General features: G+C 43.2%; 5 protein-coding genes, 1 long non-coding RNA gene and 1 other non-coding gene across 10 annotated transcripts; 3 read left to right on the top strand and 4 right to left on the bottom strand.

Moving 5' to 3' along the window:
• Positions 1–32,700: 32,700 nt before the first annotated feature.
• On the bottom strand, positions 32,701–83,097 carry LRRC28 (leucine rich repeat containing 28). The gene is made up of 10 exons (XM_033920550.1): positions 82,848–83,097; positions 74,641–74,868; positions 69,295–69,335; positions 65,721–65,758; positions 62,878–63,015; positions 57,086–57,292; positions 51,163–51,265; positions 43,357–43,532; positions 40,416–40,575; positions 32,701–36,032 (listed from the first exon to the last, which is right to left on the bottom strand). Exons 2-10 carry the CDS (start codon positions 74,806–74,808, stop codon positions 35,960–35,962), a joined length of 1,104 nt encoding a protein of 367 aa, XP_033776441.1. The 5' UTR covers positions 74,809–74,868; positions 82,848–83,097; the 3' UTR covers positions 32,701–35,959.
• Positions 83,098–103,614: 20,517 nt separating this feature from the next.
• On the bottom strand, positions 103,615–122,570 carry SYNM (synemin). The gene is made up of 4 exons (XM_033920288.1): positions 121,748–122,570; positions 120,651–120,775; positions 113,401–113,474; positions 103,615–111,642 (listed from the first exon to the last, which is right to left on the bottom strand). Exons 1-4 carry the CDS (start codon positions 122,552–122,554, stop codon positions 107,069–107,071), a joined length of 5,580 nt encoding a protein of 1,859 aa, XP_033776179.1. The 5' UTR covers positions 122,555–122,570; the 3' UTR covers positions 103,615–107,068.
• A 7,273-nt stretch (positions 122,571–129,843) lies between these two features.
• TRNAV-CAC lies at positions 129,844–129,916 on the bottom strand. Its single transcript has one exon. It is a non-coding gene; the product is annotated as a tRNA-Val (tRNA).
• An 80,094-nt stretch (positions 129,917–210,010) lies between these two features.
• On the top strand, positions 210,011–594,408 carry IGF1R (insulin like growth factor 1 receptor). The gene is made up of 21 exons (XM_033920005.1): positions 210,011–211,234; positions 289,176–289,727; positions 490,540–490,849; positions 494,596–494,747; positions 503,486–503,630; positions 517,106–517,320; positions 523,279–523,405; positions 530,376–530,614; positions 530,949–531,116; positions 533,080–533,284; positions 533,792–534,078; positions 535,465–535,601; positions 537,213–537,372; positions 546,982–547,087; positions 558,421–558,491; positions 568,279–568,508; positions 569,034–569,144; positions 574,730–574,889; positions 577,970–578,099; positions 586,485–586,619; positions 589,295–594,408. Exons 1-21 carry the CDS (start codon positions 211,141–211,143, stop codon positions 589,659–589,661), a joined length of 4,101 nt encoding a protein of 1,366 aa, XP_033775896.1. The 5' UTR covers positions 210,011–211,140; the 3' UTR covers positions 589,662–594,408.
• Positions 594,409–607,694: 13,286 nt separating this feature from the next.
• On the top strand, positions 607,695–739,923 carry FAM169B (family with sequence similarity 169 member B). 3 transcript variants are annotated; one of them, XR_004537005.1, is made up of 10 exons: positions 607,695–607,817; positions 625,454–625,590; positions 628,767–628,866; positions 630,127–630,212; positions 635,579–635,759; positions 637,356–637,538; positions 667,229–667,390; positions 671,313–671,424; positions 672,944–673,091; positions 738,252–739,923. XR_004537005.1 is itself a non-coding variant. In XM_033920894.1 (9 exons), the coding sequence occupies exons 1-9, from the start codon at positions 607,787–607,789 to the stop codon at positions 641,321–641,323; spliced, it is 1,170 nt and encodes a 389-aa protein (XP_033776785.1). In that variant the 5' UTR covers positions 607,695–607,786; the 3' UTR covers positions 641,324–641,837. The 3 variants fall into 3 exon arrangements, 2 of the variants coding, with proteins under 2 accessions (XP_033776785.1, XP_033776786.1); XM_033920894.1 differs by lacking the exons at positions 667,229–667,390; positions 671,313–671,424; positions 672,944–673,091; positions 738,252–739,923 and adding exons at positions 639,425–639,553; positions 640,781–640,875; positions 641,096–641,837; XM_033920895.1 differs by lacking the exons at positions 672,944–673,091; positions 738,252–739,923 and having other exon boundaries at positions 671,313–671,435.
• Positions 739,924–750,364: 10,441 nt separating this feature from the next.
• Positions 750,365–782,617, bottom strand: ARRDC4 (arrestin domain containing 4). 2 transcript variants are annotated; one of them, XM_033919915.1, is made up of 8 exons: positions 782,238–782,617; positions 774,668–774,755; positions 768,847–768,994; positions 763,789–763,891; positions 762,388–762,644; positions 756,069–756,231; positions 753,600–753,754; positions 750,365–753,466 (listed from the first exon to the last, which is right to left on the bottom strand). In XM_033919915.1, the coding sequence occupies exons 1-8, from the start codon at positions 782,464–782,466 to the stop codon at positions 753,419–753,421; spliced, it is 1,191 nt and encodes a 396-aa protein (XP_033775806.1). In that variant the 5' UTR covers positions 782,467–782,617; the 3' UTR covers positions 750,365–753,418. The 2 variants fall into 2 exon arrangements, with proteins under 2 accessions (XP_033775806.1, XP_033775807.1); XM_033919916.1 differs by having other exon boundaries at positions 774,668–774,734; positions 782,238–782,616.
• Positions 782,618–782,878: 261 nt separating this feature from the next.
• LOC117348481 lies at positions 782,879–785,475 on the top strand. Its single transcript, XR_004536997.1, has 2 exons — positions 782,879–783,018; positions 785,071–785,475. It is a non-coding gene; the product is annotated as an uncharacterized LOC117348481 (long non-coding RNA).
• Positions 785,476–859,727: the final 74,252 nt, after the last annotated feature.

Below are 859,727 nucleotides of genomic sequence, written 5' to 3'. Positions count from 1 at the left end.
TAATTAAGGGGCTGGAATTTGTATACCATCCCTAGCTGTTAAAATTCCCACAGAGGAAAACTGGTAGAGGAGGAAAATCATACCAGTTGCCTTAATCCTTCCTTACTCCCTTTTTCTTTAATTATTTATAATTTTATACATTTTGACATTCTCACCAGTCAAAAAACAAGAAAAATTACAGTGTAAACAGAAATATATCCATACAGTATAAATCACTGTTCTGAATCATAATATATAGGTAAATAATTGTATTACAAAGTATATTTAGTCCACAAATTATATAGAGACGGAGCTGAAAATTAGCTGAGATTAACCATCAAACAAATAACAAGGAAAACTTCAAGATGAGACTTGACTGCCCTCGAAATTCTTACTCCCTTAAGCAAGATGATGCCAGAATATTTTCTGCTGCCCAAAGCTGTTCACAGAACCAGAGCAGGGTTCTGTCCAAAAACCAAGATTAAAAAAATAAAAATACCCAAAGCAAAACACACGCAAAAGAAAATACCAAAAACAGTCAAGGAACTGGAAGAAATGGTGTAACATATGGTCAACATATTCATAGGGGATCTGACTCAAGGGCTTCAAGGTAAAATAACACTATTCGCCGATGACGCCAAACTATGTAATATAGTAAGTGAATGCAGTTTACAGAATTATATGGCGCAGGACCTGCTTACATTGGAAAGTTGGTCCTCAACCTGGCAGCTAGGCTTCAATGCTAAGAAATGTAAGGTCATGCACCTCGGAAGCGGAAATCCATGCAGGACGTACTTCTTGAACGGAGAAACTTTAACTAGGACTTCAGCAGAACGAGATTTAGGAGTAATCATCAGTGCAGACATGAAAACTGCCAATCAAGTGGAGAAGGCTTCATCTAAGGCAAGGCAGATATTGGGTTGTATCAATAGAAGTTTCGTCAGCTGAAAGCCTGAAGTCATAATGCCGTTGTACAGGGCCATGGTGAGACCTCATCTGGAGTACTGTGTGCAATTCTGGAGGCCACATTACAGTAAAGATGTGCGCAGAATTGAATCGGTTCAGCGGACGGCCACCAGGATGATCTCTGGGCTCAAGGATCTCTCGTACGAAGAGAGACTGAACAAATTGCAGCTCTACACTCTCGAGGAACGTAGGGAGAGGGGAGACATGATCAAAACATTTAAGTACCTCACGGGACGTGTCGAAGTGGAAGATGATATTTTCTTTCTCAAGGGACCCTCGGCCACAAGAGGGCACCCGCTCAAACTCAGGGGCGGAAAATTTCATGGCGACACCAGAAAGTATTTCTTCACAGAGAGAGTGGTTGATCATTGGAACAAGCTTCCAGTGCAGGTGATGGAGGCTGACAGCGTGCCAGACTTTAAGAATAAATGGGATACCCATGTGGGATCCCTAAGAGGGTCAAGATAAGGAAATTGGGTCATTAGGGCATAGACTTGATGGGCTGTAGCCCTTTTCTGCCGTCATCTTCTATGTTTCTACTGCATCTTGTGTAACACCAATGTGGTTTACAAATAGTGGCTATAGACAGTCTTGTGAAGAGAGGAAAAAGAAAAAGAGGAGAAAAAGTGGATCTACAATTGTTGATAGGGCAGAAAGAGATAGAACAAGCAAAAACACTTTGTAATCAAGCAGAGCCTCCCTGACCAAATCCAGATTAAGAGAGACTAACTGAAAGCATCTTATGAAGAGGTATGTTTTGAGATGGATTATAAAGTGGTCTAAGGAGCATTCAAATTGCAAGTCATTAGGGAAATTGTTCCATAGAATTGGACCGATAATTGAAAAGATACTATTATAAGTCGTGTCATAGGTTAGATGTCTGAAAAAGGGCACTATAAGAAGGTTGTGTTGTAGTGAATGGAGGAACAAGAGGGTGTGTAGGAGGCTAGGAGATTATCGAGAGGAGGGGATCAGGTTTTGCAAGTTTTACAGACTAGAAGTAAGATTTTGTATGTCTTACTGGTAAGCAGTGTGCTTACCACTGTGAGCTGAATATTACCACATTGTGACAGGGTGAAGTTCCTTGTCACTGGCATTCCACCACAGGGAGTCTGAGAAGCTAAAAGAAGAGGCTAAATTGCATAACATCCTGCAAAGACTGCTGGGAGCTGTCCATTCATCCTGAGGGAACAGTGGTGCTGAAAAGGACAGGTCCAGAGCAGAATGCTGAGAAGATCAGAAGCTCTTTCAGGAGCTAGTTGACCTTCAAGTGGAGGAATGCTTGTTTCTGACCCAATCCTCAGCCTATTAGATTAGCCTGCCTGGTAGACCTTAGGGGACTTTAGGGGTTGGGGAGTCCCCCGCTCTAGAGCCATGCTTTTCTTGGGGTTGTTTGATTACTTTTATCATCTGCCTGCTGCCCCACTCTGCGATTAGCTTCATCAGCCTGTGCATTTCAGACAAGTCTTCCCCAAGCGGGTGCTGGCTTTCATGTTTTGGACCTTTGAATTGGGGATCAGATACAGCAGGAATATTTGTGCTGCAACTGGTGATGATTTATATATTCTCAGAATACTGATCCCTTGGAGGATACTTCTGCTCATAGGAGCCAACCTTTCAAAATGATTGGGGGTGCTCAACTCAGCACAAATTACCAAGTCCACATAAAGGAAGTCAGTTGCAGTGGCGTAGCGAAGGTGAGAGGCGCCCAGGACGATGGCACCTCCCACCCCATTTGCTCCTTCCCACCCCCTCCTCCCGTGCATGCACCCCCCCTTCCTTTCCCTGTACCTCGTTAACAATTCTGGTACAAACAGCAACCGCAACCTACTGCTCATGTCAGTGTCGGCTTTTCTTTGACATCACTTCCTAGGCGTGGGTCCAGGAAGTGATGTCAGAAGAAGAGCCGACGCTGGCGTGAGCAGCAGGTTGCGGTTGCAATTGCTGCCGAAACCTCTCTAGAAAAATTTAAAAGTAAATTAAAAAGCTATCTTTATAAAGATGCATTTGAATCTTAAATGAGATAATCTTTTTTTCTTATGATCTTCCTACTTACTCTTAGATTAAGTCTTCTTTTAAATATGTATTTTTAGCCCAAGTTCACTTAAATATTAATGTGGTTTGTTTTTTTTTTTGGGGGGGGGGTTTAAATAATCTTCCTGATGTTGCTCTTCCCTAAGATGTTTTTCTTTTGTTTTTTTACTTTAAACAAATGTAGTTTTATCCCTGTATTCCTTATGTATTATTAATTGTCTATGGATATGTTTTTATGTCTATTGTTCAAATGATTTAGCTCCCAATTTTATTTTTGTGATACGCATTGAAAATATTTGATATTGCGTGTAAATCAAAATTTTAATAAACTTGAAACTTGAAAGAATCTTGGCGGTTATTTCACAATGCAAAGAGGGGGAAGGGAGAAGTCTTATTTCCAGGCCTCAGGGGTCAGGTCCATATCTGTACAATAAAAGAGAAGGACTGTATTCCTTTCATGTCCTAGTACTATGGCACCTGCTTATTACCCTCTCAGCTGTCAAGTCAAACTTGCATCTTGACTCTCTCAGCTAGCATTCATATCATTCACACTTAGTCACTCTCCCGCTGCAGGATATTATCAATGACCCATTGTCTCCCGACACTCCTAGTCTTTAGGACAAAGAATTTCAAGGCAAGAGAGTTCCTGAGATATGTTGCCTCAAATCCCATCTTCTGCTGACCTGGCAAGTTGCTTTTCTGTGCTTCAGTCTTCATAGCTGTGGTTGGGTATTAAAATGAAATAATATTCCACAAGTTCAGAGGTGATAGCAGACTCTCCTTCTGGAGGGTGGCTGCATGCATCTCTAATTATGAAACTAAAGCACTTTCAAGGTCCTGGATGGATGACAGATCCAACGTCAACCCAAGTGATGGTACAACGGCTGGGGACGCTGTAACCAGACGGCAAAGAGCCCAGGCTTCAGAAACCGCCGTCAGAGCTGTGATTAACTAGAACGCAGAACAGGAACTGACAACGGGGCCTTCTACTAACCATGCTATGACCTGAGCTGTCAAAGAGGTTTACAAGTTTTATAACAAGTTTTAATAAACTATTAGCAAATCACCCCCTAAGTGATTTCTGACAGCCTTAAACACAAAAGGAAAATCAGCTCTTTGATGCTTAAGACGAGTGAGCACTTGAGTATCAAATCTTTTTACCCACAGGCTTAGTACGGTTTCCACATTTGCAGAGACAAAAAAGGGCATAATAAAAAGATTGCTACCTTTGCTAAAGAAATATTTAATAAGAGCAAATGTGTAAATGGCTTCTAGTTAATGAACACACATCAAACAGGACAGCAGTAGAAATTTAGCTACTTTTCAAAAATGTCCAGATTTGAGATTGACCAAGTCTAAGCCCAAGCGTACTTATCAGAAGAGGAGAGTAACTTCCCAGGTACCTTTTCCAGGACTTCAGTCCTCCCAGCACCTTCTTTCCTTGTGCAACACACTGGTTCTGGTACTTCTGGAGCATTCTGGCTCTTTCAGGGCTCAAGAGGAAAATAATTGGCTAGAAAGGGGTAGGCAATTCTGGTCCTCGAGAGCCGGTGCCAGGTCAGGTTTTCAGGATATCCACAATAAATATGCATGAAATAGATTTGCATCTCAAGGAGGAAGTGCATGCAGATCCATCTCATACATATTCATAGTGGATATCCTGAAAGCCTGACCTGCCTTTGGCTCTCGAAGACCAGAATTGCCTGGCCTAGAAAGTCTGGGCAATATGCAAATTAGGCACTCGCCATAACCCAGCCTTAAGCAAATCCAGCTTCCTGTACAGTAGCTTGCTCCAAACAGTTCTGTGGAGGAAATTCTCCTTTCAAAGACTCCTCTTTTCCAAGTTGAACAGTGTTTCACAAACTTTTTTTTTACCTCCGACACACAAGAAAAAGGACAAGTGGCCTTGTCCACTCTGCCCACAACTCTGCCCCATTTCACCCCAGCCCCGGCCCCACACAAACGTCGTCTCATCTTCCCTGAGCCCGGGGCCGTGTCTAGAAGGCCTCTGAGCATGCGCAGACATCGACATGATGACATCGCATGCATGTGCATGACATCATCATGTTGATGTCCGTGCATGCTCAGAGGCGCTCCATACGCAGCCCTGAGCTGGCACACATTTACAGAGGTACACTGGGGGGGGGGGGGGGGGCGGAGATCTCTTTGTGCCGCGGCACACAATTTGCCATACACCACAGTAGCACAGCCCTGAACTGATCCCTTTTTACTGAGTACCAGGAACGCGGTCAAATACTCTCCACCTTACCATCCTGTCCAACACCCCCAACTGTTAGTCCAGACCACCTAAGGTTGCCAGATTTTACGATTGAAAAATCTGGACACCCTAGATCCGCCCCCAGGTCCGCCCATCTCTGCCCCAGTCCCCCCTAGCTCCGCCCCCCACAGCCTGCTTTGGTTGGGCAGGAAGCAATGCGCAGATGCCACACAATGATGTCACACGTGGACTGCCTCCTGCCCAACACAAGTGAGAGGAGGTTTTTCAAAACCCAGACAAAGTGCCGGCTACTTAAAGGTAATTACTTTCTGGCATCCTGGTCTATGCTCTACAGGCCAGCTTCCAGGTGCCGTGGCAGTGCTGGTGGCTGTGGCTGCTGCTTCTTTCTTCTCTAGGCCTCTTCTGCCTGCTTCAAGCTAGGGAGTGTTTTTCTTAAGGTAGAGTTTCTAAACTCTACCCCCTACATAACTTCCCCAACTATAGGGATTCCTGCATCATCTCCCTCCAATTAGATTTATTCCCCTTTTCTTAACAGGGCAATGGCCTCCTTCCTTCCCTGGCAGGTCCTGTGTCCATCAAATCTTAAAAGTGAAACAGCGTTCTTTTGACCCTTGAAGCTTTTGCATGGAAATGGGGGGTCCCATGCTCCCTCCTGTGGCCACTCCGAGATACGACACCACCGGTTAACGCTAACTCGCCCATTCTCCAACTGTGCCACCTCCCTTCCCAAAACTATTTTGTAAAAATTAAATACTATATGGTTTAGCACACAAGAACAGAGAATTAAAATCTAATGAGGTACTCAGAAATTCACATAACAGGTGCAAATTTCTGTACCAAAGAAGGAAACTAGGTCATGAAATGTTCACACATCTCCCTGTTTTTATTTTAATGGTAACTGCAAGTGTACTTGAAACCCCCCCCCACACACACACATTTAAGAGGCATTGATGATTTAAATTTCAGAGTGTCAGAGTTAGGTTAAAGAAGAAAGGCTATTAGTGGGACAAAGAGACCAGAGAGGAAAATATGTGAAAAGGAGTGATAGGAATAGTGCTGAGGGTGAGCAGTGCAAAATTTAGCAGGTTTGCAGCTTGGGCAAGAAGAACTTGAACCTCTCTGCAGGCCCCAAGGCTAGACTCTTCTCCTTAACAGAGGAGCACGCCTTGTTTCTAATCTTTGCTTTCTTCCACAGCTAGTGCCAGACCTCGGTTACCAGTCTTCTGCATTTGTAGACTCACTGTGTCCATCCTTTCTGTTCAGCTGTCTCCTTTCTTAGACTTGCAGAGTCTCTCTTCATTCCTCAGGATCCTTGAATGCTTTTCTGGGACCTCTTGGGAAACAGATTCCACAACAGTGGAGACTTCCTTTCCTGTCCCTTTTGTCCTTGAGACTCATTCCAGGCATTCGCTTTGAGCCCCAACACCTGCAGGAAAGCCGAACAAAAGCCCTCCCTCAACAAGGGTGTTCTGCCCCCAGCAACCTTAGGCTAGTTTTTATGATATAACTCTAAAATGTGTTCATGCTATTCTCACTTCCTAGAACTTTAGTACTGCAGCCATTTCCTGCCATGATATGTGAGCAATGCATTGTGAGTAATGTAGTTTCTTGCGTGCTGCAACCACCCCTGCTTATCGGTATAAATCTTGCTACTATTGGTCTTTTCGCCTGTAAAGACCTCCTCCTCGTTCTCTCAGCTGAGCTTGATTCCTTTGTCTACCTTCTATAACATAGTAACATAGTAAATGACGGCAGATAAAGACCTGAATGGTCCATCCAGTCTGCCCAACCATAGATGCTACTCCTTGGATTATGGCCAGGTACTAGTGACCTGGATTGGCCACTGTGAGAATGGGCCACTGGGCTTGATGGACCATTGGTCTGACCCAGTAAGGCTATTCTTAGGTTCTTTTTCTTTGATATTTCTGGGCCGGAAACCCAGGGCCCTGCCTGGTAGTGTGCTTAGGTTCCATCTACTGGAGTCTCCATCAAAGCTCACCCCAATCCATCTAAACCAGGGGTGTCCAACCTGTGGCCCGAGGGCTGCAGGCGGCCCCAGTCGAGGGCGATGCAGTGTTTTCCTCTGCTGCCCCCGGGTGTTTACAGTCTTGCCTGCTCCCTCCTCTGTCTTGTTGCAGCATTTGTACATTTGTGCAGCCCCAGAAACATTGTTTTCGGCCAATGCGGCCCAGGAAAGCCAAAAGGTTGGACACCCCTGATCTAAACCATCCCACCCATCGAAGCCCTCCCAGTCTGTCCTCAGCTGAATGTCCATATCCAGGACACAGACCGTGCAAGTCTGCCCAGTACTGGCCTTAGTTCCTTCAATGTATACTCATTATTTTCTGATTCGAGATCCTCTGTGTTCATCCCACGCTTGTTTGAACTCTGTCACTGTTTTCCTCTCCACCATCTCCCTCGGGAGCGCATTCTACTCATTAACCACCCTCTCCGTAAAGAAGAATTTCCTAACATTACTCTTGAGTCTACCACCCCTCAACCTCAAATTATGCCCTCTGGTTTTACCATTTTCTTTGCTCTGGAATAGATTTTGTTCTACGTCAGGGGTGTCAAAGTCCCTCCTCGAGGGCTGCAATCCAGTCGGGTTTTCAGGATTTCCCCAATGAATATGCATGAGATCTATTTCCATGCACTGCTTTCATTGTATGCTAATAGATCTCATGCATATTCATTGGGGAAATCCTGAAAACCCAACTGGATTGCGGCCCTCAAGGAGGGACTTTGACACCCATATTCTACATTAATACCTTTCAAGTATTTGAATGTCTGAATCATATCTCCCCTGTCCCTCCTTTCCTCTAGGGCAGGGGTAGGCAATTCCGGTCCTCGAGAGCCGGAGTCAGGTCAGGTTTTCAGGATATCCACAATAAATATACATGAGATAGATTTGCATCTCAAGGAGGCAGTGCATGCAAACCCATCTCATACATATTCATTGTGGATATCCCGAAAACCTGACCTGGCTCCAGCTCTCGAGGACCGGAATTGCCTACCCCTGCTCTAGGGTATGACCTCCTCTGGAACCTGGTGTCAGGTTCTGACCCGTACTGGACACTTCACCTCACTCTCTGGTTTTGTGGCTGTTCTTTCTATATCTTTGTGCCTCAGTGAGCTCAGAAATGCTCCATCTTGCCTCAGAAGCATATATGCTTCTCCACCCTCCCCTTTGGAACTGGACTTGTCTTTTTGCCACAAACGCACACATATAGCACATATCGACCAGCCTCAGCATTTCACCTCTGGAACCACTTTAATCTACTTGATGACTTTCCAGTCTCTGCCATAACACCTCTTTCTCTTCAAAATTTCCATTCTCGCCAATTACTACATAGTCTCATGTCTGTGGAGTATTTATTTTCTTTTTATTTAAAAAATTTATTACCCACACTAACCACAAAAAAGACAAAACAAATGCAAGTTATTTTGCCAATTTCAACAACCTCACAGTCATATATTTACAAAAACAACAGTGCCAGATTTGAGCCTACACATTTAAATCTGCTGGAGACATCCAAATGCCTTTCCTTGGGATGCCGAAATCTTAGTAGAGTTTGCAGATGCAGGCTCCCTTCAGTAGGGTTGCCATACATCTGGGAAAACCCAGACAGGTCCTCTTTTAAGAGGACTGCCCGGGCACCCGGAGGGATTTCCAAAGCCCAGCAGTTTGTCCAGGTTTTGGAAGTCCTGAGCTCGGAGACGTCTGGAAGGTGTGGGTGATGAACTGATTCACCAAGACAAACTTGGGCTTTGATTATATTACTCAGACTTATTAGTTAGAGCATGAATGGTGTTCAAAGCATTCTTTTGCATGCCTGTGGAAAAGGTGGTACGGGGTAGAGGAAAGGGAAGAGCAGAGGTGGGTTTTTCCATTTCCAAATATAAAGCATATTTCCATAATCCAAGCAAGAGATTTACTAAAGAACGAATCAGTGAATGTAAAGAAGATTCATCAAGTAAATTATTTTCTGGATCTGAGTACAAAACTCTTCTTAACTAAAGAAATTTGTTCAGTCAATAATAATCCCTAAATAGTGAAAGCTGGTAACTGTTGGGATTGGATTTGGTTGATCTTCTCGATCTGTAATCCAAAAGGTTTAGAACCGTTTAGCCGGCCAAGAGCTGTTCCTGTCCAGCTAAATAGCACTGAATATCAGGTGGCCTGTCTTTACCAGACAATTCCAATTCCGCTTCAATTGGGGTATCTCACAGCCTCACTGTTGTCATATGATAAGCAGAGATTATTACGCCAGAGTACCAAGAGATGCAATCTGAGACCAAGAAGGTAAAAAGGTATAGAAATTGCCCCAACTGTGTGGGCACCACCAGTTCAGTCAATATGAACTTCCAAGCACATCTTGGCATCTTATTGCCTGTGTATATACAGTATTATTTTCTGTGAATTCCAGAAAGAAGATCTCTGCAGCACAATGCAAATATTTAGAAGAACAGTAACAGTAAATATGGCAGATTGAAATTATACTCAACAAAGCTTGTCTCACGAATGAGGTTCATTTGTGTCACGGTATGTGCAAAACCAATCCATTTAAAGACGCGACTCCTGGAATCACAGCAGGCCACACACAGAGAAAGCAAATCGAAGGTCTCATTGCTCAAATGAGATTTCGGGTAATGTTCTCAAACACTTGAATGCAAAGCTGTCTGCAGACAGAACTCTCTTTGTAAGCTGTGTAAGATTTCCATGCGTACTGGGGATGAGGCATGACTAAGGCTTTGAAATGATGATGCATCAGCTTTCTCCCATCCACAAAGAGAGCTGTACTTTACTACACTCTGTATTCTGCAACTCTGCATTCATACAAGCCCTGCAAAGTATTCAGTAAAGAATTTAAAGGCAGTGTGACAGAGGCACAAGACGTAGGCGGACCTAGTGTTTACATCAGGATGAGAAATACCACAGGAAATACCACAGAAATGCCTTGTGCACCTTGATCTGTTTTACCAAGCTTGAATTACGTGAAACAGACAACCATTGAAAAAACTGATATTCTGAAAGCTTCATCTTGTTCTAAAGCAAGAAGAGAGCTTAAAAGTGGTAAAGGAGTTTGGATTCCATCCTATTAGCCTAATGCAAACAAAGCCGATAGCAGTATCCCTTGTACAGCTATTTGGAAATGATGACTGCAAAAGAATTGGATTGGGAGGATCTGAGGCTTTGAGTTCGTAAGTAGGAGATCAATTAGGGTTACCAGATTTTCTCTTAACCAAAAAAAAAAAAAAAAGAGGACAAGTGGCCCCACCCTGTTATGCTCCCACCCAAATCTCGTGTTTCCTTCTCCGAGCTCTGGGCCGTGTCTCAAGGTCCTCCGCGCATGCGTGGATGTCAACGTGATGACATCATGCTCAAGCGTGCATGCATGTGATATCATCATATCAATGTCCGTGCATGCACAGCCCCAAGCTTGAGGCTTTCCAAAACCCAGACAAACTGCCGACAAATATCTTCCTACTTGGGGCCATGAAACTAATCACGCTTCACAACATTCATCCCTACCAGAACACCTGGTCTTGGTCACACATGCAGAGCACAGATAAACTCCATGCAAATACAGGACCACAAACTAAAAGTCAACTAAAAGTCTACACAAACTAAAAGTCAAAAGTCAACACAAACTAAAAGTCAACGGTCCCCAGTTGAAGGCAACACAAAGCACAGAAGACCCGTTTCAGAATTTTGAGTTCACACCAGGTGAAGTTTACAGTGAACTGGCAAGACTCAAGGTGAACAAAGCCATGGGACCAGACAATTTGCACCCAAGAATGCTCAGAGAATTGAGCGATGTCCTGGCGAAACCTTTGGCTGAGCTATTCAATCTCTCCCTAAGTAAGGGGAAAGTTCCCCTGGACTGGAAATTAGCTAATGTCGTTCCTCTGCATAAAAAGGGTTGCAGGGCAGAGGCTGCGAATTATAGACCGGTGAGTCTCGCATCAATAGTGTGCAAACTCATGGAAACACTAATTAAAAGCAAATTGGACACGATCTTGAATGAAGGGAATCTTCGGGATCCCAGTCAGCATGGATTCACCAAGGATAGGTCCTGCCAATCCAATCTCATCAGCTTCTTTGACTGGGTAACAAGAAAGTTGGACTTGGGAGAGTCTTTGGACGTCGTGTACCTGGACTTCAGGAAAGCTTTTGACAGTGTCCCACACCGCAGGCTGCTAAGCAAGATGGAATCGATGGGGTTAGGAGAGACACTAACTGCATGGGTCAATGATTGGCTGAGTGGCAGACTTCAGAGGGTGGTGGTTAATGGTACCCTCTCTAAAACATCGGAGGTGACCAGTGGAGTGCCACAGGGCTCGGTCCTGGGTCCACTCCTTTTCAACATATTCATAGGGGATCTAACTCAAGGGCTTCAAGGTAAAATAACACTATTCGCAGATGACGCCAAACTATGTAATATAGTAAGTGAATGCAGTTTACAGAATTATATGGCGCAGGACCTGCTTACATTGGAAAGTTGGTCCTCAACCTGGCAGCTAGGCTTCAATGCTAAGAAATGTAAGGTCATGCACCTCGGAAGCGGAAATCCATGGAGGACGTACTTCTTGAACGGAGAAACTTTAACTAGGACTTCAGCAGAACGAGATTTAGGAGTAATCATCAGTGCAGACATGAAAACTGCCAATCAAGTGGAGAAGGCTTCATCTAAGGCAAGGCAGATATTGGGTTGTATCAATAGAAGTTTCGTCAGCCGAAAGCCTGAAGTCATAATGCCGTTGTACAGGGCCATGGTGAGACCTCATCTGGAGTACTGTGTGCAATTCTGGAGGCCACATTACAGTAAAGATGTGCGCAGAATTGAATCGGTTCAACGGACAGCCACCAGGTTGATCTCGGGGCTCAAGGGTCTCTCGTACGAAGAGAGACTGAACAAATTGCAGCTCTACACTCTTGAGGAACGTAGGAAGAGGGGAGACATGATCGAAACATTTAAGTACCTCACGGGATGTGTTGAAGTGGAAGATGATATTTTCTTTCTCAAGGGACCCTCGGCCACAAGAGGGCACCCGCTCAAACTCAGGGGCAGAAAATTTCATGGCGACACCACAAGTATTTCACAGAGAGAGTGGTTGATCATTGGAACAAGCTTCCAGTGCAGGTGATCGAGGCAGACAGCGTGCCAGACTTTAAGAATAAATGGGATACCCATGTGGGATCCCTACGAGGGTCAAGATAAGGAAATTGGGTCATTAGGGCATAGACAGGGGGTGGGTAAGCAGAGTGGGCAGACTTGATGGGCTGTAGCCCTTTTCTGCCGTCATCTTCTATGTTTCTATGTTTCTATGTTAATATATACAAATGAAACCCTAAGATGCCAAACTCTGCTTTCAGTACAATGCAACACCAGAAAAATAGAAAGAAATACATTTCTTCCTTAACAATGCAAAATACAGACTGCAGAGGTAAACTCTGAAAACTGACATTTCAATCACAAAATTGAAAATAAAATCATTTTTCCATGAATAATCTTAAAAGCCAGGCAAGAACATTTGAATTGGATTCTGGAAATCACTGGGAGCCAGTGAAGATTGGCCAGGAGTGGGGAGACGTGGTCAGATTTACGTTTTGCAAAGATCAGCTTGGCTGCTGTATTCTGAATAAGCTGGAGTCTTTGGAGGCTTTTTTTTTGTTAAGCATAGGTAAATGGCATTACAGTAGTCAAGTTTGGAGAGGATGATGGATTGGACAAGGACGGCAAAGTGTATTTGGCGGAAGCAAGGTCTTGCTTTCCTTAGCATGTGGAGGCCGAAAAAGCATGATTTTGTCAAGGAGTTGAGGTGGTCGTTGAGAGAGAGAGAGGAATCGATAATGATGCCAAGGACCTTGCTTGAGAACTCAAGGTGTAAGGCAGTGCCTGAGGGCAGTGCGAAGAGGGTGGGCAGGTGTTCTAACTTTGGGCCGAGCCAGAGTAATTTTGTTTTTGATTCATTTAGTTTCATCTGTACTGAGAGGGACCAGGAGTGGAGTCTCATTATGCAGGATGTTATGTTATCGTGGAGGTTGGTGAGGTTGACAACCAACCAAAGAAGGGTGACACTTATTTCCAAATGTGAGCATTTGTTTCACGTTTTAGATCTGCTTTAGAGACGACGAGGATGGGAAAGTCACTTTTCTTTTGCAAAGAAGAATCCTCCAAGCTCACTTAGCTGGTCGTATGTTTAGGCGCAATGGAGTGTGTCGCCTGTGTGTGCCTTGAGCCAGTGTGTGCTTGGCACTGCTGCTGTGTGAAGGCATTGATAAGGGAGCTGGTCTGGCGTGCTCTTTGAAGGGCAGCATGTCATTCAGGCTGCCTGCTGCTGTGAAGATGAATACACCATATCCTCAGCTCCTGCGTCTTCTTCCCCTGGGTGCATTTCCACGTAATCTTACAGTCGAAGTGAACATTGTTTTATGCATCTTAATTCAGCACATACGACTTAGAAAGTTGATCTATAGTACACTCCCCTTCTCGTTCTTCTGCTTTCTGTCACTCAGGAAAGGAAAATGATAAGCTTTGACTCTGAGAGCAGTGGGGTACCCTGCGCTGACAGACCATAAGAACATAAGAATAGCCATAGTGGGTCAGACCAATGGTCAATCTAGCCCAACAGTGGCCAATCCAGGTCACAAGTACCTGACAGAACCCCAAAGAGTAGCAACATTCTGGAATCCCAAATAGTAGCAAAAGGCCGTGCTACCGATCCCAGTGGCTTCCCCTTGTGTATTTCAATAGCAGACTATGGACTTTTTCTCCAAGAACTTGTCCAAACTTTTTTTTAAACCCGGACACACTAACTGCTGTTACCGCATCCTCTGGCAACAAGTTCCAGAGCTTAACGATTAGAAGAAAAAGGAAAATTTAATTAAAAAAAAAAAGCTAAAAGAATGTTATTAAATATAAGTACTATATAAAATGAAATATATAGGAAGATGATAAGAATAGATTAAGAAGTAGAAAAAGTCTCATTGAGCTGGATAGATTGAGGCTGGGGGGGGGGATGTAAGAAAAAGCTATCCAGTGCTAACCTCAGGATGGGGAGAGAAAGTTTTCTCCCTCCACTCTCCGCCAGTCAGGACTCGCTGCCCTTTGCCCCCTCCAACTGTGCATTCTTAGGCGCCCACCCACATACACACAAGCATTTGCCTGCCGTCCTGTTTCTCTCCCTCCTCACATTCAAAGCGGACCGCTCAAGTGTCAGGCTGCCATTCCTCCCTTGTTAGGGACCTCCAGCAAAATTCCAGTGTCTCCTAAAACACCAACTGGGAAAACAACAGGTGCCTCCTCTGTAAATCCCCCAGAAGCAGATGTAGAGATTTCAACAACAGCAAAAAGACTGAAAAGAAACCCGTTTTGTAGACTAAATAGGTTTGTTGTTATTTAGTACTATATAAAAATAGTAATGCCTGCCGTTATAAAATATTCCTGGACAGAACTCTAGCCTTCCAAGCAGGTAAACAGAACGATCGGCTGGGTAACATCATTATGCACTCCTTATCCTATTTTAGTTTTAGAAAATTAGTAAAAACAAACTGTTTAACCGATTTGTTACCTAATGATTTATAGTTCATTATCTCTGCTATTCTGCATACATGTATCCGATAACTACTTCGCTGATTGTCCAGCTCTTCTTATTGTAAACCGCCTCGAACTACCATGGATTTGGCAGTATATAAGAATAAATTATTATTATACTGTATTGTATATGATGCCAGCAGTGCTGAATGCATTCAAAATGATCATTTGTGAAGTTAAAGCCTCCCTGGCCCATAGATTTTCTCCCCTATGATTAAGATTTGCAATGGGAAACGTGAAGTTTAAATGGAATATCTAACCCCCATATCCCGTTTCTAATGGTAGCCAATTCATGTCACAAGTACCTGGCAAAATCCCCCCAAATAGCACAATTCCATGCTGGACTAACTTGCCCAAAACTCTGTAAATATAGATTGCCATCCACTTAGCCACCTATCTACTTATCTCAACGACTTCATACTTTTCATCTTGGCCCATCTACCCTGTTTCCCCCAAAACAAGCCCTGGTTAAGTTCGACCCCCAAAGGCCCCCCTACAGAATGTTTCACGGCAGGAGGAATGCCCAATTCCCCATCATCCCCCAAACCCCACCAAACACTCCCCCGACTCCATCCCTGACGCTAGTGTTGCCCAATTCGCTGAAAAAATCAGACTTGTCAATTCATCGACCCCCCCCACCCCGGTGAGACCTGCCATACCTCTGCTCTGAGCAACAGAAGCAGCGCTCTGAACAGACTGCTTCACGGCCTTCCCCGCCAGGGCCTTCCCTCTGCTGCGTCACTGGTAATGTCTTCAGTGACATGGCAGAGGGAAGCCCTAGCAGGGCAGGTTGCAAAGCAGTCCGTTCAGAGTGCTGCCACCGCTGCTGTTTTTGGAGGCCTCAGAGATATGTCAGTCTCACGGTGGGAGGGTCGCTGGGGTTCTGCTGCACAGGAGGGATGGGAGGCAGAGATAGAAAGATGCGAGGAAGAATTGGGGTGGAGGAGAGGAAGGGAGAGATGATTTTTGTACATGAAAAAAAAAATAGGACATCCTTAAAAATAAGCCCTAATGCATTTTTAGAAGCAAAAATTAATATAAGACCTGGTCTTATTTGGGGGGAAAGACGGTATTCCTCAATAGTATTTGCTACTTGCCTGCCTATTAAATATTTCTTTGTATTGTATGAATAACATCAACATTATAACTCTATTATCTGAATATTCTAAAGTGCGCTTATTAGGTATTTCATTGGTATTACGCTGACATCATATCTTCTCTCTGTTATTTGAATGTTCTTCCATGTTATTATGGTATTGTTTGTATTGTACCAACTTTAATCATATTTCTGTTATATGATTGTTCTACTGTGCTGTTAAATGTTTATATTCCTGGCACTGTTTCATGTGGTTAGAGCAACAGCCCCTGAGGTTGTGGGTTCAAATCCCACGCTGCTCCTTGTGACCTTGGGCAGGTCACTTAATCCCCCTTTGCCCCCAGGTACATTAGGTAGAGTGGGAGCCCACTGGGATAGACAGGGAAAATGCTTCAGTACCTGAATGTGAACAACATAGCCTGTAAGGGATATATAAATACTAAAAATCAATCAATAAATGTTAGTCTTTCCAAGTGTAGCTCATTGATTGTATTTATGTTTAATTTTGGTCATTGTACTATTGTTATACTGTTAACAAAACTGTAAATTTTATGTCAAGTTGTGCCTTGGGTGAATCACGTCATAAACGTGGTTAATAAATTTTAATAAATTAATAACTGATGTATTGCATTTCTTTAAAGGGGTGAATGAACATGTGGATAAAAGGTGAGCTGGTTGATATCGTGTATTTGGATTTTCAAAAGGCATTTGACGAAGTACCTCATGAAAGACTTTTAAGGAAACTAGAAAGTCATGGGATAGGAGGTAGCGTCCGTCAAAAATGGCAAAGACTAGGAGGACACTCGATGAAGTTGCAGAGAAATAGTTTTAAAACCAATAGGAGGAAATATTTTTTCACTCAGAGAATAGTTAAGCTCTGGAACGCGTTGCCAGAGGTTATGGTAAGAGCGGATGGCGTAACTAGTTTTAAGAAAGGTTTGGAGGAAAAGTCTATAGTCTCTCTATTGAAACAGACAATGGAGGAAGCCACTGCTTGCCCTGGATCGGTAGCTTTTTTTGAAGCCTATGAGGTTCTTATGACAGCACTGGGGTTCAGCTTCTTCCTACAGATATTGAGACCTATTGTAAACCCACATGCGAGTAAAGATACACTAAGAAAGAAACAGAGACCAGGGCGTCTCTCTCTAGTAGAAGGGGACAGTCATGTTATGTGGCTCCCCATTTCCAAAGGTCCTGAGTGCTATATAATGATTCAAACTCTGAAAACAACCATAGAACCCTTTGCTGGAGAAGAACTGGGACTAGTTCAATGATCTGTGCTCAGAGGCAGCTGCTGCTCCAGAGGCTTTTCCAGGCCTCCATCAAAAGGAAAGCCTGCTGGCAGATGAAAGATGAGAGAGAGGGACATTAGAGAATGTGCAAGGCCAGCTGCTGCTGCTGGAAGGTGGGAGAGCAATGGGCAGGGGGAAATACGTAGCATAGTAATGCAATCTGAGAGGACCTCAGCTTCTTCCTAGGGAAGGTGCTTGTTTATATGTCATGGCCATGTTTGCACCACACCAGTGGCACCTCACCTCCTCTCTGTCCCCCCAAAGCTCTTCGGCTCCTCTCGGGACCAGGAAGTGAGGTCAGAGGAAGGTGCAAACAGCAGGTTAGAGTGGTGCTGCTCGTGACAGCAAAGAGTTAAAGAGGAAAGCACGTGTGTGGCAGGGTGGCAGGGAAGGAGCAAGGGGGCAGAGAGGGGGGCACCTCCTACCCTTGCTATATCATAAGAACAGCCTTACTGGATCAAACCAACGGTCCTTCCCACCCCCCAAAGATGTAAATAAACAGCAGTACCTGGTATGGGAAAGCCTAGTAGAGCTGCACACAGGTGTCTTAAGTAGCCTGGAGGGGCTAGTGAACCCTAGAAAGGAGGACCCAGGTCCATAAGCCACTCTAACCACAACATATATGGTGGAAAGTGTGACCCCCACCAAGAAATATCCAAAACCTGCAGCCTTATGGGCTATTGGGTGTTAGACATGTGAGGGCTCACCATCCACTATGAGGGGGTTAGGCCTAGAGTGATGCATTTCACAGGGAGTATCACAACCACTGCTTACCCTTATCAACAGTCTTTCACGAGAGAGGAAAAGGATCTCAGCAACCCTACAGACGATCCAACTGGATAATAAAGTGTATTAAACAGGGTTCCATTGTCTTTCATTGATCCTGGAAAAACCTCTCTCAGATGACTATGTTTAACTGTATATATCAATTTTTATTTTTATTATTTTCTGGTTTGTTTTTTTTTAACTGTGGCCCTTAGTGTAATTTGAACAAAATATGTTGCACAAGTATAAAGAATTGAAGGATGCCCCTTAACTAAGAAAGAAGATTCCCCCATTGCTGGAAGAACCAAAAGTTCCTACTGTCTCCCCAATGGGACCCGTTTCTCAAGGGTCAATACCAGCAGAGGAAATCTTGCAATGACTCCTCAAGCCAGAAAAACCCAACCCCAGCCACCTTCATCAGCTATTCTGGGTAGTTTCACAGGGAGTATCCCTTTGAAGTTTCATGGTAGGAGTCTGGAAACCTTAAGCTCAGTTAGAGAATGTCCTGGAAGGTTCAAATGTCCACCTACTGGGTTTTGAATGTTGCCATTTCTAATCTCAGGTTTGTGTCTATTTATTATTTTTCTTAGGGACTGACCTGTTTGTTTAACAAAAGAATAGCCTTACTGGGTCAGACCAATGATCCATGAAGCTCAGTAGCCCCTTCTCACGATGGCTAATCCAGGTCACTCGTACCTGGCTAAAACCCAAAGAGTAGCAACATTCCAGAATCCCAAAGAGTAACAAAAGATTATAGAATCCCAAAGAGTCGCAAGATTCCAGGCAGAATCTCAAAGAATAGCAAGATCTCCAAAGATTCCGGAACTCCAAAGAGTAGCAACATTCCATGCTACCGATCCAGGACAAGCAGTGGCTTCTCCCATGTCTTTCTCAATAACAGACTATGGACTTTTCCTCCAGGAAATTATCCATACTATGTCTACCATGCTACGAATTCTCATGCTATGTCTACTATATGTTTGCCATCTTATGTCTACTGTGTTAGGTTCTATCATGTTATGTGTCATACTGTCATCTCATACTAGATTAGCCACGCTTGTCCAGTGTTTCAGTTACACAATTAACTGGGCTCCGAGGAAATGAAGCAGCCAGAACAACCAGGACATTTTTCTGTTCCTCTCAGTGGCCAGTCAGAGGCTCTGAGTTGGTGGCATAGGAGCTGAGGTGGATGAGAGAGAAAGGCAGAGGGGAGACAGAGAGAGGGCAAGACCCTGTGTTTTCTTAAAGTTCAGTTAATGCTGTAGTGAGATCATCTTTTGTCACTGCCCCAGCCAGTCCCCACAAAAAAAAAAACATTGGGTAGGAAGTCTCATCATTTCCTTCCTCTCTTCTCTCAGCCTCCAGCTTACCACATTTCGGACAGGACACACTTCTGTCATGCTTTGTATTCTCGGGCTCAGCTTCCTTCTCCAGCCCTTCCTCCCACCAACACATGTGAAACCGAGCTAGGCTTTTCTGAAATGTACAAGGCACAACAACACTGCAACCAGAGAGTCTTTGGGCAGAAGGAATTCAAATCCACCGACAGATGACCCGATGAGCAAAGGCTCCCACTGGAGGGACGTAAATTAGTGACCTCTGCCATCTCACACGTTTGAGCAGTACCTTTAACGAACAGGGAATCCAAGCTCTTTGACTTTGGGCCCATTCATATCAATTTCTACAAAATGACTTTAAAAATGTGTGTTTTTACTAATTCAGTGATTGAGCTAAATTTCGAAGCAGCTGCACGCATGTCAGAAACATCCTAACTCCAGTGGCCGCTTCTGTGCGTTTGTGTATTGCCAACTCTGGCTAAAACCTTGAGTGGACTGAAGTGAGTTCTGATGGCAGCTTCCGAAGCTGAGAATTGAAACCAAAGTGGGTCTCATAAATGGGCAAGAATAGCCTGGCATGGGCTTTGAAGACGACTCCAGTAGTTGGGAAGTAGGACCAGTGCCATGCAGACTTCTAGGGTCTGTGCCCCAAAATCGGCAAGGACAGGCAGAGATTAAGTATGGCCGTGTTTAACCATGAACTGGTGGAACCTGTGCAGAGTGCCAGATTCAACGCTGCCGCCATGTTTCTGTATTTCTATATTGTCATCCTGTACAGTCCAGACTTGTCAAGCCCCCTCGCCCCCACCCTTCATTCTTTATGCCATTGGTTTTATGGTGTTGGTTGGTACTTCCTTTGTTCATTATACCACTCATCTCATGGGCTTTTTGCAGTTCAGTTGTCTAAGGTAGCCCCTTCTGAAGGGTGACAAAGACTACAGCAAAGCGATAGTTCCTGGCAGTCAGACAAACTCAAAGAGCCAGCAGGGCTTATACTTCACCTACACGATATTGGGTAAATGACTTTTGGAAACTGCCCTCGTTAAAATACGCACACACATACTGTACCTAGAAAGCAAAGTTTCATACTTAAAGGTTGGATGACCAATTCTGCTTTTTTGCAGGATTGATGTGGGAGGGGGACGTGTTGGGATAATCACGATGAAGTTTAACTGCCCAAATCTGAGGTGCTTTATTCCTTTTCTCGCATTATTGCATCATTCCTGGCGTCACTGAGCACTTCTCTTTCAGCTAATGGAGTGGGGAAACGAATCGAATCAATGAAAAAGTACAGCACCATAGTAAATAATGGCAAACAATGACCTGTGTGGTCCATCCAGTCCTAATCGTACAAATCATGTGAAGTCACTAAATTCACCTCGACACTACACCTAATGATTGTACTGACCTATACGGCCTCCAAACGTCCACCCTACATCCCGAACCGATCATTTCGCTCGCAAGAAGAAAAACAATTATGCGCTCCCTCGGGACACGTCGTCTACCTTGAGAACACCTGATAAAGATCTTACTCACAAGACCTACCGTACCGACGTTCAAATACTTGAAGGGTATTAACGTAGAACAAAATACTTGAAGGGTATTAACGTAGAACAAAATCTTTTCCAGAGAAAGGAAAATGGTAAAACCAGAGGACATAATTTGAGGTTGAGGGGTGGTAGATTCAGGGGCAATGTTAGGAAATTCTACTTTACGGAGAGGGTGGTGGATGCCTGGAATGCGCTCCCGAGAGAGGTGGTGGAGAGCAAAACTGTGACTGAGTTCAAAGAAGCGTGGGATGAACACAGAAGATCTAGAATCAGAAAATAATATTAAAAATTGAACTAAGGCCAGTATTGGGCAGACTTGCTTGGTCTGTGTCTGTGTATGGCCGTTTGGTGGAGGATGGGCAGGGGAGGACTTCAATGGCTGGGAGGGTGTAGATGGGCTGGAGTAAGTCTTAACAGAGATTTCGGCAGGTGGAACCCAAGCACAGTACCGGGTAAAGCTTTGGATTCTCGCCCAGAAACAGCTAAGAAGAAAAAAAAAAAATAATAATAATTTAAATTGAATCAGGTTGGGCAGACTGGATGGACCATTCGGGTCTTTATCTGCCGTCATCTACTATGTTACTATGTACTAGAATGATACGTAGAAACATAGAAAAAGACGGCAGATAAGGGCCGCGGCCCATCTAGTCTGCCCACCCTAATGACCCTCCCCTATTTAACTCTGTGTAGAGATCCCACGTGACAATCCCATTTCTTCTTAAGATACGGGGACAAATTTTTCCCCCTCCCCGCAGGAACTCAATTTATCTCGTCCCCATGAGTTTAGTCGCTGTCCTTGCTCCATTCCTGTAAGCTCTGCTTTAACCGCACAAGCCTCGAACACTTAGGATTTTAAAGTGTTTGAGACTCGTGCAGATGAGGACAGAGCTTTCAGAGATGGGGCAGGGACAGGAAAAGAGCTCGCGGAGACCGGACGAGAAAATGAGTTCTGGTGGGGACAGGGAAAAATTTGTCCCCGTGTCATTCTCTAAAACTAGCTGCCCACATAAGGTCTACTGAACTTCAGGAAGGCAATAACAACTCACCTCTTCCCCTGACCCTCTATGAGAGTGCACCGACCCAAATTCCACAGACCTTCTGATAAAAGGGCTCAACTCTCCACTGCCTCGAGTCTCAAACGTGACGTGCTTCATTCTGTGTCTGAGAACAGAATTCTAGTCTTCGATCTACCCTGCACTGTGAGGCTGTTAGAGGGAAAAACACCCTTCAGGGATTCAAGACAAGGTTGGATAAGTTCCTACTGGAACAGAAGTTTCGCAAGTAAGGCTAGACTCAAATAGGGCACTGGTCTTTGACCTAAGGGCCACCGCATGAGCGGACCACTGGTCTGACCCAGCAGTGGCAAATTTTATGTTCTTATGATATTTCACTCGTGTATAATTGATCATTCTATGTCCAGCCATGTCATGTTTTGTCATCCAGTGTTCTACCATATTATGTCACACTGTTCGCCATCCTTATTCTACTTTACTATAAACCATGTTTACCATACTCTGCTACAATCTCTCACACCATGGTTGCCACACAATGTTGCCGTTCCTTGTCTTCCATGTTACGTTTCGTCATGCTTGCTTGCCTAACCATTTTTGCTAGTCATGTAATAGTATGTTTACTGTGTTATGTCTCACCTTACCATGTTTTAATCATATTATATTTTTACCATGCTTTGTAAACTCTATTTTGCCATCTTTGTCAGACTTCCCCAGGGTCATTAGTTAAATGGTGAGCCCGCCACGACAGACAGGGAAAAATGCTTGAGTACCTGAATAAATTCATGTAAACCGTTCTGAGCTCCCCTGGGAGAACAGTATAGAAAATTGAATAAATAGTGAGAAAAGTTTCAGCCTCTGATAACCAGAGCAGGTATTGTGACATCATAATGCCTCATTCCACCAATAAGAGCCAACCTCATCAGTGATGTCACAATGGCTAGATTGTCCTATACTTGGCTCACTTTCACTACATTTTGTCTTCTAGAGTGGTGCAGTGGTTAAAGCTACAGCCTCGGCACCCTGAGGGTGTGGGTTCAAATCTCACATTGCCCCTTGTGACCCTGGGCAAGTCACTTAATCCCCCCATTGCCCCAGGTACATTAGATAGATAGTGAGCCCACTGCGACAGATAGGGAAAAATGCTTGAGGACATGTGGCGGAGTCTGTGGCGCAGTGGTTGGAGCTACAGCCTCAGCACCCTGGGGTTGTGGGTTCAAACCCTGCGCTGCTCCTTGTGACCCTGGGGAAGTCACTTAATCCTCCATAGCCCCAGGTATGCTGGATAGATTGTGAGCCCACCGGGACAGAGAGGGAAAATGCTTGAGTACCTGATTGTAAAACCGCTTAGATAACCTTGATAGGCGGTATATAAAATCCTAATAAAACTTGAAAAAAACAACTTGAATGTCTGGGCAAATCCAGATGTCTGGTAACTCTAGTTATAATACCCGAAAGTGGCCAGTGCTTGAATTCTTTTCCAGAAATGTTATAAATTTATACGCCAAGACTGTAGAAACCTCTTTACAATGCTATATTTTCACTTTACTGACTACTTTTAGAGAACTAGTCGATGCCTTCAACAGACAAGTTTGTTTCTAAGGTTCATATTCAGTAAGTTTTATTCAGTACAAGAACCACGTAAATAAAGAGAAGAAACTGGTTTAGCTGAAAACACATTGAACTAGTGGTGCTTCAGGGAAACCTGCAGGCAGAGGATGGCTGGGTGTCCAGGGACTGTTTTTGTATCCTTCTGGAAGGATTCAGGAATGCAGGAAGACAGCATCTCCTATCTCCAGCTGCCATTTGTTTTGGGGGTAAGGGAGGGAAGGAATGGAGGGAACACTCACTTCCTTTTTTGCTTTTTTTTTGTGAAAAGATTTCCCGTTCTCAGTGTTTCAAGTGCTTAACTCTACCCTGCTGATTCAGCAGCCCCGGAAACCACGCTTCCTCTCTCTGGATGACAATAGCAGGCTTTGCTTCCGGTGGTGGCCATTCAGAATTCAGCCAGGAAGCGGAGGAGGTTCCTGAAATAGAGAACCGCGGAATCAGATTACTTTTAGCAAAGGAGGGAAGGTTCAGAACCAGAACCTGGATTAGAATGTCAAATCCAAATGTGCAGCCTGCAATGTGCCACGAAGACACCCCCCCCCCCCCCACCACCCAACTTATGCTCACTGGAAAGGGTGTTACCAGCAGGGAACTTAACTTATTTACTGGTCTGTACTCCAGTACAGTAATACGATATATCTTACGTGACCATCTGTTTTCAGGCAGCCTGTCCCGTTGTCCCCAAGCACAGCTTTGGGACGCCGAAATGTTCCGTTTTCAGGGGCCTGCTGAGAAACAAGTACCGTAGCGAATACAGACCCCCCCCCCCCGTATCTTTTTAAAATTCTGGCGGCTGTCTCCTGTCCTGATGTCTTCCGGCAGCGGCAGAATGGCGCACCTGCTTGGTCCTGCACCGCTCACTGAATGGCTGCCATCAGTTCCCACAAGAACTGATGGCAGCCATTCAGTAGTGAGTGGTGTGGGACCAGGCGGGCACAAGAAAAGCTTAAGCTTGCCTTGTGCGCTGCTCTGCTGCTGCCAGAAGACAACTGGACGGGGGGGGGGGGGGGGTCCTGTCTTGAGGAAAAAAATGAATCGTATTATCTGTGCATATTAACTTTTAAGAATAAGTACCGGTGAAGGAATAACCCATGATATTAGCAAGTAGAGTCTTAATAACAGACATAAACACAACCCAGAAGTTATTAAGTAATCAGAAAGTCAGATAACACAGAAAAAGTGAATGAGGGATAAAATGCATGTACAGGAGGGTTTAGAGCTTAACGCGCCCAAGGATCTTTCCTCGTAACTGCAGCCTATTAGCGAAAAGTCATGCCGGAAAAGAGAAAGCTGCACGCATCTCAGTGACAATGCTGGTGATGTCACCGAAGTATGCGAGACTCTACGGTAAAATATTTCCTCTACCTCTGTGAATCCCTATTTCAGGAACCACCTTCCTGCCCTGGCTGTTTTATGAATAATCCCCATCAGTTTGACCTACGGCGCATTCCGAAAATCAATCAAAACCATTCTGTTTGACAAATTCATCTCCTAAACAGAAGCCTCCAAATGATATATTCTCCCCCTCTCTACCTCGATGGAATTTCGCTGTTCCTTTACCTAATTCTTATGTAACCCTCTCTTCTTACATCCTGTATCTTGCTGATTGTCCAGCCTTCTTCGAATGTGAACCACCTAGAAGTCTTTCGACTATGGCGGTATAGAAGAATAAAGTTGTTATTATTATTATTATCAAAAGCCCAGCACAGAGGACGTGGCCTACTGGTAGACCAATGGGCTGTGAGCAAGGAAAACCAGGGTTCAGATCCTGCTTCTGCCACTGACACATCTTGAACAAGTCACTTTAGATCAGGGGTGCCCAATAGGTCGATCGCAATCGACCGGTAGCTCGCCAAGCAAAGTGAGTCGATCATCCAGGACTCCCTTTGCCCTGGCGATCTATCGGGTCAATCAATCTTCCTCTCCCCAACGTCAATTCTGCCGTCGGAGAGGAAGTTCGGGCCAGCCAATCGCTGCCTGGTTGGGCGGAACTTCCTCTCCGACAGCAGAATTGACGTCGGGGAGAGGAAGATTGATCGGCCCGAAGCAGAGAGAGCCTAGGGTGTCGGCGGCGTCGGCTTTGGGGCCTGTTATCCATTGGTTGCGTTTGGGTCCTGTTCCCCGATGGCAGCAGCAGTGGCTTGGGGAAGGGCAGAGAGAGAGAAAGAAAGAAAGGGGGCAGGCAGGGAGACAGAAGGAAAGAAGAGAAACAGAAAAAAAGAAAGGGGGCATGAAGAGAGAAAGAAAGAAAGGTCAGGGAGAGAGGAAGAAAAAGTTGGGGGAGGGAATGAGGTGTGGAGGAGAGGAAGCATACAGGCTGAAAGAAAGATTGGATGCACAGTCAGAAGAAGAAAGTGCAACCAGAGACTCATGAAATCACCAGACAAGGTAGGAAAAATGATTTTATTTTAAATTTAGTGGTCAAAATGTGTCTGAATTTATATCTGCTATCTATATTTTAGAATATGGTCTCCTTTTACTAAACCGCAATAGTGGTTTTTAGCGCAGGGAGCCTATGAGCGTCGAGAGTAGCGTTGGGTCCGTTTTGAAAAGAACTTGTGTGTTTATTAGTGGTTGGTAAATATACAAGTCCACTATCCACCACTCGTACAAGCCAGGCTGATATTATATTAACTGCCTGGCCCTGTCTATATAGTGAAGGGGCAGAGAAAGAGCGGCAATCCACACGTAACGAGACTGATGGACACTCCTGATGAGTTTCTGTTGCTGCTCAATCAAATAGATTTGTGCAATTTTAAGAAATTGTTGAAACGTCATTTATTTTGTAAGATGAACTATGGCTATTGACGCTTCCTTGCATTACATGAATGAGATATTTTTAGATGTTGTTTGCATATTTATCGTGTAATCCACCTTGTTAAAGGCAGACTATACAATAAACTATAAATTTGTAAAAGGCCTTGATGACGTTATGAAGGGAAGTGTGTGGGGGAGGTGGGGGGAACTGTACACCTCAACCTATGACAGTGCTGAGTTTCAAATCATTTATTCACTACAACTAGGGTTACCAGAGGTCCGGATTTCCCAGGACCTGTGCTCCTTTTTGAGGCCCTGTCTGGGGGTACGGACGGCTTTTCAAAACCCGGCACTTTGTCTGGATTTTGAAAAGCTTGCCGTCAAAATCGTGTCAGGAAGGGGGCATCCGCGCATGTGACATAATTGCATCTGGGGGCGGGGCTGGAGTGGAATTGAGCGTGACACAGGCAGAACGGAGAGGAACCGGGCGAGCCTGGGGGGTGTGGGAAAATCTAGTAACCCTAAATACAACACATTATATCAAGGAATATCAGTCCATATAACATACCCTTTTGTGAATCATTTCGGACTCTCTTGTACCCGACACGGTCCATGTTTCGGCTATAATACTGAAGCCAATCTAAAATAATACATGTATAGCATAACAGATTCCTAGAAAGGCTGCCAACATGAGAATTATAAAACCAATTGTTTGATGACCTTAAGAGACATAAATAACACGAGAAGCTGAGTAACCAATAAAACCAATGATAAGATCATAGAATAAACTTAAAAAGCAAAGGGAGGGCATAGAATGGAGGCTGCATTTCGTCACGGCTACTGCAGATCGCAGACCGACTTCAGCCCTCTCGTTTTACAAAGGGCCGGTGGTCTTTCAGCCCCAATGATTTATGCCATGCCAAGTGCTAGAGGATCTATTTGCCACCACTACAACTGTTTCTCCATTAAAGCGTGTCTTTGACTCATGCATTCATTTTGCCTTCATAATCTTCAAATAATGGGTGATCGCAGCAGGCTGAAGACTTTGGGAGAGCGAGCCAAATGTCAAAAAAATGTCAGGCCACTGTCCAGAACCTGTCCAGAGGGAGCAGGTGCTAAGCTGCCTGAAGGACAAATGTGGTCCTGGATCAGGTTAACTCCATAAGGAGCTTAAACTTCTCTTACACAGAGCTGAACTTCAAGACATGATTAACCTACAAAAGCTTAGTGAGAAAATGTTCATAGCTAGACCTTGAGAGCACGGGGGAGGGGGGGGCACCCAACCTCCGCTCCCTCCCCTCCTCTGCCGCGTGTGCATGTCGCTTCCCTTCTCCCATACCTCTGTAACACTCCTGGCACAAGCAGCTGTCAAACCAATGTTCCTGTCCCATTTTAAGGACAAAATTAATGGTCACGGTAAGCATGGGACTTTCCTAGGAAACATGAAAACAAGTCCCAGGATATAAGACACTTTGGTGTTAAGCAAAATCCTTAAAATTGCACAAATTATTTTCCAAAATCAATCAACAAAATTACAATTTATGTTTCAAAGGTTTAAGCTAGATAGATCCCAAATACTACTGAAGAGTCTTTTTTTCACTTGGTTTTCTGGAATGATAACAGCTGGATTTGTTTTCTACAATTGTCCTGCCGTCCTCAGTTAAAATGCATTTAACTTGCCCAGTGAATGTCATTATTTGTAAGTGTATGAAAAATATAGTGTTTCTTTCAGAGCATATGATATGCAATAGTGGGTTCTTCAAGCCCAGCGTCCTGTCTCTAACAGTGGTTCATCCAGCTCGTAACATCCCACAGAGCCAGTCCTCCTCGCATTTTGCCAGTGATATTTCTCTTGCTTAATTAACTCTTGTTAAACTCTCTCTCTCCATCCATGGAGCTCTGCTGCCCAGAAACTATTTGAAAGGCCGCATTTGCTATACTTGCCATTAACTATGTTTTGAAGATGTCGCAGTAAAACCTTCAGGAAGCAGAACACCCAGGTCATTGTTTCAAGACTTTTTTTGTGTGGCTTTACTGTGGTTGTTAACACCACACCAGAGAGAGAGAGAGAGAGAAAGAGAAGAATTGTGACCTAGCCCTGTTTCTGCAGACTTCCTCTTGCCTTTCACATGTGGATTATGTGTATTTTGAGAGCAAAAGCTGTACTTTTGCTGATCAATGGGGCTTTATAAAAAATTACATTTCATCAGAATTCAAATTAAAATAACAAAAAAAGTTTTGTGCAGCAGTGGCTGTAAAAATGGGCAAAACAGGGGCCACATGGTCTCCAGGGTGTGCCAGCGGCAGAGCTGATAATGGGACAATATTGGATAGGTCATGTGGGTCAGTCTGTGACCCACTGACCCATGGTAAAATTACATTTACCTGCTTCCTTGAACTTGCTTTCTCTTTGGAGGTTAGTGGCCCCGATGATCACTATAGTGTGTGCCTATGGCTTGGCCCTCCTACAAAGCTCATTGGGCCGCGGTGGGGGAGGGTAGTGCTGCTGCTGGAAGCCTGAGCTCTGCTGCCTGCAGCTGAGGGAAGACAATTTACTGTGGATCCACGAAGCTGCCTCAGGAAACGCCTGCACAACTTAGCTTCGCCTGCTGGGAGAAAGACAACCATGATGAGACGAGTGAGCATGCGCAGCCCAACCCCAACGTGGACTCCCCCTCCCCCCCACTCTAGGGTTACCAGATGTCTGGATTTACCCAGATATGCCCGGACGGGTTTTCAAATCCATCTTGGAAGGGCATCTGTGCATTCATGGATGCAACATGGTGATGTCACGTGCACGTGTGACATCATTGTATTGCATCTGCCTTGTGCAGAGATCCTCCCGACGTGATCCCGAGGATGAAAACAGGTTGAGAGGGCAGGCCTGGGGGCGGGGCTATGGGTCCAGGGAGAGGCCATTCCGGTCCTCAAGAGCCGGAGCCAGGTCAGGTTTTCAGGATATCCATAATAAATATGCATGAGATAGATTTGCATCTCAAGGAGGCAGTGCATGCAAATCCGTCTCATACATATTCATTGTGGATATCCTGAAATCCTGACCTGGCTCCGGCTCTCCAGGACCAGAATTGCCAAAACAAAATGCCGGTTCTGTGCACTGGTGGCTGAGTGCAGCTGGGCTGGACCGGACCGATTGCAGGTAGGAATCCAATTGGATGAGCTACAATTGGGTGGGTCAGGGCAGTTTGGCCCTGCGTGTAAGAGTAGTGAAATATAAGTCAAGATGTCTAAGAATAACTGTAACTGCCCCAAGGGGGGGGGGGGGCGGTCTGCCCCAGGTGCAGTCTTTGTAAAGGGCACCTCTCCACCTCCTCCCTTTCTGACTTCCCTTCACTCGTACATTACAAACTTGCTGCCCGCATCGGTGCCGCCTCTCTGATGTAACTTCTGGGGAAGGGGCAGTGGCATACTAAGAGGGGGTTCGCCTCAGGTGCTTTCTTCCTCAGGGTGCTGGCCTCCCTCTTCCCCTGCCGTGCACATGCCACTGCCCTTCCCCCATACCTTTTTAATTTTGGCGCAAGCAGCCAACTTACTGCCCACGTCGGTTTCGGCACTCTTTCCTGTCACTTCTGGGACCCACAACTAGGAAGTGATGTCAGAGAGAGCATGAAAGCCAATGCAGGCAATAAGTTGGTGGCTGCTGGCACCAAAGTGAAAAAGGTAGAGGGAAGGGACAGGGCACCACCACCCACCCTCGTTACTGGGAAGGGGGAGTGCATACGCGGCAGGGGAGGTCGGGAAGGAGCAGGGGGCCATCTCATAGGTCACCCCAACATGTGGATATAAAGTATGCAAAATTTGCCAGTTGCTTAATAGGGGGGGGGGGGAGGTGAAATTGTGGCAGAGGAGTTGATGTTTGAGCAGTTTTGGGGTCATTGTGTTAGTTGCAGGTAGGGTAGCTTATGGGAGGCTGTTTAGTCTTGCCTGGGAAGATAAGCGTCCTCCATTGCATCAGATACAAGTCTATTGTGAGCCCTCCAAGAACAAAAAATACCTGCTGTGCCTTAACAGACAACACTTCAATTGCTTTCACTATAATGACCAAGTTAAGGGTATCAGGCATCCATGGCAGCCCTTTAGCTTCTCCAAATCCCCCCCCCCCTTCTGAATTAACTTCCAGGCCATAACCCCCAGCAAAACATTTAACCATTAAACTGAACGAGCATAATCACCCCCACCCCGGATACTTCTAAAAAGGGTTGCCAGATGTCCTCCCCGACATCAGGACAGCAATGTGATGATGTCACACACATGTATGACACCATTACTTCAACATCTGCATATGTGCAGACACGCTCCAGACGCAGCCCTGAGACAAGGGACTTTCAAAACCTGGACAAACTGCTGGGTTTTGGAAATCTTTCTGGATGTTGGGTAACCCTATTATAAAGATGTGTAATTGCAATTACCATTACAATAGGTTTCACATATCTAGAACATACATTGCCCTAGCTAGTGAGTGATTTGAAAATGTTCCACCCTTCCTACACTGATTTTTATTTATTTTTAGTGAGGCAGCAAGATTGATGGTTTTCCTTTCAGTGCAGCTGCTCTTCAGATGACACCGAGGACCACCTCGTCTTCCAACTGGCTAAGCTGGCCCTGCTGGAAATGAAACTGAAAACTAGCTACTTCGCAGGGTTGTAGACGTACAATGAATCAAAAATAAAACAAACTCCAATGAAAAGCAGTACTTGAATGTGGCTATTTCCACTCACAATAAATTTGATGACAAAGTGATATTTTACATTAAAAGTACTGATGGTTTGCAGTGTCACTGTCTGAACATAGTGTTTTGCTGCTATTCTTTGCCACCCAGAAGGGAGGGACTCAGCATTCGTGAATGTGTGGTGATTCCCAACCCTATCCTAGAGGACCACTAGCCAGTCAGGTTTTGGGGATAGCCCTAATGAATATGCATAAGGCAGATCTGCATTCCTATCATCTTTATTACATGCAACTCTCTTTCATGCAAATTCATTTGAGCTATCTTGAAAACCTGACTGGCTGGTGGTCCTCCAGGACAGGGTTGGGAACCACTGGCTTAGAGGATGGTTGCCGACTGCCATGTTTTTCCATTGGGGGTTCAGCATTGCCATAAGCTAGAAATAGGGTTACCTCTTTTTAGAGGACTGTGAGGATGCCTGTACAGACTTTCCAAAACCCAGCAGTTTGTCCAGGTTTTGGAAAGCCCCAAGCTCTGGCCGCATCTGAAGAGTCTCTGAGCATGCACAGATGATGGCACATGGTTGGAGGCCTTCCAGACATGGGCCAGAGCTTGGGAAAGATGAGAGCAGGCTTTAGGGGTGGAATGGGGCAAAGCCATGGATCCAAGATTTTAGATCACTAAAGTGTGTCCCAATATTTATAAAATTACTTCCATGTGCTGACATTTAGTACAATATTCAAGACACACCTGTAATCTCACGCTAAAGGGCATAATTATCACTGTGGTCAACCATTAAGATATGCTATCTTATCACTAAGTGGTGGTATTTCAGCATAAATCCCATTTTATGCAATGAGACCTAGCTACTAATAACTGGGGTTTACAGTAAAATAGCTTCCCTCTGAGATAGATAGGAGCCTATGGGAGACTTTTACAGGTTGTAAGACCTATTCCTGCGTTTTGCAGGAGTTACTGAAGTCACGGGCTTGTACAAACTGGTTTCAGTTCAGATGTTGAGATGCTAATGTGTGGCATGTGAGTGTGTAGATTTCTTGCTGTGAAGTCTCAAGGACACCAACCAGTGCTGGAAAGAACAATGAGCTATTTGACAGTGCTGAAAGCAAATGCAAGTCAGCAGGACACTCCATCCGGGAACCTAAGAACTGATAAAGTAATGCCAGACTAATGCGCTGAGGCACCGATACTGATGTACCCGTGTGAAGAATGGAAACTTCAAGAAGAAGAAAGTTCCAGAAGCTATGCCTGTCCAGGGCCCCCAAGGGAAGAATGGAGGCGTGGACTAGGAGAGGGTTAGATAGGCAATTGGTCTGCTCCAATAGGGTGATACATATTCACAGCCAGGGGAATGGTCTAAGACAAAGATACCTTCAGTATAAAACCCCCATGCTTTGGCAGAGTTTTACTTACAGAAATATGCTGGCACTGTTTGTATGAGGTTTTTTTCTCTCTGTTGTATATGTCCAAACTGATTCATTTCTGATTTGACAAATGCTGCTATAATACTTATTACTAGAATAAAAGGTTATTTGCTTTGGAATATACAATGTAATCTTGTGGGTTTTATTTTTTATTTGGGGGTGGGGATTCTTCACGATGGATCCCCAGTGAGGTAAAGTAAACAGCCTTTTACTTCACCTCCTAATAGGTCTTTTTTGTCTTAGGAAAATTACATAAAAATCAAACCTGGTTTTATACTTTGTACACTGCAAATGAAAACTTTGCCACCTTAACAGTCAAAAAATAAAGACAGGTGAAACTTAATGGATAAATACCAGGTTCCATTCATTTGTTTAAGCAACAATTAAATACAGCTGAAAACAATACATTTGGTCTTGCTAACCTGGCAGTTTTGAAAAACTGAACGCTCGATATGCAAATTAAAAGTCCTGAACACAACTTTTGTCAGCTACTGCAGTGGTGAAATCATGCAAACTCAAGAGACTGCTCCACCACCCCTGCTTATAGATGCATTGACTAGTCAGATCATTTTCTAGAATCCTACTCTTTGGGTGGCTATTATAGTGTTATAATGCAACCTTCATCATTTGCATAAGCCTGGTCTTTTAGCCATTTCTTCCACAAATGGATGCTCGAGGGGGGGGAAGCTTTTCCCTTTTTCACTATATTTCCAATGAGAGACTGAAGAACTTTATTTTAGGGTCCCATGTCCATAGGTTTAAAACAAAGTCAATTTGTTTTTGGAGCAACTTTGTATTATTCATCAAGGAACCCCCCCCCCCCCCCCGGTCAGAAGGAAACGAGTCCATAACATGATGAGTAGCACAATTCAGATTCAACTGAAAAACTAGCTAGAGGCATTCTTAAATCTGATCTTTCATTAAAGATTTGCTGAAAATGAGAATTCCTAAATAGTCCTGATTTAGGAATCAGCGATGGGTCCAACTCACTTGGGTTGGGGGATAAAGTGGCCGAGATGATCCTACAAACCTATTCTAAACATGTCCCATTCTACCTTACAAGTTGTCAATTTTCTAGAAAGTTTCTTCTCTACAGTTCTAAGGAGATTTAGATTTCTCAAACATAGTGGACAGTGGCCTTTAAGGTCCTATAAGCAGAGGCACACGAAAGCAACGGTTCAGCCTCCATAGAACCATAACCAAGAGACGCTACCCTAGTCTAAGCTCAACATCTGGGCTGCAGTTTCACGAGGACAGCTGGTAAGGGTGAAAGAGCACATTTTGATATGAAGATGTTGCTTCTCTTCATCCAGAGCAGTTTTATGACATTATTATACAGATTACCCAGCACTTTCTCTTTGACACATTCCATTTTCTCAACATACCTTTACCCTAAACAGCCGCACATCGATCAATACTGTACCTGTGCTTCCTCTAAATTTGTTGAAACAATCAATTTGTTTGTAAATCACATTAAAACAATAAAAAGTTGGTTAGAACTTGGGTACAGATAAAAAAAGAAGCAATTAAGAGTATTAAAAATTCTCTGTTCCACTGTCTTGATGCAAAGATCAGTTGGGGGACAGTGGGATCTCCTATGACGACCAGTAGAGAGTGTCATACAGGCCTCTCAGGTTTTAAAGGAATAATTGATAGTACATGTAAAGACAACATTTGGTTGGGAAAGTGGTCTAGGAATAGGATGCACTACAGCTCACCAAAGGGTCTTTCCATGTTTCTCCCACACTGCCATTTTTGGCCTATTTTCTTTTTCTATTAATGGCCATTTTTCACTATTACTCCGTAAGCACTTCCTGCCACCCATTTTGAAAGTAGTAAGGATTCATGCAGTGGTAATATACAAGGGCTAACTGGCTACCAAAAGAAATGCCCAACTCTGCCCCAACACATCCCAAACTGTGTGGCGCAAGACGCTAGGGAGGAGGAGAGGCGCCAGCTGCCTACAGGACATGCCTCTTCTCTCGTGGCCAGAGGCACATCCTGTAGGCTGTCAGACTCAGGGCCTTTGCGCATGCGTGTGACATCATCGGGTCAATGTCCGTTCATCTCCGGATGCCTTGAGTGCACAATCTACCACAGGACGGATGAACATATCTTAGGGTACTCCATTTTTAGCTGTATTAGGCACACGTTAGTGTTTAATGTGACTAAGTAAAAGGACCCCCAAGTTGTCTGTCAAGCTACAGCTTGTGCTCAGCAGAAGTTGAGAGATTCTTTTTATTCCATGATTCAGGATATGACTGTATCGGCAGCAAAGCTCAACTGTCCTATAAAAGGTACATCTTTCACGGCAGGTTCAAAATTTGCCCCAGTATTATACGAAAGGTGAAGCTCCTTTCTCTTTTGTTTGGTGGACAAGTCTGAGGCAGATAGAAAGGGAGTTTACTGTGCTAGGGCAAAGAACAAGCTCAAACTGCAAAAAAATGACTGAAACTCCAGGCCCCAGGGCCATCCCTCCCTCCAACATTTCAGAATATGCAAGAGAGATTTGAATGAATCCTGCTACTACTATAAGCAAATCCAAGTGCATTGGTGTACCTAAGGACTGAAACTTGCCTATCTCTAGGTGGTAGGGATATATGATAAACAGAAAAGCAAATGTAAAAAGAAAGGCAGACATTTGCTTTGGGTTGTATACCCACTGTCGTTAGAGGTGACAAGAGAAGTGGGGAGGAAGCTCACCTTGTAGCCAGAAACTTGGGGCTGAGATATTCCGCTCCAGAGCTGACCAAGATGGGACGCTGGTGATGGAGGGCAGGAGCAGAAGTCAAAGTCTCACTCATTACACAATAGCAACATCTAGTGACTGCATTTAGAGACGATTGCAAGGTCTTGGCTCAAGGTCAATCAAGAATGAAGGATGAAGGGCAACATGGTTAGGAAAAGAAAAGACTGACAGAAATATTATAAAATCATGAGGGGGTGGAAAAGGCAAATAGGAAATGGTTATTTACCTCCTCAGACAGTTCTAAGGACACCATTAAACTGGTAGCAAATATAGAGAACATTAGAGAAAACTTTTGCCATGCTCTGTGGAAATTGCAAATGGAATCAAGCACGAGCTAGTAGAGAAAAAAACTCATCAACAATCTGCAGAAAGGAATGGATCTGCTCTTTGGGATCCCATCAAGTGCCTTTTAGTACTTTTGGAGACAGGACATGGGGCTTGGTGGACCTTTGGTCTAACCCAGCAAGGCACATCTTATTCCCTTATCATACAGATTCAACTCAAACTAAGGAACATTATCAACCATAACTGAGGCATAGAAAACTGGAAAGCCAGTTAATCAAATTAACAGAGCTGTCTTATTACAGAGGGGTGAGGACATGAAAACTGCTTCATATACTACAATGAGGTACAACACAGAGCCAGTTCCTTCTGCAAAAGACACCGTGGCGCTCACTGGTGGGAATGCAGCTCCAGCTCCAACCTTTGCATTCACAGAAAGGTTGCAGTTCATCCAGATCTGTCTGGACAAGTCCGAGACCTTGTTACCGTTCCAGTCTGGAGGCTTCGGTTGCCATTCAGCTCTTCCGGCTAAATGAGGGCAGCTCCCAAGTAGCTTTCAAGTCTGTATCAACTGAGTAAGTCAAAAGTCCGCAGGCACTGGGTAGAGCAGCAATACGCCACAAAACTAACCGCTGTCCTCCTGGAATAAAAGGAAAGAAAAACAGGGCTGTCGCATCAATTTGGAACTGGCTGGGATTAGGAAAATGAAAGGAAGAGAAACCACCAGAATCTAAACAGATATTTTACATTTAGCTTCTAAGGCAGCTGGAGGAAGTCTTGTGCTGGTTTGATTATTTTACTTATAAATTGCTTCTATAATGCCTATAAGCCCAAAGACCATTCAGGCACTGTAGGCAATGTTCTGTCTCTGGAGGATTCAGAATCTATGTTTGAAGCTTGTAAAGACCGATTTATCTGTGTTGCTGCAGCACGACAGAGGGTAAAGCTAGTTCCGAGCATGAAAAACATTCTACCTTTGACTTATGTTTATATAAATGGAGGCTGTTAGTTATGCCAGACACACATAAGAACTGCTGCTGCTGGGTCAGACCAGTGGTCCACTCACATGGCGGCTCTAATCTATTCTGGCCACACTCCAGCATCAATGTACACCATGAATTCTACCACAAAGGATCTATGGGTTTAACAGGGCCACTTTTACACAAAGCCCAGCCACACTGTAGTCTGAAGAACATCTTCTAGTTCATTCTTCCACATTACCTGTGGTTTTCCCCGGACCACCCTTTCCATGGTCTGAACCTTGCTAAATGGGACTGCCCTATTCAGTCGCTCCTGATCAAGTGCTTCTATGACCTTGAGGGTCTCTTCTTGGACCAACAGCATCCTCCTCTCTACTCCTTTTCCTATTGGTCAGATTCTGTGTTTCACTTACTATCTTCCTTCCTCCTCAAGACCCATGCCCTAGGCAGCTTTATGTTTACTAATATCTGTTGTTATCACCTGATGAATAAATGTACAGTGTTCCCCCGCAAATTTGCAGTTTGAGAACTCATTCATTCACGGTCTGCTCCGACCGCCTCTTCCTGTAGTAAAGCCAGGCTACACCAATCAGGAGTTGCGTGTCAAAGCAGCTCCTGATTGGTGTAGCCCAGGGATCTCAAAGTCCCTCCTTGAGGGTTTTTGGGATTTCCCCAATGAATATGCATTAAAAGCAGTGCATGCACATAGATCTCATGCATATTCATTGGGGAAATCCTGAAAACCCGACTGGATTGCGGCCCTCAAGGAGGGACTTTGACTTTACTACAAGAAGAGGCAGTCGGAGCAGACCACGAGTAATTTTCTTCACCCACCAACACTCCAGCTGCCCTCTCCTGCCTTTTGACAGGCGAAAAACCACATTTGCAGTTTTTCCAAATTTCAGGGGAGTACTGTAGAAGATAATGTACAGAGCTATAATAAAAAAAGAAGAAAAGAACACAAGAGAGGCAGAGGAAGATAAGAATGCCAATTAGCCTTTACTGTGTGGAACGTCCAAACTTAAGCTTTGTTACCATTTTATAAAAAACTAGTCTTTAAGCCCGTTACATTAATTGGCACTAGAGCAGATGTCTGGGTTTTTTTGTTTCTCTCTCCTTGGACGCTGTCTGTCTGTCATTCATTCTGTCTGTGTCTTTCCCTGGCCCCCCTGCCTACCTATATTTCTCTGTTGCACCATGCCTGCCTGTCTCTCCATGGCCCCCTTCTGTCTCCCCCCCCTCCCAGAACAAAGCATGATTGTTTTCTGCCCAACACACCCCTTTCCCTCTCCCCCTTTTGTGCCATGCCTGCGTGCTCCGTGGCCCCCTTCTGTTCCCCTCTGACGATTGCTGTCTGCCCCCTCCCCCCAAAGCAGCCCCCTTTCCCTCTCCCCCTGGTCCCCTGTTGTGCAATGCCTGCCTGCCCCATGGCCCCCTTCCGTTTCCACCTCCCCTCCCATTCTTACCCTCCCTCCATTCCTCAAACTGGAGCTGGGTTGCATCGTTCACGTCTCAGCCCAGATCTCCTCCTTCATGGCGGTGGGTGGGGCTGCAGGAAGACCGAGTGTGGCGGCAGCGGCAACCCCGACTCTTTCAGCACCATGTCGGGAAGGTGGAGAGCAGCCTGTGAGGTTCGCTACAGCGGCTGGCGAACCTCAGCAGGCCGCTTTGAAGAGTAGCGGCAGCGGGAGGGAGGAGTCGCTGGCACACGTGCCAGCTAGCGCAGGCGCCTTGAGGAGTGTCACAGAAGCACACCCCACGCCACCAGGACTCACGATCATTCAACAGCGCATGCGCGCTAGGGTTTTATTATAAAAAATAGTAGTATTGTATTATGCTATTTAATCACCATTGCTAAAATAAAGCACTGGAATCTTATTTTATTTTTTCTAAAAGATAATAAAATAGTACATTTTTTGACTAGCTTTCGATGACAATATCACCTTCTTTGGGTCAAAAATGAGCAAAAGATGGCAAATATCAAGAGTATATACTCCTGAAAAATTTGAAATTCAAGGACTCGCCTAGTAGCTACTCCCCAGATGCACTCCAGCTGACACACAGTACTTCGAATCTTGGTACATGTTATTTTTTTCTTTCAGTGGTTTTATCAACTGCCTTCTCAAATCCTCCAGCGAACGCCAATAAAATAAATTCCAAGAAGCTCACTGTGCCAGATCCCAGCCTTGGCGTCAACTGAATCAAAAGCCCAGAGGAACCTGTCTCAGCAGCACCCTCTGCTGGCTTGGAGACCAGAACCTCATTGAGAAGTCAAATCCAGGTGTCCCACACCCAGGTTGGCTCTAATCCTCTACTTTTTCTAAGCACAAAGAGGCACAGTGAGGTAGAAATGTCCAGTTGAAACTCCAGTGAAACTGCAAAGCCTTATCAAAATAGGAATTTTTCACCTTTTTTAAATAATGCAACCTTTACTGCTACAGAAGTGAGTGTGGAGTGAAACAGGCTTTCAACGCTCCAGTGTACCAACAGTGAACCATCTGTAGTGTTCTTTGCACTAGAAAGATAATGCTTCAGTTCTAGATAATGATGGAACCTAAAACCTCATGAACTTATGAAGGGAAACGATAGAAAAGCAGCTTTATATTTAAAAAATGCTTAAAGGTTCTCTCTGATTCTCTTTTAACAGCTGTTTAATGAGTTCACACAATTAAAGCAACCTGAAATTTTTGCTTCTCTTGAAAAATAACTACCGATAATTCTGCTTTTGAAAAGGCTTTGAAAGTCTGCACCCTTCACAAATAAGTGAAATTCAGTTTTATCCAACAGAAAATATAGTGCAGATAGACACAGGAACTTTTTTTTTTTAATATACCAACAGAATGAGTCAAACATAAAAATAGTCACATTCTTTTATATGAGGGTTCTTCAAACAGCTTCTGCACTTTCATATTTTTAAGGGAAATGGCTGGGGCGGGAAAAGTGGTAAGAGGGTGTGTCATACAATGTCATGTGACCTGTCAGTCAGGCAAGCCAGCTCACCTTGCAGGTAGTGATGTCATTTGCTTTTGAGATATTTAATAATGTTGGAAACATTTTGAAGATCTCTCATATATTTTTATATAGTGTAGGCATACGTGTGTGTATGCAAGCGCATGTATTTTAAATTTATGTTACAAAATTCCAAAATCAACTTAGACAAAAAGTCTCTTTGCAGATGACATGAAGATTTGCAACAGAGTGAACACCCCAGAGGAAACAGAAAACATGAGAAGAGATCTGTGAATGCTAGCACGTGTCCTGAAGTGATGTAAAAGGGCGAGCCAGGACCAACATGGGCATGCTACTCACGCCAGAGAAGTTGAAAAGGTACGGGAAAAGGCAAGGCGGGAGAGAGGTGTTATGCCCTAAGGAAGACCACGCCCGGGGAGGACCGCCCTACCCCCCTTACTATGCCGTGAGCGTGAGACTGTCAATCTCAGGGATGGGTGTTGACGGGTGTTAGGCAGGAGGAAGTGGACATCTCTCCTGCCAATCTTGGGGGGGGGGGGTGTCGGCAAGATTATTTCCCCCCAATCAGCTGAGTAGGCAAGACTCCCAGAAGCCACAGTTTTAGGGGTGTGTGCAGCAAGATTATTTCCCCCCCCATCAGCTGAGTCAGCAAGACTCCCAGAAGCCACAGTTTTGGGAAGTCCTGCCACCTCAGCTGATCGGGGATTCCCGTGCTGCTATCAGCTGATGGCAAGGGATCCCTCAGCAAAGATAGGTGGATGAGCCGTCAACCTTTGCGATCAGGCAGGTGCGATTCTCTAATTGGTGCTGGTTGACATGGGCACTGGTTACAGAACTTGGGGGGTAAGGTGTCTGTCCTTTCAGGTAGACATGATTCTGCATAGGACGCCAGTACCCAATTCTCAGCCATTTCTTATAGCGTCCTAAATAGAATCGGGCCCTTTGGCTCCACAATATTTAGTGGATTTAATTGCTCTTTCAGTAGATAGGTTAGATCATTCCTCTCGTAATCAGTCTCCATTGGCAAAACTGAATTTTCCTTATGTAAGGTTACAAAACCCAGTGCAATTTACCCTTGGTGCAGCCCTGCCATTGGCGTCTCTCTCAAGGGAAAGAGTTTGGGGTAGACAATGGTAAACATAGGCTGGCTGCAACGGTGACAGTGTCCCAGCGGGCACAGGAGAAGCTCCAAGAGACTTCTAGGTAATGAAATTGGAGACATGAAGTTCAAATCTGAAAAAGAAAAAGAGGCTTCATATTTCTTTATTTCTTCACAGACACGAAACAATTTCTTCACAGACACGAAACAATACATATTAAACAAGAGCACTTAAAATGTTTTTGCAAATCTTTGCTTACTCCTTCCCTGGATATGGTATTTGGTTACAACATATTATCTTACAAAGCTCTTACGTTTCTGGGCCGAATCACCCTCATCCTAACAGAGAGCTCATAGCAGATCGAACATATACACTCGTTATATCTCAGATAAGTAAAAGGCACAGTAAAGACATATCAATTCAGAAGTAATACAACACAGAAGTACATGTAAAAGATGGCAGGAAGGCCAAATGATAGCTGGGATGGTTTAAAGAGGAAATGAAGAAAACTTTTACAGGTAGAGGATCATTTTCCAAAAAAAGAAAAAAGGATACGAGTGAAGAGAGCAGTTCAAGCACTGGCAAGTTAGATGCAAAGAAACTGACAAAAATAATTTGAAAAAAAGCTTGCCATGCAGTCAAAAACTCATAATAAAAACTTTTCCAGGTACATTCAAAGCAGGATGTCTATAAGGCAGTCAGTTGGTCTATTAGGTGATAGAGGATGCAAAAGAGGCAGTCAGAGAAGGCAAGGCCATAGTGGACAGATTGAAGTATCTGCTTTAGTCTTTACTGAGGAAGATGTTGAGAGAGCTACTCCGGCCAGAAATGGTATTCAATGGTGATGAAATAAGAGGTACTATGACCTGGATTGGTCACTGTTGAGAAACAGGAAACTGGGCTACATGGACCACTGTTCTTAAGATGTAATAGGGCAAATTAACGAAGAGTAGCAAATCATCTGGATTGGATGGTATACAGAACTGAAAATTGAAACGGCAGTTTTACCATTAGTAATGTGTAACCTAATCATTAAAATCCTACAGCACCTGAAAATTAGAAAGTAGCCAATGTTCTAGGGATGATCTAAGAAGCTACAGATAGCAAGCCTGAGTCAGGACCAAGCAAAATAGTAAAAACTATTATAAAGAATGGGGTTTGGAGGCGAGTCCTGCTTCACCAAGCTGATACTTTCGTTTTTGAAGGCATGAAGAGAAGTGAGGCAGTCAATAGAATGTACCTGGATTTTCAAAAAGCATTTGACAAAGTATACAATGAGATTTGCAGCAAATAATTTACATCAATATGCTCTAATGTGGTAGAACACTTTTGTAAATATATTCCTCCTTTGGTCCCCCATGTACTAAAATTGTAAGTTGATGGAAGAACGGGCAAAACTTTGAATTCAGTCATTCCCTTCATTGGTTTTGAAATATCACCTTTTCTTTGAGAACATTAAGGTGGTTTGCAAAGTGGGAGAGGGAAAATATGATGGAGATGTTTAAATACCTAAATAGTATAAATGCGCATGACGCAAGTCTCTTGAAAGGAAGCTCTGGAATGAGAAGGCATAGGATGAAGTTAAGAGGTGACAGGCTCAGGAGAAATCTAAGAAAATACATTTTTACAGAAATAATAACAACTTTATTCTTCTATACTGCCACAGTCAGATGACTTCTAGGCGGTTCACATCGAAGAGGGCTGGACAAAATCAGCGAATTACAGAATGCAAAAAGTGAGGGTACAACATATTACACAAGAAATAGACAGAAGGAAAATATAAATTTAGTGTGGCTTCTGTTTAGGTGATGAATCTGTCAAACAGTACGGTTTTAATTACTCTCCGAAAAGCCAGGACTGCTTGCTTGAAACATGAAAGATCTGTCCAAAAAGGATTTGTATTTGCAGCCGGTGATCCTTGGGTAAGCAAATATGTTATAGTTTCTGGTTGACCGTGTGGGTTGTGTAGTACGAAATGTAGTAGAAGATAGGAAGCGTGGTAGATGCGTGGAATAGGCTCCCGATAGACGTGGTGGAGACAAAGACTGTCTGAATTCAAGAAAGCATGGGACAGGCACGTGGGGATCTCTTAGGGAGAGGAGGAGATAGCGGATGGGCAGACTGGATGGGTCATTTGGCCTTTATCTGCCATCATATTTCTGTTTCTATGTTATACTGACAGAGGAAGCAAATGTCAAGGAAAAAGACATAGTACCAAAATTAAGGGAATCTACAGTAGTTTAAAAAAAAAAAAAAAAATAGGAAATAGAATCCAGGCAAGAAGACTCAGAGTACAATGTTGACAGAACAAATATAGGAAAGAGGCCAGCAAAATGTCTTGTAACTTGAAAGAATCAGGTAGACTTGGAGCCAAGCCAGAGTTACCTAGATCAGAAATCCTGAACTAGAGTCATTACTGGAGAAAGGCGAGAGGTCAGTGCCAAGTCTTTAGGCTGTTCTAGAAGATGGTAAATGGCAGCTAGATCTTAAATGCTGAAGAATGGAAGTCCAGAGAGTAGGGGGCCAGGTAAAGTGCAGGGGTGAATAGATTCTGAGCTCCTGATGCATTTGGCTTCCAAGTCAACGGGAACCAAGGCTATAAACAAAAGGTCAACATCCCCAACCCTATCCGGTGGCTGATGGGCAGCCTAGGTCCAACCTATCAAAAATTTGGTTTATTAGTGTGTGCTAAACTGCTTTAATGCACACTAATCAACTTAGCATGCCTTGATTCGTCAGTAAGTGTATATGAAATCAATTTATTGTCCATTAAAAGTTCTCTATTAACAATCAATGTGTGAAACAAGATGAAAAACATCTAAATCTCAGGAAAAACTTGTGCCATTCTTTTAAAGGTTTTTTTTTTTTTAACATGCAACAGAAAACCAAAACCTTATCAATTCTTCTAAATTACCTTTCAAAAACCTGCTGAAAGCATTGTACAGTGTCCTCATGGTTAACTCTTGCAAAGGCAGGACAGAATCTACTGCTGTCCCTATGGATTTTACCTCAGCTGGGAGGAAAACACTTAATTGTCCAGATGAGAAAGATAGCAGCTTCATCTCGGAAACATGAATAGGAGAGCCGCAGCTGGAAGGAAAGAAAGTGGTAGAAAACAGTAAGAAAAGCGAGGATGAGTTAACTAAAAGGAGAAAGGCTAAAACTTAAAACTGGACACCAGTAAGAGGGGCACAGAGTTCTGGCCACAAATATCACCCCCCACTTTTTTTGACCCACATCAGATGCACGTTTGCGCTTTGTATTTATTGACTGAATGATATTAAAGTAAGAGAGTAATTATGATGTACAGGGCAGGGTTTATTTAGACCTTCTGGTCTGGTGCTAGTCATCTATGAATACCTGCCCGGGGCCTTGGAAATTTGAGCCCCTACTGAAATTCCCTTATTCTTTCGATTAAATTTATAGCGCGGGTCCTATCCTGATATTGGGTAAAACAAGGGTTTTTTTAATCAATTTTTCGATTAGAGATTTTTCATGGTATTGGTAACATTTTTTGGTTTTTTTGAAGCCTATTCCACAAATATCACCACCAGGAAATCTTACTAGAAAGGTGGTCTTTCCCCCCCCCCCCCTAAATTTCATGCAATGATCCAGGAACCAAGTGACCTGCAGGACATCTGTCTCGCCATGCTCCTGACTGCTTAATCTACATTATTTTTTAACATGCCATTCCAAATAACATTCAAGAAATCAGTTACAAATAAATGTCTAAAAAAGAAGAATCAACTCGTATGGGCACAACATCAAACACCATAAAGCCAAACCAAGGTGACACTTCTAGAGGAGACGCAATTTACAGGACCTGAGCACCTTATGATCAGAATACTTAAGAGGAAATTTTAAAACAATCCAGGAATGTAAGACCTTTTGAAGATATAATGAACTATTTTGACACCAACTTGACAAACGTAAAAACCTGGGTCTCCTGTCACATTATAAACCATTAAATTATTCAAATTACCCATCTATATCTCCCCTTCCCCAGAAAGCTTTTATGTTTCATTTATATATTTTAATATTGCCATCTTTTCCTCATGTTGCCCACTGGCAATGTACTAACTTAGTCCAATACAAAAGATATCATTTTATTTCTCTTATTTTGGTTTTATCTAAGCTGACCACTACAGCAAATGCGCTACTTTATCCAAATACATTTCAGTCACTGAGAGCTTACAATTTAAATGGGAGATAAAGTGATTTGGGCAAAGTCAAAAGGCGCGTCAGTGGGGGACGTGGGATTTGAACCCACAAAAGCCTCACTGAATTTGCAGACAGTAACATACAGAGAAGCTAAGAAGGAAGAGCCAAGAGACCATTTTCTCAGGTCATCATATGAAAAGCAGCTCTTCTTTATTGCAGCCTGGCTTCCGAGAGGCGACTGTTCCTCTTTGCAGTGGATTATGCTGGGCCTGCTCATCTACTTTTCGTTCAGCTTTGTGTTACCTTCTGTAACAAAGGCTTTGAAATGCATTTCGCTGCTGGCTCTTCATGGAAAGATTGGTCTGAAATTATTTCATTGGGATTTGTTAGTGGAAGGTTTTGTTAACTGGTTCAATTGTGAATTCAGAGGATTACTCTAAATTAATTATTTACAATGTAAATTTCATTGTTCGGCCGAGGTGTTTAAGGTCCCCTATTAAGGACTGACTGAACTTTAAAGTTTTCCAGGTTCCTATTTCTGTGGTGCTCTGAAAAATGTGTCACTGATTATACATCAGCTTGGCACTAGAGCAGGGGTCTCAAAGTCCCTCCTTGAGGGCCGCAATCCAGTCGGGTTTTCAGGATTTCCCCAATGAATATGCATGAGATCTATGTGCATGCACTGCTTTCAATGCACATTCATTAGGGAAATCCTGAAAACCCGACTGGATTGCCGGACTTCCTGATTTATGTGGAAGACCGAGACACACTTTTGGCAGAAAGGAAGATACTGTGGGTCATGAGACTCCTGCCTCCATAAACCTGAAGAAAGGCCCTCTGCACAACACAGCCTGCAGTACGAAGAAAGACTGGGCAAACTGCAGCTCTATACCCTGGAGGAGCGCAGAGAACGGGGTGACATGATTGAGACATTTAAGTACGTCACTGGTCGCGTCGAGATGGAAAACGATATATTCTTTCCCAAGGGACCCTCGGTCACAAGGGGGCATCCCCTCAAACTCAGAGGGGGGAAATTTAGTGGTGACACGAGGAAGTATTTCTTCACGGAAAGGGTGGTAGATCACTGGAACAAACTTCCAGTGCAGGTGATCAAGGCCACCAGCGTGCTCGATTTTAAGAATAAATGGGACATCCACGTGGGATCCCTACGAGGGTCAAGTTAAGGAACTAGGTCACTAGCACTCAATGGGGTGGGTCAATAGAGTGGGCAGACTTGATGGGCTGTGGCCCTTTTCTGACGTCGTCTTTCTATGTTTCTATGTTCTGAGACCCTTCTTGCTGAGGTGACAGCCACCAGAAAAACTGTCTTAATGGTAAGTTCTATCAGAGACACCTTTTGCAAGGTCACATACTGAAAAAATGCAAAACCATATTGAGGTTCTAAATCGGGAATGGCCATTGCATAGGAGGATGTAGCCACATCGCTCCCTTCAAAAATCATGTTACATCAGGATGCGAAGCTAAAGAAACTTTTTCCACTCGAGCCCTAAAGCAAGCAAGGCCTGCCCCCTGTATTTTAAGAGAAGCAACCACCAGGCCTTTTCTAGGCCATCCTGAAAAAACACTAGGACCACCCACAGCACAGCCTGAAAAGGCTCCACATTCTGCTTAGCACACCAGCTCTGAAAAGTCTTCCAAGCGTTAGCATAGGCCGCAACAGTCGCTGGTTTCTTAGATCTTTGGAGAGTAGCCTGTGAAAGAAGAGTTGAATGAAGAGGCAGTTTGAGACATTGATTCTTCTGTAGATGGACCAGATCTGCAAACCACAGCCAATGCAGTCAATCTGGGCAACCAGGGTCACTATTCTTCAAATGAGAGAGAGTGGCTAAAAAAAACCCCAAAACAAAACCTTAAGCAAAAGGCTATTAAATGACTAAACCCAGTCCACCCAATATTATGCTATCCAATATTCCCCCAGAGAGCTAAACTAAGCATTTCCTCCATGATACAGTCTGTATGAATGCTCTGTTTGCATACTATTTTGGGTTTCCTTTTACTGTTTGCTTTCTTCCATGTAATTTTGCAAAGCTTTAAGAAAAAGAAATGCAATTCAAAAAAGTGTAGAGTTAGTTGCTAATTTTAAGTCTAGATTAATATTTAAGCCTCAGTTTAAATGCAGGAATTTCACTGTACTCTTTTGACCGCCAGATATGACCTATTTTCCCTTTCCATTCCTGCGTAATACAGACTAGGTAGACGAAAAGACAGAAACCTATGTGGCAGTTTTAATAAAAGGATGAAAACCATCTTCCACAAAGCCTTAACTGAAAGGGTGTAAGAGGCATTTAAGTATTTAAGAAGGGTACTGAAATAATTGTCATTTAATGATCTAGAAATTCAAGCCTCAGTGGCTGCCTGCTGGTCAACAGAAAGGTTGAGTTTCAACCGCAGAAGGGGCAAAGGCTATGTGGAAGAGAATGAAGGCCCAAGGAAGAGAATGAAGAGCTCACTTAAAGATGAAGTTTCTCCTCAAGCTTGTTCAAAAGCCTAAACATACTTTGTGCAATTCTGAGAGAAAGAAAACTGTGTGTGTGTGGGGGGGGGGGTGGGCTTGGGGGGAGACAAAGAGCAAAACAAATGAGCAGTCATGACCAGGACACAAGGCGCATTCCTATGGTCTGGTGGGCCTTAGTAAAAGTCTGAAATAATTTCCCTTGGATTAACATGTGAACAAACACATTTGCTATTTATTCTTCCTAACTGCAGCTCCTTTTCTTTTTTGGGTTTCTCCCAAAATTGCACATCACAGATCACTAATTGCATGGAAATAAATAGCAACAATATACTGTATAAAGGTTTTTGAGACCTAATGTTCCCTTGGCAGTAGAGTCCTGAGAAAGGCACTTTAGCTCCAGAGGGATATAATAAAACGTCATCTCCTCTATTCTGTTTACTGACCATTATTTGCACACAATGAAACGGGACAATCTTCTGACTTCAGTACCAATGGAAAGGGAAGCAGCTCCCCTTGCTTTCTGTCCCCTGGAGTTAGAAGTGTGATTCAAGGAGTACTTCTTGCCAGATTAGACTGAAAAGCAGACTGCGTAGCAGCCCTTCACAACTGCAGCTTGGCACCACTGCCTTATGCTGGAGAAGCCAACTTCTGAGCCAGGAACTCTAATTTCCTATTTGGCAGCACAAATAAAAGGCATTTGTATTTAGCTCATGCCTTTTTTAGTAGTAGTTCAAGGTGAGTTACACTCAAGTAAGCTTTCTGGATCTTTAATATACACTTTCAAAGTCTTTGGCTTTGAATCCTGCATTTTAGGACTTCAAAGCTAATACAAGTCAAACTTCCAAGATGAGATGTTACATCCGTCTGGTCCAAACCACAAACTAATTGCTGCATAACCCATATGTAACAGTGCTCCTAGTAACACAAGCTCTTTTCTGTGAAACTTCCTCACTCGAGAGTCGTAATTTTCTGCAGGCTCTCTCCCCAGTATTATACTTTGTAATATGATTGGCAAGAAAGTCAGTGTCTTACTGTCAATTGTGATATTAACTTTAGAGTAAAACAGTTTTTATCGATGATAATCAACTACAGTAGTACAGAATTACACTAGGTCAACAATACTAACAGGTTGTGTAAATAGGGACAGAGTCATTAAAACCTTTTAATAACATAACCCCCCCCATCCCCACACCTACCCCACCTGTAACAGGCCCAGAGGAAGAGGAAGAATACTCCAATAAAGCCTTAAAGGTAAAACGTTTCTCTTATGGCCCCTGGGTGATACCAGCCATCTCTTCCGCCAACAAAAAAACCCAAAAAGGCAGTTCAACAGTGTCCTGTGTCCAACAAACAGCTCATTGCCACCCATCCCTACTATGAGATGGTATTCGGGAGTAAACTGCACCCTCCCAAGTAAGCAAGAACCATTTATGCCTATTGGCATGACCTCTCGCATTTTGGGCCTCCCAAGCAGCAAGAGTGTGGACTTGTATCCTCCACTTCCAGATCGATGGAGGGTCCGAAGAGCTTATTAAATGGGGAATATTGACACTCAACTCTAAGAAATGTCATGTTGAACCACCAAAACCCATGGCAGCGACTGGCTCAGCAGTGGGGCTGGAGCATGGATACCAGGGATTCCAGGTATGCAGGTCATACAGAAGGCACGGCGGCATGCAGGATATTGGTACAAGGGACAGGGCAGGGAGGGGGGACAGGGTACAAAGCCTGGGAGGGACAGTGGAGAGCCTGGCAGGGAAGGAGGGGTGATGGGTGCAGTGTCTGGCAGGGGAGGGAGGGGGAGCCAGGTGCAGATCCTTGCAGGGCACTTGAATATTAAGCCTCCCCTATCTTATATGCTAGTCAACCATTTTTCCTCCTTTTGGGGGGGGATGGAGGTCTCGGCTTATATTCCAGTATATATGGTAATTCCACAACTCGTATACTTTCTTGGCAAAGAAAAATAATGCAACAAACCAAAGTAAATGCATGGCATTCCCTTCCTGCCCTCAAAAAACCAAATATTTCACAAAGAAAAATTCTTCATTGCGCTCTGCCCTAAAATACTAGGGATTAAATAAGTTATGTGTACACAGGAAGAGAAGCATTTAGCATCGCTAAGGAAATATCTTTTTCACCTTGTCTTTTACCAAGTTGCATAAGAACATAAGAGTTGCCAGACTGGGATAGACTGAAGGTTCATCAAGCCCAGAATCCTGTTTCCAAAAGTGGCCAACCCAGGTCCCAAGTCCCTGGCAGAAACCCAAAGAGTAGCAACATTCCAGAGCTCAGATTGTGATGTCATAATGCCTCATTCCACCAATGCCTAAGAGCCAACCTCAGCAGTGATGTCACAAGTGCTTGATTGTCCTATACTTGGCTCACATAAGAGCTGCCATACTGAGAGAGCCAAGGTCCATGAAGCCCAGTACCCTTTTTCCAACAGTGGCCAATCCAGGTCACAAATACTTGACAAGATCCCAAGGAGAAAACCCAATTTAATGCTGCTTGTCCTAGGAATAAGCAGTTCATTTCCCTACGTTGAGCATGAATTTAAGTTGCCTAGTAGCAGAGAAGAGTAGTTGCCACTGCTAATTACAACACCCACACCCCAACATTATCAATGATCTCTAGGAACTGAGCAGATATGGGAAAGCTATGGTATAACGTGGTAAATGACAGCAGAGGAAGACCAACATAAACCACTGAGTCTGTCCTGGAAGGTTATTGGTTTGTACCTGTCACACAGCACACGTTACTTTCCCTGTAATTTCTGTATGTTTTGTCACACTTAAGACTATTGCAATTCGCTTCTATGTGGTCTGCCAGAGTTAATTAAGAGGCTCAGAACACAGTTGCTAGGACAATAGCCAGATTAGCTTGCCACTCCCATGTCACACCTGTACTGGCTGAACTTCATTGGTTGCCAGTTGCATGGTGAATACAATTGACCTTGGTATTTAAATCTCTTCATGACTTGTTACCTAAGGTGATTGCCTCTTTATTACAGGCATACGTATCTTGTTGCCCTCTGAGATCACAAGCTAGAGACCTTTTGATTGTTCCTCCGCTTCGGTCAGTCACTAAGGTCGTAAATTGATCCCGAATGTTTCAGGTGGCTGGACCTTCATTGTGGAACTCAATTCCAGACCCTATTCATCTAATTTCTGATTTTTTGGCATTCTGGAAAAGTTTGAAAGCTTTTTTTTCCCAATTGGCCTTTTCAAACCTAGGCAATGTATAATTTTAGCAGTCATCTGGCCTTATTTGTTTTAAGGAGCAGGTCTCGGGCTGTAAGTTATATACTGTATTGTAGTGTGGTTTGTTGAGTTTTGTTTCAATTTTGTATGTATTGCTGTCACTCACTGGATATGCAGGCTACAAGTGTTTTAAATAAATAAATGCAAAAGTCGTTACATAGCTGAGAAAATACTTGCTGATGCGGCTTTTGACTCTACCTCGCTGTAGCTTCTCCTCATTTGAAAAAGCCTTGTTTGTTCAATAATTCCTCTGAAATATTACCACAGCTCCTCTCTCCTTCCTCTCCTCCAGTGCACACATATTTAAGTGGATGAGCGGCTGAGATGTAATTTATGGGTTGAGATGGCATAATCTTATGTTTTTTGCTGATGTGCAAGTCCTGAAATATGTATGTAATATTGTGAGCTGCCTTGGATAAAGGCGGATTAAAAATGTTTTAAATAAATAAATCTTCTCTATCTTCTGATGGAGATATGTTATTGTGATCATTTTCCTCCAGAATCTGTATTCTTAGTGAGATATTTTTTTAAAAATGGCCTCCTTATCTGAAAAACCACCAGGGGAGATCTCACCACCATCCTTTTTGCTCATTATGCAGACTTAATCGCTGCCTGGTTATACTGTTTCACCACCTTGAGACGTGCTTATCACCCTTTCACCTCTAATCACATACAGTTTTAAAACCATCCACAGAAAGGCCATTCTGACATGGCTGAGTCAAGTCCCGAGGTGTATTGCCAGTACAGAAAAATCCAGCCAGTGTGCACTCCTGGAACTGCATCTAGGGTTGTGAATGAAAAGCATTTGAGTGATTTCTCTTACCCGCTGCAGCCAAAGACTTTATTATAGAGATAGGAGGGAAGGCCTTTCAGGTGAATGTTGTTATCCACATAAACATACTGCAGTTCTCGAGAGCGACCCAGATCTGGCCAAAGAAAGGAAAAGAAAAAAAATGACATCAATCTCTTACATCCCAAATGAAGTACGTCAGCATTCAATTAGCAAATGCCTAGAAGCAAAAACATCAGCCCCCCCTTCTGCTATCAAAAGCTCATCATGCCTCCAAAATAAACCTTGTTGTAAGACAGTGTCCGCGGCTTGAGACACCCGAAATGCGTGACTTTGCCAACATGACATCATCACATCGACATCAGCGCATGCGCAAAGGCCCTGCACCGGCAGTGGGGAGGTGCCTGCAAGGAAAATGCCAGATAGGAGAGGCGTCAGCTGACTGCCAAAGGACGTGACGCTCTGCGTGAGAATCAGCCGGCACCTCTCCTCCCCCCCCCCCCCCAGTGTGCCATGGGTTTTCCAGGCTACATTTCTGGTACCGACCTTTGATGTGAATCACATTTCCATAGGCACTTTAGGCCACCTAATGCCACTTCCGGCATTAGCTATGCCCATAGAGGCCTTAGGCAGCCTAAAGCACCTAGAGACATAATTCTGGCACCGAATTTTTAGGTGCCTTGAAACTCAATTAAAAATGTTATGTAAACGGTTTTTTTACCTTTTAGAGAATTTGGGCCTTTGTGTCCATTCCATACACTTTAGAGTTGCATTTCTTATCGTCGCTTATTTTGTCCACATTAAAATCATTTTTTTCTTCAGTGAAAAAGCGTGAGTTAGTGCCAGGCTATTTAAACGCGAGTGTCTGACATGGAGAATGGAGTCGATTCAGCAAATGGCCACCAGGATGGTCTCAGGACTTAAAGATCTCCCATATGAAGAATGTTTGAGCAGGCTGCGCTTATATTCTCTCGAAGAGCGCAGAGAAAGGGGGACATGATAGAAATATTCAAATACATCATGGGCCGCTTTGGGGTGGAGGAAGAAATCTTTTTTCTTACGGGTCCCACGGCGACAAGAGGGCATCCGCTAAAACTCAGGGGGGGGGAAGATTTCATGGGGACACCAGGAAATACTTCGTCACAGAAAGGGTAATTGATCAATGGCATAATCTTCCACGTCAGGTAATCGAGGCCAGTACTACGCTCGACTTCAAGGGACGATGGGACAGACAGGTGGGGTCGCTCCAGAGGAATGATTCTCGAGGGAGGGAGAGTTCTTGAGTGGGCAGACTTGTTGGGCCGCCGGCTCTTTTCTGCCGTCATATTCTATGTTTCTATATACGTAGCTATTTTTAACTGGAATGAATGGCGGTCTAAAAGCGAGTATTCTCTTGACTCTGCCCTTTGTTCTGTTCAATTACTAAGTTTATTCTGTTGTTTGTTTTTTATATCAAAGCAAGCAATTCTGGCAAACATATAAACCCCTGACGAAGCCAACCAAGATAACCCCTGTCAGTAATACGAGCTAAGTGCCATTTTGTTTTAATGCTATGATTTGTCAATGTTAATTTTGTTTACACATATTAAACACATTAGATGATCTTCATTAACTTTAAGCATTTTGATATTTCATGGAGAGTTTTGCATGAGACCCATGATTACAGCATTGACCTCCAATTAGAAAGACAGAGTTCATGTCTTCAAGCCTGATTTGAGCATACTGAAGTGTCTTTTTCTCTCTATTTTTGAAAACAAGCTTAGGGCTATTAGTCTAATGATAGTGCAATTGTGTTGCTGTTTGAATGGGGATTTTTATTTGCACTTATATCACTGGTTTTGGATTTATTACCACAAGGTTAACGTAAGCACCAAGATACTGTTCACTAGTGAGGGGACCACCCTCAGGTTGTGGCTTCAAGCCCTGCGCTGCTGCTTCTTCTGACCCTGGGCAAGTCACTTAATCTGTTAGATAGATGTAAGCCTGCCAAGACCAATAGTGAAAAATGCTCGAGTGCCTGAATGTAAACCGCTTAGACCAGTGTTCTTCAACAGCCGGTCTGCAGACCGTTGCTGGTCCGCGGCCGGAACGTGCCTCGGGCCTGAGGAGATCAGTGCACAAAGCTGAGGGTGGCGGCTCCTACGTGCGTCCTGCAGCTGAACCGGCAGCCTGCTCTCTGACGTCGCAACGTCAGAGGAAAAGCTTCCGGATGATGCACGAGGAGCTGCCGCACGTGGCTTTGTGCACTGATCTCTTCAGGCCTGAGGCATGTTCTGGCCGTGGACCAGCAGTGAGGAAGAGGGAACCAGCCGCAGGCAGTGAGGAAGAGGAAGCCGGCTGCGGGTGGGAGTGCTGGTGTGTTTCTTGCAGAGGGGGAGGAAGACAAGAGAGACAGCTGGCTTTCTCAAGGCATTGTTTGTAAACAAGAGAGGGCTGGACACCCAGCCTCACCCAAATGCCGTGATGAAGGGATGGCACATGGAGGGAGGGAGGGAGACAACAAAGGTAGGGGGAATGATTTTATTTTCAATTTAGTGATTGAATTGTGTCAATTCTGAGAATTTTCATCTGCTGTCTATATTTTGCACTGTTCAGGATTTGTTTCTTTTTTTTCTGGGGTTCTACTGCATGCAGAGTCTTGAATCTTACGGTTTCGTTTGTCTATATTAGTACTTTTAATTTTGGTCCCGCATTGCATAGGGGTTATCTGTGTTCTGGTAGGAATGAATATTGAGAAGCATACAATGTGCTTTGTGTAGTTTAATTTTGTGGTTAACCATTATGTGTTGTTAATAAGATTATATTGTGTATGTGTGTATATATGAAAAATGAATGGAAAAAATAGTGTTACAATCGGTACTATTATGGGGGCGGGGTCTGGGGTGGAGATGGGCGGCGTCTGGCCCACAACTTAGCCCGATGCTCTTCAACCGCCAGTCAGTCCACAAAATAATTCTTTTATTTCCGCCAGTCCATAGGGGTAAAAAGGTTGAAGAACACTGGCTTAGACAACCTCTACTGATAGGCAGTACATAAAATAACAAATGGAAAAATGAGCCACCCTGGATTCAATTATTGTTGATTATTTTTGCTTTTACACAAAGCACTTTGTGCCTCCTACTGTACTTCTAAGCTGCTTAAACCCAAATCTTACATAATTACGCATTTCATTGGGCCAAGCTACTTTTTACGTGCCAAAATTAAAGAAAAGAACCTGTCAAGCAACATCTCATTCCACAAAACGGCCAGGATCACTTCCAAGCTAACACCACATGGGACTGTACAGGTTTTGTTTTGGGTTTTTAAAAATCTGACCATTTTATTACACAGCTCTAAGGTAAAAAGAAAGATTTTTAAAAAAAACCCAATCCTAGCAAATTCAATTACAGAATATTCATCCTACACAGAAAAGGCCAGCTCAGAAGACCGCAATATTAAACAAGCACTGTCTGGCAAAGAAACTCCTGGCCCGCCAGGTACTATTTTGAGGCCCTCGGTACGTTACCATTGTTCTGGAACGTTGCTCACCTCATTGCTGGAACCTCACGCAAGCGCTTTCCTTCGTCTGTATGTGATTGTGAGAGGACAATCGCGTACAGACGCAGGAAAGCGCTTGAGTGAGGTTCCAGCAGAGAGGCGGGCAACGTTCCAGAACGTAAGGTAACCTTTGGAGGCAGTGCAGCTTGTGCATGTATATGTAATCTCGTGAAATTCGGCACCTCTCCTGCCGGTGACTACTTGATGTAAGATGGCGATTGTGTCCGGTGCTGGAGGTGGTGAGAGATGAAGGCGGTTGCGGATGCGACCACAGGACACTTAAGTCACAAGTTTTCCAGGCACAAGTCGGACATTGATTCTCCCCTAGAGGACTACCCCAAAATCTTGTCTCTTGCAACTGATACTTTAGAATCTAAATCGCAATTTTGCATGAGGTAAAACTCTTTAGAGTTTATCAATCTTTCCTTAATTGCTTCTGATCATTTCAGCTATAGGCAGTTGAAAGCAGTGCAACATGCAGAAAGTGAAAAACTATCTAAACTTCACTTCCTGTATATGGCCGTTTGGGGGAGGATGGGCTGGGGAAGGCTTCAATGGCTGGGACTGGAGTGAGCTTTGACGGAGACTTCAGTGATTGGAACCTAAGAACAGGACCAGGTAGAGCTTTAGATTCTTGCCCAGAAATAGCTAAGGAGAAGAAGAAAAAACCAAACCAAACAACAACAACAACAACAAATTTTTAGATTTAATCAGGTTGAGCAGACTAGATGGACCATTCGGGTCTTTATCTGCCATCATCTACTATGTTACTATGTTCTGCATATTGCACTGCTTTCAGCTGTGTATAACTGAAATGATCAGAAGCAAGTAAGGAAAGATTTATAAACTAGAACGAGTTTTACCTCATTTCTTTACTAAGACATTAACTATATTTTTTCTGCGGCCCTCCAAATCCAAAATGTGGCCCTGCAAAGGGGTTGAGTTCTACAGCAACCAGCCCAGCCGCACACTTCCTGCTCCAATCTTGCACATATCTGCTGACATACCAGAGGGAAAATATAAAGCCAGCACCCACCTCCCCACACACCTTGGCTAGCGAGTAACGTGGATGACGAGTGTTTTGCAAGATGAGCAAAAACATTTTCTTACATTTTATGCATATGCGTGCGTCACATCAAATACGCATAATATATGCGCGTCGCATCACCGATCGCGTAATACATGCAATGCACCCGCAGTTCAGGCTCGCACAACATACGCACATCTCACGCTGAGCGCGGCTGAACGTAATCAAAGCATCATGCCCAATTCACCTGCAGTGAGATCTTGCCCTGACTGGCTCAGGCTCCTAAGGCCCTTCCTAGCTGGCAGGGGAAGCCCCCAAACCACCCATCGGCAGCTTTGGGGCATCACCCACTGGCTGAGCTGATTGGCCAGCAGGGAGAGTATCAAAAAAAATTAAACTAGACAAATGTGTCTAGTGATTACTCTTCTGAGTAAGCGCCAGGCACAGTTCCTCCCCCTTTTACTGGCGCTACTCCACACAAATAGCATACATATAATTTGCAAGCTATTCATGCTGAGCATTACCAGTAAAAAAAAAAAAAAATTCTCCCACCATAGTATTTTTTTTTACCCTGGTGTTGGAGCTTTGTGCATCCAGCCCCCAGTGTGTTCATTGGGTTGCACCCTTAACATTTCCAGTAATGCAGGTCTTTGTCAAAACTAAAATGAGCTTAGATCTGTGAACGCGAAGGTACTCGGCTACCTACAGAATACACAGGGCAGTTCTTTAAGGGGAAACTTAATTGGAGCCCATTCTATCAAAGAAAGTAGGTGCCTATTTTCCTTGAAAGAATACCCACATAGTCAGGCATTCACACACAGGCCAGAGATACACATGCAAAACAATATTCTCGCAGCTATAGCGGGTCTAAATGGCCCATTTGCCATCTGCAAACAATGTGCTATTGAAGTTATGAAAATCCATCTTTTTGACAATCTCCTCTCTTCTTTCTTCTCCCTTCTTCTACTTCCCCCTCCTCCTCCCCTTCTCCTGATCCTTCCTCTCTTGATGTCACCTTGAGCCTGAATAGGAATGCGCAACGCACAAATAGAAGATTAGATATGCACATTGTTAGTATTTCCAGCATTACATGTACACATAGACGTGTATTTTATCTGGTATTTTGCTCATGTATGCTCACATTTTCTATGTAAACATTAGCAGCCTTCTTTATAAAATCACCCCCTTAATGTGCAAAGAGTAAAACCATACCATCCCCCCCCCCCCAAAAAAAAAGAAAAGATGGAAACTTCACAAGAGGTCCTCATGCATGAAAAAGAAATGAAACAAAGATGCCACCAGATGAGGCTTAATTAAATGTTTAAAGTTATGTTTTCAACACATCAACAGATACATAAGAACCAAATTCTAATTGTTGTCCCATTCACTTACCAAGCGGTAAGAAGGCCAGACGGTTTCCAGCCATGGAAAGCTCATTCAGGTTTGGAAGCTGGCAGAGATGGCGTGGTATGCCCCACAGGTGATTGCGGTCTACCGTCAGGTACTGCAGGGAATGGCATAGATGCAACCTCTCGGGTAAAGTGATTAAACAATTGGTTGATAGGTCGAGAGTCTGTAGCTCCTTCAAATCCCCAATTTCTGAAACCAGAAAGAGAGAGCTCCACTTAACTTAAAAGAATTAGAAATTGCCATTACTTTCAGCAGCTTTCTTTAGGGACCTGGTGAGAGCTTAATATTTCCAAACATATACGATAACAACTGAGTGCCAGAAGGTTAAAAATAAAGAAGCCAAACTTAAAATGAAGTAGGAATGAAACTAAGGCCTCCTTTTATGAAATTGTGATAGCAGTTTCTAGCGCAGGGAGCCACGCTGAATGGCCTGCGCTGCTCCCCACGCTTACTGAGTTCCTATGAGCGTCGGGAGCAGAGCGGCTCCCTGTGCTAGAAACTGCTATTGTAGTTTTCTAAAAGAGGAGGGTAAGTATCAAGAGATTGAGATGGAAACCCTGAAATACTTCTTAAATTCAGAACGAATTAGCATATGTACTTCTCTGTTAAAGGATCCAATACACCTTTGTCAACCAAAAGGCTAAGTACTATATATGCAGGTTGACTTAATCATTAGGCTGAACAGATGGTTGCCTAGGGGGAGAGGTGGTGGGAGGGGAGAAGTGAGTAGGTTTATTCAGAGCAAAACAATAGATCCAAGAAGCTGCACTAAATCAAAGAATCACCAGCATTTTCCAGAAATAGACCCCTTGCCTGGGTTTTGGAAAGTGCCCTCATTATGTAAAAACTAGTCTTATAGCCCGTTACATTAACGGGTGCTAGAATATATGTGTGTGTGTCTCTCTTTATTTCTTTCTCTCTCTCCTTAGCTGCTTTCTGTCTTTCTTTTTCCTTGGCTGTCCATCACCACCCCTTGCCTGCTCCCCCTGTCCATTCTCCCTTCCTTTTACCTCCCCTGTGTCCACCACCACCCCTTCACAGTTCTCCTTATGCAGCAGCAGCCCTTCTCCCTTTGTTTTACCTCCCCCCTGTCCAGCAGCACCTTCCTTCTCCCCCTGTCCAACATTAGGCCTCCGTTCCTTTACCCCCCCGATTCACATTTGAAAAATTCTGCAAGAAAGAAACAGCAATCCCAGCACTGTCTTAGCTTGAAAAGATTCAAAGGGGGACAGTTTAAATTTGTCCCGGAGGGGGTGGGTTTTAAGGATATCCAAAACGAATAGCACTCTCTTCACTGCATGCAAATCTGCCATGCCTATTCACTATTGATGTCCTGAACCTCACCCCCTTAGGAAAGGTTTAAAGAATCATTGCTTTAATCTATGTTTTATATGGCTGATAGCTACCACTTTATAGTATTATGAAGTTTGTGCTGCACATTGGAAAACAGTCTCTCAGAAGAGGCTCTGAAAAGCCCCTTCCAGGGCAGGAAGTGGCATAGAACTGTGGACAAAACCCCACCACAGACAGTAGCAAGCAAACAGCCCAGGAGAATGCATGGCCGTGTGCACTGGGCTGACTCTTTCTGAGACTCTGTAAAAAGTTACTCTACAAAAGAGTGTGCATTTTCATAAAAGATTTCTAAGAATATAGCATTGATCATATCGTTTAAAGCAGGGGTGTCCAACCTGCGGCCCGGTGAAGTATTTTGTGCAGCCCTGGTCGAGGGCGATGCAGTGTTTTCCTCTGCTGCCCCTGGGTGTTTACCGTCTTGCCGGCTCCCTCCTCTGTCTTGCTGCAGCGTTTGCGCAGCCCCAGAATAATTTTTTTCGGCCAATGCGGCCCAGGGAAGCCAAAAGGTTGGACACCCCTGATTTAAAGCTTTGGCAGACAAGGACAACAGCAAAGCTCAGAGGATTAGGGAAAGCAAGCAAGTGGCTTTGTGATCAGATTGGACAGAAAACCACAAAACCAGGGCTCACATCCTGCTTCTGCTACAACTCTTGGCTACCCATTTAATTTGGAAGCTCATTGGGGCCAGGACTTGCACATGTACTGTGTGTACTTCACTGAAAAGCCCCCAGATGCAAAGTGCAACCTAGATGAGGAACTGAAATGATGATGACCACCGAGTGTATATCTGTAAATAAGTTCTTGCAAAGTAGGTGAAGGAAAAAGGCAAACTAAGACTAAAAAAAAAATAAAAAACCTTCTCTTGTTCAATACCTGTTTTCAGACCACAAACTGCTGAGCTGAACAGCCTTAAGACCACAGCAGCTCTCCAGGGACCCCAAGCACACCTCTGGTTTGCATAAGTATAAAACAATTACAATTCCTTTCAGAGGCTGTTTATGATGGTCTTTCAAAAACCACTTGCACAGTATTTACCTAGCAGATGGCTAGTCTCAGGGCGCTGGTCTTTGACCAGAGGGCCGCCGCGTGAGTGGATTGCTGGGCATGATGAACCACTGGTCTGACCCACCAGCGGCAATTCTTATGTTCAGTAAAAGTTTGCTCCTGTGCAAGTCAGACATCATCGATGGTCAGAAAAGAAGAGGTCAGTTGAAGATCTTTGGTTTGATGTCTGCAGGTGCCTATGAGAGTCATGACAGACACTCCGAGAGTATGAAGGTCTGCACTGTGGAGTGACCCAGAGTCAGAGGAAAAATCCTCTTAAAAAGACGACATACTTTACTAAACCCGCGTCAATCCTGTTTATCAACCAAAACTTATGCTTCTGTGACCGGAAAAATACAATTGCAAAATTAGTTCTGGAAACAATGTTTTTGTGGACTAATTTACGGGGGAATAAATCATTTACCCCTTTTGGAAAAAGTACGTGTTGCAAAAGAATACCCTTCAACTGGTCAAGTTAAATAAACAATGGATGGAAATATTTCTTCAAGAAATGGATGGTGCAAGAACTGAACCTCAAGGAACCCCATTTTGCAAAGCTACTGTCTCTTAAAGAATGGAATCATTTTCCAATCAAAAGGCTTAAGAACATAAGCAGTGCCTCCGCTGGGTCAGACCTGAGGTCCATCGTGCCCAGCAGTCCAACAGGTCCAGGACCTGTGCAGTAATCCTCTATCTATACCCCTCTATCCCCTTTTCCAGCAGGAAATTGTCCAATCCTCTTAAACCCCAGTACTGTACTCTGCTCTATTACGTCCTCTGGAAGCGCATTCCAGGTGTCCACCACACGTTGGGTAAAGAAGAACTTCCTAGCATTTGTTTTGAATTTGTCCCCTTTCAACTTTTCCGAATGCCCTCTTGTTCTTTCATTTTTTGAAAGTTTAAAGAATCTGTCCCTCTCTACTCTCTTATGATCTCTCAAAAGCCAAGCTCACAACACATTTTCAGACCTCCAGAATCAAACCAACCACTGGTGTCTGAGGGAGCACTCGGTGTAGCGTGGTTGAATTACAAACCATCCACTATAGGAAGCCTTGCTGTTTGATGATGAGAAAGAAAGATGTGTCCTACACATTTTGGGACATTACTATCTCAGCATTTGACATCTTCATATAAAGTTAGGGCTCCTAAGAGTCCATTTACTTCAAGCCACCGCACTCCCTGGCAAAGTGCCTTTTCAAACCTGCCCCTTCCTGCGTGTCTGTATTCCTTGTTACTGAATTAGGAAGCCAAAGCCTGTTCACAGTCTGTGCCAGTACTGCGCCATCTATTTGAATCTTGTTTTCAAAGCCAAGGACATTCAAAGATATTTCACTTTTAATTAGAGGCACTCTAGCAATTTGGCCTAATAAGAGACTACAGAAACTAAAAGGCTTGGAAAACAACCAGATCGGCAACAAAAGATCCATTTTCTGCATTAAGCAGTGATAAATTTCACAATATATTATAAGTGGTTTGCAGATTTAAGACCAAGTTCTTCCACTTTCTTCTTCTCAAAGCACAAGAGACTTTTCTCTGGAAAATGAAATGTGTAATCAGCACTCACCCAGTTATTCTGGCCTACCATGCCAACGATATATCCCAGCCACTAGCAGTAGGTCGTCGACTGCTTGCATTTTCCCAGTTTCATTGCCCTAACTAACATCATGGAAGTTGGTAATTTCATATACTAGCAATCCCCTCAAGGATATCAGAAAATCCACTTAAAAGAGCAAGAAAAATTAAAGCATAACAATTCTAAGAACACTTGAAAAAAAATAACTAGGCTCTAATATCCTTTCTTGAAAAGGCTCCTCCACTCTTAGGTCTAGAGCAGGGGTGCCCACATTTTTTGGGCTTGCGAGCTACTTTTAAAATGACCAAGTCAAAATGATCTACCAACAATAAAATTTTTTTTTTTTTTTTTTTTACACCCATCAACCCTCCCACCAATTACCAGGATTTTTATTTTTAAAGATAGGTCAACTAGATTAAAGCCCACAAGTCTTGTTTTTAGGTTAAATAAAAATAAGAAAAATTAAAGAGTATGCAACCCTAAATTTTAAAACCCTTAAAGCCAATTCTCTCCCCCCGCCATATTAAATTGCTTTCTAATCTTAGCTTTAACCACCCACATTCTCCTTCTAAAGATTATACCCCCCCATTACTCAGTCTACTTATGGACCGCCGCTCCAACCACCATCTCGTTGTATGCAGAGAAAATGTTAATTATCATTTATATTCGGGGGGGTTCCAAAAAGTTCAAGGCAGATGACTTTAAAATATGCAATGTCACCTCAGTAACAACTATACAAAAATAGACAAATATACCCCCTCCCTTTTTACTAAACCGCAATAGCAGTTTTTAGCGCAGGGAGCTATGCTGAATGCCCGCGTTGCTCTCGACGCTCATAGGCTCCCTGCACTAAAATCCGCTACTGCGGTTTAGTAAAAAGGATCCATAGTGCAAAATATAGATAGCAGATATAAATTATCAAAATGGACACATTTTGATCACTAAATTTAAAATAAAAGCATTTTTCCTACCTTTGTTGTCTGGTGATTTCATGAGTCTCTGGTTGCACTTTCTTCTTCTGATTGTGCATCCAATATTTCTTCCCTTCCTTTCTGCCTCCTGCATGCTTCGTCTCCTCCAGACCTCGTTCCATTCCCCAACCAACATCTCTGTCCTTCCATGAGTCCAACTTTTTCTTCTTCTCTCCCTGCCTACCCCCTGCCACCCTCCATTCCCTTCCCTTTTTCATTCCTCTCTCCCTGTCCCCTCCCCCTTTCTTGCTTTGTTTCCCTGCTCCCCTTTCTTTCTTTTCGTCTCCCTGTCTGTCTTTCTGTCTCTCCGTTCTGCCTCCCTGTCTTTTTGTCTCCCTGGAATCTTGAGATTCTTTGGGGTTCTAGAATCTTTTGTTACTCTTTGGCATTCTGGAATGTTGCTACTCTTTGGGTTATGGCCAAGTACTAGGGACCTGGATTGACCACGAGGACGAGCTACTGAGCTAGTTAGACCATTGGTCTGACCCAGTAAGGCTGTTCTTAGGTGATCTTCATCTGTCTTCTTTTCTCTCCGATTCTATGAGAGGTTTTACTGGTGGATGTAACATCAGCTGGAAACTGAAGGGTTTTCAGGATGGTTCAATGTTTCTGGATAATTTTTGTATATGATATGTAATAATTGTATTACCCATCTCAAACTATATTTGTTAAGAAATTTATAAAGCCAATACTAAATTAAATCAAATCCTTACCTCTATTTGCCCTGTGATGAAGTATAAAAAAAGTTAACCAACCACTTGTTTGCCAATATTCATTCCTAGATTAAAGAAGATGGAGAAAACAGAACGCAGATTTCACAGCCGTCTGCTTACCTGGAGGAAGGAATTTCAGTTGGTTGTTTGCCATTCGAAGATGACGTAGAGATTTTAACCGACCAATCTCAGGACAGACTATTTCCAAGGCATTGTCACTCAGGTCTAGAGACTGCAGTTTGACCAAGGACCCAATGGCTTAAAGGGTAACAAACAGAAGTATGTGATCCTTGAGGAACATTAAAATCTCAATCAGAAACCTATGAACGCATCAACTTCCAGATTCAATATATGGTGCCTAGATTTGCATGGCAAGCTTTTGGCATGCTCCCAAGATTAATATCAATAATTGGGTGTGTGACTGACATTAATTAGCACCCATTAAAACTTGCGCATGCAACTCTGGCTGTGCATTATTCTATAAGGCATGGCACCTAACAGCATGCAACTTAAACGGGGCACTGCTGTGTGAAGAGACACATTTTTAGCTGCACATGCGCCTCTCTTCCCTTCCCCTGTACCTCTAACTTCCCCACTGTGAGCAGCATCTCCAACTTGCTGCCTGCGCCAGCCTTGGTTCTCCCTTTGACGTCACTTCCTGGTTCCATCAGAGGGAGAGCCAAGGCTGGCGTGAGCAGCAGGTTGGAGCTACACTGGCAAAGAGCTAGAAGTATGGGGGGGGGGGAGAGAAGGCATACACGGTGGGGTAGTGGGGTAGGGGTGGGAGGGAGCAGGAGGCGGAGAGGTGCCGGCGCCTATGTGGTCCCACCCCCCTCATTACACCACTGATTTCACTTAAATAGATTCTCAAGCTACACATTTTGTATCATACCTATCTTGATTAAGCAAAAATAAAATGAAGTATGTTATAAAGAATATTAACAATTGAAAATCAGGTCTACAATTTTGTTAACATGCAACACTAATTCTGACTCAATTTCAAGCAGCCTATGTTCAAATAAGGTTTTAACTAGAGGAGTGGGGAGGGGGTGTTTATGCCTTAATCCAGGGGTAGGGAACTCCGGTCCTTGAGAGCCGCATTCCAGTCGGGTTTTCAGGATTTCCCCAATGAATATTCATTGAAAGCAGTGCATGCAAATAGATCTCATACATATTCATTGGGGAAATCCTGAAAACCCGACTGGAATACGGCTCTCGAGGACCGGAGTTCCCTCCAGTGGTCATCTGGTTAATTTGGGTACTTTTTGGTCCTTATTGACTTTTAAAACAGGTTTAGCTCCGAATGTCTAAATGGCATCCTGGACTTCTTGGCAAATGATTATCACCACAAGACGTCCAAAGCGCTCAGCATGTCCTAAGACTGCCCATAGCATGCTCCCTCGACCTCCGGATGCACTGGGGTCAAGAAGTCAAGGCAGACATCTAGAAAGTCCATTTCAAAAATTGCTACTTGGATGCCTTGGCCAAAACAAAGGAAAAAATCCAACAGTGGACAAGTGAACTGATGAAAACCAAAAGGAAAACCTGCAGAGACGATGTACAAAAGTGTCAAGCTACTTCATTAAAATTAATAAAATATGGTGATTTCAAAGGTGGAACCCGACATGGGCTGTGTTTCGGAGAAATACTCCTTCATCAGGGGTCCAGATGTGATAAAGGGAAAAGTACAACACTGCCAGTTTGTGTCCTTCTGCTACACAGTGGGATGCTTGGCCATCAAGACATCCAAGTGCCACTTTATGCTGTTTTGGGGACGTCTTTCTTTTTTGAAAATGAGCCCTAGCTGCAAATTTTGAGCACAGCTCTAGTGAAAATTGAAAAACTACAAAGACTTTTCTTCTTGGTTCAAGTTGCTGGCTGTCAAGATAGCTTCTGGAAATTTTCAGTAGACCTGTGTGGCCCTTCACTTTCAGTAAAGTGTTCAGTCCTGGGATGTTAAAACTAGATTTGAACTTAGCTTTTCTTGATTCTAATATTCTGGGCAGTGGTAAATCGGGATTTGATTGTATATGTAATGTGAGACAGCTTTGGGGCAAAACACGGCCATGTTGGCGTCTTCATATAAGCTTCTCTTTATATAGGTTCTTCTTTTCTTCTTGCTCTGGTGAATCTTGGGAAGCCAAAGCCATGTGTAATCCAAGTAAGATGAAATGTGTTAAAAAAATGTGAAATTACCTCTAGATTTGTAATGGTTTGACAAAAGAACATAAGAATTGCTATACTGGGTCATCTAGCCCAGTACTCTGCTTCCAACAAGGTCAAAAGCATCTGACAAATCCTAACAGGACTTTGTCCTCCAAATACAACCTCACTCCTCAAATGTTCCCTCTTTTCTCTTCTTAATCAGGAGGTCCAGACCACACTGCTGCCAAATATTAACCATAAACCTGCTTGGTGAAGTAGTGGAAGATGCTATAGGCCAGGGGTGTCCAACCTTTTGGCTTCCCTGGGCCGCATTGGCCGAAAAAAATGTTTCTGGGGCCGCACAAACGCTGCCGTAAGACAGAGTAGGGAGCTGGCAAGACGGTAAACACCCGGGGGCAGCAGAGGAAAACACTGCATCGCCCTCAACCGGGGCCGCAGGTTGGACACCCCTGCTATAGGCGGTTCTGAAAGCCTCAAGACCGAGAGGCTCAAGTGGATTCTGCTTCAGAGGTTACACACCATCATTTATTTACCTTAAATAACCATCACAACAACCACTACATTTCAAATCACCCATAACGACAAGTATTTTATATGCTGCAAGTTAATTTGTGATAGGGGAAACTATGGTAGAGTATTCCATTGAGTTTAAGCCTTCCAGAATCTGCAAAACAAAAATGTTTTTCACAGAAAAAAAATTGTTTTCTCTGCCAGTCTCTCTGTAACCCACTTAGAACTGTGAGGTAGTAGCTGAGTAGGAGAAATGGGATGTAACGTGCTTTAAAGTGGGAACTTACCTTCTGGTACAACTACTATGTTGTTTGAATGAAGATACCTTGAAGGGGGAAAAAAATAAAAATAAACCACATTGAAACCAGTTGATATTCTTAAGGATTTCTAGCAGTTAAGCAGTTTACAAACAATCTTATAAATTAAAGGAGGACCGTGAAACACTGACACAACTAGGAACAAAGCAAAGGATCCTTCGTTTTAAGAACTGTAAACTTCCACTAAGATCCAGCATCTACTAGCAGGAATTAAAAGGCATAGTTAAAGCTTAAGAAAACAAGAGCACCACTTGTCCTTATGATCGCTTCATTAAGTAGGGCTATTTTTTTTTTTTTAAATGAGATTCTCAAGCCTCATCAGCTTGAATTCTGGAAATCTGAAAATACTTCTCTTGGGAATAAGGCAGCATTAAGGTACACAGGTGTGGCCCTTGACAATCAAAATATGGCAAACAGCAGTGAACAGGATATTTGTATTTGATTCGACCCCAAATACATTATTCGTATTCGGCCGAATAATCCAGGGTTCTGCTGTGCTAAGTCCTACTGAAATAAACATGACCTCTGATTTCATGTTGTTTCTTTTATTATTTACGTTAAAGCTCAATGCCCATTCTTATTTGGCTGAATAATATTTTTCATTATTTGTATTTGGCCAAGTAGTAAAATGTGCTCGTCGGTCAGCTGTAATTTATTCAGTTCATTTTTAGGGCTGGATAGGAGGTGTAGTGTGACATAGCAAGGGTAATTCCTGTGAAAAGATTGCGTGCAAAAATCAAAATAAAATAAATAGGTCTATTTAAACAAGAGCTGCACAAAAATGGGGGATACTAAGAGTGCTAACCCTATATGGCATGTCTGTCTGCCCAAGTTAGATTGTAAGCTCTTCTGAGCAGGGACTTTGTATAAATTTCAAAATGTAAAGCACTGCGTAGGCTTTTCAGTGCTGTAGTAGTGATAAGTAGTAGCAGCAGCAGTAAAATGTATAGGTAATGCACCCGAGCTGCCACACCATTTGGCATTCGGCCTACAGTGTATGAAAGCAGCACAAGGGAATCTAAAAGAGGAGGAAAGGGGGATAGAGGAAGACAGGGGAGCAGAGAGGCTGAAGTGGGGAATGAGGGGAACTGAAAGATTCCCCACATACAAATGATGAGAGGCTCTCACTCAAAAAAGGCTGTTTTAAGTTAAAAAGGACTTTTTTTCATACTAAGCATGCAAGGTTTTCATGTTAAAGTAAAACTTTTTTTAAGCACACAAAGAATAAGAGAGATGAGACAGGAGCTACTCTAGCCTGTACTTGACAAAATTCCAACCAAATACAAGCACAGGCAAAGGTCTTAAGTTAGCAGAGTCACCCTCTCATGCAATGAAATTTTTGTGAACAGAGAATGTCATTAAGTCTCCAATTCTCCTTTACAAGTTTGAGCTTTGTACGTCTAATGCTGTTAAAGAGCAACAGTGCCCTCTGGTGGTTAACATGGGCATCAAATTCTGATTCTAATGAGCAACCTGCCACCCAGCTTCTCAAGCATTTGGGAAAAAACCACTAGCAAACTGTAAATAAATAAATGGGAGTTGTTTTTGAACTTTGTAGAAAATGTTCCTCTTGTTTGCATTGCTCTCGGTTTGTCTCATATGTTATATGATTCTGAAACTCTGTTCTTTCCTTTGTATTATTTCTGGTTATACATGCTTTGCAGTAACTGAATAAAGATACAAGAAAAAAAAAAAAGGACTTTCAAGTCGCAGTTGTTCAATTTAGTAGTTCTATAATAAAATGGTCCCTTACAGAGCATCAGTTCCCCGTTTTCTGGCTGCCATCAGTCAAGAGGATTCATTTCACCACTACTAAGACAGGAGAAAACTGAGCTCTAATACGGTAAGAAGGCACCAAGGCCTTCATGGGAGGCCCATGCACACTCTCCCACAAAATTCAGGTATAGGCTTCAAGTACCACATTGCTTGGCAGTAGGAGGGAGTGGGCATCTCTCCAGCTGCCGGGAGGGGATGTCGTTGCTTGGCAGTGGGAGGGAGTGGGTATCTCTCCCACTGCTGGGGGAGGGGGGGAGTGTCATTGCTTGGCAGCGGGAGGGATTGGTCTCCCACTGCCGGGGGAGGGGGGGAGTGTCGTTGCTTGGCAGCGGGAGAGAGTGGGCATCTCTCCCTCTGCCTGGGGGGTGTCATTGCTTGGCAGTGGGAGGGATTGGTCTCCCACTGCCAGGGGGAGAAATTTGGAGGGCGCTGCTTGGTACAAATCAGAAAGTAAGGCAACAACGGCTAAGACCTGTTGGCAAATTTTGGCCACAAATGTGGCACAAGGTTAGGGAATCACTCGGCGATTATAGAGAATTGCTCAGAGTGCTCATTTTAATATTAATGACCTTGTTGTACCACATTTGCATGGCAGACTTAGAAAACTCAGAAAAGATCACGGTAGGCCGTTTTAATAATTTGCTGCTAAAATACATGCATGCTAAACTGGCTGAAACCGGTTTAGCAAGCACGTTAAAGGCAGATTTTAGTTTTGAGAATCTGCCCCTCAGTGCTTTATGCCTGTTCTCCTAGTGACAACAACCACTGAATAGGGATGTTGCCATGTTCCCTCAGGGGACTGAAGAAGATGGATCATTAGCTGCTTGAATACATCCAAGTGTTTCAAGGGGGTGAAGTGTCCTGGACTCTCCTTTGGGTAAAGAATGATTTCCAGTAGGTTTGGAAGAAGGATCTGAGCTGAAAGACTCCAGCAGCCCTATGTTTAATAAGTACAAATACAACCTTTATTTATATACCGCCAATACCTCGAAGAAGTTCACAGCGGTTTACATAAAACAAAAATTATGACTTGGTTATAACTCCTTAAGTACAAATTCCTCAAAAAGTAGGTCTTCAGATCTTTTTTTAAAACTCTTAAAGTTTGTTTGCTGAACAATCTGAATAGGCAGAGTTTTCTGTGGTATAGACACTTGATAAGCCCTAAGCCCGAGCTGAATTATAAATTCTGGTTTATTTTATATTTTTAATTTCAGGAAAATAAAAAGGATGGTTTTGTCTTAAATTAAAAGCTGTCTCAGTGGAGACATTAAAAAGTTGTGGTATAGATCCTGGAGTGTCCCCAATATACAATAAAATTTATAATAGATCCTAGCTTCAACTGGTAACCAGTGAAGCTCCTGTAGATAAAGTGGAATCCTATCACTCTTCTTCAACCTGAAAATTAGTCTGAATGTTCTGATCTGATTGAAAACCCATTTAGGACTAAGAAGAGATGAACACGGGGGCAATTACTTGCACTGATCTAGCTGACTCACATAATCATGTACCCTTCAGAGTGTGAAACTGATCTCCAAGTCCGATAACTACATTTTGCTGTTGAACAAAAGCCGAGGCTGCCCTCCCTCTGAAGGTCAAAGACATCACCTCTGCAATGCCCCCCTCCAGCCCAAAGAGCTAAGTCAGGGCATGGAACTTGAACTCGAGTCCTCTGCATGGCAATGCCAAGCACTGCCCGTTCCAAGCAGCCAAATTCCATTAAAATACATACACACAAAATACAACCTACATGAAAAGAAGAGCCACTTACAATTCCACGAGGTTCGGTAGTTTCTGTGCAAGATTTTCTGGCTGCAAAATAAAAAAATATATATATACATAAAAGGTTTTCATGATTACGATGATCATTCTGAGATCAGCAGTTTCCACCTGCTCCTTTGGACTTTCAACCAAGGCACTGCACACATCCACCAAGCAGGTTCCTACTGTCAGGGGTGTTGCTAGTAATCTCACAGCTTTAATCATAGGGGGCAAGTAAATTCTCCAGGTCTGCCCAAGGGGTAATATTGTCGTTTCAATCTCAACCATAAGAATGTGGGTGCCAAACTCCCATCTAGCTTAGAAGGAAATTATATGCTTACCAGTTAGAGAATGTATAACTTGTCTACCTGCATATTGTTCTAGTTTGTTTATATATAACAGTCCTAGGTAAATGTACAAAATTACAGTCATTCAAAATTTAAAATATACAGGACCAAAATGCAAAATAAAATTACATTCCAAAATAACTCAAACAAACGTGTTCAAAATTGCTCAGCAGCCCATATTATCCATTTAAGAGGCCAGTTCTGAGACAGGGCAGCTAAAAAAACAGAAATACAGGGGTAGGATGGGGGGATGTTGGTCTTTTGTATTCTGTAAAAAGCTGGATCTGTCTTGTATTGTTTCTGCCTTTACATTGGATACACCAGAAGGACGACGTCTGTACCTGGTCCTTCTGTATTTGCTACTGGATTTCTGTGTATTTTTGGTACTCTAATGTATATTGTTGAATGGCAATGACATTCAGTTGCTAAAACAGATCATTTATGTTTGGTTTAAGCCTGCTAAACAGCAGGCCTGAATTAAAAACTGCCTTTATGAATAACAGCGCTGAACACACAAATTAAGTTAAATACTGCAGTCTGGTCACCATGCCAGCTCAAAATGATCCCAATGTTGCTTTCAGCTCAATTGAAACAAGACTCCACTAGGGATATGGGATATAAATCTTCACTCAACTTTCTCCTGCCTCCCCTCCCTACTTTGAACCATTTCTCTTCTATCCACTGAAGTGACACCGCTGAGATAGGAGCCACATATCGATTTGCACACTCACTGCAGATGCTGCTTGCCCTCCCTCTTTCCCCAGGTACTATGAGACATCAACTCTGGCCAAGGTGGCCCAAAAAGATCTCCAAGGTACAGAGAACAAGAGGGCACTTGCTAAAGTTAAAAGGGGATAGATTCCGTACAAACGTAAGGAAGTTCTTCTTCACCCAGAGAGTGGTAGAAAACTAGAACGCTCTTCCGGAGGCTGTAATAGGGGGAAACACCCTCCAGGGATTCAAGACAAAGTTAGACAAGTTCCAGCTGAACCAGAACGTACGCAGGTAAGGCTAGTCTCAATTAGGGCACTGGTCTTTGACTTAAGGGCCACCGCAGGAACGGACTGCTAGACACGATGGACCACTGGTCTGACCCATCAGCAGCAATTCGTATGTTCTTATGGAGCTGAACCTGTATCTCCAATATAGAAGCATACAACACTTACTCATGGTAGAATTCTGCGCAACTGCACAATGCAGGATTTGCGCAGAAGTCACCAGGCACGCAGAATTTGACATCGGCACTCCCTCTCTCTATCTGCAGTCCAAATCGCTGCTGACGACATCTTTGGACAGCCTGTGCAGGCTCTCCTCTACGAAGTTTCCACCCCTGATGATGCCACTTTCTCTTTCTTCACAGGCAGAACCACAGCAGAGGGAAGCCTGCAGAGTCAATATCAGGTTGCCTATTGAAACATCTGCATCGCTGAGGTATACAGAGGGTGTCTTAGGAAGAGGGGCACATGCAAGGCCAGGGTCTCCATTGGAGTAGATGCCATTTGGGGCCGAGGGGATGAAAGGGAAGAGAGAAGGAGTGATAGATGAGAGGGGGAGAGGAAGCCCTTTCATGCATGCATGGGTTTTAGGGGAGACAAAGTGTCACAGATCCTGGCTAGGGGGGTAGAAAAAATAAGAAATGCTGGCTTAAGGAGGAGAAGTGGGGAGAGAGATGCTGGATTGGGGAGAAAGTGAGAAGTGCTGGCTGGGGAGGATAGAGAAGAGAGATTGAAATGTTGGTTCAGGGGGACAAGGGTGAGAGAGATGCTGGCTCAGGAAGGATAGGGTAGAGAGAGGGTAGGAGATGCTGGCTCAAGGGGTGAGATATACTGGCTCGGGGAGGATAGGGGAGGGAGTGAGGTAATACAGAGAGAAGTTTTTCACTGTACAATATGAAACTTTCTGCTAGAAGGAAATCACTAAGCAAGAAAAACTAGAAGGCTCCTTGTTTTCTCCACTATAATTTAAATAAAAATACTGGATTGTACAGAAATTCGACACTGTGAACCAAACCCAATACCCAGATCCCTGCCATGGTCAGTATAACTTCTACAAAACTAGTCAAATATCAAACATTTTTGGGGCATAGAGAAACCTTCAAAATATTTTTAGTCTTGGGGGCAGTAAATGGTTTCCCTGGGACCAGTTCTGTGCCATTTGAATGGTTCTTGGCCTCCTGCTACCAGTCTTCCGACCAGTTGAACCTGACTGTCTATGACAATGGTTCCCAACCCTGTCCTGGAGGATCACCAGGCCAATCGGGTTTTCAGGATAGCCCTAATAAATATGCATGAGAGAGATCTGCATATAAAAAACTACACTGGCTACCTGTCAAAGCCAGGGTTATTTTTAAGTTTGCTTGTCTTTGCTTTAAACTAACAGGTTCAGCTCCAATTTATCTCACACCGTTTTGATCTTGCTGGTATTACCAGTCGTACACGTGGTGTCCTTCTGTTTTCCTTTCTATCTCTGAAGAGTTGTATCCATAAGAGGTTCCTAGATAGGACATTATCATTTCAAGCTGGCAAATGGAATAAATGCCTAAGTGAGTTTATCGTAAATGCATTTTCTTATCAAACTTTTAGAACAACAGTTAAAGCTTATCTCTTTGATAAATTTGCATAATTTCATCTCTTTGTTGCTGTACCTTTGAATTGTTCTCTGTAATATCGCTGTCTGCATGCAGTCTCTTATTGTAAACTGCTCTGAACTATTTTGTGGTATTACGGTATATAAAAATAAAGTTATTATTATTAAACTATAAAATATATCCTTCAGAAAACTGGAATGTTTTCATACAACCTGCATGTATTCGAATAAAAAAGTTCCACAAAAATTGCTGTGATTGTTTCACAGAAGGATTAATCCTCCCAGTTTGGCCAGGATTCAAAAGTTTCTTGTCTCCAGTGGCGTCAGATAGCAGCATATTAAACCCTTTCCCATCAATGATAAACAAGCTCTCAGACTGTCCTGAGCTCATGTAATCTTAGCCCAAGAGAGACCAAGAAACCATCTTGAAAAATAGACGTGAACTTTTTTTTGGTTCAGGAATAGCATCCCCTCTGTTTCCTCACAACTGGGGAATCCTAGTGCCAAGAAATTTTTGATCAGCTTCAAAGGAGGTCACATGCTCAAAAGCAAGACAAAATACCAAAACCAACAGTGTGCACTTCTGTAAGATATTTCTTAACCATTTCAACTGGTGCAATCAAAGATGATCTAGGAAAGTTCAAAAGTCAAGGTGTTTTCCCTAGTTTCCATCTTCCTAGGAGAACCCCACAGATTCCTTCCAATTCTCTAATGTAGCTATTTTATCAGACTGCTGATTAAATGCCAAAGTCTGGACCGACATGGCTTCTGCCATTGATCTATACAGTCAGTAGAAAATTTTGAAACCACCTGAGACAAAGAAGAATTCAGTGTTCACTTCATCCCATAGAGTATCCATGTAACTACTGTTGGCTTACCAGCATAGATACCAGAGAATTGTCTATTTTCTCACTCCAGCTACTGAGACTGCTCCTTGCTGCCATTCCAGTCCGCGCCACCCCCCTCCCCCCAAAGACAGAAATCCCAGAGGACAAAAAAGAAAGCCAAAGAGTCCTCCAAAGTTAAACCTAGAGAACATATTCAACCTCCCAGGTCAACTCTTTGTTCGGCTTCCACAGGACTTCTAGGTTGAGGAGGAGCTGATCTGTGAACAGGGCTCAGAGAAACCCCACTTGCATCACTGCCAATAGAACTTCCATTCAGCATTGCTGAAATGGTCAAATCTCCCGAGCAAGCAGGAACCGAAAGGAGTCTAGCGTAGTCTGCCTCAACAGCGGAGGAGAAACCTGCTGAATCTTCCCCTCTCCTTTTACCCATCAGGCAGAAAAATAGACCACCCGAGGAATCTCCTAGCTCAAGCGTCCATCTTGGATCCCACTGACTACTCCTGGAGGGGAACATCATAACCTCAGCTGAGCTATTTTTCTTTCCATTCCATTCCACTGTTTAATTCTACTCTCCCTTTGCCTTGTAGGGTTCAGCTCCTCTGCTACATAACTTCAGAAAACAATTCGATCCAGCCTGCAGCTTTTTGCCTGCTGGAAAAAAAAACACACAAAAAGCTCACAACTTCACAAAAGTAAGAACTAGTAGTTTTCTAAGCAGTGCTGGATAGACTAGAGTCATTTTCATGAGTAGAAAAACTGAAATGAATGCACATATTTGCCTGGTTCAATATTAAATTCTCATGAAAATGAGTCCATGGCTCTGCCACTTTTAGGTTTAGCATGTCTGTTAAAAGAATTCAAATCATTTTATTTCTTCTTAAGAGAACTGTACTATTATTTAAAAATCATATTATAGGGAGTGTGTAGCGCAGTGGTTTGAGCTACAGCTAAATCTCACACTGCTTCTTGTGATCCTGGGCAAGTCACTTAATCCCCCAGGTCCATTAGGTAGAGTGTGAGCCCACCGGGACAGACAGGGAAAATGCTTGAATACCTGAATGTAAACCACTTAGGCTATAAGTGGTCTAAAAATAAATAAATATTTTTTAGAAATTTGAAAGAAAAATTCCAGTTTTATTTTTAAACTTACTGATTTTACCCATCCTGAGGTGCAAAGTGTTAATAGGGAAACAGGCAGAGGGCAGAGTGACAAAACACGCTTTGGAGGGGGTGATGTAAGTAGACAGACATCACAGACCAACAGAAAAGGAAGAGAAAAGTGGGGGGGGGGGGGGGGATAAGAGCATCATGGAGAAAGGAAGGCCAGAAAACATACACCAGAGAAGAGAACGAAACAAAACCATCTCCAGTATATTTTTTACCTAGAGATATCTTTACAGTATAAATAATCATTATTGCATTTTACTATTTCACTGCAGCCATTATATTTTTCTTTGGTCAGTTATTTTTGTGATTTCACTGGCCCAACGGCCAAGAAACTCGGTTACCATTTAACTCGAGACCTTTTATTAGACATGAAAATCTTTCTTGGCAGATTCTAAGTGCACAACGTACCAAGGTAGTTAAGGAGTTCTGTTTCATATAAAGTCTCTCGAGGAACTGGAGACCCTCATCTTTCAGTAACTCCAAAGGAAAATGGTTAAGATTCCTATAATTTAAGAAGAGATTCTTGTGCTTTTCCAGCCTCGCCAGCGAGATAGTCTTACAAAGCTCAGATGCCATGATTAGAAAAGTCTCGGTCGCCACATTACTGGACTATTCTGTGTCAAAAGAGATCCATATCTATGAAAAAAAAGGAAGAAAATGAGATGTTACATGCAAACAGATTTTTAATCCATTTATACTTGCTTGTCCACCTAATTTTCATATCTAGGCATTTTACATTCATAACAAACAATCTTGTAAATATAAATTACAGTTAAAACAAATAAATATAATAATGAAATTATTCCAATATAATGTAAATACCTGGGTTAAAGACCAGAAATTCACATTTTCCCCCAAATGAAATCATAACTGATTACAGGAGTAGCCTTGTGGTTAGAACATCGGGCAAGAACAAAGGAAAAACAAGATTCAAATTCCACTGAAGCCCCTTGTGATGTTGGTTGGGCAAGGCGCTTAACTCTCATTGTCTCAGATACAAAACTTACCCTGTTACTCTCTGGGGGCAGAAAAATACCAAGAACATAAGAGTTGCCATACTGGGACAGACCGAAGATCCATCAAGCCCAACAATGGCCAACTCAGGTCCCAAGTACCTGGCCAAAGAGTAGCAACATTCCAAAACTGAGATTGTGATGTCATAATGCCTCATTCCACCAATGCCTAAGAGCCAACCTCAGCAGTGATGTCACAATGGGTTGATTGTCCTATACTTGGCTCACACAAGAACATAAGAATAGCTGTACTGGGACAGACCAATAGTCCATCTAGACCAGTATTCTGTTTCCAACTGTGGCCAATCCAGGTCACAAGTACCTGGCAGAAACCCAAAGAGTAGCAACATTCCAGAGCTGAGATTGTGATGTCATAATGCCTCATTCCACCAATGCCTAAGAGCCAACCTCAGCAGTGATGTCACAATGGCACGATTGTCCTAGGCTTGGCTCACATAAGAACATAAAAATTGCCGTACTGGAACAGACCGAAAGTCCATCAAGCCCAGTATCCTGTTTCCAACAGTGGCCAACCCAGGTCCCAAGTACCCAGCTAGATCCCAAGCAGTAAAATGGATTTTGAGCTACTAGTCAAAAGACTTGAGCTAAAGGCAAAAAAAGCACAGCTTCTTCCAAGACTACAAAAGGTCAGTGCTCTCTGGCCCTTAAACTAGCTCCTGACTTTGTTTTCCAAGCACAACCAGCCATGCAAGCCACAGGATGACTAATCTTTTAAGAAATAATTATACAGAAAAGTATTATACATAAAAAATTGTCAGTATATTAAGCTGGGAGGCAGAAAGGATAAAGAAAAATTAGGTTTTTCACCAGCAGAAAATGCCCTTGTACAATTCATTGGTAAAGTCCCACTTGGACTATTTTGTTTAGTTTTGGAGGCCATATCGCGCTAAGAATGTAAGACGACGAAGCGGTCCAGAGGAAGGTGACAAAAATGATATTGGGATTGCAGAGAGAAGTGTATGAGAAGCAGCTTGAATGCCTGAAAATGCATCCCCTAGAGCAGGGGTGTCAAAGACCCTCCTCGAGGGCCACAATCCAGTGGGGTTTTCAGGATTTCCTCAATAAATATGCATGAGATCTATTTGCATGCACTGCTTTCACTGTATGCTAATAGATCTCATGCATATTTATTAGGGAAATCCTGAAAACCCGACTGGATTGCGGCCCTCGAGGAGGGACTTTGACACCTCTGACCTAGAGAAAAGAAGGGATAGAGGAGACAAAATAGAGGATCTCTAATTAGAAAACGAAGGATGTAAATTAAAGAACTAAGGCCGTTATTGGACAGACCTGTGTCCCCATATATGGTGATTCGGTGTAGGATGAGCTGGGGTGGACATCAATGAGAACTCCACTAATATGGAACATGAGGATGTTACTTGTCAGACTTTACGGTAGATATCCTGCAAACAACGGGATGGTTGGATAGGCTGGAGTGAGCTTGGCCAACAACTTCAGCACTTGGAACCTAGGACAATACCAGACTTTACAGTCTATGGCCCAGAAATATCAAAGAAGAGACAAGTTCATCTAATCATGTATTTTTTAATGGGTATAACTGATGGGCAGACTGGAAGGGCCGTTCAGGTCTTTATCTGCCGTCATTTTACTATGTTAAACCAAAAAATCTGCACAGCCTAGTATCTTGGTAAACATTTATGCAGAAAGAATTCTAAACTATTATTCAAGTGACGCCTTTAAAACCTTTTTCCTAACTTTATAGAATGGAATAGTGTTCAACAGTACTATTGGGTTGGTTATTTTCAAAATAAAGCTTAGGGAAGCAACAGGGCAATTCCACAAAATGACTCATTTCATCTCCTTGCCAAAGCTGACCTTCCAAGAAGTACTAATAAAAACCCAACGGAGATCTTTATCAATCTAATCTGCTTGGTGATATACTGAGATATTTCTAGCACACAGCTGCTCAGTTTTAACATCTCTGAACCTTTAACTCCCATATAGATGCTGAGAATAATCACAGGGAAAGATCAATTCTTAGTGGTTAACTGCAAAGACATCAGAGCTCCACGTTGTAAAAGATAGCTGCATCCTCAAATTAGAACATCAACTGGAGAGACAAAAATCTCCTGGCAGGAGTCCAACCTGACATCTAGCCTGGGCCAAGTAGGCTCAAAGGAAAACCCCCCAAGAGCCTTAGCACTTCAAGAAAAGCTCTCCTGAGAAGGTCGAGTAAAACTCAGCACTCCTCTTCTTAAGTCCAGAAGATTTCAATTATTGTGCCATGAAACTGAGAAGGGGGGGGGAGTGTAATAAACCCATCATAAGCATTGAATTTCTCCCATTGCACTTTTCAGGCGATTAGGTTTAGGACTCTTCTAGTCTCCTTGAGAAAACCCTGGGCCAAAGGCAAATCCTTTAACTGTCTCCAGGTATCTGCCATTTGCCATTATCAGAGAAAGGATGCTGGAGAAGACCAGCTCTCAACCTTAAGCAACTAAGGCAGTTCTCTTAAAATTCAAGGAAAGATCTTTTACAAAATTGTGAATGAACAAGATGAACGTACCATCCTAGTCTGCTTCCCAACCCTTGTCTGCCTAGAATCCAAGCGTAGAGCCTGAAGTTTCAACTAAGAGCTGAGGTCTATCCGTTCTTGGTTTATTGGTCAAAACTAAAAATCTAAACAAGAGCGAGGGCTCAACGCCTTGGCCAGCTGATTCTACCATCAGCTATGAAGTGTGAATATGCTTAATTATAGTTCTACATACTTGTAAAAGAGAAATTTTCCTTCTTAACTATTTTCCCTATAAATATACGCGGGCTCTTCAAAAACGTTTCCGCACATTATTTATTAAATGTCTCAAAAGCAAATTGCATCACAGACTGACTTGTCACATGACGTTCTATGACACGCCCTCTTACCACTTCTCCTGTGAAAAAGTGCAGAAACTTTTTGACGAAGCCTTGTATGAATATTGTTCCAGGTATTGCACAATCTGATAACCTCCGAAAAGGCTGCTGGGGGATCTATAAGCTTCACACAGGCCAGACATCACGAAGAAAGAACAAGTACTTTCTTAATCCACACAAAATCTCAATTATGAAAAGTTAAAGACAACTTGAAGGATTATTTCCTCAACCAACCTGTGACTCAGCTACAACTGTACAGGTCAGCTTCTATAAACAGTGCCTAAATTGGCAGCCATCTACAAAAACAACGCCAGCCACCTGTTAATCACACTTAAGCACAGCCTAAAGAATTGCGGCTAATGGCGCCTGCCACAAATCTTAGGCACCTGCAATGTAGGCCAGGGTTTTACTGATTTCACTGAGCTGTATTTCCAGTGGCAGAGACTCCTACACTTCTCCTGTAGCAGATTCAGGAATGATGCATGGCCACATTAAGTACAGTGTGGGTTGTACCTGCTGTACCTTACACTAGTGTTTCTCAACACGAAGTATGCATATCCCCTACATTGGCCGCTGCCCACCCGTCCAATAAAGCCGCCGCTGCGGATCCCTCCTTCCTGCCCATCCACTGAAGCCGCCACTGGGGATCCCTCCTTCCTGCCCATCCGCTGAAGCTGCTACTGGGGGATCCCTCCTTCCTGCCCGTCAGAGGAAAGCCTTCCATTGCTGACATCAGAGGGAAGGCCTGTGGGTCAGCCAAGTGTAGCGTGTAAACCGCTGCCTGCATGTCCCCCCAACAAGTTTCGCTGAAGGCAGAAGGAGTGAGTGCGGCTCAAAAAAGTAAGGGGACATGATCTGGGAGGAAGAAGCACGTTGGGACGTGGGAGGGGCACGATCTCGACACAGAAGGAAGGGAGAGAGGAAGGGGCACTAATTTGGGACATAGGAGGGAGGGAATAGAAAGGGAGAATTGTTAGGCATGAGTGTGTGAGTGAGAGGGAAAGAGATGATGCACATGGGGAAAGGAAGAAAGAGGAAAATTGGACATAGAGAGAGGAATGAGGCAGAGATGCATGGGGAATAGAAGGATGAGAAGGAGAAATGTTGAATATGGTGGTGGAGAGGGACAGATTGAAGGTGATGCAAGGGGAGGAATGTTGGACATAGTGATGGAGGGAGAGATGTGGCATTGTGCTGGAGAGGGGTGAGAGGAGAAATGGGCATGGGTGAAAAATGCTGCACTATCCAGGGGATGAGAGAGGGAGAAATGTTGGATATGGCAGTAGAGGGGATGGGAGAGATGTCTGGATCTCTCAAGATAGATGGACAGTGAGAGAGAGAGAGAGAAGGAAACATGTTGTCAATAGGGGTGTAGGAGAGAGGAAGAAAAGTTGGATTCATTGAGGGAGAGAGAGAGAGAGAGATGTTGGTTGGGGAAGGGAATGAGGTCCGGAGAGGAAGCAAGAAAGAAATATTGGATGAACAGTCAGAAGAAAGTGCAACCAGAGATTTATGAAATCACTAGACAACAAAAGGTAGGAAAAATGATTTTATTTTCAATTTAGTGATTGAAATGTGTCAGTTTTGGGAATTTATATCTGCTGTCTATATTTTGCACTATATTTTTCTATAGTTGTTATGAGGTGACATCGCATATTTTAAAGTCATCTGCCTTGATCTCTTTGAAAAAACCCCAAATATAATTGATAATTAACATTTTCTGTGCGTACAGTGTGCTTTGGTTTTTGTTTCATTTTTTAATTTTGTGGTCACCATTATGAAAAATGAATGGAAGAAATTGCATTACAATTAGTACTATTAATATGGGAGTGGAGTCAGGGCGAAGCCTGGGCAAATCTAGGGCAGGGTACTCAGTTGATATTTGTTAAGACTTAGGGGGTACTTGGCTTGAAGAAGTTGAGAAACACTGCAGAGGTAAGCAGCAAGAATCTTAACATCTACAATTTCTGAGTTGCACATAAATCCAACTTAAGAACAGCTTTAAAAATATCTCATTCTTAACCTGGGGACTGTCTGTACTTATATTAGTCACCACTCAAATTATAGTGAGCAAAGGGAGCTCAATGGCATCTTATGGTAATTTCCAACCTTCTCAAGACCCATACATAAAATCTAAAGAGAGAATCTAACAAACCACACTGTAAGTTCAACCTGGTTGTGAACCTGGCGTTAACAGCTCTCTGGGGGCATGAGGCCAATGGTAACCCACGTTCCTGTCCAACAAACAAACCAGCTGCTCCAGGACTACTACAGAGAAAATGAGGTCTAGTGGCCATGTGAGAACACAGGGCAGTCACTTGAACATACAAGATTTCAAAAGTGAGAACCCAAATTACATAATGCAAGGCATGTTTTGAAAACTAGAGCTAACTTCCAGTATTTTCAGCTCAGGACTGAACAACAGTGCAAGAACAGTTTAAGTACACACTGTGAAAGTAATTTTATGAAACACCTTTGGCATTTGCACACAGAATTGCATAGATGTGCCAACAAGATCATGCATGCTTCTGCAAAGTCCACTTGAAATTCCCAGGAACCACAATTGAATGGACTTCTGAAGTATCAGTGTCCTTTATGAAATGTGCACATATATACCTAGAGAAAACCCCACTACAGCTGCTTGTGTTCATGGGCAATCACTCAGCCTTCCACTATCTCAGGTGCAAACTCCAGATTGTAAGTGGTATATAACAGGCACATTTGCTGGAAATATTTAGAAGAGCCTTGTTGCAAAATTATTTTGGCAACATATGTACAAAGTCACATGTCAACAGAGTGCTTGAATCTGAGAGTACAGATACTGCTGCTGTTCTTGGAAGTATGTAGGGAAGAGAGACATGGACAGATTTAACTGCTGGGGGGGGCGGGGGGAGCAAGGCAAAATATGAGGAGGCCAGGGATCTGCAATACCTCAGAAACAGTGGTCAGGGGAAGCAGGGTACTGCAAGGCATGGATGAAGAGGACAGAGGAAACAGGGCCGGCTCAGTCTATGGACCAGGTGAGGCCCTGGCCCAAGGCACTAGTGATTAAGGGCACCAAAATCCCAGTCCAGTCTACTTTCATACTTCTAAAGGGATACATTTCAGATCTTCCTTTCAGTCTCCTTCATTTTCCAGTTCTCACCTCATGCTCCCCTCCCCATCTCATCACCTTGCAACCTTGGAGTAATCTTTGACTTATCTCTCTCCACATATCCAAAAGACTGCCAAAACCCGTCATTTATTTCTCTACAACATCGCTAAAATCAGACCCTTCCTTTCCGAGTGCACTGCTAAGACCTCTCGCCTACACTACTGCAACCTGCTTCTCACTGGCCTTCTGCTAAACCATCTCTCTCCCCTTCAATCTGTTCAGAACTCTGCTGCATGCCTCATATTTGACCAATGTCACTGGGCCCACATTACCCCTCTCCTCAAACCACTTCACTGGCTCCCTATGTTTCCACATACAGTTCAAACTTCTCTTATTGACCTACATCTCCCCCCCTCCGTGAACTCCGTTTATTGGGTTAAGTCCCTCTTACCTATACCCTTTACCTCCACCACCAACTGCAGACTGTCCCTTCTTGTTTGCCATGCTGTATGCCTGGGAACAGGCTGCCAGAGTCAATAAGTCATGCTCCATCTGTAGCTGCTTTCAAGTCTTAACTCCCATTCACTGTCAGATATCCATTGTACATTCCTTCTACCAGAAACTCCCCAACCTTGAGATGTGCTGTCTGTCTAAATTAGATTGTACGGCGCTGCATATGCCTTTCAGCGCTATAGAAATGATAAGGAGTAGTATTCACTCTGGGGCTCCCAAGGATCTCTCCTTTCTCCCCACACCTCCCCTTGGTTACGCCACTCAGGTCAGTTTCTCTTACCTGTACCCTTTCCCCCTAATTTATTTATTTATTTTTAGTATATACCACTTATAGCCTAAGCAGTTTACATTCAGGTCCTCAAGTATTTTTCCCTTTCTGTCCCGATAGGCTCACACTCTATCTAATGTACCTGGGGCAAAGGGGGATTAAGGGACTTGCTCGGGGTCACAAGGAGCAGCGTGGGTGCTGAGGCTGTAGCTTTAACCCAGGGATCTCAAAGTCCCTCCTGGAGGGCCGCAATCCAGTCGGGTTTTCAGGATTTCCCCCAATGAATATGCATGAGATCTATTTGCATGCACTGCTTTCTTTCTATGCTAATAGATCTCATGCATATTCATTGGGGAGATCTTGAAAACCCAACTGGATTGCGGTCCTCGAGGAGGGACTTTGAGACCCCTGCTTTAACCACGGTGCCATACTCTCCCCCTATGGCAGGAGTGTCAAAGTTCCTCCTCGAGGGCCGCAATCCAGTCGGGTTTTCAAGATCTCCCCAATGAATATGCATGAGATCTATTAGCATAGAAAGAAAGCAGTGCATGCAAATAGATCTCATGCATATTCATTGGGGGAAATCCTGAAACCCCGACTGGATTGCGGCCCTCCAGGAGGAACTTTGACACCTCCAAACTCCGCCCCTTCGACTTGGCTCCACCTCTAGCCCCCTCCTTCAATTCCAAGCTCCAACCCACCTTTTAAGCCCCCCCCCCCACCTGAGCACTGTGTGCTGATGCACCTTCTTGTGCAGTTTGTCTGTAAGCTCTTCTGACGTACAGCGCTGTGTATCTTTGGAAGCTCTCTAGCTCATCCCCTCCCCCCCCTTTACCTCCAGCACAAACGGCGCTTTCCCGCTCCCTCGAAGCCTCCCCTTTGGTGGACCTGGTCGCCTGGAGGGGGTGGGGGGGCTGCCACAGCTAAGCCGCAGGAGGGAGCCGTCGGCACCGACAGCGCTGCAAAGAGCCCCGAAGCCCAAAAGGAGCGAAGTGAAGCAACTCCCGCGCGTCGCTAGCTCCCCTGAATGTCGGCGGCCATCTTGGTTGTGACGTCGCGGCGACGTCATGGACGGCGCGAGGGAGGGGGCGTGGCGCCGCGCTGGCTCGCGGGCGCCACCCCGGAATCTGTATGAGAAGTGTGCGAATGCGCCTCGTTAGAGACTTGGGGGGGGGGGGGGGTTCAGGCTTTCAAGGTAGCCAGGAAATGGATCTGCAGATTTCTTCATAAAAAAAGAGGGCATGTGCCCTCCCCACCTCGTCCCCCTCCCCAGTGGCATACCTAGCATATGTGACACCCGGGGCCCATCATTTTTTGACAGCCCCCCATCTGTATTGAAAAACATGATTTTTAGTAACAATCCACACATCACACAAGAGTACCTAGGAAAAGGCAGCATCTTCCATATTGCAGTGAGCAGTACATCAATACACCCATTGTAAAACTAAACAAGCCAGACCAGCACAGATCAATCCATGTCTTTCGAACACAGAAAACACCTTCGCCTAGTATGGAATATGTCATCACAAACTAAACCCTCCCCCTTTTACAAAACTGTAGTGTGGATTTTAGCCACCATAGAATTCTGAGCATCAGAGCTGCTACGCTCCACAGTTTTGTAAAAGGGGGGATAAAATAGAAATATATAGACAAAGGTTAAATTGAACCAGCAAGAAGCTGGACTCTGCATAAAATGCAACACCACAGAAACAGTGACATAAAGCATTAAATAAATAGAAAATTTTTGTTCTACTTATGTCTTCTCTGGTTTCTGCTTTCCTTATCTTCTTGTTATTGTCTTCCTTCCATCCACTGTCTGCCATCTCTCTGCCCCTATATGGCATCTTCTCTCCTTCTATGCCCCTTCCAGAAACTGTATGCCTCCCCCTTCCATCTCTCCTTTCACCCCCATTGGTCCTGGTATCTGTCTCCTCTCCTTCCCCCCTGCTCTGGCATCTCTCTCTACGCTCCCTTCCTCCTGTTCTTCCCTGGTCCTCCTTCTCAATTTATTTTCTGTCTTTGTCTAAATTCTTTTTTACTATTCAGTCCTCAATTTCCCTCTTTCACTGTGTCTACCTATAGCTTGCCACCTCTTTCCCTCACCCCTTCCAGTAACTAACTCTATCCTCTTCCCTCAATCCTGCATGTGCCCTTTTTTTCTTTCTCCTCCCCACTTCCTTCCAGCATCTGCTCCCCCTTTCCCTCACACTTCTATTCAGCAGCTGTCCTTCCTCTCCCCCACACTTCCATTCAGTGTCTGTTTCCCTCTCTCTACCCCTTCCATCTACTGTTCACCCTCTATCTCGCCCCTTCCATTCACTGCCCTCTGTGCTATTTCTATCCAGTGTGCACCCTCTCTCTCTTCCATATGGCATCTTCCCTCTTTCTATGCTCCTTCCATAAACTATCTATCCCGTGCCCCTTCTCTCCTTTGTACATGATTGATTTCAACTCTGTCACCTCTCCATTTTTCTCTCTCTGTCACCACCCCCTCCCCTATGCTCTGGCATCTCTCTCTTCTCCTTTCTTTCCTTCCCACCTCACGGTCTGGCATCATCCCTTCCCTGATACCAGGCATCTCTCTCCTTTCCTTTTCTTCCATCTATCCCTCCCCCTCCATTCTCTGACATCTCCTCCTTCCTTTCCCCCTTCCTTTTCCCTTGATCTGGCATACCTTCCTCCTTCCCTCCATGCTCTGGCGTCTCTTCTTCACTCCAAGTTGGGTAGAGCAATACTCTCCCCCTCTGCTCCCTTTCCTCCTTCTGTCACCCAAGACCTGGTGTCCTGAACTTCTTCGGGCAGCAGCAGCATTCACAATTCACTGCTGTTGCCGGCTTCAGGCCTTCCTCTCTGTCGGGTCCTGTCTTCATGAAAACAGGAAGTAGGCAGGACCCGGTAGAGAGGAAGGCCTGAAGCCGGCAACAGCAGCAAATTGTAAACGCTGCTGCTGCACGAAGAAGATAATGGCACCAGGCCTTGGAGCACCTGAGGCAGACCGCTTCTCTCCCCTCCCAGCCGAACCCCCGCTGACCCTCCTATCTCTCCTCCCCCCCCAAGTGAACCTTTCCCACCCTCCCAGCGAGAGCAGCAAACCTCCCTAAAGTAGCGTTGGCTGCTTCGCGGCTTTCTCCTGCCGGTGCAGCGTCGCTGATGACGTCATCAGTGACGCGGCAGATGGAGGAGAAAGCCGCGAAGCAGATGACGCTACTGTAGGGAGGTTTGCTGCTCTTGCTGGGAGGGTGGGAGCGCGATAGGGACTGGGCCATTGGCTCGCAGGCCTTGCAATGAAAACTGCTGTTGTAGGGTCTGGCTGGGGCCAGACCTTGATAACTGACCAGAAAAAACTGTTGCAACCTACGTTTGAGTTCTGGCAGCTTCTTGGGCCCTGTAATTCACAGGCCCGATTCAAGGCTCAGGTTTCAGAATTATAAAAACTTCTATTTTATCTTGTGTACAGACTTAACCTCAGAAATCCGCTCAGGCAATTCCTACTACCACTATTTCTAGAGCACTACCAGACATACGCAGCACTGTACAGAATCACAAAGGAGACGGTTCCTGCTCAAAGGAGCTTACAATCTAAACTATCAAGACAGTCAAACAGGATGCCAGGATTGGGGCTGCAGTCAGAGACGATAGTTAAACTGCAGAGGGCAGAGGGGAGTAGGCTTATAAGTTGAAGGCTTTCTCAAAAAGGTGCGTTTTCAGTCTACTTTTGAACAAGGGAAGGGGTGTAACACAATTAGAGGCGCTCACACTTTCCAGCATGAGTGAACCAATTAAAGCGGACTATGGGCCTTCTCCACATTGCACTGCACCAGTCACTAGGCTACTCCAGGGGCCTGTGTGCTGCTCTAAGAGGACTGGCCATTATAGCCGCAGCTGTCACTTTCATTTCTTATCTCCTGAGCTTACTCAGCATCCCAAAATCAGATAGCTTTTGTAAGCTGATGGTCAGATCAGATCAGATAGCTGATGGTCCGGGGAAGCAAATGCAGCAGAGATGTCTAAAGATACCATAATATGTATGAAACAGTGATCAAAAACCTGCCTAATTTCATCTAGGAAAGAAGCAATGATATTCAGAGGTATCAGTGAAAGATATGGGCAGTATAAAAGAATAGCCTTCCTGGATCAGACCAATGGTCCGTCAAGCGCTGTAGCCCGTTCTCACCTGGCCAAAACCCAAAGTGTAGCAACCTTCCAGCATCCCAAACAGCAGACTAAAAACCCACCTTTTTGATATAGCTTTCAATCCTTAATCCTGTAGCTGACGGATGGTGGTTTTGTCAATGCCCTGTCTGTTCAGCTGTTGTTCCAGGCGAACCACGACAGGTCTTCGAGTCCTGGTCTTTTCTGATCTTTCCCAACTGTTTGTCTTCAACACGGCTGTCCGCTGGCATTTGCCACATTCATGATCCACACATGCCCCTTTTCAACCACAGTGATATTTTGTGCAAGAAGTGCTTATCTGTCTGTATCCTGAAGTCCCCACAAGCGATCTAGTTTCTATTATGTGGTCCCTCCAATGATACTTTCAGCAGAAATGCCAGTGTGTCATGGACGCTGCTTTGCTGTGTCTTTCCTTGTGGTCAGTCTGGGTGATCTTTTTTCCAACAAGTGGCCCTCCGAGTCACAGAAGCATGAAAGACCCTCCATCACAGTAAGGTAGTATGGCTCATTGGTTGAGCTGCTACTGCCTTTGCACCCAGAAGCTTTAAAACACTAGTGTCACAAAAAGACAGTATACAAGTCCCCATTCACTTTCCCTCTTGTAGGGGATTCTTATTATCATTGAATATTGAACTCAAAGAGACCTTAGTGGCGGGGGAGAAAGACTGAAGACCACAAATCCAGGAAGACCTATGACAACTGAACAGGAAGATGCAAATGGGCAGACTGGATGGATGGTTGGCATGGTTGTTTGAGTGGACAGCATGAATTCTGCCAAGTTGCCAAGTTTATGAAAAATGTGTTATGCCGCCAAATCAAAACTTCTTAGTGGTTTACAAAACATTAAAAGGGGATTACATAATGTGAGTAACAAGGGTAAAACCCGAAAATAAAACCGGCAGACTCATAACAAAACAAAATTACTACACAAAAAAAGGAACAAAAAGAATTAAGGTAGAACTACATTATTGATAGGGAAAGGGAAACACAGTTACATAAGAACAGTCTTACTGGGTCAGACCAATGGTCCATCAAGCCCAGTAGCCTGTTCTCACGGTGGCCAATCCAGGTCACTAGTACCTGGCCAAAACCCAAAGAGTAGCAACATTCCAGAATCCCAAAAAGTAACAAAAGATTCTAGAACCCCCAAAGAGTCTCAAGATTCCAGGCAGAATCTCAAAGAATAGCAAGATTTCGTAACCCCAAAGTGTAGCAACATTCCAGAATCCCAAAGAATAACAAAAGAGTCTAGAACTTCCAAGAGTATCAAGATTCCAGGCAGAATCTCAAAGATTCCGGAACCCCAAAGAGTAGCAACATTCCTTGCTACCGATCCAGGGCAAGAATATAAGCAATGCCTCCACTGGGTCAGACCTGAGGTCCATCGTGCCCAGCAGTCCGCTCACGCGGCGGCCCAACAGGTCCAGGACCTGTGCAGTAATCCTCTATCTATACCCTTCTATCCCCTTTTCCAGCAGGAAATTGTCCAATCCTTTCTTAAACCCCAGTACTGTACTCTGCCCTATTACGTCCTCTGGAAGCGCATTCCAGGTGTCCACCACACGTTGGGTAAAGAAGAACTTCCTAGCATTTGTTTTGAATCTGTCCCCTTTCAACTTTTCTGAATGCCCTCTTGTTCTTTTAATTTTTGAAAGTTTGAAGAATCTGTCCCTCTCTACTCTCTCTATGTCCTTCATGAGAGAGTAGAGAGGAACAGATTCTTCAAACTTTCAAGCAGTGGCTTCCCCCATATCTTTCTCAATAACAGACTATGGACTTTTCCTCCAGCTTTTCTTTGAACCTTTTCTAGCGCCACTATATCTTTCTTGAGATAAGGAGACCAGTCGGTAGGGGAGACGTAAATTCTTTCAGAAAAAAAGAATAATCAGATTCTTTGATGAATGGAAAAGGGAGAAATCGTCCTTACGAGGACGGTTAGAGCCCAAAGGCATCTTGAAACAGGAATGCTTTTAAGTTAGATTTGAAAAATTTAAAGAGGAAGCTTCTCGTAAATAACTGGCAGTAGAGTTCAAGAGAAACCAAAAAACACTGTGGAGTGACGGTGTTCCAGAAATGGACTTTATTGAAAATTTCAAAGTTCCAAAAGTACAATAAAGCAATCCACATAAAAATAAAAGAATCCACATAAAAATCTAAAGGACCGTGTTTCGACAAGATAGTCTTCTTCAGGGGTCCCTAGAAGTCCTATAGTAGTAGATACGTGGAGTAGCCAGTGTGTGGAGAATCATGAGGAAAGCGCTGCTTGAAACCAATAAAGTCCATTTCTGGAACATCGTCACTCCACAGTGTTTTTGGGTTTCTCTTGGAATTTCGTCTTTGTGGATTTCCCAGGGTCAATTTTTTTGTTTTTGGCAGTAGAGTTCCACAGAGACGGGGCACTCCTTCCCTGATGCCCTCCCAGGTACGTCTAGTTGAAGTTGTTGCTCGTGGCGGTCAACAACATGCTCCATGTGACCCTGTTGGCTCTCCCTCTGATGTCATTTCCTATGCGTGGCACCCAGAAGTGACATCAGCGGGAGAGCGATGGGATCGTGAAGAGCACGATGTTGACTGCCGTGATCAACAGCTTCCACTAGAAGTATGGAGGAGGTGAAGGGCAACACGTGTGGGGCACCCCCACCAACATAGTGCCCAGGGCAGACCCCCCCCCCCTTATTACTCCACTAGGCTCTGCCATTGTAAAGCCTGCAGCCAGCAGGGAATTGAAAACTCTGCAGCGCTTTGTATTTTGTTGGATTTGCATCTATTGTCCACACTTGCTGGGTGCAGGACTTCACTGCTCAGTGCAGACTGTTAAGATGTTTGCTTTAATCAGTGGTTGACCATTGGAGCGAGCTCCTAGAGCAGGTGATCATGGCCAACAGCGTGCCTGATTTCAAGAATAAGTAGGATGCCCACGTCGGATCTCTATGAGGACAGTGTAAAGGTATTGCCACCTGAGTGGCAATATCATGATCATGAAGATAGGACTTCAATGAGAAACCAAGGTGGCAAGGGAGCCCCTTCTGGTGATTCAGACAGGTCGTGACCTGTTTGGGCCGCCGCGGGAGCGGACTGCCGGGCAGGATGGACCTATGGTCTGACCCGGCGGAGGCACTGCTTATGTTCTTATGTTCTTATGTGTTACATTTCGGGAACACCACAGCAACCACAACTGGACACCAGGGGGCACTGTTGCCTGTAGCAGTCTCCATGCATCAGCTGCTTACTCATTATTTTTAGTGTTAATGCTCAGATATTTTAGGCATCATGTTTCTATAACCTTTCTCATAGATCCTCTTATAAATCTCTTCCCTTATCCTTTTTTTTATTATTATTTTGTTGACAAAGCTTGGCTTAACATTTTGTTACCTGCTTAATCACATTTTCTCAGAATTCCGCTGCTGAGATTTTGAGGTTCAAGACTTGCCAAGAGAAATTTCACCAGGTCCCAGTGATTATGAGCCCTGCCTCAGCGCCTCCTCCACTGCTGATTTCACACTATACCCTACTTGGTACAAGAATAGGTGTCTGTTTGGCTGGAGACAGCTGGGGGAGGGGAATTATTTTTGTAGCTCTGATTGGTGCTACATTTGACTGTTCAGAAGCCTCAGAGTCCTGTGGGTGCCTACAGGTGAGCCACGTGGACATCCACAGCCACCTTCAGAGGTTTAGCAACTGGATTTCCTGCAGATTTCTGCCCTCTGTCTTCCTTCTACCTTTGGAAACTGCACTTCCAGTGTCACCGCTGAAAATGTCACTCTGCCCTTGCAGAACGTTGTCTGTTGTCCTCCTGGTGTGTTCTCAGATGTGTCAGGGGTGACTTGGAAAGGGCAGGTGGCCGGCTGCTTTGCATGCCGCTGATATAAATAGGGATGGGTTGGGGTTAGGGTTACCACTGGTGTAAATAATGACATATTAGTCTTAGGGATACCAGTGACATAAATTACAAAGGATTAGGTTTGCCATTAATGCAGTCAGGGAAAAGAGATGTCTTACCGAAGAGCAAAAATTAAAATGCCTAGAAAATCCCAAACGCTGCTACAGGATCTGCTCAGAGAGACCCTGCCCACCTTCTTGTACTAGATTCCTGCATAGTAGGTTAGTGGAAAATGTTGCAACCAGTCTGTAAACAGAAGCAGAGAAACGTAACACAGCGCAGCATGCACGGAAGTATGCACCCTGGTGTGGGGGAAACAACTGCTGATATGGGCAAAATATTAGCTGCTTGACTTGGGACAACAATTTCTTATTTCTATAGCGCTACCAGACGCACGCAGCGCTGTACATTGTACATGCAAGAGTCGGTCCCTGCTCAGAAGAGCTAATTATGACAGACACATGGAGGGGGCTAAAGGGTGGAAATAATAGACAGATATGTTAGTTGGGTCAGTGTTTAAACGCAGCTTCAAAGAAGTGGGCTTTCAGTCTGGCTTTGAATACCGCCAGAGACGGAGCCTGACGTAGCGAGCCAGGCAGGTTGTTCCAAGCCTGCAGTGCAGTGGTTGTGTCTTCATCCCCAGCTGCTGAGTTTCACGGGGTCAGGGCTTGCAGATCAATCGCCACATCGGTTTAGGGATCTTCTTCTTTGTGACTCTGTGCAGCGCTGCGTGCGTCTGGTAGCGCTATAGAAATAATTCATAGTACTTATAGTGTGAGGTGAAAGAAACAAAGAGTATATTTAAGGCAATATGTGGCGTTTTATTATGCTGTCAAAATTTGGTTAACGTTCCTTCTATTTTTTTACATGAACATTGGGGAGCAAGTTTAGGAAACATTCTGAAATCGAAATTTATAACTGAGGCAAATTTTCATTTTGAGATTCTAAATGCCCCACCACGAGAGGGTTAATGGTGACCATTTTGACCTCATTGTATCTATACAAGATTTAAGAGCTGCTAGATTTAACCCTTTCAGGACCAAGGGACATATTTGTCCCATAACTTTAAAATCCTATAAATTTTGATTGGGATAGTCTACAGTTCTAAATTTGATATGTACGGATTCCATATGATACTGCCTTTATGTAAACAAACTGGTTCCGACATTCATTCATTAGCGTCGTTGCCAGATTGACGAGAAGATTCACTTGCCACACTGTCCATAAGCCAGAAGTGTGATTTAAAAAAAAAAAAAATAATGATATTTCACAAAAAAAAAATCAATTTTTTGGCATCTGCAAGCCCTTTTTACCATAAAAATGTCGTCAAAACCACAAAAATTGGCCTACGATCCTTATGGTCCTGAAAGGGTTAAGGCCATCATTTGGTCTCTCTGACTGTTTGAAAGGGGTGGAGGGGAAATGATTGACAAGGCTGCTGACCACTGGGGATCCTGCTCAACATGCTCTCAAAGAGTCTGCCTAACCCCTCCTCTCCCTTAGAGATCTCATGGACTTTCTTAAATTCAGATACCAACTTTTATCTCCACCACCTCCACTGGGGAGGACGTTCCAAGCATTCAAGCTATTTTCTGAGGTTCCTTCAGCTTCATCCTCTGCCCCATGATTCAATTGAAAGAGACTCGCCTCAGGTGCATCTATGCCACGCGATGTTTAAACGTCTCAGTCATATGATTCATTTTTGCTGGATTTAGTAATGCTAAAATATTGCTTGAAATAAAGTGCGTTTTCTGCATCCAGCCCCCCCCCGCCCCGATCTCGCCAGCTTTTCAAAGTGCCGGGTTTTGAAAAGCCTTCCAGACGACCGGACATGTCCGGGGAAATCCGGACGCAAATGTACATCATAGCTCTATCTCTGCTCCACCATGGGAATGCCTACGTGCGGATCTTTGGGCACATATATTTAGGGCCTCTTTTTTCAAAATGCGCTAGCACGGTGAGCTCCCGACGCTCCTAGAGTTCCTACGGCTAGCGCAGTTTGATAGAAGAGGCCCTAAGTTTTTATGCACATATATGACCATGCAACTTTATATAAGATTGTTTCCAAGTGCAAAATAGGGGGGAAAAAACCCCTTATAAAATTACCCCCTAGGAGGCGGAGGAAGGGGATGCAGCCCTCCTCCAGGCTCAGCCATGCTAGAGGCTCTTGCATGTTGCTTAGAAATATTTTCCTCAGTGATACGCAAATTCAATAACTTTTAGAAGCCAGTGAACTTTCAAAGGCATAATGGGAAGCAGAGCTACTTCTAAGGAGCCTTGTTTGGAAGTGATTCCTTCCTATGCTGCACAAAACTTGAACCCCTTCCAGGGTCTAAGCAGCACGTTCCCTGTCAAACAAGACTGCAGGTCGTAGCATTATTTCCTAATTGCAAAATACGGTAAAGCAGACAGCTTAGATGTTGTTATATGAAAATAATTGCATTCTCAATGTATTTTTCATGTTTTCATATAAACAGCTATCTCCGCAACTCCAGCTTCCACCCCTTACATACAAAACACTCCATTATACACAGCCAAGCCACATGATACCACCTTATCTGCTCTGACCCTAGAGACAGAGATAAACATTTCAAGACCCTGACTGAGTCTTTTAAACAAAAAGGATACAATTCCAAAATCATCTCCAAAAATATGGCCTCCTCCCTTGAAACACTATGTTTCAAGTCAGTGTCTCTCAAACTGTGTGCCCCCAAAGAGATTACGTTTGTGCCACGAAAGATTCCAGAATTTTGCTTCCCTTCATAAGTCTACACTAGAATAGATGACATGTACGTTGCGTACGCGGCAGCAAAAAGGGCAAACAGAATGCTGGGAATGATTAAGAAGGGGATCACGAACAGATCAGAGAGGGTTGTCATGCCGCTGTACCGGGCCATGGTGCGCCCTCACCTGGAATACTGCGTCCAACACTGGTCGCTGTACATGAAGAAGAACATGGTACTACTCGAAAGGGTCCAGAGAAGAGCGACTAAAATGGTTAAGGGGCTGGAAGAGTTATCTTCCTCTACTTTACTTATGGTTGAGCGGGTGGGGCGTGGGTTTAGCTGCAGTAGCTAACACACTTGTATTGGTTCTCATTGATGCTACCCAGATGACCGGGTACTTAATCTAATCTAATCTAATCCTTAGGTTTGTATACCGCATCATCTCCACGTTCGTAGAGCTCGACGCGGTTTACAGTAGGAGAAATAGGAAGGAACTACAACAGAGGGTTAGAGGTAGAAGTGCTATCTCCTCCTCTCCCTATTGGCTAAGGCTCTTAACATTTGCATCTCCTCTTCCTATAGGCTAAGGCTCTTTCCACCTGCATTGTGATGTCATAGAGCTTTATGGTTATAGAAAAAGAGAAACATGATGGCAGATAAAGGACAAATGGCCTATCCAGTCTGCCCATCCGCAGCATCCGCTATCTAATCTAATCCTTAGGTTTGTATACCGCATCGTCTCCACGTTCGTAGAGCTCGACGCGGTTTACAGTAGGAGAAATAGGAAGGAACTACAACAGAGGGTTAGAGGTAGAAGTGGGAAGAAAATTTAGAGGTTCTGTATCCCCCTTTTTTCTAGTTTGTTTTGTAGATGGTATTTTTTGGGGGGTATTTTCTGTTTATAGTCGAGACCTTAGTTTGCTTTGGTTTCTTGTTTTTTTGTTTAGTCTTACCGGGGAGGGGAGTTGGGGGGGGGGGTTGATGGGGGGGAGGGTGAGGGGGGAAATGGATGATGAGATTTGTATTATGTTGCTTGTTGCTATTTTGCTGTTTTTTGTGTTGTCATCAATAAAACAAAAAATTGTTTACCTTAATATACATAATATCAAGTTTACCGGTTCAATTTGCCATAGTTATCCTGACAGTACAAGTTTTATCCTAATTTGACACATATGGACGATTTACCGGTTCGATTTCATAGTTCCAGTGCAAAACTTTTCATCAGCTGATGGTTTTCTGCCTCTCCCTTCTCTCCAGGTAGTCATAAGTACCTTTATTTTGCATTTCCCACTAGGTCTAGAGAAGTGCCACCTATTTCAGAAATACCAGCGTCTCCTCCACAGAACAAACGCACGTGCACAGATTAGCAGGCCTATGGAAAATGCTACGTTGAATGGGTCCGTAGAAAACAGTACAAGAGAACGCTTGGTTGCACACAAAGGGCTGCCCTTCCACAAAACAAGATCTCTATATTTGGAGATCTTAGTGCAGAAGTCGGAGATTACCGGCTGCTGGCATGCATAGATCTGGCTGCAGGGCACAGAGCGTGGCATACGAGAAAGTTGGGAAGGATAAGGCCAAATGCTTCCAAAAAGGTCCGGATTAAGAGTTCCTGCTACTCAAGGTAGAGCTGAGGGTTTCTAATAAACATTTACACCTTATGTCTACCAGCAATGTCAGGACACATTAGTAAGGATTAACAAAGCCTGCTCTGTATATACGGCTCAGTTGGGGATTTTGCTGTGGGAACAGCATTGTTATTGACACAGAGTGGTGTCTCGCAAACCTTTTTAGCTCCGGCACACTAAACGGAGCAAATTTTCCCAAAAGATGGGATTTCTGCTCAGCCTCATATTCACCTTAGATACACAAGTGGCAGAGAAACAGAGATTCTGCAGTTTGACCTCTTCTCTCCCTGTGCTCTGATGCACACTCAAGATTTCCATGGTTAATTTTTGCACTTTATACACATATATGAAGCTGTCTTAAATCAACATAACAGCATGGAATGTTGCTACTCTTTGGGGTTCTGGAATCTTTTGTTACTCTTTGGGATTCTGGAATGTTGCTACTCTTTGGGGTTCCGGAATCTTGATACTCTTTGGGGGGGTTCTAGAATCTTTTGTTACTCTTTGGGGTTCCGGAATCTTGCTCTTTGAGATTCTGCCTGTAATCTTGATACTCTTTGGGGGTTCTGGAATCTTTTGTTACTCTTTGGGATTCTGGAATGTTGCTTACTCCTTGGGTTTTGGCCAAGTACTAGGGACCTGGATTGGCCATCATGAGAATGGGCTAGTGGACTTGATGGACCATTGGTCTGACCCAGTATGGCTATTCTTATGTTCTTATGACCAATGCCTAGTTAGAATCATAATCTAGGATGATTCTTTGGTAGTTTTGTTCTATCAAGGACAGTGAGTAAGAAAAGGCTGCTGGTACAGACGGCAGCTTACACACTGGAGCAGCTTCTGTGCATCCCTGTTGTAATATCTGGTAAAGTGCTTCAGTGGGAAACATTGAACAGAAAAGATGGGGTGGGGGACACATCCTGACCCTCACTGAAGACTAACCATCTCACAGCAGGATGCTGCCAACAGCTGCTGACCTTAGAATCTAGAATAATCAGGATATTTATAAGGGATTTCCATTTCACAGAAATTCTAGCAAAAGACTATTAAAGGGATATTATTGCGAGAGCCATCTGAAACCAATATTGACATGTTAACAACCAACATGGTTTTAGATGAATACACTTCTGCTAGAAGTGATTTGGGAGGCGAGGAAGGGGCGTCCCATCTAATTCTCTGCTCTGAAAGACCCAGCTCAGTGCAACTGGATTTCATCCAGCTTTCTAAGTGGTGGAAAATACAAATTCCTTTTGAATTACCCAACTCTGTCGTTCGGCCCATTCTCAGTGTACTTACAATGAGGACATCAAAGCTTCTTTGTGGCTAAAACAAGATCATTTGCTGGGACTAACCTGACTGAAATGGCTTAGACGTAAAATAAAACTGAGTTCACGGTCTTCCTTGGAATAAGAGCTGCTCTGAGGGCTTTTACTGTTGACAGCTGCTCCCAGTAAAACAGACTTCCAGAGCGGATTCCATTACGATCTGGATTTACTCCTGTAAAAGCCGTGTAGATAAGGAGCAGACCAGACACCAAACGATGGGCAAAACCAGGTCATTTATTGAAGAGCAGGCAATTCAAACCTGCCCAATGTGGCTGTGTCAGGGGCTAACAACTTTCAAAAACATAGACTAAACCGCAAGAGATAATCACACATGGACAATGACGGGCAATTGCGTACAGGACGTCAGCGCGCTGGATTAAAACATAATTTTAAAGTGCTCCGAGAGGTGGGAAACCCCCCACTTTACTTAAAACTGTTGGCGCTCCCGTTGGGGAAACCCCCCATTGTAGAGGAAACAGCCCTTTTCCCTCTTTTTTTAAGGAAAAATTAGTTTCCTCTGTAATGGGGGGTTCCCCCTACCCCCCAATGGGAGCGCCAACAGTTCTTTTTTTTTTTTTTTTGTAAATTATCTTTATTGACAACTGCAAAGGAACACACAACCACGAGTGAAACAATCAGAAAACAGAGCATCCAGAAACAGTACAGGATATCAGAACAACAAATAATCGCAGTACAAAAACCCCATGTGTGGGTTCCACTCACAATTGACATTTTAAAATACCAAAACCCCACTACACAAACACACGCCAGTCCCACTCACGCAACCCAGACCACAACAATCATTCCCCACACATACCACTAGACAGCCAAACATCCAATCAGCCCAATCCTCACCCCCTACATCCACACCGGTGTAGCCACCCGAGAAAGATCAAAAACAAAACAGAAGCAAAAGCAAAAACAGGAAGACAGAGGGAGAAAGCGCAACCACCCCCACCAGGAAACAAATCAAGGAGAGGAAGACATGCCCTCCGACTCCAAACCGGAGCAGAGCTGCAACACCCTCTGCCACAGATCTCGATAGCAGCGGTGAGTCAAACTCCCAGCCTTAGGAAGACGCTGAAGCTCATAGCGCCCCACCATAGCCAAACGAGCCAGCCAATACGAAAAGGATGCAACAGACTCGTCCACCCAATGCTGCAACAGGAGCTTTTTTTACTACCAAGACAGCCATGTAAAGAACCCTGCGTTGAGGGAGCGTGAGCCCCCCCTCAATCAAATCACGCGGATCCCCCAAGAGTAGAAAACCATAAGACCATGGTATAGCTCGTTGAAGAAGGCGCTCCAAAAAGGGGAGAACCTGCAGCCAGATTGCAGAAGAAGGGCACTCCAAAAAGTGGTGAGTTAGGGTACCCACGAAACGCTTACATTTAACACAAACGGCGTCCTCCCAAAGGCCCATACGAGCTCCCTGAGCCCGAGATAAATAAGCCCGATGCAAAATTTTAAAATGCCAACAGTTCTAAGTAAAGTGTGTGGGGGTCACCTCCAGTGTTCCCTCTAAGCTGCGCTGGCGTGCGCTGGCGCACAAAATATTACATCCAGCGCACAAGTTTCACGTCACAGCGCACGGCGGGCAGGGCGGCGAGAGGAGAATCGGGCGAGTTGGCTCATATCTTGCTGGCGCCCGATATTTTTAGCGCACAGCGAAAAATATTTTGCTCACAACACCCGCCCGCTTAGAGGGAGCACTGGTCACCTCCCTAAGAGCACTTTAAAATTGTGTTTTAATCCAGCGCGCTGACATCCTACGCACGATTGTCTGCCCGGGTTTGTCCACACGCGATTGTCTTGCACGGTTTTGACTCGTCACCATCTTAAAAACATCTCAAAGTAGTAAATAAAAAATTGTTTAAACAAAGAATAAATGGAATTGCATAATAAAATTCTTAAAACAATTAGGCCCAATTCTAAAAACCTAACTTAATTGGTTTAATTGGCACTCTAATTGGCTGTGCCAATTAAAATTCAATTTAAAAAAATAACAGAGGCGCCTCAAGGTGCCTCCAAAAAGGCCGCCATGATCCCATCTACAGAGGCGCCTTATGAAGCCTAATGCCACTCTAGATGTGGTTAACGCCAGGCGTGACATTAGGTGCCTCCATAAGTGGAATTATCATGAACGAACAGCGCCATTGTGTGACTGACATACGATCAGCAGTCATTTTATAGGCCGTTGCCAATAACGGCGCTATTTACAGAGTCCGGGCCTGTTTTGTGTTAGTAACAATCATCCCTCACCCAAAGGAACAATTAAAAGCACTTTCCCTTAAGCGGGGCTTGAGCAAATCTAAAAACACAGAGCAATGTGATTAGGGAAAACCCGGACTTGTCCTCTTTTTAGAGGATGTCTGGGGACCTGGATGGACTTTCTAAAACCCAGTAATTTGTCCGAGTGTTAGAAAGCCCCAAGCAAACAATCCAAAACTGCAGGCGTGTACACGATGCAGGCAAATTTTATTGTGACAAATAAATTATATCTAAAAACTGCGATTACCCATAGCAGTTTGCGACTTTTGGTGAAATACACGTTTATCTTTCCAGCTTTTTTTGTGACAATTTTTTCCTTTCTTTTTTACCATGGACCTCTGATGAAGGTTGTCCGAAACACGGACCGTGTTGGGTCCCTTGCTTGGTAAAAAGGTTTTTAGATATAATTTATTTGTCACAATAAAATTTGCCTGCATCGTGTACACGCCTGCCGTTTTGGATTGTTTGCTTCGGGTTGGTTAGATCCCTTGTTTCCTCTGGTTTTGTTAGAAAGCCCCAACCTCCCGGCCACATCTGGAGGGACTCTGAGCGTGCGCAGATGATGTCCCGGAGGACGGAGAACAAAGATGAGGCTTTGCAGGGGCGGGCCTAGATGTAGAATGGGGTGGGGCTAGATGCAGAATGGCGCAGGGATAGGGGCGGAACGGGGGGAGGGGGGCTTATGTCCAGGTTTCTCCGGACAAAAAGCCGGTAATCCTAAGCGTGATTTACCAATAAGCATAATCCAAGTTGAGAGCAGAAAAAGACTAAATCGACCAGGTAGTACTTACAGCACCGCGGTGTCAGCACAAGCGCATTTAGCAAAATGGAGGAAACCAAGCAAGTTGGTCAACCCAACGTGCTCCATTGTTCTGCACAGAAGCCCCCAAGTTACCCAGTAATTGAATTTGGGACTGCAGTCTGCATTGATCTGAATTAATTTGTATGTATATATTTGTATATTTTTTTAATTTTAGTATTGTGATAAAATGTTTTAGAATTGTAATATGATAATTTGCTGAAACGTCCATTTCTTTTCTTTCCTTGTATTGCTTAATGGGTTCTTTTCACAAATTTAATTATGATGTAAACCGCTTTGATCTCTTTTGGCTGTATAGACGGTCTATAAAGATTTTAATAAACATAAACATTTGTAGTCAGAATGGGGTAAGCCACAGGTGCCATGGCACCTCCAAATTCTCTTCGCCCCCCCAGCCCTCAAAGCGTTTAATACCGTACCCTCCATCCCCCCAGGGTGGTGATACTCCAATTGGCACTGCACCAAAAGCATTTGCATCAAGGCTTGCCCGCACTCTCCCCTTCCGGACTTCCTGTTTCAGTCCTTGAAAATTGTACTTTATCAGAAAACATTATAAACAATTCAAGAGAAAAATTGCATGCGAATGAAACTGTGCATTTCAGGGTGGGTGGAAGCATGCTCCAGGTCCCACTCCTACCAGCCCCAGTGGGGAGGCAGGTATGCTAAACGCATTGTGGGGGGTGGAGGAGGCGGATAGATGTGCTGGAAACCAAGAGGGGAGTGATTTTAACAAAGGAGATAAATGCTGGTGACCACAGGGGAGGGGGATTAGGAAAGGTTAGAAGTGCTGAAGGCTACGGGTGGAAACTGCGGTGGGAGATAGAAATGCTAAGCATGATGCGGGCGATGGGTTTGAGAGCGAGGGAAGGAAAGAAATGCTGGATGCCATGGAGGGGGGATTGAGAGGAAGACAGAAATAGTGAGCACCAGTGGGAGGGAGGGGTTTGAGAGGTAGGGAACGAAAGAAACACTGAACACCATGGAGGGGGTGGGGAAATGAGAGGAGAGAAATGCTAGACAAGGGCAGGAGTCTGGGTGCCTTGGACTAAGGGAAGGAGAGGTGATGAAGCTAGAGTGGGAGGAGTCAAGACTAAGCCTTGCAACTTATGAGGTGGCTGATTTTAAGTGGGTGCAATCAGGGTCACAGGGGCCCCATGGTGGCTTTGTTTAAATGGCTTCATTGAATTTCATAAAGTACAATAATTCAACACATTTAATCTAATGACATCTAAGCCCTTCCCCCAACCAAATTGTAAAAGCAGACGAATTGGGAGTACAAACCAGAAAGACAAATCAATTAGCCCAAACCCTCTTAAAATATCAAACTGAACATTGCCCCAGAATATCTAATGGGGCGCTGACCTAATCAAAACCACTCCTCTCCTACAAGACCATTTTCAGTTGAAAGCTGAGGAGTCAGATCCTGGCAAGGGCACGCACACCTGGAAGCCTCGCCAAATACCTGTGCTCTAACCAGAACCGCTACCTTTTATGGAACAAAGAAAAGCACAGAAACGCTGGAAGTCATTTTATTATTTATTAGACAATCGTGAAAAAGTGCAGACAAAAGCTGAACAGAATCACCCAAACAAGAGCTTTGGAAAGCGGCAAAATCTCAAACCTGAAAACTAATATGTCTTGGTTAAGTAAAACACCGGCTTCCTCTCAGTCTGGTCTTCCATTAACTTTCCAACTGGCCCTCTGGCTTCTGCTTCTGACCTGTTTACAGGAACTCTGCTTTCTCCTCAGGCGGGGAACAATCTCATTCTGATTGCTGTCTATTTTGAGAGTAGAAATGTTGATTTTGTTATCCCAGGCCATCTTGTAAATATCGGTTATCTCCTTTCAGTTGAAGCACATTGGCAAAAAAAAAAAAAAAAAGCAGTGGTTTTCGCTCATGCTCATTTCACTTGGATTCTACGTCAAGAATTGTTCCACACAATTTCTAACAATGAATATCTTTTGATTGCAAAACCTCCCATGAGGTTGAGTTACAGAGCAATTCACAGGAAACTCAAAAGAATGCAGCATGCAAATTATTCTTTTCAAATACAATCGTTTATGGACTTGAAACCAGCTCAAAATCATCCAATATATCTATTTTAGAAGACTGGACTCACTCAATGATCTGTCAACTCTGAAGAAGTTGGTTGTGGGTTTAACTCTTCCAGATCGAAGTATTTTTTAAAATTCTTTGGTTATTTGTTTTAAACGAAGCCTCAACTGTTCTGGAGAAAAAGCAATGCATAAAATTTGTAAATAAATAAAAAATGTAATTCATCCAAGCTCAGGGTGGGCTTTATTCAGATACATCAGGCAGTGGCATAACGAGGGTGAGAGACATCCGGCGCAGAGGCGCTCCCCACCCCCATATGCTCTTTCCCTGCCCCTTCCTGCCACGCACGCCCGTTCCCTTCCCCCGTACCTCTTTTAACGTTCCCGGCGTGAGCGGCCACCCCAACTTGCTGCTTGTGCCCACGTCGGCTCTTCCTCTGATGCCGTTTCCCAGGCGTGGGTCCAGGAAGTGACATCAGAGGAAGAGCAGACGCTGGCATGAGCAGCAGGTTGGGGTGGCTGCTCACGCCGGGAACGGGGAAGGGGCACGCACGCAGTAGTAGGTGGGCCACGGAAGGAGGGGGGCGGAGAGGATGGGTGCCAGCACCCAGGACGGACCACCCCCGACCCCCATTACTACGCCACTGACATCGGGTATTTTCTCCGTGGACAGGAGGATAGAACAGCCATACAATGCCGCCCTTCTCTCCCTTGATGAATTCTACATGTCTATTATGCCTTTGGTAATTTAACAGAAGGGATGCGTTAGGGCGGGAGACTAGTACGCACGCTCAGAAACCTCAGCTGTGATGTCATCCACGTGCAGCTGTTGTATCCTACGGTCCACGGTGAACACCTGATACAGGTGAGTAACATCAGCTTTGCTGTCCTCAGCCGTCACAATTTATTTGCGCCTGAAGCAATGGAGTGAAGTGACTTCCCCAAACTCAAAAAGAGTGTTTGGAGAACAAGCTGGTTTTTAACCTTTGCCTCTCTGGTTCCGATCGTGACGTTCTAGCCAAAAACTCACCGGTAAAATCCGCGGTAGTGGCCGTAAATCGAACGATTTGGAAAAGACAAGCGATTCTCAAAAAAGCCTCGCCATGCAAATGAGGTTCAGAGGATCACCTAATTTCCAGATCAGTCGCTGGTGATAGCGGTCAGCATGTGCGCAGAATAGTCCACAGAAAGAGGCGTAAATGTGCACATGTGCCGGGAAAAGCTATGCCGCAGGCATATGGATGGCATGGGTGCATAGCACGGACAGAGAACTACCAGCAAATGATACATGTGTCAATCACAGACATGGCAATGCTATTGGATGGAAGGGAGGGGGGGTCAATCTTCAGCTTTCAACGAGCCCGCACCTTTAATATACGAGCTCAGGACATGCCAGAGACACGTGCGTTTGAAATTTTTTATCCATTACTATAATTTATGTTAATAATGTGTTTTCTTTTCATTTTTAGCACGAGACACATCCAGATACATGCGCCTGAGACGCGTTTTTCACAGTACCGGCACCCCTGGACCCGTCGGTGATTGTGGGTCATTAAAATCCGGTGCTTCGTTTGGAGAATCACCCAGCAATGACAGAGAATTGCCGGGAGTTGCGATTTTAATATTAATGACCTCGTTGTACTAGATTCGCACGGCAGCGTCGGAGGCTGCAAGGAAGCTCAGAAAAGGCCACAGCGAGCCATTCTGAGAATGTTGGCACGCTAAACCGGCTGGAACTGGTTTAGCAACCATCATTAAAGGCATGGTGAGTTTTGAAATCCGGCCCTAGGTTACTCTACAAACTTAGCACACATCTAAGGTGTAATAAAAAAAAAAAACAAAAAACCAGCAGAAAAGTGAAATGTTGAAAGCTAAACAGTTAGAAATAAGTTCCAACCACCATTATTTGTATTGAATATGCAGCAAAAGAACTTGAAAAGTGAATTCATAAATGCCACAGGAGAAGCAGCTCCAGAGGGCCATTAAGCATTTAATAGTAATAGAAATTAAACGATGATTACTGCGTAGACCAGCTATCTAACGATCAATTTATAAAACTTGTTTTTTATAGTATTAAAGTGCCATTTATCGCCGCATCTACAACGCTAGAGATCAGCAGAAATCATCTCTTAGTAAAAGCAACAAACTATCCTCCTCTTTTACGAACGCACAGCATGGTTTTTAGCGGCGGTAACTGCTGCCGGCGCTAAAACCCGCGCTCTGCGGTTCGAAAAAAAAAGAGGGGGCATGAGGGGAGGTGATTCACTCGCTGTTGATAGGCGTTTGGGTTGTCACAAGAACGGAGAAGTGGGATAACAGCTGGGAAATCCAGAGCATCGGGTTAACGAAATCTGTAGACTTCGACTAATGTGCCACAGAGCCGCATACGCTCCCCTTCTTTCCAGTAGTTAGCTAGTGGTCCAAAACTAAAAGGCCTACTTCATCTGTAAAAATAGCCCTAAGCGCACTCCAAGGAGAGGCAGTAGACGGTATTCTACTCCAAATACTGAGAAAGGGGATAGATTCCATACCAACGTAAGGAAGTTCTTCTTCACCCAGAGAGTGGTAGAAAACTGGAACGCTCTTCCGGAGGCTGTTATAGGGGAAAACACCCTCCAGGGATTCAAATAGGGGAAACACCCTCCAGGGATTCAAATAGGGGAAATCACCCTCCAGGGATTCAAGACAAAGTTAGACAAGTTCCTGCTGAACCAGAACGTACGCAGGTAGGGCTAGTCTCAGTTAGGGCGCTAGTCTATGACCGGAGGGCCGCCACGTGAGCGGACTGCTGGACACGATGGACCACTGGTCTGACCCAGCAGCGGTAATTCTTATGTTCTTATGTTAAGCCCTAATCTGGCCCTGTGGTCATGATTTATCAGCTTTGAGGGAAGAGCCGGCCATTTCTGTTTCCATCCAGCTCCTTCAAAGTTTAAGGAGGAGCCAGGAGTCAGGCCTAAGAGTCACAGGCGCACAGATTCAGAATTGCTCCCTCCCTATCCTACATGCCCAGGACTCTGGCCAAGGCACTTTCTCCGAGTTCAGTTTATAGTCCGATCAGTGATTTACTTCTTCGGAATTGGTTTTGTCAGTCCTTATTGTTGACAGGTGTTCTACATGCCAATGCCGACTGTGCAATCTTAAAGAAAAACTAACTTTTAAAAAGAACACGTCCAAATTCTTAAAGCTGCTTTGCGTTCCCTTCCATGAAAAACTGGGAGCAAACTAGGACGAAAGAACTGAATAAGACCAAAAGGTTTAGAGACCTGAAGGTCATGAATAAAACCCAAATATTGTCTTTGATCTAATATTGTTTTAAGTTTTCACTTTTCATCTTTCAGTTTCTTATAAATGAATTAAAATGTTTATTTTTTCCAATTTCACATGTCATTATTATTACAACTATTACTACCGTGTTTCCCCCAAAATAAGAAAGTGTCTTCTATTAATTTGGGGTCAAAAAAAATGCACTAGGGCTTATTTTCGGGGATGTCTTATTTTTTTTTCATGTAAAATGATCATCTTTCCCTTCCTCTCCTCCACCCCAATTCTTCCTCTTTCCTTTCTCCCTCCCCCATATGCAGTATCTTTCCTCCCCTCTCACACATCCCCTTGTGCCGCATCACCGATGTCATCAGTGACGTGGCACAGGGAAGGCCCTGGCGGGAAAGGTCGCAGCCTGTTCAGAGTGCTGCTGCCACTGCTGTTTGGAGCGGAGCTATGTCGGTCTCGCGGTGGGTCGGTGGGGTTCTGTTACGCAGGGGGATATGAGGGAGGGGAAGAAAGGTGCTGCACATGGGGTGGGGGGGAGAAAGCATTGCTACCGGCAAATCGAGTAGTACTAGTGTCAGGGATGGAGTTGGGTAGCGTCGTGGACATTCAGGAGGGGCTTCAGGGGTCGATCTAACTAGGGCTTACTTTTGGGGTAGGGCTTATATTAGGAGCACCTTTAAAAATAATGCTAGGGCTTATTTTGGGGGAAACACGATACTATGAATTATTTCTATAGCGCTACCAGACGTACACAGCACTGTACAGTCGCAAAGAAACAGTCCCTGCGCAAGACTGTTTTCTTCTTCTTTGTAACTCTGTACAGTGCTGTGTACATCTGGTAGCACTATAGAAATACCGTAATTCCTAGTAGTAGCAGTTGAGTTTAATATAAAGCTATATGAAGAGCAACAATTGTGCTCATCTTTCACTGAACATCCGAGGGGATGGGGATGATCTGGGTGCATCCATTATTTGCATATCATATCTGGAGGTCTAGCTATCTTATTTATTTGTTTGATGATTATGTATGCATATTGTGAACCACTAAATTCTTTGGTCCCAACAGTGTCCCAACTGCAATAAATCCAATCCAAGCCAACTGGTGCTGTTGATAATCCTGTGTGTCCAAAGAAAGGTGTTTCTGCTTCGCTCATAAGATACCAGTTCATTACTATTTGCAATATACCGTACTGACGAAAGATGTACGTTGTCACAGTGACGTATGGGAGGAGCTCAGACAGTATGTTTTTGCTGCATTATGAAGAAGAGAGAACTATAGGCGTTTCCTTGTGGCATGACATTCTTCTTTGATTGATTTGTGGTCAGATTCATTCGAGTGTCAGTAGACCTCGTATATCATCATTTGTGACTTTTAAGACTCCTGAGGCAGGCCTGTTGGCCGAAACATGGGCATGTCGAGTCAATTTGATGTTTGAACAATAAAGTTTGTTATTTCACCAGACGGATTGAAGGACACTTTTTTAGTGCACATCATTCTCTTTTGGGCAATTCCACTCTGGTTGTTGCATATGTGCTGCATTAGGGCGCTCTATAGAGAATTTGGACCGCAGTGCCACTGAATCTCATCTCGATGATGTACTATGCGGAGTGATACACTGGGAGAGACATAGTGCAAAGCTTAGTGCTTCATCTAGAAAAAATTCTGAGATGTAATATACGGCGAAAGCTTGTCCAAGTGCATTAAGATTCTATCAGTGCATATATGTGCACGCATATTTATATACCTTTCCATGGAGAATACTCAAAGCGAAACGCAACACGGGTTTGGCAAAAGTGGTGGGGCCCCCTTGAGACCCGGATCCCTCGTGCTTAACTGAGAAAACCACTTCTCTCTGTGAATCCCGACAAATAAATACATGAGGGTCGGCATTCAGTATTTTGGGGGGCTATGTCTGGGCTTTGGCATTCAATTTCCGGGTTTGCAGAGCCGGCTAAAACATAGCTGGTTAAGTGCAATATTGAGCGTTTCTATAGTGCTACTAGACGCAGGCAACACTTAACCAGCTACGAGAGGGCGCTAGGAAGTTCTCAGCCCAACCAATCAACTTCCACCGTAGCAGCAAAGAGTGTTATCTTATTTTGTCAAGTGCCAATTTGCAGACACAAAATTCTCTCCCCCTCTTCTACGAAACCACTCTAGCAGAGAGCAGTGCGAAATGGCCCGCGCTGCTCCCGACGCTCACCGAGTTCCATGGCTCCCTGCACTAGAAACTGCTAGCGCGGTTTCCTAGAAGGGGGGGGGGGGATGTTTTTTGACATTGTTGCAGGTCACTCGATGACCCATGGTTGGGCTGAGGACTTTTCAGAACCCCCTCGTGTACGGTACCGCATGAGGATAGGACTGAATTTCACGTGATCTTATTTATATGATTACCTATTGTGGTCCAAAATCTCCCCCTGGACGAATAGCTGCTGAAGCTTCCTGGTATATTGTGTTCAGCATAGGACACTCTTATATACTCTCTGTGAATTCTGCAAATGGTGTATATTTGTAACTAATCCTGGTATTTAGCAAACATGGACAATCAACTCGGACGTGTTATTGGTTAGTCAAAAAACGATATACACTGCACTGTCAAGTCCAAACACATAATATAAACATTCATTAGTAAAGTTCCCATATGTCAGAGGATGACTGCACATAACCTAAACAGCTGGTAGCGGAGAGGGGCTGTTGAAAACATTTTGCTGTGCTTTACCATTCTGAGAATTTTAGCACGGGACTGGTAAGGCATCTCTTGAGACACAAAGCTCCTTTTAGGGTATCCACAATGGAAAAGTGTATCGATATAGGAGACAGTCAGGATATCCAAATTCTCCTCCAATAGGCAAAATCTTGGTAAAAGTTTCCGACGCTGGCATCTTAAATTGCACTCCTAGTGAATTAGGAATCACCCTCATTGTCTAGATAGATAATAGCAATTTTCTTTTCATCAGAAATCACTGATCTTTGGTCCACCATTCTTTGCATCTGCACTGTTTTATCAAACTTAGACACATCAATTATTTGCTGGATATTTTCACCACGAAAGTCGGAAGGAGCATCGATGCTTTCATCTTCCTCATTTCCCCTTTCCTCCGCCTTCTGATTATCTTCAGATTTGTTCTGTACCCAGCTGACTTCAGGCTCCTTCACCGACTTTCTACTAGAAAAGACCATTGGATGTTCCTGGACTCCAGCTGCATCAGAGGACACTGTTGTAAGCTGAGTTACGTCCATATGAAATGTGAACGATTTTTCATTTGGCCCTAATTTAATGTGTTTGATTGATCTGTTGGCATCTGTGCACTCTTCGAGCTGTGAAGGCACATCAATATTACTAGATCCCAGTGTTTTAGAAATAGGTCCTTCAAATATGATTTCAGAAGAATTAAATTCTTCTGGGCTTACTTTGAAATGGTGACTAGATCTGTTATCTGTAGACTCTTCACTCTGAAAATGACCTCCTGGTTCACTAGACCCTAGGATTTCAGAAACAGGTCCTTCAAATATGATTTCAGGTGAATGAAAGTCCGTTGCATCCAACTTAATATGGCTCATGAATCTACTGTTACCTGTAGAATCTTCAGGCAGAGAATGATCTTTATCACTAGACTCCATTGGTTCAAAAATAGGTTCTTCAAATATAATTTCAGAGGACTGAAACTCTTTATCACCTAATTTAATATGCTCAAAAGATCTGTTCTCTGTAGATTCTTCAGGCATTGAATAATCTCCTGTATCACTAGATCCTGGTGTTTCAAAAATAGGTTCTTCAAATATAATTTCAGAGGACCGAAACTCTTTATCACCTAGTTTAGTAAGTTCAATATATCTGTTGAAATCTGCTGACTCTCTAGATGGAGAACGATCACCTGTATCACTGGATTCTAGAATTTTAGAAACAGTTGCTTCAAATATGACTTCAGGAGAATGAAGTTCATTTGAATTTAATTTAATATGTCTGATGGATTGATCCAATTGAGAAATATCTTCTGTATCACTGGACCCAAGTGTTTCAGAAACAGGTTCCTCAAAAATGATCTCCTTGGTACCTTGAATGTCTTTAGGACTTAGTTGTAAGTGATCTGACAAATCTTCTGTTTGTGGAAGGTCTTCTGTACGACTGAGCTGGAGATGTGTAGAAATGGGGCCTTCACAAACAATTTGTTGATGAGTATGAATCTGCTTTGAGCCTAATTTAATGTGTCTTGTAGACCTGTTAATATCCATTGAGAGATCTTCCTCAGGGAGGGTTTCTATAACACTGAATTCTTCAGTTTTGGAAATAGGTCCCTTAAATATAATGTGTTCAGTAGTTTGAATTTCTTGCGGACTCAGCTTAGACATTCCACCTTGATCATATTTCTCTACATTTTCAGAAATGGGCCCTTCAAACACAATCCGTTCAGTAGTTTGAATTTCTCTGGAACCTAATTTAATGTGCCTTATAGATCTGTTGACATCTGTTGAACCTTCCCTATCATTAGACTCTGACATTTCAGAAATGGGCCCCTCAAATATGATCTGTTCAGTAGTATGAATTCGTTTTGGGCCAATGGTAATATGACTTACAGAAGTGCTGGAATCTGATGAATTATCTGTCTCTGAAAGGTCTGCAGTACCACCAACTTCCAGCGTTTTAGAGATGGGCCCTTCAAATATGATCTCTTCAGTAGTATGAATTTCTTTTGGACCAACTTTAATATGGTTCACAGTTCTTCTAACGTCAGCAAAACCTTCAGCTAGAGAAAGGTCCCCCTCAACACCTGTATCTAACATTTCTGAAGTGGGTCCTTCAAATATGATTTCCCCAGTAGTTTGATTCTCTTTTGGACCGAATTTAATTTGCTTCACAAATCCGCTGCTTTTTGATGTCTCTGACCAAGAACTGTCTCCTGTGGGACAGCGCTCTAATTCGGAAGCAGGGAGATGAATTATTTGCTCTGCTGTGTAACATTCTACTCCATCACTTCCTAGTGTAGAAGAGCTATAGAATTCTTGACCTTTGTAAGGCATGGATTGATTATTGGATGAAAATATATCTATTGCTATGTTGTTTCCACCGTTGACGATGCTTTCAGTCTTAAGATTTTTAGAAACCTCATCTTGTTCAGACTGCATCGATGCCATCTCACTCATTCTACCATCAGTGTGTCGCAATGCATCAAAGTTATCCTTGTCAAGCATTTGTGATACATTGATTTCCGCAACAATGGTCACCACCCCACTATCGGATATTTGCTCAACTTTTTTAATGTCCACTGCCATGTTCTCGGACTCCGCTTGACCACTGTCTGTTAATGCAGATAGTTCTTCCCTAAGGCTTTTAGGAAGACTTTCCTGCAGTTGTTCTAATGCATCCTTCAGCTGATGCTTTGGATCTTTAGTTTCCTGGGACAGAATTTCCTTTAGTGATGTCTGGAAATCATGTGGGATTTTAATTTCTTTCTCAGTTACAACTGCTTCCAAGTGAGCGGTTTCTTCTTTGGCTTGCTCCTGTCTTAATCTGTCTGCATTTGTATTGCTCTCTGTGCTCTGGCTTGCAATTTCTGATTGATCTGAGTCATCATACTCATGCAAGCCACTAACGATTTTCTTACTCGCTGTGCTCTGGGAAAATTCATCTTGCCAAGAATACTTGATTGTTGACTCTTCTTCAATGTGAATCTGTCCATATAAGGAACCATCCTCTTGATCATAGACTAAAGGGTAGTCATCAGGAGTAGATACAATATAATTTAGTTCTTCTCCTGTATCTTCTTCCTCTGTTACATCTTCTACATTTGCCATCTCTTCACTAGGTTGCATTTTGTTTCTCCTTTCTTCAACTATTAGAGCTTCACCTGTATCATGACCACTACAGCTGCCTTCCAAATCTGCACAAGCATCATCTACTTCCTCTACATGGAACGGTGTGGAAAATTCACTTTTCTCATCCATAACCGATCCCAGTGGTTCCTCCACAATCTCAACATTAACTGACTTTTTTCCCAGATCCTGCTTTCCTTTGAGGCCAGAATGGATGATATTTTCTATCAGACTTTCCGCTGCTGTTCCTTTCAAATCCTCTGGGATCATTCTTTTGATATTCTTGTTTAATAAAGCTTCTAGATCACCTTTATCAGTGAGATCTGTATCGTCCTTCATGCCAGACTGTACAATTATCTCCGTTTTTACGGAGCCATCGGCTGCATGTTCTGTCCTTTCAACGTACGTCACTTGAGCACCTTCAGTTTTTTCCCAGCTATCAGGTTGTCCAAAATGTTGCAAAATGTCAGCAACTCCTACATTTCCTGCTAGAGTTTCCTTCCACGAAGTCTCCTTTTCGTATTCCTTTGTTTCACTTTCTTGACCATGTATCTCTCTGGCTTCAGTAGGCTTAGTAGCATCTTCATTACTGTCAAGATCTCTAGAAGCTTTAGAGTGGAGATCATTGAATGTTTCCTGTTGTTCTTGAATGTCTTTTCCTAAGGTAATTGGGATTTCATAGCCAGTCACTTTTTGAGACTTTTCTTTCACAGTAAAGCTTTCATTGTCTTTGAATGACTCATGTCCATTCGTTTGTTCTTCTGGCACAACATCCATCTGTCCTACAGTTTCGTTTTCCAAACCCTGTCCTTTGAACATAACGTTCTTCTCCTTTCTTGATGGCTTATCCTCTGTATGTGTCTCTTCCCAAATAAATAACTCTGTTTGCTTTACTGGTCTCTCTTCTTTTTTTGTTTCTTCTCTACCTAATGCTGCTTCTGTACCTATCTCAAAAACATAACTTCTTTTTTCTCCAGGGAATTCATTCCCGATTGTCTTTTCTTCCAGCTCTGTCTCTCTCTTATTTTCCATTGCTTTATCTTCCTTTATTTTCTCACTCAGGAGAGTCTTTATATCCATACCAGCCTTCTGGTTTGTTACAGAATATACCTTCTCCTCAGTTGTCTTATATATATTTCCTATAAAATCGGATTTCAGTTCATAACCTGGAAATTTATTAAAACGATCCATTTTTGATCTTGTATCTTGCAAAGCACCAAGCTTCAATTCATCTCCCTGGTCTCTATCCAAGGTATGAATGTGTATGGTGGATTCTTTTACCAAAGGCGATGAGGTAGGGATGGTTATGTCTCTTTGACGTCTTTTGGGAACTATCATTTGCTGAATTTCACTGCTTTTTGCAAAGTCATACTTTGGAGCCCCTGTTCTGAATCCCATGTTGGTCTTTGCGGTGCTTTCGTAAGAAGATTCCTCCCTGACTATGACTGGAGGATGATAGGCTGAGACGGGCACATCCTTCCGGAAAACTCTCCCAGTGTCTGTTGCTGGTGCCCTGACATGGGTTGCGAGATTTCTGCTGATGTTTGTGTTGCGCCCTTTGGATCTTGCATCAACATTACTCCTGATGAGAGGAAATGGCCTCTTGTCATTTTCTCTCCGATGTGGGGCATACTCGGCTCTGTGTTCAGAGGCAAAAGTCCTGATGCCTGCAGGAAATAGATCAGAAAAGCAAAGAAAGGTCAGTTAGTTTTAGAATGAATTGATTTTCATTTCTTGCCCTCAGGGACCACAGCCTCAACTATTGTAAAGATACAATGTGGTAATCTGAAATAGAAAGTGACACAGGGACATATTTTACCTGTCCCAGCGGGAACTCATTTTCCCATCCTGTCCTGGAGAGTTCTTTTCCTATCTCTGCTCCGTCCTCATCTGCACAAGCCTCAAACACTTTCAAATCCTAAGTAGCAACATTCTAGATCTGAGATTGTGATGTCATAATGCCTCATTCCACCAATGCCTAAGCTCCATCCTCATCCGCACAAGCCTCAAACACTTTCAAATCCTAAGTAGCAACATTCTAGAGCTCAGATTGTGATGTCATAATGCCTCATTCCACCAATGCCTAAGCTCCATCCTCATCCGCACAAGCCTCAAACACTTTCAAATCCTAAGTAGCAACATTCTAGAGCTCAGATTGTGATGTCATAATGCCTCATTCCACCAATGCCTGAGCTTCATCCTCATCTGAACAAGCCTCAAACACTTTAAAATCACAAGTAGCAACATTCTAGAGTTCAGACTGTGATGTCATAATGCCTCATTCCACCAATGCCTAAGCTCCGTCCTCATCTGCACAAGCCCCAAACACTTTCAAATCCTAAGTGTTCGATGCCTGTGTGGTTAAGGCAGAGTTTACAGGAATGGGACAGGGACAAAACTCACGGGGACGGGAGGGAAAATTGAGTTCCTGCAGGGAGAGAGAAAAATTTGTCCCCGTGTCATTCTCTAAACTAAACTAAACTAAACCTTAAGTTTATATACCGCATCATCTCCACGGAAGTAGAGCTCGGCACGGTTTACAAGAACTTAAAAATGAGAAAGGGTAGGAAAAAGTTTACATAAGTTTATAGATCGAGTGGAAAAGTAAGGGAAAAAAAGAAATGACATGTTAGAGAAGAGCCAGGTTTTTAGTTCTCTAATCTGAAATATTAAAATGCTATAGAAATGGGGCAGAATCAGTCAAAATTCCCCTCCCCTCTTTATGCTAGGTTCAGTATAAAAATGCTATCTGAAGAAAAGACCAAAATCCACCAAACGGTACACAGATGACGAACGGGTCTGGATAACATCAAAGAACAAGCTCAGCATGGTGGTAATAACGTCTTCATTGGGAGAAAAGTGTGAAATCTGATTGCCTAACATGGCACCTGCAAAAGATTTTCACTAAGAGAGACGCCCTGCTAACTGCTTGAGAATGCCTCTTTTTTTGAAACTAAATTGTTTTCGCTAAGAGGAATCGATGTTCTTTGTTTTGCTCGATGCGGTGATACTTACGTATGAGATTTCTGATCCTGAAGCTGAAACGTGGCCACATCAGGCAGACAAATTTCCCATCCAGTAATTGAGTTTTCTTCCAATAAAGATATTATTACCATGCTGCTTTTGTCTGTGGATGCTGTCCAACTAAAAATACCGTCGGAAAGAATCTTATGGCCACATCGTTGGCTCACATGTGTCCCTAGAGCATCCTGCACGGCCCCAGCCTTACAGGAAAAGGATCAGACCAGTGTGAAGCTCAGGGCTCTTGAATTTACAAGGTGCAATTTGTATGCCTGGATCATCAGTCAATGGAATTATTTTAGCTTTTATTTTTAATTCCAATACCGTTTGGTTATAGACTCAGAGCTCCTAATCAATACCAGAGACCATACCACCCAGTGAACTCTAGAGAAATCCCCCAGTACCTGCTGGGACTTTTTTCCCATGAAGCTCAAGCCACAAGATCTGTTCCCCGTCGCTCTCCCCTTCCAGTAACGCCCTAGCACAAAATAAAGAAAAAAAACGTTAATATTTCTGAAAGTAGCCAGTGAAGCAAAATCACACCCACTACACAGCAAGCAACAGCTGGAATTCAAAGGGTTAACCTTCATCGTTTTCTGCTTTCATTGAGTAATTGAAGGAAAGCCCCAGCCGACCCTAGTATTTCAAAAAAACATTCTAGCTGCATTTTAGTGAAACAGTAAAAGTATTTTGAAGTCTGAGCAGCTGGAAAAACCAGTAGTGAGAAGCTCAAAGAACTCTCTACAAGAAAAGCGTCCAGACGCCAGCTCAATTTTTCTGTTTAGAAGTGAGGTTTATTCGTCACTAGGGTTGGGGGCTGCCCTTGTGAGTCAAACTCTGAGGGATCAACGCACAGAACTCCGGCAACCCCGTGGAAAACACTGGGTCAGTTGCACAGTAAGGGGGCATGGGGTGGACCGCCCCGGGGGCAATTTTCACAGGGGCGGAACTCCCCTCCCCCCCCCCACGTACCTCTTGAAACATTTGCTGGCGTGAGCAGAATCTTCCACCTGTTGCTCTCACCGACCTTGGATCCCTCCCAGGACATGAGGTCAGAGGGGAACCGAGGCTGGTGGAAGCAGGTGGAAGATTCTGCTCGCGTCGGCCAGGGGACAGGTGATCAAGCGGTGACGGGGAAGAGCAGGGGAGCACACAGCATGGTGACGCAGGGCACCAATGCCCCAGGCGTTAATCTTCCCAGCTACACCACTGCACTGGGTTGGGAGTGCCGGGCAATGCGCAGAACAGATGAAGGGATTTGTGGCGCATGATCCTGCCTGTCGAAATCGGCGCTGCAAGTCCCATAATGCACAAGGAGGAGGTGGTCAGAAATCCAGGAGTGACCTAAAATCTCCAGTCTGGAACTGGGTAACCAAATGCCCATTTTCAACATACATGTAACCTTTTACACCAAAGACCAAAGGCTCTTTCACCCTGTCAAATAACTCTTTAAAAAAAGAGCACTGGCTACATTTTCTCATTCTGAAGCAACTTTTGAACTTTTCCACGTTTTTACTGAGAAATACACTGCACAGATTAGCATGCATATGAATTTCCATACGGCATGAAAGATAGGCCACTGCAAACTGTAAACATAGGTCAGAAAGAAGTCAGCTGTCAGTTTCTGAAACAAGTTTTACATCATATCAAAAGTAACCAGCTTCAACAAGCGTCAGATAAGCCCTCGGCCTCCCCTCCCCCAATCATTACTCAGCATCAAGCCTGGTCTATTTACTTATTTCAGAAACGTTATCATCCACTTAATTACCCAGGTCGAGGACAGAGCACATTAATCAACCCTAAAATAGAATATTTGCATCCGATTCGATTCTAACAAGACAACAACAGCAAGGCTAAATGATCTCTTCCATTTGGCCCAAATTTCTTGCCATCCTCCAACCAGCGTCAGCCACGTTTACCAATAACTGCACCTAAGAAGCCGTGCACGAAATTGCTTTGCTCATGCTTACATATCAATATTGCAATCGCTAAAGAGCCCTGATGAAACGGTTGTTTGACCGTGAAACGACGGCCACCATAAGTAAAATCTGGTAACCCTAGGAATGCAGGAAACACGTTTCCTCTAGAGCGGCAGGTCAAACTTGCACCACTGAGGGAAAGGGAAAGGTGAGGGGCCGCCATTGAACAATAGCTTCTTCGGCTGATTTGCAATTCCATTCCTCAATCATTTACAGAGTGGAAGTGGATGGATGGCTGAGCTGGCCAGAAACCCCAGTATAGGATTTGAACTCAGGATCTGGGCGTAATAGGCAAGCAACCTACCAAGTCACCTCAAGACATAATTATCTTTCACTCAACAAACCAATTAAAGGAGGGGGTCAAGACATAAGAATAGCCTTACTGGGTCAGACCAATGGTCCATTAAGCCCAGTAGCCCTTTCTCATGGTGGCCAATCCAGGTCCCTAATACCTGGCCAAAACCCAAGGAGTAGCCACATTCCAGAATCCCAAAGAGTAACAAAAGATTCTAGAACCCCAAAGAGTCTCAAGATTCCAGGCAGAATCTCAAAGAAGAGCAAGATTCCGGAACCCCAAAGAGTAGCAACATTTCAGAATCCCAAAGAGTAACAAAAGATTCTAGAACCCCAAAAAGTCTCAAGATTCCAGGCAGAATCTCAAAGAAGAGCAAGATTCCGGAACCCCAAAGAGTAGCAACATTTCAGAATCCCAAAGAGTAACAAAAGATTCTAGAACCCCAAAGAGTCTCAAGATTCCAGGCAGAATCTCAAAGAAGAGCAAGATTCCGGAACCCCAAAGAGTAGCAACATTCCAGAATCCCAAAGAGTAACAAAAGATTCTAGAACCCCAGAGTCAAGATTCCAGACAGAATCTCAAATAATAGCAAGATTCCGGAACCCCAAAGAGTAGCAACATTCCATGCTACCGATCCAGGGCAAGCAGTTTCTTCCTACATGTCTGTCTCAATAACAGACTATGAACTTTTCCTCCAGGAACTTGTCCAAACCTTTCTTAAAATCATCCATTCAAGGATGCCTGCTATGTAAGGGTTAAAGGCCGAGCGGACAGGAACCAGGAATGGAGCGTTGACTAAGGCTATTAGACTTCTGTTAACAAAACAGTTATAGTTGCTAGAGTGATGTATGTGCTCACTAAAAATAAAGCTCCAGAAATTCACTCTAATGTGACAGAGTTGCAGTATGCCGAGCCAAGCTGGAGCCAAGCTGTATTCCCTGCTAAATCCAAGCTGAGGACAAAAATAAAGGCAGCTCTTCCCCTCCCCCTCCCCCTGGCAGGTTTCATTCACGTGTGTCTCAAAAAGATCCAATTCACTCTGACAGTCTTAAAAAGGGACAGTGCGATACCTGCAGAAAGCACGGCTCATAATCCCCTATGGAGCAGCTCTGATCCGGGACACAATTAGCAGTGAGGCAAGAAGCCAGCAGGAAAAACCAAAACTCCAGGCCCCAGTGACTTAAGCAAACTCAGAGCTGCCAAGTTACCCGGTTCCAGAAAGATGTCTGACCATCCTGGATTTCTGACAACCTGACCTCGATGCAATATGGAGCTAAAGCATTGATTTCAATGGGTAGAATAACAGGCTGCTTCTGGATGTAAGTTCAGAACCAGGGAGCAGTGGCAGAGCAAGGGTTGGAGTCGCCCTCTTTTATGGTGTCCCGCAACCAGGAAGCGGCTTCAGAGGGAGGGCCGAGGCCGGCGCCAGCAATAGGTTGGAGCTGCCGCATGCACTGATGAAAGGCTAGAGGTATGGGGGTGGGGCGGGTAAGGAGTGGGAGGCAGAGAGGAGAGGTGCTGGCACCCCCACCAAGATGGCGTCCGGGGCGATCCGCCTCCCCCCTCCGAGTCAAAAGGTCTCTCTGCAGGAACTGAGTAACACGGCAGATCTGGATTCTAGCCGGATCAAATGTTATTAAGGCTGCCAACAGGTCTGAGTCAGTCCTGGGTTTATTCCATTGCATGCAGGGACTTGTAGTTCTGGTTTCCCCCCCATTGCATTACCTAAGAAAAGAAAGGTCTTTGCAAGCACTGAGGTAAACCCAGGACTGGAGGAACCCTGTCAGGCAAATCCGGACCCAGTTGGCAACCTTTCCTGGAAGTGGATAATTTGGAAGTTCTGGGATGAATTGAGAGAAGACACAACAGAAAATAGACATCCATGATATGACATGACAAGAGGCGTAAAGAGATGGTCCCTGCCTTGCTCCAGTGTCGTTTCTTCCCCCCTCTTCCACCCCTTCCCCAAAATTCAAAGCCTACAGCTGTTTTTTTAGGAAAATCACCTTTAGTCAGATTCGACTACTAGTAGCCCATTTAAAAACACAGGCTGGGACTAACGTCTTAAGCAGAGGCTGTGTCTAGAGTCACGAGCTCCATAAATGGTTACAACAGGTACGGAGATTTTTGTGTCACCAGAAAATGTGTGAGGTCTTCCTTTAAGAATTCAGTCCATGAAATATTTTAGCTCCCTTGGAAGCACAGGACAGTGAATTCATAAGGAAAAACCCCACAAGTTAAGATTGCCATACAAAAATGACAAATGGAAAGAAACTTCGAGAGGACTCTTCCATGCACCCAGCTGCCCCTGAGAAGCTGAAGTGCAAAATACTCAGGCCCTGATGCTCAAAAGTAGAGAATGATATGGGGACAAATATTTCCCTGTTCCCACAGGAACTCAATTTCCCCTTCCCATCCCTGCGTTCCTGTCCCATTTCTGTAAGCTCTGCCTTAACCATACAAGCCTCGGACACTTATGATTTTCAAGTGTTTGAGGCTTGTGCAGATGAGGACGGAGCTTAGGCATTGGTGGAATTAGGCATTATGACATCACAATCTGAGCTCTAGAATGTTGCTACTTAGGATTTTAAAGCGTTTGAGGCTTGCGCAGATGAGGACAGAGTTTGCAGAAATGGGGCAGGGACAGGAAAAGAACTCGCCGGGACGGGATGAGAAAATGAGTTCCCACAGGGACGGGGAAAAATTTGTCCCTGTGTCATTCTCTACTCAAAAGCTTTTTGTGCTGGTAAGACTCACTAAATCAGTCTTCCTGGCATGGAAGCTCAACTTCTGATGCACAAAAAGGTTCTCCGTGGCTGCTATCGATCCTTGTAGCAGCCAATCAGAACCCTAGTATTCTAATGAGCGTTCCTTGTGATGCACAAAAGGGAACACAAACGCACACACATTTACATGGAAATTGTAACTATTGTGGGTACACTCATACAACACATGCACGACAGCTGCACCCCCCAACAACAAACTGAGCAAGCAGCCTTCGCTCTCCCATCTTGATAACAGCTCCGGAGCCACGATCAGCTGAACCGGCAGTACTCCCCAGAGCTGATGATGGGTGGCTTCAGGGCTTCCCCTGCCATTCAAATGGTTGTGGCACCACAGCCACAATCAAGACGAGGTAGAGCGGTAGCAACAGGAACAAAATAGAGCTGTGCCTAGTGATATGCTCTTCTGAGCAGGCACCAGACACAGTTCCTCCCCCTTTTACCAGGGCTGCTCTGCACAAATAGCATCCACATAATTTGCATGAGCAAAAAAATCACTCCCAACGCGGTATTTATTACCGTGTTGTCAGAGCTTTGAGCATCGGGGCCTCAGGGTTTTAAAATTCAAAAATGTATTGCTTTCAAACAACAGAACTCATTTTACACTCGTGTTCCACATGAAAGGTCAACTTGATGTGCTTTGATATCAAAATGGACCTGTTATTGATATATTACAAAGAACCGCAAGAAGTCCAGCAGGATACGGGCCCATGAGAGCGCAAGCAGAAGAGAAAAAATTGGGACCTTCCACTCAGACAGAAGTTTCAAGTTTTTATTAAAATTTGATAAATTGCCTATCCAATTTCTAAGCGATGTTTAAACAAGCTACATGAAACTCTTTACAATGTACATGATCCGAGGGGAGAGGGGGAAGAAATTAATTTTATGATAGGACAAGGAAAAAACCCAATATTGCATTGGGTTTGACTGTGGTCTGGTCCTTTGAACACTGGTGGTCCATTGACCCGTCCCACTGATATATTACAAACAGAAAATTAATTTAAGCACCCTGAATTATTCTTGTAATACAATTGTCATTTTAAATTGGGGAGGGAGTGTCAATCCAGATCTCAGAACACACCCAGCCAGTCGGGCTTTCAGGATATCCACAACGAACCCTTCCTGAGTCTATCAGAGAGAGAAAACTCTGCAGGTCAGTTTCTTCATTCCTGGCTCTCGCATTTCCATAGGGAAAAATATCGCCTGAAAGGAAGCTCTGGAATGGGTTGGGTGGGACCTGAGAAAAGACTTCTTCGTGGGAAGGGTGGTGAATTTGTGGAATGGCGTCCTGGTGCAGACAAAGGCTGTATCTGAATTCAAGAAAGCTTGGACAGGTCTTGATATTCTGCTCTTTCCATGTGGTTATAATCAAAGCAGTTTATTACATACTTAGTTTGTACCTGGGCCAATGAGGTGTTCAGTGAGTCACGAGCTGCAGAGGGAATTGAACTCACAGCCTTAGGGTGCTGAGACATAAGACTTGCCGCTGCTGGGTCAGACCAGCAGTCCGCTCCTGTGGCAGCCATCAGGTCAAAGGCCAGTGCCCTGAGTCTAGCCTTACCTGTGTACGTTCTGGTTCGGCAGGAACTTGTCCAACTAGAACATGATACGGTGACAAACTTCATCACTGTTCCCGTCCCCGTGGATAACCACAGGAAACCATCCCATGTCATTCTTTAATGTCTTTCTCAACCTCAGTCCTTCTACACCGGCATTCTTCAATGCAAGACTTGAGGGTCAGTGGCTGAGCTCATTCATACTCCGATTCTTATGTGAGCCAAGTATAGGATAATGAACCTATTGTGACATCACTGATGAGGTTGGCTCTCAGGCATTGGTGGAATGAGGCATTATGACATCATAATAGCTGCTCTGGATACCAGAGACTGTCAATGACAATCAATCTTAGCCTCAGTCCTTCTACACCAGCATTCTTCAATGCAAGGCTTGAGGGTCAGTGGCTGGGCCCATTCATACTCTGACTTTTATGTGAGCCAAGTATAGGAGAATGAAGCCATTGTGACATCACTGAGGCTGACTCTTAGGCATTGGTGGAATGAGGCATGATGACATCACAATAGCTGCTCTGGATACCAGAGACTGTCAGTGCCAATCTCGACCTCAGTCCTTCTATACCAGCATTCTTCAATGCAAGGCTTGAGGGTCAGTGGTTGGGCCCAGTCATACTCTGATTCTTCCCTCCCTCCTTAAAGAATGACATGGAGATGGCTTCCCATGGTTATCCATGGGGATGGGAAACGGTGATGAATTTTGTCACCCTGTCATTCTCTAACCACAAGGCTACTCCTTCCTAGGCTGTATGGTCTGGAATCGATCTGGAAACTGGTTTCAGAAAAGATCTTGAATGTTCACCCACAACCTCATCATTCTTAAACATGTGAAATAAAATGTTACAGCTCAGAGAAGAGCCGCATGAAATGGGATTAAGATTAGTACTGGCGGCAGTAGCAGAAAGCAAATGTTAAAACATAGTCAATTCTTGTAGTTTTGGGATTTTAAAGTGCCGCTCACTGGCCTTGGAAGGGCAGCAGGTCCAAGTGGACCACAATTAACGCTGGGCCAGATCACATCCTTACCTGTATGTTGCAACCTCCAGGCTAAGTCCTGACTTCACCTGCATGAGCTCATGGTAATCCCTCAGCCGATCTGCAACAGTCATGTCGAGGGACAGCTTTTCTTCTTCAAGTGACTGTATTATCACCTAGCAAAAGAGAGCAAATAATGGAACAACTATGACAGAACAGAGAGTATCTGGTCATGCTAGAGCAGGGGTCTCAAAGTCCCTCCTTGAGGGCCGCAATCCAGTCGGGTTTTCAGGATTTCCCCATGAGATCTATGTGCATGCACTGCTTTCAATGCATATTCATTGGGGAAATCCTGAAAATCCGACTGGATTGCGGCCCTCGAGGAGGGACTTTGAGATCCCTGTGCTAGACAATAACCAAAGCCGATCGTCATAACCCACAAACCAAGCTAATTTGTTATGTTAAAGTGCAGACGTGTCCTTCCCAATCAGATCTTTTTACATTGATGAAAACGCATTGTAAAGCAGCCGGTATATGTGGATAAAGAACCGTCTCTGTGGGGAGAGCTCCAGCCTCAGCACCCTGAGGTTGTGGGTTCAAATCCGGTGCTGCTCCCTGTGACCCTGGGCAAGTCACTTAATCCCCCCTTGCCCCAGGTATATTATTAGCTAGAGTGTGAGCCCACCGGGACAGACAGGGGAAAATGCTGGAGGACCTGAATGGGGAGACCCCAATGACCCACCGTGAAAACAAAAACAAAACCTGTGGACACAGATGTTCTGGAGATAATTTATTCAACACTGACATATAAAACCATGAAAATTCAATTTAAAAAATACTGTGATAAAAATCCGTGTAGGGTCCAGTTGGATTTTTATCACAATATTTTTTTAATTGAATTTTCATGGTTTTATATGTCAGTGTTGAATAAATTATCTCCAGAACATCTGTATTTGTTTTCATGGGTGGATTGTAAACCACTTAGACCAGGGGTGTCAAAGTCCCTCCTCCAGGGCTGCAATCCAGTCTGGTTTTACGGATTTCCCCAATGACTGAAAGTAGTGCATGCAAATAGATCTCATGCATATTCATTGGGGAAACCCTGACCACCCGACGGCCCACCTGGGACTTCCTTTCCTCTGGCTCACCTGCAGCTCCTGCACCTGCAGCCCGTAGCGCTCCTGCATGGCCTGCAGCTCGACCTGCAGCCGCCCGCGCAGCTCCTGCAGCCCCCGCAGCTGCCGCTCCAGGTCCCGCGCCTGCCCCGCGCAGCGCTCCTTCTCCTCGGCCGCCCGCTCCTGGCCCGCCCGGTCCGCCTCGGCCTTGGCTTCCAGCTCCTGGAGGCTCTGCTGGTAGAGCGCGAGCGCGTCCTCCCAGACCTCGGCCACGAAGAGCCGCGCGCCGCCCTCCACCTCCTCCAGGCAGAGGCCCCCGACGGCCGCGCGCTGCTCCTGCCGCCCCGCCCGCACCAGCAGCTCCTCGCGCAGCTCCAGCACGCACCGCTCCTGCTCCTCGTCCAGGGCGGCGCGCTCGGCCTGCAGCCGCAGCAGCAGCTCCTGCATGGCCGCCTCGTCCCGCTGCGCGCGCTGCAGGTCCCGCCGGTGGCCCTGAAGCTGGGCGTCCAGCTGGGCGCGGACGGCCCGCTCTTCCTCGCTCAGCGCCTGTAGGCGCCGCAGCTCGAGGCCCAGGTCGTGCAGCTGGAGCTCAGCGCGCACTTTGCCCGCGCTCAGCTCCTGCAGCCGGCTCCGCAGCTGCTGCGCCTCCTCCCGGTAGCCCCGCAGCCAGCCGTCGTCCCGGCAGGAGCGCAGCTGCCCGATCTCCTGAAGCAGCGCCCCGTTCTCCTGCTCCAGCTGGCGCACCCGGGCCAGGTAGTGGTGCAGGCGGCGGTTGAGCTCCTGCAGCTCCAGCTTCTCGTCCCCGATGCCCGGCCTCATGCCCGCCCTGCCCTGGTACATGCTGGCGGCTCGGCTCTGGAGTCCCGACTGAGGCTGTCCAGGGCGCAGCGCAGAGTTAAGAAGGGAGGGGCGCCCGGGCCCGATGGTTTCTTGGCCGCTTTCCTTTCAGCACCGGTTGGGACGGGAGAGCAGAGCCCCCTGCTGGCCACATTTGTCCCCCGTCCCTCTCCTTAGGATGAGGACAGAAAATGAGTTTATCCCCCTGTCATTCCCTACTTGCCAGCAAGGGCCAGTTTCAAATTCAGTCTTTGAAGGAGAAGCGCATGGTAGTGCAATCAAAAGGACATGGAGGGTAGTGTTTAGCTATCAGTGAAGTGTTTTAAATTTCTGCTATTTTCCACAATAAAGTGCACATATTGAAGGTTCATTTACCCCCACCCCCTTTACAAAGGCTGCGGTCACAGCTCCGATTCTGGAGCTTACTGCCCTGGCCAGCACTAAAAACACTAGTGTGGCTTTGTAAAGGATTGTGCTAGATTTTTTTTATCAATGTTTCATTGCTGAGTTATAGCTATAATCAAGACATTTCCTCCATAAGGGGGCCTTTCTTATGCTGTTGAAAATGTTCTGGGTTTTTATACTCTCCACCTACCAGGCAACAGATGTCAAATTGTCATGCCAATAAAGCTATCTGAATTCCAGGATCCACCAGGAAGGGATTTCAGCAAAAGCAGCAAAGGAAAAGACAGAATTGCAGGTCCTTCATTTCCACTTCAGACACTCAACCAGTGACTTTGCCTCTGTTGGTTTTCCTTTTCCCCTTTGAGAAAGTTAAACATCTTAAAACAGAACACATGTTTTCCAAATAAAAAAAGTAAGCACTGCTATTCAAACATCACCTTAACGTACATTTTTCAGAATTTATTGTCATCTGCATACTATGATTGGGTTTTTTTTTAAATAGCACTGCTGAAAGTCCCTACCCCAGAGAGCTCACAAGCTGAGTAAGGCATAAGATGACAAGGAATGTCAGTAGGAGACATGGGATTTGGATCTCAGCTTTCCCTGCTTCTCATATTACAGATCTAAACACTAGACTACTCACATTACTTCAATAAATACGACTTATCACGCAGTACTGCACATTTTGACATTTATAGACGGTCCCTGCTCGGAAGAGCTTACAATCTAACTTGGACAGACAAACCAAACAGCGTTCTGCTTATAGTCCACCTTTATACAAAGCAGATTACAACAGTGCATTCATAATTAAAACAATAATATTCACAATACCATATACATCGCAGTAAAACATCATCATTACATAAGCGTTCTTTATAATTTCCTGAGAGGATCATTAAATCTGGTCTTGAATGCCTCCTGACATAGATGTTTGTTTTGTTTCTTTAAATGCAGTTTTAAACTCCATCATAGATTAAATATGTGATGGTAAGACATTCCTCAATTTCGGTCCTAATATATTTAAAATAGATGCTCTATATTCTTCAAAGTGCACCATCCGAAGTGACAAAACATCTAATAAGTTAGCCACAGAAGAATGCACAAGATGGAAATGCAGGAGGCAGATACACCTGGAGTGATCTGACCAATCAGCACTTTAAATATCAGCAGTAGAGAATGACACGGGGAAAATTTCTGTCCCCGTCACTGCCCCGTCCCCGGACCACCATCCTCTTCACCGCCCCGTCCCCGCCGTCCCCTTCACTGCCCTGTCCCCATCTCTGCCGTCCCCTTCACCGCTCCGTCACCGTCCCCGCTCTCCCTTTCACCGCCCTGTCCCCGTCTTCAGCGTCTTCTCATCTCCATCCCCCCACCCCCAGCACCCTTCACGCGGTCAAGCAACTCCCTCCTGGCGGCCAGCCGTGCATTTCTCTCCCTCCCTCCCTCTTACCTTCTCTTGTGGCAAAACTGGCAATTTGTATAAGGCTATGCGCTGTATTATAGTCGAAGCCTTGAAGTCGCGTCAGGTTGTCTGCTAGAAAAGTATTGTTTTAATAATTAAGATAAGAAGGGGAGAAAATGAGATGTACAGTGTTTGCATCTATGAGACAAACTTGGTTCTTTTTGTTATATAGAGCATTTTGGACCCCAGTTAGATTACAGAAGTTGGATAGCTCTAAGTCTAATAGATGTTGGCACTGTAATCTGGAAGCAGGGTCTCTAGATCATTTAATGTACTTTTGTCCCTATATCATGGCCTTTTGGAAATCAAATTGTTTTTTAGAAAACCATGTAGCTCTATCATATGATACAATTCTATTTGGGACATCAATGAGAATAAAAAGTCAAATTTCATCAAGCAACAATAAACTTTTATTAATAATGACACCAGAAATTGGAAAAATTACACTAGACTTAATTACACCTTCTGGTGGAATTCGTTGTGCCATATATACAAAATGGAAAGAACAATTGCCATACAAAAAGGGAATTATAATAATTTTAAGAAGATTTGGGGGCCATTGACACTTATTGTAATGATTAGACGCCTTTTTACATTGAAAGTGGCATTATCATATGATACTGTGCTATTTGGTATGGCAATGAGAGCAAAAAGTCAGATTTCTACAAATAATAACAAATTATTACTTATAATGACTGGGGTTGCCATTCAACAAATTACGTATAATTGGAAAAATTGGAGTAGATTAAATTATAATTTCTGGTGGAATTCCTTATGTCATGTTTATAAAATGGAAATACAGCGTGGTTTTTTCAAGAAATTTCAGGATGTGTGGGAGACATTTACAAAGTATTGTACCGATTAGATGACATTTTATTTTATTTCCCCTTAAATTTACAAGTTTGTGAGGGGGGGAGGGGAGGGTAAATTTATTGTTACATATTGTATAAGGTATTGATTATATGATAAGAAAGGGTGGGAAGGATGGGAGATAAGAACATATTATTTGTACCATTGATGATTATTAAGTGTTATATTTATGTTAATTTGTTTGGATATATTGTTACACTTATTGTAAATTTGAAAATGAATAAAGAATTAAAAAAAAAAAGAAATTATAATTATGGGAGGGGGGTGGTATATAGTTATAATATAGGTTTAATCAATATCTACGAATATAGCACATGTATGTTATTTTTTGATTATAATATCTGTGAAAAGGGTGGGTGGGGGAGGGACATAATTTAAGTATTTAAGATGACAAGAGGAAGAATTTCAAGTAATATGTATGATTCATTTGATGAAATATTGTGTATTTGATGGAAGATGAAAAAATGAATAAAGAATTGGAAAAAAAAGAAGGGGAGAAAATGATTGTTTAATGTAATAATTGTATAGTTAATAGTGTGTTTTTAAGCAGTTTGTATGCTTTACCATTTGTATTGCACTATCAAAGTTAAAAAACCAATAAAGATTTACAAAAAAAAAAGAAGAGAGTGCTTAGTGTTTGCTCTGATTGGTGATCGTCATTTGTTTCATAGGACAGTCCATCCTTAAGAAATATGTTTTTAGTGGAAGACACATAACATCAAAGCTTGGAAATAAATCATATTAGTTCTATGTAGCCCCTTTTCATGATGCCCTCTTGTGGCCATTTGGTAGACTCCACCCTACTCAGAACAGTTTTACTGATTATGAAAAAGATCATCTTTAGCTCAAGAGCTTAATTTCCTGGCAAGGAAATGAGTTAAAAAGTGCACCCTTATAATTAGATTTTAAAAAAGGGGGACAGGGGATTTTTCCTTTTCTTCAATTTCTGAATCCATGCAGGTCTGTGGGGGAGCTGGGTGTGAAGACACTTAAGAACATAAGAACATAAGCAGTGCCTCTGTCGGGTCAGACCACAGGTCCATCCTGCCCAGCAGTCCGCTCCCGCGGCGGCCCAAAAACAGGTCAAGACCTGTCTGAATCATCAGAAGGGGCTCCCCTGCCACCTTGGTTTCCCATCTAAGTCCTGCCTTCCTATCAAAGTCCTAACCCTCCGGTCTACCCATGCACGACCAGGTTGGTTTACTCATTTCCTGGCTAACTTCCTACACCCGTGTTACATCCCAGGTCCTCCCTCAGTATCCCACGATCCCTCTATCTCTCAGGAATCCATCCAATCCCTGCTTGAATCCCTGTACCGTGCTCTGCCTGATCACCTCCTCCGGTAGCGCATTCCAAGTGTCCACGACTCTTTGGGTGAAAAAAAACTTCCTTGCATTTGTTTTGAACCTGTCTCCCTTCAGTTTCTCAGAATGCCCCCTCGTATTTGCTGTCCCCTTCAGCCTGAAGAATCTGTCCCTATCCACCCTCTCTATGCCCCTCATGATCTTGAAGGTCTCTATCATATCTCCCCTGAGTCTCCTTTTCTCCAGAGAGAAGAGCCCCAGCCTATCCAGCCTCTCAGCGTATGAGCAGTGTTCCAACCCTTTTACCATTTTCGTTGCTCTCCTTTGGACTCTCTCAAGTACCGCCATGTCCTTCTTGAGGTGCGGTGACCAATACTGAACGCAGTATTCCAGATGCGGACGTACCATCGCTCGATACAATGGCATGATGGTAAATTGTGTTTCTTTATGGTAGCAGGGATTATGGAGCTCCTCTTTGGGTGGTGTTCTGTGCATATGTGTCTCTATTTTCAACAATACGGAGGGTCTATGTGTGTGTGGTAGGCGATGTGAGGAGGTGTTGGGTAGGGTTACCATATGGCTCCAGAAAAAGGAGGATGGATTGAAAAATCCGGGTTTTACTTCCATTGCTTTCCTTTTTCTGGAGCCATATGGTAACCCCAAAGTGGGGGACTGGATATGTGAGGGAGTGGAGGGCTTGTAAGGAGTGTAAACAAGAGAGTACAAAGGGGAGTGGATGTGGATAACATGATCTCTTAGTGAGGGGAATATGAGTAAGCTTTGTGCAAAAGTGGCACGCATGCATGGGAAGTTATTGTTTCACATTCGTACATGCTCGGAGGCCCTCCCATACACAGCCCCGAGCCGAAAACCCAGACAAACTCCATATAGGTTAGAAAGACATCCAGACACCTGGACACGTCTCTAAAAAGAGGACATGTCCGGGTATATCCGGACATCTCAGAACCCTATATACACAGGGACATAATGTGGTTCCCATTCCCAGTCAAATATTTTCTCTCCTCATCCCAGCCCCTTCGTATTAATACTGTCTCCTTGCCATGCCCAGCCCACATTTAAAATATTTAGTAAATTCAAATAAAACATAAAACAACAGGCATAAAACAACGTGATGATGTTTTAAGTTTCTGAGTTAAGGTGTGCACGGGGCATGTTGGCTCCACCCACTCCTGAACCCACAGTATTAACGACTGGTCAGCAACTCTGTGGGTTTCCTGTTGTCCCCATCCTGGTCCAACCTCTAATGTGCTCTTGAATCTGGTGTCACATTGAGTGATGACAGGGACAATGGTGTAGTGAGGGAACGAGGCATCACCGCTCCATGCGCTTCCCCCCCCCACCCCCGCACTCTATCCTATCACGCATCTCTACTTGCATACCTCTTCCCTGTTGTATCTCCTAGCTACATACCATTTCTGAAGTGCTGAAAGGTGTACACAATGCTGTTGGTCTTCGCAGTCCTCCATGGTTTCGACCCTGCTGTATAGTTTAGTGTCATCCGCAAATTTAATAACCTCACATTTTGTTCCCGCCTCCAGGTCGTTAATAAATATGTTGAACAGAAGCGGTCTCAGCACCGACCCCTGTGGAACTCCGCTCGTGACCCATTTCCAATCTGAGTAATGGCCCTTTACTCCAACCCGCTGTTTCCTGTCCGCCAGCCAGTTTTTGATGGATCAAAACCATAGAGGACTGCGAAGACCTCCAAAAAGATCTGACAACGCTGGAAGAGTGGGCCAAAAAGTGGCAGATGAGCTTCAACATAGGGAAATGCAAGGTCATGCATGTTGGGAAAAAGAACCCGATGTTCACTTACAAGATGGGGGGGATCACCGCTAGGTGTGAGCGACCTTGAAAGAGTGGTGGATACATGGAACGCGCTACTGGAGGATGTGATAACCAGAAGCACGCTACAGGGCTTCAAAGAGGATCTGGACAGGTACCTGGAGGACAAAGGGGTTGAGGGGTACAGATAGGAGTAGAGGTAAGGTTAGAGGGATAGGATTAGAGGTAATTTCTGTTCAGGCAGTGGGCCTGATGGGCCACTGTGAGAGCGGACCGCTGGGCGAGATGAACCTCTGGTCTGCCTCAGCGGAGGCAACTTCTTATGTTCTTATGTTAGTAGACATTCCCTGTTTAGAAAAGCTTACAATCTAATATAGACAGACAGACAGGACATAGGAGTTGGGGAGTTTCTTGCTGAGAGAATGATAGGGTGGACATAGGTTATTTTATGGTGAGTGGGAGTTAGGAGTTAAAAGCACCCCCCAAAAACTGGGCTTTTAGCTTGGATTACTAGAGACGGAGCCTGATGTAATGACTCAGGCAGTCTGTTCCAGGTATTTGGCACAGTGAGGTAGAAGGGATGGAGTTGGCAGTGCAGGAAAAGGGTGAAGATAGGAGGGACTTACCTGAGTTTTGGAAGGCCCCCAGTATGGAGAGCCACCAAGTATGCGCAGACGCGATGCGATGACATCAAATCACATCCGCCCAAGCTTGGAGGCCCTCCAGATGCGGCGTGGACTGGGGAAAGAAGAGCTGAGGTTTGTGGGGGGCGGAGCCATGTGTCCTCTTTTTTTGCAAAAGAAATCTAGTAAGCTTATATTGAGGGGCTGCTGCTTGCGTTGGCCCAGTTCTTCCTCTGATGTCACTTCCTGGTCCTGTGACTACAAACCCCTCAGACCTGTCAGAGAAGTGGACTGAGCAAGCTAAGGCATATTTCCATCTAAATATGTCTAAAACAGGGGTCCTCCTTGAGGGCCGAATCCAGTCTGGTTTTCAGGATCTCCTCAATGAATATGCATTGAAAGCAGTGCATGCACATAGATCTCATGCATATTCATTGGGGAAATCCTGAAAACCCGACTGGATTCGGCCCTCAAGGAGGGACTTTGGGGACCCCTGGTCTAAAATAATGGTGTCTTTTATAAGAAATGCCATTCCAATGGTTCACTGAGCCCAACTTCATCTTGTCACAGAAAGAATATAGTGGCTATAATATTTTTAAAACATGAATAGGAAATTAGATTATATAATAGAAAATAGTTTTTGAATAAATGTTGGGAAAGGAATACCAAAACCATGTTGGAAAGATTTTATGACTTCCTATTTGAGCCCACATTAAATAATTTTGGAGGAAAAATATATCAAACAAGCAGTCTTTAATAAATGTTAATAATCCATATTAGCTAATTATTTAAAAATTGCAAGAGGCCAAAAAGAAAACTTAGTGTTTCCGCCCGGGGTCGAACCGGGGACCTTTCGCGTGTGAGGCGAACGTGATAACCACTACACTACGGAAACCAACCTGATAAAGGGCGCTTACTGGAACAAGTTCAAGCAGACGGGCTCTGGACAGAACCATTTTAGGTAAATAGGGGAGGGGAGCATTCCTTCTTTCGGATAGCGAGGACGCGAAGTTTATGCAAGCTCCGGGCGTCACACTGAAAACCAAAGATACTACTTTGAATTACTCAAGCTTCCACACAAACGTACGGGGCTCAGGGAAAGGCAAATGAATAGGACGCTGGAAAAGAATTCCTGCTCCACCTCTAGACGGGGATCACGTCGGAACGTCTGAGCGAGGCCACCACACCCTCACAGTTACCGTGGCAACCGCGTAAAAATGACGTCACGCGAGTTCGTCCAGGGCGGCGAGGAAGATTTGCGCTTCTCAACACAACCAAAGTCTAAAGAACGTCTTTAAAACGCACTTTCCGATTGGACTAGGGGACGTGATTGACAAAAGCCGAGAGCCGATGCACAGGCCTTGGACGCGCGAAGCCAATGAGGAATCTCTCCGCCCCCGGGAGGCGGGACATGGTGGTGGCGGGAGAATTGGACGCCATTGCTTCCAGCACAGCTGCTTCAGGCAGGAGAGTGCAATGAAATCGGTGCAGCTTTACTGGGAGTGAGAGCCCTAGAGATGCTACAGAGACCCTGGACTGAATCAAGGACATGAAGTGACTAGTTACCCAACCTACCAGCCACCCCCACCACTATCCCACCCATTCAGAGGCTCTAGTCCAGTGGTCTCCAACTCAAACCCTTTGCAGGGGCACATTTTGGGGGTTGTAGGTCCTTGGAGGGCCTCTGAAAAAATAGTTAATGTCTTATTAAAGAAATAACAATTTTGCATGAGGTAAAACTCTATAATTTATAAAACTTTCCTTTTGGCTAAGTCTTAATAATAATATTGTAATTTACAGTTAAAGCGACATATGATCAAGAAACAGTTTTATTTTACTTTTGTGATTATGATAAACAGACTGAGGGCCTCAAAATAGTACCTGGTGGGCCGCAAGTTTGAGACTACTGCTCTAGTCCATTTAGTCAACTCCACCAACCAAATGCCCTCCCCACTCACTTGGTAGATAGATGAAGTTTAGCCAGGTAGATGGATTAGGGTTAGGGTTACCATATTTTGAAATACAAAACCCCAGACACATAACCCCGCCTCATTCCACCACCAGCCTCGCCCCCGGCAAGCCTCCTCTCGTCTACAACTAGCTCTGGCCGCGTCTGGAGGGCCTGGAGCAAGCGCCATAACTGTTTGGGGCTTCCAAAACCTGGACAAATGCCGGGTTTTGGAAAGTCCATCCGAGAGCCCGGACAGTCCTCTAAAAAGAGGACATGTCCAGTAACCCTAGACAGGGCTATCATATGGCTCCAGAAAAAAGAGGATGGATTGAGATATCCGGGCTTTATTTCTTTTGAAAGCGATGGAAGTAAGGAAGATGGATAGAGGTAGTGTTACCAGATTTTACTATTGTAAAATCTGGACCCATAACCCCGCCTCCTGGTCTGCCCAGTTCCACCCAGCCAGCCCCCCTCAACCTGTTCTCGTGGTTGGAGCTGCATTGGGAGGGCATCTGTGCATGCACAGGTGTGACTGTGATGTCACATGCATTTGCGTGGCGTTACCGTGTTGCAAATGTACATGTACAGATGCCCTCCCAATGCGGTCCCGAGGTGGAAGCTTTTCAAAACCTGGACAAAGTGCCAGGTTTTGAAAAGCTGGAGATACAGTGGCAGGGAATTGAAGGTGCATGTGCAGCAGAGGAGGTGTGGGAAGGAACAAGGGACGGAGAGGAGGTGCCGGTGCCCCCACCAAGATGCCACCCACTTCTTACCATGCCACTGCATCCATCCACCACACACTTGTTCAGGTTAAGATTTGTTTATCGCCCGCCTCTATCCAGGGCAAGTTACATATTAACATACAAAATATAAACATAACGTTTCTCGTACAAATCACATCAAGAAAACACTATAACAAACTACATACATACATATAAAATCAAATTGCATATGACTTACATGTCGCATCAACGACAAATGTCATTTAAGGCCAAGAACTGGCCAACCCTATCATGTAAAATAGCAAAAGACACACAAGATGCCTCAATGAAAAACATCTTTATGCCAAAGAAAACAGACCAGGACCATCGAAAACCTCTGGGACCAGCATTCAACAGTCGTCACACCTACCCCCTCAGCCAAACTCATACCATATATTTCATCTTACAGAACAGGTGTCTTTTCTGCATTTTCCTAAAGTTCTGTAAATTTTGCTGTTGGCGAATATATCCTGGAAGGTTGTTCCACTCCCTGGCACGATACAGTGAAAAACACTGTTCCATTGTAGCCATGGTAGCTCCTTTCAGATTGTATCAACCTTTTTGGAGATCGGACGCAGCCTTGCTGTTACTGCTTGAGCTGTGTGAGTGAGACTCCATTGAAGGAATGACTAAGAATGCCGCTGGAGTGTATAAAGCAGGGGATGTGAGGCTCGATTGAGATTCCAGAGCAATGTTTGAGGTTAGCGAAGCACGAAATGAACAAGACTCGGCATGCCTGGCCCTTCTGTTCTGCTTCTTGCTATGGACATATACGTCATGAGGAAAACAGACAATCCATTTGCCTCTCAGAGGTTTCTGCTTCTTATGTGAAATGAAAGTCTGAAGTAGCGTACCAAGAAGCCGATTAATAAAAGCTTAGGATAAATGAGTATACCAGCTATTGCCCTAGTCATTCACCAGCTGTGCCTTGATAATTGTTTCAGAGCCTAGAAGCACTTAAAACGATTGTTGAGACCGTGCAAGTTGCTGTGGGCCGATTTATTGGCCAGTTTCTAAACAGCAATCGATGTTCAAACGTCTCCCCATGCAAATGAGTTTCACGGACGGCAGTCGTAATCCCATCCAATTGCTCGCTTAAAAAAATGGCTCTCAGACATGCGCAAAGCTGATTTGGGGAAGCCCGAACAGCTGAGCAGCAGGAGCAGCCCCAAAGCAGCCTCCTGTCACTCAGCTGTTGGGGCTTTTTTCTTTCTTTGTTTTTTTTCATGGCACAAATGTTGTTAGACAGGACAGAATAGGATGGGCTGGAGACAGAATGGGGCGTGGTTATGTGTCCGGGATTTTCTTTTTCAAAATATGGTAACCCTACCTAAAACCTACTACACCCAACTGTATACCATACCTTTATGCCTGCAGGTGTCACCTACGAACATATGTAGGTACAGTGGAATTTGGGTGGCTCACAATTCCACCATAAGTGTAGTAGTTATCATACAGGCAGGTATACTGTATAGTGTTTCATTCACATCTTGGGGGGGGGGGGGTAGAAGGAGGTCAGTGCGCCGTCATCTCTCCAGTGGTCATGCGGTCAGTTTGGGCATTTTTGACACTTATTCATTGTTAAAACAGGTCTAACCCCAAATGTCCAAACTGTGCAGTTTTTTACAGTCTGCATGCATTTTAACAGTTAGTGTTACCTCACTCGTAGTTCCAATTTCCAGATCATTTATAAATAAGTTAAATAGCACCGGTCCCAGTACAGATCCCTACGGCACTCCACTGTTTACCCTCCTCCATTAAGAAAAATGTCCTTTTAACCCTACCCTTTGTTTCCTATTCAATAACCAATTCTTAATCCACAATTCAACATTGTTTTCTATCCCATGACTCTTTCATTTTCTCAGGAGCCTCTCATGAGGAACTTTGTCAAAAGCTTTCTGGAAATGTAGATACACTACATCAATCAGGTCGCCTTTATCCACATGTTTATTCATACCTTCAAAGAAATCAAGCAAATTGGTGAGGCAAGACCTCCGTCGGCTGAACCCATGCTGATTCTGTCTCATTAAATCATGTTTGTCTATATGTTGCACAATTTTATTTTTTTAATTGTTTCCATTATTTTGCCGTTGGACATGGGGTGGAGGAGATAAAGGGAGAGATGCAACAGAGGTAGAAAGGGGTGACAGAGAGAAATCCTGCATATGGTGGAGGGGAGGGAGACATGTCTGGAAAAGAGAGAGCAAGAGAAATGTTGGACATAGGGTAGAGGGCAGGGAGAGAAGGAGCGGAGGATGGGAAAAATGCTGCATGAAGGGGAATAGAGAGGTTTGACCCAGCGCTCAAGGCAGGGAGAGAGAGAGAGATGGTAGACAGTGGGAAAGAAAAAGAAATATTGGATATGGCAGTGGAAGGGAAGGTAAAGAGATGAAAGATGAATGGTGAGAGCACAGAGAAAGAAGAAAATGTCAAATGGACAGGAGACCCTGGTGAGCGAGTTAACAGAAGACAAATGAACCAGAGCCTGGGACCAGCATGATTTGAAGAATAAAATGACCAGACAACAAAAAGTAGAAAAATAATTTTATTTTTTGTGATTACAATATGTCAAATTTGAAACATGTATCCTGCCAGAGCTGGTGTTAGACAGTGAGCGTGAGCTGGGACCTAACAGAGAGAGGAAAAATCATTTTTGTTTTGTTTACACCACAGCACCAGTGTGGGGTTGGAGAGGGCAAAGGGTGGGGTGGGGTGCGTGAAGCTACAAAACCCATCAAGACATTTGAAAAAAATGCTCGATTGGGTGGGAAAAGTGAATTGAATTGAAAATTTTTCCCCTGAATCAGGCAGCGCTATGTTCTACACTCTCCGTAGCTGAGCTCCTGTAACACTGTGCCAACATTTTTCTATTCTCCAATAAATTCCATTTATAGGCAGCAGATGGAGCTATTTGCTCATAGCTAAGCAAGACCTCCAACTTTAGGTAATTCCAAAAGCACCTGAACTTTTACAAATTACATCGTTTTCAGCACCGAAATGTGCTAGGGGCCATTTGGAAATAGGCTGTCAAATATTTTAGTGGTCCTGGTTCAGTGGTAAGTTTTATTTATATTTGGGACACCTGAGTCTCATTTTGACCAAATGGCTTTTTAAGGGTTTGTGATTTTTATAGCATAGCAATGAAAATATAAGCCATAAAGTTGGACTACTTTCTGTTCCTGAAATTTGTCTTTAAGGGATGCAGGTTACTTATATAATGGTAACCCACAGCTCTCCCTTTTCTCTTCCCCACTGGGAGGATCATGTCTCCTTAGGATGCAGTCAAGCTCTTCTATAGATTATGAGGTCCTTTTATTAGGGTACGTTAACTGATTTGGCGCACACCATAGAATATAATGGATGCCTTAGCATTTAGCGTTCGCTAAATTGGGATGGGTGAAACTGGGCAGGCCTGGGCAGTGGTCTCCAACTCAGACCCTTTGCAGGGCCACATTTTGGGATTTGTAGGTACTTGGCCGCAGAAAAAATAGTTAATGTCTTATTAAAAAAATGAGGTAAAACTCTTTATAGTTTATAAATCTTTGCTTTTGGCTAAGTCTTAATAATAATATTGTCATTTATAGCTAAAGAGACATATGATCACTTTTGTGACTATGATAAACATACCGAGGGCCTCAAAATAGTACCTGGCAGGCTGCATGTGGCCCCCGGGCTGTGAGTTTGAGACCACTGGTCTAGGGAGTCCGGATTTTCCGACTGGAAAATGTGGTAACCCTAATAATAGGTGCCTAAACTTTATAGAAATGGTGATAATATCGGCACCTAAGCTGGCTTTATAGAATCAGGGACTTACTCTCTTTCTTGGCACCTAAATCTTTGCATAGAATTACCTCCATATTGTCCAGTGAGGCAGATTTCACGACCATTGCAATAGCTGGAGACGTATCAAGAGCAAAACGGACTACCAGAAGGCAGCCAATTGGCTCAGATCCATTTAGGCACTGAGATACCCAGTCTGTGGTGTCAAAGGAGAAAAATCTATAAACTTTCTAATTGATTCAGATGATTTTAAATAGTAAGCGAGAGCCAGGGAAAAATGCTGGAACACCTGAAGAAACTCATGTAAACCATTTTGAGCTCCCCTGGGAGAACAGTATAGAAAATGGAATAAATAATCTGTAAATTTAAGTGCACAAACAAGACTTAGGTGATGTTATACAACGAGAGGTAAATCCCTGGAAAGCTACACTCCCAGAAGGGTATAGAGAGAGCAGAGAGAGTTGCCAAAATGTTGGAGGCATAAAAATACGTACAGCACAGAAGACGGGGCGCGTATAATTGAGGCATTAAATAAAGAACCAGCAGCATTTTTCATGAAGAAGAGAGTCCTCGAGGTTGAGTGAAGAGTAATTTGAATACGTTTTGCTTCCTAGAAAGGGAAGAGCTTTCCATTGAAGACAGTGGAAACAAAACACCCTTGGAATTGCAGAAGATTTGGAAAAGCAGAGAGGATCCTTTGGGATGGGATATTAGGTACTGCCAGTGGTGTACCAAGGGGGGGGGGAGAGGGGTGGTCCGGAACCTCCCACCCTACTCTGCCAGTGCTGCTTTCTTGAATCAGCAGTGGCGGCAGTAAACTTGGGGAAGGAGAGGAGAAAAATGTCAGACCACTAGATGGGGGAGAGAGAGGGAGGAGATGCTGCACAGGGATGGAGAGGAAGGGGAGAGAGAGAGAGAGGGGGGAAAGGAAAGAGAGATGAGAATCAGTGAGAAGAAAGAGAGAATATGGCACACATGGATGGAGGAGAGGGGAAGAGCAGAGAGAGGGAGGAGATGCTGCACAGGAATGGAGAAGAAGGGGAGAGAGAGAGAGGGAGGGGGGAAGGAAAGAGATATGAGAATCAGTGAGAAGAAAGAGAGAATATGGCACACATGGATGGAGGAGAGGGGAAGAGCAGAGAGAGGGAGGAGATGCTGCACAGGAATGGAGAAGAAGGGGAGAGAGAGAGAGGGAGGGGGGAAGGAAAGAGATATGAGAATCAGTGAGAAGAAAGAGAGAATATGGCACACATGGATGGAGGAGAGGGGAAGAGCAGAGAGAGGGAGGAGATGGTGCACATGGATAGATGGGAAGGGGAGATATGGAATAGTAGACAGAATTGAGAAGGAAGAAGAAAAATTGAAGAAAGCTGAATATTGAAAGATGGATATAGGGCAAAAAGTGAAGGAGAAAGAAATAGCAAATCGATAAGCAGGTCCTGGAAATAGAGTTCAGGGCACAGACAGAAGGAAGTGCAACCAGAGACTGGAAAAACATGTGTAGACAAATAAAATCACCAGACAACAAAGGTAGGAAAATGATTTGATTTAATTTATTAATTTAAAATTTTTTTATACCACATACAACCTACATGGTTTACATAACAAGGCGTTTTCTGTGTTCTGTGTGTACGAAAGACATGGGTCTCTGTTAGCATTGACTGTGTGGAGGCCTAATCTGTACTAGTCTGGCTTGTTTAATTTTACAGTGGGTGTATTGATGTTCTAGTGCTCACTGCAGTATGTAAGATGCTGCCTTTTCCTACGTGTGGATTGTTACGAAAAATCATGTTTTTCATATAGATGAGGGGCCCAGGGTGTCTTATATGCTAGGTAGGAACGACTGGGCAGACAGGATGGGTTTTGTGTTAATTCCTGTCCTGAGTCAAGAGCTCTGGAAGCCCCTGGAGAGAGCTGTGCTCTCTATTCTCTTTGAAAAGGTCTACAAGTTCTTTTCCTGGGTTATATGATAAGCAAGCTTTGTCGTCTTGCAAGTGACTGCATAAAGATATCTGTCCACAGTATCTTGGTTGAGCCAATAGCATTTTTACAAGCTGCAATTAAAGCCACCGTTGATGAAGTTATAACCATAAAAAAGGAAAGGCTGGCTCGTGGGAAAAAAAAGTAAGAGAGGACATATCACAGCATCTTATATTCAGTCACTGCAAATGTAGCAAAAGAAACCCAGAAGAAAGAGACTCACCTCCTGTATATTTAAGCCACGGAGATATTTAAAAATCTACTGATCACTTTTATAGCGCTATTAGACATATGCAAATGTATTTTTCCGACGGAATGAAAAAAGTGGAAAATTGCAGAACTAACCCCCTCTTTTACAAAAGTGCGCTAAGCTTTTTGGCTCGCGCTAAATGTTATCCTATGGACCTGTTAGCGGATAGCACACGCGTTGATTTAGCGTGCGCTAAATCCACCCTAAAACACTTAGTGCGTCTTTGTAAAAGAGGGCCTAAGTGTATAGCCCTCAATGGAGACTGCCCCAGCTTTGTTGGCTAGGTTGAGAACTTTCCAGCAGCCCTTCGTATATTGAGATAATAATAATAATAATAACTTTATTTTTGTATACCGCCATACCCAAGGAGTTCTAGGCGGTTCACATTTGTTCATCAAAAAAAATTACAAGTGGTTCACAACAATTGAACAATATTAGAAGCAACGAAGTAGTTGAGGTTAGAGAGAGAAGGGAGTGTGTAGGTCAGGGGGTGGGAGGATTGAGGTAGAGAGGTGGAAGGGGAAAGGAGGAGGTTGTGGTTCATTGGAGAGGGGTGATAGGTGTCTTGTCCATGGAACAGGTGAGTTTTGAGAGATTTTCTAAACCCGAGGTAGGTGGGGGCCTCAAGGACAATTTGGGCTAGCCATGGGTTCAGTTTGGCAGCCTGGAAGGCGAAAGTTTTGTCAAGGAATCTTTTGGAGTGACATAGTTTTAGGGAGGGGAAGGCGAAGAGCTGAATTCTGCAGGAGTGCTTGTTTATGCGATTCAGATAGAAGTGAGGGTTTAAGTAGCTTGGGGATAGGCCAAATACTGTTTTATAACAGAAGCAGGACTCTGGATTCAAAGGGTAGCCAATGAAGTTTGTGGTAAAAAGGGGTGACATGTTCCCATTTTTTTCAGGCCGAATATGAGGCGGACCGCAGTGTTCTGGATCATTTTAAGTCTCCTAACGGATCTCTAAGTCTGTCCCCGTAAGCTTAAGACGAAGACCACTGACCATTTTAGTAGCCTTCCTCTGGTCCGACTCCATCCTTTTAATATCTTTTTGAAGGTGGGGCCTCCAGAATTGTACACAATATTCTAAATGAGGCCTCTCCAAAGTTTTACACAGGGGCATCAATACCTCCTTTTTCCTACTGGCCTCCTTCTAGCTTTCGCCATCACCTTTTCAACCTGTTTGGCCATCTTAAGATCATCACATACTATCACGCCCAAGTCCCACTCTTCTGTCATGCATCTAAGTTCTTCCTCCACAACTTGGATTGCAAGCCCTCAGGGACAGGGAAATACCTAGCATACCTGAATGTAACTCATCATAAGTTACTACTGGAAATATACATAATTTAATAATGCATGATAATGATCCATTTGTCTTCTGCATCTGTACATAATGCTCAAAAGATGAATTTATACGTCCTCTCTAAAGAAAGCAAAAGCAGGTATCTTCCACAGTTTGTAGCATTAAGATTGGGATCTGTTCCGTGAACCCTTCATTCATTGATTAATCTCAGACGTGGCACCCTGGAAAGTGAACGTGTTCGGCCATTAACATATCCCAGCCCAGTAGGGTTACTATATGGCTCCCGAAAAAGGAGGGTGGATTGAAACGTCTGGATTTTGCTTCCACTGAAAGTATCGGAAGTAAAACCCGGATGTCTCAACTTGCCCTTATTTTTCTGCCGGGCAGCCTAGGTTGCTTTTTCTGAAAGAAGCCGGACTTTTTAAGGCCATCCAGCTCTGGGCAGGATTAATTCTTTTGTGGGGCGTGCCCCATGTAATAATATCAATGTATTTTGAAACTTCACCAAATGAGGTCCTATATGGTTCCGACTGCAGAGGAAAGCCAAAAGAGGAGAAAGCAGCTGGGGAAAAAGTATTGCGTGAGGTGAACAGACAGACCTCTCTGGGCACTGCCCAAACTAACCTTCCCCAGCAACAAAGCATGCCTTAGGAATGAATCTGAGAGGGCCCTAGGCATCTGCCTAATTTGCCAATGTTTTAATATTTATTAGTTTTTATATACCTCTTCATTATAACATGAGTGCAGTATATGACAAAGTTTAAAAAAGGAAATGAACGCCAATATTTAAAGAAAAAAAAAAAAGTCATAAAAACCTAAAATCACTAATCCTGCTCTAGTCCAGCTGTCCTCCTGGCTTGCCCTGTCATTCCTCACCAGCACAGCCTGTGGTGAGCTTTTTGCACTGTGTAAAGCAGTGTTTCTCGACTTGTTACACTGCCTCCATTATATGCAAATTTCTTTCATGCGTATTCATTGTGGATATCCTGAAAACCTTACTGGCAAGGGGGAACTCCAGGACCGAGTCGAAAAACACTGGCCTAGCTACAAATAGCGAACATCAAACAGCTGAAAAAGGAGCTCAGAATAAGGACTATCGGTATTCTGGGTGTATCCTTTGAAGTACAGGGCAGGAACCTTGGGCCAAACGTGAGGCCAGGCTCTCTTCCATCATTCCCGCTGTCATATGAACTGGAATTGACCAAGAGCTGGAAATAATCGATATGACGAGAGAAGTTGAGTATGAGTAATACCAATGATCACATTGCCGTGATGTACTTTATTCTGATCTGTTGTAACAGACACCGTGAGGCAACCTGAAGTCGCAGCCGTGGGCCACCCACTCTGCCTGCTTTCCTTGTAGCGAGCTTTCATTTGTAAACATTTTCTGGTCTTGAACAATGTTCCCTGCAATCTCACGGAAGGTGATGTACTGTCCCCTGGACAACCGAGACAGGTAATTTCTGGGTGTTCATGTATGATTTATCAGGGATCTGAGAAATGGCTTTCCAAGTGCGGTTTCTGTAAGGAACCAAGAGCACATCTACGCCTTTTGCCAGTAATAGAAGCAGGCACTTTTCCCTCACGCATGCATTAACCTTTTGAAGAAGCTGGTCGCTGCTCACCTAGGCTGGCTTCACATCTTGACAAATGCAACGTTTCTTTATATTTCACTTTTTAATCTTTGCCACAGTGCGGTTCAGACAGTCCCATCCATCAAAAGCAAAAAGGATTGAAGTACGAAATCACACACTAGGGCAAGATCAATATTTAAGGTCGCTGGTGCAAAATAAAAGTGAATCTTTGTACCTCTTAACCTGTTTTCGGGTCTTTCGTTCTCAAAGAGAAATGGGAAATGTTAGAGTGACGTGAATCCTGCTGGACCACACTGCAAGATTTATACACTGGAGCTGGAGAACACACAGACCTCTTCTAGTAAAAGTTCAGTGCACAAATCACTCCTTCTTCTGCTAAAAACAAACAAAACTTCATTAAGCTTACCAGCTTGCCCAGGTCAGTCTGAAGAGGCTGACCCGGTCCTGCGTTGCCCTAGTCCACATGTGTCAAACACAAGGCCCGCCTGGCCATTTTATGCGGCGCGCAGACCAGGGCCGGCATTACGAGGGAGTAAACAGGGCTTCAAGGTGTCCCCTTGCTTTCTGTTTTGGGCCTTCACCTGACGGCAGCAATGGCACCTGTGGGCTGTGGTGATCATCAGCTTGTGCGTGCCGGTAACAGAAATGAATTTAACCGTGCTGGCCCCTGCAATGCATCCTGGCACAAGGATGTGTTGCTGGGGCCGGCACAGTTAAATTCATTTCTGGTGCGCTGCCGGCACTCACAAGCTGACAACCACACCGGTGGTGTGAATTACTGGCTGCTGAAGAGAGGAAGAAGCCATGCCACAAGAGAAGATTGAGGCAGCAAGTTTTTTTTTTTTGAGGGGGGGCGCTGATTAGGCTTGACCTCTTGATTAGAGAGTTGTGCGGGGACAGAAATCCTACCCATCCCCGCCAGGATCCTCTCCGTCCCCACCCATCCCCGCAAGGAATTACCTCCATCCCCGCCCGTCCCCATAAAAAGCAGCAATTACTACTGACAGGATCATCAATTCCACAGTTTCTTTTGTGTTTGTGCTGCTGTTTTCCTTGTGGAATATCTTTGGTGGAACCTTTTTTCTGTTTTCTGTTCAGGTAATTAACTTATAAACGCACTCTTTTACTAAGGCTGACGTGTCCATTATATTATATGGACGAACCCTGGTTTCAAAGCCTTCCATCCCCGTGGGAGTCCCGTGGGCCAGAGGGGGTCCCCGTGGGAGTCCCGTGGGTTAAGGGGGGATTCCCGTGGGACCCCCGCGGGACCTGCGGGATTCCTGCGATCCCCGTTGCCGTGCAGACCTCTACTCTTGATTTCCTCCTCCAGCTCCACCTCTCCTCTTGACTTCCTCCTCTAGCTCCACCTCCCTATTGGTCTGGTCCAGCGGTACAGTGTGCATGGGGGTGGGGGGAGGGGGAGCTTGAGTACCTCTCCCGCCTCCTGTAATATTTTGCACAGCAGCAATGGTGGGAGAGATTAGGTAGGCTTGAGGCAAAACGGAGGCACGTGGCACTGCAGTGAGAGTCGGGCATCGGGCTGGAGCTGGAGCCTTCATTTCTTCCTTGGATTGTGACAGCCCAGTTGAGCTGCAGAAGGAGTCTGCCCTCGTCACTTTCTTCCAGGGTGGGCGGGTACAAGTGGATCGATTACAAAGACTAGGGGACACTCAATGAAATTACAGGGAAATACTTTTAAAACCAGTAGGTGGAATTATTTTTTTCACTCAGAGAATAGATAAGGTCTGGAACATGTTGCTAGTGGATGTGGTAAGAGCAGTTAACATAGGTGGTTTAAAAAAAAAGTTTGGAGAAGTTCCTGGAGGAAAAGTTCATAGTCTGTTATTGAGACAGACATAGGGGAAGCCACTGCTTGCCTTTGGTAGCATGTAGGGTTACTAGATGTCCGGATTTCCCTGGACATGTCCTCCTTTTGAGGACATGTCCGGGGGACAGGACGGCTTTTCAAAACCTGGCACTTTGTCCGAGTTTTGAAAAGCCCCCTCTAAATCACATTGGGCAAAAGGAAATCCGTGTGTGCGAATGACATCATCATATGGCAGTCACGCATGCGCGGATTTCCTCCTGCCCGACAAGAGCAGGCAGCAGGACTGGGGACGGGTGTAGGGGGTACTTTGGGGGGTTTTGCCAGGCACTTGTGACCTGGATTGGCCACCGTGAAGACGGGCTAGAGGGTTAGATGGACCATTGTTCTGACCCAGTAAGGCTATTTTTATGTCCTTATGCTGTCTTTCATGACTTTTGGTACTATATAGTATGTGCCGGAAAATTCTAAGTGAAACTCCCTGTTCCCTCAACTTCTGCCAGCCTGAGATCAAGTGAAGCCCTAACATTCCCTGGTTTGCTGATGAATATATGATGGCAAACTCACGGCTGGTGGGCCAGGGCAAGCGAGGCAGATACTAAGGGGTCCTTGCTGGAAAAATGTGGAAACTGGCCGATACCATGTTAGGTCAAGAGAGGACAATTAAAGATAGAAACCTCTTCTTTTTTTCTAATCACTTTTATGAGTCCCAGAGAATTATAGTTCTCTGACTCTGGCTATAGCATTTTCCTAATACCAGGGTCCTAATGTTGACATATTTGGAAACTGCGTTTTACTCAATAACTGATTTGACATAAGACTGTGTCCAATTAGCCGTTGTGAATTAGAACGCAGGGCGCTAATTGGCTAGCTACTTGGTCTAATTCCTGAGTAACCACCTTGTTCCCAAACGACAGTAAACAGCTTTTCTTTTTCCAGAGCCTATTTACCAGCACGGAAACTTCTCTGACGCAGGTCTCACCGTGTGCCAGTTTTCTGTGGGAAGAGTCCTCCTGAACTGGCATCCATTGCCAGCCAAACGGTGAGTCTTCCGGCATTGAGCAATGACCCACCTAGTAAGAGAACCTGGGAAAAACCTGATTTTTGACCCACCTGTGCACGCAGGAGTGCGAGATGGAGGAAGTGGTAATTTGTGACTTTTATTTGGTTTTTGACGTGCACAAACTTGTTTTTTTTTTTCAGTAGTAGTATTACTTCTGGCTGTTTGCCAGAGTTGTCACAAGAGAAACACCGGCACTTGCCAGGAGCTCCGAGCCTGGAGAGGGGACACTGCACTGCTGTTTTGTCAAGCGACTGCCTTTCAGTGGCAATATGATGAGATCAATCTTACTGAGGCAATAAAAAAAACGAAGAAACACATCCTCTGTCAGGCTATAGAAGACCTGCGTGTTGCTTTCTCACCTAACATTGCAAAATCCACATTTTTTCACCTAACTAGCAGTGTCATATCTTCCAGCCCAACAGAACATTGGAGAGAAATTATACATAGAGAACTGAGAACGTCCACGGGTTTGTCTGGAAGCAAAATTGGCTAGAAAGGGGGAAAATGTTTCATGTGGGGAGGTGGGAACAGTGATATTTATTTATTTAATTTGTTTACCCTAGAGAAGCGGAGACTTAGAGGGGACATGATAGAGACTTATAAAATCACGAAAGGCATAGAGAAGGTGGAGAAGGACAGATTCTTTAGACTAACAGGGCCCACAAAAACAAGAGGGCATTCAGAAAAATTGAAGGGAGACAGATTCAAAACGAACGCTCGGAAATTCTTCTTCACTCAGAGGGTGGTGGACACCTGGAATGCGCTCCCAGTGGAGGTGATAGGGCAGAGTACAATATTGGGCTTCAAAATGGGATTGGATGACTTCCTGATTTTGTACACTTCAATCCTATCTCCCCTCAGCCGTCTCTTTCCCAAGTTGAAGAGCCCTAGCATTTTTTGGCTTTTCTCATACGAGAGGAGTTCCATCCCCTTTATCATCCTGGCCCTTGGGGAACCCTGGAACTGTTTTGTTTATGTCCCCCAAATGCCAGCCTTGCCCATAGCTAGTTACAAAAAGAAACTCGCCAGCCCAACTAAATTTTGATCTGAAGCATTTTGCAAGTGTTGAGCAATCAGGGAGGGGAGCTGAAGGGAAGAAAGCAGGTTAGGTGTAGGGTTCTCATACGGCTCCAGAAAAAAACAGGACGGATTGAGACATCCAGGTTTTACTTCCAGTGCTTTTTTAAAGGAATATCGTTGGCTACCCGTTAAATTTTACCTTGTGCATAAGGCTTTGCGTATAAAGCGTTACAATCAGGTCAACCAGACGACTTAGGAAAATGATTAGTTCCCTATAAGCCTTCTTGTAGTTTACGTTCATCGACTGCTCAACGACTGGCTTTACCTACTGTTCGTTTGGTACGTCTGGCATCTACGCAGAAACCTGCCTTTTTTGCAGCAGCTCCTCCCCTGTGGAATTCCCTCCCAGTCATAATTCGTTCCGAGTTACCTTATGTAAAATTCAGATCAATGGTTAAGGCGCATCTTTTTGGTTTAGCATTTTCATGGGACTTAGGGCCTCTTCCACTAAACCGCGCTAGTGGTTTTAGCGCGGGGAGCCGCCCTGAATGGCCCGCGCTGTTCACGACGCTCATTGAGTTCCTCCCCGTGGCTCCCCGCGCTAAAACCACTAGCGCGGTTTAGTAGAAGAGGGGGTTAGGATCCTGTTTCTTTTTGGCAACTATTTAAACAAGATTTAAACGGCGTTCCTTTCACTTTTTTGTTTTTATATATTATGTACACCGTGCTGTTGAAAAATCGAAGTGTGGTTAAAACTTTTTTATAAGCTTAATAATAACAATGGGCGTAAAACCGGGCTATCTCAAGCTTTTTTCTGCAGTCATATGGTAACCCTAGGTTAGGAGGAGTCCAAATGGTGACATCGGAGACTTGCGGTGATGACCAGGAGAAACATTGGTTAGGCTAGGGCCCATCCTGCCAGGAAATAAGCTAAATACCATAGATAATGGTAGCCAGGTTGGATAATTTGATGCTGGGACAAGGGGGTGTGAGATGGGGGAGAAGGTGGAGAGCAACATTTGCAAGAAGATGCAAACAGAAATGGTATTCCACTATCGGAAGAAAGCTGCAAAAACATTTCATATTCTTTTGGCCAAGCTTTTCATTCTAATGTTGTTAGGCTTTGGGAAATGGTATTTTCCCTTTAAATAGCTGCTCTGTGTGGGGGTGTACATGTGTGTGTGTGTACGTGCTTCTACGTGTGGCATGTCTTGAAACGATTACACCTCCTAGGCTGTAGGCAGAAAATGACAGAAATCCTCTTTTCCTCTTAACTGTGGCAGGCATTTTTGGCTTCCTACCCGCATTCCATGATGACATCAGAGGCTGGGGCATGCTCAGTAGAGTGTTTCATCCCCTGGCGCTCCATCATTCATTAAATGACAGTGCACTTGAACTAATCAGAAAGTGAAATCTTTCAGATATTGCTGTACATATCCAAAGTAAACATTCCTAACTTCTCCAGTCACGCAGGATTAGATAAATGTTCTAATCCCCTTAATCTGCTTTGTATCCCTCCTTTGAACCCTTCTGGTTTCAGGCTTCTTGTTTTTATGCACATTAAAAGTCAGGCGATTTGCAGTTCTTCTCAACATACCCAAGGGAACTTTATTGTATTGTTCTGTTAGCAATTGCAAACTTTACAACCACACTTTGTACAGAAGCACCGGAACAATCAAGGAAAATTTAAAGAGAGAGAAAAACTAGTCGTCTGAAAATAGCTAAAATTCAGAAGCATCCAAGAACTTATGGGTGAATATTGGAAATCTAATATACTCTATCAATCAAAACAGAAAAAGCGGACCAACGTACGAAGGGGTGCTGAAAAGTTCTCAGCCCAGCCAAGACGAGAATGACGTGGATAGGGTTCAATCAATGATCTGAAACAATGTCAAAACAGAGAATTTCAGGATATACGATAACCTTCTTTTCAGCTTCAGTGGCAAAATAACGCTCAGAATTTAGGAAGTTGGTGGGTTGGGCTGAGAACTTTTCAGCACCCCCTCGTATGTAATAAAAGTGAGCCAAGCATAGGACAATCGAGCCATTGTGACATCACTGATGAGGTTGGCTCTTATTGGTGGAATGAGGCATCATGACGTCACAATCTCAGCTCTGGTTACCACAGACTGAAACTCTTAACACTTAAAGTTGGTTAGTTGGGATGAGAACTTTTCAGTACTATTTGGGTTTCTGCCAGGTACTTGGGACCTGGATTGGCCACTGTTGGAAACAGGATTCTGGGCTAGATGGACCACTGGTCTGACCCAGTATGGCTATTCATATGTCCTTATGTGAGCCAAGTATAGGACAATGGGGCTGATTCTCGTCAGACCACCAAAAGTTAGGCGGATGTAGGCGTAATTGTTTTAATAGGTGATATACGACGTGGTAATTGACTGTGTCGTTTAAAACCAAATGAAAAGGTGATTTAAGAAAAATAGCTGTCATTTAGCACCCTCCCCGACTGGCACCTATCTTCCTTGCGGCTAGCAGCGGTGGTGACACCAAAGCCCGGAAGAGGGCATGGTTAGGGGCAGTGCTGGACTTCAGTGTCACTATGTGCCTCTGGCCGTGATTCTGACATGACCCTAGGCACCAAAAACGTAGGCCTGTGAAACCCTGGCCTACATTTCTGGCACCTTGGGCCCCATCAAGCCGCGACTCTGGAAGCGGTTCCTGTCGGTGATTGACACACAGCTGGCACCGCTTCCAGAATCAGCCCCAAATTGTACAACTAGAGCAGAGGGTTTTGAACACAAAGCCCAGCTTGGCCAAGTTTTGCCGAAAGAACTGCTTCAGGGGCTAAAAGAACCAGATTGGCATGAAAACAACATGCATCGGGTACGGCTCAATTGTAGTCTTCCTCATCCTCAAACACTCATGTCGTTGCTAGTTTGCCAGGCAAGTCGAGGCACTTTACATACAATAAAATATAAAAAGAACTCCAAAATTCTATAGGAAAGACACAGTCACAACATCCTTTAACAAAAGAAATCATAGAACTTCTGTGGTAGGGCAAATCCGATGTCATCAAAATATCAAACAAGTCAATCACTCATCTGGGATCCCAGCAATCTCCTGAAGGGAGTAGTGTTAAAGGACTCAGTGATATGAGGGGATGTGCGGACCTCTCAGGGTGCCGAGTCAGTGGGGATGCTGGCTCCGCTCCGCCGTGCCCCGCCACGCTCAAGCCATTCCTCCCTCCACCCTGTACCTCTGTATTATCTTTGCTAGCGTGAGCAACTTCTGCCTATTGCTCACGCCAGCCTGATTCTCCTCTGAATCACTTCTGGGTCACGGGGCCAGGAACTGACGTCAGAGGGAAATCCAACGCTGGCGCGAGGAGCTTGCTGCCAAAGTCAGTCGCGTGGCAAAGATTTAGAGATAAGTGGGGGTGGGAGGGTGCAGAAGAAGTTGGGACGCGGGAGGCACCACCACCCCTTACTATGCCACTGAAAGAACTTAAATTAATCTGCAAGAAAAACAAGCACAAACTGCCCCATCTGTTTGTGCAAGATTGGTAAACTCTTATCCTAAGTGTCTGATGGTTGAAATTGCTTTTTAAAAAAAGGCTTCCTTCAAGTATCGAGTCAAGGGATATATTAAAAGTCCAAAATGTGTTGTATAAACATAACAGAATATGTTAAGCTCTGGAACACATTGCCAGAGGTTGTGGTAAAAGAGGATAGCTGGTTTTAAGAAAGGTTTGGACAAATTCCTGGAGGAAAAGTTCATAGTCTATTATTGAGATATGGGGGAAGCCTCTGCTTGCCCTGGATTGCTAGCATGGAATGTTGCTACTCTTTGGGTTTTGGCTAGGTACTAGAGACCTGATGGACCATTGGTCTGACCCAGTAAGGCTATTTTTATGTTCTTAAAATCTATAACAGGATTGAAGACTTTTTCAAGGCACTCAAAGGCCACCTTCATCTCCTGTTCAGTTTTCTGATTGTGGATTCCATTGTTTTCTAAATTTATTTTTACTTTTAATAGTTTTGAACATTTGTACTGAAAAAGAACACATTAGCACCTGAAATTCATGTACAGTTTTGGCTATTAGCATATGTACAGCAATGGTCCCTCTAAGGGGAGAGCCAGGTGCGTGCTAATTTTTATTCATGTAAGCAACAAGTTCTAAATTTTGTTTTATTTTTTTCGTTAGAGCAACAAGTTATAAAAACTGACAATTTCCCAGATATGCAAGTATTTTTGTAAGCGACCGTGTACAATCTGCGAGCGCCACGTGCTCAGCTTAGAGGGAACATAGTTGCAGAGGAAGAATGGCTGCTTTTCACCACAGAGAGGGGGTTGATTTATATTGTCACAGTGTTATTCAATGTGTTGAATAAAGACCTTGAATCATTTTATTCACAGTTTTATAAAACGGTGCAAGACTCTTAAGCTTCCGCTTTCAGAATTCTTTATGTTAAAATGAAAACAATGAAGCAAGGCAGTCTCTGAAAAAATGAGTGTTAGCCTTGAAATGCTATTGAAATGAGAACATAAGCAGTGCCTCTGCTGGGTCAGACTTGAGGTCCATCATGCCCAGCAATCCGCTCACGCGGCGGCCCATCAGGTCCAGGACCTGTATACTAGCCCTCTATCTATACCCTTCTATCCCCTTTTCCTTCAGAAAATTGTCCAATCCCTTCTTGAACCCCAATACCATACTCTGTCCTTTCACACCCTCTGGAAGCACATTCCAGGTGTCCACCACCCTTTGGGTGAAGAAGAACTTCCTAGCATTGGTTCTGAATCTGTCCCCTTTCAATTTTTCCTAATGCCCTCTCGTTCTTGTAGTTGTTGAAAGTTTGAAGAATTTGTCCCTCTCCACTTTCTCCATGCCCTTCCCGATCTTGTAAGTCTCTATCATGTCCCCTCTAAGTCTCCGCTTCTCCAGCGAAAAGAGCCCCAGTCTCTCCAATCTTTCAGCGTATGAAAGGTTTTCCATACCTTTTATCAAACATGTCGCTCTCTCCTGAACCCTCTCGAGTATCGCCATATCCTTCTTTAAGTACGGCGACCAATATTGGATGTAGTATTCCAGATGCGGGCTCACCATCGCCTGATACAACGGCAGGATAACTTCTTTCATTCTGCTGGTAATACCCTTCTTGATTATTCCTAGCATTCTATTCGCTTTCTTAGCGACCGCTGCACACTGCGCCGACGGCTTCATTGTCTTGTCTACTATTACCCTCAAGTCCCTTTCTTGGGAACTCTCACTCAATAACAGCCCTCCCATCGTGTAGCTGTACCTCGGGTTTCTGTTTCCTACATGTATGACTTTACATTTCTCTACATTGAACTTCATCTGCCATCTCGTCGCCCACTCCCCCAGTTTGTTCAGGTCACTTTGTAATTCTTCGCAGTGACTCACAATTAGACGGGGTTATTGTGGTAGAATCTGGTGAAAAACCAGGAGGAAACAAAATCTAGCCTGCTGGGTCTACAGAGTTCAAACTCAGATAATGTCACTCAGGGCTCCTTTTACTAAGCAGCGCTAGTGGTTTTAGCGCGTGCTAGACGCTAATTCCACCATTGAGCAGACATTAGTTTTTGGCGCGTAGCGTGGGGTTAGCGCGCGCTAACCTGCAGCGCGTGCTAAAAACGCTACCGCAGCTTAGTAAAAGGAGCCCTTTGCATGCTATGCATTAGTAAGTGTAGAGCAGGGGTGTCAAAGTCCCTCCTCGAGGGCCGCAATCCAGTCGGGTTTTCAGGATTTCCCCAATGAATATGCATTGAAAGCAGTGCATGCACATAGATCTCATGCATATTCATTGGGGAAATCCTGAAAACCCGACTGGATTCCGGCCCTCGAGGACCGACTTTGACACCTGTGGTGTAGAGAATGACAAATTTGTCCCTGTCCCCTCGAGTTCTGTCCCTGCCCTATCACTGAAAGCTCTGTCCCCGTCTGCATAAGCCTCGAACGGACTTGGATGGAGATAGATGTCCCGCTGGGTTGGGGACATATTTGTCCCTGTGTCATCCTACTACTACTATTTATAATTCCTAAAGCGTTGAAAGGTGTACACAGCACTGTACATTTAATATTCAATAGACGGTCCTCGCTCAGAAGAACTTAATGTCTAATATGGACAGACAGACTGACATCTCAGGGCTGGGGAGTTTTTGGTAGAAGGCATGATATGATGGGTATCGATTTCTGTGCCGCAGTGAGATTCCAGGTGTAGGCGAGTTAGCTGGTGCCCGGCATCTCTTCTCCTCGCTGGCACCTCTCTTGCTCTCCGCCCCGCCCCACCGGTGTAGTCATTTCAGGGTTCACAAATTCAGGGCTCCATCTAGAGGGCCTCTGCACATGCAATGAAACAGACGTGATGACATCACCTATGCACAAGATGTCATCGCGTCAACGTCTGTGCATGTGCTCAGAGTTTTGTGTGCCACTGGCTCGGAAAAGTTTGCGAGACGCTGCTCTGGTAAGTAATGTAATGTAATTTATTTCTTATATACCGCTCCATCCGTTAGGTTCTAAGCGGTTTACAGAAAATATACATTAAGATTAGAAATAAGAAAGGTACTTGAAAAATTCCCTTACTGTCCCGAAGGCTCACAATCTAACTAAAGTACCTGGAGGGTAATAGAGAAGTGAAAAGTAGAGTTAGAGGAAAAATAAAAATAAAATAAACATAAACATTTTAACAAGACAGCATTGATCTAAATACTTTGGAAGGTAGAAGAGAGGAGAGAAAGGAATAGAAGCAGAATGGGTCAGCGTCAGTGATGAAGTGGAGCAAGTAAGTTTAGGAGGAGCGATTGACGTATCCAGAAAGGGCTTGAAATGCAATTTAAGATCATTGTATTTTCTTGTCGGAGCAAAAAACATGAGTCAGGAGCAAATGGGTTGGGTTTTTTTTTTTGAGGGGGGAGCAGATGGTCTCATTGCATGAAATGGGATCTGTGGTAAAATAATCCAACAGTAGCCCATGTCGATAGTTTCCCCCCTTTGTAGCACGTTCCCTCAAACCTAGTATTTATACTCTTACCAACTATGTAGATACAAAGGATATGAAATTATTTTAAATTGGTATAGGTTTGTTTTTGTTTAGGGATAGGGGCAATGACGTCACTGACAGCGATGTTTGTGCAGTATAGTTGCATCAGAAAACGCCAATATGAGCAGGAAAGCAGAAGATGGCTCCCCAACCCTATCTTGGGGACTCGCAGCTGGCCACAATTTTTGCGATATCCACAATGAATCTGCATGAGACTAATTAACATATACCAATTTTCCAGTGTATTTAAGCCTTTAATTGGCAGATGGTGAAAACGGTTCATAGACAACGGCGCGAAAGACAAAAGCGCGCGCCACAATTGAGCGCAGCGCGCGCCGCCGCACCGCTGTAAATTACAGTTTTTAGGGGCTCCGACGGGGGGTTTTGTTGGGGAACCCCCCCCACTTTACTTAATAGACACCGCGCCGCGTTGTGGGGGGGTGTGGGGGGTTGTAACCCTCCACATTTTACTGTAAACTGAACTTTTTCCCTAAAAACAGGGAAAAAATGAAGTTTTCAGTAAAATGTGGGGGGTTACAACCCCCCACACCCCCCACAACGCGGCGCGATGTCTATTAAGTAAAGTGGGGGGGTTCCCCCCCACGCCCCCCATCAGAGCACTAAAAACAGTAATTTAGAGCGGTGTGGCGGCGCGCAATGCGCTCAATTGTCTGGGCGCGCTTTTGACCGGACACCGGTGAAAACGGCTGCTTTATGCAACTTGATGTTGAACGAGAGCAACAGGGCCAAGTAAACAGGTGTTTGGAGATGTAGATCGCCCATAAGAGCCATAGAAGATGCAGGTTGCTTCTGAGCAGCACTGCTAAATAAAGGGTTAAATTTATCTCGTACAAGTTAATTGTGGATATTCTGAAAAGTCACCTGGCCTTGGGGGTCACCTGAACAATTTTAGGAAGCCCTGAGTTTAGAGATATGATAGAGACGTTTAAATACCTACGTCATATAAATGCGCATGAGTTGAGTCTCTTTCATTGGAAAGGAAACTCTGCAATGAGAGGGCATAGGATGAAGTTAGGAGGTGATAGGCTCTGGAGTAATCGGAGGAAATACTTTTTTACAGAAAGGGTGGTAGATGCATGGAACAGTCTCCCAGAAGAGGTGGGAGACAGAGACCGTGTCTGAATTCAAGAAGGCATGGGATAGGCATGTGGATTCTCTTAGGAAGAGGAGGAGATAGTTGATACTGCGGATGGGCAGACTGGAAGGGCCATTGGGCCTTCATCTGCCATCATTTTTCTATGTTTCTCTAATCATAAAGCTTTATGACCTCACAATGCAGGTGTAAAGAGCCTTAGCTTTTAGGAAGAGGAGGTGCAAATGTTAGCCTTAGCCAATAGGGAGAGGAGGAGATAGTGGATGCTGCGGATGGGCCATTTGGCCTTTATCTGTCATCATGTTACAATGTTTCTATAACCATAAAGTTCAATGACATCATAATGCAGGTGTAAAGAGCCTTAGCCTATAGGAAGAGGAGATGCAAATATTAAGAGCCTTAGCCTATAAGAAGAGGAGATGCAAATGTTAACAGCCTTAGCCAATAGGGAGAGGAGGAGATAGTGGATGCTGCGGATAGGCCATTTGGCCTTTATCTGCCATCATGTTACTATGTTTCTAATACTGCAGATATTTTGGGCCTGATTCTGTAAATGGCACCATGGCGGTGGACGCCCTACTGCCGCCTAACTTAATCGCTTTAATTGGCTTTAATTGGTGTGGTAGTTGAGCGTACCATTATAAACCAATTAAAAACTCATTACAAAAAAGTAGGCACCTACCAGAGTAGGCGTTGGAATCGCATCTACAGCAAAGCGCCTAGGGTCAAAGTAGGCGTGGTTAGGGGGCCTCTAGGCGCAATTCTCAAAAGATCTTAGGCATCTGCAATGTAGGCCTAAAGTAAAAGCCTGGCCTACATTAACGGTGCCTAAGTTTTGTAATAGGCGCCGTCAGCTAGGGTTACCAGATGTCTGGATTTCCCCGGACGGTTTTTCAAAACCCGCCACTTTGTCCGGGTTTTGAAAAGCATAGAACAAATCACCATCGGGCAGGAGGGCATCTGTGCATGCATGGATGCCACGCGATGATGTCATGTGCTGTCATCGTGTCACATGCACGCATGCCCTCCTGCCCGACGAAAGCAGGCAGCGGTGGGCGGGATTGGGGCGGGCCTATGGTATAACAGGGCAAGGATGGGTGGAACTGGATAGGCCTGGGGGCGGGCCTAGGGAGGTCCGGATTTTCCAAACGGAAAATCTGTTATCCCTACCGTTAGCTGCAATTCTAAGCATGGTCAATGTGCAGCCGGTGCCTTTTGTTGTAGGTAGCTGCTGATTTAGGTGCTGTTTACAGAATCTGGTTCTTTGGGCCTGATTCCTCAAAGTATCCCCATAGACGAAGTGGGAGAATAGCCATGGTGAACACTAGGAAAAGTTGCTGTGGACAATATGAAAGCTTAAATTCAGCATTTTTGTGGTGAATCAGATATCCATTAACCAATATTTATAGGTGACATGAAATGTTTGAATCTAGCCCGACAATATATTTGAAACAATATCCATTGTAGACCTCTTCCAAAGGTTTGATTGTTCCCTAACGAATCTCTAGTAAGGGCTCGTTCAGTAAGACTGCCCCTGTGCGGGAATTTGCATTAAACAGGCCTTACGACTACAACAGGCCTTCGTTTCTGTATTCCATTTCCTGAACTGAGAAATTCAGATCAATGATCAAAAGTAGCATCTTTTCTCCTTGGCACAACGGACAATATAAATAGATGATTTATTTTAAAAACTCCAGCAGATTGTCAAGGCGATGGATAATTGTATCAGGCTGCCATGGCAACTGAAGCTGTAATAAAGACAAGCTTATATGAAAGTTGGGCTAAATTTAGTTGTTCTAAAAATATCTGATATTTTTCCTGCTTTTTCGTTCAACTGAATTTATCATTCTCAAACACAACAACAAAAAAATTACTCCTCCCCCTTTCATAAAGCCGCGCTAGTAGCTGCCGCTGCGATAACTGCCCCGATGCCATAGGGATCTGAAGGGCTTCGGGACTTTTGTCACGCGGTGGCTTTGTAAAAGGGGGGGGGGGGTTAGTATTTTATTGGCTTCAATTTGTTTCCAAGTTTGAATTTTTTTTACCTCTTGTTTATGGTTTATTAAATTATCTCTCGCCCTTACCCAAAGGCGACTACAAAATAACATACGATATACGTCATCTCCAAATGAACAATACAACATAAATCACAAATACTACAATTAAACAAGCAACCAGCACCCCCCTTTCATCCTAGATTCAAAAATCAGACTCCATATTTCATCTGACAAAAAGGATGACGTTTGACTAATCGCTTAAAAGTCTGCAAATTCTATTGTCAATGTATATATAAAGTGGGGATCTCAAAGTCCTTCCTTGAGGGCCGCAATCCAGTCGGGTTTTCAGGATTTCCCCAATGAATATGCATGAGATCTATGTGCATGCACTGCTTTCAATGCATATTCATTGGGGAAATCCTGAAAACCCGACTGGATTGCGGCCCTCAAGGAGGGACTTTGAGATCCCTGACTCAGAGGGACTCTCTTCTCTCTGCAAAGGTCATTCATATTCTTCTAGGGCAGGGGTGTCAAAGTCCCTCTTCGAGGGCCATAATACAGTTGGGTTTTCAGGATTTCCCCAATGAATATGCATGAGATCTATTTGCATGCACTGCTTTCAATGCATATTCATTGGGGAAATCCTGAAAACCCGACTGGATTGCGGCCCTCAAGGAGGGACTTTGAGATCCCTGATATAAAGGGAGCCCATTCCATTCTCTTTGGCCAATACAACCGAATGTTCTATCCCTAGACACTGTCAATCGAAGGTCTTTAACAGATGGGATTTGCAATTCTACAAGCCCTGTTCCTTGGTTTGGGTGATGTGTGAATGGGAGGTGACCTGTCAAATGCGCCCCGATAATTGCGCTCCATACTGCCCTGATCACAATTCACAGTGGATATTATTTTGTCTTTTTGAGGGTTACAAAGTAGCCCTCTTTTTTGAGGGGGGTGGGGGGACTCCCCCCACAACACTTAAAAGATTCACTTGGTATCTAGTGTTAGGGTAAGGTTTACCTGAGGATTATGGGAACCCTTTACATACGTGGATATCTGGAAAGCCCTGATTTGCTCAGACTCAGGCCCCGTCCTTTGGGAGAGGCTTGAGGCGCCCGAAGCAGGAATGTGAGGTTTTCAGTGGTTTCACCACTGTGAAGGGCTGTAATTACGGGGGAACGGTAAAGCCACGTAGTCTTGGGAAGGCCACTGCCTGTCTTGCATCATGAAGAAATAGGGGTTATACTGAGTACTTGTGACCTGCATAGGATGCATGTTCATATGACATGGGAGTCCAACAAAACTCTGGAACTCCTCAGTTTCTGCATGTGACCTTGGCCAGGTCATCAAGCAGATTTGTGGAGCGTTCTCTAATTGTAAGGTTTATTTACTTGGGGGAGTTCCTGCTCACCATCCAAGCTTAAGCAACAGATCTCAAATAGAAATCATGGAGGAAGCTTAGGCTTACCTAGAGTGGCATCTAGAAATTATGTCTTCACTTTGTTTCTATAGCCAAGAGAATTTTGATACCGTCAAGGTCTGTTACAGGCTGGTATGAAATTGGGATTGCTTTTTTTAATGTTGTTTTGGGTGGTTTTTGTTTTTCTAAATAGCTTTAGACATAGATACAAGGGGGTGCTGAAATGTTCTCAGCCGAAACAACTTCCTAAATTCTGAGCGTTATTTTGCCACCTTCTATTTTTTTTTTTTTTTTTACATTGTTTCAGATCATTGATTGAACCATATTTGTGTCATTCTCTTCTTGGTTGGGATGAGAACTTTTCAGCACCCCCTCATAGCAACTTTCCAGAGCTGAGATTGTGATGTCATGATGCCTCATTCCACCAATAAGACCTCATTGGTGATGTCACAATGGCTTGATTGTCTCACTTTTATTACATACAAGAGGGTGCTAAAAAGTTCTCAGCCCAACTAACCAACTTCCTAAATTCTGAGTTATTTTGCCACTGTAGCTGAAAAGAGTGTTATCTTAATTTGTTAAGTGCCAATTTGCAGAAAATAAATTCTCTGTTTGGACATTATTTCAGATCATTAATTGAACCATTGGGCTGAGAACTTTTCAGCACCCCCTCGAGGTGTGTAGAGTGTTAGTATCTGGTAGCCAGAGCTGAGACTGTGATGTCATGATACCTCATTCCACCAATAAGAGCCAACCTCATCAGTGATGTCACAATGGCTTGATTGTCCTATACGTGGCTCACTTTTATTACATATGAGGGGATCCTGAAAAGTTCTCAGCCCAACCAACCAACTTCCTAAATTCTGAGTATTATTTTGCCACTGTTGCTGAAAACTGTTATCTTAATTTGTTAAGTGCCAATTTGCAGAAATGAAATTCCGTGTTTTGACATCGTTTCAGATCATCGACTGACCCATATCCACGTCATTCTCGTCTTGGTTGGGCTGAGAACATTTCAGCACCCCCTCGTATAGGTCTACAAATGACATTGTGCTTAATAAAACATAGACTGCCATCTCATGGAAATCTTTGACCTCTCAGTTGGCATTGTATTTCTTGTGCTGAGTTTACACACGGCCTACAGAATATGCATCAGCTTCACACATATGGTGCCATCTGTTTTCCGAGAATGGTAAAAAGCTGCATCCAGAGCCTGCGTGTTTGCTCCGTGATTTGGCATCACACTTCCTGCCGATACCCCCACTCTTGCAGGGAAACAACTCCTGCTTTCAAAATCTCTCTGAGCGCTAGGAGTTACATGGGATACTGAATTAAAATCCGAGTGATTAATTCACTTGACTATTGAAATGCACTATATAGCAATCTTTCTTTGACTATGTATATGCTTGTGGAACACATTGATTATGCTAAACACTTTACCCCTTTACTGACTGATGTCTATGTTGAATGTATCACAAACTGTATGCCATGGCACATCAGTGTGCCTCCTGAGATTTTAGGTGTGCGGCGGCACCCTGGGGAGCAGGAGAGGCACCAGCTGACCGCCACGGGATGTGCCTCTCGCGAAGAGAGAGGCACGTCCTGTAGGCAATCAGACAGTGCCTCACCTTCTCTCTGGCCCTTTTCCTTGCAGGCACCCCTCCCCCCCCTGCCAGCACGGAGCCCGTTTGAAGGGCCATTGCGCAAGCGCTGACGTCGATGTGATGACATTATCACGGTGACCTCGCACACTTCCGGGTGTCTCGAGTCGCGGACTAGGTTTAGTGTGTCCCGGCTCGAGAAAGACTGCGACACATTCCTATAAGCTATAGATTAAAATGCAGAATCATGGATCTGACCGTTAGGCATTTAATGCTGAGTCATGGAAGAGGAGTGGTGGACCTTTTGATCCCACATTCACTGGGGTCTGGATTCCCTTCAGGGCAGCCACCTGAAAAGTGGCTGCTGATCGCGTGTCAGTCATGGAATGGCGCCTCTGCAAAAGACAGGTGTGGGAAATGCTGGCCAGAATTTTCCGGGCCTACATTTCCGGCGCCTGTCTTTGTGTTGAATTGCGTCCTTAGGCCTACCCCATATTGGCGTTAAGTGCCATAAAGCACCTACATAGGTTAGCTCACCTTAGTAAAAGGACCCCTTAGTCAGCTGGCTACATCCTTTTTGGCAGGCTATCTGCCCGTATTCAGCAGGATTTAGCCAACTACTTCCTGCTGAATATCTGGCTTGATGGCTAGCCCAGTGACCAGCTATTTTGCACAACACAGCCAAGGCATGTGACCAGATAGACCCACCTAAATGGAGTGGAGGAGGTAGCCTAGCCCTAGAGGTTAGAGCTGCTGCCTGAGGTTGTGAGTTTGATCCCTGTCTGCCCCTTGTGACTCTGGTCCATTGCCTCTGGTACCACAATGAGATTCTAATAATAATAACGCCATAGTCAGATGACTTCTAGGCGGTTCACATCGAAGAGCGCTGGACAATCAGTGAATTACAGAAAGCAAATCGTGAAGGTACAACATATTACACAAGGAATAGACAGAAGGAAAATATAAATTTAGTGTGGCTTCTGATTAGGAGATGAATCAGTCAAACAGTACGGTTTTAATTACTCTCCGAAAGGCGCCATAGGTCAGCCTGGCTCCATTGATGTAGTTACCCAGCCAGGACTGCTGTTTGCTTGCTTGGAACATGAACGATCTGTCCAAAAAGGATTTGTATTTACAGCCGGTGATCGTTGGGTATGCAAATATGTTACAGTTTCTGGTTGACCGTGTGGGGTTGTGTAGTACGAAATGTGGTAGGAGATAGGAAGGTGCTAGTCCTGAGGCCTGCTGGAACAGATAGGGAAAATATTTAAGAGTACCTGATCAGTACCCAGCATGGAATATTGCTACTCCTTGGATTTTGGTCAGGTACTAGTGACCTGGATTGGCCGCCGTGAGCTTGATGGACCGTTGGTCTGACCCAGTAAGGCTATTCTTATATTCTCAGTGAATTGTAAACTGCTTTGGGTGAATCTCATCATGAAAAGGCAGTTAATAAATCTAAAATATAAGGCAGGTCTGTCTTTGGCTGTTTTGCCAGCCAAGCTATGAAAATCACCCTGGCCGGCTAAATGCGAGCTGCTGAACTTTGCCCCTGGATATTCCATGCCGGGGCTGGAAATGGCCCCAGCGTTGTGTATCCAGGATCGCCACAGCCCAGAATATCAGGCCCAGTGTTCATTTGACAAATATTTAATATAGTTTCAGTATTTAAAAAAAAAAATCCCATAATTGCAGGTGCTACAGTGGAGATAAAAGCCAGAAGGCACCCAAACCCCCCCCCAAAAAAAAACCCCCTCCACATTACAGGACACATGTCTGAATTCTGAGATTACTATAAAGAGTCCATTTGCATAAAGGTCAATAACTGCTTAGCACATCCAGAAGCAAAATCGCAAACAGAGCGCAATTTATCTTGTGTTCTCCTGAGAGCCAAATGTTCAAACACTGGACAAACTCGGGCCCTTATATTTTGCAATTGCTGCTTCAGGGGTGTGGCCAAAACAGACGATATTGCCATTAGCACATGGCCATTACCACCAACTAGTTTGTAAGCAGTAAGGCCCAGATTCTACAACGGCACCAATATTTTAGGAATCTATAGATCACCCAAACTAGGGTTACCAGACGTCTGGATCTACCCGGATCTGTCCTCTTTTTAGATGTCTTTTCAAAACCCGGCACTTTGTCCGGGGTTTGAAAAGCTTTTGAGATCGGGGCCGAGTCTGGAGTGCATCTGTGCCACTGATCATTTTTAAAGGTCCCAATTACTGGTGCTAATTGGCTTTTCATTCAATTAACTTGGGCAGGCGCCCAAATTTCCTTGCACACGTTTTTGCGCTTTTTATAGAATTCGAGGGTTTATGTGTTTCCTCCTTATTTATGGATGTCCCTTCCCTGTGAAAAAAGCTCTCCTGCGTTGAAGGCGTTTTTATTTTTCTCAGGCTTTTGGACTCGGCTAACTCTGCTGGGAATGGCAGGAAAATGACCTCAGTTGCTGATTGATCTGGGTTTTTCCCCCCCTGGTTTTTTCTGTTTCTATCCTTAGACAGTTGTTTGTAAACTGCTCTGATGGGAAATGAAGAGCTATATAGGATATTTTGAAAATAAACATAGAGATAAACTGAGCAGGAGGTCAAACGGTCTGTTCTCGCTTTTTGTTTTCATTACTGTAGATTGTACATAAGAAGTGCCTCTGCTGGGTCAGACCAGAGGTCCATCGTGCCCAGCAGTCCGCTCGCGCGGCGGCCCATCAGGTCTAGGACCTGCGTAGTAGTCTTCAGTATGTACCCCTCTATCCCTTCAATCCTTTTTTTTTTCTACCTTATCTATATCCTTCTAACTGTACCCTTTTTCATCCTATATCTTCCCTATCTACATCCCTCAATAACTTCTTTCAAGAATATATCCAATTTCTCTTTGAAACCCTGTAAAGTACTCTGTCCTATCACACCCTCCGGAAGCGCATTCCAGGTACTGAGTGAAGAAGTACTTCACTGGCATTGGTTCTAAACCTGTCCCCTTTTAGTTTCTCCGAGTGCCCCCTTGTTCTTGTAGTTCCCTTCATGATCTTATATGTCTCTATCATGTCTCCTCTGAGTCTCCGCTTTTCCAGGGAGAAGATACCCAGTTTCTCTAGCCTGACTGCGTATGAAAGGTTTCCCATATCCTTTATCATATGTGTAGCTCTTCTCTGGACCCTCTCAAGTATCGCCATATCCTTCTTCAGGTACGGCGACCAGTACTGAACACAGTACTCCAGATGCGGTCGCACCATCGCTCGATACAGCGGCAGGATAACTTCCTTCGTTCTGGTCGTAATACCCTTCTTGATGATACCCAACATTCTGTAAGCTCTCCATAAAAAGGGTTGTCGTTTACAGGAGTCAATTTCATAACAGACTTTTTGTACATAAAGGCCTTCATTCATGTCTCTTATAAAGTTACCCCAAGTTTACGGCGGAGTATCAAAGGGATCGTCTTACTATTGCTGCTTTCGCACACAGGCTGAGTTTTTTTGTTTGCGGTTTTATCTGATACCTTATCCACCTGGGACCCCTGATGAAGGCGTGTTTACCAAAACACGAACCGTGTCGGGTCCTTTGGTTTGGTTCAAGGTGGTAACATTAACCGCATTCATGATTTTGGTTTAATAAATTTAGCCTGCTTCTTTGTACAGTTTTCTTTGTTTTTACTTTGTGTCTTGCTCACTGCAGACTGTGTTGGTTTCCTCCCTTTGTTGTTTGCTTTGCACCCCAAGTTTATACACATAAAGAGTCATCGTATTATCCAGGCAGAGGCTTTCGATCATCTTACTTTGTTCTTTTCAGGTTTGCATTATTCATCTAATAGATTCATATATTTTTATTGCAGTTTCCCCCTTTTAGAAGTATAAGTTTTAAATGTCAATCTAATTCTTCTTTTACATATGTTGCAATTCTTATTTGGAATGATTTACCTGTAGAAATAAGGACAGAAGTAGGTTATTGGAAGTTTCATAGAATGTTGAAAAACATTTTTATATGCTTGATTGTAAAGTTAGCACTTTTGGTTAAAGAATTGTAAGGATATCTTTTTATCAAAGGAATTGTATTTTTCCATAGAATTATTATGGCTTCTTTTTAATTATTATTTATAATTTTAAACATATTTTATAAGCGTTATACTTGATACAGCAAAGCGGTGGGAAATAAAGAAAATTCAGGAAAGCAATTACACACTTTCCTCAAAATTAGAAGAAAGGGAATCGAAAATTATAATCCTCCTTAGACCTGTGTTTTAAACTGAAGGGGCCTATTTATTACACAGGATAAAAGAAAAAAATTATTTAAAGAATTATTAATGGGGGTGGGGTTAAAGAAACATAGAAATCATGATGGCAGATAAAAGCCAAATGGCCCATCTACAGCATCCACTATCTCCTCCTCTCCCTATTGGCTAAGGCTCTTAACATTTGCATCTCCTCTTCCTATAGGCTAAGGCTCTTTATACCTGCATTGTGATGTCATAGAGCTGCCCATCCGCAGTAACCATTATCTCTTTCTCTGAGAGATCCCACGTGCCTATCCGAGGCCCTCTTTAATTCAGACACAGTCTCAATCTCCACCACCTCTACCAGGAGACTGTCCCATGGATCTACCTCCCTTTCTGTAAAAAAGTGTTTCCTTAGATTACATTCTTCACTTCATCCTATGCCCTCTCATTCCAGAGCTTCCTTTCAAATGAAATAGACTCGACTCGTGTACATTTACACCATTTAGGTATTTAAACGTCTCCATCATATCTCCCCTCTCCCGTCTTTCCTCCAGAGTATACAGATTGAGATCTTTGAGTCTGTCGCCATAAGCCTTATGACGAAGACCACACACCATTTTAGTAGCCTTCCTCTGGACCGACTCCATTCTTTTTATATCTTTTTGAAGGTGCGGCCTCCAGAATTGTACATAATATTCTAAATGAGGTCTCACCAGAGTCTTATACAGGGGCATCAATACATCCTTTTTCCTACTGGCCATACCTCTCCCTATGCATCCTAGCATCCTTCTAACTTTCGCCGTCACCTTTTCAACCTCGCTTATAAAAATGTTAAAAAGAACAGGTCCAAGAACAGAATCTTGAGGCACGCCACTGGTAACGATCTCCATTGACATACTACCTCTGTTGCCTTCACTTTGGGGTCCCATCCCGAGGATACTCAGTTTATTTATGCCTATGAAGCAATTGCCCATAAAGCCTTACTAACATTTACTGATGGAGGTGGGGCTCAGAGGCTTTTCCCTCTGTTTTATTATTTAATTTTCACTTTAGCGCTGTGTCTGTATTGTGGAATTGAGCACAGTGAATGTGGATAAATTAATAGGCCCTGTCTAGCTGGCTTGTTTTGATGACAATGAGAATTTTGTTGGTGAGTAATACCTACCCCCACCACCAGGGGGTTTATCCTTATCAAATAGCCTAAACCCAAACAGCCTGTACTTGTTTTAATTTGAAATATAAAGGTTAACTCCCTTTGTTTAATTGGCTCAGTTAAGACTTTGATGAGTCTCAAGTACATTGTGATGTCATCTTGCTTTCTTAAAGCTGCGTTGCCATTGGTTTGTTCCACTGACCTATCACAAGGCTTTACTATTTGCAACCACCTTATAAGTCTGAAAAACATTCTGTGCATGACTAATACCAGCTCCGATTTATCAGGCTGATGTTCCATAGCCTGCTGAATGTGTTTATAATTAAATACATTTGTTTACAGTTTCTGTGATCTACACATATGTTTTAGCTGTTGACTATATAATCAATTGTAGTCAAAATAAAGTTTATTATGGTTACGTTTGAGGAGCAATAATAACTAACCTTCTGTACTAGTAAATGGAAGAGTTGGATTTGATTATTGCTGCTCAGATTTTGGCCTTTATTTGGGATGACAGCATAGGAGAAGGCTGAAGGCAGTGGAGGCTGCCTGATGGGAGACAGATGTGCTAGAATGCAATGATTCACTGTATAAAAGGCAACAGACCCACTCTCCAGCCTCTGATGGAGGTCATCCAAAAGGGTCACTAGCACAGAATCTGTGCTAAACAAAAGCCTAACCCTGGACTGAGCAAAGCAGCCTTCCCCACACTCATACTCAAATATGCAAGACTGGAAAACCAGTGAACGTGACTCACTCAACTATGTAGATCGGAAAGTTGCCAACGGCTCACTCACAGTGCACAATTGGAACCCACTTGGAAAATTAAAATCGAGGAGGAAGAGACCTCAGATGCCATGCTGCAGTCAGAATGCAATGCTCGTAGCTGGGTCATTTATTGACAATTACATAAATAGTTATATTTTGGTTTGGTTTGAGCTTTTTTAATATTTGAAATTGTGACAAACACATATTAATCTAATCTAATCCTTAGGTTTGTATACCGCATCATCTCCACGTTCGTAGAGCTCGACGCGGTTTACAGTAAGAGAAATAGGAAAGAACTACAACAGAGGGTTAGAGGTAGAAGTGTGAAGAAAATTTAGAGGACTTGGGATGCCAAGATAAAAGAGTTTCCTTGATTCCTAAGTTGGAGGGAGACTTACATTTTTTGAGAAAAGCCAGGTTTTCAGATGTTTGCGGAAAACTTGGAGAGAGCTCAAGTTCCGAAGAGGGGAGGTAAGGTTGTTCCAGAGCTCAGTGATTTTGAAGTGGAGGGAGGTCCCTAGCTTTCCTGTGTGGGAAATGCCTTTTAGCGAGGGGAAGGATAGTTTTAATTTGTGGGAGGATCTACTGGTATTAGGGTTTGAGGAATTCCAAGAAAGAGGGATAAAGGGAGGGAGGATACCGTGTAGGATTTTGAAAGCTAAACAGGCGCATTTATAGTGGACCCTGGCAATTATTGGTAGCCAGTGGAGCTTGGCCAGGAGCGGGGAGACATATTGCTCAGTTTTACGCAGTTTTACTAGGACCGTTTTCAATGGATCTGAAAACCTGTTTTCCGTACTTTCTGGACCTGAGAAAGGATGTTTTGGCCTATGATAGCTAGATAAAAAATGTATTGTTAGTGCAAAGAGAACGCTACGCTCTCAAGATGAAAAACGCCTACATACACCATCAGGACACTCCCTCCAACTCCAGACGATCCTATTCCCATTTCTTACCAAACCTCCGGAACAGCCCTTAAAGGACTTCCTAACCTTAGAAAAGTTGTAAAAACCTACCTTTTTGCCAAGTCACTCCCTCAACCCTTCACCAGCATCAGTAAGTAATCCTATATGACGTTATATTGCAACATATCGTATGGAAACCCTATATTGTGACTGTCAACTGTATCCCATTCTGAGCTCTTTGGGGAGGACGGCATAGAAATCTAAATAAATAGTATCGTTATTATTTTTTTGTTTTATTTTTATTTATTAACCTTTAAGTGGGCTAAGGTGGGGGGCGAGTTATTATCATGGACTACAGTTAAGATGTAGCATGGAATGTTGTTACCACTCGCATTTGGGTTTATGCCATGTAATTGTGACCTGGATTGGCCATTGTTGAAAACAGAAAACTGAACTAGATGGACCATTGGCCTGACTAATTATGGCTGTTCTTTGTCCCATCTTAATAATGGCTTATGGACTTTTCTTTCAGAAAATTATCCAAACCTTTTTTTAAATCCTGCTAAGCTAACTGCCATTCGAGTATGGGCTAAAAACAACAAACTTTGCCTGAAGTCAAGTAACACTGAGCACCTATGAGTTCCTAATATAAGTGGGCACATACCTGACATCAAAATCTTTTCAGGGAGATACAAACGTCCCTTTCAATCACAAGTCAGGAATTTGGGGGTCAGCTTTACACTAATCTTCCAAATCCAAACAGTCTTGAGGAGCTGCTTGCAACAGCTAAGCTTTTTGAAAAATCGAAGCTATAAAGAGATAAGAAATGAAAAATGCTCTTCTTGGTTATTGGAATATGCTGTTCCCCAGGGTTTGTCCTTGCCTCCTATTTTGTGTAATGTTTTCAGTTCTTTGGGACATGAACTTACGGTAAATAATAAGGATTCCAGTGGAAGCAGGAACTGAATTTAACATTTTATGGCTAGTTTTTAAAATTCTCTATGGAATGTGTCCTGATTATTTATCTCAGTTCATTTCTCTTCCTGTCAATTGTCATTCCAGCCAGCTGGCACATAATAAGCTTTCACATCACACTACTCCCTCCCAATAACTCATTTCTTCTATTAGGGATTTTCTCTTCATGGTTAATGTAATGTACAAGGGGCTGCAGAAAAGTCCTCAGTCCAACCAAGAAGAGAATGATGTGGAGTCATGAAACTTATAAGTCATTCCACACTTTTTTTTCATTCCGTATCATTGTGGAAAAACTTGTAAGTTTCATGGCTCCACATCATTCTCTTCTTGCTTGGGCTGAGAACTTTTCAGTGGCCACTCCTATTGTGATGTCATAATGCCTCATTCCACCGATGCCTAAGAGCCAACCTCATCGGTGATGTCACAATGGCTTGGTTTCCCTCTACTTGGTTCCCACCGGCCACCGCCACCACTGCTGCTGCTTATCTGGCTAGCAGTGATATTCAGCCTTTTCGCTTTCCTAATTTCATCCAGTTGGCTTCTGGATTCAGGCTCTGATTCTATAAATGGTGCCCAGCTCCTAGGCACTATTGAGTGTGACTATCAATCATCCATTTATATCCATTATCATTTATAGAACTGCTGGTAGGTGCTTTGGTGTAGACGCCTACCTCGAAGAAGCAGAGTTAAGTGTCCACCAGCTAATTCACGTTTTAGTGAATATTTGTTTTAATGGCACTTTCAATTATCAAGTTAGGCTCTTAGATCGGCTGGGTGCGTCCATCTAGGTGGCCATCCTTAAGCATCTTTTATAGAATCTGAGCATCAGTACCAGCCAGTATTTGAGTGCCAGCACTGAATATTCAGTTTCATTATAACTGCGGCAACACTGACCACCGCGGCTAAATACCAGCCTCAATACTTTTTATGCTTTCATCACAGCACTGCCAGCAAGAAGAACTCCATCCTGAGGCTATGTATAGATCCCCGAGCATATGTCCTGCTATGTAAATATTACAGTGAGCCCAGGAAATGGACTGTAAATATGAGATGTTACTATATGTCCCCACTGAAACGTTCAAGCTGCAGCTAAGTAATTCAGCCTCAGATGTGAACTTTTTTCTGTGTCATTTCTTCAGGTCTTGGAGAAAACACAGATGGGAGGGAGTATAATAGACATATATAACATCATGAGTGAGGGATGGATATTGAACCTGGGCTCTAGCCTGCTCTGATGTGGCTGGCTGAAGACTCCCCCCTCCTCCCATTCAGCATCTCAGTTTCACCCACCTCCCACTCATGCCTACTGCTCACTTTGACCCCTAACCTTCCCTCTGATGCAACTTCCTGATTACACATAGGGCTCCTTTTACTAACCCCGCTCAACGCGCCATGATCTAACACCAGCTCAATGCTGGCATTAGCGTCTAGCATGCTAAAACCGCTAGCGCAGCTTAGTAAAAGGAGCTCATAGTCTGCCAATAAATACAATGTGTCTGACCAAGTGGTCAAATTAATACTATATATAGATATAATACCCACTCTTGTAAGGACTCTTGGCTAATAAATCTTATTAAACTTATCTTTCCATAGTTGAGGGGGCGGAGCCTCAGATATTGAAGCTCTCTGCAAAGTCAAGTTATTCAATGTGCGTTGTCCAAATAATCAGCATAATTTGCTTTATTTGCTCCGTTTTGCAGTCCCCCCCCCCATTTATTTCAATTTATAATTCTTGTTTTCTTTATTTAATTTTTCAGTATTCTGTTATAATCGCTCTTCAGAAACTTCTTTAAAGCTTTTACTACCAGTTGGATTTGATCAGAACTTTTTCTTAATTTTATCTTATAACCAGAAAAGGCTTTTACCGTTGCTCAATTAATCAGTTTTTAGGTAACACTTTTCTCGCAACTTTGCATCCAAAGAGCTACATTCTTCCTTGGACCAAGCTCCTTATGTCGTTACGATCAGGACAGATTAACTGTGCCGCTCACATCAAAAGCCAACCCTTCCGGGTTTTAAGTTGGGCACTGCTTCTCCTGGCCTCTTCACACAGTTCAGTCCTTCTTCAAGGTTGTGCTGGTTCTCTGGCCAAGTAAGAAGGAAGGCTCAGGGCTGGTGTGTGCAGTGGATACGAGTCAGATCCTATTGTCTGACTGGAATTTACTTGATTTTATTTATTGTTTTCTCAGGTACTTTAGCTAGATTGTGAGCCTTCAGGACAGCCAGGGAAATCCAAAGTACCATTTTTATTTATTTAATTTTAATGTATCTCTAATCTATCTTCATTGTAAACCGCTTTGAACCTCACGGTATAGCGGTATATAAGAAATAAAATAAAATAAAATCAAAATTTAAAAAAATGGAGACTTTCAAAGGTATGGATGAGCGAGAAGGCAGATGATGAGGTTGGCTCTTATTGGTGGAATGAGCCATTATGACATCAGAGGAATAGAGTTAAGGATTGAAGGCTATATCAAAAAGGTGGGTTTTCAGTCTTCTTTTAAACACAGGAAGGGAAGGGGATTGACGGACAGTGTGGACAATCTTATGTTCTAATGTTCCACGTCATTCTCAGTGCCTGCTGCCTGGGTTTTGATCATCTCTACCATGTGCAGTCTTAATCTTATTGTGTCTTTAAGCGTTTTCAACTCTTGAATGATCTACTGTATATCATATCCTTCAAAATGGCATGCATCCACATTCAGGGATATTGTTGACGTTGACAAAATGGACATTTTCCAATCAATGACACTGTTTATAACTATGGTAGAGTGGCAAGGATTTGCATATTATAACAATAAGATTAGCTTGTCCTGCTTAGCTAGTTCCTAATGACTCATTACATCTTCAATTTGCATATTTCTGCTGCTGCCCTGAAATGTCCATCAAAGTAATAGATGTATAATATTGTCTGGATTATGATAGTTTTGATAACTTGTTATAATTTCAAAAAGACGCCTCAGCCCCACCACTCCACCGCATATGATGCTTTATATAGCGGGAAGCATATTGTGGCGCTTCATCATTGGCTGTTGATTTTTGAATATTATTTTCTCCTTTTTGTCTTTAATTTTATATATATATTGCTCCTTATGAATACTTGTAAGAAATAAATATTTCAAAAACACTTTGCTTCTTCAGTGTCATGATATGTGCTTTAAAAGTAGATAGTACTTATCTCAGCCAAAACCTGGGGAATCAGACCCGACATGTTTCACACAACCGAGTGTTTTATCAAGGGTCTCCCTGTAAAATATAGAACAGAAGCTGTCACATACAATTGTGTCCTGCCCCTCTCCTATCCAAATTTGATTCGAACTTAGTCTTAGTATTGTATAGTATGCTCACCAAGGCTGCCGCTGTCATCCGACTCCTATTTAATTGTGAGAAAAGATGGCGGCGGCGTCCTTCGCTTGAAGTTTAAATCCTCCCTCTCTAACAACAATGTGTCCGCCCCCTGCAGCTCATTGGTCCCAACTAAAGTTACATCATCGATCCCCACTCGATTTCGCTATTCAGCCTGCGGGGCTCAACAGTGTCCAGCGAGAAAATGAATCTTTGTTCACTCTCATTAAGCTTAACCAGATCGCCCCCTCCATCCCACCCTGTCACTTTTTTAATGACACGCCATCTCAGATCAGTGGTAGTATGTTTTAGCTTCAACCAGTGCTCAACCAGAGGTGCATGCATAATCCCATTTGAGATGCGAGATTTGTGTTCTGTCAATCGTGTTTTTATTTTCCTGCTTGTACGCCCCACATATATGAGGTCGCAAGGGCAAACTATGGTGTAAATTACACCCTGGGTGTTGCAATCTGTGACATGTTTGGATTTTAAAGTAACTGGTCTCCCAGGGACCTGCCAAGAATCCCCCTGGATGGCGGAGGGGCACCACTGGCATCTACCACACACACCATGGCGCCCCTCCTCCACCACCTCAGGACGGGTCCCGTTCTTTTGAAAGTTGCACCGTTGACCTAGTGTGCTCCCCCGGGTATACGCTCTCCTAGGGAAAGATTCTAAGGGTTTGTGAGGTTGTACAATGAACCAGTATTTTCTGAACATATCTACCACCGCTTTGGTTGCTCTTGAAAAAGGAAGAACACAAGTAAGCTGGTCATCCTTGCCTTGAATATTAGATGGTTCCTGCAAAAGTAGCCCTCTCTGTGCATACTTGCCCCTATGAAAGGCCTGCTTGATAGATCTTTCTGGATAACCCCTATTTCGGAGGCGGTCCATCAGTTTTCTAGCTTGTATTTTATACTCATCCATGGTGGAGCAAACCCTACGTATCCGTAAAAACTGCCCAATAGGTAAGTTGAAACGGAACTTGAACGGGTGGAAACTGTTGAAATGCAGTATAGTATTGCGAGTGACTGATTTTCTATAAAGGGACGTGCTGATATTGCCCCCACATACTTGAACTGTGATGTCTAAAAAATCAATTTTCGTCTGGTGGCATGTCATAGTAAATTTGATATTTGAATCAACTGAATTCAAAAAATCAACAAACAAATCAAGATCTTGTTTGGTGCTATGCCAAATGAAAAAAATATCATCCAGAAATCTGCCCCAAAAACAAATATGGGAATTCCATGATGATGTATATACCCAGGTCTCTTCGAATCTTGCCATATATAGACAAAAAGGAGAAAATAATATTCAAAAATCGACAGCCAATGATGAAGCGCCACAATATGCTTCCCGCTATATAAAGCATCATATGCGGTGGAGTGGTGGGGCTGAGGCGTCTTTTTGAAATTATAACAAGTTATCAAAACTATCATAATCCAGACAATATTATACATCTACCTACATTGTATCTGACTGGATATAGCATTCACTTCATTATACCCTCGCCATATTTCCAACAAGCATCAAAGTAATAGAACATAGCATGGCCCTAAAACTTTTAACATGGAACAAAACAGATAACATGCTACAAGGAATTCACCATGAAAATAAAGAGATGGGAATTACTAGAAATGTAAAACATAGCTAAACAGGAAATAGCAAATAGCAAACTCTCTCTTTCAAAAATGGTCAAATTCCCTTTGACGGAGTTCGAAATGCAAAAGCTCCAGAAGTGAGATGTGTGGCTTCCCCCTTCTAAGCCAGGAAGTACCGCAGATGGATTTTTGTGAAATCTTGCACACAGCTGTGGAGACAGAAAACAGCTGGAGCAGAAGCAGAATATGCTGTAACTCTAGAAAACAAAATATGCTCAATGCTCTCTTGCAGCTACCCTTACTGGATCTTTTTGTAATGTGAAATAATGTCTTTGCTGTTGTCAAATTACAACGTCACATCACGGGATATTTATATCATGCTAATATTAGAAATAATAATTGAGCATTTCTGCAGAATAGCCAAGTGACTTTGTTCACCTGACATTTTACCACTCTTCCCAGTAGAATTCATTTTCATTTCACTCTTTCCACTAGAATTCATTTTCTTAGTTTAAAATAGGACCAGCACGCTTATGATTGTTCAAAGATGTTTCTATAGGCTGCCAAGAGGAAATATTACTGAAAATAATCTGTCAGTCTGATCTCAGCATTACAGATTCCAGACAGAAATTATGTGCTAACTGGCCTGCGTTCTTCTCTGACGATCTGGCTCCTAGTGGTGTTACTATGAAACTACCATTAGGGGTCAGCTGTGCTATTTTGTGAAAGGCAGCCACTGGGACAAGGGCAAGGGGGAATTACTTCTGCTTCAATCATCCTCTGGACCTGGTGGGGTGAGATGGGGAGGAAGAGTTGATCTGGGGCAGGGTTCTAAGGGTGAAAATTTATTAATGGACAAATATGTATGCTTGCTTTCAAGTAGGCCGCACAAACATTTAAGTGAGATGGTGATCTTGGAAAGAGGTATTCAGCATTCCTCTCACATTCTCACCAGGAAAGTGATGAAAAATTTTGAAACACAGTGGGTGAAATGTGGAGTTCTCCTGGGAGAGAGGTCCATTCCCCTCTCATTCTCTGCAGGACATCAACCAGAATAGATGAAACTTTAAAAAATTGCTCTTAATATTATGTTTGTGTTTATTGATCATATGATATCCCGCCAATGCAAAAGATCATAGTAGCTTACAATTTATACATAAGTGCAGAGGAAAGGAATGGCAAAAAGTAAAAGGGATTGGGCCTTATATACTGCCTTTTTTATAGTAGTAGAACCACACTCAAAGCGGTTTATGTAACAAGCATTTTCCTTATCTGTCACAGTGAGCTCACAATCTATCTAATGTATCTGGGGCAAAGGGGGGATTAAGTGACTTGTCCAGGGTCAAAAGGAGCAGAGCAGGGTTTGAACCCACCACCTCAGTGTGCTAAGGCTTTAGTGTAGCTCTAGCCACTAGGCCACAACCAAACAAGTAACCAATCGCACATAATATCCAATTGCGTCATCTAATTCTAATCAGTCTTCCCGAAGAGAACAGTTAAAAGCCATTTTTGAAAAATGTGTTTTTAAACGAGACAAACCACACAGCGGGAGACCATCAACTTCAACTACTGACACGAATCGTGCACGGACAGATGAGTCACAATCCGTGAGTTTGCTGCACAACTGGACTGTGGTCACAATGCCATACAGAAGATGGTGGAAGACTTAGAGTAGCGGAAAGTGTGTGCAAAGTGGGTACCTCAGCAGTTAGCACCCGATTTGAAAGAGAGAAGGGTGGAAGTCCGCTCTGATCTCCTGGAAGTGTTTGAAACCAATGAATACACTTTTTTTTTTTCTGATCTGGTGACAAGGGATGAAACGTGGATGTATCTTTATGATCTGGAAATTAAGAATCAGTCCATAGAATGACATCACATTTCTTCTTCAATGCCTTAGTAGTTCAAGAGCCAGCGATCAGCACAGAAAGTCATGGTTACTGTTTTTTGGAATGACAAGGGCATTATTTTCCTTGATTTTCTGGAACGCAGACGTACCGTGACTAGTGAGTGGTACATTGAGATACTCAAGAAGTTTAGAGAAGCCATTAGGAGAAAGATTGAACAGGAATCTGGAAACGATCCACATTCACCATGACAATGCATGACCACACACATCTTTGGCAATAAATCAGGTGATTGGCAAATTGGGCTGGTTAGTGGTCCCCCATCCACTGTACAACCTGGATCTGGTGCCCTCCAACTTCTACCTGTTCAGTCCAATGAAGGACAGTCTTTGAGGAAAAAGATTTGATGACAAAGATGAGGTGGAAGTGGCTGTGAAGAAGTGGGTACAACAGTGTACACCTGAATATTTTAAAAGAGGATTTGATAGTTGAGTTCAATAGTGGCACAAATGCATCACTTGTGATGGAGAGTATTTTGAGTTAGTACCTTGGTATAGAGGAAGAGATACTCTACCAACAAGTGCAATTTCAACATTAATAAAAAAGTTATGCCCACATTTGCTATATATATACACACAAGGATAAATCAAAAGGTAAAGGCAAAATACATTTAACGGCTTTAATAGAAGTAACTGTGAGCAATTGAACATATCACTTTTCCACATGCAAGCCGACGCATTTGCTGCAACGTTTAACTATCTTCTGCATTCCTGCAGAGAAGTTTTTCGGCTGCACCGCTTCCTTTACTCCATCATGCTTTGTGTTTTGCTGTAGCCCTTCAATTTCTACTAAAGCAATCCAATATTACCCTATAAACAGAAAGGAGTGTATATGGGGAAACTCATAAGAACATAAGGAGTGCCCTACTGGGACAGACTGAAGGTCCATTAAGCCCAGTATCCTGTTTCCAGCAGTGGCCAACCCAGGTCCCAAGTACCCAGCTAGATCCCAAGTAGTAAACAGATTTTATGCTACTTATCGTAGGAATAAGCAGTGGATTTCCCCAAGCCATCCCAATAATGACCTACGGACTTCTTTTTTAGGAAGTGAATAACAACTGGTCTGTTCTGCTCTGTGAATATCTTGCATTAACCAAATGAAATAAACATGCAATGAAAAAAACAATGTGGAATAAGCAAGCCACCACCCTGTACTAACAGCAAAGGACATTGTACCACTTCTTGTGAGACTCTTGAATTGAAGAAGCCTTTTCACTCTGCAACCCAGCTTGATAGTGAAAGTGCATCGAACAAAAAGTAAGCCCCCCAAAAAGCAGGGTTCTAGGGCTGGGGACTCCCTAACCCCCTGAAGGCCCGGACAGCATTGATCTGAATATGATTGCTTGGTATTTTAAGTTGCATTTCAGAGTATAAGATAACATCAGTTTAGAGCATAGGCAGCAGTTGAGGAAACCTCTGTTTAGTGTTTCATTCCCTCCCACCCCCTCAGCTCCCACCCTGTGTGGGGTAGCGGGGGAGGGGGTGCAGGAGAGGATAGTCTATAGCAGGGGTGTCCAACCTGTGACCTGAGGGCCACATGCGGCCCAGTGAAGTATTTTGTGCGGCCCCGGTCGAGGGCGATGCAGTGTTTTCCTCTGCTGCCCCTGGGTGTTTACCGTCTTGCCGGCTCCCTCCTCTGTCTTGCTGCAGCGTTTGCGCGGCCCCAGAAACATTTTTTTCGGACAATGCGGCCCAGGGAAGCCAAAAGGTTGGACACCTCTGGTCTATAGGGTGGTGGTGCAATTGTGGAGAGGAAATTTTCAGGAGAGGGGGCAGTTTAGAGGACGGTAGGGCAGTTGCAGAGGTAGTTTTAGGGGGCGGAGCACTTTGCTTGGGGGTAAAGCGTGACTCTACATCTCATCCTTTGTGATTAATTTTCTACAGATAACGTGAGGGGATTAAGATGATTCTGTTTCATCCATTATGCTTGCTAGTTTCTGGTACTGTTTGCTAATGCTTGTAAAATAGCTGATACACACATACGTTTCTCTAGGTAGGGTCACTGTGTAATTTGTACATTTATTTAATACCATCACTTGTTTTGAATACAGAATGGATCTAATGTACAGTTTAGTAGACAAGGTCATTACTTAGAAATTACTGGACAAAACAAGTTAGATAAAGAGAGAAAAAAAGCATAGAAGATGAAGACCATTAAGAGGCTGGCAACATAAACAATGGCTTGTTTGCCTCTGTCTGCCAAACTCTTTGTTAGGCGTTTTGGTCCTGGCCCTTGATTTGTCTGGATGCCAATAGGTAGAACACTGCATCAGTGACCTAATGAACCTCAGGAAAAAGAACGACCTTCACACCCGCACAGCAGACGGGAACAATCAGTAGGAAAACACACAGCAGAAGGCCATGATGTTAAAACCCACCGAAGATAAAGTCCTTTCCAATCCAGGTATTTTTTGAAAAATGGAAATCACAATTTTAAATCATCAACCTCATGTTGAAACATTTCACAGTGGGCAATGGAAGGCTTTCCTTCAATTTTTCTCTTAATGCAGCTTCTATGCTCTGAAATCCTTCCCCAGGGCCGGCTCTACCTATGGAACAGGTGAGACTCTGCCCAGGGCACTAAAATCCTCATCTGGTCTACCTTCAGACTGCTAGAGAGATAGATGGCAGACTGAAATCATCAGTGCTGTCAGCCAGTGCCTCACCTGGTCCAGCAGGAGGGGGAGACACCGAATCACCAGGGGCAAACATGATTGCAGGGTTGGGGGTGCCAGTACAAAAGTTGTCTCAAGGCAGCTCTGCCCCTTGAGCCAGCCCTATCCTTCCTATAAATATTCAGTTGATGGCTGTGAGTGTGTGTGTGTGTAAGGGGGGGGGAAGGGGGTTAAATGGTAACTATCACCAGCTAGGTTAGACCCAAATATCCAATGCCAGGCCATGTCCGAGCTCCAGTATAGGGTTACCAGACATCTGGATCAGAGGCCTCCACGAGAATGGAGACTGCGGGAATCGTGTGGGTCAAGTGGGAACCCCTTAGGGATCCTCCCCAGGCTCACAGGACTCCCACATGGATGGAACCGGGGTTCCCGAGGCCTGGAAAGAGAATTAGTAGAAGATAGACAAAAGTAGAAACTGGCACCAAGATGATGGAAAAGCAAAATGTCCCACCAGCTACAGCAAGAGAGATGTTCATTTTGAGGGGGGCTAAGCTCAAAGTGGGAGGCCCAGGCCCCTCTCATGGTTATGCCACCAACTGTGTTTAGCACTTGCTGAGTTTGTTTAGGGTTTCCAGTTCAGTTTTGGGACATTTTTCTTCTGCAAACATTGTCCTGAAAAGTGCCTCTCTCAATTCTGCTTTAAATGATTTTGATGCTGTATTGTTTGATTCTTTACTCATTGCTGCATTAAAAACCATTTGTGGATTTTTTTTTTTTTTAAGTTCAATAAGTTTTATTGAAGGGTTTCAATACAAAACATAAGAACATGTGATTATGGTATCAATAAAGACATAGCAGTACAAGAAAAATGGTACACAGAGATGTAATACAGCAGCACCATAACTGCTCATGATACAAGCTAAAAACAGAAAAGGTGATGGGACAAAGAAAAAGAGGAGTAATAAACAGATCATGATGAGAAGCAGTAGTAATAAAACATCAACTGTATATTAGATCCGCACAGAGATATATAAACATGCATGAGTTACATTTACATGAAAAGATATAAACATCAATATGTCTATAGTGTCAGAGTAAGAATCAATGCTAGAATGATAATCGTGCAGAAAACCCAGCGCTAACCAAAATCAAGATGTAGCATAATCAAGCAAAGGGCTCCATAGTCTCTTAAATTTTTTCATGGAACCAGTTCTCTCAGCAGCTATACATTCAAATTTAACAAGCATACATATACTATTCCACCAATTATTATAACTCACTGCCTCCAAGTTCTTCCAGTTAATAAGAATGATCTTTAAAGCAGTGAGAATTAGAATGTGAAGTAGACACTCAAGATCATTTGGAAGAGGGTCTGTCGATCCAACACTTCCCATCACAATGACATGGTAGGATAAAGGAGTAGACATCTGAAGCAAGGAGCTGATGTCGGCCCATCCATTTGTGGATCTTGGAAGGACCTCTCACAAGCTACCTATGCCAGATGGTGGAACCAGATTTGTTCGTTCTACAGATATGAGCTTTATATTGCCAAAAAAATCCAACTCTTTTATTGAGAAATGGGCGACCCTACAGTCACATGACCTAATGTCTATTCTAATTCTTTCCGGTGATGTATGCATCTCTTATTTCTGTTCACTGTTATTTGTTTATATTATATTTTATTGTTGGTTTAAATAAACTAAGACTTTAACAAATCTATCACCCTTTCCGTAAAAAAGTATTTCCTCAGATTACACCGGAGCCTATCACCTCTTAACTTCATCTTATGCCCTCTCATTGCAGAGATTCTTTTCAAATGAAAAAGACTCGACTCATGCACATTTATATTATGTAGGTATTTAAACGTCTCTATCATATCGCCCCTCTCCCACCTTTCCTCCAAAGTATACAGATTGAGATCTTTATGTCTGTCCCTATATACCTTAACACAAAGACCATTTTAGTAGTCTTCCTCTGGACCGACTCCATCCTTTTTATATCTTTTTGAAGGGGCGGCCTCCATAATTGTACAGAATATTCTAAATGAGGTCTCACCAAAGTCTTATACAGGGGCATCAATACCTCCTTTTTCCTACTGGCCATACCTCTTCCTATGCATTCCCTAGCATTCTTCTAGCTTTCACCGTCACCTTTTCAACCTGTTTGGCGTGTCTACTCTATTGCAGATTTTGATATCATCTGCAAAGAGGCAAATCTTACCCGACAACCCTTTAGCAATATTGTTTATAAAAAGGTTAAAAAGAACAGGCCCAAGAATAGAACCTTGGGGCCCACCACTGGTAACATCCCTTTCCTCATAGCGATCTCCATCGCTTTCCACTCAACCAGTTCCTGACCCAGCCTGTCACTTTGGGACCCATCCCAAGGGCACTCAGTTTCTTTATTAGACATCTGTGTGGAACACTGTCATAGGGTGGGGATGGAGGGGATTCCTCACGGGGTTGGGCAGGGACGGAGGAGATTCCTTGCGGGGACAGACGGGGACATGTCCTTTTTGAGGACATGTCCAGGAGTCCAGACGGCTTTTCAAAACCCAGCACTTTGTCTGGGTTTTGAAAAGCTTCCCATCAAAATCGTGTCAGGAAAGGACATGCATGGATGCCATCTGGGGGCGGGGCTGGGGAGGCAGAACAGGGCGTAACACAGGCAGAACGGGGCAGACCTGGGCGGGCCTGGCCACGGGTCCGGATTTTCCTTCAGGTAACCCTACTCCAGTATGTCCAAGCACCAGATAAAGCTAGGACTGCTTTTTCTGTGGTCCAACTTGCCAGTTAGGTATGCTCGCATCAGTGCTGGATATCACTGGTGTCCATATAACTGCCCAGTCTGCCCTGATTCTGGCCAGATTTTGCTCCAGCAGTTAAGAGCCAAGATTCAGCTGCACTTCCCACAGGGCCGGCTTAAAGGAGTGTGGCACCTTGAGCCAACTTTTGCATTGGAGCTCCCCCCAACCCTGCAATCTGGTATCTCTCTCTCCCCCCACCCCAGTGTGATCTGGTATCTGCCCCTCTCTTGAGTCTTCCCCTCCTGCTGTACCAGGTGAAGCAAACAGATTGAACCAACCCTGATTGCTTGCTTATCACTGAATATTAGCGGTCGGCCAGCGCAGCGTCATTTAAGTAGGTAAGATCCTTTCCTGCTTGGTTAAATCACGCGGAATATCAACTCCCTTATTTTAAAACTTGTTATGGTTTATCCTACTTCTGCTAAGTTACATGAACATTGTTTGAAAAAAATATATATATAATTTTAGACTTGTCTATATATATTCAAAATAATCTTTTATTTCCAAACAGACATTACAGACTGAGCAGTGGCCATGCTTAAAAGGACAGACTTTTATGGTATACTCTTTTTTTATTGAAAAATAAAGCACAATACAGCAAGAAAGACACCACAATGTCAATATAACAATTCCCTCCTCCCTCCCCCCCCAAGACTTGGTATCAAACAAAGGAGGAATGAATGGAGCCAGATGTAACATACTGCCTATTCAAAAGGCAGCTCTTCACCCTCGGGGTCAAAGTGTTCCAAAAAGCTCACCAAGTGCGTTTAAATTGCTGACCCGTGGAAGAGTCCAAGTCCCGAATTTGTATCCGTTCCATCTTGAGCAAGGTAAGCGTCTGCATCCGCCATTGGGATAGTGAAAGAGGACACTGGGCAAGCCAATTAAGCAATATTGGACAGACTTTTATTATCTGTGCATCCCACAGTTCCAAAGAGTGTGGTAACGTGAACGAGTGCGGGCCTGGAGTAGAGTTACTAGACTTCTTCAAGAAAAAAAACAAAAAAGGGACATGTGGCCCTGCCCTGTTTCGCTCCCAGCCCCGCCCCCATACAAACCTCTTCTCTTCTCCTTCCCTGAGTCCGGATCACATCTGGAGGGCCTCTGAGCATGTGTGGATGAGGCACGATGATATCACATGTTGTATCCGCATATGCTCGGAGGCCCTCCAAATGCAGACCCGAGCTCGGGGCTCCAAAACCCGGACAAACTGCTGGGTTTTGAAAGTCTTTTCCAAAGAGGACGAGTCCGGGTTTTCCCAGATGACTGGTAACCCTAGCCTAGAGCCACACAGCGGATTAAGGTGAGCAGAATGACATTTATTTTGAAGTTATTCGCCCAGAAGCTCAGAACAGGTTACAAATTGACATTCACAATCGTTTTGAAAACAGACTAGTCAAGACAACAAATCGGTTACAGTAGATTCGCCCAGAAGCTCAGAACAGGTTACAAATTGACATTCACAATTGTTTTGAAAACAGACTAGTTAAGACAACAAATCGGTTACAGTAGACAATCACAGATCTTATTCTAGAGACCAGACTGGTTACAGCAAAGAATACTTGGAGAAGTATATTGAGGAAGTAGTCATTGATGGCCCGATTGGTGGAAGAGGAAGGTCTTTACTGTTCTACGGAGGGTCATTAGTGAGTCTAGTGACCTAATCTGTGTGGGTAGCTGGTTCCATAGCTGAGGTAGAAAATGGCTGTAGGAGCATTTACGCGCCGTACTCATCCGGAAGGATCTCCCTGTGGGAATGCTGAGTCTTTGTTCTACTTTGGAGCATAGGGGGTGGTTAGGGGTGTATGGGCGTAGCTTGGATGCTATGTAGGCTGGGGTTTTTTGGTGGAATCTCTTGTGGGTCATAGCCAGGGCTTTGAAGTTAGGAGTCCTGTTGAATTCAGTTAGGGGAGAAAAGAAAACACAAATTAGTCTGGCTCCCTGGAGTTACCACTACAATTGTTAACAGTTCATCTAGACCACCCTGCGGCCAGCTGGGTCAAATATATCAAATTGCATAGTTCCAAGTCAAACTTGGTCTACCTGACTGTTGCGGTTGCACTTCACACATAGGTGGTGGAGACACATGCAGTAGGGCGTCACTGGTTCCCTTTGAGCTCCTTAACCTAGCTGTACTCTGAGCTTTTGTACTTCCTAGTTCTTGCTTTCCTGGCTCCACCCCTGCTATGTCACTTCCCCTTTGGGCGGGGCTATGAATCTTAAGGTGGTTCTGACACTGTGAGGGGGCATCTGTATTTATTTTATTTTATTTTATTTTAAAAATTTCTATTCCGCAGGAATCCCCCATAACCCACGGGACTCCCACGGGGACCCCCCTCTAGCCAACGGGACTCCCATGGGGATGGAAGGCTTTGGAAGCAGGGTTCGTCTATATAATATAATGGACACGTCAGCCTTAGTAAAAGAGGGGGTTTATAAGTTAATTACCTGAACAGAAAACAAAAAAAAGGTTTCACCAAAGAGATTCCACAAGGAAAACAGCAGCGGAAACACAAAAGAAACTGTGGAATTGATGATCCTGTCAGAAGTAATTGCTGCTTTTTATGGGGACGGACAGGGATGGAGGTAATTCCTTGTGGGGATGGGTGGGGACAGAAAGGATCCTGGTGGGGACGGAGAGGATCCTGGCGGGGAGGGGCGGGGATGGAGAGGCTCCTGGTGGGGACGGGCGGGGATGGGTGGGATTTTTGTCCCCGCGCAACTCTCTACTACATACTGTCATTCCTTCCAGCCTCTCATTTCTTTTCGGAGAATATGGGGGAAGGAAACTTACCTACTAAGCGTAGCTGACGTCCTGGCTGTGCCTTTGCAAACAGTCAATAAGTGAGAACAAGTACCCACTGCACAGAACTTGCCTGGGTACAGCACATGTTGTACAATTTGTTGATTAAACAGATGAACGATGGCTGGCTTAAAACCCACATGACTTGCAGGTGATTATGTCGATTGGTTATTCAGTTCGACTGATCTTTAATCTGAAAAAGGTTCATCGTGTCACCCCTTTTTTCCATGAATTGCATTGGTTGCCAGTCGAGGCTCGTGCGAAATTTAAATCTGGTTGCATTTGTTATAAGGTATTGTTGGCCCTTGAACCTAATTATCTTGTGGATTCGTTCCCATTTGTTAATTCAAAGCGCTCTCGACGCATGCACGCTGTATTTACCTTTCCTTCAGTCAAAGGTTGTCAATATAAAAATGATCAGCGTCTCCTGTCGTTTCCAGCTGCAATACGGGATAAAGATTTGAATTCTCTGACAGCGACCTCTTGCTCATAGCATTTTAGGAGACAACTGAAAACGTATTTGTTTACAAGTTTTTGGGGAGTTAATATATTATATTCCACTGCATATCTACAGTTTTTTTTATTCTGTTTTGTAAACCTCCTAGAACTTAATGGTACTGCGGTATAGAAATAACTTTTTATGTTATATTATTAAATTAAGGCAGTCCCTAACCTGCCCTCTGAGCTGGAACTTTTTCATTTCCCTTTATTTTGAATTTTGGAAACTTTGGGGTAAATTTCCAAAAGCTTAGCTGGGACTTACGTGTGTGTAAAATTAAAGAGTTACACGCATAAGGGAAGAGATTATGGATTTAACTCACACCTTTCCTCATAGTAGTCCAAGATGAGTTACATTCAGGTATTCTAGAGATTTTCCTCCTTATCCCTAGAGGTCCACGTTTCGGCTGGATTGTGTCTTCGTCAGGGATCCTGAGTACTGATTGCAGGTTGCATTCAATAGAAACAAAACAACTTATTGCCTTTTTAATTGATATATGTATCTTATTGCCTTCAGCTCCTCCTGTCCAGTTCCAGTGAGTTCCTACTATCCAGGTAAAAAAGAAAAAGCCCTTCTGTGCTTCATTTGTTCCAGCAGGTTCATACTTTCTATTAGTGAAACCTATCATAATGCAAGTGACAGAGCGTATGGAAGGGGATAAGGGAGGGGTGCAGGAATGAAAGAGGAAAGTCTAGAAGGCTCCAGAGAGGAGGATACTGTGGAATTCTTCTGTACAAACAAAAGAAATAAGGAATTTACTGAAGAACAACAATATATTATTATTCATTCTTGGAAGATGTCAGTGCCAAGACTTTTGTCAGAGACAAGGCTACGATGGGACAGATAAAAGCATCAATGGGTTATTGAAGGACACGTTAGACTGCACACATAAATTATTTTGCGATAATATAGCAGCATCCTAAGGATCTTGTCTGCTTAGCCAGGCTTTTCTTAGAGCATACTACTACTTCACTGGAAGACTGTTTCATACATCTATCAAGTTTTCCAAGCTTCCAGGCTTATTACTCATCTGATATATTCTCTCTCAGTTTACAAGTGAGATAGACCATCATTCAATACAAATAGTGAGGAACTACATTGTCATAGAAAGCAAAGATGAAAAGGTATAGAGGCTCTCCTTCCCCACAGCAGAGAAAACCAGGCGCAAAGCATGTGCCAGTCCCAGCTATTCTAACAGCGGTGAAGTAGTACGTGTGTTTCCTTTTACATTCTTAACCTTTTGGAAGTGAGGTTTAGTATGCAATATATATATTTTTTTCATGTGCTTTGTTTGAGTAATGCATTATTAAACACCTTTTTCTATTATTATCAAATATAGGAGCCTTCTTTAGCCCAAAAATAGAAGTTTAGTATTTTGTTCATGTGCTTTGCTTAAGTAATGCATTATTAAACATAATTTGAGCTTAATATCACCCTGGAGTCCTCTATACCCCAAAAATAAAAGCCCTGTTCACCTATAAATGGACGCCTATGACACGCCTAAGTGACGTCCACCTAATTCACATCTAGCTAGCACCTAGCTCATGCTCAAAAGTAGACCTGGTTTGCAACGCCTACATTTTAGGCCTTAGGTAGATGCATTCAGGCACGTCCAAATCGAAGCCACTCGCTAAATGGAAGTCCAAATCGAAGCCACTCCCACACAACATCTATGCCAAGCCCATACCTATTTTTTAGGCGCAGCTTTTCCCGATGGTTGTCCATTAAATTGTGGACGTCTATTTGTAGAATTGCGGCCAGAATTTAAAAGTCTAAGGGCTCCTTTTACAAAGGTGCGCTAGCGTTTTTAACTCGCGCACTGGATTAGCACGCGCTAGCCAAAAATCTACTGCCTGCTCAAAAGGAGGTGGTAGCGGCTAGCGCACGCGGCAATTTAGTGCGCACTATTCTGCGCGTTAAGGCCCTAGCGCACCTTTGTAAAAGGAGCCCTAAGTTCCAATTAAGGCTTGTTAAAGTCATTAATTGAACTTATTATCCACTTTATTTGGACTCCAAAGTCGGTGGTCATCCACATTGTGGACGCCTAAAGTTAGATGTCCTTTACAGAATTTAGCCCACAATGCTTAGGGCCTCAAATATAGGGATCCAATCTAATTAGATAGAAATTTAAATGTAACAATTTATTGCAATTCTATGAATGCAATCTGTATATTGTAATACTATGAATGTATATTGTAAACTGTTCATGAAGGGCATAGAGAGAGTAGAGAGGGACAGAAAGAGAGAGAAAAAGAGAGAAAGAAAGAAAGAGAGAGAGAGAGAGAAAGAAAGAGAGAGAGAGAGAGAGAGAGAGAGAGAGAGAGAAAGAGAGAGAGAGAAAGAAAGAGAGAGAAAGAAAGAGAGAGAGAGAGAGAGAGAGAGAGAAAGAAAGAGAGAGAGAGAGAGAGAGAGAGAGAGAGAGAGAGAGAGAGAGAGAAAGAAAGAGGAGAGAGAGAGAGAGAGAGAGAGAGAGAGAGAGAGAAAGAAAGAGAGAGAGAGAAGAGAGAGAGAGAGAGAGAGAGAGAGAGAGAGAGAGAGAGAGAGAGAGAAAGAGAAAGATTGGAGAAACTGGGACTCTTTTCCCTGGAGAAGAGGAGACTTAGAGGGGATATGATAGAGACAAGATCATGAAGGGCATAGAGAGAGTAGAGAGGGACAGAAAGAGAAAAGGGAGACAGAGAGAAATAGAGAGAGAGAGAGAAAGAAAGAGAGAGAGAAAGGGAGAGAGAGAAAGAGAAAGATTGGAGAAACTGGGACTCTTTTCCCTGGAGAAGAGGAGACTTAGAGGGGATATGATAGAGACTTACAAGATCATGAAGGGCATAGAGAGAGTAGAGAGGGACAGATTCTTCAAACTTTTGAATAATAAAAGAACAAGAGGGCATTCGGAAAAGTTGAAAGGGGACAGATTCAAAACGAATGCTAGGAAGTTCTTCTTTACCCAACGTGTGGTGGACACCTGGAATGCGCTTCCAGAGAACGTAATAGGGCAGAGTACGGTACTGGGGTTCAAGAGAGGATTGGACAATTTCCTGCTGGAAAAGGGGATAGAGGGGTATAGATAGAGGATTACTGCACAGGTCCTGGACCTGTTGGGCCGCCGCGTGAGTGGACTGCTGGGCACGAAGGAAAATGCTTGAATACCTGATTGTAAAACCGCTTAGATAACCTTGATAGGCGGTATATAAAAACCTAATAAAACTTGAAAAAACTCAGGTCTGACCCAGCGGAGGCACTGCTTATGTTCTTATGTTCTATTTGAGGAGGATGGGATATAAAACCAAATAAAATACAAAAAAAAATATGGGGGGAAAAACAGTGCAGAAATCAATCAAACATTATCTATATTCAGCAATCTTAGATGCGGCAGAGCCTTCTTCTTTGATGTCTGTCATGATAAAAATCAACAGTTGATTGAACAAGATTTTGTTTCTTTGCTGGCATTGATACCACTTCATCACTCTAGGTTTATGGCTTACTAGACACGACTTGCATCTAACATAAATACTGCTATCTTTCTCACTTACTAAATCAAAAATGTGACATAAACAGACCGCTTAAATGTCAGAAACCAGGTTATCTTTATCAGCTTGTGCTGCACCCTTGAACAATTTCACTCAAAGGGAAGTTTGCCGCAAACCGCAAGCTGCCTAATAATGGGCCTAGTGATGCAAAGAAAATCGGACGGGTATCACTAAAACTCTTGAAGACACAATTATTTGTTGAAGCGTTAATGTAGCTGGTTTTAAAAAAAGGTTTGGACAAGTTCCTGGAGGAAAAGTGGATTGATTTTTCACTCCGTCAAAAATTTCAAAGACTAAGGGGACAGGGGAATACTTTTTAAACCAATAGGAGGAAATATTTTTTCACTCAGAGAATAGTTAAGCGTTGCTAAAAGTTGTGGTAAGAGTGGATAGCGCAGCTGGTTTTAAGAAAGGTTTGGACAATTTCCTGGAGGAAAAGTACATTGTCTGTTATTAAGAAATGAGAAACAGAAGTGGAATTCCAAAAATCAATAGAGATTAATTCTTATTTTCTTATATACCCAGAAAGAATATCATAATTCTTTGAAGAAAAAAAAATTATATATATACTGTGTACTACAACTATCTGGACTTTCTAGAGGGAGAAAGACCTCAGAATAATTACTTGTCATTAAAAGCCACCCTTGTAGATCTTTAAATATACTTATTGTGGATGTGCTCTTAAAATTCATAAATAATCAACAATAGCAAATCCATATGGTTGGAGAATCATTAATTCTAATCAGCGTTTAGAATTAATGATTCTCCAACCATAAGATAAGTTGATTGGGACTTTCCTCATGGCAAGGTGAAACACTACCACAGAGCTCCTTGGCTGTCCCACGTCTAATATCAAAGCATTCACTGATCATAGGTGGGTTCCATGTATTACCTAGGTCAGGGGTTTCCCAAATCTGTCCTGGTGATCCAGTGGCCAACTGCGTTTTCAGGATAGTCACAATAAATATGCAAAAGCTAAATTTGCATATATTAAGCTTCCTTAAGATAGGGGAGAAAAATTGTTTATTGATGCGGTGTTCAGTTAATATTTTTATGTACCATAGATAGTTTTATATTTATTTTCTCTATTCCGTTGTTTTTTTTTCTTCATAGAGCGCTAAAAGACTCCTCACCTGAACTTCCATATCGCAGTTACGTAGCTGCCAGGGAGTCTGATCTTTCTTGTGCCCTAACAGAGCCTCTCTTCAAACCTTTTGCTTTGTCCATTCGCAGAACTACAGTGAATGTGGCCTGTCGGGATCTTCAATATAAGTTTTCTCTTCGTCCTTACGGTCTCTCCACGAAGGGCCTATTTAGCAGGCATAAGGCAGTCTTCTGGATGCTTGAAATGTGGTACCCGTGAAGCAACCTTGGATCACATGTTCTGGAACTGTCTTATGGTCTATCGCTTTGGGGATTCTTTGCTTCAAACCATCTCCTCCCTTTGGACTTCTGGTGTAAAACTGGACCCTGGCATCTTATTTGATGTTTTCTCGCTGCAAACGCCTGCTCCCCCTGGATATTCTGCCTCGTATTTGATGCTTTCTCGCTGCAAACGCCTACTCTCTCTGGATATTCTGCCTCGTATTTGATGTTTTCTCGTTGCAAACGCCTACTCTCTCTGGATATTCTGCCTCGTATTTGATGTTTTCTCGTTGCAAACACCTACTCTCTCTGGATATTCTGCCTCGTATTTGATGTTTTCTCGTTGCAAACGCCTACTCTCGCTGGATATTCTGCCTCTTATTTGATGTTTTCTCGCTGCAAACGCCTGCTCCCGCTGGATATTCTGCCTCGTATTTGACGTTTTCTCGCTGCAAACGCCTGCTCCCACTGGATATTCTGCCTCGTATTTGATGTTTCTCGTTGCAAACGCCTACTCTCTCTGGATATTCTGCCTCGTATTTGATGTTTTCTCGTTGCAAACACCTACTCTCGCTGGATATTCTGCCTCGTATTTGATGTTTTCTCGCTGCAAACTTCTGTTCCCGCTGGATATTCTGCCTCGTATTTGATGTTTTCTCGCTGCAAACGCCTACTCTCGCTGGATATTCTGCCTCGTATTTGATGTTTTCTCGCTGCAAACGCCTGCTCCCGCAGGATATTCTGCCTTGTATTTGACGTTTTCTCACTGCAAACGCCTGCTCCCGCTGAATATTCTGCCTCGTATTTGATGTTTTATTGCTGCAAATGCCTGCTCCCCCTGGATATTCTGTCTTGTATTTGATGTTTTCTTGCTGCAAACGCCTGCTCCCGCTGGATATTCTGCCTCGTATTTGATGTTTTCTCGTTGCAAACGCCTACTCTCTCTGGATATTCTGCCTCGTATTTAATGTTTTCTCGTTGCAAACACCTACTCTTGCTGGATATTCTGCCTCGTATTTGATGTTTTCTCGTTGCAAACGCCTACTCTCGCTGGATATTCTGCCTCGTATTTGATGTTTTATCGCTGCAAACACCTACTCCCGATGGATATTCTGCCTCGTATTTGACGTTTTCTCACTGCAAACGCCTGCTCCCACTGGATATTCTTCCTCGTATTTGATGTTTTATCGCTGCAAACGCCTGCTCCCCCTGGATATTCTGCCTCGTATTTGATGCTTTCTCGCTGCAATTGCCTGCTCCCGATGGACATTCTGCCTTGTATTTGATGTTTTCTCGCTGCAAACGCCTGCTCCCGCTGGATATTCTGCATCGTATTTGATGTTTTCTCTCTGCAAATGCCTACTCCCACTGGATATTCTGCCTTTCTTCAATGAGCAATATTGATGGGGGAAAAGGCAATTCTTTTACTGACAGAGCCCCTCTTTACAACAGTGGAGATAGCTTATGGCTAATTTGCTGAAAATGGAACACACACAGGTCAAGCGTTTTGAGTTCCCCTCGGGCTTGAAGTTTACTCGTATTTGGAGCATGTTCTGGAACTCCTTTTCTCTTATAACCCGGAGCTGACTGCTAAACTTTTGACTGAGTCCTTTTTGTTTTCATAATTTGACTTTTCTTGTTTTTGGTTTTCGTTGTGTGTGTGTGTGGGGGGGGGGGTACAGGTGGGTTGTTTCCTCGCTATAACAAAACTATTTGAGCTCATGTAGATCTCGTTGATTCTTAGTGTTCAGTGTTCTACTGATGTTGGTAGCATTTTGGTTTTTTTTTCTGCTGAATTCAATAAAAATGATTTCAACATAATTATTGCTCTATGATATAGATCACCTCGAATTTTTCAAAAGATGGGATGTCTAATAAATACATAGATAAAAAGCCTGCAAATCATCCCGAAGTTACAAAAACCTTAATAACAAATGTGAAGATCCAAACCCTCGCCTCACATTCTGCTTTGTTAGTTATGTTTAAGTAATTAGACATCAGGGTGTGGGTGTGTTTATGTTGTTATGAGATTATCACACACCCTGGGAAGGTGGAGGTGGCAAACTCAGTTGTTTTGCTCTGACTCCCATCCTGTTGCATGCATGGACGTGTAGTCCACATCTGGACTGGAGGAGGATCGCCAAGCTTCATCAGGTTCACCACAGCTGAGGAATGTCCTGGGACTGGAGCTGATTGAGGATCTGCCAGTAATCCTGGACACATCCTCAGCAGCTGCAGAGGGAGAGGTTCTCTCCAAAAACCCAATGAGGGCTACCCACTGAGCCTCAGCACATCATTGTGGAAGAATTCGCTCTCAGAACTGGAGAACAGCCAGACAAGTGGTTGCGTACCGTATTTTATGCTAATTACGGGAGGGGGGAGTCCTATTTTGGATCTCTAAAGAAAATGCTCAGTGCAAAAGCTGTAATATATTTGTTATGCTCTGTGGCAGCAATTTTTATAACAAAACACCCAAATTCCTTTTCCCCCCAAATGTGAGGCGTAGACATTTGAACTTTTGAGATATTTGAATGGTTTTATTGAGGTTCTATTGCTTGTAATATTCCTTCTTTGTCCCCTTTTTATGTTATTTATTATTTCATTTCTTTCCTTCTATTTTCTTGTTGTTGATGACGGGTGGTGGGGGGGGGGGGAGGCTTGAGGTGGTAGGTTGTTATTAAAAATTGTTTGAGCTGGCAGCTTGTTCTGTGTTGCTTCACATTTTGTATTACCAGTTTTGTGCTTGTTCCATTTGCTTATGTTTTGCTCAATAAAAATTATTTAAAGATAAGAAAACACCCATCTTGAAAGTCCAGAAGGGCAACTATTCTACATGGGTGACTTATATATTAGGCACTTTAATGTAAAAGCCCTACTGTCTTGTTTGGTGTTCTCCCATATTATTTTTCTAAAAAGAAGGGCTTTTTTTCGCTGGTCCACCTTAGCGGCGCTGAATGTATCCTGCTCGCATGGAGAGAAGCCTCAGCACCAACCGTGCAGAGAGGTTGCGGACTTGGATTCCCTTGTTGGACTTCAATTTCAACATGTATGGGAACCTGTCTGGAACACCTTGACTCCAGTGGCGTGGAGTCGGATACTGAACGAATGGCTATTGCTTCCTGTTGTTATTGTGGAGATAGGGACCCTTTGAGGGGGAGGGGATTGGGATTGTTGGGAGTGTCATTATGAACGAGCATGGCTGAACATTTTGTCTTATTATAATGTTTTCTCTGTTGATTGCTCAATAAAAATCGTTTCCCATAAATTAGGCATACGAATTTACACCCACTTATGTATTTTATACAACATGGGCCTGATTCTATATAGCATGTACTAATTTGTAATAGAACAAATGATTTGTACGTAATGTCTTATCTTATTTTATTTTGTCCACCCTGCTCTCTTTTTATGTATTGAAACATGTAATTCGCATTGAAATATATGATATTGCGTAAAAAATCAAAATCTATTAAACTTGAAACTTGATGCCTACAAATTCAGCACGACTAATGCAGCGCTAAGCACGATTCTACAATGTGCACGTACCTTTTTACAGAGTCGCCTTTAACGCATAACTTAGGTGCAGACATTTAGACCAGCTAAAACCAGGCTTAAATGCCTGTGCCTAACTTTTAGAAATGGCCCCCGATCTGCCCTGGCCACTCCCCCTTTTCAATTCATACCTAACTTTCAATTTGTCCCAATTAGCGTCAATTACGAGGTGTTAATTGCCAATTACCAGCACCAATGAGGCCATTTAATTGTGTGCATACATCGGCTATGCGCACCGATGTATGCATACAACTTTAAGTGCCATATACAGAATTTAGAGATATGCGCCTAAATCGCAACTCTGCTTCCACTCTCCAGCTAGTCTCTTGAGATTTCAGGCATGCTGCGGCACACTGGGGAGGAGAGGCGCCAGCAAGAGGCATGTCTTGTAGGCAACCAGCCAGCGCCTCTCCTCTCTGGCCTTCTTCCCTGCTGGCACCCTCCACTAGCATCTCAGGGTCCGTCTGAAGGGCCTTTGCGCATATGCAGATGACGCCCACGCACTTACGGGTACCCTGAGCTGCGGCCACAACCTTTAGTGTGCCACAGCTCGAGAAAGTTTGCGGGACACTGTTAAAGTGTTCACATGCTTAAGCATGTGCACTTAAACAAACTTTTTTTTGCACGTATAACCTGCTTTACAAATGGAACAATCTTTATAAAATGACCCCTGTAGACCTTATTTATATCCTAAGTGGTTTTACATTCAGGTACTTAAATAAATTTCCCTATCTGTCCTGGTGGGCTCAAACTCTATCTAGTGTACCTGGGGCAAATGAGGGGGATTAAGTGACTTGCCCAAGGTCACAAGGAGCAGTGAGGGATTTGAACCCACAACCTCAGGGTGCTGAGGCTGTGGCTCTAACCCCTGCACCACATACTTCCTATATGTCTTTTGCATTGTATTTTGCACAGTTGATACTTCCTGCTTGAAATTGCTTTGGTAGCTGCTGTAAACCTGAAATGCAAGGTGTAACATGGAAATAACTATATTCCTGTTCATTCTTTTAGAAAATCATCCACATATCACAACACAGACATTTTCTTTTAATGTACAAGATTCAGGTTGTAATCTGAGAGTGAACATTTTTTCCTCCACCAATTGCATAAGAAAAAAAGTTAACATGTTTTTAGGTCAGTCACTTTTAGGTAATTCCATTTTAACAATGCAAGAGGGTTGCGTCTCTTTTGGAGGCTCAAGTGGTTATTTTAGAAGCCCTATTGGTGATTTACATGTGTAAATATTGGCATTTAAATCTCTCTCATAAATGTAGAGAACCCGGTTTTAGAAAGCTGGGCTTTCCATGCGTATATCTGCACTCTGGGCATTTGGCAAGGGGACTTGGTTTGGGCAGGAACATGACAGAACCTAAATCTGCACATGTATCCCCTATTTCAGAAGAGGAATGCATGCATGTGATCAAAAAGGGTCAATATTGGCTCTTACAACTGTTCCTGGATCTGTACAGGTGTTTGAAAAGTGCTTATTTTGGGCAGTTCTGTTTTGGAGACATGAAGGGTGTTCTCCTTCATTGCTCTGTGCTTAGGGCTAGATTCTCAAGGCTTTAACGCCGTCGCTAAACTGTTTTCCAGCAGTTTAGCCTGTACGCAGTTTAGCGACGGATTATCAAAAGGGACTATCTCCCTCTTTAGCAAGGATTCTAGCAGTCTCCGACACTGACATGCAAATGACCTCTTCAACATTGAAATGAGCCCTCCGATGGAAAAGCCTCAGAACCCCATTAGGGAAGACACCCTTCAATAACTAGAGAGGGTAAATAACGCAAGTAATGCATGTGGGAAAGAGGAACCCGAACTATAGCTATGTGATGCTGGGTTCTGTGTTAGGAGTCGCTGCCCAGGAAAAGGATCTGGAGGATCATTGTTGAGGATACGTTGAAACCCTCAGCTCAGTGTGTGGCGGCGGCTAAGATGTTAGGAATTATCAGGAAAGGAATGGAAAACAAAGAGGAAAATGTTATAATGCCCTTTTAGTGCTCTATGGTACAGCCGCAACTTGAATACTGTATGCAATTCTGGTCACCATATCTCAAAAAAAATATAGCAGAATTAGAAAAGATACAGAGAAGGGTGACGAAAATGATGAAAGGCTAAAGTGGCCTGCGCTCGTCTGCTTGGAGAAGACATGGCTCAGAGCCACTTGATATAGTGTATCTAGATTTTCAGAAAGATTTTGACAAAGTTCCTCACGAGAGGCTCCTGAGAATATTAAAGAGTCATGAGACAGGAGGCAATGTTCAGTTTTGGATTAGGAATTGGTTATCGGATAGAAAACAGAGGGTAGGGTTAAATGGTCACTTTTCCCAATGGAGGAGAGTAAACAGTGGAGTGCCAAAGGGATCTGTACTGGGACCGGCGCTATTTAACTTATTTATAAATGATCTGGAAATTGGAACGACCAGTGAGGTGACTAAACTTGCAGATGACACCAAACTGTTTAAAGTTGTTAAAACATATGCAGAATGTGAAACATTGCAGGGAGACCTTGGGAAATTGGAAAACTGGGTGTCCAAGTGGCAGATGAAATTGAACGTGGACAAATGCAAAGTGATGCACATTGGGAAGAATAACCCAAATCATAGTTGCCAGATGCTGGGGTCCACCTTGGGGTGTCAGTGCCCAAGAAAAAGATCTAGGTGTCATTGTACATAATACGCCGAGACCTTCCACTCAATGTGTGGAGATGTCCATAAAAGCAAACAGGAGAGAAGGAATTATTAAAAAGGGATGGTTACCAAGACTAAGAACGCTATAATGCCTCTGTATCTCTCCATGGTGCGACCTCACCTTGAGTATTGTGTTCAATTCTGGTCGCCTTATCTCAAAAAAGATATGGCAGAACTAGAAAAGGTTCAAAGAAGAGCGAGCAAAATGATAAAGGGGATGGAAATCCTCTTGTATGAGGATTGACTAAAGAGGTTAGGGTTTTTTAGCTTGAAAAATGACGGCTGAGGAAAGATACAGTATGAGTGGTGTAAAACGGGTACAAGTAGATCGATTTTTTTACTCCATTAAAAATTACTAAGACCAGGGGACACTAAATGAAGTTTCAGGGAAATACTTTTAAAACCAATAGGAGGAAATATTTTTTCACTCAGAGAATAGTTAAGCTCTGGAAAATGTTGCCAGAGAATGTGGTAAGAGCGGTTATCATAGCTGGTTTAAAAAAAAAAAAAGCTTAAGTTCCTGGAGGAAAAGTCCATAGTTTGTTATTGAGACAGACATGGGGGAAATGACTGCTTGCCCTGGATCAGTAGCATGGATTCTTTCTACTATCTGGGGTTCTAGAATGTTTCTACTCTTTGGGTTTTTGCCAGGTACTAGTGACCTGGATGGCCACCGTGAAGATGGGCTACTGGGCTAGATGGACCATTATTCTGACCCAGTAAGGCTAGTCTTATGTTCTTAAATCCTTAGGCACACTGACATTTAGACCAGGGTTTCCATCAAGCTCAGTGTCTTGTTTTCAATAGTGACCAATCTAAGTCAAAGTACCAGAGAAGATCCCAAAAGAGTAAAACAGATTTTATGCTGCTTATCCCTGGAATAAGCAGTGGATTTTCTCAAGTCTACCTTAATAATGGCTTTATGAACTTTTCTTTTTAGGAACGTGTCCAAACCTTTTTAAACCCTGCTAAGCTAACTGCTTTTACCACATTCTCTGGCAACGATCCCAAAAATTAAACTCAAGTTCACTTATTGTGGATGCAAGGTCACCTTCCCTGCAACAAAATCTAGGGGAGTTTAAGGCCATATTTTCAGCACAGGACTATGAAACTTGGAGATCTGGCTTCTGATCCTACCTTCCTCATTCTCTCTATGAACGTGACCATGTCACCTAACATCTTGTGCTCAGGCTTAGAGCATAAACTCTATGAGGTAGAGCCCTTGTAATCATGTGGCCTATTTCTGTAGCCATGGACATACCGAAACAGCTATTTAAATAACAGCAATCATGCTTGGAATGTGCTGAGAGCTCCTGCAGGAAGCACACAGAACTTTCTGTTCATTGCACAAGGTGATGCATCTTCTGACACAATCAATAAGTATATCTTATGACAAGAAGATTGGAAACTCATCCTGACAGACCGATACTAGCTGGCATCGTTTTCAGGCAGACTTTTGCATAGATGCCAAACGTACCAAATGAACAGCAGACAAAGCCAGCCGGTGAGCAGTCAATGAACGTAGGCAACAAGAAGGCTTATCGGGAACTAATAATTTTCCTAAGTCATCTGGTTGACCTGATTGTAATGCTTTATCCGCAAGCATTAAAGCCTTATGCATAAGGCGAAATTTAACGGGAAGCCAATGGTACTCCTTTAAAAAAAGGAGAAATGTGATCATACCTCCGAGCATTCACATGAACTCTGAATAGTTTGTAATTTCTTAATACTTGAGCCAACGAGGAAAAGACCACATGATCAATTCCCTAAATTAAAGGGCAAAGAGGTGTAAAGGCAGGATTTCCTGTGTGTGTTAACGTTCCCAATCTGTTTAAAATGTGACTACGAGCTCTTGGGGCCAGGGTCTGAATATATGGGTCCCAAATAGAATAGAAAAAAAATGTTGAGATTTAAAAGTAAAATGGAGAACTCTAAGCTCCAACAAGAGCAGATCGTGAAATTTGTCACACTAATTCCAGTAAGATATATTTCTTCCTTAATATACAAGCCTTCATCACCCATATCCTGGACTCCTTACCTTTAAGACCCAGGGCAGAAACTTGGCCCAAAAGGATACCACTAGATAGGAAGGCAAGATATGTACTTTAAGTAGACATTCAAAGTACATGAATAAGGATCTCCAAAAGAATTCGATAAGGTGAGGGGATCCGAGATGGCCACGGTACAGACGCTCTGAGAGCGACGCATCTGCCCACTCCATTCAATTATTTTTTTTTTTCCTGCTTAGTTGGCTTTGCAGCCTAATTTACCTTTGGGATGCCAAAGAGAAGGGGCAGGAGTGCGGCTGGTGCCTTGCGGCGCTCTGAAGTACCCTCCTACGGCAGAGTCGACGAGATGTTGTGACGGTTGCAGGAGGCAGTTTTGCCTGTGTCGGGAGCAAGCCCGCTGAGAGCACCTGAAGGGGGTGAGATCGGGGTTGTCTCTCCTGGGCTAGAGACCACCTTAAGTCCCAACTTGAGAGCTCCACCTCCGCGACCACGGTCTACCAGCTCTCCAGGGGTAGAGGAAACCCCGGAGATGGGGGAGGTATTTTTCCTGAGGCAGCAGGAACATCGCTGGAAACTGAGGAAGCAGTGCTCTCTGACCAGGGAGTAACTGCAGAAGAAGCTGGGGTAGGACAAGCAACTGGAGGTGAAAGATTCCAGCCAGAACTTAACCAGGAAAGCCCTTCTTCTTCTGACGGTGAGCACTTTTACACCCAGCAAAGTTTTCCAATATGGGAGAAACCAGCACAAGTGACTTAAGACTCATTATGGGATCTGATTGCAAATTTTACTAAAACTATCAGTCCCAATTTCCAATACATTGAGGGAAAATTGATCCAACACTCTAGAGAGCTGAAAGATTACATTACATTACATTAGGGATTTCTATTCCGCCTGTGCCTTGCGGTTCTAGTGGATTACAAAATAGAAGATATCTGGGCATTTCCAGTAGAATTACATTACAGGAGAAGAGTAAGTTACAGGAACAGTAAAGAATTATGATACTTCAATATCACAGAAGATAATACATATCAACTGAATCAAGTTACATCGGGTGGAGAATAAAAGAATTACAATACATTCTAGATCACAGAAGATGTTACATGAACTGAATCGAGTTTCTTCAGGTGGAGAGTAGCATCATATAATTGTAAGCGAGGTGTATTTATAATGTTGATGATTGTATGATGTTGGTTACTTAATGTTGATGATATGGACTGTAGAGTGTTTAGATTGGGTTGGACAAAGAGATACTATAGGTGGGTGTTCCCAAAGGAGTTGATTAGGAATTCATTAGATGGTGGTTAGAGTGATGGGAGATATTTTTTGAACAGTAGTGTTTTTATTTCTTTTCGGAACTCTTTTATGTCTGTTGTTTTGGCTGCGGATATGACTGTTTCAAAGGCTTCGATTTAAAAGCTTGACCAAGATATTCTTAAGACTAAACAAGTACAGGAGTCCCTAATCAAAGATAATATCAATCTTAGGAAGAAATTGGAAACACTTGAAAACAATTCTCGGAATAATAATTTGAGATTAAACAACTTCCCCAGATTAACTACGGTTACTCCTAGGGAAATTTTGCAAGTTTCAGAAGAAACTTTACCACCATTTGTTCAAGTGTATTACTTGCCAAATAAAGAAGGGGCTCAATTGCAGTCAAAAATACCAAACCAGGCACCACTGAATGTTTCTGAAATCTTAGAAACACCAGATAGAGAAACAGTTGTACCTTCTACAATGATTTTGACTGTAGCTCTCGCAATAGATAAAACATGGTTATTGAGACTTTTCTTTAAAAATAGACAGAAAGAGTTTCTTGGTTGTAAAATACAAATGTTTCCTGACCTTTCCAGAGAAACTCATAAGCAACGTAGAGAATTCCTATTATTGAAACCTGGAGTCACTTTACTGGGAGCGACGTTTTACCTGAGACATCCTTGCAAGTGTATTATTTGCTACTGCTCAGTTAAATATGTTTTTTGTTGGTTTGTTTTTTGGAACCTCAACAGCTAACTGCTTTTCTGGCTATGTCTCGACTGGATAAAGAGAAACCAACAGCTCTATAATTTATATAAACTGCCCACACCTCAGTTCTGTTTGTAATTTATCTTCTTATATTATTTCTCTTTTGCTCGCTTAAATGCAGTCTTGGATCTAAATTTTGAGGACTCGAGTTGGGTTAGTTGAAAGAATTTTCTTTTATGCATTTTGTTTAATTTGGTCTGATTATGATTTATATTGGATATAGGTCATATCCTACTAACCCACTTTCTGTACAAGTGTTTACTTGGTATGTAACTTAAAAATAAATAAATAATAATAAAAAAAAAAGAATTTGATAAGGGTGCATTTCCCAAAAGCATGATAAAAAGTTTTGGGAAAAGTGTTACATTTCAGACAACGAGGAGGCAAAATGTTCCCCAAGACACAACGTTGCAATTGAGAAATGCAAGGTCTTAAGAGAGCACTCAATTAACATTAGACACCCAGTACGGAATAGGACATACAGAAGACGCTGCAACAAATCCCTAGAACTAATTTGGCAACATAAGTCCAAACTCCAGTGAGTCGTTAGGAAAATGAAATGTTCGGGGAGGGCAAACACTCAACAAACATTTATGTAGCAATGAAATAGAAATTGGATCCTCTGAAGGCAAATCCAATACATCTTGCAACTTAGTTTCAATCTCAATGCATAACAATGAAGACATAGTGGGAGAGTTGTCGAAATGCAAGACAATCAACCATAGTCAAGTCCTCAGAAAACAAACTCCCCAAATCTCTCAAAGTGCTATCAGGCAAAAGGAAATGTGCCACAACTGAGCCAGAGCCCACCACACTAAGCAGAGGGGTTGAACAAGGATATTTTTATGTAATGAAGTCGGAAGTGGCGAAGACTTAGCCTGCACGAAATGCAAAAAAATCTTCTGCAGAGACAAACGAGTATAATCTTCCATCGGAAGAAACCAGTCCCCTAAGTGTTGAATTAAACAAGCCAGTTTAAGATCTGGCAGAACCAGTCCTCCTCGCCTCCAATTACCAATAAGTTTGCAAAAGTTTCATTTTAAACTCCCTACCCCCACCCACACCCTGAATCAGGAGACCAGGGCATGCAACAAAGTTATATCTTTGTGTTTCAGATATAAAGGCAAAATCTGCAAGAAGTATAGCCATTGAAGGAAAATGACCATTAGAAAAAAAGATAGACATCCACAAGAACCCAATTCTACACCTAAATAAGGGCTCCTTTTACTAAACCACGGAAGAGCTTCTTGCTGCAGGCTGGCAGGGTAAATGCTCGGATGCTCATTCAATCCCTATGAGCGTTGGAACTGTTACCTCGCTGACCATCGGTTTAGTAAAACCCGATGTAAGTGAACGAGCCCTGCACCTATCACAAGGGGTAAAACAGAGCTTCCCATGCTGAAAACTCTTCTCTTTGATACCTGAATCTACGAGGGCCGTTCAAACCTTAATTTCAGACCTTAATTTTTCTTGCGTAAACAAATAAAGCTAGGGAGGCGTGGTTTGGGCAAGTATGTAGGCTTGAATTTTTTCCCGCCTACAGAAGCTATCAGTTACCGGCAGACTGCCGACGAAGAAGTGTAAGTGAGTGCCATTGGATTTTTGTTTTTGACAAAATGACAGAAAAAGTTGAACAACGCTACTGCATTAAATTTTATGTAAAACTTGGCAATTCCCAAGTGGAAATGATCTACAACAGTGGTCTCAAACTCGCGGCCCAGGGGCCACATGCGGCCCGCCAGGTACTATTTTGAGGCCTTCAATATGTTTATCATCACAAAAGTAAAATAAAACAGTTTCTTGATCATATGTCTCTTTAGCTATAAAGTACAACATTATTTTTGAGACTTAACCAAAAGGAAAGATTTATAAAGTATAAAGAGTTTTACCTCATGCAAAATTGTCATTTCTTTAATAAGACATTAACTATTTTTTCTGCGGCCCTCCAAGTACCTACAAATCCAAAATGTGGCCCTGCAAAGGGTTTGAGTTTGAGACCACTGATCTACAAGATTCAACAGGCCTTCAGGGACAAAGCAGTGGGCACCACACAGATAAAGGAGTGGTAGAACCGCTTCAGAGATGGCCGCATGAAACTCTCAGACTCTCTCCATACAAGTCAATTACCATCCTTTAAGTCTTCTCTTTTTCCCTATCTCCCTTCCTCTGCTCCTCCCCTATTTCTACCTTTTCTCTGTAAGTCGCCGTGAGCCTGCATAGGTATGCATGACACACAAAAAGAAGATTAGATTAGGCTATCCATGTTGCTGGTCAAGGCTTCCAGTTAAAGGTGTTTAAGCAAAAATCCCCCCTAAAATCCCCTAATTCTGCAAAAGTGTCCAACAATGCAGGTGATAAAGTTTCAGGATATTTTAAAGGATTCTTTCCCCACCACAACTCCCTGTATATCTGGGCAATTCAGGATATCCCAGATCAAGGGAACTAAAGTCAGGTCAAACAATAAAGGTGAAAGGTGACACCCCTGCATCCGCTGGTATACCAAAAAAGACTCTTGATGGCATCCCATTGACCAACACCTCCACAAAGGGAGCACAGTAGAGAGCATGAATAGTTGTTTAAAAAGGCTTAGTAAATTCATATGAATGAAGAACTTCAAACACAAAGACCCATTGAGTGTCATCTGTGCCTCAAAACTGATCAGCACAGGAGACGATGCTCCATGTCCCATCTTCTCCAAAGAAGTCAAAAATTTCTGATAGGAAATCAATAGTCATTGGAGAGACTGGGGCTCTTCTCCCTGGAAAAGCGGAGACTCAGATGAGATATGATAGAGACCTACAAGATCATGAAGGGCATAGAGAGAGTAGAGAGGGACAGATTCTTCAAAATTTCAAAACATATAAGAACAAGAGGGCATTCAGAAAAATTGGAAGGGGACAGATACAAAACAAATGCTAGGAAGATTTTTTATACCCAGCGTGTGGTGGACACCTGGAATGCACTTCCAGAGGACGTAATAGGACAGAGTACGGTACTGGAGTTCAAGAAAGGATTGGACAATTTCCTGCTGGAAAAAGGGATAGAGGGGTATAGATAGGGGGCTACTGTGCAGGTCCTGGACCTGTTGGGCCGCCGCGTGAGCGGACTGCTGGGCACGATGGACCTCGGGTCTGACCCATGTTCTTATTATGATGTGTGGTGCAGTGGTTAGAGCTAAAGTCACTTAATCCCCATTGCTCCAGGGACTTTAGATAGAGTTGGAGTCCACCAGGACAGTTAGGGAAAGAATGCATGAGTCCCTGAATAATCTGTAATCCGCACAGAATTGTAGGATATGCGTAATATAAATTATTAAAAGAAAGATTAGGTATTACTTCATTGTCTTTTCTCCACTGGAATGTCTGACTTAGTTCTCAAATGGCTTTCCTCGTACCTTTCCCAATGCTATCTGATTTTTTTTCCCCCCAGAATAACTTTTTAGAAAAAAAAAAAAATCTTGGCCTCTCAGGGATCTATTTAACTCTCATGCTCTTCAATCTCTTTATTGTCCCTCTTTCAATTCCAAGGGTGTAGCCCCTACTGTCATGCAGATGACATTCAAATTCTCTTCACTCTTTATCAAACTCCCTCATTGAATTCCTGCCTTAAACCTGTTTCTAGCTGGCTACAAGGGAGAGGGAATGGGGACTTGTATCCTGCCTGTTTTGTGGGCTCTGGAGGATTAAGTGACTTGCCCAGGGTCACTGGGATTTGACCTCACAACCTCGGGGTGCAGATGGCAGCAGCTCTACCAGTGAGCCACACCGTCCAGACAAACTCTCTCTCCATATAACCAAATCTGAATAACAGTGGAATCAACCCATCCCCCCTCCCGACGCCCTCTGCGGCCACGACTACCCAATGGCAGGTCTTCCTGACGGCGGGAAGACCTGCCGACCAATCTCCTGCCTCCTGCTCCCCCCAGCGTCCCCGCGTCTCCGACGGGCTACCACGCGGGCCTCCCAGCTCCGCGTTAGGTACGCCCGTCGAGACGAGCTCTCGGGCTGCCTATTCATACAATTTCCTAATCCCTTTTGCACCCTTTCCTCTTCTCTTACACTAAGGGCTCCTTTTACGAAGGCACATTAGGGCCTTAATGGGCGGAATAGTGAGCGCTAAAATGCCTCTTGAGCAGGCGGCAGTTTTTCAGCTAGCGCACACTATAGCGTGCGCTAAAAACACTAGCACGCCATCGTAAAAGGAGCCCTAAATGGACAAATACTCCCCTGCTTTTACTAAGGCACGCTAAATATCAGTGCACCTAAACGCTAACGTGTCCATAGTTGAAACATCTGCTCTTGTAGTCAACAGCAGTCAAACGTCTCTGTAAGGTGCATAGATATGATCACGTGACACTTCTGTTGAAACTAGAACGTTGGTTCTCTGTCTTGGCACGTATTCCATTTTTTTATTCTAGTTCACAAAGGTCTACAATTGTCAGCTCCTGACTACATCAAAACACGGCTTGAGAGTCAAGCAAGCACACATAGTAACATAGTAACATAGTAGATGACGGCAGAAAAAGACCCGAATGGTCCATCCAGTCTGCCCAACCTGATTCAATTTAAATTTTTTAAAAAAATTTTTTTTCTTCTTAGCTATTTCTGGGCAAGAATCCAAAGCTTTACCCGGTACTGTGCTTGGGTTTCAACTGCCGAAATCTCTGTTAAGACTTACTCCAGCCCATCTACACCCTCCCAGCCATTGAAGCCCTCCCCAGTAACTGGCCTAGTTCAATATTTAATATTATTTTCTGATTCTAGATCCTTTGTGTTCATCCCACGCTTCTTTGAACTCAGTCACAGTTTTGCTCTCCACCACCTCTCTCGGGAGCGCATTCCAGGCATCCACCACCCTCTCCGTAAAGTAGAATTTTCTAACATTGCCCCTGAATCTACCACCCCTCAACCTCAAATTATGTCCTCTGGTTTTACCATTTTCCTTTCTCTGGAAAGGATTTTGTTCTACGTTAATACCCTTCATGTATTTGAACGTTTGAATCATATCTCCCCTGTCTCTCCTTTCCTTTCATCATTCACCATCTGCAGTCATTCTCGCTTTTTCAATTTAATTTCTGTCAGTTGGCAATCCAAGTTTGCAAATTTAAGAAGATCCAAACGGTAACAAAGCCTTGATTGCTTTGTTGCTCGTTAGGATAACTACTGCATAAAACATAACATAACTTGCTGTTAGTTTTCAAGGACCAATCACGTCAAAGAATGATACTTGTCTGGGCGGTTGTATCCTTATGCACACACTCATCTATTCTAGTGTATACTTATGAAGGAAATTTTTACAAATAAAGTAAAATGGAAGCTCTTCGGGGCACACTGCTGTGCCGTGGCACAGTTTGAGAGACACTCATTTGAGGAAAGACTAAAATGGTTAGGGCTCTTCAGCTTGGAAAAGAGACGGCTGAGGGGAGATAGGAATGAAGTCTACAAAATCCTGAGTGGAGTAGAACGGGTACAAGTGGATCGAAAATTACAAAGACTCGGGGACACTCGATGAAGTTACAGGGAAATACTTTTAAAACCAAGAGGAGGAATTTTTTTTTTTAGAGAATAGTTAAGCTCTGGAATGCATTGCCAGAGGTTGTGGTAAGAGCAGATAGCGTAGCTGGTGTTAAGAAAAGTTTGGACAATTTTCTAGAGAAAAAGTCCATAGTCTGTGACTGAGAAATACAGGGGGGAAGCCACCGCTTGCCCTGGATCGGTAGCATGGCATGTTGCTACTCTTTGGGGGTTCCAGAATCTTGCTCTTCTTTGAGATTCTGCCTGGAATCTTGAGACTCTTTGGGGTTCCAGAATCTTTTGTTACTCTTTAGGATTCTGGAATGTTGCTACTCTTTGGGGTTCTAGAATCTTTTGTTACTCTTTGGGATTCTGGAATGTTGCTACTCCTTGGATTTTGGCCAGGTACTATGGACCTGGATTGGCCACCGTGAGAACGGGCTAATGGGCTTGATGGACCCCAACCCCTACTTCCTCCAGATCCTCCCAAATTTTTAAACTATCCTTCCCTTCCATAAAAGGTATTTCCCATGCAGGCAAACTTGGGTCATCCCTCCCCTTTAGAATCACTGAGATCTGGAATAACCTCACCTCCCCACTCCGAACCTGAAGCTCCCTCCAACTCTTCCGCAAACACCTAAAAACCTGGCTATTCTCAAAACTGTAACACTTCCCCCCTCTTAGGCCTCTCACCTTCCCCCTTTACACCTAACTCTTTAATCTCTCCACTGTAGTTCCTCTCATCCTTCTTCCTGTAAACCGTGCCGAGCTCCGCATTCGTGGAGATGGTGCGGTATATAAACCCAAGGTTTAGTTTAGTTTAGTTTCACCCAGTAAGGCTATTCTTAGGTTCTTAAGATATTACTTCTGAAACCATTTTCACCTATGCTGCTCCCAAGCTTTGGAACAAATTACCACTTTAAATAAAATTGGAACTATTTCACACCTCATTTAAGTAACTACTCAAAACCTGGCTCTTTCAACAAGTAATTAGTTGTTTTGTTTTTCTTTCTCTCTCCTACTGATTCTTTCTTGAGTCTTTTATTTTGAACTCCTTTGTTGCTGTAATGCAAAGGACAGTATATCAAATGTACCCTTATAATTCAGGACTAGGGTCTGTCAATGACAAAAAAAAAGAAGCCTCACTACCAAGTTACAATCTGAATCTAAAACAAATTTAACAATTAAAGTAGATGGGTTCCCCCTCCCCCCATTTTATCTTTCAGTTTGAGCCATGTTTAAAACATCAAAGGACAGACAGACGGCCTGTTCATCCTCTCCAAGGTAGGGAGAACGAGAGGACACTCTCTAAAGTTGAAAGTGGATAGATTCCATACAAACGTAAGGAAGTTCTTCTTCACCCAGAGAGTGGTGGAGAGCTGGAACGCTCTTCCGGAGTCTGTTGTAGGGGAAAACACCCTCCAGGGATTCAAGACAAAGTTGGACAAGTTCATGCTAAACTGGTGAGACTGGACTAATTTGAAGCACCGGTCTTGACCTTGGGGCCGCCGTGTGAGTGGACTCCTGGGAAGGATGGACCATTGGTCTGACCCAGCAGCGGCAATTCTTATGGTCTTATGAAACATCCACTTCATGTGTGCTAACCTGATCTGATTCTTTCCTAACAAATAAAAGATTATAATAAATTAATGATATTGGGGGAGGTACAATTGCTCTGGGACCTTTAGGATCTCTGAAAGATAAAATTTAAAAGTAATCAAAAGGTGACACAGAAGGAACTTTAGGAAAATCAATAAAGCCGATCATTTTCTACCTCAGAATATTGTCTAGGTTTTCAGTTTTCTTATGTAGCACTAAATTGGTTTTCACTAGCAAATCTTGTTCTTCAGAAATCTTCTTTTGTTAAACTTCTGTGGCTATTTCCAAGAAGAAAACTTCCTGTGTTCTAATGTGATCACTCAACCAGAGGATTCATGAATTTGAAAAGACAAAGCCAAACAAGTCTCCAGTCCTGCCAGGGCATCCCATAAATACTCCAGGGGAATCCCAGTAGGCTTCTGGGGAAGAATATACTTACTCAGTTCCAACTATAGTTTCAGGAGTTAACTGGAATAGGCTTTGGGGTGGGATTTGGTGCATTTGCAAACAGCATGCCACAATGAAATGCGCTTCAGGAATCAGCGTCTCCTTGAGCTGTGCAAGCCTTGCTCCGGGAATCTCAACAGGGAAAGAGAGACCCTCCTGCAGCTGGTCGCCTTGATGCCATATGTCAGGGCTTAGGGTGCTTCAAGTGGGGGGAAAAGTCCACTTTCCAGTGCTTCCTTTGACAGAAAGGCAATATGCCTAGAGACAGCGCTTGAAGTTCCAAAGAGGTCCATCAGAAGCTCCACAGGGTAAACTTTTTGGCAACTGAAGTTTAAGAGGAAACATTTTAGTAACAGAAAAACTATTCAGCATTATCTTTCAGGTGACATCGTGTCCTCTGGAATATATATATATATATATATATATATATACAGTGGTGCCTCGCATAACGAACGCCTCGCACAACGAACACTGCACACAACGAACTTCATGTCTTGATTCACACAACGAACTTCGTTTCACACAACGAACTTCACACAACGAACTTCGTTTCACACAACGAACTTCGTTTCACACAACGAAGTCGCCCGAGCTGCCGATGTATTGCATCCTTCCGCGCAGGCACTGCAGGCAGTCGTTAGTCACTGCGCTTAACTGCCCTCTCTCACTGTATACAGTCGTCCTTTTAAGATAAACTCAATATTTTTTATATATATATCATGGCTTCTAAAAAAACAGGAAGGTGATTTCTGTTGAAATGAAACGGGAAATAATTAGAAGGAGTGAATGTGGGGTAAAACAGTGTGACCTCGTCAAAGAGTTTGGCCTCAGCAAGACCACCATTTTCACCATTTTGACAAATTTATCTTTTTTTATGTCATCTTAGCATATTTTATGCTGCAGAACGAATTATTTTTTTTAACATGTATTGTTATGGGAAAAAGCGTTTCACATAACGAACTTTTCGCATAACAAACTTGCTCCTGGAACGAATTAAGTTCGTTGTGTGAGGCACCACTGTATGTACATTTCAGCTTTATTCACCTGGGCATGCCTATACGCAGATTGCTTAAAAGTAATAAACTTTTTTTTTTTTTAATCTCATCTTTACTAAGAAATGCCATAAACACATGAAGACACCAACAGCCTCGTGCATCTGTATTCATGTGCAATTTTTTAAAGAGCGATCTTCCACATATAAAATGTGGTTTACATGTGGAAAATACTTTTATACAAGAGGAGAGTGTGGTGTACTGGTTAGAGCTTCTCCCTGTGACCCTGGGCAAGTCACTTAATCCTCCACTGCCTCAGATACATTAGATACATTGTGAGCCCACCGGAAGTACCGCTTTCAGTATGGTTTTAAAACTACAAAAAGGCGTTAAACAAATCCCCATCCCTTTCCCTGATGTCATAATGCCTGGCAGAAACCCAAATAGCAGCAACATTCCAGAGCTCATATTGTGATGTCATAATGCCTCATTCCACCAATGCCCAAGAGCCAACCTCAGCAGTGATGTCACAATGGCTTCATTGTTCTATACTTGGCTCACTTCCGATATTGCATTGGAGAGCGTGGTGCAGTGGTTAGAGCTACAGCCTCAGCACCCTGAGATTGTGGGTTCAAACCCCACGCTGCTCCCTGTGACCCTGGGCAAGTCACCTAATCCTCCACTGCCCACCGGGACAGATAGAGAAAATGCTTAAAGTATCTGTACGTAAACCACTTTGAGTATGGTTGTAAAACTTCAAAAAGGCGGTATACAAGTCCCCAATCCCTATAAAGTTGCCCCCTGATTGGAGCTTTTTTTTTCTCCAGTTTGAATTTGGAAAGGTGATCAAATCTAAAATCCAAACCCACGCCTAAAACACAACAGGTGATGTTAGCTGAACATACAAGCAATGCCACCTTTTATTTACTTTGACTCAAGGAAATGTCACCGCTGTGATCCTTTTGGCTAATGCTAATCAAGAGAAGGATTTATTTTTAGTCCTGTAAAAAAAGAAAGTTTCACCTTACATAGCTGCTCATTGACTTTCATTTCTGTGCATTGAACTAACAAAATGCTCACACTTCTTGTTTAATTTTAGGTTTAACTGAACCATCATAGTAACATAGTAACATAGTAACATAGTAGATGACGGCAGATAAAGACCCGAATGGTCCATCCAGTCTGCCCAACCTGATTCAATTTAATTGCATCGTCATAACAAGATCATAAATCTAATTAGAAAAAAAAAATTCTCTGAATGCTTAGCACAAAAACAATACAGAGCTTTGTTCCCAGAATGCACATAAAAACAGTGACCAACTTGGAAAGCCCTTAGCTGAGACATTTTGACCACAGGAAAGCCACAACAGACAGGAGGTGTGAGCAATCCTTGTACCGTACCACTGAGTCTACAGGTAGGCAGATTCAAAGAGAAGAACCGCAGTGCATATCAGCATTTGACACTGGGGACAGCAGAAACGCTTTCTACATGCTTTTATGACCTTACCAAAAACCATAACCTGTTTGCTTATATATACAAACAGACATATATGTTTTTGTAACTGTATGGTAATTATCTAGCTGCACACCCATGGAGAAAGGCTTAATCAATTCTGTCACAAAATGTGTATAACTCAAATCAGAGAAGAATCCCATTTTAGAGATAACTCTCTTGTATGCAAGTAGCCTCTCGTGTTGGCCAATGGTATCCTAGACTACAGGTTTACTGCACCATGAAGCTTCCATGCTACCTTATTGCTAAACCCTGCTTTGTCATATTCCATAAAATACAGTACATCTACTCCAGGAAGCAAAAAAAAATGGGAGAAGTGTTCCTCATAAGATGAGGGATTATTAAAAATATTATTAAAATTATTTCACTCACAGAAAAGCTTCCTGTATTCAGCAGCAATGGATTACAGTTCTGAATGCCAAAATTGCAAATTTCCAAACTTCATACATTTCTTGGATTTTCTTTCCAGATTAACAATTTCCAAAATGTGCTCACACATTATGTGTAAAATGGAATATTTCCCCCTTTTAGCTACCATTTCACTATACTCAAGATTTAGGGGTATCCTTATCAATCTGGGCTACTATGAAGGGGGGAATTTATCAACATGTGTCATTTTACCACTAACTCCTAGTTATTAATAATTGGGTTAACAATAAAATAATATGTCTTCTCAGTTGCCCACATTGATAACATCCTCCTCCCCTAGTCATAACAGAGAGGAGACTCTATTTGAACAGCTTACAAGGTTAGAGTATTTTCTAGAACTAAGCTTGGAATTTACTATTTCAGGGCCATGGCTAGAGAGTCCAACTTAAACTCCTATACAGAACCCACAACAGAGATTTGAGAGTTAACTTACATGAAATGTATTTCTAGGTGACCTACAATCCAGTAAAACAGACCAAACACCAGCAGTGTTCCAGGAGATTTCTATTATTTAAGATCAATTTTCCTAGTAATATTTTAATAATATTTTTGCTCATTGATAATCATAATCTAAGAATTAATTCTTAAAATGGTCACAACTATATTAAATTGAATGATTAAAAAGGCATTGCCCTATAGCTTGTCTGTTAAAAACCTTTATGGATTGTGCATATATGGACTTGCATAGCAATTGCATGATTTTATTTATTAATATTATTATATTTTCTATTCTTCATTAAAAAATACCAAACAAATCCATAGATACATAGAAACAATTTGTAGCATGGTGACAAAATGTTTTTCTGACTTAAATTTTTATTGATGCTTTCCCAGAAGCTGAAATAGATTACAAACAAAAATCCATAAATGCACAAAATAAACAAGTGGGAGAAAGCTCTAATACAAAAGCTATAAATTCGCCTATAGAGATATGACATTTTATTAATGCCCAACATCAAATTTAAAATAATTTTGGTGACAAAATATAGTTACATAGATTCTAATTTAATCTAACAATTTCTTAATCTCTTTCTAGCATTCTAACCAAGTTTATTCATGTATTTATTTGAACTGAGTCCATTAATCAAAGGTCCTTTAGTGAATTCCAATATCATAATAGACAAATATATAAGGCATCAAAAGTAAATTAAAACAATGATAACCACTGCAATTAAACAGTCTAATCAATATGTCTTTCATAAACAGGGCTTCCAATCCATCCAATTATTTTTTTTTGTAGTTTTCAAACATTTTTTTAATGGTAAATTTATAATTCTTTCTAGATTTTCTGTTTTTATTTATCTTGTTTTGCATACACAAAAGCCAATTAACAGAACTTTAAAAAAGTAAAAAAATGTTTCATGATGCTTTGCATATTTTTGTATTGGTTTTAAATATGTATTCCTGCTGTCAATCATATACTTCAACTGAACTTTTGTACATGTTTCTTGCTATACTTTTTTCCTGGGTGTCTGAAATGTCAAATGTTATATACTCCAACACAGGAGTCCAAGTGATAAAATACGAAAACTTTGTAAGTGCCACAAGATAATTAAAAAGTTGTTTGTTTCTCAGAACAGTTGTATGGCATTTTTGTTTAATTGCTGGTGTTCAGTGATAATGCTTTCACTACTGAAACAAGAAGTAGCAAACAATTGTTTAGCACTTGGGAGCATTCAGAATGCCAGTCTACTCCATTTTCTCATAGAAATACTGAGAAAAATATAATTTACAAAATTGTCCTTAAACATGAGGAGGTGAGATAGAGATTTAGGCAGCCATACAGTATGAGGCTGGGTGGGTTTTTAAAAAATCTACTAATGATAATTTTGCTTATGTAGAATAAATCTTTGGTGTTTTGTTTATTTCTTATTTGGAATTGTAAATGTGATTTGTTTCTAAATCTACTAAAAACAGTTTTCCCAAGCTGGATATTACAGGACTCTTGCAAGGCAAAGTGTAGGCTGACAACATGCTAAACAAATGCAATTAATTATAGAAGCATTTTATTTCACAAGTTCTAGCTTTCTATCAATTTTCTTTTCCACTATAGAGAAAAACAAGGACACGGGTAATGATTACTTGGGAATGGTCATTCATCTGGGACTAAAAATCTGTTATTAGTTGTTTCCTTTTTTTGTTGGCATAACTCTTTGGTGTAAATTTTATCCTGTGCTTTTCACATTTGGTAATTATTCAAATTCAACTGTACTAGAGACAGGTCCAAGAAATGACCAGAGATGAAACAGCTGCAGGAGGAAAGGGCCAAGTGGGCAGACTATTTAAGTCTTCTCATCCTTGCACAACTGTTCTTACAGCTCTTAAAATGAAAAAGCATGGATAAAACACATATCTGGTGGATTTTTGTGTGTGCAGTGTGTTTAATTTCACTTGCATCTTTTTTGTTTGTTTGTTTATAATCCACAATATCCCCTACTGCCAGGAATTGGCTGTGAGCATAACAATGAGAAAGTATGCAGGGGCCTTGCAGTCAAAGATGATCAATATTCTGCATAGCACTGCAAACTACTACCAGCACATAGGGCACCATCTATTAGAGTTTGCTCAATTTAATCTGTGGCAGTGTCACAGACCTCATTTGTAATGCTGGCTTTCCCCTTATTGATGTGAATCGCCCTTTGGTTTGCCAAGCTTTCAAGGTGGTATTTGCTTAATTTCCATGCATCAGACAGACCTCTGGGCCTCCTTGTAAATGTTTACTATTGACTACGGATTCTTCAACAATAAAAGGCAGACTTAGATTAGAGAGGAAGTAAAGAGCATTCTCCAATGCACATAAAAAAAAAAAAACACTTCTGTTTAGATTAACATGTGAGTTAAAACCCCCAGTAGGCAGAGCGTGCTGCATCCCTGGTTGCAAAATCCGTCAAGTTAGGCGCATCTTTAGGGCTTGCTACGCCCAGTAGAGCTTCGGCGCATCTTCCCCACTCAACTGCTCGCGCCTTTCAAAGGGCACCACAGACAGCAGAGCAGGCGCGAGGGCGACCCGGGCTTCGCGCGCACAACTTGGGAGAGCCCGCCCGTCTCGTGCAGCTCCGGGGCTGAGTGTGCACCGCTCCCCCCCCCCCCCGATAACATCCTAGCGTGACCGAGGACAGGGTCCCCACGACCCCACGCGGTTCTGGCACGAGAAAGGGGGGACCTGAGGCGAAGAGGGGGAGGGGGCGAGTGGTTCGACGAAATAAAACCCAGCCCACAGCGGCGCCCAGAGGAAAATCAATTAGTAGCAAAGAATGTGAGAAGGAAAGCCACAAGAGCAGCCGCCGCCGCCTCCCTCGCACAGCTTCATTCATGAAACCCAGCTCCTTTTCCCCCCCAGGGGGCAGAGACTCGGCAGCGGCGCTTCGGACGTGATGCTGAAGTCCCCCAACCCCCCCCCCGAGGGTTCTATTGTTGTTGTTGTTGTTGACTGGGTGGCAGCGCGCGGGCCCCGCTCCCAACGTCCACGAAATCCGGCGTTCCGAGCGCTCGTTGGCGCCAGTCGGGGGCGCGCGCGCCACGGAGCGCAGCCGAGGCTCTTGTTTACGGCGTTAAACGCCGCCGAGGGAGAGAACGGCGAGTGCAGCCTCCCCCCCCACCCTAGAAAGCACTAAAAACGAAAGAGGGGCGGCCGCCGTAAGGAAAAGAATAACCCCCCCCCCCTCGGCTTTGACCTTCAGCAATCGGGCGCCTATTGCGGAGGAAGCGAGCTGCCGCTCGGCCAGCCCCTCCCCCTGCCGCCCTCGCGCACACGCAGAGAGACGGCGCGAGGATGCGGCGCCCAGAGGGAGAGACGGGCTCGGAGCCGGAGCGTTGACCACTTCCACGCTTTGCCGTTGGCCAGCGAGGGGAGCGCCTTCGGGCTTTGTGTTTTTTTTGGTGACCCCCCCACCCCACCCCGCCTTTCATTCATTTCTCTCGTTTAATTGGCAGTTGTTTTTTTTTTTGTGGGAGGGGGCGCGAGCGGAAATTGGCGGCTTTTCGCTTCTTGTCGTTGGCGAAATGGAGGTGGAGGAGGCAGCGCGCCAGTGTCGTCCGTCCGCCCCGCTTTTGCCGCTCGTCCGCGCGCCGTGTCAGCGGCGGGGCTGAGCGATTGCTTCGGCCTTTTTTTCGTCCCCCCCACCCCACCCCATCCGTCGCCCCCCCACTTTCCGGGCAGTTTTCGGGGTGGTTTTTCTTGTCGTCATTAGAGGAATGAAGTGTGACGCCGCCAGAGGGTCCCCGACCTTGCCCTGGGGCTTTCTGCTTCTCTTTGCCACGCTTCAGCTCTGGCCAGCCAATGCGGAGAGTAAGTATTGCGCTCTTCTCACTGCTGTTTTCCTCCTGGAGCCTTTCCAGCACTCTTTGGGTGGTGTTCCCCTCCCCCCACTCCCTCTTGAAGGAAAATGGCAGTGAACGCACACTTGAGGGCACTTCTGAAACGGGGGAGGGGAGGGGGGGGGTGACTTGTTTACATGGCGAGAGCATTTGCCTTTTGGACTCCGTCCTGCTTTCGTGCAAATCCAGGTGTTATTATTTTTGCAAGGGGTACCTTGAAGCGGGTTCTCCCCATCTGGGAGCTGCATTTGTAGAGGATGTTGACATCCGAACACGAACGGAACGAATTAACGAGTTGCTTTCTTATTCATGGCATGCTAAGGCACAGCTCTTGGGGGGGGGGGGGGACCAAAACCGTGGGATTCAGCTCAACAGGGCGAATAAAATCCTACCTTCCTATTTTCTTATCCCCCCCCCACCCCCCATGTGTTGGTAAAACGTGGTTGCTGGATCGTGTCGTTTGTAAGTGATGAAATCGGTCGTGGATGCTGCCTGGCCGGGGTAACCTTGGGGTTTGGTTTTGGTTTTTTTTTGCAGACTTTGTTTTGATCGCATGAAACCTTTGCATAGGAGACGTCCCCGCCCACTTCTGCCGATGCATGCTCGTGGATGTGAGGAGGGGGCTTGCAAAATCCTCCCCCTTGGGATGATTAGTTCGTGTGAAGTCCCGGGGTTTTCTGCAACCCACGTCTCCTCCACGGGGGCAAATACAGCAAGGCTGGCTGGCTTTTTTCTTTTATTTTCCTTTTAGAAAAGTGTGATGGCTACTAAAAGACCGACACTCTAATTGCTTTTTAAGATAAGGAAGCTGAAGTGTCGATGTTATATAGTTAACCTTTTGAAAACAGATAAATAACAATTTTAAGGTTTAAGCACGCTTTTATGTACACACCATTAGCGCTGGAGAGATTGATGGCGCTCGGGATAAGATGGAATAGTTGCAGGCACGTGTTTGGGCCTAGAATAGGGTAAGAGAGATTGTTGGGTGTGTAGGAGCAGTTGTGTTCTGTGATGCACCAGATTGCTACTTAACTCTTTACGATGTGCGATTGCTTTTTTTGGGGTTTTTTTTCCCCTCCAATAGCTTTAGCAGATAAATTGTTGAATCACTGCTGCTTTTCGTTCACCCTGTCATTTTCATTAAGATTGTGAAAAATAGTAGGAAACCATCATTATGGGGGAAAAGAAAGCTGTGTTTTCATGACGTTGACTAGAGGAAATAAACGATTACCAGGCAATTACTAAACTGTTTTTAGTTCCACTGGGCTCCAAGAAATTGTTTTTGTAATAACAAAGAACAGCTTTTTTTTTTTTTCCCCCCATATCATGAATTCTGTTCATACTTTCAGAAAATGGGCACAATTCATTGTTGGCTTAATGCTATAAAGCAAAATATAACTATTACACATACTGTATATATAAATTATAAAATGCCATTTATCATCTATATGGATTAAGAGCATGCCACAGGGAGTGAAGGTGAAGAAATTGCTGTCATTCTGTATCTAGGTGTTTTGAGCTAGGAGAAGAGGGTCACTGAAGAGAAACAAATTGCCAAGCTGTATTTAAATGTTTTTATTCATATCTTTGCTTCCCTCCCTCATCAGCTCTTGTAAAAATTGTTGAGTAATTTGACTTTCTCCTATATAATGTCTATGCTTTTAACAGACTATTTAAATCCACTTTTCTTTGTTAAAAAATAAGTAACATATAAAGAAAATGTTACTTTTGAAAAGATCTCTAAAATTCATTTTTTTTTTCTTCCAGTGTATAGGTACATCGTTAATAGGCAAAAGTGACTGAATAATTGCAAAAGATTTCATTGCTCCAAGAGGTTTAAGTGGGGAGAGTTCTAGTTTAGAAAATCGTGTTATTTTAATATCTGTCAGATTAAAATGAAATACAGGCAGATAGTAACAATTTTCTGATGGATTGTGGCAGAATTTGCAGCTTGCTTGGACTTGATATTTTGTGGGGCTTTGAAAAATAAAGTTCCCTATAGAACAGAAATGTGTTTATACAATAAAAGGGGCAGTACATATTTCAGCTTTTAATAAATGAGCGAGTTCATAGCAATGATTGCTAAAACAAACTAGTCCAGCTAGATTTTGGGCTAATGTGTGAAACTAGAATTTTAGCAGATTGAAGGTGGGAAATAGGTGTTGATTGAGAGAGAATTAAAGCAGGCTCTATTCAGTTCTTGTTAACACTGGGGGGTCTGTAGTACTAATGGGTTTTGCTTTATTTTGTTTACAAAATATAAAAAATAAATACAAGGAACAGCCTTTATGATAACAGCACAATGGAAAAATGGCTGGTTTTCAGCAGGAGCCACAGTTGACTGTGGTGGTTAATCTGAGTAAATTTAGAATTGGGTAGTTTGGAAGCTGTTACAATATGAGCTGGAACAGTTTGATAAATATCTTAATGCCACATTAGTAACTACATTTAATAATTCTTAAAGGTAAAAGGGGGTGAAAAACCTCAAACTAATAGTTCTAATTTCACTTTCCAGGACTGAATTTGGTGCTGCTTTGGATAAACTCCTTAAATTAAGCACTTGGGGTTTTTTTTTTAAAAGGGAAATTTTAGTATTTGTTTTATCATCCCACTCAACTGAGAGTAGACCTGATTTTTATGTATTTGTTTTCAACCTTTTCATATTTTGTTATCTATAACATTTTATTCAGTTTTTTGAGCTGACCATATAGATTCTTATGTTAAGGGATTAATTGGGGTGGACAGAAAACGTGTTTGAAAATGAGAAGAGGAGTTAAGGGAAACATTTGTAAAAGGCAAGAGTGTCCTGGTTAAGTCTTCAGGTGATAGTTGAGTGGCAATAGCAGTCATGTTTAGCTCCTTCCTTAGGTGCTTCTCCTATGTACTAAGCTATTTCCCGATTGAATCAAATTTGATACCAAATACTGTGGTCTTTTGATCTTCATGCTTATGACACACTTAAACTTTTTTTCTCTTGAACATTATGAGGTGGTGACTAATTTTTGCTACTGAATCATAAAACTCTGTTTAAAAAATCTTATAAAAATGTTTTATTGGAACATAAGCAGGACAAACTGTAGAATAAGTCCTTTTCTAGGTGTTGAGCAAAAAGTCCTTAAGTTCTTTTCTATCAAAGAGGGGGGTGATTTACAAATCTGACAAAATAAATGTATATATATATATACATTTTTCTTTGGTTCAGCCAGTTTTTCTGTCAGAAGTTTGCAAATCTTTTTTATTTTTCCCCCTTCACATTTACTCTTTGTGAATGAATACTGAATAGGATATGAGAACAGTAGAACCCCCTCCCCCCGAACATTTTCCCTAAATTATGTGTTAAAAAAGCAGCATCTTGAACAGTTCCAAGCTAGGTCTTGCTTCATAATTCTCTATCTGTGAACAAGACAATAATTAAAACCAAAATAAATTGTGTATGTTTGGTTTTGTTAACCCCCTGTTCTGATGCTTCTTTGCCATTTGTTTTGCATGAAGTGATTTTTCACAGGGCAGAGCTCTCTTTGCAGCTACTTTCTGTGTCATGCATGTAGTAAGTGTGTGAACAAGTGAGGCTTTTTGTGACAGGGATATGTGTACGATTGCACATGGTGTCAGCTTTTCAAAAGATACACAAATCTGTATTTGGCTTGGGTAAAGAAACAACCTGAAAATACTTTTAAAATGTTTTTTTCCCTTGCCATAGCTAGAGGGGGAAGGAGGCACCTTAATTAACCTAAAAAAAACCAAACCCCTGACATCCCTAGAGATCAATCACAATATTTTTCTTGTATTGAGTTCTTCTGGAGAAATGACAATCGTACTATCTTATTTTTCCATTCTAATTTATACATTTCAAATGTATTTAAACCAGAAAAGCACAGCTTTTAATGGTTGTTTTTTTTTTAATTTTTTTCTGCTAAAATTTATTTTGCTGAGCTAAATAGAGAAAGTGGGTGATGTGTGCTTCCTTTCAGAGAGAGCTAGTTCCACGTATGTATATTTCCTAATTCCTAAAGCTTGATTTTCAGTTCTGAACATTTTATTTTCTTTAAGGTTTAAATCGTAATGAAGTTCATGTTTTGGTTTTCGTTTGTTTTTTTAGCTATAAATGCTAACTTTATTTTTCCATAACCCCCATTTTGAATTTATGGGAAAAAAATCCCCTTAAATTCAGGCCCTATATATATCAACTTGCTGTTTCTTGTCTCATTTCCTTTTATGGTTCTATTGCTAGGTCCTCATTTATTTCTGTCTGTCTATATGACAAACTTTTTTGTTTCTTAGCTGTAGAATGTGCTTTTTTTCATGCATGTCTTTCCCTGCACTCCCTGCCATTCACAGTACAGTCTAATTTAATTCCTTGTGTGTGTTCTTACATGGGGTCCTGACCAAGGGTTTGGCATAAGCAGAATAACTGATTTACTGGAAATGTCCAAGTAGGCGGAACCTTTCAGAGGTCTGAAAAACACCCTCACTAAATATTTCCTTAGGAACTAAAATAAATAAATAACAGGGACATGCTAATTATTTTGCTTGCTATACCTGCCAACTGAATTGTCATCTCACTTACTGCTAATGTTATGGTTTTAACCATGTGCAATGTTGTCCACAACTGGTCTGTGTCTGCTTTGAATCTGAGGAAGGATGTTGCTACCTTAGTTTTGTAGAAACGGTCAGAACATAAAAAAATTTGGAACTGTTTGTTGTGAAGAGTCTGGAAGCTTAGTATAGAACTAACGACAGCTGTAAAATGCTGGGGTAAGACATACCGTAAGTGTCTGTATTGCTTACACCAAGACTAGTCATAGGTGATCCCTTCTGTTTCTGGATTTTGGTAAGCTGCGTCTGAGATATTGTATGTGATGTTTACATGTTCTGTGTGAATCGGCTTAATCTAGTTTCCCCTCATGGCCAGATGCAGTTGCTAAGCAGATAGGTTAAGAATTATTGCTTGAAGGCGTAATTTTTTTTAAAAAAGAATGACTTTATGGATGTAGTTGGTGATTGAGGGAGATGGAGGATTTTGTTGCATGCTGTAAACGGAGCATATGACTGGCTTACGGGAGAGCAGTGGAAAAAGTTCAGGAGAATTAACTCGTTTTGGAGGTTCAGACTTCTTATTAAACCAAAACAAATGTTAAAACGGCACTTTCCACGCTTTGAAGGCATGTAAGTGCTGGTATGGGCTGAGGAAGGGGGACTGGTTGGGGGTGGTCTGGAAGTCTCTGGTCTTCTCCAGGGTCTTACTATGAGTCGCTGCCTCTGGAACAGCTGTACTTAGTTTTTACCTGCTCCCACCTGGCTTGGTGAATTTGAACTATGCAGTGCCTGAACTCCTGTGAGAACAGCGCAGGAGTTTGGACTCAATACAGGTTAAACTTGCACAGAGGACCACATTGTGGTGGAAGAACATAGGGTGGGGGTTGGGAGCATTGTTTTGCAAATGATTGGGGGTAGGCATAGCAATTAGGGGATTGACTGGTTAGGCTGGGATTGGGAAGAGAGCATATAGGAAGTTTTGTGTTCAGGTTAGCTGAGGGAGTAAAAATATATTATGGGACAAACAGGTTTGAAATAGTGGTTGTGAGGGAGCAGACTTATATATTTTTTTTAAAGTTGGGTTGTTTTGAGCGTGCCTGAATAATTAAACCTGTTGCATCTTTAGAAAGAGGCATCTTCCCCCTCCTCCCTTGGCATCTCTTTGGCTCTCTCTTTTTTTTTTTTTTATTCCAGTAGTTGTTCTGGCTTTTAAATTAATGGATTTTGCCAATATAGGCTCAAGTTGTTTTCATGGTTGATCTGGGCTGTCTTAAAAAATAAAAAAAAATCCCAAAGATGCACAGGCCCAGATTCTATAAATGGTGCCGTCGTCGTCCACCTAAAAAATGGCCACTGCTCGTGTGTCAATCGCACAATGGCGTTTCTAGAATCATGTTTGCAGAGGCGCTTTACGACGCCTAACGCCACTTCCGATGTTAGCCATGCCTACAGTGGTGTTAGGCTTCGTAAAGTGCCTCCATAGATGTGATGAAGGTGCCATTTTTCTAGGCCTACATTTTTTTAAAACAATATTTTAATTGTGTTTTTTTACATGGCTTTTATCACTTAAGTTAGGTGCCTAAGTTAAGGCGCTGTTTATGGGCCATGGTATGTAGAAAATTGCAGGAACTGAAACGTTTAAAAGGGTCAAACCACAATATGTGATCCCCCCCCCCCAAGAATTAATTTAAATTTCAAATAAGTTGTGCTATGTCGCTGGAAAAAAATGTTGTGTCACTGGTGAACCCAGAAAGTCTCTCTGGGATGAGGAGTAGGTCAGCAAACTGCTTCACATCCTCATGGTACATTATGGTTAATTCACAAGACAAAATATTGAAAGTAGCTAAGCACTTTTTCCTAACAACAGAAAAATGAAAAGCTTCCAGACAAGTCCTTTTTGTAACAAAGCCTGATGTATAAAAACGACAACTTCTCTCTCTGTATGATGTTGAACTTTGTAAGGACTGCGCTAATGAACAAGTTTGCTTTTTATTTTAAACTGGTCCTGAAGACTAGACTAAACTAAACCTTAGGCTTATATACCGCCTCTTCTCTATAACAGCAGAGCTCAGCATGGTTTAGAAGAAATTAGAAAGGAGAAGAGCTACAGTATGGATTTGGGATAGTATGGAGAAGAGCGGAATTTGCAGCTTTGAAAATAACCAAGTTTTCAGATGTTTTTGAAATGATTGGAAAGATGGGACTTTCGAAGCAGTGTGCAAAGTTTAAGATGCAATGCAAAATTTAAAACCACTTTTTGCATTCATCCTTTTATTTATTTATTCAATTTTCTATACCGTTCTCTCAGGGGAGCTCAGAATGGTTTACGTGAATTTACAAGCATTTTGGACTTGTATCTTCCTATGTTCAGGAAGGGAAGCTCTGTACCCCATATTTTAAACATTGATTTGCCAGTGAGTTTCTTAAACATTTTAGGAAGGTTTTGAAACATGGCAATTTTTCTCTATTAGCATTTCTGTGGCCTTATTCTTGTGTTCGGAGCAGCTCCTGTATTAATATTCCTTATTTTTATTTGCCAGTTTTAAGTAGCGCAATTTAGGTAATACATTATATATCCGCTGTTTGTTTGCCAGTAGCTAATGGACTTAGCAAAGCAGTTCAGAAGGAACACCTAACTTTCTTGAAAACTTCCTCTTGATTTGTGGCTTGAAGAAATAAACTGAACTACCGTGTTTTTCCGAAAATAAGACAGCGTCTTATATTAATTTTGTGTCCAAAAAACGTACTAGGGCTTACTTTCAGGGATGTCTTGTAAATGAAAAAAATAACAATCAATTTTCCCTTTCTCTCCTCCACCCCAATTCTTCCTCTTTCCTTTCTTCTCCCATGTGCAGCGTCTTTCCTCCCCTCTCACCCATCCCTTTGTGCAACATCTTTCTATCCCTTCCAACTCCCTGTGCAGCAGAACCCCACCGCCTCCCACAGTGAGACTGACATATCTCTGCTCCGAGGCCTCCTAAAGCAGCAGGAGTGGGGGTTGCTGAATCGACGAGTCTGATTTTTTTCAGCAAATCAGGCAGCAGTGGAGTCAGGGAGTGTCGGGTACATTCGGGGGGGGGGGGGAGGGTGGAAGGCTTCGGGGGTCGATCTTAACTAGGTCTTATTTTGGGGTAGAGCTTATATTAGGAGCATCTTTAAAAATCATGCTAGGTCTTATTTTCAAGGAAACAGGGTATGTATGTTAAAATAATGATATTGTCTGTTCATACAACTGTTCCAGGCAGGCTACAATCTTAAATCTAACAATTACAAAGGAAAAAAGAACTCCATATAAATATAGGGTAGACCTTTCCATAAAACACTCATATGAAAAAGTAGCATTCTTTCCAACATTCATGCAGTTCATTTGAGTTCTTCCCCAGGACTCCCTTTTCACTTTTGTTTACCCCTCCCATTATACTAAGCCATGGTAGAGGTTTCTAGTGTGGCCCGGAGCATTTGAGCATTTAGTACTCCGGTCCACGGTAGAAACCTCAACCATGGCTTAGTAAAAGGGGGGAGGGGGTTAATATACGTGAGAATCTTGAACTGGATCAATCCAAAGGCTTCTAATTAAAATTCTGCTTCTAAACTTTACATGTCTCTTGCGTGGTTTTCTGTAACAAGCCCTTTTTTTTTTTCAATTTGAATCTGTGTGTTGTAAATGTTGCACACAACTTTTGTGTCTCTGAGGTATTGGCATTGGTGCTTAGGTGACCCAGCCGTGCTATCTGAACGACATACAGTTTTGAACGTTGGCAGCTTGTAGAGGTGTTCATGGAAATTTTTAACATTTCAACAAATGAACATATAAACTTTTAGCCAGGGATGTGTTTAATCAATGACTGGTGTGGATTTCTGAACTCTGGGGCCCAGTGTGGTGGGTACAATGGTTTTGCCTTTTTTTTTTTTTTTTCTTTTTCTTTTTAAGCAATTGATCAACCATCCTGGTTACTGGCTAATTGTGTAATGGTGACGGTGGGACCTCCCCTTCGTCAACTCAGCAGTTCACCACCACTGGAAGTACTGCAAAAAGACAAGGTGCAGACATTCAAATACGTCAAGCGTGCAAATGTGCAAGGAGGCATTTTAAAGTAGAAAGGAAATTCTAGAACAAGGGGCTGCGACATGAGGCCCAGAAGAGGGTAGACACAGGAGCAACTTAGGGAAATAAAAAGGGTGATGAATGTATGGAACAGCCTCACCGGGAGGCATTTGAAGCTCTAACTAGTAACAGAATTTGAGAAGGCCCAGGATGAGCACCGAAGATCTGTAATTGCAGGGAATCGAAGGAAAAGCCGAAAATCAAATGGAGTCTGCAATACTATAGCGGGAAGGGGACCTGAGAGGTCATAGTGTGCTGTCATAACCTGTCTCCGTTAAACCTTTTCAGTTGTCAGCATTGGATCTGTTTGCACCTCCCTGTTTTTAGAAAACCCATCCTGTCGGAGTGATATTGAGCGTTTGGAAGAGCTCTTTGTGTGATTCTGAGCTTATGATCGGCAGCAGCTGCAGTGTTCAAGGTGGAAAACTGTAGTATGGCTTAAAATTTCTTCTTTTTAAGCTTGCTCTTTTTATCTTTTATTCTTTTCAGAATAATAGGCTGCATCCAGAGAAATACTTGTAGCTAGAAGGCATTTGGTACATTACGGAGCATGTCTTATTGCTTGAAAGAGCAGTTTTATCAGAACAAATCATTTGAAGGGAGAGCCTGTTTGCACCAAATCACATAGATATTGACACTCAGATTAAGTGAACTGGTGAATAAATGTGTGTGTGTGTGTGTATATATATAAATATATATATATATATTGGTGAATATATATAGTATTTGGTTTTTTTTACTCTAAATTTTTGGCATCTCTGTGTGTCATTTATACTGGCTTTGTCTTGAGAGGGGGGGGGAGTGAGCCAAGTTTTTAAGTACAGAAGTAGGTTTATTTGCTTATTAACAACAAAGCCACCCAAAACACATTTTTTAATGACTAAGCAAAAGATTAGAGGAGATGCCTGGCCCTCTGGCAGGAGTCTAATACTTTACATTAACTAGATTGAAAAACACTGGGGGGGGGGGGGTTAAATTGATCAGCTGAACCTAGTAATTTCATTGTCCTCATGATAATCAACTAGAGGGGCCGATTCTCAAAACCTACCACCGATGTTATGTGCGCTATTCTGACGCTAACAGGTCTTATCTGTGCAGAATGCTTAGAGGGACAAAATTCTTCACCGTTCCCATCCCCGTGTATAACCGCAGAAAATCATCTCCATGTCATCCTTTAAGGAGAGAGGGAAGAACCAGAGTAAGAATGAGCACAACCACTAACCGTCGGACCATGCATTGAAGGACTGAGGTTGAGATGGACACTAAAGAATGAAAAGGGCTGGTTTCCAGCCACTGACCCTCAAGCCTTGCACTGAAGAATGCTGGTGTAGAAGGACTGCGGTTGAGATGGACATTAGAGAATGACAGATGTGTCATTAGCACAGAGATGGCCGTAAATTTTAGTTTGTTTGTTTATTGGGATTTATTAACCGCCTTTCCATGGTTCTTGGTATTCACGGTTCATTTCCTGTTCACAGCCCTTGATGGTATTGTTTTAGTCCAGTGATGTGGTCAGGAAGTTGAGCAGAGAATATTAGGCTCCTTATTGTGTATACTGACTTTGGGCATCCTCAAGGGCGTACTTTGGTTTCTTGTGGAGCTGTAGGGGGCTTAACATAAGAAATGCCTTCACCGGATCAGACCTTAGGTCCATCTAGACCGGCGACCCACGCACGCGGAGGCCACGCTAGGTGTTCCCTGATGAATCCCTTGTTTACCCGTATCCCTCAATGCGATTCACAAGAAGGTGTGCATCCAACTTGCCCTTGAATCCCTGAATGGTGGTCTCCGTCACAACCTCCTCTGGAAGAGCATTCCAAGCGTCCACCACTCGCTGTATTAATAAGCCATATATGGGTATTGGTGCTGGTTATTGGTTCCATTCTGTTTAGTGTGTATAACTGAATTGTTTCTAAAAGGTGAGGAAAGGGGGATAGATTTCAGGATCTTTAGAAGTCATTGTATAACAAAATGGAACACTTGAAACTTTGTGTGTACTTGTTTATTGTTTATTATGTGACATTACGATTATGTGTTCTCAATAAAAAAAGAATTTATACTATCACCTTTTCATAAAGAGTTTCACCCCAAGTGGTATACAATATATTGAATATTAATCAGGTACTCTCAAATATTTTCCTCATCTGTCCCAGCAGACTCGCAATCTAACTGTGGTACCTGGGGCAATGGAGAGTTAAGTGACTTGCCCAGAGTCCCAGGGAGCAGGCTGGGATTGAACTTGCAACCTCAGGGTGCTGAGACAGCACTAACCCCTAGGCCACTCCTCAAACGTCTATCAATGGGGTAATTTGCTATGCTATTACAGTGCTCAAAGAACAGTGCACAATCAAACCTCCTACAACTGGAAACCTGCCAGCTCAGAGTTAGTATGGGGGGTGTTGAAATGAGGTTTTCTTTTGATGTTCTTTGCTTCTTTTGAAAGCAGATGAGAACCTGTGCAAGCCTGTAAGCACTAGTATTGATAAAGAAATGTGTGCGAGTCTGAGCATACCTGAAAGTGAAAGTGCACATTCCCTGACATCATCAGCAGATAAATCCAGGATATGTCTATCCACCAGCAGGTGGAGATAGAGAACACTGAATTTATGCGATATAGGCTGGCTCTCTCCCTCACTGTCCAGTATGCTCTATCTTCAGCAGGCAGATGGATAGCTCTCTCCCATGCTCCCAGGCCCCAGGCCTTGCTCCTGTTTTAGTTTTCTAATTCAGTAAGCTGGTGGTCCAGGTTGGGGTTCCTGTCTTAGGGGTAAATGCTAGTGGTGCCAGGTCAATTTTAGCCCTCCTTGATCCTATCTGGGTGACTAACTTCCTTCACCTCAGTAAAAAAAAAAACCAAAAACCCAAAAAACAGGCTTCTGGAATAAATCTCGTTCTTTTATTTGTCCTTTTTTTTTTTTTTTTTTTTTTTTAAAAACCAAAACAAACAGCCCCAAGCCTGTCTATTTTGCACCTGATTTCTGTACTTTAAATATAAGCCTTCCAAGTAAAAAAAATAAAAATAAATTTAAAAGCTTATATTTAAAGGCACAGAAGTGCGGCACAGATGTGGGTTTCTCTTTTGAGTTTGTCTGATGCAAGCGCATAAGAGCTCCGCTTATTGTTAAACTTTTCTGTACATGCATCAGTCATGTTTCTCCTCCCCAATTCATATATTCCTATTGTTTGAATACAGTGAGCATTGGTGAGCTAGTTTTGTGTTTCAGCAGTATGGGGTGTGTGCCATTGGCTTTAGCATGGGAGTTCAATCGGAGCATCATCCCCCGAGTGTCATATATTCAAGGTACGTTGTTTTTTTTTTTTAAATAGGAATTTTTTTTGTAGCTAGGCTGGAAGATGGTTATATCATATGCCACTGAAAACCTGTCATTTACACTCGGCAGAGATAGCCATGTTTACTTTGAGCTGATATTCAACTTGGGTATTGGATTCTCTTAAACTTCTCCAGCTTCACAAGGCATGAGAATAGTGTGTGCTGCTACTTTTTTTTTTTTTTTTTTCTTTTAAATAATTTTCATTAATTTTCCAAAGCCAACAAAAGTGCAAAACAATATACATACATAAAATAATAATCATAATAAGCACTTATAATCAATCAATAATAATACAGAAAAATGAACCCCCATTCCCATCCAATTCTTCCATTAGGGAACAAAAACAAACCCTCCCTCCCACCCTCCCCTGGATTTGGGTGAGCTAATCAATGACAAAAAAATAAAAACTACTATAACGAAGCCACAATAGACGTCAATGGTCCGCAAACTATTTTAAATAACTTATTGTGCCCCAGAATATCAGCATTCACCTTTTCATACTTATAACATAAGCATAGATTTGCCCACCAAAAAGTAAAATTAAGGCGATTGCAGTTTTTCCAATTGCGAGTAACCATTTGCATGGCTATCTCGATCATAAGGAAAAGCTGACATTTATATCGGTCCAATGGGGGTTTAATAAGCATTATCATCCTACATATGACTATATCATATGTCAATGGAATTGATGACTAGTATGGTATTAATCTGTACCCATATTGACCTCCAAAAGTTGATTATTAAAGGACAATAGAACAACATATGAACATATGCTACTTCTATAAATCTTTGTTCCCTTCTTCTCCCACAAGGGAAAGCTTTCCTAAATCAACAAAAATTCCCAGCTTTATTCTTTAAGAATGCTTCCTTTTAAAGAGATGACTAGGAGATCCTGCTTTCCCAGTAGAATGTGTTTGTTTAAATAATGTATCTGTTTTCCATATTTGTGGGTGGGTGTGTTTGGTTTGTTGTTTTTTTTTATTCATGTGCAAGCAAGATGACTCGGTTAAACATGGGTAATGTCATCGATGATGCACTGTTTTACTAGCTAGGGCTAGAAAGATCTAGATTGCAGCAAATCATGGCAGGGCTCAGTCTAGATTAATTTTCAACCCAGTCCTCAGGACATACCCAACCAGTCAGGTTTTCAGGATTCCCCACACTAAATATCTACTCAATTTTCTATACTGTTCTATCAGAGGAGCTGAAAGCTAGGGCTATGTTGAATATTCAGTTCAGCCCCTAATACATTACAGTGGAACCTTGGTTTACGAGCATAATTCGTTCCAGAAGCATGCTCGTAAACCAAAATACTCGTATATCAAAGCGAGTTTCCCCATAGGAAATAATGGAAATTCGCTTGATATGTTCCCATCCCCACCCCTCCCCGCTCGAACAACTTGAAATTTACCCCCCGTTTGGCATCAGCAAGCAGCCCACAGGATGTGCCGGAGCCGCTAGAAGAACTTCTGCTGGGCCTTGAGCATGCATCTACGCATGCTCAAGGCCTTCTAATTCTCCCTTTTGCCGAGATTCTCAGAGATCTCTGAGATTCTCATCGAGAGGGAGAATTAGAAGGCCTTGAGCATGCGCAGAGGCAGGAAGTTCTTCAAGTGGCACCGGTACATCCTGTGGGCTGCGTGCCGGTGCCAGATGGGGGGTAAATTTCAAGTGTTTTGCGCCGGGGGGGGGGGTGCCAGTTCAAGCGGGGGGGCCTTTGCGAGCAGGGGGGGAACGATGCCAGTTCTCGAGGGGGGGGGAGGTGCTTGCAAATCGAGCCAACACTCGTTTTGCGAGAATGTTTTGCTCGTCTTGCAAAACACTCGCAAACCGGGTTACTCGCAAACCGAGGTTTGACTGTATTTGGCTTCTTTAAATATGAATAATCTGAAGCTTTAATGTGTTAAAGCCTACAGAAATAAACACATGATCACTGATTTCACATGGCTTCTTTTATTATTTATGCTAAAGCTCAATGCTGCTTGTTCATAGTCAACCAAATGTAATATGTTGTTCAGTGAAGACAAATCTGGCACCGATGCTTTGATATCGGTTTAGGCTATTTGCTCAGTCCTCAAGAGCCACCAAAAGGTCAAGTTTTCAGGATATCTATTAATGTATATGCATAAGTTTCCAAGTTTATTAAATGATTTGATTAATCGCCTACTCTACATTCAAGGCGATGTACAAGATAAAACAAATAATTACAAACAAAGGTAAAATATTATATAAACATAGGTAAAATATTATATAAATGGACAATATTGCAAAAAACAAACACAATTAAAAAAATTAAGTTGGTACTAATTATATCGAAACAATGGGAAAATTCATTAATGGTTACATTCTATATTAAATTAACCCTTTCAGGACCATAAGGATCGTAGGCCAATTTTTGTGGTTTTGACGACATTTTTATGGTAAAAAGGGCTTGCAGATGCCAAAAAATTGATTTTTTTTGTGAAATATCATTATTATTTTTTTTAAAAATCACACTTCTGGCTTATGGACAGTGTGGCAAGTGAATCTTCTCGTCAATCTGGCAACGAAGCTAATGAATGAATGTCGGAACCAGTTTGTTTACATAAAGGCAGTATCATATGGAATCCGTACATATCAAATTTAGAACTGTAGACTATCCCAATCAAAATTTATAGGATTTTAAAGTTATGGGACAAATATGTCCCTTGGTCCTGAAAGGGTTAAAGATACAAAGGTAAAAACATAAGGGGGGGAGAAAAACAATAAAAGAAATAGATAAAAATAATAAAAGATCACTATTCACTAAAAGCATCATTAAAAAGGAAGCTTTTGAGCTTAATCTTAAATTTTTCGAGGTTCTTTTCTTCTCTTATATATATTGGGAGATCATTCCAGGATTGAGGGGCTGTCACTGAAAAAATAGTGAGACGTCTTGTATTAATGATTTTTAACGAGGGAATGGTTAATAGATGTTGATCCTGTGATCTTAATGTTCTAGAAGTGGTATAAGGGATTAAGACTCTATGGATAAGAGAGATTTGCTTATAGTGAAGGTATTGGGGTATGCAAATCTCTTTATGTATATTCATTGGATATCTTGGAAGAGTGAAAAAGAACTGCTCAGTCCTTTGGCTAAGTCTAATACCACTATCACGGAGGTACCAAAGAAACACTGTGGAGAAGTGATTGATGTTCCTGATATGGACTTTATTAGAAAATCAACTTAGCAATCCACATAAAAACCTCTAGGACTCAGCCTGCTGGGAGTGTTGGACTTAACATGGTCCTTGTTTCGACAACAATGTTTTCCTCAGGGGTCCCTGCTAGTCCTTGAGTGGAAGATACGTGGAAAAGCTAAACAATCCAAAAGTACTATTGCTCAGCAGCTCCGCATGAGACGTACTTCGATAGCCAGATCAGTCAATTTCTTTGCTCACGGAGGCTCCTTTTTTTCCTAAGGGAACTAGGCAGGAGTAGATGTGATTAATGCACTTGACATTAATCACATCTCTATCTCCCAACCTACCTGTCTTTGATCTGTTCATGAAAACCCCCCTCTGATTTTGCAATGCAGAATGATCTACAATCTCCAACAATTGCTTTGGAGCCATTAATTCTAGTTGTATATAATAAGGCTTTAGTCAGCATAGCACATACTGTAGTTATGTTAAATAGGTTTAATGCCAAGTATATTACTGACTTCCCATATTCATTTCAGTTACTTCAGTGAAGTCTATACAGGATTCTAGATTTACTGTCAGTAGCAGGCCTTTAGTACCAATAGTTTGGCCTCAGACTGCTATGTTACTGGACATTGCACTTAGAGGTCATTCAGGCTCTGAAGAGAGGTGTTTGTCCAGTTTCTCATAATGTTGCTCTTTAAGAGCATCTCAAGAGACGTGTATGTGAACCACTCTTCAATACATAACTTCACTCCTGCCCAACACTGACTCTGAGCAGACCATCCACAACCCACAATCCATAGATTTAGATTAGAGATTATATACCAGGTCTGTCATTGGATCCTTTATTTTCTCCAACTGGGAGCATTTCTCCTTCAGAAGACCTCTCCTTGGGGTAAAAGAATAATTCTAAGCATCCTTGAAATACAAAAATAAAGACAAGTTCCAATCGTATTTAAGGGATAAAAATCAAAAGTAATCATAAACCAGGGCCTTCATGTTTTAAAGAGAACAAGATGGGAGGCATATTTCAAGAACATAAGAATAGCCTTCCTGGGTCAGACCAATGGTCCATCAAGCCCAGTAACCTGTTCTCATGGTGGTCAATCCAGGTTCCTAGTACCTGGCCAAAACACAAAGAGCAGCAACATTCCAGAATCCCAAAGAGTAACAAAAGATTGTAGAACTCCAAAGAGTATCGAGATTCCAGGCAGAATCTCAAAGAGGAGCAAGATTCCGGAACCCCAAAGAGTAGCAACATTCCAGAATCCCAAAGAGTAATAAAAGATTCTGGAACCCCAAAGAGTAGCAACATTCCATGCTACTGATCCAGGGCAAGCAGTGGCTTCCCCCGTGTCTGTGTCAATAGCAGACTATGGACTTTTCCTCCAGGAATTTGTCCAAACCTTTCTTAAAACTATCTATGCTATCCTCTCTTACCACAATCTCGGGCATCGATGCACAATGCTCAGGTGGGGGAATGATAAGACAGACATTGGTGCTTAGCAGGTGGGTTGGAGTTTGGAACTGAAAGCAGCTTCAAAGAAGTGGACTTTGAGTCTTCTGGATTTGAATACTGCCAGAGACGGAGCCTGATGGTATTGAGTCAGGATTCCAGAATGTTATTGTTCTTTGATATTCTGAAATGTTGCTATTTGGAATCTCAAAAAGAGTAGCAACATTCCATGCTTCTGCTGCCACTACTACTTATTTCTATTGCGCTACTAGACATACGCAGCGCTGTACATCAAAACATAGAAGGGATGGTCCCTGCTCAAAAGAGCTTACAGCCTAGTCAAAACGGGCAAGCTAGGCAAGAAGGTGCATCTGTATATCTTAGTACTAAGATATTTAAATAAAATCACTGTCTCTCTCTGTTAAGGGATTTTGGCTGATTAATCCTGCTTGCCCATGGGGGAAGAACAAAGCTGCTTTATCTGTAACTAGTCTTTTCATTGGACAGCAGGATAAATTTGGTCAACATACTCTTCTTCCACCTTCTCTTAGAAGTCTCGGTTTTTTATTTTCTGTAAAAGCTTCCAGATGTAAGCGAGTGGGCCTTGCTATTTGTGAGCATAAAGACCTGATAGAATTTATAGCTTTAGGTACTGATTCCTGTCCTTGACACTATTGATTGACGTCATATGATTAATCTTGCTATCTGTAGAGAATATAAATTACAGATTAAAAATGCTTGACTTAAAAAAAAAAATGGCTAAAACTTTCTAGCAGCAGTAGTTTTAGAAACATTCTCCCACTGTCCCTCTCTTTTTATAACCCCCCCCCTCCACCTCAGATGTAAGGAAATTGTGATCTGCTAAACTTCTGGTATATTTGAGCCACATCAACAAGCAAATATTTCATGGGCATTCTGATCAGTGGACATACTATAGAGGGCTGGATTATACTAACGGCGTTATCGGCAGCTGCTTAGAAATTTTTTATTTATTTATTTAGATTTTTATCCCGTCCTCCCAGTAGCTCAGTGGCCTACAAGCAAACATTCTCAGTGGAGTACATTTGGTCAATACAAAGACTATATAGTAATTTAAGTACAAGGATTATACGACAATTTAAATACAGGTTAAGAATGGACTATACAGCAATTTAAGTAGGGGATCAGAATGGAGAAGAGAGGATAGAAGAGAGGAGGGGGGTGAGGGGTAGATTGCAGTTGTAATTTTAGTTGAAGAGGAGGGTCTTTAGACTTTCCGGAAGGTCATCAATGAGTTCTGTAATCTGATTTGTGGGGAGAGTTGGTTCCAGAGTTGGGGGATGAAGTGGCTGTAGAAGCATTTGTGGGCAGTTTCTGACAGGAGGGATCTTCCTGGGGGGATGCATAGGTATTTCTCCATTTCCAAGTGGAGGGGGCGGGTGGGGGTGCCGATCGCATGTCATATGACGCAATGTTAATGTCTGTATAAGCGTGTCTACGTGAAAGATAGGCGCTGGAAATGTAGGCCAGAGTTTTAATGGCCTACATTTCTGGTGCCTACTTCCCATGAGAATTGCGTCTAAAGGACGCCTAAGGCCACTTCCGGCATTAATTATGCCTACATCAGCCTTAGGTCCCCTTAGGTGCCTCTTTAGTCGTGACAGAGGTGCCATTTCTGCATTTCCATTTTTTAAAATTTACCGACCTTTTAATTTGGTTTTTGATTGGTGCAGTCAATTACTGCGCTGATTGAACCAATTAAAATGATTTGTTAGGTGGTATGGTGCCTACCGCTGCCTAACTAACGGCACCGTTTATAGAATTTGCTCCAGAATTTCTTAACATTTTATTCAGTCAGAAGGTTCCTTCTGGTCCTTTTTATACTTTCTATTTCAGGTGTGTCAAATGTGTAGCCCATGAGAAAGTTCTGTATGGCCTGCGTGATAGTATCTAATGCCATTCTCAATTTAATGTCGAGTTGATTACATAATGTACATTTGGTTCCTAAGTAATTGTAATGGGGAGGATAGGAGTAAAGAATGACATGGTGACACAATTCATCACCGTTCCCATCTGTGGATAACTGTGGGAAATATTCCTGTGTCATTCTTTAGTGTCTCTTTCAACCTCAGTCCTTCTACACCAGCATTCTTCAGTGCAAGGCTTGAGGGTCAGTGGCTGGGCCCATTCATACTCTGACTTTTATGTGAGCCAAGTATAGGAGAATGAACCCATTGTGACATCACTGAGGCTGACTCTTAGGCATTGGTGGAATGAGGCATGATGACATCACAATAGTTGCTCTGGATACCAGAGACTGTCAATGCCAATCTCGGCCTCAGTCCTTCTATACCAGCATTCTTCAATGCAAAGCTTGAGGGTCAGTGGTTGGGCCCATTCATACTCTGCTTCTTCCTTCTCTCCTTAAAGAAGGACTTAAAGATGGTTTTCCACAGTTATCTACAGGGTCGGGAATGGTGATGGAACTTTGTCACTGTGTCATTCTTTAGGGAGGACAAATTATTTTAGCGTGGCTACCACAGCCGCACATCAGGAATCGTAGGTATGTCAAACTTATGACTCATAATGTGTGGCTGCAGTAGCCACACTAAAACAATTTGTCCTCCCTAGAGAAATAAAACGGGTGTTTTATTTGAATTAGAAAAATAAACAGAGTAGAAAAACTGCGCCAAGCACCAAGGAAAACCATTGTATATGTTGGACTTGATTAAACTTTATGAACCAGCTTGAAGATGTATGTGGTCATCTGCTTCTATTTTGGTTTTCTTGCTATTTTAATTGGAGTCGGGGCATGGATCTGACATCAAGAACTAGATGGGCTTTTCCCCTTTTTATCCCTCCTCTTCCCTCATCCCCGCTGCCACCCAGAAAATACCATTTGGTCATTGCAGCAGTGATCAGTTCCCTCTATATCAGTGTGTCTCAAACTTTCTTGAGCCGGGGCACACTAAAGGTAGTGGCCACAGCTTGAGGCACCTGGACGTCACTGTGATGATATCACACGCATGAGTGACATCATCACGTCGACGTCCGTTCATGCACATAGTCCCTCCAGACAGGCCCTGAGATGCCAGTAGGGGGGGGGGGGCACTGGCTGACTGTCTACAGTAGTGTTTCTCAACTACTTCAAGCTAAGTACCCCCTAACTCTAACAAATATCAATTGAGTACCCCAACCACAGACCTCCCAGATTCCACCCCCTTTACTAATTGTAATGCAATTTTTTCCATTCATTTTTCATATACACACAATATACACAGCAGATATAATGGTGTGGTATCTCTCCCTTCCTTTTGTCATCTCTCTTCTCCTTCCCCAGTGTAACATTTCTTTCTCCCTTCCTCCTTTCTGTTCCCTGCAGTCCATTTCCCTTCCTACTTTCTGACCCCCCTCCCAGTACAACATTTCTTTCTCCCTCCTGCATGCTTCCTCTCCTCTGGTCCTCCTTCCCTCTCCTTTTTCTTTCCCTCCCTTTCTGCTAGGTCCAGCAGCACCTCTTCTCCCTTCCCTTTCTTTCTTCCCCCTCCGTGTCTGGCAGCATCTCTCCCTCTCCCCATGTCCAGCAGTACCTCTCCTCCCTTCCCTTTCCCTCCTCCCCTGTCCAGCTCTACCCCTCTTCTGCCTAGCGGCAGCTCGCTGTGTGTGTTTAACTTCCCCACACAGCTGCCGCTAGCATTAATTTAGACGTGGTTTCATCAGGCAGCCTCAGGGCCTTTGCTAGGCCGGCCTGCCTCTGATGAAAGAGTTTGCATCATCGAAGTGGGCCGGCCTAGCAAAGGCTCCAAGGCTGCCTGAGGAAACGGTGGCTAAACTAATGCTAGCGGCAGCTGTATGGCGAAGTTAAAAGCACACAGAGCTGCCACTGCTGGTCCGGGAGTGGGGAGAGAAGATGAGGAAGGCAGGAGTCTCAGGAGATGCGTGTCGGCAGCAGCGCTGGCACCATACCATGTGTTGAGAACCTCTGGCACATAGGACACACGTCCTGTAGGCAAGTCATCTGGCTGGCGCCTCTCTTCCTCCTCAGTATGCCGCGGCACACTTGGAATCTCAGAAGGCACACTAGTGTGCCATGGCACACATTTTGCGATAACACTGCTCTGTATCCTGCTAATCACAGGCTCTGAATTGGCCAGAAGTTGTCACTTTAAGTGATATGCGAGAGAGAGAGGAGAGGGTAAAGAAATACTGTTCTTCCCAGCTTTTTTTCCCCCCTTTCTAAAAATAAAACACAAAAGGGATTTTTGTCTGACTCGTAGGGATGTTTAACTGTTCTATACAGATGGCCTTTTGGTGTTTAGTGTCATTGCTGTGTGGAATATTTTGCCTGTATCTCCGCTTTTTGTAGCATGGAGCCCCATGAGAGTTGCTGATTAGCTTTCAAGTCACGTTTTCCCAGGTGGTCAGCTGATGGCGCTGTCCAGAAGAAAGTGCTTTATTGTGCAAGATAGAAGGAGCAGACTCTGACTGTTTGTAAAAACAACCTGAAACTTGATATTTTCTAAAAGCTCCTGTGGTAAATGTACAATAATTAGAAAGGCATCATTACACTGATTTAAAAAGGAAAACAAAAGAAGCAACATTTTATATCCACTGCAAGGTTCACAAGCAAATGGAATATTTGGGGTGTATTAAATTGCTCAGTAGAAAAGGCTGGGGTCAGAGCTTATAGCGGAAAATATTAATCTTTGGAGAGGACACAGCGCTGCCTCAGGAGATCACATTTTTTCTGCACTGAAACAGAAAGGGCCTATATTTGCTTTGAAATTGCCTTGAAAGTGCAGGAAAAGGAAATGTCTGTCCAGGATATCATCGACTTTTGCCTGCTGTGTGAACTGTTCTGTCTGAGGGCAGTAGATCATTCCCTTTTCGGTCACACAGTTTTTCTCGACAGTTGCACACCTGTTTACAAATCTCACATTTCATAGAGATCTATGTTTCTTTATGTTAACCCCTAGATGCCTGTAGGTAATTTTTTATTTTTTTTTTTTTCCTTCAGCACAAAGAGATGGTTTACTGAGATGGTCCTTTAGAACGGTGGCCCCCAACCCTGTCCTGGAGGATCACTAGCCTGTTGGGTTTTCAGGATAGCCCTAATGAATATGCATGAAAGAGATTTGCATTTAATGAAGATGATTAGGAATGCAGATCTGCCCCATGCATATTCATTAGGGCTATCCCGCAAACCCGACTGGCTAATGGTCCTCCAGGACAGGGTTGGGGACCACTGCTCTAGAACGCTGAGAGAATTGTTTATCAAAGAATGGGAGCCTATGTAATACATTATTGTCTCATAACAACTCATTGAATTAGTCTAAGGGACAAATGGCATCTGGACTGTCTAGATCAGTGGTTCCCAACCCTGTCCTGGAGTACCACCAGGCCAATCGGGTTTTCAGGCTAGCCCTAATGAATATGCATGAGAGAGATTTGCATATAGTGGAAGTGACAGGCATGCAAATCTACTCCATGCATATTCATTACGGCTAGCCTGAAAACCGATTGGCCTGGTGGTCCTCCAGGGCAGGGTTGGGAACCACTGGTCTAGATCTCCCATGATCATCTGCTCTTTTTCCCCCCTTCCCCAAGTCCTTAGGCTTCCTTATAATTGACGTAATTAGATCGGTAGTATGGAATGTTGCTACTATTTGGGAGATAGTAGTCTGGATAATCAAAAATCTGGATGATTGGACATTCATTTTTTTTTCTTTGGTTTTAATAATTGTTAATAAATACCTTCAGCGGAACTTCCCCCTCCTCCCTGAACTGGCACCACCAACCCCCTCTCGGACCCAGAGGAAAAACCCCAGGCCTGCCCTGTTTTCTCTGGTGGTCTAGTGGCAGTGCTGAGGCAGGATCGATCTTACTCGCTCCTGCCTTTGCTCTCTCAGCGACAGGGGCAGTCTCGCGAGGGTATGTGAGTAGCCTCGGCAGCTGTTTTCGTCACTGACAGAGCACGGGCAGGAGCGAGTTGGATTGCTCTTGCCCAAGCATTGCCGCTAGACCACCAGGGAAACAAGGGAGGCCTGGGGTCTTTCCTGTAGGTCTGGGAGGGGGGTTGGTGGTGCCTGTTCAGGGAGGGAGGGGGAATGCTGCCTTTTCTTGTTGGGGTGGGGGTGCGCTGAAGGTAATTTTTATTAACAATTATTAAAACCAAAGGGAAAAAAATTAATGTCCAATTATTGGTGGGGGAAAGTCTCCCAGTTCAGGGGGAGGGGGGCGCTGGGTTGTGCTGATGACCCTTGAAGCATTCCAGATAATTGGACATCCAGATGATTGGAGCTTGGATAATCTGCATTCCACTGTAGTTTCAAAAAATTTTTCTTTCTTATTCCTCCTCCTCCTCCTTTCAACAAATGCTGCATATTTAGAAGCTCAGTTGTTCACTTGAGCAGCTGTTTTAAAAGTATAAATATACTTTGAACATGAGTACTTAATCTTTTTTTCAAATATGTTTCTAGTGCTATTAGACTCTCTCGGGCCGTTTTCCATGTTATTACGTGACTGTTTTGATTTTTCAGAACATTCACATTATTCAGAAGAAATGTCCATCTGACAGAAGTTCTGGTAATATTTAATTTAAAAAGTATGCTTCTGCTACTGACTGGCAACAGAGCATCAACACAAAGTTCATTCTACTAGACCAGTCCAGACCGATATATTATGTCTCTCTTATCAGCTGATGGAGGCAGAGCCTTGAAGATTCTGATGACATCATTATAACAGGTGGGACAGACAGGAATATCCCTGTATTTCTCTGCCACCAGCATATGGTGAAAGTTGACTGGGGCAGCAAACTTTCTTCTAAAATGGGCCTTTTTTTTTTTCCAAGCTGCAGTCCATAGGATGAAGCCCTTCAGGTTCAGCCTTAGCTTAAGCATTGCTCCCAAGGACTGGCCCACGGACTTTCCTCTGGTCAGGCATGGAGGTGTCTTTCTTCTGGAGCCCTAAACTCTGGTCCATGGGTTTTACTTGTGAGGCCAGCTGGCTGTAATTCTAAGAGGCTTCATCTAGCGGGGATGAGTGGTATTCCCCTTTTCTCTCCCCTTCACCATGCTTTTTACCTGGGAACCCCCCTCAATGTAAAGATTGCGGGGTATACTTTTGTCAGCCTTGCCTGCCTGTTTCAAGTTAACCCCCCCCCCAAGCAATGCTGGTAATTGGTTACTAAAATTGAATCTAATTGAAGAAGCAGATGGGTCTGACTGGTGCAGGCCTTTGCTAGGCTTTCTATCTACCTTTAATTCTCAGCATGGTTTTTTATGCATCAGAATTCATGCCAGGAAATGGACATTGTGTGTGTATGAAAGCTGCTACGTTAGTGGCTTGGCCAACTTACACTGCCCTATTTTTGATCAGGGGAGAAGTGTTTTTCAGCAGGTTCCTCATGATGGTCCTGGATGCAATGAGACTGCTTGCAGAGGTTAGGCAGCAGGTTCCCATGACTCCTTTTGAGGATCTGATTTTGGCAGGAGTAATATCCATTTTGTCCCTAGACTGCCATAGTTCTTCGGGTCTCGGGTTGGGGATTGATTTGGAGCCCCAAAGAGAAACAGAAACATGATAGCAGATAAAGGCCATTTGGCCCATTCAGTCTGCCCTTCTGCAGCATCCACTGTCTCCTCCTCTCCCTAAGTCAATGTCCTGCAAACTTTGTTGAGCCGCGGCACACTAAACGTAGTGGCTGCGGCTCGAGGCATCTGGAAGTGTGCGGACATTACATTGACATCTGCGCATGTGCGAAGGCCCTCCAGATGGGTCCTGAGCCACCAGTGTGGGGTGCCAGGAGGGAAGAGAGCCAGAGAGAAGGTGAGGCACTGGTATTGGCTGATTGCCTACAGCATATGCCTCTTGCTGTAACAAGCACATCCTGTAGGCCAGTGGTTCCCAACCCTGTCCTGGAGGAACACCAGGCCAATTGGGTTTTCAGGCTAGCCCTAATGAATATGCATGAAGCAAATTTGCATGCCTATCACTTCCATCATATGCAAATCTCTCTCATGCATATTCATTAGGGCTAGCCTGAAAACCCGATTGGCCTGGTGTTCCTCCAGGACAGGGTTGGGAATCACTGCTGTAGGCAGTCAGCCAGCACCTTTCCTCCTCCCCAGTGTGTGGCAGCACACCTGAAATTCTGGAGGCACACTAGTGTGTGATACACTGCCCTAAGTGATCCCACATGCCTGTCCCATTCTTTCTTGAATTCAGACAATCTTCGTCTCTACCACCTCAACTGGGAGACTATTCAGCGCATCTACCACCCTTTCTGTAAAACCAAGTGTTTTTTGGTTTGGTTTTTTTTTTTTAAGATTACTCCTGAGCCTATCACCTCTTAACCTCATTCTATGTCCTCTCATTCCAGAGTTTTCTTTCATTTGAAAAAGATTCACCTCCTGTATATTAATGCCATGGAGACATTTAAATATCTCGTATCATATCCCCTCTCTCCTGCCTTTCTTCCAGAGTGTACATAGTGAGGTCTATAAGTCTATCCTCATACATTTTTATAAGAAAGACCATTAACCAGTTTTGTAACAGCCCTCTGGGCTGACTCCATCCTATTTATATCTTTTTGAAGGTGGGGTCTCCAGACCTGCACACACTATTCCAAATGGGTCCTCACTAGAGACTTGTACAACAGCATTATTCTATTGGTCATTCCTTTCCTTATGCATCCGAGCATCTTCCCGGCTTTGGTCGTCACCTTTTCTAGCTGTTTTGCCATCTTAGGATCATCAGACTCAATCACTCCCAAATCCTGCTCTTTCATACACACAGAAGTACTTCGCCACCTATACTATAATGTTCTCTTAGATTTTTGCGGTCCATGTGCATGACCCTACATTTTTTTAGCATTAAACCTTAGTTGCCAGTCACTTGGCCATTCGACAAGCTTTGCTAGATCCCACCTTGTATTATCCACATCCTCTGGAGTGTCTACTCTATTACAGAGTTTGGTGTCGTCCACAAAAAAAGACTTTCTGCAATACCACTCACAAAGATGTTAAAAAGAGCTGGCCCAAGGACAGATCTCTGTGGCATTCCACTAACGACATCCTTTTTCTCAGCGCAAACTCCATCTACTACCACCCTCTGTCTCTTTCCTCTTAACCAGCTTTTAATCCTGTCGTCACTTTTGGTCCCATACCGAGGGCACTTGAGCTTATTTATCGATTACCCATGTGGTACTGTGTCGAAGGCTTTGCAAAAGTCCAACTACACTATATCTAGCGCCCCTCCTATATCCAACTGTTTAGTCACCCAGTCAAAGAAATCAATTGGATTTGTCTGACAATCAATCAGATTGCAGCCTACAAATCTATTTGATTCTAGAAATCTCACTAGCTTCCCCTTTAAGAAGTGTTTCCATTACTCACTACTGAGGTCAGACTAGCTGGCCTGTAATGTCCAACCTCCTCCTTATTTCCGCTATTGTGCAGAGGGATCACATCTGCCCTTCTGCAGTCCTCTGGGACCACTCCAGACTCTAAGAATCATTGCAAAGTTGAGACAACGGAGCTGGCAGAACCTCTCTGATACTCAGATTCTCTAAAGTCACTGTACATTTAACAATGGTACACATTTTATTGCCCGATTTATCAAAACGGCTCACCGTGGTCTTTCTAGCAGTCTCTGATTTGTACTATGTAAATGCAGTACAATGATGTCTTTAATAGTAAGATGGTAGTACGAGGACATTAATATTAAAATAAGCTCTCTGGGCGATTTCTCAAAGAATTGGGGCAGATATTTACTGGCAGAATTTAAGCTGTCATTGCTTTACTTTCCTGCCAATGCCTGAGTGCTGATTGGCTTAGGCAAAGACAGGAAAATAAAGCAGCTCAGACCTGCCACCACGCATGGGCCCAATTCTCTCCACCCCACACCCCTGCAGAGCCTAAAAATGAACCTGGTGGTTTAGTGGCCACCTCCCTGCCATTGCTTCCCCCATTGCGAAAGCTCAGCAGGAGGGGTGCCCACTCCCCCCATGCCAGGGTGCCCCCTGACACCAAGCTGACCCCCTCCCCAACAATCCCCCAGCATACCAAACCCCCAAGACGAAACCCTAGTGGTCTAATGGGCTGTCTCCATCTCTTACCCCTCTCCCCATAACTTATTTAGAAGACTGGCGGGAGGGATGCTTATTCCCTCCTGCTGGCCAGCCCATCTCTTCAAAATGATGGGCCTTCCCCTTCCGTGTGTTTGTTTTCTGCAGTCCTACCCCTGATTGTGAAACAGAAATAATTGTTTAGCAATAATTATGTTGCAGGACCTGATTGTTACCCAGTTTGTTAGATCACTAATTTCTGCTGACATGTCAGCATCTGTCTTTATCCTGGCCAGGTGGGCAGTGGTAAACTCCTTTAATTATCCTTTTCCCCTGTACACATGGAATTTCTACCCATAGGTATTCCAAGGTGTGTTTTGGCTCCTGTATAATTTTTTGTCTATTTGAATCAAGGCCTTCCTTAACATATAATTCTACGCTTCCTCCAATTCAATCCACCTTATTATTGATATGGTAAAAAGTGACAGATGAGGCCCATTTTTTATGGTTGGTTAAGCAAAGTTGGCCCTGTTGTGAGATGTGTTGTCCCCTTGGAATCTCTGTTTGGTCTTGAGGCTTCTTTACAAGCTGCCCTTTAAGCTACTCTTCACTGAAGGATTTATCAATGAAAACATCCTTTTTAGTAGTTATTTGTTCAGCCAGGAGAGTGTACCTGTCCTTTCAGCTGATTCCCTTTCCATTAGAATGATACCACTATTTCCTTCCAAAGGTGATTTTCCCCTTTCATCTAAATAAGGTGATTGCACTTTAAGCTTTCTTGGCATGAGAGAAGTTGGGTTCTTGAACCCTTCATAAGCCAGAAGTTCACAGAGTTCTCCTGCATTAGTTGGAGGCCAGAAAATCTTTTATCCCAGGACAAGTAGGCAGGTATTCTCACAAGTGGGTGAGGTCATCCGACGGAGCTTCGATGCGGACGCCTTGCAAGCAGACTTGCTTGAAGAAATTCGAAGTTTCGAGTTGCCCACACCGCGCATGTGCGAGTGCCTTCCCGCCCAGTGCAGGGCGTGTCTCCTCAGTTCTTACTTTTCCGCAGAGCCAAGAAGTCCGTCTTTGACTCTCTGCGTGAAGTATTTTCACTTGTGCCTTCTTTTGACTTCGGTTTTGTGTTACTTTTTGTCACGAATTGCTGTTTTCTAAAAAAAAAAATAAAATAAAATTTCTTCCATTCGTTCGACCGGGCAGGCCTCGGGGCCGCAGCCCTGCGGCTTTGATCTTGCGGCGGCTCTTTTTCAGCCTAGGTCCCAGCCTGCAACCGGTTTTAAAAACTGTTCCAAGTGCCAGCGTGCGATTTCCCTCACGGATCCTCATCGACGCTGTCTTCGGTGTCTTGGGCCTCTCGAAATCGTGCCGGCCTTGCTCAACACTTAAGTCTTGTGCTTTTAAGCGTCATTGTAGCCTGTGGGAGCAGCTCTTCAGCATGGAGTCTTCGATGGAGCTTTCGACATCGAAGGGTGCTTCGTCCTCGACCTCATCCGAAGCTCTTCCAGCTTCCACTCCGAGCCTCATCAAACCTGCCTCATTTGTACCGGCTCTGTCTTTGACGCCTGCTGCGATGCCTTCCTCTGTCTCTTCAGGTCAGATAGGGCAGCAGCCCATTCCCACGGTGGTGCTTAAAATGCCTAAGGCTTCTAAGTCCAAGCACTGTCAAACTGCCTCGAGGGAACACGAGGCCCGTGCAGGTGGTCCCGTTGGAGACGCGTATCCATCCTTGCCGGCTTCGTTCCAGACCTTGTTGGAGAAGCAGTTCATTCAGCTCTTTACTACTATGGGGCTGAAGCTTCTCTCACAAATCCAGCCTGGGCATTCAGCGGTCTCCCGCGAGGTCGAGCCACCTCCTATGTCTCAGTCTCATGCGCGCACACTTTGCAGGGAGCAGAGTCTCTGCGAGTGTCTGGTCAACAGGGTGCTCAGAGAAAAATTTTGCATGTTGACCCTGGCATCTCTTTATCCCCTCCTCGAGCAGAACGACTGGTTATGCTCTTTGGATCTCAAGGAGGCCTGCACACACATTCCCATCCATCCGGCCTCCCATCAGTACCTCAGATTTTGGGTGGGAAATCTGCATTATCAATACAGAGTACTTCCTTTAGGTCTGGCCTTGTCACCCAGAGTATTCACCAAGTGCCTGGTTGTGGTGGCCGCAGCTCTCAGGAACCACGGTCTTCAAGTGTTTCCATATCTCGATGACTGGCTCATCAAAGATTCCATGTCTCAAGGTTCCTGTAAAGTCTGGGATTCGAAATCAACTTTCCCAAATCCCATCTACAACCGTCTCAGACTCTTCAATTCATTGGGGCCGTTCTGGACACGGTCCAACTCAGAGCATTCCTTCCTCAGCAATGTATGGAAGCGCTTCTCCATCTTTGTCATGCAGTGTCCTCTCGCCCTTCCATCTCGGCGAAACACATGATGATTCTTCTGGGTCACATGGCTTCCACAGTACACGCGACTCCTTTTGCCAGACTTCACTTCAGGATACCTAAGTGGACCCTGGCTTCTCAATGGACGCAGGTTTCAGACCCTCTGACTCAACACATCCAGGTCACTCCTGCTCTGACACAGTTTCTTCGCTGGTGGATGCTCTCTTCCAATCTATCCAGAGGCTTACTTTTTCATACACCCCCTCATCAGAAAGTTCTCACGACAGATTCTTCAACTTGCGCTTGGGGAGCTCATCTCGATGGTCTCCGTACTCAAGGCTATTGGACCCCTACGGATCATCACTGTCACATCAATCTGCTGGAACTCGGGGCGATTTTCAACGCTCTCAATGCTTTTCAGCATCTTCACGACCATATAGTCCTCATTTGAACGGACAATCAAGTCGCCATGTATTATGTCAACAAACAGGGAGGCATGGGATCTGCCTCCCTCTGTCAAGAAGCTCTGAAAGTTTGGGATTGGGCCATTCGCCACAACACCTTCCTCAAAGCTGTCTACATTCAGGGGGCGGACAATGCCTTAGCGGACAACTTAAGTAGTCTTCTGCAGCCCCACGAATGGAATTTCCATTCCACGCCCCTTCATCACATTTGCTCTCAGTGGGTAAAACCTCGGATAGACCTCTTTGCAGCCCCCCACAACTACAAACTGCCTCAGTTCTGCTCCAAGATGTACACTCCTCATCGCCTCGAGGCAGATGCTTTTCTTCTGGACTGGACAAATCTCTTTCTATATGCGTTTCCTCCATTTCCTCTAATTCAAAAGACGCTGGTCAAGCTGAAGACCGACCATGCCACCATGATTCTGGTTGCTCCTTGGTGGCCCAGATAACCCTGGTACTCCCTTCTATTTCAACTCAGCAGCAGGGAGCCATACCTTCTACCAGTTTTTCCCTCTCTGCTTACACAGCATCAGGGATCTCTGCTTCATCCCAACCTAGTCTCTACACCTGACAGCTTGGTTCCTCTCAACATAGCTCGTCTCCAGTTTTCTCAATCTGTGAGGGTTGTTTTAGAAGCTTCACGGAAGCCTACTACTAGACAGTGCTATCACCAAAAATGGACTAGATTTTCTACTTGGTGCTTTTCTCATCATAAGGAGCCTCAACATTCTTCCTTATCTTCAGTTTTGGACTATCTGTTGCACCTTTCTCATTCTGGCAAGTCTACATCGATACGAGTCCATCTTAGTGCAATTGCTGCTTTCCATCAGCCTATTGAAGGGAAACCTCTCTGCTCATCCTGTGGTTTCCAGATTCATGAAAGGACTTTTCAATGTCAAACCTCCTCTCAAACTGCCTCCTGTGGTTTGGGACCTCAATATTGTTCTTACTCAGTTGATGAAACCTCCATTTGAACCAATGGACAAGGCTCATTTGAAGTATCTCACTTGGAAAGTGGTATTTCTCATTGGCCTCACTTCCGCTCGACGAGTCAGCGAGCTCCAAGCGTTAGTTGCGGATCCACCTTTTACAGTGTTCCATCATGACAAGGTGGTTCTTCGCACTCATCTGAAATTCCTTCCAAAAGTGGTTTCCGAATTTCATCTCAATCAATCCATTGTTCTTCCAGTGTTCTTTCCAAAGCCTCATTCTCATTCTGGAGAAGTTGCTCTTCATACTCTGGACTGTAAACGTGCTTTGGCTTTCTATTTGGAACACACCAAACCACACAGAACTGCTCCTCAACTTTTTGTCTCCTTTGATCCAAACAAGTTGGGACGTCCTATTTCTAAGCGTACCATCTCCAATTGTATGGCGGCTTGTATCTCTTTCTGTTATGCCCAGGCTGGATTACCCTTTCAACAGTAAAGTCACAGCCCATAAGGTCAGAGCAATGGCAGCTTCTGTAGCTTTCCTCAGATCTACTCCTATTGAGGAAATTTGTAGAGCTGCTACTTGGTCCTCGGTTCATACCTTCACTTCTCACTATTGTCTGGATACTTTCTCCAGACGGGATGGACAGTTTGGCCAAACAGTATTGCAAAATTTATTCTCCTAAGTTGCTAACTCTCCCACCATCCCACTTTGGTTAGCTTGGAGGTCACCCACTTGTGAGAATACCTGCCTGCTTGTCCTGGGATAAAGCACAGTTACTTACCGTAACAGTTGTTATCCAGGGACAGCAGGCAGCTATTCTCACATCCCACCCACCTCCTCGGGTTGGCTTCTCTGCTGGCTATCTGAACTGAGGAGACCCGCCCTGCGCTGGGTGGGAAGGCACTCGCACATGCATGGTGCAGGCGACTCGAAACTTCGAGTTTCTTCAAGCAAGTCTGCTTGTGAGGCATCCGCATTGAGACTCCGTTGGATGATGTCACCCACTTGTGAGAATAGCTGCCTGCTGTCCCTGGATAACAACTGTTTACGGTAAGTAACTGTGCTTTTTTGTATGTCAGATAGGCTATTTGTATTGTTTCATGAGCTGCACAGAGCAAAGCAGCCTCAATCTATTTTTGCCCCGCTATTTATCCTTTTCTCCATTGAGAGTATTGACCATCTAACCTACTTTGGTTTCTATCTAACCAGTTGTTAATCCACAATAGGACTTTTCCTCCTATCCCATGATGTTCTAATTTCCTCAAGTCTTTCATGAGGTACTTTGTTAAATGCCTTTTGAAAATCCAGATACACAATATCAACCAGCTCACCGTTATCTACAGTACATGTTTGTTTACCCCTTCAGAGAAGTGAGGTAAGATTTCCCTTGACTAAATCCATGTTGGCTTTGTCTCATTAATCCATGCATATATGTATACTCAGTAATTTTTTTCTTTATAATAGTCTGTACCGTTTTGCCTGACACTAGCATCGAACTCGCCGGTCTATGATTTCCCAGATAACCTCTGGAATCTGTTTTTTTAAAAATTGGTGTCACGTTGTTCACCCTCCAGTCTTCTGGAACCTTGCTGGATTTTAAAGATGAATTATAAATTACTAACGATAGCTCTGCAAGTTCATATTTCAATTCTGTTAGTACTCTGGGATATATGCCATCAGGTCCAGTCAATTTGCTACTGTTCAGTTTGTCAAATTGCCCCATTACATCTTCCAGTGTACAGAGAATTGTTTCAGTTTCTATGACTCATCAGCATTTAATACCATTTCTGGCACCGGTATTTCCCCCACATCTTCCTCGGTGAAGACTGAAGCTAACAAATCTTTTTCAGAGAAGGGGAAGCAGTAGAACTGGAGAATATGAATTGAGGTTGTAGGTGGGGGTGAACTTAGGAGTAATGTCAGGAAGTACTTTTTCGTGGAGAAGGGTGGTAGATGCCTAGAATGCCCTCCTGCGGGAGGTGGTGGAGACAAAAATGGTGGTGGAATTCAAAAATGCATGGGATAAACGCAAAAGTATTCCTATATGGAAACCGAATGGCAGATGAAATTTAATGTGGACAAATGCAAAGTGATGCACATTGGGAAAAATAACCTGGATCACAGTTACCGGATGCTAGGGTCCACCCAAGAAAAAGATCTGGGTGTCATCGTAGACAATAGGATGAAACCTTCCGCCCAATGTGTGGCAGTGGCCAAAAAAGCAAACAGGATGCTAGAAATTATTAAAGGGATGGTTAACAAGACTAATAATGTTATAATGCTCCATGGTTCGACCTCATCTGGAGTGTTGCGTTCAATTCTGGTCTCCTTATCTCAAGAAAGATATAGTGGCACTAGAAAAGGTTCAGAGAAGAGCGACCAAAATGATAAAGGGGATGGAACTCTTCTCGTATGAGGAAATACTGAAAAGGTTAGGGCTATTCAGCTTGGAAAAGAGATGGCTGAGGGGAGATAAGATTGAAATCTACAAAATCCTGAGTGGAGTAGAACGGGCACAAGTGGATCGATTTTTCACTGTCAAAAATTACAAAGACTAGGGGACACTCAATGAAGTTACAGGGAAATACTTTTAAAACCAATAGGAGGAAATTTTTTTCACTCAGAATAGTTAAGCTCTGTCGGAGGATGTGGTAAGAGTGGATAGCGTACTGGTTTTAAGAAAGGTTTGGACAAATTTCTGGAGGACAAATCCATAATCTGTTGTTAAGACATGGGGGAAGCCTCTGCTTGCCCTGGATCGGTAGCATGGAATATTGCTACTCCTTAGGTATTGTCCAGGTACCAGTGACCTGGATTGGCCACCATGAGAAGGGCTACTGGGCTTGATGGACCATTGGTCTCACCCAGTAAGGCTATTCTTATGGAATCAAAACAAAATTTGCGGCTCACTTGAGGAACGGGGAGATATGATTGAAACATATAAGTACATCACATAGTAACATAGTAACATAGTAGATGACGGCAGATAAAGACCCGAATGGTCCATCCAGTCTGCCCAACCTGATTCAATTAAAAAATTTTTTTTTTTTTTTTCTTCTTAGCTATTTCTGGGCGAGAATCCAAAGCTTTACCCGGTACTGTGCTTGGGTTCCAACTGCCGAAATCTCTGTTAAGACTTACTCCAGCCCATCTACACCCTCCCAGCCATTGAAGCCCTCCCCTGCCCATCCTCCTCCAAACGGCCATACACAGACACAGACCGTACAAGTCTGCCCAGTAACTGGCCTAGTTCAATCTTTAATATTATTTTCTGATTCTAAATCTTCTGTGTTCATCCCACGCTTCTTTGAACTCAGTCACAGTTTTACTCTACACCACCTCTCTCGGGAGCGCATTCCAGGCATCCACCACCCTCTCCGTAAAGTAGAATTTCCTAACATTGCCCCTGAATCTACCACCCCTCAACCTCAAATTATGTCCTCTGGTTTTACCATTTTCCTTTCTCTGGAAAAGATTTTGTTCTACGTTAATACCCTTTAAGTATTTGAACGTCTGAATCATATCTCCCCTGTCTCTCCTTTCCTCTAGGGTATACATATTCAGGGCTTCCAGTCTCTCCTCATATGTCTTCTGGTGCAAGCCTCCTATCATTTTCGTCGCCCTCCTCTGGACCGCCTCAAGTCTTCTTACGTCTTTCGCCAGATACGGTCTCCAAAACTGAACACAATACTCCAAGTGGGGCCTCACCAATGACCTGTACAGGGGCATCAACACCTTCTTTCTTCTACTGACTACGCCTCTCTTTATACAGCCCAGAATCCTTCTGGCAGCAGCCACTGCCTTGTCACACTGTTTTTTCGCCTTTAGATCTTCGGACACTATCACCCCAAGGTCCCTCTCCCCGTCCGTGCATATCAGCTTCTCTCCTCCCAGCATATACGGTTCCTTCCTATTATTAATCCCCAAATGCATTACTCTGCATTTCTTTGCATTGAATTTTAGTTGCCAGGCATTAGACCATTCCTCTAACTTTTGCAGATCCTTTTTCATATTTTCCACTCCCTCTTCGGTGTCTACTCTGTTACAAATCTTGGTATCATCTGCAAAAAGGCACACTTTTCCTTCTAACCCTTCAGCAATGTCACTTACATACATATTGAACAGGATTGGCCCCAGCACCGAACCCTGAGGGACTCCACTAGTCACCTTTCCTTCCTTCGAGCGACTTCCATTAACCACCACCCTCTGGCGTCTGTCCGACAGCCAGTTTCTGACCCAGTTCACCACTTTGGGTCCTAACTTCAGCCCTTCAAGTTTGTTCAACAGCCTCCTATGAGGAACTGTATCAAAGGCTTTGCTGAAATCCAAATAAATTACATCTAGCATATGTCCTCGATCCAGCTCTCTGGTCACCCAATCAAAAAATTCAATCAGGTTCGTTTGGCACGATTTACCTTTTGTAAAGCCATGTTGCCTCGGATCCTGTAACCCATTAGATTCAAGGAAATACACTATCCTTTCTTTCAGCAACACTTCCATTATTTTTCCAACAACTGAAGTGAGGCTCACCGGCCTGTAGTTTCCTGCTTCATCCCTGTGACCACTTTTATGAATAGGGACCACATCCGCTCTCCTCCAATCCCCAGGAATCACTCCCGTCTCCAGAGATTTGTTGAACAAGTCTTTAATAGGACTCGCCAGAACCTCTCTGAGTTCCCTTAGTATCCTGGGATGGATCCCGTCTGGTCCCATCGCTTTGTCCACCTTCAGTTTTTCAAGTTGCTCATAAACACCCTCCTCCGTGAACGGCGCAGAATCTACTCCATTTTCTCGTGTAACTTTGCCGGACAATCTCGGTCCTTCTCCAGGATTTTCTTTTGTGAACACAGAACAGAAGTATTTGTTTAGCACATTTGCTTTCTCCTCATCACTCTCCACATATTTGTTCCCAGCATCTTTTAGCCTAGCAATTCCATTTTTTATCTTCCTCCTTTCACTAATATATCTGAAAAAATTTTTATCTCCCTTTTTTACATTTTTAGCCATTTGTTCTTCCGCCTGTGCCTTCGCCAAACGTATCTCTCTCTTGGCTTCTTTCAATTTCACCCTGTAGTCCTTTCTGCTCTCCTCTTCTTGGGTTTTTTTATATTTCATGAACGCCAACTCTTTCGCCTTTATTTTCTCAGCCACTAGGTTGGAGAACCATATCGGCTTCCTTTTTCTTTTGTTTTTATTGATTTTCTTCACATAAAGGTCCGTAGCCATTTTTATCGCTCCTTTCAGCTTAGACCACTGTCTTTCCACTTCTCTTATGTCCTCCCATCCTAACAGCTCTTTCTTCAGGTACTTTCCCATTGCATTAAAGTCCGTACGTTTGAAATCTAGGACTTTAAGTATCGTGCGGCCGCTCTCCACTTTAGCCGTTATATCAAACCAAACCGTTTGATGATCGCTACTACCCAGGTGAGCACCCACTCGAACATTAGAGATACTCTCTCCATTTGTGAGGACCAGATCCAATATCGCTTTTTCCCTTGTGGGTTCCGTCACCATTTGTCTGAGCAGAGCCTCTTGAAAGGCATCCACAATCTCCCTACTTCTTTCCGATTCCGCAGACGGAACATTCCAGTCCGCATCCGGCAGGTTGAAATCTCCCAACAGCAGAACCTCCTCTTTCCTTCCAAACTTTTGGATATCCACAATCAGATCCTTATCAATTTGCTGCGATTGAGTCGGAGGTCTGTAGACTACACCCACGTAGATAGAAGTTCCATCTTCTCTTTTCAGAGCAATCCATATCGCTTCTTCCTCTCCCCAGGTCCCTTGCATTTCGGTCGCTTGGATATTGATCTTTACATAGAGAGCTACTCCTCCACCTTTATGACCATCTCTGTCCTTCCTAAAAATATTATATCCCGGTATGTTTGCATCCCATCCATGTGATTCACTGAACCATGTCTCTGTGATAGCAACAATATCTAGATCTGCCTCTAATATCAGGGCTTGCAGATCATGAACTTTGTTGCTTAGACTGCGAGCATTTGTGGTCATCGCTTTCCAGCTATTTTTCAGCGATAATCTCCTTTTTCGTATGGATTTTTGTGTCGTTTCACTTTCCGTTGCAATACTAAGAAATGAGTTGCTGATATTGCTTATGTTGCAGCCTTTACTACTATCACATCTTTTCTTTTGCCGGGGGTGGTCTCTATAATTGTCCTTCGTACATACACCACCCCCACCTTCGAGTCAGAAGATGATATCTTCTGGCTCATGGCACCCTCGACCACCAGAGGGCATCCGCTGAAAATCAGGGGAGGGAAGTTTCATGGCGACTCCAGGAAGTACTTCTTCACCGAAAGAGTAGTAGATCATTGGAACAGACTCCCACTCCAGGTGATAAAGGCCAGCAGCGTGACGGATTTTAAGAGAAAATGGGATACTCACGTGGGATCTTTAAGGGAGTAAATTCAGGGGAGGGGATACTTGGAATGGGCAGACTTGGTGGGCTATAGCCCTTTTCTGCTGCTTGTTTCTGTGTTTCTAATACCGGACAGACTTCTAAGGTTTGTGTCTTGCAAATGGCGTGGAAGATCAAGAATACATATATCGCATCATATGAGTTATCTTATTAGGAGGATGGGCCATGCAGGTCTTTATCTGCCATCATCTACTGTGTTACTGTTGGACAATAGTACCATGAGCCTTCATTCACAAATACCCAGATTTTTACCTCCCTATTCTAACCCTCCCAAACACACATTTTATCACTGCTATTGCACAGATAGCAACTGGGGAGTGGAGGTTTAGAAGTTGCAGCTCCTTCTATAGCCTGACATCTGTACAGAAGTAGGTGTCCTACTGTTAAATAGCAGAAGTTGCTAGTCCTCTCACTACTTACCTATTGGAGGGTGGGGAAAAGGAGGAGAAGACTAGATGTTGAAGCTGAGCTGGAGGAATAAAATCTACAGGACACCTTGTAGTGATGTGGAAATAGGCTTTGGGCTGAGTTTTCTAACTCTTCAGCTGTCGTTAACTTTAAGATCTGGGAAGATGATTCCTGTACAAGGACATCATAATTTTCTTTTTGTCCTGGTGTAGGACACCAGATGAAAGAGCTGATGGTCCAGGGTATGACAAGAGATATTTTCTCATTATCTGCCTAATTTAAAAAGCAGTCTCATTTTCTCCCTTAATGCAAAACCTTTGGGATGAAATCCTCCTTCATGCAGTAAAGCCTGTCATTGTTTGTGAATGGTTTGGATTTTGCCACAAGCAGAGAGTAATTGGGTGTTGTACAAGATTCATGTGTCTCCTCTCTCTTTTTTTTTTTTTTTAAAGTTTTATTCCTTGTGATGTGTACCCCTCCAGCATTCTGCTGGTCATGTTACTAAATGTCAGTGTGTCTCACACATGTGTCTTTGCTGTAACTTTTAATATTAACTGGTGACTTAACAGCAGTATCCAAGATCTATTTTACGCTCTGCAAGCTAAGGCTGTTTCTGGGAAGTCATTAAATATATTCCTGGTGGCTTTTTATTTTTTTTTTAATGTTTCATTAAAAGTGGTGGAATGGGTAAAGGGTTTCTTTGCAAGCCTTGCATTAACATGCAAAGCTAACTCGACAGGAAATTTGATGGGTTTCATACGTTATCGACTGGGTTCATAGGAGTTTCCTTTTTTCGCTCAGCTCCTGTTTTCAGGGTTGCCAGTGCTGCAAAATTTGCATTTCTCATTTTGAAATCTTGTCGTTACAAGAGATTCTTAGATAGGACACTTTAATTTCAAGCTGATAAATGAATATTTGGCTAAGCGAAACACAATCTCAAAGGTTTTTTCCTATCAATCTTTTAGTTTACGAATGCTGAGGAAGGTTACACATCTTTTTCATCATCAACATTTTTCTGTCTTGGTCCAATCAATCATACTATCTCGATTAGATTACTGCAACGCTATCTATCTTGGCATCACAAAGATCTGTCTCCAAAGATTACAATTAATCCAGAATACTGCTGTGAAGCTGATCTTTGGAAAAATCAAATTTGACCAGACTCCAGAGTCTTTATTGGCTCCCAGTTTATTTTAGAATTCATTTCAAATGTGCTTGCATCTCTTCCAAAATTTTACATGGTATTTTTATTCCCCTCATTCCCTTATTATGGAATGCTTACAGATTTTCCTATGCAAGAGGCATCCAACAATTTAAACTCTCCCTTCCTTCTAGAAAAGGAATTAAAGGAGTTAAGATCTTCAGTCAATTTCTGGCTTTCAAACTTTCTCAACTATGGAATGAACTCCCCTTAATTCTAAGAAGCCCCAGTTCATTCCAATCCTTCCGCAAATCTCTAAAAACTTTTCTTTTCGCCAAACATTTTGAAAACTAATCTCTTCGAAACTTTGCTATTACCTTCTCTAGCTTTTATTCATTGCAAATTTTTCTTCATCCTATCTAACAGCTGTAAACCGAGTCGAGCTTTCTTAGATTGATAACCTGGTATATAAAGTTAAGCTTTAGTTTAGTTTTAGTTTAGGAAAGTAGTAAAGACTTATCTTTTTGACAAATTTGTTACTTCTTAATTTGCTTTTGTACCTCTTTTCCTGGTTACTTTATAATTCTCTGTTTTTGTTCCATTGTACTTCACTGGTTGTCAGTTGTCTCTTTATTGTGAACTGCTTAGACCAGTGGTCTGAAACTCAAACCCTTTGCAGGGCCACATTTTGGATTTGTAGGTACTTGGAGGGCCTCAGAAAAAATAGTTAATGTCTTATTAAAGAAATGACAATTTCTTTATAGTTTACTAGTCTTTAAGCCCGTTACATTAACGGGTGCTAGAACATATGTGTGTGTGTCTGTCTTTATTTATTTCTCTCTCTCTCCTTAGCCGCTTTTTTTCTTTCTGCCTTTCTTTTTCCTTGGCTGTCCATCACCACCCCTTGCCTGCTCCCCCTGTCCATTTTCCCTTCCTTTTACCTCCCCTGTGTCCACCACCACCCCTTCACTGCTCTCCTTATGCAGCAGCAGCCCTTGTCCCTTTGTTTTACCTCCCCCCTTGTCCAGCAGCACCTCTTTCCTTCTCCCCCTGTCCAACATTAGTCCTCCGTTCCTTTTCTTCAACCCCCTATCCATCAGCATCTCTTTCGTTCTCCCCCTGTCCAACGGGTGCTAGAGTAGACGACTGGTTTTTTTTTTTCCTTTCTCTCTCTGTGCTTGGATGCTGTCTGTCTGTCTGTCATTCTTTCTGTCTGTGTCTCGGTCTTGCGCCCTGCCTGCCTGTATTTCTCCATTGCGCCATGCCTGCCTATCTCTCTGTGGCCTCCTTCTCTTCCCCGGCATGATTGGTGTGTGCCCCCAGCACACCCTTCCCCCCAAAGCAGCCCCGTTTCCCAATGCCCCTGCCCCCTTTTGTGCCATGCCTGCCTGCTCCGTGGCCCCCTTCTGTTTCCCCCCCCTATGATTGCTGTCTGGCCCAGCATACCCCTCACCCCAAAGCAGCCCCCTTTCCCTATCCCTTTGTTGAGCCATGGCTGCCTGCTCTGTGATCCCCTGCCCATGATTGCTCTGTACCCCCAGCACACCCCTACCCCCAAAGCAGCCCCTTTCCCTCTCCCCCTGCTTGCCTGCCATGCCTGCCTGCTCCCTGTGAATCAGCATCAGCATTTCCTGCCCCCTCACCTGTTCCTTCGTAGCAGCATGGAGATAAAACGGCTCCCTTAGTTCTTTGCTGGATTTTTTTTTTCAATTTAAAGATGCCTGCGCGGCTCCTCTCACGATCCGGCCTGCGTCGGAAGCCTTCTCTGACATAGGCCGGGATCGTGAGAGGAGCCACGGTGGCAGTTTTAAACTTAAAATCCAGCGAAGAACTAAGGGAGCCGTTTTCAAAGCCGCCGCCGCGGCTCCTCTCATGAGCTGCACTTATATTATGTTGGAAGATGAGAGAGGAGCCGCGGCGGCGGCAGATTTGAAATGAAAATAATTTATGCGGCCAGCCGGCTCCCTCAAAACCCTCCTCCCTCCCCCTTTCCCTTCCCGCGGTCCGTTTGGCTGCGGTGCGGCCTGTGGAGGCAATCGGCTGGTGATGTATTAGCGCGCATGCGCACTCCTTCGGCCACAGACCTACACGCACGGAACACGCAAATAGCAATGCGCATGCGCGGCTAGCTCTTTATTATATTAGATAAATCTTTCCTTTTGGCTAAGTCTTAATAATAATATTGTTATTTATAGCTAAAGAGACATATGATCAAGAACTGTTTTATTTTACTTGTGATTATGATAAACATACCGAGGGCCTCAAAATAGTACCTGGCGGGCCGCGAGTTTGAGACCACTGGCTTAGAACTTGTCATAATAATAATAATAACTTCTATACCGCCACAATCTTGCGACTTCTAGGCGGTTTACAATCAAGAGTGCTGGACATTCAGCGAAATACAATAGATATTCATGGTATTGCGGTGTACAAAAAAAGTTTTTATTATTATTAAATTTTAGCACTTGGTGCCTGAAAAACAGATTATACAGTTGCCTTCAAGTTTTGTTAATTGTTGTATATGTACATTTTAATTGTTTTATTATGTATGTACAGTGTGTAACACGCCTTGGATAAAGGCATGCTAGAAATGATAAACTAAATAAACCAAACCTTCCCTGCGTGGTGGGGAAGTTCGCGAAGCAGAATGTTCAGTGCTGCTGCCGCTGCTGTTTGGAACAGAGATATGTCGGCCTTGCGGTGGGGTCGGTGGGGTGCTGCACAGAATGGGAAGGAGGGATGGAAGAGAGGGGAGGAAAGATGCTGCACATGGAGGGGGAAGGGAGATAGCGCTACTGCCAAAGAATCAGGGAGTGTCGGGGACAATCGGGAGGGGCTTCAGGGGTCGATCCAACTAGGGCTGTTGGGTAGAACCTACCCTGAAAATCATGCTAAGGCTTAGTTTCAGTGTAGGTCTGTGGATAGTCTGTGGAATGACTTCTGTTTCTTGCTAGACTAGGTGTAAAGTTAAGAGTCTGTGATGAGGATTCTGAAGAATGCCAGAAGGTCTCAGAAGAGCCTAAATGACCCAGAGCCGACATTTAAATTGAAAGTATTGAGTCTTAAGGTCGCTCACATTTATATGGACTCGTTTGGAGAGCAGACAAGAGCACTGTTAAAGCTTCATTGTTTAAGACTGAAATTTGAAGCCTGGAGATTAATGGAGCAGGAAGCTGTTCAAAACTTGGAAACAGGGTCTAGCTAAGAAGCGAAAATGATTAGTTGATGGAAATCCACTAGCTCCAGCAGCATGGTCAGGTTTGAAATAGATCACTTGGAGGGTTCACTGAGAAACTGCATTTTTTTAAAGGCAGATTTGGGAAGAAACGTTAAAACGTAATTTAATCTGTTCTTCTTGAATGCAGGAAATTACTTTTAAAGTAACTCCCTCTTTGTTCTCCTTGTTTACTTGCTACAAGGAGCTTGTGTACAGGATTGAAAATAGATGAATAAATTTTTTTGGCAGGAAATCACCCTTGTGGTTAGCAAGAATGCAGAAAATTTTTCTTGCATTCATTCCGCCCCCGATAAAGACTAAACATCACTGTTTCTTTAATTGGGGAAAAAATGGTAGAGCATAGGACAGTTCCAGGGGTTCAAAAGCTGCCCCGAGAACTTCCTTAATCTAAAACTGGTTACATCTGTATAAGCAAGCTATATTTGTATATATTTTTAAATTTGCCTTAACTGCTTTGGTCTTTCAGCTTAATTGAAACTGATGGACTCTGCTGTCATGAATCTTTGTTAGGACTCCTTGCCTTCATGTGGTTCTTGTTTTGGTAGGGGTGGGTCAGTGAAGGGGTAAAGAAGCCATATTGTCAATGGGGCAGGGGATCAATTCAGCATTTACACCTGCATTATTTGAGGGTAGAGCATTGCACCCCTCCCTTGCCCACCTAAACTATGCCGGAGATTTTTCTTTGGTGGTTTTTTGTAATTTGAATTTTTAAGATTTTGTTTTTATGTAACAATTCCAATAGTAAAAACAAATCACACATTGTAATACCTGCATAACACCCACTCAACTCTACCCCCAAACCTAATTCAGCATGTGACCAGTACCATTCAGACTAAACTAAACTTGGTACCATCTATACATAAATAGTTCCCACAAGGTCCAAATGCAGCTAGAACATGGAGTAATCGCCAGAAAGAAAACAATACTTTCAAGAAGCTTGAGACAAACAACTAAGACCCCTCTGATATCAGAATAAAAAAAGAACACCCATGTTTTTCAAAGATGGAAAGTTGATTGTTTTACTCCTTGGGATCTAGCTAGGTGCTTGGGACCTGGATTGGCCACTGTTGGAAATAGGATACTGGGCTAGATGGAACATTGGTCTGACCCAGTATGGCTATTCTTATGTTCTTTTATGAGCCAAGTATAGGACAGTCAAGCCATTGTGACATCACTGCTGAGGTTGGTTCTTAGGCATTGGTGGAATGAGGCATTATGACATCACAATCTTAGCTCTGGAATGTTGCTACTCTTTGGGTTTCTGCCAGATACTTGGGACCTGGGTTGGCCACTGTTGGAAACAGGATGCTGGGCTTGATGGACCTTCGGTCTGTCCCAGTATGGCAATTCTTATGTTCTTATGACACTACTATGGTAATAAGCTTGCCACAGCTTGGATGTGATCAAACCTAAAGTAAGCAAAAGTCCAAATTTCTCTCTGCAACACAGCCAAACAGTTTCTTAGCACCTTGAACTGAGAGTCCAGTAGTTTCTTGGGTTGCAACTGTAGTAAAAAGAGTTTAGGATTCAAAGGCACCTGCTGTCCCTTAATAGCTGAAAAGATGTGGGCACAGTTTGTCCTGAATGCTTGCATAAGAAGACAAGTCCACTACACATAGTAATAGGTACCCCTTTGATTGCACCCTGTCTGGCATAGAGGGGACTGCCCACTAGAGAAGAGAGAGAGACAAGTGGAGCATAAATTCCATCTATACAACACTTTAAGACCTTGTTCAATCAAATTTGCAGTTAGAAACATATAAGACAGCTTTCTCACAGATGGCCCCTGAAACGGAACAAAATCTAGTGATGTTTCTTTTGCCCAGGACACGTAGTAGGACTAGAAGCTCATCCAGTGCAGTGATTAGCATGAAAATACTACTGTATAAATGAAGTTGTTAACAAGTGGCATATCTGGAGTTACAGACGCTCGACTTGAGTACGACTCATACTTAAGAACAAGATCGCAGCTTCATTTGATTTTGTCGAGCAGCATTTCCAGTGGTATAGACTCCTATGCTTCTCCTGTAGCAGATTCAGGAATGATGCTTGGCCACATTAAGAACAGTGTGTGGTTATGCATGCTGTACCTTAGAGGGAACACTGGTAGGGACAGTTGACCTTTTTGTCAGCTGGGAACAGAAGTAAGCAGAAAATCTTAAAATCCACTAGTTCTAAGTTACATACAAATCCGACTTAAGAACAGCTTTAAAAATGTAACTTTTTTTAAAATTATTTTTTATTGATTTTCAAACGTTAATAGTGCAATACAAATAATTTTAAATATAAACATTAGAGAAAACGCACTTTAAAAACACAAACAATTCAGAATACAATAATTTCCTCCCCCTTCCCCCACATTATACAGAAAACTACCCTTCCCCCACATTATACAGAAAACTACCCTTCCCCTTAAAAATAGGGAAAAGTTAAGTTTTCTCTATAATGTGGGGTTCCAACCCCCAACCCTTCCCCCAACGGCAGCGTGAACACTATTAAGAAAACTGGGGGGGGGGGGTTCCCCCCTCACACACCTCCCTCGGAGGTCTTTAAACGTTTACGGTGGCACAATGGAGTCTTGCGCTCAATTGCCTGCTCTGTAATAGCGCGTGTTTGTCTCGCGCGCTTATGACTGAACCCATCCATACACGATGACACTACATAAGGAATAAAAAAGCATAGATAAAAATACAAAGATTAGAAAACCCATGTTACACACACATGTACATAGATAAAAATAGTGACATAAATGTAATCAAGAAGAACATAAAATAATCATTGGAATTATACTAAGCAGCGTTGGGGCCTTAAGTCACCTTATTTGACCTTCAAGGTGACTTAAATGGCCCCAGCTCCGCCTGACAAAAATAACTGTGGTGATATTTTAAGTTGCTGTGGGTTAGGCAGTATAATGAGATACAAAACATGCAAATGATTGCTGCAGCTAAGTAGTAACATGAGCGGCACCTCATCCTCCCCCTGGACCCCGACTTGTGGTGTCCCACAAGGCTCACCCCTCTCCCCAATCCTCTTTAACATTTACATGTCCTCCCTGAAACAACTCCAACTATCCCCCCTTGAAACTCTTTACACTTACGCTGATGACATCCTCGTCCTCCTTGAGACCGACTCGAACCTCACTAACCTCTCCACGAACATATCCTCATGCATAAAGAACCTCCAATCCTGGGCATTCACAATGCATATGAAACTAAACGAGTCCAAAACAAAACTCCTTTGGCTCGGCCCAAAATTAGACCATCTACCTTCCTCCATCCCATTGTCCTCCGACCCCCCATTACAGCTCGAGTTCTCAAGCAAAGTTCTGGGTGTCACCTTAGACTCTTCTCTATTCTTCAACGAACATCTCCAATCCCTGGTGAAGAAATGCTTCTTCAGCCTTCACATGCTAAGGCAGTGGTTCCCAACCCTGTCCTGGAGGAACACCAGGCCAATTGGGTTTTCAGGCTAGCCCTAATGAATATGCATGAAGCAAATTTGCATGCCTATCACTTCCATCATATGCAAATCTCTCATGCAAAGAAGGCAAATAGAATGTTGGGCATGATAAAGAAAGGAATCTCGAGTAGATCGGAGAAAGTTATAATGCCGCTTTATAGGGCAATGGTCAGACCACACTTGGAATACTGCGTCCAACATTGGTCTCCCTACCTAAAGAAGGATATAAAACTGCTGGAGAGGGTGCAGAGACGAGCAACAAAACTGGTGAAGGGTATGGAAAAACTGGAATACGAGGACAGACTTATAACACTAGGATTGTTCTCCCTTGAGAAAAGGAGAATGCGTGGGGATATGATCGAGACCTTCAAAATACTGAAAGGAATCGACAAAATAGAGCAGAGAAGATTATTTACACTGTCCAATTTGACACGGACTAGAGGACATGTAATGAAGCTAAGGGGGGACAGGTTCAGGACTAATGTCAGGAAGTTCTGCTTCACTCAGAGAGTGGTTGACATCTGGAATACTCTCCCAGGGGAGATTATTGCGGAATCGACAGTCCTAGGCTTCAAAAGCAAACTAGATGCATATCTCCTTGAGAGAGGCATATAAAGTATGGTTGGCTATAAAATAAACCAGGTGTATACCTGGCAGGGCCTCCGCGTGTGCGGATCGCCGGACTTGATGGACCGAAGGTCTGATCCGGAGATGGCGCTTCTTATGTTCTTATGTTCTTATTAGGGCTAGCCTGAAAACCCGATTGGCCTGGTGTTCCTCCAGGACAGGGTTGGGAATCACTGTGCTAAGGAAAGTCAGACCCTATTTTCACCAAAAACACTTCGCAGTCCTAGTACAATCCATCATCCTCTCCAGATTGGATTATTGCAATTCTATCTACCTCAGCCTAACCAAGAAAAGCCTCCACAGACTTCAGCGGATTCAGAACGCCGCAGCTAAGCTTGTTTTCGCGAAAAGCAAATTTGGTCACGTCTCACCACTCCTGTCTAAGCTCCATTGGCTCCCAGTAATCCCCAGGATCCACTTCAAATGTGCGTGTCTGGCCTACAAGATCCTACATGGCATCCTTCCTGCCGTTATCCCTCTATCCTGGAACTCCCCAACCCCAGATCCTACTTCCTCCAGATCCTCCCAAATTTTTAAACTATCCTTCCCTTCCATAAAAGATATTTCCCATGCAGGCAAACTTGGGTCATCCCTCCCCTTTAGAATCACTGAGATCTGGAATAACCTCACCTCCCCACTCCGAACCTCAAGCTCCCTCCAACTCTTCCGCAAACACCTAAAAACCTGGCTATTCTCAAAACTGTAACACTTCCCCCCCTCTTAGGCCTCTCAGCTTCCCCTTTTACACCTAACTCTTTAATCTCTCCACTGTAGTTCCTCTCTCATCCTTCTTCCTGTAAACCGTGCCGAGCTCCGCATTCGTGGAGATGGTGCGGTATATAAACCCAAGGTTTAGTTTAGTTTAGTTTAGTAGGAGATCTGAGTAAATGTTTGCCATTTCCAGAGGCCTGTATGTTCCCTTCTCCCCTCCCTTCCCTTCAAAACTAAATGGTGGGCAATGCTTGAAACAGAGCAGATGAATTGGAGAGTGATGACAGAAAACCCTCTTAAAAATCCCGTCTTGGTATGGGGTGAGGAGGGTCTATTTCAGCCCCCTCCCCGACAGCTTTCTTAAGTTGTTTGAGAAAATGATGGAAATGCTTGAAATTCTTCACATTCCTGCATGTAGGCAGTGAACAAAAGTTAGTTGCTGCCCCCCCCCCCCCCCCCGACACCCCTTCCCCTTCATGTTTCAGATGAACCATCTTCCCGGGATCCCTTTCTGCTTTGCTAGTGGTTGTTTGGTTTGCTGTTTAAATGTGGCCATTGAGGAAGGGGAGGAGTGACTTCTGTGCCCTCCAGCCATGCAGAACAGATTACTTCAATGCTGTTCAGGGAAATTCTTGGGAAGGAATTTGAATTTATTTCTCTTTTGTGCTGTAGGGAGGGTGAGGGGTTGTTCCTGTCTTTGAAGTGCTGCCCAAACATTTTGGGTGCTCTTAATACATATACAGTAAAACCTTGGTTTGCAAGCATAATTCATTACAAAAACATGCTTGTAATCCAAAACACTCATATCAAAGCGACTTTCCCCATAAGAAATAATGTAAACTCCACAACCCCAAAACTTTAATACAAAATACTATATGTACTCGTATTGCAAGACCTTGCTTGTTTAGAACAGTCACTGCACTCCTGCAGCGTCAAAGGGAGAGAAGAACCATCGACAGTTGTTATGATGTGATGTGTGTATACTATGTGTACTTGTATTGCAAGACCTTGCTTGTATATCAAGTTAAAATTTAATAAAATGTTTTGCTGGTCTTGCAAAACACTTGCAATCCAAAGTTTTACTGTATTTGGTAACTAATAATAAGCAAACCCACGATTATCCTTTTTACTTAAGGTTTTTCTTTGGTCTCAGTCAGTTTAGGTTTTTGTGTCCTGTTTGGCCACCTAACTATAATAAATTTGTGTTTCATTTGGATCCCGTTGCTGATGATGTGGGCAGCAGAAGCGCTGCTTCCAGATAGGAAATTTTGCCTAGTAACCTGGTAAATTTGTGGCAGCTAAAGTCCAGCACGGCCCATCTAGTTTAAATTATTAAAAATTTCTTTACAAATACTTCTTACGTGTTCAGTTTGACTTTAAAAAAATAGTCACCACAGAGAAGAAGAGAATGAAGAAATATGTTAGATAGCAAGACACGTTTGCTGTTTAAACAAGTGGAGGAGGAGCCTGATGGTTACTTCAGTGGCCTGAAAATGTGGGCTACTGGGTTCAATTCCCACTAAAGCTTCATTGCCTATATATAATATATAAACCTTTTTGGTTGTAACCACAGAAAGGCAGCATATTGGCCTAGGGTTACCAGATGTCTGGATTTACCCAGATATGTCCTCTATTTTCAGAGGACTCTCTGGATGTCTAGATGGATTTTGCTAAAACCCAGCAGTCTGTCCAGGGTTTTGGAGGCACAGACTCTGCCAGAGCTTGGGGCTATGTCTGGAAGGCCTCCGAGCTTGCACGGATGCAACGCGATGATGTCACATCCGTGTGTTTGACGGCATCTCGTCACATCTCTGCACGCTTGGAGGCCTTCCAGATGTGGTCTCAAGCTTGGGGAAGGAGAGGAGATGAAGTTTGTGTGGTGGCAGGGTTGGGGGTGGGGCGGGACCACGTGTCCTTTTTTTTCTTTTACTCAGTGACGCAGCAGAGGGAAGGCCCCAAAGCAGCCCATTCAGAGCACTGCCACCTCTACTGTTTTGGAGGCTTCGGAGTGGAGGCATGTCAGGCTCATGGTGTGAGGGTCAGTGGGATTCTGCCGCACAGAGGGACGGGAGGGAGGGATAGAAAGATGCTGCAGAGGGAAGGCCCAGCCCCAGAGGGGAAAGACATGAAGCAGCCCATTCAGAGCACTGCCACTGTTTTTGGGGGCCTCGGAGCTGCTCACAAGGGGATGGGTGAGAGGCAAAGAAAGATGCTGCACTTGGAGGGGGGGGGGGAAAGAAAGGAAAAAGGAGAATTGGGGTGGAGGAGAGGAAGGGCAAGATTATTGTTGTACATGAGGGAAAAAAAATAAACCCTTATATGTATCGGGACTCGGCTGTTTTACTTCTTCATATTAACATTACTAATTATCCCAGGACAAGCAGGCAGGTATTCTCACATATGGGTGACATCATCGACGGAGCCCAGATGTTGACGGCTCACAAGCAGACTTGCTTGAAGAAACTTGAAGGTCTGGGGGTCTGTTTTCTGTGTTTGCAGTGCTTATCTGGTGACTTTAGGTGTTTTTTTGTGACTTAGACTATGAACGTCCAAGTTCCGTCGATCCTGGGCTGTATAACTTTCGGTTATACATGTTATACGACTAAGTCTAAGCCGGCCCATGTCCCGTCCAACTCCCGCCCTTGACACTCCTCCCGAAACGCCCCGTTTAGCTTTGGTCGTTCAGCACACCATGAAGGCCTAGGTCGTTTAGAAATACGTCCAAAACCCATTTTTATTATCGGCACTTGGACGTATTTGGGAAATGTTCGTTCAAGTGCTGACGAGGCTGATTTTTGGACATTTTTCTCTTTGGATTATGAGCTCCTTAGCCCAGGGGTAGGGAACTCCCATCCTCGAGAGTGTATTCAGTCGGGTTTTCAGGATTTCCCCAATGAATATGCATTGAAAGCAGTGCATGCAAATAGATCTCATGCAGATTCATTGGGGAAATCCTGAAAACCTGACTGAATACGCTCTCAAGGACGGGAGTTCCCTACCCCTGCCTTAGCCTATAACAATAATACTCTATGACATCACAATGGAGGTGTAAAGAACCTTAGCCAATAGGCAGAGGAGGAGATAGTGGATGCTGCAGATGGGCAGACTGGATGGGCCATTTGGCCCTTATCTGCCATAATGTTTCTAGGATTTGGATTTCAGTATACACATTTTCTCTTGTCTGTCTCTCTCTCTCTCACACACACACATTTGCAATAACATTGTGCGTGATACAACGGCCCTTTTGCTGTGGTGGTTTAATACACTGTAGCCTCTTTCATATCTTATTTTTAGAGTATGAATTTCCTCTCCCTTTCATGCGTTCTCTGGGTTTTCTATCTCCGTGTGGTCATCGCATTTATGAGGTGACAATTTACCTGGTTTTTCTTTGGTCAGAGTTCTTCCAGTTGGTGAAACTACTGCTTCTGCTGTTTCCATTTTAAAACCTTGGCCTAAGTAGTTTACCATCCTGACAGACGTTTACTGTGTTGTAAAAGACTTCAGGTTCTTTGCCTTTGGTCAGTGTTTGTGGTAAGGTAATTGCGGTTGGATGTTTCAGATTTCCAGTGCCCTCTGGCTTTTAAAGAGAAAGATCCAGACATTATAGCCTGCTTGTCCAGTGTCATAGAATTTGTGTACGCTATTTTATTTTTATTGCTATCTTAATTTTTGGCATTCTTTCCTGCAATAGTTGTGCCATAGAATTCTTTATTTGATATTTCTAGTTTGTGGCCCCTTTGTGGTTAGTGTGCCTTGTTTTCCTTCTTTGGACTTATCTCTGGACTACTTCTGCATGTAATGAGGCATTCGTAGACCCCCCCCCTTTTTTTTTTCCTGTTCTAGTAAACTTCAGATACATAATCCCACATTTCTATATCTGTAGATTCAGGAGCCTGTCTGAAACTGTCCTCCTTCCTTTCCCCCTCCGCTGACATTTCCCTCTCCTGCAAATGTCTGAGCTTATGTAAGACCATGTAGCTGGGGAAAAATGATATTTTCAGAAGTTAAAAGTATGGAGAAGTACAGATGGGAGAACCTTAAATAGCCAGAGCTGGAGAGAATCCTGTATTTTTAGATGTTTGAAAATGTTACAGTACTCTACTCGGCATCTTATTTTGGTCCCATCTGCAATGTGAGAAAGTTCTTTTGTGAAAACACAACTTAGAATGAAGAGAAGTGTATTGTGTTTCTAGTCCAGCGCAGTTCTTTTTAACCCTGTCCCAACACACTATGATTTCTGTATAGTTTTGCTGAGGTTTTATGTGGGTTCCTTTTCTGATTGAGGAGAGAGAGGAGGTTGGTGCAGTGATATGGGGTTTTGCATGGAGTTACTCTGGGGGAGTGATGTTTTCTTCCATTGTTCTAGACTGGGAACTGAGATGGTGGGGAAGGGTCCCATGTTAGCTGCCTCCTAGCTCCAGCATGCACTGACAACTACTCTTGAGAAATGTGGCCACTTAGCTGAATTGCAAGATAATTTCTTAAAGGGACTTGCCTGTACATGGCTTCAGCTTTATTCCAGCCAAGTGCTAAGTCCAAAATCTGTGGTACTGCTTGAAAAGGTAGTGAAAAGCTTGCTTTATAATCCTCCATCTCTCCCTCAACTAAATGCCTCCTTTTCCTCGCTGCTTCTTTTATAAATAGGAAAGAAAAAGTAAATCTGGTGTTATAGGTTGTAAGACACACAAATCTGTGTGCAGCTAGCTCTTACAGTACCTTTCTACAAGCTTTTTTGCTGCATTTCAACAGGTGGCACAGATAAGTACCCTGTCAGATCTTAAATATTATCATCACTGTTAGGAAAATGTTTTACTGTCAGCATTACTGATCATGATATGCCGTGCCACCTACTCGTGTCTTGCAGGCAAACTGCTTTTTGTTTATTTTTTAAACTAGGTAAGTGATCCAGCAAAATCCAAAGAAACAGCGAAAAAAACCAAAACAATCCTTGCTTTTCTCAGTTCAGCTGCCTTACAGTACTTTTCCAGATAAAAGGCATGTAGCACAGGGGTACACTACAGCAATGTAAGAGTTTTCTTGGGGACCATCCTTCGTGCATTGATACTTTTATTTTCCTTTCAAGTTATTCACTCTACAGTACTCTTGGAAGGTTTCCAGAACAAGAGCAGCAGCAATGTAAAGTGGATCATATGATCCTAAAAGCAATAGAAAAGCGCATGATAGACTTTGAGAACAGGTCAAGAAGACATAATGTAAGAATCCGGGGTCAGAAGGAAGAAATATGACATCTTTTTTGGAGGAAGTTTTCCCTTCTGCTATCTTACAAGCCCCCAACTCCACCCCTAGCAACCACTTCTGGTATCTTTCTACTGTTTCTAAATTGGTTTCCACTTGTACCTCACTATGAGCATTTCACAACAAGCACTATATACAGAATATGAAAATGGTGAAAGCAAGTGGAGTGTGGGGGCTCATGGAACTCTTTCGATCCCCTTGGTATGTTTGTGTGCATGTGCGTGGCCTCTGCCTGTGTCTCTGAATTGAAGAACGGTTTGAAAAGAAAAATCATTCTTTTAATGTCCGGTGTCATCTAATGGTTAGGTACATTATCGCTCTTTGTTGCATTATATCTGTTTAACCACAGGGTGCCACTGTCCCAAAGCAACAGTTAATGCTATGTTTATCCCACACTAGGTGGCAGTACACACATCAATTTTAAAAACTAACACTTTTCAATCAACTGGTAGCAAGTACATCAGTGCTGGTCAAACTTCTTGAAGCTGTGACCATCCGTAACCATGCAGAGGCAGTTACAATGGCATATGCCTATGTAGTGCTCGCCCAGCTCTTGGAGTCATGATGACTACAATGCGAGATGTGCTGAACTACATGGTTCAGTCACTAGGTAGAATTCAAAATGAATCTGAGTAACAAGAGCCAGTCCAGCAGTGAGAGAGAGGATTTAGCAGCAAGAGGCTGAGGAAGATAGGGAAAAGGGGTAGTGTTCTACTGTAGAAATATTCCATCCCTCTGTGTGCATATCTGTGACCTGGAATGGAGGGGGGAGGGGGAGTTGGAATTGAGTTCCCTAACTGCCAAGTTTGAACATGTGTTGCAGCTTCTGAAATGGAATCTACTGTAGAAATATTTGGGGCCATTTTTTGGGGAGGCTTTGTTTTTCGAGAACCCCTGGTCTGATCTGATCCGTTTTCAGCCTTGGTGCACCTTTTTCCTGGGTTTTCCCCCATGTAAAATTGTTCTGTTCCATTTTAGTTATTTTGTTCCTCTCCTATATGGTTTTAACTTTTTTTTTTTTTTTTGACTCCTCGTGTACAATTTGTTCCAATATTCCATTGCTTTGGCAGGAATAAAATACAACATGATATGACAAAATGGAACATTAAGTTATTTAGAATACAGCATTGACTCATGGCCAACAAAACGATATCTTTGATGACGACAGATAACGCAGTTCATCCAATCTGCCCAATAAGATAAACTCATATCATGTGTTGCAATATGTACAGTATATATTCTTGATCCATTCTTTACCCTTTTTAGGGCAGACTGTAGAAGTCTGCCCAGCACTGGACATACTCCCCAACTACTGGAGTTGCTGTTAAGTCCACTCTAGCCTATCTAGATTTGCCTAGCCAAAATCGGGGCACAGACTGTAGAAGTCTGCCTGATGCTGGTCTTACTTCCAATTACTGGAGTTATCGTCTTAGTAAGCACTACTAAGTTTGTTTGGGTTTTTTTTTTTTTGGGGGGGGGGTGGTTTTCTTTTGCCTTGCTTCTATTTTCTTTCCATAGAGGAATCCTTTATGTTTATCCCACCTAGTTTTGATTTGTTACCATTTTCATCTCCACCTCCCACGGGAGGGCTAAAACTAGTAAAATACCTCATAAAAATGAAATACTAGCAGAATACTGTACCTCAGTTGCATGTGCAAAACACAAAAACCCTCAACAAACATGAAATAAGGGACCACGGGGTCGGTCAAAGAGCCACAGAGGCACAAGAAAAACTGAACAGTGAACTTCAGAAAGTCCGACTCTGCATGTACCACAATACTAGAGAAATAGAAGCTGACAATAAAAGATATTGGAGATGCACCTTTGTCAGAGCTGATATATTCTTACTCATAATTTCAGAATAAAACATTTGTTCTACTTTTCTTGTTTGGGTAGTTTATCTGCATTTGCTTTAGACCCAGTGTCTCTCGGCTTTATTTATTTTTTTCTCCTGTCCATTTGACACGTCTTCACTCCACATCCACTATCCATCTGACCTCTGCATCCCTTATCCATCCTATCCAGCATTTCTCTTCTTATGTCCCTATCTCTCCTCGCATGTTCCTCATTTGCCTTATCAGTGTTCCTGTCCCCCACACCCCGGTGTCCAGCATTTTCCCTCTGTTCCCTGTCCCTATCTTTGCAACTTTATTCCATAGTTCTTTTGGCTTCTTGTGTTTGGCATCTATAGACTTTTGCTTCAAATTCACTTCTGTGTCATCCATAAGCATTTTTGACCATCCTTTGGCTCTGCGCTGTCATGTCTAGGCTCGGGTCCAGTCAGACACTTAGGTTTCTTACCCCATTCTTGGACGGTTCTGCAGTGTTGCCTTTTAGTGTTAGGTGGAAACCAGGGTCGTTTCCTCCCCATTTGTTTGAGTAGTAGTTCTGTCTTCTTTGTTGGCTACTAGGCTGTTTGCTTGAAACCATCCAAAGATTTTTTTCTAGGCCCATCTTAGTCATGTGTCCCGTTTCCTCAGCGGTATGATCAATTGGATGTCGTCTGCATAAATGTAGCATTCCCACCCCAGGTTTCTGATGAATTTTCCAAGCAGTAGGAGGAAAATATTGAATAGCCTGGGTGACATGGCAGATCCTTGTGGTACCCCTATGACATTTTCTTTCCAATTGCTGGTATTCCCTTGCCATTCTACTCTTGTTAGTCTTTTAGATAGAAATGATTCTATCCATGCCACAGCTTTTCCCTCGAGGCCTACTTCTCTGCAATGTGATTTTAGCAGCAAGTGTTGGACTAGGTCAAAAGCCGCCAATAGGTCTAGGAACCCCAGCAGCACGTCTTGGACATTTGCCTGGTGTTTAAGGATAGAATCCTGTACTGCTACTAGCACGGTCTCCATGATCAGGTGTCTGTGGAATCCTGATTGGGCTGGGTCAAGTTTGGATGAATTTTCCAGGAAGTCTGATAATTGTTGGCATGCTAGTTTGTCTACTAGTTTGGATATCCACGGCTGATTTGCTACCGGTCTGTAGTTGATGAGGTGGGTTTTTTTTTTTGTGTGTGTATAAATGTTTAAGTTTTTCAAAATACACGGGACGACAATGCCCCAAAGTGAACACCAGCAAAAATAAAAAGGCTAATGGCAACATACTCAACAATGTACAATGGTGAACAATATCAACCCAACACCCACTGATCAGTCCCCCCAGCCTCCTATTACACAGCTAACCAACAAGAAAGTCCTACTTCCACCCCACCTGCCCCCAAAAAGAAATTCCCCACAAGAATACACCCCTATCACCAGATTCCCACCTCCCTTCAGACCACAGCACCCAACCCTCCCCCGCTACCTCCCAGAACCATCCCTCTACCCCCCCTCCCCAAATTATGTCAATCCCTAAACCGCAAGTCCGGAGTGATGTGAGAGGGCCCGCCAGTCAATGTAGCTGGACCAAACTTTCCGATCGGGTGCCATCCACATGTGGTGCAAGGCTGTCAATTTATACATCAGATGTACATAATCCAAGCATTGAATCAACAATTGGTGAACCGGCAGCTTCGCTGTGCTCCATCAGGATGCTAAAACCACCCTAGCCAGAATGACTACAAACACAGCAAGTTTATACTCTGGACGGGAATACCCTGGAATCGGAGAATTTAACAGACAGCCCTCCAGTAATGCCAGATAATGCTTCCCAGTGATTAGTTGGTGAGGTTTTCTGGGTCTCTTTCTTTACTTTTTGGTATAGGTTTAATGATGGAGTTTCCATCAAAGTGGAACTTGTCCAGGCCTCAGGTCTGTGAGCAGGATGTAGCTGTGGAAACTATTTCTAAAGGTATCCTAGAAGTCCGTATATACATTGCAGAAATACATGGTTCAAGTCGGAAGGTGAAACTGGTTCAAATAGAGAGAGATTGATTTTGATTTATTATATTATCATATCGTATATATCTATCTTATGTCATATTCCTTACTTTCTAGGCGGATCACAGATGTACATAGTTAGACATATTAATAGCATCTATACCTTTCAAAAATCATCGCACGCTGCTTCTAGTGATACTGATTATTACATAGCTTCTCTTATGTGATATAGTTGCACTTCAGTTCAGATGTCGTGATTGTACAGTTAGTGTGTGGTGCCTTCTTACTGCCTATGATAATATATGATTAGTAGAAGTTCATCACCCAGGCCTGGATGACATCACTCGTATTCAGGTGTTGCTGTGGGAAAGATAGCAGTCTGGATCAGGGACTTTGCATGGCTTGAGATAAAGTTCTTGGAAAAGGCCCCTGGGTTGTTAGCAGGTCCTGGGAGGAGCACACGTGTGGATACAAACTCTGCTAGTGTCAGGGAACATGCAGATTGGATTCCCTCTCAGCAGAAATGTGTGAAACTTGGTTTCCTGCCCAGAACAGGAACGGTAAAACCCCTTGCAGCTAATTTCCACTTTGGAACACCAACGATGTGGATCAATGTGCTTATTTGGAATGTGTCAAAGAAGCATTGACTTCAGATCCTGAAATAAGTTGGTTTAAAAAAAAAAAAAATTATATTCCACATATCCTACAATTCTATGCGGATTAACAAATTATTCAGGTACTCAAGCATTTTCCCTATCTATTATACCTGGGGCAATGGGGATCTAATGTACCTGGGGCAATGGGGATTAAGTGACTTGCCCAGGGTCACAAGGATCAGTGCAGGATTTGAGCCCACAACCTTGGGATGCTGAGGTGGAGCTCTAACCATTGTACCACACTATATCGAGGGGGGAGGGTGTTTTTTGATACTTGTGCATTTGCATCTATCCTTTTCTCCTGTCATTCCTCAGATATGTATTCTGCATGGCTCCTATTTTCCATTATTTGAACAAATCATGTAAAGTTTAGCAGAGTCGTCATGTGGCAAGGGAACAGAATTAGTCTGTCTCAAAGAATTGCTTTTCGGGTGTGGTCCTTCACTGTCCACTGGAAAAATCAATCTCTTGGACCTTATCCTTCCCAACTGGATCGTTCTCTGGTAACATGGTTCTCCCTCTCCCCACCCACGTGTGAAATGTCAAATGTGCTGCTGTTGTCAACACACTCAATCCATCCCCCAGTATATTTTTGTCTCTCTGAAGAGTATTGTTTCAGACGTTTTCAACATTTATTTTGGATAAAATATGCCGATATCAGCCACTATCTCTCTTAGATGAGCTAGCCTTCCTCTATTTCCTGGGAGCCATGTGCTTGCCCTATGGGATCTTCAGATTGGAAGGGTATATATTCTTTTACCCCTCCTAACTCTCTTCACAGTGAATAATAATGCTTATATATCCTCTGAAGTACCACCTAGCACTCATACAAATTCATTGTGTCAGGCTTTATGTACTACTTCCTCACCGGATCTTCCAAATTTGCTATTAAATTTATATAAACATTTTTTTCACCTTAGTGTATAAATAGTTTAAAAACTTAGCTTAAAACTTGTGGTCATGCTTTCAGGGATTTATACCGCCAACATGTTTCACCCGAAGGGATTTTATCAAGGCACCATATCCCTTTCTAAAGCTGTAACCGACCACTGACACAATGAATTTGTGTGAGTGCTGGGTGGTACTTCTGATCACTCTGCTAAACTTACATGGCTTGTTCAAATAGGAACCACGCAGAATACATATCTAATGAATGAAGTTTGGGTTATACTCTCACAGAAAATTTCACTGGAACTATTGTGCTGTTTGGTCAGTTGCCCTATGGCAGGGGTAGGCAATTCCGGTCCTCGAGAGCCGGAACCAGGTCAGGTTTTCAGGATATCCACAATAAATATGCATAAGATAGATATGCATCTCAAGGAGGCAGTGCATGCAAATCCATCTCATACATATTCATTGTGGAGATCCTGAAAACCTGACCTGGCTCTGGCTCTCGAGGACCGGAATTGCCTACCCCTGCCTTATGGGATCAACACATGTGGAAGAGTTTGCATTTTTTTTTGTCATATCTCTCTAGACTGGTGTCTGACCTGGTTTTTATTTATTTTTATTTTATTTTGAGTGTATGACCTTTTGCTCTTTGAGTTCTTGAGGAAGAACTAGGTCCAGATTAGCAACTCCTGGGTAGCATGTGTACTGTAAGTGACTCTCTTTTCTGCAACAAGCTTGAAGTGCCTGTCCTAATTTTGCAAAGCGCGGCAGCTGTCTGATCTCATCCTGTTGCTAACCCTGCTCCATAAAGACTAGCAGCAGCTTGTGTGGCTTTTTATTTCGAGACCTGTTTTAAATCGGCTACAGAATATTGTTGCAAAGTGTTAAAACATTTCTGTGTGCCATAAATCTTATTTTTAAAAATGCTGACCATTCTTTGCGTCCTGTTACCCTGGGACACATGTTTTGGCCTTGCCCTTTGATACGGGCTTTCTGGATGCGAGTGTGGGCTTTTTTGACCTCCCTGTACCCTTCGTTGCTTGCTTGTACCCCTACTATTGCTCTTTTTTATGATGGCGCTGCTCTCCCTTGTTGTTCTGTTGGGCAACGGATGTTGGTCTAAGGCTCTTCTTCTGGCTAAAAAGGCCATTTTGATTTCCTGGCGGGCACCGCATGCTCCTTCTTTCTCTCAGTGGCATTTGTCCCTTTATGACTTAGCCCTGTTGGAACGAAGAGCAGCAGGGATGCAGGTTGAGAGCCTTTGGATCAAATTTCAGGATGTCTGGGAGGGGTACTGGTTGTCCCTTCCACATTAGGAGAGGAGTAAGTTGTTAAATTGTTAAAATTTTTGGACCCGCTATAATCTAGGGGAATGGGGTGTGGCTTCTCCTCGTGCTTAGTTCGCTCTCGTGGGTTTCCTCTTTTGAGCATGGAGTGGAGGTTGGTCTTTTTTCCTCATACCTCTTGCATTTCCTTTTTTGGGAGTGTTTCGTTTGTATTTTGTTTCTTTTGTTTTTCTCTCTCTATTTTTCTAGTAGTGGCTGCCTATCACACGGGACTGGGGGGGGTTGGGTTGATTTGGGGTATTTTCATATCTGTTCTATGGATGCTTTGTTACTTGTAGGGAGGGTAGTTGAGGGTTATTTAAATATTCCTGTATTGGGCATGATCTGAAATCTTGGCATCGGTTTTTTTTGCTGTATTGTTGCTTTGTGTATGCACTTTGCAATGCCTGGGCGAGTGCCCTTGCTTTATGGATGTGCTTTTGTTCTTTTTTGTCTCTGTATACTGTTGGTTTTGGCCCAATAAAGAAACATTTATATATATATATATATATAAAAAAAAAAAAATAAAAATTGCTGACCGTTCCATCAGGGTTTGCAATTCAGTTTTATTTGTTGACCCAAACTAGTGCTTAAGGCAAAATACAAAACATGAAATCAATATATCGCATAGACTAATACGGTACGTCATGTGGCATCCCGATTCTTTTTTTTAAAAGACATAAAACATTAATTTTATGATTTGCTGTATTTTAACCATCATTTGTTGTTCCAACTCCTACGCTTCCAACTACATGAATCAACCTCTGTCGCCTTCCTTTACTGCCCCAAACATTCACTGAAACCAAAATGTGTTAAGCTTCTGCCTGAACTTGAGATATATCCATCCACTCTCCTAATATTTGGTGGTGAATTATTTGTTTTTACAGTTTTGGCCCTGATAACTAAATAAGCCAGTGTTTAACTCTAACCTGGCCACAATGAATATATACAAGATGGATTTGCATGCATTGCCTCCTTGAGATGCAAATCCATCTCGTACATATTTATTGTGGATATCCTGAAAACCTGACCTGCCTGTGGCTCTTGAGAACCGGAATTGCCTAAGCACTGCCCTAGCTGATATGACTGTAGAAATTAGCTGTAATAACCCAGGTCACTTTCTTAGCCTTATACGTCATGGGAACCTACAGTTTTATAGAGGTGATTACGGATTCTGTTTGTCATCAGATACTTATGACAGCTCCACCCTGATGTAAAATAAGAAGGTAGCTAGGAGCCGATGTAGAAGGGAATAACTATATAGCCAGAGTACAGAAGGGGGAGAGATTTTAGGCCCTTAAAATAATATGAATTTCTGTCAACATATGAGTACTTTTAAACGAGACAGAAGGAAATGGGAGCCAAAACCACGTTAGCTGACTTTAGGAGACCCACAGTCTGCTTGCTTTGGGATAATGTCAACTTGTAGGTTAAAGGCTCAAGGAAATTTTCTCTTAGCTTAGGTGTCGATGATCAAAACCTAATGCCAGCAGTAAAAGGGATTACTGTTTGATTTGTGGTGGTGTACGCAGAATCCCCAAAGGACTGGAGAGCGGGTGTTAACATGTACGCTAAACGTTATTGCAAATTGTATTGAAATGCAATTAAATGGATGCAAATTAGGTCAGTTAGTATTCCTTCTCAATGCTCAGACAGCAGTGCTGCAAATGATGGCCTTTAACACCAAAATCTTACCGCCAATTCAGAGGTAGCATTGAAGGTTTTCAGTAGATTTTGTGTCTGTTTAAGAACAGAAGGTCCATCAAGCCCAGTATCCTGTTTCCAGCAGTAGCCAACCCAGGTCCCAAGTACCTGACTGAAACCCAATTAATAGCAACATTCTAGAACTTATATTGTGATGTCATAATGCCTCATTCCACTAATGCCTAAGAGCCAAACTCATCAGTGATGTCATAATGGCTTGATTGTCCTATAGTTGGCTCACATAAGAATATAAGAATTGCCATACTGGGACAGACTGAAGGCCCATCAAGCCCAGTATCCTGTTTCCAACAGTGGCCAACCCAGGTCCCAAGTACCTGGCAGAAACCCAAAGAGTAGCAATATTCTAGAGCTGAGATTGTGATGTCATAATGCCTCATTTCACTAATGTCTAAGAGCCAAACTCATCAGTGATGTCACAATGGCTTGACTGTTCTATACTTGGCTCACATAAGAATTGCCATATTAGGACAAACCAAAGATCCATCAAACAGTTGACAATCCAGGTCACAAGTGCCTTGCAAGATCCTGCATTAAAGTGTGGCTTTTGTCCTCTCTTGCCAGCAAAGGAAGCCCCTGCAGGTTATAAGCACGAGAAGGAGAAACAAGCATGTGTGTGAGTCTAAGCAAAATCAAACGACAGCACCTGTTTTGCGCTTAAATGTGAGCCTTTCACAATTGTAAGTGCAAACAATTTTTGGAAAGGCTCATACTTAAAGATATAGAAGAACACAACCGATTGGGTATATGCACTTCTCGTTTTGTTTGGGCACACTCACAAGGACCTTGCTTTCTGCAAAACCTTTGTGCGCATGTACCAAATATGGTTCCCTCCCTCCCCGCTACCTTTGGTTTACTAGTGCAAATTAAGCATGCAATTCATTTGTACACTGATTCCTCTAAGCATTCCTGAGCTGTATTTTGGAGGTGTTGTATTGTGGGTTTCTGCTTTGTGGGCTTTAGTGCCTAACGTTTAAGAATTGGCTCCTTATTGAGCATAGATTGCTTATTGTTTGCTTTGTAAACACTAGTGCTGCCCAATTCAGGTAAAAATTTTTTTTTTTAAATTCGATTCAGCCTAATGAATCGATTTTTCAATTCACTTTTCCTGCCCAATTGATGTTTTTCCCCCCCCCCCCCCCAACGTCCTGGCAGGTTTATTTTGTAGTCTTTCCATTCACCCCTCTTTGCTTTCTCCAGCCTTATGCCAGTGCTGTGGTGTAAACAAAATAAAAAAATCTTTTTCTCTCTCTGTTAGGTCCCGGCTCATGCTCACGGTCATAACACCAGCTCTGGCAGGAAACACGTTTCAAATCTGACACACTGCAATTACAAAATAGAAAATAAAATTATTTTTTTCTACCTTCCACTGTCATATCCAACATTTGTTCTTTCCCACTGTCTACCATCTTTCTCTCCCCACTCCCCCAACACACACACCTCTATGCATTTCTCCTTTCCTCCCCTCCATTATCATGTGCAACATTTCTTTTTCTCTCCCCATGCACCCTTTCTGTGCTCTCCATCCTTTGTCCAACATGTCTCCCTCCCCTCCACCATATAAAGGAAACCTGATATACCTCTGAAGCCTTCTAAAGCAGCAACAGCGCTCTGAACGGGCTGCTTCATGACCTTCCCTGCTGGAGCCTTCCCTCTGCTGTATCACCGATGACATCATCAGTGACATGGTAGAGGGAAGGCCGTAAAGCAGGCTGTTCAGAGCACTGCCGCCACCGCTGTTTTAGGAGGCCTCAGAGGTATGTCAAGTCTCATCAGGGTGGGGGTGGCTAAATAGGTGAGTCCGATTAAAATTGATTCATCGACATGAATCAATTTGAATCTGCATATCAGGCAGCACTAGTAAATACCCTGCCAAGAAATTGCAACCCATCCTTTGCAAATTGCTGTATCATTGGCAAGGACTTGATTAAATAAATTCTATGTGGGGTTTCTTAAAATTTATGTGTACACATGCAGTTAGTGGGCAAAAGAGTGTTCAGATTATGGCATTAAGGTGGTGTTAGAGAACTGGGGGATCAGAGTCCTCCTACCCACCCCATGGCACATTCTCTGATAAATAGATTTGCCCAGTTACCAAGTTGGAAGGGAAATTTTCACAAGTCAACAAGGGATTTACAACAACAGTTGAATAACCTCAAACCTTAGCATTAGATTAATCCTGACAGACTGAGCAGAGGTTGCCTCTATTGCTGGGCAAGCACAAACTGCTTTAGTTCTGGTAATAACCTTTGGAGGCTTTTAAAATCCCTGTGTGTTCCTCCCTGCTTCCCCAGCTTCACTCCAGACATATACTGCTTGATTTATAGGCTGTCAGCACAGTTACGAAGATAAAAGAGAGCCTTTTTTCCCCCTAAAAGATTTAATTAGAGATTTTCATCACCAGGTAAGTAGATGAATTATGATTCATTTGCATGTTTTTTTTAATAAATAAAATATTCCACAAATATACTTAAACTTACGTAGCATATATTAGATTAAGCGCCGTAAAGCAATTCAGCAGTTCTAAGATAGACGGCAGCCACATGTGTGACTAGAAGCATAGTTTAATGAGCCTCTTGACTGGGTTATCACCATGCCTAGCTATAATCTATTTAGGAAGGATTGGGAATGTTAGGAGGGAGGGGTAAAATAACTCCGTCAAACACAGTATTAAAGCAAGAAGGGGGGACATCTGGATTGCGTAGTCTGTAAATCTCCGACTCAGATGGAAGAACTGATCAAAGATTTTTATCAGTGATATTGTAAGAGAGTGATGGTCATACTAGAAGACTTGTATCGACCAGATGTGGACTGGATCATCCCATGTGCAAATATGGAGAGAAGGTGGTCATAGCTGCCTTGGAAGGGGCTTAGTTTGGGGAAATTGAGTGCAGGACCCACCAGAGAAGGATTGTTGCAGGATCTGGCTCTCAGAAGTAGAGATACTTTGCCTGACATCTAGGTGGATGCCCGTTTGGGTGGCAGTGATCATTGCTTAATGTGATTTGATAATAAAAGCTAGGGTGGATTCTGTTAATGCTACACAAAGTCCTGGATTTCAAACAGCTGACTTCAGTAAAATTGGAAAGTACCTGACTTTGCTGCCTGGATGAAAGGAGATGATGGGAAATGGAAAGCATGTAGGATAAACTGAAAGGGACTATGAAAAGGTCAACATGCAAAAAAATAAATAAAGCAAGAGGGCAAGAAAACAGTAGGGCTCTCTTGGTTGTAGAAATAAAGGGGGGGAAAGAAAGGTTATCATTCACACAATGTAGAAGAGGCAAAGAGAAAACTGGATGGCAAAAAGCATATGCAGAATTAAAAATGATTACAGATGTAGAGAGGAGGACGTTCAAAGATAGAATCGTAAAGCTCAAAGGTGCTGTGAATTGATATGTGGAGAGTGATGTAGAGTGACGCAGACATCAGAGAGATTTCTGGGTCGGTGGACCACATGCAGGAGCTGCTGATCGCGGCTTCGCGAAGACCAGCGTACCGCGTACAGAAGCCACTACTCACAGCTGCCAACAGAAATGCAGTTGGGAGGAGGGAGCTGACCAGTGAAGGTAAATGTGGAAGGTACAAATGTGGGATGCGGAATGGAGGGGGACGCAAGGGGCACATTAGAAAACAGAAGGGAGGAGGAGGGTTGCGTTGGGACAGGAAGGGAGGAGGAGGAACTGCATTGTCATGGGGAGAAGCAGGGTTGCGTTGGGACACCGATGGAACGGAAGGGGCACAAACTTCAGACAAAGGATGGAAGAAAGGAGGGAGGCAGCATGAACATGGGACACAGACTAGAGTGAGTCAGGGGAGCATGAACTTGGGATATAGGATGGGAAGGCAAGCAGGAGACAGGAAAAGAGAAGGAGAGAAAAGCAGAGAAGAGAACAGGAGAGGGCAAGAAGGAGCAAGAGAAGGCAGGAGAGGGCAAGGGGCATCGGCGAGAGGTAGCTCCGCCCAACCCCTGACATCATCCACCGGAGCTCCTCCTTAAAAGGGGAGGGGCCAACAGAGCTCAGTTAAACAGGCTTGAGCAGTCAAGCAGGAGGCAAGCAAGAAGAAGGAGAGAGAAGCAGAGAAGAGAACAGGAGAGGGAAATAAGGAGCAAGAGAAGGCAGGAGAGAGCAAGGGGCATCGGCGAGAAGTAGCTCTGCCCACCCCCGATGTCATCCACCGTGCCTATCCCATGCTTTCTTGAGTTCAGACACAGCCTTTGTCTCGACCACTTCTACAATGAGCCTATTCCACACATTTACCACCCTTTCTGTGAAAGTGTTTCTTAGATTACTCCTGAGCTTATCACCTTTTAACTTCATCCTGTGCCTTCTCATTTTGGAGCTTCTTTCAAATTGTAGGTATTTCAACATCTCTATCATATCTCCCCTTTCCTCCAAAGTATACATATTGAGATCTGTAAGTCTGTCTCCATAGGTCTTATGATGAAGACCACTGACCATCTTAGTTGCCTTCTTCTGGACCAACTCCATCCTGTTTATATCTTTTTGAAAGTGCAGTCTCCAGAATTGTACACAATATTCTAAATAAGGTCTCACCAGAGTCTTATATAGGGATATCAGTACCTCCTTTTTTTTCCCCACTGGCCATTCTAGCATCCTTCTAACTTTTGCTGTCACCTTTTTGTCCTATTTAGCCATCTTAAGATCATCATATACTATCACTCCCAAGTCCCGCTCCTTTTTCGTACACAAAAGTTCTTCACCTCCTAAACTATACTGTTTCTTCGGGTTTTTGCAGCCCAAATGTATGACCTTGCATTTCTTAGCATTAAATCTTAGCTGCCACAATTTCACACCATTCTTCAAACTTCGCTAGGTCCTTTCTTGTATTGTTCATACCATCAGGGGTGTCTATTGCGGATTTTGATATCATCTGCAAAGAGGCAAATCTTACCTGACCAGCCCTTCAGCAATATTGCTTACAAAAATGTTAAAAAGAACAGGCCCAAGAACTGAACCTTGAGGTACAACATTGGTAACTTCCCTTTCCTTTGAGAGATCTTCATTGAACACTACCCTCTGTTGCCTTCCACTCAACCAGTTCCTCACCCAGCCTGTCACTTTGGGGCCCATTCTGAGGGCACTCAGTTTATTTATTAGACGCTTGTGTTGAACACTGCCAAAGGTTTTGCTAAAATCTAAATACACCACATTTAGCACATTCCCTCTTCCAATTCTGTGGTCACCCAGTTAAAGAAATAGATCAAATTTGTCTGACAAGACCTGCCTCTAGTGAATCCATGTTGTCTCGGGTCCTGTAATCCACTGAATTGTAGAAGCTTCACTATTCTCTGTTTTTAACAGCATTTCCATTAATTTACTTACCACAGAAGTCAAACTTACCGGCCTGTAGTTCCCTACTTCATCCTTACTTTCACTTTTGTGGCGAGAAACCACATCCGCCCTTCTCCAGTCCTCTGATACCACTCCCGATTCTAGAGAAGCATTGAAAAGGTTAGCTAGCAGAGCCGACGGAACATCCCTAAGTTCCTTCAGTACCCTCGTATGTATACCATCTTCCCCCATTGCTTTGTCCACCTTTGGTTTAGCTATGAACACAATCCTCTGACTATCAATCAGGATCTACCACACCTCTATCACTATTTGCATTTGTCTTCTGTGGTCCTGCTCCCGGCGCTTCAGCTGTGAGGCATGTAACATGCATGAAACAGCAGCTATAACTCTAGACACTTTACAGGGCAGACTTCCCTCATATACTATGCTCTACATGTCAGTGGTCCCCAACCCTATCCTGGAGGACCACCAGTCAGTCAGGTTTTCAGGATAGCCCTAATGAATATGCATGGGGTAGATTTGCATGCCTGTCACCTTCATAATATACAAATCTCTGTCATGCATATTCATTAGGGCTATCCTGAAAACCTGACTGGCTGGTGGTCCTCCAGGACAGGGTTGGGGACCACTGCTATATATGATTCATCTCCCAGTTGAGAGGCTGTACATGTACTCATGATGCAAATAAGTCCTGGCTTTCAGAGACTGAGTCTGATCTTCGAATGCCAGGGTAGCATTCTTGGAAGAGCTGTGGCAGAGGCGTGTAGTGTAGTCTGGCAGCTACAGAGATAGATGATCCTAAATGCCACACAGGCTGTGAATACAAATAAAATATAGTTGAATTGTATTCATATTCCAGAAGTCTTGCATTCTAACTCTCCGATCTTATATTTATGGCACTAGCACCTTAGCAAAGGAAGAAGGATGCTGATAATTCAACTCGACCTCTCTGCCGCATTCGACCTGGTCGACCACACCATACTTCTTCAGATATTAGAAGCAATAGGGATCTCAGGCGAAGTATACAACTGGTTTCAAGGATTCCTTAAAACAAGAACATACAGAGTAAAAACAAAGGATCTTATATCGGAGCCTTGGACCAACCCCTGCGGAGTACCCCAAGGTTCCCCACTGTCACCCATGCTCTTCAATCTTTACATTTCCTCTCTCGGTACCCTGTTAGACAAACTCAAAGTAACTTCATTCAGCTATGCAGACGATATCACCATACTCCTCCCCTTTGACACACAAGACCCCACCAAATCAGGCATCCTGGAAAAAACTCTAGAAGCAGTGGAAAAATGGATGACAGAACATAAACTGAAGCTCAACCCAGATTTCTACTGCTTGAAAAGGACAAAACCCCTTCTATAACTGAGCTAGAAATAAAAACCACCAAATATCCCCTACAACCCACTCTCAAACTTCTTGGAGTAACAGTAGACAGAGGTTGCACTCTTCAGGTGCAAATCAACAAAATCACACAAAAAGCTTTCTTCACCATGCGCAACCTTCGCAAAATCAGAAAATTCTTTGAAAAAGAACAATTCAGACTCATAGTTCAATACCTAGTCCTAAGTCTATTGGATTACTGCAATATCCTCTACCTTTCTTGTCCTACCTACCTAATAAAACAACTACAGACCGTGCAGAACACTGCCCTCAGATTGATCTATTCCCTTGGAAAATTTGTCCACATCACCAACGCCTTCCTAGACTCACACTGGCTTCCAATACAAGCCCGCATCCAATTCAAACTATACTGTATGTTATTCAAAACCATAAACGGAATGGCACCCACCCACCTAAACAACCGTCTAAACAGGAACCTCTCAACCAGACAGAGGAGAACCCAATCCCCTTTCTCCTTCCCCCCTTTTAAAGGAACTAAACGCAAAAAGATGTATAACAACTTACTTGCAACACATGCAGCTAAATTGGACCCCTCCATCACCAACCTACTGACAGCATCAATTGACCTAAAGGCTTTCCGCAAAGAAATCAAGACCCTACTATTCAAGAAATTCACCCAAACGTCCTAATCCCTTCCTTTCTCCCTCTCTCCCCCTCTTAGAACCCACTAATCAAAATTGCTTTAGACCTTACGCCTTAATGTAATTTGTATTTCTCTTCCTGGAAATGTCCAGTTATCGTTCTGATGTAATCCGCTTAGAACTGAAAGGTACAGGCGGAATATAAGCCAGTAATGTAATGTAATGTAAATGAAGGCGTGGACGTAACAGGCATCTCAGAAATTTGGTGGAGGCACAAGCAATAGGACACGGATCCTGGGTAGAAATTATATCAAAATGATATTTTGAAGGATGGCATAATCAAACGGGATAAAAGTCTGTCAAGAAGCAAAATGCAATGTGGAATCTCCCTGTGGCTAGAAACTCCATATTTGATGGTTATTAAATAAAAGCAAGAAAGAAACAGTATTATAAGGCTATACCTTTTATTGAAATAAGTACTTTTTTAGAAGTAGTACTATAGAAATGATTAGTAATAGCTTTGAGGATAAAACATTCTTCTTCAGACTGTAACAAAGTAGAGTGTAGTGGTGGGAATATAGTACCACCAACCTAGACATGATGAAGAGACATTGAAATGCTAACAAATGTAGTAACCAAGGTTTCTATTACCCTCATATTGACTCAGTAACTTGGACTGGGGACATGCTAGAGAGGTAAAGTTTCTAGATGCCATAAATGACTGACTGCTTCACGGAGCAGTTGGCCTTGGAATTAATGAGAGGAACCTGCTATTTAGATCTAGTGTTTAATTGGAACACAGAATCAAGGCTGGTATTAGACGTATTTGAGCCTAGGGCAGAAATTTGAAAGAGGGCCCCAAAGACAGCTTATGAACTGCATTTCTTTCTGCTTTGGCCAGATTTGGGGCTCCCTTTGGCATGGAGACACAGGGTTGTTGCCTGTGCCTTCTTGACGCCAGCCCTGCTTAGAGCCTGGTGTGAGAGGTAAACGTTAAGGCCACTGGACGATAGTGATCACACTACAGTCAAATTTGTCATAATCAGCATTGGAGGTGTACTACAATGGCATTTAATTTTTAAAAAGGGACCCTATGATTAAAATAAGACAATCAAGAAAAAAGAATATTTAAAGAACAGTTGGTAGGGTCAAAAGTTTTACATGAGATGCACACATTTAAAAAATATTATCTTAGAAACCCAGATTATATATCTACTAGTCTTTAAGCCCGTTACATTAACAGGTGCTAGAATAGATGTGTCTGTCTGTGTTTCTTTATCTCTCTCTCCTTGGCCACTGTCTGTATCCTTCTGTCTCCACCTCCCCCCCCAAATGTTTCTCCATGGCCCTCTTCTGTCTCCCCCCCCCAGAGCAAAGCTGTCTCCCCCAGCACACCCCTCCCCCCAAAGCAGCCCCCTTTCCCTATCTCTCCATGGCCCCTTCTGTCTTCCCCCAGAGCAAAACTGTTTGCCCCAAGCACACCCCTCCCCCCAAAGCAGCCCCCTTTCCCTCTCCCGCTGACTCTCTCTGTGGCCCCCTTTCTCTGTCTGTCTTTCTGTCCCTCTCCCTGCCCCTGTGTCTTTCTTTCTTTCTGTCTCCCTCCCTCCGCTGTCTCTGTCTGTCATTTTTCCCCATTTCCCTGTGCAGCAGCATTTCCATCCCACTTCCCTATGCACATCCCACTTCCCTATGCAGCAGCAACAGCATTTCCCTCCTATCCCCCCCTTTCCTGTGCAGAAGCAGTAGCAGCATTTTCCCCACCCCCCTTTCCCTTCTCTTATCTTCTCTTCCCTGCTCCGTTCGGCCCCTCCCCCTTCTTTTACTGCAGTTGTCCTGCTCGATCTGGCCTGCTCCTGACCCTCCCACCGCCGACAAACCTCGGGGCTCCAGCCGCGTAGGCAGCATTTTAAACACGCTGCTTCGCGGCCTTCTACTGCCGATTGCCTCTGCCGCGTCTGTCTCCGATGATGTCATCAGAGACATGGCAGAGGAAATCGGCAGAGAAGGGCACGAAGCAGCGTGTTTATAGTGCTGCCTACGCCGCTGGAGCCAGGAGGTTTGTGGAGGGTCAACAGCCGGAGCGGGGCTGCTGTCCACCATTGCTGCCACTGGTGCTGCCTAGTCCGCTGGAGCCGGGAGGTATTTAATAATAATAATAATAATTTATTTTTGTATATCGCCATACCCAGGGAGTTCTAGGCGGTTCACAACAAATAGATGAGTTACATACAGTGCAGTTGAAAAAGAAGAACATAACAAGACAATCAAAGGGTCAAACTAGTTTACATTGACAATTTAAGTAAGGAAGGACTAATACAGAGCATAAACGGTATTTACCGTAAAAGAGTACAATTGAATTTGAGAGAAGGGGGAGCAAAGCATATTGTATGGGAGGAGGGGGCAGGGATCATTGGGAGGGGGGAGGAGGAGGGGGAAAAAGTAAAGAAAGGTGGGCTGTGTTGAGGGGGGGGGAGAGAAGGAATTGGTCTGTTGCAGAGAAGAGAGTTCGATCTGTTTACTAATGAGGAGAGGGGGAGCGTTAAGGCGGAAGAGGGGAGCATTAAGGATTTGGTTCATTAAAAAGTAGAGTTTTGAGCTTTTTTCTAAAGTGGAGGTATGAAGAGGCGTCAAGTATAATTTGGGCAAGCCATGAGTTTAGTTTGGCCGCTTGAAAAGAGAAGGTTCGTTCAAGGAATCTTTTAAGATGACATGCTTTCAGTGAGGGGAAAGCGAACATAGTTATTCTGCGGGAGCTCTTATTATTATAGTTCAGGTTGAAGTGGGGGTAGAGATAGTCAGGTGACATACCCAATACGGTTTTGTAGCAGATGCAAGAGAACTTAAATAGGATCCTGAATTCGAATGGCAGCCAGTGCAACTTGTGGTAGAAGGGGGATATGTGTTCCCATTTCTTCAGGCCGAAGATAAGGCGGATGGTGGTGTTTTGGACCAGTCTCAGCTTCTTGGTGACTTTCTTGAAGGCGCCTAGATAAATGATGTTACAGTAGTCCAGGACGCTAAGAATAGAAGCTTGGACCAGCAGACTAAAGGAGGTTTCGTTAAAGTATTTTTTAATGGTGCGGAGTTTCCAGAGTATTGAGATGCATTTTTTAAACACTAGGTCAGTGTGTTTCTCTAGTGAGAGATGTTTGTCTAAGGTGACTCCTAGAATTTTTAAGGATTGCTCGATACAGTAGTCTAGGCCATTGATATGTATCGCAGTTTCCTTGATTTAGAGAGCACAGTCGCGGCATGCGCCTCCAGCCCCTGCAAGCGCCGTGAGGTGTCAATTAGAATGTTGCCACCTCACGGCGCAGTGAGAGGCAGCGGTGACTGAGGGCAGGCGGTGACGTGCCAAGGACAGAGAGAGAGAAAGCCCCCGCATGCGCCATGAGGTTAGAATATTGCCACAGAAGCACACCTCACGGCGCCAGGACTCACGAATTTTCGAGAGCGCATGTGCGCTCTAGCGTTTTATTATTATTGATATCTATACATATAAATAAGAATTGCCGCTGCTGGGTCAGACCAATGGTCCATCCTGCCCAGCAGTCCGCTCATGTGGCAGCCCCAACGTCAAGACCAGTGCTCCAAATGAGTCCAGTCTCACCAGTTTAGCATGAACTTTTCCAACTTTGTCTTGAAACCCTGGAGGGTGTTTTCCCCTATAACAGTCTCCAGAAGAGCGTTCAAGTTTTCTACCACTGTCTGGATGAAGAAGAATTTCCTTACGTTTGTACGGAATCTATCACCTTTCAACTTTAGAGAGTGTCCTCTCGTTCTCCCTACCTTGGAGAGGGTGAACAGTCTTTCTTTCTCTACTAAGTCTATTCCCTTCAGTATTTTGAATGTTTCGATCATGTCCCCTCAGTCTCCTCTTTTCAAGGGAGAAGAGGCCCAGCTTCTCCAATCTCTCACTGTACGGCAACTCCTCCATCCCCTTAACCATTTTAGTTGCTCTTCTCTGGACCCTGTCGAGTAGTATCGTGTCCTTCTTCATGTACGGCAATCAGTGCTGGACGCAGTACTCCAGGTGAGGGCAAACCATGGCCCGGTACAGCGGCATGATAACCTTCTCTGATCTGTTCGTGATCCCCTTTTTGATCATTCCTAGCATTCTGTTCGCCCTTTTCGCCGCTACAACGCCTCAGAGTGACGAGCTGGTTGAGTGGAAGGTGACAGAGGGTAGTGGTCAATGGAGATCGTTGTGAGGAAAAGCATGGTGTACCTCAAAGTTCAATTCTTGAGCTGTAGAAAACTGAGGGAGCGGTACAGTTTAGGGGGGTAAAGAACTTTTGTGCACGAAAGAGGAGCGGGTCTTGAGTATGATAGTATGTGATGATACTAAGGTAGCCAAGCAGGTTGAAAAGGCAACGGTGAAAGCTAGAAAGATGCTTTAGTATATAGGGAGAGGAATGGCCAGTAGGAAAAAGGAGGTATTGATGCCTCTGTATAAGGCTTGAGACCTCATTTAGTTTATTGTGTACAGTTCTGGAGACTGCACTTTCAAAAATATATAAATATATAAGCCGCCTTTATGCTGAGAAATGCAAGGTTATGCATTTGGGCTGCAAATGCCCAAGGGAACAGTCACTGTTTGAATTTTTATATATGACAGCCAAGGACCCATTAGGACCCTTGAAGGCATTTGTAGTTTTGCTGAAACACAGCCCATGTAAGCTCATTTGAAATTTTATACATCATTTGACTTATTTTTATTCTGTGGGTCACTTGTGACTGTATATATCCTTTGTGGATTGCTTTCATGTTGTTTGTACACTTTTCAAACTTCATACTGGTACATCCAGTCTCCTGTTCCGAAGTTTGTTTGGGTTTTTTTTTTGTTTTTTTTTTGCTTCATTTATCTTTTGGAACCTTTTGGTGCCATTTGCATTTTGCTTTGCTGTGCTCGGAAAACACTTGCTACAGGTACGTTAATTTTGTTGTGTGTGTGATGTGATTAGTCACCTTGCAGGGTTGTGGCAGCAGCAGTGATGGTGCATTGTGTAAAGTGCTAGATAGAAGGGGAATTTTAAATGTAACAGAAGCACAGTATCTCTTTATTGTGTTGGATTTAGCTCAGTTGCTTGGGGAAGGGGGGAAGTGTTGAGTATATAGACCAGTGTCCCACAATTTTTTTAAAGCCGTGGCATACTAAACTCGGGGCTGTGGCTGGAGGGCATCCAGAAATGTGTGGATGTCGATGCGATGATTTTGCATGCATGCGCAGAGGCCCTCTAGATCAGTGGTCTCAAACTCATGGCCCGCCAGGTACTATTTTGAGGCCCTCCTTATGTTTATTATAAACACAAAAGTAAAACAGTTTCTTGATCATATGTCTCTTTAGCTATAAATTACAATTCCTCATAATGTTTAAATGCCCTATTCTGTTTTGTGTGGCATTAGCTTAATCCGGGTCAGGTGCTGTAGGCTTCATAGAAACATTACGGCAGATAAAGGCCAAATGGCTCATCCACAGCATCCACTATCTCCTCCTCTCCCTATTGGCTAAGGTTCTTTACACCTGCATTGTGATGTCATAAAACTTTATGGCTATAGAAACATGATGGAAAATAAAGGCCAAATGACCCATCCAGTCTGTCCATCCGCAGCATCTACTATCTCCTCCTCTCCCTATTGGCTAAGGCTCTTAACATTTGCATCTCCTCTTCCTATTGGCTAAGGCTCTTTACACCTGCATTGTGAGGTCATAGAGCTGCCCATCCATAGTAACCATTATCTCTTTCTCTCTCAGAGATCCCATGCGCCTATCCCAGGCCCTTTTGACACAATCTCTGTCTCCACCACCTCTTCTGGGAGACTGTTCTATGTATCTACCACCGTTTCTGTAAAATAGTATTTCCTTAAATTACTCCGGAGTCTATCACCTCTTAACTTTATCCTCCACCCTCTCATTGTAGAGTTTCCTTTCAAATTAAAGAGACTCAACTCGTGTGCATTTATATTACATAGGTATTTAAACATATGCTAGAAAGGGTGCCTTGTTTTTAATGCTTCCAGTTCTAAGGTTATTCCTGATAACTCTGCAAGTTTGGTAGATTCCTTGATGTTGAACTTCTTGACTTTAAAGCACTACCAAGCATGCATTAAGGTTCCTTTGCATAGGGTCATGAAAGATGCCTTGTTTAAGAATTGGGAGAATGCCATGTCAAGTCCTGTAGCTCCTAAAAAGATAAATACTGTACAATGTATAGAATTCAAAAGTGTCCAGGATTTGACAAAACTCAACTTCAACATCATTCATTAGTTGTGGCATCTGCCCTGAAGCATTCGTGCAGCTCAGGATAGAAACATAGAAATAGACGGCAGATAAGGGCCACGGCCCATCTAGTCTGCCCACCCCAATGACCCTCCCCTACCTTTCTTTGTGAATAGATCCCACGTGTCTATTCCATTTGGCCTTAAAATCAGGCATGCTGCTGGCCTCGATAACTTGAAGTGGAAGACTATTCCAGCGATCAACCACCCTTTCAGTGAAAAAGAATTTCCTGGTGTCCCCGTGCAGTTTCCCGCCCCTGATTTTCCACGGATGCCCCCTTGTTGCCGCGGGACCCTTGAAAAAGAAGATATCTTCTTCCACCTCGATGCGGCCCGTGAGATACTTGAATGTCTCGATTATGTCACCCCTCTCTCTGCGTTCCTTGAGTGAGTACAGCTGCAACTTATCCAGCCGTTCCTCATACGGGAGATCCTTGAGTCCCGAGACCATCCGGGTGGCCATTCTCTGGACCGACTCCAGGCTCAGCACATCCTTACGGTAATGCGGCCTCTTCTGCTTCTTCAGGAAGAGAAACCAGGACATTGGGCTCTTCTGGCAAACACATTTTCTAGTCATCTATGCTCATTTATAGAATGATGGACTACCAATTTTACATGTCTGTTTATTTTAAATCCTTACTTAAACAACTGTCAGAGTTTGAGGAATTCCTCCCTTCAAACTAAAACTGTTTCTTGTCTAAGAACTTGTTCACTATGAGAAGGTACAGTATATGGCTAGAGCAGGGATAGGCAATTCCGGTCCTTGAGAGCCATAGGCAGGTCAGGTTTTCAGGATATCCACAATAAATATGCATATGAGAGATTTGCATCTCAAGGAGGCAGTGCTTGCAAATCCATCTCATACATAGTCATTGTGGATATCATGAAAACCTGACCTGCCTGTGGTTCTCGAGGACTGGAATTGCCTACCCCTGAGCTAAAGGATCTCTCAGCACCTTTGATGTTGCTTGCAGAACATCTGTTGTGGCAATTGCAGCACACCATTTGACTTGGTTTAGTGAGTCTGATTTGGAAACTTTGGTAAAAGAATGCCTTTCAATTATTCCTTGTAATGGAGATGACCTTTTTGGTGATAAAATTTAAGAAGCTGCAGATGAAGACACATCTCAGTCTTCATAGTTTGGAAGATATTCTGCCTCTCCTTTTCTTACGTTCTTGTTATAACACTGAAAGGTGTTAAATCAGCCGCCTTCATAATCTTCTAGGCCTGCTCCTCATTGACCTTGTGCAAGTCAACAAAGGACACAAAAATCACATCTTCAGATCAAATAGCAGTTGTCCTTTTGACTCCTTTCTAGAGAGCATTGCCAACATTTCCTTCCTTTTTCCTACCAATCTCACCATTGGACGCAGATTGCTCTACGTCCATCAAAGTTGGATTCTTACCACAACAGATCATTGGGTGCTTTGCGTCATTGCTAATGGCTAATCTCTGCGCTTGTTCCTCTACACATTTCCTCCGATACCTCTCATAGGAAAACCTCAAACTTCACTAAGATCGAGGTACCTTGATTCTCATAGTACCTCGTTGGCCATGTCAGATTTGGTTCCCGCTCCTTCTAGAGCTCTTGTCCAAGAAACCATGCAACTGTTTCCAGCATTACTGATGCAGAACGCAGGATCCCTCCTTCACCTGAACCCCCGTTAGTTAGCAGTAACAGCATGGTTTCTTTCACTGAGCAAGTAAATGCTTTATGCCTCTCGGATTCAGTATCTGATGTCATTGAAGTGTCTAGAAAACCTTCCATTTCGCTATTTATCATTTCAAATGGACCAGATTTTCTTACTGGAGTCCATTGCATTCTCTGGAACTGATCATATGTCCACTTCCATACATACTAGACTACCTTCTCCAACTCTGGTCTAAAAATCAGTTTAATTTGAGTACATTTCAATGCTATCAGGGTGTTTCATTCTCCCTTGGATAAGAAATATATCTGTTCATCCCTTGGTAGCCCATTTCATGAAAGGTGGTTTCATGTGGAATAGTCCTATCAAACTTCCACCTATTGCTTGGGATCTTAATGTGGTATTATCTTTTTTTATGAGCTACTTATATCTTGTGTTCTCATATTTTTTACTTGAACAGTCATGTTCCTCATCACCCTTAGGTCTGCATGCCATGTGAGTGAACTACAAGCTTTTGTGTCAGATCCTCCCTAAACAAGATTCTACCATGACAGAGTAGAATTTTGCACTCATCCAAAATTTCTACCGAAGATCATTACATTACATTACATTACATAACATTAAGGATTTCTATTCCGCCATTACATTGCGGTTCAAGGCGGCTTACAAAAGATTTATAAACAGGGTTACATTGAGAGAACAATAGATTTGCTAGAGTGGTAGAGAGTAGATCTTTTGATATTTCTTTGGTAGTTAAGAACAAGGAGGCTTAACAGAAGATTTATAAACTACAATTGTCCCTGCTATGATAGTAAAGGGTAGATCCTTTGTCTATTTTAGTGTTGTTGAGAGTACGTGAGGTTAGGGCTGTTTCAGGAATTTCTTGAAAAGTATAGTTTTTAGTTTTTTTCTGAATGTCTTGTAGTCTGGGGTGGACATCAGAAGGTTGGAGATCTGGTTGTCCAGTCTTGCTGCTTGAATGGCTAGGAGGCCGTCGTGTAGTTTTGATCGTTTTACTTCTTTGATCGGGGTAGGACTGAATGGGGAATGCGTTTTTCTGTGTCTCAGACTTTCACCTCAAGCAGTCCATAGTTCTCCTTGTTTCTTTCCAAAGCCGCATTTACATCCTGGAGGGGGCAGCACTGCACATCTTAAGACTGCAAACATGCTCTGGCGCTACCTAGAATGCACTGAACTTCAAAGAGGATCCTCCCAGCACTTTGTGCTTTTTGACTCCAATAGATTTGGAGTTCTAGTTTCCAAGAGAACCATCTCCATGTGGTTGGCAGACTGTATTTGCTTTACATATACTCAGGCTGGGCTGAAGCTGCAGGACCATGTAACGGTGTCTGGGCTATGGCTGCTTTGGTAGCTCATTTCTCTTCTGCATCCATTGAGGACATTTGCAAAGCAACCACTTTGCTCTCAATCCATAACTTAAACTTCTCACTACCTTTGAGAACAAAACTACAGAACAGACAGTTGGTTTGGATTAGCAGTTCTTCGGAATCTTTTTACTTCCTGAGTGCCAACTTTCCCTCCAATCCATTTGGGTTTTGCCAAGCTCATGTTTATATATCCATTATCCTCATCTAGAACCATGAGTTCCACATGTGAGAATATAATGCCTGCCTGTCCTCAGAAGTCCAAAGCAGGTGTTCCTTGAGAACAGCAGGCATATATTCTCACAACCTGCCTACCTCCGATAGTTGGCTGCTTAGCTTTATTATGGACGGCAGGTCCCACGAGCTGAAGTCAGGCGGGAAGGTACCGGCATGTGTGTGGCATGGGCACGCAAAAAAATTTTAAGTAACAGTGCATTTGGTAATGTCCTTTATCGGGTTCTGTGGATCACATCACCTACATGTGAGAATATGTGCCTGCTGTCCTTGGAGAGCACCTTCTACAGTTAAATATCTTTGCTGTCTGTGACGTGCTTGCCTTTTGACATCAGTATGTAAACATTCCACAGTTATTTCTTCAGAGGTTAATATCACAAAGCCTTGTCCTGTATTTAATCAGTGACATTTTTATATTTCTGTTTATTGAATAAGTTGATTAAATTCAAATATGTGCCTTGGCATTGGTGAGCTTTTCATGACATTTACATATTAAAGGTATTCCTCCATCCTTTCTCTTCCTTCTGAACAGTATTACAAAACTAGTACCAGGATCTCATTGATGCTGTTGGATCATTCCATGTCAAGTGGTCCAGAACTCCCCACTCAACCATCTCAGAAATTGCTGAATTTTTTTTTTCCAGGGGATATGTTGGGACCTCTAATGAAGATAACCAAAGTTTTGGGGTATGGTCTCAATCAGGTCCACAGTTAAGGACCCCTTTATTTGGGCAATTTTTTTGTATCTGTGGAAGATACAAGTGGAAGATACATCTTCTGTGGAAGATGTCAAGTGTGGACCCTTCTTGAAACTGGATCAGTTGACATGGAATTATCTTATCTGTTAATGAGGAAAAGGAATAATACCAGTAATGTTTAAGTTTTTAGTAGTGAGTAGAATCTAACTTATTTTCTTATTTTACTTTCTTTTAACAGTTTGTGCGCTAGGCATGGACATTCGTAATGATGTTCATGAACTGAGGCGGTTGGAGAACTGCACGGTGATCGAGGGCTACCTCCAGATTCTGCTCATCTCCAATGGCAAAGCCGAGGACTTCCGCAACCTCCGCTTTCCGAAGCTCACTGTCATCACCGACTACCTGCTGCTGTTTCGTGTCTCAGGTTTGGAAAGCCTTAGTGATCTCTTCCCCAACCTCATGGTCATCCGGGGGAGGAACCTTTTTTACAATTATGCCCTGGTGATCTTTGAGATGACAGACCTCAAGGACATCGGGCTGTATAACCTGAGAAACATCACGCGGGGGGCTATCAGGATTGAGAAGAACTCTGACCTGTGTTATCTGTCCACTGTGCACTGGTCCCTTATTTTGGATGGTGTGAACAACAATTACATTGTTGGGAATAAGCCACCAAAGGAATGTGGAGACTTGTGTCCAGGCATGACAGATGAGAGTGGTCTGTGTGAGAAGACCCCTATTAACAAGGACTACAACTATCGCTGCTGGTCCGCCAATCACTGCCAGAAAGGTAAGACCAAAGAATTTGTTGGATTTCAGAGATAATGTGTTCCTAGTCCTGTAGGTGCAAAAAAGGAATTAACCAGTTCAAAAGTAGAATCTGTGGCAAGGCCTGAATTCCATCTAAAAGTGTTTTTTTTTTCCTCTCTTTTATATTAATGGAGCAGATGTTAACACTGATTGGCATTTTCTTGCCAAACGAAGGGTCTAGAGTTTGGTCATGCCAAACTCCTTTTCCACCACATTGCTGTTGACAGGTGCCATCAACTATCGCTGTGTATCTTATCTGCAGGCAGCTTAAAATGAGGTGTTCTAACTTGGGAGCTGTTGTGCCTTTGTACCTTGTCAATCTCCATGGCAGGATTGTGAGCAGGATTGGGACCTGAGGGTGAGGGGAGCAGGACTGAAGTTGTAAAACCTTTGCTAGCATTGGCTCCCTCTTCATTGTATAGTGATAAGAAGGGGGTGTGGTAAAGCAGAACATTTGACTTTGCACACTTTTACACACAGGTTTTAGTAGGTCAGAATCTTTAGTTAAAAGGATTTCCTCCATGGTAGTTGGGGGGGGGGGGAAGGGTGACTTAATGGAGCTTCTGTAACATGTTTTATAGGTGTATGTAAAGAGTTGAAGCCTGTCTTCATCTTTTCTATGGCTTTTTTTTTTCTTAAGCAAATGAAATTAAGGTACACAGGTGGGAGGAATGTAACTAAAGAAGTGTGTATATGCCTACAAGTTTAAATGAAAACCAATGAAATGAGGAGAAGATAAATCATCTTTTTGTTCTCATCATAAATATGAATATGCAAACATTTTCACACAGATTTAACGAGTGGGTAAAGCAGGTCCAGTATGTAGGTGTCTGACATCCTACTGGCTTATTTCAAACAATGTGTTCTGGACATGGAGGACAAAATTTCCCCGTTCACACAGGATCTCTCTGTCCCCAAGAATGAGCAGAGGTGCATTTTTATTTATTTATTTTGGGGAGGGGGTTGGGAATCAGGTGTTCATTGCATTTGTTGAAGGAAGGGGGCCCAGAATCCTTCAGGTGTAAATATCACCATTGATTTGCATTCTAGCTCTCCCCTATAATCTGTACATACCATGTCCTTAACTTGAATTTGGACTGAATCATCAGAGAGAGATGTCCTCATCAAAAGAGCTGTAAAGATAACAGGAACATTAACATGAAAAGCATAAGCCGTGAAGTACTGTAAACTAGGATCCCTGGTTATAACAATTTGTTAGGCTGCCAAGGATGCATTCAGCCCCTGGGATCTAAATTAGAGCAAATTGACTAGCTGAAAATTTTATTAGAGTTCATTGTATTTTAATCATTGGTCAAGGGATGTTCTAGTATGTGGTTCTGTGACCTAGCAGTGCAGAAATCATTGCAAGATCCCCACCTGCCCCCCCCCCCCACTCCCTAGCTGTGCAGTTGAAATGACCTTATTGTTCACACCTGTGCATGAGACCAGTTCTGACGGTGACTGCGATTTACGGATTCACTGTGACTCAGTCATCCTTGGATTATTGGATAACACATTGTGGTTGCCGGTGTTAACTTCTTTTTAGATTTACAAGGTATCAAATAAGTTGGTCACAGGTGATAAACTTTTAATTGGACTAAATTTTCTATTTCCCTAAATTTCTGAACCTAAAATTTGAGTGGAACATCATGGATTCTATTACTTCGGTCTCTCCTTCCCCCTTCAAGGAGCCTGTATCTGCAAAAAAAACTATCATAAGAGCTCAGTGAGTGCCTGGCCTAGGCAGGAGACAAAATGTGTCAAATACATTATTCTGTGCTTTTTATGAACGTGGCTTTTTTTTTTTTTTTTTTTTAAATGAACAATTTTCATGTAAGCATAAGATTCACAAAATCCAATGGCTGCAATTAATCACTGGCGCAGATAAACTGCACTCACTTTGGGAAAAAGCCTGTAGTAGAGAATGACAAGGGGACAAATTTTTCCCCGTCCCCATGGGAACTCATTGTCCCATCCCCGTGAGTTCTTTTCCTGTCCCTGCCCCATTCCTGCAAAGCTCCGTCCTCATCTGCACAAGCCTCAAACACTTTAAAATCATAAGTGTTCGAGGTTTGGGGGGTTAAGGCTGAACTTATAGGAATGGGACCGGGAAAGCGACAAAACTTGCGGGGATGGGGAAATTGAGTTCCTTCGGGGACGGGAACAAATTTGTTTCTGTGTCATTCTCTTGCCTGTAGATCAGGGTTCACAACCCAGTCCTCAGGACACAACTAACCAGTCAGGGTTTTTTTTGTTTTTTTTTTAGTATAAACAAAATAAGTCGTCCTTGAAGCGTGAGCACTTTCTACTACCTGGCCCTTGATGCAAGGCATCGTGCCGAAACACAGACTAGTTGTGTCGGATCTCTCAATCAAACTTGCTTCCTGTAATCCTTGACTTTGCCATACTGTTCCATCTGTGGCCCACTATACTTTTATTGCCTCATTTTTTGGGGTAGAGGGCCTGGGAAACGATCTCTCCATATTGAGAGTTTTGCTGAAATGCTTTTTCCAGTGCAATAGGTGAGACATTCTAGACAACAGGTTTATTTCCCCATACTCGCATGGACTGCAGAAGGAATTCAGACAAAGGTAGACCTCTTTAATTTCACCACGAAACTTCAGATTATTCAATGTTTTTCTAATACATCCATTTCTTCAACTGACCGCTCTGTGGTTAAAAGACCCTCTAAATGGATTCCCCTGGTCCAATAGGTTCTCTGATTGAGGCTTTTTCATCCTGTGTTCTACAGCAAATCTCCACATTAAAGAAAAAGCGAAAACGTTTTTTTAACTTCACCAAAGAAGAACACAAAGCTGTTAGATCATTGATGGACAACTCTCAACTGGTTATTAAGCTAGCAAATAAAGGAGGGGGCATCGTTCTTCAAAACAGAACGGACTACATACAAGAGGTTCTGAGGCAGTTGAATGATCTTCATTACTACTTACCTTTGCCTGATGGTCCAACCAATTGTCTTAAAGAAGAAATTGATTCACTAGTAGATGACTCATTTGCACGTGGTTATCTTACACCAAAAGAAAAGGACTTTCTCAAGGTACTTTTTCCGGTGTGACCCATGATATACAAGTTACCCAAAGTGCATAAATCTCTGACCTCTCCACCTGGGAGGCCCATTGTCTCTGCTAATGGGTCAGTTCTTGAACCACGCTCTATCTTCGTAGATCATTTTCTCTCCCCATACATCCCCAAGATGGAATCTTATGTGCACGATTCAAGTCAAATGTTCACATTCCTAGACGAATTTGATGGCGATTTAGATGACATCCTCCTTGTGACTTTGGATATCAATACACTATATACCAACATTCCTCAGGCCTCAGCACTTTCAATCATTGCACACACACTTCATGATAGAGTACTCAAGAGAAGGATACCTAACCGTCTCATAGATGATATTTTCATTCTGTGGCGAGGTGATCAAGCAAGTCTAAAGGTTTTCTTTGATTAGCTCAATACCCGAGATCCCAATTTAACCTTTTAGATGACCATGGACCCTGAAGAAATCGGTTTTCTGGATCTTCTCATTCATAAAGCTAGATATCACCTAACTATCAGTTTGTTCCGCAAATCTATGGATTGGAATGCCTATTTGCATTACACTAGCAACCATAACCCATCACTGAAGAAGAATCTGACCAATGTGCCTCCTAAAGCAGCAGCAATGGCAGTGTCCAGTGGGCAGAGGCAGCACTCTGAACATGCTTGCTCGTGGCCTGCCCTGCTAGGTCCTTCCCTCTGTGACATCACTGATATGTGGCACTGATATGCTGCTGCTGCTGCTGCTTTGGGAGGCCCAAAAGTTGAGGTCTCGTGGTGGGGATGTCAATCGGGAAGTGCTGTACAGGGGGGTGGGAGGGAGGGATGGAAAGCTGCTGCACAGGGGGGAAGAGGAGAAAGGAAGAATTGTTGGTCATGGAGTGGATGAGATGAAGGGAGAGATGCAATAAAGAGGTAGAAAGGAGGTGAGGGAGAAATCTTGCATGTGGTGGAGGTGAGGGAGTCATGAATGGAGAAGAGAGAGAAATGTTGGACATAGGGTGGAGGACAGGGAGATATGGTGCATTGGGCAGAGAGAAAGAAATGTTGCATATGATAATGGCGGGGAGGAAGGGAGAGATACTACATGGAAGAGAGTAGAGAAATTTGACACAGGGCACAAGGCAGGGAAAGAGAGAGAGAGATGATAGACAGTAAGAAAGAAACAGAAATGTTGGTTATGGCAGTGGAAGGGAAGGTACAGAGATGAAAGATGAATTGTGATCACGGAGAAAGAAGAAAACGTCAAATGGGCAGGAGATCCTGGTGAGCAAGTTAAGAGAAGATAAACAGAAACCAGAGCCTGGGACCAAAAAATTTGGTTCAATAGGCCAAATCAAATCAAAAACTTTTTCCCTGAATTGGCCAGCACTAGTGGCTATTACCTCAGTGAGTAAAGTCTCGGAGCTACAGGCTCTTTCTTGCAGAGAGCCTTTCCTCAAGTTCACAGAGATCGGAGGTTCTTTGTGCACTTTTCTGCCTTTTTTACCAAAGGTTGTTTTTGGCTTTCCATGTCAATCAAGAAGTCAGATTGTCGGCATTCCAGTCCACTGATCTTAAGGACTGGATTCTGAAAAAGTTGGATGTGAGAAAAGTGCTCCTATGATATCTTGAAGTCACCGAGTTCAGGCTTTCTGACCATCTTGTTGTGGTCACTTGTCAGCCTAGATGTGGCGCACTGGCTTCCAAGACCACGATATCCGAATGGATCCACAGGGCCATTTTGTCAGCATATATTGGATGTGGAAAACAAGTCACCAATCTCCGTAAAGGCACAGTCAAACTAGAAGTGTGGCTGTTTTGTGGTGGAAGTTTGGGTGGTCCCTCCCGAGGAGATTTGTAGGGCAGCAACTTTGTCCACACTATATACAGTTTCCAAGTTTTACAGAGTGAAGGTAATGCTAAGGGAGGTCTCTGCTTTTGGGTCCTCTGTTATGAGCCGGCACAATGGTCCCACTCTAGATTTCTGGGACTTATATGTCCCATCCATCTAGAATGGCACGCTTATTGCACTAGAAAATGAGATTAGGTTCTTACCTTCCTGATATCTTTTCTGATAGGTGTGTTATTCTGGCCTCCCACAATGTGATTATTTCCTGCGCCTGCCTACACTCTCACTCAGAATGTTCGTATCCAAACCTGACAGTTGGATGCCAGTCAGACCTTAAGGGTATGAAGAATACACTATTGCTAGGACACTGGGTATTATTTGAGCTCCATTAATATTTCTGTTTGGCATAATTGTTTCACTGTTTTGATCAGTTTTTAACATATTTTGTTATAATTTCAGAGCAGATCAGAGTTGTTTTTCAGGGAGTTTCCCCATACCCCTCTTTCACATATGTTTCTAGAAGGGACTTTTGCATGCTTTGGAGCAAACTGAAGGGGGGCAGCAGAGCCTTCTGGTGAAGTAGGAGGGATTAAAAAAACTGGAATGGATTCCTTCTGCACGGCTTGCAAGCACTAGAATTATACCCATCCAGAAAAATACACCTATCTACTAGAAAAGATATTAGCAAGGTAAGAACCTAATCTTTTTCCTAGTCCCCTGGGAGAACTGATTTGAGCTCTGCAGGAAAAAAAATTATCTGTATCTGTGATACAAGTGAGTATTTTTACAGCAGCTGTTTATAGCAACCTGTTGAGCTATCATAGATAAATATTTAAGAAAGATAACTGTTAGGAAGTGACTATATTTCCAGTCAATAGTAGAAACACAATTTACATGTTCCTTGCATGCCATTCTTTACCTTTCTTTTACGTCCTATTCAGTTTCTGAGCTCTTGTAAATATCTAGAGCTCTCAGAATGGCCCCTGAATTTATACAAAAGCACGCAGATATGCAACCACTGTTATTTCATCAATGCTTGATATGCTGAGTCCTCTATTCTGATCTTTAATGCCCCTGAATTGTTCTTGATTTTAAAATTCCATGAGCGAATTCACTGCAGTTCTGAGTCCTCTGGGAGTGGCAGTGGCAGTGGTAGCAGGAGAGAGACTGCTTCAAATGCACCTGATCACAGGGTTTTAAATACAAGTCCGGCCTGTTTGGCTCATATGCTGTCTGTTTCCCTTGCAAGAAGATGCAAAGTGATATTATTTCTTGGAATAATCTTAAGATGCTGTATTGAATTTATAAAATAAAAATGACAATGCAGCTCTGCCCATCCCTTTCCCATAATAGAAAGTGATATGGAATATCATCCAGGTCTCGGAATTATATTACATTTAAAATAAACAGCTTATAAAATACATAGCATAGCATTACAATTACATTAATATTACCCCCATAAGAAGCATATCGTTCAGCTAAAATCTGCATTATAGGTACAGGGTTAAAAATGCCTCAAAACACAATTGGGGAGAGAAATACTTTAAGCTGGAAAGTTAATACTCTAGCACCTGGTGCATCCTGCTATCGTAATACCTTTTTTTAATGCTCTTGGAATTTTTCATGATTTAGAGAGTGGAAATTGTTCTTCAAGATGCATGTCTTTTTTGTTCAGAATAAAAAGCCAAGAGGAGAGACCAAGCACTGTCTCTTCCCCCCCCCCGCCCTTAACTTTTTCCTGTCTTCCCCACCAGGAGCATAGTCTTTCCTTTTCTTCCCTCCCTTAGCTCCAGTGCTGTGGCACAGCTGTTCTGTCTCTGGCCTGAATGGGCATAACTGTCCACGGCTGGCATGACAAGAATGTACACACTATGTTCCTGCTAGAAACACCTTTTCTTCCCCACCCTACAGCATATACAGTATATATGTACTTGTAAATAAACATCTTAAAATGTGAAAATCTTACTTTGAAAGAGTAGAGTAAATTTTTTAGGCAAGCTTGTCTTTTTGTGGAACTGTGTGTGTGTGTTTCTTCCAAATGCCTTTTCTGTTACGTCCCTTCCAGATTCCATATGCTAGTTATTCAATCCCAACCCGCAATCCAGGAGTTGCAGAAATCCACAAACGTTTCTGAGCACATGCTCCACCCCCTTACCTGAGAGCTAGCAAACATATCCACTTACAATTTCTGCAAGCAATCCATGCAGATGTCTTTGCAGTTGCTCTGCTTCTTTTTCTTGGTGGATTTAGTGCCTTGAGACCCCTTCCAGGTGGTCCCCTGTCTGAGGAAAGGACACAGTCCCACAGTACTGGACTGCTGCTTCACAGAGAAACTCTGGATCTATGGAACCAGCCTTCTGTGTGCCACCATTTCTAGACTCCGGGGTCCCTTCCCTTGGGAGTCTGCTTGCCGGTGACCTTGTCATAAGTTTCAAGCGCAGGCTGTAGCCGGCTGGAGTAAAACCCACCCGGGTTACAAGATGCAGGCTGCCTTTCACGCCCCAGATCATGTGGAGGATCTGTGGAGGAGAAGGTCGCAGTCGGTGTCTGGCCAGCTGGCAGTCCGGAGATTTCAAGTCTGGATCCATTTGGAGCTGTTTCTGATGCAGAAAATCCTTTTCCTCCATTTTAATGCTGTTTAAAGCTGCTGACAGTCTGGCACTGCATAACTGAGTAAATCTCCATTATCTCCTATGAGAACTTCGGAGGTGGCTTGTAAAACTATTTTAAAGTCGTTTTTCATAGTTTCTGACGGTAGGGTTCAGGACAGACCCCAAATTGCTATTTTTTATTTTCGTTTTTTGTTTGTTTTTGGTGCAAATTTGTGACGGCGGCCATCTTGGATTTTAAAATCAATCTTTTCTTTTTCTGTGCATCTCGTTTGGGTATGATGTTGGTTCTTTAATGAAGAGATTCACCCAAGGCAACATTCAGCAGGTACAGTTTAACCTAAAACTTGCAATTTAGTTAATAGCACATCTAAATGTCACAGAAGGAACAAAGGGATATTCCGGCCACAAACTGATGTGATCAAAGTGTAACAGATGTGATGATCTGATTTGGAAAATAAAGTAATTTTATTTTATTTTTTTAAGGAATTTATATACCGCCTATCAAAGTTATTTAAGCGGTTTACAATCAAGTACTCAATCTATTCTGGTGGGCTCACAATCTATCTAATGTTCTTGGGGCAATGGAGCATTGAGTGACTTGCCCAGGGTGGGATTTGAACCCACAACCTCAGGGTGCTGAGGCTGTAGCTCTAACCACTACATCACTCCTTCCTCCTATACAATACATGTATACTCCACCTGTTGCCCAGGAAACTTCTCCTGTGCTATGTTGGGTTTTTATTTCCAGGTTAAACATTAGGCAGTTAAGCAACATTTTGAAATGGATGACCTGGTTTATCATGTGTTGGCTTTTTGCTGCAAAAAAACAATGAAATGAGGCCGTATAAAATAAATAACGGGATTTGCCAGACCTATGTTGATGCATTGTTGATTGCTACAGCAGTTCTCTCGTGGATGGGTGGATGTTTAATGCGAGCTGAGGGCTCAGATCTCATTGAAGCCTAAATGACGATGAAAAAAAAACAGTTGGTTACCAAAGTGGTAGAATTGGGTGGAAAAATAATTTTAATTACTGTTTAAGGGACAGAAAATGCAGAACTGGGGGCATTTGTATTGATGCTGTGGAAACATCTGACATTCCTGTGATGCGGTTATCTACTAATGAACAAGTGAGCTGTCCTTTTGCCACCTGGGCCCTCACTTCCTTTTCTCAGAGGCAGATTTCATCCATGCCAGACTTTGAAGACACCCTGAAATTCTCTTAACTGCAGGTGTCCTCTTGTGCTTCTGTCTTGCTCTTTCGCGCGCTCTCTCTCGCTCTCTCTCGCTCTCTAGATCAATATCTATATCAATCTCTCTCTTGATGTTTTATATATATATATATATACACACATATATACACACACTCCAGATGTTTCTCTCTATGCCAGTCAGCTGTTAATGAGCCCCACCCATCCATTCCACGACTTACCAACATCTGCCTTACTGATGTGAACATCGTGTTTTACATTTTATTGAGGTGAATAGATTTTTCAGATCTTCTGCCGCTTGCTCTTCAATGCCCACATCTGCGCAGGTCTGTCCAAATAAGTGCTGGTGTTTCTGTGTTGTGTTTCATTGACTCTGTGCCGTCATCCTGACAGAGCTAACTCCTCATTAAATTATGGCACAAGAAGGTCAAGACCTCCAATCGTGGTCACTAAAATTTGTAAATTGGGGTGGAGGGGGGATGACGACACATGGACAGTGGTTTGTGACTGTTTTCTTTCTTCAATTTTAAATCAAGTTGCCAACTTTGTCCATCCTACAGTTGAGAAGATTTAAATTTTACCATTGCAAATATATGGGAAAAGAATGTCTTGAAATTTTGTGATGGGCTCTGCTAAGTTCTATTGTTTGTCTACATGTTTAATAGACTACTGTGCGTGTATACCTGAGTGTGCATGCACACAGAGTAAAGTAAAATGGATCTTGCTAGATTTTGAAAGCTAGGGTAAGATGAGAATCTATTTTTCAATTGTAGTAATGGTTTTTATTAATTAGTTAGGATACAACAGCTGAAGAGTTTCTCTGCTGTAAAATGATATATTTATTTTTGTAAAAACAGCTCTTTGCAAGATAATTCACATGGCTTGTGTCCTTGTCAGAATGCTTACATTTGGTGCGAGTAGAGGGCGGGAGGAGTGATTTTACTTGGGTATTGGGTATAGAAGGCTGGCTGGGGACTTCCTCTTTCAGAATACTGTGGAACTACCCATAAAAATGCCTGGTGGTAATAAGTACAAAAAAAAAAAGCAAACTTTTGTAAGCCATACTAATATGAGTGAGGTGTCTCCTAGCCTGAAAGACTCCTTTTTTAAAAGAATTACATATGGGAGAGGCATTGGGATGGTTCGATGTCCAGTAAGATCTGTGTATTGTCCCTCTTCATTGTTAATGTTCTTAAGCCTAAGGATCTTTATTTATTTATTTATTTATTTATTTATTTAAATTTATATCCTGTTCTCCCAAAAAGCTCAGAAGGGTTACAAGTTAACGTACATAGCGCTTGTGAAACAGTGGGGAACGTGGAATCAAGAAGGAGGGGGAGACGTAATTAACTTTCTGTCCTAACATAATATAGGTAAAGTCTCTTGGCTCACAGAGGCTACCTTTGTTCATATTATTCTAGTTCAGGGGTTTCAAACCTCAGCCCTCGCCAAGTCAGGTTTTCAGGATTTCCCAAATGAATTATGCATGAGATCTATTTGCATATAATGGAAGCAGTGCATGCAAATAGATCCCATTCAAATCCATTGGGGAAATCCTGAAGACCTGACTGGCAACCCATGTTCTAGATCTTGCCACCCTTTCCTACCGTTGGTCAGCTGCACAGAGTTAATTGCTTGCAGAAGTCATTGTCTTTCCTTTTGCCCATTAACTGGGGATTGGTGGTGAGAATCCAGTTCAATCAACTCTCCCACACCAATTGCCTATATCTTGAAATCTACCAAAATTCTGCTGGCTCTCCATATTGGTTGACATTGCTTCTGCCTTTTCTTGGGATCACAACAACTCTCAAACTGTTTTGCTACCAAGTGCCAATAAACCTTTTTATCAATTCTCTTCTTCCAACAGCATGTGCAGTTAGGGTTTTGGTTAAGATATGGAAATCTTTCTGGACCCTTTATTTGGCATTGTTTTCTCAGAAGCAACACGAGTCTTCTATGGCTCTTATGGGAGATCTGAATCTCCAAATGCCTGTTGGCACTGTTGGCTCTCGTTCAACATCAAGTTAAGTAAAGCAGCCGTTTTCATTGTCTGCCAATTAAAGGGTTAAAGTTTCCCTTTCTGTCACCAACTCCTCTCTCCATGGTAGGGCTGGCCCTGTACTCTCTTTTCACTAGTTTCTCACTGGCTGCTGCTTCTTGTGGTAAATCTTTTCTTTTCCCAGGCTTTTCTCTGGTCTGACTCTGATCCCTCAGGGCCTTGGAATGGAGTCAGGAACCAAGTCTAAAATTCTGGGTGACCTGGTTTTATTCCAGACAAGAAAATTTATACAGTACCTATGTGACAGAGGTGAAATAGCGAAGGAAACAAAAATAACTGATATAGTAAGCTAAAAGCACCATAAAAAAGGAGAGATTTGTCCAAATTAAAGGACTGAAGATAAATTAACATTTTTCTTTTCTCTCAATTTGTTTAGAGTCTCTCAATTTGTTTAGAGTCCATAGTAGCTACCCAGCTATCTTCTTACCTAGAGAGATTCTCCATTCTCCCCCCTATCAACATGGCTTTAGACCCAGCTTCAGCACCGAGTCCCTCCTTGTCTCCCTAATATCAAAGGTGCAACAACTACATTCTTGAAACAAATTCGCTGTTCTGTTACAATTCGACCTCTTCTGCTTTCGATGTCGTTCACCACGACATACTACTTTATCAACTTTCCGAGATAGGAATTGATTCCACCGTTCTTAATTGGTTCTCAAACTTCCTTCGCTCTTGCTCCTACACTGTCAACTCTAATGGCACCATGTACGCTCCTTGGTCTCCTTGCGGTGTTCCTCAGGGATCACCCCTATCCCCTATCCTTTTTAATATCTATATGTCCTCACTGAAGCTCTTCCAGCTTTCCCCCCTTGAAACAATCTACACATACGCCGATGATATCCTTGTCCTTCTTGAAACAGACCAGAACCTCACCAACCTCCACGATAACATAACATCCTGCATAATGAGACTCCACTCCTGGTACCTCTCGGTACAGATGAAACTAAATGAATCAAAAACAAAATTACTCTGGCTCGGCCCAAAGTTAGAACACCTGCCCTCCCTCTTCGCACTACCCTCAGGCGCTGCCTTACGCCTTGAGTTCTCAAGCAAGGTCCTTGGCGTCATTATTGATTCCTCTCTCTCCCTCAACGACCACCTCAACTCCCTGACAAAATCATGCTTTTTCAGCCTCCACATGCTAAGGAAAGCAAGATCCTGCTTCCGCCAAAAACATTTCGCTGTCCTTGTCCAATCCATCATCCTCTCCAAACTTGACTACTGTAATGCCATTTACCTATGCTTAACAAAAAAAAGACTCCAGCTTATTCAGAATACAGCAGCCAAGCTGATCTTTGCAAAACGTAAATCTGACCACGTCTCCCCACTCCTGGCCAATCTTCACTGGCTCCCAGTGATTTCCAGAATCCAATTCAAATGCTCTTGCCTGGCTTTTAAGATTATTCACGGCATCCTTCCCTCCCTAATCCCACTTTCCTTCAACTCCTCGTGCCCTGACTCCACCAGGACCGCCCATAAATTAAAACTATCCTTCCCCTCCCTACATGGTATTCTCCACGCAGGTAAACTGGGAAAATCACTTCTATTCAAAATCACAGGTCTCTGGAATGACCTTACCATCCCGCTGCGGAACCTGAGCTCCCTCCATTTATTCCGCAAGCAACTAAAAACCTGGCTGTTCTCTAACATGTAATTTCTTTTTTCCCTTACTTTTCCACTCAACTTATAAACTTATGTAAACCTTTTCCTACCCTTTCTCATTTTTAAGTTCTTGTAAACCGTGCCGAGCTCTACTTCCGTGGAGATGATGCGGTATATAAACTTAAGGTTTAGTTTAGTTTAGTTTAGACTATGTGACCAGGGCCCTATTTAATGCCCTGTGCTATCCCTCATCTTTCTCATTTATGGTTTAAAAGGGGGCAGATATTGAGTGATAAGTGATGTAACTTTAGGGGAACTTAAGAAATCCCATCAATCTGACCCAGGCAGATCTTGAGCAGTTCATTGGCTGCATTGTGAATAATCTGAGCATCTTTAATCAGGTCCAGATTTGATCTTAGGCAAATGCCTCCAGCACCAAATTTTAATAGGCATTGAAAAGCTGCTTCCGCTGCTGTGCTTCAGTCTAGGCATTGGGATGGTTTGATGTCCAGTAAGATCTGTGTATTGGCCCTCTTCATTGGTAAGTTCTTAAGCCCAAGGATCTTTATTTATGTAGATTTATATCCTGTTCTCCCAGAAAGCTCAGGACGGTTACAAATTAACGTAGATAATGCTTGTGAAACAGTGGAGAACGTGGAATCAAGAAGGAGGGGAAGACGTACTTAACTTTCTGTCCTAACATAGGTAAAGTTTCTTGGCTTACAGAGACTACTTTTGTTCATATTATTCTAGTTCAGGGGTGTCAAACCTCAACCCTCGCCAGTCTAGGTTCACTGCTGCAAGAACTTATCCTCAACAATAGGATTGATTGGCATCCTAGAGAACTCAAGGAGAGCCTCTGAAGTGCCCCATTCCATTCTGTCCTTGTCGCAGTTTTCCATGGTGACAGGGAGTCTATGTTAGAAGAGGGACTGGGCCTCTTGGAGGACTTGGAGACCCTTCGCTGAATTTCCCTTTGAATGCTGCAGCCTGCCACTGATCCTGTTGAGGCTTGTGAAGTAAGGGGGGAGGTCAGGAGAACAAATATGAACAGAGTAGAAGGAACTGCTGCTGCCGCCCCTTCCTCCCCACCTATCATGGCTTGTAGGCAACCATGCTGCAAATCTAGCTGTTTTAATAAATGCTGCACCTTTTTAAATCTACCTCACCCAACCAAAGAACATATTGAAGTCCATTACCTATTATAACCCAAAATCCAGGGAATAAATATAACTTCAGTCCTTTCATAAGAACATAAGAATAGCCTTACTGGGTCAGACCAATGGTCCATCAAGCCTGGCCTGTTTTAACGGTGGCCAATCCAGGTCATTAGTACCTGGCCAAAACCCAAGGAGTAGCAATATTCCATGCTATCGATCCAGGGCAAGCAGTGGCTTCCCCCATGTCTTTCTCAATAACAGACTATTGACTTTTCCTCCAGGAACTTGTCCAAACCTTTCTTAAAACCAGCTATGCTATCCACTTTAAGCACAACCTCTGGCAACATGTTCCAGAGCTTAACTATTCTCTGAGTGAAAAAAATATTTCCTCCTACTGGTTTTAAAAGTATTTCCCTGTAACTTAATCAAGTGTCCCTTTATTCTTTGTAATTTTTGACAGAGTGAAAAATCGATCCTGCAACTGGAGGGTTTTTCCAAACATTCGTCTACAATACTGAAAGCCCACATTCTCCATTACTGCCATTGTCAGGATATGTAAATATTTACCATGAACAGACTGTAAAGGCCTAGATCAGTGGTTCCCAACCCTGTCCTGCAGGACCACCAGTCAGTTGGTTTTCAGGGTAACCCTAATGAATATGCATGAGAGAGATTTGCATATAATGGAGGTGACAGGCATGCAGATCTGCCCCATGCATATTCATTAGGGCTATCCTGAAAACCCAACTGGCTGGTGGGCCTCCAGAACAGGGTTGGGAACCACTGGCCTAGATAGTATATATTTGTTGCAAATGTCTCTCCAGGTAAATTGTTTTCTTCTTATTCAATATCATTACAAATGTAGCGTTCCTTACTTGGGAGCCAGTGCATAGCCTCTAATAGAAGTGGTGCATTTTATTTAAAAATTTATATAGCGTATTAGCAGGTACTTACATTATATGTAAGATCTCTGTTCAAAAAGGCACCTACAAACAATTGTCATCAGCATTTTCTTAAAACCCAATCTGGCAGTACAAAATTGCAGGACACCTGGCAGAGCATTCCAAAGTTTTGCACCACCCGCCGATAACATAGCCGCACCAATCCTGGAATGAGAGATTATCATCCTCCCTCCCAAACATACTTTCATGTTGCTTTCTGACCTCAAACTCCTCCTTGGCTGATAGATTAAAAAAAAAATCCTTTCAAAGCAGCAGGAGATAACATGGTACAAAATCTGATGTATTATTGACAAGACTTTAAAATGCACTCTACTTGCTTCCAGCACCAGTCCGGCTGCCGTGTCCTGCACCGTCTGAAGCTTTTAGATCCACTGTGCCAATAATCCCATATACAGTGCTTTATAGTAATCCAAAGGGCATACTAAGCTCTGCACAGCCACCATCAATGATGGTCACCTAATCTGATAGAATTTTAGTTTAAAACACAAATTTTTCATCACATTGGATACTTGGGTCTGGCAAATCCCCTATTGTTCATACAGCCTGAAATGGAGGATTCAGTTCTGGAAATTACCAGTAGGTTTTTTGCCAGTACTATAGATTTGGAAATGCCTTACTTTTGGAGTAGCTGTTAGCTGGACTTGAGCATGGGAGAACTGAGATTCATTCAAAGGGTTCTTGTGAGTCATTGCACCATTCGGAAGTCTAAAAACCATTGGTAAAGACATTGTAAATAATATCCATATTGAGGACTCTTCTGGTCTGACTCCTGCCATGGTGTTCTAGCCCTCGATGTTCTATTGTATCTGGGCCTCTGATGCAGTTATGCTGCCAAAACTCAGTTAACTGGGGCATTTTCACTGGAGAGGAAGTGGTGGCAGCTACTGTGTTAGAAAAGTGAATCCTGGGAGGTCCCATCCTCGGAGTTAACATGCCTTCAAAGCAAAAGAGGATTCTCAACTCTGCATTCGTTCTGGATCTTCTGAAACTGAGCCTGAAGGCAGTGCCATTAGTTGATTCTAACAAATAGCCTGAAGAATTCCTTTGTGAAGACTCTTGTGATGAGCTCCTTATATACCTCCTGGAGAACTCTGTTCCTCAGATAGGCTACTCTTAGCTGTACCCTTCTCCACCACTGCCAATTCCAGACTTCATTTCTTTCATCTAGTTGCCTCCTATGCCTGGAAAAAATTACCTGAGTTTGTCCGCCAAGCACCTTCCCTTGTTTAAAAGCAGACTGAAAACCTACCTTTTTGAAATGGTTTTCAATTGATAACCCTACTCCCAACTGTATCCATGTCATCCTGTTTCTGTCTTGTCTGTTTAGATTGTAAGCTCCTTCAAGCAGGGACTGTCTTCTTCATGGCTCTGTACAGCACTGTGTACATCTAGTAGTGCTATAGAAATAATTAATAGTAGAGTTTCCTCACTTAAAAAAAAAATGCTAGGCCATTGTACTTTTGTGATGTCCTGCATTTCTTGTGTACTGAGCATTTTCCCTATAGACACAAAAATGAGAAAAATACTTGAATGCATCAGGCTCATCGTCAATTCTATTAATGTGAATAAAATTCAACATGGCTTATTTAACAGGTAAGAGAATTTTGAGTATACCTTTTCTATGACTTCTTGCTATGAAGAAATAAGTATTAGTTTTAAAATGCAGTATAGTGAAAGTGCAATTTTGGAAGATAGAATGAAGGCAGCTGCTGATATTGAGGAGAGGCCAAACAGCTTGTATGACTTACCGTATTTTTCAGTCTATAAGACATACCTACATATAGAGGAGGAAAAAAAAATTTGCTTCAGAATAATTTTTTTTTCTTGGTTTTTCCTCCTCTACACATAGAGGTCTGGTGGTGGGCAGCCACCGGTACTTTTTATTTTATGCTGGTAGTCCAGTGATGTTTAGCCTGGAGCTTTCTGCGCTCCTGCTGGATGGCTGCCTCCTTTCTTGCTGCAGAGCATAAGGCAGAAGCACGAGCTTTTTACTTCCTGCCTGGTCCTGCGACGCTCCGTGAATGGCTGTCGTCAGTTCTATTGCAACTGATGGCAGCCATTCATGGAGCAGTGCGAGACCAGGCAGACAGGCAGGTACAGGTTGGTATGAAACTATTTTTAACAGCTTAATAGTAAAATGACCAAATATAAGCATAAATACAATCAATGAGGTGAAATGGTGTGATGGCTGTGTTAATCCACTTTTCAAGGTAATATGTAGAAACAAAAAGGAAAAAAAGTGGGAAGTGTAAAGTGATGCATTTCGGTAACAAAAATCTCATGCACGAATACAGGATGTCTAGGACGGTACTTGGAGAGACCTACCAGGAAAGAGACTTGGGAGTTCTGATCGACAAGTCGATGAAGCCATCCACGCAATGTGCGGTGGTGGCGAAAAGGGCGAACAGAATGCTAGGAATGATAAAGAAGGGGATCACGAACAGATCAGAGAAGGTTATCATGCCGCTTGACCGTGCCATGGTGCCCCCTCACCTGGAGTACTGCGTCCAGCACTGGTCGCTGTACATGAAGAAGGACACGGTACTACTCGAAAGGGTCCAGAGAAGAGCGACTAAAATGGTTAAGGGTCTGGAGGAGTTGCCGTACAGCGAGAGATTAGAAAAACTAGGCCTCTTCTCCCTTGAAAAGAGGAGACTGAGAGGGGACATGATAGAAACATTCAAGATAATGAAGGGAATAGACTTAGTAGTTAAGGTCAAGTTGTTCACCCTCTCCAAGGTAGGGAGAACGAGAGGGAACTCTCTAAAATTAAAAGGGGATAGATTCTGTACAAACATAAGGAAATTCTTCTTCACCCAGACAGTGGTAGAAAACTGGAATGCTCTTCCGGAGGCTGTTATAGGGGGAAACACCTTCCAGGGATTCAAGACAAAGTTAGACAAGTTCCTGCTAAACTGGAACGTACGCAGGTGAGGCTAGACTCATTTAGAGCACTGGTCTTTGACCTGAGGGCTGCCGCGTGAGCGGACTACTGGGCACGATTGGTCTGACCCAGCAGCGGCGATTCTTATGTTCTTATGCACCTTTTTTTATTGGACTAACTTAATATAGTTTATGATTAGCTTTCGAAGGTAAACCCTTCCTCAGATCAGAAATCAGTGAGGTGTATTTGAAGATGACAAATTGAATCCTAATAATAAAACTACCATAGGTGTTGGATAAAAAAATTTCAAAGTACTGTAAAGCAATCATGTAACAAACATATAACAAACATGCCAGAATATAAAATAAATACTATAGACAGCATAGGTCGTCATTGAAATGGCTTGAGGAAATCCACTGCTTATTCCTAGGATAAGCAGCGTAAACTGTTTTACTACTTGGGATCTAACTAGGTACTTGTGACCTGGATTGGCCACAGTTGGAAACAGAATACTGGTCTAGATGGACTATTGGTCTGACCCAGTACGGCTATTCTTATGTTCTTATGTGCGCCGAGTAAAGGACAGTCAAGCCATTGTGACATCACTGCTGAGGTTGGCTCTTAGGCATTGATGGAATGAGGCATTATGACATCACAATCTTAGCTCTGGAATGTTGCTACTCTTTGGGTTTCTGCCAGGTACTTGGGACCTGGGTTGACCATTGTTGGAAACAGGATGCTGGGCTGGAAGGACTTTCCCAGTATGACAATTCTTATGTTCTTAAAACAAATGAAATACCTTAATAGGCACACATTAAAACATTGAAATACAATGAAACATTGTAAATAGCTGAGGGGGGCAGATGCAGTCAAGATACATAGATTAAGATAAAAAGTGTGTGACTAAAGTGAAGATTATGAGGAATTGGTTTAAGCTACAGGGTGTGTGGCAGCTGACCCAGGTGTTGAGTGAATGTGTAATCAGTTGGCACATGTATGAAAGGCATGGGAGAAGAGCCAGGCTTTCAGTTAACTGTGGCTTGCGTAGTACTCTGGAGCTTCCAGACGTTTTGATCCATCCGTGTGGTAGAAATCGAAACAAACCCGGTTTATCCCCGATGTTGGTTCTAGCAAGCTGTTTGCTGTTTCTATTTAAAGTTCACCATGTACCTTGAGGCTGGCAAAATGATCCTCCAAGGAATGGTGAGCAAACTGTAATGCAGTGTTGTAAGCGGGGTTGACCTTTTTTTACCTTGTACGGGGTAGAGTCTCTTGGCAGAGGGTTCGAGACATTTTGCCAGTGTTTACATAGTAAGACTTTATGCCGCATTTCTCTTATCCTTTTCTTGCCCAGTCCCTCCCCAGCCAGTATTCTGTAATGAATACATTTTAAGATTCCAAGTTTGGGGAGGGGAGGAGGGAGAACAAGCAGAGGATAACCAGATTACACATTTGTAAAGAAGTTTATAAACCTAGAAAATGATGCAAGCTAATAAACCATGAATATGTATGTGTATATGTACAAAGTGCTTTAAAGGAACACCCGCCACCACCTCAAAAAAGTATTGTCCGTGCCTCCCCCCCCCACGGGAGAAACATCCCTTCTCCTTTAATCAGGGGTGGGGAGGGGAGTGAGTAAAAGGTGGTAGGGAGTGGGGAGGAATGCCTGTTCTTGAAGTGGGTTTATAATTAGTTAGAAATTTTTGTTGGCTTAGTCACTTCAGCACAGAACGTATGAAGAGGAGGGGGAGGGGAGGGGAAAAAAGCCACAGGCCCCAACGGTTCCGGGCCCCATGGATAAGCTTTGTCATCCTGAAGGAATGTGTGTGAACTAACCACACTCTGTGCGGTACAGACGCCTGGCTGAACGCTACACTTTTTTTTTTTTTTTGGGGGGTTGTTGTTAAAAGCAAGCTCTGAGTCACAAGCAGCAGACAGATTGTTTGAGCAGAATGGAATTATCTGTCGCTTAACAGTGCATTGAGCCTATAAGTGCAGCTCATGAAGGAGATGGGGCGTGGTGTGAGGGAGAAGCTTTTCACTTTCATGAACACCGTGGTTCTCATTGTATTTGGGTTCCCCCACCACCCACTTCTTTTCACTGTATCCTTTGCAAGAGACTTTCTCTCTCCTTCGGATTTCTCATGCCACCATCTGAAGAAAGCAACAAAAGTCGTGTGTGTTTTGTGTACATATTCCTCTACACCCCCCCTCACAATAATTGTGACCCAAGCCCCAGATGAAATAATGAGAACAAAAAAAGTCGCATTCTTCTCCTAGAAAGACAGTCATGTCTGAGAGACAAAGACAGCTGAGGTACCATACTGGACGAAATGGAGCACTGCTCAGTCCCAAAGACAAATTAGCGCTCCATAATTAGGTAGGGATCAGCATCCCCCCCCCAATCCATGATGGAGCCACTCCCACCATCCACTGAAGGGCCTCGACATCTAAAACACAGATGATCCTTCCAAAGGACCAAAGGATAAAAACTGGGGTGCAGGCAACCTAAGCAGGAGCCACAGAGTAATGCCATGCACCCCCAGAGAAAGAATATGAAAGGGTCAATCAACCATGAGTTGAACCCTCAACCCAATGCAGGCAGCTGAACAAACTGCAATATGGAACAGAGGCAAAAAGGAATTTATGCACCAAATTCTACAGTCTGAATATATGAGGGAGAATCAGAAATTAAATGCAATTGATAAATTGCACGATAACAGAACAGAGCTAGTGAAATGCAACATATGTACTCGTACATTGCCTTTTGGATAGTTTGTCCATGAACACAGTGCATTACTTAGCATTTAGAGGTGTGGCAGCCACAAGATCAGAAACAAGGATGCTCCATTGCAAGATTGCACCATCGAAGAACAATGTGCAGTAGTGCGCGTTCTTTGGTCAGAGGGAGTGAAACCTTTGGAAATTCACCACCGGATATTGACTCAGTATGGACATAGCACCAGGAATCGATGAAAGGTTTTTGAGCGGGTCAGAAGGTTTAAAGCAGGGAGAGTGTAGAGTGCCCGGACGTCCTTGGGGTGAAGCGTTTCTCCATTCTGGCTGTAGAATGGATTCACTGACGTCTTGGGCACTCAAGTGCACTGTCATCTCTGGATCTAGGGCATAACTCCTTCTCTGGATGTGGAGTGAGCGTGTTGCTGTTTCTAGCCTTAGAGCCTGTTTCCATCTCTGAATGTAGTGTGAGCAGGCTGACATCACTAGCCCTCGAGCGTGACCCCATTTTTGGATGCAAAGCTTGTGCGCTGACATCTCTGGCCTTCGAGCATGTCTTCATCGCTCAATGTGAAGTGAGCTTGCTGTAAGCATGGTTCTGCTCCTGTTTTCAGGGTACATCTTTATCCAGCAGTTCAGCTCAGCGTCATCGCTGCATGTGGAGTGTTACTGTGCCTGGCTGTACAAATTGTCCCCATCTCTGTACGTGGAGTTTGACTCTACCTGACTGTGTTGCAGGCTTCCATCTTTGGGTATGGAACTCAACTTCTCCTGGATGTGCTTCAGGGTTCCACATCTAGACGTAATGGATGGTTTCACCTGGCAGTCCAGCTTGACCCTATATCTGGCTGTAGGGTGCAGCTGCACCCACAGAGCAGCTTCAGTCCATCTCTGGATGTATAGTGTGGCACCACCTGTCTGTTTGGCATAGCTTTACCTAGTAGTACTGCGTGGCTCTATCTCTAGATGTAAAGCATGGCTCTATCTCTAGATGTAAAGCATGGCTTCATCTGGCTGTTAAGTATAGCTCTCTGACCCTGCTTGGCTATTCTGCATTGATTCACCTCTGGATTAGAGAGTTGTGCGGGGACAGAAATCCCACCCGTCCCCGTGAGGAATCCCACTCATCCCCACGAGGAATCCCCTCCGTCCCCCGCCCGTCCCTATAAACTTCAGAAATAGTTATTTCATTTAATTATGCTACTGAATTAAAGGCTCCGGTAGAGACCCATTTACAAATAAGCAAAGAGACTTTATTAATTTGGAAATATTAATTGGGAAGAATACATACTTTGTAAATGGGTTTCTAATGTAAATATAAAATATAAATACTCAGCTGATGAGAACCCCCAAGCTATCAGCTAAGGACTTTCTTTGCAGTTGGCTGGGGGGTTCCCTTTTGCCAAGCTTGGCAGGCAGCAGTAGCATCACTGAGTCACAGATGCTGGCACCTCAGTGGCTCATGGATGTTGCCAGCGACTGCTGTGCTTGGTGGAGGGGCGTTCTGGCCGTCTCTAGAGGAGGTCCTCTGCTGGCGGTGCTTGGGAATCCCCACCAGTCACAGCAAGGGTCGGCAAGTATTTCAACACTGTAGAAATAAAACCAGAAATGCAATTCCTTTTCTTTTGAACACAATACAAAGACATCTGCTATATACATTTCCCAAAGGTAACATATTTTAGTCAATAAATTCCGTTTTTTACCTTTGTCTGGAGACTTATTTTTCATAAAGTTGGTCCCAGTTTCTTTTTTCCACTTTCCCATCTTCTGTAAATTCTTCTGTTGCTGTCCATTGGTTCCTCCTACCGTGGTCCAGCATTTATCCCTTTCTTATCTTTTGTGCCTGCCCACCAGCCCCATGCCCAACATTTCTCCTTTTGTCACCCCTCTCCAGCACCATGCCACATCTCTCCCTCCATTCCCTTCACCACTAAGTCCAACATTCCTCCCTCTTGCATCCATTTCAATCTGTCCCACTGTTCTCTTTCTACCACAGTATTTCTCCCTCTCATCTGTACCTCACTCCCTATGACTAAAAATTCTCCTTTCTTCCAATCCCGTGTACACAACCATCTCTTTCCCTCCCTTCCTCTCTCCCAAGTTCATGCCTTGTGTCCAAAACGCACTCCCTCCCCCCTTTTGTGTTCCGCGTTTGCCTCCCAGCCTTCATCTGCAAGCAAATTACCAGCAACTTTCTCATCCAAATGGAGCTCGAGCCGCGAGGCTCGTCTTCTATTTCCTGCGTGCATTGCCCCAGCACACATAGCCGACTGGAAGTCTTCCCAGATGTCAGTGCTGACGTCGGAGGGAGGGCTTTGCTTAAGCCCTCCCTCCGACGTCAGCGCCAACATCGGGGAAGACTTCTGGTTGGCAATGTGTGTGCGGCAGGGCAGGTAGGAAAAAGAAGACGAGTCTCGCAGCTCGAGTTGTATCGAACCCTGCAGGATCCCTGTGACACTAGGGGGCGTCCCCACGGGATCCCCGCGACACTAGGGGGCATCCCCATGGGATCCCTGCGACCCAAAGGGGCAACCCGTGGGATTCTCGTCATCCCTGTTCCCGTGCAGCTCTCTACTCTGGATGTAGTGAGTGTCTCCTCCTGGTTTTTCAGCGTGAATCCTTCTCTAAGGGTAGAATGTGGCTCTACTTGCTGTTCAGCATTATTTCTTTTCTGTATGTTGGGCACAGCTCCTCCTACCTGTTTGACATGGCTCCATTTTTGGATGTAGAGCAGGGCTCCAACTGCCTGGTCGGTATGGCTCCATCTCTGTATGTTGAGCGTGGCTCCATTTTCAGCATCCTTGGCTGTTGAGTGCATATCCTTGAGTGCAATTCCATCTTTAGGGCATCATGAACATCTTCTTTCCTGATGTCTACCTAGGCTTTGGACACTGTTCGTTCTTTGCATCACAAAGAGCACTCCCTTGTCTCCTCTGGGTGCTCTAGCAGCTCAGGTTCAGTTTGTTCTATATTGGACTTTGGTAGGCTTGTCCTAGCGGTTTAGTTCTTTGCATTGAACGGAACAGGTCTCGCTGTGAGGAGGGAGTTCTCAACCAATTTGCTCTTACCATCCTATATATGACAAAACTCAGCCTTTGTGTTCTCCATCACCGCCTGCTGGTGGATGGTTGTAACCCACTCATCTCTGGATTCATCTGCTGTGATTAAAGGAAAGAAAATTATCAGGTAAGGCATAATTTTTCCTTTGTAGCACTGCTGCTCCCATCAATGTCGATCTCTGTTTGATGCTCAGGATCTGAGCTAAGAACTAAACCCAAGGTGGCCAAAGTTGGAACGTTAATAGCTTGGTATTGGATCCATAACCATGGACTGGTTCCCTTGAAAGGAGCCTGGTTGAAGGCTTGTGAGAAAGTGTATACATGCATGCAATAGTTTAGGGAGAGCGACATGACACTTTGAGCAATAAGTTGCAGCAGCTTTCATGCTGTAATAACCTCAAATAGTTTCAGGCATTTTTTTTTAAAAGGTTTTAGATAAAATTGTTTTGCATGTTCTGCTGCTGCAGAGGCAGGATTATGCAAGCTGGGATGTTATATTGAGAAGTTATTTTATTTTTTTGAAATGAGGGACTTGCTCCATTGCAGAGGCTTTTAAAAATAATGCACTGTTTTTTAAATAGACCATCCCTTCCTCTCTACCAGAGTGCTTCTGATGATGTTGGGGATCAAGTAGTTTTAATTATTGTAGAGGGTTTATTTCTGGTGCTGCCATTCTCTCTCCCTTTTTAAATTAATGTAGATAATAGCTGCTTATTGAAAACATTCCACGGTAAGAATCTTCCATTTGTTAGGTAATAATAGCACTTTATAGCTGCAGCTCTGTGTTTAAACACAGCCAACCCGTTGTCCAACTGTCTTCGTCTTTAAGCTACACCCTCATGACCCTTGAGCTAAGGAACGAGAGAATGGTGGTCTGTGGTGCACAATAAAGCAGGTATGTTTGCCTTCAGATTAATTTTCTATACCCCGTGTATTTATTTATGCTTCATCTCATAGGCGAGAGAGACAGGCTTTACCCTGTGGTGTCGTTTGGAATGTTACTATGGCGATTTATTAGTCTTTCCTCCTGGAAGCTTTAAAAATGACATGATTTACCTGCTGCTATGTCTGTACAAAAATAGATCTATTATATACCTGTTAATCCTTTTTTTTTCTGCGTTTATGATTTAAACACGCTAGGAGAGATACTTAAAAAATTTTTTAAGGGGGACGGGTTGGGGGAGATAGAGGTATGGACTGTGAACAAGAAGATAAGAGATCGGTAAGTTTTGATAATAGAGGGGGAAGGACTAAAGGGGTTCCAGTGCCTTATGGAATCGAAGTGCACCAGGACCTGGGTCATGGTCCTTTAGCTAAGAGGTGAAGAGAGACTAGTTGAAAGGGTTTGGTAGGGAGAGACGGGTGGAAATATTGGGAATGGGGTGACTAGGGTGGTAGTGTGGAATGTGAAGTGAATGTCTGTATAGTATCTATGGTTGCTATGTCCTGTTGGGAATACAGTGGAACCTTAGTCGTTCCAGAAGCATGCTCGTAAACCAAAGTACTTGTATATTCCAAATCCCAAAAAGACACCCCTCCTGAGGCCACTGGTGTGCTTCCACCCCGCCCCATCCCAAAAAGACCCCCCACCCCTTAGGCCACTGGCACGCTTCCACCCCATCCCTGAGAACCGGCATTGCCTGTCAGCCCACCCACCCAAACTCTTACTGTGACCGGCACGCAGCACCAACCCACAGGACGTGCTGGTGCCGAGAGAGTCTGCCCTCTGGTGATCTCTGCTGGGCCTTGAGCATCTGCGCATGCTCAAGGCCTTCTGGCTCCCACTCTCTCCGAGATTCTAATGAGATTCTCGGAGAAACTCCATATCAAATGTGAAGAATAGGCAGGTGTGTTATCATGATGGAGCTGCCAATTGCCAGCTGCTCACAGAACCAGCCGTTTGCGTCTCACAGTGTTACAAAGGCAACACAGAACCTCTTGGTAGTACCCCTTGGTGATTTGATGATCCTGCATCACCAGGGTCCTCACTTGGTCAATGACGATCTCATTTCTGGATACCAGAACGTGCTTCACTCTCCACTGATGTGCGACCATCTCTGAAGCAGTTGTACCACTCTTATCTGTGTGGTGCCCATTGCTTTGTTCCCGAAGGCCTGTTGAATCTTGCAGATCGTTTCCACCTAAGTTTTACACAAAATTTTTAATGCAGTAGCGTTCAACTTTTTCTGTCATTTTGTCAAAAATGAAAATCGGATGGCGCTCACTTACACTTCCTCACTCATCGGCAGTCTGCGAGTGACTGACAGCTTATGTAAGCGGGAAAAAATTTCAAGCATGCGCATTAGGGTTACCTACATACGTGCACCAAGCCACACCTTCCTAGCTTTATTTGTTTACACAAGAAAAATTAAGGTCTGATACTTTTTGAACACTGACACTAAGCAACCAGGCAAGGTGACAGGGAGTAATGAGAAAGGAGGGCAGAAAAACATGCTGATGGGGAAGGGGAGAAAGGTGAAAAGAATAGGAGGCAATGGAATCAAAGGTAAGGTGAGGAGAGGGAGAGATGGGATGGGATCAAGGCATTGTGCTGGTCTGTCTGACTTTGGCTAGTGACAACTTAAGTGATGGTGAAGTGCCTTGTGGGACATTTTAATGGTACAAAACAAGTGTCTCTCCCTATCTTCCATCCCAAGACCTTGATTGGCGTGAACATGGAGCCTCTAAGCATCATTTCACCCTTCCATGAACACTGACGGAGAGAGCCAGCCAAGTCTGGAAGAATTTAGTTGCTTTCTGTAGCATTCCCTTTTTCTCCTCATTTAAAGAACTGTGTACAGTTCTGGAGACCGCCCCATCAAAACAATAGCAACAAGATGGAGTCTGTCCAGAGAGCGACTATTAAAATGGTCAGTGGTCAAAGATCTCAATATGTATACTTTGGAAGAAAGGCGGAAGAGGGGAGATATGATAGATGTTTTAAATACCTACTTGTCATAAAAGCACAGGAAGTGAGTTTCTTTCACTTGAAAAGAAGTGCTGGAATGTAGGATGAAGTTGAAAGAGGACAGACTCTGGAGTAGAGAATGACAACGGGGACAAATTTTTCCCCGTCCCGGCGAGTTCTTTTCCTGTCCCTGCCCCATTCTTGCAAGCTCTGTCCTCATCTGTACAAGCCTCAAACACTTTAAAATCATAAATGTCCGAGGCTTGTGTGGTTAAGGCAGAGCTTACAGGATTGGGACAGTGACAAAACTTGTGGGAACGGGACGGGGAAATTGAGTTCCTGCGGGGACGGGAAAAATTTGTCCCCGTGTCATTCTCTACTCTGGAGTAACATGAGGAAATACTATTTCACTGAAAGGATGGTGAATTCGTAGAAAGGACTTCTAGTGGAGGCAGTGGAGACAAAAACAGAGCTTGGGACAAGCACATAGGATCTCTGAGAGAGAGGAAGTGATAATAGACGGTATGGATTGGCCATATCGTCTTATCTGCTTTCATATTTTTTTTTTTCCCCTGTTTGTGTTTCTCCATTTTGATTTCATTTCATTCTCACGCAGGTTGCAGTATGCAGGCTTTTTTTTTCGTAATTGAGAGAGAGATTAAATAGTAAACTTTTATAGAGAACCCTTATGGGTCATCAAGCAGATGGTTGGTTTTTTTATTTTTTTTTTTTAATTTGAACTGTATAATATGACTGTGTGTGCTAGTAAAGTCATTTGATTTGTTTGCCACCACTGCTTAAGAGGGGTGTCAGGTTGTCATGAAGTTGTGACTCATATCTCTGAAATAGATAAGTTGTTTTGAGCTTTTTCAGTCTGTTGTTGCTTGACACATTTTTACATTGTGTGTTGCTGTGGCAGGTGTTTTTATCTTTTATGGGTGAGGAGGTAAATTCCTGTTTTTCCTCAGATTTCATGTCGGAGAAGCATTTTCAGTGCTTGTGTATTAAAATAAAATTATTCTATGTAAAATATCAACTTGGCTTGTTTTTGTGCTAAGGTTATTTAAGTGTATTCCCAGTTCCTATGTTACTTTGAACTGTATGATTTTTTTTTTTTTTTTAAGCTTTTGTGCCCTGTGCCCATTTTGTTTCTCTATTAGTCTCTCCCCTGTTTGTGGTAATGGATAGATAGGGCATTTACACGGGAGCCATGTGCCCAAAGATGGTGTTCAGGGCAGCCCCTCATTCACGGCTAAGAAAAGCAAAGTAACTTGAATACCAACTCAGAAAAGGTGTGAACCTGATTCCAAATGAATAAAAATGCTGGTGGTGGTCCAAACACAAAGACACCTTTAGTTTGTTGGGGGGAAAGTTGGAGCTTTCAGATGAATACACAGGTACTGTGGAATTGGTTTCCAAATAGCAAAAGCTGTACGTGTAGAATTAAGTTGGGCCGGCTGCTAGTCCACAGAAACTCCTCTGTTACCCCATCAGAACCAACATATTACCAAATTCAATTGCAAAGCATGAGTTTAATTTTTTTTTTTTTTCACAACCATTTGCACTGCCATGATATCATCTGATGCCATATTTCATAATACAAAACAATTGTTTCTTAAATTCCTGTAAGTTTTTAAGATTCCATAAATGCACAAGCCTTGTGATCAGAAATGGTGATTCTGTGTGGTTTGGCAGGGGGTTTCCATTTATTAGGTAGAGGAAAGACTAGATGTAGGCAACATAATCTGAGTGAAGAGAGAGGATCCTTGAACATGATGAAAATATCTCCCATTCATAGCCTGGAGGTATGATTTCTTAATAACATCAATTTGCCCCTTTTTTTTTTTTTTTTTAAATCATTAATGCCTTGCTCTGGGTGGCCATGGGTGATTCTTGGAGGTTTTTTATTTCTTTTTATGGCTGTGCAATAAAGTTGCTTCTGCTTTTAAGTGTATTTTATTTGTCGGTTTGGCACTAGTAGGAAAGTGTACTAGTTCCAGGTCAGGGTGCCCAGATGTTTGAGTGTGGACACAGGTATTTGTTACACTTATCTTTAGAGAGAGAAATACTCCACCAGAGTAGATACAAAGATAAGATATATATTAGCAGTTGGACAAATCATTCTAGCTTTTCCGGCAAGCTTAAATTTATCTTTTGAACAGATAGATGCTCTTAGCTATACGTGCATAGATAAGGAACCCCAGCTGTGCTGAATTAGTGGCAGTGGTGCGTATTACCCCTCCCCTTCTCTTCCTCCTCCTCCTGCATTGAAGGGGGGCAGGACACAACAGTGCACGAGTGTTGGCTTGTTCTTCTAGGCCTGTACCAGTGCCAAATACACTTCATTTTTTTTTTTTTTTTTTTTTGCCACTGGAAGGGAGAGAGGGCAGTGGCAACAGAAACAGCAGCAGTGGGCCCATTAAGTTAAAGGGAAGATGCTGGATTTTTGGGAAGGAAAGGTCATGATCTCAGTATAGAAGAGAAAAAAAATGACATTGAAATCAGTGGTGAGAGCTGGGGGTTTGAATTTGAGGACGGGGCTTGGGGGTTGAGCTGAGACAGAGCTTGGCCTCACCAACCAAAGAGGCATTGTGCTGCCCCCTGGCTGAAGGCTGATAAAATCTGAACGGCCCATCCAAAGTGTTGCTCCTGTATGGTTTTCACCCTTATTTTGCTGCTCTGCAGTGATGATGATTTGTATAGGGCATTGGTTCAAACTCAAACCTTTTGCAGAGCCACATTTTGGATTTGTAGATATTTGGAATAAATAGATAATGTCTTATTAAAGTCAGAATAAATAGTTAATGTCTTATTAAAGAAATGACAATTTTGCATGAGGTAAAACTCTTTATAGTTTATAAATCTTTCCTTTTGGCTAAGTCTTAATAATAATATTGTCATTTATAGCTAAATAGACCATATGATCAAGAAACTGTTTTATTTTATTTTTGCAAATTATGATAAACATACTGAGGGCCTCAAAATAGTAACTGGCAGGTGGTGGGCTGCGAGTTTGAGACCACTGGTATAGAGGGAAGATGGCTCGGTGGCTGACTTACGAAGTTACAGTAGTCCAAGCTGAAGGTGGTGAGAGAGTGAATAAGGGCTTTGGTAGAAAATGTTCTGTTTATTTAACATTCTTTCTACTTGTCTCAAAAAGAAACGATGGAAGTGGCACACAATAAATTTAGATAAAATTCACAATAATCATCTCCCAGTTCTCATTAATAACCCCCTACAGCAGCAGAGGCAGGTACAAAATCGGTTCCCCCTCCCCCATTCCCATCTCTGTTTATGGATCAGCAAAGTCTTTAAGGTCTTTAAAAAAACGAAACCCCAAAAGGCTTGCCTCAAATCCTCTAGTTAAAAAAAAAAATCAGACTGGTCATACCTGGCAATTTTTCAGCGTGTGCTGTTTGAGGGCCAGTTTACTGCATCAGCCTCATATCCTTTAATTTCTGATGCATCTATTGCTAAACCCCTGCAGAAGTAAGTAATGTGAAGTAATTACATTTGTTCTGGAAAATGAAGACTCTCAGCGTATCTCAGCAAGAAAGGTTAATGTTATCAATTTCTCAGCATGAATGAAGCGTATCTATTGAACAATAAGTCTCCAAAAAGGCTGGTTGTAAACAGAGCCAAAGATATTTTTAATGTTTAAACCTTCATTCATGAATAACAATTTAGGTTCAGGGCAGCATTTTTTTTGTGGGGTGGGGAAGAAAGAATGGTTGATGAGGTGGATTTCGGAAATTTCTGTCCCTATGCAACACTCTAGTCTGAGACACCTTGCTTTTCAATCAGGATCTGGGTGTCGTCATAGACAATACAATGAAACCGACACCCAGACAATACAATGTGTGGCGACAGCCAAAAAAACAAGATGCTAGGAATTATTAAAAAAAAAAAAAAAAAAAGGGATGGTTAACAAGCCAAGCATGTCATAATACCCCTGTATCGCTCCATGATGCGACCTCATCTGGAGTATTGCGTTCAATTCTGATCTCCTTATCTCAAGAAAGATATAACGGCACTAGAAAAGGTTCAAAGAAGAGCAACCAAGATGGTAAAGGGGATGGAACTCCTCTCAAATGAGGAAAGACTAAAATGGTTAGGGCTCTTCAGCTTGAAAAAGAGGCGACTGAGGGGAGATATGATTGAAGTCTAAAAAATCCTCAGTGGAGTAGAACGGGTACAAGTGGATCGATTTTTCACTCCATCAAAAATTACAAAGACTAGGGGACACTCGAAGTTACAGGGAAATACTTTTAAAACCAATAGGAGGAATTTTTTTGTTTTTTCATTCAGAGAATAGTTAAGCTCTGGAATACATTGCTGGAGGTTAGCGTAGCAGGTTTTAAGAAAGGTTTGGACAATTTCCTGGAGGAAAAGTCTATAATCTCTTATTGAGAAAGACATGGGGGAAGCCACTGCTTGCCCTGGATCGGTTGCATGGAATATTGCTATTCCTTGGGTTTTGTCCAGGTACTAGTGACCTGGATTAGCCACCGTGGGAACAGGCTACTGGGCTTGATGGACCATTGGTCAGAGTGCGGCACAGTGATGCACCACAAGTTATTCCAAAGTTTTACTTTATTTTTAAAAAATTTCCTTCATAAAGTATACACTAGAATAGATGACATGTACGTACGCAATGTTATGAGTGTGTGCTTAAGGATACAACCACCCAGACAAGCATCATTCTTTGACCATTCTTGGTCCTTGAAAACTAAGAGCAAGTAATTTTATTTATTTATCTATTATGCAGTACTTATCCTAACTTGAGCAACAGAGCAAGGCTTTACCATTTGGATCTTCTTATGTTTGCGAACTTGGATTTTCAGCTAGCAGCAATTAAATCGGAAAAAAGAGAACGACTGCAGATGGTTGGATGATGAAATGCGTGTTAAAGCTGCGTTTTGAGTTCATTTGCACTCAAAAACAAGCACATCTGTCACATTGATCAGCAATTCTGTCTACTTCAGTTGCACCATTGTTATAATTACCCATACATAATTTAAAGAACTTTAAATAAATAACTAAAATTTAATTTTTTTTGTTGATTATGCAATTTAAAAGTTTCAATTATAATGTGCCGCGAAAAACATTTGCTCCGTTTAGTGTGCCGGAGTTAAAAAAAAAAAAAAGAAAGTTTGAGACACTACTTTAGTTTGAGTGATTTTATTTTCTTGTTGGGGTTGTACAGGCCAAAGGAAACAACCTCCATAGCTCTCCCCCACGCTGTATCTCTAATAATTTGCACAAAAAGTACAGCTGGAGGGAAGACGGAGGTCACTAAGAAGCTGCACAAAATATCTGCACGGATGGAAAATACTTTTATAACGAGCTTTCTATAGGGAATGTGAAGGGGAACTCATTACTGCAGTTCCTGCTCTGAGCAAAAGCTTAAACAGCTATATTTACCTCTTAATTGTACCTTTGTGTTTGGCTCAAGTGACCTCTGTCTGGAGAAAGAGTTTCACCTGTTGGCAAGAGTGCTTCTGAGATCAGAGTAAAGAACTCACCAAGATATACCTAATTCTCTGCAGACTCTGGTAAACTTTTATTGAACCAACGTAGGAAGAATTCAAAAAGCAACGTTACGAATAGCAATTGCGTTAAAAATAATATATTCATCCTGTTTCTCCCTTCTTTATGTTAATTTACAATCTATACAGATTCAATTTGCATATTCCTTTGTTTTCATCTCTGCGTTTTCTCTTCCTGAGCCTATCGGCGTTCATGGATTTATTTTATATTGTGGCGAGAAAGTACGGACTTCCAAGGAAGGCAGAGTTTGCTGAAACATGGACCGCGTTAAGTCTTACATAAGAACATAAGAAGTTGCCTCCACTGGGTCAGACCAGAGGTCCATCGTGCCCAGCGGTCCGCTCCCGCGGCGACCCATCAGGTCCATGACCTGTGAAGTGGTCCCTGACTATTCCTATAACCTACCTATACTTCTATCTGTAACCCTCAATCCCCTTTTCTTTTAGGAACCTATCTAGACCCTCCTTGAACCCCTGTAGCGTGCTCTGGCCTATCAAAGCCTCCGGGAGCGCGTTCCATGTGTCCACCACCCTCTGAGTGAAAAAGAACTTCCTAGCATTTGTTCTAAACCTGTCCTTTTTCAATTTCTCCGGATGCACCTTACTGTACGCTATTCAGCATTCTGATTTCTTACCTCACCTTTTTTAATAAACATATTTCTAAACATTTTTATTACCTACTCCTGATGTCATCCTGATACTGTGGGTTTTTTATTTTTATTTTTTACCATTTTTGGGGGGGCAATTAGGGAAAAGCTATCTTTGTAACCCCATGGCAGTGTGCATGTCACTTTTCAGTTCACTTTGGAACATCTGTTGCACTCTAGTTGGGGGGGGGGGGAGTATGTGGCCTTCCCAGATGAGGTTTCAGCTACCTTTTAGCAAATGTGAAAGTGGGCGTCTCTCTCTTTTGACACCTCTTCGTTTTTTGTATTGAAGGTGTTGATTTGCTGACACAGATTGATCTCATTTACTGCAAAAGCTTTTTATTTTTTTCCAAAACTGTTTATTAACGGCAAGAAATAAACCAGCAGATACAGCAAACCAAGAACAGCGAACAAATGACAAATAGAACAAGATAAGACAATCGGAGTCCAGGCTTTGGTTCTTATAACCTGGACTCAGCCCACTGAACCTCCCCCTACGTCTCCCTCTCACCTGACTGGCAATAAAGGCACCACTGGCTTCCGCATACTGCAAAAGCTTTTAATGCACCACCTCATTCTGGCACTAATGCCCCCTCAATTTGATGGTGGGGAGGCTTTTTTTAATTTTTTTAAATCCAAGATGTTTGATAAGTCTTAAGATTAAAAAAAACAATTTTAAGAGCACCGGAACAACCAGTTTTGGTGAAACAAATGAATTCATATGAAACTTCTTGGTTTAAATTTTTATGTTTAAAATGTTCCAGGCAGAACATAAGAAGTTGCCTCCGCTGAGGCAGACCAGAGATCCATCTTGCCCAGCGGTCCGCTCCTGCGGCGGCCCATCAGGCCTATTGCCTGAGCAGTGGTCCCTGACTATTTCTATAACCTACCTCTACTCCTATCCCTATAACCTACCTCTACTCCTATCTGTACCCCTCAATCCCTTTGTCCTCTAGGAACCTATCCAAACCTTCTTTGAAGGATATATTTCTGTGTTCAGGTTCTTGAATATTCTTTCTGCCTGTGCTTCTATTATAAATCTAAGGACTCCTTTTACAAAGGTGTGCTAGCGGTTTTAGCGTGCTAGCCACAGCCGCCTCCTTTTAAGCAGGCGGTAGTTTTTCGGCTAGCGCATGCTAATCTTCTGCGTGCGCTAAAAACGCTAGCACACCTTTGTAAAAGGAGCCCTAAATAAATTTGGGATTTGCCTTTTTGATCCTTATTAAAACCAACTGTGAACACCAGTCTACAATATAGTACGCTAACTTTTTCTTCCTTCTTCTTCTCTACTTTCTTATCGTCCCTCTTTGCTACCCTCTTGATGTGCACCCCATAAATGTTTCTTTATTTTCTTTAATGATTGTAGTTCATCCCCCCTTCCTTCTCCTTTTGTATCGCTAATTAAATTTGTACATATATATTTTATTTGTAATTGTCTTATAATTTGTCCCCTATTTTTAACTTGTAATACGCATTGAAATACTTGATATTGCGTGCACAACAAATTTTAATAACCTTGATTTAAATCATAAATACAGCAAACACAGATTTTAAGGAACATGTGAATGCATTTACTTTGTCCCCCCCTCCCCCCAGGAAATACAAAATACAATTTTAGGGCAAAAAGGAAGGAGACTAGATAAGACTATGAAAAGAATCATTTATCAGTAGTTGTGAATTTCTTGAAAATCCGAATGCTTGGGGGGTTTCTGGGACAGATACTAGAAACCCTGTGACCCAGCCAGCAGATAAGCATTAATGATTTTGGGGGGAGAATTTTAGTTGGTTGATTTGGCCCAATTTAAGAGAGAGGCCTAGTGGTAGAGGTGCTGTCTCAGCACCCTGAGGTTGTGGGATCAATCCTTGCACTGCTTTTTGTGACCCTGGGCAAGTCGCTTAAACTTCCATTGCCTCAGGCACAAAATAAGTACATATATATTTGTAAATTGCTTTGAATGTGTAATCTCTGAAAAGCTCTGCCAAGCTCTGCATCCAGCCCTCTCTCTCACTCCCTCCCTGCCAGGTTCTGTAGCCTGTTCCCCCTCCCTCCCGATGCCTTGCAGGCCTCCACCAGGCCTGCTGCAAGTCGTGGTGGTCCGGTGGTGGACCAGGACAGAAGGGATCCCTCTGGCCTACTCTAAGAACTTTTATCTCCCTCCCGCCTCCTCCGCATACCTTTTGAATCCCTGGTGGTCCAGCTGTGAACCATGGCAGGAACGACCTTCATTTGCTCCTACCCGTGCAGAGCCGCTAGCTGATTGGCTGCTGTGAATTTTCACAGTCCCGCCTACCGCTAGACCACCAAGGGGGGCAGGAGACAGAAGGGATCTCTTTTGTCCCAGCCCATTACTTGACCACCAGGTCTTAAGGCAGGCCCAGCAGAGGCCTGCAACAGGTTCGAGAGGGGGACGGGTCTGTGCTGACCCAAATATAAGCCTAGACCCCCATTTATGGGCCTTTTTTGACCCAAAAATCTCAGTTTGTATTTGAGTACATAACGGTATCTTTTTGAGATTCAGTGACCAGAATTTAACACAATAGTCAAGGAGAGGTTGCAACATAGAGCAATACAGAAGCATTATAATATTCAATTTTATTTACCATGTCTTGTCTAAGAATTCCTAGAATTTGTTTACTTTTTTTGGCCACCACTGCCACACATTGGGTGGAAGGTTTCAGCATATCGTTTACAATGACACCTAGATCTTTTTCTTGGCTGCTAACCCTTAAGGTGGACCCTAGCATCTGGTAACTATGATTTGGATTATTTTTCCCAATGTGCATCACTTTGCATTTGTCCACATTAAATTTCATTTGCCATTTGGATGCCTAGTCTTCCAATTCCCTAAGGTCTGCCTGCAATGTTTGACGGTTCTCTTGGGTTTTGACAACTTTGTGTCTGCAAATTTAATCACCTTACCCATCAGTCCAATTTATAAATGTTAAATAGCACCGGCAATCCCTGAGGCACTCTACTATTTACCCTCCTCCATTGAGAAAAATGGCCATTTAACACTACCCTCTGTTTTCTGTCTGATGACCAGTTCCTAATCCACAACAAAACATTGCCTCCTATCCCATGACTCTCTAATTTTCTTTGGAGCCTCTCATGAGGAACTTTTTGTCAAAAACATTCTGACAATCTAGATACACTACCTTAACCGGCTCTCCTTTATCCCCATATTTATTCACACCGACAAAAGAAATGCAGCAAATTGGTGAGGCATGACCTCTCTTGGCTAAACCCATGCTGACTCTGTCCCATTGAACCATGTTTGTCTACATGTTCCATTATTTTATTTTTTATAGTGGTTTGTTATTTTTCCGAGCATTGAAGTGAGGCTCCACCAGTTTGTAATTTCCTGGATCACCCCCAGAGCCCTTTTAAAATCTGGCATAACAGTAGCCACCCTCCAATCTTCAGGTGCTACAGACAATTTTAGTGATAGGTTACAGATCACTAACAGTAGATCAGCAATTTCATGTTTGAGTTTTTTCAGTAAAGGTAATTGGATCCCAGTCATACTGTAAGGGGGAGTTTGTCACAGATTGAGATAACTGTCGGGGTGAGAAGGCTGCATCTGAGGGCATTTATGGACAAAGTATGCTAAATTTCAGAACCAGCTGGACCAGCAACGTAATCTGATGAAATTTCTTCATAATATAACATAAAACTCACTTCTGTGCCGCAAATACCTCTAAGTTCTATGCAGTTCTCAAATGATCATGTGTACAAAAGATGAGAAGAAAGGCAGAGTATGCCTAATTTTCAAAATATTTAGTAAAAAGATAAGTTTTTAAGACATGTTGAAATTGTAGATAAGTCAGTCAACATAATTTGGAAAGTCAAATCCTTATCCCATATCAATGCTGCATTTGCTGCAACTGCTTGTTCAAACGGCTCCTGATGAAGACAGTTGCTTGAGTACCATGGTGGCTCCTGACGTCAGAAGAGGGATAATGTCGCCATGGCCTTGAATGTGAGATGGTTCTCTTTAGAAGAGATTGGACCAATCTGGCAGTGGTGCTGCTTTAAGATGTTAGACACTATAAATTCAGAAACCCCTCTTTGCACATAGGACTCCCACCTTCACATCATGCTGTAGCAGAGATGAATGAGGTGTACTGTTCTTTCACATGGAGAGGTGGCAGCTTAACAGAAGTAGGGTTTTTGCAAGAAACTACTCCGTGAATGCCATGTTTTGTCTTCAATTTTGCATGAAGGGTGTGTTTTTGTCGTCCTTTGGCATACAACAAAGAATTGTCTGTACTTGGTTGAGTTTAAACTTGATTGACAATTTAGCTTTTGGTTTTTTGATTTGACTTTATTTTCTTAAGAGGTTGGCTCACCATTCTGCACAAATAGGTTGTCCCTGCTATCAGCAGTTAAAAGTAGAGAAAAGACTGAATTCTATGAGTGACATCATGGGATAAGCTGTGATTTCCCCAGGAAGATTCCAGTATTTTTTTTCCCTCCTTTCAGTAAGCAGTAGGTTGATGTTCTGTGCCCCTCTGTCCATGGCCTAGCTCCCCACTTTGCTGGTCACGATCCCCCCCAGCATGCTTGAGTCTAAGGGCCGCTTTTAGGCTTATAGATTTGTTCAGTGCCTAGTTGAGCGTGGAGCTTGGCTCCGCAGTCCTCAGTTTACTGACTAAAGGAAAGAAAATGATCAAGTAAGGCATAATTTCTCCTTCATTTTAAGTTGTCCTCTGAAAATGCCACACTTCACACAATTACTAATTATTGTAACCTGTGTATTGTAGGGATTAGGACATTTTCCGCTGAAAATTAAACTTTTTTTTTTTTTAAGGGGATGGGGACAGCAGTCCTTCTCCAGAGTATAATAATAATAATAACAGTTCATATACCGCAGGACCGTGAAGTTCTATGTGGTTTACAATGATTAGAAATGTTACAGATTGAGTGAATAAACAGTTACAGGTGTAGAGTTGCATAACCTTCAGAAGTAGTTAAATATGCTACTTAAGTACATTAGAGGCTGTGGCAGAGACTCATTTACAGAGTATGATTCTTCCCAATTAACATTTCTAAATAAGAAAAGGTACTTTTATTCATTTGGAAATGTTAATTGGGAGGAATTACATACTCTTTCTGGTGCATCTCGTCCTGTGCCTGTAGAGACAGCTCTTCCTGTCTGTCCAGCACAACTCTGCCTTGAATGGAGTCAGTACCACAGCTCCTTGTTCAATTGTGGAGAGCTTTACCTTCTGCTTGTGCAGCGTGGCTTCACTTTTGGATGTTATACGCACCTCCATCTGGCTATGCAGTGCGGCTTCTTCCCTGAGTGTAGAGTGCGACGCCACCTAGCTGTTCAGCACGGTTCCACCTCTGGAAGTAGGGTGCAGTGCAGCTCCTCCCAGCTATGTAGCACAACTTTGTGTCTGTGTGTTGAGTGCAACTACACTCTGCTTTATGCCATGGTTCCATCTCGGGATGCCGAGCACACCACCTCCTGGATGTACAGCATGACTCCATCTCTGCTTGCTAGGGCAGGGTGGTCCATTGCCTTTGGTTCCCCTATAGCCTAGTTGGGTTTAAAAGGAGATGAGACAGGTTCCTGGAGGAAAAATCCTCTGCTTATTTCTGGGAGTGACCAAGGAATAGATCCATTCATTTAGATCTGCTGGCATTTGTGACCCAGTTTGGCCACTATTGATTAGAAACTCGGTTTGTTGGGTCAGACCAAAGGTTCATTATTTTATGTTCCTTTGTTTATCATTTATTTATTTTTTATTTTTTTAAGAAGTTAAGTTGTTGAACATACAAGGGTCAATTGAAAAGTTTCTGGCCTGACCAAGAAAGAGCAAGATTAGCATCACAATTCTATAGCTATCAAACAGATGACGTTGACAAACATCTACAATTGGATTTTAAGTTACGTCCGATATCTAGTTTTGTCATGTCCGTTTTTTTAAAGTGAAAAACTGCTCGACTTTATAAAAAAATGGACAAAATTGAGTATCACATTGTGATAAAATTTCCTTTTTTTTTTTTTTTTTTTGAAGGGAAAATTTTCTACTGAAATTAAATACGAGTTAGACCAGTGTATGGTGATGCGTCATCTTCATTTTCAATGGTGAAAGCATGGTCTGCTGAGTTTAAATTTGGCCAGACAAATATTGCTGATGAAAAATGCTCCGGACGTCCAAAAACAGCAACAACTGACAAAATGGTTGATGGAAGTTCACCGAATCATGATGGAAGATTGCAGATTGACTCTAAATGAGATAGCAGAGGCTGTTGGCATTTTAACAGAATGTATACACACCATCCTACATGAATATTTAGATATGAGGAAGTTGATTGTGCGATGGGTGCTGCGTTTGCTAACCGTCGACCAAAAATAAGTTTCGTTGGACAATTTGAAAACGTATCTTAAGCTTTTTAAGTACAATGATAGTGACTTTTGTGGTGTTTTGTGATTGTGAATGAGACTTGGGTTTATCTTCTACTCCTGAGACAAAACAGTCTAAACAATGGCCAACAGATGAACTGACTCTGAAGAAAGCAAAAACGACTCCATTGGCTGGGAAGGTGACTGCGACCATCTTTTGGGATTTCCACGGGATAATTATCGACTGTCTGGAGAAGGGAAAACCCATTAATGGTGGCTTATTACAACATCTAAGTGCCAAAATCAAGACAAAACGTCTCATTTGACCAAGAAGAAATGGGTTTTACAAAATATTTTAGGGGTCTACAAGAGTTCAGGCTGGCTTGAGATGCTTCTCCCATGAATAGATTATGCTGTTCTCTAATATAGTAACATAGTAACATAGTAGATGACGGCAGATAAAGACCCGAATGGTCCATCCAGTCTGCCCAATCTGATTCAATTTAAATTTTTTTAATTTTTTCTTCTTAGCTATTTCTGAGCAAGAATCCAAAGCTTTACCCTGTACTGTGCTTGGGTTCCAACTGCCGAAATCTCTGTTAAGACTTACTCCAGCCCATCTACACCCTCCCAGCCATTGAAGCCCTCTCCAGCCCATCCTCCACCAAACGGCCATATACAGACACAGACCGTGCAAGTCTGCCCAGTACCGGCCTTAGTTCAATATTTAATCTTATTTTCTGATTCTAGATCCTTTGTGTTCATCCCATGCTTCTTTGAACTCAGTCACAGTTTTACTCTCCACCACCTCTCTCGGGAGCGCATTCCAGGCATCCACCACCCTCTCCGTAAAGTAGAATTTCCTAACATTGCCTTTGAATCTACCACCCCTCAACCTCAAATTATGTCCTTTGGTTTTACCATTTTCCTTCCTCTGAAAAAGATTTTGTTCTACGTTAATACCCTTCAAGTATTTGAACGTCTGAATCATATCTCCCCTGTCTCTCCTTTCCTCTAGGGTATACATATTCAGGGCTTCCAGTCTCTCCTCATACGTCTTCTGGCGCAAGCCTCCTATCATTTTTGTCGCCCTCCTCTGGACCGCCTCAAGTCTTCTTACGTCCTTCGCCAGATACGGTCTCCAAAATTGAACACAATACTCCAAGTGGGGCCTTACCAATGACCTGTACAGGGGCATCAACACCTTCTTCCTTCTACTGACTACGCCTTTCTTTATACAGCCCAGCATCCTTCTGGCAGCAGCCACTTCCTTGTCACACTGTTTTTTTCACCTTTCACCTTCGGACACTATCACCCCAAGGTCCCTCTCCCTGTCCGTGCATATCAGCTTCTCTCCTCCCAGCATATACGGTTCCTTCCTATTATTAATCCCCAAATGCATTACTCTGCATTTCTTTGCATTGAATTTTAATTGCCAGGCATTAGACCATTCCTCTAACTTTTGCAGATCCTTTTTCATTTTTCCACTCCCTCTTCGATGTCTACTCTGTTACAAATCTTGGTATCATCTGCAAAAAGACACACTTTTCCTTCTAACCCTTCAGCAATGTCACTCACAAACATATTGAACAGGATTGGCCCCAGCACTGATCCCTGAGGGACTCCACTACTCACCTTTCCTTCCTTCAAGCGACTTCCATTAACCACCACCCTCTGGCGTCTGTCCGACAGCCAGTTTCTGACCCAGTTCACCACTTTGGGTCCTAACTTCAGCCCTTCAAGTTTGTTCAACAGCCTCCTATGAGGAACTGTATCAAAGGCTTTGCTGAAATCCAAGTAAATTACATCTAGCATATGTCCTCGATCCAGCTCTGGTCACCCAATCAAAAAATTCAATCAGGTTCGTTTGGCACGATTTACCTTTTGTAAAGCCATGTTGCCTCGGATCCTGTAACCCATTAGATTCAAGGAAGTACACTATCCTTTCTTTCAGCAAAACTTCCATTATTTTTCCAACAACTGAAGTGAGGCTCACCGGCCTGTAGTTTCCTGCTTCATCCCTGTGACCACTTTTATGAATAGGGACCACATCCGCTCTCCTCCAATCCCCAAGAATCACTCCCGTCTCCAGAGATTTGTTGAACAAGTCTTTAATAGGACTTGCCAGAACCTCTTTGAGCTCCCTTAGTATCCTGGGATGGATCCCGTCTGGTCCCATCGCTTTGTCCACCTTCAGTTTTTCAAGTTGCTCATAAACATCCTCCTCCGTGAACGGCGCAGAATCTACTCCATTTTCTCGTGTAACTTTGCTAGACAATCTCAGTCCTTCTCCAGGATTTTCTTCTGTGAACACAGAACAGAAGTATTTGTTTAGCACATTTGCTTTCTCCTCATCACTTTCCACATATTGGTTCCCAGCATCTTTTAGCCTAGCAATTCCATTTTTCATCTTCCTCCTTTCACTAATATATCTGAAAAAATTTTTGTCTCCTTTTACATTTTTAGCCATTTGTTCTTAAGAATATAAGAACATAAGAAGGTGCCTCCGCTGGGACAGACCAGAGATCCATTGCCCAGCGGTCCGCTCCCGCGGCGGCCCATCAGGTCTATCGCCTGAACAGTGGTCCCTGACTAATTTTGTAACTTACCTCTAATCCTCTAATCCTATCCTTATAACTTACCTCTACTCCTATCTGTACCTCTCAATCCATCAGGCCTATCGCCTGAACAGTGGTCCCTGACTAATTTTGCAATTTACCTCTAATCCTATCCTTATAACCTACCTCTACTCCTATCTGTACCCCTCAATCCCTTTGTCCTCTAGGTACCTATCCAAATCTTCTTTGAAGCCTTGTAGCGTGCTCCTGCTTATCACATCCTCCGGTAGCGCGTTCCATGTATCCACCACCCTCTGGGTGAAAAAGAACTTCCTGGCTTTGTTCTAAACCTTTCCCCTTTCAATTTTTCCGAGTGCCCCCTTGTACTTGTAGTTCCCCATAATTTGAAAAATCTGACCCTTCATGATCTTGAAGGTTTGAAGGGTGTAGAAAAAGTAGACGGGGACAGACGTATCTCTCTCTTGGCTTCTTTCAGTTTCACCCTGTAGTCCTTTCTGCTCTCCTCTTCTTGGTTTTTTTTATATTTCACGAACGCCAACTCTTTCGCCTTTATTTTCTCAGCCACTAGGTTGGAGAACCATATCGGCTTCCTTTTTCTCTTGTTTTTATTGATTTTCTTCACATAAAGGTCCGTAGCCATTTTTATCGCTCCTTTCAGCTTAGACCACTGTCTTTCCACTTCTCTTATGTCGGAGGTGTCCAATGTCGGTCCTCGAGGGCCGCAATCCAGTCGGGTTTTCAGGATTTCCCCAATGAATATGCATTGAAAGCAGTGCATGCAAATAGATCTCATGCAGATTCATTGGGGAAATCCTGAAAACCCGACTGGACTGCGGCCCTCGAGGACCGACATTGGACACCCCTGTCTTATGTCCTCCCATCCTAACAGCTCTTTCTTCAGGGGTAGGCAATTCCGGTCCTTGAGAGCCGGAGCCAAGTCAGGTTTTCAGGATCTCCACAATAAATATGCATGAGATAGATTTGCATCTCAAGGAGGCAGTGTATGCAAATCCATCTCATACATATTCATTGTGGAGATCCTGAAAACCTGACCTGGCTCTGGCTCTGGCTCTCAAGGACTGGAATTGCCTACCCCTGGCCTAGGTCTTCTGGTTGTTGTCTGTTACCAGTGAAAGATGTAATGTGCTGCTAGTGTTGGTTATATTTATTTGACTTTGTAGTGATTCTCTTTCAGTAGCTTAAAAAAATAGTGATGTGTAGAATTATGGTTTGGGTTAAACAACTTTGGCACAGGCTTTGCTGCTAAACTGTCCTACGCGTGGGTAGAATTGAGTGACAGTTTTACAGCCGCTGGACTCTGGGGTGCCATTTCAGAACAGCTCTGGGTGGGCAGGCACGAGCCTTGTCGCATTCTGATATGTAGACTAATTAGTTTTGCCCTCATTTTTTCCACAAGCATAAAGCAAATGCCAACCTATTCCTATCCCTGAGGAAGTTTTTTTTTTTTTTTTTTTATCAGAATTAAGATGTGTAGACTTCTTGCCCTGCTAGTATAGCATGGGGAAAGCTATCCCCCTCTCCCTTTCCTGCATAAAAGTACGATTTTCATACAGAATATATAGTGACTGGAAGTCTTGTGTGTGCAAATTACACAGTTCTTCTAATGCCCCCTTTACACCCCTTCGCGGCCTACGTCAAAACTGTATATGCAACAATCTATAAAACAAGATAGAGGCATTATGGGTTTTTTTGGTGTTTTTTGGTTTTTTTAAATTTGGGCTTTTCTTTTCACCTCTCGGAGCTTGTTTTTGCTCACTGATTATACAATAGTGGGTTTAAAGTTCTTTTAGAAATATTTTACGTGTGTTCATTTATAAAGTGTGTATATTGTGGATTTTTTTTTTTTTAAATACTATAACTCTGGCTGAGTGTGAGGATAGGCACAGGGGTGAGAACAAAGCAATGTGTTATGTTCACTGTGAAAGGTAATGGAGCTTGGCGGGGGGGGGGGGGGGGTTGTAGAGAGAGAGCATTGGTTGGCTCAGGGCACCAACTGGACTGGCCCCCTTACGAATTTAAGAACTGCAGGAATCCAGCTTTGAGCAGCTGTGCTATTTATGTTTGATGATTTTTCTCTCTCAAATTTGCAGAGGTCTGGGAGGAAAGCATCAGATGAAGCAGTGTGTACCAGCTCAGCAGCTGACCTTTCATTGCTGCATGGTCCCCTGAGGCTTCCTGATTTACCAAATTCCCTTCTTAGGTGCAGGGGTGTCAGTTTTCAGTAGTGTTGCTAGTCCTGCAATTTTGTGCAAATAATTTATCCACACAGGTTTGGGTATACAATAGTCAGTGAAGATGTCACAGCCGCTGCTCCTGATTATACATGCCTAACCTTGTATGGATAAATTATCCATACAGTTTTATTCTGGCAGCTTGTCCGACATTTGTCTGCAGAAGTTGTATAGAGATTCTTTTCTGGAATGCATTTAACCTTGTTCCATACTGGACGAATAAATCTTGTCCACATAGGGATTTCTATGGGTGGGAAAAGTTTAAACAAAACGCCCCAAAAAGCATCCACTGTTGTTCATATACCGTATGTACTTGAATATAAATGGAGATTTTTGTGTAGTAAGACCCCAAAATGGGGATCAATGTTTATATTCTGGTCTCTTGTTTCACCCTCACTCCACTCCTTGCAGTTACTGTCATGTCTAGCTTTACCCCCAGCCCCCCCCCCCCTTCAACAACAACAAAAAATCTCTGAGGTTACTGGATTTTACTTGCAGGTCCTACTTGCTTCGGTTGCTGCTGACAAACTGTGTGCTGGGCTGATGCAGGATGTTAAGCTTGCCAGTCCTATTAGGTCTTGAGCACGGGAGGGAGGGGGGGGGGCGGGAATGCCAGTGTCGGCGGGAAGTGGAGAAGGGTGTGGTGTAAGAACTGCCCATCACTGGGTTTGGGGGAGTTACTGTACTTGAATAACACCCCCAGTTTATGGAGATACAGTAGGACGTTTTCAGCAGGTGGCAAGGTTCCTTCCATACTTCTGCTCCAGCTCTGGAATTAGAGGCGGATGCCTAATCTCTGGGAGTGCAGCTGGGGTTACTACTATTTATCACTTAAATAGCATTGAAGAGCATATGCAGCACTGTACATTTTGACATTTAATAGACCGGTCCCTGCTCAGAAGAGCTTACAATCTAACTTGGACAGACAGGCATGACATATAGGGTTAGGTATGGGTGAGGTGAGAGGAGTTAGGAGTTGAAAGCACTCTGGAAGGGGTGGGCTTTTAACTGGGCCTTGAACAGTGCCAGAAATGGAGCCCACTGTAGGGATTTGGGCAGTTTGTTCCAATCATACAGCGCAGCAAGGTAGAAGGGGCGGAGTCTGGAGTTGGCAGTTGTAGAGAAGGGCACAGATAGGAGCTTGTGTGTGTGTGTGGGGAGGGGAACATAGGGGGAGATAAGTGAAGTGAAGAGAAATAGTGTAGGGCTGCATTGTTGCCACAGATCTCTCGCTGGAAGTGGAGTGCAGTTCAAACTGCATGTGTGCCCCAGCTTCATCACTGGATGTAGAGCGAAGAAGGGAGGGGGATTGTTGACGTGCTCAGCAAGACCATCTGAAACCCTTCCTCCATCCCAGAACCCAACACTCAATTGCCCAAGTTGGGATGACCACCACTCGCCACTTCACGCACTAATCTGTTTCCTCCCCACCGCCCTTGCCAGGTTGAAAATTATACTGTTGCTGTTTTATATCATTAACTATCAGATTTCATGTAAACCTAATTACAGGGAGGGGAGCTGCATTCATTTTCAAGTAAAAATATAATAAAATACAGTGCGCGCTCACTTTCGCCGGGGTTAGGTTCCTAGAAAACGCAAATACAGAACCATTGATTCTATAGGAAAAAGGGGGTTAGGTTCCTGTATGACCCTGCTTATTGTACATTTTTACATCCAACACCATAAAGTCGTCAATCCCTATACCCTTCTTGTAAAGAGCAGCTTGCTTGTTCTGTGTTTTATAAATGTATTTTATGCAAACCTACTTTTCTTTCTTTTTTTTTTTTGTTTGTAAAAACAGTTTTTTCTGTAACAGCACTCATGCACAGCTCTACGAATATCTTCATCCTCATGAAAACACACTCTGCTTGACTATGAAGAAGTGAAAATGCCCCGTGAATAGCAAAAACAGATTGCCCCTTATTTTGTACAAATAGGCAAATTTGTGAATACGGAATACACAGATAATGAGAGTGCCCTGTTTTCATAACGCTAAGAATAACTTACAATAGCTTTTGATTCTGTTCGGGGTTCAAACTGCTTAGCTGTATAGATAACAGCTAAATATCGCTGCTGTTTGTATAACTAGGCAGAACATCCTTGCCCTGCCCTGGCACTATTCTGACAGAGCTGCTGAAAATTCTTTTCTGGTGCTAAGAACATAAGAATTGCCGTTGCTGGGTCAGACCAGTGGTCCATCGTGCCCAGCAGTCCGCTCACGCAGCGGTCCTCTGGTCAAAGACCAGCGCCCTAACTGAGACTAGCCCTACCAGCACACGTTCTTGTTCAGCAGGAACTTGTCTGACTTTGTCTTGATTCCCTGGAGGGTGTTTCCCCTATGACAGACTCTGGAAGAGCGTTCCAGTTTTCCACCACTCTCTGGATGAAGAAGAGTCCTGAGATTAGGTGAAATTCCCGCACTTGCGAGTTGATTGTGGAAGGATAAAATGTACATTCTTCAGCTCTGCCTTCTTCTCCAGTGCTATAAAGAGCCCCCTTCTGTATTTTCCTTCTTCAAGCAAGTTGAAAAAGTGTGATTGTGATTCTGATCTGCTCTGATATCCTTTTATGTTTAAATCATTTTTATCAATTTCCATGAAACAAACCAAAAATATAAACACTCCATGACACAATCAGCAAAGCCCAATTCCTCCCCCCCTAAGATCTAATATCCTTTTATAATTATAACTATTATTATTTTTTTTTATTTCAGTTCGAGGCCCCCTGACAATAGGAGGTGGCTCATTTAGCAGAGGCCTCTAAAGCGTAAAAGACCTTTTGAATATTATGTCTTCTGTTCCTAGTTAAGTGGAGGATTGAAATTTGTAAAAGCCTTAGGTCAGTGTCTCTCAAACTTTCTCGAGCTGGGATACTAAAAGTAGTGGCCACGGCTTGAGGCACCCAGAATTTGGCGGATGTCGCCATAATGACATCGCGCATATGCGTGACATCATCACGTCGACGTCTGTGCATGTGCGGAGGCCCTCCATATGGGCCCTGAGACGCCATAGGGGGTGCCTGCAGGGAAGAGGGCCGGAGAGAAGGAGAGGCACTGGCGCCAACTGATTGCTTGCAGCAGTGCTTCTCAACTACTTCAAGCTAAGCACCCCCTAAGTCTAACAAATATCAACTGAGTACCCCGACCACAGACCTCCCTAGGCCCACCCAAGCTCTGCCCCAGATCCCATCCCCTTTACTAATTGTAATGCAATTTTTTCCATTCATTTTTCATATACACACAATATACACAGCAGATATAAATTCTCAAAACTGACACATTTCAATCACTACATTTAAAATAAAATCATTTTAGCTACCGGTGATCCTCTGCAGGCTGCTGTAATTAGCTTTAAAGGTGAGACCGGGAGGCCAGGGGGGAAGCCTGAGGACACTAGAGAGAAGGGGGAAACATGCAGGCCTTCGGCGAATCGGGTAGTGCTGGCGCTGTACCGTGTAAAGTCAGCCTCCTCATTGTGCCGCCTCACACTTGGAATCTCAGGAGACACACTAGTTTGCCTCGATACACTGCTTTACGTGTTCTGTCATATCTCTGCACCCACACCTGACTGCTGGAATCTTCATCTGAAGACATGCAGGCTGCAGTCCATGGAGGGGGTGTGAGGATCCCAGGTTACAGTGGCCTACCAGGTATAGTTGCAATGTGCTTCAGTATCTCACAGACCTGATGGTGCAGTGACAGAACCATTTGGACAAAATGCTTGTATGTGGTGGCATGCCATCATTCTTTTCTCTCAGTAGTCCACTGGGAGGGGCTGATTTTCATCTCTGATCCTTTACTTGTTCTTCCTGCTCCCCATATGTACTATCTCGCAGATGGCTTTCTCTCTGAGATCTTCTTTTCCAGGACCCAGTGGGTGGGTCAAAAGCCACCAGAGAACACAGACAGTTAATTATGCAGGCGCTGTAATTATTTTCTGTTTTAATTAAGGGTTATGTTGTCTTCAAAACATAGCAGCACTCTAAACCCATTTCTGTGTACTTTTCACATACTAGTCTCCTGCTTTGTGGGAGTTTTTTGAAGGGGTGACTTTTGGGAGGGAGGGGGAGGGGTAAGAATGAGGATACATCTTGCCTTAATATTGGTTTTCAAGGAAATGAAATTGCAGTTCTGCCACAGGTCTGTATTCATCATTGTAGCGATGACTGTTACAGGAATCCAAGCTCTAGTACTGTGTGAAGTGTCTCTAGAAAGTTATTCATTCATGGGAAACCACAGTACAGAAAATGCTTTCATCTCTTGCTTTTAGGACTGTTCATTAAAGGTGTCAGCCATCTGTTGCATAAAAAAATAAAACATGGATATGTGTGTGTGTCTTAAGTTGATCCAGAATCATCCAGATGCTGGACTTAGCTAAACAATTCAGCCCTGCAGCAAAACAGAATTTCAGGTTCAATTGCGGTAAGATGCTCAAGCAAACACCCACGTATCAAATTAGCAGGGTTTCCCAGGAGAAATGCATCTTTTGAAGAAGTGCGTTTACAAAACACAGAGAGATGCATGAGACTTGCACCTTCAAGAAGAGGGATCTGCAGAGCTTCACTAATTAGTATAGTGTCAGCTGCTGGGTTAGACCAGCATCTTGGAGCTTCCATCTTTTATCCAGCTTACTGAAGGTCCCCAGTGGCAGAGGGTTTGTGGTAGAGCCTCAGGAGCAAATGCCAGTGCAAGGGTGAACTTGCATGCAGAAAGTGGAGGCATAGGATGTCGCATCAGACCTTCTCTTCTTCCCACTGAGACGTACAAGGCTGTTTAAAAGTATCAGACCTCTAGTCATAAAAAAATACTCGTGTTCAGATACAACAATCTTATACTAATCTCCTTCAGAGTAGTCCCTTAGTATTTGCCCTGCACGCCTTTCTCTTTCCTCACTAAAAAAAAGTCTAAACCCAGAGAAAGTGCAGTGGTCGGGGAGCATGGCACTGCAGCCATAAGGAAAGCATCACAGTTAACAGCCAGCTCTGTATGTGCTTTGGGGCTGATCCTGGATGAGTGAGTATGCCGTATTTTTTTTTTTGTTGTTTGTTTGTTTTATCCACTGTTTTGTTTTTTCTTTGGACTGCCCATATAAATGATTTTCTCCCATGTTGCGTTTGGGTTTCCTCGCATTCCTCCGTGTTGAGCTGTCCTCTAGTCAGTTTCCTTTCAATGTGATTAAAATAATAAGAGCATGCGGTGGCAACAGATTTTGGGACCTAGTGGCTTCCAGGCTTATCTGCTGTACCCGTAGTGCGGGAGACCGCATGGACAGGGACTGTGCAGATATGGTGGCAGCATTCGCGGCTGTGCGAATCAGTGTTCTCAGCTGGTAGGAAGAGTCCACATTCATCATAGTTGGGCTGTCCATGGTTTGGGCTGGCTATCAGTTTCGGGCTTCTTGTCTGGGCTGCCGTGCTGCTTTTCTGCCCTTCGGGTAGTGCACAATTTCTTGTTTTCAGTTTGGCACTGCTTTTAGCGGTCGGCAGGGGGGATGGGACAGTGCGGTCCCTTTTCCTGCCAGCATGTATGCCTGCTGCGGTCACAGCCCTACCTTTTGGGGATCTGAGAAGTATGTATTTCTTCCGCTGCCTCTTCAGGAGATAAGTAAATTAATTCCCATAATAAACCTCCACAATAAAACTGTGGAGCTAGAGCGATCCACAGCTACGGCCCTGGTGCCTATAGGATCTTGGAGTTCCTGGGAATAACAGCGATAGAAAACACGTTCCCTTCTGCCTCTCTCTACTTCTAGGAACACTATTGCCAGGTGGATCAAGGAGGCCATTTCTTCAGCCTATATATCTCAAAAGGGGAAACCTCCTCCTTTGGCTCTGAAAGCTCATTCATCTAGAGCGCTGGTGATGTTGGGGGCTGAGTCAAGTGCCTTTACTCTCGATGAGATCTATAGGGTGGCTTTTTTGTCGTCCTTGCATACATTTGCTAAACACTACCATGTGGATTTGGCAGCACAGTTGACTGTTTCTTTTGAAGCTTTGGTTTTATCGGGAATGCTGGCAGATTCCCTCCCTAACGAATGACTGCTCTGCTACATCTCATTCATCTGGATTTGTCTGCTTGGATGAAGGGGAAGGTAAATTTATGTCTTGCCTGATAATTTTCTTTCCCTTGGTCACAGCAAATGAATCCAGGGCCCTTCCCGGTTGGAGAATCTGCCAGGGATCTTGTGTTGGCTTTTACTGGCTATTTGTCTGCAGTGACTAAGGGGAAAGAAAATGATCAGGTAAGATGTAATTTTACCATCCGTCTTTGTTTTCCTATGTTTCTGTGTTCAGATTTAGGTTTCATGTGGTTGTTTTCCTGTGCTTCTGGTGGCTCAAGCTCACCCTGCCCACCTTTTTAGCTTTTACATACAAAAACAGAATCACTTTCCCAAGATTGCAAGACTAGTAACCGTTTCTAAACTCTTTATTTAACAATCTGGGTGTGTGAACAGTTACACAATGTCAAAAAGCATTGATGGCAAAACATATACTGGAGATGAAAACTGAGCCAATACATTGCATCATAGAATGAAACATTGGAACAGAAAGAGTCGGCAGGTAAAGACCCTGTAGCTTATCTAGTTTGTCAAGCCATACTAATTAAGCTCTACAACTCCTTTCTTTCCTATAGAGATTCTCTGTGCTTGTCCCCACGTCCTCTTGAATACACGTACAGTTCTCATCTCCACCACTTTCACTGGGAGGAGGCTGTTGCATATCTACTGCCCTTTCTGTAAAGAAGGTACAGTAAAACCTTGGTTTGCAAGCATAATTCGTTCCGAAAACATGCTTTTAATCCAGAACGCTCGTAGATCAAAGCAAATTTCCCCCATAAGAAATAATGGAAACTCCACAACTCCAAAACTTTAATACAAAATGCTATATGTACTCATATTGCAAGACCTTGCTTGTTTAGAACAGTCACTGCATTCCCGCAGCGTCAGAGGGAGAGAAAAACCATAGGCTCAGTTGTGATGATGTGACGTGTGTATACTGTATGTACTTGTATTTCAAGACCTCGCCTGTATATCAAGTTAAAATTTCATAAAATGTTTTGCTTGCAATCCAAGGCTTTACTGTATTAGTATTTCCTCGATTATTTCTCAGTCTGCCTCTTAACCCCCATTTTGTGACCATTGTTCTACAGACGAACTGACACGCACAGCTTCCATTAGCAATGTTTTTTTTAGCTGTTTTGCCGAAGCAAGATTTGATTTTAGTTTGAGGAGAGACGGAAGGAAATCACATTTGAATTCTTACAAACTTTTGAAATTGTGTTTAATGGCGCTTTATTTAATGTGTAAATAGGATTAATTTAGTGCGGTCACTAAGTTCTTTTTAATTAGTGAAGGTTTCCTTTTCCTTTTTGTTAATTCCACAGCCAGTAGATTGATTCAAGATGTTGAGTTGGGCATTGCTTGATGATTACAGCATAAACTTTTTCTCCCTTACTTAAATAAAAACAAAACAAAAACTGTCCAGCAATCGTTTTTGCTTGAGGAAAGCGAGTCCAGCATTGTTTAGGGCCTCAAGTTCACCCAGACCCATAAGCACATAAGCATTGCCTCTGCCGGGTCAGACCAGGGGTCCATCGTGTCCAGCAGTCTGCACCCGCGGCGGCCCCCCAGGTCTGTGACCTGTAATTGGACCTTACCTAAGTCTTTCATCCCCTATTCATTTAATACCTGTACCTATATCCTTCAATCCCCTTATCCTTCAGGAAGTCATCCAATCCCTTTTTGAAGCCCAAAATTGTACTCTGCCCTATCACCTCCTCTGGGAGCGTATTCCAGGTGTCCACTACCCTCTGAGTGAAGAAAAATTTCCTAGCGTTCGTTTTGAATCTGTCTCCTTTCAATTTTTCTGAATGCCCTCTTGTGTTTGTGGCCCGGCTAGCCTGAAGAATGTGTTCTTCTCCACCTTCTCTATGCCTTTCATGATCTTATAAGTTTCTATCATATCCCCTCCAAGTCTCCGCTTCTCCAGGGTAAAGAGCCCCAGCTTCTCCAACCTTTCAGCATACGAAAGGTTCTCCATGCCCTTTATCATCCATGTCGCTCTTCTCTGGACCCTCTCGAGTATCGCCATATCCTTCTTAAGGTACGGCGACCAGTACTGGACACAGTACTCCAGATGTGGGTGAACTATCGCTCGATACAATGGTAGAATAACCTCCTTCGTTCTGGTAGTGATAACCTTTTTGATTATGCCCAACATTCTGTTAGCTTTCTTTGAGGCTGTTGCACATTGCGCCACCGGCTTCATCGTTTTATCCACCAATACCTCCAAGTCTTTTTCAAGGCTGCCTTCCCCCAGTACCCTCTCTCCCATCGTATAGCTGTACATTGGGTTCCTCTTCCCCACATGCAAGACCTTACATTTTTCTACATTGAAGCTCATCTGCCATCTTATTGCCCACTCACTCAGTCTGTTTAGGTCTCCTTGTAATTCTTTGCAATCCTCCACAGTTCTGATTCTACTGGAGAGTTTTGTGTCGTCTGCAAATTTTATAGCTTCGCACTTCGTCCCTGTTTCCAGGTCGTTTATGAATATATTGAACAGCAGTGGTCCCAACACTGACCCTTGTGGGACCCCACTTGTGACCACTTTCCAGTCCGAGTAGTGTCCCTTTACACCTACCCTCTGTTTCCTATCCGCCAGCCAACTTCTGATCCATCTGTGCACGTCCCCTACCACCCCGTGGCTCCACAGTTTCCTCAGTAGGCGCTCATGGGGTACCTTGTTGAAGGCTTTTTGGAAATCAAGATATACGATGTCTACGGGGGTCACCCATGTCCAATTGCTCACTTATCCCCTCAAAGAAATGCAGTAGGTTAGTTTGGCATGATCTTCCTTTACAGAAACCATGCTGGCTTGTTCTTATCAGATTATTATTTTCTAAATGCTCATTGATACTTTTTGTGATCAGGGATTCGGCCATCTTTCCTGGAACTGAGGTTAAGCTTACCGGTCTATAGTTTCCTGGGTCGCCCCTCGATCCCTTTTTGAAGATAGGTGTAACATTCGCTATCCTCCAGTCCTCCGGGATTACCCCTGATTTCAAGGTTATGTTGCAGATATGCTGCAGTAACTCCGCTGTTTTGTCTCTGAGCGCTTTCAGTGTTCTCAGGTGAATTCCGTCCTGGCCCAGAGATTTGTCAGCTTTTAGTCTTATCTATCTGCTTGAGTACGTCTTCGAGGCTTATCTCAGTGCATGATAGTTTTTCCCCTTGATCTCCCCTGAAGATTTTTTCTGGTTCCGGCACGTTGGATGTGTCTTCCCTTGTAAAGACGGACGAGAAGAACATGTTCAGTCTGTCAGCCACCTCTTTTTCTTCCTTCACCACTCCCTTCCTGCTGCCCTCATTCAGAGGTCCCACCTCCTCCCTCGACGGCTGTCTTCCTTTCACATATCGAAAGAATGGTTTAAAATTTCGTGCTTCTTTGGCTAATCTCTCCTCGTATTCTTTCTTTGCTTTTCTGACCACTCGGTGACGCTCTTTTTGTTGCTTCCTGTGCTCTTTCCAATTTTCTTAGGTTTTGTCCTTTTTCCTCATCCGAAATGTCCTTTTCTTGTCTCCTATCACTTTCTTTACTTCAGTTGTTATCCATGCCGGGTCTGTTGCTTGATTCTTTTTGCATTCTTTTCTAAATCTGGGTATATGCAGGTTTTGCGCCTCGTTTACTGAGTCTCTGAATAAGGACCAGGCTTGCTCCACAGTCTGCGCTTTCTTAGAGCTGTTTGAGTTTTTTTTCTCACCATTCGTCTCATGGTGTCATAGTTCCCTTTCTTGAAGTTAAACGTTGTTGCAATGGTTCTCTTTCCCTTTGGTAACCCTACCTCCACTTTGAATTGGATCATGTTGTGATCACTGTTGCCTAAAGGTCCCACTACTTCCACTCCATTTGCAGGTCCTTTCAGCCCATTGAGGATTAGATCCAGAATCGCTGACCCTCTCGTTGGTTCCTTGACAAGTTGTTCCATGAAGCAGTCTCTTACAGCCTCCAGGAGCTCCGTCTCCTTTGTGCATGTTGAAGTTCCAAGACTCCAGTCTATCCCGGGATAGTTGAAGTCTCCCATAACTATGGTGTTAGTGTTCTTACATTCCTGCCTGAATTCGGCTTCCATTACTGTATCAATTGCTTCAGATTACCCAGGTGGATGGTAGTACAGACCCATCTTTATGTCGATTCTGTTCTTTCCTGGTATTTTAACCCATAGGGATTCCGGTTGGTCATTTGTTGCTGCTGCGTCCACCCTGGTTGATTTAATGGTGTCCTCGATGTATGGTGCGATTCCTCCTCCTTTCTGATGTGTCCTGTCTCTTGGTAGAGCTTGTATCCTGGCAGAACTATGTCCCAATTGTTTTCCTTGTTCCACCATGTTTCTGTGATCCCTATGATGTCTAGCCTCTCATTATTGGCCATGACTTCTAATTCCCCCATTTTGTTTTTTAGGCTCCGTGCATTAGTGTACATGCAGTTCAAGTCCTGGTATTTACCCTTCCTTGTTGTTTTCTCTTGTGCTACGTCTTTCTTTCTATCCCCTCCCTGACTTGCTGACTCCTGAATTTTGTCTCTTTTGTCTTTCCCTTCTTGTTCCTTCCCTTCATCCTGCTCCATTTTGACTTCCCCTTGTAGTACGCTCCTATCCTCCTTGCGTTTCGTCCGGCTTCCTTGCTCTTTTAGCTCCTGTTGTTTGCCATCTACGTCTTCCCAGCCTTTTTCCCACTCAGTATCTTCTCGGGATACTGTCTTCCGAAACGTCGACACCAAGTTGACTATTGGCTTTCCCCTTCTACTTAGTTTAAAGCTTGCTTGATTGCTCTTCTGACGTTATTTGCTAGTTGTCTAGTCCCCACCATGCTCAGGTGTAGTCCATCTCTCTTGAAGAGCTTGTTCTTGCCCCAGAATGTTGTCCAGTTCCTCATGAAGAGAAAACCCTCTTCCTCATACCATCTCCTCATCCACGCATTTATTGATTGTAGTTCTGTCTGCCTCCTTGCTTCTGCCCTCGGTACCAGCAAGATCTCTGAGAAGGCTATCCTCTGGGTCCTCATAAGAACATAAGAAGTTGCCTCCGCTGAGGCAGACCAGAGGTCCATCTCGCTCAGCGGTCCGCTCCCGTGGCGGCCCATCAGGCCCATTGCCTGAGCAGTGGTCCCAGACTATCCCTATAACCTACCGCTACTCCTATCTGTACCCCTCAATTCCTTTATCCTCTAGGAACCTATCCAAACCTTCTTTGAAGCCTTGTAACGTGCTCCGGCCTATCACAGCCTCCGGAAGCGCGTTCCATGTATCCACCACCCTCTGGGTGAAAAAGAACTTTCTGGCATTTGTTCTAAACCTGTCCCCTTTTAATTTCTCCGAGTGGCCCCTTGTACTTGTGGTTCCCCATAATCTGAAAAATCTGTCCCTGTCTACCTTTTCTATACCCTTCAGGATCTTGAAGGTTTCTATCATGTCTCCTCTAAGTCTCCGCTTTTCCAGGGAGAACAGCCCCAACTTTTTCAGTCTGTCAATATATGAGAGGTTTTCCATACCCCTTATCAGTTTTGTTGCTCTTCTCTGGACTCCCTCAAGTACCACCATGTCCTTCTTGAGGTATGGCGACCAGTACTGGACACAGTACTCCAGATGTGGTCGCACCATTGCACGATACAGTGGCAGGATGACCTCCTTCGTCCTGATCGTGATACCTTTCTTAATGATACCCAACATTTTGTTTGCTTTTCTTGAAGCTGTGGCGCACTGTGCCGACGCCTTCAAAGATGTGTCTACCATTATTCCCAGGTCTCTTTCAAGGTTACTTACCCCTAGCAGTGATCCCCCATTTTGTAGCTGAACATCGGGTTATTTTTCCCTACATGCATGACCTTGCATTTCCCTATGTTAAAGTTCATTTGCCACTTTTTGGCCCATTCTTCTAGTGTCGTTAGGTCCCTTTGCAGATCTTCGCAGTCTTCCATGGTTTCAAACCTGCGGTAGAGTTTGGTGTCATCCGCAAATTTAATAACTTCGCAATTTGTTCCCGCCTCCAGGTCATTAATAAATATATTGAACAGGAGCGGTCCCAGCACCAACCCCTGCGGAGCTCCGCTCGTGACCCATCTTCAGTTTCCTTCCTAAGATCTTGAACTGTTCAGTAAGTGCATTTTAGTTGTAGTCTCTCCTGGCGACATCGTTGGTCCTGACGTGGACTATCACTGCTGTCTCTTCTGTCTCAGCTCCCTCCAGGATTCTTTCAATTCTGTCAACGATGTCCTTCGTTCTTGCTCCTGGGAGACAAGTCACTAGCCGATCCTCTCTCCCTCCCGCTATGTGACTGTCTACTTGCCTTAGGATGGAATCTCCCACCAGGATTGCAGATTTCCCCTTTTTCAGTCTCTGCTGTGGACGGAGTTCCGTGTCTCTGGTGCTCTTCGTTTCTTCTTCCTCTAGGCCCTGGTGAAATCCTGTGTCTTCTTTCTCCGAGACTTCTCCAAGGGTACCTTCTACTGTGGTGTCAGATGGTTCTTGTCCTCTGTCTTGTGCGTCGTCTTTGATCTTGCTTTGCTCGTGTTCCTGCTCCTCCACCCTCCTGTAGGCATCTTCGATAAACTTCTCAAGCTCCCTGACTTGTTCCTCGATGCGCCTCTCTTGCAAAGGGTCTTCGGCTGTCTTGAATGGGTCTTCAGAGATGTAGAGTCCCTCCAGCTCCTGGATCCTGCGCTTCAGTCGACTGACTTCACACTTCAGGTTCCTCAGTTCCTGACATCGACCGCACTCATACGTCTACCTCCCCTCGGGGTGGCAGTCGTACCTGTGGCAGGCCGTGCAGTACACTGGGAAGCACATCCTCCGGGTTCCCTCTGCTGCCATACTTGTCTGCCTTCTAGGAGTCCTGGTACCTTTGCTGGTGTGCTCCCTCCTGTTGCCTGGCTCTTCCTTACCTTTTTGTGTGTGCCTTCTTGGTGTGTGCTCTCTCCTGAGTCTCCCTCCCGCTCTTGCTACTTTCTGTACCTGTTGCTGCTCTTTCGATTGTGTGCTCGTGTGCTACCTCCTAGGCCTTCCCCTTCTTGTCTTTTGTCCCTACCACTTATCTTCTATGCTCTCCTTGCCTGCTGCTTCCCTTCGTTCGTATGTGTGTGTGGTCCTCCTGGCCCCTATGCCTATACTTGCTTGTATGAGTATGCTTCCTTCCTCTCTTGCCACTCACTTACCTTGCTGTCCTACTTGGTGTTTCTGGACTTAGCGACCCGGCCCTTCCCAAGGCGCTTCACAAAGGGAAGGGCCTTGGGAAAAGGCATTATACATACATATAACCCCCCCTCACATTTGTGCCACCATTTATGCCGTGTCAACAAAATGAGTATTCTCATGTACTCATGAGATTGACACTCAATTTGAAACCTCCTTTGATAAATCAGTAAGAGAGTTGACTATAGACAGTGGAGACCAACTGCTAGAGTGGTTATTCTGAAAATATGGTCAAAACACAGTACCTGGGGTAGAGTCTAGTTTCACCTGAAATCAAAACTGTTACCATTGTGGGAGTGTGTGGTGCAGGGGGTAGAGCTGCAGCCTCAGCACCCCCCAAAATCTATTTCTCTTTTTTTATGAGGGTTCTTCAAAAAGTTTCCGCACTTTAATAGTTTTCACGGGAAATGGTTGGGGGCGGGAGAAGTGGTAAGAGGGCATGTCTTAGAATGTCAGGCAAGCTGGCTTGCTTTGTACGTAGTGATGTCATTTGCTTTTGAGATATTTAATAAATAATAGTGTTTAAAAAAGAAGTGTGCAAACTCTTTGAAGATCACTCGTATAAGAAGCTTAGGTAGAGAGGCTAAAAATAGTAAAAAAGATTCCAGAATGACAATGGTGCCATCCCAGAAGTCTCCAGGGGCTGCAATTAGCCCCTGGGCCTTGCACTGAAGAACACTGGTATACAGCAAAAGTGAGAAACTTTTTTTTTTATTTTTTAATGGACATCCATAGAGCTTATAATAGACTGCAAGTTTCTGCATATACACAGCTCATTATAAATATCTCAAAAGCAAATGACATCACTATGTACAAGGTAAGCCAGCTTGCCTGACATTCTAAGACACGCCCTCTTACCACTTCTCCCGCCCCCAACCATTTCCTGTGAAAATATGACAGTGCGGAAACTTTTTGAAGGACCCTCATAGAAAAAGAGAAGTAGATTTTTTTTTTGGCGGGGGTGGGGGGGATGTGGGGGGTGTTGAAGAACCGTATAATTGAAGGACAAGGCATTTCCCAATAGAAAGAGAATACATTTGGAAACCTCTTATAAGAACACCCCCAGTGAGGAGCTGGAAAGTATGGATGCAGGTGACACACTGAAACATACAGTTCTTTTCCTAGGAAAAGGAGGTGGGGTGCTTTTTGAGCTTGCATATCAATTTTCCTTCATCTAGCTGACAAGATTTCCAGGTAGCACACATCTTTTGTTCTTCCTCCCCCCTGCCCCCAAATTGGAAAAATATACAGTGTTGATGAGAGCCCTGACGCTACATCAGGTTTGTTCTTTCAGCTGCTCTGCTTAGCAATAAATAGCTTCCAATTTGCATGCTTAACACCCCACTTCCGCCTGCACTTTTTTCACGACACGATTATCCTTTCATTGCCTAATGAACACTTTAAATTGTGTAGCGCATTACTTTCTTGATGACTGAAATCTTCAAAGTGACTTGATGTGTCTGCAATGGAAAAAAAGATGCAAAAAAAAAAAAAAAAGCAAAAAGCCCCAAAACATGCCTCGGGCATGGGTTGTATGTTTTGCAGGGCTGCATGGATTTATGTGCAGTGGTTGATGTGACTTTGGCTTAAACTGCAGTCTCCTTCAACAGAAGCATTTTTATACATTCAGAAGCTGCACAATAGAGAATGACATAGGGACAAATTTGTCCCCATCACCACGGGATCTCAATATCCCCGTTCTGCCCCTGCCCATTCCTACAAGCTCTGTCCTCATATGCACAATCTTCGAACGCTTTAAAATAATAAGTGCTCGAGGCTTGTGCGGTTAAGGCACAGATTGCAGGAATGGGACAGAGATAGAACTCGCAGGGACGGGATGGAGATATTGAGATCTTGCGGGGATAGGAAAAAATTTGTCCCCATATCATTCTCTACTGTACAAGTAATCTTGTGATACATATTTAAGCAACAAGACTTCTCATTTGTTTCTTAAGATTTATTTACCACTTTTTTGAACATGTTTATTGAGTTTATGGATGGGTGACAGCAAACTGCTCTAGGCCAGTCCCAGTGTTTCGGTACTCTATTGATGAACATCTCATTTTAGTCTTCTGTTGCTTGGAGCATATTTAAGAATAGTCTTACTGGGTCAGACCAATGGTCCATCTAGCCCAGTATCCCGTCTTCACGAAGGCCAATCCAAGTCACAAGTACCTGGCAAAAACCCAAATTGTAGCAGTATTCCATGTCACCGATCCAGGGCAAGCAGTGGCTTCTCCCATGTCTTGTCTCAATAGCAGATTATGGATTTATCCAAACCTTTTTTTTAAACCAGTTACATTAACCGCTCTTACCACATCCTCTGGCAATGTGTTCCAGAGCTTAATTATTCTCTGAGTGGAAAAATATTTCCTCCTATTGGTTTTTAAAAAAGTATTACTCTGTAACTTCGAGTGTCCCCTAGACTTTGTAAATCTTGATGCAGTAAAAAATCAATCCACTTGTACCCGTTCTACACAATTCAGGATTTTGTAGACTTAGATTACATTTCCCCTCAGCTGAAGAGCCCTAACCGTTTTAGTCTTTCCTCATACGAGAGGAGTTCCATCCCCTTTATTATCTTGGTCACTCTCCATTATCTCTTTTTTGAGATAAGGAGACCCTAACTGAATGCAATACTCAAGGTGAGGTCGCACTATTGAGCAATACAGAGGTATTATAACATTCTTAGTCTTGGTTGTGTTTTGTTGGGGAAGGGGATTGGGTTTGTTTAAGCAAAATATTTGATTGTAAAGAAACAGATTAAAGGCTTCTAGGACCTGTGAAAGAATATGTGCAAAAGGGGATAAAGGAAACCTGAATTTGAAGGAAGATGTTAACATCCATAGTTTTGAATGCTAAAACTTACATTATCCATCCAACTATAAAGATACTTGGAGTAATTTTGGATCAAAATCTTACCATGAAAAACCAGGTTGACTTAATGGTCCAAAAGTGTTTTTATGTGTTGTGGAAGCTAAGAACCATCAGAGCATACTTTTTTTTTGTTCTTAGCCAATTAGATCGTTGTAATATTGTACACCTTGCCGGAGCTAAAAAAAACAACGTCAAAGATTGAGCTTAATACAGAACACAGCGGTTCGATTGATTTATAACTTGAGTAGATTTATGGGAGATCTGCTGAGCTTCCAGAAGGGAAGATGTCTTTCTCCATTGTAGTTCATTTGTTAATTATTGCCTTTTTCTCACTTGTTTCCTATTTGGATTTTTTTGTTGTGTTATTGTAAACTCAATAAAAATATTTGAAATCGAAATCGATTTATAACTTAAAGAAGTATGATTGTTACCCTTTTCTATCGCCAATTGCATTGGCTGCCGGTTGAGTTTAAGTTTGAATGCATTTGTTTCAAGGTGCTGTCAAATCTCATCCCAGAATACTTTATGGAATCTTTTATCATTACCAATTCTGAATATTCTAGGAAATCTCACTTGCCATTTTCTTTCCCATCTGCCAAGGGCTGTAAATTAAAAAAATTCCAACAGCGTATGTTATCTTTTCAAGCGGCTTTATGGACCAAGGATTTGAATCACTTATTTACATATTTCTACTCTTAACAGTTTTGTCGTGCCTTAAAAACGCATCTTTTATTGAATCTTTTGGGAATTAGATGTACTTTGTTGTTGAAATTCGCTTATTATTTATCTTTTGTGAACCGCATAGAACTTAACGGTATTTGCGGTATAGAAGTGAGTTTCGCACCTTTAACAATGCTACATCAGGGGAAATTGTCACTCAATCTTCACTCATCGTTCAAATGTCCAAAGTTTATATCAAATATCCACGCTCCTGCACAACGGCTTTGGCAAAAAATGGCCACGTGTCTGAGTGGGCTAAGATGGCGTCAAGAGCAGACGCTTGAGAGGGAGGCTCTGAGCAGTCGGCTCCCTACTCGCACCGTTTCCAGTGGCCTTTCCTGTCTGTTATGGGAAAGAGGAAGCGAACCCCGCACTCTTAATTCTCCAGCGGCAGTGGCGGTGGCAGTGGCAGTGTTTGAGACAGATGACTTTACCAGCAGTCTTTTCCCCTCCGGTGAGCCAGTTTGCCCTTCTTTGGGGGAGAGCCCAACGACTTCGGGGGATCCTGGCTTCCACTCTGACCGGCCGTCACAAACTTTAACATATGAAACCCAGTACAGTCTGTAGAACTTGATGACTTTCATCAAAATCTAAAAATGATGATAAAAACCAAAATAAAATGCAAACAAAATCAAAAACAAAAACTCAACAAAAGACCATCTTTTTTTTTTATCAACATTTTGGTGAAAGTCAAGTTCTACACTTTTACTTGGTTATGTTAGTGAGCCCATACCAAAAAAGATCTAAGAAAATTGAATTCTTTATTGTCCAGACAAATGGGTAATGTTCCTTGGCTGAGGGATAGAGCTAGGGAAAACCAGCTTAGAGCTATCTTCACCTCACTATTTTTCTAGCTCCAGCAGATGGTGTAGACATGTGGCTTGGCACAGCAACTGAGAAGGCTGCTCCGGGAAAGGCTGATGGTCCAGATTCCCAGTGGTGCATAGACTGAATCGGCATGATACTGTGGACAACAGTTCACTAGGGCTAATTTCCCTAGTTGTTTGTCTTGATTTCATAGATTATAAGCTCATTCAAGCAGGTACTGTCTCATTTGTGACATTGTACAGCGCTGCGTGTCTCGTAGCCCTCTAGAAATAATAATAATAGTAGTAGTAGGCTGAGCTCTCACTAGATGTGTGTGGGGCTCAGAGTCATGGGTAAATCTACAAAAATCCATGGGGATGAAAAAATCCCCCTCTGCCACAGGAATGGGAGGGGATAGTTTGGAAATGAATAGGAACATGAGAGGAAGGGGTCCAGATTATGTATACCTTGACTTAAACTTGACACCAACACCTCAACTTTAAAAAAAAATATATTGAAAGGGGAGCACTTTGATGAAAACTGGTGCACATGTTCATTAATTTTAACGAGGAAGACCACTGATAAATTGGTGAGAATATTGATTTTGTTTCAAGTGTATTGGTAGAGTATAACCTGCACCAATCTATTTTAATCTATGTGACTGATAATGTAGCTAATACGAAAGCAGTATTTCAAGATGAGTTCTGGATAGGTTGTACAGGGCATAATCTCAATCTCGTACTCTTGGACTCCAGCCATCAAAAACTGAAGTTGATCCTCTGCAATGTTGTTTACAAAGTTGTTAAAGATGGAACAGTGCCATAGCAGACTGCGAATGGATGAAGCCAATTGCCGAACTAACAACAAAATATCAAAAATGAGAAAACATAAGGCAAAACTATTTTTTGAGACTTCGTCAAGAGCCTGGAAATTACTTCTGTGATCAAAGTTGTTAGATACGTATCGAGCTCGGACAAGGAATTCTTCCCATCTCTTGCTACTTACTGGCAACAGAGGTCCCAAGTGTGGCCATAACTGACACATGTTGCTTGCTCCCCTGCTTGGAACTCTTCACCACTAGCATATCATCAGAACGTTTTTTTTCAGAATTAGAATGAACAATCGAACGTAAAATGGGAATCAACTCTGGTTTTGTACATGGTTTATTATTTTTACATAGTTTGAAATGATTGTTTCTTACAGTTCATGCTAATGTTTTTCTTGCATATTTTAAGTTATGCCTACTTTGTGTTAAATTTTAACTGGTTATAGGATGCATTATATGTTTAGTTTGAATTTATAAGATCTTTTAAATGTGGGTTGGGTACAGGGATGAAAACAAACTGAGGATGGTACTAATATGGTAGACAGAATAGAATTAATTGATGAAGGAACAGATTATATATATCCTTGTGTACATCTGTAGCTTCCAGATGAATAGGCCCACTACCAGGTGGAGTGGGGTGGAGGAGTTGCCCAGTGGTTAGAGCAGCTTCTTTGGGCAAGTCACTTAACCCTTTATTGCCCCATGTAAAACACTTTGATTTTGTAAACACAGAAAAAGTGGTCTATTAAGCCAATCCACTTTACCCTTTACACTAGTGACTTTTAATTCTTGGTGGGTCCAGCAACAGGAAATTGACAGGTAAATCCAAATGTCATCCCCTGGAGAAATCTTTGCAGTTCTTTTTGGTAGGGAATAACATCTGATCCAGATTTTTAAAAAACCCCCAAACAAAACCCTCACATTTCGCAGGTAGGACACATTTAAAGTTGGACCCTTAAAACTGATTTGATTTTTTTTTTTAAAAACTATTGCTTTCACGTGTTTTGTCCAGTCAGCTGAGCTGGCAGGTTTGGGAGAGTCTTGCCGGCTCTGCTGATTGGGGGGGGGGGGGGGAATACCCCTGCCGTGATCAGCTTAGCTGGCTGCGGCAGAGGCCCCCCTGATATGTACCCCCCAAATCGACAGGAAAAATGCCCACTCCCTCCTGCTGCTGGTTCCCCTGAAGCTCCCAACACCCCCCCATGACACCAGCTCCCCTCCCCCGAAACGCCGACACCCCCCATAATGAATTGCAGGCGGGATGCCCATTCCCTCCTACTGTGGCCCCTTCAACACCTCCCCAGCCTCAAGACTTCCCCCCTCCCCCTAGCACTCCTAAAAACTTGGAAATGCCCTGTGTGTATATCTATTTCATAGTGAATATCTTAGAAAACCTGATTGGCTGGTTGTACTTCGAGGGCTGTATTAAGAATAACTGGCCTGTTTAATGATGAGAAAAATGTAGGTTTCTGAAAACCATGGATGAGTTTTGTCAGGCGTCTCCTTTGCTGTGTTTTGAGGTTAGTGGAGTACGTGTGAGCCCCGTGAAGGTGCTGTTTACTGAGTTAGCAGTGTTAATGGGGCATGCCAAGCAACACTACCTACAGATAAACAGCTGTACATCGTGGTGGTGTTGCATTATATTAGGGTGCCAAAAGAACTGAGATCTGTTCTACAGATAGATTTATTTTGGAAACTGGCTTTCTTGAGCTCTAGCTTAGTGCCAAACCAAGCAGCCTGCCCCCTTTCCATGGATCAGTTGTGCCAGTGCCTTTAGCACGTTCAGGGATTATAGTGGTTACCTAAGGTTGTGTCACCCCCAAAAGCAAAATCAGTGGAGCTTTGGCTTCATGCTTTTAAACATCACTTTTTTCTTTTTTTTTTTACTGGGCAGTACGCTGAAACTTTCCACCCAATGTGTGGCGGTGGCCAGAAAAAGCAAACAAGATGCTTGGAATTATTTAAAAAAACAAGGCTAAGGATGTTACTGAATAATGCCTCTTGTCACTCCATGGTGCAACCTCGCCTTGAGTATTGCATTCAATTCTGGTCGCCTTATCTCAAAAAGAGATAGAGTGGAACTTTCAGAGAAGAGTGAGCAAGGTGATAAAGGGGATGGAAATCTTCTCCTAGGAGGAAAGACTAAAGAGGATAGGGCTCTTCAGCTTGGTAAAGAGACAACTGAGGGGGAGATATGGATGAAGTCTACAAAATCATGAGTGGTGTAGAATGAGTACAAGTGGATTACTTTTTTTTTTTTCTTCTTTTTATTTAACTATATCAGAAATTTATAAAGACTAGGGGACACTTGATGAAGTCAGAGAAGGTTAACATGCCGCTGTACCGGGCCATGGTACACCCTCACCTGGAGTACTGCGTCCAGCACTGGTCGCCGTACCTGAAGAAGGACACGGTACTACTCGAAAGGGTCCAGAGAAGAGCGACTAAGATGGTTAAGGGGCTGGAGGAGCTGCCGTACAGCAAAAGATTAGAGAAACTGGACCTCTTCTCTCTCGAACAGAGGAGATTGAGAGGGGACATGATCGAAACATTCAAGGTACTGAAGGGGATAGACTTAGTAGATAAGGACAGGTTGTTCACCCTCTCCAAGGTAGGGAGAACAAGAGGGCACTCTCTAAAGTTGAAAGGGGATAGATTCCATACGAACGTAAGGAAGTTCTTCTTCACCCAGAGAGTGGAAGAAAACTGGAACGCTCTTCCAGAGGCTGTTATAGGGGAAAACACCCTCCAAGGATTCAAGACAAAGTTAGACAAGTTTCTGTTGAACAAGAACGTGCACTGGTAGGGCTAGTCTGTTAGGGTGCTGGGCTTAGACCAGAGGGCCACCGCGTGAGTGGACTGCTGGGCATGATGGACCACTGGTCTGACTCAGCAGTGACAATTCTTATGTTCTTACAGGGAAATACTTTTAAAACCAAAGGAGGAAATATTTTTTCACTCAGAAAATAGTTAATCTCTGGAACTCGTTGCCAGAGTATGTGGTAACTGGGTTTAAGAGAACTTTGGACACATTCCTGGAGGAAAAGTCCATAGTCTGTTATTGAGACAGACATAGGGGAAGCCACTGCTTGCTCTGGATTGGTTGAGAAGTGACCCAATTAGGCTTGAAAAACTGCTCAGAAATATGAAACTCTGAAGGGAAGGCTGTTAAACCTCCCTTGGAGAAGAGTTCACCTTCCAGTCACTGCAAACTTAACAAGTTTATGGGCACACTCAAAAACTCCAAAGATGTTTGAAAAAACAAAGTTTCAAAGTCTTTCTGTTTTATGCAAGAAATGTCTTCATTTGGTAAAAGTTAAAACTGCCACCACTGAATTACTTAGCTCTGTTTATTGTCTTTGGGGGTCCCAACGTGGCCCCGTTTCGAATCCTGCTTCAGGAGACCTGATGTAGATGAAAATCAGAGAGTAACAAATGTGGACATGTGTGAATCTACAGTTCTTCTTTTACTGGTCCTGATGTTCAGTTGTATCACGGCTCTGGAGACTGACGTAACAAACTCAAATTGCCAGTCTCCAGAGCCGTGATACAACTGAACATCACAACCAGTAAAAGTATTTAGTTAATGAAGAACTGTAGATTCACACATGTCCACATTTGTTACTCTCTGATTTTCATCTACATCGGGTCTCCTGAAGCAGGATTTGAAACGGGGCCACGTTGGGACCCCCCAAAGACAATAAACAGAGCTAAGTAACTCAGTGGTGGCAGTTTTAACTTTTACCAAATGAAGACATTTCTTGCATAAAACAGAAAGACTTTGAAACTTTGTTTTTTCAAACATCTTTGGAGTTTTTGAGTGTGCCCATAAACTTGTTAAGTTTGCAGTGACTGGAAGGTGAACTCTTCTCCAAGGGAGGTTTAACAGCCTTCCCTTCAGAGTTTCATATTTCTGAGCAGTTTTTCAAGCCTAATTGGGTCACTTCTCAATCACTCCTTTTCTTCTATTGAAGCCAGTTTGTTTTATTATATCCAATCCTCTTTCTGGTTTCCATTTTGTTTGTTACACTTCACCCTGTACCTTGCCCTGGATTGGTAGCATAGAATGTTCCTACTATTTGTTGGTTTTTATTGCCAAGTTCCTGTGACCTGGATTGGCCACCATGAAGACAGGACACTGGGCTAGATGGACCTTTGGTCTGTCCCAGTATGGCAACCCACACACACAAAATTCTTCTCAATAAAGAATTGATATCTCTAAAAAAACAAATTATTGAATTAAATAATGTTATTTGTTATAATAATTTATTTAGTTCAGTTTGTTTTTTTAGAGATATCAATCCTTTATCGAGAAGAATTTTGCATGCATTTGAGAATTGAAGCGTTTCTGAGTATTTTACAGACATTATTTTTGTGTTTAACACACACGTGTGTACTGGCACATACGCACATATGCACATGTATGCACACATGCATGTGTGAATTCCTTCAGAAAGGCAGTAAATAAATCCTAATAAACAAAATTTCACTTTTTTCAGGGTGTGCTTTGGTCAGAGGCTTGCTGTGGTGGTTTGTTTTGTTTTTTTCGTGCAAGGCGATGTCTGGAGACAGTTTGTCGTGGTAAACAAGAGAACCCATTTCTTAGCCTCTAATCTTGTAATACAATGATAACAAAAAAAGAAAAAATCCTCTGACACTGGTACTTCTTGTCTTAGCAGCTTCACCTAAATTATATCATGCAGATTCCAAATTACAAGACCTGACTGAATTAAGCTTGTGTTGTTCTAGTCCAAAGTGGATTGCCCGGACAGGTCTGGTTTAATAAGCATCTCTTTCAAAACTTCTAAAGTTACAGGGCCTTTTTCCCCTTCACCTCTATGGTTAAAACATCAAATAAATATATGGAGGCGTGGGAACAAGATTTGGGTGGAAAAGAATCAGGTAAATGGTCTGTTACTGCATCAGTAAAGGAAAATGCATACAAGTGCCTCATCCCCTCTAGATTGAGAGAGAGATTTCCAAACACCTCTAGTGCTGGAGAAAGATTTTAGGCGTGCCATGGACCAACAGAAGAACTAACAAATTGATTTTGGAAGAGATCAAACCGGCTATGTCATGCGAAGCCTATATAGCTAGTCAGGGACTTCCTTAGGCTACTCCCTAAGGAAGTCCCTGATTGGCTCAGGCACCTCCCCGTGCATCACGATGCACCAGAGAGGGGCCTAAGGCCTCAGATGCTTTGCTGGAGTCATTGGATCAGGAGGGACTAAGTACTCCTCCTGCTCCGTTACAGGTACGGAGAGGGGGGGTGGGGAGGGGACCGGGCCCTCCGTGCAAATCATTTGCATGCAAAGAAGATAGTGAATCAATCACTTTTAAAATTGGCCAGGAATCGGCCAACAGCGATTGACTCCCTATCTTTAGTGAATCTGGGCCTTGGTTCCTTCGATCTTCCCAAATATGATGTCCTCCTCTTCTTCTGATGGTGTGACCAAAATAAGACAGTCGTAAGTTCATCATTTGGGATTCGATTGACATAGCCTGTTTCATCTCCTCCAGAATCGATTTGTAAGTTCTGTTGGTCCCTGGCACGCCTAAAAACCTTTTCCAGCACCAAGGCTCAAATGAATCAATCTTCTTTCTATCTTGTTTCCATAGTGTCCAGCTTTCACATCTGTTACTGAGCCTAGGCGTACGTATTTGTTCCATGCCTAGTCCAGCGTGGTATAGTACTTGGCTTATAATGTATTTGTTTTTATTGTGAAACATCAAAAATATATAGGATTGTGGTCCTAGCGCCTACCCTGTACCTGTGATTCTTCCAGGAGGCAAGATTTTATTTGTTGGGGTATGGCACAAATGACATTGTAGATTGCCTATAGGTACAGTGGGTGCCTGCTCCAAAGAGCTTACGAGTCTGTGTGTACCTGACACACAGTGAGTGAGGGATTTTTGCCTGAGGTCACTTTGCCGCATGGGAGGGAGCTGGATCCTGATGAAAAGGAAAAATAAGCTTACATACAAGCTGCTTGCAGGAATAATTATCTTAAAGCTTTCTTTTTAAGAGACTTCGAAGAGATAGAGAGAGATTTTCTTTCTCCCTTGTGATCTGGCTGGGTTTTCTTTTAATTATAAATAATTGCAAATCTTGTAAGCATTCTCTCAGCCTCAACATGATTTAATTATTGTGATGATTTTCGCTCCGGTCCCTGGAAGATGTGCATCCTGAGGAGGTTTTCAGGCTTCGGCGACCACCCTCGTCGTGGGACTGTGTGTTCTGTGTCCTTGCAACAGGTAATTGTCTAGTTCATTCTGTTTTATTCAACCACCCACCAAGGCCAACATTCACGCAGCTCCCCCATTGGTTCTGATGATGATCCTAAATTCATAGAGCTGCATGATAAAATGTGATTATATGTCCACACCACAAGGTTTTTGCTAAATAAACATATTGTATGTTTTTCCTTTTATCTAATAGTTGTTTTTTTGCTGTTTGTGTAATCTTTTTCATTAAAAGAAGCTCTTACCTTACTCAGTGTGAGGTGTTTTTTTTTTGCCTGTGTGCTGTTTTACAGTAGGTGGAATTTTTGTTTTCAAGTTCATTCAGGGGCTGATGCTCAAAATTAATGAAAGCGCTAAGAAATAGTAAGTGCTTGATTTGCATGCACTTTATACAGTAGAATCTTGGTTAACCAGTACTCTCTCCCAACTGGCAAAAAAAAAAAATCACTGGGGGGAGAAAAAAATTCCCCTGAAGCACCAGCGGCAGTTGTCATGAGCTGCAAGCACCCCCTCTCCCTCAAGCCCCTGAAGCACTAGAAGTGTTGGCAATCCTGAGTCTTGAGCCCTACTTCCCTCCTGACCTGAAGCACCAGCGAGGCAGCAGTCCTGAGCCGCAAATTCCCCTTCCCTCCCTCAAGCACCCAATTTCGAAGCAGCTGAGATGCAAACCCCCCTCCCTCCCCGAAGCACCAGCATAGCAGCGGTCCTGATGCAGCATGAGCCTAGCTACCCCCCCCCCCATACCCACTGTTCTAGCCAGTGTTGAAGTTGTGCAGGGGTAAGACTTCAGAGGTAAGCAAGCAATGAGGCAGGAGGAGAAGAGGCACAATTAAGAACATAAGAATAACCTTACTGGGTCAGACCAATGGTCCATCAAGCCCAGTAGCCCGTTCTCATGGTGGCCAATCCAGGTCACAAGTACCTGTCCAAAACCTAAAGAGTAGCAACATTCCATGCTACCAATACAGGGCAATCTATGGCTTCCCCCATGTCTTTCTCAATAACAGACTTTGGACATTTCCTCCAGGAACTTGTCCAAACCTTTCTTAAAACCAGCTACACTATCCGCTCTTACCACATCCTCTGGCAACACGTTCCAGAGCTTAACTATTCTCCGAGTGAAAAAATATTTCATCCTATTAGTTATAACAGTATTTCCCAGTAACTTCGAGGGTCTCCTAGTCTTTGTAATTTTTGATGAAGTGAAAAATCGATCCACTTATACCCGTTCTACTCCACTCAGGATTTTGTAGACTTCAATCATATCTTCCCTCAGCCGTCTCTTTACCAAGCTGAAGAGCCCTAACCTCTTTAGTCTTTCCTCATACAAGAGAAGTTCCATCCCCTTTATCATCTTGGTCACTCTTCTTTGAACCTTTTCTAACTTTTCATTGTATAAGTATATATGGAGTTGAAAATAATTGTGAATTTGCTATAAAAAGCACTGGATCTGGGAGACTTGTGTGGCCTCTGCCATGTGCTTTGGTGAGAGTTGCCGACGGGAAACGGAGAGTGCTTGCAAATGGAAGAAACTCGGCAAAAAGTGAAAGAACATGTTTGCCCCTAAGAGATGCTTTAAAGCTAAGTCCAGTGGGTAAAATTACTACTTGTAAAATACATTTGTTTGACGTGAAAATATTTTCCAGCCATTTTTTTTAAAAGGTAGAATAAAAAATATGTAGGAAAATCCTCCTCTTGCTTTAAAAAAAAAAAAAAAAAAAAAAAGAAAAAAAGCTTCTCTGTCTCCTTCCCCCTCCCCATTGAAGGGGAAGAGTTTCGGATGGCCCGATTTATTAAAAAAAAAAAAAAAAGTACCATTCATGGGCCAGTGAGCAGCTTATTCTTGGACCAGTGTCTAGACTGATGTCAACCACAACAATGCCTTCTTAAAGAATTTACGGTTGAGTAATGATGTTGGATCTGTCCTATACAGTGAAAAAGAACTTCCAGGTGACTTTTTTTTATATTGTTCTTGAACATCAAAGCAAGGAACTGAAAAACCTCAAGCAAGGTTAATGAAGCTTTCTGTTACACAAAACGTACAAGTCCTTACAGTAAGTGAATATCCCATAATTGCAGGAGGGTGAAATTTACATTTTTCAACTCCACTGCCTTCTCCAGTGCTGTGGAGCCCCCCTCCCGCCCTCCAGTTTCTCCTCTGCAAGTGAGTTGAGAAGGGTGTTTCTGATCTGCTCTGGTCTTAATATATTTTTGCTTTTTGTTTCTCTTGAGTCAGAGGCTTTCACTGCTGGAGAGGACCATGGGTGACCCTGTGGCCAGCTCTGCCTGGGAGAGGATGCAGACTCTGCAGCTGGCATGGTAACCTTGGGGCTCCTGTCCAGCGAGCCTGCTTGACTTTTTTGGAGCTGGGATTCGTTCCCTTTGAAGCCAACTCCCAGCTGCAGTTTTTGTCCAGCAGGGCTTAGCGGGTGCTGGCTACGTAATTCCCTCCCCATGCTCGAGTGGATTTGTGGGGTTGAGGTCTTAGATATTGGATACGACTGGCAGCCTGAAAATTTTAGCATGTGGACCTGGATAACCGAGTGAGGCAATGTCCTCTCCAATTCCCAGTTTCTGTGTCAGCTGTAGCAGGCTTCCCAGTACATACACAGACAGTGAGTACTGTCTATACAAGCCTATGGGAAAATCAGGGGTGGGGGGTCATGAATTTGATGGTTTCAGGTTTTCCTGGGGCTGTATATAGAGCCCCCTACATCCAAAATTCTCTTCCTCAGAATTTTTTTGACCCTTAGAAACATAGAAACATAGAAATAGACAGAAGATAAGGGCCACGGCCCACCAAGTCTGCCCACCCCAATAATCCTCCCCTACCTTTTTCTGTGAAGAGATCCCACGTGACGATCACATTTTGACTTAAAATCAGGCACGCTGCTGGCCTCGACCACCTGCAGTGGAAGATCATTCCAGTGATCAACCATCCTCTCGGTGAAGAAGTATTTCCTGGTGTCACCGTGTAGTTTCCCGCCCCTGATTTTCCACGGATGCCCTCTTGTTGCCGTGGGGCCTTTGAAAAAGAAGATGTCCTCTGCCACCTCAATATGGCCCGTGAGATATTTGAACGTCTCGATCATGTCTCCCCTCTCTCTGCGTTCCTCGAGTGAGTATAGCTGCAATTTTTTCAGCCTTTCCTCATACGGGAGATCCTTGAGTCCTGAGACCATCCGGGTGGACCGACTCAAGTCTCAGCACATCTTTGCGGTAATGCGGCCTCCAAAATTGTACACAGTACTCCAGATGGGGTCTCACCATGGATCTATACAATGGCATAATGACTTCGGGCTTTCGGCTGACGAAACCCCTACGTATACAACCTATGATTTGTCTAGCCTTAGATGAAGCTTTCTCCACTTGCTTGGTAGTCTTCATGTCCTCACTGATGGTCACCCCTAAGTCACGTTCTGCTACACTCCTTTGTAGGATTTTACCATTAAAGGTGCAAGTCTTGCATGGATTTTGGCTGCCAAAATGCATGACTTTCAATTTTTCGATATTGAAACTGAGTTGTCAGGTCCTGGACCAGTGCTCCAGTAGGAGTAGGTCATGCACCATACTGTCGGGCATTGAGTTTACGTCCGGCCCTGTTCTTTGGTCTGACGTGTTCCTGCCTACTACATTGCATAGTTTGGCATCATCTGCGACTAGCGCTATTTTACCTTGAAGTCCCTCAGCCAAGTCCCTTATGAAGATGTTGAATAGGATCGGGCCCAAGACTGAGCCCTGTGGCACTCCACTGATCACCTCTGTCGTTTTGGAGGGGGTGCCGTTTACCACCACCCTCTGAAGCCTACCTCCAAGCCAGTCCCTAACCCATGCTGTCAACGTGTCTCCTAATCCTATAGAGCTCATCTTGTTTAACAACCTGCGGTGTGGTACGCTATCGAATGCTTTGCTGAAGTCCAAGTATACGATGTCTAGGGACTCCCCAACATCCAGCTTCCCTGTCACCCAGTCGAAGAAGCTGATTAGGTTAGATTGGTAGGACCTCCCTTTAGTAAATCCATGTTGACGCGTATCTCGTAGATGCTCCTCGTTCATGATCGTAGCCAATTGGCGTTTGATTAGAGTTTCCATTAGCTTGCTCACTATTGATGTGAGACTCACCGGTCTGTAGTTAGCAGCCTCCGTCCTGCATCCTTTTTTGTGGAGTGGAATAACGTTAGCCGTTTTCCAGTCCAATGGGACTTTACCTGTACTAAGGGAGAGATTGAAGAGCGCGGATAGCGGTTCTGCCAAGACGTCACTTAATTCCCTGAGTACCCTGGGGTGTAGGTTGTCTGGCCCCATTGCTTTGTTAACCTTGAGATTAGATAGTTCAAAGTGGACAGTGCTGGGTGTAAACTTGAAATTTCGAAATGGGTGTGCTGAGCTATCCCTTGTCTGCAGCTGAGGGCCGGATCCCGGCGCCTCATGGGTGAAGACTGAGCAGAAGTATTCATTTAATAGGTCAGCCTTTTCGGAGTCCGATTCTACATAGTTCCCGTCTGGTTTCCTAAGGCGTACTATCCCACCTGTTTCTGTCACTAATATACCTGAAGAGGGGTTTATTGCCCTTCTTGATGTTCTTTGCTAGATTCTCCTCCATTCGAAATTTGGCCTCTTTGGCCTTTGTTTTGACTGCTCTTGACTTGGCCAGATAGTCTTCTCTAGAGTCCTGCTTCCCTGATTGTTTATAAGAGATGAACGCTCTTTTCTTTTCTTTTATGAGGTCTGAGATCTCTGCAGAGAACCACTGTGGCTTATTGTTTCTTCGCCGTTTACTTACCAATTTAATAAAGCGGTTGGTTGCTTCTTGTATGGTAGCTTTTAGAGTTGACCACAATACTTCTACATTATCTGTTTCTGCTCGGTTATGCAGCGCCTGATGGATGAAATCCCCCATGCCCTCGAAGTTGGCGTCCTTGAAGCTGAGGACCTTGGTTAATGTTAGATTTTGTGAAATCTTTCCTGAGATTGAACCATACCATGTTGTGGTCACTGGAGGCCAACCTGTCGCCCACTGAGACCTCTGTGACACTTTCTCCATTGGTAAGTATCAGGTCCAGTATTGCCTGATCCCTTGTTGGCTCCAATACCAGTTGCCTGAGTCGTGCTCCCTGAATAGAGTTTAATAGCCTCCTGCTGTTGTTGGTCGCAGAGGAAAGTGTGGTCCAGTCCACATCAGGCATATTGAAGTCGCCTAACAATACAGTGTCCCCACGCAAGGTGATATTCTCTATATCCTCGATTAATTCCATATCCAGGTCCTCCTGCTGTCTTGGGGGTCTGAATACTACACCAAGATACATGCATTTGTCCTTCCCCCTAGCCAGATTCATCCAAAGGGATTCCCCTGTGTACCTGACATCTGCGATTCTGGTGACTTTAATGTCATCTTTGGTATATAGTGCTACCCCTCCTCCCAATTTGCCCTCCCTGTCTCGGCGAAGCAATTTGTAACCCAGTATGACCATGTCCCAGCCATGGGAGTCCGTGAGCCAGGTCTCGGATATCGCCACCACATCTAGGTTGGCATTCCTCATTTCCGTCTCTAATTCCAGGATTTTATTTCCCAAGCTGTGAGCGTTGACGTACATAGCCCTCCATGTTATATGTTTGCTATGACTCTGTGGGGATATTCCCGCTTGAGCTACTTTGACTCCCTTAGTGCAATTTGCTATGTGTGTACTCCTCCTAGACCCAGAATTACAGCGTGAACTTATCCCAGGCTCGGAAATGTGTACACTATCCCTCGACCCAGAATTACAATGTGAACCTAACCCAGATTCGGCAATGTGTGTACCCACCCCAGCCCCAAACCCAGAAATGCAAAGTTTACTTACCTCAGTCTCAACAAAGTATTTGCAGCTTTGCTCACCTTGTAGGTTAATTGTGCCTGTACCCTCCCCCAACTTACCTAGTTTAAAGCCCTGTGAAGTAGGCCGACTAGTTGGTGTCCAAAGACGTTCTTTCCTCTTCTGGTCAGGTGTAGCCCGTCTGGTCCCTGTAGTCCTTGTAGTGCCTCTCCATGGTGCAGGAACCCAAAGTTCATCTCCTTGCACCATCCGTGCAGCCAGTCGTTAGCCCACTGGATGCGATCATCCCAGGCTCTACCCTTGCCCCTCACTGGGAGGATCGAGGAGAAGACCACCTGCACATCCATTCTCCTCAGCTTCTCACCCAGGGCTCTAAAGTCCTCAGGTATGCTCTCCGGGGTTTTCCTGGCAGTGTCATTAGTTCTGACGTGAATGAGAAGCATGGGGAAGTGGTCCTGGGGCTTGATGAGACTGTCCAGACAAGCGGTCACATCCCGGATCCTGGCCCCTGGCAAACAGCAAACCTCTCTCGATAGCAAATCTGGTCTACAGACTGGTCCCTCGGTGCCCCTCAGCAGCGAATCCCCAACAACCACCACTCTGCGCTTCTTAGGGGGGGGCCGAACTGTTGTCTCCGGAGTTGGAACCGTCTGCTGAACAACCTCCTGTACCTCGTTGTCAGATCCCTCCTGTAGCAGCTGGAATCTGTTCCTCAAGATGATTTGCGAGGTCGAAGCAGAACTGCCCTGTAAGTGAGAGAAAGAGACAAAATGAGAGGAAGGTCTTCTGCGTTTGCCTGTGGAGGAAGTTACTAGCTGCCAGGAATCAGCGTCTCCAGCCTCTTCCTGTATTCCAATGGTTGGACCCAAGGTTGCCGGTTTAGTTGCTTTGGGAGTAATGAGGATGGTCTTGTCAGGTTCCCGTCCAGAGATCTGGGACAGCTCCTGGATGACTCCGTCGATGAAGACCTCGTCGTCCCGGATGCTTCTCAATCGCTGAACCTCCCTTAGGTGAGTTTTATTGGACTGTTTTAGTGGTGGCCATCTTGGATTTTCCTGACTGATTAAAAGCCTCTATCTGCCTCCACCCTCCACCCCCACCCTCCCCCCCATTTGGCCAGAAAACTTTAGGGATTAATTCCTGTAGTGGAGATACCCCTGATCCATGCCACATTTTGCAATGGATGACTGGCCTAACAGTGACCATGCACCACGTGCTGCAGGGCACATGAGGGAGGGGTGGGAGCTGTAGACTTAGCCCCATCTGGCACCAGTAAGGTAGGGGGATCACATAAGACCCCTTCTTTGGGAAAGAGTAGCCCCTGGAGCCCTGAGAAGGAGTAAGGGTGAAGAGGAGGTGCGTGGACACTGCAGAGCCCAGGAAAAGGCAGAGTGATATCCGAAATAGCTCCTTTAGGGGTCTATAGTCAAGGATTTACCCCAAACTTTGTAGCTTGTTATGGAATTCCTGTTTAACCTTTTCCTATCTTGTGTCCCGGATGACGGGACATTCCAAAAATGACATAGACAGTGGATAAACAGTCTGTATGGACTAATAAAGAGCCAGGAACACAAAATATTTTACAGACTTATGACTTATTTACATTATGTTTACAATAGCCATAAATGATAACAAAGCTTTGCTAAAATAATTACGATAGGAACCAGCGTAACGTAAAATTTATAACGATAGGAAAAGGTTAAACTGTTGGAGGTCTCCTTCCTCAGCTGAGGGGATACTGGGGGCTGCGTAAGGGGACATAGGTTCTCCTAGTCTACTTTTGCCAGTAGAAATGGCTGAACAAGATCCAGAGAACCAGTTGGATGCTGACTGGGGAGACTGGAGGTCGGATTCCATGCCGTTACTGTCTCATAGTGACATTCTATCCCGGGTGATAAAGTCACAGACTGAGGCTGGATCCCAGGAACTGGCAGGTTCCCTTAAGCAAGGGAAAGACCCGATAGTTCATTGCCTTTTTAAAGCATTGGCATTACTAAAGCTTATTCCAGAAGCGTAGAGGGATCCAAATCTGGAACTGCCTCAGGTAGCAGGAGCGCAGTGCTCAAATTATGAGTGCTTCCCAAGTGCAGACTTCATATTTTTCATCAAATCCAGACCATATTGCTTTAATTATAGAGCATTGGGAGGCCCCAGAGGGCTCCTTAAAGGGAGCTAAAACAATGATGCATCTGTATCCCATGGCTCCTGAGTTTCAGCAGTTCTTTGTCCAGTCTAAGGTGAATTCGCTGGTAGCGCAAGTCATCAGGAGTACTTCCCTCCCTAATGGGGGGAGGGAGGGGGGTTGTATTGAAGGATGCTCCGGATCCAAGAAAAATATCTTGAGTGTCATTGTAGACAATATAATGAAACCTTCCGTCCAATGTGTGGTGGCGGCCAAAAAAGCAAACAGGATGCTAGGAATTATTAAAAAAAAGGGATGGTTAACAAGACTAAGAATATTATAATGCCCCCTGTATCGCTCCATGGTGCAACCTTACATGTAGTATTGCGTTTAATTCTGGTCTCCTTATCTCAAGAAAGATATAGCGGCGTTAGAAAAGGTTCAAAGAAGAGCGACCAAGATGATAAAGGGGATGGAACTCCTCTTGTATGAGGAAAGACTAAAAAGGTTAAGGCTCTTTAGCATGGAAAAGAGATGGCTGAGGCGACATATGGTTGAAATCTACAAAATCCTGAGAGGAGCAGAACAGGTACAAGTGGATCGATTTTTCACTCTCGAAAATTACGAAGACTAGGGAGACACTCGATGAAGTTACAGGGAAATACTTTTAAAACCAATGGGAGGAAATATTTTTTTACTCAGAATATTTAAGCTTTGAAACGCATTGCCAGAGGTTGTGGTAAGAGCAGATAGCGTAGCTGGTTTTAAGAAAGGTTTGGACAATTTCCTGGAGGAAAAGTCCATAGTCTGTTATTGAGAAAGACCTGGAGGAAGCCACTGTCTGCCCTGGATCGAAAACATGGAATGTTGCTACTCCTTGGGTTTTGGCCAGGTACTAATGACCTGGATTGGCCACCTTGAGAACAGGCTACTGGGCTTCATGGACCATTAGTCTGACCCATTAAGGCTATTCTTATGTTTTTATGGATGTTGTCCTTAAGCAGTAGTTTGAAGACCTGGCATTGGTTTAAGGCGGTCTCTGTGGCCTTTTCGTGGCACAAGACTGTCATACTAGAGTCTTGATTTTTGGCATGGGCAATGAAGTGTGCTCCCCAGCTTGTTATGGTGGAGATGGCTACATGGCAGATGCCGTATACGACCAAGTTCTGAGCAAGGTAATGGCTTATTCCATCTCCACCTGCAAAATGCTCTGGATTAGGCAGTGGGTAGGAGATTTCGGTTTCTAAGGTCAGTTTAAACAGTCTCCCCTTTAAGGGACAGTAGCCTGGCCTCTAGGAAATTGTCCAAACCTTTCTTAAAACCAGCTAAGCTATCCGTTCTTACCACAACCTCTGGCAAATGCGTTCCAAAACTTAACTATTCTCTGAAAAAAATTTCCTCCTATTGGTTTTAAAAGTATTTCCAGAATTCTAGAGGATCCAATTGGAATAATTTTCATGGTTCTAGACAAGTCCACCAGTATTCCAGAGGACCCTCCACCCAGAGGGCATGGCAGGAGTCCCATTGGAGATCTGACACCCCCAGGCGTACACAGTCCTTTGGGCTGCGTTTCACAGATGTCCCAATGATGCCAGGACAGTAGTCAGCCTCCCACAGATAGGAGACAATCTATCAGAATTTTGGGAGACGTGGGCTTGGATCAGTTTGGACCGATGGGTGCTGGACATCATTCAGGAAGGATTCAGGCTTGAATTCAACTATCCTTTGAGGGATAGTTTTGTGAATTCAGCAGCCAGGCACTCGCAGAAGTGGCCATGGTCTTAGCACCAGTCTGCAGGCTCTTAGCCATTGGAGCTATATAACCCATTCCACCCGCAGAAACAGGCATGGACAGATGCTCCATTTACTTCATAGTGCCCAAAAGAGACTCGGAAGACTGGAGGCTGATCCTGGACCTGAAGTCAGTCAACAAAGCATTGAAAGTACCTCAGCTTCGCATGGAAGACAGTAAGATCAATCATTGTGGCAGCTAACACCAGAAGATTTTCTGGCCTTCTTAGATTTGACAGAGGCCTACCTTCATATGTGTGAACAAAATAAGACAGTCGTAATGATGAAATTACGACTGTCTTATTTTGGTTACATTGTCAGAAAGGAAAGATCATTGGAGAAGGACATCATGTTTGGGAAGATAGGACCCAGATGAAAAGGGTGACCTGCAATCAGATGGCTGGACATGTTGAAAACAACCATGGGGATGACACTGGAGGACCTTTCTGGACTAGCACAAAACCAATTTCTTTTTAGATCTGTAATTATCAAATTGAACACACCTAACATATTCCAGGAGTATGTGCTAATAAGGCAAAAAGTATGCTTGTTAGAGGCACCATTTAACTTTTATGCCGTCTTCAGCTCTTTTGCTAAGAAAAAAAAAATCAAATATGTATTCTCTCCATTTTATGACTGGTAGGCAAAACTCTTGGTATACCACAGTAAATTTCATAGGTAAGTGGAAGACAAAATAACTGTTTTCCAAGGAGAGCATGGTCTAAAAACTCTTCTTCTTTAGGTGTCTTGTAGGCCATTTTTGGGTCCTCCTTTCAATGAAAAAGGCTGGGAGTATGTCAAGAGCCTTTGATGTAATGTGCTTAAATCCATTTATTCATGTATGTGCCAAAACCCATGCGATCATGTGGCAGAGTTTGAAGAAGAGTGAAGGGCAAGGGGAGATTACTTTTGGTGTAATTTTTACAAAGGACTTCACATTAAGACTTTTTTGTATTGTTACCCCAGGGATTGCATGCATAAAAGTATACAGGATGACTAGGCATGTACTTTTCTGTGATTCACATGTTAACATATTCTAGAGGAGTTGTGGGGAACATAAGAAGACTCATGCGTTAAAATTTATACCTGCTCCCAACCAGGCGGAGATGTTTGTAGCTTCACTCTAGCCATTATTTCCTGCTTGTCTACCCCTCGTATTTTATAAAGGCACATATGCACCTAAGTGTGCAAGAGATGCTTTTAGGAGTGGCATTTGTGCATTGTGGGGATCCTAGTGACTTAATGTTAAGGAGGTGATTAAGTGGAGTGACTGCTGAAGACTTGGGGATTGAGTGGATAGCAGACTTGCTTGGGATGAGGGGAAAGGAGGTGCTAAAAATTTCCATAGGGGTCCAGGTTTACGATGGGGTTAAAACTTTTAAAATAATTTTTATAAAGAAAACCCCCCCAGACAAACCCCTACAGTAGGGCGAAGTATCTATACAGTACTTTTAGCCACTGCAAGTTTGCTTGTGACAGCTCCTCAGATGGAGATGCAGGGAAAGGTAAATACATTATCTGACTCCCAGTTTTGTCATGTAATAAAAGGCAAATTTTTCTGGCCACCCAAAAGAATTGGCATTTTTTTAGATTAGCACCTAATTCTACTGAGAAGTGAGGATGTTTTCTTTAAATCACTCTATTCATATGACTTTTTTAAAAAAATTAAATCTTATTTTCAGTGTTTTATGTTTCCTAGCAGTCTAATGATAACACGCACAACCACTAAATAGGGTATTGAATGTTTTAGATAAACACACACCTCTGTAAACAGTCAGATGTTTACAGTTAACAATCAGAACGAGTAATAGAAGCTGAATTGATATCCTTTGAAACAAAATGCCATTTATAAATAATATAAACAAGATCTTGGTGGTTAGAAACAAAGTTTGTTTCTAGTACCTGTTCCTGAAATGAGGCCTTTGTGTTGCTACTTAGAAATTATGGCTTGGGAATGAAAGCCGGGGAGTGTTTATTAGGTCATTCTCTGGAGATTTTCTCTCTCCAAAGATATGTATTCTTTGCTTGAGATGTACTGTGAATGACAGGTCCCTACTTGAGCTGCAAGTTGGTAATTGTGACCACAACATATAGAATAGATGTGCCTTGAAGATTCAGAATGGGGAAAATCCATTGTGATGTACATGACCCGAAGTATCATCCTAGAACAGTGTATCGCAAACTGTGTGCCTCCTGAGAGTTCAGGTATGCCACTGGGGAGGAGGAGAGGCACCAGTGCTGGCCTACTGCCTAGAGCAGTGTTTTTCAACCGCTGTTCCGCGGCACACTAGTGTGCCGCGAGATGTTGCCTGGTGTGCCGCAGGGCCGCCATCAGGGCAGTACTACCAGTCCTGCATTCAGGGGCCCGGAGCTGACAGGGGGCCCGAGGCAGGGGCGCCAGTAGCTCGCCAAGGCAAAGTGAGTCGATCACCCAGGACTCACTTTGTCTTGGCGATCTAATCTATCGAGCCGATAAGTCTTCTTCTCCCCGACGTCAATTCTGCAGTCGGAGAGGAAGTTCGGGCCAGCCAATCGCTGCCTGGCTGGGCGGAACTTCCTCTCCGATTGCAGAATTGACGTCAGGGAGAGCATGCGTCGGCGTCGGCTTTGGGGCCTGTTATCCATTGGTGGGTCCTGTTCCCCGATGGCAGCGGCAGTGGCTTGGGGAACGGCAGGGAGAAAGAAAGAAAGGGGGCAGGCAGGGAAACAGAAGGAAAGAAGAGAAACAGAAAAAAAGAAAGAAAGGTCAGGGAGAGAGGAAGAAAAAGTTGGGGGAGGGAATGAGGTGTGGAGGAGAGAAAGCATACAGGCTGATAGAAGGGAAGAAAGATTGGATGCACAGTCAGAAGAAGAAAGTGCAACCAGAAATCACCAGACAAGGTAGGAAAAATGATTTTATTTTAAATTTAGCAAAGTGTAGGCAGTATTACCACAGTTTTCAAAGGAATTTGCCCAAATAACTTAATAGTTAACTGGGTAAATTCCCAGAGATGAAAACTTCCCTTCACTTACTATGCACAGTTCTGAATTTATATCTGCTGTCTATATTTTACAATATGGTCACCTTTTACTAAACCGCAATAGTGGTTTTTAGCGCAGGGAGCCTATGAGCGTCAAGAGCAGCGCTGGGCATTCAGCGCAGCTCCCTGCGCTAAAAACTGCTATTGTGGTTTAATAAAAAGGATGGAGGGTATATTTGTCCATTTTTGTATGCTATAAAAACCAAATACAGAGAGAGACTGAGAGCTGTTGACGAAGAGCTACGTGTGTGTCTTTCTTCGATTCCAGCCAGAATATCAGCTTTGTGTTCAGCCAGGTTTTGCACTGAATAAAGTATTTTATAATTTTTCACTATTCTGTTTACTTAATATTTCATAATAAAGTAATTATAAAATACTTTCTTTGTGTTTATTTGATTCCTATTCAAGAGAATTACTTTATATATAGTCAATATAGGCACAGAGTTAAATTTTTTAACATTTTCTAATGGTGGTGTGCCTCGTGATTTTTTTCATGAAACAAGTGTGCCTTTGCCCAAAAAAGGTTGAAAAACACTGGCCTAGAGGACGTGGGGTGAGAGACATGTCCTATAGGCAGTAGGCCAGCGCCTGTGTCTCTCCTTCTCTCTGGTCCTCTTCCCTGTTGGCACCCCCCCACTGGTTTCTCGGGGCCCGTCTTGAGGGCCTTCACGCATGCATAGACATCAATGTGATAATGTGACATAATCACCTCGACGTCTGTGCATTTCCGGATGCCTCGAGCCACGGCCACCATGTTTAGTGTGCCACGGCTCGAGAAAGTTTGCGGGACACTGTCCTAGAAGATTATGGTAGGATGCAGCAGTGGTTTATGGTGGAGTATTCTGTGACATGATGTTCAGAAGGCAGTTGACTTCACATGCCTGAGAAATTATACCGTATTTATAATGGCATCTGTTGTAGTTTTTCACTGTTGTATAAATTTAGATCTCAGAATTAGTTGTAAATATGAAATGTATATGAGTTCTTATGTCTGTGGCTCAACCTTTTGGTAAATTGTCTGGTGAGTTAATGGCTCAGCCTTCAGATTGTTTAGCTTTTAGTAAGAACTTTGTGTTCAAGGTTGGAGCAGTGTGAAATTCATTTCGCAGTGCTCATCTGCTCTTTACTGTGAGATCTGGGACACAGTTGATGAATTTGCCTCCATGTTGGAGAATTTTTGTGTTGAGGCATATTTGTATGTACATTCTATAATCAGTGTCTCTACATGTTGCTCAGTCTACAGCAAGCATTGTGGGATGTCTATCACTGATTATTATTATTAACCATTTGCATCCTGTGAAGGAATGTGTAGGAGAGATCCCCAGTAGAGAAAGACCCGGGGACAAATTTGTCCCCATCCCTTGCAGGAGCTCAATTTCCCCATCCTGTGAGTTTTGTCGCTGTCCTTGCCCCTTTCCTGTAAGCTCTGCCTTCACTGCAGAAGCCTCAAACACTTATGATTTTAAAACATTTGAGGTTTGTTCAGATGAGGACGGAGCTTAGGCATTGGTGGAATGAGGAATTATGACATCACAATCTGAGCTCTAGAATGTTGCTATGTATGATTTTAAAGCATTTGAGGCTTCTGCAGATGAGAATGGAGCTTAGGCATTGGTGGAATGAGACATTATGACATCACAATCTGAGCTCTAGAATGTTACTATCTAGGATTTTAAAGTGTTTGATGCTTGTGCAGATGAGGACGGAGCTTTAAGGAATGGCGCTGGGACGGGAAAAAAATTGCAACCGTGTCATTCTCTAATCCCCAGCCTAAATTTAGAGTTGAGACAACCCTGTTTCCCAGCTGGTTTAAAGAAAGGTTTGGACAATTTCCTGGAGGAAAAGTCCATAGTCTGTTGTTGATAAATTTGTCTGTTACCATGAACTTTAAATCTGTTGCTGTACTATCGCTGTTTTTGTTCAGCATTTCATTATTGTTAACCACAAAGAACTGAGAGATACTGCGGTATAAAAATAAAATTTATTATTTTGGGGGAAGCCATTGCTTGCCCTGGATTGGTAGCATGGGAACGTTGCTACTCTTTGGGTTTTGGCCAGGTACTAGTGACCTGGATTGGCCACCGTGAGAACGGGCTACTAGGCTTGATGGACCATTGATAAGGTCCCAGTAAGGCTATTCTTATGCTCTTGTTTTGGATGGGGAGGAAGGGAAGGCAGAGATGCTGTTTAGAAGGAATAAAAGCTGCAGAGAAATTTTATGCTCTTCCTTCATTGGATCACAATACATTTTGCTCACATTAAGTAAATATTAATCACAGGTTTTCAGGGAATTGCATTTTGAAACAGGAGAAGCGGGTGATACAGCTTGTGGATAAGTGGCAGGATACCCCACACTCTCTGCTTTTTTTGGTTGATGGTTCTGGATGTTCTCCTAATTGGAAAATTAGCTGACAAATTCTGCATTTTGCAGTGCGATTTTTCTCTTAGTGCTTTCATGTCAGTCCAAATACCACCCACTTGGGGGGGGGGGAGGGGGAACCTTTTTGTTTTTAAAACAGATCTAGGGTGCAGACAACTTTTAGCAGCATGCATTTCTTCATCATTTCTTTTGATGTGGGGTATTTAATTGTTTGGGGGTGGAGGGGTCAGAGTTGGGAGCGCAAATGTTCATGTTGCTTATAGCCAAGTGAATGTAGTTTTACTCTATCATATGAATATTAATCGTGGGTGTTATGCAGATTAGGCTCATATGCAAGCCCTGGAGCACTAGAGGTAGACATACTTAATATAGATTAGGGGTTCTTAACCCAGTCACACTTTTAGGATGCCCACAATGAATGTGCATAAAGAGATTTGCATAAAAGTTAGAGTAGTGCACGCAAATTTCTTGTACCTATTCATTGTGGATATCCTGAAAACCGGACTAGCTGGGCGCGTCATGAGGAGTGGGTTGAGAACCGCAGCTCTAGATCCAGGCGCTTGGCCGGTGACCTTGAAGAAGCCACTTAATCTTGCTGCATTCCAACTTAAAAGTAGAAATGTTATCATTTAGGGCAGGAATTCAGATGGTATGCCTGGTCTCCTATGACAGTGCCAAAGTGTTGTAACTGGCATTGTATATAAGTAAAACTCTTTCACTTGTGCCCCCCTCCCCAATAGGAATACTAACCTTTTCAAAAGAGGGTTGTTTTTTTTTTTCTTTTCTTTCTTTCTTTGCAGCTGTTACTAAATCTAGCTATAGCATATAGATTTCTGTGCTGAACCCTCCTTCCACAAAGGTAATCAAGAGTGGGTCTTTGTTTTATTCCGTGTTACCGTAAACTATTATTATACCTTGCTACTTGGTAAGCAAATTCTTCCTTCTAGTGAGTGCTGTTAAACTGATGACAGCCTGTGGCTTGGGAGAATTGATAGCTGGTATATAGGGAGCCAGCGCAGTGTGCGAGAGAAGGCTGCTTTGCCAGCTTTTAGCCCAGTGAGGGGAGGGGATGCAGACTGGATCAATGGAAGACCATTTTTGGTGGCTTATGTCCAGGTTCCTCTGGGGCATCACCTTTCTAGGCCAGACCTTTTTGAAGTAAGGTGTCAGCTTGCCAGAATCTCGTCTTTCCTTATGTGTCTGTCCACATGGAAAAACCCCCCAACAAAACCTCTTATCTCACAGTGCCACATATTTTAAAAATAATATATTGTATCATGGATGAACGGAAAAAGCCTTTATGTTCCTCATTTTTCTACCTCCCACTTTTTTAAAATCCTTTTTTATGCACCAGAAAAGATGAAATCCTTCTCCTGGCAGATGGAAGCTGTAATACTTATTGTGTTTTTTTGTTGTGGGTTTTTTCCTTCCTTTTGTTTTTGCCAAGTCATTGATTTGCAGCTATAAGAACATAATAACATAAGAATTGCCGCTGCTGGGTCAGACTAGTGGTCTATCGTGCCCAGCAGTCCGCTCATGGAACAGCCCTTAGGTCAAAGACCAGTGCCCTATTTGAGTCTAGCCTTACCTGCATACGTTCTGGTTCAGCAGGAACTTGTCTAGCCTTGTATTGAATCCCTGGAGGGTGCTTTCTCCTATAACAGCCTCCGGAAGAGTGTTCCAGATTTCTACCACTCTCTGGGTGAGGAAGAACTTCCTTACGTTTGTATGGAATCTGTCCACTTTTAACTTTAGAGAGTGCCTTCTCGTTCATGCTACCTTGGAGAGGGTGAACAACCTGTCTTTATCTACTAAGTCTATTCCCTTCATTATTTTGAATGTTCCGATCATGTTCCCTCTCAGTTTCCTCTTTTCAAGGGAGAAGAGGCCCAGTTTCTCCAATCTCTCACTGTACAGCAACTCCTCCAGCCCTTTAACCATTTTGGTCGCTCTTCTCTGGACCCTTTCAAGTAGTGTCCTTCTTTATGGCGACCAGTGCTTGATGCAGTATTACAGGTGGGGGTCACACCATGGCCTGGTACAGTGGCATGATAACCTTCTCTGATCTGTTTGTGATCCCCTTCTTAATCATTCCTAGCATTCTGTTTGCCTTTTTCGCCACCACCGTGCATTGCGCAAACGGCTTCATTGATTTGTTTACAAGCACTCCCAAGTCTCTTTCCTGGGGGGGGGTCTCTCTGAGTACTGTACTGGACATCCTGTATTCATATATAAGATTTTTGTTACTGACATGCATCACCTTGCACTTATCCACGTTGAACCTCATTTGCCATTTTACGGCCCATTCCTCGAGCGTGTTTATGTTTTGTAGGTCTTCGCAATACTTCTTTGTCCTCGCTACTCTGAATAACTTTGTATCGTCCGCAAGTTTAATCACCTCATTCATTGTACCAGTTTCCAGGTCGTTTATAAATATGTTTTAGAGCACGGGCCCGAGCACCGAACCCTGTGGCACTCCACTTGTGACGCTTATTCAGTCTGTGCATTGTCCATTTACCCCCACTCTCTGTTTCCTATCCGCCAACCACATTGCAGCTGGTTGGGAAAAGAGAGGCCCTGACATGGTATCCCTCTTATTAAGAAAATTGGCATTTAAAAGGTGTCGTCAGGAAGAGATAGAGAACTAAACTGAGTTCTGTCATATAGAATGGAAAGCTTCCTGGTTAGCCAGTATTCTCTGTCTCCAGCAGGTGGATGGATAGTCTTTCTCCTGCTCCTGATTCATTCTGTTCTGCATGGCCACAGAAGTGGCTCCTGTTTTGGCTATACTGATTCAGTTGAGTGAGAGGACTAGGCTTCCTGGGTGCCTATTGCAGGTTATAGCTGGACGTGCCAGCTCCATACCTGTCCCTGGTGGCCCCATTTGGAATTTGTGCTGCACTCCTTGTTCTCTCTCTTCACTCAGAATAAAGAACAAAGCAAAAAAATCCCCACCCCCAAACTAAGAGTTGTTAAACGCAGAGAGAATGCAGTGTATTGGAGGCAATATTTAAACATAATACTGTGGGTATTGGATTGTTTGGTCATTACCGATTTCTAGATGGAGAGGTGAGTATTGCATGTTGTTGTTGCTCCTTCCTACTCTGTACCATTCCTTCCCACGGTGGCTTCTCCTTGGTGTTTCCAGCAGTTTAGCTGTTACCAGTCAGTGGCACCCTTCTGGCCCTTCCCGTGGCTGCTATGCCCTGGCCAAACCCCTCCCCCCAACTCCCCCTCAAAACAACAAAAAAAACCACAATTTCACCTAGGGGTTTTAAGGCAGCCATGCTTGGTAACATAGTAACATAGTAGATGACTGCAGATAAAGACCCGAATGGTCCATCCTGTCTGCCCAACCTGATTCAATTAAAAAATTTTTTTTTTCTTCTTCTTAGCTATATCTGGGCAAGAATCCAAAGCTCTGCCAGTACTGTGCTTAGTGTCCCAGGGACAGTGCCAGTCCGCCGCCTACCTTTTTATTGTCAGCTTTTTGCTCTTTCCTGGGTGGACCTCCTGCGGTGAGACTGTATCAGGTTGGATTCTCCACCGTCCCTTTCTGTCTGTGGTTCACTCTTCCTTTAAGGTTGAAATCTTTGGTGGGGATTGTTGGGTTCTGGAGCTGGGCTTTGGAGTGCTTTTCCTTTGGCAGCAGCCATTTTTCCCTCCCCCATGTGGCTCTTGAGATCGTGTTTTGTCTTTCTGCTCTGGTTTGTGGGCTTGCCAGAAGGCTCCCTGTAACAGTCCATGGGCCCACTGTTGATTTGAGAAAACAAAAGTGGGCCTATCCCTGGACGGATTGCCTTTGGTGCCAGTGACTTTGATTTTGGCGGGCGGCTCTTTGGATACCAGAGAATTGTTCCTCTTAGCCGTGCTCTGTGCCTGGGTTGCTTTTGCTGAGTGGCTTTGCTTTGTTGAAGGTTAGGTGCAGGGCTGAGACTTGGTGATGCAGTACTGACTCGATCCAGGGACATTTGCCATTTGGGGCCAGCAGTGGTGCAACCTTAGTGTCAGACTGAGAACATTGTCATTGTCAGACTGAGAACATTGCCGGCTCTCCACTAGTCTGAATGCACTTTTGCCTTTCTGTTTAGCATAGCGCCGTTTGTGGGGGTTGGCCACAAATGATTTTTCAATGCAGCGCAATTATGTCTCATTATAGTCCTCCAGATTACACTTCTTCGTACGTCATAGGCTCATCTCCGCTGATTGAATGCTCCAAGGTAGGGAGAACAAGAGAGGGCACCTTCTAAAGTTAAAAGGGGATAGATTCCGTACAAATGTAAGGAAGTTCTTCTTCACCCAGAGAGTGGTAGAAAACTGGAACGCTCTTCCGGAAGATGTTATAGGGGAAAACACCCTCCAGGGATTCAAGACAAAGTTAGACAAGTTCCTGCTGAACCGGAACGTACGCAGGTAGGGCTATTCTGTTAGGGCGCTGGTCTTTAACCAGAGGGCCGCCGTGTGAGTGGACTGCTGGGCACAATGGACCACTGGTCTGACCCAGCAGCGGCAATTCTTATGTTCTTAATTTTGATGATTGTTTGCAGGGCTAGGTGTAGGACTCCATTTGTGGCAAAAGAAAGAAGAAGAAAAAAAGCTTCTAGAGTCTTGCACAATCCAGTTAAGTGGAATGTGTTGCTATCTGGGGAAGTGGCTTCTTTTTGAAGTGGTTGGAGTATGCTTTGTTCATTTAACAGCTGGATTCAATAGCCAGAATTTCTTCCCGAAGAAACAACAGATGTAGATAGAAAGGCGCAATGACCACATACATTCCAGCTAGCTCTGGGAGAGGAGCTGATTTTTTAGCAGGAGTGACATTCTGAGGTTCTTCACAAAAATTGTTCAGAAACTCTATATTTGCAAAAAAAGAAAATGCCCCAAATCCAAGCGGAATCAGGGAAACAAGGAGCAAAATGGAACTGAGAAGTGTAACGGGCAAAGATGTTGGTTTTTTCCAACTTGTCCTTTTGAAAAAAGCTAAATTCCTTTCCATGTGTGAAACCAACCAATGTGAAGGGAAAGATCTAGCTGTGCAGTCTTTGATTTTATATTCTCTCCAACTTCACTGTAAATCCACAAGGAGATATCCTTTTTTTTTTTTTTAACTTACTGCCTCCCAAGTCAGATAAATTTATTGGCAGGATAAGAACAAAAGAACATAAGAATAGCCTTACTGGGTCAGACTAATGGTCCATCAAGCCCAGTAGCCCATTCTCAAGGTGGCCAATCAAGGTCACTAGTACCTGGCCAAAACCCAAGGAGTAGCAACATTCCAGAATCCCAAAGAGTAACAAAAGATTCTAGAACCCCAAAGAGTCTCAAGATTCCAGGCAGAATCTCAAAGAATAGCAAGATCCCGGAACCCCAAAGAGTAGCAACATTCTATGCTACCGATCCAGGGCAAGCAGTGGGTCTCCCATGTTTTTATCAATAACAGACTATGGTCTTTTCCTCCAGGAACTTGTCCAAACCTTTCTTAAAACCAGCTACGCTATCCGCTCTTACCACATCCTCTGGCAACATGTGCTACCAAAAATAATACATCTAGACCCAGGTGCTCAAAAGCTAATGCTGGCCCTAAGAGCAATTAGCGCCAGAACTGCGTGCATGTTAATGAACGCAGCATGCACAAAACCATCCAGTGCACGTGTGAATCTGTGCACTGAAGATCAGTACAAATTGCATTTAAATGCATTGAAATTGATTCAGATCAAGTAGTGATTTTGTTCACGCTGATGCTGAGAAGACAGTGCAGAAACTAATGCTGGCCTTAAACTCTGAAAATTCACCACCAGGTAGGGGATGGCGTTTGGAATTTGAGGAGAGGATTTCTGCATCTTTCATGTTAAATTGCCAGTTTTTGGCTGCCTTTGAAAGGAGAAAAAGCCTGTGCAGCCTGTAAAGTGGATGGGCCAGTTGGCCTTTATCTGCCGTCATATTTCTATGTAGTGCTGAAAATGAGGGGGGTGGGGGAATATTGCAAGTTTTGAGCAAAATTGGGGTGAAGGCAGACATTGGCACCTCTTTTCCTGTGCTTTGCTGTGAACCTCTTAGGAGATTTAAACTGCAAAAATTTGAAGGGAAGGGCAGTGGCATAATAAGGGTGCATGGCTCCAGGGGGCAGTGGCACCCTTCCTCCACCCCACCCTGCCGTTTGCGCCCCCTTCCCTTTCCCTGTACCTTTTAAACTTTGGTGTGAGCAGCATGCCCACGTCATTGTCGGTACTTCCTAAGTGTGGGTCCCAGAAGTGACATCAGAGAACGCTGATGACGTGCCGGGGAAGTAAAAAAGGTACGGGAGGAAGGCAAGGGGTGCATGTGCACGGAAAGGAGAGGAGCGGGGGTGGGGAGCAGAGAGGAGGAGGGGTGCCGTGCCCTTAGGAAGATCACGCCCTGGGTGTACTGGCCCTTCACCCCTCTTACTACGCCACTGGGGAGGGGGCTTATTTCATGACATGAGCGGGTGACCCATCAAATGCGCGCACTGAATGGGAGATGACCTGTTAAATGCGCTCTGACAATTGGATACTATTTTGTATTTTTGAGGGTTACAAAGTAACCCTCTTTTTGAAAGGGGGTGGAGGGAACCCCCCTACACTTAAAAGATTCACTTCCTATCTAGTGTTAGGGTAAGATTTACATGATGATTATTGGAAACCTTTACATAATTGGATATCTGGAAGGCCCTAATTTGCTCAGACTCCTCAGGCCCCGTCTCTTGGGAGGGGCTTGAGGCGCCTCAAGCCCCTTCCAAGGGACAGGGCCTGAGTAGTCTGAGCAAATCAGGGCCTTCAATGTATGTATACCTTTCGCATTTCATGGGGTGCAATTGACACGGATGCATTGTCCTGTGCGCACTTGTCTGTACGTGCAATTGACGTGCGCGGATTTGTTGGTATGCCCTTGAGGAAGGGTTCTGATGTGTTCGTGCACTTCCTGTTTTGCCTAGTGCAGGGGTAGGCAATTCTGGTCCTCGAGAGCCGGAGTCAGGTCAGGTTTTCAGGATCTCCACAATAAATATGCATGAGATAGATTTGTATCTCAAGGAGGCAGTGCATCTCATACATATTCATTGTGGAGATCCTGAAAACCTGACCTGGCTCCGGCTCTTGAGGACTGCAATGGCCTACCCCTGGCCTAGTGCATGTGCATAGGTGTTTTAAGTGCATCAGTCATGCTCTTCCCCCTTGCTTTCACTGTTCTTGTGCCTCGGGATGCTTATGCCTGCCTGTAGAAGCCCAGTTTTGAGCTTCAGGGCCTTAGTTGATTGTTTACTAATGATCAACATGTGCTAATCATTAGTAAATGACCACTTAGTAGGTAAGATAAACAAAAACCAAAAAGCAGGAGGATGCAATTTATAAAACGGTAGCAAAACTAACGTAGTTAGAGTGCAGTTAGGTGACGGTGAGGATGATTCTCAGGTTCTGGTGCTGGTCCTTATTTTTCCTGATCAGGCTTCATTTCTTACTGGTAGGAGGATACTGCATATTTTGACTGCTATAGCTGCTGTTTTTCCAATTCCTCTCAGGATTGTAGAGGTTCTCCTGCCTTTCTCTTGTGGGAAGTCTTTAATTTTCTCTGTTACTTTTGGGAAATATGCATCTGTGATCATATTCTTCTTTTTTTTCTTTTTCTTGCTTAGTGCTGGAGGAAATACATTCCTTTTTTGTTTCTTTGGTATTGTGTGTAGTATTTAGTCTAGCAGTAGAGGCGGACCAAGTTTTGTGTTTGGCGCCGAAACTGGCTTGCAATTCATATTCGGCCTTGTTTCAGATTTGACCAAAAATGACGGTGCATTTTCAGCCAGAACCAAGACAACGGTGTGCCTCATAGCTCCCTTCCCTTGAGCTAGAAGGCTTACCTTACTCTTGTTGGTGGTCTAGTGATGTCCCCAGTCGCTTCTGCCAAGCTGGCTTTAATCTCAAAATGGCTGCTATAACCCCCAGATGGTGATAAAAGAATAGGATCTCTCTGCATGCCCTCAGGGTACCTAAAAACTCACTCAACTATAAAGTTTATGGTTTTTATTTATATCCCGCTTTATACAAAGTGGGTTCCAAAAACACATATATAGTTAACCCCCCCCCCCCCAAAAAAAAATCCCACACATTACAAAACACAAATGCAAGCACGAACTTGCCTTAACTGCCTTGTCCTGCATAAAATACACATCAAAAACAATCCACCCCCCCTCACATACAATACTCACCCACACGCCACAAATAACTACCCCCATCTCTTTATATCATTTATACATTCAAGTTGTAACACTATATTGTCTTCTCTCTTAGCCCCCCATATTTCATCTGACAGAACTGATGTTTCAACAAACGTTTAAATGAAGTGGGATTCCCTCGCTGATGTATGTAACCCAGGAGTTTATTCCACTGTACTGGGCCCGCACATGAAAATGTCACAGCCCTCACTAGATGAAACTCCTGGGAAGAAAGTATGCATAAAGGTTAGCAAGTTCTTTGCGTAAGTGGACCACGCTAGATTTGTTTGTGCGGCTAATTGGGTGCAGAAGCAGTGGTTTAGAATATGCATTTATATAGACGATGAAGTGAAAATAAAGCTATCGTATAAATCTTGCAATAGTGTATGAAAATTAAATGAATTACCAAAACCAAAAATTGAATTATTCCTTGCCCTCTCTCAGGCCTCTTCCTCTGGAACTATTTGGTCATCATCTGGGGGACCCAGTGCATGATGGAGTAACAGGCTCATTACTGTGAATGAACAACCAGTATTACAAACTATTTCCTTATCCTTGCTCTTTTAACTTCATCCCCTGCTTTTTAAACTGGAATGTTTTTGCTGTGTAGCTTCCAAAAGAGGCGACAGCTGGTTTCTTTTAACCAGCTGCTGTTAAAACCATTTTGTGAATTGTGTTAATGGCTTTGGAGAAATTGTCTTCCAACTCAATATTTTTTCATAATTTTGTAGGGTTTGTAAATTGTAAATTATGGATAGTTCTCATCTTCAGGATTTTCCCCACTAAATTTCAGGAGAGATGACAGATTTATTCCTTTCTGCTCCAGATCGGTATGTCGATAGTATTGAATACATCCTCTTCCACTGCTAGTAGATATTTTCCCCACAGATATCTGTTTAAAATCATTTAAAAACATAGGAAATTACTGTATTTTTGCGCAAATAAAATGCAGCGAATACTTGTCGTTACACGTTGACGAGAGGAATCGTGGCCCATTCAAAGTTCCCGTTATGCAGATGTGCAGTGAACCATGCAATGTAAGTTAATTGCAATGCAAAAATCATATGCAAATCTAATGTACAGTTAAAATCACGCTATTAAAAGTGAGGAAAGGGCCTGGCACATGTGCAGAAAGATTTTGCATCAAGCGTGGCTCTTCCAGATAAAAACGGACTTAGCAGCTGTTCTGTGCCTAAGCATGTCACTTAGGCGGATAGTAAGCAACAAACGTATACAAGTCCAAATAAAATGGGGGGGGGGGGGGGGCGGAGAAATAAAAAAACTTCTACAACTTTGCAAGGGGAGTTAATTCCAGTAAACCTTTATATTTGATTCCTTTACAGCAGTGTTTCTCAACTTGGTCCTGGCGTACCCCCTTGGCAGTCAGGTTTTCAGGATATCCACATTGAGTTTGCATAAACTTGATTTGCATACACTGCCTCCATTATATGCAAATTTCTTTCATGCATATTCATTGTGTATATCTGGAAAATCTGGCAGGGGGGGTACTCCAGGACCGAGTTGAGAAACACTGCTTTACAACAGTGGTCTTCAGTCAAAGCCACTTTGTATCCAGATAAGTTGAAGGAAAGCCACCAAAACCCTTCTCATGCAAGACCATGACACTGCTGACCAGTGTTTTGTCAATGACATCCACCCCACCAACCAGCCTTCAAACCTTTTATTGGGCGTATCCTCAAGGTGGTGGGCATCTCCAAATGTATTACTTTCATTTATTGAGACGAGCACGCGGTTCTTCGCCTCATCTATTTCCCCCTTTCTTTCTTGAACTTGGGTAGAAAGGTTGGAGTAGCAGAAAAAAAGACAGAATAATGATGAGGGCTGCTCCATAGGCCTCCAAGGGTCGCCATTGGCTCCCGGACCTTGCTCTGAAAAATAGTGCTTTTAAAGGATGGAAAAAACCACTATCAAGGTAGACTGTGCCCTAGATGATGGCCTTTCTGAAGTAATTGGAATTGATTCTGTAACGTGGTACAATATGTAAGTTTTTTCATTAACACCTTTGCAGGAATCAGTATAAGAGTAATGTTAGGAAATTCTTTTTCACGGTGAAGGGGAGTGGATGCCTGGAAAGCCCTCTTGAAGGAGGAGGTGGAGAGGAAAACTGTGATAGAATTAAAAAAAACATGGGATGAACACAGAGGATCTTTAATTAGAATATGAATGGACTAAGGACAGTACTGGGTAGACTTCTAAGGTACAGAGAAGGGTGACAAAAATGATAAAAGGGATGGGATGACTTCTGTATGAGGAAAGGCTAAAGCAGCTTGGAGAAGAGACAACTTGGAGGGATAAGATGGAGGTCTATAAAATAATGAGTAGAGTGGAAAGGGTAGATGTGAATCTCTTGTTCACTCTTTCCAAAAAATACTAGCACTAGGGGTGTTTGCAATGAAGCTACTAAAACAAACCAGCAAAAATATTTCTTTAAACATGCAATTAAACCCTGGAATTTGTTGCCGGAGAATGTGGTGAAATCAGTTAGCTTAGCAGGGTTTAAAAAAGATTTGAATAATTTCCTAAAAGAGAAGTCCAGAGGCCATTATTGAGATGGCTTGGGGAAATCCATTGCTTATTCCTAGGATAAGCAGCATAAAATCTGTTTTACTACTTGGGATCTAGGTACTTGGGACCTGAGTTGGCTACTGTTGGAAACAGGATGCTGGGCTTGGTCTGTCCCAGTACGGCAATTCTTATTTTCTTAAATAACAAAAAAGGCAATTTAATCATGAAACTGGATGGACCATTCAGGTCTATATTTGCCGTCATTTACTATGTTGTTAGGACTGACTGGGGTATGGGCACCCAGAAGAAAATGGTTCCCAAGCCAAAAGTGGACACTAGAGCAGTTGCAAGGCAGTTCAAGCTTCACTAACCTCAAAATCTGTGAGCTAAATTTATAATGTAGTCTAATCCAGATCTTACAGCCTGTAATATCTCCAATTAGGGTCCAAAATATTTAACAAAAAGAAGATAAATTCATATACATTATTACTATAAATAAAGCTACAAATCTAAGATAAAAATTTTGTAAAATTAAACCTAAAAATTTCTGGAACATTTCTTTCTTGAGAAGCTTAAGAAATGGCTCATAGCAGAAAATCCTTTTAAGTATTCTGGGTCCAGGAAAACATAGGATGATTTTGCAATCTGAATATAAGTGCCATATAAAAAAAAAAATGGTCTGTAAGATGAGTGGGGCAGGGACATGAAAAATATATTGTGATGCATTAACATATGGCCGAATGGTTTCTCAGCTAAATACCAGCAGCCGTCTTGCTTATCTTGATGAATAAATTTATAGTTTTTCAGTCCCGCACAAGGAAGACATTGTGTGTATCTTCCTGCATTGCTTGCCAGGAAAAAAAAATTAGGTGTACATGTTTGGTTACTTCTTGTTTGAGTATGCAAATACTTAGGAAGCAATTTCTGTGATAAATATGTTTTCTAGACGGCTGCTGTCATCTGTGGTCTAGACTGTGAGCCCTAGAGCAAGGACTTCACATCTTCACTGTATCTCTCCATGTTGCATTGTGTAGTTCTGCATATGGGATCTAGGCCATATGTTAGACAAGACTCGACACATATAGGCATAAGATCAAATACTACAAACTAGACCAAGCTGACAGCTCCGTGGGAGATCACTTTTTTGGAACCACATCCTGCTTCAATGACCTTATCAGGAGGTTTAAAACAGTCTAGGAGCTTAAAATCTTTGATGTTAACATGATTAGAAACTTTGGAAGCAAAGATCATTAGTTCTTTATTTTGCTGGAAAACTGATACCAAGCCACATCCCTACGTGTTGTCTGTGATATACAAAGGTAGGAACTCTGGCAGACTGATTCAATCTAGTATTGATATACTGTCAGGGAAAATATCTGGACTAATTGAAGGGATCCTCATGCTGCTGCTGAAAAAGGAAAACAGCTTCTTACAAGATACTGCAAAATCTCTGAACAAGTTAAAAGAAAATTAAGCAGCTACTGCCTGGCACCATCCGTATTTAACAATGGACGTGGAATCGCTGTATAGCAAAATTCCCCATGCAGGTGGCAAAGCAGCATCTTAAAACTCCTTCAGATAACTTCTGTGGACCATGAATACACAGCACAGACTTGCTAAACTCATTGAATTCATCCTAAACCATAAATATTTCATGTTAAATAATGACATTTTGTTTACAATTTGCCAACCTTTTAATGCCAAATTTTTAGATTTTTAATTCCCCTCCCCCCCCTTTTTTTACAAAACCGTAGCACGGTGTTTAGTGCCAGTCGCAGCGGTTACAGCGCCGATGCTCATAGAATTCCTATGAGTGTCGAACTGTTACAGCCACGGCCGGCTCTATAAATCATGCTACAGTTTTGTAAAAGAGGCAGGTTTATTAACTAAAAACAGAATTAACAACAATCAAATGCAACCACTAGCAATTTAAAAAAAAAATCATTTCAATTTTTAATATCAGAATTGGAGGAGACATTTTTAATTAATAATAATAATAATAATAATGGTTTATATACTGCAGGACCGTGAAGTTCTATGCGGTTTACAATGATTATAGAAAAATGTTACACATTGAATAGAATTGACATAGTTAATATCTATTATTTAACAGTTCTAGAGGGCTGGTATTGAGAGAGAGATGGTGCGAATCAGTTTCCTAAGTACTTTAAGAACAGGTATGTTTTCATTTGTCTCCTAAATTCCCTATATGTATTGGCAAGCGTAAGTTGTTGTTTCAGATCGTTGCCCCATAATGCTGCTTGATAGGAGAGTAGGTGTTGGTGATGAATTTTGAATTTGCATCTGCTGCATCTCTGATGATGTCATCAGGGATGCGGCAGAGGAAATTAGACCAGTAGAAGATCGCAAAGCAGCGTGTTTACTGTGCCTGGGACACTGCTGGAGCTGCGAGGTTTGTCGGCCGTCTAGCGGCGGGAGGGTCAACAGGGGTTTCTGGTGTGCCGGGTAGAGTCGGCGCAGGGGGGGGGGGGTGGTTAAAAACATGCTGCTCAGGGGGATGGGAGGCAGGCAAGCTGGCATCGGGGGTTGGTGGGTTTAAATGGAAGCATGCTGCTCAGGGGGATGGGAGGCAGGCAGGCAGGCTGGCATCGGGGGGGGGGGGGGACAAAGTCTGGAAGATAATGATGGGGACATAGGAAGGAGGCATTGGGGGCACTAAGGACATAGAAAGGGGCACTGAGGGCACTAAGGACATATGCTTAGTGCCCTCAGTACATCCTGACAGAGGCACTGGGGGCACTAAGGACACGGGAAGGAGGCACTGGGTGCACTAAGGACACAGTACGCAGCCACTGGGGCACTAAGGACACAATACGCAGCTACTGGGGGCACTAAGGACACAATACGCAGCTACTGGTGGCACTAAGGACATGGGAAGGAGGCACTGGGGGCACTAAGGACATGGGAAGGAGGCACTGGGGGCACTAAGGACATGGGAAGGAGGCACTGGGGGCACTAAGGACATGGGAAGGAGGTACTGGGGGCACTAAGGACATATGAAGTGGCACTAAGGACATAGGGAGAGACACAGACAGAAAAAATGACAGACAGCCAGACAGCGTGCAAGGAGAGAGAGACAAAGAAAACAAACAAACTAAAAAAAACCAGACAGACATCTACTCTAGCGCCCGTTAATGTAACGGGCTTAAAGACTAGTTGTAATATATGTTTTGTGATTTTCCTTAATCCTCTTTAAGAGCCATAAGTGGTATAAAACTTTGCTGGCTGTGTGATTAGGGGGGATTAACAATCTATTGATCCAGTAGGAATATAAGATTTCAGGCAAGATTGCCATTAGATTTACCCTCATTCCATCAGGTCAGAGTAGAGGAGGCCTGTTCCTAAATGTGGATCATTGTGGAATGATCTTCCCTAGAGTTATTGGATGTAGAATTGTTCTACAAACAACTTCAAAATGTAAGAGATGACAAGATCTACTGATCATTATGAGGGACTTCAATGAAAAAGTAGGAAGTACATCTGAAAATGCAATGTTGGCAAGCATTGGAGAAAGAAATGAAGCTGGTGATAAACTTAGTACAGTTTTGCAAAACAAATGTCAATCATGAATAGGCATTTCCAACACCACAAACGTCACCAGTACACATGGACCTCTCCGAATGGCATGTATCGAAATCAAATTGATTACATCTGTGTGGGACAGAGATGTTAATCTGCAGTTTTGACTGAAAGGATTAAACTAGGAGCTGATTGTGGAAGTGACCAGAATTTGAAAAGGAAGATTATAAAAGATCTTCAGTCCCTATTTCTGGAGAATGAGGAGTTCTCCAACCACCTAACCTAAAATAAATTTGCCAGAAGCCAACTCCAAACAGAATCCCAAATAGAAAATGGTGCAAAACCTTGCAAGATGCCATGATATAAGTTTATACTAGCACATATCAAGGTGGAAGTAAAGACCATATGCGGAGACCATATGCGAAGAAAGCAAATTTTATTGAAGAACCTGACACGGCCCATGTTCTGGCATTTTGCCTTTATTAGGAGTGAGATGGTTAGTCCGTGAGCGGACTGCTGGGCACGATGGACCTCAGGTCTGACACAGAAGAGGCATTGCTTATGTTCTTATGATTCCACGCTAGATATATAGAAGCCAAAACAGCCAGCTGGAGCGTCTCTTGTCGCTAGTCACAAAATTCTAGGTGATGGCTAGTGCAATAAAAAAAGGTATCTTTGACGAGCTTTTAAGAATTATCCTCTCCATCAGATCAGTGCAGAAACAATGATATTACAGTGGGTTGAAATAGTACAAATTCATCTAGATTTTAAATACCTTGTGTCTGATTTGGGTTGTCCCCCACCCCTTTGAAAAAGCAGCACAGTGCATTTCTGTGGGAGTTTTAACATATTTACCTCACATAGTGAAAGGGAATTGGCTAATTTCAAACGCCTCCCTCGTCTCTTCTTTTGGTCTGTCAGGCACACACATGGTTCCATGCTAGAAATGCTTTCCTGGTCAGCACCCCTGTTAATTTATAATTTGTGTTCTATGTTAACTTGTGGGGAGTGTGTGGTGCAGTGGTTAGAGCTACAGCACCCTAGGGTTGTGGGTTCAAATCCTGCACTACTCCTTGTGACCCTGGACAAGTTGCGTAATTTCCCAGTGCCCCAGGCACATTAGATAGAGTGGGGACCCACCCGGAGAGATAAGGAAAAATGCTTGAGTACCTGAATAATTTATAATCCATATAGAATTGTAGGATATGCAGAATATAAATAATAAATAAAATAATGCTATAGAAATGTGGTAATCCAGAATGGGGTGGAGGGGGAGAAGGTTGGTGGTTCTGTTTGGAAGGACAGTGTTTACTGTTAACATTTCAAGGTTTGGAAGTTGAGTGGTTTTAAGTAGGAAACTTTGGAAGTATGCTCTTGCTTTTGAATCTTAACAAGCTTGCATGTTTTCTGTGAATATTCAACTAGTCACCTTTAGGTACACCCTCCCTGCTAACAGAAAGGAATGAACAGTTTTTTAGTTCATGAAATTGGACCCCAGTCTTATGATGAAAACTAATGCGAGGGAGCAGAGTAGTAGTCTGCCTGCCCACCCTAGAAGAAGGGAGGGAGGGAGAGAGAGATCTGGCTGACCAGAATTCCTCTGGCATGAGAGAGGGCATAGCTGAAGCCCCCTCTCCATATACAGGCCTGGGAAGGGCTCAGTTTTCATAGCCCATCAGTGTGGTTAATGGGTTGCGGAAGGACGGGTGGGAAGAGAGAGTAAACATACAGTATGCTTTTTATGTATGGTCCTTTCCAGCCCAGCCACCTCTACCCCCTACCCAGAATCCAAACAAACATTAAAAAAAAAAGTCTCTGCCTGCTGGAATTGCAGGGCAGCCATTTTATGAATGAGGCACCAACCAGGGAGAGATGTGTGTGTGTGTGCGTGTGCGCGCGCGCGTGCGCCTGCCTGCCTTTGTGTCTCGTGGGGGTCTTATAGGGCTTATTTATCTGTCCAGGCTGTCACTTCCTTGCCGTCTTCAGTGTTACATTTTTTTTTCTCTGTTATGCAGTTTACGATGAAGCTCCTGACTTTGTTCTCTACAGCGTAAAAAGAAAGAAACCATTTATATGTAGTTGAGTTTTTGCTGTGATTCTTTACAGGCTGTACTTGTTTTTTTTTCTGGAGAAACTTAAGACTAGCCCTGGTATGGAATTATAAACTGTATCGGATATATGAAGAAGAAATGTAAATTGAATTGAATCAGATATAAATTGGAAGAAAGAGGAAAATTTTTTTGTTTGTGTGTGGGGGGGAGGGGATATATTGTTTGCTACATTCACTATATTTATACTGTATTTTAAAAAACAGTTGAGTTTTCCACTTTTTAGCCCTTAACAGTAAATTGTAGTGTTAAAATACTAGTTATCTCATCCACTGTCCCCATTTTTAGGCTTCTGCACTTGGTGATCTTTACCATAATGGATCACATTAATGGAAAATAACAATGGATTTCCTCAAGTCATCTCAATAATGGCCTAAGGACTTCTCTTTTAGGAAATTATCAAAACCTTTTTTTTAACCCTACTACACTAACTGATTTCACTACATTCTCCAGCAACAAATTTCCAGAGTTTAATTACACTTTGTGTAAAGAAATATTTTCTCCGGTTTGTTTTAAATCTACTTCTTAGTAATTTCATCGCATGCCCCTAGTCCATGGCACACACCTAGCCAGTCATGTTTTCAGGATACCTACATTACAATAAATATGCATGAGATAAATTTGCATGCACAACCTCCATTATATACAAACTTATTCCTAGGATAAGCAGCATAAAATCTGTTTTAATACTTGGAATCTAGCTAGGTTCTTGGGACCTGGGTTGGCCAGTATTGGAAACAGGTTGTTGGGCTTGATAGACCGTCGGTCTGTCCCAGTAGGGCAATTCTTATGTTCTTGGTTGAAGTGAAGCTGCATGACAACAGGTTTGCCAGTGGTGGAGCGAAGAGACAGAGCAGCTGCCGTCTATAATCGGAAATATGGCCAGGGCTAGTGTTGCTGCAGTGCCACGTGAAAAGCCCTTGAATCAGATCTATCTTTATTTAAAAGATTTAAAGCCTGCATTATCTAAAATTTGAAGCGGGTATCAAAAAAAGGCAGTAAGAAAATGCTAAAACATAAATGACATTTTACCATAAACATATTCACTGGTTACCTATAAAAGATTGCATAACTTTTAAAATAGCAGGCAGCATATTTCATGTTTTGTCTGCTAGTTAAGCAGACATTTTTTTCTTCATGTAGAATGCATGATACTTTCCTAATGAGATTATCATCTATCAAAGGCATAAAATTCACATTTCCTTGTCATCAGCAACAGATGAATCCAGACGAGTGGGTTGTGTCCACCTTACTAGCAGGTGGAGATAGAGAGCACAAAATTGAGCGCTACCATACATACAATATGGTACTTCAGTATTCTCCATCTCCATAGACGGATGGATAAAAGAAGAGAAGGCAATGAAGTTAACTTTAAATAAGGTATTGTTTAGCCTGCAATTTGCTGATTAGTCACGGCGTTCTTCAAAAGCCTTTTGGAAGAGAAGATGTTAATGACTTCTTGAATGTTGCCAAATTCTTAATTGATTTTGTTTTCAGGTGTATGTGCAGTGCCCTCCGCAGTTTTGGTCCTGCGTTATATAAAAGATAGAATTTCTGTATTCCTCCAGTCTGACAAGGTGAATCAAGGGAACCTCAAACTGTTCTTGTGTGTGGCTGACCTCAGTGAGTGGGTTGGTTGATAAATATGCAAACTACTTGAAATTGCTACGGGAGTGGTGCAATTTAAAATTTTGAAAATCGTAAAGAATTTTGTAGCTCCTTGATACAGTGTTTACCGAAACGTGAATTCATGTACAAGACCATGAATAATAATAAAAAGTTTATATACCACAGGACCGTAAAGTTCTATGCGGTTTACAATAACTAAAAATGCTACAGATTGAATAAAACTTACATGGCGGTAAAAGCTCCGAGGTGCATAGGAATTCTGTGAGTGTCAGAGCTTTTACTGCCACAGCCTGCAATTAAAAAAAACCCCCTAATGTGGCTTCATAAAAAGGTGGGGGGTTAAACTTATAAGAAATTACAAGCTGGCCTCTTCATCAGTCTTAGAGAATTATCTCAATTTATATCATCTTCAATACTTAATGAATTAGTCCAGCCTTTCAAAAAACCTGCAAATGACTGAAGCCGTGAATTCCGAATCGCGAATTCGCAGGGGAGTACTGTACTGCCTTTTTGTGATTACACATTCAAAACGGTTTATATACAGATACTTATTTGTACCTGGGGCAATGGAGGACTAAGTGACTTGCCCAGGGTCACAAGGAGCAGCACTGGGATTCAATCCCACAACCTCAGGGTGCAGAGGCAGCAGTTATACCACTAGGCCACTTTTCACTGCTATTTATTTTGTTTTTTGTTGTACTAATGCTTTGAATTTATTTGTGAAGTGTAGGAATGGTTAGATATCTCTTTGGGATATAAACTGGTGGGCGTGAGTGACATAAAATAGATCTCCCCCTTTCTTTGGTTTCAAATGCGATATCATAGTACTAGATCCTACACTTACTCTAATTGAGTGGAAGTACAAAGCAATAAAGGAAACTGCTGGCACCTTCGCCTCTTCCCCCCCCCCAAAAAAAAAAAATTAAAATTAAAAAATCTAAAACTAATTGTATGAACTCTGTCGTGATTGCATAAGCTTAGACTCACAAGTAGCCACCATGAGCCCCTGTAAAACCCGTGCAGTATCCTCATTAGATAATGAGTGCTTTGCTTAGAGTATTTCTAACAGGGCAGAGTGCCTTGGATGTTAGTAGGCGCATTAACATGGCGCCATGCACCTGGTGGACCAAATGCCCAAGGGATGTTTTTGTAGTGAGTGCTTGATGGCACTTCCTAGAATATTGGTGCATTTCTATAAAGTGAGGCTTAGAGAAAGGCTTCAAAAGAGACTGTGAAGGGGCTTCTGATTGACCCAGGCAATATCACGTGACCAGTGAAGGAATCTGTGTTGGGTATTGAATCTGAGATGTAATCTTGCTGCTGCCATAGCAGGGAAAGAGGTGCTGGTGGGCGATGTCTTTTGGGACATACAACTTTTCCACTCATAATCTCCGGTACGTTATTTGTGAACTGTGAGAATCAGTGGCGTACCTAGCATATGTGACACCCGGGGCCCATTATTTTTTGACACTCCCCCCATCTATATGAAAAATATAATTTTTAGTAACAATCCACATATCGCACAACAAGAGTGTACCTAGGAAAAGGCAGCATCTTAAACACTGCAGTGAGCACTAGAACACCAACACATACATTGTAAAACTAAACAAGCCAGATCCCACAGTCAATTGATCCTGCAGTCAATGCCAACTGAAAACTATGTTCTTTTCGTACACACAGAACAGAGATACACCCTCGCCCAATATGGAATAATCACGAACTAAAAATAGAAATATGTAGACAAAAGTTAAACTGAACTATCAAGAAACCAGACTCTGGATACAATGCAACACCACAAAAACAGTAACACATGTCCTCTAATACAGTGCAAAATATAAAGACAGTAGATGTAAATTTGAAAAAACCGATACATAACAATCATCAATTTACAAATTAACAAATAAAAATAAAACAAATAATGATAAATAAAAAAAATACCATTTTATTGGACTAATCCCCGTAAGCTCGGTCCCCATCCCCGCAAATCACCTGATTCCATCCACACAAGCCTTGAATTGTTTTATATTGAACTTATTATATTAAAGTATAAAAAGAAACAATATTCTATACAATTGTCAATTTATAAATCAGCGTCTTCTCCCCACTCTCTCTTCCCCATTTCCCTTCAGCATCCTCAGCCTGCTCTTTCTCCACTTTCCTTCAGCGCACACACATAAAAACAAGCAAGTAATTTTATATCATTTTCATTCTATTCATTCATAGAAATTAAAGTCTAAATGCCAGTCACATAACAAAACATGATTTTACAAAAATAATTCCCTGCACAGTCAAGCCTGCAAGGATTACTAGAGGTCTTTCAGCAGCTCCCCTCCCTCACCTTTGTGGCCAAGTCAAAATGATCTACCAACAATAAAATTTTAAAAACACAAAGCACACTGTACGCAGAGAAAATGTTAATTATCATTTATATTCCGCAGGTTTTCAAAGAGGTCAAGGCAGATGACTTTATGCAATGTCACCTCAGTAACAACTATACAAAAATAGACAAATATACCCCCTCCCTTTTTACTAAACCGTGATAGTGGTTTTTAGCGCAGGGAGCTGCGCTGAATGCCCCATGCTGCTCTCGACACTCATAGGCTCCCTGCGCTAAAAACCGCTATTGCGGTTTAGTAAAAGGGGGCCATAGTGCAAAATATAGACAGCATATATAAATTCTCAAAACGGACACATTTTGATCACTAAATTGAAAATAAAATCATTTTTCCTACCTTTGGTAATTTCATCAGTCTCTGGTTGCACTTTATTCTTCTGTCTGTGCATCCAATATTTCTTCCCTTCTTTCAGCCTCCTGCATACTTCCTCTCCTCCAGACTTCATTCCCTCCCCAAACTTTTTCTTTGTTTCACCCTGCCCCCTTCTTTCTTTTTCTCTCTCTCCAAACCCCCTTTCTTTCTGTATGTCTGTCTTTCTCTCTCTCTCTCTGTGCCCCATTTGTTTCACCCTGCCCCCTTTCTTTCTTTCTGGCTCCCTGTCCCCCCCTTTCTTTCTTTCTCCCTGCCCTCCCCTCCCCCATGCCACCACCATTGGGAAAATGCTGCCACTGCCGCTGGGGAATAGGCTGCCACTGCCGCCATCGGGAACAGGCCGGCACCAATTTCACCCTGCTTCTCTTCCCGCGGGGCCGACCAACTCTTGCCGCCCGACATCAATTCTAACGTCGGAGAAGACGTTCTGGGCCAGCCAGGCAGCGATTGGCTGGCCCAGAACATCCTCTCCAACGTCGGAATTGATGCGGGCGGCGAGAGTTGGTCGGCCCCACAGGGAAAAGCCGGCCTGTTCCCGATGACAGTGGTGGCACTCAAGTGGCTAAAGAGCCACAGTTTGCTGGTCTAGGGAGAACACTGGAGGGTGGCCAGCTGTGCACCCCCTTGGGGCGTAAACCCGGGGCGGACTGCCCCCCCACCCCACCCCCACCTTGGTATGCCACTGTGTACCTCCCTCCCTCCCTATGACCAAAAATTCTCCTTTCTTCCATTCCCCGTGTACACAACCATCTCTTTCTCTCCCTTCCTCTCTCCCAAGTCCTTCTGTGTCCAAAAACGCATTCTCTCCCCACCTCTGCATCTCTTTCCTTCCCTTCCTCTCTCCCAAGTCCATGCCTTCTTTGTCCAAAAACGCATTCCCTCACCCACCTCTTCATCTCTTTCCTTCCCTTCCTCTCTCCCAAGTCCATGCCTTCTGTGTCTAAAAACACATTCCCTCCCCCACCTCTGCATCTCTTTCCTTCCCTTCCTCTTTCCCAAGTTCATGCCTTCTGTGTCCAAAAACGCATTCCCTCCCCCACCTCTTTCCCTCCCTTCCTCCATTCTCTCTCCCAAGTTCATGCCTTGTGTCCAAAAATGCACTCCCTCCCCCGTTTTGTGTTCCGCGTTTGCCTCCTAGCCCTCATCTTAGCAACTTTCTCAGCCAAATACAACTCGAATCGTGAGGCTCGTCTTCTGTTCCTACCTGCCCTGCCGCGCACACAGAGCCAACCGGAAGTCTTCCCCGATGTCAGCGCTGACATCGGAGGGAGGGCTTAAGCAAAACCTGCCCTCCCACATCAGCGCTGACATCGGGGAACACTTATGGTCGACTCTGTGTGTGCGGCAGGGCAGGTAGGAACAGAAGATGAGCCTCGCGGCTCGAGTTGTATTTAACCCCGCGGGTCCCCCGTCATTCCCGTTCAGCTCTCTCCTGTGCACCCCCTTGGGGCGTGCACCCGGGGCGGTCCTCCCCCCCCCCCCAGGTACGCCACTGGTGAGAATAAAATCTAAAGGGCCAGCTACTGATTTTCCTTTTAATTTTTTGGTCATGCAGTCTGGGAAAACTGTGACTAAAGCCAAGAATCTGGGTATAACCATATGTGCTAGTGCAGTGGTTTCAAACTCAAACCCTTTGTAGGGTCACATTTTTAGATTTGTAGGTACTTGGAGGGCCTCAGAAAAAATAGTTAATGTCATTAAAGAAATGACAATTTTGCATGAGGTAAAACTCTTTATAGTTTATAAATTTTTCTTTTTGGCTAAGTCTTAATAATAATATTGTCATTTATAGCTAAAAGAGACATATGATCAAGAAACTGTTTTATTTTACTTTTGTGATTATGATAAACAGGCCGAGGGCCTCAAGATAGTACCTGGTGGACCGTCAGTTTGAGACCACTGTGCTAGAGAGTCTAGTAGTGCTATATGAATAATTAGGACTACTAGTAGAATCAGCTTATCCTGAGGGTGGAGGAGGGTGGGATCACCCCCTCCCCCACAAAACCTTCATCTCTCTTTCAGTGTTGACGTCTCTTGAGAGTGCTGAGTACACTGTAAAACCTTGGGAAAACCAGGCAAACTGTCAACACTTCTGATGTGAAATAGGGGTTATCTGATTCAAAAACTAACTGGGTGTATAATGCATCTCGGAAAAGGGTACCAAAGCCATTTTGAAATTCAAACGCAAGCATATACAATTAGGCAACAGGTCTCCTGTGCAGTGTTGTATTGGCTGTAGTCATTAAATATGGGTGGAAAAAAAACCTTTTTAAAAAAAAAAAGTTTTCTTTTTCTTCTCTCGGTGCCCCTTGTCCCTTTCACATTATCAGATTGATAAAATAATGTAGCAGCGATATAAAACTTTGCAATATGTTCCATTACTGTCATAATTAATTTTTACTGAGAAGTCTCTTGGTAATGAGGGATGTATTGAATCACCCACCAGGGTGACTTGGTGGGCACATAAAATGACCTTTTCTTGTACAATCTCTCTCTATGCTGAACAGATGGGATCTTGTATCTCTATTAGCTTCAGCTGCAGGCAACTAAAAGATATCCCTCCCTTTTGGGCTACCTGCCCGGGAGCTTCCTGTCTTGCTCAGTTTGTTCTGCAGCTTCTCTGCATGGTGTGATCTTAGTTAATTCTGCTCGTGATTTGTTTTATCTTCCTAGTCCTTTTTGATGTTTTTTTTTCCGCAGGTTTGTCCAAGTGCTGCGGATCAACTCAGTGCGAATGATCCTTCGGCGGGAGATCGTAGACATTTTAAAGTTTGTCTGCTTCTAGAGGGTGCTCTGTAAACTTGGAAGGCACATAAAATGACCTCTTCTAGTCTAGTCTCCATTCTTGGTTACGTCCAGAGAAAAGGCTTTGACATAAGAAATGCATGGGCCTTGAACCCAGGATAGCTAAAATGTTGACGGGAGGGAGAGGGGAGGAGCTGTTGGACAATACTCTGACTGGAAGACAATCACCAGTGGGATGCCGCAGGCTCGGTGCTTGGACCCGTGCTTTCAAAATCTTTATAAATGATCTGGACATTGGTACGACGAATGAGGTGATTAAATTTGCGGACTATACGAAGTTATTCAGAGTAGTGAAGGCAGGGGGATTTCGAAGATCTGCAACGTGATATAATCGGGCTCGAGGAATGGGCATCAACATGGCAGATGAGGTTCAATGTGGATAAGTTTAAGGTGATGCATGTAGGTAACAAAAATCTCATGCATAAATACAGGATGTCTGGGGCAGTACTTGGAGAGACCTCCCAGGAAAGAGACTTGGGAGTTATGATCGACAAGTCAATGAAGCTGTCCATGCAATGTGCGGTGGCAGCGAAAAGGGCAAACAGAATGCTAGGAATGATAAAGAAGGGGATCATGAACAGATCAGAAAAGGTTACGTGGAGTACTGCACTGGTCGCCGTACATGAAGAAGGACACGATACTACTCGAAAGGGTCCAGAGAAGAACGACTAAGATGGTTAAGGGGCTGGAAGAGTTGCCGTACAGTGAAAGATTAGAGAAACTGGGCCTTTTCTCCCTCGAACAGAGGAGATTGAGAGGAGACATGATTGAAACATTCAAGGTACTGAAGGGAATAGACTCAGTTGATAAGGACAGGCTGTTCACCCTCTCCATGGTAGAGAGAATGAAAGGGCACTCTCTAAAGTTAAAAGGGGATAGATTCCGTACGAACATAAGGAAGTTCTTCTTCACCCAGAGAGTGGTAGAAAACGGGAACGCTCTTCCCGAGTCTGTCATAGGGGAAAACACCCCCCAGAGATTCAAGACAAAGTTAGACAAGTTCCTGCTGAACCGGAACGTGCTCAGGTAGGGGCTAGTCTCAGGGCACTGATCTTCGATCAGAGGGCTGCCACATGAGCGGACTGCTGGGCATGATGGACCACTGGTTTGACCCAGTGGCGGCAATTCTTATGTTCTTATGTTGAGGGAACAGGGGGAAAGGTGCAGTAAGAATTCAGAGCTTTAAATCAGACTTCCCGTCTCTGCTGACATTGTGATAATGGACAAGTGGATCATTGTGAGGCAGAGAATTAAAAAAAAAAAAAATTAAAAAAAAAAAAAAAAAAATATATATATATATACATTTTTTTTTTTTTTTTGGGGGGGGGCGATAGGGAAAGGAGGCCTGAGTCACAAAGAGCTTCCTTCTCTTTTTTTTTTTTTTTTTTTTGCTCTTTTCACCCCTCCCTTTAATTTTTTCTGATGAGGAACTGGCTGTTCTTCACATCTTATTTTGATTAAGATAAGGACCCATGACGGAAATTAAAATTTGGTGTATGTTAGTTTCTCCTAGGACAAGCAAGCATAATATTCTCATGGGTGGGTGACCATACATAGAACCCGGTGCAGGCACTGCCAAGTACGCTGTCACTTCTGATTGTTGGGCAGTGCCCATACTGTGGGTGCGCCAGTGCCTTTCCGCCCGACATCAACTCTCAGGACCATTACTTCTTGGTTTTTCTGCATAGCTGAAAAGCTGTGTCTTTGGCTTCTCCTCAGTGCGTCAAAATCTTTTTTGCACTTTCTTGTTTTTATTTTATTCTTGTCTTTTCATAATATTTCATTTTTCTTTTTTTTTTTTTTTTTTTGTCATTCCTTCGAATTTGGTTTTATTTTCTTCAGTTTTACTTTTCAGCTTTTGGACCATTTTGAGGCCTTTTTTTTTTTTTTTTTAAACCCCCCAGGGAGTGTTGAAGGTTTTTAGCATACTTTTTACTTGAGCTCACTGGGCCATCAAGCCTTTTCACTCCATGTCTGTTGAGCAGGGATTGTCTTTTATGGAAAAACCAAGAAAAAAAAATTTGGTTCAGAATTTTTTTTCTTCTTGATTTTCCTTCTCTACATGTAGGTGTGTCTGGTGCATCTGGTGCTGGGAGGCCCAAAGCCGCCCGCAGGTCCCCGGTACCTTTTTTAGTGACGGTCTCTTGGACGGTTGCCTTTGTCTTAGAAGAGCGATGCATAATGCAGGAGCACGACCTTTGCACTTCCTGCCTGGTCCAGTGGCATGACCAGGCAGGAAGCACAAAGATTGCACTCCTGTGTTGTGCGCTGCTCTTCTAAGACAAAGTCCAGGAGACCGCGCTGGTCCACCAACACAACAAAAAGGTACCCCGGGGGGGGGGGGGAGCACGTAGTGTATTTGATCCATAAGACACACACCCTTTTTTGGGGTGGAAAAAGTGCGTCTTATGGTCTGAAAAAAATACGGTAATTGAACCATTTCTATGCTTGAATACCTGAATAAATTCATGTAAACCGTTTTGAACTCCCCTGGGAGAACAGTATAGAAAATTGAATAAATAAATAAAGTTGGTGTGTCCAGATCATGACCATGGGGACGCTTGTTGTGACCTCTGTCTGCTTATGCGAAAGAGGATACTTAAAGCCCGATAACTTCAGTGTGAAAGACTTTTGGGTTTGGCATCGATATAAAACCTGGCTGGAGATTTGGGATCCGACGTACAGCCTGCATAGACTCCGCATGCATTGAAGCTGCATAAAATGTGTCTAGCATTGGGCTCCCACCAGAAGCAATATTCAACGTCGTCTCTATACCTCACCCATTGGGATAAGAAGCACATAAGAACGATAAGGCAAGGCATCTTCCCAGATGACTACCTTTTCAAAGCATAGTAAGTGGCAACACATCAGTCCATTCTAGAATTCTGAGCCCTAAACAGATTTCTGCTGAAGGAGAGGTTTTGCATGATCCCTCTGGGAACCCTTCTGCTCCTGATTACTGAGGACCCTCTGCCTATCTCCTGAAGTATCACATAGTTGGAAGTTTTTCCCTTCATATTCGCTGCTATTGGTTTACACATACAAGGAAGGATTTTTGCAGGTGTACAGATGACATGATGTCAGTTCAGAATCATGAGGGAAAATGTGTCAACTTGGTTAGATCTTTGAATTGCAGACCAGGAAAATCTGTTATGCCGGCTACAATGTGCTGATGTCAGAAAGCCTGCATAAAGCAAAGCATAATACAGTCATACGGGCTTATCCACTGGAAACGGTGGAAACATACATTGCTGTACCAGAAAAGCTCTGGGATCACAATTGTGACAGACCTGCAGAGGCTGAAGAAGCTGTGGTTAGCTGGGGAATTCCCATTTCCACCCATTAAAAAAACATAAGAATATAAGAATAGCCTTACTGGGTCAGACCAGTGGTCCATCAAGCCCAGTAGCCCATTCTCTCGGTGGCCAATTCAGGTCACTAGTACTTAGTCAAAACCCAAAGAGTAGCAACATTCCATGCTACCGATCCAGGGCAAGCAGTGGCTTCCCCCATGTCTGTCTCAATTACGGACTATGGATTTTTCCTCCAGCTCTTCTTTGAACCTTTTCTAGCGCCACTATATCTTTCTTTAGATAAGGAGATCAGAATTGAACGCAATACTCCAGATGAGGTCACACCATGGGTGCGATGCAGGGGCATTATGACATTCTTAGTCTTGTTAACCATCCTTTTTAAAAATAATTCCTAGCTTCCTGTTTGCTTTTTTGATCGCCACTGCACATTGCGCGGAAGGTTTCATCGTATTGTCTACGATAACACCCAGATCCTCAGAAGTCTTTCTTGAGGTACTTTGTCAGATGCCTTTTGAAAATCCAAATACACAATATCAACCAGTTCACCTTTATCCACATGTTCATTCACCTCTTCAAAGAAATGCAGTAGATTGGTGAGGCAAGATTTCCCTTGACTAAAACCATGTTGGCTTTCTCTCATTAATCCATGCTTACGTATATTATGTTCTGTCATTTTATTTTTTATAATGGTCTCTATCGTTTTGCTCGGCATTAACATCAGACTCCTTTGCAACTTGTGTGTGTGTGCTTTGTGCAGAACTGAGTATAATGCACAGTGAATATATTGGAGAAATAAACTATAGAAAAATTAGATTTCTTGTGTAAATTTATTCCAGGGATTATATCAAATTTGATTTTTATGATCACGGCTATAAAGCCCCCCCCCCCCCCAGCACCATGACCTCCCTCACCAATTCATGCTCTCGCTAGAGAGCAATCGATTCTTTTTGAGTTTAGATTTACAAGTTCAGCGGTCTGCCCTGCTGAAATCGACAGCGTAACATCAAAATATGCAGGGCTGCTGTAAAATAGTTCATGCAAAGAAAGTTTTTATTTTGGGTTTTCGTTACCATTCAGCGACTCCCATGGACATTGTGAAAGTTGAGCAGAAACCAGGCTTTTAAAGGGCATAAGTTGCTACAAGTAGAATTGACTCCGAGGAGCGAGGAGGGATGAAGAAACTCTTGTGGGTCTTGCTAGGCTGCCTCCATATTAGACAGACGAGGCATCTGCCTCAGGTAGTAGATTTTTGAGGCAGAAGTACAGCACCGGCACAACCAGTGGTGGAGGCAGCCTTTTAAAACCACTGTTAGCAGTGGACCTTTCAGCATTCTCATATGATGATCATCATCGCATTTATTAACCGCAAAACCTCACGGATTGATGCGGTTCACAAAACTGATCATTTCCAGTGAACTGCAGAATAATCAGGAATCATTTTAATTCTCTAAAAATTTTATAAACAAAGATGATTTTAATAACTTTCTGAAGTGTGTGTAAGAACCAGACTTTCCAAATAGAATGCATAACTCCTTGTCCCCAGCTAGCAGGTGCCTGAAAGGCAAGCAGACGCTGATCAAGGTCTGCCACATTCTGCTTCTCTGAGTGTGGTGCAGTGCTTAAAGCTACAACTTCAGCACCCTGTTCCATGTGACCCTGGTCAAGTCACTTAATCCTCCCCATTGCCCCAGTTATACTAGACAGATTGTGAGCCCACCGGGACAGACAAGGAAAAATGCTTGCGTACCTGAATAAATTAATGTAAACCGTTCTGAGCTCCACTGGGAGAACAGTATAAAAAACATAGTGTGAAAAGTTTTAGCCTCTGATAACCAGAGCTGGTATTGTGACATCATAATGCCTCATTCCACCAATAAGAGCCAACCTCATCAGTGATGTCACAATGGCTGGATTGTCCTATACTTGGCTCACTGTCACTACATTTTGATTTCTAGAGTGGTGCAGTGGTTAAAGCTACAGCCTCAGCACTCTGAGGTTGTGGGTTCAGACCTGCGCCACTCCTTGTGACCCTGAGCAAGTCACTTAATCCTCCCATTGCCCAAGGTATATTAGATAGATTGTGAGCCTACCGGGACAGACAAGGAAAAATGCTTGTGTACCTGAATAAATTCTTGTAAACCGTTCTGAGTTCCCCTGAATAAACAAATAAATATGCTCAAGGTCTTCTGTACCCTACCCATTCTCATTGGTACAGATACTCAGGCTCATTGCAGATGGTGGTTTTAAGGGGCTGCCCTGCTGGTCTGTACGTTCACTGCTGTTACAAGTGCCTTTGTTTCATTTGTGCTCCTACAAAGGTAATGTAATAGATGAGGGGAGAGACAGTGGGTAGAAAAGGAAGGGGGAAATGCTGGACACCTTGGTGGGGGGGGGGGGGGGGGGAAGGAAGGGGGATGTGCTGAGCTGTGGGTAGAGCAGGGTGCAGGGCTGAGGTTTTGCCCAGGACATTAGATATCTTATCAGTCTTGGTGGCCACAGGGAAGAGGCACTAGGTCTGCAGTGTCATCTGCAGGATGCTGGGCAGCATTTTTCCCTCATCATTTTTTTCTGAATTGGTAATTTGCCAGATAAATTTATGCTTGGGTTCTTTGGAAAAGGGGCGGAGTGGTATACTACAGGCAGGGGGGCGGGCTCTGAATGAAGGGATTTGCCAGCAAGCATGCTATTGTCGTGTTGCATCTGGTTTCCATTTGCTGCATTCCTTCTGCCCTTGGGGATTTCGTCTGTTCCCTTTTCACTTGCCTCCTGACAGAAATTTTGTAGACCATTTAATCTTCAAAGATTTTTTTGTTTTGCAGCATTCGGACCGGCTAGGTTTTTTAAAATTTATTTCAGTTAACAGACTTGCATACGAAAGCAGCAAAATCCTTGTGCAAAAGAGCTCGCCCACCAAAGTGGCTGTCTGGAGGCAGCCTGGGGACAGCGACTTGCCCGAGGGTGCAAAGAGTACCTTGGCCTTGGATATCAGCTTTTTAGTCCAATTCGTGTCTCTCCTCGCCCCTCCTTTCTTACATTCATCCATACTGTACAAAGATAGATTTGTGGTGTTCAGGTTTTGTTTTGCTTTTTTTTGTGTGTGTTTGTTTAGAAAGACTTTAAAAACAAAAAGTTTTAAGTTGGCAGTCCTTGGCTGTGTGTGCGGTCAGATGCAGTGTCTCTTCTCGAGACACGCTGGCTTCCCTGATCTGTGGGAGGTCTGGAGGTCAGGGGAGGGGGGGGTAGAAGGAGCTGAAATGCAAACAAAGGAGCTTGAAGAATAGTGATGTCAACTCTGGCCAGTGGGAAGGGCTGATGTCACATGCCCAGCAGCTGTTCCATATGGCCTCAAGACTACAGCCAGTTGTCCCCTGTCCCTCTTGCTGGCCAGCAGCTGGAGAAGGACTTTTATTAGAGAGCAAGTTAGCAAAATGAATAAAATCTAGCACTGATATAAACGTATAGGAAAAGCTGCTCCTTCGCACTGTGTTTTCACTTTGTGCAGGACTGTGTGTAATGCATAGTGAATTTTTTTTTTTTGAGAAATAAATTGTGTAAATAAGCAATAAAGATCTACAATTTATGTAAGAAAACTTAGTCCTGAGTGATTTTTTTGGGAAGAAGTAGGCTTCTAGGTCTGGGTGCTGTTGTAGAAACCCTTGCATTAGAAAGTCTAAACCCCCCTCATCTGATAGCAGAGAATCTCTCTATCACTAGGGAAAAGATCAAGAAATCATTTTGCATTAGTTCATTTTACTTTGTGGTTTTTTTTCTTCTAGAGCAGGGGTGTCAAAATCCCTCTTTGAGGGCCACAATCCAGTCTGGTTTTCAGGATTTCCCCAATGAATATGCATGAGATCTGTTGGCATGCAATGAAAGCAGTGCATGCAAATAGATCTCATGCGGCCCTCGAGGAAGGACTTTGAGACCCCTGTTCTAGAGCTAAGACATGACAATAATGTTAATAAATTTATTTTTTTAAGGCTGTATATACATTAGGGTGGTCCACAGTAGTATGCAAAAAAAATCAACCTTGTCAGATCTCGTCTCCACAAGGCCTATTAGTTTTATACACTGGGTATGTCTTACTAATGTGTCAAATTTCAGTTTGATTTGACAGTATTTAGAGGTCACCCCAGCTTGTGTTGTGTATATAGGTGATTGAACTAGTTTGGCATCTAGTTTGTGATCTGCACTCAAAATCTGGCTCCTTGGGGCATGAGCCTGTCAGCTGCTAACTCCATGGACCAGGATGTTATTCGACTGGTCAGTTTTCATCACTATGACAAAGGAAAACCTTTACCGGAAAACTATAATTTGGTGTGCGAGTCGGCAATGGCCGTATGGGATTGAGCTAGGATACCAACACGACGCATAGAATCTTGCTTTAGGAAGTTGGTGAAACTACATGAATAAAACTGTTGCAAACAAGGCGCTCGCAGCCATTTCCATGCCGTCTGTTATTTCTGTCTGATTGTCTAGCACAGGGATGGGCAACTCTGGTCCTCAAGGGCCGGAATCCAGTCTGATTTTCAGGATTTCCTCAGTGAATATGCATTGAAAGCAGTGCATGCAAATAGATCTCATGTATATTCATTGAGGAAATCCTGAAAACCAGACTGGATTCCGGCCCTTGAGGACCGGAGTTACCCACCCCTGGTCTAGTAGCACTTGCTTTCTTTGACAGAATTGCACTAGAAACAAAGTTTCAAATGGTGCAAAACTTGCAACGTCCACCATTGCCAGACATTCCATGTGTGCAGATGAAACGGAACCTTTGAAAGTCTTGCAACACAGAAAACACAATCATTTTTTGATATCTTGATTAAAGGAAGATCAACAAAAGTGAAAATATTTCTGGAGTAACATCCCACAGAGTGGACCGATGATCTTGTTTTCAAGGAATTTTGAAATCGGGCATCCAAACTGAAGACGGTTAATGATATAGCAGAACAAGAGGTAAGTAAGCCTCACTGACAAATACAATGATACTTTGACAAAAGATAAAGAACAGAAACAATTTGTTCTTCGGCTAGTAGCCAGCCACCGAAAGAAGTTTCCTTCTGCGTCAAAGGCGGCTCTTATATCATAGACCATATTTGTCGATTGCACAAGAATTAAAATATACTGTTAAGCTTCCCAGTTGTTTGGGCAACCCCTAAACTTTGTTTCCTTAGCAACAGCAGCAGATGAATCCAGAGACCAATGGGATAGCACACATCTACATTTGCATGGCAGAGGCCATTCTTTTAATCAGCTGATAAAATTATTGGCAAGCTAAACCGGCTGGAATCGGTTTAGTGTCCATGCTAAGGACATGTTAGCTTTTGAGAATCCTCCCCTTCCTCAGGTGGTTCTGTTCTGACTCAAGGAAGAGGGTTCTAGTTGCCAGTAAATAGTCAAGAAGTGTATTGAGTTTCTTTAGTGAAAAGTCATCAATATAGTAATTTCTGTGCTTTCAAAATGGCACACAACCATACTACTTTATCCCAGAATGCCAGGGTCTCGTTAGCTGATTGGGGAAGCAGAAGTCTAGGTTCTTCCTCGTACATAGCAGTGTATAAAGCTTGCAGCTGAATCGCTGAGCTGGCGCAGCAGCAGCAGTAGTTTTAATTTGACTCGTTGTTCAAATATGAGGTTAAGCATTAGAGACACTTGCAAGGTTTCATTATTTTTTTTTTCTGGAGATGTCCTTACTTCAATCCAGATTAAAAAATGCTTTACTTTTTAAAGTTAAAAAATGGTTTAATGTTTTATAATTAGCCTCTAGAAAGCAAATTATTATTATTTTTTTTTTTATATAGGCCACTTCGAAAGATAGGCAGTAATGACTATAATTTTATGGCCTGAAAGGTCAGAATATTTTAAGATTGTGTAATAAGGTGCACTTTTCCTGTGAACTGAGTAGTATCCTGATATAGCTCTTACACTTCCCCCCTCCTGCCACCCATCTCTCTGAAAAAAAATACATACCCCCCCCCCCCCCCCAGTGTTAGGTGGTCTAGTTAACACACTAAAATAAGATGCGTTATGTTGTTCCAAAGAACAAGGAGAGCTGGAAGAACAGTGGGATGCAGTATATGGACTGGCAGTATGATTTCACATGTGTGTGTTTTCATATGTGTATTGCATATGCACACATATATGTCTAGATACACTGGTATATTTTGAATTTTCAAAAAATACAGGCCTAATATCTGTCAACGTACAAAAATAACTCAAGATTTGGCCACAGTAATCTAACAATACACAAAGTTAACCCTGCAAAATAATTAATTTGTGGTAGTCTTGTCTGCAAGATATTGGAACTTAGATCATATTCTATATTACTGTGGTAACGTTTAACTAGTTTAACAATAAGGGGGTAATTTTGTAACACAGGTGCTGGCATTTATACACCAGGGTCACCAAAGACTGAGGATATTGTATCCATATATTTATTTTGACTTGAGGGTCACTAAGGACATTATATCCATGCATTTATATATGTATTTATTTTGATTTGAGTTTATATGGATAACATTTGTTAGTTCCAAGGTTGATGTGTTCCAGGGGTGCCCAACACGTCGATCGCGATCGACCGGTCGATCGGGAAGGCAACGCCAGTCGATCTCGTGTTGCCGTTCCAATCGGCCGGCCGATCAGCCTTCCTCTCCCCAAGGTTCCCCATCGGAATCTCCCCAAGGTTCCCCATTCTTGCTGCGCCCTTCCTGCCCGACTGCCAGAACCCGTCTTCCGACTGGGGGATGATATCACTTCCTTCGGGAGAAGGCGGGAGGGAGGTCTAGGGAAGTCACGACCCTTGAGAGCTGAGCGCCGGCTGCCTCTGGCGGAATTGACAAGCCAGACTGGAGAAAGGCGGTCGGGAGCAGGAGGTGCTCTGCACAAAAATGCCGGAGCTGCTGCTGCTGCTCTGACGTCTTGAGCCTGAAAATGGGAAGTTGAGTGTCGTGCTAAAAAGAGACTGGAACGGCTCTCATGGAAGACTGGCTTTTTTTCTTTTCTTTTCCTCGGCCCTGGGGATCCAGAGATTTGGGCCTGCAGAAGCCTAACGCTGACCAGCATTGCTCTCCCCGACATCAATTCTTACATTGGAGAGGAATTTCTGGGCCAGCCAATCGCTGCCTGGCTGGCCCGGAACTTCCTCTCCGACATCAGAATTGAAGGGGAGCAGAATGCTGGTCAGTGCAAGGCTTCTGCATGCAGAGCTTGGGGGGCGGTGGCTTGGAGGCCTGTTCCCCGGTGGCGACGGCAAACCTAGTGGCTTGGGGGAGGGCAGGGAGAAAGAAACAAAGGGGGCAAGCAGGGAGAAAGAAAATGGGCATGGAGAGAGAGAGAGAGAGAAAGAAAGAATAGGAGGCAGGGAGAAAGAAAGAAAAAGTTGGGGGAGAGAATGAGGTATGGAAGAGAGAAAGCATATAGGAGGCTGAAAGAAGGAGTGGGCTGAAATCAGAAGATGTCAGAAGAAGTGCAGCCAGAGTGAAGTGAGAAGAAGTCAGAAGAAGAAAGTGCAACCAGAGACTCATGAAATCATCAAACAAAAGTAGGAAAAATGATTTTATTTTCAATTTAGTGATCAAAATGTGTCTGTTTTGAGAATTTATATCTGCTGTCTATATTTTGCACTATGACTCCCTTTTACTAAACCACAATAGCGGTTTTTAGCGCAGGGAGCCTATGAGCGTCGAGAGCAGCGCAGGGGCATTCAGCGCAACTCCCTGCGCTAAAAACTGCTATGTGGTTTAGTAAAAAGGGAGGGGCTATATTTGTCTATTTTTGTATGGTTGTTATTGAGATGACATTGCATAGAGTCATCTGCCTTGACCTCTTTGAAAAAAACCCGGAATATGAATGATAATTAACATTTTCTCTGCCTTTCAGTGTGCTTTGTGGGGGTTTTAAAAATTTTTTATTGTTGGTAGATCATTTTGACTTGGTCATTTTAAAAGTAGCTCGCAAGCCCAAAAAGTGTGGGCACCCCTGATGTGTTCTGTCCTGCTCCCCACTTGTTTTTTCCTTTTGTTTGACTCTATGTGGGGGGGGTTGTTCCTAATTTTTTTTGTTTGCCTTTATATACCAATTTCATGAATAATTGAGTTTTTGCCAGGTACTAGTGACCTTGATTGGCCAGTGTGAGGACAGGCTCCTGGGCTAGATGGACCATTGATCTGACCCAGTAAGGCTATGCTTATGTAAGAAATGTAACCATACTTTTTTATGTATAACAATTTTTATTGAAAGAATCAAATAATCAGTACAATAGGATAATACAAAAATACATTCAATACAATAAGAATTACAATAATATTTCATACAAATTTAAATCATTCTTTCAAATTTAATTTCCATATGAATTAATTCAATCTTATCTACACCCCCCTTAATTCTATCCCCTACCCACTATGTTCCCCTAAATGAAATCCCTCACCCTGGATGAAAGTTGACAAAAATAATTAAAATAAATAACTGGAATGTAATTATTAAACCTAATTTTCATAATAAATCATTGATAACCAAACTTCGTATTTTTGGTGAAAGATTCTGAATAAAAGGATCCCAAACGTCCATAAAAGACGAGTTTTTTTAGGCGAACCTCGAACCTCCCAACTCTCAAATAAAAACCATACTTTTTAACCGTTCCTTACATCCCTGTCTTGGGATCCCTGAATGATCATTGCCTTGTATTACCCAGACCTAGATTCATTAGTTTGGAGTCCACTGGACCAGGGGTAGGCAATTCTGGCCCTCGAGAGCCGGAGCCAGGTCAGGTTTTCAGGATATCCACAATAAATATGCATGAGATAGATTTGCATCTCAAGGAGGCAGTGCATGCAAATCCATCTCGTACATATTCATTGTGGATATCCTGAAAACCTGACCTGGCTCCGGCTCTCGAGGACTGGAATTGCCTACCCCTGACCTAGACTGTATGCTTCCTATTATACATCTCTTTTTCCCTGGAATACTCTGCCCCTAAACATCCAAAGTAAATTGTCACTTAAGCATGTCAAAGCAAGCCTACCCTTTTTGATTGATCCCTGTTATTTGGGATCTGTGACACACCAGTCTGTTTTTCTTCCTGTCTGCTGTGTTGTGATAAGTTGTAGAATGAATTTGAATGAACGTCTTTCCGTCCATAAAAAAAAATGGTGCTCTTTCCACTGCTTGTATCTTAGCCTATAAACCACCTAGTCCTGCGAGTTAGGTTTGTGCAATGACCAGTTGATAAAGCAGCAGATTAAAAATGTTGAGTGGCTGATTTTTTTTTTTCATGTCATGGGTCCATAAGCGGTTGGCAGAAGGTTACGTGTTTGAATTTCTGTAACTTTTAAAAACTTTTTTTCACACATAAAATGGGGTTTAGACTGTTGTATTACAAATTGTTTGTTCTATCAGAACTCATTAAAACCTTTTTTTTTTGTTATTATTTCTGATGACTTTACTCACCTTTTCCCAGAAATAGTCACAAACATTTAGAATATTGCTATTTATGCGATTATGCACATCTGTGTGCACTTAACCTCCTAAATTCTACCTGAACGTTATTTTGGAAGTATCTGCTTAGCTTAGCAACATATATGCAAGAAACTGTACAAATGGAACTTAAAGAATACCATGTTACCTGCATATCTGTGATTGTACCAAAGAAAGGTGGTCATACATTATGAAGACTAGGGGACATTTGCATCAAAAATTTCATAAACTTTAAGCATTAATTAGACACTGGCACATGAAAAATCAGACATGAAGTTTTATATACAGGAAAATAGGCATTACATTCCTATATAGCAGTTACAAACATAGAAACATGATGGCAGATAAAGGCCAAATGGCCCATCCACAGCATCCACTATCTCCTCCTCTCCCTATTGGCTAAAGCTGTTTGCACCTGCATTGTGAGGTCATAGAGCTTTTTATGGTTATAGAAACATAGAAACATGATGGCAGATAAAGACCAAATGGCCCATCCAGTCTGCCCATCCACAGTAACCATTATCTCTTCTTCTTTCTAAGAGACCTCATGTGCCTATCCCAGGATTTATTGAATTCAGACAGTCTTTGTCTCCACCACCTCTTCCGGGAGATTGTTCCACGCATATACCACTCTTTCTTTAAAAAAGTATTTCCTTAGATTACTCCTGAGCCTATCACCTCTTAACTTAATCCTGTGCATTCTCATTCTGGAGCTTCCTTTGAAATGAAAGAGACTCTCCTTGTGTGCATTTATGTCATGTAGGTATTTAAACGTCTTTATCATATCTCTCCTCTCCCACCTTTCCTCCAAAGTATTCAGATTGAGATCATTCTGTCTGTCCCCATATGCCTTATGACGGAAGACCACATAACCATTTTAGTAGCCTTCCTCTGGACAGAAACGGATCTTGGGACTGACTCCAATCTTCTGATAAAGATGGTAGGAGAGTGTGGTGTAGTAGTTAAAGCTACAGCCTGAGCATCCTGGGCTGTATTGACCTTGGGCAAGTCACTTAATCCTCCATTGCCCCAGGTACTGCTTTGAGTGTGGTTGTAAATCTACAAAAAGGCTGTAATCAAGTCCTAATCCCCTATTGCGTTCTCATTTAGAAACAATGGAAGATCATTTCTGTAGTAAAAAAATTGAGAATATTGAATTTTCCAGTGACTCATCTGGCTCTGTTGGAGCTTAAAGATGTATTTGAAAGAAGTTTTACAGTATTCAACATAGGGCTGATGATCTGTTGGTTGAGAATAATTATGTATTGAAAGACCCCAAAGAACTAAAGGAGGAAGGTGGGGGATTGATCAAATAGTAACTCCAGATAGCTTGAATATTTTTCAGTTTTTGGAATCGTCTCAGGATCTGATTACTAAATGTGCTACTTTGTTAGTGACTTTTTTTTTCTGAAACTATATTTTCCTGTTTTGTGGCCAACTGGTTTCCAGATGTGTCCAGACAAAGTCCGCTATAGGAGCAACTTTTTTTTTCACCTGAAGTTTCCTTGCGTATGCATGGTCACTTATGAAAATAATAGAAATTTGTTTGTTTGACCCTTCCCACTTAGAAAATTTCCTGATTAATAAGGCCTGTTCTTTGAGAATTTGTTTCTCAACTATATTTGGCAATTGTGATGATGGTCATAAATGTATTTAGGCCAATTTGCCTGTGTTTCTCTGATCAAGTTTCAGATGATGTGTTCCAAAATGTGGACTATATATAACAATTTTTATTTTCGTTTTCCTTTTCTTTATAGTTTCATTTTCCTGTACATTTGTTTATGTATATCGTTTAAATGATTGGGGGAGGGGGGGAGTGTGTGCACAAAGTGGATACAAGAAAGTTCTAGGGGCCACCAAAAGAATTTTAGGCTTACACATGTCACTTTAAATATAAATTTTTATTTTACAAACATATTGCCATACAACAGTGCAATATCATGCAAGTAACATTGTAAATGACAGCAAATAAAGACCTGAACGGTCCATCCAGTCTGTCCATTATTTATTCTCATTAAAAATACATGATTAAATTAACTTGTGTTTTCTTTGAAATTTCTGGGCTGTAGCTGTAAAGTCTGGTATTGTCCTAGGTTCCAGTTGCTGAAGTTGCCATCTAAGCTCACTCCAACCTGTCCAACCATCCTGTTGTTTGCAGGATATCTACTGTAAAGTCTGGCCAGTAATGTCCTAAGTTAGTGGAGTTCCCATTGATGCCTTCCCCAACCCATCCTACACCAAATCATCATATATGGGACACCAACTGTACAAGTCTGTCCAATACTGGCCTTAGATCTTTAATTTATATCATTGTTTTCTAATTAATGGAAGTTGCTCGGAGGAAGGAAAGGTGAGTAGTGGAATCCCTCAGGGTTCGGTGCTGGGGCCGATCCTGTTCAATACGTTTGTGAGTGACATTGCTGAAGGGTTAGAAGGAAATGTTTGCCTTTTTGCTGATATCAAGATTTGTAACAAAGTAGACACCGAGGAGGGATGGAAAACATGAAAAAGGATCTACAAAAGTTAGAGGAATGGTCTAATATCTGGAAACTATAATTTAATGCAAAGAAATGCAGAGTAATGCATTTGGGGATTAATAATCGGAAGGAGCCGTGTATGCTGGGAGGTGAGAGGGACATGGATGGGGAGAGGGACCTTGGGGTGATAAGTGTCCAAAGATCTAAAGGCGAAAAAACAGTGCGACAAGGCGGTGGCTGCTGCCAGAAATATGCTGAGCTGTATAAAGAGAGGCATAACCAGTAGAAGAATGAAGGTGTTGATGCCCCTGTACAAGTTGTTGGGGAGACCCCACTTGGAGTATTGTGTTCAGTTTTGGAGACCGTATCTGGAGAAGGACACAAAGACTTGAAGCAGTGTAGAGGAGGGCGACGAAAATGATAGGAGGTTTGCGTCAAAAGACGTATTAGGAGAGACTTGAAGCCCTGAATATGTATACCTAGAAGAAAGGAGTGACGGGGGAGAAATGATTCAGACGTTCAAATACTTGAAAGGTATTAAAGTAGAAAAAATCTTTTCCAGAGAAAGGAAAATGGTAAAACCAGAGGACATAATTTGAGATTGAGGAGTGGTAGACTCAAGAGCAATGTAAGGAAATTCTTCTTTACGGAGTTCAAAAAAGCGTGGGATGAACACAAAGGATCTAGAATCAGAAAATAATAGTAAATATTGAAGAGCCAGTACTGTACAGACTTGCACGGTCTGTCTGTATATGGCCGTTTGGTGGAGGATGGGCTGGGCAGGGCTTCAATGGCTGGGATGGTGTAGATGGACTGAAGTGAGCTTTGACGGAGACTTCAGTAGTTGGAACCTAAGAACAGGACCATGCAGAGCTTTGCATTCTTGCCCAGAAATAGCTAAGAAGAAGCCCCCCCCCTCAACAAATTTTTAGATTGAATCGGGTTGGGCAGACTAGATGGACCATTCAGGTCTTTATCTGCAGTCATCTACTATGTACTATGTAATTAGAGATCCTTTGTTTTTATCCTACTCTTTTTGAATTCCATCACCGTTTTCCTCTCCACCATCTCCCTCGGGAGGGCATTCCAGGTATCCACCACCCTTTCCATGAAAAAGAATTTCCTAACATTACTCCTGTCTTCCTCCCTACAACCTCAAGTTATGCCCTCTGGTTTTACCATTTTCCCTTCTCTGGAAGAGAGACATCATACAGGTGAAGATGTACACAACACAACCGTTACATTGCATTGCTGCCTGTCAGACCATCTTGGTGCAAAATACCACAGACCTTTTCTCTAATTTTCAAACCTATTAAGCCAGTATTAACCCTTTATTTGACATGTTGCACAGAAGCAACATGTCTTCTATGGCAGTGGTTCTCAACCCTGTCCTGGAGGACCACCAGGTCAGTCGGGTTTTCAGGATAGCTCTAATGAATATGCATGGAGCAGATTTGCATGCCTGGCACCTCCATTATATGCAGATCTCTCTCCTGCATATTCATTAGGGCTATCCTGAAAACCCGATTGACCTGGTGGTCTTCCAGGATAGGGCTGGGAACCACTGTTCTATGGCTCTTATGGGAGCTCTGCATCTCTAAATGCCTGTTACTTGGCATGGTTGCTCTTGTTTAGCATCAAGTTATGTAAAGCAGCCGTTTCACCCTCTGCCAATTAAAGGGTTTATATGGGAGGTACTTGTTCACCAGCAACCAGTAAACCTGTAATTCCACTTTGCTTAGATTTTCAAGGCTGAGCTGGAGCAGAAGTTCACCACTGGAGGCTTTTCCACTACTGCGGGTAGAGAAAAGGCCCTGCTCCACTGGGTCGTGTGTGACTCTCTGGTCACATTGCCGCATATGCACACACATACACACAGGGAGAGGCGAGTTGACCTGCATTTGCATGCAAGCACGTCAGTGTGATCACATAGGCATGTGCGTCTCGGTGGAGCTTCATCGGACCTTTTTCTCTACCCACAGTAGTGGCAGGGGTCACTGGATATGAGGGTCACGTGTTAAGAGATCTCTGCTTTATAGGATAGGCTGAGAATGAAAGACTATTTATTTAAAATTTTTCTTTACTTAGCAACAGCAGCAGATGTATCCAGAGACTAGTGGGATAGCGCACATCTACCAGCAGGTGGAGATAGAGAACTGATTTACAGGTGCTCTTCTTGGACGGAACCTCTCCTGGCCAATCAGTATGCTCTATTTTTAGCAGCTGGATGGATGCCATTCCTCTAGCTTCTGGCTTCAGTGGCAAAAATTAGCTTTTCAATCCTGTTGCTAGTTCTTCAGTGAGTGTAGGGGTGTCTGACTGAGTGGTGCCAGCTTTAGGGGTTACTCCTGGGCCACCCCAGGTCCATTCCCCACCCTACCTCTGGTGATTGAGGGGATTCGTTGGGTCTCTGATTTCTTCTTTCCCATATTGGTTAAAAAAATAAACCAGAGACCGACATTGGCATGTTAGTGTTTGCATTGTCCTTTTCCAGGCAGATTGTGATTACCAGCGGTGACAGAAACTGCTGTCTTTGGGTTCACGGGAGTTCTTAGCCGCACTATTGGTTTTGCGTGAAGTTATGGCAGCAGAGATTGTTAAACAGTGTTTGCACTTAAGAACTAAACAGTTCACATGAGTTAAAACAAACATAATAATTATAAGAAACTAAAATCTTAAAATCAACAGGGAAGAACTATCTTTTCTTTTCCAAAGAACGGTTACGTCATAAGAATGCGGTGACAAACAATTGGGTTTTTAGTGGTTTCTTGAACTGAAACCGATCCATACATTGTTGCAACTGACCCACCAAAGCGTTCCACATCTTAACACCAGCTGTGATTGCAGTTGTCGGATTCGGATGGTATCCAGGAAAAGTGAGCCAAATCAATGCTAGAAAGAGTCTTCTGTAGCCCTCCTGTTTGACAGATGCAGTTGTACCATAGTGAACCCTGTCATTAAAACGTGGGATTGCAGCTCTTGGTGCACTGGAGGTTCTCTGTGTAGATGTGGAACTGTCAGATTAAGGCACTGCAAAGAAAAAGTTGACTTAAGAGGAAAATTAATGTGCTGTAACTGAACAGTAAAAGCTTTACAGGGTTTTGTTTGTTTAGGTATGCTGAGGACATGTTGGTTTTTCTTCCTTGTTTAGCATTTCTTCAGGGCAGTAAACATGGATACTACAGTTGGGTTTTTTCCCCCTTGTAGTAGCATGTGTCTCCTTTAAGAAGACATTTCAGATTTTTGGGGACTCTTTTCAACATAATAAATTGATGCCTACAAGTGATTGTAAGTGCTAGATTGCTGCTCCACTGTATATGGAAATGAGATTGAAAAGAAAATAAGGGAAAGTGATAAGGTTGAAACTGTAGATAATACTTCTGCTGTAATTCCCTTCACTTGTTTTTAGTTTGGATTGTGGTTTGGGTGGTGGAGGCTGAACACAAATTGAGGGGGGCATAAAATACTTCCCCACCTTCCTGCCTCTCTCAGCAATCGCACATACCTGGGCTGGAATTAATTGCCAGAGAATGTGGTGAAAGCAGTTAGCTTAGCAGGGTTTAAAAATGATTTGAATAATTTCCTAAAAAAAAAGTTCCATAAGCAGTTATTAAAATGGACTTGGGAAAATCCACTGTTTATTCCTAGATAAGCAGCATAAAATCTGTTTTACTCTTTTGGATCTTGTGACTTGGGTTGGCCACTGTTGGAAACAGGATACTGGGCTTGATGGACCTTCAGTCTGTCCCAATATGGCAATTCTTATGTTGTTATGTGAGCCAAGTCTAGGACAATCAAGCCATTGTGATATCACTGCTGAGGTTAGCTCTTAGGCATTGGTGGATTGAAGCATTATGACATCACAATCTCAGCTCTGGAATGTTGCTACTTTTTGTTTGTTTTGTTTGCACCAAAGCACCAGCGTGGGTAGGAGAGGGCAAAGGGTATGGGGTGGGTGAAGAGATTACAAAATAAACCTGCCAGGACGTTGGGCAGGAAAATCGAATCGAAAATCTTTCCTCTGAATTGCACTAGTATGCGATTAGTCACAGACAATGCAGCAAATGTATCTGAGATGAGAAGAAATTTAGAGGATCATGAAGAGAATACCAAGCTAATAACATGATCATGTGCTGCAGCTCCTAGCTAAAAACCTCTGTGTCCCAGAAATAAAGACTAATGTTGAAATTAGTTAAATACTTCAGTAACGATCATTTTGCTGCAGTGGCTCTGAAAAGAATGGACGGGACCAAGCTAAACCCTCCCACAAGATATTAGATGAAATCTGTAGTGGACTGTTTTGATGACATCTGGTTGTAAATATTAAGATTATACCAGCAAGCATGAGTCTTTAGAAAACCATGATTTAAATCAAGCCTTTCTGACTAGTGATTTAAATTGATTTGATAATTCGCCCTGCGGCGTATTAATGACTATATTAGCACACAAACTGATTAAAACATACAGTACCTCAAAAAGAATAGGGATAGATTTAACATGTGTTAAAATCCTCTAAAGCTCTATAGTAAATATACTCCAGACCTTGGAGACCCTCTGCAGAGAGTCTGAGGGAAAGAGGCAAAAATACTTTTGTACAGTATTCACTGGAGAAGGGCTTTGTGGAAGAGAGAGGTGAGTCATCTTCATTTGCAGGAGAGAATATGTTCTACTTCAGAGTGCCCGAAGACTCCCAGGAAATGCCAATGTACTGCTTTTGTAAAACTCCCAGATACAGCAACAAAAAACCATTACAGGGAATCCTTTTCCATAGCTCAGCTTGCACACGAGGCCTGCTCTAGGATGGGTTGCAGCCTCTCACCCAGCTTTTCTAGCCCCAGAGGGAGGGAATGAGCCCCAGCCCCAACCCTACTCCTGCCAGGCAGAGGGTGGAGGTTTAGGTCACACCAATTGATTTGTCAGTAGTCCATATTTGGGTGTTTGGGCCTGGGGAATTGGGGGGCTGGAGACTACATCATACTTCTGGTAGCACATTTCTCATCATGTGATGCCCTGGGTGACACTCCAGCTCACCCTTTCTTAAAGCTGGCCTTTCACACTGCAGCTAGATACACACCTTCCCCCTCTTTTACTGTCATGCAGTGTAGAAAATGACATGGTAAAATAATTTGTCACCGTCCCCGCATGAAACCATCCCGTGTCATTCTTTAGTGTGTATCTCAACCTCAGTCCTTCTACATCAGCATTCTTCAATGCAAGACTTGAGGGTCAGCAGCTGGAAACTGTCCCGTGCTATTCTTTAGTGTCTATCTGAACCTCAATCCTTTTTTACCGGCATTCTTCAATGCAAGTCTTGAGGGTCAGTGGTTGTGCCCATTTATACTCTGATTCTTCCTTCTCTCCTTGAAGAATGACATGGGGATGTTTCCTGCAGTTATCCACGGGGATGGAGACGGTGCCAAATTCTATCACTCATTCTCTTGTGTACAATATTGCAGAGCTCCGTTCCTGCCACCAATTGATCTTTCTCTGACGAATATGTTCAACTACTGGAGGGTCCTAATCCTAGCACAGGAGAGAAAATAGGTTCAAATTTTAAACAAAGAGATAAGAACATATAAGAACATAAGCGTTGCCTCTGCCGGGTCAGACCAGGGGTCCATCGTGCCCGGCAATCCGTTCCCGCGGCGGCCCCCCAGGTCCATGACCTGAAAGTGTTCCCTACCTAACCTAAAATATTCATACCCTATTCGCTCAATGTCCTGTAAGGTAAACCTCTATCTGTACCCTGTTATCCCCTTCGCTTCCAGGAAGTCATCCAGTCCCTTTTTGAACCCCAGAATTGTACTCTGTCTTATCACCTCTCCGGGAAGCGCGTTCCAGGTGTCCACCACCCTCTGAGTGAAGAAGAACCTCCTTGCATTCGTTATGAATCTGTCTCCTCTCAGTTTTTCTGAATGACCTCTTGTTTTAGTTGTCCCTGCTAGTCTAAAGAATCTGTCCCTCTCCACCTTCTCTATGCCTTTCATGATTTTATAAGTTTCTATCATGTCCCCTCTCAGTCTCCGCTTCTCCAGGGTAAAGAGCCCCAGCCTGTCTAACCGTTTGGCATATGAAAGGTTCTCCATACCCTTTATCATCCTCGTTGCCCTCCTCTGGACCCTCTCGAGTATTGCCATGTCCTTCTTGAGGTATGGCGACCAGTATTGGACGCAGTATTCCAGATGTGGGCGCACCATTGCTCGATTCAGTGGCAGAATAACTTCTTTTGTTCTGGTAGTGATACCTTTTTTGATAATGCCCAACATTCTGTTCGCTTTTTTTGAGGCCGCTGCACATTGTGCCGCCGGCTTCATTGTGTTATCCACCAATACCCCCAGATCTTTTTCTTGGCTGCCTTCCCCGAGTACCCTCCCTCCCATCGTATAGCTGTACATGGAGTTCCCCTTCCCTATGTGCAAGACCTTACATTTCTCCACATTGAAGCTCATCTGCCATTTTTTTGCCCAGTCACTCAGTTTGTTCAGGTCGCTCTGCAGTTCTTTGCATTCCTCAACAGTTCTGGCCCTGCTGGAGAGTTTTGTGTCATCCGCAAACTTGATAACTTCGCACTTTGTCCCCGTTTCTAGATCATTAATAAATATATTGAACAGCAATGGTCCCAGCACTGACCCTTGCGGAACACCACTTGTGACCCCTATCCAGTCAGAGTAGTGCCCCTTTACTCCTACCCTCTGTTTCCTGTCCGCCAGCCAATTTTTGATCCATCTGTACACGTCCCCTTCTACCCCGTGACTCCACAGTTTCTTCAGTAAGCGTTCATGGGGCACCTTGTCAAAGGCTTTTTGGAAATCTAGATATATAATGTCTACTGGGTCACCTTGGTCCAATTGCTTACTTATCCCCTCAAAGAAATGCAGTAGATTTGTCTGGCATGATCGGCCTTTACAGAAACCATGCTGGCTCGATCTCATCAGATTATTTTTTTCTATATGCTCATTGATACCTTCCCTGATCATTGATTCGACCATCTTCCCCGGAACAGAGGTTAAGCTCACCGGTCTGTAGTTTCCCGGGTCGCCTCTCGATCCTTTTTTGAAGATCGGTGTAACATTCGCTATCTTCCAGTCCTCCGGGATTACCCCTGTTCTCAAGGACAGGTTGCAAATATGCTGCAGTAACTCTGCTGTTTCATCTCTGAGCTCTTTCAGTATTCTCGGGTGGATCCCGTATGGGCCCGGAGCTTTGTCCGTTCTTAATCTATCTATCTGCCTGAGAACGTCTTCAAGGCTTACCTCCATGCATGATAATTTACCCTCTTGATCTCCCCTGAAGATTTTTTCCGGTTCTGGCACACTGGATGCGTCCTCTATTGTAAAGACCGACGAGAAAAACTTGTTTAGCCTACCAGCCACCTCTTTTTCCTCTTTCACCACTCCCTTCCGGTCACCCTCATCCAGGGGCCCCACCTCCTCCCTCGCTGGCTGTTTCCCTTTCACATATCGGAAAAATGGTTTGAAATTTCTTGCTTCCTTGGCTAGTCTCTCCTCATACTCTTTCTTGGCTTTCCTGACTACTCGGTGACATTCTTTTTGTTGCTTCCTGTGCTCTCTCCAGTTTCCTTCAGTTTTGTCCTTTTTCCACTTCCGAAATGATTTTTTTCTTGTCTCCTATCACTTTCTTTACTTCACTGGTTATCCATGCAGGGTCCTTTGTCTGATTCTTCTTGGAACCTTTCCTAAATCTTGGTATATATAGGTTTTGTGCCTTGTTTACTGTGTCCTTGAATAGGGAGCAGGCTTGCTCCACAGTCCGAGTTTCCTTGGAGCTGTTTCTGAGCTTCTTTCTCACCATTTGTCTCATGGCATCATAGTTCCCTTTCTTGAAGTTAAATGTTGTTGCCTTGGTTCTCTTTCCCATAGGTAGTCCTACTTGCACTTTGAACTGAATCATGTTGTGGTCACTGGTTCCTAGTGGTCCTATGATCTCCACATCCTTCGCGGGGCCTTTCAGCCCATTGAGGATCAGATCCAGAGTCGCTGATCCTCTCGTTGGTGCCTCGACTAGTTGTTCCATGAAGCAGTCCTGGACTGCTTCCAGGAACTCCATTTCCCTTGCACATTTTGAATTTCCAAGACACCAGTCTATCCCAGGATAGTTGAAATCTCCCATAACTATGGTGTTTGGGTTCTTGCATTCCCTTCTCAGCTCGGCTACCATTTCTGTATCTTCAGCTTCAGTTTGCCCAGGTGGACGGTAGAACAGTCCCATCTTTATCTCGGATCCGTTGCTTCCTGGTACTTTGATCCACAATGACTCCAGTTGGGCATTTGTCTCTGCTGTGTCCACAGTGGTTGAGTGAATGGTATCCCTTATGTATAGTGCTATTCCTCCCCCCTTCTGGTAAGTCCTGTCTTTTCGGTAGAGTTTGTATCCTGGCAGTACTATGTCCCATTTGTTTTCCTCGTTCCACCATGTTTCCGTGATCCCTATGATGTCTAGTCTCTCATTATTGGCCATGACTTCTAGTTCCCCCCATTTTGTTCTTTAGGCTCCTTGCATTAGTATACATGCAGTTCAAGTCCTGGCATTTTCCCTTCCTTTCTATTTTCCCTTGCATTTCATGCTTCATTCTGTCCCCTTCCTGGCCTGCCAACTCCTGAGTATTGTCTCTTTTGTCCTCTCTTTGTGGTAGATTCCTATTGCCTTCCCCTTGTGGCGTGTTCCTATTGTCCTCCTCTTGTTCTTTCTCATCATCCAGTCCCGTTTTGACTTCCCCTTCCAGTATGTTCATCCTTTCCCCCTCTCGCTTCATCTGACTCCCTTGTTTGTTCATAGTCTGTTGCTTGCCACTTGTGTCTTCCCCAAAATCTTTCCCCTCAGTACCCTCACTGGGTATTGTTTCCCGAACCGTCGATACCAGGTCGACTGTCGGCTTTCCCCTTCTACTTAGTTTAAAGCTTGCTCTATCGCTCTTCTGACGTTATTTGCTAGTTGTCTAGTTCCCGCCTTGCTCAGGTGTAGACCATCCTTCTTGAAAAGCTTGTTCTTTCCCCAGAACGTTGTCCAGTTCCTCACGAAGAGAAATCCCTCTTCTTCACACCATTTTCTCATCCATGCGTTAATTGATTGTAGCTCCGTCTGCCTCTTCGTTTCTGCCCTCGGTACTGGCAGGATCTCTGAGAAGGCTATCCTCTGGGTCCTCATCTTCAGTTTCCTTCCTAAGATCTTGAATTGTTCAGTCAGTGCATTCTTGCTGTAGTCCCTCCTGGTGACATCGTTCGTCCCGACGTGGACTATCACTGCTGTCTCTTCCGTCTCTGCTCCTTCCAGGATTCTCTCAGATGGTTTGAATAGGCCTGGAGTGAGCTTCGATGACAAGTCCAGTAGCTGGAACTTAAGGTATTGGACGGACTTTGCGGTTAATGGCCCAGAAATAACTAAGAAAAAAAGTCAATTTAATGTAATTATGAATTTATAATGCATGTAAAAATTGAGCAGACTGGATGGACAATCCAGGCCTATATGATGTGGTTGGCTTTAGTGATGAACTGATTCACCGAGTGGTAAAGTTGTTTTCTGCTGTTTGTTTTTTTTCTTAAGTAAAAGGCTGAAAAGGGTAGCAAAGTGTTATTGCTGGGGTTTCACAACAGGACCCTAGGCTTGCGCCTGACTTAATGCAACAAGAGAGCTGCTGTTCAAGTTCTCATTGGTGAGGGAGGGGGCGAGAGGAGCTTGCAAAATGAGAACCTTTCTTTTACAGGAGCACGCCTTGCTTACCCTGAGTGACTAGTGTCGGTTGTGCTTGTTTATCTGGGGTAGAGAATGAGACGTAATGAGGTTTAGAAAGGTTGGCAGGGAGATTGTTTCTGTTTGTAGCACTGGGACATGCTGTGGTTCTCTGATCTTTACATCCAGGGTTGTTGGCTGGACACAGAAAATGTGCCTTGGGAAAGGTTGTTTTCTCCTGCCATTTGGTAACAAAGATCCTTGTTCTTTTGGCTAGATTGATTACTTACTACATGCTCTTGGTGGTGGTTGGGGGGAGGAGAACGATAAACCTCAGATATATGTCCTCCTAAACTGGACATACAGAAGCCAACAATACTATGGGAAAATGCAAGGACAAAATTATTTAAATGCTACCTCTTTATTTGCTAGAGGAATTTGGGAACTTTTTTGGGGTTTTTTCTCTTTAGCATGGATCTCCACCAGATGCTGGGTTTTAGGCACTTTGCACAAGCTCTTTGCAGTATTAATGTGCTGGCCCTTTTTTTTTTTTTTTTTTTTTTAAAGGTACATAGACAATTTCTCAAAATTATTGGGGGTGCTAAACCCAATGGAAATTACCTTTCCCTGGACAGTGTCAAGGAGTTTGTTCTATATTGAGGGCACCCGAGTACCCACAGAGCAGTGCTTTCCAAGCTGTTCCACAGTTCTGCTCCTGTATAGGCTCCACTTGCCACGCAGCATATTTTTGCCCTCTGGAATTCCCTTCCTGCTTCATTATGCCCGTTATAATTTAGAGCATTGGTTCTTAAACCTGTCCTGGGGGCCCACAGCCAGTTGGGTTTTCAAGATATCCCTAATGAATATGGATGAGGCAGGTTTGCATATACAGGCAGTCCCCGAGTTACAGATGCTTGACTTAAGTACGACTTGTACTATGAACACAGTTGTGATTTCATTTGATTTCACTGAGCAGTATTTCCAGTGACATAAACTCCTACATTTGTTCTGCAACAGATTCAGAAATGATGCATGGTCATGTGAAGAACAAGGTTGTACATGCTGTACCTTAGAGGGAACACTAGTAGGGAGAGTTGGCCCTTTTGTCAGCTGGGAGCAGAATCTTAAAATCTACAAGTTCTGAGTTACATACAAATCCTACTTAAGAACAGCTTTAAAAATGTAACTCATTCTTAACCCAGGGACTGCCTGTAATAGAGGTGTCAGGCATGCAAATCTGTCTCATGCATATTCCATTAGGGATATTTTAGAAAACCCGACGGGTTGGGGGTCCCCCAGGACAGGTTTAAGAGCCATTGATTTAGAGCTATGCTGAAGACTTAACCTTTTCCATAAAGCTTTAGGTTCTACTTCTCTGGGGCTAGGTGCACGCTGATCGAACCTGGATCAGTTCCCTCCCTTCTCTTCTGCTTCCCTTCTGTTGTCTTCACATTAGAGAGTTGTGCGGGGACAGAAATCCCACCCGTCCCCACCCGTCCCTGCCAAAGTCCCACCCGTCCCCGCGAGGAATCCCTCCGTCCCCACCCGGAATCCCCTCCGTCCCCGCCCGTCCCCGCGAGGAATCCCCTACGTCCCCGCCTGTCCCTATAAACTACAGAAATAGTTATTTCATTTAATTATGCTACTGAATTAAAGGCTCTGGTAGAAACCCATTTAAAAATAAGCAAAAAGACTTTATTAATTTGGAAATATTAATTGGGAAGAATACATACTTTGTAAACGGGTTTCTACCAGAGCCTCTAATGTTTATAAATTTTTATCAACACAACTAATATACTACTTTATCCTTAAGCAAAAAAAAAAAAAAGAAGAATTTTTTTCCTACCTTTATTGCCTGGTTTCTGCTTTCTTCATGTTCTCATTCAATTCCTTCCATCCACTGCCTCTCTTCTCTCTGTGTCTTCCATTTGCTCTGTTACTGTGCCTCTCCCTTTCTCCCCCCTCCCAAATTGGTCTGGCACCCATCTTTTTCCCTCCGCTCCCCCCATAGTCTGGCACCTCTGTCTTCTTCCCTGCCAGCGTCTTCTTCCCATTCCCTCTTCCCCATTTCCTTTCAGTGTCCTTCTCCCCCACCATCTTCCCCATGTCCTGTCAGGCAGCATCCTTCTCCCCCCTCTGCCTTCCCCATGTCCTTTCAGCGTCCTTCTCCCCCCTCTGCCTTCCCCATGTCCTTTCAGCGTCCTTCTCCCCCCTCTGTCTTCCCCATGTCCTTTCAGCGGCCTTCTCCCCCCTCTGTCTTCCCCATGTCCTTTCAGCGGCCTTCTCCACCCCTGTTTTCCCCATGTCCTTTCAGTGGCATTCTCCACCCCTTTGTCTTCCCCAGTGCTTTCAGGGTCCTCCCCCCCCCTTCCTCCTGTTTACCCCATGTCCTTTCAGCGTTCTTTTCCACCCCTTTGTCTTTCCCAGTGTTTTCAGCGGCCTTCTCCCCCCTTAAGCGTCTTTTCTTCTCCACTCCACCTTTCCTCCCTCCCTGCCTCCACCTTTGTGGCGCTTTTGCACCCGACCGACAACAGAACAGGCCCGGTCGGACAAATCTCCCTGTCCTGTAGCCGCGAATCTAAATTACCTTCTTACAGCAGCTGGAGTAGTGAAGCTGCTGTAAGAGGTAATTTAGATTTGCGGCTACAGGGCAGGGAGATTTGTCGGCCGGCCTGTTGTCGGTCGATCGGGGGACCTGACCGGCTGTGCACATTCTCCGGGGCGGACCGCCCCCTCCCCCCTCTTTCGTACGCCATTGCCTTCTCTCTACCTGCCCTGCCGCACACAGCCGACCGGAAGTCTTCCTGATGTCAGCGCTGACGTCGGAGGAAGGGAGGGCTTTGCTTAAGCCCTCCCTCTGACGTCAGTGCTGACATCGGGAAGATTTCCGTTCGGCTGTGTGCTGCGACAGGGCAGGTAAGGAAAAGGAGACTACCCTCGCGGCTCGAGTGCACTGCGATCCAACCCCGCAGGAACCCCGCGGCCCTCGGAGGCGTCCCCAGGGATCCCCGCGACCCTAGGGGGCGTCCCCACGGGATCCCCGTGACCCAAAGGGGGAACCCGCGGGTCCCGCGGGATTCCCGTCATCCCCGTTCCCGTGCAGCTCTCTACTTCACATGTTGATATTCCTTCCACTCTTGAGGTTATAGTCCTGTTACTTGCCTTGTGCTTTTACTTTTTACGTGGTATAGAAAGTTCTCCAATAAACAAGAACGCAAATGCTAATCGAATATAATCCTAAGTAGATTGATGTGCCTCTTCCTCCTCCCTTCCCCCCCCCCTTCCCAAGACATTCTCTGGTCGAAACATTCTGTGCTTAGTGCTTTTAGGTCCAGGTGACTTGGGACAATGTGGTGGCTTTTGTCCTATTAACTTGGATTAGATATAGGTAAGTAACCCATTGAAGAGCTATGAAATGGTCACTATTGACCACATAATTCTACTATTACTACTCGTTTCTATAGTGCTACTGGACATACACAGAACTGTACATTAAAACAGAGAAGACATGTTTCCTGCTCAAAAGAGCTTACAATCTAGTCAAATAAGATTGGACAAGAAGGCGCATTAATACACTGCTCAGGTGGTAGAATTACAGAGGGAATGAAAAAGAGAGATATTGGTGCTTAGAAGGTGGGTTAGAGTTTGGAATTGAAAGCAGCTTCAAAGAAGTGAGCTTTGAGTCTGGAATTGAATAACGGCCACAGACGGGAGCTTGATGGATCAAGTCAGGCAGTTTGTTCCAGGCATATGGTGCAGCAAGGTAGAAGGGACAAAGTCTGGAGTGTAGAGGAGAAGGGTACAGATAAGAGAGACTTATCTGATGGGCATCGTGCCAGGGGGGTAGTGTGAGGAGAGAGATACTGAGGAGCTGAAGAGCTGCGAAGCAAATACACCTGTAGGCCATTAAGAGGAGTTTGAACTATATGTGGAAACAGATAGTCTCAAGTCAATAAAGTACGACGGCCTACTAGCCACTCGAGCAGCAAAAATAGACAACCAAATCTCCAACCTATTGACAATAACCCCAGACTACAAGATGTTCAGAAAGGAAATAAAAACTATACTCTTCAAGAAATCCCTTAATAAAGCTTAATACCATGAATACCCCCTTCTTACCATCCCCTCCCTAACCCCAGATCCTACTTATCCCTCTCTTAGAAACCATCTCTAATCTAAAGTTGTAACACTTCTTCCATAACTCTTTTTGTAATCCGCTTTGAACCAAAAGGTAATGGCGGAATAGAAATCTGTAATGTAATATAATGTAAAGTGACTTGAGGAGAGGGATAATGTGGGCATAGCGATATTGAGGCGTGCAGCAGAGTTCTGAACAGACTGAAAGAGAGAGATGGTTTAGCGGATTCAAACTTTTTTTTTTTTTTCCTCTTTCCCTCTTCTTTGCAAATGTTTTCAGTTCATCACCCAGACTAAGACGTGGGAGGAAAAGCCCTAAATAACCATGTCCCAGAAAGTTTTGATGTTGGCATTTTTCCTGAGGAATGTTTCCCTAAGCACCTCATTTTGCACCCGACTTCTTGCAGAGTGCAGATTGTTTGTGGAGAGTGTAGCAAAGTGGTTAGAGCTGCAGCCTCAGCACTTTGAGGTTGTGGGTTCAAATCCCATGCTGCTCCCTGTGACCCTGGACAAGTCACCTAAAATCCTCCATTACCCCAGGTACATTAGATAGATTGTGAGCCCACCGGAACAGACAAGGAAAATGCTTGAAGTACCTAAGTGTAAACTGCTTTGAGTGGTGGTTAAACTACAACAAGGTGGTATACAAGTCCCAGATGCCTTCTATAGTAGAAGTTGCCACTTGGGGAAAAGATTCCGAGAGAAGTTGTAAACAGTATATTGACATCCTTACCTCAAGTATGGTGTGACCAAAAAGCTGTGGGGGAGTAATTGGAAGGGAGGGGGATTAAAGCAGAGAATATTATAATGCCTCTATTGGTCCATGAGGCAACTGCATCTTGAGGACTATGTCAAACTCTGTTGTCTCCATCTCAAAAAGATGTACACTTCCCCCTCCCCATTCGTGGTTTCCCTACTTGCGATTTCACATAATCGTGATATTTTTTTTTGGGGGGGGGGAGGAGGGACAAATAAACCCCATATTTTTGTCTTCCCCCTGGCATCCCGGCCTTACCTGGTGGTCTAGCTGGTTTTCGGGGCAGAAGCGATTTTCCTACTCTCTGCCCCGTGCAGAAAGCCATTAGGAAATGGCTGTGGGGAGTTCCCGTAGTCTCTCGAGAGACTACGGGAACTCCCCACAACCATTTCCTAATGGCTATCTGCACGGGGCAGGAGCGTAGGAAGATCGCTCCTGCCCCGAAAACCAGCTAGACCACCAGGTAAGGCCGGGATGCCAGGGGGAAGACAAAAATATGGGGTTTATTTGTCCCTCCCCCCCCCCCCAAAAAAAAATATCACGATTATGTGAAATCGCAAGTAGGGAAACCACGAATGGGGAGGGGGAAGTGTACATCTTTTTGAGATGGAGACAACAGAGTTTGACATAGTCCTCAAGATGCAGTTGCCTCATGGACCAATAGAGGCATTATAATATTCTCTGCTTTAATCCCCCTCCCTTCCAATTACTCCCCCACAGCTTTTTGGTCACACCATACTTGAGGTAAGGATGTCAATATACTGGGGAAGGCGGAAGGGAGGCTGGGGTGGGTCAGAGCCGGATATTCGCGGTTTTTCGCCATTCGCGGTCCGGCTCTGCCCCTATCCCCCGCGAATAACGAGGGAGAAGTGTAGTTAAATTAGACGAGATCCACAAAATGTTAGAGATGATAGGATAAAGGTGTATGAAATCATGAATGAGATGGACCAGGCAACTAGGAAACGATCATTTACCCTCTAAGGTACTACTGTGGGACACTAATACAGATAGCAATTTTAAAACAAACTGAAACAAAGTGTATATACCGTGTTTCCCCGAAAATAAGCCCTAGTCACCGGCAGCAGCGCTTCCCCCATGCACTCCCCCCCCTTCCGCCAACCGTGAGACTGAAATACTGTACCTTGTAACAAACGGCAGCAATGTAGACAGGCTGCTTTGCGGCCTTCTCCTGCCTGGGCGCATGTGCCGCATTGCTGATGACATCATCAGTGAATCAGCAGAGGATCGCCCGAGCAGGAGAAGGCTGTGAAGCAGCCTATCTACATTGCTGTGACGCTGCCGTTTGTTACAAGGTACAGTATTTCGGTCTCACGTTCAGCGGGAGAGATGGAAGGGAGGTGCAGGGGAGGGAGGGTTACAAGCTGCAAGGGTTCGGCTGCACAAGGGATGGGAGGGAAGGAGGGATAGAAGCTGCAAGGGTTCTGCACAAGGAATGGGAGGGAGGGATAGAAGCTGCAAGGGCTCTGCTGCAAGAGGAATGGGAGGGAAGGAGTGATACAAGCTGCCAAAGGTTCTGCTGCACAGGGGGATGGGAGGGATAGAAAGACACTGCAAATGGGGATGGGTGAGAGGGAAGGAAAGATGCTGCACATGGTGGGGAGAGAAAGGAAATAGGAAGAATTGGGGTGGAGGAGAGGAAGAGAGATGAGCATTGTACATGAAAAAAAGACGACCTACCCTGAAAATAAGACCTGGTGCCTTTTTTGGGCCCAAAATTAATATAAAACAGTGTCTTATTTGGGGGGAAATCTGGTTTTTATATTTTTTTAACTTTGTAAACAATCAAGGTATGGGATTTGTTGCTGGAACATTCTAGGTTTGAAAAGGTTATAGACTTCCCCCTGATAATTTGTCTGAAAACATTTATTTAGCCAGGTGGGTTGGGGGGAAAGTCTAGCTTTAGAGTTCCTGGTATTCTAGTGACCCGTTAGACCAGGAGCGATTCCCATGCTCTCTCCAATTAAAATTGCTATTGTAATGCCAGCTCCAGTTTCAAAATGGCTGCCACAACCTCCAGTGGCAGCCATGTTGAAATTGGAGCTGCCATGGACAGGAGTGATCACTAGTAGCCATTTTGACAGTGGAGACAGCATAAGCCAGAGTCCAACTAGCCACGAGACTCTTATGGGAGGTGTGGGGGGAGAGAAGACGCTCTCCTTGTTTGAAGAGAGAGGAGGAGGGTAGAGGTTGCTACTGGTTTAGGGGTAGGGCACTTTGGTTTCAGCGAAAACTGAGTGGCAAAGGTTGGCCGTAGATTTGATTTCAACCAAAACTGAAGAAGGGGACAAAAAGACTTTTGGTTGCCCGCTAGCCTACTCTTTGTAATCTGCAAGATTTTTCCCAGCATGGTCAAAGTCAAAGATGGGAGGGTGAACTTGAGAAACCTTTTTTTCTGTCCCAGCATGACACGTCTGGTTCGTGTAGTAGTAACTCTGTTACCTGTCTAGCATGCAGTGCGTCTGTGGCAACAGGATTAGAAACTACATTCCTTATTGCCATGCAAAGCAATAATGAAGAAATTCCCATGAACTCTGGTTTACAATGACTTTGTATTTGTATTTGGTTTTCTTTTTAAGCAGATGGTCTTGTTTGTTTTTTGATTAAACATTAATCGGAAATCAATTTATGACTTTGTAAGTGACATTAGATAGTATCATTACTAGCCAGGGTAAATAGTACATTTATCTAATTGTAAAAAGGTGACTTGGCTATTGTGTGAAATACGCCAGAAGTGTGTGTTTGGGGGGGGGGGGGGGTTGAATTAGTAAATTTTATGTTACTTGAATACCTGCTTTATTAAGATGATTTTCCTTTGTAGCTTATTTGAGGACAAGGTTTAACCAACCAAATCTATAGAGATTAAACAGGAGAGGTTAGGGTCAGGATGATGGATCCTAATCTGTGTTGGGCCAATGTGTCACCCCACTCAAGTATGGATTTTGCAGCTGGTGTGCCTGGAAGCTGCTCAGGTCAGAGGAGAATTCTGATGTGGAGTACCGTAAGAGGGAATAGTGGCTGCCGCCATTTTAGTAATTTGAGTGACCAAGCCTGAAAAAGCAAGGAGTGGCATAGTAAGCTGCTTGAAGGTGGTGGTGAAGGATCATTGTTGGACTCGGGGAGGGGAGCCGGGGGCATATTAAGAGCTGAACTTGGATGAGTCTATAGGAGGGTTGTCCGTCAGTCAGTTCTCAAGAATTGCAATCCAGTTGGGTTTTCACGGTTTCCCCAATAAATTTGCGTAAGATTTATTTGCATGCACTGCTTCCATTGTATGCAAATGGATCTCATGCATATTCATTTTTGGAAATCCTGAAACCTGACCTGGCGAGGGCTGAGGATGGACGCCCCTGGTATGTAGTAACACCAACAAAGCGCCCGACAAGGTGTTAATGGTCAAATCCACAATGAGTCACCTTGTTGCAGTTGGACACAGTTCAAGCAATGCCAGCCTCAGAGGAAGGGAAAGGGCATTATTCAGTCTGTTTCATGGTTCCGGAAAGGGTGACGCCTTACGCCCCATCCTGGATCTCAAAACATGTCAACAAGGCCCTCAAGATGGTGGTGGTGGTCACAGCCTTCATTCGTCAGGAAAGCGTCTTAGGCCAATCATCCAAATACAGATGGACTCATCAGAGCTTCTTTGCAGCAAGAGAACTTGCAGGCCACGTTCACGGTGGTCAGCCTGCTGCAATTGCTAGATTGGGTGATCAACTTGCCAAAAGCCATCTCTCCCTTCACCCCCATTGGTCTGGCATCCATCTTTTTCCCTATCCTCCTCCAGTGGTCTGGCATCTCTCTCCTCTGCTCTCCTTCCCTCTCCCCCCCCCCCCCCCCCCCAGTGTGTGCACCTGGGGCAGTCTGCCCTGCCCTTGGTATGCCACTGCATGCTCCTAAGCCCTGGGCTGCTAAAACATATTCTTCCACTCAGCATGTAATCTTAGAGGTTTCAAACTGTGGTCCTTGCTGGGTTTCCAGAGCTCAGGGTGAGCATGTGGCAAGGAATCTGATGTGGATTCTGCAGGCATATGGTGGCCATTGGCCTGGAATCTGTGCGTGCCAATGGAAGTTCTGCAATGCTGCAAAAGGGGATGGGACCAGTCCCACAAAACAAGAATGTGCCTGAAGCCAAGGAGAGCAGAGCAATGATCCAAACCCATGGTCAATAGGGAGTCATTAATTGAAGATGAATTAAATCTACAAACGTTTGGGGGGGGGTTTACCTGTAGAGGACAGTGAGAAGGAATTAGTAAAAGGATGGGTGAGCCAAACCTGCATCGAACAGCAGCTGGATAGGAAAAAGTGTATTGAAACTTGCTGGGGAATGGAGGGAACTGGAAGGCTGAGTGAAGGGAAAATGAAAAACAGAACAGTTCTAAAAAGATTTAGGGAATGGAGCATGAAGAGAACTATTTAAACTCCCTGCCCCCAAATATAAAATCATATTATACCTGTGCAGGAGTGTGAGGGGTTAGAAGAAATCAGGGAAAATGAAAAACAGAGTATGGTGCAGATGGGCTGAGGGAAATGGGAGACAGTTGGAGAAAAGTGCTATGAATGACTTATATGACGAGAGGACGTGGGATGCTGCGAGGGGGAGGAAAGTAGAGGCCCTAACTTTTGAGATGTCCACATTACCTGCCTTGCTGTTGACATTTACCGTATTTGCTGGTGTATAGGGCGCAATGGCGTATATTAAGATGCACCTCCTTTTTTATACACACTTAAGAAAAAAAAATCTTATCTTTTCATGACTTTCCATAATGATTTACTGTACTAATTTTATAGTTATTTATGTCTTCAAAAAATGTAAATAGGGAACACTGTAGTTAGGTACCTTTTAATCTTCATCCTCAAAACCCAGAAACACGTGACACGTGTGCACTTGTGAGACCTCGCAGCATCCGAGAAAGAGCAGAAACAACATGATGGTATATTAATATAAACCAGAAGTTTTAGACTGACTGAAATTGCAACTCATAATTTTGATTACCAGTGCATAAGACACACCCCATATTTTAAGCGCAGTTTGAGGGGACAAAAGTGCGTCCTATACACCGGCAAATATGGTAGATACAGTTGGTCACTTACTACCCAATGTATTTTTTTTTGTTGTTTGTTTTTTTTCTTTTCTGGATGAGGGGGAAATTAGTTGCGTGTTATGAGCTGAGCACCCCCAATCTTTGGCCTTAGCTTGTTTGTTCTGGGCTGTTTGTCATGAGGCAGCATGGTGTAAACATCTTCAGAAAAAAAAAAAAGTATCCTCCTGTGGGCAGGACAGATATGTCCATTGGGGCCCAGTCAGATTGCCCTGTGGCTACTTTCATTCCACAAATAAGATCTCTTCATATATATTTTTAAAGTAAGTATATCCAGTAATCAGGCTACATGCAGAAGAGCTTAATTGTAAACAGGTGTGTGCAGATACTGGGTAGTTCAGACTGAATGCTTTGTACTTTGTGTATTCAGTGCCCTAAGCATTTCTCTGGGCCTCTTCCACTCCCTGTTTCAGACTTCCCTTTCCAGATGCAGCCAGCTGTTAAACCATACAACCTCGCTGCTAAACTCTGGTCTTTCTCTTCCCTTTTTAAAACCTCCCCTCTGCCCTCCTCCAGTCTGTATACAGTTTGAAGTATTTTCCAGATTCTGTGCTTTTAATCTGTCTGTCCCTCCCTATCACTTTGCATTGCTTCAGAGCTCCGTTAGTCCCTCCTTTACCGCTTTTTATTTCCACAGTGCTTCCCAGTATTTTCCATTAGTGCATCCTACCTCTCCAACCCATTCCTCCTCTGTTTTTGGATTTTTTTTTTTTTTTTGCCAAACCTCCTTTTCCTCTGCTCCAGAATTGGGAATGCCCACAGGCAAATATTCGGTGGCTTTAGAATGCAATCAGCATCTCTTTGCAGATGTTTCCCTAAAACTGTTTGCTTAACTTCTGCTGATTCCTTCATGTGCAGTGGAGATGCACGTGCTGTAAGGAGTACATAAGAATGCAAACCTTTCTCTGGATGTCAGAGCGCAAGAAGGGATTTAGGCGCCAGTGCTCTCTGCACGCAGCGTTGATGTCAGGGTGGAGACTCTGGTCTTCAAAAGCCATCAGTTGGCTGGTTTTCAGGTTGCAGAAGCTGCCCCTGCTTCTTTGAGATACATTACTTTAAGTTATTGGATTGTAGAACGTATAGTTAAATTCCAGAGCTTTAAAAAAGTGATGGTTTTCCTGATTAGGCTGCCGTGTTTTATGCCTTGTTGTTACCACTTTGTTTTAATTCTTTCTTCATTTCATTACGGTTCTTTTTGTTTGTTTGTTTGGCATTGATTTAGTTTGCTACATCTTGGGTTTTGGCCAGGTGCTAGTGACCTGGATTGGCCATCGTGAGAAAGGGCTATTGGGCTTGATGGACCATTGGTCTGACCCAGCAAGGCTATTCTTAGGTTCTTATGTTTTGCATACTGCTTTGTGCATCTCTTTTTGGGTAGGAGAGTGGTTTATAAATCATCCCAATGAATATGTATGAGATTTGTTTATGCAAATCTGTCTTGCATATTCATTATAATTATCGAGGAAAATCTAGCTGGTCCTTAGTCTGCAAGCTTGAGTGGTCACCCCTCTCCCAGTTGAATCTTTAGCCTTGTGTTATCTTCCACGACTGATTCATTTATTATCGACACATTTTCTTATATACACTACAGGCTCCAAAGCTATTGAAGTGGTGTACATTCAGGTAACGTAGGTATTTTGCCCTCCCTTGGGGGGCAATGGAGGATTACCTACTGATAGCACAGTATGGCCTCCTGTTGGTGGCAGCTCTGGGTTAGCATTTCCCCCGTTGGCAGCAGTGGTTCCAGCACTGCATCTGCCCTTTGCTGCCTTAATCTATTCCCGTTCCGGTATCCATCCCAGCTTCGCCCTACAGTGTCTCTCATCCCGCCTTTCTTCCCTCCAGTCAACTGTGCAGCGGGGATCTCTGCTGACCCCTTAAGGATGTACATTCACAGGTCACCACTTTCTACTCCTCTCGGGATGCATGAGACCAGAAGGTCTATAGGTTTTTAATATGCTGGTGCTGACAACGGAGTAGACGGAAGATGGCATATAAATCTTTTAAATAAATAAATAAATGGCAGTGGAAAGCAGCAGCAGGGATTTCAGTTGCGCCAACCACTGGTGGTAGCTCCTGTGACCCTTTGGCTAGCAGGGCATGGTGACGGGTAGAGAATGACAGTGGAACAAATTTTTCCCATCTCAGCAGGAACTCAATTTCTCTGTCCGTCCCTGCGAGTTTTGTCCCTTTCCCTGCCCCATTGTTGTAAGCTTTGCCTTTAACCGCACAAGCCTCAAACACTTATGATTTTAAAGTGTTTGAGGCTTGTGCAGATGAGGACGGAGCTTAGGCATTGGTGGAATGAGGCATTATGACATCCCAAAGCTGAGTTCTAGAATGTTGCTACTTAGGATTTTCAAGTGTTTGAAGCTTGTGCAGATGAGGACGGAGCATGCAGGAATGGGTCAGGGTCAGGAAAAGAACTCCCCGGGACAGGAAAATGAGTTCTGCGAGGACGGGGAAAAATTTGTCCCCATGTCATTCTCTAGTGACCAGCCACACTGCTTGGCTCAGTAACTTCCTCTACAGTTGGTCTGCTGACAGCCCTGCAAATTTGCACCCTAGGCAATTGCCTAATTTGCCTAATGGTGGAACTGGCCTATTTCTCTCCATACAGCAATATGAGATGGGCTAGACTCAGGAGGAAGGGGGACAGAGGATAGCTGCAGACAAGAGATGGTTTGAGCTGCCTGGAGTTTCCCCATCAGTTGATGCTTGTTTCCTGTAGTATAGCTGCTGACACTTTAAATTAGCGGAATTAGAAAAGGTACAGAGAGAGATGACGAAAATGATAAAAGGGATGGAATGACTTTTGTGGCTAGGGCTCTTCAGGTGGAGAAGAGATGACTCGGGGGATAAAAAATACTGAGTGGAGTGGAAAAGGTAGATTTGAATTGCTTGTTTATTCTTTCCATAAGTACTTAGGACTAGGGGCATGCAATGAAGCTACTAAGTAGTAGATTTAAAATAAACAGGAACTGGAGAAAATATTTCTTCACACAATGTGTAATTAAACTCTGGAATTTGTTGTCAAAAAATGTGGTGAAATCGGTTGGCTTAAAAAAAGGTTTGGATAATTTCCTAAAAGGGAAGCCCATTGGCCATTATTGAGATGGCTTGGGGAAATCCACTGCTTCTTCCTAGGATAAGCAGCATAAAATCTGTTTTACCACTTGGGATCTATCTGGGTACTTGGGACCTGGGTTGGCCATTGTTGGAAACATGAAACTGGGATAGATGGACCACTCTTATGTTCTTAAATGCTAGCAACTACCTGAATATTAGTTCTTTCACCAGTAACCAAACAAAACTCCTGCTTTAATTTTGTGAATGGTGGCAGCGTGGTTGGTAGATTTATACTGAAGAAGAGAGACCATTTACAATCTCAATCTCCCATCTCTTTCCATTGATGGCTTTTTTTCCCCCATTGCTCGTCTTAAAATTTATATACTTCAAATTTGGCTAAACTTTGTAGCAGTTTACATCGATAGAATTAAAATAAGGCATTCACTATCACAAACTTTCTAACTCATTCATGTCCCATAAAATCAAACACACAGAGTTGAGAGACCTGGTCCTTACAGTTAAGACATTGACTGTTAAATATATTTATATTTAACCCTGCTAAGCTAACTGCTTTCATCACAGTCTCTGACAATGAATTTGAGTTTAATGACACTTTGAGTAAAGAAATGTGTGTACAGGGTATACACTGATTTTTTTTTCCCCCCTAGCACAAAGAAGTGCTGGTACTCAAATACTAGGACATCTTTTAGGGGTGGGGCAATTACTGAGAAACTTCCCCCCTTAATACCTAGGCTCCCTGCAAACAGTCACAGAATCCATGAAAGGCAGAATTGCTGTAAGAGCCTGGGATATTTCATTAATTCTCGGGAACTATGGGTCAGTTTTAGCAGGCAATGGAAAAGGTACTGGTACTCGGTATCCCCAAATACCCTCTGAGAAAAAAACAAAACAAAACTTGGGTACACTTAAGATACTTTCTCTGCTCTGCTGTCAGCTGTTCAGAATCTAGTCGCAGCATGCAGCTCGTAGGTTGTTTCAGGAAGTGTATTACAGTAAACATGGTGGGAATTGGTGGAAGAACCAGGATTTAAAACTTTGAAAGCTGCTACTTAAAGATCTTTTTTTTTTAAAGATGGGATTGGAATATAGCTGGAGAAAGGAGGCAGAGCTTAAGGGTTCATGAGGGGCTGCTCCAGACACAGAGAAAAACAGCAGTGGAGAATGTAGACGTGGGAAATAGTTTTGTGGCATGTACATTGCACAGTGCGTGTGTTCCTGCTATTATCCCATCATTCTTAAGCAGGCATCGGGTTTATCATTTCTTGGGACCCTGCCGTACCTTTGCTTGGCGTACAGCTCATTGTGTTGCCGTGTGATGAGATGGAGTAGGATGGCTTATTTAGAAATGCTTCACAGCACAATAGCATCCCAGCTGGAAAACAACAAACCCAACAACCTTCGTCCTTACCCACCTTAGCTCCTGATGCAGAGTTGCATGAATATAGAAATAGCGATGCCTCTGTTCCAAATTACAGATTTAGATCATTTTCCCTGGGTGCAGTCGGTCATGAATTTTTCCAGTGAGAAAAAATGATAAATATAAATTTGAGAGATGACCCTCTTTACTGCACATTGAGTTTTGTAGCTTGAAATGTATAATTAACAAAAAAACAACTAAAAACCCACATGTTATTGGGAACAGATTAGCTTTGCAAAAGTATCATTTGTTTTTGTGAAATTAATAATTGTCTGGTTGTACTTGACTGATCTGGTACTGAATAAGAAACGCACGTTTTTAGAAGGTAATAAGCTCTCCCTCGCGTGCTTGTTTTTAAAAGGTTTAGGAAAGAGAAAAGCTTTCTGGTGCACAGAGGAATAGGGATGAGGGGGGAACCTGCTAGCCCTGCCTTACTGCTGTCTGGTGCACAAAGGAAAGAGTGAGGGGGGGGAGGCATCCTGCCAGCTCCTTTTTAGGTAGAGAAGGGGGAGCTGCCAGCCCTGAATTACAGCCCTTAGAACAGGGAGATCTGTCAGCTCCAGGGTCCCTCTGTCTGCGGATGAGTCTGGTGCAGTGAAAGGGGGGGGGGGGGGACTGCCAGCTCTGGTTTACTGCTGTCTGCAGCCCAGTCTGGTGCAAAGGGAGGAGACGGAGAGCTGCCAGCCCTTGGGTTACTGCCGTCTGCAGTCTGCTGAGGTTGTTTACTACATTCTACTCTGAATAACATGCCAATCACTTAGGACCTCCCTTCGCACACTCCTATTGGCTGGGTCCAGGTTTCCACCTCTCTCTCCTGCTTGGCGCACCAGATTGGCCTTTGGGCTTGTCTGTCAGGTGGGCATCCCACACAGATGCAGCAGCCAATTGCCTAAGCTGCAAAGGTAAATACTGGTCTGTCCTATTAATGAAACAGTGAGGAGGGGGGTGAGAGGGAACACTGAGGATTGCTCCGGAAAGCTCCTGCTGGGCTCCTTTCTGTGGTTGTGATGGGGAAGGGGGGGGGGCTGCTAGCTTGCAGTTAGATAACTACACTTGCTCATAAAATCATCTTGACACTGAAATAGCTGCAAATGTGTTCATTTGCTACAGAAAAGCCCATTTGCATTATTAAGTCCCAGATATTATTTGTGGTGTTTCGAAGAGGAAAGAGGGTCTTGGGGGCAAATTTCATTGAGGTTGTGCATGCATGTAAGGGGGAGAGGGGGAATCTCGTTTTTCTTTTCTTTTTGCTGCATCCTGAAATTCAGATGCAGAAAGGTGCTTTAGAAGCTCTGCACTGGTGGCTTAGCGCAGTGTTTCTTTTTTTAAAATAATCTTTATTCATTTTTACATCTTACAACAAGTGTATCAATAAATTGACAATTGAAAATTAAGTACATCACTTGAATTTCTTTCATATTTAATCCCTTCCCTCCCACCCTTACCATAACATATGTAATATTTTTTTATATTTTTTTATTTTTTAAAAACATATACAATAATTTATAAGTATAATGCTCAATTTTTGCTTGCTAATACATAGTAAACAAATTATATGAAAATAGGATGTGTGCAAAATGTGCTAATCGGAGAGAATATAGTTGGGTACATGCACATAAGATTCTAGGACTGAACACATGTCCAAGCAGAAAACCATATCGGCACATGGCCGCATATATGTGCTTGGAATACTGGTCTGTGCAAAGAATCTTTGTTATTCAGGCACATGGGCAGGTCCATGGTGTAGCTATGGAGAGAGGGGAAGCAGAGGCTGGCAGGCCTGGTCAGTTGTAAAGGTCCTCCACTGGCAGCACTTTTCCATGGGGCATCACTGCACCCCCCCCCAATGAGTATGCTTGGGGGGGTGAGTTGCAGTAGTAGCCCTTAAAAAGACCCACTGACTATATAGGGCTCCTTTTACTAAGCTGCGATAGCGATTTTAGCGCACGCTGAATTGTCGCACGCTCTAGACCTTAACGCCAGCATTGAGCTGGCGTTAGTTTTAGCTGCATAGCGCAGGTTTAGTGCGCACTAAAATCCTGCGTGTGCTAAAATCGCTATCGCAGCTTAGTAAAAGGAGCCCATAGTATCTCTAGATGTACACAGCGCTTGCACACTATACGCATATGAGATGGTCCCTGCTCAACAGAGCTTACAATCTATTGAAGTCAGGACAAATAAAGGATTAGGGCAGGGGTGTCAAAGTCCCTCCTCGAGGGCCGCAATCCAGTCGGGTTTTCAGGATTTCCCCAATGAATATGCATGAGATCTATTAGCATACAATGAAAGCAGTGCATGCAAATAGATCTCATGCATATTCATTGGGGAAATCCTGAAAACCTGACTGGATTGCGGCCCTCGAGGAGGGACTTTGACACCTGTGGATTAGGGAATTGCTTGTGGAAATTAGTTTTCTGCTGGTGGGGCTTGGGGGGGTCTCTGCTACTTCAGGTATTGTGTGTTGCCAGAGAGGGAGGAGTAAGGAAAGCAGGGCAGAGAGTGAGGACGTGGTGGTACTTTTGTGCAACCTCCCCTCCCCATTATGCACACTTTGGACTCTTCCATCTCCTCCTCAATTTACAGTCTGGCTATACAACTAGGGTAGATATATAGTGATAACACTTTTTCCCAACCTGTTCTGGAGGACCACCAGGCCAGTCGGGTTTTCAGGATAGTCCAAATGAATATGCATGAGAGAGATCTGCATGTAATGGAGGTGCCAGGCATGCAAATCTGCTCCATGCATATTCATTAGGGCTATCCTGAAAACCCGACTGGCCTGGTGGTCCTCCAGGACAGGGTTGGGAACCACTGTGCTAGAGTGCATAGGGAGAGGAATGACCAGTAGGAAAAAGGAGGTATTGATGCCCCTGTATAAGAGACTAGTGAGATATCAATTAAAATACTGTGTACAATTCTGGAGGACTGCACCTTCAAAAAGATATAAACAGGATGGAATCGGTCTAGAGGAAGGCTACTAAAATGGTCGGTGGTCTTCATCATCATAAGACATATGGAGACAGACTTAAAGATCTCAATATTGGAGGAAGATATGATAGAGGGGAGATATGTTAGAGACGTTTAAATACCTACGTGGCATAAGTGCATTAGCTAATAATAATAATAATAACTTTATTTTTGTATACTGCAGTACCATGGCAGTTCAAAGTGGTTAACAGAGGAAGAGATTGTACATTTACAGCGATGTTACATACATGACAGTGATGAAGCGTATAAGATAATGGCATTAACAAGATAAGGCATTCAGTTAAACTAAGCGAGCAGTTTGCTTGGACATTAAGTTAGCTTAACCAGACGGGAGAAGTCGGTAGATCTGGAGGCATATCAAAGATCAGGCAGGGAGCAAGGAAGCAGGGGGGGGGGAGGAGTCAGAGGAATTTATCAAAGAGATAGGTTTTGAATGACTTCCTAAATGTTTGGTAGGATGGAGAGTTAGAGATGAGGGCGGTTAGGCATTTATTCCATTTGCCAGCCTGGAATGCTAGAGATCTATAAAGGAATCTCTTGTAGAGGCAGCCCTTTAGGGATGGGAAGGCAAACAGGTAGGCGTTTTGTGTGCGGGAGGGGCCTGCAAATTTAAAGTGTTCAGACAGGTAAATTGGGGAAGAGCCTGTTAGGGTTTTGAAGCAGAGGCAAGCAAATTTGATCCTTGCCTCCATTGGCAGCCAGTGAAGTATTTTGTAGTAAGGGCTTACATGGCCATATTTTTTGAGATCGTAGATGAGGCGAACGGCAGCATTTTGTACTGTTCTCAAGCATTTGGTGGTACTCTTAAAGGATCCCAGGTATATAATGTTGCAATAATCTAGGATGCTTAAGATTTGTGATTGGACCAGCAGACCTGGGCACTAGTATGGTCTTCGAAGGTAAGGCATCGGTTCAGGATGATAAAAATTGATAAAACTTTTATGTCTTGGGAAAAATGACACTTGGCATGATACCTTAGGTATGGGCCTTGCCAAAGGTTATCTTAAATATCTTGGTATTATTCCAAGTCTCAACGCCCGGGTGATTTATCAAAAGAATGTAAAAGATGTCATCAAGAGGCTTAAAAAATTGCATTTCTGCTGGAGAGACTTTCCACTATCTCTTGTGGGAAGAGTAGCATTGGTGAAGATGATAATGTTACCTAAAATACTTTACCCACTTCAGACCCTGATTCTGTGGATCAAAAGCACTGACATCCTATATTTTCGTTCTATGGTGTGCTCCTTAATTTGGAACTACAAAAAGGCCTGTATCAACTTTAATTGTCTCAACATGCCTAAGGTGAAAGGCGGGCTTGGACTACCAGATTTACACCTTTACAATGTTGCAGCTTTGCTGCGTCAGATCTATGAGGAGCTTCACGACTCTCTTTTAAATATTCTCCTACAGATCTGCTGCGTCAGTGTGTCCTACTGACCTCCCTCTTGGCCTTCCTGCATGGGCAAGGGAGTTGCTGGAGTCCCTCCCTTTTTACATCCACTACGACAAGGCTGGAGATGGTGGAGGAGGCGGGGATGAAATCTGAACGAGCATCGCCTTTTCTCCCTCTTGATCTCAACCCAGCCTTCCCTCTGGGCGTGAACAATGTAGCTTTCAGAGCTTGGCGTATTGACCGCCATTTGACCGTTGCAATGATTCTACACTTGAGAGGCGAGCAGTTCATCTTCCTAGCACCAACTATTTTCAATATTTTCACATTCAACATTACCACCATCAACTATATTCTTTATACGAGCATAAAATGGAGAAGGGTCCCCTTACCAAATACTTTAGCAGCATGACCCCCAGCACTTCAAATTGTTTGTTATTCTGGTACAAGGTGGGCAAAGACTTTCAGGGGGATCATCACCTTCAACAGCTGGAGGAGGAGGATCTGGCTCTTTCTGTGACAACAGTTGACCTGTGTTGTCAATTTCAAGGACTTTATACCTATAATCAAAATATATCTATGCAAGAAACACAGTTTAAATTACTGCATCATGTTTATCTGTTGTTGTTCTTAGGTGTCATTGACTCACAAAAGTGGCACGTATGGGATTATGGACTTTGGATGCATGCTTGCGTTGTGAGTCTCAGCAGGGTACGCTTCTTCATACATTTTTGGACTGTAACAAGTTGCTTCTATGGAATGCAATTCTCACTATCCTGGAAAAGGCCCTGCGACTTACCTTGGAATGAGACTACTCTGCCCTGTTGCTGGGAGACGAACAGGTATTCGTGGGCATGGGCTTGACGTTTTTTACATCTCAATATTATAGTTGCTAATCGGACTATATTGAAGTCCTGGATATTTCCTCAGGCCCCTTCTTATGCAGAGTGGAGTGCTCAGGCCATTGTCGCAACCTTTGAATTGTGGGTGCACAAATCTCGCACAAAACTAGAATGGGTGAACTATAAATTGTTCTGGAAGAGATTGAGGCCTTTCACGGAATGCCTCAGTAACAACTTAATTTCCTTATGTGCATTGGATTTGACCAAGTTAGACTACCTACTGGTTAGACTGGTACATATATTCTCTTTCCTTTGCTTTTCAACAGTTGGTTTCTTAACACTATACCATATTGTGTTGCACAGTGATTAAAAGCTACAACCTCAGCACCCTGAGGTTGTGTGTTCAAACCCACACTGCTCCTTGTGACCCTGGGCAAATCACTTAATCCCACCATTGCTCAGGTGCATTAGATAGATTATGAGCCTACCAGGACAGATAGGGAAAAATGCTTGAGTACCTGAATAAAATTCACGTAAACCGTTCTGAGCTTCCCTGGGAGGACAGTATAGAAAATTGAATAAATAAATAAAATAATTTTTCCATACTCTCTTTACTTATTCTGCTAGGGGGTAGCAGTTACCCTAGGATTCTGGATCCTTTTTTCTTAGATTCTTCCTTTTGGGATCTCCTTCTTCCCGAATGTTAAATATACCAGTATTGATATGAGCATTTTGAAAGGAATAAACTTCTGATAACCAGCCAACATGGATTCTGCAAGGGGAGATCGTGCCTAACGAACTTATTGCATTTCTTTGAAGGAATTAACAAACGGATAGACAAAGGAGACCCCATAGACATCGTATATCTAGATTTCCAAAAAGCCTTTGATAAGGTACCCCATGAACGCCTACTTCAGAAACTGAAGAACCATGGGGTGGAAGGAGATATACATAGATGGATCAGAAATTGGTTGGCGGGTAGGAAACAGAGGGTAGGAGTAAAGGGCCACTACTCGGACTGGAGGAGGGTCACGAGTGGTGTTCTGCAGGGGTCAGTGCTCAGACCGCTGCTATTTAATATAGTTATAAATGATCTAGAAACAGGGACGAAGTGCGAGATAATAAAGTTCGCAGACGACACTAAACTATTTAGTGGAGCTCAAACTAAAGAGGACTGCGAAGAATTACAAAGGGACTTGAACAAACTAGGAGAATGGGCGACGAGATGGCAGATGAAGTTCAACATTGAGAAATGTAAAGTATTACATGTAGAAAGCAGAAACCCGAGGTACAACTATACGATGGGAGGGATGTATTAAATGAGAGTACCCAAGAAAGGGACTTGGGGGTAATGGTGGACATGACCATGAAGCCGACGGCACAGTGCGCAGCGGCCGCTAAGAGAGCGAATAGAATGCTAGGTATAATCAAGAAGGGTATTGCAACCAGAACGAAAGAAGTTATCCTGCCGTTGTATCAGGCGATGGTGCGTCCGCATCTGGAGTACTGCGTCCAATATTGATCGCTGTACCTTAAGAAGGATATGGCGATACTCGAGAGGGTTCAGAGGAGAGCGACACGTCTGATAAAAGGTATGGAAAATCTTTCATTTGCTGAGAGATTGGAGAAACTTGGGCTTTTTTTCCTGGAGAAGAGGAGACTTAGAGGGGATGTGATAGAGACTTACAAGATCATGAAGGGCATAGAGAAAGTGGAGAGGGACAGATTCTTCAAACTTTCAACAAATAAAAGAACAAGAGAGCATTCGGAAAAGTTGAAAGGGAACAGATTCAAAACAAATGCTAGGAAGTTTTTCTTCACCCAACGTGTGATTGGATAGAGTACGATATTGGGGTTCAAGAAAGGATTGGACAATTTTCTGTTGGAAAAGGGGATAGAGGGGTATAGATAGAGGATTATTGCACAGGTCCTGGACCTGTTGGGCCGCTGCGTGAGTGGACTGCTGGGCACGATGACCCAGTGGAGGCACTGCTTATGTTCTTATGTCATTTACGCTTCGACTTGGTGGTGAAAAGGGGGGAGAGGGGAAAGAAACTAGGGTTTGTCGATGAGTTTGAAATTATGCTCATCTGTTCACCGTTCTAGTGGATCTCTCATCTCCAATACAAGATCATGTTGTGTAGCCCCCTCCCATGAACCTACATTTCTATTGTCCTTTTCGGTGACTGCTCTTTCGCACATCTAGTGTGGGATGTTGGATTGCTCTGTAGTCTCAAGACGCTGTATGAGCCTTTGTATCATCTCAAGGGTGGCTATGTACATGTATTTATACTCGATCCTGTTTCTTTTTGATGCACTCAATAAATATAGTTTAAAAAAAAGAGTAGAAAACTTTCCAAATAAAGGAGAGGGAACTCATTCCATCTTAGTGCAGAGAAAATATATTCTTTCCAGTGAATTGTGGTATATATATATATATATATATATATATATATATATATATATATATATCTATCTTTGTTGGCAACTGGGATTTCTGTTCTATACGGTAGTGGCTAGTCAGCACATTGCTGTGTCAGACTAATGAAGTGCATGCCCCCCTCTTCAAGGGCACCTCGGAGCTGTCCCAAGTTTTTGCTAGCTGAACATTCTGTGGTTTGTGACTCACTTTGATTCTTAGAGCCCAAAATCATGGGGTGTTCAGACTCTGCCCCCTAACATAACATAAAAACTCATTTGTATACCACAAATACCATTAAGTTCTATGTGGTTCACAGAGACTAGTAATACAAATGAATAAACATCCAATATCTAACTTCTGAAAGATTCCGTAAAAAGATGCGTCTTTAAGGCACATCAAAATAGTTGATACGAGTTTGAAAGTGTGAATAAGTGAGTCAGATCCCTAATCCATGAGGCTGCCTAAAAAGACAGCAATCGTTCCTGAAATTTCTTATATTTACATCTGTTTACAGAAGGAAATGAAAATAATGAATGAGATTTTCTGGAATGTTTAGAATTTGTAATAATGAAAGATTCCATAAGATACTTTGGAATTAAACCTGTTAATGTCTTAAAATAAATACAGCCGAACTTAAATTTAACCCGTGCCTCAATTGGAAATCAATGCAATCGATGATAGAAATCGGTGACATGGTCATACTTCTTTAAATCAAAAATCAGTCTCACTGCTGCATTCTGAATTATGCGCAGTCTTTGAAGATTTTTTTTGAGCACCAGCAAGATGGACGATGTTACCGTAATCCATCTGACTAAGGACCAATGATTGAACTAACAGTCGAAAGGAGTTAATATCAAAATATGCTCTAATAGTTCTTAGTTTTGAACCCTTTTGAACCAACGAGTCAACCTGATTTTTCATGGTAAGAGTACGATCTAGAATTACACCAAGTATCTTTATGGTTGGCTGGATGCTGTAGACTTTATGTAATGTAATGTAATTTATTTCTTATATACCGCTAAACTCCGTTAGGATTCTAAGCGGTTTACAGAAAAATAGACAATAGGGTGCATTAAAATTATAAGTAAAATAGGTACTTAGAAATTCCCTTACTGTCCCGAAGGCTCACAATCTAACTAAAGTACCTGGAAAAATGACAATTTATCATTTAAAGCAATAGATGTTTTTGTTAATGAAACCTGGGGTTATATCTTTAGGTGCCACTTTTTATTTGAGGCACACCTGTAAATGTATTGTTCTATATCAAGCTGTTAAATATGTCTTTTATGAACCAATCCAGCTGACAACCTTTTTGTCTTTATCCAGCTTGGAAAAAGAACAATCTTGAGCCCTATTTGATGGCATATACACCTAACTCAATGCTTTGTCCAGTCTTTATGTTTTAAATTTGCCTTTTGTTTCTTGCTAGATTATAACATTTTGGATCCAATTAGAGGACTTGAGCTTAATTAGTCTAACTTATTTCTGTTTTCTGGATATTGAGTAAGGATGGAATAATAATCATAAGCCTAATTTTGCTTGGTAATTAAATTGAAAATCTAATAAATAAATAAATTATAAATAAAATAAAGCAATAGATGTTACATCTTCATTTAAATTTGGGGATGCAAAGAAAAATTTGTGTTTTTCTGTATTAATTTTCAATTTGAATTCTGCCATCCCAAATTCCTCCCTTCCCTTCTTTTCCCCTGCTTCTGAGGGGGCTTTAATGTCTGCAGTATCTACTCCTCCAAACATCTAACTACTTAATATGAGCTAGGTTAATTTTCTTATCAGAACTTTTTTTCAGGCAGGCTAATGTTGTGTTTTCTAGCTGCAGATTTATTTATTTTTTTTTTTTGGCGCCACGTGTGTCCTGAACCTTCCTTCCATCCAGCAGCTTTTCATGTAATGTACAGCACTGCGTATGTTTAGCTAGAAATAGGTCGTAGTATTCCTTTCAAGTGTTAACTCTTTTAGCCTTTTCTTTCCTTCTGGCATGTCCTCATGGAGAAGCTGTGCGTACTGTCTTTTTAAGGCGGGGAGGTCGGAATTCAAGCAAGTTTAAAACAAAACTACAGCTCTCTACGCATTTTGTGTGTGCTTTTCCTGCTTTTGTTTTCTGTCGGCAAGCGAGTAATGAAAGTACATTTGCCGGGACAGGTTCAGGCAGACGTCTGGCGTTTAGTGCTGTATGTTTTTTATTAACATGAGCATGCATAGAAACAACAGCCATGCATTGAAGCATTTTTCTCTGTGTGCAGCCCTATGGTAGGATTTTTTTTTTTTTTTTTTTGGTGGTGGTGGTTATAAACATTCCTTTGACGTACAACCAAGAATTTGAAGAAAAAGGGCCGTGTGTTAATATTTCCCACTCCCCAGCATTGGCGAGAGGTTACCCTCTACCTGACTGCAGAGCAGGGGGACCGTGTGCAATGTTTGGTCAGGCGGTAGAGGGTTTTCTGCTTCTGTAGACATTAGGAAGGAGGGGTGACAATGGATGTGGCAGTAAAAAAAATCCCCTGGATTAAAGAGAACCCAAACATTGGCTCCATGTAATGACAAGGCAGCTGATGCCTGGCATGCTCTCCACTTTTTGTTGTGGCTTGGCTCCTGGTGATTTTTGCAATCAGGATAGCTGATGTTGCTGTGGAGTTTTTTGAAGCTTGAATTTAGGTTTCTTTTGAACACAGATGCAGATGGAAAAAAAATTGATCTAGGTAATCCCAATTTTTTTTCATGACACTTTTTTTTCTTATTTTTAGATTTAATAGGAAAAGTGTATTGAAAAAAATAGGGATTACCTGGATCAATTGTTTTTGTCTGATGTAAGTAAGATCTGGGTTATATGTAAAGCATTATAGTAAGTTTAAATATGAGTTTGATCTGCTTTAACTGGTTTTGTTATGCAGATGACTAGAGCAGGACTCTTGGGGGGTTTTCACCCTTAAGAAACCTAGAATTATATATATTTTTAAAGGTAATTACGCAGATGTCTAGAACAGGACTCTCTTTGAAGGGATCCTTGGGGTGGGGGGTGGGGGTAATCCCTATCTGACCTAGAATTATGTATTTTTTAAAGGTAATCATTATTTGGAATCAAGGTGTACATGCAAAGTACACTCAGAGGGACTGGCATTTGAGTTGGCGTGAAAGCCTAGCTTGGTCTTCTATCTTCTCCCACTTCAGTGCATCCATAGAATGAAATCCTACGTTACATAGATATGCCGAGAGAATGTTGAAGACAGATAAAATACAATACAGCCTTTATTTGTATATCACCAATACCTCTCAGAAGTTCACATAATACAATAAAAAAAAATACAAATAAAAACTCTACATTAAAATTAAAAACTTTTTAAGGACATATATACCCTGAAAAGATAGATTTGTAGTTCTTTCCTAAAACTCTTGCAATTACATGACTTATTTGACCTGGGTGAAGATTTCCATCGTTAGCAGCTTGATAAGCCCATGTTGAATTAAACATTCTGGTGTATCTTATGCCCTGGATACGTCTTATTGGGATGTTCTGCTTTTTGGGACCAGGGGCTTATTTTAAATTTGTGCTTTACTTAGTTGTGGCTGGCTGGCTCCTGCTGATTTTCTGGCAGGTCATGGTTAGCTGCGATTGGTGTGGCTCTTATTACTGTATACTGTATATCCTTTTAGAGAGCTTCTTTTCTCACCGTAAACTAAACTTTAAGTTTGTATACCGCATCATCTCCACAATCGTAGAACTCGGCATGGTTTACAGGAACTGGTATAAAGAAGGAACGCCATAGAACTCCTCCCTCTCTGGTTATTCTAGTCCTCTAAATTTTCTATTCATTTTGCCTCTTTCCTCCACTGGAGTTCCTTTCTACCCTAACTCTTGTTAACCGTGTCGAGCTTTACGAATGCAAAGATGATGCGGTATACAAACCTAAGGTTTAGATTAGATTAGATTAGTAAGGGTTACAGGAACTTAGTATAAAGAAGTTTCAAGTTTTATTAAAATTTTGATGTATCGCAATATCATTAATTCAAAGCGATTTATAATTAAAACAGGGTCTTAATTATTAACTAAAACCAACACAGACGGACATGACGTACCAATTACATAAGGGAAGTAGGGAGAACTACAATAAGTTTAGTAAAGGATACATTAAAGGAAAATACAAACGGAAGGTAAGAAATTTTAAAAGTATTGATAAAAATATAATAGAAAATTAAGAATTTTTTTTAAAATTTTTAATTCAATTTCTCAGAGCCTAGGGAAGAGGACAAGTGATTTTAAGCAATGAATGGGATCAATAAGTTTACAGGAACTTAGTATAAAGATGGAACACCATAGAGGGAAGGAAGTATTACATTTTTGAGAATAGCCAAGTTTTCAGATGTTTTCGGAATAGTTGGAAGGAGCCCAGATTCCAAAGTGGGGTAGTAAGGATATTCCAAAGCTCCGTGATTCTGAAGGAGAGATGTCCCTAATTTTCCTGCATGGAAGATGCCTTTTAACGAGGGGAAGGAGCATGTCTCTTCACTTTGGGGTCCATAGAATATAATGGATGCCTTGGTGTTTAACACGTACTAATCTTTAGTGTGCCTTAATAAAAGGACCCCTTTGTGTCTGCATACTTTTTTTTAGGCTGTTCAGGTATCTAGATTCACATTGTTATGTGCTGCATACATGGTCAAAACAACATACAAATGCAATACCTCCCACCTTAACTTTTTTAAAATTTTCTGTCTTTATATTTTGCATTTTTTAAATGTACTTGCTAGTTTTCCTCTGCATGGGAGCCTGTGGCAATCCTTTTCATGAATGCTGCACTTGCAAATTTAACTCAGAAATGGCTCAAAGCAGAAATGCAGCTGCTAGAAATATCAACTCTGCAGATTTGGGGCGAATAATACGCTCCACTGAGCAGGTTTTCTTCTCCTTAGCCATGTTTTCGCTAACATGTATTTTGCATATGATTTTTATCAGCTAACTAACTCTTTGATGGATTTATGTGGATTGTGTTAATGCTTATTATAATTAAATGTCTTTTTAACATCTCAAAAAGCCACAGTTACAGTAGAGGAAAATTTAATACAGGCAGACGATCTAGAGATGTACAGGCAAAGGAACCTTATGAATATATAATTTCGCTGTAACCAAGGAATCAGAAAGCCCATCTGTTCAAAGTAATAAAGTGGGAAGGATATTAAGTGTTCATTTTATTTTCCTAAACAAAGAGCAAAGGATGCAAACATTTGATATGGCTTTTATAGAGAACAAATGTCTACAGCACCTTTCACACCAGCTAATTTCAAGGTTACAGATCATAGCAAGAAAATTTCAGTATTAAGGGTTTAAGAGCAGGAGGGAGTGAAACATTTATTTTGTATGTTGTGCTTTGAAAGGTTGCATGCACAATTATCCACAGCAAAAAACGTGCCTTTGTCCGCCCCCCATTCCCCCTCTTTGCAAGGTTTATGGTGCCTTATTTCTTAAAATGTGTGTTTTTTAAATCCACCCTCTCAAGCAGACCAGTGTGTGTAGGTGAGAGAAAAAGAATGTGTGCGTGTGCACATGTGCCCGTGCACGGAAGGGGTGAGGAGGAGGAGGTGGTGTCATGTGACTTCACTCCAGACTCATAAACAACCTGTCATGTGATCTCAGACCTTCTGAGCTGCAGCCTGTTGTTTACGCAGCCTTATCCCCCCTGGAGCCACTGTCTCCGTGCCTGATGCCTGCGTAGGTTTTGTCAATGACAAGTGAATGAAACAATGCATCATTCATGTTTTCCCTACTTCTGGTCTTATTTTCTAACGTTTATTCCTTTAGTCGCAGTTGAAGTCCGAGAGAATGATCCCCCCTCCCCCTGCCCTGTGTCTTTCTGAAATAAATTCCTCTTAAGGCTCCATATGCAGATTCTTTCTGCTTCTTACCCTTCTCTTGTTTTGGTACTCCCTGCTCCCCACCCCCTCATGTAATGCACTCCTCTCTCTGGGCAAGATTCTCAAAACTTTAACATGGTTGCTAAATGGCTGCATGCATTTTAGCGGCGAATTATCAAAACGGATTATCTCCGTTTTTAGCGAGGTTTCTAGCAGTCTCCGACAATGGCATGCAAATGTGCCTTTTAACATTGAAATTAGCCCCTCCGGTGGATTATTAAAAATCGCAGAGACATTTTCGAAGATCAGCGTCGACTTTTGGCGACAAAAAGCAGTGACTGGTCCAGGGGTGCTGTTACAGTGCCAGCACTTGCGTTTTGACTGTGGCTAATATTTTATAAGTGGAGGTTAGTAAAATCACGCTTCTTTTGAGTTTATGGGAGAGACAGGCATGTTTCATGCGCGCTTGTTAAAATCCAGTGTTTCTTCTTGAGCGTGTGTCTGGCTGTGTGTCTTGATTAAATTTTACATTATAAACAAATTACAAGATTTACCTGAATTATGGTAGTTTTTTTGAGAGAAAGGCATGTTTTATGCGTGACTGATAAAAGTCAACGTTGCTTCTCTCCTCCCATTCATCCATTAGCTCTTATATGCCTATGATTGACATACCGCTTATGACTTAAGCTTATTGTATGCTCAAACAATGCATGTGCTGATTGCGTTGTGTTGCTTTCCAGGGACATGTGCACATTCATGCCTCTTTCCTTATATTTTGTGTGCATGTGCCGTCGCATGTAAATTTAGCAAATCTTCCCTGCTGTCCACCGACATCATTTGCATGCAAGATATTTGGAGAATGTCTTGCTTTTTTTAAGTTCATTATCAAAATGGTTGCGTTAGCCCGTCACTTTTTAACATGGTTTTCTGAGAACCTTGCCCTCTGACTTTTGAGATGAGGCTCAAAGATAACCACTACCTACTTCTTCAGGGGCTTTTGTTGGGGGATGAAGACAACACCATGCCCAATGTAAAACCTGCTCACCTGAAGGGGAGATGCAGTAAGTCTTGTGGTAGACTGCTACAATAAATGAGCATGCAAACTGCTGCCAAATTAAAATCCTGGCAGTAATGCGTATCCCATTGATTGTCACCTTTCCTGTCAATGCCTGAGCGGTGATTGGCTCGGGCACTGACTGGAAGGGTGGTTAAAAAAACAAAAATTAAAATTAAGAAATGATTAGCCAGCCTTTCTCTCCCCCCCCCTTCACCTGGAACTGGGACGCCTTTCTCCTCCTACCATCCACCCTGAATTTTTAAAAAACATGTGTCTGGTTGGTACCCATGACCCAGTACCTCTTATGGCAGTTGCTATGCCCACTGGCTCCTGCCTCCAGCGCAGTTCTTCTGAAAATAGTGGCTTTTGCCCTGCCCAGTGCATTCTGTGATGCACTGAGAAGGGGGAAGTCTGCCATATAAGGGACAAAGAGGTAAACACTAGACACCAAGGACATGTTTTAAAAATCCAGGTGGGAGGGAGAAAGGCATCCCAGTTGTGCCACACCAGGGAAATGGGGGTTGGTTGATTTTTTCTTTTCTTTTTTTTTTTTTTTGGGGGGGGGACAGTATAGGCGTGGGGCAGGAAGGAGATCAGGCCAATGCTGACTGCAGGAGTTCAATACCATCCTCGGATCTAGCAGTAGGTTATTGGCTGTGAGCTTCCGCAGTAGACTTCAGCACTCAGGTCTGCATGCTGTGGGGTAGCTTAAAAAGCTATTTTGCATGCATTTTAATATACTATGTGTTTATTCTTACCACAGCAGTGCCTTTGCAGTATACAGCGTCCATTAACGAGAAAGTAAACTGCTTGTTAAGAGCGTGCTGTTGCCCATGGTAGCTTTCTGCCTCAGACCCCTAGTGACTAGAATTTTCAACCCCCCAGAAGTCTACGATCTTATAAAGCATTTTTGCAGAACTGATATAATGACTTTCAAGAAAAATACTTAGTGATAAAAAATTAAGTGAATGATGGAAAATCATAGAAACATGATGGCACATAAAAGCCAAATGGCCCATCCAGTCTGCCCATCTGCAACATCCATTATCTCCTCTTCTCCCTATTGGCTATGGCTCTTTATACCTGCATTGTGATGTCATAGAGCTTTATGATTATAGGCTAAGGCTCTTAGCATATGGTCATAGAAACATAGAGATAACACAAAAAGGCAACCTAGTCACAACAAGAAATACCAAATAAATACAATACTTATCTGAAACCATCTCACAGACTAATAAACGCAAAAAACCGCGCAAGGAGAAGAAGTTCAACCGCGCTGGTTTCGGGAGGAGCCCTTCTTCAGGAACCTGACCCCTGACGGAACACAAACGAAGAGGTCGGCTGGAGGGCGGGGTGCCCGAGCGGGAGAGCACGCCGCCTAAAATGGATCTACAGGTGACGTCATACACAAACCAACCAATCATACAACACATGCAAAACAATCGCACACATGGGCGAAAACACGCCCATGAATACACAAACCCACTGAACAAGAAACATGATCCATCCTAAAATCAAACCAATAACCCCAGCCGAAGAACCCCCACTGAACCCTGGAACCCAAATGCAAAAGCCCTATTAGATGATGGTGTTCCATTCCACACTTTCATTAAGACCATTGGGATAGACAGATTGTAATTGGAAAATCCAATATTGTTCCCTGAGATTCAAATGGGACTGTCTATCCCCCCTGAAATCCCAAGGAACTTGCTCAAGCACGAACCAAGACAAGTTGGTGAACCGATGTCCAAGTTCAGCACAGTGCGGCACAAGGGGGGCAGAGTGAGATCCAGTGCGAATCCGGCTCCTGTGTTCTTGCAATCTGACCCTAATTCTTCTGCTGGTCCGCCCCACATAGCACAACGCACATGAGCAGATGATAACATAAACTACCCATTCAGAATCGCAAGACGTTTGAGATCTGAGATAAGTGCGTTGGGTCCGAGGATGTTGCCAGGTGGAAATGGACAAAGATAGGGGGCACATGTCACAGTGGCCACATGGTTTATGGCTGCCCCCAGTATGAGCCCGGCTTCTTGTGGACAATAAGTCCTTCAAATTTTTGGGACGGGCATAAGCTATGCAGGGAGCCTCCTTGAAAGCAGAATGATGATCCAGAACATGCCAGTGCTTTCTCACGATGTTCGCTATCTGGTGGGCTTGATTGGAAAATGATATAACACATACTTGCTGATCTAAAGGTGGCCTGATGGCAGGAGACCGTAATAGCTCAGGGTTGGCATAGCGTGCTCTACGATAAGCTCTTCTGATGGTCCAATCAGGATAGCCACGGGCCTTAAAACGTTGGAATAATAACTTGGCTTGAGCCTTGTACTCCACCAAAGAAGAGCAAATACGACGAATCCTGAGGAATTGCCCCACAGGCAACGACTGGCGCAACCTGACAGGATGACAGCTGGTGTAATGTAAATATGAAGTCCGATCTGTGGACTTCCGGAAGACCGTCGTAACCAATTGCCCATCAGTTTTGCTAACCATAGTGTCCAGATAGGTGACACTAGTTGCGTTGACAGTGGCAGTGAACTTCAGATGCCTGTCAAGAGTGTTAAGCCAGGTCAAAAATTCATAAAACCTGGTCCTGGTGTCGGTCCATATGAGGAACACATCGTCGATATAACGAAGCCATGTGGCAATGTGCGACATCCACCCAGACGGATATAACAACTGTTCCTCAAAATTTGTGACGTAAAGATTAGCCACACTGGGGGCCATGGCTGTGCCCATGGCTACCCCGTGCGTTTGGAGATAAAACTCCCCATACACCTCAAAAAACACCAAGGTGGCTATTTGCATGAGAAAAGCTTTAGTTATACGATGGTGAAAAGACCCCCCAGATAGGTGATGTTCAACAATCTTTAAAGCTTCAGTCTGGGGTATATTGCTATATAAGGCTTCCAGATCCATAGTTATCAACAGATCAGATTGTTGCACTTTGATGGCCTCAATTGTGTTAAGAAAGTTGATAGTGTCTAGTACAAAGGACCGAGCCTGAGCAACCCTGGGTTTCAAGAAGTGGTCAACCATTTTGGATAAGGGTTCAAGGATGGTACCCCGGAGTGACACAATAGGTGTGCCCGGGGGGTTATTAAGAGTTTTATGAATTTTGGGTACAGTGTAAAAGTAAGGGTTACGGCTAGGAGACTGGGATAAATATCTGGCTTCGGATTTGGTAATAATATTATCCTGCAACGCCCCCTGCACAATAATAGCAATTTCCCTACGCAGAGTGGGGGAGGGATCCTCCTCAAGTTTTGTATACCAGTCTGCATTGGAAATATGAGCATCCACTTGGGCACTATATTGGGCCGTAGATTGAACGACCACAGCCCTTATCGGCGGGTTTAATGTCCAAGAAACATGATGGCAGATAAAGGCCAAATGGCCCATCCAGTCTGCCCATCCGCAGTAACCATTATCTTTTCCTCTCTCTAAGTGATCCCACGTGCCTGTCCCACGCTTTCTTGAATTCAGACAGTCTTTGTCTCTACCACCTTTAGCAGGAGACTATTCCACGCATCTACCACCCTTTCTGTAAAGAAAAAATATTTCCTTAAATTACTCCTCTTAATTTCATCCTATGCCCTCTCATTCCGGAGCTTCCTTTCAAATGAAAGAGATTCGTCTTGAGCGCATTTATGCCATGTAGGTGTTTAAACATCTTTATCCTATCTCCAAAGCCTTAACCATCAGAATACAGATAATAATAATTTTTATTTTGTAAACTTGGCTGCACTTCATAAATATTTAGACTTTTTGAGATGCATATGATGGAATTGTTCAGCATGGTAATTGTTCAGCCATCACTCTCCCAAACACTGAAAAATCAACTATTTGGGATCTGCAGGCATCTCCACTCAGAATAGCCACCATTGAAGACAAGATGTTGATTTTGTAACTGAGAGAGAGCTGTTAAACAGATTACAAAGAGGTCCTTAGATTACATCCATTCTGGTATTAAGAGCAGGAGAGCATGAGGAGGCTAGGAAAGAGGTTCCTGTTCTAGTGATACCTTGTGAATCCGAGATGTATTCACAAGGTATCTCGAGAATAAGATCTTTCCTCTTTTATCATCTCCTGTAGTAAAGGAGATGGTAAAGAGCTAATGGAACAATTCTGAAAATGGCTTTCCAAGCTGTTCAGGATACTGATGGAAGAAACGTCCCCATGGTCCTTAAAGCAGATAACATTGTATCAGGGCTATCAAAGCTCACAACCATTCTCTGAGAGAACAGCATCCTTGGTGGACAGCATGGATGGGTGCATTGAAACCGCTCTGAAAAAGGTAAGACCACAGCTTTGTTGATAAGAACCATTTGACTCAAGTAGTCTGCCCTTTTTAAGCCTGCCTGCTATGCTATCAAGGGAATTAATTTTTATTTTATCAGGACTTGAAGGTCCTGGAGGCTAAATTTGCGCTGCACATAGTTAATTGAAAACTGGTACCTTCAGGACAGCATTCTTACAAATCTTCTGACAAAAGGGAAAGCAAGATGTTAACACCAGAGTATGATTTGTGTGTTTAAAGGGGCATGCCAATGATTATAATTGCTGTAGCCCCTGTTATGGACATGGTTCCTAGGTGGGGCGTTTAGCATTGATGACTTCTTTCTTTTTAATTTTAGCCTTCTCTCATTGGCCCCATCTTTTCATTCCCCTCTTTATTTTACACTGTTAACAGGCACTCATAAGACGCGTCTTTCAACACACATACTCGCAAAGTGCCTATAACAGACATATACGTTCCTGCTATTGTAAAAACTGTATAAAAGTTAAACTCTGAAATTAATATAATATTTATAACGGTTTGTAAGACACGCAACGCTTTTTTTGGATCACTAAATGTTTGCTTTATTTTGTGCATCATGAAGCAATGTTAGAGCATCAATTGCTCGGCAAGTTTGCATGGCGTTTCAATATTAATGATCTTATTTGCATGGCCAGATCGGAGAATGAGCGATTGTGCAGAAAACCACGCAGTGAACCGTTTTCTACATCAGGTCGGCAAATGAGATTGACTAAACCAGTTTAGCAACAATTGTTAGACGATCGCTGACTTTAGTGCATCTAGGCCTTGGTCCCCCCCATTGTCCCAGTATATTAGATAGACTGTGAGCCCACTGGGACAGATAGGGAAAAATGCTCGCGTACCTGAATAAATTAATGTAAACTGTTCTGAGCTCCCCAGAGAGAATGGTATAGAAAATTAAATGAATGAATAAATAATGCATTGCGTCATTGCCTTAAGGGTGATCGGCAGCTACTCAATATCTTCCCTTGGTTGAGGTTGGGTAAATGAAGTGAAATCTGTCTTTACGTGAAGTCTGCCACGGGGGTGGAGGGGTGTGTGAAGGCAAAATGGGCTGCAGCTTGCCTGATATAACATGGTACACGGGGATAACGTGTTGGAGCCACCCTTTGGCAGGAGCTTGGCTGAGTAGGAGTTCAGAGGTTTTTGTAAGCTTTAGTAATTTACAGGGTAAACAAAACCACATGCAACCCTTGCGCGCAGTCCACAAAGTTTAACACATGATTGCTTAATTCATTGATTTGCTTCAACACGTCGTATGACGGGCAATAAAAATGTCTCTTGTTTCTTACTAGGAGTTAACAGTACACAAACTGTTCATTGAGAATTATTAATTGAAATAAGTGTGTGTTTATCTGAAACAGCTGCAATAAGGTTTCAGTATCCATGTATAGTTTCTGTTAGTATTGGGGTTCCATTTTGACCTTTATAGATTCCACATTTCACTCCCACACTTTCTTGTAGGTTTGGAAGTGTATTTTTTTAATGCTTGGTTTCTATTTTTTTTTTTTTTTTTGTAGTAATCTGTAAAAACTGCTTCTCTGTAAAGCTGTGTTGTTCATTTTGTGGTAACTTTGAATGCAGATGTGAGATGGGGGCCTGTTGAAGATGGGTTCAGCAGTTCTGGGAGGACAGTTCAGCAATGTATGCAGAACAGAAGGCAAAATTCCAGTATAAATTCTTCTGCCAGGGTTAAAGCACATTATTCGATGTCAATAGAGCTGGACACCCTTGTTTTCTTATAACAGAACGAGTTTTTCAGATGACATTCATTATCAATAGCTCATAACTGGCATGAATGCAGCATATCAGAGGACAAACTAAGCACAGTGTCAGCTGATGCCCTCTCTTCTAGAAGAGACACTCATGTAATTCTAGCTGGAGGTTGGTAAGAAAGTGATGAAAGAGCCTTTGCTGCACACTGTGCAAGGTCGTAAAGCTTTGTATATATCATCTTGAGGCTCAGTAAGAGACAAGAATGTGGAGTTGATGTCGGAAGCAATTGTGGGTGGAATTAAAGTTGATAAAACTGTATCATCTCTGCTTCAAAATAAAAACTTGCATTATAATATATGGTAAATTTCACATCCCCACCTATTATGGGGAAGCATTTTCAGTTCTGAGTGATGCCATTAGTCTTTTACGGCTCTTTGTACCTTGTTCAAGGTCATGCTAGTGGTGGCGGCATTTCTGAGGAAGGAAGGGAATTGGGAGTCCATTCCTATGTGGATGGCTGGTTGATCTGGGCCTCTTCAGGAGAGTTATCAGGCAACCTCCAGTGTGATTCTTCTCCAGTCACTGGGCTAAGTAATCAATTTCTCCAAAAGCCGCTTGAATCCCATGCAGTTGCTGGAATATCTGGTAATGTGGTTCAGCACGGTGCAGGTCAAAGTGTTTCTGATGTATTTCAGAAGGAACAAGATTCAGAGTCAGATACATCTGTTATTAGGGACTCTGAATCCAAGATCATTGGATTATGTTCTGGGTTCTATGGCAACGATGATAAAGGTTCCATAGGCCGAAGCTCATGTTCTTGCTGGCCTGTTGATTTCCCCTGTCTCAGGACAGGGTTCTTCAGCTTGAAAAAGAGACAGCTGAGGGGAGATATGATCGAAGTCTACAAAATCCTTAGTGGAGTAGAACGGGTACAAGTAGATCGATTTTTCACTCCGTCAAAAATTACAAAAGCTAGGGGACATTCAATGAAATTACAAGGAAATACTTTTAAAACCAATAGGAGGAAATATTTTTTCACTCGGAGAATAAGTTAAGCTCTGGAACGCATTGCCAGAGGTTGTAGTAAGAGCGGATAGCGAGAGACATGGGGGGATGCCTCTGCTTGCCCTGGATCGGTTGGGTTTTTGCCAGGTGCTAGTGACCTGGATTGGCCACCATTAGAAAGGGTACTGGGCTTGATGGACCATTCTCATGTTATTATGACTATCAACTCTGCCTTCCTTGGACTCAACAGGAGATATTCAGCATGCCATGGTGTGAGCGTCCACCCAATCTCAGGGATGGTGGTGGCATTTTGGCATTCCCTTCTTGGGTGGTCATAGTGGTGGATGCCAGCCTTTTGGGCTGGGGAGCCAACTATCTTGAGCATAATGCTCAGGGCCTCTGGAATTAAGTTGTATTGACTGCATATACGACATACATGTCATTTATAGTGAATACTTATGAAGATAATTTTTTAAAAAATAAAGAAACCCTGGAATCTCTCTAGTTAAATATTACTGTCCTTGTCAACTTTTTAAAAAGTTTTGTTATGTACAACGCTTTGTACCTTTGGATAAGCATTTAATCAAAAACCTGAATAAACTTGAAACTGTGTATTGTTTATGCACTTTTTCATAGCAGTGGGAAATCGTTGGTCTTTATTATTTTGATTATCTTCCCACTAAGGGAGTTCAGTGTAGTGTGTAAACTTGAAACTGTGCCTTGGCACACAGTTTGAGACGCACTGTTTTAGGGAGTGAATGAATGAGCAGTCTTTTACAGATATATAATATATATATATTAGTATTTTAGCCCGTTACATTAACGGGTGCTAGCTGTCTGTCTTTCTTTCCCCTCCACTTCCCTGTGCAGCAGCCACAGCAGCATTCCCTCCCCCTCCATGTCCCTGTGCAGTAGCATTTTCCCCCACCCTACTTCCCTGTACATCAGCATTTCGATCCCCCCCACTTCCCTGTACAGCAGCAGCATTCCCTCCCCCCACACCACTTCCCTGTGAAGCAGTAGCATTTCCCTTACCCCCCTACAATAACTTTATTCTTTTATACCGCCATAATCTTACGACTTCTAGGTGGTTCACATTGAAGAGAGCTGGACAATCAACGAGTTACAATATGTAGTATAGTCAGTGAAATTATAGTAAGTAGAATCTTAAAAAAATGCAGCGAATTACAATGTACAATTTGTTAAGAATTTCAGAGGGGATATATGAAAAAAGCAATGGAACAAGTGTTTGGTGTAATTACTATTTAGGTGATATCTGTTGAATAAGGCAGTTTTTATGACTTTTCTAAAAGCATCTTAGGTCAGTCTAGCTCCATTAATGTAGTTGTCTAGCCAGTGTTGTTGTTTGTTTGCTTGGTACATAAATGTTCTATCATGAAAGGTTTTGTATTTACAGCCAGTGATGCTTAGGTATGTAAATAGATTGCAGTTTCTGGTTTGTCTTTTTGGGCTGTATAATATAAAGTACCGTATTTTCGCGGATATAACGCGCACCATTGTAAAACGCGCACAGGGGTATAGCGCGCAGAAATCACGATGATATGTACAAAAACTTTTCTATACCGCGCTCAGGCATATAACGCGCATGCTGCCCGACTCTCCTCTGGCCACCCCGACTCTCCTTTCGCTCTCCCCGACTCTCATCTGGTTGCCCCGACTCACCCTGACTTTCGGTGCACTGCCCCGACTCTCCTCTGGTTGCCCCGACTCACCGTTCACCCGCCCTGACTTTCGGTGCACTGCCCCGCCTCTCCGTGCCTGTCCCCCCTGAAGTCCTGTCCCCCCTTGAAGGTCTGCCTGTCCCCCCTTGAAGGTCTGCCTGTCCCCCCTTTAAGTCCTGTCCCCATCCTGAAAGCCTGATGCCCCCCCTCGACGTCCGATTCTTCTCCCCCCTCGGCAGGACCACTCGCACCCCCACCCCGAAGGACCGCCGACTCCCCGACAATATTGGGCCAGGAGGGAGCCCAAATCCTCCTGGCCACGGCGACCCCCTAACCCCACCCCGCACTACATTACGGGCAGGAGGGATCCCAGGCCCTCCTGCCCTCGACGCAAACCCCCGCCCCCCAACGACCGCCCCCCCCAAGAACCTCCGACCGACCCGCGACCCCCCTGGCCGACCCCCACGACACCCCCACCCGCCTTCCCCGTACTTTGTGTAGTTGGGCCAGAAGGGAGCCCAAACCCTCCTGGCCACGGCGACCCCCTAACCCCACCCCGCACTACATTACGGGCAGGAGGGATCCCAGGCCCTCCTGCCCTCGACGCAAACCCCCCTCCCTCCAACGACCGCCCCCCCCAAGAACCTCCGACCGACCCGCGACCCCCCTGGCCGACCCCCCCACCCCCCTTCCCCGTACCTTTGGAAGTTGGCCGGACAGACGGGAGCCAAACCCGCCTGTCCGGCAGGCAGCCAACGAAGGAATGAGGCCGGATTGGCCCATCCGTCCTAAAGCTCCGCCTACTGGTGGGGCCTAAGGCGCGTGGGCCAATCAGAATAGGCCCTGGAGCCTTAGGTCCCACCTGGGGGCGCGGCCTGAGGCACATGGGCCAAACCCGACCATGTGTCTCAGGCCGCGCCCCCAGGTGGGACCTAAGGCTCCAGGGCCTATTCTGATTGGCCCACGCGCCTTAGGCCCCACCAGTAGGCGGAGCTTTAGGACGGATGGGCCAATCCGGCCTCATTCCTTCGTTGGCTGCCTGCCGGACAGGCGGGTTTGGCTCCCGTCTGTCCGGCCAACTTCCAAAGGTACGGGGAAGGGGGGTGGGGGGGTCGGCCAGGGGGGTCGCGGGTCGGTCGGAGGTTCTTGGGGGGGGGTGGTCGTTGGAGGGAGGGGGGTTTGCGTCGAGGGCAGGAGGGCCGGGGATCCCTCCTGCCCGTAATGTGGTGCGGGGTGGGGGTAGGGGGTCGCCGTGGCCAGGAGGGTTTGGGCTCCCTTCTGGCCCAACTACACAAAGTACGGGGAAGGCGGGTGGGGGTGTCGTGGGGGTCGGCCAGGGGGGTCGCGGGTCGGCTGGGGGACGGGCGGAGGTTCTTGGGGGGGGGCGGTCGTTGGGGGGAGGGGGTTTGCGTCGAGGGCAGGAGGGCCTGGGATCCCTCCTGCCCGTAATGTAGTGCGGGGTGGGGTTAGGGGGTCGCCGTGGCCAGGAGGGTTTGGGCTCCCTCCTGGCCCGATATTGTTGGGGAGTCGGCGGTCCTTCGGGGTGAGGGTGCGAGTGGTCCTGCCGGGGGGGGGATGTATCGGACGTCGGGGAGTCGGCCGGGCAAGAGGGCTTGGGCTCCCTCTTGCTCCGATCGTGGATGCGGGTGCGGGTGGGAGCGCGTGCGAGCGGTCGTTCGGGGTGGGGGTGCGAGCGGTCCTGCTGGGGGGGTGAATCGGGCGTCGGGCGGGGTGGGAACTATGTTTAAAAACTTTTGTATACCGCGCTCAGGCATATAACGCGCGAGGGGTATGCGCGGTACGTAAAATCACGTATAACGCGCGCGTTATATCCGCGAAAATACGGTATGTAGGAGCCAGTCCCCAAACTAGCTTGAAGCATATGCAAGAGAACTTGAATATTATTCGTGCCTCGACTGGCAGCCAGTGCAGTAGTCTATAGTAGAGGCTGACCGCATTTTTTCAATCCAAATATCAAGTGGACCGCTGCGTTTTGAACAATTCTAAGTTTCCTCACTGTTTTTTTTGGGTATACCCATATAAACGATATTGCAATAGTCCAGTGTAGAGAGCACTAGTGATTGCACTAGTAATCTGAATGATAATGGGTTAACGTATTTTTTGATGGTCTTTAGTTTCCATAATATCAGGAAACATTTTTTACCACTATATTCGTGTGTTCTGCCATTGTCAATTTTGTGTCTAATGTGACTCCCAATATTTTTATTGTTTTTGTAATTGGGTAGTCGTGGTCTTTTATATGTAGCGTTGTTTTGGTAATTTTGTCCGTTGGGCTTACAAGGAAGATTTTTGTTTTTCCGTGTTTAGTTTCAGTTTGAAGTATATATATATAGTCTGTTCTTTCTCTCCTTCCCAGTCTTCACAATCCCCCCCCCCACCACCACCAATTTGAAGAGTATCTTATGTTTACATAGCAGAATCTTTCTTCTTGTAGAAAGACTTGGGCTTCCTTACTGTCACATTCACAGAAGCAAGTTCAGTTTTTGCATATTTCTTGTCCTCTGGTGTACCTAACACTGTATGTAGGGAGGAGGGAAAGAAATTAAAAATACAATGAAGCTTAACTCAGTTGTGTAAACAGGATAGATGGGATTTGTCTCATTTTTCCCTTTGAAGGTCTGAGTCACTACGGATGCTGTCGCCATGAGTGTTCTGTTGTTCTCAAGTTAAACAAACTGAACAAGGCCAGGAAGGGAAAAAAGACATAGGTAATGCACCTTCCACAATTTACGCACTCTGTGTTCTACCTGCATCCCTCAGGTATCTGCAAAATTTTCCATGAGATGTGATTCTACAGGCACTGTAAAAACAAATGCAGTAATAAGCCATGATTAAGAAGCAGTGACTCCTCTCTTCCTTCCTCCTAACCACCAATCCTGTCTCTTCGGGATGTTCTAATCATTTCCAAAACAGGTTCTGATTCCCCCACCACCACCACCTTCTTGTGCTTGCCAGTACTTGTCACAGGTACTTTGCTCTTCAAAACACATCAAACTGGATGCTTTCCTTTTGCCAGAGAGTGATGTGTGGGTGGACAGCTTGCAAAGCAGGGCAGGGAAGGGTGATCCAAGGGCTAGCCCAGATGCTCTGCAGGTAGCTATCCTGAACTGGCAACAGCCACAACAGCTTGGTTGCAGGCGTTCATCTGACACATTCTGTAACCACCTTTTGACAGCGGGAAGTCGTACAACCAGACACATAGAGCATAGAAACGCATAAGAGAACATCTTTACTTGTGCCACAAATATGTAGTGAAGTTGTGTAACATGACAGCCAGTTTCAATTTTGGTCTTTGTTTTCTATAATGTTTTAACCAATGGAACACTGTGCTCTTGTAGAGATAGGGAGGTGTGTACGTATTTCTTTTCCTGCTAGACCAGTTTCAGGCAAATGGGTTATGCCCCCCTCCCAACCAGCAAATGGAGGTAGGGAAGACTGAAATCCTGTGATGCCATCACCAATATAAGGATTAGTGAAGCCCTGGAACTTGTCGGTATACTCTCCTTCTAGCAAATGGTTGTATTTTGGATTGATGGAGCAGGATATTGGAAATTCGGCTTTCTGAACCCAGGTTCTAGCCTGTAGCCACAGGTGGAGCTGGGGTGTCGTGGTCTGCAGACATTTGCCCTAACTGAGCCAGGTGTCAGCCCTCTCCCAGAACTCAGACCCTGGGTTCCTAATCCTGGTGGGCTAGGACAGGTACAACCCAATATTTATTTATCTAACACATTTCTTAACTGCCTATTACTAGGCAGCTTACAAATAGCAATATTCATAAAATAACAAAAAACAAAATCTATACAGTCAATAAACATTTCAAATCATTCAGTAAGAACAATTTATCCACAGTGCTCTGTTATATAGCAATCCAGAACCAGAGTAAACAAATCATCATTCATTACAATGCTTCTACAAAGAGTTTCGTCTTAAGCATTTTCTTGAACTTATGAATATCAGTGTGAGCTCTTTGTGGTCCAGTTAACTTGTTCCCCAGAGTTGGGTGGTAGTAAATAGGGACCTGTGTCCCCTCCCCCTTCCTACCCTCCGTTTTCTTCTCTGCCTTCCTTCTCCATTAGTGTCTGTTTAGTATAATTCAAAAAGAGAAAGAGAGTACTGAAAGAGGAAGGCTGCGTCTTAACAGGAGCTGGGGAGGCAGAAGAGGAGTATCCACAGGTAAAACAAGTGTCACCGCACCTAGATAAGTGCAATGGGGGGGGGGGGTGTGCAACTTGCAGCTTGCCAGTTGATTGCTGGTGTGGCATTTGTGGAACCTGTTAACATTAGTTGCATGGCAGGCCTATTCTGCAATGGGGAGCAGCTAGGCCACTTGGCCAGGGATAAGTGTAGCTTTTCTGGGCCACACAGTGAGGTTCTTGGCACAATAACTTCCCCCCACAGTACATACAAATACTCTGCTGGTCGGAACTATTACCATGTTGAATTTTGGCCATATGCCCTCCTTTAAGCCCAGCTGTGTGGGAGATATCTTTTGTTCTAGAGGGGGACAGTGACCTTGCAGGTTCCTGGTGGCTCTGTAGACATGAGGAACCTTGGATTGAGGTTCACCTTCCTTCCTTGGGGGAACAAGGGGACTCTGGGCCCTCAGCCTGCAGAAGTTAGAGGTCCAAGGTATCTGTTCTGGGGCATGTGCTGGTTCTAGAAGAAGATTGGGAGCTAGGAGAAGAGCTCTTCCCCTAGCACAGTCTGTCTCTGAAGGCAGGTAAGCTTTCCCATTGGAGGGGAGCAAACCGTCCATTATTTGCCTCTTTCAGCAGTAAGAGCTGGTGCTGCTCAACTCTCATGACTTGTTTTGTCCCTCTGGAGAGCAGAAGAGCCTACTGAGAAGGCCACTAAGGGCAACTCTGTATTGGAGGGTTTACAAAGACCAAGCAAGTCCTTTTCACAAAGTTCTGAGAAAAATAGTCCTTGAAGAATGGGATTCACAGGTAGGCAGTGCTGAAGAGGGCTCGAGTCATGAGGAGACTATCTTCTGGCCCAGGAAGATCTGGATCAGTTTTTTTGCTCTCCCTGAATGGACACCCTGGTGATGGCAGTGACTAAGAACACTCTCATCCCATTGGAGATAGGATTGGTCTTGATGATCTCTCAAGACAGTGAAGTGGGAGTCCAGATGACAATTTGCAGAAGCTGTATGGCCAGCTTCTTAGGTGGACTCAGCAACTTCCAGAGGGCTCTAAAGCAGCATGGCTGGAATCTGCAACAGCATTTCTGGTCCAGATCAAAGCTAGATTGGTGGTTTTAACAGTGGTGGTGAGCAGGTGACTAAGGCTACAAAATTGGTTAGCAGAATCCATCTTAGAAGTACACCTCAGCAATCTTCTAGAGTAGGTTGAGAAGCTGGTTAAGGACTTGAGTGAGGCTAAGCTTCAGACATTGCCTGATGATGGTTCTCGGAATTTGTCCAGAGACCTTTTGAGTAACAGCCATCTCAAGGACTGGGGTTTGCTATAAGTCATCCAGACCAAGTTCATAATCTTCTACTTCACATTCTGGGTAGGTTCAAGAAGAGTCAGCGAGTTTGAGGTACCTGCAAGATGCCAAGAGGAATGTTGGGTTTTGTCTCATTGAGTTTCTGGGGTCAACTAGTAAGAGACTGCCTCAGCTGTTGTTAGGTTTTTTGTTTTTGATATACCGCCTATCAAGATTATCTAAGCGGTTTTTACAATCAGGTACTTGGAGTGGGTCTGGATCATTTTGAACTAATGACTCATTGAGGTGATTCATCAAGGCTACACTTTAATTCTTTTCAGTCACTTTTTTGTTATTTGTGTGGATTGTTTGTCAATAAGGCAGCTGTGTGTGATATACTGCAGCTTTTGCACCAGCTAGAAGCCCTTGTACTGGTTCTGTTACCAAGAGCAGTCGGGGTAGCTTGTCAATATATTTTGTCATCCCTGAGGACAGATGCTCTTTTTTTCTGACCTATCTTAGACCTCAAGAGACCTTGTATGAGCTCTGAATTCACAAAGTCATTGTGGCCTGATTGCAGCACTCGGAAACATAAAAACATAGAAATTGACGGCAGAAAAGGGCTATAGCCCATCGAGTCTGCCCATACCAATGACCTACTCCCTGACTTTTACTCCCCTATTGATCCCATGTGAATATCCCATTTTCTCTTAAAATCTGACACGCTGTTGGCCTCAATCACCTGCTGAGGCAGCTCGTTCCAATGATCGACCACCCTTTCGGTGAAGAAGTACTTTCTAGGAGTGAGTGTTCTCTCCCCTCAATCTGACTGATTCATGTTTTCATATCTTAATCTGAGACCAGCACCAAAATTTTTTTGTTTTTGTGTTATATGTCAGCACTTACCAAGTCAGAGCTTTTTTGTTCGTTTTGGCCATAGCTTTGAGGACCTTTCCAGAGATCATGGGGATGGCAGTAGCCTTCCTCAGATTCAGAGGAGGACACCAGGGAGGCCACTTGCAAGGTGATCCGGGTTTTAGAGAATCTTGTCTGGGTGGTGAATTATCCAGAGAATACTCTGGTTCTCTTTGTCCCTAGATTATCTGAGGGCTTTCTTCAGTACTGAGGTTAGCAAGATACTTTGACTCTGAACAGGATGACTTTTTGCTCCCCAGTTGTTCTGAGGGCCTGAGATTCTTGCATGGCAGCAACCCTTGGATGAGGGCTCATATAATCTAATCTAATCTTTGAATTTTAAGATGCAGGATTTGATGTCTGATTTCAAACTATTCAGAGAAGGATCAACTTCCAACAAAATAAAAATATCATCTGCATAATTATAAATTGTTTTGATTGGAAATAGTTTCAAAGATTTGCAAAGTAGTCATATAAATGTTAAACAAAATAGGGGATAATGGAGAGCCCTGCGGTACCCCAAAAACAGAGGCCTAGACAGGTGAAAACTTGCACTCATGGACTCGATACGATCTTAACTTCAAAAATACTTTAAACCAGTCTTAATACCTTTCCGTTAAGACCAATATTAGCTAACAATTGAATCAAAATATTATGGTTAACAACATCAAAAGCCACTGATAAATCAAATTGTAGTAAAATTGCATATCGACTCTGAACTTTCGCTACCAAAGAAATCAGGAATTTTCTGCCAGTGTCTCCCCCCCACCCTCCACCCCCGTTACAGGAGTAAAACACCTGTCTGCTTTTCCTAGGGTCAGTCAAAAGAGAGCCCTTGATCCTTCATCTCCAGTTGGGTGGTAGTAATGACTGATGCTATTCTCTTAGGCAGGGGGCTTACGGGACAAATGGAACAAAGAACTTGGTTGCCTCTTCTGTGTGTATGTGGAGTTGATCTTAGTTTTTGTACCAGATACAAGAGTTTTAGGCTGCTTTCCTTGGAAAATAAAATCTGTACAATGCTTCCTCTGTGTTTTGGCCACCTCGGTTATAATTGGTGTACTTCTCAAGCATGACAGAGTTGCCTTATATGTCCCATTGTTCCAGTTTTAAAAAATATTGTGGATATTAAAAGCCTTCAATAAATGATGGTTTCAGGACTTTATTTAACCTTTCTGCTGTTGCAACAGACTTGCAACATTAACCTTTAGTGAACTGCTGAAGAATTGCTCCTTATGACCCTTCTCCATTCATTAATAGCTGTGGAATTTTTTTCCCTTATGATCTTTCAATAAGAAACTAGAGCTGTACCGAAAAGCACATTTTACTATTCGGATGAATATGATTAACATAACAAAAAATAAAAAAAGCAATGTGAAATCAAATCATGTTTATTTCAGTATGATTTAGCACAGTAGAGCCCTGGTTATTTGTATTCAAATTTAAATCACTTTTGGCTAAATATGAATAATGTATTTGGGGCACTATTCTGGGCCAAATTAAATATGAATATAGGTTTGTTAGGTGCCATCGACTCGTGCTCGAGTTCGAGCGACTTGATGAATTGCGGATCTAAAAAGAAATCTGTTTTCTGCTGGTCCTACAGCATCATCCCCATGGTTATTTTCAGCGTGTCCAGCCATCTGATTGCAGGTCGTCCTCTTTGCTTGGTTCCTTCCATCTTCCCAAACATGATGTCCTTCTCCAGTGATCTCTCTTTTTTGAGTGAATATTCTGTATAGTCCTAATAAGAATACATATATTCTGTCTCTATCCAAATATCGCTTTGTATTAAGATTAAGCGATTCATCAAATTTTACATGAAATATTGCCCAATGTAAAAGAAGCTAGTATGTTTCTAGGAATAATATCTGAGATATTAAATATAAACTCCAAATCTCCATCTGCTTTAAGGTCCAGTTCCAGACTGAGGATCCTTTCCCCTTTGGTCTTTGATGCCTTTCTCTTGAAAAGTAAAACTGGAGGAAGAAAGGGTTGCTTAGAGGATGCTATTGCTTTGCTGCTTCAGGCACGGAAAAGATCTACCTCTACAGCTTACTGTATGCTCAGATTTGAAGGCTTTTTAAAATTAATTGGTTTTAAATACATTCCATTCCATAATGTATTTAAACAGAAATAACCTAAACATAAAAGAAAAATATTGCACGATCATATCAAGACAGGTATTTTAGCCCTCCACACTGGATTTTTGAATTGTGGTGTGCAGAACATGCCACTTTTCCCGTTCATTCTTTCTTGCCAAACATCTTAGCCTTCTTGCAGGACGGGCTTCAGAAGGGGCTTGCCTTTAATTCCATCAGAGTACAAGTGGAGGCTCTGGCTTGTTTTCAGGGTTGAGTACAGAATACTTCCTTGGCTGCGCATCCAGATGTAGCCCATTTTTTTGAAGGGGGTCAGTTGCCTTGAGCTGCCTTTTTGCCATCTTTGTCCTGAATGGAAGCTTAATACGTTCCTTTGCTCTCTTCAGAAGTCACCCTTTGAGCTTCTTTGGAAGGTTATGCTTGAGAATTTTACCTTGAAAAACCATATTTCTTCTGGCAATTACTTTAGCTCAGCAAATTTCAGAGCTTCAGATCCTTTCTTAGGATCCTTTCCTGCGTTTTACAGAGGCGAGCATTTCCATTCGAACTATACCTTCCTTCCCAAGGAGGTTTCTTTCACATAAAGTCTTTGTTGCTTCCTTCTTTCACCAAGGAGGAATCGAGGAAGAACTTTGCTGTATTGCATTTGCTTGATGTCCGTCAGGCACTTCTTGAGTATCTTTGGTTCAACAATAACTTTCGCCATTCAGATCACCTTTTTGTCCTGTTCACTGGCCTAAATTGGGGAGTCATGGCCTCAAAGATGACTATTATCCAACTTTGGATTAGGAAGACATTGCCTCAGCATATCTCCTGTTGGGGAAAGACCGTACTTCTGTTCTCTGGGCTCATTTTATCATTGTTTCCATGTTCTGGGCGAAGTCTCGGGTGTGCTCCACTGAAGGAGCTTTATAAATCATCTACCTGGTTCTCTCTGCGTACCGCCTGGATGTTTCAGCGTGCTCTGATTCCTCTTTGGGGTGTTGGTTCTTTCCGTGGGGGTTTCTGCTTTCCATGCTATCTGAATACTGCTTCGCTACACCCCACAAGTTTCTGGATTACGAGTTGTCTTACCTCATAATTTTCTTTCCTTTAGTTGTAGCAGATAAATCTAGCATCCTACCCTGGCTATCTCTTGTTTATCTGTCTTTTAGGTTTCCTCTGTTTAGGGGGTTGCGTTTGTTACTGTTGAATCATGTTCACTTGTTCTGTGAGGAAGGAGACATGCTGCTATACCAATTGCCTTCTGCTTTATGAGACGTTACTGACTGTGTAAGGAGCATACCATCCTTTAAGACAAAGTTCTGTGTTATCTATGTCCACCTGCTAGTAGATGGTCACAACCCACAAGTTTCTGAATTCATCTACTGTGACTAAAGGAAAGAAAATTATCAGGTAAGACATAATGTTTCCTTAATTTGTGTTGAAATGCAAAGAGTGTATCTAGGCAGCCCATCAAAAGAGTTCTGTCCCCTTGAAGATGTGTGCTTCAGCTCTCAAATGATCTGTTACTTCACCAGCTCTGTCATTTCTGCCCTATTGCAAGGCTTCTTGCTTTCCCAGCACATTGTAACTATTTATATTTTTAAAGTATTTACTGGAAAGGAAGAAAAGCTTGCGCATGTGAATGGAATTCCCAGTGCTTTCCAATTAATCTGACCCAGTTGAAAATAAGAGATAAGGTCCTTTCTAAATCCTTCACCCCCAAATCTGACTCTGATCAGATTGACTGGAGAGAGAAGTTAACCATGCCTCCAGGCAAGCAGATTTATTTATTAGCGTTTATATAGCATTTTCCTGATAAAATGCCATTCATTGAGAATGTCCGCCTGTTCTTTTTTGCAGTCTTTTCCCTTTGAAGAAACTTGACGTAGAACTTTATAATTGTTGCATGGGGAGAGTAGAATCTGTTGCCAATGACCAAAAGGCTTTCGAAGGACACTTGACATTTAAGAGAGCTTTAAAATGCTATTTATTGAAGGCAGCATATGGTGCTAAACTTGTATAGGACCTTATTTTTTTAAGGTTTGCCCTATTTAGACCATTTATTTGGAACTTCTTATTGTGTATGTGTATTAATAATGTGTGTTTTACCGAACCTATTGCTCATCTTTTGTGCAAAGGCACCAGGCACAGTTCGTCTTTCTTTTACTGAGGTACTCAATACAAATAGTGTGCATATAATTTGCATACCATTTGTGCTGAGCATAGCCTGGCAAATGTAAATCGTTCTTAACCCGGTGTTTTCTACTGGGTTGCCAGAGCTCTTTACATTCTGTCCCAAAAGTCAAGAGTGATAATACCTTCTGATTGCTGCTGTGTTTTTATGTCTGACCAGGTTAATTGTAGTCAGGGAGAAGACCAGCGGGGACTCCATTTGGTTTTTTTGTTTGAGATACCTCTTGATCTAAGTGTTTGTTTCAATGAATCTCCTAAGTGAACAAAAAACTAGCACAAGCTCTCCATGGTACTAGTTTTACACTTATTTCTGCAAACAACACATAATTATTACATTACATTACATTACATTAGTGATTTCTATTCTGCCAATACCTTGCAGTTCAAGGCGGATTACAAAAGAAGTTATCTGGCCATTTCCAGAGTAATTGAATAGTAGAGCGGTTTGTTACAGAGAATTGGAATGAGTCTTGCGGTGTTAGTTTGTCTTAAAGGATGTCTTGAATAGGATGGTTTTTATTTCTTTTCTAAACGATTTGTAGTCTGTAGTCTTTATCAGTGAATTGGAGAATTGGTAGTCTAGTTTTGCTGCTTGAGTGGCTAGAAGGCCGTCGTACAGTTTTTTCGTTATGACGTCTCTGATTGGGGGATGAGTGAACAGTTTGTGCGTTCTCCTGTGTCTGGTTGAGGTAGTTTGGATTAGGCGGTTGTTTAGGTAGACTGGGCTGTCTCCGTTTATGGTTTTAAATAGTAGGCAGTAGAATTGAATTGTACTCTTGCTTGTGAGTCTAGGTACGCCACCGTGATATGGTCGTGTTTCCTCAGTGAATAGATAAGTCTTAGCGCTGTGTTTTGAACAGTTTGTAGTTGTTTTATCATGCTTGTGGGGCAGGGGAGATAGAGTATGTTGCAGTAGTCTAGAAGACCTAGGATTAGGGACTGGACCAAGAGCTGGAATTGTGTTCTGTTGAAGAATTTTCAAACCTGTCTTAAGTTTCTCATGACCCCAAATGATTTTTGTATTGTTTTGTTGATTTGTGGTTGCATGGTACAGTATCTGTCAATTGTCATTCCTAGAAGTTTTAGAGTGGGTTGTATAGGGTATGTGATTGAGCTTATAATTAGATTTGTTATAGTTGGGGTTTTATTATTTTCGAGGAGAATGAATTTTGTTTTGTCTGGGTTCAGTTTCAGTGTGTGATTATTCATCCTTGTTGCAATTGTTTCAAGTGTCCTGTGTAAAGTGTCTGTCATGGAGGACGTTGGTTGGTCAAAAAGGAGGAGAATGGTGATGTCATCTGCATAGCTATAGGAGGTTAAGCCTAATTTGTCCATGCAGGTGCCAAGGGATGCAATGTATAGATTGAAGAGAGTTGGTAAATTATCCATTTATTTTATAGCCTAAACAGTTTGAATATGGCAGATGTGAAAGTCTGGTCCCTCTTTCATTTGATTCTTCGCTGCTTTTTTGAGGTCCCAAAAATTCAGTGGCTCATTAAACTTGAACTGGTGGTTCTGTCTACTTTCAGCTTCCATGGGTTGGACTGAGTACTTTAAAATGGGCACTTCAAAATGAAGATTTACTCTTACAAAGCAGGGGAAGGCTGTTTATATTTGTTAACTGGTAACATTATGATTTTTAACTGTCAGAAAGAAATATTAAGTAGCAGCAATTATGCAAAACTGTTGTTGCAAGGCAGGATCTCTCCGACAGAACTGTCCAAAAAGTGGTCAGATCTGCAAAACAGAACAATCAGCTAAAAAGTTTAACTGATCCATAATAATAAAAGGCTAAGCGTGATTCCTGGTGGCGTGAGGTGTGCTTCTGTGTCACACCTCACAGTGCCTGCGCTAGCTGGAGGCGTGTGTTCCAGAGACTCCTCCCTCTCGCTGCCGCTGCTCTTCAAAGCGGTCTGCTGAGGTTCGCCAGCCGCTGTAGCTAACCTTGCAGGCTGCTCTCCACCTTCCCGATGCAGATAAAAAAGGAAATCCAGGTAGGATGGAGGCTGCGATCGGCAGTGACTGCTGCTACTCCTCCAGCCGCCTAGCTCCTCTCCGCCAGCCCCGGACGGCAGCCCCCTCCACCCCGTCCTGATCACGAGGGAGACCGGGGAAGGGGAAAGGGAGGAAGCATCTCTAGCACCCGTTAATGTAACGGGCTTAAAGAGCTAGTGTTAGAATAATTGTTCACAGATTCCCCCATGCAGCAGTGCTTACACTGCCACGATCTGCGTGGGAGTGTTGTCGGTCATTGTCTAAAGCATAATAAAAAACCTTGATAAATTTGTAATGCTTTAAAACAGAGCACTTTGGATGAATGAAACTAAAACTGAACTGTTCTTCCACAGCCTCACAAAGATACATTTGGAGAAAATAAGATGAAGCATTTGAAGAAAAGAACATCTTGCCAGCTGTGGATCTGTAGAGGAGAGTGTGGCATAGTGGTTAGAGCAAAGAAACACATGAGAACCAAATTAACAAACTCAAAGTCGCAAGGCAAAGAGTGGATATGTCCTAATAAGATTGGTGAACACTATTTGTTACATAAAAGTCCTTTATTCATCAAATAACTGAATGGTTCAAACTCTGACTTGACATGTACATGTTTCGGCCTCAGCCGGACTGCCTCAGGAGTCTTATGGGTGAAAACCCCCCCAAACGCACAAACTTCTGGTGTGATGATAAATATATGGATTCTTTGAAATTTGTAACACATTTTAAACTGAGGACAAGTTTCAACTTCAGCGTATATTAGGTTTCAAAGAATTCATATATTTATCATCACACCAGAAGTTCGTGCATTTGTGTTTTTTTCACGCATAAGACTCCTGAGGCAGGCCAGTTGAGGCCGAAACATATATGTCAAGTCAGAGCTTGAACCGTTCAGTTATTAGATGAATAAAGGACTTTTATGTAACAAATAGTGTTCACCAATCTTATTAAGACATATCCACTCTTTGCCTTGTGGTAGTGGTTAGAGCTACAGCCTCAGCACTCTGAGGTTGTGGGTTCAAATCCCATGCTGCTCCTTGTGACCCTGGGCAAGTCATCTAATCCTCCATTGCCCCAGGTACATTAGATAGACTGTGAGCCCGCTGGGACAGATAGGGAAAAAATACTTGAGTACCTGAAAACTGCTCAATACCCCTTGTCCAAGCAATATATAAAAACCCCATTCCATTCCCTTCCCATCTGTTATATTTTGGGGATGTGAAAATAGGCAGTAGAATCCACATACAGTGGTGCCTCGCATAAAGAACGCCTCGCACAGCGAACGCTGCACACAACGAACTTCGTTTCACACAACGAAGTTGCCCGAGCTTCCACGATCGCTGCCGATGTATTGCATCCTTCCGCGCAGGCACTGCAGGCAGTCGTTAGTCACTGCGCTTAACTTAAGCACGTATCGCGGCAATCGTTCTTCATTACAAATTAAATCACGCACGCACGCACGTATCACGGCAGTCGTCCTTTTAAGATAAACTCAATATTTTTTATATATCATGGCTTCTAAAAAAAGCAGGAAGGTGATTTCTGTTGAAATGAAACGGGAAATGAATGTGGGGTAAAACAGTGTGACCTCGTCAAAGAGTTTGGCCTCAGCAAGACCACCATTTTCACCATTTTGACAAATTTATCTTTTTTTATGTCATCTTAGCATATTTTATGCTGCAGAACGAATAATTTTTTTTAACATGTATTGTTATGGGAAAACACTTTTCGCATAACAAACTTGCTCCTGGAACGAATTAAGTTCGTTGTGTGAGGCACCACTGTACTATAAAAGTTAATGTCACACAGTGAGGGAAGAAATTGAAGCTGAAAAGGGCAAGCCAATCCAAAACATACCTCACAATCGTAGGAGTACGTGAAATAAAGAGAAATGATGTTGGAATCGTCCTAGCAATCTCTAAATAGGAGTGAAACTCTGTGGAGAGATGTGAAGCATGCAATGCATGCAAGGAAGAGTGGGGAAAAAATTACAGAATCAAGGATAGGAAAACTTACCTGACTACAAGAAATATTTGGAAACGGTTACTTTTGCCAAAAAGTGTGTTACAAAAGTACAATCTGAAAAGGTATCCTTTGCACTTGCCATATTCAAAGTTTTCTTATTTTCAGTCTGTAAAAATCACCATAGTAATTATACTGTATATTCTCAAATATAAACCGAGATTTTTGGGTCCAAAAATTGACAGACATGGGAGAAGCCACTGCTTGCCCTGGATCGGTGGCATGGAATGTTGCTACTCTTTGGGATTCTAGAATCTTGTTACTCTCTGGGATTCCAGAATCTTGCTATTCTTTGGGATTCTTTTTGGAATGTTGCTATTTGGGTTTTTGGATTGACTTCTGTGAAGATGGGATTCTGGGCTAGATGGACCATTGGTCTGACCCAGTAAGGCTATTCTTATGTTCTTATGATGGGGTTCGGAGCGGCGGTGTACCATTTGCTATGGCATTCACTTGCTTGAGGTTGTTAGTTTGCCAGTCCTTGTGCTTTTAAGAGGGTTAAATTGGGGGGGGGGGGGGGGTTTGCTTTTTACATTTAAAGGTACAGGAGCTCTATTTGATCACTGTGAAGGGCTGTTTCATTTATTTCCTCATAAATGTGCAATGGAGGGAGGCGGGTGTGCTTGCAGAATTTTTAATAGTGGGCCTGACATTTGAACTTGAGCACTGATCTCGGGGGCAGCAGTTATAGTGGTGGTCCTAGAAACTTCTTTTCTGTGCTGCCATGCTCCGAGTCACCTTCAGCCAATGCAGAACTGCACCTGGGCAGGCGCCACTGCCCTTGTCCAAAAAAGCAGTTGTCCACTTTTAGTTAAACTTAAAAGTTTTGTGGTATGTCTGCTTGCTTCAAATGTAAATATTCACTCTCCTCCCCAAAATTAATGGAACTGCTGCTTTTGCTTGTGTAAAATCTACCCACTCCGTTAAATAATATCTGTGAAATAGATTAGGTAAATGAGAAAGTATTTCACAGTTGTGGCCTGTGCTGTGAACAGTGTATCTGCAGCATTTGTGCGCAAGTCCAGTGTCGGGTCCAGTGTGTAATTGTCCAGGAATGGCCTTTAACACCATTCCTTAGACACGATGCCAAAACCTACAAGGCTTGGGGGCCTCTCCTTCGGATTTTGGCTTATGCCTGGACCAAACAGCTCCCAGGAATGTTGCTCCAGGACACAGGCCCTGCCTTGTTAGGAAATCTGTGAAGTTTGGGAACTCGTAATACCTCGCATAGCTCTGTGTACTGTAACAGTGTGTAGAAATAGGGCTGGAGCAATGAGCAATCAGGCTGTTTATTAATATAGAATACCCTGGTGATTCCACTTCCATTAGTCATGGAGGGGACCGGGTGGGTATTATAAGCTTATAAGGAATATACACACAGTTGTCAATTTAGAATACTAATGTACAGTTCGTGTGTGTGGGAGGGATGCAAGGGAGTTATGTATAGATGAAGAAAATATCCTTTCTTATTAGACTCTACAAGTACCTGAAAAAGACAAGATATGGAAACTTTAGATTTATGAGTGCTATAAAGTAGTGTTGATATTTTATTTATTCATTTATTCGGTTAGTTTTATGTCCCATCCTCCCAGATGAGCTCAGAATGGGTAACAAGGTTGACGTACATAATGCATAGACAAACAAATTATGACTTTACATGTGTACAGTAACGTTAGATATACAGAGAGTCAAGTTTAACATACGATTTGGTCATTTTAAGTTAACATACGGTTATTTCCATCTTCAGTTAACAAGCAGAGTGGATTTAGTTTGGTGTAAATTAGAATACATATGGTTGGAAGGGAGTGACTGAATTTATGGGAAGAGGTAAGATTTTATTGCTTTCCTGAAGTTCAGAAGCCCTTTGAGGGATCTGATATGAGGAGGCAGCTGATTCCAATAGCTTGGTAGGAAGTGGGAGTAGGAACGGCATCTGGCGCTTTGGTGTTGGAGGACATGACCAGGAAGTATTTGCAGACGTGTTTCCTCCTGGGAGCGGAGTGGTCTGTTTGGAGAAGGTTTGGTTGATATGTAGCTGGGTGCCATGTTATGTAGGGACTTGTATGTCATTACCAGGCCCTTGAAGATGCAACATTTGGTAATGGGTAGTCAGTGGGCTGTTGATGGTGCTTCTGAGATGGAGTTGTGGGCGTGGAGGTTTTTTAGGCATCTGATTGCCATGTTCTGTATGAGTTGGATAGTGTGATACAGTAGTCCATGCGGGATAGGACGAAGGCATAGAGAAGTTGGGTGAAGTCAATTTTTGAGAAGTAGCTTCTTATTTTCCGGAGCTGACGAAGAGAGTAGAATGAGGAGGAGACTTCCTGAGAGATGTGACAAGGGAGTGAAAGGTTTGCATCGACAAGTATTCCCAGGCTGTGTGCTTGGTCTTTTGCAGTTAGGGTAGTGGTTTCCCAGATAAGAGAAGGAAGGGTGTAAGTTCAGTGCTCTTTGCAGATCCAAAGGAGTTCTGTTTTGAGGCGTGTAGTTGCAGTTTGTTTATAGACATCCAGATTTTGATTTCCGTTAGACAGTTGAGTTTTGCAATCTGGGAGTCATGTCTCTTCCCTGAAGGAAGGTATAGTTGGATGTTGTAGAAGGTTGTAAGTGCCATGATCGCACAACACCATTTCTCCGGCTACTAGTACAATACAAGTTTCAAGTTTTATTTAAAATTTGATTAAATTGCTCATTCAGACTTCTAAGCGATGTACAGAAATAAAATCATTAAAGATAAGGACTTACCAACATATTATAACCAAACTCACAGACTTAAGTACAGACAAACAGACAGAACCAATGGGAGAGAAGGGATGAAGTTCAAATGTGATAGGATAGAGAACAAAAAAGGCTAAATGTAAAACTGACTCTGATTTCCAAGTATCTCAAAGGAAATGGACTGGATTTCTTGAACCAGATTTCCCTTTATACCAGTGGTTCCCAAACTTTTTCTGTTCACAGCTCACTTAATGTTTAAAAATTTTTCCACTGCTCCCCAGGTCAAACGATAGTTCTGTAATCTAATACAGTTTCTCAACTTCTTCAAGCCAAGTACCCCCTAAGTCTAACAAATATCAGAGTACCCCCACCTAAGCTCCGCCCCAGACCACCCAGGCTTCGCCCCTGACCCCACCCCCATAATAATAGTACTAATTGTAATGCAATTTCTTCCATCCATTTTTCATATACACGCAATATAATCTTAATACATAATGGTAACCACAAAATTAAAAAAAAAAAACACAAAGCACACTGTACGCAGAGAAAATGTTAATTATCATTTATATTCATTTTTTTTCCAAAGAGGTCAAGGCAGATGATTTTTAAATATGCAATGTCACCTCATTAACAACTATAGAAAAACAGAGAAATATAGTGCAAAATATAGACAGCAGATATAAATTCTCAAAACTGATACATTTCGATCACTAAATTAAAATTAAAATCATTTTTCCTACCTTTGCTGTCTGGTGATTTCATGAGTCTTTGGTTACACTTCCTTCTGACTGTGCATCCAGTATTTCATTCTTTCTGCCTCCTGCATGCTTTCTCTCCTCTGGACCTCATTCCCTTCCCCAACCAACATCTTTCTCTATCTCCCCATGAGTCCAACTTTTCTGCCTCTCTCCTCCATCCCCCATTGGCAACATGTTTCCCTCTCTCTCTCACTGTCCTCCTCTCATTCCCTCCCTTGCTGCAAAGGGAGTGGGGAGAGAGATCCAGGGTGCATCTCTCCCATTCCCTCTACTGCAGGGGTCTCAAAGTCCCTCCTTGAGGGCCGCAATCTAGTCGGGTTTTCAGAATTTCCCCTATGAATATGCATGAGATCTATGTGCATGCACTGCTTTCAATGCATATTCATTGGGGAAATTCCGAAAACCCGACTGGATTGCGGTCTTCAAAGAGGGACTTTGAGACCCCTGGTCTATATAGTATGCCAAGTCAGAGTTGAAACTACATTTCTGTGCAGGCTGTGCCCCATGTGCAAAAAAAGTCATTTCACTGTTCTTGTGTTGAGACATTAATTCTTTTTGTAAATTGAAACATCAAGTTACCAACGCTTTTTTTTGTTTGTTTTTGGAAGACTCAAAAATTGAAATGTTTTTTCACTCCCCAGCACAGCTTAAGCAACTATACCAAAACCAAACTGGAGAAAACATATGAGGACCCATTGAATTGCCCACCCCTTCAGCTTCAGAAGAGGCGGCATGCTTCAGAGCAGTTTGGGAAATTTATGGCGCCTTCTGTGGTCTTTGACATACCAAATGTGGGAGCTTTGCCAGCTGGAGGAAATAATCCGTGCACCTGCAACACCTCAACAAGACACACGATATTACTCTCCCCCACCCAAAAGAATAAATGAGCTTGGTTTTCTCACCGCTTTCTACCTCCTTGTAAACAAAACATGAGCCTTTTCCCTTCCCCCTAGACGCCATCATTGCCTCTGTTCACTTTTTGCTCTTGGTCAGCTGAGTTCAAGGCTGTCAATTTTTCTGGATTTCAATGTAATGGACTTTTGCCATGTGACACTATTTCTGAACAGCTTGTGCTGCTTTTAGCTTACTTTTCCTAAAAAGAAAGCTTATGAGACGGATGTGTGTGTGTGTGCTCCCAGCAGCTCAGAGACCAGCAAGTTACAAGGACATACTGATGAGTAAAGAATCATCTGATGGAGTTCAGAAGAATAGTGGACCGATTTTTCACTCCGTCAAAAATTACAAAGACTAGGGGACACTCGATGAAGTTACAGGGAAATACTTTTAAAACCAATAGGAGGAAATTTTTTTTTTCACTCGGAGAAAAGTTAAGCTCTGGAACGCGTTGCCAGAGGTTGTGGTAAGAATGGATAGCGTAGCTGGTTTTAAGAAAGATTTGGACAAGTTCTGGAAGAAAAGACCATAGTCCGTTATTGAGAAAGACATGGGGGAAGCCTCTGCTGCCTTGGATCGGGTAGCATGGAATATTGCTACTCTTTGGGGTTCTGGAATCTTGATACTCTATGGGGTTCTAGAATCTTTTGTTACTCTTTGGGATTCTGGAATATTGCTAGTCTGAGTTTTGGCCAGGTACTATTGACCTGGATTGGCCACCCTGAGAACGGTCTACTGGGCTTGATGGACCATTGGTCTGACCCAGTAAGGCTATTCTTATGTTCTTATGCTCTTAGATATGAGTGAGGAGCTCTAGAAATTTGGAGTGCTTTTTACTACACTTGATCACATATGTAGGAGTTACTGCACTTTTGAACAGGACCCCTTGGTTCTCTCTTTGTTGCAGAGCCCTTTAGTTCATCTGATATGTAGTCTCTTTCTTCTGTATGGGGTCTCAAGAAGACAATGTTCCTCATAGGCCATGGTTCCCCAACTCCAACAGATCCTCGGAGAATTTGAAAAGCAGAGTATTATTGATGCCTTTCTTCATTCCTTGCATTGGCATGGATGCAGGCTCTAATATACGACCTTCATGGGGCATCATCACCACTGGGGCACAGAGGTACTTTTGCTTCAGTATCAACTACTTCAGTGTTAATATCGAGTGAATTAGAGAATCAAGCTACTTTAAGGGTTCCACCTTCTTCAAAATCTAGTAGAATTTTGCAGGGACAGAAATCAAACCTCTCCTCGCTGGAATCAAACCTGTCCCCACCCATCCCCATAAACTACAGTAGTTATTTGATTTAATTGTGCTACTGAATTAAAGGCTCAGGTAGAAACCAACTTACAAATAAGCAAAGACACTTTATTAATTTGGAAATATTAATTGGGAAGAACACATGCATCCCTCTAACATCGGAGGGAAGGCTTCTGGATCAGCCATAGGAAGCATGTTGGAACTGCTGCCTTCGGCTTTTTGAAGAAACACGTGCAGCTGCCTGGAAAGAAGGAAGGAGGAGGCCTCCAGGAGACAGGTACATACTACGGGAACCCCGCAAGAGGTGCTTCCATCCCCACTGCCCCAGGGGCTCACTGCCAGATCTCCACAGATTCTGCAGGAGTCCTTTAGGCACTGTTTCCATACAGTTCTCTAAAACCTTGTTCCCAGCAAAATAAGGGATGTCCTTATAGAGGTCTTTTCTGCTAGTCAAGCCCTAACTCAGACTTTTCCCAGTAAATTCTTTTCAGATTTACAAACTGTGGGTTGCCCTTTATGGATCATCAGTTTACTTGGAACAGGAGTTAATTGGTCTTTGTCGGAATCCTCTACTTCCCCGAATTTGTATGGGAAGTGACTGATATCATTCCATTTTTTTTTTCTAGAGGAGGAGAAGTCCAAGGGAAGACATATGAAAGATAAACATTTTCAAATGCTTTAAGGAAGGCATGAAGAATAGACAGATGAGAATGTGGGATACTCTCCTCTTTGTACAATCTGTCAGTAGGAAGGTGCATTAGGCTCCCGGCTTCCATAAACACTGCCTAAATAGTTGAAGCTGTCCTCAAGAAGGCCAAGAATTCAGTCTTCAGTATTTGCCAGGAGGGATGCCTATAACCTGAGCCTTTTTAGAGACTTGTTCCCCTCATTTTAATTGTAAACCGCATAGAATTTTATGTAAAGCGATCGGTCAAATTTTAATAAACTTGAAACTTAAGGCATTCACATCATTTTATTGCTTGGAGAGGGAATTCCTGATGTAACAGTAGGTTTGGTTGGTGTGTACTGAGGAGCATCTTTAAAACACAGAATCCAACTACAGACCCCCCTTTCCTGGGCTATTGATTTTCTTGGGGCCTTAGTCAAAAAAATAATGCAAAAGGCCTGTTGCTGTGAAAAACCAAGGTATTGGTATTCTGTGTTTCCATTTTCGGTTCTTTTATTAAAGGCAACCTGTAGCTAGGAGGCAGAAAAAACAATGAAGGTGACTGAATGGTATTCCATCTCGTTTATTGAATAGAAAGACTCGACACGATTGTGTTTCGGCTCTTAACGGGCCTTCCTCAGGAGTCTGAACTTATGTTGCTGCTCTCGATGTGTAAACTTTTGTAACGTTTGTTTACTCATCGAGAGCGGTGCATTTTGCAGGCAGCTTTAGAAGGACATTTCTGGGTGCCGTTTTTTCTTTAATCATCAGCATACACCTAATGTAATACAGAGAAAGGTCACGAAGACTGAAATTTTTTTTTTTCCCTAAATTCATCACGACACAAGTTCAGACTACTGAGGGAGGCCTGTTAGGGCCCGAAACACGATCGTGTCAAGTCTTTCTATTCAATAAACAAGATTGAATACCATTCAGTCACCTTTGTTGTTTTTTCTGCTTTCACGGTCTGTGAAGGTAGCATTTCCTGTGTTTTCTGCAGCCTGTAGCTAGGAACATAAGTGAGAATTTGTGTCCTTTTCCTCAGAGAAGACAAAGTTGTTTACCGGCAACAGGCATTTGAGGACAGCAAGGTATACTTATTTACACATTTGATATACCACCTTTCGCATTACAGCAGCAAAGTTGTTTACAGTAGGAGAGTGAGGAGGAAAGAGAAGGAGAAAAAACTACTAATTACATACATGCTGAAAGAGCCAGGTCTTTGAGTACTTGTTTTTTTTTTAATTTGGTTTTCTTTTTAAACGTAGTGTAAGATGATTCAGAGAAGACTGCAGAGAAGAATGGGGGGAGCAAGAGGGCACATAAGTTTTCATGATGTTCGTTCACCTCCCCAAGAAGTTGGATTTTCTTGCACTCCAGCTGCTGTAAGGTTGGCATAAAAGTGAGGCAGCCCTGTGTGGGAACTCAACACACGAGTGCAGTGGAGTGTGCTAGAAAGCTCTCACAACTTCAAGAGCTGCTCCATTTTTGACAGCCCCGGAGCTTTGTTGGATGATGTCAAAACCTCCAGTGAGGACTTAATCCTGCTCATCTTTGGAGGAAACCTGTAACAGGTTATGCAAGTTTTCACATTGTTTGACATCCTATCCTAATCAAATTTTCAGGAGATGATGGGAGGATGGTGGGAGTTGCAAAAGCTTCTGGTGGGAGACTCTGTTTTGGGGATCCAGTTATGTGCAGAAATTCCTTCCTTCCTTCTTAGTATCCCAGGCTAGTTTTTACTGCGGCAAATGACAGCGTCAGATTCCATCCTATGCAGCCATCCCCAATGCTATCTTGGTTCTCAGTCTATACTTAATGATTGAAAATGAGATCTTTAGGAATCAGGGGATAACCATGATAAAGGGTGTCGGTGGCAAAGTAAGGAGGCAGAGGAGTGGACTTCCGCGGGCGCTGCCTTGGTGGGGGCGTCGGCACCTCTCCACCCCACGGCCACGCCTTGCTTGCGCCCTCCTTCCCACCCACCGTGAGCAACTTCTCTCTGGTCTGCTTCTCCTCTGAAATCACTTCAGAGTTCAGGAAGCAACGTCAGAGGGAAAACCAACGCCGGCAGTTAGGAGAAGCTGTTCATGCCGGCAAAGATTTAAAGAGGTACAGGAGGAAGGGAGGGCGCAAGGGTGGCGTGGGGGGCGGAGGACACGGGGGCACGTCCTACCCTCACTACGCCACTGAAGTATGCTCCCCATTTTATAACAAAAAAAACAAAAACCCTTTTGCACTGCACTTAGAAAGCACTGTTTCTGTAGGTGCAGATTATAATCTTATTATTATTATTATATTGAAACAGTAATGTTGATGTTGCAGCACTCAGAAAAATTGACAATGAATGAGTGGGCAGGCTAGGGTTCTCGATGTCAATCTGTGTAGGAATGGTTTGGAGGACTTTTCTTTTTTTTTGGGGGGGGGGGCGGGGGATGGAGTTCCTTTCTGGATTTTATGGTGTGTTATGAAATTGTGAACCTGAGAGAGCCCTGGAAGTAACCTGTATGGAGCGCAATGCACTGGCACTACACCACTAGATGAGGGGAGAGAGGGACATGAGAGAACGGGGTTTGACGGTTGAGCATGTATGCGAATCTAGCCAAAACGAATCTAGCCAAAACAAATGACAATACGTCATTGCTTGGCAAACTGTTCATTCTTTGCTGTCATTTACTATGTTATGTTGCTAAGTTGTGTGTGTGTGTGTATATAATAATCATAATAATAATAATAAGATTATATATATCTCCCTTCCACTTTTACTTTTTACTGCAAGCATCAAATATAACTAGGTAATTTTGGCAAAATTATTACTTCAGTAAAAGCAGCAAATGTTATCCTGTACTTCTTTACATATACAGGCAAGTCCTCGAGTTACAGAGGTACTTAAGAACACAGTTGCGGCTTCCTTTGATTTCACTGAGCTGTATTTCCAGTGGCCTAGACTCCTATACTTCTCCTGCAGCAGATTCAGGCCACGTGAAGAAGAGTGTGTGGTTATACACGCTGTACCTTAGAGGGAACACTGGGACAGTTGGCCCTTTTGTCAGCTGGGAGCAGAGGCAAGAATCTTAAAATCTTCCAGTTCCGAGTTACATACAGATCCGACTTAAACAGCTTTTAAAAGCATAACTCATTCTTAATTCAGGGACTACCTGTAAAAGTATCAAAACTTTTTACTTAAGTAAATTACAGTAGTTATATTTACTTAGTTACAATACAACATTGACTAATATAGAGAAGGAGGGCTGGCACAATTCATGTGTTGTCCTTTTATTTTAACCAGCAAGTAATATTTTGCCAACCCAAGTACAAACTGTCACACCAAGTGTTTCCAGAATATGAACCATCCAATGGCAAACTAGCTTTTACAATGAAAGATGACGTGCCATAGAGCAACTGCACCGAGATCAAACCTCAATGCAATTTTAAAAGTGATGCAACCTGGACGTTAAGCTCAGAATGAAGGATTGTTAGGCTCTCTTCCAAAAGGAGATCGTAAAGTTTTAAGTTATGGATCCTAAGACTGCATGACCTGACTTAAACATGAGAAAAATATTTACTCATTGGGAACGATGCCACAAGCAGCATGTAAGAACATAGGCACGTGTGCATTTCCAGATGCTATTGCACAAACACCTTCCCTCTCCGTCCCCTATTGAGTCCATGTCTCAATCGCATCTCTTTACCATGTTTTGCAGAGGAATCTTTTTCAGCCGTCATACCAATATCTCAAGAACCTAAAACAAACACAAGGGGGGCGAGGGAGGAAAATTGCACAGGTCAGACATACATATCATTTACAGACTCTCTTACTTCATTACAGGCTTATAAGTTGGTCTTTCCCTTTGTTATATAGTTAAGATTCTGAAAGAGAAGTCATTACACACAGCTGGCCCAGAGGTATCAATTAATACACTAGGTGGAAAATGTGTCTTAAGGGAGCTTTCAGGACATAAGAACAAGCTGGGGGCAGTATGCTTCTGTTTCAGTCCCTTTTACTGGGGATGTTGCCATGTAAGCAATGCAATGCTGACATTTAGAAGCAACAAAGCAGCTTTGATAATGATATATGACAACTGCAGAATTTTTACTTTTTACTCAAGTATTCTTTTAGGCACTTTTTATATAAGTAAATTTTAAATGTTGTTTTTCATTACTTTTACTTAAGAATCAAAATATGTGTTTACCTTTACTTTTACTTAAGTAGTTTGACCTAGTACTTTAAACCACATAAAAATGGCCTTTTTCGGTCAGACCAATGGTCCATCAAGCCCAGTAGACTACAATGGAAACTCACGGCAGCCATTTTGATGATGGCTCTGCACGGGGGCCTCTAGACCACCAGGTAAGGTCTGGGGAGGGTCCTTGATGCAGCGTTTCTTCCCCCCCCCGCCAAAAAATCGCAAATAACCGAATCTGCAGATTCAGAGGGATTAATGTAATTTTATATTTTTCTATGTAACTTGGTGTAACCTGCCCTGGTTAAGGGCGGGATATAAATAAATAAACCAAACCAAACATGATTTGACTTATTAATGCTTCTTTGATGCCCATAGGCTTGCTTTAATTAAAGTGTGATTAATTTGGGGGGGGCCCTAGGTTGGCAGGTTATCCTTCCACCTGTGGAAACTGGTGCTCGCTCTAAGAAGAAAGGTTGGCGTTTGTACATATGTCACCTTCTCAAGTTGCAGGATTTGTGTTGATCCTAGAGAAGAGCCTGTGTGCACTGCCAGCCGAGCCTTGTTCATCATTAATGCTGAAAGGCTGAACCAGAAGATTAATCTATATAGGAGCACACTCGGTGAAATCTATGAGAAGCTGGTTGTTAATAGACAGGGTTAAGAGACTGCACGTGCTAGGATTAAGATTTTATGTTTATTAAACTTAGCCATTTAAAGAATAACGGTACATCACGGGGGGGGGGGGGGGGGGATAATCTATCCTTGCAAGCATTTGACCAAACTGAGGCGGGAACTGGATGAGGAGAAGGTTTCACCCAGACCCCTTGTGCTCACTCAGAGGAGGGTAAACTTGTTCTCATCAGCCAACAACTTGGTTTGGTTTTCAGAACAACTGAAAAAGATGTGAATGAGCTTCCTGGGCCAAATACATGCACTTTTATACCTTATGAATATTCATTGTGTGTAACCTCTGCCAAGTAGAGCCAGTTCGCCCCTACCCTACCCTGTTCTCTGTGACTGAGTGATACTTTTGTTCAGTAGGGAATTCTGCCCATTGCCAACCTGCTTTGTCGCTCTGAAAGTAGCCTGTGGCGTTTGAAATAGCAGGCAGGAGGAGAGAATTGACCAGGCTACAGAGAGGGCTTAGTTGCACTTGAAGAAAAAAATTTATGAATGAACAAAAGAGGAAAAGACCATATCGAGAGATTTGGATGTTAGTGAAATTGTATCCTGCTAGTTCATTTCACAGCCGTGCAGACATCTGGTCCTGGTGCAGTGAGCTTTGCACACCCACTATTCAGAGCTTCATTCCTCGAGATGCTCTCTTCTTCCTTTTTTAAAATCCCACGTGAGCTATTGTTCAACTTGATGGATTTCTTCCGTAATGTCACCCCTTTCCTCTCTCCTCCTCCCCCCCTCCTTTTTGCAGGGAACGCGAGAAAAAAAAAGGAAAAAATAAGTAAATCATGTTACAAGGAGAGAGAGAATACTTAAATATTTATCAGACACTTGGCAACCTACTACATGCCCGCGTGTGTCTGGCGCCCTTCCAGCCTTGGCTCGGGCTAGTGGCTGTGTTTGCCAAGAGCCATCTTCCACTGGCTGCACTTTACCTCTGTGTGTGTGACTGTTTGTTAACCTGAATGATGATGATGCTCAAGTGATAGGGTGAGGAGAGAGTTGGGTGGAAATTTTGGAAATAGAGCCGCCCAGACTGTAAAGCACAGATTGTCAGGTCTCTGCAAAAAACAGCATAACCACTTTGTACATGCTAACAGATTTTATTTAAAATAGTTAAGATTGGTTTGATTTCATTAAAATAGTTAAGCTACACTCATACATTGAGCAAGAACTACCTGAAGGAAAGGCTTGTTTCAGACAAGGTCGAGGAATATTGTAAAATATATTTTTATTGAGCTCAAGAAAGGAAGGTCCAAAAACATCAGAAACCAGAGGAAACAAGCTCGCATTTAGGGAACAAGAAACAGCACTAGAGAACTACCCCTACATACAAAGCCCCATATACCCCCCAGCATCAGAACAAGCAACAAGATTCAGCATACAACAAATACAGCTCAAGATACAATCAAAGTACATCCACCTCCCAAACCCCTCCATCCCACCCCCCTCCCCAGTCCTCCTTTTAAACATTGGCATTGGCAAAAGAAGAACAGAAAACAAATAAAACTAAAACAATCAGCAGGTGCGGGAAGTCGATCAAAACAAGAAGTCAGCAATTTAAGAGGCGGCTACATGCCACCGGAGTCATAGTGTTCCAAAATGGCTCCCAGGTACGTTGAAAAATACGTCCCAAGAGTGAAGAAAAGTCCTGTATATCCCTACATTCCCACATCAACAGGGTGATCAGGCGACATCGCCAAAGGGAATAATCAGGTCCCTCCCTCTCTATCCATGTGAGCAGAATACATTTGAGGGCTATCGCCACAGTCCACTGAAGAAAGGCAGCAGTCCCTGGTTGTCGAGGTGAAAAATGGAGGGGAACACCAAAAATAAGCAGTGGGGAACGTCGAAGAACAACATTCCAAATATTTTCCACAAAAAGAAAAATAGCTTCCAAAAAGGACTGAATAACTGGACAAGTCCAAAACATATGTTCCAAACCTGCATCAGGAGCGTCACAACGAGGACAGGCAGCAGAGGTTCGGAACCCTGAAAGGTGAGCCCTTTTAGGAGAGATATACAAGTGTAAAACCACTTTGTAATGTTGTTCCCAAAAGGTAGTATATAAGGTCGAGGAATATAAGACATTATTGCCAATGTTAGATGGATATTGGAGAAGAGCAAAGAATACCAAAAGCCCCTATACTTTTGCTTCATTAATTACAGCACACCTTTTGATTGTGGATCACGATAAACTATGGAGAACTATAGCACAAATGGGAATATCCAAACACATAACTCGGCTGATAGAGCCTTTACAAAAATCAAGAAGCTCCAGTGAGAACTGAATATGGCAACACTGGTTTCCAATAAAATGTGGCATCAGGCTAGGATGCATCTTGTAACCTTACCTGTTCAACCTTTACGTCAAAGCCATCTTTAGAAAAGTAAATTTGGAAGAAGAAAATGTTGGTTTCAAAGTTGTTGGCCAAAATATAAACAACCGGTGCTGTGCAGATGGCACAATGCTCATCACCAGCAGCCAAGAAAGACTTGCTGTATCTACTGAGAAAAGTCAAAGCCGAAAGTCATAACATGGGATTAGAACTAAACATAAACCAGAAAAAGATCATGAGCATGGAATATGATGAAGATTTTGAGCTTGAAGGTGATAGAAGTTGTAAAGGATTTCAATCTCCTGTGCTGTTTTCGTAAATAAAGAAGCAACTAGCAGGGAAGAAATACTCCGCGGAATAGCACTTGGTCGCTCGTCAATGAAGGCTCTCAACAAAGTTTTCAAAGAACGAATATCAAACTTGTCTAGGCACTTACTTTCTCAGTGGTCAATTGCGAATGCAAAAGCTGGACACAATAGAAACAAGACAGAAAGAAGATCGACTCATTTGAGCTTTGGTGCTGGAGAGGGATTTTATGCATGCTGTGGACCACCAGAAGAATCAACAAATCGATTCTGGAAGATATCAAACCAGCTATATCACTGAAAACCCAAATGATGAAGTTACGGATGTCTTATTTTGGTCACTATCAGAGAGATCACTGGAGAAGGACATCATGTTTGGGAAGCTCGAAGGAAACAGGTGAAGAGAGTGACCTGCAATCAGATGGCTGCATATGTTGAAAACAATCATGGGGATGATAATGGAGGACCTTATTGGATTAGCAGAAATTTCTTTTTAGATCTGTAATTCATCAAGACGCTAGGGCTCGAACACGACTCTATACTGCCTAACAAATGAGATTTGTTTGCCTTTGTATACTCTGTGTGTGTGTATGTGTGTGTATGTATGTATGTATGTATGTGTGTGTGTATATGTATATGTATGTATATATATATATCAGTAGTTCACAAACCTGTCCTGGGGTACCCCCAGCCAGTCAGGTTTTCAAGATATCCCTAATGAATATGCATGAGAGAGATTTGCATACCTGTCACTTCCATTATATGCAAATCTCTCTCATGCATATTCATTAGGGATATCTTGAAAACCTGACTGGCTGGGGGTACCCCAGGACAGGTTTGGGAACCACTGAGATATATATATATCTATATCTTTGCATTCCATCCTGTGAAGCTGAGGTTCTTGATTTTTTAAATAAGTTTTATATCCTATAGTATTTTACAGTTTTAATTGCCCAAACAGAAGATGCACAGTAAATCATAGAACATTGAATAATGAACATTGATGATGATCAAAGCAAGACATGAAAGGGAAGGGCGAAAGAGATAGGATATGAGATATACCGCTTTTCTGAGGTTACAATTAAAGCAGTTTACATATTATTTATGGGTATTTATTTTGTACCAGAGTCATGAGGAGCTAAAGCAGGAATAAAACTCAGTTCCCCTGGTTTTCAGGCGACGTCACTAACCATTAGGCTAGTACTTCACTCCTAGGCTAGGCTGCAGTCTATGATATATCAATAAAATAACACAACATGACGAGGCATGCTGGAAACAGAAGAAATCCGTGTTCTGTGGGAGGAAAGGAATTTAGGTTTTAGCTCACACTTTTTTTTTTCTTTTTTCTTTTCATGTCACTAGAGCAGGCTTCCCAAGCTATGAATTAGGACCCCAAAATGAAGTTACATCATGACCTGGGTGGGTTCTCTCTGGGCACATCAATGTCCTGCATATCCAAGGGATCACACAGTTTTATTTGGCTTCAATCATAGGTCACAGCCACTCTCTAGTGCGGGGAGTGGCAGTGAGATTTGGACCTTGACTTCTCTGATTCTTAGCCTCTTTACTCTTAACCATCAACCACTCCACAGAGCATAAAGTTGTGATCCACATAAAGGTCTCTGGTGATAAGTTATTGTCTATCACATAAACCAAAAAGCAGGAATGGCTAATGCTTTAAAACTCATGAATCAACTTGTAGAATAGTGCTCAGAAGGTGTTATTCTCAGACCAAACTTCGGGACAAGCCCGGATGTTTGAACATTTGAATCTCAAGCTTAATCGTCACACTGAAATAGACTTTAAATGTAAAAAATAATGCTGAATACTTGCAAAGTTGATATATAAGTATTAAGTATCTCTCATTCCCTCCATCATCTTTCATAGTCTGCCAGCAGTGCTAGCTGGCTCCAGTCTCTCGTGGTCTCTTCAGTCCCTGCTACACCAGAACAGCTGATGTAACCTCCTGTTCTATTGTAGCAGGGACAGTAGGAGACTGGAGCTGACTAACCTGCTGGTAGTGTTCAACTTTAATCACTACCACTGCCAGCAGGCTATGAAAGGTTGGATATAGTGGGCTGCAGTGGCAGGCATCACAGAGGCTGCAGGTGAGTGGCAGGCAGTGGCAAAGCTGCTTTGCTGGAAAGGCAGTGGCAGTAAGGGTGGCTCTCCAGGGAAGGGGCAATAGCCACAGTGGCAGAGAGGCTGCTCTAAACCAATGTTCCTCCAATGCCATCTTCTGCCTGACTTCACTTCTGGTGGAGTGCACCAGAAGTGATATCAGTCAGATAAAGAATGCCGAAGGTAGGCCCGACTGGGTTCATCCTGTTAAATTTATTTTAACATCATTATACAATGCTCTAATCATGTTAATTGTTCAGCCCTACTTTTTATGCAAAATATTGTATGCCCTTTTCCTTCATCTTAGAAATGAGCCTTGCAAAGGTGCTGAGGTTATTCAGACTTGCATGTCTCCGTGTAATGGGTTCAGAGGTTTACTTTTCTGTTCTAGATACAAGAACTGCAGATATTATAGAGAAAGCAAAGGTCATGAAAGCTTATGTACAGTGGCTACCATTGTCTCTGTTTGTTGTGCAAATCTTCCCCACCTTGAAGACATTACCGTTTTACCATAATTTTCTCCTTTGTTTTTTTGCAGTGTGCCCCAGTGCATGTGGTAAGCGAGCCTGCACAGACCGCAACGAGTGCTGTCACCCAGAGTGTTTGGGAAGCTGCTATGTACCCGACAATGACACAGCTTGTGTGGCCTGCCGCAACTACTTCTACAAAGGACGCTGTGTAACCAACTGTCCACCTAACACTTACAAATTTGAAGGGTGGCGGTGCGTAACCCAGGATTTCTGTTCTAAGGTTCCTGTGGGACAGGAGGAGTATGAGAAGTTTGTGATTCACAATGGGGAGTGCATGCAAGAGTGCCCTTCTGGGTTTACACGCAATGCAACCCAAAGGTGAGGTGGTAACTCGTACAGTAATTATGAATAATCTGACTGCATGAAATTTTCATCTGGATCATCAATAAATGTGGCTTTCTCCCTGCCATCTAAATCCGATACTGATCTGTTCTTGGATTCGCTCTGTAACCCTTTTGGGCATGTTAAATCTTTTTTTGTCGTCTTTGTTTCTTCTGCTGCTGACCAAGAAAGTTTAGGAGTTTCATAATCGCGTAAAGTGAAATGGTGTGGGGCCGTGTTAGTCAACTCATATGTGGAAATAAAAACATAAAGGAAAGAAAAATACCTTTTTTCTTGGACTAATTTAATGTAGTTTGATTAGCTTTCAAAGGTAAACCCTTCTTCCTCAGATCAGAAATAAGCAAATTTCTGGGCTCCTTTGGGAGGACGGGCTAAAAAATTGAATAAATAAATAATTAAAAAAAAAAATCAGTGTATATAAAGAAAACATGAAAGCATTTCAGCGGTAGCTGGAAACAGAGGTGACAAAGCAGTTTAAATTCCTTTGTAGTGGGAAAGAAAGCCAAGGTCTAAGGGCTAGATTTACTAAACTTACTCATCCTGTAACGACGATCTGTGATCGTTCCCTGACCCGATTCACTAAACTGCTTGCCCGATCAATCTCCGATCCTATCCAAACCATGCTAATTAGTAAAACCCCATGCAAAATAGCCAACTGATTGATTCACTAACAATTGCTTGGATATTTTTAATAGGGTTTTACTATCCTACAACCCGACTTCTGCAGACCTGTCAGTAACTGAGCGATTGAGTGGGGGAGTTTGCATACAAATGATTTGCATGCAAACAAGATAGTGAATCAATCGCTGTTTCAAAATCGGCTAGAGAATTGGCCAACAGCAATTGAATCGCTATCTTTAGTGAAACTGGACGTAAGAGAATATACTGAACCAGACCTGTTCTTTTTGCATTTCTTGCATGAAAAGTTAGCCCTGCTGTTTTTTGGTGTGTTTTATTTTAAGGACATAGGCCCAGAAGCACTAATCTCACCATTTGTCTGAACGATCGATTAATTGTGAATAGATTTGAACATATTTCTCCTTAGCTGTCTAATTGCACTGGATATCTCAGTAACTGCTGGTATGAAATTTAAGAATGTATAACTGCTGATATTTCCAGACTGTCCTGTTTGCATTTATCCAGTCAAGTTCTACATTCTCCTAAGCAAGGTTTGTTGACTGTTCCATCTATGAAAGCAACATGTAAGATTCATCACACCAGACATGTTATTACAAGATTTGAGACCGATGATTTGAAATTTCATAAGGTTAAGACATCTTTGCTTACGTAGGGCCTAATATTCTGCCGGCAGTGGTCAGCGTTTTGCAGACTAGCACTGGTATTAAACCTGGAAAGTCAGTTTTGGCCCGTGTCAGAGTACTGGCATTGAATTTCATAGTTTCCAGAGCCAGTTAAAGCATAGCTGCTTAAGTGTGATCTTCAGCACTTAACCAGCTATGGGTTACTTCATAAAGACAGGGCTGACTTTTATGCTGTTACCGTGGCTGGTTAAGTGCTGAATATTTAGAGGAGAGTGTGGCATAATGGTTGAGCTGCAGCATCAGCACCCTGAGGTGGTGGGTTCAAACCCCGTGCTGCTCCTTGTGACCCTGGGCAAGTCACTTAATCCTCCGCTGCCCCAGGTACATTAAATAGATTGTGAGCCCACCGGGACAGATAGGGAAAATGCTTGAGTACCTGAATGTAAACTGCTTAGACTATAAGCGATACATAAATACTAACAATAAATAAATATTGGCACTTAACTGGCCACGCACCTAATCTGCCCTTAGAATGCCCCCCACAATAGCCAATTTTCAGTTCAGGGCTAACCAGTTATTTTTAGCTGCACTAACCAGTTAAGTGCCCCTGAAAATTAGAGATAAGCTCTGACCTGGCGGTTTAATCGTCCAGAAGTTGTTTTCTGGCCAGTTAAATCACTTTGACCCCAGGATGTTTTATTATTTTAATTATGTTCTGTTTTTATGTTGGTATCGTTTTGATTGATTTTGTATATCTGTCAAATTATAGATATGCAGATTATAAATTGTTGTAAATATATAATTATTATCCTGTATTGGATCGTTTCCATTAGAGAATGACACAAAGACAAATTTGTCCTTGTCCCTGCGGGATCTCAATTTCCCATCCCATTCCCACGAGTGCTGTCCCTGCCCCGTTCCTGCAAGCTCTGTCCTCATCTGCACAACCCCCGAACACTTTAAAATCATAAGTGTCCCTGTGTCATGCTCTACATTAGAGTAAAAGAAGACAAAAGAGGCGACCTCTGATGCTCAATCTGTGTGTTCACTGTTAAGAACTGACATGCACGTGTTTCGGCCATAAGGCCTGCCTCACGGGTCTTTTGTTCTACATTGAGGAGGTTGAATCCTATATAATAAAATGCTTAGCGAGCATATGCACTCTTACCCTGTGTTCCGTGATCTGTCGGGCTGTGGTAGGTAAGAGTACGTATGCGCGCGTCTAAGGACCAGCGACAAGTAACACGCCATGACTCCCCCCCCCCCCACCAACCCTACCTGGCACACCAGTAACATGCCACAACTCCCCCCCTCCCCCCCGGCCGCCGACCCTACCCGGCACACCAGAAACTCCTGTTTATCCTCCCAGCCGATCCACCGCGAGACAAACACAAACCTCCTGGCTCCAGCAGCGTCTGAGGCACAGTAAACACACTGCTTTGCGTCCTTCTACTGGCCTAATTTTCTCTGCCGCATCCCTGATGACATCATCAGAGATGCGGCAGAGGAAATTAGACCAGTAGAAGACCACGAAGCAGCGTGTTTACTGTGCCTCGGACGCTGCTGGAGCTGGGAGGATTGTCGGCCGTCTAGCGGTGGGAGGGTCGGCTGGGAGGGTCAACGGGGGTTTATGGTGTGCCGGGTAGGGTTGGTGCAGGGGGGGGGGGTTAAATGGATACATGCTGCTCAAGGGGATGGGAGGCAGGCAGGCTGGCATTGGGGGGGGGGATTTAAATGGAAACATGCTGCTCAGGGATGGGAGTCAGGCAGGCAGGCTTGCATCGGGAGGGGGTTAAATGGAAACATGCTGCTCAGGGGGATGGGAGACAGGCAGGCTGGCATCAGGGGGTGGGGGGTTTTTAAATGGAAACATGCTGCTCAGGGGGATGGGAGGCAGGCAGGCTGGCATTGGGAGTGGGAGTGGAACAAAGACTGGAAGATAATGATGGGGACATAGGAAGGAGGCACTGGGGGCACTAAGGACAAAGAAAGGGGCACTGAGGGCACTAAGAACATAGGATGTACTGAGGGCACTAAGCAGGACAGGGGCACTGGGGGCACTAAGGACATGGGAAGGAGGCACTGGGGGCACTAAGGACATGGGAAGGAGGCACTGGGGGCACTAAGGATATAGGGAGAGCCACAGACAGAAATAATGACAGACAGACAGGCAGCGTGCAAGGAGAGAGAGACAGAGAAAAAAACCCCCAGACAGACAGACATCTACTCTAGCACCCGTTAATGTAACGGGCTTAAAGACTAGTCTTTTATATTTGTGCTATGTTAGAGTTAACACATTTGGACTTTACATGGATCAGGAAGTTATCGTCTGAGGCATGACCCTGGATTACGTCCCTCACGTAATCCAGGGTCATGCTAATGGGAGGGTTGGGTATGTGTTTATCCCTTAAGGTAACTGAAAGCCTGTGTTTTGTTTTGTCTTCTCTTGTCTGTGTATAGTATGTTCTGCAGCCCTTGTGATGGCCCATGTCCTAAAGTGTGTGAGGAAGGGGAAAAGAAGACCATAACAATTGATTCCGTCACGTCGGCTCAGATGTTGGAAGGATGCACCATTATTAAGGGCAACCTACTTATCAACATCCGCAGAGGCAGTAAGTACACGTGACATGTTCTAGTTCATAATACAGTACAAAGTTACCTTGTATTTTGCTTATACTGTAAGGTTCAATACAGGTCATATAAAGATCATTCACATGTAGAGAGAAAAAAAAAATCCCAAGATAAATGAGATTTACATGATCAGTCAAAATGCTTTTTATAAATCTTTATTCATTTTTAATCTTTCAACAAGTGTACAAATTAATATCATACATATTCTTGAAAACATCACTTGTAAATCTGTCAAGAAAAACAACAATTATATATATATATAAACCCATAACCCACCCCCCTTCCCATTATTATTAATAGTAAACACAATAAATAAGCACCCTTCCCCCTCTCTATTATTCATGGTGTATATTTCAATCAAATTACTGGTGTTTAATCATCACAAAAAGATGTCAATGGCCGTATTTTAGAAAAAGTCTTATACTTTCCATTTTGTACAGCTATTGATCTTTCCATTTTGAACATATGACATAATGAGTTCCACCAAAAGGTGAAATTAAGTTTACTACAATCCTTCCAATTGTTGGTGATATGTTGGATGCTTTTTAAAAAGTTATGCCTTCATAATTTTTCAGAGCATTCAGTAAGAACTAATCCTTCGTATTCCCGGAGGACTTGAATTTCAAATATATAAACGAGGCTGATGTAGTTTAATAAATATCTTCTTTTCATATTCCCCACCCCTTTCCATTTTGTAAATGCACTCACACATACTGTAGTAACCAGTTTTCAATATGGTGAAGAACGTTGGCTTCCCAAGACTTGGATTATTATGAAGTTTCACACCCTATTAGTCTTGCTTCTACAAGGTAACCAGGGAGGTTTACTAAGAGGTTAACCAATAAGAAGTTAGCTTGTCTGGTTATAGCACAGTTTTATTGGTTTCCATTGGGGCATGTGTTTCATTATTGATAACTGTTGAGGTACCGGTCCTGTGGTGGACAGTTTCTCCAGCCTAACTCCCTGGCCTCCAGAGGAATTAAGCCAACCCTAATTTTTGTAATTCCCCATGCATTGGTACTAGCCATCAGAAGGACGATTTGATTGGGAATGTAATGATGAAAACCATGGTAGATGTTGCATCTCAGGGTAGCATTTTAGATGGACTTCAATAAACAGATGATAAACTGTCCCTTCCCATTCTGGGGTGCACAAGTTTCCATCTGCAGCGTCAGGTAGTTGGGAGATGCTGTGCGAGAGCTTGAGCAGCAAAGATAGGCTCAGCTCGGCTAGGGGAACCAACTCCAGCGCATGCTAAGAAAGGGAGGCCAATGTCTAAGGCCGAGATCTCCAGTTTAGATTAAAATGGTGCATTTGGGCTTTATTTATTTATTCATTCAGCTTTCTCCTAGGGGAGCTCAGAATGGTTTACATGAATTTATTCAGGTACTCGAGCATTTTTCCCTGTCTGTCCCAGTGCGTTCACAATCTATCTAATGTACCTGAGGCAATGGGGGGATTAGGTGACTTGCCCAGGGTCACAAGGAGCATTGCGGGTTTGAACCCACCACCTCAGTGTGTTGAGGCTGTAGCTTTAACCACTGTGCCACACTCTCCCATGCTTTCTTGTGGATGTGTCTAGTATTCCTGATGCCCCGTCCTGTAAGTTGTCTTCACTTGCCTTCTGCCTTAGGATCAGTCTGCATTTGAGACTTCTCTCAGATAACCTGGGGGGAAAACGTTAAAAAAAAAACACTCAAGAAAGTAAAGTCTGGTCTAAGTCTCTGCTTGAGAGCAGGACATGCGAGTAACTACGAGCTCTATATAATAAGTGCTAGTTGCACATAGTTTTGATATGTGTTTTGATCAGTTCAAGTGTTATAATGTTAATTGATATGTTTGTTACAGAGCAGAACAGAATTGTAGTGTCAGGGATTTTCCCTGTTTCCCTTCTTCCAGTTATATTTATCATTACAGTGCTGCTTGATTGCTTTTGTACAAACTGAGGGGGCAGGAGCTGCGTCTTGGGAAGGAGGTGGCGTTCAAAAATGATTGACAGCATTCTGCAAGCAACTTGCTGGTTCAGATACATAACCCTAGCATTCAGGACTAATAAGAGAGATTATCGAAGCAAGAACCTAATCTTTCTATTTTTAATAATTAAAATTAGGGCTGCATTTTGATTTAAAATGTTTAATCACAATTAACCTCTTTCTTTCTTCCTTTCTTCCTTTTCATTGTCATCCTGCAGGGGTCCAATCTCTTATTCTCTCTCACTCTTTCTCTCTCTCCCTCTCTCCTTCATTCTCTCTCTCCCACCTTATGAGGTGGAATAGAGCTGCACTGCACTGAAGTCAGTTCCCCTAGCTAAGCTGAGCCTTCCTTTTGTTGCTCAAACTCTCGGAGAGCATTTCCCACTACCTGAAACTGGAGCACTTCACCAAAGAGCATTTCAAGTTAAGCGTGCAGTGTTTGAGCGCCAGCAGTAAGGTCATGCTGGCCTGCATGTACCAACTCAAGACGAGCCCAGGGGAGCCTGCTCTTTGATCCGCCTGCCCTTGAGGATATGGGAAGTTGTCTCAAAAGGGGTGGGAGGCTTAGAGGAAAAGCTTTGAAGCAAACCACAGGCAGCAAGCGTATCGCTGCCACTCTCATCGGGGGTGGGGGAGAAGGAAGAAATGCTGGGGGAGACTCTGCAGCCCAACAAATTTTATACTTGTGATTGATTATTTTTAATCATGGCATTAATCAGGATTAACGTGCAGCCTTAATTAAAAATGTAGCTGTGAAGGAATTGGCCACGCCTCTGGATTTCTTACACGGCTTCTCAAACTGTTGACTCCTTCAGGCATGTTTATTCTGTTTTGGATCTTAGCATCATCTGCACAAAAACACCTTTTTTTTTTTTTTTTTTTCCTTCCTTTTCCTAAATCCTCTGCAATATTGCCTAGAAAGGTATTGAACAGGACCCCAGGACAAATTCCTGGATCAATCCAGTTATGTTCCTTTCCTTTGACGAGATCCCATTTACTACCATATAACATAACATAATAACAATAGAACTTATATACGAATAATAATAATAATTTTATTCTTATATACCGCCATATCGAAAAAGTTATAGGCGGTTCACAACAAGGTGAGCTAATACATGAAACAAGGTGAGATAATACATGGGATACAGATAAAGTACAAATTAGAATAATGGACTTAAAAACAGATAAAGACAGAAAGCATTTACAATATAATGCAGAAAAGAAAACAGTTTAAAATTGGGGAAGCATTGTTGACAGTTTAAAAAGAACTGTTTAAATGCCAGCCAGACAGGCAATAAAATACCGGCATGGCAGGTAATACACAGAACAGATAAAATACATCAAGTTGAATATAAGGAACTTGATTGAAAAAATGAAGCAGAATGCATTAAGATACCAGCCTATCAAATAGTTGAGTTTTTAACAATTTTCTAAAATCAAGATAGGAAGAGACCTCTAACATTATTTTTCCAAGCCATGAAATGAGAGGGTTCTCTCAAGGAATAACAAATCTGATGGCAATACAATATGGAATAATCAGTTAACCTGTACCATATTTTTAAACAGAGTCTTGAGGTTTCCTCTAAAGATCTGATTAGTGATGATCAAAACAATCTGAAATAACCAGCTGTCTGTCTACCGACTTCTAATCTAGTCCACCACTGTTGGTTCTATTTCTAGGCGGCTCAGTTTATTTAGAGTCACCTATGAAGGTCAGCATAAGAACTGAGGCCTAATTTGGAATATTGTCTGGGTTTGGAAGCTGTGCCTTGAAAAAAGGATCAAGACTGAGAATAGTCAATACTGTTCAGAGTCTGCACCAGAAGCCCTGTTGCATGGAGCTTAAGCATCGAAAGTTAGGCTCGTAATTGAGCTCATACTTATACAATAAAGCCAGTTGCACATGTAAAATAATGAAATAATTGGCACTAATTTGCCTTCGTGTGCGAAACAGACAAATGTTCTTTTTTATAAACAGCGCGCCTAACTTCTCATGCACAGTGGAAGGGCATGGAAACAGAAATGTGACAACAGATAAAGACCAAATCGCCCATCTAAAGCATCCACTATCTCCTCCTCTCCATAAGAGATCCCACAAGCTTGTCCCATGCCTTCTTGAATTCAGAAACAGTCTTTGTCTCCATCACCTCTACCAAGAGACTGTTCCATGCATCTACCACCCTTTTTGTAAAATATTTCCTTAGATTACTCCTAAGCCTATCGCCTCTTAACGTTATCCTATGCCCTCTCTTTCCAGCGTTTTCCTTCATTTGAAAAAGACACCTCCTGTATATTAGTTCAACAGAGATATTTAAATGTCTCTTATCATAACCCCTCTCTTCCGTCTTTCTTTCAGAGTACACATGTTAAGCCCTTTAAGTTTGTTCCCATACGTAGAGAATGACACGGGGACAAATTTGTCCCTGTCCCCGCAGAAAATCAATTTCCCCATCCCGTCCTCACGAGTTTTGTCGCTGTCCCTGCCCCATTCCTATAAGCTCTGCCTTAACCGTACAAGCCTTGAACGCTTATGATTTTAAAGTGTTTGAGGCTTGCAGGAATGGGGCAGGGACAGGAAAAGAACTCACTGGGACGGGAAAATAAGTTCCCACGGGGACGGGGAAAAATCTGTCTTTCTCTACCCATACGCTTTATGACGAGGACCACTAACCAGTTTTGTAGCAGCCTTCTGGACCAACTTCATCCAGTTTATATCTTTTTTGAAGGTTCAATCTCCAGTTTAACCTGTTGTGTTGAAATGGGGATTGAAATGTCCCATGCAAAGGTGGTTATTGAAAGAGAAGGAAGAGCCTGCTAGTCCAGACACAATAAATGTACTGTAATTTTATGGGGACAAGTCGGTGATACATCATAAAGAATAAATCCTGGTTATGAAGTGGGAGGGTGGAGTTTTACTTCACTAAAATTTGGGAAGACACCGAGCAGGATAACTGTCTTGCTTTAAGGGCATTTGGCAGACTGAGTTTCATTTCAAGCTTGGCATCTTTCCTAGCAGTTAAGGCTTGGGCTGGAGTAAGTGAACGCAGCTTACCTCTGTGTCAGCGTGCTGAGGAAGATTGCATTATGCATGCATCCAAATCTACAACTGTGCACAAGTCTTATGTGTGCTTTGCCAAAACGAGGTCTGTTGAAAGCTCTTAGCTTGTTCTTGGCTTTGACAGGACCTATTCTTGGAAGTTGTGGAACATCACTACATAAGTTATGAATGGGTCTTAGCTGTATCTCATTCTGTGCCTTACCTGTCTTGCTGATGCATGTCTTAGACTGAAGCAAATGAGCACATTCACTTTTTATTTTCCATCTCTGTTTGTTGCTGGTTTCCGCTGTCCGTGCCCATCCAAGTGTTAAGATGATGCATCTGAAGACACTTTTCATCGCAAGCTGTACACATGGCAAAGTCCATTTGTTAAGTAGGCCCAAATTGAGTAGCAGAGCTCCTGTGCATGGTGATTATGTCATAGCTGATGAAAAATGGCTGACAAATTAGACTAGCTGGAATCTTCTTTTTTCTACATTAGATGTAGAAAATTTAGGTGCCTGGTGAGTACATATCTATGTGCTGTTTTGACAAGGTTATTCGGCTCAAGAACAAACCGGGACCAAGATGAACAGTTGCCAGTTGAGGCCCGTGTGAAGCTTAAGTTGGGTTGTTTTTGTTTTAAGGTGCTACCAGGTCTTGTACCTAATTATTTAAGAACATAAGAATTGCCATCTCCGGATCAGACCCTGGGTCCATCAAGTCCGGTGATTCGCACACGCGGAGGCCCCGCCAAGTGTACCCTGGCATAGTTTTAGTCCCCATATCACTGTATGCTTCTCAAGGGAGATGTGCATCTAATTTACCCTTACCCGTATCACTCTATGCCACTCTTAAGGAGATGTGCATCTAGTTTACCCTTAAATCCTAGAACAGTGGATTCTGCAATTACTTCCTCTGGGAGAGCATTCCAGGTGTCCATCACTCGCTGCGTGAAACAGAACTTCCTGATATTTGTCCTGGACCTGTCCCCCCTCAGCTTCAGTCTATGTCCTCTTGTCCATGTCACACTGGACATTGCAAATAACTGCTTTCCCTGCTCCATTTTGTCGAAATCCTTTCAATATTTTGAAAGTCTCGATCAGATCCCCTCGCAGTCTCCTCTTCTCAAGGGAGAACAACCCCAGTCTCCTAAGTCGTTCCTCGTAGTCCAGGTTCTCCATACCTTTCACTAGCTTCGTTGACTTATTTACATTTGCAAGGTCAAAATATTTTAGACACTTGCATACTTTATTCACTTTTCCATCCATCAAAGGCTGTAAATTTAAAAGATATCATCAACGTCTCCTATCAAGCAGCAACCTGGGACAGGGATTTGAATTGTTTAATCATGACCTCTTATCAACAATTTAGGTGACATCGAAAAAGATATCTGTTTGTTAGATACTTCGGGTAACTGACATATTCCATCTATTGTATCCACTTTTTTCTTTTGTAAATCGCATAGAACTTAACGGCATTGCAGTATAAAAGTGAGTTTTTATGTTATGCTATAACGACCACCACTTAGTCACTGAAAACTATGCCTTGTTTTGAAGGATTGCCTATTCAAATGCTTTGAATCGGCATATGCCTTTTACCTTGCTGTCTATGCCAATGCACAAAGCTTGGTTCATTGAAGGAGTAGCATCGTGGTTAGAGCAAGTGAACTGGGTTTGACTTCCACTGCAGCTGCCTGTGACTCTGGGCAGCCCAACTAAGTTCCTGCATATAATATGTAAAGCACTTTGATTATAAAATAGAAAGGCAGTATATCAAGTCCCATCTCCTTTCTCAGTTTGTAATAAAACATTACAATTCTAACTGTTATAAACAGCGGGGGCAGTTTTTTTTTTTTAGTCTTAATGTACCATGATGCATCTATGCAGCTTACATAAAATCAACATTACACATCCATCAACCTACTTGACCACTATGGTCTTCAAAGTCTAACCTCCTTGATAAACCCTCCACTCAAAAAATCAATTTTGAGGAATGTAAGAACTCTTATCTTTTATATTAGAGGGCCTCAATGGTGGAACATGCTCCCAGAACAAATTTGATTGATAACCAACCTTAAGACATTTAAAGTCTTACTGAAACCCCCCCCCCCCCCACATATCTGTTCAAAGATATTTATCCCATCTGCTGAAGATGTGTACTGCCCAAGGCCTATGCTCCATGCTGCCGGATCAGCAAGCAAATAGCAGCTTCCCATGCATGCTGAATTCAACATGAGCTTGAGAAAACCCAAAAATCTCTGGAGTGACGATGTTCCTAAATGGACTTTATTTGAAAGTGTCAAAGTTCCAAAGGTACACTGAAATCATCCACATAAGAGCCTTAAAGGACCTAGTCCGCTAGGGATACAGGACCCAACACGGTCCGCATTTCGACAAAAAGTCTTCTTCAGGGGTCCCTGGGGGTCCTAGAAAGGTGAGTACGTGGGAAACAATTGTGTGGTGAGCCGGAAGTGAGACACTGCTTGCATTTGCAATGGAAAGGGGTTCCTAAATGGACTTTATTTGAAAGTGTCAAAGTTCCAAAGGTACACTGAAATCATCCACATAAAATAATTCCATCCACATAAAAATAAATCATCCACATAAAAGCCTTAAAGGACCTAGTCCGCTAGGGATACAGGACCCAACACGGTCCGCATTTCGACAAAAAGTCTTCTTCAGGGGTCCCTGGGGGTCCTAGAAAGGTGAGTACGTGGGAAACAATTGTGTGGTGAGCCGGAAGTGAGACACTGCTTGCATTTGCATTTCCATTGCAAATGTATATTTTAGTTAGTGTAATTTCTAATTCTAACCTCATTGGACTATTGTGACATCATCTATTTAGGATCCTATAAAAAAATACATTAAGAAAATGCAAATTGTTCAGAATATGGCGGTGCATTGAAAAAGTCAAAACATATAACGCCTTATTATCAGAAGTTACATTGGCTTCTGATAGAGTCAGGAATAATTTTAAAATTTGCTTGATTGTGTGTTAAAACATTATTCGGCCTCATTCCTGGCTATTTTATTTATCATTTTGAATTTTCAGAAACTTGACCTCTTATACAAAGCTGCGCTAGCGGCTGTGCTAACAGCCCTGAAGCCCATAGAGATTTAAAAGGCTTCGGGGCTGTTGCCGCGCGACAGCTGCTAGCGCGGCTTTGTAAAGAGGCCGTAGATGTTCTATACACAGATGCTCTTTGTTCTCTTTCCTTTCGATCAAGGGTTGCCTATCGAAAAGGTTTTTAGAAAAAAAAACACTTTCATTTCAGGCAGGGAAATGGATTAAGTGTTTTGATGATTTGCTAATTATTTCTTCATCTTATCAGACTTTTAGAAAATTGTTGGAAACTTATCTTTTTGATAAATATGTATAATTGTACTCTTTAGTTTTTTTTAAATGTATGATTCTCTCATGTAATATTGCTGTGTATTTTGCAGTTTTTTCTTATTGTAAACCGCACTGAACTGTGAGGTATTGCAGTATAAAAATAAAATTGTTATTAAAACCTGCCTCTATTGGATTAATTTGGAATTAGTTTTGTTTTGGGGGGATGTAATTTAGGTATGGGTGGTAATCTTTTGTTGTGTTTGCTATTTCTCTGTTTTATTGTTTGCATGTATTGTGATAAAATAATAAGAGACATCATTTAAAAAAAACACACTTAATTTTTTTCTCTTTTTTTTTTTTTTTGTTGTAGACAACATTGCCACAGAACTGAAGAACTTTATGGGCCTGATAGAGACAGTGACCGGTTACGTGAAAATCCGTCATTCACATGCTCTGGTTTCGCTGTCCTTCCTAAAGAACTTGCGTTTCATCTTGGGAGAAGAGCAGCTGGAAGGGTTAGTGTCCACAGTGGGGGCAGGGACCCAGGCACAATGGGAAGTTGTTGCAGCCTCATAAGCCATGTCACCATCCAGTGTCTTTCCTCCCGATTTGGTCTGTTCCTTATCATGTTGCATGAAAACCCAGTGAATCTCCTCAGTCTTATAGCAATCAATAATTTGCCTTGGATGTCAAGCTGAGTATGCATAGAAGGGTGTAATGAACAGTGTTTTCATTTTGTTAAATGTGGTGGTATTTCCATTATTGGCAGAAGCTTTAGATACTGTTGCTCCTGTGGGAAAAGAAGTCATCCCTAATTAGCATACAAAAAGACTAACTGCCTCTTTTACAAAGCCGCGCAACAACGGCCCCAAAGTCCTTTAAATCTCTATGGGCTTCGGGGCCATTAGCGCAGCACAGCCACTAGCGTGGCTTTCTAAAAGAGGCCGTAATTTGAGGTATGTCTGTCTCTTTAACCTGTTAATTCCTAGGGTAGCGGTTTTCAAAACCTAGGGGGGGGGGGGGGTTTCCCCACTCAATTGGGCTTTCAGGATATTCCTAATGAATATGCATGAGACAGATTTGTGTTCCTGTCACCTCCATTATGGACTAGATTCAGTGAATAGTACCCAAATTTGTGTACCAAAAAAAATGAGTGCTATTTTACAAAAGGTGCTACAACTTGGGCACTTTTTTTTTTTTATAGCATGTTGATCTAGGATCTGCACCCATTTTTGTCATGAGAAATTTAGGCGAGAATCCCCCCAATTCTATAATACCGCACACATTTTTAGCGAATGCCCCTGACTTGCCCCCAGCCATGCTCTTTTCATTTACACGCAAAATAAAATTTGGGTACACATCTTTATAGAATAGCACATTAGAAGATGCGTGCGCAAATCCATATGGTTACTAGTTTACACCAATAATTGATGGTGCCCAATTCCTGGCACCAATTGACTCATTATTCAGTTGAATCACACATGCAAATTGGGCGCTTCTTTAAATTTGCATGGGTAAGTTTGAGTGCCATTTATAGAATCCGGGTTATATGCAGATCTCTTTCATGCATATTCATTCATTCATTCATGCATATAACATCAAACTAAGGACCTATTAATTCATTTAATTACATATCTTTGATTATAATGTAACTGCCACATTTGGATGGAAATGCAATAAGGATCATATGATATATTTTGGAGTTATGGAACTTACATGACTATAATTGATCTCAAGATAAGGACAGATGCTGTTCGTTTTAGACCCCGCTTGGACGGGTGATGCACATAAACCTTTTGCATTGATAAAGATTTATGGGGAGGGCTTTGGTATATATGTTGGATGAATGAGTGAGTTGTATGTCTGTGTTTATTTATTGAGCATAGTTATATTTATGTGAATGGTATTGTTATGAGTAGTATTACATTATAATAGTAACATAGTAGATGACGGCAGATAAAGACCCAAATGGTCCATCCAGTCTGCCCAACCTGATTCAATTTAAATTTTTTTTTTTTTTAATATTTTCTTCTTAGCTATTTCTGGGCAAGAATCCAAAGCTTTACCCGGTACTGTGCTTGGGTTCCAACTGCCGAAATCTCTGTTAAGACTTACTCCAGCCCATCTACACCCTCCCAGCCATTGAAGCCCTCCCCTGCCCATCCTCCACCAAACGGCCAAGTCCACCAGTAACTGGCCTAGTTCAATATTTAATATTATTTTCTGATTCTAAATCTTATGTAAAGATCTAAAGATATGTAATTAAATGAATTAATAGTTCCTTAGTTTGATGTTATATTAGTAATTTATTGGGGCTATCAAGAGCTGGTTTTTGTTTGATATATATTCATTAAGGATATCCTGAAAACCTTGACTGGCTGGCAGTCCAGTTGAGGTGTTAGACATAGCTGTTTATTTGTCTACCTTATTCATTCATTTATTCAATCATGTATTTAGTCTGCTTTACTAGTCACACCCTGAACGGGTTACAGAAGTTACATAATATAAATAAATGAGAGTACAAAAGAAATAATATATAAAATCATATAATATCAGTCCCTTCCCAGAAAACAAACCAGAGCTGTACCCATGTAAGTCCAAAGAAATGAGCAATCTACCTAAAGACTAAACAAAAATGTTTTTAATACTTCCACAAAATTCTAAAATATCGGTATTCTTTTTCTTTTTTAATCTTTATTAATTTTCAAAACAAATACAAAGTGCCATAAATTATAAATACATTAATAACAAAATAAGCACTTAAATTCCATCAATAACAATGCAGATAATAAATATCCCTCCCCCTCCCATCTAACAATTTAATCAAGAAATGAACCTGAAATATTTCCCCCCCCCCCCGTCCTGGATAGGTATAAAAATAAACAAAAAATTTAAACAAAGACAATTATGTTGAATTAACAAAGGATGTCAACAGGCCCCAAACCAATTTAAATAATTTGCTATTCCCTAACATATCTGCATTCATCTTTTCATACTTGTACCTAAACATAAACTGGCCCACCAAAACGGAAAGTTGAGGCGGTCGCAATTTTTCCAATTGCGGGTTATCATTTGCATACCTATCCCTATCATAATCAGGAAAAGCCTAAGTATTCCTAATATATGAAGATTTTTGGTTTTATTTAGTCTTGCTGTACTGCATTTTGCTAGCTCGCAGATCAAAGCAGTTTACGTTTTAATAACTAAGAGAGAGAAAGGAATTACAATAACCAGATAGGAAAGAAAACCATTCACACGAGATCTAGGGGCACATTCAAGCCTAAAAGAATTAACAGAGGAAGGAGAAAACAGCACTTGTTTTGCGAATGCAAGGAACGGCTGGGTACATAAACAAGCAATTTCTTCAACAAATATTTTGGCTGCTGTCCTGAATGGTTGCCTTTAAGCATCAAAATAGGCTCTTTGGTGCAGCGCAGTCTGAGCTGTGACTTTCGTGGCTAGGGTCCACTGAGCTCCCAGAGCTGTCCAGGAACATTATCTGGTGTGACAGGAAGGGATAAGGAAAACAAAATCCCTCTCAATAAAAACAAAGCTTCCCACTTAGGCTCACGGGCATATTTTTACATATGTTGTAGCCTGCTGGAATGTATTTTTTTTTGAGACCGTACCCTTTTTATTCATAGAATTGCATGTATGCATATGTATATATACTTTTTTTCTTCCATTCTGTTCTATCCCTTTGCTTTTTTTTTTTTTTTTTTTTTTTTAGAATATGGAGTTCCTTTCTATTTTAATTGTAATTTCGTAAACCACTCTTGTTGCCTAAAGAAGGGTGGTCTATTAAATAAAATTAAACCATAAACCACTACCTGTTTGTGCAAAGTCAGGGTTTGCTTCCCCCTCCCCCTCCCCCCGTTTCATTTTTAAGTGATGCCCAATGTTTTTGTAAGACCGAATGTGGTCCCTCAGACTGTTGCCTATGTGCAGTCCTTGATCTTATTACAAAGTGTTTACTAAGAGAATAAAGCATTGTTTAGGTATCGGGGAAAGAAGCTTCCTTCCCCAACAGATTTGTTTTTTGACTAAAGAAAGGTTTGGGAAAGGGAGGTAGGGAGATCATGGGAAAAGGTCATATGGTACCACTTTATCTGCCCCGTCTTGGATAAAGTTACAAAATGAAGAATTTCTTCACAACCTCCCTTTTTTTTCTCAGACAGTCTTGATCATTTTAAAATTTTTTAAATTCCATCCTCTAATGCCAGCTAAAGTTAAGACAGTTCTACCATTTGTAGCATTCTCGTGGGAAGGTCAGTTAGTTCACAGTCCAGCCCCACCCCCACCCCCTTCCCCGCTGTAATGGCCTGGCAGAGGCATGCTACATATAAATCTAGCAAAAGCGTTTCAAATTACGTGTGGCCGGACATGATTTTACAAGGGCTTCTTAAGCCCAGGGGCAGGCTCTGGAGCTATGGGGGTGGGGGGAATTTTAGTCACACTGTGTGTTCTGGTTTAGCCGAGACCTATTTTGTGACATTTTCTGGCCTTGAACTGATGGAATGGGAAGTCCTATGTCTTCTTGCCTATGGCTTGTGTTCCACTCTTTTTATTAAAGTAGTGTGTGTCAGAGGCCCTCTGCAACAATTCTTAGTTGATCTACAACCCAGGATATGCTAGAAGTGAAGAATAAATGTTAATTTTTATTTATTGCTAAGTGAATGGTTCCAATAGGGTCTACCAGGACAAGGGAAGCCAGTTGGGAACACACTTCCAGGCACATATCTGAAAATTTAGTCTGTTTAAATTAATTTGCATGGACGTTTTTTAAACTACTGGTAGGTCCTATTTGATGGGATGGTTCCATAGAAGTGCTTTTGAAACCTGAATGATGTGCAGCCTGAATAGTCATGTGTGTCTTACCACTTAAAGAAGAAAATATTGTATAACTTTCTCCCCAGATCCAAAATTGGGCAGCTGGTGAGATAGAATGTGACTCAAATTGAAAAGGGATAGACAAAATCCTCATTTATAATTAAAGCAAAAGATGTGTACACATGCACCTTAAAATATGGCATGCTCATGTGAGACAACGGCCTTCATTTTCTAAGGCTACTTATATTTCATGCGAATTTACATTTAGAAGAGTGGGTCAGGGTGGATTCTGTTGCAGTTCATATTCTGGGCAGGAATTTTGATGGATATGGAATGCCTAACGTGACCATACATCCCATTTTGAACGGGACCATCCTGTTTTTAGGTACCCTATCCCGTTGTCCCCAAGCACAGCTTCAGGACACCGAAATGTCCCGTTTTCAGAAAGAGAGCAACTAGAGTCTAGTTGCTCTCTTTCAGAAAATGGGACATTTTGGCGTCCCAAAGCTGTGCTTGAGGACCACGTGCAGGGGTGCCCAAAAGGAGCCCAGGATTTCTCCCTGCTGGCGCAAGCGGCTGACTGTGAGGGCCGAGAGAGAATGCGGGAAGGGGGGGGGGGGGCGGGGAGAGAGAGAGAAAGAAAGAAAGGGGGGGGGCAGGGATAGAGAAAGAAAGAAAGGGGAGGCAGGGAGATAGAAAGAAAGAAAGACAGAAAGAAAGGGGAGGTAAGGAGAGAGAAAGAAAGACAGAAAAAAAGAAAGGGAAGGCAGAGAGAAAGAAAGACAAAGAAAGGGGAGGCAGGGAGAGACAGAGAAAGAAAGGGGAGGCAGAGAGAGACAAAGAAAGAACAGATGCACAGTCAGAAGGAAGTACAACCAGAGACTCGCCAGACAACAAAAAGATAGGGAAAAATGATTTTATTTTCAATTTAGTGATCAAAATGTGGCAGTTTTGAGAATTTATATCTGCTGTCTATATTTTGCACTATATTTGTCTGTTTTTCTATAATTGTTACTGAGGTGAAATTGCATATTTTAAAGTCATCTGTCTTGACCTCTTTGAAACCCAAAACCCCCCCCCGAATATAAATTATAATTAACATTTTCTCTGCATACAGTGTGGTTTGTGGTGGTGTTTTGTTTTGTTTTTTTAAATTTATGGTTACCATTATGAATTAATAAGATATTGTGTGTGGGCGAGGCTGGAGCAGGACTGAAAATTAGTAGATGTCCCGTTTTGAGGAAAAAAATAAATGGTCACATTAGGCATGCCCCTTCTCACCACTAATTGATACCCACCTCTGGAGGTACATAAGAACATAAGAATTGCCGCTGCTGGGTCAGACTGGTGGTCCATTGTGCCCAGCAGTCCGCTCACACGGCGGCCCTCTAGTCAAAGACTAGCGCCCTAACTGAGGCTAGCTCTACCTGTGTACGTTCTGATTCATTTTATTCAGAAATAAAGGCAATGATGGTGGCCTAGAAGGGCTGATGGCATCAATTGCAGGGCAGGTGAGGGTGTGGGCTAATTTGAGGTGAACACTTATCTCACACCAGTGACAGACAAGAAATTGCAGTAGGAAGGAATTTCCAATCTCCCCATTTGCATGTTCCACTTGTTTCTCCTCTGCCACTAATACTGTAATAGGAGCAAGTGTTTCTGGCAGCACCCATATCACATGGTGCCTTGGGCAACCACCCTGTCCCTTTGCCCTGGATCTGGCCTGAATAAAGTTATCTTCTTCACCCTCTCTCCCCTCCTCCCCCCAAAAATATATATGGTTAAGGAAATACCTTTTTTTTTTTTTTTTTTACAGAAAGGATGGTAGATACATGGAATAGTCTCCCAGTAGATATGGTGGAGACAAAGACTAGGTCAATTCAAGAAAGTGTGGGACAGGCACATGGGATCTCTTAGGAAGAAAAGGAGATTGTGGATGCTGCAGATGGGTAGACTTGGTGGGCTTTTTGGCCATTATCTGCCATCATGCTTCTATAACCATAAAGCTCCATGACCTCACAATGCAGGTATAAAGAGCCTTAGCCTATAGGGAGAGGAGGAGATAGTTTATGCTGCGGATGGACAGATTGGATGGGCCATTTGGCGTTTATTTGCCATTATGTTTCTTAAACAGAAATGAAAAAAAAATTGGATAATCAACTCGCCAAAATTGTTTTTTTAAACACTAAAGACTTTCATTGAAAGTTTCTCAGTTTAATACAGGTTGGAACTGTGTAGAATTTTCAGCATTAACAGAAGTTTAATCTATTGCAAAACCCTGCAGCAAATATGTCCTTTGCTAAAGTGTGGTAAAGTTCTTGCTCTTACTGCACACACCCTTAAGTAGAAAGGCATGCCCTATGTTAGTGGTTCTTAAATCTGTCCTGGGCGGGGACCCCCAGTCAGTTAGGTTTTCAAGATATCCCTAATGAATATGCATGAGGAAGATTTGCATGCATGCCATCTCTATTATATGCAAATTTTTCTCATGCATTTGTCTCCCTCCCTATTCGTGATTTCGATTATCCGTGTTTTTTTTCCCCAGGCCCCCCCCACCTGAGAAAAACGGTCCCGGGACTTGGAGGGAGGCGGCGGGGGGGGGGGGGGGAGGGGGAAGGTGCGAAGGCGGAGGGAGGCGATCGGAGGGGGGGGGGCGATCAGAGCATGGACCTTACCTGGTGGTCTAACAGTGATGCAGGGCAGGAGCGATCTTCCTCGTGAGACCACAGGAACTCAGCAGCACGGCTCTGCACGGAGCAGGAGTGTGGGAAGATCGCTCCTGCCCCATGTCATCGCTAGACCACCAGGTAAGGGGTAAGGTCCGGGGGTTGGTCAGAGCTGACCAAAAATTATTCGCGATTTTTCCCTATTCGCGGGCCGGCTCTGCCCCTAACCCCCGCGAATAGGGAGGGAGAAGTGTAGTGTGTGCTGTCACACCAATGTGAGAAGTTACTGTGCTCATACACTAACAGAGTGCACTAACTTGCACATTAACTGCTTAGTGTACTTCCGTGAAAGGACCCCATTATCCTTTTCATTCTCCTGGCAAGCCGGCTTCCTACCTTTTCAAACACTGTATTTGCATGCATAAGTTCACTGCACGTAAAGAGGCTAAAATACCGGTGACCTGGCTTTGAGAAATGATCACCACGTGTTAAAGCAGTTGGCAGTATGTTTGTCTCGTTGCTCGGGTTCTGAACTCCAAAAACAAACCGATGCACTCTGAAAGTGTGCTGATGGTCTGACTCATCCTCCTTCCCTTTGGCAGAGCACGCTATTAAATTCATTGAATGGTTGTTTTTTTTTTAATATTATTTTATTTTTGGCTGCTTAGATGCAGGAAGGCAGAGCACTGGCACCCAGTAAGCTTGGGGAGATGTCAAGAACATGGCATTACTCTTTAATTAGCTGCTGTTTAAGTATTTACAACAGGTAGATATGTACAGGGTTGATCCGTTGCTGGGCAATAAGAGCTTTGCAAAAAACACACAGTGGGTGCTGGAGGTGCCTGGGCATCCCTAGTATTTTATGTTGTACTTTATTAAATTTATAGAAGAAAGCTTCATGCCATTGAGCAGCAGGGGAAAGCAGGAAGGAGCTGCTTTTGTATCTCAGCTACTATTCCCTCCCTTCCTATTGGCTAGCTTGTGTGATCAATTGGTTGCTGGAGGAAGAGGGAGGTGCTGCAGGCTATTGACTGGCTGTGTCAGACTGATGGGCTGTAAGGGGAGTTGGGAGCAGCTGTAACCTAGAGATAGAGGTACTTCCTACCTACAACTGCCAATGGGGAGGGAGAAAGCAACAGATATTGAAAATGGAAAAAAAAAAAAGACTAGTCGTCTTAGGGTTACCAACATCTGGGGGAACCCAGATATATAAGAACATAAGAATTGCCGCTGCTGGGTCAGACCAGTGGTCCATCATGCCCAGCAGTTCGCTCACGCGGCAGCTCTCTGGTCATAGACCAGCACCCTAACCGAGACTAGCCCTAACAGCGCATGTTCTTGTTCAGCAGGAACTTGTCTAACTTTGTCTTGAATCTCTGGAGGGTGTTTTCCCCTATAACAGCCTCCGGAAAAGCGTTCCAGCTTTCTACCACTCTCTGTCCAGGCTTTCAGACGGATTTTCCAAAACCCGGAGAGCTCCGGCCATATCTGGAGGGCCCCTGAGTATGCATGGATGACGCCACACACATTTGCGCATGCTCCAGGCCCTCCAGACACGGTTAGAGTTCGTTCAGGAGAGAAGAAGCTTTGTTTTGAGGGGGGGGGGGGCTTGGGGTGGAATGGGGCGGGGCGGAGACGGAATGGGTGGGGTTGTGTGTCTGGGCTTTCCCAGAGAAAACTATGGTAAGCCTAAGTTGCCTAACTTTATTAGCATGACAATTTTGCATGTGTTGTCCATATATATTTGGATTTAGTCTGCAATGGTGGTGAGGCAATTTTCTCTTGGGGCTGTGGCTCCATGTTGTTGCCTTCACATATTTTAAATTCTAAGTGTGTGTTCTAGAAGTATTAATTGCACTATTACACCTATTGAGTGATGTTTTGACTTCTATAAAGCGATACATTTAGTAGTTAAGGAAAAAAAAAAAATATATATATATATATTATAGCCTATATATACTGGGATGAGGAACAGAGAGGTTAGGAAGAGTGAAGGGGATTGAAAGGGGTAGAGAATTTTGCTGTAATGAGCTGGAGATAGCAGAAAGCAACTGTAAGGGGAAGAGAGACTGGGAATGGAGCTAGGGATGCAGTGGAATGGCCTTTGAGAGGTCCTGCCCCACCCCCAAATACTTTAGGCTTAGACCCCCTCCAAAATTGCAGCACCTGTTGCAAGAGCCCCTGCTGCCCTCTGCTATCCATTCTCCCTTTCTCAGTCCTACCTCCTGGTATCTGGTATCTCTTTCTCCCTTGTCCTCCAGAGTTCTGGCAGGTGACTGGCAGAGGCAGTGAAACAGACTTCCTGTGACTGAGTTCTATTTTTTAATTATGTGATGGTTTATATGTTTAAAATAAATGAATAAAAATAGTTAAATCTTTAATTACCTAAAGCACTTTATGTGCAAAACTAAAATTGTTAAATATAGGTATCTATAAGTTATCCAAAAAAAACCCCATTGTGTCAGTTTATAACTATTTGGGATATTACCAGGTACTTGTGACCTAGATTGGCCCCCATGAAGACGGGATATTAGGCTGGAAAGACCATTAGCCACATCTTCAAAAAGATATAAAAAGGATGGCGTGGTCTTTATCATAAGGCATATAGGGACAGACCTAAAGATCTCAATATGTAGACTATAGAGGAAAGGCGGGAGAGGGGAGATATGATAGATGTTTAAATACCTACGTGATGTAAATACACATGAGTCGAGTCTCTTTCACTTGAAAGGAAACTGGAATGAGAGGGCATAGGATGAAATTAAGAGGTGATAGGCTCCGGAGTAATCAGAGGAAATACTTTTCTACAGAAAGGGTGGTAATTGCATGGAACAGTCTCCTAGAAGAGGTGGTGGAAACAGACTGTCAGAATTCAAGAAGGCATGGGATAGGCACATGGGATCTCTCGAGAGGGAAAGAGATAATGGTTATTGCGGATGGGCAGACTAGATGGGTCCTTTGTTCTTTATCTGCCATCATGATTCTATGTTTCTTATGTCTGATAAGCACCCAGAAATGTTTTCCTTTAATCCAGGGTACATCTCCTGATAGATGTGAACGTGGACTGCAGTACAGAGCCTCGCACTGTCACCTACGTCTCTTTGGGTTTAAATCCTTGAAGTATATTGGTGCATAAACTGTTGAATTCAGCTTTGGTTACAGCTAGAAACAGCAGGTCTTGGCTTGTAACGTAAGGTCCCAGTATCCTCTAGAGTTAGATTTTTTTCCCTATGTACCAGCTTTTCTGCATAATCCAGCAAATCTTCTAACATGTAGCTGCTTGTAAGTTGAGCTTATGGCACTATTGTGTTCCTGCAAAATAATCTCATCTCCCCACAAGTTTGAGAGCGATGTCTGGGTTTCATGTAGCTGATTTCCGATGTTATCATTTAATGCGGCTTAAACAGATCTCACAGCTACTTCCTTCCCATCCCTATCAACTAAGACATGTGTACACAAATCCTGAGTTTCCAAGGTAGCTCTAGGAGAGAAAACCATGGCTCCATGTCCAGAATAAATAACACAGAGAAGTGGCAAAGAAAGTTGTGCATCTCTACTACTACGACTACTATTTATTATTTCTATAGCGCCGAAAGGCTATACAGTAGACAGTCCCTGCTCAGAAGAGCTTACAATCTAATTTAGACAGGACATTTCAGGGTTGGGGAGGTATCTAACAGCAGTGAGGGGGAGTTAAGAGTTGAAAGCAGTTTAAAAAAATGGGCCTTTAGCTTGGATTTGAACACTGCCAGGGACGGAGCACGACATATTGATTCAGGCAGTGTGTTCAGGCATAAGGCGCCTCAAGGAAGAAGGGACGGAGTCTGGAATTGGCAGTGGAAGAGAAGGGTACATAAATGATCTAGAAACAGGGACGAAGTGTGAGATAATAAAATTTGCGGATGACACCAAACGATTTAGTGGAGCTCGGACTAAAGAGGACTGCGAAGAATTGCAAAGGGACTTGAACAAACTAGGGGAATGGGCGACGAGATGGCAGATGAAGTTCAACGTTGAGAAATATAAAGTACTACATATGGGAAGCAGAAACCCGAGGGAGGGATGTTATTAAAGGAGAGTACCCAAGAAAGAGACTTGGGGGTAATGGTGGACATGACAATGAAGCCGACAGCACAGTACGCAGCGGCCGCTAAGAGAGTGAATAGAATGTTAGGTATAATCAAGAAGGGTATTACTACCAGAACGAAAGAAGTTATCCTGCTGTTGTATCGGGCGATGGTGCGTCCGCATCTGGAGTACTGCGTCCAATATTAGTCGCCGTACCTTAAGAAGGACATGGCGTTACTCGAGAGGATGGAAAACCTTTCATACGCTGAGAGATTGGAGAAACTGGGTCTCTTTTCCCTGGAGAAGAGGAGACTTAGAGGGGATATGATAGAGACTTACAAGATCAGGAAGGGCATAGAGAGAGTAGAGAGGGACAGATTCTTCAAACTTTCGAAAAATAAGAGAACAAGAGGGCATTCGGAAAAGTTGAAAGGGGACAGATTCAAAACGAATGCTAGGAAGTTTTTCTTTACCCAACTTGTGGTGGACACCTGGAAAGCGCTTCCAGAAGGCGTAATAGGGCAGAGTACGGTACTGGGGTTCAAGAGAGGATTGGACAATTTCCTGCTGGAAAAAGGGATAGAGGGGTATAGATAGAGGATTACTGCACAGGTCCTGGACCTGTTGGGCCGCCGCGTGAGCGGACTGCTGGGCACGATGGACCTCAGGTCTGACCCAGTGGAGGCATTGCTTATGTTCTTATGTACAGATAAGAGGGGCTTGCCCAACGAGCAGAGATCACGGGGAGGGGGAGATGAGCGAGGAGAGATATCGGGGGGGGGGGGGGGGGCTTCAGAGTGAATGCACTTGTAGGTCAGCAAGAGGAGTTTAAACTGTATTTGGAAACGGACGAGGAGCTAATGAAGCGACTTGAGAGGGGTAATATGAGAAAAGCGGCTCTCACGGAATATGAGTCGCATAGCAGCATCTCACTCCATGCTGCTTTTAATAAAGATCCAGGTTTTTTTCCCGATTGTCTATCTGTACTTGACTTGCACTTTCTTTTCAGCCTAGGCATCGTAACAGGGTAGGCCACAAGGTCCATGGCCTCCCCAAAAATTGGCAGTCAGAAGAGTCAGTTGTGGCTCAACTCCCCCACCCACCTCTTCCGGGCTGCAGTAATTTTAAATCTGCAAGCAGCTACCACGCAGCATCGCTATAGAATGAAGACTTCTACGGCAGGTCTGCTCATTGGCGCTACATGGCGGCTGTACGCAGATTTAAAATTACAGCGGCTGGGGAAGATAGGTGGGGAGTTGTCGTGCCACAGGATCCTGCTGTGGCTAGGGTGGTACTTCTGCGCCCCCCCCCCAAACAAACAAAAACCAAACATTCTACTGCCTATACTGAAAAACATGGAAGTTTAAGCACTGTTGAACTTGATCTCTTCAGCTGAGTTTTCATTGGCTCCTCAGTTCTTACAAAGATTTTTTTTTAGACTGATACAGTACTGATGGGAAATACTAAAGCTATTTTAATAGTGTGTGGTTTTTATTTTTAGATAAATAAGCCTATAATGAGACGGCCTTTCAACTCATAACCCTTCTGCCCCCTGCTCACCACCCTAGCTAGCAGTTTAACCATCCCCTCTGACTGCAACCCCCACCCTGGCATCCTGGTAAATGGCCAATATGCGTGCTAAAAATTATATTAAATTTTCAGGGAAAGGGAGAGTGTTAGGGTGTGGGCATGACAGCACTACTCAGCGTGTGAAGCATTGCTGCTTCCTAATTAATTAGCGTGGGGACTCTTATCGCTTATAAAATAGATGACAGCATGGGCTGACATGGTAATTAAATGACTGCACTCTAATTAGTGCGTGGCCATTAATCGGCTTATTTCCGGCCACAGCCAAAGTGTCTTGGTGCGCGACAAAGACCCTCAGTAGGAGTGCACTGAGGCCACTTTCACTGCAGCTTTAGTAAAAGGACTCTAGAATGTCCAGTTTAGGGACATAACTCTTAAAGTTGGAAACAAGAGTCCTTTTAATATTGGACTTATATATTTTGGTCTTTATAAGTATTTACAATTATGTGTTTTTACAGCAACATTCTGTGAGATGGGGTGTTGAGTAATCATGATTATTAAATTATCATGGATGGTGTGGGGTTTAAATGTTTGAAAGAGGGGTAGGGGGATGAGGGAACAAGTCTAAGGGCTCCTTTTACAAAGGTGCGCTAAGCGTTTTAGCGCTTAAAAGGAGGCAGTAGCGGCTAGCGCGTGCTATTCCGTGCGTTAAGGCCCTAAGGTGCCTTCGTGATAAAGGAGCCCTAAATGTTTATATAGAGCACTATTCAGGAGTCATGCATTGTGATTTATGGGAGTGAAGCTGTTTCACGTCAAGTAACCTAGACCAGAAGGATTTTAAGAAAGAGAAAGTGTTGAATATATTTTTAAGTTTACGATGTGTCACTTTCCTTTTGCAGTAACTATTCCTTCTATGTCCTCGACAACCAAAATCTCCAACAATTGTGGGACTGGAGTCACCACAACTTGACAATTAAAGAAGGGAAAATGCACTTTGCATTTAATCCCAAGCTCTGTGTTTCCGAGATCTACCGCATGGAGGAAGTGACGGGAACGAAGGGGCGCCAGAGCAAAGGCGACATGAACCCCCGGAATAATGGAGATAGAGCATCATGTAAGTACATGGGCAGGTCAGACATTCCAAAGGCATAAGAGGGTATAATATTTGTAGCACCCAGACTTTACACAGTAATGTCAAGGTGTCTTTGATAGGCAGGTGGAGATTCTGAAAGCACTGTGCTTTTTCATGACATCTTAATTGGACAGAATTAATACACTTCTCCCTTCTTATTCACGGTTTCTGCACTCGTGGTTTCGCTTATTTGCAATTTTTTGGATGCTGATTCTGCCCTCCAAAATTACATCATGAGTAGAGTTCCTTTTCTTTTACTGTACTGATAAAAAAGTTTAGCGCTTACCAACATTCACTCTGAAAATTGCTGCTTCCATGCTTTCACCCTCAAAATCGCTGCTTCCCAGCAACTCCAACATAGGCAGACACCCAGGTCAGTTACTGTGGATAGCGTGTGCAAGCGGTGGGGCCCTGCCATCCCCTCCCCCTGCTTCCTGATCATCCGACATCCTTTCAGACTTGGGGTTGAGGGTAGTTATGTTTTTTTGCTGCGCTAACAAACCTTGCCTTTACGCTTCCCAGCACTGTAAGTGATTCGGCGTGACAAGGAGGAAAACACACATTTCTCGTGCAGCCGCCAAACTGCGGAGAGCGCGCTTTGGCGTGCACCACTACACCACACATGGGGTGGTCAGGAGCGAGAGAGAGAGCTAGAAACTTTGTGACAGCCATTCTCTCCAGCTTTCAGCATTCACTACCTTTAGGTTTGGGAATTGTCTTTGTTTGTTTTCTTTTTTTTCCATTGTTTGGTTTCATAAATTTGGATTTAAACTCTTCCTCCCCCTCCCACCACCACAAATAGTAATAATAGCGGCTTTTTTCAAAAAACAGCGAATAACAGTTGAAAAGTTATTCGCGGTTTCAATAGTAAAAACGATGGCGTTTGCACAAAACCGTGAATAACATATAAACAGTTATTTGCGGTTTTTCCGTATTTGCGGCTGTGTTGCGCCCGCATCCACTGCAAATACGGAGGGAGAAGTTTATAGCAAAATTGGAGCTGGGTCAACACTATATTGGGCCCCCCTCTCTCACCTCTCCAGGAACCCTCTCCCCCCCACCTTTCAGGATGAAGCAGGGAAAAGTGCAGAACCTAGCTGTAAGGTATGCTAGCCATAATAGCTGGTGAGTGAGCAAGGGGACTATGCTTTGAATGGACAAGCTTAATGGGTAGAGCTGGGGATCAGCCAAGTTAACCCATTTCAAAAGAGAAACTCAACCCTGGATTTCTGCAACCCTGTCCTGGTTCATTATGGAAGCTGAAGTGCTGGTTTCAATTGGTGGCATCAGGGACTGTGAATGGGACACTGAACTGGGATACAAGTTCAAAGACAGGACTGATCTAAAAGTCTCCCTGCTGGAGCTGAGTAACTTGGCAGATCTGAAGCAGTGAACTGAGAATCAGGGAAGCTGGGCAGATCATTTTCACTCTCCATTGCCTCTGGTACAAACCAGAGATTCCAAGAGTGGACTGCTCAAAAGAGTGAGATTTAAGGGCAACGTGTCCAAGATATAAATGTACAGTTTTATAAGTGAAAGAAAAGGTTCACAAATGGAAAAGCAAAATAAAATATTTAGCTGTTTTTGGGTTGTTGTTTTTTAATGCTTCTGAAAGAATATAGTTAGAGTGGAGGCAATATTAGGACAAGGAATTTGCCCAAGTAATTGAATAATTAACAGGGTAAATTCTTTGGGCTGAAAACTTTTCCTCTACTTAGTAGGTGCAGAGGTACCAATGAACCTCTGCATTCCAGCCCAAATTTTCAAAGAGAAGCTTTATTTATATGAGCCTATCCTCTCCAGACACAGAAACGTAAACAAGTGCATGCACTCTCTAGCTCTCATTTCTGGTGCGGTCCTATGGCTCATATGCTCCTGCAGGCAGTACCCCCATCATTCACCAGGTCTGCCCGCCATCATGTAAAATGCTGGCATTTGTTGCCAGTTCTTTTCCTCAGCTGACGGCAAACCCTCCACATTTCCTCCAGCTCTAATTCTTTTCAATAGCCCCCACCCCCACTCACTGCTGATCTCCAAAGACCTTGTGCAGAGATCTGCTGTCCCTACAGCCTCTGCAGCTCAGCCCCTACTTCCTGTGACTAGAGCAGCTTTCCCATGAATGGAGCCTACCATAGCCTGTGCAGTGGAGGTGGGGAGCATGAAGAGCTGTAGTGGGCTAAACTCTGAAAAAATATCCATACACTTAGCTGTCCTTCTGGCTTTGAGCCAGGTAGTTTACAACTTATTAGAATCCTGAAGAAATCCAGCCAGTTGGCAATTGTAGCCTCCTGAATCCTGGGGGCATCTGACAGGACCCCCCCCCTCAACTTTTGGGTAGTTTGCCTAATCCGGCTCTGGGCATAATGTACTCGTATTTGACTGTGGAGTCTTTGAGAAGGTTCCAGCCAAGCATGTGTCTTGAGGGTCATGTACGGTGATGTGTGGCCTTGGATGTGTTTGTTTTTTGATTGTCATGGTATTATGTTCTCAAACAAGTTGTTCCTGCTTTTGATCCTTTTTTTAAATTTTTCTTTGTAAGCCTAATAACACAGATTTCTTTGTGATCAGGATCTTCTATTTTCCATCAACATCAGAATGAATCAGCCATACAAGCAGGTGACGTAATTCAATGGTATTGACACAGATAGCACTCTCAGAGCTCAGACAACCATGAGAGGCTTTTCTAAACAGGTCCTACAGGTCTCTTCAGCTTGTTTTATGTTCTTGAATCACCTTTCTGTTCATTCTCGTATTTCTTAAGTTTTTTGTTGCTCAAGACAATTCCCCTCCCCACCTTTCTTTTGCATATTTTTATGTCCCTATTGATTCTCCCCTTCTTGAAGAAGCATTTTCATTTTTACCTCACAAGCCAGCTGTTTGTTCCATGCCTGGAAGTTTCAAGAGGGGTGCTCCTGCAAGTGGAGGATATCTGTTATGGACAACCACTGCAAATGTTAAAGATTTCTGGTACCAGATCACAATGTCCATAACTCCCCCACTGCACCAGAATGCCATAGGACATAAGAACAGTCTTACTGAATTAGACCAAGGGTCCATCCAGCCTAGTATCCCATCTTCATGGAGGCCAATCCAAGTCGCAAGTGCCTGGCAAAAAACCATAGTAGCAGAATTCCATGTCACCAATCCAGGGCAAGCAGTGGCTTCTTCCATGTCTGTCTCAACAGCAGTTTATGGGAACTTGTCCAAACCTTTTTTTTAAAACCAGCTACATTAAACGCTCTTACCACATCCTCTGGTAACATATTCCAGAGCTTAACTATTCTCTGAGTGAAAAAATATTTGCTCCTATTGGTTTTAAAAGTTTTACTCTGTAACTTCGAGTGTTCCCCCTAGTCTTTGTAAATCTTGATGCAGCAAAAAATTGATCCACTTGTACCCATTCTACACCACTCAGGATTTTGTAGACTTCGATCATATCTCCACTCAGCCGTCTCTTATCCAAGCTGAAGAGCCCTAATCTCTTTAGACTTTCCTCATATGAAAGGAGTTCCATCCCCTTTATCATCTTGGTCACTCTTCTTTGTACCTTTTCTAGTGCCGTTATATCATTTTTGAGATATGGAGAAGGTTTCAGCTTATTGTCCACAATGACGCCCAGATCTTTTTCTTGAGCGCTGACCCCCAAGGTGGACCCTAGCATCCGGTAACTATGATTTGGATTAGTCTTCCCAATGTGTGATTGGCCATCAAGCTCCAGCTCTGTCTCCCTGATTGGTGGATACACAGAGCTCTCCCATGTGAGTGGCAATCAGCAACTCGTGCGCTGAGGGATCGAAGAAGCTGAGAGGGAACATTGGAACAAAGGTAGGCTGGCATTTCCGTGGTAGCACCGGATAACCAGCGTCCATCCCCGCGGGAGTCCCGTGGACCTAAGGGATTCCCATAATCCCCGTTCCCATGCAGACCTCTACCTCAGAATTGACCAATCAGGACCCCTGAAGAAGACCTTTTTGGCCAAAACACGGACCGTGTTGGGTCCTCTTCATTGATTCAAGTTGTAGATGTACTTCATTTTTCCTAAGACTGTGAATACCTATCTTTCTTATATAAATAAAGCCCACATCAGCAACATCAGACTTCACAGTTTGTTTTGTTTTTGGACTTTTACTTTTCTGTGGAATTAGGTCAATTATTTTGTTGCTTTCATGAAGGTGCACATGCAGATATAGGGAGGTGGGAGGGGGGGCACAGCAGCAGTTGTGAGTTCAGAGGTGGTCCTAGAGAATGACATGGGGACAAATTTTTTACCATCCCTGTGGGAACTAATTTTCCTGTCCCATCCTGGCAAATTCTTTTCCTGTCCTTGTCCCATTCCTGAAAGCTCTGTCCTCATCTTCACAAGCCTCAAACACTTTCAAATCATAAGCAGCAACATTCTAGAGCTGAGACTGTGATGTTATAATGCCTCATTCCACCAATGCCTAAGCTTCGTCTTCATCTGCACAAGCCTCAAACACTTTAAAGGCTTGTTCAGTTAAGACAGAACTTACAGGAATGGGGCAGAGACAACGACAAAACTCACAGGGAAGGGGAAATTGAATTCCTGTGGGGATGGGGAAAAATTTGTCCCTGTGTCATTCTCTAGATCAACCACCAGTCCATATACCAGTGCCGGTCCACAGGGCCAGCATGTGCATCAGGCCCAAAACAGTGTTCTTCAACCGCCGGTCCACGGTGCGATCAATGCGGTGTTATCTTTGAGCCAGCTCCCTCTTCCTAACTGATTCAGTGCACAAAGCCACGGACAGTGGCTCCTACGGGCATCTTGTGCTGAACCAGAAGCCTTGGCTTCCAGATGAGGCATGGGACGTGCAAGGTGCATTTAGTACTATTATGGGGGCGGGGTCTGGGATAGACATTGGGTAGAGATGGGCGGGGTCTGGCCCACGACTTAGCCCAGTGTTCTTCAACCGCCGGTCCACGGACCGATGCCGGTCCACAGAATAATTCTTTTATTTCTGCTGGTCCATAGGTGTAAAAAGGTTGAAAGCACTGCTCTAGATGATCCCTTGGCTTTTAAGTATAAAAAGTCTAGCAATGAGAGAGGTACACTGGCGCTAACTCTCGGAGGGTTTATAGGAAAACAGGTGTTAGTGTGTGTGTGTGTGAGACATGGCTTGATGCTCACCTGAAGAAGTTCCCAAAAATATAATTTGTGCTATGCTTACTTGAAAGGTGCTTTCACTTATAATACCATTGGCTTTTTCTTGGTTATATTTTGCTTTTGGTGGGAAAGGTAGCCATAGTATTTTGGTTGATCCCAGAGTTAACTTGGGTGGGCCCTTGCATACCCCTTCCCCCCAATAGATATATAAAAGGTATTTTTGTTTGTTTTATCTTCTCCTATCCCCAATCCCCTGGCCACTGACCAGCAACTGCCCGATATACCTCTGAAGCGGACATAGTGATTCATTTTTGCTTCCTGCGCTGGCCCATCAGGCTTGCCTGTACCATGTCCTGCTCTCTCGTTTCCTTACTAGCGGAGCACAGCACAGCCTGCTGGGCTGGCAAAGATAGCGAAAATGAATTTCTGGCCACCTGTGAGGTACAGCATGGAAAGGAGTTCAGCGATGAGGCAGATTGTGGACCATTGACACAGAAGAGGGAGAGAGGGGAGTGTAGTATCGCTGCTAGGTGGGCCTGTGCCCACCTATACCTATGACACTGCCCATGATTATGTGATTGCCAATTTCTGCCCAGTGCTTTGTTTGGGAGGCAGGGGCAGATAACAGTGACTGACTGCTTCTGTGTATCCAAGCTGTCATAGAAAACAGTGCCGATTCTGCTCGGAGAGGTTTTACCTTATCAACTGGTTGCAAGCAAAGACTTTTCAGTATTATTTTTTTTACTTACCGGAGAAAGAGAAGTAATAAAAACCCCATTGATAAGTGTCCCTATTGTCACTTGTTTCTAATGCAGGTGAGAGCCATATTCTAAAGTTTGTTTACAACTCAACAATGAAGAACCGGATAAAGCTGATGTGGGAGCGCTACCGCCTGCCGGATTACAGAGATCTCCTTAGCTTCACTGTTTACTACAAAGAGGCGTGAGTATCTCGATGTTCAGAAGCGAACAGCTGTAATGATCAGGTAGGGCTCTTTCTTACCACAGGGTCCACTGATGGAAAGAGAGTTGGCAATATCTCTTCAACAGTGCTTACATTGAGTTTTCTATTCTCTACAGCCTGCTTATTTCCATTCGTATTTGATTCCTTACTCGCCATTAAGAACTTTGAGGTCTACTCAAGATAATAGAATGGTAATACCCTCTGTTTATAGAGCTAGACGGGAGTCTACTCAAAATAAAGCGTTCTACTTTGCAGTTCCAAATTTATGGAAGGTTCCAAGGTTTTATTAAAATTTGATTTAATCACTTATCTAATTTCTAAGTGATTTTACAATATATATATATATATATATATATATATATATATATATATATATATAAAAAGAGCATGAACATAATAAAAATGCCATTAACAATACCATTAATACTTACAAAAAAAAAACCAAATTGCAAAGAAACATCAACTAATAATTGGCATATTAAAAAGGGATAAATGAGACAGACAGACGGGAGACAAAAGGAAATAGGGTTAGAAATAAAATTTGGATAGGAACGAAAGACAAATAAGGAAAAAAACAAAAGGAGAAAGAGCTTGTTGCTGCTTAATTCCTTAAGGGAGTTAAAAAGGATACTGTAAAATTGAAATCAAATGTTAAAAGCTTCTTTAAATAAATGACTCTTGAGTAGGCTTCTTCTCTAACAAGAGCTGGTAGGGTATTCCAAAGTTGAAGGGCTTCAACTGAGAAAATGTCATGCTTTTGGTTCCTATTATATGAAGGGAGGGGACCGTCAGCAATTTACGATTAGATGATCTAGGACTGTGGGGTGGGCCATATGGGATAAGATATTTATCAATAAGTTGGGGCAATTTAGAATAAATCGTTTTAAATGTTATGAGAGAGATTTTGTAAGAAATTCTTTGAGTAATTGATTAATATGCCATGAGAGTTGAGATTAGAGGCAAATTTAAAATCTTTCAAAATTATGTTAAAAACAGTTTTTGGTTGTTTGTTTGTTTTTTTTAAAAGAAGCATTTGGGCAAGATTTAAATCAATCCCATATTACTCACATATTCTAAATGTTCTAGATCTTCAGTCAGCAGTCTGGTGAAATTTTAAAGTTCAGTGGTATTTTTATGATTTTATTTAGGAGTGAATACTTTTTGGTATGGTTGGTGTTTGTATGGTTAGATTTATTCTGCTCAACAATGGAGGGTTATGGGTTTTTAAGAGTGAATGTTTCTTAGTATATTTGCTGCTTATATGGGCCTGGTCTATACTATCTAATAATGGAGTTCTTTTTTATATTTATTTTATTTTGCTTTTATTATATTCTGTAAACCGCTTGGACCAGTGAAATGAACGAGCGGTATAACAAGATCAATAAACCATGAACCATAAGAGTGGGGAGAAAAGTGAAATTTTGGAAAGGAATAAATGGTTTGATGCATGTGGGTTTAAAACATTTGTTAAATTTCAGTTTTGGAATGCCTTTTTAAGCTTTACTAGCTTTTATTGCAGATTTTCAAAGTCTTACCAACCCCTTCGTTCCATCTCTGTTCTTTATTAAACCTTTTGGTTCCCCTTGCTGCCTCCTATTTTCATTCCATTCCATCTCTGCTAACCTTTAGTCCCTCCCACTCCCTGCTGCCTCCTCTTCATCTCTCTCCATACCCTTCCTCATCTGTATGCCTTTTCCCTTTCCTATCCCGTGCCTCCACTGGGTCCCCCATATCTATCTGTCTCCCCCAGCGGCTGCTTCCTGCCTCTTCCCTTCTCCCTCCAAGCCCTCTCCTACCAGCTTTCCCTGCAATTTTTTCCCCCCTCCTTTTCTTGGGTAACCCAACATTAATCAACAGGATCCCGCCGTCTATCACCATATACAATCTGCACCAATGCAGCAAGCATTTTTTTAAAACTCACAGGCCACCATATCCTGGTTACTGGTCACTTGCATGACGAAATCAGAGTAGTGTTTGAGAAACCAGGATTGTGTCTTGGGGCAGTGGCTGCACAAAATGGAGCAGAGGGCTGGGGTTTCCGTCTGCATTCCCACCCTTTTCCTTTTATGGATTACATGCCCACAGATTAAGAAATGCAGGGTGACAGTATGCCACCTGGCCACTGAGCCTTGAGAGTGAACCGAAACAAGACGTCAAAGCCATGCAGAGGAAAGTGACTAAAATGGTATGAGGTCTGCACCAGAAAATATATGAGAAGGGACTTGAATATGTATACCCTGGAGGAGAGGAGGGTAACATAGTAAATGACGGCAGATAAAGACCTGAATGGTCCATCCAGTCTGCCCAAACATACACTCTCTATAATTTAATTATTTAATTTAAACTGTTCTTTTTCTTCAATATTTCTTGGCCAGAAACCCAGAGCTCTGCCAGGTAATGTGCATAGGTTTCATCTACTGGAGTCTCCATCAAAGCTCACTCCAACCCATCTAAACTGAGCAAGTCTGCCCAGTACTGGCCTTAGCTCCTTCAATATATACCATTATTTTCTGATTAGAAATCCTCTGTGCTCATCCCATGCTTTTTTTAATTTTTTATTCTGTCACCATTTTCCTCTCCACCACCTCCTTCAGGAGCACATTCCAGGCATCCACCACCCTCTCCGTAAAGAAAAATTTCCTAACATTATTGAGTGATACAGACATTTAAACACTAATCTTAAAAAAAAAAAAAAAAACCACGCACGCACACACACAGCCCTGAGAGAACTAGAGGACAAAAAATGTAGGAAAGGAAATCGAAAAGCAACTTCAGGAAATATTTTATGGAGAGGGTGATGGATGCTTGGAATGCTCTTTTGCAGGAGGTGGTGGGGATGAATTCAAAAAGGTTTTGGGATAACCCCAGAGTGGGACAAGGTTGGGGAATAAAAATATGGAGTATTTCAAGTCAAGTTTAATAAAAATTTATTATATCGCTTAATCAAACTTCAAGACAGTTTACAAAGATAAAAAAGGGAAACACAAAAGTATACATAATCAAATGGACAAGACACAAATTGTAACAGAACACAGTAATCCACAGACAGGACTGAAATGCAAGGAAAGGGGGTTGAACTACAATATTTTATAAGAAAGAAGGAAGTAGAGAGGAACAAAAGGGAGGGAGAACAAAATAAGCAGCAGTAATACAGAATTAAAATGCATGTAAAACATCCTTAAAAGGACGATTATAGTCCAAAGGCATCTTTGAACAGGAATGTTTTTGAGTTGCTCTTGAAAGTGTTTAGTGATGGATCTTATCTTTCGGGGTTGGAGCTGAATTCCAAAGCGTAGGGGCAGTTACGGAGAAAATATTAGTTTACATTGTGTTAATGTTTTAATGATGGAATTGAAAGCAAGTTTTGGGTAATGAGGAGGGATCGTTGTGGAGAGTAAGGAATTAAATCTGTCGATGAAATCTGGTTGGCCACTGGTTGATAAAATAATGAGTGGAGTGAAAAGGTTTGGATAAATTCCTGGAGGAAAAGTACATAGTCTGCTGTTGAGAAAGACATAGGATGGTAGCATGGAATGCTGCTTCTATTTGGGTTTTGACAGGTTCTTGTGACTTGGATTGGCTTCCGTGAAGATGGAGCACCCCTCCTGCTCCTGACTTAAATGTACGGGGAGGGCGATAGCAGGGGGCGCCCGATTCGATGGTGGAGGGGGCGACAGAAGGAGGGAGTGGACATCCCTCCTGCCATACCAGTTTGCGCGGGGGAGATGATGGCAGGAGAGTGTGGGCATCCCTCCTGCCATTTTTTGGGTTTGGGGAAGGAGGGGGATCTTTGGGGGGGGGGCTTTTTTTTTTAATTGGGCAGATATTTGCGTGTGCTATACATGCAAAATATCTGTGCCATTGAAAAAAAAAACCCAAAACGACAGAAGCCCTGACAGCAGTGACAGGAGGTTGCATCTCCGGTCAGGACTCTGTACTGATTCAATCGTTCACTGAGCGATTGAGTTGGTGAGTTTGCATGTAAACTTGATAGTGAATCAACCGCTGTTTGAAAATCGGCCAGAGAATAGGCCAACAGCAATTGAGTCGCTATCTTTGAATCTGGTCTTTATCTGCCTTCATTACTATGTTACTAAGTAAATACACTTTTTACCACATGCTGTGTGTGGCTTCGTCTTTGCAGTCATGTTCTTCAGCCTTTGTTGCTTGATGGTGCTATCCTTAAAACCTTTGCTGAAGGATGTGTCTTGCAAGGACAAGACAGTTGGTAGACAGGAATTGCTGGCCCTTGAATATGTTTGCAGGGCCGGCACAAGATGTACACAGTAGTCATTAGCTGTGGGATATCCTCTCACCACCTAGGAGGAGTGTGGCCGGGTTTACAGCATGTGCAGATATTGGAGATCTACTAAGCAGCCTCTTATGCCTTACAAGGAATATTGGCTGTGGGCCCAGCACAGAAAAGAACTGAATGTTAAGAGCTAGACCAGTCCTGATGCAGGATGTAAGCTAAAAACAATTACAGATCAGTGAACAGACGTGCACGGAGAGTTGTATGAACCAGAATTAGGAGTTCTGATCCTAAAACTATTTTCAGAATAATTTCAAAATACAACAGAATTTCCAGTGTCCAGATTCAGAAATTGAATGTTCTGTTTTATTTGAGGTTTCCTGGTGCTACTTTATACTTTGAGGACTTTTATTTTTTAAAAACCCCAAAACCAAAAACCCTAAACTTCTATTTCTTATTGAACTTTCAAATTATAAAATGTGATATTTTAACCTGGGTTCCTTGAGAGTCAGCAATAGATTATGGCCTATTTTTACACAAGTATATTTCTTTCTTTTTAAAAAATTTAGATTACAGAATTTAAATAGCTCTAAGTCTAATAGATGCTGGCATTGTAATCTTGAGATTGGGACACTAGATCATTTGTTATACTATTGTCCCCTTATCTTGACCTTTTGGAAATCAATCTGGACCCAAATAAATTGTTTATTAGAGAATCCTGTGGCTTTGTCATATGACACGATTCTATTTGGTATGTCAATGAGAACAAAGAGTCAAATTTCATCAAACAATAATAAGCTTTTATTGATTATGACAGTAGTTGCCATACAACATATCATGCATAATTGGAAAAATTGGAGCAGGCTTAATTACAGTTTTTGGTGGAACTCATTGTGTCACATTTATAAGATGGAGAGAACAATAGCCGTACAAAAAGGGAATTATAAAAAATTTTAAGAGACATGGGGGCCATTGACAAATTATTGTAATGAATAGATACCATTTTTCCATTATAAGTACAATAGAAGTGAAGGGATGGGAGGGGGGGAATTCTGAATTTTATTAAATGTTTGGATCAGTTAAAAAAGAATATTTCATAGGATATATTTGATTGCATATGTTATGGTAGGGTTGGGAGGGAAGGGGTTAAATTTTATGTATTATTGTTAAATATCAATAAATATGCACTATAGATATAAATATCTTCCAAGGGATGTAAAACTTCTACAAAATCATCAGCCAAAAAAGTGGATACCTTGTCCACTATTTTGTCATACAACCCTTATTAATGTCTTAATCAGGATCCTCAGCAGCACCACTTAGAGCTCAAGATATCTCATTGCTCTAAGACAGTGATTCAGAACCCTGTCCTGGAGGAACACCAGGCCAATCGGGTTTTCAGGCTAGCCCTAATGAATATGCATGAGAGAGATTTGCATATGATGGAAGTGATAGGCATGCAAATTTGCTTCATGCATATTCATTAGGGCTAGCCTGAAAACCCAATTGGCCTGGTGTTCCTCCAGGACAGGGTTGGGAATCACTGCTCTAAGATTTATGTGTCAACTCGTCATCGGGTCCCACTTTTTATTTATCTATTTAATATTTTAGTTTTTATGTGCATTGAACTTATTTAAGATTATTTTAAGCATATACTTAAATATGACAGAAATTCAAGTGATGTATTTAATTTCAATTGTCAATTTATTGATACGCTTGTTGTAAGATGTAAAAATGAATAAAGATTTATTTAAAAAAAAATTATTTAATATGTATTAATAAATCCAAATTATTTCTTTATTCTTCACTAGACTAATCCAGATGAATGGATTACGCCCTTTTACCAGCATAGTAACAGTAGATGACGGCAGATAAAGACCCGAATGGTCCATCCAATTTGCCCAACCTGATTCAATTTAAATTTTTTAAATTTTTATTCTTAGCTATATCTGGGCAAGAATCCAAAGCTCTTCTACCCGGTACCATGTTTGGGTTCCAACTGCCGAAATCTCCGTTAAAACCTACTCCATCCCATCTAAACCCTCCCAGCTATTGAAGCAACCTCAGCAGATGAACCCAGGAGCCCTGGCAATCCAGCAATTCCTCCATTTTTCAGTAGCTGGTAGATTCTAGGATTTTATTCCTGGGCCCAACTAGAGAACTGGGTACCCAGTTGAATACTGCCATAAAGGAGATGGCCTTGGGCTCTGTTAGATTCTGCCTCTAAATCCCCAGGGAGATGCATGTTATCCCAAACAAACCTGTCTATGGATGCCTCTGGCCGTATAGCAGAATTTAAGGTTTTGATTATTTATAAGCAAGATTCATTTCTGGAGATACTGGCTCTCTCTTGGTATAATGGCTAGTAGGGCCTAGTTCTTTAAGGAAAGCCCATGTCACACACTGCTTTCACCTTTTAATTTTCTTTCTGTTTGTGCTGTTTTCACATCATGGAAACAGAGAAGATGACTGCAGAAAAGGGCCACAAGGCCTCTCTCTGGTCTGCTTCTTTATTTCCTTGTACAGTACCATAGACTCAACTTGAATTTCAGTTTTCCTTTCACTTCCACAACCAGAGATCCTCTGGTTATCCTCACCCCCTTTCTATGATGGTGAAATGTAAGTGTTTTATCTGGATTTTCAAATGGCTTCTAAGCCTTCAGCCTTTGTTTTTTATTTGGTCATTTAATATTTTAGGCCATTCCAGAATGTGACAGAGTATGAAGGCCAGGACGCCTGTGGTTCCAACAGCTGGAACATGGTGGACGTAGACCTCCCGGGTGAAAAAGAAAACAACCCTGGTATCCTGCTGCAGGGGCTTAAGCCATGGACCCAATATGCCATCTACGTCAAGGCTGTAACCCTTACCATGACGGAGGTTCATGACATCCAAGGAGCAAAGAGTGAGATTGTGTACATACGCACCAATGCATCTGGTAGGTTTTGCTGTAGAATTACAATATTCTACTCCATTCTTTCAACAAATTCTATCTCATCCTGGCCCAGGGAAATGCTTACAACAGGAAGAGAGGTCATGCATTAACCAAATAAAAGGCCTACATACAAAACACTGAAAACATTTGGCATTGGCTGCATATAGGCCAACAACCACAAAATGTTGTATCCTATCTGTAGGAACAATCAGTAAAATATTCCCGTTTTTTTGGAAGCTTTTAGGCAGATGTTTGGCTATGTTTGAGAACTAGTGGAGATCAATGCAGTTGTGTTGGTATATCATTATAGATGCTCTTTCCTTTTCTAAATCCTCAGTCCCATCCATCCCGCTGGACATAATATCTGCCTCCAACTCCTCCACTCAGCTGATAGTGAAGTGGAATTCTCCGTCTCTGCCCAATGGGAATCTGTCTTATTACATAGTGCGATGGCAGCAGCAACGCCAGGACAATTATCTCTATCGCCATAACTACTGCTCGAAAGGTAAGAAGGCCAAAGATATTTTTGTCTCTCTGCTTTCCCTTGCTGGATTGAAACACATGTTTAGTGTGTGTCTGAGCTTACCATCTAATAAACAAGACCCAAACAAGGTTATGAATGAATTCGGGTTCAAGTAAGAATAAGAGATTAGGGCCCTACCCATATATTTGCAGGTATAAAGCCCCATCCAAATATAGACCCTGAAAAAGAAGGGAAAACTATTAGTTCTAATATAAACCAAGGGTTTATATTCAAATGATATTCTCTATCCTTCCCTCCCCTATGGTGTCTGCGACTACTCCAATAGCAATCTCACGAGTCTACCGCTGGAACTTTTCGCAAGGGAAGACAGCATGGGCGGGAGTATGTGATTGCTTAGGTCCCAGCTCACCACTAAACCACCAAGCTTGTATGATAAGGAAGGAGGGACGTATCCAGGTGGGTCTAAGAAGGGGGGAAGGTTCATTTGCTTGGAGTGAAGGAGGAAGGGCAGGAGGGAGAACAGACATGAGGTTGCTTCTTATTGTGGAGGAGGGGCGGAAGGGAGTACAGGCTGCAGCGGAGGGAGGGAGAAGAATGCCAGATGCTTTAGGAGATGTTAATCCTCCCCCTCTCTTCCTCTCCTTTTAATTTGTCTTTCTAATGATGTAATTATTAACTTTCCCTTCCCCCTTCTCCCTCAAGCTCACGTTCGTACTTTGTAATTTGTCCATTTAATGTTCAGACTTCCCCTCCCCTTATAATAATTTATTTTGAACCTTTCATTTTTAACATTGTAAACTGGCCAGGTGTCCGTCGATGGTCGGTATATTAAAATTAATAAACTTGAAAGCCCAAATATAAACCGAGATTAAATTTTTGGTGCCTTACCATCCTCTTCATAGACTACTTTAACCAATAAAACAATGTACAGGAGACAGTTGGCTAGTCCCCCCCCCTCTCCACACCTGCACCCCCTAAATCAGGAACATAATAGGATAAACACAATAGGAATATAAATAGACAAAACCCAGAAAACTAGACTCTGAGGAAGCTAACCTTTCAAAAATCAACATAAAACATGATACAGATACATGTATATAGATTATATTTAGTTGACGTGGCCATCCTCCTTAGGAGGTGTGTAAATATAGCGTATTTATTTATTTATTTTAAAAATTTCTATTCCAGCTATCAAGTAGGTGGATTACAAAATGAACATACACAAAATTGAAACCTACAAAAAATACAAATTCAACTAAAAAAATCATAGTAAAATGTAGCTGCAATACTAAACCTAGTATTTATTATATGTGTATATATGTAGGACAGTTGATTTGGTATAAACATGTGCATATAAGTAGGATGATCGATGTGCTGGTAACATAAGTAGGATGATTGATTATGGCATAATTATGCCGGTATTTATTTATTTATTTAGCCCGTCCTCCCAAAGGAGCGCAGAACGGGATACAAAGATACATTCACAGTATAGAAGGACAAAATTAATGAAACACATTTTTGGCAGACATCGCTTAGAAGAATTTGTGGCATTCGTAGAAGATATTACATGGCAGCATTCACTGTACTAACAGAACATAACATAATTGTACTAAAGTTTTAGTGTTGTAAGCGAGTATTAATAACTCTGTATTGTAACACCACTACAGAAGCCCTGTACAGAGCCCTTGAGTAGAAGCTCATGTAAACAGTTCTGAATTGACTCCCCAGTCATTAGTAGCGGTATAAAAGCTCATAATAAACAATAAACTTTTGACCAAAACATCTGTTTATTTTTGAGTTTATATAGTGTATCACCTTCCATTGCAATGCATCTTTGATGGTTGTTTTGTGATATCACTAGTCAGTATCCTGCTGTAGGAATGGTTTCTCAGATTCTGGACTGATAACAAAAACAGTGTTTAATTTTTGTATGTAAAAGTTATCATGTTTTGGGTTTTTTTTTTTCCTGTTAAAAAAAAAAAAGATAAAGTCCCAATTCGGAAACATGCTGATGATCCCATCGATTCAGAGGGAAGCGCAGAACCTACGAAGCCGGAGAAGGGAAGTGGGGAGAAAGGACCATGTTGTACCTGTCCCAAAACTGAGGCAGAGAAGCAAGCTGAAAAAGAGGAGGCCGAGTACCGGAAGATGTTTGAGAACTTCCTCCACAATTCCATCTTTGTCCCCAGGTAATTCATGGGGTTTGCAGAAAATGATGAAATAGAGGTGGGGGCAGTTGGGATTTTCTTCTGATTAGTTTTTTTTTTCAGGTAAACCAAGAGTTGATCGAAGGCACCAACTCTGTTTGAGAATAGCTATTTTGGGGTTTTCTTTTCCCCACTTTTTTTTTCATGCCTTTTTATTTTGTTCATGATTGAATCTGTTTGTGACAAGCTCATGTTTATCAAGAAAGATGGCAGCTCTGTCCAGAAAGCATGTTTGGAACAGTGAGTAAATATAACGAGAGCAGTCGGAATGTCTTGAAAGAACATCCATGTGGGCTTTTGGCACGTCATCCATCTCTCTCTCTGTTTAATTGTGAATAGCATGTTCCAAGTTTTAGCATTTTCTCAGGGCTAAAGTTGTACCTTCCTTTTTTTTTTTTTTTTTTTTTTTTTTGCCATTTCTTTTAGCCCTTCATGGCACCTGGTTGCAATGCATTCTCTGACATCTGTCTTCTGTTTTCCTCCCTACAGGCCCGGGAGGAAACGTAGAGATTTATTTAGCATCGCCAACTCTACTCTCTCTAGCTGGAGCAAGAACTCCACCACTGTGGACAGCTTCACCAATATCTCTGACTCGGAAGAGAGTGAGGTTGAGTACCCCTTTTATGAGATCAAAGTGCACAACCGGGAGAGGACGGTCATCTCCAACCTGCAGCCATTCACCCTCTACCGGATCGACATTCACAGCTGCAATCATGAAGCAGCCGCGCTTGGCTGCAGTGCTTCCAACTTCATCTTTGCAAGAACAATGCCTGCCGGTACGACCACCTACAATCTCACTTTCTTATTCTTGCATGAACTATCCCTCCGTCTCTGACTCGGATAGACTTCTCAGGATGCTCGGCCCAGTGGTGCTCCCTTATTGTGGATGGCAGGGATCCCCACGCCCTGCCAGCCAAAGGCCTCCTGTCTAGAACAGTTGAATTTGTGCAGCTAGCATCAGTATCCTCTGCTGACACCACACCTCTCTCCCTGCTCTCTTTACATGCTCAGTATTCACACATGTGCAGAACTGAGCATGTATGGGGGCTGGTGATGACAGCAGCGTGGAGACACTACTGCCCAGGATAAAGTGTGCTAGCCCGGCTTGGGGATTCTTATCAGCTTAGATATTTCATTTTAGTTATGGAAGGTGCTAGGGAAAGGAGAGGAACAGAGAATTAATTTTTGTACCCACTCACTTTGTAATGCAGTGGTAGCTGAGCCACTGGAGTAGCCAGTTGGCTGATTTACGGTGAGTCTGAGCCCAAACACTACACCACTCACTGGGGAATTAGTCTAAATCTTTTAAACATATTTTTATATTTTTATTTTATTCTTTTTATTTTTTATTGTTTGAATTGTACCTTTCCCTTACCATTTTTGGAGTTTTGTTATATCTTTTCTGTTTTAATAATTGTTTACTCAGGTACTTTAGCTAGATTGTGAGCCTTCGGGTCAGACAGGGAAGTTCCAAGTACCTGTGTTTTATTGTAAACCACTTAGATCTGTAATATGCTTAAGTGGTATATCAAATGTTAATAGATCATAAACATAAAATGGTGTTACTGCAGCTTATAGAGACTAGTCTGAGGGTGTCTTTATCTCAATACAACATGAGCTAAGTAAGAAAGACATTTCTGGTTCCTAAGCTGGTTCTGTTATTCCTCCTCCCCACAAGAGATTGGATTTGTATTTTAAGGTTTGATCGCTCCCTCTTCCAAATCCAAGCTTAAGGAGAGTTATGTATATTGTATATTCTCCCGGCCTCAGAGATTTTGCACTTTAGGTTTGTTTATTTTTCACTTCAGAGCGGTGTGGGGGAGCTATGACCAGCCCCCGCTTGCGTCTATACCTGTCTCGGTCTCTGTGTTGTGTTTGCTGGGACCTGAGACAGGTTCTGCCCCCTGCCTCTGTTGACATTCCCAGTGTTTTTTACCTTTAAGGTTCCCCATAACCACTCCCACAGTCCAACATCATTTGCAGAACTTTACCACGCATCTTGCTGATGTTTGCACAGCTGTGAGGACACCTCAGGGTAGTACTGCTTCCATTTGTGTGGTGCAAGAGAGAGATGAGGTTACCTGTGTGTTGATCCTTGCTGCTTCACCTGAGAAATAATTTTCTTGAGCCTGCATTGTCTATTTTTTACTTTATTTTAACAGAGGGAGCAAATGACATTCCTGGACCTGTCATGTGGGAGGGGGGAGAAGATAATGCCATTATCTTGAAGTGGACTGAGCCGGCACACCCTAATGGATTGATATTAATGTATGAAATAAAATATGGACAGCAGAATGAGGTGAGTACAGTCAACCTGCTTGTGGTGTCCAGCTCCAGTCCTGAGTTTTCTGTTTCTGGTTTTTCATGTTGACCTTCAAATAACTACAGAAATAAACCGAGCAACTCATGTTTCCACCACTTCCTCCCTCGTCACCTGTACTTCATGGACAAAGGTGGGGGGTAGGGTGTCACAATTTATTTATTTTCTACATTTATGGCCCACCTATAACTATAAGTGTGATACAATTAAACAAACAACAAAAAATTAAGAACATAAGAATAGCCTTACATCAAGCCCAGTAGCCCGTTCTCATAGTGGCCAATCCAGGTCACTAGTACTTGGCCAAAACCCAAAGAGTAGCAACATTCCAGCATCTCAAAGAATAGCAAGATTCCAGAACCCCAATGAGAGCAACATTCCAGAGCTGAGATTGTGATGTCATAATGCCTCATTCCACAGTGCCTCAGTGCCAACCTCAGCAGTGATGTCACAATGGCTTGATTGTCCACTACTTGGCCCATGTAAGAGCATAAGAACAGCTATACTGGGTCAGACCAATGGTCCATCTTGCTCAGTAGCCCGTCCTTATGGTGTCCAATCCAGGTCACTAGTACCTGGCCAAAACCCCAAAATACACCAGTTAAAGTATTTCCACAACAGCATCAATGATGGCACCTTTGCCTAAGACACCAGCAAACGCCAGAAAAAGCCTCCACAAAAAGTGTTAAAAACATTTCAAACTGCTTTGCATTTGCACATAACCATAGCAAATCAGAAAAATGGTTCCACGTCAAAGGCCTGGCTATGAATGAAGAGGCTTTTGTATCAGCATAGCATATTTCACCGAGGCGTGCATGAGAGAGGAGTTTTGCATGTTGTGATCTCAGTGAGCATGTGGGTTAATAGAAGCCACTGTATGTGGTCTGAAGGACGAGAGGCACAGTCCTTTGAAATGTGGAAGGAGTGGCCTAGTGGTTACAGCTGCTGCCTCGGCACTCCGAGGTTGTGAATTTGATCCTAGCCTGCTCCTTGTGACCCTGAACAAGTCGTTTAATCCCTCCATTTCCCCAGGTGTCACAGTTAGACTGTGTGCCTGCTGGGACAGATAGGAAAAATTCTTATAAGAGTACCTGGTTACGATTCAATGTATTGCAAACCCCATCGGGTAAATATCTTCATGAAAAGGTGGTTAATAAATCTAAATAAACTCTAGTAGCCAGTGCACTTTCTTCAAAAGAAGAGAACTATGAGAATACCTAGAGACACCCATAATCAACCTAGTTGCTGAATTTTTAATTACTTGCAAAGCTCAATGTCTAAATGTCGATAACTCCCAGAAAGACTACTGTAATATATTTGCTAGAACCATTCTCTCTACAACAATTGGAAAATCATAAACGGGGTGGGGGGTGGGTGGGGAGCATAGATGTCCATTCACTCGGTAAAGTGCATCTTGAAAAAAAATGAAAATTTCACAATCCCTCTTACCTGCTGCCGCCGCCTTGATAAAATACCATCCAAACCACCGCCAAGCTTTTCACTTGCTATTTTATTTGCTTTGATCTACAGCCAGGAAAAATACAAACCAAATCCAAATAAATAATGGCCTGTACATGTTCTCCCTTATAGGACCTGCGAGAATGCGTTTCCAGACAGGAGTACAGGAACCTTGGAGGGGCAAGACTAAGCCGGCTGAACCCTGGAAATTACTCTGCTAGAGTCCAAGCCACGTCACTCTCGGGAAATGGGTCATGGACAGAGACTGTTTATTTCTACGTACAAACAAAACGTAAGGAGAGATTCTGCTACCAGACCTTGTGTGGTTTAGCTGAAATCTGGCTTGACAAGTGTTTTGGTTTTTTAAAAATCATTTCTTTTGCCTTTCCTGTAATGTTTGAAAACATTAAATACTCTCTAACCATGAAAGGGGTAAACTTTGGTATTAGGGAGTGGAAAATAATTTGAGATAAAATTTTTCACTTCTGATTGTCTTAATACACCACAAGTTGTAGAATAACACTACATGGAAAAAGTCATATTTTCACTGAACAAATTGTTATTAAAAACTGAGATGAATTTTATGATCAGGCCTGTTCCAGATGGTCCCTGCCTGACAATTATATCTGCTTGAGTTGTGTAAACAAGACATGGCACTAATGTCTGATTAATCAGATGGAAAACAGGCAGCATTCTCTGCCTGCCTTGTTCCTACCCTCAGCCTAACAATCTTTGCACCTTGTTTTTCAAGGGTTACAATAAATAAACATTATGGTGTAATTTTCATGTCTATACTTATCAGAATGGGACAATTTCATGAGTTAACAAATGCTCTGTCATCTAACTTTCATCATCACGGGCAGCTTGGGAAAAGCAGAGCTGAGTAAGTTGGACTGAGCCTCTATATCTAATTATTTAAAAAACAGGTGAGAATTAAAGGCCTAGTCTCTAGCATCCCTCCAGACCGGCACAGATGAAAGGGCTGTGTACCTCTGCCAGCAGGTGGAGACTGAGAATTCTTGACTTTTAAATTCGAATCTGTTTATAACCCGCTATACCTTCACAGTTCAGAGCGGTTTCCAGCAAGATGATCTGCCAGATGCAGATGAATTACATATCGGATTACATTAATTGCATGGCTGAAGTTCTTAAACCAATTTGTCAAAACAAATACATTCTGAATTATGTTTTATCCCAGGACAAGCAGGCAGCATATTCTTGACTGATGGGTGACGGCACCGACGGAGCTCCGGTACGGACAATTTTAGAGTGATTGCACTCTAAGAACTTGGAAAGTTCTGGTAGGCCGCACCGCGCACGCGCGAGTGCCTTCCCGCCCGACAGAGGCGCGCGGTCCCCAGTTTCTTAGTTTCCGAGGAGCTAAGAAGACGCATTTTTCAATGGTCGTTGAAATTTTTTCTCTACGCCTTCCCGCTCGCTTAAACCCTTTTGGCTCTATTGCCTTTTCTTCTTTTAATTTATTTTTGTTAAAAAAAAAAAAAAAAACCTTTTTTTTTTAAAATTCAATTCGGTTTTTCCCCGGCGGGGCCTACTGCCACCATCAAAGCCTCGGCCTTCGATTTGGCGGAAGCCGTTTTTACTTTCATGCCCCCTCAGCCAGGTTTTAAAAAGTGCCAGCGGTGTGCTCGGCCTATATCTCTCACGGACCCGCACAACTGGTGCCTACAGTGTTTGGGTCCTGAGCATCAGGCTTCCACCTGCACCCGCTGTGCCATGTTGAAAAAACGTACTTTGAAAAATCGCCAGATACAACAGCGATTACTTTTCGGTGCCGATATGTCCGATCCCGTACCATCGACACCAGCGTCGGCACCTACTTCTTCGACGCCGCGCAATACCACACCGGCGTCGCACCCAGGTAAGCCGGCTAAGAAGCCTTCCCCGCTGGAGCGTCCTCCGGTCTCTATTGCAGCGAGCCCAGTCCTGCCGACCGTGAAACGCCAATGGAAGCGCTCCGCCCCGATTGAGGTGAGTCCCTCGACCTCGGGCTCTTCATCTTCGGGGCGTCGAGCGGCACCACAGGTACCGCAAAAGAAAAAGGCGGTACCGGTGCCTTCTTTGGATGAGCGCATTGCCGCCGTCCTCCAAGTGCAGCTAAAGGAGCAGTTACAACAACTCCTTCCTGCTCTATTGGCACCGAACCTTCCGGTGCCGGTCCGGTCTGAACCACCGGTACCGGTAGTAGACCAACCCCTGTTATCTGCAGCATCCGCTTCGGTACCGGTCCACTTGGCCTCATCGATATCGATGCCTGTTCTTGCTCTGGAACCGAGAGCCCAGCATCAGTCGGTACAGACTTCGGCACCGGTGCAACCGGTAACGTCTCCCGGTACCATATCGATGAGGTCGGGTAAGTCTGTGCGCAAATCCCGGCACTTGGAACCATCCACCCCAGAGTCCCGAGACCGTAGTTCCCATATCAGGGACCCTGATCTGTGGGGTGACTCTAAAGAGCCCTTTCTGTCTGAGGGTGAATGTTCCTCAGATGAGGATGAGCCTGCTGTGCCTGACCCATCCTCTCAACATGAATCCACATCTTTCACTTCTTTTTTGAAAGACATGTGTGACTCTTTATCCATTCCTTTGGAGGCTGAATCTAAAAAGTCTAAAGCCTTTTTAGATGCCCTTGACTTTGATCAGCCTCCAAAGGAATTTTTGAAACTCCCTCTTCATGACATCTTGAGGGAGACTTTCTACAAGAACCTAGAAACTCCCTTAACGATTCCAGGAGCTCCCCGTAAATTAGATTCATTGTATAAAGTAATTCCTATTCCTGGTTTCGATAAGCCCCAGCTTCCGCATGAATCTCTGCTTGTGGAATCTACTCTTAAAAAGTCCAAAGGGGCTAATGTTTATGCTTCTGTACCTCCTGGCAGAGAAGGCAAAGCCATGGATAAATTTGGTAAGAGGCTCTACCAAAATGCAATGTTGGCTAACAGATCTGGTAACTATGCTTTTCATTTTTCGTTTTATCTTAAGCATCTTCTTACCACCATGGTTTCATTTGAAAAGTACCTTCCTCAGCGCAAACAGCAAGCTTTTCATCACTGCTCGTCTTCTCTGTTTCAACTACGTAAGTTCATGGTTCGGTCAATTTATGACACTTTCGAACTTACCTCCAGAGCAACTGCGATGTCTGTGGCCATGCGTCGCCTTGCCTGGCTTCGAGTATCCGAGCTTGATGTTAATCATCAAGATCGGTTAGCCAATGCCCAATGCCTGGGGGATGAGCTCTTTGGGGAATCCATGGACTCGACCACTCAAAAGCTCTCTGCCCACGAAACACGCTGGGATACCCTGCTCAAGACTAAGAAAAAGCCTCCTCAGACTCGGCCTTTCAGACAGCAATCGGCTTATCAACGACGCTATGCAGCTCGCCCATTGCCAGCAGCTCCCCAGCAACCCAGGCATCAACGTCAACAGCAATGTCAGCCTCCCAGGCCACAGCAGCAGCAACCTGTGAAGCCACCTCCACAACAAAAATCGACACAGCCCTTTTGACTACATTCTCCAAAGCATAGCCAGTGTTCCAATTTCTACCCACCTACCTCAACCTATAGGTGGTCGTCTCTCTCTTTTCCTCAGCCGGTGGGAGGTTATCACTTCGGACAAATGGGTCCTCAACATCATCCGCCACGGCTACTCTCTCAACTTTCAGACCCTTCCAGCCCAAAGCCTGCCAAAAGAGTCTGCTTTGAACACTCCTCAGTCTGCCCCCCTCCTTCAGGAGATTCAATCCCTCCTCCTTCTAAACGCTATAGAGGAAGTTCCTCTAGATCAGCAGGGACAGGGATTCTACTCCCGTTACTTTCTAGTCCCCAAAAAAACAGGAGATCTCAGACCAATCCTAGATCTTCGCGATCTCAACAAATGTTTGGTCAAGGAAAAATTCAAGATGCTTTCTCTGGCCACTCTTTACCCTCTTCTCAATCTAGACGACTGGCTATGCTCCCTCGATCTCAAAGAAGCATACACTCACATACCGGTCAATCTGACCTCCAGACAGTATCTCCGCTTCATGATCAATCGCTGTCATTATCAATACAAGGTGCTACCCTTCGGTCTTGCCTCCTCTCCAAGGGTGTTCACCAAATGTCTCATTGTGGTGGCTGCCTTTCTACGCTCTCACCACCTTCAAGTCTTTCCTTATCTGGACGATTGGTTAATCAAGGCCAATTCATCTCAAACGGTGCTCCTGGCCACCAACCAAACCATCCTGTTTCTACAGCTTCTGGGATTCGAGATCAATCTACCCAAATCTCATCTCATCCCCACTCAGAGACTTCAATTCATTGGAGCGGTGCTGGACACAGTCCTCATGAGAGCGTTCCTGCCGTCCAACCGTCTTCAAACGCTTCAATCTCTATGTCAGCAGGTGCTTCCACAACGTTCCATCTCTGCCAAGCAAATGATGATACTCTTGGGTCACATGGCCTCCACAGTTCATGTCACACCCCTCGCACGTCTTCACCTGCGCACTCCTCAATGGATCCTTGCTACCCAGTGGTCCCAAGCGACAGATCCTTGCTCACGACACATATCTGTGACATCATCTCTTCGTCAGTCTCAACAATGGTGGTTGATATCTCAAATCTCTCCAGAGGTCTTCTGTTTCATCTACCTCCTCATCAACTTGTCATTACCACCGACGCCTCCCCTTATGCCTGGGGAGCTTATTTGAACGAATTCCAAACTCAAGGACTTTGGACAACCCAGGAAATGAAACATCACATCAATTTCCTGGAACTCAGAGCGATGTTTTATGCCCTCAAAGCCTTCCAACATCTTCTCTTTCCTCAGGTCCTCCTGCTGTGCACAGACAATCAAGTTGCGATGTACTACATCAACAAGCAGGGTGGGACAGGCTCTCGCCTCTTGTGCCAGGAAGCCCAGAAGATTTGGGCTTGGGCCACAGATCACCAACTATTCCTGAAAGCTATCTACATTCAAGGAGAACAGAATTCCTTAGCGGACAAGCTCAGCAGAATTCTCCAACCTCACGAGTGGACACTCGATCCTGTAACGCTACAGTCCATCTTCACTCAGTGGGGCACTCCTCAGATAGACCTCTTTGCAGCTCCTCACAATCACCAGCTGCCCCTATTCTGCTCCAGACTCTACTCTCCTCACCGTCTGGCAGCGGATGCATTTCTCCTCGACTGGTCCAATCTGTTCCTGTACGCTTTCCCTCCTCTGCCTCTCATGTTGAGAACCTTGTTCAAGCTCAAGAGGGAACGAGCCACCATGATTCTGATTGCTCCGAGGTGGCCCAGGCAACATTGGTTCTCCCTTCTACTTCAACTCAGTTCCAGGGAACCTTTTCTTCTTCCACTGTTTCCTTCTCTGCTTATACAGCATCAGGAGACCCTTTTACATCCCAACCTCCAGTCTCTGCACCTGACAGCTTGGTATCTCTAGGGCTGACTTCTCATGATACTCTTTTGTCTCAGTCCGTTCGTTCCATTCTAGATGCCTCCAGGAAATCAGCCACTCTGCAATGTTACCATCAGAAGTGGACAAGATTTTCTTCCTGGTGTCTTCTTCACCATCTTGATCCCACTTCCCTGGCAGTGGAGACATTGTTGGATTATTTGCTTTCTTTGTCTGACTCTGGTCTTAAGTCTTCTTCCATCAGAGTCCATCTCAGTGCCATTGCTGCCTTCCATGAGCCGGTTCATGGAAAACTTCTCTCAGCTCATCCCCTGGTGTCCAGGTTCATGCAAGGTCTTTTCAATGTGAAACCACCTCTTAAAGCCCCTCCTGTTATCTGGGATCTCAATGTGGTTCTTTCCGCCTTAATGAAGCCTCCATTTGAACCTTTGGCTACCACTCCTTTCAAGTTTCTCACTTGGAAGGTACTTTTCCTTATTGCTCTTACCTCTGCCAGGAGGATCAGTGAGCTACATGCACTAGTTGCAGATCCACCTTTTACGGTCTTTCATCATGACAAGGTGGTTCTGCATACACATCCAAAGTTTCTCCCTAAGGTTGTCTCTGAATTCCATCTCAACCAATCCATTGTTCTGCCTGTCTTCTTTCCGAAACCTCACTCTCATTCTGGGGAACAGGCTCTGCATACTTTGGATTGTAAGCGGGCTCTAGCTTACTATCTAGAGCGTACGAAACCCCACAGATCAGTTCCCCAACTCTTTCTGTCCTTTGATCCGAATAATTTGGGACGTCCTGTTTCTAAACGTACGTTATCTAATTGGCTGGCAGTGTGCATTTCATTCTGTTATGCTCAGACCGGACTGACACTGGAAGGTTCTGTCACGGCCCATAGAGTCCTAGCGATGGCAGCATCTGTAGCTTTCCTCTGTTCCACTCCTATTGAGGAAATCTGCAAGGCTGCTACTTGGTCCTCAGTTCATACTTTTACATCTCATTATTGTCTGGATGCATTCTCCAGACAATAATGGACACTTCGGCCAATCTGTTTTGCAAAATTTGTTTTCCTAATGGCCAACCTTCCCTCCATCCCTCTTTTTGTTAGCTTGGAGGTCACCCATCAGTCAAGAATATGCTGCCTGCTTGTCCTGGGATAAAGCACAGTTACTTACCGTAACAAGTGTTATCCAGGGACAGCAGGCAGATATTCTTGCGTCCCTCCCACCTCCCCGGGTTGGCTTCTTAGCTGGCTTATCCTAACTGGGGACCGCGCGCCTCTGTCGGGCGGGAAGGCACTCGCGCGTGCGCGGTGCGGCCTACCAGAACTTTCCAAGTTCTTAGAGTGCAATCACTCTAAAATTGTCCGTACCGGGGCTCCGTCGGTGCCGTCACCCATCAGTCAAGAATATCTGCCTGCTGTCCCTGGATAACACCTGTTCGGTAAGTAACTGTGCTATTTGTATGGCTGAGATTTCTTAAGTGAATTTATCATACAGATAAGATTTCCCAGATTTCCTATACATTTGGTATGATAGTGAATTCACAAATCAGACCACTTAAGGTGTTGCTCCACGTACTGGCCTGGCAAGATAAAGTTTTGTTCAGAAACCTGTTTACAATACATCCTTTTAGCATAAGGAAAGAGAACAGAGATTTTCCGCCTGGGTCGAGAGTTCATAGAGCGTATAAAGTGATTAATAAGATGAGTGGGTGTAAGTCCTGCCAGCGTTTTGTAACATAATTCTGGCCTCCACTGTCAACCAATGTAGTTTCTTGAAGTATGGGGTCATGTGATCTAATTTTTTCAACCCATATATCAAATGTGCTGCCCCATTTTGAATGATTCTTAATCTCCTGATAGGTTGGGTTGGGGTTTTTTTGTATGATCTTAAATAAATGACATTACAGTAGTCTAATGTTCTCAATACTAAATATTGAATTAACAGTCTGAAGAATGAAAAGTCAAAGTATGGTTTTAATGTACATAATTTCCAAAGAGTGTAGTAGCATTTTTTAATCAGGATGTCGGTATGAGCTTCAAAGGTTAAAGCTTGATCTAATGTAACGCCTAGAATTTTTATTGTGGGATTAATCGAATAGTTCATTCCGTTTATTGGAAGGGAAGCCTCCAAGATTTTATTAGATGGACTTGCAAGAAAGTTAGCTACTTATAGGCTGTACCATCCCCTTTAAAGTCAATCTATTCTCTGGAGTTGATCTTAGGCCTTCCTGCTTTTTTGGGGGGGCTGAATTTTTCTTAAAATTAAAAATAAAAATCCTCTTGGTATTCCTTGCTTTCTTCTGCTGGATCAAGGTAGGGGTTTCTGTCCCCTTTGACCTCAGGTTTGCTACACTTGGTGAAGAATCCCCCCCCCCCCCCAATTTCTCACACCTCCTCATTGCGTTTTTGGTCTGCCTGTCAGGAGGCTGTCTTGAGAACCTATGGGGTCTGCCCTATTGTAGAATAAAAACCAACGGGGCCTTTGAACACTGATTAAGTTTACCGGGCTGTTGCTTAAGTGAGATAATCTTTCCTGCAGTTGCCTCTTTTGATTCATCTCCACTTCGATTTGGCACTGCGGGATTGCCGTTTTTCACTTTTTGTTGGCAGCATGAGTGGCGAGTGCCTGAAGAAATGTTCCTTTCTGCCCAAGGTGGTATCTACTTTTCATGTCAGTGTGTCTTCCAGTCTTGGGAAGCCAGGATGGCTCAACTGAGCAGAAACAACTAAGGAAAATTGATATCCGCAGAACTCTGTGTGCACAGGAGGTTCGTTGGTCCAGCCGTCTGTGCTGTTCATCAGTTGGAGTAAGTGAGAAGCAGCTTCCAAAGCCACTATTGCTCGATGGATTAAGGAAGCTATAGCGTCAGTCTATTTACTACAGTGTAAATCTGTTCCCATGTTGTTCAAAATACACTCCACCAGGGGGCAGGCAACTTCATGGACAGAGTGTGCCTTGGTACTGCCTATGGGCATTTGTAAGGTATGGTCTACTCTGCATTCTTTGTATGCCATTATCGGATTGATGCACAAGCTTGACAGGATGAGTCCTTCGATGCGCTGGTTCTTCAGTTAGGCCTAGTCGGGTTCCATCTTTAATGGTCACTGCTTTGGTACTTCCCATTCATCTGTGCCAGTCTGGAGGGATGCTAGAGAAGATTCAATTACGCTTACCTGGTAATTTTCTTTCTCTTAGTCCCTCCAGACCAGCAGAGAATCCATCTGACATTTACACGCATTATTTAGGCTGCCAAGAAAAGAGAAGGCTTGTGTTTCTATTGCGGGGTACAGGCATGGTCAGCAAGCGAACAGAGCATTTGCATCTCACAGGCGTGCTCATGCCTTTGTTTTCTTTTTCTTACAACACATTAAAATTAACGGGGGAGTCCTGGTATTGTCGGGCAGCAACATCTGGAACGCTGGGTTAGCTGATGCACCGGGAATGCTGAGAGGGTTTTTTTCCTAAGGTTTTATTGTTTATCCTGTTCAGGTTTTACTGATTTTTCTGCTTTGCTCTTTGAAGACTGACTCTAAAGGGCTGACATCCTATTAGTAGCTAACTAAAAAGTCAAGAATTCTCTATCTCCACCTGCTGGCAGAGTTACACTACCTGTTTATCTATGCGGAAAGAAAATTACCAGGTAAGTATAATTTAACATTTGCATTTACATGTACTACTGAAAAATTGTGTGCACTATTGGCGATATTGCTTCAGAAGTGAGAAGAAAATTTTAAAGCCTCAATAAAACAAAACAATCCCGTAAACAACCTGAGAAACTAAACAAAATTAAAATGTTTGGCCTTGAGCAATGTGGGCCTTTGTATTGTTACATTCTGTTCCTTAGCTGAAAGTAAGTAATAAATTGCAAAACGCCGCAAGTGCGAAGCTGAAATGTAAGCCAGGGCTTGGTCCACTCAGTATATCCTGGATGTGGTTGACTGGGTTATACTTTTCAAATGAATAAGGCCCTGATGCTCAAAAGGTTTTTGTGCCAGTAAGACTTGTTTAAGTTGTTTTACTGACACAGAAGCTCTCCTGATGCACAAAAGGGTTATCTGTGACTGCTACCGATTCTTGTAGCAGCCACCGAGAACCCTATGCATTGCTGTGTATTCTGGACCCTAAGGGATTATTTTACCTATAGGAATTGGGCACATGGTTTAACTGCTGCTTATATGGTATGCATAGAGACCTAGAGAAGGTCATTCTTTGTGATCCTGGACGAGTCATTTAACCTTACAGGGAAACCAAAATATCGACGGCATCTAAAGGTTTCACTCTGGTTTCAGCTCACATTTTCACAAGAGGTGGTTCAAAGTGTGTGTGTGTCTGTATGCGTTTTAGTGATGATTCTTGTTGAGGCGCATGTTTTATTTTGATTTTTAAGATGCTACTATGTGTATCGTCGAGTAGTATGAAGTCATGTGAGGCCGCTAACAGAAGATGCAGCATTGTTGGTGTTAAATTACGTTTTCCATTTTCTTTTCTAGCTCCAGAGCACGACAACTACTATCTTTTGATGATTCTGCTCCCTTTGGTTGTGCTGGTCGTCATAGTCTTTCTTATTCTTACATTATATTGCATTCACAAAAAGAGGTAAGCGACTGCCTGTTTTATGAGAACATGGAGTCCTGGGAGGGGAGGGGCGGGGGAGCGTGCAGGTTCATCTGGTACCGTAACTAAAGCGTGATGGACAAAAATGTGTCAACAATCGCACACAGGACTTATGCAGCCTTAAAACAGTTCCTGTTAGCGCTCTGGGGGGGGGCTAGGGGGGGTATCCCCCCAGGAAACTTACAAGTGTTTACGCTTCTGTTGGGAGTGTGTGGGGCCCCCATTACAGTGGAAACTGCTGTTTTCCTTTGTTTTTTGGGTATTCGGCAGTTCGGCAGTGTTTGGTGTAGTGGAGGGGGATGGGGTTCCCCCCCCAACTCCCAACGGGCGCGCGAACACTTGTAAGTTTACTGGGGGAGTTCCCCCCCACACACACACCCTCAGAGCGCTAAGAGGAACTGTTTTAAGGCGGGGCACATAAGTCCTGCGCAGGATTGTCGGCATGCGTCACCGGTTCACTCAGCACCACAGGAAAAGCTTGGGTTAACATAAGAACCTAAGACATTGCCACGGTGGGTCTGAACTGTACCACTGAGCCCAGCACCCTGTTTCTGTTTCAGTCAAGGTCTCTTGGTATGTATTTATTTTTAAACACACGCGCGCACACACACCCGTTACAAAACCATAGTGCAGTTTTTAGCACCGGTCGCAGCGGTAACAGAAATCCTATGAGCATCAGAGCTGTTACCACTGCGGCTAAAAACCACACTATGGTTTTGTAAAAGGGGAGGTTAGTTTTTTTTTTTTAGGTCTTTGTTGGAAAATTCAAAGTATGCATAAACCTGTACATCTGATACACATTAAGAATAACAGACTTAATGCAAACAAAATAAAATACAAGAATTGGCTCCTAAATACCCCCACCCCTTTTTAGTCTGTTATTTTACAGTATGTAAGACTTATCCCCCCCTTCACCAGCACACAAAAAAATGCCCCAACTGCATTCCATGGGGAGACTGTCCAAGCATCCCCCACCCTTTCCACAAGGAAGTATTTCTGTAGACCAGTCCTCAGTGTACACCAAGCTAGTCAGGTTTTCAGAATATGTACAATAAATATGTATATGAAAGATTTATATGCACTGTCTTTTTGGTATGCAAATCTATCTAATGCATACGTTTCATTGTATGTTTTTTACTTGTTTTTAATTTTATGTATGAATTTTTGGAACCCACTTAGAATATTTAAGTAATATGAGAGATACATTTTTTAAAATAAATGTTGTTATGGGATATCCTGCAAATCCAACTAGCTGGGTGTGCTCCTGCCTTAGGTTGTTCCTGAATTTGTCTGCTTTCACTTTCGTTTTATGTCCCCTTATTCTAAAGCTTCCTTTCAGTTGAAAGAGACTCTCCTCCTAAGCATTTATGCAATGGAGGGGGAGGCAGGTTGAAAAACAGAATAGCAGAGGTTTGTATAGGGAAAGACATACATTATTGAGTGGATAGAGAAACAATCTGGCACATTTCTCTCCGCCCCCCCCCCCCCCCAACATAACTTCATGGCATTTCATGGAGATGCTTTCAGGGCATTTCCTCTCTTGAGCGTACTGTTGTTAGGTGTAATTTAATATTTTCAAAATACTTAGTTTGCAAGATAACCTCATGTTTGAATGCCTGTGCAGTTCACGTCTCTCTTGTACACTATAGTTTTCAAAATCCAAATAGGACATCAGCAGAGTGTCCAAAGTTTTGTATGATCTCCAGCTTTTGTGCCTTGACATGTCTGAATCTCTCTCCCATCTATTCCACCTCTTCCAGTTTTCGACAACAGATGGTTGACGAACAGGGTTTCCGTCTGGCCTGTATTTCTGTGAATTTTGGTATTGGTAGCATTCCAGTGAGAGAATTACAGTGTTGTTTTCTTGCATTGTCATGTAAGGATTTGGTTGTTAGTAGCAAGCTCCAGAATTGTCCATTTAATTCCCCCCCTACTCTTTGCCAATTGAGAAGCAAAATGTCTATTGGTAATTTCTACATATGATTCAAAAGCACATTCACTCAATGTGATGTCTTAATTCACTGGCATCTGCAAGATCCAAGTTTGTAACATGAATTCGTTTGGCCTTTGAGTCCTTTTGGAGCACATGTCATAGCATCAGCAAACAAAATATTTTGAGTGCCAGGTCGATATCTGGCATCTTGTTCTGTGTGGTGTGTGATCGTTTGTAAGTCAATTAGTAGGGATAGGAAGGAGAGAGGATGGAAAAATGAATGGAAGCTCAGACCTGCAAGTTAACAGAGCTGCTGGTGGCCGCCCACAGACTTGGACAGAGGTGTTTCACTTAAGCGCAGGTTGACAATTTTATTCTCTATGCCCCCCAAATTTAGAAGTATATACAAGTAATTGCTATAATTTTTCATACAAAATATTAAATAGAACAGTATTCCAACATCTGTAATTCTTTGGGAGTTGACATCTCGGGTCAATTATGTCCCGTTAATCTTTCACTTTGCATATGGCTGCCATTAAAATTCTGCATGGAGCATGTGCCCCCATCCCCCTAGTCATGGAGATGCTTTCAGGGCATTTCCTCTCCAGAGCGTACTATTGTGCTGGAGAGCGAGTGACGTATTGTACTTGTACTTTTTCCTACACCTCCTCTGAAAATCCAACATCTCCCCTTCTCTATCTCCCCATCCCGGTATTTCAGCATCTCCCCACTTCTCTTCCCTGTGCCAGGACTGCTGCTGTGTGGTGTAGACTGATCAATTGTTCTTCCCTTGTGGACAGTTGCTCTATCTTCCCTTCATGCCAGTTTCAGGAATACACAAGTTATGCTGGCTCATTACATTTTGTGCAAACTTATGCGGGTGTATAAAGTTACAATTTGTTGCTTTCATCTAGCTGCCCCCTATGCCTGGAATAAATTACCTGAGTTTTCCGCCAAGCCCCTTCCCTTCCCTTGTTTAAAAGCAGACTGAAAACTACATTAGGAAGGGGAATCTCTTCAGAAGAAGTGTTAGCTGTTTCAGAGCTACATATGAATCAGGGAGTTAAAGGGTAGAGGCTGATGCTAAAGAGTGAAAGCATCTTTAAAGAGGAAGGTTTTAAGTTTGGTTTTAAATTTTCCGAGGGAGTTCTCCAGTCGAATGTTTAGTGGAAGGGCATTCGACAAAGAGGGGACAGTAACTGAGAAGATGGATTTGCGAGTATTGTCGTGAAATAATTCCCGTATTGATGGTATAGAGAGTAAATTTTGATTTGATCAGAGGACCCTTGATGATGAGTATGGGATCAAAAGTTTGTCTATGAACGCCGGTTGATTGGAGTTTTTTGTTTTGAAAGTGAGGAGTATTTTTAGGAGAGACGATGAGAAACGGGTAGCCAATGTGCTTTACGGAGGAGAGAGAGGAAATACTACTTCTTTAGCACTCTCCAGACCAGTAGAGGTTAACTTTACGAATGGGTATATATCTAATCATGACCAGCAGGTGGAGACTGAAAACAAAACTTTGGGACAGTATATCCTAGCCCCTCCTCTCTATTTCCCTCAGTCTTCTTTCAGTCTCCAGCAGGTGTTGAGTGATCTGTACCCATCTCCCTTGGTAGGGCTGTTGGAATTTGTTTAGGGGGTTTATTGTCCCTGTTTTTAGCCGGACGGAGCTTGGACGGACTCTGTTTGGGGGTTCGTCCGACCTCGGGGGTGTCAAACCCGGCGGGTCACGAGCGGGGTCCCTCCCCCCACTTCCTCCACCTCCCCACATTTTTTTAGAGGAGCCTCAGCAGTATCCCTTGCCCCCTAAATCAAGCAAGGCATATTGCTTTGAGAGCCTGTGGAGTCTGTTCTGTAAAAAAAAAAAAAAAAAAAATCCTGAGGTAGTGCTGGTCTGAAGGGTTGTTTCCCTTTAAGAAAACTGTATTTTACTGTATTTTTTCATGTAACCGGCACTTTTTTCTAGCTAGGTCGCGTCTGGAGCAATTGTGCCCTTCTCCGGGGGAGTAGGACACAAATTTAGTCCAGCCGCGAGGCACTCGCGGCCGGCCTGAACTCGGCGGTTTGGGTCGGTGAGGTGGTGGAGCTCCGTCGGCAGCGGCTGCAGGCGCCCAGAGCTCCCCGCCGATGGTGCCTCGCGAGTCGGCTTGGAGCAGTGGGGAAGCCCGGTCTTCCACAACCGCCCACGGAGGGATTCCCCGAAGGATTCCCTCTCAGCTGATTTTTTGACAGCTGATGCCGGCTTGCCTGCTTTAGCGGCTGAGACTATTCAGGTTTCTCAGCCGCTTCAGGCTATGGAGGGAGCTTTTTTGGCGGGAAAACCGCCATCTTCTCTGTCTGGCCCCTCCATTTTGTCTTCCACCTCAGGTGACCTTCCCCCTGTTTTGACTATGCAGGGGCAAGGTTCTGCTGGGTCCCCTGCTGTGGCAGGGAGTCCCTTGGGACCCTCGGGGGGTTTTTCTCCTGAATTTTTCTTTTCTTTATGCAGAGCCTATTTTCAGGCGGCTGGGGGTCCCGGTTGCGCCCAGGGGGTTTCGGGGGGTGGGTTTTCCTCCGCGCTCCCTGCGGCTTTGCCTCTTTCGTCTGGCGTGACGTCCCCTCCGCCGCCTCCCTTGTCCAAGCGTCCGCGGGTGTCGTGGGACGAGAATTTGTGGTCGGAGGAACGGGTCGGTTTGGAGGAGGACCTGGACCCTTCTGAGGAGTTCCAGGACTCTCTGGAGGGGACGGAAGCTGGCGGCGGGTTGTCGGATTTCCCGTTCTCCAGTGACGAGGCGTCCGTGGTGCGCCTTTTTCAGAAAGATGAGCTGCCTGACCTTATTCAACAGGTTTCTTCGGTTTTGCGTTTTGAGGACGCGCCGCCGGAGACTCCGCGTGTGGGGGACCCCCTGTTGCGGGGGATCCGTTCCGTTTCCCGCTCTTTTCCTATGCATCAGGATATTCGGGATATTGTTCTGGAGCAGTGGAAAACGCCGGAGACGCCGTTTCGGCTGGCGCGCAGCATGGCTCGCCTGTATCCCATTCCTGAAGGGGTTCGGGCTACGTTAGCTTCGCCAGTCGTGGATGCGGTGGTCTCGGCAATTTCCAAGCGGCATACCGTGCCTGTTGAGGGCGGTTCTGCCTTGCGGGACCCTGAGGAGCGCAAATTGGAGAGCATCCTTAAGCAAAATTTTCAGGTCTCTGCCTTTGGGGTCCAGGCGGCTATTTGTGGGGGACTGGTCGCTCGCACCGTGTTTCGGTGGGCGGAGCGGGTCTTGGATCGAGAGTCTGACGACTGGTCTCTGGTGGATCAGGAGGTTGCGAAGATTGAGATGGCGGCCTCATTCCTCTCAGATGCTCTATATGACTTGGTGCGGATCTCGGCTAAGTCTATGGCTTTTGGCGTGGCCGCAAGGCGTGTGTTGTGGCTGCGCGCTTGGGCGGCGGATGCTGCGTCCAAAGCTAAGCTTACTAAATTTCCCTTTCGGGGGTCGTTTTTGTTTGAAGAGGACTTGGATAAGTTGATTCAGACTCTGTCGGACTCGAAAGTTCCCCGTCTGCCGGAGGACCGTGCCCGCCCGGCGTCTCGGGGGGGTGCGGCCCGGGGGCGTTTGCGGGATTTTCGCAAGTATCGCCCTGGGCGTGGGGCTGCTTCTTTCCAGTCTCCGGGATTTTCCCGGGGTCGGTTCTTCCAGCGCATGCAGCCCTTTCGGGGGGCCCGTCGGGGGGCAGGGAATCCCTCCGCCGGTTCCCCCGCTTCCCGTCCTGCACAATGACGCCTTGCCGGCGCCCCCCTTGGTTCCGGTGGGGGCCCGGCTGTGCGAATTTTTCCCCAAATGGGCCGAGATCACGTCCGATCAGTGGGTCCTGGAGGTGGTGCGGGACGGTTATGCCCTGGAGTTCGCCCGCTCTCTGCCGGATTTTTTCCTCGCTTCTCCGTGTCAGACTCCGGGGAAGACGCAGGCTTTTCGCCAGACCCTTCAGCGCTTGCTAGATCTCAGGGCAGTTGTTCCGGTGCCCCCTCCGGAGTGGGGCACGGGCAGGTACTCCATTTACTTTGTGGTGCCCAAGAAGGAGGGGACCTTTCGGCCCATCCTCGATTTAAAAGGGGTCAACAGGGCTCTCAAGATTCCCTCTTTCCGTATGGAAACTCTGCGGTCGGTCATTCTGGCGGTTCAGCCGGGGGAGTTTCTCACTTCTCTCGATCTGACGGAGGCCTACTTGCATGTTCCCATTCGGGCCTCTCATCAGCGTTTCCTGCGCTTTGCGATCTTGGGTCGGCACTTTCAGTTCTGTGCGCTTCCCTTTGGGCTGGCCACGGCTCCTCGGACGTTCACCAAGGTGATGGTGGTCGTCGCGGCAGCCTTGCGGTCGGAGGGCATCCTGGTACACCCCTACCTGGACGACTGGTTAATTCGGGCAAAGTCGTTGCAGGAAAGCTCCCGGGTTACTGCTCGGGTGGTGGAGTTTCTCCGGTCGCTGGGCTGGGTGGTCAACCTTTCCAAGAGTCGGTTGGTCTCGGCTCAGCGTCTGGAGTACCTAGGGGTGCTGTTCGACACCTCCTTGGGGAAGGTCTTCCTCCCAGAGGGCCGGGTGAGCAAATTGCAATCTCAGATTCGCCTGCTTTTTGCGTCCCGGTGTCCTCGGGCGCGAGATTTCCTCCAGGTCTTGGGGTCGATGGCGGCGTCCCTGGACGTGGTGAGGTGGGCGCGGGCCCACATGCGTCCTCTCCAGTATGCTCTGCTCCGGAGGTGGTCTCCCCAGAGGCACGGGATGGATGTTCCGGTTCCCCTGCGAGGCTTGGCGCGCTGCAGTCTGCGTTGGTGGCTCCAGACCCCTCACCTAGTTCAGGGGGTGGGTCTGGATCTCCCGCAGTGGACGGTGCTCCTGACGGATGCGAGTCTCCTGGGTTGGGGGGCTCAGTGTTTGGGTCACTCAGCTCAGGGCACCTGGTCCGCGGAGGAGGCCGCCTGGTCGATCAACGTGTTGGAGACCAGAGCGGTCCGTCTGGCGCTGTTGGCTTTCCACTCCCTGTTGCTGGGCAAGTCGGTCAGAGTGCTGTCGGACAATGCCACGGCGGTGGCTTATGTCAATCGTCAGGGGGGCACCAAGAGCACTCAGGTGGCGCAGGAGGCGGCTCTGCTCATGGTTTGGGCGGAATCCCATCTGCTGGACCTCTCGGCCTCTCATATAGCCGGAGTAGAAAATGTTCAGGCAGACTTCCTCAGTCGTCACTTCCTAGATCCAGGAGAGTGGTGTCTCGGCGCCGAGGCGTTTCAGTTGATAGTGCAGGCTTGGGGGCAGCCCCTGATGGACCTGATGGCCACGGGTGGCAACGCCAAAGTGCCCCGCTTCTTCAGTCGTCGCAGGGACGGTCTGGCCGAGGGTCTGGATGCTCTGGTCCAGCAGTGGCCAACGGAGGGGCTGTTGTATGTGTTCCCTCCTTGGCCGCTGGTGGGCAGAGTGCTTCTTCGCATTGTTCACCATCAGGGTTTGGTGGTGCTGGTGGCGCCGGATTGGCCTCGCCATCCGTGGTATGCGGATCTGGTGAGGCACCTGGTAGCGGATCCTCTTCCTCTGCCTCTCTCGGACGACCTTCTGATGCAGGGTCCCATTCCCATGTTCGACCCGTCTCCCTTCTGTCTTACGGCGTGGCTCTTGAAAGGGGTCGCCTTAGCAAGAAGGGATATTCAGACAAGGTGATCTCTACACTGTTGGGGTCCCGGAGGCTTTCTACCTCTCGGGCTTATGTGCGGGTTTGGCGTCTCTTTGAGGAATGGTGTCGGGCGCGGGGAGTGCCCTCTTTTCGCGCTTCTCTGCCTAACATTCTGGAGTTCTTGCAGGATGGCCTGGATAGAGGCCTGGCTTGGTCTTCTCTCCGGGTTCATCTTGCGGCCCTGTCGGCTTTTCGAGGGTTGGTGTCAGGTCAGCGTTTATCGGCTCTTCCTGATGTGATTCGGTTTTTGCGGGCGGCCAAGTTGCTTAGGCCTCCCCTACGGCCCTCGGTTCCCTCTTGGGATCTTAATCTGGTTCTCTCTGTTTTGGTGCGTCCGCCTTTCGAGCCCTTGGACGACTGTTCTTTGAAGGACCTTACTTTGAAGGCGGTCTTTTTGGTGGCCATTACTTCTGCTAGGCGTGTTTCTGAGCTGCAGGCTTTCTCTTGTAGGGCTCCCTTCTTGGAGTTTTCTAGGGAGCGGGTCGTCTTGCGGCCTGTTCCTTCCTTTCTGCCGAAGGTTGTTTCTCCTTTTCATGTCAATCAATCGGTGGTTCTCCCGGTCTTGGGTGGTCGGGAGGGCTCTTCTGAGCAACGGCAGCTGCGCAAGTTGGATGTCGGTCGGGTCCTTCGCTCTTATGTGCAGCGGACCCAGGAATTCCGGAAGTCCGATCATCTCTTTGTCCTCCTGGCGGGTCCTCGTCGGGGAGCTGGCGCTTCTAAGGCTACTATTGCGCGCTGGATCAAGGAGACGATTGCTTCCGCTTATCTTCTGAAACAGCAGCCTGTTCCGGAGTTTCTCAAGGCTCATTCCACTCGGGGTCAGGCGGCTTCTTGGGCTGAGTCGTCGCTCGTGCCTCCAGTGGATATTTGTAAGGCTGCGGTTTGGTCCTCCTTGCATTCCTTTGTTCGTCATTATCGGGTTGATGTGCAGGCGCGTCGGGACGCGGTGTTCGGTGAGCGTGTACTGGTATCGGCCCTTCGGGGGTCCCGCCCGTGAGAGGGACTGCTTTGGTACGTCCCATTCGTAAAGTTAACCTCTACTGGTCTGGAGAGTGCTAAAGAAGGAGAAATTAGGTTCTTACCTGCTAATTTACTTTCTTTTAGCTTCTCCAGACCAGTAGAGGTCCCCACCCTGTCTGTTGTTGTTGTTGTTGGGGCTGTTGCGCGGGCAGTTTTTGGTTTTTGCTGCGGGTTCTAGTATTTTTCTAGGGCCGGGGAGAATTGAAGAACAGCGGCTGTGGCTCGGCTGGCTTAGCTGGCGAGCTGTGGGGACATTCTTCCTTCGGGAATTTCTCCTCTGCATTTTCCAACAGCATTTTGGGTATGTTATTTGTTACTCCTTTCGGAGTATTGTTTTTTTCTCTCTGTTGTTTTCCAGTTCTTGGTTCTGCTTGGCTATTCGGCAGACTGAGGGAAATAGAGAGGAGGGGCTAGGATATACTGTCCCAAAGTTTTGTTTTCAGTCTCCACCTGCTGGTCATGATTAGATATATACCCATTCGTAAAGTTAACCTCTACTGGTCTGGAGAAGCTAAAAGAAAGTAAATTAGCAGGTAAGAACCTAATTTCTCCTTATTAAACTGGGACTGTTCTCCCTTGAGAAGAGGAGGCTGCGAGGGGACATGATCGAGACGTTCAAAATGCTGAAAGGCATCGATAAAACAGAGCAGGAAAATAAATTATTTACATTGTCCAACGTGACATGGACAAGAGGACATGGTTTGAAGCTAAGGGGGGACAAGTCCAGGACAAATGTCAGGAAGTTCTGCTTCACGCAGCGAGTGGTAGACGCCTGGAATGCTCTCCCAAAGGAGGTTATTAAGGAATCCACTGTGCTAGGATTCAAAGGCAAATTAGATGCACATCTCCTTACGAGAGGCATAGAGGGATATGGGTGACTAAAACTACATCAGGTGTATACCTGACTGGGCCTCCGTGTGTGCGGATCGCCGGACTCTATGGACCATGGGTCTGATCCGGAGATGGCAGTTCTTATGTTCTTATTTCTATAACACTACTAGACATACACAACATTGCACACTAAACGCATATGAGATAGTCCTTGCTCAGAAGAGCTTACAATCTATTCAAGACAAATAAAGGATTGGGGAATTACTTACTGTGGGAATGATTAAAAGAGACACGAGTACTGAACAGGAATTAAAAGCTGCCTCAAAAGATATACTTTTAGCTTAGATATTAATAGGGCCAGAGACAGAACGAGATGTGCCAACTCAGGAAGTGTTTTCCAGGAGCAGCAAGATAGAAGGGATAGAGGAGTTGGCAGTGGAGGAGAATAGATAAGAGACATTCACCTGATGAACTGTGTTGGGGAGGAGTGTAGGGAGAGGCAGTGGCATAGCGAGGTGGAGAGGCTTCTGGGGTGGTGGCACCCCTCTCCGCCTTCATCTTTGCCCCCCTTCCTGCCCTCATCTTCACCCTGTTTCTTCCCCGCCCTTGTCTCCGCCCCCTGCTCCTTCCCCACCCTTGTCTCTACCCCTTCCTCCCTCTTCTCTGCCCCTGCTACTTCCCCGCCCTCATCTCCGCCCCTTCTCCTTCCCCGTCCTTGTCTCTGCCCCCTGCTTCGTCTCCGCCCCTGCTGCTCCATTTCCGCCCCTGCTCCTATGCCCCATCTCTGCCCCCCTGCCCCATACCCCCTACCTGTAGCTCACCGTGCGAGTAACAATTTTAATGTGCTCCTCGCAACCGTGTTGGCTGTCTCTGACGTCACTCCCTAAGCGCGGGAGCCGACACAAGCACGTTGAAGTTGTGGCGGTGAACAGCTAGGGGGTACACGAGCGCAGCTGGGGAGGAGTGGTGCCGGCGACCACACCATGATGCCCCCGGGACAGATGCCCCCCCCTTACTTCGCCATTAAGAGGTGTTGAACTGTATTCAGAAATGACTAGAGAACCAATGGAATAACTTGAGAGGGTAATGTGAGCATAGGAACACCGGCAGGATATCGGTTAAGCAGCCGTCTGAATAGACTGAAGGGGATAGCGATGGTCTAGTAGGCGACCTGTGAGCATCAAGCTCTAGTAATTTAAGCACAATTTAATAAGTGTGTGGATAAGGGTTTCGGTTGTGTGTTCAGAAAAGAAGAGACGAATTATAGTGGTGAAATAGAGAAAGAAGCAACAGGTTTCATCAGTGTGTTGGATATGTGCAGAGATCGAGGAGTCAACGATGACTCCAAGGTGATGAGCTGCTTAGACGGGGGGAGTATGAGCGTGTCATCCTCAGAAATAAAGAATGGGGAAAGTGGGGTTAGGGAGCTCTATCTTGGCCCTGTTCATAGTAACATAGTAACTGATGGCAGGTAAAGACCCAAATGGTCCCTCTAGTCTGCCCAACCATACATGCTCTATAAATTAATTATTTCGTTGAAATTGTCCTTTTTCTTAGATATTTCTGGGCCAGAAACCCAGAGCCCTGCCCGGTAGTGTGCTTAGTTCCATGGACTGGAGTCTCCATCAAAGCTCACTCCAGCCCATCTTAACTATCCTAGCCATCGAAGCCCTCCCCAGCCCTTCCTCAACTGAATGTCCATATACGGGACACAGTTAAGTTTCAGATAAGCTTGAGGGAGGTGGGAAGAGGGAAGGAAGGTAGACGAGCTTTTATATGTGTCTAGTTGGATCTTTTATATTTTGGTTTTTTTTAATGACTACATTTTTCCAACAGGAATACTGACAGGCTGGGGAATGGCGTGCTGTATGCTTCTGTAAACCCTGAGTACTTCAGCGCAGCAGACAGTAAGTGCACGTGTTATGCACCCAAGATCCTTTCTTACAAAATGCTAAGTAAACTTTGTGGAGCGTTCACATCTTCAGTCTTGTCAGGACCGTGCAGGGAGTCCAGAAAACACTTAGCACTTCATGTTTCTTACCATAGGGGTACATGCCTCTGCCTGGCTGTAAATTTCAAATAGGAATAAGTTATTTGTGGTTCAGACTGCAAACGGTTTGTGTAGAGAGAGAGAAAAACTCTTTGTACATTTGTCACGGCTGAAAAGTCCTGGAAATTTCTCTTCTGAAGTGATATTTCATGCATGTCGTATTAAAACTGGCAAAGTTTAGTTGTCAAGGTCATGACCATGTAAGGGAATTCTAAAATGGCACCAAATCTTTGGCATGGGAACAGTGTTCTAAGGATGCAAGATGCTGTATTAGGGCAGATCCACATAAAAATACACATTCCCATTTATAGAATAACACCTGAGTGTTTCTCTGTGGATCTGCAAGGGGGAGGCATGGGCAGTTCAGGGATGTGCCCTTAAAATGTGCCCAACATTATAAAATAGTGCGGATCTGCACATGTTACACCCAGATCTGTAAAAAAATTGCTTGTACAAAATCTCAAGCCATTGCATCCTCAACTTCTCACCAAAATTAAATGCTAGTTTAAAAACAGGTTTCCTCCCTATGGGAAAAGACAGTTGTTGACCAATTCTTTTAAAAAAAAAAACAACCCCCCCAAAAAAACATGTTGGATCGCTCTTAACAGAATCTGGTTTTTATCTCCATTTTAGTGGAAAAGTAGCGCTAGAACAATTATGACTTCATAGAAAGGAAGAATCTATTATATCCTCACCAGTCCAGCTTTATAATGCCAGATGTTGAAACTTTCAACTTGGAAGCTATCAGAATCCATGGTGATTTGGCAAGTTGTAAGCAGGATGAGCTGGACATGTGTGCACCTGCCAAATCACCATGAGTCCAGTGATTCTTGTTTGCAAAAGTGTATGACCCGTGCTGCTCTCTAAAAAATCCATATATCCCTTTTTATCGCCCCCTACAGTTATTCTCCAGAGACAAGTAGGGGATATGAAGGGACACTTATTGGTGAACTCCTCTGACTGAGCCCGTGTGTCAGTTTTCTCCCCTAGCTATAGTGAACTGTGAGCTTACTGAACATGTGCAGGATGCCCGCCCCTCGTCCCATCAGTTTTTTCTTCCGCCGCTCCTGAACAGTCGCAGCTCTCCCCTCTTTATCTCCTCAGAAGGCATTGAAGGGGTATATGTCTCAGATGAGACATTTTCACTGACTGTGCAGAATGTTTCCGTGCTGCTTTGCCAGCCTGAACAAGAGCAACATGGCAAAGCACAAGCTTCCAAGAAAGCTACTAAACGCCACTTGAGAGCAGAGAAGTATAGACACAGCACAGAACTCCCTCCTGCACTGTCTCTCCACTGCCAAGAGAGATCCATCGTAGTCATTCTGGCACAGACCAAAATCCCGTGCTGCTTTTGAAAAGGGGATTGACGCAGATCATGTGTCCTCACTACAGAATGACTCAGCACAGTCTCACCAGGTGCAAACCAAGCACACACAGTTCTGTTTCCCATGTTAGACCCTATGCAGTTGGCAACTGTGTGCATAGTCCGTATACAAGAGAATTTGCAGGTTCAATACTGGACATTGTGACTGATGACTTCTCCCCTTCAGTATTCTCGCCACTGCCAGAACAACTACATATCCACTCTGTTCTAGACAGACAAGGACAGGGTTGTCCAGCATTTGTCCTCAAGGGCCACGGTCCAGTTAGGTTTTCAGGATTTCCCCAATGAATTTGCATGAGATCTGTTTGCATGCACTGCATCCATTGTATGCAGATAGATCTTGTGCATATTCATAGAAACATGATGGCAGATAAAGGCCAAATGGCCCATCCACAGTAACCATTATCTCTTCCTGAAAACCCAACCTGGCGAGGGCCGAGGTTGGACACCTTTGGATAAGAACAACTCAGTATAGAAGTCTCTTTCCGTCTGACAAAAGAAGTTGCCTTCCCCGCTCAAGGCAGACTCAAGAGGCCCAGCATGAAAGTTGCGCAAGGCCCTATCAAGTTGAGAATGGAACCTGCATCTTTTGGACTGAATCATCTAAACACTGTTGCTTGCCTTACAAACCCAGATCCTGCCATACCTGTGGGTGTAGATCTTTCCAAGAAATGGAAGAACATAGCAACAGATTCCAAGCTGCTAGGTATCTTTAAATATGGATGTTACCTAAGGTTTCTCTCTGAGCCCAACTGAGTGGTCTTCCTAGAGGAACAGTCATTGCAGTTGAATGTATAACTTCTGTGGGAATGAAGCAAGTTGTTTCTCCAAGTCAACACAATAAATCCTTTTCCAGAAAGAAATCAGGGGTTCTATTCCAGCTTGTTTTGAAGAGGGGGGGGGAATGACCCATTCAGAACTTGGGGACCTCAATTTTTTTCCTCCTAAAGGAAAAACTGAAAATGGACACTTTCCATTGTTGGCTGTGCTTCTCAATCCCAATTGCACATATGTCCAGTTCATCCTGCAGGCCAACCATTATTTATTTATTAACACAGCTTACAACCTGCCAAATCACCATGGGTCAAAGCACAATATGACCAAACACATACAATCAAAGCATAAAGTACATAAGAATAGCCATACTGTTTCATCTAGCCCAGCATCCCATCTTCACAGTGGCCAATCCAGGTCACAAGTACCTGGCAAAAAAAAACAAATAGTACCAACATTCCATGCTACCAGTCCAGGGCAAGCAGTGGATTTCCCATGACTGTCTCAATAGCAGACTGTGGACGTTTCCTCCAGGAACTTGCCCATACCTTTTTTTAAAAAAAACCAGCTACATAACCACTCTTACCACATCCTCTGGCCTACAGTACTTGGAAAAAGAAGGAAAATAACAAAAGGCTAATGAAAATAAGAACTTCTAAATAAACATGCCTTTAAAATACCTGGTAAAATCACCAACATCATGTGTGTTATGTAATGTAATTGGTGTCATGTTCCATAGAAGAGATTCATAACAAGAAAAGACTTTTGCACAGATAAGATTAAGCCTACTATTGACCAATGGACAATGGGAATACATAGGCGATAGCCGACTCATGTGGCCCAAGATGTGAATGTAAACAAAATACAAAGTCCTTCCTCTTGGTTTGTCCTCGGTATCCAGGGTATTTATCAAGTGTTCATTGGAAATAGGCTACCGACACAAGCAAGATCTGTACTAATTTTTATCCCAGGACAAGCAGGCAGCATATTCTTGACTGATGGGTGACGGCACCGAAGGAGCCCCGGTACGGACAATTTTAGAGTGATTGCACTCTAAGAACTTGGAAAGTTCTAGTAGGCCGTACCGCGCACGCGCGAGTGCCTTCCCGCCCGACAGAGGCGCGCGGTCCCCAGTTTCTTAGTTTCCACGGAGCTAAGAAGTCGCACTTTTCAACGGCTGTTGAAAAGATTTTTTTCTGTCGCCTTCCCGCTCGCGAAATCTTTTTGGAAATTATATTTCCTTTTTTTCTTTTACTATTTTCTTAAAAAAAACAACAACATTTTTTTTCTTTTTTCTTCATTTTGTCGGTTTTGCCCCGGCGGGGCCTACTGCCGCCATCGAGGCCTCGGCCTTCGATTTGGCAGAAGCCGTTTTTCCTTTCATGCCCCCCCAGCCAGGTTTTAAAAAGTGCCAGCGGTGTGCACGGCCTATCTCTCTTACGGACCCGCACAATTGGTGCTTACAGTGCCTGGGTCCAGAGCATCAGGCTTCTACCTGCACCCGCTGTGCCACTTTGAAAAAACGTACATTAAAAAACCGACAAATCCAACAACGTTTGCTTTTCGGTGCCGATATGTCTGACCCTGCGACATCGACACCGGCATCGGCACCCACTTCGTCGACGCCGCGCCGGCGTTGCTACACTCAGGTAAGCCGGCTAAGAAGCCATCTCCGTTGGAGCGTCCTCCGGTCTCAGTAGCAGCGAGTCCAATCCTGCCGACCTCGAGGCGTCCACGGAAGCGCTCCGCTCCTATTGAGGTGAGCCCCTCGACATCGGGTTCCTCATCCTCGGACCGCAGAAGAAAAAGGCGGTACCGGTGCCTTCGCTGGACGAGCGGATTGCTGCTGTCCTGCAAGTGCAACTTAAGGAGCAGTTGCAACAACTCCTTCCCGCACTTTTGACACTGAGCCTTCCAGTCCCGGTCCGGTCTGAGCCACCGGTACCGACAGTGGAGCGCCCTCCTTTATCGGCATCCACTTTGTTGGTACCGGTTCACACTGCTTCCTCGACTTCGATGCCAATCTTAGCACCGGAACCGAGAGCTCAACACCAGGCGGTGCAGACTTCGGTACCGACGCAGCATGTCACATCTCCTGGTACCGTGTCTATGAGGTCGGGTAAGTCGGTGCGCAAAACCCGACACCTGGAACCCTCCACCCCGGAGTCTCGAGACCGTGGCTCTCAGATTCGGGACCCTGATTTGTGGGGTGACTCTGAAGAGCCCTTTCTGTCTGAGGGTGAGTGTTCCTCTGATGAAGAGGATCATCTTGTTGCTGATCCCTCTTCTAAGCAGGATTCCACATCTTTTACCTCTTTCTTAAAAGAGATGTGTGAATCTCTTTCTATTCCCTTGGAGGCTGAGTCGAAGAAATCCAAGGCATTCCTTGATGCTCTGGACTTTGACCAGCTTCCAAGGGAATTTCTCAAACTTCCTCTCCATGACATCTTAAGAGAGACTTTTTATAAAAATTTAGAGACTCCCCTGACTGTACCGGGAGCTCCTCGTAAATTGGACTCCTTATACAAGGTTATCCCTATCCCTGGTTTTGACAAACCTCAGCTCCCGCATGAGTCTCTTTTGGTGGAATCCACACTTAAGAAATCAGCGGGAGCTAGTGTGTATGCCTCAGTCCCTCCTGGCAGAGAAGGAAAAGCCATGGACAAATTTGGCAAACGTTTATATCAGAATGCCATGTTAGCCAATAGGTCAGGGAACTACGCTTTTCATTTTTCATTTTATTTAAAGCACCTCATTCAAAACATGGCTGCTTTTGAAAAGTACCTCCCTGACCGCAAGAAATCTGCATTTCATGCCTGCTCTTCTTCTCTTCTCCAGTTACGCAAGTTCCTAGTTCGGTCAATTTATGACACATTTGAATTGACTTCTAGGGCCACGGCTATGTCTGTTGCCATGCATCGGTTGGCATGGCTCAGAGTCTCAGAGCTCGATGTAAATCATCAGGACCGCCTAGCAAATGCTCCCTGCTTGGGTGATGAGCTCTTCAGAGAGTCCATGGATTCCACTACACAAAAGCTGTCTGCCCATGAGACTCGGTGGGATACTCTCCTGAAGACTAAGAAAAAGACTCCACCTGCTTGGCCTTTTCGCCAACAATCTGCCTACCAGCGCCGCTATGCTGCCTGTCCCTTGCCACCGGCTACTCAACAGCCTAGACGTCAGCAACAGCGACAACCACCTAGGCCAGCCCAGCAGCAACAGGTGAAGCCTCCTCCACCACAAAAGTCTACCCAACCCTTTTGACGTGGTTCTCCAAAGCATAGCCAGTATTCCACCATCTGCCAATCTCCCTCGACCCATAGGAGGACGTCTTTCTTGTTACACCAGCCATTGGGAGAACATCACATCGGATCAGTGGGTCCTCAACATCATCCGCCACGGCTACTCTCTCAACTTTCAGACACGTCCTGCACAAAGTCTGCCAAGAGAGTCTGCTTTGAACACCTCTCAGTCTTCTCTCCTTCTTCAGGAGATTCAATCCCTCCTCCTCCTGAACGCCATAGAGGAAGTTCCTCTAGATCAGAAGGGGCAGGGATTCTACTCCCGTTATTTTCTGGTCCCCAAAAAAACAGGGGATCTCAGACCCATCCTAGATCTTCGCGATCTCAACAAATGCTTGGTCAAGGAGAAATTCAAGATGCTTTCTCTGGCAACTCTTTATCCTCTTCTCCATCAAAGCGACTGGCTATGCTCCCTCGATCTCAAAGAGGCATACACTCACATTCTGGTCAATCTGGCCTCCAGATAGTACCTCCGCTTCATGATCAATCATTGTCATTACCAATACAAGGTGCTGCCCTTCGGTCTTGCCTCCTCTCCAAGAGTGTTCACCAAATGTCTGATTGTGGTGGCTGCCTTTCTACGCTCTCACCACCAAAAAAAAAAAAAATAAAGTTATTATTATCTGGACGATTGGTTAATCAAGGCCAATTCATCTCAAACAGTGCTCCTGGCCACCAACCAAACCATCCTGTTTCTACAGCTTCTGGGGTTCGAGATCAATCTACCCAAATCTCATCTCATCCCCACTCAGAGACTTCAATTCATTGGAGCGGTGCTGGACACAGTCCTCATGAGATCATTCCTGCCGTCCAACCGTCTTCAAACTCTTCAATCTCTATGTCAGCAGGTGCTTCCACAACGTTCCATCTCTGCCAAGCAAATGATGATACTCTTGGGTCACATGGCCTCCACAGTTCATGTCACACCCCTCGCACGTCTTCACCTGCGCACTCCTCAATGGACCCTAGCTACCCAGTGGTCCCAAGCGACGGATCCTTGCTCACGACACATATCTGTGACATCATCTCTTCGTCAGTCTCTACAATGGTGGTTGATATCCTCAAATCTTTCCAGAGGTCTTCTGTTTCATCTACCTCCTCATCAACTTGTCATCACCACCGATGCCTCCCCTTATGCCTGGGGAGCTCATTTGAATGAATTCCAAACTCAAGGACTTTGGACAGCCCAGGAAATGAAATATCACATCAATTTCCTGGAACTCAGAGCGATGTTTTATGCCCTCAAGGCCTTCCAACATCTTCTCTTTCCTCAGGTCCTCCTGCTGTGCACAGACAATCAAGTTGCGATGTACTACATCAACAAGCAGGGTGGGACAGGCTCTCGCCTCTTGTGCCAGGAAGCCCAGAAGATTTGGGCTTGGGCCACAGATCACCAACTATTCCTGAAAGCTATCTACATTCAGGGAGAACAGAATTCCTTAGCAGACAAGCTCAGCAGAATTCTCCAGCCTCATGAGTGGACACTCGATCCTTTAACTCTTCAGTCCATCTTCGCTCAGTGGGGTACTCCTCAGATAGACCTCTTTGCAGCTCCTCACAATCACCAGCTGCCCCTATTCTGCTCCAGACTCTATTCCCCTCACCGTCTGGCAGCGGATGCATTTCTCCTCGATTGGTCCAATCTGTTCCTGTACGCTTTCCCTCCTCTGCCTCTCATGTTACGAACCTTGTTCAAGCTCAAGAGGGAACGAGCCACCATGATTCTGATTGCTCCACGGTGGCCCAGGTAACATTGGTTCTCCCTTCTACTTCAACTCAGTTCCAGGGAGCCTTTCCTTATTCCACTGTTTCCTTCTCTGCTTATGCAACATCAGGAGACCCTTTTGCATCCCAACCTTCCGTCTCTGCACCTGACAGTTTGGTTTCTCTCGGGCTGACTTCTCATGATACTCTTTTGTCTCAACCCGTTCGTTCCATTCTGGATGCCTCCAGGAAACCGGCCACTCTGCAATGTTACCATCAGAAGTGGACACGGTTTTCTTCCTGGTGTCTTCTTCATCATCATGATCCCACTTCCCTTGCAGTGGAAACCTTATTGGATTATCTTCTTTCTTTGTCTGACTCTGGCCTCAAGTCTACTTCCATCAGAGTCCACCTCAGTGCTATTGCTGCTTTTCATGAGCCAGTTCATGGAAAACTTCTCTCGGCTCATCCCTTGGTGTCCAGATTTATGCGGGGTCTTTTCAATGTGAAACCACCTCTCAAAGCCCCTCCGGTAATCTGGGATCTCAATGTGGTTCTTTCCGCCTTAATGAAGCCTCCTTTTGAACCTTTGGCTACCGCTCCTTTCAAGTTTCTCACTTGGAAGGTACTTTTCCTTATTGCTCTTACCTCTGCCAGGAGGGTCAGTGAGCTACATGCACTAGTTGCTGATCCACCTTTTACAGTCTTTCATCATGACATGGTGGTTCTGCGTACACATCCAAAGTTTCTCCCTAAGGTTGTCTCGGAATTCCATCTCAACCAATCCATTGTTCTGCCTGTCTTCTTTCCGAAACCTCACTCTCATTCTGGAGAACAAGCTCTGCATACTTTGGACTGTAAGCGGGCTCTGGCTTACTATTTAGAGCGTACTAAGCCCCACAGATCAGCTCCCCAACTCTTTCTGTCCTTTGATCCGAATAAATTGGGACGTCCTGTTTCTAAACGTACGATGTCTAATTGGCTGGCAGCGTGCATTTCTTTCTGTTATGCTCAGACCGGACTGACACTGGAAGGTTCTGTCACGGCCCATAGAGTTCGAGCTATGGCAGCATCTGTGGCTTTCCTCCGCTCCACGCCTATTGAGGAAATCTTCAAGGCTGCTACTTGGTCCTCAGTTCATACTTTTACATCTCATTATTGTCTGGATGCTTTCTCCAGACGGGATGGACACTTCGGCCAATCTGTTTTGCAAAATTTGTTTTCCTAATGGCCAACCTTCCCACCATCCCTCTTTTTGTTAGCTTGGAGGTCACCCATCAGTCAAGAATATGCTGCCTGCTTGTCCTGGGATAAAGCACAGTTACTTAACAGGTGTTATCCAGGGACAGCAGGCAGATATTCTTGCATCCCACCCACCTCCCCGGGTTGGCTTCTTAGCTGGCTTATCCTAACTAGGGACCGCGCGCCTCTGTCGGGCGGGAAGGCACTCGCGCGTGCGCGGTGCGGCCTACTAGAACTTTCCAAGTTCTTAGAGTGCAATCACTCTAAAATTGTCCGTACCGGGGCTCCGTCGGTGCCGTCACCCATCAGTCAAGAATATCTGCCTGCTGTCCCTGGATAACACCTGTTACGGTAAGTAACTGTGCTATTTCCATCCCCATGATTGGATCCTGCAATCCCCATCTTTGTTTTTCATGAATTACTTTCCTATCCAATATTGCCGTTCCCCTATGGAAATTTTATTCTATTTCTGTTTAGCTGTATATTAACATTTTTAAATGAATATATAGACTGTTCAGAAAGTACTTCTGTTGGGTGGTGTATCAAAATTTGAATAAACTTGAAACGCAAGCTTAAAGAGCAGTGTTAATAGGGCAGTGTCCTTTTCGTGGCCTTGCTTTGGTTATTTCCTTCTGTAGACGGAGCCAACTCTTGTGAAAGCAAAGGAACGTGCTTTCACTAATATGAAGGGTGAACCAGGCTTCTGGCATCCCTTGAGGATTTGCCCCCCTCGGCCAGTGCTTCATCCAGCTCGTACCTTAAGCTTGCTGGGATAGTCGGTGGTGTAACGAGAGTGAAAGGCACCCGGGGGTGGTGGCACCCATCCCCCACCCTTGTCTCCGCCCCCGATCCCCCCTATCCCCGCGCACCCCCTTCCTTTCCCCTATCCCGTACCTCTAGTTGTTCACCACTGTGAGTAAGAAGAACTTCAACGTGCTCCTCGTATTCCCGTCGGCTCTCCTTCTGACCTCACTTTCTCTGTGCGGCAGCTGGAAGTGATGTCAGTGGGAGAGACGACGAGATCGCGAGGAGCACATTGAAGTTGTTGCTCGCAGCAGTAGAGTTACGTGCATGGTGATGGAAGGGGTGCCAGCGCCCCCACCAACATGGCACCCGGGGTGAACCGCCCCCTCCCCTCCCTTTACTACGCCACTGGGGATAGTAGACATTAATTGACATGCCAGCATGAATGAGACACATCTTATTTGCTTGCATGGTTTCTGTGCACTTGTTTGCAGTGTATGTGCCGGACGAGTGGGAAGTACCTCGAGAGAAAATCACCATGTCTCATGAGTTGGGCCAGGGCTCCTTCGGCATGGTGTATGAGGGCATTGCCAAGGGTGTGGTGAAAGACGAGCCTGAAACGAGAGTGGCCATCAAAACGGTCAATGAATCGGCAAGCATGCGGGAGAGAATTGAGTTTCTGAATGAAGCCTCTGTAATGAAGGAATTTAATTGCCATCATGTGGTATGTACAGATGTTTGTGTAAGTGTGACAAAAAATATATTGTGCTGTGTATTTTAAGGATTGTGAAAGCCATACTACAAATAAGAGTTTTGCCCTTGCAAATTATTTGCAAAAGAACCATTTATTTGTTTTGAGTGGTCCAGATTAATTAGAATAACCTTACACTCCATTGGTGTAACATTGTTGCAAGAATGCATCTTTGGTTTATTGTTTCAGAAGAACTTGCAACATTATTTGTCACTTTCATGAAAAATGTTGTCATGTCCATAGGGAGAAAGGCATTTAGAAAACTTGGACACTAGCTAAAATTAGGAACAGTAATGAAAATATTTGTTCTATTGTAGTTGCTGTCCCTTTTTCCAGTCGTTCTCCTGTGTATTCGCAACCATAGTTTCTCTCACCTTGGGCTGGTAATTGAGGCTAGATTCCAAATTTAAGACACTAGCTCTTGACTATTTGTTTAAATTTGAATGCATGTTCTTGCTATTTAAACATTTCTATTAATGCTGCTCTTGTCTTTTTTAGGTGCGGCTACTTGGAGTTGTGTCCCAAGGTCAACCAACACTAGTTATAATGGAACTAATGACTCGAGGAGACCTCAAAAGTTACCTTCGATCTCTTAGACCTGATAATGAGGTTAGTAGAGACGTAAATTGAGCATATTTGGTTTATCTTAAAAAGTTATTATCTGTAAGAACCTGGAGAGCACCCCAAGTTCTGCATGGCCCAGCACCATGCACCTTCATGACCCATTACTTCCCTTCATCTCTCATTCCTGTATTGGTCTCGTATACGAAGAGCTGTCCTGATTGCACTTGGATGTAAATATACAGACAAGGCTTGATTTGTAGACAATAAACAAGAGGAACAGTGGAGCTAGGGTGTGGGTGGGCCAGGGGCAGGAGAAACAGGAAGAGAGGGGCTGGATTAACCGCAGTAAACCATGGTCACCGCAGTAAATCTGCAGGAATGAAGACATTTGCAACTGGTTTATCGCAGGAAAAGGGACAAGACCTTTCATCACCCCGCGGGAATGGGGACAAGACCTTTTACCCCCCCTCCCCCATGGGAGCGTGAAAAGTCTTGCTCCTTCCTGCACCTGCTGCTAATGGCTTCTCTTTCTGGGAGAAAAAGTCCATAGTCTGTTATTAAGAAAGACATTGGGCAAGCAGTGTCATGACCGGAAGATTGAGGGGGAGTAAACAGCAAGTAGAGTACCCCTGCTTCCTCAATATCACCCCCCCGTAATCCATCCTCATCCTCAGTGGGTATTGTGATCCAAATGCCACTGGAAGGGCTTGACTTCTTGCAATATTGATGTTTTGCAGAGGAGAGCAACTCTTAAACACAAAAGGCCACTACAGCTAGCAAGCTATAACATTATGTGTCATGTTGGAACCACAAACTACTAGAGTGGTTATTTTGAAACAATTGGAAAATATAATATTCAGTTTAAATGTCTTTATTACATTTTAAATAGTATAACAATCCTGTGTAAAGGTCACCCAATAACATCTTAACCCTCCCCCCCCCCAAACAAACTTACAACAGTCAATGAATTAGGAGTGCAGGATAAAAAAAGGAAAATCAAATTGCATGCAATCTGCAATAATCATCCAAAAGAGCCCAAACCATCTTAAAATATTGACTCTTACATCGCCTAACTGCAGCTACTTCCTCATATTTACATATGAAACATATTTCAAATTGCCGAAACTCTGGTTAATGATTTTTGTGTATACTTGCCATGGTCCCACCCCTGTTCTGTCGCATGCTGTCACAGTTCAACACACCAGCAAGCAGAGGATCCCACTCCCAGAGCAGGCTGATGCATGGGCATGCTTGTCATGTTGCACCTTCCTTTTGCTCCCTGTAGCTCATGCAAATTGTCCACAGAACTAGGAGAAAATGGTTGCAGCACTGATCCTAACAGTTCATTAGTGAAACATGATTCCTCACTCCAAACTCCAGCATCTTTCATACCTTTAGCAGCAGCAGAGATGATAAAATACCACTCCTGAAGAACATTATTGTAAACCATCTCTAGCACACAAGAAACAATTCAAGTATAGTCTGTCTTGGGATCAAATGTTCATAAAGTTCCTGATGTGTCTAAATTTTCACAAAAAAGATGAATTTTTTGTAATGCCTGCAGAGGCTACATTGCAGGAATGCATGAATAAGTGTGTGAAAGTTATTGTTATCAAAAGGATGTCAAACTGATCTTCGTGTTCTCAACATATAGAAACCCTTTTTTATTACTTCCGATATCTGTGCCATGAAAGTAAGTTGGGAATCGAGATATATATATATTCTGAGATATCTAATATCCCTTCCTTGGGATTGTAATGAAACATTCGGTGCCCAGTTAACCAGCATCCATAGCTCTTATCAAGGTTAATCTTTAATTTGTTCTTTTCCAGCCATGTTTGAATGTTCTCAAGACAATTGATGACTTTAGTCAAAGAAATTGGATCTATTTTTGTTAATAGCAGAATATCAATATACTCGAATTCCACTTTCTTCTGCTAAAAAGATGTTGAACAATATTGGTGACAAAGTTTTATCCAAGTTTATTAGTGATTTGATAAAAACGCCTATCAAATTCTAAGGGCTCATTTTACTAAGGTGCACTGGTGTTTTTAGTGCACGCAGCAGATTAGCGCGAGCTAACCCCGCGCTACGCAGCTATAACTAACGCCAGCTCAATGCTGGCATTAGCGTCTAGCGAGCGCGGCATTGTAGCGTGCGTTATTCTGCGTATTAATGCCTTAACGCAGCTTAGTAAAAGGAGCCCTAAGTGTTTTACAACAATAAAATTTAGGGAATAGATATATTAAAATTCACCAAATGAAAACAAGGACAATACATAATAAGACACAGAGAAACGTGATGGAAAAAGGGGAGGAACTACAATAGAAAACAGGAAAGAGAACAAGAATGGGGCGAGGTGGCAAATAAATTTTGTTTATTTATTTATTTCTTTTATAAAAGATAAATTTAATGGTCGACAGCGTCTGTAAATAGGAAGCACTCGAGATCCCTTGAATTTATCTAAATTTTGTTGGTAAATTGTTCCATATTGAAGGTGCTGTTACTGAAAATATTGTAGTCCGATGGGTATTTTATCATTTTTAAAGAGGGGACCCAAAGCAGATTTTGACTAGAGGATCTAAGGGATCGGGTAGCTTCATACAAAACAATAATTTTATCTATAAATGCCGGTTCCTTGGTTCTAAGAGTTTTAAAAATTAGGAGGACAATTTTATAAGTTATTCTATGTTGGACTGGAAGCCAGTGGGCCTTTTTAGGAAGGGGAGTACTCCCCCGAAATTCATTCCAGGTACTTCCACAAATTTTGAAAAACCACAAATGTCAAAAGGCAGCTGGAACGCCGGTGGGTGAAGAAAATCACTCGCAGTCTGCTCCGACAGCCTCGTCCTGCTTTGACATGCAGCTCCTGATGGTGTAGCCCGACTGTAGTACAGGAAGAGGCTATTGGAGCAGACCACGAATGAGTGAGTCCGCGAACTACAAATTTGCGGGGGAACACTGTAACGTGTTTGAATATCTTTGAGTTGGTAATAACCTTGATGGCAGTATTTTGTATCAACTGAAGACGCTTAATATCTTTCTGGCATATCCTTATATAAGGAGTTTCTGTTTTTGATATAATAAGGGAATGAATCAAGATATTCAGTGAAGATGGTTCCAGCACTTTAGCCAAAGAAGCCTGTAAAAACAACTCTTTACAACCCTGAGGGACTCCGCATTGTAGATTTAGGATGTTTGAATGTCCTTTGTTGGTAATTACTGAAAATGATCTTTCCTTTAAAAATGACTGGAACCATTCAAATTTCTTAAATTTGATGCTTTTGCTAACATCTTCTAAATACAGTCTACAAATAGCATAAAACAAAAATAAAATGACCTCCAGCATCTTGTATTCTCGCATGGGAATTTCTGTAGGATCACATGTATATTTGTTTGCTTTTGCATTTATGCTTTAGCGCCGAGCTGACTCTAGAACACCATAATGGTAGCTATTTAGGCCAAGCTATGATTAGATATTTCAAGCTAGCAGCTGGGTATGTCTGGCAGGCTACACATTCTGTGATAACGAAATCCTCATAGCAGAATCCGGCAGGCTACACAGGGGACCTGGGAAGCCCAATGTTAGGGCAATGACACACTAGTATTGCTGACTACTTAGATTACTACAGAACTTTGTGGCTGGCTTGGGAAAGGCAACTTCCTAGATCCTATTCTAGCCTTCCCCTTACTCCCTGTAAGTCACTCAGCCTCCCTCCTTCTCCCAGTTAGCCCTCAGAGGCACTCGCATTATTTTCTGTGGCTGTTGAAACAGGAACTTCCTTCTCTCTGCACCACGCAGTCCTGTGAGAGTCTTGAGGTTCGGGATGCTGGGGCTCTCACATTGGTCTCCAGTTCTGAAGTCTTGTGAAGCCAGTGTAAGAGATCTGTACCACCCGGCTCGGACTCAGAGCTACACAGTGCAGGGAGAAAGGAAGTTCCCGCTGTGCTTGCAAAACACCTTTTCAGAAGGGCCATGAAAAGCCCAGTGTCTAGTTGCCATGGCTACCTGGGATTTGTTAGCCCTGGAAATGTGAGCAAGCGATAGAGGCAAATCGTAAGGAAGTGCTTACATCGATTCAGGTATTTGCTGAAGTAAAATACCCCTCACTTCTCATCCCTTCACAATCTTGTTGGTGCTATATCTCCCCCCCTTCCAGGTGTCATGCTCCCTGCTGCCCATGAATCCTCTGCTGAGCAAGCATATCACTCAATTGCTCAGCATACGTTTGTGTGTCAACAGGCTGGAGGGTTGTGAATAGCATAGAATACTCAGCATTCCAACGCCAGCTTACTTCTGCCACTGCATTTTCAGCTGAAACCGAAATTCTTCCCTCCCCCTCCAATCTAGGGGTTACCAGATGTCCAGGAAAACCCAGACATGTCCTCTTTTTAGAGCCCGGAGGGCCTCTTTTTAGAGTCCGGAGGGCTTTCCAAAACCCAGCAGTTTGTCTGGGTTTTGGAAGCCCCCGACCTCAGGGTCATGTCTGATGGGCATCTGTACATGTGTGGACATCAATGCAGCGTCATCATAAGCACGCGCATGACATCATCCACATATGCACAGACACAGTCCCAAACTCAGGGAGGTTTGTGTGGGGCTGGGGTGGAAAGGGACGGGACCAGGTGCCTGTTTTTTAATAGAGGAAATCTGGCAACCCTACCCAACCACCCATAGGCCCTCCCTGGGCCTGTCTTAAGAAGCAAGCTCTTCTGGCCTAGTGGTCTTTTCAGGAGAAGGAACAAGCCCTACTCATGCTGGTTCCACTTGCAAAATAGATGCCAGGACTTTACGTGAGTCTCGGCAGCCATTTTGACAGAACAGCGGCACAGGGCAGGTACAAGTGGAGTTCTGTCCTCAAAGAGGACAGGCTTGCTTCTTAAGATAGGGCCGAACAGGATGGAGGGGCAGAGAGGGGAGGGGGCCTCAAAAGGCAGCTCTTTGGGGGGGAGGGGGTATTTTGGTTTCTGCTAAAACAAAGGGACCAATTTTGGTCGCAGATTTTGTTTTTGGCAGAAACCAAAGATTCTGGTTTCAGTCAGGCTGTAATTCAAATGCCAGCTGATTGGAAGATTTTCTCCTTTTAACGACGTATGCACTTTGTTTTGCCAATACCCCCCTCCCCCAATTTGGGTGAGGTAAAATTTAAACTCTTCCCAACTCTGAATTAGTTAGGCTGAATTATTTCTCTTTGAGGTCTGTCTGGGAAAAATACTTCACGTGCACAGAAGAAAACTCCTCCCAAGTACAGTATGCTTTTTGGTGCAGAGAAAAATAGCACAAAACTAGTATTTCTAAAGAAAAAAATAGAGCTCTTGCTACCAAAATGGCTTGTTTTCTTTCAGCTTCTTTTTACACTACCCAGAATAGAAAGCACTAGTAAGGAGGAGTACCCATGGCTGTTTCTATTGCAGCCATGCTTGATGTGGCTGGAGAAGAAAGCGTGTGGTTTTCCACTAAACAGATGCTGTGGTCTGTCTAATGACAAGCTGCTTTCAGAACCGGCCCTTATTTTTCTTCCGAGTAGCCAGAGCTCGCTGCTTCCATAGTAGGGACGGATATATTATATGTCTTGTCTGTGCAGTCGGATCACTCACATGTCGCCTTTTCCCGATGTCCCCAAATCCAGAGCAGCTCAGGGCAGTCGCCTCCGACATTGAAGAAAATGATCCAGATGGCAGGAGAAATTGCCGATGGCATGGCCTACCTTAATGCCAACAAGTTTGTTCACAGGGACCTCGCTGCTAGGAACTGCATGGTGGCTGAGGACTTCACGGTGAAAATCGGAGGTATGTTTTTTCTTCACGGCTCCTGTCTTGCTAAAGTAAATGTCTTGACATTTAAACGGTTCATAGACAAAACCGCGGAAGACAAAGGCGCGCGCCGACAACTGAGCGCAAGATGGAGGCACACGCTGAAAAAAATGACAGTTTTTAGGGGCTCCGACGGGGGGTTTTGTTGGGGAGCTCCCCACTTTATTTAATACAGATCGCGGCGGCGTTGTGGGTGGTTTGAGGGGTTGTAACCCCCCTCATTATACTGTAAACTTAACTTTTTCCCTGTTTTTAGGGAAAAAGTGAAGTTTTCAGTAAAATGTGGGGGGTTACAACCCCCCCAACGCTCCCACAACGCAGCGCGATCTGTATAAAGTAAAGTGGGGGGGATCCCCCCACACACACCCCTGTCGGAGCCCCTAAAAACAGTTATTTTCTTCGGCACGCACCTCTGTGCTGCGCTCAGTTGTCCGCGCACGCCTTTGTCTTCTGCGGTTTTGACCTGACACCCATTTAAACAGAATGTTGGCAATATGCTTTCTTGATTTGGTTATAGCTTTTATTTTTGTTTTCTCTTCTTTTTTTATGTTTTATAAAACTTTGGCACGCTTCCCAAATAGTTCACTTGGTTGCAGTAATTTGGTCTCCATTGTAGCATAAAAGAAAAGTGAAACTCCATCACTAATTGCTGTGCTTAACCTGGAAAGTAACCTGAATCTTCTGTAATGTCCGTAAGCTTTTTTGGGTCAGTGTCTTTATAACCATAGAATCCACCTTCTGGAGGTCTCTATTTGTATTTATTTAAAAATATTTTATAATTCACTAATTTTAAAAGTGGTCTAGAAATAAAACTTAATAACATAAAACAAAAAACATAACCTTACACAAACAACAAAACTAAAAAAAACCCAAGTGTACAGGCATCAAAACACAAATCTCCAAATGCTTGTTCAAAGAACATTGCTTTAGCATGTTTCCAGAATCTTAATCATGTTCAACCCGCAAGCTCAAACGCTAAGTATGTTCATAAAGCGTTCCCCACATAGGAAAATGCCTGAGAACACATCTCAACCTTATGTAGGACTTTACAGGATGCGTAATATATCTGCAGTACCAGTGTAAAATAGGCCTGAGGCCATTTAGTCTCTTAGGGACCCTTTTACTAAAGCTGTGTCAAAAGTGTTCTTAGCCATGCCCCACACACTACCACAGCCTGAAAATGACTGATTTTCCCATTTTCTAAATTACTACCACTATATTTTGTTTCTTTAGCACTGAAAGACGTACACAGTGCTGTACATTTAACACGACAGTTCCTGCTCAGAAGAGCTTACAATCGAATATGAACAGACATTGGGGGGTTGGGGAGTTTCTTGCAGAGAGAATGAAAGGATGGACATAGGTGTCTTATGGTGCATGGGAGTTAGGAGTTGAGAGCAGCCTTGAAACGGTGGGCTTTTAGTTGGATTTGAATACTGCTAGAGATGGAGCTTAACATAATGATTTAGGTAGTCTGTTCCAGGCTTAGGGTGCAGCAAGATAGAAGGGACAGAGTCTGGAATTGGCAGAGAAGGATACGGCGAGGAGGGTCTTACCCGATGAATGGAGTTCACAGGGGGCTGGGGGGAGAGCTTAGTAAGAGATGAATGAAGAGAGATACTGAGGGGCTAAAGAATGAGTGCACTTGTAGGTCAGTAAGAGGAGTTTGAACTGTATTCAGAAATGGGGAAGGAGCCAATGAAATGACTTGAGGAGAGGGGTACTGAGAGTATGGCAGCTCTCGCAGAATATGAGTTGTGCAACAAAATTTTTGAACAGATTGAAGGGGAGAGAATGGTTGAGTGAAAGACCTGAGAGAAGCAAGTTGCAATAATCTTCTTTTTTTTTCCCCAATAAGATTTTATTGAAATATTTTGAAGAAAAAACAAACAATATAATATAATTCAATAAATAAAGTCAAAGGGTGTCATAACATACAATACAAATTAAATACAATAACATTCAATCTTATTAAACTGCCTCAAACTACCACGCTTAATCGCATAAATTTTTTCATATTTGCTCTATAAACATCAAGTATTCCACCATGTATTATATTCCAATCTAGAAAGATCCTTCCAATTAATTAAAATTGTTTTAATGGTAATCATTATTAAGTGAGAGGTGATGAGGGTGTGGATAAGGGTTTTGATAGTGTGCTCAAAAAGGAGATGTTGGATTTTGGTAATGTAGAGTAAGAAATGATAGGCTTTAGCAGTTTGTTGAATCAGAGCAGAGAAGAGAGAAGTCAAAGATGACCCTGATGTTGCAAGCTGACGTAGCCATTTGGTTGAGGGTGGGCTAGGGAGGGCTTCGATGGTTTAGATGGAACCTAAGCACAGTACCGGGCAGAGCTTTGGGTTCTTGCCCAGAAATAGCTAAGAAGAAAAGTTTAAATTGAATCAGTAATTTAAAAAGTGAGTAAGGGTTGGGCAGACTGGATGGACCATTCAGTTCTGTATCTGCCATCATCTACTATGTTACTATGAAAGAGGGGAGAGTTGTCCACAGAAATAGAGAAAAAGTAGAGGGGAGCTGGATTTAGGCAGAAAAATAAGGAGCTCAGTATTGGCCATATTCAGTTTTAGATGGCGGAGAGACATCCAAATGGCAATGTCAGACAGGCAGGCTGAGACTCGGGCCTGGATTCCTGTAGAGATATCTGGTATGGGGAGGCAGATCTAGCAGTCATCAGCATAGAGGTGATACTGAAAGCCATGGGAGGAGATCAGAGGAAGAAAAGGAGAGGTCCCAGGACAGAGCCTGTGTCCTAATTGAGTTCCTATTAAGATACCATAATTTATTGACCCAATCTTAGCTTGAGGACACCCCTTCTGTTTTTTAAGATCAGAATTTTGCTCTTTAATTGGCAGTAAATGCAATTTACATAAAGGACAGCGATGTACATTTTTTGTAAGCCATTTACCATATTATTGTCCTCTCGGTGCATCTATGTATGCCGTCCACCCTCCTTTCTGGGATTAGCTTTATGTTATGATTAAAAGTGTTTTGTTTTTTTATTCCCACTCTCTTATTTATCTCAACCCTGATTGCAGATTTTGGTATGACACGAGATATATACGAGACAGATTACTATCGAAAAGGGGGGAAAGGTTTGCTGCCTGTGCGCTGGATGTCTCCCGAGTCTCTTAAAGACGGTGTCTTCACAACCCACTCAGATGTCTGGTAAGTGGAAACAGATCTACTGGGGGATGTCTGCATTACATATCTTTCTCAGTGTTATAAATACTAATCTGGTAAATGTTGACAAAGACCAAATTTGCCTATGCAGTGATTCTTCCCCCTAGGCGGAGGAAGTTATAAATTCCTGTACGTAATCCAACACCAACTCACCCCACTCCCTTGTCTTTTCCACCACCTAACCTCTAAACTCCCATCTATCCAATGGTAGGGCACTGCAGCTCCAAAACTAGCAAAGCCGTTGTCCAAAGTATCTGGTCATGGTTAGTCATGAAGGTTTCCCAGCACCACCACGACTGCTTGTGTTGTCATCACCACTTGAGACAGCTTCTTCCAGTGTTGCCTTGAATGCAGTGGCACAGTAAGAGGGGGGTGTCCACCCCAGGCACCGGCACCCCTCTCTCTACTGCATGCACCCCTTCCATTGTACCTCTTTAATGTCCAGCGTCGGCTCTTCCTCTGACGTCACTTTCTGGACCTACACCTAAGAAGGAGGGCAGGGGGAGAGGCACCACTCGCCTCACTATGTCACTGCTTGGATGCCATGTTATTGGGATTATACATTTAGGTTTCCTGCAGCCATCTCTGTATGCCTTTTAAGCCAGGGGTTCTCAAACCAGTCCTCGGGGCACACCCAGAATATGTATGGGATTTGCATTCACTGCCTCCTTAGAATGCAAATTCTACCCTAGTCTTTGTGGATATCCTGAAAACCTGACTGGCTGGGTGTGGGATTTTCTCCCCTTTTCTCTCATTTCCTTTTCTTTTCTGCCATCGAATTCCAGAAGTGCCCACAAATATAAACTCAGCTTTCCCTCCTTAAAGAATATCAAAACTACGGCTAATTTCTGTCGCTCTTTCACTTTTTTTATTTGGAATGAGTTTCCATCTGAGATTAGATCGCTCTCTTTCTTTCTTTCTCTCGCGCGCTCTCTCTCTTTCTTTCTCTTTCTCTCACGCTCTCTCTCTCTCTTTCTTTCTCTCTTTCTCTTTCTCTCAGGCTCTCTCTTTCTTTCTCTCACGCTCTCTCTATTTCTCACTCACACATATTTTTTTTTTTTTTTTAATATCTTTATTCGTTTTTACATTATGCAAACAAGTGTACAATAATTCAAGTCATACTATACATTCTTCACTTGAAACTCTACATTCATTTTATATCATAAACTATCTCCCCTCCCTCCCTTTCCATATATTACCCCTCATAATGTCATAAAACCCACCCATCCCTCCTCCCCCCTACATATATTTAATGGGGATAAATATAATTATTTATTTATTATAATACTCAATTAATGGTCTCCACACCTCTTTAAATTTCTTATAATAACCTCTCTTGATTGCCAATGTTTTTTCCATTTCATACACCTGACAAACCGAACTCCACCAGAAACAATAATTCAATCCTCTATAGTCTTTCCAGTTATGTGTTATATGTTGGATGGCAACTCCTGTTAAAATCATTAACAGTTTGTTATTATTCGATGAAATTTGACTTTTGGCCCTCATAGACATTCCAAACAAAACTGTATCATATGATAGGGCCACAGGATTCTCTAACATACAATTTATTTGACCCCAGATCAATTTCCAAAAATTATTAATAAAAGGACAATAAAATAATAAATGATCTAGAGTTCCAGCCTCAAGATGACAATGCCAACATCTATTAGACTTAGAGCAATCCAATTTTTGTAAGCGAACAGGGGTCCAGAGTGCTCTATGCAACAGGAAAAACCATGTTTGCCTCATAGACGCAGACATTGTACATCTTATCCTCCAAGACCAAATACGTGGCCATTGAGATGCATTAATTTGATGCTTAATCTCAATGCTCCAAATATCTCTAAGTACAGTCCTTGGTTTTTTATTTAAATATCCAGATAATGTTTTATACCACTGTGCGGCCTGGTGACCCATAAAATCTGCCTGGATTTTGATAAAAATTTAACCTATTTAAGCATGCTTATTTTTATTATGATTCTTAATATTTGTAAACAGAGCCAAATCGGTGTATAAACCCAAAGGATAGGATTGCCCTGAGGACTGCTTGAGGACTCCCCCCCCCCCTTTTTTTTTTTTTTTTTTTTCAATTTTGCAGTAGCTATCTCAGGGACCCTAGCCTGTCTATGTTCTTCGTGTTGCAGCTGTGAAACTGCAGTGTTAAAAGTGGGTGAGCACATCAAGGTCAGCCTCATCCCATAGCACATGTTCCCTGGTGGTTCTGAAAGTTATCTATGTCTGTTTTTACAACACAGCGGCAGTGGAAAGCTGCTCGAGATGCTTTCAGCTACAACACTCCACCTGTTTATTACCCCTGAAATACAGAGGACTCGCTGTACAAAGAGATCCTGTTTATTTTGGCAGATTTTCCTGTTAATCTCCATTTGTCTCTGTTCTTTTATATGATCCTCTACTGCGGTTTTCTGAGGTCAGGCTTTGGCATTTTAAACTTAATCCCAGTTGTGTTGGGTAGCTGATACATGCACCAAGTGGGAGATGAGAATTTAGTGCTCTACAGCTGTGGGGGAGAGAGGGAGACAAAATTTAAAAAAGGAACCAGAATAACACATTTTTCTCAGAGGACAAACAGGCATAATAATTTCATATGTGGGTGATGTCATCCACGGAACCCGATATTGACTGAACCAAGTGCACTGTTGCTTTAAATCTTTAGGCAGTGCCCATACCTGACCTTGGTTCATGGGACCATCAGTTCTTTATTTTCTGCTGAGCTGAGAAGCTGTGTCTTCAGTTGTCTCTTCAGCATGTCAGACTTTTATCATTCTTTTTTTCATTGCTTCCTTCATAATTTGTTCTTTTTATCTTGTTCAAGTATTTTACCCGATGTTCATTTTTGTCAACTTTTTTGTTTATTGGCCTTCAAGCCACTCCGAGCCCTTTATTCCTTCACGGGAACGTCGACCTTTTTCGGTATCCTAGTTAGTCGAGCTCCCTGAGCCATTGAGCCCTTTGACTTGGCGTCGGCCATCCCCTATGTCAAGGAGGGTACCGAGTAGCTTTAAGAAATGTTCTCTCTGTAATTGGGCATCTGTGAGCGGTGAGCTAACGAGAGTGTATTTTAACTTCTTGGTGCTGTTCAAGTTTATTAAAATTTGATATCCCGCCTTATCAAAATTCAAAGTGGTTTTACAAAATTTAAATTAACAAAAAAACAGCGTCAATAAAAAAGGGGAAAGAGCAAAAAAACCAAGGATATACATCCAACAATTCAAATAAGGATTTGCTAGAGTACTCGGCAGAAGGTTATACCTTAGAAACATAGAAACATAGAAATTGACAGCAGAAAAGGGCCATAGCCCATCGAGTCTGCCCATACCAATGACCCACTCCCTGATTCTTACCTTCTGATCCTTCTCTGCCTTCACCAGAAAGTATCTCTCTTACTGGCTTTGTCAGGCAGAGGCTTTACCCATCAAATTGGGAACAGAGGAGGAACCTCGCTCTTGAGCTTTTCGACCTCCTTAACTATGAAGCACTACCAAACAAATGCATTAAAGTACTTTTGCATAGGGTCATGAAGGATTCTTTATTTAAGAATTGTAGGAATCCCTTCTCAGTCCGGGTAGCTCCTATAAAGATACACAATGTAGAGAAAACAAAAATGTCCAGAATTTGAACAAACTAACTACACCACCATTCATTAGTTATGGAATCTGTCCTCAAGCATGACTACTGCTACTAATCATTTCTGTAGCGCTATAAGACATACATAGCGCTGTACATATTATCTGCAGGTACTTTGCCTGTCCTTGACTCACAATCTGTTTTTCTTTGTACCTAGGGCAGTGGAGTGTTAGGTAACATGTCCCTAGAAGACCACAATCCTGAAATCCACATCTCAAACGGGGCTTGGCATCCCTCCCTCTGGTCAGAACTACAAATACACCTTTAAAATCAATTGGGCTCAACGCAATAACAAATAACCCCCCCCCTAAATCCCCTTCAAAACATGCCAAAAAATTGAACCCTCCACATTCTGGGACAAAGCAGACCCCGCAATCACTAATATAGCCCCCAACAAATTCATATCCCAATGGCGATCCTTAAGTGAAACCATCCTGAATGAGCTAGCTCCTGAAAAATCAAAATTCAGAACCTGCAGACCGTCAGACAAATGGTTTGACACTGAACTTCTCCAATTAAAAAAGCTCTGCAGACAACTAGAAAGAACGGAAAAAAAAGAATCTAGAACACACTAAAATAGCATGGAGAAGTCAAGTCAAATCAAACAATACAAGAACAAACTCAAAGAAAAACGGAAAGCCTACTACTAGACACAAAAAAGCTATTCAATCTAGTAAAGAACCTCACTGATACCAAACCTTACCTAGCTACACAAGGAAGCCACCCACCGACAGCCATCCAACTTGCAGACCATTTCAAAAACAAGATCACCAAGATCAGAACCTCATTCAACAATACTCACACCCACCTCGACGAGATAACAACAAACCCTTCAATAGGAGAAGCCATCGCTGCAGACAGAAGCTGGACCAACTTCCCAGTATTACATTGGTCGGATATGAATCGATTCTACAAGAAATACAGCCAAGCTTCATGCGATCTAAATAACTGCCCCACCTACCTGTTATCAAACGCCTCCACCACGTTCAGAGCCAGCCTCATGCTATGGATACAAACCACATTAACGGAAGGAAAATTCCCACAGGACCTTGGAGAGATCATAATCACCCCAATTATGAAAGATCACAAAGGCCCAATAGATAACCTCTCCAACTACAGACCCATCGCTTCAATACCAATATACATTAAAATAATAGAAGGTCTAGTTGCACAATACCTCATCAACTACCTAGAAGACCATAACCTACTTCACCCCTCACAATCAGGATTTCAAACCAACCACAGCACAGAAACACTGCTAGTAATCCTTCTAGACACAGCCCGACAGCACATTAGCAAAGGCAAAAAGATGCTGATAATCCAACTTGATCTCTCTGCAGCATTTGACCTGGTCGACCATTCCATACTGCTACAGGTACTTGACACCATTGGTATCTCAGGAAAGGTCTACAATTGGTTCCAAGGATTCCTCAAATCAAGAACCTACAGAGTAAAGTCCAATGATATCAAATCAGAACCATGGTCCTACCCCTGCGGAGTTCCACAAGGATCACCTCTATCACCTACGCTTTTCAACCTCTTTATCTCCTCCCTTGGAACCACTTTAGACAACTTAAATGTTACATCTTTCAGCTACGCAGATGACATCACCGTACTTTTCCCCTTTGACCCACTAGAGCTCACCTCAACAGTAAAGCTGGAAACAACTCTAGATGCAGTGGAATGGATGGAAGACCACAAACTGAAACTAAACTCAGATAAAACAAAATTCCTTCTGCTCGAAAAGGCCAAAACTCCCACCATTACAGACCTGAAAATTAAGAACACCAAATACCCAATACAGCCCGAACTCAAACTCCTAGGAATAACGATAGACAGATGCTGCACAATGCAGTCCCAAATCAATAAGACATCCCAGAAAGCTTTTCTAATTATGAGAAATCTACGTAAAATAAGAAAATTCTTTGGCCCAGAGCAATTCAGGCTAATTGTCCAATCCCTAGTCTTAGGTCTACTGGACTACTGCAATTCCCTCTATCTACCTTGTCCTGCCAACATGATAAAACAACTTCAGACTATACAAAACACCGCCCTCAGACTGATCTGCTATCTGAGAAAATATGATCACATCACCACAGCCTTCCTAGACTCTCACTGGCTACCAATACAAGCACAAATTCAATTCAAATTCTACTGTCTATTATTCAAAGCATTAATAATAGACTCTGCCCCCTCCTACCTAAACAACCGCTTAAATCAGATCCTCACCACAAGACAAAGAAGAACCCTGACCCCTTTTGCCTTCCCTCCGCTCAAGGGCACTCAGCGCAAGAAGATGTTTGACAGCCTTCTTGCGATGCAAGCAGCAAAACTTAACCACTCCATCTCCAACCTGCTGACGCCAACGGGCGACCTCAAAACATTTCGAAAAGAAATCAAAACCCTGCTCTTCAAAAAATGTATCCAGATATCTTAATCCCCCCCTCTTCCCCCTCCTCCCAGGTAAATTCCCCTCCCAAAGCCTCCACTTAGGTAATCTCTTCCTCCTCAAACACCAACCAAGAAAACAGATCCCTGAAATGTAATGTAATCTTATTTGTAACCTAACTGTAACCTATTTGTTATATTACCTAGAAATGTACAGTCATCTTACTATCCAATTGCAAGTTCTTTCGGAATTTATCTAGCTTTCTCACCTCTTTTGTAACCAAAAAAAATTAATAATAATATTGTATCTTCATTGAAAATGTCCAGTCAGCTATTTTGTAATCTGCCTTGAACTGCAAGGTATAGGTGGAATAGAAGTCACTAATGTAATGTAATAACTTGCCCAGAGTCAGAAGGAGCTGCAGTGGGAGTTGAACCCAGTTCCCTAGGATCAAAGTCCCACCACACTAGCCATTAAGCTATTCCTTCATTCACAAAGCTCATGATCTTCTACTTCTGGCAGAGAGGCTAGGACATTAGACTCTTTTGGCAAACACACTTTCCTTTTTTTTTAAATTCTTTATTCATTTTTTTCATCTTACATTAATTACACAATATTACATCATTTAAAACTTTTACACATCACTTGAATTTCTTTTTATTGTCATCGAAAATACATAAATTTATTCCCTCCCCACCCACCCTTCCCACAAATATTTCAATCAAAAATATCATATAAATATGCTCAATCAGTAGAATTATGAACTGCCAATTCTACAGGTGCATTTATTTTAAAATCCTTACTTAAACTGTCAAGAATTTGAGGAATTCCTCCCTCTGGACAAGCTAAAACAGTTCCAACAATGAATCTAACAAATTGATCACTACAGAAAGTATGTGGCTAGAGGAATATTCAGTGCATTTGTTGCCGTTAAAAATTGCAATGAGCCATTTAGCCTGGATCAGAGTATCTAATCTGGAAACTTTTGTTCAAGAACACCTTTCTGATGTTCATAAGAATAGCCTTACTGGGTCCATCAAGCCCAGTAGCCCGTTCTCACGGTGGCCAATCCAGGTCACTAGTACCTGGCCAAAACCTAAGGTGTAGCAATATTCCAAAATCCCAAAGAGTAACAAAAGATTCTAGAACCCCAAAGAGTATCAAGATTCCAGGCAGAATCTCAAAAAAAGTGCAAGATTCCTGAAAACTAAATAGTAACAACATTCCATGCTACTGATCCAGGGCAAGCAGTGGCTTCCCCCATGTCTTTCCTTGTAAGGGACATGACCTGTTTGGGGATAAAATTGAAGAGGTAGCAGATAAGATTTTTAAAAAACACAGATATTATGACAACTTGATTTGCATACACTGCCTCCATTATATGCAAATTTATTTCATACATATTCATTGTGGATATCCTGAAAACCTGACTGGCAAGGGGGGGACTCTAGGACTGGGTTGAGAAACACTGCTTTAGAGTGTTAGCTTTTCTTTCTGTTTTTTCATAATTCCCCACAGAAGGAGGGGGTTTGCTAAGGCTCAGCAGGTCCCCTTTTAATAAACAGTGAATAGCTGTATGGTGGGATTAAAAAGCACCTTCCCTACAAGTCAAGCCATTTGGCGTGAAAAAGGATCATAAGTTGGTGACAAGCATATTTGTTGCTACTGAAATAGCTTTGGCAGCAGATTGGAAAAAGCCTAATATATCCCCCCCCCCCCCGACAGAGATAGTCTATAAATTGGACTACATTTATCAGTTGTCCAAATTGACAGCCATAAAGAATGGTAAATTACTTGGTTTGCATAAAAGTTGGGATGTACCACATTTGGAAGTTTGCCAACACTGGAAAAGATTAAAAACATGGAATAGGAGAACTGGATAGTTAAGTAAATTGTTGAGTTCTTGGCTACAAACATCCCTTTTTGGGGGGAGGGGGAGGGAGGGTACCTGGGATGGGTGAAGGGCAGGAGGTTGGGGGTTTTCTTTAGGGGATGTTTTATATACTTTTACCTTTGCTTTTATTTTATTTTTTTTGCAATTTTGATAAATAAAACATAAAAAACCAAAACCGCTTTCCTGGCAGAGACAACAGTTTGCCATATACGAAAGGGCACCTTCTCTTCCTATTCCCTCTTGATCATAGCAGCCTTCAGAAGAGTAATTCCAATTTGGTCAGAATGTGTTACCTTAAGGGCTGAACACCTGGTCTAGTTACCATTTGGCACACAGTCTTTTGTCTTCTAAGTAGCTGTCCTGTCTGAAAGTTTCTGATTTCTGTGATGCCTTTGTTTTGGGGGGGGTTTAAGCCACTCTGCTGATTTCTCATTTCCAGGTCATTCGGCGTTGTATTATGGGAGATTGCGACGCTAGTAGAGCAGCCATATCAAGGGATGTCGAACGAGCAAGTCCTACGTTTCGTGATGGAAGGAGGTCTCCTGGAGAAACCAGACAACTGTCCAGACATGTTGTACGTATAGCAATCATTAATTTCACTGCCATCTTCTAATTTCATTCCTCCTCCACCACTGCTACACACACCTCTAGCAGTTTATTGGGAGAAAAAAACAACCCAGCTTTCAGGTTGCTTTCTGCTGAAGGCAAACAGAAGAACTGAGGGTTCCCAGTGCCTAGGTTTCCTTTGAAAAGAACCTTTTTGGCTACAGCAGCAGCTCTGGTTTCATGGGACATTTCTGATTAAGTATTTAGGAGGAAGATGGATATTAATATGCATATACAGTAAGTCACCCCCACTTGTCTGGTTATTCAGTGTATTTGGCCTAATGTGTTCAATACCAGTAATAATAGGGAATAGGCCTGGTAGGACTCAAGGTTATGAAGGATTACGTCTGAATTGGGGTCAGAGTTCAGTTTTAGTAAATGTTGATCAACAGTTTGGCTAAAGGAGTTCAGAATTAGTTAAGAATATAAAATTTTTGCTCGTGTCAGTGAAGAATAAAAAAACGGCTGTTTTAGAGATTGTGCATTCTTTTATTTAGTTCCACGGTTATGGAACAGTTTGCCTATAGAATTGAGAAAAGAAGAATCGTATATAAATTTTTAAAAACATCTAAAAGCACATTTCTTTCAACTGGCTTTTTTAAATTGAAGAAATTAGTTTGGGACTGCAATCTCTACTCATTTATTTATTTATTTCTAATAAAATTTTTTTGTTTGTATCAAGTAGTTAAGTTTTATTATTGATAACTTGATTGTTATAGAACAGTGGTCTCAAATTTGCAGCCTGGGGGCCACATGCGGCCTGCCAGGTACTATTTTGTGGCCCACGGTCTGTACTAGTGCTGCCCGCTCTTTGCAGCATCCTCTGGCTTCCCCCCAGCCTCCTGCTCTTGCCTTCAGATAATTACCACAGCCTGCAGAGAGCATTGCTGATGCTGTAGTGATCCTTGCAGGCTGCCGTCATCCTCAGCAGCACATTCCCTGTCGCGATCCTGCCCCTGATGTCAGAAGAGGGGGTGGTACCACGGCACAGGGAACGTGCTGCGGAGGCCAATGGCAGCCTGCAAGGAACGCTATAGCACTGGCGATCCTCTCTGCAGGCTGCGGTAATTAGCTGAAACTAAGACTGGGAGGCCAGGGGGGTATATGCAGGCCTTCGGGGAAGGGGGGGAAAGATTTATAAACTATAAAGTGTTTAACCTCATACAAAATTGTCAATTGTCATTTCTTTAATAATACATTATCTATTTTTTCTGCGGCCCTCCAAGTACCTACAAATCCAAAATGTGGCCCTGCAAAGGGTTTGAGTTTAAGACCACTGTTATAGAATATCATGTATTTTTTTTAAATTCTTTTTCTTCTTTCTTTCCTTTTCTATTTTGAATGGAGTTCTTTTCCAAAATTGTTTTGAATTATATCTTGTAAACCGCTTTGATCCTTTTTGGTTATATACGCGGTATATAAAGTTTTTAGTAAACATAAACTCCCTGCTTTGGCATGCCTTTCCCTTAGGGGTCCTGCACAGGATATCTTTCTGTATAGTGCTGCATACATGTGATTCTGAGGTTGATTGGGGATTGTGCAGTGGCGCTAAGGGAATGAGGACACATTTTGCAAGGAAAGTTGTACCGGTTTTACCTACCCAGATGCACTGAGACCCAGAAAACTGCAGAAGCCTAAGAGAACATTTAAATGTCTCTCTCATATTTCCTTTCTGCCATCATTTTTCCAAAGTACATATATTGAAAATTTTAGTAGCTGCCCTGTTCATATCTTTTGAAAGGTGCGTTCTCCAGAACTGAGGTCTCACCAGAGACTTAAAACAGGCTTTATTGCCTCCCTTTTCCTGCTGGCTATTCTATTCGCTGTGCATCCTTATGGTTTTTGTTGTCGCCTTTTCTACCTGTTTGTCCATCTTAGGATCATCACATATGATCCCACCCAAGTCTTGTTCCTCTTTTGTGTAGAGAAGTGTTTCATCTCCTAAACTGTACTGTCCCTCGGGTTTTTGTAGCCCAAATGCATAACCCTGCATTTTTTAAGCATTAAATCTTAATTGCCAAATTCTGGACAATTCATTGAGTTTTGTTACATTTCTCCTCATGCTGTCAACACCTTTTAGGGATGTCTACCTTATTTCAGATTTTTTAATCATCTGCAAAGAGGCAAACCTTACAAGATAGCCCTTCTACAATATCACTGGAACTTGGGGCTCCTTTTATCAAGCCGCGCTAGCGGGGTTAGCGCGCGTGGCTTTTAATCACGTGCTAACCTCCGCGCTGGCCAAAAATCTACCACCTGCTCAAGGCAGGCGTTAGCGTCTAGTGCAGCCGGCGGTTTAATGCGCAGCTTGAGAAAAGGAGCCCTTAGTGGAAGAATTGCGCTAATGGTTATTGAAGTGGCCTGAGAACATGGAGAACTGGGCTTGATTCCCACTCTGGCTCTTTGTGACCTTGGGTAAGTCACTTAACCCGCCATTGCCCCAGGTACAAAATCTTGGATTGTGAGATCACTAGAGATAAAGAACCTGCATAGAATAAATGTAAACTTCTTTGGTTGGACCACAGAAAGGCAGTATCTTAAGTCCATGACACCTCACCCTTTTATTCTTAACAACGGAGTAGAAGAAAGATTTTATCTAAGGTCAGTTGAATAAAATAGCTTCAACTTTGTTGTTTATTGCAGGTTCGAGCTGATGCGTATGTGCTGGCAGTACAACCCCAAAATGAGACCGTCCTTCCTGGAAATAATCAACAGCATAAAAGATGAATTGGATCCAGGCTTCAAAGAGGTCTCCTTCTTCTACAGCGAGGAGAACAAACCGCCGGACACAGAAGAGCTTGACCTTGAGACTGAGAATATGGAGAGCATTCCTTTAGACCCTTCGTCTACCCTCCAGCCCTCTGACAAGCACTCAGGACACAAAACCGAAAACGGCCCTGCCATGGTGGTACTTAGGGCCAGCTTTGATGAGAGACAGCTGTATGCACACATGAATGGGGGACGCAAGAATGAAAGGGCCTTGCCCTTACCCCAGTCTTCGGCCTGCTGATCCTCAGAGCCAGAATCACACAGAGACAACAACCACGTTTGTTAACTGACAACATTAAAAGAAAGTCAAAACACCTTAGTGTACCTCAGTGGATACTTCAGAACTGCCATTGCTGCACCCAGGAGAATCCTCTTTTCAGTTTAAAAACAAACAAAATAAGAGAGAGGCCAAGAAAGAGATGTAGTTTTCCAAACCCTTCTCCATTATGCAAACTGATGATTGTTAAAATGATTTTTGTTTGGTTTTAAATGAGGGCACTGGTATTTGGGGGAAAGAGATGGACCTTTAAAAAAACACAATGTTCGCACATTAACTTGCAAAAGAAAACACAAAAGCAAACCTCTGTTTTCCTTTTTGCCTCCAGTGGTGGCTGCTCTTTCCCTCTTTCTCATTCATAATGGGAGAGACAAAACATCTCTGTGCCCAGGTCTCACTGTCAGGTACATCTACCAGATGTGAAAGAACTGAAAACTGGGAGGTCCTTACAAGCAGCTGTCATAACATGATAGGTTTTGTTTCAGAAGAATATAGACAGACTGCATTCTTTAATAAGAATTCTTCATCTTTTTAGAAGCATGAGTTAAAATGCCTTTTTTTCTTTTAAAAAGGGCCATTTGTCCAATACCTTTATACTGCTGCCAAATTTTGCCAAGAAAACAAACTTTTTCTCTGAAAGTTTTATTTTGGTAGGTATGGAATTTGATTAAAAATGACCAGCATACTCCCCCGATTCTTCCACCACTTTTTACTTAAAAGAATCATCACCTCTGCCTACAGATATGAGTTTTTCATTTTTTTTTTCATCTTCTTTTTCCCTAGATTGAATTGCTATGATTTTCTTGATCACGAGGGGAAGGAAAAGCCTAAAAATGTATTAATTCTGGTTATGCAAAAACAAGCAGTTATGACCCTTAAAAGAAAAAGCACTTCACAACTTGAGGGAGGTGGGGGAAAAGTCTAAAGCATGCCAAAATCCCCCCCTCTCCCCCCCCCCCAAAAAATAGAAAAACGAGGAAATTGGAAAGGGCTCTTCTGCAGCAGCATGCAGGATACAGGGGACGTCCTGAGGACACAAATGGTGCAGTTTCTGCTTCGTGGACGTTCTTGCTCTCTTATTAAAGACTTTTTAGAAGGGTCTCACAGTTCTATGTCAGACCAAGGATCATTTGCATACACACCATTTTTTTGTCACTTTTATAACTTTTTTACAGTTCAGATATCCATCTATAGGTCTGTACAGAAAAGAAAGCTGCTATTTTTTTGTTCTTTATCTTTGTGGATTTAATCTATGATAAAAAAAAAACCCTTCAGGTTTTGCCTTCCCACCATTTCCTCTTTTCCTTCTCCTTCCCCTCCCTCTTACCCAAAATCTCAACAAAAAGCTGTCTCTGCTTACTACCACCGTGTAATGCAACTTTGCTCCCTCTCCCTGCACCCTTGGTAACCAGTATGTGTAACATGGTTTGCCATGAACTGTTTGATGCCTTTATATAAATATACATTTCCTTCTTTCTCAGATTAGTCTTATGACATCTGAGCTGTGTACAGCGGGGATGAGCAGGCTAGTCGGGGCTCTTTGTGTTTGTGCTATTGGAGGCGGGTGCTTGGAGAAGACAAGACACATGCACACAACTGGTCACACAACTTTATAATCTTGCTGCTTTGTGTCGCTGTTTCCTCCAGCTTCCTACCACCCTGCTCCCCCAGCCCCACACAGAAGTTAAGTCTGTTACAATGCAAGACGTGAAGCTGCAAACTCAGGTCAGACAGAAAAGCAAAAAGGTTAATATTTAATGCATTCTTGTTCAGTGTTCATTTATTTGAGTCTCTCTTCTTGATTTTGGTTGTGAGACGCATTTAAAGTTCTTACAACAGCAGTTTAGCTGAAGATAGGTTTTTGAATAACCTATTTTTTTTTTTTTAATGGTTGGTTTAATCCTCTGTCCATCCCATGGACAACCCTTGCATACGGTCTGAATACACTGCAGCTCTCATTTCCAAGGGTTCTTAGTAAGATGTAGTGATGCAGACTTGAATCTTCGCAGCATCTCCCTGCCCCCTCTTTGCCTCCCCCCTCCTCCCTTTTGGGGTCGTATTCATAATTTTCCTTTTATTTTTTGCCTAATTTTGTGGCATGTTTACTAAGATCACTAAGCAGTGGATGTCGGTTTTAGGGGCACATTAAAATAGGGGTGCAGTAAAAGTCTGGTGCTAACTGCAGGATGTAGCAGGGACTCGGCAGAGTGTGGGCTGAGATTGAGCGTGAACTGCACTCACAGTTAATACATGGGGTAGGTGATGGTAGATGGACCTGTGATCATAACGCCTGAAAAGTGAAGTGCGTTAGACAACAGGACTGTGGAAATTGTAAGGGGGGAGTGTTGGACACATTCATAACAGTCACTGCTGGGCTCTTTAGTGAACATGACTCATGGTATTTTGTTAAAACAGAGTTTTGGGGAGAGCTGGATGGAATAAAAGAAACCTGCTGTTTATTAGAGTTACATCTGCTTTCCTTAAATTTTATCTTAAGTTTACCTGCTCTTCATGCACCTTTCATGTCCACTATGTTTTTAAGACCTGCCAGGGGGTAGGGGGGAGCTCACCTTAATTCAGAGCCATTATAATGTGGAAAGCTTTTAAATCGTAACCTCAGGTGTTGGAAGAGGCTGGCACATGAGAGCTCGAAACGATTCTCTGGTTCTGGCTGCTTAATGCTCTCTTGTCCACCACAGCCATTCCCTGCATTTTGTTTCCCTGGAGCAACAGATGTTAAATATTGTCAGGGATGGAGATCACATTATTGACCTTTCTGTCAAATGAAACATTTCTACTGAGCTTTTCGTATTCCCCATATGTGCAAAACGAGGGGGGGGGGAAGCTTTAGTGAACCAGGGCCTGGGTGACGTAACAGGGTATATAAGGCATAGGTCACATACAAACCCAGTTACAAACCTGCTCTGGAAATCAAAATAGCCAAATATCAAAAGGAGATGGGGGATTTTTTCCCCCCCTAATAAAAAAGTTCCATCCTTGATGGCTATGAGGAATCTAAGTAATGTGTGTGTGTAATGTAGAACTTTTGCTTATAAAACCGAAGAGCCATAGATATGGTTTATCCAGGTCCCTGCCACTCACCTCGGGTTACCACAGGAGAATGGTTGTCCTGGGATGGTACAGTTTTAATTTTCTTTCATATTATTAGTAGAATTATTATGAACAAAGACATACTGATTACTAGTTGTGACTGGAGATTTAAAAAGAAAAACACAATTTATAGTGGCTTTGTTGGTTGTTTTTTTTTTTTTGTGTGTGTGTGTTTCTGTAGTTTAGAGACCCTTTATTCTGCTCATGTCTCATAATTATATTTTCCTCTTAAAAAAAGGCATAAAAAGTTTTGTAAGAAGGTATTCTATGTAGGATTTTCTTTAATTTATTGTTGTGCTATCAGTTTAAATCACTGTAGAGATCGCCCATCACAAAATTGTAAGGGAAGGGAATTTTGCATGTGTATGTGGCGGGACAGTTTGGCTGATTTTTGTTCAAGCATTTATCTACCTCACTCCTATTTTTTTATATGTACATATATGTAAACATATGTGTATATATATTTATATATATACACATACATACATATGCATATAAAAATGCATCTCATATTTCTGAGCAGTTGACAATACCGTTAGAACCTGGTAACCTCATACACACCACAAACCACACATACTCAGTCTAGAAAGGAGGGGGAAGTGCCTTTGCCAAGGGGTTTGCTTTATAGTAACACTTTATATCCATTTGCTTGGGGGGGGGGTTGGTATTGGGGAAGGATTTGCCTAAATCTTAAATTAAGAGATGGGAAAACGCTACCGACTTATATATACTCTTGTTATTTCACTAGCCCAGGGAGGGGGAAATGCATGACAACAGGCATGTTGGATTATTTGCAGAAACGCATGTTATAATGTCAGAGGGGCTTATGAGAGAGAGCTAGTACAGGTCAGGATCCACCATGTTAACCATTCCTTGGATGCCGCTACCCTAGTTTGATGAGGAGCACCGCAAATCATTGACATGGGACAGGCGTACGTCATATTTTTCCCTCACTATATCACAGATCCAAGAAATTTCCTTAATGCCTGAATGAAACACAGTATGAAATGCACCGAAGATGAATCGCATAGATACTTATCCTGCATCCTTAGACCTTTCCTCACTGCTGTTCTTGCACTGTATGAGTTTCCTGATACCAGAGAGAGGCAAATTGTCAACAATGGGATTAACAATTAAATGTGCTAATCCACCCAAGTCAATGTTCCAGGGGCCTCCCCTACCACAAAACAAGGTAGACATCGTACAGTATAATATGCCAGTTCAGCTGCTACCTGCAGAAAATCCTTTGCACATCACATGCATTTCTGATATAGTACTTGGCTGCCACGAGCACAACTGTGAATACAGCACAACTGTGTCGATCTTTGTGGAACGTACTCTCGGGTAACCTAAAGAATTAACCACAGAGCTGCTTTGGTGTGGGAGCGACCTCTTGGTAAAGTGACTGCCCCCTCCTCTCTTTTGCACATATTGATTTCCACAACTGGAGATCCTCAGATAATTCTGCGGGCTAAGAGGGTTTATTGAAACTGTCCAAGTTTTGCTTTGGTTATTTTTTGTTTGTTTGTTGTAACTGTTATGTAGGAAAAAATAACACTAACTGTGTAGTGCCCATCATTGATAAAACTTCTTCAAAGCACTTGTGATAGTCATGTAATTAAAACAGTAAGGATGCATACGTCATTGTTAAAGTCAGCTTTCGACCAAACCACCTTAAATACAGTGTCCCATTTCTCGGTCCCATTCCAGCAAAACTGCATTGCTGACTCTAGCATGTTTTGCTCTCCCTTTTTAGGTGGGGAATGGGTTAATTGTGGATGTTTAGGTCATGAGTGATGGTGGTTCCCTTATATTGTAAGGTAGATGATGTATATACACACACAGCATCTAGGACAGGGGTGTCCAATGTCGGTCCTCGAGGGCCGCAATCCAGTCGGGTTTTCAGGATTTCCCCAATGAATATGCATGAGATCTATTTGCATGCACTGCTTTCATTATATGCTAATAGATCTCATACTTATTCATTGGGGAAATCCTGAAAACCCGACTAGATTGCGGCCCTCGAGGACCGATATTGGACACCCCTGATCTAGGAAGTAACAATGACTTTTTTATTGTGGCTTTTCGTGAGATTTGCCTTACTGACAAGGCATGTATTTTCATTCCCTTGTAGTCTGGCAGTTACCTTGTGATACAGTGTTATTGAAAATGAGTCCCAAATATTCTGGACACTGAATGGAATGTGGCAACATCTACAGAAGCCACTTGGGGAACAGCCTGAACCAGATTCCCTTTCCAGTAACACCAAAGGTGGTTTGGTCAGAGGGAAATATGGCTATTAACATAATTCAAGCATGTCACATTGCTAGATACATTGGTTTGTTTGTTTTGGGGTGGGGTTTTTTTTTTTTTTTTTTTTTAATCTTTGTGTTTTTGTGGAATGGTAGCATAGAATTCAAAGACCAGTATAACTCAGAAACTGGAGGGAAAAGCCCACATTTCACCAGGTTGCTACCACCACCTAAGCATAACACCTCTGTTCTTTTAAACTGGTTTCAAATGATGCATGGTTCTGTCCAGATTTTTTTGTTTGCCCTGAGAAGCTCCTATTAGGTGTAAAGCCCAGTGCACCCCAGTCAATTGGTTTACTTAGTGGAACTATGTGAGATCTTTTTAAGAACCACTGGGGAGGTATAAAACCCCTGCCCTCCCCCTTCCTTTTACCCAAATTAATCTATTCATTCCAGTATTTGTTTCATTTTTGGTGTCTATATTGCATTAACTGTGCATTGACCACTGGGCTAGACAGGTATGGGACAGAGTTCTAAAGATCCATCTTCTAAAGACCTTAAGATGAAAGCACTGGTAGTGGCCTTCAGTGCGAACCAATCAAAGAAACAAGAGGTGGTTGTTTTAAATTAAGTTTCTCTTGGTAACATTGAAGATACAGAACCATGCCTTGGAGTGAGATACAAAGCAGTCAGACTTCCATTAGCGTCTCCGTTCAAATGCCTGCCTGCCTGGTCCTTCTGTGTTAAGGCACTTAAAATTATTATTCATAAGGTGAGAATGGACTGAAACTGGTCATAATGGAGAACAGCACCAGGCTTGCCCAAAGGCTCAGTCTCGGTGTTTTATGAACATATTAAAATCTGACCCACAGCGTGCTACTTTCTGCCCAATCTGTACTTGTAAAACATCAGGGCAACCCATGGCATCCCAGTCTGGAAGGAGAAGACTAAAAGACAGAAAAGGCAACCTTTATTCACAATTAAGATCCGACATGTATGTGTTTCGGCCGTGAGACCTGCCTCAGGGGGTCTTATTCACAAAGTAGAACACTGTATCACAACAGACTTCTTATAATCAAAATGTACAAACCAATAGATAAAACAAATGATCGAGATCACTCATGAGAGCTTGGCCCTTAGTAGAGTGATGTGTAGATCACGTACAACTGCTAAACAGAAAGTTCTACACGATCTACACATCACTCTACTAAGCAGTCAAGCTCCCATGAGTGATCTCGATCATCTATTTTGTTCTATCTGACTATTGGTTTGTACATTTTGATTATAAGAAGTTTGTTGTGATAGTGTTCCACATTGTGAGTTAGACCCCTGAGGCAGGCCTCACGGCCGAAACATGAACATGTCAGGTCTTAATTGTGACTAAAGACATTTTCTGTCTTTCGTTGTCTACCGTGGAGAGTTAGAATCTCCTGTTTGGGTGTACAGGAGAAGACTACTCATACTGTCAACGCTTTTGAGTTAGGGCATCACAAGAGCCATGACTCTTGGGACCGGAAACCCTTTCTGTCAAAAGATGTTTACAAGTATGGCATGATTTAGCATTCTGTTCAATATCGTATGCATACTTAAAAGCAACCCAGTTGCATTTTCAATAGGGCTTTAATGTCCAGTAGATTACGGGTAGTCAGTTGACAGAGGTCTGGTTTACAAGAACTTAAGTAAGGACCCTTTGTATGAAGCATTTCCCCATGGACACAAAACAGGGGAAAACTTACATTACAGCTGGTCCTGAAGAAATCATTGTGCTTTTTGTAAGTTCATAACATAATTTAATGTATGTGTAGTTTAAAACAAAAAGAGTTTGAAAAATATATATTCTAAAGGCCACTTTTTTTTTTTTTTTTTGCAAATCTGTGTATGTATACACATGTCCATACAATGTAGGATTAATTGGATTATTTTTAAGGCACTTGTTTACTCTTTAGCTTTACAATATTGCCAAAAAAAAGATCCTTGCTGGTTTGTCATAATTCACCCAAATTGCACCCAGGCTTTGTAAATGATGATGCAAAAATAAATAAAACGGTTGGCGAGGTTCATGGTTCTGTATCTGCAGTGTTCTGTTTTCCAGCAACCCTCTGGTTGGAGTGGGATCATTGTAACTGGTTATTTCACTTTGTTTACTGTACAATGCTGTTAACTTAATGGATTTCAAGAACCTCATTGACTACAGAAACAGGACAGGTCTCCTGGCTAGCTCCTTCCTAAAGTAGGAATGTTTTTTGTTCTGAATTAGTAGAAGTAATACAAATGGGTTGAATAATCTTACTGAATTACTGGGATGTTAAACCCCAAGGCAATTTTCAGCACTGTTTACATATCTCCTCATAAGTTCTGAATGTTAACTATCATAAAAAGACTTACTATCAAACGGTCTTTTACCTGCATTTGTTCCTTAATAACAATATTAAAGGTTATTATTTTATTGGCGGGGAAAAGTGGGAAGGAACCAACTGAAATGATACTGCATGGAAAAAAACTAAAACACACTTTGCTTCATTTTGCCCACTCCCTCTAGTCTAGTAGAGAAATTTTTCTGTTTCTTAGCCAGTGAGGTTTGGGGAAGGGGAGGGTGGGAGAGGATTGACCAGAGTTTGTCTACCTCTGGAGAAAAAAAAAAAAAAAAACCACAAAAAAAAAACTCTAAGAAACTGACGCATTGCTAATAAAAAATTGAAAAAAAAATTTAAAAAATCACTTTTCCAAGTTTTTCTTGTTAGAAAAATAATTGTTAAAAAATTAAAAAAAAGCAGTAATAATATGGCCAATTTGTTACATACAAAAATGATTTGCTGAGTAAATTATTCATAAAGAAATTCCTGTGTTTATATTAAAATGAAATCAGTAGATGATAAAAATTAAAACTGTTTTTGTATATTCTGTTGTAAGAATTTATTCCTGTTACTGCAATTATACTCTGGATTCTTTACATTATGAGATAAAAAGAAGAAACTTTGTCTATTTTGAATGGCTGAAGCTAAGGCGATTTTACTTTCTCTACTCTGCTTTTTTCTAGTAGTTAAAGTACTACAAGACTTAAGTGAAATAAAAGAGTTCTGTATGCACTTGTCTGCTGTGAGTTTTCTTAGTCTGCCTGCCTCTTTGACTTAAGTAAAGGATGTTCCACACATAGAAGACAGCATTTCACAAAAAGAACATAAGAATAGCCTTACTGGGTCAGACCATTGGTTCATCAAGCCCAGTGGCCCGTTCTCACGGTAGCCAATCCAGAGTAGCAACATTCCAAAATCCCAAAGATTCTAGAACCCCAAAGAGTATTGAGATTCCAGGCAGAATCTAATAGAAGAGCAAGTTTCCGGAACCCCAAAGAGTAGCAACATTCCAGAAACAAAAGATTCTAGAACCCCAAAGAGTATCGAGATTCCAGGCAGAATCTCAAAGAATAGCAAGATTCCGGAACCCCAAAGAGTAGCAACATTCCATGCTACTGATCCAAGACAAGCAGTGGCTTCCCCCATTCCAAACACAATACAAATTACCCCTCCCTGGACACAAATTAAGGCATCTGTTCAACACTGGGTGTGCTTAGCACCCACTGCACCTTCAGAACTGGCTTTTTGTGCCCTCATGAGAAAGCACACCTTGTATTTTTCAGTAACTATAGGTTCTAGGTCTAGCATGGCCATTTCATTGCTGGCAAGCACTTACCTTGCTAAAGCTGCCGTTCCATCGGATAAATGTGGTAAAAGAGGGGGCACATTGAAGAAGGCTTACCCTCCTACTGGTGCTCAAATCCCAATTGGACAGGTGAAAGAAGGTTTCCAGGACAGGGCCCAATGTCCCCCCCCCCCCAACTGGTGAGGAGTGGCATTGTCCTCCCTTCAATAGGCTGATGAAAAGCCGCAATTGCACTGAGATGGACTCGTATGGATGTAGACTTGAGGCCAGAATCAGATAAGTGCAAAAGATAGTCCAAGACGGAAGATAAGGAGGAATGTTGAGGCTCCTTATGATGAGTAAAACACCATGTAGAAAATCTAGTCCATTTTTGGTGATAGCATTGTCTAGTTGTAGGCTTTCTAGAAGCTTCTAAAACGTCTCTGACAGATTGAGAAAACTGAAGAGGAGTTATGTTGAGAGGTATCAAGCTGTCAGATGTAGAGACTGCAGGTTGGGATGAAACAGAGATCTGTGACTGTGTAAGCAGAGAAGGAAAAACTGGTAGAAGGTTCAGAGAAGGCATAAAGTAACGAAGTTAAACGCAGAGAGTCAAAGATGGACTTCTCGGCTCCGTGGAAAACTGAGAACTGAGGAGACGCGCCCTGCGCTGGGTGGAAAGGCACTCGTGCATGCGCGGTGTGGTCGACTCGAAACTTTGAGTTTCTTCAAGCAAGTCTGTTTGTGAGCTTCCGCATCTGGGCTCCTCTGATGACGTCACCCACATGTGAGAATAGGCTGCCTGCTTGTCCTGGGATAAACTATAAATCAAGTCCCAGATTTCATCTAACAGAAGAGGTATTTCTTCAACATGTTCTTAAAACTACTCAAACATATTTGCTGTCGTAAATATCCCGGGAGCTTATTCCACTCTCAAGGACCCACACACGAAAATATACTAGCTCTAGACGCAGCAAGCCGCAGCCGTTTCACTGTCGGAATATGTAGGTCATCGTGAGTCACTGAGCGCAACATGCGCTGTGGTTTGTATGGCAGAATGGTGCCTTATTATGTATACAAAGATGCACCATGACCAATAATTTATCCCTAGAACATCTTCCAGCTCTCTCTTCCCTCTCAACGTCTCCACCTGCCCTATCACAGCCTTTGGAGAGTGCTTGCGTTGTACCAAGTGTTACAGATGCATTCCAAGTTCCTTAAAATCCATACCTGTTACCACCACAATATTGGATTCTGAATCCATTAACTCTCGAAGGATGTGCTATCTGAGATTCTTGCAGGTCTACACAAACACCTGTCACACCAACCACAAGCCAAGGTAGATGTGCTGAACTCTAGGGTAGAAGCAACAGATCTGAATCAGGAGAATGTCACATGCGTGAGCTAGGAAAGATGATACTAAAGCCACAAAAAGATCCTTTTACTAAACTGCAGTTGAAAGTACCTGGTTTCTTCCCACATAAGAATTGCCATACTGGGACAGACCAATGGTCCATCTAACCCAGTGTCCCGTATTCACAAGGACTTGGCAAAAACCCAAACAGTAGCAACATTCCATACAGAAACCTAAAGAGAAGCAAGATTCCATGCTGCTGATCCAGGGCAAGCAGTGGCTGCCCCCATGCCTGTCCCAATAGCAGACTATGGACTTTTCCTCCAGGAACTTGTCCAAACCTTTTTTTAAACCCGTCTACATTAACCACTGTACCCACATCTGCTGACAATGAGTTCCAGAGCTTAACAGCAGAAGTAAAATGGACAATTTTCCATTTTCCCAATGAATGCCCATTAGCTTGAGAGGCCACTCCCTGCCCTCTCCTCTGTCTCCCCCCACCTCTCCACAAGCTCCTTCCCCGCCCCCTCCTGCCGCTTCCCTTCCTGGCACAAGCAGCAACCCCCAAGTGTCAGCATCGGATCTTCCTCTAACATCACTTCTTAGGTGCAGGTCCACGAAGTGACATCAGAGAAAGAGTCGATGGTGGCTCAACAGCAGGTTGGGGGTTGATGCTCACACCAGGAATGTTACAGAGGTACGGGGGAAGGGGTGTGGCGCTGGTGGGGTGGAGAGTTGGATGGGTGCCTGCACCCGCACCAAGACAGCGCCTGGGGTGGACCGTCCTCCCTGCCCACCTTACTATGCCACGTCTACAAAGGATTACTGGTTTGATTCCAAAGAAGTAAAACAAGAAAAGAGAGAATAAAGAAAAGCGAGTAAAGTCCTGATTCTATGAGTGGCACCTACACGACGGGCACCAGCCGCGTGCCAATCACCAACAAGCGTATCTTCCAGAACTGCAGCTCCCAAGGACCCTAGGTGCTGGGTTTTACAGGCCTACAGTTCCAGCACCCAGGCTCCTTCTGAATCACGGCCAGCGGCGCATAATGTTGCCAAACCATGCCCACTTCCAGGCTTTGCTATCACTATGTATGCCAGGAATCTAGGTGCCAGTCCCAGAGGTTATGTAGTAGCGGCTATTTTTTTTTTTTAAATGAGGGTTTAATTGGGTTTTAATGGTGTGACCAATTATCACACCATTTAAGTCCAATTAAACCCATTAAGTTAGGCAGCAGCGCCTAGAGTTTGGGGCCCAAAATTGGGGGTATTGGCTTATATTTCAGCCTTACTACTATCATTTCTAAGGTGCTGATAGACTTATGTACATTACACATGTAAGAGAGAATCCCTGCTCAATAGCACTTATAATCTAATTAAAACAGCCAAAAGGACAAATAAGGGTTACCAGACGTCCGGGAAAACCCAGATATGTCCTCTTTTTAGAGGACTGTCTCGGTTCTGGGACCGACTTTCCAAAACTCCGCAGTTTGTCTGGGTTTTGGAAAGCCACGACGAGCTCCGGCCACCTCTGTTCTGATTTGTTCGGTGAGGGGAGAGAGAATTCAATGCTAGAAAGAACTCAAAATGGCTGACGCGCGTTCCTACAGTAACCTCACGAGACTGCTGCGAGTTCAGTTTATATACGAGTCAATCTTTTTTTCATCCTTTTTTGGGGGAAATAGGTTACTTCGGTTTATATTCGAATGAGTTTATATTTGAGTATATAAGGTAAGTGTACCTGGAGAAATCTGCTAAACCTCTCCTTCCCTCCCTCATTTACAGGCTATAAGAGACTCATCTTGAAAGCGAGTTATGTAATTTATCTTCGTTGCTATTACTGCATTTTGTAAATATTTTCCCATCTATTATAACCCCTTATGCAATGCTTTGTTAACACCTGGAAAAATTGTCTTGGCAGTATAGTTATCTGAACTTGAGTCTCGCTGTTCTGATTTGTGCGGTGAGGAGAGAGAATTCAATGCTAGAAAGAACTTCTCGTCAGATTAATGGGGGGGGGGAGGGATGGCAGGAATCAGGGTCTTCATTTCTTCCGTTGCAGCCTATGGCGAGAGAAAGGAGGAATGAGACCCATCCTTGCAGCTGTTCATCATTCACTCAGCACTGCCATAAATAAGCAAGTTTAGAGCAGCTGCGGTCCAAGATGCCAGGCCAACAATTGGATCCTTCTCCATGTTTTTATGTTTAAAATAAATATATATAATAAATCTTTCTCGTCTTACAGCTAAGAGAAAAGTCCTTCCTGATTTGTCACATTCTACATAACATAAACCCCCTAATTCTATAAAAAGTGTTAAAAATTGCATATGCAGTTGATCAACAAGCAATTATGGCATTAATTTAAATCAGTTAAGTGTTATGCACATAAATTTAGGCATGAGTCAAAAAAAGGGGCAGCGAAATGGGTGGGGAATAGGCAGATTAGTGCATCCCTTTAAATTACACGTGTAATTACAGAATTAGGGCTCCTGTGCCTACATTTAGTCACGTTTCCTGGGCAAAAGCGCGGTTCTATAAACTGCACCTAACTTTAAGCATGGCTTACAGAAAAGCGCCTGTCGTTTCTCTGTAGTAGCACCAAAATCTGACCTTTCTTCTCTGAGCACGCTACCAAACCCCTTATCACTTCTCACCTAAACTACTGCCACTTGCTTCTCACAGGTCTTCCAAAAACCATCTCACCCCCTTCAGTCCCTTCAAAATTCTGCTGTGCGCCTTATATTCCACCAGTCGCTATCGTTACATCATCCCCTCTCCTCAAGTCACTTCACTGGCTTCCTGTCCATGTCCACCTATAGTTCAAACTCCTCCTATTGACGTACAAGGGCATTCATAATAATAAAAATAACTTTATTTTTTTATACCGCCAACACCCAAAAAGTTCTAGGCAGTTCACAGAATAAGTAGGACTGGACATTCCAGTGATGATACAAAGGCCACAGAAAAGCAGTACAATACTTCTTTTTAAATTTATATTCTAACACTTTAACCAAGAAATAACCTTCTTGTATGGAAAATTGAGTGAGATATTCAATTCACACAAAAGGAAATTAAAATTGAATTAGAGGAAAAATTATTCACTTAATCAATATTAAAATCCCAAATTAAAGAGATCCAAAATTCTAATGAGTGAATATCAATAAAAGAAAAAAAAAAGAAATCACATCCTGATACAAAAAAGCACCCATGCCTGAGAAACTCCCTCCTCTATTTCACTGGTTATCACTGTGTCAAAAAATATCTGTAATATCACCAGAAGATAAAGTCTTAAATTTTAGAATCAGCAACAGAGAATGACATGGGGACAAACTTATTCCCGTCCCCGCAGGAACTTAATTTCCCTGTTCAGTCCCCACGAGTTTTGTCGCTGTCTCTGCCCCATTCCTATAAGCTCTGCCTTAACTGCACAAGCCTCGGACACTTATGATTTTAAAACGTTTGAGGCTTGTGCAGATGAAGACAGAGCTTGCAGGAATGGGGCAGGGACAGGAAACCAACTCAATGGGAACATGAGTTCCTGCAGGGACGGGGGAAAATTTGTCCCCGTGTCATTCTCAAATCAAATCCAAGCATTACTGGCTGCAAATACAAAACCTTTCTGGATAGAACTTTTATGTACCAAACAAACAAACAACACTGGTTAGACAACTACATTAATGGAGCAAGACTGACCTATGAAGCCTTTAGAAAAGCCATAAAAACTGCCTTATTCGACAGAAATATCACCTAAAAAGTATCTACACAAACCTCTAAATCAATTTCTAATATTTCAAACATGTCCACTCCTGCGTATAAGACAATAATTTATTCTGCATGCTGTATTTCTCTTAACTCTGCATCTTGTAACTCGCTGACTGTCCAGCCCTCTTCAAAGTAAACGCCTAGAAGTCTCATGACTATCTATATAATAAAACCGTAGGCGGCGCATGCGCAGTCTAATCCGCGTGCTTCCGTGATCCGTATGTCCGTGGCCGGCAAGAGTGCACATGCAAACTTACAACAGCTCGCACTCACGGTCTGGCTGGCTCTTTAAAGTTTTTTTCGGTGCCGGCTCATCTGCTCCGCCTTCCTCTTCCTGCCAGTCTCAGCCGGACTCAATCCTCCCCCCCTGGCAGCCCTGAACCTGTCCCTTCGTTCCCCGCCCGACGGGCCGGTGAGTGCTGCGCCAGGGGCAATGCAGGTGGAGACTATCGGCGGCGGAGCCGGGGGGAAGGGGGGGTGGGAGGCACGCGAAGCTGCAAGTCGCCGACTCCACCCCCCCCCCTCTCTCGAACCGCACAAGGACTGCCGTTGACTAAATTTGCCCCACCGTTCCTTCCCTTCCTCCATCAGGTACAGTTCAGCTACGCCTATGTTAAAAGCAGCTGCTTTGAAATTGGCACGGCGCCTCATGGTCCTGCCGCCGCTCACGAATTCCCCCCCTCCCCCCCCCATCCTCCTGCAACAGCCGCTACCGCTCCTGTTCAAAGCGGCCTGCTGAGGTTCGCGGCCGCTGTAACGAACCTCGCAGACCGCTCTCCACATGGTAGCACGTTCCCTCTGACGCAATCGCGTCAGAGGGAACATGCTACCGAGTTGGAGAGCGGCCTGCGAGGTTCGTTACAGCGGCCGCGAACCTCAGCAGGCCGCTTTGAACAGGAGCGGTTGCGGGAGGGGGGGGGAGTTTTAACAGGAGGAGTCGCCGAAAAAAACCTTCAGCCGCAGCAGGCCAGCACACGGGAAGGGAAGGGGGAGGGGCCGAACGGAGCAGGGCAGCTCAAGGTAAGAAGGGAATGGGGGGTGGGGGAAAATGTTTCTACTACTCAGCAGGGACCTGGAGGGGAAGGGAAAACCGCTGCTGCTTCTGCAAAGGAAAGTGGTGGTAGGGGAGAGAAGGGAATGGGGGGTGGGTGGGGGAAAATGCTGCTACTACTTCTCATAGATCTGGAGGGGAAGGGAAATATCACAGCTGCTTCTGCAAAATAAAGTGGGGGGGAGAGAAGGGAATGGGGGGTGGGGGAAAATGCTGCTACTGCTTCAGCAAGGACCTGGAGGGAAAGAGAAATACCGCTGCTGCTTCTGCAAAGGAAAGTGGGGGGGGGGAGAGAAGGGAATGGGGGGTGGGTGGGGGGAAATGCTGCTACTACTTCACAGGGATCTGGAGGGGAAGGGAAATAGCACTGCTGCTTCTGCAAAGGAAAGTGGGGGGGGGAGGAGACACAGAAAGAAATACAGACAGACAAAGGAGGCTAGGGAGAGAGACAGACAGAAATAAAGACAGACAGGGGACCAGAGAGACACAGAAATAAAGACAGACAGGCAAAGGGTGCCAGGGAGAGAGAGAAAAAAATTGCAGGAGGGAGAAAGACAGAAAGAAAGGAAGAAAGAAACAGGAGCAGGGAGAGAGACATAAAGAAAGAAAGACAGACAGCCATATATTCTAGCACCCGTTAATGTAACGGGCTTAAACACTAGTGGCAGTATAGAAGAATAAAGTTATTATTATTACCTTTCCTATTACTAGAGAAACTCAACTTTTTTGACTAACATGGTTCTCTATAAGTCTCTTTTCTCAATCTGGCTGTGGTGAGGAGGGAACTCATTTCTTCACCTCTGCAAACACGTTTCCCCATAGTGGCACAGAGTGGAAATCATAGAGCAACTGTGCTCAGCACTCCCCTGGAATAGGAGTGAGGGGAGGAGGGACAATCAAAGCTCCAGCATCCAGGTTTTACGCTCTTAATTCAGACGGGTCTCAAACCTGTCCTAGTGACCGCAGGCAAGTCAACAAGAAAAGGCAAGGGGGGATGTCTTTACAACCAATAAAATCTTTATTCGAAATAAACGAGTCCCAACAATGATCCCTGTTTCGGTGTATCAAAAGACGCCTTCTTCAGAGGACACTGCATTTTACACAGCTGAGGCCCTGCAAATGGGTCACCCGTTGCTGTTTTTTCTACGTTGACTTGTCTTTACTGCAAGGCGAGGGGCTCTTCTGTTTGTCTACTAGTGACCTCAGCGCTAGCTGAGTTTTCAGGTTATCCACAATGAATATGCATGAGATAAATTTATATACAGTACATTGCTTCCATATATGTGTAACCCTGGTCTTACTCACACTCTTTTGGGCACCAGCTAGCTCTTCGGGTCAGGCACCCGTGACCAAGGATTACAAAACAAAATTCAGGTATTTGAGCTAGGCGCAGGCAAAAATCCGCTATTGCAGTTTAGTAAAGGTGAAAGGTCACTTGGACACACAAAGTCAGAGGCGTGAAGAAAGTACAATAGGTTTATTTACAGCATGCTGGACTCTAGTGCAGTGAACAGCCTGATTACTACTGTTAGAATCAGGAAATGCAAGGACTTTTATGCCCTTTTCACTAAACATATGCAAACTAATACATGCAAAAACTACAACTTCTCATTTGTTACTTCTATAACTTTTCTACAATTATTATTGGTCCTAAGCCAGCACTTATGATAGGTTCAGGGCTACAACTTATAGTCCTATAGGCAACTAGCTCATTTCTCTGCTTATCTAAATCTTACAGTTCTAAATGTTACATGTTCAGGAGGACAGGGTACATCATGGCTCAAACTCATCTATTTAGCTTACAATGAGGTCAGTAGATTATACACTGTTTTCAGCTATGTAGGCCAGAGCAATATTTTAAACAACAGTTAACCATTTCATGACCCTACAAAGGGACACATTTTGATCACTAAATTGAAAATAAAATCATTTTTCCTACTTTTGGTGCCTGGTGATTTGCACTTCCTTCTGACTCTGCATCCAATATTTCTTTCTTTCTGCCTCCTGCATGCTTCCTGTCCTTCAGACCTCATTCCATTCCCCAACCCAAATCTCTCTCTGTTCCTCCATGAGTCCACCTTTTTCTTCCCCTCCCCCTGCCACACTCCATTCCCTCAACCAGCTTTTTCTTTCTCTCTGACAGCCTTGACTTTAACTCCATCAATTTGATAAACTCTCTCTTGGCTCCAATCCTTGCCATCTTTTTGCCTCAAATTGCTTCCAGCTCTAACTTCCCCGTTCACTTTTCTCTCCCTGCTTCCCAGGCGCCTAACGGCCTGGCTGGGCCCCGAACTTCCTCTCTGACGTCAGAATTGACGTCGGGTGGAAGGCTTGTGGGCGGTGGCGTGCAATCGCTGCACGCGCCTGGCCCTGCCTTGCGGCGGCTTCAACAGGGAGCGAACCGAGGCTCTGCGCTGAAACGCCCCGTTTTCACAAAGAGCGCTCTCTTTCTGAAAATGGGACATTTTGGTGTCCCGAAGCTGTGCTTGCGGACAACGGGACAGGCTACCTAAAGGCAGTGAGTGTAGGAAAAAGGCGGGAACTTTTTAGACTACGACTGGAGACGGGATACTGGCCTAGATGGACAGTCTGAAAGTCAGCAAAAGCACATTCTCTTCTCGTCAGCGCAATGGCAGCCTAACGACCATTTTAGGTTAGTAGCAGACGCGCGCGCACTGCACCAACCCTTCCTTCGCGACGACGCCCGCTTCTCTGCGCATGCGTGTTCTAGTACCGCGAGGAAACGGCAGAAGCGGAGACTACAGCTCCCGCAATGCGCTCTGCCCAGCGCTTCCGGCTCCTGGCTCGTTCCCCTCCCCCGGGTAGGCGGGGACCGAGCGGGTGGGGCGACCAATCACAGCCAGCCTTTCATCGGCAACCCGGGCTGGCTAATGGCGCGCGAATCGGCTGACAGAAGCTAATGGAAGGCGCGGGAGGGCGACGGCGCTCAGGTAGGCGAGGCCGGGGGGGATTGTCCGGGGTCGGGAAGTTGTGCTTTGGAGCTTAGAGGCGCAAGAAGGGCAGGGATTTCGGGTCTCCGGTTCTGAGGACTACATGTCCCATAATGCACCGGCCAGGTTGTCAGCTGTGCAGGACTGGTCTCGAATGTCCTCCTAACCGAGAAGAACCGCTTCTTCCCTCCTACCAGCTGGTGCCCCTTGAGAAGCTTCAAGTTAGAAAATGACACGGGGACAAATTTGTCCCCGTCCCTGCAGGAACTCAATTTCCCCATCCCGTCCCCGTGAGTTTTGTCCCTGTCCCTGTCCCATTCGTGTAAGCTCTGCCTTAACCACTTATGATTTTCAAGTGTTTGAGGCTTGTGCAGATGAGGACGGAGCAGAGACAGGAAAAGAACTCTCCAGGATGGGAAAATGAGTTCCTGCAGGGACGGGGAAAAATTTGGCCCCATGTCATTGTCTATTTGGGAGAATAGTATAGAAAATTGAATAAATAAATAGTGTGAAAAGTTTCAGCCTCTGATAACCAGAGCAGGTATTGTGACATCATAATGCCTCATTCCACCAATAAGAGCCAACCTCAGAAGTGATGTCACAATGGCTTCATTCTTCTATACTTGGCTCACTTTTACCACATTTTGATTTCTAGAGTGGTGCAGTGGAGAGAATTGCATGGGAACAAACTTTTCCCCGTCCCTGCAGGAACTCAATTTCCCCATCCTATCCCTGTGAGTTTTGTCCCTGTCCCTGTCCCTGCCCCATTCCTGTAAACTCTCTTTTAACAGCAGAAACCTCAAACACTTATGATTGTAAAGTGTTTGAGGCTTGTGCAGATGAGGACGGCAGGGATGGGGCAGGGACAGGAAAAGAACTCGCCGGGATGGGACGAGAAAATGAGTTCCCACAGGGAAGGGGAAAAATTTGTCCCCGTGTCATTCTCCACTCCAAGGGTCAGAAATTAATATTCTCAATAGTCATGATTCCCATATGCACTGCATCAGCACCGTGCCATTTGCTTCTTTCTCCATGAATTTCAGTGAAAAGGTCCACTCTTCAAGATAATAAGTAGAAATAAAAACATAAAGGAAAAAAACCTCCAATAACCCTTTTTCCTTTATGGTTTTTGTTTTATTTCTAAGTATTTCCATGACCTTAATAAGAATTAAAGGTCAAAGCAGCAGTTTGCCATCTCTACCTACACTTTGGTGCTTTGCAGGGTGTTTTTCTCAGGGAAGAATCTGTCAATCTTTTATAACTCAGATACAAGTTCTCGTTTTCCAGCAGATCTCAAAAGCCCTCCTTAGCGTCTCAGTTTCCTTAAGACTCTGATTCTGTACATTGTAATACAGTATCTCCCATAATTTAGTTTCCATAGCCTTTTTCCCGTAGCTTCTTTCCAAAACCTCTCTAAAATCCATCTTGCTTCTTCCTTTCTGTAATACATTCCACTTCCCTCAAACTATGTAATGGTAGTCAGGTTTATGGGGTTCTTTCCAGAGACTTGGCCTGTGAGTTTGTCTAGCATCTTCAGCATCCAGAATTTTTGAATATTGGAGCATTCTCATCACTGGTGATACCAGCTACCTACCTGCTCATAGCCCATTCAAGAGTCCTGACCCCCTTTGATGCAATTGTTTAATCTTTAAAGGAATAGTGTAATTTTCTTTCAGCTGACTTAAATCTCTTTCGTACCCTTAATATATGTTTCTTTGGAGGTGGGTCTATGAAAAAGGAATGCACAGAGCCTTTGACAATGCCCTTCAGCCTCCCTAGACAATACGATGAAACCTTCCACCCAATGTGTGACGGCGGCCAAAAAAGCAAACAGGATGCTAGGAATTATTAAAAAAGGGATGGTTAACAAAACTAAGAATGTTATAATGCCCCCGTATCACTCCATGGTGCAACCTCATCTGGAATATTGCATTCAATTTTGGTCTCCTTATCTCAAGAAAGATATAGTGGCACTAGAAAAGGTTCAAAGAAGAGCGACCAAGATAGTAAAGGGGATTGAACTCTTCTCTTATGAAGAAAGACTAAAAAGGTTAGGGCTCTTCAGCTTGGAAAATTTTCAGCTGAGGGGAGATAGGATTGAAGTCTACAAAATCCTGAGTGGAGTAGAACGGGTATAAGTGGATCGATTTTTCACTCTGTCAAAAATTACAAAGATCAGGGAATAGTTAAGCTCTGGAACGTGTTGCCAGAGGAAGTGGTAAGAGTGGATAGCGTAGCTAGTTTTAAGACAGGTTTGGACAAATTCCTGGAGGAAAAGTCCATAGTATGTTATTGAGAAAGACATGGGGGAAGCCACTGCTTGCCCTGGATCGGTAGCATGGAATATTGCTACTCCTTGGGTTTTGGCCAGGTACTAGTGACCTGGATTGGCCACCGTGAGAAGGGGCTACTGAGCTTGATGGACCTTTGGTCTGACCCAGTCAGACTATTCTTATGTTATTATGTTAAATCAATCCAGCCTGATCTCTTTTGTGTACATTATCCCTCAGCTGCCTATAATAAAGCAGCTTATTTTTTGAGCAAGGACTTTTTCTTCTATGTTTTGATGTACAGCACAATTGAAATCGGAACAAAAATCCTGCTTCACCTCCATCAAATTGTCACCCACCCTGGAGCAAGTAAAGCCAAACCAGATATACTGATATCGATATCTCTGGTTTGATGTACAGGACTGCATATGTCTTGTAGCACTATAGAAATGATAAGCAATCCCTGATTCTAGCCATGGAAATCCCATAATGCATCAGGATAGGGTTTTGTCAGAAATCCAGGGTTGGCCTAAAATCTCCTTGGAACTGGGTAACTGGCAGCTCTGAATTGTGCACCCAGTAGTCCTGGCACTTCTTGCTGAGTGTTTCTGCCAACTGGCCATGGCTTACTGGGAGCGTCCACCACTTGGCTCTGATACTCATCTACCTGCTGGGAATCCGTCAACCAGCTCATGCATTCCTCAGCCTGCCGAGTGCATGAATCAACTGGCCTTGGCCCCCAGACCTCGTACGCTGAAAGGCAGCAAGTGCAGTTTGATCCAGTAGGGATACAGGCACCAAACAACTCCAGCACTCCTTCACCCAGAGGCAGCATGGCCTAACCAGACCTCTGCGCTCATCAATCCAGCTGAAAGTGTGTGCCAGCAAGCCTTGGCACAACCCCATCCCACCTTATTTGCCAATGTGTCATTATATCGCTATCTTGTGTGCCAGTGTGGATCAGTAGTTACAGTTTCTCCAGTTAAGACAGGCCTACTCAATCAAAAGTGCAACAGGGTGACATCAAGGCTGGCTCTGTACTGTTAGAGCTTTCATAGTAGCAGAATTCCCAAGTTATCCTAGATTTCTGACAGCCTAATCTTGGCATATCTGTTACATACATCGCTGAATTACGTATTTGCGTATAATCCAGGACTAAATCCCACCATGCGCTGGGATGGGGCTGCAAAACTAGGACTGGTGCAAAGAATCTCCCTTCTGAGACCAGCCAACTTGGCAGCTGTGTATTCTCCTTTTTGCTCGGAGTTAGAATTCCGAGTCAGACAGAAAATAGTGGCAATATGTTTGTGTAAGAGAGTGGCAGCCATTCTGTGGAATTTTAATCCTGTACTTTTATTTCTTAGGTAAAGGGATTGATATGATAAGAGGAACATCTTGTAAGATTAGAGTGATGGGAGGTGAAGCATGAGAAGAAAATAGTGGGCTCTCTAAAATCCTTGAGGCTAATGAGGGTTTTACCCACTGGTCAAGACTAGCATTCCTGTTTACAAGAAAGAAGATCAGCAAGGTAAGAAGAACCTAATCGTTCAAACCACTAGTTCTGTCGTTGGTGTTGAACCAACTGGACTATTGCAATATAGTATATTTGGCAGGTCCTCAAAAGAATCTATCTAGGCCGCACATAGTCCGGAATGCAGCGGTTCGCCTGATCTATGGATTGAAAAAGTTCGAACACGTGAGTCCTTACGATCGAGAAATGCACTGACTTCCTGTGGATGCTCGAATTAAATTGAAATTTGGTTGCCTTTGATACAAAGTCCTCTTCGGCATGGCGCCCACTGAATTATTTTCCATTACTCAATCCAAGCGTTCGCGCAGTTCACACAGCCTTTTTACTTTTCCATCTGTCAGAGGCTGTCGTTACACAAAATACCACCAATCTTTGGTTTCTTATCAGGAGATTCTCTGGGACAAGGAACTGAAACCTTTGTTATTGAGTTCCATGTCTTAGAATCATTTTCAAAACAACTGAAGACACATTTGTTCACAATCAGTTTTCTTTAGATTGTATTATTTGTTAAATTTTTGTAAACCACATCGAACTTATCAGTTATGCGGTATAGAAATGACTTGTGCTGTTCTAATCTTTCCATACGTTTTGGTTGAGGCTTTAAAGGAGGCAGTAAAAACCATCTAGAAATGGATAAGATTGTTAACGTGGCAAATGATTGGAGATAAAAACCCACATAGTCCATACAGTCTGCCCTTCAAGGTTGCCAGAGCTGTACCTGCTGCTCGGAAGAGCTTACAGCCCTCAATGCTACTACTATTTGTCTCTTATATCGTGCTAAAAGGCCTACGCAGCAATGTACATTTTGACATTTAATAGATGGTCCCTGCTCAGAAGAGCTTACAGTCTAACCTGGACAAGTTAAAAGTCTGAAGGTCATTTCATTTGGGTTTGATTCCATCCTCTTTCTCTATAGAAATAAAGATCTGGATAATATATTATGTGATTTATGAAATGTTGTAATTAGTATTCACTTTGTACATTGCCCGGAGCAGAGGAGAGGCGATGAAAAATAATTCTACAGTAGTAGCTAAGACGGCTTTTAGAAAGCTGCGCTGCCGAGCCGCCCATAGGAATAGAACAGGCGACGTTGCATTTAGCGTGTGTTGCTCGGCAGCGCAGCTTTTTAAAAGGACTGGCAAATGTTTATGGCCTGCTTGCTTTGATAGGGCAGATCTTCCTTGATGCCCCTTCCTTCCTGTTCCCTGGCTGCTCTGGAAGTCTATGCTGTTCAATGCTGCCTTCTCTGAATATTGAACATAAGAATTGCTGCTGCTGGGTCAGACCAGTGGTCCATTGTGCTCAGCAGTCCCTGCCCTGAGTCTAGCCTTACCTGCGTACGTTCTGGTTCAGCAGGAACTTGTCTAACTTTGTCTTGAATTCCTGGAGGGTGTTTTCCCCTATAACAGCCTCCGGAAGAGCGTTCCAGATTTCCACCATTCTCTGGGTGAAGAAGAACTTCCTTACGTTTGTACGGAATCTGTCCCCTTTTAGCTTTAGAGAGTGCCCTCTCGTTCTCCCTACCTTGGAGAGGGTGAACAACCTGATGCCTGCTGGTCAATATTCAAAGCAGTTTAACTGGCCAGAAATAGCCATTGACTGATTAAATTGCTTGTTTGGGACTATCCATGAATTTTCAGCAGCACTAAACAAGTTATCGCCGCTGAAACTTAGGGGTTAGCACCTAAGTGAAAACCAACTGCAGTATTTTGGGAGCATTCCAGGGGCAGAGTTGGCCCCTGGCTAGTTAAGTGCTGATATTCAGCTTTGTGTAGCCGAAACCCAGACTGAGTCGGGTCACTTTGGTATGGTTTAATAAAAGACTTTTCTTCCATCCATCATCTTCGATTCTTAGTACTCCTGATTCGCACGGATTGAAGTACGTTTTGATGTTCCTTTAAAATACATAAGTCAGAGGCAACAGATCATGTTTTCTGAACTGAACAACGACATTGATCTTTGTAGCTTCCAAATCTGTGAGACCCCCTGTTTGAAAAAAAATGGACCAAAGCAAAGCTTTCTGCCTCATTACCAGGCGACACCATGTATATGAAGCTGCGATTCCCCTGCAGTGCCAGGTTTGGACATGTGTAATAATGCTCACATCCTTTAAATAAACAGACTGGGGGAAAGCGATTGTTTCACGGCCAGATATATCAATAAGGTAATTAAGATATACCTGAACCATTGATATGCCATCCTGGCAAGCCACAGCTGCTACGTGATGAGCCTAAAGTGGCTGCACTCGGGGTGGAAGGTCAGTCACAGACTAGCGCCCTAATGGCAACGAGATTTATCAAAGGACAGTGGGTGTGGATTAAGTTCATCTATCAAATGCCTGGCAATTACCAGTCTGAGAAGTAGAATGAAACGCAGGGTTACACCGACGTAAACAGGCATTAGTCACTGCTAAATTAAAGGTCATGAAACAAGGAGGCCCTGCAGCACACGCATGACACGGCAGTTGACGGAAGAATCTAAGTGCACACGCCTACTACGAGGGGTGCTGAAAATTTCTCAGCCCAACCACTGTAGCTGAAAAGAGTGTTATTTTATTTTGCAAAGTGCCAATTTGCAGACTCGTAATGCTATGTTTTGGCATTGTTTCAGATCATTGATTAAACCATGTAAACAAGAAGTGTGGAATTTTCGAGCTGTCACGAAGTTCCTATTCCTGCAGAAGAACACTCCAGAGGAAATCCATGAATGTATGATTCAAACATTAAGTGACAAATGCCCATCCTACTCCAAGTTTCAAGTTTGATATACCACCTTATCATTTATTTCAAGGTGGTTATACATTTTAAAATAGGGTAAAAACAGATAATACAATTTAACATAACTTTAACAAAATAAACATATACGATTAGACAAAACAATAACATACATGATTGGACAAACGGGTACGAGTGGAAAAAAAGGGAGAACAATGATTAAAGAAAAGTAAGATATAAAGGTATAAACAGAAGGGTGGGGTTAAAAACAAGTAAGTCCAATAGAAGCGGACTCAAAATTTTAAATCCTTAAAAGGACATTTATACTTGAAAGGCATCTTTGAAAAGGAATGTCTTAAGAAAAGATTTAAATAGTGCATTTGATGCCGAGTTCCAGAGGCAACTACTGAAAAGATAGAGTTTCTTCTAGTATTAATATGGTTCAGGGATGGGATTGCTAATAAATTTTGCTCCGAGGAACGAAGAAAACGCGATGTAGCGTACGGTATCAAAACTTTATTAATGAATTCTGGCTGTCCAGTGTTTCTTGGTTTAAAAGTCAATAATATAGTTTTATAAATGACACGGTGATGAATGGGAAGCCAATGGGCTTTTATCAGAAGAGGAGTTACATGGTCAAATATTTTGGCCTTGTAGAGATGACTTTTACTGCTGTGTTCTGGATGTGCAAACTTTCAGCGCAGAGATTTTGAGACCGAAGGTGCAGCAAGGTCTGGGAGGCTTCAAATGGTGACAACCACCTGACTTGATTTTGGCAGATCGGCAAATATCGGCTAAAACAATTGCTGAGACACTACAGATATCTGAGGAACGTGTTGGGCGCATAATCCACAAGCAGCTGGGTCTGCAGAAGCTGTCAGCCAAGTGGGTGCCCAAATGTTTGAATGCTGACGAGAAGCGACATGGGGTGGACACTTCCAAGTTGATTTTGCAGCATTTTCAGCAAGCTGGTGCCAACCTTTTGGAATGACTAGTTACTGTTGATGAAACATGGTTATACCAGGAGACAGAAAAATAATGGCGGCACCCAGGTTCTTCAAGGCCAGGGAAATTCAAGTCCCAAAAGTCAGGTCACAGTGTTTTGGGATTAGGAAGGTGTTGTAATGACTGACTATCTTCTAAGGGGCCAAACAATTAATGCAGAATACTATTGTAACTCGTTGTGCCAATTAAAGGAGGCATTGGAAAAAAAAAAGGAGAGGGAAGCTGCAGAAAAGAGTCTCTTTTTGCAAGACAATGCACCTGCTCATAAGGCTGGTAAAATGATGGATGCTTTGACACAGTTGGGGTTTCAGTGCATAGACCATCCACCCTACTCACCAGATCTTGCTCCATCTGACTATTTTCTGTTTCTGAGCCTTAAAAAGAGTTTGAAAGGGCGACAATTTTGGAGTGAATCGGAGGTGATAGCAGCATTGGAGCAGTAGTTCAGTGACCAGACATCAGTGTATTGTTTGGAAGAATACAGAAACTTCAAATATGATGTGCCAAGTGTGTTGAACTTAGGGGCGAATATGTGGAAAAACTTGTACGTTCCATGGTATCACGTCATTCCCATCTTTTTAGCAGCCCCTGGTACATTCCCAAACTCATCAGCATCATCATGGGAGATCAGGGGGTGTTGGCGTTTGGGGGAGTGTTGTGGGTTCGGGGACGGCTGGCAGCAGGAAACGTCCTCTGCTGCAGCTGCTCAGCTGATCGCGGCAGGAGTATTTTCCCTCTGATCAGCTGAGCTGTCAGGACTCTCCTAAACCGCGGTTTCGGGGACTCCTGCTGGCTCAGCTGATTGGGGATTCCCTGATGGTAAAGGATCACTAGATAAGGATAGGCGGCTCAGCTGCCTATCCTTATGATCAGGCTAAGGCGCGATTGTCTAACTGGCACCCGTGACATGGGGGCCAGTTAGAGAATCAAGGGGTTAGGCATCTGTTAGGGCAGATGCGATTCTGCATAGGATGTCGGTACACGATTCTCGGCTGCTTCTTAGGCAGCCGCTGAGACTGGAATCAGGCCCTAATCGATTACTGCAATTACATCGCTGCAAGCTAAACCAATTGGCCTGTGATTAGCACATGAGCCCTAACCACTTAGGTGTCGGTAATTGCTCATGCACTGATGGCGGTGCGCATGGGAAATTGGGGTCATTTTACCGCCACACTAAAAGAGGCCTCAGCACACAGGAAAGACCCGTGCTGGCAGCTATTTAGCGCAGCTTAGTAAAAGGGTCCCTAAATTTTTTAAAATAGATCAGTGAAGGAAAGAAAATCATTGTTACACATTTGAGGCCCCTTTTACTAAAGGTCATTAAGCCCTAATGCACGCAGCGCCTAACGTTTAGGCCCTGGACCGCATGGTTGTCAATCAACCTCTAGGTGCTGCTTCTAGAATCATGCCTAGTGGCGCCTAAGTTTGCCACGCCTATTCTCCACCTCTAACCACACCTACTTTTCAGGCAGGTGTTGGAGGGCGCCTGACTTAAGCGTCGCTAGGCTTAGCGCGGAATTGTGTGCTGAACTTTTAATCGGTTAATTAAAAAAAAAAAAAAAAATTTCAATTAACTTCAATGGCGGTAGGAATCCAAACTCAGGAAAAAAAACCGCCGTTGAAACAACATTTGTAACTGAATTTCAAGGGACCTAAAATATTGGCACCAGAATCGCGCCTCCTTAGCGTGCTTCAGACCGCCTAATGCCACTGTGGGCGTGGCTAACACCGGAGGCAGCATTAGGCGGCCTAAAGTGCCTATGGAGGCCCGATTCATATCATAGGTAGGCGATGGAAATGTAGGCCAGGAAAACCCTGGCCTAAATTTCCAGTGCCTGCCTTTGCCAGAGGCTCGATTCTGTGCCCGGCACCGTTGCGTGATTGACACTCGATCGGCGGACACCGAGCTCAGTGCAGGTTACAGAATCCAGGCCTAGGTACATGTAATGCAGGCTAGGATTTTGAAAGTCTACATTATAGGCGCCTAACTGAGCACCGTTTATAGAATAACGTTCCTTGTCTTTGTGCCATATATAGAATCTAGTGCTGAGTCATTGATTGTAAAGATGGTGAGACTGTGGTTTTGCAATTGTGACATCGCTGAATTCTCCCAATATACATATGTGAACCCAACACTTCGGAGAAGAATTCTGAAAACAGAAAATTGTGGCGATACAGGGATTTTTTTTGCGTGCGATATCTTATTTTTATTTCCCTCCATACTTTGTGTACGGTACCACAGGTATGTGTGGTAGTGGGTAGCTGATTAATGACAGAGGTAATTAGTTGATTAGCAGAAGCAATAATTGCCCTGTCAGGCAGGAACTGAAATACAAAACAGGTCAAGAACAAAAGTGGCGTCTAGGAATCTACCCTCCCCCCTTTTACTAAACCACGATAGCGGTTATTAGCGCAGGGAGCTGCGCTGAATGCTCTATGAGCGTTGGGAGCAGCTCCCTGCGCTAATAACCGCTATCATGGTTTCGTAAAAGGGGGGAGGGAGTAAGTGCAGTATTAATTAAAGAGCTCTTGAAAGGTGTTACCTTTGATTTGGTCTCTGGAAGTGTGGAGTTTTAGTTGGAACATGTGGTGCTTGTCACTCTTTTATTGGAGTTGTGCGAGAAAGCTGCAGAACCCTCGGCTTGTTTTGTTCCGGCTAGATTTGTGGGGCTGTTCAGTGCTAGAAGGACCTGGGCTTGATTCCAGACTCGGGTCTCTCACTGGGTGAGCTGGTTTTGGGGGATGCTGAGAGCCAGTATTCGCGGCTCTAATAGGAGGATGAATTCCCAGAGAGTTGCAGCTCCTGGAGCTAGAAATGAGCCTTGGTTTCAAATAAGCTCTATTGGGCCTGGAGAAAGCTGTAATGAGACCTTTCAAAGGAGCTTTAGTAAACAACCCTACATTTTTTTTCCCCATAAAAAGCTTTTTCTTGATGATCCACTTTAAAAATGGCGATCACCATATGTCTTAGTGGTGCAGCCAGGCTGATTTATCGTGCGAAGAGGTTTGACGAGGTATGCGTATGACATCATCGCATTACACCTCCTGATGCAGCTCCGAGCACGAGAAGAAGTTGAAGGGGTGGGGCTTTGGCAGAATTGGGCATGACTTGGGCAGAAAGGGGCGGGGCTGGGTAGAACTGGGCACGCCTGGGGGCGGGGCCATAGGTTCAGATTTTACAATCGTAAAATCTGTTTTTTAGACATGGGGTAGAAGAGAACCTACACTATGTAGTGGATGAACAGGAAAATAAGTGTCTATTAAATATTGGGAATGTTCCTTGATATTTGAGCAGCTGGGCCTACGTATGATGGAAGGATGTTGCAGATGGAAGGAATCTGATTAGCAGACAAGACTCTTGATGTGCATCAAAGACAGACAAGACACAAATGATGTCAATTAACAGTACATCATTGAAATCCAAACGCAGTTTCTGCAGTTTTTTTAAAAATCATTGAATTCAGTTGCCAATTGTCTAAGATGTGTTAACTTTTACAGGATTTTAGAGAATGACACGGGGACAAAGTTAGTCCCCATCTCTGTGTCATTCTCCAGAAGTGAATTCCCATTGACTGCATGGCGAGATAAAGGAAGAGCAGAGAGCAGACCAGAAGCAGTGAGTAAAATGAAAGTGACAATCAATAAGACCTGTATTTAATAAAGATCTAAAGGTCCTGGCTCACTTCCTGCTCTGATTTACCCTGCTACTGTGGGAGAACCAAGAAAGAGACCTTTGAGAGCAAAGACACCGTGATTGTAACGAAATCTGCAATCTGGGAAAGTTCACTCAAGAATCCCGTTCTGTCGGAAGGATCAATGTTCAGAGCAAGGGCTTTTATTGCATTGAAAAGTCCAGCTAATAAACAGCTCCAGAGAGTGAGTCAAACCCTTGACCTAGCTTGGCTTTACTAAATTAAGAGCTCAGCTTGATTGCTGCAGAATCCACTGTACAGTTTTGTGCAATTAACAGTCGGCTCAGGGGTAGAACCATGATGCCACCGGCCAAGATTCCTGTGTTTCGGATGCAGTCTGACAAGATCCAGCTTGTCCTATTCTGTGTTGAGCACAAAAACGGACCCACAGCTCTCCCCACCATCCATTCCAAACCTAAATAAAACTGTAAGTTGCACAACCGTCCAGAAGACAGACTCTTCATTTGGACATAGAAGGAGATTGTTTAATCCCTCCACAGTCTGTCAACATCTGTTGGTTAAGATTTTGCATCGCCCTCCCTTCCCCCTGCTCCGACCCCTTGTCCTAAGCAGTTCGTCGTGGAAATTGCACCATACAAGAGCGATCCCTACCCTACTGGGCCTCTTGCGGTGGCTGGAGGATCAGGCTTTGGGGTGATGTAATGACCTTGTTTACCAGCTTTGACTACTTAAGATGGCTGCCCCCGTCAGCCCCTCAGTAATACTGAGCGCTGGAATGTCTGGAATTCTCACCACCCAGTAGGCTTCTAAATTTACGCTGTGCTGGGGCTGTGGTACCTTTCACTGCTGCTGCAGTGAGGCCCCTTTAAAGAAGTTTAATTTTTAACCCTTGGTGGGAACTCACCCTCTCTCCCAGCATCTTTCATCTTCTGGCTAGAACCGACAAAGCCTTTTGCAAGAAATGACTAGCTCGTATTAGCCTTGCCGGATAAAACCCGAGGTTTGTTGTAACATTTCAGGGCCCAGAGGTCTTTTTCTAATTCAAGTGGGATCAAAGATATTAGTGTCCCGAGCCCTGCACTGACTGCCACAGAGCATCCCGACCAAATGTTTTCTACAAGCACTGGACAGAAACCAGCCCTCTCTTGAAAAAAAAAAAGCAGGTTTTTATTAAGTGCAGCCTCTCAGGAAATTCTTGAATTCTGAAATAATACCCCAGAGTATTTGGTTTTCATCATGGAGTGTTTTGAGTCCCCTTTCATGCCTGTGGATTGTGTGACCTGAATGGATGGGGCATGGGGGAGAGAAGAGAGGTTTGCCTTACATCTTCGGATTCTGTGTCTCTTAACGGGTGTGTAGTGCGAGAAGGGCGTTCACCTTAGCTTATCTTCCAGCCACAGTACAAAGACTTTTCTCTTGAGAACGTTCTTCACAGAATCCATCTTCATGGTGTTAATGTTCACAAAAGTCAGACTCTCTCTCCTTTCTCCTAAGGGTTTTGTTTTTTTTTTAATTACTGATAGGTTGAGGAAATCAGAATTGCATCTTCATGGATCCAGTGGGATAAAATTAGAACTAGAACATTTTTGTTCATGAAAGGAAGACACGCCGCCATAGTACTAACAAAGCCTGTTTTTGAAATTAATTCATATATACAGTAGGGATCTCCCCATAACACAGTCCCATCACCCCCACTCTGACAGGTCCAGAAGACGTAGCAGAACCAGTTTATCTGAAGTGGATTCAGAACAGTGATAAAGGATAGGTGTGCATTTGTTTCAGTTTTTTTACTTACTGATATATGGAGTGACTACCAGGAAAAGGATCTAGGTGTCAATGTGCAGCGGTGGCTAAGAAAGCAAATAAAACATAAGGAATTATCAGGAAAGGAGCCAGAAAACAAAGATGAAAATGTTATAATGCCCTTGTATCGTTCTATGGTACGGCCGCACCTCGAATACTGTGTGCAATTCTGGTTGCCGGAATTTGAAAAGGTGCAGAGAAGGGTGATGAAAGGGACGGGGAAAGGCTAAAGCAGCTAGGGTTCTTCAGCTTGGAGAAGAGACGGCTCAGGGGTGATTTGATAGAGATCTATAAAATAATGAATGAAGGGGAAAGGGTAGATGTGAATCGCTTGTTCACTCCAAAAATACTAGGACTAGAGGGCATGTGATGAAGCTACTAAGCAGTAGATTTAAAACAAACCAGAGAAACTATTTCTTCACACAACATGTAATTAAACTCTGGAATTCATTGCCGGAGAATGTGGTGAAATCAGTTAGCTTAGCAGGGTTTAAAAGAGGCTTGGATAATTTCCTAAAAGAGAAGTTCATAGGCCACTGCTGATTCCTAGGTTAAGCAGCATTCTTGGGACCTGGGTTGGCCACTGATGGACCTTCGGTCTGTCCCAATATGTCACTTCTTATGTTTGTAAAGGTTTCCTAGTTCAGACCAGGAACTTGATAGAGTTAGAAAGTTCAATCTTTTCAATCCTAAAGGCCAAGTATTAAGGCACTGCAGGAGGACATTAAATCTGGCTCTGTCTTAATTCCTTCAGCAAAATATTCGACAGGGAAAGGTCCATAAATAAAAAAGCTTGATTGGAGTCCTAGCGAGCCTTTCTTGGGTCACAGCAGGAACTTTGTGAGTTCTGATTCTGCTAGAAGACGGTTTCTCTGGCCAGGCTCAGCAGTTGGGTCTGAAATCAGAAGACAGGGACATGATATTGCCACGGGAAGGAGAAGCACCTGCCGCACCATAGTCCTCGTGACACACGGGATGAGCAATTCTGCCTGTTGGCTGGGACTTAGCCAGCCGCAGCCTAGGCCACGAAGAAGGCCGAGTAGATGTCGCTGGTGCTTGCACTGGATGTGTTGAAGAAGGAGCATGTCGAAGGTGTTTCGTAGTGCGCAGGGAGAGAAGTAGACTCGTTCATTGCTTGTCTTTTTGCCACTGAGTGGCGATGTGGATACAGTTTAGGAATTATCTTATTGGTAGAGGCCACTATGGACCTATTTCGCCTATGTTAAGGTTTTTCAGCCTGGGCAAGTTTTAACTGAGCTACATTTACCGTGCATCAGACATTCATACTTGTCGTATGTCAAATACTTCTGCTAATATGCAATTCTTTTTGATCTACGCTACATCTGTGAGAAATAGCCGTAGTAAATAAGATTTTAGCTTTGGTTGACTTTATTGTTCATAGGAAGCCTGATATTTTCTGATGGAGACAGATAATAATAATAATAACTTTATTCTTATATACCGCCAACAATCTTGCGACTTCTAGGCGGTTTACAGCAAAGAATATTGCAATGTACATCTGATAGTAACAGCATTAATGATAGCAGTGTTAATTAATCATCTGTATCCTCCTGCCTTTGTGGCTATATTAAAACCATGTTGCAGGAAACACGGTGGTGGCTGCTGCCTAGTGGTTTGCAAAGGTGTAGTGAATATGGAACGAGATGGGGGATCCTCCTTTTAAAAAAAAAATTATTTATATTTAAACAAATGATCAAGAAATACACTTCTTGTACAGAAAATTGAGTAAGATAGTCAGTAATCCTGCCAAAAGAATTAAATTAAAAGGGGAAATTATTCACTTAATCAGTACTAAAGTCCCAAATAAAGGATCCAAGATTCTAACGAGTGAATAACAAAACAGTCAAAGAAAAAAGGACTCGCATCCTAATACAGAAAAGGCGGTCAGCCGATAGTGATTACAAGAGCATTTTGGGGTTTTAGGTTGTTGTTACTATTTCCCCTTCAAGACGTTTCATGGTAAGAAATCCTGATAACTGCGAAGGTTTGAAGAATATGTAGTTACAAGACTATAACACATTTACGCGGATAGCGTAATAGAAAGACAGCACCCATTGCTTAAGAAGCAAGAACGGTTTTCTCCGTCATAGAAAAGATGCGCTATATTTAATCTATCTTCATTGTAAACCGCTTTGAACCTCACGGTATAGCGGTATATAAGAAATCAAATCAAATAAGCCTAAGGTTTAGCTTAGTTCAGTTTAAAAAGCAGTAATCCCAGCATAGATGCCCAGGAACCCCACTATTTACCCTTCTCCATTGAGAATATTGGACATTTAGCCCTACTCTCTGTTTTCCGTCTTTTGACATAGACATAGAAACATGATGGCAGATAAAGGCCAAATGACCCATCCGGTCTGCCCATCCGCAGTAACCATCATCTCTTAAGAACATAAGAAGTTGCCTCCGCTGAGGCAGACCAGAGGTCCATCTTGCCCAGCGGTCCGCTCCCGCGGCGGCCCATCAGGCCTATTGCCTGAACAGCGGTCTCTGACTAATTTTATAAATTACCTCTAATCCTATCCCTATAACCTACCTCTACTCCTATCTGTACCCCTCAATCCCTTTGTCCTCCAGGTACCTGTCCAGACCCTCCTTGAAGCCCTGTAGCGTGCTTCTGCCTATCACATCCTCCGGTAGCGCGTTCCATGTATCCACCACCCTCTGGGTGAAAAAGAACTTCCTGGCATTTGTTCTAAACCTTTCCCCTCTCAATTTCTCTGAGTGCCCCCTTGTACTTGTGGTTCCCCATAATTTGAAAAATCTGTCCCTGTCCACTTTTTCTATGCCCTTCATGATCTTGAAGGTTTCTATCATATCTCCTCTAAGTCGCTGCTCTTCCTCTCTCTTAAGAGATCCCACACTTTCTTGAATTCAGACAGATTACTCCGGAGCCTATCGCCTCTTAACTTCATCCAAAGCCCTCTCATTCCAGAGCTTCCTTTCAAATGAAAGAGACTCGACTTAGGCGCATTTACGCCACGTAGGCATTTAAACATCTCTATCATATCTCCCCTTTCCCACCTTTCCTCCAAAGTATACATATTGAGATCTTTAAGTCTGTCCTCATATACCTTATCATGAAGACCACATACCATTTTAGTAGCCTTCCATTGGACCGACTCCATTCTTTTTGAAGGTGCGACCTCCAAAATTATACACAATATTCTAAATGAGGTCTCATCAAAACCTCCTTTTTCCTATCCACCCTAGCATCCTTCTAGCTTTCATCATCACCTTTTCAACTTGTTTGGCCACCTCACCACATACAGTCACACCCAAGTCCCGCTCTTCCGTTGTGCACATAAGTTCATCACCCCCTAAACTGTACTGTTCCCTCGGGTTTTGCAGTCTTTGTATATATGGGATCACATGTTACAATTCTGCAGAATAGCAACAAGGGGGGGGCTAAGGAAAATGTTGAAAATTAATGGGGAAAGGATTGAGCAAAGTTAGATTCTACCTTCCAGTTGACCTTAAATTATTTCGTTTTCATTATGTAAGGCAACAGTAATCTTGGAAAAAGGATCTTAGCCAGGCTCAAATACAGGTTCACAATCTCTTATCTGGAATTCTGAAAACTGGAAACTCTTTCATGTAGGTCGTCTGCACGCCAAAGGTCATGTCTGGTGATTCCCCTCGGGTAATAGTGAGAAAATGAGCAATATTGACCAGCTAGCACTGATAAGCTGTGCCATACTTTCACTGACTATCCTTTCGAAACGTGTCTGGTGCCAAGGATTTCAGATAAGAGGTTGTGTACCTGCACGCACTCAATTCCTCAATTTCTTTCAGTGGATTGACTAAACAGACAGATTTTCCCACTTTTCGATCCATTGGAATTCTCTCCCTGGAATCCTGAGGGTTTGTACGGGATCGTCTGCAATTAAAAAAAAATGCTGAAACACAATTATTTGTTGATGCCTTTTTATGAAATCACATTGAAGAATGACTCAGCGTTGCTACAGAGTGAAGAGGACTTTGACGGTTTTGCCCTCTTGCACTTTGCTCGGAGTGTTGTGTTCATGTGTGGCGTGAAGGGATTTTTAGTTTGATTTTACGTTCATTAGGTTTTTAGATTTTAAATGTTATAAGAAACATTGGGGGTCCTTTTACTAAGGTGCGATAACCGATTTAGCACACGCTAAATGCTAACGCGTCCATAGACTATAATGGACACGTTAGCATTTAGCGCATGCTATTCGTTAGTACACGCTAGATCGGTTACCGCACCTTAGTAAAAGGACCCCAATATGCGCAATATATTGTATGATTAAATATTCTGCGTCTTTTGTATGGAAGGCGCTTAGGTTTAAGCGGTCTAGAAATTTTAAAAGTAAATAAATATCTGTAGCACCTTTCTAGGTAATGTTCATTCTCTGGAGGAAGGAAGTCCTGGTAGACGGGATGAACAGTCGCATGCCTGACTGAGAATGTAGCTTGCAAACATGCCTAACTTAAAAAAAAAAAAATTATTTGGCTCATACCCTTTTCTGTTATAGCTTAAGGCGAGTTACATTTTCCTGTCTTTAGCGGGTTTACAATCTAAGGCAGTGTCTTGCAATCTTTCTAAACCTAATGTCTGTGGCTCGAGGCTCTTATTTATCTCATCTTTACCCTGTGTGCTTTCTGCTTCCAGGACCACCGTATCCAGTAGATGTTTCCGCACAGGAAGGTGCCAGTGGTTTTTGGGTGGCAACAAATGCCTACTATTCAAAACTTGTCCAGCAAAGGGAATCTTCCACTGAGATATTCTCCATTTCCGATGAAGAAAAAGTAAGAAGAACATAAACTAGTCATACTGGGTCAGACCAATGGTTCATCTAGACCAGTCTCCTGTTGCCACAGCGGCCAATCCAGGTCACAAGTACTGTACCTGGCAGAAGCCCAAATAGTAGCAACAATCCATGCCATCAAAGCATTGGCTTCCCCTATGCCTGTCTCAATAGCAGACTATGAACTTTTCCTCCAGGAACTTGTCCAAACCTTTTTTTTTAAACCCATCTACGTTAACCACTGTTAACACATTCTCTGGCAATGTGCTCCAGAGCTTCACTATTCTCTGAGTGGAAAAAAATTTCCTGCAGTTCAGTGTATTCATTGTTTTTGTAATCCTAAATTGGTTGGCTTTGAGCTCTCATATAAATGCAAAGGATAAACAGTGATGAAGATGATTTATATCATTACCAAAGGGTTGTTTTTTTTTCTTGCTCGCTTTTGCTTTGCTTTCCAGAGGAGCTATCACTTGGGCATATGCCCTCTGCCTTGGGTTAACTGTGGTCCTTTTAGAGAGTCAGCATTAACTTACGCTGATTGAAGGGGAAAGGAGCATCTTGTACTATACCATAGTGCCCTCTAGAGGACAAATGTACTATAGAAACATAGAAAGGTGACGGCAGAAAAGGGCTACAGCCCATCAAGTCTGCCCACTCTACTGACCCACCCTATTAAGTCTGAGTGCTGCTCGACCCACGTAGGGATCCCACGTGGATGTCCCATTTATTCTTAAAGTCGAGCACGCTGGTGGTCTTGATCACCTGCACCGGAAGTTTGTTCCAGTGATCTACCACCCTTTCTGTGAAGAAATACTTCCTGGTGTCACCACTAAATTTCCCTCCTCTGAGTTTGAGCGGGTGCCCCCTTGTGACTGAGGGTCCCTTGGGAAAGAATATGTCGTTTTCCACCTCGACACGACCTGTGACGTACTTAAATGTCTCAATCATGTCACCCCTCTCCCTGCGCTCCTCTAGAGAGTAGAGTACCCTTTTGTAATAATAATAATAATTTTATTCTAATTTACCGCCAAAGCCACAATAGTTCAAGTACTAACCTCAGGTAGTATAAAGAAATTAAAAAACAAAGGAAATAAGGTGATAACCTTTTTTAGTGGACGAACTCAATGCAGTTAGTCCAATAAAAAAGGTATCACCTTATTTCCTTTGTTTTTTGTTTTATTTTTTTATACTACCTTCGATCTGCAAATTCCTTCTGTAAAAGAGCTGAGGCTAACAATGTCTAGGGATAGTCTCCCTGAGTACATTCGTCGGCAACAGAACAGATAATTTTAAAAGACTGCTTAAACGGCATCTTTTTTGCCAGATGAAATACAGGGTATGAGACTGTGCGGTTAATGAGGAAGAGATGATGACAGCAAAGTGCCGGTCGCCTATGCATTTTATTGTTTGTATTTCTGCTCTGTTTTGTGGGTGTATTTATTGTCGATCTGGTATGTATTTTGGTTTGTAATTTTATATTTTTGTATGTTTGTAATCTGCCCTGGGCGAGGGCGGTGATATAAACCAACAAGCCAAACCAAAGTGGACTAACACGGCCACCACACCGTTTCACGTCCTACCCTCAGCAAAGCAAAAGCACTTGAAGCAAGCTTTAAGCCTACGAAAGCAGATGAGAACGGTGGCACTCTCTCCAAGTTTAAGCTTATGTTGAAGACGCATTTATTTCACTTAGCTTTTAATATGCGAATCGGATTAATTTTAGGAACTGTGTGACTTCTGTCCCCTCAGGGTTTGTGGAACATGGCGGCCTTGTTTCTTTTGTCTTTATTGAACATTATTGAATGTGATCCGCTTTGATGGTCAAGTCTTAAGCGGACAATAAAAGTAACCTTGGTGGGCACTGTGGGATTCCCAGAGTTAGGTGCCAGGATGATGCGTGCTAAGATAGCGTTCTGTAGAGAGTGCTCTGAATACGAGCTTAGTGCACATTTATTTAATTCATTTTTTTTTTTTTTTTTAAATAAATCTTTATTGATTTTCAAATATTGACAGTGCAATACACATGTAGCTGAACATATAACAATCAAGGAAAGCACTTTGAACTTACAAATATTCAAAAGCAATCATTTCCCAAAGAGATCAGAACGAGTTGTATGTTAAACATATATAAAATACAGATTACAGGTTACGACATCCCATTATTACAGTACAAGTTTACGATACAAGTTTTTATCCTAACTCGATACATAATATACAGTTTATAGGTTACAGTTTGCTATAGTTTTCCTTAGAGTGCAACTTTTTATCAATGCAAGTTATTATTCTAACTTGACCCGCACTAGGGATCTAATACCAATATACGTAATGTACAATTTACAGGACCACCCCTGCCTCCCCATGCCCTTCCCCACCCCCCACATACCTCTTTACAGCTATTCTATCCCGCTGGCTCCCTCTGAAATTAGTTCCAGGTTGCAGAGCCCAGAAGTGACATCCGAGGGAACGCCAGCGCAAGCAGCAGGCTGGAAAAGCTGCTCGCGCAGGCAAAGATTTAGAGGTCCAGGGGTGGGAAAGGAGGGCACAAGTGTGGCTGGCTGACAGGGATGGGGGGAGGGAAGCAGAGATGAGGGCGCCACTTACCCTCGCTACGCCACTGCATACCAGGATCTGGTACCAATATACATTTCTTTGTAATCTATCGGTCATGGCGGGAAGGCAGTGGTCCCCAACCCTGTCCTGGAGGACCACCAGGCCAATCGGCTTTTCAGGCTAGCCCTAATGAATATGCATGAGAGAGATTTGCATATAATGGAAGTGACAGGCCTGCAAATCTGCTCCATGCATATTCATTAGGGCTAGCCTGAAAACCCGATTGGCCTGGTGGTCCTCTAAGACAGGGTTGGGGACCACTGCTTCAAGGGATTTAGGCCCGGATTCTACAAATGGTGCCAGTATCAGTGTCCGCCTAAGAAACGGCTGCCGATCGTGTGCCAGTCACGCAACAGCACTGTTTGTTCAGGTTCTTTGTTCAGATTTCAAATAAAATATATTTTGTAGTCTATTGGTCTCAATTTTGTACATAAAGACATATCTACGGTATACTTAGTAGGAGTCAAAGTTTAAGGGTTTGGGGTAGTGACTCCAAAGCCCTAGTCGGAAATCACCAAATTTCATGGGTCTGGTGCATGCTGAAAGATTATGATATATATTTTTCAGGTTAAAATTGAAGAATCCAATATTTCTCGCCTACCTTTGTATCAAGAGGACTCCGAGCACAGAATTTTGGTTTTAGTAAATCCCAAGGATAAAGCTAAAGGTTAGCACTTGTTAATATGATTACGGTGCCTTGTTCATGCATGCCTGCCTTTCATTGTTCTAACCATCTCGAGTTGACATAACAAATGACTGGAATGTTCTTTCGGCAGGGACAAGGCTGCATTTTAACCTTCAGATCCTGCGTAGGATCACTGTGTGCATAGTGGAGAGGTCATGCCAGCTAATCTGATTGGGTGATTTGACCTTTTCTGTCTAGTGATCTGAACTGAGCGACTTGTGTGAGGTGCAGAGAGTTTTGTACTTATTGAAGAACTGGTTTGTAAAACATCCTGCTTCTGATAGGGGAGAGTGTGGCGTAGTGGTTAAAGCTACAGCCTCAGCACCCTGAGGTTGTGGGTTCAAACCCTACACTGCTCCTTGTGACCCTGGGCAAGTCACTTAATCCCTCCGTTCCCCCAAGTAAATTAGATAGATTGTGAGCCCACCGGGACAGAGAGGGAAAAATGCTTAAGTACCTGAATAAACCGTTCTGAATTCCCCTGGGAGAACGGTATAGAAAATTGAATGAATAAATAAATAAAATAAAAATACCACACGTGTTCAGAACTTGTAAACCGCAGCTACCTCTCAGTTCTGGGCGGTTTACAGAGTAAAGATACTGGATGTTCACAGTGATTTACAATCCATTAGTTAAAAAATTTGACCAAACAAGTGTGTTTTTCACAATTTTCTAAATGTCAGATAGGTGTTGGAACTTAATATAAAATTGCCAAGATGTTTCTCTCATATAGAACAAACACAAGGGAAAAATAGGTGATAATTGCCCACTTCAAGTTCAGAGATGCTCTTAATTTGTCACCCGACGTAGTCAAGGCTGTGACCAAACTCTCAATCATTGCACTTGTTCAGTAAATAAATGCAAATCTTCAATTATTTTGGGAAAAAAAAGGTAGGATGGAGCACTTATCTGTTGTTAATTACTAGTGTAGAAATGCTGCTTTGGGGTTCCGACGCGTTTTGCCGACACCTACCAGTGAAGTTTGAAGGTGGATGTCATTGATACATAACTGGTCAGCAGCGTTGTGGCCTCACGTAGAAAGATATTTGGCAGCTCTTCTTCAGCTCATTAGAACCCAAAGTGGTCCCAGCTTAAAAACACTAGTAGGCCCCCGCCCCCCATCGCAATCTCTCCGATGCCAGCCCTTCAAGGTTCAGAGCTGCATTCCTAGTTTTAGGTTTTAATAAGCATCTCTACGCATGTTTTGAGATTAGTGGTTCTTTTTCTGTTGCTGTTTTTCAGTTTTGGCAGCGTATGTCAAGAACTCATGGTGGGGCACGGAAGATATTTTGAAGACATCTGACCCTTCCCGTGAAGGAGTGATACAGGTGAGGGGAGAACAACAATGGCGTAGAACAACAATTGGTATGACGGCAATTGGTAGAATGCACAAACAAGTATTTTGGTTTACGAGCATGCTTCTGGAACGAATTATGCTTATAAACCAAGGTTCCACTGTATTTGGTTTTTTTTTTCTAATAAATGATTTTATTTAAAGTAATGTTTATTAAACCAGTAGTTCAACACAAAGGATACAGAAGTCAAGAGTATTTTGTTAAGCCACAAGACCACCCCAAATCCTCCTAATTACCCCCCCCCAACCCCATCTGGGCAGCAGCAGCGGAAGCAAACATTCCCAAGTGAAAACTGTCAACATAGGGGTAATACTCAAGTCATACATCCCAAAGTTGTCGTTGGACAGAAGAAGTAAAGGTCAAACTAAAAGGGTACCAGCATTGACGGAACAACCGACCCCTCTTTGCTGCCATGTCCACAATGTCTTTTCGTTCCAGTAACATTTGCTGTAACATTAATGTTCTCCACTGTTGAATAGAAGGTGGTTGAGGTGAAAGCCACTGTGTAAGAATACATTTCCTGCCCATAAGTACAGTCTTCCTAATGAAAATCGCACACCCCGGTCTAGGTGGATGAAAACGGATTTGTAAAGTGAAAAGAAAACTGGGGTGCATCCTCCAGGAACATCCCCAAAGCTGAGCCACCATAGACACCAATCGTAACCAGAATGCAGATACCAAAGGGCAAGTCCAAAACATGTGTCCAAAAGATACCATAGGGTGTGCGCATTTTCCACAACAATGTCCCGTGCTGATCCCCATTACCTGAGCTCTCTTAGGTGGATAGAAAGCTCGCAACAAGAACTTGTAATTACGCTTCTTCTCCACCGAGGACAGTGTAGGATCATTCCCCAAACGAATGCCCCTACGTAGCATATCATCAGAGATAGGCACTTGAAGGTCAGCCGACCATTTCTGGGCTAGGGTAAGAAAGTCCAGTTCTCCGGAAAGGTCCTATAAGAACCTATGATAAATTTTCAACTGTATAGGATCCTGTGCAGTAAGACAAAGAGCTTCCCGTAAACTGTTTTGAACATCCTCTCTCAATGGCACTGGGGTCAAAGTCTGCAAATAATGTTGAAGCTGTCGGTAAGCAAACCAGTCCACAGGGGAAAGATGGAACTGAGTCTGTAGTTCAGCAAAAGAGGCGGGAAGACCCGTATCCCGGACCACTTGGGATATGTAGTGGAGACCCACAGAGGTCCAACGCCGGAAAACTGCAGAGTCCAAGCCAGGTAAGAATTCTGCGTTACCAGCAACGGGGAGGCAAGGTGTTGCACTGGGGGAAATTTTCAACAACCTACACAACATTTTCCAAGCCTTACGCATGACAGGCAAAAAGGGGTGAGACTGTAACAATGGCAAATCAGGTAAATGGCGAGCATGTAAAAGATAGCTGAAGTGATAAGGTCTAAAAGAGAAACATTCATTCTCAGGCAAAGAAAAACAGGTAGAATTACAAAACCAGTCATGGATATGCCTTAGTTGACATGCAAGGTTAAATCTTGAAACACTTAGCAGACCCAACCCCCCCTGAGTCCTTGGCAACATCAACTTGGACAACGCTATCCTAGCCCGTTTCCCCTGCCACAAGTATGCGGAAAGGTGAGAGCTGTGTTGTGTTAAGTGTGTTGGTGTTAGCATAATAGGCAGCATTTGCAATACATATAACCATTGTGGTAATATCATCATATTGTATAGGGCAATTCGGCCAGAAAGGGACAAGGGAAGTCTCCAATTGTAAAGGGTAGTCGCTGTACGACGGAGGAAGGGCGAAACATTAATAAAGTAAAGCCTGTCCAGGTCCTGAGGGATAACCACCCCCAAGTACGTCAATTGGGAAGGGGCCCACGTTAAAGAAAAATCTCCCTGCCATGTCTGACGCACTTCAAGTGAAGTTGGCAGTGCCAAGGACTTCTGCTTATTAAGAACTAAACCTGAGTAGAGATGAAATTCATCCAGAAGTTCCAAAGCTCGCTGCAATGAACGTTGGGGAGAGCCCAAAGTAAGCAGAAGCATTGGCAGCTTGGCTTCAATGCTAAAAAATGCAAGGTAATGCACCTGGGAAAGAGAAACCCGCGTAGAACTTATGTACTAAATGGTGAGACCTTGGTTAGGACCACGGCGGAACGCGACCTAGGGGTGATCATTAGTGAGGACATGAAGGTTGCCAATCAAGTGGAGAAGGCTTCCTCCAGGGCAAGACAAATGATGGGATGTATCCGCAGAGGTTTCGTCAGCAGGAGACCTGAAGTTATGATGCCGTTGTACAGAGCCATGGTGAGGCCTCACTTAGAGTACTGCGTTCAGTTTTGGAGACCACACTACCGAAAGGACGTGCTGAGAATCGAGTCGGTACAGCGAACAGCCACCAGGATGGTCTTGGGGCTCAAGGATCTCACGTATGAAGAAAGACTAAAGAAATTGCGGATGTACTCACTTGAGGAAAGAAGAGAACGGGGAGATATGATTGAAACGTATAAGTATATCACGGGGCACATCAAGTCAGAAGATGATATCTTCCGGCTCATGGGATCCTCGACCACCAGAGGGCATCTGCTGAAAATCAGGGGAGGGAAATTTCATGGCGACTTCAGGAAGTATTTCTTCACCGAGAGAGTTGTGGATCATTGGAACAGACTCCCACTCCAGGTGATAAAGGCCAGCAGTGTGACGGATTTTAAGAGAAAATGGGATACTCACGTGGGATCTTTAAGGGAGTAAACTCAGGGGGGGGGATACATTGAATGGGCAGACTTGGTGGGCTATAGCCCTTTTCTGCCGCTTTTTCTATGTTTCTATGTTAAGATCGTCCGCAAATGCCAACACCCGCAACTGAGATGAACCCTCTGTCAACCCTACAATTTCATCATCCCTCTGAAGTGTACGTAGCAAGGGGTCTAAGTACAACAGAAAAAGAAGTGGGGACAATGGACATCCCTGTCGCGTCCCCTTGCCCACCTGAAAAGAAGGAGAGCGCACCCCATTAACCAATATGGATGCAGTGGGTCCTGAATAAAGTGTACGGATCAGTGCCAGATAACTATCAGGGAGCCCTATATGTTACAGGACCTGAAACAAATAATGCCAATGAACCTTATCAAAGGCTTTTGCCGCATCTAACCCAACCAATAACCCAAAGAATAGCAAGATTCCGGAACCCCAAAGAGTAGCAACATTCCAGAATCCCAAAGAGTAACAAAAGATTCTAGAATTCCCAAAGAGTCTCAAGATTCCATGCAGAATCTCAAGGAATAGCAAGATTCCGGAACCCCAAAAAGTAGCAACAGTCCATGCTACTGATCCAGGGCAAGCAGTGGCTTCCCCCATGTCTTTCTCAATAACAGACTAAGGAACTTGTACAAACCTTTCTTAAAACCAGCTACGCTATCCGCTCTTAGCACTCACCTGCTATCCTAGCATCTGCAGCTACTTCTTAGGTACCCCTAAGCCACCATTATTTCGATCTCTAAATAAAAATATTTTGTGACAATCTAGGTTTCGTTATTGCACCAGATGAGTTTTCAAGTAAGATTATTGGATTCAGTTGTCCAGATGTGTACTCTGAATCTAGAAACCTGAGAACACACATGCTTTTACTGGGGGGTGGGTGATGGCCAAGTACATGTGTTTTCTATAAAATGTATTGATCTGTGCATGTACATGCATCCTCTACACACAGATCATGACAGATTTGCCCTGGAATTTTGTACAGACACATAAGGGTCTATGCAAAATAAGCGCCTTCTTACCTACTAAACCCAGGCATCATGGGTAGTAATTTTTATAAAGGCATTTTTGTGCAAAATGTCCCAAAAATATGAGGATGGTTTGAAAGGTTTGGTAACAAAGCAAGTTAAACAATGTAGTCTCCATTGAGAGCTATACACTCACACATCCTTTTGTTAAATCGTGATAGTGGTTATTAGCGCAGGGAGCCGCACTGAATGCTCCGTGCTGCTCCCGACAGTAATAGGAACTCTATGAGCATCAGGAGCAGCATGGATCATTCAGTGTGACTCCCTACGCTAATAACTGCTATCGCAGTTTAGTAAAAGGCGGGTTAGTCCAGCGAATTTCCAGTTTTTTTCATAAGCTATTTCTCCTACGATGCAAAAAAAAAAAAAAAAAAATGGAAGCTCGCTGGACTAAGGGCCTCTTCTATTAAACTGCGCGAGCAGTTTCTAGCGCGGGGAGCCACGCTGCTCCTGACGCTCATAGAGTTCCTACAAGTGTCGGGAGCAGCGCGGGCCATTCAGTGCGGCTCTCTGCGCTAAAACCTGCTAGAGCTGTTTAATAGAAGAGGGGGTAAGTGTATAGCCATCGATGGAGATTACGATGTTTAACTTGCTCGTTTACCAGACATTTCAAACCCCTCTCGTTGCCATCGTTTATTTTTATGATGTCCTCGTGTTTGCAAATATTGTTCTCCTGATTGAGATTCTTTGTTTCACCAACTGCTGCGTCAGGGGAGAACTGGAATCCGCCTAACATCAGTGCTCTTCAACTTCTTCAAGCCAAGTACCCCCTAAGTCTAACAAATATCAACCAAGTACCCCGCCCAAACTCCACCCCGACCCCCCCCCCATAAGAACAGTACTAATTGTAATACAATTTCTTCCATTCGTTTTTCATATACGTACAATATAATTAATTCATAATGGTAACCACAAAATTTAAAAAAAAAACCAAAAAGCATTCTATATGCAGAGAAAATGTTAATTATTTATATTTGGGGGGTTTTTCAAAGAGGTCAAGGCAGATGACTTTAAAATATGCAATGTCACCTCAGTAACTCTAGAAAAATAGGCAAATATAGTGCAAAATAGAGCCAGCGGATATAAATTCTCAAAACCGACACATTTTGATCACTAAATTGAAGCTAAAATCATTTTCCTACCTTTGTTGTCTGGTGATTTCATGAGTCTTTGTGCTTTTTTAATTTTGTGGCTACCATTATGCATTAATAAGATTATATTGTGTGTATATGAAAAATGAATGAATTAGTACTATCATTATGGGGGGGGGGGTCAGGGGGCGGAGCTTGGGCAGGGGTACTCTGTTGATATTTGTTAGACTTAGGGGGTACTGAGCTTGAAGAAGTTGAGAAATGCTGGTCTAGACTCTCTACCAGCTGGCCTAGGCCCTGACACACTCCTGAACATGCAAACTGGAGGTGTAGGTTAGGTGGAGTGGAGTTGTGATCTACGCATGTATTTTATAAAAAGCACAGAGATATTGGTAGGAGGACATTGTACAGGTGAGAATTTGTGTGCTGTTGGGGATAGCTTTGGGACCCCGCTATGTCCTTTAAATTTTGGTCTCTCTGGGTCTACTAGGTTGATTCTTTTGAAGAAAGGGTTGTCCTTTTTGTCCTGAACTGCCTTATTTTTGGCACATTGGAGAGAAGTCCCAGTGAGGATGGATCCACTTTCTTTGTACCCCACTCAGCTGAGGAGTATGCTAAGATCTTCTGGCAGGCTGGACAAGCTGTTGGCTTTTATACCGTCAAAAGAAAAGGTAAAAGCAGCTAGGATGCAGGTGAATGGGTTTATGGGATCTTAAAAATCACCGAGACATTCTCCAAGTCTGGCATCGGCTTTTGGCGACAAAAATCAGCCACTGGTCCAGGGGTGCTGGTATAGTGCCAGCACTGTTAAAAGTGCATCTTGCGGCATGTGTTTGGACAACAGCTAATAAAAAAAATGACATGATTCACCTAAATTATATGTCAAACCTTGGAGAGCGAGCTAGACGAGCAAAACATTTTCTTAAATTTTAGTTGTCTTGCAGTACGAGCACATACACGTCAAATACGCACAATATATGCACATGCATCACTGATTGTGTCTGAATGTAATACATCCACCTCCAGTTCAAGAGCGCACAACATGGGCACATCTCACCCTGAGCGCGGCTGGATATAATAAAAGCATCACGCCCAATTCACCCGCAGTGTAGTGACTGTTCGCAACGAGTGAGATCTTGCAATACAAGTACATACAGTACTGTATTTTCTATTAAAATTTTTGGGATGTGGAACGAATCGCCCGAGTTTCCATTATTTCCCATGGGGAAATTCACTTTGATATACGAGCGCTTTGGATGCTTCTGGAACGAATTATGCTCGCAAACCAAGGTACCACTGTATATATATTTATATTTAGGGGAGTGTTAAAAGCACGTTTTTTGAGCGTGTGTATGATACTCTTGTTGTATGTGTTTCTGGCTGTGGTTCCTGATAAAAGTTTACATTAAAAACAAATTATAAGATTACCTGAATTATAGCCGTTTTGGGGAGAGAAAGGCATGTTTTATGCACGTTTATTAAAAGCCAACCTTGCTTCTCCTCTCCTCTCTTTTCCTTCAAAATCTGCTTTTATACTGACCGATGGCGAACGCTGCTGTATTTCCACACAGAAACCAACTGCTACAGCCACGTGTGTCGCGCGCATATGACGTAAGCATATATTATGCTCAAACAAGGCACGTGCTTATTGCGTTGTGTTGCTTTTCCCAGCACATACGCACATTCACGCCTCTTTCCTTCTGTATTCTGCGCATCCTACTGCCTGCCTTACATTGACTTGTACTGAACTGAACTTTTTTTTTTTTTAGCTTTCTTTTAATTTTTATTACCTTTGCTTTCCTTCCCATTCCAATTTTTCTTTTCTTTCATTGTGATTTTAACTCCCTGTAGCATGTTATTGACTGTAGCGTGTAGATCTCTGTTCCTGAAGACTTTGTGTAGGTATCTTTGTAACCCATTCTGGGCCGATCACTTATCACTTTGACTCAACGCATGTAAATTTCTTCGCTACTATCCGCCGACCTCATTTGCATGTGCGATTTTTAGAGAATGACTCGCGTTTTTGAAATCGCTACAAAAGCACCTATGACAGTACCCCGTCGGTTTTTAACGTGGATTTTTGAGAATCCAGCCCTCAGTTCCCTAAGGGACATTGGATGGCACTTGTCAGTCTGTTTTGACTGACGTAGTGGCAATTTATAAGGACTGTCACCCAATTTTCCAACTATTTCTTTCTTCAGACTTTGACAATGTGACTCTGCTCAGCCAATAGTGCAAAATCCCATTTCTCTTGTGTGTGTCTTTAGGTAACCTATGTGACGACTGCAGCAGCCTTTGTTACCTCCTTCCAGTCCTGGACACAATATTTGTCAGAAAGAAGTGCAGGAAGCGTGGCTTGGGCATGAGAATGCTGTGGGACTTCTGCCAATCTTTTTCGGACGAAAGCGTCTTGGGGATTAGCTGCCCTCTTTCTGCTGCTATGTACCAAGGTAAGGCATGTGATGCAGAGACGTGGGGGTGGGGGTGGGGGAGTCCATAGTCTGTTATTGAGAAAGACATGGGGGAAGCCACTGCTTGCCCTGGATTGCTAGCATGGAATGTTGCTACTCTTTGGGGTTCCGGAATCTTTCTATTCGTTGAGATTCTGCATGGAATGTTTCTACTCTTTGGGGTTCCGGAATCTTGCTATTCGTTGAGATTCTGCATGGAATGTTTCTACTCTTTGGGGTTCCGGAATCTTTCTATTCGTTGAGATTCTGCATGGAATGTTTCTACTCTTTGGGGTTCCGGAATCTTGCTATTCTTTGGAATTCTGCCTGGAATCTTGAGACTCTTTGGGGTTCCAGAATCTTTTGTTACTCTTTGGGGTTCTGGAATGTTGCTACTCTTTGGGTTTTGGCCAGGTACTAGGGACCTGGATTGGCCACCTTGAGAATGGGCTACTGGGCTTGATAGACCTTTGTCTGTCCAGTAAGGCTATTCTTAGGTTCTTATGGTCAATGAATAGTTGATGTGTATTTGTCCGGTACAATGTTGCTGAGTAGGTTCCTGGCTCATAGCAGCAGTTTATTGAACTAGATTCAATCATGGTAGGATGCTCTTTCCAACCTTATTTTCACTAGCAAACAGGAATAGTCATTCACAGCAGAGATGGACAGGAAAGGGAGTGGATTATCCCAGTCCCTTCTCAGTGGAGCTTAGAATGTATTTGGAGCACATAAATAAGACAAATAAGAGATTTCAAGAAACATATTCGAGTAAAATGGTTAAAATCAGACGGGCTATGACCAGGAAGAACCAGGGTTTGAGATTCAAAAATCAACCTTCAAATGGTGGGCTTGAATATGGACAGAGAGGAGATACGATATGTCAACTTGGGAAGGCCACAAGACAGAAAGACTGGAGTCTGGAACTAGCCAGATAAGAGCTGCTCGATTTTACTACAGTTACTCTCTCACTTCTTTCCATCCTGGATTTGAAATTGTGAATTTGCATTGAATTTTCTACACAGATGCCTATTTACTCCCTTCTAGTGTGGGGCATTCCATGTAGGGAACAATTTCCCTGTCCCTCTGGCTGGAAATCATTGATGGCCCAGGGTCATTTTAATCAAGATTTAATGACCCTTTGATTGAAAAATCATTTGTGGTATCACAATACTACTATTTATTTATTTCAAAAAATGTACAACCCGCTTAAAATCTAGGCGATGAAGAGAAGGAACATACATAATATTTTAAACAAACAACAGTTCGCAAAACAATCGTGTACTCTAGGCATCTTCAGCATCTCTCCACCCTAGCGAACATAACAGAACCTCACAAAAAACATCTACAAATAATTGTGTCTTTAGCTGTTTCTTAAACCACATATGATTTTCACACAATCTCAGAGCCCCAGGAAGGGAATTCCAATGTTTTACTCCAACAATAGAAAACATGGAATTCTTCGTTTTCGTATAATGAATTCTGTTAGGGTGGACGGGATGACTCTTGGGGGAGAGATGCTGTATAAACGGTGAGGACATAAGAATAGCCATACTGGGTCGCCTTTATCCACATGTTTATTCACACCTTCAAAGAATCTCTCTCGGCTAAACCCATTAAATCATGTTTGTGTACGTGTTTCACAATTATATTTTTTTATAATTGTTTCCACCATTTTGCCCGGCCTTGGAACCCTTTTTAAAAATCGGCATAACATTGGCCACCCTCCAATCTTCAAATGCCAATAAGTTTGTGTCCGTTCTGATCACCCTTAGCTGCTAGACTGAAATCTAGTTCCTGTCAGCGTAAGAGAAACCAGAAGCTGTGTTCTTCTGTAGGGTGCAGGACTCTGGAATAATTTTGACGCCTAAATTTGGTTTTCTGTCTAGTTTGCCAGAAATTTCTGCAGTTCTATCCAGAGGAACGGGAACGTCTGTGGGAGGTGGAGGCTCCAGGCGATTGGAGCCAGCGCCACAACATCTGGTTGAAGATTCAACTGGACCGGATCCAGTCAGCCAGTGCGTTCTAGTTGATAACAGTAAGGTGTCAATCCTATGTCTGCTCCGTGTTACCTCCGAGAGGGCATGTCTGATGTAAAATATGGAAAAATTCCAGAGCAGGACAGTATGTTTATTCCGTTTCTCCTCAGCCAGATGTGATTTTCTTGCTAACACAGTGTCTTGGGCCAGAATTATGCAGGACGGGAGAAGACATTTTCTTATCATTTACGAGGGAGTGCTGAAAAGTTCTCAGCCCAACCAACTTCAAGTTTTCAAGGTTCAAGTTTATTCAAAAATTTTATAAACCACCCAATCGGCCTTCTAGGCAGTGAACATATATGGGGTAACTATACATCCTTTAAAACAATAATCATTATTAAAAACATTTAAAAACAATACCAAAACAAATAGGAACAAAAAAGGGAAGAAGGATAGAACTACAATTTGTCAAGTAAGAAAGAGAAGATATAGGGAAAGAACAAAAGGGAGGGTATCTAAAAATAGAACAAAACTATGTGGCCCTAAAAAGGGCATTTAGGTCTCGAAAGCATCAAGAAAATTCTAAGCGTTATTTTGTTACTAACTGAAAAAAGTGTTTTATTTTGCAAAGTTCCAATTTTATATTACATTAGTGATTTCTATTCTGCCATTACCTTGCGGTTCAAGGCGGATTACATAAGAATCATCATGAAATTAGGTAATACATAATGGGTAATTTGAACATTTTAGATTTGATGAGGAGTAGATGGGATGGATTTTTGTTTCTTTTATGAAGGTTTTGTAGTCTGAATCGTAGTCGGAATCATAATGCTATGTTTTGACATTGTTTCAGATCACTGATTGAACCATGTCAATGAAAAATGTGGAACTTTGAGCCATCATGAAGTTCCTGTTCCTGCGGAAGAAAACTCCAAAGCAAATCCATGAATGTATGATGCAAATATTGAGTGACAAATGCCTATTATACTCTACAACGAAGATACCAGAGTATTTTTGAGAAGAGTTACAGAAACATCAGACACGATGTGCCAAGTGTGTTGAACTTAGGGGGTGAATGTGTGGAATAACTTGTACGTTTCATGGCTTGGTTGTGCTGAGAACTTTTCCGGGTAACTGCCTGAAGGGTTTTGGGTGCTCTTCTGCCCTGATTCCTCTCCTTTCTCCCATCAAAGACAGTAACAGTCTTGACTCGAGCCCCCACCCTTCCACTGCCTTAGACTCTAGACTCACAGCTCTTTCTTTCAGGACACAATGATCCTCGCATGTCTTCTGAGGAGAGGGGAGACTGTGGTGCGGAGCAAGCACAAGATGGTGAACCTAGACACTCGGAGAGCGGGGAGGTGAGCTGGGGATCGCATATTAATACATGCATGCATATTAAAACATATTAATATAATGCAAACAACTCTGCAGCCCCCTTCTCCCAATAAATACATCTATTTAGATTCATAAAGAAAGGGAAAAGAGAGAAAAAGAAATCTGGTGTATGTTTGAGCTGTCTGGAAAGTCCCGATGATTGAAATTTCAGCTTGTGTTTCTAGCATATGTTGCGTCTTTCAGTTGCAGAGTTTTAAAGAGCTTCCCAATGCAAAGACAACCATGAAGGAAAAGAAAGACGAAAACCACGGAGTTCTAGAGACGGACAGCACAAATGTCCAATTTGAAGGCGAAGAGAAGGTTATTCAGGAGTCCACTGAAGTTCGGATTTGTAAGAAACTCAAAAAAAGAAGTGCCACAGATGGATATGTCAAAGAGAAGACTTCAAAGCATACCAAAGCAGATCCTTAACTATTTATTCCAAGCAGAATTTGGGCCATTTAAGTTAGAGAACAGCTTCTAAAAGTCTTCTCTTTCTCAAGAAGACCTAAGAATATCTACAGTTAGATTCTATATAGTTCTTGTCGGACTGTGTTCAAATATACTTAAGATAGAACGGCCTCCCTGGTGGAGGTGCTGGAGCCCAAAACAGGAAGAGTATTCAAGAAAGTTGGATGCGGGATGAAGCCTGGTGGCCTCTGCAGTAATGTGGCAGGAATGGTGAGACTAGATGCTGGCGCTCTATAGCGTCATCTGCTGCTTCAAGGGTAAGAGCCTCTTCATGAGGGTTGAGCAAAATGAGCGAAGGTTGCCTAAATATTCAGTGCTGAAGCCTGATGAAGGAAGGGAGTGTACGTCTTATAAGCACATAAGCACATAAGCAATGCCTCTGCCGGGTCAGACCTGAGGTCCATCGTGCCCAGCAGTCCGCTCACGCGGCGGCCCAACAGGTCCAGAACCTGCGTAATAATCCTCTATCTATACCCCTCTATCCCCTTTTCCAACAGGAAATTGTCCAATCCTCTCTTAAACCCCAGTACCATACTCTGCCCTATTACGTCCTCTGGAAGCGCATTCCAGGTGTCCACCACCCGCTGAGTAAAGAAAAACTTCCTAGCATTTGTTTTGAATCTATCCCCTTCCAATTTTTCCGAGTGCCCTCTTGTTCTTTTATGTTTTGAAAGTTTGAAGAATCTGTCCCTCTCTACTCTCTCTATGCCCTTCATGATCTTGTAGGTCTCTATCATGTCTCACGTCTTGATTCGTTCTATGTCTAAGTTTCTAGAACCCAAATCCTTAAACATTTTAATACACTCACTTGTCATCGCTAAGCTTGATTATTGTAACTCGCTATTGTTAAACATTACTCAAAAGGAAAAGAAACGTTTACAAATAATCCAAAATACTGCAGTTAAAATCATTCATAATGGAAAAAAATTAGATCATGTAACTCCCTTTTTGATTGACTCACATTGGCTTCCCATTAACCAACAAATAACCTATAAAATTTTGCTTTCAGTATTTAAAACGCTATCCACCAACGAACCTCAATTTATAGATCGGTTTCTCATCCCTTACAACACGACACGTTCACTTCGATCTACATCTCAGGGACTGCTAATGGTTCCTTCTTTGAAAATTATTGGAACCAGACGTCACATAGAAACATAGAAATAGACGGCAGATAAGGGCCCAGGGCCCATCTAGTCTGCCCACCTTAATGTCCCTCCCCTACCTTTGCCCTGTGAATAGAGCCCACGTGCCGATCCCATTTGGCCTTAAAATCAGGCACGCTGCTGGCCTCAATCACCTGTAGTGGAAGACTATTCCAGCGATCAACCACTCTTTCAGTGAAAAAGAATTTCCTGGTGTCACCTCATAGTTTCCCGCCCCTGATTTTCCACGGATGCCCTCTTGTTGTCGTGGGACCCTTGAAAAAGAAGATATCTTCCTCCGCCTCGATGCGGCCCGTAAGATACTTGAACGTCTCGATCATGTCCCCCCTCTCTCTGCGCTCCTCGAGCGAGTATAGCTGTAATTTGTCAAGCCGTTTTTCGTATGGTAGATCCTTGAGTCCCGAGACCATCCGGGTGGCCATTCTTTGCACCGACTCCAGTCTCAGCACATCCTTGCGATAATGCGGCCTCCAGAATTGCACGATATATATTCTGTAATGGCCCCTTTAACCTGGAACGCCTTGCCTTTATATATAAGAGAAATTAAAGATCTCAGCAGATTCAAAAATAATTTAAAAACTTTTCTATTTAGAGATGCATTTAATGTTTAAATAATTCATTTCTAACAATCTTGATCCCATTCCATATGTTTTTCCCTTATTTGGTTTTTCTTTTCTTCCCAATTATGAAAAATATTAATATTGTAACTGTCTTCTCTTCCTTTTCCTTTCCCTTATGTATCTGAGTCTGTTTGTTCTGTCAGTTTGTTTTTAACCCCTTTTAAAGTTGTATAATGAACTCTAGATCTATCTTATATTTTAATGTTACTCGCTTAGTATGTAATAAGCGATTTATCAAATTTAAATAAACTTGAAACTTGAAAGCTAGCATTGGCCCAATCCAATTGTCATTGTTTAAAAAATTTATACCCCACTCTGCTCTTAAAAAACATGAAAGTTAGAGCATAACAATCAAATTGCAAAATTAAATCAAATAAAAAAATAAAAATAAATCTACAACTTGTTTGTTGACCTTTTATTTTTACAGATCTTAAAGGATTTGCATGTGAACCATGACGCTTTGGGGTCCTTCTATTAAGGTGCGCTTAGCTACGGCGCCCATAGAATAAACCGAGAAGAGAGTTTAGAGATGGCTAAAACCAAAACTCTCTCCTCCACTCTTTGGCAATAACTTTCCACTTCCCCTCTGCTCTGACCACCTATAGGCCATTCCTGGGCCTACCTTAAGAAGCCCTGAAAATCGAGTGGACTCTGTGTGTGCAGGAACAAACCCCATGTGTTCCTGACTCATTCTGCTACTCCATTTTCAATTGCAACCAGCATGGGCAGCATGCCCATGTTGATTCCAGTCGCAAAATTACTCCTGCGGGAAGACTCAGCAGCCTTTCAATGGAGCAGCCGCACGGATCAGGAGTGAGTGGGGTTTGGTTCTGCCTCTGGCTTCTTAATGTAGTGGTTGGGCAGCATTGAGGGAGAATGAACAGAGCCACTGCCAGGGGAGTGAGCTTGGGAGGGAGTCTTATGTATAGTTGACAGGTATGTATAAAGCATGCAACATAAAATATTAAAAAAAAAAGGCATTTGAAAAACATTTGGATAAAAACTTGTACCAGAAAAAAACCAAACAGACTTGTACTGTATCTATGGCATATTGTAACCTGTTAACTGTATATTATGTAAGTTAACATGTAACACGTTCTGAGCTCTTTGGGGAGAATGGGCTAGAAAACAAAAGAAAGAAATTTACAGTTCTTGGATTTATGCATTTTAAGCCTCTTCACCAAAAACAGTGCACAGGCGAGATAACGCAGCCAGATGTAACATGTTAACGCAAAGTAATGTGAAAAGCTTCTGCACTAATGGCTCCAGGGCATGTAGTGCTGGCAAAAGCTGCCTTGTGAGGGATATTAAACAGGAGATGCCCAGAGCAGGAATTTCATAAGCCAGTCTTGAAAAACTCTGCTCTACAGGTGTCCTGGTTCCTTGCATCAGCTGCAGGTGCAGTAAAGTGACCTTCCCAAGGCATTAGGTTTCCGGAGCCCCAGAAGATGGGAATCGAGGAATAACCTTTTCCTTGCTAGTCTGATAACTGTAAGACTTGTAAAATTTACAGAAAAAAAATAAAATAGGTGAAAGGTGTATCCCTTCCATACAGAACCTGGACAGTGGTTTTTGGGTAATGCCTCCTTCTGTCACAGGGTGGCACTGTTACCCTGCTATAGTACAGTCATAAGAATGCATTTTACTGGGCTGATAAGAATCTTCTTTGTTATTTTTTAAAATATTTTGTTTTGACCATCAGATTTTCAAGTTTTTATCTATCTTACATGCATGTAGTTCCTGAGATTGTCTCTTAAAGCTGTGAACCGCATTGAACTATATTAGGTTATGTGGTATATAAATGAGAATGTAATGTAAAGAACATATGAGTGTGTGATTAATTATAGAAACATGACGGCAGATAAAGATCAAATGGCCCATCCAGTCTGCCCATCTGCAGCATCCACTATCTCCTCCTCTCCCTAAGAGATCCCATATGCCTGTCCAATGCTGTCTTGAATTCAGACGCAGTCTCTGTCTCCACCACCTCTTCTGGGAGACTGTTCCACACATCTACCACCCTTTTTGTAAAAAAGTATTTCCTCAGATTACTCCGGAGCCTGTCACCTCTTAACTTCATCCTACTCCCTCTCATTCTAGAGCTTCCTTTCAAACGAAAGAGACTCGACTCGTGCGCATTTACATTACGTAGGTATTTAAACATCTCTATCATATCTCCTCTCTCCCGCCTTTCCTCCAAAGATCTTTAAGTCTGTCCCCATACGCCTTATGACGAAGACCACACACCATTTTAGTAGTCTTCCCCTGGACTGACTCCATCCTTTTTATGTCTTTTTGAAGGTGCGGCCTCCAGAATTGTACACAATATTCTAAATGAGGTCTCACCAGTCTTATACAGGGGCATCAATACCTCCATTTTCCTACTGGCCATACATCCTTCTTGCTTTTGCTGTCACCTTTTCAACCTGGAGGAGCATCTGGAAGGTATAGGAATGAAAGATTGGAAGAGAGTCCTGCCCTAAAACATGAGAACCAAAGAACAAACATCACCATAATGGACAGACAAAAGGTCTATCAGGCCCATTATCCTGTTTCCAACAGCAGTTAATCAAGGTCACAAACATCTGCCAAGATCCTAAAAGAGTAAAATTGATTTTTTGTTGCTTATTTTAGGAATGAGCAGTGGATTTTTCCCGAGTCCATCTTCATAAAAACTTATGGACTTTTCTTCTAGGAACTTGTCCAAACCTATTTTTTTAAAACCCTGCTAAACTAACTGCTTTTACCATATTATCTGGCACAAATGTTGAATGAAGAAATCTCTGATTTGTTTTAAATTTACTACTTAGTAGCTTTATTGCGTGCCCCTAGCCCTATTTTTGGAAAGAGTAAACAAGCGAATCACATTTATCCGCATCATTCCACTCAGTATTTTATAGACCTCTATCGTATCTCCCCTTTGAACTTGGCTCATTGTTCTATTACATCCAGAAAGATGGAAAACACATTGCGAGAGCCCAAGAGTTTTGCTTCAAAACCTGTTGCCATATGCTGCCTCTCTAAAGTTCACACTCCCTCGATCCCCAGGGCTTACACTAGACTTATTTTAGGCATCGCTAATATTCCTTGACAGCTTTTCTAGGGCTGAAGTGTCTTTACAAAGTAACTGCATGTGGAAATAGTTTAAGAATTAGGTTGGAGGTTTGTACAGTTGTCCATAGTGTGCTTTGCTCTTTCCCCTTCTCCAGCTGACGTATTGCAGAGGGACTCAAAGAGGCAGGCAAGGTCAGCACAAAGCCTGAGGCTTCTGCAAGAAATTCCACACCACTGACTGCAGGAACATGACTATCTATTAATAACATGCTTAGTTCTAAGCTCATAGTGCTAATTTCTCACAAAAGAATGAATCAGCCATACAAATTCTAGATCAGTGTTTCTGAACTCGGTCCTGGAGCCAGTCCCCGCCCCCCAGCCAGTCAGGTTTTCCGGATATCCATAATGAATATGCATAAACTTGATTTGCATACACTGCCTCCATTACATGCAAATTTTTTTCATGCATATCCATTGTGGATATCCTGAAAACCTGACTGGCAAGGGGGGACTCCAAGACCATGTTGAGAAACACTGTCCTAGAGCATGCAGGAGCTTTTCTGAACAATCACTACCTCTCAGTGTATTTCCATCCCTGTTATCTCCCAGATATGGCTATACTTTGCCTTATATATTTTTCTAATTAGTTGCGAAGTGAAGAAATAGTCTCTTTTTTTTTTTTTTCTTTTCCCTGTTCTGTGCTTTGTTCCTGAATTCTCTTTGATCCCCTCCTCCCTTAAAATTTCATTTATGAAAGTTTACCCTCTCCTCTGATATTGAGCTTGATTTTGCAAACCAGTTGCTTGCTATGCCTAGAGCAGAGGTTCTTGACCCAGTCCTGGAACACACCCGGCCAGTCAGATTTTCAGGATATCCATACTAAATGTGCATGAGATAGATTTGCATACAACGTAGGCAGTGCATGCAGATTCTCCTCATGCATATTCATCGTGGATATCTTGAAAACTAGACTGGCTTGAGAATCCATAGCCTAGAGGTTTCAAGAAGCGCTTCTACGGGTGGAAGAGGTCCATTACGGATATCTATCGAAAGTGCTTTTACTGTCTGGAACCAGATCACAATGTTCCTAACTGTCCTCATTGTGCCAGCATGTCGTTAAGTGCAAGACATTCCAGGAGCTACAAAATGAACGGCTTTCATTCCTCACCATCAAACTCCTCTGCATCACTGAAAAATCTCCAAGGAGAATAAATAAAGCGAGTAAAATCCATTTGAGGCATCACAGACTGAAACCTTCATATGAGAGGAGGAAGAACATGCCACTCAACTTCAGGGCGTGGTTCCTGCTCAAAGGTCATGAAGAAAGAGGCACCTCATAGGAGAGATCCTTTGAAACAGGGGTCTCCAGACTTTTCGCCATGAGGGCCACATTGGGTACTTCAGCACTTTTTAGCAGGCTGTACTAAAAAAACATAAAAAGTTCTGATTTGTGTCCAGGGTGGGAAGGACATGTCTGCGGTTTGTATTTTATGCAACCATTTGATTGGTTGACATTGTTGGCCTATTAACAAAATGCAAACTCTTTGTGCAAGCTCTGGGTGAATCTTTTCATAAAGCTGGTGAAATACATCCTAATCGATGGATGTTGGTTTCCGTGCTTGGCTGTGTAGAAAATACGGGCTTGTTATCGAACTGACTTAATACTTCTCTGACTACCTGCTGCAGAGTAGTGAAGGAACAGCACAGCTAAACCGTGTCATTCGAGCATCACAGGCTCGTGGTCAGAAGCAGCATATTGTCAAGCTGCCATATTTGCCCCCTCTTTTACTAAGGGGCGTTAGCATTTAGTGCGCACTAAATCAACTAGCACGCCTTAGTAAAAGGACCCCTTTATGCCGTAAACCAAACATTACTGTATTCGTTTCTGCCTGCAGAATTTAATTTACAAATGAAAAGCTCGCTGCTCTTGACCTCTCAATGCTAAAGGTGACTGACCCAGCAGGGACGATGCCTGTCCATAATGGAGCCCTTTCTGCTGCTGGCCTGACTTTCCGCTGACAGCATTAGCTCTCTGATGCCTTTGTTTTAAATACCTTTAATAGTTTTAAACTACACAAGAATCAAAACCTGGACAAATGCTGGGTTTTGGAAAGTCCATTCGGGAGCCCAGCCAGTGCTCTAAAAAGAGGACATGTCCGGGTTTTTCCGGACGTCTGGTAACCCTAACTCTGCACCTTTTACTGTGTAAATCAGACCCTCGGCAGGAGGCCAGAATGAAGACTGGGTAGTACTAAGGCCCTGTAATCACCTTTTTGAAAATGAAACTGAATAAGTTAACCCCACCTCCCCACCCTGTGAAGCTGCATGGCCTTTAATTTCCTTAATGACATGGTAGTAATCGTTAATTGTATTATTAAAAGGGCTTGAAGGCTGCATTAATGCAATGTGACCTTAGATCAGCAAGAATCACCTTTTCATTATGCTTAAAAGATTCCTTGCACTGATAGATTGATCTCACCACCAGCAGTGAAAACATTTATTGAGAAAGGGGATTTTCCTATCAGAACCAGCAGATGGTGCCATTGTGCTATGCATTTTGCCCCTACACTACAGCACATAATATATGGCCAACACACTCAAAACCTCCACTGTAAAAATCAGTTTTGCAAAAATTATTGATCCTATTACATCACTGTGAACTGAAATTGGGGTAGGCAAAAGTCTTAGAGAAACACGGATAGCTTATGCAAACAGGCTTGTTGCTTATTGCTTCCGTTTTCTATCACTGGCTCCAAAAAACCTCCCCTCAATTTTATTTTCCAAAAGAGCTGTTCTAATGATAGAGTCCAACAGTCCAGTCGTATCTTCGAAATATTGTACTAAGATTAGAAAAAAAACCCAGCATAGAGTTTCTTTGCCAGGCCTGAAGATTTAGAATCAAAAACCTTTTTTGTTTTAGTCAGATGGAAAGTATAATGGTTTTGACACCTTTTACAATGGGAAAAAGTATCAGCAGGTTTGGGTTTTTTTCTTCCTTCAGAGTTCAGGGATACTGTGAGGCATCCGCTAAAGGTCATAGTAGTCATTTTGCACTGGCAGCCTTGATGAGCAGGAGTAACTGGGTATTGCTCTCGCCCATAAGAGCCCATAGGACCACCGGATATTTAAATGGTAGGCCTGAGGGGAGGGGGCCTAAAGGGATGGGAGGTGATTGGCCTTTCCGCTCATGGTTGAGGGGGGGGGGGAGAGGAGAAAGGAGGATCATGGTCACAAGGAAGGGAGGAACAGCAGGAAGTCTGAGACCGCAACCTGGGAGTTAACTGAGCACCAGCCAAAATTCAGTCTAGGGGCCAGTTAGCTTGGTGGCTAAAGTTAGGACAGCCTTTTTGCCATCCTAACTTTAGCTGTGTACCTAACCGGTTTCCCTTGCGGGTCTCAGCTGAATATTGGCCAGCCAGTGGCATAGCAAGGGTAGGTGGTTCACCCCCACTCACGTCATCCCTTCCTACCCCCTTGCCTATTTAAATCTTCGGCTGGTGAAGATTTAAAGAAGTATGAGGTCGGGGAAGGGAGGGCGTGAGTGTGGTGTGGGGGGGTGGGGGGTGGAGAGGTGCTAGTGCCCTACCAAGATGGCGCCGGGGCGGTCCGCCCCTTCTGCCTCACCTTTACTATGCCACTATTTCCAGCACCCATTGCAATTAGAATTAGCCATATATATTCAGCGTCAGTGGCCAGATGTGACCCAGTATTGAATGTCCAAGGTTAATTCTGCCTGCAGTGGTCAGAGGTTAAAGAAATGCTAATTGCCACAGGCTGAATATTGCTCAGTTAGTGTAAGGGCTGATAAGATATGGCTGAATTTGACATTTATTTTTAGCAGAAATCAGGCCCTTTCTGGTTAGGTTTCCACTGAATTTACCTGGATATATATGTTCAGGTAACCTTAGCCGTGCTTTTTGTAAGGTCTGACTTACCTGGGTAGGTATCATTATTGCTGAGAGAAAGTAAAACAGTGCCTCAAGGACATCCAAGTGCCACCTCTTTTTATCTAAGTAAAAATATGACTTGGTAGGAGGTGGTGGGCATAAATGATTATGACGGGAACTTGAAACGATATACATATCATAAGAGGTTCTAAGGATTGACGTCTGTATAGTTATGATATGCCCGCCACAAATTTTATTGCTCAAAGTAAAAATTAGAGTCATACAAAATAGAATTCATATAAAAAAAACATGTGTGATGAAATGAATAATGGAATCTGTTAGAAACAGATAAACTTTCATGCTTATCATCGAGATACCCCATTTTTTTTTTACTATCAAATCTCTTTTTACCTGGCAGAATTTTACTGGACTAGAATGAAAGAAAATGGGGAAATATTCAAGTTTTGGGGTTTGTCTGACTAACTTCAAAAGGAGGGGGAGGGGGCACCATAGAGCAGAGGTTGCATAGGGCGCAATTATAACATGCTCTGGCCCTGAGTATATGCAGCTGGCAGCCGCTTGGGAGACGGCTGGGGCAGGGGTGGAGCCAGGGATGGGACTGGGGGGGGGGGCAGAGCAATGTGTCCTCTCTTTTGAATTCACAAATATGCTGACCCTAAAAGTCCAGAATCAATTATATGCCAGATATATTTGGAGAAAGTGGCTTTTTCTCTCCTAGGAATGAACGTTTTCTTTGAAATCCTATGTTAGAGGCAGTGGCATAGATAGGGGGTCCGCCCCGGGCGTGTCCTTCCTCCTTTCTGCTCACCCTCCTCTCCTTGCCATGTGCACGCCCCCTTGTCTTTTTACTTCCCTGGTGCGAGGTTGCCGTCGGCATCGGCGCTCTCTCTGACATCATTTCTGGGACCCGCACGCTGCTCACGCCGGAGAAGCTTTGAAGGTACGGAGTAAGGGAAGGGGGAACATGCGTGCAGCGGGGGAAGGGGCACCGCCACCCTTACTGCGCCACTGGTTAGAGACAGGTGCTAGGCTTGATGACCTTTCAGTTTGACCCAGCATGACACTTTCTAATGTTCTTATATTATTTCATTTCATTTTCGAACCCACTTTTAACGAAGTGAAGTATAAAGGAAATAAAAATGAATAATGAAATAAATGGCAAAATTGGGATTTCTTTGAAACAACCTGCTGTTAACACCTTTCAAATGTGCCAGTTTCTTGCTCCTCTCTCTCTTTAACATTTTTTCCTAGTGATTTAGTAGCCGTCTGGCCAATATTCAAATTGTTCTCAGCGACATATTCAGCTACCTGGTCTCCACGCTAAAGCTTTATATTCAGAAACAGACGAAAAGAAAAGAAGTCTAATTGCTGACATGTCCATAGACTAACATGCATGTGTTAGCGTTTAGCGCATGGTTAGTGCGTGCTAAAAAGCATAGCGCACCTTAGTAAAAGGAGCCCTAAGGGGAAAGACCGGAGCTTCAACTAATAAGATAAGTTACATTGTTGCAACTGTTGAATAAACGGCTATATAAATGGTTACACTGTTGCAGTTTTAAATGAACAGAAGATAAATTATTACTCAGTATTGCAAAGAAAAATTCTAATAAATAAATAAATAAGAAAACAATAAAGAGAAAGAAATTTTTAAAAATGGTTGGGTTTTTTTTGCCAAAGACTGTATATATGAGCCAAAAGCAGCAATCTTGCTGAACCAAGTGCAATTGAGCAGCTATTCAAGAGGCTTCCCCCTCCCCCTCCCCCCGGATTAGATTAAAATCTGACATAATTTGAAATGCATTTTTGATATAATACATGGAATCACTGGGTAATCAATAAGGAATAGTACTGCTCTCTAGTGGAGTCATATATTGTGATTATAGACTGTCTATTTGTTTTGCAAGATTTAAATAGCCAAGAATGGCTCCTGGCTGATTAAATAACGTTTTAGGGCCCAACTACAGATATTCAGCGGAAGATAATGGATAGTCATGGTTAGCAGCTAGCCACTAACTGGCTAAATTGCAAGATACGGCTATTTGGTGCCAAACTGGCTTTAACAGTTAAACTAGACTGCATCTCTAATTGCTAAAGCCTGGATTCTAGAAATGACGCTTAACGCTAGACATCTAGGGCTCCTTTTACTAAGATGCGCTAACGTTTTTTAGCGCACACAGGAAATTACCGCGCGCTATGCTTCCAGAACTAACGCCAGCTCAATGTTGGCGTTAAGGTCTAGCGCACGGGGCGATGTAGCGCACGCTATTCCACATGTTAAAGCCCCAGGAGCCCCTAGATCTAGGTGCCTAACATAATTGTTTAAAAGGCTTAATCAGTGCCGCTAATTGGCAATTAACGAATCGTAATTGACATTAATTGGACGGTAGGCCTGGTTAGGGGGCAGAGCGTGGGCATGTAGGTACCTGTTTTGGACTTAGGTGCACTCATTTAGCCCAAGAAAACCCGGACATAAATAGAGTGTTCCTAAGATTAGGATGCCAACGACCCCCTAAGACCTAGCGCGACTCTATCAAGTGCTCCTAACTTTCATAGTGTCGTGTTTAGTGTTGCACTACTTGGTGCCTATCGGTTTTTTTCTTTTTGCTCCTAGTTCTGCCTCTTCCTCATTCACTTGTGGTGTTCCTCGGTGCTCGATTATATCTCCATTTTTATTTCACGTATTTCGTAGTCCTTTGGCAACTAATTCTGCTTTTATGTTGATAATATTTTACTGAACTTCCCCACCTCTTCTCTTTACATTGACCACAGTCTCTTGCTACTTGGATGGTGCATCACAAATTGGTCCTTGACCCTAGTAAAACAGTTGCTTTTTGGATCACATGATTTCTACTTCCCCCACCCCCCTCCCATAGCACCACTACAACTCTTTAATCTTATTTCTCCATCTTTGGTTGTTACAAATGACTTTTCGTTATCTTTTAAAGCTCAGATTTCAGGATTCATGCAAAAGGGCTTTGCCTCTGTTCAATTAAGTTCTTGCCTAGTTCTCTTGAGTATCCGTTAGTACGTACTCTCACATAAGCCTCTGTGTTCTCTAGACTGGACTATTGCAATTCCATCTTTCTAGGCTTTCCATCTTCCCAGATTAAAAAGCTTCAAACCTGACAAAACTCGAATTCTAAGAGCACAAAAGTTTCAACGTATTACTCCTTTTTTTAGTTCACTTCCATTGGCTTCCCATATCATTTTGAATCTTTTTCAAAGTTCTTTGCCTCACCCATGAAGTTTATCACCTAGGCTTACCGTCATATTGATCTTTGTTAACTGTGCCATACACACCTTTCCATTCCCTACGATTATTTGATGCTCATTGATTAGTCCTACGAAATCCTAAAGAGGCTCAAGATGAATTTATCTGCCATTCCACTTTGCTTTTCTTAGCTCTAAAATTATGGAAGACCGCTATCTATGGGGCTCATAATCAAACCTTAAACTCATCTAAAAACCCGCCCAAGTCAGCACTTGGATGACCTAAAAGACAGGTCCTCCAAGTGCTGATAATGAAACTCAATTTCTGGATGTAACGAGGGACTTTCTAGGCTTCTGAATGCTACTTTGCGCCCAGAGCTGAAAAGGGCATATCTGTAGGAGTGGTTAGGGCAGTATTTGGGCAGGTTATGGGCAAGTAAACAAGATATTTACCATTCAGTTAGGTCTCACACCCCCAAGTCTTTTATGGGGTGTGATCTGCGGCCTGGGTGTTTGAAGTCCTTTTCCTCACTTTTTAGATATCTTGGGGTTTTTTTTTCTGGAATATGAATTGAATGGTAAATATCTTGTTTACCTGCCTGGTATTCTGTGGACTTATTTGCGATTTTGGGCAGTATTTTAGCTTCTACCGTTTGCTTTGAATTACTCCATTGAAACTAGGCCAAATTGTTCTGAGCTGACTTTGATACTTGAAAACCTTACTGTTGGCTTTAACTTAAACTTCATTCACCCCTGCATCAATGCACACTACATTAAGGGTATTAAAAACACGCTTCAGTGATCTAACAAAACCTTCCCTCTTGTCTCCAGAAAGCATTTTCTTAGAACTGGAATTTCTCTGGGATTACACCATAACTGACAGTGAGGCTTGCGCTGCGTAAGCTCTTGTCAGCAGGCTCTCAATAGCCTTCTGCTGATGGATACCTGGAGATTAGACCCTCAATCACACAAGATTTAATTGAACAGCGAGCTGCTGGGAGTTCGTGACATTGTCGTTCTAAACCATCCGGTAAATAATCAATCAGAAGGAAAAGAAAAAGTGGCCTTGTTTTCAGGAGGAAATGTTTAGTGGCCAATTCAAGGCATGAGTTCACAGTTTGGTCTGATTGAGGAAAGCTTAGGTCAGACATTCATGAAGCAAGTTTTGGTAGGTCCAAGAGGAGAGTTGCCCATTGTTTCACGAAGAGAAACCACTGTATATATTGACACACGCAGGATTGTCTGCTGTCTGCTTATTGGATGGCTTTGATAACTCATCTTCCAAAGCGTAGCTCGGGATGAGTGGCATTTCGGGTACTGTCCTGCCCCAGAGGGCTACAGACTTAAATTGGTACCTGAAGTAATGAAGAATGAAGTGACTTCCCTGTGGTCACAAGGATTTGAACCCTGGCTTCTTTATGCTCACGATCTACCACTGGATTTCTCTTCTGCTCCTTCTGTCTTTCTATGATTTGTTATGCATTTTCTATTGTAGATAAGTAAATCCTATGGGATCCACATCTTTCTATGAGATGGCAAATTAAGCAACCAGTTGGAACAGTCTATTAAATTAAAGCAGCTTCAGTGTTTACAAATGTATGTACTTTGATCAAGATCATTTTCAGTTGGTGATTCAGGCACTTGGGCTTTCACAATTAGACTATTGCAATTCCCCATATCTAGGCTATACTACCACATCTATGCAATGTTTGCAAGTGTTATTTTATTTATTCATTTAATTTTCTGTACTGTTCTCCCAGGGGAGCCCAGAATGGTTTACATTAATTTATTCAGGTACTCAAGCATTTTTCCCTGTCTGTGCTGGTGGGCTCACAGTCTATCTAATGTACCTGGGGCAATGAGGGCATTAAGTAACTTGCCCAGAGTCACAAGGAGTAGTGTGGGTTTGAACCCACAACCTAAGGGTGCTGAAGCTGTAGCTTTAACTACTGCATCATTCTAGAAATCAAAATGTAGTGAAAGCGAGCCAAGTATAGGACAATGAAGTTATTGTGACATCACTGATGAGGTTGGCTCTTAGGCATTGGTGGAATGAGGCATTATGATGTCACAATACCAGCTCTGGTTATCAAAGGCTGAAGCTTTTCACACTATTTATTTATTCAATTTTCTATACCGTTCTCTTAGGGGAGCTCAGATTGGTTTACATGAATTTATTCAGGCACTCAAGCATTTTTCCCTGTCTGTCCCGGTGGGCTCACAATCTCTCTAAGGCACCGGGGACAATGGGGGGATTAAGTGATTTGCCCAGGAGCAGCTTGGGCTTGAACCCACAACCACAGGGTGCTGAAGCTGGAGCTTTAACCACTGTGCCACTCTCTCCCCCAGAATGCTACAGCAAAAAAGATCTATGGGAAACAAAGATCAGATAGAGTGACACCATTGCTATGAAGCCTTCATTGGCTTCCTATTGAAGCTCGATGTTAGTTTAAAGTCTGTATGATTATGCACCAGAGTAAATCATGGTAAAGGGGGTGGAACTCCTCTCGTATGAGGAAAGACTAAAAAGGTTAGGGCTCTTCAGCTTGGAAATGTACAGCGCTGCGTACACCTTTCAGGGAGAACCTGCTGCCTTGGGGAAAAATACGCATATGTATGTGCTCAGAGTTGCTGAGTTGCCCAGTTCCAGGTTGAAGATTTTGGAGCAGTCCTGGTTTTAAACTTATATCTGTAGAAAGATTTATGGTGCACTAATCAGTTACATAAACAAATACATGCCTGTTAGTTTTCTAGGGAAGACCATAATATCTCATCCAGGTTCAGCTATCTTTGCCTACTTACACAACACCAGACCCAGGCTAATGAGAAATACTTTTATTATGAAAATAGAAAAATATAATTCATAAGCCAGCAGCAATAACTAATTATTGTTCACAAAATATCCGATTACATATATGAAACTCAGTACATAATTATTACAACACTCTTGCTAGATAAATAAGTAAAACTAATTCTTACACTCTAAATAATTCCTTACAATAATAATTCCTGATTAGCAGCAAACTATTACAGATTATCACCAAGAGTAGCTTCACTTCTCCTTATCCCGAACCACAATAGGATTCATTTATCTAACCCCAGCTGATAAAATAATAAAATTCCGTATTCTCACCATCCAATTAGGCCTTGGCACAAAATCAGGTGAAAGGGAAGACGTCCACTACCAGAACAAGAGTTCGTCAGCCACTGGAGAAGCTGTAACTTAGGTTGGCAGCAAAGGTTTCCTTGATGTGATGGAATCCAGATCCGTTTAAAGGTCCGGATCGCTCTTTCAGGCAGAGAGTCACAAAAGGTAACTTTTCAGGTCTTAATTATTATAAGATGTGCAGGGAATCCAATGTTAAGATGTAAGCTCCCTCACATCCCAACACAGAATAAATTATAATTAGCATGTTTCACTTGGATCTCATCAGATGACCTCTCTGGACCAATCCAGAAACAGAACTTAGATGAATAGCCTTTCTGTATAGAGTCTCGTACAGACTGTGAGACAGAGGCACCTTCGTTAGATAAGAAGCATAAGAGCAATTCCTCCCCCAAGATTCACACAGGCTAAGCATGTAGGCATAGCTGGATGTCCTTGACTAGAATACAATTCTGGTACATACCCAGAATGTATCAAGCAGAAACAGCAAAGATGTATTCTTCTTTCTGTTCTTGCTAGGTTTAGGCTGGAATGATTTCTTGCAAAAAATGGTTCAGGCTTGATGATATCAGAGAGGCCTAACCTTCAGATGCAAATAAGGAAACACCCCTACATATCCCAAAGCAGTGTGGGATTTGTAGTGCTTCATTCTGCCCATTGAAATCAGTGTTTTAAGCCTCATAATGCACTGGGATAGGTTTGCCAGAAATTTAGGACTGTCCCAAAATCTCCAGTCTGGAGCTGGATAACTTGGCATAACATAACATAAATTTTTTATTTATATATCACAAAAGCCTTTTGGTTCTATGCGGTTTACAAAAAGTAAAACTGTCCAAAGTCAGTGAGGTACAACATATCTAGGTAGGAGGGGGACAGTGTACTGACCAAAGTCTGTAGGACTATGCCTGCTACCATCTTTGACACCATTTTTAAGCCTTGGGCCTAGTGATGCCAAAATCTTTTTCGTTTCTTATCTGTTAGCCAAGGGGGCCCCACTGCCAGAGAAATGTGAGATAAGAAGGATCCAGCATGGATCCAGTTAGTGCCTAGCAGTCTTATCTCTAAGACAATTTATGATGACACCGGACATTGGACAAAGAATGCAGGACATTCTGGAGGAAATACTGCTTGGTAACAAAGACATTATTGATCAAAGGTACCTTTTTGGCGGGATCAGAAGACAAGAAGAATAAAGGATGTGACCAGTATCGGGCATTTGGCCATGAGGTGTGAAAAAGATAACTTCAAGTATGTGCAGGAGAGAAGTCTGGTTGGTGCGAAGAGACCAAGACAGCCGGGAGAACTGTCTTTATTAGACTGATATCCTGTGCTGCTGTGAAACCAGGTTGGAGGGCACAGTCTCTTGATGGCTTCCTGCACTAGTGTGAGACTGTACCCATCCAGAGAGTGTGACCGTACCTCCAGAGAATGTGACGGGTCGTAAACCATCTAACACCCTGCAGAGCAGAGAAGGCTGACTCATTGTCCAAAGGATCACGTTGGAGACATTCCTCTTTCTCATTGGTGAGCAGATATACCTTCATATGCTTCAGCTGGGTTAGTTAGGCAGATTCATGGCCATTCTTCCGTGTTTTGAGTAGTTTTATAAGATTGGTGCTTAGTACAGTGGTAAATCCTAGGTGTGTGTTACTGTCTCTTAGTAACCTCGTTTCCATGCATAGCCTGTCTCATCAGAAACATTTTTGTGCATAGTTGTCCAGTGTTATTGTGTTCATTTATGAATATTTACACATGCATGCATGCGACTGAGCTGTACTTTCCCTGTACACATGTGCAAGTGTGCTTTCTGTAGAGAAAACCCCATAATAAAGACAATTGCTATCAGGGCAGTGTGGTTATTACCTATAAGCGAATAGACAAGCTAAAAGCTGTTCCTTGCAGTGCTAAGAAAATAAACCCCTAGACAGCATAGCACTAACCATCTTACAAGTCCTCGAGTTACTCATGGTATGGCATTAGTAATGAGAATTACAAGGTAGGTAGAAGAGGCTGCAGCATAGCACTGAAGCAGTATTCTAAGGTGTCTTCAGAAGGTTTGACAGATTTAGAGAAAATGCGTTTTGAAGAGCTTTCTGAAGTGGATGTAGCTGGCTGATACCCTGACCAGTTGGCTTAGTTGTGGATCTCTGGAGGTGGCTTGATATGATAGGAATCTTTTCTGAGTGTAGCCTTTGACTGGGGGGGGTGGGGGGAAGGAGAAGAATGTTGAACGGCCAGGTCCGGCAAATACGAATTGATTAGCCAGGTAGTTGGATAGTAGACCTTGTAATGCTTTGTAGAAGAGGCAACCAAATTTTTCATCTCTGTGACCTGAGTGAAGAGAGGGAGATGAATGAGAGAAAAATGTAGCTTGGAGGGCCTCAGGAAGAGAGTTCTGATACGGATACTCCCTGCACCTTCCTTACCTACCTCACCAGCCCAAGATCACACATTGTTCCAAAATGATAAAATTGTGAATAATTTTAATTGTTAATGCTTGGGGCCTAATTGCAGAAAATACTCAAGGGAGAAACAGGAATTGCTCACACTAATACCGGTTTGTAAAACGACAGCAGTTGAAATGGCACCAGCCCTGCTCAGGGCAAAAATGGAATTTTCTTGTATGAAAAGCCGGAGCAGGGCCGGCCCATGTTTACTGCTTGTTTCTCAAAGCCCCTACAGGCCATGTCATATAAACGGGTCATGGGATCCATTGATTATGTGTCAGTGCCTTTGGTGTCAGTAATCAATAACAGTAACCTGTAGTGCAGAGAAAATGCAGCTGTGTTTTAGCTACAATACATCACCTTTCACACCTTTACAGTTTACAAAATGCCTGCCCAGAGCTCACTGTGGCCGTGCGGAGAAAGGAATCTATCTAAAGCAGCCTGAATTGTCTCCTTCAGTGTCAGAGGCTGAGGGGAGATATGACTGAAGTCTACAAAATCCAGAGTGGAGTAGAACGGGTACATGTGGATCAATTTTTCACTCCGTCAAAAATTACAAAGACTAGGGGACACTCGATGAAGTTACAGAGAAATACTTTTAAAAACCAATAGGAGGAAATATTTTTTCACTCAGAGAATAGTTAAGCTCTGGAACGCATTGCCAGAGGATGTGGTAAGAGCGGATAGCGTAGCTGGTTTTAATAAAAGGTTTGGCCAACTTCCTGGAGGAAAAGTCCATAGTCTGTTATTGAGAAACATAGAAACATAGAAATAGACGGCAGATAAGGGCCAAGGCCCATCAAGTCTGCCCACCTACTGTCCCTCCCCTCCCTTTGCCCTGTGAATAGATCCCATGTGTCGATCCCATTTGGCCTTAAAATCAGGCACGCTACTAGCCTCAATCACCTGCAGTGGAAGACTATTCCAGCGATCAACCACCCTTTCAGTGAAAAAGAATTTCCTGGTGTCACCTCGTAGTTTTCCGCCTCTGATTTTCCACGGATGCCCTCTTGTTGTCGCGGGACCCCTGAAAAAGAAGATATCTTCCTCAGTCTCAATGCGGCCCGTGAGATACTTGAACGTCTCGATCATGTCCCCCCTCTCCCTGCGCTCCTCAAGCGAGTACAGCCGCAATTTGTCTAGCCGTTCCTCGTACGGGAGATCCTTGAGTCCCGAGACCATCCGGGTGGCCATTCTCTGAACTGACTCCAGTCTCAGCACATCCTTGCAATAATGCGGCCTCCAGAATTGCACACAGTATTCCAGGTGGGGTCTCACCATGGATCTGTACAATGGCATAATGACTTCCGGCTTACGAAACCCCTGCGTATGCAACCTATGATTTGTCTTGCCTTGGATGAAGCTTGCTCCACTTGATTGGCAGCCTTCATGTCCTCACCGACAATCACCCCCAAGTCTCGTTCTGCTACCGTTCTTGCTAGGATCTCGCCATTAAGGGTATAGATCTTGCATGGATTTTGGCTGCCTAGGTGCATAACTTTGCATTTTTCGGCATTGAAGCTGAGCTGCCAGGTCCTAGACCAGCGCTTCAGTAGGAGTAGGTCGTGTATCATGTCGGGTGTCGAATCTTCGTCCGTTGTGCATTTGCCCACTACAGAAAGACATGGGGGAGGCCACTGCTTGCCCTGGATCGGCAGCATGGAATGTTGCTACTCTTTGGGGTTCCGTAATCTTGCTATTTGAGATTCTGCCTGGAATCTTGAGACTCTTTGGGGTTCTAGAATCTTTTGTTACTCTTTGGGATTCTGGAATGTTGCTACTCTTTGGGGTTCCGGAATTTTGCTATTCTTTGAGATTCTGCCTGGAATCTTGAGACTCTTTGGGGTTCTAGAATCTTTTGTTACTCTTTGGGATTCTGGAATGTTGCTACTCTTTGGGGTTCCGGAATCTTGCTCTTCTTTGAGATTCTGCCTGGAATCTTGAAACTCTTTGGGGTTCTAGAATCTTTTGTTTCTCTTTGGGATTCTGGAATGTTGCTACTCTTTGGGGTTCCGGAATCTTGCTATTCTTTGGGATTCTACCTGGAATCTTGAGACTCTTTGGGATTCTAGAATCTTTTGTTACTCTTTGGGATTCTGGAATGTTGCTACTCTTTGGGGTTCCGGAATCTTGCTATTCTTTGAGATTCTGCCTGGAATCTTGAGACTCTTTGGGGTTCTAGAATCTTTTGTTACTCTTTGGGATTCTGGCACGTTGCTACTCTTTGGGGTTCTGGAATCTTGCTATTCTTTGAGATTCTGCCTGGAATCTTGAGACTCTTTGGGGTTCTAGAATCTTTTGTTACTCTTTGGGATTCTGGAATGTTGCTACACCTTGGGTTTTGGCCAGGTACTAGTGACCTGGATTGGCCATCATGAGAACGGGCTACTGGGCTTAATGGACCATTGGCCTGACCTAGTAAGGCTGTTCTTATGTTCATCCTATATCAACAGATGGAGTTTGCCGTGAAAGTGACGAGGAACGCAGAGAGCAGCTTTTCATTTTAGAGGCCCCCAAAGAGTGCAGCCTTGCCCTTTGATAAATATTTGATCAGACGCTAGGAACGCCCTTGTTGTAGGAGATCAATGTAGCTATTCAGAGCCTCCTTAACTTTTTGTGCTATTTTGGGCGGCATTTTTTCCCTTCCCCTCTAAACAGAGTCACTGGTGACTTTGCAAGAAAGACAGTGGAAGACACAATATTACACAAGAACATAAGGATAGCGATACCGGGCCAGACCAATCATCCATGTAGCCCAGTTTCCTGTTTCCACAGTGGCCAAAAACAAACAGGAGAAACTGCCTTCACACCAGTGAACAGCAAACAAAACAACAACGGTGACCAATGGTGCTCAGTCTCAACTCGACACGATCATGTTTCGGGCCAGAAGGGCTTGCCTCAGGAGTCTTGCAGTTAAATCATGATAGTTAAGACGTACAAATTCACAAGATCTTTTCAATCATCCTATGAAACACCACTCCTTTGTAAACCGGCGTTTACTGCTGACTGCTGCTCAGAGAACCAGCGTATGCTACTGTCCGCTTAAGTACTTATATCACTTAAGTACCTGGGAGAATCCCAGAGTAACAACATTCCATATAGAATCTTAAAGAATAGCAAGATTCTGGAATCCCAGAGAGTAGCAACATTCCATGCTTCCAATCTCAGGGCAAGAAGCGGCTTCCCCTATGTCTGACTCAATAGCAGTTTATGGACTTTTCCTCCAGGAACTTGCTCAAATTTTTCTTATACCCAGTTACACTAGCAAAAAACCAATATTTCCTCCTATTTGCTTTAAAAGTATTTCTATGTAATTTTATTGAGTGTCCCCTGGTTTTTGTACTTTTTGAACTGGTGTAAAGCCCATATCTTACCAGAAAATTGACAGGCTAAGTTGCTTGCTGCAGACATGGAAGGATGAGGGCTAATAGACACAAGTGATGTCAAGTCCCACAAGACTGTAAACAGATTCCTCATATTAAGAGCTCCAGCTATAAAATCTGAATAAAACCCTCTTTTTGGCAGTATAAATTTCTTGTTGATAGAAAGGGCAGGCCTCTCTAAATTTGGTTTTAAGGAACTCTGTCTTGTCCTTCTTCCATTGCCTCTCCCAGTGGTGAAGTTTGCATTTCACAACCTAAGATGGTCTCAGAACCAGGGCTCGCGTTGCCTTGTAGATTGTACCCAATGCTATTGAAGGTGAAGAGGTTTTCTTTCTTATTAAATTAAATTTACAACTTTTCACTGAACGCTAAATATGAGCTACATTCAGGTACTAGTACACGAGAGGCTCCCGAGATAATTAAAGAGTCATGGGATAGGTGGCAAAGTTCAGTTGTGGATTAGGAATTGGTTATCGGATAGAAAACAGAGGGTAGGGATAAATGGCCATTTTTCTCAGTGGAGTAGGATAAATAGTGGTGTGCCACAGGGATATGTACTGGGACCAGTGCTATTGAACTTATTTATAGATGATCTGGCAATTGGAACGACGAGTGAGGTGAGGGAGGGGAGGGGAGGGAGTGAGGTACGTCTCTCATTCTCCTCAAAACGAAGGAAGGATCTGTGTATGGACTCATTCCTCCCTTACCATATCTGAGTTTGTCCCAAGATCCAATCTGTTTCTTGAGTTCTTCATTTATCGCCTCACCTGTATTGTATTTAACTCTGACCCGCCACGATCCTTTGTTATTTACACTCCTATGTTATTTGTCATTGTGCCCTCCCCTCTTATGTTTGATCCTCTTTCTAACCCCTGTTAACCGCATCAAACTTCAGTGTTTTATGTTATGTTATGACCTATTAAAAGAGGGTGTTTTTTCTCCAATCTGGACACTGAACATTTCTTTTGTCACAAGAACATAAGAATAGCTTTACTGGGTCAGACCAATGGTCCATCAAGCCCAGTAGCCCGTTCTCACGATGGCCAATCCAGGTCACTAGTACCTGGCCAAAACCCAAGGAGTAGCAACATTCCAGAATCCCAAAGAGTAACAAAAGATTCTAGAACCCCAAAGAGTATCAAGATTCCAGGCAGAATCTCAAAGAAGAGCAAGATTCCAGAACCCCAAAAAGTAGCAACATTCCAGAATCCCAAAGAGTAACAAAAGATTCTAAAATCCTAAAGAGTCTCAAGATTCCAGGCAGAATCTCAAAGAATAGTAAGATTCCGGAACCCCAAAGAGTAGCAACATTCCGTGCTACTGATCTAGGGCAAGCAGTGGCTTCCTACATGTCTTTTTCGAATAACAGACTATGGACTTTCCCTCCAGGAACTTGTCCAAACCTTTTTTAAAACCAGCTATGGTATCCACTCTTATCCCCCCTCCCCCCTCCAGTTGCTTGATCACATTTGTGAAGTACAAATGGCCATCCACAGGGGAATCTCCATTCCTGGACCAGTTTGCCCACATGATTTTCCCTCCTGGTAGAATAAACACATCTAGCAGAGACAGATGAGAGACCGAATGTAGTGCAAGAGAAGGAATTCCAAGGAGGCATTAGAAAATATGAGAGAGAAAAATCCAGTAGGAGAAATGAATTGTTTTTCTTTAAAAAAAAAAATCAATTTGAAAGCAATTTCTGTTCAGTAGCAGTGGGAGTGCATTGAACTGAGGAAAACAGGCAGAGTGTTGGATCAATGAGACTTTCAGGGTGACAGAGTGTGGAGGAAGACCAGCCAAACTGTATCAAAGCGTTAACAAAACCTGCCATGGGAACAGCAATCTGCACAGCAAGAATTGTAAATGATAAAATTCTACCATTTTCAGTTTGCATAGAAATTTCCCCCTGGGCTTCGAGTCCAGACCATATTTTAAAAGGGAAGCTCTATTTATCAGACTCATAAACAGACTGTACGCACATGGAAGGGTATTTTCAAAACATACGTCTAACTCCAATTTGGTCGTATAGTGCTAGATGTCCAAAGTTGGCAGTAAAAAAAATGTCGATTTTTGAAAGGCAAACCACCATACGTCTAGAAATATTATAAATCCTCTATCTGGACATCCAGGTCATTGGGCCGCCCGGCCGCCCAGAGTGCCAGGATGTCTATCTTTATACCACATTTTGGATCAAAATTTCAGCCATGTTCCAAATGTCCAGAACAAGGCCATTAGGACGTGGTCACCCAGACACGGCAACAGAGCAGCGGGGCATCTTAGAAGGCACTATATCCACCTGTCTACAACCCGAATAGCCCTTATGGCTGCAGGTGGCACCTATATGGCAGTAGAGTAGGGTTTGGTGTGCTCACCTTTTCCAGCATCTAATCTAATCTAATCTAAACCTTAAGTTTATATACCGCATCATCTCCATGAGTATGGAGCTCGACACGGTTTACAAGAACTTAAAATAGTAGGTAGAGAGGAAGAAAAAAGGATTACATGAACTTATTTGAAGAAGGGGGGGGAAAGGGGGGGAAGGATAGAGTTACAATTTGCTGAAAAGCCAGGTTTTCAGTTGTTTGCGGAATAACTGAAGGGAGCTCAGGTTCCGCAACGGTGAGGTGAGGTCGTTCCAGAGACCTGTGAATTTGAAGAGAAGGGATTTTCCCAGTTTGCCTGCATAGTGGATGCCGCGTAGGGAGGGGAAGGTTAGTTTATACCTTTGGGCAGTTCTGGAGGAGTCGGGACTGGAGGAGTTGAAAGACAGTGGGATAAGAGGAGGGAGGATGCCATGAATGATCTTAAAAGCCAGGCAGGAACATTTGAAATGGATTCTGGGGGCCAGTGAAGTTTGGCAAGGAGTGGGGAGACATGGTCAGATTTGCGTTTTGAGAAGATCAGTTTGGCTGCAGTATTCTGGATTAACTGGAGTCTTAGAAGACTTTTTTTTTATAGATTTAAGTAGATGGCATTGCAGTAATCTAGCCAAAAGGAAAGATTTATAAACTATAAAGATTTTTACTTCACGCAAAATTGACATTTCTTTAATAAGACATGAACTATTTTTTCTGCGGTCCTCCAAGTACCGACAAATCCAAAATGTGGCCCTGCAAAAACTGGACACATGGCTCTGCCCCATTCTGCCCCAGCCCCTTCCAGTTCAGCCTCCAGCCTCACCCTCCCACAAACCCCCCCTCTTCTTCCCCGACAGGCTCCAGCCACATCCGGAGGGCCCGGAGTGTGTGACGTCATCCGGCGCATGCTCATATGCCCTCCAGATGCAGCCGGAGTTCGTTGGGGCTTTCTGAAACCCGGACAAACTGACAGGTTTTGGAAAGTCCGTCTGGGACTCCGTACAGTCCTCTAAAAGGAGGACATGTCAGGGTTTTCCTGGACGTCTGGTACCCTATGCCAGCCACATGGTCAGGAGAGCCTAAGGGCTCTGTTTACAAAGGCGCGCTAGGGCCTTAACTCTCAGAATAGCGTGCGCTAAATTGCCGCGCATGCTAACCGCTACCGCCTCCTTTTGAGCAGACGGTAGATTTTCAGCTAGCGCGCTCTATAGCGTGCGCTAATCCGGTGCGTGCGCTAAAACCGCTAGCGCCTCTTCGTAAAAGGAGCCCTAAGTCTGGTTTGCTAAGCAATTGTAACTCTATGAGAGAATTGTAACCTTATCAAAAATTCAAAATACCCTCCCGGTCCCCAAGCAGATAGCTCAACGATATAGTTAATTGGAGTCACTAATGTCAAAACTGTGTCATAATTTACCCTAAGAGATTGCCCTGGCCTTTTTGATACAGCATTAGCACAAGCGATAGAATAGATTGGGAACAAAATCTCATATTTTTTCTAGTCTCTTGTCATATTAAACTTTCTTGCAATTAATGTATTGTCTTACTATGACTTCATTAACCTATATTTTCTGTGAAAAGAGCTATGAATTTTTAGGCTGCTAAACTGAAGGCAGAAGGGATTTGATTTTAAAAAAACTCAATTAATACTAAGAGGTCTACAAAAGGCAATGATCATCCATTCAACTTAGTAGAAGAAAAAGAAAGCAGAGGAGCTAAGGAGACTACACTCCTCCCTTCACATTCGCGGGGGTTAGGGGCGGAGCCGGCCCGCAAATAGGGAAAATTTGCAAATAACTTTTGGGCTGACTCTGACCCATCCCCGCCTCCCTCCTGCATCCCAGAGCTTACCTGGTGGTCTAGCGGTGACGCAGGGCAGGAGCGATCTTCCGACACTCCTGCCCCACCATCAACACCCGCCATCAAAAATGGCTGCTGTGAGTTCCCCTGGTCTCTTGAGACTACAACAGCAACTCTGCACAGGGAAGGAGTGTAGGAAGATTTCTCCTGCGCCATGTCACCGCTAGACCACCAGGTAAGGTATGGGGAGGTTGGAGATGGAGCGATTCACTAGGGGGGTAGGAGTTCCGGGCCAAAAAACCATGAATAATTGAAATCGGAGGGAGAAGTGTAGAGCCTGCAGAAAGGGCCACCAGGGCTCAGAACTTTACACTAATGGCTCCTTTTACAAAGCCGCACTAGGGCCTTAACGCATGGAATAGCGCACGCTAGCCGCTACCGCCTCCTTTTGAGCAGGCGGTAGATTTTCGGCTAGCGCGCACTAATCCGATGCGTGCGCTAAAACGCTTAGCGCACCTTCGTAAAAGGAGCCCTAAGTTCTGAGCTCTGCGAGAGCCGTTTCACCCCTGCTCCATTGGCTGATGTCATCCATCTGTGGAAAAAAACGCTATAGCTGAGCTTGATTGCATTTCCACTTCTCTTCTCCCCCCACTTGATGGCAGTGACATTTTAAGATCTGCTACTGTGTCTACAAGGTTGAAGGTGAAGAACAAATTCCTGGAATATTTGCTTATACTTTCTGGTGACTTCTTTTACAGGATTCAACCATTCATATTTTGCTCAGACCGACACAACAGATGGAGGCCCCTTTTGGATCAAAATGGCGGCTGCCCCGTTTGGATTCCTTGGTCTTTGGCTCCTGCTGCCCTGGCCATTGCGCCGCTCAGCAAAGGGAAGAGGGTCTCTGGCTGGCCCATTCGGTGAGAAGCAGTGCCAGAGCTGTTTAGATTGGGGAGTGTGGCACCCCTCCTTGCTATGTGCACGCCCCCACCTCCCTGTAACTTTTTCACTTCCCCAGAGTGAGGTTGCTGCCCGCGTCAGCATTGGCGCATACTCTGACTTCAAAGGGCGAGCCGACACCGACCTAGGCATGCCGCTCACACCGGAGAAGTTAAAAAGGGAAGGGGGCACGCGTGCGGCAGGGGGGACAGGGGAGGGGCACAGCTCACCCTTACTGTGGACTCATATTTTGCTACTGCATGGGGGTTAGAGCGGTAGTTCCCAACCCTGTCCTGGAGGACCACCAGGCCAGTCGGGTTTTTGGGATAGCCCCAATGAATATGCATGTTAGAGATTTGCATATAATGGAGGTGAGAGGCATGCAAATCTGCCCCATGCATATTCATGAGGGCTATCCCAAAAACCCGACTGGCCTGGTGGTCCTCCAGGACAGGGTTGGGAACCACTGTGTTAGAGCATAGATCTGTTGCTGTGAAATTTGGGTTCTTAGGGTTACCGTATTTTTCTCCGGGAAACCCGGAGCACATGATCCTGCCTCGTTCTGCCTCCAGCCCCACCCCGCCCCGTTCTGCACCGGCCTCGCCCAGTTCTGCCCCCCCCCCCCCCCCACACACACAAAGCCTCCTCTCTTCTTCTGGACGAGCTCCAGCCGTGTCTGGCGGGCCTAGAGCATGCGCGAATGTGTGTGACGTCATCCGTGCATGCTCAGAGGCCCTCCAGATGAAGAATAAAGGATAACAAATTAGAAACAAAAATATGAAGACATAATGAATGCTAATGAGTGCTAAAATCTGGAATGATCTTCCAACGATAATTAGAACTCCTACTGCATAGTTCGTAAATTACTGAAAACCTCTGTCTTTGAACAATGGGCTTTGCTCAAACCATGATGTTTAGCAATATTATTTATAATTTTCAGTATTTTTGTTCTTATCACCCTTTGTAAATTTTCTGTAATCTTTGTAAACCACTTTGAATCCAGTCGGAGATATAGTAGTATATAAGACACCATTATGTTTCACAGGAAGCTCTTCAGTCCCCCAAAGTAACCCGTTCAACTCTGTAACTCTTCTGGAAATATCCAGATAACCTCTTATGTAATCCGCCTTGAACCGCAAGGTAATGGCGGTATAAAAGTCATTAATGTAATGTAATGTAATGTAATGTAGTATTAGTTCAGTTCTAAAATCAAAAGGTCTCAGCTCCTACTTTAAATGAGCCAAAACAAGCTTGAATAGTTTTATCAATCTGACACTTCATTGTTAAACCGGAGTCCAATTTTACCCCTAATAAGGCCATTTCCTTTATGAACAATAAGTCTACACCCAATACATCTACAACCTCTGGCCACAACTCTTCACCACCCTTACTTCGGTCTTTCCCGTGTTCAGACTCAAATCGTGGGCACAACATTTTCCTTTACATAAGCCATCAGCAAGAAGCACTTGCTACTTTGGAAGTTGTCAACTACGCCACTTGAGGGAAAACCGTACCGCTAAGCCGGTTCTTGCATTTGCACCCTCTGTGCTCTGCCAAAGAAGATTTTAAATCATAACTAGCAGAAACGGCTTTGCGGCTTCTTAACTGTGGGTAACTCTACCCAAGTCACCAGAAAGGCATATCGACGTGCTTCATTCGCTGATCGCCAGTGGCTGCTAATGCCAGCAGTAAAATCAAAAGAAGATTGAGTGGCGGTGTTTTCTCCTTTGATGCTGGCACCACTGCTGGGAAATGAATAATTGAAAGTTTTGCTCCGTTCTACAGCTTTATCCATAGTTTGAGATGAAACCTTCCTTTGCTTATAAATGAGCTCACAATTTCAAGACAAGCGGGGAATGTTTCTGTTTATTTTTTATTAAAATTTTTTTTATATACTGCAAATCTACAAAGCTAAGCGATTTACAACATATATAGGACAGATTTAACATTACAACATACTTTTCAACACATATACCCCCTCTTCTATTAAACTGCGTTAGCAGTTTTTAGCGCAGAGAACCACACTGAATGGCCCGCGTTGCTCCCGACGCTCATAGGAACTCTTCAACATGCAACTAATGAAACCAACAACCAACTATGAACTCCGACAGTGCGGAATACTGCGAAACCTCTAGCGAGAAAAAACAAGTGCTGAATTACATTACATTACATTACATTAGGGATTTCTATTCCGCCTGTGCCTTGCGGTTCTAGGCGGATTACAATATAGAAAATATCTGGGACATTCCAGTAGAATTACATTTCAGGATAGGAGTAAGTTACAGGAACAGTGAAGAGTTATGATATTACAATTTCACAGAAGATATTACTTATTACAGAAGATAATTACCCCCCTCCCAGATATCTCAAATGGCTTATTTTTTCTATGTGTGTCCCTTGGACGGTTTTTCTTTGAAAATGGCCCTTATAGACACTCTGAGCATAAAAACATCTAAAATAGGGCAAATTTTGAACCAAAACGATAGATATTTTTCTGGTTTGAAAATGACCGAGTTTGTCACTAGATTTTTGGCTGTTTTTGTTTGTTTTGTTTTGTTTTGCAAAATAGGATTTGGATGTCACTTCAAAAAATATTCCTCCGCATATATTTTGACAATATTTTGGCTAGTAATAAAATAACCCCCCTCACCACCAAATTTTCCATTTCCCTTTTTGTATTTGTCAGCCATGTTAAAGCAATTACACTAGATAAAAATTCATTGCAAATAATCTAAAAGCTGGTTGCTCATGGGGGCTGTCAAAGACTGAACTTCACAGCCCTGGCACCTTGTGCCCTAAATCCAATCATGTTTAATAACATCCACATAGAGAGATTGCAGATGAAGCAGTGATGGGAAACAATAACCCTGCAGTGCATAAGAATTCCAAGAACATGCATGGTAGAGGAAGGCTATGGATTAAGATCAACAATGGACGTTAAAACTGACCAGGTGCTTCTGCTCCAGTTTTCAGATGTAGAATCTAGGCTTATGTGCACATCTCTGACTTGGAACGATACAGCAACCATCCGGGCTTCTCTCCATAAAGAGCTGTCCCCCAGTCACAGTGATATATCTGCTAGCACCGTAGAGCTTGAGCCTGGGAAACTATTGTGCCATGTTGACATTTACCACCTGGGTTGCCTTTCCTAACAAGTTTTGCTACACAGCAAAAATAATACTCTCACTTAAGGTTAATTTGGGCCAAAATGTCATTTTAATTTAGAAAATTTCCCAGGAGATGTTATGGCCTTTGAAGAAAAGACATAGCGCTACACTCTATGGGACCATGGAGAGTTTGAATGAAACATTATTCTGAGCAAATGTCAGGCCATCAGGAGAGTGGGGTGCAATAGAACAGCACAGAGCACAAAGTAAAAGAATTTACAGCATCTACAGTTGATTGCATAAGGGCAGGTTCAGCTTTTTAACCAGAAAATTTGGGCCACAGTTCTCTTACTGTCTTTGAAGTTCAGATCAAAGTTTATTGGCACTGTGAGAGAGGGTATGAAACCCCGCCACTTCCCTTGCTTGACACTGCTTCTCAGGCTCAGAATAAACATAAGGAAAACCCGGCACTCCCCCTCCTGGCTAAGTTGCCTCACAACCAAAGTGACACTGAGAAAGAGGGGGGGAGGGGAGAAAAGTAGGAAACTAGGAAGTGACTCTGGGGAACTTAAAAGGCCGGGCCAGAACCAGAGAGAGGTGCTAGAGGGATCATAGGAGCTGGAGAAGCTGAATGGAAAGGGTGACCTGGTACGGATAGTTTTTGGGACGTAAGACTCTACTACATGTAAAACTCTGCATTTATTCTAGTGCCTGCTAAGACCTGTGACTGAATGCTGCCTAGGAAGTGACATCTGAGGGCGAGACTCTACTACATGTAAAACTGCTTTTATTCTAGTGCCTGCTAAGACCTGTGACCGAATGCTGCCTAGGAAGTGACGTCTGAGGGCGAGCAGACATGACGCAGGCAACAAGTTTGTGATGCTGCTCGCACCAAGAGAATTAAAGAGGTATGGGGGAAGGGAAGGATGGGGGAGCATGCACATGGCAGGGAGGAGGTGCTATGCTACTGCACTCTGGTACATTTGGCTTCATCAGATAAACCCCAGCATGGATGTCTAACCTTTCATCCTTCTACAGTAGATTAAAACCAAGATCAGAGTTTGGCCTGGAGGCTCTGAATCTTTTCAAAACAAAGCAACAATCATTTCTGTTCCATGATGCCCTTGTAAGGGCTAAATGACATCGTTTTCACCTATTGTTTGTCCCTTTTTTGTTCTCTTTTCTTAGAATATTGTAGTTCTTTCCTTTTTCCTCTTGTTTTTGTGTGTGGTTTAAGTCTTTTGTTGCACTAACAATCCCCAATGATGTCATGCAATGTTACGATTTAACGTTGTTTTACAGTTGACGTGTTCTGTATAAATCTTTATTATTGTGCACCGCTTAGAAGTTTGATTAAGGCGATTAAAGACATTTTAAATAAACTTGAAACCTTGTTGTAGCCGCTCATGCAGAAGACTCTCAGCTCGATCCCCGGAGTTGGGTCTTCACTCCACAGTTGACGTCTACGAGAGCGTTTGTCAGTGTATTTTCTATCCCTATGTCCAGCCTTTTCTAGCATAAATACCAGTTGCTGTGGGATGCTTGGTTTTCCGTTTTATTTGAACAGCGCCAGAGGTCCACAATTTAGCAGCCGTATCAAGTACCAAATTTTGGAATGAAAGGCACCAAACTGTTGTTCTTAGCCACATTTGTCCACTAACTTATAAAAAATGGTGCATCAAGACAGCATTGAATGCAAGCTGAACATCTCGATACATTTCATTAGAATTCTAGGCCAACTTTCAAGTAGATGAAGAGAATGCTACGAACAGAATCAAAGCAGAATCAAATAATACCTGAAAGGAGGACAAATAGCGGGAACAAATCTGCAGTGAAGATAAGGACAGTATACATGACTTTTTAACACATGAGTTTATAGCTGATTTTCATAGACGAACTGTGCCTCAACGATTATACTACTGCTGTTTATCACATATATAAGGTATACACAGCACTGTACATTTTGACATTTAATAGATGGTCCCTGTTCAGAAGAGCTTGATTTTAAAGTGTTTGAGGCTTGTACAGATCAGGACGGAGCTTGCAGGAATGGGGCAGGGACAGGAAAAGAACCTGCTGGGATTTCTCACAGGGACGGGGAAAAATTTGTCCCCGTGCCATTCTCTACTTGGGAGAACAGTATAGAAAACTGATTAAATAAATAATGTGAAAAGTTTCAGCCTCTGATAACCAGAGCTGGTATTGTGACATCATAATGCCTAATTCCACCAATAAGAGCCAACCTCATCAGTGATGTCACAATGGCTTCACTGTCCTATACTTGGCTCACTTTTACTACATTTTGATTTCTAGTGAGGTCTTGCTGAGTCCAGTCGGGCTTGGAATGCAGCCTTCCTAAAGTTTATTGGGTCCTGGGGCAGCTTGTTACTGAACTGGTCAATTAATCTATGTGATTTTTTTTTTTAGCACAAAACCACTGGACGTCTGACCAAATGCCTGGAGAAGTGAGAAAGGACGACCTTTCCATCTGAGAACTCTTCTTTAACAAGTAATGTTGAAAATGGACACCTCCCCTCTGCAGGTTGCAAATTGGACCGACCCATGCTGACAGCAGGTAGGATTTTACCACTCAATAGCATTGTACAGGGAAGGCCGCCGTGAAATCGGATTACTTGCAAACAATTCCTTCATTCTGCTTTTGGTAATAAAACTGAGCTTCCCTGCTGGGAAACAAATGATTTCTGTTTAAAAACCTGTTTGTTTCATGCTGCAGCTCCCAATGTAGCAATAATTAATGGTGTCGGGTGGTTAAGGAAAGCATTCTGTAGTGATTGCCATGCTCTAGGCATTAAACGAAATCAAAAAGATGAACTCAGACTGTGGGACCTGTTGAAGTAGACATAAATGGGAAGAAAACATCAAGATATTTGACCCTAAGTATGCAAAAATTCACAGCAATGATAATTGTTGTTTACTACTTTTAACAATCGATTATGCTGGTCTGCAGTTCAAGTGCTGTAGACCTTGTCCAGGAAAATATATACTTTTACAAAAAACATTTTCTTCAGGGTTTACTCCATAGCTTGCTCACACTATTTTCACTTCCATGCAGTATATCCTAGCATTTAAGTTACCGGGTCGGCTGGGGGAGGGGGCGATCGGGGGTTCTTGGGGGGGCGGACGTTGGGGGGAGGGGGGTGCGTCGAGGGCAGGAGGGCCTGGGATCCTTCCTGCCCGTACTGTAGTGGGGGTGGGGGTAGGGGGGTCGCCTGGGCCAGGAGGGCTTGGGCTCCCTCCTGGCCCGAACGAGTCGGGGGTGCCGCGGGTGCCTGGGGCAAGAGGGCTTGGGCTCCCTCTTGCCCCGATGCTATCGGGGGGGGGGGGGGGGGGTGTCGCGGCTGCCGCAGGGCAAGAGGGCTTGGGCTCCCTCTTACCCCGATGTTGTGTTTGTAGGGGGGAGTGATTCATCGCAGCAGGAGAGATGCCTCATCTCCCCTACCGCGATGCCATCACTCCTCTACCCGAACTGCTGCGGGTCACGGCAGTTCAGGTAGAAGAGTGATGGCATCGCGGTAGGGGAGATGAGGCATCTCTCCTGCCGCGATGGTTAGGTTGCCGGGCCGCTGAACTGATGGCGCCAGCGGCCATCAGCTCAGCGGCCCGTTTTTCGGCACTTAGACCTGGTTTTCTTTCATCTAAGTGCCGACTAAACTGTATTGGTTATACCTGTTGTACGGCTAGGTGTAGGTCGGCCCACCTCCCACCCACTGCCCGCCCTTTCCCCTCCTCTAAACACACCTCTTTTCTCTCTGTGCGTTTAGAGGCAGGGGAAAGGCCTAAGTTGGTTTTAGATACGTCTAAAAAACAGCTTTGGTTATGGGTACTTGGACGATCAGACTTTTTGATCATCCAAGTAGCCATTTAGGACACTTTTTAGACTTTTTTTTTTTGATTATGAACCCCATATGTTTTTAGATGTCTCCTAAATTCCCCATAAGTGTCGGTATGCAAAAGCAATTGTTCTAAATCCTTACCCCATAACCCTGACTTCTATTCCACCCTAACCTTTCAGTTCTAGGTGGATTCCAATAGGAAATTTGTTTATTAAGATTTGATATATCGCTCCAGCATTTTTCTGATCTAAACGATTTGCAATGCAACAATTGATTAATGAAAGGAACTCCATTGAAGATAGGAAAGATAGAGATAGAGACAAGATACCTAGATTCTAAGAAGAAATCAGTGAGGATGAAAACAAAGATTGCCTTAAAAAATAAAATAAAGTAATAGTTACTTATCAATTTAAAAAAAAGATTAAAAATTAATTAATTACATTAAAAAACAAGAACAAAAAAAACAAACAAAAACCAAATAAGATAAATTCCAGTCAGATATTAGGTCCTGTCCAGTCAGATAGTCCAGTCCAGAGGAGACAAGAGACCACTCGATGCAGGCTGACAGGAATCCGGAAGATAGTAACATAGTACTACATAGTAGATGACGGCAGATAAAGACCCGAATGATCCATCCAGTCTGCCCAACCTGATTCAATTTAAATTTTTTTTTTTTTTTTCTTCTTAGCTATTTCTGGGCAAGAATCCAAAGCTTTACCCGGTACTGTGCTTGGGTTCCAACTGCCGAAATCTCTGCTCATCTACACCCTCCCCAGCCATTGAAGCCCTCCCCTGCCCATCCTCCACCAAACGGCCATACACAGACACAAACCGTGCAAGTCTGCCCAGTAACTGGCCTTAGTTCAATATTTAATATTATTTTCTGATTCTAAATCTTCTGTGATCATCCCACGCTTCTTTGAACTCAGTCACAGTTTTACTCTCCACCACCTCTCTCGGGAGCGCATTCCAGGCATCCACCACCCTCTCCGTAAAGTAGAATTTCCTAACATTGCCCCTGAATCTACCACCCCTCAACCTCAAATTATGTCCTCTGGTTTTACCATTTTCCTTTCTCAGGAAAAGATTTTGTTCTACGTTAATACCCTTTAAGTATTTGAACGTCTGAATCATATCTCCCCTGTCTCTCCTTTCCGCTAGGGTATACATATTCAGGGCTTCCAGTCTCTCCTCATACGTCTTCTGGCGCAAGCCTCCTATCATTTTCGTCGCCCTCCTCTGGACCGCCTCAAGTCTTCTTATGTCTTTCGCCAGATACGGTCTCCAAAACTGAACACAATACTCCAAGTGGGGCCTCACCAATGACCTGTACAGGGGCATCAACACCTTCTTCCTTCTACTGACTACGCCTCTCTTTATACAGCCCAGAATCCTTCTGGCAGCAGCCACTGCCTTGTCACACTGTTTTTTCGCCTTTAGATCTTCAGACACTATCACCCCAAGGTCCATCTCCCCGTCCGTGCATATCAGCTTCTCTCCTCCCAGCACATACGGTTCCTTCCTATTATTAATCCCCAAATGCATTACTCTGCATTTCTTTGCATTGAATTTTAGTTGCCAGGCATTAGACCATTCCTCTAACTTTTGCAGATCCTTTTTCATATTCTCCACTCCCTCTTTGGTGTCTACTCTGTTACAAATCTTGGTATCATCTGCAAAAAGGCACACTTTTCCTTCTAACCCTTCAGCAATGTCACTTACATACATATTGAACAGGATTGGCCCCAGCACCGAACCCTGAGGGACTCCACTAGTCACCTTTCCTTCCTTCGAGCGACTTCCATTAACCACCACCCTCTGGCGTCTGTCCGACAGCCAGTTTCTGACCCAGTTCACCACTTTGGGTCCTAACTTCAGCCCTTCAAGTTTGTTCAACAGCTTCCTATGAGGAACTGTATCAAAGGCTTTGCTGAAATCCAAGTAAATTACATCTAGCATATGTCCTCGATCCAGCTCTCTGGTCACCCAATCAAAAAATTCAATCAGGTTCGTTTGGCACTATTTACCTTTTGTAAAGCCATGTTGCCTCGGATCCTGTAACCCATTAGATTCAAGGAAATACACTATCCTTTCTTTCAGCAACACTTCCATTATTTTTCCAACAACTGAAGTGAGGCTCACCGGCCTGTAGTTTCCTGCTTCATCCCTGTGACCACTTTTATGAATAGGGACCACATCCGCTCTCCTCCAATCCCCAGGAATCACTCCCGTCTCCAGAGATTTGTTGAACAAGTCTTTAATAGGACTCGCCAGAACCTCTCTGAGCTCCCTTAGTATCCTGGGATGGATCCCGTCTGGTCCCATCGCTTTGTCCACCTTCAGTTTTTCAAGTTGCTCATAAACACCCTCCTCCGTGAACGGCGCAGAATCTACTCCATTTTCTCGTGTAACTTTGCCAGACAATCTCGGTCCTTCTCCAGGATTTTCTTCTGTGAACACAGAACAGAAGTATTTGTTTAGCACATTTGCTTTCTCCTCATCACTCTCCACATATTTGTTCCCAGCATCTTTTAGCCTAGCAATTCCATTTTTTATCTTCCTCCTTTCACTAAATATATCTGAAAAAATTTTTATCTCCCTGTTTTACATTTTTAGCCATTTGTTCTTCCGCCTGTGCCTTCGCCAAACGTATCTCTCTCTTGGCTTCTTTCAGTTTCACCCTGTAGTCCTTTCTGCTCTCCTCTTCTTGGGTTTTTTTATATTTCATGAACGCCAACTCTTTCGCCTTTATTTTCTCAGCCACTAGGTTGGAGAACCATATCGGCTTCCTTTTTCTCTTGTTTTTATTGATTTTCTTCACATAAAGGTCCGTAGCCATTTTTATCGCTCCTTTCAGCTTAGACCACTGTCTTTCCACTTCTCTTATGTCCTCCCATCCTAACAGCTCTTTCTTCAGGTACTTTCCCATTGCATTAAGAACATAAGAACATAAGAAGTTGCCTCCGCTGAGGCAGACCAGAGGTCCATCTCGCCCAGCGTTCCGCTCCCGCGGCGGCCCATCAGGCCCATTGCCTGAGCAATGGTCCCAGACTATCCCTATAACCTACCGCTACTCTTATCTGTACCCTTCAATTCCTTTATCCTCTAGGAACCTATCCAAACCTTCTTTGAAGCCTTGTAACGTGCTCCGGCCTATCACAGCCTCCGGAAGCGCGTTCCATGTGTCCACCACCCTCTGGGTGAAAAAGAACTTTCTGGCATTTGTTTTAAACCTGTCTCCTTTTAATTTTTCCGAGTGCCCCCTTGTACTTGTGGTTCCCCGTAATCTGAAAAATCTGTCCCTGTCTACTTTTTCTATACTCTTCAGGATCTTGAAGGTTTCTATCATGTCTCCTCTAAGTCTCCGTTTTTCCAGGGAGAACAGCCCCAGCTTTTTCAGTCTGTCAGTATATGAGAGGTTTTCCATACCTCTTATCAGTTTAGTTGCTCTTCTCTAGGACTTTAAGTATCGTGCGGCCGCTCTCCACTTTAGCCGTTATATCAAACCAAACCGTTTGATGATCGCTACTACCCAGGTGAGCACCCACTCGAACATTAGAGATACTCCACAAGATAGCCACATGATAGCCAGGTCCCAAAGCAGACCAAGGCAAGCGCCCCCCCACTCAAGCTGATGTCCATGAAGTCAGATAACTGGACTCAGCAGCCACCATCCAGAGGCCTGGCCCACCCGCTGCTCGCCGCATCTGCAACCACAGTCCTCAGTGTGTCAGCCAGCCAACCAATCCTCACCAGCTCTTTGGATGTCTCCACAGGTCACCTCCTCCAATGTGGAGTGTCGCTCTCCTCTCAGCGGGTCAAACCTCAATCTCTCCACCTCCGCAAAACCACCTCCCTTGACACAAGCGTCTCTCGTCTCGGTGGGCCAAATCTCGATCTCCCCTTCGCTGACCTCAGTCCCCTGCTCTTTACCAGCAGATAAACAACCATCTGAATATCCATGTCCCGCTCCAAAAAGGTATTAAGAATGTCCACTGCTGTTAAGGCCATTAGCCGTTAGGACCAACAGTCGTATGAGGGGCAATGCGAGGAAAATTAGATAAATTGGATAAAAAGATGAATTATAGGACCGAAAAAATCAAATCAGGTCAAAAACCAAACAAAAACAACAGAAAAAATTAAGTGCAGGGAAAACAGAAATAAATTCAAAAGAAAAAATTAGGAAGGGAGACAGTATAACTGATGTCTTAACTGGCCGCCATCTTGTTAGAATAATCCATTATCTATAGAAATATCTGACCATTTCCAGAGAATTACATTTTAAACCTAGTAGGATAGACTTTGGGTTATCCTAGCTTGTCGTATTTCCTAAATAACGTTTTGATTTCCTTTGGAAAGTTCTATAGTTTGACAGCATCTGTGTCCAGTTTTGTTGTTTGGAATGTCAACAGACCTTCTACTGATTTTAATCTCTTTGCTCTCATAATTGGAGGGTAGGTAAAGGGGTTTAGATCTCTCCTTGATCTCTCAAAGTGTCTCTGCCTAGAACAGATGGACTAACCTTCCTGAAGATGGAAAAATATTGACCCTTCCATTACTTTCTCATGTAAAATTTGATTAGAACACAAAATTCTACAGCTTATAAATTGTTCTGCAGTGTTGGAAATTGTAGCATTTTAGGGAATACAGACTTCTGGACAGTAGAGGTCACCCTAGGACCATGGATGAAAATTGCTTTTGCTTAATAAATTGTTGGATGCTTGATCGTATTGTAACTCATTTATGTACGAGGGGAGGCTGAAAAGTTCTCAGCCCAACCAACAAAGTTGGAGCAGTCTCCATCGAGGGCTAGACACAGGCCCAGATTCTCAAAACTTTAACGCGATCGCTAAACTGGTTTCTGATGGTTTAGCCTGCACGCATTTTAGCGTCAGATTATCAAAATGGCTTATCTCAGCCTTTAGCAAACTTTCTAGCAGTCTTCAACATTGAAATGAAACTCCGGTGGATTCTACAAAATCACCGAGCCATTCTTCAAGAGCGGCATGGCTTTTGGCGACAAAAATCAGTGACTGGTCTGGGGGTGCTGATACAGTGAGAGCACTGTTAAAAAGTGCATCTTGTGGTGTGTGTTTTGACTGCAATATAGCCCCCTTTGGCAGTGGAAGAGATCCCCAATATCTCCCGCCCAACCAACACCCCATCGTGTTTCAGGTGTGTTCCTTAAAACCGTATAGTGGCAGGAATGGGACTGCCGATTGCATGGTGTAAGTAAACCAAACAAAAATCATTTGCATGGTTTGCTGGTGATTTTTTGCTCTCCCCCCTCCCAATGATACTTATGATGTGTGTCTATAATGCTCTACAATCAGGCATGCCTTTGATTTGCGTGCCTAAGACGTAGCTTTTCCTGGCGCATGCACACATTTACGTCTTTTTCTGTGAGCTGTTATACGCATGTGTTGGTCGCTTTCTTCAGTGACTGATCGGATGGTATTTCCGCAGACCTAATTTGCATGCAAACTTTTTGGAGCATTGCGTGTTTAAGAAATCGGAAAATTTACCACCTCTTCAACGGCTCACAGGATTTTAACGGCGTCTTTAGAGCACTGAGAATACTAGAAAATGACTTCAAAAGAAGTGTCATGGTTTTCATGCTCTTAGCTCGGTCAGATTCTCTTGCATTCTTCACACTTGACAATCCTGGTCTTTGAGCATTTCAAAACTGACAAATCATGCTTCTGAGGCTCTTGCCATGTGAAATCTTCTGTATTATACTGCAGGCTGAATGGCTTCTTCTGGCTCTTTGAGGAATATTTCATTGGCCATTAGTAATTCTGTTTTCTTTCCTTTTTTTTCCTCTGAAATTTAATGCTCTGCCAAAGCTGGTTTAGATATCCTGGGGACTCTTCTTGCTAGGAGATGCAAAAGCTCTTCAATGTGGCCACCACAGGCTGATTTTCCCTGCTGTCATCTGGCGTGATGGACTTGAATATTGATACATGGACTAGTTGAGAGCTCAGGCTGGATATTTGTTTGAAGATGTGCAATATGAGGTTACTGTGAGTTGTGAATTACATATTATTCAAAGCTAAGCAGATAAGCTCATGTCGGACTAAGGCGGTGCTGATTTTACCACACTGTGTCTAGGGACTTAACATAGTAACCTAGTAGATGACGGCAGAAAAAGACCCGAATGGTCCATCCAGTCTGCCCAACCTGATTCAATTTAAATTTTATTTTTTTTTTAAATATTTTCTTCTTAGCTATTTCTGGGCAAGAATCCAAAGCTTTACCCGGTACTGTGCTTGGGTTCCAACTGCAGAAATCTCTGTTAAGACTTACTCCAGCCCATCTACACCCTCCCAGCCATTGAAGCCCTCCCCTGCCCATCCTCCACCAAACGGCCATACACAGACACAGACCGTGCAAGTCTGCCCAGTAACTGGCCTAGTTCAATATTTAATAAACTTGTAACTGCAGTTTCTATAAGACAAGTAGGACTCAGGTTGATAGATTATGATGATGATTATTGAGAGCTTCTATACCGCTATTAATGACCACATGAGCCTCTGCAAAGGTGCTACAATACATTGGCTTCTTTAGAGATGTTACCATAAGGAGTTGTGCGGTGTTACAATGCAAGGGCTCTATACTGAAATACACAGAGCTCTGTGGTGGTGTTACAGAGTTATTAATACCTATGTCATAATCCATCATCCTACTTATATGCACATGTTTAGACCAAATCAGTTGTCCTATGTATCTACACATGTAAGACTAAGAACATAAGAATTGCCGCTGCTGGGTCAGATCACTGGTCCATCGCGCTCACGCGGCGGCCCCCAGGTTTCCTATTGCAGCTAAATATACTATACACTTTGTTTTTTCTTTGTTGCATCTCTCCCATCTGCTCCTCCATCCCATGTCCAACAGTTCTTCCTCTCTCCTCTACCCCCCCCACCCACAATGGATGAATGTGGAGGGAGAGAGGGGAGAGGGTACACTGGCTGGGAGAAAAAGAGGTGATACACGTTGGATGGAATTGGGAGAGAGAGAGAGAGAGACGGACATGTTGGATGGAAAGGGTAGAAGACAGAGTTAATGAAAGATGGGGAGTAAGTGGCGCAGAGTGCGAACCCGTGGTTTTAACCCGCGGTTTCTGTTCCTGGCTGCAGCGTGCTCTGTTCCATATAGCAAAGCGTGTTCTGTTCCATTAAAGGCCCCCCTCCCTCATTTGGACCTCACTTGTGCGAAGAGCCAGCGCATGCGCGGACCGCATCTACGGGCAAAGAAGATGGTCTGTGCATGCGTCTGGATTGCTCTGCAGCGATCCGTGGGGTTCCTGCAGGGCATGCCTTGGATCGCATTAATTTGCATGAGGAGGCATAGTGAATCGGTCGCCCGGGAAGACTCGGCCACGGAGCGCCCACGGATCGCCCAGCAAGGTGTGTTTTAGTGAATCTAGCCCTAAATGTTACGTATCTAATATCAACAGTAAAGCATGAGCATTTACACCAGTTATTAAGCTAGCAAAAGTTATATGCATAAATTAGATTGTGAGCCACCAGGACAGATAGAGAAAACACTTAGGAGTACTTGATTAGCATTAATGTATCATAAGCTGCTTTGGGTGAATCTATTCATGAATAGGCAGTTAATAAATCAATAAATACTTTTGCTAGTCTTCTATAACGACAATTATATGCACTTGAGTAGCCTCATCCAAGCACCTAACTTTAGAAATTGCTCCCAATAGCTGCAAAAAAAGAGACCCCCCCCCCAAATAAAAAGTGCAGTGGGTGTTCAGAGGACTCACACAAATTTCAATCCACCATGAAAAAGTCTGGCTTAAAATTTGTGTGAAACCTGAACTCTCACATGTCCCACATGTTTTGGGTTTTTTTTTCACTCAGGCCTTGTTTCTCCTGTCTCGTTTGCAAACATAACGTTAACTGAACTTTCCTGTCTGTTTCCATTCAGTGTTCCTCTCTCCCTTTGATCGTTACTCTTGAAGTAAGATAAGAAAAAAATCCAGCAGGGGCGAGTGATCCCTGGCACTCGACCGGTCTCTTGACGCATCGATTCCCAATCCCATCTGTTCAGGTGTTGAGTGAGACCAATCAATGTAATGTGAATAAAGCTTTACCATCGGTTGCATTATCAATGGCTTGCTTCCCGATACCTTGACTTGACCTAATCATGATCAATGGGTTGGCTTCCACAGGAACCCCCCCCCCCACACACACACACACACACCTGTTACCAGCCCCAATATTAATCATTACTGTCAGGCAGGTAAATAAACTAACCTTGCAACTTTGTAAATCTCCTGGGGTAATGCTTTGCTATAAAGACGTGCTAATGGTATAGTCTTGCATGAATCAAAATTAAAAACGCTAATTAGTCTCCAGTTTTTCAGCAGCAATGGTTAGAAAACCGTTTTTTAATTTAATAAACAGCCAGTAGTTGCTTTGATTGAGAATGAATACTCTAAAAAAAACAAAGCAGGCTCTGTTTTGTGGCCAAAGAATTCTCATATTTCCTGATGTCTCTAAGCAGACTCAAATGAAGAGGAAGCAGTTCCTAGCACTCAGGCCTAAGGCCTTGGCGGTGGGCGCAATCTTCTTAAAATTTCCCTGTCAAGTTTCAAGTTTCAAGTTTCAAGTTTATTGGTTTTTTATACCCCGATCATAAAAACAAATATCTGACCGGTTAACAATAATATGTAAAAAGGAAAGCAAGATATATTTAATTGTGTTTAAAGAGAGTAGTGAGAAAAATAGAAACAAATAATACGTATAGACAGACAAGACAGTGAGGGTAAGTGGGAGGGTTAGGAAAAAGTTACATAGTTGTAGGAGAAATGAGATAGAGGGAAGGGATATAACATGGGGGGCGGGGGTGCCTGGTATGAGTGATATGCTTTGAGAATGATAATTAGGTTGAAAAAGAAATCAACGAATGGACAAGAAAAAGATTAAGAATTGGCGTAGGCATCTTTAAATAGATAAGTTTTAAGATTAATCTTAAATTTTGGTAATTGAGTTTCGTCCCTAAGAAATTGGGGGAGAGAGTTCCATAATGTGGGTGCAGTTATGGCGAAGTTAGTATTCCTAGTGTAAAAGGATTCTTTTAGAGAGGGAATGAAAAGGAGTTTTTGATCAGATGATCTTAATGAACGAGGAGAACTTTGGGGGATTAAAAGTTTATCAAGAAATAGAGGTAGGCGTGAATGTTTAATTTTGAATGTAAGTAGTATAATTTTATAACATATCCGATGAGAGATGGGGAGCCAATGAGCCTCTTTGAAAAGAGGAGTAACATGTTCGAACTTGCCGACATTGTAAATGAGTTTAATAGCGGTATTTTGAACAAGTTGCAGCCGTCGTAGTTCTTTTTGGGGGAGTCCATTGAGAAGAGAATTACTATAGTCTAAGTGTGAGATGATTAGGGAATGAATTAGTATGTTAATCGAGTCGTTAGTTAAAAGAGATCTGAGGGAACGAATAATACGTAATTTGAAGAAACAAGTTTGTACAACAGAACTGATGTGATCGTGAAAAGTTAGTTCTCTATCTAAAAAGACGCCTAATAGTTTTATTTTAGTTTCCATACGTAAAGGTGTGGATTTAATGTAAATTGTACCAGGTATTGTTTCAGATTTTTTAATGGGGAGAAGAAGACCGCAAGATTTGTCAGCATTGAGTGAAAGTTTGTTAGAAAGGAGCCAATCGCTTAAGATAATAAGTTTGGCCTTATTTCCTATGCAAGTGATATGTATGTCTTTTTAGACCCAGTCCAGTTATGTTAGAAGGTTTTCTGAAGGATAAACCGGTTCAAACAATATCCTAGATTTATTTGGTTATTTTTAACCAGGGAGGATAATTGAAGAAACGTATAGAAATAGATGCCACATTCTGCCTACTTACCTAGTTGGTTTTCCTTTACTAAATTTACGTTGCTATAAGGAAGGTACTGTCAGCCAGATAATGTGGGCTAGATCATTGAATGATTTTATTTTCCTTTTTGTAAATGCTTGTGATGATACTTGTGGATTTTCCTTGAGTTTGTTATATATATATAAATTATAACAAAAGAATAAAAATAAAAAATAAAAAAAAGAGAATGAATACCCTAAATCAGACTCTTTCTTGCTGTTGAAAAATGCAGGGGTAAAAGACTTTTGTCCAGGAACATTTTCCAGGGAAGGGGTACCTTGAGTACCCCTTGAGGGATGCTTGAGTACCTGATTGTAAAACTGCTTAGATAACCTTGATAGGCGGTATATAAAAACCTAATAAACTTGAAACTTGTAAAACGCAGATCTTAACTACACGTCCCTAAAAATCTGAGGTCCGTGCCACTTTTAGTCTCAGCATAGGGAGGGAAAAGCATTAGGATCTGTCAGAGCCATAACCTAGGCTGAGACTAAAAGTGACACCGACCTCAGATTTTTAAGGATGTGCAGTAAAGATCTGTGAGGTCTGCGTTTTACACCCTCCCCCATTTTCCATTTATTTCCATGGTTCAGAATGAGGGAAAGAACTGTCGGTGGCAGTTTAGCTCAGACCCTGCCCTGGGCATCTCTGGGCAGTAATTCTATCAATTCTGACCATTTACCACACCCTCACGGTCACCTTGGTAAACCTTGCAGCTGGTTTGGGGCAATTAGACTGGATCCTGCTGCCTCCTGTGCTGTGCAGAAGCTGTGCAATCTTCACGCAGTACCTCCCGTGGTTAGATTCTTGGGGCTGGGGTGCTACGTAGAGACCCACCCTCTGCTCCCCTCCTCCACTCTGTCCCTCCCCCCAGACTTGGTGAACTCCAGCCCAGTAGGAAATGATTCCATTAAAAAGAAAGGAGTCAAAGTGATGCCTGTAAGATCAGATCATTATAAACCCCTTAGACTGAAGGGCTTGTTAAACAGTCATTAAGAAACTTGATTAGGTAGGTGTTTTCTCCTATTTATGTACATTGGGAGTTCATTTTAGCCAGCTTGCTAGGCGTTTTCTGTTGCAAGCAGCGACGGTCAGAATCTTATATTCTTCCTTCCATAAGTAGTGGCGAAGACATTCCCTGATAAGTGAGGGCAAGTAAACCAATCTCCTTTATTTCATATCTGCAGGGTAAGGTCAGATTAGGAGCAGAGGCTCCAGAATCTTCCAGTTACGGGGGAGGATTTGCCATATCACCAGCGTTGGATCATCCACTAGACCAGTGTATTGCGAACCAGTGTGTCTCTTGAGATTTCAGGTACACTGGGGAAGAGGAGAGATGCCGGTGCCTGTCTGCAGGATGTGCCTCTCGCGGTGTCAGGTCAAAAGCGCGCCGGGACAAAGGCGCGCCCAGACAATTGAGCGCAGTGCGGGGGCGCACGCCGTAGAAAATTACTGTTTTTAGGGCTCTGACGGGGGGCATGGGGAGGAACACCCCCACTTTACTTAATAGAGATTGTGCCGCGTTGTGGGGGGTTTGGGGGGTTGTAACCAGTGTTCCCTCTAAGCTGCGCTGGCGTGCGCAGGCGCACAAAATATTGCATCGCAGCGCACAAGTTTACGTCACAGCGCACGGCGTACGGAGATGGCAGGGCGGCGAGAGGAGAATCGGGCGAGTTGGCGCTGGCGCCCGATATTTGTAGCGCACAGCGAAAAAAATTTTGCCCACAACACCCGCCCGCTTAGAGGGAGCACTGGTTGTAACCCCCCACATTTTACTGAAAACTTCACTTTTTCCCTGTTTTTAGGGAAAAAGTTAAGTTTACAGTAAAATGTGGAGGGTTCCAACCCCCCAAACCCCCCACAACGCCGGCGCGATCTCTATTAAGTAAACTGGGGGGGCTCCCCAACAACCCCCCCGTCGGATCCCCTAAAAACTGTAATTTTCTTCGGCGCGCGCCTCCATCTTGCGCTCAGTTGTTGGCGCGCGCCTTTGTCTTTCGCGGGATTGTCTATGAACCCTCGCGAAGAGAGGCGTATCCTGTAAGCAATCTCCCGACGATGGCACCTCTTCTCTCTGCCAGCCCTTCTCTCCAGCACAGGTCCTTCTCTCGGCGTGAGGCCCGTTTGAAGGGCCTTTGCGCATGAACCGATGTCGGTGCGCTGATGTCATCACGCCAGCGCCAGCGCACTTCCGGGTGTCTCGAGCCGGAGGCACTAGGTTTAGTGTGCCCCGGCTCGAAAAACTTTGCGAGCCATTGCACTAGACAGACTAGGTGGCCACCTTTGGTGGCACGCTTTAGGGAATAGCATCGCATTGGTACTTAGTCTCTAAGGTGCAGATTCTCAAAACTTTTTAATGCCATGGCTAAACTGTTTTCCGACGGTTTAGCCTGCACGCATTTTAGCGGTGTATTATCTCTGTCTTTAGCGACATTTCTAGCAGTCTCCGACACTGCCATGCAAATGGGCTCTTCAACATTGAAATGAGCCCTCCGGTGGATTCTTAAAAAACGCCGAGCCATTTTCTAAAAGTGGCGTCGGCTTTTGGCGACGAAAATAAGCGACTGGTCCAGGGGTGCCGGAACAGTGCCTGCACTGTTTTAAACCCTGGCATGGCAGTGTCAGAGACTGCTAGAAAAGGGGCGGGAGAGATGCCCACTCTCTCCTGCTGCCATACAACACCCCCTGCCTCCGACGCCCTCCCCCTGCCTCCGATGCCAGCAGCGGCGGTAACTGCTCGACGCTCATAGATTTCCTATGAGCGTCAGAGCAGTTTCCGTCGCTGACGGCGTTAAAACCCGCGCTATGCGTTCGTAAAAGAGGGGGTATATTTACTTGTTAAAAAACTGAGCTTCAAATAATGTTGGGAACGAGAAGACATCCTACTTACTGGAAAGGATAAATCTGTGACATTTTTATATATCAAATGTAAGCACTTGAAAATGTACTCTTCTCTCAAATGCCAACCAACACAATTGATTTAAAAATGGAGTCACCCGATCAAGTTTCTTAGCTTTGAATATCCAACGTCCCTGTGTTCTGAATCAATTACAACCTACATTTCAACTTCAGTGTAATACCGCAGTACAATGAATTACAATAATCTAATTGGGGTAAAATAATTGATCTAATTATTGTTTGATAACTATTAGTAAAAAGGACAGAATGTATTGCATGTAGTTGATATAATTGAAAATAAAAACCCATCTTAATCAATTACTGCTACTACTTATCATTTCTATAACGCTGAAAGGCATACGCAGAGCTGTACATTGTGACATTTCTAGATGGTCCCTGCTCGGAAGAGCTTACAATCTAACAGACATGACATTAACTTGATTCTCAAAAGCCAAACCCTAGATTTCTCCTCAACTATAAGTATTTCCCAAGTAGACAAAACTATTTTTTCTTTTTTACCCATAAAACCTTCTGGATTGCCAAAACAAACCAATTTGGTCTTCTGTTTATTCAATCTTAGAAAATTAATAGATGTCCTATCAACTTCTGGATAAATCTAAAAGCCTCCTCACTCTTGAGGACTTAAACTTACTCCAGTTTCTGAATCCTGCAAGTTTTCGTCAGTCGAAGGGAACACAGCTTCCTTCTCCTTGTCCGGAACTAGTGCCTCCACCATATTAAGGGAAGTCCTGGCTGAACCATTATCTGTTCTTTTCAATCTTTCCCTAAGCACAGGAAGAGTCCCCTTGGACTGGAAAACCGCCAACGTAATCCTACTCCACAAAAAGGGCTGCAGGACAGAGACAGAAAACTACAGACCAGTGAGTCTCACGTCTATAGTGTGTAAACTAATGGAAACACTGATCAAACAGAATCTTGACACAATCCTAGACGAAGAAAAACTGCGTGATCCACACCAACACGGGTTCACCCAGGGTAGATCCTGCCAATCTAATCTGATTAGCTTTTTTGACTGGGTTACTAGACAACTGGACGCCGGAGAGTCACTGGACGTGGTATATTTGGACTTCAGTAAAGCATTTGATAGCGTCCCTCATCGAAGATTACTGAACAAGCTGAAATCGATAGGATTAGGAGACACTCTAACTACATGGGTTGGGGATTGGCTGAGCGGTAGACTTCAGAAGGTGGTGGTGAACGGTGCCCTATCCGAAGCATCGGACGTGATCAGTGGAGTGCCGCAGGGCTCGGTCCTGGGCCCAATTCTATTCAACTTATTCATAAGAGATATGACGCAGGGACTTAGAGGAAGGGTATCACTGTTCGCCGACGATGCCAAACTTTGCAACATAGTAGGCAAAAGCTTATTACCTGATAATATGACACACAACCTACTGTTGTTGGAACAATGGTCGACTACTTGGCAGCTAGGCTTCAATGCTAAAAAATGCAAGATAATGCACCTGGGTAAGAGAAACCCGCGTAGAACTTATGTACTAAATGGTGAGACCTTGGTTAGGACCACGGCGGAACGCGATCTAGGAGTGATCATTAGCGAGGACATGAAGGTTGCCAATCAAGTGGAGAAGGCTTCCTCCAGGGCAAGACAAATGATGGGGTGTATCCGCAGAGGTTTCATCAGCAGGAGACCTGAAGTTATGATGCCGTTGTACAGAGCCATGTGAGGCCTCACTTGGAGTACTGTGTTCAGTTTTGGAGACCACACTACCGAAAGGACGTGCTGAGGATCGAGTCGGTTCAGCGAACGGCCACCAGGATGGTCTTAGGGCTCAAGGATCTCACGTATGAAGAAAGACTAAAGAAATTGCGGCTGTGCTCACTTGAGGAAAGAAGAGAACGGGGAGATATGATTGAAACATATAAGTACATCACGGGACACATCGAGTCAGAAGATGATATTTTCTGGCTCATGGCACCCTCGACCACCAGAGGGCATCCGCTGAAAGTCAGGGGAGGGAAGTTTCATGGCGACTTCAGGAAGTACTTCTTCACCGAGAGAGTGGTGGATCATTGGAACAGACTCCCAGTCCAGGTGATAAAGGCCAGCAGCGTGATGGATTTTAAGAGAAAATGGGATACTCACGTGGGATCTTTAAGGGAGTAAACTCAGGGAGGAGGGATACTTGGAATGGGCAGACTTGGTGGGCTATAGCCCTTTTCTGCCGCTTTTTTTTTTTTTTCTATGTTTCTATTGTGCGTTGGGAGAATTCTCCATTGTGTCTCCATATTTCTGAAGCAGTTAATTTTGAAGATGCAAGTGTACGAATGTTCTCTTCTATCTGCCCAGTCCAGGAGTTAGACCCTTTGGCCTGTCCTGGTTGTAAATGTATATCCCAAAGCAATGTGGGGTTTGTAGTCCCTATTCTACCCACTGCTATCAGCGTTCCAGGTCCAATAATGCATCAGGATAGAGACTGGTCAGAAATCCAGGACTGGCCTAAAATCTCCTTTCTGGAACTGGGTAACGTGAAACCTCTGGCACTCTGCCAAGGAACATTAGCAGCAATTGGTATAAATTTGTTTTCCATATTTCCTCTGGTGTCTCTTCAGCTTTTAGCACTGATGAATGAGGGTCGACCCCAGCTTCCTTACTGATTTGGGCTGGTGACACATCTGTATTCTTCTTTCTGTGATCAGAAAAAGCCCCTTCGTTCCACCGAGACGTAAAACTCTTTGCCAAGACAGAGACAGAGAAAGAAAAGCAAGACATTCCAGAGCAGACTACGTTTCATTAGCCATCTGGAAAAGAGAAGCATTTTTATCTATTCCCCGCAGCTTAAATCACATTAAAAGTAAATTGTTCTCTGCACTTGCAGACAGGGTGTTTAGGATGATGAATGAAGAATAATATCCTTTTATTTCTAAGCTCTGTGAGTGTGGGACTGACAGACCCAGTGTCAGACTTCTCTTCCTAACCTGAGAAAGAGCTTGTCAAGACAGATCTTTCCCTATTTACCTTTTATTCCCTTAATTATACACCTCTGTAGTGCTTTTCCAGCAAACTAGTTAGATTATCTGTATCCATCCTATACTGTGGACTGGCTTCTCTTTCTCTGCTTGTGCCAGCCCTTTGTAAGTATGGACAAAAGGGAGGGGGCTTTACCAGTGTACGCTTTCCCCATTAAACTTGAACCAGGTTAGTTTTAGCTTGGTTCGGGTTTGATGGGAAATACAGATTTTCCCCTGGTGGCTAAAGATGAAAGATGGCGAGCGAATCTGCCAGTCTGGCAGTGTCCGCAGCAAATTTCTTTGGATGCGCCTTGGATTTTCCTAGGGTCTTATGAGGATTGTCCGTACACATGGCCTTTAAAAGTGATCTTTAAAAGAGTAGCAGCACATTGAATTGGCCCAATGAACTTTTGCACTTTTCATGGGTTCATCAAACCGGGTGCTGAATCTCCAAAGAGGTTCCCACATCTCTATGACTCTCATCCTTCTTAGTACTTGCTTCCATGCTCCAAGTAATTAGGCCTTAACCGATCCTGCCCTTGTAACTCCCATCTTTAGGAATTCTAGGATTGTCAGTCCTTCATATTGTTTTGACAGAGGCAGGTCTAGAGTGCTTGGGTTCACGTGGACTCTGAAGGGCTTGGAGTTTAGTGGCCAGTGCTTTCTTCATGTTAACGCCTGGTTTCCCTTCTCCATTGTCCATTCCACTTTTCCCCTGACCATGCACTGAAGTGCCCCCTAAAGTCGCAGCAGTGGAAGGCAGAAAGGCCCAAATTCTCTAAATGGCACTGTAAGTTAGGCACCCTACCACTTCTTAGCTTAATCGGTTTTTATTTGGTTGAATCAGTGCAGTAATTGACTGCACCAATTACAAACCAATTAAAAACTTGTTTACAAAAATGTAGGTGCCAGCATCACATCGACAGAGGTGCTTAGCAGAGCCTAAGGCCTTCTTCAAGAACGCTCAGATCAAACTCTCAGAATTTATTAGCAATTCCTTCCATTCACGAAATCATCTATGACACAACCCATAAATCGATCTTTACCGTAATGGCCCCCACACTTTGGAACGCAATGCCCCAGGAAATCGGACAAGAACCTTCCATAACGAAATTCAAATCCAAAACTAAAAACGTTCTTATTCAGAGATGCATTCCATACGTGATAACATCTGGGGACGCAAAATTTACCCCTACCAATTGTGTTTATTTATTTCTAAGATTTCTAGACCGCTTATTATAGTGCAATGATCACAGTTCAAGTTTCTTATTAAATATCATGTATGCAAGTAAATTAGGGAAATCCCTTTTCTTTGGAACAACCTCCCTGCCCCGCTGCGGAACCTAGGCTCATTCCAATTATTCCGAAAGCATCTGAAAACCTGGCTTTTCTCCAAAACGTAAAGCTATCTATTGAAAATGTAAAGCTAGCTATCCTCTTCATAACCTCTAATTTCTTATGATGTCCTTCCCTCATTTATTGAATTACCTGTAAACCGTGCCGATGTCTATCTTCATGGAAATGATGCGGTATACAAACTTAGGGTTTCGTTTCGTTTAGGCTATGTACTTCCAAATGCCTTCTTCTATCTGGAGGCCCCATGGATTCCGCGGAGCTACAGCGCACGGCCTTAAAAGCCAAAAACAAAACGTGACCATGATGTGGGGTCTGCAAAGATCCTGGTTTTACTCATGGATCCCGCCCCCCCCCCCCTCCCTGAGCTGAGCAGAATGTTAAGGGCAGGGGTTAAGAGCCGCGAGGTCCCCTCCGATTCTGTTTAAACCCCTTCCCGCTTCCTGTTTCCTGTACTTGCAATATTAAGCACTCTCTGATCTTATATCTCGAGTGTGAAAAGGGTACTCCCCCTCTCTCTGCTCTAATATTCATCCTTCCCCCCCCCCCAGTGCTTTTTACCGCTCCTGCAACAGCCGTTAATATGCAGCTCCATTGGATTTTACATACTCAGCTTGAAACCCTCTCATTCTAATTATCTTTCCAGTTCTCCTCTATTTTTCCCTTGAGATGCTTCAAATTAGTGCGCTTCTCCTTCCTGCCTGTCACCTCACTGCTACAAGGTAGGTCTCCCTCCAACGTAGACCACGCAGAGAATAAATGAGAGCGCTGCTCTCGGCTGGCTGCTGAAGGTGGTGTAACTTTACAAACTAGCACACCTTTAATAGATGATAAATGGATCGAAAAATGCCTTTTTTTTTAAAATGCAGCAGCCCTTGATTTGGATGGCATGCTGTGTCCTTTCATTACTTGGAGCCAGAGGAAAGACAATTTGCAGTGAGTCCTGGGTGATATACTTCCTTCCAAAGAGCTAGTTGGGGCTTCTTAGCCTTAGTTCTGGTAAAAGCCTGAAATAAACTCTTGCCATTTGAAATCTTGTGACCTTCCCCCCAGGGGTTTCTGGGAGATACAGAATTATTTTGCTGGAATAAACTGTTTTTGTATTATTAGGAGATAAAAGAAGGCATTAGTTTGCTGGAATCGACTTCAGTACTTCAGACATACGGGGGGGCTGAAGTCAGAGAACAGGAGTTACAAGCCCCCGTGGTGTACAAGTATATGATCCATCAATAGATAACTAGGCAAAGACTAGAGGAAGCTGCAGGGGGGTGGGACTGCAAATTACTGACCTGTACTGCTAGCTAAAATACTACAGATTCACTATTATCATAATAATATCATCTTAATTGAAAGGCAAAAGTACTGTATATATATTTGGGCCTAAATTAGAAACATAGAAACATGATGGCAGATAAAGGCCAAATGGCCCATCCAGTCTGCCCATCCGCAGTAACCATGATCTCTTTCTCTCTCCGAGAGATCCCACGTGCCTATCCCAGGCTCTTTTGAATTCAGACACAGTCTCTGTCTCCACCACCTCTTCTGGGAGACTGTTCCAAGCATCTACCACCCTTTCTGTAAAAAAGTATTTCCTTAGATTACTCCAGAGCCTGTCACCTCTTAACTTCATCCTATGCCCTCTCATTGCAGAGTTTCCTTTCAAATGAAAGAGACTCGACTCGTGCGCATTTACATTGCGTAGGTATTTAAACATCTCTGGGCATGATGGACCACTGGTCTGATCCAGCAGCGGCAATTCTTATGTTCTATCATATCTCCTCTCTTTCCTCCAAAGTATACAGATTGAGATCTTTAAGTCTGTCCCCATATGCCTTATGACAAAGACCACACATCATTTTAGTAGTCTTCCTCTGGACTGACCCCATCCTTTTTATATCTTTTTGAAGGTGCAGCCTCCAGAATTGTACACAGTATTCTAAATGAGGTCTCACCAAAGTCTTATACAGGGGCATCAATACCTCTTTTTTCCTAATGGCCATACCTTTCCCTAAGTAACCTAGCATCCTTCCAGCTTTCATCCTCACCTTTTCAACCTGTTTGGCCACCTTAAGACCATCACATACAATCACACCCAAGTGAGAAGATTGTAGAAATATATTTCACAGGAAAGGTAAACTCCTAACCCATACCTAAAAGGGTACATATGGGGTCCTGGATCTCACAGAAAATTGGAGAATGGATGAGACTGTGCATATATGTGTTTCTAGTTTGTTTGGGGTTTTGTGTTTTTTTTTTGCATACCTGGACTATTGCAATTCACTATCTCCCCTTTTACAAAACTGTGAAAGCATTTTGGGTTGGGTTTTTTTTTTGCGCCGCCCGTCACGCTGCTCCCAATGCTGTTATGAACTCTATGAGCATTGGAGCAGCACGGAGCAAACAGAATGCTGGCCACTGCTAAAACTGTTTTCGTGGTTTTGTAAAACCATGTTCAGAGTCAGACAGACATGGGGGAATGCTGCTGCTCTTTGGGATTCTAGAATCTTGTTACTATTTGGGATTCCGGAATCTTGCTATTCTTTGGGATTCCGTTTGGAATGCTGCCACTATTTGAGGTTTTTGCCAGGCACTTGTGACTTGGATTGGCCTCCATGAAATTGGGATCCTGGGCTAGATGGATGATTGGTTTGACCCAATTAGGCAGGTTCTTATGCTACTTGTTGTATAAGTTAAAATACATAGTAACATAGTAACATAGTAGATGACGACGGCAGATAAAGACCCGAATGGTCCATCCAGTCTGCCCAACCTGATTCAATTTAAATTTTTTTATTTTTTCTTCTTAGCTATTTCTGGGCAAGAATCCAAAGCTCTACCCGGTACTGTGCTTGGGTTCCAACTGCCGAAATCTCTGTTAAGACTTACTCCAGCCCATCTACACCCTCCCAGCCATTGAAGCCCTCCCCAGCCCATCCTCCACCAAACGGCCATACACAGACACAGACCGTGCAAGTCTGCCCAGTAACTGGCCTAGTTCAATATTTAATATTATTTCCTGATTCTAAATCTTCTGTGTTCATCCCACAATTCTTTGAACTCAGTCACAGTTTTACTCTCCACCACCTCTCTCGGGAGCGCATTCCAGGCATCCACCACCCTCTCCGTAAAGTAGAATTTCCTAATATTGCCCCTGTATATATTTGTATACAGGGGCAATATTTGTAAAACTACTGCTGGTGGGTTTTACTGAGTTACAAAGAGTTCTGACACTTCTGGAATGTGTTCTTTCTTTCGAGACAAGCTCTGATGCCTTGTTCTGAAAATATATTACCAGCTGCCATAGGATTCATGGCCTAATTCTCCACAAACGAACCACCTACGGCACAGCTGAAGGCATCACTGCCTGAAACCGTGAACACGAGTTAAATAATAAGCTACACTTCTCTCTCCGCATTCGCGATTTCAGCATTTGCGGTTTCGATTATTCACGGTTTTTAGCTTGCTGGCTCCTCCCCCTCAAATTACATCAACTTGCATAGCTAAATCGCCGATTCCAAGCGTTTACAGAGAAAATCGCTGATTCCCGGCACTTTCTTCACCGTGTTTTGCCTCTCCTTCAGGAACAGGCCAGGCCTCCCACCATGTTACATTACATTACATTACTGATTTCTATTCCGCCTCAACCTTGCAGCTCTGGGCGGATTACAAAAGAGACAACTGGACATTTCCAGGATAATTACAAAGAGACTTCTGGACATTTCCAGAAGAGTTACAAGAAGAATGGTGCAGTACAGTTTAGGGAATGGGATACGGCAGGGAAGATTGGGTTTACAATTCGGGGTGCTCTACAAATAGGAGATAGTGCAGTTCCAGTCTATGTACAGTTAGGGAAGCAGTTGACATGCTTGAGGCTTTGAAGAGAAGGGTAACTGGTGAAGGGGGGAGGATGGGGGAGTTACGCTGAGGGGAATCCAGGTTCGAGTTATGACAATCTACCTAATCTCTCTCTCCTCTTCCCCTCTTACTCCGACCATGCTCTGCTCACTCCCTGGCACCATACCCTCAATCGACCAATTAATTAAAAAAAAAAAAAAAACCCCAAAAAAACGAAATGCCAAGAAAGCTACCTGAAACCTAAATTATCCTACCGAAACCGACTATCTACCAATGTAAGGAAACAGAATACTTGCTATGTAATTTGACCTGATTTATCTTCCAATGTTATTAAGTCTTACCCTCATTCTGTATTCTCCAATGTCATGTACCCTCCTGGAAATGTCCAGTTCTCTTCTTATGTAATGCGCTTTGAACCGCAAGGTACAAGCGGAATAAAAATCTCTAATGTAATGTAATAGATGGGTTTTGATTTCTTTGCGAAAAGTTTTAAAGTCGCTTGTTGTTATCATCAGGTTGGAGATGGTATGGTCCAATTTCGCTGCTTGTGTCGCTAAAAGACTGTCAAATATCTTCTTGCGCTGGGTGCCTTTTTAGTGGGGGGTAGGTGAAAGGAGTCTTAGTTCTTCGCGGTTTCATCATATTCACGATGGTTTTTAATAGAAAACAGCGAATAACATATGACAAAGTTATTTGCGTTTTTCCTGTATATGCGGTTCTGTTAATCCCCCGATCACAGCGAATACGGAGGGAGGTGTATAATGCTGTGAGATCTTCAACAGCTAATCTTGCCCAGTGCATTTGAGTTAGTGCGGTCAGAACGTATGGAGGAAGGAATGCCTAGCCCCAGCACCCTGAGGTTGTGGGTTCAAATCGCACACTGCTCCTTTGGACCCTTGGCAAAGTCACTGAATCCTAGACTGTAAGCCCACTGAGACAGATAAGGATTATCCTTCAGCACTTGATTCTGAACTGTTTGGATATATAAATCCTAATAAAATAATATTCCAGAATCTTCATCATTCCCAGTTTTATGGAGTTCTGCCTATTATTTGCTCATTGTGTAACAAGAGCTGTCATTGGAATACAGTACTCCCCCCCAATTCACGGGGGTTCCGTTCCAGGAGCACCCATGAGTTTCATAAAACCGTGAATACGGTTTAGGAGCGGATCGGAGGCAGGCGAGGGCTGCAGGGGTTGCGGTGGTGGCGGGTGCTGAAAATCGGGTGCAGGATCGTTCTTAGTATTTTCCGATTGCCTCGTCTGGCAACTAAAGTCAGGCTACACCAATCGGGAGCTGCTTTGACACGCTATCTGACACGTCAAAGCAACTCCTGATTGGTGTAGCCTGACTTTAGCTCCCGGAAGAGGTGGTCAGAAAACACCGCGAAAGACTGAGTGCAATTCGCGAACCGCGAATTCACGGGGGCATACTGTCCAGGGCTGACGTTAATGTGCAGCGTTCTAAGCAGAAGCTGTGGACTCGCAAAGCTTGAGGCAGACTTCAGGCCTTCTGTGGCATGAGGACCCAGGGACAATTGTCTCGTTTGTCACTCCCTAACACTGGCCCTGCTTTCTAATCTAATCAGGATTTCTTATTTGCACTTTTCCAGAACAGTTTCAAGGCGATTTATAGGTTAACAAGCCCAGGTAGCAACATAGGGAAAGTTTACAATACAGAGAAGGAAGATGCAATACAATATCAGGGAAGGAAACAGCGGAGTTACCACGTGTAGGGCTGCTATATTGCCAAGTGGGAGTGCAGTGGCTCTAAGTAGCAAGGAGTTTGTCAAATAAGTAGACTTTCAGCTTTTTCCTGAAGATGAGATAGCTTGGCTTGGTTCTTAATCAGGGAGGGAGAGAGTTCCAGGCTTTTGTGGCAGTCGGTGTTGAAAATGCGTTTGTACTTCACTCCTTTTGGATGAGGGGATACTAAGTTGGTGGGCGTTGCTCGCCCTGGTTGAGGCGAAGGAGGAAGAGGAGAAAAGGTGGATTTATGTGCTCCGCAGCACTGGTGTTTCAAGCGTGTCGTATTATGCATAAGCTCTATACTATGAGGTTATGTGGCTAAGAGATTTTTTTTGAGGGGGGGGCAGGGGGCAGAAAGCAGTATCCAACTTTTGCAGACCTAGTTATGAAACTAGTACTGGTTTTATATACACTTCTCCCTCTGTATTCACAGGGGATGCGGGCGGACTATAGGCGCGAATATGGAAAAACCGCGAATAACTTTTTAACAGTTATTGACGGTTTTTAGGAAAAGCCTTCATTTTTATTATTGAAACCGCAAATATCTTTTAAAAAGTTATTTGTGGTTTTTGAAATAAGCCACTATACTATTGTGGCCATGGTGGGATACCTGATCTGTTCCTGAAGGAGAGGCAAGCAGCGATTTCTGGGCTTGGATTAGGCAAGCATGCTGGGAAAAGGCCTTTCTCTCTAGGGATGCTGGGAAGCAGCGTTTTTCGCAGTGCACACTGGGAAGCATGGAAGCAGCGAAATTGTGGGAGAAAGCATGGAAGCAGCGATTTTCAGAGTGAATGGTAAGCAATCAACTTTTTTATCGGTACAGTAAAAGGAAAAAGAACTTTAGTGATTATGTAATTTTTTTTTTTTTTGGGGGGGGGGGCATCCGAAAAATCACGACTAAGCAAATCCGCAGATACGGAAACCGTGAATGCGGAGGAAGAAGTGTAACATGAACGTTTAGCTTGGAAGGACATTCGCGTCTTTGGGGTTAAATAAACGTAAACAAGAGACTGGAGTAAGGAGATATCTCTTGTTTCACTGACATTTTCTGAAGGGTCTACGGGGGGCTCTTTTAAGAGTCAGGACCTCAATGTAATATACCAGCTTGGTTTCTGATATGTCCCTTGATAACTGTACTCTACCATATTGAGGTCGGGAGTCAGTAAAGCTTCGTCGACTGCTATAATGCTCACTGTCACCAGTAATAAGTGCGGAGAACTTGTTTTAAAAGCTGCCCTATAAAACTTTAAGGAAACTTGGATTGCTTAAGTGAACTTCTGAGTCTCTTCAGGGGCCAAGTGCACTTTGGCTGTCTACTTATATTAATTTCACCGAGTTCAAGGGGGGTCATGTACTTGGCACTGCTGACTAATTTATGAAACCCAGAATCGTCCATTCTATCTCTCCAACCACTTTGGCTCCAGCTTTTGAAGGCTGCGTTTGCGTTAAGAGCACGTAAGACAAGACTGCCCTAAAGGAATAAGCGGAAAGTTCACAGGCAGCCCGAAGGGTTCGAAGGTCTGCTACCTTTTAGGAGCTCTGAATTAATTTCAGATGACAGAAAACAATTAGATCTATTTGGCTGAATTTGGCTTTCACATTGTGTAAACATTTGAAAGAAAGGGCAATTCTTCTAGACACAAATCTGAGATTCCAAATGTCATATTGCTGGTTTCGATATGTTTTCATCGGTGCTATTTGTCAGGGCTAATTGGTCAGAAGGGGTGTATTAAACTAAAAAGTTTGATCACGTAACCCCCCTTTTAAAGGAAAAGCATTGGTTACCTGTAAATCACAGAATCTAATATAATAAAACGCTAGGCCGCGCATGCACACTCCCATAGCGTGGGCCCGTTTTCCGTGAGCTGTAGCGACCCATAGGAAGTGCATATGCGCGGCTTACGGGCTACTCTCATGATCCCCGCCTGTGGCGGACTTTCGACTCAGGTGGGGATCATGAGAGGAGTCACCGCCGCGTCTTTCAACTAAAAAAAAAAATACGGCAAGATGGATGTCGGCGGCTGCAGGCCGTGGCAGCTGTAGCCCACCGCGGCCGAGCACGGAGACGTGCCGAAGTTTTTTTCAACTTCTCAAAAGACGCTGCAGTGGCTCCTCTCACAAGCCGCTCCTGCGTCGGAGAAGGCGGCGATTGTGAGAGGAGCGCCGGGAAGTTACACTGCTGGGGGCTCGGGCTGTTAGGTCCGTGCAGGCTCCTCTCGCGGTAAATAGAGGGAGAGGGAATGCTGCAGCTGCTGGACAGGGAAGTATGGAAGGAGATAGGAAGAAAGACACAGGGACAGGGGCAGGGAGAGAGACAGAAAGACAGACAGACAAAGGGGGCCAGGGAGGGAGAGAGACAGAAAGAAAGAAAAAGACAGGGGTATGGAGAGAAACAGAAAGAAAGACAGACATATATTCTACCACCAGAGGGAGGAAGGGAGACAGAAAGAAAAGAAGAAAGACACAGGGACAGGGAGAGACACAGAAAGACAGACAGACAAAGGGGGCCAGGGACAGAGACAAACAGAAAGAAAGACAGCAGGACAGAGAGAGAGAGAGAGACGGAAATAAAGACAGACAGACAGACATATATTCTAGCACCCGTTAATGTAACGGGCTAAAATACTAGTTACATATAAAATAGCATTACTCACACATAAAATACTAATAAACAAAGCTCCTGCATTCTTAGAAAGATTTCGAATCTCTTACACTCCCACAAAATCTTTAAGATCCGAAGAAAAATCTTTACTATTAGTCCCTTCCCTAAAGTTCGTTTAGTCAAGGAGGGACGCGATTTTTTCTGTTTGGAACTCGCTCCCGATCAATATAAGAGAAGAAAAATTACTTAGTAAGTTTAAAAGTCTTCTAAAAAGCTGGCTTTTTAAGGATGTGTTTAACTGAATCATTTCAAAGGATACTTTACAGCTCCCTCAACCTCTTCTTTCATTACCTGTCCCTTTTTATTGGTTTACGAATTTTTTTTAATCCTTTAATTTTTTTCCCTCCCTTTTTCACATGTATTGTTTTGTTAAAATAGTATTAACTGTCTAGTTCAATTATTATGACTTTTTTGTTTTTTAATCCAATTTTATAATTTAGTATAAATCGCATTGGATTTGGATTTTGCGATCAAATCAAATATTTTAAATAAACTTGAAACTTGGGATGTGTTTATGCATGATAAGTGGTGATAAAGTCTGATGAAATGGATCTCAGCTGCCACTGTAATAGTTTCAAATGTTTCACAAGAGGGAGGGTAATAGAAGGATCATATATTTACAATTTCTTTTTCAGAAGTGCTTCCACTTAATAAGGTTTTCAGACCTATCAGCTTTTTCTTGCTCCTGTTGTTCGTCTAGTGCGATCAGAAGACCAGGCTGAGATTGGGTGCAATGGGCTCTCGTTCCCAGCTACGTGCTTTCTCTGTTTCATATCCCTTCCCAGTTCACCTGCCCTTAGCTGGGGACTACACAAGGGATCACTTCAGCACCCAGCCACTAGGTGTCACTATTGCACAATGACTATGGCTCCCTCCCCTCACGGGCTGTGATTTTATTGAATGGCACAGGGACAGATTTTGACCCCATCCCGCGGTTAAATGTGGAAACCATCCCCATGTCATTCTTTAAGGAGAGAGGAAAGAATCAGAGTATGAATGGCATCTGTACCCCTACTGGACCAGGAGAGTGGAAGACCGGAGCTGAGAATCAAAATATCACTCCCTCCTTGTGCACCAGGCCAGCCTTTTATTTCTTTTTAAATACAGACCCCCCTAACAGCTGCTTACTCTGTGTTTTCTAGAGCAGTGTTTTTCAATCTTTTTATACCTATGGACCGGCAGAAATAAAATAATTATTCTGTGGACCGGCATTGGTCCGTGGACCGGCGGTTGAAGAACACTGGGCTAAGTCTTGGGCCAGACCCCGCCCATCTCTACCCAATCTTCATCCCAGACCCCGCCCCCATAATAGTACTAATTGCACCTTGCACGTCCCGTGCCTCATCTGGAAGCCATCCCTCTGACGTTGCAACGTCAGAGAGAAGGCTTCCGGTTCAGGCGCAGGACGCCCGTAGGAGCTGCTGCCCGTGGCTTTATGCACTGAATCAGTTAGGAAGAGGGAGCTGCTCGAAGATAACGCCGCATCGATTGCACCGTGGACCGGCGGTTGAAGAACACTGTTTAGGGCCTGATGCATGTGCTGGCCCTGTGGACCGGCAGGAAATTTCTGTGGACTGGCACTGGTCCATGGACTGGTGGTTGAAGAACACGGTTCTAGAGCTTTCTTGAGTCACTGTTCATATCTGTTCTAATTGTAAGTCCAGGTCATTGTTGTTGGGGAAAGTCATTTGATTGTATAGTACTAGGAGGTCTTTTGCCAATAGTTCTAATGAAATTTGCCATTAATCAATCAATCCCAGCAGTATATTTTTACCCTATTGATTTATATCCTAAGTGGTTTACATTCAGGTACTTAATCATATTTCCCTATCTGTCCCAGTGGGCTCAAACTCCATTTATTGTACCTGGGGCAATGAGGGGATTAAGTGACTTGCCCAGGGTCACAAGGAGCAGTGAGGGATTTGAACCCACAACCTCAGGGCGCAGAGGCTATAGCTCTAACCCCTGCGCCACACACTCCAACTGTGATTATCATAAGACTAGCCATACTGGATCCATTCAGCCCAGTGTCCTGTTTCCACAGTGGCCAGTCCAGGTCACAAGTACCTGGCAAAATCCCAAAGAGTAACAAGATTCCATGTAGAATTCCAAAAAGTAGCAACATTCCATGCTACCAATCCCAGGGCAAGTATTGGCTTCCCCCATGCCTGTCTCAATAGTAGACCATGGACTTTTCCTCCAGAAACCTGTCCAAACCTTTTTTAAACCCATCTATGTTAACCGCTCTTACCACATCCTCTGGCAACATGTTCCAGAGCTTAACTCCTAGTGGATTGAAAAGTATTTCCCTGTAACTTTGAGGGCCCCTTTGTCTTTGCAATTGTTGACAGAGTGAAAAAAAATCGATCCACTTGTACCCTTTCTACTCCACTCGGGATTTTGTAGACTTCAATCAAGTCTCCCCTCAGCCGTCTCTTCAAAGCTGAAGAACCCTGACCTTTTTAGTCTTTCCTCGTACGAGAGGAGTTCCATCCCCTTGTCATCTTGGTCGCTCTTCTTTGAACCTTTTCGAATTCAGATTTCTGGTGCCTAATTTTGAGTAACCTTTCTAGAATTTCTCCCAGTTTCAGTATTGCTTCCCTGCTACCATGACTCTCGGTTGCACGGAGATCAGTCCTTGGGCTCCCACAGGAATACTGCTGTGTCATCAGATGGCGTGCTATTCTAATATTTCATACTAAGCTTTCAGCCTATTAGCAATGACTACTTACCATGCTGAATCATAGCGAGAGGAAAGGATAATGTGTCCTTCACATAATGAATATCTTTATTTTTCTGCTTGGCAGCTATTTAATATATTTTTTAGACAACTGTTTTCCATGGTATCCAATTAAGGAAAAAGAACTGATCCTAGGATCATTTATATCCTGGAGAATTATTCCTCTCTCTCTCCACCTTGCCTGCCTCATAAAGTATGGCTTTGGTATTGTGTTTCTCTGGCTTTCAAGCTGCCTGGTGAGAAAATGGTTTACAACCTTTTGTGTTTGTTTGTTTTTACTTACAGCTGCACTTAAATAACGAGGTTCTGTTTCTAACAGTCTGACTTTTAATTGCACCCCGACTTCAGGGATGTGAGAAAAAGCACCGATGATTAGCCCTTTTTAGAGGGCCACAACTCACTTTGATCAGAAGCTGAAATAATGGGAGACAATCTTGCAATCTGTGAGGTTCATAATTGAAACAGAAATATGTCTAAAAATCCACCTAAATCTGTACTTGGACGACCTAAAAGACAGGTCGCCCAAGTGCCGATAATCAAAACGGGTTTTAGATGTATCTAGAGGCATCTTAGGCCTTTTGACTGCCGCTGTGCGCCCAGAGTGAAAATGGATGTTTTTTAAGGACTGGTTAGGGCGGGAGATAGGCGGGATGTGGTCCTGCAGCGATAATCGAAAGTTTAACGAGACTGCCTAGATGGAACTTATACGTTGTAACTTAGGTGATCTAAAAACAGGTATAAGTGCCCAGAAGATAACCACTACAGGGACAAAGTACAACCCCTACACACTCCCCTAGTGATCACTGACGCCACCGCCATAAAAATCGGAATAAAAATGTACATACCAGCCCCCAGAACAGCAGTCTGGGGGTGGGGTGGGGATGGGTGGGCTTGTGAACCATAGAGAGGAGGACCCAGGCCCATAAGCCACTCTAGCCAGTACATTTATGGTGAAAAATGTGAGGCCACCAAAACCCTACTATACTGCCATATAGGTGTCACCTGCAGCCATAAGGGCTATTGGGGTGGTAGACAGGTGGGTACAGTAGGTTTGGGGGGGGCTCACCATGACTTCTAATAGAGTGGTGGTGAGATATTTATGTGGCACCCTTTTTATGAAGTTCACAGCAGTGCCCTGTGAGGTGCCTCACTACTCTGTTGCCATGTCTGAGTGGCCAGTCCATCACTTTGCTGACCCCTTCCACGTCCAAAGGTCTTTCTCTAGGTGTATGGGATTTGGGCAACTTTTTGGATGCGAACGTAGTATAAAGATAGATGTACTAATGATCTAGCAATCAAATGGCTGGGCGTAGAAGACGATTCTAAAAAAAACCCAAACTATTTTGGACGTATTTTTCGAGAATGGACTGTAGACGCTGCCAACTTTGGACGACTTGCGCCCTAGGCCCAAAACAAGTGGTGAAAGAACGCAGAGTATGGCGCATGGAATTCTTCCCAACCTCTCCACATGTGTGTGTGGGTGAGTGTGTGCATGTTTTATTTCTTTCATAAAAAATTGATATACAGGCAGTCCCCGAGTTATGGACGACTCGTACTTAAGAACGCGGTTGTGGCTTCATTTGATTTCACTGAGAAGTATTTCCAGTGGCATGGACTCCTGCTCCTCTCCTGCAGCAGATTCAGGAATGATGCATAGCCGCATTAAGAACCGTGTGTGGTTGTGCATGCTGTACCACATTGCAATTAGGTATGAGACCAGACAATACTTTGTAGCCTACACATCCGAACTTCACACACGTCTCTATCGGCAGCCAATGCAACTCGTGAAAGAAAGAAGCAACATGATCTAACTTTTTCAAACTGAAAATAAGTCGGGCCGCTACGTTTTGAATGATACACAATCTATAAAGATTTTTTTGAGTTTCTCCCAAGTATATGATATTACAATAGAGAACAGTATACAAACTAGACTATATAAATAAATAAGAACATAAGAACTGCCGCTGCTGGGTCAGACCAGCGGTCCATCATGCCAAGCAGTCCACTTACGTAGACCAGCACCCTAACTGAGATTAGCTCTACCGGTGCACGTTCTGGAATACCAAACTGAGACTTGGAACATTCATTGGTTGAACAGAAAATACCATCCGCAAAACCAAGAGAGGCTGTTGAGATCAAGTGGAAGCCGAGGGCCGTGAGCAAGTCAATAGTAGCATTTGCTGGGGGTAGGAATGGAGGAGATTCATTGTGGGGAAGGAATGGATCTTGGTTGGTCCATTGGGGATTTGTGAAATTTCTGTCTCTGTGCACCTCTCTACTCACTGTGTAATTTTGTACCTGGAGTGGTGGAGGGTTTAGGTGATCTTCCCAAGGAGCCACAGTGGGAATTGAACCTACTTCCCCAGACTGTCAGTCCACTGCACTAACCTTTAGGCCACTCCTTCATGCTTCTAAAATAGTATTTTTTGGCTGCTGTACAGTATATTATGTTTGGTTTCTATCCTTTAGCTTTTTTAGGGCCCAGTACAAGGGCCCAGTGAAAAGTTCTCAGCCCAACCAAGAAGAGAATGATGTAGACTAGAGCCATGAAACTTACAAGTTATTTCACACTTTCTTGGCACTTTTTCCAATTCATATCATTGTGGAATAACTTGTAAGTTTCATGGCTCCACATCATTCTCTTCTTGGTTGTGCTGAGAAATTTTCAACATCCCCTTGCATTGTGATGTCACAATGCCTCATTCCATGAATGCCTAAGAACCAACCTCATCGTTGATGTCACAATGGTTTGGTTTCCCTATTCTTGTGTCCATTTGCTAGATGCATTTGCCTCATTGAAACGAAAAGTGGCAAGAAAAGTGTGGAATAGGTTGTAAGTTTCACGGCTCCACATCATTCTCTTCTAGGTTGTGATGAGAAATTTTCAACAGCCATGTACGTCTAGTCAAAAACGAATAAGGCAAGAATCATCTCTTATATGATTAATGTACAGCGCTGCATAAGTCTAGCAGCCAGGGCAGGATTAATTTGTTGAGGACCCCTAGGCACACAAGTACACTGGGCCCCCCTGCCCCGCCCCACCTCACCATGCGCCCTGGTGGAAACAGGAAGCTGCGTCAGAGGGAAGCTTTGGGCAAGCAGCACCGCTTGCACAATTACAGTTCCCGTTGCCTTTCTTACCCGCGTTGCTTGCTTGTCTTACTTTCCATCGATTGGGGGGGGGGGGCCCGCATTGCTGATCGGGGGGGGGGGGGGGGGGGCCCGCGTTGCCGATCGATGCTGGAGGGGCTCATCGCCGTTTGAAAAAACAATGTTGATGCCTTCCTTCATCGGGCCCCCCTGACCATTTCGGGCCCTAGGCACTTGCCTATTTGGCCTATTGGTTAATCCTGCCCTGCTAGCAGCACCACAGAAATTATAAGTAGTAGTACTAGCAGTAAGACACGAATATAAACTGAGACCCCCCCCCATTATTTTGGTCCCCAAATCTAGGCCACCCGCTCACCCACATCCGTTCATTTCGGACCGTATTGCATGAGCTCAACGTACACTTCTGCTAATGTTCTCCAAGAGCACTTAGCTTTATAAACTCTGAGCTCAGCAGGTGGCTCCTTTAAATGCGGCTGTCAGATTGGCTGGTGCCCAAGAGTGAATGACTCAGTGTATGAATTACTGTGTCTGTACGCCTGAATATAAGCTCTTAATATCTGCCTGTGATGCTCTGCTATTATTTTATCATTATCATTTCTTCCTCCAGCCCCCCTTCCTCCTCCCGCTTTTCCTCATGCCGAATGCTAGCTGAATAGGACTGGTTTTTATTTTAAGATGTAGAGTGTCATTATAGACTCACAGATAAAAGGGAGTTAGTTAGGCATGTACAGATGTACACTTTTTATTTCTGATGAGCAAAAAAAAATAAAAATTAAGCTTTCGTTTGTTTTGGTTTTTTTTGCGAAGTTGCAGACATCTATTTTGTTTGAGGGGGAAGATGATTATGAAACTTTGAATAGCACAGAACATGCAAACTATTTAAAATTAGAGGTTTAAGTGGTGTTCCCAACTCTAAGGATATGTTTTCTAGTAGGGGGGGAGGGAAGAGGTGAAAGAGTTTATAATCTTATTAAAACAGATATGACAAACATTGTTTGAAATGTCTTTTGCCAGAAGCCTAAGAAACAAGATGTGAGCGTTAGACTATATTGCACTACATGAAAAGATAAATACAATAGGCATTTCTGAAACCTGCTGGAAGGAAGATAACCAATGGGACACGGTCATATCATACAAGTTATATCATAGTGGATTAAATCGGTGGAGGCGTAGCGTTATGGAGGGCCTTGAATTGAAAGGACTAAAAATTCTATAGAAGGTGAAACACACCTTGGGTTGACCACTGTTGGAAAAGGGATACTGGGCTTGATGGACTTTCGGTCTGTTCCAGTACAGTATAGCAGTTTTTATGTTCATAGGTGAGCAAAGTATAAGACAATTGAGACATTGTGGCATCACTGATGAGTCAGGCTCTTAGGCATTGGTGGAATGAGGCATTATGACATCACAGTCTCAGCTCTGGAATGTTGCTACTATTTGGGTCTTGCCAGGTACTTGGGACCTGGTTTGGCCACTGTTGGAAACAGGATTCTGGGCTTGATGGACCTTCAGTCTGTCCCAGTACAGCTATTCTTATGTTCTTGTGTGAGCCAAGTATAGGACAATCAAGGGGCGTTTTTGGAGGAGTGGATAGGGTGGGAGGTGGACCAACCTAGACTTAGTCGTCTGGCAGCCATAACCAAAAAACTTTGGCAGGTTGCCAGACGGAATGTATACGTTTTGACTTAGACCAAGGTATAAGTTCCGAATTGGGCCTTAGGCACCTGGGCCAACCGGAATCTCAGGATTGTTAAACTTTCCTTGTGATTGGCAGGCATGACTTGGGTCATATGGAGATCTGTCTCATATATACTTAGAGCTACTTTCTCTCTCTTTTTCTCCATTCGCATGTATAAAACTCACACTCACAATGGTAGAAACATATAAACTCTTGTCTTCTAAAGTGAAGAATATTTATAATGACTTCACCATTAAATTCAGGAACAAAACGTTATAAAATGCCGGCCTGGAAGACATTTCCTCTCCTGTGAAGTGATGTTTCCTCACCTTAATGGCTTTAGATGTGGCTGGGAGTCAGAAAGAAACTGTCTTGACTAAATCTTTGACTGATCATGCATTCTTTTCTATTCATATCCGATAGATTCATCATTCCAATTTGTCAAGCTGGAAAAGTTCCAATTAATTACGTGAAGAAAAGCTCAGGCTTGCATTAGGCCTGTGTCAGGCCTAGCTCAGAGCCTCATTTACTGGGCTACAAATGAAGTGATAGAAGAGGTGTTGTTCGTCTTAGTAATTAATTTGATGAATGCCCCAGCAGTTCGATTGATAGCAGAGGCATCTGTATCGAAATCTATCTATCTATAATGCATATAATATGTGTGTGTCTTTGGGTGGGTGTGTGCCTTCATGAAGTCGTCTTGCTTGCAGTGCTAATTTGAGGGCTCATCTTTATGGTAGATGTTGTTATAGTGTCTATTCATCACAGAGATGCTGAAATATTCTTTGGTCGCACATAAACCCATCAGGCTCTATGCCGCTGTCATCCTCGTCCTTGTAAAAGGAAAAATAATGCCACTTGTCCTCAGAAAGACTTTTAGACTTTTGCAGTATGAACTTAGCACTTGATTAGCTCTGAAATGTAGAGTCTCAGTTGTCGTGGGTGTAGCGAGGGTGAGAGGCGCCCCTCCCCCGCTCTCTTCTCCGCCTCCACCCCCATCCGCTCCTTCCCCATCCCCTCCTGCCACGTGATCCTTCCCACCTCCCTCTTTAATGTTCCAGGCCTGGCTCGGGTCCAGGAAGTGACACCAACACTGGCATGAGCACCAAGTTGGCGAAAGAAGGGCACTACTACAATATTCTGTTGAAACAATGTAGTGATCTGGATGGACTATATGGAATAATAGTGAGAATGACAAGGTTTATGCTCGAAACCAGTGTCTCTCAAACTGTGTGCTATGGCACAGTGGTATGCCCCAAAGAGATTCTGGGTGAGCCTTAAGAGATTCCAGAATTTTTCTTTATTTTTTAAAATTCCCTTCACAAGCCTACACTAGAATAGATGAGATGTATGTTGCGTACACAAGTCTGTCAATGTTATGAGCGTCTATGTGGGTGAGGGTACAACCGCCCAGACAAGCCTCATTCTTTGCTGTGAATGGTCCTTGAAAACTAACGGTGAGTAATTTTATTTTTCATGCAGTCGTTAGCCTAACTTGAGCAACAAAGCAATCAAGGCTTTGTTACCCTTTGGATCTTCTTATCTTTGCGAACTTGGATTTTCAGCTCTGACAGAAATGAAATAAAGAAAGAAAATGACTAAAGATGATGGATGATGAAATGCGTGTTTGCTTGTCAACTATCGAGCTGCATTTCGAGTTAATGTGCACTCCAAAATAAGCACATCCATCGCATCGTTGTTATAATTATCCATACATAGCTTAAAGAACTTTAAATAAATAACACTCAAGTTTAATTTTTTGTTGGTTTTTCGATTTTATGAGTTTAATGATAATGTACCACGAAAAACGTTGGCTCTGTTTAGTGTGCCAGAGTTTAAAAAAAGTTTGAGAGACACTGTTCTAAGCAAATAATCTCGAAAGAGAACTTGTGAGCTATTGCAACCAATGGTTCTTTTAGTAGTAGAGTGATACAATCCCATAATTTCAATGAGTCTAATAGAAGTGCTTTGGAGTCCCTGCAGATGACAAATATCAATTTGGCAGTCGCTAGTGTATTATATGGCCCTGCTCGTTGTAATTGTTCTGGGACAGTGCTGGCTCCTTTCCAGGCTAAGATCCAGTGTTATGGCACCAACACAGGAATTCTCCGGACATATTCTTGTCTAGACGCTTTCCAAATCCCAAAGGTTTGTACGGTGGTACCTCAGAATCCGAACTTAATCCATTCCAGAACCCTGTTCGAGTTCCAAAATGTTTGAGTTCCAAGACAATTTTTCCCATTGAAAATAATAGAAACTGGATTAATCCATTCCTTGGTCTCCCTGGCAGAGACAGCAAGATCGGGTCCCCCTGGCAGAGACAGCAAAATTGGGCCCCCGCCGGCATAGGCAGCAAGATCGGGCCTCTGCCGGCATAGACAGCAAGATTGGCAACTGCAAGCGGTGCTCAGCCCAAAGCTTCTCTCTGATGCGAACCGCCCAGGCAGAAACAGGAAGTTGCGTCAGAGGGGAAGCTTTGGGCTGAGCAACGCTTGCAGTTCCCGTACATTCGGATTCCAAAGCAGCGTTCGGATTCCGGGGCAAAATTTAATTAAAAAGATAGTTTGGATTCCAAGTTCGAGTTCTGGGGCATTCCTATTCCGACGTACCACCGTATTTCAAAAGTGACCGTCGTGGATAAGGTGTTTCCTATGCAATCATAAAAAACATAAACATAAACAATGCCTCTGCTGGGTCAGACCTGAGGTCCATCATGCCCAGCAGTCCGCTCACGCGGCGGCCCAACAGGTCCAGGACCTGTGCAGTAATCCTCTATTTATACCCCTCTATCCCCTTTTCCAGCAGGAAATTGTCCAATCCTTTCTTGAACCCCAGTACCGTACTCTGCCCTATTACGCCCTCTGGAAGTGCATTCCAGGTGTCCACCACTCGTTGGGTAAAGAAGAACTTCCTACATAGTAACATAGTAGATGACGGCAGATAAAGACCCGAATGGTCCATCCAGTCTGCCCAACCTGATTCAATTTAAAATTTATTTATTTATTTTTTTTTTTTCTTCTTAGCTATTTCTGGGCGAGAATCCAAAGCTTTACCCGGTACTGTGCTTGGGTTCCAACTGCCGAAATCTCTGTTAAGACTTACTCCAGCCCATCTACACCCTCCCAGCCATTGAAGCCCTCCCCTGCCCATCCTCCTCCAAACGGCCATACACAGCATTCGTTTTAAATCTGTCCCCTTTCAACTTTTCCGAGTGCCCTCTTGTTCTTTTATTCTTTGAAAGTTTGAAGAATCTGTCCCTCTCTACTCTCTCTATGCCCTTCATGATCTTGTAAGTCTCTATCATGTCCCCTCTGAGTCTCCTCTTCTCCAGGGAAAAGAGACCCAGTTTCTCCAATCTCTCAGCGTATGAGAGGTTTTCCATCCCTTTTATCAAGCGTGTCGCTCTCCTCTGAACCCTCTCGAGTAACGCCATATCCTTCCTAAGGTACGGAGACCATAACAGCCTACCAAGAATATCTTTGGCTAATTCTTATGCTACTGTGGACACAATCAGAATGATACTTAGGGGTGGGTGAACATGCCAGCTTTTCGGGGGCAGTATGGAGATGTGACAATTTTCTTTCCTGCTAATATCTCACTCTAACTCTAACTGGATCAATAAAAATAGATTGAACTTAACCAACCGAACTTATCCAACTGAAGCAATGTCTGAGAGCAAAAGGAACCAAAAAGCAGCCTGCAAATGAATACATCAGATTTAGAGAAGGCATGCAGAGCTTTAACAGGAAGGGTTAAACAGTGGGCTGTAATTAGAGCCTCATTTTCCATGGCTTGAATTCTGGATGAGCTTATTATTTGAAAAAAAAAAAGGGATCATTAGCTGCATTTACAAGGAACTTGTTTGCCCCTTCGGCTACATTCTGTTCAGTAATTTTATGGCAGAAATAAACTTGAAAATTGGTTAAATTTGAACTTGTCACAACACGGAAGGTTTCCTTCTGTATTAGTCCACCATGCTCTGTCCAGTAAGCATTGGTTTTATTGTTACTGTAGCACAGACTAGGAATACCAGATGTCCGTGAAAATCCAGACATGTCCTCTTGCCTGGAAGGACTTTCCAAAATTCAGCAGTTTGTCTAAGTTTTGGAAAGGCCAGAGCTCTGGCCGCGCATGCTCAGAGGCTCTCCAGACGTGGTCTAGAGCTTGGGAAAGAATAGATGAGGTTTTGTAGGGGCGGGGCCAGAGCATAACAGGGCGGGGCTGGAGGAAGAACGGGGCCAGGCCATATGTCCAGATTTTTATGGAGCTAAACCCTAGCAAAGACATCTGCCTTGTGACATCGGCATGTGGCATTCTGATCGACTACCAGGGCCAGGAGGCAGGTAGGTTTATTGCTACCCGATACAGGACATGACTGATTTGCAACCTTACTCGTCCATGTCTGAGAACACTGGAGGAAAGCAGCAGCTCCCACATAACCAGCCTCACGAGAAGGGATACTTTCCTGTCGTTATAATCAAAAGAAAAAATGTACATAATAAAATTTGTATTGGTTAGATAACAGACATCAAGCAATATGCTTGTACACACCCCAAGTAGAGTGGAGTAATAGCCGGCCCTGGTGGTTAGCGTAGCAGACTAAAAACCATAGCAGTGGGTTTAAACTAGGACTACCAGACGTCTGGATTTACATGTTCTCCATTTGAGTTTTGGGGTACAAGAAAGATAGATAAGATTGTAGGAGTCTAGCATGTTGAGTATCAGGGCAAAGGATGTGTGTACAAACTGAAAGTAGTCAATTAGCATCCAATTATGGCACCAAGGGCTACATCGGTGGCCACCTGGATTGCGTATCAATCATGCTACGGCACCGTTTTCAGAATCGCGTCTACCGTTAAACATAGGCGCTGGTAATGTAGGGTAGGGTTTTGAACGCCTACTTTCCTGGTACCTATGTGTGATGAGAATCGCCATATGAAGAGGCGCCTAAGGTCATTTCTGGCATAAACCACACCTACTTTGATCTTAGACACCGTGAAGCGCCTCTGCAGATGCAATTATGGCGCCCTTTCTTGTAGGCGCCTACATCTTTTGATGAAATTGTAATTGGTTTTAAATGACGCAGTCAATTACCGCGTCAGCTAACACCAATTAAAATGACTAAGTTAGGCAGCAGTTGGGTGCCGTTTAGAGAATTTGGGTCTAAGTGGCTCATTAGCCAATTTAGTTGGGGCACAAATCTCGAGTCGGTGCCCAAACATCAGCGCTCAATTTTAGGTGAATTATATCAAATGTGGAGGTAAGTGCTTCTGCGTTTACAGCGTGCTGGTTCCACACATTAATGGCAGTGGTCACGCATAGCTTACATTTGAAAATACTGGGAACGCCCCTTCTTGGTGAAGCATTACTTCTAGGCTTGCCGCGTGTTAAAATCCTGCATTATAGCGCGTTAATAATAATAATAATTTATTTTTTTGTATACTGCTATACCAAAAAAGGTTCAAAGCGGTTCACAGCAAGATAAAAATACAAACAATCAATAAAATTGAAATGACATAATAAAACAATCAATTAATTGGAATACATCAACTAAGAATCAGTTAAAATTGAAATGCATCAGCTAAGAAACATAAATGAGTTGACCAGTTGTAGTAGTAGGATATAGACATGTCAAACAGACGGGTCTTTAATGTTTCCCTTCAGCAAAAGAGCCCCAAAATAAATAAAAATACTGCACTTGAATAACTCACCTTGTGCTGCTATTGAAAGGGTGTGAGTTAAATCTTCAAGGAGGGCCGCGTGCTTTGCTCTTTTCTCATGTGACAAGGTGCCTGGCAAACCGTTAAAGAGAAGTTGATATCTCGCGACCTTTCTGGTAATTTTGGAGGACACAGATGGTGAACATATCATCATACAGTGTACCCCCGTGAATTCGCAGTTCCGAATTCGCGGACTCAGTCATTCACGCTTTTTCCCCACGGAGCAGCCAGTAGCTGGAAAGTTCACATCTCCCCAACCGATCCTGATGGAAGGAGAACCGCGAATGACAGTTGAGCCCCGTGTGAGGTGAGAGGGCGGGCAGGAGCCAGAGAGTAGGAGGAGGAGGGATTGCCGAGAGCGCAAGGTTTAGGTCACTGGCCGTGACGAGGGGATGCGACTGCAAGCGCTTCCTGTGGGAGAACTGGTTGCCCATGCTTTAAACCGCGTCCGATATTCACGTTTTTTCCAAATTCGCAGGCATTTCAAGAACGTAACCCCCGCGAATTTCTGTCCTTTTGCTTCATTCTCTATAGGATTATTCTGCTCAAAGTAGACGTGGTTAATTTCTCAACAAGCCCTTTCTTCTTCCTGATTGGCCACTGTCTGTAAGCGGGTTGGCGCCCACCGACAGCATCATCGTAGACACAGGAACTGCATGGCTATGTATAAAAATATCAGATATTTGCAGACGTGAGAAGCAGGACAAATGCTTGTTAGTTATGGGAAGGTGAAAGGCTTACGAAACTGATTAGCGTAGCAGTGTGGCCAGACTAAAATGAAAGCTTTGCTAGTGGAATCGTTAATTGGGTGCTTACCTACTAATTTAAGCATGGGTGTCAGCTATACCACACTTTATTTCAAACCCCAGGTCAGACTTTAATGTTATATCATAAATTACATAAAAGCACAACATTCCCAATTAGATAATTACAGAGGCCTCTGCTTTTGCAATTTATCTGGGCAAGTTCAGGGCAACTGTGACAGGAATAGTATACAAAGCATCTCCCCTTATTAGTAAAATTCATCCTGTAGCCCCTGTGAACTCATAAGAAATACTGTGAATGTATTCTAATTAGATCTTACATATAACCCTGTCTTTCAATCTGGTTCTCATTGCTATTCTCTCTTTCCAACTGTTCATCTACGCCTCAGCGGTATAAGATCTTACTCACATAAGATTTGTATACATAGTAGAGAATGACACGGTGACAAAATTTATCACCGTTCCCGTCCCCGTGGATAACCGCGGGAAATAATCCCATGTCATTTTCTAGTGTCTATTTCAACCTCGGTCCTTCTACACCAGCATTCTTCAAAGCAAAGCTTGCGGGTCAGTGGTTGTGGCCATTCATACTCTGATTCTTATGGGAGCCAAGGATAATGAAGCCATTGTGACATCACTGATGTGATTGGCTCTTAGGCACTGGTGGAATGAGGCATTATGACATCACAATATCTGCTCTGGAATGTTGCTGCTCAATCTCAGCATTCTTCAAAGCAAAGCTTGTGGGTCAGTGGTTGTGGCCATTCATACTCTGATTCTTATGGGAGCCAAGGATAATGAAGCCATTGTGACATCACTGATGTGATTGGCTCTTAGGCACTGATGGAATGAGGCATTATGACATCACAATATCTGCTCTGGAATGTTGCTGCTCAATCTCAGCATTCTTCAAAGCAAAGCTTGCGGGTCAGTGGTTGTGGCCATTCATACTCTGATTCTTCCCTCTCTCCTTAAAGAATGACATGAAGATGGTTTATCACGGTTATCCGCGGGGACGGGAAGGGTGATGAATTTTGTCACCGTGTCATTCTCTAATACATAGTATAAAGGCGTTGACTAGGAGGAAGGAATGGTGTAGTGGTTAGAGCTACAGAGTCAGCGCCCTGAGGTTGTGAGTTCAAATCCCACACTGCTCCTTGTGACCCTGGGCAAGTCACTCAATCCTCGATTCCCCCAGGTATGTTAGATATTGTGAGCCCACCGGAACAGAGGGAAAATGCTTGAGTACCTGATTGTAAACCGCTTAGGTAACTTTGATAGGCGGTATATACACTTCTCCCTCCGTATTTGCTGTGATAGGGGATTAATAGAACCACAAATAACTTTTTCATATGTTATTTGCTGTTTTCTATTTAAAACCATCGTGAATATAGTGAAACCACGAATAACATGGGGGGGGGGGGACCTGGCCTGTTCCTTAAGGAGAGGCAAAACATGGTGAAGAAAGTACTGGGAAGCAGCGATTTTCTCTGTAAACGCTTGGAATCGGCGATTTCTCTATGCAAGCTGATTGCTGAAACTGCGAATATGGAAGGAGAGGTGTAAATACCTAAAATAATGATCAAGTGTTATAGTCGAAAACTGCACCGTTTGAACTTTGATTATAATTCCATCGTCTAAGCAGCGTAAATTCCACCCGAGCAGCCTTTGCAGGAGAGAGCTCCAGGGACGGAGGGGACCACCTTGTAGCTCTTCCCATATCTTCGTAGGAGTTTCCTCTTGCCCTGGGAGCCCTTTTGTTGAACATCCACCGCCACTGGTTTCACCATTAACTCCTGCAGAGCCAGCACTTTTTCAAGGTGAGATGAAGCGGTGCTGGTGATTGGGGGGGAGGGGGGGCAGGAAGCAAATTTGTATTTGGCGTAGTGAGAGTGAGAAGTACCCAGGACCTCGTCTCCACCCTCCCCCCCCGCTCCTTCCCCAACCCCCCTATCATGCGCGCACCCCCTTCCCCTGTACCTCCTTGTGCTCCTCGCGACTGCATCGGCTCTCCCTCTGATACCACTTCCCATGCTTGGCGCCCGGAAGTGATGTCGGCGGGAGCCGATGCAGTCGCAAGGAGCACGTTGAGGTTGTCACGTGGCCGTGATTGACTAGAAGTACGGAGGAAGGAAAGGGGCGCATGCGCAGTAGGGGGAGGAGTGGGAAGGGGCAGAGGCGGAGAGGAGGAGGGGTGATGGCACCCACATCATGCCGGCGCCCAGGGCTGACCATCAATTAAAGCAATTAAGTTATGTGGCGGTAGGGGGGGTGCTTACTGCCTTAGGGTGCCATAATCCGGGCCTTGATGTCTATCTATAGGTTATAGGTGCCAGTTAACAGAATTGCCCTTTGCGAGAGTTTGATAATTTCTCAGAAGAGGTAAAGTCTCCTCTCTGGTCAGAATAAAACTTATCCCGCACCCCCAAAACACAAAACAAAATCAATCCTATGCATTGAAAAAGTCATCTTAGGAAAATCACTGTAAGCCTCTGTTACTGTCTCGATGATGGCCAGAGTCGGTGCTTTTCTTTAACGAAGACCCTCAGGGGAAAAGGAATCCCGAGTCCGTATAAATTAGTGGTTGATGTGCGACTGGATGACTTCTTACTAATACTTTAAAAACTACTGTGCCTGTAATACTCCTGACTGCCTGTTAACTGTGCCCCAAATTCTACCTCCTTGCCAGAAAAAGAGCTACAAAGGTATAGTATTTATACTGTTGTCTCTACAGAGTAATGAATTAGGTTGCAAAGACTCCAAAATACATGTGTTCAAGTTTCTTTAGTTGTCTTTCATAGCTCCCTGGTGGTAATCCAGGGGGAGGCAAAAGGAAGTGCTGTCAGTTAGAGGAGGTTTTATCTCTCGGTGGATGAATTGCTTCTGTGGCCCCAAAATGTCATCTCCCTAGATCATTGCCTAAAATATAAAAAAAGACCAGTATGTGTATTGATCTTTTTTGTCCTTGATAAAGCCACCAAAGTTCCTCTTAACAATGTTAATAGACGTAGACAAGTTGAATTCTCTCTTGGAATCATATCCCACTGCTCTACCCTGTCGCCGTGTAGAAAAAAACGCCTTCCTTCCTTTGAAGGTGATGAAATCGACATCTTTCTGGTGCTTCAGGACGCCCACATACATACCCTTAATTACTTTGGGACTAAAAAGTTCTCCTGTGGGATCCTTGTAAGAAATCTGAATGCACTTATATGTACTCAAAAACCTCTCTCATCCTAACGAAAAGAGGGCTAACAGTTCCATTTGTAGAACAAAGTTGTCTTTTAAAAACTCTTTTCTGATTCTTTAGGAAGTGTGAGTTGTAGAACTTTGTTCATGTTCCAAGTACTTCTTAACAAGGACCCTTTTAAAGACACAAACATCGCTTTCTGATCAATTGATTTCATTCAATCAAGAGTTACCCAATCTTAAGGATTGCTGCCTACGTGTGCCTATTTACCATTCAGCATCGTTTTATGCTAATCTAAATGTTTTCCAGAAGAAAAACAAGAGAACCAAAATGTTCAGCAGAAAACGGAAACAGCAGAAAGTGGAGATAAGTCGGGGGTAATGATGTCACTGGAGCCGCGCTGTGGCGATTAATTTTATTGTTCACCTGGCACAGCCATTTCTCCATGCTTCCAAATCACTCGTAATACAGCTAAATAAGAGTTAAGAGTTGAATTAGTCCCAGCCGTTGAGGTGCGTGTAAATGGATTATATTTCATTGAAATGGCCAACCTCCTTGGGAGGTGTGTAAATATTTAGCTGCAATAGTAAACCTAGTATTATATGTGTATATAAGTAGGATGATTGATTTGGTATAAATGTGTGATATAAGTAGGATGATCAATGTGCCAGTAACATAACTAGGATGATTATGGCATAATCATGTCGGTTTTAATAACTCCATATTGTACCACCACTACCACCACAGAGCTCTGTATATTTCTGTATTGAGCCCATGTATTGTAACACCTCTCAGTAGCTCTTTGTAACTCTGTATTGTAACATCTCTACCGAAGCTCAAGTAAACTGCTCTGAATCGTCTCCCCAGTCATTAGTAGTGGTGTAGAAGCTCTCAGTAAACGTACCTCTCGTATTACTTAGAATAACCTCCATTGATCTAAACGGCTTACTGTGGTCTTTTCTGACCTTTCTAGCAGTCTCCGATTCTGCCATGCAAATAGGCATGGAGTCCTATTAAGTTGAATCTTTCGGCTATTAAAACTGATTATGGGACTATTTACTCCAAAGTAGAACAGCAAGGAGTGTGTCTGTCTGATTTAACTAAAAATTGGAGAAACAAGAAGAAAATTTAAAGGAAATTAAAGCTGTACAAATGGAAATGGTTAAAGAAAGATCATTAATTTCCCGTAAGTTGGAGAACTTTGAAAATTCTTGAGAAAGAACAATTTAAGATTTTTGAATTTTCCTAAGTGTCCCGTCATTTCACCTGTTGAGATGGCGAGAAAATATTTTCAAGAGGTTCTTTCTATTCCATTGGAAAATTTACCTCCAATTGTGAGGGCTTACTATCTGACTATAAAGAAACCTCAAGGGGAATCTACAGCTGTTGAAGATCCGAAAGAAAATTTGGACATGAACTTGTCTTCATTTCTAGAAAGCTCCCTTGAGGTGGTAACCGACAGAACTACTTTGTTGCTGACATTGGCTTTGGAAAGTGATAGGGAATATATTCTTCGTTTGTATTTCCGACATATTAATGATAAGTTTTTGGGCTGTAATGTTAGAATTTTTCCAGATTTGGCTCAGAAAACCCAGACGCGAAGGAAGGAATTCTTGGCCCTACTTGGGGCTACTTTTTTGGTTAAATTTCCAGCAAAATGTTATGTTTTCTTTGAGCCCAAACAGCTTTTAGATTTTATTGGACCAAAAGAAAGGTTGGAATCTCAGTCCAATGATAAATGACCTACCATCCGGCTGTAGCTTGGGTTACCTATTGTCGTTACTCTAGTATAGAATTGTATTTCCAATTGTGAAAATTTCCTTTCTTGATCTCTGTAATTGTGGACTAAATATGAGTTAATGTTTTCATTACATTTGATTGTATAATTAGGTGATTTCTTTTTTTTTTTTGGTTTGTTTCCGATCTTTTTCAAGTTATGTATGATTGATTAAATTTAAAAGGCTATAAATAATAAAATTAAAAAAAAAGATTTTGCTTGGTTGGAAGGACGTCTCCCTTGCCTTTCCTTCTGTCCTGTTGCTCTTACAAGGCGAGGATTTCTCTGTTCGCTTGTAGCACAAAACGTTTTGAAGTGTTTATAATATAACTAAGGTTTCTATTCCTAGGTTTTCAGGGCAGGATTTTACAACCTCGGTCCTTAAGGGCTGCTACCTCCACTCCAAGCTGAGCGCATGAGCACTTGCTTGTACATTCTACGAGTGTCGGTCACAAAAATACTTGCAAATCTGGAAAAATTGTTGGTTTTTAGAACTTCTTGTCACATGAGAAAACATTTGCACACACCTGGCCAGTCCTTAGAGGGAGTATTGGCTGCAACCCAGTTGGGTATGTATGCAAATAAATTTCATGCCTATTCATTGTGGAAATACTGAAACCCAACTGAGTGAGAGCCAAGGTTGGACATCCCTGAGTTAGGGATTTTGAGTAGGGTTGCAGATGTTCGGATTTCGCCAGACATTTCCTCCTTTTGAGGACTTTTTCGGGGGTCCGGATGGCTTTTCAAAACCCGGCACTTTTGGCCCAGCTTTGAAAAGCCTCCTCAATTCGCGTCAGGGCAGGGAGGAAGTCTGCACATCCGCGGATGCCTTGCGATGACGCCACGTGATGTCATCACGTGGCATCGGCGCATGCATGGACTTCCTTTCTGCCCGGCAAGGGCAGGCAGCGGGGGGCGGGGCTAGGGCATTACAGGGTAGGGATGGGCGGAACTGTGCGGCCTAGAGGCGGGTCCAGGGTTCGGATTTTCCGATTAGAAAATCTGGCAACCCTAGTTTTGAGGGAACAAAAAAAAAAAAAAAAAGGTGAACAATGCTGAGACTGTGGGATGTGGGAAGGAAGGAGTGAAAGAGAGATGCCCAACATTTGAGGGGGAAAAAGAAATTAAAAAGACTGCGCGGGCCGCCCAGGAAGTCCCAAGGGCTGCCATTGGCTCTTAGGCCTTGCACCGGAGAACTCACGTTTCCCCTTCGCTTTCCTGTGTTGTGTCCACAGGTCGTTTAGGGTCTCTCCTGGCAGCAGAGCGCTGTGAACCTCATTTTGCAATCTTTGATTTTAAAAATGATTATTAACCTCCAGCTAACGCATCTCTTCATGAAGAAAGGGCCAAGGCTGCAGTTTCTTTTTTTTGTTGTTGTTTTGTTTAAGCCTGAAGGTGAAATTAGAAAGTTGTTAATTAGCAGCTCTGGCACACGGGAGGCTCATGTCAGGCTTCCAGGTCACTTTCTGATGAACGGATGATAGCAGGAAGTGATGCGCTGACATTGATTAAAGAGCAGTGATGAATCAAGATAAAACCGACATTTAATTTCTCCCTGACTAATTGTCATGACAATGCTCAAAGGTGCGTTCCCTTATCTCCTGCATGTACATCGGACTTAATGAACGTGGACAATTTTTCTGCCACAACAAAATATTGTGCTCTTTTTCAGTTATCACTTGTAACAAAACTCAAAGCTTTTCAGTATGCGTAATAGACTGTGGAAAATCTGCAGAGGCAGTCTCAATTGCACTGGTATCAGAACCCAGTATGTGTCACGTAAGAAAAGCTTATAAGGTAAAATCTTGTATTATAACTATGGCAAATCCAACCTGTAAACTGTCTGTCTGTCTGTCAATTAGGATAAAACTTGCCCTGTAAGAATAACCAGGGTAAATTATAATCGGTAAACTGTATATTATGCATATTAGTCTAGCTAGGATAAAACTTGTATTGGAAATCTATACTGAAATTATGGCAAGTCTAGTGTAAATAGTAACCTGTTGCTACAGTGTTTGCGCGGCCCCAGAAAATTTTTTTTCGGCCAATGTGGCCCAGGGAAGCCAAAAGGTTGGACACCCCTGGTTTAAATCATACATTACTGACAGGGAAATCTAAAGCGGATATTATCAAACATTTGCATAGGAAGGCGTTGGCAAATATACAGCGTCGATGAGGGTCCGTTAGCGAAATCGCGCGCTGGCACTTGGCACACTTTTTAAAACCGGTGATAGGCTGGGACATAGGCCGGAAAAGCTCCGCCGCAAGATCGAAGCCGCGTGGCCTACCCGGTCAAACGGATGGAAGAAATTTTTTGAAAACAAGAAAGAACGACGAAAATCAGCGATTAAGAGAAAAATAACCCAAAACCACGGACTTTAGAAGGCACAAATGAAAAATTTCACGCAGAGAGTCGAAGATGGATTTCTCGGCTCCGCGGAAAAGTAAGATCTGAGGAGACGCGCCCTGGTCTGGGCGGGAAGGCGCTCGCGTATGCGCGGTGCGGGCGACTCGAAACTTCGAGTTTCTTCAAGCAAGACTGCTTGTGAGGAGTCCGCATCGGGGCTCCGTTGGATCACGTCACCCATTAGTGAGAATACCTGCCTGCTGTCCCTGGATAACAACTGTTACGGTAAGTAACATTGCTTTTCAGCATTTTCTTAAAGTTCATCCTCCCAGTACAGAATCGCAAAATACCAGGCAGGGCATTCAAGTCTCAGGTTTATTTAAGATTTCATAAACTGCCCAATCAGCCTTCTGTGCGGTGTACAATGCCATAAAAACATGTATTGACTAAGAAACATATTTTAAATCACAGCACATTATTAAAAACAATAATTCCACACCAGCTTCTAAACTGCTTAGATTTACCTTTGGTTTTATATTTGCGGTACATTAAACAAATTGAACTTGAATTCCAGACTCCGTCCCTTCTTTCTCGCCGCACCGAATACCTGGAACAGGCTGCCTGAATCAATATGTCGTGCAGCGTCTCTAGCAGTCTTCAGATTCAAGCTACAAACCGTCGTTTTTTTGATACCTTTACCCATTGTATCATTCCTTCGACCAGAATCTCCCCAACCCTGAGATGTCCTGTCTGTCTGTCCAAACTAGATTGTAAGCTCTTCTGAGCAGGGGCTGTCTATTGAATGTTAAATGTACAGCGATGCGTATGCCTTACAGCGTTATAGAAATGATAAATAGTAGTAGAAATGCTTTTCGCCCGTCGCTGGCTCCTGTGAAGAAACGAATAACATAATTAAGCAGGCAGTAAGAAGGGCTGGGGGAGGGGGGTGGGTGGTGCAGTTGTGATTACTAGTGTATGTATTCATTGCAGACACCTTGCTTGGAGGTGAAACTGCTTGGCGTAAAGTCTCCACTTAATTAGGGCCAGAAAGTAAGGGTTAACACAGTACTTTCCCTCCACTCCTGGAGGAATAAGAGTACCTTGAGTTGCCAACACATGCAAATCCATCTCATGCATATTTATTGTGCCAATCCTGCAACTCAGACTGGCTAAGGCTGTGTCTAGAAGGGGACAGAGAAGCACTGCCTGAATCCTCATTTCCTGCCCCCGATTGCCTGCATTGTGGCAGAAGTAGCATCCTCTTCCCAGCGGGTGGCGGTATAGGAGCATCTTTCAAGCGAGCTGAGCCACCGTTGCCTGTTCTGACAAGGTTACCTTACTGACGCCATCTGATGCACTCCCGGGAGAGGTGGTGGAGAGTAAAACTGTGACTGAGTTCAAAGAAGCGTGGGATGAACACAGAAGATTTAGAATCAGAAAATAATATTAAAGATTGAACTAGGCCAGTTACTGGGCAGACTTGTACGGTCTGTGTCTGTGTATGGCCGTTTGGAGGAGGATGGGCAGGGGAGGGCTTCAGTGGCTGGGAGGGTGTAGATGGGCTGGAGTAAGTCTTAACAGAGATTTCGGCAGTTGGAACCCAAGCACAGTACCGGGTAAAGCTTTGGATTCTCGCCCAGAAATAGCTAAGAAGAAAAAAAAAAAAAAAAATTTAATCAGGTTGGGCAGACTGGATGGACCATTCGGGTCTTTATCTGCCGTCATCTACTATGTTACTATGTTACTATGTTACTATGTTATGTCACTCCTTTTGGTGATGAGAAGGAATAATAAGACCGCAAATGAGAGGTCATTGTTCACGGAAAAGTAAAAAATGGAGCTTGTTAATTATCTGTGTGTGTCATGCTATGAAAAGCGCAAATGATTTATTGTCTTTGGAGATGTTGGCTTTGTCTCACTAATCCCTCCATTGTGGACTGCGGCTCTCAGGGTTCTAAGCTCAAACTCTGCTTTCTTCGCCGTTAAGGGATTGGCCTGAGATTAAGTATTATTGTCCCAGTGTGGCTTTTGTCTTTGGGCATTATTTATCGGAATTTGTCGGTCACTCACAATCAGAAAATGAAAATGGAGGCCAGGCATTTTTTTTCCTTTCTTTTAGTGCAACATTTGAGGTTAATCAGATTCCAAAATAGTCTGGTCAGTGTTCCAAAACACTTCTGTGTTGAGCATCAGGTGATACTTGCTTAAGTGCTTTTTAAAAAATTTGGTCTTCGTTAATAGATATTTTGGTTGGACATCTTGATATTTGTCCAAAGCAAGGCTGGCTTAAGCTATGGACCGGATGAAACTCTGGTAAGGTTACCAGACGGCTGGATTTACATGGAAAGCTTTCTAAACTGTCTGGGGTGTCCTCCACCTTCATCCTCTGCTGAAATGCAGTGGGGCACCCGAGGGGGCACTGCAGTGAACTTCACATCACAAGGCCCAGATACACAGCTCACCATAACTCCCTTATAGTGTATGGGGAGCCCTTCAAGGTCTACTGTACCCAACTGTATACTGCCCCAATAGCCTTTATAGCTGCAGGTGTCACCTACATGTAGGTACAGTAGGATTTGGGTGGCTTGGGGAAGGCTCACATCATCCACCATAAGTGTAGTGGTTAGAGTGGGATATGGACTTGAGTCCCCATTCCTATGGTTGACTACACTGCCTACTAGGCTACTCCAGAGACAACCCCAACCTGCTGCTGGCACCAGCGTTGGCTCATCCTCTGATGTCACTTTCTAGGTGTGGGTCCAGGAAATGACATCAGAGGAAGAGCCGATGCTGGCGCCAGCAGCAGGTTGGGGTTGCTGCACGCACCAGGAAACATTAAAGAGCTACGGGGGAAGGGAAGAGGCATACGGGAAGGAGCAGAGGGAGCTCCGGGGGCGGACCGCCTCTCCCCCCCTTACGATGCCACTGTCCAAAGACCTTCATGCTGCTCTACTAGGACTGGCCATAACATCTGAACGTACTAGCTGGAACGTACTGTTTCTTTCACATCTTTGGAGGGTGGAAGGGGGTCATTGACCACTGGAGGAGTGTGTGGAGGTCAAGCCTTCATCCCTCCAGTGGTCAAATGGTCAGTTTGGACACCCTTGTGGCACTTATTTGTTGTTAAAACAGGGCAAGCCCCAAACATCCAAACTGTGCCCTGAAGGTTTTCCAAAATGATTGATTGCAGAGAAACATCTATATCATAAGCCCACCTAGTCCCACCCAAACCGTACCTCCAACATGCCCCCTTGAGATTCAGACGCATTGTAGATGAACAGCCTAGAAATCCATCTACAGAATAGGTTTCAAAAATTGGAAGGATTTGGCAAGAAAAATGGAAGATACCTTGGGAGATGTTTCCTCTTTTACAAATATGGGGCTCCTTTTTCAAAGCTGTGATAGAGGTTTCTACTGCAGGCCTGCGAGGTAAATGCTATGAGCGTTGGAGCATTTACCTCACTGGCCTCTGGTAGAAACCTTTATCACAGCTTTGAAAAAGGGAAAGAGAATGGGAACTTGTAAACCACCTTTTTGTCACTTTGACATTTCAAAGCAGTGGAGAAAAAATCCATAGTCTGTTATTGAGAAAGACATGGGGAAGCCACTGCTTGTCCTGGATCGGTAGCATGGAATGTTGCTACTCTTTGGGGTTCCAGAATCTTACTATTCTTTGAGATTCTGCCTGGAATCTTGAGACTCTTTGGGGTTCTAGAATATTTTGTTATTCTTTGGGATTCTGGAATGTTGCTACTCTTTGGGGTTCCAGAATCTTACTATTCTTTGAAATTCTGCCTGGAATCTTGAGACTCTTTGGGGTTCTAGAATCTTTTGTTACTCTTTGGGATTCTGGAATGTTGCTACTCTTTGGGGTTCCAGAATCTTGCTATTCTTTGAGATTCTGCCTGGAATCTTGAGACTCTTTGGGATTCTAGAATCTTTTGTTTCTCTTTGAGTTTTGGCCAGGTACTAGTGACCTGGATTGGCCACCGTAAAGACGGGCTACTGGGCTTGATGGACCATTGGTCTGACCCAGTAAGGCTATTGTTATATTTCCACCTTCTTTAATCACTGCAACAACAGTGGCATCTAGGAGAATAACGAAGGTTTTATCACCCCAAGCTTGAAATCAGGATTGTTTCTGAATCCAGATTGACATTCATGAAGCATCTCTCCTTGGGAGGTTATGGCTCATATTCAATGAGCTACAGTTCAGCACAGGCCTAACAACTGCCCTTTTCAAAGATGGCGGCATGATACCTGAACTTAAAACCAAAGTGCCACCAGTTCACAAGATTCCTTGATAAATTACATGGGAGCAGAATCTTGAGATAGGAACTAGACTTCATTTCTTTCATTACCATTCTGCCATCACATGAGACTGCTGCCTCTCAGACTCCTTCCACCCATTACCCCAGAATAGCCTTACTGGGTCAGACCAATGGTCCATCAAGCCCAGTAGCCCCCTTCTCACAGTGGCCAATCCAGGTCCCTAGTGCCTGGCCAAAACCCAAAGAGTAGCAACATTCCAGAATCCCAAAGAGTAACAAAAGATTCTAGAACCCCAAAGAGTCTCAAGACTCCAGGCAGAATCTCAAAGAATAGCAAGATTCTGGAACCCTAAAGAGCATCAAGATTCCATGCAGAATCTCAAAGATTCCAGAACCCCAAAGAGTAGCAACATTCCGTGCTACTGATCCAAGGCAAGCAATAGCTTCCCCCCTGTCTTTCTCAATAACAGACTATGGACTTTTCCTCCAGGAAATTGTCCAAACCCTTCTTAAAACCAGCTACGCTATCCGCTCTTACCACAACCTCTGGCAATGCTTAACTATTCTCTGAGTGAAAAGATATTTCCTCCTATTGTAACTTCATCGAATGTCCCCTAGTAAGTAACCTCAGAAATGAGGTCAGCCCGCTTGTTTTCTAAGCAGCTGAAGGTTGACTGGTTCTCTTATGTCAGACACCCTGTTATGGTCTTGGAAACCCCTCGATTGGGAACCACTGCTACAGAGATGTGCACCAGAGCGATCCTGAAACATACCAGCCTACTCTTTCTGGTTATCAAAGCAGATAGACTGAGAAGTCCCATCTAAAAATGTTACCTGCTCCCCTCCCTATTGTTTTTTCCCTTACATGTTTTCTTTTCTTTACAAATTGTAGTTCCAGTCCTTCTTTCCCTCTTGTCTCTGTTGTAAATTTTTTTAGTTTATTAGTCTTTCAAAGTTAGTATTTGCCCTAGTGTTGTGTGTTTTTAAACTGTATTTTAGTTAATAGATGGTTTTAATATTTTTGTACACTGCCTAGAAGGTTTGATTAGGCGGTATAAGAAATTTTAAATAAACTTGAAACTTCACTTGTGCCAGCAAAACAATAGATAAAAACCTTTAGGACATGCATCACCTCTGCAAAAGAACAGTACGCAGAATAGACTGCCTTTTGAAAGCTCCACAAACTCTGTATCATTTAATCACGGAGCAGAAAGCGGAAAGGGTGGAACATTCGCAAAGAGAGACTTGACACTGTACACATTGGAGCAGGTTGAGAGGCAGCATCAGCAGAACAGAGCTGAGAATGAGTTGAGCTAATAGTGAGTGACAGCTTGTACAAAATACCTTTCTGCAATGCGCAGGGCCCGAGAATGATGGCATAATTATTGGGAGACCCAGGAGATTAAGATATAATTTCAAAAAACATGACAGGGGAGGGTGTAATTGGGAAGACAAAATACACAGAAAGTTTGTAATTTACACGTCAAAATACCTTTTTCATGTTTTGATTGGATTAGACTCTGCTTTTCCACTTCATTTATCTGGGCTTCAATTAGAGGCAACTGACGTGAAGACTGGCGTTCGTTTTCATGACACACTGTGGCTCTCAGTTGCTTTCCAATTCTAACAGACAGGGAGGGGAAAGGGGGAGCACAGTTTTGCCTCTGTGGCGCACCTCTTCGTTAACCCTTAATTTGTTTCTAAACGAGGCTGTCACTGGAGTTCAGGGAAGACCAGGGTGCCTGCATTTGTACCGACTTGCAAGCAGGTTTTTTTTTTTTTTCAACGCCAAGGTCATTTTGAGACCCACAATCCATCAGAGCGAATGAAAACAGCCAGCCGTGAACATCCCATTCCTGGCTGTCATGCGTGGTCCTCCTCCGTCGGATTCGATCCAAAGTGGTGGCCAAAAACCTCCCCACCTGTTGCAGTGTGTTTCTGATCTCGCAGTCTTCTCCAAGCTCTACACTGTGAGCTGTGATGTCCCCGGAGGGGGGTCAAAAGCAGTTATGGGATCATTCTTAATTGTTTGATATTCTCCATTTTTATGTACTTCGCTTAGAAAAATTTTTTTATAAGCATTTTAATCAAATTTTAAAATAAACTTGAATTCTTGGCATCAACTGCATGAGTGTTGTTTTGTTTTGTTTTAATCCAGGCCATTTACACTTAGAACGTTGGCTGTTAAAATCATTAACCCTCCCCCCCAACCCTTCTATGAAGCCGCATGAGGCTTTATGATCACCAGCCGCGGTGGTATTAGGTCCGATGGTCATAGAATTCCTATGAGTATATCAGAGCTAATACCGCTGTGGCCAGCGATAAAAAAGCCTAACGTGGCTTCATAAAAGGGGGGTTGGTGGTGAGGGGTGGGGCAAATAACCAGCATTTACACCTGATTCTGGTCTCAGCGGGTGAGTCTGATGCCCAAATGTCAGGTGCAGGATCTGTACCTAAACGCTCTCGTACCAAAGGCAGGTGCTCTGTATCGAACAGTGCTTAGCGCCATATTTTTTGCAGTGTCCAAGTTTCAGCACTACAGTGTTCCCCCGCAAATTTGCGGGTCACAAATCACAGACTCGCTCATTCGTGGTTCGTGAATCAGACTCGCTCATTCGCGGTTCATGAATCGCAGACTCGCTCATTCGCGGTTTGTGAATCGCGGACTCGCTCATTCGCGGTCTTCTCCGGCCGCCTTTTCCTGTAGTAAAGTCGGGCTACACCAGTCAAGAGCTGCGTGTCAAAGCTGCTCCTGATTGGTGTAGCCCAACTTTTCTCCAGGAAGAGGCGGTTGGAGCAGACCACAAGTGATTTTCGTCACCTGCCGGCGCTCCAGCTGCCCTCTCCTCCTTTCCCTACCTTTTGACAGGCGAAAAACTACTTGCACGTTTTTTTGAAATTCGCGCTGGTTTCTGGAACGGAACCCCCATGAATTTCGGGGGGGGGGGGGGGAGTATTGTATTTATAGAATTTCTGGGTAATGCCAATATTCAGAGCCAGTTTGGTATCACGCCAAATATCAGCTGCCCCAGATAACTTCCTGCTCAGTGGCATGGGGGGGGGGGGCAGTCCATCCCAGGTACCATGTTGTTGGGGGTGCTGGCACCCTCCGTCTCTTCCCACTCCTCCCCTCACCACCCACATGCCCCCTTCTCTTCCCCTATACCTCAGTGTGTTCCTTGCGACCGCACCAGATCTCCTGCTGACATCACTTCCGGGTGCTGTGCATAGCAAGTGACATCAGAGAGAGAGAGAGCCGCCGGGGTCGCGAGCAGCACGTTGAAGTTGCTACTTGCAGTGGTAAACAACTACAGATCTGGGAAAGGAAGGGGGGAAGAGTAGGAAGAGGCATGGCGGGGGTGGGGGGGATGAGCGAAGATGAGGGTGGGGGAGGGGCACCTCTCGCCCTTGCTATGCCCCTGTTCCCGCTCAGTCTTTTCTTCATCCCTGGACCGTAACTCTTTGCTTGATGCACCACTGGCCCTCGTTATAATTTCAATAAAGCAAATCTCGTTGTTTGGTCTTGTCAAAAACTAGCATCAGTTTAACTAAAGGGTCTTACGGGGCTGCCCTGTTACTCCCAGTTCTGTTCATTTTTTGCACAAAAAAACCTCTTCTAAAATTAGATAATGGGAAAGAAAGCTGAAGATTGTATCAGTCAGCCGACATCACGGCACAATGACTATTCTATATTTTGAAACTACATCCTGGGCTTCCTCTTCCATCTTCTGCATGCAGTAACTGTTACCAGCATGATTTTAACTCATACAGTGGCAGCTGCAAGTCATACATTAAGTCATGCAATTATTATTTCTATTTTATTTTAAACATTTTCTACACCGCCGTAGACCTAAGCGGTTTACAAAGAAAACACACATAATCCAAACATCAAGTTCAAGTTCAAGTTCAATTTTATTTGATGAATCGCCTGTAACAATTTCTAAGCGATGTACAATTTAAAACATCATATGAGATAACAGACTCTATTAACAACAAAATTTTTAACAAGTTTTTAAAAAAACAATAATTTATAACATACAATGTTAGAACTTAAGGGGTAACATGACTAACTAGATACAGTAGGAAAGAGGGGCACAGTTACAGTATTCTCAGTCTAAGATAGAAGAAACATAAAGGGTAAAAACACATAGGAGGGGGCAAGGGATATATTTAGAAGGTTAAAAGTTTGAACATGAAAAATTTTAGATAAAATGTTAAATCATTAAGTAGTAAAAGCATCTTTAAATAAAAAGGATTTTAAAACTTTTTTAAAGGAGCTGAGGTCTCTTTCTTTTCTTATATAGAGGGGCAGGGCGTTCCAAGTTTGAGGTGCTAAAACGGAAAACATTTCGTTTCTTCTTGTGCCCACTATTTTTAAAGAAGGGACTGATAGTAGGTCTTGAGATGAGGACCGAAGAGATCGAAGAGAATGATAAGGGATAATCATTCTGGATATGAATTGTGGTTCATTAGATGCCATGGTCTTAAAGATTAGTAATGCTATTTTAAAAGTGATCCGGTGGTTAATGGGCAGCCAATGCGATTTGATCATCATAACACATCGACTCATCGCAGTTATCTAACTTAGTAAAACTTCAGTACACTGGACTATCGGAATCCAACCAAATAAAAAGCTCTCGCAAACAGATGACATTCTTTCTTCAACCTTCAAGTTCAATAAATATTTGATTTAGGGCCCATCAGTGATGCCACCTTGGTGGTTTCCAATCAAGTCGGAATCAGAGCAGGGATCTGACAAGTCACTTAACCCTCCATTACCCCCAAATTCAAAACTTAGATTGCGAGCCCACTAGGGACAGAGCAGGTACTTGCATATAATAAATGTAAACTGCTTTGCTTATAGCACAGAAAAGTAGAATATCAGGTCCAAGACCCACTATAAATCTTCATTTGTACATACTTTGGGTTGTCATCCTGTCTTATATTTCTCAGCTTATCTAAGCCCGGTCATCATGTGTTAGTATTGCATGATAACTAGAGCTTCCTCTCTTTTGAGACTGTGAACACTGCCCGCACATCATCTCCAACCCTGCTTAGCCCAGGAAGTGGAAGATGGAACCCAGGTCCTCCACATTGTGGCACTCAACCACTGGGAAGGTCCTTTCACAGCACCCCTATAGGCTGGAGGACCTGAGCTGCTGTGGAAAGTGTTTACCCATGTCTTCTTGATAGTAACTGCATATTTTTCCTGGCCATCCAGAGACTTGTGTTCCACTGTGTGCTTTTGTATCTCGACTTCGTCTGTGGAACACAGGTCCTACCTCTTTACTTATTTCCTCTTCTTCTGTTTTAGCCCATACTCATAAGTAATACATATATACAAAACAAAAAGTTTTTATGGCTACTTTATAAACTCTATAACGAGTCAGAGATATTACTTTGGTGCACAGGTGTCAAACTCATGGCCCGCGGGCCGAATCCAGCCTGCCTGGCCGTTTTATGTGGCCCGCGGTGCGATGCGGCATTTTCATTACCGCCCCCGATGTTATCTTCTGGCCGGCTCCCTCCTCCTCACTGCTGCAGTGTGCACAAAGCCACAGGCGGAGGCTGTGTCACCTACGCGTCCTGCGCCTGAACCAGAGACCATATGTCTGACGTCACAATGTCAGAGGGAATGCTTCCAGATGAGGCGTGGGATGCATGAGGAGCCGCCGTCCGCGGTGTTGTGCACACTGCGACAATGAGGAAGAGGAAGCCAGCCAGAAGATAACACCGGGGGCGGCAATGAAAACGCCGGGCTGGAGCAGGCCAGAAGGTAAGGCACCCGCTGGAGGGAGGCACCCAGTTGAGGCACAGCAAGGAGGGAGGGAAATGACAAAGGTGGTTTAGTAATAGTAATTTAGTGACAGAATTGCATCAATTTTGAGAATTTTGATCTGTATTTTGCATTGTTCAGGAAGAAATGCATGCAGAGTCTTGAATCTTAGGGTTTCGTTTGTATATATTAGTACTTTTAGTTTTTGGTCCCGTATTTGCTTGGGGTTATCTGTGTTCTGGTAGGAATGAATATCGAGTGTGCTTTTTCATTTACAAATTGCTAATCCCCTACACAGCTAATAGAACTTTAAGATCTTCCGAACAGCATCTATTAACGATTCCATCGCTAAAAATAATAAACACGCGTCGACAATTTATTTTTTCAGTCACTGCACCCCAGACTTGGAATTCTCTACCGAGCCATCTAAGGGAAGAAATTAATTTAGATAAATTTAAAAGTAAACTAAAAACTTTCCTTTTTAATGACGCCTTCATAATCTAACTAGCTTTTAATTGACCTTTTAATAATCATGAGAATCTCTTAATAGTTATTCTTTCAAGTCTCACTTTCAATTTTTATCTTCCTTTCAAATTTTATCTTATTAAAATTATTATCATTACCCTCTCCTTATGTGCCTCCCCTATATGTTTATTTAACCTTTATTTAAATTGTAACTTCTAACCTATATTTTCCTTTTGTTTCCAGTTTTGTCATATTTGTCATTAACCCTGTTAGTATTATCTACTATGATTTTATTTTTATATTGTAATTTTTATCATTATGTACATCGCTTCGAATTTAGATGAAGCGATTAATCAAATCTGTATTAAACTTGAAACTTGAAACTTTGTGTAGTTTAATTTTGTGGTTAACCAATATGTGTTGTTAATAAGATTATATTGGGTGTATATATATGAAAAATGAACGGAAAAAATGGTGTTACAATTCATACTATTATGGGGGTGGGGTCTGGCCCGCGACTTAGCCTATGTTTTGGATTTCGGCCCCTTAATGTGACTGAGTTTGACACCCCTGCTTTAATGGGTAATAAATTCCAAGCCTTTGCAGCCTGATCGATAAAAGATGAGGGAAGAATTTTTTAAATTTAATACGAAGGTAGTTTGAAAAGTTTGGTAAAAAAGAGAGTTAAACAACTTAGGGGATCTTCTACTAAACCGCGCTAGTGGTTTTAGCATTGGGAGCTGCGCTGAATGACCTGCGCAGCTCCCGACGCTCATAAGAACTGTATGAGCGTCAGTAGCAACTCGGGCCATTCAGCGTGGCTCCCCGCGCTACAACCGCTAGTGTGGTTTAGTAGAAGAGGGGGATAGTCTGCATCGAGGGCCAGTCTCCATCGAGGGCCACATTTAGTCCAGCGAGTTTCCAGTTTTTTCGTATCACAGGAAAAATAGCTTATGAAAAAAACTACCCATGTGCTAAAAAAAGAGTAATATGTTTCTAGGGGGTAGGGCTGGGAATAGGAGAAGGAGACTGATGATGGCAGATGCTGGTGCTGGGGGCGGAGTTGGCAGACGGGTGCTGATTTAGGAGAAGACCCTAAAGCTGTGGGAGAAGATGGTTGACGAGAGTAAGACCTGGATTCTCTAATGTCATTGTAGCGGCCATAAATGCAATGATTCAAACGAAAAAGTCATTCTCCAAGAAGGTCACCAGATATACATGAGATGACAGCGATTGGCCCATGCGCAGAACAGTCCATGGAAAGAGGAGGGGCGGTAAACTACTAGCGCTTTTGGATGGAAGAGAAGGTGCAATCGTCGGCTTCAACACGTTTAATACATGCCTCTTGTGCTTTTGGCATTTTTTCCCCTTCACTAGATTACCATAATTTATGTGAATAATGTGGTTTAAAATTTTTTTTATCATGAGCCACAGCCAGAAACGTGGGTCTGAGATGTGCTTTTCACAGTACTGGCGCCCCTGGAGCAGCCCTTAATGTCTGGTCATTACAAAGCCAGTGTTTCGCTTTGAGAATAACCTGGCGATGATAGAGAATCACCTGGAGTGCTCATTTAAATATTATTGAGTCCATTGAGGTGCGTAAACGGTTTACAATGGAATTAGTTACAAAAAATTTTAAAAAACGTATCTAAAATTAGAAATAAAAGGAAGAAAATAATAATAAAGGGGACATCGACAGACTGACGTACCGGAAACGAGACAGGAGGAGTAATTAGGTAAGTTCATTAATACATCGAGATAGAAAATCAAAGGGTGGAGGGTCGAGGGAGGGGGACGGTACATTATGGTAGGGCTTCCCCCCTCCCCCAAAGAAGCGTTCCCCCCTCCCCCAAAGTCCATCAAAGAACTACATGAAGTTTGGGGGGTCTTTTACGAAGGCGCTCTAGCCCATTTAGCGTGCCCATTATATTCTATGGACGTGTTAGCATTTGGCACGCGCTAGATCGACTAATGTGCCTTCGTAAATGACCCCCTTTATTTGAAAGGAATGAGTTCAGAGATTGTAGCCGTCTTTAAAAGAAACGTCTTAAGTTTGGACTTGAATTTTTCTAAAGAGTTTTTTAGCTGGAGGGAGGGAGGGGGGAGGGGAAGCATATTAACAATTGAACATTAGCGGTTAGCAAAAGCTGGAGAAAAATAGCGGAATAAATTCCTCCTTTTGCTGTGTATTTTAAAGTCTGCTGCTCTGGCTGGGCTGCTTTTTGTGAGCTGTAGATTCCCCACTGTGTGGTCAATTGTACGCTCATCCTTCTTTCAGATTTTCTTATCCAGAACTGCTGACGGTCTCTGAGCAGAACCCATCGGAGGATTATTATCTGCAACGAAGGGGGGGGGGGGGGGGAATCATCAGATGTTCACACTCCTTATCTGCCCTGGAAAATCAGAAGCTGTTCTTTAAAACGGGAGGCCGCAAATGACTTAAGGCTGCTGAAATGTGTTCCCTCTCTGAGCAACTTGGGTTATCTTTAACACACTCTGTAGCGCTGGCAAGTGAAATAATCATTTGCAGGAGCTGGGTAGCAAAGGGAGGATGGCAGGAGCTAAGCTTTAATGGTAGGTAATAAGCTCTTGCTGCACAAGAGTGAATTTCCAGTGCAAAAGAGCATAGCTGCTGCTTACTAGCTGAAAAGATGCACCGAATGAGCTAATGCACTGCTAATGTCAGCTAATGCTTCCCATAGTAGAAACTATTTAATCTTTGCTGAAGTGATGCCATCTGCGAGAAGCTCTGGATATTAAGATTTCCTAGCAGACCTGGCCCAGCCCAGGTTGTACTGCATGGAAAACTGTCATTCCACGAGCAGCTTTGCAAAAGTTCTGCGCCATCCCTAGCTTCATCAAATCATGCGTCCAAGACTTTTAAGGGGGGACGCCCCACTTGAAGGGCAGAAGATGGCAAAAGCTGCCGCTTTGGAAGTGGGGGCAGGGGTGGAAAGCGCCTGTTTTACTGGAGTTCTTTTCACCGTTTTGGCAAGGCCCAGGATCTTCTCCATCACTGCCTTTCATTCGAGCTTGGATGACTCACTTTATCTCTTGGTGTCTCTAGGATCCATTTGGGCAGGGTGTTGGCGATAAGTCTCTCTTCCCCCTTATTAACAAATCCAAAAGAAAAATGGACATAACAGCATTGGGATTTGTCAGCCCTCTCATCAAAGTGAAAATTAGTGGGATAGAAATATTTCCATAGTGATGTCACCAAGAGAAATCTTATGATTATAAGGTCTCGTCCTGAGGCACTATATAATCTGACCTCCGGGCCACGTTCGAGGGCCTCGAGCATGCACGGATGCATGTGACATCATCTGTGCATGCTCAAAGGCCCTCCAGATGTGACCAAAGCTTTCCAAAACCCGAACAAACTGCTGGGTTTTGGAAAGTCCATCCGGGCACTGGGACAGCCCTTTAAAATGAGGACATCTCCGGGTAACCCTACCCACCCCACTTTTTGGGTTGTGTACTTTGGGATTTAGGATCTGAGTCTTAAAAGATGTAGTAGGGGTGTCAAAGTCCCTCCTCGAGGGCCGCAATCCAGTCGGGTTTTCCCCAATGAATATGCATGAGATCTGTTAGCATACAATGAAAGCAGTGCATGCACATAGATCTCATGCATATTCATTAGGGAAATCCTGAAAACCCGACTGAATTGCGGCCCTCGAGGAGGGACTTTGACACCCCTGTTCTACAGGGTCTGCCCTCCTGTTTAATGTATACTTGGCAGATTTAGGGCGGGTGTTCGCAAAATTGTGGGCAGATTTTTAGATTTATGCAGATGGATATTCAATTCTTTTCCCCTGTGAACGGCAAGATCGCATGCTACCAATCCCATGGCAAGCAGTAGCTTCCCCCATGTCTGTCTCAATAACAGACTATGGACTTTCCCTCCAGGAACTTATCCAACCTCTTTTAAACCGAATTACTGATGATTAACGCTCACTAGCCAATTAAGGTGTGCTTGTATGTGGTGTTATGATTGTAATCTTTGTAAACCTATAGTTAATATACAGTATATACATTTTTAAACAAATAAATAAGTTACATATGCTTCTGAGAAGCACACACAGATTTGGTCACCATATTTAGGGATTATTGTACAGAAATATTTTTGAGGTGACGTGTGCTCTGGATAATTAAGATGAACAGTGGTAGACATGACTTTAGAACTCCTTATTGGGCGATAGGGTGATCCATTCAAAACCTCATCAGGACTGGTCAGACCCAGCTGGCACCTAAAAGAGTTGGAACTGGTTGCTTGTTGCCCTTTGGAGAACTTGACGAATAACTCGGAGCAACAGTGGATTTTCCTTGGGGGCTCTAGCCTAACTTCGTCCTTGACCTCTTAGAAGGAAAGCTTTTATGGACCAACAGTTGTCACATGCTAGCATAAATTCGCCAAAAATCTCAGCACTTGGAGTAACACATTTCAAATGTTTTTTTTGAGCACCGGATAGAATCAAAACGATTTGCCAGTTGTGGTTTTTGATTGGATTATTTTGCCCATACTATGACTCTGCTCACTCTATCTGCTTCTACGTACATTTGGTGGGCACGCTATTCCCCATATCTTCTTAAAATAAATTGCCATCTGAGATTAAATATGTAACAGCAGCATTATGCATTTTAAAAAAAAAAAAAAAGATTTTTACACCTTGGAGCAGACTAATGAATAAATTAATAATTGATACCGTTGTGTTTTCTCGTAATAGTCATCGGATGCTTTAGGAGTCTGGAGCTTATAACATCTCATTACAACATTTGCTTAAAACTCAATGCACACCTAAATTATTTGTGTCAAAACTCATTTATTTCCACAATAACATGGCCTGTCAAATGTTGACATCCTGTTAATAACATCCCGCTCATTTGCATATTATTGAAATGTCTCCTCTCGCGAAGCAGGGGCTTGAGCTTAATGTGCTTTATTTTCAGCATTTGCATGTTAGTTCTGCTCACACTGTCAGACAGAGCTTACCTCTGGCAACTAATTATGAGACACTAGGTGCATCTTAATGAGGCTCTTGGTCTTATGAGGAGCAGCAGAAGCCAAGAACCGCTTTTGAAAAAAGGGTAGTAAAGTCGCCGTTATTTTCCTAATGGTTTTGTCTCGTTGGTACTTAAGAACATAAGAATAGCCTCACTGTACTGGGTCAGACCAATGGTCTATCAAGCCCAGTAGGCTGTTCTCACGGTGGCCAATCCAGGTCACTAGTACCCAAAGAGTAGCAACATTCCAGAATCCCAAAGAATAACAAAAGATTCTAGAACCCCAAAGAGTCTCAAGATTCCAGGCAGAATCTCAAAGAATAGCAAGATTCCGGAACCCCAAAGAGTAGCAACATTCCAGAACCCCAAAGAGTAACAAAAGATTCTAGAACCCCAAAGAGTCTCTAGATTCCAGGCAGAATCTCAAAGAATAGCAAGATTCCAGAACCCCAAAGAGTAGCAACATTCCAGAATCCCAAAGAGTAACAAAAGATTCTAGAACCCCAAAGAGTCTCTAGATTCCAGGCAGAATCTCAAAGAATAGCAAGATTCCGGAACCCCAAAGAGTAGCAACATTCCAGAATCCCAAAGAATAACAAAAGAGTCTAGAACTTCCAAGAGTATCAAGATTCCAGGCAGAATCTCAAAGATTCCGGAACCCCAAAGAGTAGCAACATTCCTTGCTACCGATCCAGGGCAAGAATATAAGCAATGCCTCCACTGGGTCAGACCTGAGGTCCATCTGACAAGGTCCCAATTTTTATCAGAAGGTCCTGCATTGAGTTCACCTGGGAGCTGTCATTCCCCTTGCTTATCCTGTAAAGTTTGCCCGTACAGTGTGCCTCTTACTAGCATCAATTTACCCTCGTGGATGCATAAACATACCAATATACCTTCTACTAACTGCTCTACCAGTGGAGTTGTGTATGTCATCCAATGCCCCTGCGATAAATTATACGTGGGACACACCATCAGAAGTATTAAAGTGCGTATTGGAGAACACCTCAGCAGGATTTCCACTCGAGTAATGGAAGCTCCCCTCACCCAACATTGGGTGACTGAAAACCATCTCCTTACTTCAATGAAATTTTCTATCTTGGAAGTCCCTGTGCTACCTCGTGGTGGCAATCTAAAAGCCAAATTACATGTGAGGGAGCAGTATTGGATTTTCAAATTAAACACCTTGCACCCACTAGGTCTTAACAGTGAGATCGAGTGGCGCGCTTTTCTGTAATTCAGCATGTTTTCCGTAATTTAGGATTTATGTTATCAATTTTTTGATGCAATTCACATCTGTTTCATTTTTTCATTTCTTCAGTATATTTCGATTGACAGTGTCTCTTCAGTTTTTTGGCACCTTTGTTTTTCCGTATGTGCTATGATGTCATCACGTGTTTTCGCGCGTGATCACGTCCTTCAGAGCCCTTTAAAATCATGGCGGTCTTTCCACTCTGGTTACCTCTCAAAACAGCTAAACCGCGCTACTTGCGCTTCTATATGTGAGACAACAGTCCGTTCTGGTGAGTCCTTTTTCTGTTTAGCCGAAAGCTAAGTTTAAATTGCTTCAATTTTTATGTGCTAAATTTTTTTAACTTATTTTTGAATAAAGCATTGATTTAATTTTGTTTTTTCAGAATCTCTGTACCTATCGCATGAGTTTTTTCATCTATTCCTGTGGTTCCCTGAGGCAGGATCGAAACGTGCACGTCGGAACCCGCAAGCTGCAAGTTAAGTTTGCTCAGTTCTTTGACTAAAAAACCTAGTTAACATAGTGTTGAACGTTAACATTTTTTCATAACACAAAAAGCATATATGGAATGATATAACGTTTCTGTTTACTCTCCATGCGATGATTGGGCTGTGAGGTGGTTTTTCTGGGGCTTGCCCCAGTTTTCCCCTCCTTGATTCTGAGCAAGTTTTTGTGAACTGAGTTATATCATCAACTTTACTCGTTGAACAGGTCCATAGAGTGATTTTTTCTTTTCAATACATGCATCTTTTCACTCTTGTTACATTGATTGTAACTTGTCCCCCTCTTCATATCTGACCAATCCAGGGCAAGCAGTGGCTTCCCCCGAGGTTTTCTCAATAACAGACCTCCCCTCCCCTAATGCCCTCATCCAAACAAACACGCTTTCAATACAAGCTCTAAATCAGATGCTAGCTGGATGCATAATTTGGGACATGTGCGGCTTGCAATTTATGATATGATACCCATTTCTCCTCTGCACCTCTCTTGTAATGCTGACTCCATGGATGACCTTCAGTGAATTATGATGTTTCTGCTCCTCAGTTTATCCAGCTGTAATTGAGTAATAAGTACAGATGGCAATTCGGAGCCTCCTCTTTCCTTGGAGGTTTTATGCAGCTAACAGGCAGTCGGGTCACCCACCCTTCTGATGGCATCATCGTGCATTCTGAGGAACTGAGCTACACAACCTGCAGGGCTTCCAAGCAGGGTAAAGGCAAGCTAGAATCTAGATCCTTTTTATTATTTTCCTTTGCCCATCGTGCATGCTCTCCTTTGCCTGGGTTTCTGCTGCAATCGACAGGCTTTTTGGAATTCTTGACTTCTCTGCACCACTCCAGTAGTTGGGGTGGGGGAGGGGGGTTCAGGCTGTGAAGCAGTCTTGCTGCCCTTGGAAGTCTTTCCTTTCTGAGATTTAAAAAAAAAAACCAAAGCCTGAACCATCTTGCAGATGGAGCTGAGCAATGATGTATTTGGCTTGGCTGCTGATACCGGATAAACCCATTAATAAATGGAGGTGAAAAGAGCAATCTTGTTGAATGCAATGTATGCTAATGATGTGACCTGGCTAATGGAAACCTTTTCCATATTCTGTCGCTGTTCACATCAATTATGCAGCCTCAATTATCTTCCTGGTTTTCTAGGTGCAGTTGAGCAATGAGAGGCTTAATAGAGATGTTTCACCCAGCATAATACTTGATTAGGTTATGAAAGCTGAAACTCCAGAAAAAAAGTTTGCCCATATTATAGTTTGATTTAATTAGCAGAAGGATATCATTTTTTTCCTGTGGAATATTTCAATCTGATGTACCCACTGCCACGGAAATTTAGCAGTAGGTCAATAGCTGCCCCTTGCCTTCCCCTGTACCTTTTTGGCACTCTCTCTGATGTCACTTCCGAGATTCCACACCTAGGAAGTGACGTCAAAGGGGAGCCGACACTGATGTGGGCAACATGGGAGAAGAGCCCACGGTTAGGGCTCTTCAGCTTGGAAAAGAGACGGCTGAGGGGAGATATGATCAAAGTCTACAAAATCTTGAGTGGACTAGAACAGGTACAAGTGGATCGATTTTTCACTCCGTCAAAAATTACAAAGCCTAGGGGACACTCGAAGTTACAGAGAAATGCTTTTAAAACCAATAGGAGGAAATTTTTTTTTCACTCAGAATAATTAAGCTCTAGAACGCGTTGCCAGAGGTTGTGGTAAGAGCAGATAGCATAGCTGGTTTTAAGAAAGGTTTGGACAAATTCCTGGAGGAAAAGTCCATAGTCTATTATTAAAAAAAGTCATGGGGGAATCCATTGCTTGCTGTTTCTCCTTTTTCCTCCCTGACTACTGGTGATAATTCTCTTTCACTTTTTGAACAACTAAATGTCAATTTTTCTCTTCTCTTCTTGATTTTTCATCTTCTCCCCAGGTTACTTACATGTCCGTGTCCTGAGGGCTGGACACCTTTATGTTATTATTATATTGCTCATATCTCCTTATATGTATTTTTGGTGCTCCTTGCCTTCACTGATACGATACTGTTCATAATATCTTTTGTTTTTCTAATGTTTTTATGTTATGATTTGTTGAAAACAATAAATTTGAACTTAAAAAAAAAAAAGACATGGGGGAAGCCATTGCTTGCTGAGGATCTGTAGCATGGAATGCTGCTACTCTTCAGGGTTCTGGAATCTTGCTATTCTTTGAGATTCTGCATGGAATGTTGCTACTCCTTGGGTTTTGGCCAGGTACTAGTGATCTGGATTGGCCACCGTGAGAACGGGCTACTGGGTTTCATGAACCATTGGTCTGACCCAGTAAGGCTATTCTTATGTCATGTTAAGTTTAAAAGATACAGGGAAGGAGGGGGGGGGGGGTCACCACCACCTTGGGACCTCCCTACACAGGGACCTTCTACAACAGAGATGGCACTTGAATGCATGTTTTTTTGAGAATGACTCTTCTTTTTGAAATCGTTACAATAACGGCTGTGTCAGCGAATCGTCAGATTTTACCGAGAATATTAGAGAATCTAGCCCATTGACAGGAACATCGTTTTCCTGCTGCTAAAAGCCTTCATGCTCTATATCCATATCTAATCAGCAGTCTTCTATTCCGCTCTTCTTAATTCAGATTCAAAGAGGATTACAAGAAGAAAATCCCTAAATTAAGGGGAGCACATATACATAAAAATTATTAAACAAAGGGTTAAAATATCAAGAATGACATCTAGGTCTCAAAAGCATTACAAAAAATAATATATGAATCTAGGCTGCTTATTTCTAATGGAAGACAGGTTATCTTCCGAGTTGATATTTGCCCTCATTATAATGGTTTAATCACTCTTCTGTGCCGAGAGCAGCTAAGGAGAAGAAAATGTATTCTTTAGCCCGAGTGACCATGGAATTTGGCATTACATCATCAAATATCTCCATCAATTTGAAGTGTTTACTGAATGCATAGTGCCCTGAAATCAGTTCCTCTATGCAGATAAAATATGTGGACACCTGCTAATTGCAGAAGCGCACCGAGACTTAAATGCAACCTGTGTCAACTCCTTGGAGTAAAAGCAGACTTGACATCAGTTATCTGGGCAATTAGTGCGCTCGTTGCAAAGTTAATTCTGTGACAGAAGCTGTCAGGAGTTTCTTTGCGATTAATTTCTGTCAGCTACGTAGGTCAGTATCTTGCCACTTTCCATTTCTTCATCCTGTGGTCAACACGTTGAAGACAACTTAGGGTAATGAAGTATTTAAAGACCAGTGTATTAACTGATAAGACAACATAACAAAATCTGTTGTTAATGAAGACGCGTGTTAAAGGAGAGAAAATGATGGGGGTCCATTTAAACCAGTGGTGGTGGTTCCCCCAAAACTCAATGTTTAAGCGCTGCAATCCAAGTCAGACTTTCAGGATGCCACAACATGCCCGTCTTATGGAAAAAAAAGATCATGCCTATTCATTGTGGACTTCCGAATACCCGATGAGGTTGCAGGCAGCCTATGAGGCCTGAGGTGAAGCTCAGATTAAACCTAGCTGCTTTTCTCTCTGTGTACGAAACCAATTCAGAGGTGAGTGATGTCATCTCTCTTTTGTCCCTAGAAGTTACATCCAGGCAGTCCTGTTGTACATCAAGAAAGGTAGGTGGTTTTTCAGGTCAAGAAGCCCCTGGCTGTCTCTCTCTTTGGATAGGAAGGACGGACATTAAGGAAAGGAAATAAAAACTATACTCTTCAAGAAATCCCTTAATAAAGCTTAATACCATGATAAAGCTTAACCCCCCTCTTACCATCCCCTCCCTAACCCCAGATCCTACTTTTCCCTCTCTTGGAAACCTTCTCTGATCTAACGTTGTAACTCTTCTTCCATAACTCTTTTTGTAATCCGCTTCGAACCGAAAGGTAATGGCGGAATAGAAATCTGTAATGTAATGTAACATTAGCCTCCTTCCAATACCAAGGAATGGTAAATAAGAGGAAACCTCCTCTGGACATGACTACCTCGACTTCTGTTTCATCTAAACTTATATTCCGAAGATGCAGTGAAAGAAGAGAGAGCTCTTGGAGACAGCAAACTCAACAAAAGTGTTCACAGTCAAGGGATCGATCGTTGCAGCGACCTCCCAAGGGAGGGCTGTAGCAAAGATGTTGTCTTCATGGTATCTACTTAATCAGGTTACTATTCAAAGTGATTTAACTGGCCAGACACTGGCTCCTGGCTGGTTAAAATTATCTCTTTGGGACCACCCACTAACTTTCAGCACCGGTTAACCGGTTAGTACTGCTGAAAATAACTGGTTAATGCCAAAGTGAAAATTGACTATTTTGAGGGCATTCCAGGGATAACGGTGGCACTTGGGCAGTTAAGTTCTGATATTTAACTAGCCAGGTTAGCTGCATACAGAGGACCACATAAAGTCAGTGTCCCCTGCCCCCCACTTACTACACCACTCAAGCTGAGGAATTCCACTTGGATGTGAGCAGTGCTCCCCAGCAAGAAGTAAGCTTCCCGTTTTCTGCAAGAACTGATCCCTTTCTGCTGAGGGCTGTCAGTAGAGCAAAGAGTGGACTGAGGTAACCGCTGTTGTGAGGCAAAGAGACACACTAGCCCCCTCCTTTACAAAGCGTTTTTTAGCGCCGGCCGCCAGGGTAACAGCTCCGACGCTCATAGGAAGTCTATGAACGTCGGAGCAGTTACCACGGCGGACAGCGTAAAAAATGCTAGCGTGGCTTTGTATAAGAGTAGAATTGGTAACTGGAAATAGAGAAATGCCACTGCAGACGTCTCCTCTCCGCTGCTGCTATTCCAGAAGCAACACAGCCAGAAAAGATGGGGGCCCGAGTGGTAGCAATGTGTGTCTTTGCATCACTTCAGAATTCTCACAGCTAGAGAGGAAGAGCTGAAGGGCATCAACAGTGTTGCTTATTGCCACGTTAGTAACTGAGAGGCTGCATAGCACTAGCTGACGTGGAAGCAGGCAAAAAAAAAAGGGACAGGGTCCTGTGGTTAACGTCTATCCTAGGTATAGAAAGTTCAAACTACAGAAACTCGTGTTTTCTTCTCCCACTTGAGTGGAGTTCTTCCTCCTGACGAAGCCAGATGTTGAAGACGATCAGTGTTGAAGAAGATAACGGGCCTGCTTCTGAATTGATAGGGGACAATAAAAAATTGTTTACCCCTTAAAAACTTTTATGCTGGAAATGAAAATATTTTGCACTGGATTATATTGATAAAAATTTTTTAAAAATATGGACTGAACACTGGATCACATGATAGGAATTGATTGCACACAGGAATTATCCGACAAAGGAAAACTATATTCGATGGAATTTGCACCCTCCCCGTGAGATCTAAAGAATCGTTTAAGATAAGTGATTTTTTTTCTTATATTAATTTAAATGTCTATAATACTTTTTGGAGGTAGGGAGGGTGCAATGATGTAAGATATAACATCATTTATCTTATACTATTATCTGTATAAAGTGGTGTTAATTTACTGAGCTCTATTACTATTGAGTGGGTAATATGTTTGATAATTTTTTTATTTCATATATTGGATTTCTTTTTATATCATTTCCATAGAAATTTCAAAGCCATGTACAACAATTGCACATCATAAAGGCAAATTTAAGGAAAATAAATACTTTAAATAAACAAACATGCTTGTGGCGATATGTTTGCCAGTTGGCACTTAGTTCCAAAAGAGAGAATTTCAGTTGGTAACCCAGCTAACCAAAGCAACATGCACCTGATTTAAGCAAACAAAAGATGCACCTGGAAAAAAACACACACAAAAAAAGTATTTATAATAACTTATGTAGTGGAAGAGCATAAAACAAAAACAAAAACAAAAAAAAGGATCAGAAAAACACGAAGGTCAAAGCTACTCTTCCCTCAAGCAGTACAAAGATTGTCTGCAGAGCCGTGCGCGGCAGACAGTGCATTCTGGCCAATTAAAAAAATTCACTTAGAAAAGACGCCTCCTGAAAGGTCAGCAATAAGTGATCTCTATTAAATGTTATCCCCATCATCACTTCCTAAGCCTACAAGATAATTTGATTTCATTCGATTGGGCTGAAATAGTTTTTTTTCCCCCTGAAACACAGAAGTGCTTTGTGTTCTATAGTGTGGCTTAGAGAATGACACAAATTTGTCCCCATCCCCTCTCTCTATCCCTGCCAACTCTGTCCTCATCTGCCCAAGCCTCAAACACTTTAAAATTGAGAGACAGAGACCATCCTCTACCGCAAGGGATGTTATCAGTGCCATACCTCAAGGTTTGGTTCTCAAGTCTCTTCTTTTGAACAATTTTTGTAAATGATATTGCTGAAGGGCTGGCTGGTAAGATTATGACTCTTTGCAGATATTAAAATATGCAATAGGGTAGACACCGTTGGGTTAGTAACAGGGTGCAGACCGTTCCGGGTGCCGGCACCTTACTGCCCCACCCATGCTATGCTCATGCCCTCCTTTCCTTCCCCCTCCCCCCCCCCCCCCCTACCTCTTTAAATCTTTGCCAGTGCAAGAAAACTACTCTGGCTTGATGCTCACACCGGCTTGGCTACCTCTGAAATCACTTCTGGGTCATGGGGACAGAAAGTATCAGAGGGAATGATAGCGCCAGCAGCAGGTCAGAGCAGCTGCTTGCACTGGTGAAAATTTAAAGAGGTTCAGGGTGGGAAATGAGGGTGCAGGTGTGGGTGTGCAGAAGGAATGGGGATGGCATAGAAAGAGGGGGTAGAGAGGAGGGTACCGGGGTGCCACCCACCCTTGCTATGCCACTGGGTAGACACACCTGATGGTGTGGATAACATAAGGAAAGACCTAGCAAAGCTTGAAGAATGGGTCTGGAATTTGGCAGCTAAAATTTAATGTTAAGAAATGCAAGGCCATGCCTTTGAGCTACAAAAACCCAAGGCAACGATAACTTTTAGGGGATGAAGAACTTTTGTGCATGAAAGAGGAGCGGGACTTGTATGTGATGATCTTAAAGTGTCCAAACAGGTTGAAAAGTTGACGGCGAAATCTAGAAGGATGCTAGGGTGCATAGGGAGAGGTATGGCCAGTAGGAAAAAGGAGGTAATGATGTTGTGTAAAAGACTCTGGTGAGACCCCATTTAGAATATTGTATACAATTCTGGAGACTGATTAGTCAAAAAGATATAAATAGGATGGAGTTGGTCCAGGGGAAGGCTATTAAAATAGTCAGTGGTCTTCATCATAAAGCGCACAGGGACAGATTCAAAGATCTCAATATGTATACTTTGGAAGAAAGGCAGGAGAGGGGAGATATAAGAGATGTTTAAATACCTATGAGGCATAAATATGCATGAGGCAAGTCTTTCCACTGAAAGGAAACCTGGGGATGAGGAGACAGGATGAAGATGAAAAGGGATAGACTTAGAAGTAACCTCAGAAAATACTTTTTCATAGAAAGGGTGGTGAGAGCATGGAACAGCCTCCCAGTGGAGGTGGTGGAGGCATAGGAAACAGAGTGGGGGTAAATGGACAATACTCGGACTGGAAGAGCATCACCAGTGGGGTGCTGCAGGGCTCGGTGCTTGGACCTGTGCTCTAACATCTTTATAAATGATCTGGACATAGGTACGACGAGCGAGGTGATTAAATTTGTGGATGATACAAAGTTATTCAGAGTAGTAAAGACGCATGGGGATTGCAAAGATCTGCAACGTGACATAATCAGACTCGAGGAATAGGCATCGACATAGCAGATGAGGTTCAACATGGATAAGTGTAAAGTGATGCATGTTGGTAAAAAAATCTCATGCACGAATACAGGATGTCCTGGGCGGTACTTGGAGAGACCTCCCAGGAAAGGGACTTGGGAGTTCTGATCGACAAGTCGATGAAGCTGTCCACACAATGTGCGGCGGCGGCAAAAAGGGCAAACAAAATGCTAGGAATGATAAAGAAGGGGATCACGAACAGATCAGAGAATATTATCATGCCGCTGTACCAGGCCATGGTACGCCCTCACCTGGAGTACTGCATCCAGCACTGGTCGCCGTACATGAAGAAGGACACGGTACTGCTCGAAAGGGTCCAGAGAAGAGCGACTAAGATGGTTAAGGGGCTGGAGGAGCTGCCGTACAGCTTAAGATTAGAGAAACTGGGCCTCTTCTCTCTCAGAAGATATTGAGAGGGGACATGATCGAAACATTCAAGGTACTGAAGGGGATAGACTTAGTAGATAAGGACAGGTTGTTCACCCTCTCCAAGGTAGGGAGAACAAGAGGGCACTCTCTGAAGTTGAAAGGGGATAGATTCCGTACAAACGTAAGGAAGTTCTTCTTCACCGAGAGTGGTAGAAAGCTAGAACGCTCTTCCAGAGGCTGTTATAGGGGAAAACACCCTCCAAGGATTCAAGACAAAGTTAGACAAGTTCCTGCTGAAAAAGAATGCGCGCTGGTAGGGCTAGTCTCAATTAGGGTGCTGATCTTTGACCAGACGGCCACTGCGTGAGCGGACTGCTGGGCATGATGGACTACTGGTCTGACCCAGTAGTGGCAATTCTTATGTTCTTAAAGTGTATCTGAATTCAAGAAAGCTTTGAGACAAGTATGTTGGATCTCTAAGGGAGAGGAAGAGATACGCAGTTGGCATGGTTGGGCCATATGGTCTTTATCTGCCTTCATTGTTCACTGTTGCTATGTATATGCATGCAAGATTCCTGGTCCCTGTACAATTTCTGCGCAAAAGATTAGTTCTGCAGTTAATGCATGCCTGATACACTAGAACCTATGCATGTTTGCATAGCAATAGTTATGCTCTCTAAGATTTTTGCAAATGATTTGCATATCATTTGTTTACTGCACTGTGAATAAAAGTGCTGAAGCATGTGTTATGCAACTGCACTGACCTCAAAGCACAGCTTCAACACAGGGCTTGTTACCTGAACCCCTCTCTGTTTCTACGGAACCACAAACACCACTTGATTTCTAAAGAAAACGGTTAAGAGTAGGCAAGGCAACAGCAAGCAAAGAATCCAACAACACTGCAGTAGAGTATCGAATCGAAGAAGACGCCAAGTCTTTAATAAACAAACGTAAATAGAAAAACAAGTCATGAAACTGTTTGTATCCAAAAGGAGTTGATGAACCGGGACCCGACATGGTCAGTGCTTCGAAGAAACACTCCTTCCTCAGGGGTCCAAAAACATATCCTATGCAAGGAAACCCTATGGATAACTGGAAAACAGAGGTGTGGTGAACAAGCTGTGTAAGCTCCTACCCGGTGCAGGACGAAAGCTATATTAAAGAACCCTGCTATCTAGCACACAAAGTGATAAATGCACACAATTTACTATTTAATTGAGAAATATTTTTCTGTTTCAACAGGGCGAGTTTTTCTTCAATCTCTACAATATTGTACTTCCAAGAAACGATTTTGACTGCTGCTTTCAACATTTGGCTCGAGTACATTTCATGGGACTTTCTAGCAAATATGGACTGCTGTTTCTGCAACTGTATAGAATAAGGAAACATTGCAATTCTTTGTCTGCGATTCTGACTAGCTACGTCTACACGCAAGGCATACTGTCTGATCAAACTGGAGCATTAAAAATGCTTCCCCCCCTAGTGTTACCCAAATAATATCCTAATTTATGTTCTGAGCCATCCCTCTATGGCAGAAAGGAGTATAATGAGATTTTGCAGATCTCCCAGTGTGCTCTTATTGTATTCCATCAAGAAAGAACAATTTACAGAGACCTGGTGGCTATGTAAAATCACATAGGATGCAGGTAATGAGAATTAAAGAGGGTACAGGGCTGCAGGAGATATTGAGATAATTAGCCCAACTATTATTAGCAAAAACAAATGAAAAAAAGTGAGACAGAAAAAAGTGGCTGCATACTGAAAATAGCTTTGATGAGGCAAAGGTGTTGAGAGCTTGGGAGGGTGGATACATCTGTAGATTCTCCCCGTCGTCACTGAATTTTGCTTTCCCATTACCAAGTCCCATCGCTGCACAGTGAAATTGCCCTTTCATACTAGCTTTTCTCCATTTAAATCCTCATAAGTATTCCGAGAGGAACATTTCAATATAAAAAGTGTTGCATATTCTGCCTGCGCTTCCTCAGCCCAAGTTTCTTTAAACTTTAGGTACCTGTTTGATAAATGGTATATCAAACAGTTTACAATGGAATGAATCTAAAAAAGTTTAAACTTAAAAAAATAAAAAATATCTAAAAATTAAAATAAAGGCGAGAGAATGCTAAAAGAGGGATATGACAGACTACTGGGATGTCTGTGTGGCCAGTCTACTAAATATGTTGGCCCCCCTCCTAAATCCCAATGGCTTGTTTTTGTGCATTTTTCTTTTAGATGGTTCTCCCCCCCCCCCCAAATCAGGATGGACCTTTTTGGCTTCACCTACATGATTCTGTATGTGATGCTGTGCAATGGTCCTCATGTGAGCCTGGGGCCATGGAGCATATACCTGGGAAGGGGGATGGTAAATGCAATGACTGTTTACTTTGGTGAACTTCTTCCAACATCCTCTATAATAAAACCCCTAAGCACGCATGCGCACTTACGTCGTGTTCCCCGACAGCGTGATGTGTACCTCTGTGCCGAATTTGATTGGAGGCGGGCTTGCGGCATGTGGGGCAGCTTGCAGTGCATGGGGCTTAGAATTCAGCGGCGATTTGTGTCATGCTGGTAGGCTGATGGAGACAGGGAAAGGGGGCTGCTTTGGGGAGAGAGGTGTGCTGGGGGTAGACAGCCATCATGTGTCCCATGCTGGTAAGAAGTGGAGGGAGAGAGGGAAAGGGGGCTGCTGGACAGGGGAAGCAGGGAAAGGAGAAGGCCTACTGCTGGACAAGGGGATCAAGTAAGAGGTGCTGCTGGATGGGGGGGAAGGGTTAAAAGGAAGGAAGAAGGCCTACTGCTGGACAGGGGGAGCAGGCAAGAGGTGGTGGTAGACAGCCAAGGAAAGAGAGAGACAGAAAGAAAGACAAGAGACAGGCACAAAGCGGCCAAGGAGAGAGAAAGAAAGAAAGACAGACACACATATCTATTCTAATAATAATAATAATTTTATTTTTATATACCGCCTAGAAGTCGCAAGATTACTGGCGGTATATAAAAATAAAGTTGTTATTATTATTATTATTCTAGCACCCGTTAATGTAACGCTGGGCCTTGAGCATGCGCAGATGCTCAAGGCCCAGCGCGAAGAAGAAGGCAGATCTTCAGGCACAGGCACCGGCATGTCCTGTGCATTGGTGCCGGTGCCAAATGGGGGTAAGGAATGTGATCGGGTGGGTGCCTGGGGCATGCCAGATTGCAGTGGGGGGGGGGGGGGGGGAACAAGCGGGGGATGGCAGATCACGTAGGGGGGCCTTCATGAGCAGCGGGGAGCAATGCCGGTTCTTGGGGGGGGGGGGGGGGGTAGAGCAGCACTGCTAGCCTTGGGGGATGGGGGTGGGTGGGAACGAATCAAGCGAGTTTCCCTTAGTTCCTATGGGGAAACTTGCTTTGATATGAGTATTTTGGTTTACGAGCATGCTTCTGGAACGAATTATGCTCGTAAACCATGGTTCCACTGTATTACCTCAGACTGTATACACAGTCCTGATAGAAATATGTTAACTATGTAGCATATATGATTCTTAGTAACAAATTTAACTCCATACAGAATTCTACATCATAATATGTTGCTAGAACTCTAAATAATATAAAAAATGCCCCTCCACGCCACAAAGAAAAAGATATGCAAATGATGTCCTTGAAACCGAGATTTAGGGCTCCTTTTATCAAGCCGCGCTAGCGGGGTTAACGTGCGCAACTTTTCATTACACGCTAACCCCCACGTTGGCCAAAAACTACCACCTGCTCAAGAGGAGGCGGTAGCGGCTAGCGCGGCCAGCGGTTTAACGTGTGCTATTACGTGCTAGCGCGGCTTGATAAAAGGAGCCCTTAATGTTAAAACCAAGGTAAAAAAGAAAAGAAAAAGTCAAGTCATAGAATAATAATTTAAAACCCAACTCATATTGCTCGCAATTTTATTTTTAATTAGTGAACGTAAACAAACCCATAGGGTTCAACAATGTAAAATACAACTTTTTTTTTTTTAACACGCTTTGCACGCAGACAGTATATTCAAATATCACGCCATCTGTTCCAGTTATCAAAACACTGTACACAGTGTTATCATACACTTTACATATTTGAGTTTCTCTTACAATTAAGTGTTTTTACATGGCCCATGTTGATGCAAGTAAGGCCACAGTTTATCTGCAAATGATAAATGACAATATGAAAACTGAAGCCTCGGTACCTTTTTCTTGTCATAGCCCAGATGACCTAAACATTCTTTATATTAACCAGAGAGTAGTTATTGACGGTCAATCTTCCATTAACTTGCAGCTGAATATTAAGCATAGCAAGTATGATTATATCAATAAATGGAAAATTCTGTCAATTGGGCACTAAGAAGCTGCAATGTTGTTTAAATTTGTCAGTAGGAAATAAAGTGTTTAGTTCCAAAATTTCTGCCTCATATATAAAAGAAAAAAAGCCAAAAAACCACCACTAGCATTTACGATTTCTTTCTGTGCTATTTTCACCCCATGAATGTTCCTCATGGCACTTTAATCTCAAAAAGAAATGGCAGCCCAAAAGAGTCCCTGCTTCACCTGTGCACGACCTGGACTATAACCTCACAGAATCTGCCGTTTTCTTCACTAGAAGGGATCCTTTCACTCGACTCTCCATCTTCAGCTCTTCAGACACTGTATCTAATCTTTATAGGGTTCCCACACGCAGATAACGAGACTTACACGTAGCAGCTTGTAAGACTTCCGCTTTTGGGCAATGCGCACTTTGTTACTAAGACAAGGAACTAGAAAAAGTATAAAGACTTAACTAGAACCACGTTTTGTTTGGAGCTGAATTAAGGAAAATAGTAAACACAAAATTCCATGAACTCTGCGAATGCAGTATTCTCACGTTCACTGATGAATGTCAAAATGTTTCAATATAAAAACATAGTTCAGAAGACAAGACATGTCTAATTCCTGCCACTTGCAGTCCTAGTAAAAGCACCAAAATGCTTGTTTATTCCCTGGCTGAAACAATCCTTGTATAGCAGTTCAGAATGGGCAGTAACACAGTGTAAACAGATGTTTAAAAAGGTTGCCATTTGTCATTTTGCTTTCACAGCACTTTTGCCTCTTGCCTTTTCAATCTGATCAGTTTCCCACCACTGAAGACTTTGCTCAGTTTCTAGTTTCCCCCTTTCTGTAGATCTCATCCATGGATGTTTATGTGACTATTCCAAGGTTTCAACTGCTCACTCAGCAACAATGCATCATTCCACATATCCTGTGGGCTTCCACAAAAATGATGCGTGCAAAGATAAAATCAATGTCTGAAATAACTTATCAGCAACATAGAAGAGTGATGGAAATCAAACATATTTGAGACAGATACAGAAGGCAGGGAGAAAAGCAGAGGCTGAGTAAGGAGTTAAGGGCCACTCAGTAAGTCAAGCCCTTGCTAGCTGCAGTAGAAACCAATATTTCATTTCAAAGACAGACAAGAGGGGAGTGTGTGGTGCGTGCAGTGGTTAAAGCTACAGCCTCAGCACTCTGAGGTTGTGGGTTCAAACCCACACTGCTCCTTGTGACCCTGGGCAAGTCACTTAATCCCCCCCGTCCACTGCTCCACCAGGACAGACAGGGGAAAATGCCCGAGTACCTGAATAAATTCATGTGAACCATTCTGAGCTCCCCTGGGAGAACAGTATCAAAAATTGAATGAATAAATAAATTAACCGATTCTCATCTGAGCAGTAACAAAGCAAGTTTTTTTAAAATTTTCTTTTTTAAAGTCCTGAGAAATAGGACCATTGTGGAAAATATTGCAGACATCATAAAATTTCAGTTATAAAACATATGAACGCAAAGAGATAGAAATGGACAACTATAATAAACACAAAGGTTTATGGGACAATTTTGTGCTTACTGGAGCGTTTAATTCCAGATAAAACAGCATAACATGTACATATAGTATTGTTTTCTTATCTGGGTGACAGGAAAGATCTTACATCCTTTTTCATTTTAAGGAATCATAAGACACACTTTTTCCACCCCCAAAAAGGGGGTGGAAATAAGTGCATCTTGGCAAGGAGTGCGGGGTTGGGTACAGAGCCTAGCAGGGAGAATTTGGTTCAGAATGGTTTTGGGTTTTTTTTTGTTTGTTTTCCTCCTCTAAATTTAGGGTGCATCTTATGGTCAGGTGCGTCTTATGGAGTGAAAAATACAGTAATTATGACCTTAAAATAAAATTTAAAAAAATTCCACCTGAGGTAGGCTTCAGGTTTAATCAACTCTGCTTTGTTTACAAGCCTGCACCCATGGCAAGTGGTTTTCTGCTGTTACTGTCCAAACAAATGGCTTACTAGCACAGATTACAATCATTCTCTTACCAAATATGTGGTTTCCAATAGTTTCACCTTGATAAAAGTGCATGAACAAGTAGGTATTGTTCGATAGCTGTACACTTTAATTGCAGTCTGAAGGATAAAAATTACCCCACTTGTTTGAAACCAGATAGAAGATGAAATTAGAAACCGATGTTTCCCTGGATTTTAGTAGTAAGCATAGCAATGCTTCTGCTGAATCACTTTGCTCTTTATCCCCATTGTAAAGATAAATGTAAATAAATCACAGTATGGTTCTTCAACTGACGTTTGTTCTAAGGTTTAGAATGGACATATCCTCATTGCTGTTTGAGATATCCTTGTAGCTTTGGTTACTTTTTTTTCCTTAACTTACTTTTCTTTGGTATAAAACTTCCAACCCTGCTGTCATGTATGTTTCTCCATCTTGGATCTTTCCAGTTCCTTATACAGCTTAATTTAAAAAAAAAAAAAAAAAAGGACCTGTTTCTCAAACACCTAGGATGCTTTAATTTCTGCACCATTAGCTCCCATACTTTCTTGCTTCAGACTTGTTTACATAATGCCGCTAACTCCATCAACCAGGCTGCTGATTGCAAAATGCTCGGCAGTCATCTCCAGCCCTTCCAGACTATGAATTAAATGGCACACCTATCTTCTTCTGTAGGGCTGGGGTGTGGATCAACCTGCAGTTGTGGAAACAAAATCATAAGAAAATAAAATCTGTTTTCCCCCAATAAAGAGAATCTTCTACGAGACATTTAGACCTAGGTTTGATGCATAAGTGTCTAAGATTGGTAGTTACATTTAACATTTTACCTCTGAATATAAAGGTGGAGGCTGAAATCGAAATTCCTGGATGATAGCAAACATGGGATAATGTAATGCTTCAACAGAATCATGAGGCTGTGGGTAAGCAGGAACATGTCTAGAAAATTCTTCCTCAGATACTATATCTGCATAATTTGGTGGAGCTAAAAGAGAAGAACATTCACCATTAATAAAAAATGTGCCACCTGTACAAAAAGCAACCAAAACAAATAATGTTGCAGAGCAACCCATTACTAAATTTAAAAAGTTACAATACTGAGGCATTTTTGGAGCCCAGGACAAGCAGTGGCTGTGCTTAGTTAAGCCACCATCCACATCTCAGATTATATAGAAACACTAAAACAGGTGTATCAAAAACTGTAGTCCTGAAAAATTGCAAACTAGTCAAGTTTTCAGCTATGCCTAATAAATATTCATGAGATATATTTGCATGCACTACATCTACTGCAGTGGTCTCAAACTCAAACCCTTTGCAGGCTCACATTTTGGATTTGTAAGTACTTGGAGGGCCAAAAAAAAAAAAAGAAATAGTTAATGTCTTATTAATGAAATTACAATTTTGCATGAGGTAAAACTCTGTATAGTTTAAAAATCTTTCTTTTTGGCTAAGTCTTAATAATAATATTGTAATTTATAGCTAAAGAGACATATGATCAAGAAAGAGTTTTATTTTACTTTTGTGATTATGATAAATATACTGAGGGCCTCAAAATAGTACCTGGCGGGCTGCATGTGACCCCAGAGCCGCGAGTTTGAGACCACTGATCTACTGTATATAAATCTCATATGCCAGCCTGGAAACTTAAACTTGTTTGCAGTCTTCCAAGACTGCAGTTTGACAGATGAACAAACGCTAACCAATGGACATTCATTAGTATACAAGAGTCTGTGGCAAAGTTAACCAAACATATCTTTATCAGATTGAGCAGATATATAGTTTATTTCCTTGGATATTCAATAGCATTTAACTATATAAATTAAACTGGACAATGATATTCAAAATTTAAACTTTAAGATAGTCCTCCTGCATAACCAAAGTCTTCGGGCTGTCAGTCTGACCAGTGTCTGACAGTCTCCATCCCCAAAGATGTGCAAAAAAAAAAAAAGGGGGGAGGTGAAATACAGTGTACACCCTACAAGACCCCACTGAACCTCCTACAGATGTCTAAAAGCCTATGCTCAAACCCCTGAAAGCAGTAGGTTATCAATGCTACCCGAGGACAGCCCCAAGCTCCAAAAAGGCTTCTGCAAAGCTAGCTAACAGGTATCACAAGGGATTGGCAAACCTCAGTCTGCTTCTCCTCTACATAGGCAGAGCTGGGCCCTCACCTAGGGAGCTCTTGGCACTGAAAGATGAAGAAAACATCAAAAAACCCACCACCCACCCAAAATAAAAGAAATAAGCAGAGCTGATCAGAAACACTCCTTCAGGCTCACGTGCAGAAGGGAAAAAAACACTATAGAGGACAGCAGAGTGAAGTAGAAGAGATTAAAAAAAAAATTTGGAGTGCATTCCTTCGGCAAGGCTCACGAGCACCGAGATAACTCCAGATCTGCACAGAACCTCAATATGAATGTTCTGAGCTCAGATATTTTGGAAGGGAGTCCAAAGCACTACAGAAAATAGCCAAAGCTTAGTAGATTTTAACTATAATCTATTTACAAAGGGAATGCTAAGGTGCGATTCATAGGCAGTCACAAGGTCACACACACACAAAAAAAGGGGGCCAAAATAATCTCACCAGGGGAAGAGAGAACTACAAAACAGTGACAATACACCACAGTATCAAGATGGACATACAAAAGTTTATTATAGCAATTCTTAGTGGTAACAGCAGAAACAAAACATCCAGTATAAAGAGCGGACTCAACATGAGCCATATTTTGGCCAAAATGTGCCTTCACAACACAGACCTCGTCATTCTGACCACTCTTTATACTGGATGTTTGGTTTCTGCTATTACCAAGAACTGCTATAATAAACATTTGTGTGTCCATCTGGATATTGTGTTTTATAGACAGAACAGAATGCACATGTTGTGAAGGGTAATAAGAGAGGAAAGATAAGCAGGGGCTTGTGAAAAGAGAACTTTATGGGACAGACAAATTGAACTAAACTCTCAAAAGTAGCAGAAAGCAGTGGTGGATCAGAAATGAATGCAAATAATTGTGTTCTGAAGTGACTTAACATGTGATAAGTCTGAAGTTTATTCAGATATTTTTGTACAAGAAATCACATTGGAATCTGAATCAGCCATCTCTGGGGTTTTAGCTCACAGTTCTATTGGGCTTTGCTTTGCATTTATTTTAATATCTGTTTTTCAGAAGCCTTGGATACCAAGAACAAGTGAATTTGGAGGACACAAAATATACAAATCAAATCACCAATAGTTTAAATGAAATGATAATGCAAAACATGCTTACAAATACTTGAACCCAACTATAAACTCATCTCACCTTCAGGGTGTCCTGGCAGTGCCAGGGCCAACCAACTCATGTCCAGATTAAATTGGCTGGCTGCACTGCCGTTCCTGCTCGCAAATCCATTATATGGGATTGTGCCGATTACCAAAGGCAGCTCAATCATCAGCTTGTTAGCACCAGGAATATGGATGTATACCTGAATACCAAGATGACAATAAAAGCAGGGGATAAGACTACATGAAACACAGAAGGATGCGCCTTTCTGATTTAGTTTCTTAACTATAGAGACATATGCTATTGGGGAAGAATTGTGCCTATCACCTAAAAAGTCTACTATTACTAAATAATTCCTCTAGTGCTACCAGCTCTATGTAGTGCTGCACACAAACATGTAAGAGAAGGTCCCTACTCCATGACCTTTCCCTGGGAATCCTTAGAAAAGGTCACCAAAAGAGCAGCAAATCCACATCACAGTCCAGGATACAAATTAGTTATTTAATATACTGTATTTCAAATACTAACCACATGGTGTACTACTGCTAACATAAATCGAAAACAATGTTCATCCTGACATGACAGGCCTTATCTTAAAAGAACTCCATGGTATGGAAACAAACAAAAAGTATTAAAGGAAAGGCATCTCCATCTTGCTCCATTGCAGATGAACATTGTTTTGGTGTGTATTAGGGTTGGTTTCTTAGCCAAAATGTTAGTTCTATATGGTTTAAAATTTAATAAATTCTAATTTGCATCTTGGACTGTGATTTGAGGATTTACTGCTCTTTTCTGGTGACCAAAGCTTTCTACAATGGGGTCTCCCTCCTCTTCCTCTCCCCTCTTGCTTCCCTTTACTGTAGCCTTGAGCCTGTATAGGTATGAGCGATGCACAAATAGAAGATTAGATTATTCCTATCAGTTACATCTTTAGAATAGATCAGAAAAACTAGACAGTAACACAGAAGGTAATGACCCATCGAGCCTATGACCTCCTCCAGAGCACAGAATGATGTGATTGAAAAAAAATATTACTACCTTGCTTATATCTTTTCTAGTAGATAGGTGTGTCATTCTGGACATTAGGATATTATCCCTAAGCTCACAAGCCGTGCAGAAGGAATCCACGTCAGGTTTTCAACTTCTCCTTCTACCAGAGGACCCTGTTGCCCCCTTCAGTTTGTACCAAAGCAGGCAATAGCCCTATATAGGAACACATAAGGAGGAGGGCTATGGGGAGACTCCACGAATTACAAATCTGTTCTGCTCTGAAAGTATAACAAACCATGTTTAAACATTTTAATTGAACAATCAAATCATCAAAATAACCATACCAAACAAACATTTATAGAGGTCAAACATACTCCCAACGTTTTATAGCAATAGCTTCTTTATACCCTTGAAGTCTGACCAACATCAAAATCTGTTTTTACTTGAACTTTCTGACTCAGACGGTAGGCAGGTGGAGACATATGTGACGGGGTAGGGTTCCACAATTCACACCTATCTACTAGAAAAGGTATTAGCAGATAAGAACCTAATCTCTTTCTAGTGCAATAGATGTGTCATTCTGGACATTAGGGATATACAAATCTAGGGAAGACCTCTATGCCTGCTCGTAACACTGAGGACCCCGAAAAGTATTCTCCTGTGCTGCAAAGCCCACTCTGTAGAACTTAAAGAACACATGCATTGTGGACCAAGTCGCTGCCTTACAAATCTTCATAGGTGAAATCTCTCTACCTTCTGCCTACAAAGAGGCCACACCCACACCATTTGTCAATGAAACGGCCTTCCAAATCCATCTTGAAATGGTCACCTTAGATGCTGATCTACTGTGTCTAGCTCTAGTGGTGAGCACAAATAGATGGTCCAACAAACAGAACTCATTGGTCATCTCTAGATATAGGACAACTCTCCTCAAATCTAGTTAGGGTACTTCAGCTTGGAGAAGAGATAGCTCAGGGTGATATGATAGAGGTCTATAAAATACGGAGTTACTCTTTCTAAAAAGACCAGGACTAGGGGGCATGCGCTGAAGCTACTAAGTAATAGATTTAAAACAACCTGGAGAAAATATTTCTTCACAATGTGCAATTAAACTCTGATGAAATTCACTGCCAAGGTGAAACGTGGTGAAATCAGTTAGCTTAGTGGGCTTTAAAAAATTTTGGATAATTTCCTAAAAGAGAAGTCCATAAGCCATTATTGAGATGGCTTGGGGAAATCCGATAAGCAGCAGAAAATCTGTTATTACTTGGTTTCTTGCCAGGTACTCGAGACCTGGGTTGGCCACTGTTGAAAACAGGATACTGGGCTTGATGGACCTTCAGTCTTTCCTAGTATGGCAATTCTTATGTTCTGCAGGCTGGCCAAACAGGTGCCCAAGGGATTAACCTGCCAGCTGCAGACCCCAAGTTTTCTTCACATAGGCAGAGCTTTCCCCCACACTGGGGAGCTCTGGATCACCAATAATTGTAAAAAAAAAAAAAATACAGAAAATAATAAAGAAACATACAGAGCATATCAGAAAAGCAATGTTACTTACCGTAACAGTTGTTATCCAGGGACAGCAGGCAGCTATTCTCACTAGTGGGTGATGTCATCCGACAGAGCCCCGATACGGACGTCTCACAAGAATGTCTTGCTTGAAGAAACTCAGAAGTTTCGAGATGCCCGCACCGCGCATGCGCCAGTGCCTTCCCGTCCGATGGACCGGGCGTGTCTCCTCAGTTCAGGTAGCTAGCCTGAGAAGCCAACCCAGGGGAGGTGGGTGGGACGTGAGAATAGCTGCCTGCTGTCCCTGGATAACAACTGTTACGGTAAGTAACATTGCTTTATCCCAAGACAAGCAGGCAGGTATTCTCACTAGTGGGTGACCTCCAAGCTAACCTCAATGGGATGGTGGGAGTGTTGGCAACTTAAGAGAATAAATTTTGTAACACTGTTTGGCCAAACTGTCCATCCCGTCTGGAGAAAGTATCCAGACAATAATGAGAGGTGAAGGTATGAACCGAGGACCAAGTGGCAGCCTTACAAATCTCCTCAATTGGTGTCGATCTGAGGAAGGCTACAGAGGCTGCCATTGCTCTGACCTTATGGGCTGTGACCCTACAAGGAAGGGATAATCCAGCCTGGGCATAGCAGGAAGAGATACAAGCCGCCATCCAGTTGGAGATGATACGCTTCGATACAGGTCGTCCCAACTTGTTCGGATCAAAGGAGACGAAAAGTTGAGGAGCAGTTCTGTGTGGCTTGGTGCGATCCAGGTAGAAAGCCAAAGCACGTTTACAGTCCAGAGTGTGAAGAGCCGATTCTCCATGATGAGAATGAGGCTTTGGAAAAAATACTGGAAGTACAATGGACTGGTTGAGATGAAATTCAGAGACCACTTTAGGCAGGAATTTCAGATGAGTGCGGAGGACCACCTTGTCATGATGGAATACTGTGAAAGGTGGATCCGCTACCAAGGCCTGAAGCTCACTGACCCTGCGAGCAGACGTGAGGGCCACCAGAAAAACCACTTTCCAGGTGAGATACTTAAGTGGAGCCCTGTTGAGAGGTTCAAACGGAGGCTTCATGAGTTGAGAAAGGACGACATTGAGATCCCAAACCACGGGAGGAGGTTTGATAGGAGGATTGACATGGAAAAGTCCTTTCATAAATCTGGAAACCACAGGATGAGCAGAAAGAGGTTTCCCCTGTAGAGGCTGATGGAAAGCCGCAATAGCACTCAGGTGAACTCTTATAGATGTAGACTTGAGACCAGACTGAGACAGGTGTAGAAGATAGTCCAACACAGAGGATAGGGAAGCTCGCTGAGGCTCCTTGGCATTGGAAATACACCAGGAAGAGAATCTAGTTCACTTTTGGGAGTAGCATAGTCGAGTAGCAGGCTTCCTGGAAGCCTCTAAGACATCCCTCACCGCTTGAGAAAACTGGTGAGGAGTTACGTTGAGAGGAACCAAGCTGTCAGGTGGAGAGACTGCAGGTTGGGATGAAGCAGTGATCCTTGATGTTGAGTAAGCAGAGAAGGAAACACTGGAAGAAGGACTGGTGTCCTGCTGCTGAGTTGAAGCAGAAGGGAGAACCAAGGTTGTCTGGGCCACCGAGGAGCTATGAGAATCATGATGGCTTGGTCCGATTTCAATTTGACCAGAATCTTTTGAATGAGAGGAAATGGAGGAAACGCATACAGAAATCGATTCCTCCAATCCAGCAGAAAGGCATCTGCCTCGAGGCGATGAGGAGTGTAGATCCTGGAGCAAAACGGAGGCAGTTTGAAGTTGTGGGGAGCCGCAAAGAGGTCTATCTGAGGCGTCCCCCATTGTGCAAAGATCTGATGAAGTCACATCCAAGTCATCCACCATTTGCCGGAGGAAGGAAGAAAAAGACAACTGGTCCGCCAGTACCGCCTCCGAGATGGGCTGGAGGAAGTAGAAGCCTCAGGATCCAGGGAGACTTGGGAGCGACAAGGAGAATAAGAGGTAGATGGCTCGTACTCCGGCCCCTCCTGGGGAGATAAATCCGATGAGTACCCCAGACGTAGCAGCTTCTTCTGTGGCGAAACCTCCGAGTGGCGCGAGGAGTGCCGAGAGGAGTGTCTGGATCGATGCCCCTCCCGGTGTCGGGAGGGAGAGTGAGAACATCTATACTTCGCATGGTCCCCCGAAGCTTCCAGTGAATGTATGGGACTGGAAGCGGTAGAGCGAAGGGGCGGAATGGAGGCCGCCTCCCGTGTTGCAGCCCAGGCCTGGTATGGAGTGCGGAAGAACTCTTCCTGTGATTTACTATGCCCAGGGCTTCGATCATCAGTAGGGGGAACGGCACCGTGATGGCGTGGAGGCGTAATGGGCTCTAAAGGAGGCATATCGCTAAAGGAAGCCCGCCTCGAGAGACCAGCCGCCCTTCGCCGCTCTTCCTCGTCAAGCAACGAGATCGATCGATGAGGAGGAGGGGGAGGGGGCGGTCCGCCCCCTGGGACCGGGACCGGGAGGTCACCCTGGATGGAGGCGATTAATCTGGGCCCCATAGTCTGCATGAGCTCGACAAACTGAGCTTCCAGCAGGGACTGCAGCGAAGCCGATATGGAGGGATCCGCACCGAAAGGGGGTCCTCCAGCACGGTCTTCGCGCTCCTTCGTGGTCGAGTGCTAATGCTTGGCAGCTTTCGGCACTTTAATGACCACAGGTGGAATAGTGGAAGGCGGTACCTGAGCCGAGGAGACGGGGACAGGCACCGACGTCGAACTCGTGGCCGAAGTCGGGGTAAACGAAGCCGGCTTCAAAAGGCCCGGAGTCGCAGGAGCAGTCGCTGGTTTCGCATGGACAGGCGAAGCGGCCGATGAAGTCGAAGCCGAAGGTTCTTTAGCAGCTTCCATCTTGAACATCGACTCCCACAACAGGCAGCGCCGCTTAAACGCTCGCGCTGTTAGAGTAGAACAAGGCCGGCACGATTTCGGGAAATGTTCTGGACCAAGACACTGCAGGCAGCGTCGATGCGGGTCCGTCAGCGAAATCGCGCGCTGGCACTTGCTACACTTTTTAAAACCAGTGATTGGCCGGGACATAGGCCGAAAAAGCTCCGCCGCTAGATCGAAGGAGCTGGGCCTGAGCCACGTGGCCGACCCGGCCGACTCGCCTGAAGAAAAATTTTTTTTTTTTTAATAAAAGAAAGAAAACACACGAAAAGAGGAAAAGAAATCCAAAATCGCGGAATTAGAAGGCAATAAAACGGGAATTCAGTCAGCGCAGAATTGAAGTAAAACTTCTCAGCTCCGCGGAAAGAAAAGAACTGAGGAGACACGCCCAGTCCATCGGGCGGGAAGGCACTGGCGCATGCGCGGTGCGGGCATCTCGAAACTTCTGAGTTTCTTCAAGCAAGACATGCTTGTGAGACGTCCGTATCGGGGCTCTGTCGGATGACATCACCCACTAGTGAGAATACCTGCCTGCTTGTCCTGGGATAAGGCACCTTCCGGCTTGTGCACAGAAGGAAAACTGAAGGGGGCAGCAAGAGTCCTCTAGTAGGAAGAGGAGCTGAAACATGGAGTGGAATCCTTCTGCACAGCTTGCTTGCATGACACCTACTGCGGTAGAATAATCCTGTTATAGCGATTTCTATTTATCTATCTATGTTTTATATACATTACTGTCTTCCATGCATGTGCACTGATTTTTGGAAAAGAAAATTTTAAAATGTTAAAAAAACAACCCCCAAATATTGAATGATATTAGCCCCAGAAAACAATGAAAATGTTTAGAGTGTAAACAGTGAATGCTCCAGTTAGATTTCACTCTTATGGGATGACAAATTCTGTGATGATTTACTATTCAAGAACAGACAAGAGTCCACCCACCGCTAAAGAGTACTCCACTTTGATGATACTGCAATCAAGAATGGAAGGGATGACAGGGGGAATTTTCAAAGTTTTTCCATTCCAGGTGTCTGCACTTCCAGAGGCAACGTGGCTTCCACGAACATTGGCAAGCACATGACGGCAGGTGCGGGTCTTTCCATGCCACAGAAATGTCTGTGTTTGCAAAATAGCCGCTTTTGGTACAATCAGGCGAGAAGAGCAGTTCTCAATTTCTGCATAGATTGGTATGGCTTCTCCTAAAGTACAAAGCAAAGAATAGAGTTATACAGGCTTCACACATCTAGAAAACTTTTTGGTATCTATATATTACTAAAAACTGGAAGTGCTACGAAGTTTTCTCCTACAATTATTTTTCCTTAGTATATAGCATTATTTGAAGTAGTCGCTTCCCTAGGACAGAATCTAGCATCAGATAAAGCATAGCTACTCACCTGTAAGCAGGAGTCATCTGAAGACAGCAGGCAGATCTCACATGTGGGGTGATGTCATCCACAGAACCCAGCAAACAGCAAAAAATGTACCATCACTTTCAAATCGCCTATACCGCATGCATGTTGGTGCCTTCCCGCCAGATGTTGGCTTGCGGGATCATCAGTTCAGCAACAAAGCTAACTAGAGGAGGTGGGAGGGTTGTGAGAATATCAGTCTACTGTCCTTGGATAACACATACTAAAGATGAATAACTATACTTTATCTAAGGACAAGCAGGCAGGATATTCTCACAGGTGGGAATCCCTTGCTGCCAGGATCATGCCTCCGAGAAGAGGGTTATTGATAACTACCATGAGCCTGGTAAAACCACAAGTGCTGGAGGGAAGTTGCCATCTAAGTAGAGAATAAATTTTCTAGAACTGCTTGGCTGAACCAAATATCCCATCTGGATTGATTGTCCAAACAGTGGGATGTAAAGACACAAATTGGCGACCAGGTGGCTGCATTACAGATGTCGATACGAGTGGAATATAGGTGAACTACTGAAGTAGTCATTGATATGGCCTTCAAGTGTCAGCCCAGACTGAGCATAGCAAAAGGAAACCACGTGGAGATGGCTCTCTTGTGACAATCCCAGTTAGGAAAGATTTCTTCAACTTTATGTCCATGATAAACATTCTTGTAAAGTAAACAGACTGATACAGACTAAAGAAACAAACATCTATTTCTCAAGACTATCTAAAAAAAAAAAAAGCTTGCAAGAGCAGTTTTGACACTAAATATTCTCTCTCAGTGCAGCTGTTTCAAGAATTTGAGTGTAAAGGCTCACTTCCCTGGTCCACCAGCTTTTCCTCTTATAATCCTTAAATCATAATGAGGGCATGGAAGTCAAAATCTAAGAATCCTGGCTTGGTCATAAAACCACGATATAACATTGTATGTACTTACCATTGCAGTACCCCTTCCTCTCAATTTTGGCACTCAGAGAAATTGGACCAGAGGTAAAAAAACAACCACCAATCATCTTCTCCTGAGACTTTAAAATAGGAGTCTATAAAACAAATTTGAAAGATAAGTTTGAAATATATTCTCTCAAATGGCTGTAGTACCTCATTTATATAATTTGAAGGACAAAACCCACAGCAGGAAAACTAGGTCTCATAATAAAAAGAAGATATGATGTTATCAATTTGTATTGCTAGCTATAACTAAAGAACGTGGCAAATTAAGCACTGATTATACAGTCAACAGTGTGCAATATCACTGATATGCTCAGAAAAGCAGTCTCCAGCCTCATGTTTAAAGAGACCTATTAGGCAGAAGAGTCATTTGGCCTATGCTGAACTTCCCTGTAATTTGACAGTGAAATATATAGATAAACTCAAAGTAGGCATGGTTATGGGCAGAGAATAGGCATGGCAGGAGCCGCCAAATTGGTCTAATGGAGTGGCGTCCATGTCTGCTTTGGTGCTGCTAGGCGTTATTCTGTAAACAGCGCTGATTTATTGACTGACAACCATGTAGGCAGTTTATAGAATCTGACTCTAAGTGTCCAAGGGTTTGATTTACTATCACTGGCCAAACCACATTTTAGTCGAGGAAAACAAAAGCAGGTACTCTTGATATAATACAGTTAATGTTTTCCTCTGTATGGAGTATAGTCAAAAAGATACAATAATTTATACTCCAAACACAACTACTGTACATATTTCATGACTAACACGTGAACATCCTTAATTAATCATCATTATTTCCACAGAACACCACATTGGAATTGAAGTTCAGGAAATGAAATATACAAGTTGCCGACTGATTTCTTTCACCAAAATTAGTTGCATGTGATAAAAGTACAATCTGTAAATACAAGCAAAAGGGATCTTTGTTATAAGATATACCCCCAAACAATTTTCTATCCATCTTCAAGAAATGTTAAACCTAAAAAAGTCTTGATATGAGAACAACCAGCCTCCTCCACATAACCAATTTCTAAGCAAACTGGTAATGTGATGGAAAGCTTAAATTATCCTGGTATTCCCTATGATGATATCATTCATATTTAAATGAGGCCCCATTAGACCTTGGTAGCTGTCATCGAAGTGCAAGGTATAATTGTATACTATTTTGATAATATGGGTACAGATAAAAGAATCAAACTCATTAGCTCCCCATCTTGGCCGCTTTGTTATTACTTATGCTCTGATCTTTCTTGCCACTCTGCACCATTTCTGGTGATTATCAGAGTTCAATGCTTTAATGTGACCAAATCTGCCATTAGAAAATGATATTTGAAAGGATTTCTGGAGCAGCTGCATGCACTTACTTAGCTTTCGAAAAGGACATGAAAAATGGAAGGATACATGCCACATAATGGCCGGAGCTCAGATAAGAGGCTTGGAATGATTAATTCGGGGACTGGTATAATTATGGATCCTACAGCTGTTATTATTCATGTTTAGGACACCAAGGTCCTAGGAATGAAAAAAGCTAATTTAACTGTAACTATTTCGTGCTTATGGTTAATATGTTTAACTTTTTCATAAAAAGCAAAGCTATAAAGCTAGGATATAATCAATATCACAAAACTGGAATACAGAATGTCAAATAGCTACAGCAAGCTGATTAGCCTGGTTATTCAATGCCTAGAACACATGGACTGCAAGACAGACCACCGTCTTGAGCAGCATTTGATGTTATAATTATTGAAAGAAAGGATAAACAAAAATGAACATTGAAAGTACACTTTTTTCCTAATTACTGTATATACTTGAATATAAGCTGACCCGAATATAAACCGAGGTAATTTTCCCCTCCCCAAAATGGAGGAAAAAAAAGATAACTCCTTTTGGATGTCCAGTCTCCCAGTTTTATAATGTCTCTTGCAACTTTTCACAATCTTCTTCTGATTTAAGAACTTTCGTCATCGGCAATTTTCATTACCTCATTCATTATTAAATATGTTAAAAAGTAGTGGTACAAGCATAGATCTCTGCATAGACCACCACTATTTACCCTTCACCTTTAAGAATTATTCTTTCTAAAGATACAAGGACTAAGTAATACATTTAAAACAAATGTATAAAATTTCTTCATGCAACATATAAATTACCAGAGAATGTGGTAAGATAAAATTTAGGTCTTACCTGATAATTTTCTTTCCAAGTTTCAAGTTCAACTTATTTAATATACCGCAAATATAAAACCAAAGGTAAAATCTAAGCGGTTTACAATAAAAATTTTAAATAAACAATATAAAAATAGGGTAGGGAACAAAAATTAAAACGTAAAATACAATTGAAAACATGAGGAAAGAAGGGAATCAGCGATTACAATAAAAACAAAAAGATTGGGGAGAGGAATAAACAATATGGTAGAGGAGGAAACAGAAAATTAGTTGTGCTCACACTGATAAGAATGAAATTTTTGGGAAAGGTTGCCATCCAAGAAAAGTAAATTAAGAGCAGAAGGCCAAGGCGAAATAATATGCCTTTAATGGTATCTTGAAAGTTGCAAAAGATTTTTCTGAACAGGCAAAGAATTCCACATAGTCGGAGCCATAACAGAAAATGAAGAACTCCTATGAAAATCAAGGAAAAGTTGTTGGAATGAAGGAATGACTAAACTGCTGTTGTGAAAAGTGTATGGTTCTTTGCGGCGAGTATAGGACAAAGAGACTATATCAAAAGGAGGGAAGACCACTCGATAGAATCTGGTGAGAAAGAATTATTATATTGGGAAGGGTGTGATGTCATCAAACTTAGAACAGTGATGAAGTAATCTTACAGCAGTGTTCTGGACTAATTGTAGATGATGTTTGTAATTGGTATTTTGGGAGAACGGAATTACAATAATCGAATTTGTTCAAGACAAGGAAATGTATTAAAATATGGGGTGAACTTTGTTGAAGAAATTGGCAAATGGATCAAATTTTAATGGAGAGAGTAGAAAGATGAAGAAACCAACTTAGAAAAATGTGAATGAAAACTTAGGGCGTTATCTATTGTTAGACCCAGAATTTTGGTTTTAGATGAAAATTGTAGGGGGGACTCCTTTCATAGTGAAATATAAAGGGCTCCTTTTACTAAGCTGCAGTAGCGTTTTTAGCACGTGCTGCAGATTAGTGCACGCTAACCCCTGCGCTTCACGGAAAAACTAACGCCAGCTCTATGGAGGCGTTAGCATCTAGCGCGCTAGCGCTGCTTAGTAAAAGGAGCCCAAAGTGTTTTCTGGAAGATTCTTTGAGGAAAAAAGCAACACTGCTGTCTTTTGAGAGTTAACCTTGAGCTTGTTTACCATAAGCCAATCTGCAAAAGTGTCCAGCTTTGCAGAGATTGATAAATAGGATGCAAGAGAATGTGCATCAAGGGGAAAAATAAGCTGAATGACATCAGCGCAAATGTAAAATGTAATGCCCAGAGACTGAATTTGCCCCATTACATCTTCCCGGTTTACAGATATTTGTTTCAATTCCTCTGACTTATCACAATTTTCTGGCAGTCTCTTAGTACATATCCCATCCAGTTTCATTCTTCAGTTGAATGTAAAATCAAGCTAAAAAAAAAAAATGCAAAGTCACAGCATCTCCTCAATGTCTCATCAGAGCTCAAGTTATCAAGCTTAGGCTCTAATGCTATCAAGAGGAAAAGCCCTCAGGGAGCAAGATGCACCAAGATCTGTTGTTGCTGGAGGACAAAGGGATTGAGGGGTACAGATAAGAGTAGAGGTAAGGTTATAGGGATAGGATTAGAGGTAATTTGTAAAATTAGTCAGAGACCTCTGTTCAGGCAATGGGCCTGATGGGCCGCCGCGAGAGCGGACTGCTGGGCGAGATGGACCTCTGGTCTGACTCAGCGGAGGCAACTTCTTATGTTGTTAATGTTTCAAAAGCACAAGTAATTGATTACTTGAAGCTTCCTTTGTTTATGCTTTTCTGTTCTATTGGCAAAGAATAAAAAAGCAGAACTAGGAAAGTTGTTTATAACTGTTGCCCCCATTGCTTTTGTGTTGAGGGGTGGCACTTTTCTTTTGCAAAATTACCAAATTCCATCCAATAGGAATCTTACCTAGCTAAAATAAGGACAATCTAAGGGGTCCTTTTATTAAGCTGTGGTAAATGTAAGGGCCCCTAAGTGATCATGACAAATGCTTCCAGACAAGTAAACAAAAACAAACTAACCCCCCCAAAATAAACCAAAACAAACAAAACCCCAAAGGTCATTTCTGTGAACTATATCCTATTTCTAACTGCAGAAATGTTGAAAATTCAAATTTTTAGACCCCCCCCCCCAATTTTCCAAATAGACTAAAATAGCTTTAACTCACTGTGCTGTTCTGGTGCCTGCCTGTCAGCTTTCCTGCAGCCTGAGTGAAGGGAGGAGACTTTCTGCCTCAAATCTTTTCTGAGGGGGATCCAAAACTTGAGATCTTTGGGCTGCCAGTTGGACTAGTAACAACTGTAAACTTAACTCCCATGGATTCTCATGCCGCAATAGGGGGGGGGGGGGGATGAAAAGCACAGCTGGCTCCCTGAAGCCCAAAGGCTCACACAGGGGCCCCACAGTCTAAACTCAAGTCAGATGATGAACTAGTTCCCAGGGGATCTGTCCACGATCTTCTAAAATGCACAAAGTATGCTTGCTCAGCAAGTACAACTGGGGGGTTGCCCTGTGAGCTGCAGACTACCCTTGTGAAATCTGTGTCCTCTCCCAGGCAGAGATGCCCAAAATTGGGGAATTCGAGGCACCTAAGCCTCTCAAAATGGATAAAAAAATACCTGAAAATAATAAAAAGTGAATAGAGCAGATTAAAACACACCTCAGCTTGCTTGCAAAAGGAAAAACTGAAGAGGACACTACACTGGTGAAGGAGGAGGAGCAGAAAGATGCGACTGACATCCTTCTGCAGGTAGCTTGCGACAAGAGGATATTCGCCTATTGTACAGGCCCCTATGTTGTAACAGGAAAATAGATTATCCATTATAAGAGTCAAAGCCAGGAGTGTTGTACTTACTAATAGAGCAGGTGAATTGACATCAATATGGCTGATCACTTTAAATTCTCTTCTTATACGAAATGGAGGTGCTGAAGGTTGCTCTATGATAGCTATCAAGCAGTACCGAATATGGCCATACTTGCCAGTAAAAGATGAGACCAAAGGCCTGAAATGAACAAGTGCAGAAAACCACTTAAGTGTTTCTTGTATATTCTCATTTTGTGCTTTAAATCATGAGCACTGCATGCTGTTAGAACAGTTCAGATTTAAAAAGCAGAAAGTTTCTTGTAAACAAAAAAAGGTTTGACCTAACTAGGACTGTTCTTGTGATTGGGGGGGGGGAGGGAGAGAGAGAGATACTTATATACATAACAGCATTAGTGCATATTAGTAAACTATTAATGAAAATAAAACATTGTTTTCCCATTTTATTTTCTTCCTGTCTTCCAGCTGGGGTAACTAAAGTAGCATCCAGCAAGCCTCCTACAGCTGCCAGCTAGTAAAGGAGTAGGGGACAGATAGTTGCAAATAATGAACCTGCATTTTCACTCTCCTACAATTTATTTTACAGTTGAGGTAGAACTGGTTACAATGCACTGCTGCTTTAGCCACTGATCACAACCGTCTCTGAAAATTAAAATGCAAATGGCTATCTACAGAGAGCTACAAATAGTAAAGCTGTTTATATCAACTGGTGCATTCCATGGATAGCAGGTTATGACAATCATATGGTGACAAATTTGTCCCTGTCGGAACTCAATTTCCTATTGTCGCGATTTTTGTCGCTGTCCGGGCCCCATTCCTGTAAGCTCTGCCTTAACCGCACAAGCCTTAAACACATATGATTCTAAAGTGTTTGAGGCTTGTACAGATGAGGACAGAGCTTGCAGGAATGGGGCAGGGACAAGAAAAGAATTCGCCAGGACGGGAAGATGAGTTCCCGAGGGGATGGGGAAAAATTTGTCATTCTCTAATATGGATGTCATCACTTATGCTGTTCTCATGAACACTGATCGGCTTTTATGTTCATGTGCGACAAGACGTCATATGAGCAAGGCTCTGAAGTAACCAACATCAATACGGAACATTTGTGAACTCTAGGGGTGAAGGATCAACTCTTCTCCATGGAGAAGCAGGCTAAGTCAGTACTATCTGTGAGGACTCCCAAGCTAACCGCTCTTGCAACTTCTTCCCCCTTTTGTTATCCTACTGTACTTACAAGTATGGGTGTTTAAAGTGTTTTTGAATATTGCCAAAACTTACAATTCAGGTAATAGTAAGAAATAAATATACGCATCAAACACTATGTAGCAGTTTACACCAGACATCCAGAGGCCTAAATTGCAACTATGAGTTTTGTTAACAATCCACTTGGGTCTATTAAAGTCATAAGAGATGAAGAGTTGGGTGGATTTTCCAAGTTCCATTTGTTGCTTTTTTTTTAAATCCAAGCTATGAAAAGTTACTCTGCTTTATGAACATGATGCCTTCATAAAGGTTAGGACTATAGAACGAAGTGTAAGACCACTATTGGGTGGGAAGAGAAACTTATAGGATATGTATGCAAAATTAATGTTTTGTAAAAGCATTGTGTACGGTAACCAATGCGATGGGGCTTGGCCTACATACGGCTTTTTGAGAAGCTGAAGTTTTAGTAGAGATGACTGCTTTGGGGTACTGCTTCACAACCTTCTCCTGGAGACACCTAGGCAGACTTTCAACAACTGACAAAATGTGACTGCAAGAGAGGGTTAAGAAGTACAGCCATAAGAAACATTCTCAAAAATGTAAATCTCGCTACCCTCTTTATAATTACTAATTCTTATTATGTTTTTCCTTCCTTTTATTTAAAGTTCCTGTAAACTGTGCCAAGCTCTATCTTTATGGAGAGGATGCGATATATAAATGTTAAGTTTTAGTTTAACATTGAGGTAGATGGGATTCAAAGATCTATCCAAGCATCTTTGGGATTTACTCAAATCTTTGACCTAAAAAGCCCTGCTCTGCATAACTGATTAAAATTTTGTCTATTAACTCCTGAGGCACGGCTTTAGTCTGGCCGGATTAGCTTTATCCAATAAAGTTTTATCAAACAGCTGTCCTAAATGTCTGATCAAGTTTTATCTGACTCGCTAAGTTTTATTCAGTGGTTAGTCTGGGCCTGTCAAGTCCATCATTAAGATTTACCTGGATAATACATCCCAGTCAGAGGGTTCACCCAAATGTAGGTTCCATTACTTTTAAGGTAAAGTACTTCAAACTAAGTATTTATAAATTCAAAGGGTTGTCCTATGTCACTGAGGACTACTTGAGTCCCAGAACATTACAAGTGGTCTTGTGAGCAGTTTGAAGTGAAAAAAACGTAGTGCGTTACTAGGAAATGGGAAGAAAATTAATCTTAACTTTGAGTCATGCAACCTCCAGCATATACTCTTTGTCTTGTCTTATTCTTATCTATTTTTACTCTACCTACCTTTTGTGTCCTATCATAAAAATAAAGTTAATTACAAATATTGTTATACTTAGTTAGTATCTATTGCATCCTAAGCCTTTTGTGTCTGTTTCCACATCCAGGATTCAAACCAAGGATTTGGCTGCCTTGACTTTTGGAGTGCGTCTTGAATCCTGGATGTGGACATCGGGACCTCGGGTGCCTGAATTAACGTCACTGGCAGCTAAGTACTTTGTTCTCTTTGCCTGACTTGTTGTTGGGACCGTGTCTGCATTTTTTAATATGTGCTTGAAGTGCTGACCTTTTTTTTTTCCTATATGCTCTTACGAGCACTGAAGTGTGACTGTGGATTTGAATCAAGTGGAGTTTTTTTTAACACAATGAAGCCAAACTGAGGTTTTTTTTCTCCACTTATTCTCCATTTTCGGTATTTTTGGCACTACAGCTAGGGGGGGTTTCCTGTGTGGTTCTTATAGGTTATGGTATTTTGCTATGAGTGACTTTTTCCCCCCATTGGTGATTTATTTTTGGACGGTTGTGTGAGAGCCCTGGTTAATTGAGACTCTACTATACTAGCCCTTGCCAGTGGTCTTGAAACAGTTTGATCCTAGTCGATTTGGACAATTTTTATTGAAGAAAATATATTTACTTCCTTAAAAATACAGTCAAGCATTTGTAAGGGAACTTAAAAAAAATGGTTTCAAGTCAATAATTTTTTTTTATTCTCCTGTGTGGATCTTGCCTCATCAGATAAGATCCCAAGCTTGAAACTACAATACAAAACAAATCAAACACTTCTCACAAAACAAAAAGTAACTAGCAGAGCAACACAGTGTTGGAATTCATCTTGAAAAGTTTCTAGAAATTTAGTTAAATCGAATTCAGAATCATTTTTAAGCAAATCCATTGCTAATCCTTTGGTTGTCTGAGATAATTTGTTGTCCTGATTTATCTTCCAATGTTATTATGTCTATACACTCATTCTGTTATTAAGTCTATACCCTCAATCTGTATTCTCCAATGTCATGTACCCTCCTGGAAATGTCCAGTTCTCTTCTTATGTAATCCGCTTTGAACCGCAAGGTACAAGTGGAATAAAAATCACTAATGTAATGTAATGTAATAATCAAAATTAAGGTAACATTACAGAATCAATGACTACCTTTAGATATTTTCCAAACAAGATCTTGGGTGATAGTAAATGAGTGAAAGGAAAGTTTACTACACAAAAAGATTCTTGGTCCTATAGACATATTCCAGAAGTTCATGCTCTGACAGAATGACTCTTTAATGCCTATAGTAATCGTTGCCTGCAGTTTAACCATTCTGGGATCCAAATTCTCCCGGCGTTAGTCAGTCTAGATAGAATCTAAATCTTGCAACATCTAAGAAGCTTGAGCAGAGTAATTGCAAAGTTGAGAAATGGAGTTCTTCAACACAATCTCATCACTACATAGTAACATGACAGCAGATAAAGACCTAAACACAGCCCCCCGGGATGCCCAGACACACTCATCAATTCATGATTAAACCAACACTAAATACGATAGTTTCCAGATGTCAGCCAACATAACATCAGATGGAACTTGCTCTACAGGTCCAAAATCCAAATCAGGTTAAGCCACTGCAGATTCAACCCCAGAACCACCACCACAAACAAGTAAGGCACCACCATGAAGACCACACACCCCATTTGGAAGATATTTAAGGAAGTCATGGGCTACCCGAGTTGGAAATAAGAGTTGAAGATGTTGCTACAGGGCCTACCAGGTCTTCTCTTACTTGTATATGCCTATCCATCAGGCCAGCAGATATTTTACTCATAGAGGGGGCAGAGCCATACTTTATTTTGCTTGTTCCTCACAATTAGGCAAAAAAAAAAAAAAAAAAAAGTATTCAGAGTCCTTGGCATTGACAAAAGAAGTGTGAAAGCATCCAGGCAGAGTAACAGAGCAGAACCGTTTGAGTCCAATGCCTTTTTGTCAGCCAGTATGGGGAAAATGGTACTGGCCAAATCATTAGAAAATGTCTAAACCTCCAATATTTTGAGGAAGGGAACCTCTGAAAAAAATTTCTAGGCTACCCCCCCCACAAAAAAAAAAAAGTTGGAAACCTTAAGCAAACCATGGGATGGATTAAGAGAAACAGAAGAGGAGCCTTTGTAATATGCATGCCAATACTAAGGCCTGACTCGCAAGTACAAAAGCCTTTCCGGTTTTACTGCAAAAGTTGGCCCATTTTGTATCCCAGGCAAGCCTAATAATGTTGCCCACATATGGTGTTGACTTAACTGGCAAAGGAGTTCATTTTCAAAGCATTTAGACTCCCAAAGTACCTTAAGTTACTATGGAACTTTGTGTCTAAGTTCTTTGAAATGGAGCCCCTTAGCCTTGAAGAACATATAGTATGCTATCAACCACCAAGAAGAAGGAGAACACAGAACCTTTTCACCTATCCACCACTCAACGGAACTTGTCGTAAGAAACTATACGACAACCTCCTGGGGACACAGGCAGCCAAAATAGACTCTGACATCTCAACATTACTGACCAAAACAACAGACATAAAAGAGTTCCGCAAAGAAATAAAAACACTACTGTTCAAAAAATATCTCCCATCACTCTAACCACCACCCAATGAGTTCCCAACCAACGACTTCGGAAACACCCATCTATACCATCTCTTTGTCTGTGACCTAAAATGTAATGTAACTCTTCTACTTTACACCCGATTTAAACGATCGAGTTGCCAAGTATTACCTCTGCAAAATACACTATCTTCTGTTATATGTAATAACTTCTGTGACAAGTATTATCTTCTGTGAACTTGAAGTATCATAACTCTTTACTGTTACTGTAATATACTCCTATCCTGAAATGTAATTCTACTGGAACTGTCCAGATATCTTCTATAATGTAATCCGCCTAGAACCGCAAGGCACAGGCGGAATAGAAATCCCTAATGTAATGTAATGTAAAAAGACTGCCTCAAAAGGGTTTCCTTCTAAGAGAAAGATTAATTTTGATTATAAAAAACTCAAAATGTATGACTAGAAAACCTCACACACTACATAATTTCTCATCAGGCACTCCGTAATAACCTCAGGCGTTATTTACTATAGCGCTTAACAGACACGAGCTCCATGAAGTTGTTTTGCTCACTCAAATCTAGCACTTCTGAAGAAAGAAAAGCTTAGTCTAAGCAGCTAAGCTATAATCAATACTTAGCTTCTTCTATAGTGGCAAAATTTATTTTTCCCCCAAGTAATGAGAGATGCCAACATGAAGAGCCCTTTAAAAGAACTAAAACAAAAGCGTACCACTGATTTTGAATCAACTATTTTAAAAATGAATAGCACATTACAGTTGATACAGTTTCTCTACTTACTCTTGAGGAAGTTGTAAACAGAACGGGAAATTGTGTTTTCCAGCTGGTAAGGCGAGAAAATTTTCACCTGCAAAACAGAACAAAACTTCTACACCTGATTTACAAACTGTAAAAGAATATAAATAAGGAGTTTTTAAAAATCAAGGGGTTAATTTTTAGCCAGCATGGTCAGTCAATGTATTGATTTAAGCATTAGTACTGGCTTTAAATTATCTGTATAACTAGTAGCATTGAATGTACATGCATTCAGTGATAATACTTTTAGTTTAGGCCTGCCAGGCCTGAACTAAATGGAAACCTCATCTTTTTGTGGTTGAATATGACTACTAATTGGATGCTTATTGTGTTTTTCTTGGAACCTCCTGGGCCCTGCCCCCACTCTATACTGATATCTAGCTGATCAGCAATATATATATATATATATATATATATATATTTTTTTTTTATAATACATGAATAGAAGAGTTATGCATTGGTCACCTAGTGGTTAACAACTCCATTTGCTCCTTTCCCAGGCAGAGAGCCCATCCAAAAGGGGTGTCAAGGAATCAAAGCCACCGAGAAAAAGGCAAACTTAAGCATAAAAATAAGAAAGAAGCAGAGTAGATCAGAAGCACTTCTGCAGTTTGCTCGCAGAAATAAGAACTGCAGGTGGCTCTTTGCTCCCTAGCTATTTGGGAGGAGCAGAGGGAAAAAAAATGTGGTTTTCTGCAAGACCTGGTTAGCAGGTTGGGATAAACACCTATTGTATTGACTCCAGAGACATAACAGAAAGTAGGCTTTCAAATTTACCCCCTCTTTCATTAATGCAAAGCGTAGGTTTTAGCGCCAGCAGTGGCAGTAACTGCTCCGATACTCATAGGAAAACTTTTCTCTGCGGCTCTCCAAGTACCTACAAATCCATAATGTGGCCCTGCAAAGGGTACGAGACCACTGGCTTATGGACTAAGTTGTATCTAAGGCAATGGCAGGTTAAGTGACTTAAGTAACAAGAAGTCACAGTGGTATCTGAATCTGGTTTCGAGGTTTTTTTTTTTTTTTTAAGGTTATACTTTGATTCCAACCTAAGGATACCATATCATTTGCTTTTACCCATCTGAAGTTTCACCAGTGGTCTGCCTCTAATTTAAGATGCATTTTCATTACTCCCTATATATAGTGGCACTGCTTTCACACCTAATGTCAAGTATAACTGTACCAGCACCATAAAAGTTTTTCTGCAGTTTGTTGTGCCGAAGTAAATTGGTCACAGGAGCAAATGGTTTCTGGAAAACAGTCTTCTGATTACAAGCAGGAGAGACAGAGTTTGCAACTGGTGTCCTTCATATCAAGGTCTTCCTGTCACAGCAAAAACACACTTGCAACCAAAAGGCATGAACTTCAGCTATCCATGCAGTGGCAAGATACAGTATATACTTGAATATAAACAGATTCTTCTTTTTTTGGAGGGGGGTTTGACTCAAATATAATCCAAGATTAGAAATTTGGGTGATTCTGATGAGAAAGTCTACAAAGACTAGACATCTTTGCCATAAGTTTTAACAATTATTTTTAATTTTAAATATTTTTATTAACATCAAAACCACATAACATTTATATCAGCAATTTAAACAGTTCCTGTGATTTTAGGTTTTTGTTCCCACATCCCCTTGTAGCTTGAAAAGCCTTTGAGAAAAATATATTTTTGGGGGGGAGGTTCCAAGGTTCCCTAGTGGCTACTTGAGCATGAAGGTAAGAAGCAGTAACAGAACAGGACGGTACTGTATAAACACAAACAAACTTGAATGCATATCCAGTCCATCCATCCATGCTAACTGCTCAACTCCATAATTCTCAGATTGCCCTCAATTTTATTAACCTAACACAGCAACACTTGCATCAACCTCCGCCCCTGACGAATACAGACACCACTATTCTTCATGGATTCCTCCCTCAGCCAAACTCAATTCATCGACTCAATTTATTGTGGATATCCTGGCTCCAGCTCTTGAGGACTGGAATTGCCTACCCCTGCAACAGGCCATATCCATTGTTTGCCTGTCCTCTTTTTCGAGGTTGCTTTTAACTCCTAGCCCTAACCCTCACTCACTTGTAAAGCACCCATGCCTGAGAAACTCCCTTATGCCCTACTTGTCCTGTCTATTTGATTAGACTGTAAGCTCTACTGGATAGGGACTGTCTCTTGAATGTTTTATTGTACAGTACTGCGTACTTCTATCAGCGCTAAAGAAATAAGTAGTCGTCCTCTATGAACCACAGTCATTGTACTTCACACCCTGGAACACTTTTTCTTTAGACAATGCTGAACCATCTACCTCCGATGTGCTGTTCTAACCGTCACCTGTGACTTCTCTTATTTGACACATCAATCACTTTGGCCTTGTTTACTTCTCTCCCACAGGCATATTCAACTCCAATATCAATTGTCTTTGCAAATTTCACTCATGTTAACCTTGGCCCTAAAAACTCAGTAACACAAACAATCACGAGCAAGACCTGAGACACCCAGATTTGTCTATGGAGGTAGGATGGAAAGGCCGCATGAAGACAATTCTATGATGAGGTACTGTCATTTTTGAGATGATAAATTTATCATCTGTGGATCTCACCCAGGCTCACAGTTCGGTATTACAGTTGGGTTTAGGTTACATGTTAAGACACTTCTCCTGATTTTTTTCAAATAAAGGTAGCGTTTTTTAAATTTATCCGTAAGATTCAACTAAAGATTTTTTTTCCATGGGGATGAGGAACAATCATCAATGGATCAGGAGGATTTAGATAATGAGGAAGAAGTTGTGAGTGAAGCTACCTTACCAATCTGCAAAGTTAGATCAAAATGGATTCCCCCTGGGCCGATGGATCCAGCTACCCATATTTTTCAACAGTTAGTAATAAAAGACTTGTCAATACTTGAAGAGGATTGGAGGTTTCATAGGACCCCCAAAAACATGACAGATCAACAATATGAAGCCCTCCAACAGTTGAAGACTAACAATGAGCTAGTCATTATTAAAGCTGATAAGGGAGGAGCCACGGTGGTCCTGAATAAAAAGGATTACATTATTGAGGCCACACGTCACTTGACTGATGGTACGGCATACAGAAAATTGGAAACGGATCCTACAGAGGGTTTAAAGGAGGAGATAAGGATTTGGGTTAACCAATTTTATGATAAGAAAATGTTAACTAAGAAAGAGCATGAATTTTTAATACAAAGATTCCCAAAGAGACCGGGTATATACTTTGTACCAAAAGTACACAAAGGACTGACATCTCCCCCGGGACGCCCCATAGTGAATACCAGAGGATCAGTATTAGATCCCTTATCTCAATTTGTTGACTTTTTTCTATGTACAGCAGCCAGGAAAGTAAAATCCTTCCTGAAAGACACATCTCATTTTTTGAGAAAGATACAGGCTCTACAAAATATTAGAGAAGACCTATGGATGGTGACAATGGACGTTGTCTCACTGTACACCCAGATCCCTCAGACCCAAGCTTTGAGCATAATTGAAGAAATTTTTGAAAAACGTGAGACTCCTCAGAGAATCTCCACAGTCTTCCTTATGCAGTTGGCTCGTTGGGTAATAAATTCTAACTATTTTGAGTTCCAGGATCAATTTTTTAATCAGATTCAGGGGGTCGCTATGGGAGCCACCTTGGCCCCTTCAGTAGCCACTTTATATATGGCTAAGTTTGAGGACTCTTATGTATACACAGCGTGCCAATATAAAAATATTTTGTTATGGACTAGATTCCTGGATGATGTTTTTTTCTTGTGGAGAGGCACAATAAATGGATTGACAGAATTTTTGGATTACCTAAATTCCAGAGATCCACAAATCAAGTTTACATATGCCTTTCATCAACAGAAAATTGAATTTTTAGATCTCATAGTAAAGCACACTCATGAGGGTTTGTTTCTCCACTACCATCTATAGGAAACCCATGTCCCGGAATACCCTTTTGCATTTTTCTAGTCACCACCCAGTAAATTTAAAATTGAACTTACTCACTAGTCAATATTTTAGAATTAGAAGAAATTGTTCTGATCTACAAGACTTTAAACATCAGGCTAAGGTGCTAGAAGGCAGATTTTTGGAGAGAGGTTACCCGAAGAGGGCATTAAAGAAAGCTTACCTAAGATCACGGTATGCACATAGGGAACTATTGCTTGAGGAGAGGAAGAAGGAAGAGGAAGATGAACGCCTCATATGTGTTTTACCATTTTCAAGGGCTACAAAATTGCTCATACAGTTTATGAGGAAACATTGGCACATATTGGGGCTGCACACAAATCTAAGAGATTTCCCTATGATAGCTTTCCAGAGAGGTAAAACTATTGGACAGGTTCTAAATTTTAAGAAGTTTCATGATTATGCTGAAATCAAGCAGGGGAGACATCAAGCGTGCGGAAAATGCCAATGGTGTAATATCACCATAGAGGGGGCAAGGTGGGAGGTGCCTGGTAAATATATCACCATTGAATCAAGATCCATTTCTGATTGCAACAGCAGGGGGGTGATTTATATAATCATGTGCCCCTGCAACTTAATATACATAGGGAGGACCAGGAGACCAGTGAAGGTTCGTCTTAACGAACATAAATCACGCATAAAGAATAAAAAGAAGGAAGCACCGATGGTTCAGCATATGTTGCAGTTGAACCATTCTATACTTGATTTAAGATGGAGAATCATAGATGATGTCAGCGAGGGGAGGGTGGGTGGTAACATCGAGGCAGTTTTAAATGTTAAAGAGCAGCGCTGGATCCACCGGCTTAATACGGTGGAACCTGCGGGGTTAAATTCGGAAATAGAATGGTCTACCTTATATTGATTTCTCCAGGTTTAGTTGTTGAGATTATTTGTAGTATGGATCCCTGACGAAGCGGAAGCGAAACATGTCGGGTCCAACCGCTGCTTGTAAAAGATAAGTACATATCTAAGAATTGAAAAGATTCAAGGTTTCAATAATTTAAAAATTTAAGCATAAAAGATAGTTAACAGTTGTACCGGTGAGGATTTTTGCTCTCAAGACTCCCCGTTTAAAAATTTGCTACAACGGATGGAGGAGGGTATTGCTGAGGTCCATTAACAAACATAACACATATCTGAAATGAAAATGGTTTAAACAGCACATAGTGAGGAGTAAAATTGAGACGTGATTCAAGAGAGGCACCTTCAAAACTAGGCATCACTGATCAGGCACTTAAAAAAAAAAAAAAAAAAAAAAAAAAAAAAGAGGCTCCTGTTAGCAATATTAAAAAGGTTAAAAAAGAGATGAAGACCAACATAGCTGCTTTAAAATAAAACAGCTGGTAGTTTAGTCTAAAAGGATAAAGGATTTTCTGTGCTCAAAACTTGGGATTTCACCTCTCATTTTCTCCCACACCCAAAGATGGGATTGTATGTAAAGCAAAATTTTAGAGTAAATGGGCCATATACATGTATCTTATCTGGCCATGCAGTTTTATAAACACATGCAAACAGAGTACATACACACATGGTGTAATCTGTGCAAAAGCTTGTATGTGCTACTAAAGATCACAGTATGAGCCTATTTTATAAAGTCACAGTCACCTATATAGACTTTATAAAATAGTTATATTTTTATGGGAGGTGGCAGCTATAATAGGACACACAAATACTAGAAATGTAAAGTACTGGATATTTTCCTAAGAGTTGACTTCATTCTTCGAGAAAATGTGTTAGTGAATGGGGCCCCAAGCCAATAAAAGATTTTTCCCATAGATTTATCCAGAAATAAAGGGCAAATAAATTCTAGATCAAGTGTTATACTTTTAAAATCAAATCCGTGCAAAATACAAAAGCTAAATCGCAAATTGCTGTTGATAAATCTTTAGTGAACTAACACACAACTTTAGTTCTACAGTGCTTTGACACCAGTCTCCTACTTACTTACCCAGCCACCCCCTCCCTCTTCCCATGAAACTATCACTGAAATGCTTTCATGCCCCTATCACCGTCCCCCACAAACCATCTGATCCCATCCACATAAGCCTCAAATAGTTTTATACTGAACTTATTTTATTAAACTAGAAAAAGAAACAATATTCTGTACAATTGTTATTTTATAAATCAAAGTTCTGGCTGAACTAGAGAAAGAGATGTTCAGCTGGCATGGCTTCATTTATAAATGTTTATCAACACAACTAATATATATATATTTTTTTTAAAAACATCCTAAAAGGATACTACTTTATCCTAAAAGGATACTACTTTATCCTAAAGCAAAAAAAGAAATTTTTTTTTTCTGCCTTTGTTGTCTGGTTTCTGCTTTCCTCATTCAATTCATATTATCCATTGTCTTCCTTCTCTCTCCCTTCCATCTCTCCCTCCACCACACCCCCAATTGGTCTGGCATCTCTCTCTTGCCCATTTCCCTTCAGTGTCTTCTCCCCACTTCTCTTCCCAAATTCCCTTCAGCCCACTCTCTCTTCCCCATTTCCCTTCAGCAGTCTGTTCCTCTCCCCCCATCTCTCCACTTCCCTTCAGCGCGCGTTGTCGAGCAGCCCCCTCCCCCAATCACCAGAGATCCTCCCTTCCGAGTCATCCAAGGGCATCCCCTCCCTTACTTCTTTCCCCTCACCTTACCATGGCGATTTTCTGTGCTTTTTTCGTTTCCCAGCTGCCCGAGCCGGCTTTCATCAAATCGCATGTGGCTGCCAAAACTTATTCTCTGATGCAACTTCCTGTTTCTGGTTGCGTCAGAGAGGTTTCGGCAGCCACATGTGATTTGATGAAAGCCAGTTGGGAGATGAACCCCCAAAAAAATACCACCACGGGGTGTGTGGGGAGAGAAGGAAGAACGGAAATGCCCAATCGGTGACCACACACACTTGTTCCCGACCGTAACTGCGGAAACAAGATCATTCACCGCTACACGGGGCGGTGAATGGCCTTGTTCCCATACCTGTGGCGACAACTTTTTCTCCCACCGTTTCGGCGGGTAACAGCCACCGTGTCATTCTCTACTTTGGGGTTCTAGAACCTTTTGTTACTCTTTGGGGTTCCGGAATCTTTTGTTACTCTGCCTGAAATCTTGATACTCCTTTGGGGTTCTAGAACCTTTTGTTACTCTTTGGGGTTCCAGAATCTTTTGTTACTCTGCCTGAAATCTTGATACTCCATTGGGGTTCTAGAACCTTTTGTTACTCTTTGGGGGTTCCGGAATCTTTGAGATTCTGCCTGTAACCTTGATACTCCTTTGGGGTTCCAGAACCTTTTGTTACTCTTTGGGCTTCCGGAATCTGAGATTCTGCCTGGAACCTTAATACTCCTTTGGGATTCTGGAATCTTTGAGAGTGTGCCTGGAACCTTGATACTCCTTTGGGGTTCTAGAACCTTTTGTTACGCTTTGGGCTTCATGAATCTGAGATTGTGCCTGGAACCTTGATACTCCTTTGGGGTTCTAGAACCTTCCTTTACTCTTTGGGGTCCCGGAATCTTTTGCTACTCCTTGGGACCTGGATTGGCTCCTGGGCTCGATGGCCCCTCGGGCTGACCCAGGAAGGCCAGTCTCGTTACGTCAGCTTTCTGCCCCTCACCTGCCGGCGTGTCCTGCAGCGTGTGGTCCACGTTCAGGTACTCCTTCTCGAGCGAGGCCCGGCGCTCTCCGCTGTAGAGGCGGGCGGCGCCGCGCGCCTGCAGCCTCACGGTCCTGACCCGCAGCTCCCCGACCAGCACCAGCAGCACCTGCCCCCTCAGCTCCTGGCCGGCGGCGTAGCCCTCCTCCATGGCGGTCTCGAGCGCGATGCGCAGCCTCTTCACCGCCATGGCCGCGCGCCCGGCTTCAGCGCAGCCCAGTCGGCGCCGCCGGGGAGAAAGGCCTGGTCTCGCGCGCCTCTGCCCGCTGTCTGTGAAGGAGCATCGGAGAGACGAGAGCGCACCCCCTCCGCGGCCAGAAAAAAAAACCAGCCGCCCGCAGCCCACCCAAAATAAAGAATTATTATGACAGGGCGGGCGGCGACGATCACGCACGCTGCGCTCGGATTGGCTGAGTCGCCGACGGCCGGAGACGACGCCTCTGACGCACCCACGTCCTCGTCTTCCTATTAGCCGAGCCAAACTCCATGCCTGCTCCGCGTGTCCTGCGAACCGGACCAATCGGCAGTGGGCGCTTGCACGTGAACAGCGCTGGCATTGGACGACGGCAAGCAGGTCGGCGAGGCCTGGCCAATCGGAGGCGCCCTAGAGGCACGTGGACAAGCGAGCATATAAACAACTTGTGCGGAACTTCCGCGTGCGTTACCTTAGCAACAGGAGTTTGGCAGGCGGGCAGAGGCGCGTGCCCCTTTCACAAGGGCCGTAGGTGTGATGTGTTTACAGGTACATACGGTAGCAGTGCTTCAAACTTTTTTTTAGCTCTAGCACATTATAATTTGAATGATAAAATTGCAAAACCGACCCAAAACATTACATTTGAGAGTGATTTATTTAAAGTTCTTTAAGCCATGTATAGGTAATTGTAACAACGGTGAAACTAAGGGTTCCTTTTACTAAGCTGCATTAGGGCTTTAACGCGCGGAATAGCGTGCACTAGATGCTAATGGCAGCATTGAGCTAGCGTTAGTTCTAGCCGCATAGCACGGGGTTAGCGAGCACTAATCTGCGTGCACTAAAAACGCTAGCACACCTTAGTAAAAGGAGCCCCAAATTAGATAGAATAGAATTGCTAATCAATGCAATGCATGTGCTTGTTGTGACTGCAAATTAACTCAAAAACGCGGCTCAATAGTTGACAAGTAAACACGCATTTCATCATCCACCATCTGCAGTGGTTCTCTTTTTCTCAATTTAATTTCTGTCAGAGCTGAAAATCCAAGTTCACAAAGGTAAGAAGATCCAAAGGGTAACAAAGCCTTGATTGCTTTGTTGCTCAAGTTAGGATAACGACTGCATAAAAAATAAAATTACTCGCCGTTAGTTTTCAAGGACCATTCACGTCAAACAATGATGCTTGTCTGGACGGTTGTACCCTTACACACACAGACGCTCATAACATTGACAGAATCTTACGTACGGGACGTACATGTCATCTATTCTAGTGTAGACTTATGAAGGGAATTTTTAAAAATAAAGTAAAATTCTGGAACCTCTTCGGGGTATACGCAGTTTGAGAGACACTGGTATATAGCGTAGCACGTTGAATAGAAATAACAAAAATGACAATAACTGGAAAGCTGTGTATGCTAATGATTAGTATTCAAGTTTCAAGTTTATTTAAAATTTCGTATACTATCTAATCAGGCTTCTAAGCAGTGTACAGTAATCATAAAACATACATTGACTAAAATACAATCTTAAAATTACAGGGTATCTTTTAGGATAGCTAATACATACAAAGATGTTTAAAACTTGAACATACAGGAACAAAAGGTAGAAAGGTGAGAACTACAATATTCTGAGAAAAAAAAGCTACAGATAGGGAGGGGTATTCTAGTGGTTAGGGCCCTAGGAAGACAAAGAGACAGCCCAGTTCAATCTCATTGCTGCTAGCCCAAGTCACTTTAACTCTCCTCTACCCTCTGGGGACAGGGAAATATTTAGAGCACCTTAATGTAACCTTTGCCACTCTACTGAAAAAGGTGCGAGTTAAAAATCTCATAATAAATAGCTGGAGAGACGAGGGTGGCCAACATATTGCCAATTTTCCTGAGGTGATCTGGGAAATTATAGACTGGCGAGTTTGACGTTGCTGCCAGGCAAAATGGTAGAGGCTATTATAAGGAACAAAATGACAGATCATATACATAAGCGTGGATTAATGAGAGAAAGCTAGATTTAGTCAATGGAAATCTTGCCTCACCAATCTACTACATTTCTTTGAAGGGTGAGAATGACAGGGCCAAATTTCATAGGCAATGGAATGCCCTAGCCCCAACGGAATCCTGTAGCATAACCTCTCTCCAGCTCCCAATCCCCTCACCTACCTTCCCTGGTTGCTATAAATTGAAATAGTCCAGCAGCCACCCCGTAGCAACAACGAGCAGGCCTGCCCCAGAATTCTTCATTCTACAGCGACGCTGCACGGTAGCTGCCCGAAGATCTAAAATTGCAGTGGCTGGAAGGAAGTGAGTGGTAAAGTAGAGCCATAACTGACTCTGACTGCCAATTTTAGGAGAGCCCATGGCCCCTATGGCCTTCCCTGTTTTGATGCCTATGAATTTGTCCTCGTCCCGTGGGATCTTTTTCCATCCTCATCCCATCCCCATCCTTGCAAGGTCTGTCCTCATCTGCACTTAAAGTGTTTGAGGTTTGTGCAGATGAGGACAGAGCTTGAAAGGATGGGGTTGGGATGAAGATGGAAAAGATCCCAAGGGATTTTTGAGGTGGGTGAACCTATGACTAATTCTAAAACTCACCAAAAATTGATTTTAGAGACCCGCCTCAGATCAATCTGCCAGGCTGTCAGCCTGTTTACCATGCCATGTTGTGTTGGGAGCTGCAAGATGGAAGCTGAAACTGCTTACAGAGCGAACCTCAGCCTCTACAAGCCTGGATCCTGGATTGCCTGTTTCTTCTGACTGCCTCTTGGGCCCAGCGTCCCAGCTAAACACCTCAAATTCCTCCTGAACCTGTGCACAGAATGGGGGGAGGAACGCAGTCGGCCCTGATCCTAGTTAAACCACGCAGCCTGCGCTCAAACCCACTATTGGACAAACCTAGGGTGAGCTATGCTCCCAAAGTAATGAACCCTGAGCTCTCGAACTGTGGACTATTATAAATGTATTTATTTGTGTTTTTTGGAAGAAGAAATAAATAAATCATCTTTTTAGAACATCATCAGCCACAGTTTTCTGTTTTTATCGTTTTGATTGTTTTCACTGTGGAATATTGGGTCTTCCATTTTTTTTATTTCTTGCAACTTTCCATGAAATACAGACTATGTTAAAACAAGGACTCTAGGATTTACTGCAGATGCAGTCTTCACATACTTTAAAGGCATCCATGCCTGCCTCAACCTAGCCTAGAATACATTGAGGTATCGATCGAGGACAAGGTCACACATCCCTGCTTGATGTCGTGCATCTATACTGCTACTAATGACTGGATAGTCAGTTCAAAGTGGTTTATTTGAGCTTCTACAGACTACAGTGGTGTTTCTAAGCATGAGCTTCAGTAATGATGTTACAATACATGAGTTTCAGAGCTTCAGTTATGATGTTACATGAGCTACGTTTTATGATGTTTCGATACTCAAGCTATAAACTATAAATCCTCATGTCCAAAGTCTTTAAACATTGCCCACCTTAATAAAACAGCGCTCCATGCAGATTTTTTTCTGTGCCATTTTGAGCACCTTATACTGACTCTACTTCTAAACGTGTTAAGGTATGCTTGGAGACTGTTTTTTTGAAATTAAGCCTGTGACACTCAGTATAATAGGAAATACCGGTATTTCTGTTTGTTCCTGTCAGATGTTCTCCTTTTCAAAGAATTGCTTGATGTGAGAGCATGTGAGTTATATTTTGAAGAGCATGCTGAATAATAAGAAATCACATTTAAGACTGAAAAGGAAACCAAAATAGAAATCGGAGATATATTTGACACATGGTGGATGTTCTGATTGATGTCTTTACATTTTTCACATGTAAATTTGAGGAGTTCTGATTATATCATGCTGATTTAGTCGTACATCCACAGCAATTTATACACGACAGTTCCTATTCTAAAGTCCCTTCTTTGCTTAGGAGCCATATCACCAGTTTTGTTTGACTAGCATTCAGTGGTTGACTGGTTTTGTTTTGATAGTTTTCCATGGCTTAAACATTTGCATCTGTCATTTTTTTTAGTGAATGCTATGAAATATAGAATAAAAGACAAAGGACAGATGATACCTCACTTCTAGCATCTTTATAAGTGAATCCTGCTTTGGAAGGATGACCAAATCTTGTTGAAGGTTGGAAGTTTTTTTGGTTTAATTGTACATATATAAACTATAGAATAGATCAACTAAAGTTAGATGCTAGGATGATGTGAGTTAAGTGGATTCTAGGGACCCCCAGCAAACATGGCTTATTGGTCTGGTGAGGGGGGAGGGGCACTGGTGGTTGGACTGAGGCCCTTTCCAGAGGAAGCATCAACTTCAACCCACTTGGCCAGAAAGTTTGTAAGGAATACATCCAATACTGTTCAATCTGGTGCAGTTTTTTTCCTTGAATCACTCTGACACATAGGGAAAGGGAATGGGGACTTGTACTGCCTTTTTGTGGCTTTGGCATTCAAAGCAGTGGGCACTGGAGGATTAAGTGATTTGCCGAGGGTCACAAGGAGCAGCACTGGGATTTGATCTCACAACCTCCAGCAGCTCTACCAGTCAGCCACACCTTCAGTCCATCCCAGTGTGGCAATTCTTATATGAGCCAAGTCTAGAACAGTCAAGCCATTGTGACATCACTGCTGAGGTTGTCTCTTAGGCATTGATGGAATGAGGCATTATGACATCACAATCTCAGCTCTGGAATGTTGCTACTCTTTGGGTTTCTTCCAGGTACTTGGGACCTGGGTTGGCCACTGTTGGAAACAGGATTCTGGGCTTGATGAAAGAGAAGGGGAATTAGGACTTGTATACTGCCTTATGTGGCTTTGGCATTCAAAGCTGTGGGCACTGGAGGATTAAGTGACTTGCCCATGGCCACAAGGAGCAGCACTGGGAGTTGATCTCGCAACCTCTGGGTGCAGAGGCAGCAGCACAACCCGTGAGCCACAGCCCTTCCTCCACTGAATATATCACTGCATATTTCAGGCCAGATTCTGTAAACAGTGCCTATTTTGGCCGGCTTATCAATCGCATGTAAACACCATTTATAGAATCATGCCTAAAGGCACCTACCAAAAACATAGGAGCCGGTAATACAGGCCAGGGTTTTACTGGCCTACATTGCTGGCACCTGAGTTAATTAGTGAATCATGCCTAGTGGCACCTAAGTCCCACTCCACTGTTAACCAAGCCCACTTAGGCATTAGGCACCTAAGGGCCTATCTTTTATCGAATCAGGTGTACCTTTGAGGTGTCTTAGGGTGACCACAGCAATTCATCTTCATTGCCTGCTGTAGCCCTGCAGACTTCTCTCTATCATGTCCAGCAGGGGAGGAAACAGGAAGTGATGTCAGCAAGGCAGGACATGGCAGAGCCTGCGGGATTGCAGCAGGCAACGAATATGAATTGTTACAGCCACCAACGACACCTCCGTTCCGAAACCCGATAAATTCTTAAAACCCAAAAATCTCTGGTCCCGAGCATTTCAGATAAAGGATTTTGAACCTGGACTTACTCTGTGTTCAGCTTTGAAAGGTGCTGCTCCTTCTGTATGTAAAGGGACTTTAATGTGCAATCTTGCACCTGTCTTACAAAAGGCTCTATGTCTGGCAGAGTGTCATGTAAAATGGATTTGGAATTCCCCTCTCTAAGTACTGTTTAACTATTCAACCTTCGGGATCTCCCTTAGCCTCATAGCAATACGTATTTCAAATCATGCAAATCAAGTGCACTTGTTTTTTTGTGCTGACGTACTCCTTCAACTGTAGTTTGCTTGAAATCTTAACATCTGCACATTTTGTGATTGTGACAGGGATTACATTCCAACAAACATTGCCAAAGGTAGAGAATTTTCATTTTCAAAACAGGTTAATGGCTGCACTGTAAAACTGGTGAGATCATTTGCTACAGATGTCAAAATGGCAGAATTTTCTTATACAAGGGCAGAACAGGGTGAAACTTGGTCTGTGACTTCTCACTGAAAATGTGAAAGGGCAGGGGGTGTGCACATAGGGTTATCAGATGTCCGGTTTCCCCCAGACATGTTCTCCTTTTGAGGGCATGTCCGGGGGTCTGGATGGCTTTTCATAACCCAGCACTTTGTCCGTGTTTTGAAAAGCTTCCCGACAAAATTGCACCGGGAAGGGGCATCGAGAAGGATACAATGCGGTGACACTTGTGATGTCATTGCTTTGCATCCTTGCAAGCGCGGATACTGTCTGGGGGCTGGGCTGGGAGGCAGAACAGAGCAAGACAGAGACAGAAGTGGGCGGTCCTGGGGGTGTGGCCATGGGTCTGGATTTTTCTAAAGGAAAATCTGGTAACCCTATGTGCACCTGAAGTAAAAATGGCAAATTTAGGCCCTCTTATACTAAGCTGTGGTAGAGGTTTCTACCTTGGCCCAGGGCGCTAAATGCCCTGATTCAGGTCTGACGCAGCATTGGAGCATTTAGTGTCCCGGGCCGTGGTAGAAACTGTTACCACAGCTTAGAATAAGAGGGCCTAAATTTGTCATTTTTACTTCATGTGCACACCCCCTGCCCCTTCACATTTTCAGTGAGAAGTCGCAGACCAAGTTTCACCCAGTTCTGCTTGTATAAGAAAATTCTGCCATTGAGCAGTGATTTTGACTTCTTTGGAAGAGAGTAGAGTTTAATTTTTGGATTTTTGATTTCAATTACCCCAACATTGACTGGTTAAATGTTGCATCAGGGAGTGCTAGGGAGGTAAAATTCCTAGACGTCATAAATGACTGCTTCTTGGAGCAACTGATCTGGGAACCGACAAGAGGAGGAGCTATTTTAGATTTGGTCCTTAGTGGAATGCAAGGCATAGGATAGGAGTTAACTGTGTTGGGTCCACTGGGACACAGTGATCATAATGTGATCAAATTTCAGCTGATACCTGGAGTGACGTAGCAAAAGAAATCTACTGTAAAGGCATTTAATTTTTGAAAAGGCAGCTATGAGAAAATGAGAACAATGGTTAAAAAGAAGCTAAAAGAAACATAGAAACATAGAAATAGATGGCAGATAAGGTCCCACGGCCCATCTAGTCTGCCCACCTTAATGTCCCTCCCCTACCTTTGCCCTGTGAATAGATCCCATGTGCCGATCCCATTTGGCCTTAAAATCAGGCACGCTGCTGGCCTCAATCACCTGTAGTGGAAGACTATTCCAGCGATCAACCACTCTTTCAGTGAAAAAGAATTTCCTGGTGTCACCTCGTAGTTTCCCGCCCCTGATTTTCAACGGATGCCCTCTTGTTGTCGTGGGACCCTTGAAAAAGAAGATATCTTCCTCCGCCTCGATGCGGCCCGTAAGATACTTGAACGTCTCGATCATGTCCCCCCTCTCTCTGCGCTCCTCGAGCGAGTATAGCTGTAATTTGTCAAGCCGTTTTTCGTATGGTAGATCCTTGAGTCCCGAGACCATCCGGGTGGCCATTCTTTGCACCGACTCCAGTCTCAGCACATCCTTGCGATAATGCGGCCTCCAGAATTGCACACAGTATTCCAGGTGGGGCCTCACCATGGATCTATACAATGGCATAATGACTTCCGCCTTACGACTGACGAAACCCCTTCGTATGCAGCCCATGATTTGTCTTGCCTTGGACGAAGCCTGCTCCACTTGATTGGCAGACTTCATGTCCTCACTGACGATTACCCCCAAGTCTCGTTCTTCTACCGTTTTTGCTAGGATCTCGCCATTAAGGGTATAAGACTTGCATGGATTCTGGCTGCCCAAGTGCATAACTTTGCATTTTTTGGCATTGAAGTTGAGTTGCCATGTCCTAGACCATCGCTCCAGTAGGAGTAGGTCGTGCATCATGTTGTCGGGCACTGAATCTTCGTCTGTTGTGCATTTGCCCACTACATTACTCAGTTTGGCGTCATCGGCGAATAATGTTATTTTACCTCGAAGCCCTTCTGCCAAGTCTCTTATAAAGATGTTGAATAGGATTGGGCCCAAGACTGATCCCTGTGGTACTCCACTAATCACCTCTGTCATTTCGGAGGGGGTGCAAAGGTTAGGACTGTAAAACAGGAATGGATGTTATTTAAAAAATACCATTGTGGAAGCCCAGACCAGATGTTTTCCTTGTATTTTTTTTTTCTTCATAGGTACTTTAGTTAGATTATGAGCCTTCGGGACAGTAAGGGACTTTCTAAGTACCTTTTCTTTATTTATCCTATTTTTATTGTTTCCTCAGTGTATATTTCTATGTAAACCGCTTCGAACCTAACGGATTTAGCGGTATATAAGAAATAAAATTATTATTATTATTATTAACAAAGGTGGAAAGAAGAGGAAATGAGAGATGCCATAGTTAAAAGGTGAAGGAAAGAAGCTATTAGAGAAAAAAACCCTATCATTTAATAGAGGACATATTTTTTCACTCAGAGAATAGTTAAGCTCTGGAATTCATTGTCAGAGGTTGTGGTAAGAGCAGATAGTGTAGCTAGTTTTAAGAAAGGTTTGGATAAATTCCTGGAGGAAAAGACCATAGTCTGTTATTGAGAAAGACATGGGGGAAACCACTGCTTGCCCTGGATCGGTAGCATGGAAATGTTGCTACTTTTTGGGTTTTTGCCAGGTACAAGTGACCTGGATTGGCCACCGTGGGGACAGTATACTGGGCTAGATAGACCATTGGTCTGACCCAGTAAGGATATTCTTATTTTCTTATATATTCAAGAAAGCATGGAACAGGCACTTGGGATCTCTTAGGAAAAGGAAGACATAGTGGATGCACCGTTCGGCCTTTATCTGTCATTATGTTTCTAACCCTATTTTCAAATATAGACATTTTTGTGGTCTGTTGTTTTATGCAGGCAAAAAAAAAATCATTTTTGTTGCTTTTGCGATGAATGTTTTCAGACATCTATACAGGGAATATATCAGATAAATTGATGTGAAAGTTCTATATTTACTAAGAAGAGAAATACTGCTCGTGAACCAGAGTTCAAGAAATGCAAAGGAGACGTCAGTGACATATCCCAGTTATTAAGAAATGAAAACAAGCAAGCAAAAAAAAAAAAAGGAACCCATGACACTGTATTTTTTGTTTTTGTTGATAATACACTTCTCATAAGAACATAAGAACATAAGAAGTTGCCTCCGCTGAGTCAGACCATAGGTCCATCCTGCCCAGCGGTCCGCTCCCGCGGCGGCCCATCAGGCCCATCGCCTGAGTAGTGGTCTATACCTATCTATACCCTTCAATCCCTTTTTCTTCTAGGAATCTATCCAAACCTTCTTTGAAACCATTTAATGTTTTCTTGTCTACAACAGCCTCTGGAAGCACGTTCCATGTATCCACCACCCTCTGAGTGAAAAAGAACTTCCTAGCGTTTGTTCTAAACCTGTCCCCTTTCAATTTCTCCGAGTGCCCCCTTGTACATGTGGTGGTCCTTAATTTGAAAAATCTGTCCCTGTCTACTTTTTCTATGCCCTTCAGGATCTTGAAGGTTTCTATCATGTCTCCTCTAAGTCTACGCTTTTCCAGTGAGAAAAGTCCCAACCGCTTCAACCTGTCGGTATATGGCAGATTTTCCATTCCCTTTATCAGTTTAGTTGCTCTTCTCTGTACTCCCTCAAGTACTGCCTCCATATTCGCAGTGATAGGGGATTAACAGAACCGCAAATACAGAAAAAACGGGAATAACTTTTTCATATGTTATTTGCTGTTTTCTATTCAAAACTATCGTGAATAGGGTGAAACCGCAAATAACATGGCAGGAGACCTGGCCTGTTCCTGAAGGAGAGGCAAAACACGGCGAAGAAAGTACCAGGAATCTGTGATTTTTCTCTGTAAACGCTTGGAATCGGCAATTTCTCTATGCATGGGGGGAGGGGGGGAGGAGCCAGCAAGCTAAAAACCGCAAATATCGAAACCGCGAATACGGAGGGAGAAGTATAGCGCACCCTCTTGGCAAAGAACATACACTGGTACTTGCAGATTCTGTGCAAATTTTGTACCAATAGTTCATGCATTTGCACTCTTTTTCAAAGATGGTATGATATTATCAGCATTGGCCGTCCCCCCCCACCACCTAGGAAAATGAACATTTAGGGATCTTTTTACCAAGGCGTGCTCGCCATTATAGCACACGCTAAATGCTAACGAGTCTCTAGACTATAATGGATGCATTAGCGTTTAGCGTGCGCTAAAACGACGAGCGCGCCTTAGTAATAGGCCCCCCCTTAATCTAAAGAAAGTTAAAATAAACAATGCTGGAATCGACACAGAAAATGAAACAAGACAAAAATGATAGGGCTGCCCATCCCCGGTGAATCCATATTTGTCAAGCGATGCCAACATCCGAACCATCGCCAGTGTGAAGTAGAGGTCTGCATGGGAACGGGGATCGCGGGAATCCCCCCTAACCCCACGGGAACCCCCTTCTGGCCCACGGGACTCCCACGGGGACCCCCCTCTAGCCAACGGGACTCCCACAGGGATGGAAGGCTTTGGAAGCAGGGTTCGTCCACATAATATAATGGACACGTCAGCCTTAGTAAAAGAGGGGGTTTATAAGTTAATTACCTGAACAGAAAACAAAAAAAGGGTTTCACCAAAGAGATTCCACAAGGAAAACAGCAGCGGAAGCACAAAAGAAACTGTGGAATTGATGATCCTGTCAGAAGTAATTGCTGCTTTTTATGGGGACGGGCGGGAATGGAGGTAATTCCTTGCGGGGATGGGTGGGGACGGAGAGGATCCTGGCGGGGACGGAGTGGGATTTCTGTCCCCGTGCAACTCTCTAGTGCGAAGCATCTTGTCTATTGCTTAATGCACCATTGTACACACCATCATTAAGCAAGTGGTTATTGAAGACCAGTTTGAAAATGAAAATGAAAACATTGCAGTGAGCTCCCTTTACAGTATGGGTTATGAGAAGCTGCAAACTCCCCAAGGCTGGATTGATAAAACATTAAAATCTGGCATTTCTCCTACCCCTTGGATGATGTTCAACAAACTTTATGGCAGAGGAAACAGCTGGTAAAGGGAGTTCACAGAAAGGTGAAAGTAATATACATATAGAAGTACGAGAAGATAATGATTTTTAAAGGGATAATAGTTGTAATAACACCATTAACCTTTTGCTTCAAATTGTATGCGGAGCTCTTTTTTTTTTTTTTCTGAGACTTAATGAAAGGTTTGCAAGAGGCACAGGGCCGGATAAAGCAGCATTATCATTTCGGATGGTGTTTTGTGTCTATAAAGGATTCTTTTTTTGTTTTCCACATAAATATAGAACGTCTACGCTGTGAAAGCTGAATATTTCAGCAAGGCGCTGTCAGTTTTTAAATTAACTTTTAAATATTTAGTTGTTTCTGGTCTTCCTTGTAGGACTTTTCATAGCATAACGCCTGCGTTAATTCTGTTTGGAAGGGGAAGTGAAAGAAACATTAGAAACATAGAAATAGACAGCAGATAAGGGCCACGGCCCATCTAGTCTGCCCACCCCAATGACCCTCCCCTACCTTTCTCTGTGAATAGATCCCACGTGTCCATCCCATTTGGCCTTAAAATCAGGCATGCTGCTGGCCTCAATAATCTGAAGTGGAAGACTATTCCAGCAATCAACCACCCTTTCAGTGAAAAATAATTTCCTGGTGTCACCTCGCAGTTTCCCGCCCCTGATTTTCCACGGATGCCCACTTGTTGCCGCGGGACCCTTGAAAAAGAAGATATCTTCTTCCACCTCGATGCGGCCCGTGAGATACTTGAATGTCTCGATCATGTCACCCCTCTCTCTGCGTTCCTCGAGTGAGTACAGCTGCAACTTATCCAGCCGTTCCTTGTAATGAAGTCATTTGAAAACCCTTTATTTTAGATATAATTACTGTGATACATAGCTCTTCTGTCGATTTTTGATGGCGACTTTCAGGACATCTTGCTAGACTTTTTAGCCTCTGTGCATCCAGAGTTCAAGGGGGCATGTTGGAGGAGGGTTATGGGCATGCTTTGGGCGTGTTTAGCCATTGAACGTCTTGCGGTGATAATCGAACATTTCCCAAGACGTCCAGGACGGAGCTTAGATGTCTGGAACAAGACCTGTTATAAAAGCATCAAAGTGCCAAAGAGGTATCCAAACTGACCTGATAACCACTGGAGAGATTAAGTATGACTCCCTCACACAATCTCCCAGTGGTCCTCCCACCCCACAAAGATCTGAATGAAATAGTACATACATGTCTCTACAACAGCAACACCTGATATGGGAAAGACAAGTAGAGCTGCACACAGGTGTATTAAGTAGCCAGGTGGGCTAGTGAACCATAGAAAGGAGGACCCAGGCCCATAAGCCACTCTAACCACTACATTTATGGTGGAAAGTGTGAGCCCATGAAAGCCCTACTATGCTGTCATATATGTGCATGTGGGGTATTGAGGTGAGAGACATGAGGGTATAGTAGGTTTTGGGGGAGCTTTGGAGGGCTCAGCATAAACTCTGAGGGCCTCAGTGGCCTTCAGTGAATGCTGGCCACCATACGTCACATTCCTTTTTTGTAACACTGACTGACTGAATTTCTATTGATTGATAAGAACATGTCGAATTTTGGAATGTACAACTACCAGAACTGATTTTAGTCATAGCTGGGGGCACATTCTATCATAACACTGGTAAATCTCCAGCTTTAGGATGGGCCAACCTTGGCATCCCTGCTGAGGCCTGCAGTTGATATGGCTCCAGATAAAGGAAGATGGATTGAGACATCTGGGTTTTACTTGCATTGCTTTCAGTGGAAGTAAAACCCGGATGTCTCAATCCACCCTCCTTTTTCTGAAGCCATATGGTAACCCTTTGTCTCATGAGTGATCTCAACCTCCAGGATCCCAAACTATGAATTCACAGTACACTTCTCCCTCCGTATTCACGGTTCCAGCATTTGATTATTCATGTTTTTTAGCTTGCAGGCTCCCCCCCCCCCAAATTATAGCAGCTTGCATAGAGAAATCACTGATTCCAAGCGTTTACAGAGAAAATCGCTGATTCCAGCACTTTCTTCACCGTGTTTTGCCTCTCCTTCAGGAACAGGCCTAGTCTCCCACCATGTTATTCATGGTTTCACCATATTCACGATGGTTTTGAACAGAAAACAGCGAAGAACATATGAAAAAGTTATTTGCAGTTTTTTCTGTATTTGCGTGCCTGTTAATCCCCTATCACAGCAAATTCGGAGGGAGAAGTGTACTACCAAATCACTGTTGGGCCAGCCCACTGGATGGTCCTGTGTGACTTTAGAGCAGGGGTGTCCAAGCTGCGGCCCCATGAAGTATTTTGTGCGGCCCTGGTCGAGGGCGATGCAGTGTTTTCCTCTGCAGCCCCCGGGTGTTTACTGTCTTGCCGGCTCCCGCCTCTGTCTTGCTGCAGTGTTTGTGCGGCCCCAGAAACATTTTTTTCGGCCAATGCGGCCCAGGGAAGCCAAAACATTGGAGAATATGTATATATATATTTTAAAAGAAATCCCAAATCTCTGTTGCTCGATGTTTGCATTCTATTGCTCTGAGGTGCCATCTAGTGTTCATATGGGTTATGTGCACACAGCCATAAGGACTGATTATATTTTCCAAGAACTTAAAACATAGCATATGAGGAGGAATCAGTATTCGTCCTCCCTGTCTTTTGAACATTCTTTAATCTCTGGCTCTGTTAATTTTGATGAAGGAGACTTTATGACAACACCTTTAGAGCAGAGGTCTCCAAAGTATGGCCTGTGATATGATTTTATCCGGCCCGCGAAAGAATTGTGTGGAAATGAATCCGCAAAAAAAACAACCTAACACGGGGTGTTGATAGATTTCAAATGCATTAATTAAAATTCTGTTCAAAATATATTGATATTCCATGTTATGTTAATATTAATATTACTCACAACTTTACTTAATACTGAATCGTAATTGTATACTTCACGGTATTTCTTTGTACTTGTTCGGCCTTGACCGACAGTGTCAATTCACAGCATTGTATGTAGCTCTGGCGCTGTTGAATCTGGAAGTTCATTACTAGTCGTTACGGTTAATTGTCCATAAGAATACTTGCAGTGGTGCAATTTGTAATTGCATTTTTGGGACAATGTATCTTTGCGAACAAACTTTTCCCCGAATGAAATAAATCAAGTCAAAATACAGGGCAAATTTATCTGATGAACTTTTCAAGTCGCTACTTGTAATTAGCGTTTCAAAAATTGAACCTCAGTTTAATAAGATTTGAAAGTCACAAAATTTGTAATGAAAATATGAGAATTTGCCGGTAGTGTTCGTCCTCATTAATATACGATAATTTAATTTCACATACTCTGTAATTAGTTTATAAAATGTTCTGCTTTCAATAAAACTCATATATCTAGAGTTATTTATCTTTTCTTTTTTTTTTTTTTTACTACAGCCCGCTGAAAAGTGCTGAAGTACCCAATGTGGCCCTCATGGCAAAAAGTTTGGAGACCCCTGCTTTAGAGCATGCGTGACAGTTGTACTCACACTTCTTCACTACAAGAGCAGCTCTCAGGGTGTGAGAGTCACATTCAGAGGCTATTATTTCTTAAAGCAGGGGTGTCAAAGTCCCTCTTCGAGGGCCACAATCCAGTCAGGTTTTCAGGATTTCCCCAATGAATATGCTTGAGATCAATTTGCATGCACTGTTTTCATTGTATGCTAATAGACCCCCCTCCCCCCCACCGTCAGCTATTCAGCCTTCTGCACAGCCGATTCCTCCTCCTCTCCCCCCCGGAGCATGCGGTTTTTTGAAATTTGTGGGTGTTCCTGGAATGGAACCCCTGTAAATTTCGGGAGGAGTACTGTATTTACTTTTATTATAATTGTGCACCACTTTGAAATTTGATTAAGCGGTATAAGAAATTTTAAATAAACTTGGAAACTTGGAAAATCCAGGCAACATTAACGCGAGGACAGACAATTAAGTCTATGAACTTGCCTCCCTGTGCTTATGTTGGCCGCACTGTACAAACAGCTCCGTAAGGTTTCATAACCTTGGTTTATAGTTTATAAATCCTTTTGGCTAAGTCTTAAGAATAATGATATTGTAATTTATACCTAAAGAGACATATGATCAAGAAACTGTTTTATTTACTTTTGTGATTATGATAAATATACTGAGGGCCTCAAAATAGTGCCTGGCGGGCCACGAGTTTGAGACCACTGAATTAGAAGGTATTTGATTATATGATAAGGAAGGGTGGGAGATAAGAGCATATCATTTGTACCATTGATGATTATTAAGTGATATATTTATTGTTAATTTGTTTGAATATATTGTCACACTTATTGTAAGTTTGAAAATGAATAAAGATTTTAAAAAAAAAGAACCAGAAAATCCATTTGTCCTGACTTGGGAGCAATTAAGGTATGTATATCTGGCATCACTGGAAGGCAAAACAGAGGTTTCTGCTCTCTCATAGCGAATCCTGCTTTGGGGGGGGGGAGTATTTTTTGCTTGGCTGTGCAGCTAGGGGTTACATTTATAGAAGATCAAAATCAGGAAGTGTGACAGATTTTTTTTTTATTTTATTTTCAATCTGAAACTACAAATGTGCTCCTGAGAGAACAGCTTACAGTTCAGCTTTGGCAGAATACTGTTTGCATGTTGATAAGTCTAGGAGTTGTTTTTAGGCCCAGAAATTGTTGTCAGCCTTATTATTTAATTCACTGGGGTCTCCAAACTTTTTGCCACGAGGGCCACATTGGGTACTTTAGCACTTTTCAACGGGCTTTAGTAAAAAAAAAGAAAAGAAGATAAATAACTCTAGATATATTGATAGCAGAGCATTCCTGGAACGGAACCCCCGCGAATATCGGGGGGAGTACTGTGTTCTTGTAACCCGTTCTGGGCTCCTGGGGAGGACGGGCTATAAAAAGGAATGAATAAAGAAATGGCAGGATTTCCAAGTGTTTCTAGAAAAAGGCCTTGCACGTTTGCAGAACTTAATTGCTGCTATCATCAGAGAACCTGATTTCCCGTCTAGTACATTTGTTGTTTGACCATTGCATACAAGATACAGGGGGGGGGGGGGTGGAACCTGGAGATCGATATTGAAGAGCACTTATGTGGTTGATGGTATGCTGACCGCATAAGTGCTTTTATGCACAAAAATTTGGCCACTCCAAATGGATAACTTTGGCCGGTTTCCATGGTAGCAGGAAAGCCATAGCCCCTGGTTTCTTGCAGATGGTGCGCCCGCATCTGGAGTGCTGCGTCCAATATTGGTCGCCGTACCTTAAGAAGGATATGGTGATACTCGAGAGGATTCAGAAAAGAGCGATGCGATTGATAAAGGGTATGGAAAACCTTTCATATGCTGAGAGATTAGAGAAACTGGAGCTCTTTTCCCTGGAAAAGCGAAGACTTAGAGGTGACATGATAGAGACTTACAAGATCATGAAGGGCATAGAGAAAGTGGAGAGGGACAGATTCTTCAAACTCTCAAGAACGAGAGGGCAATTGGAAAAATTAAGAGGGGACAGATTCAGAACCAATGCTAGGAAGTTCTTCTTCACCCAAAGGGTGGTGGACACCTGGAATGCGCTTCCAGAGGGTGTGATAGGACAGAGTACAGTATTGGGGTTCAAGAAGGGATTGGATGATTTCCTGAAGGAAAAGGGGATAGAAGGGTATGGATAGAGGATTACTATACAGTTCCTGGACCTGATGGGCCACCGCGTGAGCGGACTTCTGGGCATGATGGACCTCTGGTCTGACCCAGCAGAGGCACAGCTTATGTTCTTATGCTTAAGGGTAGATTCTGTGGCAAAGTTTCCAAAACGACAAAGGAATTATGTGGCACATTTAGATAAATTTGAAAGCAATTTGTTTTTTTTTCTCTATAAACTAAACTTTTTCTTTCTGACATTTCTTCACATAGCCCTGCTCATTGATTTGATCCTTTTTTGGGGGGCAAAGTATCTTAATGATCAGTGTTGGGAAGGAAGGAAGGAGACAGATAATAGGAAAAGGGATAGGATGGGGAAGGTGGGGAGAAAGGGGGATCTTAGAGGAGGGAGAGAAGATCTTATATTCTTAGAAGAAGGAATTTCAGGCAGGAGGGGCAGAAGGATAAGAGAGGCAGGGTAGGGGAATTAGGGAGCCGGAGAGGAAAGAATAATCCTCTCTTACCCCACAGTTCCTCTCACTTCCTCGTCCTAGAATTTCTCTAATCTACAGTACTTCACTCACACCTTACGGCACTTCCAGTTCCCTCCCTCCCTCTGCTCACTCTCCCACGCTGATCATCCCCTCATTCATCCTCTTCCCATCTGCTCTGATGTCCTTCCTCCCTACAGCCCCTTCACTTCCCTTACTGTCTTACCTCCTGATTTCCCCTGCTACCACTATTACTATTCACTTATATAGCGCTGAAAGGTGTACGCAGTGCTGTACATTTTGACATTTATAGATGGTCCCTGTTCAGAAGAGCTTACAATCTAATTTGGACAGACAGACATGACATAGAGGGTTGGGGATGCAGAACCCAAGGTGAGAGGAGTTAGGAGTCGAAAGCACTCTCAACAAGATGGGCTGCCATTTATAGATGGTCCTGATCAGAAGAGCTTACAATCTAATTTGGACAGACAGACATGACATAGAGGGTTGGAGATGCAGAACCCAAGGTGAGAGGAGTTAGGAGTCGAAAGCACTCTCAAAGAGGTGGGCTGACATTTATAGATGGTCCCTGATTAGAAGAGCTTACAATCTAATTTGGACAGACAGACATGACATAGAGGGTTGGAGATGCAGAACCCAAGGTGAGAGGGGTTAAGAATCGAAAGCACTCTCAAAGAGGTGATTTTTTAACTGGACCTTGAACACTGCCTGAGATGGAGCCCATCGTAGGGATTTGGGCAGCTTGTTCCAAGGCAGAAGGGATGGTGTTGCTCTTTTTCTCTGCCCTCTCTCCCACTATCTGCTCGTTAATTCTGTTGTCTTCTAGACATAGGGATACCATATGGCTTTTGAAAAAGGAGGATGGATTGAAACATCCGGGTCTTACTTCCATTGAAAGCAATTGACACTACTCTTACAGTCCAACTTCCCAAAAAGCCTTAACCCTCGGCTGCTTTGTGTAACTTGACGTTGAACGAGAGCAACAGGGCCCCGTAAACAGGCATTTGGAGATGCAGATCTCCCATGAGAGCCATAGAAGACACGTTGCTTCTGAGCTCTACATTTGGGGAAGAAATGACGCTATGGTGTGGCTTGTGTGACATGTTTTAATCAATTTTGGAGAGTCATGATGTGCTGATTCTGCTGCTGAGGGGACAGAAAAAAAGAATGCTTGATTTCCCGAATTGACATCAACCTTTTAAAGGATGTGGTGAGTTTCATGGCCATTTTGCTTCTGGTATTCAAGTCCTGAATAAGCCAATAGTCCCACTTTGCAAAATTCATTTACGCAGCTTGGCAACCACAGCATTGCGACAGTGATGTAATTAGTCTGATGGAAAAAGAATTTCTAGCACCATTAATCGACAAATACTTGAGCAGTTTGACCATCTCGCACTTTGTACCAACGTATCTTGATACAACTTTGCAAAGATTTAGTTTTGTGAAAATCCTATAGGATCACCAAGGGTTCATCAAACAAGTGAATTTCCTCCCTTCACATGCTAGCCACTGAATCGATGTATTCAACTGCTGCTGATGTTACCGAAGCAGCCTCAGCTTCTGGAGAATATGTTACCGATGTCAACTTGAGCGCACCACTGGAACCTTTATGCAAGAAGCTGAAGGTTGATCCTTTTGCATGTTGCAGTTCAGAGACAAGGTACCATAATCATTCTCCTTGGACAATACTGTACTGACAGCTTAAACGCCAGGGAGGAATGTGTGGTGCAGTGGTTAGAGCCAAAGCCTCAGCACCCTGAGGTTGTGGGCTCAAATCCCACACTGCTCCCTGTGACCCTGGGCAAGTCACCCATTCCCCCATTGTCCCAGGTACATTAGGTAGAGTGTGAGCCCACTGGAACAGATAGGGAAAAATGCTCTATAAGTGGTATAGAAATACTAAAATGCATTAATCAATGAAAGATCAGCATCTCCATCTGCTAGTTGAGGAGCGTAACCAACTCATCTGTACATGTTTAGAAGGACTCAAGGAAAGGAAATTAGCAAGTAAGAACAAATTTCATCCTACCTATATGTTCTCACATTGAACTTCAGCCATGTACCTGGGTTGTTTGCCTTATTAACTATCCCTATCACAATATGTAAGCATATGCTTATGTTCATTCTGTTTGATATTCAGGGTTATTTAGCAGGCTGGGAACAACTCCTGACTGGCCAAATAACGCTAAGTTGGCTAGCTGCCAATATTTAGCTGGAGATATCTGGCTATCTTCCGCTGAGTCTGGCCACTGGCTATGTCGCACCCATATTCATTAGTTGACCGGCTAGGTTTAGGGACCAGATAGACCTACCTAAATACCAGGTCTGTCTTTGGCCGCTATGACCTAGCCGATCAGCTTGGCTTGGCTGGCTATGTCAACAACAGCTGCACATAGAGCAGAAATTCAATGCCAGTCATCAGATATGGCCATGGCCTTGAATTGCCTGGCTCGCTGTCTACCACGGGAGGTTGCCAGGCTGCTTCCCTTGGTCTGAAAATCGGGCCCATTATGTCTGGATATCTCAGTAAGAAAAGACAGTCATGGGGAGAGAGGTTAGATTAGGGAAGTAGGCAGAACATATCCAAGTTCTGTTTCAAATGCGTGAACAATTTCACTCTCTCGTTGCCTGCAAATGTAAACGGTCCCATTTTTAATGGATCATATAGACAGTTTTCAAAGGAAAATAATGATCCAGCTTCTCTTTGAAAACTAGCTAGAGAACAGGGCATTTTTCTTCCACCAGCCTGCACTACTCAAAATTACCCTCTTTTTGTAAACTGGTCTAATTAATTTCATTTGCATATGAAACACATGTGACATTCATATGCCTGGCTTCTTTTCTTTACCTGTTTTTCTTTTTAAATAATGGTGTGCTCTGCCATTCTTAACAGTTAAATCCATTTGGTGGTGGGCGTCGGTGATATCAAAGTATTAGCAGAGACGTCTAATGATTTTTCGATGTCACAGGCACGTCTCCAGAAAGCACTGACAAGTTACAAAAAAAAAAAGAAAGGTCTCCACAAAGCACAGTAAAATGTATTTCTATTAAGGTTTACATTTTTATCTGGTACTGAGTTATTTTAGTTAAATCATATTACAGAAGAGTTCCTGAGGTGGCTTAACTTCCCTACAAGACAAGAAAATGCATTTTTCCCTTTCTAATTCTCTTGGCTTTCCTTCCGTCACTGGTTTCCATAGCTGCGTGTGCAATCACTCTGTCACCACGATGCCATTAGTGTTCGGAGCGCTGAATGTTACGGGCCATAGTAATGTTTTTCTGCTTTTAGATCTATCTTTAGGTAACTCAAGAGCTCATTAATAGAGATACTTTTGTGAGGAATAGAGCATTACTAAAATGATTCTTTTTTTCTCCTCGTTATGCCCCCTTTTACAAAACCGTAGCGCAGTTTATAGCTCCGGCTGTGATAGGAACAGCCCATAGGAATTCTATGAGCGTCAGAGCTACGGTTTGGTAAAAGGGGTGGGGGGAACAGTTGGGTGAGTCCTATAGAGAGAGAGAGAGAGAAAAAAAAAAAGGTGCATTGAGATGTACTATGAAATCCACAAACTGTGACAAACATCTCCGAGATTTTTTAAAATGATATCTTTGCACAATTAGATAAGTCAGATCAAAAAGCATTCGTGAAACTTCTAATACGTCTGTGTGGTGTGGTTAATGGGCAGAGCTCTGGGCAGGATACCTGAACCAAATACTCTTAAGAAGGATCCACGCTCACCCCTGGATTTTGTATAGGTCATCCACATTTGGGCATGGATCCCAGATCTGTGCTGAAATAAATTAGTCATTTAGGCATGAAACTAACTGTACTGAAATTTTAAACTGTAAACCGCGTTGACACTGTGATATAGATTTATTTTATTTTATTTATTTATTTTAAAAATTTCTATACCGTTTAAAACTAAAGGGTTTACATAATTTACATGCATAATTTTAAAACAAAAACATGATAAACTCAACATCTAAACAATTCTCGGGATTCATGTCTACAAAATAATACCATAGCTTTAAGAACATAAGAACATAAGCATTGCCTCTGCCGGGTCAGACCAGGGGTCCATCGTGCCCGGCAGTCTGCTCCCGCGGCGGCCCTCCAGGACCATGACCTGAAAGTTTTCCCTACCTAGCCTAAAATGTCCATACCCTATTCGCTCAATGTCCTGTAAGGTAAACCTCTATCTGTACCCTGTTATCCCCTTCGCTTCCAGGAAGTCATCCAGTCCCTTTTTGAACCCCAGAATTGTACTCTGTCTTATCACCTCTCTGGGAAGCGCGTTCCAGGTGTCTACCACCCGTTGAGTGAAGAAGAACTTCCTTGCATTCGTAATGAATCTGTCTCCTCTCAGTTTTTCTGAATGACCTCTTGTTTTAGTTGTCCCTGCTAGTCTAAAGAATCTGTCCCTCTCCACCTTCTCTATGCCTTTCATGATTTTATAAATCTCTATCATGTCCCCTCTCAGTCTCCGCTTTTCCAGGGTAAAGAGCCCCAGCCTGTCTAACCGTTCGGCATATGAAAGGTTCTCCATACCCTTTATCATCCTTGTTGCATAATAAAGATCATGAATAGTTCAACTCTGGCTAGAGAAAGGCATCGACATATAACTGCAACTTAAGTTGTTTTCTAAACATGCCCTTTTCACGACCGTTTCGTATTTGACCCACCAAGGAGCTCCATATCTTAATTCCTGTACCACATTTTACCAGTCTCGACAAGCCTTGGATTCAGTAGATACAATTAATCAATCTAATCCAAGTACTTAATTGGCAGGCAATTGGGAGTTCTAGATCTGCCCTAGGCTCTGTTCTCTAACGTGGGCATACCCTCCCCCCTTTTACAAAACTGTAGCGCGGTGTTTAGCGCCGGCCATGGCGGTAACAGCTCCGGTGCTCATAGGAATTCTAGGAGCGTCGGAGCTGTTACTGCTGTGGCCGGTAAAAAACCCGCATGACAGTTTTGTAAAGGGGGGGGATAGTATGCAACTCCAAAGGGGCATGGCCATGGGAGGAGCATGGGCAGGTCAAGGGCGTTCCTAGAATTTAGGCATGATGTTATGGAATAACTACATTTGCGCCCCTAACTACCATCAACCGGGCACCTGCATTTACACCAGCCTTTGGGAGACGAAAGCGTTTCTACCCAAAGTTAGGCGCAACCCCTCAGCCCAAAGTTAACCCTTTATTTGGCATTGTTGCTCAGAAGCAACATGTCTTCTATGGCTCTTATGGGCGATCTGCATCTCCAAACGTCTGTTTACTTGGCCCTGTTGCTCTTGTTCAACGTCAAGCTACGTAGCGCAGCCGTTTCACCATCTGCCAATTAAAGGGTTAAGTGCCTACATCGGTGCACCTAGCCGATGTACTGTAGATGAGTAATAGGCTTAAAACGGTACTGATTGTCACGTTACACCTCTTAATTCGCACTAAGTGAAGTTAATTGAGTGGAGCTGTGGCCCTAGTGGTTAGAGTTTGATCCCGGTCTGCTCCTTGTGACCTTGGGCAAGTCACCTAACCCTCCATTGTACCGCAGCTAGACTGTGAATCTGCCAAGACAGATAGGTAAAATACTTAAGAGCATCTGATTACTATTCAACATATTGTAAACCAGTTTGGGTGACTCTCTTCATGAAAAGGTGGTTAATAAATCCAAATAGATATACACTTCTCCCTCCGTATTCACGGGGGTTAGGGGGATCAACATGACCGCGAATACTGGAATACCGCAAATAACTTTTTCATATGTTATTCACGGTTTTCTTTTAAAAACTCTCCTGCATTTGGTGAAACCACGAATAACAATCTCGCATTCCAGTAGCTCAACCTTATTCCAACCTTACTTCATCCACGCTCCCCCCTCTGATGCAACCACTTTCCCTGTGCCGCATACCACCTCCCCTCTTGACTCAACTTCCTATTTCCGGCGGGGCAGGACGCGGCGGAGGGAAAGATCCAGGGCTGCCGTAGGCAACCTCAGAGACAAGTTTGAAGGTAGAACCAGTGGGGTTTGAGAATGAGCAAGAGATGCCAGATCTCGGTCACAGTAGAAATGTGGAGGGAAAGATACTGGACTGTCGCGGGAGGGTGGGAGAAGGCATGCTGACTGGGGAAAGCGCAAATGTGTGTGACTTGGTCTCTTTTGACTGATTCTTGAAAAGAGGCTGGTAATCTGTGATTTTCTTTGTGCACCCTGCGAATTGGTACTTGGAAAGACGCGGTAAAATTTTTCTCTGCAGCCATGGATGACCTCATTTGGGTGGGAGGAGCCAAAAAACTGCAAATACAGAGGAAGAAGTGTATACATAAAATTAAAAGGTAGGCCTGATACTACAACAGTTAAGTATGTAGTTAAAAGTGGCCATGGGTAGGGGTGGCTCATGAGCATGTTTTTGAGTTAGGAGCCATTGGGTGCTTAACTAAGACACAGGCATAAATAGGGCACCCCTAATGTTAGAATGCTTAGCGCCACATAAGCCCACTTAGGCAGCACAAAATTTGATTCTCAAAAGGGTCCATAGAAGAGCAACTAAAATGGTTAAGGGGCTGGAGGAGTTGCCGTACAGTGAGAGATTGGAGAAACTGGGCCTCTTCTCCCTTGAAAAGAGGAGACTGAGAGTGGACATAATCGAAACGTTCAAAATAATGAAGGGAATAGACTTAGTAGATAAAGACAGGTTGTTCACCCTCTCCAAGGTAGAGAGAACGAGAGGGCACTCTCTAGAGTTAAAAGGGGATAGATTCCGTACAAACGTAAGGAAGTTCTTCTTCACCCAGAGAGTAGTAGAAATCTGGAATGCTCTTCCGGAGGCTGTTATAAGGGAAAGCACCCTCCAGGGATTCAAGACAAAGTTAGACAAGTTCCTGCTGAACCAGAACGTACGCAGGTAGGGCTAGTCTCAGTTAGGGCACTGGTCTTTGACTAGAGGGCCACCGCGTGAGCAGACTGCTGGGCACGATGGACCACTGGTCTAACCCAGCAGTGTCAATACTTATGTTCTTATGGTATGGCAAGGTATCAAGCCCTGATCTCCGGGTTCACAGTTTTGTGCTCTGCCTAGACCAACAATCAAAGAACCATGATTTAATTTGACCTGAATTCAAAATCTCATCATGACAAAGACATTAGAAAGAGTAATGGAGCTTTATTTCTTCTCTTTTTTTTATGCTGATTCTTTCTAAACTGCAATCCTACTATTTCTGCCAAACTTCTCAGTGCATTAGGTTTACAATAAATATTTTTGTGTGTGTGTTGTTATTACCATTATTGCATTTTAGGTTGACTTGAAACAACATTGTCCTATGAGTAGCCCAGGGAGAGTTCTTTGTATATACACGGGGAATCTAACCTCAAACATTCAGTTCACCTGTTCCACTGTGATTTGGCTTGCCTCTGGCTCCTAGGCAGAATGATGCCCTTTGAAGAAGAAGAATACTGTAGAAGTCTCCAAAATATACTGCTGCAAATACTTCAAAAGACACAACAAACGGGCAGTGGAAGTCAATAGGTTCTCATAGCAGGGACCCTGCAATGCACCAAGCAACGAGTCACAGACAATAATATATAGTGAATTTTAAAGTTGAGCCCTCAGTGTGAGGAGTTAGCGATAAGGAGAAAAATCTCCAGCGCTTAACAGAACTGATATGGGAGCTTAAATAAACCAGAACGTACGCAGGCAAGGCAAGACTCAGTTAGGGCACTGGTCTTTGACCTAAGGGCCGCTGCGGGAGCGGACTGCTGGTAATGATGGACCACTGGTCTGACCCAGCAGCAGCAATTCTTATGTTCTTACGGTATGGGAGCTTAAATAAAACAGAAACGCTCATGTACCAGTCTACTGAGAGCCATGTGATAATCTCTTATTAGTTGCTGAACGGCCAAACAGGCAGCCAAGCTCTTCTTCCCTTTTGGGCACTTTTTGGTAAACATTTCGGAGTGGACATTCAGCTGGTGGTGCTCGTTTTTCAGACCACTGCCAACATCTATCTCAGAAATTCAACTCCGTACCTTGTCCGGGCTTCGGCACTGAAATTCCAGGTTTCCGGGGTCAGTTAACTCCAGTATTCAGCACTTAAGTGGCTTTGGGGCGCCACATGAAGATAGAACCGACTGTTATGTGGTCCGTTTATGGAGTTACCTTGGCCGGAAAGGTGCTGAATATTGGCCCCCAAAGAGTCAGTTTCGCTTTAAACACTCACCAGTCATTTTTAGTGGCATTAACTAGTTAAGCGACGTGAAAGTGACAGATTAGCCCCAAACAGGCAATTTAACTGAGCAGGTTGCCCCTAAATTTTAGTCACAGGGCTGGCCACTATGCATATTCTGCAAACTGTGCCTAACTTTAGACGCGGTTTCAGTGGCGGACCTAGGATACGCGACACCCGGGGACGATCATTTTTTTCACACCCCCCCATATAAAAAAATATATTTTTCGTAATATTTATGTATTTATTTTTATATCCTGTCCTCCCCAGAAAGCTTAGAATGGTTTTACAGTTTAAAATTCACAGTGTTACAATATAACATTACTGTTACTATTTATTATTTCTATAGCGCTGAAAGGCGTATGCGGTGCTGTACATTCTAACACACAATAGACAGTCCCTGCTCAGAAGAGCTTACAATGTAATTTAGACAAAGGGTTACAAACTCTCCAATTCCATGCAAGCGCCGAGGTGTCTTAACACCAGCTAAGCTCACTCTTGCTGTCTAATACCAGCTTTGGCAGGATACACATTTCAAATCTGACCTATTGTAATCAGCAAAAATTAAAAGAAAAATTACAAACAAATCAGGAGCTGCTTTGACACGCAGCTCCTGATTGGTGAGGCCCGACTTTAGTGCAGGAAGAGGCGGTCGGAGCATACAGCGTGTGATTTCCTTCACTCGCCGGCGCTCCGGCTGCCCTCTTCTGCCTTTCCAGCTGCCCTCTCCTGCCCGGTCATTTGTGGTCGGAAAATACCGCAAATGACCGGGGGCGCGAACCACCGTCCGCGAATGAGCGGGGGAGCACTGGATGTCAGTTTTGAGAACTTTCATCTGCTGTCTATATTTTGCACTGTTCAGGGAAGAAATGCATTTCCCTCTATTCCTCTGGTGGTTTACTGCATGCAGAGTCTGACATCATGGGTTTCAGTTGCTTATATTGGGACTTTTAGTTTGTGGTCTTGTATTTGCATAGGGTTCATTGTATTGTTTATTGTTTATTGTTTAATTAGTTTTTTGATTAAATGCTTTATCGATTCTGCAAAGCGTTGTACAAAGCATTAGATAAAATAACATTTCAACAAACATAAATTACAATAAAACATACTTTTAAAAAAAATCTTTAAGACGAACTATTACACATACTAGGTTATTAAGGACGAACGAACAAAAGACACACTAAGGAAAAAGGGAAGAAATACAATCGCTATAGTAAATGAGAGAAACATTAAGGGTAAGCACGAAAGGGCAGGAATTAATTGAAAAAGGAAGACTAAAATAACTTTAGTTAAAATCAGCTTTAAAAAAAAAAATGAAAAGGAATGATAAAATTTTAGTTAAAAGCATCTTTAAAAAGGAAACATTTTAAGTTGCTTTTGAATGTTTTTAAAGTATTTTCCGTTTTTAGATACAGTGGGAGAGCGTTCCAAATCATAGGAGCTGTTACGGAGAAAATAGAGGTTCGACGTGTGCCAATTATTTTTAAGGAAGGAATGACTAGATTAGACTGGGATATAGATCTCAAAGATCTCGGTGGGTCATAAGGAATTAATACTCTATCTATGATCAAGGCCAGGTGTTCTAGTAGGATTGAATGTCGAAAAGCGCTATTGGCATCATGGCCCCCAGTAGGAAGATATTTGTCGGCTCTCCTTCAGCCCTTTTGGATCCCAAACGGCCCTCGCTTACAAATGAGTAAGGACCACTGGCCTAGGTTATAAAATTGACCATTTGGTTACTTTATAATGTTTCTACACATGGATTCTGGGGTTAGAGAATTACTCTGAAGGATGATGGAACTCCTGTTTTGCTGGCAAATGTTCAAAATATGGTAAATCTTATATTACGGTAAAGTGCCCAATAATCTCCTCTTATCTTCATTAATTGAGTTGCAGGAGCCTTACAGTCTGCTCAGTTTTTCAAATGGGAGACAAGTACTGTATATGGTAACTGCCCAGAGCTTTTGTGGGTATGCTTCTGCCATCATACTCTATGTTTCTATGTAACCTAAGCACAGTACCGGGCAGAGCTTTGGATTTTTGCCCAGAAATAGCTAAGAGGAAAAAAAAAAAATTTAAATTGAATCAGGTTGGGCAGACTGGATGGACCATTTGGGTCTTTATCTGCCATCATCTACTATGTTACTTAGGGCCCAATTCTGTAAATGGTGCCTAGAAATGCAGCACCTAACAGCAGCCAATCTTAAGTTAGTCGAAATTTATAGAATTGTACCTAGTGGCATCTAAAGAGGACATCAAACTTGGGCACACCCTCGTATTTGCAGTTTGTAGGGTTTCTTGGCCTAAATACAGGCACCAAAACAGGCGCCTACTCGCAAAACACACCCACAATCTGCCTCAACCACACCTACTTTCCAGTAAGTTTCTTGGACTAAGGGCTAGATTCAATAACCTCCTTTGCGTGCCCGATCCGTGCAGGCCCGACCAATTTACAAAAGAAAAATATTAAAATGGTACACGATCGGTTTGCTTAGTGAATCTAGCCCTTAGGCACCTACCACCAATTAATTTGAATTTAAGCCAGTTATGAAGTGCTAATTGCTTGTTATCGGAGCTGATTAGGCTTTTGAAATAATTAACTTAGGCACCCAGATCAGCTACATGAACTGACCTATGCACTTAACTTTAGGCATCTTTTATAGAATCTGCAAGTTAGTGCTTATTCCATAACAGCATCTTGGCGCCAAGAATCCATTATACAATAGCAGTGTAAGGTTGGCATTCATTCGCCCATACGTAGGTGTGCCCTCTTGCGTCATGTCAATTGTAGACCTAAGTTACATAGAAACATGATGGCATATAAAGGCCCATCCAGTCAGCCCATCCGCAGTAAACATTATCTCTTCTTATTCTCTAAGAGCCAGCCTGCCGCCAAAGACATTTCTTCCTTTCTTTGATAGATGTATACCATGCCTGCTCAACAGACCTTGGAAAATCATCCTATGGCCCAGGAAGCCAAAATACTCTTGACGACAACATCCACGTAGCCATGCAATTATCTCCAGGATGCGAGCTTCTCTGCCCTGGCCTTTACCCTCAACAGGGAGGATGAACGAGAATACCAACTGCACACCGGACTGCTTTACCTTCTCTCCCAGAGCAACAAAGTCACTTTTGATACGTTTGCAGGGGTACCTGGCAGTATCATTAGTGCCAACATGGATGAGCAGCATCGGATAATGGTCATCAGGCTTGATGAGTCTCGACAATCTCTCCGTAACATCTTGAAACGTATTTGCAAACGGATGGGAAGCCAATGAAGTGACTTTAGGAGAGGGGTTAATGCTGAGATCAAGTGCCACCTGCCGTACCAGTTGGTGGATTTTAAACCCAAGTGAGATGATGTTTCTAGCAGCAAGCGTCTAAAAACATTTTTTCGAACTCCAAGGGACAAGACCTACGGTTTGTATTCTTTAGCGCAGCCAAACTCCATTAACAAAGCCATGCTAATTAATAAGTTCTATCAGTATTTCAGGTTTAGAGGCAAAATCTATTGTCATTTGAGATGAAAACCTTCTAACCATGCTCCAAAGCTGGCCATAATTAGAGGTTTTATTTAATGGTGCTAATTTCTGTGATTTTAGCCCTTACAGTACAACTGTATAATATGATGATGTGTTTTGCTTTCATTTTACCTCTTATGTAGTCCACAAGGGCCCAATTACCTCGTTCCAGATGCTTCTTTCTGTTCTGTCTGTCTTTTTCTATTTTTTGGAAGGAACGCAACTTCCAGCCCAGATTTATGGCCTGCAGGCATCCACAGATCAACAAATGCATTTCCTGTGATACAGGTTCTCCCCGTGAAACCTCCAGCTATTAATGACAGAATTCATAATTTAGACAGAGGGTAGAAGGAACGTGGGTTTACATTCGCTCGTGCACAGATTGGGAAAGGGATAATTCAGTTTGTCCCCATGGCTTGAGAGAGACAAGTCGTTCCCAAGTAAGGACAAGCCAGAGGTTGCCTATTCAATATTGAATGCCTGTGATATTTGCAAGAAAACAAACAAATCCTTAGAATACCTGATTACTATTCAATGTAAACCGCCGAGGGTATAAGTGATATTTTAAATAAATAAATAAAATCCAAACTTAGGGAAAGACAAGCAGAGTTCCTCTCTGAAGATTGCGCTAGAGGTTTTTACCCCCTCTTTCACTAAGATGCGCTATGCTTTTTAGCGCACGGTAAATGTTAGCGCACGGTAAATATTAGCACACGCTATACACGTGCTAAACGCTACCGCGTGCATGTTATCCTATGGACGCGTTAGTGGTTAGCGCACACGTTGATTTAGTGCGTGCTAAATCCACGCTAAAACGCTTAGCGCGCCTTTGTAAGAGAGCCGTAGTGCGGGCTGATGCGGTAAATGCTTCAACGCTCATAGAATTTCTAAGAGTGTTGGAGTGTTGTATGATAATGGGTTAAATTTATGTATCCTTTTATAATTAATCTGATGTATCTATTTTTTATCTGTAAATCGCTTAGCAAATTAAATTAAGCGATTCAATAAGTCAAAAATAAACTTGAAACTTGAACTTGAGCACTTACCTCGCTGGTCCACTCTAAAAACCTCGCCAAACCATGCAAATCACTATTTTTGAAACCTATTTCCTAAATGAATTTCTATGCTGTTCATCTAAATCTCAAGGAGGTGTGTCAGAGGTATGTTATGGGCGGGGCTAGGGCGGTCTTATGACTTGGACTTTTTTCTGCCATAATCAAACATTCTAGAACAGTGTTCTTCAACCACCGGTCCATGGACCGGTGCCGGTCCACAGAAATTTCCTGCCGGTCCACAGGGCCAGCACGTGCATCAGGCCCAAAAACAGTGTTCTTCAACCGCCGGTCCACGGTGCCATCGATGCGGTGTTATCTTTGAGCCAGCTACCTCTTCCTCACTGATTCAGTGCACAAAGCCATGGGCAGCGGCTCCTACGGGCATCTTGCGCCTGAACCGGAAGCCTTGGCTTCCAGATGAGGCACGGGACGTGCAAGGTGCAATTAGTACTATTATGGGGGCGGGGTCTGAGGTGGAGATTGGGTAGAGATGGGCGGGGTCTGGCCCACGACTTAGCCCCGTGTTCTTCAACCGCCGGTCCACAGACCGATGCTGGTCCACAGAATAATTATTTTATTTCTGCCGATCCATAGGTGTAAAAAGGTTGAAAAACACTGTTCTAGAAGATGTCCAGGGCACATTTTGGACATTTGGGGTTTGACGACTACTTCTATTAATCACTTATATAGCGCTGTACATTTTGACATTTATAGACGGTCCGTCCTCAGAAGAGATTACAATCTAACTTGGACAGACATGACATACAGGGTTGGGGATACAGAACCCAAGGTGAGAGGAGTTAGGAGTCGAAAGCACTCTCCAAGAAGTGGGCTGACATTTATAGACAGTCCCTGCTCGGAAGAGCCTACAATCTAACTTGGACAGACAGACATGACATATAGGGTTGGGCATGCAGAACACAAGGAGAGAGGAGGTAAGAGTCGAAAGCACTCTCAAAAAGGTGGGCTTTTAACTGGGTCAGAGACGGAGCCCGTCATAGGGTTTTGCGCAGCTTGTTCCAAGCATATGGCACAGCAAGGCCGAAGGGATGGAGTCTGGAGCTGGCAGTTGAAGAGAAGGGCACAGATAGGAGGGAGTTACCAGCTGAGTGGAGCTCACGGGGGGAGGGGGAGGGGGGAGGGGGATTATAGGGGAGATAAGTGGAGAGATAGTGAGGGGCAGCTAAGTTAGTGCATTTGTAGGTCAGTAAGATGTCCGGATTTCCCCCGACATGGCCTCCTTTTGAGGATGGCTTTTCAAAACCCGGCACCAAGATCTTTTCTGTGGGGGCTGACCCCTAAAGTGGAGCCCACCATCCAATAACGAGGATTTCAATGGTTGTTCCCAATGTGTAGCACTTTGCATTTGTCTATATGAAATTTCTGCCGTAGTTACCCCCAGTGGCATAGTGAGGGTGCAAGGCACCTGGGGCGGTGGTGCTTCTCCCCTGTCCCCCACTCCTACCTGCTCCTTCCCCGCCCCTCCCCCCACTGCTGCGCACGGGCACCGCTTCCCTTCCTTCATGCCTCTGTAATGTTCCTGGCGTGAGACGCAACCCCTAAACCTGCTGTTGCCTGTGGGGGCTCTTCCTCTGATGTCACGTCCTAGGTTGGAGATTGCTACTCATGCCAGAAACGTTACAGCGGTACGTGAAAGGGAAGCGGGGGTGAGGGGCCAGAGAAGAGGACGGGTGCCATGCCTCTACCAAGATGGCGCCTGGCTGCGGACCCGCCCACCTGCCCTCCTCCTTACTATGCCATCATTTGAAAAAGGACAAGTTTAGAACAAATGCTAGGAAGTTCTTTTTCACTCAGAGGGTGGTGGACACATGGAACGCGCTCCCGGAGGCTGTGATAGGCCAGAGCATGCTACAGGGGTTCAAGGAGGGTCTAGATAGGTTCCTAAAAGAAAAGGGGATTGAGGGGTACAGATAGAAGCAGAGGTAGGTTATAGGATTAGTCAGAAACCACTTCACAGGTCATGGACCTGATGGGCCGCCGCGGGAGCGGACCGCTGGGCACGATGGACCTCTGGTCTGACCCAGTGGAGGCAACTTCTTATGTTCTTATTTACACTCCCCTAAAACATAAATTAGAGTGGGCTATTTGTAAAATATAATGTAAAAGAAATGTCTCCCATTTGTGTGGTAGAAGTTAACTTCCGCCAATTCACGTGTTCAATGTACTTTGGTAAATGTCGTCCTAGGTCAGTGCTGTTCCCCTTTTGGAAGGCTGCCGATATGAATGAAGAATCTCAATATTTTGCTCTCTGATAGAACATCCCCCTTATTTATTTCAAATAATGCAAATAAACTTGTTTTAGTTTTACCTAGAGATCAGCTGATCACCATAACTTTTGAGAAAAGAGTTTCAGTAGCCAGTTTTAGTGACACGCACTTGGCCGCTGGGAGGATCACTAGCTCCATTTACAGCTTCTGTGGAATGGTATCGATAAATGACAGAGGCCTCGCACATCTTTTCCTTTTTACCTCGAGGCAAATGAATACATTATTAGGTGTGGGGATTGGGGGGGGCAAACATACCTGATACCGTGGGACTGATTTGGAATCATGCTCACAGCGTATTTTCACCAGCGCTCGCTGTCACCAGGTATCTGCCTCAGAGACTCCAGTGCCAAACTGCAAAGCAGAAAAATGATATTTCTGACGCTAGAGTTAAAAGGAAATGGATTGAGATCATTTTTGCTAGACAACTACAACAATAACAACAACAAAAAAAGCAATTATTTTGCAGAGAATGACAATTTTTAGTGGATGACACATACGGGGTAAATTCTGGACATGTGGAGGGGCATAATCAAAAAATACGTCTAAGTCCGTTTTGGGCCTAAGTCGCTCAAAGTCGGAAATGTCAAAAGTCTAATCTTGAAAAATACATCCAAAGTATTTCTGTTTTCTAGAATCGTCTACTGTCCAGCTGTTAGCATTCCACTAAGGACCAAATCTAAAATAGCTCCCCCTCTTGTCGGTTCCCGGATCAGTTGCTCCAAGAAGCAGTCATTTATACGTCTATGAATTTTACCTCCCTAGCACTCCCCGATGTAACATTTAACCAATCAATGTTGGGGTAATTGAAATCAGGCGAGTGGCATCTATTTTGGAGTCTTTTTTAGACTCATGAAGCCCTTTAACTGAGGTCTTTTTTCTCCAAAAATGTATTTTGTTGGAGGTGCTCTCTGAACCGTGTGCCAGCGTGTAGCGCAGGGGTCTTCAAAGTCCCTCCTTGAGGGCCTCAATCCAGTAGGGTTTTCAGGATTTCCCCAAAGAATATGCATTGAAAGCAGTGCATGCACATAGATCTCATGCATATTCATTGGGGAAATCCTGAAAACCCGACTGGATTGCGGCCCTCAAGGAGGGACTTTGAAGACCCCTGGTGTAGCTTGATGAGGCTGCATTCGTTACACCTGAGGGCCTAGAGCAGACATGGGCAACTCTGGTTCTCGAGGGCCGGAATCCAATCGGGTTTTCAGGATTTCCCCAATGAATATGCATTGAAAGCAGTGCATGCAAATAGATTTCATGCATATTCATTGGGGAAATCCTGAAAACCCGACTGGATTCCGGCCCTGAATTGTCCATGTCTGGCCTAGAGCTACCTGGTGACACTGCTGAAAGTTGTCATGAGGTGTTTTCCCCCCCACCATAGGGCCTTATGTCCCTCATGGAAAGCATGAATACATTTGGCCCCCAGCATGTTTAGTTCTTAAACTTTCAAAGCTAAGTGTGTTTATACAAATCCACAGGTATTATCAGATGCTTTATGATGATTGGGGTAGTTAAAATCCTATTAAAATCCTATTAAAATCCAATAAAAGCAAACATCTATCTGCCAGCATTAATGGCACAGTGAAAATTAATGGCAAATTAAAAGAATTATTAAAAAAGGATTGAAATTTGGGTAAAACATGAAAGAAAATGAGAAGACCTTATCCTACCGTATGACCTAGACAGAGTTTGATGTAGTGGGGAGTCACAGAATTAAAGGGGAATTAAAGGCCCTAATTGAGTGCCCTAATTGAGCCTAGCCTTACCTGCGTACGTTCTGGTTCAGCAGGAACTTGTCTAACTTTGTCTTGAATCCCTGGAGGGTGTTTCCCCTATAACAGCATCTGAAAGAGCGTTCCAGATTTCTACCACTCTCTGGGTGAAGAAGAACTTCCTTAGCTAGATAGACTTGAGAGAGCTATTGCTCCTTCTATCTCAGGTTCAGAAAACTTGTAAAAGTATTCCTGTACCAAGACAGGGAGCCAACCCTGAAGCAACTGAAATGGTAATTGCAAAAGCCCATTTCTAAGCTGTCTAATGCAACTTCTGGGACATAACGAAGAGCCAACGATGACCTACTTGAACATGTAACTTTGTATTTGTAACTATGAATGGACTAGGTAAAGGTGGAACAGAAAACCTAATTAACATAACATATCATAACATTGCATCCCTGGAATTGAGCTTTGAGAACTACATCAACATTTTGGAGTTTGCCGGGTACATGTGACCTAATTTGGCCACCGTCGGAGACAGGATGGTAGGCTCGATTGGTTTGTAATTAGAGGAGAATCTGCAGAACCAGGTCCCAAATGTATTGCAATTGTCCAGTGCAAAGCTATCACCTACAGCTTGTATGTTGCCCTTTATTTCTGCATCATAAATGTATGCAGCGAGGTGCTATTATTTAAAAAGATGAATTGACAAAAAGGCATGACTCTAATACCCTTTCTGCAACAGCCGGAACCACCAAATAAATAACACGTTATTGATTTCCTGCAGCATTTGCTTTTGTACTGACACCGTCGTTTCTGCAGAAGTACATGAGTAACTTACCATCGTGATTAAACTGCAGTGATTTATGACAATTCCATCTTGCAAGAGATACACAATATGATTTCTAATATACTTTATTTCCGTTAAATATGCTGCAGAACGCTTGGATTTGGGATAGGAAATACCCTTGTTATATAGAGCACAAAGGGCTGCGGCTCACTGGTTGAGCCGCTGCCTCTGTAGCCAGAGGTTGTGAGATCAACTCCCAGTGCAGCTCCTTGTGACCCTGGGCAAGTCACTTAATCCTCCAGTGCCCACAGCTTTGAATGCCAAAGGCACATAAGGCAGTATACAAGTCCTCATTCCCCTTCCCTTTCATCAAGCCCAGAATCCTGTTAACAACAGTGGCCAACCCAGGTCCCAAGTACCTGACAGAAACCCAAAGAGTAGCAACATTCCAGAGCTCAGATTGTGATGTCATAAAGCCTCATTCCACCAATGCCTAAGAGCCAACCTCAGCAGTGATGTCACAATGGCTTCAGTGCCCTATACTTGGCTCACATAAGAATTGCTACACTGGGATGGACTGAAGGTGTGGCTGACTGGTAGAGCTGCTGCTTCTGCGCCCAGAGGTTGTGAGATCAAATCCCAGTGCTGCTCCTTGTGACCCTGGGCAAGTCACTTAACCCTCCAGTGCCCACTGCTTTGAATGCCAAAGCCACAAAAAGGCAGTGTACAAGTCCCCATTCCCTTCCCTTAAGTATATGGACTTTCTGAGGGTATAGAGTGTATCTGCTCAGTGTTGTAGTGAGGGTGAGAGGCACCCGGGGTAGTGGTGCCCCTCCCTCACCCTTGTCACTATTTGTTCACCACCACGAGCAAGAAGAACTTCAATGTGTTTCTCATGATTCTTCTGACATCAGTAGGAGAGATGACACAGTCACGAGGAGCACGTTGAAGTTATAGGTTGCGGAGGTACAGAGAAGGGGAAGGGGGAAGAGAAGCACACTAAGGGGAGGAGTGAGAGGAGACATGGTGCCCGGAGGTGGAGTGACCCCGTGCCACTCTTTCTACTCCATTGACTGTGTTGCTCTAAGACAGTTTTGACTTAACATAATTAGAACAATTGTTAATGAAGAAAGAAGTTACGTAGAAATTGCTTAAGAAATATTTCTATTCTGTGTTCACAGCTGAAGGGCCAGGAGCAAGGACCACAGACGAAATACGTTATCTGTAGAGAGAATAGTCATATAGAAATGCTATTTTTCCTTTCAATTCTTTTTTTTATTACCTCTAATTTATGTTCTTCTCATATTTCATTGTAACAAATGCTGTTTAAATTGGCAAAAAACGGCACCGTTAAAGTGTCTGTTGGTGCCTATATGAAAGGCACTTTGGCCCAAATTCTGTAACCGGCGCCTAACATTAGGCCCCCTATTTCGGAGGCACCTATCTAAATTGAATAACAAGCGCAATTAAGCTGTTTAATCAGCACTAATTGAAACTTAGGCGCCTATCAAGAAAGCGCGATTCTGTAACAAGGCGCCTCTAAAAATTTAGGCGGCCTTTTAAAAAAATAGGCGCTATGCATGTTAGGCATGGGCGTGGGTTCGTCTTAGGCGCCTTGTTACCGAATCATTGCTCTTAAGCGTGCTTAAGCGCTCGCATGGCCACCTAACTTTTAGTCGTGCCTAGAGCTGGCCTGTTTCTTGGGCACCTCCAAAATATGTGCCGCTCAGCGTGATTCACTTAACAGCACCCAATTTTACTTGAATCGCGCTCAACGGTGCCTTACTTTTGGGCCCTTCTTATAGAATTTACCCCTTTAGGTCACCGAATGCCACTATGGGTGTGGCTAATGATGTTAATGGCATTCGGTAGCCTAAATGGCCTATTGTAGGTGTGATTCACAGCATAGATAAGCACCGGAAACGTAGGCCCAGGAAACCCTATCTTTCCGGCAGGCTGATTCTCTATCGGGCACCGTCATATCATTGACAAGCGATCGCAGTCCCTTTTTAGGTGGCTGCCAATATCGGCACCCTATAGAGCAGTGGTCTCAAACACGCGGCCCGAGGGCCACATGCGGCCCACCAGGTACTATTTTGAGGCCCTCAGTATGTTTATCATAATCACAAAAGTAAAATAAAACAATTTATTGATCATCTGTCTCTTTAGCTATAAACTACAATATTATTATTAAGACTTAGCCAAAAGCAAAGATTTGTAAACTATAAAGAGTTTTACCTCATGCAAAATTGTCATTTCTTTAATAAGGCATTAACTATTTTTTCTGAGGCCCTCCAAGGACCTACAAATCCAAAATGTGGCCCTGCAAAAGGTTGGAGTTTGAGACCACTGATATAGAGAATCTGGGGCTAAGTATATAAATAAAAAAGGTTGAATTTGTATAAGAAAAAAAAAAAAAGAACCACCCCCCAAAAGCAGTTCATTCCCATATTTTTATTACTCTGAAAACTTGCCCTGTTTGTAACTTTCAAGGACTAAGGACTGAGGTGCACAGCCTTGATTTAACCTAGAGAAAATCGGTTAGGTTGAATTTGTGCTTCACATATTCCATCAAGAAAAGACTCCCTCTCCCACCATGAAAAGAACGTTCCTCTAGAAATACCTGCATCAAAAAGCTTTATCATTGCTGACACAATGCATTCGGCAGAAGACACCCAACAGAATAATGTCTGAGAATTCTGAGATTTATATACCGAATGCAAGATTTATTTTGATGGATTATTCTGTAACCATATGTACAGTGGAAATCTAATAAATAAAATTCTTTAAAATGTAGCTTTCTCCAATATTAGTGTTTCCATGGCAAGATTTGGCAGACAGTCAGAATGTGCATTAAAAACACACTTTCAAAAAAAAAACAACAAAAAAACCTCTCTAATAAATAAAACTCTGAAATATGATTTCCTAGTAAGAGAAGTGTTTTAAATCATTTTGATACAGAACCCAAATGTGTTCCTGAAAAGGAACACTTTTCTTTGATTTTTATTTATAGGTATCTTTAAAATAAAAACTGTTGAAAATTCACGCTATCATTTTCAGGCAATCACAGGTGCCCATGAATGAGGAGGAAAATGAAGCTCTGAATCTAGTCTGTAATAAGGAATATCACTTGGGTATGTGAGGGGCTGCTGAAAAATTCTCAGCCCAAGCAAGAGAATGATGTGGAGCCATGAAACTTACAAGTTATTCCACACTTTTCTTGACACTTCTCATTTCATGTCATATCGTGGAATAACTTGTAAGTTTCATGGCTCCACATCATTGGTTGGGCTGAGAACTTTTCAGCGGCCACTTCTATTGTGATGTCATAATGCCTCATTCCACCAATGCCTAAGAGCAACCTCATCGGTGATGTCACAAAGGCTTGGTTTCCTGATTCTCCCATTTATTAGGTGCATTTGCCTCACTGAAACGAAAAGTGTCAAGAAACGTCTGGAATAACTTGTAAGTTTCATGGCTCCATATCATTCTCTTCTTGGTTGAGCTGAGGACTTTTCAGCGGCCCCTCATAATTAAGCAATAGTTCTTGGTAGGGTATTGGGTATTGAGCATTGGTGGGTTACATCATACTCGGCCGGGACCAGCGGACCTCGTCCGCTATAGATGAGGTTCCGTTGTAAGCGAGTCCGTTATAATGAGATTATACTGCAATGACCTACTAGGACTCATCTATTTCCCAATCTTACAGGAATCTGACAGGAAATAGCAGCTATGACAAACATCTATTTTAAAATTTGAACATTTGCTACCCAAGAAATATGATATTTCCTGTAACTCTGAAACATTTCTATCCTTCAGCTTCATCTTTTTATTCACATACAGTGCTCCCCCGAAATTCGTGGGGGTTCCGTTCCAGGAACCCCTGTGAATTTTGGAAAAACCCTGCAAATGCGGTTTAGGAGCTGATCGAAGGCAGGAGAGGGCAGCAGGGGTGCCGGTGGGGGCTGAAAATCATTCTCAGTATATTCCAATCACCTCTTCCTGGTACTAAAGTCAGGCTACACCAATCAGGAGCTGCTTTGCCAGATAGTGTGTCAAAGCAGCTCCTGATTGGTGTAGCCTGACTTTAGTACCAGGAAGAGGCGGTTGGAAAATACCGCGAATTACTGAGTCCGCGATTCGCGAACCGCGAAGTCGCGGGGGTTTACTGTATAGTGTCTTTTCAGGTTCCCAGGCAAAGAGTGTCTCATACATATTGGGTTATGGCCCCCCCTTATATCCTGCTTAATGCAATTATCGCCATCAACGCCACTTCTGGCATTAGCCGCGCCTACAGTGGTGTTAGGTGCTGTATGGCAACTCCAAAGGCGCAATTACAGCACAGATTTTTTTAGGCACCTTGAAAATCACTTTAAAATGTCATTTGAACGCCCTCTTTCACTAAACTTGGGCGCCAACTGGCGTCGTTTAGACAATCCGAGCCATAATGCGTAACTTATGTGCCCTTTATAGACTCACTCGTATTCTTCTGTCCCCGCGCACTAACTATAAGGTAAGCCACCTTGAACGTAATTTGGAAAGGCAAGATAAAAATTCCAAATATTATCAGCCTGCCTAGAGAATATTCTAAGGAGTAATTATGGGCTGAGAGACCAGGAGCTGAAAATGTGTAGACTTGTCCCTTTGCTCCATTCCTAGAGGACCAGCTTTTTCAGGAGCAACAACAGAGATACGTTTTGTTTGCAAAAACGTTGACAAGTGTCACTATAATTTAAATCCAAGCCTAGCTCTGTCTACTGCTAACAGGGGGAAACACCAAGGATGATAATTTCTCCATCCTTTTCAACATCAATATTCACACAGATGCCCAGGCTGTCACTTTCCATATTAAGGTAATCCACATGCAAAAAAGTCTGCGAAACAGCCTGAAAACACTTGCTTTTAAAAAGTATTCTGTTCCAGAAGGGTATCCTTGTGCCAAATATTAGAATGGAAGCCCTACTCAGCCTTCTGGTCTGAACTGGAGACCAGTAGAATCCGGTTTCAGTTCTTGCTCTTTTGGTTTTCAGAAACACTTATAGGAGCTGGCACTTCAGCCTCAAAGAAAAATCTCGGCAGAACCGAAGTGACTCCTTTCCAGCCACAAACCACGCTTGTAGATTAAATCAAATTTGTCTCTGTTTGAAATCTTGGGTATTCAAAGAAATGATAAATCAGATTTCTTCTGTCCTAGTAGATTACTGTAAAGTCCGTCAAGGCCTTATGGTAGAGATGAGAAATCGAGGGGCAGAGGAAAGGGTTTGCTTTGATACCTTGCGATGATCCATGAATGATGCGATTTACTGGAACAGCACTGGCTACTGCAACATGAGTGGAGGAGTGGCGTAGTGGTTAAGGTTGCAGGTTCAAACCCAGTGCTGCTCCTTGTGACTCTGGGCAAGTCACTTAACACTTAATTGCCCCTGGTATGTTAGTAAGATTGCGAGCCCACTGGGACAGATATATAAACCATGTGGAGGGGCATAATCAAAAGAAACATCTAAGTCCCATTTGCACATAGAGCACAAGTCGACAGCACCAAAATGTCTCCAGATATTTGGGGGGGGGGGGGCGGAGGGAATTGTCTATCTGTACATCCAGGCGTTTGATCATCCACATCTATATTTATACCATATTCTCGTCCAAATATTCATCCAAGTCCCAAACGCCCAGAACAAGACCTTTTGGATGTGGGATGGACTAGCAATGTGATGGACTGACCACCCAGACATAGCAAGAGAGTGGTGGGGCACCTTACAGGACACTGCTGTGAACTTCACAAAGAGGGTGCCAAATAAACATCTCACCAGAACTCCCTTTTAGGTTATGGTGAGTCCCCCCAAACATCTGCAAGACCCACTAAGCCTACCTATCGACAATCCCAACAGCCCTTATGGTTGCAGGTGGCATCTATATGGCAGTTCAGTAGGGCTTGGGGAGGTTTTGGTGGACCCACATTTTTCAACATGAATGCAGTGGTTCGAGTGGCTTATGGGCCTGGGACCTCCTCTCTATGGTTCACTAGCCCACCCCCAGACTACTTAAGCAACCTCTACTAGGCTTTCTTAGGCCAGGTGCTGATGTTCTGGAGGCAGGTATGTACGTTTTTATCCCAATTTTTATAGCGCTGGGGGGGGGGGATCAGTGATCACTGGGGGAGTGTGTGGGGCTCTGTACTTTGGTCACTTTGGATACCTTCTGGGCACTTAGACCTGTTTTTAGATCGCCAATGACACAACGTATAAGTTCCGTCCAGGCAGCTTCGTCAAACTTTCGATTATCCCTGCAATACGACTTAGGGCTCCTTTTACAAAGCCGCGTTAGCGGTTTAAAGCGCGTAATAGCGCACGCTAAACTGCCAGCCAAGCTAGACGCTAACGCGCGCAGGTTTAGCGCGCGATAAAAAGCTGTGTGCGCTAAAACCGCTAACGCGGCTTCGCTAAAGGAGCCCTAAGTCTAGGTCAGCCCACATCTGGCCCTAACCACTCCTTCAAAAACGCCCCTTTCAGCTCTGGGCGCACAGCAGGATTCAGAAGCTGAAAAAGTCTCTGGATAAGGCTAAAAATCCATTTCGATTATCAGTCTTTTAGTTCGTCCAAGTGCCGACTTGGGCGGGTTTTTAGACATATTTTTCTTTCAATTATGAGCCCCTTTGGCTAGAAGTAGTCTATAAATGCTAAAAATAAAGAAAATGCATATAATGCTTTGGAGTTTGTATCATGCCCACTCCCCCCCCCCCCCCCCAATAATTATGCCACAAAAGTACATATTATTTGCAGTGTACTACTAAGGCATTAGTATTTTGTTCAGTGCTGTCTTTGTCTTTTTCTCCTTTCATTTCGGGAATCTCCTTGGCTCCATTTTGATGGGGGTTTACAGTTTGGTTTGACTCCAGTTGTGCTTACTATATACTACAAGGGGTGCCGAAAAGTTCTCAGCCCAACCACGAAGAGAATGACGTGAATATGGATCAATTAATGATCTGAAACAACGTCAAAACAAAGCATTTTGTTTCTTCAAATTGGCACTAAGATTGCCCTCTTTTCAGCCACTCTCTCTATGCCCTTCGAGACTTACAAGATCATGAAGGGCATAGAGAGAGTAGAGAGGGACTGATTCTTCAAACTTTCGAAAAATAAAAGAACAAGAGGGCATTCGGAAAAGTTGAAAGGGGACAGATTCAAAACGAATGCTAGGAAGTTCTTCTTTACCCAACGTGTGGTGGACACCAGGAATGCGCTTCCAGAGGGCGTAATAGGGCAGAGTACGGTACTGGGGTTCAAGAAAAGATTGGACAATTTCCTGCTGGAAAAGGGGATAGAGGGGTATAGATAGAGGATTACTGCACAGGTCCTGAACCTGTTGGGCCGCCGTGTGAGTGGACTGCTGGGCACGATGGACCTCTGGTCTGACCCAGCGGAGGCATTGCTTGCTTAGTGGCAAAATGACGCTTAGAACGAAGAACTTTTTAGCACCCCTTCATATCTTTAGCCAGTGATATCCTCAGAAAGTCTGCTCTATGCTGTAAACAATTTAATGAGAATATGGGATGGGGGGCTTTCCCTTCCTCTCTAGCACATTAATGCTGTGGACCTTTGGAAGGTCTTCCTGCATGGTGGCTTTCTGCTCTGTGATATTTGGTGCAAGATCTGTTAGATACTCAAGAGATCGATACCAAATTGGAACAAATAACCAACTGGTTAAATGATAATATGCTCTCTCCAAACATCACAAAATCTAAAGTGGTGCTATTTTCCTGAAATAAATCAGAAAATATAGTATCCCTTATTTGTCTGAGCTCCATAGCAATTCAGTCAGTGACTACAATCAAGTTATTTGGAGTGCCATTAGACACCAATTTATCTTATCAACAAATCAGTACGGTAGTTCAAAAGTCTTTCCATAGACTCTGCATGAGTCGCTCTATCTCTAATCTTCTTGAAACGTCCTCTTGAAATATCCTCATACATTCACTTGTCATTTCCCAGTTGGACTATTGCAACGCCCTATAACAAGGGATTAGCCAGAAAGAATAATAAAAGGATTCGACAAAATAGAGCAAGAAACACCGTTATTCACGTTGTCAAAAGTGACTCGGACAAGAGGTCATAGACTGAAATTGAGGGGCAACAGGCCCAGGACAAATGTCAGGAAGTTCTGTTTTACACAACGAGTGGCGGATGCTTGGAACGCTCTCCCGAGGTTGTGACGGAGACCACCATTCTGGGATTCAAGGGCAAGTTGGATGCTCACCTTCTTGCAAATCACATTGAGGGATACGGGTAAACAAGGTCTTCATCAGGGAACACCTAGCTTAGCCTCCGCGTGTGCGGGTCGCCGGACTAGATGGACCTAAGGTCTGATCGGTGAAGGCGCTTATGTTCTTATGATTACAAATTATTCAGAATACAGCGGTAAAACTTTTGTTCAAAGGGAAAAAATTTGATCGCGTAACCCCCCTTCTAATCAATGTGGATTGGTTACCCGTATCTTATCGACTGACTTATAAAATTCTACTTCTAACTTTCAAATCCAGGATGACACAATCCCCTAGATTGATTCATAGATACCTTATACCATATATACCTACACGATCACTACGCTCAAGCAACCAAAATCTGGGGTCTTTTTACTAATGCGCGCTGATTTAGCACGTGCTAAATAGTAGCGTGCCTTTGATGTGAATTGCGCCGCCATAGGTGCTTTATGGCGCCTAACGTTACTTCCGGTGTTAGCCACGCCTACAGGTGCATTAGACACCGCAAAGCGCCTACTGAGATGTGAGTCTGCTGCTCGTTTTTTAGGCGCCTTGAAAATCAGTTTAATACGTTGTTTAAATGGTCTAAGCTAAGGCGCCATTTATAGAATATGAGCCTTACTGTCTCCCAATAATCTTGGCTGTTTGATAATACCTTTGCAGTCATATGCTGCCCTTATGATATAATAATAATAATGATAATACCTTTATTGTTTTATACCGCCATAACCAGAAGTTCTAGGCGGTTTACACTAAGAGGAGCTGGACAATCAGCGAAATACAATCATTCATTAAAAATGCAGTTACAAATTATCAAAAGCCCTAATTAGGTAATAAATTTATCGAACAACGTGGTCTTAATTAATTTTCGAAAAGAGCAATAAGACATAGCATTTACCTAACCAAGATTGCAATTTACCTGCTTGAAACGCTAAGGTCCTATCTAAGAAGGAGTGAGTGTTCTCATGATTTCCCCGACAGCGTTGAAAAATCTCTTTGCATCGCCTCCTTCATACTGATTAATTCTGCGTACCTACTTTTGTCTAACTATTTAGCATACTTCTTAATCAAAGCTCTTGTCCTCAACTGGACCATTCTCATCATGATGTCTTTTTGATTTACGTGCTTGTCTTCTCTCCACCAAGTCTGATACTTCATCTGTTATTCATTGCTGGGGGTTTTTTCCCCCGCATTGTTTCTTTATCCCAATCATATCATATACTCTTTTAAGAAGACATCTGTTACTTCACACTACAGCTCATTTGGTCTTTTTAAAAAAAAATTTTACTTCTGGAATACTAATACTGTCTGAGACCGGTTGTAAATTTCCACTCTGTAATTGTCACCGATCCTTTCTGGGATAAATCGTGCATAGGGAAGTGTCTTTGTGTTTGGCACTTTTTCTAGTTGGAGGTGAATCGTAGCCATCGGAAACTGATGGGTAGAGAAATGTGATGAACAAAGAACGACAGAAGCAGACAGAGATAGATACCATAATGAATTTCTTTGGACGTGAACCCAGAATAAAGTGTGATGCTAGAAGCTGCCCACCTGTTTAGCTATCATCTTGCCCAGGGCACTTTTGATGCATATAGGTTGAAGCACTGTCAAATAAGTTTTTATGCTAAAGTATAAATCTCTAATATGCCTCCCGTATATGCCAGGCCATTATTTAAAAATGTACACAGAGTGCAAGGGCCTGTTCATTTTTCACACCTTGTTGAAACACTTTTCCAAACATGCAGCGGGCTGTTACGGGCCCATAGGACTTTTGAGAAAAGTCTAAAAACTTGCCTATTTAACCAAGCTTACAGCTTTTTTCTGGATTTTACCACAGGCTAGTGGATGAAAGGTGGCATATAAAGTGTGATAATAAACCATTAAAAGCCAAAGAGAAAAGCACGTAACCAGCCTCGATAAAGTCAAGAACAAAGCGCCAAAAGAGAGGCAAGTGAGATGTCTGCAAACAACCAAACGAGACACGTTTCTTAGACCAACATAGAGAAACACTCTCACCTGTTGTGGTCCCAACTAGGATCTCAGTTTCGGCACAAGCCTTCCTCAGGGGACTAGTGAGATACTTGTTGATAAGGTGCACGCAAATAGTCTTGTCAGGGTGTTGTGATCTGACCACATAATAATAATAACTTTCTTCTTTTTTTTTTTTTAAATTATTCTTTTTATTGATTTCAAATATAGTATCAAGTACACCTTGTACAAAAAGCAAATTAAACCAAAACAAATTTACAGAGCCTAGGCATAGTAAATCCATACTTAACAAGAATTAAAAGTAAAAGAGTAATTATAATGGTAAGATTAGCTCAAGTCCTCTTTTTAGATCCAAGAAGTTTTAAACTGGCGAATTAAAGAAAAAGCATAATATATACAACAAAGTAATGCTGTCTTCTATACGGCGGGAATGGAGTTACACATTTTACTTATAGCGCTCAAGATTTATCTTTATCCAAACGGGACAAAGCCAAAAAATTAATTAATTGTTGAGGCTCAAAAAACCCCATATTTGGTTAAGTGATAGCGAACAATGCACGTACAAGGATGTCTTCAATAAAATGTAGCCCCTAGTGAGATGACCCCTGGCTTTAAGAGAAGAAAATCGCGTCTGCGTTTTTGTGTTTCCCTTGAAACGCCAGGAAACATTTGAATTTTACAACCAAGAAATTCCTTCTGTTTATTCTTAAGAAATAGTCTCAATAACCATGATTTAGCAATAGAAAGAGCTAGTGTTATAACCAATGTTGCTGGTGTCTGACTTCTCCAGAATCTCAGTAACGTTCAACGCTTGTTCTTCAGTGGGTTCAGGTTGCTGTTGTTTCGGAATCTTGCTAGGAAGATAATACACTTGAGAAAATGATGGAAGATTGTCCTCTGAAACTTCTAAAATTTCTAATAAATATCTCCTAAGCATATCTCTAGACTTAACCGTTGTTACTCTTGGAAAGTTTATCAGTCTCCAGTTATTAATAGGCGCTTGATTCTCTAATGACTCTACTTTTCTTCTGAGATTCATATTATCTTTAATGATAGTTTCCTGGATTTGTTTTACTCAAACCATATCCTGAACTTTATTCTTATATACCGCCAGACCTTGGTGGTTCTAGGCGGTTTACAACAAAGGAAAGCTGATCATCAGCAAATTTGTACAAGTCATAAAAACCACTATATCAACAAGTATTTCACTAGTCCCCTGAGGAAGGCCTGTGCCGAAACTGGGATCCTAGTTGGGACCACAACAGATGAGAGTGTTTCTCTATGTTGGTCTAAGAAACGTATCTCATTTGGTTGTTTGCAGACATCTCACTTGCCTCTTTTTTGTGCTTTGTTGTTTATAATAAACCCTAACCCATAACCATAAACTACATGAGATGTTGACATTGGGTTGAAGAACAGGTCATGTTAATTGTTTCAGTCTATGCTGTACACCATCTCTTCATAAAGGCGGATAATAAACCCCAATAAATAAATATGGCATAATGCTTCCTCCCGTTATCCCACTCTTTTGGAATTCCTCAAAACCACACTCCACCAGACCCTCCCAAAAACTGAAACTATCATTCCCCTCTATAAAAGGTATATCCCGCGCAGGAAAACTTGGAACATCTCTCCCCTTTAGAACCATAGAACTCTGGAACAACCTCTCATCCCCACTCAGAAACTCAAGCTCCTTCCAATCCTTCTGCAAACCCTTGAAAACTTGGCTCTTTGCAAAAATCTAATCACCTCCCATTCTCTAGTATTCTGTTCCTCTCTATCCTCTTAGTCCCTCTCCTTTATCCTTCATTGTAGTTCCTTTCCTCTTAATTCTGTAAACCGTGCCGAGCTCTGCGCTTGCGGAGATGGCGCGGTATACAAACCTAAGGTTTAGTTTAGTTTAGTTTAGATTACATGTGTTCGTTGTAACCTGCCTAAAACAGTTTTTGATTGGAAGGTTTATAAATTGTGCCCATAAATTGGCCTCTTTGAACATTTTATGGGGCTGAGTGTATTTCACGGGATCGATGTTCAGCGTGCAGAGGTAGGCGACTTTAAACAATATGCTGCATTGACCCTGAATATTCAATGCCTGGGCGTGTACGGCCTCCGGCATTGACTATCTGTAATAGTGGGGCAACCAGCTGATTTGTAGACCAATGCGTGGTTAGTTAACTGGTTAAGTGCTGGCTCTGCCCGTGCTCCTCCCCTGGACTGCCGCTAACTAGCCAGTTTGACCCAGAGTCTATAAAATGGCGCCTGAATTTACAGACGGTTTTCTTTACAGAGATAAACTATATGGTCATGTCACTCCTTCACTGATTCACCTACACCGGCTGCCTGTTCGGTTCAGATGCCAAGTTAAAATTTTATGTCTAACATTTAAAGCACTTCAGGTTTATCTAGCATTTGCTACGATACCATACAGTGGTGTAGTAAGGGTGAGCGGTGTCCTGGACTTTGGCGCCCCCTCCCCCGCTGTCTTCCCTGCTCCCCTGCTGCGTGCGCACCCCCTTCCCTTTCCCTGTACCTAAAAATACAGTAGTCATACTGGGTCAGAGCAATGGACCATTAAGCCCAGCATCCTGTTTCCAACAGTGGCCAACCCAGGTCCCAAGTATCTGGCAGAAACCCAAAGAGTAGCAACATTCCAGAGCTAAGATTGTGATGTCATAATGCCTCATTCCACCAATGCCCAAAAGCCAAACTCACCAGTGATGTCACAATGGCTATGATTGTCCTTTACTCGGCGCACATAAGAACATAAGAATAGCCTTACTAGGACAGACCGAAGGTCCGTCTAGCCCAGTCTCCTGTTTCCAACAGTGGCCAACCCAAGATAAGTAACTACCATCTAGTTAATTACAATTGAATTGGTTTTTAATTGCAATTGTCAATTAGCAGTGCTGATTAAGCCTAATTAAGTTAGGTGCCTAGATCTGCTAGGTGTTCCGATTTAGGTGCCTAACTTAAGAGTACTTGCGGCAACAGTAGAGAAAACTGGGAAGAACCGATGCATTGCTTAACCAATTGCAAGAGCAATTCCAAAGGCATAGCATTTGCAGCATCACACACAGCACATAGACAGAAACGTGCTTGGTACTCAATGAGGTCCTATTGTCAGAGAGTTCACTCTGTCACAACAAGTAGCACGGTGAAAAGGAGTTTGTAAATGGAGTTCTTCCACTGCACTTCCTGGAGGAGCTCTGCTTTTAGCTTCGTGGGAGATTCCCAGGTTTGGAGTCCTAAGACTGCAGACTGGAAAATTGACTGGCGCTGTGGATTGTTGAACCTTCACAGGCTCTTGGAACCAGCGAAATATGGTAGTCGGAAACTTCAAGCAGGGCCCTTCAAGGAGAGCTGCTTGCCTAGGGCTCCTTTTACTAGCGTTTTTAGTGCTACGCTTCTAGAACTTACGCCAACTCAATGCTGGCATTAAGGTCTAGCGCGGGTGGCAATGTAGCGTGCGCTATTCCACGCGTTAAAGACCTAGCGCACCAGTCTTTCCATTGTTACAGTATAGCGGGTGCACTTCTGTCCAGTGGATTGGAGAGAAAACAAAAAAAGCAAGTAAGCAGAGAGTGTGAAGAAAAACATCAAAAATGCATTTCTCCGCCACAGCAAAAATTTGTTAAAACCATCTGCATTAAAAAAAATGGCTCTCTAGCAGCATGAAATTGTTAAGCCAACTGAAAACACAAACCGGAGTTCGACTTATTTTTAGCTCTGCAAAGAACCATCCAAAGCATTTTTTCCTTTTTTTCTGCTAGGATTATAACAAGGTGTAGAATTCCTTGTAGGTGACAGTCACTCAGTCACAGCCCCCTCCACATCCACAAAAGCAAAGCCTAAAATTTCAGCTAGGGCCTGTCAATCTCCTGCAGCTAAAACTTAGTACTTGGCACAGGGCCGCCATCAGAAATTTCTGGGCCCCTTACTGAGCAATCCTATTGGGCCCCCCACGCACCTCCCCCCCCTTCTTCCATGGGCCGAATACACACATACTTTTCTCTGTCGCCGCACTCTTTGACCAAAAGATTTGTAAGCCTGCAACCACGTCAAGGTAGACTCTTTCAGCAGGGCCCTAACCTAACCTAAACTAAACTAATCTATACCTATCTATTCTAAACTAACATATGTCTAATACTGAACTAATAACAAACTAACAAACATCTGCATAATAAATAACTAATAAATAATAGTGCTAGTAGCTATAATTCACTTTTGAATGTAAAATCTCAGTTAAGGATTTCTTTCGACCTTTGTAGGCCAGAAGTAGATCACAATTGCACAATATTTTTTGTAACAAGTATTAAATGTGTTTTTATAAATACTGTAAGCTTAATAAATATATCAGAAAAAAATACACATCTGAGCGCATATCTGAACATACACATCTGTATGATCCCATCCTCCTCTGCTTGCCTATAGCTGCATCATGCATGTTAAAAATGTACGATATGTTGATATGTGCACCTTCCTTCCTTCTCATCCATCCTCCTCAGCCTGTCCTTACACATCCACATCTGCATGTTAATGATGATGTATATGTTATGATGATAAATAAGTGCATATGAGCACATCATTAACATGCAGCTATGGATGAATATAAAAAAGAAACAATATTCTGTACAATTGTCAATTTATAAATCAGCGTCTTCTCCCCATTCTCTCTTCCCCATTTCCCTTCAGCATCCTCAGCCCACTCTCTCTCCACTTTCCTTCAGCACACGCACATTAAAACAAGCAAGTAATTTATATCATTTTCATTCTATTCATTCATAGAAATTAAAGTCTAAATAATGCCAGTCACATAACAAAACATGATTTTACAAAAATAATTCCCTACATAGTCAAGCCTTCAAGGATTACTAGATGTCTTTCAGCAGCTCCCCTCCCTCCCTCCCCCTTACCTTTGTGGCCAAGTCAAAATGATCTACCAACAATAAAATTTTAAAAACACAAAGCACACTGTACGCAGAGAAAATGTTAATTATCATTTATATTCCGCGGGTTTTCAAAGAGGTCAAGGCAGATGACTTTATGCAATGTCACCTCAGTAACAACTATACAAAAATAGACAAATATTCCCCCTCCCTTTTTACTAAAACGCGATAGCGGTTTTTAGCGCAGGGAGCTGCGCTGAATGCCCCACGCTGCTCTCAACGCTCATAGGCTCCCTGCGCTAAAAAACGCTATTGCGGTTTAGTAAAAGGGGGCCATAGTGCAAAATATAGACAGCATATATAAATTCTCAAAGCAGACACATTTTGATCACTAAATTGAAAATAAAACCATTTTTCCTACCTTTGGTAATTTCATCAGTCTCTGGTTGCACTTTATTCTTCTGACTGTGCATCCAATATTTCTTATATTTCTTCCCTTCTTTCAGCCTCCTGTATGCTTCCTCTCCTCAAGACCTCATTCCCTCCCCAAACTGTTTCTTTGTTTCACCCTGCTCCTTCTTTCTTTTTCTCTCTCTCCATACCCCCTTTCTTTCTGTATGTCTGTTTTTCTCTCTCTCACCCTGCCCCCTTCTTTCTCTCACCACATCCTCTTTCGTTCTGTATGTCTGTCTTTCTCTCTCTCTCTTTCCGTGCCCCATTTTTCTTTGTTTCACCCTGCCCCCTTTCTTTCTTTCTGGCTTCCTGTCCCCCTTCTTTTTTTCTCCCTGCCCTCCCCTATTCCACCACCATTGGGAAAATGCTGCCACCGCCACTGGGGAATAGGCTGCCACTGCCGCCATCGGGAACAGGTCGGCGCCGAGTTCGCCCTGCTTCTCTTCCCCGCGGGGCCTACCAACTCTCGCCACCCGACGTCAATTCTAACGTCGGAGAGGACGTTCTAGGCCAGCCAGGCAGCGATTGGCTGGCCCAGAACGTCCTCTCCGACGTCAGAATTGACGCGAGTGGCGAGAGTTGGCCGGCCCCACAGGGAAAAGCAGGAAGAACTTGGCGCTGGCCTGTTCCCAATGGCAGCGGTGGCACTCAAGTGGCTAAAGAGCCGCAGTTTGCCGGCCTAGGGAGAACACTGGAGGATGGCCAGCTGTGCACCCCCTTGGGACGTAAACCCGGGGTGGGGCGGACCGCCCGCCCCCACCCTGGTATGCCACTATCTGTACCTCACTCCCTCCCTATGACCAAAAATTCTCCTTTCTTCTATTCCCCGTGTACACAACCATCTCTTTCCCTCCCTTCCTCTCTCCCAAGTCCATGCCTTCTGTGTCCAAAAACTCATTCCCTCCCCCATCTCAGCATCTCTTTCCCTCCCTTCCTCTCTCCCAAGTTCATGCCTTGTGTCCAAAACGCACTCCCTCCCCCCTTTTGTGTTCCGCGTTTGCCTCCCAGCCCATCTTTGCAACTTTCTCAGCAAAACGAAGCTCAAGCCACGAGGCTTGTCTTCTGTTTCCTGCCTGTCCTGCCACGCACAAATAGCCGACCGGAAATATTCTCCGACGTCAGCGCTGACGTCGGAGGACAGGCTTTGCTTAAGCCCTCCCTCCGACGTCAGCGCTGACATCGGGGAACACTTGAGATCGGCTATATGTGAGCGGCAGGGCAGGCAGGAACAGAAGACGAACCTCGCGGCTCGAGATGTATTGAACTCCGCGGGTCCCCCATCCAGCTCTCTCCTATCCACGTGGGGCGGACCGCCCCTCCCCCTAGACTGTGGCCTAGGACCCTGGGGGAGCCCGGGCCCCCTGTCAGCTCCGGGCCCCTGAATGCAGGACTGGTGGTACTGCCCTGATGGCGGCCCTGACTTGGCATTCTGTAAATGATTTAGGGGTCCTTTTATTAATGAATTAGTGTGTGATAAGGCCCTGATTGGCTCAGATGCCTAAGGCTCCAATGATGCAGCGGGGAGGGGAAGGCCCACCATTTTGGACTTGCAGGACTTGCAGTCGGTGGGACTGCATCCCTCCTGCTTCCAACTTGTGAAGAAGGTATCTGGTTGGTTTGGGGGAGCATCTGGTGGCAGGAAGAGTGGGCATCCCTTCTACCTTTATTTTGTGGTAGGGGATGGTTTGGGGATGGGCTGCCTGGTGCGGTTGGCAGAAAGAAGTGCCATTTTCTCACACTGGGGAGGGGGGTCATGATGGCAAAAGGGAATGGGCTACCCTCCTGCTGTTTTTGCTGCCACGGGGGTGGGGGATCAATTCTCAGTGCCGGTTCGTCAAGTGGGGGGGGGGGGGCATTGGTTGGGGAGGGCCATCATTGACAGGAGGGGGGCTTTTTTTCTTCTTTTTTAAAATAGGGCAGATATTGTGCGTGTGGAACACACACAGCATCTGTGGCCATTTAAAAAAAAAAAAAGGGCTGAACTATTGTTAGACAGGTAAGTGACTGGGCTTGACCAGTCGCTTTTTGTGGATCGCTAAAACCCCTGGAGTTTTTTTTGTGTGCATAGTCAAGTGATTTTAGCGCATCAATCGCTTGGCTAGTGTGCATGGGGTTTTAGCTAATTTGCATGGCTGGATTGGAAAATGGGCGCTTGAGGGGGGAAAACACGCGGTAAGCTGTTTTGTGCATCGGGTCAACAAATGTGATCGTCGCCAAAGCAGTCAAAACCGGTTTAGCAACAACCGCTGACTTTAGTGCATCTGGGCCAGAGTATAGTTATGGGCTGGGGGAAGGGCAGGTTGGACAAACCATGGACATTCATTTCCAGCCCCTTCAGTCGTGGACCACAAGACTGTCCCCTATGCCCCTCCTTTCTCTCCTGGAGTGAGGCTTATTCTCTGAAGCTGGGAACCAGGGCTGGACCAGTAGCCTCGGCAGTCTGGAGCCACAGCTGTTCTTCCTTTGGAAAGAGGAGACAAAGGAGGGGCTGGGCGGACTGAGAACAATGATCACACTGTTGGAGCTCAGCTTTTCAAACATGGCTGGACAAAAATGTAAATAGTAAACATTCACGCTTCCAATGAGTGATCTGTAGATATACAGCAGGGGTCTCAAAGTCCCTCCTTGAGGGCCGCAATCCAGTCGGGTTTTCAGGATTTCCCCAATGAATATGCATGAGATCTATGTGCATGCACTGCTTTCATGGTATGCTAACAGATCTCATGCATATTCAACGGGGGAAATCCTGAAAACCCGACTGGATTGCAGCCCTCAAGGAGGGACTTTGAGATTGCTGATATACAGGGAATTCCAGTACAGTTGGCCACCTTGTCTTAATTTCTGTTGCTCTTATGAAATTTGTATTCCCCTCTAGTCCAGAAATGCGACAGGCCATGGGCTGCTTGTCAGTGAACAGTTTGCATGCAAAAGAACAAAAAACAGGTTCTTTGGGGGGGGGGGGGGGGATGGTTTAAGGCAGGGGTAGGCAATTCCAGTCAGGTCAGGTTTTCAGGATCTCCACAATGAATATGTATGAGATGGATTTGCATGCACTGCCTCCTTGAGATGCAAATCTATCTCATGCATATTTATTGTGGATATCCTGAAAACTTGACTTGGCTCCGGCTCTCGAGGACCGGATTTGCCTACCCCTGGACTAGACCAACGGGTGGCCAACTCCAGACTTTGAGGGCCAGAGCCAGGTCAGGTTTTCAAGATCTCCACAATGAATATGTATGAGATGGATTTGCATGCACTGCCTCCTTGAGATGCAAATCTATCTCATGCATATTTATTGTGGATATCCTGAAAACCTGACCTGGCTCCGGCTCTCGAGGACTGGAATTGCCTACCCCTGGTTTAAGGTCTACTCCTCTCTTCTAGTCAGATCACACCATCATCTAGAGTAGGCTGGGCAAAGCAATCATTTTTTCAATGTGGCTCTTAAGTAACAGCCTTGGCCTCCTGGGCTTTGTAGCATGTTTAACTCACTGTTTTCCCCCTTAAATGCTGTCCTTACCCGCTGAGGACAGTAGATGGCGCCAAGGTACCACATTAAAGCCTCCTGATGGCCAAAGTTTGCACCAATCATTCCAAAGTGGTTAGAAGGAAACACAGGAAGAAAGAAACACCATTGCAGGACTCACCTTTAGAAAGGAGAAGACAGAAATATGACCCACTTTTTCTAAAGGCCAAATCAGAAGGTTTTTTCCCTGCTACAGATGGAATCATCAGGTGAGGGGAACAACACTAGATCTCCATTCGATGCTTTTCTATACTTCAAACATTAGGGGAGATATTTCAACAAGTAAACCATATTTCACTTTTAGGCTACAACTCTTGCAAAATGTTAATTGGTGATTTTTTTCCCCAGTACTTTAAAAATGTCAAAGACAAGCATTTGGGACAGTATAATAGACCTTGACCTTTTGTCAGAATAGTAGCAAATGAATAATGAACGTACATAATAAAATCAGTAATAGATGTACTTATGTGTATCACACACTTTTAAATATTTCCAAGGGGAAATGTAAAAAAAAAAAGAAATCCATGTAGCTAACTTGAAATCATCATTTTTTTTAATATTGATGTAACATTAATCTTGAAAGAAAATAAAAAAATATACTTTTTTTTTTTTTGCAATAAAGTCCCTGCGAACATAAAGAAATTGCAATATTGTGAGTATTGACATTTCTCCAGTTATTCCCCACAGAACTATCTTATTATTATTATTTTTTTTGAAGAACCAGGAAGCAAAAGTACATTTGCAGATGAACGTTATTTAATTTGGTTTTTAGAATTTGTCCGGCTCAATAGATTTTCATCTACATAAGACTTCCCCCACCATCCCCTCGGGGACCGCACAACAGAGATAAATGATTTATCAGGCACTCAGCCCCAGATAAAACAAAAGAGCTGCGTGCTGCATACTGTTAAAACGACACGGTGGCATTGCGATAAAGTTCCCCCAAACCTCCTTCACAACCCACCTAAGAAGTTCCGGACTGCATCTCAGAAAGACTTTTGAAAAGTTCTTACATTAGTACATTCGTGGAGGTCATGGCCCAGGGTCACTGGCTATGTATAGTAATTATTTATTTAAAAATTGATATACCGTATATTACCTATATAGTTTCCATAGTAATAAGCATAACATGTTAAACAAACATACATAGTTCAATTGTTAAAAAAACAACACTCTTAAAAATGGTCGATAAACATCAGAAATCTTCAAATCCAGTTTGCATTTAAAATTTCAACGCAAAAAAGCCGTCCCAAACAGTTGAGTTTTAACATTTTCTTAAAATTCATTCTAGCAGCACACAAACCCAGAATTCCCGGCAGGGTGTTCCACACCTTTACACCCGCTACAGATAACATAGTCGCACCAATCTTAATGTGGGAGATTAACATATTACCTTCCAAACATCATTTCATAGTTTTTCTGATCTCAGACTTCTTTTAGGCTGATAGATTTTTAAAAAAACCTCTTGAAAAACAGCAGGAGAGACTTGGTACAAAGTTTGATGAATTTTGAATTGGACTCTGGTGTTATACGCGTCCTTCTAGAAGTACCTGTGATCAATCTGGCTGCAGAGTTCATCAACATCTGTAATGCCCTCATTTTCACTTTTGATATGCTTTAATTTGGGGGGGGGGAGGGTGTCTGGAACTGCTAATACAAAAAAGCAGGCTACTGCCCCTTATTTTTTTAAAAATAGGAATACAGCGCATACACTAGAAAGAGCGTCCTTTTAGCGCTTAACTGGCTGGCCAAGTTGCTCACTTCTGTGGGGGTACTTAGCACCGAGCTGTGTGCTTTGGATACTCCTGAGCATAGGCAGGAGTGCCCTAATGGCACCTTGAAGGGTCCTTCTTGGCCAAGGAGTGTCCTGGGGATGAAGAGCTGACGTCCAGTCTAATCGGGAAAAATAATAAAAGATATTGCTTCTCTGATATTCCGTGAAGAAGAGTTTGGTATCATTTAATTTAATCTGGTCCCAAATCATGGCTTTCAGACTTTTTGATATATATTTTTTACAATTACTACTTAACATTACAAGTCTGAGAGGTGGTTGTGATTGCTTCATGATTGCCATATCTTAACTATTAATTCGAGACTTAGGGCTTCTTTTGTGAAGCCCCGTTAGCGGCTTTATCGCACGCACCTTTTTAGCATGCGCTAAGCCTCGCGCTAGCTGAAAAACTACCGCCTGCTCAAGAGGAGGCGGTAGCGGCTAGCGTGGACGGCAAATTAGCGTGCGTTATACAAATAACACAGCTTTGTAAAAGGAACCCTTATTCGTGGATCTGGCACAACGTGAATCCTGTGCCACGTTGGATAGGGTTTTTTGGGGTTTTTTTTTTTGCAAAATTGATGGGTCTCTGTCTCTGTCTTTTAAATGTAATTAGAAATGCAATCAAGTATTGCTCCAAGAACTCCACTCCACGTTTGGCGTGACATTTATATATCTTCATTATTATGATCATGTTTCATATTCTTTTTTTCTTCTTTCTAGATACATATTGGCCTTTCTATTGTATCAAAACACTATAATTTGCTCTTCCATGGGAGACTGGACATTTTTCACAACCCCTACAAGACAGGAAGGTGTCTTTAAATCCATTTGCAGTTCTTGAAACAAGGTTTGACTGACTCTCTGCAAGTGTGGTGACTAATCCAAGACGGGAGAAAAAATATGGAAGCATTTAATACATAGTAGGAAGATGAACGTAGAAGGCTAAAACATATATAAAAAAATAATGTTCCCAGTAGCCCCATATGATCATATAATTATCCCACATTAGGGGATAATTATTTTTATTGCTGCAAGCACTATGTGGTTTATAGAATTTTTTTTTTTTACATTTCACAAATTGGTTAAGTAGTAAAGCTGAAAACTATTTTAAGTGTTTGGTGGCTTTCCACATAGCTCGTCTCCTTCCCTCTGCCTCAGTGGGCTTTGATAGAAATTTCAGCCAGTTCTTTTTCTCGTCTCCAGTGTTATTGCCCTGTCAGCGATTTATTGTCGGGCAGGTTCAAAGCCTTAGTCTGAGTTTTTCAAAGCAGTTTCCAAATCACCAGCTTCAAGTGAGGAGCTAAAGCCATCCCACTGATCTCTCCTACAGTCAGCAAAGGGACAGAGGTTTCTGGCAATCAGAAGCAGAAGAATAGGATGGTCCAGTTCAAGCTATGTTTTGTGAGCAGTTTTTCTAACCAGGTGGAATAGATGAGAACAAATTGAGTTTCTGTCAAATAATGAGCAATTAAGAGAAACGAAAACAAACGTTGCTTTGCTTTATGGTTTTCAACGGCAGTCTGCAATGTATGAATATTTTCCCACCTGAGTTGACAGTAGCTTTGAAGTGGTGGAAGAACCTTTTCTTGGAACACATTTTTAAGTGAGCTAGAACCGTCATGACATACCACAAAACTAGCATAAAACCATGTAAAGTTTATTAAATAGTTTTTCTTGATGTCTGTTTCCACCTTTTATCTAACTGGGTGCGACTCACCATCTCAGTGGAGTGGGGAGATAAATAAGACAAATTATAATGAGTGGTATATTTTTTTCAGTTTTGTGGGATCAATTTTTCTTCGGTTCATTTAAACTGGTCCGTCTGGATGGGTCGGTTGCGCTTTTTCTGCTGCCGCTTGCTCCTTGTCTGCTTTAAGGTGTAACTGTGCTTGTAATTGTAAACATTAACCCTCCAATGATTTTGACCGCTAGAGAGGGAATGGCCTCTCTGTTGTAGAAGATTCGTGGCTTTAGACAGGAGTTCAAATTTCCCACCACCTTGGTTTTGTAAACTCCCTGAGCTGATGCCATGTGATAGTGGGACCAGGCTGACAGCATTTGGTTTGGTCCTGCACGGTGGCGGGGTGAGGGTGCGCCCCCCCTTCCCTTTCTCCGTCACTTTTTAACTTCTCCGGTGTGAGCAACATGCCCGTGTCGGTGTCAGTTCGCCCTTTGACGTCGCGTTCCAGACATGGGTCCTGGACGTGGCGTCAGAGAGAGCGCCGATGAAAATGCGGGTAGCAACTTTGTGCCAGGGAAGTAGAAAAGGTACGGTGGAAGGCAAGGGGTGCACGCGTGCAGCAAGGAGAGGAGAGTAGCGGTGGGGGGGAGGGGGGGTGCTGCGGCCTTACAAAAGACATGCCCGGGGCACACTGCCCCCCTGCACTTCCTTACTATGCCACTAGTCCTTCAGAACCCTACACTCTAGTGAATTTCACAGAGGAGAGGTACCGGTCAGAAAATGGTCTCTAGGAGGTCCTTGTACTAAGGCACGGTAGCCGTTGTAATGCCCACTAAATATTAGTGCGTGCTAAACGCTAATGCGTACATAGACTATATTGGATGCGTTAGTGTTTAGCGTGCTCTAGAATGGCTAGGTTTGTTTGTTCAGGTGATAGGGTCAGCTTGACCCTTGTTTTTTGGGTTGAAATTATACAATATATTGACTTGCTCCAGAAACACAGATTAAGAATCAATTGAGACTCGGGGAAAAAAAAAAAAATCTTCCTTAGACCTCGATACAAGGAGGGATGTTAATGAAAATAAAGAGTATTCTCCAAAGAAATCCCAATCTAAGCCAAGGCCTAGCACTTTAGCGATGGCCCGTTTCCTACGTTCCAGTCATTAAACCATCCACTTCATATCTATAAAGGTTTCCAACTACTCAGGCGAGAGAAAGAGATATTTCTTTTCCCCCAAGAAGACTCTACGAGGGGGTGCCGAAAAGTTCTCAGCACCTCTTAGTTCGTTAAGGGCCAATTTGCACAAACAAAATTCTATGTTTTGACATTGTTTCGGATCATTAATTGAACCTTATCCATGTCCCTCTCTTCTTGGTTGGGCTGAGAACTTTTCAGAACCCCCATGTAAGCTAACAAAAATGTTGCCCTCCCAGATTCAAAGTGTCCTGTCTCAAGGCCAAACTTGCTTTCCTTTGGTCCTGTGTAGCTTTTGTCACATCCGAGAAGATCCATATTGGTTGACCAAAAAATAAAGTTTGAGCGTCTCGAAAGAAAAGTTTCACTACTTGCATTTAGATATTGCTCAGAAACAAAAGAAGCAATCAACGTTGCTCTTGAGGTTATCTTTGTCAAGGATTCTTCCAATATTGCTGACAAATTGTTGATATCAATTTTATTACCTTAAACACATTCCACCAAAATTTGGCCATGGGATTCCTTTGCAATTTGTGGAATATAATTTCTGAGCTCTGGAACAACCTTACCTCCCCTCTTCAGAACTTGAGCTCTCTCCAAGTTTTCCACAAAAATCTGAAAACCTGGCTTTTCTCAAAAAATGTAAGTCTCCCTCCAATTTAGGAATCGAGGAAACTCTTATATCTTGGCATCCCAAGTCCTCTAAATTTTCTTCACACTTCTACCTCTAACCCTCTGGTGTAGTTCCTTCCTATTTCTCCTACTGTAAACCGCGTCGAGCTCTACGAACGTGGAGATGATGCGGTATACAAACCTAAGGATTAGATTAGATAGCGGATGCTGCGGATGGGCAGACTGGATAGGCCATTTGTCCTTTATCTGCCATCATGTTTCTCTTTTTCTATAACCATAAAGCTCTATGACATCACAATGCAGGTGGAAAGAGCCTTAGCCTATGGGAAGAGGAGATGCAAATGTTAAGAGCCTTAGCCAATAGGGAGAGGAGGAGATAGCACTTCTACCTCTAACCCTCTGTTGTAGTTCCTTCCTATTTCTCCTACTGTAAACCGCTTCGAGCTCTACGAACGTGGAGATGATGCGGTATACAAACCTAAGGATTAGATTAGATTAGATTAGATAGCGGATGCTGCGGATGGGCAGACTGGATAGGCCATTTGTCCTTTATCTGCCATCATGTTTCTCTTTTTCTATAACCATAAAGCTCTATGACCTCACAATGCAGGTGTAAAGAGCCTTAGCCTATGGGAAGAGGAGATGCAAATGTTAAGAGCCTTAGCCAATAGGGAGAGGAGGAGCTAGCACTTCTACCTCTAACCCTCTGTTGTAGTTCCTTCCTATTTCTCCTACTGTAAACCGCTTCGAGCTCTACGAACGTGGAGATGATGCGGTATACAAACCTAAGGATTAGATTAGATTATTAAGAGGGGGACTTGCTCCAGAAGAAAACTTTGGGTCAGCTTGACTTCTAAGAACTTCTCCAGACAAATGTTTTTTTGCAAGAGCAAACTAACCTCCCACCCTTATTACTAAGCCAAGGTAGAGGTTTCCACCCTGGCCCGGAGCTCTAAACATTTAATGAACCTAAGAGGCAGGTTAATTAAAGCTTCCCCCTCCTGTTCCTCCCTCCCCACCCGGTACCATCTGTATGTTTAAAAAAAAACCCAAAACCTTCATTAATCAGGCACAATATGTAACATTAACTGTTGAGAAAGAATGATATTCGTCTTTCTTATTACTCATAAAGCAGCCCAAACCATAAGGCCTTCTGTATGATTTTATTTCAGAAGGTCCAAATAATTCGATCAGTTGCTTACCACATGCAGTTTCCACTTTTCCTGGTCATTTCTTAACATTTTGCTAAAAATAAACACCACGGAAAACATCCCAGAAGGTCCTAAGAGTGGTTTTGTGCTTCTGACATTAAATATGTGTCTTATTATGACACAAACATAATACGACAATTCACACCTGCATCACAGCGAAATGGAGGGTTCTTCTTCTTTCTCCTCTGTGTGGAGGGTTTCTGGGCTTTTATTTGCAGGTTTTGCTTGTGGTTGCAATAACAATCTATTCCGTGACATGAATGTTTAGTCCCCCCCAATGTGCCGTCAAGCAAACTGGTTTATACTGTAGCTTTTAATAAATAAGAATAAATATTAAATTCTGCCATGCAGGGGGACTTACAATATTAATTACAGAAGGAACTGTTTAACTAACAAATTAAATATGGATGAGGAATATTGGTTAATACTGGAGGTAGGATTTGACTGTAAATTAAAGAAATATGCAATAATTCCAAAGTTTAGGTGAGCTGAACAGTCAGAATTTATAGTTATTAATTACAGTGAAATTAATATAATATTTCTGGTAATCATTTCTGGTTTCACGGTTTCCAGAATTAATAACTACGAGCATGACATGAATGCTTAATTCTATTATGATTATTTTGTGCATTTTTTAAAATGAGTTTGTGATAAGATCTGCCAATGTGGTTGCCTTTTTTTTTTTGCTTATGCAAGCCAATAAAAGGGAGGAACAGACACATTTGAATGCAAAGGGATCCTGGGGGATTCAGGGCTGCAGTGATTTAACTATGGGCTTAATTTCGTGTTTTGTTGGGAATGATTAGATTGCGTATTGACGCCGCACTGTCAATATGGAGACCCCAGAGGTCTAGCTATTTACAGACGGACTGATTGACTTGTCTTTAATAGACATATAATTGTTGACAAATACCTTCCAATAAAGTGTGGAAGACAAGCCCGGACAGACCAAAGATGTGTCGCCATGATGCCAGTTTCCCAGACCCCTCCTTGCTCTGTTCTTTCTTCACATAGCTCTATTTGACTTTTTTTTTTTTTTTTTAGTGTAAAGCAATTTTTATTGAAGCAAAAATAACACAGCAAAAGATACAATTATGTGGAAAGAGTAACAAGTCCCCCAACACCCACCCAACCCCCAAACCCACCCCTCCCCAACCCACCCTCCAACCAAAACCATCCAAGCTGCTGAAAGAAGAAACTAGAATATGCAAGCCCCGAAACCAGCAACATCCCAGCCCTGTGCCACTGGGGAGGCCCAAACACCAGAGTCCAAAATACCAAGCAAATACTCTGATGAGCCCTGAGAGGAACACTAGCCCCCCCAACCCCCCCACCACCACCACAAGACAGGAGAAAAATAAAGAAACAAGGAAGAAAAAGACAAAAAACAAAACCAAAACAGCCGGGGAGAGGCACACCCGAACACCCACACTCACCGCTCAGAACAGCTCAAAGCCGCAGCTGATTAAGAATTAAGCTCCGACTTCTAGGGGACAATGAATTGATATAGGGCCTCCAAACCCGTAGAAAATTTTTTTTCTGTCGAAAGGAAGCACGCACCCGACTCCTCTCAAGTAACAGCAAAGCATGCAACCTATTGCACCATGCCCAGTACGCAGGAGGGTCAGCCGACACCCACTCAGTCAATTGACATTTTTTTTTTACTATGGCTGGTCATAATACCAACAATGGCAATTAAAGAAAATAAATCTCTTTAAAATTTGTTCTGAGAAGCAGTTGTCTGTTCTTGTGATTTGGAACTCAGCCATGATTAGTTTTTGGAATACTGGAGATCCTATGGATGTTTAAGAGCCATCAGAATTTTTTTCCGTGCACATGAGGTCAATTCTATGACTGGGCGTCTGCATTTGTCTGCCAATTGCACTCAAATGCACAGACTGGTTGCACGCTCTCAGCTAAGTATACAGTTAGTGGCACCAAAGCAAGTAACTGTTATATTGTAAGGGTGTGCACAAAGGGTGGGGCACAGGGGGTTTGAATGCTGGCCCTCGAGGTGTAGGTTTTCAGGATTTCCCCAATGAATATGCATGAGATCTATTTGCATACAGTGGAGGCAGTGCACGCAAACTGATCTCATGAATATTCACTGTCATCATATAAATGCTTTATAAATATATCACACAACCTCATAAACAACACATCAATTTAACATTCACCCTATAAAACATTCATCATACCAAACATCTTGAGAGCCCTCCCAGTTGACCCAGTTCATCTAAAATTCATGTAATGTCCACAAATCTCCCCAAAATACAGGAAGTTAGTCCCGCTAGTGATCTGCTGGTGTGAGGTTGTAGGTTGGTTTTCCTGCTCCTGTATGCTGTCAGCATTTGAAGTATAATGAGAAAGAAATTTTGAAAGGGGGGGGGGGGGCGTGTCCAGTTGAAGCTCCCAAAGACAGTGAAAGGTGAAACACAGAACTGTGTCGGGCTTTGGATGTGTCAGCCAGGGTGGCAACTCATGGAGGAATGCTATCTTGAAGTGTTGGAAAATGTTTGATTGGCGACATAGTATTGAAGATCCTAACCATTTGGCTACCAGGAGAGTGACTGTATTTATTGGGGAAATTTATGGACATTTCATGAATTTATTCCATTTTCTATACCGTTATCCCAGGGGAGCTCAGAATGGTTTACATGAATTTATTCAGGTACTCAAGCAATTTTCCTTGTCTGTCCCAATGGGTTCACAATCTATCTAATGTACCTGGGGCAATGGGGGGATTAAGTGACTTACCCAGGGTCATAAGGAGCAGCGTGGGTTTAAACCCACAACCTCAGGGTGCTGAGGCTGTAGCTTTAACCACTGCGCCATACTGTCCCCTTAGATGAACTGGGCCAACTGGGAGGGCTCTCAAGATGTTTGGTATGATGGATGTTTTATAGGGTGAATATTAAATCGATGTGTTGTTTATGAGGTTGTGTGATATATTTATAAAGCATTTATATGATCAGAATTAAAGAAAAATAAAAATTAAATAAAGATGGTATAATAGGTATAGCTTCTGCTGTATGGTATAGAAGTCATTCAACTGAAGCTATTGAGTATAATTTACAAGTCCCGCTGGTGTTTGTATTTTGGAATACATGACTAATCATTGGGGAAATCCTGGGGACCCAACTGGGTGGTGGACCTCGAGGAGGGTGTTCACACGGGCAGCTTTGTTCCATTTGCTCCCTATTAGAGCCTTTCTCTCTGATGTTACCAAAGCTTGATTTTTGCATATCTAGTCATGTCTAAGTACGTTTTGGGCCTGGGGCGCTAGTCACCCAAAGTCGGCAGCGTCCAAAGTCCATTCTCGAAAAATAAGTCCAAAATGTGTTTTGTTTTGTTTTTCCAAAATTCGTCTACTTCTTTTAGTTCAATAATTTTATTAAAATTTTCAGATATGAACAGATCACGAATAAACAGATAATGAACAGATTTGTTTACAAAGATCAATATACATAGAGGGCTCCTTTTTCAAAGCTGCGCTAGCGGTTATATCGCACGTACCGGATTAGCACGCGCTATAGCCGGAAATCTACCGCCTGCTCAAAAGGAGGCGGTAGTGGCTAGCGTGCGCGGCAATTTAGCGCACGCTATTCCACGCGGCTCTGTAAAAGTAGCCCATAATGGTAGCACTAATAGCTACCACAAAATAACAAAAATTAACACAAGAAACTAACAGCATGGATGCACGTGACCAATAATGAAAAAATGATATTCATTTTCAATGTGATATGTCACTATATTTTCGGAGAGGATTCCAGATCTTTTTAAAAAATGTGCAAACATCCCTTTTTTTCCACAAACACTCTTTCAGACTTAGCAGTTAATAATCATCATAATAATAATAACTTTATTCTTTTATACCATCATAACCAAAAGTTCTAGGCGGTTTACACTAAAAAGAGCTGGATAATCAGCGAAATACAATAATACAGTAAAAAAATACAAATATTTGTAAAATAGAATTTCAATAATAAAACTCACTAAGTAATAAACTTATCGAACAAAGTGGTCTTAATTAATTTCTGATAACATAGCTTGCTGAATACATTTACCTAACCAAGATTGTTGCCTACCAGCTTGATATGCTAGGATCCTGTCTAAGAAGGTCTTATATCTACACCCATTAATTTTTGGATAAGCAAATAAATAGAAGTTTCTAGTTTCTCTTGATGGTCTATCTATGCAACACAAAATGAGGAAAAAGGTAACCTGGAGACAATTCTGATATCAGCTTAAAGCAGATACGGAAAAATTTGAATAATACTCTTGCCTCCAAAGGCAGCAAATGAAGTAAACGATAATATGGACTAATATGGTCGCTCTTTTTAAAACCAAAAATCAATCGAACAGCTGTATTCTGAATTATCCTAATCAACCCCTGAAAAATCCTTCCAGTGAGTAAGAATTATCTTTCGTACAAGTTTGGCCTGCTCATCCATTATTGACGTATTTATGTTTGACCGTCCAGACCGCTAGTAGGCCTATCTTTATACCACATTCTCATCCAGAAAATCGTCCAAGTCTCAAACGCCTAGAATAAAACCTTTTGGACGTGGGAGGGGTCAGCAAAGTGATGGACTGGCCACCCAGACAGGGCAAAAGAGTAGCGGGGCACCTTACAGGGCACTGCTGTGAACTTCAAACAAAGGTTGCCACATAAACATCTCACCACAACTCCATTAGAGGTCATGGTGAGCCCCCCCCCCAAAAAAAAACCTACTATACCCACCTGTCTACAACCCCAACAGCCCTTTTGGCTGCAGGTGGCACCTTTATGGCAATACCGTAGCGTTTGTGGGGGTTTTGGTGGATTCAAATTTTCCTTCATGAATGCAATGGTTAGAGTTTTAAGTTTCAAGCTTATTTTATATTTGATATCCTGCCTATCATTACATCTAGGTGGTTTACAATAAAAATACAAAGTTAAAACCTCTCTATGGTTCACTAGCCCACCTCCCCAGTCTACTTAAGTCATCTCTGTGCAGCTCTACTAGGCTTTCCTATGCCATGTGCTGATGTTCTGGAGGCAGGTAAGTACGTTTTTAAACTAAACTAAACCTTAGGTTTGTATACCGCAACCTCTCCACAATCGTAGAGCTCGGCACAGTTTACAGGAGTTGGGATAGAAAGGAACTACAATGAAGGGTTAAAGGTCAGAGTAAGAAGAATATTTAGAGGGCATAGTATGACAGAGATGGAGTAAGTATTACATTTTTGAGAATAACCAGGTTTTCAGTTGGCAGTTTTGGTTTTGTTTTTTTTAGGGGGGGGTCAAAGATCACTGGGGGAGTGTGTGGGGGAGTGTCTGTACTTTGTGTCTACAGTGGTTATCTGGTTACTTTGGATATCTTCTGGGCACTTAGACCTGTTTTTAGATCGCCTAAGTCACAATGTATAAGTTCCGTCCAACTTTCGATTATCCCTTCAGTACGACTAAGTCTAGGTTGACTTACATCCCGCCTTAACCGTTCTTCCAAAAATGTCCCTTTCTGCTCTGGGCGCACAGTGGAATTCAGAAGCCTAAAATGTCCCTGTATATGTCTAAAAAGCCGTTTTGATTATATCGGCACTTGGACGACCTGTCTTTTAGGGACGACTTAGGTGGGTTTTTAGATGTATTTCTGTTTCGATTATTAGCCCCATAGTCTACAGCACCGTTGGTAAGCTTCTCCACTCCTGAAAGAAATACGATTGCACCACTTCCCTTATCATTGTAGAACAGATGCTTCTTTTATTTATAAGATTCCTTTCAAGATCGATGTTCTATCCCATTACATTCAATCCTCAGGTGTACCCTTGTTCTTAGCTAGGTTATTGGTTCCCTACTCCCCCACAAGATCTTATAGTAGTTCCATCCTTCCGTCAGGTTTTCCTTGATGTCTCTAGATGCAACTGCTTTAGTGTGGACATCCTTCCCCTGTAATTACACCTTGAAGGATCATTCCACAACTTGAAATCCCAGCTAAAAGACCTACTCTTTCTCTCAGATCTTCCCAGCTACTGTCACCCGACCTCCTGCATTGCTTCTTGATGTATCAGTCCATGGTATATGGACAAGACAATACTAAGCTCCTTGTGGTAGTTTTCCATTCCTTCATGAACCCTTGGACAACCCTTTTTATCCTTCCTCCCATTTGCCTCTTGTATCATGTATTGTGTTGCCTTGTCTTGTGCAATTTTCCTTCTCCCAATTATGTATTGCATTATAAACTGCTTAGATTTCTTTTTATGAAAATGTGCAGTATATTGAATAAACAGAACCTGGACCTTGAACCTTGCATGGACAGGGCTCCCAGTTATGTATGTACTGTAATATGTTATGTATTCATTTGGTTTTACATCCCGTCCTCCCAGGAGAACTCAGAACGGGTTACAAATTTACATACATTATAAAGCGTATCAATGCAACGCGATGGCCAACATAACATGGCTTTAGAACATTGTCCGATAAAGATGGCAAAACATCGGCCCTTTTTTAGCAAGGTGTGCTAAGCGTTTTAGAACACGTTTAGTGCGCGCTATATCAACGTATGCGCTAACTGCTAACGCGTCCATAGGATAACATGCATGTGTTAGCATTTAGCGCGTGTTTGGCGTGCGGTAATATTTGCCATGCGCTAAAAAGCATAGCGCACCTTAGTAAAAGAGGAGGATAGTTAATAAAGCATGGTGAAAACCTAAAATGACTAAACATAGTATGGTGAAACATACATAGCGTGGCGAGTACAGTAGTACAAGTGTGGTTAACCTAGTATGACACGACGTGGCAAAAATAGTAAGGCAAATGTAGCAAGATAAAAACCTAACATGGTAGACATGGTGTGTGGCAGACATACAGTAGCATGAGAAATCGTAGCATGGTAGACATAGAACATAGTACATAGTGGGACCATGCATAGCAGTGGAGGCTTTACATTATACCACCGGAGGGGACTTGGTATGGTAGAGTATTATATGACGGTGGGATGAAGCACATCAGCCTTTGAGACTCAAGGCATAGAAACATGATGGCAGATAAAGGCCGAATGGCCCATCCGCAGTAACCGTTATCTCTTCCTCTCTTTAAGAGATACCATGTGCCTAGCCCAAGCTTTCTGGAATTCAGACACAGTCTCTGTCTCCGCCACCTCTGCCAGGAGCCTATTCCATGCGTCTACCACCTTTCTGTAAATAAATATTTCCTTAGATTACTCCTGAGCCTATCACCTCCTAACTTCAACAGTGGAGGGTTGGTCTGGGAAATTTACATTGTGTGCTCTCGAAGAGGGTCAAGGCAGGGAAGAGGTGAGTTTATATTGCCTTCCTGAAGTTCAGTAGACCTACTAGTGATCTTATGTGGGTAGGTAATTTGTTCCGGGCAGTACATAGTGTAAGATCTTTTCCGGTCGGTCTCAAGGTGGAGGGTGTGTCCTGAGGGTGTGTGTAATCAGTTTGTTTCTTGCGAGCGAAGTGGTTGATTTGGGGTGTAGGGTATAGGGTGGAAGTTTGGAGTTATGTTCTTATGTTCTTAGGCCATCTAGGCTGGTACCATGTCATGGAAGAGTTTGTAGGCCATTACTAGACCTTTGAATATACATTGTTTGTTGATCGGCAGTCATTAGGCAGCGCGCAATGCTGGGCTGATTTTGTCTCTTATGCGAAGATTCTTTAGGAATTGGATGGTGGCATTTTGTATTTGTAGTCGATGGAAGTTTTTTGTGGTGAGCCCATTTAGGACTGCGTTGTAATAGTCCATATGAGAGAAGACAAAGGTGTAGAGTAGTTGAGAGAAGTCTGGTTCTGAGAAGTATCATCTGATTTTCTGTAGCTGCTGGAGATAGTAGAATGAGGTGGATACTACTAGGGAGATATGGTCAGAGAGCGAAAGGTTGCTGTTAAGGATCACCCCTAGGCTACATACTTTGTCTTTGGCTGTCAGGGTGGTGGATTCCCAAGAAATTGATGGGCGGGTGAGTTCAGGGTCACCTCTCAGTATCCAGAGGAGCTTGTTTTGGGTCATTCCGAGGCAGTTGTGTAGTTTGGACATTTGAGCGTCTTGGCTTGAGCCTAGCAGTAGGTACAGTTGTATGTCATTGGCAAATGAATGGATCTTTATTTGATATTTTAAGGCAATGCCTATCACCAGTCTGATATAGAGGTTGAAAAGCAAAGGGGACTGAAGGGCGCCCTGTGGTAATCCATATTTTATCGGTTTAGGCCAGGTCCATGACTGATGTAACTTTGGACTTGTAGGTATTAGTTGCGTGGTTGCCTATAATGGAATTGTGGGCCAGGTGCAGTTACTGCATGGCATCAGGGCATCTAAAGGAACTCATTTATAGATTTACCCTTAAAAAGGGTACTCCGAGTAACTCTGCAGAGAGGGCTGCCAGCAAATTGTTTCAATGTGTCCCTCAGCCTGAGGTTTGCACAGCTCGGAACTCCAAATGAAATCCCTCAAAGAGCTCCGAACATTGTCTTGCCCCGCATTACGTTGACTCCCCCAGCAGTGTGATCCGAAAGAAACTTGCTTTAGAAAACCATTTAGGCCCATGTTGTGCCTGCAGAATAGCCTCCCCCAGTTTCCATTGGATATCAGGGCCTTGGTTTTTTGTTTTTTTTTTCATTTGAGATCTGGTGAAGATTCTTAACAGAACGCGTCAAGGAAAAGCAGTTCTGAGGGCAATTTTTTCATTGGTTTGCCCTCCCCTCTCAGTCAGAAGCAACAGGGCTCTTTATTTAGAAAGGCCTCTGTTGATGTGGGGATCGGAGGGAGAGGGCTGCTCCTATCAGCAGATAAAGAAAGCCTTCTTCCTTTGAGAGCCCTGTGGGCCCGGTAAGGTGACACCACATTACCTTAGTGGCATCGCCACACATCTGACCTTGAACCTTGCCATTCATTCTTATTGATCGGTTACACAGCTTAAATGCAGTATCACACAGCAGGTGAAAGCTTCGACTTTCTGGGCAGGGTTTTGCTATCACAGCAAAGGCTCCTACGTTTACAGAAGCACATTTCGCATAAAAAGCGGATTCCTGTAACAGGGCCCCGGCCTCAGCCGGCTTCCACAGGAGTCTGCACACAAACATTTACTAAGGGGTGTCTGGCACGGTTTTGGGATGTCACACACTGTGCTCTTGGCTTCGTACAACGGCACAGGCTTAGTCGCTGCAGACATAGTGCCACAGAGCATCCTCAGGGTGAACTTGTTGCTGGGAAAGTCTAAATTTAGGGTTCCATCACGCTCTCTTCGCATTCTTGCCCACTCTACAGGACTCTCTCATGCTCTGCTTCTCCTTTGGACTATGATATGTGCCGGACCTTTATGTCTCTCTGCTCCACACTGCACTGCCTGTGACATTTATGGTATGTGTATACCTACCGTCCATCTATTTATCACTCAATTGACCTACAATCAACCACTTCCGCTGACCTCGTGCCTTTATCTTCCACCCTGTACCTTGCGCTCCGTCTCTCTATCTGGAATGCACATGACCTGCCTTTGGACCACCTTTAAACCTCTTGGCCGGTGGACAGGAGCTACGGTCACAGTTCTTGTTCCATGGCCTGAGATCCAACTACGTAGCATTCCCCCCTCCCCCCTCCTCCTCACATCTTTGTCCTCCATAAGAATTCCTAAACATGCAGCATCCCGCAGCCAGCTGCTTCAAAATGGTTTTTTATGTCCATTAATTCAGAATTACTCCAATTACGAGCTTTTGATGCCTCGAACCTCTCTCTCCAGCCCAAAAGAGATAGAGAGCCCTCATCCTGTCCAATGAGATCGTTTTCCCTGCTGCCTCCAGCAGATGTAACCAATTTACTTTTTTTATTTCGGCATATTTAGTGAGAGCGGAGCTGCTGGCGACCTTTGACCCCGGAGCCTGCAGGATTCTAACCCTATCAAATTAAAGCTCTTTGCTCACTTATTCCCAAACGCTCTGCTGGTGATAAGCAGGCATCCCCGCTGCATAGCAACGGCGGCCAGTCGTGCTCACTCATACCTCCAGCCTAATCAGAGATTATTAAGCAAAATATACAGTGCTTTAATTTGATGAGATTGGGTATAGGGAGCGCAGATAAAGGTCGCTTTCTTGCGTGTATTTCTTTTGCTCTCCGTAATATTCCCCTCCCAGTTGACAATCCCAAGGACCAAACCATAGGCCAAAAAGACACGTTTATTTTTGACACGCTGTGATGAGCCGACTGGGGATAAAAATGAATTATTTAAAGATCGGATAAACAAAGCTCCCAGTGCTAGCTTTGTTATTTTCTTCCCGCGCTCTCTTTCTGCTCTATCCGACTGAAAGATTGGGTTGAAATAGTTGTAAAAGTCAGTTGCAGGTGTAGATGGAGGGCGGTCAGACTGAGGTCAGAGCCCTGGAGGCTGCTTCGAGGTCCTGCTCGCTGACAAGGAGGAGAGGCCTGGTGATGAGAGTATGCAAATGTTTTAGGGTGAGTTAAAAGACCACCTCTTTGAGAGTGCTTTTGACTCCTAACTCCTCTCACCTTGGATTCTGCAACCCCAACCCTATATGTTGTGTCTGTCTGTCCAAGTTAGATTGTAAGCTCCTCTGAGCAGGGACCGTCTATAAATGTCAGCCCACCTCTTTGAGAGTGCTTTCGACTCCTAACTCCTCTCACCTTGGGTTCTGCATCCTCAACCCTATATGTCATGTCTGTCTGTCCAAGTTAGATTGTAAGCTCCTCTGAGCAGGGACCGTCTATAAATATCTGCATATCTGTAAAAAAATCATAAACATGGACAATATTCATGATTTAACCGGTTTTAAATTGAATAATCTACAAGGTTTGATTCACATTTCTCTTCCAAGTCTTAATTTTTCTTTTATAATTAATAATGGAGCTGCTATGCCATATTCTTTAATCAAGTCTCTATTGGTGTAGTAAATGGTGGCAGTTATCTTAATTGGCTTCGGCTCAAATGGTTATTCCCAAATGTAGCTCCGACACATCATACACTATATAACATACAAAAGACACAAGAGGGGGGAGACCCAAGAGTGCAGTGGCATACCCTAGCATATGTGGCACCCGGGGCCCATCGTTTTTTGACCCCCCACCATCTGTATGAAAAACATGATTTTTAGTAATAATCCACACGGCACCCGGGGCCCATCGTTTTTTGACCCCCCCCCATCTGTATGAAAAACATGATTTTTAGTAATAATCCACACGTCACACAAGAGTGTACCTAGGAAAAGGCAGCATCTTACATATTGCAGTGAGCAGTACGTCAATACTCCCATTGTAAAACTAAACAAGCCAGACTAATACAAATCAATCCTACACAGTCAATCCTAATAGAAAACCATGTCTTTTTGAACACACAGAACACAGAAAACACCTTCGCCTAGTATGGAATATGAAATCACAAACTAAGCCCTCTGCAGTGTGGTTTTTAGCCATGGTAGTAACAGCTCAGACTCTTATAGAATTCTGAGCATCAGAGCTGTTACCACCAAGGCCGGCGCTAAAAAATGCTCTACAGTTTTGTAAAAGGGGGGATAAAATAGAAATATGTAGACAAAGGTTAAATTGAACCACCAAGAAGCTGGACTCTGCATACAATGCAACACCACAGAAACAGTGATGCATCTCCCCTACAGCAAATAAATAAATATAATTTTTTTTTCTACCTTGTCTTCTCTGGTTTCTGCTTTCCTCATCTTCTTGTCACTCTCTTCCTTTCATCCACTGTCTACCCTCTCTCTGCCCCTTATATATGGCCTCTTCTCTCCTTCTATTTCCCTTCCAGAAACTTTATGCATCCCCCTTCCATTTCTCCCTTCACCCCATTGGGCTGGCATCTCTCTCCACTTCTTCTCTCTCCCACACCCCCATAGTCTGGCATTTCACTCTCTCCTCTCCCTTCCCCTCACTTCCATCAGAATCTGCCCCCTTTCTTTCCCTCCAACCCAATTCCATGCAGTATCTTCCCCCTTATGTCTCTTTCTCCTTTCCCTGCACACTAATTCCATCAGCATCTGCCCCCTTTCTCTCCCACCACCCTTCCATACCACCCTGACCCTCTTTCTTACCCTCCACCATCCTTCCATACCACCCTGACCCCCTTTTTCTCCTGACTGCAGACTATGTACAGGATGCAGGCAATGTTTAAATATTGCCTGCATCCTGTACATAGTCTGCAGTCTGTGTTTTGTTTTTTTTGATTGCTGCTTGGTGCACTGCAGACTCCGTTGGATTTCTTTTTCCCCTTTTTCTCCTTCCATCACCCTGCTGTGCTCCTTTCTCTCTCCATCCAAATCAGCAAGGTCCCGCTCTGGACAAAGTAAGTGACATCAGAGGGGGGTGGGCTGGCAGACGCAGGGAGTTGCGGCAAGGTCCTGCGATGACTGCGGCTGCCGGTCCACCTCCCTCCAACGTCACTTACCTCTTCCGGAGCAGAGGCAGTAGACGCAGTCATCGCGGGACCTTCCTGCACTTCAGCGCGGTTGCTGACTCTGCTCCGGAATAAGTACGTCAGCCGTGCTGAGGTGCCGTTTAGAGCGTGCACCCGGGGCGGACCTCCACCCCCCTTTGGTACGCACTACAAGTGTGAATTGCAGTAATCCAGCTTCAGCAAGATTAATCCCTGTAGCATCATCCTAAAGTCATAGCATAATTTGTTTTCTTTTTTGACTTTTGATTTTCTACTTTGCAGTATAAGTACTGAGTATGCCATAAGAGGGCAGGACTTATTTGGCAAAGCAATTATGATCTGTCACCAGTTTCTATAGGACTTGATTGCAGAATTCTTTAAGAGTAAGATGTTAAGTTCTCAACCAACAAGATCACTGCGTTTGGAAAATTCTGCATTGTTGAAAACAAATATCAACCCAAAATATGCAGAAACCAGTGCAATGACCTTTACATGTGCAGGGGTAAAACTTTGGAATGCCCTTGTTAGCCAAATTCAGAAATTCTGTAAAGATTTTGGGTGTAATATTGGACCAGGGATTAACAATGAAGGACCAAGTGGATTCTTTGGTTAAAAATGGTTTCTTTACTCTTTGGAAGCTCCGAACCAGCAAGGCATATTTTGATGTTTCATCATTTAGAGTTTTGGTGCAATCTCTTATAATGAGTCAACATTGTTTATTTGGCAATTTCTCAGAGCCATATGCACCGATTACGGATGGTGCAGAATACAGTGGTCAGGTTGATCTTTCGATTAAAAAAATATGACCATGCGACACCCTTTTATCGGGTGTTGCATTGTTTGCCAATGGAGGCGCACTGAAATTTAAATTCAGTTGCTTTTGTTTTAAGGTTTTATTTGGTCTGACTCCTAAATATATAAATGAACTTTTTTTCTTTTACAACTAATAGACATAAAAGAACTTCACATTTGATTTTTGCTTTTCCGCCTGTTAAAGAATGCAAATATCATCAGCATTTTCTCTCATATCAAGCAGCTGCTTGGGGCAATTGCTCATTTGTACTGAAATTTATGGGGAATTTAGAAAACATCTTAAAACACATTTATTTCTGAAGTACTTAGGTAGATAATTTGTAAAAATTTTATATTATGTAATTATCAGATTTTAGGGTTTTTAGCCATTGGTTCTTACTCTCTAATTTCCTTCTGCTTTTATTGTATTTCAAATGTATTTTAAATTGTGTAAACCGCATAGAACTTCACGGTTCTGCAGTATATAAATAAACTGTTATTATTATTTAGAAAATTGTTAAAAACACAATTATTTGTTGAGTACCGATTGTTGCTAAAATTAATGCTGCCTGTTTCTACTTGTCCAGATTTGTTTTAACATTTTATGCATGTAATCATTTTGTAAACCGTTTTTTAAAATGAATAAAAATAAATCAATAAATAATCCTATTGCTTATACAAGCATTAATAGGGAAAGCCAAATTGCAGGCTTTGTAAAGCCATGCTAAAAAGTAGCCTCGGTCCACGCACAACCCACACACTAAAAATAACAGGCCACTTTTTAGCGGAGTTTAGTAAAAGGGTCCCTTTTTTTTTAAAAAAAGAGGATTCTTAAAATGGGAGTTCCTTTGACACTGGAGTGCTTGGGGGGGGGGGGTATTGGGGGATGTTTAGTGCTTGGTTTCTTGGTTGGGTCCATTTGTCTCCGCGCAGACACCACGCGGTAGACTCTTTCATCGTGTGTTTTGGTTTTTGGTTGTATTTGTTCCCAGAATATTGTATCTTTTATCTTGTGTTTCTTTTTCACAATAAAACTTTTTAAAAACAAAAAACGAAAAAACTCCAAAGTGCAAAGAAAAAAAATAGGGAGTTCTTTGGGAAATTAGGCCAGGATTCTGTTAATGGCGCCTAAAAATGGCGCTGGCAGCCGGTCAGTCACGCTTAGGCGCCGTTAACAGCATCACAGCTAAGAAAAAACGTAGGTGCCAGTAATGTAGACCAGGGTTTTAAAGGCCTCTGTTACTGGCGCCTAAGTTCTTTTGAGGATCAAGTCTAGCAGCGCCTAAGACCATCTCCGTCCCTAACCGTAGCCACCATGTTGTAGGCCCAATTCTTCTGCCTATCCCGACAGGCGCCTATTTTTTTTGAACCAGATTTTAATTGGTTTTAAATGACGCAGTCATAGGCTGTGCCAATTAAAGCAACTAAGTCTGTGCTGGTAGGTGCCATCAAGGCGTCCAACGACACCTAACTTACGGTGTCATTTACAGAATATGGGCCTCAATGACCATGGCTGATTCTGAAACAGAGACCACTTGAGTTCCCTACCTGCTACTATACAGAAACCAGCACCAGGACTCAGCTGCTGATTACAGGTTTCAGATTTATTTAAAAATTTGATATACCGCCTTATCGAAATTCAAAGCGGTTTTACATAATATATAAAAACAAAGAGTAGAAAGGCATACATTAAAAACAAATTATAATTATTAAAACAGGCAGTCAAACACATAGACGAACATTAACTTACCGAAACAAAGTGAAAAGGGGTAGAAATACATTTGTGTAATGAAAAAGAGAGGGAGAAGGATCAAAACAAAAGGGAGGGAACAAAAAATAAATAATCTAGCACTTTGTAGAAAAGATTAAAATGAATAAGAAAAGCAAGGAGCGAAGTTCCATTACAGTCCTTAAAAGGACTATTATACTCCAAATGCGTCTTTAAAAAGAAAGGCCTTCAAGCTACTTTTAAATTTATCAAGTGATGAACTTTCTCTTATATAATTTGGTGCTGAGTTCCAGATGGTAGGGGCCAATGTGTCTTGTAAATGATGTTCTTCTCTGGAAACCATGAAGATCTGTCCTAGTTCGTGGAAATGGCCTGTGGCAATGTGCGCAGGGTTACCAGATTTCCCGTCTGGAAAATCCAGACCCCCCTAGACCTGCCCAGTCCCACCCATCCCCATCCCATCCCACCATGCCCTGCTTCCGCCCCGTCACAACCCCCAAGCCCGCCCCCCGCTGTCTGCTCTCATCGGGCAGGAGGGCATCAACACATGCGCGGCGATGACGCAATGACATCACGTCATATCCGCACATGTGTGGATGCCCGAAGGAAAGCTTTTCAAAACCTGGACAAAGTGCTGGATTTTGAAAAGCCGTCCGGTCCCCCAGAGACGTCCTGAAAAGAAAGACATGTCCGGCGAAATCTGGACCTAGGCGTGCGGCCTAATGCCACAGCAAAACATTTTTTGCTGAATTGAGTACCAGTAGGCGCAACTTAATTGTTTAATAAGTCAATTGGAACTGATAATTAGCCACTAACACACTAATTAGAATTTACACGCACAGCTTTCTAAAGAAGTGCACGTTAATTCTAAGGGTGGATCTGAAAAGGGGGCCTGGCCACGGGTGGTCCGCGGGTATGCCTATAATGAAATGCACCTGATCTGCACAGAATGTAGGCGTGGCCATTTTCACCAGGTTTTAGTTGCGCCCACAGTTTAGTCATGAGGCCGGCTGCCATATGCATTCTATCAGCAGTGTAGCGAGGGAAGAAGGCGTCCGGGGTGGAGGCGCCCGGCATCGCGGCGCTGTGCACCCACTCACACTCTTCCCTGTCCCCCCCCTCCATATCCCTTATAATGGGCTATGATGCCAGAAACCTCACTCCGCTCTCTTATTCCCTAGGGGTGAAGTTGATGGGAGGGAGCACTAGATTACCAGGGATTAACTACCTTATGGGGGGGTTGGCCAGGCCTTGAGGGCCTCTAGGTAGGATTGCCAGATTTCCTACTTGAGAAAAGAGCACACCTGGTCCCGCCTCATTCTGCCTCCAGCTCTGCCCCATTCTGCCCCCCCCCCCCCCGCCTCCACACGAAGCTCCCTAACCTCGGGACCGCATCTGCACATGCACGGATGTCAGCACGACGATGTCATATGCATGCATATGATGCCGTCACATCAAAGCATGCGCAGATGCCCTCCAGGGGCGGCCCTGAGGTCGGGAACTTCCAAAACCCAGACAAACTGCTGGGTTTTGGAAATCCCTCCGGGCACCCGGACAGTCCTCTCAAAAGAGGACCTGTCTGGTTTTTCCCGGACATCTGGTAACCCTACCTCTAGGGAATAAATCCACAGCACCATTTGGTGACTTTTATTTCTAAAATGTCCCTCTTCCTTTCAATGTGTCAGCCAATCACCGCTCAAGTACTAACAGGAAGGAGGACCTTTTGGCATTACTGCTGCATTTATTTATTTATTTTTTTAGCATTACAGTAATTCGCGAGCACTTTATATATTGCATAGCCACAGTGGGGGGGGGGGGGGGGGTGTTTCCCAGTAATTTTGTGGTAGAAGTCTTGTGCTGAGCCATCGGCGTATGACTCTACAACGTGGCTTTCTGCCTCAGCCCATCATTTCCCTGTTTAGGCAAATTGCCTTCGTGCAGACAAACCATGATTTACAGGCTTTGTTGAGACTTCCATGGATTTAATTTTTTGAACCCAAAATACTGTTGTTTACGTGTCCCACTGGATCT

The sequence above is a fragment of the Geotrypetes seraphini genome, chromosome 14 (assembly GCF_902459505.1).
Source record: "Geotrypetes seraphini chromosome 14, aGeoSer1.1, whole genome shotgun sequence".
Taxonomy (NCBI): Eukaryota; Metazoa; Chordata; class Amphibia; order Gymnophiona; family Dermophiidae; genus Geotrypetes; species Geotrypetes seraphini.
This window is presented reverse-complemented; position numbering and strand designations above follow the sequence as displayed.

Excerpts from the sequence above, each read along its gene's own strand:
- LRRC28 (XM_033920550.1), bottom strand. The coding sequence starts at position 74,808 with ATGGCATCTGAGCTTTGTAAGACTATCTCGCTGGCGAGGCTGGAAAAG. Across the intron at positions 69,336-74,640 it reads AGAACTCCTTAACTACCTTG|CCAGAAAATCTTGCACAGAA; the intron begins GTACGTTGTGCA and ends TTTATTTTGCAG. Across the intron at positions 63,016-65,720 it reads CATAGTAGTTGTACCAGAAG|CCATTGGGTCCTTGGTCAAA; the intron begins GTAAGTTCCCAC and ends TTACCCTTTAAG.
- SYNM (XM_033920288.1), bottom strand. The coding sequence starts at position 122,554 with ATGTACCAGGGCAGGGCGGGCATGAGGCCGGGCATCGGGGACGAGAAG. Across the intron at positions 120,776-121,747 it reads TGCAGGTGCAGGAGCTGCAG|GTGATAATACAGTCACTTGA; the intron begins GTGAGCCAGAGG and ends CTCTTTTGCTAG. Across the intron at positions 113,475-120,650 it reads CTGGAGGTTGCAACATACAG|GGCGTTACTGGAAGGGGAGA; the intron begins GTAAGGATGTGA and ends ATTTTGTGCTAG.
- IGF1R (XM_033920005.1), top strand. The coding sequence starts at position 211,141 with ATGAAGTGTGACGCCGCCAGAGGGTCCCCGACCTTGCCCTGGGGCTTT. Across the intron at positions 535,602-537,212 it reads AATATGGACAGCAGAATGAG|GACCTGCGAGAATGCGTTTC; the intron begins GTGAGTACAGTC and ends TCTCCCTTATAG. Across the intron at positions 578,100-586,484 it reads ACAACCCACTCAGATGTCTG|GTCATTCGGCGTTGTATTAT; the intron begins GTAAGTGGAAAC and ends TCTCATTTCCAG.
- FAM169B (XM_033920894.1), top strand. The coding sequence starts at position 607,787 with ATGGAAGGCGCGGGAGGGCGACGGCGCTCAG. Across the intron at positions 628,867-630,126 it reads TCCCAAGGATAAAGCTAAAG|TTTTGGCAGCGTATGTCAAG; the intron begins GTTAGCACTTGT and ends GCTGTTTTTCAG. Across the intron at positions 640,876-641,095 it reads GACACTCGGAGAGCGGGGAG|TTGCAGAGTTTTAAAGAGCT; the intron begins GTGAGCTGGGGA and ends TGCGTCTTTCAG.
- ARRDC4 (XM_033919915.1), bottom strand. The coding sequence starts at position 782,466 with ATGGCGGTGAAGAGGCTGCGCATCGCGCTCGAGACCGCCATGGAGGAG. Across the intron at positions 774,756-782,237 it reads GCTGCAGGACACGCCGGCAG|AAGTTTTGTTCTGTTTTGCA; the intron begins GTGAGGGGCAGA and ends AATCAGGTGTAG. Across the intron at positions 753,755-756,068 it reads ACTGCCAGGACACCCTGAAG|CTCCACCAAATTATGCAGAT; the intron begins GTGAGATGAGTT and ends CTTCTCTTTTAG.